The sequence below is a fragment of the Pongo pygmaeus genome, chromosome 2, assembly GCF_028885625.2.
Source record: "Pongo pygmaeus isolate AG05252 chromosome 2, NHGRI_mPonPyg2-v2.0_pri, whole genome shotgun sequence".
Classification (NCBI taxonomy): Eukaryota; Metazoa; Chordata; class Mammalia; order Primates; family Hominidae; genus Pongo; species Pongo pygmaeus.
This window is the reverse complement of record NC_085930.1, coordinates 98,445,797-99,599,229: the sequence shown is the minus strand read 5'-3', so window position 1 is coordinate 99,599,229 and position 1,153,433 is coordinate 98,445,797. Positions and strand designations below refer to the sequence as shown.

General features: G+C 41.9%; 3 protein-coding genes, 1 long non-coding RNA gene and 1 pseudogene across 4 annotated transcripts; 2 read left to right on the top strand and 3 right to left on the bottom strand.

Moving 5' to 3' along the window:
• Nucleotides 1-139,937: 139,937 nt before the first annotated feature.
• Nucleotides 139,938-142,392, bottom strand: LOC129032884 (calcium-binding tyrosine phosphorylation-regulated protein-like; annotated as a pseudogene).
• A 72,375-nt stretch (nucleotides 142,393-214,767) lies between these two features.
• Nucleotides 214,768-1,139,152, top strand: CACNA2D3 (calcium voltage-gated channel auxiliary subunit alpha2delta 3). The gene is made up of 38 exons (XM_054481187.2): nucleotides 214,768-214,984; nucleotides 215,664-215,745; nucleotides 406,763-406,879; nucleotides 472,798-472,857; nucleotides 577,199-577,361; nucleotides 637,348-637,479; nucleotides 647,061-647,121; nucleotides 647,220-647,370; nucleotides 659,070-659,144; nucleotides 705,387-705,476; nucleotides 715,047-715,160; nucleotides 827,999-828,077; nucleotides 839,333-839,466; nucleotides 885,996-886,013; nucleotides 906,172-906,243; nucleotides 907,581-907,661; nucleotides 915,432-915,506; nucleotides 940,635-940,718; nucleotides 948,075-948,146; nucleotides 948,407-948,468; nucleotides 949,853-949,920; nucleotides 954,337-954,382; nucleotides 954,545-954,642; nucleotides 957,050-957,143; nucleotides 960,432-960,527; nucleotides 965,835-965,956; nucleotides 968,815-968,895; nucleotides 1,037,877-1,037,938; nucleotides 1,039,261-1,039,305; nucleotides 1,054,828-1,054,890; nucleotides 1,057,898-1,057,968; nucleotides 1,075,006-1,075,081; nucleotides 1,078,029-1,078,081; nucleotides 1,079,600-1,079,655; nucleotides 1,088,428-1,088,539; nucleotides 1,138,055-1,138,170; nucleotides 1,138,392-1,138,471; nucleotides 1,138,736-1,139,152. The coding sequence occupies exons 1-38, from the start codon at nucleotides 214,863-214,865 to the stop codon at nucleotides 1,138,826-1,138,828; spliced, it is 3,276 nt and encodes a 1,091-aa protein (XP_054337162.2). The 5' UTR covers nucleotides 214,768-214,862; the 3' UTR covers nucleotides 1,138,829-1,139,152.
• On the top strand, nucleotides 703,797-704,277 carry LOC129033131 (small ribosomal subunit protein uS19-like). Its single transcript, XM_054481189.2, has one exon. The coding sequence runs from the start codon at nucleotides 703,820-703,822 to the stop codon at nucleotides 704,255-704,257; it is 438 nt and encodes a 145-aa protein (XP_054337164.1). The 5' UTR covers nucleotides 703,797-703,819; the 3' UTR covers nucleotides 704,258-704,277.
• Nucleotides 943,687-970,281, bottom strand: LOC129033132 (uncharacterized). The gene is made up of 7 exons (XR_008501546.1): nucleotides 970,186-970,281; nucleotides 965,752-966,044; nucleotides 963,692-963,834; nucleotides 947,760-948,001; nucleotides 946,091-946,229; nucleotides 945,343-945,385; nucleotides 943,687-944,783 (listed from the first exon to the last, which is right to left on the bottom strand). It is a non-coding gene; the product is annotated as an uncharacterized LOC129033132 (long non-coding RNA).
• Nucleotides 987,303-997,019, bottom strand: LRTM1 (leucine rich repeats and transmembrane domains 1). Its single transcript, XM_054481188.1, has 3 exons — nucleotides 996,865-997,019; nucleotides 993,646-994,242; nucleotides 987,303-987,942 (listed from the first exon to the last, which is right to left on the bottom strand). The coding sequence occupies exons 1-3, from the start codon at nucleotides 996,869-996,871 to the stop codon at nucleotides 987,509-987,511; spliced, it is 1,038 nt and encodes a 345-aa protein (XP_054337163.1). The 5' UTR covers nucleotides 996,872-997,019; the 3' UTR covers nucleotides 987,303-987,508.
• Nucleotides 1,139,153-1,153,433: the final 14,281 nt, after the last annotated feature.

Here is a 1,153,433-nt window from a genome sequence, read left to right as displayed (position 1 = left end):
AACAACAACAACAAAATCATGGTGAGATGCGCTCTACTACAAGGGTTTGTGATAAAGGATTAATTTTCTTAATTACTATATTTTTCAAGAATCGATATTATTATCTTTAAAGCAAAATTAGGAATGCTTCTGTGCTCGAGATAACGGGATGTTAGGACCATTCCTGAGTCTGGGTCTGTTTAGTAAACGTTATCAATCTGTTTCCTTAACCGTACACATCTAGAGGCTAGGAATACCTAACTTCCGGGGAATGCAGCCCAACAAGTCTCAGCCTCATTTTTTCTAGCCTTCACTCAAGATGAAGTCACTCTGGTTCGAATGAATGCTTCTGACAACCATACATTTTAATAAAAATAAAAATTTCTAATAAAGAAGAGAAAACTAATAAACTTCTGTCCATAGAAGGAAACCCAGTGTTCTGATGATTTGGTGACTAGTGTGATATGTTTTCCAGGAACTAGGTAAGTACCAAATATCATGTAGATACTGACTCCATTACCCTATTATCTGAGTACTCTTTTTTTTATTTTTATTTTTTTGAGACTGTGTCTCGCTCTGTTGCCCAGGCTGGAGTGCAGTGGCGCGATCTCGACTCACTGCATGCTCCACCTCCCAGGTTCATGCCATTCTCCTGCCTCAGCCTCCTGAGTAGCTGGGACTACAGGTGACTGCCACCACACCCAGCTAATTTTTTGTATTTTTTTTTTTTTTTTTTTTAGTAGAGATGGGGTTTCACCATGTTAGCCAGGATGGTCTCGATCTCCTGACCTCGTGATCTGCCCGCCTTGGCCTCCCAAAGTGCTGGGATTACTGGCATGAGCCACCGCACCCAGCCTATCTGAGTACTCTTAAAGGAGTAATATTTTTCAAGCAAAAAAATCATAAAAATAATACATTAGGAAGACATCAGCAAAAATGATGGAGTAAGAATCTCCAAAAATTATCTTCTGTATAAAAACAATGAGCAAATTTGCAAAAATGGTCTCAATCAATTTTTTTATAACTGTGAAATTAAACAAAGGCTTGCAGCAATCAGGAGTGTTCTCAGACCAAACTGAGAGTCAGGCTGCTATTTCTTGTGGCCCAATAACGAGATGCAGATGAACTGGGGAGGAAGAGCGTTTTTATTTCTGTAACTGGTTATAGGGAGAAGGCCTGGAAATTATCACCAGACCAACCCAAAATTACGAAGTTTTCCAGAGCTTATATACCTACTAAGCTATATGTCTATGTGTAAGTGTGCATTCATCTAAAGACTTAAGTGATCAACTTCTTTTAACATATAACTAAGGTCTAAGTCCTGAAGACCTTCCTCTGGAGCCTCAGTAAATTTACTTAATCTAAATGGGTCCAGGTACTGGAGTGATTACCCTTATCTTGTCTCCTGCTAAATCATGGAAGTTTGGGGATTCCTTCAGACCCCCAATAAACTTGTTTGTGGAGGCCTGGGCAGTTTCTTCAGACCCCGAATAAAATTTGTTCTTAAATGGGTCCTGTTAAGAATTCCTTTGTTATTTTGTCATGCTTTAAGGCCCAGGAAAAGTCTAGGCAAAACTCTTGATGGGCTGTTGTTACATCCCAGCCTTTGTATAAGGGCACTGGCTTTTAATATTTAACTTAACCACTCAGTACTGAAACAGTTGTTATGGAGGCCTGCATTAGTGAGACCTGGCCTATCACAAGGAGAGCATTTATCCTAAAAAGATGGCTGAATCAGGTAAAAATAGCAATCACGGTGCCATTTTCATTTGCCCTATTCCCATTCCCTCTTCTTCATTTCTGCAGAAGCTTTGAAAACCACCAGCCCTTAGTCATAAAAACCAGCAGCCTGGCAGTCAATAGAAGAGCAGAAGGGGGTTGATGAACTATTAAAGCCTCCTTCACAGAGAATTGTCATTATTTTACCTGTCTGAAGAGTCCTTGGAGGTTTCCATTTGCATGGCTTTTTTTTTTTTATCTGAATCAGAAACTCAAGTGTAGAAAAATACTTATCACAGGGGCATTTGTTGAAAACAATTAAAAGCAATTGATTGACTTTGTGACTGCTTCAGGCAGTCAGTAGCAGTTGGGGTAGACAACAGGCTAACCAGAAAGCTTAAAAGGAAAGCTGGGCAATGAGATATCCACAGGGCCTTTGAAAAGCCCTGACATATTCTTAGGAATCTAGAAGGCCATCTGCATGAATAGGGCTGTGTACATGCTGAAGAAAAACTTGATATTACTTCTAGATGGTGAGATTAAAAAAATAATAAGCAAACTGAGTAGGTCCCAAACTCTTACATCTGGCCAGTTTTGAGATGGAACAAGCAGGAAGTGAAGGATAAGGCAGAATTTCCAATTACCCAGTTGAATGTTGAAGGCATGCCCCAACACACACCCAGATCCCTTCAGCAAAAAAGTGGGAGACTTATTGGTTCCAGAGCTTTAAATCTCTGTCTAGTCATTAGTTGACTACTAAGCTAACTGAGCAGAGACATCAGTAGCTACATATGACAAAGAATACAGCCTTTACAGCACTGGTTTTAAAAAGTCACTAAACAACTTGGAGAAGGAAGAAGAATCTCATTTTCAGAATTGCCATGTTATATTATTTAAAATGTCAATTTTTCAATAAAAAGTTACGAGATATGCAAAGAAGAATACATGGACCATAGAGAGGAAAATAAAAATGACTCCGATAGAAACTGTTCCCAAGGAAGCCTGGACGTTGGACTTAGTAGATAAAGATTTTAAAACTGGGCATGGTGGCTCATGCCTGTAATCCCAGAAATTTGGAAGGCCAAGGCAGGAGGATAACTTGGGCACTGGAGTTCTAGTTTGAGACCAGCCTAAGCAACATAGTGAGATCCCATCTCTACAAAAAAAATTTGTTTTAATTAGCTGGATGTGGTGGTATGTGCCTGTGGTCCCAGTTATTCAGGAGGCTAAGGTGGGAGGATCACTTGAGCCTGGGAGGTCAAGGCTGCAGTGAGCTGTGATCGCACCACTGCACTCCAGCCTGGACAACAGATTGAGACCCTGCCTCAAAAAAAAAAAAGAAAAAAGATTAAATATCAGCTATCTTAAATATGGGCAAAGAAGCAAAGCAAACAATGTCTAAAGAATGAAAGAGGCTGAGCATGGTGGCTCACGCCTGTAATCCCAGCACTTTGGGAGGCTGAGGCAGGTGGATCACGAGGTCAGGAAATTGAGACCATCTGGGCCAATATGGTGAAACCCTGTCTCTACTAAAAATACAAAAATTAGCTGAGTGTGGTGGTGTGCACCTGTAATTCCAGCTACTTGGGAGGCTGAGGCAGGAGAATCGCTTTAATTTGGGAGGTGGAGATTGCAGTGAGCCGAGATCACACCACTGTACTCCAGCCTGGTGACAGAATGAGATGCCATTTAAAAAAAAAAAAAGAAAAAAAAACAATGAGAGAAAGTATGACTGATTGACTGATGTTTTGACAAATAGAAATATCAATAAAGAGATCAAAATTTTTTTAAGAAGAGAGAACCAAATAGAAATTCCAGAGTTGAAAATATAGAAACTGAAATAAAAATCCACTAGAGTGGCTCAACAGCAAACTTGAGCAGGTAGATGAAAGAATCAGTGAACTTGATAGATTGAGATTATCCAATCTAAGGAACATAAAGAAAAAAGAATGAAGAAAAGTGAACAATTTTTAGAGACCTGTAGGACACTATCAGGCATACAAACATATGCATAATAGGAGTCTCAGAAAGAGAGGTGGGAAAGAGGATAAAGAATATTTGAAGAAATAATGGCCAAAAACATTTCAAGTTTGATGAAAAATATTTGTCTATGCACCCAAGACCTAAAATAACTCCAAATAAAATAAAACCAAAGAAATCCATACCTAGATACATGATAATCAAACTGTGTTGAATCTTTGAAGCAGCAAAAGAGAAGTGACTCATCACACACAAGGAATTCTAAATAAGATTAACACGTGATTTCTCACCAGAAATCATGGAGGCCAGAAGGCAGTGGGATGATACATTCAAAGTGCTGAGAGAAAAAGATTGTGAATCAAGAATTCCATATCTAGAAAAATTATCCTTCAAAAATGAATGAGAAAATAAGACATTCCTGTATAAACATATCCTGAGAGAATTCATTGCTTTAAAATCTGCCCTACAAAAAATACTAAAGGGACTAATGCAGACTGAAATGAGAGGACAGTAAGCAATAACTCAAATCCACGTGAAAAATAAAAAGCACTGGTGTGTTAGTTTCTGAGGGCTGCTGTAACAAATTACTACAAACTGGGTGACTTAAAACAACAGAAATTTATTCTCTCACAGTTCTAGACGCTAGAAATTCAAAATCTGGCAGGGACACATTTTGTCCAGGGCTCCAGGGAAGAACCCATTCCTTGCCTCTTCCAGTTTCTTATGGCTTGCCCAGAATTCTTGGGCTTATAGTTACATCAATCTAATCTCTGCCTTGTCTTCACATCACCCTTTCCTCTGTGTCTGTCTTCTCCTCTGTGTGTGTATTATAAGGACACTTATTAGATTTAGGGCCCATCTGGATGATCTCATCTCAAGATCCTTAACTGTCTTACATCTTCAAAGATCTTTTGTTTTTTCTTTTTCAAATAGGTAACATTTTCATAGGTTTCTGGGTTTGAGACATGGACATATTTGTAGGCGGCCACCATTTGCCCCTCTACAATCAGTAAAGGTAACTACATAGGTAAATAAAAAAGACAGTGTAAGTATATTTTTGTTTGAACTTTTTACTCTTAACTAATTTAAAAGATAAGTGCATTAAACAATAATTATAAAATCTGTAACGATAGGCAAACAATGCAAAAAAAAGTGTAATTTATATGACAATAACAGCACAAGGGAGGACAGGAAACGGAACCATACAGGAGCAAAGTTTTTGTATATTTTTGAATTAAGTTGGTATTAATTTAAACTAGAGTTTTAAAAGTTAAGGTGTTAATTGTAATCCCCAGGGCTACTACTAAGAAAATAAGTTTTAAAATATGATAAAATAAGCAATAGGGGAATTAAAAGAAGTCAGTAATGGAGGAGTAGAAATCCAAAAGGCATAAGACATATAGAAAACAAATAGCAAAATGATAGAAATAAGCCCTGCCTTATCAGTAATTACATTAAATGTAAATAAACACTTCAATTAAGAGGCAGAGATTGGCAGAAGACATTTTTTTAAATGATTTCTGTGTTTCCTACAAAAGATACATTTAGATTTAAGTACACAAATAAGTTGGCAGTAAAAGGATGGAAAAAGATATAACATGCAAACAGTAACCAAAAGAAAACTGGAACCACTATACCAATATCAGACACAATAAACTTTAAGACAAAAATTATCAGTAGAAAAGAAAGATATTTGATAAGGATTATAAATCAATACGCCAAAAAGGTATAAAAATTATAAACATATATGTACCCCAAAATAGACTTTAAAAATGTATTAAGCCAATACTGATAAAAGTGAGGAAAGATATAGACATTTCAACAACAATAATAGTTGGATAATTCAACATCTCACTTTCAATACTGGCAAGAAGACATACACAGAGATAAACAAGAGAATGAAAGACTTGAACAGCACTAAACCAACTAGACCTAACAATCCTCTCTAGAATACACCATGCCAAAACAGCAGAGCACATATCTTTTCAAGCACACATGGAACATTCTCCAGTATAGACATATGTTAGGCCATAAAGCAAGTATTAATACCTTTGAAAAGATTGGAATCATTCGAAGAATTTTTTGTAACTACAATGGAATGAAATTAGAAATCAATAACAGAAATTTGGGGAATTCACAAATTTGTCAAAATTAAACAACATATTTCCAAATACCAATGAGTCAAAGAAGAAATCATAGAGAAAAGGAGAAAATAATTCAAGATCAATGAAAACAAAACATGACAAATTAAAACATAAGGCATGCAGTGAAAGCAATGCTTAGAAGGAGATTTACAGCTTCAAATGCCTTAAAAAGAAGGGAAGAAGCCAGGGGCAGTGGTACATTCCTGTAGTCCCAGCTACTTGAGAGGTTGAAGCAAGAGAATCATTTGAGCCCAGGAGTGAGAGGCCATAGTGCACTATTTTCATGCCTGTGAATAGCCACTGCACTCTAGCCTGGGCAACACAGTGAGACCCCACTTCTTAAAAAGAAGAAAAATGTCAAATCAATAACCTAATCTTCCACCTTGAGACACTAAAAGCAGCAGAGCAAACTAAATCCAAAGCAAGGAGAAAAAAGGAAGTAGCAAAGGTAAGCATGGAAATAAATGAAACAGAGGACAAAAAAATAAAAATAAAGCTAAAACTAGGTTTTTTGAAAAGATTAATGCAATTCTTAAACTTTTAGTTAAATTTACCAAGAAAAAATGGATTACAAGAAAAAACTATGAACAACTTTATGCCAACAAATTAGATAACCTAGATGAAATAAACCAATCCTTACAAAGACACAAACTACCAAAACTGACTCAAGACGAAGAACATTGGAATAAATCTATAAAAAGGAAAGAGATTGAATTAGCAGTCAAAAATCTTCTTCCAATTAAAAGCTCAGAATTAGATGGCTTCACTAATCTATTCTGCCAAACATTTAAATAATTGATACCAATTCTTTACAAACTCTTTCAGAAAAGAGAATAGGAGAAAAAACATAGCTCATTCTATGAGACCAGTATAATCCAGATTCAAAAATCTTATTTTAACAAAATTACTGGCAAATGGAATCTAGAACATATAAAAAGGATTACACACCATAACCAGTTCAGATTTTATCCCAGGAATACAAGTTTGATTTAACATCTAAAGTTAATAAATGTAGTATAAAGGATAAAACCACATGATCATCTGAATAATTGCAGAAAATGCTTTTGACACAATCTAACACCTCTCATAATTAAAATAGAGCAGTCAACCAGTGAAGGGTAGATGTGAACTTCCTCAACTTGATAAAGGGCCTCTACAAAACACCCACAGCTAACATCATACTTAATGGGTAGAAAACTGAATGCTTTCCCCTTAAGATTAGAAGCAAGGCAAAGATGTTCATTCCTACCACTTCTATTGAACATTGTACTGGAAGATCTATTCAGGGTAATTAGGCAAGATAAATAAATAAAAGGCATCCAGAACGGAAAGGAAGAAGTAAAACTGTCTCTATTTGCAGATGACATCTTGTATGTAGAAAATCCTAAGATCCTTCCCCCAGCACCACAAACACACACTATTAGAGATAGTAAATGAATTTAGAAAGGTTGCAGAATGCAAGATAAATATACAAAATTCACTGTACTTTTTATACCCTAGCATTTAACCACCCAAAATTGAAATTAAAACAATTTCATGGCCGGGCATGGTGGCTCATGCCTGTAATCCCAGCACTTTGAGAGGCCGAGGCAGGTGCATCACCTGAGGTCGGGAGTTCGAAACCAGCCTGACCAACATGGAGAAACCCCATCTCTACTAAAAATACAAAATTAGCTGGGCATGGTGGCACATGCCTGTAGTCCCAGCTACTCGGGAGGCTGAGGCAGGAGAATTGCTTGAACCCGGGAGGCAGAAATTGCAGTGAGCTGAGATCACGCCACTGCACTCCAGCCTGGCCTGGCAACAGAGTGAGACTCTGTCTCCAAAAAAAAAAAAAAAAAACAAAACTCAAAAAACCAAAAAAACCCAATTTCACTTACAATAGTATCAAAAATAATAAAATAGGTGCCAGGTGCAGTGGCTCATGCCTGTAATCTCAGCACTTTGGGAGGCTGAGGTGGGTGGATCACATGAGCTCAGGAGTTCATGATCAGCCTGAACATGGCAACATGGCAAAACCCCATCTCTACAAAAAAGTACAAAAATTAGCCAGGTGTGGTGGTGCATGGCATGCCTGTAGTCCCAACTACCCAGGAGGCTGAGGTGGGAGGATCATTTGAGCCCACGAGGTCAAGGCTGCAGTGAGTCAAGATCCTGCCACTGTGTTCCAGCCTGGGTGACAGAGTGAGCCCCTATCTAATAATAATAATAATAATAATAATAATAGTTAAAAAAATAAGAGTAAGACTTGTAATCTGGAAACTTTAAGACATTGTTGAAAAAAAATTAAAGAAAACCTAAATAAATGGAAAGACATCCAATGTTCATAAGTATCTTTAAGACTTAACATTAAGCTGGCAATACTTCTCCAATTGATCTGCAGATTCAACACAATCCCTATTAAATCTCAGTTGGCTTTTTGGCAGAAATTGATAACCTAATCCTTAAACTTCATATGGAAATTCAAAGAACCGAAAATAGTCTTTGTTTTTTGAGACAGAGTCTTGCTCTGTCACCCAGGCTGGAGTGCAAGGATGTGATCACAGCCCACTGCAGTCTCAACCTCACTGGTTTAAGTGATCCTCCCATCTTGGCCTCTCAAGTAGCTGGGACTATATGTACACACCATCATGCCCAGCTAATATTTTTCTATTTTTTGGAGAGACAGGGTCTTTGTTACCCAGGCTGGTCTCGAAATCCTGGCCTCAAGTGATCCTCCCACCTTGGCCTCCCAATGTGTTGGGATTATAGGCATGAGCCACTGCAGCCATTCCAACACAATCTTGAAAAAGAACAAGGTTGGGGGGCTCACATGTCTCCGTTTCAAAATTTATTACAAGGCAAGAGCAATCAAAATAGTGTAGTACTGGCATAAGGATAAACATATAGATCAATGGAATCGAATTGAGAGTAAAAAATAAACTCATATATCTGTGATAAATTGATTTTGACAAGAGTGTCAAACAATCCAATGACAGAATTATCTTTTCAATAATGGTGTTATATATTCACATGCAAAAGAATAAATTGGACCCCTAACATGTCATATAAAAAAATTAACTCGAATCAAAGACCTAAATGTAAGAGCTAAAACTATAAAACTCTTAGAATAAAACGTAGGTGTACATCTTCACAATCAGGAATTTGGCAATGGTTTCTTTGCGACACCTAAAGAACAGGTAAACAAAAAAGGTAAATTAGACTTCATAAAAATCAAAAACTTTCATGTATCAAAGGAAACTATGAAGAAAATAAAAAGTTAACCAACAGAATGGGAGAAAATTTTTGCAAATCATATATTTGATGAGGGTCGAGTGTCCAGAATATGTAAAGAACTCAACAATAAAGACAAGTACCCCAATTTAAAATGGGCAAATGATCTAAATAGACATTTCTTCAAAGAAGATATACAAATAGCTAATAAGCACATGAAAGAATGCATATTATTAGTCATTAGGGAGATGCAAATCAAAATAAGAAGATACCACTTCTCATACAATGAGAAGGCTATAATAAAGAAAGACAATAACAAGTGTTGACAAGGATGTGGAGAAATTGGAACCCTCATATGTTGCTAGCAGGAATATAAAATGATGCATTCACTTTGGAGAACAGTTTGGCAGTTTCTCAAACAGTTTAACATAGTTACCACGTGACCCAGCAATTTCACTCCTAGGTATGTACCCAGGAGAAATGAAAATATGTGTCCATAAAAAAACTTGCACTTTAATGTTTATTGCAGCATTATGTACAATATCCAAAATATAGAAACAACTCAAATGTCTATCACCTGCTGAATGGATAAGTAATGTGGTATAGCCATATAAGTGAATATTATGTGGCCATAAAAAGGAATGAAATACTGATATGTATACTATGACATGGATGAACTCAAAAACTTTATTAAGTAAAAGAAGCCAGACACAAAGAACCAAATATTGTATGATTACATCTACAAGAAACGTCCAGAATAAGCAAATGCACAGTGACAGAAAGTAGATTACTAAGTGCCAAAGGCTTGAGGGAAGAGAAAATAGGGACTGATCCAGAGTTCCTTTTTGGAGCAGTGAAAATTGATACAGGGTTTCTTTTCAGAGCAGTAAAAATGTTCTAGAATTACATTGTGGTGATGGTTGTCCTTTGTGAATGTAATAAAAACCACTGAATTGTACACTTTAAAGTGTTACTTTTATGCTACCTGACTTATATCTGTTTTTTAAAAATGTAAAACATTAAAGACAGTGTTATTAAAAAAATACAAAAATCTTGTCTGCTCAGGGGAGCTTCTTTATGACCCCTTATGCAGTTTTTGAAGACTGTAAATAGGGTTTGCCTATTCATGTGACTTCAAAAGTCAGATGTATTTAATCTAGAAATAAGTTTGTTACCGGTGGAAGGTATCTGAGTTACCCGTGTTGAATCTGTACGAGTCTGCAGCAACCTCAATTCTTGCCTTCTCAGAAGAAAGAATTTGACTGAGGGGCATAAGGCAGAAAAAGAGACCGAGGCAAGTTTCAGAGCAGGAGTGGAAGTTTATTTTAAAAGGCTTTAGAACAGGAAATAAAGGAAAAGTACACTTGGAAGACACCCAAGTAGGCACGTGAATGTTAAGTGTGATGTTTAACTGTGATCCTAGGATTTTATAGGCTGGTCCACTTCTAGCATCTTGCACCCCTTTCCCATGATTCTTCCCTTAGGGCGAGCTGCCTGCATGTGCAGGGCCTTTTTTTTTTTTCTTTTTTTGAGACAGTCTTGCTCTGTTGCCCAGGCTGGAGAGCAGTGGTGCGATCTCGGCTCACTGCAAGCTCTGCCTCCCGGGTTCACGCCATTCTCCTGCTTCAGCTTCCCGAGAAGCTGGGGCTACAGGTGCTCGCCACCACGCCTGGATAATTTTTTTTTTTGTATTTTATTTTATTTTTTTTAGTAGAGATGGGGTTTTACGGTGTTGGCCAGGATGGTCTCAATCTCCTGACCTCGTGATCCGCCCACCTCCGCCTCCCAAGCAGGGCCCTTCTTACCCTTGGGAGGTGAGCACGTGCAATGTGTTAAGGAAGTTGTACACATGCCAGTCTGAGGCTTTCTTCCCTTTTCCGGTGATGTGCCCCTGGAAGGTCATAGTCCGCCATTTTGTCTCTTACTGCACATGCCTAGGCAGTTGCTTCTCCCTGGCATGTGCATTCAGTTAACACTTGAGCACAGCAGATGTGCATCATCAGGAAATGGCCTCTCCCTGGCACTGGCTGCCAATTTATCACTTTCAGAGAGGCAATGTGAAAATTGCCAAACCATCACCCAACATTCCTAGTGGTTGGGGGAGAGCCCTCTCCTGCCCCGCTCATGCCTAACTACCTGTAACAAGTTTAATTCGGGGAAATTTTGAAGTTTTGTAAGTGTGAAAGGAAACCGAATCTCAGGACCCCCAAACCACTAAGCCAAAGGGAAAAGTCAAGCTGGGAACTGTGTCAGGCAAACCTGCCTCCCATTTTATTCCTAAATAAGATAGCTACAGATATTAGAAAAGCTAAATACATTTCTCATAATTTTTCCACAAGGCAATTCCTTGTGGGCTCCAAGATCTTTACCCTAAAACAGTTCTGTTTAATTTCACCCTGGCAAGGTAAATTAATAGCTTCTCTTCACAGGTATGGGACAAATATTAGAACTCAAAGTCATCCCTCTGCTCACCTGAGACAAATGCATGTCTGATTGCCTCCTCTGCCCTATTGTTTACATGATCTTATGTAAAAATGCAGATTCAGGGAGCAACGTGAAGGCATAAGTGACTCTTCCTCTACCCCCCCGTCATATGCAAATTGTGTATTCAGTGAAAGGCTGATCAAAGACTCAAAAGGATGCAACGGTTTGTCTCTTATCTACCCACACATTAAAAAAATTTCTTCCTCTTCCACAATATCCACCCTTTCCTTCTTAAATATTGAAACCCTCAAAATCATCTTTAGAGAGAGGCATAGACCTGTCTCCTGGGCATGCAGGTCTCTGGCAAAATAAACTCTAAATTGATTGAGACCTGTCTCAGATACTTTTGGTTTACATAAGTATTATTTTACTTTTCATTTTAGATTGGAAGGCAGCAGAAGTTTTCAGTTTGTTGTTGTTTATCAGTAATGATCATTAAAAGATATTGATGTAAACATGATGGGTCAGGGATGCAGGTCAGGGTGATGTATGGGATTAATTTTATTGCTGTGATGCAAAAGTGTAAAATAAAAATTCTGTGATGGGGAAGTGAAAAGAAAGTAATATGTCAACTAGAGAAATTTTGAAAAATGTGAAAAGTATTCTTATTGTATAATATGACAATATGTCATGGGGCAAACTTACCATTTACTACTAAGGCCATGTCTAGACAGCCACTACATAAACTTCGTTCATTTGTTTTATTGTGGTAAAATACATAAACATAAATCTTACTGTCTTAACCATTTTAAAATATACATCTCAGTGATATTAAGTATATTCATATTGTTGTACAGCCATCACCACCATTGATCTCCAGAACTCTTTTCATCTTGCAAAACTAAACTCTATACCCATTATATAATAACTACTCATTCTCCCCTTTCCCCAACCACTACAAACCACTATTCTACTTTCTATCTCTGTAATTTGGACTACCCTAGGTACTTCATATAAGTGGAATCATATACAATATTTGTATTTTCATGACTGGCTTATTTTACTTCGGTATAATATCCTCAAATTTCATCCATGTAATAGCATATGTTAGAGTTTCCTTCCTTTTTAAAGCTGAATAAGATTCCATTATATGTATATATCACACTTTGCTTATCCATTCATCTGTTGATGGACACTTGGGTTGCTTCCCAAGTGTCCGATGCTGTCCACTATTGTGAATAATGCTGCTATAAATGTAGAGGTGCAAATATCTCTTCAAGATCCTGTTTTCAGTTCTTTTGGGTACAGTAGTTCCCCTTTATCCATGGTTTTCTCTCCACAGTTTCCATTAATTATGGTACAGCACAATAAGATATTTTGAGAGAGAGCAAGAGACCACATTCACATAACTTTAATTGTAGTATAATGTTATACTTGTTCTATTTTATTGTTAGTTATTGTTGTTAATCTTTTACTGTGCCTAATTTAGAAATTCAACTTTATCATAGGTACATTTGTATAGGAAAAAAACATAGTACATACAGGGATCAGTACTCTCCACAGTTTCAGGCATCCACTGGGGGTCTTGGAAGGGGTCCTCCATGGATAAGGGAGAATTACTGTATGTACTCAGAAGCAAAATTGCTGGATCATATAGTAATTATATTTTAATTTTTTGAGAAACTGCACCATACTGTTTTCTATAGTGGGTATACCATCTTACCAACAGTGCACAGATGTTCACATTTCTCTGAATTGTTGCCAACACTTGTTTAATTTCTGCTTTAAACATTTTTGATAATAGCCATCCTAATGGTTGTGAATTGATATCTCATTTTTCTTTTGATTTGCATTTCCCTAATGATTAGTGAGGTTGAGCATCTTTTTATGTGCTTATTGCCAGTCACATATCTTTGGAGAAATGTCTAATTCAAGTCTTTTGCCCATTTATGAACCTGATTGTTTTGTTGTTGCTGAGCTCTAGGAATTCTCTATACATTCTGGATATAAATCTCTTATCAGATATATAACTTACAAATATTTTATCTCATTCTGTAGAATACCTTCTCACTCTGCTGATAGTGTCTTTTAATGTATGAAAGTTTTAAATTTTCATGAAGTCCAGTTTGTCTATTTTTCTTTTGTTCCGTATGCCTTTATATCATCTCCAAGAAATCATTGCCAAATCCATTTCTATGGAGCTTTCCCCTCTATTTTCTTCTAAGAGTTTTATAGTTTTAGATCTTATGTTTAGGTCTTTGATTCATTTTGAGTTCATTTTTGTATATAATATTAGGTAAGAGTCTAACTTCAATTTTTCCCATGTGGATATACAACAATTTTCCCAGCAACATTTGTTGAAAAGACTGCCCCTTCCCACGAAATGGTCTTGGCATCCTTGTTGAAAACCATTTGACTATATTGCAAGGGTTTATTTTGGGACTGTCTATTGTATTCTATTCTATTGGTCTATATTTGTTTTTATGACAGTACCACACTGTTTTGATTACTTTAGATTTGTAGTTTTTTTCTCAATTTTTTTGTTACAGTAAAATACATGTAACATAAAATTTACCATCTTAACTATTTTTAAGTGCACAGTTTATGTAGTTAAGTTTTGAAATCAGAAAATGGAAGTCTTCCACTTTTGTGAATCTATTTTCAAGATTGTTTTTGGCTATGTATGATCCCTTTTGATTCCATACGAATTTTATAATTTTTTTTCTATTTCTACAAAAAAATTGATATTTTGATAGGGATTGCATTGAATCTGTAGATTCCTCTGGCTAGTATTGGCATCCTAACAATATGAAATATTTCAATTTATGAACATAGGATGTCTTTCCATATCTTTATGTCTTCTTTAATGCCTTTCAGCAATCTTTTGTAGTTTTCATTGTACAATTCTTTCACCTCCTCAGTTAATTCCTAAGTATTTCATTCTTTTTGATGCTATTATAAATGAAGTTGTTTTCTTAATTTCCTTTTGATATTATTCATTGTTAATGTATAGAAATATAATTGATTTGTGTTGACTTTGTATCCTGCTACTTTGCTGAATTTACTTATTAGTTCTAACAGGGTTTTTTTTTGGTGTATATCTGTGAAATCTTTAGGGGTTTCTACATATAAGATCATGTCATCTCCAAACAGATAAAATTTTACTTCTTCCTTTCCAAATTGCATGCTTATTTTTTCCTAGTTGCATTGGCTGGGATTTACAGTACTGCAGTATATATTAAATAAAAGTGGCAAAAAGTGAGCATCTTGCCTTGTTCTTGATCTTAGAGGAAAAGATTTCAATCTTTCACCATTTAGTATGATGTTAGCTGTGGGTTTTTCTTTTTTCTTTTTTGAGACGGAGTCTCACCCTGTCCCCCAGGCTGGAGTGCAGTGGCGTGATCTCGGCTCACTGCAAGCTCCACCTCCCAGGTTCACGCTGTTCTCCTGCCTCAGCCTCCCAAGTAGGTGAGACTACAGGTGCCCGCCACCACGCCCGGCTAATTTTTTTGTATTTTTAATAGAGACGGGGTTTCACCATGTTAGCCAGGCTGGTCTCCATCTCCTGACCTTGTGATCCGCCTGCCTCAGCCTCCCAAAGTGCTAGGATTACAGGCGTGAGCCACCGCGCCCAGCCAGCTGTGGGTTTTTTATACACAGTTTTTATTATGTTGAGGTAGTGCTACAGACTGAATGTTTGTAGTTCCCCAAAAATTCACATGTTGAAATCCTAATCGCCAATATGATGGTATTTAATTTCCACAAATTTTTCTGTTTTCCAGTTTTCCTTCCATTATTGATTTTTAACTTCATCCTATTGTGCTCAGAGAAGACACTTTGTATGGTATCTGTGTTTTAAAATCTATTAAGAATTAATTTGTGACCAAACATAAGGTATTTTGGGAAAATATTTTTGCACTTGAGAAGAATGTATATTCTGTTGTTGAATAAAGTGTTCTGTATATGTCTGTTAGACATAGTTGATTGATTACATTGTTCAAGTCTTCTATTACTTATTTTCTGTTGGTTTTATCCATTATTGAGAGTGAGGTATTGAAGTCTCCAACTATTATTGTAGAACTGTCTATTTCTCCTTTCAATTTGGTCAGTTTTTTATTTATGTATTTTGATGGTCTGTTATTTGTTGTGCAAAAGTTTATAACTTGTATATCTTCTTTCCATATTGAGCCTTTTATTAATATATAATGTCCTTTATCTCTTATAATCTTTTTTTGATTTATAGTCTATTTTGTATGATATTAGCATATTCACCACATCTACTTTCTTTAGGTTATTATTTGCATGGAATATCCTTTTTCATCAACCTAATTGTGTCTTTGGAACCAATGAGTCTCTTGTAGGCATCATATAGTTAACTAATTTTTTAATCCATTCTGTCAATCTCTGTCTTTTGACTGGAAGGTTTAATCTATTTACATTTAAAGTAATTATTGATAAGAAATAACTTATTTCTGTTATTTTGCTATTTGTTTTCTGTATGCCGTATAATAGGTTTTTTTTTGGTCTCTTATTTTCGGCATTACTGCTTTCTTTTGTGCTTAGTTGATTTTTTTTTGTAGCGAAATGTTTAAATTCCTTTCTCATTTCCTTTTGCGTATATGCTCTAGCTATTTTTTTCTTTGTGATTACCATGGAGATTACATTTAATACCCAAAAGTTCAATTTACATCTGGTTAAATTTAATAACATATATAAACTCTGCTCCTTTAGAAGCTCTGTTCCCATCATTTTCAGCTGTTCATGTTACAGGATTCTATCTTTATACTTTATGTGTTGAAAACTTTCAGGTAATAATTTTTAATGCATTCATATCTTAAATTATATGGAAAACAAAATGTACAGTTACAAACTAAAGTTACAACAATACTAGCTTTTAGACTAATAATTTTTTTAAAATGTATTTTAAAAACTCTCATAAATTACCTGGAAAACAAAAAGTAGTGTTACAAACCATTGTTACAATAATACTAGCTTTTGTAATTGCCTATTTATTTGCCTTTACTGATAACTTTTTTTTTTCAATATGGCTTTGAGTTGCTGCCTTTTCTTTTCAACCTGCAGAACACCCTTTAACATTTCTTTTCTTTTCTTTTTTTCACTCCTTAGGTCAGTACCTTTAGGATTTCGTGCAGGGAAGGTCTAGGGAAAACAAACTCCTTCAGTTTTTATTTGTAGGGAATGTCATAATTTCTCCCTTACTTCTGAAGGACAGTTTTGCCACATGCCACATGTAGGATTCTTGGTTGACAAGTTTTTGTTGTTGTTTTTTGTTTATTTTTGCTTTTAGCCCTTGAATATATCAACCCACTGCCTTCTGGCATCCAAAGCTTCTGAAAAGAAATCTGATATTGGCTGGGCAGGATGGCTCACACCTGTAATCCCAGCACTTTGGGTAGCTGAGTAGGGCAGATCACTTGAGGTCAGGAGTTTGAGACCAGCCTGGCCAACACGGTGAAACCCTGTCTGTACTAAAAATACAAAAAAAAAAAAAAAAAAAATTAGCCAGGTGTTGTGACACATGCCTGTAATCCCAGCTACTTGGGAGGCTGAAGCAGGAAAATTGCTTAAACCCGGGAAGCAAAAGTTGCAGTGAGCCAAGATCGCACCACTGCGCTCCAGAAAAAGAAAAAAAATGATTTTAATCTTATTAGGAATCCCTTGTATGTGACAAGTTGCTTCTGTCTTGCTGCTTTCAAGATTCTCTTTTTGTTTTGGCTTTGGACAGTTTGATTATAATATGTCTTGGTATGGTCTCTTTGAGTTCATCCTATTTGGAATTTATTGAGCTTGGATATTTACATTCATGTCTTTCATCAAATTTGGAAATTTTTTGGTCTGCACAAATGTTTGTGGCTAAATTAATTAGTCTCCCCTTCTTCTTTCCTTCCCTCCTTTCCTTTATTGATGGCCGATGGCCAAAAAACTCCTTTGTTACCAATTTTTTTTTGCAGGTTTTTGTTTTATTTGTAGCTTATGTTTCATGGCTTAAGTGGCACCATGCCCCTTTAGTAGTGATTAAAGGAAGAAATCTATCTGTCATCTGGTCTTATTTAAGTAGCCTGTAGAAAATATTTTGGCTATATTTCACCCTCAGGCTCTACAAAATAAAGATTCAATAGGCCATTGCATTCAGATGATTCATGTTGTGTTGGAGACATAAAGTGTCTTGCAGTCATTTGGAACTTGCTTGATTCCATGGGATGTAATCACTATTGAGCAGATTCATTATTAAGGCTCTGATAGAATAAAATTCAAATTAGCACACTTATTGCACATCTACTGTTATGTGAGGCACTATAAGCTAGCTCAAAACTGATTTTGCTGAACCTAATTATGTTTGTAAGTAGGCACCAAAGAGAAAAGAGTAAAAGGAAAATTTGGAATGTCTTATCTTGAAATGTATTATTCCACTAAAGAAAGTTTCAACAGTTTGTTGTTGTTGTTGTTGTTGTTTCTGAGACAGAGTCTCACTCTGTTGCCCAGGCTGGAGTGCAGTGGCAGGATCTCGGCTCACTGCAAACTCTGCCTCCCGGGTTGAAGCAATTCTCCTGCCTCAGCCTCCTGAGTAGCTGGGATTATAGGCATCCACCACCATACCCAGCTAATTTTTGTATTTTCAATAGAGACAGAGTTTTACCATGTTGGCCAGGCTGGTCTTGAACTCCTGGGCTCATGTGATCTGCCCACGTTGGCCCCCCAAAGTACTAGGATTATAGGCATGAGCCACCATGCCTGATCAAGTTTTGACAGTTTTAAAATTACTTGTTATGGGTTGAATTCTGTCCACTGTTTCCCTCTTGTCCCCTTCAATTCGTATTTTGAAGTGCTAACCCCTAGTACCTCAGAATGTTGCCATATTTAATGAGAGGGTCTTTACAGCTGGGTGTGGTGGCTCACACCTGTAATCCCAGCACTTTGGGAGGCCAAGGCCAGTAGATCACTTGAGTCCAGGAGTTCAAGACCAGCCTGGGCAAAATGGTGGAACCCTGTCTCTACCAGAAATACAAAAAATGAGCCGGGCCCAGTGGCTCCCACAATGGCTGGCCAGCTACTTGGGAGGCTGAGGCAGGAGGATCCCTTGAGCCCAGGTGGTTGAGGCTGCAGTGAGCTGAGATTGTGCCACTGCACTCCAGCCTGGGTGACAGGAGTGAGTGAAACCCTGTCTCAAAAAATAAGCAAATAAATAAATAAATAAATAAATAAATAAAAGAGAGGGTCTTTACAAAATTAATTAGTTTAATGTGAAGTCATTAGGGTGAGCCCTAACCCAGTATAATTGGTGTCTTGATGAAACGGGAAATTTTGGGCACAGAGACATGCATAAATAGAGAAGATGATGTGAAGAGACACAGGGAGAAGACAGCCATCTACAGGCCAAATGAAGAGAGGCCTGGAACAGATTCTTCATTCACAGCCCTTAGAAGGAACCAACTCTGACAATATTTTGACTTTTGACTTCCTCTGTCTAGAACTGAGGCAATAAATTTTTGTTATTTAAGCCACCCAATGTGTGCTCTAGCAAACTAATATATTATTGTATAATTTTATTTATTTTTCTTGTTTTTTAAAAATATATTAATTGTATAATTTTTTAAGTAAACCAACTCTTTAACAAAGGTATAGAAATGTGAATATCTTAGTGAATTTTTTTTTTATTTTACCAGTGTTAAAGTTCTTAAGAATTTATATATTATGTCCATGTCATGCATCTTTTATTAATGGAGTTCCAATTTCATGGAATGAGGAAATAAATATTGCACTTGCCTCATTTCTTCCTATTATTTAAAATGAGCCCTGCAACATTATGCTCTCAGCTAGGTTTTCACTCTCATGTATCTTGTTGAAAAGAAAGCTCACTTTTGTTGTTATTCTACTTAGGATTCATCAAAGATTTCAGGGCATCTGTACTTCAGGATTCTCTGCAGAACCACCTACAACATAGCCGAGGTCTAAAAGCCATCTTACTCACAGTGCCTTGCAGACTGATTTGTAGGTTGCTGAATGTGGCTAAATTGAAAACTGCTGCATTTGAAAGGAAATAGATGTCATCAATCCTTCTAGAATATTAAGAACCATAGGATAGAAAGCTCACAAAAAAATAATGATTGCCTAGAAAATCACCTGTAGAGTGGCAGCACATGTAACTCTGAAGTTTAATAATCTATTTGGCATGTTTGCTATGGAATCATTTGCTTTTGAAAGCCTCTTTTTACATCAAAGCCTGTGTGGGAATTTGCATAGACAGAGAAGCCTGCCAGCCTTGTGGTATGACACTTTTACCAAATTGTGGCCCATCTTTTATTATATTTATCTGAGCAGAATAGACACACAGCCTAGAAGAAATCAGCCAGTTCCCGCTAATTGCAAGGCTCACGTGGTCAGCTGTTGTAGTGAGCTTTCAATTCTCCTGTTTCCAGGTTCTTTAGTGGAATTAAGCTCTGTAATCTTTTGGTATATCTGAGCGTCTTGCATTCTTTAACTCAGAGGTACTCTCTGTATTTGTGGAGATGGGAGTGGGTGAGCTTGTCAAATTCTTTCAAATGTATTGAGATTATTATCAAAGTGCAAAGGAAACTTGTGGGAGGACTTGCAGTTTCTACGCAATAACTAAGAAAATGAAATCTTACGTTGGATGAGGTTTCTAGGAGGCTTTATTGCAGCTGAGGAATGGGAAGTGTGGATTCTGTTTTACATGTGGATGGATGACTGGAGGGACACAGATACAGGTTGATATCTCTTAGGAGGACGTGGAGCTGGCCTAGGAGGCAAATGGAGAGCCTTCACATTTTAGCCTATATGCTTCAATGTGGTTTGCTTTTTTTTGAAAAGGGAAATATTTGTGCAATGTAATTTAAAATCAATGAAGATAAAAATGTAAACCCTGAACTAAAGTGAAAACCAACCTGAAAATACTTAGGTAATTAACACCAAATGTTTTGGATGTTTTTGGAAAATGCTATGTGGGAGTGCACTGATGAACAAAAACATAATTTTCTTGCTTTTTCCTTTCTGACTCTCATGTGGCACTTTAAAAAAAAGCTGTTTTCACAATCCACAACAAAAAGTAGACTGCATTTGTTGAACATCTACCTAATGTATCGGGCACTGTGTCAAGTGTGTTACACTGTCTTCATCTTAAATCCTTACCACAATGTTAAGGGGGAAAAAGTGTGAATCTTAGGGAGCTAACCACCTAGGTATCATCTACAGCTTATTGTATCAAATACATTATTCTGGGGAATGCATTGTAAATTCTGAACTTCACAAAACACCACTTGGAGTTACTATTTTTTTCATTAGATTTCCGTCAAAATGATGGACTGTTCAAGTAGAAAGAAACAGAATTGACCTCTTTTAGTCATTTTGTTACTGCTAGAAAATAAGTCTCTGATGGTTACATTGTGCTGTATCTCAATATACGTTCAGAGATAGCCAGTTTTGGAATCTCGGCTTGAAGATTATATGCCAGGCTAGAAGAAACAAACTGTCAAGGTGTATCCAGAAGTGAATTTAGTGACATATAGTATTCTGAAATAGACTGAGCTATCTCCCACATGGCAAATTCTTCAGATAAGTGTTGTCTAAGCATCAGAGTTTTTAAAGATTTGCTGTTTCTGTTGGAAATCTTTCAAAATTGTACATCATGCCTCATGATACATGGTATGCTACTTGTAATTTAACCTGGATAACACAGGTTTATTATTACAAACATCCATTACTGTTTTGTGCTAGAATGTGAAATAATGTGATTAATTTAGAAGACTCATTTAAAATGTACTTCCTATTGGAAATGGTTCTCTTCAAAATAGTTGTCTTATGTGGTTTTATGCTGTTCTAAAAATGCTGTGACTGTGTACAACATATTTGGAACTGTTCCTTACAAATGTCCTACTTAGCCTTAGACATATTAGTTCAAGTTTCCTTAGTGATGAAACTATCTCATTTTTTGAGTGTAAATTTGATTTTTGGAAATACATTGTAGTTACTTGGAACCAAGACTAATATAGATACATAGGTATCCATGGACTTACTATCTCAGATCAGAAACAACATGTGATTATCAAGTAAGGAAAGTAATTTATCACTTGCCCTTGGCTTTTGTATTTGCACTTGGCTCTGCTTTTGATATCTACATTTGAGATGTCCCTTTATATAAAAAAAAAATTAGGTACATTTGGTCGGGTGCGGTGACTCACACCTGTAATCCCAGCACTTTGGGAGGCCAAGGTGGGCAGATCACGAGATCAGGAGGTCTAGACTATCCTGGCTAACACGGTGAAACCCATCTCAACTAAAAATACAAAAAATTAGCCGGGTGTGGTAGCATGCACCTGTGGTCCCAGCTACTCAGGAGGCTGAGGTAGGAGAATCACTTGAATCCAGGAAGTGGAGGTTGCAGTGAGCCAAGACCGCACCACTGCACTCCAGCCTGGGCGACAGAGCGAGACTCTGTCTCAAAACAATCAGTCAATCAATCAATCAGTTACGTACATTTCCTTTCATCCTAGAACAGAAGAACCATGGATATTCTTACTGATAAGCTAGATATGGGACTTTGAGGAAATAGACGAGTAGAGAATTTTTAGGAGGTTTTGGTCTGTGTTTTGTGATCTAAGCTATCCTTTTCAAAAGACCTTCAATAAAGATTCATATGTTTTCCTCAACACTTTATTATGTAATTTTTCAAGCATAAGAGACATTGAAATGATTTTATAGCCAGTCCCATTTATCTACCCTCTAGTTTCTACTGTTAACATTTTATTATACTTGATTTATATCTCCATCAATACATCTCTACACTCATCCATCAATATTTAATTTTTAAAATTCATTTTAACTTTCCAACTTTATTCTTTTCCAAGATTTCTGTGGATAATCTAGTTCCTTTCCATTTCTAAATAAATTTTAGAATCAGCTTGTTAGTTTCTACCCAAAAAGCTTGCTGAAATTTCTATCGAAATGGCTTTAAATCTGTAGGTCGATTTGGGGAGAATTCACATACTAGTAAGATAGAGACATCCAGTATTACTGGATGAATGCATCTTTGTTTATTTAGATTGCCTTTAAATTCTCTCAGAATGTTTTATAGTTTTCAGCATAGAGATCTTATATGTTTTTTGTTAATTTTACCCCTAAGTATCTCGGTTTTTAGAAAAGCATTGCAAATGAAATTGTTTTTAATTAAAAAAAATTTTTTTTCCAGACCTGTCAGCAAGAAGGTGTTTTTTGTTTGTTTGTTTGTTTGTTTGTTTTTTGTGACAAGGTCTCAATCTGTCGCCCAGGCTGGCTGAAGTGCAGTGGTGTGATCATGGCTCTCTGAAACCTCAACTTCCTGGGCTCAAACAATCCTCCTGCCTCAGCCTCTCAACTAGCTGGGATTACAGGCACATGCCACCACACCTGGCTAATTAAAAAAAAAAATTGTTTGTAGAGATGGGGTCTCACTTTGTTGCCCAGGCTGATCTTGAACTCCTGGGTTCAAGAAATTGTCCCACCTTTGCCTCCCAAAATGTTGGGTTTACAGGTGCAAGCCACCATGCCCTGCCCTGTTTGTTTATGTATCTCTGTATATATACAATTAATTTTTGTATACTAACCTTGTATACTATGACTTTGCTAAATTCACTTAGTGCTAGCAGTCATTCTGTAGATTTCATAGGATTTCCTATGTAAACAAGCATGTCATCTCTAAATAGAGACAGTTGTAGCTTTTGCCTTTCTATTTCTTTTTCTTTGCCTCATTGCACTGACTAAGGCTTCCAGTACATTGGTGAAAAGATGTAATGAGAGGGGGCAAGTATGTATATATTAAATCAGAGTTATCAGAAAACAAGTTGGAAAGTTATTCCTCTCTGTCTAGTTTTTTTAAAAGGTTGTGTAACATTTATATTATTTCTTACTTAAACATTTCATACACCTCACAAGTGAAACCATCTGAGCCTTGAATTTTCTTTATGGGAAAGTTTTTGGAAATAAACTCAACTTCTTTAGGAAACATAAAGCTATTTAATAATTTCTGTTTCATTTTTTGACCATTTTGAAAAGTTGCATTTTTAAGGGAATTTTATTTCATCTAAGTTGTCAAATTAGCATAAATTTGTTCGTAACTTTTTCTTATCATATTTTAATGTCTTCTTAATATTAGTGCTTGGCACTTTTTATTTTCTTTTGATTAGTCTGGCTATAGGTTTATCCATTTTGTTGATCTTCTCAAAGAACCATATTTCTCCTCTGTTAGTTTTCTCAATTGTTTATCTGTTTTCTGTTTCAACAATATTTGCCTTTATCTCTATTATTTTCTTTTTTCTATTTACTCTTCTTTCCTAGTTTCTTAAGTTGGAAACTTTGAGTTTTAGATTTTTATTCCTTTGTAATATAAGCATTTATAGCTATGTTTCCCTCTAGCATTGTTTTAGCTGTATCTCACCAACATTGTTTAATTTCTAAATATTTGGGTGTTTAAAAATTTCATATTGTTAATTTTGAATTTAATTCCATTGGAATTAAATAATAAATTCTGAGGCTAGGCACAGTGCCTCACGCCTGTAATCCCAGCACTTTGGGAGGCCGAGGCAGGCAGATTGCGAGGTCAGGAGTTTGAGACCAGCCTGGCCAACATAGTGAAACCCCATCTCTACTAAAAATACAAAAATCAGCCGGGTGTGGTGGTGCACGTCTGTAGTCCCAGCTACTTGGGAGGCTGAGGTGGTAGAACTGCTTGAACCCAGGAGGCGGAGGTTGTAGTGAGCTGAGACCATGCCATTGCACTCCAGCCTGGGTGACAGAGTGAGACTCCGTCTAAAAAAAAAAAAAAAAATTCTGTATGATTTAAATAATTTTAAATGTGTTGAGACTTCTTTATGGACCTATATGTGTCCTGTCTTGATGAAGGTATCAGGTGCATTTATAAAGAATATGTACTCTGTAGTTGTTGGGTTTAGTGTGTTTTAAATATCAACAGAAGAGAATGTTGGTGAAATCTTCTATGCCTTTACTGATTTTTTTTTGTCCCGTTACTCTATAAATTGCTAAGATTGGGTTGTTAAATTCTTGACTTTTTGTTTTGTTTTTGAGATGAAGTCTTGCTCTGTCACCCAGGTTGGAGTGCAGCGGTGTGTTCCTGGCTCACTGCAACCTCTGTCTTCTAAGTTCAAGTGATTCTCCTGCCTCAGTCTCCCAAGTAGCTGGGATTACAGGCATGCGCCACCACACACGGCCAGTTTTTGTACTTTTAGTAGAGATGAGGTCTCACCATGTTGGCCAGGCTTGTCTCAAATCCCTGACCTGAAGTGATCCACCTGCCTCAGCCTCCCAAAGTGCTGGGATTACAGGCATGAGCCACCACGCCCAGCCTGGGAAATTCTTGAACTATGATTCTGGAATTGTATATTTCTCCCTTTAATTCTGTCATTTTTAGCTTTATGTATTTTGAAAATATATTATTAGGCACATACATATTTATGATTATGTCATTCTGATGTATTAACCTTTTTAGCATTACAAAAGGTCACTTTTTAATCTCTGATAATACTTTTTTTCTCAGTTTATTTTAGCTAGTATTAATCTAGTACCTATTGTAGCCCTCTTTATTTCTTTTTCTTTTTGCCTTCTTGTACTTACTATTGCATGGTATATCTTTTTCTATTCCTGTACTTTCAAGGTATCTGCATCTTTACATTTAAAGTGCTTTTCTTGTAGACAGCATATAGTTGAGAATTGCATTTTTATCCATTCTGACGTCTGTGCCTTTTAATTGGTGTGTTTAGGCCAGCACTAACTAACAGAACTTTCTATACTGATAGAAATATTCTATATCTGTATTCCGCAATAGGGCAGCTATTAGTCACACATAACTATTGAACAATTAGAATGTGGCTAGTGTGATTGAGGAACTGAAGTCTTAATCTTATTTAATTATAGTTACTTTTAATTAAATTTATGTAGCCACAAGTGGCTAGTAGCTACCATTTTGGATAGTGAAGGTTTAGGTCATTAACATTTAATGTAACTTTTATTATGGTTGAATGTATGTCTACTATTTTGCTATTGTTCCTGTTTTTTATTCCTCTGGTTCTCCTTTCTTACTTTTTTGTTTGTTTGTTTGTTTGTGAGATGGAGTTTCACTCTTGTTGCCCAGGCTGGAGTGCGATGGCGCCATCTCAGCTCACTGCAACCTCCGCCTCCCAGGTTCAAGCAATTCTCCTGCCTCAGCCTCCTGAGTAGCTGGGATTACAGGCATGCACCACCATGCTGGCTAGTTTTTTGTATTTCTGGTAGAGACTGGAGGAGGGGGTGGTTCACCATGTTGGGCAGGCTGTTCTTGAACTCCTGACCTCAGATGATCCAACTGCCTTGGCCTCCCAAAGTGCTGGGATTACAGGTATGAGCCACCGCGCCTGGCCCTTTCATATCTTTTAAAAATTATCTGGATACTTTTTATGATGCCAATTTAATTTTCATTCACTTTATAGCTGTATCTCTCTGCATTATTATTATATTTTACTGTTTGTTCTAGGGATTACAATATACATCCCTAACTTTGAAGTCTACTTGGAGTTAATATTGTGCCACTTCCCTTAAAATATAGAAACCTGCAACTGTATAAGTCTATATATGTTACATATTCCACTGTAAAATTTTATGATTTTTGTTTTAGTTACTTTTAAGAAAGAGGGAAAAAACAGTCTTTTATATCAACTACATATCTACCATTTTTTGGTCATTTATTTCTTCCTGCACTTCACATTTCATATGGTATCATTTCCCCTCAGCCTGAAGAATTTCCTTTAGCATTTCTTTTTTTTTTTGAGTTGGAGTCTCGCTTTGTTGCCCAGGCTGGAGTGCAGTGGCGTGATCTTGGCTCACTGCAAGCTCCTCCTCCTGGGTTCACACCATTCTTCTGCCTCAGCCTCCCAAGCAGCTGAGACTACAGGTGCCCGCCACTATGCCCGGCTAATTTTTTGTATTTTTAGTAGAGATGGGGTCTCACTGTGTTAGCCAGTATGGTCTCAATCTCCTGACCTCGTGATCCGCCCACCTTGGCCTCTCAAAGTGCTGGGATTACAGGCGTGAGCCACCGCGCCCGGCCTCCTTTAGCATTTCTTGCAGTACATGTCTACTAGCAATGAATTGTCTTAGGTTTCATTTATCTGAAAATGTCTTTATTTTGCCTTCATTTTTAAAGGGTATTTTTACTGGATATAGATTTCTGGGTTGACAGGGTTTTTTCTTACAGCATTTAAATTATGTTCTATCATCTTCCAACCTCCATTATTTGTGATGAGAAGTCCACGATCATAAATTGTTGCTTTGTCTTACTGCTTTAAGATTTTCTGTATCCTTGATTTTCAGCAGTGTGAGTAAATGTATGTAGGTGTGGTGTTTTCAAAAAAATATTTGTTCCTGCTTGGAGTTTGCAGGATCTTCTTGAATCTGTACACTTATTTCATTCACCAAATTTGAGGAAATTTTGACTGTTACTTCTTCAAATGTTTTTTTTTTCTGCCCTATTCTCTTTCCTCATCTTCTAAAACTCCAATTACACATATGTTAGGCCTTTTGATATTATCACACAGTTCCTTGTGACTATTTTTTTAAATCTTTATCTCTCTGTTATTTAGGTTAGATATTTCTTTTACTCTCTCATCCTTTTCACTTAAACTTTAAAAAAATTCATTCTGTGGCTGGGCATGGTGGCTCATGCCTGTAATCCCAGCACTTTGGGAGGTTGAGGTGGGCAGATCACTTGAATTCAGGAGTTTGAGACCAGCCTGGGTATCATGGTGAAATGCTGTCTCTACTAAAAATACAAAAATCAGCTGGGCATGTTGGCACACGCCTATAGTCCTAGCTACTCAGGAGGCTGAGGTGGGAGAATTGCTTGAACCTGAGAGGTGGAGGCTGCAGTGAGCCAAGATTGTGCCACTGCACTCCAGCCTGGGCAACAGAGCAAGACTTTGTCTAAAAAATAATTAATAAAAAAATTCATTCTGCTGTTGAACCCAACCAATGAATTTTTTTTACTTCAGATATTTTTACTTCTAGAATTTCTGTTTGATTATGTTTAATGATTTTTGCTTTTCTGCTGAGATCCTCCATTTATCTTTGATTTGAAGCGTATTTTTTTCCTCCTTGAATGAAGTTATAATAGCTGCTTTAAAATCTTTCTCTGCTAACTCCAATATCTGGATCACATCAAGATTGTTCTTTTCAGGCTCTGGGCTGAGCTGGGCTTAGCTCCTCACTATGGGTTAATCTCAGATCTGTTCCATACGTGTTCATTCTGAGGCCCAGGATAAAGGGGCAGTTACTACTCAGCAAAAGCTCTTCTCATGGCCATGACAGTGAGAAAAGAGGATAAGCCCAAGCATGTAATTGTATTTCAAGTCCTTACTTGATTTATTTATTTATTTATTGAGACAAGGTCTCCACCCAGGCTGGAGTTCAGTGGTGCAATCATGGCTCACTGCAGCCTTTACCTCCTGGGCTCAAGTGATCCTCCTATCTCAGCCTCTCAAGTAGCTGGACTATAGGTGTGCACCAACATACCTAGCTCATTTAAATTTTTTTTTTTTTTTTTTTTTTTTGTAGAGACACAGTCTCACTATGTTGCCTAGGCTAGTCTCTTAACTCCTGGGCTCAAGTGATCCTCCCACCTTGGCCTCGCAAAGTGCTGGGATTATAGGTATGAGCCACCACACCCAGCCCATTTTGCCTCTTTTAGGTCTGGGTTCAAACATGTTATGAAATTGTTGCTAAACGCAGGTGATTTAAGTTCTTGAGTTTTCTGGCTTCCTTGTCAAATGTCCTGGGAACCTTCTCCAGGAAGACTTGTGAGACATCTGTTTGTGAGACCATCATGTCTATTCCTCAGCCTCCTAAAGTAGGAGGGGGCAGGTTTTTCTGATTTGATTTTTTTAAAAAAGGGCTCAGTTGAGTAGTTTGGACCTGGCAAAATGTACTGAGGAAGACTTTTTAAAAATTACCCTGGTGTACTTAAAGCCAGAACCTGAGCAAGACTATAGGGGTATGTGACACAACAAAAAATAAATATTTGGTCTTTGTCCCTGGGTTCCTGGCACACGGCTCCTAAAATCCTTGGAATCTCTGGAGTGATAAGAGTGTATTTTGCTTGGTGATGAGATTACTGGTGGCTGGGGGTCCCTAGATAACTGCAGGATGAAGGCTGGCCACCAGAAACACCAAAGTGTGATTGGAGGGTTGGAACTTCTTCAGCCCCAGCTCCAGATCTCCAGGGAGGGGAAGGCAGCTGGAGATTGAGTTCAATCACCAATGGCTAATGACTTAATCAATCATACCAAATAATGGAACCTTCATAAAGCCCCTAAACAATGGGGGTCAGAGAGCTTCCAGGTTGATGAGTACATCTAGTATGGGAGGTTGGCACACGCCAACTCTGTGAGACACAACTCCTGTGCTCGGGACCCTCCTGAATCTTTCCTTATACACCTTTTCATCTTGCTGTTCATTTGTATCCTTTATAATAAGCCAGCAATAGTAAGTAGAGCACTCTCTTGAGTTCTGTGAGTCATTTTAGCAGATTATCAAACATGAGGAGGGAGTTGTAGAATTCCCTTGAATTTATAGCTGGTCAGTCAGAAGTACCAGTGCAACTGGAATTTGAAGTGGGGGCAGTGTTGTGGGATGGAGCTCTTAACTTGTGGGATCTGATGCTAACTCCAGTAGAGTGTCAGAATTGAATTGAGTTGTAGGCACCCAGCTGATAGTGGAAGGTTGGAGAAGTGGTGTTGGAAAAGACACCATGCATTTGGTGTCAGAAGTGTTGTCAGTGTAAACAGTTTGAAGGGTGACAAAGGTGTCTTGAATTCTTCCTACCTTTCTTTGCATTTAATTCCCATCTCTCCTCTCTCAGGCCCTAATCTTCTCTCTGCAACTGCGTTTGATCCATTTTCATCAGGGTCTGGATCTCAGCTAGTTGCTGTAGCCATACAAGAAACTCTAGAGTCATCTAACTTGATCCAGTATACAAATTCACCGTCTAGATTCCTTAATAAATAGTCAGTTGATCTCAGCTTTAATTCACCTTCCTTCCTTAGAATGTTAGCAAGGCCTAAACATTACCCAGGTGAGGGTCATTTGCATTTAGTTTATATCACTAAGGTGTGCAGAAAGTTGTCAAGTTCCAAAGGAATGAGCTACAAAATGGCGAAAATCTGGGCATTGATACAGACAAGAAAGGAAACATTTGGGGGGTAGAAAAGTCTTTTCACTTTCCTTAGTGTCAGACTAGGCTGTTCCCTATCCTGTCCATCCTTAAGCCACTCTAGACAACCCTGCTACTACTTGCCTTAAGGGACATAGTCGTTTAAGACTTGAATGGTCATCTTCAGGCTTCTCTCAGGACTGAAAACAAATGTCATCGATATAGAGGAAGTATTTTGGATGGAACAGGGTTTATTAATTTCTTACCTCTCCGCCACATTCAGGTCATAACGGTTTTAAAAGGAAACAAAGCTAAACTTATTATCAGCAATGGTGGAGACATGAAGGAGCTTTTAAATTGGAACCGGTGGCTCTACCCACTCAAAAGTGAAGGTTATCTTCAGGGAAGTAGAATCACCCAAAACACCATTTTTTCAGGTGCCTGCCTGGGTGCTATGCTTCTTCTCCCACTAGGTGTCACCACAGTACACAGTAAAGAAGGGAAATGAAGGCTGCATCTGAAAAGCTTCTAGACTAGAGAAATGGTTGCGTTTAGGTTAGCAGAAAATTGGGCATAATTAGTTTATTTAATAAACTGTATCTTTAAGATATGAAAATCTCATATAATCAGGCTAGAAAGTAAATCACCTCATTCATTCACTTGCTTAAAATGCTATCAGTTCCTGGAACCCAAACAGAGAGGAGCTTAAAGTCACTTACCCTATCTGTAAAACACCCGGCTGGATTAAATCAGCTGATGACCCTGCACAGCTGAGTGGATCTCACCCCTCAGGATAGTAAATCTCTTTGTTGAGAGGTCGGATTACTGCTACATCCCTTTATCACCAGAGCTGAGCTCTCGCGGCTGCTGAGGATTAGACATGATCCTCCTCCATCCATACCACTTTAGCATCCTTCCTCCTCCCACAGCCCCCTTTGTGGTCACTCTTCTGTGAAGGTGAAGATAAGATGCCAGAGATAACGAAGGAGGGAATGTGGCAGCCTTTCTAGCATCTCATTTCCGACACCCCAGTTGACAAGCTGTCCCATCGGCAGTGAAAAAGATCCTTATTCTCTGAACATCCAGCCTCCAGGGGCCAGGCCTCTGTATATCAACTCCATCTCAAATCTAATTTAGGATATAGGGATGCTTGGTGGAAGGCAAAGCACAGCTAATCTGACGTATCACACAGGGTGAGTGATGTGCACTTGTGGATAGTATCTAAATCCAACGACGCGCAGCTCCACGGAGCCGATCCTTTCCATCTTCAAGACAGACCCCCAGTGTGCCACCGTCTAACTTCCTATGGATAATAGTTACATCTGGGAGTCAGGAAGCTGGTGGCTCAGGGATCCCCTCTTGTGTTCTGTTCTTTGACAAAGACAAGATGCCACTGACATCTGGCCTTCCTTTTGGTGCAAGGTTTAAAGTTTCATTTCAGATAGGTCAGCAGAGATGGCTGTAAAGCTGTCCTGAGAGTTTGTAAGCTCTCAGAGAGAGAATTGGAATTTAGCCACCATCATTAGAATCAAGCAGGATTTATAAATTAATCCTCTGCATCCAACTCAGGCTGGGTCTCACATTTTTTTTACCCTACATAGAACACCTCCCTACATACTTCTAAATGAAATCAACCAGGCTTGCTGCATACAGTTGTGTACAACACTAGGAGGTGCCATTTATATCATTGCCCACATAACCATAGGCAGTGCCTGGGTAGCACTCCAACATATAAACCAGATAAAAGCAGTGTTCTGTTAACATAAAAATGTACATTCCAATTTTGAAATTTTATTTAACAGCCAATCAAGGGAAATACCTTTTTGGTGAAAATAAAAAGTTGAAATCATGAGTTATCGTGGAAAGTTGCCCTTTTTATCAGTGTTTGCATCTGAGATTACGCAGTTAAGCAAGTGGAATCTTAGGAACACTCTTTTTTTTTTTTTTCTGGAGACGGATTCTTGCTCTGTTGCCCAGGCTGGAGTGCAGAGGTGTGATTTCAGCTCACTGCCACCTCCACCTCCTGGTTTCAAGTGATTCTTGTGCCTCAACTCCCCAAATAGCTGGGATTACAGACATGCGCCACCATGCCTGGCTAATTTTTGTATTTTTAGTAGAGATGGCGTTTCACCATATTGGCCAGGCTGGTCTTGAACTCCTGGGCTCAAGTGATCTGCCAGCCTCATCCTCCCAAAATGCTGGGATTACAGGTGTGAGCCACTGTGGCTGGCTTAGGAACACTTTAATCAAACAGATCCGGACACTCATAAATGCACAGTTTAGAAATGGGATAGTCTTTGTGGAGGGGAAGAAGGCAATATCTATCAAATGCACATTCTGTTTAACCCAGCAATTCTACCTCTAGGATGTTATCAGATCTATTCTCAACTATGAAAAATGACCCGTAGACTGAGTTATTTATTGCTGCGTTGTTTGTAGCAGCAAAATACTGGAAACAACCTAAATGTCCGATAGAGGACAGATTACACAATGGAATACTTGGCAGTTCTCATAGGAAAGAAAAAGCTCTCTATTGTTAATATGAATTGGTCTCTAGACCCTGGGTTCCATGAACAGAGCAAGGTGCAGAAATGTGTGAATAATATGCACACATTGAGTGTATGTGTAGGGGGGTGGTGTGTATATTGATCTATCTGTTTGCAAATGCATAAGAAACCTCTGGACAGATACCCAAGAAACTAATAGCACTGCTTGCTTCCAGGAAGAGATACCGACTGGTATGGGCAAGGACAGGGGACACTTACTGGATAAGGTATCTTTTGTACCTTTTGAATTTTGAATTACATGAATATATTACCTATCCAAATAACAATAATAATACGGTAGTCTCTGCTTCTCTGAGGGGGATATGTTTCAAGTCCCCCAGTGGATGCCCGAGACCTGGCATAATACCGAACCCTACTTAAACTTTTTTTTTTTGTTTTTGATCTGATAATCGAGACAGCTACTAAGTGACTAATGGGCAGGGAGCATATTCAGTGCAGATGTACTGGACAAAGAGTGATGATTCACATCCTGGGAGGGAGGAAGTGAGATGGATTTCATCCCACTACTCACAATGGCCTGCAATTTAAAACTTATGAATTATTTCTGGAATTTTCCATTTAATATTTTCAGACCATGGTTAACCATGAATAGTTGAAACCATGGAAAGTGAAACCTCAGATAAGGAGGGACTACTGTAATAATAATAATGATAATAATTAATAACCCGATCCCCCCACCAAAAAGAAAAACCATCCTGAACAGTTGAAAATCACAGTAGCAATCTAAAATACGATATACTCACGGTGTAGCTGACCCATGCCTAATTTCCTTTGGTGTTGCAGCTACATACCAGGATCAGCTCACTATGGCTAAGACAGCGTCATACAGCGTCAGGGTTTAAATTCCATCTCTACTACTTATTGGCTGTGTGACCTAGGGCAAATTTACTTAACTTCTCTGTGTCTCAGTTCTCTTTTCAGTAAATGATGATAAATCCTACTTCAAAAGGTTATTGACAGGACTGGATGAGTTAGTACCTGTTAAGTCAAAATGTTTAAAAAGAACACAACAGAACAAAACCCCCACTGAGCCCTGGCATTAATTGTGGTGCACATGGGCTACAGCAGTATGATTGATAAGTAAGAGAATATAAGCATAGCCTTTGACACACAGTAGACACCTAATAAACATTAACTCCCTCCCCACTCATACTTAATTGGGCTGTCAGGGCTTCATAGACCCTTTCTGAGCAGACTAGAAACTGATTTGCTACTGAGCGTATTTGTGATCTCTGCATTTCAGTCTGCAGGTGGACCCTTTGAGCTGTCTTAGACTGGGTCAGGGTGCTTTTAAAATGAAGAATCTGTTTGGCTCCGTTATTTTCATGTCGGTTTCTTAGGTTTGTCTAAGTAAACATTTCCATATATTTTGGTCCACGTTTTTGATGGATTAAATTGTTGCAGTGGAAATGCATCGTGATGTGAAATGAGAAACTTGTCGCTGTGACTTCAGGCATAAATTAAGGAAAGGCATGTGGCAATTATATGAATAATTCTTATAAATACAGAAACAAAACAAAAAATTAATTGCCAACATTTTTAGCATGTTAGGGGTCTTGCCAAACACTTTACAAGCCTTAACTTTAACTCTTTGTGTGAGTTATCATGATCAGTTCCCGTTTACACATGGAAACTGAGGCAAGTTGCCCAAGGTTACAAGGTAGTAAATGGCACAGATAGGATTGAAACCCAAACCTGGATAATTTCAGGCCTCAAGTTTTGTATATATATCATCTTCTCTGAGGCAAATCATTACAAAACAAAATTTATAAGCCTTTAACAGGAATTGCTAATTGATTTTATGATACAGTTTTCTAATTGAGGAAGCGGCTGTAGTTTGTTTCATGTTAATATATGTTAGGGTCCTTAGAAGCATTGTCTTAAAATAATTCTTACATTAACTCTCTGAGTTAGGGATTGTCCTCATCCTTCAGGTAAGAAACCAAGACTCAGAGAAGTTAGGTGACTTGCTCAAGGTCACAAAACAAGTGAGGAAGAAAGAAGGCATTTAAGCCCAGGTCTGTCTACTTCCGTAGGGCTCAGATGTGTAGTTCTATAAGAATGTCTCTTCAGAACCTTTTCTTATTTCTTTTTCAACTCCCCCTGCTGGGGCATGAGTTGAAAGGAAGTTCTATGCAAGGGCCTCAAAACTGGTCTCATGGATTCTGTTTCTCCTGGTCAAATACCCATGTAACTCAAAATAAAAAACAGACTTTCACATTAAGATGAGATAAATTTCTGTCTCTCTGTATCTAAATTCTATCTACCTTCTCTCTATCTGATAAAATATTTCTCATTAGAATATGCATTTGTGGGTGGGGTGTGGTGGCTCATGGCTATAGTACCAGTGCTTTGAGAGGCCAAGGAGGGAGGCTGTCTTGAGGCCAGGAGTTTGAGACCACCCTGGGCAACACAGTGAGGCCCTGTCCCTTGAAAAAAAAAAAAAGAATATGCACTTGGGCATGATTCCTATAACAATACAATTATGTCTGTAGTTCCTTATCATCTCAGTTATTGGTCCTGATGGGATGGAGAGAGCTTGGAGGGGTGGTTGGACCTCTCATTTCCAGACTGAGTTTCGCCATTTGCTGGCTCTGGGATTCTGTATCTGTAGAATGAAGACAACTGGGTCTTCATTCAGAGACAATGAAGCTAGATTGTGGCCCCTGGCAAAGGTGGAGCTCTTCTCCATATATGAGGACTGAGTGCCTACCATGTGTCAAGCACACCAACAACTAATAACACATGAGAACTCTGAGACTCTGAGAAGTTCGATCACTTCATCCAAAGGCCCCAAAGCCAGTAAGTGGCAAAGTGAAGATTCAAACCTAGGCCACCTTGGCTTAAGACCTTGCACCATCACCACTTAGCTCAACAGTCCTGATGCGAATAGAACTACCCATCCTTATACTGCTCAGAGAGAGGCCATTCTCTCTGCAAATACATTCACATGCATGGAGAAAGCAAAAATTGGATTCTACTACTTGTACTATTTGGTAGTTTTTTTCTCTTAACAATATGCTCTAAAGTTTATCTTCATTTTTAAGAGGAAGCCTCTTAGTTCCCTGTTGCTGCATTCTCCCTGCAGGGCTAGGCAGACTGAGGGATGAGATACTAGGAGATACACAAAGGCAGCCTGGGCTCACTGTTAAAAATACTTAAAGTGCCAGTGCCTTTAAATGACCCCCAAAGAGCCAGATCCTCTTCAGCAAAAGGAGAAAAAGACCAGAATTTTCTTGGCTGTGTTGTGTAGCTTCCATTAGCTAAACTGTCATCAAGAACAATGCTGAGTCAGGACGTGAATTATCTTTTTCTCTGCCTGGGTTCTTGCCTTTGGCTTGCTGCCATTCTCTGTGTGCTACAAGGCATGAAGACAGGTCTCCACCCCATCTATCTCTCACGAAAGGTGATAGAGGCTGTATATATTTTGATGGGTCATAATACAGCATGTGGGTTAGGAGAATGCATTCAAGTCTTGGCTCCAACACTGTCGAGCTGTGTGTCCTTGAGCATATTATTTAATTCAGAGCCTTGGTTTCTTCCTCTGTAAATACAGATTCTGAGACTGCCTCCCTCATACGGCTGTTGTCAAGGTGCAATGAGATAGGCATGGAAGTTGCTTAGCACAGTGCCTAACACTGGCCCCATACAAGGCTGTGGGGAATTCTGTGTTTGTTCTCTTGGGTCCTCATGGAGTCATGTTGCTATTCCCAAGTCATATAGTGAGGCTACCTTGGAGCTCTTTCTAGACATGCCTCAGCACACAGGGCCTGGGGAACTCTGGGTCTTAACACCTACTGGGCTCCTACCGGGCTCCCAGGAGGGTGGGGCAGGGGGCAGGAACAGGGAAATAGCTCTCCCTTTTTCAAATGCCAAAAAATTGTCTGTGGGAGAAGTTAATCCTCCCCTCCACCAGGAATTTGGTTCAGAAAGGGCAGGTTCAGGGCCCCTTCTCAGGGATGGATCAATATCTGTGATTTTTTTCCCCCTGTTTCCCACTGCCTTTTTCCCATGAAGCCCATGAAATTTTTATCTAGCCTGGGATGGAGAAGGGACAGCTTTTGGACAGGAAAGCTATCCCCTACTGTGCATTCTTGCAAATCTTCAAATTAATGCAAGGAGAAGCTTTTGTAATTAAAAAGCTAGTCATTGACCCCTCTATTTATTGTGCTCTATTTTAAAATAGTATCCTGCTGCCGTAGCATGGCTTTATTTTGTGGAAAATGCTAAGCAACTCCATATCTTTGGTTGCCTGGCTAATATCTGTACAGGTTGGCTGTTTTAGACTCCTGTGTGGGCACCATGAGGGGCCTGTGGGCCCCTTAGTGTTTGGCACTGGCACTCCTCCTGTCTAATGACAGCATCTTACCCAAGACACATTCGCTCTGAGTTGTTGAATGTGATTTTCAAGGTCCTTGATGATAGTTTTTGTGCACAGGAGAGATTATTCAGAAGTAGCTTTGATTTTTAAATTGGTCTTTGATTTATTAGTTAGAATTTAAAGAAAATCTTTTGTATTTTTAAGCTTTTAAGTTTAGATTACAAATCTTATTATTTTATTTATAAGTCTAGCAAGTTATAAATCACTTCTAAGGAAGCTTTGATTAATGTTTGGTCCCATTTAAAAACTGGGTTAAACTACTTTTAAACTGCTTTTATAAATTTAATATATTCAATTTCCTTTTAGGTACTATAATTGTCTGACTTAACAAAACCTTCCTGAACACTTAAATAACTCTTATAAATCTAATATATTAGACTTAGAAATATGGTAAACTTTTAGTTCTTTAACATATTCAATTCTGTAATAAACCTATTAAATCTGAACTTAACATCACAAGTCTACATCAATTACATATTTAAAATTAGAATCAAAAGAATAAGCTCTTATTCCATTAGGCTCAATTCTCTTAAACATTATATAAGTACATAAAACATCACCAAACCTGCATAGAGTTCTTCACCTGAAAATATTAATGCTACACATTTTGAAACCACCCAATTGTCCCATAGAACTGATGTTTGTGGTTTCTTTTGAATAAACATAGAAATTGACCCTCCCACTTTTGAAACTTGCAAAAGTTACATTTGTCTTATCTGAGTTTCTTTCTCAGAAAACCAACCATCGGGCCTCCCAGATAACATCAAGGAACTGAAACTTACCAGATTACCACATCTGGACAATGAGAGGCCAGACCTCTTACCTGTCACGATTGCCTAGCCCGCCACCTGCTTCCTGTTGACCAATTCCTCTTCCTTACCTCTCCCTAATTCCTGTTTTCCCACATGGTTACATTTTTTCCCTGCTATTTTAGTCAGTCAGGGAGACAGATTTAAGACTGATCTCCCATCCCCTTGGCTGCAGCTCCTGATTAAAGCCTTCTTCCCTGGCAATATTTGTTGTTTCAGTGATTGGCTTTCTGTGTGGTGAGCTGCAGGACCTAGATCAAACCCCTGGTGTTTCACTAATAATTTGAGATTCTTAAACATTTCTATGCTGATTTTTAAACCAGCCTGGAATTAAAAGATGCTGATGCACCAAGAAATAACCATGCTATCCTGGAAAATCTTCCTCATCTTTTCTTTTTTCCTTTATATGTTTGCTCCCTAACCAACTTGACCACATCTCAGTTGCCACCAACTGCCCCTGTGAATTCTATTAAAGTTGCTCTCTTACTGCCCTTGTGAATTCAATTAAAGTTGCTCTCTTAGGGTTTCTGCTTTCTTGCCTGCCTTCCTTTCTTTCTCTTTCCTTTTCTTCTCTTCTCTCTTTTCTTTTCTTTCTTTTTTGAGATGGAGCCTCGCTCTGTTTCCCAGGCTGGAGTGCAGTGATGCCATCTTGGCTCACTGCAAGCTCCGCCTCCCGGGTTCATGCCATTCTTCTACCTCAGCCTCCCGAGTAGCTGGGACTACAGGTGCCTGCCACCGTGCTCAGCTAATTTTTCATATTTTTTTTAGTAGAGAAGGGTTTCACCATGTTAGCCAGGATGATCTTGATCTCCTGACCTCCTGATCTGCCCACCTCAGCCTCCCAAAGTGCTGGGACTGCAGGCGTGAGCCACCACATCCAGCCAAGGTTTCTGTTTTCTTTATCTATGAAAACTGGATGGGCCAGGCGTGGTGGCTCACACTTATAGTCCCAGCACTTTGGGAGGCTGAGGCTGGTGGATTGCTTGAGCCCAGGACTTCAAGACCAGCCTAGGCAACATGGTGAAACCCTGACTCAACAAAAAATACAAAAATTAGCTGGGTGTGGTGGTCTATGCCTATGGTCCCAGCTCTTTGGGAGGTTGAGGTGGGAGGATCACTTGGGCCCCAAAGACAGAGGTTGCAGTGAGCCAAGATCATGCCACTGCACTCCAGCCTGGGTGACAGAGGGAGACCCTGTTTCGAAAACAAACAAATACACCAAAAAAAACCTGGAAGAGATTAGGTTAGATGATCTCTAAAGTCTTAGCCATAAAATTCTGGAATTCATATTTTTCTGTTTATTCACAAATATAATTTTCCATTTAGACTTATGAGAATGAACAAAATTGCTAAAAAACAGAACACTTACTTTGCTTGTAAAGCTACCAATACAGAGCTTTACAAACATAATATTGCACATATTATGTTTGCAGTCTGCTCCTGTTGCAAAGATTCTAATGATGTTTGGGCTTCTTGACCTCAGAATACAAGCAGTCAAGAAGTCACATCTGGAAACATCTACAGTGTTTTAAAGCCAGGAGGATATAGTTGTAAAGTACCTGTTCCAGTTTATTTTGAAAATTGTGTCCCTGATTGATGGGTTTTGTCATTGCTACTCCTTCTGAGAATGGACTGAATTATCCTCTCTATGCCTGCCATTTTATGCCTAGTTTCTGAAATAGTATATTGAGTAAAAAATAAATGGAAGGTGGTATGCATAACAGTAAAGGGTGGGAGCTTGAATTAGACTCCCTTTTGTTCAAATACAGATTCACTCCTTAAAAGCATTGTGACTTTGATGAACAACTTTATGCCAACAAATTGGATAACTCACATGAAAAGGGCAAATTTCTAGAAAGACACAAGCAACTGAAATTTACTCAAGAAGAAATTAAAAATCTGATAGACCTTTCAAAAGCAAAGATAATAAATTAATACTTAACAATCTTCACACAAAGAAAAGCCCAGGGTCTGATGATTTCACTGGTGAATTTTATCAAACATTTAAATAAGAGATTATACCAGTACTGCAAATTTTTTTTTTTCTGACAATACAGAGTGAAATACTTCTCCATGCATTCTATCAGGCCAGTGTTACCCTGATGCCAAAACCAGGAGAAGACATCATAAGAAAGGAAAACTGTAGACCTGTATCCCTTATGAATATAGACATAAAAATTCTCAAAAAAATTAGCCACCTGAATCCAATAATATACTCCAAAAATTATACACCTTGACCAAGTAGGATTTAACCTAGGAATGCAAGGTTGGTTTAACATCCAAATATCAACTAATGTAATACACCAAATACAACATAATCATCTCAATAGATAAAGAAAAACCATATACCAGTGTCTAACACCCATTCATGATTTTAAAAAAGTTATTAAACCAGAAAGACATTTCCATAACCTGGAAAAGAGCATCTATGAAAAAACCCATGATGAACATTATACTTAATGGTAAAAGACTGAATGCTTTCCCCCTGACATTAGGACCAAGGCAACTTGGTTGCCTTGCTGTCCTTGCTGCCATCCCTTTTATTCAGAATTGTACTGGTGGTTCTAGACAATGAAATCAGGAATGAAAAAGAAATAAAAGGCATCCAGATTAGAAAGGAAAAAGTAAAATTGTTTTTGTTCACAGAGGATCCTATATGTAGAATTCATGATTCTACATGTAGAATACTATAAGGAATACACATACACACACCCTGTTAGAACTAATAAACAAATATAGTAAGGTCACAGGATACAGGATACAAGATCACTATACAGAAATCAGCTGTATTTGTATGAGCAATGAACAGTCCAAAAATGAAATTAAGGTTACAATTTCAGGCTGGGCATGGTTGTTTATGCTTGTAATTCCAGCACATTAGGAGGCTAAGGTGGGAGGATCACCTGAGCCCAGGAGTTTGAAACCAGCCTGGACAACGGAAGGAGACCTTGTCTTTACCAAAAGTAGAAAAAAATTTAGCCAGGTGTCATGGTGCACCTGTATGGTCTCACCTACTTGGGAGACTGAAGTAAGGGTATCACTTGAGCTCAGGAGGTCAAGGCTGCAGTAAGCTCTGATTGCGCCACTGCACTCCAGCCTGGGTGACAGAGCAAGACCCTGTCAAAAAAAAAGAAAAGAAAAGAAAAAAGAATATAATTCCGTTCATGGTAGTATCAAAATACTTAGGAATAAAATTTTTAAAAGAAATGTAAGGTTATACACTGAAAATTTCAAAGCTTTGCTGAGGGAAATTAGAGAGGATTTAAGTAAATGGAGAGTCACTCCATGTCTAGTGTTTGAAAGATCCAGTATTATTAAGATGCCAATTCCTCCCAAATTGATCTATAGATAAATACAATCCCTATCAAAATTCCAGCGAAGTTTTTTTTTTTGGGGGGGGGCAGAAATTGAAAAGCAGATCCTAAAATTTATAGAAAAATGCAAACACCTAAAATAGCCAAAACAATTTCAAAAAAGAAGAGTAAAATTGGAGGATTTTCATCTCCCAATGTCAAAATTCACTGTTAAACTACAGTTATCAAGATAGTGTGGTACTGGCATAAGGACAGATACATAAATCAAAGGAACAGAATTGAGAGTCCAGGAATAAATCCTTGCTTCTGTAGTCAATTGGTTTTTGGCAAGATGCCAAGGCAGTTCTCTGAGGAATGGATAGTTTATTCAACAAATGGTGCTGGGATAATTAGATATCTATATGCAAAGAGATAAACTTACATGCTTGCTTCATACAATATACAAACATTAACTCAAAACGAATCATAAGTTAAATGTAAGAGTTAAAACAATAAAACTCTTAGAAGAAAACATGTAAGATAATTTTCTAGACCACGAGTTAGGAAAAAATGTATTAGGTACAATAATAAAAAAAGCACAATCAGTAAAAGAAAAAAATTGTTAAATTGGGCCTCATCAAAATTCAAAACTTTTGAACTTCAAAAAACACTATTAAGAAAATGAAAGGACAAGAAACAGACTGGGAGAAAATGTTTTCAAAACATATATCCAATAAAGGACTTATATGCACCATTTACAAAGAACACTTACAATTCAATTATAAGAAGACAAAAATCCAATTAAAAAATTGGCAGAAGATATAAATAGACTTTTCACCAGCAAAATGTGTGTGTGTATGTGTGCATGTGTGTGTGTGTGGTATATGTATGCATGTCTAATAAGTACATGGAAAGATGCTCAATGCTATTAGTCATTTGGAAATGCAAATTAAAATCACAGTGAGACAGCATTTCACACTCACTAGAATGCCTATCATAAATAAGACAAGAACAAATGTTGGTTAGGATGTGGAGAGACAGGAATTTTTATACACTGCTGGTAGGAACATAAAATGGTGCAGTCACTTTGAAAACACTTCGGCAGTTTCTCAAAAAATTAAACATAAAACTACTATAGAACACTGCGATTCTACTCCTAGGTAGAGAGAGATGAAAGAAAAATGAAAACATAAGTCCACATGTAAGGCTTGCATACAGCTTACATGTGTTATCCATATAGCCCAAACATAATATCATAACAGTGTTATCCATATGGCCCAAACCTGGAACAACCCAAATGTTCATCAACTGGTGAACTGATAGACAAAATGGGCTATAGCCATACAATGGAATACTATTCAGTAATGAAAAACAATGAACTACTGACACCACATCATAGATGAAGCTCAAAAACATTATGCTAAGTGAGAGAAGCAAGAGAGACTATATATACATGATCCCATATATATGAAATGTCCAGAAAAGGCAAATTTATACAGACAAGGTAGATTAGTTGTTGCATGGGGCTCAGAGTATGAGTAAGAAGTAACTGTAAATGGGTATGAGGGATCTTATTGGAGGAATGAAAATGTTCTGGAACGGATGTATGGTATGGTTGCACCACTTGGTAAACTTACTAAAAACAATGAATTGTACACTTGAACTGGGTGAATTTTGTGATATGCAAAAAAATTGTGAAGTTGTTATAAAGAAAAAGCAGGTGACTTTGGGCAGGTGACTTAATCTCTCTCTGCTTTAGCTTTTTCACCTGTACAGTAGAGATAGTGAGAGTGTTCGCCTCATAGGGTCATTGGGCAGAGTGAGTGAGATAGCATATACATAATGTTTGAAATTAGAGTGCCTGACATGTAGTAGTCACTCAATGAAATTATTATTCTGAAATCACTTCAGAATGATTATTCTGAAACATTGGAACACAGGTTTGAAGGAATAAGAAGTTTGTTTCTTTTATGGGAAGATACTAGCATGTTAAAAAACACTTACCTCTTATTTGACCCTAAACTCTGTATCAGTGGCACAGAAAAACTGGTAGGAAAGAAAAAATATTTGTGGGAAACTGATAAAATTTGGCTTAACAGGTCAAATAGACAAAGAATTAAGTTTCAGGGATAATGAAACTAGAACGATTTATCATTTCTACTTATTAAATTCCAACTTAGTAGCAGTGAAAGATATTATTAGCCAAAATAAACTTCAATCAAGATGCAGTAAATGTTTTTCTTTTTTATTTAAAAATTTTAAGTATATAAAACATTTATACAGTTTCAAAGTCAAAACTACACAATAAAATACATAAAGAAGTCTAGCTTCTTTCCTGATTCCTTCTAACTTGTCCCCTTCTTCCCTCACAGGTAACTTTTTTTTAAAGTTTTTTTGATTATCCCTTGCTTTTTACTTTTTTGAAAATAAAAGCAAATATATACGTATGTGTGTGTATATATATATACACATATATGTAAATATATATGAAATAAAAGCAAACATATACACACATATATGGCCTTTCAACCAGTTGGCCAGGATAAATTTATTTATTTTTAGAGAGAGCATCTTGCTTTTTTGCCCAGGCTGTAGTGCAGTTGTGCAGTAATGGCTCACTGCAGCCTCAAACTCCTGGGCTCAAACAATTTTCCTGCCTCAGCCTCCCAAGCAGCTGGGACTACAGGCGCATGCCACCATGGCTGGCTAATTATATTTTTTATTTCTCATAAAGACAAGGTCTTTCTTTGTTGCCCAGGCTGGTCTTGAACTCCTGGCCTCAAGTAATCCTCCTGCCTTAGCCTCCCAAAGGCAAACATGTAGTTTTATCAATTAGTTAATAACATGTAGTGTATCAAGTCAAATGCCAGGTTATTTGGAGTTTGACAGAGCCATAGATATATTTCTCCCCTCCCCCTTTCTTACCAAAAGAAAGATACCTTACTATCAACCTTGTCCCCATGCTTCTTGCTTTTTTTGTTTAACAGTATATCCCAGTCATTATGCTATGGCAGTAGAGATCTTTCCCATTCCTTTTTTTGAGTGACATATTACTCCATTGCATAGCACCATGGTTTATTCAGCTAGATTCTTGGTGATGATCATTTGGATTGCTTCCAGTCTCTGACTACTATACGTAATGCTGCAATCATAGCCTTGAAGTTGCAGCAAATTTAAGGTGCAAACTATGAACATTCCTTGGCATCTGAAAAAGTTTGTTCCTTCGTAAGCCAAGTTAGCTACTGTTTATATAATTGATGCAGCACTGTTTGTGAAGAGATTCCATTTGGAGCACTTGTTGGTTTGAATCACCTTGGAATTATTCATTTTTCTAAGCTACTAGAATGTTTTGGAAACAAATCCCTGATAGTAAATACCATTTCTTATTAACTATGTTATGTAAATATTGACTTGTTTAATATCTATTACCAAATTGTTTGACCATCTTTAATTAGTATTTCAGGACTTTCTGTTTTGTTGTACGGGGCATCAGCTTTGTGAACTTGTTTCATGTGTTGAAGCATGGAAATTGTGGGAAATTTGGGATCAACAAAATTTATCAAGTCAAATGTCAAGTATTTAGAGTCTGACAAAGCCCTAGATATATTTTGTGAAGACTTTTAAATGTCTTGACACTTTTACAAACATTTATAGTTTTCAACTTTGATTGTTTTTTACACATTATGTGTGTTCACTGGAGAAAAATTAAGGAGTTCAAACAAACAGAAAGATAAGTCTGTGTAATTCCAATCCCCAGAGTTAACAAATATTAGCATTTGGGTACATATTTTTCTAGACTTTTTCAAGGAACATAAACAGCTCCCTTCTTCTCCAATACCCATGCATATCTAATTTCTTTATCTCTTATTCCCATATATAGTTCAAAGGAAATTGCATCTTTTTTTAAATTAGGTTTTATCCTTTAACTTTGCTTTTTTTTTTTTTTTTTCTGAGACAGAGTCTTGCTCTGTCGCCAGGCTGGAGTGCATGGGCGCGATTTTGGCTCACTGCAATGTCCGCCTCCTGGGTTCTAGTGATTCTCTTGCCTCAGCCTCCCAAGTAGCTGGGATAACAGGCACATGCCACCACACCCAGCCAATTATTGTATTTTTACTAGAGACGGGGTTTCACCATGTTGGCCAGGATGGTCTTGATCTCCCGAACTCAAGTGATCTACCCACCTTGGCCTCCCAAAGGCTGGGATTACAGGCGTGAGCCACTGCGCCCGGCCACTTTGCTGTTTTCTTAGCATAGCATATAGATGCTTTTTTCCTGTTTCTTCATCAAACTTAGCTCTTCATATTTCTTGAAGTGTTTACTTTAGAAATAGAAAATCACATTTTCGTTTTCTTCATAAAAAAGAAAAATACGTTGATAAATACATTGAAAAAAAAATACATGGATAAGTACATTGAAAGCCCCTGTAATTTGTTTTCCATGGTCTTCTAAGTCCATGAACCACCCACTGTGTGTTTGCCTAGGGACATTTTACTGATTCCTATAGGGAGATTAGTATAGAAGTCCAGAGAGAGATCTATTCTTGGAGTGATTGGTTATGCAGAAATTGAAGTCAAGCAGATTTTTCATGATCATTGTTCTGCTATGAAAAGGTTTGTGGGGGAAAAAATTCTTGCAAGTACTTTCTGTGATCATGGTTGCCTACATCTTATTCTAACTACTAACACTGAATATATAATAAAACATGGAAAAGATTAAATATTTAAATGATTCAGCATCAAGTACCCCCCCAAAATTCCTGGTAGTGACTCGAGTTTTTTACATTTTTTGTGGATAGATTTTGATGATTTGGACCCTAGTCTTGTGTATCTAGGGTGGAAGGGGGACGTTTTTTCCTGCCATGGGTCATTGGAACTAAGGGCCACATGAAAGTTACTTATTACTGTGTTTTATTGTATGTTTAGAGAGACAGGTATGAAAGATAAAACTATCTAATTATTTATTTGACAAACAAAAACAGAAAACTTTGTTCATAACAAGTTAAAGTTTGAAATATGGCTGAGTGTGGTGACTTCCACCTGTAATCTTGGCACTTTGGGAGGCTGAGGCAGGCAGATTGCTTGAGCTCAGGGGTTCGAGACCGGTCTAGGTAACATGGAGAAACCCTGTTTCTACAAAAAATACAAAAATTAGCCCGGCGTGGTGGCGTGTGTCTGTAGTCCCAACTACTTGGGAGGCTGAGGTGGGAGGATTACTTGAGTTTGGGGAGGTCGAGGCTGCAGTGAGCTGTGACCACGACACTGCACTCCAGTCTGGGCGATGGAGTGAGACCCCGTCTCAAAATAAATAGAAAATAAATAAATAAAATGAAATTTGAAATATGTCTGTGTCATGTTATAATCAGGTAAACAGGGCGGTAGAGGGATGGGGGCTATAGGTAAACAGAAGTGGAGAGAAGGGCAGGGAGGAGGGAAGGAGACAGAACTGAAAGGAGAAAGGAAAAGTGAAGAAGACAGATGAGAAAGGCCAGAGGCAGGAGACAGAATTTAAAGACTATACCCCAAAGTGGAAGAGGAACACATGAAGACAAAAAGAGGTTAGGAAAGTTGTTTTAGCAATTTGATAGTATCTATCAAAAAATACAAGTTCCCTAACTCTTTAACCCAGCAGTAGTACTTCTGGATATCTTTACTACAGAAATACTCACATAGGCAGGCAAGGATATTTACTGCAGTATATTTGTAAAAGCAAAAAACTATAGATAATTTAAATAACAGGAGGAAAATGGTTACGTGAATAAAAGTATATTCATTCAGTAGAATTGTAGGCAGACATTCAAAAGAATAAGGTAGGGCCAGGCACAGTGGCTGACACCCATAATCCCAGCACTTTGGGAGGCCGAGGCGGGTGGATCATTTGAGGTTAGGAGTTTGAGACCAGCCTGGCCAACATGTGAAACCCCGTCTCTACCAAAAATACAAAAATTAGCCGGGCGATGGTGGCCTGCACCTGTAATCCCAGCTACTCGAGTGGCTGAGGCAGAAGAATTGCTTGAGCCTGGGAGGCAAAGGTTGAGGTGAGCTGAGATTGCACCACTGCACTCCAGTCTGGGTGACACAGTGAGACCCTGTCTCAAAAAAACCAAAAACCAAAAAACAAGAAACAAAAGAATAAGGTAGAGTTAGGCATACTGATGTGGAAAAATATACATATATTTGATTAAGTGCAAAAAGCATATTGCAAAACATTATATTTGATTTCAATTTTGTAAAAACAGAAAGTGTATGTGTGTATATATATGTGTATATGTATGTATATGGAAAAAAAGTCCAGATAGATACATATTAAACTCTTAACAGTTTTGGATAGGAAAGTTTGAATTGTTACACAGATATTAATTAGTTTTTGAGAAGATGAAAATGAGAGAAGAATGTGTTTGAATGATTGAGAAGAAATTTCACAATTGGGATGGAATTGTTCTCTGAGTTCTGGTAGGTGCCCAGACAAAATTCAGTTTAGCGCTGAGTCAAGCCTGTGACTTTCTGTTTCCCATTTCTAATAGATACCAGCAGAGCTCAGACCTATGTAATTCTATTCTTGACATTAATAGATAATTTTCATTACATTTATGGGATTTGGGGTGAGCCTTGGAAGGACAGGAGACTGCCTCTTCTATAATTTGGTGATAACAATACTCCTTGCCATAAAGGATTATTCTGAGTATTAAGTGTAGGAAGATGTATAAAATACATAGCCCAGTGCCTGGCACATGGTAGGATTCATAAATGGCAGCCACTATTGTTATTAATTTTTTGGAGAAGTTCAGGATCACATTCCCATTTTTCTTGGCCCTCATTTTCTTGTTCATGCTTCCAACCCTTATAGCATAGAAAGCAGTTTGATCCATGGAATTGGAAGTAGACAAAGTTCCCTGAGATTTCTTGCTATGTCATCACAGCTTGTGTTCTAAATCTATTGTGAAGAAGAATCTTTTGTTTATTTTTGACTTCCCTCTCACCACTGCTCAATTACTTAGCTGGCATTTTATATCAGTCATCAAGGCAGCCCCCCCAAATGTATCTTTTCATTTCCTGAGTGTAGACTTTTAATTTTAAAAAGACTTATATAATTTTTAGACATTTTTATTATTTTTAAATGAAACAACTTTCGGTACATTAGATTTATTCTGAGAGATGACATTAGGCCATGTTCTTGTGTCTGTTCTCTAGAATTTAATGTACTTCCACATTCTTAAAATGTTTTTATAATAGCTTCATAATTACAAATGATGCTTTTTAAATGTGTTGCCTTCTCAAAAAAAAAGACAGTGATTCTGCCTTGCAATTTTTATGAATTTTGCTAGTTTCTTAATGCTTCAGCTTCACCAGCTTGTAGGAAGAAAAAGGTCGTGTTCCACAAACAGCCAGTTCAGCTGTAGCAATCACGACGGCCAGGCAGCATTTGCACATGGTTAGCATTGCGTGGCAGGAATGAGGCTGTTGTGTTCCTTGTCATATTTATTTAATAGTTTAGTCTAATAATTGACCAAAGTATGTACTTAGGAAAAATTGCCCTTCAGTGGAGAAATGTAAATAGTACATTTGCTTCTTTGAAACAATTTTTTTTTTTTTACAAAGGACCAAGGATTCCCTTAAGTGCAAGAATAATTCAATACTCACTCTACAATATTATGAGCCTCAGAGGCCTTATCAGTGGTTCCATGCCCATAAGAGGGAAATATGATACCGTACATGGCACAAGTGGTGCTCCTCACCCCCTCACAACCCCTACTCCTCCTGGCCACCTGCTCTCTTCCTCTCTCTCTCCCCCTCCCACATCCCTGATGAGTACAACTAATCTTATTCATTATTATTATTATTTTTTGAGACCCTGTCACCCAGGCTGGAGCACAGTAGTGTGATCGTGGCTCACTGCAGCCTCAACTTATCAGGCTCAAGTGATCCTCCAACTTCAGCCTTCTAAGTAGCTGGGACCGTAGGTGCGTGCCAACACACCTTACTGATTAAAAACCATCTTTTTTGTGTGTAGAAATGGGGTCTCTCTATGTCGTCCAGGCTGGTCTCAAACTCCTGGGCTCATGTGATCTTCCTGCCTCGGTCTCCCAAAGTGCTGGGATTACTACCATGCCCGACCAGCATCACTAATCATTTAGCAAATGTTTTGTCACTGAGCCTGAGTGTGACCTCAGAACGCCTTTAAATACTGAGCTCCAGATAGCCACTTCCAGTTAACTGCTGTAGAGAAAGAAATCTATCAAACTTCTAGAATTTATCAATATATTAACAACATATCTAGCCAGTGTAGGTGATTCACCTCCCAAATAAGTTGGCTCAGTTTTTAAAAATCAGCCACATTATCTTTTGACATGCTGTAAATAAAAATAGCTAATTTGGGGGAAAGATTTTTAGTTTTCAAACCATTGTTTCAGCATAATGTTGGCAAAGTTGGAAAAACTAACTCTATAATTGAATACAGTGTACAAGTAGCATCGCATGAAGCTGATTTGTGAAATAGCTGACACTTAATGCAGGATCATATCAGCTACGTGTGAATGTGCCCAAAACTTCTCTTGCTTTGAAACAGATTTCTCCCTGACCTTCATTCTTTGCCATCCTCCCTGCATATAGTATAGTTGTTTTCTACCCCATGAAAATTCATCACCATATCTCAGCATTGTGGCAGATGGAGAGATCTGTGGCTGGCATCGTTTTGGAGGCCTTCCTTGCCTATTCACTACTGCCGAGTAGTTTTACAACTTGGGTTCATGTAGTACAGAAGAGAAACTAAACCTTACCTTCATGTCATATACCAGTCGCAGGCATCAAAACACCCCGGATCCATCTCTAGTGGTGTGGTCGAGGTAAAAGGCCTCGGAGAGCTATGGAATGTGTTTCCTTCTCTGCTGCCATTGTTCCAGAATTTGCAACAACTGGCAGTCCTCTATACTGGACCCCTAGGGATGCAGGACCCCCTTGGGCTCTCCTTAACCATGCCCTCCTCAGTCTTCTTCAACAGGTACAGAAACGAGCTGGGAGGAGCAGCGGTTCCCACTCCTTTCCCCAAACACATTCTCTAAGACTTGAAACGTGGTGACAGTTGTCACTGTAATATTGTTGACATGATATTATTTAGACTATGACGAAAACACATGAAAAGAGATAGTATAAAATCAACACAGGAGGCCAGGCATGGCAGCTCACATCTGTAATCACAGCACGTGTTGGGAGGCTGAGGTGGGAGGATTGCTTGAGCCCAGGAAGTTGAGGCTGCAGTGAACCGTGATTGCTGCAGTGAGCCATGATCACAGCGCTGTGCTCCAGCCTTAGGGATAGAGTGAGCCTCTGTCTCAAAAATAAATAAATAAATAAATAAATAAAAATAAAGTTTTAAAAAATCAAGCATGAAGTGCAGAGAGAAGATGTCAAAAAGGGGTTCCGTTTTTAGATGTGTGCTGCCTTGCCAACCACCAGGGCCCTGGCCCTGTCAGGCCCTACCCCAGGCTCTGGCACGTCTGTTAGCTCCTGGCTAGGCCTCTGATTGGCTTCTGTGTGAGTGTGCATGCCCTGCCTATTCGTGAACTTGAGACACATTGCAGGTATAAATCCAGACCAGCAGGTGTGTGAGAGCATGCTCAGTATGCTGTCTGTGTCCTTCTGCAAGAGCTGCCAGCTCCTTCTCTCTTGTTTGTTGCCCCCTAAAGTGCCCTGGTAGCCCGAGGCTTGAAGCAGACACCCCAATTTGCAATTTGCAGGACTGCTCAATTCCTCAGGCAATGGAGGTCATGTAATGACTGACTAATTCATTCTCTTTTATTTTGAATATTAGAGAAGTTTTTATTAAAGTAAAATTTTTACAACAGGACTTTTGATCTAAAGTGTCTCTTAATCTTGTGTTTGATAAATAATGAATGGCTCACTGCTCACCAAAAGTGTTGCATCCACTAGTCAATGATTGCGAATGCCTCATTTGCATATGAAATTAATATTCCATATGGTTGGTCTGATCGTTTAGGCCTAAACCAACAGGAGGAGGCCTGCTGATTTGAGCAGAAGTTTGGGTTGCAATGGAATATACTTTTGAGTCAGTATCAGTACTTCAATGCTCTGATGGCCAGTCCTGGAGGCATACAACATAAGCAACATTTCCATTTTTTGGTAGTGCCTTTGCAATAGCAAACTTATTTTGAATATCAGATGCCATGAAGATCATTCAATGAATATTTATTAGATTCCTACTGTGAACATACCACTGTGCCCAGAGCAGCTGTGTTAGGTGCTTATAATGGTTATTAGAAATGCAATAAAGAAAACAGAAATTTAACTCTGTTTTAGTATGGAATTGGTCTCTAGATTCCAAGCACAGACCATGTCAGTGCTCTGAACTCCCCTGGTCGCTTGACACTTGTCAGCATGAGCCATGTAACCAAAAGGTCTTTTCCCTGAATCTTTGGTTCACCATCAACTATGATTAAGTTCATCATCAATACTCTGCTAATAAGCAAAGAATATTTTGTCATATAATGGGTTCCAAAGCTCATTTTTATTAATATCAGAATACAAAGATTAACTTTATTACTTACCGTATTATAGTGGACCTTCATAAATATATATATATATATATATATATTTTTTTTTTTTTTTTGAGACGGAGTCTTGCTCTGTCACCCAGGCTGGAGTGCAGTGGCGCGGTCTTGGCTCACTGCAAGCTCTGCCTCCCAAGTTCATGCCATTCTCCTGCCTCACCCTCCCGAGTAGCTGGGACTACAGGCCCCCGCCACCACACCCAGCTAATTTTTTGTATTTTTTTTAGTAGAGACGGAGTCTCACTGTGTTAGCCAAGACAGTCTCCATCTCCTGACCTCGTGATCCGCCCACTTCGGCCTCCCAAAGTGCTGGGATTACAGGCGTGAGCCACCGCACCCGTCCTCATGACTATTTTAAGAGTAGAATGTGATGGCTTAGAAAGTATGTCAGATAAACTCCAGCTTGGGTTTTGTGCCAGTAAAATTATGTAGTTATGATTTCCCTTCTTTTGGCAGTGGTGTTGAAGAGGATAATTCTAGTTCACAGACAGGCCATGCATTAATCAAGGCAGGCAATATTATGTTATGATAACAAATAGCCCCAAATTTCAGTGGCTTAGTACAGCAAAAGTTTCTCACTTATACAAAGTCTGTTGCAAGTCGGAGAAACTCTCCAAAGCACCTACCCTGCATATACTGACTCAGCATTCCAGGATGTGTCAATCTTATGCCATATCCATGCTAACATACTCTTCTGTTATCACTGCAGCATGGGGAGACAGGGCTGGAAAGTGGAGCAATGACAATTAAATGCTTCTAATAATGAGATGTAGCAGAGGAGATGTGTGTACTTTCCAGCTCACAAGGAGGACTGCAAGTCACTTGGCTATGTTCACCTTGAAAGTAGTAAGATGCCATTCTTATGAATGAACCTGGAAGTAAAGGATACCTGGGCATTGATGAACAAGATGCTTGTCTGTTGGCCTATGTCAGACTATTAGAAAATTCAGGAGAACTTTTGTCCTTCCTTTGATTAATGAATTGGAAAAAAATGAGTAAATGTCTCTGAATGACATTTTCTTTAGTTTGATGGTAATTAATAAATGTGGGAAATGCTTCCAGATTATGGAAAAGGTTGTGCCATAAAATTAAAAGTAAAGATAATCTATATATTTTGGTAGCTTCAGAAGTATGACCTGGTTAAGGGAGACTATATTTGCACTCCCTCTTTGAGGACTCATGTGCTGTAGTTGGCAGAATGATGGCCCCCCTGAAGATGTCCAAGTCCTAATCCCCAAAACTTGTGAATATGTTGTCTTACATGGCAAGGAGGAATTAAGGTTGCAGCTAGAACTGAATCAGCTGACCTTAAAATAAGATCCTGGATTATCTGGATGGGTCTGATATAATCACAAGGGTCTTTTAAAGTGGAAGAGGAGATCAAAAGCAGAAATATGGCTGCAATGAGAAATACTTGGCCTGGTATCGCTGGCTTTGAAATTGGAGGAAGAGACCACAAGCCAAGGAATGTGAGAGGCCTCTAGAAGCTGGAAAAGACAAAGACATGGTTTCTTCTCTGGAACCTCCAGAAGGAACACAGCCCTGCTGACACCTTGAATTAGCCCAGTGGGACTCATTTAGGGTTACTCACCTCTAGAACTGTAAGATCAGAAACTTGTGTTGTTTTAAGCCAGCAAATCTGTGGTAATGTGTTTCAGCAGCTGTAGGAGACTGATACACGTCCGATGACTTCTTTAATAGGAAATTATATTCTCTTCTTGTCAATATCCCTCCAAACAGCCTGCAAAGTTTCTGGAGGAAGCAGAGAAAACTGGAAAGGCACATTTTCTGGGAAAGCTATAAAATGCATCTTTTTAATTCTACTCATAAGTAGGCTTGTCAATCTTTTGAGAAACTTATGCAGAGTAATGGAAGAAGAGGAAAATGCAAAGTTCCAATTTTATCAGAATTTCATGAGAAATTCAATTTTATTAGAATTTCTAATTTCAGGCATTAGAAGAACTAAGACTTTGTGGCTAAAATGCAGCAAGTATTCAGAAGAGTGACTTATGAATGGCTTTGGAGCAGATGAGGGCTGGGGTTGGTATATTAGGAAATGGCTTTGTATGTGATCTATTTGGTTAGAAAAAAGATTAGGAGTATGGATAATGTGGACAACCTGTCTGTCTTGAATCTAGTGTGTAGCCAAGGCCAATAGCAAAGCTCCAGTTTTCAGTGAAGACTGTGTACTGTTACAAAAATATCTTTTCATTAATGCATCTCTTTCTCTCAAAGTGGTTATTTAGAATAACCAGCAGTTGTAACATATACAGAGAAGCAAGAATTTGGCTCAGAATAAAGAAATGTTGAAGCCTCTGTTCAATGAAAGCTCCCAAGGATCACCAATGGCAGACACCCAACTAGACTAGTGGCGACAATTATTTATATTTTACCAATTCCCAATAGATGAGGATCCTTTTCGGTTCTATTTGCTAAAATTCTGCATTGAACAGAATTAGAAAATATCTCTAAAAATCCTTTCTGTCTGGACTAACCTGTGCCACTTTTCGTTATCCTCCTCTCCCTTCCTATCCTCATTACCAGGAACCATGTTCTACTTGAGAGTGTCACGTATTTTGATCATTAGTAGCTGCTTTACAATAATGATGGCAAGAGATGGCTAATAGTTCTATTATTTATTTATTTTCACTCCCACCTTGTTTCAAAAAGGATTTAAGGTGGAATGCAAAAAAACATGCAATCCAACAAGATGAAACCAAAATCAGCAAGTGAGGAAATTAGAACAAGAGGAGAATGAGGGAGGAAAAAATAAGAAACTGGGAGTACAAAATGTGTCCCACTAGGCTCTGAGTCCTAGCCAGTGTGGAAAACACACTTGGCCCTCACTCTCTAAAACCATCTCAAAAGGGCGTGGTGGGGGGTAGTGTGATCAGTCCCACGAGTCACACGGCAGTTGGTCAGAAGCAGCACAATAAATTCTGGGATTTAGAACAGAGAGAAATTTCTCCCATGGGTCTCTGTAAAGAGGAACCCCTGTGTAATTCAGAGAGCAGTGGCTTCAAGAGCATTCCCGAAGATATGACAAATTCCTCAGAGCTATGTTTTGTCACATCTCTTAGTATAGGCCTGTGACATCACATCCCAGTGGAATTTAGCTAAGGTACTCTACAAGGGATCAGAAAGATGCATTTCAGTTTCTCTATATGTTGCTGGTTTAACTAGGGGATAGCTTAAGAGTTTCTACAGGAAAGGATGGATGAAGAATCCTCCATATACATTGTTCCCTCTCAGCTGTGCCCCTGCGGAAGTTAAACTTGTATGTTTGTGCTTCTCTACGCTTTAGTGAAAGGGTACTAGAAAGGTGGATGACATCTGCAGTAAGCTTCAGGTCTGGGAAAGAGCTTCACTCCCCCTTTTGGGATTTGGGAGCTCTAATAGGAGACTGTGCCAGGCCCAGCAGAAGAGCCTGGAGGAAGGAAGGGGGCCTGAGTATATGCCAGGAATGGCAGGGTGGTGGTTGTGGTTCTCAGGTGGCAGCCGCGTGGGAAATCTTCTCCCAGCAGCATGAGCACTGCAGCTGTTCAGTGCTGTTGCCGTCAAGGGGGCGGGTGTCAGGTGAGTCAGTGGGCAGAGGAGTTTCCCCTTTGTGTGCTGAGGATCTTGATGGAGGCCCCTTAAGCTAGGTTGGCTGGGGTCCTTCAGCCATCAGTGAGGATTGAAGGTCTCTGTCTCAGGCTCCCTCCCATGGGCAGGCCCCCTCGAGGCCCCGCATGTTCACCTGGCATCCTGACATGCTGTAAACAAAGATCACTCACACTGCCCTCCAGCAGCCCAGCACTCTGTCCCCCAAAGTCCCGAGGCCACAGTGGGGTTTGGGAACCCCTCCAGGCTCCAGCAATCGGCCACTCACATTGTTCCAGTGGCCTTGTCCTCCTACACTTTTGGCAGGAAGAGGAAATAATGAACATGTTTTCTTCCAAGAATATTCCAATTTATTCTCCACATGTCAGTCACCATGATCTTTCTAAAACATCAATCTTGTTGTGTCACTTCCCTGATGAAAACCCATCTGCATCTTCCCAGGATCCCCAGGGTAGATCTGCAGGGCTGTAGCATGGTTGACAAGGCCCTAGGCCATCTCCGCAGCCTCATTCCTCCCTGGTTCTCTTCTTTCTCTACCCTCAATTCCCCTCACTACCGGGCTGTATGACTGGCCACACTTTTCAGTTTCTTGAGCTTCCCATTTTTCCTCTTTCTTTCCCCAGACCCAGGCACAGGCTATTCTTTCTTCTTGGAAAACTGCTTTTTACCCTTTCATCCATTAGGCCAGCCTATGCCTATGTACACTTCAGGTTATAGCCCAGAAATTAATCCTCTGGGGAGTGGTCCTGGACCCTCAGACAAGAGGAGAGGTCCTCTGCTAGGTGCCCCATAGTATCCTTTGTTTTCTCCAACTATGGCCTTGTATTACTTAGGAAACTGCCATCTGCAGAGACAAGGCCCAACATTTCCATGGCTCCATGCAATAGAATTTTATTTCTCACTCATCTAACCATCTCCTGCAGGTGCTCCTGACTGTTAGGTGAGTTTCTCCACAGGGTGAATCAAGGCCCCGAGTTATTTCCATCTTGTAGCTCTGCCATCCTCTAGGGCCTCAGAGTGCATAGCATCCAGCTGGAGCAGAAGGAAGGGGCCGGAAGGTCATCTGCCCCTCACTGCCCTGACACAGAGGCATCCCATGTTCCTTCCACTCCTGTTCCATTGGCACCAACATGGTGCCCCCTAGTTGCTAGGGACAGCAGTCCAATGATAAGGTTATAATACAGAAGGAGGAACACACATTTTAGTGGGCATTCAAGCCCCTAAAACAGCTAATTGTAACTTCCTGTGATTCAACTAGACTCTGAGCTCCATGAAAAAGAAGGTGAGGGTATTGCTACTATCGTATCCCTTTTTCCCAGCACCATGCCTGGCACCTTGGTGCAGGGATTGCCCCATGAGTAAGAGCAGTCAGGGCTTGGCTGGAGGAGGAAGTGGGTCACATAGACAATTCATCCTCTTGAAGCCCTTCCCCTACACTTTGCAAGAGTTGGGGAGAGAGAGGGAGCAGGCAGATAAGCTTTCCTTATCACTGTTGCCAGCCAAGCCCCTCTAAAAAGCACCAACTCCCTTCACAGACAGAGGCATTCATTATGAGCAGAGAGCTTCCATAATCACAGGTGCCCATGAAGGCATGAGCCCCCTCTTGTATGATGAGGCCTTCTGATTAAAGACTTGTTATTGGTACTTTATGGGGCAGAGAGATAATATACTGCTGTTAGTACTGGCATTGCAGCTCCATCGCACATCTGGCACCTGCCTCTGAGTCCAAGGAGGTGGGTGGTGAATGAATTTTCCCTGTCTTTATCAGCTGGCTATGTCTTTGGAGTGTCTCTTCACAAGTCGCTTTTTGTGTGTGTATTGGTGTGAGTGTATAATAGTAAGAAGGCAATCACCTACCAGATTGTCTGGGTAGAAAAGAAGGAATGAATAGACATGTTGTGTAACTGACTTATGAAATTGGAGAAATATAATTCACTATTGCAAGCAGTGTGGTTCTATTTCTGAAAATCCTCAGGTAGGACAGTAATATGCTGACTTGTGAAATTTGGGTCTTCTGCTTTACAATTTGAGGCCCTAAAAGTGGCCCAAGGTAATGACACAGATGATTACAGTCAGGGGCCCCGTCCCCACCATCCTACATTGGGAGGAAGTCTGGTATTCTTCTCCCCAAGGGACCCCTCTTTCAATAAGCCCAAGAACCCCAGGGCTGACTCAGTCCAAAGGGGCCAGTGTTAATTACTTTCTTCTGTCTGCTACCGTCATTGTCTTTGGTGTCACAACAGAAAAAAGGGAGTCTGACAGTCTCGGGCAGTCCCCAATCAGTGCAATGGACATTGTGGAGGTTGAGGTGCAAGTGGCTGTTTCTGGTCTTGCCTATTTTCTCAGGGTTTGGGGGAAAGGAGCATGCCTAGCTTCTCCCTTCCCAGGGGTCCTTCAGAGGTGGGCACTGTAGGCCCAGCAGATGCTAGCCGGGTTACAGTTCCCTGGTGAGACAGTCATGTCCCAGGCAATGAGCTTTCCATCTTCAGTAGAACCAGGGCAGGGCAGCGTAGTCTGACTCTATCTCCACTCTGCTCATGGCCCAAGTACCAGCCCCCTGGACCTGGTTCTGTAGGCCTTCAGAGTTAGGTTGATTGTAATCTCACTGTCCCTCACTAGCCTTCAGCTTTGGTTATGGCCACTCCAGGCCTTAATAGGCACCTGTGACTTTGAACCTCAGAGACCTTTGTTTTTTCCTCTAGCAAAGTCCAGGATATCCCCTTCCCTGAGTCCCTTCCCTGAGACCACGATTTTCCAAAAACGGTGCAGCAACCTGCAGCGACCACAGCAATCGCCACGCTTATGCCCCAATTCCAATGGGGGCGAAGGGTGACAGCAGTAATGGGTGGCACAGGGTGGGGATGGGGAGTCCTGGTGGGGTCCAGAATGCCAGGGGCTGAGAGAGCAGAAAACTAGAACCTGCCCAGGAGGCAGTAGGAGGCTGGAATGTGGCTCCACACCTCCAGCACATACTCCATTGTCCCTTGGACTTCACTTACAAAACACAAATTCAAAGGTAAAATTATTAAGAATTTTGATATGGTGACTGCAGAATATTAAGCCTTAAGTGCGAGCCCTTCTCTATGTGTTGCAATGGTTGCAGGAAGCCCGAGAAGCTGGCTCTGATTGCGTGATTGGGAAACTACCTTTGCGAAGATTATGACTATGAGAGAGATCTATTATAGCCGTACTTGCTTCTATTATACTCCATCCTGCTTCTAGCTTCACAGGCTGGCTGTCCTTGCTCATGCCTGGATGTAGGGGAAGTTAGATGTGGGAGGAATTTAGTTTCTAGTTCAACTTTAAAGCAAGGAAGATAGTATTTCCCTCCCTAAAATGGATCCCCTCCTTGTTTAGGGACTGAAACTGCTTTTGTAAAAGTAATGGATAACCATGTGATTAGGATTATGGGAGGGGCCTGAATTCTGCTAAAATGCAGGCATAATTTCTATAATCCTTTACTGCTCAGGAGTCATATGGCCAGAGGTCACAAGATTTGTTACTTTCCCAATTGTTCTTACAGATAACATCACTATTGTAGAACCTAAGATTACCACTGGGCACTGTGGCTCATGCCTGTAATCCCAGCACTTTGGGAGGCTGAGGTGAGTGGATCATTTGAGGTCAGGAGTTTGAGACCAGCCTGACCAAGATGGTGAAACCCCATTTCTACTAAAAATACAAAAATTAGCCAGGTGTGGTGGCAGGTGCCTGTAGTCCCAGCCACTCCGGAGACTGAGGCAGGAGTATTGCTTGAACCCGGGAGGTGGAGGTTGCAGTGAGCCAAGATTGCACCACTGCACTCCAGCCTGGGTGACAGAGATTCTCTAAAAAAAAAAAAAAAAAAAAAAAAAGATTGGTCTTTGAGATGTTTTCAGACTTGTACATTCTGGCAACTGACTGATCCCACCTGGACTCATGACTCATCACTCAACTGGTCCTGTGGCCTCCCACCCAGAAGCAGACTCAGTGCATGTTTTCCGCACCCCAATGATTGCATCCCCAACCGATCAGCAGTACACGTTCCCTAGTCCCCTGTCCAGCAAGCTACCCTTGAAAATCTCTAACGTCTGAGCCTTTGGGGAAACAGATTTGAGTAAGAAAACTCTGGTCTTCCATTTAGCACCTCTGCATTTATTAAATTCTTTTTTCTACTGTAAAACCCAGCAGTTCTCAGTGCATTGACTTTTCTGGGCAGAGCGCAAGATGAACCCATTGAGAAATTACACAGTGACCTGGCAGCAAGACTGTAGCAGTGTGGGTATGCAAACCCCCCACCTGCTTTTGACCACCAAAAACTGCTGATATTCCCAAAAGAAACTTGAAAAACAATTGATGAGGCAGCTTTGCTATATCTTCCTTTTTTTTTTAGATGGAGTCTTGCTTTTGTTGCCCAGGCTAGAGTGCAATGGCACCATCTTGGCTCACTGCAACCTCCCCCTCCCAGGTTCAAGCTATTCTCCTGCCTCAGCCTCCTGAGTAGCTGGGATTACAGGCATCCACCACCACACCTGGCTAATTTTTGTATTTTTAGTAGAGAAAGGGTCTCACCATGTTGGCCAGGCTGGTCTTAAACTCCTCAGGTGATCTACCTGCCTCGGCCTCCCAAAGTGCTGGGATTACAGTCGTGAGCCACTGCACCCAGACTGAGGCAGCTTTGCTATATCTTTCTAGCCCTTCTCTATTTTTGTAATTATTTTAAATATCTTTGTGCTTCCTTATATGTTATCCACCCATTTTTTTGTCTTGTCCTGAAGGCAATGGCTTTGGCTGTTCCCACCATCTTCCTGGCCTCAGCAGAGTGCCTGGCTCTGACTGGGGCTCAGTACAGCATTAAGTAACTTCTAGTGAACAGTTGATCAGACACTTGATTTGTCATGGCCGGAAAGGAGGGGAGACAGTTTCACAAATATCCCTAAGGACGAACCAACCTGCCAGTTGTCTGGTTATGTCTTTGAGTCCACACCTAGTATTATCTTTAAGTTGCGCTAAACTTCTGAATATTTCAGGCAGAAATTAAAAGAATTCTTGCTTCAATATGTGGACTACTTCTGCCTTCAGCCATTTTCCAGACTTGAATTGGTCTGAGATGGGAGAAGAAGGCTGACCAAGTTTGATGCACAGTGAGAGGGCACAGAGGAAGGAACGAGGGATTTGGTATCAGATAGCCTTGAATTTGTATTCTGTTCTTTCCATTAAAAACAACAATATGATAGGTAAGTGTTAAACTTTTGTGAACTATGAATCTTCCCTGTAAAGTAGGGATAATGACACTTTCTTTGTAGGGAGATTAAATAAGATTATATATATTGAGATGCCAGGACAGCTTCTGGCACCACAGTAGGCAATCTGTATACAGAGAAGCTAATATTGCCTTTGGCATAAGAAAAAGTACTAAGTGACATTTGGTTTGGGATTTTCCATTAGTTGCTCTCTTGCTCCCTTTTCTCTGATATTACCAACCAAAAATATCAGTGACTTAAAGCAAGATGTTCCTCTCCTTTATACTACATGTCTGTAGTTGGTGGACTAGGTACTCTGCTCCATGTGGCCACCAGCCTTGCTCTGACACCTAGGCTGATAGGACTTTGCTGGTAGGGAGCCCTCTGGTGGATCTCACACCAGCAGCTAAATGCTTGGTCTGAAAGTGACACGCGTCATTTCTGCTTACAGCTCATTGGCCAGAACTGGTCATGTGCTTCAACCCCACTGCAGGGGACCAGGAAGTACAATCTTACTGACTTAGTCCGTTTGGGCTGCTATAACAAAATACCACAAACCAGGTGGCTTATAAACAACGGAAATGTATTTCTCGTAGTTCTGCAGGCTGGGAAGTCTGAGATAAAGGCACCAGCAGATTTGGTGTCTGGTGAGCGCCTGCTTTTTGATTCATCTGGTTCATAGATGGTGCCTTCTTGCTGTGTCCTCACAGCTGGAAGGGGCAAAGGGTCTCTCTCGGGTCTCTTTCATAAGGGCACTAATCCCGTTCATGAGAGCTCCACCTTCTTGATCTAATTGCCTCCCAAAGGCCCCCACCTCCTAATACTATCACCTTGGGGGTTAGGATTTCAACATAGGAATTTTGGGGGTCACAAACACTCAGACCATAGCAGTTACCATGTGCTCAGAAGGTGGACAACTGGGAATATTTGGTGAGAAGTGAAGGGGAAAAAAATAATTTATTCTGTCAACTCTCATAAGTTATTAGTTGGGACACCTCTGCAACAAAAGACAGTCTGGGTGCAGTGGCTTGCGCCTGTAATCCCAGCACTTTGGGAGGCTGAGGCAGGCAGATCACTTGAGGTCAAGAATTTGAAACCAGCCTGGGCAACATGGTGAAACCTTGTCTCTACTAAAAATACAAAAATTAGTCGAGCGTGGTGGCACGTGCCTGTAGTCCTAGCTACTCAGGAGGTAGAGGTTGGAGGATGGCTTGAGCCTGGGAGGCAGAGGTTGCAGTGAGTTGAGATTGCAGAACTGCACTCCAGCCTGGGCAATAGAGCCAGACCTTGTCTCAAAAAAAAAAAAAAAAAAATAGATTAACAAGAGAAAAGCAAGTATTTTTATTTTTAACATCCATTACACAGAGAAATCTCAGTTCAAAAGCATCTGCCAAAATGGTGGCTTTGGGTCCCAGCTTATATAGCATATCAAACAAAGGACAATAATAAACAAAGGGACCTTGGAGTCAAATGGGCCCCCACGCCATCCTCCTTTCCTCATTAAACCTGAAACTTCAAGTGAATTAAAACCTTTAAGGCCTGACTCAGGCATTAGGCCATCTTCCCTGGAGCAGTCCAGCCACAGACATCTCTCCCTCTTCCAGACTCCTGTAACACAAGACACTTGTCTTGTCTCTTTATTAGCAGTTGTCAAATATTGTCTAATTATTAAGATAAGTTGCTGATAAACATAGATTTTCCTTGGCATTGCAAGGTGCACAAATCTTAGCCTTGGTGATTAGGTCATGCTGTACACAATCTGTGATTGCCCTTCTTTCCATTAAAGATTTCATTCTGGACCATGTCAGATTCTGAATTGTGGACTGAGGGACAAACAATGTCTTATGGAAATCACTGGAGACTAGCAGTGTAGATGGTAGACATGTGACACAGGAGAAAGGGCATATAAACATTTCTTTCTCAGATTCTTTGTCAAATTTGGAGTTTTAATATTCCATCTCAAATAAAACCCTGCTGCACAGTATCGGTGTGGAGCTCAGGGTTGTTACACAGGGAACTAGCTGGGTTAGGCGGGATGTCATTGAGCCCATTTTAGGGAGAAGATTAGGCCCAAGGGCAGGCCGTTTTGAGCCATTCTCACTTTGAGGTTGCCATGGCCCAGATGCTGTTACCTTTAGCTCTGTCCATTCTAGGGGTGCTGAAAACTGCTCCCTACATCTCAGTGTCATTCAGGAAATCAGAAGCCTAAGGGACTGGAGTATACATTGGTAGTCCCTTCCCAGCATCCATTTCCCCTTTTTATTCTGAGGCACATCTGCTTTAGGGACTCCAAATGTCCTTCCAGTACCTGTTCTTCCTTTCTTCCTTAGTAACACAATCCTCATTTTTATCTGAGTGCTTTGCCTTTGGGACAAAGACTATATTTTTCTAGCTTCCTTTGCAGCTAGGAAAGGCCATGTGACTAAATTTTGGTCAATGTGATATAAGCAGATGTGTTGTGTGACACTCCAGAAGGACAACCTAAAGAAGCTGACTGAGCTGAAAAGTCAACTTCTCTTCACTCTTTCCCCCTTCATCTTTCTGCCTGGAGTACAGATGTGATGGCTGGAGCTCTAGCAGCTATTTTGGATGGAAAACACCTACTGGAATAGTAGAGCAGGAAGTTTAAGGGTCCTTGTTTCCCTGATGACTGAACTATTAAAGCTGTTGTATCAGCCTTGGACTTTCTACCTTTGCACTTGTCTTAAACGAAAGAAAAATAAACTTGTGTTTATTCACTTTTATTTGGGGTTTTCTGACATATGCAGCTAATCCTATCCTAACTGTTACTGTCCCCTTCATGTGCTCTCAGGGGAGCTGAGGCTCTGTGGCTGGAACCTGGGACTTAGGGCTGAGTTAATCAGAGCAATGCACTCCACTGGCCATAAGTATATTTCAGGGGTGGGCATATGACCAGTCAGAATGAATCCTGGACTCAACCATGGGAGGTTGTGAAGCTGCAGCTGTTGGCAGCCATCTGGAGGGGACAGTTTGTCTTGGTGAACTTATGATATGGTTTACTGTGTCCCCACCCAAATCTCATCTTGAATTGTAGCTCCCATAATTCCCATGTGTTGTGGGAGGGACCTGGTGGGAGGCAATTGAATCATGCAGGCAAGTCTTTCCTGTGCTGTTCTTATAATAGCAAATAAGTCTAATGGTATCTGATGGTTTTATAAAGAGGAGTTCCCCTGCACGTTCTTTCTTGCCTGCCACCATGTAAGACGTGACTTTGCTCTTCATTCACCTTCCACCATTATTGTGAGGCCTCCCCAGCCATGTGGAACCATGAGTCAATTAAACTTCTTTCCTTTATAAATTACCCAGTCTCTGGTATGTCTTTATTAGCAGTGTGAGAACAGACTAATACACATTACTTGAATCCTGGATTAAGCTTTGCTTGAAATTAGACCTATCTCTAGACTTTTCTTATAAGTGGGCCAATATATTCTCTTTCTGTTTAAGTCAATTTAAGTTTTTGGTTGCTTGTCTCCAAAAGATTCAAGTCTGATTCTGGTCTTTCTATTTGGTTTAATTAGTCTTAGTGCTTAATTGGTCTTTCTACTTCCACACTTGCCCTGACTGGTGTTGTCTTGGTAACCCTCAATGCTTTAACAAATGGACCCCAGATTTCTTGGGATCACTTCTGCTCATATTATATTGGCAAGACAGGTTAAAAGGCCCCACCTAACTTTGAAGGAGTTTGGGAAATGTAGTCTAACTGCACATGCAGAAGGAAGAGGAGAGCCAGGACCCTGCAGCACCATTAGCCCTCCCTGCCATCCCACCCTCTAATCCCGCCTATCTCCTGCAGCCACAGTGGCCCTTTTGATATGTGAATTGGCACGTCATTCCCCTGGATAAGGTTGGTCAGCAGATTCCTGGGAACTCAGATTCTCCTCCATGGCCCGTGAGGCCCTGCCCGATCTGGCTCCTGCCAGGTCTCTAACCCCCATCTGAATCCCAGGTGTGCCCTGGCTCCTTTCCCATCTGCCACGTTGGCCTCGGGTCAACTTCTATGGCTTGCTGGGCCCTTCCAGCCTCAGGACTTTCTACTGCTGAAATGCCTTTCCCCCAGTTTTTCATAAGGCTGGCTCCTTCTCACCCTCCAGGAACCCTCCTGAGAGTGACTTCCTCAGAGAGGCCTTTCTGGAACACCCTACCCAATAAAGGTCTTCCCTCTTATTCTTTTTTTTTTTTTTTGAGATGGAGTTTTTCTTTTGTTGCCCAGGCTCGAGTGCAGTGGTGCGATCTCGACTCACTGCAACCTCCGCCTCCTGAGTTCAAGTGATTCTCCTGCCTCAGCTTCCTGAGTAACTGGGGTTATAGGGGCCTGCCACCACGCCCGACTAATTTTTGTATTTTTAGTAGAGAAAGGGTTTCATCATTTTGGCCAGGCTGGTCTTGAACTCCCAGCCTTAGGTGATCCCCCCACCTCAGCCTCCCAAAGTGCTGGGATTACAGGCATGAATCACCGTGCCTAGCTTCCTTCTTATTCTTTATCACAGGACTAAATTAGGTAATGGTTTATTTGCTTCCTATTTTTAGTCTGCCTTCCACTCTAGAATATAAGGTCCAGGATGGGGTGACTGTGTCTGTCTGTTCCATTCCATCTGCAGAGCACCCACCTTGCAGAGTCTGGTACACAGCAGGTGTTCAAAGGGTTTTACTGAAAGAATGGATGGATGGATGGATGGATGGATGAATAGGTGGATGGATGGATGGATGAATGGATGGATGAATCGATGGATGGATGGATGGATAGATGGATGCATGGATGGATGAATAGATGGATGGATGAATAGACGGATGGATGGATGAATGGATGGATGGATGGAGTGTCTTTCATGCCCATCTGTGAATGCTGGAAAGTTAAAATATACCTTCTATTTCCAATGCTACATAGCATTAAAGAAGTTTGCCAGGGCCTGCTCTAAAATGTCCGCCAGAAGGAAAGGAGGGAATGGAAGCCATTCATATTCCCTCACAGAGTCCCTGAGTTTATTGTATGTTAGAGGAGGGCTTTGTTTTGCTTTATTTCTTATGCTCTGCATACCAGTGGAATGAAGCCCAGGGCACCGGGCAGTGGAAATGTGAGCACCTACTCCAAAAGGCACTGCATTCAACCAGGCACTAGGAGTTGCTCTCCTCACTCTGCCCACTTGTCACACATTTGTTTAGCATAGTTGCTGCCTCAGCATCCATTTTTAGGCCTAGCGTAAGTTATTTGAAACCTGATGTATCCTGTCACCTTTGGCCTGGTTACAACTTCCCCTCCCTTTGTGGTTGTTTTTGATATAGCCCGCTCATTCTTCATCTTACTGACCCAAAACTCAACACAGCCCACAGCTGCTCACCACAATCAAACCTAAGGGTCAACACCAGTCATGTAAATACATTTCCCACTTTGTGCATGTTTTCTTTACACTAGCCAATCCACAACCCCCAAGGGAAAGCCTAAGGAATGATGCTCATGAATCTTAATAAAGTCCCACAGGTCCTGTCCCCACCGCCCCCCATGGTTGAGCTCCGTGCCATCTCTGGACTTCTGTCAGCACTCCTAACCTTTCTGGGACCTGTGAGTAATAAATTTCTTCTGTTCATGCATTTTGGTTTCACTTTCTGATGTTATCTCACATGTTACACACACACAAACCTAACCGCCTCCCATCTGGGCTCTCTTAGAGAGCAGCTGTCTTGATTTATAGCCACTCCTAACAGGAGGAATCTTACCAGTAGTCTCTTAACTGAACTAGGAACACAGCTTCCTTGCTTGTGTCTGGCCCCTGGAGCTTACATCTCAGGGGCAACTTACCTCCAGTCCTGTTCTTTTCTCCTGTGAAATGTTCCAGTGAGATTTAAAATGTCAGAAGTCTGGACACTAAGACCATTTGTATTTTGGCCAATGGACCTTAAGATGCCAGGAAGGGTCTCACTTGCTCTTGAAAACAGCTTTTGAATTTTAATTCTACCTGGAAGGTGTAACGGGAGCATTCCCTTGTGCTTTTGGAGCTCACTCACAGGCATTGAGGTGTTCCTAGCAGCTGAGGGAAGGAGGGAGATGTCAGGCAAGTGCTTTGCCCAAGGTGACTTAATGTGTCAGGGCTAGAATGGGCATCATGAGGGCAGGCACTGAGCCTGCAGACTGGGTCCTACCCTTCCTACACACACACACACACACACACACACCTCTTCTAATGGGATATAATAAAATACAGATAAAGAAGCTCCAGAAGGAAAATTCCTCATGTTAAAATTTACTGTGTTCCTCCCACATGGGCATTCTGGCTCCTCAGAATGTAATACAATTGCGATCTTCTTTTCACAAAAAGATTACTCTATTTATGTGTCAAATTTACCAAAGAATTAAATTAGGAATTGATTTAAAAAAGAATCATCGCAACGGTTCTTTAAACAGAGAGGTACCTTGGAGGCATTTCAAATGATTTGATTTATAAACACTTAATTTGCACACAACCTTTCAGATAAATATAATGTGCAGGGAGGAAGGTAGATGGATGTGATTTGTGTGGGCGCAATGTACCTGCTTCTTCTAAACCTTGTATGTATTTCTGTAATTCAGTCTATCATATTTTATGTGTTGTGATCATTTGTTTTCATGTCTGTTTTTACCATTACAGTGTGAGTCTCATCCTAGTAGGGAGTAGTATATCTTGATCACCTTTGTCTCTTCAATATCCAGCAGGGTCATTGACAGCAAGATTTGTGTCTTATTTTCTTTCTACCCTTAGCACCTACCTTATGGACTGTCATTCAGGAACACAAGAAAATATTTTTTGAATTGAACTAGGTAAGTATAATTTTTCCTCTTAGAGAGTAGTATAGATTTTTGTACCTGTAGAAGGCTTTTTATTGGGATAGACCATTAAAACTATTATTTAATGTTCCCAGTCACAGGCCATCTGTAGGAATTCTGGCTTTCTGCTGAGGGGTTCATTTATTGAATGCCTATCATGTGTCAAGCTCTGAGCTATAGCTGGAGATACAGTGAGTGAGGCAATCAGATTTCTGCACCTGTGAAGCTTGCAGTGAAGGGGCATGGCAGAAAAATAAGAAATAGACAACAATGGTGGGTAAGAGCGGGGAGAGGGTGAACAGGCAGAGGGGAAATGATGTTTACTGAAGGACAAAGAGGAGTTGGCCATGCAGTAGGAATGGCAAAGAGATTTCATGTGCAAGAAATAGAAGGCAATTTGGCATAGCCAGAGCACAGACAGGAAGGCACTGAGAGGGAAGAGACAAGTGGTGGCGGTTGGCCAGGGCAGGCTGGGACAGGCCATGTTGCCTGTGTGGAAGAGTGTGGAGTGGATCCTGAGGGAAGATGAGGGAAAGTGTGCATGGTGGCTCCGGCGGCAGTATGGAGGATGTATTGGAGAGACTAACACTTGGAGTTTGGATTTTTAATGTCCAAGGAAGCATTTTATTGTGGAAATAAACAAAAAGACCAACCAAATGAGAACAAGCAAAGGCTGTTTATTTAGAGCTTGCTCTAGCGAGGGACTCAATCTCTGTCATTTGGGTTTTGGCAGAAACTCAAAGGCAGGCAGGGGAGTGGGGAAGTTTTAGAGTGGAAAAAGAGAAGGCTTCAGTTATGCTCTGACTGGAGGCTGTTGGCCTGGGGAAGCTGCAGGTGAGCTAAACGGAAGCGGGCACCCTATGGCGTTGCTTAGGGGAGCACATTTGGTTTACTGTGATTGGTTCTGAGTTGGAAGCAGAGATGAAAACTAGGAAAGCTGTCAGTTATTCATCAAGTCCTGGCCATCTTGGGTTGATTGTCACAGAAGTTATTGTTTGGCTTCTCGCATTGTGACTAGAGATAGCAGCCTGACTTCCTCTAAGACTGACTTACAGCAGGTTGGCTTCCTGTGCTGGTTATTGTGGATAAGGGGTTGGTTTCCTGGGGAGCTGCTGCTGCAGATGTGGACCAGAGTTCTGTGTTTATATAGGATCTGGCCATTGTTTGTCTGGATATTCAGGCTCTCATTATCATTAATGAGAATTATTTATTTATAGTTACAGATATTTAAATTAGTGTTACAAATAAGATCAATTATTTTCATTAATACATATTAAATATCCCTAAAAATTATTCCTAATCATTAAGTTAACCAATTAAATTATCTTAAACATATTGTACTGCGTTTATTTATCTACTTATTATATTTGTCTATTTTCAAGTACTCCATGTGCCTGATTGGGAAGATTTACAACCCTAAAAGACAACAGTTTTCTAAGCATTGAAATATTTCTTGTAACTATAATAAATAAAAAAAATTTTTTTTTGAGATGGAGTCTTGCTCTGTTGCCCAGGCTGGAGTGCAGTGGCACGATCTTCACTCACAGCAACCTCTCCCTCCTGAGTTCAAGCGTAAATCAAAATTTTAAATGTTTCAAATCATATTATTTTAAATATTCCAAAAATCTTTACCAACCTGATCAAATTTTAGTATATCTTTAAAAACTTAAAAAAAATCCCAAATCTGAAAATCACATAGATTTACCAATATGCCATATTAATCACTGCATTTTTTTGAGACAGGGTCTCACTAATAAGAATTAGAATAAGAATTAATTCATTTAATCTTCACACGTATTCTATTCTTATTATTTTTAGATAGGGTCATATGGTTTGGCTGTGCCCTGACCCAAACCTTATCTTGAATTGTAAGCCCCATAATCCCCACGGGCTTATGGGGAGGGAGGGGACTGGTAGGAGGTGACTGGAACACGGGGGTGGGGAATCATGCTGTTCTCTTGATAGTGAGTGAGTTCTCACAAGATCTGATGTTTTATAAACGGCAGTTTTCCCTGGGCTTTTCTGTCTCTCCTGCTGCCTTGTGAACAAGGTGTCTGTTTCCCCTTCTGCCACAATTGTAAGTTTTCTGAGGCCTCCTCAGCCATGCAGAACTGAGTCAATTAAGCCTCTTTCCTTTATAAATTACCCAGTCTCAGGTATTTCTTTATAGCAGTGTGAAAATGAAGTAATATACAGGGTCTCATTCCCGTCACCCAGGCTGGAGTACAGTGGTGCAATCTCAGCTCACTGCAGCCTCTACTTCCTCAGTTTAAGTGATCTTCTCAGCCTCCCGAGTAGCTGGGACTACAGGCACATGCCACGCCCAGCTAAGTTTTTGATTTTTTTTTTTTTTGGAAAAAGAAGTTCTCACTATGTGGCCCAGGCTGGTCTTGAACTCCTGGGCTCAAGCGATCCTACTACCTCGGCCTCCTGAAGTGGTGGGATTACACGCATGAGCCACCATGCCTGGCCTAATCACTGCATTTTAAATAACAGTGGTACACAGATTGTTCTGAAGATTACAAATCCTAGTCCTCTAGTTAGTGGTATTAAATTATAGATTTAAAAAATAAATAAATTATAGGTTTAGTGTATTCATTTTTAAACCTGTTTGTAAAGTCACTTATCCAAGTAAAAGGAGCAGTTTTTGCACCTCAGGCAAGGTTACTGAGTCATAAAATTAGAACTACAATATTGTTACTTTTCAGTCTGATATTTGAGACTGTGACCTTGGGTGGGACCTGGTACTACATACTTCCTGGATGATTCTACTCAAGTCCCTGGAGAACTCTGGGTCCTTTTCTCTCTTCTCTTCTCTTCTCTTCTCTTCTCTTCTCTTCTCTTCTCTTCTCTTCTCTTCTCTTCTCTTCTCTTTCTCTTCTCTTCTCTTCTCTTTCTCTTCTCTTCTCTTCCCTTCCCTTCCCTTCCCTTCTTTTCCCTTTCCTTCCCTTCTTTTCTCTTTCCTTCCCTTCTTTTCTCTTTCCTTCCCTTCTCTTCTCTCTCTCTCTCTTTAAAAAAAATAAAGACGGGGTCTTGCTATGTTGCCCAGGCTGGTCTTGAACTCCTGGGCTCAAGTGATCCTCCTGCCTTGGCTTCCCAAGGTGCTAAAATTACAGGCATGAGCCACTCTGGACTTGGGTCTTTTTCTAGAGCCAGGTTCTGTCTTCCATTGTTGATGGGTAACCTCCATCTTCCTACCTTCCACTGGGGTTTACTGCAGCTCAGTGCATTCCATTTCTTTTGGGAGTCTTTCACCATTAACCATTGTTTCCCTTAACTTGTTTCAGCCGTCACCTGTGTTGTGGCTGATTCCGTCACCGCTTGATTGGATTACATGAATCTCTTTACCATCTAATTGAATTCTGAATTCCTCACATATTTTGCTGTGCAACCTGTCTAAGGAGTCAGGTTAGGAGGCTGTTATGGTCAGAGGTAGATGTGGTGGTCACCTGGATGTGGGGGTGGAGATGACCCCAGAGCTTCTTAGGGCAGGGATCAAATAAGATTTAGTGACTGATTAGATGCTGGAGAAGAGGATGTTGAGGGAAGAAGAAAGAGTCAGAGAAGCTGCCCAGATTTCTGCATTAGACAACCGGGTAGAAATGTGTTTTACATAAAAATCACTGATCATTTATTGAAAACTAAGTACTTACATGAAACTGATTTAATTAGCCAAACAAGTGGTAATTTGTAAACAGACAGATGCAGCCTACTAGAGGCAAAGGGGTCAAGTGACCAAGGATTGGGAGTCAGGGAACCTTTCCCAGCTTTGCCACTGACTTTCTAGTTGCCCTTGGGATAAATCCTGTGTGCTCTGTGGGCTTCCCTCTCTTGTAAATAAAAACATCTGCCTAAAGCCTGAGTTCTGTTAACTCTAAAATGCATAAACCTGTCAAATGAGAGGGTTGGATTAAGCAAAAGTGCACAAGCTTCTTTGATAATTTGATGAACACCAAGCACCCTCTCCCTGGGAAAATGCAGGGAATATTTACATACACTTTCTCCGGGTTCATTCTTTCCTCCTCTCACCCCCAACACTCATGGATTAGATGGACTTCAAAGCTCTTTCATGTTCTTACATGCCCTCTTCAGCATTTAAAATCTCCTTACCTTTTCCAAAGAAGCAACATAAAAATGATGATGCCTTTGTTAGTTGCTGTGTTCTTTCTTTTTCCTTTGAATTACCCCCCGCCCCCGCCCGCTATCTATTTAAAGAGGAGTCTGTCAGGGCAAAGGCTGTCTCTGTCCTTGTTTCAGTGGCTAGAATGCAGTTGGATGCTTAACAACACCTAATTATAATAATATGGATTAGGGTATAATGCCATCTGTAAACCTTGATAAGCTTAGGATAGATTAATAATATTTTAACAATCTGTACAAAACAGTAGATGGACATCATTTAAGGGAGTATAAAAGGGAACCTCTGCTTCTATGGTACAATACAGGATTAATTAAACATCCCCCAGGAGTTTATCTCTAAGAATCCATGTCTCACAGTGAATATACATATATTTTTTTCAAGAATTATTCAAAGTTATCAAGATGAATCACTAGACCTTCTGTTATTAAAACCCTTTATTCAGAATAGTAACCTGATCTTCAAGGTTAGCTTTCTGTATACTACCTGGAACCCTGATGGAAAGATTTGGTTTGGTTAGAGATGTTTTCTGGTTGGCTGAGGATTTACCCCTTGAACAAAATCTTTTCTTTTTTCTTTAACCATTTTGGAGAAAGAAATTTCTGAAATGTGCTGTACACTTCACTGCCCTCTGAAACAGATGATCTGGAACATAACGTTCCCTTATGGGCATTGATTATTACATTGTGGTATGCGGTAGTCTTTAACAACTTTTAGAGCTAGGTAATCTTATTCCTATTGAAGTAGATGTAGAACTGTTTGCTTCAACACTACTTAGCCCCAGTCTACAGATTTTTATTTTTGTTGGAGTTATCCAGGCGCATAGTTCAAAGAGACAACCAGATCTTGTGGGTTTGTTAAAAAAACAAGTCCCAGGCTGCCTTGCACCTATTTCCCTTTCCCTACAGGGAACCACTTTTTTTTTTTTTTTTAGACAGATTCTCGCTCTGTCGCCCAGACTGGAGTGCAGTGGCGCGATCTCGGCTAACTGCAAGCTCTGCCTCCTGGGTTCACGCCATTCTCCTGCCTCAGCCTCCTGAGTAGCTGGGACTACAGGCACCCGCCACCACGCCCGGCTAATTTTTTGTATTTTTTAGTAGAGACGGGGTTTCACCATGTTAGCCAGGATGGTCTCGATCTCCTGACGTCGTGATCCACACGTCTCGGCCTCCCAAAGTGCTGGGATGAACCACTTTTATATATTTTTTTTAGCTGATTAAAAATTACCTTCCATATCTTAAATCCCATGGTTGTACTGCTACTTTTTTACTTTTCTCTTTTAGGCTCTATCTATTGACTTCCCACTATGGAAGATGAGGATTTAACTCTTGCCTTATCCCATCCCTACTATGCACTCACTTCCCATCCTCCCAGGATAATTTATCTTTTTTTTTTTTTTTTTTTTTTGAGACAGAGTCTCGTAGTGTTGCCCGAGCTGGAGTGCAGGGGCACAATCTCGGCTCACTGCAGCCTCCACCTCCAGAGTTCAAGCAGTTCTTCTGCGTCAGCCTCCTGAGTAGCTGGGATTACAGGCACCTGCCACCACGCCCAGCTAATTTTTTGTTGTTGTTGTATTTTTTAGTAGAGACGGGGTTTCACCATGTTGGCCAGGTGGTCTTGAACTCCTGACCTCATAATTCACCCGCCTCAGCTTCCCAAAGTGCTGGGATTACAGGCGTGAGTCACCAAGCCAGGCCCCCCAATTTATCTTTTTAATTAAATCAATATCCAGTGTTTACATTATTATGACTCTATATACTAGTGAGAGATCAGCCATGTAGAAAACTATAATTACTTTTTTTTCAGCATAATTTTTTTGGTTTTTTTCTCAAGTTAATAATTGTTTTGTTTGTTAGATTATTTTTTCAATTTGCTTTAATGTTCTGTGTATTTAGTTCTGATTCAACCAATTGTCTAAATCAGTGCTTCTCAGACTATCTGTGATAAAGAACTAGTTTTTAAAATTGCTACTCTGTTACAGGCAGATACTTTTATAAAATACAATAAAAAGATACTTCTAGAACAAACTGTTCACAGCACCAGTTGGCTGGCCACACTTAGTGTAGCACTGTTCAAATCTTCTTTCAATGCATCTAAACACACTGGGTGTTCTCTCAGTTTTGTCTTTTTGAGGAAGCCTCTTTGGAGCCTCTTGATGTGACAATATGGATTGGTTGCCTTCAATAAACCAAGTGCATGGCTGTTTCATGGGTCATATTTTCCTTTTCCTTCAGCCTTGGGCTTCTCTTTGCTTTCTTATTCTGGTTCCTCGATCCTATGCCTTCCTCATTCACAAGTTAACCCTTCTTTTTGCATGGGCACATCCTCCAGTGGCTTCCTAGAAAAGTGTGTGTGGAAAATAAATGTTTTGAATGTCAAAAAAATGAAAATATTTTTATTTTACTCTCTTGCCTGCTTATTTGCCTGAGTATAGAATTCTTGGTTGGAACTAACTTTTCTTCAGAATGTTTGATTGTCTTCTGGCTTCCAGTTTTGCTGTTGAGAAGTCTAAGACCATTCTGGTTCCAGAACTTATTTTTATTTTTGGAATCTTACAAGGTTTTTCCATGAACATTGGTATTCTATATTTCACATCATGTGGATTTCTTTTTCATCCTTTATTCTGGGCACTTTTAATTCTCAGAAATGTTCTTAAATAATTTTCTTCATTCTCAGTCTTTCATTTTCTCTTCCTGGAAGTACTATTTTTTATAAGTTGACCTGCTGGATTGGTCTCTCATGTAAGGGTCCTTTGAGTCAATGGATTTGGTTCTCTGCTTTCCCCTCTGCTGACTTAGAAATCAGCATTTTCCAGGCTGCTAAGTCATCTACCCTTGTAGCTAACAAAATTATGTGTGATTGCCTCCTCTCCCATGCTAGTGGATTTACGCCTTTTTATAGTAATTTTAGTGGGGTTTCAGGAGGGAACAAAATTAGATGTCAGTTTGCCATTGTCCCCCAGTACCTGGTGTCTGCTTCCTATTGTTCTCAGATTGCCAACTGTACATTCCCTTCAACCAGGTAACATAATAGTTGAGGGTGTAGCTGTTGAATTCCAGCCCCACCGATGTCCCTTGCCAGCTGTTTGACCTTGGACAAATTACTTCACCTCTCAGAAATTCAGTTTGTTCATCTCTGTGATGGGGAGAATAATAATACCTACCACATGTGATGGTGGTGAGCACTAAAGGATCGTGTAGTGAATACACCATTGCTGTTCCATATGTGGTAGCTATTATTGCCACTCCTGCTAGAGGCTTGACCCTTCCTCCTCTTCTCTATCAAAAATAGTCTATGGACTAGAAAATTGCATTGCCATGCAAGTTAGACTGAAGTAAGACTCCCCAGGAGCTCTCCTAAGGTGTAATGGATAAACATTATTGCATAGGCTTTATGGCATCTATTAATAATTTTGTTGTCCAGAAACTTAGATTTTAGTTTTAGCTATCCTCCCCAGAATGGTCAAGATACTCTCTCCAAAATGCTGATCTTGTCAGTGAATGTGCTGAGTCTTCATGATGAAGGCCAAGTCCCTAGGAGGCTGTCAAGCTGTCTTCCTGTATCTCTGGCCTTGTGCGCCACCCACTGTGGCCCACAGGACTTGAGGTCCTGCTTATATCCTTCTCTCTCAAGTTTTCCTCTGCCAGCCCTGAAGAGTGCAGAACCAAGCCTGCTCTTCCCTCAAGATTCAGTGTAGCTTTCACCCAATTCTGGAAGCCTTTTTTGGCCTTTCCCTACCTCCACTTCTGTCTCAGTCCACACACTGGGTTAGTGCATCTTCTGAGCCTCATCAGCTTCTGTGTGTACACCCCTCTGTCACAGTGCTTGTGACTATTGTAGGTGTTTACTTATCTTTCCCAGCCACAAAACTGTAGTTGCTGTGTGGCTAGAGGATGTGACCTTCTTATTGTTTTATTCTTGGAACCCAGTATGGTGCCTGCTACATTTTAAGTGTTTATAATTTTTGAAGTGAAATAATATTTACTGAACAAATGTGTGAATGAAAAGGCCTCACATGTTAGTTTGGTTTCACCTACTTACAGAATAAAATTCTCAAATTGAGGAACTTGAAAATGTTATATATATATATATATATTTTTTTTTTTTTTGAGACAGAGTCTCTCTCTGTCACCCAGGCTGGAGTGCCGTGGTGCCATCTCGGCTCACTGCAAGCTCCACCTCCCAGGTTCACGCCATTCTCCTGCCTCAGCCTCCCGAGTAGCTGGGACTACAGTTGCCCGCCACCACGCCTGGCTAATTTTTTGTATTTTTAGTAGAGACGGGGTTTCACCATGTTAGCCAGGATGGTCTCAATCTGCTGACCTCATGATCCGCCTGCCTCGGTCTCCCAAAGTGCTAGGATTACAGGCATCAGCCACTGCACCTGGCCCAAAATGTTATATTTTTTATAGAACTTCAGTGTTCAATGCCTGCCAGAATAACAATATTTACTTGGCATTGTACTTAAAAGCCTATTTGGGTAGGGACATTATGATCAAGGTGCTGGAAATGCTCCAGTCCTCTTCTTCATGCTTACCAGCTGCCTGGTGCATCTAGCATGAGAGCGATCACCATGTAATAATGTCCTAAGCAGACTGATATGGTTTGGGTCTGTGTCGCCCACCAAATCTCATGTTGAATTGTAATCCCCAGGGTTGGAGCACGGGCCTCATAGGAGGCAATTGGATTGTGGGGCCGGATTTCCAGCTTGGTACTGCTCTGGTGATAGTGAGTGGGTTTTCATGACTTCTGGTCATTTAAAAGTGTGTGGCACCTCCCCTTTCTCTCTCGGTCCTGCACCTGCCATGTAAGATGCCTGCTCCCACTTTGCCTTCCACCATGAGTCAAAGCTCCCTGAGGCCTCCCCAGAAGTAGGTGCTGCCATGCTTCCTGTATAGCCTACAGAACCATGAGCCAAACATACCTCTTTTTAAGATAACTTACCCAGTCTCAAGTATTTCTTTATAGCAATGTAAGAATGAACTAATACACAGACACAGGCGGCAGCTCTGTAACTTTTCTAAGAAGCCCAGCAATAACATTTCAGTCACTTTCGTGGGTGCTCATTGCCCTTCCTAAAATACAAACACTCTGCATGCTGTTTCCAGCCAAATTAAGACAGGGCGAGCTTTACATGTCTAATGAAGGAACAGCTCAGAAGATTAGGAACAAAGCATTTCGGTCACACGAACATACGCTTCAGACATGTGAGGGCAGGGACTCCCGTTCATCCACCAATAGGTTCTGTCAGCTTCAGCTTTTATCCTAGTTGCTCCTGAAGGAATCTGGATTAACATAATGAGGGTGCTCATGAACCAGCTCATTATCATTTTAGAAAACTTCAGGGCCAAATAAAACACCAGACTTTATGTTCAAGCTGTACTACCGACAGACATTTATTTAATGAACTATTTTCTGCTTACAGATGGAGGTGGAAGTTGTATTCACAAGCTCTAAATGTCAGCCTTCATCTTTAGACCTAGTGGAAAGCAAAAAAGACAAAACGTGATGCAATGAACCTTGTTATGGTACCCAAAATATGGGGATCCAGCTTCTGTTAGCATGCCTGCATCCCTGTCTTGGCCCCACTGATGAGGAACAGGCAAGATAGGGATTCTGAGTATGGAGGAAGTTACTGAAGCAATGAACAATCAGAGTGTCTGATTAGTGCTATAATTTCAAATGTAAACAACAACAAAAAACCTTTTAGATTTCAGGTGAGAATTGCACTCTTCAAAGATGGTTCCTCTTTGTGGCTGTAGTTAGTGTAGTGAATTGGATATTCTTGGATTGAGTCAATTTTATATCTCAAGTATATTTTTCTTTTCTTTCTTTCTTTTTCTTTTTCTTTTTTTTTAGACAGAGTTTCATTCTTGTTGCCCAGGCTGGGGTATGCAATGGCACGTTTTTGGCTCACTGCAACCTCCACTTCCTAGGTTCAAGTGATTCTCCTGCCTCAGCCTCCCAAGTAGCTGGGATTACAGGCATGTGCCACCACACCCGGCTAATTTTTTGTATTTTTAGTAGAGACAGGGTTTCTCCATGTTGGTCAGGCTGGTCTCGAACTCCCGACCTCAGGTGATCTGCCCGCCTCAGCCTCCCAAGGTGCTGGGATTACAGGCATGAGCCACCGTGCCTGGCCCCAAGTATATTTTTCATCTCTCAATATGCATTCATGTTTTACCAAAAGAAAGTGAAGTCTCGGCTGGGCGCAGTGGCTCATGCCTGTAATCCCAACACTTTGGGAGGCTGAGGTGGGTAGATCACGAAGTCAGGAGATTGAGACCATCCTGGCCAATATGGTGAAAGCCCACCTCTACTAAAAATACAAAAATTAGCCAGGCGTGGTGGCGTGTGCCTGTAGTCCCAGCTACTCAGGAGGTTGAGGCAGGAGAATCGCTTGAACACGGGAGGCAGAGGTTGCAGTGAGCTGAGATTGCACCACTGCACTCTAGCCTGGGAGAAAGAGCAAGACTCCGTCTCAAAAAAAAAAAAAAAAAGAAAAAGAAAAAGAAAGTGAAGACCCATCCATAGCAGCGTTTCTTCCATGATGTTCAAAAGACACTGACAAAGCAAGATCAAAATTACAAAATTGACTTTGAGGAACAAGTGAATGGTGTTAAGCAGCCTTATCATTATTAAATGGAATAAAAAGCTATTATATGCATATGAGCCCAAAGCAAAATCGATCAGAAGAGTTAATCACCCTCATCAAGTCACATTTCTTGAAGTGCCCTCTGGGTGCAAGTTATCATTGCTTTTGGATGCTGGCCGTTCATCTCTTCAAGGGCAACAGACTCAGAATAGGAAGCCACTCTGGACCTTGGTTGGGACTGAAGGGAGAGAAGGAAAGAGAAGAGGCATCCTTGGATCCATGGATTCCACTTACTGAATTTATGTTGCTCAAGACATCAGTGGCTCCACTGACTCCAACCAATTTGGACCCACAGATATATTAAAAAGTAATTTCTGTATTGAAGGGCTTTTATTCTCATCTGGGAGATGTAGCATGTCCTTGTGTTCCAGGCAAATTGAATTTAATTGTTTAGTGCTTTGAGCCATGTGCATTCAGGGAGCTTTATTGGATAACCTGTTTATTGATTTATAGTCCCTTGGCTGTAGAAAAGGCACAAGGGACAGCTAATGATGGTCTGAGTGCGTGTCTTCCACTCATCAAGCCCTGGGCAGAGACCGGTGGGCTATGGGTCTCCTCTCCCAGAGACCTCTAAAGTCCCCAGACTTGTCCTGTTGTGGCTTTGCTTTTGCTCATCACCTGGGAATTGGACCCAAGGAGGCATTATGTTTTACACATCAAAAATACAGGCATCTCCTTCTGTTTCCTAAAACTGAGGAAAGCAGTTACTATTGATCCATTGCCCATCTGGCCAGGCATGTGCTAGTAGTGATTTTGCCCATTTGAACTCAAATCTTCACATCCTCATGGCAGATTTTATTATTTCCATCTTACATATGAGGAAACAAAAACTCAGAGAGGTGAAGTGACTTGCCCACCACTATTTAAATGATATAGCCAGGGTTTAAACCCAGGTCTGTCTGATTCATTCTCTTTTTGCTCTGAATCAATAAGAGACTGGTGTGTGTGTGTGTGTGTGTGTGTGAAAGAGAGAGAGAGAGAGGTCCGTATTTATATCTGCATGAAATTGGGACCATACTTTATATATGGAGAAAGTCTGGGTTCTATAAAAGTTAAACATAGAATTACCATATGATGCACCAATTTCTCTCCTAGGTATATACCCCAAAGAATTCAAAACAGGGACTCAGATACTTGTACACCAATGTTCATTGCAGCATTATTCACAGTGGCCAAAGGTGGAAACAACTCAAGCGTCTATCAACTGATGAATGGATAAACAAAGTGTGACATATATATGCAATGGAATATTATAGCCATAAAAAAGAAGTTCTGATTTATGCTACCACATGGATGAACTTTGCAAACATTATGCTCAGTGAAACAATCCAGACACAAAAAGACAAATACTCCATGATTTCACTTATATGAGGTACCTAGAACAGGCAAATTCATAGAGATACAAACTAGAATAGAGGTTACCAGGGGTTGGGGGAGGGGAAATGGGGAAGTTTCTGTCTTGGATGATGAAAAACTTTTGGGAATAGATAGTGGTAATGGTTACACAGTGTTGTGAAAGTCAGTGCCACTAGATTGTACCCTTAAAAATGGTTGAAACGGTGAACTTTGTGTTGTATATATTTTACCACAATTGATTTAAAAGCCTGGCATGATGCAAAGAGTCAAACACACCTGGCTGTGACTCCCACCACCTGTATAAATTAGGCAAGTAACTTAGCATCTCTTAATCTGTTTTCTCATACACCATGGAATACTATGCAGCCATAAAAAATGATGAGTTCATGTCCTTTGTAGGGACATGGATGAAATTGGAAATCATCATTCTCAGTAAACTATCGCAAGAACCAAAAACCAAACACCACATATTCTCACTCATAGGTGGGAATTGAACAATGAGAACACGTGGACACAGGAAGGGGAACATCACACTTCGGGGACTGTTGTGGGGTGGGGGGAGGGGGGAGGGATAGCATTGGGAGATATACCTAATGCTAGATGACGAGTTAGTGGGTGCAGCGCACCAGCATGGCACATGTATACATGTGTAACTTACCTGCTCATTGCGCTCATGTACCATAAAACCTAAAGTATAATAATAATAATAATAAAATAAAAAATAAAAATAAAATAAAAAAATTAAAAAAAAGAAGACTTAAAACAAAACAAAACAAAAAATGGAGATGATGATGCCTAGTTCACTAAGTTGCTGTAGGGCACAAATTGTCTAGCCAGTACTGAGCACAAAATATAAGCGCTCACTGTATGGTGCCGGCGGTGGAGACATGAGTCGTGGTAGTAAATTATTATTCTTGTTAGTTTGAAAGCCCATACCAGGAAGGTTTAAACACACAGAGAGTATGACTCCTCACACACATTGACAACTGCTTAAACAATAACTGAGACTTCGCTCTTGTTTTGGAAGAATTTTTTTCAACGGAATGCCAGTGAGGAACCAGGTGTTTGAAAAATGTGGCTGTGTTAAGTTAAATGAGCCTTTTTTGGACTCCAGATGGGAGCATAAAGCTGTTTGAAACCCAAACGGCCTTACTTGTTGATTTTCACATGACTGAAAAATGATTTGACCACATTATAGAGGAGCTGTAATGTGTTCTTGCTGCCAGTTCGTGGTTCCTATTTGGGAAAAGAAGAGATATTAGAGCAAAAACTCATAAGCTTTGAAAATAGGAGGCTTGTAATAGAAGCCTCTTTAGAGGCCTTTAATTATGGCACTGCTGAGCTGACATGCTAATTACAGGGCTCTCGGACAATTCCCTTCAGCTGAATAGAGCCATCCATTGCCTCATGTATCAGGAAGTGGAGTTCTGTGTTAAAAGAATTGGATGATATCTACCGAGTTTCAAAAGACCCACAGAACACATTTAAATATATGTAGTAGACTGTTTGATTTCTGTGCTCCATAGAGCAGATGATCAACTCTCCCACCCAATGTATATTAAATCTGTTTTCAACACACGTGAACATTTTCTCAAATAAGCTATGCCAAATTCTTATGGGCTTTGGCTGCAGCCCCCTAATAAAGCACAGCTGTAGACCTGGAAACTTGTCCTTTGAACATTTGGAAGCATCTCTGCAGGCTTCTTCATTTGCTTGAGACACATCTGGCCACTGAAAAATAATGTGAGTTTGTGTTTAACCCTCGGGTCTTTTAAGAAACTATTTGGTGGAGCTTAGCTTTAATTTATTTAGTGGTTCCCCCATGAACTGCAAGAGCAAATACACCTCTAAAAGTAAGCCTTAGCCCTTCCTGTCCCCTGTGTGTCATGGGAAAGTACTGCCTTGAATAGTGGCTAAATTTTCCTTTTCTTAATTTCCTGTGGAACTGGAAGTAAATGGGTTTTCAGGTGGCACTTAGTGTCTCACACATATCATATGCATCATACTTGCTGAAATTAATTAGATGCTTTGTATGAGAAAGCAGACTAATCATGAGAGTCCAACCATTCACAGATAATTGTTATATTTTGGCATAGAACTCTTCAGACTTATTTCAATGTGTGAATATCAATTTTCTTTTTTTTTTGTAAAAATGAGATCATATGGTATATAGTTTTAAAACTTGCCTTTATCAAATACCAATACATTGTGAACATCATTCCATATCATATGTTAAATGGCTGCTTAGGACCTACCATCTGGATTCCAAATAATTTATAATATTTAACTAGTTTTGCTATCGTTTGACTTTTCATTTTATTTCATTTTTTATTTTTATTTATTTATTTTTTTGAGACGAAGTTTTGCTTTTGTAGCTTAGGCTGGAGTGCAATGGCACAATCTTGGCTCACAGCAACCTCTGCCTCCCAGGTTCAAGCAATTCTCTTGCCTCAGCCTCCCGAGTAGCTGGGGTTACAGGCACCTACCACCACACCCAGCTAATTTTTGTATTTTTAGTAGAGAGGGGGTTTCACCACATTGAAGGCTGGTCTAGAACTTCTGACCTCAGGTGATCCACCCACCTCAGCCAAAGTGCTGGGATTACAGGTGTGAGCCACCGCGCCCGGCCTTCTTATATTTTTTGGGACAGCATCCCACTCTGTCATCCAGGCTGTGGTGCAGTGGCCCAGTCTCAACTCACTGCAACCTCCACCTCCCAGGTTGAGGCAATTCTCATGCCTCAGCCTCCTGAGTAGTTGGGATTATAGGCATGTGCCACCATGCCTGGCTAATTTTTGTGTTTTTAGTAATTTGGGGTTGTGTTTTGCCATGTTGGCCAGGCTGGCCTCCACTGTTTAACTTTTAGATTGTTGACCTGATGACCTATCAGCTAGAATTAGGTTCAGCTTTATTCATAGAAAACTCCAAAGAATAGGCTTAAACAAGATGAATATTTATTTCCCTTGAACATAAGATAGCCCAGAGGTGGGCAGTCTAGGGTTGCTATGGCAGCCATCAAGGACTCAGGATTCTTCTACCTTTTTGTTCTATCATTTTTCTGGATAGCTTCTGTTTTAGTTTACTTTGTCTTGCTGTAACAGTATATCTGAGGTTGGGTGGTTTATAAAAAAAAGAGGTTTATTTGACTCGTGATTCTGGTGGCTGGCAGGTTCAAGTATGGACAGGTGCATCTGGTGAGGTCCTCAAGCTGTTTCAATTCATGGCAGAAAGTGGAAAAGGAGTGGATGTGTGTAAACAGATCACATGGTGAGAAAGAAATCCAGAGAGAGAAACCAAGGAAGCCAGGCTCTTCATAACAACATACTCTTTTGAGAATGAATTTATTCCCATGAGAGTGAGAACTTGCCCACCACTGAGGGAGGGCATTAATCTATTCTTGATGGATCCACTCTCAAGACCCAGATATCTCCCACTATGCTGCACCTCCCAACACTGCCACATTGGGGATCAAATTTCAACATGAGTTTTGCCAGGGACTAAACAAATCATGGCAGCTTCAATCCCCAGGGTCACTTCTTGGCTCAAAAATAGCTGGACATCACATCCAAGTTCCAGATTATGCAGAGGAGAACGTAATAAAGGGTCCAAAGCGTTCCTCCCCAGCCAAATCAGCTGCTTTTAAGTAGCTTCCCTGGAAGTCCCATGCAACACTTCTGCTTACCTATAGTTGGCCAAACTCAGCTGCAAAGGAGGGTAAAAGGGGTGTCAAAAGAGTTCTATTGCTAAGGAAAAAAAAAAAAAAGAATGGCTATTGTGTAGCAACTAGTGGTTTCTGCCACACCAATCTTTCCCCTTATAATCAATGCTATAATGTATCTCTTCTAGCTAAATCTTTTTATACATTCATGATTATTTCCTTATGATTTATGCTGAGGCAGTAAATTGTGCCAGGTCAAGGGTGAGAACACCTAAAATATTATCTATTTTTTGTTATTGAAAAAGCAATGTATGCTTATTGAAAACAGTTCAAACATAGTAGACCTATAAACTTGAAAAATACATTTGGCCACTCTGAAATGTTGTGCCAATTCATGTTATTCAGTAGTGTACAAAGGTGTCAATTATACTATATTCTTACCATTCCCTTTTGCTCTGTTGCCTTATTAACCAGTCTGATAAGTTAAAAAAATATTAATTTGTATTTCTTTGAATACTCACTAGTTGTCTGTTGAGGTCCTTTCCCATTTTTCTATTGGGGTACTTTTTAAAAATAATTTATATGTATATATATACATTTTTTTAATTCCTTTTTTTGAAAAGTCTAACTCTGTCACCCAGGCTGGAACGCAGTGGTGCAGTCTCAGCTCACTGCAACCCCCACCTCCTAGGCTCAAGTGATTCTCCTGCCTCAGCCTCCTGAGTAGCTGGGATAACAGACCTCAAGTGATCCACCCTCTCGGCCTCCCAAAGTGCTGGGATTACAGGTGTGAGCCCCTGCACCTGGCCTATATTTTATATTTACCTGATGACCACCATATGCTCTAATTATTATTATTATTATTATTATTATTTTTTTTTTTTTGAGACGGAGTCTTGCTCAGTTGCCCAGGCTAGAGTGCAATGGCACAATCTCGGCTCACTGCAAGCTCTGCCTCCCGGGTTCACGCCATTCTCCTGCCTCAGCCTCCCGAGTAGCTGGGACTACAGGTGCCCGCCACCATGCCTGGCTAATTTTTTTTGTATTTTTAGTAGAGACGGGGTTTCACCATGTTAGCCAGGATGGTCTCGATCTCCTGACCTCGTGATCCGCCCATCTCGGCCTCCCAAAGTGGTAGGATTACAGGCGTGAGCCACCGCGCCTGACCTGTTCTAATATTTTTTCAAGTTCACACTTTCCTTTCTACAGTGTTTTTGTCATGCAAAAATTTTAAACTTTATGCACTCAAATCTATCTTTTCCATTCAAGGCTTCCCCTTTGGTGTAAATGCTAACACTTAAAAGAAAAAATATATTTTTTAATTTTCTAGGTGAAAATTTAAAAGTTCTGTGTTGCCTTTGGAATTAAAGTCTTAGTGTTGAGAGCCAGCCATAGTAAAACAGGCAGTTTGTTGAAGAAGTAATCTCCCTTCTTTTCTCATAGCACAAAGCTTTGTGCTGATTATCTGAGGGGATAAAATCAGCATGTTTCAACAATGAAACAGGACAGGTGAGCATCATTTTCTGCAACAGGTTTCTGACAATTGGTATGGAAAGGAAGTATTTGTTCTACTAGAATTCTATTTTCTTGTTATCCTTATTATCTTTTTATTATTTTATTTATTTTTTGTAGAGATGAGGTCTTGCTATGTTGACCAGGCTAGTCTCAAACTCCTGGCCTCAAGCAATCCTCCTGCCTTGGCCTCCCAAAGCATTGGAACTACAGGTGTGAGCCGCTGCACAAAGCCTAGAATCCTGTTTTCCTTAAATTTACATTACTTCTAACTTTAGGGAGATTTTTCACAAACTAGACTCCAAAATATTTATTAATTCAAATCGAACTTCCCTGTCTTTGTGGAGCAATGTGGAATCGTGAGACAAACATGAGTCTTGAGGTAAAACAACCTGAGTTAAACCCTACCAACATGTATTACTTATGAGACTTTAGGTCACCTATATGACCTGGATGGGCCTCAGTTTGTCTGGTTGATTTGCAGGATTAAAGGAAATAATAACCATGAAAGCACCTAGCACCATAATTAGCTCATGGAGATGGAGGCAACCAGCAGATGTTTCTCCAATCTGCCCAGAAACAAGAGTTTAAGTGTATGGTGTCTGATAGTTTCTTTTGTACTAAGAATCCTTTTACAAAGCAAATAATCACCTCCTATTTTTTCTGTTTGGTAGTTACATGTTCAAATATTAGGGTAGTAAATAGGACAGGGCCCCCCTGGCCATCTCTGCTCCTGCCCTTCAGCATGGAGGCCAGTGTTACATGTTCTAGAATACCCTCTCTCCACCCTCAAAATAAACTCCAAAACCATTGATAGATTTTGTTTAAACTGAAATTTTTCAGTTAATGTGAGGAGAGAGGCATGGGGGAGCTTGGCTAATAGGTACTACCTACACAGCCATATAGCTACAACTCCTGGAGCCAGCAAGCAGCCCCACACCATTCGATTCCTTCTCTTGTCTTTTAAGAACCTAGAATTTGTTCAGCTGTCTTAGACTGTATAGCATCTTAAGATCCTTGCGGAGGGGAGGGTGAGGAGTTTTCATTTATGTTTGTGCTGGACCTGGTGAAACTAAGGCCTGGAGAAAGAAACAAAGGACTTGGGTAAAATAGTGCAGTCAGTGGTCAAGCTGAAACCAGGGTGGCTGCTCCAGGCTCCCCAGCCTGCCCTCCAAGTCCTTCAGAGCTGATGACCCGACATGGTTAGTCGCTCACAAGCTTGAGCATTAGAGGTCAAGATGGTCATTAGTCGCGGCCTGGAGAAGAGCCATTTTATATCCAAGGGAATAATATGCCAGCTGAATAGGAACATTAGCGATATTCATTTGCTATGTGCTAATTTGTCTTGCAAAAGGTGATCTGACTTCTTTAAGCCTCAAGCTGGCAGATTTCATTCTGTGCTATTTCTGAGGTCTTGGCAGCAGAGCTCACTCTCCATCCCAGATCTCTGAGAACTCCAAAGAATCTGGTGCAGGGTGTTCCTGTGAATTAAGATTTTGACAAGCATCAACAGAATCTGGGTGATACTGAGTGGAACAGGAACACGTGGTGAGCGGCTCAGGCCCCAACGTCCCCTTCGGCTTTCAAGCAAATGTGCTGTTCAATAGCCGTGGGACTCAGGAAAACCTTTCATAGGGCTCTTACTGAAGAGATGAGCATGGAGGGAGCATGGAAGTGAGACCTGCTAGGAGCAGGTGACTCACCACGTGCCAGCCATGTTCCCTCAGCTGTGGAGGATATTGTTTATAAACATCAATTACCAATTATCCATCTGGGCCTGGCAGGTTCCATGAGTTTACAAGCCATATAACTTTAATAATTTCATTTCTGGGATTCACTGATCTAGCGCTTTTGTTTACTCTCCAGGAAGTTCATATAATGCACGTTTGTTTGTGAAGTGGGTAGGTTGTGGCACATGCTAGGAAACAGAGATTTGACCCCAAAATTTATCAACAAATTTAGAATGAACAAAAATTATTTTGGCATTGGCAAAATTTGCTCTGGCTTCTTTATCTTTTTGGAATGCCCAAGGAGTTTAGTTTGTTGAGTTCATCTTGACTCTAAGCCCTCTGCTATGGTTGGAATGTTGGTGTCTCCTCAAAAGTTGTAACTTGAAACCTAATTTCCAGTGTGATGGTACTAACAGGTAGGGCCCTTGGGGTGACAAGGTTATGAAAGTAGAGCCCTCAGGAATAGGATTAGTGCTCGTCCAAAAGAGGCCTCAGAGATGCCTTGACCCTTCCACCATGGGAAGACACAGCAACAAGGTGTCATCTATAATACAAACCAGAAAGTGGCCCCCTCACGAAATCTGCTGGTGCCTTGATCTTGGACTTCCCAGTGTCTAGACCTGTGAGAAATAAATTTCTGTTGTTTATAAGCCAATCAGTCTACGATATTTGATATAGCAGCCTAAATGGACTAAGACTCTCTGTCCCTAGCCCCTCTAGCTTTGGGATATAGAAAGTAAACAGTTCTTAGAAACAGCCCAGAGTTCAACTTCATGCTGCATTTCAGAGAGGGGTCTCTGAAGCACTCTCCCCTCAGTTAACGTTGATGGTTGTTAACTGAGAACTGGAAGTCCCAGGCTGGGCCTGTGGATAGGATTCTGACAGTTCAGGGTGTGTCTGATGAGTTAGTGGTGGCAGTGTCTGGACTGTGTCTCTCTGCAGGAGGTAATTTACATGAGGAAGTGAGCCTTGCTCCAAGAGGAAGTTGTGCACCCAGGAAGACATGCAGACAGGGGGCAACAGGAAAATACCATGTCGTATGCTTCAACTGTGAGCCCTCACAGCAGATCCTTGGAATTCATCTGAGTCCCTTGGAGAGGGCTACAAGCCCAAGCTGAACAGTAGTTTTCATCAGGACTGTGGCCTGTGGCAGCGCAGGCAGTGCCCCAGGGCCTAGGAGACCCAGGGCAGCAGAGCTGGACAGAGGAGTGCCTCAGAGAGCTGCACTGATGCAGCAGAGACTTCAGGGAACCTAGCCCTGCATTGCTACCCAGAAGAGTATCTCCCTGGGAATGTCTGTAGCCAATGCCCCAGGTGTGGCCACAGCATTCCCATGGCGGTTGCCAGGGCTAGGGATGAGTCCCAGTCCTCACTGGACTTTGTAGAGAGTTGACATCAACTAGGGGCCTGAGTAGAAGAGCATCAGAGGGCTGTTTGTGACGCAAGTAAGCCACCCCAGCGTCCCTCAGCAGTGACTGGGTAGGACTTTCAGTGGAACAAGAGCCAGTGAATTTGGGGTCCTATTAATATCACTTTCAGAGTGCCTGCAGAAGCGGGGGCTATTTGGAATTCTCTTCCTTTCTCAATTCAGGGAAGAGCAACCAATAAATGTGGGGGACAGTGGCAATGGTAGCAGTCTCTGGCTTTGAGTCTCAGCCACTGTCATCTTTGGAATCCAATACCCTCAAGCTCTGCCCTTCCCTGCCCTTCCCTCCCCTTCCTGGGGCTCTTAAATTCTCTTTGAGTGTCACTAAAGTTTCCTGCCTGCCCTTCCAGGGCTGCTCTGTCTTTCTCACTGCAGTTCCCCTGCCTTCTACACTGTTTGATGTTGCTGTTAAGATTCCACTGTCTCCTTTTCCACTGGCACCAACCTCAATTTCTCACACTGATGTTGGTGCTTCTCTTATCATTGTAGATCTTGGTGCCCAATCCACCCTGCCAGGGTAGGGTGCCCTCTTTCCATCAGAGTTAAACTTTTCTTCGGTTCCTTAAAATATCTTTTCCTCCCTAATCTGCTTTCCGCCTTCCCACTTAAACAACTTAAGGACAAGTTACTGCCAAGGAGGGTTGCATGTGAACGGCTTTGCAAAGTGTGTCATGAAAAAGTTCTCTTCCCACTGACAATTAAAGAGGGTCCTCTCAAATTCCTCCAGCTATGGGACAATTTCCTACTGCGTATCCCTCTGCTTGGTGTTCATTTTTTACATCCACTTAAACATTTCATTTCCTATCTTTAGCATCTCTCCTTCCAGACTGGAATTCCACGAAACAATCTGACACTCCCTTTCAGAAGACTTTCCTTATGAAATATCTGGCAGTTACTTCTGTTTGTTTAAACTTGAAAAAAAAAAATCAATGATTTCAAATTGCAAATTCAGTTAAAATTTACTTTGCGATAATGTAGGATAATACTGCCAGAGTTTGGAAGCAGAAAGCAAATGAAGCAGGAAAACAAGATAATCGAGAGGATGGTAGAACGGGATCTCTGATTAGTGAAGCACAATTACACGGAATAAATACAATATTGATTCTTGTGTAAAAATCACCCACAGATGAGGGAAAAAAAGATGATGCTTTGTCATCTTTCCTTTTCCTTTCTAGTTTTCAGGCTATTTTCAAGTTCTCTTGTATTCATTTCATTTGGTTTTTGTTTTTAATACATTTCTGATTTAGAAGATTGATAGTTCTTTAAATGCCTTTCAACTCCTAGTATTTCCTTTTTAAAAACATGTTCCATCTGAACCCCGTAGCTCTATGTCAGGTTTATTCTTGGGCCATTCCTCACTTACTACATGATGTTATTGGTATTTGTGTCCAGATCGTCACTCCCCTGCTCAGTTGTGAATTTACTGAGAGTAGACACATACTTGCATATGCTTTATCAACAGTGAATTCCCCAGTGGCATGAGTAGGTGGAATTCTTATTTTAAGAATATGATTTTTAAAAGAGTTTTAAAATAATTTTATAATGAGAATTTTCACACAGACTGCATGTTTTGATGATTCTGAGATGGAGAATACAGGCTCATCTATATCTTCAATAATTTGTAGGAGGAAAAGATGGATATTTTATCCATGAAATGGTTTTCTTAGTTCATTATATTTGTTTACTGTTCCTGGGGCATATGTAAGATTTAAAGACACATACACACACACACACACACACACACACCCTTGAAAGGAGTGGGGGGTCATCCCACTGTGCCCTTGTGGGAGGGGAACAGATGTGTCTCCAGTTCCAGCACTGAGTCAAAGGTTTGCAATTCCCGGAGGGCTGGGGATCATGGCTATCAGGGGATGAGCTTGGTGGCAGGGGTCTGCTGGTGCTTAGAGGCTGGAACCACTTTGGAGAAGGAAGGTTCGGATGTGCCGTTCGTTGACCAGCCGGACCTTCCTGATGCACTTCTGGAAATGGGAGCGCAAGGGGATGCAGAAATGGTCCCTATTTCCTTTCCGTATTTATTTTGGTATTAGATGAATTTGAATTTGTCTGAGGACCCTTTAACTTGGTTTTTAGCTTAGCCCTTTTGAACCCAAACAGTCTCTGAAAATTTTAGTTTGTATGTGATTTTACATAAAGAATTATGGGCATTTCATTGGCATTTCATGGAAGACCATTGCTGCAGAAGAGATACCTAACTTTTTTAAAGTTGCACATTTGTTTTGTCAATTCCTTAGACAGGGAGCATATAAAGCACAGGTCAGCTGCTCAGGGCCTGGAGCCAGACCAATTTTGGGGTAGGGCCCTGTCACACACTAGCTGTGGGAGAGGCCAGTTTCCCATGAAGCTGATGACAATTAAACTCCAGGGTTTCTCCCTTCATAGGCTCCTTCCAAGGCTCTGGGAGGGACCCTAGCCCTGTGACCAATGCAGTCGGGGAATTGAGACTGCTGTCTCTTTCTACTCTGACTTCTTTTGGTCTCTCTCTGCCTTGTGTAAGGTGGCACTGGAATGCCCAAGGGCATTTTGGGGATCTGGCTAGGGAGCAGTTGAGTGGGGAATATGTGGCTTTAACTGCAATTCGGAAAGTTGTTTTGAAATGTGTCAGTAAAACAAGTGAAAACATTACAGCTTCTGATCTGAACATAGGCGAATGGTACATTTTAAATGGTCACGTTTAAACTTATTAAAGAACTGAAAGAAAATTCATATAAAGATAGAAACATGAAATAGAAATGACGGAGGTGAGCAATAAAATCACTAGACACTGAGGAGGCTTGTAACAAACACTTTTCAAATCATATCAAACTCACTCATTCATTAACAGAAAGGTAAATTTTATCCATTCATTTGCAGCAAGAGAAAATAATGACTAAAAATGATGAAGACGCTCCTGGAGTTTTAATAATCCAGCTAGTGATGAGGAGTGAATCACATGAACACATTGGGAAAAAACAAATTTCTTGCTTATTTGACACAAAACAAAGGTAACATGAAATTCATATTAAGTCATTATAATGAGGAGGTCTGTTCACAACAAACAGCTTAATGAATGTTGTCAACTCAGCAATATTGATTTAAGGTTCATCATTGACAGGCAAACTTGAAATGCCCTGAAATCTTGCAGCTCGGATATGAAAGAAACTTGATAAAGCTTTCCCCAAATTTTACAACAACCCTAAGGATTTATCTACTGTCATCCGTAATGAGTCATGAAGCTGAAAATAATAAAGACAAATTTTGATCAATCACACTATGGGAAAGAAATTCTTATTCTGTTTTCTTTGTAGAAAAAGTATGCAGCCAACAAATGTAAGAAAAAATATGATAGATATATGTCAGGTAGATGATGAAAATCACTGTTATCACTGTCATTTTTCCAGATTTTATGATATTTGTAATACTTTTACATTTGTAATTTGTTGGAATTTCTTTCCCCACTGTAAATAATCGCTTACATACCTAAATTTATACTTGTAGTTTTATATTCTTTTCCTTAAAGCAGGCATCTTGAAATTGTATAAGTTTTAAGCCCCACAAAACCTGGATCTGCCCTACAGCTATGTGACCCTGAAGAAGTGATATGCATGTTCTGAATGTCAGTTTCCTCATGGCAGACTGGGCTTGATACAGATCTCTGATTCTTAGTTAAGGGATTTAAATGAGAGAATGAAGAGGAAGTGTTTAGCACAGAAGATGTGGGGAACACTCCCTGTTAGAATCATCCATTTATTAACTCAGTAGACATGGATTAAGCACCAAAATGTTCAGACATTGCAGCTTCAGCAAATAACAAGATGAAGAAAGTTCCTGCCCTTGAGACGCTTATGTTCTGGTTTATTCTAATTATTATGGTTGTTTAGCACTCTCACTTTAGGCTGTCTTTGTGTTCCTATGGCTCCTAAAAGTGCTGCTGGCTCCTCACCTTTTTCAAATTGAATGAGTAAAATTAATTGGTTTTGAAAATTCTGTGCCACCTTTTGGATGTGAGGTCTTCCCTGTAATGTTGCAAAGACAGAGCTGGAAACAACGGCTCAATGTCCACTTGAGCCCTGCAGTAGAGTGAGGTTGGCATTCACAGTTTGTAATTTGGCATTCTGAGTGGTCGGTGGTACAGGTGGAGCAGCTCAGCATGGAGCTCATCACAGGTCCTTGAAAGGGGCCTGTTGAGTAGCCCTGGGAACTTCAGAATAGCAGAGACCTTATGGAACCAGGACACAGAGATTACTCACTTCTCTATGGGGTTACCTATCCTCGTAGGTGCTGGAGTAACCCATCAGTTTGGAAATGCCATTTTCTGCATGAATAGCTTCTCAAAGCATAGCTTTCTTTCTTTCTTTTTTTTTGAGACGGAGTCTCGCTGTCACCCAGGCTAGAGTGCAGTGGCGCGATCTCGGCTCACTGCAGGCTCTGCCCCCCGCGGTTCGCGCCGTTCTCCTGCCTCAGCCTCCCAAGTAGCTGGGACTACAGGTGCCCGCCACCTCGCCCGACTAATTTTTTGTATTTTTAGTAGAGACGGGGTTTCACTGTGTTAGCCAGGATGGTCTCGATCTCCTGACCTCGTGATCCACCCGCCTCGGCCTTCCCAAGTGCTGGGATTATAGGCGTGAGCCACGGCGCCCGGCCAGCATAGCTTTCTTAAAGCTGGAGAGCAGTCAGGAAGGGAGAGTGCACACATGATTCTGAGGACCAGTGGGTTGGTTTTCCATTTAGACCCTCTGAGTCCAAGCATCTGCTGAGATTTATTTATAGGTTTACAGAAAGGGTCTTGGTTATGCTACAGCAGAAGCCCAGTGTGCTGGCTTTGGTCCAGTTTTGGAAAGCTGATATATTTGACTCTTTTTGTTTTATTTTAGGAGCACGCTGTACTGGTAGAATCAAATAAGGAAGGAGTGATTTGTGAGCACAATGCTATTTTTTAATTTTTAATTTTTTTGAGTGTGGTTAACTTGGTTGGAGGTCTGATAATCGCTTGGTCATTTAGAACAGCTACATTCAGTTATTAAAATCTCAGATCTAGAGAATCTATTTATTATCTTCTTGTGCTGTGAATCTGTTTTTGACACATAAATAGATTGTAAGTTTTGGAATGACTTGTCCTAAAGAACTCCGGACATAGTCTGTGAGCCCCTTTAGGCCAGAGACCTCATCTGCTAAGTCCTAGGAATCAGCAGAATGCCTGGCACTTAGCAGGTGCTCAATAAATATTTATTGAATGAATGAATGAATAAAAGATGAGTGAATGAAGGAAGGATCATATAAGTTAACAGCGTTTCCAAGGTGAAGAAGGAGGCCTCTTCTACCAAAATAAATTCATATGGTATTCACTTAAGGCATGCTAAAGAAGACTCAGTTAAATAAAGTTTACTTCAAAAATAAATGTTGTGCTTTGAGAATAAACCTTTTCCTATGTTGAGACAGAATAAAGTGATTTGCAACTCTAGATGCATAACTCAGAATGGGAAACATTTAAATATGTGTCAAGGTAACTAAGCTATTTGCTAGGAGTCAGCATAGACCCATGAGTTATCCCGCGGGATTCAAATTATAGAACCTGGGCTCCAAACCCAGCTCTGGCACACACTGGCTGAGTGGTCTTGACTAAGAAATGGAAGCTCTCTGAGTTTTCTCATCTATATAATGGGAATAATAATAACGACTTCTTCATAGAGTTGTTGGAAAGATTGAATAAGATAATGCTTGGCACAAAGTAAGTGCTCAATAAGGATTTCTCCTCCCCACCTCCTTCCCTTCCTTTCCTTCCTATTCCTCCTCTTTTCCCTCCTGCTAATTAATCTGGGAATTGGCAACTGCTCTTGCTCATTTCCACAGCTGATCTCCAGGAAGCAAGTTAGAATCTGGGAATGACTGGGGAACTTTCTGTAGGCCACTGTTCAGCTCAACCTGGCAGTAACATCTTTGCATGCCTTTGACTGTTCAGAAAGGAAATACATAAAGATTCTCATCTCATGATTTTACAAGTCTGCTTACAATTTTGCTCATTTAATTAATGACTATCCCCTTCCTATACCCACTCTCACTGTAAGTTGAATTTCACCAGCATTTCAAGTCCTCTGGGATTGCTCTGTGCTCCTTTTACTTCTTGGCATGCAAACCACTTTTGTTTTCCTTTTAAGAGATTTTACTGGGCTGGGTGAGAAATTGACATCGAAGACAGTTTCCTATGGACTTGGGCCTTGAAGGTGACTGATGTTTTAAAAGCTATTAGTGATATAAAGAAGCCAAGCAAAACTCGCCCTTCTGGAGAGGTCCCCACGTCTCTCTAAAGCACGCCTATCTTTTAGCTCCTCCATGACAATTCAAGGTCAAGCTCATCCGTGGTGGTGGCTCGATTTTGCTCATTTTGTACATTATTTATGTAATATGCGGGTTGTGAGGGAGTGTGGATGTGGATGATTCATAGGCAGGAGTGGTTAGAAACAGATTGCAGAAGCCCAGCTCCTCTTACTTGGGTGTCCCCCACCACCCCCAAGCTGCTTCATCTGCTGCCCCCTGCATGCCCTCCGGCGGCTACTGGGGCTAAATGCGGCCCTCAGGACTCCCCCAGGCAGCAACCCTGTGGAGCAGCAGGGCACATGGGCCCTTTAGAGGCCCTCCACCTGCAACAGATCCTGGGGACACACCCACTTCCCAAGATGTAACTCTCATAAAAAAAAACTCTAAACCATAAAATAGCATAAGGGATTCTAAAAAAGTTATGATGACTACTTCAGTGCTTATTTTTTAAATACCAAGTTTTTAAAAAAGTTTCTCGTTTTTGTGTTGCTTCCCCTGCTTTTCTAGGATATGCCTGGCACCTGTGCTTAGCCTATTTATTGGGTAGCCCAGTGACCAGCAGGCAGGCTGGTTTCTTCTCATGGCTAAACTGTAGAGGAAGCTTTTCTCAACTTTTTATAAGTTTCATCCCAATCAGGAGACCTGCCTTCAGGGGACACCCAAGACTCTCTGTTGTATTGGGGAAGAGCCCTGACTGTGGAGTTAAAACAGGCTTGGTTAGGAGACGCATTAGTTCTGTGTATCAGTTATCTATTGTGAACATAATGCTATGGAATAAAACTCACCAGCACCACCATGGCATACAAAGCATTTGTTATTCACACTTCGGGGTGTCTAGGGAGCTCTGTTGATCTTGAGTGAGCTTCCTCACATATCTGGGGGTGATGGGGTGTCTAGGGAGCTCTGTTGATCTTGAGTGAGCTTCCTCACATATCTGGGGGTGATGGGGTGTCTGGACTCTGGGCTACATAGCTCATCCTCTAGCAGGCTAGCCTGAGCATGCTCTCAGGTGAATATAGGTCCAGCCACATAAACACTTTTTGAGCCTCTGTTTGTAGCACGTTTGCTAACATCCCAGTGACCAAAGCAAGTCACATGGCCAAACCCAGAGTTGGAGTGGATGTACACATTACATGAGAAAGAGCTTGGAAACATGGAGGGGTGAAGAATTGGGGTCATTTTTGTAATCTGTTATACTGTGTGGTCCTGGGAAAGTTAACTGACCTCTTTGAGCCCCACTTTTCCCTTCTCTTGGAAAAGGTCTCCTGATCTCTAGCCATCAAGTGTGTGTGAGGATCAAGTAAGAGAATTTGAGTAGACGGGTATGATTCATGGTTGTTTAAGCTTACAAAAGTGCTGTGAAACTGGTGTTAACCACGTTTCCAGGCTAAGGGAGGTAAATGAATACCCCTTTGGTTGGTTTCTTCATTTGAAGATTAGATATTGTATTAGTCAGTGTTCTCCAGGGAAACAGAATCAACAGGATGTATATCTATATGAGAAATTTATTTTAAGAAATTGGCTCATGTGATTGGTGGGTCCAAAATCCCATGGGGCAGGCCAGCAGGCGACTCTGGAAGAGTTGCAGTTCAAGCTCAAAGGCAGAATTCCTGGCGGAATTCCTTCTTGGTCAGTAGAGGTCAATCTTCATTATTAATAGGCCTTTCACTGATTGGATGAGGCCCACTCACATTATGGAGGGCAATCTGCTTTACTCAAAATTGACCTATTTAAATGTTAATTTCATCCAACACCCTCACGCAAACATCCAGAATAATGTTTGATCAAATATCTGGGCACCGTGGCCCAGCCAAGTTGATGCACAAAATTAATCAACACAAGTACCATGGGCTCAGCTCTATAATTAATTATTAATTCAACAAATATTTATTGAGTGCCTACTTGTACCTGGCACTATGTTTATCCATCAGAGTATAGCAGTTAACGTGCTGTCAACCCTGCCTTCAAAGCACTTACATCCTAGTGAGAGATAATGAAGCAGCTAACAACAAAGCCTGCCAAATGCTGCGAGAGCTGCCATTTGTGGCGTGTACTTCCTGAACGAAGCTTCCTGCATACATCATCTCACTTAATGCCCATAAACGAACCATTAGGTAGGCATCGTTATCCCTGCTTTTCAAATGAAGTTTGGAGAGATTAAGTGAGCTCTCTGGAGGTCAAATAGCTCATAAGTGGCAGAGCCAGGACTGAGTTCACATCTGCCTGATGCCCAGGCCCCGGCTGTTGGTAGCTCCACTGTCACTCACGCCCTTGTCTGTGGCCTCTCACAGTCAGAAGAGCAGAGAAGCCAGAGGATTGTGGGAGCCTGAGGTCAACCTAGAGGTGGACCATCAGAAGCTGGGGACGGCATCGCTGCTGCTCCCTATGAGAGACACGTGCCCTTCTGCCCCTGCTGGCCGGTTTGCTTTGCTACTTTAAGCCTCTGGGATGTGGGTGGCAAATAGGCCACCAACATTATTGTGGAGTCTGAAAGTCCATCTTGGGAAACAACCTCTCAGTATTCTCATCTTTGAAAGGGACAAATGAGTGTGTGTCTCTGTGTAGGTAGCAAGAGGGAGGATTTGAGTCCTTTCCAGGAAAGTCACCTCTTCATTCATTCTGCCCAGAGACATGCTCTGGGTGAGTGTGTGTAAAGACACACATATGTAATATTTTCAGACTTTATCATACTTCCAAGCAGCTCACGGGTGGGTGCAGATGGAACTGTATGCTAATGGGTGTGGGGGAAGTGTGCTACCCACATAAGGATTGCTCCTAAGTATGTTTAAAGCAACCTATCCGCTAAAGGGCTTCTCTCCTTAGCAGTTAGCTCTGGGAAGAACACGGCTATGCATACATTTGCTGTTGGCCTGGTGTATGCTGGCCAAAAAGCATGGCCTGGCCCATAGATGAGGAACCTGTGGAGGCGGGGGAGAAGGGGGCGCTTTATGTAAGTGGTTTTTAGACAGATGGAGGATTCATTTTAATTGCATAAAAGGCAGTCTTTCTTGAGTGGAGATGTAGGTCCTTTTGCAAACCTGTGCTAGACAAATCTTTGCTGCTGCTGCTTTTCTAAACACCCCTCTATTTCCATGAGAATTTCTCCTCAGTGTGTCGAGTTCTATCTGGGCCATTTGCCTGCTCAACCTTACCCTCACTCAGGGTAAGTTCATCCCAGTCCTGATGCTGCCATCTGAAGAGTTGTTTGAGTTGTTGGCTTTTTTTTTTTTTTTTTTTTTTTTTTTTTTTTTTTTTTTGAGATGGAGACTAGTTGTGTCACCCAGGCTGGAGTGCAGTGGCATGATCTCTGCTCACTGCAGTCTCCACCTCCCAGGTTGAAGCAATTCTCCTGCCTCAGCCTTCTGAGTAGCTGGGATTACAGGTGCCTGCTACCATGCCTGGCTAATTTTTGTATTTTTAGTAGAGACAGGTTTTCACCATGTTGGTCAGGTTGGTCTCAAACTCCTGGCCTCAAGTGATCTGCCCGCCTTGGGATTACAGGCGAGAGCCACTGCACCCAGCCAGCTTTTTCCTTTTTCTTTCTTTCTTTCTTTTTTTTTTTTTGAGACAAGGTCTCTCTCTGTCACCCAGGCTGGAGTGCAGTGGTGCGATCATGGCTCACTGCAGCCTCGACCTCCTGGCTAATTTTTTATTTTTTGTAGGGATGGGGTCTCGCTATGTTGCCCAGGCTGGTCTCAAACTCTTGGGCTCAAGTAATCCTTCCACTGTGACCTCCCAAATTGCTGAGATTATGGACGTGAGCCACCTTGTTTGGCCTGCCATCTGAAGAGTTTTTTTGGGTTTTTTTTGTTTGTTTGTTTGTTTGTTTTGAGACGGAGTCTCGCTGTAGCCCAGGCTGGAGTGCAGTGGCACGATCTCGGCTCACTGCAGGCTCCGCCCCCCGGGGGTCATGCCATTCTCCTGCCTCAGCCTCCTGCCTAGCTGGGACTACAGGCGCCCGCCACCTCGCCTGGCTAACTTTTTATATTTTTAATAGAGACGGGGTTTCACCATGTTAGCCAGGATGGTCTCGATCTCCTGACCTCGTGATCCACCCGCCTCGGCCTCCCAAAGTGCTGGGATTACAGGCGTGAGCCACTGCGCCCCGCCAAGTTTTAAGCCAAGTTGTAACGGAACCGTGGTTTTGAGAAATGGATAGGTAGGTGTTTACAACATGGGACATTGGGAAGACGGAACAAAACAGGTTCAGAGAAGTTGTTTTCAAGTTGTGCATGAATGGATGGTCCAACTTCAGGGAACCTATTGAGTTCTGAATCTTTGCCCTGTTAGAGTCCACAGTCCACCCTGTTAGAGTCCATTGGGAGAAGGCCCAAGTTCTTCCAGAGTAAACACCCTTGAGACAGGAGCCTGGTGTCCAGCATGTCCCTCTTCAGAGCTCACGCTGCAACCACCATTAGTGGCCCATAGCTCAGGGACCTGGGTGGGCCAGGAGGCTGGCTTCCTGGATATGCGTTGGGCTGAAGACGCTGAGTGTAACAAGAAAAACATTCGGTTGTATCACTGGTTTCTGTGCAGCTATAATCAAGGTGAAATTACTTATCCTGTTTATTTTATCAGTGACAAGTGAGTAAAACCTGATCTTCTCCAGCAGGAAGCTGGAGCTCCAGCAATGCAAGCTCATTGCTCTGCAGAATGAGCTTTTCCCAAGAAAGAACAAGAGTTTGCTGTGCAGTTCAGGGAGATCCTTTGTCAAGGTTGTTCTGAGCTGGTGGAAGGAAGTTCAGTTCAGGTATTGGTTCTTGTAAGCACCGTGCCAATTTTGTTAATCTCTGTATAGCTGGTGTTCTTTATTGAGAAGCACACAATCAATGTTTGTTAGCTGAATGAATGACTGTATTGACACCAACCAGAGTGGAGGCACCCTCGACCAAAAGAATCCTCACCCACTGTAAACCATATAGAACGTGAAACCCAGCTCTCGTGTAGGTTGCTCAGGACAACTCTCTCAGGGAACAAGAAGGGACGCAGGATCTTCTCAGCCTTTGTCTCTCCACCCCGCAAGTCATAGACACCTTAAGAGCAGAGATTTCCTTCTCTGGCCTGTCCATCTTCACCTTTTACCATGTATCTCTCTTCCTTGGCACTTTTGTCTTCTCCCATAAGTAGCATGTTTTATCATCTCTATGCCTTTACCTGTGTCATCACCCCTGCCTGGAATGCCTGCCCAGTCATCTGGTGGAGTCTCACTCGGCCTACAGGCAAAGATCTCACGCTTCTGGACAGGCAGTCCTGTGCGGAGCTGGACCCTCAGCCTCAGGGGCCAGCCTGCCTGGATTTCCATCTTGAGGCATTTAGGACTTATCATTCGGGACTGTGGCAAGTTGCCCAAGTCACATAATAATTCCGGACCTTGATTTTTTCATCTGGCAAACAGGAATTACAAGCAGGACCCAAATCAGAGGATTGTTCTAAGGGCTGAATTAGTGAATATGCACAAAGTACATGGAACAGAGCCTGGAACACAGCCCTTAGGACCCACTGGCCACCTCTACGTTGCAATTCCCTTCTCTTCTGCACCCCTGTCAGAGCTGTTTTCACCTTTGTCTCCCCGAACCACTTTGCTCTCATCTCTTTTCAACTCAGCACCTTGGCTATTCCCCTCACTGATTCAACAACTGCCAGGGGTTTCCCCATTCACACAATTACATTCAAGCTCCTTAGCAGAATTCAAGGTTTTCCATTTTGCAGGCCAAATTTGACAACATATTTTCCCTGCTACTTCCCTACCCACAGCTGACGTCCCTGCCTTAATGCACTCTGTCTGTGCCCTCTCACCTCCTGGCTCTGTCTGGCTCTGGCCCTTCCGTGGCTCTGTCCTTCCCCCACCTCTGCCTGCTCAGGCTTCTGCCCCTGGGGAAGGGAAGCGCATGCAGCCTGGGTGGGCCTTCCTCCACAGGCAGGCTTCTAATACTCTCAGCTGAGTTCTGAAGGTGAGTCTCTGCACTCACATTCAGAAAGGTAGCACAGTCCTGGGATCACATTCCAAGGTACATTGTATGTTGCAGCAAAATGAAACCCATTAGCTTATAGAAGGTTAATGTTCCATTGCCACCCAAAGTGCCGTGATTTGCTTGCCTCTTTGTGACGTTGGTTTTCTTACACTGAATTTGGTTTCTTCAGGGACCAACCTCAGTCATCTTGAGGAATTCTAATTTAGAAAATATGAAGGCAACTGTGAATGCTATAGAATGGGTCACTGCATCTTATTGTCCCTAAATACGCACAGCTTTAAAAAATCATCAGTTAATGTTTCCTATGTAGCAGAAAATGTGTATCACATAATGTTAGAGGAAAAAAATCAGAACGCAAAATTGCGTTTACAATATGACAACTATGTAGGAAGCATGTGGGTCAGGATGGAATAGTTATAGACTAAGAAAATAGCGTTATTTGTTGGAGAAATGGGATTATAGACAACTTTATTCTTCCTTTTACTATTCTTATGTTAATATCACTGCTATTATGTAAAATACAAACATCAATTATATTAGTAGTTATCATATATGGTATCATTAATAATATGATAAACACATACTCATTCTGAGTCATTGATCTCTGCATTATCTCATTTAATCTTCCAGCATGACTGTGAGGTGGGGACGTTTACCTCTGGTTATGGATGAGAGAGTAGTCACCCAAAGTGTCACAACCACTAGGGGCCTTCCACAACACCAAGATTCCTCACCTCTAAACCTATACGCAACCATTGCTGCTTGGTTTTTAAAACAAAACCAGGCTGGGCGCAGTGGCTCACCCCTGTAATCCCAACACTTTGGGAGGCTGAGGCGGGTGAATCACCTGATACCAGGAGTTCGAGACCAGCCTGGCCAACCAGGGGAAACCATGGCTCTATTAAAAATACAAAACCTAGCTGCACTTGGTGGTGTGCGCCTGTAGTCCCAGCTACTCGGGAGACTGAAGCAGGAGAATCGCTTGAATCCAGGAGATGGAGGTCGCAGTGAGCCGAGATCACGCCACTGCACTCCAGTCTGGGTGACAGAGCAAGACTCCATCTGAAAAAAAATAAAATTAAATAAACAAAACAAAACAGCTTTTCATGAACCAGCAATCTAAGCGTAAGAAAAAATAGAGACTACTGAGAAGGAAAAAACTTTAAAATAAAAAATAGCCCATAATGTTCACCCCCAAGACAAACCACTGTCATCCCTTTGGACATGTCTTCCAGAATGTTACATGTCTTCCAAGGCATTTTCTCTTACTTGCTTCCACTTTTTTTTTTTTTTTTTTTTTTGAGATGGAGCCTTGCTCTGTTGCCTAGGCTGGAGAGCGGTGGCACGATCTTGGCTCACTGCAACCTCTTTCTCCTGGGTTTGAGTGATTCTCCTGCCTCTGCCTCCTGAAGTAGCTGGGATTACAGACACATGCCATTATGCCCGGCTCATTTTTGTATTTTTAGTAGAGATGGGGTTTCACCATGTTGGCCAGGCTGGTCTTGAACTCCTGACCTTAAGTGATCCACCCGCCTCATCCTCCCAAAGTGCTGGGATACAGGCGTGAGCCACCACACCTGGCCACCTCCACTTATTCTTAAGCCTTAATCTTGAGTCTAGAGCCTAGAAAAGTCATGAAATTACTGTTGGCTGGAAGAATTTTCTCTTGTGAAACCTGAGATAAGAATGACAGGAATTGGAGTTTTGAATGGAATGCACTGATCCCACCGACAGAATTAGGCAGGCTAAAGGGAAACCTTGTGCCCTAGTGGCTGTTCTAATTCCCGCACTTCAATGGCTTTGGAGAGTCGATGTATTTCAAGAACCCTTGAAAATCTTCCTTAACTAAAAAATTGAGCTTTCAAACACCTTATGCATATCTGGAACAAAAAATAAAGACCGTGTCATCACAAAAGCTCCATAAAATTATAAAACAATTCGGTAGTACTCAAAGACTTATGGTTTTCCTTCATTGTCAGTGGTATCAGGAGATAATCCAGACATTCCTAATATTTTCATTTGGTTCGAATATTTAATGAAGTTCATTTAGAAAGAATGTCTTTATTAGTTTAGGAGTGATTGCAGTCTTCCTTGGGCATTGAGTCCTGTTATACAGACTTAATTTTATGAAGGGTTTGTGTGATGTGAATGCAACTGAGCCAGTCGTGATTTATCCTTTATTCATTCTTGTATTCATTTATTAATTCATCCAGTAAATATTTATTGAAAAACAATCGTATGAATATCTTTCTAAGTGCATTTGTTATAAAATCATAGTCAAGGGCATTGCCTATTATGTATATCAATGTTCTATGTATAAAGTCCGTGTGAAAAATTTCTTTTAGAATTAAGTTCTGTAAAAATGTTTTAGCTCACTTGAGTTACACCAAGCCCTCTCCTTTCTGATAATAGCCACTTATTCTTGTGTTTCCCATTTTGCCCCGACTGCCAGGAAACTCAGGGATACTCTTTATGCTCAATCATAAGCATCATTTTAAACTCATGGTTGGTTTATTTGTCTCTTTCTCCTTTTATGGCCCTGATTTTCTGCTTTACAACCTTAGTATGTATCTATCCCTTTGACAGCCTGCCTCAATTATTTCTGGAAAAAGTTCTTGGGGAGGGGGGCAAAAATTCAAGGCACAGCCCTGGGCATCCTCATCAAACACCTATCAGTTGAAACTAGATAGCGGGGGGCCAGGGAAGGTGCATAATATTTTGAATGTACTAAATGCCACACATTAAAATGGCTAATTTTAAGTAAGGTTAATTTTGCTTCAACACAAATTTTTGAAAACAAAGCCTATCAGTGATCAACATCAACTGACTTTGATGATGATGACTGATATGATTTGGTTGTGTCCCCATCCAAATCTCATCTTGAAGTGTATCTCCCATAATTCTCATGTGTTATGGGAGGGATCCGGTGGGAGACAACTGAATCATGGGGGTGGTTCCCCCATACTATTCTCATGGTAGTGAATAAGTGTCATGGGATCTGATGGTTTTATAAGGGGAAAGCTCTTTCGCTTGGCTCTTATTCTCTCTTGTCTGCCACCATGTAAGATGTGCCTTTCACCTTCTGCCATGATTGTGAGGCCTTCCCAGCCACATGGAACTATGAGTCCATTAAACCTCTTTTTCTTTATAAATTACTAATACAATGAGATAGTAACGACTAAACTCTAGTAGAAGACAGAGTGCTTTCTGTGATTGCCAATAGGAACCATGGGAAAGTCCTCCAGGGAACTGGCCTCATTGCTGTCTAAGAGCAATGATCAACTTTGGCAAGGTTTACAAGGCAGTCACACAGCTGTCTTCAAGAACTCCCTTCCCCATCTCCATCCTCTCTTCAGTCATCTTAAAAAAGAAAACAACAAAAGCTTTATTATTTTTAATTACATAGGCAGAAATATTCATTGTGGAAGAATCAGCAACATGGTAATAATAATAAAGCCATAAAAATCACCCATATTTCTAATAGCCAACTGGAGTCACTGTTGACATTTTGTGCTTGCCTTCTAGACTTCGGTATTGCTCCATCAAGATATGCATTCAGTCATCCATTTATCTGTCTTTTCTAAAGCGTGGTCCCCAGAACACTGGTCTCAGGGTTAAGTAAGTTTAGAAATGAGTCACCCTAGCCCCTCCTCTTGGAGATTCATGGTGTACACTGGCATATTAAAAGATTTGAGAAATTTAAGAGACAAGAAGTTCGTTTCACTCTTATTAATCTAGAGTTTTTCCAACGTACTTGAGCATTAAATTCTTATTTTTTCTTTTCTTTCCTTTTTTTTTTTTTTTTTGAGATAGAGTCCCTCTCTGTCACCCAGGCTGGAGTGCAGTGGTGTGATCATAGCTGACCACAGCCCTCAATCTCCTAGGACTAAGGATTCCTCTACACCTCAGCCTCCCAAGTAGCTGGGACTATAAGTGCATGCCACCATGCCCAGATAATTTTTAAATTTTTTTGTAGAGATAGGGTCTTGCTATATTGCCCCAGGTCTTGAACTCCTGGCCCCAAGTGATCCTCCCTCCTTGGCCTCCCAAAGTGTTGGGATTACAGTTGTGAGCCACTGTACCCAGCACCTTATTTTCTATAACTCAAGAAAGTAATGCAATGTTCCATGAAAGCTGACTGAATTAAGTCCTAGGTCGTATTTACTCTACCTAGAATTAAGTCCTAGGTCATATTTACTCTACATAGCCATACTAGATTACTTGAATTGCTTCTATGGTGTAGATATCTGTGTCAGTTACATTTTTCCTGAAATGTAATGACTGCATAGAATTCTATTGTGTTGGTGTTCCATGGCTTGTGAAACCAAAACCCTATTGCTGGGAGTCTGGATTTTTTCCATATTTGGGTCTCGTAATGGGCATTGCTACAGTGGAGGCATTGTCCACCCCCTAAAACATCTTATCATATGAAGCTTGGTTTTCCTGGGGAGTACTGTCTGCATAGATTCCCCATGAGTGGTTTTTGTTTATTTGTTTTTGTTTTCCTTTTTTCCCCTCTGGTTTAAGGGGCCTGTTAGGAACACTATGAAAAGAGAGGAAAAGCAAACACTTCGTAAGATTAGAAGGGAAGAAAGGAGGGATAGGCTGGGTGCAGTGGCTCATGCCTATCATCTGTGGGAACAGAGACCCTTCCAGAAGGCCAACCCCTAACTTTAGGTCACAGTGAGCCTTCCACTCATCATAAGGTAAGTTACTCATAACAGGAAGAAATAACACTTGGAAGCAATAAATATAAATGAATTCAATGAAAAACAGTTTGGCCAATGATATTATCTGGGAGTTAGAGAAATATTTCTGCTTTCCCCTCTGGTAGCTGAGAGAGCAAATAGCCCTAATAGAGACCAGCAAATAACAGCAATAAAAACTAAAGCCAGTTTGCAAGACTGAAGAGAGACGTCAGCTCCGAGAAGGGAAAGAGAAAGAACTGGAAGTGGAGCAAAGCAAAGAAATGTAGGTTTAAGCCTATGAGGCACAGGTGGGATTTTTACATTAAGCACTTGAGAGACTACAGGGGAAAAGCAGACTAGCTTTATTTTTTTATGACAGAATCAATAGAATCTAATCAAGTTTTGAATGCAATCAGGGTAAGATGAGAAATACCAAGTAGGTCCTCGTAGGCAGTAACTAGAACATAATGGTGTCCGGAAGGGATTACCAGAGTGATGTTCCACATTTCCCTCCAAGCCTGGCTGGGGAGGGAGACTCTGAAATTAAGGAGGGATGATGTGGTGGTTTCAGATTCGTGTCCCCAGAGTTTCAATGCCCTGTTTTGTGATGATTTTTTCTTCTCTGTAGCACTCCCTTGGGACCAGGCTTTTGGCTAAAAAAGGAAATGAACGAGAGATGTCCTTCTGGAGGAAGTAGTGAGGAACGTCACAGGCCACTTCTGGGAGGCAAGGGATCAGATAAGAGGTGCTCCACCGGGAGGTGATGAGGACTGGGGGCTCTAAAGGGGGTGGGGGTTAAACTCATTTATAATTGCCATGCACACCCTGCCCAAGTCACCCCATGTACAAATAATCCAAGCAAAAACAGACTGCTTGTCATGCAAATACAGCTTCAAGGTCCCCAAACAGACATGCCGGTACAATCTCTGTAGCCTTTAAACAGGTGCCCCTCTTTTTTTTTCCTTTAGAGATGGGGTCTTGCTCTTGCCCAGGCTAAAGCAAAGGTGGTACGACCATATCTCACTGCAGCCTCAACCTCCTGGGCTCAAGTGATCCTCCTACTTCAGCCTCCCAAGTAGCTGGGACTACAGTTGTGTACCACCACTCCCAGCTAATTAAAAGCAGCTTTTTTTTTTTTTTTTTTTTTTTAGTGATAGGGTCTTGCTATATTGCCCAGGCCAGTCTCAAACCCCTGGCCTCAAGAAATCCTTCGGCCTTGGCCTCTGAACGTGCTGGGATTATAGGTGTAAGCCACCTTGCCTGGCCCTGGGCACCCCTCTTAAGCATTCCCTTGTAGGGATTCTGGAGCCACAGCTGGAAGGTGGTTATGACTTGAGTTCATCGATTGTACAAGGAACGCAAGAAAACGTGCAATACCACTTATAGACACTGGTGATGTGCCTGATTTGGTGCCAGATCCTTGAGAGATCATGTGGGTTGGAAGCCAATCCTTGCCCTTGGGGAACCCACTCAGAGTCTAAGTGGGTGACATAGACACATAGTCAATAATGCAACACAGTCAAATCAGCTGCAAAGGGAGGCTGGGGCCGTGAGTCAGAGGAGGCTGTTACTAACTTTGACTGGGGCATGGGTCAGGGAAAGGAAGCAGAGATAACGAGTGATTATGATTTCTACATTGATTTCAACCTGACATTGGTCTCAGGCCACACAACCCCCTGAGGGAGGTATTGTGACTTCAGGCATATAGTAATTGCTCAAGAAACTTTTGTGAATGTTTGGGTGAATGAATAAATGAATGTCTCCAGTGAAGAAACTGGGACTCAGAGAAGAAATAACTTGCTTGAGGTCACAGGACTCAGAGACAGCAAAGCTAAACTTTAGAACTAAGAGCCTTATTCTCTTTCTATCACACACAGCATTTGCTGGATGGTGGAGTGGGAAGAGCTAGAAGCAGACAGCTAAGAGGACAATGTAATAGAAACCAACCAAGAAGAGAGAATCAGATGTCTGTTTCCTTTTCATATGGGCAAATTCATATTAGCCAGTGAGCACACAGATAATTTCTAATAATATCAGTCTTTAAAAACAAAACTAAAAAAACTAGGTACTCTCTCCTCACTCTCCAGTATCTAAACGGGTAGTTCTGGCTCTACAATCTAAATTAGCTCCTTAAAAATATTCTCTTTTCAGCCCACCTTGTTTGGATATTTGATTTAGAAACAACTAATGAAGTCCATTTGCCATATGGGTAAGTGAACTTTTTTTAAAGTAGGTGTTTTACATCCCTGTAACTCTAGGAGCTGTTGTCATAGTAACATTTTCCTCTTCGAGTTGCAGAATGAACAGTCCATGGAACCAATGACAATGTAGGTCACGAGTGAAAAGGGGTCTGGTGGCTTTGCTTCAGTGCCCAGTTTGGCATAGCTGGGATTATTAATACTGCAGGCTCCAGAGGGGCTCACACTGCTTGGTTAGAATGTTCTGTTCTAGGACTGAGTCCAAAGAGGATATGTGTGGGCAGCGGAGGTGAGAAAGGGGAAAGCAGAAGGTAAGAAAACGGTGAGGGGAGGCTGGCAGGAGCTGTCCTGCATGGAGATTTGGAATGGTCTGTCCCCGCTTGTGGCTATGGGGAGGTAGGTGTGGAGTGCTGGAGCTCAACATTGTTCCTGATGCATGATGGGAATCGGCACCCCCTGCAGTCCAGAATCCATCTGGAGTTGATTTGGGAAGGCCCACATCAATTATCAATATAAAAGTTTTGACTACTGGAGATGTCACCATTATATACAGCCTGGAAATGTGTTTTAAAAGTTTCATTCATTCATTCATTCATCTAGCACACATTTACCAGCTCCTCCTCTGTACCAGGTGCTGAGGTGGCCATGGCTGGCTTCCTTGGGTGCAACCCATGGGCGTGCACATCCCCTGTGATCAGAAGGACCTTGCTCTTGGTTTAATGCTCTGCTGTTGCGATCTTGTACTTGTTCTTGAACCAGGAGCCCCACATTTTCATGTTGTACTGGGTCTGGCATTAAAGGCACAATGTTCAGCAAAGCCAGACCCAATCCCTGCTTTCCTGAATCTTATGGTGCAGTGGGAGAGACAGACAGAAACCCAAGCATGATGCAAATAAATGTAGAATTACGACTGTGATCTGTACCATAAGGAGAGGTAGAGGTATGTAATGCCAGGAGAGAAGATAGGCCATCATTTTACAGCTCTATGGCTTGACCTGACTATATTCAGAATAGTGGAGGTGGAATGAGATCATAGTAAAAGGGATTTAAGTTATTGTTGGTGTTCATTATCAAAAGTTAGTACCATGGGAGACTAATGCAGATTTCTGAGAGAGAATGGCAAAATTTCCCCCTCAAGGTTGTAAAGAATGGGATATCCACCTGTCAAGGAAAGTGCTTTGGTGCAAATCTTTCTCTCTCTCCCTTCCTTCTTCCCTCTGAGTTTTTTTTTTTTTTTAACTTTGATAACTGCAGACTTACAGAAAAGTTGAAAGAATATTCCCACATACCCTTTATCCAGATTTCTCAGATGTAACATTTTACCATGTTATCCTATGTGTATCTGTGTATCTATCTACCTATCTACCTACCGTTTGATCTTAATTGCAGACATGATATAATGCCCCTTTACTGCTGCTATGAACTGAACATTTGTACCCCTCCCCCGCCCATTCCTATGTTGAAACCCTAACCCTGAATGTGATTTAATAAGATGTAGATCTTTATGAGCAAAGATTTGACCATGAAAATGCCAAAAGCAATTGTGACAAAAGCAAAAATTGACAAATGGGATCTAATTAAAGTAAAGAGCTTCTGCACAGCAAAATAAACTATCATCAGAGTGAACAGACAACATACAGAATGGGAGAAAATTTCTGTAGTCTATCCATCTAACAAAGGTCTAATATCCAGAGCCTCCAAGGAACTTAAATTCACAAGAAAAATTTATGAGAAAAGTTATACAAGAAAAATTACAAGAAAAAAAAACCAAACAACCCCATTAAAAAGCGGGCAGTGGACATCAACAGATACTTCTCAGAAGACATTTATGTGGCCAAAAAACATTAAAAAAAGCTTAACATCAGTGATCATTAGAGATATGCAAATCAAAACCACAATGAGATACCATCTCATGCCAGTCAGAATGCCTATTACTAAAAAGTGAAAAAACAACAGATGCTGGTGAGGTTGTGGAGGAAAAAAAAACAAAAAACAAAACAAAACAAAAAAATGCTTTTACACTGTTGGTGGGAGTGTAAATTAGTTCAACCACTGTGGAAGACAGTGTGGCAATTCCTCAAAGACCTAGAGGGAGAAATACCATTTGATCCAGCAATCCCATTACTGGGTATGTACCCAAAGGAATGTAAATCATTCTATTATAAAGATTATGTTCATTGCAGCACTGTTCACAATAGCAAAAACATGGAATCAACCTAAATGCCCATCAGTCATAGACTGGATTAAGAAAATGTGGTACATATACACCATTGAATACCACGCAGTCATAAAGAGGAACAAGATCATGTCCTTTGCAGGGGCGTGGATGGAGCTGGAATCCCTTATCCTCAGCAAGCTAATGCAGGAACAGAAAACCAAACACCACATGTTCTTGCTTATAAGTGGGAGAAGAACAATGAGAACACATGGACACATGTGGAGGGAACCACACACACTGAGGGCCTTCGGGAGTGTGGGTGGGAGTGGGAACAGCATCAGGAAGAATAGCTAATGGATGCCTGGCTTAATACCGAGGTGATGGGATGATCTGTGCAGAAAACCACCACGGCACACATTTACCTATGTAACAAATCTGCACATCCTGCACATGTACCCCTTGTATTAGTCCGTTTTCATACTGCTATGAAGAAATACTGAGACTGGGTAATTCATAAAGCAAAAGAGGTTTAATGGACTCACAGTTCCACAGTGCTGGAGAGGCCTCACGATCATGTCGCAAGGCGAAGGAGGAGCAAAGGCATGTTGCACGTGGAGGCAGGAAAGAGCCTGTATGCAGGGGAGCTGCCTTTTATGAAACCATCAGATCTAGTGAGACTTATTCACTACCATGAGAACAGCATAGGAAAAACCCACTTCCACGATTCAGTTACCTCCCACTGGGTCCCTCCCACAACACGTGGGGATTATGGGAGCCACAATTCAAGGTGAGATTGGATAGGGACACAACCAAACCATATTATCCCTGAACTTAAAATAAAAGTTGAAGAAAAAAAAAAGAAGTGTAGCCTTTAGGAGTAATTAGGTCATGTGGGTGGGGCCCTCATGAATGGAATTAGTGCCCTTATAAAAAGACATGAGAGAACTTGCTTCCTCTTTGTTAGCTGTCACGTGAGGATACAAGGAGAAGACGGCCCTCTGTGAACCAGGAAGAGGGCCCTAACCAGACCCAACCATGCTGGCATCCTGACCTTGGACTTTCAGGCTCCAAAACTGTGAGAAATAAATTTCTATTGTTTAATCCAGTCTACAATATTTTTGTTATAGCAGCCCAAACTGACTAAGACAGCTATTAAATACTTAAGAGTCTATTTCCCAAAAACAAGATCATTGTCTTACATAACCATAGTAGAGTCATCAAAATCAGAAAATTAACATTTATGTATTATTGTCTAATCTACAAATCTTATTCAGATTTTCCCCATTATTTCACTAATTTCTTTATAGCAAAAAGAAAATCTTGTATCACATGTTGCATTCACTTGTTTTGTCTATTTAGTGTCCTTTAATTTGGAACAGTCCTTAGCCTTTCTTTGTTTTCCATGATGTTGATATTTTTGAAGCATCCAGGCCAGTTTTTTTTTTTAAATCAGGTGTATTGAGGTATAATCCACATTCAGTAAAATTCATCTTATTTAGATGTACAGTTGTCTGGCCAGTTATCTTATAGAATGGCCCCACTTTGACTATCTGCTGTTTCCACATGATTAGAGTCAGTCTGCGATTCTTTAGTATAAATATACAGGAGGGATGTTGCATTTTTCTCAGTGCATCATGGCAGGAAATACATGCTATTTAATTGTTCCCTTACCATTGATATTAACTTTCATCTCTTTTTTTCCCCATGGTAATGTTTCTTTTTTATTCCTTTGTAATTTATATGCATCCTATGGGGAGATGCTTGGAGACTGTGTAAATATTCTTTTAGTCCTCAAGCTTTTCACCCTCTAGTGTTTTTATCCGTTGTGATTCTTGCCTGAAAATTATAGATCTGGTGATTGCCCAGTGGTGATTTTCTAATTCCGTCATTCCTTTTACATTCATTGTCTATCTTTCTACTGCAAGAAAGACAACTTCTCTTCTAATTAATTAACTAATTAATTGAGTATAGGCTTATTCATTCCTATTTTACTCTATAGGCTATACTATTTTAGTATCATTATTTATTTTGATGTTAAAATTGTCTCAGATTTGGCCCCTTTAAACCTGCCTCAAATTTGACATGTCCCCATCATTCTGTGAGCCTTTTCTTATTTTCTGGAACAGCAAGATGTTCCAAGTTCATCTTATACTTTCTGTGCACCAGACCTGGACTCAGCCATTTCTCCCAAGGAGGGTGCAATTTTCTGAAGGTGCATATGTTGCCTGAAGTCATCTCAATCTTGAGATTCTTTCCAAATTCATGGAGTAGAACCAGAAATTGGAGGCTTCCGATGTAAAATTTTATTCAGGATACTTATCAGGTTCTTTTATTTCTCCTTCAGTTGAATTTGAAGCAACATATCAAAATAATTTATACAGTAAAATTTATGAAATAAGGATTTTCAAAGAGAATAAAATGGTGACTAAGTGGAGTAAAACAGGCATGCCAGCCACAAAAGTTGCCGGCTTGCCCAGAAAAACTTGGCATTCAGCATTCTGGCAGCCAAATTAAAGGATGGACTGTGTGGGGAGAAGATGCTCGACAGATCACCTTCAGGGACTTTGACCTGCTGGCAAAGGCAGGCAAGCAGCAAGGAGCTGGGCTTGCATGGCATTGTGGGAATAAAAAGCCTTTCCAGGATGGCCTTCCAACTAGCCACAAGGGCTGAGATGCAGAGAGGAAGCAGTGGGGCCAGAATTTTTTTCTTGAAAGCACTTTGGGGTGTTTTCTAGCTTGTGAACCAGCATTCACCTGGGACCCCACAGTTAGAAGGGAATTGCCATTTAAGTGCCACACAATTATTCCTGCACGCATGCACTCACTGTCTCACTCAGTAATCTTTGTGGAACACTTTCTAGAAGTGCAGCTACCAGGCCCAGTACAGGCAAGACCACTAGGATCCAGACTTGGCCACCAGTCCAGCAGCCAAGGAAGCAGGGCTGTGCATGATGTCACACCGGATTAAACACTCGACGTGCTTTGAGACGTGCTATAGGAATTGGGAGACAAAGGTGAACCATCTCTTCTACCCAGAGGAATGTTTCATGAAAGGGCTACTGTTTTATAAAAACATGGAAGTTCACATCACAAAAGGGCATCTAAGGGAATTCTGGCCAGTGGCCCCTGGAGATGCTTGACTTTCTTCTACCACTGGGCTTCGTGGTGAAGCAGTGGTCAAGTAAAATATGCAAATGAAGGGAGTGCCATATGTGAATAGGCATTCCATAGTTCCTTCATTTATTTGGTGAATATTTATCGAGACCCCATTGTGTTCTTGGCTCTGTGGGAGATCTTGGGTGAGCAAAAATGCCCTCAGTTTCTGCCCTTTGAGCACTTGAAATATAATGGCAAAGACAGACATTAGTCAGATTAATTTTAAAAGTGTGTTATAGACCAGGCAAGGTGGCTCACTCCTGTAATCCCAGCACTTTGGGAGGCCAAGGCAGGTGGATCACCTGAGGTCAGGAGTTCGAGACCAGCCTGACCAACATGGTGAAACCCCGTCTCTACTAAAAATACAAAATTAGCCAGGCGTGATGGTGCATACCTGTAATCCCAGCTACTTGGGAGGCTGAGACAGGAGAATCGCTTGAACCTGGGAGGTGGAGGTTGCAGTGAGCCAAGATCATGCCATTGCACTCCAGCCTGGGCAACAAGAGTAAAACTCTGCCTCCAAAAAAAAAAACAGAAAAAAAGGTGTGTTATTGGCCGGGTATGGTGGCTTATGCCTGTAATCCCAGTACTTTGGGAGGCCAAGGCAGGCAGACCACCTAAGGTCAGCAGTTTGAGACCAGCCTGGCCAATATGGCAAAACCCTGTCTCTACCAAAAATACAAAAAATTAGCTAGGCGTGTTGGTGCATACTTGTAATTCCAGCTACTCGGAGGCAGAGGCACGAGAATCGCTTGAACCCAGGAGGCACAGATTTTAGTGAGTTGAGATGGCACCATTTCACTCCAGCCTGGGTGACAGAGCAAAACTCCATCTAAAAAAATTTTTTTAAAAAGTGTGTTGTAAGAACTACTCTATATGTTGTCATGAAAGATACTCAGCACTTCCAGAGCAGGATGTTAGGGATGGCTGCCTTGGGAAAATGACAATGAAGCTGAGAACAGAAGGAAGCGTCAGGGTCACTAGATGGGGCACGATAGACAGAGGGAACAGGGAGTGCAATGCTTTGGAGGAGTCAGGGTACATCTGAAGAGAGACAGGCCCACGTGGTTAGAGAGCAGAAATCAGGGGGAGCATGAAGAAATATGATGAGGCTGGAGAGGTGGGAAGGTCCATGATGAGGGTTCCTCCAGAAGCACACGGAGGAGAGGCGGTGAGATGAGGGACAGCTGAGCAGATTGTATCAGAAAGCAGGGGATAAAAGTGTGAGCCTAGAGCAATAACTCTAAGAGATAAAGGAGGGACAGGAGATGAAATTATGAAATGATAGGAATGCTGTTGTATTAGTCCATTCTCACACTGCTATAAAGAACTACCAGAGACTGGGTAATTTATAATGAAAAGAGGTTTAATTGGCTCATGGTTCTATGGGCTGTACAGGCTTCTGCTTCTGGGAGGGTCTCAGGAAACTTACAATCATGGTGGAAGGCAAAGAGGAAGCAAGCACATATTCACATGGCCAGCAGGAGACAGAGAGAGAGAAGGGAGAAGTGCCACACACTTTTAAACAAACAGCACTAGGGGCATGGTGCTAAACCATTAGAAACTGCCCCTATGATTCGATCACCTCCTACAGGCTCCTCCTCCAACACTGAGGATTATGATTCGACATGAGATTTAGGTAGGGACACACAGCCAAACCATATCAGCTGGTAACAACAATAAAAAATAGCATCTCCCATTTGTTGAGTGCCCCATTTGACTGAGACCTTACTGATAGAAGACAGGGCGAAGGAGAGACAGGGTGAGGGTTAGGATCTATTCAAACAGCATCAAAGATAAATTAGGGCTTAACAATTCAATTTCTTACTATCTACACCATAGAATCACTTTCATTCATGAGGCGATCCATCCAAAGATGTTCATTGCAGCAATAATTGTAGTCTAAAAATTGGGAACAACATCAATGCCCATCATTATGAGAATCTGTAAATAATCGATGTCACACCCTTTCCATGACACATGTGTGTCAATGGAAGAACAGAATTCTTTCATTGCTCTGTGTGCTGACATGGAAGCTCTCCAAGACATATGGCTGGGCAGAAAACACGAGTCAGGATAATACGTCAGGATGATATCATTGCTGTAAATGGAAAAAAAAGCAGTCCTCAAAAAAATACCATCCCTCACCCCTTGTGAGTACATATATGACACTTAAATGCCCAGAGAAAAGTGTAGAAGGCTTCAGAGCAAACTGAAAGCAGTGGTTACCTGGGGAGGGGAAAGAGTCCTGGGGTTAAGATGGTGTCAAGAGGGATTCAGCTTTATCTGTAATGTCTTACTTAGATTACGGAAACTTCCAAACGTACAAAAATAGGACACTGTAATAAACCCCCAAGTACTGTCACCCACACACTCCCTCCTCCTGGATTATTTTTAAGCACATCCCAGACATTGTATTCCATTCATAAATATTTCAGTAAGTCTCACTAACAGATAAGGAAACTTTAAGAAAAACATTATCACAATACCATGATAACAACTAAAAATATTTAAAATTCCTTAGGATTTCAAACACCCAATCAGTGTTCGTATTTCTCTGTCTTAAAATTTCATTTTATTTGTTCAAATCTGGACTCAAATAAGGTCCATGCATTGTAATTGATTGATATGTCTCTTATGTCTTTTGTGCATTTTTGCCTGTGTATCTCTGTTGGGTTGAAGGACTTTGAGTGACTTTGTTGGGTTGAAGGATAAGGGCATGTGTAATTTTGCTGGATGCTATCAAATTTCCCTCCACAGGGATGTAGTATTCCTCATTCCCATTGGCAGTGGGCGAGAGTGCTAATTTCCCCACAGCTTCACCAACAGACTATGTTGTCAAATTTTTGGATTTTTGCCTATCTGACGGATGAGAAGGGGTATCTCATTTTCCTATCTTTTAAGTTAAATTTCAAAAGAAAATAGACTCAGGGAGAATTCTGAGTCTGTAGAGGAAAAGAACAATTTGCATAGAAATAATAATATTACGAATTACCATTTGGCACATATATTATTAAGGAATGTAGTGTCATATCACCTTTTTTAAAATTTTTTTTTTTATTTTTTGAGACACGGTCTCATTCTGTCACCCAGGCTGGAGTGAAGTGGTGCAATCACGGCTCACTGTAGCCTCGACCTCCTGGGCTCAGGTGATCCTTCTACCTCAGCCTCCCAAGTATCTGGGACCACAGGCATGCACCACCATGCCTGGCTCATTTTTGTATTTTTTGGAGAGATGAGGTTTCACCATGTTGCCCAGGCTGGTGTTGAGCTCCTAGGCTGTGAGTAGCTCCTAGATACCTTCCTTCTTTCCTACTTGGAGCCAATTTCTTGAACTCCTGGCAATGTCGATCATCTGTCTTAGTAGTTTGTAGGGCAAAGGGAGGGACATCCCAGGACTTTCCTTGCAGGAGAACTTGGGCCAAGGAGTATGGGCTGGATTTTGCCTGAATGCATGGCTAAATTCACCTGCATACAGAGCTAGTGCCCTATTTTTATAATGTTAGAAAAACATCGTTTTCCTTCCTTTTGTTTTCTTTGAGAAAGAGATGAAAATATGATAAGAATGGACTTTAGAAAAAAGGAACCAACTCAGAAACACAAACCTGTCAAATCCAGACTTCTAAATGAACGTCCTTCTGTCAAACACCTTTTGATTACTGAGATATTGCTTTGCACATTTTATTATCCGCAAAAAAGATCTGGTTTTAGCTTTGCAACATTAAGGAGTGTGACAACTGTCATTCTAGCCATTCTTCAGAGGAGGACACTGAATCATGGGCCATCTCAGAGGCTCTCCAAGGCCCCATGCCTCCCAAGGAAGAGGTCCAGACCAAGACTGCAGGTGGTCCAGTCCCTTTAGGGAAGGTTAGTCAGGATCCTCTATAAGAAGGACTTGATCAAACTTGAATATTAGAGAAAAAAACCCTGTTACTTGCTTTCCTTAGCACCTTGAGAGCAGGAACTCCATTTTTTTCATCTCTGTCTTCTTCGCTCCTCAGCCCTGGGCTGGCTACTTGGGATCTCATAGGGATTAATGCACAGGGCTGGCCCTCAAGGTTCTGAGGAAGGGGGAGAAGGAGTCATGTGGCTGAACTCCCTCCTGTCAACTTGTTTGTGTGCACATGCATGCCCAGGCTGCACAATGCAAACATGTTGGGCCAGGCCTCAGAGAAGGTGAGTGTGAGCTCTGGCATCATCACTGGATAGCTGTGTGGTGTGGGACAGGTCACTTTCTCCCCTTAAGTCTCAGTCATCTCCTCTGAAAAATGGGGCCAATGATCCTGTCATGGGATGCTGTGGTGATTACATGGCATGAGTGTAGAAGGGTCTGATGACATGGTCAGTGCAGTGCCTGGTATGCAGTAGATGCCCAGGACACATGGATCGACTCTGATCCAGTAAACTCCATGGAGTGCTGGGAACTGAAAGTATCACCGAGCAATCAATGGGCTTACTGCCTGATGTGCATGGAAGCCAGTACCATGGCACCAGCTTTTGAGAAAAGAAAAGCTTTCATGTATGTAGTTGACTGGCAAGAAGACAGGAGAAAACACTCAAATCTCTCTCCCCAAGCTGGGGTTTGGGTCATGTTTTATAAGCACAGGGTAATGAGGTGTGATCAGATTGGATCTTGCAATGAGGTGATGCCAGTGTGCATGATCTGATTGGATCCTGCCATGGGGTGATGCCAGAGCTCGATCTGATTGGATCCTGAATCCTGCTGTGCAGTGTCCACTTCTTAATTTAGTCCCTCCTCCTCAGTCCAAGCTCTTAGGTTCCCCCTGTGGGTTGCATATCTGGTTCACCTGGGAATGCTCAGAGTATGTGACTTTTAACCTGGGGGTCCATGGCAACTGAAAAACAACTTACCAGTTGTTATATAAAAGTTGAACCAGATTGGTGTGATGCGGTTACAAAGGGACCTTGGAGGTCAGTATTCATTCTTCTTATCATCTGTGGGAGACGCTGGTGGGAAGGAGGGACTTGCTTCGATTTGGGGCAGGGCTGGCCCTGGAATCTAGCCTTTGGACCCCCAGTTCAGGCTCTCCCTGCCACACCGGACCAGGCCAGTGCTCAGCCCCACAAACACACCTGGGCTTCTGTACTTCTACGTTCTCAGTTCGCTCCCATTTCCTTTCCACAAGTGCCCAGCCCCCTACACATAACCCCTTTTGAAAACAGAACAAGTAACTGCTTCTGTGCCTTTGTCTTTGAAATATGTTTTGAATCAATTGCTTTTCTTTACTAGGTGGGTTTTTGGTGTTTTGTCTACCTCCTACTTCCCATCAATCATAAATGCCTGCGAAAATTCAGCACAGGGTTGTAAAGAGAGAGGTCAGTTGGTAGCAAATCCTTAACCCCTCCACGTACTTCTTCCCCTACAAGAACTCAACAACAACAACAACCATCCTCCCTCCCTCAATCTAAAAGCCTGGCCTCTTCCCTTTCCAAGGGCTCTGGGAGAAAGCGCTGGAGAATTACTCTGGGCTTTGGCAAGACTTCAGATTTTTTTTTCTTTTTTCCAGTAGAAGCTCAATAATTCTTGAGATCCAAATTTAGAAGCTTGTATGGAGAGCCCTGAGAAATCAGTAGTACGACAGCCAGACTTTCTTTTTTCCCCCCCAAGCAATCTAATAAAGCTATTGCACAGTCCTTTCCCAAGGTCATTTTCCAGCTTTTAATAGTTTTAATGAGCTGTTTAAAAGCCTCCTCAACTTGTGCCCATCCAAGCTTGCACGTGTTATGTGTTTGGGTACAGAGAGGAAAGGAAAGGAAGAAGAGAGGAGGATGAGGAGTAGATGGGAGAGGTGGGATTAGTTCTGCTAACTGGGACACAGGCAGGGGACCAACCTAAGGGCAAGCTCCTCTCCAGAATGCCCCAGGGGTGCTAATGGTTCTACCCTTGAGATCAGATCTAAATAACTACAGGCGCCTGAGAGGCTGTCCTCACTTCTACCTCCAAGCAGGAACCATGGGTGCCGCCAAACCTGGGACATCTGCAGGGAGATGAAGAAGAAAGTATGATAGAGAGACAGGTTAAAGACAGTGGGAGAGATGAGACAGACGGGCCTTGAGGGTTTAATGAATAAATGAACTTGTTGACGGGGTTGAGGAGAAGGAAGGAGAGAAAAGGAAAAGGAGGCAGCATCACAAGTGATACTCCAAACACAACTAGGGCCTGTATATTAGGTGGCTTTGTGCTAATAACCACCACCCAAATCACGGTAATGCTGATAACATCCAATCCTATTCAGCACTCTGTTACTGTGCACCAGGCTCTATGCTAAGCATGTGGTAGGCCTTCGCTCCTGTGATTCTCACAACTGCCCAGGAAGGTAGGTTTTAGTATTGTTCCCATGACACAGAAGAGGAAAACAAAGGGTCAGCAAGGAAGAGTCATCAGTCCAAGGTCACCTAGTTAGTAAGGCTGATTTGCATCTAGCAGTCTGACTCCAGAACTCGTGACTATAGCCACAACTATTATTTTGTGCATCTCCTCAGGGCAATATGAAAACTTCAGAAAAATCCAGATATCTATGTAAAGAAGAAAATAAAAATACCCACAAGCCTACCTCATAGTCACAGACTTGAGCATTTTGGTATACAGTGCAGAGACCCCAGGCTGTTTAACAACAGCCATTCTTCTTCCTTCCACAGAAATAGAGTTATAGTCAGGCTATGACCATCCAGCTAATCAGCCTTTCCCAGCCTCCCTGGCAGCTAGGTGTAAACAGGTGATGTGGTTCTCACCTGTGGAACCTGAGAGGAGCCAATATAGATGCTACAGGCCTGGGTCAGGGACAGCGGAGGTGAGTCCTCTGAACTCTCTTTCCCCTCCTTGCTGGCTAGAATCTGTATGCACCACCACCCAGCTTCAGCCATGCTTGTGATGGAAAGAAAAACTGCACCGGGGAGAGGCACCCACCTCCAGGGCCACTCACTTACACTGTTACGTGGGAGAGAAAGAAAAGTCTTTTTTCCCCCAAAGTATTGGTGCATTCTTTTGCTTCAGTAGCTTTCCCTAACGATTGCAGTATATTTTCTTCTAGTTTTCTTCCCTATGAATATGTGTACAGTCATTTTTCACCCATTACCCCCTTAGGTGCAAATGCTCCTTGACTTAGTATGGGGTTATAGCCGGATAAGCCCATCATAAGTTGAAAATACCATAAATCAAAAATGCATTTACTACACCTAACATATGGAACATCATAGCTTAGCCTAGCCTATGGTAAATGTGCTCAGAACACTGACGTTAGCCTACAGTTGGGCAAAATCATCTCGCAACACAGTGCACTGCATAGTGCTGGTTGTTGACCCTCGTGGTCACGTGGCTGACTGGGAGCTGCCACTTACTGCCACTCTCCTGCATGGAGAGCACTAGACTGCGTATTGCTAGCCTGGGAAGAGATCAAAATTCAAAATTCAAAGTACGGTTTCTATCCACTGCATGTCACTTTCGCACCATCATAAATTTGAAAAATCCTAAGTTGGAGACCATTTATATTTGTGCTTTCCTTCATATTTCATGATTCTCTTTCAGGATAGGTGAGTCCGGACTCATCATCTAATTCCAGAACAATATCAACTGGAAACGATGATCAAACTACAAACCAGCCGTTCCATCCCTCTACTTTGATGTGAGAAGATCTTAGATCTCAGGCACTCAGTGGGAGAACCCAGTTCCCACAGTACCATCAGGTATGTCTGAGGAAAGATTGTTGAGTAAGGCAGCTGTCTCTCTCTACGTCTAGGCCTGACACCTTGCCCTTGTGTCGTCTTGTGATGGGCAAGGCCCAGCCATCCCAGTTGCCTCATTTTGAGCCTTCTACACATGTCCTAACTGAGGCCCTGTATTTCCACTTAGAGATTTGGACACTGAAGCTTGAGAGGATCTGGTTTTCTGGGCCCCACACCTGGTGACGGATCTACATCTGGTCACAGATGGACTGTGAGGCATGGTGAGGGCCGGAGCTTGTGTTCAATTCCTTCCATTCTAAGACCACTAAATTTTTAAAAACAGTTTTTAGTTTTTCTTATGTTTATAAAAGTAATATTTTTCCCTGTATATGATATCACAACAAAGCAGTCAGAATAAGCCTTTTAAAATATGTCATGCCAGGCATGGTGGCTCATGCCTATAATCCCAGCATTCAGGGAGACAGAGGCAGAAGGATTGCTTGAGCCCAGGTGTTCGAGACCAGCCTGGAGAACACAGCAAGATCTCATCTCCACGAAAAGAAAAAAAAAGGAAAAAAAAAGTCAGAAAAAGACAAATAAACCAAGTTTTTAAATGGGCAAGGGTTTGAATCGACATTTCTTCAGAGAAGACATGGAAATGGCTAGTAAGCATATGAAAAGATGCTCAGCATTATTAATCATAGAAAACTGTAAATTTGACCCTCGTGGTCAAATTCAGTTGAGTTCACAATCCAGACCACTACTTCCCACCCTCTAGGACAGCTGTAATAAAAATGCAGGCAATACAAGCATTGCAGTGGAGAAACCGGAACCCTCAGACATCACTAGTGGGAATGTCAAATGGTATGGCCATCATGGATAACAGTTTGGCAGTTTCTCAAAATGAATTGAGAACATACATCTATACAAAATATTGTATATAATACTTATAGCAGTGTGACTCATAATAGCCCCAAAGTGGAAACAAATATCCCCAAATATCCATCAACTGACGAATAGATAAACAAAATGGGGTACGTCCATACAATGGAATACTATTTAACAATAAAAAGGAATGAAGTACTGATACATGTCACAACATAGATGAGCCTTGAGAACACTCTGCTAAGTGAAAGAAACCAGCCATGAAAGACCATATATTGTATAATCCAATTTATATAAAATATCTAGAATAGGCAATTCCATAGAGATGGAAAGCAGATTAGTGGTTGCCCAGGGACTGGGGTGGGGAAGTGGGGAGTGGCTAAAGGGTGTGTGTACTTTCTATCAGGGAGGGGGAGTAAAACTGTTCTAAAACTAGACCATGGAGATGGTTGCACAACACAGTTAATATACTAAAGCCCATTGACTTGTACACTGTATTTTATGTATGTATTTTTTTTTTTTTTGAGACAGGGTCTTGCTCTATCACGGAGGCTGGAGTGCTGTGGCCCAATCTTGCCTCACTGCAACCTCCACCTCCAGGGCTTAAGTGATCCTTCCACCCCAGCCTCCTGAGTAGCTGGGACCGCAGGCACATGCCACCACACCTGGCTAATTGTTGTATTTTTTGTAGAGACAGGGTTTCGCCATGTTGCCCAGACTGGTCTCAAACTCCTGACCTCAAGTGATCCTCCTGCCTTGGCCTCCCAACGTGCTGGGATTACAGATGTGAGCCACTGTGCACGACTGCATTGTATACTTCAAATGGGTGAATTGTGTGGTAGGTTAATTATATCTCAATAATGCTATTTTAAAAATAGAAGTCAAATCCTGTCACTCTTTTGCTCTCAACCTCCAGTGGCTTCTCGATTTTCTTAGAGTGAGACTCAAATCCTCATGATGCCTTACCAGGCCCCAGGCCATGTTGGCCTCCAGTTCCATCCCTGACCATATGCACATCTGCCCCAGCCACAATGGCTTCCCCACTGTGCCATAGGTGTGCCAGGCACATTCCCATTACTGGGTCTTTGCCCTGTCTGCTCCCACTGCTGGAGAAGCTCCTTCCTTAGGCACCCTCCTGCTGGCTCCCTTCTGCCTGACAAGTCACCTCCTTATGGGCCTTCCCCTGCCACTCTATTTAGGATTACAATCCTGGCTCCACCAGGCATTCCTGACTACATTGCCCCTGTATTGCTTTACCCACAGCCCTCCTTGCTGCCTGGTATACCATATGATTTACTATTTTATAACATGTATTGTGCAGCTACCTCCAGTAGACATGAATAGATATATCTAGAATGTAACCCTATGAGATCCAGGACTTTCTGTCTTCATCACTGCTATATCTCCTTACTCAGAATAGGGCCTGGCATATAGCACATACTCAGTAAATATTTGCTAAAGACACACATGATTGAGACTACATGGGGCAAACACTGTTAATTACTCCCAGCTCCCTCCTTCTGTCCTCGCCTGCCATGATGGAGACTGAAAAACCCAGGCCCTCATTTTCCCAGTTTACCTTCAGCCATAGCTCTTAGGACAGTTCAGGAAAAGGCTGCCAGGGAGTTTCTGGTAAAATGTTTACTTCCCTGATAAGGAAAGAAGCCTAGGAGGAGAGAGAACCTCTCTCTTAGTGTCTTGTCTATATCTACCCAGTGCTTCCCACCTTTGAACGCTGATGTCTTTCCAGGATTTTTTTCTTTTCATGTACACACCATTTGATAAAATTAAAATGGGACTGTCCTCTCTATACACTGTTTGATACCTAGTTTTTTCCACTTAATGTGCCATGGACCACTTGACTTATCTGTCCTTCTTAGTCTCCCATGGGGAGTGCTCACTTTGCCAGTCTCTATTCATTCATTCTGCACTTGTTTCCCGGGTACCTACTGTAATGACAATTGGCAAGACAGATCAAAAACTGTGGTGTAGGCTGGGAATGGTGGCTCACACCTGTAACCCCAGCACTTTGGGAGGCCAAGGCAGGAAGACTGCTTGAGCCCAGGAGTTTGAGATCAGCCTGGGCAACATAGTGAGACCCCATCTCTAAAAAAAAATTAGCTGGGTGTGGTGACATGTGCCTGTAGTCCCAGCTACTCGGGAGGCTGTGGTAGGAGGATTGGTTGAGTTCAGGAGGTCGAGGCTGCAGCGAGCCATGATGGTGCCACTGCACTCTAGCCCGGGCGACGGGCAAGATGCTGTCTCAAAAAACAAAAAACAAAAAAACAAAAAAATGATAATGTGTCCTAGGCCCAGGGGGGCTGGGGCAAGGGATGATGGATGGCTGGATCTGGCATGGGGGGGATGCTCCATGGATTACCACTGAGGAAGAGGCAGAAAGGGATTTCAGGAAATGGGCCCAAGTTGCAGAGATGGCTCGGTGATCATGAGGCTGTGGAGGCAGGCAGAGACCCTTTCTGTTCAAACCCTCACTGTTTTGACTGCAGACACTGGGTCTAGGTCTGCCTCTCCCAGGAGCTGTCTTGCTGGCAACAGTAGATACCTCTGAATCTGGGAAGAAAAAGCTGTGGGGTGGTTTCATTCCTGTGCTTTCTGCACAATGTAAATGTAATTAATCATGTCTAGAGTGGTTATAATTCAGCATTTTTTTTTCATTTTTAGCAGTCTAATTAAATTCATTTAAGCTTTATAAGTAGTTATTTTAGAATTTTTCTTTTTACCCCTACTGGTGTAGTGCTGAAAACTCACAATAAATATGTCTCAAGGTGGCTACTGCTGTTTTCAAAATGAATCTTAGAGACTATTCAAGTGAAAAGTATTATTGTGTTACTACAGCTTAAATTAGTCACAGAAAAAACTGGAGAAATATTTCTTGTGTCTTTCTTTTCAAAAACTTTTCGGTGCTTTAAAGAATTAGGATGGGAACTCAGGTTAGCTGGGAAAAGCTGCTTGACAGGACGGGCAGGTGACTGTGGTGGTCAGTGCCTACTCCTAGGACATGGCTCTGCTTGGGTTTTCAGCTCTCCGATTTAGAAAAGAAGCCATGTACACCCTTCTCTGTCTCTCAGACAGAAGCCTATTTGCTGCCATGTTGTGCAGAGCTCATTTTAATGGTGTAGTAATTCAGTTAGAAAACTGGGGTGCTTAACCCTTTTACAAATGCTCTCCTCACCGAGATTACAAATCCCCTGTTAAAGTCAGAAAAGCATTATGTAAAATATGGATTTTTAAAAACTCTATTAATAATCAAAGAAATACAAATTAAGTCCACAACAAGATGCCATTTTCCTCCTACCAAATTGTTTAAGATGTATATCAATGATTAATAGTGTTCTCAGTAGCACTGGCAGAAGTTTGCATTGGTATAATCTCTATGGAGAATAATTGAACAGTTAGTAAAAAGAATGTCTTTTGGATAACTTTTTCTTTTTTTTTAAAGGGCATTTTTTTTCCTATGATCTTTGAACCAGAAACCTAGGAGTTACAAACCTAGGAGGATTGTATCTTAAGGAAGTATGGATTTTTTTTTTTTTTTGAGATGGAGTCTAGCTGTGTTGCCCAGGCTGGAGTGCAGTGGCGTGATCTCGGCTCACTGCAACCTCTGCCTTCCAGGCTCAAGCGATTCTCCTGCCTCAGCCTCCTGAGTAGCTGGGACTACAGGCGCCCACCACCACGCCTGGCTAATCTTTGTATTTTTAGTAGAGATGGGGTTTCACCATGTTGGTCGGGATGGTCTCGATCTCCTGACCTCGTGATCCGCCCGCCTTGACCTCCCAAACTGCTGGGATTACAGGTGTGAGCCACCGCGTCTGGCTGGATCTTTATATATATATATTTTTATATACATATTTATATACACATTAATATACATATTTATATACATATTTATATATACATATTTATATACATATTTATATATATTTATATACATATTTATATATATTTATATACATATATATATATTTATATACATATTTCTATATACATATTTATATATACATATTTATATACATATTTATATATACATATTTATATATATATTTATATACATATTTATATACATATTTATATACATATTTATATATAATACATATTTTTATATATTTATATACATATTTATATATATTTATATATTTATATATATTTGTATATATTTGTATATATATATTTATATATATATTTATATATTTATATACATTTATATATATTTATATATTTATAAATATATTTATATATATTTATAAATATATTTATATATATTTATTTATATATTTATATCTTTATATCTTTATTTATATTTATATATTTATTTATATTTATATATATTTATGTATATATTTATATATTTAGATATATATTTGTATATATTTATATATTTAGATATATATTTGTATATATTTAGATATATTTATATATTTATATATATATTTATATATTTATATATATTTATATATATTTATATATTTATATATATTTATATATATTTATATATTTATATATTTATATATTTATATGTATTTATATATTTATATATATTTATATATATTTATATATTTATATATATTTATATATTTATATATATTTTTATATATTTATATATTTTTATATATTTATATATATTTATATATTTTTATATATTTACATGTATTTATATATTTATATATTTATATATATTTATATGTATTTATATATTTTTATATATTTATATATATTTATATATTTTTATATATTTATACATATTTATATATATATTTATATATATTTAGATAGATATTTATATATATTTAGATAGATATTTATATATATTTAGATATATTTAGATAGATATTTATATATATTTAGATATATTTAGATATATATTTGTATATATTTATATATTTAGATATATATTTGTATATATTTATATATTTTATATATACATTTATATATATTTATATATATATTTATATACATTTATATATTTATATATTTATATATATATTTATATATTTATATATTTATATATATATTTATATATTTATATATATATTTATATATTTATATATTGATATATATATTTATATATTCATATATTTATATATAGATATATATTTATATATATTTTTATATATTTTTATATATTTTATATATTTATATATATTTATATATATTTATATATTTTTATATATTTATATATTTATATATATTTATATATATTTATATATATTTATATATATTTATATATATTTATATATATTTATATGTTTATATATTTATATATATTTAGATATTTATATATTTATATATATTTATATATTTATATATATTTTTATATATTTATATATATATTTGTATATATTTATATATTTATATATATTTATATATTTATATTTTTTTTATATAGCAACGTGCATTATATGCAGATATATTAAATGTACTCAGCATTCCAGATTATATAATGTGATGTACACACCCACAGACCCCAGATAGCACTGGAATGTTGATTAGAATTGACTGTGTTGTTCATTCAGCGGCTCTGTGAAACATCTTCTGTGGCCCGTCGTCCTTCCTTTCCGGTCTTTCGAGTTCTAGGCTGAGAAGAAAAGTGGCCTCCTGTATAGCTTCGCCTTCTGGAGCCTCAGGCGGAAGCGGCACTGCTGGGAAGCTGTGCGGGGGCGGGTCCAGGAAGCCCTGGCAACGGAGATCTTCCCATATGAGACAGAGCGACCGTTACTTCCCGGGCTGCTGTGGGTCTGGTGTCTGGCGCTGTGGCCTTGGGCTGCAGGGACAAAAGTGGCTGGTCTTCTAAGAGCACCAAGCTCAGCAAAGCCACCCGCTGCTCACAGTACCCATGCGTTCATTCCTACTCTTCTTTTGGTCTCATAAAAGCCACAGTGCCCTTGGAATGGGCGTCAAGTCCCAGCTCGGCGCTTTCCTTTAGTCTTCTGCCATCTCTGCCTGCTTTTCGGCCATTTTCATCCGACGTGTGGACCTGAAGCAAATAACCTAGAGAAGTTTCCTTCATCTGGTTATTATCACTTGCTGAATTTTTTAAAAGAAACTTTTTAATACATTCTTCTTTGCTACATTGTTCTATATGTAATAATTCATTTTAATTCCCTCAAAGGAACCACATAGGAAATGCCAGATAAGCCCCTTTAAGAAGAATGATGTGGGGTGCAATCTTAGGTTGCCCTTGGCATCAGATAGCCTGGGTTCCGGGCCCAGTGCCCCCACTTACTAGCTCCTGTGTGACCTACAGCGAGATTGGGCCAGTCTCCTTCATATACGTCCTTCTAATTTATTCCTGAAATTACCTCATTTGTTCTCTTGTTCACTTTCTGTCTCCCCACTCTAGAAACATTGGCTTCTCAAGGGTAGGGGGACTCCTTCAGGGCCGTTCGCTGTGTTTATAGAGCACAGACGATTGACTCCCTGCCCTTGCTGGGCCTCAGTTTCCTCAAACACAAATAGGCATAATAACAATCCCTACCCACCTCATGTTAAATGGGCTTAATACATGCAGAAGGCTCAGAACAGTGTCTGTCATGTGGTAAATCCTCAAGGAACAATGAATAAGGATTAAATTCTGCATCCTCCCACATGACTGAGAAAAGCCTGGTAGGAAATCAGGTTAATGGAGAGAAAAGACAGAGGGATGAGAGCAGCTCGAAGGAGATGATCATTTCTGCAGACATAGAATCCAAGTTGTCGTGTGAAATGGTAAGAGGTGGTTCCTTGGTCCGGAAGTCCCAAGAAAGAGTCACTGGCTGTTGGGGGAGGTGAAATTGGCTAACCCACCTTCAGCAGTGAACCTGGGCAGCAGGCTGGAAGCTGGCTCTCCCTGCTGGCTGAATCCCGCTTCCGTGGGAGCCAGGAAGGTGGGTGGTTTCCTGTCTCTGACAGTCCACCAGTGACTCAGGTCTTCCAGAAACCTAGGCCCATTAACATTTTAGTTCAAATAGAATGAGTAGTTTAGGTAAAGACTATGTGAAGTCATCAGTGTCCAATGAGAGTGGCACTGAAACCTTCACCAACCTTGTTTAGAAGGAATTTTTCCCCCTAAGAGTGCATTTTGGGGCCTGAATAAGGAAGGCCACTGCTTGAGGCAAAATTTGACTTTTTCACTTGACTTCTGTGATATAAGCAGTAAAGTCCACTGGGATAGACCTTGACATTGATGCCCAACAGAGAGAGGAGGGGTAGTTGGCAGCTAATTTGGCCTTCCTTTGAGGCAAAGGACCTCAGAGAGTTCATCAGCTCCCTATCAGCAGAGCAGGATGCCAAGGCCACGAAGGGCAGTGGCTTATCCAAGGTGTTTGGCTGGTGTAGCCAGGTTCTCAGACACCAAGCTAGAGTTGCACCAAGTCCAGCTTCCGTGTCTTGTGGTTGAGAGAATGAAAGCAGGTGAAGTAGCCCATCCATGCAGCAAGGGCCCTTGCCCAAGAGCAGCAGCTGGATCTAGGGTGTTCCCTGGGTAAGTACATCAGCACCAGGCTTCACCCACTGTGTCCCTGGTACTGGAAAGGCCAGTTTACCAAAATGCCTGCCTAGACTGAATTTTATCATCATTTAAAAATTTGTTTCTAGTTGTATCTGAGACTAATAAACATTTATTTTTATTTTACGTTCAAGCAGTGTCAAAAACTAACACCAAGACTCTGAGCATTACACATAATGTTGTTGTTGATTCATATTAACATCTTCCTTTTTCTTCTGTGGGTAACTGTGCAAGGGCCTGGTGACACACAGGAATGAAAAAAACACTCAAAAATGGCCGGGCGTGGTGGCTCACACCTGTAATCCCAGCACTTTGGGAGGCCAAGGCAGGTGGATCACAAGGTCAAGAGATTGAGATCATCCTGGCCAACATGGTGAAACCCAGTCTCTATTAAAAATACAAAAATTAACTGGGCATTGTGGTGCGCGCCTGTAATCCCAGCTACTTGGGAGGCTGAGGCAGGAGAATTGCCTGAACTTGGGAGGCAGAAGTTGCAGTGAGCTGAGATGGCGCCACTCCAGCCTGACGACAGAGGGAGACCTTGTCTCAAAAAACAAACAAACAAACAAACAAAAAACACTAAAAAATAAGCATCATCTTCAGGGAGCTTCGTGCTAATTGGGGAAGACAGACATTAAATAAGTAAATGAAAAACAACTTCAACATATCAAGTGCCATGAAGGAAATGAAGATTTCTGACTACCTTTGAGTCAGCAGATACCTGACTCAAGACATCTGTCTTTGACCTAGATGGTCCTCTAACCTCAGACTAGTCACTCAAAAATCAAACTTCTTTACCCCATTCTGACTTTTCCTTCTGACTTCCTGGTCTTTTAATAATAAGGTTAGCACTGCAAAGTGGCTCTTAATGTTTTTAGGGACAGGGACCGCTTTGAGAACATACTAAAAGTTATGAGTGTTCTTTGCTGAGACACACCCTTTTCTGCATACAGTTTTAGAGGACTTCGTGGTTTCTGGTTAAGAACTCTGATCCTAGGCTGGGCACAGTGGCTTGCGTCTATAATCCCAGCACTTTGGAAGGCCATGGCAGGAAGATTGCTTGAGGCCAGGAGTTCAAGACCAGCCTCAGCAACGTAGCAAGAACCTGTCTCTAAAAAAAAAATAATTTAAAAATTAGCTGGGTGTGATGGTGTAGTAGTCCAGCTTCTAGTACTAGTCCAGTAGTCCACGGAAGCTACTTGGGAGGCTGAGGTGGGAGGATTGCTTGAGCCCAGGAGTTCAAGACTGCAGTGAGCTATGATTACACCACTGCACTCCAGCCTAGGCAACAGAGTGAGACCCTATCTCTAAGAAACACAGACACACACACGCACACACACACACACCCCCACACAACTCTGATCCTAGAGGAATAAAGAGACACAGAGAAATGAGTGTTCCAGCTCAGCTGCAGCTGTGTGTCCTGGAAGTGGAGACCAAATGCTTAGACTGACTTGTCTCTACAGCACTTTTTGTATTTCTGTTGACTCTTTATATTTTTGTTGACCTTAAGAGCAGACATAATATAATATTAATTCTTCCAGTCATTCAGTTTGTTTATTGATCTGAGATACAAAGAAGTAAAGTGACTTGCCCACGGTCACCAGCTAATTAGCAGAGTCAGAACTATAGCCCAGGTCTCCTTTTCCTCTAGATACCTGGAGCAATGCTCAGGGAAGATAAGTTTTGATGGTGGTTCAACGTAGTGATGGTGTTGACAGCAGTGGCAATAATGATGGTGTTATCATTGGTAATAGTGATATTGTTGATGGTGATATGGCAGTGATGATGATGTTGGTGGTATTAGTGGCTATAACAGAGTAATTGTAGTCATTTGTAGCCATGGTATTAATGGTGGTGATTGTGGCAGTGGTGGGGTTCTTGGTGGTAGTAGTGGCACAGATAGAATCTTTGGTGGTGGTAGTAGTGGCAGTAGAGGGGTTGGTGGTGATGGTAGTAGTGGCAGTGTGGAAGAGTGGTGAATGTTGGAGATGAAGTGGAAATGGTAGGTAAGATCAAAATCCAGATTTTAGGAAATGCAAAGCAGTTATTCTTGTTGCTTTTCTGGCATTTATTTTTCTTTTCCTTGTTTTTTTTGGTCTGTCTTTGTCCCTTACATTTTTGATATCACAGATACCTGCTTTCATCCAGGAGTTCTCTTTCCTTTGGATCTGCTTATTGTGTCTAGAATAAAAATATATATTATTAGAATGACAGGCCATACATCTTTGCTTTGCTTTATAAATCATGAGTATGTGCTATTGTTATGGAACAAATACCTTTATTCTATAAAAATGCAGTCTTTTCAGAGCAAGGCTCTTAAATCTTCAGGAGTTCTTTTCAACTTCTGTGTTGCTGCACATGACCTAGCAAGCTGCAGTTATAGGATACCCAGAATGGAGAGACTGATAACAGCTATAATAATGACCCATGGGATGTGTTGACCTCCCTTCACCATTCTGTCCTCAGCATTTTAGCTCTTGTGGGATGAATCTCGCCTTCATCTTCTGCTGGCATTAATACCAGAACAAGTTCAATCCAAATGGGCATCAAGTGGTGTATTTTGGGAGACACTGGTAGGGCTGTTATCATTGTAAGGCCAACTGCTAGTATTGTGTTGCATTTCATCTCTGGCTGCTGTCTTATTCAGTTTTTAAATTTTTTATATTTTTTTTTAGCTGTGTGGGTGAGCACATGGATGGCATGCTGATCACATTTCCAGGCCACCATGGAGCAGAAGTAGAGCTAATAGACTGGATGAAAGAAGAATGAGCCAGAGCAATGCCGGCAGTCCGCAAAGCCAGGTCAAGTCAGGCAACCAGGAGCATAACAGAGAAATGCAAAGTCCAGCCCTTGGGTCCAGACAACAAGTTACACAACAATGGCAGGTAAGGGCCTCAGCCTGAGTCTGGGAGAGAGATTCAGGTGTTGCAGTAAACTGCAGCCTTGAGGTGGGAGATGGCTGCCAATAATGTGAAATTTGGGGTGGTGATTAGAGCTCTGTTGTGTTAGCTTTCACTGGGGGCTTGTGTTGAGTTTTCTTCAACACATTTGACAAACAGGGATTGAATTGAGGAGAGAGGTCAGAAAGGTGGGACTGAGGTAGGGTCTTGAAATGTCACATGAATCTTAGAGTGGGAGGCTAGACACCCGGAGCTCTGGTGAACTGTCATTGGCTAAAACATGATTCATTACAATTTACAGAGAGCTCAACTAGCAGCGGTTAGGTGATAAAAACCTGATTATCTCATAAAACAAGATGTCTGGAGGTAAGCAGAAGGTTTGTTTATGATGTTTCAGAAGCAAAATTTGGGCAAATGTGCCAATTGGTAGGTTACAAGGAAGCCAATTTTTGGTTCCACTATAGTCAAGATTTTCTGATAACCACAGTTATTCAGAAATGGAGATGTGAAGCAGAATTAGCACCCACCTGGCAGGGATGTAGTAAAAGGAATTCCTGTATCTGCTGGGGAGTAGGAGAAACAGGGGAGAGAACAGGCTTTTACACTGACCTGTGAGTTTCCTTCCAACCAGGAGAGCCCATGATTCTAGTAATTAGTTTTTCCCCTTTGAATGTTCATTAGATAATTATGCTAACTGAGATAAGTTTCTACTGAGTGAGGTATAATTTCAAGTTGAACAGTATTTTTTATCTTTAGCATCATTGTATGAGATGCAGAGTTTGCTGTGGACTTGGGCCTATACTGTACTTTGTTTAGAACTGATTTTTACAAAGACAGAGCAAGGAGGAACACATTCTTCCCTGAGGTAGGTTATGGGTGACATGCATATGGCCCACTAACTGGTATATTAAGTACTGATTTCAGGGGCCCCATGAATCTTCTTAGGCTTGCCACACTGAGACAGAGTATCAGCTAGGCAGAACCTCCTCTTACACCCCTGATGTTTTATGCCTGGGAGGACAGCAGCAACCCTGTGTGGATCAGGGTATCAAGGAGAGAAGGGTGAGTCCAGCTGATTAAAAGAAATTGCTCTATTTCTCTCCAAATGAGAAATTTCTCATGGGTTCTAGTGTTCATGGCAAACATGATCTCTCATCTAAAGTCTCTGAAAGCTTCCTGGACAAAATTCTTAATTTCCTACCGTCACTTAGTAAAAAGAGGGACAGGACTTGGAACAGACACCTTTTGGCCATTTGCTTTCCTCTCCTCTTTCTACACTGCTACTACCTGTGTAGTCACAGCAGTTCAGTTTATATTAGAAAACCCTATGCCCTACCCACAGTGATTGCAGGTGGGACCAGGAGTGTTCATCTGACCCATCAGATTCTTTCCTCAAGAAATTTGGAGTTGGGACATGGAGGAGCTAATCAGTTTCTGCTGGATGTCTGGTCATTCTAAACAGTGTGGGTTGCCACCTTCTACCACGGGCTCAGAGAAACCTAAAGGAGAGGTGCAAAAAGAGACCATGTGGCCAAAGAGAGAGCCAAAGGCCTTGTCCACCTGCATCCAGCCACACTATCAGTCCCTGGGCCCAGCTTCCTCCAAGACCCCTGAACATTTCCTAACTTTCTATTCTGTGCCATACATCAGAGTCCACCCTGCAAGGCCACCCCATTTTGTTTAAGCTGGCTTGCGTGGAATTTTGTTTTTTTATAGGAACTTGAGAGAGAGCTCATCCTTATAAGGGCCTAACAAGAAGTTAATATGAATTTTAAAAAGAACTGTATTGTTTTTTCCACATACAAAATGATAAAAATGCTCATTGCTACAAAAAAAAGAGCATAAAAATGTATGTCTTAGAATGTGAAAATTGCCATAATAATCCTCCTTAGAGGAAATAGCTCTCGATAGTTTAGGGGTGAGAGCAAGGAGTGAACACACACAGGCATGAACCAGCCTTTCCTGGGCTCTAACCAGGGGCCACACATTGTTCGAAGCACTCTAGCGGAATTAATTCCTTTAATCCTTACCATCAGGCCATGGCGTGGGACGAGTACCACCCTCCATCTAAGGATAAGGAAACTTAGACACAAAAAGGTTGAAGGGGGAGGCAGGATTTGAATCCAAGCAGTCAGGCTCTTAACCACCATGCTATACGAACTCTCATTTCATTAGGCTGGTGCAAAAGTAATTGCAGTTTTTGCCATTGAAAGTAATGGCAAGTAATGCTCCCTTATTTGTTGCCTATTGCTATGTAATGAATTACCATGAACTTACTGACAAACTCATACACATCTATTATCTTACAGGGGCCAGACACCACTTAGCTGCATCCTTTGCCTCAGGGTATTTCACAGGTCAGTAATCAAGGAATCAGCCAAGGCTGGAGACTCATCTGAGACCCTACTGAGGAAGGATTCACTTCCAAACTCACACAGTTGTTGGTGGGATTTGGTTTCTTGGGGGCTCTTAAACTGAAGACCTCCGTTCCTTATGACTGTCAGTTAGAGGCCACCCTCTATTTCTTTTTATGTGGGCCACTTCATAGGGCAGCTCTGCACACAGTAACTTGCTTCCTCCCAGCCAGCTAGGGGACAGAGTGTGCCAGCAAGATGCAAACTCTGTCTGAAGGAACCAATCACACTGTGCTATCCCACCACTTTGCCATGTTCTGTAGTTTAAAAGTAAGTCACTAGGCCAGCCCACAGTCAGGGGAGGAAATTACACACGAATGGGCCAGGGCACATTGAACATCATTCTTAGGATCTGTTCGCCACACCCCTACTCATCCTTTTAACTTTTATGCTTTTTAGAGACAGGGTCTCACTCTGTTGCCCAGGCTGGAGTGCAGTTGCACCGTAAGAGCTCACTGCAACCTCAAACTCCTGGGCTCAAGCAATCCTCCTGCATTGACCTCCTAAAGTGCTGGGATTATGGGTGTGAACCACTGCATCCAGCTAATCTATTTTATCTTTTGTAGAGACGGGGTCTTTCTATGTTGCCCAGGCTGGTCTTGAATTCCTGGCCTCAAGAGATCCTCCTGCCTCAGACTCCCAAAGTGCTGGGATTACAGGCGTGAACCACTGCACCCACCCAGCTTTTACGTTTTTGACAGCTCTCTGGTAAGGGGACCGCCACATGGCACCTTGAACTGGAGACAGCCAGGCTCACAGGGCACAGTTGGCCTGACCCACCCACCCTGATGTCAGAGGAGAAGCTGGGCCTAAGGGAGAAAGCATGGGTCTGCTTATCTCCTCTTGCCTACTTTCCTGCTGGAGAAGAGAAGCCCAGGAAAGGGCTGAGAGACGGTGTGAGCCCCTGCTATGCCTGGAATAGGCAATCTGAGACCTAGGAAGCCTCATGCACTTCCCCCACCTCCCTGCCCTCTAGGACACATGGTTCAGGGCATGGCCAGCTCTCCTGGGGAGGCTGAGTCAGGAATGGAAGGAGATGTGAGGCTTTGCTGCAAGTCTCCTCCTGGAGAGGAGAGAGACACAGCTCTCCCTGACCCTTATCCTACAGAGAGTTTTGCACCTTACTTCTGTCACTAGACCAAATATATTTGGACATCTTTCTATGTCAGAGCATAGGGATCCAATCCATTCTGTTTAGTAGCCGCTTACTACTCCACTGCTTGGGTGGCCTGATGGATCCTGATCTCTAAGCACTCTGAGGCCTACCCACTGCTTTTGCAGTGCAACAGTTCTGGTGGACCCTCAGAATTGCCCCATTGTGCTAGGTCATTGTGGAAGTGTATGCTCTAAACATAAACCTCCTAAAAATAGTCTTTCTGAGTTTGGTGCTTGTGTATCTCTCAGTGAATCTCTGCCAACTGGGGCCACAAGGCTTCATTAACCAGGATCTCTGAGCAGGTCCTGGGGCCTCTGAAGGAAGTGGAGTCAAGCCTCTGCCACTTCTTCCAGGGCTGAGGAGTGCTCTGCATTTGAAAAGGCAGGTGTGTGATACCCTGGATGATATCCCGGTATGAGCTTCTCTTCCAGGAATGAAAAAGAGGTGTTCTTTGCCTTCAGGCAGGTGAGACTTTTGCCCCGTACACTTGCTTCTATTGCACAGTCAGCTGGCTCTTTCACTGTGCACACTACAATTAGTGAAGTCTGTTTCGTGCCTGCCACTCCAGGAACAGGCTTTAGATGGTCTTTCATGCCCCCTTTGCTTTATTCAGGATTTTCATAAATAATCTTTCTTCTCGCTTCCCTTTTCTTTTCACCTACAACATCTGAAACCACGTAGAATGTCGCCTGCATAGAGCTCAGTATCCTTGCACGGCTCCCCTGTTTAGTTAAAGTGGTTATAGTTTTAGCCTATTTATTAGTAAGTAGTTGTAATATACTGAGGTGTTGGTGTGCAGCAGGCCTTGTGCTAAGTGCTTTGTTGGAAAAAGCTCCTGGAAGCTTCACCACAGACTGCTCTTTGAGATATTTTTGTCAGCCCCGTTTTACAGAGGAGGAAACCAAGGCTGAGGAAGTGACACACTCAAGGTCATTGAGCTAGAAAGTGGTTGCATCTGAATCTATGCCAGCTTAGAAAACTTCCATTTTTAAGCCCTCTGCCATGCAGAATTGTCGCCTCACCCCCTCTGTAGGTTCACTGTGGGTCCCGATAAGAACAAGGTTATTCAACTTCTCAGGAGGACAAGGAGAAATTGGAGAGCCTCCAGGGAAGGCCCTGGAAAGTGATTAAGAGGATAAGAGTGAGGCTGGTGAGAAAGATTAGAGGAATAAGAGAAATTTAATCTGGAGAAATAATTCCTAGGGGCGATATTAATGGCATTCTACTGATGTCTTCATGAAAATCAATTAAAATATTTTTAAAAACAGGAGTCAGTCTACTAGTTTTATTACATGATGTGAAAGGAATGATTTGACTATAATTTATTTCATTAGTTTAGCAAATATATAGTATATAGCCACCACAGCCAGACTACAGAGTGAACAAGACAGGTGAGGACCCTCCTCTGGCAGAACTTACATTTTGGTGGCAGGGGTGGAAGAAGGAGGGAAGAGACGCAGACAGGATAAATGAGGAAAGGTCATTCAAATGAGATCATTCCAGTCAGTGATATGTGCTGTGACAACACCATGGCAGGAAGATGGGTAAGCCAGTAACTGTAGGTGGCCTTCTCCCAGAAGGGGCATTTGAATGGAGACCTTAAAGCCATGTGAAGCTCTGGGGACAGAGTGGTCCAGGCAGAGGGACCTTGAAGTAGGAACAAGTTTGGCAAATACAAGAAACAGAAAGCAGAAGGGTGAGGCTGGGTGGCAATCTGGTGGGAGATCAAGCCAGAGCCTCACCATGCAGGGCCATAGAAAGCCACCAGGCAGAGCAGCTCTCCAGCTATGGGGGCAGGGATAAGCCACTGATGGGCTGTAGGAGATCAGAGGGAGAGGCGTCTGTGTGAGAGATGCTGTGGCAGCATGGACGGGGGTGTCTGGGCTTTTGCTTCTGTCTTGTGTCGATAGCACAGTGGGGAAATCGATGTGGATTCGATGTTGGGGTGGGCAGAGGTGAGAGTAAAAACACTCAAGGATGACCATCAGGTTTTTGAAAAGAAGAATCAACTATTTTGTTGTCATTTTACTAGAGAGGGTTTTAAGAATACCTTCCTTGAGGGTTATTAAGCTAATACTCCCAAGCCATCCATTTATGTGACATTCGGGTCCCTGCATGTTTTCTTAGGGAGAGGATCCAACCTCTCTTCTGTTTCCTGGAAGGGAAAACCTCCCCCACACCACCTTCCAGCAACAGAAAGGTTGAGTTTGACCTAGACCAAATTCTCCCCACTCCACCTCATTTTGCAAGAAAGGAAACTGAGGCTGTGACAGTAGGTTACAGAAGGTCACACCACATCTTGTTCTTGGCAGAGTCCTAGGTCTCCTGACTCCCCAGCCAGGGCTGTCTCTGCTATATGAGCTGTCTCATGGTGCAGGGAGGCAGAGCGTTGAACAGACATTGATTCCATCCCTCCTAACCTGGATGAAAACAAGGACTCTTTCTATTTAGAGGTCAGTTCTCTGAGTTAGTGGCCTCAGCTCTCAGTGTCTTGTCTGCCTAATAGAAATTTAAGCAGGTCTGTTATTAAGAACGGTCCCCAGTATTTGAGTGCTTATGAAATGCAAGTAAGATCCAGGAGTGACTGGAATTGAAATGAGGCAGGAGTGAGGTATGTGTGTTGATCTATTTTGGGGTGCAAATCATCAAGGTTTAGGGCCTGTGGGAGGGTGGTGAGCTCCTCCAGGAAGTGTTCCCTTAACTGTTTTCTCAGTAAGCCCTGAATTATAGCCTATCAGACAGGATCCTGAACAGAAATCTCTGTCATCCCAGTAATACCATGATGTACCTTTTAAAAGCAGGAGTCAGTCGTAAAGTAACCAACCCAAAGTGGAATGAATATATGTTTGTTTCTCAGTTTTCACTTTCCACACTTCAGGCACACTTTTATGGCTCAGTCTCTGAAGGCCAGCAAAAGGAAACAGAAGGAAATAAAGACATGTCTTTTAAAAAGCTGGTATTATGAAGAGGAAACCATAATGTTCCTGAAAGTGTGGATAGATACAATGCAGACCTCCTCTAAGAAATATCCAAATGAGATTTTAAAAACTTTATAATGACCTTTTGTGTAGCCTGGCAAAAGCAAATGCAAAACATGATGAATGTGTTACAATTATAATGCCCCCTGCCCAGAAGCTTAATTCAATGTGGAGGGAATTCAGACAGTATCCGTGGCCGTGTTCCTTGAGGAATCACTGAATGCCTCAAGACCTGAGGCCAATTTTTGTGATATAGCATACTTTTAGACAAAGCTAAACTGATAGAATTCCCAGGACACAGAAATGCCTTCTCAACCAAACTTACTTTTCAGATGTACTTTTCTGGGGTTGAAGCAGGTGGTTTGTCTCAAAGAGGCCTCTGTTTAAAGGAATGTTTGCTCTTTTGGAAATGCTATCACTGGCAGCCTTGAATCACATTATCAAGTTGGTTGGCTGATTGAGAGCTTGGCAAAGATCTGAGGCAATGAGTCATGCAACAAAGTGAAGTTTTGATGAGTTAGGGAAGGGAAGGACCATCCCAAATTTGGGGGGCTGTCTGGGGTGGGGGAGCCTCTGCTGTGCACAGCCCTGGGGTGGCTATTGGTGTTGGAAACCAAGCTAGTCTCCTGGTCTGGTCCTACTGAGACAGGTCAAGGCCTTGACTTTGCAAACAGCTTGGTTTCCTTAGAAAGGACCTGGAAACATGGAGTCAGACAGTTTGTTTAACGCTTTAGTCATGGTATGCACTTTTGGCCTGAGGACTGAGAGTTAGCGTCTTGTTCAAATGGCAAGTTGAGGTCTCCTGCTAGATGGTAGTCTACCAGGCACTGGCTTGCAAAGGACCTAGAATTTGGTCACCTCCAAGAATGGAGCCACTTCCTCCTATGAAGAAGTGATTATTCTTGTTTAAGACCTGGAGAGAAGCTAGTATATCTCCATTTTCAGCTTAGCTAGCCAAGTTCTAGCAGGAACTGTGATAATTGAATCAGCAAAGTACATTCTGGGGGTAAAATGTTTACTATACAAAGGTTAATTCACCTCTACAAAGAGATACTTCCTCACCCTCAGAGCTTCTACAGATTTCTGTGGAAGTATTTTTGGGTTTAGTGCCCTGACCATAAAAAAGTTGGGAAAATATATTATACTCTTGGGCCCAAGAGTAACTATCAGTCACTCCTGGAAAACTCTAGGTATCACTGGTATTACAGTAGGAAATAAGAAGAGAGTAGGAATTGAATGCTTGTTGAATATTGTGGTTGGGGAGATGAGTAAATTGAGGCTCAGAGAGCTTAATTCTTTGTTCAATCTAGAAGGAGATAGAACTAGGATTTGAACTCAGGGCTATCTGGCTATAAAACCCGCCACATTTCTACTATTCCATGCTTGATAAGAGCAAGATTCCGTAAGCTGGTAGTTGGAAGGAGTTTCTGGCATCTGCAGAGAGGGAATGCCTCTTCATTCCTTTTTGAGACTTTTAGTTAAATCCATGTACTTTACATCAGTGTCAAGTGATCTGGGAAAGGCCCTTTTTTTTCTTACTTTTGCATCTGTTCAATTAGAGAGTGGAACCAGATCACCTCTCAGGACGCTGCTGGCTCTGACTCAATGTTTGACCAGAGTAGAGCCAGTGGGCAATTCTGGCTGTGTATTTGAAATGGATTGCGTTTGCCTTTGTATCAGAGATAAGCCAGGTGGCCACAAATCTGTTTCCTCTTCCTAGGCACATGGCTAAATTGTATTTCCCAGCCCCCTTGCATCTGTGTGGGCCTTGTGACTAAGTTCTCACCAGTGAATGCAAGGGCAGTTTGCTGGGTCATTTCAAGGCCAAGGCAGCTGAGAGCAGTTACGCTTCATCCAGTTCATTTTGCCCTTTCCACAACAATCTTGGAGACTATGTGATGTGGGTAGCAGCATTCCCAAGATGGAAGAGGCTTAGTTTCCTGAGTCAGTGCTGGTGGAGAGCTGCCAAGGGAGCTGCCCAACCAAAACATCTCTGCATTTGACTTTGCACGAGTGAAAAATACAACTGATTGTTGAGTCACGCCATGGATACGTGGGATTGCTTGTTATAGTAGCTAATGTTAAGCGCCCTAATACAGGCATCCAGTGTCCATTCCCTCATTCCTTTTTCTGAAAGAAACAGCATCATTTTCAGTCCATATGCTCCAGAGGATTTACAATCATCTCTGAGTATCCAGGGGGGATTTGTTCCAGGACCCCCACAAATGCCAAAATCCGTGGGTGCTCAAGTCTCTGATATAACCTGGTGTAGTATTTGCACATAACCTACGCACATCCTCCCATATACTTTAAATCATTTCTAGATTATTTATAATACCTAACACAATGCCTACACATCACTTCATTTGTGTGGATTCATCCTAGTACTTGTTGCGCGGCAAATTCAAGTTTTGCTTTTTGAACCTTTGTAGAATATATATATTTTTTATACTTGTTTGAAGTTTATTGATACGTTACACTTGGTGGCAGACTCCTCCCTGAATGTTTGTTGACCCAAACAGTGTCATTTCTGGATCAGTTTTAAGTTTCTGCTTTGCGAACTTTGTGAGCACGAGTCACAGTTATCTCCCAAGCAATACTGTAACTTCCAAAGGGAGCACATTTGTCACCAGATCCTGAACTTTTTAAAGCTACACCTTCTACTAAGAAAGAAACAGAAAGAAAAACAAGGCTTTCTGGCCTGGGGACATCTTGTCCACTTGTAGCAAGATGAGCATTCTGGGGACTTAAGGTATGTTTCTGGAATTTCTCGTCTGCAGGAACAGCAATGGGCACTTATACTGCAGCATATCTCTTCAAGACTTCTGACTTTGAAACAACAGCATGTCCAGAAAGAGGTTTCCATTCCTGTGCTTTCTGAGGATTTGAGCCTACTAAGATAAAAGGTGGGGAGGGGGGGCACTGGTCTTACTATCTTTGATCATCTTGTAAGTTGGAGATCATCTTGTAAGTTGGTGGGTGCTGCAGAAACTGTGGATCCTTAGGATTAGATAGACAGAGTTGCTTGGGGAAAAGGCCCAGGTGCAGGTGGCAGTGATGGGTGACTTTGTTGATTCTTATCAGTTAGACAATAAGGGGTCCACATGTTAGAATATCGTGGTGGTTGTCCTACTTCACTTGCTGCCATTGCTAATATCTGAGAAGCAAACCGAGCTGTGTCAGCTGGGACATAGGCAAACTCTGGTGAAACAGCTGTTGGAGATGGTTATGAGGGTGGGGCAGTAGTCTTAGGGGTGGCTGGTTTGGAAGAAAGATCACGAACTGCTTCGGTTTGCTCGGTGCCTAGCTCAGCATAAATGGATGGAAACTGGGTGGTTTTGTCACTATATCCTGTTCCGGTTGCATTGTCCTTGTCTTTGTAGATTTTTCCATCTGTGTAGGTACTTTAGATTCTGTTCCTTCTGACCACTTCATCCAGAGAAGTAGTCCCTTCTCTATACATAATAAGTTCTCTAAAATAAACAACTGCAAACTGGGTCATGTTCTATGGGTTGGTTTTGAGAATGGCTCTGCTAATTTCCCTGAGCAGAGTCTTGAGGCTATAGGGTACGGCAAGTCTGGGCTTTGAAAAAAATATTTTGGCAGGATATCTGTAACTCAGCTTCTTTCCAGCTGTGCTCTTAAGAGCTTCCTTGTTGCCCCCTTGCTGGAATGTTTTTTAAACAAATATTTTAGATCTGCAGTTGATTGAATCCATGTATGCAGAACCGCGGATATGGAGGGCTGACTGTATGAGTACTATGAGCCTGGCCAATCAGAGCATTGCATGTCCCCCACCCTTAGCCACAGAGATTGGCTTAGCAATGGGCATTTGAGCCAAGCAGGGCCTTTGGGGAAGGCTCTGTTCTACTGGCTTTGAAGCTGTGATGAAGAATGCAGCTGCTGAGCACCACCACATGAAGAGAGGCTGCCTGAGGGTGGCCACAGAAGAGAACAGACAAGAGACAGAAAGTGAGATTGGGATAATCTGCTGGCATTGTATAAGCCCCCAGGTTCAATCACACTGGAAGCCAGATCTACCCCGGATATTTCAGTCACCAGAGCAAATGAATCCTCTCTTACTTTTGATTAAGTCATTTTGGTTTTTTTTTTTCTTTTGTCACTTGTTGCCAAAAGGGTATTAACTTATATAGGCAGTAAAGATGAGGAAGGTTTGAATAAAAACAAAATGAAAGTAGCTGCAGGTTTAATGCTATGCTCAGTATCATGAGCTCCTTTTGGAGTCAATTTTCTATTTTTTATAAGTCATCAATTTTTATCCACCAAATTTCAGAATGAGTGAATGAATAAAGGCCATGAAGGCCAGTGCCATGAGGAGAGTGAGCTATGCTTCAGCCAAAATACAAGAGTAGTTGGTGAAAGGTCTTTGGGGTACAACGTCACCTGATCTGCAGTTACATGTTATTTTCTATATAATATTTGAAAACATGATGTATTAGAACAAATTATTACAACTCTAACTTACATAATGAGTATGTATCACAGTACGGGATGCACAAATAAATGCAATACTCATAAAGTACTTGATGGATTTCTTTGACAATCAGCAGTGGTCTAGCTTGAATTCTTCCTGAACACTGAGGCTCAATTATCATTGCAGGAATCATTGTGCTATTACAGTTAGGCTCAGTTTGGAAGCTTTAGTAATTGTTAAGAGAAGAAAAACAACCTTCATAAAACAGAAAATAGTATGTGCATTTCAATATTGAGTTTTCCTTGGTTCATACAAATTGGCATCCTTCTTTACTCAGCCAAATTCAGAATGAATGATTGAATGAGTAAATGAATGAATAACAAAGTTACATAATTTACAACTGAAAACCCAATTCTAGTTGGTTGAACAATAAGAGAGTAATAGCCCCATGAAGCTGAGAAGTCCAAAAGACCAGAAGTCAGATCCACATGGTGAGATGAAGTCCTCCAAGACCCTCAGATTTTCTTCATGGAGCAGCGTCTTCATCTGCAGGCTTCGCATAGTCCCGGCAGACCAGCTTATCTTTAGCAGCAACAAGATGGCTGCAGAGTTCCAGGCTGTAACATCATTGCAATACATTCTCCAGGTTTAGAGAGAGGGTCTTCTTGCACTAGTTTTTGCAGAGGATGAGAAATCTTTCCTTGCTGGAAGGATTCAATGATGCCCCCTCATCCCCTCGTGTGTCACTGGCCAATCCCTAGAGCCAGAGGGTCAGGAGATACTGGTTGGCTAAAGCTGATCAGAGCCTACGCATTGTTGGGGGTTTCAACCTCACCTAAATCACATGGTTAGGTAGGGAGGAAGGATGGTTTCCCAAAGGAAATATGGGGAGATTGTTCCCAGGAAGAGGGTGAATCAATGATGGGCAGCAGATAACAGATGTCTTCTACAAACAGGAAGTGTATTTGCTGCAGTAACCTTGAATGTATTTCAATAGCACCTCTTTGAAGAGCCATTTGCTTCATTTTGATACATTGAACAATCTCTAAAGGTCATAGAAAATCTGCAGTAAATGTTATTGAAAGGAAGGAAGGTAAAGAAAGAAAGACTGTTGGTAAAAGTAACACTAGTTTCACTAGCAAGTTCTCATATTTCAGTGGCTTAACACAACAGAAGTTTAATTCTGTTCTCCTGTCACGTGCTGGTCTGTCAGGTTTTTCATACTCTGATTCTGAGACCCGGGTTTCTTCTGTCTTGTACCTCAGCCAAAGGTTCCATAATATTTCACTTTCCAGGCCATAGATGGGGAAAAAGAGGGGAACATAACCTTTAGGAGGTTTTGGGAGGCCATACATAGAAGTGATACACATCACTTCTGCTTACCTTCTACTGGGCAGAACCCAGTCACAGAGCTACTTGTGACTTAACTGCAAGGGAAGCTGGGAAATGCAGTCCAGCTGAGTGTTCAGGAAAACAAAAACAAAAACAGAATCTATGAGAAAGGAACACAATCAGCCAGGCGCGGTGGCTCATGCCTGTAATTTCAGCACTTGGGAGGCTGAGGAGGGCAGATCACCTGATGTTGGAAGTTCAAGACCAGCCTGGCTAACATGGTCAAACCCTGTCTCTATTAAAAATACAAAATTAGCTGGGCATGGTGGCATGCACCTATAATCCCAGCTACTCAGGAGGCTGAGGCAGGAGAATCACTTGAACCTGGGAGGCTGAAGTTGCAGTGAGCAGGGATTGAGCAACTGCACAGAGTGAGACTCCATCTCAAAAAAATAAATAAATAAAATTAAATTACAAAAAAGAAAAAGAAAGGAACACAATTAAAGAAATTCCATTCCCCTGGTGCATTTGCTGGCAAAGAAAATGTTTTTCTAAATCAAAATGTATTACTAAGACAATAGGTGAGAATAGCTGCAGATTACATTGCACAAGTGTGTTAACACTATTTAAAACTTAAAAAAAGGCCAGGTACAGTGGCTTATGCCTGTAATCCCAGCACTTTGGGAAGCCAAGGCAGGTGGATCACTTGAGGCCAGGAGTTCGAGTCCAACCGGGCCAACATAGTGAAACCCCGTCTCCGCTAAAAAAACAAAAATTCGCCGGGCATGGTGGTGCAAACCTGTAATCCCAGGGCTGCAGTGAGCTGAGATTACTCCACTGCATTCTGTCCTGGGTGACAGGGTAAGACTCTGTCTCAAAAACAAACAAACAAACAAAATACTTAAAAGAAATCTGTATGGAACTGACATAGGCATACACAAATGGCAATTTCACATAGTTTGACTTAATAACAATTTGACATAAAATCTAGGAAATGGTGAAGCTGAAAACATATTGGGAACATCTCCTATTGAATTTCTGGGATCTTTATTTTGGAAAAACTTTCTGAGGTCTAATTTACATACGAGAAAATCCTGGCATTTTAGGTGTATAGTTTAATAGGTTTTGACAATCTTACTCAAGCTTTGATAGGGAAAATGTACAGGGAAGTAAGTCTATACTACCACTATACAAAAGGGGTTGTTGAAGGAATGCCTGGAAACGTCTCTAAAACAATTTCTCTTTCTTTGAGCTAATTAACAGTGAAAAAAGAATTTTGTCCAAGTCAGATTATTGCTTCAGTTTGCTTAACCAGGACAGATGTGACTTCAACCTTTGAATAGAATGAATATACATAACAGGTTTCTGATAAACCACATTTGCAGTGGTCAAGAGTCTGGGCTTTGGCATCATATTGATCTGGGTTGGGTTCTTTCTCTGTCACTTAGGCATTCTGAGGTTCAGTTTTCTCTTCCGCAAAATGGGACTGATAGCATACCAGCACTTGACAGGGTTCATATAAAGATTAAAAGAGATAGTACATGAAAACAGTAAAAAGACTAGTTCATAGTAAGTGTTCAATACACATTAGCTGCTGTTATTATCATCACCCATTAGAAAAATACCCATTCTTTGAGAAACTCTGGTTTTGTACAGTATATGCCACTGAAAGGCTCCTGAAGACATCATGCTCAGCTTGACTTCTTCATCTTTTTTTATTCACCTCCCATTATTTTTTTATAAGATATTTTGAATTCCCTGTGGAAGCAAGAACCATAGTAACAAGCTTTCAGCGTCATTTTGCTTTTGAGATAATCATTAACGGAGTTATTTTGATACTTTTTTTTAAAAAACAAGACAGCCTTGAGCTGTAACTACAAATGCCTTTTCAAATCCCCTGATTTATTTTTCTGTTCATCTGAACTCTTGTATCTTCATTTTCAGATGTTCTTGATGAATGGATAATGTTGTCTTTAGATGTTCTCAACCATCCTGGGCACATTAAAATCTACCCGATGGCTCTCATCAAGTGGAAAAGAAAAAGGGGAAATCCAAGCAAAAAGATATTGCAGACTCATCTTTCTGAGACACGTGCACCTGCTAAGGGAGTAGCATTAAGGAAATCTACAAAGTCAGCCTCTGATTATCAAGGTTCTTCCTTAAGGAGAAAAGGAAAAAAGCAAAAGCAAAATAACACATTTACTTCAAAGAACTCCTGCCTGAGCGAAGGAAAAGTAGCCTCATTGCTTTGATCCTTTCACTGAGCAAAACAACATGAAAAGAGAAAACAAGGCTCAAAATATGGGGTTTTGTTGAGCGCATCATTAGGAGTGTTTATTGGCTGCTGCAAACACACATCCCAGCTCCGGAGCATGCGGTAAGGTTTGCTCAATGACAGCATGAGAGCAAGCCTCACTAGCTTCCCCAGGGAAGGCAGGGCAGTTGATTCTGAGTCTCACTCCTTTTCCAAGAGAGGGAGGAGGGACCTTAAGTTTCAAACCTCCTTGGCTTCCGGTGAGTTCAGGCTTTAGAAATACACTTGGATTTTTATTTAAGACCTTGGTTTGTTTACCCTTGATAAACACTGTCCGATTCTTTTCTTCCCTTTGAAGAGAAAAGCTCTTGAATAAGCTGATGAAAAAGGCTTTTTGCATATCAGCTTTTTCAAAACAACGCTGTAATAAGTGCAAACAAATCAGGATACGATGAATTATATTTCCTCTTTAAAATACAGAGTTTAATGAATATAAGATGATGGGGAAGTGTTTTTGCGAAAGTGCTCTTCGAATCCAGAATACTGGGAGGTAGTTAGTACGCTAAAAGTATGGACCGAATTTGCCTTCCTGTACTTCAGGACAGTATTTCTCAACTGGTGTGTGTGGCCTCAGTCCTTCAGAGGTGACCTGTCACATTTTGATGAATGCATAAAGTTAATTTGTTTTACAGTGAGGGAACTCCCAACATAGCACTGAGCAGACAGAATGTGACGCTGAGTGGCACTGTCACCGTCTACTACAAGGAGGTAAAAGGCATAATGTAATAGTAAGCTGGCACCAAAGAAAGATTTCATAATTTGGGAAATGTGCAAACACTTTGCTTCATGAGCACGTAAGAGAGTGTGGCCAGGTAGGAAGCAGGCCCATACGGCAGCTCTGCTGGAAACTCCACGAAGGTGGAAGCCCAGGGTTTCTCCTAGCACTTGGAGCCCATTGCCCCACATGGGGCTAGACAACAACAAATCGTTGTTCCATAAATGAATGAATGAATGAACCTGTCACATAGTGGCAAAGGGTGACCAAGGAGCTAGACTCTGGATGAAATCTGTCAAACTAGACCAGAAAACCAAAGGCTAAGAACCTTTGTTTTGAGCAGGAGAAAACCCTGTCTTTTCGACAGTCTTTTCTTATGTTGTATGTATTTTCTTGATTTGCCTCCCGTCCTGGCCTGGAAGCTCACTGAGGGCAGAGTGCTCGTCTTAACTCTTCTCTTTTTTTGAGACAGAGTCTTGCTCTGTTGCCCAGGCTGGAGTGCAGAGGTGCAAGCTCAGCTCACTGCAACCTCTGCCTGCCAGGTTGAAGCGATTCTCCTGCCTCAGCCTCCCATGTAGCTGGGATTACAGACATGTGCCGTTATGCCCAGCTAATTTTTGTATTTTAGTAGAGACAAGATTTCACCATGTTGGTCAGGCTACTCTCGAACTCTTGACCTCAGGTGATCCACCTGCCTCGGCCTCAAAAAGTGCTGGGATTACAGGCATGAGGTACTGCGCCCAGCTACTTGTCTTAACTCTTTTGGTCTTTTTTCTTCTTTTAGAGGGCCTTGTGCATGGCATGAGATGCTAAATGATGCTGAACCCATGAAAGAATCCAGACTGTCATCTTCATCACCATCATTATCACCATCATATTCACCTTTGTTATCATTTTTATCATTTTCCTTCATCATCAACCTTCATTATCTTCATCATCTTTTTCTTCCCCTTTGTTGATTTCATTTTCCCTCGGGATAGTGTTGTGCTGATTTCTAAGTGCTTTCACGGGTATGATTCTGTGGCGGTATACACTTGTGCTCTCCGGCTGACCTGGTTAGGATTTTCCTCGTGGTCAGCATCAGCATCAGCCCCTCTTCTTGGGCGCCTGCTACTGGTTCTGCTTGTTCTCCTGATTCTCCAGGCACATCTTTAGGAACAGGCGGCTTTAGGTGCAGTGAGGAAACATAAGCTAGTATTTATTATAGTAAAAGAGAAATTTGTTAAATCACTAGGCAAAAATCAATAATTCAAACAAAGAAAAAGGGACTAAAAGCAAAGTTGCATTGCTTTCAGTAATGTAAAGTACTCTGCTTTAACCCTATTTTGGCCAGTGTTCTTAGTAAAGAATGCGCCAGTTCTTAAATATCACATGACTTCCTTATTAGTCTTGACAAAATAACAAAGAACTGTGCATATGAGAATGGTTAGAGCAGCCTTTTCATCCTACTGATATCAATACAAATAAAGAGATATTTTGCTGCAACAGGTCCTGGCTTCAAAAAGAGCCATAAATGCCTGTTTTTTTTTTTTTTTAATCATTTCTGACTCTAGATTGTCAGAGCATTTGATCTCTCTTCTTTCTCTCTCTGGCATCCTCTATCACAAGCATGAAGTGGAGATTCGTGGAGCCCTCGAGCCAGTTCTTTGGTTTTCAGGTAACTCTTTTAGATAAACTTGAACAAATAAATTCATATAACTTGACAATGTACTCATTTAAAGAGACAGAGCTACTTTGAGACTTGTCTGAAATGAACAATGTTTGGGGCCTTTTAAACGAAAAATCATCAGAACCACACCCTACCACCACCACCATGTGGACTTCTGCTATTTGAATTATGATATCACTTAAATGCATATTGCAGAAAAGTGGATATAAACTTCTTATGTTTGTAGTTCTTATAAAACCGTAAAACAGAAAACTAATTTATAGGTTAAAGTCAAACAATAAAACAAATGCAATTAAAGTTAACTGCATTAACTTTAGAAAGATATGGTTGGTGAAAGATATGGTTTTTTGGCAGTAAATCACTGCTTGAAACAAGATGCTGGCCATCTTGGCTTTTTGTGAACTCCTTTGGTACAAATGCAGTATGTTAGAGTTGTGGCCAACTCAGTTCTTCACTCACTAGCCTTTGACAAAGTAGTACCATTGGCACCAACATAAAGTAAACACAAATGCAAACTTGGGCTTTGCCTTGTGTAGGTTGGCCATCCAGGTGGTACAGAATATGCTTACATCAATTTATTTTATCATCAACATGAAAACATCAAATTAAAAACTCTCCTTAGAGAGCTCACAGGTGCCTGTAAACTCATCCCAGTAACATAGTAAATATGGATTTAGAGTTAAACCGTTGAACTCAAGCTTATAATGAAAATGTTTTGATTATAACACAGTCAGCTTTACATGTTGTAAGGATGGTTTTGTACTTTTTTCTAAGGAGTCCATTTAACTTAGTTATAATTTACCAAATGAAATAGGTGTTTCAATAGGAATATAAAAGGCTTTGAAGGAATTGAAAATCTTTTTTCCCTTTTTTTCTTCTATGCAATCAGTATGGCCTTAGTTACACTGCAGTAACAAATAACCCTCAAATCCTAGTGTCTTAACCTAGCAAAAGTATATTTCTCCACTGTTGGTTGGGATGGGGCCTCTGCTCCTGTGGTCACCTGAGGACTGACTCAAGCTGATGGAAGCCTTGACATGTGCTCCCACCATCTCCCTGGCAAGTGAAGAAGGTGTGATGACTCATGGCTTGACTCTCTAAAGTTCAACCTTCTATACACAAACCATCAGTTACAGACAGTTATATGGCCACCCTAATTTCAAAAGAGAGGAGTACAATCCCACCATGTGCTCACAGAGGGGAGAACTGTAAGTATTTGTGAACAGCCCAAGTGCCCACCAGCCCTTCCTTAATCCTCCCTTACTTGGTACAATAGCAGGACTCTCAGGGGAAAGTACTGCCTCTGATGTCTCTGTTGGGTTGTCTGCCTGCCTTATCTCTTTAAAAATACTCCTGCCATCTTAGAGAGCAAATGGGTAATACAAAATAAGAAGTTATATTTATTACTTTTAGAAAACAAAAGGAAGAAGTATGTAGTTGAGCAAAGGTTGAATAAAAATTGCAAATTTTGTGTTTAGAGGTAATTAATAAAAATAATATCATCTTCCTTCCTGGAGTAAAACTCATCTGAAACAGCTCTGACAGCAAAAAGGTTAGCTTTGGAATTTGAATCCCATGGTGGATATTGGTTAGCAAACAGGACCCCCAAACCTTTTAGGGGTATTTGGTAATTATTACTCTTTTGGTGACTGTAGTTATTGATGAAAAAACCTATGAGTATCTTGTATTTTCACTTCTACATTTTAAGTGGCAGTGGGATCCAGGATAATTGTGCATGTAGTTTGTATTTAAATAAGGCATGTGAGTGGAAATATCACTGAATTTGCCTCTCAGAAATCAGTGCTCAATCGCGATGTTGAAATGTGCATTAAAAGTACCTCATGCTATGATAATTAAATGTTATGTTTTCCAGAGATGCTAAATGACATCTCCCGAGGGTCTCAATATTTGCAAGTACCTCTATTTTACATGGCAGAACTTTTAAAAATTAGCAATACTAACTTTTATAAATTGAGGATTTAAAATGAAAATTAGACATACTCATTTTCTCAAGATATTTTATTCTACTATATGACCAATGATAAATCTTTAAGTCTCTGGATACAGTACATAAAAAGTTGAAATGTTTTTCTTTCATCAATAGATTGCACCAAATATGCTACTTTTTTGCTTTCATTTGGCCATTATGTTTTTAAAAAGTCAAAGTGACTTCTTTTGTGATAGGTAGTATAAATTTAGATAGAAAACAATTATTGTCTTTGATGTCTATTAAAAAAGTGAAGTATGTTCACTGTAGGAAAATCAGGAAGTACTGAAGAATATAAAGAACCAAACCAAATAAAGCAGAGGTTAAAAAATAATAACTAGTCATAATCTTACTACCTAAGAGCAATCACTTAACGTAGTGTTTTTCTTACCAGTCTTTTTAAAAATGTGTATGTGTGTGTACAGTTGGGATCATATGTAGGGAATTTCATTTTCTACATTTTTCATTTAACATTAGAATGTTTTGGGTGGTGGTGGTGATGGGGAATGTACCAGGCCCTGTTTTATAACCTTTTTCTTAGAATTATGCAACTTCCTCCCAAATTTCAGAAGACTGTTCTTCTTGGGATAAAAGCAACAACAACCCTTACCCACAAGGATGTGCCCCATGGGATGCTATTGGAAGCAAGTATCATAAATCCTGACTCAAATTAAACAATAAGGACATTTATTATTCCACGTTATTAGGCATCCAGAGGTAATTCAGGCTTCAGCGGTTGCTTGATATAGTGGCACAGTATCTTCAAGGACCAAGGTTCTTCCCATATTGCCTCTCCGCTGTCCATCCAATTGGCTTTGTCTCTGGGTTGATGGCAGCAATTAGGTCAAGGGGCTTCCTTATGGATGCCTAAAGGGAAACAGAAAGATATCTCCCTCAAGTACAGCATGAAAGTCCTCCTGTCACTTGGGGGTCCAGTTGGTCCAGTTTAGGTTACATTCCTGCCTGGGCACCATTAGCAGTTGTCTTGTGCAGTGCTTAAACCTGGGATCCAGGACTGGCCTCAATCTATTGGAACCCTCCCTGGAGCTGAGGGTGGTGCCATCTTTTCCTGCATCACAAAGCTGTATGGGGAAGGGCTGACTACCTCCACAAAGTTGGAATTCTTTTAGTGGGAATGGATGTGATGCTGAATGTGTATCCAACATCATCCAGTAAAAGGGCCCCTTATGATGTCTCTCCTGCCTACCCTCTCCACTTCTCCAGTCTCACCTTGCACTGTGGTCCCCCACCTCTTTGGCTCCAGCTTCTACAGGTCATGTTCTCAACCTCAGGGCCTCTTGTCCATGCTGTTCCCTCTTCCTGGGATGCTCTTGCCTCCTCTCCTCTCATTTCCTAGTTAATTCCTACCCATATTTCAAATGTCAGCTGAGCTCTCCCGTCCCCTGATGAGGTCAAATCTCTTATTCCTTTTCCTTTCTGGCACTTGGTAGTGTTCAGTCTTTACTTAATTGCATCTTTCTTGACTAGGGTTTCTTTGTTTTCTGCTAATTCTAGCCTCCCTTAAGGTGGAAATTACCTCACCATTTTATTTCCTGTGCCTAACATAGTGCCTGAAATACGTAAGGTGCACAACAAATAACCTGTGAATAAAATATGACTGAAATTAATTTTAAGCAGAAGTTAGCTGCCAGCATAAAAAGATGAAATTTAATGTTCAAAATCTAAATTTAGTATTTACCCTTGTTTATTCCAAGTGTTATCCTATAGGGGAACAGGGATGGCATTTCAAAGCTGACTCTACTAGGGAGGCCCTGAGAATGTGGAGACCAGGGGAGAAGAGTAAGTGGTAATTGTAAGTTTGCCATACCATGTGGTTAAGTGGTAACTTACCACGCTATTGTGCCAGATCTCATGGGATTGATTGCTTGTTTATAGGGGCAAATAATAGCCCGGTGCCCCCCTCCTTTTCTTATTTTGTCACCTTAAGAAGGTGAATCCCCTTTTTCTCAGTGAAAAAGGGATAATTTTGGATGCGAATTATGAGAGAAATGAGAATATAGTCAAGGTGTGAAGTTTCTCCTGGGTAATATTTTTGTTTCATTTAATGAGAAAATATATACATTTTGTTAAGAAATCAAATAGTTTATATATTTTAAACCTTCCATATTTTGAAGATTTATTGAAGAATATTGTTAAAATGCTAATAACTCATGAGGCTTTGCAGAATTGATATTAAACTTCTACCTATAAAGATATTAATACAGGCCAGGCACAGTGGTTCATGCCTGTAATCCCAGCACTTTGGGAGGCCGAGGTAGGCAGATCACTTAAGATAAGGAGTTCAAGACCAGCCTGGCCAACATGGTGAAACCTCATCTCTACTAAAAATACAAAAATTAGCCAGATGTGGTGGCACGTGCCTGTAATCCCAGATACTTGGGAGACTGAGGCAGGAGAATCACTTGAACCTGGGAGGCAGAGGTTGCAGTGAGCTGATTGCGCCACTGCACTCCAGCCTGTGTGATAAGACTCTGTCTCAAAAAATAAATAAATAAAAAAATAAAAAGATACTAATACAAATGGTAATGGAGGGGGAATATAGAGAAGATCAATTTTGTACAGAAAAACCATTGGTTAGTATTTTCTTTTTTTCTTTTGTATTTCTTTTTATTATTATTATACTTTAAGTTCTAGGGTACATGTGCACAACGTGCAGGTTTGTTACATATGTATACATGTGCCATGTTGGTATGCTGCACCCGTTAACTCGTCATTTAAAATAGGTATACATTTTCCTATACTCTTAAGTCTAAGGATGTAGAAAACAGTCTTTGTTTATATTATGTTAATGTCTGCCTACTGTCTCATTATCTGAGCATGCAGTGTCTAACCTGAAATTGACATTTCATTCTCCCCACCTCTTGCTACTATGAATAATGCTTAGGTGACCATCTCACACATAAATCTCGGCATAAATCCTCATTCCAGGTTATGTCCTCCGGACGGATTTCCAGAAATAGAATTACTGGGATGTCCACTTTTAACGTCCAGCTTCAAAAGCCTTCTGTGCATTCAGCATTTGAAAAATGTGTTGGCTTACCGCGATTCTGAAATTGAAGACTAGGCAGAGGAGATGAGGTGTCCAGCTCAGGGCACTGCACTGGCTCACCCACGATAAGGGACAATCTGCAGGTGTGCCAGGGATGTGGGCATTGCGATCTGACATGCAGATTGTCAGAAAGATGGCTGCATTCGTGGGCAAGTTTCTTGCTTAGACCCCAGAGTGTGAGAACTCTGAGGGGAACCCAGGTGAAGTCCATGTCAGCAGCTCACCTTTAAATATTAGACTTGGAATGTGATCAATCAGCAAGCCACAAGGGAGAAAGTATAAATAAAACATGTGCCTTGCAAAGAGGGCAAAGCTGCAGTTTGCCAAGTGCACCATAATTGCTTCTGGTTAATTATCTCAGTGGTGAGCTGGGAGCACCAAAGGCAAACACTTACATCCACATTGTGGATAAAAATAATGCCACTTCTTGGATGATCCTAATTTCGGCTGTCAAGATGTGGACAATGAGCATCCAGTTCCTTTGGATAGTTAAGAGATGGATAATGATTTCAGATAGCTCCAGTTTTTGAATCATCAATTTTTATCACCATTATAATTACTTATAATAATAAAGTAATATAATTATTAATAATAACCACTAATAATTACAATAATACTTACTGAATGCAGTCATCGGGCTAAGCACCTCCCATACATTAGCTCACTGGATGCCCACAATGACCCTAAGAGGCAGTATTACTTTCGTGATTTTCTTTTTGTTTTTTTGTGGTTTTTTTTTTGAGACGGAGTCTCACTCTGTCACCCAGGTTGGAGTGCAATGGCACGATCTTGGCTCACTGCAACCTCCACCTCCTGGGTTCAAGCAATTCTCCTGCCTCAGCCTCCTGAGTAGCTGGGATTACAGGAGTCTGTGCCACCATGCCCGGCTAATTTTTGTATTTTTAGTAGAGATGGGGTTTCACCATGTTGGCCAGGCTGGTCTGGAACTCCTGACCTCAAGTGATCCACCCACTTCGGCCTCCCAGAGTGCTGGGATTACAGCTGTGAGCCACTGTGCCCGGCTGTACTTTCATGATTTTCAGCTTTGGGAACTGAAGCTTAGAGAGATTAAGTGACTTGTCCAAGGTCACACAGCTGATATGGATTCCCAGTTGTTATGTTAGGATACAGAGATTTCTCTTAGCCACTGCAGCAGACACTGCTGGTGCCCCACCTAGATAGCAGACCTAGGAAGGCCCCTTTTACCATTCAGTGTGCCCATCCCCCAACTGCTAGAGGTGTTGCTGTTAATAGCTCACACCTGAAACCTTTTCTGTTGCCCTTCAGAGATTAGAGCAACTTTACCTGGAAGTGCCTAGGGGTAACAGTCAACCTCTATCCTGGAGCAGTACAAAGCTAATAAACAGATGGTGCAGAAGCATAAAAGCCCAGCTCCCTTGTTTAAGGTGGCTCAAATTCTGTGATACAGTGTGGTTCTAGAGTTCTCTGCAGGATCACACTGTGGCCACATGTCACCTAAACTACATCCTTGCCTAATTTCTTTTTCCCTAGCCTACTTTCCCCCTCCCATGCCATTTCCCCTGAGATCACTCCCTTAGTAAGTGACAAATCTCCTCTCCTGCTCTACTTCTAGGGAGCCTGACTGAAGATAACCACTATGCCAAGTTAATTTCTGGTATGTTGTCTGATTTGCTGAAGGAATCCTTCCCACTGAAGCAGTGTTGCCTTGCCTTGTCTCTATGACTTTGGATACACTTTAGAGCCTTATGTGCCTTCTCTGCAAGATGAGAGAGCTAGATTGGATGGTCCTTAGGCTTCTAGTCCTGGAAGCTGCTGCAGTTTCCACTCTCTAAAATCCATAGTTTTGTGGCTGTGCCAAAAAAGGGACATTTGGCTTGGTAGTGTGCCTCTGGTAGGAAGGCCCCCAGACAGTGTGAACTTACTTTTCTCCTCTCTCTCCATCCCTACTACAGGGGATTCCTGAAGGGACTGGAGTCCGCTGGAGCTTGTGTGTGTGAGTGTATGTGACTGAATGGGCTGGAATATTCCTTAATTCTGAAATGTCTTTAGGAGAAAATGGCATTCCTAAGGTTAGGCAGTGAGGGCAGCATCCTTCAGCGCAGGAAAGTTACTGTTTGGGATGGGGTAGGGGTAGGCATTCCATGTCTAGAACAGGTCAGATGAGTGGAGCTAATGGATCTTCGGATTTATTAAGGGGGAGATCACTGGTGACTTTGACAAGAGTGGGTTCAATGGAATTCGCTCTGACTGGAATGCATTAAATAGAGAATAATGGCAGTGAGGTCTTACAGTTGGCAGCAGTCCTGGAGACTTTCTGACCGTGGTGACTCTCTGATCATGGTAGTGGTTGCATGGCTTTGAGGTCAACAGTTATAATGCAAGTTTCCAGATCAGGCAGTGCTTCCTTGTCATAGGAGAGGCAGCAGTCTTTTGGTGGTCCATTTCTGCCATTCTAGAAAACTTAAGGTAGAGTCATTTTCTTCAAGTCTCTGATAATTCTGGAAGCTACTTATCTATTACTCTGAAATAAGCTGCTTCTGCTTAAAGTTGTTAGAGTATATTCTACATTTTACAACTGAACTCTTACGAGCCTACTTTAGATAGTAGAATTGAAGATGCTCTATAAACACAAAACAGTACCCTCAGTAGAAGCCTCTGGTTGACTAGGCCAGGTGTGGTAGCTCACGCCTGTAATCCCAGCACTTTGGGAGTCCAAGGCAGGCAGATCACAAGGTCAAGAGATTGAGACCATCCTGGCCAACATGGTGAAACCCCGTCTGTACTAAAAATACAGAAATTAGCTGGGCATGGTGGCACGTGCCTGTAGTCCCAGCTACTTGGGAGGCTGAGGTAGGAGAATCACTTGAACCCGGGAGATGGAGGTTGCAGTGAGCCGAGATCGCACCACTGCACCCAGCCTGGCGACAGAGAGAAACTCCCTCTCAAAAAAAAGAAAAAAAGAAAAAAAAGAATATTCCAAGAGCATCTCTTCCTAAGCACCCACTGTGTGTGTACCAGGCATTGTCTCAAGTCCTCAAATAGAGAGTAGCCATGATTGTCCCCACTGCATAGACAAGGAAATTACAGCACAGAGAAGCTGTTTCTTTTTTTAAGGTCACACACCTGGAAAGCAGCAGAACCAGATCTTGAACCAGGTCTGTTAGATGGCCAGTCCACCATGCTGCCTCATTGGGTAGGGACTGATCTATCCAGGACACCAGATCTGAACAAGTTCCTAACTACAGAAAAGTGTTTTTTGTGTGTGTGTGTGCTAAGAAATATCTCTGGGGATAGTTCTCCCTCTTAAAACTTTAGTAAAATTGGAGTAACTTTAGTATATGGAAGGTTAGACATGCTTCTGTTTTGACCATCATATCAAATCACAAAAATTCCTAAATGGTAAGGATTTGAAGGCAAGAGGAGAAGGGCTGTTGGACTCCTGAACTCCCAATGATACAGATAAAAAGAGAGGGTCATTTTAGCAAAAGAGAGAAGGGCTTGGGAGCTGCCATCAAAGGGGCTGAGCTTGGATATACCGAGGGGTGAGGTAATGCATCCTCAGATAAGGATTTAAGTCAGAAGCAGAAAAAGAACAAAGGAATTGTGGCTAAGCAAAGAAGTGAGAGATGGAAGGGCAGAAGAGCCTCATCCCTAGGAAAGTACACTATGCAAGAGGCCGCGGTCCTAGCACAGAAGCAAGAAGAGTCCAGCAGATCTCAGGACCTGCTGTGGCATTTGTAGGAGAAGAGGAGAGAAGCCAACAGAGAAGCTGTAAGGAAAGGTAAGCAAAATAATGAAACAGAGACAGACAGCAAGAAGAAAGGCATGTGAGATGTGGCTGAGCTTTAATTGGCTCCCCTCAGCCTTTTTTCTGTCAGACAAACATGTGATTCTGACCCATCTGTTTTGGTGCCACAGCCTTTTGCTCTCCAACTATCCCTGGATCTGATTGTTATCAGCCTAATCCTAACATAGCCTCGAGGCCGCCTTCAGTCCTTGCAGGCAGAACTTCCATGTTGCTCAGCTCTGGCCCTTGTGTTTCATTAGCCACTAATAGCGCAGTGACTTGGGCTAGGGATTATTGAGGCTGGACCAGCCTTGCAACCTTGGAAGTTACCCAACCTCTCTGAACCTCAGTTTTGCCACTAGTAAAATGAGAATGATGATAGTACATGTTGAATAGCTTAAATGAGATAATACGCAAGAAAGGCCCAGAAAAGGGGTTGGCACACTGAAAGTTCTCAATTCAGTAAATGCTAACTCTTATTATCATTCTTTGGCACCTTATACTTTCTCTCTTGTACTCTTACCTGGTGAGAGGGAAAATATTAAGACTTGAAGAACCTGGATTCCTCTTCGGCTCCACCACTTACTTGATGTGTGATTTGGGAAAATCCCTAGACCTCTCTAGGCCTCAGTTTTCTCATCTCTACAATGGTTGAACAGATAAAATGGTTGAAATTAATGAGGTCTGTCCATGACAGGATTGTGTAATTTATATTCCAGCAGGGATATTCCTGGAAGGTGAGAGTTTACTATTTCCTTCCATTCAGGTTGAAGCAGTCTTCAGGTTGGGCTTTGCAGTGACCTAGTTTAGTTTCATAAATCATTCACTGAGGGCCTCTTTTTGCCAGGCATGAGGTCAGAAGGTGAGGGTGAGTGTGCCTGGGAGAGGACAAGCCAAACCCCTGTCTTTGAGCGATGACTCATGTCTAGTGAGATAATAGGAAGAAATACAAAGCCAATTACAACCTACTGGGGTGCATGCACAAGTTAGAGGTCAGAATATGGACTGATTTGCTGGCTGTGGGGGTGGGAGAAGCCTTCATGGAGGAAATGAGGGGCGCTCTCTTCCATGTTCATAAAATTAATATACGTTCAGTGGAAGAAATATGCAAAATGTAGAAAAGTGCATAGAAAAAAATCCCACTTTGATGCATGTATGTTCTTCTCGTCCTATGTATGGTATGTGTGAGTACATGTCCAATATCGAAATCTTGGTTTGCATAGCGTATTGTTACTTGTTTTTCAACTTTAGCAAAGTACGCTGAAAGAGAATAGGAGTCTGTGGAGGCAAGCAGGGAAAGGAGGAGAGATGGAGAGGGCAACATTCCAAGCAGCAGTGACAGCATGAGAAGTAGCAGCTTCAGCTTTCTACTTGAAAGATGGTACATTTCTTTCCAAAACACAGCAGTATAGTGACTGGAAACAGTCACTACTGTTCATATAATGAATATGGAGGTGAAACAGCATATTCACTTCCATGTGTCTTGAGCTTCAAGGTGTAGTCTGTCTAGCAGCAACTGGCTTGCAATTTACTCAGCAATAAAGAAGGACTTAGTTCTGAAAGCAGACAAACCAGAATCCTTCAGTGGCCCCATAGCTCTTGCCAAGGGAGATGAAATGAAGGAGCCTCACTGCAGAAAGGATTTGTGATGCTCCAAGGGCCTGCCATGCACACAGCACGTTCTGAGGAAAGGGGGCCCAAGAGGCTCTCTCTGCTTCCAGTTGTTAGCACTCAGGCTGTGTGTGTACCTGGGGACCCACCCTGTGATTCCAGGCATGATCTATTGGACTAGTGACTGTGGCCTGATCTGTGAGCATCTGATGCAGGCTGGTCCTGCGGGAGGCCAGCTCATCCCTGAGGTGTCTTGGTGCACAGCTTTCCAACAGGGGTGACCTTTGATGTCAGAGGTTCAGAGCTGGGCTATGAGAGCTCAGGTTGTCCGCACAACCATGCCAAGCTGATTGCTGCAATCCTACACCAGGCCTGATGGCGCTAGAAACCCCAACAAGCCTGTAGCTGATGAGGTAGTGTCTGGGGCACCCTCACTTCCTAGCACATCATTATGGTAAACTCCCATCACCAGGATAATCCATGTCTGACTCTTTCAAAAATTGTAACAACTCAAATACAATAGCCTTTCCTGACCAGTTAGTGATGAGCCAGACTGGCTCACACTGGCTCACAGGTATTAATTGTGAGATTCTGGGGAATTCTATGAGGTGGCTGTTAAGAACAGCCATTACTACACATTAAATTATATATATATGCCTGCAATTAAATAAATTATATTAAAAACAAAGGTAGCGAATAATTGAGAGCTTGTTTGGAGGTTCTAGCAGCTTCGGGAAGGACATTGAGTGGTGAGGGAGGAAAGGGACACTCGCCTTGCCAGCAAGGTCAGCTGAATCAACCCTGGTGATCAATGAGGTGACACATGTCACAGCCAGATCACCTTCACATCCAAAGGTAGTAAATACTTGAAACTCATCTCCTCCTAGTTATTTTATACATTTCACTCTTCTCTATGCTTTGGGGATTATTTACATCTATTTTATGTATATAATGCTGTTCGAGAAGCTTTAGTGACTTCATGTAGATAGCTCTGAATCAGGCATGGTAGGAGTATTTACATCTCAGAAATCAGTGAATGTTACAAACCAAGGCCTTCGCTTCCCTCTGAAAGCTGGTGATTACACATTTACCAGCACACCCCTGCCCTTAGGCACTGGGGGAAGCCTAGTTTCCTGCACGTGCGTTTTGGAGAACAGCATGCCTTGCTCAATTCCACCAGCAAGTCAGCACGGCTAAAGGCTGGAAACTGTTCTGTATTTGTCACCCATTTATTAATATAATTTTCTCACAGCAAAGGTTTCCCAGCCTGTTCCTTAAGAGGCAGATACTCTTGATCCACCACCCACAGGCCTATTATCATCACTGGATTCTCATTTGACTCTACAATGTAATGAATACAGAGCGGCCAGGATACTCCTTCCTCCCTCTCTTCTCACTTGCCTGTGGCACTGTCTAGGCAGAGCCTAGAGAAGTCTTCAGTGCCCGGGTCACTTGCTGCTAAGTGCAGGTGGCACACAGACCAAACTGGGCTTTGTGGGGAAGCAATTGCATGCTTCTTTTCACCTCACTGAGAAGACAGTGCCTAGGTCCCTTCTCTGCGCCACCAACTGTGAAGTGGAGGGGTGGCAGGATTCCACCTCCTGGCCCCCTCTGCCCAGAGGGAGGGGATGGAATTATGCCCCATGTCATGGGGGATGTTAAGGAGCTGGCCTATTCCAATCTCCCAGATGCATATCTGTACTGCAGAGTGGGTAGAGAGAGCAAAGTGCCCAGCAGCCTTAAAATAAGATGCCGGTTGTCATTGCAGACCCTTATATCTCACGAGGAATGAACAAGGGGAGCCTCAGAATGCTGCTGCTGGTCCATGGCCCTAAGCTGGGTCTGCTGACCTGGGTCAGGGAAAGACGCAGACATGGCTTGGACTAAAGAGCTGGGAATGACATGAGATACACAGGGATCTTCCTGATGCAGTGGGAAACAATTTGCTTTTATTTCTGAAATAAACCCTCAAGTGACCTTGAGGCTTGAGAGTGCCTTTTGGAAACAATCTGTGATACAAAAGTCCTGGCCCAAATGGGAGGGGCTCCAGTGTGCAGGTGACGTCAAGGGCATAGGCTTTGGGGCCTGACAGTGGAGCTGGCATCCCAGCTCTGTCTTTAATATCTCACTCTGCCTAAATTCCATCATCTTAAACAGGGGCTAATAACAATAACACTTGTCACATAGAGTCACTTTGAGAATTACATGAAGAATGTAAAAAGTTCAGCACAGGGCCTGGCATCTAGCAAACACTCAATAAATCCTGGAGCTCCAGGACAGGAATGGGAGAGAGATATTTCTCTCTAAGCTTTGTTATACTGCTTGAAATTTTATTTTATTTATTTTATTATTATTATTATTCTTTTCAGACAGGATCTCACTCTACAGCTCAGGCTGGAATGCGATGGCACATTCATGGCTCACTGCAGCCTTGACTCCCTGGCACAAGTGATCCTCCCACCTCAGCCTCCTGAGTAGCTGGGACTACAGGCATGCACCACCATATCCAGATAATTTTTTAAAATTTTTTCTTGGGGACAAGATCTCTCTATGCTGCCAGGGATGGTCTTGAACTCCTGGGCTCAAGTGATCTTCCCAACTTGGCCTCTCAAAGTGCTGGGATTACAGGCAAGAGCCACCACACCCGGCTTGAAATTTTTAGATAAAATGTCTGTATCACCTATTTTAAAAATTTTAATGTAAAAAGTCAGTACCTTTTTAACTGACAAAGGATAATTGTACCTATTCATGGGGTACAATTGTACAATAATTGTACCTGTTCATGGGGTGATCAGATCAGGGTCATTAGCATATTCATCATCTCAAACATGCATCTTCCTTTGTGTTGGGAACATTCAATATCCTCCTTTTAGCTGTTTGAAACTATTAGTATATAATATTGTTAACCAGTCATCCTATAGTGTATAGAGCACTAGAATTTACCCTCCTATCTAGCTGTCGTTTTGTATCCTTTAACAAATCTCTCCCCAACCCCCCTCCCTTCCCAGCCTCTAGTACCCTTGGCTCTACTTTTTGCTTCTTTTTTTTGTGACCTCTGCCTCCTGGGTTCAAACAATTCTCCTGCCTCAGTCTCCTGAGTAGCTGGGATTACAGGCACCCACCACCTTGCTCAGCTAATTTTTTTTTTTTTTTTTTTTTTTTGTATTTTTAGTAGAGACAGGGTTTCACTATGTTGGCCAGGCTGGTCTCAAACTCGCCTCAGTCTCCCAAAGTGCTGGAATTACAGGCATAAGCCATCATGTCTGAGCTTCTACTTTTTACTTCTATGAGATCAAGTTTTTTCGCTTTCATATATGAGTGAGAACATGCAATGTTTAACTTTCTACCTATTTTTTTAAAGGTGAGAAAAATAACAGTGTTCACAGAGTTTTAATGGATTGGGAAAAGGACAAGAAAAGTCCACAAATCTTCCTTCTAAGTGTCATGTCTTCTTTTATAAAATGGGGTAATAATGGCACCAACATCCTGAGGTGTTTGTGAGGATAAGAGCTCAGCCCCGTGTCAGGCATATGGTCATTGCTCTGAAGTGCCCCTCAGTGGTGACAAGCTCACAATCTTGAGGCCCTGCATACAGCCTGCTATTCTAGCCTTAGGTTTATGTTTCTCAAACCCAGTACTAAGGGGGATTTCTACAGAAGGAGACCAGTCCTTAGCAGGGGAACCCCTGCAAGTGGTCCTGGTAGGAACCTCTGGGCTTGGTGCTGAATCTGAGCTCTTTGGCAGGATGGCCAATGCCTCCAGTGCTCCCAGTTCCTGGAAGGTGGTCAGCAGGCAAGTTCTAGAGCTGCAGCTGGTCCTGACTCTGGTTACCTGCAGTCAAGCATACAGGACTATAGGAGGACAAAAGGGAGCTCTAGGAGTTCTGTGCAGCAGGAAAGTTTGAAGCAGAGATAAAGTGTGGGAAGGCAGGCTTAGACAGGTAAAAGGCTTTCCATTGCAAGTTACAGCAAACCCTTCTCAACCTGCCTGAAGCATAAATGGGCTGTTATTGCCTTACTTATGTTATTAAGAACAAACAGTTCCTCTTCAAAGGGTTTCGGTTCCTGGTTCTTTGTTCTATGCTAAAAGGTAATCATACCCATTCATCTGTCAGCCCTCCCTCTCTCTGCTGTGCTCAGACACCCCAAGATGTACCTTACCCGTCCTTCCCATCAAATATCCACCCTCACCTCCTTTGATGATGTCAACAGTAGCCAATCGTAATTAGCCTAGATGGTGTGGTCTGACCCCAACCCTCAGGGTGAGGACACAGGAAAAGGGTCTGCTTTAGGGATAAAAAACTCCTGCTCTCCTTTGTTTTGCTCAGTCTCCCTTGCCTCTGCCTTGCATACAGGAAGCGCCTTTCTGTAGAAGTAAATTGCCTTGCTGAAAGAACTTTTGCCTGAGTGCTGGGTTCACTTTGCAGCACTGAAAATTTGTTTCTAACAATTTGGGGGCTCATCCAGGACCCCCATTCTCCTCCAGGGAAGGGGTCTCTGGTCATCTCCCAGAGGGAGATGCATCCCACTGCCTCATTGTGGTGGCCTCAGGGGCTAGAGATTGAGACCCCACCCACTATGATGAATAAACCCAGACTCTCAGCAACGTTGGAAGGAAAGGCTTGCCTACAAACACCATGGCGACCAGGTAACTTTGTGCACAGACCAAGGTAAGAAAAGCCGTGGGGGCAACGAAGTATTTCCTTGGTGGTCAGGATATCTTGGAGGTTGAAAGTGTGTGTGAATAATCACAAGCACTACTGCTTGCAGTGCTGCTTGTGTGAATAGTGATAAGCACTACTGCTGTGTGGAGTGAGTGGGTCCTATCTGTGGTTCCGTGGTCAACTCATATGGCTTAGAACGGATCCTGCCATGGGGCTTATACCAGCATGCCAGTGCTAAAAGGGACCTAATTCTCCATGAGGCAGCCAGATAGGACAAAGCAAACGGAAAGGAGTGCAAGAAAACTCCAGTAAGGGGGGTTGAGTCTCTAGATAAAAGGGAAGGCTTTAATAAGAGAGGTTAGGCCACACACACACTCAAGGGAGCATCCAAAACCTCCAAGATGGGAAACACTCCTAGTACAACAGGGAAAGGTAAGGATGGGGATAGTCAGATCCCCTCTGATAATCCTTTAGGTCCCATGCTAAAATTATTAGAAGGAAAATAAGAGGACCAGACACCAAAAAAAAGCAACAGATGATAGAATATAGTTTTATTTGGGCCAAGAAACCCGTCCTCAAACCTGACGTCTTCTGGCCAAAATATGGATGAGATGAGGATTGGGTCTGTCATCTTTTAATTCAGCATGTGAATAACAAAAGTCTGGTCTCACAGAAAGAAATAGACTATGCTCTCTGCTGGAGAAAAAGACCTGTTATCTTCTTTCCCCTAAAAAATGCAGGGGAAGGATCAGATTTCACACTTACCGCCACCCCATGAGTCAGCCTAAGTATCCTTCCCTAAAAGGACTCAAAATCTTCCTTTCCCCTCTACCGCTAAGGAATCAGCTCCAACTCTCCTCTGTTTGAGAGAGGTGCCCCAGGAAGAGAATGTCCATCCTGGGTATCCTCTTCTCAGGGGAAGAAAGGGGAATGACTCACAGGGCTGCTATGACAATTTGGGAACATGAACATCCTTCTGGTCAAAACATTCCCACAGCAGGCCAGAAATTCCCAGCTCAAGATCCTCAATGGGATAATAACAATGCAGTCCACCAGAAAAACATGATATGAAGCCATTCTATTAAAAAAAAAAAGGTGTTGCCGGTGCAGTGGCTCACCCCTGTAAACCTAGCACTTTGGGAGGCCGAGGCGGGCAGATCACGAGGTCAGGAGATCAGGAGATCAAGACCATTCTGGCTAACACGGTGAAACCCCATCTCTACTAAAAAAAAAAAAACAAAAAAAATTAGTCGGGTGTGGTGGCGGGCACCTATAGTCCCAGCTACTTGGGAGGCTGAGGCAGAAGAATGGCGTGAACCTGGGAGGCGGAGGTTGCAGTGAGCCGAGATCGCACCACTGCACTCCAGCCTGGGCGACAAAGCGAGACTCCATCTCAAAAACAAACAAACAAACAAACAAAAAAAGATGCACCACTGAAAATGCCCTTAACCCTACTGCTTTCCTAACTAGGAATTCAAACCCCAAAGATAAAGATCTTAGGGAAATGATAATTAAAGGAATTTGGGAGTCAGTGCCCCACATTCAGAATCTTTCCCAAGCATTTGACGTACAACAGGAAAAAGATGAAGGCCCGATGAAATTTCTGAAGAGACCAAGGGAACAAACAAGCAAATATACAGATTTAGATCCAGAAGACTCTCTCGGGCAAGAAATGTTAAAGCTACATTTTGTCACAAACAGCTAGTCAGACATAACAAAGAAGCTGCAAAAACTAGAAAACTGGAAAAACCTGTCCATAGAGAAACTCCTAGGAGAAGCCCAAAAATTCTATGTGAGGAGAGATGAAAAAAAGCAAAAACAAAAAACGAAACTTATGCTATCCACCTTCCAACAGATGGCTTCCAGCCCATAGGCTTCTAAACAGAGGCTTCAGGGGGCCAGGAATTATAAAGGGTCCAAACCCCTGCTTAGAGGACCCAAGCCTCCAACTTGGGGACCCAGACCCTCAGCTACCAGGCCCTCTAAAGAGTACAGGGGAGCAAGGCCAAAGAATCCTAGAACTGAGGGAGAGAAAGGACAGGATAGGTGCTTCAAATGTGAAAGAGCAGGCCACTACAAAAGAAAATGCCCTGAGTGGGGGAAGAAAAAAAAAATTGTTCTACCTTTGAAAGCCGAGGAAATAACCTTGCTGATGAAATTGCAAAGCAAGCTGCCATCTCTCAAAAAGCACCTATTTTCCACCTGACTCCCTGTCTCTCTCCCCCAGTTACAATCCCTATCTTCTCTCCTGCTGAAAAAGAAAAGTTGAAGAAACTTAGGGGCTAAGGAAAACTCAGAAGGGAAGTGAGTGTTACCAGACCAAAGGGAAATGCTTTCCAAACCACTTATGAGAGAAATCCTGTCCCAACTACATCAAGGGACTCACTGGGGACCTTAAGCTATGTGTGATGCAGTTCTAAGAGTCTATGGATGCATAAGAGTTTATACCTTAGCAAAACAAGCTGTGGACAGCTGTCTAATATGTAAGAAAACTAATGAACAGGCCCTAAGAATCTGGGGGGAGAAACCCAAGATTAAAGCCATTTCAAAGCATTCAAGTTGACTATACTAAAATACCCCCACTAAGTCACCTTGAATACCTAGTAGTAGTAGTAGACCACCTCACTCATTGAGTTGAAGCCATTCCTCTCCCCAGTCCAACAGCTAATAATGTGGTTAAAGTATTACTAGAGAACATAATACCTCGGTTCGGGCTAGTAGAAAACGTTGACTCAGACAATGGGACTCATTTTACTATAAATATCATTAAAGGACTTACTTAAGCTTTAGGAATCAAATGGGAGTATCATACCCCCTGGCATCCATCCTCATCAGGAAGAATAGAAAGGATGAATCGGACTTTCAAAAATCATCTAAGTTAATTTTTTAAACCCAATTACCTTGGACTAAGTGTCTCCACATTGCTCTACTCAGAATCTGAACTGCCCCTCAAAAAGATGTTGGCCTATCTCCTTAAGAAATGCTCTATGGGTTACTATACTTAAGTTCCACTAGTGACATTCCCATTTTTGAGACCAAAGATCAATTCCTTAGGAACTATATATACTTGGTCTGTTTTCTACCTTGTCTTCCCTTAGGACTAAAGGTCTCTTAGCACAAACTCCGCCTCTTGAGTTTCCAGTCTATCAGCACCAGCCTGGAGACTATGTCCTCATAAAGAGCTAAAAAAAAAGAGAAAGTTGAACCGTCCTGGCAGGGACCACATCTAGTGCTCCTAACAACTGAAACTGCAGTCCAAACCACTAAAAAAGGATGGACCCATCACACCCGAGTCAAAAAAGCGCTGCCCCCTCCAGTGTCATGGGCCATAGTCCCAGGGGAAAATCCTACCAAACTAAAGCCAAGGGAAGTTTAACTCTCTTTCATCTATTCTATTACTCCTTCTTCTTTCCTTGTTCTGTTACTAGCCACTTCATTATTAATGTAACTAGATCAGACTCACCCCAGACCACTACCTTTGATGCTTGTTTAGTTATGCCTTGTGAAGATCTCCAAAGCCAGAGACAGTTTACAGCAGCAGAAAAATATTTCTGCTCCTCCACAGCAAATGCTTGTAAATTGTTTAGGTACCCGTTTTGTCATACTTAAAAATATGTCGTTTGGACCACTCAACGTCAAGACTGGGTCCCCTCAGAAGATTTCCCGCTAACAGTTCTAAAGCCCTATATCCATTTTACTAAAAAAAATGACCCTCTCAATTGTCAGTATAATCAATATAACCCGGTGCAAATTTCCATCACCATCCCGACTCTCCAAGATTCCTCCCCCACCCTAAACCGTTTCTACGATATCAGAGCAAATATAACAGAAAAAGACCTCGTGAGATTCTTCGAGTTGCACTTCCTCACATCCTCATCCCTCACATCTCCACCTCTATCCTCTTCTAAACCTGCTGACCAGACCACTCTCTCTTCTCCACCTAATGACAAAACCAAAGTAGCTATTGTAGAGGTTAAAAATTTAAAATAAACACTGGCACTTAAAACAGGATACCAAGTTGCAAATGCCTAGATGGACTCTAAACAAAGTGACTGTTAGGCTTGTGTGCACAGTAGGCCAGAGGCCCAGGTCATCCCCTTTTCACTTGGATGGTCTTCTGACCAACCAGACTTGAGCTGTATGGTGGCTCTTTTCCAAGACCCCACAGCTTGGGGTAATGAATTCTGTCGAATTCTCTCTCTGCTATTCCCTGAAGTTCAACACCCTGCGGGTCAGCCCCTGAGGGCCATCTAGCCTCCATCTCCAGACGTGAATTTTATTTCGTGTCTCTCATGACAGGGAGAAAATTTGGCATTTCTTGGAGACCTAAAGGGATGCAGTGAGCTTAAGTCTTTCCAAGAGCTTACCAATCAGTCTGCCCTTGTTCATCCCCCAGCTGATGTATAGTGGTATTGTGGTGGACCCCTATTGGACACTCTGCCAAGTAATTGGAGTGGCACTTGTGCTCTAACTCAATTGGCCATCCCTTTCACCCCGGCATTTCATCAAACAAAAAAGGGAAACCACAACGCCATAAAACAAGAGAGGCCCCTCATGGATCCTTCAACTCTCATGTCTATGTAGATGCAACTGGAGTCCCACGGGGGGTGCCTGATAGATTCAAAGCCCGAGACCAAATAGCTACAAGATTCGAATCATTATTTCCGTGGGTAGCTATTAATAAAAATGTAGATTAGATAAATTGCATCTATTATAACCAGCAGCGATTTATTAATTACACTAGGGATGCTATTAAAGAAATAGCGGAACAATTAGGGCCTACTAGCCAAATGGCTTGAGAAAACAGAATGGCCCTAGATATGATATTAGCAGAAAAAGGTGAAATTTGTGTTATGACAGGAACCCAAAGCTGCACCTTCATTCCCAACAATACAGCCCCTGATAAAACAATTACAAAAGCTTTACAAGGTCTTACCTCCTTATCAAATGAATTAGCCACAAATTCTGGGATAAGCAACCCTTTCACAGGATGGTTAGAGAAATGGTTTGGTAATTAGAAAGGACTCATGGCCTCTATTGTTACTTCTCTTGCAATCGCAATAGCTGTGCTTATTCTTGTTAGATGCTGCATCATGCTCTACATTTGTGGACTAGTCCAAAAACTTATAAAAACAGCTGTTAACAAAACCTTCCCTAGTTCTTTCCAATCCTATACTAATAAATTCTTTCTCCTAGAAGAACAACAAAGCCGAATCATGTTAGATAAATTTGAAAAAGAAAATGTATAAATTCAAGAGGGGGAAATCATTATTAAGAACAAACAGTTCTTCTTCAAAGGGTTTTGGTTCCTGGTTCTTTTTTCTATGCTAAAAGGTAATCATACCCATTCATCTATCAGCCCTCCCTCTCTCTGCTGTGCCCAAACACCCCAAGATGTACCATACCTGTCCTTCCTGTCAAATACCCACCCTCGCCTCCTTTGACGATGTCAACAGTAGCCAATCAGAATTAGCCTAGATTGTGTGGTCCTACCCCAGCCCACAGGGGTAGGACACAGGAACAGGGTCTGCATTAGGGACAAAAAACTCCTGCTCTCCTTTGTTTTATGTGCTCCCTCTTGCCTCTGCCTTGCATACAGAAGGCGCCCTTCTATAAAAGTAAATTGCCTTGCTGAAAGAACTTTTGCCTGAGTGCTGGGTTAACTTTGCAACACTGAAAATTTGTTTCTAACACATAGATAACTGAAAAATCCAGACACATGCTGATTTCAGGCTCAGTTGAATGCAGGGGTTCAATCAATGTCACCACTTCACGGTTCTGTTACGTGGGTTAGTTTCCTTCTCAGGGAAGATGACTGATGGCCCATGGCTCAAGGGCTATAACCTGGTAGGTTCAAGCCCAATGGGAAAGAAAGGCCCACTTCCCTCTCTCTCTCTCCTTTTTTTTTTTTTTTTTTGAGACACAGTCTCACTCTGTCACCCTGGCTGGATTGCAGTGGCACTATCTCAGCTTACTGCAGCCTCCGCCTCCAGGGTTCAAGTGATTCTCTTGTATCAGCCTCCTGAGTAGCTGCGATTACAAGCATGTGCCGCCACGCCTGGCTAGTTTTTGTATTATTAGTAGAGATGGGGTTTCACCATGTTGGCCAGGCTGGTCTCAAACTCCTGACCTCAAGTGATCTGCCTGCTTTGGCCTCCCAAAGTGCCGGGATTACAGATGTGAGCCACCATGCCTTGCCAGTCCCACCACATCTCTTTGCCTTGATCGGGTCCCAAGCTTGTTCCTGCACTAATCATCCCTCCAAGGAGAATTTGATGCCAGGCTTGCCTGATCAGTGGTTGGCTGAACTCCACCCAAAATCATGTGGGCTGCAGTGGGAGACAGGAGAGTTGCCAGAGGGAAACTGAGGTACTACTAGCAGTAGAAGGATAAACAGGTGAAAACACGGCAGCATCCACTGCACAGGCAAGCCCAGAAAGTCAGGAGTTAACGGTGCTTGGTGCCTTTTGTCTCTCATCAATTCCCAGAGCCTCCTGGGCTTTCCATCTGTTGTTCTTTGATCAGGAGACTTTGGTTTGGCTTTTGGCTTCAGGGTTGGCCCCAGGCATAAGCACTACCTTTGTCCACCCTGCCTAGGCAGCTAGGAATCTCTCCCTCCTGCTGACATCTCAAGAATAGTGTCCTTGTTATTCTTTGTTATGTGTCAGTGAGGACTTGTGCCCTGTTTCCTCGGGGACACATTGGAGATGGCAGAGCTGCAGGAGGCAGTGGCTGTGCAGTGCTCCTGAAGGCTTTGTCAGGTGTACTAGCTAACCATACAGGCAAACCTTGGTGCCACTGTTTACCAACTGGGCAGTAACTTGCCCTCCCTGTACCTTGTTGTTTCTCCTGAATCAAACAGAAATGGCAGCAGAACCCACCTTAGAGGGCATGGGGAACGTTAACTCTGGGGGTTGCCGCAGGGCACTCAACAGTGCTTGGAACACTGAAAGCTTTCCTTACGCTTGTGTTTTCTTCTCTACTTTCTCTATCATGTTTCTGGATTGTGGGGCCCTGTGCTGGTCCAGGTTTTCCAAGAAACAGATGTTGAGATGGGATTTTATCAGGGGAAACACCAGTGAGAAAACATGGGCAGGGAAGTGGGGTAGACCAGGAGACACGTCGGACCACAATGCCAGTGAAGGAGAGGGAAGGAAAGTTGAGTGGAAGCCCTTAGACCCCCATGCCATAGGAGAGACTTCAAGTCAAAACAGGCCATCACAGGAGGATTGCTTGAGGCCAGCCTGGGCAACACAGGGAGACAGTGCCTTTTAAATAACAGCAGCAATAGCAACAGAAGACTCCCAGGGTTTCCTTGGAATGGGCCTGCATTAACAATACTCCTGCTGGACTGAGTTGGCTGGTGCTGCCTGCAGAAGGAGTGAACTCAGTGCAAACGCCAGGATGAGTTTCCTGAGTCCTTTACTCTTTCTGTAGTTGAGGGTCTGTGAGGCATATCCTGTGGCCTCATAGACCCCTCCAGACTTTGAGATCGCACAGGGCTCTGGCTCATCCCCTGCTGGTAACCCCTGAGCCCAGCCTGACTGTGACCCACACAAGCATCCCTCAATGTTTGTGGGATGAATGAGCAGACTGGAGTATGCAGTCCTGATGTGGATGGTTTTGAAGCTGGTTTCCTTGCACGGGAGAGTGCTCCAGTGTATTCTTCTCAATCTCCTTTCTTTCTGGAAATTAACGAAATGACTTCTTGTGAACTCAGCTGACTGCTCTGCACTTTCTCTTTGAGGGGAAACTCCTTTCATGTGTAAACTGCCCCAAGTGCCTTCTCAACTTGGCCCTCGCCACCATCTGAGCCATGTTCTCTACAATCGCTCCCTTGCCAATAACGCCGCCAAAGCTACAACTGAAAATCAAAGAACATTTTTAATGAAAAAGGCCCTTTATATCTCTTTTTTCCTGCAAATCTACTGCAATAATTTTGAGACTGTTAGTGACATTTAACCCCTTCTAGATATTCCTATCCTAGGGGGAGGCTGTTCTTGCAATACAGTTTCAAATAGTAAAATCTCTTTACATTTCACCTGTGACCTTTTCTTTCATATAATGTCAACAATATAGAAAACAAATGTTTGAAGTTTCTGAGACAGGTTTTGTGCTTGGATAACCACCATTCTCGCCATTATTCACATTCATTATTCAGGAAGTGTCTTTAGAGAACCTTTTTAATAAGGTTAATTTGCATATGCGTGTCTCTTTTGTACTTCATGCTATCTGAGCATAACACACACTAACATTTTAAAAAATATTCTTTCACATTATGAAAATATTAAGAGGAATTTCTTAATTTAAGTATCCTGACAAACTGTTCTTCCTTGGTGAAGCGTGGAATGAGTGGCTGGCATTTGAAAAACAAGTTAGCCAAGAACAAAGCAAGCTTTGCTTCTGCAGGGAGAAGTGATAGCCCCTTGGCAGTCTTGTTTGGAACCTGCATCTATGAATCTTTAAGCACCTACTAGGACCAGAATTTTGCCTGCTTTATCTCTAATCATCACAGCATCCCTGCAACCTAGAGGGTATCACTTCCATTTAATAGACAGGAAAGTGAGTCTCAGCGAGACAGTTAACTTGCCCACTGTTGTAGGGTTAATAGCTGGTAGATCAGGGTCCTGCTCTCAGCTCTTTCTGAATGCAAAACAAGGCTGTGTCCCCCTTGCTGCTCCACAATTCACAGCAGAGGTGATTGTGTGACCTGGGGTGTCCTACCTAGACTGACATTTGAATAAGAATGGGGGAGGCACACCCAGGCATCTACTTTTAAAATGCCCTCTTCCTTCCAAATGATTTCTGTGTGCAGCTGGGGTTGGTGAAGAATGACTTCCCTGGGAGATGCAAACACACATCCGCTGGCCACACTTGGCTAAAGTTGAGGAGGTTTAGTCTGAGACAGTTCTATCTTCCCCATGCGGGCTTGGGTGCAGTTCCGCAGCTTGGGTGCAGTTCCGCAGCTTAGGTAGGGGGGAGAAACCAAGATGTTTATGCTTAAAGGGAATTGGTTGAGTTTTAGCCCAAGAAACTTAGGCAAGATGTGCTTTCTGTCAGGGAAATGACTGTTCAGGGAAGCTCAATATCCCCGGATCCCCACTCTCTCTGGCACACTGTTTGTGTCTGGGGCAGCCAGCCTTCTCTCCTGTCTCACTACTAGTGCACCAGCTGCTGCAGACTTAGGCACATAACTCAACCCTGGCCAGTCAGGACACAGTAGCTCCCGGCTCTGTGATTGGTTCAGGATGCTCACAAAACCCACGCCAAGGAGTCAGGTCCAATTTGCCAATCTGGGAATCGTTGCTTGGATTTCAAAAGAGATGCACTCCACTCCTCCTTCTCTCCCTCACTTCCCCTTGCTAGACTTGGGTCTGTGAAAGCCCCGAGCTGTGATGAGCCATCTTGGTTTCACAAGGAAAGAGCCTGAGAATGGAGCCAGCACAGAGAAGTCAAGCCGAGAGATAGAGAGAGACCAAGTTATGCATTGTTTAAGCCCTTGGATCCATTGAAGCTTGCTTATAAACTTCACAGTTATGGAAGACAGTAAATCCTCCTTTTTGCTTAAGATGGTTAAGGTTGCATTTTATGTCACATCTGAAAAGAGTTCTAACTGATGCAAGACATCAGACATCACACTCACGTCAATCTAAATAAAGGAAATATGCTTCTCTGGTAGTAATTACATTTAGCCAGTCATTCCATAAATATTTACTGAGTTTCTGCTGTGTGCCACTCATTCTGTTACATGCTGTGGGAGATTCTGAGGCAGCCCTCAAGGGACAGATGGCCTGGTGGTAAGAGGACTGGAAGTAGAAGACAAAGGTATAACAAGGTGAAAAGGAAAGGTGCCCAAAAGATGCAGATCATAGGCTAAGGGATTCTGGGGGAGTGCTCTGAGAGAAGGCTAGGGAAAGGCTTCTCTTTTGATTGTGGGACTGTGTCTTCCTGTCCTCCAAATCCCAGGTGCTCAGCTGAGCACCTGGCACAGGATGAGTGCTCAGTGAATCCTTAAAGGGTGAATGGCTTTGTGGAAGATGTGACACTGAGGAACAGGACAGCTGAACCCCTGAGCAGGGCCTCCAGGGAAAAGTTGAGCAGTCACAGATCCCTGCCCATAATTCATGCTGCCACACAGTCTGTTGGGAGAAGGAAGGCTTCACCATTTGAGTGAAGTCGGCAAAGTCAGTTCCAACTAGATGTTCAACAGTGATCTGAGTTCTATCCATTTGGTTAAATGAGAACCTCCTTGGATCTGTCTTTATCTTTGATTTTCTTGATAAATAGTCCTTTTTGAAGAAACAGAAATATGATCGTTAATTTTTTCTGATTATAATTTTTCTACCTTTACACAATTTTCATGGAATGCATTCAAGTATAAAGAAGAAACAAGCTCTCATAATCATATTACCAAGGAATAACCACTTCTAAGGAGCATGCACACACACACACACACACACGCATACACAAAAATGAAAAAATTCTGATGTTTAAGTTAATCCACTTTAACATTATGTCATGTCTTTCCATGTCAACAAATAGAGATGTATATTATTGTTTTAATGAGTGCTGAATATGCTATTGCAGTGATGAACTAAAATTAATGGAACCAATTTTCTGTTGTTGGGCATTTAGGGTTATTCCAGTTTTATGCTATTGTAAAACCACTGCTGTGAATGAACATCCTTATAGCTAAAATAGTCCACATTCGAAATCATTTCCTTCAGATAAATTCCTAGAAGTGCAATTGCTGGGTCAAATGAGATGCCCGTTTCTAAAGCTCTGTGGCACACGTGGCCAGACTGACTTTTGCTGTTTACTCTCCCCAATACTGGGTGTTATCATTTTTCTTTTATTTTTATTTTTATTTTTTTTGCCATCTGAAGGATGGGGACATATAGACTTGCATAAGAATGTCAGGTGAGGGGTCATGTTGATTTCTCCTGTTCCCTTTCCAGAGAGACTCCCTGACAAAGAAACCTTTCTCCTGGACATGGATCAGAGCAGAATAGCCTCTAAGTTTGGAGGGGCTAGAAACATCACTTTGCCAGTCTCATGTTTCAGGAGAATTACCTCCTTTTCCCTTTAGTCCCAGGTCAATGTTCCTCTGAGTGCTTAGGACACCAGGTTCTTGACATAGTGGAGAAACAGAGAGAGAATCAAACTGCAGGTCCTGTCAGCTGACTTAAGAAAGGAATGGGAGCTCCTAAGTCTCTCGATAGTAGGGTCATTTCATCATGCCACAGTCCTAGGCAATCATGGATGATACTGGCAGGGGTTTTGTTAGAAAAAAGCCTAGTTTTATTCTTGCCACAATTACTATTCTTCCCTCTTTCTCCCCATTAAAGTTTAATGCTGCACTCTCAGCAAGGATGCTTTTCCTTAATTGATGGGCACTTCCTCAACTGAACCATCACAGGGGATGCAGAATGATAACCAAGAGAAGACCCAGTGAGAGGAACAAGCTACCTCAACCCGGAGTGGTGCTCCTGAAAGTCTCTACAGAAGAATCCAGAACCGGTATCCCTCATTCATTCAACACCTAATTACCGAGGTCCTTCTCTGAGACAGGCCCTGGGTTAGCTCAGAGATAGTTCATAAAGACTATTGCTCATGGTCTTTCTTCTAAGGGGATGCTCCTAAAATTCCAGGAGCTCAGTCATATTGAAGTTCTATGGTGTCTGAAAAATCACAGGCCTTGGAATCATGCGACCTGGGCTCCATTATTGCCTGAATGCCGCTAACCCATCATTTCTCCTCTCAGCCTCAGTTTCTTCCTCTGTGAAACAGCATGGCAACAGTAACTTTACATAGAATTGTGAGGATTCAGCAGGGTGACCATAAAAAGTGCTTCACATAGAGCTGGATGCATAGTGAGCACTCAATAAATTTTAGCTCTGTGATGATGATAATCTGTAAAATGAAGAGAATAATGCTAATCATATACAGGTGTTATAAAGATTAAATGAAATAAGGCTTGTTATGTAGCTGGTACCTAGACAGCGCTCATAAAATGGTAGTTTTAGGGCTATTTCTTTATGTTAGAAGTATCAGCCAGGTGTGGTGGCTCATGCCTGTCATCCCAGCACTTTGTGAGGTCAAGGCAGGAGGATAGCTTGAGCCCAGGAGTTCAAGACCAGCCTGGGCAACATAGTGAGATCCCATCTCTACCAAAAAAATTACTTGGGTGGTGCATACCTGTAGTCCCAGCTACTTGGGAGGCTAGGGTAGGGGGATCACTTGAGCCCAGGAGGTCAAGATTGCAGTGAGCTATGATCGCACCACTGCACTTCAGTCTAGGCGAGAGGCAGGAAGACTCTGAGGAGATGAATTTCTGAACACATAGTAGTTTTGACTTTTAAAGACAGACTCATCTTCTTCTATTTTTTTTTTTTTTTTTTTTTTTTTGAGACAGAGCCTTGCTCTGTTGCCCAGAGTGGAATGCAGTGGCGCAATCTCGGCTCACTGCAAACTAGTCTCCCAGGTTTAAGTGATTCTCCTGCCTCAGCCTCCCAAGTAGCTGGGATTACAGACGCCCACCACCATGCCCGGCTAATTTTTTTGTATTTTTAGTAGAGATGGGGTTTCACCATGTTGGCCAGGCTGGTCTTGACCAGGCTGGTCTTGAACTCCTGACCTCAAGTGATCTGCCCACCTCGGCCTCCCAAAGTTCTGGGATTATAGGCATGAGCCACTGTGCCCAGTGGACAGGCTCTTCTTCTTGAAGCATCTCCAGTAAAAGTGCAACAGGGAAGAAATAATTATTTCTGCTATTTGAGAATCTAAAGTGTCTATCATTGCTTAGTAAATTATAGGAGAATAGCAGAACTGATCTGGACAACAAGAGAGAGGGAGGAAAGCTCTTAGAAATGGAGAGAAATAGGGCTGGTGACCCAAGGGCCCAAGGAGACTACAACAGTCACTCTTGGTAAGAGGATAGGTGATGAATTTTCAGTAACTATTTGTGTCAAGCTTTAAGCTTGACATTTCCCCCCGCAGCCCTGAGCTGTAATTACCCTCTGTTCACTCCAGATTTTGTAAAGGTCTTTTATACACAGAACCTTGGATTGGTGGTGCTTGGGAAAGGAAACAGGGGAGGCTTTGCTCTTGCTTAAGGAGAAAGGGCTGGAGATGAGCTCTGAGCACAAACTCAAAGCAAGAGGGAACAGGAGCTTGCATCTTTACCTCTTGGGAACAACTGTGGGACAATGAGGTGAGTCATTTTAGTTGGGTATTGAAGCAGAGGGTGACTGTCCCAGAAGGCTGAGGAGTGCAATAAACAAATTGAAATAAACCCTCAGGATGATTTGCTTATTAATTAGGTTTCTAGGAAGGTCTCTCGGTATCCAAACTACTTGGAAACAAAACAAAACAAAATACAACATATGCATGAGTGTCTGGAGAGTTAAGAATGCCAATTTTTTTTTTCAGGAGCCGAGACTATTGGTGATTCTGCCACAGTAGAGAGATGAGCTCTGATGACTCAAAATTATATGTACATCAGCCTCAAGCATGGTTTCTAAAATGGTTTTCCAGTCCCAGAGGGACCAATTTGGCACTCAGGGCACATATTTGCCATGTGCCACCTCAAGCTTTGGCATCATAATCAATGAAAAGGAGCTTAATGATGAATGAAAATACCCTTTTTGGGTATAAATTACCTGCCATTTAAAGCAGAAAGTCCTCCTCACTTTGTTAGTTGGTTGTGTAAATACCCAAAAGCCCTGTGCAGATTTGATCCACCCTAGAGTGAATGGATTAAGATTTAAGATGCAAGAGTGTCCTTGTTTTTTTTCCCCTTAGTGATCTGGCTGGATGATTTCTCCCTTCTCTGTGGCATTGCAAGGAATTGTTAAATACAGTATATGGCAAAATGGGAAGAAAGAACAGGGAAGAACATGGAAGGAAGAGAAAAACTTGATTAATCCATGACTTTTAAATAAGGGAAAGGACAGTGAGAGAAACAGGTGCAACATTTAGTTAGAGGGTAGGGAAAGAAATAGAGAGAGAGTGGGAGAAATGAATAAAGGCTTGTGACAATAATGCAGAAATAGCCACTGTTTAATGAGAACCTACCGAGTACTAGTGCTGGGCTAGCAAGTATGCCAAGTACAACAAGTAAAAGCAGGCTTGGTCCTTGTTCTCATGGAGCTTACCCTTTGTGGTCTACACAACTGGACTAGGTTTCTGAGGCAAAGGTCATGTCCACTGATAGGCTGGGACCTCTCCAAACTCAACTTGCACCACTCTGTTCTCTGTATTTTTTCATCAGCCATTCTGGAATCTTTTCAGTTCTTCCAGCCTGCCAGGCTCTCCTGCTGCCCACATACTCCCACATACTCTTCATTGCCTGAGAGCTCTTTGCCCCTTTGCTATGGTTGAGATAGGGTCTTGCTCTGTCACCCAGGCTGGAGTGCAGTGGCATGATCATGGCTCACTGCAGCTTTGACCTCCTAGCATTCAGGTGATCCTCCCACCTTAGCCTCCTGAGTAGCTGGGTCCACAGGTGTGCACCACCACGCCCAGCTAATTTTGTATTTTTTGTAGAGATGGTGTTTTCCCATGTTGCTCAGGCTGGTCTCCAGCTCCCGGGCTCCAGTGATCCTCCCACCTCAGCCTCCCAAAGTGCTGGGATTATAGGTGTGAGCCACTGTGCCCAGCAGTTTGGTTTGAATGTTTGTCCCCTCCAAAACTCATGTTAAAATTTAATCCCCAAGGTGGCAGTATTTCGGGGTGGGAACTTTAAGAGGTGATTGGTTTATAAGGGCTGTGCCCTCATAAATGAATTAATCCACTCATAATGAATGGATTAATGGGTTAGTGGATTAATGAGTTATCCTAAGAGTAGGACTAGTGGCTTTATAAGAGAAGGAAAAGATACTTCAGCTAGCACAGTTAGCCCCCTCACCATGTGATGCCCTGCACTGCCTCGAGACGCTGCAGTCTCCACCAGCAAGAAGACCCTCACCAGATGCAGCCCCCGTACCTAGGACTTCTCAGGCTTTATAACTGTGAGAAATAAATTCCTTTTCTTTATAAATTACTCAGTTTCAGGCATTCTGTTATAAGCAACATAAACCAGACTAAAACATGTGTCTTAACTGGCAATCTCCTTTTCAACTCAGCAAAGACTCTGTCTTCCTTCCGGAAACTTCCCTCACCCCAGGCTAGCTTAGAGCCTCCTGTTACATGTCCTCACAGTTCTCTGTAAGGCTTAATTAATACCTTGTAACTATTGGCTTCAGGCATGTCTTCCCCACTACTCTGTGATTTGTGAAGTCACAGACAGTGGTTGGCTCACCAGTGCCTAGCACAGGGCCTGGCACATGAGAAATGCTTGTTAAACATTGGGGAGGTGAAAGCTCTGTTCCTTACAGCCTAGAAGTTATGGGTCTTAATTTAATTTAATCTTCAGCTTTGGATTGTCAGTCCTTTTTTTTTTTTCTTGCTTCTATGGTATTTCTTGGTATTTGTTTATTGGTACATTTCGTTTTTACACACACCATCAAGGCAAAACAAAGGAGAAATGTGGCTGAAGACATAAGCGAATTTTTTTTCTGACATAATTAGCAGGTCTTGGGAAAATAAAACATTTTCTTCAGGGGGAAGACTGGAGCATTGGTAAAGATGTTGCTGTAAATTCACTTGGACAGAGCGCTCCAGTTTAAACTCTATAGTACTAATTTATGATTATGGCTTTTCTCATTTCTCACATTTGAAAAGGAAATATACATTCTCATTGTGACTTTAGATTACTATGCTCTATGAAGGCTTTAAACCCAAGGACATTGAAAAGGAGAAAATCTGCACTAGAAAATACAGGCAAGGAAACATGCTTTTATGATGCTAAAAGCAGTGTGATATCAGGGTGGACAGATACATTTCTATGGAAAGTTGCACCCCCTTGAATGCCAGAGAGCACCCAGATGTATTAGTCTGAGGGAAATTTACCAGTGCCGTAGAGTCTACCACAGAAAGCCCCCTAAATGAAGTATGATTCTTACAGTGGCCTCTCAGAAACTGTAAGTGCCTACAAGTGGCCTGTAAAGGGTGAATGATTAACACCGCCCCTGAGTGAAAATCATAGACGCTCTGTAGCTGATTTCACTAAATCCAGCGGTGACTAAAATAGCTGATAACCCAGTGAGAATCTTAGATGGCACAGGAAGAGGTATAAGAACATTTAGAGACCCATAGACCAGGATTCCAGACCTAACTCTGTAGCTTACAAAGGAGAGGGCCTTGGGAGAATCACCCGTCCCCATGCTCTTCACTCCGCTTCCTGTAAAATGGGTTTAATAGTCCACAGGCACAGGATGGCTTTATAGAACACCCAGTCCAGGTTCAGTGGGGGCAGCCGGTTTCCCCCTTTGTTCTCTCTGCTACCAGTCCTTGAGGGCCCAGTTTCCAGGCCTGGGCGGCACAGCTGTCAGCCAGACAGTCCAAGTGGGACCCTCTAGTTGAGGCTGATTATGAAGAAGGTTGGCAGGGTGAGAAAACTGTTTTATTCCACTTTGAAGGTTTGGTTTATTAGAAGCAGAGCCCTGAGGGGATTCGAAGGGCTATTAGGAAGTTCAAATACTATCTTGGGTACAATGCAGTGATTTCTGCGGGTCAATTTTTCCTCCGACTAAAAGCACTTAAGAGAGCGGTGGGGGCAGGGGTAAAGGAGGCTACAATGAGAAAAACATTGAAAAGAAAGGGAAAAAGAGTTGTGCACCAGGCTGACCAGCTCCAGATCGCTGAGTTCTTAAAAAATAAAAAAGAGCCAGATCCGCAGCCGCTTTGCCCGTGACCTCCTGGGAGGCATCTCAGAGAAAAGGCGCGTCTTAGCAGCCCAGAGTCAGTGTGTCCGCGCGCGGCTCCCAGTCCCCGGGACATGGGGCTGGGGTACTGGGATCGCAGGACGGGAGGCACACCCTACGAGCGGCACGCTGAGGGTGGGTGGCCCCCGCAGTCCCCGCCGCCTCGGGGGCCCCTCGCATCACATGCCCGTCGCTAATTGACCTGCTGTTTTCTTCATTTCCTGGTTGATGGCTTTTCTTCCCGAGCCATCTGGGACCCTGGGGGGAGAGTCCCGCCCCTCCCCGAAGGCACCACCCGGCTCTCTCTGCCATCCTGGCCAGCCAGCAGAGCCCGACATGTTCAGATGCGTGGGGGAGCGGGCACGGGCCAGGCCGCCGACCCCCTGAGCTCGCCCGAGGTCCGAGGAGACCTGACGCACCCGGGCCCCTGGGCGGCAGCATGGAGCATTCCTTTGAGCGTCCCAACGGCTACCCCCACGTCGGGGGCTTCCGCCAGGGGACCGCAGCCAGCCTCAAACTGACTATTCTTGCCATCTGGGACAGAACGCATTCTTCCCAAGCACCGACAGCGCGCCAGGCTCAGGTTTGTGCAGCTCTCACTCTGTGCTGGCCTTGGAGTGCTGACTTGAAGGCGTCTCATGGAGTCCTCCCCAAACCTCTCAGAGGTGAGGGCATCGGCCCCTGGGGTCAGAGTGAAGAGGCCGAGGCTCAGGAGGTCAAGAGTAGCCCCGGTTGCACACCTAATGTTGTGGGGTGCTTGTCACTTCCCCAGAGATCATCCCTTGGATTTTTCCCTTGGGACTTTGCTTCCCTTACTCCAAGCCATGCAGTTTGGATGGGAAGACCTCATTCTGATGGTGGCTGCATGGTGATTGCATGGTGAGCTGAGCTTCTCTACCCTGCTCTTCTCAGCCGAGGACTGCTGGCGGTGTTGCATGGTTCTCTCCCTGAAAGGAAGGTGGGACAGCCGTCAGTTGGCTGCTCTTTCACCGTAAGAGTTATTGCCAGCTGCCTTGCCAGGCCAACTGCCTGGGGAGGTTGACTGGATTGTTCCCTTGTTGGGCCAGTCTAGGAACAACTGAGGAGTCAGCCTGGTTCCCACCTGCCCTGCCCCAGTGTACCCTTGCTCCCGCCAGGGCTCACAGGACAAAGGGCTGGCGCTGGAGCACAGAGTGGACTCCTTTGGCATGTAGGAAGAGGGCTGTGCGGGTGAGTGGAGAGCTCTCGGTGAAAACACGTACCTTCCCGTAGCTTGGTTATCCCTTGTAAATAACATATATGGGCTTCCATCTACACTCTTGGTCCATACCCATACATTTAGGGATAGACTTACTCACCACCGTTCCCTTATCTTTCCCTCCCCACAATGAAATCTAGTAGGCCTATTGTGCTGGTGGTGGGGGTACAATCTTAAGGTAGAAGAGACAAAGAGGTGGCACTTCCATTGCGTATTTATCACACCTATGTCCACTGGCCTCCCTCTGCACCAGCTCCTGGACTCCATGAGCTCCGTGGTACCCAACTGCTTAGACAGTTGACTAGATTAGCATATTGTCAATCTAAGTAACAAACAGAGAGATTCTCTAAAAGCCCCTCTATTCCCAAATACTTGTTCTTGAATAAATATCATTTTCTTTTAGAGAGCCTCTTTCTGTTATTTAGGTTGACAGTTCATTTGTTCATTCACTCATTCATTCAACCTAGAGTTTTTCAGGCACTGGGCCAGGCATTGGCCTTTTCCAACTCATAACACTAAACTAATTTATCTCAAATACTCAGAACAAAATTTTATGTTCCATGGGGAATTTTTAAGGATTTAGAAATTCAGATTAGTACTATTACTACTTCTTAAACTTATAAATTCCCACTCTCTTTGAGGGAAATCACATTAATTTTCATTTTCATGTATCTAGAAAATTATCTTCCTGATTTTAAAACAAAAATGTTTCTCTGATTCAGTCAGAATCACAGCTAAGATATTTACTGAAAGAATAAGTAACAACTACATACATGACAACTGACTAAATAAGGAGAGAAATCTCTTCAAATAAGATGATGTAGGTTGATTCACCTAACCAAATTATGGTTATTTCATTAACTCTCCAATCGAAATTCCAAAGCCTCATTCTATTTGCTGAGGTAAATTTGTTTAACATGAAGCCCTGACACCCTTTAAAATAATTACGCTTCTAAATGAAAGTTTAATTTTTAATCATTTGCTTTGCTAAAATAGAAGCAAATGAGAGGATAATATGACAATTTAAAGGATTTGCAGTAGATCCCCTAGAGCTGGAGGAGACATGATTTTTTTCTGAGTACTGCTGACTAGTATAGGAATTTTAAGTATGGTAATAGAACTACTTCTTCACAACGTTTGCTTCTTTGATGAAAATGAAACCAGAGGGAATTAGAAGCCCACAGAGGTGAGGCAGATCAACGCTACCTGATCAATCGCCAACCTTAATGGAGACTGTGATCGTCTCTCCACCGTAACAGGTCCCCTAGTGGATTTCTGGACTTGAGATTCAGGACACTGCAATGCAAGTCTCATTATAAAAATGAGCCAATTCTCAGTGAAACAGAATTAAAACAATTTTCATCTTAGAAGAGGTAGATGCTATTGTGTATTTGCAAATAATGAAATCTACACAATAGGAGGGACAGCTTAGTTCATCTCCTTTTTTGGCTAAAAGCTGTGATTTTTGGTTTGTTTGCTTTTTAAGTCACTTTCCAGCAGCTGAATATGATATCTGCCCAGTTCAGGTTTAGAATGTGAATTCTTTTTAGAGATATTTTTAATCAGAATTACCAAATGATGAGTGAAAAACAAAGCCCCTTTTAATTAATAACTCTCTAGATAATAGGCTTGATTAAGGAGTTTTTAGTCTCTTCATTGTGACACACTCTTGCAAACAACCACTTTTTTCTCTTTCCAAGAATTGTGAATTGTCACAATTCTCTTTACCTTTTCACATTCCTCATTGCTTCAGGTGGCAGAGGATACAATTTTCAATACCACCTGTGCTTATTTACTTAAGATAAAATGAAAACAGCATAGAAGGAAAATGTACTTGTAATTCTCTTTTGTAGGGCTGCTTCAAGAACTGAGCTCAGAGATTGAGGGCCCATTTTACAGTGGCCTTGACTTGTAATCTATATTTTGTTTGATTAACTGTCCCTGGTCCTTTTAAAACTGGTGAGAGTGCAGTGACAGTCACAGTAGTCGGAGTCTTTAGGAGTTCATATATGACTTTTCTAAAGCTTACTACCATTATTATTTATTGCACAAACAACTGTAAGGCACTATTAATATAAATCAAAGTGAAAGGGAAAGTTCATCCACGATCTTAATCAAATTGTTTTCATTTTTCAAGTTTCCTCCCAAATCTTGTTTATGGACAGAAGAATTTTTTACACAGTGGTGATTGTAGGATAGATAAGATTTTGTATTTTACTTTTAAATGTAAAGTATCACCCACATTTTTCAGTATTACATTATAGTCTTCACAATTAAAATGCTTATTTCATTAAATGGTAAGACTCTAACCATTTTTCATTTATGAACATTTAGATTAAAAACATAGTATATAGGACTGGTGCAGTGGCTCACACCTGTAATTCCAGCACTTTGGGAGGCCAAGGTGGGCGGATCACGAGATCAGGAGATTGAGACCCTCCTGGCTAACATGGTGAAACCCCGTCTCTACTAAAAAAAAAAAATACAAAAAATTAGCCAGGCATGGTGGTGGGCACCTGTAGTCCCAGCTACTCGGGAGGCTGAGGCAGGAGAATGGCATGAACCCAGGAGGCAGCGCTTGCAGTGAGCCCAGATCGCACCACTGCACTCCAGCCTGGGCAACAGAGAAAGACTATCTCAAAAACAAACAAACAAACAAACAAACAAACAAAAACAAAAAACCACGGTATATAAATGTTGCTGCAAAGTGTATTTTTATTGCATAATTCAAAAAATTCTTTTGGGTTATCTCCTTGGTATAATGTCCTCAAAGTGAGGTCAAAGGGTATGAATATTTTTATTCATTTTAACATATTACAAAATTTTATTCTTAATGAGTTGTACTAGTTTACACTGCAATTTTTGACAATATCAGTTTTATCTGTTAGCATTGGGAATTCCCATTTAAATTTTTTTCCACTTGAACAGCTAGAAAGTGGCAATATTTTGACATCATTATATCATTGTCAGTAGACCAATGAATGTTATCTCTTGCTCTCTTGGGAAAGAGTGTGATGGCACTTCTTTAGATCCTTAACTCATCATTTCATAAACTGATGATTGGGATACAACCAAAGGAAATATTATTTAGAAATCTTAGCATGATTTAATTTCTATTTTCTCATCTTCTCACTTTCTTTTATCTGCTTTTAGTTGGGATGTTAGAAGCAGAAGGGGTCCCAGATGGGATTAAAGGGGGATATGGTGTGACTGTTCCCCAAATTGTTTACCCAATGCCCTGTCATTCCGTATGTCTTTGCTTATGCACTCCATTTAGCCTGGAAGACCCTTTCCTTTTGTCCCCATTTTGATGACAGTGGTAGGCAGAATTCTAAAACCAAAATTCCAAGCTCTACTCCCCAGAACTCATTGATTGATAAGCTATCACTCCCATGATTATGTTTTGTTATATGGCATAGTTGACTTTAAGATAGGCTTAGGCCAGGTGCAATGACTCACACCTGTAATCCCAGCACTTTGGGAGGCCGAGGTGGGGGGATCACAAGGTCAAGAGATCGAGACCATCCTGGCCAACATGGTGAAACCCCGTCTCTACTAAAAATACAAAAATTAGCTGGGCATGGTGGTGCGTGGCTGAGGCAGGAGAATCGCTTGAACCTGGGAGGCGGAGGTTGCAGTGAGCCGAGATCTTGCCACTGCACTCCAGCCTGGTGACAGAGGGAGACTCTGTCTCAAAAAAACAAAAACAAAAACAAAAACAAAAAAAAAAACCAGATAGGCTTATCTGGGTGGGCTTGACCTAATCACATGAGTTCTTTTAAAAGCTGAGAGTTTTCTTTTCTGATTGCAGAGGGGAAGTCATAGATTTGAAGCCCTTGGAGGGATTTGGCATGCCACTGCTGGCTCGAAGATGGAGGCAACCACATGCCAAGGAGTGTGGGCATCCTTCAGGAGCTGCGAGTAACCCCACCTGACAGCCAGGAAGGAAACAGTGAACTCAGACCTACAGCTGCAATCAGTCAGCAACCTGAATGAGCGTGGAAGCAGATTCTTCCCTGGAGCTTTCAGGTAATAGCTGAGATGGCCAACATCTTGTTTTAGGCCTTGTGAGACCTTATGCAGAGAACCCAGCTGAGACCACCTGGACTTCTGACTCACACAACTGTGAAGTAAATGAGGATGTTGTTTTAAGCTGCTAAATTGGTGGTAATTTGTTAGAGTAACAACAGAAAACAGATACAATGACATAGAGCTTTGTCTTATATAATAAACATTAATTTTAGCCAACTTGCTGGACTTGAGAGAGTTGACATGTAACCACTGCTGACTGAAGCCCATGGCAGCCTGAATGCTTTGGTTGCCAGGGGCTCGTACTCCTGTCCTCTCTGCTTTGGTGGGCTGAGTCGTATGCTCCCAAACCTGCTGGTGCTAATTCTTTTTTTTTGAGACGGAGTCTTGCTCTGTCGCCCAGGCTAGAGTGCAGTGGTGCAATCTCCACTCACTGCAAGCTCCGCCTCCCGGGTTCACGCCATTCTCCTGCCTCAGCCTCCCGAGTAGCTGGGACCACAGGCGCCCGCCACCATGCCCAGCTAATTTTTTGTATTTTTAGTAGAGACGGGGTTTCACCGTGTTAGCCAGGATGGTCTCCATCTCCTGACCTCGTGATCTGCCCGCCTCGGCCTCCCAAAGTGTTGGGATTACAGGTGTGAGCCACTGTGCCCAGCCACTAATTCTATTGCTTGTTATAATTATCCGTTTATATGTATTTTGGTACTATGTCAACAGGGGACATAAGACAGTGAACATGAAGAGAGCTGATCTTTCTACTAAGAGCTGAACGCTTTGGAAACACTGAACAGTAATCACTGAAAAATGCCATGGAATTAGATGGGTGAGGCAACTAAAGAGCAGAGAAGAACTGTAAAGGTTTAGAAGGTTTTTGGAGTCACATTACTCTGCCAGCCACTTTCAATTCTTCCTTTATGTTAAAGACTTAAAAACTAAACTTTACACATAGTACATGGGGAAGATGGCTTACTCAAGACTGCTGCCAGGACAGCCTCCCAGCAGTGCTGTGCCCAGAGAAAAGGTGCTGGCCCGAAAGCAGAAGAGTGAAGGCACAGGACTTGGCTTTAAATTAAAATAAGATATTTCAGGTGTTGGTTTTTATCCTATCTGATGATTCCTTGCATTGACTGAATTTTTTTTTACTGACCTAGTGCGTCCAATTCTATCAGATAAGAGAGCTTCTGTTACAACATTAGATATGTACATGCACACTCATACACACATGCATGCTGGGTGAAGCAGGCTGCAAGTCTAATCATGAAATATGAATGAATTTTTGTAAAAAGTGCATATTGCTAGAAAAAATTGGGAATATCAATAGTAGTTATATTTGAGTAGGGAGCTTATGTATATTTTCTATAATACAAATATATCACTTTTTAAATAAGGCAACAAAAGAAAGTAATCATCATCAACATCATAAAAGAATAATTGCTAGCTATCCTTCAAGGTCAGCATCCAAAAATTTCCTCCCTGAAGTTTTTCTCAATTCACATGAAGTTTCATAAATCACTTATTTCTTTATGCTCCTATAGCTTCTTATTTGTACTTAATTAGTTCTGATATTTAGCATGGCCAATTGTGTCTTTCCCTTTCATTTGAGAGCAGGGACCATGACTTATAAATATTCATATTTCATAACACCATGCACAGTTCCTACCATTTAGGAGGTAATTGTCAAAAGAGTGAATGAATGAATTGTGTTCTGGTGTAGTCACAAATATATCAGATAGGTTTTTTTTTTTTTTTTAAGGCTCTTTCTTCATGTCTTTGGTAAGCACTTTAAAAAATCCTACTTTGGCCTATGTGATCCAGATCATGTGTTTTTACATCTTATATAATCTGAAAGCAAAGGCCATACAGCTAGCCCTCAAGCAGAGCCTTTCTGGGCAAAATGAGAACAGCTTTCTGAAAAACAAACTTGGCACCGGGTGTGTAGGCACCACACAGATGTTGGCCAGGCCCTAGAACGATCCGCATAGCGGAGTTCCCTTGACACTCCTGTCCTGTTCTGCAACTGGACTACCTGTGAGCAAGCTTCCTCATTGTGCAGGGGAGCATTTGTGAAGTGTTTGCAAGTATTTTTCATCTCCTGTAAGCAGACTGGGCTATGTCCTGATTTTGTTAGTATGATTGCTGTTAAAAAGTAATGGTCACTGTCTGACGGATTTGCTTCTTGCAACATTAGTGTCATGGTGATGGATTAGGAGAATCTCCAAAGTGGAAAGCATGTTTCCACAAATATTTTGTATAAACATAAATTCACTTGCCAACATGACTCATTTCCCTTTTATTTTTTAATGTATTATCTATAATATTTGCCATGCATCTTTTAGCACACATGTGTCCCTCTCTGGAAGGCTCTGATAAGTGATTCTAGCAGGGCCAGAGGAAGATTGGTGTTGTCCTGTGCCCATATTTACAAAGTTTTCCCTCTGTTTCTGAGCTGCTTGCAGGAGGGGAGGAGAAGGCAAGAACCACAAGGCAGGACCAAGCAACCTCGCTGGGCTAGGAAAGCTCTGAGAGGAATCTCTTTTTACTAGAAAGGTGAATCTGCTTAGTGATTTGAAAACTCCCTGCCTTCATTTCATCTTTCACTGAAAAATCAAAGGACTGTTTTTTATGTTGCCTTTCGACATCTAGAAGAACGAAATCAAGAAATGCATGATGTCTCCCACTAAGGCTGGACTCAACAGCTGACATAGCTGAACTATGATGTGTTTCCAGGGATTGGGACTAAAACACTCTTTCCATTAAGGTCATTCCATTAAGGACTTTAGAAAAATGCATTTAGTTGGAGACAAGGCTTTCCTGCACAAGAGAGGAAATATATTAAGAAGCTTGCCCAATAGGCCACAAACCCAATGGATCCAGAGACCTGAGAGACTGGGATACCACTGGGGAAGGACCAAAGCTAGTAAAAAGCATTAGTGACCCAAGCATTCTAATAGACAGAGGGGACACACACTCATGGCCCCTTTTTGATATTTCTGACTTCACTTATCTCTGGCTCTATGGATGCCCATCTATCTGTTGGTTTTGCTGCCCAGGATTCATTCCCCCTTCTGCTGGTAGCTGCTTTTGATTTTCCTTGGGGAAGACTTTGTTCATGACTCTTAGATTTAGGTTGAAGTTGACTTCGCCTCTGACCTTAGGAATGGGAATGTGGCCCAAACCTACCAATGAAAGCCTCACCCTTTCTAGACCCCACTGACCAGTATAGAAATGGGTCAGCAGCTGACCCAGTTGGCAGATGCTCAATTATTGCATGTTGGATGATTTCAGAAATTTTCCCTCTATACATGAAGGACTTTCTTGGTTCCATCTTATAAAAATCTCCCTAGCAACATTCCTTCCATTAGGCTTAATATTTCTCTCTTTTATTATTGTTGTTCAATGTCAGATAATTTGCAATGCAGTCGAATTAACATACACACAATATTGTAGCAGCCTGGGGGGTTAAAGATAGTTAACCAGCTGGGAGAATAATTCATTGTCTAGCATAATACTCAGAGAAATGTGAAGGTGGGGTGCTTTTGGTTGAGCATTCTAAGATAAATGAATCTTCTAAGAAATGAGACTTGCAAACTGGAGTCCAGTGGATTGCTTCAACCAGATCTGGTTAGCAGTAAATGTCATTAGCTTAAAATGTTTTCTCTTACCTCTGTCGTCTGTGATAAGATGAGCCTCCTAAAAGGCAAAGTGCTGTTCTTTCACATTTTAACTCCTCCTGGGGTTGTTAAAGCCAGCTGAAGTCAGGCTTCCTACAAGCTACATTAAGCTTGTGTTCCTCCAGGCCAGAAGGGAAATTGTGATGTCTCTTCCAGGTTGAGAGGCTTTCCAAAGGGAAGGCAGCTTTCTAAAATCAGGGCCTTCCTTTCTTTCTTTCTCTCTCTTTCTCTTTCTTTCTTTCTTTCTTTCTTTCTTTTTCTTTCTTTCTTTCTTTTTCTTTCCTTCTTTCTTTTTTCTTCCTTTCCTTTACCCTTTCCTTCCTTCCTTCCTTCTTTCTTTCTCTCTCTCCTTCCTTCCTTCCTTCTTTCTGTCTCTCCTTCCTTCCTTTTTCTTTCTTTCTCTCTCTTTCCTTCTTTCTTTCTTTCCTTCTTTCTCTCTCTCTCTCTCTCCCTCTCTCCCTCTCTCCCTCTCTCTCTCTCTTTCCTTTTTTCTTTCTTTCAACAGGGTCGCCCTCTGTCACCCAGGCTGGAGTGCAGTGGTATAATCATAGCTCGCTGCAGACTCAAACTCCTGGGTTCAAGTGAATCTCTTGCCTCAGCCTCCAGAGGAGCTGGGATTACAGGCATGAGCCACTGTACCCAGCTCTTAAAATATGCTAGTTTTATGGAATTTTTCTAATATTCCTACTTGCCCCGCCCTTCCACACTATAGTATTGATGTTCAAGATGGAGATTTGCAAGATTTTGATATTAAAAATTAGTCTGATTTTCTCTTTTGAGATGATTATTTTTACAGTGAGTTCTTTGGCGGTGTTGTCAAATCATTCTTTAAATTTCCAGGAAACACTTTATGAAACAGTTAACCAAGTAGAAGTCAATAACATTAAAAAGCAAAAGAAGAAGAAGAAAGAAAAAAGTAGTGGTGATGATGGAAACTATTCTAGATTTTAAAAAGACTAGATTTTAGAAATGAAATGGTCAGTTGGACTTTATATGGATCCTACTTCGAACAAATAACTATAAAATACATTTTGGGCAGAAATGGGGGAAATTTGAATATGGTCTAAGAATTAGGTGATATTAAGAAATTGTTGTTAATTTTGTTAGGTGAAAAAATGGTTTTGTGGCTATAAGATGTCCTTATATTTTAGAAATGCTTGCTAAAGTATTTAGGGATGAAATGTTATAATCTGTATTTTTTTTAAAGACTAAGCAAATATGGCAAAATATAAGGCTACATGATGGTTATACAGGGTTAAATAGACAATCTTCTATTTTTATGCACATTTGAAGATTTTATAATACAAAGGCTTTTTGAGAAGGACATATAAATTGCCAGTGGATTTCTTTACTACATCTGTTTACTTTTTGTTTATTTTTTATTTTTTATTTTTAGCGGCAGAGCCTTGCTATGTTGTCCAGGCTGAACTTGAACTCCTGGGCTCAAGCAATCCTCCTGCCTTAGCCGCTGAAGTAACTGGGATTACAGGCATGCACCACCTCCCTAGCTTCTACATCTATTTTAAGGAACCAATGTGGGCACCATGTCTGATGAAAACTGTGGAAGAAAACTTCAAATATAAGTTAGGTAGATTTAAATGAGCTTTAAAAAATATTATCAGCTACTAGAATATAAAATGATGCAGCATTTATATGTAAAAAGTTCATGGAGCTTTCTTAATTCATTTATCCCCACCCATGTTCTGTGGGTGGGGATAAAAGAATAATAAAAGCATTGCCTGTTGAAGGAATAAAATTTTGACTCATAAATTGAACTTCATGAAAATTATTTAAAGTACTTCTAGATATAATAGTTTTGCCAGAAATAGTTCTCATTTGCATGATACCGTTTCCTATAAATGAGCAGAAGGTGTGTGTCCATTGTAAAAAAAATACAGATAATCCATTAGGAGAAGAAAAGGCCCATAATTCCACCCCGTTATTAATATGTTTGTATAGTTTTGTCCAGTACTTTCTTTGAGCATAGCTATGCATCTCTCTTTTTTCCTCCTCTCTCCCTTCTTTCTTTGTTCCCTTTTTTCACACCACTGTTAAATGTGAAAATAAAACCAGAAATAGGAAAAAGTGGCTACACCTAAGAGTGAAATCCACTTGTGATGAAAGCACTCCACTCCCAGAGTAAAGCAGTCTTTACTTTGGTAATTTATGTTTTCTTTTAACAGTCCTATGACTTTCATTTTTGTTTTTTTATTTATGATTGACACATAATAATTGTACATATTTATGAAGTACAATGTGATGTTTTGATACATGTAGTTGTGTAATGATGACAGTTTAATTAACATCTATTGTCTTAAACATGTATTATTTCTTTGTGATAAGAACATTCAAAAACCTCTCTTCTAGCTATTTTGAAATACACAATACAATGTTGTTAACTCTAGTGATCTTTCTATGCAACAGACCACCAGAACTTATTCCTCCTATGTAACTATAGCTTTGTACCCATTGACCAATCTCTCACCTTCCCCGGCTTCTCCCCATCCCCCCATCCTCTGCTAACCACTCTTCTGCTTTCCACTTCTATAAGAACAACTTTTAGACTCCACATATAAGTGAAACCTTGTGGGACTTATTTTTCTATGCCTAGTTTATTTAGTTTAAAAATGTTTTCCAGGTTCATCCATGTTGCCACAAATGACAGGATTTCATTTTGTTATTATTAGCTGAATAGTATTCCATTGTGTGTGTGTGTGTGTGTAAACTATAATATGTATATACACGTACCATAGTTTCTTTATCTATGCTTCTGTTGATGGACATTTAAGTAGATTCCATATCTCAGCTACTGTGAAGAGTGCTGCAATGAACAAAGGAGTTCAGATATCTCTTCAATATACTGATTTCATTTCTTTTGGATATATACCCTGTAGTGGGATTGCTGGATCATATGGTAGTTCTATTTTTAATTTTTTTTTTTTCTTAGAGATATAGTCCTACTCTGTCACCCAGGCTGGAGTGCAGTGGCTATTCACAGGCACTATGATAGTACACTACAGCTTTGAACTCCTAGACTCAAGCTATCCTCCTGCCTCAGCTGCCTAAGTAGCTAGAATTACAGGCCCATGCCACTGTGCCCTGCTGTTATTTTTAATTTTTTGAGGAACTGCCATACTGCTTTCTTCCTAATTTGTTGAGAGTTTTTATCATGAAGCGATGTGGAATTTATGGTATTTTAAAGATATATTTTTAAGAATTCTTATATATGAGGGTCATTAGCCCTTTGAGAGCTGAGTTGCAAATATTTTCCCCAGTCTGCCAGTTACTATTTTAAGTGTTTTACAACTTTATTATTGCACTTGGTCACATTTATGAAGACTTCATATAATTACAAATAATTACAATAAGACAATTATTACAATGCAAAGGAATCGATCAGCACCTATTGAAAATGATATTATTATTGCTGGGCACAAATATATAGAGATAAATCTAATCATAATTTTAAAAAATCAAGGCATAATGTGCACATAATAAAATGCACATGTCTAAAGTATTCGGTTTTTAAAATTTTGGCAGGGGTATTCACTTGTGCAAAAACCACCTAAACCAAAATTTGGAACATTTGTATAACCCCAGAAAGTGCCCTTTCTAGTCAGTTACCCAATGCTTCTCAACTGGGTAAGCATTTTCTAATTTGCCACCATTAGTTTTTGTTTGTTTCTGGACTTCACATGTTTTAGAATCATTATAGTATATACTGTTTTGTACCCTGCTTCTTTCATTCAAGCATAATGTTTTTGAGATTCATTCATGTTGTTTGTTGGATTCATTCATGTGTTAACAGTTCATTTTTTAGTGCTGAATAGTATTCTATTACATGAATATACCACTATATGTTTATCTAAAGACTTGTTAATGGACAGTTGGATTGTTTTCAGTTAGGGACTAGGAGCATTTGTGTATAACATGTAGGCATGTGTTTTCATTTTTCCTGAGTAAATACCTAGGAATTTCTGGATTATAGGGTAGGTATATGAGTATAAGAAATTGCTCTAGTGTTCCTCAAGATGGTTGTACTCTTTTACATTCCCATCGGTGGTACATGAGAGTTCTAATTGCTCCACATCCTCACGACACTTGATATTGTCCAGCTTTTTAATTTTAACTATTCTAGGGGTGTGTAGTGATAACTCATTGTGGACTTAAATTCATATTTTCCTCTTAAGTAATGATGATGAGAATCATTTCATGCACTTTTGTTTTTTTGCCATAGATCTTCATTTGTGAAATGTTTGTTCAAATCTTTTGTCCATTTGTAAATTGTGTATTTTCTTACTATTGAGTTGTAGGAGTTCTTTATATACAAGTCTTTTATTAAATATTGTTTTATTTTTATTTTCTTACAGTGTTTTTCAAAGAACAGATGTTTTTAATTTTGATAAAGTTCAAATTGTCAGTACCTTTTTTTTGGTTAGTTTTTATCATATCTAGTCTGAGAAATCTTTGCCTACACTAGGGTGATGAAGATATTTCTCTTATGTTTTCTTCTAAAAGTTTTATAGCTTCAGCTTTTAAGCTAATATCTATAATCCATTTCATTTACTTTCTGTGGACAGTGTCATGCAAGGGTTGAGGTTCATTTTTTTTTTAAATACAGATATACAATTGTACAAAGACTATTCTTTCTTCATTGAATTACCTTGGACTCTTTGTTCAAAATCAATTGACCAAGCAAGTATGGGTCTATTTCTGGGATCTCTATTCATTTCATTTATCTTTATGTCTATGCCTAAATCAATACATTGTCTTGATGATTGTAGCGTTATAATATGTTTTAGAGTTGAATCATGTGTCTTCCAACTTTGTTCTTTTTCAAGATCATTTTTTCTACTCTAGGTTCTTTATATTTCCCTATGCATTTTAGAATCACATTGTCAACTTACACAAAAATGACTCTTGGGATTTTGCTTGGGCTTATGGTGAATTAAATTGGGAAAATGGACATCTTAACAATATTGATGATATATCTCTATTTATTAGGACTTATTTATCTCAAGAATGTTTCATTGTTTTCAGTATAGAAATTTTGTACATCTTAGATTTATTCCTACCTGTTTGGTGTCTGTTGCTAATATTACGCTATTTTTAAATTTCACTTTTTAATATGATTTGGATTTGTATCTATGTCCAAATCTCATGTTGAATTGTAATCCCCAGTGTTGGAGGAGGGGTTGGGCAGGAGGTGATTGGATCATGGGGGTGGATATCCCCCATGCTGTTCTCGTGATAGTGAGTGAATTCTCATGAGATCTGGTTATTTAAAAGTGTGTAGCACCTCCCCTTTTGCTGGTCTCTGCCTTCTCTGGCCATGTAAGACACGTCTGCTTGCCCTTTGCCCTCTGCCATGATTCTAAGTTTCTTGAGGCCTTCCCAGCCATGTTTCCTGTGTATCCTGCAGAACTGTGAGTCAATTAAATCTCTCTTCTTTATAAATTACTCAGTTTCAGGTAGCTTTTTTTTTTTTTTTTGAGACGGAGTCTCGCTGTCTCTCCCAGGCTGGAGTGCAGTGGCGCGATCTTGGCTCACTGCAAGCTCTGCCTCCCCGGTTCCCGCCATTCTCCTGCCTCAGCCTCCTGAGTAGCTGGGACTACAGGCGCCTGCTACCACGCCTGGCTAATTTTTTGTATTTTTAGTAGAGATGGGGTTTCACCATGTTAGCCAAGATGGTCTCGATCTCCTGACCCCGTGATCGACCCGCCTCGGCCTCCCAAAGTGCTGGGATTACAGGCGTGAGCCACTGTGCCCGGCCTCAGGTAGCTTTTTATAGCAATGTAAGAACGGACTAATACACTTTGTTTGTTACAAATATGTAGAAGTTCAGTTGCTTTTTATATATTGACTTTGTATCTGTGACCTTGCTAAGTTCACTTATTAGTTCTAGTAGATTTTTAAAAATATACATTTTTTTATAGATTCTACAGGGTTTTTCTATGTATAAAATCATGTCATCATGATTTTCTGTGTACACAATCATGTCAGCAAATAATGAAAATTATACTTCTTCCTTTCCCATCTTTTCCTTGCCATATTGAATTGGTTAAGATTTTCAGTTCAGAGTTAAATACAAGTGGGAATATTGCCTTATTCCCAGTTGTAGGGGGAAATTATTCAGTGTTTCACCACTAATATGATGCTATCTGTAGGTGCTTTTGGCAGATGATCTTTATCAAACTGAGGAAGTTCGCTTCTATTCCTACTTTTAAGCTATTTTTAAAAATCTTAAATTTGCATTGAATTTTTCAATTTTATTTTGCATATATCAAGAGGAGCACACTTTTTTTCCCCTCTCTCCTTTATTCTGTTAATGTGGTGAATTACATTGATTTTTCACAGGAAGAAACAATTTATGTTTCTATTATTTTTCAAAAGATAAAATCACTGTTGGTCATCATGTATTACCATTTTTTATATATTGTTGATTCAACTTGCTAATATTTTGTTGAGAGTTTTTGCATTTATGTTCATAAGGGATATTGATCTGTAATTTTTTTCTTTTAATGATCTTGTCAGGTTTTTGTATCAGAGTTACGCTGGTCTCATCAAATGAGGCTGGAATTGTTTCTTCCTCCTCTATTTTCTTAAAGTGTTTGTGTCTATAATTATTTATTTCTTGAATCTTTGATAGCATTTACTGCAAAGCTACATGAACCTAGAGGTTTTTATTTGTTTTATTAAAATTTAATTTATTTTATAGATACAGGGTTTTTATATTTTCTTTTTCTTCTTGTTTCTATTTTGTATGAAGTTGCATTTTTCTTTCTTTTTTTTTTTTTGGAGACAGAGTCTCACTCTGTCGCCTAGGATGGAGTGCAGTGGCCCAATCTTGGCTCACTGCAACCCCCGCCTCCCGGGTTCAAGCGATTATCCTGCCTCAGCCTCTTGAGTAGCTGGGATTACAGGCGTACACCACCACAGCTGGATAATTTTTGTATTTTTGGTAGAGACGGGGTTTCACCATGTTGGTCAGGCTGGTCTCGAACTCCTGACCTTGTGATCTGCCTGCCTCGGCCTCCCAAAGTACTGGGATTACAGGTGTGAGCCACCATGCCTGGCCAAAGTTGTGTTTTTCAAGGAATTTGTCCATTTAATTTACATTGTCAAATTTGGTGGCATAAACTTTTTCATAATATGCACTTACCATTCTTTTTTTTTTTTTTTTTTTTTTTTTTTTTTGAGATGGAGTCTCACACTGTCGCCCAGGCTGGTGTGCAGTGGCATGATCTCAGCTCACTGCAACCTCCACCTCCCAGGTTCAAGTGATTCTCCTGCCTCAGCCTCCCAAGTAGCTAGGATTACAGGCACCCGCCACCAGGCCGGGCTTTTTTTTTTTTTTGTATTTTTTGTAGACAAGGGGTTTCACTATGTTGGCCAGGCTGGTCTCGAACTCCTCACCTAGTGATCCGCCTGCCTTGGCCTCCCAAAGTGCTGGGATTACAGGCGTGAGCCACTGCGCTCGGCCCACTTGCCATTCTTTCAATGTCTATAGGCTTCATAGGGATTTCTCTCAGCTCTCTCAGAACTTCTACCCTACCTTTAGACTTAGGAGAGTAACTAAAGTTTTCATGATGGAGGCCTGGAGTCCTTTAAAGTAGGGGTCTCCAACCCCCAGGCCACGGACTAGTCCCGGTCCATGTCCTGTTAGGAACCAGGCCACACAGCAGGAGGTGAGTGGCAGGCGAGAGAGCATTACCGCCTGAGCTCCACCTCCTGCCAGATCGGCGGTGGCATTAGATTCTCATAGGAGTGTGAGGCCTATTGTGAACTGCACATGCGAGGGATCTAGGCTGTGAGCTCCTTATGAGAATCTAACTAATGCCTGATGATCTGAGGTGGAAAAGATTCATCCCAAAACCACTCCACCACCCACAGGTCCGTGAAAAAATTGTCTTCCATGAAACCGGTCCCTGGTCCAAAAAGGTTGGGGGCCGCTGCTTTAAAGGTATTTCTCAGAGTTATCTGCCCTGACACTAGCCTTTGGTGGACTGCTGCCTTGTAGTTGGGGAAAATCTCTGCCTTGCACATAGAGGAAGACCCTGTTTGCAATAACGGGAGGTTTGTCAACAGCTTTGCCTTATCCCCAGCCTTGAGCACACCACCGCCATGCACTCAGTGCAGATTGTGGGAGAGACTCAGCAGGTGAGCGGAGACTTGCTCTATTGCTCTATGAATGGGTGTGCTCAGAATTCTAATGTATCATGCTGATTCTCATGCAGCCATCAAAAGTTCAGATAGTTTCTTTTTATCTCTATCTATGATGAATGGATTTCTTTTGTACCTGCTTCTCCACCAAAGGTTTGGTAGGTTTCCAACTTGCTCTCTCTCTCTCTTTTTTTGAAACAGAGTCTTCGCTGTTGCCCAGGCGGGAGTGCAGTGGTATGATCACAGCTCACTGCAGCTTTGACCGCCCAGGCTCAAGCCATCCTCCCATCTCAGCCTTCCAAGTAGCCAGAACCACAAGCATGTGCCACCACACGGATGCGCTGCCACGCATGGCTAATTTTTAATTTTTTTGTAGAGACGTGGTCTCCCTATGTTGCCCAGGCAGGCCTTGAACTCCTAGGCTCAAGGGATCCTCCTGTCTCAGCCTCCCAAAAGTGCTGGGATTACTGATGTCAGCCACCACACCTGCCTGTTTCCATTTTTACGGTGACAGTGATAGTCTTTTGAAATAATAACTGGAAGTCTGTTGTCATTTGACTTTGCTTAAAATATTTTTCATTAACCATACTCAATGTGACTTAAACTTCTCTATGTAATTTCACTTTTTTATGACTTCTAGATTTGAGGTCACAGTTAGATAGGTGTTTCTCATTCCAAGTTTTAAAAGAAATTCTCTCATGTTAATTTTGGTGTGTATATTAGGGAAGGGGAATTGTTTCTTTATATTTAAATCTTATATCCAAATGAAATTTACACTGATGTGGGTGTGGTATAAACCCAAATTTAACTTTTCCAGATAGATATCTAATTGTCTCAACACCAAGTACAGTTCTTTTACATTTTCATTGAGATCCTCCTTTAATCATATATTAAAGGCCTGTATAGTATTTATTGGGTTTATTTCAGGATTTTCTGTGCTGTTTTTGGTTGTCTGTTTGTTTTTGTTTTTTGGTCTAATTATCTGAACATGTTCCAGTATCAGAGGGTTTAATTATTGAGGCTTTATATTTTAATATTTGTTAGGTGTGCTGTCAAGTCAAATCATGGCTGTAGTCACCCTAAAAGCAGCAGCAGGGGAATTCCTACAAGGGACTTCCTGAGATGGGGCCAGTTGGGATTTCAAAGAAAGAAGGATGGAATACTAGGATGATCAGTCCAGAGCATTCATTAGGGGAACTTCCATATAGAGGAGTCTGCTGCAGATCCTCGAGTCAGACAGTGAGACAAGGGATGTTCTACCTAGGTATATATGCCTCGAGGGGGTCGGGTTATGGGGTTTTATATGAGCATTTAAGGAATTTGGTTCAGGACGGGGGCTAATTTCTACATGTTTAGCAAAACAGTTACATTCTCAGTGTTTTTGAGCAACAACCTAAGCAGCTTTATGGGTGCCTGAGAATATTCAAGGCCCCTGGTTGGACTCAAGCCTGCAGGGAACGTGCAGCTGGCCAGGTCACAGACTGGTCAAGGCACTCTGTTTCTAGATCAGGACACAGAAGGAAAGTGTATGTGTGCTATGGGGAGCTGCGTGGGGTTCACTGGGGAACCTGTAGTAGGCTTAGTCTTCCATTGTTACATTTCTTTTTCAGGATTTTCCCAAGTATGTTAGCTGTTTTTTCCATGTGAACTTTAGAGTCGTGTGTTCTAAAGCAAAGTTATTGATAATTTTTATTAAACCATATTAAATGTCTAAATTAATTTGGAGATCACTAATATTATGTATATATTATCTAAGATAATGATATCTTTCCTTTCATTCAGGGCATGTTTTCTGTCCTTTAATGGTATTTAAAATTTTTCTTACACATTTCTTTTAAGTTTGTCTCTAGGCATTTTGTCTTTCTTGTTACTACTACAGTATATGAGGTATTTTTTCCCATTATATCTTCTAACTAGTTGTGGTATACATATGTATACATGAAAGCTATTAACTTCTACATATTCAGTTAGCACCACAGTATCTTTTTAAATTCTCACACTGGTTTTTCAGTTGATTCTTTTTGATTTTCTAGGTACACAATCAGACCATCTTCAAATAATGATAGTTTTATCTCCTCTTTCCAATTTTATGACTTTAGTTTTCTTTATTTTTTCCTGCTATCAAATTACATTGACTAGTACATTAGGTAGGTACATCAAGTAAGCATGTTATTTTATGTTATATGATGAAGAGCTAGTTGGCATCCTTATCTTGCACTAGTTTTGATCAGAATGCTTCTGGGGTTTCCTCATTAAGCATTTCAAGCTGAGATACACTCATGCTATTATATTAAGGAAGTATTTTTTTGAATCCTATATGATCATGTATTTTTTTGAATCAGGAATAGTTGCTCTCTGGTTAAAGGGAATATGACACACTTTAAGGGACTGATGAGAATCCAAGATCTCCTTGCTGGGCCACAAATCATAATTGAGAGTTATGCCTTGGGAAGGTAATATAGATTACTTTCCTTATAACTATGATTTTACATTTGTTGAAGCGTATTTAATCTTTAACTGCCCGTCCACTTAGCCTCGTAAGACCTTTCCGTTTTATTATAATAATTATTATTTTAAAATTTAAACATTGTACTGTTTATTTTTATAACATAATAAGTCGCATTGTTTAATTTAAATGTATTATATTCTGTTAAGATATAATGAGAAAATAGTGGTGGTTAATAAAGAAGATGTGATAAATGTTGTCATTCAGTGTGCCATTTAAGATTAATGTGCATCATCGTATGAATTATAGATATGCAGTTTCAATGTATAATTTCAGTTGTGTTGTGTATTCTAGGTTGTAATCATCACATAACTCAGTGTTTGTATATGTATTTATAAATATATATACAAAAATATAAACTTACAAAAGCAAAAACCAAACAATAACAAAAATTTAACAAGAATAGTTGCTGAATTTTGACAACTGTGTCTTCAGCATTTATGGAGATAATCTTATTAGTTTTCTTAGTTAATTATTAATAATATTTCAGAATGAATTATATTAAAAGATTTCCTACTATTGAACCATTCTTGAATTTTTCAATCAATCTTACTTGGTCATGATAAATTATTCTTTCAATATGTTGCTAGATTCTATTTGTTAATATATAATTTGGGGATTTGCAGCACCATAAGTGAGATGGGTCTATAGTTTTTTGTTTTGTGTGCAGGCATATGTGTGCCTCCTTTATAATTTTTTATAATGTTTCTAATCATTAGTTTCTGCCTTTAGCTTCACCTACTGCTTCATTGAGCTTTCCAATATTGCCCTTTTTCTAAATTTTGGGGTCAAATGTCTATTCATTGGTTGTCTTTTACCATTTTCATTGCTATAAACATTTAAAGATATGAATTTTCTTCTGAGTACTGCCTTAGCTACATCTCCATAACCTTTTATTTAGTACTTAAAATATTTTTATTCCCTAGGAATCTTGCAATTTCTGTTTTGCATTATGATCAGAAAATATTGTCTATAGTGTTCATTTTTGGAGCTTTATTGAAGTTTTCTTTATAGTCAATTTCTGTGAGTGTTATACAAGTATTTGAAAAGAATAAATGTTCTCTATTTTTGGGGCAGAGTATTAAAAATATATCAATCAGATCTACCTCATTAATTGTGTTATTTAGAACTTCTATATTCTTATATTTTTTGTCCACCGGGTCTACCATGGTGAGTTCATCTTTCCCAGTAATAGCGTTTCTATTTCTCTAGTTTTTATGTCTGTTGTTCTATGGTATTTGATAAATAAATATTTATAAATATTATATCTTCATTGTAAACTCCATCATTTTAGTTTATTATTTTCCTGACCTAAGCTTATCTAGGTTTCAGCCACCATTTTAGTTCAATAAAATGTTTTTCTTTGTCTTTTTAAATGCTTTTTGGCAGTAACTTTACCTAGTTTCTTATTTAAAATTACAATTCCTGCTTTCTTTTTGTGTGCATTTATTTGGCTTTTCTTTACCCCTTCTATTTTTTTTTCCTCTGTGAATGATCTTGTTGAAAGTATGCTCTTTGTAATAGAACATAGAATAAGGCTTTACTTTTTGGTATTCAATTTGAAATTATTTGTAAAAAGGAGAATTAAGGGAGACTCTGTCTCTACAAAATAAAAAATAAAATAATTAGTCAGGCGTGGTGGTGTGCACTTATAGTCCCAGCTACTCAGGAGGCTGAGATGAGAGGATTGCTTGAGCCCTGGGAAGTCAAGGCTGCAGTGAGCTGTGATCTCACCACGGCACTCCAGCCTGGGTGACACAGCAAGACTGTCACAAAACAAAACAAAAATAATTAAACCCATCAAAAAATTTAATCTTTTTGGTCTATGTGGTATTTTTTTGGAATAAATCTTTCAGTATATGGGCTATTTTTGTGTTTTTGTTTTGTTTTGTTTTGTTTTTGCTTTTTTTCCTCTTTGTAATTCTTTCAATATTTAGGAAGGTATGGATTTTTGTTCTGATAGTTAGTTTTAATTTCTACAATACTCTTAATTCTTTATTTCTTTGAGCAGTATCTATTTAATAATATATAATGAGCTACGATAAGATTAAAATTCTCTCTCTCTGTCCCTCCTTTTTTCCATCCCACACCTAACTTTAGGCAATAATGCCATCTTTTATGTTTAACAGTGTGCCGTGAAATAATAAACTTTATCTTCTTTAAAGGATATCTTTTGACACTTAGCTACTTCAGATGTGACAATCAACAACTTATATTCCTCCCACCTTCTTTTCCTCTTTTACCTTTCCATATTTTAGATACCTTACCTGTCTACATTGTCTAAGTAATAGTTACATTCTATTATGTTCCCATAATCCACATTTGTTTGGTCTTAATTTTATAGTGAAATATTCATCACTCACCTACAGTTATTTTACTGTTGTTCTCCAGGCATTTCTTGTTGAGCTAAAATTTGTGTTTGATAGCCTTTGCAAGAAGATCTCATGTATAGAGCATTCTCTGAGATTTTCCTTGTTTACCACTATTTGTATGAAGCCTTTACAGTAGAAAGTCATTTTGGTTGGGTATAAAATATTTATCTCACACTTTTTTTTCCTTTAAGAATGCTGTAGGAATTGCTCCATTATCTTTTGGCCTTCAGTGTTGTTATGGAGACATCTGAAAGCCAGCCTGATCTTCCACTTATAAGCAACTTGATACTTTTGCTAAGCTATCCAAAGGATTCTTCCTTTATCTTTAAAACCCAATTTCTTTCTCAAGGCTAACCATTCAGTATAAGCTTTCCCTAATATACAGCATGTCATTTCTCTATGTAGATTCATGTTTTCTTATATTTCCATGACATTTTCTTGAATTATAATATATTCTCATTATCTTGGTTTCCTTCTTTGAAGTCTTTGAAGACAATCAGGCATATATCAAATGGCCTTGGCCTGTCTTCAATATCTCATTTTCTAGCTAATATTTTAACTCTTCCGTTATTTCCATTTTATTTTGTTTGTTTTTATAGTTTCTATTCTCTACTTCCCTTAGTTTTTTTTTTTTTTCTGGTAGTTATTCTCCTTTTCATCCTTTCCGATTTTATCTTTATTTTGTTGCTGATTTTATCAGTTTTGTGTAATTCTTCCCAGAATTCCGCCAGCTTCTGTGTCATCCCCTGCTGTGTTATCATCTTTGAATTCCTGCATTTTTGTGTTGTGATCTTTCATCAGTGAGGAGGATTGCTTCTTATGCTCTTAAAGTTGGTGAAATCAATGGTTACAATTTTTGTCTGCTCCATAGTAACATTTTTTTTCTGATGAGTGTTCTTCGTTCTTTGGTAAGTGTTGCTATTCTTTTTACATTAAAAAAATTTACTGTACTGATGCTGGGACAGTTGTTTCTCTTCTTCCTCCTCTTCCTTTTCCTCCTCTTTTTTTCCTCATCTCATGCCTCTTTCTTCTTTTCCTCCTCCTTCCTCTTCCTCCCCTTCCCTCTTCTCACTCATCATTGAACTTCTTGATTTCCTAGGTTACTAACTTTGCAGGAGCTTTAAGTATGTGCAAATGGATAGGACACACATACAGGGGAACAAGCTGAGCTAGCCTTCCTTCATAACCCACAGACTTCCTCCTTTTCTGCTGTCAAGACAGTCTCTTCAATTTAATATGGCCGTAAGATTCCTCGTGTGGTACCATCTCTTTTGCTTCAAGGAACAACCCTGAGTCCTGGAGGGCTTCTGCCTCCAGTTTCGTCCAACTTCAGTCCTGTATCCATTGTTGCCACAAGAGACAAAGCATCTGCACATAAGGAGAGGCCTTCAGTTGAGTCGCTGTAATTTCTGGAGTCTGCTAATGCTGAGACCTCTCACAGCTCTCTATCCTTTTGCCCCCACATCCTCAGGGCAGCTTCCACATCACCTGCTCCTTTGGGGGAGTGTTTACTTGTATTTGGTAGTCTGCAGGCTATACCTGCCTTCAAGTTTTGATGATAATGGAGTTTGTGGCTTTTTAAAAAATAATCTTTGCTGCTTTTAATTATTTCTCTGAGAAAGGAAAAAAGGCTGATTTGATAGAGCCATGTTCATGCCAGGAGTCTGTGTGTTCTCTGTGGTTGCAGTCACCTTTTACCACTTCACAGAGACTGGTCATCATAAGTACATTGCTGTTCCTTATTGTAAATGTGGTCTTTGGGCTTTTTTTTTTTTTTTTTTTTTGAGATGCAGTCTCACTCTGTAACCCAAGCTGGAGTGCAGTGGCGTGATCTCGGCTCACTGCAACCTCCACCTCCAGAGCTCAAGTGATTCTCCTGCCTCAGCCTCCCAAGTAGCTGGGACTACAGACGCGCACCACCATGCCCAGCTAATTTTTTTGTATTTTTAGTAGAGACGGGGTTTCACCATGTTGGCCAGGCTGGTCTCGAACTCCTGACATCAAGTGATCCACCTGCCTCGGCCTACCAAAGTGCTAGGATTACAGGTGTGAGCCACCATACCCAGCCGAACTACTTTAAAAATTATGTTAACATATTGCTCCTATAATTTAAAAGAAATAATTGAATAAAAAGAGACAGAAAAACATAATCTCACTGATAATAAAGACATTTGAGATATTTGTATGGTTTATATGTATCCATTGGTAATAACTATTTTAATGTATTGGGTTAGTATTATATAAATTTATATTATATATCAATACATTTTAAAATCTTTTTTGTAGTTAAGGTATCATCATTTTTTATAGTACCACAATATTACATTAATCAACTATGATTAATTTAAACAATACCCCATTTTTAAGGCAGGTAAGTGGTCTCTTATTCTATTATAGACAATACTATAATAAATATTCTTACAGCTAAATATTTTATGCTCATGCTTATTTCCCTAAGTAAAATTCTTAAAATTAGAATTTGCATTTCCATTCCCTGAAAGAAAACAAGAAAAAAAAGAATTTGCAAAGGGTTCGACAATTTTTGATTAAATGATATTTTCATTTTAATTCACATTCTAAAGAGCAAGTCTGTCAAATAAATTTTAATTATTCCAGTGAGTTTGTATTAGGCCCCGTGCTCCTTAACTTCAAACATTTCTCCTTAAATATGTGATTACTAAAGATCTACCATAGAAAAAAAAGTCCATGTTTATTTGACCACTTAGAATATTTTGTAATAACTAGGCTATTATGTGATGAGGGGTCAACTCCTCACCAGCTCATGTAATAGGAAATGGTATAGGTGCAAAATCATGATGGAATGAAGTGGTCATACAATTAAGGGACCCCATACTCTCTAAATGAGCTGAGGATTTAACGTTCTTTTTTCAGAACAGCACGTTATGCTCAGTTCTTGCTGCCAACTTCAGTCTATGCCGAGAGGCAGAGAGACAGAAAGACTGAGACAGAGAATGATTGACTAGTACTTAAAAACAGTGGCAAACTTATATTCACCTTTGGAATGTGTATGCGTTTAAATAGATCATTTACCACCCTAAATAATTTTATTTAACTTATCTTAAAAGTGGCTTGTTTTCCAATGTGTAGCTTGTTAAATAGCATGAGGGGTTGCTGAATAGCATTGGGGAACCTGGCCTGGGATGAGAGGTTGAGTCCAAAGTTGACTTCAAACAGAGAGTTTTCATATATATTTTAAATCTGCTTATTTCATATAAGATTTTAAATACTATACTTATCTTTATTATAAAAGTAATATAGCAGAAGAAAATGTTTTAAAATTATAGATATTCTTGGAGTTTAAATACTGTATGTCCCCAAAACACAACCATGAAAAAATGTAAGATATATTTACACTATTGAAATTCAGCATTCATTTATTTAGACAGGGTCTTCCTCTGTCACCCCTGCTAGAGTGCAGTGCCAGTCTGCAGCTTACTGCAGCCTCGACCTCCCAGGCTCAGATAATTCTCCCACCTCAGCCTCCTGAGTAGCTGGGACTACAGGCGTACACAACCACGCCCAGATAATTTTTGTATTTTTTATAGAGACAGGGTTTCACAGTGTTGCCCAGGCTGTTCTCCAATTCCTGGGTTCAAGCGGTCCTCCCACCTTGGCCTCCTAAAGTGCTGGGACTATAAGCATGAGCCACCACACCTGGCCAAAATCTAGCATTTAAAAAATAGTTGTTATCAGTGAAAACAACTCAATGAAGGGAAGGCTGCAAATGCATGCATTGTAAGGAGGTCAGGGGCCACTGCCTGGGCCATATCACCTGGTTTGGGCCTGCTAATGTGGTCATGTTTCTCATTTTAAGATACATGTATCACTTCCTGCTGATGGGACATCCACTCCAGCCTTAAGGAGCGACCTCTTCCCCTGCCTTTCTCTTTAGCTTCCATAGGTCTTCCTTTCCTACCAGGTTATGATTTTAGAAACAGGTGATCACATGCAAATCATCCTTTTGAAACATCTGCGTTGTTTGAATGTTTCACATGTTAATACCTCCTGACATACCATCTTCCACCCTACATGCTTTTTGTAAAGATTCCTCTGACAGCTTCAAAAACAGCATTTGATGTGGCGTTTTTATAGTGTCTTCCTTATCCCTCCTTCTCCTCCTCCTTCAACTGGCATCCTCCCACAGGGATGTAACTGAGGATTCTCTTGAGAGAAGCAGTTTCCCAGGTTCTCTTTTTCCTGGCAAATCAAGTACTTTTGTAAAGGGTCTGTGTCTAGGGTAAGCCACAGCCTAGGAAGAATGGGAAGAGGCAGGACCTGAGCAGAAAAGAATTCCAATCTGGCATCCTCCCCTTTGCCCCTCCATGCAGTTGATGCTTATTGAGCTTCCACAACATTTAAGGCCTTGCTAACCCATTATGGTCATGTGGTGAAGAAGGGGACACATCCCATCCAGTGGGGGAGACAGTGTAAACAAATAACAAATAAATCAGTAGTGATAACTGCTAGGAAGAAAAATTAAGTAAGGTAACAGTTCAGAGGGGTGTGTGTGTGTTTCTTTTTCACCTGGGGTGTTCAGGGAAGTTCTGCCCACACAGGGGACTTCTGAGCAGGAAACCAAATTCAGTGAGAAACAATGTGGAAGAAGAGCGATCCAGGCAAAGGGCACAACACAAGCAAAGACCCGAGGTGGGAACAAGCTTGGCTTGTTCTGGAAACTCCAAGGAGAAGGCGGCTGGAGCACAGCAGGCAAGGGAGAGAGGGAGGGACAGGGAGGCTGCAGGGGTAGCCAAGGATCTTGGGTGCTCTGGTAAGGAGTCTGCATTTGAATTTGAAACAGAAGCCATTGGAGGATTTTGAGCAGGGAATTCTCAAGGTCTGATTTTTGTTTTTGGAAAGATGGCTCTGGTCACTGTGGGAAGAAAGATGTATTTGAAGGGGACAAAAGGAGGAGGGATGACCCAGTAGGAGTCAGTCGCAGGAGTATAGGGATAAAATGATAAAGGTCTGGGCCAGGCAGCAGTGGTGGGGGGATGGAGGGAAGGGTTCCCTGTGGCTTTGGCACACCCAGGTAGAGTGAGAGCCAGAGCAGTACCTGGGTGCTGAAAGGCTGCTGTGTTTGCAGGATGAAGGTAATAAATAATGCTCATTGAATACTTAGCTGCATTATCCCATTTCATCCTCCTTATGTTCGTGTGAAGTCAGTTCTTTGTTATCCATCCTTTGTGGTTGAGAAAAGGGTGTTTGGAGAGGTTAGGCAACTTGACTAATATCATGCAGCTAGGATGAGGGTAAGCCACAATTTGAACCTAGGTTTGTGTGACCCCAAAGTCCATACTTCTGTAGGCTCTACACCTGCAAGAGAAGCTTTGTGCTTACAAAAAGTCCTCCATGGCTATGGGCATCAGAATTCTCTCAGAAGCTGATTAGAAATATGGATGTCCCTCTGCCTCACACCCCAACTTGGACTTCCTGAATCAGGACCTCTCAGGGTTTGAGAAACACTTCTGTAGGTGATCAAGGATTTTAAATGTCCTTCACATTTCACTCTAATGTCTGCTCCCTCCACTCTAGCCCACACCCCACTAGCTAAACTGTTACAAAAACTATGAAAAGCTGTATTCTTATTACTTCGAATAAGTAATATATTCACATAGCTCAAAAATCAAAATGAGGCTGGGCGTGGTGGCTCACGCCTGTAATCCCAGCACTTTGGGAGGCCGAGGCGGGCAGATCATGAGGTCAGGAGTTCGAGGCCAGCCTGACCAACATGGTGAAACCCCGTCTCTACTAAAAATACAAAAATTAGCCAGGCATGGTGGCACACGCTTGTAATCCCAGCTACTCAGGAGGCTGACGCAGGAGAATTGCTTGAACCCAGGAGGCAGAAGGTTGCCGTGAGCTGAGATCATGCCACTGCATTCCAACCTGGGTGACAGAGTGAGACTGCATCTCAAAACAAAGCAAAACAAAGCAAAACAAAACAAAAGATTTGCAATGATATACACTGTAAAATGTCTCTCTCACTCCTGTCTCCATCTCCTCTGTTCCCACAATCTCCCAACATGGAATAACTATTAGCAGTTTCTTGCATATCTTCCATTGTTTCTTTAAGCAAATACACAAATGTGTTCTTATTTTTCCCCCTTCTCACACAAAAGTAGCATGCCATATACTCTGTTATGTACCCTGCTTCTAAAACAGTTAATATATCCTAGAGATATTTTCACCTCTATATGTAGAAAGCCTCCTCATTTTTCAAAAACGGCTGCATAATATTGTATTGTGTGGATATATCAGTTTCTTTAACCAATCATATACTGATAGTCAGCTGGGTTGTTTCCAGTCTTCTGCTCTTGAAGATAGTGCAGTGATGAGTAACTGTATATGCATGTCATTCAGTAACTGATATCACCCAGATCTCAATTTGAATTGTAATAATCTCCATATGTCAAGGGTGGGACCAGGTGGAGGTAATCAGATCATGGGGGCAGTTTCCCCCATGCTGTTCTCATGATAGTGGGTGAGTCTCGCAAGATCTGATGGTTTTGTAAGCATCTGGCATTTCGCCTGCTTTCACTCATTATCTCTCCTGCCACCCTGTGAAGAAATGACTTCTGCCATGATTGTAGGTTCCCTGAGGCCTTCCTAGCCATGTGGAACTGTAAGCCAATTAAACCTCTTTTCTTTATAAATTACCCAGTCTTGGGTATTTCTTCATAGCAGTGTGAGAACAGACAAATACAGTAAATTGGTACCAGGAGTTGGGTGCTGCTATAAGGATACCCAAAAATGTGAAAGTAACTTTGGAACTGGGTAACAGGCAGCGGTTGGAACAATTTGGAGGGCTCAGAAGAAGATAGGAAAAATGTAGGACAGTTTGGAACTTCCTAGAGACTTGTTGAATGGCTTTGACCAAAATGTTGATAGTGATACGGACAACGAAGTCTAGGCCGAGGTGGTCTCAGATGGAGATGAGGAACTTGTTCAGAACTGGAGTAAAGGTCACCCTTGCTATGCTTTTGCAAAGAGACTGGCAGCATTGTGCCCCTGACCTAGATCTCTGTTGAACTTTGAAACTGAGAGAGAGGATTGAGGCTTTCTGGCAGAAGAAATTTCTAAGTGGCAGAGCATTTAAGAGGAAGCAGAGCATGAAGTTTGGAAAATTTGCAGCCTGACAATGTGATAGAAAAGAAAAATCAATTTTCTGAGGAGAAACTCAAGCCAGCTGCAGACATTTGTATAAGTAACAAAGAGCTGAATGTTGATAGCCAAGACAATGGGGAAATATCTCCAGGGCATGTCACAGACCTTCACAGCAGCCCTTCTCATCACAGTCCCAGAGGCCAAGGAGGGAAAAATTGTTTTGTGGGTCAGGCCCGGGGACCCCCTGCTCTATGCAATCTCAGGACATGGTGCCCTATGTCCCAGCTGCTTCAGCTCCAGCCATGGCTAAACGGGGCCAACATACAGCTTGGGACCATTGCTTCAGAGGGTTCAAGCCCCAACACTTGGCAGTTTACATGTGGTTTTAGGTCTGTGGGTCCACAGAATTCAAGAATTGAAGTTTGGGAACCTCTGCCTAGATATCAGAGGATGTTTAGAAATGCCTGCATGTCCAGGCAGAAGTTTGCTGCAGGGGCAGAGCCCTCATAGAGAACCTCTGCTAGGGCAGCGTGGAAGAGGAATGTAGGATGGGAGCCCCTACACAGAGTCCCACTGGGTCATTGCCTAGTGGAGTTGTCAGGAGATGGCCACTGTCCTCCAGACTCCAGAATGGTAGATCCACTGACAGCTTGCACTGTGCACCTGGAAAAGCTGCAGACACTCAATGGCAGCCCATGAAAGCAGCCAGGAGGGGGGCTATACCCTGCAAAACCACAGGGGTGGAGCTGCCAAAGGCTGTGGGACCCCACCTCTTGCATCAGCAAGACCGGGATGTGAGATATGGAGTCAAAGGAGATCATTTTGGAACTTTAAGGTTTAATGACTGCTCTACTGGATTTCAAACTTGCCTGGGGCCTGTAACCCCTTTGTTTTGGCCAATTTCTCTCATTTGGAATGCATGTATTTACCCAATGCCTGTACCTCCACTGTATCTAGGAAGTAACTAACTTGCTTTTGATTTTACAGGCTCATAGGCATAAGGGACTTGCCTTGTCTCGGATGAGACTTTGGACTTGAACTTTTGGGTTAATGCTGGAATGAGTTAAGACTTTGGGGGAATGTTGGAAAGGCATGACTGCATTTTGAAATGTGAAGACATGCGATTTTGGAGGGGCCAGGGGCAGAATAATATGGTTTGGCTCTTATGTCCCCACCCAAATCTCACTTTGAATTATAATAATCCCCACCTGTCAAGGACAGGACCAGGTGGAGGTAATTAGATTATGGGGGTGGTTCCCCCATGCAGTTCTCGTGATAATGAGTGAATCCCACAAGATCTGATGGTTTTATAAGCATCTGGCATTTCCCCTGCTTGCACACATTCTCTCTCCTGCTGTCCTGTGAAGAAGTGCCTTCTACTACGATTGAGGTCTCCCCAGCTGTGTGGAACTGTGAATCAATTAAACCTCTTTTCTTTACAAATTAACCAATCTTGGGCATTTCTTCATAGCAGCATGAGAACAGACTAATACAGTAACTGTAAGATAAATTTCCAGAAGAGGAATTGCTGGGTTAATTGCTGGGTGAAAGCATCTGCCATTTTCCTCCTTTTGAGTGAACCATTTTGCTTCCTCATCAGCAACATCTCAGCCTTTTAGCTGGTATTCCTTTCACAGTAGATATTTACCCAGATAGACTCAACACCTCCTTTACTATCCTGACATGAAATTCTGAGACAATATAACCTAATCAAAGTCAGAATTTTAAAAAGACAATATGATGCCTTATTTGGTAATAGCAAAGAGAAGTAAAATAAAAGTAATTTATAATAAAATAAGCAGTATTTAAGTGAAATGCTCGCACAAGATGTAGCTACAAGATCTAATGACGTTATTAGCTGTTTGTGCTTATGTGCAGACTGTGAATGGCGCACCCCAAATGCAGACTGATACAGGTGTGTGTGTTGGTAACTCAGGATCTGTGAGCACAGTTGCTGTTGGAGATTTTCCAAAATGAAAAACAACAACAACAAATCAAACAAACCTCAAGCAAGCAAACAACTTCTTGGTAAGGTTCTGAACAAAACAGAAGACAACCATGCCTTTATTTATATTGTAATTGCATTCCTGGAAAATTTAGTGTTTATTAAAGCCATGCAAAAACTCCTCTTAATTTATGTACAAAATGGCTTTTAATGCTAGATTCAGATGCTTATAAGTGGGATTTTTCTCTTACCTGAATGTTCAGTGGGGTACCTGAAGGTCCTTGTATGGGCCTGTTCTGCCCCTATCCACTAAATGCCAGTAGGACCCCAAGTCATTATGACAAACAGAAAAAATCCCAACTAGCCCAGGCATAGTGGCTCACACCTGTAATCCCAGCACTTTGGGAGGCTGAGGCAGGCACATCACTTGAGGTAAGGAGTTCAAGACCAGCCTGGCCAACATGGTGAAACCCTGTCTCTACTAAAAATAGAAAAATTAGCCAGGCATGGTGGCAGGCCCCCGTAATCCCAGCTACTTGGGAGGCTGAGGCATGAGAGTCACTTGAACCTGGGAGGTGGAGGTTGCAGTGAGCCGAGATTGTGCCACTGCACTTCAGCCTGGGCAACAAAGCAAGACTCCGTCTCAAAAAAAAAAAAATAAAATAAAAATAAAGTCCCAGCTGTTCAAAATGCCCCCAAAGGCAATGCCCTCTTGCGCACCGAGAACCACGGCTCTAGGGTCTCCTCCAGAATCCCTTCCATATGCCAGATCAGGTGAATGCTCTTAAAACATTCACTTCTGTGTCATCATCTTTCACTTCTGTTCAAACACCTCCAGCAGCTCCTCACTGTTGCAGGACAAAGTGCGACATCCTCAGCTAGGTGGGATGGAGTGCATAGGTCTACCAATGAAAGTTTTATTTCTCTGGATTCCATGCTTCAACTGAGAGTTGGGTGTTGAAATATAAGCTTTTGGGTGAAAATGGCAAGTAGTGCCCAATGCCCTGGTACCGCATTTGGCTTACTGGAAGGTGCTCCTGGTCCCTTATTCTCATGTAACTGCAGGAACTCCCTGGTTCAAAGTGAGGAGATTCTCTTTAACGGGTGTGTGTCTTTGGACAAGTGGCTAAATCCTTCTGGGCCTCAAGTTTCCTCTCTGTTAAAATAAGACTGCAAGACTAGATCGCTTACAGATCCCTTTCAGCACTGATTTTTGTGATTCTGGAAAGAATATTACAGTGTGTAAGTGGTAAGACCCCAAATCTTTGGACATTTTGAATTCTGAGTTTATTAGTATTAGATAGTTTAAATATTTTTTATTTTTGAGATACTAGGAAATGGTTAGCGGGATCCATCTTTAATGTAATGTGCATAATGTTCTGCCTAAGATGGCCTGTGTTACAAATGCTCAAAACACTCTCCTCCTGGGCCTGTGACTTCTGTGCCTGGCCTCTCATCCCTACTCTCTAGTTGCCCTGAGACAACTGCGAAATTCACCTGTGTCAGGCTGGCAACGCATAGTGACTTTATTATGAAATGTCTTCATGACCTTGGTGCCCAGGTGGTCTTCAGTATAGGCCAGCAGTCAAGCGGTTGCTTAAATATGACTTAAGCTGTATGACTTTGCCATGCCTCGATGTTCTCATCAGTTAATAGGCATAACAATAGTATGGGTGTCACAGGTACTTTTTCTTCATACACAGTATTGTTTTTCCCTTGTCAAAGTGTATGATTGTACATTTACCATTATGGTTTTTGTAGTAAAGCCTGTCCTCTTTGTAGTGTATAACCTCGGTGAGGGCAGGTAGCCTGCTTTGTTCACTACTGGCTTCCCAGCATGTCCTACTGTACCTATCAATAGAAGCTGATTGACAGTTACTGACTACCTGAATGAGTGAAGGCATGAAGGGCGTCATCATATAGATACCATGTAGGAAACGGACGGTCTTACTAAGAGCTAGCATGCACTCACTCACTGGTTCATTCACTATGCTTTCATTTAGGAAGAACGATCCCGCGTTCTGATAGGAAAACACATTTTCTCCTAACCCCCAATTTGAGGGTCCAACTCCTGGGACCCCTTGCCTCGGGGGTCAGGCCGCGCTTGGCTCGGTTTGGAAAGGGCTGGCACGCTTCCTCAGGCGGAGGGTATGCACAGAAGCGGAGAATTCATTATAACCGGTTAGTCATCCGTAGAGGCTGTAGACACTGCCCGTGGGCGGGGCGCACCTGGCGCTTCTGGAGAGGGGCCTGTTCCTTGCGTTGCCCCCCAAGGTGGGAGCGCGACCTGCCAGAGCCCAGGGGAGCTCGGGTCTGCCCGCACTCGGGAAAAGCACTAAGAGCCTCTCAGTAGCAGTCCTTCTCCCTCGCTGCCAACTCTGAGATCAAGCCCAACATCTGCAGGGGTAACTTTTTCCACGGACTGCTGGAAAGGAGAGCCGGCCTGGATCCTAGCCGGGCACCACCTGGCGGAAGCTGGAGCCCGCCCTTACTCACTTCCCTGCAACCTGAGGGTGCTGAGGCCGAGGGCGGGTGACGGGGCAGAAAGCAAAGCCCCGGTTGCAGAAAGGCATGCAAATATGAACCCAGGCGTCTGGTGCGCCGGGAGCCCCGGCGACGTTAGGCGCGCACTCCCTGCTGGGGTCACCGGAGTTGCGCTTGGCCGGGCAAGGATGACTCAGCCTCACTCCGGTCGGTCTTTACCGCCAGCCTGCGCGAGGGCTCCACAAAGTTCCCAATCACACCCCAGACCTCGCACGAGGGAGAGGGGTTCTGCAAGCTGGGTGCCGGGGTGGGGGCAGCGACGAGAAGCCTGGTTCCCAGGACGCGCAGGGGCTTCTCCGGCTTCCTTTCTCCTCGCCCCAGAGGGCGGGAAGAAGGCGCCTCCTCCGGCGCTCACTGCCTCCTGCCCAGTGCGGTGGGCGCCGGAGTGGGGAGCAGGCAATCCCCCAGGCTCGGAGAAATCTTTTATCCCGAAATCCAGGGTGTCCCCCGGTCAGGATCGACTCGGCGCCGCGTTGGCTTCCTCTCTCAACCCTGACATCCCGGTCCCCACCAGTCGCCGCAGCCGGGCGGACTCCGAGGGCAGCGGCCGCTGGGGAGCCCCGGGGCCTGGGTCGGGCACGCAGGGGGCCGCTGCGCTGCGGCCGGATGCCGGGAGCCCCGCGCTGGTGCGCCCGCGCCGTGGTGGCAGCACCGCCCTCCGCGCTTTCCTCTGTCGGGCGCCGCGGCCGGAGGAGCAGCTGCGGGCGGTCACGCAGCGCTGCCCTAGCCAGAGCCCCGAGCTCCCACCCAGTCCCATCCCCAGCCCGCTCCGCCCCGCGTGCGATCCCGCCTGCCGCCGCGAGCCCGTGCTCCTTTCTGAAATTTCTGCTTCCCCAGCTCCCTTCCCGCAGGAGAATCGCGCGGCGGAGGCGGAGGGCGCGCCCCCTTTAGGCTCCGCGGTCCCCGACCCCGCCCGGCCCAGGGGCGGAGCGGTAGCAGCCGGCCGCAAAGTGCGGAGCGCCGCGCCCTGCCCTCGGCCTCCCTCCCGCGCCCCCAACCCCCACCCTGGCTAGGGTCGCCCCGGCCCGGGGTCAGCCTGAGAGTCGCGCCCGCGGTGGCGGACTGCGGAGTTGTAAAGAACTCAGCGGCCGCAGTAGCCCGGGTGGGGCAGGGCGCGCTCCGCCGCGGCCAAGGACACTGGAGTTTGCGAGTCCCCGCCCGCGCGGCGCCTCCCGCCCCGCCGCCCTCCCGCCGCGGCCCGCCGGACTCCCCGGGGCCGCCGAGGCGGGGCCGGGCGGCTGCCGCTGCTAGAGGCGCGTCTCGCTCTCTCCTCCCCCGCCCGCCTCCCTCCCCACCTCTCCTCCCTCCCTCCGCCTCTCCGCCCTCCCCGCCCCCCCCACCCGCTCCTTTTTCTGCTCCCCAAGTGAGCCGGGCGCGCGAGAGGCAGGCGGGGCGGCGCGGAGCTGAGCAGGCAGCCCCGCGCGCTCGCCCACCGCCCGCTCCGCGCAGCTCCCCGCGGCCGCTCTCGTCGCCGCCGCAGCGGGCGCGTCGGAGGGAGCCCAGCATGGCCGGGCCGGGCTCGCGGCGCCGCGCGTCCCGGGGGGCCTCGGCGCTTCTCGCCGCCGCGCTTCTCTACGCCGCGCTGGGGGACGTGGTGCGCTCGGAGCAGCAGATACCGCTCTCCGTGTAAGTGCCGGCTCCTGCGCCGCCCAGGGAGGGGACCCTGCCGCCTGCAACCCACTGTGCCCAAGTTTGGGCGCCTGCAGGTGCGGCTGGGCAGGACCCGCCGCGGGCGTCGGCCTCGCCGCTCGCACCTGCCTTTCGGGACCCGCGTCGGGCGGCGAGGCCGGGGTGGGATGCTCTGGCCCCTGCCCGCAGGTTGGCGAGTGAGATCTGGAGAGGCTCACCTCAAGTGACGGCACCAACTTTGGAGCCTGGTTACCGAATCCAACTTCCATGGGCCGCTGAATTTCCCCCCTCTTTGCTCTACTGCCGCCCCACTTCTTTTTTTGGGATGGGGGGATGGGTGGATTTCTTCTGACTGCTATTTGCCAGGTGATGCCCAGTTTGGGGGGTCGAGTCCTGGGGTAGTGGTTCGAATGAAACTCAGTGGTCTTTTTAGAGAGCCTGGGAGACTTTGCGCATTCTTAACTCCGCGACCCCCCTCGGGCCCCCTCCCGCGCTGCGCTTTGCAGTTTTGGTGCTGGCAGTTTCTACCAAGGCGCTTTTTCTATCTTTTCGTCTTTTAAAACATGTTACATCGCCCTGCTCCTTCAGCCATAGTCCCATGTGTGCGTGTGCGTGTGCGTGCGTGTTGACTGTGACACGGGTGTTACATTTCTTCCTGTGCCCCTTCTCCCTGTAGGGTGAAGCTCTGGGCCTCGGCTTTTGGTGGGGAGATAAAATCCATTGCTGCTAAGTACTCCGGTTCCCAGCTTCTGCAAAAGGTAAGGTTTCTGTGGTGGCAGGAAGCGATGATTTTTCCGGCACAGAAAATGGAGGCAGATTTAGTTTTCCAAACAAACGTGAGCCCCGAGCAGCATCAGTTATCGGAGGAGTCTCTGATCCCCGGGTTTCTTGGCATTGTACTGTGCAGTGACTTCTTCCTACCAACCGGTTATTTTTAGATGACACTTGATTCTAAACACAAAGAAAAGCAGGATACTCACTCGCACTGTCCTGGCTGGGGCTCGGAAACTGAGTGTTTTTGCATGGCTCTCGTCTCCCTGTCGGTATTGCTGTTTCAGTGCCAGAGCAGATGCTCCTCGGGCCAAAAAATGCTAACTTCATCCAAGGGGCAGACTCAGTGCATATTTTGTGATGCCTTTCACCTTGCGTTGGAGGCGTGGGGTTCAGTGTATCAGAGAAAGACGCTGCACTATTGTTTGTCATCCCTGCAGTTGTACAATCCTATTATTCCCCAATCATCTAGACCCAGGGCTAGGATGCATTACATCATTACAGATAAGGAGAATGAATGTGGTTATCTTTCCACTCAGCTGCACTGCCGGGTAATAACCTATGAGAGTAGTCCACAAACTTAAGAAATGGGTCTGCATCCATGTAATTCTGGAGAGTAATGAGAATGGAGAATTGATTATTAGGTTCTTATCAGAAGCTGCATCAATTTTAATTCAAACAGGCAGCATTTTAAGCATAAGCTTAAAATTACATTGTGAGATAAATGGTCCTTCGTTCTCCCCTTCAGGAAATAAAGAAAAAAAAAATGGGTCGGGGAGGAGAGATTAGAGGGGTTCAAAGAATTTCAAGTTAGCAGATCAACAGGATTAATCAAAATATTCTCTTGATGATAGAAAATAAAATTGGCCTTTAGGGACTAATTCTCTGAAAATGGGTACAACCAGCTTAAATTGTTAAGTTAACTTTTAAACATTTTAAAATATGATTTTTGGGCCAATGTACCATATGTGTTATGCATGCTGCCTGGTAACCAAGTACGTATTTTATTTATGGCATTCCCCTTCAGAGAGTAGCATTTTTGGGGACAGTATACGAAACAGTTTGCCACATGAAATCCAAATATCGTAATAAAGCGTTGGCCCACCATGGAATGACAAAAGTTATTATGGTTTAAAAATCGCCAATAGCCTTATTCATTGAAAACTTATTCATTGAAAGATTGCTCAACACTGTTGTTTGGGAAGGTGTTCTTGAATTATAGGCAGTTGGTAAACAGTTGAGGCTACGAAATGCCCTTGTGGAAGATAAGAATTTAGATACCTGTGGCCCACCTCGGCACTTACAGGAATTGCATAGGAATTGCCTCTTTCTCTAGTATTCTTTTAATCTGGACCAGTCTATCTTCTGCTTTGGTACTTTGCCCACTTGTCAGATGTTTGATGTGATGAATTCTGGACTGTAGCCTTGCATGTATATTTTTCTTATGCTTTTAAAGAAGATAACATTTTGTATAACTTTAAAGAAGTATTTCTCATCTGCAAGTTGTAGTTGTAGCAACTCTAAAAGAATCCCTTCAGAGCCTGTTAATATTTTTTGGTTGTGCTTTAATATCTTTTATCTCACATTTTCTAGGAACACATAAAATATGTTTTTTTCTTTCTCTTTGAAGTTACACACACACACACACACACACACACACACACACACACTGCACAAAACTCCATCAACCCTATTATTTGCTACTCTATAACAGCAAATTGGAAAAAGCTGAAATGCTTCTCTTACCTTCTCATCAGCATCCTTTCTGATATTGAATTCACTAGCCTTGCTTTGCTTTTGTCGTGTTTGCAGCTTGACAATTGTGTAATTATTTCCAGCTGTTTATAGCTTTGTTATCATTTCTTGCTGCTGCGTGGCATTTTGTAATCTGATGTGAGGGAAAGGTGAGGTGTTGCTTGGCATTGCGTTCCAGGGTGGGTGTCCACCCTAGTCCTTGGTTTGGAATCGTCTGCTCTGGGGGTCCTGAAATACTCACGGCTTTGGGTTACTTGGCAGGGACTTTCATAAGTGATGGGGGAGCATGTTAGACAACTTAGGGAGCATTTTTCAGCTATCTTTTGGCTGTTTTGGTCCACTATCCCCGCAAATGCTTCTGTATTTTTAAAATTAGCAAAGAACATTTGTTTAGAGAGTTCAGAGTATGAATGGGAGTAGGTCTGAGTGCTCAGAGTGTAGGAGACATAACATCGTTTGGAAAAACAAGGGGATAATTGCTTCTCTTTTGCTAATTTTCAAGTTTCTGGCCATTTGCATGAGGAATTACTCCTCTAAGTCAGAACTCTGTGCACCCTGCCATCATATCACTGTGTCCTTAACAATTAAGATGCTTTCAAAATGAGTTAGAAAATTCGGCTGGAAAATGCGTTAACACTGTATTAAGGGGACTCAAAGATGACAATACTGTGTTGTATAATAGAGTGTAATTGCTCTTTTTAAGGCATGGATTTTTAAACTTGATTTTCAGTTAAGTATGGTATGCTGTATACCACCATATAATTTTATGTATTTTATGTAGTTTCACTAATTGACACTTCATGTTGTAAATCAATGTGTAGTGTGTTCATTTTCAGAATGGAAGTTTAGTCATTTTTGCAGTAAAACATACACTTTACAAAGTAGTTATTGTGAATATAAGTTAAATAATAATTGGCCATGCATCTATTTTAAGGTGTTTAGAGACTGGGAAAACTGCCATTTTGGTAACATGTTTTTATTAGGTGATATAATTTGAGGTAGCAGTACTGTTACTGACTTCATCAATGTAAACACAAACATTTAGCAAGGTACCTTGTTGTTATGGCTTCAGAAATAAGAGTATTTTATCAGTTGTTTGTATGTTTAATACCATGGGTTTTGCCACTTTAGCCTATTATAATATATTAGGTATTCAATGCCAGATATCCCCTATATTTTTTTCTTTTGTCTTTACTGAGCACAGGAATAGCAACCTGTTAGGTTAGAAATAGGATAGTTTTGATTTTATAAAATGCAGTAAGCCATCTTTTAGGAAATTTGTTTGTTTTCAGTACAGAATGGAAGATTGTGGGACTTGTCTGTGGGCGCTGGTTCATCTTGAGGGGTTTTAGATGCTGTGAGAGAATAGCAGGCCCCTGGAGGGACCGTGCTGGTTCGCCGCTGTATGCCTGTGTGCTGCCTTGCTAAGCTGGCAGATACTGCAGGGGTTTCCATTCACTTCAACTTTTAATTAAGTTTCCGATTTGATATATCCATGCCAGTCAGTATTCAGCTGCCTCTATCTTGCTTCATTTTCCCCAAAGAATGGACTTTGTTTGGTTCTTTTGGGGAGGCATAGTTTCATTACCGCTGTATTTTGGGATTCAGTGAGAAGCATTCTAGTAGGTCCGGGAACCTAGGCTGTTAAACTCAGTCTCCACACCTCTAACAATCACAATCAAAGGCATAACTGGCTGATTCTCATTTCATCCTCCTCAGGGAGAATTGGATAGGAGCTGGGTTTTTCATTCTATTTAGACCTGCATTTGGGGAACCAATGTTCACAGGAATGAAGGGTTCCAGTTACATTTTCCAGAATCATGATGATATATACACAATGGAAATACAGGTAATGTGTGTCTCTGCCAGTAACTCTGGAAAAGAATTGACATTTACCTTGGACGCCTCATGGAGCACTTACCAAACACACACATCTTGAAATGCACAATCCGTTTTTTGCATTATCAGCTATTTATTGAGAGGGCAGCTTTAATATATAAAGTTGATATCTCTTTCCACAGGACAGAGTCAGCAAAGTAAAAGGTTGGCGCTTTAAGCCATTTTTATAATTATGACTTTTCATCAATGTGGAAATCGATGGACTTTTAAATAATTGAATAGGTGTATTCACTTATCAGGAATTAGGTAGCAGTGCCGTGCTGCTCGTGGGAAGCCTGGCACTCTTCAGATTGCTCTTGTGGGGGAGGCGCTGTTTTGCTAACATTTTTTGTTGAATAAACACAGTTACTTGCCATCCTGAATGATAAATGCATTCAACCTATGCTGCGGATGCTTTAATTCATAGCATTACTTCAAATACTGGACTTTTCCTTAGCGGGTTATTTTTAAAAACTTGAAATCTATGAAATGACAGTTTTTAATCGTTCAGGGCAGTTTATTGGTCTCATTAACACAATCACCCAGACAGTAGCAGAGCAGGGCAAACCAGTGAGCATTCAGTTTGTGCCTCTTATGCATACAGCTCATTGCACTTGTAGAGTTACTTGCTAACTTTCGGTCTGAGCCTTTTTTGCTCATTTTTTTTTCTTTTCCTTTCCTTATTTTGTTTCTCCTTAAAATTTCTTTTCTGCCAGATACATTTCTACTTTGCCTTTTCTCCCATTAGGAACTGCTGCGGCATGTGTTGCTCAGGAGACCGACAGATGCTACTCAAAATTAAGGGAAAATGAAAATACAGGCATGGTTTTCTGGTTGGAGGCAAACTTCAAATTTTTAATTCCCATGTGGTTATAATTTTGATTGATTAGCATGGTGATCTCATGCTGATTTTAATTAATTAATTCTAACACTAGTGCAATTTTTAGGCAAACACATGAATACCAAACCACCCGATAATTCTGAAATCCATTGGGCCTGAGCTGACACAGTTATTGTTTCCAGTTTTTGATAGAGAGATAGCCATATGTCAGTATGAGCAAAAGTAAAAGAAATGAGAAACCATCACCCCCGGCACCTGTGGCCCTTCCAGGTGTTTCATTTCCCTAAAGTTTGAAGCACATATTCTTGGAGGTGCAGGTTTGGGATTCTAGCCTTCATCAGCCTTGGATTGATCTCTGCTTGGTGTTTAGGGTTCCCACTTACATTGATCAATCCTTGGTTTGGTGTGTTGGGCCTACCTAAAGAAGTGTACATTTTCACGAAGGAGTCTTTATTTCAGGCCTGTCATGAATCCTGATTTACCATCATAGATGCTCTGATGCCAACAACTGGGCTTTTTCTTCACCCCAGCACATCTCCTCTGTCAGACGTGAGCAGCAGCTACTTCACGGGTCCCTCCATCTTTTGTAGTCACAGTGCTTGTTGGTACAGTCTTCGGGTTGAGACCACAGCATCTTCTACACAGGGAATATTAGCAGATTGTGTGTTCCCTGAGACACTGTGATTTGACTTAGAGGTTTGCTGTGGCCAAAACTGAGAAAAAAAATGAAATAGATGTTATAAAATGCCAGCCTATGAATCAGCATATGAGATTTTTTTCCCCTTTAAATGTAATTTTTATACAAGAGACATAACAGCCTAGGTTTCATCTCGAGTGACTGCAGTGAAGCTTTTGTGTATCATTCAGTGAAAGGAAAAGTTCCTAATGCCAGGCTTCTGGTAAAACTGACAGAATCCTTATCAGCCCTCTTTGGTCCATTAAACAAAATTTTGCTTCTCCTTTAAAGGAAGAAAATGATATGAGGAAGAGGAGGGTGCTTGATTTTTTGTGATTTTACTAAGTATTTAGTGACCAACAGACTCTGTCTGAAGTGGTTGTTCTATAAGGTAAAGCCAGACTCTAAGGCCCCTTGACAGCCCAGTACTTTGGCCTGTACTTACAACTCACCCTTGGCAGATTAGGCATTTGTATAGCTGATGTGTTTTAGGGGATTTCTGTGTGCGTGGCTAGCACGTCTACTTTTCAGAAGGGAATTATTTTTTACAAATACATATTTGAAAAGAGTCCAGTTCATTTCTAATAAATGGTAAACATTTCAACTTCCATTTGCTTTGAACAACACTCATTGGGTGCTCATTCCAAGGCTGTTTAAGGCATTAAATTTATAACGTGTATTAAATTTGTATGTTGCATAGCTTCCCAGTTACCCCAAATCAACATTATGAAAATAAACAACTCAGAAACCAAACTATTAGTGCACATTTCAAGGCCATATTGGAAAGGAAAGCATTATCTTTTCGCAGAAATGGATGGCTGTTCCTTCACTTTGTGCACTTCAGAGTATTTATCTTGGCACCTGTTAATGGAAAACAGTACCCTCCCAAGGTTAAAAAGGCTGTTATGCATGTAAATGATCTGGACAGACAAGGTGGGCAAGGCTATAAATTCTGTGGGTTCACAAAACAGACCTCGAGTTTTCCGTTTTAGGTGAAACAACTGCCAGTCGATATTTGGGGCCTGCACATGCCAATACCATAATACTTATTAAATGTGTGTATGTGCGCGTGCCCGTGCCAATAAAAATGGATGCTGCTCATCACAGAACGTGCCAGATAATGCTTGCTGATGGGGAAGACTGTTCTTGTCCTCTTGGGTGTTAGAGAGGCTGACTTGAGAGAATGAACCAGGGCAGTAGGACAGAACTGAGTCACGCCAGTCCAACAGGCATGGATTTGTTCAGCGTCTGGGATTTTGTAGGCAGTTGGAATCTGAGGACTTGCTAAGATCAGAACTGGCTATGTAATTTGTGGTCCTCAGTGCAAAATGCAGAATCCCTTGTTAAAAAATTATTAAGAATTCCAGGATGTGGCAGCAGAGCCTCAGACCAACTGCGGGGCCCTGGCCAAGCCTCCTGTGGGACAGGCTGTCCTTGTTTTGGCTTTCTCTCTTTCTTGCTGGATAGCTTACCCTCTCAGCTCCATTCAGTCTAGGAGGCTTCCTTTGCCCACCTTTGTTCCATCTCCAATGAAATCATTTTCTTATTTTATGAGTAACAGGTCGAGAGCTTGGAGCATTTTCAAAGATTCACATCTGTGGAGATGCTGTGTTGTTAAAGGAAGGGTCATTGGCCTTAAGCAGTGGCATCTCTCTTTTTATCTTTTCTGTGTGCATTTCCACTGTGGCCCCAGGCAAATTGCCTAATCTAATAGTAAAAACAGGTAACACTCAACGCTGTAGTTTCTGCATTCCAGGTACTGTGATAAGCCCTTTACATATGACATCCCAGTAAATTCTCCCAGCAACCTAATGAGGCAGGGACTACAATTCACCCCATTTTACAGATTGCGAAGCCGAGGCTCGCAGAACTGAAGCAGCCTCCCCAAGGTGACTGAGCAGGGTCTACACATCTGGTCACAGTGCTATATTTTCTTGTCTTTGCGTGATCCTTTTTGACCTCAGTTCGTATTTGAAAAGAATGTGCATAATACCTGTATTTTCGATCTCACAGGTGTTTGGGAGGATTAAATGAGAAACATCTGGGATATTAATTCAGAAACAATTAAAGCCTGGGTTAACAGCTGAGAGGACATAGCCTTGGAGTCAGATGGGCTTGGATTTGAGTCCCAGATCTGACATTTCCTCTTCTGCGTTGCCTTATAGTTTAACATTTCTGAACCTATACCCTTAAATGAGAAAGGAGACCAGTACCTTCTATCTTGTAGGCTGTGATGAAGGTTAAATGAAATAAAATATGCAAAGTACTTAGCACTGTGCCTGGCACATTGGCTCCTGCCAGTGAGTTGTTGTTGTCATTCCTAGTTGCAATATACAAATACAAGCTCTTCAGGTAATCTTCATTGTGCTTCTGTGGGGCCTGGCTGCATACATACATGTGTACTTGGTGAATGAGCGAGTGCATGAATGGGTGAGTGCCAGGCATTGGCATGTAGGCAGGTGATCCCCAGCTGGCCCCTGATGAGAGTACTTCAGAGCAGGAGGAAGGCTGCAGTGGCGGCGGCCTCTGTCAAGATATGCACCCTTCCCCTCGAGGTCAGCTCCCTTCTCCCTGAGCATGGGGGGAGATGCCCAGAGAAGCCCATCACCCAAGGAATTGGGCTTGCCACTTCTGCCCCACAGCCCAGAGTGAGGTCCTTATGCCACAGGAGATCCCAGCATACCCAGCCATTTCCCTTGCTGTGGGAGCTTGTTCAGAAGCCAGCTGCAGATAACCTCTAATCCCGATGCCCCCTTGGGCAGCATTTCAGCTGTTTAGGACGATGTGTGGCACATGGGAAGCCTTGGTTCTCAGGCCATCCTCTCATTTATACTGTCCCACTTCGTTATTCATGAACAAGAGAGACTTGGAATTTTTGTCACTTTGATCCCATAATTAGTTCATAAAATTAAGGCAGTGTATGTTATGCACGTTTAATGTGGCAGGGGCACAATGACAAATGCATTTATTATGTCCCCTGGGAGGTGGATTTTTTTTGCTTTCTTTCCCAAATCCTCCTAATCTTGTCCTTTGCACAGCAGAAGTGGGCAGCTGTAAGACTAAAATTTGCTGTTGCTGTAACGTTGTGCTATAATTTGCAAAGCAAGGTGAAAGTTGGAAATATAGGGCAGGTGTTTGACTCTTTGTACATGTGCCATCCATAATGGCTTTTCCATTGTATTGTTTGAGGCAGAGGTGGAACAATATTGTAAAAAGAACAATAGATGTGGGAGACAGTAAATTCACTGGATTCAGGTAATCTTCAGTCGCGAGTCATAACATCCAGCTTTACTCTCAGCCTCCTACTGGTTTTCATTATTAGTGAAATGTCTATTAGTGCAATATGACTGCATCATCTACAAACAACTCAATGGGCATAGGCTTTTGCCCCACTGACATAATAATAGTCATTTGACTTCTGGAATGGTAATGCTACGTTTGGATATTCTTTCCTCTTGACTTTGGCCTGGGTCCCTTTTGGAATGCTATTGTCATTTGCTTTTATAATACGAAATTCGCACACCAACTCAGACAACACACTTCAGACAAATCATTATCTGGCAACCAATAAAGGATGTTTGTGTGCGTGCGTATGTGTGTTTTATATGCATGGGTTGTTTCCCTTTGTTAGTAAATACTGGTAACTAATTTAAAATTCCAGAGTGTGTGGCCAAGTTTTAGTATTTCAGAACATCAGGAGCCACCTGGTCGCCCTGAAGTAAGATGTAATCCTCGCAGGAGGGCTCACAGCTCACTAATCTTTTGAAAAAGCCAACAGCACACATTTCCCAGAATGGGAATTTCGGAATTGTAGAGCCATAGCTGGATTTTCTACTTGAACAGTGAGGTTTTCAGTTTTTTGCTTGAAACAAATGCTTTATGAATGATAGGAAAAATATATATACTTGGAAAGAAATCAGAGGATTGACTTTTAAAAATCTACTTTTAAGAGAGGTGGCTGGTCTTGGGAAGGCAGAACTGTGTAGAGTTGAGAGTCTGAATCTGAGTGACGACAATCTGGGTTTGAATGGAGATGCTACTGCTGACTGGTCATATGACCCTGACAAGTCAGTTGCTGAGCCTCAGTGTTCGCACATCTCAAATGGGCACAATAGTACTAACTTCTAGGGTGAGTTGAGAGGCCCAAATGAGAAGATGCATGCAGGATGCTTGGCAATAAGTGACTCATGGGAAGTGTATAGAAAAGGTAGACTGTTGTCATTGTTATTATTATTCTCAAGGAGTTGCTTCTACATACCAGCAAGTGTTGGTTGCTAAAGACAGTAGTTTGTCCACTTGAGGGGTTGTTAATGCTAAGCCATCTGGAGGTCTTGTTTTGAGACCTCCATCAAAGTTGCCTACGACTCAGCTCTACAAGGGATTTTCAGCAGTAATAATAATAATGATGCAGGTGTTTTTTGTATTTTATGATGTGTGCTTTATTTATGATATATCATTTAATTTCTCATAGCAACCCCTGAGGTCAGATCTATTATCATCTGCATCAGTTTTAGAGATGCAGAAACATCTTCAACATCTAAGACAGAGGATGTAACTTTGCCCAAGGCTGCATGGCTCCACATGGCAAAGGCAGACTCTGAGTCCGCATCATGTGAATCCCAGTTCAGGTGCTTGGGCTGTTGTGGGGTCAGAGGAAAGGTATTTGGGGGATTTCTAGGACCAACCATTTATCCTTTGCATTGGTCTTAGTGTGGTATTGGCTCATCAGAGCGTTTGGTGGAAACTTCTCCCTGCCCTTAAAATTGTCCCTGGTGGAATTCTTAGCCTTGTTGCTTGGGCATTGTCATTTGCTTTTATAATGCAGAACATAAAGGGGTAAGAGCTGGAATAAGAGGAGGGTTGGTGAGCCCTCTAGCTTTCTATACTTCTCCCTTTTTGTCATAATAAACTGATGCTGCTTATCTTTTAGTTGCCCTTGAGGGTCAGCCCTCCCCTCATGTGGTCTGACTCCTAAGATGCCTTTCTGAGAATCTAATTGAATTTGGCTAAGTTTTCCTTTGTGTATTCCCCATTATGGTAATGGGTGATGGAGTAGGAAAGCCAGTGTGGGCTCTCAAACTCTGGGACCAGATGGATCTGGCTTTGAGATCTGGCTGGATTCTTAGCGTTCAGGGCCTCAAGTTCCTTACCTGTAAAATGGGCTCATGATAGGGAGGATTAGGTACGGAGGCATGTGACGGTCTTAGCACAGAACTGTACACCCAGGAAGTGCCCAGTAAATTTTAGCTTCTCTGTTTTTGTTATTCCTATTCTTTGTCTTTCTTAGGTGTTTATTGGTGCTTATTTTTTTTTCTCTTGATAAAGCCACAGTTCTGTTTTTCTGTACAATCGACAGCTAGCTTGAAAGCCACAGCCCTGGACTCACAGGATCGATTTTATTTTGCTTGGAATGAGTCTTGTTGCAGGGCCTTCTGTGCCTCTGGCAGGTCTGGGGTTCTGGGTTGTGTGATATCCTGTGAACCCCTTATCTTCTTTGGTGGTGAGCGGGGAGGGGTGAGCAGAAGCCTGGTAAACTAGACCTTAAATTTCCCCAGGGCGTGCTTGCTCTTTCTGACCTGGAGAGGGTCCCCCTGCGGCACTTAGCACAGAGCGATCTATGGGGTGGGCTTCAGGGGTTGTTTGTATGTGGCCAGCACGAAGGTACAGATAAACAAAGGGAGGAATAGCCGCCCACCTTTTCCCTGTCCTTGCGCATGCTAGTGATGAAAATAAGAGTACCATAGAGCACAGGCAGGTCACCAGGTCCTTCACAGCCCTTTCCCCATTTACTCTCCAACGCCAGGGTTTTATGAGTCCCAACATCGGGCATGGATGCTGCAAAAAGTGGGGGCTGCCTTCCAGCTACAACAGTCCAGCCCCAAAGCCCTGCAGGCAGGTCCCTTGCCCACAACCCTTGCAGTGCCAGCAGGGACTGCCAGACAGCAGAACAAGCTGGTCTTCAGTTCTCCTAGCTGGCCGACCCCCTCCTTGCCTCTGGGAGCATCCCTGCCCATCTGGGTGAGCATGCTGGAGGCATGGTAGAGTCTCCCCCAGAAGCATCCAGTTGGGCTGAGGGGTCCAGGCGCCTCTGCAGTACCAAGCTGAGCAGCTGCCGCGGGAGCACCGCAGTGCCGGGCGGGTGCATGAGGAGCACCAAGCGAGACTGATGGGGCCGTCACAGCCGCCACCATCAAACTGGGGGAGGCAACTCAGCAAAGGCAATTAGGAAGCTGCTGCAGCTAATTCCATAAAGCGCTCGAGCGCCACATTACCACTGATATTAGGGAGAAATGTGAATTTTAATTTCTGTTCCCTTCGCTTTCACATGGGGTTGAGGCCCTGCCAGCATCAAGATGTGTGCGTGGTGTTTGCTATGATCTCACCTTCTCAGGGAGCTGCTTCTTTAATTTGTTTATTTGTTGTTTATATCACCGGGGCTGAATTTCTGAGTCTGTGCTTTGGAGGCTACTGGGAGCTGCATAAGCTGCCCTCTGCAACATACCTGCAGCATCCACAGAACGTTCCTTGGGTGATCTCACTGCTGCATCCTGTATGGGGCCTGTCAGACATCTTCACGCAGGAGGAAATCTTTAAGAGTGGTCATCAAGTGAGTTTGGGTTGTTTTTATTTGCATTTGCATCCTGCAGGCACAATGGTCTGCTCTCTTCCCCAGGCCCAGCCTGCACCAACGCACCTCCGGAGATGAGGGGAGACAGCTGCTGGGAAGTGGGAATTATATGGATTTAATGGGGGGCAGTTTTGCCAAAAGACATTTCACTCCAGCCTCTGCTTCCTTCAGATATCAGGACCGAATATTGTGTTGTGAGGCTTTTGGAGGAGTCTTGCCTCCAGCGCCCCCCTGGGATGTGACTCCTCCGTGGAGCTGTGACTTCTGCTACGCAGAGCACTGTGTGCCCTGAGTGAGCAGGATCTGATGCCCACCTTGCACATTCCTCCTGAGCCTGACCTACTCATTTAGAAGGAGATGAGAGGACTTCGGAGAGGGGGCAGGTCTTGGGAAACGGCCCCTCCACCTGTGAGTGTGTGTGGGGGCTCAGTGGCCTGCCCCAGGTCTCACAGTGAATCAGAAATGGGCCAGGTCCTGAATGCTGGAGTCCTGACTACCAGGCTTGGGCCTGGGCCAGTATATTGAGGCCACAGATGGGAGAAGGATTCCATGTCCCACCGTGGGCTTCTTGGACGACAGGAGGAGGCAGCCCTGAGCCCCATGCCTTGTCTGCTCCCTGTCCCATGCCTTTCAAAGCTACCCAGCTGATCTCCACTGGAAATCTGTTCTAGTTTATGCGGAAGGGTGTGTTTGTGAACTCTCCTCAGATTCAATTGCATTTGAGCCTGAATTTCACCTAGAGAAAATGTTCCTCCACTGCATCTATTTTTAACAGCCAAAATATTTGGTCCCAGTGTGTCATCAGGGAACATTCCCCTTATTAACATTATCTGTATAAGTGAAGCCGATAGGAGACAGAACAATTAGTCAAGCGTTTATTCAACACTAATAACCTCTTTGGAAACCTGAAGCCTCCAACCTTCTCCTTTTCCTCAGTTGAGGTTCAGATGATCAAATGCTTTCTTTTGGGTAGAATATCATGGTTTAGGGGAATTTTTAGCAATCTTAACAGACTCCCAAGCATACATTTGCCTTTATCTAAATGTTGGACATCCTTTTCTTTCTTCCTTCTCACTTCTTCCTGCTTCAACAAACATCCATTGAATACTCAATGAGGTGTGCAGAGCTATGTTGGGCACCCAAATCCCTTTGCTGCGTCCACCTTTCCCATCCTCACCCTGAGTGCTTCAGTGACGGCACACTGCTTGAGTTCCCTGCACACATCCGGCTGTGTCACGCCTCTGTGTCCATGCCCGTACCGTTGCCCTGTTTACACTGCCGACCCTGCTCTCCTTGTCTGGCTTCTGAGCCTCAATTCTACAGGATGTCAGGCTTTAGCCTGCAGAAATGTTACCTGGGGAGCTTGTTAAGATGCATTATTTCAGGAGCCTACTCCAAGAGACCCTGGCCCAGTAAGCTTGGTCCCGAGCCCCAGAACCTGCATGTGAACAGACATCTCAGGTGACTCTCATTTGGTGGTCCATGGACCATGCTTTGAGAGACACTGTTTACATGTTGTCTCTGGGAAGGCTTCTGGCTTTCCCTAAAGAGATTCAGTCATTCCCTCCCTTCCATTCTGGCCTATGCACATCTTGATTGCTGGCCTGTACACCTCTTTCCCGGCCTGTGCACATCTTCCCTCTGTGATTTTTTACAAATCCTTGTGCGTGAAGTCTGTGTTGTCCTGGGCCAGAGGCTGGAGCTGCTCTTCCCCTGAGCCAGGTCTGAAGCATGGGCTGGCACAGGGTATAGCCTTCCTCAATGTGGGTGGCATGAATGGAGATTTTCCCTGCCATAGAAATGAGGGCTTTAGAGCAAGTCAGACATTTTATCTTTTAAGTCCAAAGGTACCCACATACACATCTGCTTGTTGAAGCAGTTTATTTAGAAATCACTAAGCACAGTTGAGTGGCCATTCTCCAATTTGTGAGATGGAGGGAAATTTGTTGACCTGTCACCAATGGCTTTTCTTCTTACCAAATAGGTTACCGGGACCTGTGGTTACTAGCCCTTTAACGGAAAATTGTTTAGTGAACATCAGTTTGAAAGACGCCATCTGCTTCCTATAAAAGCCTGCTCCTAATCTCCCTGGTGTAAGAATTGCTCCGTCAGGGGCCTTTTGGGCACAAAACTGTGTTTTTTTCTAAGTCAGTGCCTTTCAAACTTCTTAAACCGTGGCTTACAGTAAAGAATACATGTTACATTGCAACCCGTTACAACCTCACATATGAAACATGTTTCATGAAACATCACTTAGCCTTATTCTTTGCAGTGCAGACTGGTATTTTGTACTTTATTCTATTATATTCTATTCAACGCAAGTCGACTAGATGGGACTCTGTTGTACTCTATTCTACACTATTCTACTCTACTCTGTTTTCTGTTCTGTTCATTTTAGAAGGCTGACTCTGACCTATAAATTGATTTCACAATGTAATAAATGTGTTTTAAAACCCCGTGCTCTAAATGTTACCGGGGTAAATTATAAGTTCAGTTTTATTCTGGGAGGTGCAGCAGTGATCTTTGAGACCCAAGCTGTGTTGTCCCCAGTAATAACAATCAGTGGTGATAGCTAATGCTTATCAGCCAGTCACAGTGCTATGCTGTCTGTATAAATTTCATTTCACCTCTGCAACGATCCCATGGGACAGGTGCTCTGATGGCATCATTTTCCAGAGGAAGACATGAGTTCACGGAGGTGATGTGACTTGCCCAGGGCAACGCAGCTAATAAGTGGTGGCCTCGATTTATGAATCCAGGGCTGTCTGAACATGAAGCCTGGACTCTCAACTGCATTTGCATTTGCCTCTTCCTTTGCCAGCAGCCACTTTAGTTGGTTCCAAGTGTTAGCACTGGCTATGCAATGTGGAAGGCCAGAGAGAGGAAATTTGGAGATGGCATACTGGGGAGCAATGGGGAGGAAATGCGAGAGAAAGCGAGGAGAGTGGAAGAGGGCAGTCTGTGAAGCTTGGGGTGAGTGGTGGTCCTCAGAGCATCTGGTATTTTGCCTAGCACCTAGAGAACCTGAAGTGTTTTTGCATTTCTGTTACAGTGGCTACCTCCTCCTTAAAGCACCCACTGCATCCGGTGTTTGTTATTGTACTTGCTGGACAAATACTTGTTTTCACATCTCCTTCTCTGACCAGGGGTCATTGTTTTGAGGCCAGAAATGATGGCTTGTACTTCTTGGGATGCCAGGACCTGGCCCAAGGAGATGTCACCAGGGTTTGGTGACTGATTGAGTGTATGAGGACATCCTTGAAGTTAATCCTCATAACTAGCCCATGAGTCATATTCCATCCTCATTCTGCATTTGGGGAAGTTGAGCCCAAGATCACAAAGCTAGTGATGGAAGAGCCAGGTGAAGGACCACCATCCTAGATGAAAAGGTGACTATTATATTTGCATGTGTTTGTTTTTTGTTTTCTGAAGATTAATTTTGTCTTGTTCCACCTCCTCCTGAGGATTTCTCCTCTTGCCATCTGGATCTGGTTTTCTGTATTTCGATCCCTTTTCTTTTTGTTATTTGGGCAGGATGTGGCTGGACCAGAGAGACACTGGGCTGGAGGGGGCAGGAGTCTGGCCTGGGGTCTGGACGTCCAGGTTCTAGTTCTGGCCTGACACTGCTGAGCTTGGGGATCTGGGACAGCTCGCTGCTTCTCCCTGGGCTTGCCTGCAGTAGAGCTCAAAGGTCAGCACAGTTCCAGAGGACAGCACAGTTCCAGAGGACAGCAGATCCAACCTCATTTCCCGGTGTGTTCCACCATGAGATGGGTGGCACTTGGTTCTGGGCTTTCTTCTTTTCACTTCGTCCCAATGTGCCCCCATCCCACCCACACCTGTTGCCCTGCAGCTGTCTGCATCAGGTGTCTCTGTGAGTGGAGGGAGGCATGCACGGGCTGCTGTCCCCACCTCGGGGTGCTGTCCAGCAGGCGCAGCAGACTCACACCTGCCCACGCTCGGCAGACAAGGCAGACTTAGCTGAATGGCCAAGAGAAGACTAAAGTCGCATTCATGTCAGAGCAGGCAGAAATGACATAGCATTTTGGCAAATTCTTCTCTGCATTTTTGCTGACATTATCTCCCAGGAGCCCTTGTACCGCAGCCTCATTCTTAGAGTTGTGTATGGGAATGGAGTCTTCCTTGAATGTAAAAGGCAAAAATAAAAGGGACTAAAATATTTGACATATGATGAAGTTCTGTGATATTTTAGACAGTGAGTAAATTGGTATTTATATAACCTGGTATATTCATTTCCCTGATCCACCCTCCCTCGAATGTTGACTTAATAACATGCCTGACTAAATGACGTTAATTGCTTTAAACTGCCAAATAAAAAAAAAGCCAGCATTCATTCAACAAGTGTGGTGTGTTCACAGCCCAGGCTGGAGGCAGGGAGGAGAGCTGAGTTCTCTCTGGGGAGGGAAGGCTGAGATGTAACCTGAGAGGCTTAGGGGAAATGCACATCTCAGGAGCACTGGCGGCTTGGGCCAGACATAAGCAATGGAGCTGAGGGGTGAGGTTCCTGAAACCGGAAGCTGGCCGTGGGTTCGAATCCTGGCTCCACCCGTGGCTTAAAGCAGTTTCTTAGCTTCTCTACTTCCCATTCTCCTCTTCCTTAAATGATCCGTATTTCATTGGACTGTTAGGAGGATTAAATTGGATCATGAATATAAACTTTATCTCAGTGTCTGGCAGTCGTAGGAATTCAATGAGTGGGCAGCAACAATTATTTTAATTTTTGGCGTCAAAGGTGAGACATCTCCTTGGGCCAGGTCCTGGCATGCCATCATTCCTGGCCTCAAAAAGATGACCGGTGGTCAGAGAAGGAGATGTGAAAACAAATATTTGTCCAGCAGGCACAGTAACAAATACCGGATGCAGTGGGTGCTCTAAGGAGGAGGCAGCCACTATAACAGAGATGCAAAAACACTGTAGGTTCTCCAGTGCTCAGCAAAATACCAGGTGTTCTGAAGACCACTGTTCTCCCTGGGCTTCTCACACTGCCCTCTTCCACTCTCCCCACTTTCTCTCACATTTCCTCTCCATTGCTGCCAGGCATGCCACTCCCAAATTTCCTCTATCTGGGCCTTTCACATTGCATAGCCCAGTGCTAACACTTGGGACCAACTAAGGTGACCGCTAGCAGAGGAAGAGGCAAACGCAAATGCAGTTGGGAGTCCAGGCTTCATGTTCAGACAGCCCTGGGTTCACAGATCAATGCCACCACTTATTAGCTGTGTGGCCTTAGGCAAGTCACATCACCTCTCTGAGTTGCACACCCACCCTCTGATGTCAATGGTAATGCCTCATCCAGAGAATGTTGGTTCCCTAGAGCAAGACCTTTGGTTGGTCCTGGGCTCTCAGTTGCTACTGCCTTCGGATTTTTGGCTCCTGTAATAGTCTCTGTCAGAAAATATCTATGGAATAAATGAATGAGTGAGTGTGGAGAATGAATGAACACTTTATCGGCTGAGAAAACTGGGGCTTAGAGAGGTCAGTGAGATCAAAAGAGACAAAACAGAGGTCTGCCTGGTCCTCAGCCATGACTATAAGCTAGTGGGGGCTCGTTGGCGCCTCTCTGTGGTGTTACCTAAATTTCAAAGAGAAACACTGTGATCTGCAGGTGAAACCTCTGTGTGTGTGTGTGTGTGTGTGTGCGCGCCTGCGCGTGCGTGTGCATGCATGCCTGAGATGTGTCATATTAGATGTAGACTCATGGTTGTTTAGGTGATCAGTTCTCATTCTTGGGTGAAATGGCATACTGGTAACCCTTCTCTTTTTGGGGAAACAAGTTCCCTGAAAGCTCTTATGTGCTGAATTAACCACAGAGTCCCTCTAGGAAGTTGAAACAGCTCATACCCAAGGCTCCATTCAAAGTGCTTTTTCTGGGACTTAGTAAGGGAAAGTGTTTCCCATTGAGCTCCCTGTGTATGTATCATCTTTGCCTTGTTTATTGCAATAGTGACTTAAACCTCCCAACCAACCTGTCCAAAACCTTCATTTTCCCAAGGCAATGGGCTATGAAACTTTACTGCTCATCTGCTTTCTCAGGTCCTGTTTTGCGGGCAAGAATGCTGGGTTAAGAGAGGAAGAGAAGGAGAGGCAGAGGGGCTGAAGTGTGAAGAAGAGCACTTTGTGTTGTTTTTTAAAAAGTCCTTGAACTCAGCCCTTGAATAGTGCAGTATAAATTTGAGAGATGATGGCTATTAACACTTTGCTTCTTGTGTAGCAGCTTTTAATCCAGGATGTCAAAATACATCAATAACACATTCTTTTTCCATTTCTCCACTTCATTTGTAGGGAGGAACTGGAGAGCATCTCCAGAGAAAAGGTTACGGCCTTGGTCCCCAGCAGAAGCATGAGAAAACAACCTGAATTTGATAATTTTATCCATTCATTCATTCATTCGTTTATTCAACAAACATTTTTGCATCTTGCTACTCTGTCCAGGTATCATGCCGGCTCTTGGATTATAAGAACAAGCAAAATAAGGTTGCACCCTCGTGGAGATTACAATCTAATGTGAGAATCAGGCATATCTCAAATAATTAGACTAATGCATGCAAGTCTGCTTGCAGTTCCATGAAGGAATGCTGATAGTTCATGACCTGAAGACCTGCTCTGGTCTGGGTTCAGAGGAGGCTTGCCAAGGCATGATTCTTTACTAAGACCAGAGGGATGAGGAATTACTATGACAGAAAGGTGGAAGAGGGGTCCCTGGACCCTTTGTGCTCCTGTGACCCTTTCCTGTTTTGGCCCAGCCTCACCCTCACTGCTCCTCCTTGTGTCAGTTCAGGGACTTATCCTGTACTTTCTTCTTGGCCCTTCGTTCTCTTGTTTCTGCTGCCCCAAACTCCCTCCCTTGCCACTATAGCAGCTTGTTAAATTCTCAATCTTCCTGGCCTGATTCTTTAGTTCAGCAAAGAGCTTTTCAGTTCCTGCTATGCCAGGGGCTCAGTGCTGGGCTCTCAGTTGCTACTGCCTTCAGGAAGCCTTTTCCAACCTCCTCCTCTTTGTACCTCACTTTATTCATTATAGCTGTCCTTGATTTCTAATTACTGTTGTATACTATCCTTTGGCCCTTTCCTCAGCTCCACAAGTGTTTCGAGGCCCTTTTCTCATCTTTGTTTTCCTCATGGCTCCTTAGGGCAAAGCCTGATGATGGTGATGATGATGATGGTGATGATAATGATGATGATACACTACTACTTGTTGAACATTTAACGTAAGCCCAGATAGCATTCAGAATACCTGAGACATATTACCTCACTAAATCCTCACAACCCTATGAGCAAGCTACTCTATTACCGTCCATATTTAACTGATGAAGAAGCTGAGGCATGGAGTATGCTAATTAGCTTTCCCAAAGCTACTTGGCTAGGAGGCAGTAGAGCCAGGATTCCACACTGGGCATTTTGACTCCAGTGTCTGTGTCTGTAACCACTATACTATACTTCCTTTCTCTCATGGGCTGCATTTGTGGAGTTGTATCTGTGAAAATGATTGTGCTAGTTAGGGACAGGAATAAGCCATCCTTCTCCCTGAGTGTGCACAAGTACAACAATCCTGAGTGATAAGGAGTAACTAGCTAACACTGGTCCTCCAAGTACAGTGAAAAGCAGGCTGTGATTAGGTTTCTTTGCTCCAGAATTTGTTCCCATCACCGGAAGTAGGTAGCAAGGCTAAGGCACACACTGGTTATACCTGCAACAACTGCTTGGTTCTGGCCAAATTCTTTTGTCCTAGTTGCTTGTCTTCCCAGGATTGAAGAAGCTCCCAGGCCAGTTGTCATGTAAGTGGCTTCCCCTCAACACAAATGCTGAGTTCATTATTGCAGGTATGGATTCTTTGTATGATTTCATGGGCTTCAGAAGTGCTAGAGACAAGAATTTCCTTGTGTTCATGTATAAATGCTGGATGACCGCTGGGAAGAAATAATAACTATGATCAACTTGGAGCTTTTAAAATTATAAAGCATTGCCTGTTCACTATGAAAAATTTTGGAAATAATGGATAAATAAAAAAGCAAGTAACAACAAACTGCTATCCCATTATTCTGGCCTTGTCGTTGTTAATTTTTTTATTTTTATTTTTATATTTTTGAGATGGAGTCTTGCTCTGTCACCCAGGCCGGAGTGCAGTGGCGTGATCTCGGCTCACTGCAAGCTCTGCCTCCCGGGTTCACAACATTCTCCTGCCTCAGCCTCCCAAGTAGCTGGGACTACGGCGCCTGCCAGCACGCCTGGCTAATTTTTTGTATTTTTAGTAGAGACAGGGTTTCACCGTGTTAGCCAGGATGGTCTCGATGTTCTGACCTTGTGATCCACCTGCCTCGGCCTCCCAAAGTGCTGGGATTACAGGCATGAGCCACCGTGCCTGGCCGATTGTTAATATTTTGATGTATTTCTTTGAGTCTTTTTTTCTTTTGCTTACGTGTATGTATATTTGTGTATATGTATATGTACTTTAAATAAATGAGATCACATTGTATCAGCTATGTTATAATGGCAAGATATTTTAAAGCAGATTCAGGCAGTACTGTAGGGGCCACATAAAATACTTCTTTTTCATATGATAGATAAAATTCATCCTCTTCTTTGAAAAATTGGAATGTACCAGATGATACAAAAAGAAAAAAAATTCCGAATCTTATGATGCAAGAATATTCACATTAAAATTTTGCAGCATTTCTTTCAGGCTGCTGAAAACTGAAATCAGATTGTCAACATAAAGTTATTTTGCATTTTCCCCCAACTTTATCTTATGAGCATATCCCCTATCACTCATCATTTTCCGAAATGATTTGTGTTCTGGCTACAAAACATTTCCCCCCGGGGATGTTGTGTGGCTGTGTCACCTTTTTCCCAGCGTGGAGCATGAAGGTTGTTGCCCGGGTTTCCCCCAGTGTAAACAGTGCTCTGATGAACATCTTTTCTGTCTCTGTCAATTTGATTACTGATTATCCCCCTCAGAGCATCCTCATAAGGGGATTCACTGTGCCAAGGGTGTGAACTTCATCAGCGCTCTCCATTCTCGCTGCCCCGTGTGTGTGCATTGCATGTGCGTATGTGAAATTCTCCTCTTTGTTTCTCTCATAGTATCCAGCTCTGTGTCTGACACAGGCTTGCCTGGGAGACCAGACAGATTTGGTTGGACCAAATGGCCTTTACTCTTCCTTATATAGGCAAGATAATCAACATAAGGTGCAAAGCCAGGCTCTGGGGCCAGGCATACCTGGGTTCAAATACTGGCTTTGCTGCTTACTAGTTGTGTGGATTTGAGCAAGTACTCAACTTATTTGAGTTTTAGTTTGCTAAGGGAAAAGTAATATGCACTTACGGAGTTATTATGAGGATTAAGTGAAATAATATATGTTAAGAGTTTAGCAGAGAACTGAACACACAGTAAGGGCTCAATAATGCCGAATGTTGTTTTGATCATTTTTACTGTTTATTCCAACCTTCAGGCTTAGGACTACAGGAATTCGATTCATTTAAAAAAGTACTGCTGTTTTTAACAAACAGAATTTAAAAATATTCTAGAGATTAGTTGTGTGTTTGTTTTAACTACTCGCTGTGGTTTAGAGAGAGGTGTTAGGGTGTCAGGCTTCACATTAAATATCTCTTTATAGGATCCCCCAAAGACTTTGAGATTTTAGATTGGCTCCTACCCTAGAAGACTGGCATTAAAAAGATAGACCAAGATCTAAGTGTTGGCTGGGACAGAGCAAGCTGTCTCTTTAAGCTCCCAAATGCAGTTGTTTTAGCAGTCTAATAAATTAAGGATAACAGTAATAATAGGAATTAACAACGGCTAATTAAAATGCGGTAAGTTGCCAATTATGTAACGGTGTCTAAACCCCGGAGTAAATGGAGATATTTGCAGATGCAAAGTTGCGCTGTGCACAGTGTTAGGGGACCAGGGTGTTTTGATAATGAAAGTAGCCTGGATGTGTGTGTGTGGAATTCTGGAGCCTGGTTGCCAAACTGCAAGCTCTTTACTGCTAGCTTGAAAAATGGAGAGCTCTAGACACTGTAAAGAATTGCAGTTTTTTTCTTTTAGGGAAGTGTCCCTCTCAGCCATTTAATATCACTAAGATATCTAAGAAAGAAGAAGGATTCCAGGTGGTTTCTGAATGACAGGCTTGTTATACGCAGCAGAGCCTAGCCCTGCATGGCATATCCCCACATCCTGGGGGCTCCGCGATCTACGTTTCTCTGGGTAGGGTCTGCCCTGTGCCTGTCTTTAGCACTGGTCATCCTCAGCACCCAGTGCAGGGCACAGCATCCAGAGACTGCATGAAGTCGACAAGTGAGATAGACCAACAGGCAACTTTTCAATAGGGAGACCGCTGTCTGCTTTCAATTATGGAAGAGTCTCCACTTTTATCTTTTCCAGTATTGCTTCATCATTGCCTCTCTTCTCTTCTGGATGGATGTTGGAGCTTTTCATTTTAGCCTTCATGTCTCTTAATATCGCTTTCATATTTTCTCTTTATCTTTCTGCACTGCATTTTGAGGGGTTTCATCAGTTTGTCTTTTTTTTCCACCTACTTTCTCTTCAGGTGGGCCTAATCTCACTGTTTTTACTTGTTTATATTTTTTTTAAACCTGTATTATATTTTTCACTTCTAGAATTTCTATTATGGTTGTTATTGTTGTTGTTATTTAAATAGGTCTTTTTTCCTGATTCTCTGTTCAGGATGGGGCAGCCCTCTTCCCTGCTGTCCTCATTCCTGCAGCCTTGACTTCTGCCCTTGACCTGGTGTTAAACTCTAGCCCTAAGCCCTGTATCCAGTACTGCTACTCCTGGGACTTTCTTGAAGGCGCTGGTCCCTGGGTGTAACTGTGTTATGAATTTGTTGGCCAACTTCCTTCTAGTCTGTGACCTCCACTACACTCGAGGTGATGTTGGCCTCTAGTTCCCGAGCACAGGGACTGATGCTGAGACTGGCTTGGTACATCTACGGATAGTGGGGACAAAGGCAGGCCTTCTGGGAACAGTGCTGCTCTCTTTCCCTCTGCCAGGAGAGCAGGAGGCTTAGCTGCAGCTGATAAGCTAGGTCTGCCCAGCTCTGCCCACACAAGTTCACTGGCAGGGGAGCAATATTTGTGTCCAGTCTCTCCCTCTTCCTCTGTAGGGTTTGGTGCATGTTACCATGCCATGGGCTGACACAGGAATGTGGGGAAGGGGAGGGTGGCCTAGTGTGGCTCTTTGATGAGTGAGCTCCACAGAGTTCTCCACACATCCAGCAGGGCCCATGGAAACTACAAGAGAGTGTGGTCTTTCTGAGCCGCATGTGCACAGAACATCTTAGGGGGAGGCCCTGAGGGAGTCTGCGGGGTGTCAGCATTAGGGCCCCTCCATCCCCATTGGCTCCTGGGCCGTTTCCCACCTGCGATTGCCACACTTTGTCACAGGGTGGCAGCAAGAGGCAGACGCGGAGGCTGCGCAGGGCTCTGTCACAGCTGTGGACACTGCCAGGCTGCACGCCCGCTCCTCCTGGAGCCTTGGACAGATGTCCCGGACAAGGCTGTGGCTGAAGGCCTTTTCTTACCTGCATGAAAGGTTCAGCAAAGAGGGAGAATTTCTCCTTTCAGTGAATGAGGCTGATAATATCCCTAGATGTTCAGAGGAGCAGTGCACACCTACCAAAAAAATGAAAAATAAATGTCCAAGTGAGAGCTGGGGGTGAGGGGACAGCTGGGAATTCCCCCTGCACTGCTTGCTGGCTGTCACTTGGGCGTGTGGCTTTGCTCTTCTGGGCCTTAGTGTCCCCATCTGTAAAATGAGGAGACCAGTCACATCTGAGTAGTGAGGCTGGCGTGTGAAGTAAGGACCTTGAGTGTCTAAGGCCATCAGCTTGGCACAGAGGAAGCGTTGGCTCTTCTGACTCTAAAAACAAGTATTTGGCATATATGGAATTAGCAGATGAAAGAAATCAGAGGAGCCCTTGCTTGGAGAATTTCCCACTAATCTCTGGTAAAGGAGGGACCAAAACAGATTCCTTTCTTCTCCCTCCCTCCTTTCCTTCCTTCATTCCCTCTTTGCTATTGTCAGTGGTATCCCATGGTAGAAACGATGACAGACTTTGGCTCCAAATGGCCTGGGCCAGAGCCTGACTCTTCCATACTCTGTGTGACCTTGGGCAAGTTATGTAACCTTTCTGTGCCTCTGTTTCCTCCTCTGTACAATGGGGACGCTTGTGAGATTTTGGTGAGGATTACAGTGTTAGTGTAGATAAAGCCTGGAACATGGTAAGCACTGTATTACTGTTTGCTTTTATTGTCCTGCTTGACTCTGTTTGAGAGCCAAGGTGGGCTTTTCCAAAGGCTTCAGAGGTAGTTATGATGGGAAGCTTTTTCTGTTTGTTTGTTTGTTTGTTTTTGAGATGGAGTCTTGCTCTGTCACCCAGCTGGAGTGCACTGGCACCATCTCGGCTCACCACAACCTCCACCTCCTGGGTTCAAGCAATTCTCCTGCCTCAGCCCCCCAAATAGTTGGGACTATAGGCGTGTGCCACCATGCTCAGCTAATTTTTATATTTTTAGTAGAGACAAGGTTTCACTCTGCTGGCCAGGCTGGTTTTGACCTCGTGATTCGTCCGCCTTGGCCTCCCAAAGTGCTGGGATTACAGGCGTGAGCCACCGCGCCCAGCTGATGGGAAGGTTTTTATGCCACTGGCTTCTGCGATGGCCCAAACATGCTCCTTGAGATGCCCACGGGCTCTTAGCTCCAGATGTCTCCTTCATTCTTGCTACCCTTCCATATACTACACACAGTGCTGGGACGCAGAGACCAAGCTGAGGTCCCTCCCTTGAAGTGCTCGCAATGTGGAGGGACAGGTAGACACAGAATCAGACTTCAGAATGGTCAGAAATGCCTCCCAGTACAGGCTGCAGACCCAGGGAGAGGAGCCACTTGGTTAAATTTTGGGAGGCATGGGGGTGCAGGAGACCTCAAAAAGGAGGTGACTGTGGAATCAGAACTTGGCGCTGGAATGGGCTTGCCAAGTGAAGAACGTGTTCCCCGCTGGAAGGCAGCTTGGACACTAGCATGTGGCAGGGGGTTGGGGTTTGCAGGGTCAGAGTCAGTGTGGCCTGAACCCTCATATAGGTGCAGCGAAAAAGGAGATGGAGTTGGCCATCAGGGCAGGAACCAGTGGACCACAGGTGGCTGTGTTTCCATGTCAGATGAGAAACTTTCACCGTGGATTGGGTGGAGGATCTGACCAGTTTTGTGCCTTAAGAAGACAACTTGGGCCGGGTGCGGTGGCTCATGCCTGTAATCCCAGCACCTTGGGAGGCCGAGGCAGGCGGATCACTTAAGGTCAGAAGTTTGAGACCAGCCTGACCAACATGGTGAAACCCCGTCTCTACTAAAAATACAAAAATTAGCCGGGTGTGGTGGTGGGCACCTGTAATCCCAGCTACTCAGGAGGCTGAGGCAGGAAGATCACTTGAACCTGGGAGGCAGAGGTTGCAGTGAGCTAAGATCGTGCCATTGTACCCTACCCTGGGTGACAGAGCAAGACTCCATCTAAAAAAAAAAAAAAAGAAGAAGACAACTCAAGCACCAATCAGTACAGATCACAGGGAGAAGTGAGGGATCCTGAGGGGAGCAAGACAGTCCAGTGGTGAAGGTTTTATACCAGGACAGTGAGAACTGGCAGAATGTGCACCGGGGAGATGTTCTGGAGGTAGAATCCATACTTGTCCCTGACATTTGTGGGCTCAGGGAAGGAGCAAAACCGAGATGTCCTCAACCTGTGGCCCGACCCCTTTCTTGGCCATCCACCTGGCCCTAATCACTACAGCAAGGGGTCCCATGTGCACACACGCGCGCGCGCACACATACACCCCCACACACGTACATGTGGAGCCCTTAGCCTGCATAAATCTATGCTACCTCCACCAGCCACCTCTTGGCTGCCTTGGGCCTAGGGTTGCACACATAGGCAGTGTTGTCTGCCCTCAGGAGGACCACCTGGGAAAGGGGCCCACACAGGTCCTAGAAGCAAGCTCAAGGCAAACATTTGGTTGGGGACTTTCAGGATCCCTGAAAGTACTCGGAGTGAGGCATAGATGAGGAAGAGTGTGGGTTCTGGGTTGGCATATCCCCTTGACCCACAGACTCCTCCTCTCTTTGAGAGGATGTGGCTGGAGGAAGGAGACGGGGGACCCTCTGATGCCTGGAGCCCAGGGCAGGGCCTTCAGTGGCTGGGTGGTCTCATCAGGCAAACAAGGAACACAGGATGAGGAGCAGCTTGTAGGGTGAGGACAGCAAGCTCGGTCCCCAATGTGATGTGTTTTGGGTACCCACAGCAGTGTACCTCCAGGTTCTCTGGGATTTAAAGAAGTTTGGTTAGGGGGAAGATGGACAGTGTCTGGCTCTTGAATGAGTGCTGCACTGTGTACTATTTTAGTAACAGAGAGGGCACTCCTGAAGGATCTCTCTCTGTCTCTCTCTCTTTCTCTCACTCCCTCTCCCTCCCTCTCTCTCTCCCTCCCTCTCTCTCTCTCTCCCTCCCTCTCTCTCTCCCTCTTCCTTCCTCCCTCCGCTCCCCCTCTGTTTCTGTCTTTATCTCTTTGTCTCTGTCTCTCTTTCTGTCTCATGGAAACACATACAAGCACACACAAGGACTAGTAACAGATTTGACCTTCTCTGGGGAAGTTCAGTTTTGGGGATTTGCTTCCCTCCATAGAAGAAAAAAACCCCCCAAAACTTCTGGTGGTCTCTAGGGAGACAAAACAAAATAAAAAAGATGAAAAGCCCCTAGAATTCCAGTTTTAGGATGCAGTGGGCCTGCTGGGAACTGAATTTGTCATTTTCTAGTTTTTCCCTTTCAGTTTCTACTTTAGATGTTAAAGGTCTAAACTTTGGGAAATACTTTGGGGATTTTGAAGGAAAAATATAATGAAAATGAAAGGCACAATGGAATCTTTTCATTCCAGGGGCAAGAGTATGGAAATGAAGGAAACCCAAGTGGCTCTCCTCAGCTCCCTTCCCTCTCCTGAGAAGGGCAGGGGCTCCACAGGCCTAAACACCTCATTCCTGTCTTGCTTCTTTAGCAGTGTGACTATGTAGTCTAAGTTTGGGAACATACTGGTATCTCTGGGAGCCATTATGAGGGCTCACCAAATAACTTGGGACATGGTAAATCCTCAATAAATGGTAATGTCATTATTATTTCTATTATTATAATTACTACAATTTAATTCCTTTAAATGGTAGAGCCATGGTCAAATTACCCTGGAAGAGGCATAAGTCATACATGAAAACAAAAATACTACAGAAGAATAAATAAAATGATAATTATAATTGAGCCAGGAGGATTAGGATGTATTCTAAGAGGCGATAACTCTTGGTGTAGCTGTGGAATTGGTGCTTAATACATGATGGATGGATGGATGAGTGGGTGTATGGAGATAGGGACAGAGAGATGAGTGAATGGATTGGATGGATGGGTGAATGGATGGGTGGGTGGATAGATAGATGAATGAATGGATGTAGGGTTGGATAATGGATGGATGGATAAATGGATGGATGAGTGGGTGGACAGATGAATGAATGGATGTAGGGATAGATGGATGGGTGAATGGATGGATGTGTGGGTGGATAGATGAATGGATGCAGGGATGCATTAGTGGGTGGATTGGTGAATGGATGGATGGGTGGGTGGACAGATAGATGAATGAATAGATGTAGGGATGGATTAATGGATGGATGGGTGAATGGATGGGTTGGTGGATAAGTAGATTAATTAATGGATGTAGGGATGGGTTAATGGATGGATAGGTGAACAGATGGGTGGGTGAATAGATGAATGGATGTAGGGATGGATAATGGATGGATGGGTGAATGGATGGGTGGGTGGATAAATAGATGAATGAATGGATGTAGGGATGGATTAATGGATGGTGGGTGGATGGATAGATGAATGGATGGATGTAGGGATGGATTAATGGATGGATGGGTGAATGGATGGATGGAGAGATGAGTGGATGGATGGATGGAGAGATGAGTGGATAGATAGTTGGGTGAATGAATGGAGTGGATAGGCAGATGAGTAGATGGATGAATAGGTAGAGGGATGGATAGTTGGGGGAGGGAGGAAGGAAGGGATGGGTGAATGAATTTCTGAGTGGAAATACTTCAAATAACTGTGTTTTTCTGCTCTCAGGGGCCTTGGAATTATTGGCCATTCTCCTGGGCAGTTGTTCTATCTCCTCACCTAAGTCCATATATCTACTTGCTTTACCAGTGCTGGGGCAGTGAGCAAGGTCACCAGGATACATGGGGGCAGTGTGACCCCCATTAAGAGGTATGTTTTGTTGGAACAATGCTGAGAGAATGATGTGTCCATGGACCAGGGACATACTTGCCCCAGCACTTGGCATACTTATTCTTCTGTGATCTGTGCTATGCTGCCTGCTCCTTAAGCCCTTCCTGTGTAGTCGGGTGTCATACACAAAGCTACCTTCAGCTGCCTTTTCTGGACTCCGTCTCCATTCCTCTGCCTTTATCTCCCCCTGCCCCCAGGGAGAAACCCTGTTTTCTCAGCCATCCTCTTTCCTGTCTCCTCATTGTTGCCCATACTGTTCCCTGCTCAATCCTTGTAGAGCTGTTACTATTTCAAGCACCTTTGCAGGTCCTGCTCAAATGCCACCTCTTCTATGAAGCCTTTGCTAAGCTCCTTGAAGGGGTTAGGATTAGAAACATGTTTATGCTACTGTGATCCCGGTCTACACCATTCCCACAGGCTCTCCAGAATGCTGATCCAAGATTGACTTGTGTTTGGTTATCTGTGCCCTTGAGTCTCTCTTGGGACACTGAGCTCCTTCTTAGAGGGCAGGGACTGTCTGCTTCAGCTCTGTCTCCCATGTAGCCTGGCACCAACATGTGGTGGTTAATATCCCAGATCATTCTCATCTCAGAAGCGGGGACATCGTGCTGTGGCTGAGTGCCCTACACGCCACACCTGTGAATTTCGATCATTGGGTGTGTGCCTGTTTCTTTAAAAGCTGCATTCCTATTGGCAGATCTTCTGATTTGATAGGACTTTACAATGATGCTCACTTAAAAAAAAAATCCATGAGCGACTTTGTCTTCTCTTCAAAATCTTTGATTCAATGCATATCAGCTCATCTTGAACAGTCTAGCAAATAGTAGGTGTCTCAAATATTTCTAAAGGAATAAATGGATTTTTCTCAGAAGCTGTTCATTTGTCCACCTCGTGGCCCAGGAAGCAGTGGGCTGGGAGATGGACGCACTGAGTAGTAAGTGAATCAATCAAGGCCCCAGAGAGGGAGAGGCAAAGGCAAAAAGAAACCACAGAATGCAATTGTCCTATCTTCCCTTCTTAATTTTCAGTAGTGTTTATGGGACAATAGCACATGGAGAAATATTTTAGAGACATTTATAGATATTTTAAAGTATAACTTATGATTGATCTTTCTAATACCAGAAGAATTTGTATTTAAGTGTGAGAAAAAAACTCTGTGGCTGTGTGACTCAGGGCTTATTTTTCATGAGAAGATTGCCAGGGCAGCCCCTCTTGCTTCTTGAACTTCTGGAAAGCAAGAGAGGTCCCCTGGGAAGGAGCTCTCTCTAAGTTGGATGCATACAGGTGACACTCATGATGTGGCCAGGAATCCAGGGCTTGGGAGAGCTTTATCACACTCGCTTCCTCATTGTATTGTGTAAATGAGCCACAGGCCCACTGAGACCCCAGTCTCTTTTTGGAGAAGAATGCAGACAGATTCCTCTATATTGAGGACTCATGGTGCAGAATGTGCAGGGCACAGGGTATCAGGTCATAGAGACAGTTGGTAGCTCTGTGACCTTGGGCAGGTTAAATCGCTGTTCTGGGCCTGAGTGTCCACGTCTGCAAAAAAAATGACAGTGATCTCCTGGGGAAAGGTAAGATCATATGTGAAAGCTCTGACCACAGCAACTGATAGAGGAAAAAGTCAATGTCAGCAGCCTGCCTGAATCCTTTACTTGAAGACAGTGAAAGGAGACAGGAAAGGAGAAATGCACTCATATTTATTTTGAAGCAAAAATAAATATCTAAGTGAGGAATGGGTGGCCCCTGGACTTGTGGGCTTGTGGAATAACTCAAACCTTATTTATTCAGTCAGCATTTGTTGAGTATCTGCCATGTGTTAGGCACCGTGCTTATGTTACTGTTTATGAATGTTGAACAAGACAAATGTGGCCTCAGGGAATTGAGTTTGGGAGGAGGACTGGATGGATAGATACTAAAGAAATAATAAAACAAATGTATGGCTGATGAAGAGAAACCTTAAAGGAGCTATGGCCCGTCTCATGAACTTTTAAACGTGACTCACAAGAAGTATATTTGCATAGAAAACTGGTGTGTGTGTATGTGTGTAGCAATGGTTTTTCCTTATATGGGCATTGCACTGGTATTTTTATTTTATTATTTTTTAAATGGAAGTTCCAACCCACTAAATTAATTATATTGCCTATTATTGGGTTGCCACTTGCAGTCTAAAAACTTCTGAAGAACAATTCTTAACCTTTTCTGCTGCAGTTCCTTTGGTGCACTTTTGATAAAGTGAAATGCAATATAAAACCCTTCAGAGCTTCCATTTTGGGTAGCATTCACTCCCTGAAGAATTAGAGTCTAAATAAGATGGTAGACTATAATCAATAATTGAATTCTAGACCTAGTCCTAGCTTTTTAGCTGCAAAATATGGGCATTTGTGTTGGCATGATTGCTAGGATTTATATGCATATTTTTAACTCCCGATAATAAGTGGACAGAATGACTCTCTCTAGCTGATTTTAATGCTCTTTTACATCCAGATACTTATTTTCTTTCATTCAAACTCAAACACCTTTTACTAAGGTCCTACTATGTATCAAGTTTTTTTAAAAAGAGAAAAAACATAGCCAATACTTGTCTAGTATTTGTTATGTTCAAGGTACTAATCTCAGCACTTACATGTAATAACTCATTAAATACTCACAATAACCTGATTAGGGAGGTTGTCTTATTATTTCCATTTTACAAATGAGAACCAAGGTTCATGGAGGTTAATTAATGGGCCCAAGGTCAAGTGGTGGAGTTACATTTGAATCCAGAGGTCTCGGGCTTAGGAACCTGTGTTTTTAAAATTGTGGGCTTTACTAGCACATATGTTAAAACAGTCTTTTCCATGCCGCAAATGCCCCTTACTCTTTTCCCCCCCGCCCGAATGATTATTGTTTCCCCAATTATAGCCATAATATGCCTGTTTAAGTCTTTCTTTTGCAGGTAGCTTGTCCCAAGGACAGGCATCAGTGTCTCAGCACCTCTGCTTTGATCCATCCTCTGGGCGGATTTACCCAGTCTGCCCTTGTAGAGTCTGGCCAAGTGAGGTTTTGTCTAACCAGATTGTGAGATAACATGGTGTGGTGTTGTACAGCCACATTTTAAAAATCCATGATCTTGTTGCAGATGTACGATTCTGTTCCGTCAAACAAAAAAAAAAACCTGCCAGCTGCAATTGCCTCTTTCTCCTTCTGTGAAGCCAATGTCATGTTTCCTACATTTCAGTCATTCAGTTTTACCTTCATAGTTTTACCTGATACTTATTGTTTTTCTATAAATTGACTTACTTAAAAAAATTCAATAAAATTATTTAAATGAAAACCTTGAATCAGTACTATAAATAAATAACAAACCATTATCACCTTCCTTGGTAGAAGTTAACTGCTATGAAAACAAAACAAGAGCATTAAATCCTAGCTGGTTATGTTTGCCTGCTGATGGCCATTAGCTCGAGGCCTGTCCTCTCTCTCTGTAAAATGGAACATTGGAAAGGTGGTTATAGTGGTCAGGGTTTAGTGGTCTGTGGTTTAGTGGTCAGCATGCTAGGCTATGCTGTGGTAGTAAGTACAACACTGAAATCTTGTGACTTACCCCAACAAAACTTTACCTATGGGTCACACAAAGCCTGCTGGGCTCAGAATGCTCCCCAGGGTCGTGCCCATCCTGAATCTCCATTCAAGGCTGCAGGCTATATTCGTTCTGGCTTCATCACCACATCATACAGCTTGTCTGGTGGCTGCAGAAAGGGAGGAGAGGGTGAGGATGCACCATATTTACCTGCCTTGGCTCGGAAGGGACCACATAACTTCTGCTCACATCTATCAGTCAGAGCCAGTTATATGGCCTAGGTCTCACGGGAAGGGACAACACTGGGAAATAAAGAAGAACAAGTGAGTATTTTGTTAAAGGTAACCTTAAATACAACATCGAGATTTTGTTTTATTTTGATTAGTTTTGTTTGCGTTTTTCTCTTAACACAAGCAGAAACATTGAAAACAAGTTATAAAGAGGGAAACTCCCTCATGGTGTGGATGTATGTTATCTAACGTTGGGCCTGAGAACTGTTTGCCATCAGCTCTCATGTTCAATCTGCAGGAATCCATGCTTTAGCAGGTCCCAGCACCAAACCTGTGACTGTGGGGCCATTGAGGAAAGTCATTCAGGAGCAGGGCAACTTCCCAGAACGAAACTTCAACATGAACAAATTTTATTTGTTTCGGAAAGGGATACCTCCCAGAACTTTGATTTACCATAGTTTACAGATGCATAGAATGTCACTTTTATTGTTTTCATGTGATCTTGGCCTTTTCAACTGAGGTTTTACCAAACACTTTATTCTCTTTAGGAACAGGCTAATTTTGTTTTTTGAGGCTTTAGCCTGGTTTATGTGCAAATGTTAGATCTCCCCGGCTAGAAGAAAGCTTCATGAGTATAGGAAACCCTTCAGTCTTCAAATTGCCCAGGGGTTCAGTCACCAGCAGTAGATCCTGAATTGGTGATCTGGGTGCAAATAGTTTATTTACAAGGCAAACCCACGAATCACCAGCAGGGGAGTGGGGAAATGAGACAGGGACAAGAAGGACATCCATAAAGGGTGTGCTATCAAGCCAGTTATTGTTGTGGACAGCTGGAATGTCATTTTCTAGGGAACTCTGGGGGCCACTGGAGCATATACACCACAAAATTATCCCACCCACGGAGGAGGGAGCTGGGGCCTTCATACACTAATGCCATCAGTCACTGGATGAGAGCTGCTCCTGGGAGGATATTCCTCAGAACTTCCTGCCCAGCTGGAAGGTGAGGGGGTGTTGAGTGGAGCACCAGTTGCATGTGCTACACCCGTGGTGCCTATTGGTCAGTCTTTTTGACTCCCTGGGAGCCAGACTCCACGATGGCCCCCATGCCCTCCTGGTGTTCATGTTCTTATATTGTCCTCTCCCACTCTGAATCAGGGCTGGCCCTTCCTGGCAGAAGTGATGATGTGTGACTTCTCAGTCTTTGTCTTCACCTTGGTGGAGCCAGCCACCATGTCATGAGAGGCTCATGGTGGGTAGAAGCTGAAGCCCTGGCCAACTGTCAGCACTAACTGCTAGCCACGTGAGACAGCCACTTTGGAAGTGGATCCTCCAACGTCATTTAGCCTTTAGGTGATGGTGCTCCTAGCTGAGGCAACCACATGAGATACCCAATGCAAGAACTGCTTGGCTGAGCCCTTCCCCAATTCCTGACCCACAGAAACCATGTGAGATGAGAAATGATCATTATTTTTTTAAGCTACTAGTTTTTGGAGTGACTTGCTATACAGTAATAGATAATACATTAACTGTATTAGTCTGCTAGAACTGCTATAACAAAATGCCGTAGACTGGGTGGCTTAAGCAACTAGAAATTTATTCTCTCACAGTTCTGGAGGCTGGAAGTCCAAGGTCAAATTGCCCTCAGGATTGGTTTCTGGTGAGGGCTGTCTTTCTGGCCTGCAGACAGCCACCTTCTTTTTGTGTCCTCACTTGGTCTTTCCTCTGTGTGCATGTAGAAAGAGAGAGCTCTCTGGTGTCTCTTCCTGTTCTTATAAAGACACCAGTACCAGCAGATAGCTTAAAGCCCCAACTTTATGACTCTGTTTAAACTTAATAACCTTCTCAAAGTCCCCACCTCCATTACCACTGGGGGTTAGGGCTTCAGTGTATGAATTTTGGAGTGTGTGTAGGGGGACACAATATATCCCATAACACTCACCAAAGTCTTGCATGTTTTGGAAGTCAGCAGAGGTCTCCAGCCCCTGTGCTTGGATGACTTCCTCTTTGAGTGAGGGATAACAAGTCAAACAAAGATGTGACTTTGGTGGGAACATAAAGAAGAAACGGGGGCTGGGCACAGTGGCTCATGCCTGTAATTGCAGCACTTTGGGAGGCCTAGGTGGGCAGATCCCTGAGGTCGGGAGTTTGAGACAAGCCTGACCAACATGGGGAATCCCCGTCTCTACTAAAAAAGTACAAAATTAGCCGAGCATGGTGGTGCATGCCTGTAATCCTCGCTACTTGGGAGGCTGAGGCAGGAGGATCGCTTCAACCTGGGAGGCAGAGGTTGCAGTGAGCTGAGATGGCGCCATTGCACTCCAGCCTGGGCAATAAGAGTGAAAACTCGGTTTAAAAAAAAAACACAAAAAAACCCCCAAAAAACAACAACAACAACAACAACAAAAAAGGGGATAAATTATCTGTACAAAGACTCTTAGTGAGCAGCTTCCTTGTAACGATTACATGCAGAAGTTCTTTGGGGGAGGTAGGAGAAGAAAGAAGCAAGATATAATTTTAAAAGGAGCTGCACTATTTCAGAAGGAAATTGCCACCTAAGGTGGGAGGCATTGCAGCTTCCTGGTGCTGGAAGCACTGAAGATTGCCCTGTCTCCTGTGATGCCTGTAATCTGTGGCCTTGGTTCCTTCAGTCTGGCTACTTAGAGCTTTGTGATTCTTTAGCAGGGACTGGGAGGGTATTAGGAGCCCCTGGCCCTGTATTTCTGTGGCATTTTATTTGGCCTCTCTAGGGGGTGTATTTTCGAGCAGCAGCTGTGAGGTCACCCTGGGTGCAGCCAGATCCCCATACCTGCTAATTTAGCTCCTTTTGTGAGCTATTTTATTTCAGATGCCTTCTGTGGAAATTTTCTTCCAAACTGACTTGAAAATGTTTTCAGTATCATTTCTCTCTTTGAACAGTATAACCAGGGTTTTCCACTTGTGGGGAAAAAAAAGAGCTCATCTTGAGCTTTAAGAACAGTATGAGGTGGGCTTCCTGTGTCCAGCCCACCCCAGTCAGAATTATGCCATGTGTCTTCTCTCCAGGATTCACCGACTTTTCCATTTTACATAAAATCGAATCTCTTGAATAACAAAGAGTACTGTAGATACTGAACTGGCTTCTCAGACTAGATGGACACCCTTAGTTTTTCAGGGCTAATAATTGTTTTTTTCCCATGGTCAAGTTCCCACATGGACTTCGCCCACAGTGCTTGTTTCTGTGTTGTTTGAGGTAGTGGAGAGAGAGCACTTCCTCTTGGGGAAATGATTTTCATTTGTTCACTTAGCAAGCACTTTTGATCCTGTTTTGCTTGAAGCTTCATGTCAGACCCGCCCATCTGCATACATGCAAAAGAAATAGGCTCTCTGGGTCCTTCTTCTGTGATGGTCATTAGTTTACAAATATTTCATTTGTCCTACCTCTGTGCACATGAAATCGAACTCCCTGCCCTGCTGAAATTAAGTATTGTCGTATGACTGACTTTGGCCCGTGGATTATGAGTGGCGGTGATCTGTTTTATCTCCTGGAAGAATCTTCTAAGAGTCACGCGTCTGTTCACACTGTCCAGCAATTGTATTGTTTCCAATGGCAGAAGCTTTGCCTCCCTTCCTGTTTAAATCATCCTTTTGAATCAAACCCTCTTTAAATTATTCTTGTTTGCCTGTATCATTTATTTTCTGTTGGGATTTTGATTGATTCAGTCATCATAAAAACAGAACACGATCATTCAAGATGATTTAGAAAGTGGGGATGTAGAAATAAGTTTAAGAAAAATAATCCATAGTTTTATACCTAAACATCACTGATATTAACATGTGGTCATTTTTTTTTCCTTCTTGACTTTTCCTTGCTCAGTGCATTGTGCTTTAATTTGGTTGCGATCATTTGGTATGTACAATTTTAGGTGCTTTGTCATGAACATTATATTTTACATGGTATTATTACACATCATAAGGGTCCCTTTTAATAACTGTATAATAAGTGATGCAGTTTAAGGAAAAAAATTCTAAACTTTAATATCATAAAAAATTATATTCTGCATAGCTGAAATATATCCTGTGGTAGAAGAGGGGGTAAATCAAGAAAAACAAATTAAATGAACCTTTCTCCAGTGCCTCCTGTGTGCCAGGCTTGTGTTGGGTGCAAGATATGGAAGCAATTATGACAGAATCATCAAGTTCCCATGGGCTTAACACTGGTAAATGTTGATTCTATATCTAATTCTCTTGGGACTAGGTTGGATTTGTTACCCACAAAATTTTTTAAAAATCTAATTTGACCAATAAAATTTTCCTCTTTTGAAAAATAATACACAAAATGTTGCTCTTTTCCCTGGAGAGGATTCAAGCTTTTGCAATTTGGGGGAGATAGACTTTATAAGAAAAAGAGACAAAATCATGAATAGGAAAGAAATCACAACACATTATTTAATCTAAAAAATAAAAGTATCATTTATATAGCAAACATACTACAAACATCCAGAAAATAACATACAATTATTATTATTTTATAAATTGTTTTAATTAACTCCCTGGCAAGCTCTATAATCTTGTTTCTTTCTTCCAGTTTTTGGCTGAGTGCTTGTTGATCTACTCTTCATATGATGATGATTTTGTAATATCGTTTTCTATGGAGAGAATAGGAAGATGATTCATTCTCTTCTGGCAGTGGTTTTCCACACGGTCTGCACAGGAGAATATTTTGGGAACTTTTAAGAATCCTAATGTTCAGATGCTCCGTGGGCCCATTAAATCAGAATTGCTGGGGTCGGGTGCAGTGGCTCATGCCTGTAATCCCAGCACTTTGGGAGGCCGAGGTGGGTAGATCACCTGAGGTCAGGAGTTCGAGACCAGCCTGGCCAACATGGCAAAACCCCTTCTCTATTAAAAATACAAAAAATTAGCTGGGCGTGGTGGCGGGCGCCTGTAATTCCAGCTACTCAGGAGGCTGAGGCAGGAGAATTGCTTGAACCTGGGAGGCAGAGGTTGCAGTGAGCCAAGATTGCGCCAGCCTGGGCAACAGAGGGTGACTCTGTCTCAAAAAAAAAAAAAAAAAGGAATTGCTGAGACCCTGGCATCAGTCAGAGCCCCAGCTCTAGAATGGGTGATGGAAGTTTGATTTTTACTACTGATCATTTAGAAAAGTTTCTTTTAGCTTCACTGCTTGTTACTGGCATTGTCATGTATGTTTTTAGGCTTGTTGTCAAATCTGGGAAAACCTCTCTTCAATTTCTTTCAGAAGTAAGCTGTGAGACTTTATGTTGTTTCAAGTTTTCTGTGCGGTAACTAATCTTAAATGTTCTTTGAATGGAAGACACTCATTAACCAATTTGTAATGTGTCCTCATTTTCTGTGTATTTTATGAGTTTTATGTTATTTTTCATTGAGATCAGTATTTTTATGTCAAAGGAGTAAGAAATTAAATTGCCTGAAGAAATGGGATTGGATGAGACCATTTTGCCGAAAGAAAAACATGAGCAAAGGCGAAGTCCAGCAGGCGAGTCCAGTGTGGGGAGGCAGCCAGGTGCCAGGTTTGTGGCTGTGTGGATGCCATCAAAAGGGGAGCCTGTGTGCAGGTGGCAAAGGGCCGTGTGCTGGCAATTGTTTAGTAAGGGAGCAATATGTTCATGAAAGACAGTGTCATGCCATGTTGAAATTATTCCCTTCACACACGTAAAAGCTGTGTGAATCGTAGCTCCGCCAATATTACTAACCAGCAATGACCATACAGGGAAATAAAACATACAGATAGCCCTCTGCACCCAAACCTAACCCATCTCCACTGAACTCCCCCTTCGCCAGATCCTTACACTGCCGTGGCCATACCATTGCCACCTGCTCAGAAGAGAAGCACGACGGGCAAGTTGGGGTAAAGGAGACAGCAGTCTTAGCCAGTTGAGATTAAAATATCTTACTTTTGTTAATTTTCAAAAACATAGGCTTGTGAACGCATGTTAGTTCCCCTTGGAGGGGCACCTACCAGGGAGGATCCCTGAACTGTGAGTGTCTTTAGCGTCACAGTTAACCCACCTTTGCTTCTGCATATGAATTAGTAATTGAATGGCATATGTGCTGGCAAAGCTCAGTCTTAAGTGGCAACAGAAGAGTTGCTGATGACAAAGTTCTAGGCCAAGGACCTTCAAAAGCAGTGCAAACTTTTGTGCCCTTCCCAGCATGTTCATTGTATTTGAAATGACTGTTGCTTTTTTAGGTAGCAGCTTCACAAACCTGTTCAATATCATGATATGAAAAGCATCATTCTTAGGTTGCCATCCTCTTTCCATTGTGTACTTTGACAAGAGAGTCCTTTAGGAAATACAGCAAAAGCTGAACAGAAGCCAGCCTAGTTAGGGGTTCTGAGTCTCCTCATATTCTGACACAAAACAGCAATGATTGCTCCTTGGGGAGTCACCACTGTGTGCATTTACACCTTCCCAGCCGTAGGTGCCAAGGTTTAGCAGCTCATAATCTGGTTTCACATTCCTGGTCTTTGCCATTTCTGAGATGTATGGAGCCTGATGAATCCTGGAGGGGCTCGGGTCATGGGCAGTGCTCTTCCCCAGGACTTGTTTGAGACAAGGCAAGAGATGGAATTTAGCCTCAGTCTGAAGGCGAGGACACTGGGCCAGAGCCTGTCTCTCACTCAAGGATATTTATTGAGTGCCTGCTTTTTGCCAGGTTTGGGTTGTGTGCTGGGGATAGAGATGTTTCAGTTACTCTTGTTGAGTAACGACACACCCCAAAACTTCATTGTGAAAAATAACCATTTTGGTGTGCTCATGGATTCTGGGGTCAGGAATTTGGACACAGGAGGGGTGGCCTGCGCCTGCTGGGACCTCGTCTGGGATGACAAAGAGTGAGGATGACTTGATGGCTGGGGATTGGAATCATCTAGAGACAGCTTTGCTCACATGCATGTACTGGAACCTCAGCTGGGCTGTCGGCTGGAACCCTACGTAGGGCCTCTCCATATAGTCTCTGTCTAGGATGGTTTGGGCTTCCTCATAATGTGACAGGTGGGATCCAAGAGCAAGCATCCCTAGAGAACAAGGAAGAAGAGCTCGCTTCAAAAATCCTTTGGCATCACTTATGCCATCCTGGTTGAGTCTGTAAAATTCCACCTAACTTCAAGGTAGAGAAGTGGTATGAGTTTAAAACTAACATGTAGAATGGGAAATATTGTGCCCATTTAGGAAAAAATGGAATGTCAAAGCACCCATATTCTGCCCTTATGGAACTAATAACCTAGTAGGGAAGACAGTGCTGCCCCAGATCACTCAACAGGTATCTATTGAGCACCTGTAATGTGCCAGATTCTGTCCCAAGGATTCAGAGATACATAAGACAGATGGAATCCCTGCCTGCTGGTGCAGAAATGGATGAGGAACAATGAAATTAATATATAATGTAATTTCAGGTAGTAAGTGGTATGAAGAACAATAAATAGGGTAAGGGGATAGAGAATGGTGGGAGGTGCTGCCTCAGATAGGGCAGTTAGAGAAGCCTCACTGATTGGTTACATTCTAGGAAAGGGAAAAACAAGTGCAAGGTCCAGAAACAGAAATACTCTTGGCATATTTGAGAAATGGTCAGAGGACCAGTGTGGCTGGAACACAGCCAGTGAGGAGGAGTGGTTGAAAATGAGGCTGGAGAAGCATCAAGGGGTCAGATGATGTAGGGCTATGCAGGTTGTGGTGATGACTTTGGATTTGACACTAAGTGCTTATAAGAGCCAGCTTTTGCTGAGTTATACTGCAGTAACAACCAAATCTCAGTGTCCTACAACAGCGAATCGTGATAAGTACTGTGAAGGAAAATCTCAAGGGAAACCTTAAGGAATGGCTACCTACAGTCCACCTTCTAACTAAGACCCACATGGTTGCATGACCTTCGTGAGTTGGCCATGGCTCTTTTCCACATTCCTTTCATCCCAGGACTCTGGCTGAAGGACCTGCCATTCTCTGGGAGACTGCTATCCTTGTAGCAGAAGGAAAGGGCAATGGTTGAATCCATAATGGCTTCTAAAGCTGCTGTTTTGAAGTGCATGTTTCACTTCCTGCTCGCATTTCATTAGTGAAAATAAGTCACATGGCCAAGCCTGATAGCAGCAGAGTGGGGGTGATTAATTCTCTCACGGGGAGGGGTAGAAATCAGTTAGGTGCAAGCAACACCCTCTAACTGCGAGCCATTGGAGGCTTTTGAGTGGGTAATGACATAATCTAGTTTGCATTTGCAGAAGATCCCATGCAGAAACAAATGTCACACTGCAGCTGCAAGGACAGTGAGGAGGGAGATGGCCATGGTGCCTTGGTCCCCAGAGTGACGGCATGCGGAGGCGTCAGTGCATCTACCTCCAGCACACCAGGCATGATGTCAGGTGCTGCAGGAGGTACCTGGCCCCTTTCTACACAGACCACATGGTCTTGTTGGAGACAAGACCTAGGGAACAGCTCATTTCAGTACCGTGTGGTTGGTTCCTGGAGAGGGAGAGGGAACAGCCCATGGGCTAAGCAGCCCACTGCGGGTACCTAATGCAATCAGGAAGGTCAGGGAAGGAGATGGCCAGCCCCTCGGTGGAGTTTGAACATCAAGTAGCAGTTAGCCAGGAGAAGAGGAGATGCTGGGGAGACAGGGAGAGGCCACTCCTGGCTGAGGGACCTGTACCTGCAAAGACTCTCGGGAGGAGGACGGCTTTCTGTCACTGTTTCTGTGTGTGAGGGAAATCAGAGGGTAGGCCCAGCTGTCCCCTGCCTTTCCTGTGGGGCCTGGCTGCATGTACCCCCTCTCCCCAAACCCTCCAGGAGTTCTGGGTCTCTCTGCCTGGATCTTGATTCCACTGACATGAAATCTGTGAGTCTCACCTTGAGAATCCTCCCTCTGCTGCCGCAGGATGGGACCAACAGTTCCCTGCAGTGGCAAGGGAGCTGTTCACGCACTGAGCTAGCAGTCACAGCTGCCCTGAGCTCCACATTCTCCTCCTCGGGGGACTCCCCTGGAGTTACCTTTGTCATTTTACTTTCTCAACCCTGTGTTTCCTCTGGTATCTTACTTATCTCTGGTCTTTTTGTCCAGACAGCTCTTAAGCCTTGGGAGGAACCTTTTCCTCTGATCGCTTTTTAGGCCATTATCAAGTTCAGGGTGGGAGGGGAGAGTCATTGTCTTTCCAGGCCTCGCTGCATCCCTTAGAGGCCTTCGGAGGGGGCACTTTGTGACCAGCGGGGATGGGGGAAGGATGGCTTGGTGTGTCTGTCCTCACCCACTACCCTCTGCCCACTTCTGCGTGCCCTTCCTCTGTGTGGCATATACAGTACTGCACCCCTGAGCAGGACATTCCCCAGTGAGAGCCCCAGGCCTGACATGTCCAGGCTGTGTGGCCTTGATCAAGTTAGTTTCCCTTTTGTAATTTAGATTCCTCTCAGCTCCTTGTGCAAACTCAACATAAGAAAATCTGCAAAGCTCTTAACCCAGGGCCTGGGCCATGCTAGGGGATCAGTAAGCAGTTTCTGCCACCTCTGTTACTGCTGCTTTCACCTTTCCTTGTGGAAAAGAGAAGCAGCCAGAAAACCTGGGTTTTAGCTCCAGCTCTGCCTCTTAACTAGCCAAGTAAATGTGGGCAGAATGCTTGACTTCTCTGAATCTCAGTGTTTTTTTTTTTTTTGTCAAACAAGATGAATGTACAAGATCGGTCTTTTTTGATGGGGACTTGAATGGTGTGTGGGGGGACAATTCTTTGTGTGGGACTGTCCACACTAAATGCCAGTTATCCCCACCCATTGTTTCAACCCAAATGTCACCCCCCACCAAGTATTTCTCCATGTCCCTATGGGTTGGTGGTGGAACTGTCCCTGACTGAGGACCACTGAACTAGCTTACCCTAAACTTCACTCCTGCTCTGATGTCCTGTGTGGGTGGAAGAGTGAGGACCCAGTGGAGCAGGTAGACAAAGGTCAGTTCAACAGGGCCCTCTGCTCCTGTGATGCTGGGACAGCTTCACTTCCTCTGAATTAGAAGCTTCTTGACCTCCATATATTGAGGAAGGAAGGGGTTTCTAACAAATGAAGAAACAGGCTGGGCACAGTGGCTCATGCCTGCAATCCCCCTTTGGGAAGCCCAGTTGGGAGGATTGCTTGAGGCCAGGAGCTTGAGACCAGCCAGGCAACATAGTGAGACCCCATCTCAAAAAAAAAAAAAAAAAAAATTAGCCAGGTGTGGTGGTGCACACCTGTAGTCCCAGCTACTCCGGAGGCTGAGGTGGGAGGATTGCTTGAGCCCAGGTATTTGAGGCTGCAGTGAGCCATGCGCATGCTACTGCACTCCAGCTTGGGTGACAGAGTGAGACCCTGTCTCTAAAAACAACAACAACAAATGAAGAAACAAAGCTAATTCTGTGCTCTGGATCCCTCTTTGTCCCCTAGTCACATCTTATCATTAATATATGATACCATGGGATGGTATAGAGGCAACCATGGGGTCACCAGAAATATACATTTGACCTCCAGTGGTGTAAACTGAAGTGTGCCATCCAGAGAAAGGAGTCACAAAGGGAGGTTTAGGCATGCCAATAGGAGAGGACCCCAGACATGGGAAGAGTACAGCTGTGTGCCTGAAATACTTGTTGCCCTGTGTGCCAGGAACCCATGAGGTGGGTGGGGGCTTTGTTGAGATGGGTGGGCTTCACTGTGACTATCCATGTCAAGCTGGCTGTGTTTCCTTTCACACTGTCTCAACATTTCAAGAGGAAATCCAAGGTTGGAGATGTAACTGTTGGGGACTTCTGTTTTCCAGCGGATACTCTGTGGTCCTGAGGACCACTGGCAACCAAAGTCCATCATGTCCCATTCCCATTTATTCTCCTGAGGCTGACAGCTCTAAATTATAATGCTCCTTGCTGAATACCATTAATCTTAAGCAAGCAACTTACTGCAAGTTATTAGCTGCTCACCTTGAAATCCTGTGAATAAAGAAGAAAATTACCCTCCTGTCCAGAGCCCCTTGTTAATTGAATATGTGGTAGAAGAATACAGAGAGTGTCATTAATTTCAAGATACAGGAATTTGTTGCCCCCTTTTTGTTTTTATTTTACCTTTGGATGTTCATTTAATTAAATTATTTAAATTTGGTAATGTGGGGAAGATAATATGGGGGAAGATTTTCTTTTCTTCCCCAGTACCTTTAATCACAATCATCTTAGTTAAAAAGGTGTTAGTGATGCTATTGCCTGTGTGGTGCTTAATTTATAGGAGATGAATTTTGAAGAGTTTGTTGCACTTATCAGATAATTTTATGAACCTTTTGGAACATTTTAAATGAGTTTTTATGAGACTTCCATGACAATATTCTGTGTATCTCTTTGATGTGGAGAGATGAAGATTGCAGACTTCATGGTCTGAAAAATTATGACGTCTTTTTATTTACATTGGACTGATGATAGATTTCAGGTCATTTTTCCTATCAAAGATATCCTGATGAAAGTTAATATTTTGGGGGAAGATTTTGTGAGTTATAATATTACCTGGATTACAGTTTTCTTGAATTACATAAAAAAGTCTTGTGAGATTGTTTTAGGGAAAAGGATTCCACTTGTCTTCAGGTCTTAGGGGAAGCATCTTACTCCCTTTGCGGAACAAGAATTTCTGTGTACAGAGTGTCCTGCTGGTTCCTCTGCTTGCACTTAGTTCCCTCCACCTTGCATTCTTATTGAGTTATTCTGTTGAGTTATTGAGACAGCTGTGTTCCCCACTAGGTCATAAGCTCTCCTGGGGTGTTTAGATATTCCCAAACCAGGTATATAGTTGACCCGCAGTAAATTGTTCTCAGTCAAGCCATGTTCAGTGGAAACATGTATGATTTTGCTAGCTCTGCAAAGGCACTGATTGGACCTGATACCCTCCAACTCTGATTAATGCCTCCCCAGCCTTCTGCTTTTCTCTCACCAAGACATAGCATCTTCCAGCGGGTTCCTTATACCCATCTGCCATTTGTCATTGCCGTACACTGCAGAGCCTGGGGATTTGTAATGACTAAGCTCAGGTTGGGGAGATAATGTGTTCAACTTGACCAGCTCCCATGGAGTCTTGGTGAGGTCAAGGAGAACCACATTTGGATTTTTCGGTCTTTGATGTAATGCAAAGCCAACTTTTAGAATCAGAGAGTGTGGGAGGAGGGGTTGGGGTCTAGAGGTCATCTTGTTTACCACCTTCATTACTTGGGGCACAGAGGAATGGATACCCAATGTAGTTAAGATGGACAGAGCTGCTTGGTGGGAAAGTGAGGTCCCTGTCACTGGAGAGGCTCTGGCGGAAGTGGAATGGAAGTCTATTTGGTTGTGACTGTTGTAGGAGGCTTTAAGTCTTGGGACAAGGCAGACTTAAGGGAGCACTAGAACAGAAGACCTTAAAGGGCTCCCTGTAGATTCTTGTCTAATTCAAGGGTGAGCGCAGTACGTAATTCAAGAAAACTGTAATCCAGGTAATATTATAACTCATAACAGATTCTTCTTTGCTTTTGCTTTTCTTCTCCATAAATGACAGTCCCTTCCTTGTCATTTTTTTTCCATAGCTTCCTCTTCTTCAGTCCACTCTCTTCTCATTTTTGCCCTAAGCACTTTCCTTCACTCCTTTCTGCTCTATTTTTGTCTATATTTTTCTTTCTTTCTTTCCTTTCCTATATTTGACTTGTTAGTGAGCCCTTCAGTAGAGCCAGCTCAGGGCTGTTCTATTTGACTCCTTGTGACTCAAGGAAGAGATCTTGAGAAGAGGAACAGTAAAGTGGCTGGTGGAAATGAGGTCAGTGGGAGCCTCTGTACAGAATCTGGGACACAAGGTTCTCCAGAAATGCTTATGGAATGAATGAGTTTGTAACTTCCATTCGCTTGGGCTAACATGATTTCACATTTGCATAATGGTAAGTAGGTTGTGTTTGGTAATTCCTGCAAAAATATCATTGGAATTTTCTACCTGCTTGGAGTGCTTATCTTTTAAAATGTGAAGATAAGTGAACAGCCCTGCAGTGATGTTGAATAAGTTAGGGTGATTTTGGGGTGGGGGTTGTTTGCAGTTTTAAATGGAGAGCCCAGATTTGGGTTCACCTCCCATGATGCTGTGGGTACTGAGGAGCCACTTTAGGAGGCCTGGATTAATTCTGTTTATAGTCCAAATGAGATTCCCAGAGTGTTTGCCAATGCTGACTTCTCAGCATTCCTGTCACTGTTACTGTGGTTGGCCTAGGAGCATGGGACCAGGCCACTCCTTTAGGGCAGGCTTGTTGACTCGCTGAAGTTTGTTTATGCAAATGAATTAACAACTGATGCAAATGGAAGAGATGGAAGGCCTCTTTAGGTGGTCCAGGCCAGCATTCCACAGAGTACAAAGGCTCAGCCAAGCCAATTTGCAGGGTCTCATCTATTTCAACATTCAGTGCCAGGAAAGCTGACCTGTAGGTGCCGCATCCCAAGGGTTCCATTCTGAACTCTCACTGTCCTGCGTGGAAGATTTTCTGTGTACTGGCCTGAAATTCCCTCGCTGCGCCATTTTATCTTTCTTGGTTTTAGTATATATTGCATGGTGCTCAAAACGGTGAGATTGAAATAGATGTTTGAGGACACTGAGAATATGAAACATGCCATCAAAACTGGCAGGGAAATGTTGCTTATCCTGAGTCTGCTTGTGAGCTGTGAGTTAGTTGTGACACGAGAGACCCCAAGGGTCATTGGGTTTAAAAGCACAAAACTGAAAAACTACAGAACAAAACAAACAAGCAGCTTTTCAAATTTCTTCAAAAGTATCAAGGCTGAAATAGATTCAGTGTCTGGTCTTGAACCTGCAAAAAAAGTAATGGCCTGTGTGATTAGGGTCCATGCCTACCACAGGGCTGTGGCCTGTGCCCGCAGACCCACTCAGCTCATGTAAATTTTTTTGGATATAGTCCTTTTCTTCTGGACTCCAGAGATTGAAAATAAAGCTTCATGGTCCATGGAAAGGGATTGGGAACCAAGTTACATTTTGCTCAGTGGACCATGGCCTCTCATTTTGATTCCGTTTCATGCATTTATTTTACAATTTATTACTGCAGTTCAGCTATACACAGATACTTGCCCTCATGAAGCTCGTGGTTTAGTAGGAAAAACAGAAAATAAATAAATAAATAAATAAATAAAAATTAAATGGTGACTCATGCAATAAAGACAACAGAGAACAGTGATAGTAGCGTGCATGTATGCAAACGTGCATGTGTGTGCGTGCGTGCTTGTACGTGTGTGTGTATGTGTGTGCATGTGTGTGCAAGTGTGCGTGTGTGCAAGTGTGTGTGTGCAAGTGTGCGTGTGTGTTTGTGTGTGTGTGTGTAGGTGGTGATGATGGATCAGGGAAACATTTCCTATATAAGGTGGAGAAGAAAGGCATCTCTCTGAAGAGGACACATTTCAGCCAAGATCTGAATGATAATGATTTTTCCAGGTCAAGAGTGAGGGGGGAAATGGCCGAGCGTGGTGGCTCATGCCTGTAATCCCCGCAGTTTGGGTGGCTGAGGTGGGCCGATCACCTGATGTCAAGAGTTGGAGACCAGCCTGGCCAACATGGTGAAACCCCGTCACTACTAAAAATACAAAAATTAGCCAGGCGTGGTGGTGGGCATCTGTAATCCCAGCTACTTGGGAGGCTGAGGCAGGACAATCACTTGGACCCGGAAGGCGCGGAGGTTGCAGTGAGCCGAGATTGCACTATTGCACTCCAGCCTGGGTGACAGAGTGAGCCTCCATCTCAAAAAAAAGAGTGAGGGGGAAAGGATGGCCTGGGAATAGGCCATTCCAGCAACAGGTACCCAGGCGGCTCTGCCAAGAGACCCAGAGAAGACCAGGATAATTTGCCCCTGGGCCCAGTTGACCTTCAGAGAGAGGCTTCCACATCAGACCCAATAGGAGCAGAAGTTTGTTGATTCCCAGTACAAAATAAATTACTGAGTAAACGTCAAAGTATAATTAACAGTTAGTGTATATGATAAACATATTCTTGATTCAGATTAAGTCTTAATGGCCAGATTTAGGGCCAATCGGAAGCACAGTTTGGAATGCCAAAATATTGCTGCTGTTTTGGAATGCCAAAATATTGCTGCTGTGGACCTCCTCTGTGTTGATCATTTTGTCCTAGGAGGGCCAAGAAATCTCCCTTCCTCCCTGACTGCCTCCCTCCCTCCCTCCTTTCTTCCTTTCTTCCTCGTTTCAGTTCAGCAATATCAGCCAAGGGCAGATCAGTGAGTAAACCCTTCTTCTATTGGAATCAATTTTGTTCAGTAAAAGCTTTTTATATAAAGTCTGGCAAGTGTACATTTTAAAGCTTCTATTCTGTTTAAGAAACCAAATTTTCATCAAATTTGAACTCAGCTGGAAAGATGAGTAGATTTTATTATTTTGCCGTGCCAATAGATTCCAGTCATTCTCTAGGCTTTGTCAGATGTTTTAAACTAAAAAAAAAAAAGACAGATGGAGTAATTTTTGTGAACCTTACACTGAATTATCAGAGACCTTATGTATTGATGGAGAGAGCCTAGACAGGGGGCCTGACCGTCCGACTCAGGGAGGAGAAAGCGTGTGGACCAAATGTTCCTGAAGGACCTTACACATCTGGAACTTTGAGGATTCCCTATTTTAGGTACTTTGATGGAAGTTTCATGAGCCTTCTGTTTACATTTTAAAGGTGATGACTTTTTTTTTTTTTAGGAATAGCTAGATGATCAGGGAAGTTGCTTACTGAGGCTTTGTCATGAGGCATTAGTTACTTTGCTGTGCCAAAGTGATCTTGATGGGTTACTGTGAGAGGAGCCCAAGGAAGAGCTTTGATGATTCTTAAACCGAATTCTCGAGTACTATCAGGTACATTCTGACAGGCCCTGCAGTCTTTGTGGTTGTAGTTTTCTTGGGTGGCAGGGCTGACCCCTGGCGGTGGCACGATTCACTCTGGAATGCATTCAGAGCCATTGGAGGTCATGCTGCCCTAAGTCAATCACTGTCACTGAGGAAGGGCAGGTTGTTTACAAACACCCAGATTCCAGATATGAAATGTTTTATCTCCAACACTATTGGAAAAAATTATAATCTAAACTGATTATTAATTAAAACAACTCAGATGTCTATTGACACTGAGAAGCACAGATGATTAGGTAAGGTGGGACTCACAAAAAGCTTAAAGGCTTAAACTGTTCAAGCTACCAGCCAGAGGGTGAGGAGCAGAGTTCTGACTCTTGAGTTCAGAATGTTTAGCTAGCCCAAGGTCTGCTTCTCCAGGACCATGGTCTGTGGCTCAAATGGCATGCCACTTCCATGGGATGTCTTCCCACTGAACTTTGGATTATTCGAGGCTGAACTCCTTGGTCCCTGTCTCTCCCCGTGTCTGTGTCTGTGTCTGCCTGCCTGCTCCTGCTGACCATTTTCCTCTATCTTCTGTCCTTCCTGTCTGTCTGCCTCTCCAACATTCATGCCTGTCTCTGGATGTCCTTCTTTCCTCAACTGGAGCCTACAAAGATCTCACTGTCTCCTTCCTCTTCTCCTGACCTCTGGCCATCTCCTCTAAATGGCCAAAGAGAAAGCTCTCTCTTATTTCCACGGATGGCCTCACCACGGAGCTGTCGAGCATTTTCCTTGCCAGCACTCCTTTGCACAGCCGAGTGGTCCTTTGCAATGTTTGCCCTGCAGGTCTGCCCTGCCAGTGCCTCCTTCAGGCATTCACCACTCCACTCTCCCCTTCCAAACCCAACAATGCTGTTTACTTTCCGTGGGCTGCCAATGTAAATCCACATTGAAAGGTGTTCATTTGATTTGGCAGAAAATGTGTTATTCATATTAGGCCTGTGCACTTGTTTTCGATCGAGCCTTTGACGTGTAGTCTTTGGCAAGCTCTGGTTGCTACACACAGCACTGCTGCAAGCTGCTTGGCTGTGACAGTATTGTGGGTTTTTCCCCACTCTGGAAATGTAAACTCTCCCTAAATCTGAAGACTCCCTCTCCCTTTGTTGTACATTTTAAAATGTGGTCTCGCTTCCTGAATGGCCCACTACATATAGGTGGGGATGATATAAACCCAGCTGGGCAAGTGTGGGCCTAGAACCCAATGCTAAGTACATGGAGAAGGTGACCACTAATTCTGTGTAACATATTTTGTAGAGTAAAACCTTAGTTCTAGAATAAAAGTGTGTGAATTAGATTGAAACATGAAACTCTTGATATTTGGTCATTTTTGACTTAACAAAACTGTCCATTTCATATGATTCAACCTGCTAGTATTGAATGACTAGAAGGCAGGGTGGACGTTGTTTACAATAACTCTTTGCTTTCTATTTCATTGATTCATTTATTCAAGGCATATCTATTGATCATATTTTCTATGCTGAACATTTTAGTAGGTATTGGGATTACAAAGAGAAATCAAGTTTCTTTCCTTCCCTCTAGCCAGGAAGACCAACACTTAACCAAATCCAAAACATGTCAGGTGCTTCAAGAAGGTGCTTCTCAGCACTCTCTGAGAGTGCTGAGGGCAGGATGGGGTGACCAGCTATCCTGGTTTGCCCAGAGCTGTCCCAGTTTTAACACTGAAAGTCCTGGGCACTAAAGGAACTGGGACCAGTTTACACTAAGGGATGGGGGCATTTATGGCTCTTTGCAAAAATAACAGCTCTGTGACCTGAAATGAAGCCCATTCCTCCACCTTGGGAGAGGCAAGGAGTACATCAGCAATATGAAAGCTCCGTGCAGTCTCAGAGTGGAGAAAACTGTTTAATTTGTTTACCCAGAATTTCTCTGACTTATTTGATCTTGGAACCCTTTTTGTGCTTAACGTTCTGCAAACATCTTTGGGTCCTCCCCTCTTTGTCCCTTGGGGAAAAATTATATCATTCTCTATCCTAAAGTGCACATTATTACCTTGTATTATTAGCCTTCTCCATGATTTGGGCAACAATTAGTATTAAAATAGCCCATCACAAGAAAATTTAATAATAATGCAATTTTAAAAGGTTTTTCAGAAGGTTGCTAATGTGCTGTGAAAGGTTATGAGTTACCACAAGGCTGTTTTTTTTATTGGCTGACACAGAACCAGGCTGGTTGCTCACTCTTTCTGCAAGTGCATTTTTTGCATCAAAGGCAGAAGGAAGTTGTTATGGAAACGGAAACAGTCTCCCCATCTGAGAACAGCACCTTGCTAATAATTAGAGAACATGGCTGAGCAAACTTTAGTGGACATGATTAATCTTTGCAAAGCACAGGTACGTCTAAAAGATTGAACAGGTGTTGTTTGGCCTTTGCACTTTCCAGCCCCAGAAAATTTTAATTTAGAAAGAGCTGAGGAAGCTCAGGCTTTGAGTCTTTACTTACTTTACAAAAGGAAATCATCCTTTAATATAATAGTAATTGGCTAATTTAAAATTTTAAAGATCTCTCCTAAGCTTATAGAGTGTCAGCATGGTTTGTAAATCCCTGTGAGCTTGTTAAAATGCAGATTCCTGGGCCTCTGGACCCACTGGGGGATGGTTTTGGAATTTGATTGCCTAACAGACTGTCCAGATGTGTTTGATGCTAGCTAATTGGAGCTGGTCCTTGCTCTAGGTTAGGTATCGGTAAACATTTTCTGTAAAGAGATGGGTAATAAATAGTTTAGGCTTTACAACCCTATATCTTTGTAGCACGACAGCAGCCAGAGACAGTACATAAAGGCAGGGACATGCCTGTATTCCAGTACAACTTCATGTACAAAAACAGGCAATCGTAGGAAACTATGGCCGCATGGAGGAATTTGGCCATAGTTTGCTGATCCCTGCTGTAGGATATGCTAAGTGCTGCCCAATTGTTGGGACTTCCATTTTCACAAGTGTTTGTTAACAGCCAGCCACCCACACACACTCCCCCTTCAGTCCTACCCATAGACAGGCAAAAAGAGAAGATGCCTTTGCTGGGTGAGGGGAGATGGTTTTGAACATTTGATGGCAAACCACTCTGATAACCACAGTTGCTGAGATGGTTTTTAAGTGGGTTGGGATCTTCTTGCCACCTTTCTTAATTGTGGATAAGGTGATTTCCTGGTTTGGGGGTTATTACAAAAGTAGAATGATGAACTTGAACTATTTTTTTTTGAGACAGAATCTCGCTCTGTTGCCCAGGCTAGATTGCAGTGGCGCGATCTTGGCTCACTGCAAGCTCCGCCTCCCGGGTTCGCGCCATTCTCCTGCCTCAGTCTCCCGAGTAGCTGGGGCTACAGGCGCCCACCACCACACCTGGCTAATTTTTAGTATTTTTTTGGTAGAGATGGGGTTTCACCATGTTAGCCAGGATGGTTTCGATCTCCTGACCTTGTGATCCACCCGCCTTAGCCTCCCAAAGTGCTGGCATTACAGGCGTGAGCCACTGTGCCCGGCCTGAAGTTGAACTATTTTGAAGAAAAATCTCAGGTTTTTCTGGAAGGAGGAGATGGACATTTGGTAGTGGCAGTGTTGGTGGAGGCATTGATTTTTGAGGTGTTGTTTCCCTTGGTTTCTGCCTCATTTGCTGCTATAGGCCTTTTGGTTGAGCTTCTGCTATGTCTGGGGCAGGGGGGCATTGAAGTGAGGCACGCCCAGCTCCCTCTGCACAGTTGTATTTGTACCTATCCTCTGACTTCCCAAGACATTGAAACTCTTCTTTGAGAGTTCAGACAATTCAGTGACTTAAGTTTTCCTTGCCATTTCAAGTGCCACCATAGCACAGACTGTGTCACACACATTGTAGCTGGTCTTTCTTTGCTTTTAAAATGCTTTTGAAGTGAAAGGGGGCCCCGTTGTATAAGTGTTCATAGTTAGCATTAGCAAATGGACTTGTAGGGGCCATGGTGGATGTTTCCTCTGGCCCTCTGAAGATTTGCTGAGAAATCAACTCTCAAGAGGCAGATTAAGGCCGGGCGCGGTGGTTTACGCCTGTAATCCCAGCACTTTGGGAGATCGAGACCATCCTGGCTAGCACGGTGAAACCCCGTCTCTACTAAAAAAAAAATTAGCTGGGCATGGTGGTGGGCGCCTGTAGTCCCAGCTACTCGGAAGGCTGAGGCAGGAGAATGGTGTGAACCTGGGAGGCGGAGCTTGCAGTGAGCTGAGGTCGCGACACTGCACTCCAGCCTGGGGCGACAAAGCGAGACTCTGTCTCAAAAAAAAAAAAAAAGCAGATTAATTGGAGAAAGTGCATATATATTTATTTAATCATTGTTTTATGTTATACAGGAGCCCTCGGAATGAAGACCCAGCCCCCAGTGGGGTGCAGAAGCTGGTATACCATCTTGAGGTTACAGAAAGAATAGGGGCTTGGCAAAACAGATCATTGGAGGGGAAGAAGAGGAATTTTGTTGTGGTGCAGTAAATGATTACAGGGAGAAGTCAGTGGGCTTGAAGAGCATACAATATCTGGGACAATGTCTTTTGGGCCCAAAGAGTGGACCATTCATTGTTTGATATAGAAGTCTGTCCAAGTGTGTTGGCCGACTTTTGTCTTCCTTCCTGAGATATGGGTTCAGTTAATGAAAACTCAGGGAAGGGACTGGAGGGAACTGTTTTCTTCTTTGGTATATCCAGACTTTAGGCTGATAAACAACTTCAGAGAGTACTGTGCATTGCCTAGTTTTGGGGATCCTTTTCAGTCAGCATGCACAAAGCACTGTATTTTGGGGTGTCAGTTTCTGAGCCCCAACACACTTTTTCGCATTTTATTGTGTTACACTGGCTGTGGAGTTCATTTGTCCACGTGCATACATCCAACCAGATTATTGGCTTTTCTTCTTTCCTCGCTCCAGGATTCTGTTTTTCCAAATGGTTTGCTTAGTTTGAAATTTCCCTTTTATGTGTTTAAGGAAGAAACAGTTCTCCTGGACCACAGCCATGAATGCCTTGACTTATTCTGCCTTCGATGTATTTCTTTTCACGTCCTTGAAGCTTTTCTTTTTGTGTGGCAGAAATTCCTTGCTGTTATCTTATTTTCTGATTTCTTTTGAAGGGATAATGATGGTGGCCAATTTGTGCATTTTATAATGTTTTAATTCACGTGTGCTTCTACTAAAGGTGATGCTGGAAACAAATGGTATGCACACCTGAGTTGTTCTGATTCAGCCTTAAAATCTGTTTCCCACATGAGTCTGTATATTGTGGTGTTATTAGCTTGTGTAGCTTTTTGATGTCATTGTCATCTCACTCTTAGCAATACAAAAACATTTTCTTTTGACACATTTATATCCAGTTTCAAAACTACCCTATACTTATTCATTACCAGCTGATTTAAAGCCTGCCTTTGTTGATTTTCTTTTTTTAAACCTTGGCTTTTAGCAGTCCATGGACTTTGCCTAACCTGCCCCCAGGAAGTGTTGCTTTCTCCTTTGGTTGGGGTTGGGGGAATGCTCTGGAGGTGTTGGTGGTGATTATTTCAGGCAGCCCAGTGTGGGATTAGGGAGCTGGAGTCAAAAGTTAGAAGGGCCTGGGTTTCCAGTATAGCCCCATCCTGGCTGGGTGACCCAGGGCCTGAGGCTCCTTCTTTGCAATTTGGGGATGATAGTAGGTTACTGGGAGGCAGCTGTATCAAATGTGTGTGAAATGTTGAGCTTATGCCTTCCAAAGAGTGAGTCCCCCATAAATGGTAGCTGTTAGCATGATGCCAAGGAAAAGGTGGGTAAATCCATTGTATCTGCTCCACAGCATGAGTCCCTTCCTACAAATTCCACTTCTCCCAGTTCCTTAAGCATAAATACCATCTATCTAACTATGCCAGTTCTCATGAGCCCAGGCTATTTTTGACCTAAAGTGCTGTGCCTCGTTACAATTTCAGCCTTTAAATTCAGGGTTTTTTATCTGTGGCTTGTTATTTTGGGTCTTGGACCGACATTATTTTACAAGAAGAATTTGGCAGGATGTCTTCAGTTTCCTCAGTTTCACTCCTAGTAACAGAAATGGTAGGTAGAACAGTCACATTTCAGGACTAGGTTGCTGCCCATCCAGGAGCGGTTTTATCAATCCTCTCAAAAAGCCAACTCCTCGGGCTTTTTTAATAGAGTAGTTCACTTTGGAAGACTATTGGCTTTGGTGAATTATCCTGCCCCCACACTTGTATCCTGCCATTATAAAGCTTCCTTACAAGTTTCATTTTTAGGAAACGTCTTTACTTCTTTAGTGAAAACCATCATATATGGTGATGATGCTATTTCAAAAGTTGATCAAGGGCCTGAGACAAATGCTGTGTGATGGGTGCGGAGTGCTCTACTTCACGCTCTTCTGATTGCTGCTGAGGCAACGTTTTCTTAATTTCACTGGTTTCTGTGTGGTTGGATTCCTGCTTCTTTGTCCCCTATATTTATCTTTAACCTCAAGTGAATGTTGCTGCCTTTGTAGTTCATGAGCAATGTACACTCTTGAATTCCAGCTCTGTGAAATCGGTAGAAAATGAGGTAAGGATAATTTTTTAAGAAGGATTACCTTATTCAAAAATATTACCTTATTTCAACGGATCTGTCATCTGTTTCCATGGAAATAGAATTAGGAGATGGTTTCTGACGATCATTTTCAAGGCTGGCTCCTGATCCCCACTCCAGTTTCCATAGAGATGGAAGCAAAACTAGCAGAAGACAAGGTAAAAAGGAGTCTGTAAAGTAGTAAGCTGGAGAGCTTCCCTGCAGAGAGGAGCTGTCCAGAGCCTTCTCTGGAGGTTACTATGTGGTCAGTTTGGTCATGAACCCTCAGTGATGCTAAGACTTGCTGAAAGCTCAGGGGTTAGTACTCAGAAAATAGCCTTTGCCCAAAGATGAGAAGCTCTGCTGTTCTCAACCCTTATTTTTGTCTTTTAGAGTTGGCTTTATATACGGCTTCAGACCTCTGGAGTACCTACCCTGGCCTCCTTTCTGGAGTTGTCTCCAAGGCAGTTGAGACAATCAGGTATTGATTGCCTAGTGATTTTGGTAACTCTGGTCTCCCAAGGTGGACAGGAAGAGAGAAGCCAGCCTTTGCCTACCCAGAGAGTCAGCCTCCCTGAGTCTCCACACTGGCAGATGCCTTTGGATTTTCTGTCTGCTTTAGTAAGCAGACACACGAAGAAAAAGGTGAAGTTGAGTGGCATCGTCACCAACTGAACTGTGCTTTGCTGTTTCTGAGGGCTGTCTTAGTTGTTTGCCTGGAAATTATGAAATTGGCTTTATGCTTTTACTTAAATCCAGCCAGTCTGCATCTTTAACAGAACAGTTGGTCAGATGCCGACTAATTGATACCATTAACAGAAATAATCTGTCAAAATAAAAACTGATGTCCTTTGAAGAAAGCAGTTTTAAAATAAATAAGGATGAAATGGGATGGATGAATGGGATTTTCCTCCTTTGGATCCAGGGCTTTTGGTTCTGGGCTACAGAGGGGGCAGAGTCTGGGACACAAACAGATGAGGCCGCCTAGTGAGGAGTTGGTTTCCAGATCTGTGGAAAGCCTCTGTTTGGAAGTCACTATAGGTGACAGCCTTGAAGCTTCATTTGCATAGCAAACTTTTTTTTTTTAAATTTAGCATCTATATTGATATGAGTTGGTGGCTGACAGTACCCAGCACTGCCTCTGCCCACACCGTCAACCTTTTTGGGAGGAGAGGGGTTAGTAGTGGCTTGAAGCCCTACCTTGAGAGGCTGTACATAGCTCATCCTGAGAAGGTCCTGTGACCTTCATCAGAGGCCCAGCACCTTTTTGATTTTGAAAGAGGAAAAAAGGGAAAGAGAAACAGCCATAAAGAATCTTCTTTGCTGAAGATTAAACTATTTGACTCAAAGTAGGAATGTGACTGCTTGCATCGTCTGTCAGTACCTCAGAAGTTGCCTGTGGATTACTGACATACAGAAAGATCTGGAAGGCTGGGCCTTTGGGCAGTCTTGCTCTCTTCTGGCTCTCCCAGAAGAAGCTCCTTCTGCAGGAATTCTGTTGCTACTCTTGGGGAACCTTTCCCCCATGATCCAGCTAGATTCTTGGGTCTGTCGGTGATTGGCTGAGATGTTATATTCTAAGGCAGCTGTCTACACCCTCATGCCTCCTGCCCAGTGGTGGAGGAAACGCATAATTGGGGGAATTTTGCTGGGATTTCCTGCGATGGACTGAATGCTTATGTTCCCTCAAAATTCATATGTTGAAGCTTAATTCATATTTATATGTTGAAACCGAATTTGTATTCATATGTTGAAGCCTAATCCTCAATGTGATGGTAGTTGGAGATGAGGCCTTTGGGAGCTAATTAGATCAGAAAGGTAGAGCCTTCATGGTGGGATTAGTGCCCTTATAAGAAGAGAGATCTGTGAGGACACAATGAGAAGGTGGCTGTCTACAAACCCAGAAGCAAGCCCTCACCAGGAACAGAATTGGCCAGCGACTTGATCTTGGACTTTGAGCCTCCAGAACTGAGACGTGTATGTCTGTTTTTAAGCCACCTAATCTATGGTATTTTGTTATGGCAGCAGAAACTAAGACATCTCCCAGAATTCTTCAGCAGGGTCTGTGAGTTGTGGCCGGGACTATCAGTATGCCTTGGAATTTCTTAGCCTTAATTTCTGAATTTCTGAGAAGATTTCTTTTTTTCTTCTTTTTTTTATTTTTGCATTTTATGTCTTAGCTGGTGTTCTTTTTTTTGGTTTTCTTTTGTCTTTTGCCTTTTTTTTTGTTGTTGTTAAACCTTATTTGGGAAGAAAAGGAAAATCTTCCAGAAATGTGAGTGTAACATGATGAATGACCTTAGCTTGATGTAGTGGCTCTACATTTCTGAAACCCTTGCCCAACAGTGCCAGGAGGTGATTGGGGTACGTGAGGCTCTCAGTTGACCAGGTGGGAACCATGCTCAGGCCCATCTGCTGTGCAATTGCTTTGTGCCATGTGTGACACCAAGTGCATGACCTTGCTTTGTCCTCACAACAGCCCGAGAAGACAGACCTAGAGTGGGCACACAACAAAGATCTGTCGACCAAGTGAATGAGTGCTACCATCTGCATTTCAAAGATAGGAATCTGAGGCTCATGACTGATGTCAGCCCAGCTCTCATAGCCAATGTCACTGAGATACATCAACCTACTGCTGAAGCTAAAGTCCCACCTGGACTTCCCTTAGTCCAAGGAGGCCCAGAGCACAGAGCTGGGATTAGTCAGTTCTCCCAACTGCCAGCCACTGCCCCCAGCCCCAATCATTGTTGGTAGCTGTATGTGTAGTTTCTGTCTTGTCTTCCTTTGAGGCTCAAGTCATATGTTGCTTCTTCTTCTGAGTCTTCTAAGAACCATACCTGTCTCTTGCCCTAACAGGCCTGGCTGTTGCCCTGCTGATATCCCGGGATGTACTTGGTCAGTGACCCTAGAGTTGGGCATATTGCATGCACTAAGCCTGTACTTGTCTCCTCAACCTTCCACCCTGGGCAGCTTTTGAGGGTAAGGGCTGTGTCTTGCTCTCTATATCCAGTAGGGGCTCAGTAAACATTTGCAAAAGGAGGCTACCTGATAGATGTTAACTTTCAGTAGGTATCTCTGAGCTGGTAGACCATCTGGTTGCCCTTGTCATGATGAATAACAAAGGCTTCTTAGGGTTCCTGCCCCCCACCATATATAACAGGAGGCTTCCCTCTTCTCTGTGACTGGTGGATGGTTCTAGCCTGAGTGGAAACAGCTGACACTGAGAGTATTCACCCTTCACTTACTGTGAAAAAGTGTTTGGTTGCAGGGTCATTAATCAAGCTGTCAGGTAGAACATGAAGGTCTTATTTATTATATAAGAAGGTACTTTATAAAGAAATTGAGCTATGGTGATGAATAGATATTGGACACCAATTATGTTGCTGCTATTAATCAAGATACTCATATTTAGCAGTAACAACAACCGTGAGGGGTTGTAAAAGTAAATAAACTTCCCTAAGGATGAATTGTACCATTCAGTGATTAACCTCTCATTATGAACATTGGCTGCTTACAAATTAGACTTGTAGAAAAGTTAGTAATAACCCTGCATTCAGACAGTAGTTATGGATAGGCATAACATAAGGAGACATTACGAATTATTTTCAAGTAATTCCAAATATATTCTTGGGTTTAAAATGTATGTGCCTGTTAAAATCTGCCCTAACGTAGACCTCCATTAGAAAATTTAAATATATTTTTTAAGAGGTCAGAGTTAATGTGACTTGCTTCATTTTCACAGCTGACCAGGGCAGAGTCAGGATTTGAGTCCATCGCCTATACTTAAAAAATTTTTTGAGGTGCTTTCACATAAATTATTTCATTTACTTTTTAAACAATTCTTGTCAGCTGGCGAGGCTGCACATGCTTCTTACTGAAGAAGTAATGGGTCACTGGTTGACATAGGCTTTGGAGTTGATTCCCTGTTTTGGCCCAGTTTTCTTGTGATAGGACCCCCTCATGGCATGATTGTAAGGGAGAAATGAAACCATGGGTGTTGTGGGAGAGCCTGACACATAATAAGCTGTCAGAACACATGAGCTGTTTTTAAAATTATATTCATAATGGTTTGAAGCAAATACCTAAATTTGGAAGCTGGTTTTGATACTTTTAATAATCTAGTGGGCTTGAAATGTCGATAAATACACCCTTCTGTAAATGTATTTACAGGCAACAATATTTATCAAAGTTAGGTTTTAGATTGCCCTGGAGCTGAAGTTATAAAATAATTTTAATGCAAATACTTGTGTTTTCCATGCTACGACTTATGAAAAATGACAGTGTTTTGGGTAGGCCACTTAGCAGTACAACCTTGTCCAGCACTCACTGAGAACTCATCAGCATTCAGTAATCCTGTCAGAATGGAAAAATCTTTTTGCTTTAAATGAGATTTTGCTTGATTGGTATTTTTATTTTGGAAATCCAGTTTTAGCTTTTTGTCTCACTTGATAATGAGTTTTTTGATAAATATCGTCACCCTTTATTGTAAGCCTAAAGAAGAGGTAACAAATGGCTTTCTGCAATGTGATACTGTAATAAATAAAATCAGATGCCAGGAGTCCACTCGTCACTGGCATAAATAAATGCATTCCTTCTTATTGGGCAGATGGGAACAGGATGTTGATTCTGAGTTGGTAAAACTTTGATTTCCATTCCTTTGAAAAATCCAACGAATGGCTTTATTTTCACATCTAATATTTCTTCTGTAGTCTGAAACAAATGGTACTACGTTATTTGATTCAGAGTGACTACGTTAGATAACTCTACCAGTGAATTTGGTCGGGTTTTACTTTGCTGTGGCTGAGTGCTCTATACTTGCTGTGGTTGGTGGTTGGGAAAGTGGGCCCCGGGCGATCACTTCCTCTCTGTGGGTTTCCACTGGGATGGCAGAAACTGCTTATCATGCCACAGGCTGGAAAATAAATCCTGGAAGCACCATGTAGCTCAAGTGACAATTTGAAAGTAACAATCAGAGTCATGAATAGAAGCCGATGCACAAATTCAGTTAACAAGCAGAGGAACTAATCTATCAGGCATTGGGTGGAAAGCCTATTTCTGAGTTTATTTCACAGCACATTATGACATTTCTTTAAATCACAACTTGTCCCCATGTAAAAGATATAATCTACATATTCCTGTGGGAAATAATCAGAGACAAAGCTTTACTGTATTTGTCGTTTCTGAAGTTGACCTCGTTCCCCCCCAAAATATTTTTCACGCTGTGAAATGTAATTTGCTTGACCCCAACAAAATTGGAATAAAAACCGTCACAATTACCGGTGGGTAAGAAAGTGGAATTGAGTTTGGGAGAATCGAGGCATAAAGAAAATCATTTTTTTTTTTTTTTTTTTTTTTGCTATTCAGAAAATATATTGAAAGAAATGCAGAGAGACTTCAAAATTCCATAGTAGTTTGCACCTAATTCTGGTTGATAGGGTTTTAGTGTTTGGAGTGGTAAGCAGCTGTGGGGTTTGTGGTGGCCTGCTCTCTTGCAGGCTGAGAGGGAACTGGGGCCTGTGAAGAAGAGGTGACCTGTTTAGTGTCACAGAGCTGATTGGTGGCAGGGTTAGATCTGCATCCTGGCCCATATACTTGGGTGCTTTTTGCCAACGCGCCTTTTTCCTCTCTAAAACTTTTACTTTCAGGAAGCCCATAGATTTAAAAAAAAAAATCTGTGTATTGTGTTCTCTCAATTTCTAGGTTCACATTTGCCTGAGTTTAATAAGAGCCTGGCCGGGTACGGTGGCTCACGCTTGTAATCCCAGCACTTTGGGAGGCTGAGGTGGGCAGATCACCTGAGGTCAGTAGTTCCAGACCAGTCTGGCCAACATGGTGAAACCCCGTCTCTACTAAAAATACAAAAATTAGCCGGACATGGTGGCGCATGACTGTAATTCCAGCTACTCGGGAAGCTGAGGCAGGAGAACCACTTGAACCTGGGACGCAGAGTTTGCAGTGACCCGAGATTGCGCCACTGCACTCCAGCCTCAGCAACAAAAGCGAAACTCCATCTCAAAAAAGAAAAAAAAAAAAGAAGAGCCTTACTTCCTTTCATTTGAAGCAAAGTGGAATTACCTTGACTGTGGAATCAAAAAGCAGGAATCACCTGCTTTTTCCAGGGCACACATTCCGGTGCATTTGTGATGGTCTTTTTCAATGAGACACAGCTGTCCCAGGTCAAGCTTGAAGGCAGGGTAATTGTCATGAACACAAGCACATGTTGTTTTCTATCTTTTTGAGTGCAGAAAATAAGTACTCTTACAGAGTTGAGAAAACAGAGTGATCAGAGATTCAGGTTGACTGGGGAAAGCTGGAGCCCTAGAGGTTCTGTCGGAACATTTGGTGCACACTTGACAAACCCTTCAGGGTGTGCGCTGCCTCTGGTCATTGCCGCAGTCCTAGACTACAGGTAGGCAATGTTTATATAATTGAGTGAATAGTAGCCACTTCCTATGTTTGTTCACTTACTCTGTGCTAAGGCCTTAAGCCCTCCCCAATCCTCCCATCACCAATTTTAGAGGCATAGAAATGAAGTATTAGAGAGTCTGGGTCACTTGCCAAAGATCATGAGCTTAGAGTCCTGAAGTCTGGGTTTGAACCCAGGCTGTGCTTAGCATTGGCTATAGGAGAAAAGGACATTTGTCTCCCTGATCCCCAGAGCATACATAGGCCTTAGTGCAGCCCCTACCTCATCTTTCCCTTGCCTTCGCGGCTGGCTGACATGTGAAACGGACCATCCCATGGGGAAGTACTTTATGGTTTATGTGGGTTATTTTCATACTTGATGGCATTGAATCCATTTGGGGACATGAGGTTCTTGAGTTCTCATCTCTTCTTAGTTTGCATTTCTTTGTTTTTTCTTTGATTCGGAGTAGTGAATGTGGGTGAAATGGAGGGAGGTTTCCTCTGGAACTGAAATTCTGGAGTTTTCTGGAGCACACAGTGGAACGTTGCAATGTTTATCTCTGTCAGCAACATTCTGAGGTGAGAGCCCCAACCATTTCTAGTATTAGCGAGGGTAATGACTTCTCAGTGACCAGGGACGTAGGCTAGGTAGGGAAGCCCTTACGGGAGGATTCATTTGGCGTTGTGTGACTACCCCAAAGGTCTGAGCCAAAGGTCCTGTGCCTTAGAAGTAGGAGGGGTTTGTGGATGTTTCCTATAAGTTCTGTTCATAAACGCTGAAATTCTTCTGTTGACAGGGTAGTAATGAACCCATTGGTTAGAAGGTGAAGTAATGGAAAAACCTGTTTCAATACCGTAAGTTGTGATTGTTGTACTTTTCAGATTGCAGTTCTTCTAAATGGCTTATAGAAGTTTCCCAGCTCTGCTTTGCCCTGACACATAAGCTCTTTAGGGTACAAAAAGAAATACTTACATCAGAATTGAACTTTTTTTTTTTTCTGGCAGAAGAGGAGCTTTTGGAGCACAGAAAGTTTTTGGAGCAAAGAATTTTGAGAAATTCTACTTTAATTTTTTCCCAAGTATTTGCACATTAAGGGCTCTTAGAAGTCCTTAAAAAGAAGCCTGCTTAATTTTACCCTAGCATCTCCCAAACTTATTTAAGATGCAAAATTTTAATTTGTCTGCAGCACACTTCTAGAATGGGGCTTTAGATTTTTAGAGGCCAGTAACATGACATCTAAAGGTTAAATTATGTTTATTCATGAACATATTATTCTATAGATTCAACACTAAATCCTGTGGACCAAGGGATCAACACATTTTTTCTTTAAAGGGCCAGGTAGTAAATATTTTGGGCTCTGTAGGTCTCTGTTGCAAATACCTGACTCTGCTGTTGTTGTGTGAAAGCAGCCATAGACAATATTAAATGATGGACATGACTGTGTTCTAATAAAACTTTATTTACAAAAACAAGCAGCAGTTGGATTAGGCTTGCAGGTCACGGTTTGCCAATCCTGTGTTAGATCTGATGACCTGGTCTGCTGATCACACTGCTGCATATTCCCTGCTGTTCCTCTGGATGTAATGCACCTCCTCCTTTGATTCGATAACCCCTACTCAGCCTCCCTAACTTGCCTCAAGCATCCCTCCTTCAGAGGTTTTCTTGCATTCCAGGACAGCATGTGGTTTGGTCTCCCATCCTCCCCCAGGTCTCTATTGTATCCTCTGTTCCAGCCCTAAGCAACTGTGCTGCCATCACTCCTTTCCTTACCAGTCCTGACACCAACTTTGAGCTCTTGGAGGGCAGAGACCTTATTACTAGTCTGTATCTCCAGCTCTGAGGATGGGAATGAGGGTGAGGATGGTGTACCCAGCAAGTTGCAGACACTCACTGTGAGCTTGGCGAATGAACATGATATTGCAATAACTTGATACAGTGTTGTGTTGTGTTTTGTTTGGATGAAATTTTAGAGTTAATAGTAAGTATAGCAGGAGGAAGTGTTCTTTTCAAATAGTAATTTTAAGTATCGCCAAAGACACAGATCGGTTGGGTGAATCTAGGGATGAATTCCACATCCTCCCAAGATACATGCATCTCGGGTGAAGAAAGGAAGAAATGAGGCTACTGTGCACTGTGGTAAATTATGCATGTAAAACAGAAAAACTGGGTGAAAATGATAATTTAGGGGGCATTGGGGAAGTATTTGAAAGATCTGAAGGTGTATTTTTCTCCTTCTTTCTTTATGTATTAGAGATTAAATGATATAGACCTTTTTCTCTTTTCACCCAGGCCTTTAAAATATTTTTTCTGGTAATTTCTCTTCATACTACATGACTGCTCTAATTACATCTCTAGTTTTAAGATAATAGAACTGCATTTTTAGTGTGCTGTCTGCTGTATCTGGATTTATGATATCTCTCCTTCCTTATGTCTTCTGAAAAAAAATTAACTGAGTTAATATTAAAATAAAGTAGGTGAATTAAAAGGGAATGAGACTTTAAAATCTCAGATCCAACCCAAATGCTCACCCAAATGCTCACCAACACCAAATGCTCACCTCTCCGTCTCTGAAGGCAGGACAGCCTTGCTCCTGCCTTCCTCTCTGATGGGAAGCCCTGCCAAACTCCAGGTGTGGCCATGACCCTGAGTTGGCCTAGTGAGGAGGGAAAGGAAAGGCTGGCCTGATGTTCCCAGAGGTCTGACTGCCAGTCATCTACAAGAGACACTGTGACCACTTTTTCTGAGTCTGCTGCTGGGAATCAGATAATCTCTCGGCATTTTGGGTTCCTGCTGCTGCTGTCCCTGGGAGTGCTGCAGGATGCAGTGATACTTTCAGAGTCTTGCAGGGAGAGCAGGTCCTGTGTTGATGCCATTGCTGATGAATAGGGTGACCTTGGAGGAGTCACTTGACATCTTGGCCTTCAGCCTACAGATGACTCTATCTGGACTCTGTCTAGAGGGATTGATAGGCCTCCTGGGCTGTCTTAGATGTTAGCAAATAAAACTTAATATACTCAGTTGAATACCACCATGTCTGTCTCTTGCTTTGATCTCATAGCAACTGGGTAGACAGAAAGTACAGAGATTTTAAAGGCTTGACAATTGAAAGAATTGAACACCACACTTGTGTTCTTAATTTTGTTAAAATACAGGCCCTTTCTTCAAGGAGAGCACATCTGAATAAAGGAAGTAGACACACAAACCCAGAACTGCAGGGCTGGAGGGTAACGGGATCTATGAAGCACTGTAGGGTGTGGAGGAAGGCATCGCTAGTCTGGAATGGGGACTGGCAGTCAGGAAGGGTTTCCCGGGTGAGGTCATGATTGATTAGGGCAGCAGTCCCCAACCTTTATGGCACCAGGGACCAGTGTTGTGGAAGACAAATTTTCCATGGATAGAAGGGGTGCAGGGATGGTCTCAGGATGAAACTGTTCCATCTCAGATCATCAGGCATTAGTTAGATTCTCATAAGGAGCATGCAACCTGAATCCCTCGCATGTACAGTTCACAATACGGCTCATGCTCCTATGAGAATCTAATGCCACCGCTGCCACTGATCTGACAGAGGTGGAGCTCAGGTGGTCATGCTCACTTGCCCCTGCTCTGTGGCTGGGTTCCTAACAGGCCACAGACCAGTACTGTGGTCCGTGGTCCGGGGGTTGGGTGTTTAAGGATGACCCGATGTTTACCATACAGGGAGGGAGGGTGCCAGGCACTCTGATCAAAGAGAGTTGAACTCCAAAATAACTGTCAGGTCCACAGACAGAGCATCAGGGGATCAACATGGGTATGTGCTCCCCCAACCAGCTGCTCAGAACACTCTACTCTAGCTGTGGAACATATGTACATAGAATTCATTGTATAGACTGTTAAGCGTAGGTCATGGTTGTGCTTTTTCCGTCTTTTCTATTGCGACTCACTGTTATCAATTTAGAAAGGGAGAACTTAAAAACAAACAAACAAACAAACAAAAAACCGAGTAGCAGGAGAGGCTGTGCAGGAATTACCGTGTAGGGATAGCACAGCTGAGGAGAGCTGTAATGATTCAGCACCAAGGACAGCGACATGCAACCTGTCCAGCGTCAGGACCTGTAAATCCTTCCTTGGTGGTTCATGGGTGCTGAATGTGGTAAGAATGGCGTTCTCGGCAGAGTCTGTGTTCATGATGTCCTCAGGACTGCACCCATGCCATGCTTGACCAGCCTAGGCTACGACGCCTCTTGACTGGTGGCCAAGTGCCTCAGAGTCCATGTATTCCTGTGATAGACCACTTGGAGTTGGAATCCAACCATAGGGTTGCTCCTGCTGTTGGAGCAAATGGGAGGCCATGTTTGCTGGGTTTCCTGCCAGAGAATTGCTTCACGGCTGTAGTTTACTCTCAGCTCCTTCATATAGGAGAGATTTTCATGAGTTTTTTGGTCAAAGATAATGAACACAGGGCCCCTTCTCTAATAGATCCACAAACCCCAAACTTCCAAAATGGATATATATTTATTTTGCTTATCATTAGAATGGCATTAGTGGTGATATTAGCTGCCAAATTCTGTGGAATATAGAGCGTCACTCATTTAGTACTTGGCAGACCCCTCTGATACCATTTGTGGTGTTTGTCCCCAGCAACTCAGGATAATGGATTTGGCCTTTGACTGACTTTGACAAGTTGATGGAATTTTCCTCACCTCACTCCTGTAATACATCCAGCCTGAGTCAAAAGTGAAGCCATGGCATCTAAGCCTCAGGCACAACTCTGCATATTTTATTACAAGCATGAGCTAAAGTAACCCCTGCTTGAGGGAAATGAGGGCTGAAATTTATTGAAGCAATTCTTGGACTTCGCGGTTATAAATCCCAATCTTTTCGTTTCTACTTGGCCAGGGTATTGACCAGCAAGCTTTTATGTAAGAACTTAGTTCCTAGCGGGACCCAGTGTGGGGAGTCATATTTGCTTGGATAGTCATAGCTGAAAGGATTAAGAAGAGGCTTCCCATGAAACCAGCCCGCTGATACTGTGTGTGGCATCTCCGATTGTGAAAGGGCTTGGGTGTTCCATCCATTAATTAAGGTGCATAACTCTCCTTTATGGTAGATAGTCTTACCTTAAGACCATTTAGGGATAGGGCCAAAGTCAAACACAGAGGCAGAAAGTGATCTTGTGGCTCTCCAGACAAGTTTATTCCTTGCTCTCCCATCCTTCCGTGTCCTTTGAGATCTAGAGCCCAGGAGGTAGGATGGCAGGGTCATCACCGTGTGGTGCTAGTTGAATATGCTGCGTGAGGTGGAACAGACTGGCAAGCTGGGCTTCTTGGGATGTAGGATTAGCAAATTGCTGGGATGAGGGGGTGCTTCTTGCCTAGCTTCAGGAGGAAGTTGTCTGGAGTTCTGATAGTTTGGAGAGGTCTGCTGGAAGTTCCTTCCCACTGGATTGGGCACCATTCACCAGAGGCCTGATCTCAGCAGTCAGATCCCACACACAGGCCTATCTTCCCCATCAGCTGCAGTTCAAACTTGATGTGCCTTCACCTTAGGTTGTTTACAAAAGGAATTTTTTTCTTATGTCATTAAAGTTAATGAGTACACATAATTTTCTACTTTTTAAATTTTAAGTGTCACAACCCATCCTTATAAATGCCGTTTGCCCAGTTGTCTTAGTCTGTTTGGGCTGCTGTAACAAAATGCCACAGACTGAGTAGCTTATAAACAACAGAAATTTATTTGTCCCTGTCCTGAAAGTCCGAGATCAAGGGAGAGCCTGTTTCCTAGTTCATTGATGGAGATTTCTAGTTGTGTCCTCACACTGTGGAAGGAATGAGCTGGCTCTTCAGGGCCTTTTTAATAAGGGCACTGATTTTATTCCTATGGGTGGAGCCCTCATGATCTAATCCTCCTCCAAAGGCCCTACTTCCTAATACCATCACTTTGGAGTAAGGAATTTGACATGAATTTTGGGGGCACACACACATTTAGGCCATGCCACAGTATTCCTTACTGGAAGCAGGGTTATTAGAAAGTGTCAATGGCAGGTGAGGTGAGGTACCCAGAAAGGATGAATGTTTCTTAAATCTGCTTTCCTCTATAGAAGGGAGAAAGAATGGAAGAACACAAGTTTAGGACCTACTGATGGTGGCTAAAAGGTTGTGCTCTAGGTGAGTGGTGTCTCACCCTGCCACCAGCACACACACCACTTTCCACCTTCCCCAAATTGAGAGTTTTAAAACCTTACATCATTGTACCGTTGATTTTTAGCCCCAGCTGAAATCTCTAAGCATGTCACTGTCAGAGTTTCTGTCTATAGAGACCTTTGGACATGAATCTTAAAGTACTCCTGCTGTTGTGCCTTCCCATCTCTTTCACTTTGATGCCATTGGCAGTGAGCCATTTTGCTTCCAGAGAAAGTAAATCTCTTTTTTTCAATCTCTCCTTATAAGATTATAAGTAAAATACTCTAGATACATTTTACAAGCATTAGTTGCAACTGCAGAAGTGTTGAGATCCACTGGACAGAACACAGGGTTGGGGTCTGTAGAGCTGAATTCTAGTTCTGACTCTGCTCCCTAGTGGCCATGTGATCTTGGACAAAAGACTTAACCTCGTTGTGCCTCTGTTTTCTCATCTGTAAAATGGGGCTATCTGTCTGGAAACAAAAACAGAAAAGACCCCCGCCCCAGAACTGTCATAAAGATGAAGTGGGATAATACCAGAACCTGCCATCATATATGGTGTTGAATTGCTGCTTGATCAATGTAGGTGTAAGCGGAAAAAAAAAAAAATGCCTTTCTTGAGTTGGATTTATTTTAATCAGTCATGATAAACCCACTCAAAGAAAGTTTTGAAGAACTCATATGAGGCCAAAACACATTCCTGCTCCGGGGAAATGGAGGTTAACCCTGAAGCTTGGATGCAGCAGCCTTTTCTATTCACTAAAAGAGAAGCAGAACTGGAGTGGCCTCAACAAGCAGGGACAATGTTCTGGGACAAACATGTAATCTTCAGTGACTTTTTGTGATGGCTGATCACATCAGATTAATGATTTTAAAATGAGTATTTTTCTGCCTTCTGGCCATATTTAATGTTCTAATGTCTTTTAAAACATCAACAGTATCAGCAGCATCATCATTATCATCATCATCATCATCATCATATCTAATTTAGTGTTTTCAGTTTCATACGCATGCTGAGCAGTCCAAACCCTTAAATAGATTTGTAATCTAGTACCCAGAGAGTGCCTTGGAATGCCATGGGCTGTTTTTTTTCTGTGTTTTCAAGTTGAACCGACCGAGTACAAGGAAATCGGTGATACAGTCTCTTCTCATGCTTGTGCCTGGTGCTGAGAGTGGCAAATTCAGCTTCCCTCATGGACAGTTTGGCTTTGAAGAGCTGAGCTTGGTGTTAGGCAGGGCTGGGTTTGGGTGTCAGGGCCATGCAATTGGGGCAAGTTCTGTAACTTCTTCTGGCCTCTCTTTTCTGATATTTGGGAATAATGATAGATAAGGAGCCCTACCTCCACAGAGCTGCTGTGAAGAGAGAATGTGCACAGAGCCCAGATCCGGTAGTCAACGAAGGGCCCCAAAAGTGTTAGCTGTTGCTGTTGTTGATTATATTGCATAACAACACCAAATCCACCGTGTCTCCCCTGAACCGGGAAGTGGGGGGATTCTGAGGATGCATTGGCATTGAGGCGGTTTGTTTGAAGGAGGTTTGGGTTTATTTGGGGCCTGCCAGCTGCCTTCTAGCACATTCATGGTCTCCCTGCAAGTTTTCTTCAGAATGTCTTGTGCCATCAATAATGACGAAACCTGGGATGCAGTGCCTTTTTTTTTTTTTTTTTTTTTTTTTTAATTCCCTGTCAGTTAGCAGTGCCAAGTGAATCAAGAGTGGGTGGCCCTTCATCCTCCCACTTCCAGAAAGTTCTTTTAATGACTGCTTGGGGGTGGAGGAGAATACTTTTATTTTTAACACAAGTGATGTGTTTTGACAAGAATATATCACTGTGGAGAGTTTATGCTAAAGGGGAAGTGCTTGCAGTTACAAATGGAGCTTGCCTTTCCTTCTGCAAACAGGGCATTGATACTTGAGTTTCACCATGCAACATGCAGCTGACAACACATAATTGAGACAGGAGTGGTGTGACATGCACAGTATTCTTTGGTATAAACGTGGAAACCATAGCAGTAGCCAAACAGACCCTTGGGTTATTGAAAACCCAGATACCTAAGGGGGAAGGTAGTTGTCCACAGAGAGTACATGCTGTAGAGCATTGGAACTTCTGGGTCTTGGGCAGATGACTCTTCTCTGAGTCTGTTTTTTTCTCCTGTAAAGCAGGGAATGAGCACGAGAGCCATGAAGCTGTCTCAACTCCCTACATGGTTTTCCCATATGTGAGGTATGTGTGTGTGTGTGTATTCACTCCATGCTGCTGTAGATTGTTCTCTGGGGACAATCAATGCTGCCCTCCAGGTAATTCAGCCCAGCAAACGAACCAGGGGTTACTAATGGCACTGCAGCTGGTGCAAGGGAAAGCGACTTCAAATGGAGCAGGTATTATGGAGCTAGCAGAGCTGCTCATTCCTCAGGGAGAATCAGATCATGTAGGAGACCCATGACGGGGAGGAAGAATTTAAGAATTACGACAGCAGTGAAATAATGTTAACCGCAGCCCAGCACAGGCTATCCTTCAAATGTCTTTTCCCCCATGTCTGGGATGAGGAGGCTGTTCATGATTATAGTTTTTCAGCATGTAACCTTGGACGGGCACTCTGCTAAATGATTCACATTTAATCCTCACAAGAACCCTTGGAGAAGGGAACTTTTGTTATCAAACCGCTTTTACAGGTGAAGGCATGAAGCTCTCGTGGTGAAGTGATACTTCCCAGTTATGTGGTGAGTTGGAACCTGGTTTCAGCCCTGGTGGTGGGACTTTATGTCCCTATTCCTTAGAGTCCATGGCTATGGCTGTGGGATGATTGAGGCTGCTCCAGGTGACCCAGCAGCAGAGTCATGCTGTGACCAATTACTCAGTAAGCAAAAGCAGGCAGAGGGCTTTTTGCTCATTTTCTTGCAAATTGCATGTTGTAGCCAGTTCTTTTCCCAGGGTTCAATTTTTTTGGAATTAGCTAGAGCTTCTCCTCTGTCTCTGACAGTGGCATTGGATACTATCATAATAGTAAACATTTGAATTCTAATTACCAGGTGCTTGCTAAAATGTTTTCAAACATTATCTCATTTAATCTTCATAACTGCCCTATTAAGCAGGCACTATGATTATTTCTAGTTTCTAGATGAGGAAAAAAGGAGTCACTTGCCTGAGGTCTTGGGACCAGTGGGTGGCTATCTAACCTGGGCAGCCTATCCCTAGAGCTCTCACTGATGACCACTAGGCTGTGCCAGTCTCAGGAGGGACCCCCAGCCTGGATGAGCTTGTTGCAGGAAGAATATTCTCCTTCGAGGCTGAATTACAATGTGTTGTTGAGAGTGTCAGCTCCATGGCCTGAGAGACCTAGGTTCTAATTCATTTCCTTCACTTATGGACCATGTGGCAGTGGGCAAGTCATTGCTTCTCTGTGCCTCAGTTTTCTCACCTGCAAAATGGGGAGAACACTATCTGCCTTACTGGGATGTTGAGAGCTCAGGGTCTGGCCCATAGTTGGTTCTCAAACATGGAAGCTGTCAGAAAAACAAATATTGCATGTTCTTAGTCATATGTGGAAGCTAAAAAAAAATTGACCTCGTGGAGATAGAGAGTAGAATGGTAGATACGAGGGGGCGGGAAGGGTGTGTGAGTGGTGGTGGGGGATAAAGAGAGGTTGGTTAATGGGTACAAACATACAGTTAAAAGGAATATGTTCTAATGTTAGGAGAGTAGGGTGACTATAGTTAACAACAATGTGTTGTATATTTCAGAATAGCTAGAAGATAGGACTTGAAATGTTCCCAACACATAGAAATAATAAATATGCAAGATGATGGATACCCCTGATAGCCTGACTTGATCCTTACACATTCTATGCATGGAACAAAATGTCACCTTTATCCCATAAAATGTGTAAATATGACGTATCAATTAAAAATAGTTAAAAAAAAAGTCATAATTGAGAAGCAGGGACATGATGATGGGACCATTTCATAATGGCCAAAGTCAGAAACCAGCCCCAGTTCTCCCTTCTGCCTGTCTCCCACCTCCTTGTCTTTCCAAAATTCTCTCTGGAATCTTCCTCCTGGCTGTTCCTTCCTCTCGTCTTGATTACCATGTGGATGGGTCCTGTCTTAGTCTGGCTCTGCTGCTATAACAAAATACCTGAGACTGGGTAATTTATAAAGAACAGGAATTTATTTTCTCATAGTTCTGGAGGCTGGGAAGTCCAAGATTAAGGCACTGGCAGGTTTGGCTTCATGTGAAGATGTGTTCCTCATAGATGGCACTGGCTAGGTGTCCTCACATGGTGGAAATGTGGAAGAGAGTGAACCCACTCCCTCAAGCCGTTTTATAAGGGCTCTCATCCCATCCTATGAGGGCAAAGCCCTCATGATTTAATCACCTCTTAAAGTGCCCACCTCTTAATACTATCACAATGGCCATTACATTCCAATACATGGATTTGGGGGGACACATTTAGACCATAGTAGGGCCCTCAACACTTAGGTCTTCTGTGAAAGGGCCTCCTGCCTGGCTTTTCTCTCACCGGTTGTACCTACTCTGATCTTTCTCACAGGGCCATCCATCCAACTTGGTCACTCCCATGCTAAGTCTTACATGATAACCTGTCAATTACAGCCAGCCCGTGAACCTCGGAGGGTATCCAGATTATTTGAGGGAAGTTTCCTAATATGCACATTCCAGAGTCCCGCCTCCCAGAGGTCCAAATCATTTAGTCTGGGTTAGGCCCAGGAATCAGCCGTCTGGCCGTTGTCCCAGGGCATTCTGATGCATGTGATCTGGAGCAAAACTCTGACTCCTAAGAATCAAGTCCAAGTTCCTTAACATGCCTCCCCACCCTGGCTTATTTCTGCGTCTGTGCCTTTGCTAGACCACCGACTACCAGCTCTGTCCAAAGCTCATTCCCACCCATCTCTGCTTTCCTTTATACCTGGCTTCTCTGCATTAAGCTTTAGCTCAAAGAGAGCCTGACACAGAGATGCAATGATAGACACAAGCATCATATTATCTAATATTTATTGAAGGTGTAGGTGTGGTGGTTAAAACTTTTACAAGTATTAAGGCATTACCTTCTCATAGCCATGTGAAGTTGATGCAGTTATAGTCCCCACTTTTGTAAATGTGGAAAGTCGGGAACAAGGAGGTTGAGTAAGGTGCCCAAGGTCCTGTGGGGCTAGTGAGCTGAAGAAGCTGCTCAGGTAGTCCAGGTCTAGGGAGAGGTGGGGATGGTGATGGTGGCAACATTTCTTTGGACTTTTGTGGTGCAGCCTTGGGTTTTCACAGGTTTGGTGGACACCGTTGGTGTTTAGTGTCCAGGCTTAGGGATGCCAAGCATCCTTCAGTGTGTACAGCAGCCCTGCTTGTGGAGAATTGTCCCACACCCCTCATGAGCAGCAGAGATCCTGCTGGACATTTATGCAAGTGAAAACCCTGTTCATAATTATTTGAAGCTAGAACCTAATCTAAACACACATTTTACAATTTCATACTTTTAATAAACACTGAATTTTCCAGGAGCACGACTGCCATTGATCATTGAGTTAGTGTGTTGGAGGAGTCACATCACCGAGGACAATGTTTGCGGCCATCAAGATATGCTTGTGTGGTTGGCATTTGTAGCTGTTGAATTTTCCTGATGCTCTGTAGAGGTGGAAGCATCTGACTGTTTTGCCGTGCCTTTCAGTATCATTATGCCTAAGCATTTGTCTACTGAAATACATATTACTTTATTCTAAACCATTTGCGTTTGATTCTCTTTTATATTACAGGTTGGACATACTATTGATTTAAAAAAATATTATCTGTTGATATTATCTGACTTTCATTTCAGGATAGTAAAGAAGATGTCACAAAGTGATTGGTTAAAAAGGCAGTCTTCATCAGATGAAGAACCACTCTGTACAAAATAAGGCCTCTTAAGGGGCAGGAGGGCAGTGAGTTCTGGGAAAGACACCTGATGGGATGGATCTTCACAGGGAAGCTGTTAAGTTAAAACTTGAGTCTGGAATGCCTTTGCCAGACCCCAGCTTGCCTCCTGCCCACATGTCATAGCCTTCCCAGTTCTCTTTGAGATGTTAATTTGTTGCTATGAAAATTATCTTGTCACTGACAAACGGAATCTGGAAGAATCAGCTCTTCTTATAAAGTGGTTCCTATGGTATCTGCAGGGCTTTGTCAGTTTGCAAGTTATGAATATTTATGTTTCAGAAAAGAGTCCTCATTTAAATTGCGTTTTCTGTAATTTCCCACTTAATTTCACATAGAAAATAATGACATTTCCAGGCTCTGCCTAGGTGAATGTCTTCGGAGATGGCAATTTTTGCACATGGGCTCAAGGGGCATTGGAATTTACTGAATTCCAAAGCAGATGCGGTTCTGCTGCCCTGCAATTGCTTCTATGTAAAATAATGCATGCGTCCGATACATTATCGACAGAAGATAAATGCCAGACATGATTATGGTAAATTAGACCTTTTGCATTATTTATGAGATCCAATGTAAAACGTGTTTTACTTTCCCCCACTAATGTTTATATAAAAGCTATAATAGGACTTTTAGTAAACAATTTTAAAATTTATTACACAAAGGGACAAAGTTTTTCTTAAATTTTATCTTCAAAATTTAAACTTTTTAAAGAGATCGCATTTCCCTTTGTTGCCCAGGTTGGTTTTGAGCTCCTGAGCCCAATTAATGCAATGCTCCTGCCTCATCCTCCTGAGCAGGAAAGGGCCAAGTTTTAAAAGGCTATTCTAGTCTCAGTTGTCCCTATCTCCTTCCATCAGCTCTTCAAGCAGAAAAGCAGAACTATGGAAAATGTCATGGGACATGTATTGGGTGGGCCTGAGAAGGGCCTTGGAGAAGTCGAGGCTTGGGGGGGTGGCAGGAAATGTCTTCCTCGTGACCTCAAGTCTGCTGCCATAATATTTAAGCATCTGTAGGAAGATGTTGATGGCCTGCTTCAAGTCCTCCTCTCCTTTCAGTTTTCAGGAAACTGTGTACTGCCTGACTTCAGTGTGGGTCCACCTCTGGCATCTTTATAGTAGCAGAACTTATTCGAAGTGCGTTTTAATTTTTATTTTTGGTACCATCTTCTTTCTCTGGTTTGGTACTGATCTCTTGAGGGAAGCCAGGAGGATCGCTTGCAGGTAAAATTCCTTTCCTGAGCCGTGTGTGTTGGTTTCTCACAGCCAGTCATCATAATATCTCACACTTGTTTAGGAACTTGGCACCTTTTGGGAACTGCTCCCGTGTATGAGCGCCTTTGATCTTCAGGCGGCTGGGAGCTGCTGTCTAGTGAGCTGTTACAGGCTGTGAGGGGAACTGAGTGGAACAGTCGCCTATCCTTTCCATATTCTTCTCTCCATTTTTTGGTTTTCTGCACGTTCTTTGAAGGCTACGTCTGAAATTCCTCCTTCCCCATTTCCTATCTCCAACCCGAAGTTAAAAGTTTCTAGCCTTGAGGTGTTAGAGACCACTTGGGAGCTGCTTTCTCTGTGAGGTGAAGCATCTCTTCTGGGGCTTTGATTAGGAAAGTGATGTTGTATGTGTCTCTGGACGTGATGAAAGTAAAAACAGCATGCGCGAAGTTCCAAGGAAAGTGAGAGTCAGAGGCTAGACTGCTGCCTAGTTGTTATCAGACTTTTCTTTTTTTCACCTTAAAAGATCTAAAAGGCTGGTTCTGTTCTTCACTTGTGCATAACAAGGACAGGAGCAAACCACTGTCTTTGTGTGTCTTGTCTTTGTAATACCTAAAAGAGCCCCCATCCTCTAATAGGCTCCTTGTGGCTCTGCCTATCTGAGGACAAGAGGTCTGACGCAGTGAACCCGCCATTGCCTGCAAGGCCTGACTCCTGTGTGCCAACTTGGGCTTTCTAAGGGCAGTTTCATGTATCTTGAACCTTCTTCTAGGAGCCACCTAGGGACAACAGCCTGATGTGAGGCCAGAGCCTTTGGCTTCCTGTGGCCCCGAATATTTCCGTACACCAGCTGGGGTCTCTTGGCCAGGCTACCTCAATAGAGTATTGATGGGCCAGCCGCTCTGTGGGGCTCTGTTCATTTATGCCATTTGCCCACTTTTTATGCTTCAGTTCCAGTATGTTTGGACAATGAAATTAAATTGGTCAATTTTTAGCACATTAAATGGCTTTGTTCTCCTGCTTTGGCACTGAGCCTCATGTGGAATTGTTTAAAAGGAAGACACTCAGCTTGGGAGCACTGTGGGATTCAAGGTTTCATATCTGTGGATTCTAGGCCGTGCCACTGTCCCTCAGGCCCCGGGGGGTTACTGCCTCTCTGAGTTTGCCTGGTGGCGTCCTTGCAGCCCCAGGCTTTAGCCAGACCTCCCTGCAGCTAGACACTGAGTGCACAGGTCTGGTCGGCACAGGCCGTTCTCAAAAGCCTTTGTTCTTCCATGGATTTTTCTGTGCTGAGTGATGGCTGTTGCTGGGAGCTCCTAGATGTCTTGCTCCTTAATGTTTGTTGTGGAAGAGAAGGCTGCTGGCCTGAGGACATTTATTCCATTTCTTTTCTTCCTGTCCCTGTCTCTTTTCTTTTCTCATCACTTCTTTCTTATAAACCCCTTATTTCTGGCCTTCACTTCTTGTTTTCCTTCTTCACCTTCTTGACTCTCCTCCCAAGGCTAATGATTGTATGCCCTATTTCAGTGTAATTTTCTTTCAACAATTTTTATTTTATTACATCTTTAAACATATACAAAATATAGACTAAGAAAACACCCAAATTCAATAGTTACTAACTCTTGGGAAAGTCTGGTTTCCTCTGTATCCCCACTGCCCTCCTACCCTGTCCCTGTATAGTTTTGAAGCAGTTCTAAGGCATCTTGTCATCTTACCTCTCAATACTTCAGTCTACCTCTCTAAAAGAGGACTCTTTCTTGCTTTCTCTTTTTAAAATTTTTATTCATTTATTTTTGAGACAGGGTCTTACCATCACCCAGGCTGGAGTGCAGTGGTGTGGTCTTGGATCTCTGCAACCCCCTCCTCCCAGGCTCAAGCGATCCCCAGCCTCCTGAGTAGCTGAGACCACAGGCACGTGCTACCCACTCTCTCCACCTCCCGCCACTAATTTTTTTTTATTTTTTATTTTGTAGAGACAGGGTTTTGCCATGTTCCCAGGCTGTCCTAGAACTCCTGTTTTCTTCTTTTTTAGATGAGAGAATCTTAAGGGAGAACATCCTAGAGCCTTTGCTCTTCAGAGGCCCTTAATGGTCATTGAAAGAACATTTATCCAAGTGCAGCACATGAGGTGATAGCATGCAATAGTTAAAAATAGTATTTTGTATTTGTTTCCCTGAAGACACTAGATTTTATGGCAAATTATGTTGGTATTCCATGTATGATATTAACACTAGGTAAAGAAAGGTAATCAATTTTAAAATAAAAGTATTTGATAAATACAATATTTGCAGGGGTCAGAAAACTGTGATCACAGGGTCAAATTCAGCCCACTGCCTCTGTTTTAGTAAATAAAGTTTTATTGGAACACAGCCTCTCGTTCATGTGTGAGCTAGGTATGACTGCTTTTGTGCTATCCTGGCAGAGATGAGCAGTGGAATGGAGATTGGCCTACAAAGTGGAAACTATTTAATATCTGGCCCTTTATAGAAAAAGGTTTACCTATGGAATCGGAGGTATGTGGACAGAGCAGATATCATGACCTTGGCACATCAGTGGCTGAAGTGTGGAAAATTCCAATCAGACCCAACCTCTTGCTTTGTAGCTGATGTAGCTGAGATCCAGGCAAGGGAGGAGGTTGCCTCTGGTTACACAGCCAGTGGGTGGTTGGGTGGGTAGTCCATCCTGAAGTCCCTAGTGCCATGCCCCAGGCTCTGTGCTAACATCTCTGAGTGTTGCAGATTGGGTTTAGACCTCATGCTGGGTAGCTGTTCCAGAGCAGAAATAATTTGTGGTTTTCAGTAATTTCTCACAAAATGCTCTGTATTAAGTTTCTGTTGCCCCAGCCCCTTAAATTATTACACCAACTAGGAGAAAAGTAATTTCAAAGAAGTAAGGAGAATATTTGTGAAGTGGAATAATTTACCATCAAATAAAATACACCGAGTGCCTCCTAACATAGAATGCTGAGCTGATTTTTCTCTGTGGTATCAATTCCATCTCCAGCTTTAGTGGTGGATATCCAGCTGGGAGGAAAGCATCAAGGTAAAATAAAATGCAAACGATCTCTAGCATATATTTGTGATTTTCTCATTTCAGTATCCATTCCTGCCGTAATTGCCAGAGTAGGAACAAAGCTGCAGGGAGAACTGTTCTAGGGTATTTCATTTCATAGCATTTGATTACTTAGGATTGAATAGCTGTGAGATTATATTGACCCTGTAGACTTGTCTCCTGTTTCCCTATTTTCTAAACATTTTAGACAAGTGCTTTGGAAAATAGGAACTTTTTTGTTGTTGTTGAGATTTTAAGATGAAAATATTTCTTTATGGTTCAAAATTGTTATTATTATATTTTGTGGAAGAAGCAACTTGCTAAAATGATTCTGTGGTTTACTTAGAACTGCATTGTCCAATGTGATAGCCACTGAGCCACACATAATGCTACTGAGCACCTGAAGTGTGTGTGGCCGCTCTGAAATGAGACGCTCTGTAAGTGTGAAATAAACACTGGGTTTTGGTGACATAGTACAGCAAAATGAATGTGAAATCTTTCATAATTTCGGAATATTGATTATATGTTAAAATGATCACATTTTGTATATATTGGATTAAACCATATATATCATTGCAATTATTTTCACCTGTTTACCTTTTAAAGCAGCTACCAGAAAATTTAAAATTACACATTATAGTTAGCATTATATATACTTTGAAAAGTGCTGAATATTGAGATGAGATAATTAAAGAAATTTTAAACAATTAGAGCCATGATGGGAAAGCTTGGCTTATTTGAATAAGAATATTGCTCTAATGTTGGAAGTTACGGTAACAAAAGAAGTATAGCATTAACTCAAGAATTATTGATTTATGGAAAGAACATTTCACGTAGACTCCAACCCTTATGGGTCGTGTTCAGTAAATGTTTACACCTTTAGGTGTCCTCTAATCACTTATAGGGAATTGTAAGATTATTTAGTAAATAGTCTACAACTGACTATTTGGTAGAAGATTTGAGTTTGAGCCTCATTTTGTATTATACCCCAAATAAATTCCAGATAGATTAAGAAAATAAATGTAAAGAATGAAATTATCAAAAGACTGTATGATCATCTAGTCAAATGTGTATTTGATTTTCAATTTAAAAGCAATAGAAGAAACTGTAAAGGAAAAAATTGAATTGACAACAGAGAAATCAAGTTTCATTCTTTAAAAGAAATTTGATAAAATAAGTTGGACAAAGGTATAAAAACAGGGAACTCATCCCAGCAATTCCTGACCCCTTGACCATATACAGTCCAGAAAATGACATTTAATGCACATCAGAACTCTGTGAATTCAAAAGAACTTATTCCTGCCAGTTTTCTGTTCATTAATGGGGTTCCCAGATTAAACAAATTAAACTATGGGACACTCAGTTAAATTTGAATTTCAGATAAATAACAAATAATTTTGGATATAAACATGTGCCATGCAATATTTGGGACATACTCTTAATAGAAAATACTGTTGTTTATATGAAATTCACATGTAATTGGGCTCCTGTGTTTTATCTGGCACCCCTAGCCTGGGAATCCACCCTACAACGTGCAGAACGGGAAGGGAAGTGTGGGAGTTGAATAGTCATGTGACTGCACTTGGTGCAGAAGGGACCTGGGACCAGGTGCCCTGAAAATACGTGTTCAACAAATTGTCCCCTTTGACCCTGCAACTTACTGCTGGCTTCTGAAATGCGGGGCACCTCTGTGTCCTAAGTCTGTTCAGGATTCTGTGAGATCATCTGGCTCTCTCATGCTGCAGGTAATTAGACTGGAAGAATCCAGCCCCAAGTCCCAGTTACCACGTCTTCTTCATGCCATCTTCTAAAATGCATGAATCTTGTTCGTTGCAGTTGCTTCCCCATTCCTTATACTGTGAGTTGATATACCCACTTCCTTCCTTCACTGTTTTTTAAAATGTCATTTTAGGGAGAGGAGAGAAGTGCTTGTGGTCTATTTACTATGATTAATAGAAAGGCAGCCTTAATCAGGACACATATTTTAATTATCCAGTTAATGCATGGATTCATTTTGGTTGAAAGAGAAACAATATATACAAAATGAGAGTTCTGTTGATTCCCCAGTTCCTGGCAAAAAAACCCAGGAAAGTGGGGATAATAGACATAGGTAAGAAGACCATGTATGTCCCAGGAGAGTCCCAGTTTATGTCTGATGTCCTAAAAGTTATTAATAGTTATTAATTGTAGTTACCAGTAGTGTCCCTTCTCTCCCCACTACTTGACTCTCCAAAGAGTCCATGTTTGGACAGGAAATTCTGCTGTCAAGCGAGGCTTGGGGGAGAGTGTATGTTAAGTGCAGAAAGTGAACTCACTGGGTCAGGGCTGGGAGGATTTTTCTCTGGAGAAAATGACTGCATCTGGGGATCATGTCTGGTGACACACATGTAGAGCTTCTATTCAGCTTTGGGTGCTGTGATGTCAGCTGCATGTCAGCCCGACTGGCCACGTGGTACCCAGATAAGCATTATTTCTGCATGTGTCTTTGACAGGGTTTTTGGATGAGATTAGCATTTGATTCAGTGGACTCAGTAAAGTAGATGGCTCTCCCCAATGTGGGTGGGCACCATCCAATCCTTTGAAGGCCTGAACAGAACAAAATGAAACGGGAAGGGTCCGCTTGTCCCCCTCGCAGGGTGTGCGATGGGGGTGTGGCTCGCTTCTTCAGTGCCTTGCTGCTCAAACCTCTAGGGGAGCATACAGACGGGCAGGCTGTGGGGCTCTGACTCCACAGCGGTGTCTAGGGGTGAATGTTTACAGCTCCTGAAGCCCTTGTGGGTGTGTGTTAGTGTTACAGGGTGCTCCTTTAGTTTGCCATCTGTAGGCAGCTTGTGTTAGCTCAATTAGACCCTCTACCTTGTTGCAAGGACAAAGGGCTTTCTGTATCCTGGGTTCTTGCCTTGGTGTACTGGGAGAATCTGATCACACTTGAGCTTGGAAAATGAGAGCAAAGTTTTATTGAGTGGAAGCAGCTCTCCGCTGATGGGGGAGCCAGAAGGGAGATGGTTTTCCTCTGGAGTTGGGCCACTGCGTGGCCCCAGTTCTCCTTCAGCTCCCTCAGCCAAACTCCGCCTCATCCCGCTAGTCAGCGGCCTGCCAGTGTGCTGGCATCTGTCAGTGTGCTGTTCGGCTGACGTGCTTCCTCGATGTCCTCTCACTGTCCAGCTGCTTGTGTCTTCTTCTGCTGATGTGCCTCTCGACGTCTGGCCGCCTGCATGTCTGCTTGCTAGGGTCTCAGATTTTTATAGGCCCATGATGGGGGTATGGCAGGCCAGGGTGGTCTTGGAAAATGCAACATTTGGGCGCGAAAGCAGAAGTGCCCGTCCTCACCTAGGTCCCTGGGGGTGGGGCCCTAGCCAGGGACCCGCCCTTCTCTACTCTGCACTTCCCTGCCTGCTCCTATATCAAAAAGGCAGAATAAGGAGGAACTCACTCCTTTTTTCTTGCCTCACTCTTTGAGCTGAGACATCTCATACCATTTTCTTTGGCCCTTGGATTCGGATTTCTACCGTTGGGTCCTCTGATTCTCAGGTCTCCAGACTTGGTCCGAATTACCCCACCAGCTTTTCTGGGTCTCTGCTTTATAGATGGCAGATTGTGGGACTGCTCAGCCTCCATAATCACATGAGCCAATTCCTCATAATAAATCTCCAGGTATATATACACATACACACACATTCACATATGTATGGAAATATATGTGTGTGTGTATATACCATAATATATAACCATGTGTATATGGCTCTGTTTCTGTTTTCTGGAGAACCTTGGCTAATATAGGTGCCCAGTCCTATGTGCACAAACATCAAGGATAACCAGACCTTGAGGAAAGCCACGACTGTGAAAGAGAGAGGTGAAAACAACCAGAAAAAAAGGAATTCCAGAGAAATGGAGACATGGGGCAAGACACGGTGGCTCACGCCTGTAATCCCAGAACTTTGGGAGGCCAAGGTGGGCGGATCACGAGGTCAGGAGTTCAAGACCAGCCTGGCCAACCTGGTGAAACCCTGTCTATACTAAAAATACAAAAAATTAGCTGGATGTGGTGGCACGCGCCTGTAATCCCACATACTTGGGAGGCTGAGGCAGGAGAATCGCCTGAACCCGGGAGGTGGAGATTGCAGTGAGCCAAGATTGCACCATTGCACTCCAGCCTGGGTGACAGAGCAAGACTCTGTCTTGGAAAAAAAAAAAAAAAAGAAAAAACAAAACAAAACAAAAGAAATAGAGACATGGAAGAGAAGAAAAAATTGGAAAAACTTACCATCTCCTCAAAGATGAAAGAATACATTGCAGGTAAAAAACAAGAAGAGAAAGCTTTTTAGAAAAAAACATAGAGAAGAAGAAAAAGGACTTGGAAATGAAAAGTGATTGCCATTATAAAAAATCCAGTAGATGGTCTGGAGATAAAGTTAAGAACATTCCCCATAAGTAGAATAAAATAGTGAAGACTTGGAGTTAGGTGAAAGATGAATAGGAAGCCAGGAGATTGATCTAGGGGGCATGACACCTGACTAACCACGGCTACATGAGGACAACAATAGAGGGGGGAAGGTTATCACAGATATAAAAAGCAGTCTTCCAGAACAGAAGGAATGTCAAGATGGGGAGGACTCACCTAGTGTAATGGGGGATGGGATTTTTTTTTTTTTTTTTGTGGTAGTGACGGGGTTTCACCATGTTGGCCAGGCTGGTCTCGAACTCCTGACCTCAGGTGATCCACCTGCCTTGGCCTCCCAAAGTGCTGGGATTACAGGTGTGAGCCACTGCGCCCAGCTGCAAGTGAAAATTTAAAGCAGCTCATAACGCTAAGAAAAGCAAAGTTGTACAAGAAAGGAAATATAACTATGGCATACTCCCTGGCTTAGCAACGAAAATGTGTTTATGGCCAGTGTTTACATTATTGAATGTTTTGAAAATTATGATAACTCTGTTGGGGAGATGGAGGGAGAGGAAGTAGGGCATTGTCGTGAGAGCTAAACCTTCATTTACCACAATGGGCATCACTTGATAATGCCTATAATTGATGATATGCCATATTAATATTCTTGATATTCAGCAACTTGGAGGCAAACACCAAGGTAAAGAGCTAAAAGAATGGAAAGTAGTCCCTCTGGGGCTGGAATGGGGTGATGCTGAGTCGAGGAGGAGGGCACAGAAAGGGAGGTAAGAAAGGGTTGGGGTGGAGGATGTCCTCTTGTATTAAACAGTCAACGTAGTTTATGTTAGGGTTGCCAGATAAGATGCAGGATGCCTACCTAGTTAAATTTGAACTTCAGGTAAACAGTGAATATTTAAAATTTTAAGTATGCTCATTTGATGTTTGGGATGTACTTACATCAAAAATATATCTGGTGTTTATTTGAAGTTTAAATGTAACTGGGCACCCTGTATTGGTTGCTTAATCGATTTGGCAAGCCTGTGTTATATGTATGTATTACCTTGATGAAAATAAATAGAATGTATAATTATTTATACATAGAAAAGTTTCGAAGATGATGCATCTTAGTTGTGGGCACTTCTAGGGTATTTCATTGGGAAAGGGGAGTGGTCTCAAATTCTCTTTTCGCATTTCTAGAAATGTTCTGCTGCAAGCATATATTAATGTAAAAGTAAAGAAAGAGTCCTAGAAATTCTGAACAATGACAGTGCTGGCTGAGGGTGCTGAGGCCATGAGACATTGAGAAACGGTGGCTCTGTCTGTATGCTGGGGGATGAGGTCAAACAGGTTTAACCCAGGGGAAAATTTGGAGCTGAGCTCAGATTATTATGAGGTTAGAAGACTAAAATTCTATTGAGATGGTGTTTAAAAGACTACTAGAGACTGTGTCCTGGGAGGAAGGTCTCATTACTACTGGCTTTTCCAAATTATAATGGTTTTCTCCCTCACACGCATTCTCCTGAGGCATGTTGATCAGCCTTAAAAACTCAAACAGTGAAACCCTGCCACGACCCAACCTTGAGAGGGTGAGGCTAATGCTAAGCTATGTAGCAGCCATGTTGCACTAAGCTATACCAGTAAGCTTAGTTTGGTATACCAGTAAGCTATACTAGTAGGCTTACTTTTATGCCAATAAGCTATACCACTAAGCTTGGGGTTTTTATTTCCTTCCTACATTTCCTTTTCCTTTTTCCTTTATTTAGGGATTTGGCTGCTTCTGATAAATGAAGATTCATATAATAGCTGAATTAGTCAGGGTAACTAACTCTGGCTGTTGAAACAACCCCTAAATTTCAGGAACTTAATACATAATTTATTTCTTGCTCGTGACCATCTGATGCAGTTCTCTTCCAAGGAGTGACTTGGGGACCTGGGCCCCTCTCATCTGTAGGCTCCATTCTTCCCTAGGGACTTCCTGTAGCCCCTGACAGGGCATACTCTGCCAGTCAGCCATGAACAGTGACTAGACACAGGATAGGTGATAATGTGGTAGGAGTCAGGCCTGCTTCTGCTGCCACTCACTGGCCAGAATCCCTTCATATGGCCTTAACTTCACTGCAAAGGAGGCTGGGAAATGTAGTCTTCTTGAGCGCTCAGATAGAATGGGCCTTCTAGGCAGTGTCTGCCACAAGAGCTAATATGTGCTGAGTGCTAATTGTGTGCATGGCAACAAATGAGTTTACATGTACAGTCTCACTAATGCTGGGAGATGTGTGCTAGAGTCTTCATCTTGCTCACCAGAAAAGTGAAGCTCAGAGATATTGCCACTTGCCAAGGTCACACAGCTAGCAAGTGGCAGAGCTGGGCTTGCCCGTGACCTGGAATCACTGTGTCATCTGTGTGATTTGACACCACTGGAATCCGGGTGGATACATTATGCTTTTAAGAGCATTTAAGACCAAGTTGAAAATCTCTCTTGGACCCGTTGGTAGATTTTTTCTCATCTTGTACCTGAGGCTTGGAGGGATACATTTCCCTCCCTTGCACAAACCCGCCGCTAACCTTCCTGGATGAATGGATGTTGGTGTAAGATTCCTGGTAGCAGTCTTCCAAGCCAGCAGAGAGGAGAAACGTGCATTTGTCTGAGTTACCTCGGGAATGTCATGGACCGGGCTCTGTGCACATTCCACCATATGGGGAGCGGGCCATGGAGCGTGGTCACTAGGGAGTGAGGAGGGTGCTTATGGCAGGAGGGGAAAGTGATGAATCTCTTCTCTCTGTCACTTCATCATGGGAGCCGCAAGATAGGGCCGCTTGTCAGCAAGCATTTCCACAAGATTACTTTGGATTAGCTTTCTCGGTGCATCTATTCTCATGACACTTATCCATTATCCAGAAAAGTGATCTACAGCCCAGCTGGCGGAGTGACTGCCTCGGTGTGAATCCACATCCCCTGCCACTCGAGTCCAGTGATTCATGGCCCTTTTGGAAGTTTGAACAGCTCAGTGTTGTTGATTTGATTTTGTGATACATTTCTTACTTTCTCCTAAAATGGGTGAGTAGTGAGTGTTCTGGTGCTCTGTTTGTTGTTTGATCTTGTTTATGGAACTGCCTTTCTTTTTTTTTTTTGAGATGGAGTTTTGCTCTTGTTGCCCAGGCTGGAGTGCAATGGTGTGATCTCAGCTCACTGCAACTTCGCCTCCTGGGTTCAAGTGATTCTCCTGCCTCATCCTCCTGAGTAGCTGGGATTACAGGCTTCTGCCACCACGCCTGGCTAATTTTTTTGTATTTTTAGGAGAGATGAGGTTTCACCATGTTGGTAAGGCTGATCTCGAACTCCTGACCTCAAGTGATCCACCTACCTCAGCCTCCTGAAGTGCTGAGATTACAGGTGTGAGCCACCACACCTGGCCAGAACTGCCTTTCAAGATGTGGGTTTGCTTCACGTACTTCCCTGGTAGAGCTGGTTTCCAATAGCCCTGGGCTGGAAGGCACTTATGGTATGGAATTGTCAGTCTCTGAGTGGCCTCTGCCTTGGCCCTGGAGAGCCTGCAGTTCTGACTAGAGACTAGGGAGGCACTTCTCCCACTCCCTACCCCATTTTCACCAGATAGTGGGTGTCCAGGCCTAGTCCCTGTGTGGCCTTGCCGGTGCCAGCCCCTTGTCACTCTCAGGTGTCTCTCTTCTTGATGGAGTATGGCCATGCTTCTTTTATTTTGGACAGGCACATCCAGTTCTGGTCTATATGGGTCTTGTTTTAGAGCATCACTGTGTAGGTGGTCATTAAAAAACTTTTTTTTTCAATTATCACAATACATTTGGTGTTGAGAATGTGGTAAGGAGGTATATTAGTTTTCATGCTGCTGATAAAGACATACCTGAGACTGGATAATTCATAAAGAAAAAGAGGTTTAATGGACTGACAGTTCCATGTGGCTGGGGAGGCCTCATAAACATGGTGGAAGGCAAAAGGCACATCTTACATGGTGGCAGACAAGAAAGAATGAGAACCAGATGAAAGGGGTTTCCCCTTATAAAACCATCAGATCCTGTGAGACTTATTCACTACCATGAAAACAGTATGGGGGGAACCACCCCGATGATTCAGTTGTCTCCCACAGCGTCCCTCCCACAACATGGGGGAATTATGGGAGCTACAATTTAAAATGAGATTTGGGTGGGGACACAGCCAAACCATATCAGAAGGGAAGTCTCAGAATGTGGTCAGTTCACTGGAACCAAGGACTCACACAATTTTTAGAAGATTTCAAGACATGCATTGAAATAATTGGAGACCCCAGAGGACGTAACAAAACAAGATTGGGAGGTCATTTGTGTCCTTAGAAGAGTTTTTCAATAAAGTCAGTTTTCCAGCCGACCTCACCCTCCTGGCCCTTTGTGTCTGATGATCTTGCTGCAGACTCACACTCTAACTGGGGCTGGGTCTCCTAGATGTGAGAGAACTTTACACAGAACTTTTAGCTAATGAAAATAGAGGTCAAAAGTAATTATCCCTGTACTGATTCTGTACGGAGTGAGGCTGAAAGGAGTTCACGCATTAAATTACATTTTCAGTGTTCTGTTCCAAACGTATGCTCCTTTACAACTTTATTTAAAGAAAAGCATAATGTGAAAGGCTTTTAACTCTGATGGAAGAAAGACAGGAGCCATAGTCAGTAATGGTAGACTCTCTCATCTCATTGTCTGCTCCAAGAACAAAGATTTTTCAAAACCTGGACTCAAGCAGTTCCCTTGGATTATATTAATGGAACATAACCTTAATAGCCTCCTCCAGAGGATGTTCTAAAGTATACGTTGGCTCTCTCGAAACGTCTTTGATCTTAAACTTTTTATTATTTTGCTGTATAAATTTTCTGTGCTCTTTTTGCCACCACCATGTCATCAGATGTCTAAGCAGTTTGTTTAGAAATCAGAATCCCTTTAGAGACGTATGTTGCATGTGTATCTCTTTTAGTTTATGGGGATTTTTGAGAATGGATTTGGGGTAGATTTTACACATATTTGTAGGGCATCTACTATATACTGTTCCAGGCCTTTAGGATCTCTCAGAAAACAGAAAAGAAGATCCATACCTTGATGGGGCTTATATTCAGTGAGGGAAAGGAACAAGCATGATAAATAAGAAAACACAACGTTTGTTAGAAGGTGATAAGTGATACGGAAAAAAAGTAGAGCAGTAGGGAGGATGTGGAGTGGTGGTGAGAGGAGTGTATGAGCCCAGAGGTGGCACCTGTGGCCCAGCCTGTGAGCTGTGACTTTTATCATGTCAGACTAGGATGCTGAGAAATTACATCTAAGGTTTGGGAACAATGAGGTGGCCTTCTTTTAAGAAAAAACTGTCCAGTAAGTTTAATCAAACAGTTCTTAGGTAATAAGATTGCCTAGTGTACTTCCTTATAGGAAATTAGCAAATCTATTTTAAAAATCTGTACACTGTGCAAAGTTTTGTGTGTCTGTGTGGGTGTGTATGTAAGATAGCTCATACTGGCGTAAGAAAAAATATGTTTAAAAATCTGGGATTATATGTGAATTTGGTAAGGTCACTGGACTTCTGCAGACTCAGTTTCCTCATCTGTCAGACAAGGATTGGGTGCTGGAAGAGTAGATGAGGTAATGGACTTGGCAAGACAGTGAAATGCGGGTTATGATGTCCTGGAGGGAAGTGTCCTGGGATTGCAATAATTCACACAAGCCCCTGGGAAAGTTTAGTAAGTATGCGGGGATTTGGTCTCTTCAGCCTTCTGTTGTTCATTGTTCCCCTGAAGGGTCTGCCATCCAGGTTTACCCTTGTGCCTCCCTGACCTGTGCTGAGACTAAGAGTCAGGCAGAGAAAGGTGGTGAGTTCTGGTAGTCCTTGGTAATGTGTAAAACACTGCCAGGCTGCATCCTGAGAAGGGGGACTGGGTACCCATGTTTTAATGGAGGGATATGTTAACTGGACTGGATATATAATGACAGTTTGTACATGAATATTACTTAACTTTTAAAAGAGGTAGTATATATATATGTCTTAAGCATCAAACAGGTATGAAAAGGAACACAGAAAGCTCATCTCTCACCTCTTTTCCCTTTGTCCAATTCTCACTCTTCATTCAGATAGGTAATAATTGATATTAGTTTATTTATCCTTCTCGATATATGTGTATACAAAGAAAAGCTACTACTAATATATATTCTTATTTCCCCTCTTTTTTTTTGTTTTACATGTGATAGCACACTATACATGTTGCTACAAGCTTTGTTTTTTTCCATTTAAGAATACATTTTGGAAGTCTTCCAATATCAAAGCAAACACTTCCTTGGTTCTTTTTATAGCTGCACAGTAGGACATTGTGTGAATGGTTGTTATAATTTTATCCAGGTCCCTTTGAGAGACCTGTCTTGTGCTGTTATCCACAGTGCCACCATGAATACCCTGCACATACATCATTTCACCTGTGAGCACTTTTATTTTAGGATAGATTACTGGAAGTGGAAATGTAGGGATAAAGGCTGTGTGTGTTGGTAATTTTGATAGATCCTGCTAAAGTGACTGTTAGATGGGTTGCAATAGTTAATACCCCTACCTTGGAACCTTACCCCTGAATGACACCATTACCTGCCCCTTACTACATGTATTCTTTAATGCAAAACTTAATTAGACTCATATTTTTTATAAAGTGAATACTTTCTTCCTACTATTCTTAATTGCTGTCCTTAGTCGACAAGGACTCACTACTTTCATTTTATTGTTCTCTGTCATTTGCTTCTTCACCAGTGTACATAAACATCTATGAATTAATGCTTTGTGAAAGGGTAACTGTTATTTAAAGATATGTAAGAATTATTTTATAAAAATATATTATAAAATGTAACTTATTTTACTTTCCCTAGTTTTTTACATTTTAGGTTTTTAGGTATTAGATTTGTTTTTAAAATGCTGAGCAAGGTGCACAATGAAGCAAAGGCACAGTTTAAACAAGATGAGTTTATTTAGCTAGTGAGACTGCGGAGAAGGTACAGAAATCTCAACTTCACCCACCTCTCTCTTGCCAAGAAACCCTGAGACACCTTGAGGAACTTAAGGCTCAGGAAATGGAAAAAAAATCCTGACCAATAGTTACTAGACTAGTTTAGAGTTGTGATCCCAAAAGTATCTGAGACAGGTCTGAATCAAGATAGAAAATTTATTTTGCCAAGGTTAAGGATGCACCCATGACACAGCCTCAGGAGGTCCTGATGACATATGCCCAAGGTGGTCGGGGTACAGCTTGCTTTTACACCTTTTAGGGAGACATAATACATCAGTCAATACCTGTAAGATGTACATTGGTTCCATCTGGAAGGGCAAGACAACTCGAAGTGGTGGGACAACTTGAAGTGGTGGGAGGAGGGAGCTTCCAGGTTATAGGTAGATCTAAACAATTTCTGATTGGCAGTTGGTTGAAAGAGTTAAGTTATTATCTAAAGGCCTGGAATCAATAGAAAGGATTGTCTGGGTTATCATGATAAGAGGTTATGGAGACCAAAGTTTTACCATGCAGACGAAGCCTCTAAGTAGCAGGCTTCAGAGGGAATAGATTGTAAATGTTTATCAGACTTAACGTCTCTGTTGATGTTAATGCTGGTTGGCTTTCCCTGAATTCCAAAAGGGAGGAGGGTGTAATGAGGTGTGTCCAACCCCCACTTCCCATCATGGCCTGAATTAGTTTTTCAGGTTAACTTTGGAATGCCCTTGGCTGAGAGGGGAGGGATCCATTTAGATGGTTGGAGGTGGGAACGCCTTAGAATTTTCTTTTTGGTTTACAGAGTCAGGAATGTCTGTCCTGTACTCAGAGCTGATGGAGGGAAGGGAGGGTTCAATCTCTGCCTTCAGGCTTCAGTTTCCTCAAGTGTGAACTGGGGATGCTGACAAGACCTGCCCCACAGGACATTCTAGAGGATTAATGAGATGATGCTGGCATGTGGCGAGCACATTCCAGATCTCCTATTGCCCTTCTCTGTATGTGAGCTCATATATTTCCATGGTTCCTCACAAGTAGCCTTTAATCTGTGCGTATCAGGTGGGCTCCTGAGCTGATGAGCCAAGGTCAGAATCTCCACCATCAATTGTTTATTGTGACCAATAAACCAGATGGCCCTCCTTCAGTGGCTGGAAAGGGTGGCTGGAGCTAATGAACGCATCCACAAATGGCTCTTGATCACTGAAACTGGGTCAAATTCCCTTTCTTTTGGAAAATGCCCAGGTAATTTGCTTCCTGAAAACCTATTTTATTTTTTTTAACCTTTTTGGAAGGCTGTTAATGGGATAGTTAAATAGAAATAAGAAAACCTCTTTTCTCCAGGCCTTCTCTGGTTGTTTTTATTAGTATATTTCTATAATGTTAATGTGGCTATTCACCAGTATGGCTTTGAGCCATTAAAGGCCACCCCTCCTGCCTCAACCCCCAGGGAATGTCGATAATACAGGAACAATTGCTCTCTCAGTATTCTTCCTTAGTTGTGGTTCATCATCCTATACTGGATGTCTCCATCAGTATCTGTCTGGGGAAGGTAACAGTCCCTTCTTTCTTCCTGTGGTCCTCACCCGAGGAGCATGCATTTCCTTGCATTGCTCAAGGGATGGTGGCTGAATTAAGGAATTCCTTGTGGCCTGTCACTTTCAGGTTGCTGAATGCAGGGATGAGATGTGGACCCACTGGTCTCATTTGACATCACAGGGGACAGAGTAAAATAGCAGATTGTGCAGTTGTCAGGTTTTCTTCTAATACTAGGAAAAGATAAATATGGGGATTCATAATGCAGAACAACAGGAGGATGGAAGTAAAAATGAATCAAATGAGGGAGATTATTTATTTTCACTTAGATGGTTGGGGAGAAAGCTTATGTCATTGATACCTCTGGCCTGGAGTCCCTCTCGAACACCTTGCTGTGACAGAGCCCATTCAGTAGGAAAATACGGGGAAGAGAGAGACCCAGGAATCAGTTGAGTGGTTGGTCCACCACTGGGTCAACCCTACCGTAGTGGGGATGCCCTGAACCTTGGCATTTGAAGTGGAAATATGGGGATGAAGGCATTTGCTGAGATTCCTTAGTTGCTGGAGGTCAGGTCTTGTTGGCATGGGGCCTTCAGAGCATCTCGTGGTGACTCATAAATACCAGAGATGCCTCTGACAGGAACAAAGCTGGCAGATTCTCATATTCCAGAAGACTCTCACTGAATTAATCAGTTTGAAGTCACACACACAAAAAAGAAAAGAGTAAGCTCAGAATAAAGAGCTTAGCCCTTGAATGGGATATGGCCACTGACCATACCTCAATATCCAGTATTTACATTTTGTCAGTTACAAGTACTTCCACGTGCCAGATTCTTAATATTTTCCAGACCTTTCTTTTGAATGGTAAATACAAAGAGGAGCTCTAAAATTGACCTTTGCATCACAACCTTCGAGGGAGACAAGCAGAGGCCCCTTCTCCCTGGTCCCTGAGGGACAAGATCTGGAGCCAAAGAGCAGGACCTGGTTAGTACACAGTGGGCTGCCCCTAAAGGTAGGTTGAAGAAGTGAATAGATTTTATCTCCTGTGGTCCTCATCACTGGTGAGCCAGTGCTTTTTGCTGTAGGTTGCATGAGGAACTGACAGAGAGGTGTGGTTGGTGCTCCTATTGTTTTGAACAGCTCAGTTAGGTGCTGAGGCATCCTGCCAGGGTGTGGAGAGGATGCCCCAGCACAGTCAGGAAGAGGCAGCTCTGATATATCCCTGTCCCATGCCAGTGTCTAGAGGTGACAACACCAGACCAAAATGACAACACTGGTGTTTTTATGTCTCGTCACACCAAAATACTGGTAGTAAGGACAGAGTGAGATGTGCTCACCATGGTTCTTCCCATTTGGAGCTCAGAGGTTGAGTGCAGCAAGGGCTGAGATACGACACCCAGGCCCTTTGCCCTTTGGCTGGAGTCTTTCCAGTAAGCCTGATAGGGGAAGACAGTCTTGAATAAAGCACAATACCCCAGAGTAGGGGTCCTCAGATGTGACATCTTCCAGGCATCAGTCAGCAGAGATGTGGCTGTGACCTCATCCTGTCCCCTCCCAGGCCCTATTGTCCACACTCTCCAAGTTGATGTCAGCTCCTCAGGAGAGTAGCCATGGGAGCCTAAGGCCTCTTGGGTTGAGGAGAGAGAGAAAAGTTCTGTCCCCATTTTATCTTCATTCAAATATCCTACCCCCCAGCTTTATTAAGGTATAATTTACAAAATTGTATATATTTATGGTACACAATGTGATGTTTTGATTAATCTGTGTATACATTATGAAATGATTAAAGCAAGCTCATTAACATCTCCATCACCTCACGTACTTCTCATTTTTTTGTGGTGAAAACATTTAAGATCTACTGTTTTAGCATTTTTAAAGCATACAATACAGTATTACTAACTATAGTAGCTATTCTGTACAATAGATTTCCAGAATGTGTTCATCTTAACTGAAACTTTGTATCTTTCGACTGTGTACCAGTCCCCTCATTCCCTATTAAAATTATTACGCACATGTGGGTTTGGCCTTTTGATTTTAGAAGCCAAGATATAGTTTGTCTTTGTTCTCTGGGTTTGCCATGCATTGCCCAGGAAATGTCCTCTTTTCCAAGTGAACGGAGATGGTGAGGGTGGGAGGTGGGGCTGTGCATCCTTTACTTTTTAATCTGTCACTCAGCCTCAGTACTTAGAACAGGCTTTCACACGGAATTTCCAAAGTCACCGGCTCACAAAATCACCCTAGTGCCCCTGGGTGTGAAATTTATTTCCTCTGGTCTCAGTTGCCGGAAGAGAAGTAAGGATAATGCAGGGAGGCATTCATGCCTGGAAACATATCCCATTCAAGGGCTAAGCTCTTTATTCTGAGCTTATTGTTTTCTTTCCTTTTTCTTTTCTTGCTTTCTTTTTTGTGTGTGTGTGTGTGTATGTGACTTCAAATATCCTTTCTCTTATGGAACGATCGTGATTGTGGAAGGTACGCATGTGTATGTGTATATGTGTGTCCTCTTTAATGTTCTTACTTTGTTAAATAAAAACCCAACAGTCCTGTGTTGGTCCCCCGAATTAGGTGGTCTTCACTGTTCTTGAGTGGCTGAGCCCTTTGAGAGCTTGTACACTCTGTTCCTATGTATCCTCTGACACTCACTACCCTGCAATTTTAGTTGTGTGTGTGTGTGTGTGTGTGTGTGTGTGTGTGTATGGTGGGGAGGGACAAGGCAGAAGCACAGTTTGAGAAGCCTGACACCCACTCTTTGCAGAGGGTATTTTACAACTAAGGAAGCACAGGCTTTGAGAGATGGAATCTTTGTATTCTGAACTACCAAGCTTTTTGGTATCAATCTTCTTGCAATAATACACTTCACGTTTCAATGATGTTTAAAAGTGCATGTTTTGATTATCTTTAAGTATTCCAGGTATATGTGTGCTTTCTATAATAATAAACAAAAGCCAATACTTGCATACTGGTTGAAATCTGGTGCTTTTTAAAGTTTCCATGGACAGGTTGTTATCCAGTTGCCATCCAGCTGTCCACCAGGTGTGTTAGGGATGGGCTGTGAGCACCAAAGTGCGAGGCCTGTAGTGGAACTGATAGAGTAATATCAACATTTTAAACTAATTAGTTGAGGAAAAAGCATTTCAAAGAAGGCGTGATGGCTTCTTGCCCTCCAGCTGGAAGGTGGCACAGCATAATTGGAGTTAGAAAGCTTTTTACCATCAGTGATTTAACTGAGCACACTTGAAGGACACCCAGGAGTAATGTATTAACTTTTGTTTTTGTCAAAAATAAGCCCAGGTGGAAGACAGGACTCCTCAGCCAGAACTTAAACCATCCTAGTAAGGAGAAATCAGGAAACCAGCCATCTAGCTCTTATTTTTTAGAGCACCTGCTTGTGTGTGCTTTGAGGATGCTGTGGGGCCAAGTTCAGCCAGGGCCCCTTATTTTGTGGAACTTCTGTTTGGTGGGGGAGATAAGAACTAAGTAGAACTCAAAGAGTAATTCCAGGTGGTGACAAGTGCATGGAGAAGGTAAACTGAGGCAGCGAGTGCTGTTAGATGGTGTGGGGTGGTGAGAGGCAGCCTCCTGACTGAGGAAGGCCCACGGGGACTGAGAGATAGGAGCAGCCCAGGTGAACAGTGAGCAAGGCACAGTGTGCAGTGAGCAAGTGAGAGGGCTGCAGATGGGGCCTGGGAGGGAGGAAGGAGTGTGTTTCTGGTGCGATGGTCAAGCAGCCAGAGGCGTGTTCAGCAGAGCAGTGACCTTATGGGGACAGGCAGGGTCTCTGGGCCCAGGGGGGCTGGCTTGGGAGCCTCTGCCACCGCCTCCTCCCTGCAGCCTCAGCCAGTGGCAGTGTCCCTTCCCCTGGGTTCTGTCTGAACTGCCTCCCACCTTCCCCTGGGCTAGGGAGATGATGGACACCATAGTAGGCTGGACATGACCACCTGGAGATAACCAAGTCCTAATCCCTGGAATTTGTAAAGGTTATCTTATTTAGATAAAGTGTCTTTGCAGGTGTAATTAAATATTGTGAGATGAGGAGATGACCCTGGATTATTCAGATGGGCCCTAAATGCTCTCACAAGTATCCTTTTAAAAGAGAGGCAAAGGGAGATGCAGACACACAGAGAAGAAAGGGATGTGAAGACGCAGGCAGAGATCGGAGTGAAGTGACTCCAGCTGAGGAACAGCAAGGAATGCCAGCAGCCACCAGAAGCTGGAAGGGGTGAGGAATGGATGCTCCTTTGGAGGGAGCCTTTGGAAGGAATGTGGCCCTGCTGACATGTTAATCTAAGATGCATGGCCCTCAGAACTGGGAGAGAATAAGTTTCTGTTGTTTTATGTCAACAGTTTGTGGTAATTTGTTACAGCAGCCCCAGGAAATTAATATAGGCCTGAGACAGAGAGAGAGAGAGACAGAGAGAGAGAGAGAGAGGTGTTAGAGAGAGAGAGGTGTGTTAGAGAGAAAGAGATGTGTTAGAGAGGTAGAGAGAGAGGTGTGTTGAGGGGGTATTTTAGAGAGAGAGAGGCGTGTTAGAGAGGTGTTAGAGGTGTATTCGGGAGAGAGAGAGGTGTGTTAGAGAGAGAAAGGTGTGTTAGAGAGAGAGGTGCATTAGAGAGAGGTGCGTTAGAGAGAGAGGTTTGACTCCCCAAACTCCTGGAAAGCCCAAGGGTGATGGAGACCACCCTCCCACTTTGTGGGACTGTCCCCTTCACATCTCCTCTCTTTGTGCTTCAACCAAGCCTGGCTTACAGTGGGGGTCTCCCACTCTCACACCCCAGGGGCTGGACTGGCCACCTCTTGTGGATGAGGGTGGCGTGCAGGTGGACTGTGACCACCTAGACTGGCATATGCATGAGGCAGCTGCATCCCTCTCAGCTGATGCTGCCCTGTGGGATGTGGGACCAGTGGGGTCAGATGTCTAGTTTTCTCAGACAAGCCTGAAAAAAATATGATTTGTTTTAAAACATGACCTGTCTTGGTATTGAAAGCTGGCTTAAGTTTTTAAATCTGCAGGTCCAATTTGACCCTAGGGTGAGGTGAAGGGTTCTGTTTTGTAACTTCTGTCTTACAGTTTTTATTTCTCCTAGATGTTAGCATATTAACCCCCACCCCCCAACACATTTTTATGACTTGGAACAGGATTTTAGTCAGTGTGTTAGTTTCTTTTTGCTGCTGTAACAAATATCACAAACCTCGTGGCTTAAAGCAACATGAATTTATTATTTAGTAGTTCTAAAGGTGAGAAGTCCAAAATTGATTTTATGTAAGGACTAAAATCAAAATGTCAGCAGATCTCTGTTCCTTCTGGAGGCTCTAGGGAAAAATATATTCCTTGCTTTTTCTAGCTTTTAGAGGCTGTCCTTGGCTTGTGGTCTCTTCCAGCGGTGGCATTACACCAGCCCCTGCTTTTCTCTCCTTCACTGTCATCTCCCTCTCTCTTATAAGGACCTTGTGAGTACATTGAGCCCACCAAGATAATCCAGGATAATCTCCCTATCTCAAGATACTTAATCCCATTTGCAAAGTCTCTTTTTTATGTAATGTTACTTACATATTCACCAGTTCTGGGGATTAGGACATGGACATCTTTGAGGGTATATGGTGCCCTCCACAGTTAGTGACCATATTTTCCTGTAGATCTCATGCCCTGCATATGAAAACCTCTTATGGCAGCCCTGTCTCCCTCTTACCCACTTCAATGGTTGCTGGAGCTGCCTCGTACCAGCTCTCAAGAGCTGATTGTGCTTATCTTTTCCCAATTTTGTGTTCAGTGAAGTGACTTCATGTTGGTACCTTGAAGGTGGCCAGAGTGAAACTATCTACACCTTGGAAGTCAGCAAATGCTGTGGCTTAGGGCTTCCTACCTCTCTCCCCACTCTTTAACCTGGAGAGCTGGACACCATTGACTTGCACCTATTCATTTGGGCTGGGATTCCTGCCTTTTGGGATATCTGCTCTGTTTTTCTAGGGACTGCCATCTCATGTTTGGGGAGATGAGTGTGGATGTCTTGGAAGCATTATGGATGCCTCCTTATGGAGACCTTTATTGACATCTGCCTGAACTCTGTAGGTTTGGATAGTGAACCATGTACCCCTTGGGTTTCTCTTCCTTCGGGGGGATTTTTGCTCATTTCTACTTGGCATTACAATCTTTTTTTTTTTTTTTTCTCATACAAGGGAAGGGTTACTTATGTACTGGCTTTCAGCAGATGACCTCCCTGCGTAAGCATTTTGGGCTTATTTCCTGTGTGTTTGAGTGTTAGGGGACCTTCCGGATCCCTCTCTGTGTTTTGATGTGGATAGATGGTGTGTTGGTGCATTTGTGTGGTGGATTTAGTCCTGTTGAAAGCTTGGTGATTGTGCTCACTCATAAACTGCAGAGCCTGGTCGAATAGGGCATATCTGGAAACACGCTAACAAGGTGGTGGCAATTAATTAAGAATTCTTCTTAATTAAAAAAAAAAAACTATCTTTCCTTACTAACCGAGAGATACTTGTAGAATAAATATTCAGTGGAAACCTCAAGCCTGTTTTTGCGCTTGGCATTTTATTGTGCTAACTGTGCCTTTTGAATTTCTAAAATTGTGTTTGCTCTTCTCTTTCTTAATGGAATTTCAAGCAACGTTTTGATTGAGAACTTCCATACAAAGGACTATTTAAAATATGAAAAAAATCACAGTTTTTTCCTTTTATGTCGATAATTGGTTAATTGTTTCTTGGTGGGTGCTAAAAATGTGTCTTCCAACTTCATTTCAGTCGGTCTGCTCTGATAGGACCAGTATTTTTCTCGCATGGATTGCAAGCTCATTTGAGACATAATTGCTCTTATCAGTTAGGTTTTCAGTAAAGTCTCATTAATTAAGTGTGTGATTATTATCTAACATTCCCTGTATAGAGAAAGTTTGTTAAAATAAGTTTTCAAAAAATGAAAACTGACCAACATATGGGTGAATTTACAAAAGCTGAGATGCTAATGTAGCACTAAAAGAATGACAGATGATCAGCTTAGAAAATGAAGCCACACTCGAATGGGACAACTGGGTCCAAAAGGGCTCTCTAGTTGGAGGACTAGCAGGGCTCAGGCATGTGGACTTCTGCCTTAGTGCTCTTCCCACCATCCCAGCAGCCTCTTCCAGGCTGGGCGGCCTGGAGCCTCAGCACCCCCACACATGCTGCTTCCTCTGCATGAGGCCCTTCCTCTAGCTGCAGGTCTTAGCCCCCGTCATCCCTGTCCCAGGAAACCTTCCCTGGCTACTGAACCACTTGTCTCCTCCTGTAGCTCTGGTTACAACCATGACACGTTTGGGCTGTCGCCTCTTCTTCCCTGTCTTCTCTCCAGAGCTGGGGCTGAGGGTGTCCTGCTCAGCTGTGCTGTTGAGCCCAGCACAGTGCTTGGCCCAGAGTAGGTTCTTAGGGATCATTTATAGAGTATGTGACTGAGTGGCTTCCTGCCTTTCCTGCTGCTGACCCTAGGCTCATCTAAGATGCTGAGATATTATGCTGAATTTGCCTACGAGGACTTGGGTGGGAATGGAGGGAGTGAGAAAGTGGGTGGCTGGCTGGAGGTGAGGAAGAATTTGCATTTAACCAGCAGACATTTATCCTGTCTCCTCCATGCCAGGCACAGGCAAAGTGCTTTGAGTGCATTTCTGCATTTCATTTTCACAACCACCCCAAGAGGTAACCTTTAGTTTATGCTGTAGATATTAGCACCCACCTGTGGCAGGCATTTTGTTGAGTGCTGGAGATACAGCGATTAAAATCCATGAGTCTTTGACTTCACACAGCACATGCTCTAAAACGTTCAAATGTTAGAGGTGAGAGGGTGGGATCGTGGGAATGGTACCGTCATGACTAAAAATTCCAATTATTTAGTTTCCATTTGAGATTACCAGCATATTTTATGATTATAGTTTATTCTACTTTGGATATTTAAAGTTGGTTAACTCAGCCTCTTTCACAATTATTTTCACTAGGTACTATCATAATTTTGAATGTCTAACTGGTAGCTTGCCTTTAACAAGAACCATTTGTGGTTGTTCCAAATGTGAACCTTACATCTCTAAGAGAGTTAATCCAAATTGAAACCTGCTGAAATACATGAATTATTAAATTAACATATTATAGATTAGGTCATTGTTTTGGGGAAGTTTTACTAGCGAGATTTTTGTAATTTTTAAATTCCCATGCCAATACCCAAATTCACAGATGCTAAAGTCTTTCATACAAATTGGTGTTGTATTTGTATATAACGTATGTACCTTGTCCCATATACTTTTAAGTCATTTCTAGATTACTTATAATAACTATTGTAATGTAAATGCTATGCAAATAGTTGATACATTATTTTTTTAGCTTGTTTTTAAAATTATTGTACTGTTACTTTTTATTTTTTTTTTCTGAAAAAAAGTATTTTTTTGAGATGAGGCATTCTTCTGTCCTCCAGGCTGGAGTGCAGTGGTGCAGTCATAGTTCACTGCAGCCTTGAACTCCTAGGCTCAAGTGATCCTCCTGCCTCAGCCCCTCAAAGTGTTGGGATAACAGTTGTGAACCACTGCACCTTGCCCTCGATATTTTTGATCAGTAGTTGGTTGAACCCATGGATGCAGAACTTGCAGATACAGAGGGCTGATTGTATTATGCTTACTTATTATTTAGTTAAAAATTTGTATTTGTGAGAGTTTTTCAGAGAAGCAGAATCAATATAAGGAATGGGCTTATGCAATTATGGAAGCTGACAAGTTCTTTTTTTTTAAACATTTGTGAATCTTTATTTTTTCTTGTTCTAATGATAATGTAAATGTAGAAAACACTAACACATTGTAAAACACAGAAAGCAAAATAGTATACTGCTCAGTTATTATACTGCTCATAACCCAATTTATCAGTAATAGGTATGTCTGTATTTAAATATCTAAAAGGACTATTTTTGTAAAAATATGGGTCTTGCTACGTTGCCCAGGCTAGAGTGCAGTTTGGCTGTTCACAGGTGCAATCATAGTTCACTGCAGCCTTGAACTCCTGGCCTCAAACAATCCCCCCACCGAGGCTGACAAGTTTCAAGATCTGCAGTAAGCAAGCTGGGGATCCAGGAGAGCTGATGGTGTAGTTCCAGTCTGAGTCTGAAGCCCCCAGAACTAGGAGAGCTGGTGATCTATTTCTTTCTGAATACTAGTAGGCTTGAGACCCAGGAAGAGTTGATATTTCAGTTCAAGTGTGAAGACAGGAATAAGTCAATGTCCCACTCAAGGCAGTGAGGCAGGAGGAATTTTCTCTTATTCAGCCTTTTTGTTCTATTGAGGCCTTCAACTGATTGGATGAGGCCTATGTACATTAGGGAGGGCAATCTTCTTTACTGAGTCTACTGAGTCAAATGTTAATTTCATCTAGAAGCCCTCACAGACACACTGATAATAATGTTTGACCAAATACCTGGGTACCCTGTGCCCCACTCAAGTTGACATATAAAACTAACCATCACAAAATTGTTTCTAATCCCACTACAATGTCTTTATTGACCTTAAGGTCATTTATAACACTCAGTTTCTAAACATTTGTGGAATTTTCTATTTCATAAGTTATTGATTGCTGCCTTAATATCACTCTGATCAAAATTTATTCTGATTTCAATCCTTTGAACTTTGTGAAATTATGATATAAATCAATAGCTTAGTGACAACTTTTCTGAGTCTCTATGTTTATGTTTTTTATTTTAAGTGGTACATAGTTAAGTTTTGATTTTTAAGAAATCTATAATATTTTTAACTTTTAGAGAATTTAATGTACTTATAATTAATGGAATTACTGGTATGTTTGAGTTTAAATGTCATATTATTGTTTTTCATTTGTCCCGTATGTTCTGTGTTACTTTTTCCTCTCTATTCTTGCTTTGTTTTGGATTAATCAAGCATTACATTATTCAGATTTGTTTACGTTTACCACCTTGTTAATTAAATCTTCTTATTTTATTCTTTTGATGCTTACCCTAGATATTACAAAGTGCGTATTTAACTAGTTTAAGGTACTTTACTGTATTCATATGTTGTTCAACAATGGGCATATGTTCTGAGAATTGTGTGGTTAGGTGATTTTGTCATTGTGCAAACATTATAGAGTGTACTAAACCTAGACAGTATAGCCTGCTGCACAATAGGCTATAGTCTATTGCTCCTAGGTGACAAACCTGTATAGCACATTACTGTATTGAATATTGTAGGCAGTTGTAACACAATGATAAGTATTTGAATATCTAAACATATCTAAATGTGGAAAAGGTACTATAAAATATAGCATAAAGGACAAAAGATGGTACACCTGTATAGGAAAATGAAAAATGGAGCTTGTAGGAGTGGAATGAGGCAGTGGCATGAGGAGTGAGTGAATGTGAGTGCCTAGGACATTACCGCATACTACTGTAGACTTTATAAATACTGTACACTTTATACAAAATTATTTTTTGGCCGGGTGCGGTAATCCTAGCACTGTAATCCCATCACTTTGGGAGGCCAAGGCGGGCGGATCATGAGGTCAGGAGTTCAAGACCAGCCTGACCAACATGGTGAAACCCTGTCTCTACTAAAAATATAAAAATTTGCCGGGCATAGTGGCATGTGCTGAATCCTGGCTACTCAGGAGGCTGAGGCAGGAGAATTGCTTGAACCCAGGAGGTGGAGGTTGCAGTGAGCCTAGATTGCACCACTGCACTCCAGCCCGGGTGACAGAGCGAGACTCTGTCTCAAAAAAAAAAAAATTTTTTTCTGCCTCTAATAATAAATTAACCTTAGCTTACTGTACCTGTCTTCTTAAAAGCTTAAATATTTGAAGCTTTTTGACTCTAATAACAGCTTAAAACACAAACCTATTGTACAGCTGTAAAAAATGTTTTCCTTTTTATATACTTACTGTATATGCTTTTTTCTATTAATTTTTTTTTTACTTAAAACATTTTTTGGTTAAAAACTAAGACACAAACACACACATTAGCCTAAGCCAACATGGGGTCAGGATCATCAGGATCACTGTCTTTCACCTCCACACCTTGTCCCCCTGGAAGGCCTTCATGGGCAATAACACCTAGAGAGCTGTCATCTCCTGCGATGATAGTGCCTTCTTCTGGATACCTCCTCAAGGACATGCCTGAAGATGTTTTCCATTTAACTTTTTTTTTTTTAATGAAGTAGAAGGAGTACACTCTAAAATAACATTAAAATTACAGTATAGTAAATACATAAACCACTAACATCATTGTTTATTACCATTATCAAGTATTATGTACTGTACGTAACTATATGTGCTATACTTCTGTGTGATTGTTAGTGCAATAGGTTTGTTTACACCAGCTTGACCCCAGACAGGTGAGTAATGCATCGCCCTACAGTGTTACAACACCTGGGACGTCACTAAGTGATAGGAATATTCCAGCTCCATTACAATCTTATGAGACCACCATCGTATATGCTGTCTCTTGTTGACTAAAACGTTGCTGTGCAGGGCATGACTGTATATGAATATTTCAAGAACCTTGGAACGCTCACTTCTTTTGCCTCTCTCTTGTCTTTCGTGTTGTTGTCATGTATGTCAGGTCTCTCTTGTTTTAAATTCCTATTAGATATTAAACTTTAAGATATTATTCTTATTTCATACGAAGCGTGTTTAGATTCACATACACATTTACCTTTTTGGTTGCTCTTTATTCTTTCTCATGTTTCAGATTTTCATAAGGGATAATTTTCTGCAAATTTCTATGGTGGTACTAATGTCAGTTAAAAAAAAATCTACCCTGCTTAGATTCCCGAAGCTTCCTGAATTTGTGACTGAATATGGTTTTGTTTTTTTTTTTTACTTTATATATATATACTTTAAGTTCTAGGGTACATATGCACAACGTGCAGGTTTGTTACATATGTGTACATGTGTCATGTTGGTGTGCTGCACCCATTAACTCGTCATTTACATTAGGTATCTCTCCTAATGCTATCCCTCCCCCCTCCCCCCACTCCACAACAGGCTCTGGTGTGTGATGTTCCCCTTCCTGTGTCCAGGTGTTTTCATTGTTCAGTTCCTACCTATGAGTGAGAACATGTGGTTTTTGGTTTTTTGTCCTTGCGATAGTTTGCTGAGAATGATGGTTTCCAGCTTCATCCATGTCCCTACAAAGGACATGAACTCATCATTTTTTATGGCTGCATAGTATACCATGGTGTATATGTGCATGACTGAATATCTTTTATCACCTTTTGAAATTTCTTAACCACTGTGTTTTTAAAAAGTGCTTCCTACCAGTTCTCTTTCTCATTTCCCCTTGTGGGACTCCATGAGGTTAGACCTTTTCACAATATCCTCTGTATCTGTTTTGCAGTTTCCTATATGTTTCCCATATGTTATTTTTATTGTGTGTTAATCTGAATATTTTCTGTTGTCTTATCTTTTAATGCACTGACATTCTTTAACATTGTATCTGATTTACTGTTAAACATATCTGTTGTGTTTGAAACCTCTTAATTTCTCAGTTCAAGAATATTCACTTGGTTTTTCTTACAGACAACAATTATTTGGCGAAATTTACAATCCTATTTTTTTGAACCTATTAATTATAGTTATTTTAAAGTCTGTGTCTGATGACCTCAAACCTGTATCACTGGGGTTCTGTTTCTGTTATGCTTTTTTTTTCCTCTGGCCCTGTGTATTGATATGCTCAGCAACTTCAGACTGAGTGGTGGACATTGTACTTGGAAACTTGTAGAGGCCAGGGTCTCTGCATTGATATTTCTCCAGAGAGAATTTTCTTTAACTTCCGGAAAGCACTGAGAGTAGGAGCAGTGAGTTCACCTTCACCGGATTGGGGACTGAACTGACAGGAGCCTGGGTGTCAGTCTTTGTATGACTGGTCTATTTCTGATTTGCCCTTACCATTAGGGTGTAATTCTTCAGTAGTCCAGACTGAAAGCCTGGAGCTTTTACCAGGGTTTCTCAATGTTATTGGCACTGAACTCCAATGTTTTTCTCCCCAGCATCGTGAGACTGATGATAGGTCTGTTTCAGTTTTCTGCCTCTTGATAGCTACTCTCAGTTAAGCTGTGCTGCCTCTCTAACCATGATACTTGTCCCAGGTAAGTATCAAACCCCAGGAAGAGGGAAATGGCTCAGACTGTAAGGTTATCCTCTCTGCAATTCCCCACCTCCTGCCCCTGATGCTTTTTTTTTTTTTTTTTTGGAGACAGTTGCTCTGTCACCCAGGCTGGAATGCAGTGGCATTATCACAGCTCTGCAACCTCCTGGGCTCAAGCAGTTCTCCCGCCACAGCCTCCGGAGTAGCTGGGACCACAGGCATGTGCCACCAGGTCCAGCTAATTTTTTATTTTTTGTTGAGACCCAGGCTGGTCTCAAACTCCTGGCGTCAAACAATCCTCCCACTTTTGCCTCCCAAAGTGTTGGGATAACAGGCATGAGCCACCATGCCTGGCCTGCAATTCCCTTCTTTATAGGATATTTGCCCCTTGATTCCTGGCTGCCTTGGTAGCTCTGAACTCCAGTTCCTGTCTTCCAACCCTGCTAGTCCTATAACACTGCTGAAAGCTCCATTCAGCTTCTCAGCCTTCAGCCATGTGGCTTTTGATTTATCCAGTGCCTCAAAGAAGAGAGCAATGTAGAATGTTGAGTTTACCTCAGGAAGTTTCTATTTTTTTTCCAGAAATTTGGCCTCTCAACTCCTGGCTGCCTTGATAGGTCTACAGTTCCTCCAAATACATATTATCTGTACTTGATCTAGCTTTTCTAATTGTTCTCAGTATGAGTGTTTGTCTTCTATAGTCTAGTCCATCATTGCAGTAAGCAAAATTCAGGGATAGCTTTTACTTTTAGTTGGAAGCAGCTATGTTTGGTAGAGAGATCTCTGAACTCAAGTTAAACACAGAATGAATCTGCTTTGTCCTGGCAGAACGGCAGGGTCATTGTGAAGATGGCAGAACATGTTGATATGTAAAATCTGCTAACAACATGAATAGAACAGTACGGATGTTACGGAACTCACAGTTGAAAATGAACCAAGGTCTTGGGGTTAACAGTATGTTACTGTGTAGGGGCTATGTTTTCACGTTCAGGATCTGGGTGTTTGGCACCGGGAGAAATGTCCAGCGGCGGGATTTTGTTATGTGCTAGGCCCCTTTTGGTGCACTTCCTGGGGATAAGCTATTAGGCCACATTTAGTAGCCTCCTAAAGTTCACTAGTTTACCCAGCTCACAGTGTTTCATTTACACATGAAGTTGTTTACTTAGGGACAGAAAACAAAATGACAAATTTTTAGTCTTTTAAAAGAGTAAAATTTTGTTTTTTGGTGTTCCTCAGGAGAGTGAAGAGTGGAGAAATTTTGCAAGGGGACAAGACAGAGCCAAACATTTCAGCTATTGTCCATGGTTTTTTTGGGGAGGGGGCAGTGGGGGCAGAGTCTCGCTCTGCCGCCTAGGCTAGAGTGCAGTGGTATGATCTTGGCTCACTGCAACCTCCGCCTCTCTGGTTCAAGTATTTCTTATGCCTCAGCCTCCCGAGTACCTGGGATTACAGGCGTGCACCACCACACCTGGCTAATTTTTGTATTTTAGTAGAGATGGGGTTTCACCATGTTGGCCAGGATGATCTTGATCTCCTGACCTCGTGATCCACCCACCTCGGCCTCCCAAAGTGCTGGGATTACAGGTGTGAGCCACCGCACCCGGCCTGTCCACGTCTCTTTTGGTCACCTCCCTGCTACCTTTCACGAAGCTTGACAGAAGCTGTTCTTCTGAGCCACCCATGCTCATCTGAAGCAGAACTGACTTGCATTGGAAAGCAAGTGGAGCTCCTTTCTTGGTTGAGTACTTTGTTCTTTGTTCTACCATGTTCTTTGCATGGTCTTGGTCCAGCAGAGCTCTGTGGATCCTCTTCTATTTCAATTTAAAGTTTATGTGTTTAAGGGATGTTGTGTGACCCTTTCCAAGACCAAATTTCTGCCTTGTAGCTTAGACACTAGGGACAGTAGAATAGTGGATTTTCAGAACTTCCAGAGGCTTGGTCTATTCTCCTGATTTTATAGATGAGAAAACTGAGGCCTGTTCAAAGGTTCAGTTTGGCTTCCTTCACAGGATGGTATAGCAGAAACCAGGAATCAGATCCTGACTGTGCCACTTAACTGGTTGTAATCTTAGAGAGACATCTAACCTCCGAGTGAGTTTTGATTGTATGGCCTGTACAAGAATAATGAGAAGGATGAGAATGATACCTGCCTGTCACTGAGAATTACACAGAATGCATATGAATCACCTAGGCTGGGCACTACTAACTGGTGCTAAAAAGATTAAACAAGTATTTATTGATTTGCCAGACTGTGGTGGGAACATGGGCCCTGTCTTTGAGGAGGTGGCCATGGTCTAGCAGTCATCTCTTTAGCAAGTTCATGGGGATTCTAGTCTTTTATTTCACACATGAAATTCAGACCTTGAAGTCAGAACCCTGAGAACAAGGACTTGGGACCGATTTTATCTGCAACTTTATTCTTTCTCCCATTATTGCTCTCAGCAGGCCCCTCCTGATCTCCACCAAGGTGTGCACTATGGAAAATGGATAATAGCCTCAGTCTGAATTGGGAGATGACAGAATCACTGTTTCACAGAGGAATATTACCGTCTATATTGTCAAGCATGGAGTCTGGGTTTTCAATTTGGGCTTCAGACATGCCAGAGCGACGCAGTGCCCTGCTGCTCTTCTCTGCGTGAGCAGCTCACATTTGTTTTCATGGAAGACCCTGAGATCTTTCCAGAGGCCAGTTGCATCAGCACATTTGTGTGTCTCAGATACCAGGGCGCTGTGTATCTCCTGTAGAGTCAGAGCTTCCTTTGTGCTGTGTGGAAGATTCAGGAATGAATGCATACATTTCCTAAACCAATAACACTGCTGGAAGGCTTGATTTCCTTTCTTTCTTGTTTGGGTGCTTTGTTCTACAATGGTGATTCTATTTTCCTTGATCTTTGTAAGGCCTCAAGGGCTCCTGGTTTCTGTGAATTTGAAAGTATTTCAGCTAATTAATTTTTTTTTTTTTTTTTTGAGACGGAGTCTCAGTCTGTCGCCCAGGCTGGAATGCAGTGGCGCTATCTTGGCTCACTGCAAGCTCCGCTGCTTGGATTCATGCCATTCTCCTGCCTCAGCCTCCCGAGTAGCTGGGACTACAGGTGCCCGCCACCACGCCCGGCTAATTTTTGTATTTTGTTTAGTAGAGACGGGGTTTCACCGTGTTAGCCAGGATGGTCTCGATCTCCTGACCTCGTGATCTGCCTACCTTGGCCTCCCAAAGTGCTGGGATTACAGGCGTGAGCCACCGTGACTGGCCAAATTTTTTATTTTTTATTTTTAGTAGAGACAGGGTCTTGCCATGTTGCCTAGGCTGGCCTCAAACTCCTGGCCTCAGGTGATCCTCTCACCTCGGCCTCCGAAAGCACTGGGATTATAGGCATGAATCACCATGCCCGGCCTAAAGTTTCTGATAAGTTAAGAAACCTTTATGGAATTTGCTATTCGGTCCCCCTTTTTTTCTTCTGTTACTCTGTTTTGATCGCATGGCAATTCCCCACTTATAAAAATGCCAGTTTCCCCCTAGAGTATCTGTTGTCTTGGCAGGCTTTTTATGTCATGCACCAAATTTCCTGTTCTGGGACTCATTTTGTTATATCTTGTTCAGACCACTCATTTCAGTAGAAAGGGAAATTGTAATATTTGGACACCTGCAGGTTACAGAGGGCTTCCTTCCTTTCTCATCTTGTTGTAACTTCTTGTCATCTGTGTTTTTGCCACTGCAACATACGATGCTTCTAAATAACACAGGGCAGGAGAAGGATCAGCCATGGAAAAATGTTATGCAAGTAGGAAGCGTTGCCAAAGGTAATTTTAAGTTTAAGCAAAAAAGGAAAAAAGTAAAACAAAAAGAAAAAAATAGACTTACACACAGTGCTATTAAGTCATTTAATTGTTTTTTTTTTTCCTTCTGTGTTTTAAGTATTTTAAAGCCATTAGTGTTCCTAGTTTCTGATTCTAAAAGCAGACATGAATTTAAAAGGCAGCATAGTTTTATTACAGGGAAATTATGCCAGATTTCATTTTTTTCTTTGTCTTGCCAGCAGAGTATTTCCTAGCTTCTTATTTAAGCTTCCTAAAGATGAAGATTTGAAGTTTGTGTAATTCTCCTTCCCAACTTACCTTACCCATATCCAAGAAGATGTTTCGCAACCTCATAAGAATTATGTAAGGTAATACATGTTTGAATTGGTAAATTGTGAGGGTCATTAATTTCTGAAAAGGCATAATAATTTCTGTAGATAATTTCGAAGAGAATAACTGTGATCTATGAATAAAAGGCTCATCTCGGCATGTAAATAGTTTCTGAGCCAGAGTTAGACACAGGGGATTCTAAAGGCAAACTCTATTGGACTCTGTGGGAGACAGGTTGCAAATGTTGAGCTTCATTAAGCATGTTACACTTACAGCTCAAGAAATGCAGTAATTTGTGTGAGAGATGATTCAGGCCACATGTTACCTCCACAGTCTTATAAAATTCCTTCTATTTTGCCAAGGAATCTAGATTTGACGTTTTTATTTCAACAATATTTTATATAGATAGATGTGGATAAATCTCTTCACAAAAGGAGGAATTACAAATGCTAATTTGTTAAATTGAGCTGTAAACATTTTCTTTGCTGCTTAATAGGACAAAATACATAAAGATTAATTAAATGATCGAAAATTTCCAAGCTTCTTTTTAATCGTGTAAATGGGGTCTATTGCCAAAAGATATCCAGCCCTGGTAAACATGATAGATGATGACGGGGACACACAGTGACTTGGATGGACTCCATTTCTGGGTTCTGCCTGAGTGTGTTGGCCACAGGCTGTGGTTTACAAAAATATCCCCTCTGCTAACATATGAGCTGGGGTGTGGTGGTCAGCAGTTTGCTGTGATGTCTTTAGGGTGCCTGCCCAAGGAGAGGATGAGGGGAGTGCTTTGTGGCTGGGGATAGGGTCTCTAGGAAGTGGGTGGCCCAAATGTTATTACTGCCGCATGTCTGAGTGTTTCTGTTTGGTGAAATCCAAGGGAGCACCTTGGCTGGGTAGAAGTTCTTAAGCAGGAGTTACAAAGCCTGCCTTCTGGTCCTCACTCTGCCAGCTAATTTCATGGAAGCACAGATCCACGATACCTGCAAGATGGGGCAGTGTTACTTATTTCTCCCTTTTAGGGTAAGTGTGAGGTGCTCTTTGAAGTGATGATTGTCAGAGTTCCTTGAAAAACCTAAAGCAATGTGTTAGTTAATATGTCAGTAAATTCATCAGGTACTCTCTGAGCATCTGCCAAAGAAACAGGCTCTGTCCTGGGCCAGCATTATGAGCATTAGGCTCACACACATACATAACTATGTTTAATCATGTCGTAAGGATGCTTTGAGGTGCTGCTAGAATGCCACCTTGCATCTGAAAGGGATTTTTGTCCAGTTTGTTCACCCGTATATTTCTAGTGTATAATAAACTACTATTAGGTAATTTTATAAAAATTTGTTGAATGAATGAATGTTTTTCACAAGTATTATAATAAATAATACATGGTCTTGTCAAGGCCAAGGTTATTGGTTTCATGTTCGCCATATTCCATTCCATAGAGGCAGACAGCTGCTCACTGTCCAGCAGGTGCATGGTGAATGGAAGGGGTGGTCCTGGGGCAGGGTGGGAGGGGCGTTCACAAGAATCCAGGCAGCAGGGCCAAGGCTATTGCACTGGCCCTTGGCGCAGCTGCCGTTGCTTGTTCCCACATGGTATGGCTTGGCTCAGCCCCCGACTCTGGAGTCCATTGTCTCGTTATTTAAGCATAGGCATGTTTCACAGGAATGACCTCCTCTGTGGCCTTGGGGGTGGCCCCAGCTGTGTAAACACATGTGTATATGTGCATATACTTTATATATATACTACACAGGTGTGCTGTGTGTGTGTCTGTCTAACATGAAGAGTTCAGCTGCAGAGTCACACAGATCGAGCATTCCAATCCTGGATCAGTCACTATTGCTGGCTTTATGTTCTCAGAATAGTTACTGAATCCCTTGAAGCTTGGGGGTTTTCAGCTACAGGGAGGTGATGATAGTACCTAGTTTATAGGGTTATTGTGAGCATTAAATGGGTTGTGCTCACAAGGGTTCAGAGTGAGTTGGGTGGTAGTATTTGTAAGAGTGTGAGTGTCAGTTGTCACTGCTCTCATGTCAATACCAGTTATTGTAGGATTACTATACTGGGCCCTGGGCTAAGAACCTCATGCGCATAATATTAATTTTAATAACACAACTATGAAGTGAGTTTTTAAACTCAAAAGGAAACATGTTACAAGCAGTGACTTGCATGAGGGTTTCTGTTTCCTTGTTTTGGTTGAAAGAGCATCTGAGCCCCACCCCTGCTTTGAACACATTCTCCAACTCCACCATGCTTCCAGGGTCTGCTCCTTTCTTACCAGTTTAGGTTTTTCCCTGTGTGGCTCTTTGTAAGCCTTTTCCTAATATTGGATAGCCCATTCCTTGAACTGCAGCTGTAGAACACATGAACATTTTGATTTATGGTGGCACAGGAGGCTATAACAAAGTTACAGACTTTAAATTATGCAATTAGAGTAGAAAGCCATATTGTAAACTATGCCCTTATTGTTTGCAAAGTCTCACACCCATCAATTGCCTTGGAGTTTGATTGATCTCCACTGGGTGCTGGCTGTCTGCAAAATGCTGTACTGTCATGATTAGTTTAACCCATCTCTACTCCCAAGGAGTTGTCAGTCTACTGTGGAGACACCAGCCAGACAAATAGTTATATGCAATAAGGCAAATGCTCTGACAGTCGCAGAAAGACAAATATGGCGGGCTAAGGAGAGGAAGAGTGGTTGGGTGTGTTCAGGAAGGCCCCTCTGAGAGGGAGGCATTTGAGTAGAGACTGGGTGTCCTTTTTTCATTCACTCCACTTTTCTTCTTAGCACTTAATACCATCTGATACTTTTATGTTCCACTCCCTCCCATCCCCAGAATATCAATCCTATGTGAACAGGGGCTTAGTCTGTTAGCATTTACTCTCGTATCACCAGGGCCTGGGTCAGGCTGGCATGATGTGGAATGAATGAATGGTAGATAGATCCATTAACTGGGAGCCACAGAACAATCACCCACACACTGTGGGCTGCATAGAAAGGGTTACCAGTTAGGCAAGGGTGAGCATCACACAGAGGGTACAGAGCGCCATTGAATGCCACAGGGACAATTCATCCGAAGGCATAGATCCTCCAGGCGCCATAAGTGGATGCGTCCGAGCATATATTTTTAAAGGCTGCCTTACCTTTTTGGCTTCTGTGGCCTTCCACACCATTGGAAACACATCCAATGACATAGCACTGGTGAAGTGGCACAGTGACTCTTTGAGCTTCAGTTTCTGAAGGAGTATAGGAACATTCATTCTTTGGGACAAAATTATTGTAGCATTAGGGAAATGAGCAATCTGAACTACTTGGCATTCTAATCCAAGGAGGAGTTGCCTGCAAGCAAGAAATCTGAATCCCTTCACAGGTCGAAGAGAAGTTGGGGATCCTTAAGCATGGAGGGATTGAAACTATTTGGTCATCATACAGTTTATTTTCAATTGTCTTGTAGGGCTGCGTTAGGAATTGATTTTATCTAGAAGACAAAGGATACTGACTATTGGTCAACAATAAAACCAAATAAGTTTTCATGAACATTAAAAAAATATACCCTAGAAGACAACCTGGGCATTCATCCTGGACATAGGAACGGGCAAAGATTTCATGACAAAGACAGCAAAAGCAAAAATTGAGAAGTAGGATCTAATTAAACTTAAGAACTTCTGCACAGCAAAATAAACTATCAAAAGAGAAAACAGACAACCTGCAGAATAGGAGAAAGTATTTACAAGCTTTGCATCTGACCAAAGTCTAATATCCAGCATCTATAAGGATCTTAAATTTACAATAAAAAAACTCCATTAAAAAGTGGCGTGAACAGACACTTCTCAAAAGAAGACATACATGCAGCCAACAAACATGAAAAATGCTCAGATCATTAGAGAAATGCAAATCAAAACCACATTGAGATACCATCTTACACCAGTCAGAATAGTTATTATTAAAAAAGCCAAAAACCAAAAAACAAACAAAACCAAAAAAACAGATGCTGGTGAGGTTTTGGAGAAAAGGAAACACTTATACACTGTTGGTGGGAGTGTAAATTAGTTCAACTATCGTGGAAAGCAGTATGGCAATTCCTCAAAGAGCTAAAAACAGAACTACCATTCGACCCAGCAATCCCATTTACTGAGTATATATCCAGAGGAATGTAAATTATTCTACCATAAAGACACATGCATGCAAATGTTCATTACAGCACTATTCACAATAGCAAATACATGGAATTAACCTACATGCCCATCAATGGTAGATTGGATAAAGAAAATGTGGTATATATACACCATGGAATACCATGCAGCCATATAAAAGAATGAGATCATGTCCTTTGCAGGAACACGAGTGGAGCAGGAGGTTATTAGTCTTAGCAAACTAACACAGGAACAGAAAACCAGATACCACATGTTCTCACTTATAAGTGGGAGCTAAATGATGAGAACTTAATAACACAAAGAAGGGAACAATAGACACTGGAACCTACTTGAGTGGGGAGGGTGAGAGGAGGAAGAGGAGCAGCAAAGATAACTATTGGGTACTGGGCTTCATACCTGGGTGATGAAATATGTACAACAGACCCTCATGACACATGTTTACCTGTGTAACAAACCTTCACATGTGCCCCTAAACCTAAAATAAAAGTTAAAAAAATTCTGGTCTTCCAGATCTTGGTTTCTAATACCATTTCCCTATAAAAGGACCAAGACTACTTGGAGAAATGGCTGATTCTAGGATGAGGGCAGGGAATTTATGAGTCTGGGGCATTCATAGTGTCCTAAAGTAAAGATGTGCTCAGCAAACCAAGCAAACACAATGATTAGTGTGTGCTAGAGGGACAGAGGAGTCAACTGAGAAGGATCCTGTATTAGTCCATTCTCACATTGCTATAAAAAGATACCTGAGACTGGATAATTTATAAAGAAAAGAGGTTTTATTGGCTCACGGTTTCACAGGCTGTGCAGGAAGCATGAAGCTGCATCTGCTCGGCTTCTGGGGAGGCCTCAGGAAACTTACAATCACAGCAGAAGGCAAAGGGGGAGCCAGCACTTCACGTGGTGGGAGCAGGAGCAAAAGAGAGAGATGGGGGAGGTACCACGCACTTTTAAACAACCAGACCTCGTGAGCACTCACTCATTATCACAAGAACAGCACCAAGGGGATGGTACTAAACCATTCATGAGAAATCCACCCCCGTGATCCAATCCCCTCCCCTCAGGCCCCACCTCCAACACTGGGGATTATAATTCAACATGAGATTTGATGGGGACGGAGATACAAACCATATCAGCTCCCAATGGCCAAAGCTGGAACAGTTTGAGCAACAAAATAAAGTGGTAGTAGATTGTAACCCAAATTATAAAATAAATACTCACAATATGTATAAATAGGGGGACAGCAGACAAGGAATTGCAAATAATTTAAGTAGCTGCTCTGGCCTCCGGGAGGTGGAGTATAACTCCCACTTCTCAAGTGTTGGCTGTGCATAGTGACTTTCTTCCAAATAGTACAGCATGGAAAGGAAGGTGGAAAAGAGTGACTTGACAGTGGAGAAACGTGACAACCACCACCTCAGCCAGGTGATCAGAGTTAACATTTATAGTGAGAAGTCACGTTAATAGCATGTACCCTTGATAAGATATGATGAGAGTGACACTTTACCTCTGTGGTCTTCCTCCCCAAAACCTGTAACCTCAGTCTCCTCATGAGAAAACCATCAGACCATTCCCATTTGAGGAATACTCTACAAAATACCTGACCAGTACTTCTCAAAACAGTACTGCTCAAAACAAGCAAAGTCTTATAGAAACTGTCACAGACAACAGGAGGCTAAGGAAACATGACAATTAAGTGTAATGTGATATCCTAGATGTGATCCTGGAACAGAAAAATGACATTAGGTAAAAATGAAGGTTATCTGAATAAAGCATGAACTTCAATTAATAGTAATGTATTAATATTGATTCATTAGTTGTGACAAATATACCAATAAATGTAAGTGGATAACCACAGAGGAAACTGGGCGTGCGATATATGGAAACTCCTTGTATAGTCTTAGCAATTATTCTGTAAATCTAAAACTATTCTCAGATAAAAAAGTTTATTGAAAAATACATACTGAAGTAAACTCTGGAATTATCGTCACTTTTGACTGAACAGCAGGATGTTAAGTCAGCATGCCAATATGTGTTCTGTGGATGACGATTGAGGGGTGGGTTAAAAAATCTTAGCTCAACATATAACAACTCTGTGCATAGAAGTTGTCAAAGATGTAGAAAATTCTTGCCGGGGTCATTGGGTGACTCTTCAAATAATGCAAAGCTTGTTTGAAATACCATTGTTCCAAGGGGGCCGAACTAAACAGGCCACACAACATAGTGGTCAAGCCATGCTGCCCTGGGTTCATTCCAGCCCTGCACCATAACTGCTAAGAGATTTTTGTACAAGTAGTTTACACCCTGAACTTCAGTTTCCTCATTGATAACATGAATATCGTAGTATATCATGCCATTGGCAGTTTCAAGGTTAAAATGAGGGTGATAATATCTGTAGTGCACTCAGCGCAGTAGTTGGTACTCATTAGCTGTTCCCTAAAGGGCAGCTGTTGTTGTTGCCCGAAATTTTTTTTTTTAACATGCAAAACACATTCCATTAAGAGAAGTCTAATGACTCTGCTTAATGGCAGTAGATGATGCCAGTGGCTACCTTGGTTTGATTTCAAGGGTAGGAGGACATTCTTCCCCTACAAAGTGTTTGTTATTAACACCTCTTCCAGTACCCCCTCGAAGAATTAATTGTGCTAAATAATTTGTGTTAAATATGACCATGTCTCTTTCAAGCTGCTCATGTCCCTAGAAGGAATAGCACATTCAGTGTGAAGGGGCTTATAAAGTTTGCCGTGCAGGGGAGCCTTGAAACAGGTGGAGTAGAGGCTTGGAGAGGGAGAAAGTGGTTCAGAGGAGTGGGTAAAACTTGTTTACTTCCCAGACCCACCTAGATCTACCTAGGGATGGCCCCATTGCTCTTTATCTAAGAAAAATTAGTATTGTGTATTTCCTGCTAAGCTAAGTATCCATGAAGTTTGGATTTATCTGACTTGTACCAAAGAAATACAGGTCCGAAGCATTTTTATAGATTTACATGGTAAAGATTAATCTTTACCCAAGCAATTGGATCCCTGGAACTTGGCTTTTATGAAGAGGAATGTTAGCTGACCCACCAAGACTTCATTTAATGTGCTCAACTTTTTAATTGCCTTTTTTCTGCCTCTTAGGAATTATTACATCAATTTCATTTACCCAGATTGAAAATCCAAGTGCTTCTGTTGTCAGCATGGGCTGCACCTAAACATGCTGACTCTGGCTCAATTTCCCCTTGGCTGTATTTTCATCTTTTCTCTTTTCTGTTGCAGGATTTCTTCAAAGTTATGTGAGTTCTACAAGTTCCATGGGTAGAGAAGTTTAGGGGAATAAATGGTTCCATGGGTATATAAATTTAGGAAATGTGAAGCCAAGTTAGGCAGGTTTCTTTACTGCAGGACTTTTCAAAGACTTGGTTTTGCTGACGTGCTTTGAGTCCCTGGAAGTGGTGTGGTATGGCTCATTTCCCAGTCACATGAAACCTGTCTTCTTGCAGCAGCTCTTGATGCAGAGCGATTAGTGTTCTGAGGTGCATACTTGAAAAACACTGCTGCATACTTTTTTCCAATTTCTTCACATTCATCAGACTTGCCTTTCTATGTCCCCACATTGTCTGCAGCATAATTTACATGTTATTAAATTTTTTCTCCATATCATTCTTCCTCACTGCCTCAATATATGTTCGTAACTTTTTTAATAGCGTGGCTGAGCCTCTGTGGAACCTTGGGTTTTATTTTAGTCACGTAATCTTCTATATTGGCATTGAGTTATTAGTGAGTTGTCAATCACCTGTGCATATTAAGGAGGCAGAAGCAAATTGTGGCTGAACCCAGAGGTAGAGCAAATCACCTCAATGATTATGCAAAAAAACATCCAATTTGGCTCCTCTAATTGCTTTTTATGGCAGTCCCACTATGTGGGCTTATTTTAATAGAAAAACTTGAGAGATTAATGCACTTGCTAAGGTATTTTCCTTCTGTCATCACAGAGCTTCTTATGATTGGGGAGAAAGCAGTAAATCTCAAGTTATCGAGTTTTTAGGTTGTCAGTTTTTATATGTGACAGTACCTGGCAGAGAAGTAGATACAATTAAGCAAATATACCCTGTTTTTCCTGAGAAAAGGAAAAATGACACAAAAGGTCATTTCCAATTTAAGTCTAAATAATGTAAAAAAGAGGCTTTGCAAGAGCTGCTATGAAGACCCCTAAACAGAAGGCAGTTATCTCTCTAATGCAGTTTAAACTGCCCATGATGGGGCCAACTGAGACACGGTACAGTGATTCACATCAACTCTCTTTCCTCCTGTGGGTCAAGGAAATTAATTTGCTCCTGCCTCCAAAAGTGCTTTTGACTGAAATCATAAACCATAGCGCTAATAAACTCATTTGAGGTCTTCAGATTGTTTTGAATATTTTATTAGCAACATATAAACCAACAGATGTGTTTATTGTTGTAAAATGTAACCATACTGTGGAAGTGATGTCCATAAATGTATCAGTCATTCTTCCTAATGATGGTCAAAATATTTTTTATTTCATATGTAAAAATAAGTGGGTGTCTGACCCTGTGGCTAGAATATAGGACAAAAGGCAGTATTGTACGGTAATTATTGAGTCAACTAAGTCCCAGCTCTGGGGTAGGACTTGGCTTGAAGTATTGCCAAGGCCTTTCAAAGGCTCTTGAAGAACAGGAAAAATTAGGCATTGAATTTTGGAGTTGCTTTGCTTTCAACTCTATAAGCAAGAATGCAGTTATTGTATTGGTTAAATGTGGAAATAAATCAGTAAATATTTATAAGGTTAACCACTATCCCAAAGGAAGGGTATAGAGCAATGAGCCTAACCTTTTTAGCCTTTAGAGATTTTATAATTCAGATGGAGAGACAAGATATAAATTCATGGACAAAGTTTAATGTCAATTCGAGAATCAAGGAACGCTGAAGCAGCTCAAGATTTTCAGTAACTGCATTTGAAAAGCTCTGTTATATCTGTTGTGACCCCTGTTGCCACATGAGGTGTCCAAGCCAAAAGTGTTGGGTCAGAAGAAGGGAGATCATTGTGTGCTAAGGGGGTTCAGGAAGAACAAATGTGGTTCTACTGGGTGCCATGGTTCAGAATCATCACTTCACTTCCTAAAAAGCAGACAATCTGAGTTTGGCTCAAAAATATTACACTAGCATAGGAGATAATAAGAGTGTACTGGGTAAATATCATGGCTTCACACAAGTCAATCTTATGTGGAATTTTGGGCAAGTTATTTATCTTAGTTTCTAATCCTCTCTTTACTCATCATTAAAATAGTTATAGTTAAAATATAATATGACTACAATAACTATCAACCTAGTTTCTATGAGCATAAAATCAGATAATACTTTTAAAATAAAATCACTTTACACTAGGCTAGACACTTGGTAAAGTCTTGCTAAGTATCAGCTGCTGTAATAATCACTGCAAACGACACCTGTGGAATCTTATTTCAGGCCAGGAATAAAGTTTGCATAGGGAACAGAAGAATACAGTTAAATAACTTAATTTCTAATGTGAAATATTATTTTGGCATTTATGACAACAGCGTCTGGGGTGGTCCAAAGTATTAAAGGGGCTCTCTATGTAAGAGGGAGTTTGGAATAGTTAACCCATCAAGACGGGAGAAAAGAATTAATTGGTGATGGTCATATTAGGTGTATTTTTGTTGTTGTTGTTGTTGAAGTGAAAACATCCCAGATAGGAGCCACCAAAGGGGCTGGCAGATCCCATTGGTTGGTTTTTGGAGGTCAAAATCCCAGCATTTGGGTTGAAAGATCAGGGATGATAAGCAAGTCTGTTTCCTTCCAACCTTCCCAAGAGAACAGTAATTACTAGATATAATAATGCTTGTCAAAGGCGGTTACTGAAAACCCTCTGCTGCTTCAGCATAATCAGAAAGACAGAAGTTGCAGGATGATTTTCCTTGTGAGAGGCACCTACTCGGAATGCTAATTAGGCGAAGTAAAAGGGATGTGGATCAGCATCCAACACCGCATGCATTTTCTCCTAGTAAGTGAGGATGAGAGGAAGGAGGAGGAGGAAGAATTTGACTTATCTGTTTTATGGTTCATGATGTGATTCCCCAGATTGATTTCAGGCTCTTAATTCTTCTCATCTGCTGGTTTTGTAAAGAGATGCTTGGAGGGACCACAGCAAAGTGAAGGCTGGCTTTTCCCAAGAGGGAAAGCTAGTATTTCAAGAAACTTTGGAGATGTTATCATGCAGGTACTTGGAAATATCTTGGTTAAAAAAAATTTACCAAGGCAAAACATATCTTAGGACCCAGTGCCAGTGGGATCAAAGTAAAATATGTTATCATCCATTTCACTGAGAAAACTATCTAAAAATAAAGTTTGTAGTTTTTTTTTTTTTGTTTTGTTTTGTTGTTTTGAGACAGGGTCCCACTCTGTCTCCCAGTCTGGAGTGCAACGGTGCGATCTCGGCTCACTGCCACTTCTGCCTCCTGGGTTCAAGTGATTCTCCTGTCTCAGCCTCCCGAGTAGCTGGGATTACAGGCACCTGCTGCTATGCCTGGCTAATTTTTGTATTTTTAGTAGAGATGGGTTTCACCATGTTGGCCAGGCTGGTCTTGAACTCCTGACCTCAGGTGATCCATGCACCTCAGCCTCTCAAAATGCTAGGATTACAGGTGTGAGCCACTGCGCCTGGCTAGAGTCTTTATACTTTTGTCTAATTTTGCTTTCTTTTGGGTGCCCTCAAAATAGAACTTGAATCCAGTGGCAAATTGGCCTAATAGCCAAGAGCCGGCCCTCTTGGGGTCAGTCTATATCTTTGCTTTTATTTGCTGCCAAACATTCAGTTTCTAAGAGAAATATGAACATTTATCTAGAAAAATCTCAGTGCTGGCCTGCACAGGGCTGTTATGTAATGATCATGACTGGTGGCTCCCTGCCTGTTGGGCACTGTTGTAAGCACTTCCTGAGCAGAGCTGTATATAATCCTTATAGCCTACAGAGTGGTAGGTTCTATTAGTATCATGAGTACCTCTGTTAGAGAAGAGAAAAGCTAGCACAGTGAGCTAGGCGGAGCTGGGATTCAAACCCAGGCCATCTGGCTCCAGAGTCCACAGTCTAAGAAAGCCTATTAATCAGCAAAGGGACTCTCTGGTAACTTTGAGATGAAGACACAGCCTTGGAGCAGAATCTGTGCAAACTGGATTTTCTGGAGACCAATTTGGGTATGCCCAATTCAAGCTGCACACAAGAGACTTGGCTGGTATATGGCCTGCATGCTGGGTCACGTGGCTGTGGTCACATGGAGGTGGGAAGTGGAGGGGTGGATGCCAGACTGGCAATATCAGGGAAGCTCCTGTGGCATAGGTTGCCAGTGTAGGATAGGGATTAAGAGCTTGGCCACTAGGGCCACAGTTACCAGTCACCCAGCTTCCAGTGCTGAGTGTGTTGGTGGTGGTAACTGGTACATAGTTCCAACACAGTTCCTTTTATGTGACCTTGGGTAAGTTACTTCAACTTCCTAAGCCTCAGTTTTTCCATCTAAAATATGATGATAAGAATACCTGTGACTTAGGGCTGCCATGAGGATTCAGTGAGAGTTTGTATAGTAGTTCCTCTTTATACGTTCCAGGGCCCCCAGTGGATTCCTGAAAACTGGATAGTACCAAAACCTATATATACTATGTGTTTTCCTATACATACATACATACTCATGATAAAGTTGAATTTATAAATTAGGCACAATAAAAGATTAAAAATAACTAACAATAAAATAGAATATGCTGGGCACAGTGGCTCATGCCTGTAATCCCAGCACTTTGGGAGGCTGAGACAGGTAGATCACCTGAGGTCAGGAGTTCCAGACCAGCCTGGCCAACGTGGTGAAATCTCAGCTCTACTAAAAATACAAAAAACAAAAAACAAACAAACAAAAAGCCAGGCATGGTGGTGGACGTCTGTAAACCCAGCTACTCGGGAGGCTGAGGCAGGGTAATCACTTGAACCTGGGAGGCAGAGGTTGCGGCGAGCTGAGATCATGCCACTGCACTCCAGCCTGGGGGACAAGAGTGAGACTCAGTCTCAAATAAAAATGAAATGAAATGAAATGAAATAAATAAATAGAATAAAATAGAACAATTATAATGATATGTCAGCACCACTACTCTTGCACTTTGGGGCCATTATGAAGTAAAATAAGGGTTACTTGAACACAAGCACTGCAACGCCTCAACACTTAATCTTCTCGCCCAGGCAGCTACTGAGTGACAAATGGGTGGGTAGCATATATCGTGTGACTATGCCCGACAAAGGGACGATTCAGGTCCTGGGTGGTATTTCCTCATGCAGCTCGGAATAGCGCACAATTTAAAATGTATGAATTGTTTATTTTTGGAATTTCCCATGTAATATTTTCAGACTGAGGTTGACTGCAGGTTGAAACCACAGAAAGCAAAACCATGGATAAGAGGGACTACTAAGAAAACATTAGCAAGGCTTGGAACATGGTCAGTTAGATGGTGGAGGTGGTTGCTTTTGTTTTGCTATTGCTGCTCAGGCAAGCAGGGAATTTTGAAGATGACTGACAGTAAAGCACCTTTAACTATTTGTGAAAATATGGAAAAGCTCTGTAGAAATTACTCTTCTCAATAGCAGAGATACAGGAGGAGATTTGGGTCTGAGTGAATTGCACAGCCAGCCTCAACAGTTAGCCTCAATCGCAATTTCAGATCATAAACCATGTGTCCCTTGATTCCAGATCTCCTCCAAGATTGTACCCCCTGTCCCCACTCCCCAGCTCCCCTGTGTATTTCCCTTCATCCTGTGTTCTTGTGGAGTCCTGGAAACCCAAGGCTGGAAACTACCCAGAAAGACAAGGGGTGGTGTGGGAGACCCGTGATTACGTGGGCTGTCAAATGTTTGCCAAACGGCAGCTGATGCCAGAAGAATCGGCCAAAAATGGAATGGGTGCCCTTGATTATATTTAGTGTGTAGTCTTCTGTAAATTCACATGTTTCCAAATTATTTTCAGCACTCTTTTTTTTGTTTTGTTTTGTTTTTGGTCCTTAGCTATTCATGACTTTCCTGATCTCAAAGCCCAGTTGGTGACCCATCTCCACAGCTTGGAAACCATGTGGGGTTCGGCTGTTGTTCATGTGTCTTTAACTTTGCAGCACAAATGATAGTATTTCCTTTGTTACACTCATTCTTGAGGCCAGTGAAGCATTTGATAGTTCTTACTAAAAAAGATTGGTTGTTAAGAATCAAAAGAGGAAAATCAAACAAACAAACAAAAACGAAACAAAACAAAATGTCCCCTCCCTGCTATACATACAGCGTTCTGGAGGAGGCTGGCCAATTATCTGGCTCCAGGCTCCAGACTTAAAACAACTGGGCAAAAAGCACCCGTGCTGTGACCCAGCTCTGCTGATTGCTAGCAGTGTGACTTAGACAAGCCACGGATCCCTCTGAGCCTCATTCTCCTTAGCTCCGAGTGGGTAATGACACCAGCCTGCTTTCCTCACTGGATGAATACGGAGATGGAAATTAGAATGCATCTGCAGACCCTTTCTGAACTGCACAATGCTAGTCTGTAGGGGATACAGATATAGGGGGAGTTTCCTGGCAGATACAGGAGTCCTGCTCCCCCCGTCCTCTGCTGGAAACAGACCTGACCACCTGATGATAGCACCTTCTCCCTCAGAGCCTAGTAATGGCCCCCAGTCCTTCTCAACATAGAGCGATGTTGGGAGGAATTGGAGAAGTCCTGGTGTCCAAGTATCACAGCACTGAGGCCATGGAGTGAGCGCCCAGCCTTGACAGTCTCCTCCCACTTTCTTTTGGTAGAAGTGGCCCCATGGCTGCAGATGAGCAAAACTAGTCTGGGCTGGTGTGAGGAAGCGCCCCGAATCTGTGGCCTGGGAAGAGCAGGTGAGGAACTGCAAGCAGCTGGTGTTGGAGGTGATCTTGAAAAAGGACATTTCCCCATAGACTTTAAACTAATAGCAATTAGTTGAATGAGACCGCATATGTGCAAACTGTCATCTATGAAACACAGTAATATTTGTTGTTATTAAATCAAAATGTCAAATGCCTTATTAGCTTTAAAAATGACATCATCTGTGCTGCAGACTCACTGACTGAGGAGTTCCCTGTGGCAGGAGCCAGGGTACCCACTGTGGCCTCTTGGTCTGGGGTAATGCCTGGCTCATAGGTAAGGGCTCTCAGGGTTTGTTGACTGATTGGCTGAAGAAAAACAAAAAAAGGAAGCATGCATTGAATATGCCAGTAATTTTCAAAAGTAAGTGTCCACATCCAATATCCAGTCTTGTGTGTATGATGAGATCACATGTAGAGGTGTTTACCAAACATTTTAATATTTAAATCAACCAGCACTTTGCAAGACTTTAGCTTCATTGTAAGTAATAATATATTTGGAACCTCTGTTTACAGTACTATCTATACATAGGTTTAAACCGCATATAAATATTTAACAATACAATTAAAAGGTCATGCTTGTCCATGTACCTCCTAAAATCCTCTTGTTCATATCCTCTGGGATCCATTGAAGTTCTACTAATTATATACTTTTGCCTTTTGTGCGGAAGCCAGAACAAGAACTCAAGAAAAATTTAGATGACATTTGAGCAGCTTAAAACGTGTTGGGTGGGTTACAGCTAGGGTACTCTTTCGTTCTGATTTACCCAGGACAGTGCCAATTTATACCTCTTGTCATAATTATTAATGTCATTCCCTTTCAATCTCAACAGTGTCTTTGGACAATAAATTATATGGTCATGGTCATGGCCCACAAGTACATGGTCATAGCCTACAAGTATTAATAGCTGGATTGGAATAGAACACAGTCTTTTTATCTTTTTTTAAAAAAATTTAAATTTAATTTTAAGTTCCAGGATGTCTTTTTATTTTTATTTTTTAACATTGTATGCAAGTGTGCATGTGTATGGGTGTGGGTGTGTGTATGTGGGAGAGAGATTGAGAGCGAGCGAGAGAGAATGAGAATGATTATTCCCTGGGGGACCCCCTGTCTGGACCCATCAAAAGGTGGCTTTTGCTGAACAGAGAAAACAGTCCTGGATCTCACGGTGGCTCATGTTCAAGGGTTGAGGCTTTTGACCTGAGGCCAGGCCTGCTCTCCCGCCATCCATCCAGAGCCTGGTGTTCTGGACTGCCTTCCACTTCACTGACTTGGCACTGGCACTGAAAGCACCTTGGGCTAAAGCATGGGTTCCATCAGTCAACTTTGGACCCTTGACATAGTGCAGTTGTTGCTTAGTATAATGCAGGGTTTGAGAAACAGAGCATCTATTCAGAAGGCCTGCCTTTGGGAAGGTCACACAATCTCCCCCAGTCTCTCATCAGTGTCATCATACATGAATACTGATTATGGAAAACAGACTCATCTAAACATTAAAAATTGTCACCAGTGCCCCCACCCCTTGTTTCGTCTTCAAATGAAAATGCAATGCAAGAATGATTACTTTTAAAAGAGTGTATTGTCAAGATTAATTTGGAGTTTGCTTCTCTATCATCATTGTCATCTTGTAGTCCCTGGAGTTCCAAGCAATCTGCCCACTTAGGCCTCCCTAGGTGATGGGATTACAGGCGTGAGCGCCTGCTTATCTACATTTTGAGAGCATGTAGCTATTACATACTATACTCTCCCTTATAATCCTCATTTAGTCTTAATTTTACAAGCATCTATATATTTGCTGTTCACTACCAGACATAACCTCTGTTGTTCAGCAGTTTTGGTTGTTTTGAAGCTTACTCTCTAGTGTATTTCTCAGAAATGGCTCGAAGGAAAAATATTACCTGAGTTCTTACATGTTGCCTGTGTCCTTTATACTTGAAATTAATTCAAAAATCCATGGCTCATATTTTCTTCCCTTGAGGATCTTAGATAGGTTCCTCTATTTTCTTTTTGCTTACATTGTTTTTTAAAGTCCGATTATAATATTTTTTCCCTTATAAGTCACATGTTCTTTTTTGCCCAGATGCTTGAACAATTTTTCCTTCTAAGATTTAGTAATAGAAGTGGACATGGGGGCCGGGTGTGATGGCTCACGCCTGTAATCCCAGCACTTTGGGAGGCCGAGGTGGGTGGATCACCTGAGGTCAGGAGGTCAAGACCAGCCTGGCTAACTTGGTGAAACTCCATCTCTACTAAAAATACAAAAATTAGCCGGGTGTGGTTGCGGGTGTCTGTAATCCCAGCTACTTGGGAGGCTGAGGCAGGATAATCGCTTGAACCTGGGAGATGGAGGCTGCAGTGAGCTGAGATTGCACCATTGCACTCCAGCCTGGGCAACAAGAGAGAAACTCCATCTCAAAAAAAAAAAAAGAAAGAGCCAGGATATCTCACAAACTCAGAAAGCAACTATCATAAATTTTTTAACACTGCATGAGAACAACAGAAGAGGGAGCTCTGAAGTGAGAAAAGCTGCTCTGAACCAGCTTTGTTCCTAAATGTTTAGGAAAATTAATTTCACATAACAACAAGGTGTATAAAGGATGGAGGTGTAAAACACCACACAAAGACAAAGTAAGTTGGAAGGAAGAATGAGCAGACTAACATCTCTACATCAGCACAACAAAAAGACATACCTACAGAACAGATTAAAACCATATCCTACTCCGGGCGCGGTGGTTCATGCCTGTAGTCCCAGCACTTTGGGAGGCCCAGGTGGGTGGATCACGTGAGGTCAGGAGTTCAAGATCAGCCTGGCCAACATGGTGAAACCCTGTCTCTACTAAAAATACAAAAATTAGCTGGACGTGGTGGTGCATGCCTGTAATCCCAGTTACTCGGGAGGCTGAAGCAGGAGAATTGCTTGAACCCTGGAGGTGGAGGTTGCAGTAAGCCAAAATCATACCATTGCACTCCAGCCTGGGCAACAGAGCAAGACTCCATCTCAAACAAACAAACAAATAAATAAATGAATAAAACCATATCCCACTATTGTCAAAATGAACTAAAACGTTGAGAAAGTGATACAAGATATGAGAGAACAATATAAATCAAAACAGAAAAATCTTGGAAATGAGGTGGCAGAAGTGAGGAAAGCATTGAAAATAAAAAATATTTTAGAAATAAAGATTAAACTAGAAGGAGCACAAGAGCAAATAAACACAACAGATAATGCCTTAAAATAAGTAGAAGGTAAACATTAGGAACATTGTAAATATAAAAAATAGACAAAGAATTCAAGAGAAAGGGACACGCTATTGAAGACAGGCAGAGGAGAGCTTGACATATGACTACTAGGCACCCCTGAAAAAGAAAACTAAAGCAGGAAACCACAACTAGTGCTTGATCTACAGTTCAAGAGAAATTGCCTGGAATGAAAAGGATTTGAAATTCCATATTGGGATGTCACATCTGAGAATAGTGACCCACAATGCCCAACACCCAAGACGTACTCCAGTCTTGTCTCATTTGATCACTGTTTATATCTGCCATGCCTAGTACCATGCCTGGTGCATAGTGGATGCTCAGACTACTGACCAAATATATTAATATTTGGTAAATAAAATATTCTTGAAAACAGCTAGGAAATGTAACAATCTTTCCTTATGTAACAATAGTTTTCCTTAACGGTGACTGTTACCCTGGATGAGAATGGGAATGTTGTTGTAAGCTGTTATGGACTCAGTTGTGTCCTCCCACCTCCAAAAGGTGTAGGTCGAAGCTCTGATTCCCGATGTGACTATATGTGGAGATAGGGTCTTTTAGAAGGTAATTAAGGTAAAGTGAGATTAAAAGGTTGGAGCCCGGCTGGGCTTGGTGGCTCACACCACTCATGCCTGTAATCCCAGCACTTTGGGAGGCCAAGGCGGGTGCATCTCCTGAGGTCAGGAGTTCAAGACCAGCCTGGCCAACATAGTGAAACCCCGTCCCTACTAAAAATACAAAAATTAGCTGGGCGTGGTTGCATGCTCCTGTAATCTCAGCAACTCGGGAGGCTGAGGCAGGAGAATCCCTTGAACCTGGGAGGTGGAGGTTGCAATGAGCTGAGATCGTGCCACTGCACTCCAGCCTGGGCAACAAGAGTGAAACTCCAACTCAAAAAAAAAAAAGAAAGAAAAAGAAAAAAAATGGTGGGGCCCTAATCCTAATCCAGTAGGACCGATGTCCTTATAAGAAGAGGAAGAAATACCAGGAATCCACAGGCACAGAGAAAAGACCATGTGAGGATGCAGCAACAAGGCAGCAAGCCAAGGAGAGAGGCCATCAGAACCAACCCTGCTGGCATCTTGATGTTGGACTTCTCAGTCTCCAGAATGGTGGGAAAATATATTTCTGTTGTTAATCCCCCCAGTCGGTGGTACTTTGTTATGGCAGACCTAACTGATTAATACAGATTTTAAGGTTTGGGTCACTCTAGCAGATAAAGAACTATGACTAGTTGAGGTGCTTGCTGAAGGCAAAGGGAATACAGAATGGGTAGTGGAAGAAGGTAGTTGTTAATAACTATGACCATGTGATCAGTTACAGAAATGAGGACTGTAATTGTCATGAGTATTTCCATATTTGGTTATGAATATGTATGTGTGCAAGGCAAATATCTTTGGTTTCCTCCCTCTGTTATCCTCTTGTCATGTAATGTAAGATGTATTAAATTTATATTATAGTATTTAAGTTACGGGATATCAAGGAGAAGAATAAACAGCATGGAGAGACTTTGCATCCCTTTCTAGTGTTGGATTTGGTTGTACACAGGTTAGTTTTTATCATACTAGGAAGAAGTATGACCTTGTTGTTGTTTTCGTTTGGAGATTAAGCATGGTTTACAGAGATGCGTGCAGGTGCCAAGTTGACAAGGACTTGTGATGGTTAACTTTATATGCCAAATTACAGGACGTTCTTGGATGAGATTAATATTTAAATTGGTGAACAATGAGTAAACAGACTGCCCTCTATAATGTGGGTGGGCCTCATCTAATCCATTAAAGGCCTGAGTAGAATAAAAAATCTGGCATCCCAGAGTGAGAAGGACTTCTCCAGCAGACTGTCTTTGAACTTTGTCTGCACCAGTGGCTCTCCTGGGTCTCCAGGCTGCCAGGCCACATTTGATCTTGCCAGTCTCAGTAATCGTGAGAACCAGTTCCTTAGAATAAATCTCTCTGTTTACGTACACACACACACACACACCCCTCATCCTATTGGTTCTGGTTCAACTGTAATACACAATATTCAACATTCTATACCAAAATTATATATATATATATATATATATTTTTTTTTTTTGGTGTGAGTGGGACTATTTCTTTTTTTGTCTTTTAGTAATATCAAAGTGGTTCATTATGACCCTAGATAACTATAGACAACTCTTTAGTTACCTTTTTGTTTGAAAACAATTATGCCATGATGAAACTTTTGCTATCATGGTGTCCCCTGTGCTTTCAGTGGATGGTGGAGCAGCCAAGACTCCTCTGAAAATGTAGTGGGCAAATTCATTTGGTAGGGTTCCCCAGACAACAGTGTTTTTCTCTGAATCATTATGTGCTTTTCGTGTGAAGTCTGATAGACTTGATGGAAAGTAGCTGTGATCAACTAGCCTGTTTAGTGTCATTGCCGCAGTTTTCTCTCCTTCTTGATTTCAGGACTGGTTGACTTTGTTCTAATGTACATGCTGGGATTTCCAGGCAAAATCCTGATTTTGTGGTCAGTGGTGAACATGTGGTTGATAAGTGACAAACACAGAACTATAAATCTGGCAATGTATTACCTACTGGACAATTGATGAGAGAGTAGATTTTAAGTGTTTTCACCACAAAAAAAGTGATGATTATGTGAGGTAATGTCTGTTAAATGGCTTGATTTAGCCATTCTAATTATATATATCTTTATCAAAACATCATATTATACCCCATAAATATATACAATTTTTTACTTAACAATTAAAATAAATATTTTTTTAAGGAGCAAGGTCTGGCTTTGTCACCCAGACTGGAGTGCAGTGATATGATTATAGCTCACTGTAGCCTCAAACTCCTGGGCTCAAGCGATCCTCTCACCTCACCCTCCCATGTAGCTGGAACTAAAGGCGCATGCCACAATACTTGGCTAATTTTAAATTTTTTTCGTAGAGATGGAGTCTAGACTTGTTGCCCTGGCTGGTCTCAAACTTCTGGGCTCAAGCAGTCTTCCCTCCATCATCGCCCAAAGTGCTTGGCTTACCTAAAATAAATAATTTTTAAAAAGAACAATACATTCATTTTATTTACAAAGGTGATAAGTATGAAACTCCTAGGGGGCTTACAATCTAGGAGAGGAAGGACAAGAAGCAAATGAACAAGAAAAATATCAGACAGTGAGTGGTAAGAGCTGGGCAGAGAAAGAGGCAATATGCCAGACAGCAGCTGGGTAGTGACTTGGTTTGAGTGTTCAGGGAAGGTAGCATTTAATTTGCAGGCCAGTGACAGGAAGGGATAAAGATCTGAGTAAAGAGCATTCTCAGTAGGAGAAACAGCTGGTGCAAAGGCTCCGAGGAAGCACTAGCCTACAGACTATGAGCACAGATAATCTCAGCCATAGACTCTTAGGGGAGAGTGGTCAGGGGTTATGTAAGTGACTTAGGCAGGGTCAGATCAAGTAGGGAGGTCAGGAGGAAGTTCAGCTGGGTTTGGTGTCTGCATGACACTGATCTTGCTCCAGTGTTTTGAAAAGAGGGATGGGGTGATATTGGGGTGAGAGAGGAAAACAGGAGAGCAGTGAAGAGTCTTCTGCAAGAGTAGCCAAAGGCCATGTTGCTGGAGGGGGGAGAAACAGAGTCAATCTCTATCATAGGTGCAGGGCATCTCTAACTCTTTTATAAAAGTCTATGTATTTGTATTTTAAAGTTAACAGATAACAAGTATATCTGTATAACTGTCTTAATTTGAAGCCATAGATTATTTTGTTTTGAAGAAGATGACAAACCCAGGATTCCTTTTGGAAACATTATTACTGTCATCTGCCACTGTGTTTTGAGGATCTGCAGACTGTGGCATTGTAGTGAGTGAGAATGAGTGGGAATCTGAAATGTCAACCTATTTTGGTCAAAAGGGCTCTAGGAGCCTTCTCCTCTATACCAATTCCATCTCATCCAACTCCTACAGTAATTTCACGAATTGTGTAACTTCATTGCCTTCCTAAACAGTGTTTAGTTCTTTAGTTCTGGCCCTTGACATCTGTATCTTCTCACTTGAATCTAAATAAATATTGTTACCTCGGAACATGAGTAAGAGCTGACATGGAGCAGCGTTAGTAATAAGTGACCTGGTTCCCAGGGGCTAGTTAGATAAATATCAAAATGATACTGTCATAAAACGATTTCACTTATAAGACAGAACAATAGTGTGAAACTTGAAGCCCTGCTGGGTTATAGTGAGGCCCTGGTGTTTTACTGTTCCAGCTTGCCTGTTGAAATCTGCTTGGTTCTAGTATTTATGTGTTTATGTAATTTTTTATTCATGCAGTAATCTTTTTTTAGAAATTCTCCTTAATTGAGCTCCCAAGATACACTATGTAAAGTATCTGGATCCCAGTGGTTCCAATTTCTGTTTTTGCAGAGCTAGGTTTTTTTTTTTTTTGTACGATAGTGTCTCTCTGTCTCTGTCTCTCCCATTCCTTTTGTACTGGTTTGCTAAAACACAAGTAGATCCTTGAAGGAAAAATCTTTGTTTTCTTGCAGGATGGGCTGGTGATGAGATTGTCAGAAGTCTAGTCCTAGATTTAGGTTGGGCTTTTTGTACTGGATTTCATACCAGAAATTATTTATAATTAGTCATACTATGGATATACAAGGACTTACTTGTAGAAAACAGCAGCCCTACTCATTACAGAAATGTGATAGGAGCATGGGATCAGTTGTGTCTCATTTCTGTGGCCAAGGAAAATAGGCTGGTGTGTTAGCTCTTATCCAATAGGTTTTATTTTTACTCATTCTTTCCTTTGTTTTAGAAGTGTTTTAGGGACTTCTGTAAAGACTTCAACTGGCCAGTGATTATATCACTAGGACTCGGTTGCAGTCTCTTAAAATTAGAATTGTGCACACTCTGTGTGAGGACTTCGGTTGTCTCTCTCCTGTCTTTGGTCTCTGCAGGTTGCCTGCCCTGGCACATGGAACTGCCTTTCTGTGCTCTCTGCTCTGTTCTCCCCAGGGACCAGCCATATGCTATAGCTCCCCTGCCATCTCCCTGTGTCCCCCCAGGTTGTTTGTTGGGCATCTGGTGAAAGCCTGCAGCATGCTTCCTGTACTCCTACCATCCTAGAACCTGCAGTTGACAAAGGGCACCATGACAGGGGTGTTGAGGCCAGGAAGTAGAGAGGTAGCAGAAAGAGAAGTGCAGCAGGAGGATTAAGCCCCCAGGAAACATAGTCCATCTTTGCTTTCATCAGTCTTGGTCTTCATCTTAAATCATTTCCTGGCTTTAGCAACCTGCCCACACTTTCAGAGACTTTGCTGGCCTTTTAAGGTCAGTATTTGATTTAATATTCTTCCTGAATCATTCGGTACCCATTTTGTTTACGTGTGGCTCTGAAATTGGTCCTTTAATATTAAAGATTCAAAACTGCCCTGAGTTTAACCAACTCTTTTTTTTTTTTTGCTCAGATCATCTTTGTTTTAAAATATTATAATGACACTGTATTTTTAATTAATGAGTCTTGTGGTGTTAATTCTTTCTGAGAGCAAGAGAGTATGGGTGGTTCTCTATTAGTGTGTTCTCACCTTGCTGTAAAGAAATACCTGAGACTGGGTAATTTATAAAGAAAAGAGGTTGAATTGGCTTGTGCTTCTGTAGGTTTTACAGGAAGCACAGCGGATTCTGCTTGGCTTCTGGGGAGGCCTTAGGAAATTTACAGTCATGGCAGAAGGCAAAAGGGTAGCAGGCAGGTCACATGGCTGGAGCAGGAGCCAGAGAGAGAGTTGGGGGGTGGTGCCAGAGAGAGTGAGGGGGGAGGTGCCACACACTTTCAAATGACCAGAGCTCACAAGAACTCACTATTGCGAGAACACCACCAAAGGGATGGTACTAAACCATTCATGAGTGATCCGGTCACCTTCCACCAGGGCCCACCTCCAACACTGGGGATGACAATTGGACGTGAGACGTGAGATTTGGGTGGGACACAGATCCAAGCCATATCAGTGTCTATTCCGGTCATATATGTTTTGATTTGGAGGAAGTATTTGTGAGTTTGTGTACACATGTGTGCCTTTTGGAGGACTTCAAGGATAGTGAAATTGGGATAATGTACCCTCTAATCCAAGGACTATGTGATTCCCTGTTTTTTTTTTTTTTGAGACAGAGTCTCCCTCTATTGCCCAGGCTGGAGTGCAGTGGCACCATCTCGGCTCACTGCAACCTCTGCCACCCAGGTTCAAGCAATTCTCCTGCCTCAGCCTCCCGAGTAGCTGGGATTATAGGTGCCTGCCACCACACCTGGCTAATTTTTGTATTTTAGTAGAGATGGGGTTTCACCATGTTGGCCAGGCTGGTTTTAAACTCCTGACCTCGTGATCCATCCGCCTCGGCCTCCCAAAGTGCTGGGATTATAGGTGTGAGCAACTGCGCCCGGCCGATTTCCTGTGTTTCTTACAGTGAGCGGCTGGTTTAGGTGTTGGATGGGCTCAAAAATATGTATTTTTTCCATTTCCCTAGAGAATGTTGATGCTCATGGAGACCACTTGAGAAGCACTGCTTTGGGGAGGGATGCTCTCCCATCAGATGGCAGCTTTGGGTTTGCCAGTGGTGTGTTTGATCTCTGGAGGATCATCTTCCATTTCCAGATAGGGTACTGAAGATAGAGTGGTTCATTATCTCACAATCCAGTGCTTCCTCCCTACCCGTCCATTTCCCTTTCAAGGGGGCTGGCCTAGGGACCAGTGAGAACTCAGTCAATTAGCTTCTGATAAATTGTTTCTTTTTAAAACAATACATTATATTAACTCTGTAGGAGTGCAATGAGGTATCCACCAAATGCAATCTTCCGGTAGCTTCTTTGTGGTTATGTTTGTGTGCCTGCCTGTATTGATGGGTGAAGATAAGGACTTGGGCAAATTACCTAACATTTCTGAGCTTCAGTTTCCAAGTATGAAGATGGAGATGATAATAATACCTAATGCGTAGGGTTCTTCTGAGGATTAAATGCTAAATGCTAAGACTAGCACATAGCATGCCATAAGTGCTATATGAGAGTTAGTTGTTATGAGTATTATTGTTGTTGTTACTACTGTTACCAACCTATTTGAATCAAAGTAAAAATCTTCCTTGTCAGAAATTCACAGGAATCAACAAGGAAGATATGGGAAAATGCTGTGCACAGCAGCTTGTATACTCTAGGGGAGTCGGTGCAATTTCTGGGATGAGCGCAGTCCTTACCTGCAATGTGGAGGCTTTATCAATGGAATCTATTGTGAAGAGCATTAATAGGACATCTTCCTGTCCTCCAGCCCCAGCTCAAAGGTGCTGCCAAGTGCAGATAAAAGCACTGGAGTAACCTCAGTTGACTATTGTCTACCTCCTGAATCTCTCCATCAGTGAAATTAATATTTGGTTGCTGAGGGGAGAGACAACATCTGTAACATTTCCCCTGTGGAATGGCTGTTTGGTTTCTATTGCACACATTTTTCTCTCAGGTTAAAAACTGTTGAAACCCGATTTCCCTCTTTTAAAAATGGAATCATGTTTGATTTTACGGTAATGTTTATAGAGCTAGGGAGAGTTAAGAGTCATTCTGGCGTTAAAACCGTCTAAGCCTTCAAATAAATATATTGTTGTTATCTTGAAACTTTCCAAACTGAACTTGGAATTCACTCAGGCGTCTTATAGAGCTTTGATACATCAGAGGGGGACAGTAATGATCCTGTAAATTCCTAGCAACGTGGGACCACTCTTGCGACTTGCAAAGAACAGAATGAAATGCGGCATAAAGACTTGCGCTGGCAAATGTCCACACAAGTATTAATCTACCTCTACCTGAAGTAAGGTCCCAATTACAGAAGATTTATTTTGAAAGAATTTGGTGTATGATCATCATCTCTCCTCTGAATGACTGCATTCACCTCCTAACTGGTCCATCTTTCGCAATTCCTGGGCTGTCTTTCCTAAAACTGTTCTCATCAGCTCAGTCCTTTGCTTGCAAGTCCAGCATGAGACTCCCATTGCCGGTAACAAAAGTACAATCTTTGGGCCTTTGTATTCCAGAACCTTCCCTGTCTGCTTCCCAAGCTACTTTATTGTTCTCCCCATATTCCCCGCTGCAGGCCTTTGCTTATGTTGTTTACTCTACCTAAGAGCCTCTTCTTTACCTCTACTGCCACGTACTCTGGGAATCTCTCAAATCATCTCAAATGTCTTCCAGTAAAGTCTTTTCTAAACACATTACTTCCAGAATTAATCATTTTACCCCCCGTATAGAAATAGATACATGAGGTTAAGCGAGGTTAAGTAACTTATCCAAGGTCACAGATCCAGTAAGTGTCAGAGTTGGGGTGGGCAATGAGACACATAATGAAAAAAAAATAAAGAAAATGCAAAAGCATAGTTGGAAATAGGATGTCATTGTTAAATTTAGGGACAAAAATTAGGCTTTGTGAAAAATGAACCACTGGACTATAACCTGAGAAAAGGTTGTATACACAGGATCTTGGAAAGGGAAGGTCCTTGAACCTGAAATTGGTGACACCTTTTCTGGGGGACCTGAAATCTTGTCACTAGGAAGGTGTGTGGTGTGGTCAAAAATGCTATGTGAAGTCTTGTTGTACCTGGAAGAAGTCGTCCTCAGGATTGAATGCCTCCCCTTTCTCTGACTGCTGATTAATATGCCTAGTGTTCCATTATTGGAACACTAAGCATGGGGGAATTATTTCTATCCTGCTGCTCAAGGTCATCGCCAAGATCTGATTTTCAAAATTCAAAAATTTGCAACCTTCAGGCATAAATGGGCTAGGGGGCCGTGTGATGAGGAATATGGGCAGCTTTTGTGATCTTCTCATGCTGTATACGGGCTGTCCTGGATATGGCAGACCCTGATTATAAATCAATGGGCATTTGAGTGAGGTAAAAAGAAAGCAGTTTTATTAGGGTTGTGTACTATTGTAGGTCTCCCCAAGTTTATGCTGCTTCCCAGAGAGTCCAGATTTTTCTGTATGCACTAGAATATGATGAATGACACACACCTGAGAAGTTCACATTAATGGCATTGTGCTCTCTGTTACTGACACCATCAACATTGAAATAAAGCATGTTCTTCTCTTGTCAAGACCACTGTAAGGAGCGAGACTCTGTCTCAAAAAAAAACAAAAAAAAAAACAAAAAAACCAAAAACCACTGTAAGAGCAGCCTCTACAAAATAAGCTGTCTTCTTTCCAGTGCACTTTCTTATCCAGAAGGTTTGTAGAAAAAAATAAGGAGCCTCTCTGACTAACAGGACACAATAGAAGTATGGAGGGTAGTTTTCCACATTATTTGTCGCACTTTTTGGGTCAGCGCTGGCACTTTATAAATCTGCGTTTGTCCCTTCCTTCATCCACTTGGACTGACTTTCAGGGTACAGTTAGCAGGGTCTACTTATGACCACTGAAGCAGAAATGCAGATTCAATGAGTAATTATTAAGAACTTTCCAGAATATTAGCTGTTTCACTTGCTGCAGTGACTAGTGATGGAATAGTCCATTAGACATTTCTGTTCCCAGCAACTCCTGAGAATTGATTCCAATCTGAAGCAGCCAACCACTTTGATCAATATCATAATTACTCTTATTGATGGATTGTTTTACAATGGTAGCCATCAGAGCAGTCCGTCAGCTCAGGAGGCACCAGAACTGTCCCCTGCAAGCTGTAATGTATGGCAAATATCTGATTCAAATCAACTTACTATTGAGGCCAGGATGACAAGCGTGAAATTAATTGTTCCACTTCATGTAAGACCTGCATTCTTCTTTTGAGAGAGTAATTGGTTGCTGCATGTAGCGTGAGAGCTAGGGGAGCTTTGCCTCTCTGCAATGTTTATAGACTTATTTTTTTCCCCCACCAGCTATTTTTTTTCCCTACGCTTTTAGGTGTCAGCAGTGTTGCACAGCTGCTGTTCCTGCCGTTGTTGTTTTTTTGTAGGTCTTGTCATGTCAGAGAGGATGGTTTTCTTCTAGAAAGGTTGATTGCAGACAGAGTACATTTTTTTTCATCTGAAAAGCTTACTTGTGAAAGAGGGAGTTTGCTGGCCAACATTAAAGCAGGAAAACCTTAAGAGTGTTTCAATGAGTATAAAAAAATAAATGGGCAAAGGGCAGTGGGCCCCTTGTTCTTCCATGGTTGCAATAGGCTAATTCAGAAGGTGTGATCGTCTTGAGCATTTTCTGCATACAGTTGCCTTCAGAAGCTTGTTGATGGAGAAATAATGAGGGAAATCCAGGTAGGAAGTCAAGAAGGACAATCGAAGAAATTAGAAAATGGGGATAGTCCAGTAGTCCCTGGTTATTCAGTCCTCATTGACAAATTGACCATTACGTTGGATAAAATCAAGATCCCGACAGAACTTTAGAGAAGTGTTTTAAGGTATTTTTTATAAGTAAATACAAGTTCATAGCTGGTGCTGGAAGATAAAAGGGCTGTAGAAACAGAGGAGCATCAAAGCATAGTAACCTTCACGGCCTCAGGGGCTTTCTGAAACCCTGGTTAGATGGCTATTCTAGTGGAGTTGGGGATTTCCAGTACACCAATACTTCTAGGAATGGTAATACTTTTTGTTTTAATATTTATTTATTACAGCATTTCCAAGTTGGGCCCTGTGAGAATTGATTATGGAAAAAAGGATTCTGTGGACAGTAAATTCCATATCCAAGCAGTATTTATTGAGTGCCTGCTGTGTGTAAGCACTGTTTAGGTCCTGGGGGTGACCCAAGTAAATAAATGAGAGTCTGAACCCCTGAAGCTTACCTTCTCATGAAAAGCTTGAGAAGACAAACAATAACTGTATACCCAAATCTGTAAGGCAGTGTCAGATAGTGTTAGGGATGGTGGATGGCAGAGGATGGCAACCTTGTCTGATGTTGGAGAATGAAGTTCAAGTAAGAGTAAGGAAGGTAGATTTGACTTCAACACAGCTCATGAGCCTGAAGCCACCTTTACCATTAAACTTAATTTGTCTTTGAGATGTTCTAGTAGCAGAGCTTTCCTTTACACTTTGGAAGGAAGAGGTTTGATGCTATCAGCATTCAATGCGGGAAAAAGATCCAACATAAAATACATAGCTGAGAATGTTGGGGATAGTTTTAAAGGTAAGTGATTCTATTTCTGCTTGGTCATGTAAGTGTTTGAAAGTATTGATTGAACACTTTCATAACACCTGAAGGGATCAGAAGTGATTAATAATAAATAACCTGTGATAGCAAAACTCAGAGAATTTTAAAGCCCCAGACGGTGCTGGCTAGGGAGGAAGATTCCGTATTACTCAGTTGCATGTGATTAGATACAGCACATAACCTTGTTAACTCATGTCTCTGCCATACTGGACTGAGGTAGCTAAAGTATTAACCTGATCATCATAATTTCCTATCTCCCATTTTCTGGTTTCTTTGGGGGAAACTTTTTCTCCTTCCATTTGATGTTGGGGTCCCATAAGCTTCAGCCACAACGTGGGCAGGGGCCCAGGCTTTGCCCACCAGTGTCTCACATTACCCTGGAGATAGAATTGGCTAAAAAATGGGCTTGTGACTCAGGCTAGGCCAATCAGAGCCTTCCCTGACTTCCCTCCAGGAGCTAGTGGGAAAGATGTTATTTCCACCAGGTTGGCTAAGCTGATAGGATGAGAGCCTGGCACGGTGACACGGACCTAACCGGCTTCTGGGATGGCTGTTGATGAAAGGAAGTCAAGCAGAGCTGAGAGTTTTGATCAAGAGAAAAACAAACACAGCAGGTGCAGCTCTGATCCACAATTGTGAGTTCTTAATTCTTTAGGTTTGCTTGTCTAAACAAGTATACAGATTTAATAGAAAAAAAACCTCAAAAAAAGAAAATTTGAGATATGCTTCCACTTAATTAAGCCACACTGGTGAGATTTCATTTCTGCTGGATGGAGAGCCGGATAGAAATGCTTTTACCGTGCAGTGGGATTGAAAAGAACTCTTCCAGAAGGGTACAGCTGAGCCAAAACCAAGCCGTTTGTTCCTAGGACTCATAAGGCTCATACCATCGTCTCTGGAAGCACACTTATCATGACTGGAAGATCCCCTTAAGTAACTTTTATGATGACAGCATTGTAAATATATATCATAAAGACTTTCTGTGAAGGAAACATACAAAATTAAACGTCCATTTAGTTGAAACAGAAGCCTGCCAATACATTTATGTGGCTGCAAAATAGGGATTTCTGAGAAGAGTGACAAAATTTGCAGCTGCTGAAGCGAAGCCCTGCGTTCTAGCCGTTGGCTTTTGCAATGCTCAGGAATTTTCAGGCATGTTTACGGACCAGCTGCTCTGCTAAGATTCCATAATGTATGGGCAGAGGAAACTTGAATAAATATGTTTCCTCCTTCTTCTCCTTGGGAATTCAGAATCTTTAGCCCTAACTTCTAAGAATTAAACCAAACAGTGTTGGATGTTTATAGATGTGGAGTCAGCTATTTACTTAGCCACTTGAACCATTTGTCAAATGGAACAAGATGTGACAAATTTGTCTACTTTCTAAACAGAAACTGTATTTGTTGTATTGTGCAGAGATGTCACACTTTGGAGCCTCTTCTACTGATCTAGGAACTAGACCCCTAGAATTGACTGCCTCAAATTCTTACCTTGGTTTTCAAGGCCCCAAGGATGTGTCTCTGTCTTAATCTACTTTCTGTTGTTATAAACAGAATACATGAGACTGGGTAATTTATAAAGAAAACAAATTTATTTTTTATAGTTTTGGAGGCTAGGAAGTCCAAGGTCAAAGGGCTGCATCTGGCAAGGGCCTTCTTGCTGTGTCATAACATGGCAGAAGGCAGCATGCGGCAAGACAGAGGGAGCGTGTCAGTTCAGGTCTCTCTTCCTTTTCTTATAAAGCCACCAGTCATATAATGAAGGTCCTGTCTTGATGACCTTATCTAATCCTAATTACTTCTCAAAGGTTTTACCTCCAAATACCAGCAACATATGAACTTGTAAATTACATTTCCAACACATGAGCTTCAGGGGACACATTTAAATCATAACAGTCTCCTTCCCCTCACGTCTCCTACTATTCTCCCTAGTGCTCAACAAGGCTGTGGCCATGCTGGTATTCTTTCTTTTTTTCCTTAAACATGCCAACCCCTTTCTGCTCAGGAGTTTGACTCTCACAATCCCTCTGCCTTGAGTGCTCTTTCCCCACTTCTTTGCACACCTGGCTCATCACTCCAGTTTCAGCTCAGATATCATCTCCATTAGAGGAGCTTGCCACAACCAGGCAATCTAAAGTCTTTTGCCCAGTAAGTCTGTATCATGTGACTTCGTCTCATTTCCTCCAGTTCAGCTTGTCCGAACTCTGAATTCATTTCCTGTTTGTTCCCTCTTTCTCCTCACTAGAATATAAACATCATGAGAATGAGGGAATAGTCTATTTTATTCCCTGCTGTATCTTTGACATCTATGTCCTGGTGCATAGTAGATGCTCAGTTTTATTTCTATTAAGAATAAATGTCTAAATAGCCTACCCATTCCTCTGAGCCATGGAATCATTTAAGTAAGTTAAGCAATTTATTTTAGCATCTCTCTTCAGCTTCTCTATTATACAGGGCAAGTGGAATGGAATATTCACATGGATGCTTTGATTCTTATTTAATCCTTACAAAACCTTTAGGAACCAAGAATACTCAAGCCCATCTTCTCTCCACATCTGGTGTCCAGTTTTATTTTTTGGCATCCAGATTCCTTCTTGGCACTTGTTACCATCGGGAGGAACTAAATTTGTAATTATGTATTTATTATCTTCTTCCTCTACTAGACCCTTAGTCTTGGTCCTAGGACTGCTTTTATTAATTGCTGAATGCTCCCAGCCTGGCAGAGTGCTTGGCATGCAGTGGGTGCTCAAAGTGTTGGGGATAATCCTGAGGTCTGAACCCCTTATTCTGCCTGGTCTGGACGTGGGATTTTGCAGTCACAGAATCTCCCTATCTGAACAAATATATGCTTCCCCATGGCTGGAAAAACACTAAAATTCCTCATTCTCGTGTGCCTTTGCAGGGATAGAAGGAGACATAAAGTCTTTCACACCCTTAGCACTGGCAGCTCAAGTTCAGAAAGATCTCTGGTCTTGTGTGTTCAGGGATACAAAATCACATTCTACCTCTCACTATCCTTGGTGTGTAGAGGGGAAAGTTAGGATTATGACCCAGAATACACAGTTATACTTTGAAGGACAATATGCTAGAGTGTTTGAAATCAGGTCAGTCCTGGAAAACGTGGGATGCGTGGTCCCCATACTTCCCCCATTGGAATTGCACAGACCCCCCCATGGTGCCTGACTATGTCTCATCCTAATAAGCCAGTCAAGGCAGGAGGCTCTTTGCAGCCCCACATGTGTCTCCTGGGGGCTGTGAATGCAGTTGGGGATGGGGGGTTTGGGGGAGGGAGCAGGAGTTTTGATTTTTTGCTGCTGCTCTCTAAGGAATTCTTCCATATTTCACTTTAGCACGTTCCCAGAACCCATGACAGGCTGTATAATTGCTGGGCCGACATAAATGTATAGCAAGGATGGGTAGATTTTGCTGATGTGTTTGCTTTGGCAGCAGGGCTTGGTAGACCATGTCCGCATATCCTATCACAAACTCAGGCTGTGGTGGGACAGGGCAAGGAAAGCTATTTATTGTGGCTCCAAGGTCGTGATGTGAGATGGAGGAGTCATCATAAAAGAAACACCATTGAGGCAGAGAGAGTTCCCTGAAGTGGGGAAAGTGGAAAGATGAGAGAAAACATTTCCTCCCATGATGGACCCACAAGTGGAAAGCTAAAGGCCGAAGGCAGGCGTTTATTCCTCTGCATCACAAATATCTATAATTTAAACATGCTGGTTAAAACTCGGACTTCGGGAGTTTTTCCCCATTGTTTCAAAGTTATGTAATTAAATATTTTCAGGCTTTCAAAAGAGATACAGAAAAATGAAAGACCTTACCAAATTGCTTAAATAATTTTGAATTTAAAAAAAAATCCGTTCATTCAATCTGCAGACATTTGCTGAGCATCCGTTGTGTGATTAGCACTATGATTGGAGCTGGGGGACACAGGGGTAGTGAAAAGGCAGATGGTTCCTGGCCAAGCGGAACCTGTGGTCTAGCCAAGAGCAAACCATTCCTCAAGTAATTATGGTTTCCTCCTTCCAGCAACCGCATGGCCAGCCACCTCCCAGTGCTGGGAGTGGAGACGATGTTTCTTTTTTCATTTCCTTTTTGTTTTTATTTTTGGTATACCTTTTACAAGTTTGCTTTAAATTTTTAATAATTATTTAAGTAAATAATTCAGGAATCTGCTTGCTTGTAATTGGAACATTACAGATCAGGATTCGGCTCTTGTCGATTCCCCCCACCCCAGGTAGTCACTATGATGGATTTATAGTATGACTTTGCAGAGAAATTTTGTTATACTTCCACATGTGTGTGGTGTGTGTGTGTATACCCATAGACAGCTTCTACCACTGTTCTAATACAAATGAAGTACGTGCTATGCATCTATTATTGTGCAACTTGCTTATTTTATTGCATAATACCTTTTTATATTAGTTTTTGTTGATACCTATTAAGGTAGTTGATTAACTCTTAATTACTGAAAGTTGTGCTTATTCATAGTCCTGTTTGGAAGCTTGTATGGTGGCTACTGTGTAGAGACTTGGAGTAGTAAAAATTAATAGATAGAAATAGTATACATGTATTAAGTGCTTACTGTTTGCCAGACAGTGTTCTAAGTCTCTCACATGGATTGTATCATTTAATTATGAGAGCATCTCGTGGAGTAAAGGCTATTTTTATTATGATTTTACAGAAGAGGGAATCTGAGGCATGAAAAGATAAAGTAACTTGCCCAGGATCACACAGTGAGGAAGTGATGCCAAGATTTGAAGTGAGGTGGTGCATTGCCAGAGCCCAAGATCTGTTGGTTCTCTTAACTCCTATGATTTCTGGGATTTTAGATGTTAAATTCAATCTATGAAGCAGTGTGTGACAGATGTGTGATTCACTGAGGGGCCAACTGGGCTGGTTTGTGGGTTTCTCAGTTTATTGATACAGCAAACACATGTTGTGCACCTTTGGTGTGATGGATTCTCTGCTAGTCCCTGGCAACACAGCAATGAGATGGAACACACAGCCTTGTCTAATGAAACTCACAGTGAGAGATGATAATGCTGAATACCATCTACATAAGGCATGCATTATGTCTGTACCTGGCAGGGCTGGAATCTCGTCCCCTCTGGCTTTATATGATCTTTGGCCTGTGTTTTGTTTCATTTTTATCTTGCACTTTAGATGGCATTTGTTAAACTTCATTATTAATAGGGGTCCATTAGCATAGTTGGAGGAAAATACGCCATCTTGTAGTGACAATGTTGCCTTCTATGTTATGTCTATACAGGCAGAAGGAAGAGACCCAGCAGCATGTCTTGAATGCTAGTGTTTTATCTCCACTTGCTGCCCAGCCACAATATGGCAAATTTGCTATTCATCCAGCCCAATCATAATTAACATAATCTGCTCTGGTGCCCACCCAGATGTGGTGGGTGGTGTCCTTGGCTGATTACAAAGATTGCAGCCCAGCATTTTGAGAAACTGCTCTTACTTCCTGTCCTTGTATCACTTCTGTGGGCTGATTTTTCTGCTCTTGTGTTGAAAAACGAAGTCATGGAAAGGTTCTCTTATATTGAATGTGTCTTGTGTAATGATGAAAGTTAACCACAGTGTCTGTGATTTTTTTCTTTGAAAATCAGGAGACTGGTTAAGGACAGAAGGAAGTGTAAGTCACTCGGCTTTGAACTCTAAGCTGCATTCGTTTTCCTGAAGGCTTAGATCAAGGGAGCATGCTCATCTTTTCTTCTTATTTGGACCTAGGATAGTCTTCCAGCTTAGCACTGGAAGAGGTTTAATGTCTCATTCATTTCTTTTTCTTTAAGTTTTTTCTTGGCTATTAACAGTAAAATAGAAAGGGAGACATAGAGGATGTCAGCCAGACTTTTTATCCAGTATTTAGGTTTGTAATAGGCTCAGTGCAGCTGGTGGCTTTATATTAGCTGCTGCGAGAGGTATGTGGTTCTTATTTATGTATTATTTATTTTGGAAACACTTAGGTAAATTACATTACAGCCTTTTACTTTTTAGTCAGTTGAACCAAACACTACCAAGTTTTCTTTCATTGCCACAAAAACCGCATTTTAAGAGATGCGTTTGGTTTTCTGTTCTTGTGATACTTTGCTGAGAATGATGGTTTCCAGCTTCATCAATGTCCCTGCAAACAACATGAACTCATTCTTTTTTATGGCTGCATAGTATTCCACAGTGTATATGTGCCACATTTTCTTAATCCAGTCTATCATTGATGGACATTTGGATTGGTTCCAAATCTTTGCTATTGTGAACAGTGCTGTAATAAACATACTTGTGCATGTGTCTTTATAGTAGAATGATTTATAATATTTTGGGTATATACCCAGCAATGGGATTGCTGGGTCAAATGGCATTTCTGGTTCTAGATCCTTGAGGAATCGCCACACTGTCTTCCACAATGGTTGAACTAATTTACACTCCCACCAACAGTGTTAAAGCCTTCCTGTGTCTCCACTTCCTCTCCAGCATCTGTTGTTTCCTGACTTTTTAATGATCACTATTCTAACACAGGAACAGAAAACCAAACACCACATGTTCTCACTCATAAGTGGGAGTTGAACAATGAGAACACATGGACACAGGGAGGGGAACATCACACACCTGGGCCTGTTGGAGTTGGGGGATAGGGCAGGGAGAGCATTAGGGAAACACCTAATGTAGATGACGGGTTGATGGGTGCAGCAAACCATCTTGGCATGTGTATACCTATGTAACAAACCTGCACATTCTGCACATGTATCCCAGAACTTAAAGTATATGTGTATATATATATATGTATATACACACACACACACACACACACACATACACACACACACTATATATATATGAAGAGATGCATTGTTCTTTCAAATAATGCTTTTACATTTTGGTATGCATGTGAAGGCAAAAAAAAAAAAAAAAGGAAACAAAGTATATCTTTTTCTCTCCAGTTAGAACCCACTACTTGAAGGAGTTTTAAATTTCAGACAGACTTAAAGCCTTTTGAGGTTCAAATTTAGTGTGCTGTAAGCAAAACAGGCAGTTTCCTAGTTCAAAGAGGAAGGAAAATTTTAAGACTTATAAAGTGCTCAAAAGCCTTCTTAGGTATCAAATAGCTTTCAGAGGAAGCATTTGATGGATGAAGGACACAAGGATTAGAAAAATATGGGCCAATTTTTTCTTTATATAATCACATTTGAAAGCAGTGGAAAAAGTTCTTAGGTCTAGGGACTTAAATCAGTGACTTGGAAGTTTTTGGTTATTGCCAAACCCAGAAAATGCCTGGTTTGGCCTGAGCTTTGTAGAAGTGAGAAGTCCTTTAGCCATCTCCACTGTGCATGAAACTAACATGAGGGATGTTGGAACATGAGATCTTAGTAATGCTTCTTAGAATTGGAATTGGGTAGTGTGCTACCTGCCATCCATAATAAATTTACAAATATTTTTCTAGTTATTATCTCAGACAACTGAAATGGAAAATAAGGTTAAGAAAAATATGATGGGGCATCAAGGAATCATTTAAGAACTCTGATTTTCTGAATTCACGTGTTTTAGGTTTTGGAGTTTCATGTTGCCTGAAGTGTACTCTGCCCTGTGGAAAGAGAAAGGTGTTGGGTTATGGTTGTGGAGAACACAGGGCCCTCTTGTTGCATTGGTATCTTAGGAACGCAAGCATTCCTGGTTTGCATTAGGGTCTCCATGTTCACACCAAGGTCTGTCATGTATTCATATTTGCTGATGAGTGAGCGGGTGACTAGATGAATGAATGATTTTAGTAGCAGCCTAGTCCATGCAGAAGGACAGAATTCAAGGCCGGCGGGAGTGATCTCAGCAGGTGATACATGCCCTTTCTTACTTTAGATTCCAATTTGGGTGTCAGCATCTGCCAGGTCTCTGCCAGCTCTTGGTTACTAGAGACTGGCTCACTCCACCATCACTCAGGTGGCCCTTGGCACTCAGTCGGCAGAAGCTTGGGCACATGTCAGTGGTTTACAGGAGCAGGCAAAGCAGGCCCTCTTAGGGAGAGCATGGAGAGGACAGTGGCTTTTTTTTTTGCAACACTTCTCTGTCTTTTGTTGACTTTACCTTGGTGTGCCTTGAGCATGGAGCTTGGTAGTTTGTATACATTTTAATGTGAAATGGGGGGAGGGTGTAACTAGCATAACCAGGATGTTATTTTAGTCACTGGGGCTTAAGGATGAGGCAGTGAGAAGAAAATACGAGTTTTATTAAAAAGCAAATATTGCAGTTGGTGTTTACACATTTCCAAGTGTGACAGTGGGACTCAAATAATAGAAGTTTGAGAAACACTACTTTTGTGTACTCATTTGTACTCAGTGTGTTTCTACCTTTTTACAGTTGACAGATTGTGTCTTGCAATGTGATATTTGAGGTATGGAAAACGTACTTAGCCTCCTTAAGTAACCCTTTATAGATGCTCTTTAGTGAAGGTGACTTGCTGAAGTTGCAAAGGAGGCTATGACAAACCAGAACCTCCTGTTCTGGGCTACTCATTACAATTTAAATACATGGATTTAGAGAGTTAATAAGTTCTTCATTGGAGGTGCAGGCTAGATTCTCTCTTCCAGCCACTGAGATGGGTGCTCATCAAGTTTCAGAAACATGGTTACTGTGTAGTAGATACCCAGTACTTCATCTTTTTAAGAGAGTGAAAAGTATCCTTTCTGAACCAGACAGAAGTTAGTCACTGTTTTTCAGAACCTCAGAGTTGGATGTAAGTCTAAATTCATCTGATGCTTTTCATACTGCAGGCTGATGTTAAGGTAAAAGAACACCCAATCCCCGGCTGTTATAAGCTTTTCTTGTGCTATATATGACTGAAAACTTAGAAGATATTTCCTAAGTGAAATATAGAAGATGAGGTACCTGTGATGTTTTGGTGGCTGTGGGACAGGATATTCTAAGTGATTTTTCCAGAGCCCACTGCTGAGTAATTTTTTCCATCCTAAACCCTTATGATTTTTCAGGGATTTGCAATTCATCCATATAATGATTTTTGGGCTTAAGCTAATGGCACTAAAACATTTCAGCCTGGGAGCAAGTGATGTTTTGGGGGTGTTTTCTTGTAATGTTTAAAATATGAATCCCTTTGGTTGCTCTGAGTTAGAATTGATGAAAAAATAAAGAAGGAAAAGCAAAGAGGTTAATGGTCTGAAACCTATGGTTGGTATGTGGTTCATATTCAGAATCAGAACAGTGTGCTGGTTTTGGCAATTGGGAATATTAATATTCTGAGCTGTGGCATGGAAATTTGAAAAAGAGGTTTAAAGAAGCAGATTATATGACAAATTTTTAATGGGAAAGAAGCTACTGCTCACGTGAAAGAACTGCTTGTCTGTTCTGGGTCATATAGCCTTCATGTGATGGCCATTCAGGGTTCATTCGAGCTCTGCTGATACCATGTCCAGTGGCTGCCATTGCTGCACTGTTACCACCCGCTGGCCACTGCACTGAGGTGTGGACCCAATATCACTGTGCCTCACTAAGGCTCTGTGAATTAGGGGCAATTATTTGTCACCATTTTATTTATTTTTTATTTATTGAGATGGAGTTTCACTCTTGTCGCCCAGGCTGGAGTGCAGTGGCGCAATGTTGGCTCACTGCAACCTCTGCCTCCTGGGTTCAAGCGATTCTCCTGCCTCAGCCTGCTGTCTAGCTGGGATTATAGGTGCCCACCACCACGCCTGGCTAATTTCTATATTTTTAGTAGAGATGGGGTTTCATCATATTGGCCAGGGTGGTCTTGAACTCCTGACCTCAGGTGTTCTACCCGCTTGGCCTCCCAAAGTGCTGGGATTACAGGTGTAAGCCACTGTGCCCAGCTGTCACTGTTTTAGAGATGAGAAAACTGAGGCCTGGAGAAGGAAAAGGACTTATTCAAGGTCACCCAGCTAGTAAGTGGCAGAGCTGGGACTTGAACTCAGCCCTCCCCTTGTCTTCTAATGATTATGTCATAGGAAATAGGAAGCAGAGCACTTGGGAACAGTCACCTTGAAGGCAGACTAAGTTTGGTTCTGAAACTTAGTGGCATGAAAATCTTCTGGAAGTATGTGGCTTCAGAAGGGAAAGCAGTGGAAGGAGAAGCCCATGGAATGGGTTTAGGCTGCTCTGCTTGTTATTTTTGGGCCAGGAGGACCTGACGTGGAGAGAAGAGTTCCTGTGGCTTGGTTTGGTTCTTTGCCTTTGGGATCCATTGAGCCCATGCTCTGCTCAGGAAGGAAAACAGCAGTGATTGGAGCAGCCAAACCACAGTTTGGGGCCTGGATGTGAGTGATCGGTACAGGTACAAGTGAAAGAGGCCCCACCTGGATTTGAATTCCACTAGTAGAGCCTTTTCTATTTCAGGGCTGCCATCCCATCTTGGAATTCTGTGGATGTAAGAAGGGAGGAAATATTGCTGGATCTAGTGTGTGGGCCCCTCTTTTATGATTTAGCATTTCTCCATCTCTTGCAGCCTTTTCCTAATTTCTTTTGTTCTGGTGTGAGTTTCCTCTTTCTCCCATCCCTTTGTTGCATGCCTGTCCTCCTGTGTTTTAATGAAGAATAAGATAAAGAAAAGAGCACCTACTGTGTACTGCATACTAGGAGCTGGGGATGCAAAGCTAAACATTGTGGACCCCACCTTTGGGACTGCACATTCTGAAAGTGAGGCAGATGTGCCCACACATGATTGGTGTGCTGTGATGGCAAGAGTACCAACCACCATCACTGTGTAAAGCATATAAAGAAAATCCTGCAAGGAGTGGAGGATCCTGGGCACCTAGGCTGGGGATGCAGACAGTGGCCAGGGAAGATGTGGGGAAGGGGAGGTGCTGTCTGGACCAGGTGTCCAGAGATGAATGGGAGTTATCTTGGCAAAAAAGAGATGGATGAGTTTTTAAAAGCAGCTTCGTGGAACAGTGTTAGGGATATAAATCACTTGTTTTTTGTTGTTTATTTGTTTTATGAATTTGATTGATCAAAGACACTTAAAAATACATAAAATACTTAGAGGAAAGTGTCTGACACTTGAGGAAAGACCTTAATACATGGTCTCTGTTGTGTTGTCATTATTTAGTAGTAATCATAATAACATTTAGCAGATTTTGGCCCTGAGCAACAGAAAAATAAAAGCATTCCTTGGCTTGTTGTACCAGAAGCTGAAGTAGCTCGTCTGGGTTTGAGCATGGGCAAAGCCATACGTGAACACCATCTCATTCAGATCTTGTGATGCTTAAGCGTGAAAGCGTTTTTAAAATTCTTCTCGTGTTCAGCATTCTCCTCAATTGTTAAATTGTTAAAGCAGCCTTTAGCAAACTTATCTATGTGCTGAATTTGTAAATATAAAAGAGAAAAAGAGTTTCTTTTCTCTGTTTTAACAGACAACACTGTTTCATAATTTCATTTTGGAGATTATTTAGCTTTGGCTATTGTTTTAATCTTATAAGCCTTGCCTTATATAAATATAGAACAGAAATACTGTATAGCGAGTGTTGCAGGAATTAATCGACCTGCTTTACCCATTTGCTTGACACTGCTCTTGAATATACCCCACAAGTTGGCTTCCACCATTGCCACCATTCAACAAGATGTTGACGGTCTTCATTCTTGAACCATGGCTTTGTCAACCATCCATAGGAGACCCATTTCAGCTGCTGATGGTATTTCTACTCCTGCATAACAATTTAGGAGAAATCAAGTGGCTTAAAACAATCCCCATTTATTATCTTACAGTTCCATAGGTTGGAAGCCTGAGTGGGCTCTGCTGAGTTCTATGATCATCATTAGCACAAGGCTGAAATCAAGGTGTCACCTAGGTTAGCTCTTATCTGGAGGCTCTGGGAAGAATACTCTTCCGTTGGTTCAAGTTGTTGGCTGATCTCAGTTCCTTGCAGCTATAGGACTGAGGTTTCTATTTCTTTGTTGGCTCTCAGTCCAGGGCATCTTGCAGCTCCTTCAGGCTGCCCTCGTTCCTTTTGACACAGCCCCCATCCATCTTCAAAACAGTGCACTGAGTCCCTCTCAAGCTTCAGCTTTCTCTGATTTCCCTTTTTGTCACCCGTTGGAGAAAGCTCTCTGCTTTTAAGAGATTTGTTTTATGTATTATTTTTATATAAAATCAGGAACAGTAAGTTTCCAAGAGATGTTGGAAAGAGGCAGGAGGGCTGCATCTCATTTGCATTTTTAGAAGGAATTATTTCTAAGTGACAGCTGGTGGTAACAGAATGACAGTGAACTGGAATTGAGAGATGAGGGTTCAAGCCCTGATTTTGGGACCATGTGTCTAGAGAGCAGTGGGCACGTTTCCTGGGCCTTGATTTCACCACCTATAAAATGAGACAGCTGGGCTCTTGGGGTCATACTGTTTTTGTTTTCTTTTCTTTATTTTTTTTTCTCTTGTTCACGTGCTCTCACTCTGCCTTCCCCTCACAGACCTTGCTCATCAACCATCCTCTGTTCCCTGCTGAGCCTGGATGCAGTCCTAGAATCCTTTTGACATGGCCCTCCAGGAAGTCACCACCAACCCACTGGAGTTGGCGCAGGAGATGAAACCTGTGTGTCATCCTGACACTTGAAGGTCTCATTTCATCCTAAATGCTATGATTCTCTGAAATGAGAAATTATCATCTTCTTTGGCCAAAAAGACATCTATAGAAGAGCCAGTCGGCCTTTTCTTTGCTTGTCATACAGACATCTGGGGAGTGGGTTCAGTTTTCAAGCCACAAATTGAGGTGTGCAAAAAAAGTCACTTTCTTTTCTTCTAATTGAACTTAATTTCTAGTTTGAGCCCTTGTTCTACCAAGTTATTGAAGTGAAATCCATGGATTTGTGGTGCTCTCTCTGGCTCTCCCTGGAGTTGTATGCAGTTCCAAGGACCTACATAGAGCCAAGGCATGGTGGTGGAGGGCCCCTGGTGCCCTGCTGTCACCTGTCAGTGATGGCGTCTGTGGAGACATCCTTGCTCCCAATCACCTCTGATTTTGTCTAGGAGAAACTGGGCTGTGCTAAGTAATAAATTCACTCCAAAGGCTCTGTGGAAAATATAAAAGTTACTTTGTTGCTTAGGCAAAGTCCCCAGTGGCTTGGGCAATTCTCCAGGGAGTCCTTTATCTAGCTAGTGATCAAGGAGCTAGCTGTTTTCATCTTGTTTCAGTATAAAGCTTCTAGACACCCAGACAGGGAAGAAAGGACTGGAAGTTTCTTGAGTGGCTCTTAAGTGCTGGGTCTGGATGGGACACATACCTTCCCATATCCATGAGCTACAGCTGGACATGGCCCCCCCACCCCCCCATCCACAAGGAAGCTGGTATGTTGGGAGTGACACATGTTAGGTGGGCATTACCAGTCACTGCCACCGTTGTTGATTCATTTTGAGCCACTTCTTTGTTTTCTTGCACATTTTGCCTCGCCTACCTCAAGGCTAGAGCAGTTTTGCCAGCTCTGTGTGCTTCACCCCAGCTGCTTGCAGCCAATGAGAGAAGCTTTCCATTCTTCCTGGACCTTCTGGGCTTGGGGAAGCTGTGGGGCCATCTTTGGCTCCTTAGGCCATCTGTTCCACATGCACGTCTTTAGCATCAAATGTGCTGGTTGTGGGAGGACCATGCGACCTTACTGGCTTCCTACACTGCTTGGAGAACAGAAGGTGCAGGTGATCCCTGTTTTCAGGTTCATTAAACCTATCATGGGGTTCTTCTGTTCTCCTCTCAGGGATGAGTGATGAGGACTCAGGGCTCCTTCCCACAGATGCTTGTCCCAGACACAGCTGGGTCTGGCTGCTTGGCTTCCCCTGAGAACTCTCCCTGAGCCCTGTGCTTATGACATTGCTTCACTTTTGTGACATTGCTTCATTTTTGCGACATTGCTTCACTTTTGTCATATTTTATTCATCAGAAAGAAGGCACCAGGTCTAACCCACACTCCTGAAAAGGGGATTGCACAGAGGCACAAAGACCTCTGGTGTTTCCAGTCTGGGTAGACTGGCTGTCACCATTGGGGCACTGGTGGGCACCTGTGAGCTGATGAGTGGGACCAAATGGCTCTGGCCACCTCGGACCCCATTCCTCCCAGGCTTTGTCTCTCCCTGAGCTCTGCACTTGAGAACATTAAACGCCATGCCTTGGACCCCCTTGTTCTGAGTCCTGCCATGGGCTGTGAGGACAGCCGGCTACTCTTCCTGGTGAGCAGATTGTCACTCGACTCCAGCTGCACGTCCAGCTCTTCCGCTGTTTTGCTCACGGTAAATGCGTCACTGGAGAAGGGAAGGAGGATTTTTGCGGTTCCACGTGCCTGGCACAAGGATATCATTTGGTGAGGAGACTTGTTGGGGAATGTGTGAAGGCCCAGGATTTGTTCTTTCCTCTCTTCCAGCTGTGCTTACTGGCTGGAGAGAAGGGTTTGGATTCGTCTCATTACTCTTGGCTGCTGGGCCCTTCATCCTTTGTCGGCTGTTCAGAAGTGGGAAAATATATATTTTTTTCTCCCTCTCCTTCTCTCTCTCTTTGTCTGTGTCTGTCTGTCTCTCTCACGCACACACCCTCCATCCTCTGATCCCATTCCAGCTTCCCTGCTTTATTTCCCACTGATTTCTTTAATGCACCAATCACATATAAACTAAACCATTTTCTGTTCCTTGCATTCTGGCTCTTGGGTGGTCCTAGTTAACCAGCTTTCACAGGGCAACGTTTCCCCTTTGGTGTGATTCACATTAAAGGTGAGACTTAAGACGCTGTCTGAAGTGCAGGCAGTTTACTCTGGCAGCAATCTCACAACATGGACAGCAGGAGCAGGCTGGTGGCCAAACACAAGGGCCAGATGACCACCCGACTGGGAGGGTCTCCATCTGGTGACCGTTCTCGGAGTTTGAGGGAGTCTTCCTCCTTTTTTACACGTGTACTCAGTCCAGGTCAGTTCCCAGGTGTTTCTTTCATAATGGAGCTTTAAGCTACTCTGGTAAGGGTGAGCTTTGTTTTAAGGTTTGTGAAAGTTGCGTCTGTGCTAGATGGCCTTATCTCTAGGGAAACTAGGATTTTGGGCTCCAGTTGGCATAGAGACCCAGTAATCCCTGGGCCAGGGCTGGAAATCCCAGGCCAGGTTGCATCATACTGCTAAGTGTGTAGGTCCTGTGAGATGTTTGAGTGGGCGTATGGCTGTCATTAATCTTATAGCCATGGTATCTCTCATAGTATACTATAATGTGTCTTTGTTTGTGTTAGTCTACTGGAAATGATCTTCTCTTATGACTCTAACATTTACCGCATTCTTTAAAAAAAAATCTGCTATAAAGCAATATTTACAAACAGAAACCTGGAAAATATACAAATATATATCTCTACATTTGTAGAATGATTTCTATACATATAGATATATATAAGAAATACGGAAATGTATAAAGTAGAAAGCAAAACCCCATAACTTTATCACCTGGCTGTAATCATTCTGATTCATTCTTATAGATTATTTTTATTCTTTCTTTTTCTTTTCTTTCTTGCAACTCCTTGATATGATGAGAGATCCTTGAGGCCCACTTCAAGTGCAAGTCTCCTCAGACACCTTTTTATATCATTATTCCTAGCCAAAAGAGATGGTGTCTTTCTCAGTACCCCTAGAATGTTAGTGCTCCTGCTCGTCCCTGTGTGTTCGGGGTCATTGTATTAGTTATCTATTGTATTGCAAATTACCCCCAAAATTATCTATTGTCGTATTGCAAAAAAGTCTCTTAAAACAGCGCCATTTACTATTACACAGTTTCTCTGGGTCTGCATCCAGCTTTACTAGGTTCTCTGTCCAGGATCTCTGATAGGCTGCACTCAAGGTGTCAGCGGACTGCAGTCTCACCTGAAGGCTTGGCTAGGGGGGAACTGCATCCAGGCTCACGCATGGTCTGAGGGCTTCCAGGCCTTGCTGGCTCCCTCAGACCTTTGCCATGTGGGCCTCTCTGTTGAGCAGCTCACTGCATGGCAGCTGGCTTCCAGCAGAGTGACCAGGGGAGACAGCAAGAGAGCCTTTTTGTAATCTGATCTTGGAGGTGACATTGCTTCAGTTCTGTCATATTTTATTCATTAGGAAGAAGTCACCAGGTCTAACCCACACTGATGGGAAGAGGGTTGCACAAAGGCATAAAGACCAGGAGGCAGGGACCACTGGGGTCCATCCAAGAAGTTGCCTGCCGCAGACAGTCCTGCTTATGAGCCTGTGCTGGACTGCATGCCATTTTGGGCAAAGCCCTGCCTCATCTTTATATGTCTAATGAGATCGTGTATCTTGTGCCTGATGGGCACTCAGAAACCCACTTTGCTGTTCCCTCTTTTGTCTCTCATAGCATGCGCCCTCCTCTTGGCAGCCTCTGCCCCCGCCCACCTCTGTGCCTTTGCTCGATAAGTCGTCTCACGCCTTCAGGTCTCAGGGTGTGCACCCCTCCCCTAGGCAGGAAGTAGTTCTTGACCTCTTTTATGCCATCAACCACTTTGACAGTCTAAAACTTAGATTTTTTTCTTAGAAAAAAAATTCAAGTTCAAAAATATATAAAAGGCATAGAATTATAAGGAAACTCAATTATAATGAAATACAGCTATCAAAATATAAAAAACCCAGATTTTTGATATAATAATATATGTGCTTCTTTAGTAACACCTTAAATACCAAGATGTGCAGCAGTCTTAATTTCAAAATAGTGATGAGAATGAATGCTGTTTTGAGATACTGACAGACGCTAAAAAGTGATACGAAAGTATCTGATTTCTTTTTTTTTGAGACGAAGTCTCACTCTGTCACCCAGGCTGGAGTGCAGTGGCATGATCTCAGCTCACTGCAACCTCCGCCTCCTGGGTACAAGCAGTTCTCCTGCCTCAGCCTCCCAAGTAGCTGGGATTACAGGTGCCTGCCACCACGCCCGGCTAATTTTTATGTTTTTAGTAGAGATGAGGTTTCACCATGTTGGCCAGGCTGGTCTTGAACTCCTGACCTCAGGTAATCTGCCATGATCTGCCCGCCTTGGCCTCCCAAAGTGCTGGGACTACAGGCGAGAGCCACTGCGCCCGGCCGGAAAGTATCTGATTTCTACTGGGGATAAAGTTGCAGGTTCTTTTAATACTAATTTTATTTGTTTACTTTAAAAACTCAAAATTCAAGGAAATACTACAATTTAGTGAAAGGTTATTAAAAATCAAGGTTGGAGTCGTTCTCTGACATCCTGAATCCCTGATTGAATGCCCCTCCCTACAGGGATGGGTTGGCTGCCCACTGCACCCCTGAGCCCTCTACTTTTCCCAAATGAATGTGCCCTGTGCCCTCTCCCACCACCCCCTTGTTGAGGAGTGAACAGTCAGCAGGGTTCACGCTGGAAAGATGAAGATGGTATTAGAGAGAAGGAAGAGCAGTTTGATAAGAAAATGAAGAAAGAGTCCAGATGCAGTGGCTCACGCCTGTAATCCCAGCATTTGGGAAGCCGAGGCAGGCAGATCACTTGAGACCAGGAGTTCAAGACCAGCCTGGCCACCATGGCGAAACCCTGTCTCTACTAAAAAAAACCACAAAAATTAGCCAGGCGTGGTGGCATACACCTGTAATCTCAGCTACTTGGGAGGCTGAGGCAGGAGAATTGCTTGAACTTGGGAGGTGGAGGTTGCAGTGAGCCAAGATCACGTGGCTGCACTCCAGCCTGGTCAACAGGGCAAGACTCTGTCCCCAAAAAAAAGAAGAAGAAGAAGAAGAGAGAGAGAGCCATTAGAGAGAGTCCGTGCTGATTGTACAAGAGAAGTTTGGTATTTTGAGGCAGGGAAAAGAGGAATTAGGGAGGGGATGAGAGGTAGAAACAGAGCAGCAGGGCTGGTATGGGAGAGAGGATGGTAAAGAAGTTTTTTTCTGTGCATTTCTTCCAGGTTAAGGTAAAGATCCAAATTGTTTATTTTCTGGCTACCCAACTGTTGTGTCTAAACCCATCTCTAGGCTAGAGCTACACCCTGAGGCAGCTTTCCTTGATCAGATTGCCCGATGACCAATGACGGATGACTGATGACTGTACACTGTGGTTGTTTATGTAGATGAGGGTTGATGAGCTATGGCCCGCCGCAGACATGCCGCTTCTTGTACATCTCCAGTTCTCAAATTCAGGGCCTATCCTTTTTCAGATGCTGTATTACTGGGCCCTGGTCCATGGCATGGAGGTGGCACATAATGATACAGACCCAGTGTAGCATCCTGTCCTTCAGGCCTGGGCCAGGGAGGCCCCCACATGCTGCCCTGCAGGACTGGTTTGCTGCCATTCACACGAACGTCTGCCCTTTCCTCCCTTTTTAAAATCCCTCCAGTGCCTATGTCCTGAATGATATTGCCTAGGTTTTCTTCTAGGGTTTTTATGGTTTTAGGTCTTATGTTTAAGTCTTTAATCCATATGGAGTTAATTTTTGTATATGGTGTCAGGAAGGGGTCCAGTTTCAATTTTCTGCATATGGCTAGCCAGTTTTCCCAACACCATTTATTAAATAGGGAATCCTTTCCCGATTGCTTGTTTTTGTCAGGTTTATAAACGATTAGATGGTTGTAGATGTGTGGCATTATTTCTGAGGCCTCTGTTCTGTTCCATTGGTCTATATCTCTGTTTTGGTACCAGTACCGTGCTGTTTTGGTTACTGTAGCCTTGTAGTATAGTTTGAAGGTAGGAAGTGTGGTACCTCCAGCTTTGTTCTTTTTGCTTAGGATGGTCTTGGCTCTACGGGCTTTTTTTTGGTTCCATATGAAATTTAAAGTAGTTTTTTTCTAATTCTGTGAAGAAAGTCAATGGTAGCTTGATGAGGATAGCATTGAATCTATAAATTACTTTGAGCAGTGTGGCTATTTTCACGATATTGATTCTTCTGTCCATGAGCATGGAAGTTTTTCCATTTGTTTGTGTCCCTTCTTGTTTCCTTGAGGAGTGGTTTGTAGTTCTCCTTGAAGAGGTCTTTCACATCCCTTGTAAGTTGTATTCCTAGGTGTTTTATTCTCTTTGTTGCAATTGTGAATGGGAGTTCACTCATGATTTGGCTGTCTATTATTGGTGTATAGGAATGCTTAAAACACCAAAAGCAATGGCAACAAAAGCCAAAGTTGACAAATGGGATCTAATTAAACTAAAGGAGCTTTTGCACAGCAAAATAAACTATCATCAGAGTGAACAGGCAACATACAGAATGGGAGAAAAATTTTGCATTCTATCCATCTGACAAAGGGCTAATATCTAGAATCTACAAGGAAGTTAAACAAATTTACTAGAAAAAAACAACCCCATCAAAAGGTGGGCAAAGGATATGAACAGACATTTCTCAAAAGAAGACATTTATGCAGCCAACAAACATATGAAAAAAAGCTCATCATCACTGGTCATTAGAGAAATGCAAATCAAAACCCAATATGATACCATCTCATGCCAGTTAGAATGGTGATCATTAAAAAGTGAGGAAACAACAGATGCTGGAGAGGATGTGGAGAAATAGGAATGCTTTTACACTGTTGGTGGGAGTGTAAATTAGTTCACCCATTGTGGAAGTCAGTGTGGTGATTCCTCAAGGATCTAGAACCAGAAATACCATTTGACCCAGCCATCCCATTACTGGGTGTATACCCAAAGGATTATAAATCATTCTACTATAAAGACATGTGCACACGTATATTTATTGCAGCACTATTCACAATAGCAAAGACTTGAAACCAACCCAAATGTTCGTTAGTAATAGACTGGATAAAGAAAATGTGGCACATATATACCATGGAATACTGTGCAGCCATAAAAAAGAATGAGTTCATGTCCTTTGCAGGGACATGGATGAAACTGGAAACCATCATTCTCAGCAAACTAACACAGGAACAGAAAACCAAACACCGCATGTTCTCACTCATAAGTGGAAGTTGAACAATGAGAACACATGGACATGGGGAGGGGAACATCACACACCAGGGCCTGTCAGGGGGTGGGGGGCAAGGAGAGGGATAGCGTTAGGAGAAATACCTAATGTAGATGACGGGTTGATGGATGCAGTGAACCACCATGTCACGTGTATACCTATGTAACAAACCTGCACGTTCTGCACATGTATCCCAAAACATGTACCACACACACAAAAACACCAGTATTGACAGCCCAGCTACAGAGCAGACAAGAATCAAATTAGCATTCTTTAATGTACATGGATCCTGCGACGATACCTAATTCACTGCCATAAATGGACTTGTTTCCTCATTCCCCAAAGCTTTACTGTGCCTTTGTGAGGCTCCAGCGATGGAGAGATTGGCTGTGTCACTTTGATGACTCATTTAATTCCCAGTTGCATGAGTGGAATGCACAAGTCCAAGCAGGGGTGAGGTGCGGATTCTGACTAACGAATGGAAAGAATTGAAACATTACAAGTGATTTCAGTGACACCTTTCTACCCCTCATGGCTGCAGGCGGGTGGGCAGCAGTGACCTTCACTGTGTGTGTGGGAGTGAGGACCAAATGGGATGGCCTTACTAGTATGTATGCCCAAGGAGAGCTGAGTGATTTCCCCAGGGACTGAGGATTTATTAAATATTGGAATCCTGACAAGCTCCCTCTCTGTCTCTCTCTGGTACTATGCTCTTCCCAGAGATGACCTTGGCTACGCTGAGACTGCACTTAGCTTGCACTTTGAAAATGGAGCTTTCACTTAAACGCCTTGTCTGCTTGTGGCACAGGAAGGTTGGATTTTCAAGAACTTTACATCTCTGTCCCCCTGTCTGTTACTGGAGAGCAGTATCTAGTGCCAGCAGCCCTGTTGTACCTACAGGCATGAGTGTCTGACTAGAGCTCTGGCTTAGTCCTAATAATTGAAACCATTTTGAGTTCTAGCATCTTGTGCACAGAGCTGTCTCTGTTCTCAAAACGAGAATGGAGGGCCTTGTCTTGAGGGTTTGGGCTTTGAGTAGCTGCCTCAACTCCAAGTGGTTGGTAGACTGTGATCAGCATAGGACCTGAGGTGTTGCTTTTGTTGTTGGTTTTGGTCTAGCCTGCAGCGTCATTTTTACACGAAGCAAAGGTTCCCTAAACTGAATTTTATACCCTGTGTTTTCAGTGGTAGGGGCCAGTCTAGGCTAGTTCCACCTGTAGAGAATTCCAACAGTGATTTCTTTGATACAACTAGGCATAAGTGAAACCAACAAAGATGACTTGTTTATTTATTTATTTATTTATTTGAGATGGAGTCTTGCTCTGTCGCCCAGGCTGGAGTGCAGTGGCACGATCTCCGCTCACTACAAGCTCCGCCTCCTGGGTTCACGCCATTCTCCTGCCTCAGCCTCCCGAGTAGCTGGGACTACAGGTGCTCGCCACCATGCCCATCTAATTTTTTGCATTTTTAGTAGAGACAGGGTTTCACTGTTAGCCAGGATGGTCTCGATCTCCTGACCTCGTGATCTGCCCTCCTCGGCCTCCCAAAGTGCTGGGATTACAGGCGTGAGCCACCGCGCCCCGCCTGTTCATTCATTTAATACATATTTATTAAGCACCTATGAGTCTTGGACCCACGCTCTTTGCTGGTGGGGAGTAGGCAGAAACCCAAAGAACTTCCTGTGTTCATTAAAGTTCTAATGTAGTGTAGGGGCGACAGAAATGTGAGGGCCTGAACACTGTACTGAAAGAGGGAGAGTAAAGGAGTGTAGTCAGGGCAGGCCTCAGGGAGGAGGCCTCAGGGAGGAGGACACGAAAGCCTAGACTTGATTCCCTGCCACAGTTTGGAGCATGCCTGCCATGCAGCCTCATACAGTTTCCCCCTCAAGTTTAGCAATAACAACCCTTCCCGACTCTGTTCTCTCTTGTGCCCTTGGATGTCTTGCCTTTGAGCCTTTGCTTTGCTGTTCACTCTGCATCATTCATTCCCTCTCGCCATCACCTTTCTTAGCTAATGATTCCTCCTCCTTTTTGGGTCTCAGCTTAGGCATTCCTTCCTCTGGGAAATACCTTTAATGCTCAAGTCTAGGATGGAGCCCACTCCTGGAAACTGCACACACACACCGTACTTCCCTTGCTATGGTGTTGAGCATACTACTTTCTTGTTTTCTTCCTTTATGAGGCCGTGAACTCCCAGATACTGAGGATTGTGGCTATATTGTTTATTCCTCTGTCTTCAGCATCCACTCTAGAGGCTGGCACACTGGTTTGTGTTTATTGAATGGCTTCATGTGCAAATGAGTGCTGGCTGAGGCCCTGGCTCCTAAACAGCCTGGAGTGGGGAGGAGGAGTATAGCACCATGGGGAAGTGTGGGAAGCCGACAGTGTCCACAGGTGATTCACTCATCTCCATTAGGCATAAGGTGATGTTGAGCAAAACAGTATCAGGAACAGGGCCCCTGCCCTCCCTTGCCACTTGGAAGCCATGATTTATGACACAGGAAGGCATCACTATATTTTTATGTAGATTCTTGCACATTTTGCGACCCAGTATCTTTTCCACTGTGTATCCAGATTGCCGAAAAACACAAGGCTACCTGCCTGTGTCAGAGCACGTGGGAGCTGGGTATAGAGGCCGGGTAAACCCTCCCGGTGGCACAGTGGATCATGAGGGGAGGAGGTGCTGGGCTCTGAGGGGTGCAGGCAGACCTCAGAGTGCACTCAAACATGGCAGCTCTGTAATGAGGTGATCCTTCATTCCTTAAACTGCTGAGCGAGAACTGTGCGAACAGATGTGTGCCCACCATGGTCACGTGGAACACCTCAGAGAGCCACAGAACGGCCAGTTGGTGCGGTTCTGTTTTATTGATGTCTTCCTGCCTCTGCACATTCTTGCTGGGAATAAATAAATTATATTTTATTGTATAGAATTAAAGCTGAAAATGATACAGCTTAAGCTCTGTATTCATGCAGAATATTAGGAGGTGAGCTGGATCTGAATCAGTGGCATTTCCTGGCAGTTAAGAGTGGATGTTCATTCTCTGTGGGTTTGATGTGACCAGTTGACAGGAAGTTCTACTGCATTGTACTGACAGGAGTTCACGGTGCTCAGCAAATAGCACAGAGTGGAGGCTTCCTTATGTGTGTTAGAGCAAACTGTTCGTTGCTCCCTCTCTCCCAACATTTATAATATTAAAAAGAGAGTTTATTGCTTAAGTAGTCTCAGCAAATCAAAGCATGACCAACCAGAGCAGTGATGACAACAAAGTATATACCAACATAGAAGGCTTTTCATCACATAATTTGTAAAAGTCACTTCTTCATAAAATGGCAGACATATGACAGAATTCCAGTTTGTTAAAATATATGTTCAACGCTGAGAAAAAAATATTAAGCTAGGGGGTTTTGCGGGGTAGGTGGGAATGGAGAGTTGGTGGAATCGTCACTGAATTTTCTGTTTCAAATATCTGTAATGTTTTTCAGTGAATATTTATTAGTTTTGTAATAAATTACCATAGACATAGAGATGCTTTGGAATTGAATAAATATAAGCTCATGATGCCACTTTATAAGACTAGGTTGACATGCTAAGAGGCCCTTGGGTAGTAGCCATTAGCCAGCAACAAACCATTAGGTGTGAAGAAAGATGTGTCAAGATAGAGGCACCAGAGTACTATGTGGATCATTCTGGTGCTCCAGCACCCTCATGAGTGGTCGCTGTGCTTGTGGAGTTGAGGAATGGAAACTTAGAAGTCTTCATGTTACTATCACGTACATTTCTAGACATCTAGTCTGATCTAGGAAAAGAAGTGACTGTATTCAGTGATGTTACTGTCCTTGTGATTCTGAAGTCACCAGGCTATGTGCTGGGCTCTGGGTATGCAGTGAGCTTCATGAATTTACAGTGTAGTGAGAAGATATTAAAGCAGATACATATATAAGTGTATTACAAGTTGTGATAAGTATTATGAGAAAGAGCACAGGTTTCAATGTGAGAGAATAAAAGACGTCACTTTCTCTAGGAATTAGCCCTCTAAGAAGAACATACATTTTTAGTTTTCGCTTTTTTTTTTTGCCATCAAATACAGTCATTATTAGTTGAATCACAAACCCTATCATAGTAGTTAGCATTGTTTGTGCTTGCAGATAATAAAAGTCTGTTACCAAATAGGAAGAAATACATGAGAAATAGGTCTTTATTCTTGAGGGTACATTTCCCTTTTGATGAAGCAGTTTCATGCTTTACATGATCCTAAAAGAATTTTTACTTTAAAAACAAAGAAAGAGAGATTGATTTGAGTTTTGAGCTAGTAGGACTTTGGAATGTGATTATAATTATAGGATACAAATTGCAGAATTTGTGAGAAGTAATGTTGTCCAAAGAGAATTGATAGGGAAGGTGGTGTCAGTGAAGCAGAAAAGATGCCAGTCCTGTTGTCCCAAGTTCTGCTTTCTGATCCTGGCAGGGACACCAGCTGTGGACTGCCCTGGGGTAAAATCCCTGCCCTCTGTAGGGTCAGAATTCTTTTTCTAAATGGGAAGAGATAGACTTTAAGGGTCCTCCCTCCATGGATATCTTGTGATGCTGTGAAATGTTTTTGGTCACAGAATATAATGTGAAGTTGCATTTCTGCACTCTTTTATCAGAGTATTAAACATGAGAACAAAATATTTAATGGGCAAATGTTTTGAGCTTAGATACCTAACAGTAAGAGCAGATAAAATTCTTCAGGAAGTATTAACAAGAGGAAGAAATTGCTTTAGAGGCTTACTCTGTGTTTCTGGCTTTCATTGTAGTGTGATATTCTGGGGATGTGATTTAATTGGTGAGGTCAGAAAGCAAGTGCAATGTGTGTGTGTAATTGCACAAGTTGGGATACATCACTGGTGAATCACATTCCCTTTGTCCACTCAAAACCTGATAACGACAGTGTTGTTCTTGATCTTCTGACACCAGAGGTGTTTCTCTGTGTAGATAGAGGAAGAGGCTGCTGATTTTTTTTAAGCTACTCCTCTCTCCCAGCACTTTGGGAGGCCGAGGCAGGTGAATCACTTGAGGTCAGGAGTTCAAGACCATCCTGGTCAACATGGTGAAACCCTGTCTCTACTAAAAATACAAAAATTAGCCAAGTGTGGAGTGCGTGCCTGTAGTCCCAGCTACTCAGGAGGCTGAGGCATGGGAATTGCTTGAACACAGGAGAAGGAGGTTGCATTGAGCCAAGATTGCACCACTGCACTCCATCCTGGGCGACACAGTGAGACTCCATCTCAAAAAACAAAAAACAAAAACAAAACAAAACTATTACTCTGATATATGTACTTACATATTAAAACCCTTTTCCCTTTTAAATAGTTAAAATATTTAACCTAATGCTAAATGACGAGTTAATGGGTGCAGCACACCAACATGGCACATGTATACATATGTAACAAACATGCATGTTGTGCACATGTACCCTAAAACTTAATGTATAATAATAAATAAAATAAAATAAAATTTAAAAAAATTAAAATATAAAATAAAATGGTACAATTAAGTTTTGTACTGATGTTAATCTTTTAGTTTTATAGCTTAGTTTTAATTTTATATTTGTTATATATTATATTTTTTAGCTTTGTATTTGTTCTATTGACAAATATACCACAATAACATATAATGTTAACTTTAGGAGAAGTTGGGTGAAGGGTATATGGGAACTCTATTCCCTTTGCAGCTTTTCTGTAAATCTAGAATTATTTCAAAATCAATCTACTGAAGGAAAAATTGTATTAAAATGTCTTAATTTTAAGGATGACATCTAATATACTCTGAACGGTAAACATCTCTGTCTTGATGAACAGTATGAGAATAAACTGTAAAAAATGAATTTTGTTGGAACAGAGCTCCTTTGGTACCAGTACTTCTTAATAAAAATAGTCATCCGATTACCTGCTGCAATAATTTTCTTAAAATCAGGATCAGAGACGGATATTCATTGCAGCATTGTTTACAAGAATAAAAGATGTTCTAAAATAAGGGATTGGCTAAATAAATGACACCCCTTCAGTATCCTGGAATGCTGTAAAGCAGTAACAATGATGGTGTCCAATGTATTTGACATTAATAGTGCTTTTGATATGTGGAAAAGTATGTCATAAAGGAGTATATAAATATGTACCTACATACACAGGATGGATGGAAAACATCGTGGCGAGTTGCATACCAAAATACAAATTGTTGCTTGTAACTAGCTTGTGGGTTATGAGTGACCCTTATTTATATTTTGCTTATGTCAGTTTCCAACTTTACCTATCATGAACATGTATTACTTGTTTAATAAAGAAAAAAGTAAAAATTAGCGTCCCCACCATCACCACGCAAATTTAAAAAGCAGTTACAGGAATGACTAATATCCTTTTTCTCAGATAGGCAATTAAAATGGCATGTCCATATGTAAATATTGTCTAAATTTTGTCCCTTAAAAGTAACCCTTAAGGTTACTTTTTCTTGAAATGCATCATCTTTTTACCTGTTCCTTTGATTTTCATTCATATTGCTGAAAGCGCAAATCACAGTTCATCAGAACCTCTTGTCATTTTTGCTGTTGATGTTTTGTGGTACCGAATTATCTGAGTCTGTAATCTTTTTATTAAAAAAGGTAAATGTTAATTACTATGGACTAGGAAAAAGTGTGCCTCTCCCCAGCGAAACAGAACAGAGCCTGGTGGGAGCAGTTGGTTTTCTGAAACTTTTATTCATAATGTATGCTATTTGATAAGATTTAGTGGTAGGCTTCTGACATTGCCTAGAACCCAAACTGTGATCCTGGAGCAGGGGATGTCTGGTGGAGATAGTTACTCTAGGAATGAGAATGCTGAACAGATTCAAAGTGAAGTCTAAGGAAGGAACATTTACATTGATTCACTCATTCATTCATTTATTCAACTATTGAGTAAATTTCTGTTACGTGCTGGACACTGTGCTAAACATTGTGAAATGTAACACAATCCAGTAAGGGAGATAGCATGCAGATAATTAATGGTAAGTAATTATTGACCAAAAAAATAAAGTTTAAAAACAGCATTAGTTTGATGGAAAGCCCAGAAACAAACCCTCACAAATCTAGTCAATTGATTTCCAGCAAGTGTGCCAAGACTTTTTAGTGGGGGAAAGAAAAATCTTTTCAATAAATGGTGTGGGGACAACTGCATAGCCACAGGCAAAAGAATGAAGTTGGACCCCTACCTCATACCATATACAAAAATGAGTCAAAAAACCTAAATGTTAGACCAAAGGCCTAAATTTAAGAGCTAAAACTGTAAAGCTCTTAGAAGAAAACATAGATGTCAAATTTCATGACCTTGGATTTGGCAATGAATTCTTAGATATGACATCAAAAGTATGAGGAATGAAATAAACAATAAATACATTGGACTTCGTACAAATTAATTTTTTTGTGCTTTCAAGAACACTGTCAAGAAAGTGAAAGGTAACCTAGAGAAAGGGAGAAAATATTTACAAATTATATCTGATAAAAGACTTGTTTCTAGAATATACCAAAAACTCTTACAGCTCAATAATAAAAAGAACACAATTTAAAAATGAACAAAGGTTCTGAATAAACATATATCTTCAAAGAAGATATACAAATGGCCAATAAGTACATGAAAAAAATTCCTGAAATAATTTGCCTCAGGGAGAAGTAAATTAAAGCCACAATGAGATAACAACACTTCACATCCACTAGGATGACTATAACCAAAAAGTCAGATACTAAGTGTTGGCAAGGATGTGGAGGAATCAGAACCCTCATATGTTGTTGGTGTGAATGTGCAATGGTATAACTGCTGTGGGAAACAGTTCAGTAGTTCTACAAAAAGTTAAATATAGAGTTACCATCTGACCCAGCAATTTCATTCCTAGGTATACACCGCAAAAGAACAAAAAGAAGAGACTCAAATAGAGACTGGCACAACAATGTTCTTGGCAGGATTATTCACAATAGCCAAAGGTGGAAACAGCCCAAATGTCCATCAACAGATGAGTGAATTAATAAAATGTGATATATGCATACAATGGAATTTTCAACCATAAAAAGAAATGAATTTTTGATACATGCTACAACATGGATAAGCCTTGAAAACATAATGCAAAGTGAAATAAATCAGACACAAAAGGACAAACATCGTGTGATTCTCCTTATGCGAAGTACCTGGAATAGGCGAATTCCTAGAGACAGAAAGTAGAATAGAGGTTACCAGGAACTGAGTGGAGGGGAGAATGGGGTATTATTTTTTTACTTTCTTATTTCAATAGGTTTTTGGGGAACAGGTGGTGTTTGGTTACATGAATAAGTTCTTTAGTGGTAATTTCTGAGAATTTGGTGCACCCATCACCTGAGCAGTATACACTGTACCCGATGTGTAGTCTTTTATCCGTCACCCACCTTACACCCTTTCCCCAGAGTCCCCATAGTCCATTATATCATTCTTTTGCCTTTGTGTCCTCATAGCTTAGCTCCCACTTATGAGTGAGAACATATGATGTTTGGTTTTCTATTCCTGAGTTACTTCTTTTAGAATAATGATCTCCAGTTCCATCCAGGTTACTGTGAATGCCATTACTTCATTCCTTTTCATGGCTGAGTAGTATTCCGTTATATATATATATATATATATATATATATATATCAATATATTACATCCATGCAGTGGAATACTATTCAGTAATAAAAAGGAACAAGCTAGAGGCATACACAACACCACAGATGAATCGCGAACGCATCGTACCAAGTGAAAGAAGCCAGACTCAAAGGGCCACATTTATTTTTATTTATATGACATTCTGGAAGAGGCAGATCTGTTAGGACAGAGAATAGATCTGTGGTTGCCAGAGGTTGGGGTTGGGGAGTGATTGATTGCAAAGGGGCTCCTTGAGGGAATTTTCTGGAGTGATGAAACGGTTCTGCATCTTGATTGTGGTGGTGGTTACATAACTCTGCATTTATCAAAACAAATAAAATTGCACACCCAAAAGAGTGCATGCCTGAAACATTCAAATGCATGCTTGGGGGTAGAGGAAGGCCCCCAGAAAGGAAGGGGAGGAGGAGAAATTTTTATTTTAAGAATTAAATGTTTTGAAAACTTGTTTACATTATGATAAAGCTGATTCCATAATTTGGAAGCAGTATGAAATGACAGAATAAAGAAGCTGGGGTTTTGTACTTTCTAGCAAGGGAAACCTTGATATTCGCCAGTGCTTTGGGAATTGATGAGTAAGAAAGACTAAGTAACACCCTGCCTCACAGTGATCATCTCTGCCACCCTGTGTTGTCATTTTAGATACTGTCTTTTTGGGGGCCCATTTGCACTTGGTCTTGCCCAAGGATCAAGGAAAGTATTTCTGCCGCTTTCCAAAGAAGCCTTGCATAACAAACAGGTATGCGACAAAGCATTTCGAGGGAGCAGGTTCAGTTTAGGCCCCCTGGTGACAAGAAGACGTCTGCGCTGTCCCCATGAGTTATCCTCCTGCCCACCAGCCCTCTGCTTGTCTTCTCCTTTGAGTGGTTGCTCATTCTTCCCTTTCACTTGCTGCTGGAGCCACTGTGGGAGGAAAAAGAGTAGACAAGGAACAATGCCAGGAGAAACCTTGCCTTTGTGCATGAAGCTGGTGGTGTGGGGAGTGCGTGGACTTGTTCCCCACGCTTTGTATGAAGTCTGTGTTCAAATCTAAAAACAACACACATGTGAGGTTCCAGGCTTTGGTCATTTTATAGATTTTCTGTCACCCTAACTTTCTCTCCCTCACATCACCTTGACGGGCATTTCCAGTACAGGGTGGTGCTAGTTTAGGGAAAAAAAATAAAGAGATGAGCTGGAGATTGCTTGGACTGCAGAGGAAGGCAGCGGACCTGCTGTGGAATGTGGTGTTCACTGGCTTTTGCCACTGCTGGTGGCTTTAGTGGCTTCTCTTGCTTTAGAGAAGTCAGGGGTTTGAAATGTAGGGAGAGACTGACTGTATGTGTCTTTTTCTCCTACTTTGAGTGAAGCTACGCCAGATCATTGCCTTGCTTCCACTTTTTTTTTTCATGTTTGTCTACCTATTCATTCTCATCCACCTATTCACTCAGCAAGTCTTTTGAAGAAATAAATCCATTTTGTGCCAGTCAAAGGCTGTATGGATGATGAAGGAGAAGGAGACACAGAATGAGACACATCTTCAGTGGAGACACATAGAGAAGAGGCAATTAGAAAACCCTGGAAGTGTAGCGAGAGCCGAGAAGAGTTGGGGGTGCCAAAGGTGCATGGAGGTGGTGAGGTGTGCTTTTTGAGGCTGGGGATTCAAGAGGGTAGACATGACTTGTAGGAGACAGGTAGGGATGAGGGAGTGTGGAGTATGGAGAGCTTTCCAGATACCATGAACTGTGTGGGGCCTCTGTAAACCAAAGATATCTGAAACAGGTCTCAGTCAATTTAGAAAGTTTATTTTGCCAAGGTTAAGGACGTGCCCATGACACAGCCTCAGAAGGTCCTGAAGACATGTGCCCAAGGTAATCGGGGCACAGCTTGGTTTTATACATTTTAGGGAGACACGAAAGATCAATCAAATATATGTAAGATGTACCTTGATTCAGTCTGGAAAGATGGGACAACTCGAAGTGGGGAGGAGGCTTCCAGGTCATAGGTAGATAAGAGACAAACGGTTGCATTCTTTTGAGTTTCTGATTAGCCTTTCACTGAATGCACAATTTACAGGAATAGTCACTTATGCCTTCGTTAGTCTAGCTTAGTGAAATAGTAAGGCAGAGGAAGCAATCAGATATCCATTTGCTTCATGTGAGCAGAGGGATGACTTTGAGTTGTGCCTGTCCTTTGTCCACAAAGAATTTCCTTGTGATAAAATTGTGAGGGATTTGTAGCTTTCTATAAATTTTTGTAGTTATCTTATTTAGGAATAGAATGGGAGGCAGGTTTGCCCAATGCAGCTCACAGCTTAACTTTTCCCTTTGGCTTAGTGATTTTGGGGTCCTAAGATTTATTTTCCTTTCATACCTCCCTTCCCAAGTTGAAGGAATGACTGGGCTTTGACAAAAGGGGAAGGAGCCCAGGGTGCCTGGAGCAAGAGGGGAGGTTGGCAGGGTTCAGTTGGAGGATGTCCCTTGGGCTGTGTCCGCCTTTGCCCAGCCTTGGAAGGGGATGAACTTTAGAGTGCACGTCCCAGTGGCTTTATGGAGGGAGGACTGGACATGGCAAGGCTGGGATGACATTTGGAAGACGCCTGGGCACTGGGGTAAGAGATGGATGTGAATTGAACTTGGCAGTCAGAATGGTTAGAGGTCAGTAGATTCCAGTGAAGTCCAGTGGGAGAACCAACCAGACCTTTTCCAGAGGATGTCTTTTGCTTTCTTCCTCTCCCTTCTCCTCCTTTTCTCTCTCCCAGCCACCCTGATGTGTTGGTTATGTAGGAAAGTACAGCTGGACTTGTTGCTTTCTCATTTCTCACCCTTGGCTCCCATCACATAGACCCAGGTCTGTTGGAGAGGGAAACTTACTACCATAGATGAATGAGTTTGGCCACAAGGAGTTCTGCATTTTCCAGGATAACATTTGTCTTTATTTTAAATCATCAAAACAGCATTTAAGTGAGAACAGGGATCCGTGCTCGCTTTTATTCACTGTGTTTTCCAATTGCTCACATTATCCTCTAATAACGGGATGTGTACACGATATGATATAGAGTCCACTGGGCTGCAGAGTAGTCATTAGCTTTCCCTCAAAAATAAAAAGAGAGGCTGCCATTTGAATAATGATCCCTGGCTGTTTTCTTTGTACACGGGCCATTTCCTTAATTAGGTTTCAAGCTTCATCTCTCTTGTTTTTAGCTAAAAAGCCAACTGAGAGAAGGAGACAAATTGTATTGTGGGGAAAAAGGAGAGAAATGTGTTCCATGCGAAGTAAGGGGCAAATGAATAAAACGGGAGATTAGTGGACACCCTGATGTTCAAGCTGAGTTTGGCAGAGCTGGGCTTGTGTCTGGGATGAGCTCAGCGTCTTTGGAGGTCAGGAGGACCTTTCTGCATACCTCAGGGAATACCTCCTCCATTTCCTACCTAGCGCTTTTGATCCAGGTCTCAGAATTTGTCTCTAGGGTCACCTTTCCCTTCACTTTACCTTGAAATGACCTTGGCAGTGTATCTTTTAAACATGCACTGTTAGGAGTCAGACAGCCTGGATTTAAATCTTTCCCTTCTACAAGCCAGCTCTGTGACTTTGGGCAAAGCCTGCCATTCCCGATAGCCCCAGGTTGTGCTTTGGTAAAATGGCTGATAATAGTAGCCACTTCACAGGGTTGTTGTGGGACTAAACTACTTTGTTTTTATGTGAAGGGCTTGGGACAGTTCATGGGTCAGGGTGAATGCTCACTTAAGCTTAGGGCTGCTGCAGCTGCTGTGGCTATTATCCTTCTTATTATTATTAGCCCCTGAAGGAGAGTCCTGGTGGGGAGTGTAGGACAGATGCAGGATTGTTACTTCATAACCCAACCCCCAGTTAGGAAAAGTGAGTTGGCATGCAGGGGCCATAAATTACAGAGAACGTTGACAACCTCGTTTATATTTCCCCAGAATGCCATGTTTTCTCACCTGTTTTTAACTTCTGAGCTCCCCGAGATCCTGGAGATGGTTCCTGTTTTGAGTTTGCTGAATATGGTGGCAAGTAACTTTGAATTTAGACTGAGACCTTGGTTCATAACCTGTTCCACCTTCTCAAATCAGGGTGCTTTGTGTTTTAATGTTGGTTCCCCCCTCCCCGCCACCAAAAAAAAAAAAAGCTGAAGAAATGGTAATACCACTAAGCAGCTTTCCTGACCTCCCTAGGCAGGAATTCTTCTTCCTCACTCTCTCAGTGAGTCTCCCCTTACCCCCATTTCTAGCTGCCTGGTGCATGGGGGATATGGAGATGAAACCCACAATCTTTCCTTTTAAACTCAAATTATGGTCCATGGACCACTAGCATTAGTATCACACAGAAGTTATTAGAAATGCCAAATCCCCAACACCACCCCAGATCTGGATCAGAATCCAAATTTTAACAAAGCTCCTCAGGAGATTCATATGCATATTAAAACATGCCAGACTCTAGGATATCTCACTCCCATTGGGAAGATGAACCAGCATAAGCCAAAGAGTATATACCAGTGTGGTAGACCAAAGTGTCGCCCCAGGGAATGTAGGGACTTCTTACAGGCAATGGCCCTTGATCTGGGTATTGATGGATGAGTGGGAGTTGGCTAGGAAGAGGGGAGAGTGAGGGCAAATAGAAAGACGGACCTCTACACGAAAGAATTGGAGGTACAAAGCCAGTGGTGGCAAAATACTGTGACCTGCTTTTACTTTTCTCAACTTGGTATTTATGGCTTCCAGGATCCTTTCTAGCACTCACACAGGGCATGTGCCGGGTTATGAGAAATAATTTTGAACAATGCAGAAGTGTTTTGTTTCTAAAATTCTCATATGTGAACTGCAGATTCATAAAACCAACAGACGAGAGTTATTAGTACTTTGCAATGAGTTTACTCAACTTTCAGATTAATTCCTTAGGATTAAGAAGGAAAGAGTAGGCTGGACGCAGTGGCTCATGCCTATAATCCCAGCATTTTGGGAGGCCGAGGTGGGTGGATCGCTTGAGCCTAGAAGTTCAAGACCAACCTGGGTAACATGGCAAAACCTTGTCTGTACAAAAATTAGCCAGGTGCGGTGGTGCATACCTGTAGTCCCAGCTATAGCTACTCAGGAGGCTGAGGTGGGGGGATCACCCAAGCCCAGGAAGGTTAAGGCTGCAGTGAGCTGTGATCACGCCACTGCACTCTGGCCTAGAAGGAAAATGGAGGCCAGGTGCAGTGGCTCAAACCTGCTACTCAGGAGATTAGGTGGGAGAATTGCTTGAATCCAGAGGTTGAGGCTGCAGTGAGCTGATTGCATCACTGCACTCCAGCCTGAGCAACAGAGCAAGACTCTGTTTCTTAAAAAAAAAAAAAAAAAAAAGAAGAAGAAGAAAGAGGAAAGAGTATGGATGGCCTTTGAAATCTTCCATTTGGGTCTGGATCCACAGTCTGCCATTTGCAAGAAGAAATGTGGGCCAGTTCGTAGCCTCTGCAGTCTCTAAGTTTTAATTTGTGAGATGTACCTTTTGATACTTCACTGGCTTGTTGTGAGAACTTGGTTGGTTTGTAGTGGGAGTCATGAAATTCATGCGTCTTGACCTTCAGACGTGTGGTTCCATTATTTAAAAAAAACCAGTGCTTTATAGCCTAACTGAAACATAGCAGGGGCAGGGAGGAGGGTACAGGGCCCCACACCACACTCCTGGTCCAGGACTGTGTACCGTGGTACTGCAGCTCCCCAGAGAGTCCCAGTCCCGCTCCCCTGGCCTAGCCACTCTCTCTTCTGTTGGCAAGGGGAGTGTTTGCGCAAGTCAGGGTGCTTCCTCAGCTGAAACATTTTCCAAGTTAATTTTCACTTTCGGTGTTTGGTTGATGTTCCAGTTTTTTCCTTTTGCTTTCCTTTTTCTCTGGTTAACCTTTTGTAGCCCATCACTGTGTTTTATGAAAGATGAATGGATTAAAGGAAGCGTAATGGTAACAAGGAAATGGAATAGCTAGAAAAGGATTCAATTAACGAGAGAGCCCACGGAACACAAAATGAATGCAAGAAAAGACAGATAAATTCAGGGCTCCTTTATTAACTAGAATTCACCTTGAATTCAGAAAAGGCAACTTTTTCAGTAAAGGATTAGTGACAAGATTTGAAAAGCGTCCCCCAGGGGAAAAGGATTAACAAAGGAGACATTATAGAATGAAATAGAAGTGAATTAACACATCGATTTTCTGTAAGGGTTAGGAGACACAAGATTTATTTGGAAGATAAATATTTGGTAATTGAAACCTGTAAGCATTTTGTTGCTGGTTTTTACCCAGTGAATCTGTGCCTGTGTAGTGAAAACCTTATGGCTGATGAATGTGGGATGGTGTAGACCCCCTAACAATGCTGTCCGACCTCCTTCTGTCTCAGCATTTGCTGCTCAGATGTATTTTTCCCCTTCTTTGGTAATTCAAAGGATTTTCTCTCTAATCAAAGAGGTTAGTTTAAAAGTTAAATGAGAATATGGGACCAGAAGATAAAATCAGTATTTTTAAACGGGGGAAGTTCTTTCTTTTAATAAGGCCTTCTATTAGATATTTGTTTAACTTTTTAGCTTCCTGTGCTTCACCTGAGTTCCATGAAAGCATTTTTGTTGTCTACAGAGAAGTGTTTTGGGACTTGTCTTGTCGGCTGACAGCAGCAGTTTACCTGATGGGGATTTCATAGGATGTGATGCCCTGTCACCAGGTGATGGACGTGATGTAGGAAGTGCCACCAGCAGTCTCTGCCACGTGGCATATTCTCCCAAATGGCCCTTGCCATTCCAGAGGATGTTGGGTTGCATTGTTTGACTCATTAATTTAGAAAGGATTATTGATTTTCTAATGCTCTATAGCTTCTTCGCCTTCAGGATGTAGGCTGTGCTGCTGAACGGAGAGGGGTGGAGCTTGTTAGCCCGTGACTTAATTCTAATCCGGTCCACTATTCATCTTCATTCATGCCTTTTTCCCCCTGTTTCCTTCTGTTAATATGGGAAATTGATATCTGATTATATATTTGGCTTTTGACTATGCTGCTTTCTGAGTATAAGTATGACCAATAATGTCATTGTCACCAATTCTGATTTTGGATAATCAGTTGGGTCAGTGGGGTCTTTTTAAAGTAACTTAACCATGCTGGGTGTGGTGGCTGACATCTGTAATCCAAGCACTTTGGAAGACTGAGGTAGGAGGATCACTTGAGGCCACATGTTTGAGACCAGCCTGGGCAACAAAGTGAGACTCCATTTCTACCAAAAATTTGTTTTAAAAAATTAGCTGGGCATGGTGGTATGCACCCATAGTCCCAGCTACTCAGGAGGTTGAAACCAGATGATCATTTGAGCCCAGGAGGTTGAGGTTGCAGTGAGCTGTTATTGTACCACTCCAGCCTTAGTGGCTGGAGTTAAAAAAAAGAAAAGAAAAAAAGAAAAAAGAAAAAATAAAGGATAAGTTAAGCATGGGCGACATAGTGAGATCTTGTCTCTAACAAAAGAAAAAATAAATTAGCCAGGCTTGGTGGTGCAGACGTGTAGTCCCAGCTACTGAGGAGGCTGAGGCAGGAGGCCCACTTGAGCCCAGGAGTTCAATGTTACAGTGAGTTATGACTGAGCCACTGCACTTTAGCTTGGGCAACAGAGCGAGATCCTGTCTCAAAACAGACAAACAACAAACAAACAAACAAACAAAAAACAGAAAACAAAAACAAAAACAAAAAGAAGCCGGGGATGGCGGCTCATACCTGTAGTTCCAGCACTTTGGGAGGCCAAGGCAGGCAGATCACTTGAGCTGAGGAGTTTGAGATGGCAATGACCTATGATCATGACACTGAACTCCAACCTGGGTGACAAAATGAGACCCTGTCTCAAAAAAAATAAGTATAATAAATTACAATTATTTACATTCAGGGATAGGAAAAAAAGGAAACATATTTAACACACACCTATATAATAATTTTAATGGGAAATCATTTAATATTATGAAAGTTGCAATTACTAGTTGGAGTTTCCAAAGAAAATGTAGTTATCCTACCTATTAAAATAGTCCATGATTTCGTGTACTGGTTCCAGTTTTCCTTGTTCCCAGATTTTATCCTACCCCATGAAACACAGCAGGCACATGTGCACACATGGACACACACACACACACATAACAAACACTTGTCCCAGATTTCTTTGGGAGGGAGGAGGAAGAGAGTAGATGATTCCCTTGAAACTATGTTGCTTTTAGATTTACCAATGTTTGGAAAAGTGACACCTATGACTCAGGCAGATACGTGTCTCCCACCTGACCATTATTTAAGATACCTTATGTAGGTCTGATGTACATTATAGAATATATAATTCAAGAGAGGGAAAATAAAGTACTTCTCTGAAATTGAACTACAAAAGCCTGTCAAACAATTATACAGAAAACTTTAAACAGTTCTTGCCTCACGTTGTTACTTTTCTGATTCCTGATCTAGCATCTGTAAGTTAGCATTGGTGTGTAACAGCACCAAGCTGAGATGTACTGAAAACCCTGAGTATTGCATTCAATTTTATACCAAAGCTAGGTACTTTAGCGACACATTCTCCTGTCACTGGTAAAATCTTTCAGTCAAGGCTTCTTGCCTTACAATTTCTCCACCAGAATAATTCCAGCATCTCACAGGTACTGTAAAATTGATGTGTGGCCTCTAGGATTGTTAAGTCTCTGTGTGACTGCTAAGGATTGAAGATTTGAAAGTGGTTGGTGTAGCTCAGGGGTCTGTATTTAAAATACCCTTTGTTTGTGGAGGGGCCTTTCCATCTTACCATTCAGGTATTTGGAAGTTGGTGTTTTTCAGGTGAATGAGTTACTGAGCTTCCATGGAAAAATTCGGCAAGGTCCCAAGTATAAGATGGAAAGAATGCTTGGTGGATCCTCTTCTAATTCTTGATCTTGAGTTTGGTTTTCCAGGCTGTTTGCTGAAAGCATCACTGCAGCTGAGCGTGCACTCTTTCTCCACATACTCTCACCTCCTCATTGCCTGTGAATAATTTTAAACACTGAAAATGAGACTGCCTTTCCCAAAGTCTGATGAGGAAGCCATGCCCATGTCCCAGTGAGCTTCAAGATGGGTTGACATTTACTGCTTATCCCTGTAACCTCACCCTCTCCTGTCTGTCCACTCCTCCTTCATATGTTTCTCTCTTCTTCTTCCTCCATCCAGTTGTACACGGAGGCATCTGCTTGGGGCTTTGGTCCTGGGACCTGTGATCTCTTCTCCCTGCTCTCATCTCCTCTTTCTGCCTCTTGCCCTCTGTTATTAAGGGTGATCTTATTCATCTTCATGCTGCTTTTACTCCAGGATCCTCCGAGTGTAAGGTGTGGGCACATGACATTTTCCGTGCCTGGGAGTCTCTTGTCTCTGGTCTTTTCCTCTCCTGTGACCTCATCCTTTCAGTCGTGGTAACAGCAGTTCCTCAGAGAGGCCTTTGCTCCCCATCTAACTTGATTTTTGTTAGACTCACAAGACTTGATGCTATTTGTCATGGTGTATAACGACGTGTGTGTTCTGTGCTTTTATTTGGTTGATATCTCCCCAGTAGATTCTAAGCTCTGGGTGGATGGAGAGCACATTGTTTTTCTTCTCTGGAGTAGTCCTACCACTCAGCATAGTATCTGGCACATAGTAGGTATTTAGGAATTATTTATTGAGTAAGACATCAGTGGTTGACTTGATTCTATAGTCTTTTCTGACAATGTCAGGGCATTGTTGAAAGCGAAAATTTTCTTCTAATTGTATTTAATTTCCTGATGGAAATTGTTTTGTTGGTTTGTTTACTAAGAAGAAATTAATTCAGCAGAGTTTCTTGTTTGACTGGACGAGTGCATATATCAAGTCTCTCACTGGAGCTATTTTCAAAAGCCTATTTTTTCCAGCAGAGTATGTTTGCACATATGCACTGTGCTATGAAATGTATGACTGGAGTCTGTGAGTTTGGTGGCCTTTCTGAAGTTTCAAAGCATGATACCTCACCCACGGTGTTAACTCTGCAAGCCTCAGTTTTCTCATCTCTCAGGAGTTGTGCCTGTCTCAGGAGCCGTTGTGAGAAGGCTATGATGTGTGAAAACACTTAGGGGAGACATGGCTCACGGGACATGCCCAGCTGTTATTAGCTGCTATCATGATCGATTAGAAGATGGATTTGGTGTGCATCTGCTGTCAGCCTCATCAGTGACTTTTTTTCTGTTTTTTTTTGTTTTTTTTTTTTTTCTATTGCTCAGTGCTGCTCAGCGGGAGGGATTGCCTTGTGGGGCTGCAAGAACCTCTCCATGGAAGAGCCCAGGGGCCACTCTTTGAGATGCCTGGGACAGAATTTCAGCTACTGGAGGGACACTGGGCTTGAGTCATCAGGGTTTGTGTTATATGCGTTCAGTATAAAATGATTCTCTAACCCAGTTTTTCTCAACCTCTGGACTCTTGACATGTTTGGTCAGATAATCCTTTGTGGCGGGGCCTGCTCTGTGCTTTGCAGGATGTTTAGCAGCATCTCTGACCTCTGTCCACTGGATTCAGTAGCAACTCCCTTCCTTCCCCCGAGTTGTGAAAGCCAAAATTGTCTGCAGACACTGCCAAGAGTCCCTGCAGGACAGAATGGTCCCTGGTTGAGGCCTGTTGTTTTAAATGAACCTCCCCTCTTCCTGGAGAAGCCTATTGTTTTATTGTCTTCACTACACCCACCCCATGGGTCTCAGTGTGTTTGTATGAGGGCCCCTAGGTTGTCAGAGCCTTGCACGTCCCTGTTTGTTTTTTGGTGAGCTGAAGGATGAGCTATTTTGTTCTTAAGCTTCCTAGGGAAATAATTTGAAAATAGATCCCTTTGGCATGTATAGGATGACCTCACTTTGATTGTAAAAAAGTAATTACATTTATAATCTTACATTTTAAAAAAAGATCTGTAAAGATATAAATTGAGGAGTAAACTGTGATATTTGGGAGAATGAGGATTAACATTTTTCCCCCTTCTATTTGATTACATCTACCATCTGATTGTTTTCCCTACAGTGAGTACATTTTGCTTTAATAAGAAGAAAAAAGTCTCGTTTTACCTTCCAGTGTCTTAGGAGAGTTATTAGGGAGGTCAGGACATGGGCTATCGAATGAGCCTGCCTGGATTTGAATCACATCCTTACTTTTCTATTTTTCTCCATCTTAGGTTTTATGTTTCCCAATGTAAAAGCAATGTCACATAACAAATTTAGAAAACTGGAAAAAGTCATCCAAAATTCTGCCACCATACCCAGGCACGATTGGAATTTTGTTGTGGTTCCTCCAAGCATCTTTTGCTCTTTTTTTTTTTTTTTTAAACATGGCTTTAATTATAAACACAACGCACTTGTATAATTTGCATCTTTACTTAGCATTATTTCATGAGCAGATTTCTGTGACAGTACACAGTTGCATAGACATTGATTAAAATATTTATTTTGGCATGGTAATGTAGCAGCTGTGGACAAAGGCCAGGCTTGTTCGATGGGTTGTTTAATTCATGTCTTGAACGTAAACGTGAGTCAGTTACACTCCTCTTTGCACATTATGAGACAAGACAGTTACTATATTTTTATAACAGTGATTACTAAATTTCTTTGAACTTGACACTTTATATATTTTTAATCACACAAATAATACATGAACTATGTTCTTTGTGAAGAATTTTAATAAGCTAGTGGTACATAGGGAAAAAATTATAGTTCCCATGAATTCTATTCTGTGACCCCTGGCCTGAAATAAAATTGCTTCCAGTTTAGTGTTTACCTTTCCTCAGTCCATTTGAGAAGTCATCATTTATTGACAGAACAGCCAGAGAAACTCATACACTATAATTTATACTTAGAGAACAGAACTGTCCAGTGGCTTTGTTTCAGGAAATGTCCAAAATTTTATGTATATGTTTAAAGTACAGAAACCTTAAATCACATGATGAATGTATGCTAATGATCAGACAGTACACATGATGACTTAGTGACATAGACCAGCATTTGCCCATAGGCATTGCCTGTCCTGACACTGTGTAGGAAGCAGTGGCAGATCACCGTTCACACATTGAAGGACTTTTTCCAGGACCTCTTGGAAGTGCACAGAGGTGCTGAACCTGTGTCTACAGCCTTGGGAGAATTCAGGGGACTATAAATATAGATGAGAAAAAAATGACATCTTTTACTTTCACTAACCTCTAACCAAAACTTATGACTTTCTTAACTTACAAATGTAGATGACAAGCCACAGCAGTGCCTGTGACTTTGTCACCAACAGAAATCACAGATCTTTTCCTGTGATGTCATGGTTGATGTGGGTATCTCCTTGCTGTTGCTCATCCTGGACGCTGATGATAATGACTCTAGACTCACCACTAGATCTCATTGTTTAATGCACCCATGAAGAAACACCTGTGTTTCTGCATCACAAATTTATGTTTTAAACAGTTTTGAAAACTGAGTTTTAATATAATCAGTTTCTTTCCTCTGTGTCTTCTTTTTTTGCATTGAAAAAAGTCATTCTGAGGAGGGGTCCATGGGCTTCATTGGATACCAGAGTACCTGTGGCCTGCCCCACCCCCCAACTCGAAGCTCCAAAAATCCCCATTAAAGGCACATTACAACATAATAATCAGGAAGATGTGGATGAATTGATCAGTTTCCTTATATTTTCCTAAATAGATGTTAGGAGAAAAAAATATTGGTAGCATAGTGATTTTATGTGTGTGTATATGAGAGAGAGAGAGAGAGAGAGAGAGAGAAGTATTAGTTAAATTTCTTAGTGTTCTAGGATTCTTCAGAGCACCATAGAAATCTCCTTATCTTGAGAATAATGTGTGGACTTCTATTAACTTCCTCAGCTCCAGGTTTCTATTTCCATGACTACCAACCTAAAATGTGTGAGGAATCAAGTGCTTTTGGTCACACTTGGGGTCTGTAGGGAAAAGCAGCTTTGAGTTCTGAGCCCTTGCATGGCTAAGGAACTGTGAGTGGTGAGAAGGACCATGGCTCTGCTTCAGCTGGCTGGGATCTTGGTGAGCCAGGTGGGCATCTGTCCCTTATTGGCCCTGGCTGGCCGCTGCCCTCTCAGGGCTTCAGGCTCATCCTCACACCTCACGAGGGAGATCGTGGCGGTGCCTGATTGGAGGCTGAGTGTGTGGTGCCTGGAAGCAGCCTGGTAGTTTCTGGGAGATACGAGGCTATGTTACTGTGTGTGTTAATTTCCTCAAGAGAAGGAGGATATTTAGAGACATTTTGTACTAAGCCCCAGCATGTTCAAAGAACTGGACTCAGTGGGAGATTTCATATAAAAACACAGATTTCTGGCTTCTCATCACAAACAGAAGATTGGGTAGCTGCAGCATGCCACCCGCCCTGCCGACACAAAGATCAAAGAAACCAAGAAGTGGCTCACTTCATAGGATGGGACGGAAGCTCTGCCGTCTGATGCCGACTCCAGACTGGCTCAGTTCCCTCACCTGATATGACCTGTCTGGCCTCTGGAGGCGTTTGAGTTAGTGGTGTCTGAAATGGATTATTTCTGGGTTCTTTTGTATTTGAACACCCTGATTTTAAAGATGTTGAGAGAAAGCGCTGGTGCTGGGCTTGGTGAAATATGTCAGAAAAATCATTTGATTCTGAAGTTGATGACACTGAAATTTTTAGAGGGTAAAGATGATGTTTTTGCATCTCAGTGTAGGGATGGCTCTGATGTATAAGAATACCCTCATTTTTAATACTGTTTATGGCGATGCAAATTGGAAGGTCACCTGCTGCAATCTCCTGGAGGACCCGTGGGCTGCTGTGGGCAAATGGGAGGCAACGAGATGTTTCCATAAAGGATGCTGATGCTGTGGGTCATTTTTCTTAGCCTCTGATATTGGCAGTAGGGAATTATATGTCAGAATCTCCCCACCTTTTCACAGAGGAAGCTTCCCAACATGGGAAGGAAGACTCAGCCATCACTTCTTCCCCAGTGAAAAGCTAGGGTCCAGCTGTGCCATAAACCAGTGTCTCTTTATTCAGTTTGGAGGTGAAAGAGTTAAAGATTCATTCAGATGCAGGTTCCTAACTCTCATTCTGGCTTTTGGCCCTGTAACTACAGAAACCACTTGAGCAGCTGCAAATAGTATTAGTTTTAAGCTTGTTACGGATCTTGCAGACTCATTCATTGATGGCCTTCGATTTCCAGGACATCTTGGATATAGAATTTAAAAGACTTTAGTTAAGCCAATTAACTTTTGTGGCGCCTGGGCAACTAATATTGTGTGCTAGAGAAGGTCATTGATGTTATTCAAATAGCAGTTTTATTTGAGCTGGGATTAAGGAAGTCAGACAAAAGGTCTAAGAATTGTTTATAATGTATTCCTTTCTGTGTTGCAGTATCTTGGCCTTTAACATCTGATTCTGACCATAATTACACACGCAAGTGCTTGGGTTATGTTATTCTTTCTGTAGATTGTGACTTGATTGCACCAGCTCTCAACTATCCATCTTGCAGATTGTTCCCAGCCAAGTTTTAATCTGAGGTTTCATCTGGTTGTGGTTTATCAAGCTTTTAAACCAAGGTGTGGTGGTTAAGAGCATGGACTCTGAGACTGTGCTGCCTGGGTTCAAATCCTGGCTCCCCTGGTGATTTAAGCTGCTTTTTCCATAGTGTTGACTTGGAGCCTGGGGATAGTCCTCAGCCATGGGTTCCATTCCTCAGGCTCTCCTTCGTCTGATTGGACTGTGTGTCTAATTACTGCCAGTGACCATGAGCAGAACTGATAAGGGTCACATCCAGGCTAAGGAGTTCAAGAAGCAGGTACACTTTCTCCACTCCCTCTCCCCCAATCTGCTGGCTGAATGTGGAAGACTCCAAGGCCTGAGAGGAGAACAGAGCTGTTGGATGGGAGGATACTGGGTCCCTGAGTCACTATGTGGAAGGCTACCTGACGAAAAGAACTTCTTCATGGATGGTTACATGAGCAAGAAATAAACCTTTATTGTGTGAAGCCGCTGAGATTCGGGGGGTTATTCTTATTATAATGGCTAGTATCCCCTTAACTAATAAACTCCTTGCTAGCGGTGTAACTTTGGATAAGTTGCTTGATCTTTCTATACCTTAGTTACCTAACCTATAAAATGGGGAAAATAATATCTCCCCGACCCAAATAGAATGCTCAGTAAATCCTGGCTGCTATTATTAATAATACATTATTGTTATTGTGGTCATTCCTTCTGATTTTCTGGGAGCAGGAAAGGTGAATTATTTTCAACTGGAACATCAGAAAAATGTGTTTGAAAAAAAAGTGGGCTGCAGAAAGCAATCTATATCAAGTAGTGCAGGCTTTGTACAATAACATTTTATTATTTGCATTTGGGCTGTAGTTAAATTTGTTGGTGTGCATAAAAGACACTCATAAATTCATACAAAGAGATATTTCTTCTCTAGCACACATAGACTTGTAATAATTGTTTTGGCTTGTGGGGTTGTGAGGATGTATGTATAGCGTAAACATTCTCATTTCAGAGCCTCAGATGCCCATGCAGGAATTGGAGTTTTTAAAATAAGCATTGAGACTGTTGGATTTTGTTTAGTAGACAGATTAATTCCCCAGTTTTAAAGCATTATGTGATGCCCCCATACAAGGGCACGGATGGTTGTATCAATAGCTGGTATAGTAGCTTGCTTCTGACAATTTCCTTTATCTAAAACAGAAATGTGATGCAGTATTCACATGCAGTTTTATACCATAGAGCTACAATTTATCAGAGGCATTTGTCCAGTTGACTGTGTTGAACAGGAAAAGCTTATGAAACCTATCAAGATTTGTTTTAAGAGTATAGACAGTAAAACAGGAGAGGAGAGATAGCCATCTTTTAATTCAGAACCTGACAATCTGGAAGTAGTGGAAATCTGTCAGAGACCACCCATGGCAGAGCCAGCTGCTCTTGGGGACAGCCTCCCTGGAGCTCTGGAATGTAGTCAGGCACTCTCCACAGCTAGTTGAGAGCATGGGCTCTGGGGGCACTGGGACTGGGACCCCCGATCATTCTGACAGTGCTCTCCTGAGGGGAGTGCCAGAAGGCACCATGGAAAGTTATTTAGACCACACCGTTCCTCCCGTCTAGCTGGCAGTTCTTAAAAGCACGCTGAGGAAACTCTGTTGCCTTCAATGTTGGTTCATTTCCATGCTTCTCACCCCACCAAGGAGGCGCTGTTTACAGGTCATGTTCTGAATCCCTCAAGCCGGATCCATTTGCCACATTGAGCCCTGCAGAAGTACAGGCTGAGCCACTCCCTGCGTCCTCTCTGCTTCCTCTCTGCTTGCTCTTCAGGTTGCAGTTCAGCGCCATGTCCTCTTCTCTCTCTTCATCATTTCTAAAACAGTCTTTTGTTCAGATTCAAATTGTCTCTTGTTCCTGTGGCTTTGACAGAAAAATTGCATTCCTCAAGGACTGTCCTCAAACTTCACTAGAACTGGAAGAGCACAGCATTAACAATGGGCATTTTTGACCTTGGAGACACTAGATTGGAATACCTGTGTGAAACAGAATTATTCATGTAATAGGGCACTTTCCATTTCAACTAGAAAACTATTCTTCTGTGGCTGAGAGTTCCATGAAGTCAGTTTTGTTTTTGTGATGGTTAAGAAGAAGTGGTCCTAACTTCAGTTTAAAGGATTTGGATGTGATTTCAATTACTTGAAAACATAATTGCTTTGGAGTATTGTGTTTTGAAGTGACACCTTTGTATGCAATAATTGGGTTGAGAGGAATACTAAGTACATTAATGTCGTAATAAGAAAACGACGCTGTCTATAAGGAGAGACTGCAAAATTATACATTAGTTTTTATTGCAACATCTTTAGTAACATATCTAAAAATTGTCTTCCCTCTGCCCCCCTCCGATACACACACACAAATATGGACTTCTAGCAACCAATTTCTGCCAGAACAGAGTCCTCACCAAATAATTATTATTGAAGAGTCATTGGAGCCTTGTGAATGCATTAGAAAAATGCCATTGCCCAGAGCAACATCGGGAGCTAGTTGGTCTGTTAGGTTGTAAATGTTGGTTGCACATTTCTTCTTATTGTTGCGGCAAAAGAATGACCTTTTTCAGAAATTTTAGAAATATTGAGATTTGTTACTTCTCCCATCACCATCATCATTTGTGAGTATTTTACTCTGTGTTCAGCACTCTGCTGCGTACTTTACACACTTCACATCATTTGATCATCTCAAGAGCAGTATGAGGTCTGGTCTCATCCACCTTACTGTCAAGGAAAAGGACCCTGGTGGAGGCTGATCAACTTGTTATGTGGCTAGTACATGGTAACATGAGGACTTGAACATGGAACATCTGGCTAGAGAGTCCCTTGTCCTAGGAACCATGACAAACTTTAAGCTGGTGTTAGGATAGCTTGCCCCTAGCAAGTGCACCCTGGTGATTCTACTGTGATTTGAACCCTGGCCAGTAATTCTAAGCCAAGCGGGATGCTGCTACCAGGCTCCAAGTCAGTAGCACAGCAGCAATATTGACACAGATTCTTTCCACTGGGCCCATCGTGGTCAGCTATCTTCACTAGGAGTAAGTTGAGGGAGACAGAGTAGGAACTACATCACTCTATCCCCACTGGAGGGACATATGATGAGCTTACAGCTTACGTGCAATCTAAAGAGACTGTCCCGTTTCTCTTCTTCCCTCCGTACCTCTCCTTGCTGCCCCTTTCTATCAAGCCTCGGTCACAGATGTCCTGCCTCATAGACTCGTGACCGTCTCATTACATTACTAGGCTCCTTCATAGACGACATCTTCCAGGAAGCAGGGAATCATATATGCTGCACAGGCATCCCCTTTTCTGGGAACTTGGACCAGTCCATCATTTTACATCCTGATCCTCTTTCTCCCTGGTGACTGTGATGGCCGGTCCTTTCTGTCCCTGGCCAGAGCACCCTTGCACGTCTGGCAGAAGTAACATACCTGTACTGCAGACCAGTGTGCCCTCCAGAGGAGGCACACAGACCAGCTGTGCGGGATATGAGAGTGCAAGTTTACGTAGAAATGATCCATGCAGCTCTGCGTCAACTTATTTTTAAATAAAATGAACCAAAAATAAGCCTCCTTTTACCCCAAGGGAACCACATGTGTTTGTCAACACATTCCCCCCATCTCCGAGCAGCTTGGCACATGGTAAACCGTTTGTAAATATTTGTTGAATGAAAGAAAATAGCAACAATTTCAGTGTAAGTTTCTTTTTCGTATTGGCATAATCCCATCTTAAATGATTGGGTTAATGAATTTATCTCTTGCACTGTGGCTATTTCAGAGCTTGAAGGAATAAAAAGACAACAAAAGAAAAAAAAAGAACCTTAGGGTGGGAACATGATTCTTCTTTCACACTTACATAACAAAGCAACTTAAAGGGCTTGGACTGTCTCTGGGTTGCTATCCCAGTGTCAGGGTTATTGGGGGATCTGGATTAGAGGATTTTAAGGGAAGTGCCAGAGGGTTGGGAGAGGGATAGAGAAGCAGCCCATTTGTTTCAGGTCGCAGACTTCAAGGCAAACGCTCCACATTTTCACTTGGGGGTGGGCAGGTCCTTGCTGTGCCATCTCCCTGCCAGGGCCTTCTGTTAATCCTCATGCAGTGATTTAATTATGCCGACTCTAGAGGTGTAATTTCAGTTTTTGATGAGGAAATTTAGCCAAGAGACCATGTTAACATGCACCCACTCTTTGGCTGGTGATGCTTCCTGCATTTGTCCTCTGAGAGGGTATTTTTTTCCTGGTGCCACGTCCACCCGGAGCCTCTCTTCCATGTTTGGCTTTTATCCTAATTAATTCTGATTGGCCAGAAGTCTCCTGACTGGAGCTCCCTCTCTGGGGGCTGTTCTAGGTGACTCACTTTTAGATACACAATTCTCACATAGGAAAAAAAATGACCCAAACGTATGAACAACATTAAGTGTTCTGACAGTGAAGTAGTACTTTTCTCTTCGTGGTGTTTGTGTGAAATGATCTGGCAAAATAGATGCTGCAGAAATAATGCATTTCTGTGTCTTCCTTCTCAAATGATAAATGTTCTTGGCTCACCACGGGATTTCTTGCCAAATGCTGATTCTGCTAACAGAAAGGATGGAAGCTTCAGAGGCTCTTTTGTGACAGAGAGAATACAAAGTTTCTCAGGCTTGCCTTTGTTCCATGTCACAAGTGTGACACAGAATGTGTTCTGCCTAGACCCCAGTCCTGGCTAAATCCACAGGCTGCCTTGCTGGGGCATCTCTGCTTACTGCACCAAGCCAGGGTTAGGCCCAGTGAAGACATCAGCATCATCCACCACCCTGTCAGAATTTGTCTGTTACATCGAGACCTTCAGTTTAGGAATATGAAAACACAATGCTTGCTAGAATCCTCTGTAGCCGGAAATGCCAAGAAGGAAAAATAAGGTAGCACTAGGGTTTGGGGTGGTTCATTATGTGCAGGCACTGTGCTGAGGGCTTTGACAGATGTCCTCCCAGTAAGACTGCAGGGCAGCCCTGGATGACGGACATCATCATCTCTTGAGTTCTGAGTGAGGACCCTGAAGCTCAGGAGGTTAATGGCTTCCTCAAAGTGACCCAGCCAGCTAGCCCAAAGTGTTGTTGTGTCTGGCCCCTAGAACCCTTGATGTCTCTTGAGGAGCCCTGCCTCTCATTCCTCTGCCTCTTGTGGCCCCTCCCCATTGCCATCTTTCGAGTCCTGGCCACTGCAGCCTCTGACTTCCTTGTCTCCATCCAGTTTTGCCCCCTTTCTCTCTATTCTGCACACTGAGGTTATTCAAAAGCACAGACCTGATCACTGATCCCTCCTACCCCCAACACCCCTGGTGGCTCCAGTTGTTGCCTGTCCCCACAGCCCCACCCGCCTCCCCACATCAGGACAGGATCCAAACTCTTACTCCTAGCACACCACCCTTGATGACCTGGCCTCTGCTCACTTCACTGGCCTCATCTCTCACCAGAGTCATCCACCGTGGCCATCCATGCTCCAGTGCAGTGGGACAGCGAGCACTTCCTTGAGCTCTGGGACTCTCCCCTCTGGACTTTCCTCCTTGCTGCTTCCTCTTCCTGGCATCTTCATCCCCTGTTGCACCTCCCACCCCACCGCCAGCCTTGTCGTCCTCAAAGGGTTCTGCAAGATGGGAGTCACTGCCCTGACTACCCTCATCAGACTTTCCCTGATGCTGCATCTTCCTTGCCTGTTTCCTCCTCAGAATATCCTGGCCATTAGCAAAGAAAGCAAGATTTCTTTAAATTTTTTTTTAAATTTTCACATGTTTTTGGGGAACAGGTAGTGTTTGGTTACATGTGTGTGTTCTTTAGTGGTGATTTGTGAGATTTTGGTGCACCCATCACCCAAGCAGTATACACTGAACCGAATTTGTAGTCTTTCATCCCTCACCTGCTTCCCACCCTTACTCCCTATCTCCCTGAGTCCCAAAAGTCCATTGTATCATTCTTATGCCTTTGCATCCTCATAGTTAGGTACCACTTATAAGTGAGAACATACGATGTTTGATTTTCTATTCCTCAGTTACTGCACTTAGAAAAATGGTCTCCATTTGCATCCAGGTTGATGTGAATGCCATTAATTTGTTCCCTATTTATGGCTGAATAATATTCCATCATATATCTATATCATAGTTTCTTTATCCACTCATTGATTGACGGGTATTCGGGTTGGTTCCACATTTTTGCAATCACGAGTTGTGCCACTATAAGCATGTGTGTGCAAGTATCTTTTTCATATAATGACTTCTTTTCCTCTGGGTAGATACCCAGTAGTGGGATTGCTGGATCAAATGGTAGTTCTGCTTTCAGTTTCTTAGGGAATTGCCACACACTGTTTTCTATAGTGGTTGTACTAGTTTACATTCCCACCAGTCGTGTAGAAGTGTTCCCTTTTTACCACATCCATACCAACATATATTATTTTTTGATTTTTTTGATTATGGCCATTCTTGCAGGAGTAAGGTGGTTTTGCATTGTGGTTTTGATTTGCATTTTTCTGATCATTAGTGATGTTGAGCATTTTTTCATGTTTCTTGGCTATGTGTATATCTTCTTTTGAGAATTTAGACAGCAAGCTTTCTTAAACATCACTTTACTCGTTATCATGTGCTTGGTGTCTAGCACCCTGCCTGGCATACCAGAGACACCAAGCATAGTTTGCAGAGCAAACAAATGGAGTGCTGGAGACAGGATGCAAAGCCAGCCTGGCTCAAACCTTTCACCTGGTGCCATAGTCATCGCTTCCATTTTTGTTTTCCTCTCTGCCTTCCTTTTGTGTTTAGAGGGACCTGGTAATACTTTCTTAACTCCTTTTCCCAGTTGAAGGGTGACTGCTTTTATGTGAAACAAAAGTAATTTATAGTGGCATCCTTGACGCTATAGAAAATAAAAAGCCCCATTGCCTGCACAGCTGTGTGGAGAGGCAAACCCCAGGAGGAGAAGGAAGAATTTTAGGTATTTTTCCTCCAGGTCTTTCTTGATACTTTAGGGAACAGAAGCCAGTTGGTAGCCTGAATGTGGCCATGCAGTAATTTCTAATTGAGGTTCCAGGGCCGCCTTCAAAATGGGCTTGCTTTTCCCTCTCCAGGTATTTTTGTTGTTGACAGCTGTGTCTGCTCCTTGGGGGAAGGCTCCAAGCTCACCCTGCAGAGGCCCTGTGGAGGAACAATCAACTCTCATGACTTCAAATGTGCCCTGATGGCCTGGAGCAGTCGTGTAAACTGCCGCAGCCCCTGTTAACTGCCAATGTCTCCAGGTTTTGGTATTTGCCTCTCTTGCCAAGTTCAAGCCACTGTTGGCTACAAATCAACAAGACAAGTGTTTTTATGGTAGTAAAATGGGTCCTCTGAAACAAGTTTGCAAATTTTTAGACCCCCCAGTCACCTACCCCTCTACTCCCCTTCCCCACAAGGTCAAAAGATGGAGCAGTTAGAAGAAAGACTCTGCTGGGTTTGAAACCCTCAAATGAGTTGACCTTCAATGCTGGTTGACCCTCTCTGTGCCTCAGCTTTCCACCTGCAACATGGGGGGTTGTGAAGATTAGACAAATTGATAGATGAAAAACTTCTGGCACCATCCTGGGCCTGTGATACACACAGGACTCATTTTACTGACTTCCTTAGACTCTGGTAATGAAGACATGTCACTTAACTACAAAGAGTCTAATTGGGACCACATTCCCTTAAAGGAATCTGTTTATTAGGTGCCCATATTCTGTTCTAAATATAATTACAACTTATATATATTTTTGAATGTGAAATAGTCATTGAAAAATTCGAAAATAAGGGTAAGCAAAAAAAGAAAGAAAAAATCATTTGTGATTGTACAGCTGGCTGTGAACACTTGGTGTATGTCCTCCTAGCAGGGTGTGTGTGTGTGTGTGTGTGCGCGCGTGCACGCGTGCGTGCGCACGTGTGTGTGGGATTAGTGATTGAAAACAAAAAGTAAGCAGTTACTGTCTGTCATATATTGTGACACTGTTTGCTGTATTCTTTGACACAGTTTGGGATGGCTATGTGAAATTCTGTTGTACTGGAGTAGCTCACTCTATCCAGTTACTGGAGGTCAAATTGCTTGGTTTTCAACTGTAGGTACCTTTTCAGTGATTTTGATACATATCAACATTTTAAGTTACTAAGGGCTTTTGATTGATTAATGACTATCACTGGGTCTTTGTTCTTCAAAATCTTTTGTTTCCAGCAAAGTGAAACATTTCCTGGAAAGAGTAAGGCATTATATTATTCTGACCTGATTCCAGCAGGCATTAACATGTCTTGGAAGGACAGAGTGCTTTTTGCTTATGAGATACTTCCCCAGGATGATAAGAAAGTAGTATATTCTTGGCTCGTTTGCAAGGAACACCTGTTGGTATATGGTCTGAAGGATGGGTACTCAGGCTAGAGAGGAATGGAACCATTAAACTGCTCAGCTTATCCCAGATCTGGAATCCACAGCTTGGCAAAGAGCTTTGTGCTGAGATTAGTTAGCGATGTTACAGGCACCAGTATTCCTGGGAGACTGACAACCTGCCATAAAGCCAGGGGCTTCTGTTCACAGAGCAGACTCAGAAGAAAAAAGTGGGATATAGGAAGATCTCATTGAATACTTGGTGGAAAGTCAGAGTTAAATAAATCGATTCCCTTCTAGAAGTCTATTGGGAGAGAAACACATTCAAGTAACAGATATGGCCAGAATATTGGGGCCTGGTTTAAAACCAAAAACTTCAGATAAAGATGAATTGTGAAATCCATTTTATTTTACTTTATCTTAAGCCTCTAGATTACCTTAATTACAGAATTTAGACATTCATTTCACTGACTATAAATATTAGACTGCATTAGTTTCGTTTGTTTTACTCAGTCTTGAACTTTGTATTTTTGGTGGTAAATCAGCCTTGGGTATAAGCTGAGTTTCAATGTTGGTTTTTGGAGCACATCTGGCAGGCCGCAAAGAGCTTCTGGGAATTTTAGCTCCAAAGATACTGGCTTCCATTTGAACTTAGGAATAGTCTCAGTGATGGTCATTGAAGTTTTATTCACATACCAGAGCACGCTGTTAGCTTGAGCCAGGTTTGGGCTGGCCAGAGCCCCACCTCCGAGGCCAATGCAGTCAACCTCCCCCAAGGTAGGGGTAGGGAAGGTCACTCTTTGCCTTACTGTGTTGGGTGTTGCTGTAACAGATTATCATAGATTGGGTAATTTACAAGAAAAGAGTTCTATTTCTTCCAGTTGTGGAGGCTAGGAAGTCCGAGGTCAAGGGCCCCGAATCTGGCAAGGGCCTTCTTGCTTCATCATCCCATGGCAAGTGGTAGAAGGGCAAGGAGAGCCAAGCCAGAGAGCAAGAGTGGGCCAAACTCACTTTTTTTTTTTTCTTTTTTGAGACAGAATTTTGGTCTTGTTGCCCAGGCTGGAGTGCAATGGTGCGATCGTGGCTCACTGCAATATCCGCCTCCCAGGTTGAAGTGATTCTCCTGCCTCAGTCTCCTGAGTAGCTAGGATTACAGGCGCCCACCACCATAACTGACTAATTTTTTGTATTTTTAGTAGAGATGGGGTTTCACCATGTTGGCCAGGCTGGTCTCGAACTCCTGACCTCAGGTGATCCACCCACCTTGGCCTCCCAAAGTGCTGGGATTACAGGTGTGAACCACCGCACCTGACCCCATATTCACTTTTATAACACACGCAGTTTCTCCATAACTTACCTACTCCTGTGATAACAATGTTAATCCATTCATGAGGGCAGAGCCTTCATAACCTTATTATCTCTTATTAGGCCCCATCTCCCAGTACTGCTGTATTGGGGATTAAGTTTCCAATACATGAACTTTGAGGGGCCCATTCAAACCATAGCAGCCTTATTAGAACCATGGGAATATGCAGCTGCATTCTTCCTTGCATCTCCCTTGCGTTGTAAAATTGCAATTACTCTGCAATAGGCTCCATCCAGAGAAGTCTTTTGTGTCTGCTGTGGGCTGTGGCAGCAACCACAAGGACCTGTCCTTGCTTCCAGGGCCACACAATCGATGATGCCAGGAGAGAAGAGCACAGACGGTTTTAGAGTCTGGGATGGAGCATGAAGCCTTCTTGTGTTGGAGAATAGGACAGCTTTGGTGGGGAGAGAGGAAAGTCTAGATTGAAGGAATAAATGGTTTTTCAGGTGAGATGCAAGAGTAACTCATAAGATTTTTATGGATGTTTTCAGGGAGCGGGGGGAAACATGAAACTACAGCTCATGATCAATTATAGGACCATGTAATAACATCTAATAAGCAGTGTAGCAGATGTCAATCTTGGTCTAGACTCACATGGTCCAGAAATACCACTTCTTAATTTTTCCAACATCAACTTAATGTTGAGAAACTCCAAGCTCTTGGGTCTAATATTCAGGTCAGAGGAAGAGATCCATTTTGAGGATCTATGCCAGTGAATAGGGGATTGCTGGGGAGTCCATGTCTAGGTTCCTACCTGCCTGTAAGGGTAAGAGGAGTATCTTTTTTTTTTTTTTTTGTAATGAGACAAGGCCTTACTGTGTCACCCAGGCTGGAGTACAGTGGGATAATCATAGCTCACTGCAGCCTCAACCTCCCAGGCTCAAGCAATCCTTCCACTTCAGCTCACCAAGTAGTGAGACTGCAGGCATGTGCCACCATACCTGATTAATTAAAAACAAACAAAAAAAATTTGTAGAGACTGGGTCTCACTATGTTGCCCGGGCTAAGAGAGGGGTATCTTGCTGCTCCTAGAACACATGGCCAGATGCCTCCAGCCTCACCTCTAGGCTCTAAGGATTTTGTTTTAGTTTAAGGGTCTGAGGAATTCTCTCTTTATATTCGTTGCTTTCCTTAGAGTTCCTCCCTTTGTCCTCAAACACTAATCTCATTTCAGGATACCCAGTATTACTGCCCCAAAAGACTTGGACATTTGAGCATTTGAGCAAGGAAGGGAAGCGTTTTGTGACACACACACACACACACACACACACCCACCCTTCCTCGAGTCAAGGAGAAACTGAGCCTCCCAATTTACATTTTGAAGGTATAGGATGGGAGGAATGAGTGGAGAGAAAATGTAGATTAGATTTATATCTCAAAGATTATTCTGCCATTAAAATGTAATACATTTTCCTTTTCACAACTAACTCTTAAGGTCCCTAGAGCCGAGATGAGATGTGGAGCCCCTTGATTTCCCTGGGTAAGAGCTTGGGGTGAGGAATTAGTAAACTTGATTCAGAGTTTCCCCACAAATAAGAGTAAATATATCTTACCCGGCATCTTTAATTTTCCAGCTGTTTGATAACCAAATAAATGTGATGGATTCATGTTGACATTAAAAGTGTTATAAACTTCATTTGGAAGGTTCCTATTAATAGACAATATTTCCTTCCACTAGGAACAAAATTAAATCTTTAGTTAAACCACGTTTTGGGTCTGAGGACCCTTTACACTCTTACAGAGTCCTGAGGACTCCCTGAGAGCATCTGTTTATGTGGGTTACTTGTATCTACTGATATGTACCATATTAGAAATTATAACCAAGAAATTCAAATAGTGATTAATACAAGGATAAAAAAACTCATTACATGTTAACATATATATTATAATATATTTTATGGAAAATAACAATACTTTCCAGAATAAAAAAATTAGAGGAGTGGCTGTTTTTCATTTTGCAAATCTCTTTAATATTTGACTTAAGAGGAAATAGGTGGATTCCCATACCTGCTTCTGTGTTCAATCTCTTGTGATTGGTTGCTGAAGAAAATCTGGCTTCACATAGACATGCTGTTGGAAAAATGAGAACTTCATGGACCCTGAAAGGGTCTCAGGGACCCATAGGAATTTTGGGATCACTTTGAGAACTGCACATTTAAACAGATAAACTACCAGGGTATGTGATGGGTTTAAAATGAAAAATTGTCTTTATTGAGAATTTGAGTCAACTGTGGGTGAAATCAGTCCCTTATAAATAGACAGATGATAGTTTAATTGGGTTAAGATATATTCCTTTCCTGGGTGCTAGTTAAGTCTCCCAGGAGAGCCAGAGTCAGTTTCGTACTTCTCCCTAGTTGGCTTAATAATTTTGAAACAAAGTTTAATATCCACAAATTCACCAGAAGCAGTCATGGTATAATTTTATCTTTATTTATTCCTTGTGGGTAGCTGTGCTCTGAAATCACAGGTGTGGTGTTTTATGGTGTCATGTGTCTTGAATGTTGCCCTCTCTTCTTACAGAAATACAAAGAGTATGAGAAAGATGTTGCCATAGAAGAAATCGATGGCCTCCAACTGGTAAAGAAGCTGGCAAAGAACATGGAAGAGATGTTTCACAAGAAGTCTGAGGCAGTCAGGGTAAGTGCCTCTGGTTTGTACCCTGTATTGCCTGAAGACGACAAAGGCAGCTTCAGGGGATGGCATTGATGAACCAATATCTGCAAGATAAAAGTTGACTCACTCATCTATTATGTAAATACTTTTATTTTTACAGTCTGATTAGCCAGGAAAAGCAGTCACTAGGGGCACAAACTGCCCTTTTCATAGAGGGTTCCTGTGCCAGTTTTATTCTGATAAATTTATGCCTTCAGCAGAGCTGCCACTGATTGTACAGCCATACAACGTGGGCCTGTAACTGTATGATGCATTCAGTAACGGCCAAAAACCATTCAAAGGTATGCTAGGGTTCAACTAAGCTCTAGTCTGAGCATTTTCTTGTGTCACTGTGTTTTGTGATTTTCTCAAATGGTTGCATAACATTTCAGTCTATGAGTGTGTCATAATTGATATAACTGTTCCTATATATTTGGACGTCTGAGTTATTTGAAAGTTTTTATTGGCCAGGCATGGTGGCTCACGCCTGTAATCCCAGCACTTTGGGAGGCCAAGGCAGGCAGATCATCTGAGGTCAGGAGTTCGTGACCAGCCTGGCCAACATGGTGAAACCCTGTTTCTACTAAAAATATAAAAATTAGCTGGATGTGTTGGTGGGTGCCTGTAATCCCAGCTACTTGGGAGGCTGAGACAGGAGAATTGCTTGAACCCAGGAGGCGGAGGTTGCAGTGAGCCAAGATTGTGCCACTGCACTCCAGCCTGGGTGACAGCGTGAGACTCCGGCTCAAAAAAAAAAAGTTTTTAAGAGATGTGTTGCCCAGGCTGGTCTCAAACTCCTGGGCTCTAGTGATCCTCCCACCGTAGTCTCCTGAGTAGCTGGGGCTACAGGTATGTACCACCACACCTCGCTCACTTGCAAGTTTTGACATAAATAATGCTGCAGTGAATCTTCTTATATATTTATAATGGATCAACCAACCAAGAACCTACTACAGGTGAACTGTTCCTTTAAGGACTGTATATGTACTCACTTGTATTATCCTTGTAACACCTCCATGGTGGATGTTACTATTATTCCCATTTTACAAGAGAGGAGACTGAGAGGAAGAAGTTGAGTAGCTTCTCCGAGGTCCCATGAGGAGTGAGAGAGAGCTCCAGCCATAATGACCCCAGAGTCCACATTCTTTACTGCCTCCTTGCTTTCAGTATCCTGGAGTGTATGTGTATTTCCTTAATGTGAATTCCAGAACACAGAAGACAGTTCAGAGGCTCAGAAACAATCTTCAAGGTTCTTTATGCATATGTAAGCATTTCTGTCCAGATAAGGTTGTGCCAATTCACAGCTGCTCCAGCGGGAGTGGTGTGCAAGTGCTTATTTTCTGAAATCCTTGCCAAAAAAAAAAAAAAATACTAGTAACAGCATTGTCAATTTGAGAGGGGGACATATTGTTTTAGCATGCATTTCTTTGTGAATCACAGAATTTTAGAGGAGAAAGGGACATAAATATCTTTAGGTTCTGCTTCTACAATTGACAAAGTAGCCCTGGTGCCTGGAATTAGGGGAGCATTGGGAGCGACGGGGGGAGGGGGCCATGCAGCATGCTGCTGTGACACAGAGGTCCAGCCAGCACCAGAACCTAGACCTCACCTCCTTGAGGCAGTGGGCCCACGTGGTCAGTGAGACATGGGCTCTGGAAGTAGTGGAACTGTCCCGAATCTCAGTTCTGCCCCAAGGTGGGAGACCAGTGAGCAAAGCTGAGTAACCCCTGTGAATCTTTTTCCTCATTTACCAGCCTGGCGGCATTACGAGAAGTCAATGATTTAATAAATACATGCTTACACTTACTGAGTTCAGATGCACCAGCCCCTGTGCTAATCACTTTATGTATGCAATCTCATTCTTGCATCAACACTAGGAGTGAGACACTGTTATTATTGTTGTCTTAGAAATGACCAAACAGGCTTGGCAGGGTGAAGTCATTTGCCCAGGTCACGTGGGCAAGGCTCAGCAGAGTTAATTTTTACACCTAGGTGGTGGGGTTGCAGCACCTCTGTATCTACGTAAGGTGTTTATTTAGCTCAGTGTCTGGCAAACAGTAAATGTTCAGTAAACGTTTGCTGTTACAGCTGGTTAAAGGGCCTTCCAACCTGTGAACATCTGATAGGAGTAGTCTTGCAGCTTTAGGAAGCACCTGGATGAAGACAGGAGGGAACGTGAACTGGGTTTAGCGTCTTCATATTGCCTAATTTTAAAACCTTTCTGCGTTAAATTAGTGAAGATTAAAAAAAAAAAAGATGATTTGGTATGGCGGGTGTAGTTCCTTTGAGAAGAAAAAATAAGTTGCTCTGTTTAAATTGAAATGTTCCCAGAATAAAGGCAGCCAGATTCCTTGCAATGTGTATTCTATATATTTTAAAATAAATGCACAGGCCTTCTGTAATCACGCTTGATGCTCGAGCTTGTAACATCTTGGTTAATTGGTTCATTGTTATGTGGATTTCCCCACGCCCGTCTTTAAAGAGAGTTTGTGTGCACACAGGGGTTTAGTCTGGGGACAGTAGAGATGGGCCTTGTCCTCACTGTGAGCCATGTGGCTCTCTTGTTAACACTCAGGACCCATATGCCATTTGGAATGAGATGTCCCTTTGGAGGCCAGGGAAGCAGTGAGTGTGACTCTTTTCCTATTTTAATGATACCTTGATTCTCCATTAGGAAAAGTTGCTGTTTGCCTGTGGGATTTATGAACATTTGAAGAGCAAAGACCTCAGGTCCAAATTTGCCCATGGGTTTGCAGTGGAGTCATTATTTGTAGCCTTGCACTGGAACGCACCACTGTGAGACAAGGTGGGGTCCTTTCCCATGTCACCCACTGGGCAGTGACCCCACCCCCCTCTTTTCTCTTCTCTTCTCTTTTTCTTTTTCTTTTCTTTTTTTTTTTTTTGAGACAGAGTCTTGCTCTGTCGCTTAGGCTGAAGTGCAGTGACGCCATCTCGGCTCACTGCAAGCTCCGCCTCCCGGGTTCACGCCATTCTCCTGCCTCAGCCTCCCGAGTAGCTGGGACTACAGGCGCCCGCCACCATGCCCAGCTAATTTTTTGTATTTTTAGTAGAGACAGGGTTTCACTGTGTTAGCCAGGATGGTCTCGATCTCCTGACCTCGTGATCTGCCCGCCTCAGCCTCCCAAAGTGCTGGGATTACAGGTGTGAGCCACTGTGCCGGGCCCCCACCCCGCTGTTTTCTGATAGCTCAGGAACAGAACAGATTTTAGGTTTCGCCCTATCACTCTGATGCGCCACGCCTAGGAATCTTCCGTTTCCAAGCCCCCGTCCCCCTCCCCCAGCAGTTGGAGTTGAGTCCCAGGTTCAGGTGCCCCACCTTGTGTTTTCCTAGTGTGAATCAGTGGTGACTCCAGGGACGTGTGTAAGAGAAACCTGGTTCACAAACAACCCTGATTTATTAACATTTCCATTGATGTATATAAAATATTTATGAGTCTGGCAGTAGCAATTTAGGAAGCTACAGTAACAACACCTTTAGTCTGTGAAACTAGGTTCAGTTAGTGCTGGGGGAAAAAAAATGGAGTATTACAATAACCTCGTCCTTTCATGTAGCCTGTCATCTCCTGCCTGTTAAACAATGTTGATCTTTTTCTCTGTCTCTTCTGGCTTGATTTCATCATTTTCCTCCATCACTTTTCCCAGTGATTAGTTGAATCAGAGTGATTTTATCATCCTCATCTCCTATTTGAATTACTCTCCACTATGCAATTATCCTATCACAGAAAGTCCTATTTTCTCCCCGTCAGATGTCTGAAGTAAATGTGAAACCTAAAGTGGCCTGCCCATTACATAACCCCTGTCATCTCATTGGTAATGGACTATATGTAACTTTTTTTTCAGGCTAGCAAATTATAAATAACCTTAGCTTCAGTAATTTCCATTAACATAATGATGCCATCATTATGGTAGCATTTCTTAACTAATATTTTCTAGCTCTTTTTAATGCCATTGGTGGTTTAAATAATTTTTTCACACTCATGCAGAGGCTAGCTATAGGTTATTTGATACGGCCATGCTCCTGCTTGCTTTTGTGTATAGCAGTTGTGCCCAAGGCACCATCTCTCACCTTCATTGTTCAGACATATTTATGCTACCAAGCCCTCAATTAATATTGCTAAGCAGTTTGTCAAGTTTTAAGTCCCTACGAATGGACAAGAAATACAGTCCATTTGCTTTTAGTTCGTTAACATTTCAAGGGAGATATTTCACATGTTGGACATGGAGGAAAGGATATGCACCAGTCCTCTGCCAACTGTGGATTCCCATCAGACCATTCCTAAGTGATACCTGGAAATGCTTGTCTGTGTCACAAGTCAGAACTCATCTTTGATATTGATGGAAGGCAAATTTGACACCACTCCCCTTTCTCCTGAGTTGCTGATGTTGAGAAATGTACCCTGATTTGAGGGGAGGGAGAAGGCAGAAGGGTTATATTGCATGACCTTGGTTATATGGACAGGCTGCCCCCAGCCTTTCCTTTGTCTTTAAAATCCAGCCCTTCAGGGGGAGTAGCACAAACTATCAATCAACTGCAAGCATTATCTGGGGCTCCAGGGAACTCTGAGCAGGCACAGCCAAATGTGCGGTGGGAAGAGAATCTGTAGGAAGTAACTGCGTAACCACGGACGTCTCTGATTGTAAAGATATACTTTGAGGACCAATTCCATCACAGCCAGGGGGATGTCATGATCCTGTAATTTTGGTGCAGTACATATAACTGAGATGAGCAGCACAAGAGAAAAGCAGGTAAACTAGGAAATGACAAAAAGACTTTGGTGAATTTATGATTTTATGCTAGTATTCTCCAGGATGGTTTTCTAAAGGTGAATTCCTTAGAGTGGATTTTGCCTTTGGTGGCACTGAACAGCTCTGGGGTGGGCACTGTCTTCATCACACTGATTTGAGCTGGACTTAGAACCTCCTCTGGTCTTCCCAGGTGTTCCTGGTTTCAGGGCCAGACACTGATTCAGAGGACCTTAAAAGTCAGCCTATGCAGACTTCAGACCTCCACAAACTTTAACAGGTTTCAGAGAGGGAAGGAGCACTGGGGGGATTATAGGATAGTATCTGTTGTGGTAGCATTTCAAGCAAAACATTACAATTAATTAGATGTATCTAAAAGAATGAACTCTTTTGGGGAATGTGAAGAGATATAAAACACAAGTTGTAGCTAGACCCACTCTGTGATGAGCCAATTGTTTTCAAACCTTGGGTAAGATATTTAATAAATTTTGAAAGCATCCTGAAACTCACACCTGTAAATAAACTTAATCTTGTTTCACTTATTTTTTGATTTACATTGATAAAATGATAAATCAGGCCCTCGAAAAGAGTGTTTTGCTTAAAAATAAATACCTTTGCTTGTTGAAAGAGCTAAAGGAGACTAGATTTTATATTAAGTTTTCCCCCCTTCCTATAGTTACCTGCTGTTCATTGTGGAACTGATTCCCATTATAGCTGTACTGTGGAAAGTAATTGCTGTTGTACAGTAATTCAATTTCAGTGCATTCACGCATCAGTTCACTGATAGGGGTTTATCTGGAGAAACCTGGGACTTGAAAGCTTTTTATCGAGAAATTCCACATGCAGCAAGACATTTTTCCTAGGAAACGAATATCAGTATTTGCATTTAATAAACATTTACCTTCTCAGAAAAATGGATTTTTCTCTCTGCAGAAGAGATTTACGCCAACCTTCCAAAAAGCTAGAGGGTACTATTAAAGCAACTTTCTTGAAATGTTTTTTGACTGGCGCCTGTCTACATATGTATGACTATAACATACATCAATGTTTTTATGGAAATATATACAGTGAGGCATGAAAAGCAGAATGCACCCAAGTAAAGCATACTCCATCCCCAAAATATAAGCTGTATAAGGAATTAATATCTATAGGGACTATATGAGTACTTCTGGTTTAAGAACTCATCTGATCTATAGACATTGTGAAAATTGTGTTTGAGGCATACTTTCAAAAGGATTACATTGGAAATGAAATAATTGATTCTGTTTATCCATTTGTAAGTTAAGGAAAGGTTCTTAAGACAGAACTGATTATTTTCTTTACATGTTAAGTCCAAAATGAGTTGTGGAGGTTTTAGGAGCTGAATATAGCCTAACAGTGCCAGGATCACTTTAAGTTCTCAGGCAGTGGAGGTATATATGGCTGTATAGATCTAAAAGATTTTTGTTTTCTGTCTTGTTTTCATTTCTGATCTCATCGCAGAATTTCAAAGCTTGTACTTTGAAAGAGCAGTACATTTGTTTCAGAAAAAAATAATGTTTTATGTTTTGAGTCACAGATAGAGGGAGGAGACTATTAATTTTTTATGTTGATGTATCTTGTGGTCTATTTGTCCCCTTTTTTTGGTAAACTGGGTTGCTTGCAAAATCGTACGTATATATGTAAGGAAATTTAGAGCAAAAACCTCAAACCAGAAGAATCTTAAAAAAGAGCAACAATCTGTATTCACCAATTTTGATGAGGTCAGCGAACCATCTTTGGTTAATGGCTGAGAACAAAACCACATGGAACTGCCTGGTCTTCGTGGGTTTCACCCCAAATGGGCCTGGGGTTTCCGCTAACATACTTCAGTTTGAGCCAACCTGAGCCTCACAGCTAGGCCCAGAAGACTGCTGTCCCTCCCACGTTGAAAGGGAACAACTTGTCCACCCACTTGGGGTTATATGCTTACCACTAAAGGGAAGGAAGGGGAACCGCTGGATGACTTGTATGTGCAATTTCATGTCTTCTTTCTTCAAGCTCTCAGTTTTCCATCAGCCTCACATCTTTGAAGTTGGCTTGACTTGGTGGACTGTATCCTAACTTTCCTGCTTATTCTGGGGGTGTTGGCCTGTAGAAAGCTTTCTTCTTTGTGGGTAGAACCATTGCATCAAACCCTCCTCAACTTCATGGTTATTTATCTCTTTCCCAAATAATTGGACTAAACGCTTTACATTTGCAGAGCTTTATGGAAGTCTTAGTTTCGTGTTTTCTATGTCTACCGTAGAAGCACCCATGTTTTTTTTAATGCTTTTTGTTTTTACTGGTTATAAAAGTAATACATATTCATCGTAAAAGGAAAAAGAATGTGCAGAAAATGAAAAAGCGGAAAGGAAAGATCACAGCATGAGGAAGTAAGTATCAAATGGTACTTAATGTCTCTCAATACCTTTTGTTTTTCAGCATCTTAGTTTCTGTCCTTACAGGTTTTTTTTTTCTGTTTGTGCATGAATATATAGATATATGTGGGTGTATATAAACTTCTAAAACATTGGATTATTCTTTCTTGTAACAAGCTTTTTAAAAAATTACATGTTGTGGACATGTCAATGAATATAGATTTCTGTTATTTTTCACGACTGCTTTCTGGATTTTCCAATCAAGCAGCTCTCTCTTAGTGAACATTGATGGCATCCGTAGTGTTTCACTGTTATAAGCAATAATATGATAAACTCTCTTGCATAGAAAGTTTTGTCCATTTATCTGATGCATTTATTAGGATATATTCCTAGAATTGAAATTAAGGCTTTGGGTGTATCTTGCCAGATTGTCCTACAGACAATGCTATGCCTGCCTATGTTCCCACCTGTGTGGTTGGAGGGGAACTATTTCCGCATTGTCCTCCCTAGTATTTGACTATTATTAGTCTTTTGGCCAACTATAGTATTTCAAGGTTTTTTGTTTTGTTTTGTTTGTTTGGTTGGTTTTCAGACACATTTTCACTCTCGTTGCCCAGGCTAGAGTGCAATGGCCCTATCTTGGCTCACTGCCACCTCTGCCCCCCGGGTTCAAGCGACTCTCCTGCCTCAGCTTCCTGAGTAGCTGGGATTACAGGCGTCTGCCACCACGCCCGACTAATTTTTGTATTTTTAGTAGAGATGGGATTTCACCATGTTGGCCAGGCTGGTCTCAAACTCCTGACCTCAGGTGATCCACCCACGTTGGCCTCCGAAAGTGCTGGGATTACAGGCATGAGCCACCGCGCCTGGCCTCAAGTTATTTTCTTTAATTACTCACCGTTTGGCACAGTGGATCCCTCTGGCTCCTCATCTGTCCTGCACCAGGGTTTGAGGAAATTACACCATGTCACACAGAGCATGGGCTCGCCAAAACAGAGAGATGGCCCAGGTGCTGATCCCCATCCTCCCACAGAGAGGAATGTGGGTATAGGCACTCTGCTGGACATACTTGGAGGGGCCCTCCCCTTCTCCTCCCTTTCTGGAGTGTATCATAGGAACAGTCCTGGGGAGGAGGGACAGGCTAACTAGCACCAAGCTTCCTGACTTTGGGGTGTCAGCTGTTTGGAGGAATCAGCTGGGAGCGTCAGCGGCTCAGTACCTAGGGACTGTGGTGCCGAGGGTGTTTCAGCCTCCCCACTACTGTGGGAGAAAGTCAGTAGTTGCAAGAGAATTTGAGCTTGGTGCAGCCCCTCTCACCGGGAAAGGGCCCTGTTCCCAGCTGGATCATTGTCTGAGCACCCAGACTGAGCACCAGGGTCACTTTGATTGACTTCTCTGAAAGGTACTGTGTAGTTAAGTTGACCATCTTTTTACGTGTGTAGTAGCCATTTCTTCATTTTTATTTTTTAGTTTCGTACATTGCCTGGTAATACTCTTTCCCCTTGTTTAACTGTACTATTTCTTTTCTTGTCCCAACTTGCCTTTACTCTGGCCCCAGTGCCTACTACAGTGCTTCAAACTATAGTTAAGTGCTCAGTAAATGTTTGTGGATTGACTTACAGGCCTTTGTCTTGGGGTCAGGGTAACTTAAAGTGAGGGTGATATGGATGGTATGGGCTACACCCCTTCCCTTTGGCCAGAGAACTCCTGAATGATAAAGGGGAAAAGAAAGTATTAGAGCCCAACTGCGAAGCAACTGTGGGGTTCATGGACTTTCCAGAATCCTCCACTGTCGGCTCCAAGTGAATGAACCTGATACAGCAATGTGGCACCAAGATGTTGGTCCCATTTCTGATTTTTCAGAGTATTATGTTGTTGTTGTTGTTCTACACCAGGCCAGGTAGAAAACAATGCCTCTTAATTTATACTCAGGCCAGGCAAAAGCAATCTTAAAAGGTTTGTGGGTGGGAGGAAATTATGATGGGTGAATTACTGATCCATTACCATCAAGAGGTCCAAATGACAGAAGAAAGCCATACTACTACTACTAATAATGATAATAAAAGACCACTGTCTATAATTTTATAAATTACCAGCAACAAATTAAAGGGTTTCAGAAATATTTTGAATGCATATTTAGTCTGTTTAACTAGGGATGTGTTGGTGGCATTGGTTGTACTTTTTTGGTCTTTACTCAGTTTCCCATATGGAGGTGAGGAGCAGCTGGTCCTGCAAACAGAGTGAGATTATTTACATTTTCTAAATTAGGTTATGAGGGGGAAAATGAAAAGATAGTTAGGAATTCATTGGCATTTCATTTATACTGCATTCAGTGGAGAGATGACAGCCCTTGCGAGTAATCAGAATCTTTGTTAAAAATCAGCTGGGATATCATTTATTGCACATCCCAGGCTTATTGGCAGTCTGAATAGATGAACATGCAAGGCTTTGTACTATCAGGGGTAAATGTGGATTTTTTGTTCTTGTGTGCTTTTTAATTGATTTGTGTGTGTGTGTGTGTGTCACTTGGGAAGGAAAATCAGATCCTTGGGAATATACTTAGAGAGCCTCCCCTCACTGCACCCAGTGACTCTGGAGCATTTTGTGAGGCTGTATGATGGGATTTATAGAGAGGAACTTCTCTAGTACCTCTGCAAAGCCCATGACGGATGTCAGAAAGCAGACTCCTCATCCAGGGTCACGGTTGGAGTTGCTCATAGACAGCCCCACTCCAGCCAATGAGCAGGAGTCTTCCTACCTCAAGCAGGTGTCTCTGCAGACACTCGAAGACTGCTAACCCTAACCCAGGTTGTGGCCCTGATTTGACTAATGCAGGAGTTACCTTAGTGAAAACTCTAGGCTGGGCAAAGATTCTGACTCTTATCACTTTTAGCCAGCCATGAATAGATGGGTACCAGCTGCACATAGATGATGGAAGCAGCTCCAGTCTGACTGGAGCACAGTCAGACTCATAGGGGAGTGGAGCCCTGCAGGCAGCCTCTTGGCCAGCCTGTGGGTGGCCTCTGTTAGGATGCCTTTTGAGCCTGGTAGCCTGTCTCCAAGAGGACTTCCCTTCAAAGGGCTCAGTGGATCCATTCCCTTGATGTGCTGGGAGTCTGTCATTGCAGTCACTGTGGCCATGGTCTGGGGACAGTGCATCAGCTTGCTGTGGTCCACACGGGGGAATTAGGGCTGGCCGCTGAGACCAGATTTGGTAGAGATGATTTTTATTCTAGGGAAGTATGTTTAGTACACATGTGTTTATAATGGAGGGGATGGGCAGGAGTGTGGGGGTTGGAGGTTGACACATGAGCATTCATTTTCATGGGAATTTCGTCAATGGAGATGGGGAAATAAAAAAGAATTAATCACATCAGAATTGTAAACCTGTGTCCCCCAGGCAAATCCTGCTTGTAGATACCTTTTACTTGGTCTGTGTGGGCTTTAAGGGGGAAAAATGAAATCACCTATAAAAATATGTAGTGATATTAAAATATCCAGATTTAAATCTTGGAAAATGGAGAAGTGTAGCCATCCTGGGCCTCCATGTCCATAGAACAGCAATCAGCATCAGCATGAATGTCTCCGTTGGTTGATTTCCATGCAGCTCCCTAGTTGTTTATTTGCTACTCTGGCCCCAAGGAACATTGAGTTTGCAACCCCTGCATTAATCAGATTAGGGTTAGCAGAGTCTGTGTGTGTATGAAGCAGGCAGCATACGTATAGCTTTCATAATTCCCCCGCAGAAAGCCAGCTGGAGTCATTGCCATTGTTTTCATCGTTGATATCATCTCTGTTGTCATCGTGATCATCACATTACTGAGTGCTTCTTGCTTGCCAAGACACCATGCTACGCTTTGCATATATTATCTCATTTAAGTGATACTTGTGAAGTTGGATTTAAAAGATTCTTGGCTGGGTGCGGGGGAAAGACCGTTCAAAGGATTTAAGGTAAGAATGTGCATTATAAGGGGACATGGAATCTTTCTTTTTTAAAGTTCCTGAACTACCAAATGAGACTGAGATTTTCTTCACCTTTAACATTTGAGGATGTTTAGCTCTTGTTCAGCCCTCACCTATAAAAAGTTCTATTTGTTTTGTTGTCTGTTTTCTCCCAATCTCGAAAAGGTTTGATTCATGTAAATAATTCCCAGTCTGGTCCCATTCATAGAATTGGCAAATGAAAATCAGAGCTATCCCCTCCCTCCCTCAATCCACCCTGGTCCCCAGCATACACTTTCCTGTAGCATGGACTGAGACAGTATTGGTCACGTGGAGAAGGGGATGAAAAATGCTCAAAGTGGCTACATTTGAATATGTGGCACTTATCTCTCTGCGCAGGCACCTTATAGAAAAAATAACTATTCATTAAACTTCGTTCTAGAAAAAAAGAGCATTAAGGCTTCATCAGCAACAACACAAAGAGCTCACCATGGCAGGAACGGGACAATAAAGGGCTTATTTTAGCAGAATTAACAGGAAGAAATTAGCCCCATGTATCCTTCCTTTTTATCACAGTGTGGTGCATTTACATATTTTGAAATTTCACATTTGCATAGTCAATGATTTTAAATTAGATTCTCACATCTCCTCTCTGATGTTTGTCATGTGTACAACTTGTCTTAATAACTGAGTTGTTAGCATTTAAAAAGCAGTTATCTAATTATTGGCACAACCTTGAAACATAGCACCTAGCCACCCTTGCAATTTTTAAGCAGCTTTACTGAGATATAATTCACATATGTATAGGACACATGAACATGCATGTGTATTTACTTATATGCCACTTTGAAACACATCCGATGTGTAAATCAAGTTCAGGTTCTCTGATTTATCTGGTAACCACAGCTGAGAATTGGATGGGGGAGTGATGCTTTGAACTAATGCCTGTCGGGAGTGGGGTGAAGTGCTTATTTCTTTGAGAATTCCTGTCATTTCAAAGAGGAGAAAATAAAAGCTTGAGAGTAGGGGTGCAATTTATGTGTCTTCTCTTCCTGTCCTGAGCTACCTTCATTCGTCCAAGGCCTGTGTGTGGGTGGGGAAGCATGCTCACCTCACCTGCCCCATCTTTCCTTGGCCACCTGTCTGCTTTGTGGGCTATAAGTTATATCAGCCTGAGGTCTTTGGGTTGGCTACTGTTAAGATCTAGATTTACAGCTGGCCCCCTCCCCACATGGAGTTTATGTTCTATTAGGGGAGACAGGAAGGCGTTGAAATCGGGAGTCCTGGCCGTGCCACCCGGGAACCCAGGGAATGAAGCCAAACATACACCAGGTCCTGGGAGGTGGCAGAAGCAGAAGGAACAGCACACGTGAAGCTGGAGAGGAAGTAGAATGTGGGACCAGTTGAAGGCATTGAGAGGAGGATAGAGTGGAGAGAGGATTTGGAGAAGAGAGCGCAAGACAAGGGTTTTTTTTTTTTCCTGCTGTGAGGGGCCTGGTGTGGTGGAATAGAGGTGGTTGATTCATGTGTTTATTTGAATGTCTTCCTCACCACCTCCCAGGCCAGTGGTTGGTCCATTTTACTCTGCTCCCCAAGTTTCCCCCAGTGCTTCACACACCTGGCTTGGTGGGTGCTAGGTGTTCACTGGAAGAGTTCGGGTGTCATTTTAAGAATACAGGAAGTTGCAGCAGGGTTTGCATTTCTGTGTCTGCACTGCTCATTGGCCGCCTCCCTTTCCCTTTGTGTCTAGGGAAAAGCTGCCATGTTCCCCACTTTTCTCTGGGTATTGATTTATATGCACCTGCCCACCCTTAGAAACTATGTCGCCTTCTCAGTGATCAGAGGCTGCGGTGCCCTGAGATGGCTCCTTTGTTGCCTGTTCCTCTCTTCCAGCCAAATGCGCTCTGGAGACTGGAGAGCACAAATCTTTTGTACAGCCCACCGAGAGTGAAGCCCCCGGGCAGCACTCAGGAGGAGGGTGCTGGGAAGTGCAGCCGCCTCTATTGTGCTGGGAGAAAGCCCGAGAAGCCTGTGTTTAACGGAAGCAAAGAGCCTACTTTTTAATTTTCAGCTACATTTAGCAGATGGACCAGTTCAGGATTGTCCTGTTTAGGGAATCTCCCCCAACATTTGGACAATTTGTGGGTGGAGGGAACCTCGTAGGAGTCAGCCCAAGGGGGAAAGTCACGTGTTAGTTCTCCGAGCTTGTGTCCCATTGGGTCTCACCTCTCTGAAGGCAGTTATAAGGAGACAATGCATAATTTGCTCACTTTCAGCAATGGCTGTGGCTCTCCAAGCACGCTCCCTTAGCCTGCTTCATTGGCCCCAGCAATTTAAGAAGGCCAGCCTTGGGAATTACTTCCTCTTGTAGAAGTGGAAGTGCAAGGACTTTGCCCATGCCATTTGTTTTATGTGTAGACTTTTTTATTTTTTATTTTTTTTTGAGACAGTCTCACTCTGCTAGCTGGAGTGCAGTAGTGCAATCTCAGCTCACTGCAACCTCCGCCTCCTGGGTTCAAGCAATTCTGATGCCTCAGCCTCCTAAGTAGCTGGGATTACAGGTGCTCGCCACCACGCTCAGCTAATTTTTGTATTTTCAGTAGAGACGGGGTTTCACCATGTTGGCCAGGCTGGTCTTGACTCCTGACCTCAAGTGATCCGCCCACCTTGGCCTCTCAAAGTGCTGGGATTACAGGCTATTTTGTATGCAGACTTTGATGCACTTAGATGTTCAGTCATCTCTTGGGAAACAGGTTCATTTTGGAAGGGAGTGAACTGGGCTTTGGAGCTAGGGAGACCTGAGGTTAGCCATTATCCACTGACAGTGAGACCTGAACCTCCCTGAGTCTCAGTTTTCTTGTCTGTGAAATGGACGTGTTCTCATGTGGCAGGGATTGTGCCTCTCTGGATATGGCAAAAATGGATTTGAGGCTGGTTCCCTCAGACTAGCCCTGAGCCCAGGTCACACGCTCCCTCCTTGAGATGGAAGCAGTCACACAAGTGACCTCAAAAGTAACATGAGGATCAAATGAGCAAACATGGGTCTGGCATGAGCCCATGGGTTACATGGCAAACACTTTGTAAATGGTCATTTATTTTTATTTGTATATGTAAATAGTACCTTTTACAACCATCATAGCAGAAGCAGGCTCTGGTTTGGGCACCAAACTCACTCAGCTCAGATCGTGTCCTAGTCATTTGATAGCTGAATAATCTTGCCCGATTTACTTAAACTCCCTAAGCTTTAGGAACCTTAACTCTAAGATGAGGGTCAGAATACCTACTTAATGGAGTTATTTTGAGGGTCAAATGAGAACATTGATGTAAAGTGTTTTAGCCCAGTGCCTGGCACATAGTTCTACTTCCTAAAGACTAGTTACTATTATTCTTGGTCTAATTATTAATATAGTCATACAGAAAGTATGAATATGATAGAACACTTAATAGGAATATTTGAAGAGGTTTTAAAAATTCAGCTATGGCAAATGCTACTATTACAGGACAGGGGTCCCGATCCAGACCCCAAGAGAGGGTTCTTGGATCTCACTCAAGAAAGAATTCAGGGCGAGTCCATAAAGTAAAGTGAAAGCAAGTTTATTAAGAAAGTAAAGGAATAAAGAATGGCTACTCCATAGGCAGAGCAGCTCCAAGGGCTGCTGGTTGCTCATTTTTTTTGTTATTTCTTGACGATATGCTAAACAAGAGGTGGATTATTCATGCCTCCCCTTTTTAGACCATATGTGGTAACTTCCTGACATTGCCATGGCATTTGTAAACTGTCATGGTGCTGGTGGGATTGTAGCAATGAAGACGACCAGAGGTCACTCTCGTTGCCGTTTTGGTTTTGGTGGGTTTTGGCCGGCTTCTTTACTGCCACCTGTTTTATCAGCAAGGTCTTTATGACCTGTATCTTGTGCCGACCTCCTGTGACTTAGAATGCCTGACTGTCTGGAAATGTAGCCCAGTAGGTCTCAGCCTTATTTTACCCAGCCCCTATTTAAGATGGAGTTGTGGCCAGGTGCAGTGGCTCACGCCTGTAATCCCAGCACTTTTGGGAGGCCGAGGTGGGTGGATCATGAGGTCAGGAGATCTAGACCATCCTGGCCAAAATGGTGAAACCCTGTCTCTACTAAAATAACAAAAAATTAACCAGCTGTGGTCATGCATGTTTGTAGTCCCAGCTACTCAGGAGGCTGAGGCAGGGGAATCGCTCGAACCTGGGAGGCGGAGTTTGCAGTGAGCCAAGATCGTGCCACTGTACTACACAGCCTGGCGACAGAGCAAGACTCCATCTCAAAAAAAAAAAAAAAAATGGAGTTTTTCTGGTTCCAATGCTTCTGACACTACTATCTCAGGGAGGTAACCTAGAAGAAACTCTGCCTCCTCAGAATCCCAGGAGACTTGTCTGCAGGGCAGCCCCAGTGGGTTATGGAGAGCTCCCATCTGTATAATCTTCTTGGGCATGGACGCCCCCCTGCTCTGCACAGCCTGACTTCCTCAGCTGGGCAAGGTCCCTGAGACGGACAAGGAGAGGAAAGTGAAGGTGGAAAAGGCTCTGCATTGCAGTGTCTTCCTTGGGCACAGAGGGAGGGGCTCCAAGGCTCTGCTTGGTCCTCTCATTGCCCTTGCTTGTTTGAGAGAGGGAAAAGCTGCAGGTTAAACAGAATGTTTAGAGAGGAAAACTAGATTGGCAGCCTGAGCTCATTGGCCCCAGCCTATCAGTGGAATGCAGGATAGTGTCCAGTGTGAGTGAGCATCAGGCCGGTCCTTAATGGAGTGATGTACCTGTGGGAGCCCAGGGGTCACACGCTCTTAGCTGTCTAATAATTTTAATAGTTATATGAAATTTACATTATAACAAATATAACTTCCCTTTAAAGCGGAAGTTATATGTTATGTATGTTGATTCAAAGAAACATAGTAAGTAAAGGTGAGGTGAGAAGGCCAGTTGCAGCCTGGTTTTGGAAGGCAGCTAGAGACTCCCTAGAACCCATCATTAGGGAAAGCGACAGTTCAAATGTGCTGGATGTGGTTGCAAAAGCAGTGATCACACAGCAACCCACACTGATCTTGAGCGAAACAATGCATAAGAAATAGCATAAGATTTACAGTAAAGTAGCATCTATATAAATTAAAAGTATATAAAACACCCATATGCATTTTCTATAAACACATGCCCCGTTATGGAGTCCATTGAATCCATTAGAGTGGGTGCAAGTGGGGGAGGGGAATAAGAGTAGAGGTCAGGGCTGAAGGAGAAGATATAAATCAAGATGGGGCCTTGCATGGACCAGTGATGATGATGTGCTAAGAGTATGAATAGCTCAAGTTTCTGAATACACACAGACATAGAACGGGACATAGAACGAGACATAGATAGATAGACAGACAGACAGACAGAAATCTGCACACACAGTGGTAGGCAGATACGGCAAATGGTGATGGTGGTATGCTGATGTCTGAGGTTGGAGCAGTAGTGCAAAGGTGGAAAGATAACATTTATAGTGAACTTTTCTTAACTGCTTTCCTTGTACCTGGCTTCCCACCTTGTGCCTAAGACACATCTTTGCATTCCATTTTCTCAACAACCTCATGAGGTAGGCGGTATTATTACCTCCTTTTGACAGATAAGGAAACTGAGCAGGTCCAACGTCACAGAGGGAAAGCTTGGCAGAGCAGATGCAGGTCCAGTATGTCCAACTCCAGAGTCCAGATCCATCAGTGACATTGCTGCACAGCCTTCTTTGTCTTAGAATTCCTTTAAAATGGATGCACTTTTAACACCCTTATTAATACCTGCATTGCTTAAGTTCTGCTGTCTCTGCATTAGTGGAAAACTGAGTTGTCCCACAGTAGTTGTAGGCCCTATTGAGAAGACTAGACTAGTCCTTTTCCAGTGGAGGGGGATTTATTGATGCCACCCCTTTGCCACTCCTGATACTTGATTTCATGCCTCTAAAGTTCCATGTCTTTTCGCTTCCTTCCTTTCTTTGTGTCTTTCACTGCATTGCCCCGATACCATTCCCTCCTCCTCCCCAATAATAAGCCAGCCAGTCAAATAGCCTCATTTCAAACAGCATCTTCACCCTCCCTTCTTACAATAGGTGGTTATATAACATTGGCATTCCATGTATATATCTTCAAAGTGATTTATCAGAAAGATGCACAATTCCACGGGAGGCGGCTGAGTCATCTGGAATGCTTTATAATTTATTTCATTGTCCACAGGGGTACATCAAGCCGTGGACACCCCTTTTTGGTTATTAAGACACAGGCTGACACTTGCATCCAAAACGTTTAGGTGCCTTAAGTGAGCGCCTCACTTGTCTGGCTCGATGGCTGTTGGCAGGGCTGTGTGAGTGCTCCCCGAGGACAGACAACACCAGTAAATCTTAATCACTATGGAGCACTATAGAAGAAGTAAACAGTTCTGAAACTGTGCTATAAATTGTCATCCAGTGATGATTCTGTTTTATTATGGAGGTTAAATTACAGCAATCACTGGCACACAAAGGCGCTGCAGTAAGAAAACATTTGGGAACAATGTTTTTCTCCTATGGCTTGAGTGATGGGTGCACAGGAATAAAACACCATAACTTGTTTACCGTGGGCCACAAAGGAAAATATGAACTCTAACCCACTGCCACATGTGTGCTCTTTTTCTTTTCTGAACCAGGCAGGTTGTGAGCATGTTGCTATTGCCACAGGAAAAGGTGATAGATACACTTGACTTGAAAACAACTTTCAGCTGTGTTTTTCTTCTTTTTATAGCTTCTCTTCATCTCCCCTCCCTGTGTGTGTGTGTGTATGTGTGTGTGTGTGTATCTATTTGGGTTAGGATGGGCTAGGAGAAGATGAGCCAGAGAATGACACCTGTCTTCAGCAATCAGTTGCTTACAGATACTGTCTTTCTGGCATTCCCCAGCATGCCGTCCAAAGGGCTTGTCGCTTATGGGCCACTTGATTCATTGGTGAAGAAAATGGTCTGTGGCACCTCCTGGATCCAGGTTCAAGTCCTGACTCTGCCTCTTGATCGCCTTGTGACTTAGGGAAGGTCATTTCTGTCTCTGAGCTTCCAGATCATCCGCTGTAAGATGAGACCAGTGACTGCCCTGGCTCATGGGGCTTGAGGAAGGAGCGGCCTATAAAACATGTGTCCCAATACTGAACACACGCCAAAGCCCATTAATTGTTTTTTCTAGTTATCATTGTGTAGCCACAGCAGCTATTAGCAGCATCACCACAGACATTCCAGCATCCCAGTGGCCAGGTTATTTTCTCTAACCCTGGGATTATTTTGCAGTCTATAGAATGTATACATCAAAGCAACCGGTATTAATCCTGGAAGTTCGGTTCGTTATTGCAGAGAACTTATCATCCTCTATGATTTCTGACTTTATTTACAATGAAATCAGAATTCACTGGCAAGGCCATTGAATGGTCCTGGCCACGCCTGTCTCTCCCAGCCCCTCTTCTGCTGAGTTCCCTCGGGGACCTCCCTCAAGCTCTGTGAACGTGCCAACCTATTCTCTCTTCTAGAGTACCCTTGCCTGCAGTGTTCTCTCTGAGTGGAATCTTCTTCACCAAAATCTGGTCTCTCCTTGGTATTCAGGGTTCCCCTTGGATTCTTCTCTTTGGGGAAAATTTCATTCCTTGGCCCTCTTGCCTAAGGTAGAACCCCTTTCACCCTACCCCAAATACCCCCTTCACTCCCTAACACCTCCCATCATAACCACTGTTAGGCTATCATTTTCTCTCATGTTGTGTTGTTTATACCTTTTCTTCATAGAACTCATCAGTATTTAAAATTACCTTTTAAGGCATCTGGCTCTCATTTGCTCCCCCACTAGAACTTTAGCCCAGTGAGGAGAAGGACCGTGTGTGTTTAGTTCACCCAGGATAGTGCCTCCTGTAGTGCAGACACCCAGGAAGTTCATGGAATGAGTGACCGATCAGAAGTTTTTCTGATATGCCAAAGATCTGATCAGAATATTTTACCTACAACGTTAGAAACTCGAGTAACTTAAATAAGTTTTCTTTAATTAATAGCCTTTTAAAATATTAGGCAACAGCACTATTCTTTGTGAGTAAGTTACAGGATGCACTCTAGTGGGTAGAATTAAAACTACTAATGGTACCGCTCACTCCTGTTAATTACAAGGTGGAAAGTCATAGGAAGTTTAATCATCAGACCCTAATTTTCTTGTGACTTTAAAGAGTAAATATTTATTGAGTAACTAATTATGAATTTTACATACATTTATTTAAATATGCTGGAGAGTTATTTCTTGGAGAAAAGATTTCTCCAAAGGTGATGAGTCATAGTGGTTATCTCACTTTTCAGGATGACAAAGGACAAAGAAATGTGACAGTACTCAAAGAGAAATGATTTTAGAAAACATAGGTTATAGGCAAGTTTATCCTATTGATTTTGAAAGAAATACTTAGGAAAATATTGCTTCTACCAATGCTATTTTTCAGGTTTGTGCTGATAGTGTTCCCTACTCACAACATTTTATTATGAAAATATCCAAACATGCAACACAATTGAAACAATTTCGCCACACAAACACCCATACACCCCCCATTCATTTCTGCCATTGATATTAAGTATCCTCATTTTATCACTTATCTGTCCATCTCTCTATCCTTCTAGCCATCCATTAATACATCTTATTTCTGGTGCGTTTCAAAGTGAGTTGCAGACTTGTTGTAGTATTTTTAACAATCCATTTGTCCATGAAAAAGAAACATATTTTGCAAAGGTCAGGCTGATATAAAAGCTTAATATGTTCGAAAAGAAATGAATATAAAATGAAACAGAAAACGTACCTTCTTCCAGTATTTCAAAAGAATGGGAAGCAGAAAGGTTCATGGTGCTGTCCTGCTGAGTGGTGTTCCATGGTATGGAAGTACCATAGTTTATTTATCCATTCACCTGCTAATGGACATTTAATGTAATGTGACTGGTGAAGTGGAGCTTGTTCCAAATGAAGTGAGCTTTTGGATTTCTGTGTTTCTCTGGTAATAGATCCTGTCCTTTTTTCCCCTTTCTATACAGCATCCACTATTCTACTTCCTGATTTTTCATAGAGATCTGTCCCTTCCTGATCCCCAGTCCACAGGACTTGGATGGGGCACATCCCAGGTGTGAGCACAAGGCTGAAGTTTGTCTAATCAGAGGGTCCCCACACTCCTCACCACAGAGGTATGAGGTCAGAGCTGCTCTGGTCTCGTCACTGACCTGATCTCATCTGTTTCCATTTTCTCTTTTACTCACTGCTCCCCACTTCCCTGCTGTGAAGCTTCACGCCTGCTGTCCCCTCACCTAGACTGCTCTTCCTCCAGATGGCCATGTGGCTTGCCCTGGACTTTGTTCTGGTCTCTGTTCAAATGCCATTTCTCAAAGAGACTTTCCATGGTCACCTTCACTAAGATAACTCTCCGGCCCTTTTCATCACGTGAGCTAATACTTCTCCTATGTTGCTTAAGCACCTTTGAGTTCCATTGAAGAAGTCCGGGTGAAAATGCTGCATTTGTTCAAACTGCCTTCAGTGTTTGTTCTCTTTATCTTCCAAGTTTCTCAACCCTTAGACTCTACCAGTGGCTGATCAGTCATCCTGATAGTAGAGCCTCCCAGGGTAGATCCTCTGAGCCAGTTGCTAGGTTCCAAGCTATAGTGCCCATCAACTCCCAGCTAGGTAACTTGGTGGAGATTTACTGGGAAGCTGTGCACAGAGACTATGTGACTCGGAGTTTCGGCATAGAGACAAACTCAGAATGGTAGCACCAGCGTTTCCTCTGACCTGAAGGGATCAGGAAGGTTGGTTCATCCTGGCATCTGGTATACATAGGATGGCATTACACAGATAATTTAAAGCCTGGGAGCGTGAGTTTGGCATTATTACTGCTACTAGCATCCCCTTCTTTCAGAGCTCAAAACCCTGAGAGGTTGTCAAGTGTTAGTAGCATCTCCAGCAATTGATAGCTACTAGGTATTTAGAACCTTCCCCACTTCATCCATCTGCTGACTCTTACAGTAGATCCAAATCTTTCTATTATCTTAGCTCCTGCTATGAGACTTCCATAGTGTGTGTAACTAACTGCACTCCTTCAAGCTAGAGTGAGGTTTTTTTTTGTATTTTTGCATGCTAAGTACTTAGCGTAATGCCTGGGTCAATAATGATAGTACTTGTTGAATTAGTAGAATGTTATATAACACTTATTAAGTGTTTCCAGTAATCAGGCATGGTTCTGATTTTATTACATGTACAAGTTTATTTAATCTTCACAACATTAAGGAGTAGACGTTGCTATCTCTTCATCTCGTAGGTGAGGAAACTGATCCACAGAGCTATTAAGTTATTTACCAAAGAATACACAGCTGGCAAGTGGGTGAGCTTGGACTTGAGCCCATCGATATCTATTTAATATTTATTTTAATCATATATAAAAGTACTATAGCAGTAGTATAATGTTACTGTCTCACCTAAACATATATTAGAATGTTTATAATAGAATACCGTAGGCCACTTATCCACTGGACATTTATTGGACCATGCTTGCATGTAAATAATAGGCATTAGAGGGATTTAAAGATGAGTAAGGCAGCTTCAGGATCAGAGAAACTGCTACTGTTGAGTTAGTAATAGAAATCTACACAAAAATCAGTCCTATGAGGCAGTGGATCTGAGTATCATTCTAAAAGCATAAGATTCCGTTGAAATGGTGGAGATTGATGCTGGTGTGTGTGCATGCAGAGGGCACATGCAGGCTGGTTGGTAATGTCGGGAAGGATATGGTGGGGTGGATGGGAGTGGGGTAGATCACCCCAGGTACAGTGTGATCGGTGACTTAGGAGCAGGACATCTTCCTGTGTGAAGCTGATGCTTCAGAGCTTGGAGTCTTGTGTTCCCTCCAAACCAGTAGCTTAGGTGACAAATCATTGATAAGAATAGCACTGTACAAATTACTGACTGGTTTAAGCTTTGAAAACACCTCCTGAGTTTCAGGAGATAAAACTGACATCAATAACGAGAGTGTCTAAGGTGGTCAACAGCAACTGGTTTGAAGGTGACGAGATGTGTAATTTACCACTTGCAGAGGTGGCGAGATGCTTCCGGAAGCCTGATCTGGGCTGTAGCCACCCAGCCATAGCTCTTGGGCTGTGCGGGGCTTGGCAGGCAGCCTTCTCTGAGCAGGAAGCACCAGCCTCAGAGGAGCATGGGGCCCGGGGGGGCCCACCCTGGGTAGCCGCAGAGAGTTTGCACGTTTGTGCCAAGACCCCTCCTTCGCATCACAGGCCAGTGTGTGGGCAGATCCCCTCACACATTGAAAACAATTTACTGTCCTTGCTGCCCAAAGTGACCTTTCTTGAATAGTGAGCAGTTGAAACAGATTTATCGCATTAAGCAAGTTTTTAAGCTTTTTTTTTCCCTCTTGGGAAAATTTGTTTAACCCAGAGAAGTGCTTCTAGGCCTTCAATATGTTTAAGGCCCCCGTGAGGAGATTGTTAAATGCAGATTCCTGGGCCCTACCCTAGATAGTTCATTCAGTAAACTTAGAGGAGGGCTGGAGAGTTGGAATTTTCTTTTTTAACTTTTTTTTTAAGAGACGGGGTCTAGATCTGTCATCCAGGCTGGAGTATAGTGGCACCATCATAGCTCACTGCAGCCTCGACCTCCTGGTTTCAAGGAATCCTCTCACCACAGCCTGCCAAGTAGTTGAGACTACAGGCATGTGCCCCCACGCCCTGCTAATTTTTTGTAGAGATGGGATTTCACCATGTGGCCCAGGCTGGTCTCGAACTCCTGAGCTCAAGCCACTCTCCTGCCTCAGCCTCCCACAGTACTGGGACTACAGGCATGCACCACCACACCCAGCTAATTTCTTCATTGTTTTGTCTTACTATGTTGTGCAGCCTGGTCTTGAACTTCTGGGCTCAAGAGAGCCTCTTGCCTCATCCTCTCAAAGTGCTAGGATTACAGGTATGAGCCACCATTCCCAGCGGAGAGTTGGAATTTTAAACCCTCTACCCCCAACAGCCCAAGAATTCATGGGATCTCATTTAGAGAAGCCTTGAGCCAGAGTAGTGATTTCTAAAGAAGGATATAGGATACATCTCTGCAGTGCAGGGAGTAAATATTGAAATATCTCTTTTAAAATGCCTATTTTTGTTTAAGTTTAGAGTATACATGGTAAAGCAATAGTATATTATGATAATGTCCATAATCGTGATATTTATACAGTATAATATTGTACATAAATATATCTATTTGTAGGCATATGCTGACTTTTTTTGCTGATAGAAATATGCATTTTAAAAAATTCAGAGACAGTTTAAAGGAAGTTTTTACAAGTTATTTTGCTGCAAATTATCTCACCATGTCACAGATAATTAGAGGAAGTAGTAATAGAATATTACAGTCTACTTATTATTAGGGACTAACAAGCATCATTATTAAAGGGCACTGCTGAGTTAGGTTCCCGCAGCCTCTCTCTCACCTCTCCCGTAGGCTCCCTCCTCTGTTCCAGGGCACCCTGCAGTTACAGCAGGGAGTGCTTCATCACCTGGTGTCTGGACTTCTGACTTGATTATGAGTTCTTTGAAGGCAGAGCAGTATGTCTTTGTGCCATTTGTGTCTCTGCTCCCGCCTCAGTGCCTGGCTTCCCAAATGTTTGGTGATTGAATGAGGGAGGGAGGGAGAAAGGCAGACCTGTCCATTGCTTTCTAACATGTCCTTGGCATGCTGGAGACCATAAAGTAAAGCAAATTGTGTTCTGGCAATGAGAAATCATTTATCCCCATACAATTCTTTTCTGCCTCGTATGCCATCTAACCAGAAGGTTTATATTCCTCAGGCAAGTTTTTCTGGTTGGAGACAGACTCACAGGACCTGGCTTGAATTCCAGCTTGGCTGCTTATTAGCTCTGTGACGTCTATGTAGAAATTGAGTCTCCTATTGGGTGGGGGAAGGGGAATGTCTTAGTTTCCCCACCAGTACAGTAAATGAGTTGGAGTGACCCAGCTGTCAGAGGTGTGTGAACCAGAGCACTCCATTTTAATTAGGAGCTGGGTAAGATAAGGCTGAAACCTACTGGGCTGCATTCCTAGACGGCTAAGGCATTCTCAGTCACAGGATGAGATAGGAGGTCAGCACAAAATACAGGTCATAAAGACCTTGCTGATAAAAACAGGTTACAGTAAAGGAGCCGGCCAAAACCCACCGAAACCAAAATGGCCACGAGAGTGACCTCTGGTTGTCCTCACTGCTGCTCTCCCAGCGCGAGCACCATGACAGTTTACAAATGCCATGGCAACGACAGGAAGTTACCCTATAGGGTCTAAAAAGGAGAGGCATGAATAATCCACCCCTTGTTTAGCATATTATCAAGAAATAACCATAAAAATGCGCAACCGGCAGTCCTTGGGGCTTCTCTGTCTGTGGAGTAGCCATTCTTTTATTCCTTTACTTTCGTAATAAACTTGCTTTCACTTTGCACTGCAGACTCACCCTGAATTCTTTCTTGAGCGAGATCCAAGAACCCTCTCCTGGGGTCTGGATCGGGACCCCTTTGCTGTAACACAACCTCCAGCTATTTCTGTTTTTTCCTTCATAATTTTTGCCTTATCTGAGTAGTACCTGTAGAAATGTTTAACAGAATGTTTTTCTTTACATTTTCTTCTTTTATTCAATTTATTTTTTTAAAGCAGGCTTTAAAACACTACTGTTGAAGGGAAATCAGCTGGTCATAGAAGAAGATACCTAAGAGGGAGAGTGAATCCAAACAGCCTTGCTCAATTCTAGCTCTTTTCCATGACCTGCAAGGCTTTCTTTGGAGACCTGTGGTGAGAGGGCAGAGGAGCTGGGATCGGAGTTCCTGAGAGGCTGAGACATTGTTTTTCCTTGTCTCAATTAAGAGGCATCAAGGAGAACAGGAAAAGGAAGACTTTTTTTCTCTGTGAGGCTCAGTGTCACTTAATGGGGTGTCTAGCGACTACCTCCTGTCACTCCCCAAGCACCTCTAAGCCTAACGTCATCTCCACTGGCCTCTACCTTTGCCATGGAAGATTCTAAGTCATGCATTTGTCTTAGATAGGACATGATTAGTTCCAGGTCTCTCTTGATGCTCTTTTTTTTTTTTAAATTGCGTGTGTAGAATCTGAATCAAAGTTTTGCAGGAAATCAGGTGTCATTTTCTGTTAAATACAGGGAGCTGGAAATATCCCACTTGTGTCATGACATCTGTCCTCCCGTGCCAGGATTTATAGGATGCTGCCCCTGAACGTCTGGACTGAGTGGACCTTTGGTGGGGGCTGGGGGTAAGGGAGGAGGGTTGAAAAAGAAAGTTCCCATCCTCAAGGAGGAGGAAGCCATATCCTGGCTCAAGATGTTTGATGCCCCTGCCTTGAAGTTGGGGTGTTGTTAGTTCAGGCCTGATTCCTGGTGATTCATTTGTAAGTGTTACTTCTTGAGATGACCGTAAAACATGGCATGGAGGTGAGGAGACGGATGATGGGATATAGAAGCCTCTGTCAGAGCAACCTGGCCCACTGCTCTCATCCCGTGTCTGGTCCAACTCAGCACCAGGGAGCACAGCTGTGTGAAGAGATCCTTTTGGGCTGTTGGAGTAGCCAGCATCCACGAGAATGACATGGAATTGATTTCTCCTTTAGAATACCGAATAGCCTTTGCCGTTGTTATCTGTTTCCTCTTCATGATATGTAGATGTTAATTGTATTTGGGATCTCTGTGAATTTGTTTGACATGGCATAATTGTTACCTGTTGTTCTTCTCATGTGGTCTTAAAAATTAATATACCTTCATGGGGGAACAGTTTTAGGTTTACAGAAAAATTAAGCAGAAAGTACAGATAACCCCCATTTACCTCCTTCCTGCCCCCTCCAGTTTCTCGCATTATTAACATCTTGCATTAGCATCTTGGTGTTGCATAGTTCTAAGGGTTTTAACAAGTGTGTAATGTCCTGTATCCGTCATTACCGTATCATACAGAATAGTTTGCCCTAAAAATCTGCTGTGCTCTTGGCAACCTTTGATCCTTTTACTGTCTCTATAGTTTTGCTTTTTCCCTATAATTTTAAATAATTGGAATAAAATGTACACAACATAAAGTTTACCATTTTAACCATATTCAATTTTTGAGTATACAATTGTAAGCATACAGTTTAAAATGTACATGCATTTATAATGGGTTTAGATTTGGGCAAGTGGCCGACTATGAAGGTTACAAATGTGATGAGGAAAATGACAAAGCCAGCCATATTGTTCATGGCAGGGGCCACATTGCAATGTTGATGGAGCCTTGACCACAGGCAGCACTGTGCTGCGTATTTTATATGCAAGGACCCAGTTGGCACCTTATGCCTGCTGGACAGGCAGATGTTGTTATTACTCCCTTCACCCCTCACACATAGGAAGGAGCTGCAGGGAGGGAGTGGCTCAGGCCATAGATGGGAAAGCTATGATTAAACCCTCATCTGCCCAACCCCAAATTTCCATCTCTTAACCAGTGTACTTTCCTGCTGGCATGGAGGTTTGAAGAAGTGTTTTAAATGCTCTTTGGGAGTGTAGGGGAGCTGTAATATGAAATCTCTTTCATTTTGGAGACCAGCTGAAGTGGGGATCTTTACTCTGCCTTATTAATAAGTTCTTTATATGGCAACTTAAGATGATGCCTCAGCTTTCTGCTGCTCATGTTTCTATCAGATTTGATGGATGCCTTGTAATAAACACCCTAAACACAGAATCTACTTCTGTGTTAACATCAGATGCCTGTGGGATAGAGGGAAAAGAATGAGATTGTGCTGTGTCAGGACCAAAATAACTTATGTTGGTTGACTTAAAACAAAACAAAACACCATGGGCTCCTTCATAGAAGGCTCCTTTAGGGTCCAATTGCCAGGGACCCCATGGATCTGGTAAGATGATTCCAGGCTCCTTTCAGTCCTATCCCCAATAGAACTGGTGCTTCCTTGCCTGAGACCCACCGTGCATGTATAAATGACCTCAATTTCCTTCCACTTGCTGACATGTTTGTGGGCTCTAGAAGGCGGTACTTTCCCATGGGTCTTGGTACACTGTAGGCTCTTAATAAATATTTATTTAATAAATGTAATTGTATAGGGCTATATGCTTTTCAAAGCAGGCCCATATACAGAAAGCCACATCATACATTTATTTGACTCCTATGTATATATGTGAATACAAAGAAGTTAATGTTCCTTAAAAAAAAAAATTCTGAGATTATTCTGCTCTTGGGTTCATTGGAGTGACGAGTTGATTGCATCACAGGTTTGATCAAGAACACCCAAGGTGTCAGCCAGGAATTAAACATTCACTTCTTGACAGTAATCCAGTTTTCTAACCACAGACCCCTTTGCTGCCCTTTGAATGGATTCAACATAGTCAATTATCATTCTTTTTGGAATTTGGCCCTTGTTACTCTCAGCCTGAGTAAGTATTTGATACGTTTTGGTGGAGTTATTTTGGGTTTCACTGGCTGGGATTGTAGCTGAAAGAGCTGTGACCCGTGATTTATTGAAACACTTTAACTGCAAGATTAAATATTTTTTAATTGACAGAGTCTCCATACTCAAGTCAAAATGGGTAATTTTCTTATAATTTTATTGCTGATGTTCTGTTATCTACAATATTGTGTTTCAAGTTAGAAAATGCATGATACTATGAACTCAACAGAGACATCTATTTCTTTTTAAGTGGAAATTCGAAGCACACTATCAGGACTCTTGTTCACAGAAGAAACACTGCTGTTTCTTTGGCTGTAACTCAAGTTTTTCTTATTCTGGGGATTATTGCAAATGGCACTAAAATTATTTGCTCATCTTTTCTGGCAAGAAGAGAGATGCTGTGTCAGAAACACACCTAATTATGACTGTTGTTTTTCCATTTTTATTTTTTTGAGACGGAGTCTCGCTCTGTCACCCAGGCTGGAGTGCTATGGTACGATCCCGACTCACTGCAACCTCCGCCTCCCAGTTCAAGCAATTCTCCTGCCTCCCTCTCCCCAGTAACTTGGATCACAGGTATGCACCACCATGCCTGGCTAATTTTTGTATTTTTAGTAGAGACGGGGTTTCACTATGTTGGCCAGGCTGGTCTTGAACTCCTGACCTTAAGTTATCCTCCTGCCTCAGCCTCCCAAAGTGCTGGGATTACAGGCATGAGCCACTGCGCCCGTCCGACTGTTATTTTTTTGATTAGCATCCTGCAGTAGGAAGTGAGAGACTCTTGGCTGTGTCCCAGGGAGGGAGAGAGAAAATGGGTCTGGGGTGGTGGAAAACTAAAGAAAGGCATTTTGGGGACGGGGTGCTGAGTTTCTGAGCTGTTCTTGCAATTGCAGCTCTCAGCTCCACAGTCACACTGTGGGATTCAAGAACAGGGACTTAGGAAGGTGGCATGAAGCAGAGCAAGAGGCGCCCACACACCCCGAGCCTGCTGAGACTGTGGATTGCATGCGTCCTGGCCTGGCCTCCTGCAACCATTGGTTCTGAACATTGTGCTTTCTCATTAGGAATCTCTCATTAGGAGGCATTCCTGAGAGGCGGCTCTTTTTAGGAATTCTGAAGCAAAGACTTCATGGAGCCCATCAGCAATACCAGCCCCGTCTGTCATACCTCCTCACCACAGCCCTTAATGGCTCCCCTGACTCTGAGCCAAGCTGTTTGCTCCTTATCTTTTCGGAGCATTGCTGTGTTTATCTTTATTTCACTATGCTCCTTTAATTTTTTTCTGTCTAACTTTTCATTATTTGCTTCCTTATCTATACAATCACCCACAAGCTTCTTTTTTCTTTTTAATTAGGTTTAAGCTTCATTGTACACAAAGCTTCCTGAAAAATCACTCCCTCCTCCTCCAGGCATCCATCACGTCTTCCCATGATAGCAGGCCCATCTTGGCTTTCTGAGGGGATGTAGTGCGCATCTGTTCATGACTTCTTTAAGTTCTTACCTCAGTGTTTAAACCTCAGGCCTCCTTCCTGTACCTGAGCATCAGGAATCTGGGTTCTTGTTCTCACTGTTCAGAGCGGTTGCTCATCCATGTGTCTGCGTATGCTGGCTGCCATGATGTAAATTCTCTTTAACACATTCCTTGGACAGAGGGCCCATTGGTTCAGACATTGGTCATGCATTTGTCTTGTGTTTTGGCTACTGGTGCCTCTTTTGACGTTTTATGTTCAAAGTAGCTAAATTCAATATACCTTCAACTCTGGCTGCTGATCATGGAAGACATAGCTGATCTCCCAGTGGGCAGTGTTTCCTTCTCCCTTCCAGTTGAAATTCTGTTCTTTCAGAACTTCTATTGTGAGGGCATTTGAATGGAGAGTGTCTCCTCCTCTTTTTTTTTTTTTATTAAAAGCTGTTAAAATAACTGTACTTTCTTGCCGAGAACTCCAAATGGGTTTCCAGTTACACAGTGTCACTTTAGTTCTTATGTGTTTATTTAAATGGATATTTCAGATAAGTATATTTTCTAATGGAGATTAATCACTTTTTCATTTTTTTAAAAAATTAAGCATCTATTGCATTTTAGGTTCTATGCCAGGTCCCAAGATAGAGAAGTGAAGAAGACAGATATGGCCTTTTTCTCCTCTGGGCTTAAAGTCTGAGTGTCAGTGCAAGTGGAGGGGTACAACTGACTACTTTAGGATTAGCGTTCAGAGGCTTTACTGACAAAAGTGTAGGCTATTTTAGGTTCTTCTAAGCTAACTGCAAAATAGTTTACACTTTCACATTTTGTGCATGCTTTCTTGGAGCATACTTAGAAACATCCAGAAGTTTCAAGATGGTGGGCTCAACTGTTCCGTTATCAACACCAGCCACATTGTATCCTCTTGCTCACAACCCAGGCAAATGCTCCACAAGAGTGAGCTTTCCAGATACTCGAAGCATCAACCTTGTAAAATACTGTGAATTTTGTGGGACATAGGTCTTCAATGTGTTCTCTACCTGTCTGCTTACCTGGATGGTATTATAACTTATCATTTCTTTTGTGGCCCTTTTAACATCCATATGTGTGTGACACAGTCACTTGGTAAGGGCATATAGAAGCTGTTTGCTTCTGGGTCAGTACTGCTTGGATTTTGAGATCTTGAATCTGGTTTTTTTTTTTTTTTTTTTTTTTTTTTTTTTTTTTTTTTTTGAGACGGAGTCTCACTGTGTCGGCCAGGCTGGAGGCGTGATCTCAGCTCACTGCAACCTCCACCTCCTGGGCTCAAGCAATTCTCCTGCCTCAGCTTCTCAAGTAGCTGGGATTACAGGTACTGACCACCATGCCTGGCTAATTTTTGTATTTTTACTAGAGAGGAGGTTACCACATGTTGGCCAGGCTGGTCTCGAACTCCTGACCTCGAGTGATCTGCCTGCCTTGGCCTCCCAAAGTGCTGGGATTACAGGCGTGAGCTATCGCGCCCGGCCTTGAGTCTGATTTTTAAACATTTTTCTGTCTCTTTTCCCCTTGTCAGCCATTGGTGGCTTCCTGCTGCTGCTTGCTGCCATTTTTAATTTTACTGCATCTAAATGTGTTGTGACTTGGGAAGTCATATAAACAAGATTGTTGGAATGGTGTTCAAACTAATAAAGTGTTTGTGTTCTCTGCTCAAAGCCCTTCGTATAACTGTTGTTCTCAGCTTTGTCTCCATGTTTGAAGGTTCTTAGTAACTAAGCGTAGTTGTGTTATAATAACTTTAAAGCGTGCTTCATTTCAGCAGTTTATATGGTTCCATTTTGTGTTTATAAGGTGAGAAACTCCCTTTCTACAAGCCAGTTGGTAACCTCCTCTTTAGGCTCACTGCACCACCAAGCACATTACTCTTTGCCAAGACAATTCTTGGAACCTCTGCCCTAGCCTCTCTGCCTACCACCTTATATAATAGCAGGGCTGTGCCCTGTTGCCAGGTAACTTTTATAAAGCACATCCCAGTTTTATCATTCCTTGCTCAGCTCTCTTTCGGCCTCCTGGTGCCTTATGCAATAAAATGCAGATGCCTAATCTTAGCATTCAAAGATCTCTGCAGAGTGGTCTGAAGCTACTCATCAGATTCATCTAAACCCATGTTGGATACTTCCTCTGCAGAGTCTGATTTCTCCTTTGCAGCACTTCTCTCAGAGTCTGCAGCAAATTATCCCTCCTGGTCTTCATGGCTATTGGTGCTTTGCTTTTGATGACCTGTACTGCATGGATACGTGGATACATATGCTTGTGTTATTTCCCCAGGTGATGATAGGCCAGGGCATTCTTATTTGTTCTTATAATCCACTTGGACTTGGCACAATGGAAAGTCAGACAGCAAAAGGGTCAGAGGATAGCAGGTGTACCTGATTTCTAGTCCTGGGTCTCCCTCTCTGCCCATCACTGTGCAAGCTAACTTTATTCCTGGGAGCCTCTACTGAGTCGTTTATAAAATAAAGGTGGTAGTAGCACCTACTTCGTAGGATTTGTGCGAGGACAGAGTCCTAGGGTACTGGTACAATTAAAGACAGTGGTGTGGTGTTGATGATTGTGTATTATTACTCCTCCTTGGAGTAGTATTATCATTACGCCTACCAGATATTCAATAAATGCTTGTTAAAGTGAACTGAACCTTAACAGTTTGTTCTGTGCCGATCACAGACATCAACCTGGGAAAAGTCAGTTTAACTCAGGAGGTCACAACAAATAAATCAGTGTGTGGAAAAGTCACAGACATAACAGCAGCAGCTCCTGAGGTTTGGAAAGGCCCTTCCCAATCAGATCAGGCACTTCTGGTCCCGCAGGGAGCAGTAGATCCCACGCTGGATGGCACAAAGCCCCCGCAGTTTGGGGTACTTCCACAAATTGCAGCATGCTCCCAAATGTCACCTTCCACTGTGAGTAGAAAGGCATTGGTGCTTACTTTATTCAAGGAAAATACACACCAATGTTAGCAACAATTAACTTCCGGAAGTTTTGGGATACAGTCGTGGTCATAAATCTTGATAAGTTCTGACCAATAAATTTGGTGGTTTTCTTAAACAATTTTTTTAAATTTTTAATTCTTGTGGGTACATCGTAGGTGTAAATATTTATGAGGCACATGAGATGTTTTCATAGAGGCGTGCAGTGTGAAATAGGACATCATGAAGAATGGGGTATCCATCCCTGCAAACATTTATCCATTGAGTTGCAGACAATTCATTTACACTCTTTAAGTTGTTTTAAAATATATAATCATTATTGACCGTAGTCAGCCTGATGTGCTATCAAATAATAGATCTTACCCATTCTCTCTGTTTTCTTTTTTGTACCCATTAACCATCCCCACCTCCTCCACTAGCCAGTTTGGTGGTTTTCTTGTCACCTTATTTAAGTCGTGCAGTCTCACTGGTAGAGCTATTCCCTCAAAGTCAGAAATAGCAGTATAGTTAGGGAAGCAGAATTTCTTTGTAGCTCTGAAAGAAATGCAGAGATGGAAACGTGAAATCCTTGAGAATGGTTGATGTCTTCTTATGGTTCGTAATCAGCAGCTGAGTGCGGAATCTCTGAGCCGGACTAACATGGGTTTGAATCTCACCTTTGCCCCCTGCCAGCAGTGTGGCCCTGGTTCAGCAGATATGGGTATAAGAAGGTCCAGGAATAGCATTTTTTTTAATAAAGGTACCACCCTCCCTGTATTTTCCAGGTGGTTTTGATTATCATTGGAGTTTGGGAACCACATCTCTAAAGCAAGGCATTCTGATGAGTTATCTAGCAGTTCCCACCGTGCCCCCCGCCACCGCCGCCCACCTCTTTCCCAGCCATGCAGTAGCACAGAGTAATGTTTGAAAATGCTAGCCTCAGCTCTGCATCCTGAAATGACCTTGTGGAAGCATTCCCTTGTCTCCCGGTGGGCTTTAGGGAAGGCAGTAGAGTAGGGAGATGAAATGCCAGAGAAATTGGCCAAGCCACCGCCCTGCAGACTTGGGCTTCTTGCCACCTGGTCCTGGTCTGAAAGTTAGGCCAGTCAGCCTTGCTCCAGGAGAGGTGCAGAAGCCTCAGGAAAGGCCCCTCAGGGTGATGCTTGGTCCTGTACTAAGGAGAACTATTCTTCCATCTAGAAGTTCTTCCTGGCAGGACGGCTTTTTATCATGTTTGCCCGAGATTCCCATTACTCCTAATTGCCTTCTTTGTGTAGCTTTGGCCATTATTTTCTTTCCCCTTTAGTGTTTACTCTGTCAAATATTTAAGGGCAGTTATCATGTCTCTAGCCAAGCTGCACACATTCAAGGTCCTTTCAACTTCTCGCATAAATCTCAGCCTTCCAGCCCCTGAGCACCTACCCATACGTACTGTGCAGTGTTTGCTTTGGATCAGATCTTGGAAGCGGAAGAATTTTTCTCCTTAGAGTTATTGGCGTCAGTATGCACTTTATGAGTCTGCTGCAAACACCCTCACACAGGGAATTAAGGAGACACGATCCAGTTTGCTATTGTTTTAAGGACAGCTCGGGGCCTTTTTGCCCTTCTGATGATATCTCTTTAAATTGAATTTGAGACATGGGCAAAAGTCAACAAGGACTAGTGTTTCAGTTACTTTAAAGCTTATAAAGTATGAAGGATTTTTTTAAGGCCTAAAACCAAAAAAGGAAAAAATGCAAGTATAATTTAAAAAAATGACAAACAGTGCTGTGGTGAGCTGCAAGTTAAATGAGGTTCTGGTGGTTTTCATCCAAGGGCCCCTCCTGAGTGTCTCTGGGTCTCTTTCTTGTGCGATCAGAGTTTTCTGTCAGTGCTCTTACTCCTAAGCAAAGCCAATTGAATGAATGCAAAATTAGCCGAAAGGAAAAAAAAACAGGCAAAATGACTTAACTATTCAATTTAATTCCACTTGTCATTCTACCTCGAGGCTGGAGTGTGGGATCTAAGACCATGTCTGCTGGACCCCTTGGGCTACTTGGTTCTCATGTGTCTCTCCCTGAGCTTGAGTGGCATTCCAGCGTTTACTGATACATATCTTTTGTACAGCACAGTTTCTGAATGTAAGCCAACGACTGCAGCTTTTGCTCAACAACAATCATAAAAACAAAAATCTTTTGCAACACCAGAGAGGAAAATGACTGTGTTGGATGTATTGAAGGATGGCTTATGCATTTTTATTCCTTCAACAAAATATTTATTGTGGATTTTCTCTGTCCTGCTTATATATCTGGGCACTTGAGATACCGTTGTAAACTTTATAGTCATGGCGTGTGTGTGTGTGTATGAAAAATGGTAAGTATGCCTCAGAGAATGGAAATGATATGAGAGAGTGATTGGGGTAGCCTCTTTAGAGTGGGAGATCAGGGGCAGTCTCTCCGCAGATGTGACAGTTTGACATTGGGATCTGTATGGCCTGAAGGACGAGGCTGATGAGATGGACAGGGGCTGGGTTATGTACAGCTTTGAGGCTAAGATTAGGAATGTAGGTCATACTTGAAGTGCAACTGGAGGCCATTGATCACAGGAGGAGATGTGATCTGATTTCCAATCCGGGCACTCCGGCTGCTGTATAGAGACTAGTCTGCAGGAGCTAGAGTGGAAATAAAGGCCAGTGAAGGGGCTGTGGCACTCATCAGTGAAGTGATCTGGAAGTGGGGTTGTATCAGTAGAGATGGAGAGAGGTATGGTCAGGATATATTTGAAGTTAGAGTCATCAGGAATTGTTCATAGGTTGGCCATGGGGGAGCATGTGTGGGAAAGAGAGAAACAAATGATGATCCTGGGCATTGCTCTACAGCCTTCAGTTCTGCTCTGGCCATGTTAAGTTTGAGATGTCTATTACACATGTACCTGGAGATGTAAAAGATGCCATTGGATCTGTGAGGCCTAAGCCCAGGGCAGGAGTAGAGGTAGGAGATGGAGGCCTTGGAGGATTGACATATGGATGGTATATTAAGTCATGCGTCTAGGAAGAGGCTACAAACAGGAAGAGAGAAGAAGAGCCCATTTGGACTGCATGCCCATTTCAAAGCATAAACTCGAGTTAGTCTGGAGACTCCATAGTGCAAAGTGCATGTGTAGCCAAGCTCTTCACTGCCCTGATTTCACTGATTGCTCTGAAGGCTGGTCATGGGGCCAGTGACCACAGAACTGCTGAGTCCTTGGTCAGTAGGGTATTTGGAGGTCCCCAGGACTGGCTGGACCAACCACATCCTGGATTGATTTTCTTACAAATTGCAAACTTCCCGGCTGACGTAATCTGTGATGACAATCCCACAATGCTCTGATTGGGTGGGAGGGCGGGGACAGTGGGGGAAGCTCCCTCAGTGAAATTTGGACAGCTTTTGACAGGGCCAGGATCAACAATATAGGTTAATTGTCATTCACCAGAGAGAGAGAACTTATGGGATAAAACTGAGTTGAGCTTATGGGGTGGTGTTTCAAAATTATCCCTTTTGCCCTCTCTGTGTGGGCTGCTGTTGTCCATCTGAAACGCATCGTTGTTGTGTTATATATGAACTAAAAACTGTCTTTCAGCTTTGCTTTTTCTCTTTGCTGAGAACTTCCAGAGTTCGGTGCCAACAGAAGGCCTCAGGTCACTGCAAAGACACTGCTGACTCAGTTTTTTGTACCTAATGAATCTTTATTGGCACCGAGGTCTAACCTTGTCACAGTGTGGTGAGTTATGCTTTGGCAGCCACTCTTAGGCACTGCATTCCTGTCCCTGTGAAACCCTGTATAAATAATGTGGGCTAACTCACAGATGCTGCCAGCACACAGAGCCTTCAAGTAGTCTTAAAAAATGGGAAGTAGATGGGATGGTGGCCCTAAAATACAAGGAGCGTTCAGCATTAAGTGGTGATGAATATCACTCTAAAAATACTGAACAATTTTTGTCGGTGCAATTTATTGAAAATGGGCCATATAAGTCTATACAGTCTGTAAGAGTGGTATTAATTTTAAAAATTTGCATTCCTCCATCATCAGTGTTTTTTAAAAAACACTTTCAGGAATGATAAACATTCTTGATTCAGACTCTCTACCAGCACTTCCTCATTTTAGCTTCTATGTCACTTTTCTCCCTGGGTTTTCTGGCAGGGAAAATTCTTCCTGGTACTTTGCAAAAATACAGTTACATGAAGCTTACTTAGGGCCTTCGTTTTGTCATTTAAGAGACATATGTAGGACCCCCTCCTTGTGGGCTGCCATGATTGGGGACTCACCATGAAAGGTGACCACACATGGCTCCTCCCTTAGCTTTGGTTCCTCTTGGTGTGATGTGATCATGGTTATTGACACCCTAGTCTGTGCCACACTGTGAGCTCTGCGAATTCGTCTTGTTCGCCACTCTGTTCTCCATGGCACCATGTTGCCCAAAATATGGGAGGGACTTAATGCATATCTGTTAAATGAATGAGGCATGGTCAGTGGGTACCATTAGCTCTGTACAAACTTAGAATAAACAAGTCATTATTATGTGGACTCGAGCATATTGAATATCAAATCTTGCCTCTTGGAACACAACAAATGCATTCCCAAAAAGCTGTCATAAATTGATATGATCACATTCACATCTTTTATTGAAATATACAGTGCTTGACACCAATTGCTGGTGAGGATGTGAAGCAATAAGAACTCTTGTTCATTGCTGGCAGGAATGCAAAACGGTAACAGCCACTTTGGAAGACGACTTGTCAGTTTCTTATAGGACTACACATATTCTTACCATATGATCCAGCAATTGAGCTCTTTTGTATTTACCCAAATGAGTTGAAAACGTATGTCCAAAACCTGCAAGCAAATATTTATAGCAGACTTACTCACAATTGCCAAAACTTAGAAGCAACCAAAATATTATTTAATAGGTGAATAGATAGGCAAACTGTGGTACTCCAGACAATGGAATGTTATTCAGCAATAAAAAGAAATGGCCTATCAAACTACGAGAAGACCTGGAGGAAATTTGAATTCATACTGCTAAGTGAAAGAAGCTAATGTGAAAAGGCTACATGCTGCATGATTCCAACTATATGCCATTCTAGAGAAAGAAAAACTGTGGAGACAGAAAAAAGATCAGTGGTTTCCAGGGGTAGGGGAGAAGCAGAGACGAATAGAATAGAGCAGAGGGAAGTTTTAGGGCAATGAAACTACTTTGTATGATACTGTAATGTTGGACACATGTCAAAACCCGTAGAAAGTACACCACCAAGAGTTAGCCCTAATGTAAACTATGGGCTTTAATTAATAATGATGGCTCATCAGTGGTAAAATATGTGCTACATTAATGCAAGATGTGAAGAATAGGGGAAATTGTGTGTGTGAGGTGGAGATGGATGAGATGAGGTGGTATGTGGGGAGTTCTATTTTCTTCTCAATTTTTCTGTAAACTTAAAATCACTCCAAAATATAAAATTAATTAAAGAAAAGGTAAAGTGCTTTAGAAACAGCCTGTTTTGTTTTAACCACTGGATTTATTTAAAAAGTATTATTTATGTCTTAATGCAGAATTCATCCAGTTGTTTCTTTGTGAAGAAGAATATACAATTTTGTTTAAGGAAAAGACACCTCCTCCCTCTGACTGCAAGGAGATCCGGTTGTGATATTTTGGCATTATCATTCAGCGTTCAAGTGAGTCACTTTGGCAGGCCACTCAGTGTCTCCATGCCCAGGTTTCATCATCTGTAAAATTAGGATGATAATGCCTGAGGATACTTAAAATCAGAGGCCTGCAGAGGGAGAACAGGGGCGCCTCAAGGCCCTTGAGCAATCTCCCAGGATGAGAGACGTACTAGGGGGAGCTGCCTGGGCAAGGCATCTCCCTGCTGGCTGTGGCTGCTTCTCTGAAAAATGGTCATGTTGTTCTCTCCAGCCCTGGAGCTTTGTAATTCCTATTCTGGTACTTAGCTTGGGAAATTGTCTATGAATCAAAAACACAGCAAATTGGATATCAACCAGATGCAAGCTAGAAGGCCAGTATTCAGTTATTAAAAGTCAAAACGTAGAGGGAAGAGTCCGGGAAGCAAATAGGATAATTAATTTTAATGGTTTATATTTGATATTTGTTGGCTGTGTTCTAGGACAATTTTTTTTTCCTCCCACCTTCCTTTGCTGCCTCCCATAAACACTTCCCATGTCCTTCCACTCAACTTTTATGTTGCAGGATATGTGTATTATTTACTGGATCTCCAGTAAATAATATAAGGTATGGGGAGAGATGAGGTAGTATATTTAGTATTTCGTAACTATGCATTATGGGAGAAATGACTTCTTATTAAACGAATGTATTGCACTAGCTTTGAGAAACAGATAGAACATGGCTTCAGGGTCTGTCCTCAAACTAGGTCTATGCAAGCTCCCAAGTTCAAATGGGAAGTAACACTTCCCCTAGGATCATGTTGCTCACCTTCAAGTAGGAATAAATTAAACTCTGTGAGATAATTGAGTTATTATTCCAAATATTCTCTGAAAACAAAGGTCTGGGAGATAAACTTTTGGGAGAGCCTGCTTAAATGTTGAACTGGCCCCTGTAGTATGAATTTGTCAGGCATGGGTAGAGGTCAGAGTGCGTGTTTTGACATAGAGATAGAAAAGTCCCTGGCATGTCGACAATGTGATGCCCAGCTCAAGTGAGTGAGCTGGCAGGTGTCCTAGGCTCATGCTAGGAAATCCACATAGCTTAGGCCTGGATGACAAAGGGTAATTTATGTCACGCAAGAAACCAGTGTATCATATGGGAGTTCTTCAAGATATTTCCTCTGGAACACAAGTTCCAAGTGACACTCAGTGGAAATCAAGGATTCCATGGTCAAACGTATTTGAGAAGTGATTCTTGCTCCTTCATTATAGTTGCATGACATCTATTAGTGTATAATTCTCAGATGTCTTGCAGTAAAGGAATCTGCTTAACTTTGTTGAAGCCGAAGCTGGCACTTCCCAAGCACTTGGTATTTGAAGGTAGTACATATACCTTTTGTTTGACGGAAATCATCCATGATTTTCTGGACTAGTGAATTTCCCTGAAGTAGATTTTGGGGCACTTCTCCACTCCATGGGGCCATCTAAGGTTTGGCAAAGAGAGTCATGCTCAGACCTCTATTTTAGAGATTCTGTTGGCAGGTGGAGGATGTACTAGGTGAAGGACATGTATCAGGATGCCATTATAAGAATAAAAGGCAATGACAACAAATGAGGATGCTGGATGTGTTTTCAGCATCCTAGGCCAGGAGTTAGCAAACTATGGCCCATGGGCCAAATGTGGTTGATCCCACACCTTTTTTTGTGAATAAATGTTTATTGGAACGCGGCCATACCTTTTCTTTTATGTGTCATCTTTGCACTGAAACTGCAGAGTTGGCCGGCAAAGCCAAAAATATTTACCATTTGGCTTTTTATAGAAATATTTGCTGACCCCTGCTCCAGGTAGTTGGTGGATTGATTTCGGTCAGACCAGAGTAAGAGAATTATCTATGTTTTTCAGTCCTAGTTTCTTCAAACAGATGAATGAAAAACTATATATGCAAACAAAATCGCAAATACTAAATTCTAGGAATCAATTCTGACTTGAAGTTTTAATAAAAGTGACAGAGACTGGGATTGTCAATCTGTCTTTTCAGCTCTGAACATTGCAGAGAACTGAAGACCTGTTTTCATTCCTGGTAGGCTCTGTTATCCCTCTTGTGGCAGGACTCAGGCTGCAGGGGTATCGAGAGGCCACCTTGTCCTGAGTTTTGGGCACTTAAGCTATCAATCATTACCTTTGGTCTGACCCTGGGCTGTGTCACAACCCAATAGGAATCTGGCTGCAGTTCTTGGCTCCTCTGTGCTCAGTTTCCTCTAGACATGTTGATACTGGCAGATGCTGTCTGCCCTGTCCCTTGGAGAGTAACTTTCTACACATATTTCTTGGGGCACATGTATTTATATATCATGCATAGTGTAAAGTCTTGTGATGATAAAATATGTGCCCTGAAAAGTAGAGAGGGGCCATTCAACTCCATCACTCCCAGAAGACAGATTTATATGGTCCAGTCAAGACCTGGGCTGCCTAACACCCAGAATGTGTTTTATTTGGTTTTTCTATGTCTCATCCCTATGGCTTTAAAAAATTCGAAAATGTAGCGTTTCAATGGTGTTAGAGTGTTTGAGAGTCTATAAAGTAAAAATTTCAAAAAAGAAGAAGACCTTAAGAATGATTAATATTTGTCATGGCATTTGTGGTAGCAAGTGTTAAAAAATTCCATATTTTCAGAAAGCTGCACACAAAACATAAAAATGTAATGTTTCTTAGCTGTGAAACATGCCAGTGAAAATGTTTACCATAATCATGAGTTGACTGTTGTTTTTATGGAAGGTTAAGTACCGAGCGAAGAATTCCATGGCATACCAAATAGGTGGTCATAAATGAAGTGGGCAGGTTGGTGTGGAACCTGTCAAGTGGGTTGAAGACACTGCATACCTGACTAGGTGCTCTGGGTATCGTGCCCAGGTCAAACAAGGCAGGCTAGGTTGGTGGGCTGTGTCCCCTAATATTCCCAGCATGATCTCTCTGGTTTTTGATTCTCATTGCAAAGGAAGTATCTAAGAATGACGAATTTTAGGCCCAGTTCAGCTTCTCAGGTTTTGCTTGTGAGCATATCCACTTTAGTTTTTTCATTTGAGGATCAGAAAATACCATTTACTTTGTGATTTCATGATGGGCAGATACCTGCATTACAATCAGCGACATCCCATGATGTTTGCAAAACTTCATTTTTTAAACAGTGTGAGGTACCTATTGCAGCTAAAGAAAGCTTTAAATTTAAAAATGAGGCAGCTGTAGATGATTTTTAAAGACTAGGCTTGTGGTTGACCGTGAACTGACAGGTTTGGTGACCTTGGGTGGGGTCTGAGCCTCAGGTTTATACCTGATCCCATTCTGGTATAATGGGAATGATAGTAGCTGCCTCACAAGCCTCCTAGGCTTGTAAAAGTTATCCAAAGAGAGAGACAGGAGAGGATCTAAGAGATGCAAGCTAGTTTTTGAAGTGACAGGCAGCTCCTTCTCTGAGGAAGACTCATGAAGTCTGGTGGAATTTTATGCATGCGTATGTGTGTTTGTACATGCATGCACTTTACTCAGCATGCAGATAGGCCTGTGTGGGTTATGAAAACTAACCATCAACATGAGCGTAACAGCTCCTGGGAGCTGAGAGATTATGATATGCTCAGCACTTCCCATAACTGATTTCTCATCTTTGCAACAACACCACAATTAGTAGGCATGGCACCTACCATAACAAATCACCACACATTTAGCAGCATAAGACAATGCCAGTTTATTATCATCATCTCTAGGTCAGAGGTCCAGGCACAGCAGAGCTGGTTTTCCTGCTCAGTGTCTCACAAGGCAGAAATCACAGTGTTGGCGAGGACAAAGATCTTGTTTGAGGCTCAGGGTCTTCTTCCAAGCTCCTTCAGGTTGTTGGCAGGATTCATTCCATTGAGATCATAGGACTGGGGACCCCATTTTCTTGCTGGCTTTTGGCCAGTGTTTTGTCTCAGCCCTCAGAGGCCGCCTTCAAGTCCTAGTCATGGGGCTCTCTCACCATGTGGCAGGGAATCAATGGCTCCCATTTCTGCTTATATAACATCTTATATAATATCACCTAATTGAGGGGGTGGCTATCCCATCATATTCACGGGCCCTGCCCACACTCCCGGGAAGGGAGTGTGCAGCACATATTGACCAGGGGCATGGGGATCTTGGCTGACCCTGTAAGAGAATTCTGCCTACCATACATCCTCATTCTGCATATGGGGGAAAATGCAGAGAGGTTATATTTCTAGCCTAGAGTCGCAAATCCAGTGCCGACAAAGCAGGGATTTGATTACTAGCAGCCTTCCAGGCATGGTGCACCCGCATTTTATAGTATCAAAAGCATTGAATGGGGACAGCTGAACAGCAGTGTGTGTCAAGTCTTGAGTCAACTGCAGCAGAGACCAGAACTCCCCAAAATGTGGACCATGTACAAGTGTCAGTTCAGGAACTGTTGATATCGCAATGAGATGGGAACAGAAATTGGGTATAAGTGTTAAATATTTATAACAATATTACAATGTACGGCCAGGCACGGTGGCTCATGCCTGTAATCCCAGTACTTTGGGAGGCTGAGGCAAGTGGATTGTGAGGTCAGGAGATTGAGAGTATCCTGGTCAACATGGTGAAACCTCGTCTCTACCAAAATACAAAAAATTAGCCAGGTGTGGTGGCGTGTGCCTGTAGTCCCAGCTACTTGGGAGGCTGAGGCAGGGGAATTGCTTGAACCCGGGAGGCAGAGATTGCGCCACTGCACTCCAGCCTGGTGACAGAGCAAGACTCCATCTCAAAAAAAAAAAAAAAAAAAAAAGACAATGTGCGACATCAATCACTTTTGCATTTTATGAAAGTATTGTACTACAGAGTGTTGGAAAACACATATACACGATAGGACAAAACAAAACAAAAAAACCAAAAGCTGGCCCTTAACCAGTTACAGTGTAAGGTGTCCTGATGTCAAGCAGTTTTTCAGTGCTACTGTCATCATATGAGGCCCCAGTTCCTTGCACTCTAGAGTGAGTATAGGATCGACCTGGGGAATCTTAGAATATTGTCACATTGGCCTCCTGGGTTAAAATAATAGCTGAGGTCTTTAATAACTTTTTCTGGTCAGTTGATCTTGCACATTTTTTCTTGCTAGGCCAAGCCTGAAAGCACTCCAACCTAATTTCCCCAGGATTTTGGGCACCCTCTGAATCTGAGTATTCAGAAACCCCCAATGAGCATGCCTGTGTCATTGTTTATTGAGTTTATGAAGAAGCTGTCTTACTGGCTTGCCAAGCAGTCAAGGTTGCTTTTGGCAAAGTCGTCTCAAGGTTCTTTGGGTGGCAGGTCACCAAAACCCACAGGAAGCAGCATTATGACAATGAGGATTGGATGGTGAAGTAACAGAGGTGCATGATGGAGTGAGGTTGGGTCCAGGGAGTGACCAGGATCTGAGGAAGTAGCCCTATCCACTGGCTTCCTTCTCCTCTTAGCACACTGGCTTTCTCTGGGCCTCTGTGCACCACCATCACCGATGGCTGCCACTGTCTCCCATTACTGATGGCTGCCCTTATTTCAGATATCCCACAGAGACTGATGGACATCTCTAACCTCCAATTCCAGATAGAGAAGAGTATCTGAAGAGACCGACTTGGTTAGATGTCCACTTTTGAGAACATGATTGATTAGAACAGTATGGCGCCTGAGCCCCTGCAGGTGGGTTTTTAGCCAGCTCTCAGAGAGGGTTTGGTATGGGCTGGGCAGACCCCAGAATGTCCATTAAACCAACCGATGTGTAGAGGACACATTAATATTCTCTCCATGTAGGGTGTGTTGATTAGCTTCCTAAAAAAATAATTAGTAAAGACCTTTTTGACACTTTCGTAGCTCAAACATTGCCTGAAACATGGCCCTGTTTTCATTAAGACCAAATATCAAAACAACAGGGACATACAATTTTATCTTTCTGAAAAATCTCTCCCTTCGGAATAGAAAGACCTTGAGCAATATCTAATTATTCTTGTGCCTCTTAATTTGATAGTTTGAAAAATGTTTTGTAGGCTTTAAGAACATTTATGGAAATTTCCTGTCCTTGCCACAGATCAAATTGTTTAAATGATGGACAGCAATTTTATATTGAGCTGTGATGATAGTATCTCATTTGCTGCCGCTTAAATGATTTCCTCTTAACACATGTAGGTCAAGTTACTCCTTCAGCCTAAAATAACTGTGAACAAAAAAGGATGGCAAATGGAAGAAAGCCAATTATACAGCAATTTTAGACTTTTGAAGTAAGACCGTTGTATTTCCTATATTGATTACTTTTCACTTGATTATAGTGACTCTCTTCAGCTGTTTATTACAATATAGACCATAACTCACAGACTGCACTTGTTCCAAACTAAATATAAGTGCAAAGAAGCAGAAAGACGAAGGAGGTGAATGAAAAGTAGCATTTTTGACATCAGTGAATAACCATCAAGTAAATAATCGTATTTAGCTTCTTGAAGCATTGTATTTGACTAATAACATACTGAACTCCTCTTGTCAGAGAAACTCAAATTTCTTGGTATGTACCATCTCATGCATTCTCTTTATTTTCCATGGTAGATTGAAGACAAATTTTATGCTATTTCTGTCTGATAGAAGATAAATGGGGAAATGAAATGGTTGGCAGCAGTTGCTGAGTTTTGTCATCTGAGATTGGATAGTAAAACTTGTGTTTCCTCAAACCTGGCTCAATTCACCAGTTCACTTTGTTGAACCATTGACATGACTCACAAATTAGACCTTCTGCTTCAAATGAAGTGGGGACCACTTCAAACATCCTGCAGTCCTCTGTCATCCTTGCTGAATCTTTAGTCAACAGACAATTCAGTGACTTCTGGGCTCAAGACACTGCACTCTGTGGCCTAGACAAACAAGTTCTGGACTTCAGAGGGCTTCTATTCCAGCAGATAAGACGTGTCTATAAACCTCTCAAACTCAAGGTAGAAAATGTGTCGTGACACGAGGAATACACAAGTAAAGAAGTCATGAGGAGGAAGCCATTCAACAAATGTGTTGAATGCATGATGGAGATGGGGCACCACTGGCTTTTTCCTTTCCTCCTTCCCTTTGTTCTTCCCTGCCTCTTTCTCTCCTACATTCATCCTGTTTTCACTGAGTAATGACTGTATGCCAGGGGCTAAAGAAACCCAGGTGGATAATACAGGCTATCCGGCCGGTCACAGTGGCTCACGCCTGTAATCCCAGCACTTTGGGAGACCAAGGTGGGCAGATCACCTGAGATTGGGAGTTTGAGACCAGCCTGACCAAAATGGAGAAATCCTGTCTCTACTAAAAATACAAAATTAGCTGGGCATGGTGGCACATGCCTGTAATCCCAGTTACTCGGGAGGCTGAGGCAGGAGAATCGCTTGAACCTGGGAGGTGGAGGTTGCAATGAGCCAAGATCATGCCACTCCACTCCAGCCTGGTGACAGAGCGAGACTCCATCTCAGAAAAAATAAAATAAAAGAAAATACAACCTATCCTCCCAGAATTCACCACAGTAAGAGAGGGATGTACCATGGAAAGATGGGAATATGCATTCATTGTTGAACAGACACTGATGGAGCACCAGTATGCCTGGAGTACTCTTCTAAGCCCAAGGTATCCAGGGATAGAAGGAGGGAAGGGTCTGTTTTGCAGCTGATGTTTACAATATAATACAGATGAAGCATCTCTCTGAGCTCAATACAGATTTGTCAAATGTTGCAGTGCAAGAGGTCCAGAACCCCAGAGTAAGGAGGCATTTTTCTGCTTTGGAGTGTTCAGCAAAGTTTTCATGGAGCAGGGGATATTTGATTAGGGTGTTGAAGGAGGAGTAGGAGCTTGCCAGGCAGGGATGAAATGAGTCTAGTCAGAGACACCACATGTGGAAAAGACATGCATGCTTATTGTTGGTTTGAATAACATGCAGTGTTCAATGATGATGGCATGGGACTAACTTTTCCCATTACTCTACACTTCATCTAGAAGACTTCTTGAAATGAAAGAGAAGTTAGGCTTTCTTTTTGAGAATTAATATCCCCAGGGCTAGAAAATAGTTTGCTCTGAAACTTGGAAAGCAAATGTAAAATACATTTTTCCTCTGATCAGAAAATGTTTAAACCCATTAGGATGCAAAGATTAGGAGCTTAAATTGGATTCGCAGGAGATGTGCCAGCTCCACATATGTACTACATTATTTTTTTGAAATGATGTAGGCACTGTGCCCGTAAAGTAGAGTAGGGTTTCTTTATACAACTGAAAAACCAGGAGAGAAATCTTTGGGAAGGGCCTATGCATTTCACTTTGGAAATCACTGGCTTAAATATTCATATTCAGACATAGTTCCTGAATTTTGAAATCAGTTTTTCTTTACTTTCCTTTTTCCTCCTTTGCCCAGATGCCTCTTGATGAGAAAAAGGCAGCAGTTTGCTTAACTCCATGTATATTTGCATTATCCCAAATAATTCTGCAATAATGGTTAAAGTTTTTAGAAATGGCTACAATGCTCATAAAGAGAAAAGCAACCTTGAATGGGAAGGGTGTTCCAAATTCAAAGCAGAGAGCAAAGAAAACAAGGGAGACAAAGCAAACACATTTTGCACATAAATGTTGTGGCGGGAATCCAGGCACCTGCCAGGTGGAAGTTGTTAGGAGTGATAAAGTGATTATCGACTTCGAATCTATCCATCGTTGCCCTCTCACATTTGATAAACTGCCAAGTCTAATTCTCTTAGTACCAACTTACCTTTTCTAATAATTTTCTGCTCCCAACAGCTGTCCAATCATATTTCTTAGAGTTTTTTTTTTTAAACTACAGGATTAACCAATATTTCTGTGTGCTAAATTTTGTTCACTGGACTTACTTGATCCTCCACTAAGGAAGACTTTTCAGTTAAATTACAAAAAGGCAGACCACTCCTGTGAATGGCAGTTCTGCTCCTAGCCCGGTTATGAGTATAGGGATCCTCTGGCCATTGGCACTTAAATATCCCTGTCTTGTTTCAGATGCCCTCCACCATATGGGATGAGAGAAGAAAGCTGGCATTTAGAGAAAGGAAAACTGAAGGGTCTAGTTCTGACCACCCATTATTTAATCTCAAGAAGCAGTTGTCAAATGTCCCTAGTTCAAAGGGAGTGCAGGGCTCATGAGGAATGAAACCCATCAGAGTGGTAAAAACACCATGGGGGAGTTAAGGCAAGAGAGAAGCACAGGCTTACAGGGGCTTGAAAGACCCCTGGCCACAAACTCTGCCCATTAACTTAGTGCCCAGTAGAGCTCATCCCAGATTTTTGGTAGTCGTCCTTGCCTTCTCACATGAACTTATTTTAAACTGGGGCAGGACCTTGCCACACCATCATGTTTTCCGAGAGTTTTTTGGGTTATGTTCCTTCCTCCTGCCCCTTTGGACTTTTTAACACTTGTTTGCTCTTTCTTGGCCCCTGACCTTGTGAAACATTATCTGCCATCCGCATGGCTTAGAGCCTTGCCCACCTTGACCTCTAGTATTTTGTGTGTCTGTCCTGTGATTCACCACCACTGTCTGCCTGTGGCTTATAATATTAGTTATCAGCAAAGAAAAATGCACTGTTGGTGGCTTTCATTGAGTAGCTGCACCTTAGCAGCTGTGACTTATTAGAGAGCATAGATTAGGTGGTTTGTCTTAATGAAGTATTGGTAAATGAGAATAATTATATAAGGAACAAGATTTTATTGGAATACGTAGCTTGTTTTGACTTATTTTTTAAGAGTTATTATTTTAATGCTTATTTAAAACCACATCTGAGTTACCTGTAACATTCATCATACCAAGTACGCCTGTAATCTCAGCACTTTGGAAGGCCAAGGTGGGAGGATCGCTAGAGCCCAGGAGTTGTAGACCAGCCTAGGCAATGTAGGGACTTGTCTCTACAAAAACAAACAAACAAAACCCCAAAACAAATAGTAGTTATTTGATTACCTATTTGTCTCCTTTACTATTTTGTGCAGTCTTCAAAGGGAGATCTTACTAGTCTTTGCTTAATAAATAATGGTTGAACTTCTAAGGGAGAGAAAGAAAGAGAAGGGGAGAGGGGGAGAGAGAGTGAGAGAGCAAGAGAGTGAGCACAGAAAGGAGGGGAGAGAGTGAGTGAGCACAGAACAGAGACAGAGAGGGAGAGAAAACCCAGGTAAGCCACTGATCTTTTCTGCTTCATGTAAACTTGAATTTCCATTATATAACTGGCATATATAGTGTAATCAGTTTAATAATCAGCATACGTGTCCTGCTGCAAGGTAATATTTAGGGGTAGGGTTCTTCTTTTTTTTTTTTTTGAGGTGGAGTCTCGCTCTGTCACCCAGGCTGTAGTGCAGTGGCGCGTTCTCGGCTCACTGCAAGCTCCGCCTCCCGGGTTCACACCATTCTCCTGCCTCAGCCTCCTGAGTAGCTGGGACTATAGGCACCTGCCACCATGCCTGGCTAATTTTTTGTATTTTTAGTAGAGACGGGGTTTCATTGTGTTAGCCAGGATGGTCTCTATCTCCTGACCTTGTGATCCTCCCACCTCGGCCTCCCAAAGTGCTGGGATTACAGGTGTGAGCCACCGTGTCCGGCCCGCGGTAGGGTTCTCTTACAGCTATCCTTCTTGCTATGTTAATTACCTTGCTTACAATCCCCCCAAATAGTGAAAGCTTAATTAATAGAATTGAAGTAATAACAATAAGTATACATATATCAGTGTTTCAGGGATCTGACAGGTCATCAAAAGAGTTGTTGAGTTTCGTTTGTTTCAGGCTTGAGACTTTACAAAGGAGCATTGTCCTCTTAAAAAAAAACTTGTAAAATAATTTAATGACACAAACCTTAAAAAAACAACAACAGTGGTATAGAATAGAACTAAGTTCATTCTGCTGGTGGGTGGGATTCACCTTGACAGTGATAGGGAGCCGTGGTTGTGCAGGCAAGTCACCTGCATGCGCTCAGTGGTATGGACACTGCTTTAAGTGACTGCTGGCGGGCCTGAGGAACTGGACAAGTCAGGGCCTTGACTTTGTCATAATCTCTTTCCCATTTTCCAGCTGCTGTCTCCACTGGACCCCAGCCTCTGACCACCCTGGATCACCTTTCCTCTGACACCTCTTTTATTTAGGATGAATCTCAGCCCTTAGACTGATGGTCCAGGCTGGTCCCAGCTCTCCTCTCCAACCATATCTCATTCTCTGCCCAGATAGGTGTGCCCTCCATTCCCGAAGGGTGTGTCGGCCTTTCCCACCTAGGATATCTGCCTTCTTTCTTCCGAACCTGCGTCTGAAAGTTCATTCAGATTCTGTCTCCTTTGTGAAGTCTTCCATGGCCTCAGTAGTGGCAAGTCATCACTTTCTTATTCAACCCTTATACCCCCTATAACTCAGACCTCTTATTTGAAGTCTGGCAAATTGCATTAGGCATAGTTATTGTATTTATTATTACTAGATATGACAACAAATTCCTACAGTGCAGACCGCGATAAGTAATTTGTAGCTCCCTTCAGTGTGTGGCCATGTTTCTTCCATATAGTAGATGCTTAATAAATATTTTCTGACTAATTAGCTTCATGCTCCCTTAAGATTAGATATTCTTAATTAAACTTGTATCTTCACGTAGCATATGAGCAATGGGAAAATCATTTTTGGAATGAGGTGGGCTATAAATAAACAGTAATAAATTATTATAAGCCTTTCAAAATGTTGTTGCAAATCTATGATCTTTTTCTCCATTTGGTATTTACTTACCCTAGAAGTGAGAACCCTTTTAATTAGCAGTATTCATATTTTAGCTTTGGTTTGAGCTAGAATTCTTCTAGATGCCATCAGACTTACAATTCTTAGATTCCAGTAGTTGAATATTCACAATGTAACACACTTCTAAGGATTTAAAAAATATGTTTAACTTACTTTTATCTCAATAATATTTATTTAGCGTTTCTTGTTCAGTTATTGCAAATGACAGTAGTTCATCTAGTTAATCTGAAATGGGTCGTTGTGCTAAAGACACATAAAAGATGCTAATTAAGAATCCAATCCATATACAAGGAATGCTTAAAGGAGATTTCAGTCTCTCCACAGATTTGCCTAATCCCCTAGTGAGCGGATGAGAACTTTTCTTCTGTTTATGTTGACCGGCTGTCACAGTAGCACATTCTGTGGAGGTGGATTGTACCCACTAAGTTATTGGTGGCCAAGGACTCATTGTACCCATTAAAGAACACCAAACAACATTCCACTCTAATATACTAGAGACACTTTTTTGGTAACAGTTTTATTGAAATATTCACATAGCATATAATTTTTCCATTTAGAGTATATAATTCAGTGGGTTTTTGTTTTGTATATTCACAGTTGTACAACCATTACCACAATCAGTTTTAGAATATTTTTCTCACCCCTGACTCCAGAAAAAGAAAAAACAAACCAATACACTTTAACCTTTTTCCTTCAATCTCAGCATTCCTCCCAGCCCTAGGCATCCACAAATCTTTCTGTTTCTATGGATTTGCCTTTTTTGGACATTTCATGTAAATGAAATAATACAATACATGATCTTTTATGTTCTTTGATTTCTTTCACTGAGCCTACGGTTTTCAAGAGTCATCTGCTACATCTCAGTACTCTACTCCTTTTATTGCTGAATGATATTCCATTGTGTGGATACATTCCATTTTGTTGATCCATTCATCAGTTCTTGGACATTTGGGTTGTTGCCACCTTTTGGCTGTAATGATTGACGCTGCTTTGAACATTTGTGTATATGTTTTTGTGTGGACATAGGTTCCCATTTTCCTTGGGTGTATATCTAGGAGTTGAATTGCTGGGTCATATGGTAACTCTTGTATTTAACCTTTTGAATAACTTTCCAAAGTGACCATACCATTTTACGTTACTAGGAACACTTTACTATGAGAAAATAGGGTGGTATTTTACATAAGTGGGTTTCTACGTTTGAAAACTGCTGTATTAACTCACATTTCTGAATGTCTTCCATTGTTACTTTTTTCTAACAACTTCATCGAGATATAATTTACATATAATACAATTTGCTTATTTTAAGTACATAATTCATTGATTTTAGTAAATTTACCAAATTATATATGATTTTAGTAAATTTACCAAGTTGTTTTATACTGTGGTCATGGATGCACATCACATTGTGTGCATTTTCCTCTCTCCAATTTCCATCACTCAAGTAAGATCTCTCTTCCCATTGACATTTATTTGATCTATTCGTACTCATTTAACTTTGTGATTTATTAGCCCAAGTGGAAGCTGAGCCAAAGGGCTCAGAAAACTTTGTGGTCATCAAACACAAAATCAAGAAACTTCTGTCACTTTATTTTTTGTTCAAGTATCAGGAGGTTCACACTCTGATATATTCAGTTTTGAAATCAAGAAATCTCCAAAAAGTTGAAAGGTTTTTAATAACATGTTTGGTGGAAACACATGGCCTGAGCTGACATGTGGATATGTTTAATATTTATTTATTCTATTTAATATGAATAATTATTTGTCTACTATAGAAATGTTAATATTTGATTATGGGGTGCTGGCCCAGACCTCTCTGTGTATGAGTTATAACAAATATTTATCATTTTACCTTTCTAAAATCCAAATAATCCTGACCTAGGGTAACATGCCTGGCCCCAAGGGCCTCAGAGATGGCTTTGTGGGCCTGGTTTGGTTTTCTTAGCCAGCACCTCAGAGTGAACAAGCCATCAACTCCTTTGGACTGTTCAAGGGAAACTTAAAAACTTGAAAGCCACTAAAGTTCAAATATATTTTATAAATTAACTTCAGCTACGTGGAATTGCTGGTATTCAACTGTTTTAACTCACAAAGGGGCATTTTTGTTGGGTTTACCATTTCTCTGTGTGTCTATTTCACAGTGAAAGAAGAGGGTGGGTGGCAGAGAGGGGAGCATGGAGTATTGTGCTGGAACCAAGATTCCACTCTGGTCTTGTCAGAGCCTTGGAGAGTTGTCAGAGTCCCTGCTGCAGGATGTAGGGTGAGGAGGGGAAAATACGAGCAAAACACGATGGGCCTCTAGAGCCATGCACGGGGTACAGGTGAGCATTGTATGGACACCAGGGAATTTCAGTTTCTACTGTCGGTTTACTTCTGTGTAAAATGGGTTTAGTCCTTCATCAGCTCTGTCTTTTCTTTAAAAAAAGAAATCCTCAAATCTTTTATCACTTGCGTGTGTTCATACATCTTATTTCTTTGTTATTTTGAAATAAAGTTATAATTAGGGTTGACAAAGGAGAAAGAGTTGAAGCTGAGAGAGTCAAGTGTATGAATAACGTTCCATAAAAATTCAAACCCTGTGTGTAATTTCAGTTCATTACCTGGGCATTAAAAATGGGAGAGCCAGCTTATCCTTTAAGCTAGCTTCTCATCCTTGGAAATTTAAAATGCTAAGTTTGGTTCCAGAGGGTGAAAATGTCATTCCTTGAATTCAAGAGGAATGTATGAGAATTAGAATGGAAAAATAACAAAAGTGAACTTCAGGCACATACATTTCATTCATAACCCAGGCCCTGGTTTGACCCAGCCCCCTGGGACTCAGAAGCTCACGTGTGTCCTATCATGTCAGTGCTGGTTCCCTCACTGCCCCATGTTTCAAGTTGGAGCAGTCACCTCTTGAAAGTCTTGGGCAAAGTTTAGAGTCTTGGCCTCAGGATTTTATTTCTGCACCTGGGGGAGGAAGGCTTTTTCTGAGGACCCTGAGGTCACCAGTGTGCTATTAATCGAAACCGGGGACTTGTGTAAAATGTTCAGGGACCAGAGTCAGGGGAATAGTCTTATTTTTCATTATTTGTTCTTGATTTCATTTGGAATAAGCTTCACATATAAGTGCATGTGGTTGACTTTCCCTTAGAGAAGTAAAAGCCCGCTTGGTCCTATTACACAGGGTCCTTCAGAAGTCGAGTGACTCAGGTCATTTGGATTTTGTTTTCAAGGCCCCTGGTATGTTATGAATGAACAAATGAGAAAACAGTTGAAAACTGTGGTATGTTTTAAATATATACATTTCACAAATTGCTGCTTTTTAACAAAGCATGCCTATATTATATGTGTAATTGGTCTCTTCCTAAGCAAATTAAGGATACAGTAGAAAGAAATTATAATGCACTGTAGGCTGTGTGGTCCGGGAAGGGGATGCAACTTTAAACAACTTCTCCTTCCAGTGCCATGGTGTCTTTATGACTATATCTGTAATCCCTTCAGGAAATAAGGTGGAAGGTTTAAGTTTAAGCCTCCTTTGAATTGGAGGCTTGCTCAATGGCTTTCTGATCCCTGGGGAGGATCCTGGAGTTGCCTTGAGCTGGGTCTTCTGGGAGCTTCCCGGGGCAGTTCTTATTACTACCTTCATTGCTATGAGCATGTTTTCATCTTAAAGCCTTCTTTCACCTTGCGTTTTCTTCCTGCTGTGGCCCAAATCGGTTTCTCGATATAGGAATCTGGATGTTTTATCCCAAACTTCCATCCCTCCCACTTTCACAGCTCTCTGCACTTTGGCCCCTGCCCCTTCCTGTGCTCTGAAGTGGTTCTTACACAGGTACCCTGTGGATCACTCAGTCATGTTTGATTAGAAAACAAAAACCCTTTAGGTTTTGTTTTTTAAGGAATATCTTTAGGCGTTTCAAGTAGGCAGGGGTTTAATAAAGGGAATTAAAGGCTTATTTGATAGTTAGAAAAACTGAGGGAGTGAGAGTCAGGGAAGCTGCTGTCTGAGTTGACAGATCTAGGAAGTGCTGCGGTTGCAGGAAGCCACCACCAACGATCTCCGTTGTCTGCAGCACGAGTGGGTAATTCGTGGGAGTGTGTCTGAATGACCAAAGATACCTGTCATCTGCAGATGCCCACATACATGCCCATCACTTCAGCTGGAGAATATTAATTTCTTCTCTTTCAGTTTGCAGACCTCTCAAGAATCTGACCTGGAGCCCTGCTCAGGGCAAGGGAGTCAAGAGCATGTGGTGGTAGGCCTCCAGCCCTACCATAGAAGGCACAGCTTAGATGGTGCTGAGAGTCAGCAGGCATTCTCCAACACACACCCTTAGTCACAAGATTGAATGGACTTCACTTTTAAAAACATTCTGTGCTTGTATTGCCTGGTCTTACTATGAGATTTTATCATACCTGCTAGCCCTTCTTTCGTTCAGTGTTCCTCCTGAGCTCAGCTCCTTCTCTGGTTGTTGCTGGACACCCCCTGGAGGCAGTACCAGGTAGTGAGTAAGGGCACCAAGCTATAGGTTGGTGAAAAAGAAATTACCTTTGCACCCACCTAATAATTCCATCACTCTGCCTTTTCCCTTATTCTCTGTATCCTGTTGGCCTCCAAGTCCTGTATATTCCTCTTCCTAAATAACTTTCAGATGTTTTGTCTTCAATCTTCTCGTTATTGTCTTGGATCACCTTTTGCTCATTTGAGAACATCTAGATAACATCAGTAATCAATAATATTTTGCTCTCCAGCCTCCTTTCTCACTAGCTCTCTGCCCCCGACACAGGCTCCCCTCCACATAACCTTCATACGCCAAGCCACTCATAATTGCCTGAACATGTCATGCCTTCTTTTGCCACTGTACTTGCAGTTCCCTCATCCTGGAAGGCCCTTCCTTTGTTTTCTGGGCTGGCTCTTGTCTTTCAGGTCTCAGTGTAGATGAGAAGACTTCTTGTACCATATGTGAGGAGCCTCCTTGTACCCCGTAAGCCTGGTCTAGTTGCTCCCTTGGTGGAATGTAGGATTCCTTGCTTCGCTCCTGTTAGAGCCTTTATTGTGTTGTGTTGCAGTTGCCTACTCGTTTCTTTCCCATCCTGGACTCTAATGTCCTTGAAGACAACAGCTGTGTCTTATAAACCTTATATTCCCAGACAAACACAGTACCTGGCACCCAGTAGGGTGAGTAATAGATATTTTTTAATTTGTCCAACTGTATTTTGAGCACTAGCCATATTCTCAGTGCTGCTTTGAGCACAAAGTGCTCAATCCTTTGTTAGGGGGTGGGGTGGGGGTGACATCCTTGAGGAGGAGTCATTAGAGCTGCAGAGTGACCAATGAGGGGAAGTCAAACATACAAGGATCTAGGACAAGAATATCCTTAGTCAGGAGAACAGCAGGATGACAGAGACAAGTTGGTAGTGGTCTGGGGCCAGAAAGACGGCTGGGGGTCAGGATCTGAGGGTACTGGGCCAGATCAAAGGACCTTACGGGTCATAGACATGATTAGTGGGAAGTCACTGGCGGGTTTCAAACAGGGAGTGCTGCCATCAGAATTGTTCTTAAAAGGCTTTTTCTGGCAACCATGTGGGATTGCTAGAAAAAGAATGGGATCCAGGGCACTGAGTGCCAACTGGACACTTGTTAGGATGCTGAGGGTTTCCAGAGAAGAGATGGCCATGGCTTTGCTAGGGATATAACAGGGGAGAGGGTGACAAAAGTAGTGAAACATGGGGTGTATTTTGGAGGGAGAGCTCACAGGAATTGCTCATGGATTAAGGTATTTGTGGAATAAATGGCATTAAAGCAAGTGGGCTCTCTGCCTCAGTCTCTGTTTCAGGTTTATCCTTTTTAATTTTTTTCAGCACTGCCACCAGATTACTTTTAAAGATGAATTAAAGTTCAGGTCTGATCACGTGGGTCTTATGGCCCATGAGACCTCCCGCTGCACACAGGCCACAGTACTCCTTAGCCTAGCTCAACACCCTTGCTTATCTGAGTCCCACTTGCCTGCCCTTTTGCATTCTTCCCCCTTCCCATTCCACACCTGCAGCTCTGCAGGCAGGAGAGACTAGGCAGAGGAGGCTCCCACCCTGGAGCCTTTGCTGCTCCTTCGCCGTCACCTCTCTCGGTCACCCGGCTGACTTCCACTCATCCTTTAACCCCAGCTTACTGTTGCATCATTTAGGAGCATTCCTGCCCTGGTACTCTATGCCCTTGGTTTTCGTAGTGCTATAATCTCTCTCCCCTTTGGTTTCCCTTTGGTGTAAAGTTAGGATGGTATCTGTGCTTTCTTTTTAGAGCAGTTGTGAGGATTTGATGGATTCAATGACTAAAGCACTTAGGACAGCTTGGCACATAGGCCAGGCAGTGTGAAGCTCAATAATTGCTATTATCATCTTGTGTGGCCCTCCTGTTCTAGCCCACACCACATTATCTAGTTATTTGCCTCCTCTCTCAACTGAACTGTGTGAGAGTGCCATTATCTTCATTGCATCAGCCCTTAGTGTAATTCTTCCCACATAATTAATCATCATCAGCAGCAGCAGCAAGATAACATTAGTGGACATTTACTCAATGCCAAGAACATTGGCTCAGAGAGGTACTATAAAGTTGCTGGAGGCAGGATTTGAATTCAGGTTGTCGGACCTCGGGGCTGTTCCCTGGACCAACATGATATATTCCTTCCCAAACTGAAGTTGCCTGGTAAACATTTGGATGGATAGTTGGAAGGAGAGAACAACAAGGGAATTGGAACAGATTTTTCTGTGCATCAAATTTATATAAAAATCCATCTTGAGAAGGTAGAGTCTGAATGGCCATGGAAATTGTTAGTGTTATTTCATTTTCAAGGAGAAAGAAAAATTTTCTTCGCTGGCCATAGTTGGGGCCTGGGGGCAAGGAGATGCCTGCCACACTCACCATCCTGTCCAGTGTCTCACAGGTGCCATCTGTCACAGGAGCTTGCTTTGGCAAACAGCTTAATTTCTGTGTTTGTGCCATTCTTAGGACATCAGTCAAACCCTTCCATAAAGGCCTTTGCCTCATTCCATTTTCAGCCTCACTGATCACAGATTTTACCTCTGGAACTGAAAGAGTGGTGGATTCTGAAAACCCGCCCTTAAGGAACAGATGCACAGCCTTGTGTTTTCGAACACAAGATTTGGAGTCCTTTTCTTGGCAGCAGAATTAACTTTCACATAACCTCCATGTAACTGTGAACTTGAGGAGTTGTTCCAAGTTCTCCCTATATGAGAGCCAACCGTGGGAGGCAGTGACTCTGGGAAGTTTCCTTGTTTCAATCAAGCTGTTTTATGCTGGAAAATCTTGTCTCTTCCTCTACCCTGTCTTAATAATATTTTACACTTGTGTGGAATCCGTTGGGAAATTTTTGTATGTATATTCTCACCAGATTCACATACTGAGGTACAGACTAAAGGTTTTATTATTTGTCTTCATCAGATTAGAAAACCAGGACTCAGAGAAGTTAAGACTTGCCCAGAGTCAGTGAGTAGGAAGACCTGGATTCAAACTCTTGTCTTTGATTTCTGAGACCTGTTCTGACTCTACTGTAACAAAATGTACCCCAAACTTCTTGAGGCCTACGACTCAGTTATCTATTTATTGGGGTTCAGTTCTTGGTGATGTTCTTGTTACCTAATAGGTTCTCAACAAGTACTTGCTAAATTAAACAGAAGTGACAGAAAATTGATACAACCAGGAATGGAAACTCTCTGCAGGACAGACTTCCTTACCAGTACCAACACCTTGTTATGTTGGCTGTGACTTATCCGGGGCAGATGTCCCCGTCTTCCTTGGCTAGTTGGGCAATACCTTCAATACTCTGCCATTGTGAGTTCTAGTCAACACCTTCTGAGTAAGCCCTGGAAAGGTATAATTAAGGGCTGGAACAGAATTTTATTCACCACAATCAGAGGCCTTGGTGATAGGAAGTTTCCTTTCATTTTGGAGAACAAATGTTCATCCTTCAGGTCAGCGGTCCCCAACCTTTTTGGCATCAGGGATCGGTTTCATGAAAGACAATTTTTGCATAGGGGGGTGAGGAATGGCTTTGGGATGAGGCTGTTCCACCTCGGATAATCAGGCATTAGATTCTCTTAAGGAGCGTGCAGTCTGGATCCCTTGCATGTGCAGTTCACAATAGGGTTCGTGCTCTATGAGAATCTCATGCTGATGAGCTGACAAGAGGCTGAGCTCAGGCAGTAATGCTCGCAGGCCCTCCACTCGCCTCCTGCTGTGCGGCCCAGTTCCTAACAGGCCACCAACCAGTACTGGTCCATGCTGGTGGTTGGGGACTCATGCCTCAGATGATGTAATGTCATAGTCCCCATTCATTGTGGACTATCCCCTTGGGAAGTTAAAGATAGTTCCATTGCCCACAAAGGAAATAGTGCAGTTACCTCAGAACTGAGGGGTCCTGTGGGGACTTTTTAAGTTTCATGGTTAAATAGCCTTGATTTTGATAATCAACTCTAAAACATTCCCAGGAGAGCTATATAAGCAGAAGAACATCATTTAAAATACTGGGTCATTTGGAAAAATTACCTGGGCTGAAATCAAAGGTTGTCTCTTCTTCCTACCTCTCCCTGAGCTGCCTTGGTCCTTGGGCAGCCCTTTGAACAAAGTTTGGCTGTTTCCGTCTTCAGCAGCTTTGCAAATGTTGCACTTTGGCAAATGCAGGCTTAGATGTAGAATGCGATGGCTTTGGTTTGGAAATTGGCCATTCACACTGATAACAGGTATTAATTTAATCAGCCTCAAATTGATAACAGGTATCTCTTGTGGAAACAAAGATAATTTGTTATTGATTGTGATCATGTCTTCTGATGTAAACTCTAGGCTTATTTTGTCTTGTAAAAGGCCAGTGTAGCCTTATATAATCTGAAGGAGACAGGAAAGGGGAGGAGTGAAGGAAGGGAAGAAAGCTCCCCACATACACGCACGATGTGTTTTCTCTATTGTTCTGTTACCTGCTTTCTCTAGCAACTTTATAGATTAGCTTTTATAATCCACTTTGAAATGTTTGCCATTTTTAAAGCAGAAGCAATTTTTGCAGCTTTCAGGCAGAAGGTCATTTTATACAAAATGTTCATTCGTGTGCAACAAAGCTTATTTCTTCTATGGGAACAAAGAAATAATGAAGGCTCCTTAAAAGCTGTGTTTCTCCAAAGAAATGATCATCTTGATAGTTGGTGATTTATATGTGTCATTTCTATTGGAATCGAAAAGTAAAAAACATTTGTATCAATAAGGATTACTGAATATTATTAAGGTTTCAGCTATGACTCTAACTGCAGTTGCAGTATTGCAGGGTGGCAGGGAAAGGTGTGTTGGCTTTCTTCTTGTCTAATTGTGTCCATTTCTGCAGGTTATTCATTTCGCCTTGGTTTATTACCTGATGGTCATCCAGTCATTGATGTGGCCTCTGTGTAGGTCACAGAGCACTAGCTGTTTCCAGAATATTTCTCTTAATTGCTGTTTCCAGAACATTTTCTTACCTCCAAAACTTTGTGTGAAATGTTCCTATTGGCTGGAACATTCTTTGAGCACTTCTCTTTCTCCTGCATCCTTCCTGTTCTCCTTCAGAGCTCAGCTTAAATGTCATGTCTTCTGGGAAGCTTCCTTGGCTTCCTGACAGCATTCTTTGTCACTTGTCCCTACTCATTGAAATAGCTATTTTCCTTGTGTGTCCCTCACCATTCTGTAAACCATCTTACGTTTTTTTCATGGATCACTGGTGGTACCTGTCCGACGCTTTGGGAAATATTCGTCTAATTGCGCTAGCTACAAAGCAGCCAAGATTAATCTATACTGTTATGGAGTGATAAACAACTCTAATCCAAGGACAGAGGGGAAGGAATCTCAACACCAGAAGTAATGAAAATGTAAATCTGAACAACTTACTTTATTTCTCCAATGTAACAGTTCTTAAATGGATGATTTCTGACCCTTGGTACAAAACAAGAGTTTGAAATAAGTCCGGGAAACAAATCAATCTCATTTTGCCTGGGTTCCTGGGAACATCTTTTGATGTGCTAAGTGCCCTTAATGAGGGTAGAGATCTTTCATTTTAATCTGTGATTGATTGAGTTTGAAATCTGTGACTGCAGAGAGGACCTAGATCTCCTCTGTCTTCACTTCTGTAGACTGTCAGCATGTCAAGTTCAAGCCCTGCTGTGTAACACGCTGCTAGGATCTCATTAGTCCCAGGTACACACTGATGGACAAATGGTGTAACTCAAACTCTTGCCCTTAAAACAAAAGCCAGCTGGGTGTGGTGGCTCATGCCTGTAATCCCAGCACTTTGGGAGGCCAAGGCATCCCAAAGTGACCATCCTGGCTAACACAGTGAAATCCCGTCTCTACTAAAAATACAAAAAATTAGCCAGGCATGGTAGCGGGCGCCTGTAGTCCCAGCCACTCGGGAGGCCGAGGCAGGAGAATGGTGTGAACCTGGGAGGCAGAGCTTGCAGTGAGCCGAGATTGCCTGGGCAATAGCGTGAGACTCCGTCTCAAAAACAAAAAACAAAAAACAAAAAAACAAAAGCCCCTGAATCTAGGATAACAGTTCAACCATGCCGCTCTGGGTATGGTTGTGATAGTAATTACTGCTATTTCTTGATTCCTCTGTTTGGTCATTTTTCTACACATTGAACCCTTGTTGATTCAAAGGAAGAGTCATGTGATCTCCAACTCTGGTATTAATGACAGTTCAATAACTAACTCCAAGTTAACCCTTCGTGTAGCCCAAATCCATGTTCATGATTATGGATTTGAGTTCCCCCCATTTGAGCTTAAACCTTATTTGAGAAAGAATTATGTATTCATTCCAGAAAAAAGGCAGTAAAAAGCCTGGTATGAGTATTAAATGTGTTGTTGCAAAACATTACATGAAAACCACAAAATATATTAAGTGCTTTGAAATCTTTATTAAATTCCAACACCCCATTTTAACAGCATTTTACAACCCAACGCTTTTTAGCTTTAACATAAGAAATAAAAATAACTTTTTACATTGCTATTCCATATGGTTTTTATATTTCTGTTTTGTTTTGAGGATTTTCATCCATAATTGTCCTTACTGCCCATTTTAGGGATTTTATTTGAAATTTTCTTTATTTGTACACAATTTGTTCATTGTGATGAAATCAGGAGTCTAGCAGTTAAGTTATGTTGGTAGTGTAGTAACATTTTCCATTACCTTCCCGCCTCTCACCGCACAATTCTTTCTCTCTTTTCTCCCCTTGTTAAGCCAAAATGGCCAGGAACAAAAACATAAAATACGTGAAGACAAAAAAATCATTTTCTTTTTCTGATCCAATTTTTACTTAGACGTGGTGTCCGGTTTTCCACTTCTGGCCCATGATGGAAAGTTTGACCTCTACCATGTCTTTAACGCTAGTCCTGATTTAAGTGTTGCAGGGAGGAAACGGGACACTGTGCATTCTGTAATGTTGTGCGGATATACATAGGGTCATTGTAACAAGAAATAAGATGTGATTTCAAATGAAATGCTTTAATATCCCCGCTATTCCCCTTGGCAGCTTCGCCTTCACCAAAGCTGTAAATACTATCCATGGTCTATGGCTTCTAGCATTGTCTATTTATAAAGATGGCTCTTGTTTGTATTTATTTCACTAAAAGGGATGAGTTATATAGAAATATAAAAAGCCAGTGAAATGTGCATCAACTCATGAATTACAACCTTTTAGCTTATAGGTGCTTTTTTCCAAGTCCAGGATGTATATTCCAGTATATTGTTATCATTTTTATTGAGTAAGGAAAAGCTTTGGCATTAAACAAGGGATAAAAGATTTGTGGACAAAACTGCTGTTTTCTCTTACCTCACAGCTCAGTTCCGAAGGCTGGAGTCTTCAAAGCCATTTTTGTTTCCAGTGTTCACGTTTAATTAAAAACTACGTTCACAATTCTATAATCCCATCTGTTGACCTAAAAAAGGAATTCATATAAAAGAAAATTAACATTATTATTAAAAGTACACTGCCTTTATAATAGGTATAATAGAGTAACAGTTTTCCCCAGGCTCAGTGGCAGTTTCTGATATAATAACTAAAATATTAGCAAATTTAATGGATTTTTCTTACCTGCAAATTTGTTTTAAAAATGTATTTCATTGGACTTAGATGATTATAATGACATTTGCTAAGGAAAGAGATGTCAATAATAGGCCGTTAGTTTCTATTGGCAAGCATCAGAATTTGAAGTTTTATGGTCTTGACTTTGTTAGATGATGAATCAGTGTATTTTAATTTTATTAACTGGAGAAACTTGGCCAGGTGCAGTGACTCACGCCTCTAATCCCAGCACTTTGGGAGGCCCAGGTGGGCAGATCACCTGAGGTCAAGAGTTCGAGACCAGCCTAGCCAACATGGTGAAACCCCATCTCTGCTAAAAAATACAAAAATTAGCCAGGAGTGATGGCGCATGCCTATAATCCCAGCTACTCAGGAGGCTGAGGCAGGAGAATAGCTTGAACCCAGGAGGCGGAGCTTGCAGTGAGCCGAGATCATGCCATTGCACTCCAGCCTGGGCGACAGAGCGAGACTCCGTCTCAAAAACAAAACAAAATAAAACACAGTAGAAACTTCTGTCCCCATGACTCAGCTTTTTTTATTTTTATTTTTTGAGATAGGGTCTTGTTCTGTTGCCCAGGCTGGAGTGCAGTAATATAATCTTGGCTCACTGCAGCCTCTGCCTCCCGGGCTCAAGTGATCCTCCCACCTGAGTTTCACCGCTAGCTGGGACTACAGGTGGATGCCACCACGCCTGGCTAATTTTTTGTATTTTTTATAGAGATGGGGATTTGCCATGTTGCCCAGGCTGATTTTGAAGTCCTGGGCTCATACGATCCGCCCCCCTTGGCCTCCCAAAGTGCTGGGATTACACCACACCCAGCCTGTTTTAGGTAAATCTATGGAAGATGGTTTTCTTCTTAAATAACATTTCTTTTAATTTGTTTACCTTTATAAGAGTACTTTCGGAGGAAAGATTACTGTCCTTTGGTCTTTCCACAAGACACATAGTTCTTGATGACCCCATTTTTCATGACTGTCGTACACAACAGCTGAGCCTGTTTTGGGAGGGCATCTCCTGAGTTCTCCCAGAAAATGTAGGCCTGTCTCCTATTGGCATCAGAGGGCAGGTTGGGACAACCCGGTGAGTGCTGCATGCAAGGCGTATCCATTCAAAGAGCTCTCTTCTGGGATACCTATTTGCTTCATAAGAAACAACCATTACATGTAGCTGCTGGTTGATTATCATTTCTTGAATCATGTTTCCTAAAGCTTTCTAGTGAGAATGATGGAAAAAGTATCTTCATGGATGGAGAAGGAAATATGTGGGGTAAATTAAGTTTAAAAAAAGACATGCAGTGCTTGCTTTGGCAGCACATATACTAAAATGAGAGCAATCCAGAGATTAGCAAGGATGACACGCAAATTCGCGAAGAGTTCCCTATTAGAAAAAAAAATAAAGGCATGAGGCAAATTTAACTTGAACACGAACATAAAAACTTGCTAGCAGGTCAAATTCTCATGTATTTACTTCACTCAGCACAGAATGCAGTGTTCTGGCTGCTCTTAGTAGTTAATACAATATTATCAAATGCTTTCCAGTGTTAACTTCTTGAATTGTTACCTACTTTGTATTGCAGTGTTTATGGTTGAAATCTACTTTATGTTTTGTTATATAGGAATATGTTACATAGTTTGCATCACTGTACAGTGTACATATACATACATATATGTACACATATATGTAAATAAAATATATATGAAATACATTTCATGGATACTGTTTCATGATGATTTCAACTTGCCTATTATTTTCATCCTGTTCTCTTTTTTGTTGGTCCTACATGACTTTATTACTATTTTTTCCTTTCCAATTCTTTACTTTTTTTCAGTATTATCTGTCTTGGTAATTGTGTAGTTTTACTTTATCTTTTGATCATTTAAACATTTTATCAACTTTTTTTTCTCTAGATTCTCAGTGTGTAGACACCATTAAAAATCCATTTTTTTTGTGTTGCAGTGAATAAATGCTCAAATGCATGACTTGTTTTGATAATATAAGTATTCAGACATGCATAATATTTAATACACGTTCTGTAAAGCTCAATATGTAACTGATTTCATGATACATGCATAGAAATTCTAAATCTGTTACAAAGATCAAGAGAATATGCTCTCAGAAACACATAGTTTTCTTTCTTTTTATATATCACTGCCTGTCACTCACCTGTCAGCATCCACAATGTTTTTGCAGATTGTACCACGTGATCCCAGAAGGCTTTCAAGCTTCATTGAGTAGGGTGATTCCAGGAAGACAGTGACCCAGTGAACGCTTGGGGCCCACCTACCTGATCTTTGTAGATTGTTCCTCTTCTTACTTTTCTGTTTCTCATCCCCTCCATCTTATGTCGTCTTTTCTGTAAAGAATTTTATGTCTTAAAGTGACAGTATTTTAGGTAGGAATACATAAGTTTTGTTTTTTGTTTTTGAGAGAGAGTCTCACTCTGTCGCCCAGGCTGGAATGCAGTGGTGTGATCTCGGCTCACTGCAGCCTCTGCCTCCTGGGTTCAAGCGATTCTCCTGCCTCAGCCTCCGGAATAGCTGAGACTACAGGCATGTGCCACCACGCCTGGCTAATTTTTGTGTTTTTTGTTGAGATGGGGTTTTTGCCAGGTTGACCAGGCTGGTCTCTAATTCCTTACCTCAAGTGATCTGCCTGCCTCTGCCTCCCAAAGTGCTAGGATTACTAGTGTGAACCCACCATGCCTGGCCTAGGTACATAGATTTTACAAAGTTAAATAAGAGTTGAGAAACCTTGGAGGTTTAATCAAGCATCAGGAGTGAGGTGAGGAATGGGATGAATGCTATTTTTAGCCAGTGGTTCTCAAACTTTAGTGGCATCAGAACTACCTGCAGGGCTTGTTAGACCTGATTGCTGGTCCTCACCTCCAGAACTTTTGATTCGGTGGGACTGGGATGGGCATTGCTACAATTTCCCAGGTGAAACTGATCCTGCCAATGTGGGTCCGCACTTTGAGAAGCACTGCTCTAGGGTCACCACTTTTTGTATTTTCAGGTGAGGAAACTGAGGCTCAGACAGGGGAAGGGTCCTGCTCAAGATTTCACACCTGTGGTGAGTTAGCATCCGGGCTAGAATGAGGACCAGGTCTCCTGGCTCTGGCCTCTGATGTTCTCTGGGGATTGTTCTTTGACCAGTGAAGGAAAAAACCCTTCCTGACCTTCTGGTCAACTGAAGATAGTCTGGGAAATCACATTTCCACCCTTTCCAAATTCCTGTCTGTGGGCAGCACTGTCTCTGGCTGGCCTGTCTCTTTCTTTGTATGTCCTGTGGCGAAAGTGGGCTTTGGTACTCTATACTGCTGCTTAAAGTTACCCGAATATATTTCAGCCTGTTTACTTCCATATCCAATTTAATAATTATTCATGGGACATTTGTCCATCAATTTGCGACCATTTAGAGATTAATATTAATGCCATCATTTTTCACACGTGGCCTATTAAACTCAGGCCTATATTATGTCAAGAAAAAGCAAGTTAAAGACAGCATAGGATACAAGAGTGACCACAGGAAAAACAGAAGTGGTCAAATTTTTGCTTGGATCTAAGATTTTGCTTTTAGTTTGATATAACTTCAGTGAAATATTATTTCACCAAATGAGAGTTTTCTGTAATATCCTCTAGCCTATATTTTCAAGGTGGGAAATATCTTATTGTAGGCAAGATCAAATTAAAGTAAAAATGATTTTGATTGTTGACTAATTGTCTAAATGAAGGCATTATGAAATGGGTTTCATAAGAATATTAATGTGTTGAATTTCGCTGGCTGAGAAGAATAACAAGAATTGTGTTGTTGTGGGTCCTGAGTATTCGTTTAATTTAAGTGATTGCTTTATTGGGTTGCAGATTGTCACAGTGGCATTGATGGATCATAAAATGCAAATAACTGTCACCTGATAATTACATATTAGAACTGGGTACAGAAAGAATTGACCTTGAATGATTGAGGGAATTAAAATAAGTACTCTTTTCCAAAATATTGGGGAAGAAAGCTAGCCCACTTAAAGTTGGACTCAATTCAAGGCAATAAATCTTGACTAAGAGCGTTCTATACCTAAGGAATGCACTATGCTAGGTGGGTTTTGGATCTGCATTGGGCCTCAAGGGCCAGTGTCTGAATTGTTATGTAAATGGATGTAGAACATGTGTGCATTTATAAATGTGTACATAACAATAAATATTTATTGGAAGAATTATTGATTGAATGATGGAGGCAGAAACCCAATGTTGACACTGATGTGATTATTTTCAGTTTCATGGGAGCAAAGGCATCAGATCACAATGTATGAACCATGATATAATCTGTCACTTTTGGTCAATGGAGAAATGGGGTTCAGGCCACAATTCTGATCCTTAATGCTGTCTTCTGGTTTTTTCTTTTTTTTTTTTTTTTTTTTTTTTTTTTAGCGTCTGGTGGAGGCTGCAGAAGAAGCACACCTGAAACATGAATTTGATGCAGACTTACAGGTAACTGATTATAGTTTGAGTTAAATTGTTTTGTGTGTTTCCTGCCAAAGGAGAAGTACCAGGTATACCAGGAATACTGATTTTTCAGTGATTGGGAGGGAGAGGCTTTTGAGAGGATGGTACTGAGTTGGAATAAATGTGTCTATCTTTGACAGGATTCTTAAGCAATCCGCAACCACTTTTTAATGATGACAGTTATAATGGGTGATGCCAAACACTCACATGTGTGTAATCAGATTTCAATAAACTATTCCCCAATTTAGGGGGAGTTAAATCGGTCAACTGACAATAATCACCAGATCTCTCAATGGTAAATTGATAAGATAGCAGAATATATCCAAATCCCACTTGGCTGGCTGCATTTTGGAATGCAAGTGACTGAAAGGCAATACTGTGATGGATCTGTCCTTGAATTGATTGTTAATAACATTTAAAAATTGAATCATTCACTGATTTGAGATTCAAACATCCATTTCATTAATTTCTTGCAGTAGATCTTGTACCTGATCATGACATGACTATGTCTGATTGAGAAGGATTTTGATGTCGATGGGTATAGAAAACATAGTAAAGGGCAACAAGTGAATTAAATAATACTTGGAGGTTCCAGCTGCGTGTGGTGGCTCATGCCTGTAATCCTAGCACTTTGGGAGACTGAGGCAGGTGCATTGCTTGAGGCCAGGAGTTTGAGACCAGCCTGGCCAACATGGTGAAACCTGTCTCTACTAAAAATACAAAAATTAGCTGGGCGTGATGGCGCACGCCTGTAATCCCAGCTACTTGGGAAACTGAGGCAGGAGAATTGCTTGAACCTGGGCAACAGACGTTGCAGTGAGCTGAGATTGAGCCATTGCGCTCCAGCCTGGGTGACAGAGTGAGAGTCTGTCTCAAATAACTAAATAAGTAAGTAAGTAAGTAAAACTTGGAGATTCCTTTGGGTCTCCCTGAAAGAACTTTTATCTAAATTGGCACTTCGAGTTTTGTGACCTTTCCTCACTGCTAGGAAAACAGAAGGAGCAAATCTTAAAGTTTGAGCTTTGCTAGACATATTTCTTTTAGTGGCATGTGGTCACAATTCGGAAATAGTGTTGACTTTCCTATATTCCCATTTATATGGGAAATAGAAAGGCAGACGTAAATCATTAAGCACAAAAAAAGATGGCAATACCAAAGCTGACCACCGGCTGCATGTCTCTCTGGAAGATGTGTCCTTGTCATCACCCTCATCTGTGTCTTTTGCTTTGTGGGTAAAACAATGCATATTCAAGTGGGGTGATCAAGGAAAGTTTAATTAAGGAAATATTTTCAAATGTGTACTTGGGGTTAAGTGAAACCAACATGCAGTGGTGTTCAGATAGACCAACAGGCAATGGTGGCATACCCCAGAGCTGGCCATACTTGTGACCTGAAGAGAGGAAAACTAGGGTTTCCAGAACTCAGGGAAGATGGCTACATGGAAAAAGGATTTGATAGAGGAGTATAGCCACCCATGGTGAGCTGGAAAGGGTGAAGTTTGGGATAATGATACCCCAGTACTCTCTTGCTTTCTTATTTCTTGCCAGTACTCACCGTTGGCTGAATCCAGCTGTTGGTATGGTTGATGCAGTTCAGTTCAGTCATTGAGTTGGGTGAGGAAGGTTGAAGAATGGTTCTGGAGGGGCAAACAGAAAAATATCAAGTCCATCATCAGCAGTCTTTTTAGGCATAATACTCAACATTTGAAACAAATAGAGCCAGAGGTATAGCTAAGCATAAGAGGGGAATGAGGAGAAGCTCTGGGGATGGTTGGAAACATTGGAAGAGGAGTCGGCAGCTGACCCAGCTCTTTGAGCGAAGCTGCTGAGAAGGGACAGAAGATAGTGGGAAGAACCTTGAATATAGCAAGAAGTACCTCACTTTCCTAAAGCCATACTCAGTTCTCACATGATTGCTCCACAAAGATCTAGGGGCCATTTACTGGCCACATTTGTCTTCATTGATCCTGATCGTCAGAGAGTTTGGACTTGTAGAGTGGGCCAGAAGGGATTTAATGGCAGCATCAGGAAGCACTTTGGCAGGTGTGAAGATTATAAGGACTTCTTGAGTGCAATGCCCAGGGAAACTGTGTCACTTTTCTCAGAAGTTCCTGAAGGCTTTTCAGGAATATTCTGATTTTAAGTGAAGAAACTCAACTCATATCAACTTAGCTTGTAACAATGAATAAGATAAGAATCCATGAGTCCACTTGATAATAAATAAACAGATAGATAGATTAAAAAATAGACAAATGGGCCAGGCTGAGTGGCTCACACCTGTAATCCCAGCACTTTGGGAGGCCAAGGCGGGCAGATCAGGAGTTTGAGACCAGCTTGGCCAACATGGTGAAACCCTGTCTCTACTAAAAATACAAAAATTAGCCGGGCATGGTGGCAGGCGCCTGTAATCCCAGCTACTCAGGAGGCTGAGACAGGAGAATCGCTTGAAGCTGGGAGGTGGATGTTGGAGTCAGCCGAGATCACACCAGTGCACTCCAGCCTGGGCAACAAAGAGTGAAACTCCATCTTAAAAAATAAAAAAAGACAAATGAGGGGGAATGTCTTAGAAGGCAACTAATGCATATAGAAAAAATGATTGAGTTAGAAAATTATGGTAATTAACTGAGGCAAGAACCTTCAGTGGATGCTAAAATTAGTTGGCAAAAGTTTGGTGAAGAACAGGACACTTATAGTCTCAAACTATTGGCCCACAAGTTACTCATCAATTACAAAGGGAAAAACAGCAATTTTATTGTGGAGAAACCTGATAGACACCACCTTAAACAAATAATCAAAGTTAATGTCACCAATAATGAGACAAAGTGACATCAAGTGCCTCCAGATGTGATGACTCAGAAAAATATAACACAGTTATGTAGAATTCTTGCCCAAAATGTATAGCCTGACTGTAATCATGATAAAACATCAGACAAATCTAGATTGAGGAACATTCTACAAAGTAACTGTCTGGACTCGTCTTCAAAAATGCCAAGATCAAGAAGGAGAAAGAAATGTTGAGGATTTGCTCCTAATTCAAAGAGATGAGGACACATGACTACTACGTGCAATGTGTGATCCTGAACTGGATCCTGAACTAGAAAACAAAGTTTTATTATGGACTGTGCATTAGAAAACAATGCTGTATTAATGTTGGATTGTTGGATTTTCATCCCTGTACTGTGATTATGTTAAGGAATGTCCTTATTCTTTGATTTTTTCTGGCTTCATTGGTTCAACAGGAAGGAGTGATTGTGCAGGAGAGAGTGAGAAACATTATTGGAAGTGATGACTGCTTTGTAAAATCTGTTACTTATGGCTCATGTGGTCAGTTTTACTGAGAGATAAGGGTTGGTGGGATGGGACATGGGAGGGGATGATGTGGTTGACTTTTGGGGATTACTTATCCTTCAGCAGATGAAAAATATGTTGTGGTTTTAGTTCAGCCAACATAGAGACATTCTTTTTTTGTCCATCTGAAGCTATTATTATTTTCCAAGAGTGTTCTGATTTCCTATTACCGAAGTTTTACAGTAAAATTCTGGTGTAGCACAAGTGATTCCCTCTGTCAAAGAGGGTGCTGTGATTGTGAATGCAGCATTGGCATCTCTCTTGAAAAAACGAGGCACCAAGAAAATAAGTCTCTAGTTTTTGTTCTCTTGGGAACAAGGAAAGGGAGCTAAAGTCTTCCTCCCCAGTCACCTGTTCTGGACATGTATAACAAAAGCATCAGAGGGTACCATTGTGGTCTGAACATAAGAGTAGATGTTGAAATACTCTGTCAATATGACAATGCCATTCACACTGATGCTTCGACCTCAGTGAACTCCTCTGTGGGTCAAAGTAAACCACATGCATTTTGGTGGAGACCTGTGAAAGACAGGCCTTTGATAAACTGGATGTGCATGGAAGAATTTGTCTTGGCTTAGATGAAGGTTTTGAAGCTACTGAAGCTTCTATGCTATTAAGTGCAAGTCTGTTAACAGCTTGGGTGTCAGCCCCATTGCTATTACTGAGGTAGCAGGTATGTGTACTGGCTCTGAATTTATTACTATGATGGTCCATTAGAGCTGATCAATTGTTAATCTGGGTTCTGCTGACCTCTCAGCAACCCCTGGCAGATAATTGTTTTTATCAAAAAAATTTCAGACTACCATCTGCTCACTGTGAAATAACGCCGAGAAGGAACCTACCCTATTAGCTCAGGAGGAGTACAGGGAGCTGGAAGTCTGTTTTCATACAGAAAAAAAAAACCAGTGATTTTGCAAAATTTCCTAACCTGCATAGTTTTAACTCATATATGTCTTAGCTTCCATCTTCCCAAAACAGAAAAGAGATGATGGATCTGCCCCTTCTCTCACTTTAGACTGGAGACATTGCATCATTGCAACATTCATGTGCTTCAAAGTGAAGAATTTGCTTTTCATTGGTAAAACAATCAAAAGTTACAAAAAGAAAGTTACAACTCCTTTATTATCACGATTTTATTTTCCATTTAAATTCCCCTTGCAGTCTTTTCAGAGGTTTAACTTTCCCCCCATGACCTTATGGCTTTGACATCTACAGCCCCCTCTGTAATGTCCTTACTATGGCATTAGATTGTTAGTTGTTAACAAAAACTGTATTGGGGCAAGAGGCAAAATGCAGCTCCTGAAGGATAGCATGTGTGAACAAACCAAAATGCAGAATCCTCCATAGAAAACAGATGTGCTTGGCCTTCATTGGCAGGGTGGCTTTCTTTCTTTCTTTTTTTTTTTTTTTTTTTTTTGAGACAGAGTCTTGATCTGTCACCCAGACTGGAGTGCAGTGGTGCGATCTCAGCTCACTACAACCTCTGCCTCCCAGCTTCAAGTGGTTCTCATGCCTCAGCCTCTCGAGTAGCGGGGAATACAGGAGTGCACCATGACACCCAGCTACTTCTTGTATTTTTTTGTGGATACCGGGTTTCACCATGTTGGCTAGGCTGGTCTCAAGCTCCTGGGCTCAAGTGACCTGCCTGCCTTGGCCTCCCAAAGTGCTGAGATTACAGGTATGAGCCACTGTGCCCAGCCTGGCAGGATAAGTTTCTTGTGGACACTGGTGTCAGTTCAGCCCTCTGGCTTGTCCCTCTTTCTAGTGGCCTGTGGGTTCTAGGTTGGCCTTCTCTTGGTGTAGTTCTTTATTCCCTGATATCTTCATTGGGTCAATTTTCAGTCATAATAGATAATAGAGGCCTTGTTATAATAGCATCTCTCTCCTTTTTTACTTTATGCTGTGAATTAACATAGGCTTTTCTTAAAAGATTGGTAGTTCCAATGAGAACAGAGTTTAGAAAAATACTACCCTGTGTCTCAGTTATTACATGTGATTATTTCAGTGTTTCACCCTCATTATTTTGATGGCAAAACCCAATTCTGGGTGGAGAAACAGGAGACCCTAGCTTTGAATACCAAGCCATTGATGAATTTCCAGAAAATTAAGTCTATACATGTTCTAGTACAGTTCAGAATGCCTTCCGCCTCTTACATACTCTTTCTTTTTGAGTTTTTCCACTGGCAGTAAAGAAGAAAAAAAAAAGTCCTTCGACAGTTTACTAAAAACCTGCTTATCTTTGAACCACAAACATATTTTCTTTGAAAGCTGTCTCAAATAAGTGCCAATTGCACAGAGCGGGTGCACAGAGAGAGAAAAAAATATGATTTTGAATTGTGTATCCTGCAGAAGCTTTTTCTATTGCAAAGTTTTCTATGATAGTTTTTCTTTGTTGTTTTGTAAGTAATAGGGAAAAAGCAAAGTGTGGTGACATTCAGAGGGATAACAGGTATGGGAAGGGAAAGGAGCTGGCAGCACACTTCCTCCTGGTCCTCACCAAGCTGGAAGAGCCTACCTTGCAAATGTAGTGGCCTGATTTCAAAGGTGGGGTGGGGGCTTTGGAGTGGAGGGGGAATAAAGACTGTTGGTGGGAAACCTCTGAGATAAAATGACTTCTTATACTTCCTAGAGCAGCTTACTCTACCTGCTTACCTGTTACGATGGGAGCTTTGTGTTGAAGGAAACCCAGGAAAGGAGAGAAAGGGCAGCTCAGGAGCCCCAGCACTCAATGTATAACTTCTTTCACCATCCACTAGGAAAAGGAAGCCTTTCTAGGAAAAAGGATTAGCAAGGACAATGGGAGAGTGATGTCAATAAGATGGCTGGCTAGAAGAAGCCCTTAGTGCTTGTCCCCCGCCGCCCTGCAAAGACAGCCAAAACAATGAATAAACTGCTGGATTTTGATGAAAATAACTAAACAGGGCTGAAGTGCATCAAAGGAGTAAAAGAAGCCTTGTAGACCACAGAAGCCCAGGACGGACACGTAGAGAAGGGAAGCACCTTGCTTCTGCTACCCCATCCCCAAGGTGGGATCAGTTCAAAACCAGGAGTTACTTCTCCCTGTGCAAAAAAGCTGAGCAAGAAGACTGCCGGAAGCACCCATTGTCGATGTGGACACTTGTAGTGCTCTCCACTGGGGACTCCTACCGACCTCACAGGTGTTCAGGTTAGCTGAGGGAGCTGGCTGGTGTCCACACGGCTGCACTCTCCCCAGACAAGCAGCTGACACTGTGTCCTGTCCCCTGTGACCCATGTGGGTACTGCACCATCTTTGAACCTGAACCGCTGCTGGAGTGTGTCTGGCTCTGGTGCAGTTAGTCACAGCACCCTTTCGTCCCTGAGGCTTTGTTGCCACTGAACCACCCCTGCCTGCTGGCCCACCATCCCTAAGCTGAGCTGCTGCTACACCCTACCCCAGGGGCCAAGCTGGTGTGGAGCTGCTCTACCTACCGCTCCCAGTCACTACTGTGCTTTGCCCCTCAGAGCCTAAGCTGAAGCAGCACCCTGCATCCTGGGGAATCGGTGCCTTGTCTGCCCAGAGCAGTAAGGCTCCCTATGCCTGAGCTAAAGAGGTACATCAACTTGTGGGGAAATGGAGCCTTAGCCAGACTGAGCAGCCACACATCCCTGAGCTGATCTGACATGGTATCCCACATCCCAGGGAAACAGGGTGTTGGTTGAGCTGGGACACCTTGCCCTGCTGGCTGAAGAACTGTGGTACCCTGCTTCCCTAGAACTGGATTAGCCTTGCAGAGTATGAGACACCCCTCTTCTTGGGGAGTGGAGTCATCACTGTGATGTTCCCTGCCTTCCAGGATGCAAGCAGCAGCTAGGCTTTGCCATTTTGGGTAACTTGTTGCTGCTGCACGTGTCCATACAGGGTCTAGGATGCTTCCGTGTCTCACCATCTGGGGGTCCAGAGTTACCACTATGAGGTAGGCATCTCATTCATGGGGGCCTGAATTGCCACTGTGCCTGTTGGCACTGGTTCCCAAATTGCAGCTTTACCTTTCTCCCTGGGCTTAAATCATCAGAGCACCCCTTCTTCCTCAGAGAAAGGCCAGTTCTGTGTCCTGTCCCCTGGGGTCAGAGTCACAACTACAACCCAGCTCCCTGGGCCGGCCTCAGCTGCTTGGTTGTGCCTCAGAGTCATAGATCCTGGTGTGTAGGCAATCTGCCTCCAACCCTGCCTTGGAGAGTGAACCTTCACCTTAGAACTCAGGTGCCAAAGTAAGCTCATGAAACACTGAGCCCAGGACTCCTCTTCCATGGGTATTCTGAGCACCTGTACCCTGGAACTCAGTACTGCTGCAGCTGCTTGAGGGCTGTGTCAGACCTGACATCAAGAGAGATCTCCTCATCGAAGACTCACCGTTGTGTGGAAAGAAAGAACAGGAGGACATCAAAAGCCCTTGTCACCAAGGACCCTGACAACCTTTGCTACCACTACCACTGCCCCAGACTCCTACAGCCTAGTCTACCCAGACACCCACAGTCATTTCTGACATTGATCACAGCTGAAGAAGCTTCACAGAAGATATGCAACTGCTTCTACTAGGAACTTAGAGTCACCATGCCCTACCAATGGGCACAGTAAGACCCATCTGCAAGTGAAAGTCTTTCACAATAAAAGCCACTCTGTAAAGTTTGAAAGAGGTGATTGTTTCACCAGATGTGCAGACATCAATGCAAGGAACAAGAAACATGAAAAAGCAAGGAAACAGGACATTGCCAAAGTAACACAATAATTCTCTAGTAACTTACTCCAAGAAAAGGAAATTTATGAATTTTCTAAAAAGGAATTCAAAATAATGATTGTGAGGAAACTCTGTGAGATTTGAGATAAGATAGGCAATTCAGTGAAATCAGAAAAAAATTCATGATCTGGATGATAACCTCAACAGAGATAAATATCATTAAAAAGAACCAAATAAAAATCTTGGAGCTGAAGAATTCAGTGAATGAAATAAAAACTATAATAGAAAACTTCAACAGCAGACTAGATCAAGCAGAAGAAAGAATCTCTTAACTTGATGATAGGGCTTTTGAAATTACCTAGTCAACAGAAAAAAAAGAAAAATGAATGAAAGAGTGAAGACAGTCTGCAGAACTTATGAAATGCCATCAAGTGAACAAAGATTAATATTAGGAGAATTGCAGAAGGATAAGGGACAAAGGTAGGAAGAGGAAGCTTATGAAATAATGAAATAATTGCAGAAAACCTCCAAATTCTTGGAAGAGATTTGGACATCCAGATCTGTGAAACTCAAAAGTTCCCAAACAGATTCAACCCAAAGTGTTTCTCTCTGAGGTACATTATAATTAAACTATCAAAAGTCAATGACAAAGAGATAATTTTAAAAGAACAAGAGAAAAGTGTCAAGTCACGTATAAGGGAAATCATCATTAGAATGTCAGTGAATTTCTTAAGAGAAATGTTACAAGCCAGGAGAGAATGGGATGAAAATTTTAAAGTGCTGAAAGGAAAAAGAATGTCAGCCAAGAATACTATACCCATTAAAGGTGTCCTTCAGGAATAAAGGAGAAACAAAAGTCTTTCCTAGGCAAGCAAAAGTTGAGAGAATTTATCACTACTAAACCTGTCTTACAAGAAATACTTAAGAGAGTTCTTCAAGTAGAAACAAAAGGATGTGAATTACTAATATAACAACCCATGAAAGTATAAAATTCAATGGTAAAGGTCAAGTCCAGAATACTTCATTATTGATATGATACTCTGTAAATCATATATATCTTTAGTATAAAGGTCAAAAGTCAAAACAGTCAAAAATAATGATAGCTACCATCAATTAAGAAATGCTTAATATAAAAAGATGTAAATTCTGACGTCAAAAATATAAATTGTTAGGGGAGGGCAAAAGTCAAGAGTTTTTGTATGAGAATGAAATTAAGTTGTTATCAGCATAAAATATCCTATCATAACTGTATGATATTTTGCATAAACCTTATGGTAACTACAAAGCAAAACCTATAGCATGTATACCAATGATAAAGAGAAAAGAATAAAAACTTAGCACTACAGAAACTTACCAGATTACAAAGATAAAAAACAAGAGAGGGAGAAGGGAACAAAGGATCTGTGAAACAACCAGAATACAGTTAATAAAATGGCAGTAATAATTCTTTACCTATCAATAATTACAATGAATATAAATGGATTAAATTCTCCAATCAAAAGACGTAGAGTGGCTAAACTGATTAAAAAAACAAGGTCCAACTATATGCTACCCACAAGAGACCTGCTTTAGCCTTAAGGACACACATAGGCTGAAAGTAAAGGAATGGAAGAAGATATTCCATGCAAATGGTAACTAAAAAAAAAAGAGCAGGGGTGGTTATACTTATATCTAATAAAATAGGTTTTAAGTATGAGACTGTCACAAAAGACAAACAGAGTCACTATTTAATGATAAAGGGCTCAATTCATCAAGAGGACATAACATCTGTAAATATATATGCACCCAATCTGAGATCACCTAAGACAAATATTAGTTGACATTAAGGGAGAAATAGATAGCAATACAATAATAATAAGGGACTTTAATATCCCACTTTCAACAATGGACAGATCAAACAGATGAAAATTAATAAGGAAATACTGTAATTGAACTGCACTTCAGAAAAAAATAGATCCTAACAAATATATACAGAACTTTCCATCCAATAGCAACAGAATATACATTCTTCTCTAGTGCACGTGGAACATTCTCCGGGACAGACCATATGGTAAGCCACAAAATAAGTCTTAACAAACTTAAGAAGATTGGAATCATATCAAGTATTGTTTATGACCACAATTATATGAAACTGTGAATCAACAATAGGAAGATTTTTGGAAAAGTCAGTAATATGTGGAAATTAAACAACATGTCCCTGAACAACCCAGTGGGTCAAAGAAGAAATCAAGAGGAAAATGTAGCAATATCTTGGCCAGGCACAGTGGCTCACGCCTATAATCCCAGCACTTTGGGAGATGGAGGTGGACAGATCACTTGAAGAGTTCGAGACCAGCTTGGGTAACAAGTGAGACCTGTCTCTGCAAAAAATAAAAAAAAATTAGCCGGTCTTGGTGGCGCACACCTGTAGTTCCAGCTATTCAGGAGGCTGAGGTGGAAGGGTGGCTTAAACCTGGGAGGCAGAGGTTTCAGTGAGCCAAGATTGTGCCACTGCACTCCAGGCTGGGTGATAGAGCCAGACCCTATCTCAAACACACACACACACACACACACACACACACACACACACACACACAAAATAAAAATATCTTGAGACAAAAGATAGTGAAGACATAACATACCAAAACCTATGGGATACAACAAAAGTGGTTCTGGGAGGGAAGTTCATAGCTGTAAATGCCTACATTAAAAAATAAGAAGTATTTCAAATAAGAAGAAGAAAGATTTTAAATAAGTAGCCCAACATTACACCTCAAGGAACTAGAAAAAGAAGAACAAGTTAAACCCAAAGTTAGCAGAAGGAAGGAAATAATAAAAATCAGAACAGAAATAAATCAAATGGGGGATAGAAAAACCATAGAAAAAATTAACTGAGTTGTTTTTTTCTTGAAAACACAAAATTAACAAAGCCTTAGCTAGACTAAGAAAAAAAAGAGAGAAGACTCAAATACATGAAATCAGAAATGAAAGTGGAGACATTATAACAGAAGCCTCAGAAATAAAAAGCTTCATAAGTAACTATTATGAACAATTATATGCCAAGAAATTTGATAACCTAGAGGAAATGGATAAATTCTTTGTAAAACCAAGGTTTTGCCAAGGTTGAATCAGGAAGAAATAGAAAGCCCGCACAGAGCAATAACAAAGAGATTGAAGTAGTAATTAAAAACCTCCTAAAAAATAAAAGCCCAGGACCAGATGGCTTTACGGCTGAATTATACTACATTTTCAAACAAGAATTACTACCCAAACTTCTTAAACTCATCCAAAAAGTAGAGCTGGAGGGAATACTTCCTAACATGTTTTCTGAAGCCAGCATCACCTTGGTACCTAAATCAAAGACATCACGGTAAAGAAAACTACAGGTCAGGTCAGTATCAATATCTCTGATGAATATTGATGTAAAAATCATCAATAATATTTTAGCAACTCAAATTCAACAACAAATCAAGAAGATTATACATCATGATCAAGAGAGGTGTGTCCCTGGCCATGTAAGACTAGCATATGCAAATTAATCAATGTGATACTTTCATTAACAGACAAAAACCACACGATCATATAAACTGATGCAGAAAAAGCATTCAACAAAGTTCAATATCCTTTCTTGATGAAAACTCTTAATGGTTTAAGTATAGATGGAAGGTTTCTCGGCATAATAAAGTTCATTTATGAAAAACCCACAGCTAGCATCGTAATCAATGAGGAGAAACTAAAAGCTTTTCTTTTAAGATCTGCTGTAAGGTAAGAATGCCCACACTTGCCAGTTCTATTCAACATAGTACTGGAAGTATTAGCAAGAGCAATTAGACAAAAAAGATATAAAAAGCGTTCAGATTGGAACAAAAGAAGTAAAATTATCACTAATTACAGACGACATGATCCTTTATGTAGAAAACCCGAAAGACTCCACCAGAAAGCTGTTAGATCTCAATAAAGTTGCAGGATGTAAAATAAAGATACAAAAATCTCTTGTATTTCTATACACAAATAACAACCTGGATGAAAAATTCAAGAAAATAATCTCATTTCTAATAGTATCAAAAATAAAACAAGATTAAATACTTAAGAATAAATTTTACCAAGGAAGTAAAAGACATACACCGAAAACTATAAACCATTGATGAAAGAAATTGAAGAGGACACAAATAGATATTTCATGCTCATGAATTGGAAGAATTAATATTGTTAAAATGTCTATACTACCTAAAGCAGTATGTATAGATCCAATGCAATCCCTATCAAAATCCCAATGGCATTCTTCACATAAATGTAAAAACCCTAAAATTTATGTGGAACTACATTAAACCCTGAATAGCCAAAGTACTACTCAGTAAAAAAAAAAAAAAAAAAAAAAAAGTTGGAGGCTTCACATTTCCTGTTAAAATTATATTACAAAGCTATAATAATCAAAACAACATGGTACTGGCAAAAAGCAGACACATAGACTTGTAGAGTAGGATAGAGAGCCCAGAAATAAATCCAAACATAGGTGGTCAACTAGTTTTTGAGAAGGGCAGCAAAAAGACACAATGGGGGAAAGAATAGTCTCATTAGTAAATGGTTCTGGGAAAACTGGATTTCCATGTACAAAAGAATGAAATTGGACCCTTATCTTATATACAGAAATCAACTCAAAATGGATAAAAGACCTAAATGTAAAACGTGAAACCATAAAACTCCTAGAAGAAAATATAGGGGGTCAACTTGACAGTGACCTTGACAGTGATTTCTTGGATGTCACACCAAAAGCTCAGGCTACAAAAGCAAAAATAAATAAATGGGACTACATCAAACTAAAAAGCTTCTGCACAGCTATGGAAACAATTAATAAAAATATTGGGAAAAATATTCACAAATCATGTATCTGCTAAGGGTTAATATCCAAAATTTATAAAGAACTCATACAACTCAATAGCAAAAAAAAATGACCCAATTAGCAATGTGCAAAGGACATTAGTATACATTTCTCCAAAGATGACATAAAAATGGCCCACAGGTACACAGAAAGAGGCTCGGCATCACTAATCATCAGAGAAATACAAACTAAAACTGCAATATCACTTCACGCCTGTTAGGATGACTGTTGTCAAAAAGACAACTGTTGGTGAGGGTGTGGAGAAAAGGAAACTCTTGTACGCTGTTGGTGGGAATATAGATTGGTGTAGCCATTATGAAAAACAGTATGGAGGTTACTAAACAAATTGAAAACAGAACTACTGTATGACCCAGAAATTGCTCTTCTGGGTATATACTCAAAGGAAATGAAATCATCACCTCATAAAGATACCTGCAGTCACATGTTCGTTGCACCATTTTCCACAATAGCCAAGATAGAGAAACAACCTAGGCACCCATCAATGGACTAATGGATAAAGAAACTGTGTGCATATACATATGTATATAGTGTGTATGTGTATGTGTGTATATATATGTACACTATATATGTATTTCAGATTGAAGAATACTCCATTGTATATATACACACACATTGTACAATGTGTGTACACATATATACAATGGAATATTATTCAACCTTAAAAAAGGAGGAGGTCTTAACATTTGCTACAACATGGATAAACGGGGAGGACATTATGCTAAGTGAAATAAGCCAGACAGAGAAAGAAAAGTATTTCATGATCTCACTTATGTGTGGAATCTAAAAAAACAAAAAAAGGTTAGATCTATAGAGATAGAGAATAAAACATTCATTACCATGTTCACGGTGGGAGAGAGGAAATGGGAGTTGTAGGTCAAAGAATACAAAGTAGCAAATATGTAGGATGTACAAGTTGATCTAATATGCAACATGAGAACTATAGTTAATAATAGTGTATTGTATTCAGGACTTTTGTTAAGTGAGTAGATAGATTATAGCTACTTTTGTCATGGGAAGGGGGATGGGTAACTATGTGAGCTGATGGATATATTAATTTGTTCCACTATAGTAACCATTTTACTGTATATATATTATACTTTAAATATACACAATAACATTTATTTTTTAAAAAAGAAAGGACAATGGAACAGCAAACAGCAGAGCAGAGCTATCATCTACCTCTACAGCATTTTTCTGCTGGAAAGTAGGGCTTTTGCCTTGGGGAAAACTGTATATTGTAAACAAGAGCAGTGGAAGGGTTTAGCAGAACTACTTCTTGAGTGGAGGAAATGACTATTCTCACTGGGGGTTTTCCTGAGTTCTTACCAAGCTCCAGTCCGTCAATCTCCACTTTGACTGAGTAAGGTGTTGAGCTCCTAGCTGTGGGGCGATGGGAAAAAGCAAGGAAAACCCAGGCCCAGAATTAGAATTGGTGTTTTTTATAGAGATAGGGAATTGACTTTTGTGCAGTAAACAAAATAGGGGTCACATCTGTAGGAGAAATAAATGAAAAGAGAAGGAACTTTCACATTTTTATGTTAAAATAACCACCCCCACAATCATCTAACTGATGAAAGCGTGCCTGTTGCTTTTGTTTTTTTTAGTGTGTATCAGCTTGGCAGGTGGTCACAGTGTCTTCTTCATCTTAAGATCTTAGATTAGATGTTTCTTAGTTAGGACTTGCCACATGTCATTTATTCATAAGACTGATGTATAAATAGTTTCCAAGGAATCTTTAAGTGTGATAATTTAAAAATCAAAGCTACTTCTCAGTTGTTAAACACACACACATCTGATCCAAACACACACTATCATTTCATTTGAGTAGGCATTATAACTTGTGGATAAGGCCAGTGTTATGACTTTGAGCTTTGTGTTAACCAGTTATTTGGTGGTCACATGTTATGCTCATGACTTTGACTATTGGTCAAATGAGAGTGGAAGAAGGGGCAGTGGGCGGAACCTCAGCTTGATCCAATAGGGAGAGCCTTGGCCTGGAGGTTGAGAAATTTAGGATCTAGTAGTTTCAATCCCAGCTGGACCATTTACATGCTCAAGGATCTGCTGCTGTGGCTTCTTTGCTCATCTGTAAAAGGATGCACTTATAACATCTAGGTGATTTCTAAGATCTCATCCATCTGTCACATACTGTGATTCATTCAGCCAATAGTTATTAATGGCCTCCTGTGTATCAGGCACTGTACTGTGAATATGGCCCTGAGCTGGACAGAGAGGTGCGGTCTTTCTTCTCCTAGAACTTACCGTCTAATGTGAGGGACAGTTATTAAAGACATGATGATGTAAGTAATCATTTAATCATTAAATAATTTAAATCAATTTTCAATTGTGATAAGTGACATGAAAGAGGTCTCACAGTGCATGACAAGGAGACCTCACCTAGTTTGGGAGTTCAGGGTACCTTGGAGAAAATCCCCAAAGGGCAAGTCTGGATTTGAGTGGAGCTTCTAAGAGCTCCACTCAATATCTCCAAGCACAGAGAACACATAATATCCTAATTTTCCACAAATGCAAAATTAAAATTGCCTAACAGACCAGGCAAAACCAAAATGGAGTCAGTCATGCTAAATGCCATGTAATTAAACTGAAACTTTAAGGAAGCAGACAGATACCCTGAAAGACCAGCTTTTTCCCTGAAAACAGAACATTCCAGTCTACTTGAGTCAGCATGAATAGGAAGACCCATCTGCTTTAACTTTTACCAAAAAAGTAACCTGTAGTAACCAGATGTTAACTAGTTGCTTTTTTTTCTATTGTTGTGTATCCTTTTTCTCATCTTACAAAACCTACTGTTCTGCCATTGCCCAGTGAGAGCTCTCATTCTATTTTGTAGAATGGAGACTAGCCTGATCCATGAATTATTAATAAAAGCCAAATCAATCTGTAACCAAATTTGTTGTAATTTTGTCTTTTGCCAACTCTAATGACACTTTATTTTTGCTTCTTTAATGATGCTTGTTACTTCCTATCTTGTTAATTTTTTTCACATAAGTGTCCATTTGTTGCTTAATTTAACATTGATTCAGAACTAAGTCCAGTTATAGGTTATGGGACTCCCACAAACTGAGAGGGAACCCTAACTCTCCAGGAAAGTTCTGTCTATTAGATAGGCATGTAAGCAAATGGCTATAATATAACATGAACAGAAGCTAACCAGTTAAGAGCATCATATGAGCTCCATGAGGGTAAGATTGATTGTTCTGCAACCTTTATTCATTTATGTATTCTTCCAACAAATACAGATATGCTTCATTTTATTGTGCTTTGCTCTATTGCCCATCACAGATACTGTGTTTTCACAAATTAAAGCTTTATAGCAACCCTGAGTTGAACAAGTTTACTGGTGCCGTTTTTTCCAACAGCACATGCTCACGTCATGTCTTTGTGTCACACTTTGGTAATTCTCACGATATTTCAGACTTTTTCACTATTATTATATGGGTTATGGTGATTTGTGATCAGTGATCTTTGGATGTTACTATTGTAATTATTTTGGGGCACCATGAACCACACCCATATAAAATGGCAAACTTAATTGATAAATATTGCATGTGTTGGACTGTCCCACCAACCAGCCATTCCCTCATCTCTCTCCCTCTCTTCAGACCTATTTCCTGAGACACAAGAATATTGAAATTAGGCCAATTAATAACCCTACAGTGGCCTCTAAGTGTTCAAGCGAAAGGAAGAGTCACATGTCTCTCACTTTAAATCAAAAGCTGGAAGTGATTAAGCTTAGTGAGGAAGACATGTTGAAAGCAGAGACGGGCCAAAAGCTAGGCCTCTTGCACCAAGCAGTTAGCTAAGCTGTGAAAGCAAAGGAAAAGTCTTGAAGGAAATTGCAAGTGCTACTTCAGTGAACACAACCTTATTGCTGATATGGAGAAATTTTAGTGGTCTAGATAGATCAGACCTGTCACAATACTTCCTTAAGCCAAAGCCTAATTTGGAGCAAGGCCCTTACTCTTTTCAGTTCTATGAAGGCTGAGAAAAGTGAGGAAGCTACTAAAGAAAAGCTTGAAGCTAGCAGAGTTGGTTCATGAGGTTTAAGGAAAGAAGCCATCTCTATAGCATGAAAGTGCAAGGTGAAGCAGCAAGTGCTGATGTAGAAAGTACAGCAAGTTATTCAGAAGGTTTAAGATCTAAAATAATTGATGAAGGTGGCTATAGAAAACATATAAGGCTGATGCAACAACCTTATATTGGAAGAAGATGCTATCTAGGATTCTCCTAGTTAAAGAGGAGAAGTTGGCTGGGTGTGGTGGCTCACGCCTGTAATCCTAGCACTTTGGGAGGCCAAGGCGGATGGATCACAAGGTCAAGAGTTTGAGACCAGCCTGGCCAACATGGTGAAACCCCATCTCTACTAAAAATACACACAAAAAAATAGCCAGGCGTGGTGGCTTGCACCTGTAATCCCAGCTACTCAGGAGGCTGAGGCAGGAGAATTGCTTGAACCCAGGAGGCAGAGGATGCAGTGCGCCGAGATTGCGCCACTGCACTCCAGCCTGGGCAACAGAGCAAGACTCTGTCTCAGGAAGAAGAAAAAAAAAAGAGAGAGAGAGAGGAGAATTCAGTGCCTGGATTCAGAGCTTCAAAGCTCGGGCTGACTCTCTTATTAGGGGCTAATGCAACTGGTGACCTTAAGTTGAAGCCAATGCTTACTTACCATTCCAAGAACCCTAGGGCCCTTAAGAATTATGCTAAATCTATTGTGTCTGTGCTCTATAAATGGAACAACAAAGCCTGGATGACCGTGTATCTCTTTGCCGCATGGTTTACTGAATATTTTAAGCCTATTGTTGAGACATACTGCTCGGAAGAAGGATTCCTTTCAAAATGTTACGTCTCATTGACAATGCACATGGTAACCTAAGAGCTTTGCTGGGGATGTACAAGGAGATTTAATGTTGTTTTCATGCCTGCTAATGCAACATCCATTCTGCAGTCCATGGATCTGGGAGTAATTTCAACTTTCAAGTCTTATTATTTAAGAAATGCAATTAGTAAGGCTGTGGCCACCATAAATAGTGATCCCTTTGGTCTGGGCAAAGTAAACTGAAAAGCTTTTGGAAAGGATTCACCATTCTAGATGCCAGTAAGAATACTTCTGATTCATGAAAGGAGGTAAAAATATCAGCATTAACAAGAATTTGTCAGAGTCTAAGCCTCATGGATGTCTTTGAGGGGTTCAAGACTTTAGTGAAGGAAGTTACTGTAGATGTGGTAGAAATAGCAAGAGGACTAGAAATTAGAAACGGAACCTGAAAATGTGACTGATTTGCTGCAATCTCATGATAAAACTTTAATCAATGAGAAGTGGATTCTTATGGATGAACAAAGTGGCTTCTTGAGGTGGAAACTACTCCCAGTAAAGACGCTGTAAACATTGTTGAACTGACAAGGAGGGATTTAGAATGTTTTATAAAGGTAGTTGATAAGGCAGCAGCAGGGTTTAAAAGGATTGACTCCAGTTTTCGAAGTTCTACTGTGGGTAAAATGCTATCAGACAACATTGCATGCTACTGAGAAATCTTTTGTGAAAGGAGGAGTGAATTGATGAAGCAAACTTCATTATTGTCTTATTTTAAGAAATTGTCACAGTCACTCCAGCCTTTAGCAACCATCACCCTGATCAGTCAGCAGCCATCAACATGGAGTCAAGACCCTCCACCAGCAGAAAGATTACAACTCACTAAAGGCTCAGATGATCATTAGCATTTTGTATCAATAAAGTATTTTAAAATTAAGGTACGCACATTGATTTTTAGACATAATGCTGTTGCACGCTTAATAGACTGTGGTATAGTATAAACATAACTTTTATGTGTACTGAGAAACAAAAAAATTCATGTGATTTGCTTTATTGTAATATTTGCTTTATCATGGTGTTATGGAACTAAACCTACAGTATCTCCGAGGTATGCCCATATTCACTGAATACCTGTTGTAATCCAGACGTCATGCTAAACAAAGGGGATAGAAAGATCCAAGTGAAACAAAAAACAAAAAAGAGCCAGGATATCACCTGTTTGATGTACAGTTACACAAACTGCTGCTTAACTACACTTGGTGATGAGTGTTTTTATTTTATTTTGTAAAATTTGCATACAGTACAATGTGTAGGTCTGAAAACTTGAAGTTTGACTTGATAAGGAGAGTTTTCTGCCCTCTTTGAATTCAGCTTCCTTCTATCCTCCACAGTAGACCATTCTTGTGATTGCTAACATCATAAATTAGTTTTGTATATTCTTGAACTTTATAAAAATAGAATAGTATAGTACATAGTCTTTTGTGTCTGGTTTCTTTTATTGATCATAATGTCTGAAATTCATCCACAGTGTTGGATGAATTCCTTCTTCTTTTCTGATGTAAACATTGGGTACTGTACATTTCTTCTAAATGGTGCTTTCACTGCATTCTCCTCTCTCTCATTTTAATATATCCTGTTTTCATTACCCGTCAGTTCAAAATGTTTTCTAATTTTCCTTGTTAATGCTCCTTTAGCCTGTGGTATTAAAGTCTTCAAATATGATTGTGGATTTGTTTATCTGTTTAGTTCTGATGGATTTTTGTTCATGTATTTTGAAACCCTTTTTATTAGGTGTTACACATTTAGAATTGCTTTGTCTTCTGGTTAATGTTATAATTTTAGCTTTTAGATTTTATCTTTTATCATTAAGAAATATTCATATTAGTGTGAATATTCCTGGTTTTGCAGCAGTAGCTTTTATATGGTGTATCTTTTTTCTGTACCTTTACTTATAACCTGTCTGTAATTCTGGTCTTGTTCTTTTTTTTTTTTTTTTTTTTTTTTTTTAAGTCTGACAACCTCTGCCTTTTAGTGGGATGGTTTAGTCATTTACACTGTATGTAATTATTGATATAATTAGATTTGCCCTCTTATATACTTTCTCTCTGTTTTTTTTTGTTGTTGTTGTTCATTTCTTTTCCTGTCTTCTTTTGAGTTAATTGAATGTGCTTTAGCACATCACTTAATTTCTCCATTGGCTTTAAATCTACCTTAATTTTTGGTATTATCATTTATCTTTTATATATGTTATAAATCTCATAATGTAACATTTTTGTTTTGCTTTTGATTTTGCTTTAAATGGCTGTCTTCTAAAGAAATTAATGTAAAGACATAATAATACATTTACCTACATATTTACCATTTCTGACACTCTTCATTCCTTCATATAGAGTTGAGTTTCCATTTGTCATTTCTCTTTAGCTTAAAGACCCCTTTTAGCAATTTTTAATTTTTGCTTTGCAAGTCTGGTAGCAATACCGCTCAGCTTTTGTTTACCTAAAAATATCTTCGTTTTAACCTCATTTTGGAAGGATAATTTTGCTGGAAATAGAATTGTGAGTTGACAGCTAATTCTTTTAGAATTTTAAGGATGTAATTCCATTCTCTTCTGATCTTTAGTGTTTCTGATGATATATCTGCCAACATTTGTATCTTTGTATCTTTGTTCTCCTGTATTCAGTGAGTCATTTTTCTCTTCTGCTTTCAAGAGTTTTCTCATTATGTTTGATTTTCAGTGTACTACACAGTGTGATAAGGATGTTTCTAGATGCATATATATATATGCAATATATATATATATATTGCTGCTTGCTCTGCTTGGAGTTTGCTGACATTTTAAAATATTGTAACTATATTTGGAAATTTTAAAATAATTATTTCTTTAAAATGTTACCTGCCCCTTTCTCTTTATATTTCCTTCTGGAACTTAAATGATATCTGTGTTAGATTGCTTAATATCTTCACTGTGGCTCTTTTCATTTGTTTCCAACCTATAATTTATCTACAAGTTTATTAATTTTTTTCTTCTGTAGTCTCCAGTCTTCCATTAAAATCATTTAGTGACTGTTTTATTTCATATATTGTATTTCTAGTTCCTGGATTTTCATTAAATCTTTTTTTTAATTTTCCATTTCTTTGCTGAAATTCTCTGTCTATACACTGATTATGTTTTTTTTTTAAAGTCTTTGAATATACTGACAATAACTGTTTTAAATTCCTTCTCTGGTAATTTCACCATCTGGTTCCTTTCTGTTTCTTTTGACTGCTTTTTCTTTTTAAGTCACTTTTTTTTTTTTTTGCCTCTTCACTTGTCTAGTAATTTCTTATAGTATGCTAGAGATTGTGTTATGTGTTTTACTGATTTGTATATATTTACTTATAAGTTTCATCCATGTAATATGTTTAAATCAATTAAATTTATACTAGGAATTAGTATAAATAGTTTAAATCAATTAAATTTATACTAGGAAACAATTATTAAAGAGATGAAAAGGAGAGAATGATATACTACATAGCAGGGCAGCCTCCAGTGGTTTGATTTTGTGCATTCTAACATTATATCAGTAGTGAGAACAGCATTGACTTATTCATTCCAAAAGAACTACACAAGGCCATATTAGTGCCATCCCCTGTTCTAAATCTATATTAACGTATTGATATTAACAAGTTTAAAGACAAAAAGTGCAACTTTACAGTAATGGTAATTGATAAGGTTTTGTTTGAACAGTCATTTTATTTTACAATTTAGAGGGAGAAAATACCATTATTTGCTTCTCCCAAAGTTGTCTTTTATTTGCCTGTGCAAAGTTTCCACATTAGTGACCCTCTTTTTTTCTTTGCCGCTTATGTGTTTAGAAACTCTGGTCTTTTTATTTCTAGTTGCATGAATAATGAACAACTTGGGAAAACTCCTATATGTTTTCCCCATTGCCCTAATTTTTCTTGTTACAACATTTTTTTTTCCTATTGTGACTATAGGTCTTAATTTGTGGGTAATGGTGGCTACAGAAGTCTGAACTGTTCATTTAGAAAGTGAATTCTTTCCTACCAAAGTCCTTGGCTCTTTTATTATTCGTTTAACTTTTTTTTTTTTTTTCCCAACTGGGCTTTCTCAAAGCCTGGTGATATTTATTTTAAATAAATAGTTGTTTCAAACACATTTGTTTTAAATAATTCATTTTAAACACAATATGTCATCAATTTCCATTTTATTAAATATTTCAACGAACAAATACTTCTAAAGTTTGGTTTTATTGTTTTTACATACACAACGTGATTGCGGTGTTTCAGACGTCAGATACTTTGTAAAGGGGGCATCTGGGGACACCAGAGCGTTCTTGGCATATCCAAAATTATGCTAGAGAAACTCTTCATGGTTCTGTTAATTATAATATTCAGAGTACCACAGTACATTTCCATAAAATTTAGTGTTTCTTTCATTAAGATGGCTGACTGCAGAAATCATTGGCAGACCCCAGAAACTACCTCAGCATCTTTCTCCAGAAAATTCTCTGACAGTAAGGGGAATGCCCTTAGGTTGTTGATTATTCACGAAGAATCTTGTGATCCAGAGATTTGCCAACTACTATTTAATTTTTAAATTAAACCTTGAATCTGGTGGCAATCCAGAAAGTAGACAACTCACCATAAATTTTCCACTCTTATTTATGTCTATTAATTTACCTGATAGGAATTAGAATTAATTCTTTTCCACTTTCAAGTTATTTTGTGATGTAGATTTTCATAATATACATATCTCCAAGCATATGCCTGTGGCATGTTAATCCTAATTTCTTTCAATTAAAAATTATTTTATGACTAACAACTTTAGGATATTTCTCTTTGTTGATAATAATACTAATAGGATATAGTAACAATGATAAGAGTAATAGACACCATTATTGATAATGTATTAAGTACAGGCAGTGGCATAAGTCCTTCACAGACATTATTTCATTTATTCTTCTCCCTATAATCCTATGGGGTAGACACCATTATCTCTATTTTACACATGGAGAAACTAAAGATTGAGAGGTCAAGTGATGGACCCAAGTTACAGACAACAGTGGATGGATGAATCACACCCAGGTCTTTCTGGCTTCAAAGACCAGTAAGCCATATTGCCTCAGAGGACCATAGGTTGTAACATTGACCTTATTTTTCACTGGACAAAATCTTGTGAAGAAATAAATTGAAGATGAAACTTAGGGATTATTTGAAAGGTCTGTCAAGTAATTCAAAAATAAATTTTCTAGAATGGTAAATTCTGACCCAGAAACGCATGAAACCAAAAAAACCCCTCTAAGTTAGATATAATAATTTAGTAAAAATGATTAAACATTGCTTTATTATTATTACAAATGTAAACATAAGGCAAACAGTTTCTCATTTGGCAATTGGATCTGTTCTTCACATAGCACGTGTGATCTTTTAAAATACAAATATGGTTAAGCCACTTAGTTGTTGACACTTGCATGTTGCTTACACTTAGAATAAAATATTAACTTCCAGGTCACTTGCAAAGCTCTGCACACCTGCCCAAGATTATGCAGTGGATTGGCAGCTACCTCCAGTGTTTTCCCTTGGTGTCTGCTCTGCTCCTGTCTCATTCTCTTCCATTTTTGGAGCCCCCAATAGGATTTTTTTTGTTCCTTTTCTGTCTCCTCCAGCAAAATATAAGCTCTGTGAGAGTAGGCGCCTGACATCTAGTAGCATGTCCACAAATGTTTGTTAGAATCTGTTACATCCATAATGGTGACACAGTTAAAAGCCACAGGTGATTGGTTATCATCAGAGTTGTGAATTATTAGTAATTCATGAAGTTGTCATCTGTTTATTTCAATTAGAAAAAAGCTGATTCTTTCTTTAAAAAATGCTTATAGCTTAATCATAGGAGAGTCAATTATTGCTGTAAAATTCAAACATATTTTCATATACTGACAGGAGACCATTAGTGAAACAGTTGGCTTTTGTTGTTACTTATAATAAATTCATCAGTTTGCTGGTTTTCCTCATCTAGATGATATTTTTCTGCCACTTAATATGCAGTTATAAATATATAACTATACAATTAATTATGAACAAGGTAATTGATTATATTTAATGGCTATTATGTTAAATTAATATTCATCAGGTTATTAAACAGATCTGTGCTTATAAAGAAAACATTTTTTAAATTGGAAACAAAAAATTGGAAGGGAAACATACTCATACAACTCAAGTTTCCACTGTCAGGCAGGTGTCCACCTGTCTTCACAGTCGCATACTCAGAGCTATAGACATGGTATGTCTTTGGCAGGCAGTCTCTTAAAAAATACAGGTGGGAACTCGGAGGCATAATCGGCTTTTAAGGATGACTGCTTCATAGCAAAAATTGTGTGTGTTGAGGTTCTGCCTGAATATTTGTGTCAACCAGAAAGTATACTTCTAACATTATCATCTTGGAATACCTTTAAAAGCCATGAGAGTCAGTCTTTCATGGAAAATCCTGGATCTGACATTTCACTTGTTCACAGCAAAATAAAACAACAACAGCACAAACAAACAATTGGGAACACATAGCAAAACAAAACAGACTTTCCCATTCTGGTAGATATTAATGGAAGGTAAAATAATAATTTTCTTTTTTGGAGTATTTTCCTTAGTAGCCAGAGATTCTGATGTTTTACTAATCAACTGTGTGAACTTGGGCAAGTCATATGTTCTTTCAGACTACGAGTTGGGACTGGTTTATTTTCTTTCCTGATCTAGAATTATCTAAGTCTTTAAGATTCTGATCTTTTACATGGAAAGGATAGCAACTATTTTTCTGCAGGTTGTATGCTCATTCTTTTAGGAAATCTAGCAACTTCTACAGATATAGCATTATCCTAAGGGAAATAATGTCTGAGAATAAAATTACCTATTCTCTCCCTACCCCCTCAAATAAATATAAACTTTCTACTTTAAAATTGAAACAGGTAAATTCCAAGGAAAGATTGATTGGATCATTCACACACAGATCCTGCAAATAATTTTATTAGGGGTTCATGTTTGGTGTGGTGTGGTGTGTGTGTGTGTGTGTGTGTGTGTGTCAGGGTTTTACTCCTGTCACCCAGGCTGGAGTGCAGTGGTGTGATCATGGCTCACTACAGCCCGGACCTCCCAGGCTCAGGTGATCCTCCCATCTCAGCCTCCTGAGTAGCTGGGACTATAGGCACATGCCACCACACCCAGGTAATTTTTACATTTGTAATAGGAGACATGGTTTTGCCATTTTGCCCAGGCTGGTCTTGTGCTCCTGGGCTCAAGTGATCCATCTGCCTCGGCTTCCCAAAGTTCTGAAATTACAGGCATGAGCCACTGCACCCAACCAAGGGTTCTTTTGAATAATATAAAAGGACTTTTTTGGGTAATTTTAAGAACTTAACTTTCAAACTGCAATGCCTGTTTTACTCTAGACGTTAGTTTGCTGCCTAGTTGAAGATATTAGTACTCAGAACCAGATTAAACCTTTGCTTTGACTTCCTTGGAAGTAATTCTGTCCTGCATATGAATGTATTCATAATCTATCCTTCTTCCTCAAAAGTTTCAGTTTCACCATCAAATGTTTGTGTGTGTGTATTTTAAAGCCTTTTGTCTTCTTGTTCTATTTGAGATTGGCTGAAATGTAGAGGTCACTCTGATTAAGAGGAGGAAGGCTGGGCCAGAGGAAAAGGAGGAATTATAGCTTAAAGGCAATATTTTTTGAAATCTAGGTCAAGAAGAATGATGAGCCACAACACAGCTTTTGTCTGGTCAGAATGCCTCTTCGATTACAAGGAAATAAAAGATGATTCCTTATGTCTGCCTCTGCTGTTTGCTGATTAATATTCTGGATGAGGTAGATATTCACTGTTGAGAAAAATGTCTTCTGAAAACAGAAAGACACAGATTTGAATCCTCGCTTTTTTTTCTCACTAGTGGTGAGACTGGGCATATTTCTTATATGCCCAGTTTGTATAGTTAGGAAGAGGATACCCTCCCTACAGGGCGTCAGGCTCCCACAGGCCAGCTGATCTACATGAAGTATTAATATTTGGTATACTGTTTGGTAGAGATGATGATCCCAGTTTGGGGTAACCTTTATTATTATTGCGGTTATTATTTTGACCCATACCCTTGAAATACAAAGATGTGGATTATGTTTATAATTGCATATTTAACCTCTACCTCCTTTGTGGACTGTGGCCTCCAGGGACCATGTCTGCTTTCAGCCCTGTCAGCAGAGCTTAAGCACACAGCTGGCACTCAGTAACTATTTGAAGGACTGAATGACTCAAGGAAAAAGTGAATGATCATCTCAAGAGTTAGATATGCAATAGGATGAGAGTTAAAATACTATTTGCCAAAGAGAAAAAGTGACAATGCCACCAGCAGAATTGGGAGTCACTTCTGCAGTAGGAAGGCTGTTCAGTCTCGGAACTTGAGCCATGTCAAGCCTCTTTGGACCCTGGTGGCCCACAGGATGGGGTGTCCTGTGTCCACAGAGGGGCTGTGCTCAAACCCTTGGTCACACCTATACCCTCCTGGGTGTGGGTGGCAGATAGAAGCCCCTATCTTACTAGTCAGAGAGAACAAAAGACCTGAAACACTTTCCCTGTGCAGTCAGGCAGTCTTGGGGCACTAGGCCAGCTGACTGCTCAGTTTCATTTTTCTTGTTGTTTTACACAAGTACCTTTATATATGAGTAGAGAAACACAAACAAGAGACTGCTGCTAGGACACATTTTATGCTATTCTTCCAATTTCATTAATGGCCTTGAAGGATATCTCTCTTATAATTGCCACCAGTATGCTGCTTTCATTATTAAATACCAGTTATTTATTATATTCTATACTTCTTTTTGGCTCTGTGTGCCAATTTTTTCTGGGACCTCCTGAATTAAAAGTGACATTTAACTCTAGGGCAGGTAGTCTGAGAAAATGCTGTCCCACTGAAGTTTCCAGGAGCACCTCCATGCTCTTAGACATATGTTAGTACTTCCAGATGTCTGGAATCTGGGACTTCATTCATTCAGCTTTTATTTTTTGTTTTTTGAGATGGAGTCGTGCTCTGTCACCCAGGCTGGAGTGCAGTGGCATGATCTTGGCTCACTGCAACCTCCGCCTCCTGGGTTCAAGCAATTCTTCTGTCTCAGCCTCCCGAGTAGCTGGGACTACAGGTGCATGCCACCATGCCTGGCTAATTTTTGTATTTTTAGTAGAGACAGGGTTTCACCATGTTTGTCAAGCTGGTCTCGAACTCCTAACCTCAGGTGATCCACCTGCCAAGGCTTCCCAAAGTGCTGGGATTACAGGCGTGAGCTACTGTGCCTGGCCTATTCAGTTTTTGTTTTGTTTGTTTTTTTTTTTTGAGATGGAGTCTCGCTCTGTTGCCCAGGCTGGAGTTCAGTAGTGCAATCTCGGCTCATTGCACCCTCCGCCTCCTGAGTTCAAGTGATTCTCCTGTCTCAGCCTCCTTAGTAGCTGAGTCTACAGGTGCATGCCACTACGCCCAGCTAATTTTTGTATTTTTAGTAGAGATGGGGTTTCACTATGTTGGCCAGGATGGTCTCGATCTCTTTACCTCGTGATCCACCCACCTTGGCCTCCCAAAGTGCTGGGAGTACAGGCATGAGCCACCGGTGCGGTCCCTATTCAGCTTTTAAAGACAACATTACTATCAGATTAAAATCAGCAAAATTCTGTTTGGTTTATTGTCATCTATATTGGACTTTCACAGGTCTCATATGCCCCAACTTCAACTGCAGGTTTTGACCTCAAATCTCAGTGACATCTCCTGCCAGGTCCACTTCCAGTCTCAGGTTATTATTTGAGAGGAGTTACAGAATCTTGGCTCAGAATCACAAGGTGTGCCTTACACTTTAGACCGTTAGGCAGCATTTGGGGGTTATGACCATCAAATTGAATCCTCAGACCAATCTCAGGGGAGGAGATGTACTATTATTGCCCCTACTTCATAAATGACCAAACTGACACCCAGAGAAGTTAAATAAATTACCAAAAGTCACAGGGGAGGAAGTGCTGGACCTGAGATGCAAAATTAGCTGAGTTGTTTGTTTTTTTCTGTGACCAGTGGGTAAACATTAGGATTTCTGGAAAGCAGCTTTTGTTGATGAATATTTGCCACATTTTTCTTTGATCTGGTAGTGTTGAGTGATGGGAAGTTGTAATAAATTTGGAAAACAGACTGTCAAAGGTAGAGGTTGAATTGAGTCAGGTAGGCGGTGTTTCTGTTTTCTTGCTCTGTTGGGTTACAGCATGGTGTCCTGTAGTATACAGTGCTATTGCTCCTGTATTTCCTAGTCACCCTCTACAATACGCATGATGCTCTTTCCTGGAAGTTTTGTTCTGAGATGAAGCAAGAGGCACCTGTGGTCAGATGCTGGTGCAGTGAATGTGTTTGTGGTGTGTGGGAACATATCTATAATTGTCAGCATTTCTATACCAAGGGCCTTGTGTGCTTCTTACTATAGAAGACAAATCTTTCCTTGGGTGAATATCTTTGTTTGTTTATTGTTTTCTTGGATGTGCTTGCAAAAGAAATGTTCTAGAATATTTTCCCTGAGGAGGAAAGATTCTAGAATATTTTTCCTGAGACTTGTGACAGTCGGAGGTGCCTGATACAGTCAATCAGACACCCTGTGTTCTTGTGTTTGCTTTTGCTTCCTCTGCCCTTTTTTTTCTGCTATCTTTCAGCTTAATAGACTAAAGAGGGGAAAAAGGCAGAGCAGGTGACACCTGCTCCTGAGCCAGGAGGGCCTCAGGGGTCCCTTGGGAGTGTCTGCGGATGGGATTCTGTATACCCTTCCAACGTGGCAGCAACCAGCTCTGGATTTGAAAAGTTCACCTGGATTCCACAGAGGGGTGGGGCAGTGGTTGTTGGCATATTTGCTTTCTCTGGGAGAGGTAACTGTTTCCTGCTGCATGGTTATCATGTTGAGGGTTGGGAAGCAGGGCACATTGACGATAAGAATTTAATGAATACATACGAGAAGAGGAGATTCAAGCCACTGAGCAGTGTATTGCCCTAGGCAACTTCGCATTTCAGGATGGGGTGAGATATTTAAGGGAGTATATTTCAGATCATCATGGAAGAAAAGATGTGCAAGAAGCATTGGGATAAGAGCCCTTGTTCTTCCCTGTGTTTCCAACAGCAGGTGGGCGGTCCACCACACCGAGAGCCTTATGAATCACCTCTCAGTTTTGTCCATTGTCCTTGTTCTTATAATTCATTTGTAGCTTTAAAAAATATGATTAGGTCTGCCCTTGTGCTCATTATTCCATGTGGCAGAGAGGACGTGTTTTAATTTATCCTTTGCTTCTAATTGTAGTGTCTGCATGTCAGGGTTCACTGGCTAGAGAGAACGAGCCCTGCTTTTGTAAAGCAGTTAATTGAACCTGGTAATGATGATTGCCTGCAGTCCCCTGGGTGGTTCTGGTCCCTGGGCTTCACCCCTCATGGTGGTTTCCAGCAGCTAATGTGCTGTGACACTGAAGATTTTTCTAAAGGTAACAGCAATAGCAAATTGGAGTTTGTGTACTGCAGACCCTAATTGCAGTAGTGTTAGTAACCTTTTCTGAGTTTGTATCCATCTCTGGTGCTAGGGACATTTGAAGAGCATGTTTCCAATTTTGAAATGTTTAAGAAAATGTTTAAGGAAACAGACAAAGGACCAGTATGAAGGATATAGAAAGAACCTCTTCCATATCAATAACAACAATATTGAAATAAAAACTCATCAGTATCAATCTGCTGCAAAGAAACAGTAGAAAAATAGGCAACAGATATGAAGAGTGAGTTGACAGGAGTGGAATTGCATGGACAAAGAAAAGATGCTCAATCTCATTAGTAATCAGGGAAAAGTAAATTAAGGCAGCACCATTTTACCAATCAGTTGGCAAAATAATGATGATGATGGTGATGATGATGATGATGATGATGATGACATCAAATGTTGGTAAGGGCCTGGGGAAATGGGGTTCTTGCTGGTACAGCCACACTGCAGATCCGTTTTGCAGAAGCTTTTAAAACTAAAAATGCACAGACCTTACGAACCAGCAACTCCACGCCTTGCAATCTGCCTATAGAAACACTAACACATGTGCACCAGAATGCGGTGTTGTTTGATTTAGCAAAAATTGACTAACTGCCTAAATGTTTGCCTGTGTGGGAAAAGCTAAAGCAACTGTGGCCTATCCATGGAATGGGACAGCAGGCAGAAACGTTATTCCTTCTAGAATGAAGCAATTCTACAGGTAATGGCTGGGATAATGCCCAGAGAATATTGTTAACTTTAAAAGGCAGAGGCAGGTTTCAGAATTATTTGTACAATATGATATAATGCAAGTTGAAAGGGAAACTGATCATATATATTTTGCATGAATAGCTAAATACGTCTATCATGAGAGAGGAAAAAGTGTTGATGACATCTGGTAAGGGCCTGGAGTTAGCAGTGGGGCCAAAGGGGATATGTGCCTTATCTGGGATGCTTAGATTTGTGTAAGAAAATTATTTGGGGGTAGTCAAAATTGAATTTAAAACATTTTTAAGATAAAAAGAAGAAATGAATTAGAGGGTAAATATTCATTGGTGTCTACAACTTGTTTACAATAGCTTGCAACCTGGCATTTTTTAATTTAAGCCTCAGGATCCTGCCTGCGGTTTTGGGGAAAGTCAGCTGAGACCTGTGTGCCTCCCTCTCCTTTGCACCCTCAGCCCCTAGTACCATGCCTGGCACAGAGCTGGTACTGATTCGCTATGCTCTGAATTCGTATTGAGCTTGGAGAGCAATGCTTATGTGGAGGTCTTTGTTGACTGTGGGCTGCAGGCATGTATCAGTGAACAGTTATCATCATCTGCCTTATGGTCAGAAGTGCGCCCCTGGCTTCTGATTCTGGAGAGTGGACTCTGTACATAGGCCCTCGTTTTAAATAAGCCTCCCTTGTTTTCCTGAGTAAAAAGTGCCTTAGCCTGTGTCAGAGTGGGGATTTCATTCTTTCCAGCTTGATGCTTTTCTCTGACCTACCTGGAGTGTTAGGAACTAGGCCCGCTTCATGGGTCTGTGACATGCCCGGGAGCGCAGGCCCCATATTCAGGAGGGTGCCATGCTGGGTTTAATGCTCTTCTGTTGCCATCTTGAAATTCTTAATTTTTTTTTTTTTTTTTTGAGACAGGGTCTGACTCTGTCACTCAGGCTGGAGTGCAGTGGCATGATCACGGCTCACTGCAGCCTCAAACCCCTGTGGTCAAGGGAGCACAGCTCAGCCTTCCAAGTAGCTGGTACTATAGCTGCACACCACCATGACATGCTAATGTTTTCTGGGTTTTTGTTTGTTTGTTTGTTGAGTAGTGTCTTTGTGTGTGTGTGTTTGTAGAGACAGGGTCTCACTTTGTTGCCCAGGCAGGTTTAATAATTTTTGAACAAGGGGCCCTGTATTTTCATTTTGTACTGGGCCTATAGATTATGTAACCAGTCTTGGTTAGAGTGAGCTGTGGGACCTCCCCACAGCCAGGCTGCGAAAAGAGACAGGAGCCCCTGGGGTGCAGGTGCAGCTGTGAGGAGAAGCTCCTAGCTCCTGGTTCCATGAAAAGCAAAAAGTGCTAATGTTGATTGAGGTACAAAAGGAGCTCTTTATGACAGAATGGACTTTCGTGTTTTTCAAAGGAGGCCACGGAATCTGTTGGTGTTTTTGCCCTGAGGACAATAACCACTTCCTCCTTTTGTGCCTGGATGTACATTAGCTGATCACATTTCCTGATGGGCCTGAGCCTCTCTGAAGGAAGGCTTTACTACATGATTCCTGGAGATGACGAGGCTTTTATCCTCTGCTGAATGACTCTGTTTTGCATTCCAGTCAGATTCTGAGCTGCAGATGGAGCCAGGACCTGGGGTGGGCTCTGTACTCTGGGGATGGAGCAAGTGGCCAGGAGGCAACACCTGGTCTACTGTGATCCACTGCACTTAGATTTCTCCGCACTGCCTCTCCTATCCTTGCCATTCTCTCCCTGCATCCTCCCATCCCCACATCTTGTATCTCCCATATCTGCATCTCTCACATCCTCTTCATCTCTGCATCCCCACTTTCCTGCATTCTCCATATTCCTGCATCGTCTGCATATTTGCATCCCCAAATCTTTCCAATTCCCACGTTTCTGCATCCCTGTGTCTCTGCATCCCATCTGCTTTGCTCACAGAGCTGGACATGGGGGTACAGAAAAAGGAGAGAAGGCCCCCCGACCTGTTCTGTCTCCTCCTTGAAGCAGCCTCAGCTAGTGAAGGAACATGGATTTAGAAGTCAGAAAGGGCTGGGTGCGGTGGCTCACACCTGTAATCCCAGCACTTTGGGAGGCTGAGGCGGGTGTATCGCCTGAGGTCAGGAGTTCGAGACCAGCCTGGCCAATGTGGTGAAACCCCTCCTCTACTAAAAATACAAAAAAATTAGCCAGGTGTGGTGGCAGGCACCTGTAATCCCAGCTACTCAGGAAGCTTAGGCAGGAGAATAGCTTGAACCGGGAGGTGGCAGTTTCAGTGAGCCGAAATCGTGCCATTGCACTCCAGCCTGGGTGACAAGAGTGAGACTCCATCTCAAAAACAAAAACAAAAACAAAAACAAAAAAAGAAGTCAGAAAGATTTAATTTCAAAGGCCAGGTAGCCATTTAATAGCTGCGCAAATTCTTAGGCAAGTTACTAACTCCTCTGATATACAGGTTAAGGACAAAATGAGAAAGGAATCTAAGGCACCAGGCTTAAAATTGTTTAAGCATCTTCCCACTCTGCTGTTCATCTCCTTTTCTGGAATTTTCCACAGTATCCCTGTTGTCCCCTCTCCAACCCTCAGCTCTACCCCACCTGAACACCTGAGGATACCAGAAATGGCCAAGGCAGAGTGGGTTCGGGTTTTCCTCTGAAATGTAGGTAAATCAATGAACTCACCTCTCTCTCATGATCACTTTTGGGGGAGCTCAGATCTTGCTTGTGTCAGTGAACCAGCACTGAGTTCCAAACTCTGAAGCATCAGGCCCTAAGGCTAGAGAAGGGAAGAGTTCCCTGCTCTGGAGCATCCCACTGCTCTGCCTTCTAACAGCAGAGTAAAGCTTTTGGAGGTCTGGCTCAATGAGTGATCTTGCTGCCCTTCCACAGACCTAGAGGGGACATAACACAGATGGGCCCTTTGGTAGCCCAGATTTCATCAGGGCAGTTAAAATCAGCATACTCCTAGCCTCAGAGACATTAGCCACCTATGTGGCACATTGGAAATTGGTTGGTTTAGATAAGAGTAGAGTTGTTCCTCCTGGTCAGACAGTTGAATTTCATGACTGTAACTCAGGTGTGTGTCCTGGAGAATTTTTCAGATAGACATCATCTCTGGCTTATATAGTGGTCAAGAGAAGAGGGGAGGGGCCCTTCTGTATCATAGATTAGCTGGTTGGAGAGAGCTGGTAGACACATTATTATTTTATTCTGAAGGTACAGGATATTTGCAAAGTTTACTTCAGGCACCAAACACTAATTTGAAATATATATATGTTTAAGAATGCCATAAAATAGCAATAATTTTTATAGCTCTAAGTTATGTTGTTGTTCTTTAGCCCATCTTTGTTATAAACTGCACTTTAGAGATGTGTCATAATATTTGCCTTTCCACTCCTTTTAATGGGTTGGGATATTTTGGAATCAATTACACAGTGCTTTTGTTTCTCACATTAAATTTACCACCAGTTATTCCCTTAAATATTTTGAATACTGAAAATAATTTCTTAGGTGACATTAATTATGATGCACCTCCCTACTGAGCTATTCTTCCCTGACAATATTAGTGATAGTGTTTCAGCATTCCTGACTGGCTCTGTCATTAATCCATCATAAATACCAGCCCCAATTAGTGTGCACAAGTGAAATCAGTTGAGCAGTGAATGTGTGTGCCACAAATAGAGGATAGATGCTGTGTCTGTCCCCTGAGGAACAACTGAACTTGTCAGCTGTCAAATCTGAATTCTTAATAGTTCTTGTGTAAAAATGCATTCTTTGATTTTTTTTTTCATTTTACAAAGTAATTTGTAACCATAGTTGGTGGTGATGTCTGTTTGTAAAGTCTTATCCTTTGATTTCTTTCCTTTCTGTTAAATCAGAAAATCCTTTCTAGATTCAAAGATAATATGCTGTTAATGTGTCTGCTTGTACTGTTTCTACCTTTGTGTCTTCCTTGACCCTTCCTTGTTTTTCTTTCTCTTCTCTCTCCTTCTCTCTTCCTTCCCTTCTTTCTTCCTCCCTTCCTCTCTCTTCTACTCACCGTTCTTTCCTTTCTTTATGTTCTGCGTACCCTTTCTGTGTTTTTGTCTGCATTACCAGAAGGCAGGAACGAGACTGTTTACTTGAGTATGTTTACTTGGGCGTGAACTGGGATGCCCTCTGCCTGGTCATTTTGTGTTGTAGAGTGCCAGAAAGCCCTGCACATGTAGGTTATCTGTACATATCTGTTGATGAATAAAATTTTTCATAAAACACAGTTTTTGAAATGTGTTAACAGAGAGCAGTATTTAAATTAGCAAAGATCTCGGACACATGTGCTGCTTCTCCTTGGGTCTCCCATCCAGAAAATGGCCATTCATTTGGTTAAGATGTGCCGGGAGGGCCTCCGCATCGTGCTTGGTGTGCACTCCCAGTTAGGGATCCAGGATTATTTATTTTCAAATTTAAGATACTTTTAAAAATGAAAGAGGAGCTATTGATGATTACTCGGACAAGAGCTGGAAGCCAGAACTACCGCAGGCAAATGGTAGGATTGCCAGATACAATATAGGACACACAGTTAAATCTTAAATGTAAATTTAACTGTGCCTCCTGTATTTTTATTTGCTGAATCTGGCGACCTTATTTCTAGTCATAAACACATGAGCCATGCTCCCTGCCGGTGCGGAGCGTCTAGTCTAGTAAGCATAACTCCAGGTTACTGCCCTCAGGCACTATGCTGATGATCTAACATGTCACAACAGGATTCACAGGTTAATAACATCCCCAAGGTCAGACAGGTAGGACATGGTATGGGGAACAAGGGATCAGGACCCGGACCAGAAATCCAGCTGCCTACAAAGCCCTTGTTTTCTCCGTGATACCCTCCTCCCTGACCAGCATTGTGGCAGCAAGGAGCTTCTTTTGCGGGCTTTTAAGAGATTCTGCAGGGAAGTTAAGAGCCCTCAACATGATTTCTCCACTGCTAGATTTTCCAGGCAGCAGGAGGCAACCAGCTGTTTTCACTGTATCAAACCCAAAACATGTCAGGCAGAAAAAATGTCAAGTCATTTTGAAAAATGTCTGAAGCATAATGTGCTTGACAGGGGTGAAATAGCATTGGCCATAGTCACGTAATTAGTACCTCAGTGTTTGTTTACCATGCAGCCCTTTCTTCTTCCACTTGAATTAAATCAATCTGAGCAACAATGTGGCTTTATAAAACCCAGGTCTCGGCTGCACACAACAGTTAGACTTTCTCAGGTTCTTCGTAAGCGTGAAACTTGCCAGGTTGACTAAGCAACTTAACAGTTTCTTCCATGTTCATATCTTTAGACTAAACTCAGACAGACTTATTGAATTAAAGTAAATGAAGGTCACCTATTTTTTTCTGCACACAATAAATGTTAAGATAGGATGAGGCACTGAGGTCCGAGATCTGATTTGAATTTAAGCTGCAGCCAGACACCATAACGTGACCAGCCACTAGATGTCGCTGATGATTCGCACCAGTGCAGCTGCAAGTCCATTTATGGATGTTAAAAAAGTCTTTAAAAATGTTGGGCCAGAGTTTAAAAATCTGGAACTTTGATGTAATTCTTTTTTTTTCACCTTTTACTTTTAAATATCTTTTTTGTGTCCACCCAAATGGGCCTTATTTCTACTATCAATGATCTCTTTCTACCTTTCAAAATTTAGCAAAAAACAAATTAAAGAGGGTAACAAAAATCTGCCTTATTTAAACCATCTCACTCTTTGTGTATGTTGCCTTTCTTCCGATATTTTTGTGAAACTCCTCAGATGTCATTTCCTTGATGCATTTGGTTAGTCTGTATTAACATAATTTATCTAGTTACTGTAGTGTTCCTATATCCAATGAAGTTGATTTTCCTTTTTACAGATTTATGCTTGATTTATTGTGAGGAAGGAAAAATCTGTCTTACCGTTGGGGCTTTGCCCTTGACACTAGTAGAGGTCAGATGCCTTTTGTAGCCCTAGGAGGGTGAATCTTTGATCAGCCATTATGGCTTAAAGACCCAAGCTGGTGGGATGTACCTGGAGGAAGATGCGATGGTTTGGGATGGGGATTATAAAGCCAGCCCTCTCTGGTATATGGAATAAATTCTCAGTTGGGCAACAACAAAAGCAGAAAGACTGGCAGCTGCTATAGATTTCCACTCTTAATGAGCTACATTTTTTCCCCCAGAGCATGGCTAATATGGGATAGGATCCTCAAATTTAAAAGAGGAATGTTAAAAGGGAGCAAGATTAGCTTTAATCAACTAAAAAAAAATCATAAAACTAAATTGCAGAAAAACTTGAGACCCATGGAAAGTTCTCTTGTAAATATTATAATGGCAAGCAGTTTTTTCCTTTCCTTTCCATTTCTTTTCTCCTTGTTTCCTTTTTTTCTTTCTTCTCTCGTGATTTTCAAATGGCAAACCACCTGATTTGGGGAGGAGGGACTGGGTAGGTGAGTGTGTCTGTATGTCATTGTGAATTTCTGCTAGATCCTGTTTTCACAGGAGAATGCTGGTATTTGTAGTACCCTCTTTAAGAGTGGTCATAAGCTTCTCAGCTGTGGCTGAGGAGCGCTGTTCAGTGAGAGTTGAAAAGACTGGTAGATTTCCTAGGGGTTATATCATGATGGTGCTCTGTAGACAACTGGACTGTGAATGGCACTTTGCCAGACTCTACTCAAGTCCCATGCCTACCCTTGGTACCCAGCAATATGAAGCCCCCTAAAATGTGAAGTACTTGTCTTTTGCCACAGATTTTTCTCAGATGTTGGAATAATATTCACTTGAGGTAATTTCTGTTTCATTTTATTTTTGAGGTAATTTTTAAATAGTCTTCTATAGATTTCATTATACTACAGAAAATTTAACGTCCGTGAAATAAGAATAATGTAATCACAAGAGTGTTAGATTTCCCAGTCATTGGGAAAAAAAGGCTCTAATTCCCTGATGATAATCTGACAATCTGTTTAGGGAAACAGGGTATGAATGCCCTATAAATGTGTACTTGACTATATTGGAGATGGAAATTGGAAAAAATGCAGCATCAAAACACAAAACACTTTCTGAGTTCCACCATAGTATGAATTAATCATATTTAATACTAATTATGTCCTTGCTGTGCAACAACTTTCTATGTAAATTGTGGGAAAATGTGAAAACATTTCCAAGCCCCAAGCAAGTTTTGCAATGAGCTTATATATGCACATTTGTTATTATTTGCTAGGTGTCTCTTTCAATCCAAATTATTCTGTGCAGATTTATCAAAATGTTGTGTTGCTGTTTTTTACTTTCAAAAACATTACTGATATGTTCCCTCCCCTTCAATCAAAGTGTTAAAAATATTGAGGTTGGGTCAGTAATGCAGCTTTCATTGAGTTGTTGAGCTTGTTCAGAATTCTCTGTGTGGATATTATGAAGATTGCCTGTGGATTATTTGGCTTTTGTGATTTATAACTCTTTGTCTCCAGAACTGACATTTGGAATTTATACCATCAAGTAACCAGTTTTATATCTTTGATTAAAGTTTTCAACTCAACATATGCAGAAATTGGCTTAATCCTGGACGTGATTTGGTTGCTTGATGGGTTTTGAGTATTCTGGATCCTTTGGATATGTCTAGGGTCTCCCCTGCACTAAGCTCCAAACTACTTGTATCCATGAGTCTCTTCCAGACCTGCAATGACTTTGACTTTTAGACTACAGTTAATGCCTTAAATATATGAAGATTCTGTCATTGGAGGGTTTCTCTACATTTTTTGATTATTATGGAAATTTGCTTGACAACTAATTCTTTAGTGCAATAACTGATAACAGTTGACCCTTAAACAACACAAGGGGTTAGGGGCGCTGACTCCTGCACAGTAAATAATTTGAGTATAATTTTTGACTCCCCAAAAACTTAACTACTACTAGTCTCCTTTTGACCAGAAGCCTTACCAATACACATAAACAGTCAATTAACACATATTTTGTGTGTTATATGTAGTATATACTGTATTCTTAGAATAGATTAGCTAGAGAAAAGAAAATGTACTAAGAAAAATAATAAGGGGCCGGGCGCGGTGGCTCACGCCTGTAATCCCAGCACTTTGGGAGGCTGAGGTGGGTGGATCGTGAGGTCAGGAGATCGAGACCATCCTGGCTAACACGGTGAAACCCTGTCTCTACTAAAAATACAAAAATTAGCCAGGCGCGATGGCAGGCACCTGTAATCCCAGCTACTCAGGAGGCTGAGGCAGGAAAATCGCTTGAATCCAGGTGGCCGAGGTTGTGTATAGCCTGGGTGACAGAGTGAGACTCCATCTCAAAAAAAAAAAAAGAAAAAAGAAAAATCATAAAGAAGATAAAATATATAAAATATATTTGCTATTAAATGAAAGTGGATCAGTCATAAAGGTGTTCATCCTCATTGTCTTCACATTCAGTAGGCTGATTAGGAGGAAGAGGAAGGCTTGATCTTGCTGTCTTGAGTGAGGCAGAGGTGGAAGAAAATCCACATATAAGTGGACCTGCTCAGTTCAAACCCATGTTGTTTAAGGGTCAGCTGTATATATGTATATTTTTAAAATTTTATGGTTATGAAAATATGGCTTTATTTTTATTTATTTTAGACAGTCTCGCTGTGTTGCCCAGGCTGGAGTGCAATGGCGTGATCTTGTCTCACTGCAACCTCCATCTCCTGGGTGGATTCTTGTGCCTTAGCCTCCAGAGTAGCTGGGATTATAAGTGGTGCCATCATGCCTAGCTAATTTTTGTATTTTTAGTAGAGACGGGGTTTCAGCTATGTTGGCCAGGATGGTCTCGAACTCCTGTCCTCAAGTGAACCACCTGCCTCAGCCTCCCAAAGTGCTGGGATTACAGGCATGAGCCACCACACCCGGCCGACTTTATAGCTATATTAAAATATAAATTTCTAGCTTTATCAAAATATGAACTTATAAAATGCATTGATAAAATTGGTTGTTTAAACCTAATGTCCATTCACAGAGGCTCCTTAGATAAATTTCAGCCATCAAAACTATAAGAGTCTATCTGTGGCTGTAATGGTGGGAAAAATATACATGCTATGTTTTCAGGCAACGCGAAAAAAATAAAAACGCAGAATGCTTTGTATTTTTGTGGTCTCATTTTCATAAATGTGTGTGTTCATAGATATACATCTAAAAGCCTGTGAATCACCAGAATAGTAGGATTATCGCTATTTCAACATTTTGATCCTTCTGAACCTTCTAATTTTTATATTATTTTTATTATCAGAAAATAAACTCTTTTCTGTCTGGGATAAACAAAGGTCTTGTTATTATTATTATTATTTCAGATCTCTCGACATACTGTGTGTTTTCAAATGGTGTTATCAATATATAACTAGAGCAAAAAAATGCAGACGTGTTTCTGTAATGAGGTGAATTCTAGAATACAATGTTTTTCTCCAAAATATTATAATTCATTTTAAAGAAAGAGGAAATGAAAAACATGGTCTTTCCCTAATTATCTGTAATTTTTTTTCCCTTGAAAGCAAAAGTACTGACATCGCATTCTTAGTGTTCAGTGCCAGCAGACCCATTTGATGTGTTTCTCCCCACCCAGGCTTGGTTAGGATTCTGTTAAGGTTTTATTGAAACACTACAAACACATTAAGAATGTGAGGCTTTCAGCATATGCATATTGCTGCTGCTCCGTATATAGATTTTTTCTTTTCTAAATCCCTGCAGGCATTAATTTTAAGAAAGCCTACTGGATTCAGTTTATTTTGATTAAAATACAAAATGAATATGGAGTAAAGGTTGACACTTTGGTCAGTTTCCCTAACATGCTGTCTGCATTGTATCTTCTGAGTTCCAATCTCCATGTGTTCAAATGAAGACCCAGGATGACTGGGTCTTGGTTTGATGTCATAGTCTTTTTCACCATGCCTTTTGCTTGAGTCAAAAAAAAATTAAGTGGTGGAATTATTTTTTTTAAAAATTCGAAAGTTTTAAATTTGGGTAGGATAACACATTTTAATCAGAATATTATGGAGATGATGTTATGATTCCAAGCAAAAAATGAACACACGTCTACTTGCCAAATGAATAATAAAATGACTCTCTGTTGAGCTCAACATTCCAACACTGGAGGTTGGAAGAGGGAGGAGTGCAGCTAGCTCATTTGGGACCATGACTGTTGCTTATTGCAGCTATGACTAGAGGGGGATTTATGTACTTGTCCAATGTCTAGGTCTTTTTCCAGTGTAGACTCTATCAGGATGGAGACAGCATCTGTTGCCTTCTTCGTTGATGTAACTACAGGGATAAGCCAGTATCTGCAGCTAAGTAGACATTTGATAAATAAATATTGAATACATGGAATGTATTCTGGAAATAGAGCTTTCATCTTCAGATATGTCTGTCAAGAATTAGCTTTCCTTTGATCAAATATTCTTTTGGCTTTTGTAAAATTAAAATTTGAATTGTACAAAGTAACACCTGAATCCATCCTCCTTGGACAACATTAGAACATGACTGATATTTCTAGTTCCAGCAAAGAAGGAGTATCTCCATTACCCCTTGCTTCTCCCTCTTGTAACTAAAAACATTTAGATATCACATAACAAATGAGCGTAGGAAGACTTTGAAAGATGGGAGAAGACAGATGGCCTGCGGACCTTTGCACATGAGGAACAGCATGGCCGTGGGTCCTCTTGAGTTTCCTTGTTACTTCTCACACATTATGAACAGAGTGCTCCAGAAGCCTGCCACCTGGACCTCTAATGGGTGCAGACTGAAAGACAAGCCTGTTCCTCCTAGACAAAGGACAAGGAAAATGGTGGCCTAATAGCATAAAATCTTTTGGGTGATATTCACCCAATAGCAGCCAAGGACCAATGGAAATACTAATTATCCAACTCCCTGAAATGATCTTCGCATTCTCCTAACTAGCAGAAGCAAGAGCATTGCTTCCATTCCCCCACCTGGTGGTGTCAGCGGAATTGAGCAAGGAGCTAATCGTTCCCTGCCTGATGGAAGCAGCAGCGCTCAGGTTCTCCCACTGGGTGGTGTTTGCATGGCTGAGCAGGAACCCAATCTTCCATTTCCTCCTTGGTGGAAGTAGGCAGTGTTCCTGTTCCCCTGTCAGAGTACTGTCAGTGGGGGCCACTAGTGAAACGAGCCTCCACCCCTGCCCAGCATCAGCAAGACTGAACAAGACAATGCAAGTTGGGGGTAGTCAGCTTTCTATTTTCTTCCATTCTAGTGGTGAGCTGTGCTTACGCTCCCACCCAGCATCAACAAGACTGAATACGGCAATGAAAGTTTGGGCTATCAACATTCCTCCTCCTATTCCGATGAGGAGCTGGACCTCCACACCCACCCAGCAGCAATGAGACTAAATAGGATGCTGTAAAGCAGAGCTAGTTATCATTTTGATTTTGGCCCACTCCCAGTCCCCCACCAGTGTCAGTGGGACCCATCTGGCGTCAGTGAGACTAATCAAGGTTGTCTTGTTTAGGGCTCTTGGGTGGTCCTAGTTAACCAACCACCACAAGGACGACATTTTTTCTTTGGTTTGAGTTGCATCAGAGGTGAGTCTTAGGTGCTGCCATCTTATGCGCAGCCAGTTTATTCTGGCAGTGCTCTGACAGCATGCTCAGCAGTAGCAGACTGGTGGCCTGGGCCAGACACAGTCAGGGGTCAGGCCCACCCAACCAGGAGGGTCTCCATCTGGAGACCATTCTCAGAGTTTAGGGGATTCTTCCCCCTTTCTTATACTTGTATTTAGTCCAGGCCAGTTTCCAAGTGTTTCTTTCATAAAGAAATTTTAAGCTATTCTAGTAAGGGTAAGCTTCATTTTAAGGTTTATGAAAGTTGCATCTGTGCTAGGTGGCCTTATCTTTAGGGTAACCAGGATTTATAGGTCCAGTTGTCATAGAGACCCACTAATCCCTGGGCTAGGTTGGAAATCCCCAAGCCAGGTTTCATCATACTTCTAATGGACATGTAGTGTAAGCCCAGCAGGATGTTTAATTAGGCCTATGGCTGACATTAATCCTATAACCACAGTATGCCTTTTATAGTATACTACAAAGTTGATGGGAGGTAGGGCTACTCAGTCTCCCCAGCCCCAGTGTGAGTGGGACTCAGTGGGTTTCCACTCTACCTGGCATCAATGAAGTGGAACAAGGTAGTGGGAAACAACCAGTCAGCACTCCACTCTCCTGCCCTTTGGGGTCAGTAACTCACAATGGTCCTAGTTCTGCAGGGAGAGTAGCAACTTTCATATGCATTCTGCACCAACAAAGATTGTGTCATCTCTCCGATCCTGCGTGCCTCTGGTGTCAGTGGAGTCCCATGGGGAGCTGAGCTTTTACCTGAACTCAGCTCTAATGGGGAGCTGAGCTTACACCCCTGCAATTCAGGTGATGTGAATTGTAGCCCCATGTTCACTGGGAAGATGTCAGCAGGGCTGAGGGGAGAGCTGAACTTCCACCCCATTTAAATGCAGTAAGGCAGTGTGACTCAGTGCTCCACTTTTGCTAAGGTAGTGTTGACAGAGCCCAGTGGGAAGCTAACATACACTCCCACCCAGCCCTTCTGCTACACCTTGGCAGGGGGAATGCCTGCAAAATGAAGAGATGAAATAGAATCCAGAGTCCCATAATGTAATATCCAAAACTTCCAGGATATAATAAAAATCACTCACCATACCAAGAATCCAGAGAAATCATAACTTTAATAAGAAAAGACAATCCACATGAATCAGTAATGAATCAGATGTTGGAATTATCTAACAAGAATTTTAAAGAAGCTATTATATAAACTCTTCAAGAAGCAATTACAAATTCTCTGCAAACAAATGAAAATTAGAAAATCTTAGCCAAAAACAGAAGTAATTTAAAAGAGAACCAAGTGGAAATTATAGAAATGAAAAATACAATCACCAAAATTAACAAAAAACCTCACGGGATACACTCATTAGTAGAGTGGGAACGACAGAGGATAGAATCAGTGAAATTGAGAAGAGATCAAAGAAATTATCCTAGAATTTACTCAGTTTGAGAAACAGAGAGACCTAAAGGATCTTTGGAATAATAACAAAAGAACTAGATTCACATCATCTGAGATCCAGAAGGAGAGAAGAGAATGAGACCAAAAAATAATGGCTAAACAAACATATTAAAAAAAACTCATCATCACTGGGTCATTAGAAAAATGCAAATCAAAACCACAATGAGATAACATCTCACACCAGTTAGAATGGCAATTATTAAAAAGTCAGAAAACAACAGATGCTGGTGAGGCTGTGGAGAAATAGGAACGCTTTTACACTGTTGGTGGGAGTGTAAATTAGTTCAACCATTGTGGAAGACAGTGTGGTGATTCCTCAGGGATCTAGAACCAGAAATACCATTTGACCCAGCAATCCCATTACAGGGTATATACCCAAAGGATTGTAAATCATTCTGCTATAAAGACACATGCACACATATGTTTATTGCAGCACTATTTACAATAGCAAAGACTTGGAACCAACCCAAATGCCCGTCAGTGATAGACTGGTTAAAGAAAATGTGGCACATATACACCATGGAATACTATGCAGCCATAAAAAAGAATGAGTCCATGTCCTTGGCAGGGACATGGTTGAAGCTGGAAGCCATCATTCTCAGCAAACTAACACAAGAACAGAAAACCAAACACTGCATGTTCTCACTCATAAGTGGGAGTTGAACAATGAGAATACATAGACAGACACAGGGAGGGGAACATCACACCCTGGGGCCTGTTGGGGGTGGGGAGCAAGGGGAGGGAGAGCATTAGGACAAATACGTAAGGCATGCGGGGCTTAAAACCTAGATGATGGGTTGATAGGTGCAGCAAACCACCATGGCACATGTATACATATGAAAGGTATACATATCAGAAGAAACAAGATAATTATACTTAAAGAGTGAAGAGGTTAGAGGGACCTAAATGCAAGTAAGGCTTCTGCACTTCATTAGAAGTGGTAGAACATCTGTAACAGTAGGCTCCAATAAATTATGCATACATATTGTCACACCTAGATCAACCACTATTTCAAATTGGTAATTCTCCTTTTTGGCATTTTTCAAATCATGGTAATACACTTGTATTCCTTCCAAAAAGGGTAGTATTGGCTTCTGAGGATTTTACCTAAATGGTTACATACTCTAAATGGCATTCTGCAATTTGCCTTTTTATTCAATAGTTTTTTCAATGAGCTGTCGTAACGACTGTGTTTGCTATGAATGCACCACTTTATTTTTCTGTCCCTTTGTTGAGAGACCTTTTTCAAGACATTTTCCCAGACTTAAGCCATTACAGGCAATGCACAGTGGGCATACTTGTTGAAGCCTCCTTGATTCCATGTGTGTGTTTTTGTTTTTGAATTTTTCTAATTAAAATAAAACCCCTTGGGTATTTTCCCCTGTGTTGTTTCCTTGGCTCATTCTGGTCCATCTGTTAAGTCAGGTTCTTGCAGCTTCCATTTAGCTGGGAATAGCTTTTCTGGAAATGTGAGCTCTAAGAGACTCAGATGCATTCCTGCATTATGGTAGGCCCTCAGCCAAGGGGTCCTGATATTGCCAGTCACTCCTACTAGACCTCAAGGATGTTCAAGAAATCTTTTTGTAATGTCCAAGGAGCCCTGATTACACACTGATCCATATCCTTGAGGATGCCTGGGACCACAAGGAAATTCACTTTTTTACCATCTTCCTTTCTTTACTTTCTTTATTCATTGCAGCATGGATGAACATGAACTCTTGCACTTCTCTGGTCAACCATGATGGTTAGAAAACCAAGTGGATGGTGACCAGAGGTGCCAACGCTGCAGTCAGGTAACAAGGAAGACAGACACTCATTGGCTGAGAGTGTGTGCAGTTGGTGCACTGTCACGTGGCAGGGGGTGGGCAGACAGTATGGATGCTTAGCAGTTCTTTGATGAGGTAGGGGGATGATGCATAGATAGAGATATTTACACAGTGTATATATGAGTTCTGTAGAGGCTTGTTTAATGCAAATATTAGAAACAACTAGAGTTATAAAGAATGAGTAATGATTGAATGGCTAACTAAAGTTTCTCTGAAGATGAAGGCTTGTTAACTCCATGAAAAGGGTTATAGAAGTGGAGAAGAGTCACTCCTTTATAATTACTATAATGCTCTTTGCATGAGGAAAATTGGTTGGTTTCTAAGTGAATCTTTCTTATAGCTCCCTTGTGGGCTACTTCCTAAGTGTGAAATAATTCATTTTAAAATGATATGTGAAGTATGTAAAATAATTTTAATATAATTACATGGTGAAATAATTTAGAAGCTGATGTGTAAGGGGTTTTAGTTACTAATTTGTGTTTCATGATATGCCTTAGGATGGGTGATTTACCTTTACCGACCAAAATAAGGACCACGAAGACTTTTACAAATAATTGTCAGTTCCAAAAACCTTCCTGAAAAAGTGTTGCTTTGGGAAATCAAGATGACCTCTCATGGCAGATTTCAGAGCAACTCCCTGGGAGATGGAAAAGCTCTTTGAGAAATCAAAGTGTAATTAATGCACATTTCTTTGTTTAAAGGAATGACTGAATTGAATTATTATTAAAAGCATATAAGGTGGCCTGTCTTTTGTAGCAAGGGCATTTAGATGACTAAATTATGATAAAGGGAGTATTGTATTTGTCAGCTATTATCATTCTAAATTTGCATAAAAGTAATCATAATAGTGAGAGACATTAAATGCATTAATAATCCATTAAAGGAATAATTTAACAATCATTAAGGAAGGCACTAATAGATTGGTAATCATCTTTACAAATGATGTACTTGATCTAAGCTTTATATAACACCAAAAAGATTAATCTGCCATTTTTACTTTGGTAGAATATACATTTTGTTTTAGTTTTCTGGTAGCTTCTGGTAAGAATTGAATATTGGAATGAATGAGCAAGCATACATTTTGTGCCTCCTATAACTCTGCAGAAGATATGTGGGAATACAAGTGCTCAATCAGTCGACCAGGTGTGGATTGATCACCGTGGCTGGATGGATTTCATTTCCACCTGCCATTTTGAGAAACCTTGCCATTGTCTCAAGATCAGCTGCTATAAAAGCAGCCTCACTGCCCTCCTCAGTGTCCCTATCCCATTGATCCTATGGCAGTTGGGAGCGCCCACCTCACATCTTCAGGATATCACAGCTAGCAGCCTAGAGCCACGTTTGTCCAGCTTGTCTCATGTCTTATTTTGAAATGTTTTGTCTCCTTTGAGGTTACTGTGCTTGCAAATAAAGGAAACCCACTCAAGCTAGCCTACATAAAGGAGGGTGTGTGTGTGTGTGTGTGTGTGTGTGTGTGTGTGTGTGTGTGAAGATAGAGAATTAGCTCATGGATCTCAAGGGCAGCAGAATAATCAGGCCTCCTGAGGGCTTTGGGCAGGGAAGAAGAGAGTTCTTAGCAACCAAGGCAGTCTCTCTCACCCACAAGCACCTATGGCTTTCCTGTCAGCCTCTTTGCAGACCTGGTTTCTCTGCTGTGCCAGAAAGTGACTCCCGCCCCCTGAATTTCTGTGTCTTCTTGAGGCCAGTGTTGGCAGTCCATGGGCTGGAGGGTTTGAGTCCCACTCCCAGATTTTTAGGAGGGAGAAACAGTGGGTGGCTGTGTTTTTGTGGTGCTACTACCCCTGGTTCAAGAAGCCATGGCCGGGGGACAGGCTTGTGTCATAAAACATGCCTTGGGGGAGGCAGTCACAGAGGAGGCTTGCCCTTGACCTCTAGGAAATACACTTTCCTCATGATGGGAGACTGAGTCCTCCTCACACATTAGGAAAGGAGGAACCAGCCCTCACTGTTTTCCTTCCATCCATCTACCCTCTTTCCTCTTCCCTGCCCCACAACAGTCTGAAGTGCTTCTCCAATGTGACATTTATATTGTGTCACCGTCACATTTAATAAGCTGAGGTTGTTCTGATACTCTGATACCCACAAACCCAAATGTCCTGCTTGCGTTCAGAAGTTTTTCTGACCTTGCCTGGCCAGCCTCACATTCAGTCCCCTATGGACCATCCCAGCACCCAGCACGGCTGGCTTGTGCCCTCACCCTTTCCTCACCCACACCCTTACCTACTCCTTGACTGGGATGCCCCGATCTCTCTCCTCTCTAGTAAAGGAGATCCAGCTCAGCCCAGCGGACCTGGGGTTAGCTCTGTAATGCAGGAATGGTTATACCTACCTTAAAAGATTAGTATAAATGCCACCCAGCTCTGACCTTTATCCTGTGGGCTGACAGTTGTGTTAAGAGGGATATAAGCAGTAGTCGTTGTTTTTCTTTAAGGCTCAGATGAAACCCACCCTCTGGAGGAAGCCCACCCTAACCATGTTCTTTTCTATCTTCAAACTGCTTTTATTAGCAAACAACTATTCTCTAAGATGTACTGGTTGTCCTGAGCTCCCTTTCTGAATTGCAGACTTTTCAAGGGTAGGAATGGTGTCTTCTATTTCTTTTTTTTTTAATTTTTTTAATTTTTATTTTTATTATACTTTAAGTTTTAGGGTACATGTACACAACGTGCAGGTTAGTTACATATGTATACATGTGCCCTGTTGGTGTGCTGCACTCATTAACTCGTCATTTAACATTAGGTATATCTCCTAATGCTATCCCTCCCCGCTCCCCCACCCCCCAACAACAGGCCCTGGTGTGTGATGTTCCCCTTCCTGTGTCCATGTGTTCTCATTGTTCAGTTCCCACCTGTGAGTGAGAACATGCAGTGTTTGGTTTTTTGTCCTTGCGACAGTTTGCTGAGAATGATGGTTTCCGGCTTCATCCATGTCCCTACAAAGGACATGAACTCATCATTTTTTATGGCTGCATAGTATTCCATGGCATATCTGTGCCACATTTTCTTAATCCAGTCTATCATTGTTGAACATTTGGGTTGGTTCCAAGTCTTTGCTATTGTGAATAGTGCCACAGTAAACATACATGTGCATGTGTCTTTATAGCAGCATGATTTATAATCCTTTGGGTATATACCCAGTAATGGGATGGCTGGGTCAAATGGTATTTCTAGTTCTAGATCCCTGAGGAATCGCCACACTGACTTCCACAATGGTTGAACTAGTTTACAGTCCCACCAACAGTATAAAAGTGTTCCTATTTCTCCACATCCTCTCCAGCACCTGTTGTTTCCTGACTTTTTAATGATTGCCATTCTAACTGGTATGAGATGGTATCTCATTGTGGTTTTGATTTGCATTTCTCTGATGGCCAGTGATGATGAGCATTTTTTCATGTGTCTTTTGGCTGCATAAATGTCTCCTTTTGAGAAGTGTCTGTTCATATCCTTCGCCCACTTTTTGATGGGGTTGTTTGTTTTTTTCTTGTAAATTCGTTGGAGTTCATTGTAGATTCTGGATGTTAGCCCTTTGTCAGATGAGTAGATTGCAAAAATTTTCTCCCATTCTGTAGGTTGCCTGTTCACTCTGATGGTAGTTTCTTTTGCTGTGTAGAAGCTCTTTAGTTTAATTAGATCCCATTTGTCAATTTTGACTTTTGTTGCCATTGCTTTTGGTGTTTTAGACATGAAGTCCTTGCCCATGCCTATGTCCTGAATGGTATTGCCTAGGTTTTCTTCTAGGGGTTTTATGGTTTTAGGTCTAACATTTAAAAATGTCTTTAATCCATCTTGAATTAATTTTTGTTTAAGGTGTATAACTCATTGCACTCAACACTCATTTCTTCATCGTTAGACAAATGTGATCTAGTTCAATTCAAAAAACATTTCTAAGTGCCTTTTATGTGCCAGATATCATTCATTGAAAAGATTATCCATTACCCAACAAGGGCCCATGGGCTGAATGAATAATGATGAATGATATATTTGATTGGCATGGAAATGACACAGAAAATGTTATATTCAAGTCTCTACTTATGCATGGTTTTATGCTGGCTCTTGAACAAAGAAAACCACAAAGACCTGTTCCCTTTGCTCAAATATGCTTAAATAATTTAAAACTTTTTTTAGAGATGGAGGTCTTACTACTATGTTGCCCAGGCTGGTGTTATACTCCTTGGTTCAAGCAGTCCTTCTGCCTCTGCCTCCTAAGTAGCAAGGACTATAGATGTGTACCACCACGTCCAGCTCATACGCTTAAATTATTGATGTGGACTTAAGTAGTGGCTACATCTGGTGGTCTCTGTAGGATAATTCACAGTACCCATTCCAACCGCTTTCTCCCTTGCCTCCTTCCCCTTGATCTCTCAGCCTCCCTTGCATCTCTGAATGCTCATGTGGCCTAGTTTTGGCCAATGAGACATTGGAAGAAGCTTCTAGAGAGTGCTTCTTCCATCACATAAAAGCATACATTTTATAAAGAGGGCCCTTTACTCCTTCTCCCTTCCTTTGGCCTGGAGCACAGATGCTGTGCTTGGAGGTGTAGCAGCCATTCTGCTACTATGAAGATGAAAGCCACAGACTAAAGATGGTGGGCTATGAAGATGGAATCTGGTACCTCAATGATGTGCTTCAACAGCTCCACTTTCCCTTAACTGTCCACTTCTGAACATCATTGTCCTTGAGAAAAACAAAGATCTTACTTGTTTAAGCCATTGGCGGGGGGCTTTTCTGCTCCTTGCAGTTGAATGTGCCATCAATGGGCTGACATTCACGTAGCAGCATCAGATCTTTAGCTGAAGAGTGATAAGACTTCATGCTGTGTGGTTCATGTAGCTTAATTCAGTAGCTCCCTAAGTCAGCCTTTACTCATCCATTAATCCAATCAACCATCTATGCGTCCATTCAATATGTGTGAACAGGCCAAGGGCCCTGCTTATGTACAGCACTCAGCCAGGTCTTCTGAGAAACAGAGGGGTCCAGTCGTACCCGTCGCCAGCCTCTTCTTGAGTTGCTGCTGAGATGAGGGTCAGAGACTAAATGGGGACAGAACTCAAGATTTTGGTCGCTTATGAAACCCATTCCACCATTTGGTAGCCTCTTAGGAATTTATGCCCCACATCTCTCTGGGTCTGCCTTGTCTGTAGAAATGGCTGTTAATACCTACCTAGAAGAGAGGGCTAAATGGAACATTTAAAGATGTAATATACGGGAAACTCCTGGCTCACAGTAGGTGCTGAGTAAAGTTAATGGAGAAAGTAGCAAAGGGAAACTCTTGCAGAACAACACCTTGAATAAACTTCTCTTATTTTATTGGTGAAAGAGACAACATATAGTCGGGGGATGCGGGGCAGCTTTATGTGCCAGAAGCAGCCTCTGGGGAATTCAGGCTAGACCAGGAATTCTTCCATACAGCCAGCCATTTGCCTTTTCCTGTGGTTGTTTAGTTTTGTCATATGAAGTGTATGTATGTCTGTGTGTGGTGGGGTGGTGGGGTGGTGGGTGGGCGGGCACAGTAATGAGGCAAAATTCACTTTAGGCAGTGTCTTAGATTGTGGTACATTTGTTGCAAAACTTATGATTGGCAGGCTGCAGTTTCTGTATATTTGGATCCCCATGTAAGTTGCTCCTTGTCCATAGCTGTTAATTCTTTTGGGCTTCTTCACTAGGAAGAATTAGGGAGATGGGAGGGGGACAGGGCCTCCTGGATTGGGGATGCTTTCTTCCTCTCACCTGACATGTCCGCCAAGTGTTTTCCTGGTGGAGCAGACAGATCCTTGGCCGACCAGCCTGGCATTGTGCTCTGCTTCCCATCTGCAGACATGCTGGTGGGGATTTGGCATTCCTTCCTCACCGGGTTGGCTACATTGTGTTCAGCGTTCACATTCGTCTCTTGCCATGTCTTGTCTTGAATGCAAATAGAAAAACTTGGGAAGGAAAACAGCTTTCACGGTTTCTTCCTTTGATTTGAGTCATCGGTCATAGATCAAAGTGACCACAAAGTCATCTTTGCTTTATAGAGTTCTATTGCAAAACATGCTGCTGTTTTGTTTTGTTGGGAAGAGCAGGGGGAGGATTTGGCTTTTATTTACTCTGATTCTCTTTGCTTCTGGACTTCCTCATTGTGTTGCTCAACATTTGCAGCGAACTTGAAAGCACCAGGGGATGGCCACTATATCCCAGCAAGGCAAGGAAGGAGTGGAGACCCGGGCCACATTTAGTTTATCAAAGGCAATGGGTATGACACCGCATTTCCCCCTTATCTGTTTCCTTCTTCTTTTGAGCACTTCCCAGTGAATTTCCTTGGTTGAAAATATTAACCAAGGTGCCCAGCTGTCTCCTAGCCAGAGGGGACCTGTGATCCAAACCTCGCCTGTTAGAGTCTCCCAGGAATTTAATTTGAGGAAAATGTCCCAGATACCTTTTTTTCCTAGCATCTTCCTTGCCACATTAATGAACAATTCCTGCTTACTTGGAAATTCAGGGTGGCCCCAGTCCCTTATTTCTCAAGTCTTGGTTCTCCAGCCTTGTTGATTCTGTGAGGTCCCCTGTGTGTTTTCAAAACATTCCCTCTTCGTTTAAGTTGCCATAATCAGTGTCTTTTGCTTGCAACCAAAGAACCCTGGTGATGCGGTGGGCCTTTTCATAAACTGCTCTATTTTTGGTTTCTTGTACTTTTCTCTCCTTTTGCCCATGGAAGGCTACCTCCTGATCTGATAAAGAAATCAAGGAGGCCATATAACATGCATTAGGGCCATATCATGCCGAACCTCTCCTCTCTAGAGGCACACTCAGAGCTGCCAGCAGCATGTAGTTCTCATTTTTCTCAGTTTTAAGTTAATGGTTGGTCTGAATTTTGAGGCCCTCATAGCTGTCTACTTCTGAATAACATGACTGTAGGAGCTTATGAGTCCTTACTCAGAACTTGGCTTATCACTCAGTACTACTTTTAGGATTTCCTTATTAGAAAACCAAATTCCTAAAGCTATCGATATACCTAATGCTAAATGACGAGTTAATGGGTGCAGCACACCAGCATGGCACATGTGTACATATGTAACTAACCTACACATTGTGCACATGTACTCTAAAACTTAAAGTATAATAATAATAAAATAAAATAAAAAAAAAAGAAAACCAAATTCCTTTTACTATTGCTTTAGAGATAAACATCCTCTTTCTTGGAGAAGACTCAACCTTTCCAAGTGCAGCTAAAATTCTACACCCTCCATGAAGCCATCTTCTCCTCATTTCTACCCTCTCCCAACCCCCTTAAACAGAGTGAGCCTCTTCCTGCCATGAGGGAGTCTCAGTCTGAACTAAATGTACTGGAGAATGTGAACTACAGAGCCCACCTGTAACGGGCAGGTAGCAGATGCAAGTCAAGTCAACCAGGTGTCCAATGACAAGTGGTAGTGATTATGAGCCTTGGCTCAGGGATATAGGCAGGGGTTGGGGCTGAGACAACCCCCCTCTAAGGTGGGCCACCATGGCTCTGCTTCAGCCATTGGCACCCTGTGGAAAGCTAGGTCCACTATTGCCACAGCTGGAAACCCAGATTTGGAAACGAACCATCTCATTTCTTTAAAAAATGTTGGCAATGAATTGAAAGTTAAAACGCTAATACTTCACTACTCAGGCCAAGCAAAACATGCCTGCAACCTGAGTTCAGCCTGGAGTCTCAAGAATTCTTGACCTTGAATACTCTTAGGAAACCAGTTCTGAGCTGTATTAATTCATAGATAAAAGCAACTTGTAAGAGAGCATTCATAGAATAAATATGTTTATGTACATATATATGTTCATACACTTATTCTATGTATACTTTTTGTTTCTATGTATATGTATACACACACACTCACACACACACACTGTCATATGATGTGAAGAAGGAGAAAATGGAGCATTCATATCTTTATTGCCAGTTATTATATCTAGGAGGGGAGGAGGTAGGGAGTGTTGGGGACTTCCAGTTTTTGCATCACATTTCTATAATGTGTGAGTTTTTAGTTATAGACATACCTTATTTTGGTAGTCAGGAAAAACAGAAAGGATCCATTCAACAAAAACAGAAAGGAGGGGATGGACCAGCAGTTCTGTGCTTATGCGGTTACTTCCAGCCACTCCCTTGTTCTAGGAGGGTAGATGTTTATAAGACCTCTCATGAACTTGTCTCAGAGCTCCCTGAAAGAGGAACTGCTTTGTACCTGTGGTCTCTCCAGTACCTGTCCTAAAAGATTCCCTAGCATATAGGTGACTGTTGGAGTGTGGACTGAGTGGCCTGAAGGAATGGATGAAGCAGGTTTATATAGCTTTGGCAATGAGGAATCCAGGAGTAGGTTGGACTGCCTGTGGGTTCCATCCACACATGTTCATAGAAGAAGAGAACATGTTTTCGGGAAGATGTCTTTTCGTGTTTTGCTAGATGTCTTTCCTAACCTGTACTTTTACAAGAGGCTTCAATTTCAACAACCTTCATGTCTCCTAACTGATATGCTGTCTTCCTTTAACATCCATATGTGATAGAATCAGTGCCTTTATGTGTTCAGGTTCTCTGTTTTCAAATGTTGGCCAATTTGGTCGAGAACTTTCATGGGGGAAGATCCATAGAGCATAGAGAGGGAGGACCTCTCTCTGCACAGATGGGGCTACTGAAACCTCCCAAGGGATTTGCTTAGATAAGGACCCACAGGTGGTGAGGGGCAGAGGGAAGAAAAGAAGTAAGATGTCTGGGCCCACAGATAAGGCTCCTTCCCACACTATGCTGCTGCTTTTTCTTTAAAAACTTTCAGAAAAGAACAATGGATAATATAACAAACATCAAGATTACCACCCAGAATTGATGGGTATTCACCTTTTATCATTTTTGCTTTTTTTGTATCCTTTTGTTCCCTTAAGGAGTACTGCCTCTTTTTGATCAAATCATATTTGGGGTATAGTGCTAATGATGGGATTCCTAAATGACATTTAAGCAAGCCTCATGACGATGGTGTCTAATCCCTCCCAGAATGTAGCCTGAGGATGGCATTTTCATCTCCCGACAGCGCTGGCAGTGCATGATATGTGACATATCTGCCCCAGCATGCCCTTCCCTGGCCTCCCTTGCCTCTCCACTGAATTCTCTGCACCTCTGACTCTCCTGGAATTTTTGAGGCAGTTGGTATATGGGGCACCAAGTGAGTGTCTCTGAACTCTCCAACTCTCCGACGAGACCTCTTCCAAACTGCGCATCCTTCAAGGTGGGATCCCGGAGGAGGGTACCCTAGAAGGAGTGTTTTTTAAGTGAGGCATTGACGTCTTGTTAACTACATAATAGGCACTTTTTTCAGCCAACAAAACTGTCCATGTTTTCAAATGTTGTGGACCAGGCGTTATGAGCTCAGCTTCCTTTGATCAGTGTTACACAACTTTTCTGAGTGCTAATCTGTTTCAATTCAAAATAGAGGAAAACCACCACATGCATGGCAGCTGCGGGTTTTTGCTTTTCTTAAAAATTATCTATTTTAAGGAAAGAAAATCTGAGAAATTATATTGTGATGGGTGAAAGTATTAACGATGAATTTGTTGCCAAGAAGATTAAAATTGGGAATGTATGAAAAGAAAAAAGAAGAAAAATCCTGGAAGAGCAAGTTGTCTGAGGCAAACATCAGGAGTTTCAAGGCTATTTCAGGACTGGTTCAAGTCTAAGAACCTCAAATGTCTGTGAGAGGAAGTTTCCAGAAACTAAACTATTTCCAGTGTTTTGTTTTTGTGTCAGTCAAATGTAGTATACACAGGGCTTGGAGGCCAGACCACAGAAGTGGTCTCATGTGGTGTGGCAGGGCCTCTGTGGCCTCAGAGCCAGGCAGAGCTTTTGTTTATTTAGATTCTTGTTGGCCTTGAATGATGGCAGGAGGACAGTCATCTGTTGCTCCTGCTGACATTCAGGCAGGGACCGCTTGGTTCTGTTAGGCCAGTTACATGTCAAAGCAAATACAGGCCAGAGAGCCTGACTTTCCTTTTCTTTTGAAAGGATGCTTTGGCAGTGGGGGAAGAAAGCTGCAAGGATTAGTCTTGTCTTGACATGTATTGCTGTGAGCCAACCTTTGGGCTCTTTTAGATGACATTTCTGGCCATTCCAGGATGGTAATTTTAATCTTGTCCTTTGTCTTGGTAATGGATTTATGTTCTTCAATAATACTTTGGGAGAGAGTTCCAGAAAGAACTAACAATAGAAAAACCCTTATTTAACGATGATATCAGTGGGAAGTGACAGAAAACTCCACACAAAGTAGCACAACCACAAGGGAATTTACGAAAAGGTTCAAGGAGACATCTGGCTTCAGTTAAGGATGAATCCAGGGGCTCAGACGACACCAGAATCCTACTTTTCTGCATCCATAGTTCAGTCTCGTCTTCCTGGGCTGGTCCATTCTCAAGCAAGCTGAGGTGCTGCAGTGCCAGCCTCACATCCTTCCAGATCCAAGCCCAGTGGGAAAGAAGAATCTGCCTCCCTGGCAGCTCAACACAAGGGTCTCCAAACTGAGGCTCATTTCCTCTGAGTGGCCTGAAAAATTAGCTAAGACATATGCCCAGCTCAGAGCTAATGGGAGTAAGTAGGTGAGTACTGGCTGCTGAGGCCTGGATCAAGAGCAGGAGGAGGAGCCATCTCCTCTAGTTCTGTGTTTTAGGTGCTGTTTGATCCAGGAATCTAAACAATGTCATCAGGACCCGAGCACTCTCACTCTGTCTCTGTTTCTTCCTCCCCTGGGTTTCAGATAAGTTATATTCTCATCAGTTCCCCAAATGAAAGTAGGAGAGATCTGGTTTCACCCAAAACACTGGAGGATGAAACAGAGGTGGGGTGAGGGATGCCAGAAGGCCCAAATCTATAAGTGTCCCTTACAAAAAAGTGTCAGTGTGCTAACAAGTGGAAAAACGAGTAAGCAGCCTTCATGTTCTCATTAGTGTCCTCTGTCTCCACCTCTGTGGGCACCAATACCCCATGATTAAACCACTCCAGACCTCTATTGTGTTTGTGAACCCAGTGCACCCAGCTGTCTCTATTGTCCAGAACTCTGGTCTTTGTGACAGGTGCTCCACTTATGCATTATTATATCATTACAGTGTCTTATTTTCACAACTGCAAGGCAGATTGCAGAAGAACATTTGGCAGGAGAGCCATAAATCGTTTGTGCAGAGATAGGTTCATCTGTTATTTTGTGTCTCTTCATGTCTTGGATTGACTCGAGATGAATCAAAAAATGAGTACTCTGGAACCATATAAGACTTTGTCTTGAATTTATTTGTTTTAGAATGGTCAATGTCATTCAATCAACCCTCAGTGAAAGACAAGAAGTAGTAGCAAACTACTTTTTAATGTCATCATTGAACTGTAGTTTTGAATCTTCAGTTCTGTAGGTTAGGTTGCAATAATATGGAGTAAAGAAGCTGGATCCAAGAATCAGTATGTGTTCTGTTACTAATCACACTCCGTTAATACCTCTTATAGAGTGAATGGACAAACCACAAGAGAGAGAGAGCTCTGGCTTCATTTGATACAAACAACATAAAAGGAAGAGAATTGCTCTTCTTGACTAATATTGAAGAATTGGCTAAATACAGGAATTTATCTCTATGTGTAGCTGAATACTTAGGGCAAGACAAGTTTACTCCATTTAAGAACATAGTGTGTTCACTTCATGTTTTCAATGAAAACTATTTGCTAATTTGGTGTTTTAAGTTTTGTTTCAAGTGTGGTTTTCTTTATATTAATTAAAATATAACCTCATTTGCCAATTTTAAGTCATTCTGTGATATGGTTTGGATCTGTGTTCCCACCCAAATCTCATGTTGAATTGTAATCCCCAATGTTGGAGGTGGGGCCTGGTGGGAGATGATTGGATCATGGGGGAAGTTTCTCATGGTTTAACACCATCCCCCTTGGTGCTATTGTTGAGATAGTTCTCATGGGATCTGGTTGTTTACAAGTGTGTGGCACCTTCGCCTACCTTCTTGTCCCTGCTCTGCCATGTAGGATGCCTCACTCCCCTTTTGCCTTCCACCATGATTGTAAGTTTCCCAAGGCCTCTCCAGAAGCAGAAGCCACTGCGCTCCCTCTACAGTCTGTAGAGAAGCAAGGACCATTTAAACCTCTTTTCTTATAACTTACCCAGTGTCAGGTATTCATAGCAATGTGAGAATAGACTAATACACTTTGTATCTAAATAAATATATGTCCACAAGCTCTACTATTTGTCCTCTCTTTTGGATATTTTTTATATAAATGTAATAATTGGAAACACCAGTTGTTTTTGGAAGAAATAGTTATAATATTTAACCAATGTAATCCTTTTCTCACCCTTTGTAAGCTAAGTCAATCTACAAATCAGGTTCATGGTTCACAGTTTGCCACTGATTGGCACTGGGGAACTAGGTGAGTCTCTGTCTATATGAATTTCCCAGGACCTTCATAACAAAGTGCCACAGACTCAGTGGCTTAAAAACAGCAGGAATTTATTATTTCGTGGTTCTAAACGATAGAATTCACATTCACAGGTACCTAGGGTTAGGACTTCCACATATCTTTTTGAGGGGACACAATTTAGCCTACAACATATTGCCTTTTGGCCTCCAAAAATTCATATCCTTCCTATGTGCAAAACACATTCAATCCCAACATCTCTTCAAATCTTAATCCATTCCAGCATCGACTCTTAAGTCCAAAATCTCTGCTCTAGTTTGAATGTTTGTCTCCTATGAATCTCATATTGAAATTTGATCCCCATTGTTGGAGGTGGGGCCTAATGGGAGGTGTTGGGGCCATAGGAGAGGATCCCTCATGAATAGATTAATGCCCTCCCTGGTTCAGGGGAGGGGATGAGTTCTCATTATTAGTTCTGGTGAGTACTGGTTGTTAAAAAGCACCTGGCACCTCCCCGACCCTCTCTCTCTTGCTTCCTCTCTCAGCATGTGGTTGCTGCACATGCTGGCTCCCCTTCACCTTCCACCATAGTGGAAGGAGCCTGAGGAACCTCTTCTTTATAAATTACCCAGCCTCGGGTATTCCTTTATAGCAACACTAAATGGGCTAAGACAATCTCATGTAATTATAATCAACTCAAAAGGTCCCACATCTCATCTTCTAACTCATTTATTCAGGTGTCAGGGAGACTCAGGGTGTGGTGCATCCTGGGACAAAATTCCTCTCCATTTGTGGATCTGAGAAACAAGTTATCTGCTTTTGAAATGCAATGGTGGAACTGGCATAGGATAGACATTCCTACTCCAAATTGGAGGAATTGGAAGGAATAAAAGTCATGGATACCAAGTAGGTTTGCAACCCAGCAGAACAAACTCTACTAGGTTTTAAGGCCTGAGAATCATTCTCTGTGGTTCAAGGCTCCACCTTCTGGGTACCAAGTGGCAACCTCAACCTCTTGGCCCTGCCTTCTCTGGCTTCTGAATCTTTGTCCCTGACTTCAGATTCAGATTCATTCTTCCTTCATTTTATCCTATGTCTGTCCCTTTCTGCTGATACGATAATCTTTTTTTTTTGGAGACATCCTCTTGCTCTGTCGCCAGGCTGGAGGCTGGAGTGCAGTGGCACAATCTTGTCTCATTGCAAGCTCTGCCTCCCGGGTTCAAGAGATTTTCCTGCCTCAGCCTCCCAAGTAGCTGGGACTACAGGCACACACCACCACTCTCAGCTAATTTTTGTATTTTTAAAACCTTGTTAGTCTTCTACAAATGTCAAGTGGATTCATGCCATTAGACAGAAAGATTCTTCACAGATTTTTCCTGGATAATCCCATCTCTATTCCTGGCTTCTCTTTAGGTGATTGATTGGGTTCACGAGTCACATGCCTAATCTCTCCAGAGGAAGTGTGTACAGTTACACTCTTGGTGTTCTCTCCAGAGTGTGCTATCGCATTTTTTGCTAACTGGATAGACTGAAAAATTTCAAAATCACCAAGTGTGGATTTCTTTTTGATTAACAATTCCATCCTCAATTTATCACTTTCCTTTCGCATATCACTATAAGCAGCAAGGAAAAACTAGGCCACACCTTCTGCACTTTGCTTTCAAATCATCTTCAAGGTCATCAGTTACAAGTTCTACTTTCTACCCAGTGGTAGAACATAACTCAGCCAAGTTTTCTACCATTTGATACCAAGGCCAATTTTATACCATTCTGTATCTGAATAAATACATACACACAAGCTCTAGGATTACCTCCAGTGCCCTTTCCTCCTGCATCCTCCAGTGTCTAACAACTTTCCTCCAGTGTCCAATAACATGTTCATAATTTCCTTTTAAGGCCTCACTAGAAGTACCTTTAAACTTCCTTTTTCTAGCAACATTCTGTTCATGAAAATATATTGTATTAGTCTGTTCTCAGGCTGCTAATAAAGACATACCCAAGACCGGGTAATTTATCAAGGAAAGAGGTTTAATCAACTCACAGTTCAGCATGGCTGGAGAGGCCTCACAATCATGGCGGAAGGCAAAGGAGAAACAAAGGAACATCTTACATGGTGGCAGGCAAGAGCTTGTGCAGGGGAACTCCCATTTATAAAACCATCAGATCTCATGAGACTTACTCACTGCCATGGGAACAGTATGGGGGAAATTGCCCCCCATGATTCAATTATCTCCCCCTGGCTCTGCCCTTGACACATGGAGATTATTACAATTCAAGGTGAGATTTAGGTGGGGACACAGCCAAACCATATCATATGTGTCTTCTGTAAGATGATAGTAGCTCTTTCTACAGTTTTCTTTCTCAACTTGCACTGGAATTGTTTTTAATGTCTGTATTTCTCCCAGCAGTCTCTTTAAAGCAACCTAGGCTTTTTCTGTCTTGAATCTCAAAATTATTCCATTACCCAATCCAAAGCCACTGCCACATGTTTAGGTACTTGTCACAGCAGCACTTCACTTCCTAGTACCAAAATCTGTATTAATTTCCCAGGGCTTCTGTAACAAAATACCACAAAGTTGTGGCTTAAAACAACAGGAATTTATTTCATGGTTCTGGAGGCTTGATGTCTGAAATTGAGATGTCAGCAGGGTGATGCTCCCTCTGAAGTTCTTGGGAAGAATTATCCCTTGCCTCTTCTGGCTTCTGGTGGTTGCTGGCTGTCCTTGGCGTGCCTTGGCTTCCTGCTGCATCACTCTAATTTCTGCCTCCCTCTCCATGTGGTCATCTTCCCTCTATGTTTGTCTGTGTCTCTGTGTCTTCTTTTTTTTTCTTTCTTTCCCTCTCTCTTTTTCTTTCTCTCTCTCTTTCTGCTCTTTCTGTCTAACAGGGTCCCTCTCTGTCACCCAAGCTGGAGTGCAGTGGCATGATCATGGCTGTCTGTAGCCTCAACCTCCTGGGCTTAAGCAGTCTTCCTCCCTCAGCTTCCCAAGTTACTGGGACCATAAGTATGCACCACCACACCCAGCTAATTTTTTGTGTTTTTTGTACAGATGAGATCTTTCTGTGTTGTCCATGCTAGCCTTGAACTTCTAGGCTCAAGTTATCTGCCTTCCTTAACCTCCTGAAGTGCTGGGATTACAGGCATGAGCCACTGTGCCCAGCCTCCTTTTCTTATAAGGACAGCAGTTATATTAGATTTAGGGCTCACTGTAATCTACTATGACCTTTAATTGACTTTTTACATCTGCAAAGACCCAGTTTCCAAGTAAGGTCACAATCACAGGTACCTGCGGTGAGGACTTCAACATATCTTTTGTGGGGACTTAATTCGACCTAAAACACCATCCCTCTCAGGACTTTCCGCTTCCACATTTATACAAACGAGATCTTTTTGGTTGCCATTAACAGAAACACAGCTCAAACTAGCTTAGGCAAAACGAGCCTGTTTTGGCTCTCATAAGTGAAATATTCATGGGTAGTTCAGATTTCAGGCAGGGCCCAGTCCAAGGATTCAAACAATGTCTTACTCTTTCTCTCTTACTCTCTCAATTCCTTCTTCCTCTGTCTTGAGGTTACTGTTATGTAAGTTGTGTCCATGTGGTTGTCCCCACCAGTTCCTCAACTGCTTATATGCCAGAGAAAAGGACCTGTGTTGTGATAATATTTGCACAAAAGTCCTGGGCCCTCCCATTATTAGTTCCAGCTGTGCAAAGTACCTGTCCCCACATGTTGGGGAGATCAATTTTATTGTGTGGTTTATGCGTAAGTCACATATTCTCTACTGGATCCAGAGGTGCAATCAGTGATACCCAAACCACATGAGCTGAAATCATGGAAATTAGTGTATAGTTAGTAAAAGAAGGGGGAGAGCCTTCTAGGCAGGCTAGCACAAATGTCCTTCTAAATTGTTAGGTGGAAAGGTTGAACTAGCATGTCTCTAATATCAGTTCTAACAGTGCTATGAATCTGCATACACCCTCCACTGATTCTTGGCCAAGTAATTATATGTGGAGCCTTAACTGATCAGTAAAACACTATTTCATAAGATGTTTCTTTTTAAATTTATTTTTTGAGGACTCAACTTTAGTAAAGTATAATTTGCATGAATAAAATTCATACACTTTAAGTGTACAATTTGATGAGTTTTGACAGATGCGTTCCTTTACGTAGCCAACACCAAAATCATTACAAAGGACGTTTCCCTCCCTCACCCCCAAAAGTTCTCTTATACCCCTGTGTAGTCAGTCTCCTCACCCCATTGCCTCACTCCTGGCAACCACTGGCTTTTATTATTATAACTTTGCATATGGTATTTCAAAAATTATCATTTATAATTGACACATAATAATTGTACATATTTAGGGGGCACCATGTGATGTTTCAATACATGTGCACAATGTACAGTGATTAAATCTGGGTAATCAGTACATCCGTCACCTCAAACATGTATCATTTCTTCATGTTGGAAACATTCAAAATTCCTCTCTTCCAGCTATTTAAAAATATACAATAAATTGTTAGTTATAGATACCCTACAGTGCTATGAAACATTAGAACTTACTCCTACTATATGGTTGTATGTTTGTATCCATTAACCAACCTTTGGCTATCCACCTCCCTCTTTCCCCACCTCTAATAACCATTATTCTACTCTCTGCTTATATGAGATCAACTTTTTTTAGCTTCTACATATGGGTGAGAATACACAGCATTTGTCTTTCTGTGCCTGGCTGATTTCACTTAACATAATGTCCTTCAGGCTCATCCATGTTGCAGCAAGTGACGGAATTTCTTTCTTATTTAAGGCTGACTTGTATATAAATGTGTATACATTCCACATTTTCTTTGTTCATTCATCTGTTGATGAACATGAGTTGCTTCCCTATCTTGGCTATTGCGAATAGTGCTGCGATAAACATGGGGGTACAGATATCTCTTCAACATACTGACTTCCTTTCCTTTGGATATATACCCCGTAGGGGGATTGCTGGATCATATGATAGCTCTATTTTGAGTTTTTTTGAGGAACCTCCATACTGTTTTCCATAATGGCTGTACTAATTTACATTCCCATCAACACTATATAAGAGTTCCCCTTTCTCTGCCTCCTCACCAGCATTTGCTATTTTTTGTCTTTTTGATGATAACCATCCTGAGGTGAGATGATATTGTGGTTTTGATTTGTATTTTCCTGTTGATTAGTGATGTTGAGCATTTTTTAACATGCTTGGACATTTGTATGTCAGATTATTTTGAGAGATGTCCACTCAGATCATTTGCCCATTTTTAATCAGATTATTTGTTTTTCTAATGTTGTCTGAGTTTTTTGTATGTTCTGAATATTAATCCATTTTTAGATGAGTAGTTTGCAGATTTTTTTTCCCATTTTGGAGGTTGTCTCTTCACTCTATTGATTGCTTCCTTTGCTGTGCAGAAGTATTTTAGTTTGATATAATTCCATTTGTCTATTTTTGCTTCTGTTGTCTGTGCTTTTAAGGTCTTTGCCATAAAATCTTTGGCAGATCAATGTCCTGAAGCATTTCTCCTATGCTTTCTTCTACTCATTTCATAGTTTCATTTTAAGATTTAAGTCTTTAATTCATTTTATGTTGATTTTTTTTCTATGTGGTGAGAGATATGGGTTTAGTTTCATTCTTCTACAAATGTATATCCAGTATTTCCAGCACCATTTATTAAAGAGACTGTCCTTTCCCTAGTGAATGTTGTTGGCACCTTTGTGGGAAATCAGTTGGCTCCATATAACTGGATTTATTTCTGGGCTCTCTATTCTGTTCCATTGGTCTATGTGTCTGTTTTTATGCCAGTACTGTGTTATATTTTGAAGTCAGATAGTATGAAGCCTCCAGCTTTGTTCTTTTTGCTCAGGATTGCTTTGGATATTCAGACTCTTATATGGTTCTATCCAAATTTTAGGATTTTTTTTCTGTTTCTGTGAAGAATGTCATTAGTATTTTGATAGAGATTGCATTGAATCTGTAGATTGCTTTGGGTAGTATGATCATTTTAACAAAGTAATTCTTCAGTGTATTCATGAGCCTGGGATGTCTTTCCATTTTTTTGTGTGTGTCTTCTTGATTTCTTTCATCAGTGTTCATAGGCTTCCTTGTAGAGATCTTTTGTCTTGTTGGTTAAATTTATTCTTAAGTATTTTATTTATTTTTGGTACCAATTGTAAATAGGATTGCTTTCTTGATTTCTTTTTTAGCTAGTTTGTTGTTGGTGTTTAGGAATACTACTGATTTTTATATTAATATATTGATTTTGTATCCTGCAACTTTACTGAAATTGTTTGTCCGTTCTAAGAGTTTTGGTGGAGTCTTTAGGTTGTTTTTCTATATATAAGATCATCTGCAAACAGATTCTTTTGTGAATTTTTGCACTTGTATTCATTAGGGATATTGGCCTATAGTTTTCTTTTTTTGATTGGTGTTGTGTCCTTGTCTGGTATTGTAACAGGGTAATGTTGGCTTCATAGAGTGAGTTTGGAAGTGCTACCTCCTCTTCATTTCTTGGAAATAATTTGAGAAGAAGAATTGGCGTTAGTTTTTCTTTAAAAGTTGAGCAGTGAAACCACTCGGTCCCGGGCTTTTCTTTATTGGGAGATTTTTAACTACAACTTTAATCTCTTTGTTCGTTATTGGTCTGTTTGAGTTTTCTATTTCTTCTTGGCAAAATCTTGATAAGTTGTATGTGTCCAGGAATTTATCTATTTCCTCTAGGTTTTCCAGTTTTTTGGCCTATAGTTGCTTATAGTGGTTTGTAATGATTGTTTGTATTTCTGTAGTATCAGCAGTAATTCTTCTTTTGTTTCTTATTTTGCTTACTTGGGTCTTTTTTTTAAAATTAGTCTACCTAATGGTTTATTAATTTTGTTTGTCTTTTCAAAAAGCCAACTTTTCATTTTGTTGATCTTTTGTTCTGTTGGTCTCAATTTTCTTTCTTTCTTTCCATGTACTAATTTGGGGTTTGTTTTGTTTTTCTACTTCATTGAGATGTATAATTAGGTTGTTTATTTGAAATCTTTCTAGTTTTTTTGATGTATGCATTTATTGTTATAAACTTTCCTCTTAATACTACCTTTGCTGTATCCTGTAGGTTTTGGTATGTTGTGTTTCTGTTTTAATTTGTTTCAATAAATTTTTAAATTTCTTTCATAATTTCTTCATTGATCCATTTGTTGTTCAAGAGCATGTTGTTTAATTTACATGCATTTGTATAGTTTTGAAAGTTCTTCTTGTTACTGATTTCTAGTATTATATTGTCGTTAGAAAATATACTTGATATGATTTTGATTTTTAAAAACTTGTTGAGACTTGTTTTGTGATCTAACATATGGTCAGTCCTGGAGAATGTCACGTGTGCTGATGAAAAGAATGTGTCTTCTGCAGCTGTTGGATGAAATTTTCTGTAAATGTCCATAGGTGTATTTGGTCTATAACACAACTTATATTGGATGGTTCTTTATTGATTTTCTGTATAGATGATCTGTCCAGTACTGAGAGTGGGGTTTTGAAGTCCCCAAATTTTATTGTATTGGAATCTATATATCTTTTGAGATCTAATAATATTTGCTTTACATATAAATATATGTGCACCCAACCATATATACATGTGCTCTGGTGCTGGGTACATATATATTTACAATTTTTATATCCTCTCACTGAATGATCCCTTTGTCATTACATAATGACTTTCTTTGTCTCTTCTTACAGCCTTTGACTTAAAGGTCTTTTTTAAATATATAAGTATAGGTACTCCTGCTCACTTTTAGTTTCTATTTGTATGGATATCATTTTTCTATTCCTTTATTTTAAGTCTTTGGGTCTTTACATGCAAAGTAGATTTCCTGTAGGCATCATATAGTTGGGTTGTATTTTTGTATCCATTCTGCCAGCCTGTATCTTTTAATTGGGAAATTTAATTCATTTACATTCAAGGTTATTATTTGTAGGTGAGAACTTACTCCTGTCATTTTATCAATTGGTTTTTGATAAGTTTTTGATATCCTTTGTTCCTTTCTTTCTCTCATTGCTTATCATTGAAGTTTGGTAGTTTTCTGTAGTGACAATGTTTGATTCTTTTCTCTTTCTTCTATGTGTATTTGCTCCACTAGTGAATTTTGTACCTTCATGTGTTTTCATTATGATAGTTATTGACATTTCACTTCAATGTGTAGCACTCCTGTAAGCATTGCTTTGTAAGATTGGGCTGGTGATGATGAATTTCCTCAGTTTTTGGTTGTCCGAGAAAACTTTATTTCTCTTTCATTTCTGAAATACAGCTTTTGGGTATAGTATTCTTTGCTGGCAGTTTTTTTTTTCCTTTTACTACTTGGAATATATCATCCAATTCTCTCCTGGCCTGTAAGGTTTCTGCTGAGAAATCTACTGTTAGTCTAGTAAGAGTTCCTTTATATGTGATTTGATGTTTTTCTCTTGCTGTGTTTAGAATTCTCTCTTTGTCTTAGACTTTTGACAATTTGACTACAGTGTGCCTCAGAGAGGACCTTTTTGGTTGAATCTATTGGAGGTTTTTGAGCTTCCTGGATCTGGATGTTTTTCTCTCTCCCAAGATTTAGGACGTTTTAAACTGTTATTTCCTTAAATACATTTTATATGCCTTTTCCGATCTCTTCTCCTTTTTGAACTTCCATAATGTGAACATTTGTTCACTTTATGGTATCCCATAAGTCCTGTAGGCTTTCTTCATTCTTTAATTTCTTTTCTTTTCTTCTCCTTTTTTTATGGTCTGCCTGGGTTATTTCAAAAGATCTGTCTTCACATTCAGACATTGTTTTTCTGCTTCATCTAGTCTGTTGCTAACAAATTCAATTGCATTTTTTATTTCATTCATTCTTCATTTCGAAGATTTTTTTTAATGAAATCTAAATCATTGTTGAATGTTTCCTTCAGATCACGTATTGTTTTCCTGATTTTATTGAATTCCTTGTTTGATTACTTTATATCTCACTGAGTTTCCTTACGATCATTATTTTTGAATTTGAGAGACAGCTAGCAAGCAAGCACATTCACATTACTTAATTACAGTAATTGCTATAATTGTTATTTTTATTAGTTATTGTTAATCTCTTACTGTGCCTAATTTATAAATTAAACTTTATCATATGTATGTATGTGCAGGAAAAAACATAGTGTATACAGGGTTCAGTACTATTGCGGTTTCAGGCATCCACTGGGAGTCTTGGAATGTATCTCTGTGGATAAGAGTGGTCTACTGTACTCTTGGTTTATGTTCTGGGCGGTAAACTGCTCAGTTATGACCACATCCAAGTGCATACATTCCATTTTGGAACTCTATAGCACACAGCCATGCGTATAGGTTGGTGCAAAAGTAATTGCCATTGAAAGAAATGGCCAAAACCGCAATTACTTTTGCATCAACTTAGAGATGTACTACTTTTCTGTTGTTACATAACTCGTTAAGTAGTTTCAGACATCACTGATTCATTGTTTCCCAATTCTGTAAGTCAGAAATCTGGGTGGGCTTGGCTGATTTTTCTGCCCTGGATCTCACAAGGCTGAAGGTAAGGTGCTGGCTGGGCTCTTAATCTGGAGATCTGGAAAGATTGACTTCCTAGTTCATTGAGGCTGTTGGAAGAATTCGGTTTCATATGGTTAGGAGACTGAGGTCCCCCCTGCCTTGCTGGTTGTCCTTGTCCCTTGCATGTGGTCCCCTCCACCTTCAAAACCACCAACCGTGTGTTGAGTCCTTCTTGTGTTTTGAATCTCTCTGACTTTCTCTTCTGCCGCCAGCCAGGGAAAACTCTCTGCTTTTGAATCGGGTTCACATCTCCGTATTTTAAGGTCAACTGACTCAAGACTTTAATTTCATCTGCAAAATACCCCTAGATTAGTGTTTGAATAATCAAGCGATAGGAATCTTGGATAGGGCCATCTTCAGAATTCTGACTACCACAGTGAGTGTTGTATAAATTTTTTTTTTTTTTTGGTGTTGAATCAAGGAGAGAATTGGAAAAAAGATATTAAAAGAAGTCTCAAATTAATTGAGTTTTACACTATTAAATTCAGGATTCTTTCTATATGATATCACTGTTATGCTGGTTATACCACCCATTGTTGTAAAGAAACCCACAAGCTAACAGAGAAAAGGAAAACAAAACAGTAATTATGCTGATGTTGTTGCCTTTTTTATTTTTGGAAGGAAGGAAAGTTTGCTGATCTGAGCCAAGTTTTTCCCCTCAATGGCTGGCGCTGCTCAGTAACATTACAAGTGTTACTCATAAATTGTGTTTATTTCTTTTGGGGGCCTGGGCAACAAAGTTACTTACTTTTTTAAAAAAGAAAAATGGAGTTAAACATGTGGAAAAGTTTAAAAGAAGAAGCTTAGTATGACCGATATAAAATCGTTGTAAAAAGTGACCAATCTCATTATAATGTTATGATTTCTAGGCTGCATTGACTTTTGTTAGTTGCCTAACACTATATAGTTATAAGTATAGCTAGAAAAGTGGGTGTCCTTCAAACCTTTGGGACAGTTGGTTGGGATTTTGTAGGCAATCCAGTGTTGAAAGTTTTGCTTCATCATTTTGTGGTGTTATCTTTGGTTTGAGAAACAAAGATCATTTAAAAAGAAAAGTTCAGATGGTCCTGCTGGGTTCTGCTGTACTGTGGCTTGTAGCCTAGTTGCTGGAAGTACCATTCAGTTCTCAATACTAAGAATCAACTTATTTAAGTAACTTTTAAACTTAAAAGTAAATTTTTTTTGGTATGTTGTCTTTGAGTGAGAAGACCAGGGTGGGATTTTTTCCATATCAAAGAAACAACAATAGGGGTCCTGGCTGGCAAAAGGTTATATATCATTGCCTCAGATGATCTGTCTCCAGGAAAATAAGTTCAAAGCAAAGCATCAAATGGTGTCTGAATGCGGGTCTAACCAACTGGGACTGGCAAGAGGCACCAACTCTGTGGGCTGCCCTTGACAGCCCACATGGGCTCCCTTCTGTGCTGTGAACTGTAAAGTGTGACTAGGGAACTGGGAAAAGTCTTGGAAATACATCAGTGCTGCCTGAACCCACTTAGGCTTGTGGAAGTGGAAAGGACACAGTAAAGGAGAAAGAGAAGCTCAGGGATTGCCAAGTAACAGATATGGAGTCAGCAATGATGGGTCTCAAGTCTTAGCTTGATTGAGACTTGGGCAAGCCATTGTGAGACTTAGGGCAAGTTGCCTCATCTCTGTGAGTCTGGTGTCCTCATCTGCAAAATGGAGATAATATCCTGTCATTTACAGCAACATGGGTGAATCTGGAAGACATTATATTAAGTGAAATAAGCTAGGAACATAAGGAAAAATACTGCATGATTTCAGTGATATGTGGAATGTAAAAAGTTGTTCTCATAGAAGTAGAGAGGAGAATAGTGGTTACCAGAGGATGGGGAGGGTACAGGGGAAGGAGGAGTGGGGAGGGATTGGTTGATAGGTACAAACTACAGTTAGGAAGAATAAATGCTTGTGTTCCATTGCGTAGTAGGATAATTAGAATTAAGAATAATGTATTCTATATTTCAAAATAGCTAGAAGAGAGGTTTTGAAAGTTCTTATCACAAATAAATGATGAATGTTGAGGTGATGGATATGCTAATTATGCTGATTTGGTCATTACACAGTGTATGCATGTATCCAAATATCACATCATATTTTGTAAATATGTACAATTATTATATGTCAATTGTACGTTAAAAAATTGAAACAAAAAATGGAGATGATAATAATAGAAGTACTGCCTAGGTCTTTGGATATTTCTGTGAAGTGATACATAAAAAGCATGTAGCTCGTTCTCTTGGAGGTAGCTGGCAAGATGGCCGAATAGGAACAACTCCAGTCTGCAGCCCCCAGCGAGATCAATGCAGAAGGCAGGTGATTTCTGCATTTCCAACTGAGGTACCAGCTTATCTCATTGGGACTGGTTGGACAGTGGATGCAGCCCATGAAGGGTGAGCTGAAGCAGGGTAGGGCATTGCCTCACCCGGGAAGTGCAAGGGGTTGGGGAATTCCCTCCCCTAGCCAAGGGAAGCCGTGAGGGACTGTGCATTCCAGCCAGATACTATGCTTTTCCCATGGTCTTTGCAACCTGCAGACCAGGAGATTCCCTTGGGTGCCTAGGCCACCAGGGCCCTGGGTTTCAAGCACAAAATGGGGCAGCCGTTTGGGCAGACACAGAGCTAGCTGCAAGAGTTTTTTGCATATCCCCGTGGCACCTGGAATGCCAGCAAGACAGAACCATTTACTCCCCTGGAAAGTGGGCTGAAGTCAGGGAGCCAAGTGGTCTAGCTCAGCAGATCCCACCCCCATGGAGTCCATCAAGCTAAGATCCACTGGCTTGAAATTCTTGCTGCTAGCACAGCAGTCTGAAGTCTACCTGGGACGCTCAAGCTTGGTGGGGGGAGGGACGTCTGCCATTACGGAGGCTTGAGTAGGCGGTTTACCCCTCACAGTGTAAACAAAGCTGCTGGGAAGTTCGAACTGGGCAGAGCCCACTGCAGCTCGGCAAAGCCGCTGTAGCCAGACTGCCTCTCTAGAGGCCTCCTTTCTGGGTACGGCATCTCTGAAAGAAAGGCAGCAGTCCCAGTCAGGGGCTTATAGATCAAACTCCCATCTCCCTGGGAAAGAGCACCTGGGGGATGGGGTGGCTGTGGGTGCAGCTTCAGCAGACTTAAGCGTTCCTGCCTGCTGGGTCTTAAGAGAACAGCAGATCTCCCAGCACAGTGCTTGAGCTCTGCTAAGGGAGAGACTGCCTCCTCAAGTGGGTCCCTGAACCCTGTGCCCCCTGCCTGGGAGACACCTCCCAGCAAGGGTTGATAGACATCTCATACAGGAGAGCTCTGACTGGCATCTGGTGAGTGCTCCTCTGGGACAAAGCTTCCAGAGGAAGGAACAGGCAGCAGTCTTTGCTGTTGTGCAGCCTCTGCTGGTGATACCCAGGCAAACAGGGTCTGGAGTGGACCTCCAGCAAACTCCAGCAGACCTGCAGCAGAGGGACCTGACTGTTAGAAGGAAAACTAACAAACAGAAAGGAATAGCATGAACATCAACAAAAAGGATGTCCACACAAAAACCCCATCCGAATGTCACCAGCATCAAAGACCAAAGGTCGATAAATCCACGAAGATGAGGGAAAACCAGCTCAAAAAGGCTGAAAATTCCAAAAACCAGAATATCTCTTCTCCTCCAAAGGATCACAACTCCTCGCCAGCAAGGGAACAAAACTGGATGGAGAATGAGTTTGACGAACTGACAGAAGTAGTCTTCAGAAGGTGGGTAATAACAAACTCCTCTGAGCTAAAGGAACACGTTCTAACCTGATACAAGGAAGCTAAGACCCTTGAAAAAAGGTTAGAGGAATTGCTGACTAGAATAACCACTTTAGAGAAGAACATAAACGACCTGATGGAGCTGAAAAACAGCATGAGAACTTTGTGAAGCATACACAAGTATCAATAGCCAAGCCAATCAAGCAGAAGAAAGGATATCAGAGATTGAAGATAAACTTAATGAAATAAAGCGTGAAGACAAGATTAGAGAAAAAAGAATGAAAAAGAAGGAAAAAAGCCTCCAAGAAATATGGGACTATGTGAAAAGACCAAATCTGCATTTAATTGATGTACCCGAAAGTGACGGGGAGAATGGAACCAAGTTGGAAAACACTCTTCAGGATATTATCCAGGACAATTTCCCCAACCTAGCAAGACAGGCCAACATTCAAATTTAGGAAATACAGAGAACCTTACAGAGATACTCCTCTAGAAGTGCAACCCCAAGACATACAAACGTCAAATTCACCAAGGTTGAAATGAAGGAAAAATGTTAAGGGCAGCCAGAGAGAAGGGTTGGGTTACCCACAAAAGGAAGCCCATCAGAATAACAGCAGATCTCTCTGCAGAAACCCTATAAGCCAGAAGAGAGTGGGGGCCAATATTCAACATTCTTAAAGAAAAGAATTTTCAACCCAGAATTTCATATCCAGCCAAACTAAGCTTCATAAATGAAGGAGAAATAAAATCCTTTACAGACAAGCAAATGGTGAGAGATTTTGTCACCACCAGGCCTGCCTTCCAAGAGCTCCTGGAGGAAGCACTAAATATGGAAAGGAGGAAAAACTGGTACCAGCTACTGGAAAAACATACCAAGTTGTAAAGACTGTCAAATCTATGAAGAAACTGCATCAATTAATGGACAAAATAACCAGCTAGAATCATAATGAAAGGATCAAATTCATACATAACAATAATAACCTTAAATGTAAATGGGCTAAATACCCCAATTAAAAGACACAGACTGGCAAATTGGATAAAGAGTCAAGACCCATCAGTGTGCTGTATTCAAAGGCACACATAGGCTCAAAATAAAGGGGTGAAGGAATATTTACCAAGCAAATGGAAAGCAAAAAAAAAGAGCAGAGGTTGCAATCCTAGTCTGATAAAACAGACTTTAAACCAACAAAGATCAAAAAAGACAAATAAGGACATTACATAATGGTAAAGGGATCAATGCAACAAGAAGAGCTAACTATCTTAAATATATATGCACCCAATACAGGAGCATCTAGATTCATAAAATGAGTTATTAGAAACCTACAAAGAGACTTAGACTCCCAATAATAATGGGAGACTTTAACATGCCACTGTCAATATTAGATCAATGAGACAGAAAATTAACAAGGATATTCAGGACTTGAACTCAGCTCTGGAACAAGCAGACCTAATAGACATCTACAGAACTCTCCACCCCAAATAAACAGAATATACATCCTTTTCAGCACCACATCACACTTATTCTAAAATTGACTACGTAATTGGAAGTAAAACACTCCTCAGCAAATGCAAAAGAATGGAAATCAGTTTCTCAGACCACAGTGCAATCAAATTAGAATTCAGGATTAAGAAACTCACTCAAAACCACACAACTACATGGAAACTGAACAACCTGCTCCTGAATGACTACTGGGTAAATAATGAAATCAAGGCAGAAATAAATAAGTTCTTTGAAACCAGTGAGAACAAAGGCACAATGTACCACAATCTCTGGGACACATTTAAAGCAGTGTGCAGAGGGAAATTTATAGCACTAAATGCCCACAGAGAAAGCAGGAAAGATCTAAAATGGACACCCTAACATCACAATTAAAAGAACTAGAGAAACAAGAGCAAACAAATTCAAAAGCTAGCAGAAGACAAGAAATAACTAAGATCAGAGCAGAACTGAAGGAGATAGAGACACGAAAACCCTTCAGAAAAAAATCAGTGAAACCAGGAGCTGTTTTTTTTTAAAGATTAACAAAATAGCTAGACCACTAGCCAGACTAATAAATAAGAAAAGAGAGGAGAATCGAGTAGACATAATAAAAAATGATAAAGGGGGTATCACCACTGATCCCACAGAAATACAAACTACCATCAGAGAATACTATAAACACCTCTACACAAATAAACTAGAAAATCTAGAAGAAATGGATAAATTCCTGGACACGTACACCCTCACAAGACTAAACCAGGAAGAATTCGAATCCCTAAATAGACCAGTAACAAATTCTGAAATTGAGGCAGTAATTAATAGCCTACCAAACAAAAAAAGTCCAGGACCAGATGAATTCACAGCCAAATTCTACCAGAGGTAGAAAGAGGAGCTGGCACCATTCCTTCTGAAACTATTCCAAACAATAGAAAAAGAGGGACTCCTCCCTAACTCATTTTATGAGGCCAGCATCATCCTGATACCAAAACCTGGCAGAGACACAAGAAAAAAAAGAAAATTTCAGGCCAATATCCCTGGTGAACATCGATGTAAAAATCCTCAATAAAATACTGGCAAACCAAATCCAGCAGCACATGAAAAAGCTTATCCAACACTATCAAGTCTGCTTCATCCCTGGGATGCAAGGCTGGTTCAACATATGCAAATGAATAAATGTAATCCATCACATAAACAGAACCAATGACAAAAACCACATGATTATCTCAATAGATGCAGAAAAGGCCTTCGATAAAATTCAACACCCCTTCATGCTAAAAACTTTCAATAAACTAGGTATTGATGGAATGTATCTGAGAGTAGTAAGAGCTGTTTATGACAAACCCACAGCCAATATCATACTGAATGGGCAAAAACTGGAAGCATTCCCTTTGAAAACCGGCACAAGACAAGGATGCCCTCTCTCACCACTCCTATTCAACATAGTATTGGAAGTTCTGGCTAGGGCAATCAGGCAAGAGAAAGAAATAAAGGGTATTCAGATAGGAAGAGAGGAAGTCAAATTGTCTCTGTTTGCAGATGACATGATTGTATATTTAGAAAACCCCATCGTCTCAGCCCAAAATCTCTTTAAGCTGATAAGCAACTTCAGCAAAGTCTCAGGATACAAAATCAATGTGCAAAAATCACAAACATTCCTGTACACCAATAATAGATAAACAGAGAGCCAAATCATGAGTGAACTCCCATTCACAATTGCTACAAAGAGAATAAAACACCTAGGTATACAATTTACAAGGGATATGAAGTACCTCTTCAAGGAAAACTACATACCACTGCTCAAGGAAATAAAAGTGGACACAAACAAATAGAAAAACCTTCCATGCTCATGGATAGGAAGAATCAGTATTGTGAAAACGGCCATAATACCCACAGTAATTTATAGATTCAATGCTATCCCCATCAAGCTACCATTGACTTTCTTCACAGAATTAGAAAAAACTACTTTAAATTTTGTGTGGAACCAAAAAAGAGCCCGTATAGCCAAGTCAATCCTAAGCAAAAAGAACAAAGCTGGAGGCATCACGCTACCTTACTTTAAACTATACTACAAGACTACAGTAACCAAAACAGCATGGTACTGGTACCAAAACAGATATATAGACCAATGGAACAGAACAGAGGCCTCAGAAATAATGCCACACATCTAGAACCATCTGATCTTTGACAAACCTGACAAAAATAAGCAATGGGGAAAGGATTCCCTATTTAATAAATGGTGTTGGGAAAACTGGCTAGTCATATGCAGAAAACTAAAACTGGACCCCTTCCTTACACCTTGTAAAAAAATTAACTCAAGATGGATTAAAGACTTAAACAGAAGACCTAAAACCATAAAAACCCTAGAAGAAAACCTAGGCAATACCATTCATGACATAGGCATGGACAAAGACTTCATGACTAAAACACCAGAAGCAATGACAACAAAAGCCAAAATTGAGAAATGGGATCTAATTAAACTAAAGAGCTTCTGCACAGCAAAAGAAAGTATCATCAGAGTGAACAGGCAACCTACAGAATGGGAGAAAATTTTTGCAGTGTATCCATCTCACAAAGGACTAATATCCAGAGTCTACAAGGAACTTAAACAAATTTACAAGAAAAAAACAACCCCATTAAAAAGTGGATGAAGGAAATCAACAGACACTTCTCAAAAGAAGACATTTATGCAGCCAACAAACATATGAAAAAAAGCTCATCATCACTGATCATTAGAGAAATGCAAATCAAAACCACAATGAGATACCATCTCACCCCAGTTAGAATGGCAATTATTAAAAAGTCAGGAAACAACAGATGCTGGAGAGGTTATGGAGATATAGGAATGCTTTTACACTGTTGATGGGAGTGTAAATTAGTTCTACCATTGTGGAAGACAGTGTGGTGATTCCTCAAGGATCTAGAACCAGAAATACCATTTGACCCAGCCATGCCATTACTGGGTATATACCCAAAGGATTATAAATCATTCTATACAGACATATGCACACATAATGTTTATTGCAGCACTATTCACAATAGCAAAGACTTGGAACCAACCCAAATGCCCATCAATGATGGACTGGATAAAGAAAATGTAGCACATGTACACCAGGAAATACTATGCAGCCATGAAAAAGGATGAGTTCGTGTCCTTTGCAGGGACGTGGATGAAGCTGGAAACCATCATTCTCAGCAAACTGACACAGGAACCGAAAACCAAACACTGCATGTTCTCACTCAAGTGGGAGTGGAACACTGAGAACACATGGACACAGGGAGGGGAACATCACACACCGGGGCCTGTCAGTGGGTGGGGGCCTAGGGGAGGGATTTCGTTAGGAGAAATACCTAATGTAACCGATGGGTTGATGGGTGCAGCAAACCACTATGGCATGTGTGTACCTATGTAACAAACCTTCATGTTCTGCACATGTATCCCAGAAATTAAAGCATAATAATAACTTTAAAAAGCATGTAGTAGACCACCTGGCATGCAAATACTTAGCAAATGTTGGCTATAATTGAAGAAGGAGCTTCATTAAAAAGGAAGAAGGAAAGATTAAGAGAGAGAGAAATAAGAGAAAGAAGGGGAAGAGGGAAAACGAGACCATCAGGAACAAACAGAAGAAGGAGGCTGGTCTAGGTCACCAGGATTCAGTACACTTAGAAAAATAAGTCAAGTTTGAATTGAACTTTTTCATTGTTCAAGTGAAGTTGAGTTCTTGGATATACAGTCTGTTGCATACTTCCCTCTGCGATGCTGAGTTTTAATATCATTTGGTTGAAGCTTTGAGATACTGGGCCAAAGTAGCTTCCAGAATGCCTCTGTAATCCAGTGGTGATATTAGTGAGGCCTAGGAAATCATTTTATAGCCACTAGTCTTTTTATTTGTAAATTTATTCTACACTGAAGGTGTTAGCATCAAACTTTTCATGCTGACTGAGCACAGACTCTTGGGATAACTGAAATCTAAGTAAGAGATTACTTTGCGCAGTGGGGCAAGTCAGGGATGAATGAAGCAACTTAGGCAACAGAAATTATCCTGGTGGAGCCTGAGACCTGAGACTAAAGGCTGAGAGTGTGCTTCGGTCTCACCACCAAGCTTTGCTGGTGAATTCTCTACCACCATAGCTGTCCGTCTTGTGAGCTGCAAGGGAAAGAACATTCTCTGCGTGCAACAAAGAATCCTGATTTAATCTGGGGCAGAAAATCTCCTAGCTTTGCCAGTGATCTGCTTGTTGGAGAATAAAATAATTGAATTATCTCCCTGGGCAAAAGCAAATGGCATGGAAAGTCTCAATTGCAGCAAGAGGAAAAACAAGAATAAAGGACTGTTTTGCTTTGTTTTGTTTTGAGCTTTTGGTACTGAAGTCCATTTATTTAGAACAAATGAAGAAATCTTCTTTTAAGAAAGTTAGTCAACATACTTGGGAGGTCTCATCAGTTTCTTTGGGCTCTTCTTGGGATCATGGGAGAGCTGCTGAAGTTCCCTTCCCCCAAGATCAACTATTAGTCTCTGCCTATAACGCTGTCTACAATCAACCTTGCCGTAAGAGTCAAGCTGTTTGCCAAGTTATGCTTCCCTCTCCCAGCTTTATGGAGACATAATTGACAAATAAACAAATAAACATTGTATATATTTAATGTATGCAAAGTGACGTTTTGATATACGTATACATTACAAATAACATATCCATCTTCTCACATGGCTACCATTTGTGTGTGTGTGTGTGTGTGACAGAGAGAGAGAGGAAAACACTGAAGATCTACTCTCAACAAATTTCAAGTATTCAGTGCATTAGTATTAACTATTATCTCCATGCTGTAAATTAGGTCTGCAGAACTTATTCATCATATAACTGTAAGTGTGTATCCTTTGACCAACATCTCCCCCTTTTCTCCACTCTCAGCCCCTGGCAACCATCATTCTGTATTACTGTAAGTTTGATTTTTTTTTTCTTTTTTAGATTTCACATCTAAGTGAGATCATGCAGTATTTGTCTTTCTGTGCCTGGCTTATGAAACTTAGCATAATGTCCTCCTGGTTCATCCATGTTATCTCAAATGGTAGCATTTCCTTCTTTTTAAAGGCTGAATAATATTCATATATATGAATATTATATATTAATTATATTAATATATAATATTCCTGTGTGTGTGTGTGTGTATATATATATATATATATATATCACATATATCACATTTTATTTATCCATTCACCTGCTAACGCACACTTAGGTTGTTTTCATATCTTGGCTACTGTGAATAATGCTGCAATGATTGTGGGTGTGCAGCTATCTCTTTGAGATAGTGATTTACTCCCTTTTGATATACACCCAGAAGTGAGATTGCTGGATCATATGGTAGTTCTAGTTCTGTTTTTTTGAGGAACCACCACACTGTTTTCCATAATGGCTATACTAACTTACATTCCCACCAACAGTATACAAGGGTCCCTTTTCTCCCCCTCCATGCCAACACTTGTTACCTTTTGACTTTTTGATAATAGCCATTCTAACGGGTATGAGATGTTACTTCTTTGTGGTTTTGATTTGCATTTCCCTGGTGATTAGTGATGTTGATCACCTTTCCATATACCTGATGACCATTTGTATGTGTTCTTTGTTCAAATGTCTGTTCAGGTCGTTTGCCCATTTTTAAACTAGGTTTTTTGTTTTCTTGCTATTGAGTTGATATGAGTTTCTTATCTATCTTGGGTATTAACCCCTTATTGAATATATAGTTTACAAATAATTTTGTATGGATTTGAAGGCAGTTTCACAAATTTCTAAGACATCAATAACTTTATTTTCTGTTAAAGATCCAAGTGGTTAGTGTGATAGACCATGGACACCTGTTCCATATCTGGTTGTAAAGAAGCAGTAGATACCATGGTAGTTTCATGGCTGGATACCCTCATCAGTGGGTGGAGAGAGGAGGCTTGGGCTTTTTAGGGAAGGTCAGCAGAGACAAGCCTAAGGCATGACTCATACTAGTCACTGTGGAGATATTTGTTGACCAGTAAATACTATCAAGATAACTCGGGCTTGTAGGAAAGGTACCATCAGAGAATTCTCATGGGGCATTAGCTCATATATAAAGTGATGAGATGGGTATCTGGCATAGAGTACCTATAGCCTAAGAGGAAAGAACTATCCTTATTTTTTTCAGATGGGGTAAATGAGGCACATAATGAATTAGCAGCTTAGCTAAGGTCGTTGCGGGAAAACTTAGTAAGTGGCCAAGCGGTGATTGGAAGCCATGCATTGTGAATCTAGGACGTGGATATTTATCCTCCGGAGCATACTGCCTCCCGTTACAGTGTATTTAAAACTTAACAGTCATCGCTTCCTCCACCCCAGCCTGCTTCTCTTCTTGTGTTTCCCCTCTTTAAGAACAGCCCCAGCACCAACTCATTGACACAAATCAGAAATTTGGGGAGCATCTTTGACTTGCCATCTCCCTGGGCCCCCACATTAATCATTCCCCGAGTTTTGTCCATTGTCTAATCCCCATTCTCTCTCTCGCCTGTCCATTTTTCTCCACCTCCAAGTCCGCTATCTTGATTTAAGTCATCATCATCTCCTCCCTGAATCTCTGCCTCCCTCTCCTGGCTTATCCTCTGGCTCCAGCTGTCTGTCTTCCAACCAGATCTTCACACGGAGATCAGATTTCTCCTAGAGAAATTTCTGGACTTCACATCTGACCCTCTCTGAGGTTAAAACTCCTTGGTGGATCCTCAGTCCATGGCTGGAGCAGTTTTTCCCGTGGTGTACCCTCTTGTACTTGATCATTTCATGGGTGGTAGAGAGGCGTTTGGGCAGGATATTCACTTGGGATATTGAACTAACAGTTACTTTCTTTCAATTAACCCCTCAGACAACCTCAGGAGGAAAGTCTTAATTCACTATTAATATGTCTTCAACATTTTCCTCATTTTTGCTTATCTCCATTTTTAACCAAGACAGAGCAGGCAACTATAGTTAGCTAGAATGCCACTGCTTATTTTTATTCTATTTTTATGATTTCTTTTTACTTTATGGCTCATGATACAAGTTTTCCATTTTCTGGGAATGCTACAAAATTATCTTTTAGAAGGAGTATATTTAAATTTAAAAATAACAGCATAATAAAAAATTTTAATTAATGACTAGAGCAAGTGATATAATACAGTAGCCCTCTTTGTATCTGCAGTTTCACTTATCTGAGGTGAACCATGGTCTGAAAATATTACATGGCAAATTCCAGAAATAATTCATAAGTTTAAAACTGTGGCCAGGCACAGTGGCTCACGCCTGTAATTCCAGCAGTTTGGGAGGCCAAGGCGGGAAGATCATGAGGTCAGGAGATTGAGACCATCCTGGCTAACACGGTGAAACCCTGTCTCTCCTAAAAATACAAAAAATTAGCCAGGTGTGGTGGCAGGCACCTCTAGTCCCAGCTACTAGGGAGGCTGAGGCAGGAGAATGGTGTGAACCTGGGAGGCGGAGCTTGCAGTGAGCTGAGATTGCACCACTGCACTCCAGCCTGGGCAACAGAGCGAGACTCTGTCTCACAAAAAAAAAAAAAAAATATATATATATATATATATATATATATATATATATAGCATGTCATTCTGAGCAGTGTGATGAATCTCTCATCTTCAATGTGAATCTTCCCTTTGTCAGGTGTATCCACGCTGTCTACACTACTCACCCATTAGTCGGGTGGCTCAGTTATCAGATCTGCTGTTGTGGTATGGCAGTGCTTATGTTCAGATAACCCTTATTTTACTTAATAATGCTTTACTAATAATTACTTAATTATTACTTATTGTGAATCTCTTACATTGCCTAATTTATAAATTAAACTTTATCATTGATATGTATATATATAAAAAACCCATCTCATATATAGGTGATATGATTTGGCTATATCCCCACCCAAATCTCACCTTGAATTGTAGTTACCGTAACTACATGTGTTATGGTAACACATGTCCCTCATGTGTTGTGGGAGGGACCCAGTGGGAGGCAACTGAATCATGGAGCAGTTACCTCCATGCTATTCTCATGATAGTGAGTTTTCATGAGAGCTGATGGTTTTATAAGAAGCTTTTCCCCCTTTGCTCGGCACTTCTCCTTCCTGCAGCCATGTGAAGAAGGACATGTTTGCTTCCCCTTCCACTGTGATTATAAGTTTCCTGAGGCCTCTCCAGCCAAGCTGAACTGTGAGTCAATTAAACCTCTTTCGTTTATAAATTACTCAGTCTCAGGTATGTCTTTATTAGCAGCATGAGAATGAACTAATACAATAGGGTTCAGTACTGTTCGTGATTTCAGGCATTCACTGGGAGTCTTGGAACATATCCCCTGAGAATAATGGAAGACTACTTCACAGCAAAAATTGATCATAGCAGAAGAAATATGGCAGTTTTGGAAACCCTAATTATAGACCTTTCTGGAACCTGCTTCCTGCTTGTGTTGCCAGCCTTAACTCTTCCATATTTTCCTTATTTTAAATTGCTACTGAAAATGATGAAGTCCTGAGCTTGGCAGTGGCTCCCACCTTTTTCTCCCTCCCTTCTTGGAGACATCAGAAACCGATAGGAGAGAAGGCTACACATTAGTCTGTGTGTCCTGCAGCCATAGAAATGTCATGACAGACACAATTTTACTATACAGTTTCATGGAAAGAAGTTATTTAAGCACTTATCAAATATGTGGCCAAACACTTGAAAGCAAATGATTAAATGATGTATTTAAATATTTTATAGTAATGCATGCTCAGTGGGCAGCTATTAGTCAAATTTTTACAGGTATTCATTTAATCAAAATCATACCATCTTTTGAATCTGGGAAATCCAGCTCTACTTAGCAGCCTGTTTTACCCTTTTGGAGTTGATTCTATAAAAGTCCAGGAGAATTTCTTCTCCTCTCAATTGTTAGCCAAAATATGAGAATTGTAGGAAATTGCTTATCCCCAAACTCCATGTACCTGCACATGTCCGAGGCAGGAGGATCACTTGAGCCCAGGAGTTTGAGACCAGCCTGGGCAACATAGTGAGACCCTGTCTCTACAAAAAACAAAAAAAAAGAAGGAAAGAAAACTTCCTCCTGAATGCTAAAGGTATGCTACAGGTGTTCCTCCTCAAATAATTACACTGAAATCACTGACCCTCAGGATGCATTTCTTTGATTTTTCATCATGCCTTTTCCTGGGAGTCTGGAGGGAACATACCATTACTGAGATGGTTGCTTGGTACAGAGCCATATGGATCTGCAGCCCCTCACCCTACACCCCACAGTCACAAGTTCTCTACTTCTTAGATCACTTCATTGTGTTTTCTCATCGTATTTTACTGCCTTGGGTCATCACCAATGTGATTTTTAGTTCCCCTGTAGTAGTAAATACATGTTTCAGTTACTGAAATGAGGGTCTTATGATAAGAAAAATCATAAAAGCAGGGGTCACAAACAAGTTAAAGAATATAAAATATGTATGAAATTTTTAATTGAAACATGGGCCTTTCTGTAATGTAATGATAGTGGCTGGCCAACTTGGGCTGCCTGCCTCCTTCTAGAGATATTTCTATTTTATCTCCATTTGGGGGTTCTTTTGGTGGAAAACATGGGCTTGTATTTCCATTTACCACTCTGCTGGATGGTGTTAAATGCCTGGAAGGCCTGGGAACAGACTTCAGAATCTGAAATGTATGAAAGCTGGGAGGGAACACCGAGGGTCATCTGGTGGAAGTTCCTTTGTGACAGATGGGGAAACAGAGGTCTAGAAAGTTGAAGATTCATCCAGAAAAAGAAAACAATCCATAGAAGAATATCCAAGCCTTCTCACTCATAGGCCTGAGGTCATTCCTCTCTATAATGACCACAGGAGTCCCTGGGTCCTGGGACAGTCTGATTCTGTATGTCTTTGTCTCTGTTGGGGAGAACCAGCAAGGTTTGGAGATGCCTGCTTCCTGAGGGCCCTGAATTCCATGGAGATGGACTGACTGCCCTTCCGCTAGTGCTTCTAGGAAGGGGAATGTAGAGGTCAAACATGAAGGAGTGGCCTCTGGCTAGGCTGCCTCTAGGTAATGAAACAGGAAGGACATTTGTTGAGAAGCCACACATGTATTTTGTCTTCCAAAGCTTTGGGACACTCATCAGCTTTCCTCAAACCTTCACTCCCCTCTGATGTTTCATTTGTACAGCCAAAGTGGAGTTGTGTTTCCAGCGTGTTCATGGGGTGCCTTCAGGATTTCTTGGAAACCTCAAGCAGATGGTTAAGTTGTGTGATCTCCATTTCCAGCCTCTGGAAAACCTGTGGCTAATATTCCACAATGGTTCTGGAATTTGGGGTGACTTCTCAGTGACCTGGCTTCCGTGGCTTCTCTGGCAAAGATCAAAGACTTCAAAACAGTTGGAGCATGTGAAATGATTGGTAACTGTGCTCGGTTCTTCCACAGCTATTTGTTCTTGCAAGCCTAGGCTTTACATCTTTTTCCAAAAAGTGTACACGGCCTTCATTGTCCAGAGCGGTTGAAAAGCTAATAGACATTCTCATTTTATTCCACCCCTGACTACAGGCAACTCTATCACTAGATGAGTTTGTCTGAATTCCATTTGCTTAGGCTTTATGAAGTGAATAAATTTGAATTAATGTGGAGCTTTCTGAGGAGGGGAAGATATGCTTTGAGAGGTTAAGCAATGTCTGTGTTAGTTTATATAAATGAATCTTTATGGGTGCAAATGTACTCACACCATGTTACCATATTGGCTCTATTAGTTTATACAAAAATTTCATTAAGTGATGTGAAAATATACATATGGGGATTTCTACAATGACTTTTTCCTTTTGAACAGCCAGATATTTATGTTCCTTTGGGTTTCATTGGCACACAAATGTATTTTCCCTCTTAAAGGTAACACTTGGAAGAAATATGCATTAAGAAATATGTATATAACAACTCAGATTCCCAACAAATTATATTTGCTGTATTTGGTAACTGTCTAACAGTGTTTCTTTCCATAATAATTAGAGCAGAATTGAGATGTCGTAACTGAAATTGATACTGCAGACGCAGTTGTTACTTGGGAGCGGAGGAGGGGCAGTGAGAAGCATTTGGCTTTTCTGTAAGTTGAAATTCTTGTTGTTTTGTTTTTATCTGTGAATGATTAGGAATGGAACTGTGGTGAGTAAACTCATGAATGTTAATATGGCTATAGCTTCCACTTCCATAACACTTAGTTATTCTATCCCTTATTACACTCTTATAGGCTTTGATAGTTCAACAATTGGAGCTTTTAAACTAATGGAACGCTTTCAACCAAGTAGAATGCCTTCATTACTAGCAAGCAGGGAGATCTGAATGTGAATTGAGGTGGTTTAAACCAATTTAAGGAAACATTTTTATAAAAGACTAATACCCATAATTTATGTTTATTTTCTGTTTTCTTTGATTTGAATAAATTAGGGCAGGGATTTATATTATTTGTCTTCTTTTCACATGCCTCACCCAGTGCCCACCTGCATTAGTCCACGATAGCTCTGATAACAAACAAACCAGAAACCTCAGGGGATTCACACATTGAAGTTTATTTCTTCCTCATGTAAATGCCAATGGGTCTGGGAGCTCTCCAGGCAGTTCCTTTCCAACGAGTGACTCAGGGACCTAGGCACCTTTCATCCTGTAGCCATGTCATTTGGAAAATGTAGCTTCTGGAATTACTACAAGGGGAAGAGAGAATGTGGGAGACTCATAGCCCCCTCTCATGTACTTTAGATAGGAAGTGACACACATCACTTCTGCTCACAACCCATTGGCCAAACCAGTCACATGCCCAACACCAATTACAAGGGATGCTGGGAAATGTAGCAGAGTGCATGGAACACTCTGTGAGCATTACTGTTCCCACCACCTTAACATGTCACAGGGGCCTAGCAAATGCTAATTGAGAGAATGAATGAATGAATGAGTGATGAATCCTTGTAAATGGCTTGGCATTGAGAACATGCTATTGCTATTTTAAATTAATTGAAAAAGGATAGAAAATTGCTGGAGGAATATTAACCTTGAGGGCTTTTTGCATAAGTTTATACTTTTTGTATGCATTTGCTGTAAGAGCTTGTTGCGTAAGTCTAAATGCCACACAATGATTTTTTTTTTTTGAGGTCTTGATGCACAGAGCCTAAAAAAATTTTGTTTTTGATCCTAAAGGCTTCTAAAGCAAACAGCATGTTGCAGTTGATTAGGTGGAAGTGTTTCTTAGCCTTTACAGGGTGCATGGTGGGAACAGACTTTGTTAAGGTTACATAGAAGGTTAACCTCCATTGACAAGACAAAATTGAAGTTGTTTTCTCTTGCCACAGAGCAGTTCCCCGATCTGTATTGTCAGCACAGAAGAGTTTATCCATTTTCTCTGGAGCATTATCTCAAATGAAGTGTCAAGGCACTAAATGGATTTACTTTCTTGTATTATTTTTTATTTTGATGTTTAATTTTTTGTCCTATTTATTTATTGTCATATGAAGTTAAACAACAACCACAAAAATAAATAGGGAAGTCTGAGAGAGAAAAATATCACAGTCTCACCATCTTTCACCTTGTTTCTTAGTAGTTGTTTCAAAACCCGTAAGGAATGTCATTGCGTTGTAATTTCTAATTTTTGTTTCCTTGACTTATGACATCGCATTTCTGTAACTTATGATAATTCAGATAATAGGTCAACTCATTCAAACATATTCAGAACACCTACTAAATACAAGACAATGTATGATATAGGTATATTGTAATAAATGACTGCTTTTCTGGAAGATATTGTTAAGTTGAAGTTCTGGAAAGTAGCTCAGAGCAACCCACCTGGAGTAAGCACTGAAATTGTTCACATCAGGTTTCAAGCGTAGATTCTGTCACCTCCTAGCTGTAGGACCTTCAGATGGTGATGTAATCATGTTGTGCTGCAGTTTCCTTATGGGGTGAGATGGGTAAGAGGGTTTGAGTAAGACCTCAAGAAACCCTAAGCAATGAAACACTACGGTACTCCCAGCATATCACCCTTAATGTAACTTTAAATAACATGGCCATTTTTTAAAAATGACACAGGAACTACATAACTTTTTTTTTCAGATTTTGGAAAATTCTAAATATGTCTAGAAAAACTTTTCTTTCTGTTCCATTCTCCTTCCTATTCTCCATGACCCACTCCCCGCAGACTGTATCAGGTACAGCCTGTTGGAAATCCAGCACTGCACATTAGGCACACCAGTGGTAAGTTTACTTGTTGAGTTATCACCTTTTTTTTCCTTTTAATCAGAGAGGCAGCTCTGTGTTGAAGATGCTAGGTAGTGATGGAAAAGACATTAGGAAAATTTGTTACCTTGGTAACCGGGGATGGACATCATGACCTTTTGTGATATGCATGCTGTGGCCTTGGTAGTCTCTTCCCCTAATTAACATCCTGTGAGAAACGTGAGAGTAAATCACCGGGGCAACTGGACCACTGAGATATTAAGTGTGAGAACATTCTAAATGGCAATAATAATCATGATAATGAGGCCACATATTCTGTGTCTATCTTTTAATTGCTTCTTAACTCTTCTAACTGGAAATGGTGAAGTTATTATGATGTGGAAACTAGGAAGTGATTTATTTCTTAAATTGGACTTTGTGCAGAAACCCCTTTTTAGTCTATTGTGAATTATGAGAGTATGAGAGTTCCTTTGAAGAAGAACCACCTAGGTAGATAATTTTTTTTTTTTTTGAGATGGAGTCTCACTCTGTCGCCTGGGCTGGAGTGCAGTGGTACGATCTCAGCTCACTGCAATCTCTGCCTTCCAAGTTCAAGCAATTCTCCTGCCTCAGCCTCCTGAGTAGCTGGGATTACAGGCACCCGCCACTACACCTAGCTAATTTTTGTAATTTTAGTAGAGACTGGGTTTCATCATGTTGGCCAGGCTGGTCTCAAACTCCTGACCTCATGATTTGCCCGCCTCGGCCTCCCAAAGTGCTGGGATTACAGGCGTGAGCCACCGTGCCCAGCCCACCTAGGTAGATAATTTTAAATACAGTTTACTACTACTAATAGGCAGTACCAAAAATATGGATTTGCCTTAGAGTCAAGGGTTATCATCATGCTTGAAGTATTATGCTCTAAAACCCAAGTACCCTGGTTGAGCCTTGTTCTTTCACATTTTGCCGCTCAGTTTTGGATTCACATTTGTAGGAGAATTTTTTAACTTGAACCAAGGAAGTCTAGTTATCAGATATTAAAGGAACTCACTGTAGGATGGTCGGTCTTGTAAGCTGGCTTTCTGGTTTGTACCTGCAAGCCGCATGTTCAGATTCAACTTACGGTTCTTGAGTGTGAGCCATCTAGCCATCAGTGTCATTTACACTGATGATTTTATATATGGTATGTTAGCTCAGAAAGTCCTTATGAAAACCCTCTATAGCATAGTATAATAGACACTTTTTTTTTTTTTTTTTTTTGAGACAGAGTCGCCCTGTCGTCCAGGCTGGAGTACAGTAGTGTGATCTTGGCTCACTGCAACCTCCGTCTCCTGGTTTCAAGCAATTCTTCTGCCTCAGCCTCCTGAGTAGCTGGGGCTACAGACGTGCACCACCACGCTCAGCCAATTTTTATATTTTTAGTAGAGACGGGGTTTCACCAGGTTGGGCAGGCTGGTCTTGAACTCCTGACCTCAATTGATCCACCTGCCTCGGCCTCCCAAAGTTCTGGGATTATAGGTCTGAGTGCCTGGCCAATATACAGCTTTTAAAGCCTCTGACAGACTTAACAGTGACCCCCCAACAGCCCCTTCATTCATGAGGGTGGGCCCAATAACTATGCATGACTTGACTCCTTTGCTTCCTGTCCTGTCCCTGCCCCCTGCATTCCTTTCCTAAGATTTGGGAATTGCACAAAAAATTTCAGCCTATTCCGGGCTAGTCTCTGAACAGAAAGACGTAGACAGGGAGAAGCTGTGAGTGAGTAGTTCTCTTTTGTTCTATAAATGAATGGGCTAAGAAAGCCAGACTATAAAGAGGAGACTGGTGCAAATACCTGGAGAGAAGTAGAAAGGAGAGGTGAGAGAACTTTGCCCAGGAGTTAGAAGGCTTTTTTGATTCTGGTTCCAGGCCCTTCCTGACAGCTGGTTGCATTTAGTCCTTTGAATTCCATCGAGCACTTCCATATCTTAAGATAAATTCCATCACTTCCAAAGAAATGTCTTAACTAAAATGGGTAGATGTTGTTGATGCTTTTTCTCCTGGGAGGAAAACTGAGATTCAGGGAAGCTAGCCTAATTGCAAGTGTTCACTGCAGTGTTGCTGAACACTTTTTCAGGACTCCAGCAACCCAAGTCAAATTAGAATAAAAAACAAAAAGAGAATTTATTGACTCACTAATCTAGGTGTTTCAAGATATGACTGCCTTTCAGTATAATTTGTCAAGGATTTCACCAGAATCATTTGATTAAACTTCACTCTTCTTGCCAGCTCATGACTCTGTTTCTGTTAGGCTTTGTTCTCAGAAGAATGATCTCTGTGTGGGGCAAGATGGCCACTGGCAGCCCAAAGCAGCAGCACCACATCTTGTGACCCTTGACACAGGGTGCAGGGACCTCAGTCTCCCAGCATCCCCAGCATTCCCTGGAAAAGGACTCTAATGGGCCAGCCTGGGTCATGTGCTCTTGAGTGGAGTGTGGCTGACAGGGCCCTCTTGATTGATAGCCCCTCCTGTAGTGGAGAATGGGGTTTCTGCTTCTGAAACAAGGGAGGAGAGATGCTGAGCAGGCCAAAGCAACCTTATTCACAGGACTTGCCTATTTCTCTACCTGAGCAGAGAGAGAAATGCTGCTTAGATGAGTGACATACTTCCATGTGCTGTTTTTCTCCTTAGGTATTAGTCACCTCCTTTTCCTCCTACTCTAGAAAATAAGTCTTGATACAGATGATTGGGGATGAACTTATTATTCACATAACCTTTTACCCACTATGATTCAAAAAGGCAGTCCTGCACTTTGAGAGGCCAAGGTGGGAGAATCCCTTGAGCCCAGGAGTTTGAGACCAGCCTGGGCAACATAGCGAGACCCCATCTTTACAAAAAATGAACAAAATTAGCTGGGAATGGTGGCATGCACCTGTAGTCCCAGCTACTTTGGAGGCTGAGTTGGGAGCATCGCTTGAGCCCAGGAGGTTGAAGTTGTGGTGGACTGAGATTGTGCCACTGCACTCTTGCTTGGGTGACAGAGCGAGACTGTGTATCAAAGGGGGAAAAAAAGCAGACAATCCTTTGCAAATATGGTACTTCTGTCATTAGTAGCAACAAGCATGGCACATCTTACTATTGCTTGGGGACAAGTCCTGGAGTGGAGACCTCTGCTCTTGGATCCATATTATGAGGATAAGTGTGTCAACACAGTTTTTGACACAAGCCTACTTATTCAAATCACATTCAAGGGTCTCCCAACAGCCAGGCCCTGGAGTTCCAACTATGAACAAGATTAAAAAAATTTCTCTTCATAGGGAGCTCAAGTTTCTAATGGAGGAGATAGACAGAAAGCTTAGGAACAATTTTAAACACTTTAGATATTGAATGCAATAAAGAAAAAAAATAGGGGTGTGGGCCTGTTGTTCAGTATGGTAGCCACAAGCCATGGGTGGCTATTTAAAGTTAAAGTAAAATTAATTAAAATGAAATAAAAGTAAAAAATCAGTTCTTCAGTCACACTGGTGACCTTCACATGCTCAATGACCACATGTGGCTAGTGGCTGTTGTATCAGACAGTACAGGTACAGAACATGCCCATCATCATACAAAGTGCTGTTGGATGGGGCTGGGCTTGGCAGTGACTGGAAAGGTACAGGAGGGTGTTTTTAGGAAAGGTCTTCCTGTGGAGCCAGCATTTGTGCTAAGACCTGAAGCCACCCATACAAAGGTCTTAGGGGAATAGGCTTCCAGGCAGGATGAACAGAAAATGCAAACACTCTGAAATGGTAATGAGCGTTGTCTATGTGAAGATCCAAAGACGGCCTATGCATCTGGTTGAGTTGGAGAGGCAGGAAAGAGCTAGATCAAGCATGACCTTGGGTTATTCCATACCAATGGGATGGGTTGCTTAAGCAAGGTAGTTTTATTTCATTTTAAAAGGATCATTCTGGCTACTACGGGGCAGAGGGAAACAAGGGTAGAAGGAGCACATAGGAGGCCTTCCAAAACCAGCTGATGAATGAAAGAACTGATGAAAGGCCTTGCCAGGCTGGGGTGTCCATTAGTCTGATATCTTATGAGGGCTTTTTGGGTCATGATGGAGCCCTCAGGGGAGTTCCTAGCTACCTTATGAAACCCCCATCATGGCATTAGACTGAACAGTGGCCCGACTAGCCTCACAATAGCCCAGGCCCTTGGACTCTACACAGTTCCCCTAACAGTCCGTCCTGACTCTCTAGGTCATAGCTTGGCTCACTATTGGCTGACCTTAGCCCCTCTGAGCTCTTGCCATGTGTGTCCTCAGGCCATACATGGACACTGCTGAGGTGGGACACTCCGTTCTCTCTTTCTTCACATTCCTTCAACAGTCTCTACTGAGTACCCGTTCTGTACTCTGTATTGTATTAGATACCGAGATTACAGTGGCACAGGAAGAAACAGCTATAATTCCTCCAAACACGTATCTCACACTGTAGAGCAGAGGCCCTATCAACTGAGTTATCACTCAGATAAGTGTGCGATGACCCCTGGGATAAGTACTATATGGGATAGGCTCGTGAGGCTCCAAGATCCCCAGTCAAGGAGTTCAGAGGCAGCTGCCCTGGGCACATGATAACTGAGCTGAATCCAAGGAGGAACCAGGATTGTGTGAGCAGAAGGTGGAGCAGGTATCCTGGGCAAGGGGACCAGCATGGACAGAGACCACATGCATAGAGAATCATGGAGCAATGGACCTACCAGCAGAGACCAGGGAAGCTGAATGGAGGGAGCAGAGGGGAGGTGGTGCTGGTGTGGCTGGCCAGGAGGGCAGAGGCCAGAGTGGGCAGGGCCTCATCGGCCATGCTAAGGATCTTGTCTTGTGTCCTAAGAGCAGGGAAAAGTCCCTGAAGGATTGCATGCTGGGAGATGGCCCACTCAGGTTGGGATTTCTGGAAGCTCACTATGCCATAAGGAGATGATATTGAGGGGCCCAAAGTGGGTGCTGAGGGATCAGATGTGGGAGACGACTGTGTCTTCACCCTGGCTTTTGGCATTTCACTCTGTCCTCTGCCTGTCAGTCAGCTCCACTGCAATAGTGACTGCTGCCATTTGTTGGAACCCTGGTAGGTAGAAGCACATGAACTTGCTGGTATTCGACACTTTTTTAACACACAAAAGGGTAGTTTTATACAGTTCAATCTAATATTGTGTGCCAGGCACTGAACTGAGTGCTTTTGACTCTTTCTCCATTTATTTTTCTAGGAAACTTGACTATAATATGGGTGGTTATAAACTCATTTTATAGATGTGGAGCTGAGAGGCTGTAGATAAGGAGCAGAGCTGGGGTTGGAACCCAGTGTGCTGGAGTTAAACTCTTCACTGCATGGCTTTTAGAGTGAAATACCCAGTGGCCAGCGAGGCCTGCAGAAAGCTGCAGTGGAAGGCCTTCATAAGTGGCTTGTTAAGTAGGCCATTAATACTTGTATTTGAATTTTCTCAGGCTGGAGATTCCAGATGGCTGGAAGAGGGATATTCATTAGCTATTTTTTTTTTTAAAGGAACTGTGACACTTGGGGGATTATAAATGAGTTAATACTTAGAAATATTCTGGAACAGCTCATTAAAAAAATCAATTTTCACATATGAGGAGAAAATGAGATGATTGAGTAGTAACCAGACGGCACTAAACCTTTGGAGAGGGGCATGGCTGAGTAGCAATGATGTTACTTCCCCATAGGACACACATGCACCGGGAGCTGGATGTTTGCTTGGCGCATGTAGAACTAGTATTCCTACTAATTTTTATTTTTTAATCTAAGTTGTAAAAAGCTGGCCATCATCCCAGAGCTGGGAAGAAGAAAACAATATGGAAAAAAGGAGAAAACCAAAACACATTAGGAACCTGCTGCAGGCACTGTGTGGTGACTTTTGTATATTGTATCCCATTTGATCACAGAAAGACCTGAGGAGGTGGGCGGCACCAATCCCACTTCACAGAAAGAGAAACAGTCCGAGACTCAGCAGTAAGCACCGTTCCATCCCTGCGCAGCAGGCTCCCACGCCCTGGCTCTCCGGGCCATACCAGGCAGGTTCCCGCTTCATGAATGGAATGCAGGGTTGAATCCAGGCAGAGGAAGGTGTCAACAGAATCAGGAGGTCCATCTAATTCTTCCCCTGGCTTGATCTAACTTGCCAGGGAGAGAGTGGGAAGGCTCTTCCTAGCTGGAGGTAAAACACAAAAATGTTTCCCTAAGTGGTTACAGACAGGGACAGCCATGTCTGTTCAGTCATCCTCACACCTTTGACTGAGGACCTCTGGGCACTGTGCCTGGTGCCAGGACTGTGGAGGTGAGAAAGGCACCCCCACAGATGCTGGGAGGGACAGATGCTCCAGGAATCCAGGGATGCATAGGTGGCTGCCTGTCCTTTGAGGGCTCACCAGTGGAGTGAATACCATGAAGGAAATGCTCAAAGAACCCGCCAGTTTCCCCCATGGGGAGAAGAGTTCAGCGGAAGCAGGGTTTCTGGGAAGGGGAAAGGCTTCAGGGAGAGTGGGAGACCCTTGAGCCCTGCAGGTGTGATGGAGCCCATCACCGTGGATTCCTGGTACTGAGTTCTTACTTCTCTTCCCTGTGCTGGATGCTGTGATAGGAGCTGGGCATACAGCTGTGAAGGAGTTCACAGTTACTCCACTTTATAGATGAGGAGACTGAGGCACATATAAGGAATATATACATATCTCATTATCCTATCCATATTCTGTATTCTCTCTCTCTCTCCTATTGGTTCTGTTTCTTTGGAGAACCTTGACTAATAGTCACTTACTGAGTGGGCGCTGGCTTTGCTGCTGACCATGTGTTCTAGATCTATCCGCCAGGCTGGATTTTAGGAGTAGGACTTGTTCTTAGGGTCAGTGGTGCATCGATGTGAGAGAAGCTCAGGTGCGCCTCTTAGGGAGTTTGCAGCCAGTTGGCTCTACAGCATGCACAGAGGAAACAATGCGAGAAGCTACAGGAGGAATTTAATTTCCACCCCACAGTGTGTGGAGCCTAGGAAACAAGCCCTTTGCGGTGGCACCTTGTATTTTTGTTATGCAACTTACCCTGCAGGACAGGGAAGCAGAAGCCACCCTTGAAAACATGGTGTCTCAACTCAGCCTGGGCTGCACGTTGGACTCACTTGGGGAGACTGAAAGAATCCTGCTGCTTGGACCTCTGTCCAGGGATTCAGAGTTCATTGTTCTGAGGTTTGGCCAGAGTTGAGAAGCACTGTCTTAGGACACCTTGATTTCTGAGATTATGTGCTCTCACCTGAAAAGAGTGAAGCAGAGCAGAGTTCAGGAAATGAGGGCTTGCAGGCCATGTCCTGCCAGCTGCCTGTTTTTATAAATAAAGTTTTATTGGAACACAGCCACACCCATTTTTAAAATGTATTGCATTTGGCTGTTTTTACTAAAACAGCAAAATTGAATGTTGCCACAGAGACTGTCTGGCCTGCAAAACCTAAAATATTTACTATCTGGGTAGTTCTTTGCAGAAAAAGTTTGCCAGCCTCTAAACTGGGGAGTAATGAGTTTTGGAGGACGTAGGTGGTGGAGGAGAGGCTGGGCCACCAGTGAGAAGGTAGCACCCTTTCCTCTGGTTGAGATATAGACCCGGAAACTTTCTCAACACGCACAGGCAGTCACTGCCAGCCCACCAGGGAGGGCATGCAAACAGAGCCTTTTTGCTGTCTAGGAGTTCTTCCTGTAGAATCTGAAGCTTTGCTCTACATGGTTACGGGAGCCTAGATGAACTGGTGATTAGGCCAGAGCTGCTGGTTTCTACAGGGGCAGAGGGCTGGAGCAATGGATTCCTTTCCCTGGTGGCACCTCTATCAGAATTGAAAATTGCCACTGTCTGTGACAGTGGCATTAAAGGAGAGGAACTCAAGGCAAGAGGGATGCCCAGGTGGCCCTTAGGGAAGCTGTGAACTGTCAAGGTATAACAAAGCCAGGAAACTTGTTCTCTTCTTCTTATGGTGATGGCACAGACCAGCAATTCTGGACACTTCTGGAGTCATCTTTACCATACTACTCTGGACCAGCTCCACTGTCCAAATTTGTGACAGAGGTTGTGCAACGATAGGACCATGGCCTCCTATAGCTTTCCCTTATCCCAGGCCATAGGAGCCATTATTTATAGCGTGATCTTCCTCACCCTCTGAGCAGCTTTCCCTGGCCTCACCCGGCCTGAAGAGTTGATTGTGAAGGCAGTTTTGTGGAGTGCAGGCCTCTTGTGAGAGGCCTGTGGATCAAATGGATTTTGACACTTTCATTTGGTCAATCAACCAACAACTGATTACCAGTTGTCACCGCACCAGGACATGCTCCATGTGACCCCAAGCCCCAATATTCAAACACTTTAACTTAGAAAGAGTTAAAGGCTCTGATAAGTCCTTTAATGAATAAACCTCTTTGCCTTTCCTTAAACTCAGCATTCCCTGTATTTCCCAAACTTTGTTCATTGAAAAAGAAAAAACCTGTTTCCTTGTGAGTATGCTGTAGAATGACTTTCTGTTCTACAGCTCATTCTCTGGACATGCTGCGCCAAGTGAGCCCAGAGAGAATGGAGTGCCCAGAGAGAATATGCTACTTTAATTTCCATTTACATTTAATGTCATTTTTGTAGTTTGTTTTATAATGTACAAATGTTAAGACAATAGCAGGTAGTACATATGAGTTATAAATAAATATGTATGTGGAGGTATTGCTCAAAACTTTTTTTTTTTTTTTTTTTTTTGAGACGGAATCTGGCTCTGTCACCCAGGCTGGAGTACAGCAGTGGCACAATCTCGGCTCGCTGCAACCTCCGCCTCCCAGGTTCAAGCAATTCTCCTGCCTCAGCCTCCCGCATAGCTGGGACTACAGGCGCACGCTACCACGTCCGGCTAATTTTTGTATTTTAGTAGAGACAGGGTTTCACCGTGTTGCCCAGGCTGGTCTCGAACTCTTGAGCTCCGGCAATCCACCTGTCTCGACCTCCCAAAATGTTAGGATTTCAGGCGTGAGCAACCGCACATGGCCTCAAGAACTTTTTAGTGAAAGGAATGCTTGATCAAAAATGTTTGGAATCCCTGGTCCAGAAAATAGTGTCCAGGTGCTTATTCCAGTATTCAGGACCTTCTCTACCCTGCCCCCACCTGTTTTTGTCTCTGAACTCCCCATTACTACCCTCTCATTCAGCCAATCTGAGATATGTCCTATTCCCTTCCCTAGTTACCAGCTCCTATGCCTTTACTTCTCCTCTCTCCCTCCTTATCTTGGCATGTCCTAATCCTCCAATTTTCAAGGCCCAGCCTCGTGCATCTTTGCTGAAAATCCCTTCCAGTCAGAGAAGTTTTTAATAATTTCTGTCCCTTGAATATCCCCCAGCATCCTGCTGCCTGGGTTGAACAACTACAGCCTGAAGGCCAAATCTTTTTTGCAACTTTGTAATTTTCTGGTAAATGGCTGGAGCACAGCCAGGCCCATTTGTATTATCTATGGCAGCTGTCATGCCACAACAGTACAGGTGAAGAGCTGCAACAAAGACTCTGAAGCCCAAAATATTTACTGTCTGACTCTTGACAGAAAAAGTTTGCTTGCCCCTGCCCTATTGAATAACTTTTAAATACTTACTCAATTGAACCACCTTCTGAGCCTGGGCCTGGGCCAGTATCTGGTGAACAACAGACCCACTACTTTGTCTCTGGTATTTTATATGCCACATTTTGTCCCCTGGATTAGTTCTGTTGTGCTCCCATCACACTTAGTAGGTCATCAGACACACCCACAAAAGAATTAAATTTACTCCGATGACATGGGGAACAAGGATTCAGAAATACTGAGGTGACTTGGGCTAAACATGTCTTTTCCTTCATTGATCATATGGACAAAACCACTGAGCCTCATAATTAGAGCAATGCATTCCAAGGACTGAGAAATGACTCTTCTTGTTTGTACTGAATCAGCCTTTTCAAAATCAATACAGAAGAGACAAATGGATTTGGGGAGGAGAAGCAGAACACACAATCGTCCCTGGTAAATGATGAGCGCCATTGAGCAAAATCATGCTTAGGCTTTCATCCTTATTTCATTTGCATTCTGGGCAGCGCAGATTATTCAATTAAATGGCAGTTTTGAAGCTGCTTTCAGAGAGCCTGTGCGTGAACCATTATTGCATTGTCCTTTGTCAAGCAGGCTGAGGCTTCATTTTGCTATTTTAACTTCCAGTTCTATGAAACGATGCAGTGAAGGCTTGAGTGTGGAAAAGGTAGATAACATGTGAAGCGCTTTGGTCTGTGGAAGATTAAGACTTCCTTCAACAGGGTGCTGTATTAGTCTGTTTTCACACTGCTATAAAGAATACCTGAGGCTGGGTAATTTATAAAGGAAAGAGGTTTAATTGACTCACAGTTCCACATGGCTAGGGAGGCCTCAGGAAACTTACAATCATGGCAGAAGGGGAAGCAGGCCTGTCTTACGTGGTGGCAGGTGAGAGAGAGAGGGAGAGAGAGAGCAAGCATGAAGGGGCACACTTATCAAACATCCAGATCTCATGAGAATTCACTCACTGTCATGAGAACAGCAGGGGAAACTGCTCCTGTGATCCAATCACCTCCCATCAGGTCCCTCCTTCCACACCTGGGAATTATAATTTGGATTAAAATTCAAGATGAGATTTGGGTGGGGACATAGAGCCAAACCATATCAGGTGCTATGGGAAGAAGTGCTGCTGACATGTTTCCTAGAAAGCAGACTACTTAAAAGAAGGGGTCCTTCCTATTGGCATTGAGCGGTTCATGGACTGGTCAAGGTATTTCCACACAGTAAGGAGTGCCATTGATTGGTCTTTCAGAAGAAAAGTATGATTTCTTTTATTTCTGGGTGACATCTTGCGGTGAATTTTGCTTTAAAAAATGGTTAAGGATGGAATTTATTAACTTGAGTTCTGTTTCTATAAACTTCTTGAATTAATAATTGAAAAAGAATTGAAAGGTCTTTAGTGACTTTAATTTTTTTTATCGAGGCATGAATTTCTATATGGAAAAATGCACAATTCTTTAGCATACAATTCAATGAGTACTGGCAAATGAATACACCTGAGTAACCAATGCATCATCAAGATAGGGAAATTTGGCCAGGTGCGGTGGCTCATACCTGTAATCCCAGCACTTTGGGAGGCCGAAGAGGGCAGATCACTTGAGGCCAAGAGTTCAAAACCAGCCTAGCCAACATTGTGAAACCCCATCTCTACTAAAAATACAGAAATTAGCAGGGTGTGGTGGTGCACATTGTAATCCCAGCCACTTGGGAGGCTGAGGCAGGAGAATCACTTGAACCCAGGAGGCAGAGGCTGCAGTGAGCCAAGATCAGGCCACTGCATTCCAGCCTGGGTGGACAGAGTGGGACTCTGTCTCAAAACAAACAAATAAACAACCAGATAGGGAAATTTCCAGGACTCCAGGAAGCTCTCTTATGTACCTCTCTAGTGGACTCTCACTCTCCCTCCGAGAAGCAACTCTTGAGTGCCATCACTATTGAATAATAATTTTGCCTGTATTAGAACTTCATATGTATGAAATCATGCATATGTACTCTTTTGTCTCTGGTTTCTTTTACTCAGAATTTTTGTGAGATTCATTGATATTTTGAATGTATCAGTAAGTTGTTGTTAAGTAGTAATCCATTACATGAATATATCACAGATTTGTTAATCCTTTTACCTGTTAATGGATATTTAGGTTATTTCTAGTTTGGGGCTATTACGAATGGGGTTTCCGTGGATATTCACACAAATATTTTTGTGGGCATATGTTCTCATTTCCCTTAGGTAAATACCTAGGAGTGGAATTGCTGGGTCATATAGTAGATATATGTTTAACTTTATAAGAAGCTGAAAAATGTTTTTCCAAAGTGTTCGTACCATTTTATATTTCCGCAAGCAATATGTGAGATTTTTGGTTGCTCCACATCCTTGGCAATGTTTAATATTACCGGAATTTTTAATGTTAGCACTTCTAGTGGGTATAAAATGGCATCTGATTGGAGTTTTATTTTGTACTTCCCTGATGACTAATGACATTGAACACATGTTGATCTGCAGTTTGACCATTCACATACCTTCCTTTGTAAAGTGTCTGTTCAAATCTTTTGCCCATATTTTGATTAATATTTTCAGTTGAGTTACAGGAGTTTTTTACATATTTTGGGCACAGGTCATTTTTCAGATGTGTATATTACGACTACTTTTTCCTGAACAGTGGCTTTCATTTTTGTTTTATTACTGGTGAATTTGATGACCAGAAGTTTTGAATTTTCATAAATTCCAAATTATCCATTTTTAAAATGGTAAGTGCCTTCAGTAGCCTAAGAAATCAATGCCTACCTGGAGGCCATAAAGTATCCTTTACTTTTTTCCTATAAATATTACAGATTTAGTTTTTACATTTAAGTCTATCATCCATCTCAAATTCATATGTGTATGATGCGAGTTAGGGGTTGATAATGTAGTTTTTAATCATTTGTTTCAGCACAGTTTGTTGAAAATACTGTCCCCACTGAATTACCTAAGCACCTTTATTTGATGTCAATTGACCATGTATGTGCAGCTTTATTTCTGGACTCTCCGTTTCATGATCTGTTTATCTATTCTAATGCTAATACCATACTGTTTGATTAATTTGATTTAGAGGAAGGCCTAAAATCAGAAAATGTGAGTCCTTGGACTTTTTTCTTCTTTTTAAAAATTATTTTGAAAATTGAGGTCTGTTTTACTTATATGTAAAATTTAAAATCAGCTTTTCAATTTGAATTAAAAATGCTTATATATTTTGATTGGGATTTCATTGAATTTATAGATCACTTTGGGAAGAACTTGCGTCATAAAATAGAATTCGCCAATTTTTGAGCAAGCTATCTCTCTCCATTTATATAAGTCTTCTTTAAGTTCAAACAAATATTTTGTGGTTTTTAGTACTTTGTAGTATACAGGCATTGCACATAGTTTAATATACACCTATTATAGTTTAATTGATACCCATTTTATTCTATGCTATCATAAATTCTATTATTTTCCACTTCAATTTCCAACTGTTTTGTGTTAGTATATTGAAATAAAATGGATTTTGTGTATTTATTTTGTATTCTGTGACCTTGTTAACTCTCTTTTAAGTTATATTATGTGAATTCCTTAGGATTTTCTATATAGACAAAATCTATATAGAAAAGTAAAGATAGATTTTTTCCCTTTTCAATACCTATGGCTTTTGTTTATTTATTTGTCTTAACAGTATTTGCCAGGACCACCATTACAGTATTGAATAGAAGTTTTAAGACAACCTTGCCTTGTTCCTGATCTTAGGGGGAAAACATTCAGTGCTTCTTCATCGGTATAATGTCAGATACAGGTTTTTTTGTAAATCCTTTTCATTAGGTTGAAGATATTTTTCCTTATTTCAAATTTCCTGAGGGTTTTTATGATGAACAAAAACATGCTTTTTCTATTTGATGTTATGATTTTCCTTCTTTGTTCTGTTGATGTGGTGAATTATGTTGATTAATCAAATATTAAACCAACCTTGAATTCCTGGGATTAATACAATTTGGTCGTGATGTATTATCCCTTTATTTATAGGTGGATTTGATTTAAAATTTTGTTAAGATTTTTCTATCTAGGCTTATGAGGGATTTTGGCATATAGTTTGTTTTTTTTTTAAGTTCTTGTTTGGTGTCAAGGTTAGGCTACCCTCATTAAATTAGATAGGAAGTATTTTCTCCTCTAATTTTCCTAATGAGTCTTTATAAGATTATTTGTATTTTTTTCTCATATATTTGATAGAATCCATCAGTTAAGGCATGTGAACCTAGAGTTGTTTGTTTGTTTTATCATGGCTATTAACAGTGAAATCAATATCTTTTGTATTTCTAGGGCCAGTTATATTTTGTATTTCTTCTTGTGTCTGTTTTGATAATTTCTGTTTCCCAAGGAGTTTGAAATTTAACCTAAGTTATTGAACTTATTGGCATAAAATTGTTTGTAATATTCTCTTATCCTTTCATTATCTGTAGGATCTGGAATAATGTTTCCTCTTTCATCCCAGATACTGGTATTTTCTGCTTTCTTACTTTTTTTCTTAATCAGTCTAACTAGAATTTCATAATTTTGTTAATTATATTAACCAAATTTTGGTATTATTGATTTTTTCCTGTTACTTGTTTTGTTTTAAATTTCTGTACTTATCTCTATTACTTTATTCCTTCTTTTAACATTGAGTTTCATTTATTCATCTTTTTAATACCTTGTTAAGGTAGAATCTTCAGGTAGACTATCTTGAAATTTTTTTCTTTTATTTTATAAGCTTTTAAATGTGTAACTTCTTCTCTAAGCTCTGCTTTCACTGCATCTCACAAATATTGATATGTTGTTTTCATTATGATTAATTTCAAAATATTTTCCAATTTCCCATATCATTTTTTCCTTGACATATGTATTATTAATAAGTATTTTGTTTAATATCCAAATCTCTAGTCTATTTGCAGGTATCATCTTTTATTAAAATCTAGATATCAATGATATTTTCATATCAATATCATACATTGATTTCTAAATTTAGCTTATTATTATCAGAGAACATAGTATGTGGATTTCAGTCATTTTAAATTTATTGAGACTTATTTGATGGCCCTGTATATGATCTAGAAAAGAATGTGTGCTCTGCAGTTGTTAGGTATGGAGTTCTATAAATGTTAACTAGGTTAAGTTTGAAAGTAGTATTGCTACAGGACCAACCCCCAATAAAAATCCTGAATGCTGAGTCTCTGTTAGACACCACTTCCAATGTATTATTACAACTCATTAATAGAAGAATTAAGTATAATAAGTGTGATTGCACTGGGGCAGAACTCTTGGAAGGTTGCACCTGGATTCCTTGGGAGTTTGCCTCATGTACCCCTTCCCTTTGTTGATTTTTATTTGGATCTTTGTACTATAATAATCTTTTAAAAAAATGAATTTTTGGTTTCATTGATTCTACTGATTTTCTGTTTTTAATTTCATTGATTTCTGCTTTGAAAAATAAAAAATATACATTTTTTTCTGCTTACTTTAGATTTAATATGCTCTTCTTTCTCTAGTTTTCTAAAGTAGAAGCTTAGATGATTGCTTCTAGATCTTCTTTTCTCTTCTGATACATGTGTTCAGTGCTATAAATTTCCCTGTAAGCTTTGTTTTTGCTACATCCCACACCTTTTGATAGGCTGTGTTTTCATTTTAATTTTTAAAAAAATTATCTTGAGAATTCTTTTAAAATTATGTTGTCTAATCTCCAAATATTTTGGGATTTTTTTCAGCTATCTTTTTTGTTATTGATTTCCAGTTTAATTTCACTGTGGTCTGAGAGCAGACACTGTATGATTTCCATTCTTTTAAGTTTGTGAAGATGTGTTTTAGGGCCCCTGATGTGGTCTATCTTGAATGTTCCAAGCAAGCATCTTTACATGCTTAAGAAGAATGTGTATTCTGCTCTTGTTGGATGAAGCATTCTTTAAATGTAAATTAGATCCAATTGATGGTATTGTTCATTTCAACTATATTCTTACCAGTGCTTTGCCTCCTGAGTCTGTCAATTACTTATACAGGGGCATTTAAGTCTTTAACTATAATAGCTAGTTCATCTGTTTCTCCTTGCAGTTCTATCAGTCTTTGTTTCATGTATTTTAACACTGTGCTGTTAGATGCATACTACATTAAGGATTGCTTTGTCTTCTTAGAGAATTGACCTCTTTATCATTAAGTAATGCCTGCCCATCTTATTCCTTGATAATTTTCCCTGCACTGAAGTCTGTTTTGTCTGAAATTAAACCAACTACCCTCACTTTTTTTTGATTAATGTTAGCATGGTATATCTTTCTTCATCCCTTTACTTTTAATATATCTGTGTCTTTATGTTTAAAGTGGGCTTCTTATGGACAAAATATTGTTAGGTCTTGTATTTTAATCTACTCTGACAGCCTCTGTCTTTTGATTGATGTATTTATACCATGCTCATTCAAGGTGATTATTGATATAGTTGGATTTATATGTACCATATTTGTAACAGTTTTCTATTCACTACCCTAGGTCCATCCATCTTCCTTCTTTCCTATCTTCCTTCCTTCCTTCCTTCCTCTCTTTTTTTTCTTCTACTATTTTTCTGCCTTCTCTAGTTTTAATTGAACATATTATGTGACTTAATTTTCTCTCCTCTCTTAGCATATAAATTATGCTTCCTTTTACAGTTATTTTGTAGTTGCCTTAAAGTTTGCTGTATGCATTTACAACTAATTTAAGTCCACTTCAAATAACCTTACGCTACTTCATGTGTAGTGCAGGTATCTTATAACTGAGTGTCTTGGCCCATTTGTGCTGCTACAACAGAATACCTGAGACTTTATAAATTCTTCTTAATTTATAAAGAAAAGAAATTTATTTTCTCACAGTTCTGGAGGCTGGAAAGCCCAAGATCAAGGTGCTGGCATGTTTGGTGTGTGGAGTGGGCTGCTCTGCTTACAATATGATGCACTGATACTGTATCCTCTTGAAGGGAAGAGTGTTGTTTCCTCACCTGGTAGAAGATAGAATGGAAAAAGGGACAGACTTTCTCTGTCAATCCCTGTTATAAGGACATCTAATCCCATTCATGAGGGAGGAGCCCTCATGGCCTATTCATCTGTTAATGACCACACCACTTATTACTGTCACATTGGAACACCTGAAATTTGGAGGGAACACATTCAAATCATAGCACAGAGTATTCCACATTCCTCCCTCCAGTTTCTTATAACACTGCTATTATTCATTTCACTTATCCATAGACAGTAATTTATTACTATTATTATTTTGAACAAGCTGTTATATGTTAGATTAGTTAAGAATAACAAAATATTTTATCTACTTTCATTTATTCCTGCTCTAACACTTTTTTTTTTTTTTTGGTAAGACAGGGTCTCACTCTGTCACTCATGCTACAGTGCATTGGCACAAACATGACTAACTGCAGCCTCAACCTCCCAGGCTCTGGTGATCCTCCTGGTTCAGCCTCCTAAGTAACTGGGACTACAGGCGGGTGCCACCGCAACTAATTTTTTTTTTTTTTTCTTGTAGAGACAGAGTTTCACCATGTTGCCTAGACTGGTCTTGAACTCCTGGGCTGAAGCAATCCTCCTGCCTTGGTTTCCCAAAGTTCTGGGATTACAAGTGTGAGCCACTGTGCCTGGCCAAACACTCTTCCTTTCTTAATGCAAATGAGAATTTCTAAACTATATCATTTTGCTTCTGTCTTAAGAACTTTTAACAATTCTTGCAAGGCAAGTCTACTGGCAACAGATTCCTTCATTTTTGTTTGCCTGAGAAGGTCTTTATCTCTCCTTTACTTGTGAAGGGTAATTTCATGGGATACAGAATTCTAGGTTGATGGTTCTTTCTTTGAACACTTTTTAAGTGGTTCACTCCATTCTCTTCTTGCCTGCATGGCTTCTGAAGAGAAGTCTGATGTAATCCTTATCCCTGTTCCTCTACAGGTAAGATTCTCCCATCCTCTTTCTGGTTTCTTTCAAGATTTTCTCTTTTTCTTTGATTTTATACAGTTTGAATATGATACGTGTAGATGTAAATCTTTGTAATATTGATTGTGTTCAATGTTCTCTCAAATTCCTTGATCTGTAGCTTGATTTTTATCATTAATTTTGGAAAATACTCAGCCATTATTATTTCAAATATTTCAGTTTCCATTCTTCTCAGTCTGGTATCCCATTACACGTATGTTATACCTTTTGTGATTATCTCACAATTCTTGGATATTCTGTTTCCTTTTTATTTTCTCTTCTTTTTGCGTTTATTTTTGGGGAGTTTCTTTTGACACATCTTCATCCTCTGCAATTATTTCCTTGGCTGTGTTCAGTCTACTGATGAACCAGCAAAGGTATTCTTCATTTCTGTTACAGTGTTTTTGATTTCTAGCACTTCACATTGATTCTTTCATAGAATATCCACCTCTCTGCTTATATTACCCATCTGTTCTTACACGTTGTCCACTTTTTCCATTAGCCTCTAGAGCATGTTAATTGTAGTTATTTTAAGGTTCTGCTCTGTTAATTCCACCCACACCTGCCATTGGCCATCTCATGCAGTAGATTTAAGCACAGACTCAAGATAGATTGCCTGTATTTGAATTCTGGCTCTCCTTATCAGCTGTGTAATTTTTTGCAGGATGCATAAATTCTTTATTCCTAAGTGTCCTCACGTGTGAAGTAGGAATACTCATAAAATCCACCTCATAACATTGTTAGGAGAATCAAATGAGTTAACACATGAAAAGCACTTAGAGTAATTTCTGACACAAAATAAGCCTTCTGTATATGTGAGATGATGATATAGCCATTTGTAGATCATGCCAGCACACTCCCATCTGAGAGCTTTTCCCTTGCTGTTCTTTCTTGGATATTTCCCTGATGCCCACACCACTGCATTTCTCCCCTCATTTAATCTCTATTTGAGTGTTGCCATCGCAGTGAGACCTTCTCAAATGCCATGTATAAACACACAGTCCTTCTGAAGCTGCTAATCCCTTTACCCTGCTGAATTATTTTTCCATAGCAAGCATGATGATCTGACATATATTTGCCTGTTATTTTTTGCTGATTTTCAGCCTCCTTCAACTTAATATAGGCTGCATAAAGTCAGGGTCTCTCTTCAAAATTTAAATAATTAAAATGTTTCTAGTGCAGTTTTCTCTATATGCACATAAGAAAGTACTGCGTTGCCCCTTAACATTTATGTTTTCTAGGAGTATTTAGTGACATTGGAAAATACTTATATAATGCTATCTCACCTATGCAAAAGCAGCCAGGGACAGTACATAAGACATAAAAAGATTATGTGAGCAGATCAGGGTCCAAAGTGTAATGGATGGCACATGGCCTGTGGCCAGGTCTAAGTGAGTTCACAGCCCTCTTCCCTCAGCCACATGTAATGTTTTTTGACTTTGTCTTTCAGTATGAATACTTCAATGCTGTGCTGATAAATGAAAGGGACAAAGACGGGAATTTTTTGGAGCTGGGAAAGGAATTCATCTTAGCCCCAAATGACCATTTTAATAATTTGCCTGTGAACATCAGTCTAAGTGACGTCCAAGTACCAACGAACATGTACAACAAAGGTAAGACTCCCAGCCACTGCCCCTTTTAGAAGGTGAAGAATCAGGAGGTTGAGAAGCAGGGGCTGGCTGGTTTGGGATATAGTTTTGGTTTGTTTCATTTTTTTTCAAAAGCACAGTTAGAAGCTGAGTGTGTCAGGTATCAACTGGATAGGTGAAGCGTGTACCTGTTCTGCCTGGAGCTTCTGGGCTTGCTGTTTCTCTGGCTGGTTGTTTACATCAGGCTCTCTAACATGTAGAATAGGGGTTGGCAGTTTCTATAAAGGACCAGATAGTAAATGTCTTAGGCTTTGCTAGCCGTAGAGTCTCTGTGGCAACTACTCACTTCTGCTGTTCAGGCACAAAAGCAGCCAAATGTAAATCAGTCAGCATGGCTGTGTTCCAGTAAAATTTATCTACAAAAAGAGATGGCTGGATGTAACCTGCAGGCTGTAATCTGCTGACCCCTGATGTGGTACCTTTGTTTTCTTCTTCCAGTTTGTGGAATGGCATTTAAGGGCTGGAGAGCTCCTAGGGGTGCAATGGAAACAGCTGGGGTCTTTTCTCAGAGTATAAAGCAGCATGGACCTTAACAGAATTCCGTATTTCCAGGCTTGTGTGCCTCAAATCCAGTCTTCACATAAACTCTAGAGTTTATTTTTCCCTAAGTTCCCATCTGCCAATTCCAGTTGGGATTATAGTGGCCAAGGACTGGGCTCTGACATCGGATGGACTCTGGTCAGACAGTGTTCTACTTTCTGGCTGTGACCTTGGGCACATCACCTCATCTTTTTAGGTCTGAATTTTCTCATCTTATGATGTGAATAATAATCATATCTACCTCATGGGGGTGGTTTTGAGGGCTAAATGGAATGATGTTTATAAAGGGTTTAAGTTTTCAGCATCTTTATCCTATTGCTATTGAGTAGTAGTTTGCTCTACTTGGTCATACCTAAGAAACTTCTAAACAAAGAACTATCCTCCTAGAAAAATAAGCCAGAAAGTCATGGGATCTTCAAAGTAAAAAATGTGCCACATTGTCTCCCATCAAGGTTTCAAAGATATCAGGGGCCAGTTTCTATCACAGCATCCAGTTTCCAAATCCTATACAAGAGCTCAGTAGTCAAGAGCAAGGGCTGTGGGTTTAAGTCCTGTTCTTCCTCTGTAGGCTGTGTGATCTTAAGCAAGCAACTTTGCCTTTCTGAGGCTCAGTTTCCCTATTTGTGAAATAGAGATAATGATACTGCCTCCCTCAGAGGGTTAGTGAGAGGATATGAAATGATGTGTGTGTAGCCCTTAATACAGCAGTACCATACAGAAAGTACGCAGTGCATTTTAGCTGCCGTTGTTTTTATTGGAAAATAACATGAATACAAATTGCACTTCTGAAATGTTCTAAGTCACTATTTAAGGGGCTTAGTCGGTGATTAAAGAGATTCCAACTAACTGTCTCTGAAACATTTTTCTTATGCGTGTTGGATATTAGGTATGGTTGGATACCTAATGTCTCTTTTTCCTGGTTTACCTGTTATCCATCCTTAAGAGTCAGTGGAGGCAGTACCCCATTCATTAACTGTTCTGATAGTTACTGGGGATTCCGAGGTGAATCAGATGCAGCCCCCCCCTCAAGGGGTTCACAGTTCATTTGGGGAACAGATAATGAGATAATTAGAACACCGTGTATCACATATTGGCCACAGTGTGGACAGCCAGGAGACAGTGGGAGTGCCAAGGATGGGACCTGTCTACTTCTTCACATGGGCAGGGCCACAGTTCATCTTTTTTTATTTTTTCCTCTTAGAGAAAGTGATGTCAATCTAAACAAATCCTAGAGGGCTCTGGACTGGGCCATATCCTCTACCCTGCTCTTTACTTTGGACTCTTCCTTAGAGACAAATGGAACCAAGACGTAGAGGTCTGAGCTCAGCTTCGTTTAGTGGAGTTTAGTTCTCTAGAATGATCCTGTCAGCAGATGAAATCCTAAATGAAACTGCCCCTTTTTGTGTGATGTGGCCAAAAGAAAGCCATCTTCTTGGCATTCAATATATTCCCAACTGAAGATGAAAAATTAACATGATTTTACAGAGCAATTTCAGACATAAAACAATTCAGAATGATCTTTTAAAATATGACAGCTGCTTCAAGGTTTCTTGAGCCATTAACACCATTATAGAGATTTAATTGCACCTCTAGCTTTAAAGGCATAATTGTGTCTTTTAATGGTAGTAACACATAAGGGACCCACACCACCACTGATCACCCAGGCTATAGAATCATGCTTGTAATGATTCCTAGACAGAATCTTCAGAGATAGTCAGATTTCTTGAGCCGTGGGAGGTAGATAGTGATATTCAAAGTCATCCTCGGCAGCCCTCCTGGGATCTGCCCATCACCTCTGCCCAGTCCATTGTCACCCAGCCAGGCTGTGGGGCATGGACCAGGGTCACCCAGGTGTTCTGTCTTGTCTCAGCCAGGCAGTGAATCACTGCCCAAGGGCAGAGGAGAGGCAGGGACTTCAGGCAAATTCCTGTCTCCACTCTACCTAATTCAAACCAGCCCTTTACAGCCTTTTTTTTTTCCTTTTCAAGCTGCAGAAATATATTTTACGTTTAGAAGGCCCTCCAGCTCAGATCTAGTTATTGATGATGTACTCAAAACAAATGCTCGGAGATTGGTCACTGGCTGTGCTGTTTTTGGGTTGGAAATCTTACCCCCAACAAAGAAAACCAGTACAAGGTCATTCTGTCCTAGCTGCTTGGACTTCTGTACCAAAGTGGTTTGATACTTGCCTAGGAGCTTCTGTGATCTATGTTCTGGGGTATAATTTTTAGTCCTAGATGAAACTAGCTGGTAAACTCTACCTGCTTTCTACAATCTGCTTTCTGCCTCCGTGGGTGGGCCTGGCAATTGGGCTGCTCAGCCATGTTCGTGCTTTCCTCTCTGGCTGAGGTGCCTTTCTCTTGAGCACTGAAAGAGACTGCAGCTTCAAAGTTGGTGATGTGGGCAAGCTGTGCCCATGGGAACTCAAAGAGGCATATTCATAGAGTCTTTAGAAATGCATCTCAGGGCCCTCAGTGTGCCTGATGCAGCAGCTTGTTTCATGAAACTCCTTCAGCAGATGTTTGCTGAGTGGCTGCTCTGGCATCTCCAGCCTGTGAGTCTTACTATTTCGGAGACTTTGAAGATGAATGGCTGATACCTTTAGAGCCATAAATGACTCCATATCCTCTATGAGTAAAGCAAGAGACAGGATGCTTTTGCGAGAACTGCTGATGATCTGGCAGAGAATTCAGATAAAGCTGAACTCTTTTAAGGACTTTCTCGACTGAAGTGCTGTAAAGTTTATATGTATATATACACATTATATATATACACATATATATACACATACACACACATATACAGGTACATATACATGTACACCTTATATGTATGTGCATGTTTCTGTCTATGGGCAGGTCTGTGCATGTGTGTTTGTAAATATGTGAATGTGTGTGAAAGAAAATGCTGTGCTCTCAACCTATTCCTTCATTTCCATTTTCCACCTCTGTCCACCCAGGTGAGACCACGCTTTTGTTCACTGAACACACCTTCCTCTTTCTTCCATTGTAGTTTATTTCACTGTTTTTATTCCTATTATCCCTGTCCCTCCTTTCCTGCCTATCCTAATGCCCATTCTTAGAAACCAGCTCAAATATAACCTCCTTGATTCCTTTTGTCTTGTGTGATGGCAGTGACTTTTGTTTATTCCCCTGCTCTAGCATTGCTGTGTTCTGTGAATGCAGAGCATGCAGTCTTTCCTTCTCTACTTTAGGTTCTCTGAGGGCAGAGGACCCTGCAGATGCAGCCTTGTGCCCCCTTTACCCCTGCCCATGCTCTTTACAGATGAGTTTTTCCCAGATGTTGGTTGGCGTGGAGGCCACTGACGCCTGTACCTCCTGGGCTATGAGACGTCATCCAGGGCTGTGGTGTTTTCATGGTTCTTATAAGCAACAGAAACAGAACGTGGCTGATAGCAAAGAAACTTTTTGAGAGGAGACTTGGTGGCCCACAGACTCTTCAGGAAAGCTAAAGAATAAGGCCTGGAAATGTCTGGGAATGGAGGGAGGCTGGGGCCAGTCACACCCAGATCCAACCTGACAAGGACCCGCTGACCCCAGGGTTGCCCCACTCTCACATCTGTGACTGCATACAATACCTGTGCCTCATTTTCTTCATCCCTAAGCTGGAGATGACAATCATAATGAGTTGCCTTGGGGGTTGTGCTGAGGATTAAACACTTAGAGGGGTGGATGACACATGGTGTCCATCCAGGACTCAAGTGCTATGGTCTGAATGTTTGTGTCCTTCCAAAATTTGTATGTTGAAACCTAATCACCCAGGTGATGGCATTAAAAGGGGGCCTTTAGCAGGTGAGTAGGTACTGTAACTGCAAGACTGAAGGAGCTTGTTGTCCAAGGGGGCTGTGGAGTGGGGCAAGTTGGGCAGATCCCAGCCGAAGTGGCAGCAGCAGTGGGAACAACTGCTCCTTTGTGGAAGTCAGAAAGGCAGTTATGGAGCCTGGAAGGGCTGGCCAGGTGGTGAGAGGCTGTGGAAGCCATCAGGAGGTCATGAACATGATGGTGACAGGTGAAATATGGCTGACAGCTTTGCCAGGAAGAGAGCCACTAAAGAAGACTGGTTCCTACTCACACTGAAGAACAGGGAGAGGGAGGAGGCATTCAGGGCCTGGTTTGGAGAAAATCCAGAGAAGAATGGCACATGGACCAAGACTGGATGGCTAAGGTGAGAGCCCTTGGGCCTGGGGCCCTAGAGAGCAAGCTCCAGTGAGCATATCAGCCCCATGAAGGCAGGAACCCCAGCATGATACCCAGCACCTGGTAGATGCTCAATAAATACTTGTTGCAAGGTAAGGGAATGAATATAGATTACAATCAAAACACTGTTTTCACTTTGTTCTTGCACAGAGGAAGAAAACACATAGGAAGTAACCCAATCTCAATTTCTCTTCTTCCCCCAGTAACGGAGGACATCCGGGAGAGGTAGGCTGAAGTGGCAGAGGTGAAGGGGAGGTGTGAACTGCAGGAGACAGGCTAGACCACTCCTTCATCCTCTAGACTTCCCCAGCAGGGCACCCAGTCAGGCTGGGAAAACTGGGCTGCAAAGCTACACTGTGCTCAGGGTCCAGCCCCTGAAAATGAAAAGAGCTCCAGGAAATGGAAGACCACCACTGCAGAGCATGAGAAATCAATCTGTCTGTTACGATCCAATAAGTTCTTCTAAAAAGCCCAAGAAAAGGGCAGAAGTCTGATGAGACGGCATTGGGTCCCCTGTTTAGGAGCAGAGTATGCAGGATGCTGGAGGGATGGGCAGGGTTGCTGAATTTGGATCTGTCAGATGTCTCAACCTATTTTTCAAATGTTGAGCTTGATAAAACACAAAATGCATTTTGCCAAGCACTTTTCCCCTTAATTACATGTGTATATTTTAAGGAAAATTTAATCCATATGTTTCTGATTCGTTTACACGGAAATCATTAAAATGTTGTTTTCCAAGAGCTATTTGATGTGCAAGAAGGCTCACAAACCTTACAAAAAGCTGTTTAAAATTTTTTCCTTTCCCTTTGTTTCTTTTCCCTTCGTGTGTGTGTGTGTGTGTGTGTGTGTGTTTGTGTGTGTGTGTTTGAGAGAGAGGGAGAGAGAGCACACACACATAAGTGAACAAGAGTGACTGACCCCAGGATGTCAGAAACAAATTCCAACTTGAAATGGATTTTCTTCTCAGGATTCTGAACTGAAGCATTTGGATTAGGCTCCAATCTTGTTTCCTTGTTGTCTCCCAGTCCTAATGGAATGTGATGATGATATGGCCATAACTTGATATTGGGAGTCAAGATCAGAGGAATTACGCCAAAGCGCATTGCTCTGGACCTAGAAAAATAACACTCGAGAACCTCCTCCTGCATGGTCTGTTGCTACCTACTGTCCTCAGCAAGGCCCAGGAAACTTTCCCAAGATGTAGTTTGGATTCCAGGAACCCCTATTCCAACAATGTGAGCATAATAGGACTAAGGCATTTGGTAAGAAACATGCAAGATAGTGCCACTGAAGTAACTCCACAGCTGTCATCCCAAATTATTCATAGTTTTTCTCTTCTAGTTTGGAAATTATATTTTATATGGCAAAATAACTATCCCTGACTTAAAATTCACAAGTTGAATGGCTGAGTTCAAGTCTATTGGCAATGCCTCCATACTTCTGCATGTGTATGTGGCACAGATGCACATAAACATAGGTCTGCAGAGATGTATATGCATAGGTTTGTGTCTGTATTTTCTCAGAAGTTGTATTAGTAGAAGGAAGGTGTGATTTGGCCCTTTGTGGCTCCTCAGTCCTATGCTTAGGCTTATGTTTAGCCTGGAAGTTGCATTTCATGAATGAGTAGGTGGATGGATGGATAAATAGATGGATGGATGAATAGATGGATGGATACATGCATAGGTAGATGGATGGATGAATGGATGGATGAATGGATGAAGGGTGGGTGGGTGAGTTGGTGGATGGATGGATGGATGGATGGATGGATGGATGGATGGATGGATGGATGGATGAGTGGATTACTTACCAACAGCCATGCTCTCTAGTGAGGACTTTCAGTGCATTATCTCATTGACAGTGACCCCATGTGTTATAGAAGCAGTGGGGACCACCATTCTCCCAGGCAATTCTTCCACAGCCTCTGTTCTAGAGTCAGGTCCAAGGAAGTTACCTGGGGCAAAACTCAAAGGCATCACTTTAGGTACAGGTGATTCTTTCCCAAAATCCAAGTGAGAAAAGAGTTTATGCTTCCTGCCTAAGGCTCTCTGAAACACTGTTCCTGTCCCCTGGTTCCCTTTTCACCTGGGCCACTGTCCTTTGCCATCCCCATCATCTCTGTTCTTGTCTACCATGGAGCTCTTCCCAGAGCTATCAAGGAGTCTTTGGAGAGTGACGGGCCTGGACTTGTATCCAATGCTGTGAGTATCAGCATGGTGGACTAGAAAGGGCATTTCACTCTTGGGGCCTCTGTTTCTTCGTCTGTAAGATGTAAATTGTCATTTTGAGCATTAAAGAAAGTGAAGGTGCAGCATCCAGCAGAACACCTGGCACACGGAGGAATTTGATACACATTGATTCCTCACACTGACTCAGCTCCCAGCAAACCAGATGGATTCCTGCCAGAAACATGCAGGGGATGTTCTTCCCCAAGCCCAGACCCCTTCCATTCAGCCCGGTTTGTAGAATGAAGTGCAAACACGCTCACAAACCAGCCCTGGTTTACTGCTCTCTTTTCCTGGCTACCCCATTCCCCCTCTTCCTGGTCATGCTAGACCCCAGGACTCCAGACTCTCTGAAGACCTTTGCTTAGGCTCTGACCTTCTGCCGAGGGTACTGTCCTTTCTCCATTCTGGAAAGACCTGTCCTTTTCTGAGAGCCCGGCTCCACAGCTGCCGTGTCTTTCCCTCTGGCCCTAGCCCTCCTCTCCAGAACCATCCTCTGCCCCCTCATTTATGCCCCCCTGTGGGGGTTTTCTCTCTCCTTCTGTTAGATTATTCATCACATTTTTCAGCAGTTTCTTTTTCACTGCACTCTCCTCCCTTGAACTTGGAGACAGGGGTTGTGTTTTTTTCATTCCCTTAGGACCATAGCAGAGGACCTGGAATAGAAATGCGCTTCTAAGGATGTCGTTGAATTGAACTGAATCCTCTTACTACAGGCCATCACAAATGATTGTTGTTTTATCTGCTTGTTGGTTCTGTCAACTCTTCTTGTATTTAAATTTGGATTCTTGTTTGTTTCTGAAGATAGCAATTTTAGATGTATACCTAATGAAGTAATTGCTTTCAGGATCTAATTTGTTTGTATTTTTCATCTCTTTTTTCAAAGGAATGGGAATCCAGATGGAGTCTTACAGTTGGATAGGAGCTGCACCTAGGCTAGAGAAATTTTGAAAGGTGGTGCCAGGAGCAGTAAAGGACAATGAGAGAGCAGGAATGGTTACTAATAGTGTTTTATTTCACCCTGGTGCCCTGACATTTGTGAAAGGTTACAGTAATAGTAGGGAGCTGGAGTTTGTAGGTGATTTATTTTTAAAAAATGGCTTAGAGAGGTTTCAAGGTCACTTCTATGATAACTTCACGATCAAGCACTTGCTTTCTGTGTTTTGCCTGGGAAGGAGAAGGGTGGAGCCACCTTCAGCACCGTGAAAATTGCAGCAGCAAGTGTTGCAGCCTGTGGTGGTAGTCAAGTATGTTCCAGTGGGGGAAAGAGATTAAGAGCTACTGTCCCTGGGCTGACTCAGTTAGTTATATATGCCACAGGTCCCCCTGTTTGAGAAGGGGATTGCCTTGCTGAGGGAAATGCAGACTAGACTTCCAGGATTTAAGAAGCACGGTAGAGACCAGTAGATGGTCTGCAGGTGGCTCCCAGGCCTCCTCAGGAATGCTAGCCAGGTGCCCTGGCCAGCCATTGGGCTCGCCAGGGTGTGTGGTATGAATGTGAATATAATATATCCTTGCTGCCTCCATGTTGACCCTACTCCCACAAAAGGCTGAGACCATGCTTCTTGCTTATCTGTGCAAAGACAATGATAGCACCTATCTCATGGGGGCTTTGTGAAGATAAAATGAAACAATGGATATTAAGCATTTCAGACTACTGTGTAACAAAGGTTTACTGAGAGCTCAATTGTTAGTATTGTTATAAGAATGATGATAGTGACACCGGGTCCCTCACAGTGGCATGGCTTATGCCTGGGAATATCTCTGATCCTGAGCCAGGTAGTCTTCCTTTTTCTCCTGCACCTTGGAAACCCTTTTGTCACTGCAGTTGTACATCAAGAAATTCAGTGAAGAGAGGACAACATGGAGGTAGAGTTGCAGGGTCAGAGGCTGACAAGCACCCTGGCAGGTAGCTCAGTCCTTGATACCTGCACCTGCTCTCCACCCACCTGCTTATCATGCATGGATGTGGTGAACCTCTGTGTGTCCATGTCCTACCTCTTGGGCCACTTTGCTCCCAGGAAGCTTGGTGTCTATGTCAGTGAAAGGCTGTAGGGCTTTGTATTAGTCTGTTTGCACACTGCTGATAAAGACATACCTGAGACTGGGAAGAAAAAGAGATTTAATGGACTTACAGTTCCACATGGCTGGGGAGGCCTCACAATCATGGTGGAAGGCAAGGAGGAGCAAGCCACATCTTACATGGATGGCAACAGGCAAAGAGAGAGCTTGTGCCGGGAAACTCCTCCTTATAAAACCATCAGATCTCCTGAGAGTTATTCACTATCATGAGAACAGCATGGGAAAAACCTGCCCCATGATTCAATTACCTCCCTCCAGGTCCCTCCCACAACACATGGGAATTCAAGATGAGATTTGGGTGGGGACACAGCCAGACCATATCAGGCTTCAAGTAATGCTCTGCTTTCCTTTTGCTGGGAACTCTTAGAAGGACCTGGGAGCCCTCAGCTGTTTGGAAGCAATAGCTTCCAGGGACATAAAGAAAATCTTTTCATTTTTTACACTCTTTTACTCTTCCCAAATCCAAGCTGATGGAAACTTCTGTCCAGAGCACACTATCTACTCATTGACCTTAGAGACACTCACCTGTGCATTAGTCAACTGATGCCTCCATCAGTTTCTTTTCCTTCAGGTAACATTTTTATGGTGCTTACTATGTTCCAGGCATAATACGATCTCATACAATGCAATCCTACCCCAACTCATTGAAGCAAGAACCGTTATTAATTCCCACTTTAGAGGTGAGAAAACTGAGGCTTAGAGACTTGCTCAGAATCTCTCGGCTAGCAAAGTGGGCAATCAGCATGCAAGCCCAATGCTTTGGCTTTAGAACCACCCGGGCTCCACACTGCCTCCCTGTACTGTGTATCTCCACCACCCTGATGGCTGAGTTTTCAGCTAGCTATGTCATGCCTGTTTTTGTTTGTTTGTTTGTTTTTTTTGAAATGGAGTCTCACTCTGTCACCCAGGCTGGAGTGCAGTGGTGCGATCTCAGCTCATTGCAACCTCTCCCTCCCGGGTTCAAGTGATTCTATTGCCTCAGCCTCCCAAGTAGCTGGGTTTACAGGTGCGCACCACAATGCCCAGATAATTTTTGTATTTTTAGTAGGGACACCATGTTGGCCAGGCTGGTCTCGAACTCCTGACCTCAAGTGATCCACCCACCTTGGCCTCCCAAAGTGCTGGGAGTACAGGCATGAGCCACCGCACCCGGCCGTCATGCCTGTTTATATGCACACTTTATATGTGCGGCAAATGGAAGGCCCTGTTTTTGTCAAATTGTGCTATTTTCATCTCAGCATATGAAAATCCATCATAAATGAAAACTAGTCTTATTTTACATAAACACTTCCAATTTCTTCCCTTTATGAAAATAATGTTGCAGCAAAGAGTCGTTTTAAAAATGGGAGGCAAATTCTGCATCAGAATGCCAATGGGTACCAACTGCTCACACATAGGGGATATTTCTGTTGGGAATGAGACAGTTCCACATTTAATCCTGCAAACTTGCCATACCAAAATATGTCTAAGAGAAGTGAGTAAGGAGGTGATGATGATTCAGAATGCAAAAAGGCTCTTCTTCTTGCCAGAAAGTTCACTGCAGTGTGTTTAGGAGAAGTGAATTCCTCCACGGTAGAAACTGGAATGGCATTTGCAGAGCTGGGTTCTGTGGGACACTGCCACCATCTGTTGATTTAATAAATATTCGTGGAGCACCTCTAGCATGCCAGATGCTGCATGGGTGTGAGGAGGTGTGGTGAGAGATGAGCAGACTCTGCGCATGCTCTCTTGGAGCTTACAGGTCAGTGGGAAGGCAGGTGGGAAGTCAGCACACAGCTGGGCATATGATGCACCCGGAGGAAATGCTATGGAGGAAAGGGTTGTGGTCCAGTAAGAGTGTATCCCACAGCAGCTCAGCCTGGGCTGAACTGGGAAGGTGGGGGTGGCCACGGGCAGAGGACACTTAGGCCCGCTGCCATCTGAAGGATGGGTAGGAAATAATTTAGCCAGGGGCTGGGGTGGGTTGGGAGGTGGGGAATATTGCAGTGGGAGAGAACACACCACACAAGCTATTGGTAAGTAGTCCTTCACAGAATGTTTTGGGTTGAAATAAGGGAAGGTGATGCCTTGGAGAATCTACCACTTGTGCCATTGCACTATCTACCCGAGGTGTTCAAGGAATACGAATTTCTACTGTAGAAAAAGAAAGCCGTTCAATTTCATGCATCAGCTTTTCCCTAACTTACTTGATTATGGCATCCTTTTATCATGGAACGTCTCAGAAGGTATGGATGTTTCCTGGGACCAAGAGATTCTGCTGAGCTGGAACTCCCTGTGCTCAAGAGAAAGGTCCCAAAGGTGCCCAGCAAGTGACAAAGATGCACAAGAAAAGATGCAGAAGAAAATGCTTAGTAAAATCCATGTGTGTGTATGTGTGTGTGTGTGTGAGAGAGAGAGAGAGAGAGAGAGAAACAGAGAGAGAGGATATAAGTGGTTGTATATGCAGAAGATTTCTGGAGAGATGTTCAGGAAATTAATAGCGCTGAGTTTCCACTTTCTACCCTTCTGTTCAGTTTGAATATTTTATGAGGAACATGTGCTGCTTTTTTAGTAATTAAAAATGAAAGAACTGAAGAAGTTGAGTTACAAAGCTACCCATCTACAAGTTAATTGTTCAGAGGACACAGCTATCTGATAAAAGGAAATACGCCTGCATGTAAATTGTTAATGGCTTCCCAGGTGCTAGCTTTCTCTGCTTTGTGGTGAAAATGGCCAACAGTAGTTTTGTTAGAGGTAGGAGAACGCCAAAGTAAGTTGTTTCTGGCAGTCAGTGCAGATGCTACCTTTGCAGGAGATTGTGTTAAGTATCATACTGTGTCCTTATGGTGGCAGTAGTTATTTTAAGATGAATGATGTTGGCCTGGGAAAAGAGAAATGGTTTCCCTTTAAAATGATTCTGTGATACTCTAATCATCTGCCGATGGGTGTCACAGACATGGGAATGCCCTGCCTCAAATATGAAGAACATTCTGCACTTGGGAAAAAAATATGTCAGTGCTTCCAAGGGTCACGCTGGAAACTGGGATTCGAAGTGAGGTTTTCTTGTCTCAAGAAGTGACTGTGCAGTCCCATTTGTTCTCTCACTGACAGAGAACTTTCAAGAGGACTTTGTGAAGCACCTGTCCTGGGCCTCAGTGAACCCTCGAGACGGGAGGCCCAGGGCTAAGTGGCCAAGAGTGTAGCAGCCAGTCTCCTCTGCTTAGTCCCATTGTCAAAGGCCACATCCTGGAGCCTGACATGCATCAGGGACATGTGTCATCGGGGGTTTGGGCCAGGGGTTCCTTGTAGGCCATCTTCACTACCTGATGAATGCCTGACAGGTGGGCTTTGGGGATAAGGTGCCCTCTCTCAGGGATGTTCTCTGCTCAGGGCCGCCAGTTCCTTAAGATGACATTTGAAAGTTCACACCTCAGATAGGTGAGTTTCTAGTACAAATGACTTGATGACCTTTCTTATTTCTGAAAACATCACAGGCTGCCCCGTGTGGCAGTGCCATTTCATCATCTCCAAAGTGCCACTGTCTGAACTCTCCCTTCATTCTTAAGTGACAGAGGTATTTCTGTACATTTCTGATGTTTTTCTTTTTTCCACCCTCACTTCACGGTGGTAGAACAATTCTCGAGTGGTTTCTAGTTCAACAACTGCTGCTGTGCTGTTTCATGCCCACACATGTAGATATTTGCATGTCTCCATAGGCATAGAGATGCAACACACTGTTACTTTATCATCTGGCAGGTGGACTAATCCACATCTTAGAGATCAATAAAATGGCCTAGAGAGATTGAGGGTGCATAACTCTCAGACTGGAGTTAAAAGTCTCTGGGTTCCAAGTCTGGTTGCCCACTAGTGCTTTGAAGCAGAGCCCCAGCGGTTGAATCCACATGGCCACATCTTCACCCGTGTCTACTTTATTCAAGTCCCAGGCTGGATGTGGGGAAATTGGATCAGAACTGACTTTCAGAGACTTTTCTGGGGTAGATTTTCATGTTCTCTGCTCACTGCTATCAAAGGCAGAGTGGGAGGAGGGGAATTAGCAAGACAAAGTGCCCCCAAAATCCAGATGAAGAGGTAATGAAGGGCTGTCTGTTGGGGCTCCAGGCTCAGGACCAGTCGGGGCACCTGTGATAGACCAGCACTAGTGAGATAGTGGAAAGTTCCCCCTGCAGGAATAGGAGCCCCAAAAAAGGCCGAGTTGGGTGGTGGTGATTTGCTTTTTCACAAACCACTTTACAGTAGTCCCTTCTAAGGATCACACGGAATTGGGTGGTGGTGATTTGCTTTTCCACAAACCACCTTACAGATGAGAAGACTCAGGCTCAAAAAGGTTAGTTACTTCTCCAAGTGTGAATTTGGATCCAGGTCTGCCTGTTGTCCTAGCTGCCTTACTTAAGTGGGCACGAAGAGACTCCCCTCGAGCAGTGGCTTGGGAGAAGCCCAACCCCCAGGCTGCTCCTCATTGATGAAGAAGAAAGGTTTTCTTGGATCCGCCTGGTCAAAGCCAGATTAGAGTGTAGCCATGGCTAGTTCTTAATGACAGTTCCTGCAGCACAGGCTGACCTCAGCCAGGAAGCATTGGTGTGGGTATGCTAGTGGTTCAGATATTGAAATGATGTGTGTGATTGGTAAATGACATAGCTCCAAGAACCTCCCCCCAGTGCCTCTTGTCCATCCCAGCCCCTCCCCACAACTGAGGAGTCAGCATCGCAGACCACAGGCTGTGCCTACCTGCTGCACAGGCTGTAAACACTGAGTATCACCCAGGTGTAGAGCTGTTGCGTTCCTTCAACTACAATATAACGTGGTTTACTGACAGTGACCTCAGCAGTAGGTAAATGTGCATCTTCTCTTCATGCCCAACAGAAGTTCTGCCTCTTCTCTGACGGGACTCCTGAGCCTCACAGGGCATCCACGCCTCAGCTCATGTCTCCTGATGCCCCCATGGCTGCCTTGCCTTGGGCTCACCTTCCTGTTGCTCCAACCCTGCCTCCCTCCTTGGTCTGCATGCCCTTGGAAGTTGGCTGTCAAGGCTTCCAGGGCTGTCTCATAGCCAGTGGACCAGGACCCCACTGGGCTGAGGAATGAGCCTAAAGTTGCCCTGGGCATCCTAGCACAAGAGGTCAGCCATCTATGTCAGCTTTGCAGCCCTCAGAACCCCTGGTGCTTGGGGGAGTCATTCTGGGGCTGGGCTTTCCTGGTGTCTTTCCAACAAAGCACAGTGGGCTCCCATAAGTATCATGAATGGAATATTTTCAGGGACTGACCACATCTGCAGAGGCTTCTTTACATTAAAACAGGGCTGGGGATGGGGGTGGAATTTTCCCCTGCTAAATGCAGAGCCGAGACTAACACTGTGTGTCAGCATGGTTATGAGTGATGGTTGGGGTCCCATCCCTGCTCCTCCCTTTGCTAGCTGTCAGACTGGACAAGTTAGCCAACTCCTGTGAGAGTTCTGTAAGGCCTGAGACCCCTATAGCATGATGGGGAGAAGCTACCTGAGAGAAAGAATGGCGAGGAATGGTAGAGAGAGGGTGGGGGAAGTGAGGGGTGAGGAAGGGGGGGAGAGAGAGAGGGAAAGCAAGAGCAAGCACCTAGGGTTCCCCCCAGTGTCTGAGAAGTGCCCCTCTGAGAAGCACCGAGATGGGGGTCACATCGAGTCCTGGAGTCTTCTTCATGCACCTGGCACCTGTGTGACCTGGGCCAGTCATCTGGGACCAGCTGTAGGCTCCTCTTGGCCTCAGCCACCCGACTCATTGTTTTTGTGCCTGGTATTCTTGATAACCTGATTCCAGAAATGCTCTCTGCTTATCCTCACACATTTTATTCTAGAGTTTTGGGTTTCTTTTCCTCTGTAGCTCATTCTAAGGAGTTCGATGAAGGAGATACTACCAGAAGTTGTTTCAACTGTCAAGATATGAAATATCTTTTGACATTTTTCAACCATTTTTTCCCCTCCCACATGTCACTTGAGTTAATAAAACAGGAAAGAAGACTTGGGGTTTGGTGGTTATTTTTTTTACTTATACAGGAAAAGCCATCTTCAGCCTATAAATATGGATTCTGTATAGAATATTTGAAAATGACATTTAGTAGCTAATATGAGGAATTAACAAGTATATGTCCCTTGAGAAATTGAGGGGGAAAAAAGGGACTCGGGATGAGGATGGAAACCTAAGAACCTCACAGGGTGTGGGGTCCCGAGTGCCACCTGCACATGGAAGGCATGGTGACAAACATGCTCTGTGCATGTCTGCCTGCAGGGAGGGGCCTCTAGGTGCCAACTGTCCTCAGTTGACAGATGGGTGCCCTTTGGGGAGACATGAAATGCCTACACCTGTGAAATCTGCCATGTGTTGTGAAGGCCAGCCATTTCACGCTCGTGGAGTCGTCACTGAGAAACAGGCTCCCCAGGGACCGGTTTCTAAGATGAGAGGTCAGTGTCCTGGTGTTAACAGTAATGACTTCTTAGCAAGGCAGGGGCTGTAAGAAAGCGGGGTTCACAGAGATGTGAGTAGGCCCGAACTACCTTCCAGCCCAAATGCAATCTGGTGGACGCTCTGATCCCATTCACCCTCCACCATCTCACAGTGCTCTGGGTGACACCAGCGTTTGAGAGGCAGGGATGGCTCTTTTCCTATAATCAAAATCTATAGACTAACAGCCCCACCCTAGAGTGAATTGGAGATGAAGAAGTCAGACCCTTCAACAGTGCGGTAGGGAATATTTTCTGAGCCTTGCCTCCTTTTCAGGCAACACAGCGGCAATGATAATATCTTTTCCTACTCTAAGCAGTGACTTTCCCTAATAAATAGCTTAGTCATAGGAGATATGTAATATACTTTCAGCTTGTGCCAGAAAGAGCCTTATCTCCCATTTCCAGGCCTGTGGCATATATTTCTGTATAATGGATGGCCAACTTAGCAGGAATTGTTTCATACTCTGTGTCTGAAGGGATTTGGTTTATATTAGCTCAGCTGACAGAAATCTAAGTCAGATGTCCTGTTGACAAAGGATGGAGACCAAGATCTGATTTTAAGCGGACAGTCAGTATTAACTTGGTTGTTTGAAAAGTACAACATTATGCTGGCCTTGAATGGCTACGTTAAGGCCACTGGGGCCAGAGCAGTGCCAGCCAAGAAGTGAAGCAAAGAGTTTGAACACACCTATTATATCAAGCTGTGTCTGCATTAAGAATAAAACCTCTTAAGATGGCAGATTGCAATATTGTGGAAACTAAAGTGGCTAGTGGAGACAAAGCTTGTCTCACAAAAGCACAAGTTAACTTCCTAGTGGTTCCAGTATCCTGCACAGATACTTCGGACTGAAGTTCATTACATGTGCAAAGGCTGATATTTAGTGAGTGCCCTAGTGCAGTTCTTCCTGGCCTTTCTCACATTTTAACACTCTGCGGAACCAAGATGAGGCAACTCTGTCAGAAGTACTGGACCAGCACCATCTCCCTTCCTGAGAGCCAAGGGAAGTGTCTTGGCCCAGCAGTGGGAGGCTGGCTTTAGTGTTTAATCTGAGAAGCAGATGAAGCTGGGTCATCACGCAGCTAATTTCCGGATGATGCTCAATGTATTTGTCCCAAACAAAAGAGCAGTTCTCAAAACCTAGAACTGACTCAGTCCATGGACAGCATCAGGAAGGAGTAACCTTTTGTGCTGTAGAGAGACAACCTGGGGAGCCTCTGGACACCAGAGGTTGGAGCAGAGGCTCTCAACTCAGTCACTTACTGATCAAAATCACTCAGAGAGCTGGTATAATTTTTCCTAACCCCTTTATTGAGATACAATTCACATAACATACAATTTGACTGTTTAAAATGTACAATTCAGTGGTTTTAGTGCATTCACAGATATTTGCAGCCGTCAGTCACCATTACATTTTAGAGCATTTTCATCACCGCACAAAGAAACCCTGTACTCTTTGGCTATCATTCCCTTGTCCCAACATTCACCCCACCCCTAAGCAATGACTGATGTTTCTGTCCCTATAGATTTACCTTTTCTGGATATTTTAGATAAATGTAATCATATTATATGTGAGCTTTTGTGACTGGCTTATTTCACTTAGCACAGTGCTTTCAAGATTTTTCCATTTGTATCATATATCAGTATCCATTTCTTTTTATGGCAGAATAATATTCCATTGTACATAAATACTACATTTTGTTTATCCATTCATCTGTTGATGGACACTTGGGTTGCTTCTAACTTTTTGCCTATTATGAATAATGCTGCTAAGAACACTCACATTTTTCTGTGGATACATGTTTTCATTTCTCTTGGGTATATACCTAGAAATGGAATTGCTGGATCAAATTGTAACTCTGTGTTTTACTGTTTGAAAAACTATCAAAGTGGCTGCATCATTTTTGACTCTCACCAGTAATGTATGTAGGTTCTGATTTCTTATCTTTTTGTCAGAAGGGTGAGAAGTGGTTTTGATTTGTATTTCTGCGATGACTAATGATTTCAAGGCTTCTTTTTATGTGCCTATTGGCCATTTGAATATATTCTTTGGAGAAATGTCTCTTTAGATCCTTTGTTCGTCTTTAATCGGGTTGTCTTTTTATTATGGTGTTGTAAGAATTTTTTATGTATTCCAGATACAAGTCCCTTATCAAGATATATGATTTGCAAATATTTTCTCCAGTTCTGTGAGTTGTCTTTTTTGCTTTCTGGATGATGCTCTTTGAAGAACAAAAGGTTTTAATTTTGATGAAGTCCTATTTACCTATTTTTAAATTTTGTTACTCATACTATTGGTGTCATATCTAAGAATCTGTTGCCAAAGCTAAGGTCATGAAAATTTATTCCTGTGTTTTCTTGTTAGAGTTGTATAGTTTTAGCTCTTACATTTAGGCTTGTGCTCTATTTGAGTTTTTTGTATGAGCTCTATTTGAGTTTTTGTGTGAGGTAAGGGTCCAACTTCATTCTTTTGCATATGGCTCTCCAGTTGTCTCAGCATGGTTTGTTGAAAAGACTGTTCTTTCCCCCATTGAAGGGAGTCAGATTCCCTTGTAGAAAATCAGTTTATCATGGACACACAGCTTTATTTCTGGACTCTCATGTCTATTTATTTGATCTATTTTTATGCTAGTCCTGATTGTTATTATTTTGTAGTAAAATTTGAAATCAGCAAGTATGAGTCCTCTGATTTTGTTCGTGTTTTTCAAGAGTGTTTTGGCTATTCCAGGTCCCTTGCAATTCTACATGTATTTTAGAATCAGTTTGTCAATTTCTACAAAGAGGTCACCTGGGATTCTGACAGAGATTGAACTGGATCTGTAGCTTTTTTTTTTGGAGAGTATTGCCATTTTAACAATGTTAAGATATTAAATCCATGAATATGAGATTTTTTTTTCATTTTACTTGGATCTTTAATTTTTCTCAACAGTTTTGTAGTTTTCAAACTCTTTGTTAAATTTATTAAATTATTTCAAAATGTTTATTCTTTTTAATGATATTATAAATGAAATTGTTTTCTTAATTTCATTGTTGGGTTGTTATGGCAAGTGCATAGAAATACAATTGATTTTTATGTATTTGTATTCTGCAATCTTGCTGACTTGTTTATTAGTTGTAATAGCTTTTTAGTGGGTTTCTTAGGAATTTCTATGTACAAGCTTATGTAATTTGTGAATAGAGATAATTTTACTTCTTTCTTTCAAATCCAAATGCCATTTCCTTAGTCTCTTTTATGTTGCTATAACAGAATACCATAAAGTGAGTAATTTATATTGAACAGAAATTTATTTTGCTCATAGTTCCGAGACTGGGAAGTCCAAGATCATGTCGTTGGCATGTGACAAGGGACTTTGTGCTGCATCATCTCATGGCAGGAGGCTGAAGGGCAAGAGAGGGTGAAAGTGAGGAAGGGAGGGAGCCAAGCTTATTTCTATTTTTAGGAACTTACTCCTGCAGCAAACCACTATTTTGATAATGGCATTAATCCATTCATGAGGGCAGAGACCTCATGACCTAGTCAACTCTTACAGGTCTCATCTCTCAACACTGTTGTATTGGGTACTAAGTTTCTAACACATGAACTTTGGGGGACACATTCAAACCAAAGCACCATTTATTTATTTATTTATTTATTTATTTACTTAACTTACTTACTTACTTACTTACTTACTGACCAACCTACCTACTGTTCTGGCTAGAACTTGCAGTATAGTGACAGTTTTGTTCTTTGACACTTTGAATATGTTATTTTATTGTTTTGATGGCCTTTATTGTGTCTAGTAAAAGTGTTAAGAGCACGTAATTCTGTTCTTGTTCCTGATCTTAAAGAAAGCGTTTAATATTTCACCATTAAGTGGGATGTTATTATTATTATTATTATTATTACTATTTTGGAGATATCATTTATAAAGTTGAAGAATCACTTTCTATTCCTAGTTTGTTGAGGGTTTTTTTAAATCATGAAAGGGTTTGGATTTTGTCAAATGCTTTTGCTGCGTCTACTTAAATGATCATGTGGCTTTTGTTTTTTATTCTATTGATTTGGTGTATTACATTAATTGATTTCCAGATGTTAAAACAACCTTGCATTCTAGGGATAAATCTCATTTGGTTATGGTGTATAATTCTTCTAAAGTGTTGCTGGATTTGGTTTGTTAGTATGGGATTTTTGCAGTCATATTTATAAAAGATAGCTCTATAGTTTTCTTGTGATGTCTTTGACGTTTTGGTATCAGAGTATGATTGGGCTCATAGAACGTATTGGGAATTGTTCTCCTCTTTTATAATTTTGGAAGAGTTTGTGAAGAATTGGTATTCTTTAAATGTTTGATAGAGTTTACCAGTGGCCCTGGCTTTTCTTTTTGGATAGCTTTTTAAAGTTAATAAGTCAATCTCTTTACTCGTTGTTTTCAGATTATCTGTTTCTTTCTGGGTCAGTTTTCATGGTTTGTGTCTTTGTAGGAATTTGTCCATTTCATCTAAGTTATTTATTTTATTGGCATACAGTTGTTTATAGTGTTCCTTTATAATCCTTTTATTTCTGTAGTTAGTAATATGCCCTCTTTCAGATTCTGGTAATTTGAGTTTTTCTTTCTTTTTCGTGTTTAATCTAGCTAAAGTTTTGTCAATTTTCTTATCTTCTTAGTGAATCATCTTTTGGTTTCATTGATTTTCTCAAATTTTTTTTCTATTCTCAATTTTATTAATTTTCATTCTAGTCTTTATTATTTCTTTCCTTCTTCTTGCTTTAGCTTTGCTTTGTTGTTCTTTTTCCAGTGTGTTAGGGTGGAAGTTTAGCCTATTGCTTCGAGCTTTTTCTTCTTTCTTAATAGAGGCATTTGCAGCTATAAATTTTTCTCTAAACACTGCTGTAACTGCACTACATAAGTTTTGGTCTCTTGTGTGTTTGTTTTCATTTATCTCAAAATATTTTGTTATTTGCCATTTGATTTCTTCTTTGATGCACTGGTTATTTAGGAGTGTGTTGCTTAGTTTCACGTAGTTGTGAATTCCCCAAATTTCTTCCTATTATTGATTTCTAATTTTATTGCATTGTGGTCAGAACATACACTTTTGATTATTTCCACCCTTTAAAATTTATTGAGGTTTGTTTTATGGCTTATCCTATGGTCTGTCCTAGAGAATGTCCCATGTGCATGTGAGAAGAATGTGTAGTGTATTGTTGGGTGGAGTGTCTGTTGCGTCTAGGTGGTTTATAGTGTTTTGGAGTCTTTTATTTCCATATTAATCTTCTGCCTAGTTGTTCTACTCTGTATTCAAAGTGAGATATTGAAGTCCTCACCAGTCATTGTTTAATTGTCTATTTCTTTTTTCATCTCTGTCAGTTTTTACTTCATGAAATTTGGCGCTCTATGTGTAGGTGTGTATATGTGTATAATTGTTATATCTTCCCGATAGATTTACTCTTTTATCATTATAAAATGTTTCTCTTTATCTTCAGTAACTTTTTTTTGTTTTAAAATTTATTTGTCTCATATTATTCTAACCATTCCAGCTTTCTTGTTAATAGAACAAGAAGGGTTGCTGTTTCCATAACACACTTCTTTTCATTTTGCTTTTAGCCTGTTTGTATCTTTGAATCTAAAGTGTTTCTCTTATAGATAACATGTACTTCGTGCATTTTATAAAAATCTAGTCTGAAAAATCTCTGCCTCCTGGATTATTTAATCAATTCACATTTATTATTAAGTATGATGTTAGCATAGCATATATTCATATAACACATGTGTGGTATAGTATATAGTATACTAAAGAAAGATGTATGTCGTATGTATATACATATATTATAATGGCATATATGTTTTAGTTCATAAGGTATATATTTATAGCTTCATTATATTAACCTTATTTAAAATGAATTTCTGGATATTTTAATTTATTCCTGTGGATTTCAGTTACCATCTGGATTTCTTAGCCACATATATCTCTGCACTCAACCACTTCCTTCATGCTGTTTTTGGCAAATATGTTACATCTCTATATGTTATAGATCCAACCATACATTGCACAATATTGCCTTATACAATTGTTATTTAATCAATTAAGAAAGGTGAAGACATGGGCATTCATTTTGTTTTTCATAGTTACATATTCACCTTTTTGGTGATCTTGATTTTTGTCTTGTGACTTTGAATTACCATCTTGGGTTATTTGCTCTCAGCATGCAGAACTTCTTTTAGCATTTCCTGTAAGCCAGGTCTGCTAGCATTAAATTCTCTCAGTTTTTCTTTATCTGTTAATTTCTTTATTCTATATTCATTTTTAAAAAATAGCTGTACTGGATATAGGATGTTTGGTTGACAGTTTTGTTCTTTGACACTTTGAATATGTTATTTCATTGTTTTGATGGCCTTTATTGTTTCTACTAAGTCAGCTTTTAATGTTATGCAGTTTCACTTGTAGTATTCTTGTAATGAGTCATTTTTTTCTTGTCTGCTTTCAATATTTTTTCCTTGTCTTTGGCCTTCAGCTTTTTTTTTTCTATAATGTGTCTTTTTGTATATCTGTTTGCGTTTATATGAATTGGAGTTCGTTGAGCTTCCTGGATGTGCAGGTTATTATTTTTCAATAATTTTAGAAAGTTTATATTCATTCAGTATCCTTCAATATCTTTTTCTGTTTCTTCTCTTTGTTCTCTCCTTCTTGTATTCCCATCACCCATATGTTGGTGAATGTAATGGTGTCTCACATCTGAGCTCTGTTCATTTTTTCTGTTTTTTTTTTATTGCATAATCTCTATTAATCTATCTTCAAGTTTGTTAATTCTTCTCCCTCCAGTTCAAATATGCTGTTGAGTCCCTCTAAGGAATTTTTTATTTCTGTTATTGTGTTTTTAAGCCCAGAATTTCCATTTGGTTCTTTTTATAATTTCTTTTTATTTAATTCTCTGTTTGATGTGATGTCATAATATCTATCTTTATCTCTTTAATTATGGTTTTCTTTCATTCTTTGAACATATTTATAATAGCTACTTTGAAGTCTTTGTCTATTAAACAAAGAACAATTTCTGGTCACTCTCACAGGCAGTTTCTGTTGCCTGCTTGTTTTTTTCTTTGTGTATGTGTCATATTTTCCGTTTTTTGCATGTCTTGTAATTTTTATTAGAAACTGGACATTTTAGATAATATATTTTAGCAACCCTGGGTACTGGTTTCAGTCTCTGGGATTCGTTATTGTTATTTGTTTTTAGTGACTGGCTGGATTATCTTAGTGAAGTCTATTTCTTCCCTTCTCTGGCCCCTCTTCCCAATATGAAGCCCCGATGCTGCTTTTGCTTTTCAGAGGGTAATGCCTTGGGTAGAGCACAGTCAACATGAGCTTGGTCTTTTTCCCTGGCTACACCAACCCTTAAGTACCCACAATTGTTTGTTTTTGTTTTCATTACTGTTTTTTTGAGATGGAGTCTTGCTCTGTTGCCCAGGCTGGAGTTCAGTGGCATGATCTCAGCTCACTGCAACCTCCACCTCCTGGGTTCAAGCGATTCTCCTGCATCAGCCTCCCAAGTAGCTAGAATTACAAGTACCCGTCACCACACCCAGCTAATTTTTGTATTTTTAGTAGAGACGGGTTTTCACCATGTTGGTTAGGCTGGTCTTCAACTCCTGATCTCAGGTGATCTGCCCACCTCAGCCTCCCAAAGTGCTGGGATTACAGGTGTGAGCCACCACGTGGGGCCAGGCACCCCCAATTGTTGACTGACAGTTCTCTCTTTTTCTAAACAATTCCCTGGGGCATAAATTGCTCCACAGTCTGCTTTGATCAAATCCTTGCTCTTCTGAAGGGATATTTCCCAAGGCCAGTATTTGAGATATGTCCTCCTCCCAGCTGTCTCTTCCTCTAGATCTGTCCAGCAAACTTACCAGCCTACAGTTTAGATTATATCTCCAATGAATCTATCAGTCCCTTCCCAATTGTTTTCCACTACAATCTCCACTGTTTTTCAGAGTGTCCTTAGGCTTGAACTTATCCACACTCAGTTGCAACTGAAGTCAGTTCATTTGGGAAGAAATTTCAAACTATCCATTTTATGGCCTGCTTTCTCCCAGCCTCCGCTGGGCACAATCTCTGAGCCATAGTTTTGGAGATGGGGGTGGGGACAATGGCATGATTCTCTCTTAGTGACATGTATGTTTAGAAGTTGAGTACTTAGCTCAGTGGAAGGGGAGTAGTAGCCTCAAGTCTTCTCAGCTTGCCTCTCCTAGTGTGGAGCATTCGTTCGCCTTTCAAGTTTGGGCAGGAGCAATCAGGGTCCCAGTCTTCTCAGAAAGTCATGCCCAAAATAAAGAGTTTGAGTGCAGGCATTATGGACGAAGGGAGCTCTCATCTCTCAGCTGTACTCGCCCAGAACTTAGCTTCAGCAACAGGCAGCTGGTGGCAGGATGAGAAATGCTGATGCCCTGCCCATCCTGGGATGAATGCCCTCCAACTGTGAACTTTGGGGAGAGAGAGCCCTGTGTTCTTGGCTGTATCAGCCTAGAGTGGAGTTTGTGTCTTGCCAAACTTGGATGAGAGAGGGAGGGAGCAGGTCTTTGTTCAAACACCATAGTGTCTTGCTGTTCTTACTGAGTTTTAGTGGGTTTTCTTGAATAAATGTTTCTTCATTTGCTATATGCCCTTAGGACCAATTCCAGATACTTTAAATTTTTTTTTTTTTTGATAACTTTCACCAGTTTCACTACGGAACAGGTCTGTGGAGCTCCTCATGTTGTTATGCCAGAAATGTTTAAGTTCTCAAGAAGCTTCTTAAACATGCACATGCCCCTCCACGCTGTGGGAAATCAGAAAATTTAAGATGTGGATAAGGCTTGGAAAAACCCAGGAGATGTTGGTGTGCAGCCAGGGTTACGGTTACTACTGTAACATGACTGAAAGCATAGGCTTTGTATATGAGTCACAGCCCTGATACTTAACAGTTTGCAATATTGGGCACAGAATCACTTACAGATAAAAAACAACAAAAAAAATGGGTATGAGAATAGTTTCTCCCCCAGAAGTTGTTGTGAGGATTGAGTTAACAACACTTAAAAATATTAAATATTGCAATATATAACAGTATGTCATATAATGCTAATAAAATGATGATGATGATGTAGATGTAGTCTTTATATATTGGGTTATTCTTCAGTTCTAACCACAACTTGGATGTTCTGGTTTCCTTTAGTATCACATAAAAGCCCAACGGAAATGCCCCTCTTATACCTGTATTTATCCTGACCCATATTTTCCTTTATGATTGAAACACCAAACCTTGCTTATTTCTTTTGATTTGTCCCAGAATGAACCTTACTTATTTCTTTTTTGGAAGGGTCAGTGTGGCTGGGCGAACACACGTTTTTTTATGCCAAATACGTGTGAACCTTTCCTCTAATTATTCCTGTCCAGGAATTCGTGAGATTATCAAGCAGCTATCAGCTTGTGGGCTGACATTTCTGTCCTTGTGTAATTGCCCCTTAAACATGCAAATTCAGATGGAGCAGCCCGTAGCTCAGAGCCCTAATGAAGAAAAATGTGACTTACTAAAAGGCTCTTCCTCCACTGTAGCTCAAAGTCATGTTAATGGATATTAGTGTGGGGACTTAAGTGGCATGATCCCATGTGACCATGCTGGTGGGAGGGAGTCTTGCCTGTGTCAGGGAGAGCAGGCCTAGAATCACCAACCTGATTAGAAAAGGAAAAACACCTTTAACCCCCTACTTACCTTTTGTGGTTTCATTATACCAAGGCAGCAAAAGTTCCAGAAGGAAAGTTCAGTGAGCCAGCACAGTGATGGAACTCAGTCCTCTGAAATGACAGCACAGGGGTGCCACCATGATGGTATACCATGATGCGTCACCTGCCAAGCTACCTCTAGTGTTTTCTTATTTATAGATGTCCTTCTACACTTTTTTTTGTATAAATGTGGGCTCATGTGGTATGCATACCCTTTACTTAACAGTAGGCATTCGTGTTAGTGGTCTTCAACTTGTCATTCTCTCTGTGCCCTGCCAAATAGAGGCAAGGGTGCCAGTCTTGGGTTCTGTACCTGTCACCCACAGCCTGTATGCCTCGGACAAGTCATTCTGGGTCTCTGAGCTATGGGGGCCAGGACCAGGAGACACTGTGCTACAGCCATTAAGAATCCAGCTTTGAAGCCCCCAAAGACCTGGATTTGACCCCTGAGCATGCTGATATCAGCTGGGTGGACCTGGGAGATTCATTCCACCTGTCTGGCCTTCGGTTTCCTTACCTGTGAAGTGGGAATAATGTTCCTCCCAGTTGCTGTGAGCATTCAGGTTGTTCTGGAGAGGCTTCTCCCTGGCAGAGGTTTACAGGTGGACTGCTCTGAAGCTGGCCCAGTCACTTGCTGTGGAGTACAACTGGTCTTTGAATTTGGTAAATTTTGAGCTTAAAGGAAAAAAAATGGCCATATTCTTGTCATTAATTATCTTTCTTTATAGTTCTTATTATTTTTGTTGTTTCTTATCCAGTTTGGGATGTTAAGTGATATAATTTTTTTATTGCTTTACTTTGGATATTTTAGATTTCACAAGTGGCTGTCAGGAATTTTAGGAGTGTGTATTTGGGCAGATGTATTTAGGGTTGGGGTGGGCAGGCAGACAGCTTCTGTGGCTGTAGGAATCTGTGTTGGAAATGGAGGGAGCTGGCTGCCAGGCTCCCTTTGCAGTCCATTGTAGACCCAGTCCTTCAGTATTGGGTGAGGTCCTGGATTCTAAACAGCTTGCAGGGAAGAGCTGACAGTGCCCAGGTCAAAGTCGTTGGGGACGTGAACATCTTAGGCCAGTGGTCCCTCCTGGAAGCCTTCACTTCTTGGGATTCCTTAGCACAGTTCAGTTTCTTTGTTGCTTCCTTCAGTGACACCGATGAGACTATGGGTCCCATCCATGCCACCTCCAGTGCCGTGTTCTTGCATGCACTGTACCATATGTTGTCACTGCTGGGACTGCTCTGCCCGCGCTGCTGGTGGAGCTCTCCTGGCCCAGCACTTGGTGGGTGCTCCATAGTTGGCTGGTTGAAAGATGCAAGTAGATTTGATGAGCCCCTTGGAGCTGGAAAAGCTGACACTACGTACCTGTGATTAAGTTGAGAGGGAATGGGAAAGGACTGTGTTTTTCCCACTCTGAAGGGCACTGAGCACATTTGTGTATAGAGCTAATCAGAAGCAAACCTGGGGAAATGTTTCCTTCACTTCCTCACAAGACCAGCCCAGACTTGGCATCACGTATCTTCAAAGTAAGATAGGAAAATTGGACTCAACTAATGTAACATTACTGTTTTTGAAGGACTCACTATACACCAGGCACTGGGCTAAGTGCTTTAAATATATTATCTCCTTCAGTTCTCACAACGGCCCTCTGAAGATCATCTCTGTTTCATCCCCCCTCATTTTATAAATGAAGAAGGGAACTCAGAGATGTTGTGTAACTGGCTGAGGGTCACACAGCCCATTTGTATGCTCAACCATATGCAATATTGCCTGAATGTGAAATCCTTTGTAGGAAATGAACATCTGGGAGATTGTGCTTTGTTGGCTGAGCTGAAAAAAGCTGTGTCCTGTTGTGGTCTCTCCCTGAGTCATACACACCGGCACCACTGAGACTGGCCCAGCTGTTTCTCAGGGCTCAGGTGGGCTGAACAGGCCAGAGAATACTTTCCTCCCATGCTATAGTTTTGAGGAGATGAATCTTCTTTTGGTTTAAACAACACAGAGTTCAGGACACCCGGAATAAGCCCTTTAAGAGCCTGCAGAAACTTGAGCTGGCAACTGCCATGGCTTTTAAGATGTGATGGTTTGCTCTGTCTTGTGGCTGGTCAAAGATGGATTATTCGAAGCTGTGGGAACAGCTGACATGCTCTAGCAATTTGTCTGAATCTTGTTTCTGCGTTTCCTGCTTACAGAAGAGGATTTTTACATACCTACTGATTGTAGATTATCATGTCTGCACACCTGTTGGGGATAAACTTGGGCTGGGACTTCCAGCGCTTCAGAATTATGGGTAGTCCTGGCCCAGCTGCCTCTTGGAGGAAGTTGATAGGGAAGCATGACGGAAGGATATTCATAGCTCCCTTTAAGTGGCAAATTGAAAAAACCCACTTAATTAAAAAAATGGTTGTGGTTCATCATGTTTCAATCTCGTTTTGAGCTGCCTCTATACCCTCAGAAGATTTTTTTCCCCTTGTGCAAGCAGAACTTTTGATTTCTGTCTGCATTTATCAGCTTGCAGTGAATAAGCTTGTCCCTGAGCCTGGCAATGAGAGCCTGGCTATGGAAATGTCATTCTGGTGAGGGTGGCATCTCTTGCTGTGTGGCAGAGTCCAGGAGAAGCAAAGTTAATTGTGTTTCTGTGATGTCCAGGTTCAGAACATCAGAAGTCATCATTCCAAGTCAGAGGGATTGGCTCGTTACTGAGAAACTTGAATTGCTTGGGTGGAACCCTGACCAAGAGGACTTTGAGGCAGAGGAGACAATTTTAGAAATTTGCAACATTGGCAAAAATAAAAAAGGGATTTTTGTCTATTCATTTGCCGTGTTGTCACTGCACTAGTCAGGTCAGTCTTCCTGTTCTAAACATAGAATTCCCTCTGCGGATGGTCAGGGTGCCTGGAGCAAGCAGAGCAGTTGCCTTTCTCATTTCACCCTTGGCCTGGCAGCCGGTGTCTTGCCTCTCCGTGAGCCCACCCTGCCTCTCTCACCTCATTTTCCATCACTTGCCATCAAGTCTCCACAGTAGAGGGTGGCTTTCTGCCTGACTCCGTGGATGCCCTGCCATTTTCTTTTTTTATTTGTATCAGTGTAGGGGGTAAAAGTGTGGGGAAGAGAAAGAGAGATCCGATTGTTACTGTGTCTATGTAGAAAAAGGAAGACATAAGAAACTCCATTTTGATCTGTACAAAGAAAAATTGTTCTGGTTTGAGATGCTGTTAATCTGTAACTTTAGCCCCAATCCTGTGCTCACAGAAACATGTGCTGCATTAAATCAAGGTTTAAGAGATTTAGGGCTGTGCAGGATGTGCCTTGTTAACAATGTGTTATGTTAACAAGTACAGTTTTGCCATGTGGATACATTGAGTAGCGGTGAAGTCTGGGCTTGTGGTGTAACCATCACCTGAATAGTGTACATTATACCCAATAAGGAATTTCTCATCCCTCACCCCCCTCCAATGTTTACAATGTCTATTATTTCATTCTCTATGTCCATGTGTACGCATCATTTAGCTATCATTTGTAAATGAGGACATGCACTATTTCACTTTCGGTTTCTGAGTTATTCCACTGAAGATAATGGCCTCTAGTTCCATCCATGTTGCTGCAAAAGACATGATTTCATTCTTTTTATGGGTAAGTAATATTCCATGGTATACATATCACATTTTCTTTATCCAGTCATCCATTGATGGACACTTAGGTTGATTCCATATCTTTGCTATTGTGATTATTGCTGCAATAAACATTTGGATGCACGTATCTTTTTGATATACTGACTTCTTTTCCTTTGGGTGTGTACCCAGCAGTGGGATTGCTGGATCGAATGATAGCTCTATTTTCAGTTCTTTGAGAAATTTTCATACTGTTTTCCATAGAGGTTGTACTACTTTACATTCCCACTAAGAGTGGGATAAGCCCCTTTCTCTGCATCTTCACCATCATCTGTTTTTTTTTTTTTTTTGACTTTTTGATAATGGCCGTTCTTACTAGTATAAGACGGTATCACGTTGTGGCTTTAATTTGCATTTCTCTGATGATTAGTGGCCATGCCCATTTCCTCCTCAGGGTTTCAGCAGACTTGTCCTCCTACCTGCCTGACATCCCATTTGTCCTTTCTCCTGTCTGTCTAAACCCTGTCTGCTTTCAAAGCTACCTAGCCTCATTCCTGAAAGCTTCTCAAATCCTGTCAACCTTAGAGCTCTTACAGAAATTGGTAGTGGGATGATGCAGTCTGTGGTTTACTTTCTTGCATTGTTCTGAGTGTGTTGGTTCCTAGCTAGGTTGTACCGTGAGCTAACGTATTTTCTTTTGTTTTTTGTTTTTTTTTTTTTGTTTTTTTTTTTTGAGACAGAGTCTCATTCTGTCACTCAGGCTGGAGTGCAGTGGCACAATCCAGGCTCACTGCAACCTCCATCTCCCAGGTTCAAGCAATTCTCCTGCTTCAGCCTCCCGAGTAGCTGGGATTACAGGTGCATGTTACCATGCCTGGCTAATTTTTGTATTTTTAATAGCGATGGGGTTTTGCCATGTTGGCCAGGCTAGTCTGGAACTCCTACCTCAGGTTATCTGCCTCCCTCAGCTTCCCAAAGTGCTGGGATTACAGGTGTGAGCCACAGCACCCAGCCATCTGATGTGTTTTCTGTCAAGCATCACGCTCACTCAAAAGAGGCACTGCATAAATACAACAGGATGTACCAGGCTCGAAATATTGGTGCTCTGAGGTCTTTAGGGAAGGAGGGTCATGGTATGTGCAGTTTGTCTTCAAGTGGTTTGAAATGGAAAATAGTGTGTGTGTGTGTGTGTGTGTGTGTGTTAATAGGGAGGGTGTGTAAATGTTGAAGCAAGCAGGATAAAGTGTTCAAAATAGGACAATCTAGGAGAAAAGTATACAGGTGTTCTTTGTGCTATTTTTATTCTTGAAAATTTTCTGTGCATTTATGAGTGTTTCCAAATAAAAACGTATTTATTAACCACTGTGGTTATCCTGGAGCCCTCTCTTGCACACACCCACATCCTGTCCCACCAGAAGTCTGTCAGCTCCCTCTGCAGGACAGCTTCCATTGCCACCCTCCTTGCATGCTCTTCTGGTGACCACCCTGGCCCAGGCTGCCGTCTTCTCTCGCCTGGCTGGCTGTGATTGCCTCTTAAGTGACAGTTCTTCTTGCTTGCATCTCTGTTTCTGGACAGTCTTTTCTCGGCATCTCAAAATAGCCAGGATAGTCTTTTTTGATGGCAGAATTATGGGTAGTTTTTAATTCTTCTTTTGTTAAAATTTTTGAAATTGACAAATAATAATTGTGTATAGTTCAAGGTAGTCTTTTTAAAACATGCATCAGATTGTATCACGTCTCCACTCACACTGTAACCTTCTGATAGAAGAGCTTCCCTGCCCTCCTGCCTTCTCAGAGCTCATTTCCTCCCCTGCTCACTCTGAGCTGTTCTTCAACATGTGAAGCTCATCAGCACATGGTGGTCTTCCCACGCGATGCTCCATCTGCCTGGAAGCCTTTCCCGCTGCAATGGTATATGGCCTCTCTCTCTTCATTCGTTCACTCCATTTGTTTAAATGCTACATCCTCAGAAATGCTGTCTCTGACCAACTTCTTTAAAAAAAAAAAAAAAAAAAGATTCTGGCTGGGCATGGTGGCTTACACCTATAATCCCAACACTTTGGGAGGCCAAGGCTAGAGGATCGCTTGAGCCCAGAAGTTAAAGAGCAGCCTGGGCAACATGACAAAACATTGTCTCTACAAAAAATAGAAAAATTAGCCAGGCATGGTGGTACACGGCTGTAGTCCCAGCTACTCAAGAGGCTGTGGTGGGAGAATCGCTTGAGCTAGGGAGGTTGAGGCTGCAGTGAGCTGAGATTGCACCACTGCACTGCAGCCTGGGTGACAGAGCCAGACTCTGTATCAAAAAATGAACAATATAAATAAAATAAATGATTCCTATCTTCTCTGTCATTCCCAATTCTTCTCTGACTTTATTTTTTCATGGTAGAAATGACCCATTTGCCAATACTGAAATTGTTTTATGCTTCATCATTCCAGTAGAATGCAAGCTCCATGGGGGAAGGGCTTTGGTTTATTCTCTGCTGTATTTTTATAGCCTGGAACAGTGGCTCACATATTGTGGTCCCAGAACAACAGCATCAATATCATCTGGGAACTTGTTAGAAATGAAAAATTCTGGGTCCTCCCCCAGATCTACTGAATCAAATACTCTGGAGAGAGTGCCCAGCAATCTGTTTTTTTACAAGTCCTCCAGTTGATTCTGATGCATTTTAAAATTTAGGACTCACCGCTTTAAAATAGTCTCTCAAATAAAGTAAGTTCTAAGAAATATTTAAATGAATAAGCAAATATTCAGCGTCCTTTTGTGTCACACTGTCTATTTTTTGTTGTTTTCTTGATTCATAAACTTATCATTTTATTCTATAAAAGCATAAGTTTTTCATTATAACAATGTTCATGTGTCAGTTTTGGACTTTGTGAGGATTCAAGGTTAAAATATGACTTCTATTTTTATTCTCTCTGTGCCTGCCATCTCCTTTGTTTTATATGGATGTTAAGCTGTTATATCCTTCATTGATTTACATTTCCAATAATGGCTGTAATTGAGAAAACAGAATATTGAGAACTCTAAATTATTAATAATTATAGAGGTATCACTTTATGCTGTTGAATATTTATTAAGAGAATATATGATAGCAGGCTGTGTCCTGAGCTGGCAAACTGGCCCAAGCTGGAGTTCACATCAGGACACATTGTCCAACTAAAAGTAGAAGCTGCAAGATGGACAGGTCACCTGTCGGGAGGCTGAATAATGTCTGATGTGACTAGAGCCTGTGCTGGTCAATTTGTCAGTGTCAGCTCTGAACTCATTCTTGTCTGGAAAACAGATGAAGTGGCCACCAAGTAGAATGACCCAAAATAAAAGAGGCTAAAAGGTTATTTGTTGGAAAATTAGAAGTTTCAACTTACAGAGGATCTCTTGGAGATTTCACTGCTAAGAGCTATTTAGACATGACTGTTTGTGGTTGTGTTCTATGTATTCCATCTAAAAATGTGGGCTTTCTACTTGAATCACCCTAAAGCAGCAAAAAGTTATTAAAAACATCCAGTGTTCAGCCTTGACCTCTAATCCTATGATATAGAGCTAGTGAAAAACTGCCAGGCTGATAGTGGCATGCCGCATACATGAAACAGGTCATTATATGTAGGGGGTAGGGGGTGATAAAATAGACTGGCATTTATCAGTGTAAAGGTGGTCGTCCTGGGTCATTGGATTATAGGTTGCTCTTTTCCTTCTCTCTTCCTGCACTTTTTGGATTTTATGCTGTGAACATTTTTGTGCATGTGTTTGGGATATTCATGGTTAGGTTGGAACACTTTCCATTTGTTTATGAATTGAGATATGCAGACAGGGAGCAGGACAATCTCAAGGACGATGGGGACCTACCCCACAAGGGATTATCCATGCTCCGCTGATGGGAACTCCTCCAGAAACCAGCCAGGCCAGCAGCCCAGTAATGGGCAAATGTGTCCTCCACAGGGTGGCTGCATGTCCCCATGTCACTCTCACTTCCATGGCTTGCTTTGCTGCTGCCCTGTGAGCCAGCTCTGGGTAGGTGGCCAGTGAACAGGCTGGACCTGGGCCATAGCCAGCAGGCCCCAAAAGCAGAGAATGCCATGTGCTGGGGGAGCGATCCTAGCCAAGAATGGGGTGAGATGAGGACCCTGGACATTTCTGCAGAGGATCTTTCCCCTGTCTCTTTCTCTCACTCTGATAGAATAGCTGAAGCCTATTCTCTTGCTATTATTAGAGCAGCTGCCATGCATCAAGTGTTCTTGGGTGCCCAGCACTGTGTCACCTTTGGAGAAGTCCCTTCCCCTTTCCCACTTGTGAAAGGTGGCTGTCTCCACCTCACCTCGGTGGGGGAGATGCATTGCCAGGCGCCAGGCAGACTGTTGCACATGAATAAATGCTCGATAAATGGCTATCACTCCTGTCAATAACAATGACTCTCTCTTAGTCCTATCAGCTAAGTATTGTTATCCTCTTTTTACAGATAAGGAAACTGAGGCAAAGAGAGAGAGAGGGAGATGGAAGAAGGGAGGGACAGACAGGCACAGAGACACACACAGCAGAGGATGCAGGCATGTTGATCATCTTATGAAGAGCTCCTCTTTGGCCATGTGCGTGATTAGGGTTAACTTTTCCTGGAACTTGCACAGTGACTCTGAGGGCAGAGGCACGTTATGTGGTGGTGAAGCAAGTGGGCTCTGGACTAGAGGGCGTGGTTAAATTCTTGCCCTACCTCTCCATGCTTAGGACCTTGGAGGAAATGCTTCAAACACACATACCCCGTCTCTTGCTTGCCTCTCTGTGAAATGGGGGTGTAATAGCACTCCCTCATTGGAGTCACTTATTTTACAAACATTCAGTGAACACTTACTATGGGTCATGCACTTGCAGGGAAACAGCTCCACCACGGTTGTATCCAAACAGAATAATGGCAGCAATTGTGTTTTGAGTGCCTACTGAGCGAGGCCCTACGCTGAGCACCATTTCTACTGAGTTATCCCTGATACTCAGGTCACAGTGGGAAGAAGACATGGGATGCCACATTTTACAGGGAATCAGAGGGTTCCTACCTGTTCATGGACACTCAGGCGTAGTCAAGTAGGGATTTGAACCTGGCTGTTTGTTTGCCTTGAAGTCCTCACTCCCTGTGGTTAGGCAGCACCTACACAAACTGTGAGACAATGCTTGGGAAGCATACCAGCAGCTCAGTGTGGATCTGAGCTGGGCACCATGTCTGTGGGAGAGCTACACCTTGGCCTTTGTTTCTGGCCCAGACTTGTACCTGACTGAGACATCCCTGTTTGTTGCTGTCATCCTCCATGCAGAAATCTGAGAGGGTTCGTGGTCCCTCTCTGTGACCCACACTGGGACCCTGGCTGTGTGCTCTTCATTCACTAACATTTTTCACACAGGCGTGCTCCACCCTGCACAGTCACGTGAGTGTCCACCTGGGGAGTAGAACTCAGGAGGTGATCTGGGCTCTGGTATCAAACCTGCTGAGAACCAGCTTCGGACAAGTCACATCACCTCCTTGGGCCTTTTAGATTATTTAAAGATCTGCCAACCCTGCCACTGTCCACCTCATGGGCTGCTCCCTAGCACCCCAAGGTTGCTTGACTGAGAGCAATATTTGGCAAGTTAAATGATGTGGACATTAATCAAATACCACCATACTATCGGCCAATGAATCCCATACCAGCCTGCTATGAATGCCTTCTCAGGAAACTGAACAGCCCTGTTGTGTTCTGTGCTGTTCTGTTCTTTTTCTCAGTCTCTCTTTCCTCCCCCTCCTCCAGCGTCCCTTGGGGGAGTCCTCATCCGTTCATGAAGGAAGCTGTGTTAGGCATGCCCTCATGGCTAAGAGAAGACAGAGAGCACCCTGGCCCCTTCACAGCTTCTTTCCCTAGCCTTGTGGGCTGTAATGCTCCTCTGACAACACAAGGGGGATTTGAGGATTCAGGGAAGCAGAGAGAGGATGCCAAGCTTCTGGGCATTCACAGGGGCTACCTCAAGGGAAGGCCGGCTTTCTTCTAACAGACTTAGCCCATGTTCTGAGGGATTCACTGTCCTCCCATGCTGCCTTGTCTTCATTGCCTTTGGCCCTGGTGCAAAGATGCAGAGAATTCTGGGGGTGCACCATCAGGTTCTGTACAAGGTGCATCCATGTGCATGAGAGATCCCAGGCCCACCTCTCTTAAGGGGGTGGGACCAGAAGAGTCCATATTATATGTATGAATTTGTCTTAGTTTTGAACTTTGGAAATGTGGCCCCAATAATTTACTTATTCTCTCTTTACATTGGTTTCTGTCAATAAAATGTGGTCAAGAGGACTTATCTCGTGGCTCTGCTGCTAACTGTGTGACCTTGGACATGTTACTTGGTGGCTTATGTTCAGTTTCGCCATCTGTAAAATGAGAATTACATTAGTACTCACCCTAGAGTTTTGATTAAATGTGTTACCATCCATAGCTGTCTTAGGATAGCTCCTTGACACATCCTGAATGCTCAGTCATGTCGGCCATGTTCATGTTCCACTAGCTGCTAGTAGTGTCACCTTGGGCAAATTACTTAAGCCTTCTATGGCCTCAGTTTCCTCATTTGTAAGTGTGCATAATAGGACCTTTATCATAGAGGCTTAAGTGAGCCACAGCATGATTGTGCTTAGCTGGGCAAATGGAGAGTGCTGTATACATGACCAGTGTTATTTTTTAGGGAGATGTATTATTGAAAGTTCCCCTATTTTTCCTTCTCCTGTGTTACTTCTTATTCAGATGCAGCCTAGTGAACAGTTAATGGTGCCTTGCCCACGACCATCAGTATTCTGTTGCATTTTGAAGGGGTGTGTGTGTGTGTGTGTGTTGTATGTGCTAAATGTTTTCTTTTGCTTTGCGGCATTTGTGTGGTGTGTACCCTATTTCCATGTGAAGGTGTGCATCTCTTTGCCTTCCTCTACTTTTGCTTTCCTGACCAAAGTCATCTCAATCTCAGTTGACCAGGTCCTTGTGGACACACACATGACAATGCTCACAGAAGTTAAGGGTGAGAATATGTTCTGAATAGTCATCTCTACTTTCAAAGCTTTATTTTTTCAAAATTGGTAAAGCTCAAAGGCTGGGGCAGGCAGCTCACAAATTGTGAGTGTGAGGGGCTCCTCTGCTTGATTAAAGAAATTTCTGAAGAAAGAAATGTGTTTAACTGGGAGACTGGTGAGATGTGTCAGAAAGTATTCTCCGCGCCAGCCAGTTTGTGGCCGGGTATTTTAGGACCAGTTTTGCAAAGCTGCTGATGAGCAGGCCCTGCTTCTGGGTTGGAAGAGAGGAACCGCCATCCATTTTCCCTAAAAGAAGAAAAGTAGGTGAGCCTCGAAAGTCTGTGGGTAGGAGTGAAATAATCACCAACTCAATTTGCAGCCGTCTTGGAAGAGACAAGCTGTTGTTTCTCCCCAAGTGAATTTCTGCAAAGAACAAATCCTACCAAGTGAGCCTCATCTCCTCTAATCAAGTGGTGGCCCGGGCTATTGAACATGATGATTGTCCTCAGCGTCCCCCTCACTTGGCCTGTGAGGCAGAGCTGGAGTCTTGGCAGTTCATGGAAATAATGATTTCCTGCAAGAACTTCCAATTCAGCGGCATCCTCAAACCCAGATGCCTCCCTGGATAACAGCGTTTCTCCCCTGGCTAACAGACTGATGACTGGTAAATGTTCGCCTCAAGTAAGAAACAACAGCGAACTCCGAAGCTGCTGCTAAGCTTTTTAAAAATAATTGAAGTACCAGATATAAAGCTAAATATAATTTGCTGTTATCTTCCCCAAGATACCATGGGCATTTTGAATTTGATATTATTTTTCAGAAATAAAATAATCATTTTCATCTGCTAATGTTGTCTCATGTTAAGGTAATGTGAGAAATCGTCAAACAGAACTCATAACCCAGTCATTGTTCCATAGTATCCATTGGTCGAGTATATATAAAATGGTTGGGTAAATAGGTAGTGGTTGGGTTCTGGTGAGGACTCTTTTCCTAGTTTGCAGATGGCTGTTTTCTTCCTGTGTCCTCAGATGGCAGTAAACAAGCAAGGGAGGAAGCGAGCTCTCTTATGTCTCTTTTTTTTTAAAGGCACTAATTTCATCATGAGTGTTCCACTCTCATGATTTAATTACCACCCAAAGACCCCATCTCCTAGTACCATCACAGTGGGGATTGGGGATTATTGTAGGTATCCCCACAATCTATGAATTCTGTGGGGACATAAACATTTATTCCATAGCAGCAACCTTATATGAAAAATAGGGCCTTTGCAGATGTAACTAGTTAAGGATCTTGAGATGAAGTCATACTGGATTTGGAGTGGGTCCTAAATCTAATAATAGGTGTCCTTTTAAGAAAAGGGAGGCCGAGCATGGTGGCTCACGCCTGTAATCCCAGCAGTTTGGGAGGCCAAGGTGGGCAGATCACCAGGTCAGGAGATTGAGACCATCCTGGCTAACATGGTGAAACCCTGTCTCTACTAAAAATACAAAAAATTAGCCGGGCGTGGTGGCGGGTGCCTGTAGTTCCAGCTACTCGGGAGGCTGAGGCAGGAGAATGGCGTGAACCTGGGAGGCGGAGCTTGCAGTGAGCTGAGATTACACCATTGCACTCCAGCCTGGGCAACAGAGCAAGACTCCATCTCAGAAAAAAAAAAAAAAAAAAGAAAAGAAAAGGAGAAAAGGGAAAGACACACAGAGGCGCATAGAGAAGATGGTCATATAAAGATGGAGGCAGAAATGGGAGTCATGCATTTACAAACCAAGCAAAAAGGACTGCCAGCAACCACGAGAAGCTAGGAGAGGGGATTAGGACAGTTCCTGCTTGACAGCCTCCAAAAGGAACCAGCTCTGCAAATGACTTTACTCCAGGCTTCTGGCCTCCAGAACTGAGGAGTAAGTTTCTGTTGTTCTAAGCCACCCTGGTGGTGGTAGCTTTGTTATGGCAGCCCTTGGGACACTTATTTAGACATACTACAAAATAACTAGCCAGGGCTCTTCTGAGTCTTGTTAGGCAGTTTCTCAAGTTACCATCACATGGTACTGCTGGAGGAAGTGGAAAGCATCAAGAAAGATCATGAAGGGTGAAGAAAGACTGAGGATCTGTCCTGAATTAGAGACTAGAGAGGCAGGCAATGTGTAGTCCTGGATTGAAGCTAGGCCCAGACTAAGGACATTGATGAAATTTAAATAAGATCTGTAGATTTAGGTGATGGTTTCATAGCAGTGGCAATGTTGGTGGTTTTGATTCTTGGCTATGGTTAAGTAAGAGGTTAACATTTAGGAGAGGGTGTGTGTGGGTTTTTTTTGTTTTCTACAATTTTTGCAAGTTTTTTGATGTTGGAAATGTGTATTAGGGTTCTCTAGAGGGACAGAACTAATAGGATATATGTATATGTGAATGAGAGTTTTTTTTTTTTTTTGTTGTTGTTGTTGTTGTTGTTGTTTGAGACAGAGTCTCGCTCTGTCTCCAGGCTGGAGTGCAGTGGCGTGATCTCTGCTCACTGAAACCTCCGAGTCCCTGGTTCAAGCGATTCTCCTGCCTCAGCCTCCCGAGTAGCTGGGATTACAGGCACGTACCACCACGCCCAGCTCATTTTTATATTTTTAGTAGAGATGGGGTTTTACCATGTTGGCCAGGATGGTCTCAATCTTCTGACCTTGTGATCCGCCCGCCTTGTCCTCCCAAAGTGCTGAGATTACAGGTGTGAGCCACCACACCCAGCCTGAAAGGGAGTTTATTAAGGAGAATTAACTCACATAGGCACAAAGTAAAGTCCCACAACAGACCATCTGCAAGTGGAGGAGCAAGGAAGCCAGTGGTGGATCAGTCTGAATCCCAAAACCTCACAAGTAGGGAAGCAAACAGTGCAGTCTTCAGTCTGTAGCCAAAGGCCCTAGAGTCCCTGCAAAACCACTGGTGTAAGCCCAAGAATCCAAAAGCTGAAGAACATGGAGTCTGATGTTGGAGGGCAGGAAGCATCCAGCACAGGAGAAACATGAAGGCCGGCAGACTCAGCAAGTCTACTTTTCCACCTTCTCCTGCCTGGTTTATTGTAGTCACACTGGCGGCTGATTAGATGGTGCCACTCAGATGGAGGGTGGGTCTGCCTCTCCCATCCCACTGACTTAAAATGTTCATCTCCTTTGCCAACACCCTCACAGTCACACCCAGGAACAATACTTTGCATTCTTCAGTCCAGTCAAGTTGACACTCAAAATTATTTCATAATGAAAATTCAAAACAGTATTTCTATTTGTTTATAGGAAAAAGACAAGAGAGAATGAGGTTTGGGGGGAATTATCTTGGTCATATTCATTGGAATTACCTTGACAGGCGAACACCTCATGTGTCCACTTTTATAGTGAAGACACAGGCTTTGCCTCTCAGTTCCAGCCCTTTTCTCTTTACATTTGTGAGGAAGTTACATTTATTCCGATTAATACATATTTATTCCGATTAATACATATCCCTTCAAATACTCTGGGTACTAAAAATCTCACTGATGAAAACAGACCCTTTGACTTCTCCCTACTTGAAATGGAATGCTATGCTGCTGTGACAGATCAGAGAGATACGCACATGGCTTGGGAAATTGATAAATGGAACAAAAAGGTGGGAGGGTGGTGTTAGGTTGTAATAATCCCATCTTAGTACAAACAAAATGTCTTTCCATAGATAGAGGAGGAAGTAAACTGTTTCACATCAGGATTTTAACAGTGGTTCTCAATTGCATAGGGTGACTTTAATTTCCTTTCTGATCATTTGATTTTTTTAACAGCGGATATTTTTGTTAACCAATTAAGAATTTATCTTTTAAGGGAAAGAATGAAACTATTTTTAAAGGGTGATTTCTACTTCCTGGCCCTCCAGAAAGAGCCGTATGTCTGGTTTAAGATAAAATGCACTCAGTGAAGACTTACTGCAGAATTCATTTATTATTCCACTCTCCTGCCATTTCACAGCTGAGGCTTGGCCTCTGTCCCTGTTCTTGGAGGTGGCCAGTGTGACAGCACAGCTTGTGTTTTGGTGGTCCTGTCAGGCTAGAGGACCCCACTGAGGAATAGTCCTTGGCTCAGGACCTCAAGATTTTTTAAAAATACTCTTGCATTTTCTTTATCAAAAGGTCTTTCTTGTCTTTCTCTTTGGCACAATTAAACAGATTTTAGAATTTGCAGTTGTGGGTCCTTAATATATTCACCCCAGGATGCCTCCGTGCATCTGTTATATATTTCCATATTGTTTTTGCTAATAGTTTTGGAGAGATTTAAAACATTTGACCCTTTTTTTCTTGCTTTAAAGACAATGTCTGGAGAAAGTTAAGGACCTAGAAAGTTATTAATTTTTTTGTTCCCCTCATTGTACTGTGTAGTTAGCTGCTTTCAAAACAAAAAGGCTTGTTTTTCTTTGTCCTTCTTTTCTTTATAAATAGGCTTTGAGTTATTCAAGAGGATTTAATTGACCCTCTGGTATGAATTTTTACTGATCCCATATGCTAATTAACTATGTCTTATCTATAATTCAGTTGTAAGAGATAATATCTCCATATATAGATGGTAAGTACATAATATATTTTAGAGAGCAAATATTGAATAACTTAATATTGAATTAAATATCTGTTTCAAGTGACATGTTTGCTCTTAAATAATTCTGCCTTTTATGGTGGGCTATTGTTTTGAAACAGGCTTTATTATTCTATCTTTATATCTTTTGTTATTGTTGTTCATTCCTCCAATCTTCTGATCTTACAGTGACCAAACTAGCCTTTTTGTTTTTTTTTTAATGTTTTTAAAGATACAGGGTCGTATTCTGTTATCAGGACTGGAGTGCAGTGGCATGATCACAGTTCACTGCAACCTCCAACTCTTGGGCTCAAGGGATCCTCCCGCTTTAATGTCCCAAGTAGCTAGAAGTATAGGTGTGCACCACTGTGCCTAGTCTAAATTTTTGTAGGGATGGGGGTCTCACTGTATTGTCCAGGCTGGTCTCAAACTCCTGGCCTCAAGCAATCCTCTCATCTCAGCCTCCCAAAGCATTGGGATTACAGGCATGAGCCACCATGCCTGGCCTCAAGCCAGCTTTTTAAATTTTTACTTTGTAACCCTTGACCTGGCATCATGGATGGTCCTTGCTTTGAGACATTCTGTGAGTAACAGAGTTTTCAGTTGTTAAAAAAAAATTTATTATATTTTAATTGTGTAAATGCTATTGAAATAGCAACTTTAAATTGGCATGTCCATTAATTCATATACAAAGTAAAACCAAGCTGTTTAAAAATAATCATCAAATAGATCAAATGGTAAAATTGTGGAGGATTAAATTAAAAAGGTGAATTGGATACTAGCTGCATAGATAGCATGTCTTGTTTCTAGTTACCTGCTGTAATAAAATTAGTCATCAAATGTGTTAGGACTCTTAAATGTTACCAAGGTTTGATGTGCTGTGTACTTCTGGCCGTTTAAAATATGTTCCAAACTAACAAACTGATAAAATAGAACAACACCATGATATACAAGTTTTAGCACCTATATTGCTAGAAGATCTTTCTGAATTATTTTTTCAAATTTAAAAATAATAAAGTTTGAACTACCCAAAATTTTTAAAAATATTTCCAACCATTGACTTTAAAGCATGTTCTTTTTAAAACAATTTCAGCTAAAATTTATAAGTAGTTCTGTCCTTGAAGATACTTGGAGCTTAACTTCCATTTCTGAAGGCCTGTCCTTGTCATATATCATTTTTGTAGCAGCTGGCTTGTTCCACTCTTGGTGTACTTCCTGTTAAATATGTATGGCTTGCTTGGTTTTATTTTAGTAGCAGTAACATTTTCCCCTTTTTCATTGTTATTTGTAGCATGTAATCTGCTGGACTTGCAACATTATTTCCCACGAAGCACTTCTTTCTTTCTTTTTTTTCTTTACATCCCAAGAGATCTGTGTCTTGCATTAAACTTTCCTTGCTGGTGACTGATACAGTTCCTTTTATCTGCCATGCAGTTTTAGAATGCTAACAAATTTCTTGTACACCAATATGGTATGGAAGTGCTTCGCTTGGGGAATGATCCTGACCAATTTAAATCCCTTAACTGAATTAGAGGCTTGGTTAAGTCCTAAGTCCCTTGGGTTGTATGACCTCTGAGATGACTCTGTGGGTGTTTGTGACAATACTGGAAACTTGGAAGAGATGTTAATGTTTGGTGACCTTATCTTCTTCTTCCCTGTGGTCTTTATTCTGGCACCCTGAATGTCGTTCAGGAACCCATCTTTCAGGACTGCTGGGCTTGCATTCAGATCCAAGGCTTAATAGGTTTAAGCAGGTTGGCATGCCCCATCACCCTCCTGTGCTGACTAGTTCAGGGATGGGCATACAATGGTCACCGTCCATGCAGTCAGAAGACATCTGAAGATCCCCATTCTGCCTCAGTAGGGTTAGGAAAAGACGTGATGACTGTAAGTGCTGTGGCAATTTTGTGGCCCTATAAGGGGAAAGGCTGGAAATACTGGACAACAGGGGTGGGGGGAAGGGCCTGGATGTGTGAAAGGAAGAACCTGAGCATGGAGGTAGCCGTGCAGGATGCAGAAAAGAAATAAAGACAGAAACCAGGTCACTGGTGAAGCCATGGGCAATGTCTGGATCATTTTCTCCACAAAGCCATTTTTACCCCTCATTTTTGTAGTTCCTTGGGCTGATATTTTGAAAGGTATTTCGAGTAGGTGTGTTTGGTTCCTTATATTGGGAAGACACCTAACTTGAAGAAGTAGAGAGCACTGACATAATTACAGTAGAAATGCCTAAGTAGCCTCCACCTAAGCAACTTAGTAGATTAATTAATGTTCTTCCTTTCTTCTCCCATTGATAAAACACTTTGGAGGGCTGCTGTCTAGAGCATGCAGAATGCCCGCAGCTGGTAAACCTCCCCCAAGACTCAAAAGGTCATTATCCTGCATGTGAAGGCTGGCTAATTATTAAAAGAAGGTGTTTAATGTTTTTTGAAAATGACTCCTTGATATAATCTCTTTTGGTTAACCAACCAACTGCATATCATGATTACACCAGAGATCAACACATGCACACACACACACACACACACACACACACACACACAGATGGTCAACCAGTTCCATTCTTTATGGAGTGGAGTGGATTATAAATGGAAGGCCCATTCATCTTGGTTTGCTCAGGATAAGCCTAGTTTGTACTCTTTGTTTCTGTGTATTAATTAAAAGACTCCCATTTCTTCTCAAAAGTGGTCCAGTTTGGACGATCAAACATTTAGTCATCCTGGTTATAAGTAGCTTAATAGAATTAAATTTGTACTCTTTTATTATTTTTAATGAACCATTTATATGACAAGAGGAGGGGATCTTCAGGCACTTGTCCGTGCCACTCAGGAGTTAGCAGTTAGTATACAGGAGCTACAGAGGTCCATAAACTGAGTCATTTGGTCTCATTTAATTTGGCTCCACTGCTGTTGTTCAATCAGCCAAAGAAATAGTTGATAAAGGAATTTATAGGGTGAATGAGGTCCAGCACAAAGATGGCTGGAGTTTCCTTGTTAATAGTTCTTGGCTAACATTACTGGAAGTTGGCATAATTCCTAGCATGTATCATACCCTTTGGAAGCAGTTTAAACTTCCAGTGGTATAGTTCAGGAAGGTTTACAACCTGTAGATCTTCTCATGAAATTGGGCACGTACTTACAATGTTCTAGCCATGAGAACCCGGGCCCCTGGCACCATGTCCATCAAAACCACCTCAGCACAAAATTGGCTTCCTCCCTGGAACTCTGGGAGGGGCCAAATCTCTTGTGAGATTTGCTCACAGATGATATCGCCCACTTCTTGGAACATCTTTCTGAACTTTCTCAGGCCGATTTCTGACTCCTGCTTACACTCTCCCATGGGTAGAGAGCTAGAAATGCCCTTTGTTACATGGCCACATCTACAGTTTTATGTTTTGGGGGCTGAATGGATTCAGCAGTTTGTCAATTGCAGAGCAGGAAGACATAGAGGATGTATTTATATTTTAAAGAAGAACCTCCCCCAACCCCCCCCTTTTTTTTTTTTTTTTTAAGAGAGACAGGGTCTTGCCTTTCTGCCTAGACCGAAGTGTAGTGGCACAAGCATTGCTCACTGCAACCTCAAACTCCTGGGCTCAAGCAGTCCTCCCACCTCAGCCTCCCTAGTAGCTAGGACTACAGGGATCCACCACTGCACCCAGCTAGTTTTCTAAACAATAATAATAAATGTAGAGGTGGAGTGTTGCTATATTACGCAGGCTGGTCTCAAACTCCTGGCCTCAAATGATCCTCCTGCCTTGACCTTCCAAAGCACTTGGATTACAGGCATGAGCCACTGCACCCAGCCTAAAACCTCATTTTCTTTATACAAGTGATGTGTTCACATGCCACCTGCCACCCCACACATTGTTCTCGACACTGTTAAGGCTTTGGTGTGGAGTGACTGAGGAGGGGAACTGGGAGGAGCTGAGAAGCTTTGCTGCTCTGAGCTATGGGAACTGTATTTCACCAGTCCCAGCAGGTCATGGGCCACACTCAGGACATCTCCAGTCCTGCCCAACACCTGCGTGATTAAGCTTTTCTCTAAATGACTTACTCTTTATTGTCATCTAAATAAATGTAGCCACATTAGGAGCAAGGGATTTTGAGAATTACGAGTTAGATTTGTTGGTTAAAATTCTCCAACATCATGAAGTACATAACTGCTAAAATCTTTAAAAGGTTGTGTTCTACTTGAAATCACTGACATAGGAGGGAGGAGCCTTTTTCCACCCATGGTTCAAGCAAGAGATCAAGATTTCTTTATTCTGCTACCCCCATTGGCTATGTGAAGCTCAGACCTCTAGCAGCAGCTCCTTTCCTAGGCATTTAAAAACAAATTAAGGGGCAGATGCCCCATTACCACACCTGGCCATTCTGATCCCCAAACCCAGTATGTTCAGTAGACACCACCTTCTTCGTCACCCCAACTCTTCCAGTTACAAAAACCAAGGCTCCCCAGCATTTCAAAGGATGACAGGGGATCCCGATCCAGGGAAAAGACTGTGTCTACACCATGTCACCATCCTACTACCACTGCCACCACGGTGCCTGTTAAACCAATGACAGCAGACCTGTGGGCAGGACTTGCAAGTGCGGCACAGCACAAAGGCATTCCTTTACCCTCCTCAAGGCCCACCTCAAATTCCCACTGTGTTGGACCTCGCCCTGCAGTGGTCCGTCTTCTCTTCTTCCTCACTCAGAGCTGACCTCTCCTAATTCATCTGGTGTTCCTCATCCCAAGATAGGTTTTCAGGCTGGTGACACTGTGACAGATGTTAAAAGCAGCACATAATGCAAATTCCAGCTATACCTCAGTAAAGCTGTTTAACAAACAAAGCAAATTCCTTTTCCCTGTCCCCTTGGCTCCCCATCCAGACCTCTCTTAGAAGCAGGCTCATGGTTGCATATTGTCTCTCCAATATAAATCTCATATTAGAGGCAGGAGAGTCAGCACTTGGCCTTTTGCTGTTAAAAACAAACAACAGGCCGGGTGCGGTGGCTCACGCCTGTAATCCCAGCACTCTGGGAGGCCGAGGTGGGCAGATCATGAGGTCAGGAAATCGAGACCATCCTGGCTAACACGGTGAAACCCCATCTCTACTAGAAATAAAAAAATTAGCTGGGCGCAGTGGTGGGCGCCTGCAGTCCCAGCTACTCTGGAGGCTGAGGCAGGAGATGGCGTGAACCCAGGAGGCGGAGCTTGCAGTGAGCTGAGATCGTGCCACTGCAGTCCGGCCTGGGCGAAAGAGCGAGATACCGTCTCAAAAAAACAAAAACAGAAAACAAAACAAAACAAAAAAACAAACAACAAACCTGAACTTGCCCCCATTCCCTTTTTCAAATGTCCGTAATCCCCTGATCTCCGTGTGTGGTGTCTGGGCCCACGGAAGCTCTGACTGTGTAGTGACGTGTGATGCTGCTCCCCATTCCTTTCCCACAGCCCTCTGCTGCCCACATGCCCCCAGCTGCAGCCCCAGCCTTTCTTTGTCCAGTCTGCGGCTTCTATGTCTTCGCTCCAGCAATATCCCTGACAGCTCCTTAATTGCCACACACATTTGTACAGTTCCCTGGCAATTATATTTCAGACCGTCAGGGTACCTGCTAGCCTCGGGGCTGTGTTTATATTAAATATCAATAAAAAGCTGATAGCATCAGCCCAGATGGCAGGCTCACAAAATCATATTTTACTGGGAGCCAGGCCTGTCTGGAAGATGGAAGGAAGGAATGTTTAAATTTCTTTCTCTCTTCCGAAATGTTAAAATGAGAAGAGACTTCCCTGAGTGAATATCAGGAATCGGTTCTTGCTAAATGATGACAGCTGTGTACTCTCTAACTGGGTGTTGTCCTTTCTTGTAAATGACTTGTCATCTATCAGTTCTTTCCAGAATTGTTTCTTTTGTCCCCCCGCCCCCACAGAGCATAGGACAAGGCTTCAAATCCCATAGGTATTTTTTAAATTCTGGTTGATGGAATGACTAAGAGTTTATTTGGCTTTACTTTATGAGGAGGGCTTAGGACAGAGGCCAAGGGTTAAGTGGCTCTGAGCCCACCCCATCCTGCATCCCCCATCCCCTGCATCCCCTCTGCTGAGGGGGCCATGAGAGGAAACCACGTTCCTCACTGGCTGTGTGGTGTTTCCTCGCTGGGCCTTGGTTCCCTCATCCTCCAGAAATAGCCTGGGCCTTCCCCGGAGCTGTGAGCGTGATGGAGCGCGAGGGGGCCGAGCAGCTGGCACCGCGTGGCGCAGTGGCTCCTGCCAAGAAAGCACCCCCTGGAGGTTTCACACCCCCAAATGTGGGCGGTCAAGGATACCACTTCCCTATGGTTTCCACTCTTTCACACTGCTGATGATACAGTTTTGTCTATTGGAGACAGACAGGAAGATTGGCTTGAAGGGATTGCATTTTGAGGACAGTTTCAACAGGGAAATCAGTTTTAGTCTGCAAATCTATGAAAAGACAGCTTTTTGGGGACACGTTTCCCTGTTGCAGTCAACAGAATTTCCCATTGACGTGTGATCTAAGGGGCATGCCCCTCCCCTTGGCTCATTTCCCCATGGTGTAGTGATTCTGCAGCATGGTTGTCCTGGCTTCCTGCTGTGGGGGATTCTCCACATGGATGCTGGGACAGTGCAGAAGAGAGCTTCAACAGCTGGCACAGCACCTGCCTTCAGTGCAAAACCTGGACCAACACGTGTTTGCAAGCACATCCTCTCTGTGTCCCACTGGCTTCTCTCCCTCTGCCACCCTTGTACAGGTGCCCTCATGTACCCATGGATGACTGCAGGAGCCTCTAAACACTCCCCTCCACCCTTCCAGCCCCACCCACCTGCCACCGCTTGGTTGCTCTCTAAATGACAAAGGAGGAATCCACTGCTCTTGAGATTGAGGACAGACTGCAGACCCAGGTCTGCAAAGCCCTACTTGGTTCCCCCTGTCCCCATTTCCCACCCCAGCCTCCTTTTTATTTCCTGCATTCCAGGCACTTAGACTTCCTTTGGCTCTGCCAGGACCACTCTACAACCCGCCTACCCCCTGCCTGTGCGTTCTGCAGATTCCATTTTGCAGATTCCATTTTCCCCCACTGGGCTGTGCACTCCACTGGGTCAAAGGCCGTGTCTGGTTTTGCCCACTGCTTTGTCTCCAAATCCTAGCAAGTGCCTGGCACACAGTAGGCATTCAGTAAATATTTTCTGAATGAATGAATAAATAAATGCATACTATATCCAGTATAGGTGCTAAATGCTTTGGGGATATTAGAAAATATGACATGATTTAATACCCTTTGGGTGGGTTGTTCAATAGTTGTAACAGTTACCATAAAGGAAACAATCAGACGATGTGAAAGAGAAAGCCTCAGTGAGCTTGACCAGTGCAGATTTGGGTGTATGTTAGGAGCTGGAGGGAAAGTGGATTTGTTTCCAAAAGGGGTCCTGGGCCAGATCAGAATGGTGTGAAGCCTCAGGCAGTGGGATTAATCTCTCTGTGATGAGTTTTCAAAAACTACTGATGCTTCTGGAGCAGGGTGGGTGCTCTGGCCGTGGTGTTCAGCACAGATTTTCAACCAAAATGCTTGAGTTCCAAAGAGCTGCTGTGACAGTTTTGCAACACTGGCATTGTTCTAGTATTTGCTGGTGGGAAAAGAGGGGTTCTGTGCTAACCCCATTTCTGAACCTTTCCAAAATGAGCCTTATTATTTCCTTTCCAGCCAGAGCCAAAAGGAAGGAGTGGGTTCCTCAGCATTTTGTTAGAATGGAAAGGTGACTTAGTGATGGGGAAGTATCATGTATCAAAAGAGGTGTTTTAAATTAGTGAATATTAGCTTAACTACAGTCAATCAAATGCCATTTTAGAATCAGAAGCCTCTTGGAATGTGCTTAAGTTCACTCTACAGTATTTTAGCCATGATTTTATGCCTTGTAAATGTCCCCTCTACCAGCAGACCTCAAGTCCAAATGCTGGTAGTGATGCAGTAGCCTCACTGGCCTGCTTTGCAGCAGAGAACCTGGGGTGGATGCATCTAGGAACTCTCGGAGGGGGACTCCAAATTGGTACCCAGTACTACTCTATCTTCATCCATCCTGCCCTCTTTAATGTACGCATATATCCTGAGTATTAAGTACTAAGATGTCCCGTCAGGGCCCCAGGAAAGCCTGAGGGAGCCCCCTCTTCTAGGGGTCACCTAATTATTTGATGATGGCTAGGGGCTGGCAGCCTCCTCTGAGCCACATGTTACCCTGGTCCGTGGACTGTGCCTTCCCTGCCATTGCTTTCTCCCACCCCCTGTGTACTGTCTGGTAGCCAGTAAATAGAGTTCAAGTCCTCTGTTATTTAGGAGTTTTTACAGGAACTTAGCAAACTTCCACCTTGAGCAAGGTAATGTACTATAGCAATGGACTTCAAAGCTTTGGGGATAGATTTCCTTATCTGTAAAATGTGGCTAGGAAAAGTAGTTCATGACTGCCTGGAAAGGGCCATACATAGTGTGTGGCACATTGTAAGTGCCCCCTAAGTGGTCATCTCTGCTGCTATCATCATCAGCATCATCATGATTTCTGTGATACAATTTTCTTCTTAATATCTCTAAGAGAGACTTGTGAATGGTTTATTCCAGGAGAATGAGGAAGAAGAAATGCAAGTTTCTCCACAAAATTTAAAATATATGAAGGGAGAAAGACTATTTAAAATTGATATATTTATGGCAAAAGAAAATTCTAATCATTCACATGAAGTCTCACCGGGGAATGAAGCCTGAAGTGTAGCATACCGAGGCAACAGGCTGAGGGAGACTAGAGCATTCTCTAGAATTTGCCAAGCCATTTGCTTCCCAGCTCCATCCGGAGTGGTTCAGCATTGGGCCGTGAATCCTCTTTGTCCCTCTGGTCTCAGGGCTGCCAGAAATTGGCTCCAGCTTTGTGAAAAGCAACCTGCATTTCATGTCTAGCATATCACTAAGTTTAGAGGAAGGGTAAATGTTTGGCAAATAAACCTATTGTATAATTCAGCACACATTAAGGACTATTTTCCAATAGATATAAGTGCTTGATAATTAGCATCAAAACTGTTCATTATTTAATCTATGATCTACTTAGAATGAATGGGAGAGATGTCATTTACTTGCTGAGATGGGAGACATGAAAACTATCCAACTATTCTCGTCTTGAATTTGGTCCAACACACGGCACAGAAGAAAACTCCTGCGTGGGCTCAATCCCCAGGCTCCCCTGCCTGCTATAATTTCATAGCTGGGAGGTGCACAGCTTTGAAGTCATTTAGGAAAGACAGAGATCCCTTCTCCAGCCTTGTTTAAGGCAGGCATCTGCACAGGGGCCACACTTTAAAAATCCTGTTGATTCTGAGCTGAGTCCCTTCCCTTCCATCAGTGGTTTTTGGGTAAATGTAGTTTGTCTCTAATTCTGTGTTAGCTTATAATTGTTCTTCTTCACTCAGATTCCCTAGAAGTTGACCCATATTTTGTGGTAGAAAATGGCAAGTTTAAATTAATACAGTTCTGCTAATTTGGTGGAGAATAAATGGTATTGGGGAAAAAAATCAAGTGTGTATCAGATGACTGAGGTCTGGAGTGGAAACTCAAGCACTAAGGCATCCATGAAGTTTCTGATTGCCTGTCCTGGGAAGAGGAAGTAGGCCATGCTCGCTACAGATTTTGGAAAATAAATTTGATTTTGGAGCCGTGCAGAAAGGCATGATGGACCTTGGCATGAGTGGAACACAGATTATGTCTGCTACAAAATGCATTCTTGGCAGAAAACTTGCGTATCTGCTAAAATCCTTGCTATGACCTCCCCACCTCTCCAGCCTCATCTAGTACCTCTCCCCAAGACACCAGATTCTTCCCAACTCAGGGTTTTTGATCTTGCTTATTCACTCTGTGTACAAAGCTCTTGCTAGCCTAGGCATTTGGGAGCTGGTGCCATCTTAGCATTCAGGTCATCTATATGACCTCTGGGAGGTCATCTTTGACCACCCAATTTGGGTAAACCCCCTCCCCACTTTCCACAGACAGTAACTCTCTGGCTTATCCCATTTTATTTTCATTACACCTATTTCTACTTGAAATTCTCATTTATTTGCCATTGTTTCTCTCCTCCTCATACTGAAATGTCAACTTCATTGTCTGGCATACTGTTGAATGCCTGATATAGTAGGTAATCAATATTTGTTGAGTAAACAAATGAATGAAAGCATCATCACAGTACCTTGCCCTGATAATTTAAGGAAGGGAGAAAGAGACTTGCATAAAGTCTGCCCTGGATAGTCTCAGGACAGCTGAACTGCTGCGGGTGGAGAGTTGGAGGCTTCCACTGTTCTGGGACTAGTGATGGGCCCTGGTGGTGTATGCAGTCCTCCCACCACTCAGCAAGTTTTGTGCCTTGTCTCAGCTACCTTTGAGGAAGAGCTACTCTCATCTGGCTTCTACAGATGAAGGCACTGGGGCTGAGGAACATTAAGTCCAGGTCCAAGGCCATCAGCTAACCAGTGATAAGTGAGATCTCAGACCTGGGACTCAAGCTCCAAGGCCTGAGTCCTGACTGCCGTGCTGCTGTTGAGGTGCTGCCCAGCAACCCTGATGTGGAGAACATGGTGAAAGTTAGAAGCTCCTCTTGAGACTTTATTTATTTCTTTTCTTTTCTCTCTTGCTCTCTTTTTTATTTATTTATTTTTTTTTTTTTGAGACAAGGTCTCACTCTGTCACCCAGTCTGGAGTCTAGTAGTGCAATCTTGGCTCATTGCAGCCTTGACCTCCCAGTTTCAAGCAATCCTTTCACCTCAGCTTCTTGAGTAGCTGGGATTACAGGCACACACCACCCCGCCTGTCTACTGTTTTGTATTTTCTGTAGAGATGGAGTTTCGCCATGTTGGCCAGACTGGTCTCAAACTCCTGAGCTCAAGTGATCCACCCGCCTTGACCTCCCAAACTGTTGAGATTACAGGTGTGAGCCAGTGTGCCCAGCCAAGACCTTATTTATTTATTTTCTAATGAATGGAATAAGTAACAGCCAGTATTTATGAAGCATTTTGTATGTGCCAGTTGCTGTGCTAAGTGCTTTACATCCATTAATTTGCTTGGATCTATGTGGGCTGACCATCTCAGGCACTGCTCAGGATGGAACATGTAACTAAAATACAGTAATAAGAGGGAATACCTTATTCAAAGATGCAAAACTAATCTGGAAAGGTATGCAAGAGTGTGTAGGAGTGTGCAGAGAGAGAAGACCCTATGTAGCAGTGTGCACACCACAGGCCAGAGCAGTTGTCTGGGTGAAAATGAAAAAAGAAAACTACAAAAGGAATTTGCTGTTAGGTTATAGGATGCATTACAAAGACAGATCAGGGTTGTGGGAGGTGCTGTTCACATACAAATTGTAAATTTATCACAAAGGTTGTGTGGGACTCTTACTCCCCAAACATCTGCTTGTAGTCTGTTTTAGTAAAAGCTGAACATCTGATAGATTTCTTGACTGGCACTGGGGGTAATTTCATGTCTCAGAAGGTAGAGGAAACAGAACTGCTATTCCTGGATTACACATTGACCAATATGAATAATAAGTTAATGTGGATTGGATAGGAATATTGGAGAAAATGACCATGCTATCCTGGAATTCACTTTATTAAGCAGAGTTCTGGGCATTGAGACATACACTAGGCATTCAGGAAAGTGATTTTAATCCAACTTAGTGCATTACAGGTAGGACCCATTGACAGAGGTCAAGAAGAATGGTTAGCTTAGGAAAATATAATATGAACATGAAAATCTGAATTGTTCCCATAAAGAAGAAAAGGGTGAAGGCCTTTTCACTAGGTAGAAGCCCTGCTCTTATTAAACTCAGATTTTTAAAAGAATACATACAAACCATGAGATATGGGTATATTGTATAGGATAATTCAGAGAGTACTGGGTTGAACAGTGGTCCCAACAAAGTATGTTCACGTTCTGATCGCCAGTACCTGCGAATGTGGTTTTATTTGAAAATAGGGTCTTTGCAGGCATAATTAATTTAAGGATCTTGAGATGAGATCATCCTGAATTTAGGGTGGTGCCTAAACCCAATGACCAGTCCTTCTGAGACAAAGGAGAGAGAGAGAGATTTGACACAGAGACACACAGAAGGGAAGGCCATGCGAAGATGGAGGTGGAGATGGAAATAGTGAGGCTACAAGCCAAGAAGTATCGAGGACGGCAGGCAAGCACCAGAGATTAAGAGATGGGCATGGAACACACTCTTTTAGAACCTCCAGAAGGAAGCAACCCTGCTGGCAGCTTGATTTTTAACTGTTTATATCCCGAATTGTGAGATAATAAATCTCTGTTGTCTTTAAGCCATCCAGTTTGCAGTATTTTGCCACAGCTGCCACAGAAAGCTAATTCAGTACCTTAAACCTCTAAAAAGATGAGAGGTGGAGGTACAAGTCAAGGCTTAGATAAATCTGAGGCCTGAAGAACCCTAAGTAAAGCAAAGGAGTCTTTTAAACAGAATTTGAAACAAAACACAAACAAGCAAAATGGTTCGCCTGCTACTCAGCAGGTTGCTGTCATTTTCACAAGTGACCATAAGAAAACAAATCAGCTCAGCCACCATGGAGGGAACATGAGGCTGAGCTCTGGTCCACACCCCAGCATGACGTTTGCCTGCTCCCCATGGGACAGTGGAAGGGCCAGGGGACCTGGGTATATGTGGGGCATGAGCAGCACTGACTGTCCCGTGAGTTCCTTCATTTCCACTGTCTGTCAGTGATGTTGGTTAAATCATATTTAACTTTTCTTTTTTTTTTTTTAACCTAAATAGTTAGATGAAGGCTCCATCTATTTTATCTCTTTTTTTCTTTTCCTATCTTTTAAATGACTGTAACAATAGACGGCTATTTAAGATTTCCCCTTCTATTAAAACTGCTTGCTAAGCAAGCTTGTGAAATCAATACATTGTGATTATGTTACAAGCCAAGATAAGTGTTATTTCAAATATATGATCAAATGGGTGTGTACAACACAGCCCCCATTTTAGATAGATTATATTTTTTTAGTGATTCTATTTCCCCTTGTTCACTATGCCCTTGGAAAAATTGAAGCCCCCTCTTCTTGCAGAGGCATAATTTTAGAGCAAGATTTGGTGTCCAAATGAAGTAAATGAAACATCTTCAGTTTGCTTTGTATTTCTGAAGATGTTCACAGTTCCTCAGGGGGCAATCTTAGATTTCTATGACCACCTGGAGGTCTGGACACCAAAGAAACCACACTTAAGAAAAAAGAATTGTCAAAACTGGGCAAATCCCAATTGCCACACTTAAGAAAAAATAATTGTCTAACTGTAAACTGTTTGACTCCTTAACATGTTGAGACAGTGAGCTAAGGAAATGGAATTTTCGCTTCTTTTTGTGGAAGGTTTTTATGACGCCGACATAATTGAGGCCATTGATGGAGGCAAGCACCATGGATTTTTCAGTGTCATTATTGTATTTGCATCTTTGTCGATTAATTTAAGTGGGTTTTGCCGCTAGGGCTGAGTCACAATAATCGTTATCAAGCTTGGACAGGAAAAAGAAAGAGCTCCATTTTCCAGGATTGTGAGGATAAAGTCCTCCTAAAATTACTTTGTGGTAAAAGGCTGATTGGGTCATTTTCACACCCCCAGGCTATGATTGGGTTTATTGCAATTTACAAGAGTTAGAGCATTTACCCTTGAGATGGGATTCAGAATCCCAGTTACCTCAGTGATCTGAAGGAATAAGGCAGGGCAGAGGTGACACAACAAGCCAGGACACTGTGTCTGCCCACTGGCCCTGGAGCCATTTTGTGGACTCTAGATCTGTGTAGGTAGATGTCCTGGGGCTGCCGCTGGAAAGGGGTAGGCTGTTGTGGAGGAGGGGAGGTGCACTGGGGCCGATCCTGAGTGCCCTCGTAAGTGGACCTGACTTATGTGACCATTTCTAGCATTATGTTGCTCATTGTTTCCTCTGCAACTTGACAACTGGAGTAACCTCATCCGTCCTCACCCGTCCTGTCTGTATGATATTGATGAATCTCTGGAATGAGGATGTCACAGTGGGATTGCGTGACTCGGCATTCAGCAGGGATCTCTGGTGAGGGTACAGGGCTCTAGGCCAAGGGAACAGCCTCATCAATGGCTGCGTGAGTGCCTTTGGCCATTAGCTGTTTTCTGTTGATTTGTTTAACCTTCTAAACAGGTCTCTAGGGTGGGTATTTTTTTTTTCTTTCCATCTTTTGTGTTAGGTTCAGGAGGTACATGTGCAGGTTTGTTATATGGGTAAATTGCATGTCACATGTGTAGATTATTTTATCACCCAGGTAATAAGCATAGTACCCAATTGGTAATTTTTTGATCCTCACCCTCCTCCCACCCTCCACCCTCAAGTAGGCCCCAGCATCTGTTATTCCCTTCTTTGTGTCCATGTGTACTCAATGTTTAGCTCCCACTTATAAGTGAGAACATAGGCTGTTTAGTTTTCTGTTCCTGCGTTAATTCACTCAGGATAATGGCCTCTGGCTCCATCCATGTCACTGCAAAGGATATAATCTCATTATTTTTTATGGCCGTGTATTATTCCATGGTGCATATGTATAGGGTGGGTATTATTATCCCCATTTTACAAATAAAGAAACCTCAGATCAGAGGCTTTGCCCCTTAGTAGTTGGATGCTTTTAGAAAAGTACCTCATATCCTGGTGCTGCAGTTTCCACTGCTGTAGAATGGAGGAGAACAAGGGATCCAGCCTGCCTTGGAGGTCTGCTGAGGGGGAATAGGAGATAAAGTAAGCACCACGCCTATACCCCGGGAAGGACCCAGTGAAAGTTTCTCCTCCTCCTTCTCTTCCTCATGATTAATAACTCATGTAGTCATTCTCATACTTTTCATCCTGACACTTGACAGCTATTTCTCCTCTAAGAACGGAATGTTGCTTAATGTGGCATCATTTTGAAACAGGGTCTTCAGAGGTTAAAAAAGAAAAAGTGAACCATCACAGAGCATCCTCAGTGACCCACATTGCTTCAGCCAGTGTACAGGAAATACTTGTTTATTCTCCTTCTTTGTCTTCACCCTTATTTTTTTCCAACTTTTATTTTATTTTTATTTTTGAGACTGAGGCTTGCTCTGTCGCCCAGGCTGGAGTGCAGTGGCACCATCTCGGCTCAACCTCTGCCTCCCAGGTTCAAGCTATTTTCCTCTCTCAGCCTCCCAAGTAGCTGGGACTACAGACACCCGCCACCACGCCCGGCTAGTTTTTCTATTTTTAGTAGAGATGGGCTTTCACCATGTTGGCCAGGCTGTCCTCAAACTCCTGACCTCCAGTGATCCGCCCACCTTGGCCTCCCAAAGTGCTGGGATTACAGATGTGAGCCACTATATCCGGCTTCAGCTTTTATTTTTAAGTTCAGGGGTACATGTGCAGGTTTGTTATATAGACACACTTGTGTCATGGGGGTTTGTTGTACAGATTATTTCATCACTTAGGTATTAAGCCTAGTACATATTAGTTATTTTTCCTAATCCCCTCCCTCCTCCAAACCTTCACCCTCTGAAAGGCCCCAGTGTGTGTTGTTCCCCTCTATGTGTCCATGTGTTCTCATCATTTAACTCCCACTTAATAAGTGAGAACAAGCAGTATTTGGTTTTCTGTTCCTGTATTAGTTTTGCTAAGGATAATGGCCTGCAGTTCCATCCATGTTCCTGCAAAGGACATGATCTTGTTCTTTTTTATGGCTGCATAGTATTTCATGATGTATATGTACCACATTTTCTTATCATTGATGGACATTTAGGTTGATTGCATGTCTTTACTATTATGAATAGTGCAGCACTGAACATATGCATGGGTGTATCTTTATAATAGACTGATTTATACTCCTTTGAGTATATGCCCAGTAGTGAGATTGCTGAGTCTAATGGTATTTCTGTCTTTAGGTTTTTGAGGAATCACTACACTGTCTTCCACAATGGTTGAACTAACTTACACCCCCACCAACAGTGTAAAAGGGTTCCTTTTTCTCCACAACCTCACCAGCATCTTTTACTTTTTGACTTTTTAATAACAGCCATTCTGACTGGTATGAGACAGTATCTCATTGTGGTTTTGATTTGCATTTCTCTAATGATCAGTGATGTTGAGCTCTTTTTAATATGATTGTTGGCTGCATGTATGCCTTCTTTTGAGAAGTGTCTGTTCTTTTCCTTTGTCCACTTTTTAATAAGGTTGTTTTTCTTGTAAATTTGTTTAAGTTCCTTATAGATGCTGGATATTAGACCTTTGTCAGATGCATAATTTGCAAAAATTTTCTCCTATTCTGTAGGTTGTCTGTTTACTCTGTTGATAGTTTCTTTTGCTGTGCAGAAGCTCTCTGGTTTAATTAGATCCCATTTGTCAATTTTTGCTTTTGTTGCAATTGCTTTTGGTGTCTTTGTCATGAAATATTTGCCTGTACCTATGTCCTGAATGGTATCGTCTAGGTTGTATTCCAGGATTTTTATAGTTTTGGGTTTTACATTTATGTCTTTAAACCATCTTGTGTTAATTTTTGTATACAGTATAAGGAAGAGGTCCAGTTTTAATCTTCTACATTTGGCTAGCCAGTTATTTCAGCATCATTTATTGAATAGGGAATCCTTTTCTCATTGTTTGTTTTTGTCAGGTTTGTCAAAGATAAGGTAGTTGTAGGCATGCAGTCTTATTTCTTTCCTCTCTATTTGGTTCCATTGGTCTATGTGTCTGTTCTCATACCAGTACCACTGCTGTTTTGGTTACTGTAGCCCTGTAGTATAGTTCGAAGTCAGATACTGTGATGCCTCTAGCTTTATTCATTTTGATTAGGGTTGCCTTGGCTATTCAGGCTCTTTTTTAGTTTCATATGAATTTTAAAATAGTTTTTCTAGTTCTGTGAAGAATCTCAACGGTAATTTATTAGGATTAGCAGTGAATCTATGAATTGCTTTGGGCAGTATGACCATTTTAACAATATTGATTCTTCTTATCCATGAGTATGGGATGTCTTGCATTTGTTTGTGTCATCTCTTATTGCTTGGAGCAGTGGTTTGTAGTTCTCCTTGTAGAGATCTTTCACCTCCCTAGTTAGCTATGCTCCTAGGTACTTTATTCTTTTTGTGGCAATTGTGAATGGGAGTACATTCATGATTTGGCTTTCAGCTTCACTGTTGTTGGTGTATAGGAATGCTAGTGATATTTTGCACATTGATTTTGTATCCTGAGACTTTGCTGAAATTGTTTATGAGCTGAAGAAGCTTTTGGGCTGGGACTGTGGAGTTTTCTAGGTATAGGATCATGTCATCTGTAAACAGGGATAGTCTGACTTCCTTTCTTCGTATTTGAATGCCCTTTATTTCTTTCTCTTGCCTGATTGCCCTGGCCAGGAATTCCAATATTGTGTTGAATAGGAATTCACCCTTATTTTTTAAAATCTCTGAACTGAAGGCAAAGAGTTGTCTTTGGGCTACCATAGGTGAGGAAAAGAGATTTGCTCATGGGATTCCATGGCAGAGGAGCAAATGATTGCCTAGTATCTGGAGAACAACCTTTGTGTTATCCATCTGTATTAGCCTGTTCCCATGCTGGTAATAAAGACATACCTGGGATTGGATAATTTATAAAGGAAAGAGGTTTAACTGACTCACAGTTCCACATGGCTGGGGAGGCCTCACAGTCATGGCAGAAGGCAAAGGAGGAGCAAAGGCACATCTTACATGGCAACATGCAAGAGAGCATATGTAGGGGAGTGCCGCTTTATAAAAAGTCTCAGATCTCGTGAGATTTATTCGCTATCATAAGAACAGCACAGGAAAGACCTGCCCCACCCCCATGATTCAATTATCTCCCACCAGGTCCCTCCCACAACACATGGGAATTATGGGAGCTACAATTCAAGATGAGATTTGGGTGGGGACATAGCCAAATCATATCACCATCCATCCATCCTTCCCTCTGTTCCTCTACAAGAGTTTTGGAGCTTCTGCCATGTGCTGGTCAAAGGGTACAGCAGAAGACCAAGAGGTAGTCTGTGCTTTCACAGAGATCACATTCTGCTGAACAGAAGAAGTAGAGAGATTTAGTTATGTAATTTCAATTTATTTATATTTTTTAAAAAAAGCCTGCCCGGCTGCCCTGTCTGGGAGGTGTACCCAACAGCTCCGAAGAGACAGCGACCATCGGGAGCGGGCCATGAGGACGATGGCGGTTTTGTTGAAGAGAAGAGGAGGAAGTGTGGGGAAAGGAAGGAGAGATCAGATTGTTGCTGTGTCTGTGTAGAAAGAGGTGGGCATAGGAGACTCCATTTTGTTCTGACTAGGAGAAATTCTTCTGCCTTGGGATGCTGTTGAACTATGGCCTTTCCCCCAGCGCCATGCTCTCTGAAACATGTGCTGTGTCAACTCAGGGTTAAATGGACTAAGGGCGGTGCAAGATGTGCTTTGTTAAACAGATGCTTGAAGGCAGCATGCTCTTTAAGAGTCATCACCACTCCCTAATCTCAAGTACCCAGGGACACAAACACTGCAGAAGGCCGCAGGGACCTCTGCCTAGGAAAACCAGAGACCTTTGTTCATGTGTTTATCTCCTGACCTTCTCTCCACTATTATCCTATGACCCTGCCATATCCCCCTCTCCCAGAAACACCCAAGAATCATCAATAAATTCTTCATAAATTAAAAAAAAAAAAATAAATAAATAAATAAAAGGAAAAGAAGTACAATAAAAAAAAAAAAAAAAAGATCAATGTCTTCATAGAACAGCCTCCACAGATTCCTCAGGTTCCTTCCCCTATCCCTCTGGGAAATAAGAAAACTCAAAACTCACCACCTCTTTGAGCAGTTTGGAATGTTTTTATAAAAATGCATGATTTATTGTTTGTCTGTGAGCTCTTTAAGGGGAGGAATAGTGTTAAATTCATCTGTCACCTAAGCACAGCACAGAAGGCACAATGGATTCCTGATAAATGCATACATGATAAATAAATAAATGCTACCAGTACTAAAAAAAAAAAAAAAAAAAAAAAAAAAAAAGCGAACTTCTAAGTCGGGGCAAAGAGAAATGGAATAGGGCTATATTGGTGGCTGAGGTGATTACAGTGAGAGAAAATACAGTTTTCCTATTTTTAATGCCGAGTTCTGGCTCCATAGGGGGAAAAGCAGGAAAGTAATGCTAATAAGATCTCTCTCTGCTTTCTTAAAGAGGATTATGTGATTTTCTCTATGGGATATGTGATATTGAAAGGTACAAATGAAAGGAAGTGTCTTTCAGGTAAGGAACCATCAGTAGAGGCTCCTGGGAGACTAGGAGGGCTCAGGCAGGAGGGGAATCCCCAGCATCTGGACACCCCAGGAGCTAAACGTTTTTGTGGCTATAACTTTCTTCATAGCCTCCCGCAAGATGGAGTACCTTGTGCCAGTATCTGCCAAGCAGTGTGGGATGCCAGGAATTTAATTTCACTTTGGTTTCTAATACACCCCTCTCTCTCTCTCTTTCTTTTTTTACAGACCCTGCAATTGTCAATGGTGTTTATTGGTCTGAATCCCTAAACAAAGTTTTTGTAGATAACTTTGACCGTGACCCGTCTCTCATATGGCAGTACTTCGGAAGTGCAAAGGGCTTTTTTAGGCAGTATCCGGGTGAGTATTCCTGCATTGACAATTATGAGTCAGATTAATGATAACTGATAATGTGATATTTTTCTTTAGGGTTCAAGGTTAAAGTTTTCTGCCTTCTCTTAGAAGAAAATGAAAGATGAAGTCCAAACCTATTGTCAGGGTGCAGGACAGGAATGGCAAGGTGGCATCCACATGGGCATGCACACACACAGGACATGATCACAGGAACTCTCTGGACCTGCCCCGTTCTCAATAGAATAATTCACAGAGCTGTCACCAAATGTGAAGAACTGTAGTGTGAACTGTACCTTATTTAATACTTCTGAACAAGAGTTTGGCCTTATTACTAATACTACTGCTATTATTGCTATAATTATTATTATTGGGGAAAAGAGCATACTTGGGCAATTAAATTCTCACTAACAGGTATAAGAAATAGAGAATTTGAACTGGATTTGTCCACCCCAGAGCTGACTCCCCTTGCAGGAAGATGTTGAAATGGCCCAAGCATCGCGGACAGCAACAACCCCTCCACAGAGGGCACTCCCAGCAGCCCCAGCACCCCCAGTACCCCCAGTGGTGCGTATCTCAGAGGCTGTCCATCATGCCTTTGGAACAGGTGTTCCTTCTGGAGCCTTCCCAGGCTTCTGCTTTGTGACAGGATTTTAATTCTGGCTTGGTTTGAATTTTAATTAAAAAGGGAAGTTTTAATTTTGCTTACAGGTTGTGAAAACAGGACTCGGGGCTGCAACTGTGCCAACATCACAGCTGTAGAAATTAACAAGCTCAACCTAAAAGAAGGGGGAAAAAATCCCACCCTGCATAATCTTGGAGCAATTAAGTGAAGTCTTTTATGTTTTCATTAAGTAAGACTAGGCACCTGATGTCTTCCCACTTTGAGACACAGAGACTGCCGGCCTCCGCCTTGCGGAGTTGTTTGCCCCGTGCACAGTACCTGTCCCTCGAGAATTGCCTGCCGGGTCTCTGCTTCGCCAGATTACAGAACATTTCCCAAGAGTCATGTTCAGCATGGCACACATGCTTCCTCCCAGAGCTCACAGAAATGTAAACAATAAGCATCCTATTAAAGATAACGCCATAATAAACAGTGGACGATTAAAGTTCCAGTGCCACCAAATTGCAGTCTGCCTTGATACACTCAACAGAGAGCAAATCTGTTGCAGATATTGCTGAAATCAGAGTCTAGGGGAGAGGTTGCTCTGCTTGGGAAGCCCCTGGGTATCCAACCCTCTCACTATGCGGCACTGTGAAGAGGGCAAGACAGATAAGTAGAAACCACAAATCACCTGTCGTCTCCTCCGACAGGGAGTCCTTAAACTATGGTCACGAGGACATTTGAAAATAAAGGGAATCCTCATAAAAGGTTTGTGTAATAGGGGAGATTTATTTACATACAAGGTTTTTATCAGAACAATTGGTTCAGCCATGCTTACTGTTCTTTTAGGACTTTTGGGCAGGATGTGGCTCTGTAAAATGCCTGCATAATTTCTGTGTTAGTAAAGACGTGGGCCACAGTCCACCAAGGTGTTTCAATGCCATGATAAATGTCATGTGGGCACTCAACTCTGTGCTTGGTTCTGAACACAGAGTATGCCTCTTGCCTCCTGGACATATGACTCAAAGAGTGATCATGAGCATTTTGTGAGGATGTTTTTCTTTTCAGGATGCTTCTTTCCATTGTTAGAGTGGTGTGAATCAGTGGTAAGTGTGCGTGTTCTTAAGCAGAAGGAGTCTTTCTTCAGTCTTACTGAGTTCTGGCTTTGTACCACTGTATGAGGCCCTGAGGATAAAATCATGAACTAGACAAAAGAGGTCTCTGCCCTCATCCAGCTCCCTCTTGTGGGGACATGCATTTGTTGTGGATTTTGGTTGCAAGTGACAGAAACACAATTCCAGCTAGCTCCAGCAAGAAGAACACTTACTGGCTCATGTAATTTGAAATCTAGGGAATGTGCCATTTGGGCGACAGCTGGATTTCAGTACTCAGCAATGAGAGACTGGAGCAAAGTCATTTGGAATTTGAATCCTTCCTTTCAGCTCTCATTTCTGCCTTCTTCCATTCTAACCTTGTCTCACTGGCAAGTGATCTCCTCATAATGGGGAACAGGCCTGGCAGGATTTCTCAGTGGGGGTTCCAGGGGAGGAGAGAGCATCTGTCCCAGTAGCTTGGATGAAAGTCCAACAATTAGCCTGGTCTGAGTTGCATGCCCACCACTGATGCCTGAAGAACTAGTGGGTAAGGTCAGCCATCCGAAACCCTGGGGACTAGTCAGGATTATTGTGGCTTTGCCTAGACTGGATCCCCAAAGGAGGGGGCATCAGTGACCACCATGGGGAGATAGACAGGCAAACATCATCATGGTACAGTGTGTTTCATGCTAAGCTGAGGGAAATAGAAGGGGCTGGGTGATCACTGAGAAGGATCACCAACTCCAACTCCTGGGGTGAGAGGAAAGAGTCCTGGGAAGGAGAATTTTGGTAAGCATTAGCCTGAAAGTCTTGGCGTGATGATGATGTCCATTTCTGCATGGCTTCACACATAGGCCTTCACCAGTTCAATTTATGTCCTAAGGGCATGTGGTAACTCTCTTGTGTCTCTCAAAAGGACTTTATGAGATGGTGGAAATGTTCTGTATCCTGTCTAATATCACTAATGTCACTGGCCACACAGGGGTAGTGAGCACTTGAAGTGTGCCTAGTGAGGCTGAGGAACTGAAATTTAAATGTTATTTAACTTTATTTAAAATTAAATGGCCACACGTGGTTAGTAGTCACCATGTTGAATAACATAATGCTGTAGGTGGAAACTTTTGTAGTCTGATACCCAGTTTCCAAGGGACCAGCCTTATCTTTCAGGACTTGCATTGCAAAAAGGTCTTACTGAACAGATGACTTCATTAGGCTCTATAGTTCTTACTTTATAAAATGGGAACTCTATCCTGAAATCCTGAACCATCAGGCTTTCAGTCCCTGTCTCCTCTACTAGAATATTTGCCCCTGGGAGGACAGAGTCATTTGTTTTGTCCATTACTCTGTCACTAGCTGCAAGAATAACACATAGTGGGTGCTCAGTATGTGTTTGTTGAATGAATGAATCACCCATTAGATCAAATTCCACCAAATCTGTTGTCTCCCATCACACCAGTGGAAGCTGCCCTCTCTCTTCAGACAGAATAGAGCTATTGCCTCTTTGGGGAGCTGGTCCCCAGCTGCAGTCTGGTAGAGACTTGATGACTCAGCAAGGAGCTGGCATAAATGCAGTACAGAGCCATAGTCCCTTTATGTTCTCATTGATCCCTCTCCTCCAAGTCTTCCTAGTACCTGCCCTTTCCACCCCACTGCCCACCATGTCCTGGACACTGGACATGTCCATCTGTTGGCTATTTCCTCCTCATGCTTTATGACCATCTCATCTAATGAGTAGTGTTCTCCAGGCTCCCCATCTCCCAGGAGGCAGAGGATCAAAGGGCTGCACAGTCATCCCTTTTCCTGTGAGCCTTGACCAGTTCATCTTTTTACAGCCCTCTGTGGGACCCATTTTCTACCTGGTTATTGGCTGAGGCCACCAGTGACTGATCTATTCTTCCTGTTCTGGCCAATTCTTAGCTTTATTTAAAATGATATGGCTGGCTGACAGTACCTACCCATGTACTCTTACCTACATAAAGAAAACGGTGTCTATATATCACAGGCAGGTCACTGTCTAATCAAACACAGGACATCAATTAGGTTCATCCATGATTTACGAAGCCCTGGTCCCTTCCCCAACATCAGACTGTCACCTTTCTATAGCCGTACACAGGGGAGTTTGTTCCTGTAGAAGGCTTGGTGATTACAAAGGGCAATGATTGTCTTATCCTCGCACCGTGATTTGGCTGCCATAGAAAGGTGAAAGCTGGTTCATAGCTACAGTCATGATGAGGGAGCTGGACAGCTAAGTAAAGAGCTCTCCGTAAGTTTGGACTCATACATGCTGTTTGCTAGTATCAAGTTTAGGTTCTGTGCACAGCATTACTTTTTGCTTTTTCCCTTCCATGCCTTCCTCACCAGGCTCAGGTTTAGCAACAGGGAGAGCGTGATTGATATTAGGGTTTTCTTCCTTGGCTAGCTCAACAGGACTGCCCCAATAAAGATGATCGTGGAACACTGTAATTTATAATTTTCATAGCAGCTGTCTTGCTACATCCTCATTTTCATGGTGCATAATCTCTCAAGAGATTGGCAAGAGAGATGGCATCTAGTTGAATAAAGGAGCTCTTTTTAGAGACATGCACAGGCAGCTTCTCAGAAGACATTTTAAAGCCAAATTTGACTGTAGCTTGACTCACATTAGAAGCCAGCATGTATTTTTGACCAGATATTTTAGATCTGAAGTTATACTGGAAGGTATGTGTTTAAACTTTAAATTGTGAGCCAAGTACTACATATTTTTGAGGAAGGAATTGGGTAGAACTTAGGGATAAACCAATATCTGCCACCTCTTGATTTTCCTTCTTTCCACATCTTTCTGGACTTTTTGCTTTTAAATAGGGAAGACAAATGCCATGTTTCAGTAGGATAGGCAGTATCTGTTCAAGTGGAGGTGGTTTTTTGTTTGTTGTTGTTGTTGTTGTTCTCTGTTTGTTTTTTGAGAAGGAGCCTTACTCTGTCTCCCAGGCTGGAGTGCAGTGGTGCAATCTTGGCTCACTGCAACCTCTGCTGCCCAAGTTCAAGCGATTCTCCTGCCTCAGTCTGCCAAGTAGCTGGGCTAATTGTTGCAGTTTTAGTAGAGATGGGGCTTCACCATTTTGGCCAGGCTGGTCATGAACTCTTCACCTCATGGTCCACCTTGGCCTCCCAAAGTGCTGGGATTACGGGCGTGAGCCACTGCGCCTGGCTGGAGATGGTTTGAATGTCATTGGCAGTGCCAGTGATGTTGTATGGAAAACACTGCACTTTAAAGACAAAAGAAGGAATGGACGAAGATGCCCTTTCCTGAAGTGGAGAGAAAAGGAGAACATGGAGCAGAAATAAAACCACAAGGCAAGAAGATATTCAGATTTCTGTTGTGCTATTTATTGTAGTCCTTCATAGTTCCATTACACAGTCTCATTGCCACACGGAATTATGTTGGGAACATGAGGCTTGACCTTCAGTCTTGTATTAGTGTCTGTTCTTTTGGCCCTACTGTTTATTTTCACAAGCTAAAAGAGAACAGGAAGTCATAGGTTGTCTTAAATGAAATTAATTTTCCTCCAATGTTAGTTTGTAATGCCTGTGGGAGAGAACCCGTGGGATATAGCAGTGTTGCACAATGATTCAAATTTACTCAAATTTGAGCGTTTGAATCTGCAGCAGAGATTTTGACATTATTTTCACTTTCACATAGGGATTTGCGTACATTCTGGGGACCTTGTCCTCTGAAAGCTGAGGAAGGCTGGCTGGCAATCACTGATGCTGACGATGAAGCTGAGAAAGCCCCTCCGGAGCAGGCGGGGTGGCAGTTTCCTCTGCCTCCGAGCTGTAGCATTCCTCTTGTCTTGGGTTACCCACCCCATCCTACCTGAGTGGGATTCCAAAAGGCATACTGGCACTTCGAGAAATGATGTGGCTCATGGGGGTGCTTCTTGCTTAAGTGATAATTCCTTGGATCTCAAAGATTTAAGATGAGCCAACTGTTATTCCTCTGAGATTTGAAGTTACCTGAATATTTTCAAAATATCTGTGTGGTCCAAATTTATATACTAAAAAGGTGATATATCCTAGGGGAGACAGTGCCACCTGGGGCAGGGTTTTCTGAAGTTTGTGTTTTAAAACATTTTCCTGTGAGATTTTTGGAGGAGGAGGGACTCCATGTTCAAATCTTCTTGGTAAATGCTACCACTAGGGTCCCTGTCATAGACATTCAAGATGCACTTGAGCAGGTTAAAGGCCCTTAGCTGTTCCTGCCATCATGTAGAAACCAGTTTTGCTTTGATTCACTTAATGCAAGTTAGCATCCTGTAGAACTCCTCACAAAACACACCATGGAAGTACCTTTGCAAGGAAGAGAACGGTGGCTTGAGAATTGGGAGAGCCCGTCTTAGTCCTAACCGGACATCTCAGGAATATCTGAAGATTTTTGCCCAAAAGTCAGGTTTGGGCAAAATGACACCCCCCTCCCCTGCCACAGACTCATTCAGCCCTAACTCTGAGTCAAAGTATGATGTTTATTGTACCTGCAGTTCCTGCCTGGAACTGCCTTGAGGTACTGTCTTCATCCCTGCCCAATGCATACCTCATGTCCTGGGCACAAAGGGCCCAGACCTCACAGTTTCTGCTGCCACCCAGGCTCCTCTCCTCTGGCAGGGACGTCTCCTACATACAGCCAACCAACATTCCTTCAGTTCCTTGAACTGGACATGTCTTCTCAGCCTCAGGACCTTTGAACACACTGTTCTCTCTGCCTGGGATGTTCTTCTCTACCCTGTCACCACCCCCTGCTTTTGTTTAACAAATCCTACCCATATATAGTAGGTTCAATAGTGTCCTCCCAAAATTCATGTCCACCAGGAGCCTAAGAATGTGACCTTACTTGGCTATAGGGCCTTTGCAGATGTAGGTAGGTAAGTTGAGATGAGGTTACTAATACTGGTTTAGGGTGGCCCTAAATCTAATATGATGGATGCCCTTATATGAGAAAGAGAGGATACATAGACACAGAGGGAAGGCAGCCATGGGAAGATGGAGGCAGAGATTGGAGTGACACAGCTCTAAATCAACAAACACCAGGCATTACCGGGAGCTACCAGAAGCTAGGAAGAGGCTAGGAAAGAGTCTCCCTTAGAACCTTTAGATGGAGCTTGGCTCTGCTGACACCTTGAGTTTGAACTTCTAGCCTCCAAAACTATGAGACGATACATTTCTCTTCTGCCACCTACTTTGTAGTTCATTCGGTCCTCCATACCCATGGATTCTACATCTATGGATTCAGTCAACCATGAATGGAAAATATTCAAGAAAAAAATTACAACAATAAATAATACAAATAAGAGCAATACAGTATAACAACTGTTGATGTGTGTTAGGTGTTGTAAGAAATCTAGAGATGATTTAAAGTATATAGGAAGATGCACATAGGTTATATGCAATCATTATACCACTTTATATCAGGGACATGAGCATCCACAGACTGAGGGTGAGGATTCTGGAACAAATCCCCCATGGCCACCAAGGGACAAAGGTAATTTGTTACAGCAGCCCTAGCACAGCAATGCATCATCATTCCCACTCTCAGCTCAAAGATGTCTTTCTGATGTTAGGGATTAGGGTCGCCTTTATCTACTGACATGCATCAGGTATTTCTCCTCTATGGCATCTCTGGTATCTATGATTTCTTATCCAGTGTCTGCTTCCCTACTAGCTGTGAGGCTTCCTGAGGGCAGGCAGGAGCCAAGTCCCTCTTTCTCCGTCACTGCTATATGTCCACTGACTGGCAGAGGGCTTGCCAGTTGGATGAAAATTGTGATTAGTAGACAAGATGCTTTGAGGCTGTCCCATCTGATCCACTTTCATACTGGAATTGTATCCTTTGTTGGTTTTCCCAGCAGACTAATTTCATGTCAGCTTTTCAAAAAGCACCAAGTGGCTGAGCGTGGTGGCTTGCACCTGTAATTTTAGCACTTTGAGAGGCCGAGGTGAGCCCAAAAGTTCGAGATCAGCCTGGGCAACACGGTGAAACCCCATCTCTACTAAAAATACAAAAAAAAAAAAAAAGCCAGGTGTGGTGGTGGGTGCCTATAATCCCAGCTACTCAGGAGGCTGAGGCAGGAGAGTCACTTGAACCAGTGAGGCTGAGGGTGCAGTGAGCTGAGATCGCACCACCGCACTCCAGCCGACAGAGTGAGACTCCATCTTTGGAAGAAAAAAAAAAAAAAAAAAAAGCACCAAGCTTCAGAGTGCCTGGAATGAGACACAAGCCCATATGCAAGGAAATGGTTTCAGCCTAAAAGGAAATCATTGAGTGTAATTAATTGGCCCCCACCCAGGCCCTGACCTAAATGTTGGGGCAGTAGAAGATAATAAAATATTTTCTGCTCCCGTGGAGCACACAGTGATAGGGCTGTAATCCGGGGAAGGATGCCAGAGCCAGAAAATGTTGGTGGACAATCACCAGTATAGGCAGGGGTGGCCGTGGTCTAAGATCACTCACCACAGTTCAATTCAAGCAACATCCACTGAACACCTCCCATGGGTCAACACATTTAAAAAACAAAAAATAAAAAATTCTCTTTATATCACAGTCAAACCAATTATTTGTGGAATTATAAATTGGAGCATTGCCTAGCCTCACCAGGGATATAACTTCACTGTTTCTCAAGACTGTGCCATCCTAATGGTACCTGGCTTTATGCAAAGCAATGTGTCAGATATTTTTTAAATTAATTGCATTCTTGTCCCTTAGTGTACAACATCATATTAGTTGTATTTTATCTTTGTTACCTAATGACCTCCAATTTGGCAGTAGCTTCTTATACTTCCATTTTCTGATTTCTTATGGGGAGTGTTTTTAAATTAGACACATGTGCAGTGGGAAATGTAGGTACAAGGACAGAACCCGATATCTTTTTGCATTACAGACTACTGTCTCAAGGTTATCTGTGTGATAATTTGGGGATGTTATCTTCAGCAGATTCCTATTATTAGCCCATTGTGGTCCTTTAGAACTGGCCATTGTTAATCAGAAAAAAAGAATCTCAATGCCATCAGCTGAGTCAGGATTCTCTCCTGTGAAAATGATATTTCTGTTTTTATTTTCTTATCTCCAAAGTCTCTGTTGCAAATCCTCCATCCCTGAGCAGAACTGATGGTTGAAAACAGTGATTTTCTGTCTTATTTTTAAGCAGCCAATGCCTTTCTTTTCAAGTGATATTTTATTCTTAAAAACTAAGTTGGATATATCCTGACTAGGCTGCAAACCACAAGACTAAGGATGTTGGATCTGATTTTACACATGGGGAAAACTCCCCAGGCTTCAGGAGCTGAAATTCAAACTTTATTATGCAGCATAAAGAGAGCCATTTTATTTCATTTCAGTGTGGAAAGCCAGGCCAAAATTTCTGATTTTAAAAACAGGAGTGAGGAGGGAACAGACCTGTGTATATCCTCAGTTGGAAACATTGTATCTATGCTTTCAACCCCCCTGCTATAGACATTACATCACCTGGTCCAGGGACGGGCCAGACTCTGCCCAGAGATCTATGGATGATCCCCCCAGGTGCAACAACTTGCTGGACAGTAAGAAATGACTTTGGCTACATTTATCCCTAGCCAAGGGAAGGAGCTGGAGTCACATACTCTCTCAATAGACAGCACAGTCCTAAAAACATCTCCACTCTCTGCAGGCCTTTGGAGCAGCTGAGCTAGCGCTGTGTTTGCTATAGGGTTATGGCCCAAAAGCTTCTGCCTGGATCTGGCAATGGAGCATGCGATGAGCTCCGGGGTTGGTCTTTGCATGTGATTTTTCACCCTGTCCATTCAGTCAGCAAAGTAGAGCAGCCTTGAAATGCTATGAATAAATATTTGAAGTTTCTGGGTTTCTCATAACCCCATTTTTCTTCCAGGGATTAAATGGGAACCAGATGAGAATGGAGTCATTGCCTTCGACTGTAGGAACCGAAAATGGTAGGCAGTGGTCAGACCTCTTTGGTATTTCTCAAAGAGATATCTTGAAGAGAAGTGAAGTCAGGATTAATTTTTACTTAATTTTTCCCTTGACCTAGGTACATCCAGGCAGCAACTTCTCCGAAAGACGTGGTCATTTTAGTTGACGTCAGTGGCAGCATGAAAGGACTCCGTCTCACTATCGCGAAGCAAACAGTCTCATCCATTTTGGATACACTTGGCGATGATGACTTCTTCAACATAATTGCTGTGAGTGCACCGTTTTGTGCCTTCTTTGCACTTGGGTTCATTTGATCTTTTGGTAGCGACTGGTTAACATTGCTCTTGCTGTTAGATCCAGAGCATCTAGATGCCAGAACATGAGGCCTGGTTAGTCTCATGAAAGCTGACAGAGTCATGGACAGTGGAAGGCAGTGGAAGGGCTTTTGGAAATGCAGTTGAACACACGTTGCCTGTCTTAATCTACCACACAGCCACACCATCTGAGAGAATGACACACCAGATGTGGTATTCCTGGGGAGCTGACATTTTCAGATTCTTGGAAAACAGACTTAGCAAGATTTTCACCAAACCACTAGAATTTCTCACATGGAAATTAACTTCCAGCTAGATTAGCCTGATGATATTGATGATGATAATAATTAATAATAATAATAATAATAATAATGGCAATGAAGCAACTAAAATATGGAGAGCAGTTTATGGCTCACAGAACACTTTATTTCAGCTTCTGGAAAAAAAGTGGCATTTATTAAATGCCTGCTTTTAATAAATGCCTTAATCTTCATATTTTTATTATCTTGGTTTTTCACAGCAAGTCTAGGAGGTAGGGGGTGGTTTGGGCATATTCTCAAATGAAGGTGCTGAGATTGGAAGAGTGTCAGTAACTTGTCCAGGTCACAAGGCTGGCAAATGGGAGATGAGGGAACCAAACCTGAGACCGGGCAGTCACGTAGCCTGGAAATTACCACTTATTCAGGTCTCCATCTTGTCAATGAAAAGAGTCAAACTCTGCAAAATATTTGAAGAGATTTATTCTGAGCCAAATATGAGTGACCATGGCCTGTGACACAGCCCTCAGGAGGTCCTAAGAACATGTGCCCAAGGTGGTTGGGCACCTGTTCAGCTTGGTTCACCGGTGCAGCTTGTTTTTCTACATTTTAGGGAGACATGAGACTTCAGTCAAATATGTTTAAGAAATACATTGGTTTGGTCCGGAAAGGCAGGACAGCTCAAAGCAGGGGCTTCCAGCTTATAGGTAGATTTTAAAATTTTCTGGTTGACAATTGGTTGAGTTTCTCTAAAGAGCTGGGGGTGAATAAAAAGGAATGTCTGGGTTAAGATAAAGGATGGTGGAGGCCCAAGTTCTTATTTGCAGAGGAAGCCTTCACGTCCTAGGCTTCAGAGAGAATAGGTTGTAAAATATTTCTTATCAGACTTAAAGTCTGTGTTGATGTTCATGCCAGTGAGGTGTAAGGAGGCATGTTTGACCCCCATTTCCCATCATGGCCTGAAACAGTCTCTCAGATTAAATTTTAAAAGAGCTCTTGTCTCCTGTGTAGAGAAGGAAGTCCATTCAGATGGTTAGGGGGGTCCTAGAATTTTATTTTTGGTTTACAATCTCTAGTTCTTTTTCTTCTTCCCACTGATTATTTGGTATGATTTTCATCATGCCCCTTATGTTCCTCCCACTCTTTTTCCAAAGGCTTGTCAGAATGAGCCTGATTTCTTTGAGTCCTTGAGCACTTAACCAGGTGTGTGTGTGTGTGTGTGTGTGTGTGTGTGTGTGTGTGTGTGTGTGTGTGTGTGTGTGTGTGTGTGTGTGGTGGACACTTATTTTTTGCATGAAAATAACACACATCACATCTATTTGGGAGGTGGAGTAGTTGCTATGGGCAATGGAGGCAGCATGGTGATGGGGGCAGAGCCTGGGTTTTGGAGTTGGGCTGTTTTGAATCCCATTCACCACATATGCTGTGTGTCTTGGGCTAATTACTTTAGTCTGGGCATCAGCTACCTCAGCTGTGAAGTAGGTGTGCTCACCTTGACCACAGGGTTGCTGCTGGGATCATCTGATCACCAGAGTCAAGCTGGTGCACAGGGCTTCTTAGCCAGTGGTGGGATACAAAAGAAGAGGGTGCTCCGAGAATGCTGTTTCTGTGGTCTGCATGGCTCCCCTAAACCCACAAGGAGAGTATGTTGTCATGGAGCCTTATGACTGGGCTGCCTTCTGCATAGGCGTGACACCCACTCGTGTTCTCCAGGCAGAGGGCCTGGGCCTCTAAGTGACATGAAGATGGCCGAGGGGATTGCCTGAATTAGTATCCTGCCTATACAGGCCTCTTCTGATCAGACTCTCAGAACAAAAGGTTCTGATTTTAAGAAATCCTAAAGACAAAAGGGGAAAGAAAGAGAATACTAAATTCCTTGGGAGCAGGTGTTAGTCCTGTTCATTCATGGATGTATCCCCAGCACCTAGGCAGTGCTTGGCAAATAGCAGGAGTTTAAATATTTGTTGAATGAATAATAACCACAGCTGCCTTCCACTCAGTGTGTGCAAGTCAGTTGCTAAGTGTCCTGTGTGGATTATCTCATTGAATCCTCACCCCAGCTCTGTGCCATGTGGCATGGAGACAGGCATGAAGCCGCAGAAGTGACCTTTTTGAGTTACACAGCCAGAAAAGGTGGCACGGTGAAGGCTCAGACATTGTCCGGCTTCACCTTGCACCCTTTCCTGAGCAGAAGTGAAGAGGATGTAGTTGATCCACTCAGCCATCTTATCATGAAATTATATGGCCTCGAGGCATAGTTCTTTGGAAGAAGACTTTCAGATAGTTAGAACTTTGGGTTTGCTGCCAAGTTACTCTAGTTGCCAGCCTAGTGGTGAGAATGCAAATGTGGCTTGATCCCCACACATCCTGAAGCATTTACAGATAAGAAGCAGCTAATTTGAGACTATCTTTCTTATTAATCTTTAATTACTCATTACAGAAGTATCAGAAATTCACATAATAAGAAGAGCTAACTAATTACATCCTGCATTCTTTATCAGTCAGGATTTATTGTTCTGTTAACAAAACCAATCGATTGAAATAATCTATGTAAGTTCATTAAGATATACAAACAGTGTCAACTCAATAAAGAAGAGAGGGTGATTAAGATAATTAAAAGTAGACATGCCAGTTATTATAGAACAGTTAAGAAAAAAATTTTTTTTTACCCCAAATTGTCCCTTTATATAAAGAAACCCATTAAAGATCCCATTAACCCTCACTGTACATCTGTTTGTTAATTTTCAACATAAATAATCAGCTTCAACACTGTTTACATAATTATTTCAACAACTAGAAAGACACTCTGAACTTCTTCATTTGAAGCCTTTATAGTAAAATCATGAACTTTGTTCCTCTAATGGATAAGAGAATGGATCAGATGTTACTGAATTTATATTAGAAGGCCAAGGCCATAAAAGAACCATTAATTAACAGTAATGTTTATAGGTTCATTGCTTTTTAATGTAGGCAACGTATGTAATAATTTTAAACAATTCAGTAATGTTCTCATTTCTCTTTCATTTGGCACATATTCTAAATGTTTCTGTGTGAGCACACGGTCTTTTCACAAAAATAGATTCATATTTTACAGAATATTCAGCAACTCTTATTTCAATCAAATGTATTTGAATAACAGAGCATTCCATCACATTGGTTACTCAGAAGTGCTGCAGTGAGTGCAGTGCGTACAGTGCACTGAATGGAATGCATATATTTTTGCAAGGTTGGGTGTGCTTCTGTTGAATAAAATCTAGAAGTGAAATTGCTGCACCAAAGGGTATGCACACAGGCACCTACCAGAATGTCTACCAAGCAGAGCATAATGTTTACACACTTACCAACAGTTTGAGGCTTCTAAATAATAGGAGATTCCTAGCTGGCAAATTTTCATTTGCATTCCCTTGAATTGTCTCTCCCAATCCTAAGTGTGTTCTGCGAATTTTGCCTCGTTGAATTCTTATTTTTTTTTCCTCCATCACCTCCTTCTGTTTCTGCCCTGGCATAATTGCTCTAGTAATATGGTGTAGGTTTTCCCTCAGTCTGTTTAAAATGGTCACTTGTCTCCTGTGTAGAGGGTGACCCAACTGCAGGTTCTTAAAGTGCAGGGGGATGGGATATTTGAAACGCCATCCAGAATGCCCTGCAAATCTGTGTGAGTGCATTGTTATCATCGGCTGGATTCCATTTACGAAAGAGGGCATTATCATTTCATCCTCCGTTACACTGTCGGCCTTCCTTTGCTTGTCGGGTAGATGTTTGTGGAGATAGCTCACTGTTTTAGAGGAAAAGTAAAGAATACAATATTTTCAGTGCCAGAAGCCCTCGTGTACTGTAGGTTTTTGTTTGTGCAAATCTAATTCATCATTGCCTCTTGATTTTCAGTGCCATAATGGAGGTCGGAGGAAAGAGATTTAAATAGTGGGAAAGACTTCCCTTGGCCACTTAAGTTCGCCTTTCGGTTTTGCAGGTTTGATTAAGTTCATTGTGAACTGCATGTTTAATATTATACTGAAAAGTTTCTGATCTTGATCTATCCAGAGTATAAACATAAAAAGATAATGTTAAAAATTGTTTTAGCTTTCATGGGCAAGGTATTGCAAGATCTGTCTAAAATGGACAAACTAACTGATCGAATTATGAAAGAATAGTTGAAATATGAGAGTAATTTTGTGCAGTTGAAGTTAAAATTTTAAGGTCAAACCACTGGTGCATGAAGAGAGATGTCTCTGACAAGAGAAAAGGCATATTTTTCTGATTCACTTTGAAGTCTAACTTCAAGCCATGTATTAAATTAACAATATTATCATAAAAATGAGGGTGCTAATTCTGTCCGATGTTGAAATTTGAAAAATGACTTTACAGAAGCTTAAGCCATGCATTAAATGAACACAGTATTAACTGGGCCAATATTGTTAAATCAATTTAAATGCCTCTTGCAGCCCATATTTGTGCAGACTTGAATTAAGAAGAGCATCATTTGTTAGTTCAAGCAAGAACTTTCTGATGCCCTGGTTTTAATTTGCAGATTTTCTTTAGAATGGTTTCTCCAATGCTTTGCCGCTGTGGATTTGCTTTTTAAAGTAATCGATTCCGTATTAAAAGTATGAGGATAGTATTTTCTTTCAGTGCTCATTTGTTCTGTACTACTAATTGTGTCCAGTTGTGTTTCAAATTACATAAGATGCTTTTGTAATGCAAAAGATCCCTGGGATGGCTTGTGTTGGTCAAAATAATGTGCGTTCATCTGCTTTATTACATAATCCCTAAACGTTTTCATTCAAAGGTTATTTAATCAAAAGTGCACCAGTAAAACTGTAAAAATATTTAATGGAGTCCCAGCAATTCTGCATCAGTTTCTTGTATTACATGAGCATGGCAGCATTTAATTCTATGGGGTTTTTTTTTGCAGAACTTTGGATTCTTTAAAACATAGTCACTTACTTCCTTTACTTTTTGTTTATTTACCTGTTTTTTGAAGGGGGTAGAGATTCTCATCTTATTTTTTGTTTCTGTGCCAATTTTTTTTTCTGGCTTTGTTCCTAGTCCTTTCCATCAGTGGTCTTCTCTGCAATTTTGCCTTTTTGTTTCTTTGTTCTATTGATTCATTCAACAAATAGTACTGAGTGCTCTGCATTAAGCATTGGGGCTAACTTAAGACAAGCTGTCTGCTCTCAGAGACTTAGGTTTTCTGTGTGAGCCTTGTGTGGGGGTTACCAGGAAGCAGGTCTCACAACACAGTGTGGCCAGTGCAGTCTTGGAGAGGGAGTAGTTGGGGGGCTGGGTGTCTAGAGCTGGGGCATGTACCGCCTGGGGCTCTGTGGTGGCTCATCAGAAGAAGTAATGACTAAGTGGACACTTGAAGATAAGTAGGCTAGCCAGGCATAGACAAAAGTGATGGGACAAGGCAGGGAGAAAAGGAGGAAGGAGTCAGCAACTGAGGAGGAAAGTGCCATTTGCAGGTGTAAGATCCCCCTACCCCAACCCCTAAGAAGGAGCTCTTGGTGTGTCTGGATCACATAGAGGGGTGGGTGAATGTGGAGGCAAGTGGATCCTGTGAGTGATGGTGAAATGAATGAGACTGGATGGAGAGAGGCAAGCCAGATCGAACCAGTCTGGTCAGCCAGGTGGAGGAATTGGGACAACCCATGGAGGCAATGGAGACCCACAAAAATGAGTCTCAGCTTCAGGGCAGGGTGTTGAGATGCACCCTAAAGCCAGTCCCTGCTTAGAGAGGTCTTTCCTCATCCTCTTCTCTAGGCGACTGATAACCTTCTGTTAGGCCTGAAAGCGGAATTGCTTTCATCTGTCAAGTTCGGCTTCTGACATTAGGTGGGTTCCTCACTGTTATCCAGAGCCCAAAGTCAGTTGTCTTTGGCTCTCTGGCTTTTGGACTGTGATTCACCTGAGCCAGTGTATGCTGGGATTCTACACTAATGTGGAAGCTCCTGTGAACCTTGGTTGGAGGGTCTAGCCCATTTGCATTGCTTTTAGATCCTTCTCCAAAACGTTCTGGCCCTTCATTTAATCAAAGTTGCCTTTCTTATTTTAGATCATCATTGAGATTCTCATTGATCACTTTGCTGTGTCCGTAAAGGGGAGATGTAGGGAATACTCACAGACATTGGGCAAAAGGAAAGAAAAGGCATATGATGATGTGTCCCTTGCCTTCAGAGCGGAGAGTTTGGAGGTTTTTTGAATGGAGACAGAGGGACAGTTACCTCAGCAAGAGTTGTGGGATGTAGTCTAATACCTGAGGAAGATTGTGGGTTTGTCTCAAGCTTGCTGTTATTTTTGGATGGACTGTTGCAGCATCACAAATAAGCACTATTTGTTATAAAAAGGAAAGCCAGGGCCAGGTGCAGTGGCTCATGCCTATAATCCTAGTACTTGGGAGGCTGAGGCAGGAGGATTGCTTGAGCCCAGGAATTCGAGACCAGCCTGGGCAACATAGGGAGACCTTGTTGCTACAAATAATAATAAAAAAAAATTAGCTGGACGTGGTGGCATGTGCCTGTGGCCCGAACTATTTGGGAAGCTGAGTCAGAAGGAATGCTTGACCCTAGGAGGTGGAGGCTGCAGTGAGCTGTGATCACACCACTGCACTCCAGCCTGGGTGATACCTGAGTGAGACCCACATTTCAAAAACAAACAAAAGGAAAAAAGACCTTATGTTCAGATGGAACAAGAGTAAACATACTCTTTTACTAAGAAAAGTATGAAAAAACGGTTCATTGTCACTCTACAATGATGGTCATGAGCAAACTTAGCCAGTGTTTTATGTCCCCAGCACACAGTAGGTGCTTAGGGTAATATTCAGTGAGCAAATAAAGAAGTGAAGAGTTCTGTGGCAGATGCCTTCCTACATGGGGATTTCCCAGTAAGCTGGCTGCACCATCTTGGCTCCCTGTCTGCCAAAGATCCCGGTCCCTGGGAAGATTCAGAGGGTGGCTTAGAGTGGGACAGTGTGTGGCCAGACATCATGGGCTTGTCTTGGGTACGTAGACAGTGACATGTGCCTGATGACATGGCATCTTATCCCCAACAAATGCAGATCCATGATCTCCGGAGAAGGCCAAGGACACATGTCCCTGTTCCAAAGAGTGGATCACTTCGCCGTCACTGACATCACCCTCTTCTTTCATAGCAACTTCCAGCTCTGGGTGCAGGGTGTCATCTGTTGGCCTTTCCCTCTATGTAGCACACATCACACTCACATACATATTTTCTTTCTTTTTTGTGCATTTGTGCCTGTGCACCTGGATGCCTTTCTCATTCTTACGTGCCAGGTTCTATGTTGACTGTTATTTCATCCTCACAGTGAGCTCATGAAAGAGGTGCAGTTAGAATACCTGTTTCCCCAACACAAAAGCTGAGGCCAAGGTCACCCAGCTAGTGTGTGGCAGAGTCAGGATTTGAACCCAGGCCTGCCTGCCTCAGTTGCATTAGCTCTACTGTTCTACCCTTGTGAGAATCAGAAAAGGAAAGCCAACCAGGAAGGAAGCAGGGAGAAGAAAGCCAACAGCATCTGAGTCCCTGTATGCTATGTGGCAGCTTCTAAGCTCTTTAAAGGGTGAAAGCTGTTTGTCCATTTCCTTACCGTGTAGTTGGTGGGCTGGACTGGACCCATTTCCAGGGCAGCCTGGGCCCACTCCTCTCTCCCTAAGTGCCTCTTCCCATTTCCCAGAAATTTGCAAGAAGGACTAACCACTTGGGCAGGAAGGGGAAAGTTTAAGTACGTCTTTAGCATTCAATCCTGGTAGTGCAGGGGAGTAAAAGCAAATTATAGAAGGAAATTGCATCTAGGTGGTGATGATGTACATTGTATCCTTTTCTTCCTTAGACTGTTGATATCAGATTATTTCATTAGGGATCAAAGAGAGTCATTTATAAGGCTGTTGTGTCTTAGGGCAAGAGGTGACCAGATCTTGAGTTGTAAATATATATGGCTCTTCTACATCATCGTTTCACAAAATAGAAATCTAGAGAACATACACAAAAATGCAGAAGCTGAAAGATTTCCAAATAAAGAGCTGTGAGGAGTCTGGAAGCAGTTCTGTGCACAGGGCATCCTTGGGGTCCCCCTCAGGAGGAGCTTTTGGGTAGTGAGAGGAGCGTGCACAGCTAGCAGGCCTCCTTAGTACAGCTGCCTGGTGTGCACAGTTCCCTTACACACATGGCTGAGCCTGGCTCCCTCTGGTGATACAGACCAGATTGCTCGGCATAGCTTTATCCTGATGCAGTCAAGGGAAATTAGTCAACTGCAAGCTTGGATGATGCCACTAACAAGCTGGCTGGGATTCTGAAGAGCGGATTCCTCCACTGAGGCCATAGCACACACAGTGATGGCAAGCATGGTTTTGATTACTGCACATGTACCTCCCTGATGAGGGCAAGAACTCCTTGGTCTTCTTGACTTTTAAATCCCCTCTGGAGCCCCCACAAGTATAGACTTTTATATTAGCAAGGCAGTTTCAGGTCTGTTGCCTCACTCAATTTCTGCAGGGGCCCCCAGAGGGAGACTGAAGGTGAATTAGTATCTTCTTATGCATAAGATTCTGGGATCAGAGAGGCTTAGCAACTTCCCCAAGGCCACACAGTGAGTACACAGTAGAGGCAGGACTTGGACCCAAGTGACCTGACTCCCAGCTCAAACAGTACAACCCCAGGAATCAATTTTGAGAGTGTGTATTAGGTAGAATGTCAATGAAGTGATTCAATTTACGTGGAAAATGGAAGAATGAGAGGAAGTAAAACCACGGTGGGAACCTCAGTTAGGAAAGTTTTGGGCTCTAGTTTACAGAACAGGTGAGGAAAGGTTGGTTCAGCATACAGGCGTCTGATAATGTCATGTAAGAAGCCTGGAGGAGGGTGGCTGCAGCTTTTGCACAGTAGCCCAACATTATCTTCAGGGGCCCACACTGGCTCCATCTTCCTGCTCTGTCTTCCTTGGGCTTTGCATTCCATTCTTTGTCTTATAACCTCATAGTTGCAAAATGGCTGCAGCAACTCCACAATAGCATCCCAAGCAGGAAGAAAAGAGTGAGTATAGATGAGTTTTCCCTTAATGGCAGGAAAACGTTTCATTGAAACTGCCCATCAAACTTTCCCTTATGTCATGGTCATTTGACTGCCCCTAGCTGCAAGGCAGGCTATGAAAGGTCGTGTCCAACAAAGGGGGACTGGATGGCTGTGACTGGCTAAGACCCTTTGTGCTTCAGGCCTTAGAAATCGGTGTATTGTCACCCTAAACCAAATGAGTCAGCAAGGGAAGTGAAGGAGAGGGGAATGGCTGTTTTCTCAGCAACTTCTAGGGTCAGTCCAACAGAGATTAAGAGCTTTGGAGGAGTTTTCCTTCATATTGAACTGTGCAGTTGCTTCTTGGATCCTGAGTTGATGTTCTGTTTGTTGACTAAAAGTCGTACTCCCGTTTGTCATGGCTAATGTCATAAATATATTTTTTCTCCATGCCTCGTTAGAGGATATTTAAGCCCTCAAGTCATTGGGATATAATTTTTCAAATGCTTTTTATATGACTAAAAGCAAAGATGAAAGAGAGGGCACAAGCCTGACTGATGGGGAGATCTGGAGGTTTGGGGGCCAGAGAGGATAAGTTGGGGGCATTGAGGACCTGTTGTGAGTGGCTGTGAGTCAGACTGCCTGGATTTGAATCTGGACTCCACCACCCCTCACTTACTCTCTGGTGTCTTTGGGCAAGTCGGTCATTTTTGCCGTGCCTCAGTTTCCCCATCTGTAAAGGGTGAGTGATTGGACGTGCTTGCCAAACGATGCTAAGATAACGTGCAGATGAAGTTTACCTGCTGCCTAGATGCAGTAAGTGCTCAATAACAGTTAATTGCCAAGGTCAGTTTGATCACCACTCCTGCTTGTTGAGTGAGGCTCTCTCCATGGGAAACCTGATGCATCCCAGTTGCTCTTGAGCAGCTTTAGGTCTAGCCCCTCTTCGACCTGTCCCTGCGGTGTATCCAGAGGGATTTCCCAAGCTCATCTCTTTATTCCACTTACTCCCTTGCTCACAGCCCTGCATGGTCCTCGCTGACTTTAGTTTTAAAGCACAAACTCCCTAGGCCAACTTTGCTCAAGAGTTAGCTGGGTCTGGGAGAGATGGTTCTGTTCTCTTCCCTGAGGAGCTCCGGGCCTCTTTGGCTGCTAAAGTAGATGTACCATAACACTGTCATCAATCAAATGGTCCTCAGGCACCTACTATGGGTCCAGCCCTGTGCTTGCTGCAGAAAATACACTGAAGGACCAGGCATGGGCCCTAATGGTGTGGTCCCACTTTGTGGTGGGAAATCCAGCCAACAGATAATTAGAATTTACAGGGATTATATGGAAGAGGGACCTTACCCAGTGCCTAGCCTACACCAGAGGCTGCTTCCCAGAGGAGGTGGGAATAATCTGACCCAGGAGGTGAACAGGAGTCAGCCAGAGAGAAGAGGTGCCAGAGCGAGAGCTCAAAGCAGGGGTCCCAGCATTGGAGGGCCTGAAGGAAAAGAGGAGACATGTCAGAGGACAGCAGGAGAATAATGGCTGGCCAGGATAAGTTTTAGGGGAAGGCTGATGAGTAAAGATGCTAGAGTGTCAGCAGAACCAAGGGTCCAGAGCCTCGCAAAGCCCCGGGAACATTCATCTGCACAGCAATGGGAGCTGTAAATAGGATTGACAAGAGGCAACACGATCAGATGTGTAAGGACCAGCCTCCCTGCAGGGCAGAGAAGCAAGCTTGCTGAGAGAAATGATGAGAATACTCACATTTTTGCTACCTGGTTGTGAGCTTTGGGCAAAAAAAAAGGCGGGGGGTTCCTATTCTGGATATACTGGGATTGAAGTGATGGGAGTGCTGGTGTTGGCAATGTATGGGAAATTGTGCATGGACAGTGCCCTGATCAGCACCCACATACCCTTGCAGAGTGACCAGGGAACATCAAGGCTTATTCTGTCCCCACTCATGTGTTAGCCACACATGTGTCCCTTGGTTCCATAAAGCCAAAGACAGTAGCTGGAGCTGTATCCACGCAACTCTGGGATGCTCTTCAGCTCCCACCAGGACCATGGACTGTCAGCCATGCCCAGGGAACTGCCAGTGTTTGGAGGCAACCCCAAAGAATGGTCAGTTAACAGGGTGCACCCTGAACCCTGCCAGCTACCAGCCATGCTCTAGAAGTTTCTCCTTCAAACCAAAAAAGAATAAAGTCTGTCTGCAGCACATAATCATAGTTGTCTAGAGGGACACCCATGAGAGAGTTCACCTTATGTGAATAAATGGAGCCTGTGATTGTGCCGCTTTTTTGTTTGTGTGCATACCTCCTTAAATTATTAAGAAGTACCCTTCAATTCCTTAATTAAGTGTTCCTTCTTGACTTTTTTCCTTTGCAGTATAATGAGGAGCTTCACTATGTGGAACCTTGCCTGAATGGAACTTTGGTGCAAGCCGACAGGACAAACAAAGAGGTAGGGGCAGCTCAGGGGAGCATTCCAGTCATGGTACACCCGTCTCCCTCATAGTGATTGTTTCACAATAAATCTGTCTTATCAAATGCACTGCCCTTTCATTGAGGCCCTTGGAGCCCCTATGTGTAGAATATTTATTAAGAGGCACAAAGAAAATCATGGCACTAAAATAATTACATTGAATTCAAAGGCTTGCTGGTTCTGAAACAATTGCATTCACTTATTGTCCTTGTACTCTAATAAACACAATGCTATGGTGTGCTTGATGCTTACATTGACACTCTTGAAAGAATATGGCTCTTGCTGAGATTTCAAAGAAAACTGAACCCACTTGTCATTTCCCTTGTCCTTCTCACGGTTGATTAAATGGTCATTGGGGTAACTGTTGGGGTAACTTGTCTGCTATTAAAGGTAAGCGTTACAAGGATAGGAATGCTGTCTGCTCACTACTGTATCCTCAATGTGCTGAGCATTGCCTGTTCCATCAATATTGTGGAACAAAAGGACGATACGTTAAAGGAGAATCTTACACAATGGGATAGAGGTTTTCCCCTCCAGTTTTGGAGTATCCTAGGAAAATTTCTAAAGTAGACTTCTGTAAAATAAATCCTGTTTCCCTTTAGCCACCTTTAAATTTGTCAGTACAGCTACCGCAACCACCAGTATACCACCCCTACAGGGCCAGTTGAAAATTTCACTTGAAGGTATAGCTGTGGCTGCAGCCATGTCACAGCTTCTGGGACTCACAGCTGCCATTGCCCATGTTGATTTTCTGTACCTGACACACAGAGCTGCTCTTCCCCTGGAGAGCAGACCTGCATGAGGTAGCTGGGGGCAATGGCCAAGGCAGGCTTTTGTGAGGCACATTCTGTGTGCTGGAGAGAATCCCCTGGCTCGTATTGTATTGGTGCTATCTTAGATGCAGGTAGTAGAAGCACTTAATTTGGTTATCTTTGAGGAAGTAAACAACAGAGGATTGGGAGAAATTCATTCCAGTTGGAACACAAAGTATAAAGTGAAAAATACACTAGAGTTAATATCTGGGCTTTAATTTGAGGGGAAAGAAGCACCATGATAAGCTTCATATTTAGGAGGGAGGAACCAAGTACACTGAAGTTCAAAGAACAGGTGTAACCTGAGAATGCTCATTCATGGTAATTGTCTAGGCTAAGGTAAGAAAAGTGACTTAAGTCTATAGCCACCTTTTTCTAGAGACTTTCCCGTTGTTTGGCCATTGTGTAGGTGAAGATCTCATCCCTATTCTAATGCTGTAATATTGTAATATCCTCCAGAGCATCAAATAGGTGTTCCATCCTGGTGCTTGCAACGTTAAACAGAACGAACACTTAAATGATCAAAGCCTTCCTTCATATTGCTTCCCAGAGGAACAAAGGACAGTATGATCTTTGGAAATAGGAAGTTTTATGAATGAAAAAAAATCATTAGAGGAAATGGGCTGAGAAATTATTCTAAATTGCCTTTGAATTTATGGATATTGAAGACTGGAATACTTTTAAATATAAAAACTAATCTGGACTTCTTATTCTGCCAATATGGAGTAACCATATTCCAATGAGGTCCTCACATTTATAATTAAGAAGCCCTAGACATAATGCAACAAACAAGTATAGGTTGAGTATTCCTTATCTAAAATGGTTGGGACTAGAAGTGTTTCTGATTTTTCAGATTTTGGAATATTTGCATTATACTTACTGGTTGAGCATCCCTAATCTGAAAATCTGAAATCCAAAATGCTCCAATGAGCATTTCCTTTGGGTATGACCATTGAGCATTATATCGGTGCTCAAAAAGTTTCAGATTTTGGAGAATTTCATATTTTGGATCTTGGATTTTTGGATTAGAAATGCTTAATCTGTATAAGAAGACTTGAAAAGGAGAAAATGAAATGTCTAGGGGCTTTGGGTCTTAAAGACAAAAGGGAAGTTCCCTGATTTTCCTGTTTGACTCCCATATATCCTGAATAGAGCATTCCAGAATCTTCTCACCTGGACCAACAATAGGCACAGATTAAAAAAAAAAAAAAAAACAAAAAAAACACAAAGTCCCAGAAAATCTTGTTCCTTCTAGCCAAAGGACCACAGAAAACCTTTGTGACAACACTTTTTCTACTCCAGCTGAATATCAACGGAACAACCAATCCTACATGGTTTCAGTGGGGCCAAATGAGAAGTTGATCTTTTGCCCCATGCATACCCCCTTGGCCCTTCTTCTACCGAGAATGACTGCTAAAAGAAAAGATGAAATCAGATCCAGAGTCTCATAATATAAAATCCATAATGCCCAGAATGCAATTAAAATGCCAAGAACTGGGGAAATCACAACATGAATGAGAAAAAACAATCAACAGAAGCCAGTATTTACATGAATTGGATGTTGGAATTACAAAATTGTTTTAACAAGCAATTAGGAATTCTCTTGCAACAAATGAAACAGTAGAAAATCTCCCAAAAAAAAATAGAAGTTATAAAATAGAGCCGAATGAAAATTATTGAACTGAAAAATACAACCACTAAATAAAAGCTCACTGATGAGCTCAACAGAGTGAAGATGACAGCAGATAAAATCAGTGAATTTCAGGACAGATCAATAGCAATTACCCAATTTGAACAACAGAGAGAAGATAGACTGGACCAAAATGAACAGACTCAGGGACTTGAGGGACAATAACAAAAAAAAGTAACATTAATCACATCGAAGTCATAGGAGAGGAGAGAGAGAATGGGACTGAAGAGGTATTTAAAGATGTATTGTCTGGAAACTCCCCCAAACTGGGTAAAAGGTGTAAGCATACATATTCAAGAGGTTATGCAAACTCCAAATAGAATAAACCTATGTAAATCCATGCCAAGACACATCATAAATATAATTAGACAAGAAAAAAATCTTGAAACAGCCAGAGAGAAAGGACACATTGCTTATATGGAACACCAATTTGAATTACATAGATTTCTCATATGAAATCATGAAGACCAGAAGTAAGTAGCATAGCATTTTTCAAATACTGAAAGAAAAGAACTGCCAACCCAGGATTCTATATCCAGTGAAAATATCCATCAGGAATGAAGGAGAAATAAAGGCATTCTCAATGGAAGGAAAGCTGTAAAACTGTTGCCTGTAAACCTACCCTTAAATAATGTCTAATGGGAATTCTCTAAACAGAAAGGAAATAAGGAAAGAAAGCTTGGAAATGCAGAAAGGAGAGAAGAACATTGGAACAAGTAAGAAGATTACAATTAGAGTATCCTAATTCTCAGACAATTCTTAAATTATGTTTGATAGTTGAAGCAAAACTGGCCTAACACCATCTGATGTGATACTCAATGTTTATGGATGAAATACTTAAGACAATTATATTTTAAAAGTGTGAAGGGTAAAGGGACCTAAATAGAAGGTTTCTATACTTCAGTGGAAATGGTAAATACTGATATGAGTAGACAGTAATAAATTACATATTTGTATCATAAACCTACAGCAACCACTAAGAAAACAATACAGAGAGTTATTCTTAAAAAGTAACTCATAGGAAGGTAAGAAATGAGAAACAGAGGAATTAGAAGGAGGATGAATAGGAAAAAAATAAATAGGCAGACTCCAGTTTTAATATATCATTAATCACCTTATGTATTAGTCTGCTCTCACTCTGCTAATAAAGACATACCTGAGACTGGGTAATTTGTAAATAAAAAGAGGTTTAATGGACCTAAGTTCCACATAGCTGGGGAGGCCTCACAATCATGGCAGAAGGCAAAGAAAGAGCAAAGGCACATCTTACATGGCAGCAGGCAAGAGAGCACGTGCAGAGGAACTGCCCTTTATAAAACCATCAGATCTCATGAGATTTGTTCAGTATCATGAGAACAGCATGGGAAAAACCCGCCTTCATGATTCAGTTACCTCCCACTGGGTCCCTCCAATGACACATGGGGATTATGGGAGCTCAAACTCAAGATGAGATTTGGGTGGGACACAGCCAAAATATATCACCTGAAATTTAAGTGTTCTTAAGACCACCAATGTAAAGGCAGAGATTGTTTGAGTGAATTTAAAAAAATAGAAACAAACATGATCCAACCATATGACCATATGCTGACTATAAGAAACTCACTTGAGGCCTGGCACAGTGGTTCATGCCTATAATCCTAGCACTTTGGGAGGCCAAGGCGGGCGGATCATGGGGTCAGGAAATCGAGACCATCCTGGCTAACATGGTGAAATACCGTCTCTACTAAAAGTACAAAAAATTAGCTGGGCGTGGTGGCACATGCCTGTAGTCCCAGCTACTTGGGAGGCTGAGGCAGGAGAATCACTTGAACCCGGGAGGCGGAGGTTGCAGTGAGCCGAGATTGCACCACTGCACTCCAGCCTGGGCAATAGAGCGAGATCCATCTCAAAAAAAAAAAAAAAAGAAACTCATTTGAAATACAGTGACAGATATGTTGGAAGTAAAAAAATCAGAAAAATACGTACCATGCTAACATTAATTTTAAAGTAGGAATGATTATATTAATACCATATAAAGTCTTCAGGGCAAAGAAAATTACTAGAGACAAAGAAAGGGATATTTCATAATGATAAAAGGATCACTCGCATAGAAAAACATTACAATCCTAAGTGTGTTTGGACCAAAATACACAGTTTCAAAATACACAAAGCAGAAACTGTTAGAGCTGAGGATAGAAATAGACAGATTTACAATTATAGTTGGGACTTGTACATTCCACAGTCACCAGTTGATAGGCTACTGTACAAAAAGTCCGCAAAGATATAGAAGAGCTGAACAACACCATCAACCAATGAGACTGAAATGACATTTATAGAGCACTCTATCTAAATAACAGCAGAATACACGTTCTTCTCAAGCACCTATGGAACATTAAGCAAGATAAAACATCCTGGGTCATAGTAGAAACCTTAAAATTAAATCCTTAAAATTGTAGAATATAATTTTTGATGAAAATGGAATAGAACAGGAAATTCATAACAGAAAGACAGCAGAAAAATCCCCAGACACTTAGAAATTAAACAGTATACTATTAAAAAAATACTTGGGTCAAAGAGGAAGTCTTAAAAGAAATTTAAAAAAATATAAATCTGAATGAAAACAAAGATTACATATCAAAAGAGGTGGAACAAAGCTACAGCAATGTTAGGGGAGAAATTTATAGCCCTATATACTTACATATTTAAGTTCTCTGATAAATGAAGTTTCTACCTGAAGAAATTAGAAAAAATAGTGCAAAATAAAAAAACTAAAGCAAGCAGAAGGGAGAAAATAATAAAGAGCCAAACTCAACTAAATTGAAATAGGAAAACAGTAGAGAAAAATCAATGACACCAAAAGCTGGTTCTTTAAAAATAAATCAGTAAAACTGATAAGCCTGTACCAAGACTGATAAAAATGAAAAGAGAGGGGCAGGTGCGGTGGCTCAAGCATATAATCCCAGCACTTTGGGAGGCTGAGGCAGATGGATCTCCTGAGGTCAGGAGTTGGAGACCATCCTGGCCAACATTGTGAAACCCTGTCTCTACTAAAAATGCAGAAATTAACTGGGCGTGGTGGCGTGTGCCTATAGTCCCAGCTACTCGGGAGGTTGAGGCAGGAGAATCGCTTGAACCCAGGAGGCAGAGTTTGCAGTAAGCTGAGATGGTGCCACTGCACTCCAGCCTGGCGACAGAGCAAGACTCTGTCTCAAAAAAACAAATTAAAAAAATTAAAAAAAATAAAAAGACGACAAATCAGCAGTATCAGGAATGAAACAAGAGATGCCAGTACTGAACCTGCAGTCATTAAAAGGATAACAAAATACTATTATAAACAACTTTACACTCGTGAATTAACGACTTAGAAAAAAATTGATCAAATTCTCAAAGCTGCAAACTACCAAAATTCAACCAAGATGAAATAGATAGCTAGACTAATCCTGTAACTATTAAAGGAGTTGAGTTGATAATTTAAAAGCCCCCTCTCCCTGCCAAAAAGACCATTTTCAGGTCTGGATGCTTTCACTGGAGAATTCTACCAAACATTTAAAGAAGAATTAATATCAATTTTACACAATCTCTTCCAGAAAAATAGAAGAGTAAGGAAATCACCCCAGCTCATTTTATGAGGCTAGCATTTCCCTGACAAACCAAAGACAGTGCAGAAAAAGAACAATATTTCTCATGAACTTACATGCAAGAATCCTCAACAAAATTTCAGCACATCAAACCCAATGATGTATATAAAAAATAATATGCCACCTCCAAGCAGGATTATTTAGATATGCAAAGCCAATGTAACATCCATATCAAATCAATCAATGTAATCTACTGTATCAACAAGCTGAAAATGACAACTCATATGATCATATTAATTGACTCAGAAAAAGCATTTGATAAAAAACACCCTTTATAATTTTAAAAATGCAAAACCTGTCAGTGCACTGGGAGTGGGAAGTAACTTCTCTAAATTGATAGAGACCATCTGCAGAAACCTACAGGTAACATCAAACTTAACAGTGAAAGTTTGAAAGCTTTTCCTCTTAAGATCAGGAACAGGTAAGGATGTCCACACTGACAGTTGACAAAGTGTAAGTTTTAGTCAGTCCAGGAAAAGAAGTAAAAGGCATATGGGTTACAAAGGAAGAAATAAAACTTCCTATTTTCAGATAACATGATTGTGTGCATAGAAAATCTCAAAGAATCTACACACAAAAAAAATTCCTAGAACTAATAAGAGAGCTCAGTAAGGTCACATATACAAGATCAACACAAAAACCAATCCTATTTCTGTATGTTAATAGTAACAATGAACCTATGGTAACTGAAATTTAAAACATAATACAATGTATAATTGTTCCAAAGAAATAAGCCTAACAAAACGTGTATATAGGCTATATTTGCTGAAAATTACAAAATGCTGATGAAGGAAATCAAAGACCTAAATAATTGGAGAGACTTACCATGTTCATGGATGAGAAGTCTCCACAGGGTAAAGGTGTCATTTCTTTTCAAACTGATATGTAGGTTTAATATTTATATATTTAATAGTTATATATATTTAATATGTAGGTTTAATTTAATATGTATGTATAATAATACCAAACTGTATTTAGGTTTGATACAATTCCTATAGAAATATCTGCAAGATTTCTGTAGAGTATTCTAGAGTTTACCTAGGAAGCCACAGTCCCTAGAATAGTAAGATGATCTTAAAGAAGAATGAAGTAGAAGGAATCAATCTACCCAATGTTAAGGCCTATTATATAGTAACAGTACACAAGAGAATGTGGCATTAGAAGAGAAATAGACATATAGATTAATGGAATAGAATAGAGAACACAAGACATATACCCACATACATACACCCAACTGATTTTAGACAAAGGTGCAGAAAAAATTCTATGGAGGAAGGATATCTTTTCAACAAATGGCTCTGGAGCAATTGATCATTCACCGACAAAAACAAACAAAAAACAAAACAAATTAACCTTGACTCAAACCTCACAACTGAAACAACATTTAACTCAAAGCGGATCAAAGACTTAAAACTGTACAACCATGACATTTTCTGGAAAAAAAAAAAAAAAAAAAGATGCGGGGAGAAAATCTTCAAGATGTAGGGCTAGGCAAAGTGTTCTTAGGCTTTACATCAAACATATAATTTGTAAAAGGAAAATTTGTTAAAATTGATCTCATTAAAACGAAAAAAAAGAACCAAACCTTTTGCTATGTGAAAGACTCTGTTAACAGGATGAAAAGGTAAGCTACAGATTGAGAGAAGATATTTGCAAACCACAGGATGAAAAGGTAAGCTACAGATTGAGAGAAGATATTTGCAAACCACATGTCCAGTAAAGAACAAATATTTAGAGAATATATAAGTAATTCTTAAAACTCAACAATAAACACAATTGAATTTAAAAATGGGCAAAAGCCATGAATAGACATTTTACTGAAGAGGATATACAGATGGCAAGAAAGTACATGAAAAGATACTCGGTGTTCTTAGCCATGAAGGAAATGAAAATTAAAACCACAGTTAGATATCACTATACCTATCAGAGTAACTAGAATAAAAAATAAAAAGAATAAAAACACCAAATATTGGTGAGGATGTGGAGAAACAGGATCACTCACAAATTGCTATGGAAATGTAAAATGGCAGGCACAGCCACTCTGGAAAACAGTTTGACAGTTTCTTCTAAAACTAAATATGTAACTTCCATATTACTCAGCAATTGCATCCTTGGCATTAATCTCAGAGAAATTAAAATTATGTTCACACAAAAGCCCCATACAGAAATGTTCATAGCACCTTTATTTGTAATAGCCTAGAACTAGAAACAACCCAGATATCCTTCAATGACTGAATGGTTAAACAAACTGTTCTATATCGCCACTATGGACTATTACTTAGTAATTAAAAAAACAACAGCAATCTATTGATAGATACATCCAAGAATGTAAATGAATCCTTGAATCTTTAGGGAGTCATGCTGAGTGAAAAAAAAAAAGCCAATGTCAAAAGAACACATACTTCATGATTCCATTCACATTACTTTCTTGAAATGACAAGTTTAATAGAAGGAGAGAACAGATTAGTGGTTGCCAGGGGTTAGGCATGGGAGTGGGGAGAGGTCAGTGTGATTATAAAAGGGTAACATGAGGGCTCCTTGTGGTGGTGGAACTGTTCTGTGTCTTGATCATATCAATGTCAGTGTCCCTTGTGATGTTATGCTGTAGTTTGTAACATGTCATTGAAGAATACCAGGTAAAGAATGTGTGACATTTCTCTTTATTATTATTATTATTTTGTTTGTAAGACATGGGTTCTTGCTTTGTTGCCCAGGTTGGACTTGAGCTCCTGGGCTCAAGTAATCCTCCTGTCTACACCTCCCAAAGTGCTGGGATTACAGGCGTGAGCCACCATGCCTGGCTTCTTTATTATTTCTTACAGTTACATGTGGATCTATGATTACCTCAAAATAAAAAGTGTAATTAAAAAATAATCTGCAGTAGGTGAGAAATTCTTGAAGAGAAGCTTTATCAAATTAGTGTGAACGGTTGTATAATGCGTGTTAGGTTGCTTTAGTTATATAAAAAAGTACTGATTGTGGTTCACTTTTTAAGGATAGGAAGTTTTGATGTTCTTACCTTATGGGTCTTTTTATTTGGAGAAAAGCTCAGATGACAAAGCATTTTTTTTATTAGTATTTGGGGATATGTTTAAATAATGCTGAGCTTCATTGCTTGAAACTTTAAACCAGTTTCCATTTTTACCATAAATTCAGTGTTAGGCCATGTTCATTTAGGACTTACTTAATGGCATGTGGCAGACAGTAGCAAATTCATGAAAAGCAAAATGGAAATTTACATCAGCTTCCCTAGCACCAAATTCCTAGGGTGGAAAAGTCTGCACCCAAAACCTTACACTGGGTGTCAGGAGTCATCCCCTCTCCCCAGCTGTCTCCTCTAGGTGTCTTCCCTGAACTCTGATTGGTTCTGCTAAATCAGGTGCCCATTCTGGAGCCATGATTGAATCTCAAGGGGTGGGGCAGCCTAGTCAGCAGCCCGGTTCAGGTGCCTATACCTGTGGCTGAGAGGCAGGCCTTTGATGGGCAGACTTGCCTGGTTTTCCGAAGGAAAATGCTCTGGGCAACCATGCAAGTGCCTATGAGATAGATCTTCCATAGAAGTATGAATGAATGAATGAATGAATTTGAGTAGATAAGCCACCTGGGAGAGGATTGTAGTTGAAAAAAGTTTTGTTGTTTTTTTTTTTTTTCACATCACTAGAACATCCACAAAACATTGAAAACAAAAGCATCAAACTCATTACATTTTAATATAATCAGGGCCATCAGAATGAGATTGTGGGTGAAATTATCTGAGTCCAGGGTTGGCAGTTCTCACTGTCTCATTCTGTCTAAACACCCTGAATGGAGCTTTGAGTCCATTTTCTCACATTCTTTGTGTGATGGAGATGGAGAATTATGACCTTCTGTATAAACCTGTGTAGAACTCGCGGTGTGATCATCGATGCTAGTCTTCTGTCCTGAGTTAAATGAGTCTGACTAGAATGTGCCAGATCCTTTGGGGTGTTTCATTCTTTAATCAAAATATTCATGTGCATGCTGACAAGTTCTTATGACAGACAAATACCCAAGATTCTTTACTGCCCATACCTTTCATCTTAGGACTGTTTCCCTGGTGGCCACTGCAATGTTACTTCAAGTTAATGAAAGGGCGTGAAGGGGCTTCTAGAAGGTGACAGCTGGGATTATGATGTTGTGCACTGACAGCCAATTCTGGTTTCACAATACTCAGGTGACCCCCTGAGAAGTCAGAAGTAGATCATTTAAATTATAACAGCCTTTGATAAACTCCATTTAAAAATGTTGAAGGGGTAGTGAGAGGATCTCCATGAGTCTTAAAACAGAGGAAAGGTTAGGGTGAAAGTGCTGGCCTTGATCAAACTGAGTTGTCCTGGAACATAGATTTCCTGAGATTTTGCTTGAAATAGCCCACAGCACACCATCCCTGAAAAGGGGGTCTTAAAATTCTGTTAGGTTTTTGGTTTTGTCTTTTAAAGCTATAGTTTACTGTCTGGAGAGAGTTTTGCTTTGCTGTTTTATGTACCAAATAACTGACTTTTTTTTCCTTTAAGGAAAAAGAAACCATGACAAATTGGGTGAGCCTGGAGTTCAAATATAGAATTTAAATGAGTAAACTCTCATCCTAATCTACTACAGACCTTCTGAACCATTCATCAGACCTTAAAATGAACCTCCTGTGGTCTCTCTTGGGGGAGTGTAGGGGAAGGGAGTGAGGAAGGAGAATGATACGGTTTTTCTCTGGTTTTATAATGAAGATGTCCTGAAATCCACTGAATTTCATGGCTCTGTTTAAGATTCATTTGCAAATATTTGCTGCAAAATCAGCCCATCTTAGAAACCCATGTAACTCTCATCTTCTTTGGCAGTTTCGATCTTTTCTTGTGGGATCAGAAGTCACTAAAACTCCATAAACTAACAAAAGTACACGCCAGAGTTGCTGGATTTTCCCCAGTACTTTTCTTTCAGCCTGAGATTTGTCAATGGAGGCACCCCAGATTCTAAAACTTCCTACCTCCTCTGGCCTTATAGGTATAGAATGTACAGTTTGTGAGTGATACTGGGGTGAGGGGTATGTTATGAATCATAAGCAGAAAGTAGCCCTTCTGCACATGGGCAAATGTTGCCTGCTGAAACACCTAGGGAGACGAAATTTGCAGAGAGAACAAATACCCACTTTTATTCAATTCAAAACTAATAAAAGATAGTAAGAGTTGCACTGCTTTTTAAATGTCATGAGTACATTAAAAATAACTTAGATAGAGAAAAATTGAGAACAACCTACATGTAAATAAATTCTAGATCCAGTATAATTTAACATAATTTGGCTCTAAATTACAAGAATAAAGTAGGTTTATATATATTACCACAAAAGAGTGATAATCATATATGGTTAGATAAAGAAACACATGTAAATTTCAGAATAGTATGGTTCATGGCTTCTATTTTGTTTGCTTAAAGACAGAAAGAAAGAAGGAGAGGAGAGGAGAAGAGGGGAGGACAGTGGAGGGGAGGGGAGGAGAGGAGAGGAAAGAAGAGACGGAAGAATAAAGGAACAGAGGGAGGGAAGGAAGGTGAAGGATTCAGCAGGTACACCTGATATATTTCTCCACTGTTAGCATGTCTTTACAATGAACCCCAAATCCTTTCACAATCATAAATAAAATATTTTAAATAAGTAGTTTCCTAATATTGAAATTAATAAAAATATTTAAAAGAAACTATTTTTGTGGGTCTGTAAGTACCAGTTGTTTTCCTGTGATTGTGAGGCTATAACTTCTGCTGATTTCCAGATAGGTTTCTCCCTTTGCCCATGAGCTGATTTGTGCTTATCCCTTGATAAGCACAGGCAATAGATACAGCTACATTTTAAATCCATATCACCTTACTGATTTAAATAAATTATAATGCAGCCATCTCACAGTGATTCAAATGATGCATAATGCAAAATAGTTCCTAATTCCTGTATAGTAGCTTTGTAGAGTTAAGGCTACACAAGTGATCTAGGGACTGTTTCTATGCGAGATGTAGTACAGAAACTATGCTCAATTCTTTTTTTATATTATACTATATATTTTTATCAATTTGATGAAATGCATTTGTTTGAAAATAACCAATATACTACTGGGGAACTAACAAGATTAGCCAATATATGCCAATAAATTTTTTGGGTTAAAACCATTAATATGATACAAACATTTTTCATTAATCTCTGCTTCATTATAGTGTGCTAATTGTGAATTCTTTGTATGAGCTTAGATAAGATGTTAGCAAAATTTTTTTGTTAAGGGCCTGATAGTAAATATTCTAGGCTTCATGGGCCATACAATTTCTGCTATAACTACCCAACTTTACAATTGTAGCATGAAAGCAGCCATGGGTAATATGTAAATGAGTGGGCATGGTTATGTTTCAATAAAATTTTATTTAAAAAAATAGGTGGCAGGCAAAATATGGCCCATGAGTCTTAGTTTGCCAATCCCTGGTCTAGACTGTGGACAAGACTAGAAGGAGAAGTCTGTTATTAAATAAATAACATACATTAGCATCAGGTTAAAATCTTTCTGAAAGGTGAACATGGGAATTGGTAGTTGAGAGCATGACTAGATTGGGTAATATTCCTTTACTCTTCTCATTTCAACTCTTTTGGCAAATGAGGATTTGGGGTGGATCTTTCCTTAGACTGTCTACCTTCAATAAACTTACCAGTTAACCAATTTCTGATTTCTCTGTTCATCAGTATTTAACTGGAGGGCAAGAAGACTTGGATATATGTTGTAAATAGAGGTAGAGATAAGAAATAATATCAATAATAAATACAGCATTTTGCAATTTAGAAAATACTTCTTATTGGATTCTCATGATTATTACCAGTATCATTTCCAACTTTTACACCTGGGGTCCTGGGCCCAGATGTATTTGTCAGCTGAGTTGACAGAAGACTGGATAGACGGAGAAGCTGAGAGAGTTTAGGAGACACATGCAGGTATACACAGTCAGTAAGTGCACAACCACATCATGAATACTCATCTGAAGATTTCAAATACTATCCTATTATCTTCACTATCTGAGCAGGTAGAGTTACCTTTCTGGCATGGTTCAACCCTATGTCATTCTTCTAAAGACTTGTTCTATAGAGTAAATTCTAGTTCAGATTTGTGTTTTAAAAGAGTATCACTGAATATGATGTGTTGGGACATTTATGTGATAATGTATCCTTATGGAGCTGTGGTGCCCATCTTAGTAGAAAGGGCACAACTGCTTATATGTATGAAGTGTAAAGAAGACTAATACAATAGTTAGTTCATCATTTATTTCTACCCATCTGGGAATCTCTTGAGGTTGTTTTATCTTGGAATTCTCTGTGGCTGTACATAGACAGGTCTGCTGAAAGCTCTGTGTGTGGTGTGTGTGTGTGTGTGTGTGTGTGTGTGTGTGTGTGTATGGTTGTGGATATGGATGGGTGTCCATACTCCTTGGTTCTGCCACTTAGCCAAGGAGGCTAATCAAGTGAAAAGCTGGCTTACTGTTGCCTGGCAGTGACCTGGTGGTTGTGCCCCTGCCATTTCTCCCCAGTTCCTACCAAGGAGACGCTATGGAGACTGAGACTGCTGTTTGTAAACCTTGTCCTCTGGTCCCCTGCTTTCAGTGCCCATGCCTTTCTTTGCCTCTGACAACTGCTTGGTTCCCAGCAGCACTCATGCCTCACCTGAGCATCCTGTTGACCACACAGCCTGCCCTCTTCCTGAGGCTTCTTCCCTGGTACCCTGTCTTGATATCAGTTTTGTGGAGCTTTGGGGTAGCACTAGTGAAACAGAGGTAGATATAAGAAATAATGTCAATAATAAACATAGCACTAAAACTGATTTGATTGATTTGAAACTGATCAAATCCTGAGACTCAGGGGAGTAGTATGTTCCCAGATACACTTACACCTTATCATAAATGTTCACACCTCACATACCCAGAACTCATCCATTCATTCACTACTTGGACTACCACAGAGGAGCAAAGCCATTTACTCTATATAGGGCCCCTTGAATGCTACTCCAGAGCCCATTTACTCTTACTTGGCACACAATTTTAACCAATTTGGCTATTAACTGTGAAGGGAAAGCAATTAGGTGGGGAGGGAGGGGGAAGAAGAAGTATCCAGAGACAGCTTTCTCTTTCAGCACTCCTCATCCCAGGAATGGTGCCACTGTGGATCCAGATGCGAAAACCTACACCTACAAGCCATTTTAGGTCCCTCCTTCAGTCTCCAAGTCCATTGATTCTCCCTCCCCAGTAATCTCCAGTCCCCGCTCCCCATCTCTAGTCTAGCTGGCCCTCCACAGTTACTGTCATCATTGTCTTCTCCCAGCATCTCAGCCCTGGCCTCGGTGCAAAGTTCCATTCTGCTGGTCCTGACCTCCAGTGCATGTGCTTCCACATGAAGCAGATAGGCCTGGGGAAGCACAGTTGCTTAGAGGACTTCCCTGCTTGCATTTCTTCATCACCTTCCCCTTGTTGTTAACACAATGGCAAACTCCCTATTAGTACCTAGAAGGGGATACATCCCTGTTTGCCCAGGGGTTAGTCTCCATATGTATGGGCTCTCACGGACTAGTTAGTAAAAGCACTGCCCTTCACTGTCAGAAGTGTCCCAGATTGGATGGTTGGATCATTAGGCCCCCTCATCAAGCCCTGCATGATACGCCTTTTGCTTGTGCGTTCTCATCTCTTGCTAGTATGACCTCTTCCCACCCCTGGTCTCCACCAGCTTTCTCTCTTCCTCTTTCCTGATCCAGCCAAATCAAAATTCTTCCATTCTTGACTTCACCATGCACCTTCTTAAAACCAGGCCATTGCATATGTTCTTTTCCCCTGTCTGGAACACGCTATTTCTCTCCTTCCTGTTCTCCCACACTCCTTCTCTGCCTGGTTAACTCTTTCCCATTTTCTGATCTCAGATAAAATAACATTCCCTTTAGAAAATCTTCCCTTCCCACCTAGCAAGGGGCTCAGTGGCCCCTGTGGTCTTCCCATGAGGCCACATGTGACCTAGTTTCTCACTGCCCTCCCCACAGGCCAGCATCTCATGGACAACATTGTGGTCACCACTGTCTCCATAGCACACAGCATAGGGTCAGGCTCTCCATAAATAGCATTGAATGAAGGAAGAAAGAAGCACATCCCAGCCAATCAGTCTCCTGGCCAACCTCATCCCCTACTCCAAGGTTTTCCCTTTCTACCTGAGATAAAATCTGACCTTCTTTCATTAGGGTGAGGCCTTCTTTCATTAGGATGAGGCCTTGCTGTCTCTCTGTCTACTAGCCAGTCCATGATCTTTTCCCACTCTGGGCACCCCACACCCTTTCCCACCTCCTTAGGGCCTCAGCACCTTGTGAGATCTCAGCTGCAAGGTCATCTTCCCTGTCTCCCCTTCTCCATATCACCTTGCCCTGATTTTTGGGAGCCCTTATAACAGGCATTTCTTTCTTTCTTTTTTTTCCACTTGCTCCTTGACCTCTCTCTCCCACCTTCACCACTGAAAGTCTCAGTGGGCACTTGTACTCTGTGTTTTCTCTGCTGCATCTGTTAAAAGGGTGTCTAGCCCATCTAGTGGGCTTAAATATTACTGACCACATAGGTAAATGAATGGATAAGGAAATATTAGATTTCTTGTCCTGCTATACTTTAAAATGGTCTTGAGGGTAAAAGGAAGAGTGATGAGTGGGAAAACTGACAGCTGAAAGAGTAGGAGCTGATAGTTTGGTGTTTGGGGAAAAGGTGAAAAATAAAACCATAGATAAAACAACGAAGAAAACTCAGAACCCTAGATCCCGAGTTGTCTAGGGTTTTGCTATGTTATAGCAACACACATATATCCCATTGCAGTTACTTTTCAGCATGACAATTTTTAGTCTTTGGGGTGAATTTAAATTCTCATCAGTAGTCTCCGTTTTGGTGGGAGAAGGTAATTTTAGAAATGGAGATGCCTAATGGTTAAGATTTAAGTCACTGCAGCTTTGAGTCCTAGCCATGGTGACCAGCCATAGGCACTGGTTGTGTCACATCACACCCCTGTGAGCTGCCCTTTCCCATCCATAGAGCGAGGATCAATACTACCTTGGGGCTGGGCGCAGTGGCTCATGCCTGTAATCCCAGCACTTTGGGAGGCTGAGGTGGGCGGATCACTTGAGGTTAGGAATTTGAGACCAGCCTGGTCAACATGGTGAAACGCTACCTCTACTAAAAAAAATACAAAAAAATAAAAAAATCAGCCGGGCGTGGTGATGTATGTCTGTAATTCCAGCTACTTAGGAGGCTGAGGCAGGAGAATTGCTTGAACCTGGGAGGCGGAGGTTGTAGTGAGCTGAAATCGCACAACCACACTCCAGCCTGGGCAACAGAGCGAGACTCTGTCTCACACACACACAGGAAAATCTGCCTTGGCTTCAGATACATGTCCCAATGGGGCTCTGTTATTAAATTGGATAACAGCTTTTAGAAAATTTTGCCCAGTGCCCAGCATCTTAACAAATGTAATTATTTACTTAAGTAATAATGATGATGAATGCTTTATTGAGAGGTGTTTGCATCCCAGATGGTTCACATACGGAAAGACAGAGGATATAAAGGATACAGTGCAGTATCAGAACAAGCCTTTCCCAGGACATCTCTCCCAGGAAGACGAGTCCTTCTGTATGGAGTTCTCATGTGCATACCTTACTACCAAGTCCTCTACCTTTCAACATTTTTAATGGAAACACCCAAACCACTAAGTTAGAATGTCCTGTTCATGATTTCACAAATATTTAGCTAATGATAATGGGAATTTTAGAATATGGCACAGAAACAGGTCCACACTGATTCATGCTCGTGTCCTTGGCCATTGGTCAACATAGTCTCTGAGTAAAATGTGATGAAATTACCCAGAGTACCTGGACCACTCTGCAGACCACTCCAGAGACATGTTAGCAAAACACCGTTTGTGATGCTCTGGGTTTTCGTGGCCAGCATCTAATGTCCAAAGAATTCTGGTTTTACACTAAAATTGATGTTATTTTTATGGCAGGTGACAATGATAGGAAGATATGAAAGAAAATGCAACTAGCAAGAGGTCCCAGCACGCATTTTAAAATCGCACCCTATTGAGTTGCTTGCAGGTGCGGCCGCCTTGGCTGTTCTATTTATAACTGACTGGAACATTGTGAATGTGATCAGGATAACAGGAATACAGTCACACCATCCCGCTCGGGTTGCCACTCCTGACTTTCCAAAGCCTCATCTTATCTTGCCTTTCATTTGTTCATCACATACTCTGAGGGAGAGGAAATCAAACCTTTGGATCTTAGATTTTATATTAGTTGAACCCAGAAAGACTTGCTCAGAATAAAAAGCTACTTGGAGGAACCATATTAAATCACTATTTTTGTAGATCAAAAAATGGTCAAATGTCGGCAATTTCATGTGGATACAGCCTGACAACTCAGCGTTTCTGTTAGATGTTGCTATGGTCAGGCCCTTTATTGGACAGTGACCTCAGGTGTAACACATTAACCCACATGCTCCACGATTTGTATTGTGAATTCCATTAACAGGGAGCTGAGCATGAGCATACGTGAGTTTCTGTTTTTTCTTCCCGGTGCTTCACGTAAATAAATAAAATAATTAATTAATAAGGTGGGGGGGGGGGAAACCTCTGGTAGGCAAAACAGTGGGCTTTCACATGCAGATTACCCCATCAATGCGGGGAAAAGCAGCCTTGTTTGCTGCCCTCGAACTTTAATTATTTCTGCCGGATTAAACTGTTGCTTTTGCTAAACCTGGTTAAAATGAGCTTTGAGAAATCACTGAAGCTTTTAGTGCCGCGTGGCTTCACTCTGCTCATTCCTTAGGTCTGGGTCTCAGTGTCAGGACATCTGAGCCTGCCAGCCACACGGGCAGACCCTTGGGTGGCTGCCAGGGTCTCTGCCTCAGCTGTGATCCCTGAGCCTGGGGAGGACCATCCAGATGCCAGGCCCTATGTTCTGCTGGCCAAGGGACCTGGCGGCATAAGTCTGCTGGTACAGCCTGTGCACGGCCCCAGAGTTTTTATTTTTTTGCCTGAAACACTTTTGGACTGGAGGTTGGAGCTGAAGGCATTTCCCAGGAAGGAACTATTGTCTTGCCAGAACGTTGCCAGTTCTGCGGTTTCAAGCAGTGTTCGACGCACCTTCGTAGGGTCGGGGGAGATGAAATGGCTTGGGTAGAAGGTCTGAAAAATAGTGGGAGAAACCTCCTGCAGCTTTACTCCCACCTGCCTAAACCCTCTGAGTTTCCCTCACTCTGGATCATGTTGCTAATTCAGGAGCAGTCTCTTCTCCATTAAATTCATCCACTGCACAAAACAGAAGGTATTTCTGCTTGTGTAACTGCCTCTTTCTTATCCTTAGAGGGAGAAGATGATCCTCCATCAGTAACACTTAAAAGATTAGCCTTATGTCTAGCAGCTTTCGGGGGTATTTGCTACAAACTCTTGCTGGGTCAAGCTGGATTGACTTCATTGAACAGCCAGCTGGGTCTTGCAGGAGAACATGCAGCACAGATCAGTATGCCCCGGTTGGAGCTGAGTTCTCATTAGCATTCCACTCCGGGGTCAGGAGCTGAGTTACTGGCTTCTCCTCAAGGACCACTTTGGGGATCTGCAGATTGCTGAGTAACCAAGATAATGCGGTGTGCTGTGAGGCAATGAGGGAAATGACTATTTTTAAATAGAGAGCCTCCTGCTGTACTTGTTTTTGGCTTTTCTTCCTCCCCAGTTGTGATGAGCCTCCTGCGCTCTGGCTTCATTGTGTGAGTGTCTAATGAGCTGGGAGTGGAAGCTGTGGGTCTCAGAGGGAGCAAACATTTCACCAGTGCAGCCCAGACCTAGCTTCTGGAGCCATCCCTGTCATGACACTCCCTGAACCTGCACTTGATCTCGTTGCCCTGGACATTTCTTCAATTTTGACTCACTTTCATAGATATCAAATGTTTTGTTTTGAGTTTTCTTGTGACATCCAGATCATGTGCCCAAAGTCTTGCAATCAGAATTGTGTGATCCAGAGTGGCTAACCAAGACCACACTCTTGCCACATTTCCATTGTTAGACACACTATGCTGGAGGAGACTCGGTCGACATTTGACTCTGCATTTTGACTTATTTACTTTCTGAAATCCCATTCTGGTTATCAAGGTGGTGTATGACCAAAACTTGGCTGGGCCTAAGAATCTTAAAGACAACATTGTTTTGGTTTGGTTTTCTTTGTAGAGACAGTATCTCACTGTGTCATTCAGGCTGGAGTGCAGTGGCATGATCATAGCTCACTACAGACTCAAATTCCTGGTCTCAAAGGATCCTCCTACCTTAGTCAGTCTCCTGAGTAGCTAGGACTACAGGTGTTTGCCACCACTCCAGGGTAATTTTTGGATTTTTTATAGAAACAGTGTCTTGCTATGTTGCCCAAGCTGGTCTCTAACTCCTGGGCTCAAGTGATCCTCCTGCCTCAGCCTCCCGAAGTGCTGGGATTACGGGCATGAGCCACCATGCCCTGGACAAGATTTTTAAAAGTATGATTCCTGGGCCCACCCAAAGCCTACAGGATCAGAACCTCTCAGCCTGGAGGCCTAGGATGTTTTTAACAAGCTTCCAAGGGAATCAGTCTGTTGCAGTCTGTCCACCGACATACTAGTAGACACTATTGGGATCTAACACAACCCCAAATCTTATACCCCAGTCACTTGTAAGAAACTCTAGCAATTCTGCTTGGATTTGTTTGAATGTCATTACATGAAACTTCATGAGCATGTGCTTCTGGAGTCTGATTTAAATGTTTAACTCATTTTTGGAGTTAAAATGTTAAGTAATTTCATGGTATGATATGCCTTCTAAACATGTTTACTTTTTCCTGAAGTTTGACACTGGCTAATTTTAATAGCACATCAAACTAATAGTTGTGAAGGACTCTGTGCCCAGTTGCCAGTTAAAGAAAAAAAATACTGTTCTCTTATTTGAGCCTTTGAGGACACTGGGAAATAAAACCAGGCACTGATAAACACTGGTAGGCATTTATGTAGAGAAAAAAATGTCCATAAATGCACACAGTCCTCCACCACAGTGCCTGGTTCCTGTCCCTGTGTCTGCACCAAGCCATAGTTCCCATCAGGACTGGCTACATAATTTTCAAGATCCAGTACAAAATAAAAATGCAGGGCTTCTTGTTCAAAAATTATTATGAGCTTCAAGATGGCCAACAGCAAGGCCAGGCGTGGTGGCTCATGCTTGTAATCCTAGCATTTTGGGAGGCCGAGGCAGGCGGATCACCTGAAGTCAGGAGTTAGAGACCAGCCTGGCCAACATGGCGAAACCCCGTCTCTACAAACAATACAAAAATCAGCTGGGCATGGTGGCGAGCACCTGTAGTCCCAGCTACTCAGGAGGCTGAGGCAGGATAATCACTTGAACCTGGGAGATGAAGGTTGCAGTGAACCGAGATCATGCCACTGCACTCCAGCCTGGGCGACAGAGCGAGATTCCATCTCAAAGAAAAAAAAGAAAAGGGAAAAAAGAAAAAAGATAGCAACAGCAGAGCATTAAACCAAGGGCAGAGGCCTTCTGAGCACAGAGCATGTGTGATTATACAGGTCACACACCCATGAAGCTAATCCTGGATTTGTACTCAAATTTCTTAGCTCTGACGATAAATATGTTCTCTTTTCTACCTGTTCGCGGGGTGCCTTCAAAAGAGTACTGACATAATAAAAGAGTCCTGAATTATGATAGAGATTTTTGAAGTAAGGAGACTGAATTTTAGGGCAGCCTGTCTTTGTTATTTTTTAAACCAGCATTCAATTTGTTTCCACTTCATTTGCAATGATGTGAAAGTTTATCTGACCACTGGAAGAGGCAACTTCTTTACTCACACTCCTCACATTCCAGAAAGGGCCTGGAATGAGACCCTTTCAAAAGCACCCACCTCATAATCTGGGATTCCAAACTCAAGTTGAAGCAGTGCTGTGTCTGCTGTTGTTTAGACATTCTTGTTGTCTAAAGCTGGAGGGTTTTGTGGGTGGTCCCTCTCTGTTCGGTGTCACTATCAACAAATGTGTGGAAAGAAGAAATAACCGGAGATGCGGGCAAGCTTCAATCAGCTGTGCCTTAATTGGTGAGTCAGTTGCATTGGAGCACAGGCAGAATCAATTAGGAAGCTGGGCTCAGAGGGCACTGGCCCTGCAGCCTGCCCGGCAGGGAGAGCCAGTGTGAGGCTCCACAGAAGAGGAAGAAACACTGCCCCCTACCTCTTCCTCCTCCTAAATAAGGCTCCAGGACTGCTGAGTTGCCCAAAAGTGCTCAACTGTTTTCAGTTCTTGTGTTTTCCAAGAGTTCCTACTACCTACCAGGCTGTCTCACCCCATCTATCCAACCACTTACTTTCTTTCAAGGGCTATCCCTCTGGGGTATCCTTAGGGGTGTCTCTGGCTCCCAGAAGACAAGTCCTGACTCAACTTCCTTCCTCTGTGATTATGTCTCAGCATCAGTCTAGCTTTCTTGAAGGCAGGAACTATCTTTCGTCCATGTCTTCACTGTTCCTGACCCGGGACAGGCTGTTCATTGTATGGTCTAAGCTGGCAAGTTGGATGGTAGCTTCAAGGCTAAGATTTCAAAATGTGGAATACTTTCATACAGACATGCTGGGAAGAGGAGCACATCCACAGCAATGATGCTTTGTCTGTGGAATGATGTTTTCTCATGTTTAAAAAGCCTGCCAATTTCTTACTACACAAAACAATCAAGAATCTGGATAAGCAATAGCAAGAGAATTATAAGTTGCATGTAGTTCATTGTGACAAAGAACCAACTCTAGTATTTTTGTGTTTATCTGCAAGGCCATCATTTTATTAGATATGCATGCTTTAAAAAAAGAAAAGTTTAACTTATCTAAATGTCTTTTTAAAATAAGAGTAAATTGGGATAGCCCTTACAGACCCTGAAATATCCTACTGTATCTTAGATGGCTACATAGCATTCCAACCTCCTTATTATTGAAAATATAGCTTACTTCCAGGGTCTTTTATTTTTTATTTTTTGCTATTATAAACAATGCTATGATGAGCATCAGTGTATTAATATTTGGATTTGTTTAATTCCTTAGGATATGGGCCTGAAATTGAGTCAAATGGTATTTAACTTTTGCCCACATGTAAAACCTTTTATGTGTGTTGATTTGCCCATTGATTCAACAAACATTTGAGTGTCTGCCTTAGGCTAAGCACCATTAGGACTTTAGGGGTATAATGGGGAGCAAGAGTGATGAAATCCCTTCTCCCATGCAGATATAAGTTCAGGTGGAAGAAGACAGATAATAAAGTATTGTTAGATCCAGACTTTAGAACCCAGTGATGCCAACACTCACACTGCCATCCCTGATCTCAGTCCTGCCTACTCAGGGGTCCTTTGGCATGTTAATCAGGAGTGTAAGTTTCTTGTATCCAAAACCAAACTCTTGGCCTTACCTCCCCAAATCACACCTTCTCCTAGTCTTCCTCATCTCAGCAAATGGCAGTCCTCCCTTCCAAGACTCAGACCCCAAATCCTAGCATCATCCTTGTCTCTTCTTCCTGGAACCTACATCCCAATACCCAGCAAGTCCTGACACCTGTGCCTTCAAGAGAGCCAGCATCTGGCCACGCTTTACCCACTCCACCACTCTCACCCTGGGCTGAGCCACCATCCTCTGTTTCCTGAATCTTGGCAGTAACCTTCTAACTGGTTGCCCTACCTCTGCCTTCCCCAGCCCCCACTTGATCCCCAGCATCCAGCCTATTCTCCATGCAGGAGACAGAGTGCTGTGCCTTGTTAACATAAATATCAGATCACATCCCTTCTGTAGTCAACATCCCATGAAGGCCGTACTGCTGGAGTAGTTTGCAAGGGATGCTGTGATGAAGTACCACAAAGTGGGTGGCTTAAAACAGCAGAAATGTATTGTCTCACAGTTCTGGAGGCTGACAGTCTGACAATCAAATTGTCAGCAAAGCCAAGCTTCCCCTGAAACCTGTAGAGGAATCTTTTTTGGCCTGCTCCTAGTTTTGGCGGTTTGCCTGCAATCTTTGGTGTTCTCTGGCTTGTAGATGTATAATTCCTGTCCTCTGTCTTCACGTGGCATTCTGTGTGTCTGTCTTCACCTGGTCATCTTTTCTAAAGACACCAGTCATATTGCATTAGGGGTCCAACCGACTCCAGTGTGACTTCATCTTAAGGCAGCTAATTACATCTGCAACAACCCTTCTAGGACTGAGGATTAGGGCTTCAGTGTATCTTTTGTGGGGGACACAATTCAACCCAAACGCTGGTTGAAATCCACATGCCTAATGATGGTTCTAAAAAGTTTCACGCTCCTCACCATGCATGATGTGGCCCTTATCCTATTGTGGACTCACCTTCTAACCCTATCCATTCCCAGTCTTTATTGTTCACCACCATTTCAGACATGCAATTACTTTTCCAGCCAAGGACTTGCTCTGCTATGCCTGGAACACTACCTCTCTTAGTGGGACCACCCTGACCACCCAACCACAGCAGCCCATGCTCTCTACTTCACTCTTTCTCACCCAACCCACCATACAGAATACTTGTTTCTTATTGTTAAGCTATTTTGCCTTAAATATTTTAAAATTTATTTGGTGTCTCTCCCCACTATTGCTCTCACCCACTAGTATGTAAGTTCTATGAGGCCAGAGGCTTTGTCTCATTTTCCAGTGTGTGGATCCCAGAAAAGCATGTGCCAGTCCTTCTGTGAACACTATTGTGAATCCTAGTGCACGTCAGAATTAGATAAGTGAGTTTGTACTAAATGCAGACAGGAACTGATTGACAGCTGTGTGGCATGTATAAATCATAATCTATAGGAGAAATCATTTCATATGAATTTGATGATATTTGCTCCAGCTCATATGTGTGACTTTTCTTCCGTAATGCCTTCAGATTACGATGCAGAGTCCTTTACTAGTAGAATAAATTGAACTTTAATTCTGAGATGAGTATAGAGTCTGATCCATTTCTGTAGCTTAGATTAACTATTCTTCCTTTTTCTTTATTTGAAGGCAGAACATAGCAACGAATCAGGGGAAGGGGGCTTATCAAATTGCATTAGAATCAGGTACTGTTTTCACTTGACTATGTAATGTAACTTTATATATATATATATATATTTCATTTATTAATCACATAATAACAACCAATGCATTCCTCCTGTGGGCTTCTTGTTTTATACTTTCGGCGGCTGGAGAGCAGCCTTTCTAGGGTTGAAGGAGTTATTTTCAGTACTGTAAGAAGGTTGGGATAGTCGATAGAGGAAGTCTCTTTCAGCACAAGGAATAGGCTGGATGCTGGGGAGCAAGTCGGGGCTGGGGAAGGTAGAGGTAGGGCAATCAGTTAGAAGGTTACTGCCAAGATTCAGGAAACAGAGGATGGTGGCTCAGCCAGGGTGAGAGTGGTGGAGTGCGTAAAGCGTGGCCAGATGCTGGCTCTCTTGAAGGCACAGGTGACAGGACTTGCTGGCTATTGGGATGTGGGTTCCAGGAAGAAGAGACAAGGATGATGCTAGGATTTGGGGTCTGAGTCTTGGAAGGGAGGACTGCCATTTGCCGAGATGAGGAAGACTAGGAGACGCCATTCTGGAAAACAAGGCACATGAAGCGAGTTGAATTCAGAGGCTCCCACTGGCTCCATTCCAGCCTGCATTTGTGGTGCTGCAGCCCTGCAAATGTAGCCCTGTGCACACACACTGGAGCACTGTATCCCTGGGTCGTGGACAAGGAGAAGACATGGCCTGAAGGCTCCACTTCTTTTCACCCCCTCTCTAATCCCTCTTTGCTCAACTCTGACTATAAAAGTCTAAATTAACATAATCATAGTATCCACAACCTTTTCAGCAAAATGCACCTATCTCCCAGTCCTGTGCTGCAGATATTTGCTTCATGCTTGCCTGCATATTCCTCTGAGTCACTTCAGACCCTCTTCACTACTTCATATGAGATTTTGAGAAACATATTTTTAGTTTCCCTCAGAAGTGAAGTTGAAAATCTTTTCCATGTAGTCCTTGGAGCCAGAGAAGCAGTAAGTGGACAAAAACCCAATTTTAAGGTTTCCATTTAAATAGTATTTTGCCATTGCCACTGAGAATAAACAAGACTGAGGGAGCCCCTGGGCAGAGGAATTGGCACTGTGCAAGGGAAGGACATATTTCTGTATCTCCAGCAGGCATGTTCATGTCTCTCTAGATCTGTTTCTTCCCACCTCCTGTCCCTGAGGTCATGCAGCACTCTAGTTTTTGACTGTGGAATGGCTCCCCATGCAGCTGGGTTTTTTGTTTTGTTTTGTTTTTTGAGGCAGTTTCACTCTCTGTCGCCCAGGCTGGAGTGCAGTGGTGCCATCTTGGCTCACTGCAACCTCCACCTCCTGGGTTCAAGTGATTCTCCTGCCGATGAGGCCAGACTCCCTACATCATTGCCATCCCCTCATATATCCCCCAGCAAGACTCTCCAAATGATGAGAAATTCCCATAGTGCCGCTACACACAATGGCCAAAGTAAAAAAAAAAAATACAATACCAAATGCGGGCTAGGACACAGAGCAATTGGATCTCTCATAGGTTGTTGGTAGGAACGTAAAATAGTGCAGCCGTTCTGGAAAACAGTTTGGCAATTTCCTCATAAATTTAAACATATGGATACTGTATGATTTTACCTATGACCCAGCAATCCCATTCCTGGATATTTACCAAAAGGAATGAAAAATTATGTCTATACAAAGACTTGCACATGAATGTTCCTAGCAGTTTTCATTGTAACACAATGGCCAAAGTAAAAAAAAAAAATACTGACAATACCAAATGCGGGCTAGGACACAGAGCAATTGGATCTCTCATAGGTTGTTGGTAGGAACGTAAAATAGTGCAGCCATTCTGGAAAACAGCTTGGCAATTTTCTCATAAATTTAAACATATGGATACTGTATGATTTTACCTATGACCCAGCAATCCCATTCCTGGATATTTACCAAAAGGAATGAAAAATTATATCTATACAAAGACTTGCACATGAATGTTCCTAGCAGTTTTCATTGTAACCACCCAAGTTTCCTTCAGCAGGGGAATGAATAAACAGACTATGGTACATTCATACAGAAGAACTACTAAGTTAAAAAAAAGCCAGTCTCAAGAAGTTACATACTGTATGATTCCATTTATATGACATTCTCAAAATAAAATTATAGTGATAGAAAATGATCAGTGGTTTCCAGGGACTAGGAGTGGAGGGAGTGGAGGGCGATAAAGGGTTATTGCCAGGGAGTTTCTTTATGGTGATAGAACAGTTCTGAATCCTGATTGTGGTGATTGTGATACAAGTCTATTCTTGTGATAAAATTTCATAAAATTGTACACACAACAAAAAAATGAATGTGAAAACTGGTGAAATCCAAATGAAGTCTGTAGTTAAGTTAACAGTATGATACCACTGTCAATTTCCTGGGTTTGATTATTGTACTATAATAAAGATGTTATCTTTGGGGGAAGCTGGGTGAAGGGCACAGGAACTTTCTGATACTAGCTTTGCAACTTTTATGTCGGTCTATAATTATTTTTTAAAAGGCTTTAAACATTCCCCTAATAGCAGCTAATAATTCCTGAATATTTGCTAGTTTCCAGCCCTTTGCTCATCTCATTTGACCTTCCCAACAGCCTTGTCTGGTGCATTCTGTTTTGCCCATTTTGTGGAGGAAGAGATGTTACGAAAATCACACACACAATAAAGAGTAGTATGGCTAGGTTTTGCATGCATGTGGCCTGGCTCCAGAATTTGTGTGTTTAACCACTGTAAGTTTTTTCCTTCCTTGCCAAGCTTTGAGATACAAAGACTGGTGTAGACCATGCTGTGTGGAGACCACTTTGCTGGATATCTCAGTGGTAGTGCTGAAAGATGTGGCTTTCATCCTTGCTGCTTGCTATGATGAACATGACTCTTGCAGATTTAAAAATGTCATGGCCAAATTTCTTTGTGCAATAAAGTAATAAGAATGTGTTTTAAAATAATGCACAATCTATTGAAGAAATGTATAACTAGGGACCTTCTTGCCATAGAAGAGGCTTGCAGGGGATAGAGGCTAAGTAGTGTGGGGAGGTGAATGGAACCCATGACATTGAGGCCATTGAGTTGTGATCTGGAGTCTGATACTTGCTAGAGACGTTGAGGAACTTAACCATTTTCGTCTGTCTTCTTAACTACAACCCAAGAACCTATGCCTCCTGACTGAGCAATTGAGGGAGCGTTACGGACTTAATCATGTCCCCCCAACAATTGTATGTTTAAGCCCTAATCTTTAATGTGTATTTAGAGATGGGGTCTTTAAAGAGACAGTTAAGGTTAAATGAGGTCATAAGGGTGTGTCTGTGAGCCAATATGGTAGCTGTTCTTATTAGAAAAAGAGGCATCAGAGATACACATGTACAGTGAAAAGGTCACTAAAAGACCCAGTGATAAGGTGGCCATCTGTATACCAAGAAAGGAGGCCTCGGGAGAAACCAAAACTGCTGACACCTTCACCTTAGACTTCTAACCTCTAAAACTGTAAGAAAATATAGATCTGAGTGGCTTAAGCCACTCAGCCTGTGATATTTTGTTGTGGCAGCCCTGGCAAACTAATACAGAGGAAAACTCAGATAGACTCTAAACGTGTTTGAAATATCTCAGGTCTTGCTTGCACATCAAGTGACAAGGATGGCTGTGGAAACCTGGCATCTAACCGTGTTTCTTAGAAAGAGCAAGTTCATAGCATGCTTCTCTTTTTTTATTGGCAAAGCAGGTGTTTATCAAAAATGTACTTGAGGAAATAGTAGTTCTATGATGTGATCTTAACACGTCCGCTAATAGGGAACAGAGAGGAGGGGGTTTTGTGGTCAAAGAAAGCTTAAAATGACAAATGAAAAAAAGTTTAAATATGCTTCTTCACCACAGGACTTCTCAGAGCTTTTAAAATGCTCATGTATATTGTGACTCTCTCCAAGAGTTAAATAATTTATTTTATGGCATTTCCAAAGCATTTTCTAGGAACACCATTTAATCAAGTAAGTTTTGTAGGTGGTGATTTGGGAAATGTTGTTGTGTACATTTTCTTGGACTGCCATAACAAAGTACCACAAACTTGGTGACTTAAAACAACAGAAGTATATTGTCTTACAGTTCGGGAGGCTAGAAGTTTGAAACCAAGGTGTTGGCAGGTCATGCTTCCTCAGAAGCCTGCAAGGGAGATTCCTTCCTCGCCTATTCTAGCCTCTGGTGGTGGCCATCAATCCTTGGCCTTCGTTGGCGTCTAGATGCATCACGCCAGTCTCTGCCTCCATCTTCATATGGTCATCTTCACCCTGTGTGTGGCTGTGTCTCTTACAAAAACGCCAGCCATACTAGATTAGGGGCCCATCCCAGTGACCTCATATTAACTTAATTAATTACATTAGCAATGGCCCTATACTAAGTAAGATCACATTCTAAGGTGCTAGGGGTTTGGACTTCAACATGTCTTTTTGCAGGACACAATTTAGCCCATAATACCTGCCAAGTACTTTGCAGTGATTGGGATACATGCCTTAAAATTTTACTTGGTTACTTTTCATTTTTGCTTCTTTCAGGCTAAGCTGCTCCTTTTAATTTTACACTCCTTAAAGCAGAGGATTTTAATTTGCAGTGTAGCAGCAGAATTACAATTCTTTTTTTTTTTTTTTTAAAGTCCATTTCAATGCCCTACCCACCTCAAGACTGATTCAGTGGGAGCTGGGTGATGGGTGTTAATGCAGATTTGTTTGAAAACTGAAGCATTTGACAGACTAGATCTGACTGTATCTAGCTTCTATATTTCAGAATTTTCCAGGATCCATGTTTTGGATCTTTTCTTCTTTCCTTTTTTTTTTTTTTTCTGAGATGGAGTTTCACTCTTGTCACCCAGGCTGGAGTGTGCAGTGGCGTGATCTCGACTCACTGTAACCTCCGCCTCCCAGGTTCAAGTGACTCTTCTGCCTCAGCCTCCCAAGTAGCTGGTATTACAGACATCTGCCACCATGCCCGGCTAATTTTGTATTGTTAGTAGAAACGGGGTTTCACCATGTTGGCCAGGCTGGTCTCGAACTCCTGACCTCAGGTGATCCACCCGCCTCGGCCTCCCAAAATGCTGGGATTACAGGAGTGAGCCACCACACCCGGCCTGGATTTTTTTTTTCAAATACCTCTTCTCTAATCCCTGGCTTTTCTTCGCCAAATGTAGCATCGCCCTCTTTGCAAGTTTGTGGGCAGCATTCATGTCCCAGTCTTATCCCAGAATCCAGGAAAGAATGTATCGGTGAGTGCTGTATCTGGGGGTTTGTCCTAATTGAGGGACTCAGCCAAGCCTTGTGCAGAAATAACCTTTGAGAGTTTGTGTCAAAGTCACAACTCCACCTGAGCAAAGTGTGAATACAGCCTAGCTGGATTGAAATACATGTCACACCTAACTGTACTCTGTGCATGTGGTTCTGTGTGTGGGGATGCATGAGGCTTAGCTGTGTTTTTGAGTCACATGTTTCTAATTGTCAACCCTTTCTCAGACTGTATTTCTGCTTCAGGAGGTTATTTGGATGATCTTGGCTAAGCAGCTTTCAAATAACTCTCTCTCAATTTCTGCATGTCAATTTATGTCCCACTTCCAGAGACTCAAGACTGTGAATGACTTCTCTCCACAGATAGGGTCACCTTAGCCAGGTGCTCTTTTGTCTTTGTCTTTAAGATCCTTGGTGTGCCACTTATTGATTCAGCAGTGGAATCATTTTTCTTCTAAAATGCTGACTGGAAAGGCCATTTTGTTAATTTAGTGTGCCTGCTTTTGTGCTCAAATGAGTAGTTTCCATAAAATGAGAAACATGGAATGATGAGGCCTGGGGCCCAGGACTATCCAGTCTCTTTGCTGACTTGGTCTTAGAAAGGGGGTGGAGTGCAGAGAAGAATCTTTTCAAACTTGGATAAGAATTGCCATCTTTAATATGTGATACCACCTTGAAAATTCTATTCAGATTTTGGCAGGATGTGGAGAGAGAAGAGTGAAAAAAATTCAGTGCCTATTCCAGAATCGCATATTGGAGTTATGTGGCACTTTCTGTTTTAAATAAATGAATTCAGCACACATACTGTTAAAGGGATGTTTGTTTTATCTTTTGAAAAGGATCATGCATCATATTAACTTATTCCTGGTGCTGTACACATTTGCACAAGGACTATATTAAAAGGAAGAGATTTAAAGAAAGAATGCCAGTGCCCCTATAGTCTGTCCCAGGAGTTGAGATTCACACCAGTTCTGTTCATTCTACTAGTTGGCTGTCCCAGGGTTGGTTTCCTTCCCCTTCCTCTGCTCCCCTTGGGAAGAGGAAGGGAAAGGAAGTGAGGAAGAGAGGGAAGTAAGAGCTTAAAGCTGAAAATCAGCAGAGCCGATAAGGTGGGCTCCATAAAGCACACCCTGTTGGAAGAGAATTTCTTTTTCTTAAATGGTCTGGTGTTTCCTGGTCAGACATCTTTGATCTGGGCTGGTTTCAGGGCCTTCTCCTGATTGACTGAGGAAACCCTCTCATGGATTCTCCCTGCTGTTGCACTGACATTAATCATTTTTTTCTAGACTCATAATCATAGTCTACCTGGAATCAGAAACAGCCCAAGGACCGTGAGCAACAGAGAAAAAGGCCAAGTTGGCTTTATGGAAGTAAAGTCAGGGAGGCCCGTGGAAGGGCTGAACCCCAAGTGAAGGACCTTCTCTAGCTCCTTCATTTATTATCTTTGTGAAGAGTATTATCCAGATGTCAGATGATTAGCATATTTTGCTAGTTTCTCTGTGATGGGAATAATGATTTCTTTCTAAAGTTCCTTTAACTTCAATTAGAGGTGAGTAGAGATATGTTAATTATACTCATGAAATCTACTGCCTACCAGGTCGAAAAGTAGATAAAGTCCAGGGCACTGGGAAGATGCCCTGATAACTGAGAAAGAGCAAGCTCTGGGAAGAGATAAGATCAGCGGATGAATATGAGGATGCCTACCTGCTAATCGCCCCATTTAAAACTTAGTTTTTCAGCCAGCTGAACTGACCCACCAGTCTACAGTGGCAGACAAGACTGGACTGCCTTATTACCCCCACAGTCCTGCATTGCTGGGATAAGCAGTCTGTGCAGAGGAGGGGCCCCTGTATTTTCTGGGGCTCAGGGATACAGGAAAGGGTTTTGGTGAACTGCTGTGAAAATGGACCACCCCCATGACTAGACATGACAAGCATCCTGGCCACATTCACAGGTGGATACAAACAATAAATGTCATGAGACTGTCTCCACTAAATGGATCAGAGTTACAGTGGATATTTAGTTGACCGGTGACTTAACAGCCACAGACCTCTTAGAGTGTACATTATGTTTATTAATTTGCATTTTTACCTGCCAGGTAGACTGTACATTTGCAAAGAGGTGTTTTGCTTCAGAAAAATGACTTGGATATTTTAACAAGGTATATCTTTAATCTTCCAACAGTGAATTCAAAAAAGAAAAAAGTTTCCTGTATTGGTGTGTCATAAAAGTCTTTGTTGCAGAGATTTCTCTGCTGTTTTGTTTCCCTTGGTAGTGACCGAATCTTAATTTTCTGTAATGGGAGCACTCATTTCATGTCCTGAGGATGAAATCCATGTTTCCATTTCTTGTGAATTACAGCTGTTTGGTTTTATAGCCTGCGAATGGCCCTGGGCCTCTCTTGCCTTGTTCTTTGAGGTCCATGTTTCTGTTTACTCATGGTCCACTGCTGCTAATCTAAGGGTCCCTGAGAAGGCTTTTTATCCCATATTATGAACCGACAGCCTGTCATTCCATCTTACCTTTGAGTCTTAAGGCCTCTTGATCCTTAAACAACCACTCTAGCCAATAACTTAGTGAACACAAACACTGAGTGTCTGGAAGTTCCTGCTGAGTCTGGCTCCTTGCTGCATTTCCAGGCTCATGGTGCGCTGTGTTCCTTTTTCCTTTCTTTGCTCTGGATTCCATGACTTTGTTACAATTATTTGTGTATGCTCTGTTTCCTCCTACCCCAGAGCCTTGGTACCTACAAACACTATTTATCCATCTACAAATCTCATGCCCTAGCAGCCCTGCCTTTACCTCCAGGCCCTCCTTTAGTGCCTCTGTTTTATACTACCAAATACACTACCAAATCACCATGAGCCTCTCCCTGATGGTACTTGCTATTCCTGCATGTAGCTGTGTGCTTATTAATTGATATCTCTCTCCACTGGCCTGTGAACTCTGCAGGAAAAGACCAGGTCTCCTCTTGTTCAATTGATCAAGCACAGCATGTTGTACTTGGTGGCTTCTTAATAAACATTTGATGACTTAATGAATACTGCAAGGATATTGGGATAAAATGTGTACCATGAGGAAAGGGAAGGAGAGTCTTTGGTAGCAAAGATATGGGGCTAATATAGGCAGACTTCACTTCACTTAGACCAGAGGACGTTGTACCTAATGGGTGTCCTTGGAGGCCCCTTCCATTGCTGAGGACAGAATTTGAATTCTCACTATGGTACTGGCCCAGGGCAGAGCCTCTCTTACTCAAGCACCAAACTCTTGCCTATTTCATCAAATTGTTCTAATGCCAATCGTTCCCTCACCATGTTTCCTGTCCTTGGAGTAAATTCCAGACCAGGGTCTAGCAAGTGCTTCCCCACGTATTTACTTGTTACTTTGCCTGTCAGGTTTTTGGAGTAAGGATTGCAACACGTTTTGTGCAAGCTTCTCAGATGGCCATGTTACACTTTTCTTCTTTGCCCTTTTACTTGGCCCTCTTCAGTTATTTTTTTCTCTTCCTCCTTTCTTCTCATTCCCCAGGTGTATGCTCAAGGAAAATACAGAGATAATAGAGTGTAAATGGTTAAGAATGGTGAATTTCTTGGTTCCTTAGAGAAATGGCCGATTCTAGGTTAGGGGCAGAAGATGAACAAGATGAGTCTGTAACCTCTTGCTTATTGTGATAGCAGGAAGCTATCAACTACTGTATGGGGACTTGGTAGCAAGTCTGAAGAGAAGTGGCTCCCACTGGCCAAAGATGGGATAAATTGAATATCCCTCCACCACTCCCCAAAAAAACACACAAAAATCATCAACATTTGGAAACATATATGTTACAACCCATGCTGAGACTAAAATGATGAAGCAGAAAAGCCATTGATGATACTAAAAAAAAAAGGGTGTGGGAGATCCTCATTGATCACCTTCAGACCAATCTTTATTTTGAAAACCAATAAAGAAATGAAAGGCAGCTAACATTTATCCAATTTTTTTCTACAAGTGGTTCTTCAGCTGACTTAATAGTGCAAAAGAGGAAGCATTTCTTTGCAGAAATTGGTTGTCTAATAAATGAAGAGAGATGATGAAACTAAAATATCACTGTGTTGCAGCTTCTGATGAATTAATGAATCTGGGCATTGGTCGTTGATGACTACCATCATCGCAAGGAGACTACTACTCATTTGTTGGAGGGAAGTAAAAAACATCACGAATGAATACCAAATAATAAATACCAAATGAATAAATAATTAAATATGTAGTCAAATCTGAATCCAATCAAACTGCTCAATCTCACCATCAATTTACTAAAATAGAGGGACAGAAGAACATGTTAAATGACACCTCAGGAATACAATCAGTAAAATCTGGATTCTGGAATGCTTTTCATGACCAACAAGTTATTTCTTCAACAAAACTTGTGAGAAAAATAATGAAGAGAGAACTGGAGAATAAGAGACTTAGGAGATATCTCAGTCAATCACAATGAGTAGATCTTATGTGAATCCTCATTCAAACTGTGTAACTGTGACATAAAGTGAAACATGTATTGTGGTTTGTCTTTAAAATGTTGACAGATGAAATAATATGATATCTGGGATGTGCTTCACAATAATCTAGATGAGTATATTAGTTATCTGCTGTTGTGGAACAAATTACCCCTAAACTTAATAGCTTAAACAGGGGTCCCCAACCCACAGGCCACAGATCAAATACCATACTGGTCTCTGGTCTGTTAGGAACCGGGCTGCACAGCAGGAGGTAAGTAGCGGGGAAGTGAGCAAGCATTACCACCTGAGCTCCGCCTCAGATCAGCCAGCAGCAGCATTTGATTCTCACAGGAGTGCCAACCTTATGGTGAACTATGCATACAAGGGATCTAGGTTGTGTGCCCCTTATGAGCATCTAAGTAATGCCTGATGATCTGAGGTGGAACAGTTTCATCCTTCGCCCCACCCTCCTACCATCCCTGGCTACCTCCCCATACCCCTGTCCTTGGACAGATTGTCTTCCGTGAAACCAGTCTGTGGTGCCAAAAAGATTGGGGACCATAGGCTTAAAACAACAAACATTTATTATCTCATGTAGTTCCTGGACTCAAGAACCCAGGAGTAGCCTGACTGGGTTGTTCTGGCTCAGGGTCTCTAGTGAGGTTGCATTCAGGATGTAGGCTGGGGGCTGGTCTTCCGAGGGCTGGCTAGGATGGAAGATCCATGTCTAAGCTAATTCATACGGCTCTTGGAAAGACACTTCAGTTCCCTGACAGCTGTTGGTTGGAAGCTTCAGTTTCTTACTCCATGGCATCTCCCCAGGGCTGCTTCCAGCAAAGCAGTTGGCTTCCTCCAGAGGGAAGTATCCAATAGAGATCAGACGAGCAACCGTGATAGAAGCCATAGTGTTACTTACAACCTAATCTTGCAGGTGGCATACCATCGCTTCTATGACATTCTCTTGGGTGCAGAGACCAACCCCTGGTGTAATGTAAGAGGGCCCAACACAAGGGTCTGCATATCAGTGGGTGAGAATCATAGGAGGCCATTTTGGAGGCTGGCTGCCAAAAGGGATGTTGATGTAGGTGGTGTCAGGATATTGATAAAACAGATTGGCTGTGAGTTGATAATTAAAATTTTCTAATATAAAAAGTTTCTGGCAAAAAAACTTTTTAAAGACCAAATGCTTGGATGTAAGTTCCAGCTCTACCATTTATTAGCTGTTAGACCTAGTCAAGTGATGTGAATTCATTCTCTCATTCTTAAAAGGAGGGTAATAAGAGTATCTACTTTCTGTCTGGGGAATGTTGTGAGGATTGAACTCGTGAGTGCTCAGAGACAAGGTTGGTGTGTAGAGGGAACCTGGAGAATATTAGTTGACGGTAGCAGTCTCTTCTCTTCTGTCTTGGGCACTCTCTTTCTGCTGGGCCTGAAAACATCCCTGGACCACCTATTTTCTAGAAACCCTTTTATCTAACTTTTAAGAAGCATATTGTGTTTTTCCCTGAGAAAAGCTACCATTTTTTCTTTATCTGATCTTCTCACTACATGTATGTCTGTCCCCACATGCTGCTGCAGAGGAAATGAGTGCAGTGAGAGCATGCATGTGGAAGTGCATGTGTTTGGGCACACCTCTGCTACCCTGGCCTGCATCAGCGTACTTTTCTAGAATATGGACCTTGCTACTGCCACTAAAAGGCTGTACCTCTTCTGAGAAGCTGCTTATAAGTTGACTGTTCTTATCTGTCCAGCACCCCTCTCTCTCATCCTTTCCGTGAAATCCCTCTGTCCTTAGAAAACCCATACGGTGAAGTCAGGTAGGACTTTCTCCATTTCTTCTCACCACAACCTCAAGTTCAGATGTGGCCATGTGATCCAGACCTGAATAAGTCAGAGGTCCCGTTCTCTGGCCGCCTGATTGGCTCAGGCCCAGACACACATCCTAAGTTGGCCTGATCAGAGTATTTCTGGGGACTTTTCTGATAGCAATATTGCTGAAACTGCTCTTGGGTAAAGTTGCCAGATTTTGCAAAACAAACAAACAGGGCACTCAACTTTAAATTTCAGATAAACAAAGAATACATTTTTATTATATTCATTGTTATGTATCCAAAATTCAAAGTTAATTGGGCATCCTATATTTATCTGGCAACCATAGCTCTTGCCAGTGGGCAGGCTGAGCTAGGAGGATGTGAGACCACTGATGTAGGCAGCTGTGTGCTCAAGAGCTTGCTAGAGGAATGAAACCAAGTAGAGCCAGGAGATATAATAGAGAAGAGAGACTGAGCCCTGAGGCCACCACTGGGTCCCCTGTCCCTCCCTTCACTGAGACAGCTGCATTCCCAGTCTTCTCGTTCTAGGAGCCAGTGACTTTCCTTTTTCTGTATGTAGAGTTTGGGTTTTTTTTTTTTTTTTTTTTTATTGTTGTTGTTTGTTTCTAGAATTTCAACTTGGATACTTTAATAGACTAAAAATACAGTGCCATAGGGGATTGCAAGCCACAGGTGCCCTACTAATAAGATCTAGTGTTTACTGAGTGCCTACTATATGCTGAACTCTGTATGAAGCACTCTGTCTACATTATCTTATTAAGTCGTCACAGTCACTCTGCATGGTATAAATGAAGAAATTATTGACTCAATTCTTTATCTTCCATGAGGTTGTTATAATTATCTTACTACACACATGCACTACAATGTGAGTACAAAGATGTTTACTATAGTAATGTTGAAAGCATAAAATACTGAAAATTTAAATTTTCACTAGTAGGGGACTGGTCAAAGGTCAAATTAATGTTGATACATACATACATATATATATGCACACACACACACACACATACACACACACAGTGCCTTACAGGGTATTTGTTTACTCACAGACTCGAATAAGAATGGAACAAATTCAGACAATTAAGTTTAATACCCATATGTAATTAAGCTTGGCGAAATACAGAGATCATCAAAACACATTTTAATTGAATACAAGTTTTATAAAACTCCACAAATCTTCCAAGTGCTCATACAGAAAAAGTCCAAATTTAGGTGTCCCTGGGGTCACACTTCTTTGCTGAGCTTTCCCAGAAATGAATGTAGCCACCACTGAGTGGGGAATATTACTCCTAACCTGTGTCTTAGCACACGCTGCTCCCCCTGTCCTGGACCATAGCTTTGCATTGAGTGCAAAGGACTGTAGGTGTGACTGCGAGGTGATGCTTTGATGCAGACGAGTGCGCTGGCACCCACAGCACTGGTCAGCATCACATTCCCCTTGGGTGTTGGCTATCAATACGTACCTCTTCTGAGCTGAGGCATCCTCAGAGCTGGCACTGTGTTTGTAATGAATTGAAACTGACTTCTGTCTACCCTGGCACACTGCAGCCGCTGAAAGCATTCTTCCTCCAAGAAACACATTTGAATCAAGTCAAGATTTTCATGAAGTTCATAAAAGATAAATGGAGACCTTTGGAAATGTCAGAAAGATGTGAAGGGTGAGGCCTACTGTGTACACACACTGCCATGCCATGCAGAGACACAACACAGGCGTCCTGTCTATGCAGCACTGGGCTTCAGCTTTTCCCAGGCTTTCAGGGGTTCGCAAAGCCTAGTTCCCTGAGATACACTGACAAGTCCACATGACCTCACAAGAAGGACGATGAGCTCACATAATACGGCTCCTCTTGGAGCTGGCCTTGTTCACAGGCATGGTAATCATCATGTCCCTCCCTCTCAGCAGTTACTTGGAAATGTGCACTGCTTAGGTGGAGGGGCCGTTCCACTTTAGATATTTCCCAATTGTAGAGAATCGCCAATTCTGAGCTCATCACCATCATCCTGCATGAAATAATTAGTGCTTTTGCCATTGAAATGAGGATGTAGCTAATCTGACTACCTGGATGAAATAACGTTCATTGTTCACATCCAGGAGATCTATCTTTTCTCTAATTTGGCACTGGCATTAAACAGCTGCTACCTTCAGACACATCAATTTGTTACACACACGTAAAGGAGAAACGGGGAATAGCTCAGATGCGATTCTATCAGTGTCTGTACTGTCTCCCCCAAATTGCAAACAGCTGGGCCTGCCTCCTTCCTACCAGCTTTCTTCAGCCATTCTGTTTTCTTCTTTGAGAAATACTATGTCACTGCTTCCCATGGGAATTAAATGACAGTCTGATTTACAGGAACCCAGGCTTGGTGGTAGCCATGTCACAAGATATGTGCCTTATCTATAAGATATATTGGCTCTGCACTGCCCTAACATCCCTGAGAGATTTGCCCCAAAGAGGCTGTAAAAGTCAGCCAAGGGAGTTCTCAGACTAAATGGGAATATGAGAGACTCGTCCCAGGTTGAGGTTAGGGTTGGGTGTGTGTGTGTTGTCAGGAGGAATTAGATCAAGAGGAAATGTCCAGATTTACATCAGATAATCTTGTGGTGTAATATCCAAATCAGTGGGGAGGACAGGTGTGGGCACCCTTTGAGCCTCTGAAAAATGGGCTTCTGCACTTTGGGCTTGGAGCACAGTAGTAGTGGGACCACAGAACCTTGTAAGCTTATCTGGAAGTCTCACTGAGGAGCTGGGCATCAGACTAGGGTAGACACGGCTGTTAGGACCCTGCTCGTCATTTAGGCTGATAGGAGCCACATCTCTGTTTTAGGAGAAAGCAGGCAATCCTGTGTCTGTTTACTGATAGAACTGAAAATCAAAGAGGCTCTACAGAATACTCTTACCTTTAATGCCTTAATTTTAATTTTCCAGTGAGCTTGAGCTACCTGACAGCCACAGTGCAAAGTGACCTATTAAAGTGAAGTCCATTTGAGGACACCTGCACTGTAGCGGCACACCAGAATTCTGTGCTGCGTGTGAACAGGGCAGCAAGGAGCAGCAGACACCATCTTTTGGGTGTCTCCTCTGCTCACAGGCATGCTCCATTGCTCCATTGGATTTCACATACAAATCACAGATTCAAAAAATACAATTATAAAGAATTTCAGGACAGTGGTAGCAAAGCATTAAACCAAACACTAAGTCCTTCTGAAAATGGGACCCTGGGCCACTGCATATGTCACATCACCTCGAAACCAGCCCTCCACGGGATCTTAGCTTTGCACACGAACCTAAACTCTCTGCACCCACCTGCATGCTGTACTTTATCAGGGACGTAGAGAGCTGGGCCCTGGGTGCTGCGAAGGGGCCCTATTGCATAGGAGTTCAGATATGGGACTCAGCACTTTGAAACCCACTCTGCCATCTTGACCTTTCTAGTGTCCTTGGCCTACATGTAAAATAAGAATGTATTAGTACCTTTCTTTTAGGGGTGTTGGAGGATCAAGCAAAGTAATGTACAAAAAGCACATGATGCCTAGCATACAGTTGTCACTCTGCCAGTATTGGCTGCCCTTGAAGGGCTTGGTGAGGCGACTTCTGAAGCCTTCCCATGGTGGAGTTGCTGCAGCAACCTTTGTCCACTCCTAATGGGTACGAAATTCATGTCTGCAGTACTCGAATGACCCTGATGAGTGTCATTGATAGATGGCTATTAGCCTTCCCTCCAAATAGCGGCTATACTCCCAGCCAGGACCACCAGCTCTCAAGGGCTTGTTTTGTCTGCTGATGTCCATTTGATACCTTGCTCTTAATTGGAATGACTCAAACATTTATTATAATTACATAGACAGGAAAAAAACATGATTGCTATGATCACAGAGAGTCATCAGTATGATTCAACTAAACTGAATACTGGTGAAGGAGAGGCTTATTTCACCGGGATCCTCCACTGGCCTGAACGTTGTGGCTGTTTGTCAGAGATAAGCGGATGTGGCCGTGCTACTGGCATTTGGGCACAGGGAGTGGTGGCGCCGGCGTGGGCTCATCTCCCCAGACATTAAGCTGCACTAATTGCTTTGGAAGCGAGGTTTTTTCCTGGGCAGCAGCATATGCTGCGTGAGTCGCTTGAAGCAAAGATAAAGAGCCACCCTCCTCCTCCTTTATTGAGGTTTAATAATAAAATGGAACTGTCACCATTTCCAATAAATGGTTTATTTTAATTGAGAAAAATAATGAGAACTGGCTACCTTTTGGTACATGGCTGTTGAGCATCTCCCTGACTTGGGCGATCTGGAGCCTTCTGTTCTGTAGCTGTGCCCTTGAGGCACTCGGGTCCTGGGGTCAGTGAAGTCAGCTACGTGTCTCTATCCATTTAAGAAAACCTGGCCCTCGAAAGGCAAAATAAGTCCTTTTCCAAAGTCTATTAGATTATAAAGTTGCAACTCAGGAAGTGGGCATAGAAAGCGTTGGAGATGTAGTCTGTTTTAATTTTCACATATTGAAGACAGTCCTTTCTTTTAGTGAATATGAAATGAAAGTCTCACGTTTTTTTTCTGTCACCAAAATTCTTTCAGATGACTTCTTTTTTCGGGTCCCCCAGGGAGAAGTCAACCCAGTACCCCCAAGTATCAGAGGGAAATGAAGGCACAGATAAGGCAGTGCCTTACTCAGGCTTGTAGAGAGGGCGAATGTCAGAGCAGGAATTGGAAGGAAGTCCTGCCTGCTGTTCTGAGGCACGGATGCTCTCACTACCCCACCCACTACTCAGGTGCTTTCCCATCCCCATTTCACAGCAGGCAAAATTGAAGCCAGAGAACTAAAGCCACTTGTCTCAGGGGTTCAGTTGGTAAATGGTATAACCAGTACTGGAACTCAGTCTCCTGACCCCCAGTTCAATTTTTTGTTTGTTTGTTTGTTTTGAGATGGAGTCTCGCTCTTTCGCCCAGGCTGGAGTGCAGTGGCGCAATCTCCGCTCACTGCAAGCTCTGCCTCCCGGGTTCATGCCATTCTCCTGCCACAGCCTCCCGAGTAGCTGGGACTACAGGCACCCGCCACCACGTCCAGCTAATTTTTTCTATTTTTAGTAGAGACGGGGTTTCACCATGTTAGCCAGGACGGTTGCGATCTCCTGACCTCGTGATCTGCCTGCCTTGGCCTCCCAAAGTGCTGGGATTACAGGCATGAGCCACCGCACCCGGCCAGTTTTTTTTTTGTTTTTTTTTTAAATCAGAGTTCATAGGGCCTGTATACCAATTGCCTCCGCACAATAACAATGATATGGTGGCATTAAACATAACAATTTCTGGATCTTACAATGACCACAACTGGGAGTAGAGAAAAATAAATCTGTAGTGATGAAGAGGATGCAGGGCAGTCAGCCAGGCCCCTTTCTTTGCTTCCAGACACTACCCTTGGGGTGCACATGGTTAGGATCGATCATCAGCAAAATCACAAATTCCTCCGTGCCATGGGTCGTCAAAGCACTGGCTGTTAAAGCCCCGAGCACAGAGAGCCTGCTGTGTATAAAGTGCTGTATTCAGTCTAGCACAGGCGCGGTAAAACCGATCGCACCGTACAATGGCTGTGATTAAGAAGAGAAGGAGGGGCATAGGGGAGAAGAGGAAGATCATTTTAATGCAGGGGAAGCTTTCACGAGGTATGGTCTCCGCAGCCAGGGTCATTGGTTTGGTTGTGGTAATCATAAGGGATCTTTTCAATTAAGTGGCCCACATCAGCTAAAACTGGTTAAGCAGAGGAGCAAAGGTATTGGTTCACTTATCCAGAAGGCCAGGCATGCCTGGATCTAGGGGCTCAAGCCTTGTTGTCGCCATCCTGTCCTGGCTCCTCCATGTGGGTTTTGCTTTCTGCGGCTGTTACCTTCATTCAGGTGTGCACCTCCTGTGCGGTGGCAGAATGATTGCTGGCAGCCCTAGGCTTCCTCTCAGCAATCCTCATGGAAGGAGACAGTCCTTCCTCCCACATGCCAGCAGAAGTCCAGGGATTGGCTCAATGCCCATGCACGACTGTGGCCCTTGGGGTGGAATTCATAGACTGGACTGGTCTGATAAATGGTCCCACTCCTTGATCTGGGAGGGAGGGAGGGAGAGAGACATTAGCTTCACTCAAATCATATGAATTATGGGTTGGTGGGAGAAGGAAAATCAGAAGAAGGGGACTTGATGCTGGGCAGGCAAAACTCACACATGTCCCTGGGTCCAGGTCTTAGACCTTCCTCTGACTCACCATTAGTCCATGGCTTGATGGGAAGGAAGGTCCATTTTAACCCCGTCTCTGGGTCAGCGCTGTCCAGTTGCACTTCCTGCAATGATGGCGATGTTCATTAATTGGCAGTGTCCAATGCAGTAGCCACTAGCCACATGTGGCTAATGAGCACTGGAAATGAGGTTAGCACTACTGAGGAACTGTATTTTTAATGTTAGGTAATTTTATTAATAATTACATTTAAATGTAAATTCTACATGTGGCTCAAGGCTACCTAACTGGACAGAGCAGCTCTTAGTGGAGGACACATCATGGGAGGTAGTTCCCTGGGAGACAAGAGCTGGTTTTGTGTAGGAGAGTTGGGCAGAGGGCTAAATGGAGCTCCAAAGACCAGGATGGTGATGTGGGTCAGGGTGTGGAGGAGGAGAAGAGGGAGTTTGGACAAGAGAGAGAGAGAGGAGGGAGAAAGAAACACAGTCCTTTATTGGTGGCATCATTTGGGAGTCCTTAACTTGAGAAGATAGTTTTTCCGTCTAATATATGGACCAGATATGTACCAGGAAGAAACAAAATCACAACTGACCTTGTTATAAAAGCGAATTAAGGGGAACTCCATAACATGTTGTTACATTTGATCTAAATGTCCAACTGTAAAAAAGCAACCATTGCCTGAAGTGCCACATGAGCTACACAGAGATGAAAAGAAAAATTAAATGTTGTGCACGTTGTTTAAAAAAATGCTGTGTAGGCTGGGCCCGGTGGCTCACGCCTGTAATCCCAGCACTTTGGGAGGCTGAGGTGGGCGGATCACGAGGTCAGGAGATTGAGACCATCCTGGCTAACACAGTGAAACCCTGTCTCAATTACAAAAAATTAGCCAGGCGTGGTGGCGGGCGCCTGTAGTCCCAGCTACTCGGGAGGCTGAGGCAGGAGAATGGCGTGAACCCGGGAGGCGGAGCTTCCGGTAAGCCGAGATCCGCCACGGCACTCCAGCCTGGGCGACAGAGCGAGACTACTCCGTCTCAAGAAAAAAAAGAAAAAAATGCTGTGTTAACTTGTGTGACTCAGTGCAATTAAAGGCATTTGGCAGAAATGACATCAGGCAAATAGAATGAACTTGTAAAGGCAGAGTCTGGCCACAGCTTTGTGAATCTAGGGCTGGTTAATGACCAGCCTCTCAGTGAGCTGTGTGATGGGTGTTTCATCATGCTCCGTGTCCCTAGGTGGGTGCAGGAGGGTGTGGGGACCACCGTGTGTTGACAGTTTCAGAGCCTAAGTCCTCATGGTGGTCACAAGCCTGATTTCCACCGGGGGTGGTTGTTGGTGAAGGCAGACTCCCCTCCTGCCCAACTACAGCTGGGATGCCTGGCTTCCTTGGATTCGGTTAATTGCCTGCATTTGTTCACCAGGCATTCCTGGAGGACCTGCCATGCACTTGGCATCCTGATGGGCCTTGAGAACTGGGCAGGAAGAAAAGAGAGGCACAAAGCTTGGCTCCTGGCCCTGAGATTTGCCTAGTTCCCTGGCCCTCAGCATTCCTCTCCCCCATCACTCAAGCCATTTGATCATCCCCTGAAGACTTAGCTCCCACCCAGGAGCAGAGATTAAAGTGAGCATTCTGGAGCCAGACTGCCCAGGTATATGTCAAGCCCATGGCAAGTGCCTGGCATACAAGGTGCTCAAAAAGAAAAAAAAAATTATTTTGCTAATTTAGAGAAACAACAGGTATATAGCAGAAAGAAGAAGGGCATTAGAGTAGGTGTAGCTGACCTGGATTGAAACCTGGGCCAGGCAACTAACTAGGTGGTGTGTGTATTTGGACACAGTTCTCAGTCTCTCTATCTGTAAAGTGGGATGATGGATCCTCACATGATCGTCATGGAGACTCAGTTGCACTGTATTTTTTAAGGGCCTAACACCAGGCAGGCTTCAATAATGGTGGCTGCTCTGATGGGCCAGAGGGCAAGCAAGGTTGCTATGAGAGTGAAGTGGGCCAGGGAAGAGGGTCTTGTGGGTTGTATATGTGCCCAAGGTGAGCCACCAGTTTCAAATTCAGCTTCGATTCATGTTAGGCCCAGGTGTCATTCAAACGTTTTTACCATGAAGAACCCACCCAAACTTTGGAGTTCACACTGGCACCATCTTGCCAGCAAATCTGCCTAGCTCAATGACTGGGGGCTCCTGCTGCTTCTGACGGGACCCAAGGAGAGACTGAGCAGCATCTTAAAACAATCAGCATGCCCTAAGATTTGTCTCTACGATCCATTTTGATTCCGTGATCATTTTGGGAGTCCTAAGGCAATGTGGCCAATTAGACACATCATGAATGGGTTTCACCACCTGAGTGCTGATGGCATGCCTGGGGCGTTGTTGGGTGTTAGGGCGTGGTAAGAGAAAGAAAGCCACTCCGTAGCAAGGAAATCATGGGCAGATATTTTCCATGAGCTCATTCTTCCTGTTCCTCTCCCCCCTGGTGCCTCCTCTAGCCAGTTTCCCCAGCGGACAAAAGTGGGGATGCCTTTGGGGAGAGAATAATCCATTTCAATAGAAAAAGCAAGGGGAGTCTCGCGATAACTGTGCAGGCACGGACCAGAGCGATCTTTTCTGAAGATCCGGCAAGATGGCAGAAGTAGAGCAGAAGAAGAAGCGGACCTTCCGCAAGTTCACCTACCGTGGCGTGGACCTGGACCAGCTGCTGGACATGTCCTACGAGCAGCTGATGCCCCTGTACAGTGCGTGCCAGCGGTGGCGACTGAACCGGGGCCTGCGGCGGAAGCAGCACTCCCTGCTGAAGCGCCTGCGCAAGTCCAAGAAGGAGGTGCCGCCCATGGAGAAGCCGGAAGTGGTGAAGGCGCACCTGCGGGACATGATCATCCTGCCGGAGATGGTGGGCAGCATGGTCGGCGTCTACAACGGCAAGACCTTCAACCAGGTGGAGATCAAGCCTGAGATGATCGGCCACTACCTGGGCGAGTTCTCCATCACCTACAAGCCCATAAAGCACGGCCGGCCCTGCATCGGGACCACCCACTCCTCCCGTTTCATCCCTCTCAAGTAGTGGCTCAGCTAATAAAGGCGCACATGGTTCCAGTCAAAAAAAAAAAAAAAAGCAAGGGGTTCGGAACAGTGACTGGAAAGCAAAGCGAGGCCGTGGTGCCACCGTGGGTGTGGGCTTTGAGTGTGGGCTTTTGGGTCACTCGTACATGCGTGTGTTCCTGGACATGCATTGTGTGCAGTGACCTGTTCCTGGGCATGAGCCTGAATTCGCTCTTGCCCCTTTGGTGGGAAGCAGAAATGTGTGGGGTTTCGCAGTTACTTTCTTTTGTCCCCTTTAATCTCTAGCTAATGCTGAGCTTCTGCAGAGCCAGAAGGGTCTTAGGGCCTACTCTGGAAGAGCCTCACTCCCATTCTCCTTATTCCCTGGAGCTCTTCCGGATTTCTAGCCTGTGTCTCTCTTGTTATAATCACAGTTTTCATGTTGTGATCCAGTCTTTATCCTTGCTCCTTAGAGCTATCTACTGAGCACCTTCTGTGTGTATCATACATGTGGTAGACATTAAGACAGAGTAATGCCGTATCTTAAGAAATGTCACAGTCTTAGGTGGGGACAGAGTTTAATTATGCAGTGTTCAGTGAAAGGTGGATCTGAGTACCTGATGGCAGCATGTAGTCACAAAGGAAGCATTCTAGGCTAGTCTCAGAGGCTGGTGGTCTGAGACAACGTCATGCGGTGGGAAGAGGGTTATGCCCATATGAGATGTGAAAAGTGGATGAGAGCGAGCGTGGCAGGAGAGCCAGGGAATGGATTGAGAATGGGTTCCCAGTGGAGGGGTGCATATGCAGAGTCCTAAATGTGATCAGGAGTGGGAGAGTAGGGGTAGGAGAGGAAAAGAGTCACCAATGATGAAACTGGAGAGGAAAGGGGCAATTTTAGATGAATTAAATGCTTTTCACCAGAGTTCAACTAATTTTCTTCCTAAACTGTAACTGAAGCTAAACCATGAATATTGAAGGTAAGTTTTACATTGAGTAAGTTCTTATGTTTTGAATGTAGAAGGAAAAAGTAAATTATGACCGGTTGGATCTGAGAATCATTGGTCTTGCCATGGCGTACATCTAATTCATTCAGGGTTGGTATTTCACATAACAGGACAGACACTAATGGATTTTCTGCTTTGTTGTTTCAGCACTTCAGGGAGCATCTGGACAAACTTTTTGCCAAAGGAATTGGAATGTTGGATATAGCTCTGAATGAGGCCTTCAACATTCTGAGTGATGTAAGTTCCTCTTTGATTTGCCTTTCTCATCCCCTGGAGAATAGATGGGTGTTGTTTTAAAAAATTGTGGGCCAGGCTGGGCGCTGTGGCTCAGACCTTTAATCCCAGCACTTTGGGAGGCCGAGGTGGGCGGATCATGAGGTCAGGAGATCAAGACCATCCTGGTTAACATGGTGAAACCCCATCTCTACTAAAAATACAAAAAATTAGCCAGGCATGGTGGCGGGCCCCTGTAGTCCCAGCTACTCGGGAGGTGGAGGCAGGAGAATAGTGTGAACCCGGGAGGTGGAGCTTGCAGTGAGCCGAGACTGTGCCACCTGCACTCCAGCCTGGGCAACAGAGCGAGACTCTGTCTCAAAAAAAAAAAAAAGAAAAGAAAAAGAAAAAAATTGTGGGCCAGCTTTGTCTGACACTGAGCAGATTTATAGGCATGGGATGAGAGAGTGAGACTGGCTGGCCATTTAAGTCATGTAGGGAACCAGATGCCAGCCAGTGAGGTCAAACCGGAGCACACTGGGGAAGAGAGAATGCTAGGGAATGAGACCATGGAAGCAGCAGGAGCCAAATTGAGTAGCGTCATAGAGACACTAATGAGGGCTTTGATTGTGTGGAGTGGAAAGCCATTGGAGGGTCTAGGCAGAGAATGACATGATCTTGAACTGAACAGCATTTTTCTGGCTGCTGAATTTAGAAGCAACTCTAGGAGGGCAAGGACAATAACGGGGAGGCCATTAAGTTATCTGGGTAAAGATAATGGTGACTTGGACTAGGGAGATAGCAGTGAAGATGTTAAGAAGCAGAAAAGTAAAAACCACTCTAGGTATTTTAAATGGTAGGAGTTTAATTTGGGCAATTGATGGCATAAGGGATGGAAAAGCTGAGAAACCTGAGAATGAAGCAATCCACAGATTAGCATCAGCAGGAGACATCTCCTCTCTAGGGCAGGGGGTACAACAGGCAGGAGGGGTGACATCAGAGCCGAATCACTGTGGCCATTCAGATGGGCCATTCAGAAGTGTGGAGGAGGCTACCCAAGAAGAACTGTGACCATGGAGGGAAGGACCTGTCCTGTGGAAGCTGGAACTATGGAGGAGACACAGTCACAGCCAGAAAATGCCTATCCCCTGAGAGCGTAGAGAAATTGCTTAGAAATACCTTGATTCTCTCCTTGCTTCCTTTCCCCTTTATATGATCCTTGTCAAACTGTTGGGGAGCTTGAGAGCTGTGGTTTGCAGGAAGAAGGCATGGGATAGTCTGAGAACAAACAGACACTAAATGGAGCAACATCACGTTGAGGTGTCAAGCAGGAGCTGGGAGACCAGCAGAGGCTCCCAAGGCCTTGCTGCTGTTGGTCTCCAGGCAGCTCTGTAGGGCAGGCTGTTGTCATTTTGCAGGTGAGCAAGCAGAGGCCCAGGCAGGTGAGTCATTCACTCCACAGTTCATAACTTGGATTGTGGGTTAGTCACACTTGACTCCAAAACTTGAGTTTTTACTACTCAGCTATACTGGCCTCTCAAGAAAGGCTAGGCCCTAATTTCCAGACTCTCTTTTACCAGTAATACCTGTTGCCACGAAGATGACTGTTTAGATTTCAGTCCTGAGCCAGTGTCATGACTGCAGAGGAGAAGAGAAAAATAAGGAGAGAAAGTGCCAAGTCAACTTCCTCAGTACAAATCCAAAGCCCCTGTCACCTCATGAGCTCCAAGGGGCTGTTGGCTACAGGATGTAAACATTTATGTAAGAGTCCGTGTTTTGGACAGTACATCTGTGTTGACAGCAAAGTAATAGTTTTAGTGACACAGCTGGCGAAGACAGAGGACTAGGCTGCTGGGCAGGTGCCTTCTTAGGGCTCGGGTCTCTGCGTCTCAGGAGGCTCTTTCCAGGTGGTGATATTGAAAAGACCTGTCACAATTTGAAAATTTCCTCTGATTTTATCTCAAAAACCTAGTGGCCAGAGTAGGGGGAGACTTCTCTGAGCTGTGGAGTCTCTTGTTTGGCAGTCTGCCCTGCAGTGAATTTCTGTTTCCCTGATCTCTGGCCTAAGTGGTGAAGGAGAAAGGGTTAGGAGATCGTTGTATGGTTAAGTGTGTGGCCGCTGGAGTAAGGCACGTTGGGCTGAGAAGCCTGACTAAGCCAGAGTTTGCTGTGTGGCCTCGAGAAAATGACTGAGTCTCACCCTTATTTTCCTCATGTGTATAATGGGGATAGGAATTGCTCTGCACTGGCCATATAAATTGCAAGGCCCAGTGCAAAATGAAAGTGCAGGGTTTCTTGTTCACAGTTATTGAGAATTTTAAGGTAATGGTAGCAAAATGTTGAACGAAGTGTGGAGCTTTCTCAGTGTGATCTTGTGCAGCTGTGCATGTCACACACCCATGAGGCGGTCCTGGTGGTCCCTTTCTCATGGGGTTGAGATTCAGCCTGATGACGCAGGACCCCTTTCAGCAGTGCTGGGCTGGGTGAGAAGTGCCACCTCTGTGACCACTGAGACCCCAGGTCTCTAGACACAGCTCCCACTACAAATGCTTTGGTTCTCTTTGCCCAAGTCATTAGGAGTGTCTGCTCCCCTTCCTCTGTTTTCTGTTCCTTGTCCTGGTACCCTTTCTCTGTCCATCCCTTCCATCTATCACGTTTGTTCTCAGACCCTCCTAAGACACTGTTTCCCATAGCATGCCCAGTTTAATGCTGGCCTGCCAAGGTACTGTCACATGGGGGTTGTGGTCAAGGTGGGGAGATGCCGTCCTCCTCTTGCAGACTTACAAGGTACTTGCGCATATCAAAGGCCTTGAGAAGTCCTGCAGTGAACAAACCTTTAAAAATGTGTTTACCCACACTTACTAACCCAGGAACACTTTATATCATACCATCATCTCCGTATTAGCATCTTGTAGAAGTTACAGCTCACCAACCACATTTTGGGGTATAATATTGTATGCTCCAAGAAGGTGTATTCACACTTTCACAGGGACTACTAAGACCCAGAGAAATCACCAACACATGGTGGACTTTTTTTACCCTGAATCTTTGTGAGGGAAGCATTTTTGAACAGGAAAACCCTCCATACCCCTGTAAAAATACCTCTGGAGTCTGGGTCAGTCAGATAACCAGATGAGCTGAATATAGATCTTGGAAAGCAAAAAGCCAAATAAATGTTTTTTAAAAAACACAACGATAGGCCAGGCACGGTGGCTCACACCTGTACTCCCAGCACTTTGGGAGGCCGAGGTGGGTGGATCACCAGAGGTCAGGGGTTCGAGACTAGCCTGACCAACATGGTGAAATCCCGTCTCTACTAAAAATACAAAAAAATTAGTCAGGCATGGTGGTAGGCGCCTGTAATCCCAGCTATTCAGGAGGCTGAGGCAGGAGAATCGCTTGAACCCGGGAGGGAGAGGTTGCAGTGAGCTGAGATTGCGCCACGGCACTCCAGCCTGGGTGACAGAGCGAGACTCCATCAAAAAAAAAATAAAATCACACACACAACGATAAATGTTACAAAATGTCCCAGCTTGAGATTGGTTGGCAGTTAGCACTATATTTGTTTGAGTGCACATTTATCTCATAGGGAGAAACATTTCATATCATCTATTGCCAGTGGGCTTTTAAATAACTAAACTCTTTGACAAACACAGAGGTGGTTAATCTCCCATGAAAATGAAGCTTTATCTATTAATATTTTCTACTTCATCAATATGACCTTTAAGTGATATTATCTTCCTGTGTATTATGCCTGTCTTTATAAGTCAATATGAAATAAAAAGTTTTTTTTTTATTTTATTATTATTATACTTTAAGTTTTAGGGTACATGTGCACAATGTGCAGGTTAGTTACATATGTATACATGGGCCATGCTGGTGTGCTGCACCCATTAACTCGTCATTTAGCATTAGGTATATCTCCTAAAGCTATCCCTCCCCCCTCTCCCCACCCCACAACAGTCCCCAGAGTGTGATGTTCCCTTCCTGTGTCCATGTGTTCTCATTGTTCAATTCCCACCTATGAGTGAGAATATGCGGTGTTTGGTTTTTTGTCCTTGCGATAGTTTACTGAGAATGATGTTTCCAATTTCATCCATGTCCCTACAAAGGACATGAACTCATCATTTTTTATGGCTGCATAGTATTCCATGGTGTATATGTGCCACATTTTCTTAATCCAGTCTATCATTGTTGGACATTTGGGTTGGTTCCAAGTCTTTGCTATTGTGAATAGTGCCACAATAAACACGTGTGCATGTGTCTTTATAGCAGCATGATTTATAGTCCTTTGGGTATATACCCAGTAATGGGATGGCTGGGTCAAATGGTATTTCTAGTTCTAGATCCCTTAGGAATCGCCACACTGACTTCCACAAGGGTTGAACTAGTTTACAGTCCCACCAACAGTGTAAAAGTGTTCCTATTTCTCCACATCCTCTCCAGCGCCTGTTGTTTCCTGACTTTTTAATGATTGCCATTCTAACTGGTGTGAGATGGTATCTCATTGTGGTTTTGATTTGCATTTCTCTGATGGCCAGTGATGGTGAGCGTTTTTTCACGTGTGAGGGAGCTGCTCTGCTACGTACAAAACCCCGACCCAGAAGCAGGTCGTCTACGAATGGTTTAGCGCCAGGTTCCCCACGAACGTGCGTTGCATGACGGGCGAGGGGGCAGCCGCCTTTCCGGCCGCACCCTGTTTCCTAGGACGAAGGGCACTCCGCACGGGACCCCGGTAAAAGTTATTTCTTGAACACACACATACACACACACACACGCGCTTAAAATTGTGATTGTGGCTGGAGCTTAGAATGGTCAGAGGTTACTATAATTAAATGGAGTTAATTCTGTCTTACAGTTACCTGCATTTCAGTTTTGGTATTTGCTCAGATGACTTAAAGGCTTGCAGTTGTTGATACAAACGGCTTTGAAAGGAGCATTCAAATAAACTTCTAAGCCCCTTCAAGCTATTGATCTCTGCTGCATTCATTAGATTCTGTAAGAACACAGAGCCAGTTTGCTACAGTAGTTAGCATCTACCTTGTCATGTGACAACTGCAATTATCATTTTTGGCGATGAATGTGATCTTTGCAGTGATTACCTTTTAAAATTTTTTCTTAGCCAATTAAATAAAATTCGGTGACATTTCAAAGACTGTTAATCACAACCAAATGCTCTAAATGTCAGGATGCATTGAAAATTTCACTGCTAACTGATGAATCACTGAGCTAATTGTAGTTCATCATCAGGCCCTTGTCATTGTTATTATTATGGAAAACACTTTCATCACTCTCGCTATTCAATAAAAAAAGTTTTAGACAAATATGAAGAGAAAAGATATTACTCATCAAAACATTTGAATTTAATTGCATTCTTCAAAATTCTCCAGCTACAGATTGCAGCAGAGAATACCAGGGACTCAGCCAGAGAAGAAAGTACTGTTTTTAAATAAACAGCTCCTGGCAGCTCTTTATTCTAGTCCACGTTATTCAGATATCTTCTTTTTTCCTCTCTTTCTTTCCATGTGTTTGGGAAAATTTTTCCAGGATGTTTTCAAATGAGTTCATGAACAGTGGCCCTAGAGCATTCTGTTTTTTTCCCCTTGAAGCTTCTGTGACCTGAAGCATAGATTACTTTTATGCATTGGCTTGTGTCTGAGTTTATTCAATGGTGCGAAGGCTGTGTTTAATGCAGTCTCCCCAAAACATCTCCAGAACAACCTGTTGAGAAGACCAGGCTGCAAGGCTATTTTTTCTTCTGCAGTAAGGACAGAGTCTTAGCAGCTTCCCAGAGTTGGAAGGACGATGTCCAGATATTTATTGAGACTGAAGTTTGGTTGAAGGTGGACCTTTTAATGGGAGATGAGGGAGGGGGCTTGGCTAGGATCAGGTAAGAATCCTAATATTTCTGTTGAGGGTTGGTGAACATAGCAAGGGAGAGATTTTGAGGTCAGGGGTTCAGTCTTAGGGTGTAAATTGTCCTTTGATGCTTTCTATTGAATAATTGATGGGTCTTTCAGTAAGTTCCTGGAATAAGCAATGAGGTTATTTGCGAGTTTTACCTTCCTGGGCAAGCATTTTCTGGAATAGTAAGTTATGTTGATAAAGACAGTAGAATAGTGGTCGCGTGGAAAGCTTTGTGGTGTGATAGTGGAGTTTCCAGGTGTTTCTACCTACTAACATGACCGTGTCAGGGGCTGCGTCTGCTCATTAACTCAATTGTACATGTGCAGTTGGAGTTGCAGGAGTGGCTGCCAGGTCCAGGACTAACATGAGGAAAGTGTCTGGGGCACCACATGTAAGGAGCACTCACCCTCAGGATCAAAGCCCTGGTGACTCCCCTGTGACCCTGAAACCCTAAAAGGGATGGAGGAGGTAGAGACAGGAGGAGGAGATTAACACTTTTGGAGCCCCACCACCTATCCATTTGCTCACTGACCTTCCTGTATTACTGAAAGGCCATATTGTGTGCCAAATTGGAGAGTAGATTCTAGAGCTTGATGGTCTGGATTCAAATCCCGGCTATGTCAGATAGTAGCTGTGTGACCTGGGGCAAGTTAGCTAATCTCTCTGTGCCTTAGTTTCCTGCCTGTAAAATAATGATAGCGTTGCAAGACTTTTCTTTAGCTCAGCTAAAGACAGGATCCTTGTCACATGGCCACGAAAGTTTAGACTTGCAGAAGTTTGAAGAGTAAGAAAAATGGGATTTATTGGGCAAAAAGGGAAAAAAGGGAAACAGGTACTAGTCCCGCTAGTACATGCTTCTTCCCAACTCACAGATTGAATTCTAGGTTCCTCACGGAAGAAGAGGGACCAGGGTCCTCCCTGCTGCAAATGACACAAACTTCTGTGGCTCCATCCCAGTGCACATTCCTCCCAGTGTACAGGCTGGTTGGAGTTTTGCCAAGGAGCCCTTCCCACCTGACTGTCTCAATAGTGCCTACCTCAGAGGCTAGTAAGGATTAAGTAAATTCGTGTTAATGCACGTAGCCTGGCATATAACAAAGATTGAACATTTAACCTGTGGTGTACCAACCACTTAAGGATGTTATTCTTGTCTGTGGAAGAATGAAAGCTCTGGAAGGAAACTTATCCCAGGCACACAGCTGTGTTGCTGAGATGACATCGAGTGCTTTCCCCTATGCCATGGTACCCTGTGTGTGATTTGAGTTGGCTTTGCTGTATCTCCGTATGGCCATAAGGCAATTCCATTCATCCATTTATCTATCTATTCATCTATCCAGTTATGTATGGTCTTCTCTCAAGTTACTGCAACTTCAGACTCCACATCAGAAGTCTAAGTGCATGAAGACTAGGCATTAATATCTTTAATTTGAATGCTTTAGTAGGTCTCATTCACCAGTGGCCAGCCAGCAAAGCCAAGAGTAGCCACCATCCCTCCCCAGTGTCATGGTTCAATAGATTTAACCTGCCAGGCCCACTCCCACTCAGTGCCTTTGCACTTAACATTTGCCCTTTCTGGAATATCTTTCCCTCAGATACTCACATCTTTCAGGTACAATTTAAATGTTACCTTCTCAGTGAGGTCTTCCCTGACTATGGTTTCTAGAATTGCCTGCTCCCATTTCCTGTCCTTCTTTGCTTTCTTCTTTCCCTACCCTTAACATCACCATTATCAAACATACAACATAGTTTACTTATTTACCTTGTTTTTGTATGTCTTCCCAAAGAGAATCCGAAGCTATATGAGGGAAGAGATTTTTGTATGTTTCATTCCTAGTGCTGTGTGGGCACTTAGCAAATAATTTTAGAACGAATGAGTACACTTTGCAGATTTTAATAGAGAAGGTTTTTACTTACTGAAGGTTGAAGATTTTTTATGTGTTTCCCATCTCTCAGCATTGACATGTAATTGTAGGGATTTTAAAGGACATGGTATTCCTTTCAATTGCATCATTAATAGCATTCATTAAGGGAATTTTTCACCCCGATTCCAGGGAAGGACATTCTGCTCTGGCAACCATATTCAGTCACTCTAGCTGCCTACTACTCAACAAAGGCTGAGAGCTTCTAAAATCTTATATAAAGCTGAAAGTTGAAGAAGTCTAGGGTTTTACATACCAGTGAGCGCAGTCTTAGAACTTCAGCATGCCATACATGCTAACATATAAACTAATACATTAAGTTTACATGCCGACAATATAAATTTGAAACGAACCGATATTAAGAAAATACTTGGGCCTCTCATGTGAATTGTCATGTTACTGACTTTCTCTCTATATGCCTGAAACGTCCTTGATTTTATTATATGCTGCATTCTGTACTCATCAGATCCACTCAAACTAGCCTCATTTAGATTTTTAAAGAGATGTTGTCTCTTAGGTAGCCCGTTGCTCATATAATGCGTCCCTAAAACATTTCTGTGCCAACTCCTTTGGTCTTATTTCCTAAAACACAGTCCATGCCTGAAGGTAAGAGAGGTTGTGCAATCCTAGACCCTTCCCTCCCACCTCATGTGTATTTTTTGAAATCCACGTGTGATCTGTATTTGGATCTATTGGGGGAAAAAAAAAAAGCCAAGGTCCATAAAGTATTTAAAGATATTTATTCTGAGCCAAATATGAATGACTATGTCGTGGAGTACAGCCTCAAGGGGTCCTGAGAGCATATGCCTAAGTTGTGGTCATGTTTCAGCTTGGTTTTATACATTTAAGGGAGACTGAAGTTACAGGCAAAGACATAATACACGTAAGGTATACATTGGTTCAGCCTGGAAAGGCAAGACATTTCAAAGGGATGGGGGCACTTACAGGTCATGGGTGGATTCAGAGATTTCTGACTGACAATTGGTTGAAAGAATTAAGCTTTGCATAAAGAGTTGAAGTCAGCAGAAAGAAATCCTTGAATTAAGAGGGGTTTTGTTATGTAGATGAAGCCTCTAAGTGGCAGGCTTCAGAGAGAATAGATGGCAAATATCTCTTTTCAGACCTTAAAAGATGTCAAAGTCTTAGTTAAATCTCTCCTGGATTAGGAAAAGACCTAGAAAGGGAAGGAAATTCTCTAGAGAATGCAAATATCCCCCACAGAAGACTTTATATGGCCATTTCCAAATAAATTAAGTAAATATATTTTGGAGTAAAATACCTTGATTTCCTTCAGGGCCTACTATCTGCCTTTCAGTGCTATGCCAGAGTCAGGTTGGAATTTTGTATATTATTGCTACAAAGAGTCTGTTTTGTCAGTCTTATGATTGTGGTTTTAACATTAGTGCTGATCAGTTCTCCCAAAATTCCAAAGGGAGGGGGTATAACCAGGCATGTCTGACCCATCCCCGACTTCCTGGCATGGCCTGAAGTACTTTTTCAGATTTCTTTGGGATTCCCTTGGCCAACAGTAAGGTCTGTTCGGTTGATTGGAGGGCTTAGAATTTTATTTTTGGCTTAAAGATCCAATTTGTCAGAGCAAATGTGTTGATCTGTGTGGAAAGACTTTTTGTGTAGGTTGTTCTGGTAGTGGACAGTGTGCTGTCATTTTAAAAGGCTTCCTTAGTTCCAGGTCTCATGTCTTTGGTTTTTCACTGATACACAGAATTCTCTGATGTGTGTACTATTTTGAACTTATTTCTTTCCCTAGTTCAACCACACGGGACAAGGAAGTATCTGCAGTCAGGCCATCATGCTCATAACTGATGGGGCAGTGGACACCTATGATACAATCTTTGCGAAATACAATTGGCCAGATCGAAAGGTAAGTTGATGCTGATCCCGTCTGTGCAGTGGACTCCATTGAGAATCTTTACTGTAATCTCCAGCTTGTCCGTGAGTAAGTGCCTCATGTAGACTTAATCTCATAATGATCTATGGTTTCTCAGCCTTGTGTTTTTTGGTTGACCAAAACTGAAGATTGGCTTTTCTTGTTTTCAAAAATGAAACTTTTGGAGGAGAGAAGAAACTTGTAAAGACATATTGGACGTATTCTGTGAAAAGATTCGTTGTGAAGTGTGCTTCATCCATATTGGGCTGTGCTTTTCTTTATTTTTATTTTCCCTTGAGGCAGAGCTGCATGTTGGGCCCAGCATCTATGGAATGGTGAAATCGGTCATGGTAGCCCTGCAGGCCTCTCCTTTACATATTGTGTTTGTGTAGTTCCTCCCGCAGCCACCATTACCACCCAGAAGCTTCTCTCTATCCCCCACTGCTGTTCCTCACCATTGTCAGAACTTGTCTGTTCTCTATTCTGATCCTGTCTTTGCTTTCCAAGTTGACAGTTATTAACCTTTTGAGGCCATTGTGAGATTATTAATTGACTGATACTAACATTTTTGGTGTATTCTGAGTGCCTGAACTCAGAGGTTTCTCAAGCTGTTATCTTGCCTGAGTTCCCTGGGGAGATCTTTAAAATTATGTATACCTGTATCCTACCCCACCCCTTCAGCAGCAAAATCTCTGGGGATGTGGTTCAGTAATCCATGTTTTTAACAAGTTTCTCAGTGGTCACCAGCCAGTAGACTGACAATTGGTGGTCACTGTCTCACCTAAATGGTGGAATTTTAGCAGGGAAAAGACATCAAAGTGGGTGCTGTTCTGGGGGTATCACAAAGGTGTTTTTCTACTGCATGGGCCAGTAGTGTTATCCTGACTGTCTCTATAGGTACACAAGTCAGTCCAGGCCAAGTCCGTACTGCTTTATCTGTTTTGCATACTTAATTTCTGGGAATTAAACTAATTAAACACGCTGGTAAAAAGAAACAGGAGACAAATGACAGCTGTGTCCTCAACTCTATCCAGGGAGCACATACTCTGAACATGAGATGGGAGGTGTCATTCTGTATTCCCTTAGTCGCTGTTGGTCCACACCTATCACTGGCATCTCACCTCACCAAGTGTGAGCCTGGTCTTTAAGACTACGTACATTTTGTGCAACATGGTCCCCAAATGGGTGCCAACTGCTTCCGCTGCTATCCAGTCTTGAAAAGAGCCATCACCTCTGAAGCTAGAGAAAAAGCTGGCGGTGCTGAGCTGACTGAGTATGTAGGATTCTGAGATGTCTGCTGCCCAGAGGATATCCAGGAATAAATTTGATCAACCATAAACACTGAGTTCAGTCCAACCCTTGAAGTAGATGGAGGTTCACTCTTAGACAAGGTTATATTAGATGTCAGCAGTATTTCATGTGGTAACTTCCAGACACAGGTAGAGGCCAGAATTAGTTCATAATAAACATACATGTTGTGAAAGGAGGAGCCTGCTTGACACAGTTGCACCTCTGTAGCACATGGCCCAGTGCTGAGCGTCTGGCAGGGCCTAATGCACAGCCCTTCCGGGTGGCTTGAGTGACTGAGGGGGCTAAGAGGGAGGCTCCAGTATGAGTAAACATGAGTAGGGCCATGGACATTTTGCAGCCAAATAGAATGTTCACAGATGTCATGACATCTCAAATCCTGGTGAAGGATATTTTGCATTATTTAGAGCCATTTTTAAAAGCAGAAGAAAGTAAAGGGGAGTTTTAATAAGCAGCTCTATGAACAGCAAATGTTTTTTCACATGTTGTATCACATGAATCTTTCCCACTTGGTGACATTCAATGGATAGCATTTACCCAAGAATATTGGTATTTAAATGCCCTGTCCTTACTTGTAGAGGCATAGGATGAGGGCTGCAAAGTCCTAATTCTCCAGACAAAACACAAATTTCAGTGTATCTTTCCAAATGAATAGTATTCATTTTAGGCCAGATGCGTTCTTGGATTAAATGAAACCAGAATTCTGGAAATTTCAACATTACTTAAAGCAGTTTTATCTACTTATCAAGTATTACCAAGCAGAAGTGGATTTTCTTTCTATAGCAAAAGGGTCTTCTTTTATGATTACAAGTTAACAGCAGTCTTTCTTCCCCTCTGCCTTATTCTGGAGAGTTCCACGACATTCTTATACATATACATTCTCTTCTTTATGAACTTCCATGTGAAGGTGCAGGTAATAAACTCGCATAAAAACCCAATACGATTCAGCATTGTGTTACAGTGAGATGATGAGCAATGTCTGAGCAGTCATCTTTCTCCATTATTTTGAATGTTAGCTATTCAGTAGAGAGTTGTGCCATGCTGTAATTGACAATCTTCAAGATTGTAAAAATGGGAAATGGGTTCAGGAGAGAAAAAAATGATCTCAAGGCTGGAATGTGATTCCCATAAAACAGTAGTTCTCAAACTTGAGTGAGCTTCAGGATCACCCAGAGGGCTTGTTCCTCTACAACTTCTGATGCAGTAGATCTGAGTGAGGCTGAGAGTTTGCATTTCTAACTAGTTCCTGAGTGCTGCGGAGGCTGCTGGTGGGGAACCACACTTGTGGAACTACTGCCACAAGAAATAGCCCAAAGAGTAGGGTTTAGATACTCTGCAGGCTTTGCCATATTGCTGCCCTCTATTGACTTTTACAAGTACCCATTTCCTCAGTTGAATTCAGTGCACAGGTGTGTGTTTCTTGGTTCATATTCTGTCTTAAACACTGTCAATTTCCAATCAACATTAAAAGTCAAGATATTTGTATTAGTCCATTTTCACACTGCTATAAAGAACTGCCTGAGAGTGGGTAATTTATAAAGAAAAGAGGTTTAATTGACTCACAGTTGTGCATGACTGGGAGGCCTCAGGAAACTTACAATCATGGCAGAAGGGGAAGCAGGCATATCTTACATGGCGGCAGGTGAGAGAGTGAGTGAAGGGGAAAGAGCCTCTTATGAAACCATTAAATCTCATGAGAATTCATTCACTATCATGAGAACTGCATGGGGGAAACCACTCCCATGATCTAATCACCTCCCACCAGGTAGCTCCCTCAACATCTGGGGATTACAATTCAAGATGAGATTTGGGTGGGGACACGGAGCCAAACCATATCATTATTCTGTAAAATTTTCAAGTTGTAGTTTCTCTCATAATGGATTACACCTGGCACTTTGGGGCCAACATTCCTATATGACAAGGCCACTGCTGGAGCTGAGCAGCAGCTGTCCCCATTAGGCAGCAAATGCATGCTTCCTTTGGACATGACCCTCATCACCACTCTTCATTTCCTCTCAGCCCACTTCACTCATGGTTTCCCTCCCACAGGTGTGGAGTTCCTGACCACTGCTCTAGAGGAACAGGTACTTGCTGTTCCCCAGCCTCCGGGGATTTGTTCCCTTCTCTTAGGTTTGCCTGGAGCCTTCCCTCTTCTCCAGCCAGAGGCCATTTGTCCTTGCCTGAGCCCTAAACTCAAAACTCCCTAGGAACTGTCTTAAGGAAGTATGGCTTTGTGTCCAATACAATAATTGTTTCTGGACCTGTCTTTCATCTTCATTCTTTGGTGAGTCCAAGAGAGCAGGTTCTCTACTTCTGAGCAATCCTATACCTTTCACTGTATCCCATCCTGCCAAGAAGTGTGGTGTAGAGGGCCTAGGGTACCTGCCTGAGCCCTTCCCCCTAGTGTTTATGTCTTGTGTAATCTCTTTACCTTCTGTGTGGGCAGGACCTGTGGCTTGCTTTTAACCAATGGAATCTCGTATAGGTGAAGAGTTGTTTCAAGTCAGTTGATTTTTGAGTTAATCAGAAGGGATATTATCCTGGGTGAGCAGGTTTTCTTTCTTTCTCTCTTTCTCTTTCTTTCTTTCTTTCTCTTAATCTTTTAAGTTCTGGGATATATGTGCAGGTTGTGCAGGTTTTTTACATAGGTAAACATGTGCCATGGTGGTTCACTGCACAGATCATTCTATTACCCAGGTATTAAGCCCAGCATCCATTAGCTATTCTTCCTGATGCTCTCTCACCCCACAAAGGTGCCCAGTATGTGTTGTTTGCCCCCATGTGTCCATGTGTTCTCATCATTTAGGTCCCACTTATAAGTGGGAACATGTTGTTTGGTTTTCTGTTCCTGCATTAGTTTGCTGAGGATAATGGCTTCCAACTCTAACCATGTCCCTCCAAATGATGTGATCTTGTTCCTTTTTATGGCTGCACAGTGGTATATGTACCACATTTTCTGTATCCAGTCTATCACTGATGGGCATTTAGGTCAATTCCATGACTTTGCTATTGTAAATAGTGCTGCAGTGAACATACACATGCATGTGTCTTTATAATAGAATGATTTATATTCCTTTGGGCATATACCCAGTAATGGGATTGCTGGGTCAAATGGTATTTCTGCCTCTAGGTCTTTGAGGAATCACCACACGGTCTTCCACAATGGTTGAACTAATTTACACTCCTGGGTGGGCCTTATTTAATTGAGAATCCTGGAAAGAGGGACTGGACCCTCCACGAGGGCAGAGAGACTCTCCCTGATGGTGTGATGAAGCCTTTATGGCCAGAAACTACGGGCAGCCTTGAATGTGAGAGTGGCTTCCAGCTGACAGCCAGAAAAAGGCTGGACCCTCAGTCTTATAGCAAAAAGAAATGAATTCTGCCAACAGTCTAGGTGAGCTTGGAGGCAAATTCTTCCCCTGCAGATGAAAACACAGCCCAGTTAACACCTTGATTGCAGACTTGTAGGATCATGAGCAGAGGACCCAGCTTGTTTGTGCCCCAACTCCTGACCCACAAAAACTGTGAGATAATGATAACTGTTCTGTTTTAAGCCACTACATTTATGATCATTTGTTATGTAGCAGTAGAAAACTAACAAAAGAAGCAAGGAAAAGGGAGAAAGGGAAGGAAATTACTTACATAGCAATGCTATAAAGCATCCCCAACTCTAGTGGCTTAAAATAACAATAATTTATTATTTCTTGTGATTCTGTGGGTTAACTAGGTGGTGGTTCTATTTCACATGGTATCAGGTGGGGTCCTTGGTGAAGCTAGGAGCTTGACTGTCTGCCTCAGTTCTCCTCTCCATGGGCTTTCTCTCCACGTGGTGTCTCATCCTCCAAGGCAACCCTGTGTGTCCACTGTCCTCAGTACAGTAGACTGGATTACCTTACAGTGTAGCAGCTGGGTTCCAAGAAAGGGAAAGCAGAAGGAAGTTGGGGAACAGACCAGGGGAGCATTTGTGAGTGTCATTTGTAAAAGCTGCCTACCATCCAACAGGACCTTGCTCCAAGCAACTGCTTAATAAAGCATTTTAGAGTGAGTTGGAAGAAGGAATGCATTATTGGTGATTTTAACTGTGAGCCTATGAAGGCAGCATCATGATTGCTTATGCAATGTGTCCCTTGCCAGTATTTCATTTCTGAGAGCAGAAATGAGGAGCTATTTATTCATTTATTGGATGCCATTTACTTTTGCCTAATATCCATTGGTTATGACTTAACAGCAGCTCTTACACGCTTGGAATAAAATATGAACTCCAATATGAGAGGAACTTGTTCCAGGACCTGCTCAAGAAATAAAGCTGCATTCACTTAAATTAGAAAAATGGCTATGCCCACCATCTATGTAGTTGCTCTTCCAAGTGAACGAAAAAAAGGAAAAGTCATGGAATTATTTATCATTACCTCCCCCTGATGCACAAGACAGAGAAGCAATAGCTGGATAGGTAAGAAAATGATTTGCCAGGTTATTTAAAGGAGAGTTTGGCAAACTGTGGTCCATGTGCCAAATCTGGCCCATTGCCTGCTTTTGCAGCTTATGAGTTATGAATGATTTTCACATTTTTAAATGTTCAAAGAAACAATATTTCATGGCATGAGAACATTATATAGAATTCAAATTTCAGTGTCCACAAGTAAGGTATTATTTTGACATAGTCACACCCATTTGTTTACTATTGTCTGTGGCTGATGGCAGAATTGAGTAGTTGTGACAAAGACCAGATGGCCCGTGAAGCCTAAAAAATTTACTATCAAGCCCTTTAAGAATATGTTTTCCCACCACTAATCTAAAGGAACCTTTTAAAAATTTAGACCAACCAGCATATTGCTGAAAGTCATTGAGATACCCTCAGAATTTCATGACTTTGCTGAATTCAACAGAAGATGGTAATGATGGTTTTTCCCTAGTTTTCCACTGCTTTTTTTTACTTGAATACATGATTGTGTTAGTCTATTCTGCATTAGCATAAAGAACACCTGCGGTTGGGTAATTTATAAAGAAAAGAGGTGTATATGGCACATGGATCTGCTGGATGTATAAGAAATATGGTGCCAGCACCTGCTCTGCTTCTGTTGAGGGCCTCATGCTGTTTCCACTAATGGCAGAAGGTGAAGGAGGAGCAGGTATGTCACATGGTGAGAGAGGAGGAGGCAAGAGAGAGAAAAGGGGTAGGGCCAGGCTGTTTTTAACGATTGGCTCTCACATGAACTATTAGAATGAGAACTCAGTCATTACCATGGGGCAGCACCAAGCCAATCATGGAGGATCCACCCCCATGACCCAAACACCTCCCACCAGGTCCCACATCCAACATTGGTGGTCAAATTCCAACATGAGATTTGTAGGGGGCAAACATCCAAACTATATCAGTTACACTAGCTAGATAATAAATGGTGGAGGGCTGGGAGACTTGATGCCGAATACTCCTTTTCATGCTGGAGCTTCTCTTACCAAAATGTTTAGCAGCCCTTTCTCCTTTTCTGTAATGAGTAGTTCTCTTTTCTTTCCCTCTCTCCTTGCTTCTCCATCAGTGCTACTATCAAGACTGGGATATCTTACATGGTGATGGGATTGCTTTGAGGTAGAGTAGGCTGCCAGGCTGCCCAGCCTTGGCCTAGAACGTTGGAATGTAGGGTCTTTATAAATGCTAGACTTGACTGCCCCTTGAACCTGGTTTTGGTGATGACATGGACACAGGACAGAATTTCACAGCTTTCAGGTCACTGTGGTAACAGGGAACAAACACCCTGGAGAGAAATTAGGCTCCCTCTGCAGAGGCTCGGGAAATCAGAGACTCCCTGTCTCAGTCAGCTTGGGCTGCTATGACAAAATATCAATGACTGGGTGGCTTATAAACAACAGGAATTTATTGCTCACAGTCCTGGAGGCTGGAAGTCTGAGATCAGGGTGCCAGCATGGTAAAGTTCTTTTTGAGGCCCCTCTTTTGGGTTGCAGACTGCTGCCTTTTCTTGGTATCCTCACATGGCATTGAGTCTAATGAGGAAGCAAGCTCTCTCATGAGTCTCATAAGGACACTAATCCCATTCATGAGGGCTCCACCCTTATGACCTCATCTAATCCTAATTACTTCCCAAAGGCCCCAACTCCTAATACGATAACAATGCAGGCTAGGATTTCAACATACGAATCTTTGGGAGACACATTCAGTCCATAACACTGTCTGTTACTATGGGGGCAGAGTTGACCTATCCATAAATTAATAACCCTTATTTTGCCTTGTGTTACACTTTAGGGAGTGAGGATTTGACCTGTAACTGTCAAATAACAGAGCTCATCCTAACTGCTTCTACTGTAGGTAAAATAATGACATACTGCCTAGGTGTGCAGGTGAATGGTGACCCATCCACACCTGTTAGATGTCACTGCATGAACTGACCCTCGCCTGGTTGTGTTTTGAGCCACAGAAGCAGTACTAGAATGTTCTACTTCGTCTTCATTTCCCTGAACCTGAATTTTCCTCAGTGAGCTAATTTTTTTTTTAGGGTGATATTTCAAACAATTGTAGGGTAGCTTGTTTTTTTGTTTTTTGTTTTTGTTTGTTTGTTTGTTTGAGACGGAGTCTTGCTCTGTCACCCAGGCTGGAGTGCAGTGGTGTGATCTTGGCTAACTGCAACCTCCGTCTCCCGGGTTCAAGTGATTACTCATGCCTCAGCCTCCCGAGTAGCTAGGATTACAGGCAGGCACCACCACACCCAGCTAATTTTCTTTTTTTTTTTTAAACAGAGTCTTGCTCTGTTGCCCAGGCTGGAGTGTAGTGGTGCATGTTCTTGTCTCACTGCAACCTCCGCCTCCTGGGTTCATGTGATTCTTCTGCCTCAGCCTCCCTGGTAGCTGGGATTACATGTGTGTGCCACCACACCCAGCTAATTTTTATATTTTTTTAGTAGAGTTGAGGTTTCACCATATTGGCCAGGCTGGTCTTGAACTCCTGACCTCAAGTGATCCACCTGCCTCAGCCTCTCAAAGGGCTACAATTATAGGTGTGAGCCACCGTGCCAGGCCTACTTTTTGTATTTTTTATAGAGAAGGGGTTTCACCATGTTGGCCAGGCTGGTTTCGAACTCCTGGCCTCAAGTGTTCCACCTGCCTCAGTCTCCCAAAGTGCTGGGATTACAGGCCTGAGCCACTGTGCCTGGCCCTCAATGAGAGAATGTTTTAAACCAATTTCTTATACCTCAATTTATAAGACAATACTAATGATAGCTAATTCCTACTAAATGCTGAGTGTCAGAGACTGTTCTAAATGCTCTATATGTATCTAATTCTCACAGAAACCTCATGAGAAGTATACTATCATTATCTCCTTTCACAGTTGAGGAAACTGAGGCATGAAGAGGCTACATTCAGGATTCTCTGACTAGCACTTGGTGGACCTGAAATGACCACTCCAGCACTCAAATGCTGGGCCTAGACCCTTAACCAGGATGCAGACATCTTGAGAACAAAACAAGGTACAATGACCATAGGTCAGAGGAAGAGCTGTCCACACTCTATACATTGTCATCAGGACAGTAAGTCCTTTTCCTTAGCCTCCCGCCCCCAGGTACAGGAGGGTCTGCAGAATGTCAGGAACGAAGTTAGGAACGAAGCCACTGATGCACGGCTGCTGCCAGCCATTGAAAAATCACTTCATGTCAGGGGCCCAAGACAGACGCATGGTACTTCCCCTGTGGTGGAAACTGTGATTTCTCTTCCTGGGTGTGGCATTGGGGCCTTGGGCTCCATCCAGGTGCTTCGGACCTCAGAAAGCAGGTGGGAGGACAGTGTGCATTCTCTCCAGGTGACCCCCACCATCCTCTAGTAAATGGCTATCTAGGTAGCCACTCTTAAGGGAATCCTCTCCTCTGCTGGTGTTGGGGAAGAGTCAAACACTCTGTTACTTTAGCTCACTGTGTAATGCTTAGCCCCACCCAATGGGGAGCACTTCCAGTAGCATTCTTATTTTGCAGATGAGGGAGCTCAGAGGATTTAAGTCCCTTGCCACTGAGCCCACAGCAATGAAACTGGAAGTCTCCAGTTTCATGTCCATATCCAGCTGTCTCCATATCTACTACTCTTAAATTGTAGCACATTGGAGTCACTGAGGGGTTGGCAGTGGGGGGACTTGCCAAAAGTGATTCGTGGGCTCCATTTTCTGCAGGCAGGACCCCAGCATCTGTGTTCATAGGTGGCTCATAGATCATACTTTGGGGTTTTGAGGGGGTTAGGGTGCCCTCCGGGGCTTGGCAAAGAGTGTTTGTGCAAGCCAGAGCATGTCCAGAAGTGCCACTCAGTGTGGTTGTATTCCCAGTGAATTGGACAGGGTCCAATCAGGAACAGGCACCTACCAGTTATTTGAACAGAGAGAATTGAATGTTTAAAATTGCAAATCAAGTATTGATGAGATGAAAGGACAAAAGAGAACTCTAGGTTTTCTTGGAAGTAGCAACTGCAGGCAGCAGCCACCACCTCAATAGTTCGTATGGGAGGAGGGGCAGAGGAAAGAGAGGTTACTAAAATTTAGAAGCTTGGGGGAGAAGCTCTATCAGGCTGGGACCCAGACCTCTGGGAAGGGCATGCCGGCTGGCAAGTGCTAAGGTCTCTGAGCTCACAGGAGGGTCCTGTGGGGATGCGAATCAGACTTTTTAGGAGGGAGTTCTGGGGTCTCTGAAGGAAATGCAATGAGACTGATTCTGTGAGTGTTGGAGAGCTACTAACTAGGTTAATTTACTGCTACTGGAATGAGCTGTCCTTGCTGGAGTGAAGAAACCCTGCTAGGATGAAGGCGTTGGGAATGAGAATCCAATGGGAAGCAAACAGGAAGGTCCCTCTCCCTCCTCCATGGATGCAACATCCTCCTATTGACTTTATTAGCCAGACCAGGCAGACCCTAGCCAGGAATAGCTGGCAAAGCAGAAACGTGGTTTGCAGAGCCCCAGCGCCAGTCCCAAGCCGGGGGCCCAGCCTCACAGAGCCCAATCCAACGTGTGCTTGCTGCTGGACCTGTTAGCTTATTGGCTGGAATACCCAGTAATGACTGGAAGCTTGCTGCATGAATTCTGTATTATTTGCAATCTACTGATATGTCAAGTTCTTATTTCCTAGGTTTTTATTTCTCTTGGACTATTGAGTAGGGCTCTTGGGGGTGTGGATGGGAGGGCAGTGCTGCCTAATGAAAAAAGGGTAGTGTCTGGATGCTGACAACTCAATTTCTCCGTCTGTAAAATGGGGCTAATTATACACACCTGGCAGTATTGTTAAGAATTAAACAAAATGATGTGCTCCCAAGCTCAGTGCTGGGCACACAGCAAGCACAGTACACAATGGCTATATCATTATCATCGTTACCATAATTTTCAACCACTCGCATTGTTAAAATCCATCTGCTGTAGTTAAAACATAGTTGTACTGGATGGATTTGGATGTGGGAAATAGAAAGTGCTCTTTTATCCCGAATATGGATTAATCTTGTGTGGTGTTGTGGTTGACTTAGAAGAAGATTAAAGTATTCTACTGCATTTCCAAAACATACCCAGGTTTTTCTTTATCACCTATTTCATGAATAAATATATGTGCATTATCCATTTTACCTAAACTCCTGGTATCTATCAAAATATACTGAGAAATATTTGACCAGTCGGTATCATTAATTAATGATAAATAGTAGCTAATGTTCATCAATTCAAATAAGTTTCAAGAAACAAGAGCCTGTCTGTATTAGTGAAATATAAAAAGGAGGTTTGAAAAGTAGTGTCACTTTTGTATTATTTGTCCATTTTCTAGAGTAGTGGTCAAGGCTCAGACTACCTGGGTGGGTATCTAGGGTATCTAGGCTTTACTGTTTCTGATATGAGTGACTTCAGGCAAGTGATTTCCTCTCCTTGTGCTGTGGTTCCCTCATCTAGAAAATAGGAGACAAGAACCATGTCCCATCTTGCAGGGTTGTTTTTGGGCAGATTAGTAGTGCCCAGTGTCTACTGAGTCCTTGAGGGGAGGCAAGTGCACAGTGAACATTAGCGATGGAGAAGATTATGGCCCGTGGGACCCTGGACCAGGATCAGCAGGTGCCTCTGAGTAGGCATCCTCAGGCAGCCTGTGCTGCTGTGAACACAGAGAGGATACAGACTTGGCATGGTAGATTTGGGAATGTGTATGGCCTGATGATTGGTTTTCAAAGCACTTAATTCTCCGAAGTGACCTTGCATTATTTTCTTATCTCATTCACTCCCTTGGCAAAACTCTCCCAGTAAGTGGTTGGATGGGAAGCCTCCCAGCAGCCTGTTTGTGAGAAACCATAGACTGTGAACTGGCTGGGACCCTAGTGAATGGCGGTCCCCTCCAACAGAGGCTGCTGGTCTCTGGCAGTCAGAAACTGCCCAGTGGCATCCCAGGAGAGCCAGCCTGGCTGAGCCCCATCCTGCCTGTCTGTGAACTCATCGGGCAAGCTGTGCCCACTTTCCTGCCATTTCCTTTGAAGGATATGCCAAGGAAGGGAGCTGAGCAGCACTGAGAAGAGAGCAGGGCAGCCTCTCCCAGTTAGGAAAAGTGCCCAGTGTGCAGAAAATTAGGGGCCCACAGGCCTGGCAGCCAGCTGTGCTTCCCCACTCCCTGACACCCTGCTACCTGCACATAAGGTGCAATCAAATCGCATGACTTCCCAATTCTCAGATGGATTTATTTCACCAGAAGCAGGCAGGCATCCTGGCCTATTCTCCACACAGCAGCAGAGAAACCCTTCCCCCTTCCCCAGTTAGAATTGGTACACAAAAATTGCACATAATTATACAGTTGGTGCATGCGGATGTATATATATGTTTATGTTATGATCACAGTTTCATGCGCGTCCGTGTGAAGAGACTACCAAACAGGCTTTGTGTGAGCAACATGGCTGTTTATTTCACCTGGGTGCAGGCAGGCTGAGTCCGAAAGTCAGTGAAGGGAGATAGGCGTGGGGCCGTTTTATAGGATTTGGGTAGGTAAAGGAAAAAAGGGGGTTGTTCTCTGGCGGGCAGGAGTGGGGGTCACAAGGTACTCAGTGGGGGAGCTTTTGAGCCAGGATGAGCCAGGAGAAGGAATTTCACAAGACAATGTCATCAGTTAAGGCAGGAACAGGCCATTTTCACTTCTTTTGTGGTGGAATGTCATCAATTAAGGCAGGAACCGGTGATCTGGATGTGTATGTGCAGGTCACAGGGGATGTGATGGCTTAGCTTGGGCTCAGAGGCCTGACATTCCTATCGTCTTATATTAATAAGAAAAATAAAATGAAATAGTGGTAAAGTGTTGGGACAGCGAAAGTTTTTGGGGATGGTATGGAGAGATAATGGGCGATGTTTCTCAGGGCTGCTTCGAGCGGGATTAGGGGCAGCGTGTGAACAGGAGATATTAAGCTGAAGGAAGATTTTGTGGTAAGGGGTGATATTGTGGGGTTGTTAGAAGGAACATTTGTAATTTAGAATTATTGGTGGTGGCCTGGATATGGTTTTGTATGAATTGAAAAACTAAATGGAATAAGAGAAGGAGAAAAACAGGTATAAAAGGTCTAAGAATTGGGACGACTCAGGACATCTGATTAGAGAGTGCCTAAGGAGATTCAGCATAGTCCTGCCAGCAAAGATTATTTATTTACTTCAAGAGTTAAGAGTGGCAGTTTGGGGATAGCACCAGGAGGTATCAGCTGTGATGGCTTGGAGAAACAGTGTAAACCGGCAGTGTAAACAAGAGCAGGGCATGTATGAGTAGTTGAGAACGGTGAATAGGAGTATGACTAGACAGAAGATAGTAGGGATGACAAATTTTTTTTGGTCACAGTCTAAGTTGGTCTGGTGTCTGGAATGAGACTGGGGCGTAATAAAAAGGAGCGTCTATACAGGAGCTCAAATGGGCTGTACCTTGTAGCATTCTGAGGACAGGTCTGACTTCTGAGAAGGGAAAGTCGTAAAAGTATTGTCCAGTCCTTTTTAAGTTGGTGGCTGAGCTTGGTGAGGTGTGTTTTTAAAAGACCTTTAGTCCGTTCTACTTTTCCTGAAGACGGAGGACCGTAAGGGATATAAAGGTTTCACTGAATACTAAGAGCCTGAAAAACTGCTTGGTTGATTTGACTAATAAAGGCTGGTCTGTTATCAGACTATATAGAGGCGGGAAGGCTAAACTGAGGAATTATGTTTGACAGAAGGGAAGAAATGACTGTGGTGGCTTTCTCAGACCCTGTAGGAAAGGACTCTACCTATCCAGTGAAAGTGTCTACCTAGACTAAGAGGTATTTTAGTTATTTGACTCGGGGCATGTTGAGTAAAGCTAATTTGCCAGTCCTGGGCTGGGGCAAATCCCCGAGCTTGATGTGTAGGGAAGGGAGGGGGCCTGAATAATCCCTGAGGAGTAGTAGAATAGCAGATGGAACACTGAGAAGTTATTTCCTTGAGGATAGATTTCCACGATGGAAAGGAAATGAGAGGTTCTAAGAGGCAGGCTAGTGGCTTGTACTATAGCATAGCCTGCCTTTGCTGGTGTGTGGCGATTAGACCTGGTGGAACTACCATCAATAAATCAAGCGTGATCAGGGTGAGGAATAGGAAAGAAGGAAATATGGGGAAATGGGGTGAATGTCAGGTAGATCAGAGAGATACAGTTATGGGGGTCAGGTGTGGTATCAGGAATAATGTAGGAGGCAGGATTGAAGTCCGGGGGCCAGGAACAATGGTAATTGTGGGATTTAACAAAGAGTGGGTACAGCTGAAGGAGCCAGAGAGCAGAAAGTATATGCGTCAGATATGAGGAAGAAAATAGATTTTGGAAGTTATGAGAAATGTAGAGAGTAAGTTGAGCATAGTTTGTGATTTTGAGGGCCTCTAAAAGTATTAGGGCGGTAGCAGCCACTGCACGGAGACATGATGGCTAGGCTAAAACGGTTAAGGTCAAGTTGTTTGGACAGAAAGGCTACAGGGTGCGGTACTGGCTCTTGTGTAAGAATTCTGACCGCACTAACAATGCCTAGGAAGGAAAGGAGTTGTTGTTTTGTAAGGGATTGACGTTTGGGAGATTAATCAGACAGGATCAGCAGGGAAAGCACTTGTGTTTTTATGAGAATTATGCCAAGATAGGTAACAGATGAGGATGAAATTTGGGCTTGACTGAAGTAATGGGTGCTATCTGCGAAGCCTTGCGGCAGTACAGCTCAGGTAATTTGCTGAGCCTAATGAGTGTCAGGGTCAGTTTAAGTGAAAGCAAAGAGAGGCTGGGACAAGGGGAGCCCGGGAATAGTGAAAAAAGCATCTTTAAGATAGAGGATGGAATAATGAGTTGCGGAGGAAGGTATTGAGGACAGAAGAGTGTGCGGGTTGGGCACCACAGGATGGACAGGCAAAACAATTTGGTTGATAAGGCGCAGATCCTGAACTAATCTGTAAGATTTGTCCGGTTTTTGGACAGGTAAAATGGGGGAATTGTAAGGAGAGTTTATAGGTTTTAGAAGCCCATGCTGTAGTAGGCGAGTGATAACAGACTTTAATCCTTTTAAAGCGTGCTGTGGGATAGGATATTGGCGTTGAGCGGGGTAAGGGTGATTAGGTTTTAATGGGATGGTAAGGGGCATGTGATCAGTTGCCAGGGGAGGAGTAGAGATGTCCCATACTTGTGGGTTAAGGTGGGGGGATACGAGAGGAAGATGCGAAGGAGGCTTTGGGCTGGGGAGAAGGGCGGCAATGAGATGCGGCTGTAGTCCAGGAATAGTCAGGGAAGCAGATAATTTGGCTAAAATATCTCGGCCTAATAAGGGAACTGGGCAGGTGGGGATAATTAAAAAAGAGTGCATAAAAGAGTGTTGTCCAAGTTGGCACCAGAGTGGGGGGAGTTTTCAGGGGTTTAGAAGCCTGGACGTCAATACCCACAACAGTTATGGAGGCAAAGGAAACAGGCCCTTGAAAAGAAGGTAATGTGGAGTGGGTAGCCTCCGTATTGACTAAGGGGACGGACTTACCTTCCACCGTGAGAGTTACCCGAAGCTCGGCATCCGTGATGGTCTACCGGGCTTCCGAGGTGATCGGGCAGCGTCAGTCTTCAGCTGCTAAGCCGAGAAGGAGTCAGTCAGAGAGCCTTGGGCCAGAGTTCCAGGGGCTCTGGGAGTGGCTGCCAGGTGAGTTGAACAGTCCGATTTCCAGTGGGGTCCTGCACAGATGGGACGCGGCTTAGGAGGAATCCTGGGCTGCAGGCATTCCTTGGCCTGGTGGTCAGATTTCCGGCACTTGTAGCAAGCTCCTGGGGGAGGAGGTTCTGGAGGGATGCCTGGCCGCTGCGGTTCAGGCGTTTGGAAGTTCTTGTGTGCTGGAGATGTGGCTGGGGTTTGTCTCACAGTGGAGGCAAGGAATTGCAACTTTTTTCTATTATTGTATACCTTGAAGGTGAGGTTAATTAAATCCTGTTGTGGGGTTTGAGGGCCGGAATTTAATTTTTGGAGTTTTATTTAATGTTGGGAGCAGATTGGGTAATAAAATGTATTTTGAGAATAAGACGGCCTTTTGACCTTTTAGGGTCTAGGGCTGTAAAGTGTCTCAGGGTTGCTGCCAAACGAGTCATGAACTGGGCTGGATTTTTATATTTGGTGAAAAAGAGCCTCAACGCTATCTGATTTGGGATAAAGAAAAAGGAGCATTAACCTTGACTATGCCTTTAGCTCCAGCCACCTTTTTAAGAGTAAATTGCTGGGCAGGTGGGGGAAGGCTAATCATGGAACGAAACTGTAAGCCGGACCGGGTGTGAGGAGGGGAGGTGGTAAAAAGATTATAGGGTGGAGGAGCGGAGACTGAGGAAGAATTGGGACCTAGCTCAGCCTGGCGAGGAGCAGCCTGGGGAGGAGGGGAGATGTCAGATGGGTCTGTAGAAAAGGAAGATTAGAAAGACTCAGCGACGCTTGGGGTTGGGACTGAGGGGAGAGGCGGGAGGGAAAGAAGGAAGATTTGGGACGAGTTGCACTGGGCACAGAGACTAGGCAGGGACCGATGTGTAGAAGAATGCCTGGACGTCAGGCACCTCAGACTGTTTGCCCATTTTACGACAAGAATTATTTAGATCTTCCAGGATGGAAAAATTGAAAGTGCCATTTTCTGGCTATTTGGAACTACTGTCGAGTTTGTATTGGGATCAAGCGGCACTGCAGAAGAAAATAAGATGCTTAGATTTTAGGTCAGGTGAGAGTTGAAGAGGTTTTAAGTTCTTAAGAACACAGGCTAAGGGAGAAGGAGGAGGAATGGAGGGTGGAAGGTTGCCCATAGTGAAGGAGGCAAGCCCAGAGAAAAGAGAGAGTAGAGACACGGAGGGAAGGGGTTCGGGGGTTCTTACCCTCCAGGAAAGCGGGAAAGGGGTCAGGGCACAGAGATACGAGGTCAGGGTGTGGAAATAAGGGATTGGGGCACAGAGATATAAGAGGTTGGGGTGCAGAAATAAGGGATCGGGGCGTAGAGATATAAGGGGTTGGGGTACTTGTCCTTCCCCCAGAAAAGCGGGACTTGCTGCTAAGGGTGAAGGAGAAGGGGTTGGGGGTTTTTTGCCCCCCAGAAAGGCAGAGAAGGGGTAGAGACATGGAGAGAAGGGGTTGGGGTACTTGCCCCTTCCCCAGAAAAGCGGGACTTGCCCACTAAGGGTGAAGGACCAAGGCAGGTGTCCCTGCGTGGTCTGACACCTCTGAAACCTGGTTGAATAATCAAAGAGGCGTCCCTGCAATGATTAAACACCAAGGGAAGGCTGCCTTCCCTAGTCCGTGACCGGCGCCAGAGTTTTGGGTCCACAGATAAAACGTGTCTCCTTTGTCTCTACCAGAAAATGAAAGGAATTGAAATTAAGAGAAGGGAGAGATTGAAATGTGGCGCCAAGATTGAAAGGAGAAAGAGGTTGAGGGATAGTGAGGGAGGTTGGAGAAGAGAGTAAAAAGAGGCTGATTACCAGATTTGAAATTGGTGAGATGTTTCTTGGGCTGGTTGGTCTGAGGACCTGAGGTCGTAGGTGGATCTTTCTTACGGAGCAAAGAGCAGGAGGACAGGGGATTGATCTCCCAAGGGAGGTCCCCTGATCCGAGTTACGGCACCAAATTTCATGCGCGTCTGTGTGAAGAGACCACCAAACAGGCTTTGTGTGAGCAACAAGGCTGTTTATTTCACCTGGGTGCAGGCGAGCTGAGTCAAAAAAGAGTCAGCGAAGGGAGATAGGGGTGGGGCCATTTCATAGGATTTGGGTAGGTAAAGGAAAAAGGGGGGTTGTTCTCTGGCGGGCAGGAATGGGGGTCACAAGGTATTCAGTGGGGGAGCTTTTGAGCCAGGATGAGCCAGGAGAAGGAATTTCACAAGACAATGTCATCAGTTAAGGCAGGAACAGGCCATTTTCACTTCTTTTGTGGTGGAATGTCATCAATTAAGGCAGGAACCGGTGATCTGGATGTGTATGTGCAGGTCACAGGGGATATGATGGCTTAGCTTGGGCTCAGAGGCCTGACACACAGCCCAGGTGATAAACATATTTATCACCTTCAAATATTTCCTTGTGTCCCTTCTTTTTTGTTCTGTTTTTGTGATTAGAACACTTAACATGAGATCTAATCTCTTACCAATTTTTTGGGTGCATAGTACCGTATTGTTAACTATAGGCACAATGTTATACAGCAGATCACTGGAACTTTCTGATCTTGTATAACGGTAAATTTATACACATTCAACAACAGCTCCCGTGATGTCTCTCCCTGCTGGCCCCTAGTAGCCACCATTTTGTTATCTACTTGTATACCTCTGACTATTTTAGATGCCAGGTAGATAAGAAATTCCACAGTATTTGTCCTGTGACTAACTTAATTCACTTTGCATAATGTCTTGCAGGTCCATCCATGTTGTAAATGATAGGATTTTCTTCTTTCCAAGGCTGGATAAGATTCCATTGTATGTATATAAGGTCAGGCGCAGTGGCTCACACCTGTAATCCCAGCACTTTGGGAGGCCGAGGCAGGCGGATCATTTGAGGTCAGGAGTTTGAGACCAGCCTGGCCAACATGGTGAAACCCCATCTCTACTAAAAATAAAAAATTAGCCCGGCATGGTGGCACATGGCTGTAATCCCAGCTACTCAGGAGGCTCAAGCGGGAGACCAGGAGGTAGAAGTTGCAATGAGCTGAGATTGCACCACTGCATTCCTGCCTGAGCAACAGAGTGAGTGAGACTCTGTCTCAAGAAAGAAAAAAGAAATTATATTGTATGTATACACTACATTTTCTTTATCCATTCATTTGCCAATGGACATTGCATTGTTTCCATATCTGGGCTGTTGTGAATAGTGCTGCAGTGAACATGGGTATACAGATATCTCTTTGAGACAGTGATTTTATTTTCTTTGGACATATACCAAGAAGTGGGATTGCTGGATTATATGGCAGTTTTATTTTTTAATGTTTTGAGGAATCTCTGTACTGTTTTCATAATGGCTGTACCAACTTACATTTCACCAACAGGGCACAAGTGTTTCTTTTTCTCACCAATACTTGTTATATTTTGTCTTTTTGGTAATAGCCATCCTAACAGGTGTCAGATGGTATCTCATTGTGGTTTTGATTTGCATTTCCCTGATGATGAACAATGTTGAGCAGCTTTCCATTTACCTGTTGACCATTTGTATATCTTCTCTGGAGAAATGCCTATTCAGGTTCTTGGCCCATTTTTAAAATCAGGTTATTTGTTTGCTATTTTTAGGAATCTCTTATGTTTTGGAAATTAACCCCGTATCAGATAAATGGTTTATAAATAATTTCTTGGAGATGACACCAGAAGCATAAGCAACAAAAGCAAAAAATAGATAAATGGGACTACACCAAACTAAGAAGCTTCTGCACAGCAACGGATACAATCAACAGAGTAAAGAGGAGATCCATGGGATGGGAGAAAGATGCTTTGAAAACTGGAGGCTTCTGGTACCAAAGATCCCCCCCAAACCTCCACTCACTCCCCGCTCAGTGCAGAGTTTGAGCCAATGTCTGGGCGAGAGTGATCAAGACCTGGTGTGATGGGTGCCTGTTCTCTGCCTTCCTCTCAACTGCTGCCCCCTCATGCCCTCTGCACAGCCCATTGTTCTCAGGCATGCAAGATACACAACTACTTTGGGGTCTTTGTGCTTCCTGTTCCTTCTGTCTGGGGCACTTTGCCCCCAGATTGCCACATTGACTTACTCTAACTTCCTTCATGTCTTTTGCTTAGGTACTGCTTTTTCAGTGAGCTCTGCCCTACTAGATTTAAAGTTGTCTCCTGTCCCCTGGTCTCCAGCTATCTTAGTCAGTGCTTTTCGTTCACTGATAGTACCTTTCATCTTGTAAAAAATTAGATGAATAACACAAGGAAGTAAATTTTTGTTATGTCATCTGCTAGAAACAGAATACTTTGTGAGCTGGGCACTATGTTTGTTTTCTCCAAAGTGCCCAGAGTGGTGCCTGGCACACAGTGTGCGTTCAGGGAGCCTTTGGCAGGAGGGCGTGAATGCCTGCTGAGCACTTTCCCACGTTTCGTACGAGCATCACTTCATTGATACTCCCAGCACTTTTATGATACAGATATTTATAGGGTGTCCCTTTTGTAGGTAAGAAAACTGAGTTGAGAACAAGTTAAGTAACTTGACTCCAAAGCCCATACCTTTCACCTGATCCCCAGTGCCTCCTCCTGGTCTGAATCTCTGGGGGTAACCGAGATCATAGAAGTCTGCCTACGGCTTCCCTGTTGAGCTTCCTTGGGAACGCAGAGAGCATCCAGGGACCTGGGGAGTGTTGCCAAGAAGCGTGTCCTGAATTTTAAATGGTCCTGGATGAACTTTCAGGAAAACTGCCACGGGGACAGAGAGAGTGACCTTGGACGGGAAAGGCTTTCAGGTGGTAGAATTTCCTTGCACCTTGAACATCTTTATAGTATGTAAAACAGTGGTGATGATTGCTGTCATTATCTCTGCATTGTTTGTCTTCTCTAGTAAACAACAAGATCAGTTCCTGTTTTGTTCTCCCCCAGATCTTAGTGCCTGGCACAGTGCTAGATGCCTAGGTGGTGCTCAGTAAACATTTGTGGAAGAAGATCAGAACAAGCAGATTTAGGTCAAAGCATCTGCATCCTCCCTGCAAATCCCCAACTGCTTTGTGTATTTAATGGCATAGGCAGACAAAATAATGACTTACCCCTTTGAACTCAATCCTGACAACCCAAAGGGAATGATTCCCAACTCAAAACCTGACCGTGAGCCTTGCATCTCCTAGTACTGAATACTTTTTCCATGTCATTGGGTCCTCATCACAGGGGAGCCTTTTGGTTTCTTTTTTTTTTTTTTAATTTTTTTAATTTTTATTTTTGAGACAGAGTCTCGCTCTGTTGCCCAGGCTGGAGTGCAGTGGCACCATCTCGGCTCACTGCAAGCTCCGCCTCCCGGGTTCACGCCATTCTTCTGCCTCAGCCTCCTGAGTAGCTGGGACTACAGGTGCCCACCACCACGCCTGGCTAATTTTTTGTATTTTTAGTAGAGACGGGGTTTCACTGTGTTAGCCAGGATGGTCTCGATCTCCTGACCTTGTGATCCACCCGCCTCGGCCTCCCAAAGTGCTGGGATTACAGGCATGAGCCACCATGCCCAGCTGCTTTCTAAGCTAACTTTATTGGTAGAGAAATCACCTTTACACCTCATAAATGAAGCTCCTTCTTCCTGTAGATTTTGGGAAATCCTGTATTCTCCGTAGGCTGGCCCTTACATTCTCTCTTCAAACATCTGGAGATAAAACCTGAGGCTCCCAATGCCAAATGGTTTTGGCCATCAACAGGTTATCTGCCCTATTTACCTTACCTTAATCATTTCCATAAAAATATGAAGGGAGGAGATTTATAGGGCTTAGTGAACATGTTCCATTACTGCAGCCCAGCGCGCCAGGCCCTGGCTCCACCCTTCTGTCGGCCCAGAGCCTCCCACAAGAGCCTTTGTGCTCCCTCCCTCCCAAGATCTCCACGTGAAAGTCGAGCTCGATTCACTGTTCGCTCATTCCTAATGTAAAAATAGATTTTGTTCTATTCTGCTCACTCCTTGGGGATTCCTATCTAGAAAAGAAAACAGCTAAGGTTGGTGACTGATGGGCCTCTTTGGGGGAGGCTTGTATGAGCTGTATGTTAACTGTCCAGAGTGAATCCTGCTGCCTGCCGCCTGCCGAGGCTTATTGGGAAGCAAAGAGGCCCATGTGGAAATCCGTGCTGGAATGCGAACTGAAAGTGAGATGTCGAGGGAGGATTAGCCAAATGGCCAGGAAGCCTTCTGAGGCCCCACCAGAACCCTGGAACAGATTTCCAAGGTGCACTTGGATCTGGAGAGGATCAACCTGGCTGGGGGACAAGTGTCTAGAGCCTTCTAGGTTAAAGCCTGAATTTTTAGCCCTTTCAACCCTTACTTCTATGAATCGGACCCTCAAAGCCCATGGAAACTTTAGGGTTTTTAAGATTTGGATCACTTTAATTTTGCTTTCACATGATGTGTTTCTGTGCCTCAATGGGACAGAAACAAAAACTGATGGTTTTAGAATTTCAAAGAAGACTGTTCTGGTTCAGAACTCCAAATGTCTGCGTGAGCCAAGGACATACTTAATTGAAATGTGTTTTGTCTCCACAGAATAATTACCTTAACCCTCCTAAAGTACTGACCCTTTCCCTTCCTCTTGACTTAGGAAAGGGGCTATGTGCTGTTTTCATTAAACAAAACTTACAGGTACATTAAAAAAATCCAGAGAGAGAGTCATCTTAAGCTAGGGATTGACAGCTGGCTCGCTAACATCAGGAAAAAGGCGTGGGGTGCAGATGCTGGGGTGTGGATCTCTACTTCCACCTCTTGTAAGCAGAACACTGAAAGATTCCCAGTTTCCTGTTGCTGCAATAGATTCACCAGAGGTGGTAAAAGGCTGACTTAGCAGTCTCTCCAGGCTCTCAAGAAAATCCCAGAGGAATGGCCCTATGGTTCACACAGACATCTCAGGGGTGTGTGTGTGTGTGTGTGTGTTAAAAATATAACTCCACATCTTCAGTGAAATATCCCCCCGGATCACCACTTCTTTTCCTGCTACAGGCTTTCATAGTACCTGCTGTTGATATTTTCCTTAATGACACCATCATTTATAGTTAAAATTAGATGTTATTTGGGGGTTTCTCTGATTATTAACTCCATGCATCATAAATTACATAAGGGTGGATTTCATGTTCCTCTGGGTCAGCAGTGGATGCCCAATGCTCAGTTCATTAGCACATAGTAGCTGCCTGATATGAAGTTCCTTCTGTGTGTGTGTTTGTGTGTATGTGTGTGTGTGATTTTTATAGATGGATTGGCGGGGGTGCTGGGAGCCTCTATGCTACTGAGGACTGAACACAAAGCAGGTGCTTGCAGGGTTGAAATAACTCAAACTTTCATGGATGGAGCCTGACACTCCCTGGACTGGCCTACCTGTGATCCCTGGAAAGCTAGCCTTGTTGACCAAAACAAGGGAGAGTCTAAAGTAACTAATCTATTAGGATTAGCCACAGTCCTGATAGATTAAATACTGTGCATGGCATTCAGTCCAGCAGGTTTAGGCACCAAGTGCCTGACTTCGAAGGCTGTGAAGGGTTTAGGAAGACCTCTTGGACAGGAACAGCAAAGAATTCCCTGTTTCCCTGCTGTTGGTGGCCCCGTCCATACCTCATCCTCCAGAGGCCCTCACCTTCTCCATATCCGAGCCCCTGCCTCCTCCCTCAGCCTCAGGCCAGGAAGTGCGTCTGCTGGGCTTGCCTCATGGTCTCAAGGCAAGGATTTTGCGGCACTTGCTTCTCTCCTGGATTCCAGGGTTGTTCAGATCCACCTGGCTGGTGCTGTTGGTGGAAAGTGTAAGTGTACTTAGAAGAGTCAGGAAAGGGAAATATCTTCTCAGTATTAATGTGGAAGAGGAAATGCAGTAGGAGTAACCAGGAATTAGAGTCTTACATTTGAAGGTCAGAGAAGCTGAGTTTGATGACCAACTTAGGCTTGTACTATGTGATCTCAAAGTACAAGCCACTGAATTTCTCTGGGCTTCTAATTTGTAAAACAGCCTTGCTGATAGTGGCTTCTTCTCAGTTTTGTGACAGGAACCAAATGAGCAATAGCATGTGGCAGTATCTTTCAGTCCAGGAACCATTGAGGGAAATGGGATAAAATTATTGAGGAGAGAGAACAAGGTGAATGAGTCCAGAACACCCCCCAAAAGACCCTGATGGGACATGAGGCCTCAGAATGTGAAAGTGCTTCAGAAGAACCCTCCAGAGCTTTCTGGAAGGATCCCTCTCTGTCCTTGCTGCAGCTGATGTTTTCAATGACTTAGTTGTAGAATTTACAAGCCAGAACTGACTAGCCTCTCTCTAGTTGTGTGGGAAGCTCTGTGGATGTTGGTGTCTTTGAGCCAGAGAGGGCGTTTGGCTTTTTTTAGAGGCAGTGTGGCACCTCCTGTTGTCTTCAGCCCTATCTGGACTCCAGGGGCAGTGTGAGCCGAGGTGTCCACCCCTCATGCCTTCATGGCCCTTGGCCTCTCAGTTATCTATGTGATGACTTGGCCTTCCAGGCGCCAAGACTTTGATCAACCTGAGTCAGGAGGTTTGTGTGAAACCCTTCCTGGTTTTCTTTTTTAAAACACAAATGGGGTCTGGAATTGATCCCAGATAAGACATCTGCCTCTTAATTTCACTTCAGAGGGGCAGGATGACAAGAAAGGCGATGAAGACAACTAAATGCATTTATGATTTATGCCCCCTGTGATAAATCAATGGATGATTTCTCCCCAAAATGTGGTCACTGCCTGACTAACTCATACCAGCTGACACATCTGTGAGATGCACCAGCAGATGGGGGCTGAGCCCCTTCCTTGCCATGTGCACACCAGTCCTGGAACCCAGCACCCTGAGGACTGGGGCTTGGATGTGTGAGAGAGGGGGACATCTGCATGCAGTGTGGAAGATGGCCACTTCACTGCCACCCTCTCCTGCCTGTGTTTTCCCTTCTTGCGTCCTGATGGTGTAGTCATGTTCAGCCTGTCTTTGGTTCATCTCCAGCATTCCTTTCTGTGCTCGCCTCCATGTGTGGTGAGTTAGATTTTTCCATTCCCTAAAGGTGATTTGAGCAGGCCCAGTTCTCACCAGAGTCCCTCAAAGCAAGTGGGGAGAGTGGAAAATCACATTAACTCTTTCATTAACTCCAGCTGTGCTGAGCCGAATCGGAGATGGCAGAGGTTGCATTCCCAAGGGCCAGCTTCAGGCCTTCTGGGATAGCTTTCTGGAGTGCTATCTTGGATAGGCTTTTAGGGCCAGTCTGGCCAGTAAAGGGACCAGTGAGCATAATCTGCCCTGCACAACAAGGCCAGTGGTGTCTCTGTGCCATGGGTAAGGCCAGTAGTGGCCCTTGGACAATGGGTTTACCACCTGTTTCCCCAAGGTCTCCTTGTATCCTGGATGCTTGACCTTGCATTTCTGAACTCAGAAAGCCATATCTACATGTTCCAAAATACTCTGTCATTTGAAATTTTCAGAAATCTGTTGAACCGTATTTTGGCTGCTTGGCAGCTATACAGCAGCTGGATTGCTTACTCCTCACCACCACCTCCCCCTTTCAGCATCATCTGAAGCTAATTTATCCAGGAGTAACTTGGTCTTTGTGGGGAAATGTCACATTTTATTTTATAAGTTAACTGCAAATGAAACCGCCTGGTTGTACCTCTCATTTTCCTCTTGTTGAAAAATGTCTTTGTTACACCATATTTTTCCCTTTCTTTTCACAAACTTGAGAAAGTCTTTGGCAGGTGCCAAGGCCATTTCGTGGGCCTAAGACTGGGTGGTGAGACCCTCTGTAGATGGGAAAGGGCTGAGTAGGGGGACTCAGAGGCTGGTGCTTTCTCTAGGAAGCAAGCAAGTTTGCATGAGCTCAGCAAGGAGGGAGCATGGGGCAAACCTGTGGCTGGAGGTGGAGGCGCTGGCTGTTTGTTGGTACATATGGGGCTTTAGCTGGAACCCCTGATTCTGGGACCAGATTGCCCTGCTCCATGCAGGCTATGTAGAGAAGGAAAAATGAGCCAGCTAGTAAAGGTTCATTTGATGTCTCTGCTTTTCCTTCGTATTACCATTATTCCAGCCAGAAATAATATACCTGCAGCTGTGTTTCTGTAGGACAGTGGGGACATCTAATAATATATATCGGGCTGACCTAACCTGCCTTTTCTCCAGCAGTGCCCCAAGGGGAAGATATATACTCCACCTTTATGTTATCCGGTGGTACTAATCAGAAACCATTGCTGTGGAAACGACATGTCCTGTTTGGTTCCTTTCTAGCAGGGAATCGTAAATTAAAAGGGAGCTTGATAGATTCCGCTTAATGCCAAAATGAAATCTTCACATACTTTGCTGGATATTACATAATTAGTTGACTTCTCAAAGGAGTTCTAATTATGCCTATGGAATAAGCTCAAGATAATGAAATGCATTCATCTCTCTGGCAAAGCCGTCTGTCGCATAGCATGGAGCGCCGAGTCAGTTCTCCAGGGTTCGCCTTCTCGCTCAATGAACAAAGCTTTATTTACAGCCACAGAACTTGGAAATGAAATACAAAGTTATTTTATAGTGTACTTATTGTTTATTTCCATTAAGAAAATCAGTTTTGCTCAGCTCCATATACTGTGTAAATGACCACATGTACAGTAACTGCACTAATCCCAAAACATAAAGATTTCTGCTCCTGAATGCATTAGACGGCTCATAATACCATAAAACCTGCCAGAAATAGGAAGAGACTACTGACAGGGGCCAAAGGGAAAGAGTTCTTTGGCCCCAAATTTTATGAACTGTAACATTAATACTCAGTAAGAGTTGTAGTGATGGGTGGGTGGGTACATGGATGGGTGAGACAGAGAATGGGTATTTTTTTTTTTTTTTGAGACAGAGTTTGCTCTGCCACCCAGGTTCTGCCACGCAGGCTGGATTTGCACTGCACAATCATGGCTCACTGCAGCCTCAACCTCCTAGGTTCAAGCGATACTCCTACCTCAGCCTCCTGAGTAGCTGAGACTACAGGGATGTGCCACCATGCCCAGTTAATTTTTTTGTAGGGATGGAGTCTCACCATGTTGCCCAGGCTGAGAATGAGTATTTGAATGGATGGATGAATAATCAGGGAGGGGTATAGATGGAATAGAACTAACTCAGAAAAATCTACCTTTAGATATATTATCCAGTATTTGATTGCTAGAGAACATGATGAGGAAAAAGAGGGTTTTCCCCCTAATAATCCCTTATTTATAAAAGGGAAACTCAAGAATCTTTTAATTTCTCAACAGACAACTTTAAAAGGTAACAGCAAAGAGATGTAGGAAAAGTTGACTTGGAGGAAAATAGAAGAAATGTCTTCAAAGATAGTCATATTCTAACAGCTTAAAATATAAGATAAAATATAAAATAAAAATATATTCTTTATAAATAAGTCATTGGTGACCTAACAAAGTTAGAACAAAGCTCTGCCTAGGTTTCTCTTAGCAGTAGATTGTTCCCTAACATATTAGTGAATGGAACCCAAGCCAAGAAGGAACCATTCAGAATGGCATTCATGGAGTGTTACTGCCTCAGTTTCTATATTTAAAAATGAAGATGCTCTGTGTGCAGAGATCTATCCAACCCCATTGCTGACATAGTGATAAAGAAAAGTCAGGGATGCCTATTAGTTTTCCTCCTTCAATGTAAGGACTCATTAATCTCCTCTGATGCCTGCAGGTACCAAAGACATTTTTTGCTGTGAAGTCACCTCCTCTCCAAATTTGTCCTTTAAAATATATATATAGAAGAAAAGGCCTTAAAAGATGTTAAACCACGTTTTTCTAAGACAAAAGATCAGTCTTATTTTGTGACATGTGATTCAGGGTGACTGGGGGATTACCTGGTAGTACGAGGGGAACTTGGACCTATATTGTCAACCTCGCGTGGTTGGAAGTACTTTGTGCTATCACATTCCTCTGTCTGGCTTGTCACCTGGGGCAGCAGAATCCTTTCAAGACTCTGCCCAGGTGGATGGCTGCTGAATTCTAGTGGAACATTTGAGGGCAGTTCTCTGGCTCTAGCAGTGGATTTTCCTCCTGTCAGAAGAGCCATTCATGAACTCTGTTGACCAAAAAGTTAATTCCTTCATGTTTTTAGCAGAAGCAGCTCACTCCAGCTTAAATTCCCAAAGATCAGGTCTTCTCGTGTTAGTTACTTATCTATATTCTGGCTGGCACAGCATAACTGGTACATGAACACTTTTAAAACCCTGCTGATTGGATCATTTATGAGACATTCACATAAAAAGGGCCTTACCTTGAACTATTTTTTTTTTAAGTATAATGTTGGAACCCTAGGACCTCAGGATTAGAAGAAAGCATAAAGAGTGAAATATATGAATTGGTTTTCAAGACTAACTTATGACACCTGCAGGTCAGTTTTGTTTTGTGCATGTTGGATCCATAATCTGTAACCACCCTCCAAGGCAGAGGCTGGAAGAAAGTGGCAAGAAGAAGGTCAGATGCCATTTGTAGTGGATGCATCTGCTTGCCATGGTTAGATAAACAGGTTTTCATTTTATTCCTGTTCCATCAGAGACAACATCCCTACCATCACTCAAGTCAGGGTATTGAACCTTGAAAACTGATGCATTGCCTGTCATCACACAGACCACTTTCTGCTGAGTTAAAGAAAGGACACAGTCTAGTTTGTTGGAAAATGGTGATGAATATTTGGACCACATATTAAAAGAGTCAAAATAAGGTCAGGTGCCGTGGCTCATGCCTGTAATCCTAGCATTTTGGGAAGCTGAGCTAAGGGAATCGCTTGAGCCCAGGACTTCAAGATGAACCTGGGTAACGTAGGGAGACCCAGTCCCTACAAATAGTTTTTTTAAAAAAGCCAGGCATGGTGGTGCATGCCTGTTCTCCCAGCTACTTGAGAGGCTGAGGCAGGAGGATCACCTGAGCCTGGGAGGTCAAGGCTGCAGTGAGCCATAATTATGCCACTTCACTCCAGCCTGGTTGAACAGAATGAGACCCCCATCTCAAAAAGAAAGTCAAAATAGGTATTTTTATATTTGAATTTTATATCAACATGGAATGGCAAAGAAGCAGATTTGAGAAAAAGAATTTTCTTATTCAGAAATTCAGAAGGCTATTTATTATAACTTTGCTGTGTTTAAGAAAAACTATTTTAAGAGCAAATATCATCAGTAGGCCTTGGGATACAAGACTAAAATAAAAAAGCAAATCCTCTGAGCATGGGAAAGAATGCCTTAAATATTAGTAAGAAGTTAGGCCTAATTTTAAAAATTGGGTTAATCAGACATGCAGTGCCTTGAGTTTTTTCTTTCTCCACCCTGAGTCATTAGAGTGTGTCTGAGAGGCAAAAGACCTGAGCCTTCATTCTCCATTTGTACAATAATATTTAATCAAGTGCAAACAGCCCTGCAGAGTTCAGGAGTGCTGCTGGAGCTAGGATGATGGGTCTAATACTCTAGGGACCAAGAACAATGAAGCTGACACGTGGGTTCACCTCCGCCATTGTTCAAGGAAGCATCCGTGGCCTTTTGCTGTGTTTAATTACAGTGGCGAAATCTGAGTCACTGTTTACACAGGCTTATTGCTCAGGTGTGGAAATGCACTCTAGGCTCACTTTTGGCATTTGCTTTGTATCGGGGAGTTCTTAGTCTCTTGAATTAAAAATACATTCATTCCATTCCTTCTGGTGTTACAAATGTAAATATCTTCACCAAACCTGCAGGGAGTGCCGTAGTGGTAGATGGGTTTGTTACTTCAGCCACTTCACACAGGAGACAAGGACCCTGTGGGAACCAGTCAATTCTGTGGTTTCTGCAAATGTTCCTTCAAGATGGCAGTGGTCATGCAGCCTGCAAGGCCCTACAGTGTCCAGGCATCTAGTCTCTGTCAGGGCTCACCTCAAAGGTGGGCTTTTCCTGCTCCAAGGCACAAGTTCCTTCTGTGAGATGGCATTTTTAGATGCTGCTCCACCTCCCACAAAGTTCCTATTACTCAATGGGACACATACACCTTCCAGATTTCAATAGCCTAGGTCATGTTCCTTTTTCATGTTTTCACATGGGATTATATTCCTTTTCTTCTTGGCATTTACCTCTGATTCTTACATTCTCATTAGAGATGTCTTATTGTTTGGCTCCTTCCTGAAACTGTGAACTCCACAACCGAAGAGTCAGGGCTAGCTTCATGAGCATGCTACTGTGCAGTTACACAGGGTTCCATTCAGAAGGGCCCCATGCTTGGCTTAATGCTCTGCTAATTTCATCTTGAAATCCTTAATACTTTTCACAATTTCATTTTGCAAACGACATAGTCAGTCCTGGGTTGGGGCCATGTCCATTTCCGTTGGATCTCCAGCACATGGTGTGTGCTCAAGGAGCATTGTGTAAAGGAATGTTTAAGTGACAAAAGATGATCTCTTTTCATGAGGGCATGAAGCATAAAATCTCTAATACCTAATATCGAGTCAGGATGTTTCATATCTTCCTGGTGGTTCACGACTTAATCTCATTGTTTTCATAAAGTTTGGCAAATGCAGCCAAAATTGAATTAAAGAGACTTGTGTATTAAGATTTAAGAAAAAGAATTGGTTGCAAACTATAGGAAGTATAAAAGTGGACTGGTCTGTTGTTAATTTTTTGTTCTATATTTGGAACCTAAAGGATGATGTTTAGAGATCAAAAATGTTAATCGTCTTGCAAAGAGTGCTAGACACTAATGAGCTGGGGCAAATACTGCATTAGAGAAAGTATCCTTCAGATGATAGAGGAAGTTGGGACAATGACTGGGGCTCTTTTTTTTTAAAAAAAAACTTTTAATTTTATTTTTAAATTTTAATCTATTTATTTGTTTTGAGACCAGGTTATGAGACTGGCTAATTTTTGCATTTTTGGTAGAGATGGGGTTTCACCATGTTCCCAGGCTGGTCTTGAACTCCTGGGCTCAAGCTATCTACCCTCCTCAGCCTCCCAAAGTGCTGGGATGACAGGCATGAGCCACTGCGCCCATGCTGGTGACTGGGGCTCTTCTGAAATGCAAAATGTGTTTTCCATTGTATTAATTCAGGACCAAGGAAACACTGAAACAACAAAATGTTCAGTTTGATTTCCCCATCTTATAGCTGGGGAAAACTTGCTCTCCCCCACAGGAAGCTTGGCCAAAATTCTGCTGTAGAGTTCATGGAGGAATTGCAAGGCTTCACAGTTCTATGCAGCATGCCCATACGTTTTCTGTCACTTGTCTGATTTGGACATACATTTTCCCATTCTCTCCTGCCCACCCAAAAGGTGACTGCCACAGATTGTGAAGTTGGCAGGATTTTCCAGGCTGGGTCGGCAAAAGCTGTTAATAAATTAGGTGTACAGAAGTGTGTTGGCAAGTCGTTTCCTCCTGGAGTTCATAGGCCTTCCAGAACATGTATGTCTCATTACAGCCCATACAGCAGTTTATGCCCTAATAAATCAGAGAAGCTTTGTGGAGATGGGCTGGACCATAATGAATCTTTCTGTTGGCATTTTCCCTTTACAGGCGCAAATAATGGAGCAAAACTGCCCCATCTGGCCACTCTGTAAGAGAACTCACGGTGGGAAGCTGTTTTCTCAAGCATGACAAAAGGTCATCCCAGGTAGCAGGAGTGAGGGGAGGCAGCTAGGGCTGTGAGTGACAAGGTGGAATGAAGCCATTTATGAGCCTTTATCACTGTGATTATAGGCATTATTAGCTGGACTGTCAGGGTCCTATTCTTTCTTCCTGTGATAGGTCTTGGTCTTTGCTGATTTTTCACATTTAATTTTCAGATCTGTTTGTTGTCTTGCAAATAGCACAAGCAGACACACACCCTCAGCATGGGGTGTGGACCTGCTCACTTTGATTTATGTTTTATTACCTTGATGAGATGCATTCCTGGCTCACTGGGAATGGCTATTGAGCAGAGTGAGGGGAATCTGCCCATTAACCCCAGATCAGCTTCTCTCTTCCTGCCTTCCTTCACCCACGTGACGGCATGTGAGATGAAAGCCAAGTTAATATGGAAATTATTATTAATAATCTGGTTGTGGACAGAAATGTTATTTTTTGAGCTAGGAAATCAACTTGTCTAGTGGAGGTTTACTAGTTGTAAACAAACAAAAAACATAAATCATTTTAAAAACCGCACCTAGAAAGAAGCAAAAATTTGTTTTTGGTGCTTCACGCATTTTCACAAGAAGGCCCATTCTCCATTTTGGAAGTTAACATGTATTAATCATTTCCTTTGTATCTAGTAGCTGGGGTCTCATTTCATTGGAGAAAAATTTAAATCTCATTAAGTCAAAGAAACTATCTGATTGTTTCCCTCCATTTCCAATCTAGCTGGTCGGTACTCCTACCCTTTGCAGGGCTGAAGGGGAGCTTCAGAGACACCTGGACTGCTTGGTTGTGCTCACAGAGAGGCTCTTGGGAGCCCGTGAGAGTGGAATATATCCAGCCAGACCTATTTCTATTCTGTAAAGGTTTGGCTGGTGCCTCTTCAGTAATCACTTTGCTGTTGGGAAGGCAGAGGAGAAAGCAAGTGAGGGAGTACATGATTTATCAAAAGTGACAAGGAGAATAGAGCTCCTCTATCAGCCCTCAGCTACCCTCCTATTTATATAACACCTTTCCTTCTAGTGTTTCCCCCAGCAGATGGCCAGGTGAGGTTCGTGGTCTCTGCACGGAAATACAGCTGCTCCAGGGCAGGCATGGGGGATCTTTTGGGCTCTCTCCCAGCAGAATTATGCAATAGTCCATGGAGGGAGGGGACAAAGTCATTCCCTAGCTGAAGCAGCCCTGGAAATGTAGACTCAAAGCCAAGTGCTGCTTGCAAATTGGGAGGTTGCCAAGACCTAGCACCCTAAGACTCAGGGGTTAAAGTAAAATCCTGGAGGAGTTAAGTAATTGACCACAAGTGGATCTGCCCCCATCTGCCCCTGCTGTAATGAGAAAGTCAGTGAGACTTGATGGGGTCACAAAAGCACAGCAATGTGTTGACTGAGATGATTGTGCTCTGCCAAGGGAAAGAGTCTGCCCTTCAAAGGGATTCTTCAGGTGTGCTCTGAAAGTTTCCCCATTGTCCTGTTTTATCAAGATCCAAGAACCAAAGGAGGTACTTGCCCTGCTTGAGATTTTTGCTTTGGGGTTGAGCATGTGAGTATCAGGAGACCTCATTTGGTACAGGATGTTGAACACACACAGCTGCTTTTTTAAGGTTTCCATTTGCAACTGGTTAAGCCATAACAGGTAATTAGCACCTTTGCTGTTGGACCAAGCGGTGTTTTTATTGGTTGGAGTTTCTTAATCAGGTTGGCTGCTTTGCAGTTTTGGGGAAGAGAATTTAGAGGGAAAGCAGGAATGCTGTGTATGTCAGAGGATGAGGCCAAGCTGAGAAAACAACCAGAGGGTCTGAGTTCAGTGCTCCAGCTCCTCAGTGCCATATTCTAATCCTACCCTGCAAGTTCTAACCTCATGTTGGCCTTTTTCTTTCTCTGAGATCATGGGTAGACCTCAGAAATGGTTCTTGTATCCACACTTCTCTAAAGTGTGCTGCTGAGGACTCTGGCCTCATTTTAGGGGTTGTTTCCCGAATGAAAACTAAAGATGAAATGGATTTGTTGGGAATAGTATGTGCTATTGTGGACCTGAACATGTTGGTTGTTTAACTCAGCATCACATCTATGGATTAGTCAGGACTGAGGAAATGTCCTGGGAGCAACTTACTTGGCTTTGCCAAGATGTCAGCTAAGGTGTTTTCAAATTAGGTGACCTTGTGCAAGACACATAAGGGATCTGTGCTTCGGCTGTCCCGTGTGTGAGTTAGGAATGGTTGTGTTCACTCTCTCTTAGAGTGGTCGCAAGGATTAAAGGAGATAGTGCCTGTAAGCCCATAGCTTGGTGGCTGGCACGAGTAAATCCTCAAGAGATGACAGCTGTGATACCAATGACAACGATTATGATGATGGTAATGAGGATGACATTGTTACTTTGGAAACCCAGAGTCCAAACACATGGAAGCTAGTTTAGGAATGACAAGTAAATTTAATCTCACATGCCAACTTCTGTTGATGGGGTGACTGTGTTGTACAAGATTCTGAGACTACACGTGGGCCTAGGGAGAGAGTGCTGAAGTCCTTTAGGGATATTTGTCTTTGGAGATGGAATCAAGGGTGATGCCACACATACTTCTGTCTTTAACAGCTGTGTAATCTGGGGTAAATTCACCTCTCTTAGAGTCTAGTTTTAAAAATCCATATAATGAGAAATTTGGACCACATCAGTTTTCTTGGAAATATTCAGCCAAATGTTAAAAGGTGTTGGGGGTGGGTGTAGAAAAGATTATTTGAGTAGGTTTTGGAAATGCTGTGTGTAACAGAACAAGTTAAGGCAGGTTTCTTCATTACTGGACTTCTCAGCACCTTTAGTGTGCTTGAAAATTCCAAGAGGAGAATATATCATTCTTCCCAAACTTACCTGATCAGGAAAACATTTGTTTTGCAAAACGCAACTCATGAGACTAGTGTTGCACAGAATGGATTTGGAGAAATTAGATGATTTTCAGGATCCATTTTTCTCTCCAAATTAGTGAAATCTGTAAGTCTCAAAAACTTAGATGAGTTAATCACTGCACTGCCTTACCATGAACTTTTCACATGTTATCAAAAATGAAACTCCTTCTTTCAGGGCACACTTAAATGACAATCTTTTGTTCTTTGAAATAACTTTGAAAAATATCAAAGGTAATATCTGGTAGGACATTAATCCTCAACATTTATAAACCATCCTGAATCTCAGCTTCAAGTGCAAATTATGCTGATGGGTTTGGCACACCCTTTGGCTAAAAAGCTTCTTTCTCAATATTTGACCTTCCTCTCTGGACTAGGGTGCAGTGAGGACCTATGAAGTGAAAGGCCCTTCACTCTCTCCTCTCCACCCTGGAATCCAGCTGCCCCTTCACCTGCCAGCCTGCCTAAGAGGCAGAGGAAAGCCTCGTGTGTCTCTAGACTTAAACTGCCAGCAGCTGTGTCTTCCATGGCTGATGAAGCAGAGCAAGGGAGGCAGCCAGGATAGCCTAGGAAATCTCCAGGTTTGTGTTGATTTCTCATTTGTCATTAATAGTAATAGATAACTTTTTACTTGCATGGCATTTGTCAGCTGTCATCCCTGAAGGCTGTTGAAACTATTTGGGAGCAGTAATAACACTCTAGAATAACTTTGGGTAATTGTTCTCTTTTAGCCAGCAAAAGCTTTGAAGACGCTTGGAACATAAATGTGGTCCCCAGGGTTCCTTTATTCTGCTGATGATACAGAGCATTATTTTTTCAAAGGGGACCCACAGATCCTGAGCCTCATTCATTCATTCATCCATTCATTTGTGAGGGAGTTAAAAGAAGGGAGAGTGTTGGAAGTTAGAGTGAGAAGGGGAAGGAGGATGGAAGTTTGAGGAGAGAAACAGGTAGAATTGTTGCCTTAGGAGAGTTGGGAAGATAATTGAGCAGGGAAAAGTAGAAGGATGACCAGCAGTGGGGAGGAACCGCTGGAGATTTTTAATTATAAATTTAAAGTGGGACTGGCCAACAGGGTTGTGTGTTTTTCTCCAGCCATATTTAGCTGCTTGGGTACAGGTACAAAGGAAGTAGAAAGTTGGGTTTAAAGAGTTGGGGTTCAAGTTGGTTGGAAGGATAGTTAATAGAATTGAGTGTAGATTCAAAAGGAGTGAGCCTTGGAATCTGAGGTGGGTAAAAAGGAAGTAAGGGTAAGAGAGAGGTGGTAGACAGTGGAGGATCAACTGTTTTGAGGTCCTAATGTATGGGAAGTGAGCTGATGGTCTGATAGCTGAGTTCAGAAAATTAAGATTTTGCAGGAAATGCAGTATTGACAATGACAATGCCTTGGCTATAACCATGGGAGTAGGCAGTGGAAGTGGGGTAGAGGACACCATTATTGAGAGAGATGGTGTTAAGGAGCTCAGAGGCTAGGATTTTAATATCACTAAGAATGACAAAACAGGAAGAGACTAGAGATAGCCAGTGAGCCCAATGCTGAAGTATTCATGAGTGATTAGGCAGTCAGGAGACAGCAGTAACAAGAGGGCCATGGTTAGTTTATCCTGACGAAAAGTGCACCACAGGATCTGGGCTTTTTCAGAGGAGGAGGGGGACATTTTTGGATTTGGCAATACATAGCAGAGAAGATACTCCCTTGAATTTACAGGCTGCATGGTATGCAGGGTTTGGGAGACAGGGCCATCACTTGATAGGAATGGAGGAAGCAGAGTTTTCCAAGGACAGACAGACTTGGACAGCCAGATGGAGCATGAAGGTGAAGATGAAGTTGAGGGTAGGGGTGGAAGATAAGGTGGATTTTGCTGATGCTGAACCAGGAATGACAGAGGACACACACAAGGAGTTTGGGACAACAGAGGAAGGGCTGGACAGAGGCAGTCATGTGGGGATAAAGATTTAGGTGTTGAGGGCTGACCTGAAGGGCCTGACCTTTTCTGTTGATGGAGGAAAAAAGTGGTGAAAGCCTCTCCTGGCCCCTGGGGAAAGGTGGTCAGTCAGTCCTCTTCATCTTCTCTTCCTGAAGTTCATGGCTTAGGCAGTGGGCAGGGATGAGTCTAGGAGTCATTTCTGTTCAGTACAATGCTGAAATAGAGGGAGAAGACACAGAGGATGAAGGCCATCGTGCTGCTGCACATTCCTGGGGTGCCACTGACATTGCAGTCTTTGTAAATGCACCCCCATAGTTGTGCTTGAGGCAAACTATGAGTAAAAAGTCTCAACAGTCAAAAGAAGTTTGGGAGATACTGCTTCCAGTGCACCCCTCTGAACAGTGACAAAAGTAAAGGCTCTGAGAGACCTACAACAGGCAGGCCTGTTCAGTTTTGTTTGCCTCAGCATTTCCCAAGCCTGGCCTCTCCATTCCTGAGCACCACCCCTTCTAAGATGGTGTCCTCCACACCACTTCCACCGCCTACTCCCATGGTTATATCCTTGTCTTGGGATCGTTTTGTCTTCCCTAGAATCCCTTTGGTATTCTGCAGAAGTAGCCTTCTTTGAAACATGCTTGTGTAAGTGCTGGGTTTTCATTTCAGTGCGATCACGAGCTGACCACCCCTTACTTCCCTGAGCCTCCAGTTCCTCGTCTTTAGTAACATCAACCACGCACGGTTGTTGTGGGAATCATGCATTAACACAGGTGAAAGACCTGACACGATGCTTGGCTTATAGCAGGCCCTCAATAAATCTTAGCCCCTTTCCCCCCCTTTCCCAGCAGTTCCTTATTTATCCAGACATTGAAATTGAAATGGCAAACTCCATGTTAAAGGGACCATGCTCTTTACATATAAACAGAGCTGATTGAAAGAATGGTTTTATTGCTAGCTTGTGTTTACACCTGGTGGGACCTGTCTTGTGTCTCTCCCAGCACTTAGCATGGTGCCTGGGTCTCTGTAAGACCTCTGTAGGCTTTGACTAGGTACCTGGGGACTGTTGGGTTGTTCAAACCCTCCTGTTAGACATTTATTGTTGGGTTGTATGCAGGGGTGTGTGCTGGGCCCCTACCTGCTGGGCTGTGTACAGGGCAGAAGGGTTCAGATAAATGAGCCAGAGAGATGGCATCTGGAAAAATGCCCTTCTGCTGCATCTTGATATCCAGATCATTGGAACTGCCCTTCCCATGGGCTGGCAGGAATCCCAGTGAGCAGAGACTGAATCCACTTTCCCTAAGGAGCACTCCTGAAGTTCGATTAGTCAGGGAAGGTCGGAGGTGTACTGTCAGCTGCCTGCCAATGAGAGGGGAGAGTGGCTTAATTAAACCTGAAAATAAACTTCGATTTAAATTGCTCTTGTAGGCAGAGGAAAGATAGATTGGCCAGGGCTAAGAATTTTGAGGCCATCTCCCTTGCATTTAACGTTGACCCCCCAAAACAACTGAGGTAAAATAAATTTTTTGGCACCAAGTAGGGAGTCAGATGTCCATACTGCATTAGTTCTGGTTCAGCACGTTCAGGGAGTTGGTAATTAGTTACAGCCTTTTAAAAATCTCTCTTTAAACTCAAATGATGTGTGGCATTTGAGATTCAGAAAGGAGTTGATATGTACGTGCCCTTGAGCACAATCTCCCAGTGTTTAATAAATAGATATCCCTGGAATAGAACTTACCTGATTAACTTTACAAGCTTGTTTTCTCTTTTTGTGCCCTCCAAATATGTAACTTTACTTGCTAAGCTTAAAACTGTTGTAACAGTACTTGGTACCATGAGTCTTATACCCATTTATTAGAAGGTAACCTCAGCTGGCTTATTTTATGCAAGAGAGTCTGGTTTTGGTGGTTCTACAGGAAGAGGGAAAATAAAAAGGAAAGGCAGACCTGAGCATATGTGATATATTCTAAGTTTTCTCTTTTTTTCACATAAATGGCAAGATTGAGTCGATATTTGAACTAAGGCAAAAATTAGCTATCATCACCTGAACTTACAAATGGTACTCTTCAATAAAAAGAACAGGCCTTTATTTAAAGACAAACAGATTGAAGTTCTCTTCAAATAAGCATTGTGATTTAACATTCCTTTGAAAGCAGTGTATTGATTATGGATATATAGAGTGAGTAGATGAAAATTTGATTAATGCTTGAAACAATTAAAACAATGATATTTGAAGAGTTTTTTTTTTCTTGTGGCCAACATACTTACTCATCTAGTCTGTCTCCCAGGAATATGTTACAAATCATGTTTTATTATTATGAAATATTGCTATCTTTGCCCCAGTTGATTCATTATTTGGGTGGGAACATAGTCAAGTCTCTGAACCAAAGAGAATATTGGAATCTTGCTGTAGTGATCACAGGAGTAAAGTTTGATTAAGCTGTGGGAAGAGGAGAGAGAGTAATTTTAGTCTTAAAAATAGATACTCATCAGAGACAAAGAAAGGGCAATAGACCACAGTATTTAGGAGGGAAAGTTGAGTTACCTTTAGAGTCCTGAGGGATACATGTGTGATGAGAGAGAGAAATGAAGCAAGAGGTGAAAAATTCACAGAACAAAAATGTCGATTATTTAAAAAAGGCACAAGGAAAAGACGGAGGGAGTAGTAGATGGGTCTTGTTTTTGGAGACTTCTTTTGAATAGAATGATCTGAATCTAAGGGGTCTGGAAAAAGTTCCAGGAGTTTAGATCCCTGGGAAGGGAGGGAATATCTAGGCAGTAGGTTTGCCCTCTATTTTAGACAGGCTTTTCTGTAATAATTTAGCTTGATGTTTCCAAGAGAGAAGTAGTGGTGTGGTTATGGAGAAGTTAAAGTGCCTTCTGCTTTAAGAGTTGGTGATTGTATGATTTCAGGTCTGCTGTTTACATAGAAGATGCTGACAAGAAGAGGGACTGCAAATTGAAGACGAGAGAGAGTTTAATAGGAAAGATTGGGCTTAGAGGAAATCCTGAAATTCTAACCACACCTGAGGGAAAAGAGCATAATAAAAAAATAGATGATTGGCTGAGCACGGTGGCTCATGCCTGTAATTCCAGCATTTTGGGAGGCCAAGGAGGGCAGATCATGAGGTCAGGAGTTTGAGGCCAGCCTGGCCAATATGGTGACACCCCATCTCTACTAAAAATACAAAAATTAGCCAGGCGTGGTGGTGCACGCCTGTAGTCTCAGCCACTTGGGAGGCTGAGGCAGAAGAATCGCTTGAAGCTGGGAGGTGGAGGTTGCAATGAGCCGAGATTGTGCAATTGCATCCCAGCCTGGGTGACAGAGCAAGACTCGGTCTCAAAAAAAAAAAAAAAGTAGATGATCAAGTTAATTAATTGCATAAACATTTCTTTGGTAAAATTTGCTTTTTTCTCAGGTTTAAAAATTAAATGATAATGAATTAAAGACAAAAACACTGGCGTTATGATTAGGCAAGTGTAGCAGTGGTAGCTCAATGAACAGTCTGAATTGGAATCCCAAGGAATTTTGTTTTCTATAACACAAGATTTCAAAATTCAGGAATAGGTTTCTTCTTTGTGGAGAGTGGCAGAAGGAAGGATTAAAGACCCTAACATTTGGTCAGCCAAGAACACAGAATCCAGAAGATGGGAAACATGGTTCAAGACTTACCTGTCAGCCAGGCAGCCCCTCTCTTGCCCTTTAAGACCCAAACTCCTCTCTGTCTGAGTTCCCTTCCTCCGCGGTCACATTGGTCCTTTTCCTTAGCCTCCTTAGGGCTCCCTTTGAGTCCATACTGGAAGGGGAGGGTCTCTGTGGCTTTTGAATGCCCTGGGTGTAACAACTGCAAAATAATTAGCTCTTTAGGGCTGCGAAGACTAGCCTGCTCTAGGGATATTCTTGGGTATTATATATTCAAGGAGGCTCTGTCTCTTCCCAAGTCTACTCAAAAGCATCCTTTTCTTATCACACCTTAGATAGATGCTAGAGAGGTTGAGGGAATAGGAAGAAGTTCAGGGCCTACTGAGGCAGTGACTGAGCACTCCATATCCTCTCTGTGTGCATCAATCCCTGGGGGAGCTGGGGCAGCAAGGGGTGCACACATGGTTAAGCCGCTTCCAGTTTTCCAGATTGTGGTAGGCCTCCATTCTTTGTGCAATGTCATATACCCTTTGCCTGAGATGACCCCTTATCTCTGTGTCACACTCTTACTCATCCTTCACAGCCCTGCTCAGAAGTGCCTTTGTCTCTGGCAGTTGCTGACATAGGAAATAGATTCAGGACCATGCAGACCATTCTTTGAAAACATGCTTCGCAGTGGGTTCAAGGTCAGCAAAATGTCAGACTTGATCAGTGTTGAGTAGGTGAATACGGGGTCCAAAGGCAAAATCATTTCTTATTTTTAAATAAAATGGCAGAGCTACTGTGAATATTTTCCATCATGAATAAAATTACCTTTTTGGCAATTGCCAAATTTGCAAATTAATTCAAAGTTTGAAACTTTTAAAATGCTGAAGCAAATCGTTTATTGCTTGAACCAGTGTGATAGATCTGAGTGAACATTTTTGTTGCTGTTAATTTAAATTCTAAGACCTGTACTTTATGAAAACCAGTAACAGCGGAAAGAGATACTGTTAGTTCTTCTTTCCTATATGAACAAAATATAATTCCCTCACACAAACAACTTTTGTAAGGGAGGATTGTAGGGCATGGTTGGGGGAGGTTGGAATTGTAAAATAGCCTCCAAATTCATTGAGAAGCTAAAAAAAAAAAAATGGTTTGCTAGGGAAAAATAATCACCAGCTATGTCCCTGGATCAAATGTGTGGATACTTCCAAAGATATACATTCACCTAATTGTGGAAAAGGAGAAGCTGATAATCTTGCTCAGCTCAACAGCACTTCCTTTTTATTCTAAGATTTTGTTCTCTTGGCTACCCAGATGTTTCTCATTTTTCCGGGTGTGTTTATGTGTTTGCAAGTTTCTGAGGCTGTGCTGATGAATGGAGTTTTTATTGAATTTTTATGTAGCTTTCAGATAGTAAAAATGTGCTTAAGCTTCTTCAACATGGCCCCTACCCCCAGCCTGGGTCTTGCCTGAGAAGACTTATTCTACTGTCTGGGTATCCTCAGGGTTTCCCTGGCCTGTGTGTGCCTCCAGATGCTACTATAATTAAGATATTTGCAAAGGGGAAAAATGGCATTTGTGAACGTAGTAGGAGGATCATGAGCTGCTGGACTCACTGCTGTTGGTCTTCTCCTTTGATGTAAGAATTGACCGAGGAGAGGCTGTCCTCCCTGAGTGCTCCCATTGTGCCATCCTGTACAGAGACACATGTTTACTTTCAGATTGCATTTAAGACCTTTGGATGCTTGGGAGGTTTTTCAGGGTTATAGCTATGTTGCTACATTTTGAAAATGGAGCTATAATCAATAATGGGTAGAAGTGAAAGAGCCCTTCCTCTGAGCCCCAGTTATTCTCCAGGTGTAGACTGAGCACTCACTCTGTGTGCCAAGTGCGGGGCTGGTCCCGGGGCTGACAACCGAGGGGAGAGGTAGACACCTTCTTGAGCCATGGAATGTTGATTCTAAGTGTGAGAACTCTGTTGTTAAGAGAGAGAACATGGCTTTTTCATTGATTATCTAATGGCTTTTTTCTGTAAAATCTGATGGCTATATGGAGTTCCCATTTTTAAAATTTTCCTCTGTGTTATTATCTAAGGAGAGAGGGAGAGAAACAGAGAGAGAGAGAAGAAAGTAGACAAAACTCTGACTCGTGACCATATCTCTCAAGTCTACTATACCATGTCATCATGGTATACGATGTCATGTATGGATAGAAAGAATAGTGACAGGCACGGTGGCTCACACCTGTAATCCCAGCACTTTGACAGGCTGAGGCAGGCAGATCATTTGAGGTCAGGAGTTCGAGACCAGCCTGACCAACATGGTGAAACCCCGTCTCTATTAAAAAAAAGGCCAGGCATGGTGGCACATGCCTGTAGTCCCAGCTACTTGGGAGGCTGAGGCAAGAAAATCGCTCAAACCCAGGAGGCGGAAGTTGCAGTGGGCCGAGATCGCATTCACTGCACTCCAGCCTGGGCGACAGAGTGAGACTCCATCTCAAAAAAAAAAAAAAAAAGAAAGAATAGTGAAAATATTAAACAGAGGTGGACATGATGACATATAGGGGAAGATAGAAGATTGGATCTGTGGAGAAAAGTATTTTAACATTTAAATGTCTATGTGATGCAAGTTCTTTGTTTTTTGTTTTTGCTTTTTGAGACAGAGTCTCGCTCTGTCACCCAGGCTGGTGTGATGCAATCTCGGCTCACTGCAACCTCTGCCTCCTGGGGTCAAGTGATTCTCATGCCTCCGCTTCCCAAGGAGCTGAGATTGCAGGCATGTACCACCACACCCAGCTAACTTTCTTATTTTTAGTAGAGATGGGGTTTCACCAAGTTGGCCAGGCTGGTTTCAAACTTTTGGCCTCAAGTGATCCGCCTGCCTCCACCTCTCAAAGTGCTGGGATTACAGGCGTTGAGTCACCATGCCCAGCCCCTGATGCAAGCTTTTAATTGGTGAACAACTTAGGTTCAGAGAAAATAAGTGACCTGCCCAAAAACAAATATGGGGGGGATTTGGAATTTGAATCATGTGTGCATGTTGCAAAGTGTGATGTTTATACTGCATTCTGGCTGCCTCCTTTTGTGTCTCATTTGTACAAAACAGAACACCACACACACACACACACACACACACACACACACACACACACCACAAAACCCTAGTAATGTCATGATAACAAATAAAAGTATTTAAATATAAATATGAGAAAGAAACAGAGAGGCATAATTATATGCAGACTTAAAGTTCTTCTTTGTGTTGTATATTGTTAGAACATTGAGAATGAAATCAATAAGGAATAGAATTAGCCCGGGCGTGGTGGCTCATGCCTGTAATCCCAGCACTTTGGGAGGCCAAGGCAGGTGAATCATTTGAGCCAGGAGTTTGAGACCAGCCTGGCCAACATGACGAAACCCTGTCTCTACTAAAAATATAAAAATTAGCCAGGTATGGTGGTGCAGGTCTGTAATCCCAGCTACTTGGGAGGCTGAGGCACAAGAATCACTTGAGCTGCAGTGAGCTGAGATGGTGCCACTGCACTCCAGCCTGGGTGACAGAGTAAAACTCTGACTCAAAAAAGAAAAAAGAAATTAATAAGGAATAGAATTAAAGAATTACGGGTTCAAAAAGTGAGTATAGTGAATGCCTTCAGAATGGCCTTTAAATATACTCTGTTTTATAAATACATCTGGAAAGCTACAGACAAATACATCTGGGAAGCTACATCTGGAAAGGAAGATTAAAATCTAATCTTCCCACAAGGTCATCAGTGTGATTCACAAGCAGTAGGCTTGGGCTGAGCACTGCTTTGAGAGATCAAGTGGAGACTTGTTGTGTTCTTACCATCCCACCACCCCACTGCCTTCTCTGAAGTCGAGTTAGTCTTGATGACATCTCTGAAGCTGAGCTATTAATTTTAACTTCTGAGTTGATTAAATTTTATGACAAAACAGCACAGTGAAAATAGGAAAAGCAAAAATTGAATCTTGGTTATCTTGCAAAAGCAACTAGATAAAGATTCTCATAAACAAACCAATATAGATTGTATCCTCTTTCCCTTCATTCACACTCCCTCTACAAAGTATCTCATTGACAGGAATAAAAAGGAATGCGATAGAACTAGAAATTCACTTCTGAAACAACACTCAGCATCACAGTAGTAATGAACTTCATAAATGCCACCATCCTTCTGCAGCCTCAAGTTACTAGGAGAGAACTTGCCTGAGATGGCAGCTCCCCACAGATAGAGGTCTGAGTTCTCTCTTTCCTTGGGTAAGAGGTCTTGGAGCTAGCTTCTCTGTATGGACTGCCTTGCTATGTCTGGAAATAAAAACACAAAAACATATACAGACAAAAACTTTCAATGTGGCCTTGGTCAGCAGTAGGAAGTAGTGATTATAAGCATGGATTTGGAGTTCAGTGCACCAGCATTTGATTCCAGGCCTCACTACTTGTTAGCCCTGTGACAGTGGACAAGCTCTCCAGGAGTAGTTTCTTTGACTGTAAAATGGAAATTACCAATACTTATGTCAAAGGTGGCGAGCATTGAAATAATGCATACAACACACACAGCATGGTACTTGGTGCAGGGAAAGCGACCCCTCAGTGTTCACTGTCACGCTTCCCCTTCTTACTGTCTTAGGAGCACTATTGCCACCAATACTGTGTTTCTCAGGGATGTCTTGTATCACAAACTAGATGGCCTAAAACAATAGACATTTATTCTCTGACAGTTTTGGAAGCTAGAAGTCTGAAATCAAGGTGTTGTCAGGGCCATGGTCTCTCTGAAAACTCTAGAGAAGAGTTTGTTCCATGTGTTGTTCCTACTTCTAGTGGTTGCTAGTAACCCTTGGTGTTGCTTGGATTGTGGCAGCATAACTCCAATCCTTGCCCCTTTTCTCACGTGGCCATCTTCCTCTGTGTGTCTGTGCCCAAATTTCCAGGTTTTTTTTTTTTTGAGACAGAGTTTCACTCACGTAGCCCAAGCTGGAGTGCACTGGCACCATCTTGTCTCACTGCAACCTCTGTACCCCAGGTTCAAGCGATTCTCCTGCCTCAGCCTCCCGAGTAGCACATGCCATCACCATGTCCGGCTAATTTTGGTATTTTTAGTAGAGGGGAGTTTCACCATGTTGGCCAGGCTGGTCTTGAACTCCTGACCCATGTAATCTGTCCGTCTTGGCCTCCCAAAGTGCTGGGATTACAGTTGTAAGCCACCACGCCTGGCCAAAATTTCCATCTTTTTATCAAGATACCAGTCATTGGATCAGGGACCACCTAACCCAATACATCCTAATCTTGACTGTATCTGCAAAGACCCTGTTTCCAACTAAGCCCACATTTACAGGTACTGGGGATTAGGACCTCAACATATCTTTTTGGGAGACACAATTCAGCCATCAGCAAACACCACCTTTATTTTAGGCTGGAGGGAGTCTTGGCTTCATTCTGGATCAAGCACATCATCTGAAGTTACCTGTTTTGCCAGCTGCTGTGTCTTCTCCTCTCCACCCCTGAGTGGACACTGCAGACAGTGCTAACATTTGCTTATTGATTACTTCACTGGGCTTGTTCTGTCTTATTTTCCCTTGGTGCATTTCCCTTGGTGCAGTTTGAATAGATAGTATGGATATCTGATCAAATGGCAGGAGACACTCTTACCTTTCAGATTTCCTGAGAAGCCCAGGAGACAGTGTACAAAATTAAAAACTGTTATTAAATGTTTGTCATGTTTAAAAAATGTCCTGTGTTAAGAAGTTCTCAAGTGATCACAGAAATTGTGAGAGCAGCCCAGTGGGTCCAGCAGGTTTAGGGTTGGCTGGCTGGTTTGATTCTCAGTCAGATAAGAGGAGGGTCTACAAAGTCGCCTCCCTCTTCAATCTCGTTTACATAATGTATGCATCCCACTGCTTGGAGTGCAGGAAACTGTAGAAACGTGTTTACCTTCAAATTCAGCAAGACATGAAAACCCTGACTTTGATTAAATGTCACCTTACAATCTATCAACTCCTGCATGTGCGTCTTGGCAACTGGGACAAATATGGAAAATGACGAGGCTCCAGAGAACAAAAGCCTGTGGGGCATATTTCTGAGGGTGGTTCAGCAGCTGAAAAATGCAGAGGGATGGACTTCCTGAGGCCAAAAGGTCGTGGACTAGCTCTGAAAATGAGAATGAATGAAATCGACAAGAAGAAGAAGAAAAACCGTTCAATTGAATGAATGAATCAGAGGTCCTCAAAGTTTTTCTGCAAAGTGCCAGATAGTGTTTTAGGCTTTACAGGTGATTGCAGTCTGTGTTGCAGTTACTTAAGTCTGCTACTTGTAGCATTAAAGCAGTCATAGACACATGTAAATGAATGGGCATAGCAGTTTTCCAATAAAACTTTATTTGCAAAAACCGACAGTGGGCCAGATTTGGCTTGTGGGCTATAGTTTGCCAATCCCTGGAGTGAATCAGTCAGTCAATCTGATTACTTTCCTTCTGAATGCCTTTTTCTAGAAGTTGTATATTACAATGATTAAGAAACAGATCCTGGGGAAAAAACACCTGCCTTCAAATCCTGCTGTTGCTCTTGACTAGCAATGTAATCTTAACCTCTGTTGTCTCATCTAGGAAAATAATATACCACCTATGATGTGCTCAGCATGGTGGCTGACATCGTCCCTACCTAGTAACTGTTCATGGCTAGCTGTTAGTACAGACAACTGCAGAAAGACTTCTTGTTCATAGAGACCACCCCTGGTCATTTTGTGTTTTGGGAGTTGTTTTCTTTGGCTGTCACCTGATTCCTTCCTCCACCTCATCAGGTGAAAATCATCACTCATCTGTGCTTTCCTACTGTAATCATTAACTTATATACACATGTGCCTCCTTGTAGACTGTGGGGTGCTCATGGGCAAGGACAACGCTTATGCTTCTGTACCCTGTTCCTGCACCTGCCCTGAAAGGGGATCAGTAGGTGCTTGCTGCATTACATGGCTTTTACAGAAACACTTTTACCATTGCAGTTTGAATTGTCTCGATTCTCATAGCAGGACTGTGTTAATTCAGATAATGAAATAGAGCCATCTCCCTATCTAGCTAGACCACAGTTTGCTAAAATACAATCTATGGGCCAAGTCTGGCCTGCTGCCTATTGCTATAAATAAAGTTTTATTGGAACACAGCCATGCCCTTTCATTTAGATATTGTCTGTGGCTGCTTTTTCACTATGTGGCTGAGTTGAATAGTTGCAACAGAGACCAAATGGTGCACAAAGCCTAAAATATTTACAGATAAAGCTTGCTGACCCCTGAGCTAACAACCTCTTCAATAGTACTCTAGCACTTGTCATTAAACTGCAGGTGGTTCAGATTTTTGCAGGAAGGATATAAATTTGTTAGTCTATCTCAAGATTCATGGTCAAAGGTTAAAGTAATGTTAAGATTGAATCTACAAAACAACAGGAGGTAAGAGAAAGAAACCAGGTGTAAGTTTGAATGTCTTCCCAATTTACATTGTAGTAGGTTTTAGATATTCTATAATTTAGGCTTAGTACATGGCTGTGTTTCCCAAACTGTGGGCTGAGGTACCCTGTGGTATGCAGCAAAATCACCAGGGCTCTGCAGAATATTTTACATTTCCAGTGAAAGCACAGCATAGCAACACTGTTTGACATCTCATGAATTAGTAATTTCAGTGGATTATGCTTTCTCCTTTTAGTGATGTCATAGCTCTGTGAAGATAGGTTTTTGGCAATTGCTGTGATTAAAAAAACAAGTATTATGTAAAAATTAATGTGGAATAGGAAATGAGGGTTGGTGTCCAGTCTGATTTCAAGGCTCAAGAATTTATGCCTGATCTATCACGTGTAAATATGATTGTTTAAGGGTGATATAAAATATCGTTACTTTTTCAAATGCCTATGGAGTTGTCAGGGCATAACTACTTAATGAAAAGGGCTATTAGACATTTGTTTTGACCCGGAGTCATTGTAAATCAAGAAAAATTTGGAAGCTTTGATATATGGTCTCTATGGGTGGCATACCTGAGTGCTAAGAAGAAGCACTCAAAGTATTCTGTTATTCAAATCAGATTTTTTGTTTGTTTGTTTTTTTGAGACTGAGCCTCACCCTGTCATCCAGGCTGGAGTGCAATGGCGCCATCTTGGCTCACTGCAGCCTCCGCCTCCCAGGTTCAAGTGATTCTTCTGCCTCAGCCTCCCGAGTAGCTGGGATTACAGGCATGCGCCACCACGCCTGGCTAATTTTTTTTTTTTTTTTCGTACCTTTAATAGAGACGGGGTTTCACCATGTTGGCCAGGATGGTCTAGACTCCTGACCTCGTGATCCGCCTGCCTTGGCCTCCCAATGTGCCAGGATTACAGGCATGAGCCACCATGCCCGGGCAAATTTTTACTTTTCTTGGGACAAATTTTTCTAAGTATTTTTTAAGGAAATAAAACTTCTAGTAGATAGAAGGGGAAACGGGAAATTGATCTGCTGAAAGCTAGGTGGTTGATATGCCCAAAAGTTTTGGAATAGACTATCTAAACCAAAAGGAATCACTTGGGTTTAGCTAGCTATTTCAGGAAAGGATAATTGAATACTTATTGCATGTTGGAGACACAACACTGAACAGAGAGGCATGTGTTTGCCGGAATCATGGAAAGAATCATTTTGACAGAGCAACTTGGCTTTCTAAACCCTTGTGAGTCCTATATCTGGCTGAATTTGATTTTCAAAGGAGATATTTAGTGCAGAGCTTTGCAAGCTCCTCTTCCTAATAAATCACATTGGTGTTAGATATATGCTGTCACTAGAATGACTTTATTACTGAGAATGAGTCTTCTGAATACAGACTTCAGACAGGTACCTTTGTCTCAAAGACACCTTAGCCAACAGGTTTTTTTTGTTTGTTTTTTGTTTTTTGTTTTTTTTTTTGACTCATGAGTAGAACTCTGTGAATCTACTTGTCTTTGCATCGTTATTAACCAGAATGTTCTTACTTAGTGATATTATTTCCTTCTCCCGGTTTTATTATCTTTCCTGTTGTATAAGCAGCATCATATGTTTTATTACTTAAAAGAATCACACTGGCCTTTAAAAATAGAAGAAAAGAATTAGCAGGTGAATAGCAAACATGACTCTTTGTCCCCAAGAGCATGAAGCTCTTATTTCTTACTTTGTATTAATTGGTTAGATATTCATTATAAATGTTTTGTGTCTCCCAAATTACCTACTGATATTAGCTCAAATAGAAGCCATTTGTATCTATAAGGAGTCCCTAATTTATTTCCTTCTTCTTTTCCTTGTCTCCATACTCATTTTTTATTTGTTACCTTTTTCACTTTCTCTTTTTCCTGTGCCTTTTTTCCTATGAATGTTATGGAAGGACAGGAAGGAAGGATGAAGGGAGGGAAGGAATGAATGAACAAATGAAGGAGGGAAGGAAAGGAGGAGAAAGGTAGATTATTCAGTGAGGTTTCTATTTGCATCCTTTCTCCTGCTTGGCCGAGTATACTTCTCCAAAACTCAATGTTTTAGGTCTGCATTATGATGACAGTGAAATGGGCTCTGAGGACAGTCGTAAAGAGTGAATGAGGTCATACACATAAAGCACTTGACGTGGTTCCTGACACAGAGAAAGAGCTCAAAAGCCATAGCTGCAATTATTAATGCCGGGTGCGGTGGCTCACGCCTGTAATCCAAGCACTTTGGGAGGCCAAGGCAGGCGGATCTCAAGGTCAGGAGTTCAAGACCAGCCTGACCAACACGGTGAAACCCCGTCTCTACTAAAAATACAAAAATTAGCTGGATGTGGTGGTGTGCACCTGTAATCCCAGCTACTCAGGAGGCTGAGGCAGGAGAATCACTTGAACCCAGGAGGCGGAGGTTGCAGTGAGCTGAGATTGCGCCATTGCGCTCCAGTCTGGGCGACAGAGTGAGACTGTCTCAAAAAAAAAAAAAAAAAGAGTGAATGAGATCGTATACATAAAGCATATGACGTGGTTCCTGACACAGAGAAAGAGCTCAAAAGCCATAGCTGCAATTATTAATGCTAATAATTGTAGTGGTAGTCGCTGAAACCAGCAGTTCATTTTCAGTGTTTCTTCTGCTTCACTTAGCAGCAGCATTTAACACAGTCGATCTTGCCCTCTCCTTGATTTACTTGGCTGCCAGGATACTGAGGCCTCTTGGTTTCATTCCTCTCACCAGCCTCTTCTCAGCCTTCTTTTCATTCCCGCTCAGTTCTTCCACCCTACATGCTCCAGGCACAGTGCTTTTTGCTACTTTCTCGTCTATCCACATTTATTCCCAGGGATGGTGTGATCTGATCCAGGCCCATTTCTTTCAATTCCATCTACATGTTGACAGCCCCCAAATGTATATCTCCAGGACAGACCTCTTTCCTGAAGCTCAGACTTGTGCATCAAATTGCTTCCCTGCATCTCTGCCTGGATGTCTAATGGGCATCTCAGACTTCTCGTGTCCAAAGTTCAGCTCCTCATCTACCTCCCCAACTGGTTCTTCCCTCAGCCACCCCCAGTGTGTTTGAGAGCAAAACCCTCCTCGTTGCACAGATCAGCAGCTCGAAGTCGTCCTTGAAGCCTCTTTCTCTCTTAACCCTCAACAAGTGAATTAGTCAATCCTCATGGCTCTACCTCCAGATATGCCGACTCTGACACACACACACACATACCCTACCCACTGGTCTGGTCACATGAACACTACACTAGCCTCCTAACTAGTCTCCCTGCCTCCTTGACACCCCTTCCCCTATAATCTGTTTTCAGCACAACAGCCAGAGTGATTTGTATAAAATGCATGTTAGCTCATGTTTCTCCTCTACTCAGTCCTCTGGTGGCTTCCATTTCTCTGAGTAGAAGCTAGTTCCTTAGAAAAAAACCCATGTCTCTTTCCTTTCATTCATGTGTCTCCAGCCTGGACAACCTCCTTACAACTCCTGAGATAAGCCAGACACTCTCCTGCCTCTACAAGTTTGCACTGGTTGTATCATCTGCTTGGGACATTTTTCCCTAGATATCTGCACATCCAACTGTCTCATCTCCTTTAAGTCTGCCTACTTGTCACTTTCTCTGTAACATCTACCCTGATGGCCCACCGCACCCAGCCAGTAATACTAATTTCTATTGATCCTGTCATCAGATTTATTTTTCTCTCCCCTCCACTAACGCTAGTTTTCTCCATTGACTCTGGTTCTAAAACTCCAAATACTTCTCAATTTGCTTAATTTGTTTTCTCCCATAGTAATTTTCCTTACTACTTTCTTACACACTTTATAATTTACTTATTTATAGTGTTCATTGTTCCTCTCCAATAGACTGTTTGCACACAGGGATGAGGATCTTTGCTAGCTTATTCACTGATTAAGTCCTAAATACTCATAACAGGGCCCAGCACAAAGTAAATATTCAATAAATATCTGCTGAATGAATCATTATCATCATCATTACTTTTATCATCTGTGTGAACTGCTTATTTTTGCCTATATATTCCATGGAGTATGTTATCTGGCTAGTGGTATTAGTATTGAATAGCTATGGTTTTTGGACAGTTAACTAGACTAAATATCCTTTTAATCTGGGTGGCCTGTGATTTGATAACAGAATTGTATCTGACTGAAGAACCAATATGGATCCTGCAATTTGGGAGAATGTTATTTCACAGATAGAATTTATTTATTAAAATATGGCAAATAGGTTTTATGCAGTTTGATTACTTTGTTTTCCCTTTTTCGTTTCTCTTGTGTCTAGAATACGAAGGGAAAAGCTTACACTCATGCTAGAAGGATTTAGGCTAGTCGTCCAGGAAAGTCACCTCTGAGGGGTAGTGCAGCAAAGCCCCGCTTAATTGAGAGCTGTCTTTTTACCCTATGATTTATTATTCTATTGTTCTATTTTATGGTGGTGTGTGGCCGACAAATGGCAAGGAAGTATGAAGTTTTTTGATTGAACTTTTCTCTGGTTGTGTGTGTGTGTGTGTGTGTGTGTCTGTGTGTATATGTGTGTGTGTGTGTGTGTGTTTGAAGATGCCTTTAGAAGATGTTAGCTGTCTACTCTAATGGGGTTGGGCTTCGTCAGTTCTTAGGAGAAGAGACCTGGTTCCCAACCCGCCAAAGCCTTCTACCACCCGTGATGGCTCACCCCTGTGTGGGAGAAAACGAAGCTGTGCTGCAGAGTTTTATGTGCCTTTGAAACACTCAGGCCATGGAAATAGCCTTTCTCTTGGCTAACAGTGTGGCCCTACACTGCACTGACTCTTCTGCTCCCCTCCCCAAGATATTCTGGTCAAATTTCAGCAGCAGCCAGGCTCTCTGCTACCAGGGGACTTCCCAATGACTCGAAGACTCCATACAAACAGCTGATATGTGTAATCAACAAAGAAACATATTGTGGTGACTCACTTGCTTAGTTTCCAGCCGCACATCCAGGCGATATTCAGTCAATGAGGAGAGAAAGAGAGGGGCAGTGATGGAAGACTGACTGTATTTAAATCACTTGCCTAGAGGAGGTTATCAAAATGCCAAAAAAAAAGGTGCTGAAAGTATATTGCCAGCAGACAGCTTAGAAAGAAAAGTAATTATAATAATCTCTAATTCAAAATCCTTAGTTTATTAACATGAAAATGAGCAAGTGCTGAATTCTTTCAGACCCCAGTGGCTTGGAGAGGAGCCAGCTCTGGGGCCTATGTGAGTAAGGATGTGTTGCTGTCTTTTCCTGTAGGACAGAGTTTTTCATTTATCTACTGTGTGCTTAGTAAGATGTTCACATTTGCAGTATTTCATTTATTTGTCTTTTCAGCTTCAGGAGCTTGAAGGGAATGCAGTGGATGCCTTCACCAATTGTTCTTTGTCTTTTAATTTTGACTCTGTGAATAGCCCTTAAGTTATCACAGTATCGTTTATTACAAACAGCTGATAACTAAAGTAATTAGTAATATTAATTTCTTTCTTTCCTCCTTTTTTTTTTTTTTTTTTTTTTGAGACAGAGTCTCGCTGTGTTGCCCAGACTGGAGTACAGTGGCGTGACCTCGGCTCACTGCAGCCTTGCCTCCTGGGTTCAAGCGATTCTCCCACCTCAGCCTCCTGAGTAGCTGGGACTACAGGCATGCGCCACCATGCCCAGCTAATTTTTGTATTCTTAGTAGTGACAGGGTTTTACCATGTTGGCCAGGTTGGTCTCAAACTCTTGATCTCAAGTGATCCACCCGCCTTGGCCTCCCAAAGTGCTGGGATTACAGGCGTGTGTGAGCTACCACGCCCAGCCAGTAATATTAATTTCTGTTGATCCATCAGACTTGTTTTTCTCTTCCCTCCACTAAGAATTCCTTTTAAGTCATGCCCCTTCAGGTCAGGAGAGCATTTCAGCAGAATGCCAGCCCACATCCCCTCTCCTTAGTCCACCACATTTCTGGACACTGTGCCTGCAGAGGAAGCAGGGGACCATGAACTTGTATGCCAGACTCAGGGCCTGGGTGCCCAGCTGTGGGCTCACATGCTCCCTGCTTGCTTGCTTTTTTGCTTTTCTTTTCTATTCTTTTCTTTTTCTTTCTTTCTTTCTTTTGTGTTCAGACTCTGGTGACTCTCAAGACACTAGCTAGAACTGAGCTTCCATTTAAGTCTGGATCCTACGAAAATTTCTTAGAAATTCCCAAGCCTCAGCTCTCTGGACACAACCCATCAACAAGCAAAATGGATCCCCGCCTAGTTACCTGTATCAGCTCACCAAAAGGCAGGATGGGCTGTAGACCAGTTACAGGTTTCTTTCATTCTGTGGGGGTAGATGTGTGTGTCTCTAGCAGCCTTTTTGGAAAGAATGCTTATATTCTACAGATGTCTCTGCCTTGGCAATTCTTTTCAACTCAAAAGTAGTAATCTATCATCCTCTGCTGAGAATTTATCCAGCAAGTGCCTGAAGAAAAAAAGCCATTTAGTTTTTGCTTCCAGACATGAAATGGCTAACTCTTTTTAAGTGAGGCTTAGGGATTTAAGAGTTGGATATCAGATACCTGGATTTCATGGACCAGCAAAATGTAAAAAAAAAAAAAAAACACCACCACCAACAACAAAGCCCCAAAGTTGTGTAGTAACACAAAGCTGCAGGTTTTAATTTTGCTTTGTCAAGAGGTTAAGAAAACCAAAACAGAACAACTGGTATTTATTATCTCATCATCTCATAGAAAAATGGGCATCTTAACACTAAAATGTGGGAAGGTCATTATAGGAATAAAAAATAATCCTTTCAATGAAATACAGTCATGCTCTGCATAACGATGTTCCAATCAACAATGAACCGCATATACAACAGTGTTTCCATAAGATTATAATGAAGCTAAAATATTCCAGCCACCTAGGCTGCAGCCATCCTGACATGTTAGTGCAACACATTACTCACGTGTTTATGGTGATGCTGGTGTAAACAAGGCCGGCACCAACAGTCATATGAAAGTATAGCACACACAATTATGTACAGTACAAAATACTTGATGATAAACAACTGTGTTACTGGTTTATGTACTGTACTATACTTTTATCATTACTTTAGAGTGTACTCCATCTACTTACTGAAAATAAAATTTAGCTATAAAACAGCCTCAGGCAGGTCCTTCAGGAGGTGTCCAGAAGAAGGCATTGCTATCATAGGAGATGACAGCTCCATGCCTGTTATTGCCCCTAAAGGACCTTCCAGTGGGACAAGAGGTGGAGGTAGAAGATGAGGATACTGATAATCCTGACCCTGTATAAGTCTAGGCTAATGTGTGTGTTTGTGTCTTCGTTTTTAACAGAAAAGTTTAAAAAGTAAAATGAAAAAATTAATTTTAAAAATAGAAAAAAGCTAATAAAGATATAAAGAAAGAAAGAATTTTTGTACAGCTGTACAATGTGTTTGTATTTTAAGTCATGTTACTACAGAAGAATCAAAAAGTTAAAAAATTAAAAGTTTATAAAAGTCAGTTAGCTTAGATATTTATTATTGAAGAAATACATTTTAAAAAATAAATTTAGTGTAGCCTAAGTGTATAGTGCTTATAAAGTGTAGAGGAATGTCCTAGGCCTTCACATTCACTCACCGCTTATTCACTAACTCACCTAGGGCAACTTCCAGTCCTGCAAGCTCCATTCATGGTGAGTGCCCTATACAGGAGTTCCATTTTTAATCTTTTATACCATACTTTCTGATATCTTTTCTATGTTTACATATGTTTAGACACATAAATACTTACCATTGTGTTACAGTTGCCTATAGTATTCAGTAGTCACATGCTGTACAGGTTTGTAGCGTAGGAGCACTGGGCTGTCCCATATAGCCTAGGTGTGTAGTAGGCTATGCTATGTACACACTCTAGGTGTGTGTAAATACACTCTATGGTGTTCACACAACAACGGAATCTTGTAATAACACATTTTTTTAGAACATAGTATCCCTGTTATTAAATGACACATAAATGTACATATAACTTTATAGAAAATACTATACACACTGATTTTCCTAATTTTGCCTTGGACTGGTGAAGGTATGCTCTCCTAGATGGGCTGCTCTGCTATTGGCATTTGGTGGCCTCAGGAACAGTTAACAGGAAGATTCAGTCCACCCACTGCTCAAATCCTGTGACAAGACAGTTGGTGGATGCTTTGCATTCAACATACTCAAAATACCAAAACTTGAATTCTCAAGTAGCTCTTTTGAAAAAGGGCCTGAGGTATTGCTAGCTGTATTTGGGTTCCTTCCCTGTAAGAGGGTCCACATGCTTACCCCCTCCTCTGTTTTCATTCCCTTTTCTTCTTTTGTGTCTTCTGATACCTTTGTTGTATTCTTTTTGTTTTGAGAAATAATAGAAAAATATAAGGAGAAAAATAAAGTTTTCCAATGAATGCATCTCATAGGGAATGCATAGCTAAAATCCCAATGTAGTAATTTCTAGCCTTTTTTCTGTAAATGCTTTTCACAAAGTGAGGATCATTCTACATAACTTTTTATCTTGAGCCTTCTTCCCTATCATGTCATTACCACTTTGTCATGTCATAAAATATTTTTTTTTTGAGATGGAGTTTTGCTCTTGTCACCCAGGCTGGAGTGCAATGCCACGATCTCAGCTCACTGCAACCTCTTCCTCCTGGGTTCAAGTGATTCTCCTGCCTCAGCCTCCTGAGTAGCTGGGATTACAGGTGCCCACCACCATGCCCAACTAATTTTTGTATTTTTAGTAGAGATGGGGTTTTACCATGTTGGCCAGGCTGGTCTTGAACTCCTGACCTCAGGCGATCCACCTGCTACAGCCTCCCAAAGTACTGATATTACAGGCATGAGCCACCACACCTGGCTTAAATATTTTATAAAAACTTGATTTCAGTGACTGAACAGTATTCAAGTTTAGTTTTTTTTTTCTATTTCTTGTTGCTTTTTTTTTAAACCATCATCTTTTGCATATCACAAGTTGTTTCTAGGATGCATACATACAAATGCATGAGTGGTTCCAAGGTTACGAGTATTTTAAAGCCATGGATACCTGTTTGCAAATGGCCCTCAAGGAGAGTTCTATTAATGCACATCCCCACCAGCAATGTACCAGTGCTGTCTTCCCCTTACCTGCTAGTTGTTGCTAGAGATGAACTTTTAAAAAACCTTAGCCAATATAACAGAATAAATGCAACCTCTTCTTAATTTGCAATTCTTTCATTACCAATAAGATTTTATAGTCATTCATATTTTCTTCTCTGTGAATGACTCAAGCCTTTTGCCTCCACTTTTGTTTTAAATTGAAGAGTACATCCTTCTCCTTATTGATTTGCAAGAAGTCTTTTCATAGATGGATATTAACTTTTGTCATTGTTCACAAATAATTTTCTCTGTTATTTGCCTTCTGATTTTTATGGTGGTTTTGCTATGTCAAAGTTTAGAAATGTTGTGGAGTCAGATGATCAGATATTCTTTTCTTGGCTTTTGACTACTGTTCCTGAAAAGGCCTTGGTTTTCTTATTTTCCCTTCTTTCTACATCTTATTCTCATCTGTCTCTTCACTTCTCTCCCCCAGTGTGGTCCTAGAGACTGGGAGAGAGGTGGGAGGCATGGCCAGAGTCGAGGAGTGGGTTGTGTTCCTGTCTGGCTTCTAGTAACTCCACCATTATATTCAGATAAAAACCTTCTTAGTAGCTTCCATTATAGTTGCCAACAGTTGTAACTTCACAAATAATTGCTGGTGTTATTTGGACCAGTGGCTCCCTAGGTTAGCAGATTGGAGAGGGCTCCCTGCAGCCTTCACATTTCATCTCAAGACGGTGGGCTGGAAGGTCCCCCCATTCCAGCAGCAGTGATATTCTGCATGGCAGGGGAGGAGGAGTCTGCTTCCTACGACACTGACATTAGGAAAGTATTTTCAAATGCCTATGAGGTCCGATGCTATTTACAATGCATAGAAATGAGTTTGACTTCCGTCATCAACTGATTTTGTAATTCACTTTGTTTGCTTTTCCTTGTCATAAGATGTTTCCTTAGGAGAGGGTTTTATTTCTCTTGTTCAGGATGTGGTTATCAGCAGAGAGGTGTGTGGTCTGGGAATGTGGTAGCGAGTACACAGAGGAAAGAATGGCACAGTTCCACTGTCCCCCACTCACCTTTCTTCTTGTGCATGGTCGGTGGCTGGATGTGCACCTACCATTACCACATTACTTAGCAAACCCAGTTGTCCTGTGGTTCCACTTCATGGAAGACCCTATTCTCTGCTGCAGCACTGAACCCTCCAGAAGACATTTTAAAGAATGCTAAAATGGGGGTAAGCTCATAAATTAGCCAGCAGTATTATGTTAAAAATCATCCTTGCTTACTTCCCATTGTCTCTCGACTCTTACAAGTCCAAGAGTATGCAGAGTTTTTTGTTTGGGGAACCCAGTAGTGAGAAGCAGTGTTTTTGATCCTGTTGTTTGTTTACAAGATTTGGGGGTCCCTAGCTTTAGCGCTCTGGAGCTCTCTTAAAAAAATCAGATTGTTGCCCAGATGCTGTGACTCACGCCTGTAATCCCATCACTTTGGGAGGCCGAGGCAGGCGGATCACCTGAGCTCAGGAGTTCAAGACCAGCCCAGGCAACATGGTAAAACCCTGTCTTTACCAAAAATACGAAACATTAGCCAGGCATGGTGGTGCATGCTTGTGGTCCCAGCTACTCAGGAGGCTAAGGTAGGAGGATCACTTGAGCCCAGGCGGTGGAGGTTGCAGTGAGCTGCGATTGCACCACTGTACTCCATACTGGATGACAGAGACCCCATCTCACAAAAACAAGCAAACAAAAACGTCAGATTCCTGGCTCTGTTTCTGAAGTTTCTGACTCCGGGTCTGGAGTCAGACCCAGGTATCTGCATGTTAACAAGCACCCAAGGTGACTCTTATCCACAGTAAAGTTTGAGGACTACTGCCTTAGGGAACCCCCTTCATTTGGCTGAATGAACTTTAGATTTAGAGCATCAGCTTTTCTAATCCTACAGTTTCCAAGGACAAGCAGAAATCCTTATCTGACCATTTTGATGGAATCCTTATTCCCAAGAATACATGTTCATTGCCCTTTCTCCACCTCTTTTCCTCTCTCCTGTTTCTTCCTTCCCCCTGGCTGCAAGGTGCCCCACACTCCTGTGGTCTGGAAGGAATGGAGCCATGTGCACACTTATTTTTCATGTATTCCAGAGAGAGGGAGTTGGAGCAAGAGTGCTATAGGCAAGATACTTCTAGTCCTCTTCTAACTGCCTTCCATGCATTCAAATCACCCATTTTAATAGATGCTAAAGCTACTGCTGGGAAGAGGGTAGGAGATGGAAGGAGAAAGAATCTTGGCTAAATATCTTGAAGTTGGAGCAGTTAATTTAGTTTTCCCTTAGCCAGACATATTTTTTTTCTTCCAGTCTCATTTCACCAGTGGGCATGGTAATCTTCACTGTTGGCCTGTCATTCATTCTTGTTTTTAAAATTATGAACAATATGTTATCTTAGCAACACTTTGCACAAACAGAAAATAAGGTTTATTGCCCATTTTTTTTAGCTATTGTCATTTTTGCTGCTCTCTCTCCTTACTTTCATTTAAAATGATAAACTGCAAACAATCCAAATAATATTTTCAAGCTATTTTCAGATCCTGGCGACAATTGACTACTTATGGGTGCTTCCCAGGAGACTGCCTGTCAGTGTAGAATTAAAGAACAATAGCAGATTTGTAACCAAGGGGTAGTCTCAGGAATGTGAATAGCAAATTGCGGGGGGGTAGGTTTGGACATCAGGGACTGGGGGATGGTTAACTTATTGACACACAGGGATGATGTTGTTTGTTTAGAAAGGGAGTCACAATTCAGTTTTTCTTTGAACTTTTTCAAAAGAACTGGCTTCCAGACAAAGGGAAATGTAATACAGCTAGAGTTGTCTGTTTTCATAACTTTGAACTTGCTTTGTTGCCAGTCCTGTTTTTAAAACTTGCCTTAGAAAAACATAAGGCATGTTTAATATTCTGCTCTGAATGATCTTGATATTCATTTTGATATGTTTTTGGTCCCCATTGATTTTGAAAACACTGAACACCACAAATACTTGACATTCGGAAGGGCAAGCGAGGGATTAAAACTCAGTCTCTGCCTCCTGCTTGACGTCATCTTTGAAGAGATGAGAACATACAAGTAAGCAGAATTCTTACAGTCAGAATAAAACATGATTAGAACATTTGGAGAAGGAGATGTGATATGACTGAGGGAAATGTGAGCAACATAGAAATAAACACATTTGCCTAACACTTTTCATATCTTATGATGCATTTTATAAATTGGTGCATGGGCAATGGCCTGCCTATGTACTTATCTCCCACCATGTGTGTTTTCCCCAAATATAACCATTTATAGACATACAAAGACGTATGGGAGAGCGAGCAAAAGCTTGTACAAATCACTAACAACCACGTGAATGCAGGCGGCCCTGCAAGGACTTCAGAGTAGAATTATTGAAATCGTAGGAGACATTTAGGTAAGAAGGGTGTAATTACCATTATTATTTAGTGATTACTGGTGCTGACAGTGTGCTTCATTGAAAACATAGAGGAAGACCCTGAACCTGCTCAGAAGTCTTAAGACGAAAATAAGACCAAGGCATCAAGGCATGACAGAACCCGAGTCATAGGGAGCTGGTGGCATCTGGTTTCCACTTTCAAAAACTGTTCCTTTGGCCCCATGCCAGCCTCTCTCTGATAGGATGCTTGGGAGACATAGCAGGCAAAAGAGAATCAGGAGGAGGAAGAAGACTGCATGGGATGCTGGAGGAGCAAGGGGGAAGGGGCTGGAGGTCAGAGGGAGGCTCATCTCTCCAGTCCCGGGCATCCACTGAGCTCCGTCTTTAATGGGGCAGAAGAGCGTCCCATGCTTGTCATGATTAAGCAAAGTCTTTCCCTCCTTTGGGAAACAGCCTGCTTCCCCCCCAGTCACTAACAAATTGCTCAGAAGCCAGCGTTTCCTTCTTGCCCTTTCTCCTCTCCCCTGTGACAATGTATGTCTCACTCTTAGTTTTACGTCCTGCTGCCTTGTGTTTATGTCTTATCTTCTCTGTGAGACTAGCAGCATTTTAATATAAGGGCACACCCCATTTATTGTTCTATTTCTCAGCAATGGTTCTTCTGAATTGGGACTTTATCAGACTGGATTTTGGTTCCAGCTCTGCTGTGTTCCATTGGGTGAGTGATTTAACCACTCTATGCCTCAGTTTGTAGCCTACATAAAATGAGGATAGTAATATTGACTTCATCCTGGCTGCCATGAGATTAAATGGAAAGTACTTAATACGTGCTAAGTAATATTAGTTTGGCTTTTCCTCTATCCATTTGGGCCTCACCACACAGTAAGGGTGCTTACTGGACAGTTTATATTCTTACTAAATGAATAACCCAAACTATGCCAACCCAAACAACCATATTAACCATGAGGTTAAAGCGTGTGTTTGTGTGGGTGCTGATGTGCTTTTAACCTGTGCATGACACAGGTACACACAAAGTTGTCCCTTCTGGGTTTCCTTAGGGAGCAGAATCCACTCCTAGCATTTATTGTCTACGTGCACTACCTAGTTATAGCCCCTGGCTAAGAAGAAGCCAACAGATTCACCTAGCTATTACAACATGTGAGTGATAGATCCAGAATTTGAATTCAGAACAGTCTATAACTCCCAGCTCACTTTCACCTTCACGACTCATGGAACATCTCAAGTGTTTGCTAGGTGAGTGCTAAGTAATCATTCTCATCCAAATGTGACTTTTCCCACTGATACTGATTTCTTTGTTTATTTATGCTCTCCTGTCTATTTTTCTCGTATTCCAGAGGTGACTGAGCTGCCCAACATGGTGGCCATCAGCCACTTGGTGGCCACTTAAAATTCACATTTAATTTAATTAAAATTAAACAAAATTAAAAATTCAATTCCTTGGTTGCACCAGCCAAATTTCAAGTATTTTAATAATCCCATTAGCTGGTGACAACCACGTCAGCACAAATATATAATATTTTCATCATTGAAGAAAGTTCTGTTGGACATTGTTGCTCCAGAGGATGTCTCAAATAAGTAACAGTCAAGATGCCAAGTTTTTATTTTTATTTTTAATATGTATGGTTATAGCCTTAGAATTTTATAATTTATGAGACTTGAATAAATAACCAGTTGGTGGAAGAATGGTAAATAGTTATACTATAGAAATTTTAAGTTTTTATTTAGTTGAGTTTATCCTATGCATTGGGCTTTATGCAAAGTGCTTTCCGGGAGTTGCCTCATGTAATTGTCATGGCAGCCCTGTGAGACAGGAGCTATCACTAGTCCCTTTGTATAGGGCTGGAAAATTACTTGCCCAAATCTCAAAACTGTTCAGTGAAAAAACGAAGACCTAACACCAATTCATTAGACTCCAGAGCTATAGCCTTAGCCATTGAACTGCCTCCCCCTGAGAGTCCCAGCATATTCTCAAAAAGTAAGAGCCATCAGTAATTATTATAAAAGCAGAGGCTGCAGAATTCTCTGTTCTAAATTTAAATGGAACTGGGCCATATTGGATGAAAGAAATCAGGTTCTTTTCATGAGTGCTTGTCAAGTGCTTCTGATTCCTAAAAGAAACCAATTTGGCCACTGATCTGAAGTTTCTTTCTAGGCTTTACAAGTCATTTCTAATCCTATAAGTTGTCTTTATTTCTACCAACTAAGATGTGTGCACCCCACCAAAAAAGATCATCTAATGTTTGAAAGTGGATCAGAAGCAAATTATATGAGAAACTGGTTTGTGTCATTAAAGCTTTGAAAACCAGTGATCTTAATGAAAGTAAAATCAACCCTACCATGTACAGGAAGCCTAATAGTTGTTTGTAAGGAATTTCAAGGAGTCTGCTGAGATTTCCCCCTCCATCTTCTCTATATCTAATATATCTATAGCTCCTGTTCACAAGGATGTGCTTGAAAGATGTAAATATGTGTTATAAATGTTTTTTCTCTACAAAAGGTCATTTAAAAGTTTTAGGTTGTAGGAATACAGCTACCTAGGGAGGTGAAATATCTCTGCAACACGAATTACAAAATGCTGCTGAAAGAAATCAGAGACAACAACAAACAAATGGGAAAACACTTTATGCTCATGGATGGGAAGAATCAATATTGTTAAAATGGCCATAGTGCCCAAAGCAATTTATAGATTCAGTGCCATCCCTATCAAACTACTAATGTCATTTTTCACAGAACTAGAATAAACTATTCTAAAATCTACATGGAACCAAAAATGAGTCTGAATAGCCAAAGCAATCTTAAGCCAAAAGAATAAAGCCCGAGACATCACACTACATCACACTGTAGTATAGACTTCAAACTAAACTACAAGGCTACAGTAACCAAAACAGCATGGTACTGGTACAAAAGCAGACACAGACCAATGGAACAGGTCAGAGAACCTAGAAATAAAGCCACACACCTACAACCATCTGATCTTCAACCAAGTCGACAATAACAAGCAATGGGGAAAGGACTCCCTATTCAATAAATGGTGCTGGAATAGTTGGCTATCTGCATGCAAAAGATTGAAACTGGGCCCTTTCTTTTCACCATATACAAAAATCAACTCAAGATGGATTAAAGACTTAAAAGTAAAACCTAAAATTGTAAAAAGAAGAAAACCTAAGAAATAACCATTCTGGACATAGGCCTTGGGAAAGAATTTGTGATGAAAACTCTCAAAAGCAATTGCAACAAAAACATTGACAAGTGGGACCTAACTAAACTGAAGAGCTTCTGCACAGCAAAAGAAACTATCAACAAAGTAAACAGACAGAATGGGAGAAAATATTTACAAACTGTGCATCTGACAAAGTCTAATGTCCAGGGAATCTATAAGGGACTTAAACTTAAGGAACTTAAACCACTCCATTAAAAAATGAACAAAGGACATGAACAGACACTTCTCAAAAAAAGACATATACATGGCCAACAAGTATATGAAAAACTGCTCAACATCACTAATGATTACAGAAATGTAAATCAAAACCACTATGAGATACCATCTCACCAGTCAGAATGGCTGTCATTAAAAGGTTGAAAAATAACAGATGTTAGAGAGGTTGCAGAGGAAAAGGGAATGCTTATACACTGCTGGTGTGAATGTAGTTTAGCCACTGTGGAAAGCAGTTGGAGATTTCTCAGAGAACTTAGAACAGAACTACTATTCAACTCAGCAATCAAAGTACTGAAAGTATACCCAAAATAATATAAATCATTCTGCCAAAAAGACACATGCTTGCATGAGCGCTCCTTTTCACAAGAGCAAAGACATGGAATCAACTTAGATGCCTATAAATGGTGGATTGGATAAAGAAAATGTACATACACATCATGGAATACTACGTAGCCATAAAAAGAATGAAATCACATCCTTTGCAGCAACATGGATGCAGCTGGAAGCCATTATCCTAAGCAAATTAATATAAGAACAGAAAACCAAATACTTCATGTTTTCATTTATAAGTGGGAGCTAAACATTGAGTACACATGGACACACAGAGGGGAACAATAGACACTGGGGCTTATATGAGGGTGGAGGGTGGGAGGAGGGTGAGGATCACAAAACTATCCACCTGATATTGTGCTCACTACTTGGGTGATGAAATAATTCGTACACCAAACGCCAGTGACATGCAATTTACTCATGTAACAAACCTGCACATGTACCCCCTGAACTTAAATTAAAAGTTGGAAGGAAAAAAAAGGATAAAAAAATAAATAAAAGTTTTAGGTTGGACAAGGTGCCACAGAGCTTATTTGTATTAACCTACATGTGATTCATTTTATCCATTTGGAGCTAGAATTTACCTATAAGAATTTTACAGGCCTAATCCTACTCAAACAAACTAAATGTAAAAGTAGTTTCTAGATTCTTGAGTGGTATTACATTTTTTTAAGGATAACTAGTGTCCCTACAATTGGAATAGTGGCCACCTTTTGTTATTCAGATGTTTAGTTTTGGACAAAAGTATTCCTGAAAGCATCGTGCTCAGCACTGGCCATATAGTGAAGGTTCAATAAACGTTGGCTATCCTCCTACCAGGTTTTGATTGGAATGACCTAAAAATCCCCCTACAATTATCCCATCTTTGCAAGGTCTCATTTTCCTTTCAATATTTAGGAAGAAGGTGCCACATGAAAAGCTATCAAGTTTAAACCTTGTTCATACCTTCACACTGATGTTTTATCATGTGTGTCACCCAAGCACCAAGTTGGAAAATTTCGGCAAGCTCACAGTAGAGCACAAAGGAAAGTGATGGTTAGATAATGAAACAAGGGCTTTGGGATGTAAGCAGAGATATTAACAGAGAGCCGCATTTGTTTGCAGCACTTTTAACTACTCAAGGAATCTTGAGGTGACTTAATTTGTAGTTCAGACCCCTACCTCTACCCCCAGTTAATCACAGGGGTGATGAAAAATACTACATGCTGTCTTTCTTTTCCTAAGCTCTCTTTAATCTTGATCTTTGAAAAGCAAGTGGTTTTTCTTGTGCAAACAGCTTCATAGAAATGTCAAATCTGGCACCCACAGTCTATGCTGAAGGGGGAGACTTGGTACAAAAGGCTGAGTGCTCAGGGCCCGGGCTTTGAAATGACTCCAACTGTATTGCCAATGCAAATGCAGGAGGGGAAAAATTACTGGAACAAATTGAAAGGTTATTCAGACTGGAATTTAGAATCTCAATAAAAAAGGCTTTTATAAGCCAAAGCCTTGGAGTAACCGGATCATTTAAAAATACATCTTTTCTGCATTAAATGTAGTGTGACAGCCACATTAGAAATGCTGCAGTTTAAGTATGTTCCTTAAACATTTTTAACTGACTTGTAAGGACAGCTAAAACCTTCTATTGGGGGGACACTGGATCCCCAGTTCATACATAGTTTCCATTTCTTTATTTTTCCCTATTTTTTTAATACCTGGCTAATAGGTTTTTGCCTTTTCCCTGTGTTGATTGCTGCAGGCTCAGGGATCTCTGTGAGCTGCATGTCTTGATAAAAATTTGTTGAGCTAGTCATTTTCTTTTTTGACTTGCCAGAGAACAGTCTTCCTGATCACTCAGACGTTGGTGATAGGAACAGCACAGCTGTACGGGGGTGGAATCCCTTTAACAAGAGGTGTTTAGGCCAAGAGACACAAATATTAATATACCCCATCTAACATGAGGCAGTGACACAGATGTGGGAGTCCTTCCTATTGTTTAAAGTCTGTTATTTCATGATCTTTTGAAAGATATGATCCAAGCCCAGTTGTTCTTGGTGTGCATTGCAGTTTTCTACCCCTACCTCCCTCCTACCCAACACTGTTACTTCCTTGACCCAAAAAGGAGATTCTCCACCCCCCACCCCCATTTCTACAGGGAAACAACCCTGTAGAGAGTGGAGAGTGCATTGAAGTCAAAGTAATGGACTTTCTTGTGAGGCTTTCTGCATTCTCTGAGCTCTGCTGGGTACAGAGCTACCGTAGACCATGGAGTGTAGCTGGCCCAGCCCCTGCACTGTCATCTGCACGGGTCTTCCTGCCTATTTCCAAAAATGGCTCAGTCTCCAAAAGATTAAGTTCATTGTTTTTAATTTGTGAAATATTTCAAATGTGCTGAATACCCACTATCTGGATTTAGCAAATATTCACATTTTGCCATATCAATTTCAAGTCTTTGGCCTTATTTTAAATCCTCACTTCCTTTCTCCTTCTCTAGGGGTCACATTATTTCCTTTCCCAGCAAAGTTAGCTCTTGGTGCTGCCAAATTATATTGTTTGTGTCAGTGTCTTAGGAGTTATATCATTGAACTAGAATTATAAGGTAACTTATCTGTAGACTTTTCTAGATTCCTCACTTGTTGAGAAGAAAAACTTGGCCTTTGTAAAGACGTTGTCCCCAGCCCCTGGTAACATGCCAGTGCTGCAGTTGGTTCTCACAGGTTTTTTGTTGTTGTTCTGATTTGCTCCTTTGTTTGTTTTGAGTGAAGGGATGACTTCACAGTAGAAAAATCCAAGGACTCGAGGGTTATAGATAACACATTGACAGACTTTCTTCTTATTGAGGTTCAATATTTTTAATGAGTATTTTAGCACAGGATTATAGAGTCATTTAATTCAACAGTTTGGGCCTCCCAATGTTCCTAAAACTAAAAGCTTTGAATTAACCCTGTTTGATATCTGATATAATTATAGCATAATAGGGCATCTTCCTGGCTAGAAGAGTATAAGTTGCTTCAAATAATGTGCTGATCCTAACTTAATGAGTTTTGCTATGCAGACATATGTCTGAAGCCTATTGTCTTGTTCATACTAGAAACCGGACTTGGTCTGAGACAAGCACTTCAGTGATACTGACTCTCATGCATCATAAAGTGATGATGGAGATGCTATGCATGGCCCTTCTTCTCCTCGTATAGTTCTCATAAAATAATAGAATGATCTGTTCTGGCTTCTGTGCTCCTTTGAGGCAACATCACTAACCCATATGTTTTAAGAACCATCTTGTTCACACACCATAAAGCCAAATCAACTAGAGCCTCATTCCCACATTGAAGTCCAGTTCTTCCATGGATCCAGCATTCCTTTGACTAGAAGCATTTGCATGAAGACCCAGCAGTGCACTATTTTGATGTATCCAAGTAAAGTCATCTTTTAACATAAGGAGATACCTTCTTGCATTTTCTTCAGCTAAGATGAAGTTTGGGGATAGCCATGCATCCTGTTCTGTTCTGGGGATCGACATTTCAATAGAAGGTTAGCCTAGGGGCTTTATCCCAACATTTTCTTCCCAAAGTCGTGGCAGTTCTTAACAGTGTTGTTCACATAACATTAACAATGCATGAAGCCACTATGCCAATGCTTGCCTAGGGTTATACCTCAGTCACCCCTTTCCCTTTCATTCAGGAACATCCTTTAGAATGCAAGTGGTTGGGTGACATATTAGTAGAATGATTAACATCTGTCTTTATTTATTAAATAAAGTATCTATCCTCAGGCTTTGGTGCTTGGACTTTCATGAGTGACATGTTGCCGTTGAGACCAGCTGTCCTTGAATAACAACACCTCAGTAGACTGTACCTTTTACTGAAGTGCTATGAGTTTGGTTCTCTTCAAAAATGATCTTGTAACTGATTGTCAAGGCCATTGTGAGAATCGATGCTCTCCAGCTTTAGGCCCTCACTCTCAGGGTGAGGAGCAGTGGGAGGCTGCATGATAACATTTAAAGCTCACAGAGGGAAACATTTTTGCACTGACTGTGCCAGAATCCCATGCTCTGTGGCCAATATAATGGATTTCATTTGGGGCCCTGCATAGGCCAACTGTCATGATATGGTTGGGAAACTTTCCATCAGCTACTGTGAGATCCACCACTCTGTTCCCTACCTCTGTTTTTGGCTTCTCCATTCCTGGTCACATTTTATGAAGCAGCCAACCATCCAGATTGGGATTTCATGCTCTGCTGCACTTCTGCCCAAGTTATTTCTCTTACAAAGGCCTCCTTTACAAAATCCTTAATCTAAGTAATGCATAGAAGGTGTATTAATGGGTAGCAAGTGAAAGAAGGCAAGAGCCAGCTACTTCCTGAAAATTATTGTCATTAGAGCATTTCCATGAAGGCTGAACAATTCATTAGGGTGAGTCCAGGCAAAAGCCCCATCCCCCAAAACATATGTAATGCATTCAGATCTAATTGGCCATGGTCCAGTCTAGTTCTAAGGGACATTCTTGGCATTTTGGAGGTCAGAAGAGAGGTTTGATTTGAAGTTTGTTATGTTTCCCACATGTTATATTTAAGTTTGTTCATTATGTTCCTTGGATGTTCCCATTGGCTTTTAGTTCTGGACAAAGGTTAGATAAATTATTCAACCCTGGCTCATCCTGCCATCAATCCAATGCCTCAGTGCAAAAGACATTCACACCCATGTCCCAATACACGAAAGGGATTCACAGGGCAACCTAGGATTTGAGTGGGAAGGAGGCCTTGAATGTGAGTGATGGTTTCAGATTGACATTGGTTTTGTTGGCTGGAAAGAGATCCTGATTCTTTCATCTGTGGAATTTTCTTTGTAGTCCCAGTATCAGAGTGTGGCTAATGTCTCCAAAGCTTTACCCAGAAGCTGTATGATGATAAAGCCTTTGAGTAAGGCTGTCCATAGGCTTTTGCTGACTGTTGAATTTCCATGGTCTGCTCATCCAAGAATTTCACTATGTGGGGTAGCTTGAAGGAGAGGGAGATTCTGGGGAAATGGCTGCCTGAGTTTTTATTTGCTTGTTTCACTTCAGCAGAGGAGTGAGAAAAGTAAGTGGCACATTGAGTTTGTGTATAGAAGGAGCTGTTTATCTGATGGAAAGGCCCTTCCAAATCCTGTTTTCATTCTCTTTTGCCTGTTGGAGTTAGACCCCATTTATAATAATTAAGACTTGGTTATGTGACTTTAAGTCCATCTATATCCACAGAGAGGCTAGAGATATGCATTGTTTAAAGCTTTCAAGTGCTGAACAATGAATGAAGGTTATGGTCTGGCAGGGCAATTGTTTATTTGAAGCCAAAGTCAGAGATGTGGGAGACATAATTTAAAGAACTCAGGGGCCTTATATTCCTGGCCTCGAGTTGATCAAAGAACATATAAAACCATCCAGTGAAACTTTTCTGGATTTCTAACTGAATAATCCATTCTAATTCACTAGTCTTTAATCTCTGAGAATGAGAAGTAGCTGAGTGGTATCACATGATATATACAAAGGTGTTATCGAATTTGATGGCAGGCCAAAACTGTTTTGCCTGCATGTTCTAATGAAACATGGAAGTTTCAAGTCAGTGAGATAAATTTTAAGGTTTAGATTACTAGCTGTGTAGCCCACTCTGTAGAGCTACCAAAGACAAAGTGACAGAAAAATAACCCTAATAAACACTTCTTCGAAAGGATGGAGTTGAACAGGATCCTTTTGGTTGGAGACTTTGTGATTACTGCCAAATTGGTTGTTTATAATAAGTACGTGTTGATTGAGCAGAGACAAAGCTGGAATCTTAGCATTGAATACCCCCAGCCTTGGCCCAAGTATGCAGGAGGTAGAGAGTTGGGGCTATTTGGAAAAGAGACAGATAATTAAATCTTTTAGAGAAGAATGCTTTTGAATGCATATTTGTAAATTAAGCCGTAATTTAAATGCCCAAATCCTAGGTGGCTCCAGAATTTCCTCCAACACCTGAATTCGTGGTGGAGGGGTGAGACCCTGACAAGCCTTGACAGACTTTTAGGCGTTCATTTATTTTTCGCCAGACCAGTTTGGTTTTGACTTAAATCTTGGGTCTTAAGTTTCTCTCTTTTTCTGTAACCCTATTGATTGAAAAGACAATTTTTTTTTCTTTTGGTTTTCCACTAATTCTGGTATGATAAGGTGAGGCCAATTTTAAATAACTATTTTTTACATCTGCTTATCAACCCTAAAACCTAATTCTATACCCATCTTCATCTTTTTTTTTTTTTTTTTTTTTTTTCCCGAGATGGAGTCTTGCTCTGTCACCTGGACTAGAGTGCAATAACTCAATCTCGGCTCACTGCAACTTCCGCTTCCCAGGTTCAAGCAATTCTCCTGCCTCAGCCTCCCGACTGACTGGGACTACAGGTGCACACCACTATGCCTGGCTAATTTTTTTTTTTTGTATTTTTAGCAGAGATGGAGTTTCATCATATCGGCCAGGCTGGTCTTGAACTGCTGACCTCAAGTGATCCGCCTGCCTTGGCGTCCCAAAGTGCTAGGATTACAGGTGTGAGCCACCGTGCCCAGCCTTCATTTTTAAACTCCAGCTGCAGACTGCTTAAAGGCCTCTCTTTTTTTTTTTTTTTCTTTCTTAAAGAGAGGGTCTCCCTCTGTTGCCCAGGCTGGAGGGCAGTGGCATGATCTCGATTCACTGAAGCCTTAGCCTCCTGGGTTCAATTGATCCTCCCACTCAGCCTCCCGAGTAGTTGGGACTGCAGGTGTGCGCCACCATGCTGGGCTAATTTTTAAATTTTTTTGTTGAGACGGGGTCTCACTATGTTACCGAGACTTGTCTCGAACTCCTGGCCTCGAGTGATCCTCCTGCCTTGGAAGTCTTATCTTTTAAAATCCATCACTTGCCAGGCATGGTGGCTCACGCCTGCCATCACAGAATTTTGGGAGGCCAAAGTGGGATGGTTGCTTGTGACCAGTAGTTCAAGACCAGCCTGGGTAACATAGCAAGACCCTATCCGTACAAAAAAATTTAAAAATTAGCTGGAAATGATGGCATGTGCCTGTGGGTCCAGCTACTCAGGAGGCTGAGGTGGAAGGATTGCTTGATCCTAGGAGTTTGGGTCTGCAGTGAGCCATGGATTGCCACTGCACTCTAGCCTGCGTGAAAGAGCAAGACCCTGTCTCTAAAATAAAAATAAAATAAAATCAGTCGCCTACCACCTGGTAGAGGTACTATTTTCCAAAACAACAACAAAAAGTCTTTTGTTTTCAAACACACACATAGGGAGAGAGGTGGGAGTCAAAAATCAGAGAATCGACTCATTCATTTGCTAAATATTCATTTGTTCATGCATTGAGCAAGTATTTGTGGAGCACCTATTGTGTACCAGGCATTGAATTAGCACCTATGAATAGCACAGGTGAGCAGTGGTTACTGAGAAGTCAGGAAATAAATAAGCAAACCCCAAATAAAATACTTAATGGCAAATTGTGGTAAGTATGATGAAGGGAAAATCAGTGTCTTGAAGAAATATTTGTATTAACGAGGCTAGGCTGACCTGTGTTGCCATAACAATAATAATGAATATGAAATCTAAATGACTTAGCAAAAACAAAGATTTATTTCTTCTCACATTCCAGTATGATGCAGATTGAGTAGTTCTATTGGGATTTGAGGATCCAATGTCCTTCTGTCATTGGTGCCACAACTTTAACGTGTAGTCTTGACAGTTGTGGCAAGAGGGAGAGAAAGATTGAGGCAAATTGCACAGGCAGGTTTTTAGCCAGCTGGGAAGTGGGTATATCATTTCTGTTCATGTTCCATTGTCCAGAATTTAGCCACATGGACCCACCAACGTGACTACCAGGAAAACTGGGAAACATAGTCCTCCTGAGTACATAAGAAGAGAAAATGGGATTGGTGAACATCTTGATTTTAATGGAAGATTTCATTTGGACCAGAGGCTCCAAGAGGCTCTCCCTATAGAAATGATTTTTAACTGGTAATTAGAATAATAATTGTTAGCCGCATTGAGTGTAGTGGGAATACATTACGTTTTAAGTATGTTTAGAGACCTTACAACCATTACTATAGATTTGCTACCAGTTAGGAGGATATTACTTAGAATATTTAATTAAATCTCCTTACCTACAATTGAAAATGTTAAAAAGTCAGAGGCCCAGCTGAGGAGGCAATGTAATTACAATCTGGGTAAACTGAACAACTCGTGTCACTGTCATTCATCAGTGGTTATTTGGCATATTTTGATAGAAGGTAATTGAACTCTTGCCATCAAATAACAAATGGGGGAGAGGCTGTTTGGTGGGCAAAGGCCAAACTTTGGACTCACAGAAGGCTGAACTCTTATCCTAATTGTGCCATAAAATAACATGATTTTTCTCAAGCCAGCTTACCTCTCTGAGCCAGCTTTCTCTCGCATAAAAAAAGAGAGTAATAGCCACTGTTCACTGGGTACCATGTACGTAAGACTGTGCCTCAGTGCTCCACATTGCCTTACTAAATGACATAAAGTGAACAGCACACACACAAAAGACCTATTGCACCAGTTAGGATGAGCCAGCTTCAAACATCTGTCACCCGGAGACAGAGCAGTTCTGGAGCTGGCTAATTCAGCAGCTCAAAGTAATTTTTATAGCGATACTCTCTGCCATTCTCAACATGTAAACAATGACACCATCATAGTCTCAGGTGATGGCAGCAGTTTGAGGAGACACCAGCAGACTTTTCTATATCTCTTTTTATCTTATAAAAGAGGGAGTTCTTCCCTACCCCCACACAGGCACCTCTGTATATCCCATTGGCCAGAAATGGGTCACATGTTTATGCCAGAACCAATCATTGGCAAAACAGATGGGATTGCCATGATTAACATAGACCAATCGTGATTCCACACTGGGACTTGGGAGGAAGCCACATCTCTGAACATAGAAGAGTGGATATCTGGACAAAGTTGGGACTCTGGAAAAAAGGAGAAATAGGGATGATGTTAGGTATACAGTTGGCAGTACCTGCCCTTCCTCATCTGCTGCTACCAGACCACCTAAGCTCTCTGACATGCTTGCCACTTGGAGTAGCTCCCTCATAGCTTTCTGCAGATAAATATAAAATGCCTAAAGCTAGATAAAGTTTGTCTTCCTCCCCTCCCTCCCTTCCCTTTAAATGCTATATGGTGAATATTAAACTTATCAAATACAGCCTGTATTTTAATGCAAGAAATAATAGAGACAATTTTGAGTAGGAGGAGGAGCTGCCTTGGGGAGAAGGCCTACTATTATAAGAGGGCTCTAGACAGCCTGGTTAAAATTCTAACTCTACAACTTACTTGTTAGGTGACCTCAGGCAAGAGTATAAAGCTCTCAATGCCAGTTTCTTCATCTGTAAAAATGGAGATTATCATCTTGATAAAGCCTGCCTGTATTCATTTCCTGTTTATGTTGTAAGAAATTACCACAAATGTAGTGGCTTAAACAACTCCATTTACTATCTGACAGTTCTTTGAGTCAGAGATCAGATGAAGGTCTCACTGGGTTAAAGTCAAGGTGTCAGCTGAACTGTATTCCTTTCTGGAGACGCAAGGAGAGTGATATAGTTTGGCTGTGTCCCCACCCATCTTGAATTGTAACTCCCACAATTCCCATGTGTTGTGGGAGGGACCTGGTGGGAAGTAGTTGAATCATGGGGTCAGGCCTTTCTTGTGCAATTCTCATGATAGTGAATAAGTCTCTCGAGATCTGATGGTTTTATAAGGGGGATTTTCCCTGCGCAAGCTCTGTTCTCTTGTCTGCCACCATGTGAGCTGTGCCTTTCACCTTCCACCATGATTGTGAGGCCTCCCCAGCCACATGGAACTGAGAGTCTGTTAAACCTCTTTATTTTGTAAATTGCCCAGTCGTGGGTATGTCTTTATCAGAAGCATGTAAACGGACTAATACAAAGAGAATGTGTTTTCTTGGCTTTTCCATTTTCCAGAGGCTGTCTGCATTTCTTGGCCCATTGCCACTTCCATCTGCAAAGCCCAGCCACAGCTGGCTTTGTCTTGCACGGCAGCACTAACTCTGAAACTCTCTTCCACTTTAAACAACCCTGTGGTTGCATTGGCCCCATGGGATAACTGGCCCTATTTTAACATCATCTGATTAACAATCTTAATTCCATCTGCAACCTTAATTCCCCTTTGTCATGTAACGTCACATAATCACAAACTCCTAGACATCATGGGGACAGGGGTGGGGGAACATAGTATTCTGCCCACCATACTACCCATAGGAATGTTGTGATGATTAGGTGAGAAGACTCCTGTAATGGCTTAGAACAGTGCCAGTCACATAAGCAAATGTTCAGTAATTGTCCTTTGTGACCCCATTATATCTTATCATTTAATGAATTTGTGTTACACAGGAACAGGCTATTGGGAGTTCTGTCTTGAGGAAGCATCTGATGCTACTTTGCTCACTGCTAGAAGTGATGATAGAAGGACAGAGATCTTAGTGAGAGCCAACTCCTTCTTGCTTTCTAAAGCCAAAGCTCAAGGTCTGAGCTCTCTTTGGAATTATGTGATTCTCCATAGAAAACATGTGGTTTGGGCAAAGCCAATTTTATGAGTAACAAGAATGAAACAAACTGGGGAAGATCCAAGCAGATAACATTATCCTCACATAAAAGTGGCCAATAGAAAGAAGTTAAGAGCCACCCTTCCCTGGATCACATTGTATAGCCTGTGTAAGAGAAGGAGTGCTGTGTGTAGTTAAGATAATGGACCCTGGAGTTGAAATTCCTCTTTTCTTCTCATTATCTGGATGACCTCAAGCCTTAGCTTCCCCATTTGTAAGATGTGGATAAAAATAGTTTCTACCTCAGGATGAGGTGAGGTCTGGAAAGTTCATACAACCTAAGTGCTTGGCACAAGGAGGGCCTGGCAGAAACTGCTAGGTCAGAGATAACTCTGGGATGTTTCATACACAGTAAGGGTCTCATTGCAAATAATTAAAGTTGAGAGAGCCACTCTCCTGCCTGGCTGGGGCTAAGGAGTCTGTAGCCTTAGAGTATTATGTTCAAAATCCTACTCTCAGGCAGTTAAATCTTAGCCTGAATGTTTATTCCATTAAACTTTCCCTCCAGATTGCATCATATGTAATTACAAGATGAAAATATTGTGTGGAGAATGTAGCCATTGTTCAAGTTTCACATATGTGATGATGGTTTTTGAATCTTCTTGGTGGGGAGGAGGTTAGATTTGTTGGTTGAGGTGGATTGTGACAAGTGGGCAGAGGGACAGACAGCAGAAAGCTGGGATTTCTTGGTTGGAAAGAAATATGTTGCAGGTCCTGGACTCCGCAGGAGTTATATCTTGTCTTGGGTTGTTTTCATCCCACAGAGGGAATAACTAAAGATAAAGACAAAGATGATGAAAGACAAGATGATATTTTAATGTCACTGGGCCTGGAAACAAGGGCGCTATTGTTTGCAGACAGCCTTTATTCATCTGTGAGAGATTAGCAATGGCATTAATTTATTCAAGATTACAGTTCAGAAGCAAAGTCATCAAAACTGAAGCTCTTTCATTTATGGAGCACGTTGTACCTCTGGGATGGAGGGGGAGTGCTCTGGGGCCAGGGTATCCTTCAGCGTGAGTTGTCTTAACAGGATGTTTTACTCAGAGAACAAGCCTTAGGATTCAGCTTTTTCAGTCCCATAGCCACTCTCAGGATTCCTTCATGGACTTGATATACCCCAAGACTCTTCAGACTCCCAATGGTGAGAGCAATGGCCGTGCCTGGAAAGTGGAAATTGGTAAGGTCAGTGGGTTTCACTTAGAGCTACTGTGATTCAGCCCAACTCTTCCAACTTGTTTCATATGTTTACACTCTTGACAAAAATTTTACAATCATAGACTATTTCCTCACTAGACCACCTCTTTGCCTCTGGATCGTGTACACTCATGGTCACGAGGATGATGGTAGCACTGTGTTGAAGGAAATGAAATCGATAGCAAATAGGTAACTGCATTCCCATGTTTTTTGATGCCTTATTCACAATAGCCAAAGTATAGAAACCATCTAAGTGTCCATCAACATGTGGATGAGTGGATATAGAAATTGAGTTTTAGTGATATAGGAAACTCCAAACTCAGTTTCTCTTATAATACTTTTACAACACAGAACACTTCTGTGATCCTGGATGTCTGAGTTTTTTCTCCACACACCAAGCAATCAACTGTCCAGCAGATTCTCCAGTAGATACCAGCTGGGTTTCCTCTAAATCAATTCATTTCTGACACTATCTACCTGGAGACAGGTTGGGGACTCTGTCCCTCAAGACTGCCCCTACTTCAGAGGACAGTTGCAAGTAGTAGATTGTCACCTATACTTCTGATCGACCAGCTGTGAATTGGGGGGTTCCCACAACCTCATCCTTGAGATCTATTAACTTTCTAGAGTGCATCACAGAACTCAGGGAAACACTTTACTTACAATAAATGTACACGTTTATTATAAAGGATATTACAAAGGATACAGTTCAACAGCCAGATGGTAGAGATGCACAGGGCGAGGTATGGGAGAAGGGGCACCACGGAGCTCCCATGCCCTATCTGGATGCACCACACTCTAAGAACCTCCCATGTTCAGCTGTCTGAAACCTCTCAGAACTCAGTATTTTTGAGACTGAGTTTTTTATGAAGGATTCATTATGTCCACTTGTTTATTAACTCAACATTCAGCTCCCTTCCCCTCCCCAGAATATGGGGGGGCAGGGGGAGGTAGAGAGGAGGCCTGAAAGTTCCAGTCCTCTAATCAGATGGTTGGTTCCCTTGGCAACCAGCCTCCATCCTGAGGCTATCTAGGGGCCCTCAGCCACAAGTCATCTCATTAGCATACAAAAGACATTCCTGTCACTGGAGACCCAAGTATTTTATGAGCTCTGTGTCAGAAAACAGGGAGGAAGACCAAATATATATTTCACAATATCACAGTAGCAGATATGTAATGGAATATTACTCAGCCATAAAAAAGAGGGAAACCCTGCTGTTTGTGACAACATGGATAAACCTGGAGGACATTATGCTAAGCCAAACACAGAAAGACAAATATGTTTCATCTCACATATGAACAAGTGGTTGCCAGGGGCTGGGAAGTAGGGGAATTGAAGTCATGTTGATCAGAGTACAAGCTTGGAGTTAGAAGATTAATAAGTTCTGAGTACCTAATATACAGCAGGGATGGTGATAGATGTGTTAATTAATTTGATTGTAATAATCATTACAACATGTGTATGTATATCAAATCATCACATTGCATATCTTGAATATATTCAATCTTTATCAATTATTTTAAAATAAAAACACAAACTTTATTTTGAAATAATTTTAGACTAACAAGAAATGCAAAAATAATACCGTGTTCCCATGTACCCTTCCCCAGTTTGTCCCCACTGATATAATCTTCTGTAAGTGCAAGCCAAAAAGCATGTAAACCGATCTCAAACAGTTTGGAGGTTTATTTTGCTAAGGTTGAGGATACACCCAGGAAAAAGAGACACGGGCCACAGTAGTATGTGTGGCCCATACCTTTCCTGAAGAGGATTTTGAGGGCTTCAATATTTAAAGGGGAAAAGTGGGCAGGAGGGGAAAGATAAAAAAAAGAGGGAAGATGTGTTCACAATCTTGTGAATCCATATGTTGCATGTGAAAAGGAGGGGGTAGACATTACAGTCAATTACATATTCATCTTACACTCAGTAAATCTGCACTTTACATAAGGGAAAATAAACAGAGTACAGGAAGCTGTCAAATATACATTCATCTCTGGGTGGGTGGGGGAGGATTTCTGGTCTCCTCCTGTCTTCTGTCTATGAGCTGTTAATTTACATTGTTAGGGTGGCCCCTGTCGAGACATGAGAACTTCTATCTGTAGCTATCAGTTTAGGAACAAAAGTAAAGGAGTTTTTGGGTTTTGTTTTTGGTTTTGTTTTTCCATGTCTCAGCTTCCAAGCTGAACTTTTCCCTTTGGGCATAGTGAATTTGGGGTCCCAAGATTTTATTTGCCTTTCACATAGCATAATAAATTATTTTTTAAAAGACTTTATGTGGAGCATTTCAAAAATGCATGTGATAAGGGACGCAAAACTTAAGTGTGTGGCACTTTTTTTTTTTTAACAAGTTACCTCTACCATGTTAAATCATAGCATCAAGACAGAACCTGCCAGGACCTTCAAGCCTCCTTCATCATGCCTCTTTCTAGTCATTCTGTCCCTTACAGTAACTACTTTTCTGACTTTTATCTCCATGGGTTAGTTTTACCTGTTATTGCACCTGAACCTTATGTAACATACTCTCTGGTGTCTGGTTTCTTTCACTCAGTGACATGTCTTTGAGATGTTGTGTGTGCCGAGGGTTTGTTTTTATCATTGCTGTGTAGTACTCTGGTATGGACATATCATTATTTATCTCATCTAGTGTAGATGGATATGTAGACTCTTTCCAGTTTTGGCTATTTCAAATTATGCTGCTGTGAAAATTCTTCCACATATTCTATTGCACACTTGTGTATACATTTCTGTTAGGGAATATCCAGGAGTCGAATTACCACCTCTAAAGGTATATATGTGTTCTGCATAAGAAAATTCTGCCAAACACCTTTCCAAAGTAGTGGTAACAAAGAGCATTTTAGTTTATCTTTGCCAACGTTTGCAATCCCAAATGTTCTTAATTTTCACCATCCTGGTGTGTGTGTGTGTGTGTGTGTGTGCACACGTGTGTGTGCGTGTGTGTGGTCTGCGTGTTGTGTGTGTGCCTGTATGTGAGTGTGCATGTGGTGTGTGTGTGTGTGTGTGCATGTGTGCGTGTGTGGTGTGCATGTGCGTGTGTGCATGTGCATGCATGTGTGCATGTGTGTGGTGTGTGCATGTGTGCATGTGGTGTGCATGTGTGCGTGTGTGGTGTGTATGTGTGCGTGTGTGGTGTGTGTGCATGTGTGTAGTGTGTGCAAGTGCATGTGTGGTGTGTGTGCAGGTGTGCAAGTGTGTGGGGTGTGTGTGTGTGTGTGGTGTGTGTGCCTGTGTGCGTGTGTGTGGTGGGTGTGTGTGCGTGTGCTCTGCATGTGGGTGTTTTAGTATCTAAGTATCATCTTAATTCCCATCCCTGCGATCATTAATGTTGATCAGTTTTTCATATGTATATTAGAAATGTATATGAAGTACAGATATTTATTTGTATATTGGCTATGCCTGTGTATTTTTTATGAAGTGTTCAAGATTTTTGACAATTTAAAAAATCTCATGATATGCTTTTTTTACTTATTGATTTATAGTCATTCTTTATGTATTCCAGATACCACTCCTTTATCGGATATTTACACTGAAAATATCTTCTCCCACCCTGTAGTTTGCTCTTTCTTTTAATGCTATCTTTTGATGAACAGAAGTTTTTTAAAATTTGGGTAAAGTTCAGTGTATTGATCTTTTCCTTTATGGACAGTGCTCTTTTATTTACAATTTAAGTCCTATTTCCCTACCCCAATGGTGGATGATAGTCCCCAATATTATATTTTAGAAGCATAATTATTAAGCTTCACTATTAAACTTTATTATTAAAATCCATCTGGAATTAATTATGGCTTATTCTTCTCCACATAGTTCATGCAGCACGATTTATGAAAGAAACTTTTTCTCATTGGATTATAGTAGTACTTTTTAAAAATTAGATTTTTTTTTCTTAGATACTGTGATGTTATGCTATTGGTCTGTTTATGTTTGTACTCTGTTTTAATTACTTGAGTTTTATGTAAGTCCTAATATTTGGTAGTATAAGTTTTCCAATATCATTTTGATTCTTTTAAATTGTCTTTGCTCTTCTTGGTTCTTTGTATTTCCATACAAATTTTAGAGTCAGTTTGTTGATTTCTATAAAATAATCTGCTGAGACTTTGATTGTGGTTGAATTGAATGTAAAAATCAACTGAAGAAGGATTGACATATCTTTATAATATTGAGTCTTCCAATCCATTAACAGTCCATCCGTTCACTTATTTTCTTTCTGTAATATTTTGCGGTTTTTGTGTTAGAAGTCTTTCACATTTTTCCTAAGGTTTATTACCAGGTATTTGAAAGGCTTTGCTGCAATTATATAATATAGAGTTTTTTAATTTTTTGTTTTCTAATATATGAAAGCCATCAACTTTATAATGATCTTATGTACAATGATTTTGCCAAGTTCACTTACTAAAAAGGGTTAATGGTGACTATATCTTTTTTATTTTCTGTGTGTATAATCATATTGTGTTTGAATAGTGGCTGCTGTATTTCTGCTTTCCCAATCCGTATACCTTTTATTTCTTTTTCTTACCAAGTTGCACTGGATTTCTTTTTTTTTTTTTTTTTTTTTATCTTGTTACACGACCAGCACAGTGTTGAAAGAATAAGGATTAGCACATATTGTTACCTCTTTCATGATCTCAGGATGGATGCTTTTACTATTTTTACCATTAAGTCTTTTGCTGCTTTTGATACTCTTTTTAAGGTTAAAGAAGTGCTATTCTGTTCCTAGTGTGGTAAAAATGGATGTGAATGGATGTTGAATTTTATCGAGTGCTTCTGCATCTATTAAAATTATATAATTTTTTCTTCTTTTTTTAATGTCATGGATTACATTGTTTGATTTTCAAATGATAAAATAACTTTACATTCATGATATAAATCCAACTTTGTCATAATATATTAAACTTTTATATTTCACTCCATTTGACTTTCTGCAATTTTAAGATCTTTGTGTCTATGTCAAGACAGATATTGGTCTGAAAATTTCCTTTTTGTAATGCTGTTTTCAGCTTTTTTTATTAGGGTATGCTGGTCTCAAAAGGAGTTGGGCAGAGTTTCTTCTTTTTATACTCTCTGGAAGGATTTGTGTAAGATTGTTCTTTCTTCCTTAATTGTATGGAAGAATTCAATGGTGAAGCCACAAGGGACTGTAGTTTACTTTAAGGGAAGATTTTGCATTATAGATTCAATCACTTTAATAGATGGAAGACTATTCTGACTTTAACATTTCATCTTGATTCAGTTTTAGTAAGGTGTGCTTTTTGAGGACTGTGTCCATTTCCTATAATTTTTCATATTTATTGGCGTAAAGTTGTTTATAAAGTCCCTTATTTCCTTTTTCACATGTAAAAGATCTGTAGGGCCCTTCTTTTTTCCATTTCCAATATGATTAATTTGTATTTTCACTCATTTTTTCTAAATCCATTCTTGCCTAAGGATTTATCAACTTTATGGATTTTCCAAAAGTAACTTTTTGGCATTGTACATCTGTTTTCTGTGTCATCGATTTCTATTCTTATTTTTTTATTTCCTTTATTCCACTTTCTTTGGGTTAAATTTGACCTTTTTTTAGCTTGTTAAAATGGAACCTTAGATTATTGGTTTTCAGCCTTACTTTTTTGTTATATGCATTTAGAGATACCAACTTCCCTGTAGTTGCTTTAGTAATAGTTTACTTTTAGATACCATATTTTCATTATCATTGAACTCAAACTGTTTTCTAATTTTTATTGTGAACTTTATTTAAAGTGTATTATTTAATTCTGAGACCATTCAAATACCAAATTTTCTAGTTAAAATTTTATGATTTTTAGTTTATTCCACTGACATGTTGAATACCTTCTATATTACGTCTTTTCAAATACATTTAGACTTGCTTTACAGATGATCATATGGTGTGTTTTGGTTAATGATCCTTGAGCACTTGTAAAAAAAAAAAATGCATTCAGCAGTTGATGAATGCAGTGTTCCATATATGTCAATGTGATCAAATTGACTAATTGTAATATTCAGATTTAGTCTCTACTGATTGCTCTGTTTGCTTATTCTATCAGTTGGAATTCCCCACTATGATATTGTATTTCTCTCTGTCTCATTTTAGCTCTGCTTAACATTTCAGCTTTTTGGTTTTATATGTTGTTGTATGTGTTATTATTAGTATACAGATTTAAGGTTGTCATATTTTCCTATTGAATCAGCTCTTTTATTATTACACCTAAATACATAGTATCATTTATAATTACATTGTGCTTTACATGGTTTGAAGGTAAAAAGAAAAAAGGCAAGATATACTAAAAAATAGTGGCTGTTCAATGTAATTATTGTATAATTTAATCTTACCTATAATCTTGCTATTTTTCTTATCTATGTTTCTAGTTGATTAATCTAAAAAAGGCAAAATATTTCTATTATTCAGTTTTGTCATCTATTAGCTTGTTAGTAAACATTAGTATTTACTTTAGTGATTACCCTAGAGGTTATAACATTTATTCTCAATTTATTAGCGTCTATATTATATTAGCACTTTTCCCACTTATATAATGTACATACCTTAGAACAGTTTACCTCTATTTAAGCTCACCTGTCCTTGGTGCCATATTAATCCTCCAAGCCATGATTATTGTAATTTTAAATAGGGAATATTTAATTAGAGTGACTCATATAGTTTTCGCCCCATTTTCTGTGTTATTAATGGGATCATTTTTCTTCTGCCTGAATTATTTCTTTAAATTCTGCTGATAAATGTGTCTGAAAATATTTTAATTTTGCTGTCATTTTAAAGAATGTTTTTAATGGGGTACAGAATTCCGAGGCTTACGTTTTTTCAGCTCTTTAAAGATATGTTCTGTTGACTGGGCACAGTGGCTCATGCCTGTAATCCCAGCACTTTGGGAGGCCAAGGCAGGCGGATCACCTGAGGTCAGGAGTTCGAGACCAGCCTGGCCAACATGGTGAAACCCTGTCTCTACTAAAAATACAAAAATTAGCCAGGCGTGGTGGTAGGCGCCTGTAATCCCAGCTACTCAGGAGGCTGAGACCAGAGAATTGCTTGAACCCAGGAAGTGGAGACTGCAGTGAGCCGAGATCGCACCACTGCACTCCAGCCTGGGCAACAAAGAGCAAAACTCCATCTCAAAAAAAAAAAGATGGGCTTCCCTTTGTGGGTAATTCGACCTTTCTCTCTGGCTGCCTTAACTTTTTTACTTCATTTCAACCTTGGTGAATCTGACGTTTATGTGTCTTGGGGTTGCTTTTCTCGAGGAGTATCTTTGTGGTGGTCTGTGTATTTCCTGAATTTGAATGTTGGCCTGTCTTGCTAGGTTGGGGAAGTTCTCCTGGCTAATATCCTGAAGAGTGTTTTCCAACTTGGTTCCATTCTCCTTGTCACTTTCAGGTACACCAATCAAACGTAGATTTGGTCTTTTCACATAGTCTCATATTTCTTGGAGGCTTGCTTTGTTCCTTTTTATTCTTTTTTCTCTAATCTTGTCTTCTTGCTTTATTTCATTAAGTTGGTTTTCAATCACTGATATCCTTTCTTCCGCTTGATCAATTCAGCTATTGAAACTTGTGTATGCTTCACAAAGTTCTCATGCTGTGTTTTTCACCTCCATCAGGTCATTTATGTTCTCTACACTGGTTATTCTAGTTAGCGATTTGTCTAACCTTTTTTCAACGTTCTTAGCTTCCTTGCATTGGGTTAGAACAAGCTCCTTTAGCTTGGAGGAGTTTGTTATTACCCATCTTCTGAAGCCTACTTCTGTCATTTTGTCAAACCTATTCTCTGTCCAGTCTTGTTCCCTTGCTGGTGAGGAGTTGTGATCCTTTGGAGGAGAAGAGGCCTTCTGGTTTTTGGAATTTTCAGCCTTTTTGTGCTGGTTTCTCCTCATCTTTGTGGATTTATCTACCTTTGGTCTTTGATGTTGATGACCTTCGGATGGGGTCTTTGAGTGGATGTGCTATTCCTTTCTGTTTATTAGTTTTTCTTCTGACAGGCCCCTCAGCTGCCGCTCTGCTGGAGTTTGCTGGAGGTCCACTCCTGAGCCTGTTTGCCGGGGTATCACCAGCAGAGGCTGCAGAACAGCAAAGATTGCTGCCTGATCTTTCCTCTGGAGGCTTCGTCCCAGAGGGGCACCTGCCAGATGCCAGCCAGAGCTCTCCTGTATGAGGCGTCTGTCAGCCCCTACTGAGAGGTGTCTCCCAGTCAGGATACATGGGGGTCAGGGACCGACTTGAGGAGGCAGTCTGACCCTTAGCAGAGCTCGAACGCTGTACTGGGAGGTCTGCTGCTCTCTTCAGAGCCATCAGGCAGGGATGTTTAAGTCTGCTGAAGCTGCACCCGTAGCCGCCCCCTCCCCCAGGTGCTCTGTCCCAGAGAGATGGGGGTTTTATCTATAAGTCCCTGACTGAGGCTGCTGCCTTTTTTTCAGAGATGCGCTGCCCAGAGAGGAGAAATCTGGCAGTCTGGCCATAGCAGCCTTGTTGAGCGGCAGTGGGCTACACCCAGTTCAAACTGCCCAGCGGCTTTGTTTACACTGTGAGTGTAAAACCGCCTACTCAATCCTCAGCAATGGTGGACGTCCCTGCTACCACCAAGCTAGAACATCCCAGGTGGATCTCAGACTGCTGCTGTGCTGGCAGTGAGAATTTCAAGCCAGTGGATCTTAGTTTGTTGGGCTCCTTGGGGGTGGGACCTGCTGAGCCAGACCACTTGGCTCCCTGGCTTCAGCACCCCTTTCCAGGGGAGTGAATGGTTCTGTCTTGCTGGCATTCCAGGCGCCACTGGGGAATGGAAAAAACTCCTACAGCTAGTTTGGTGGCTGCCCAAATGGCTGCCCAGTTTTGTGCTTGAAACCCAGGGCCCTGGTGGGGTAGGCACCAGAGGGAATCTCCTGGTTTGTGGGTTGCGAAAATCATAGGACAAGCGCAGTATCTGTGCCAGAGTTCCTCAGGCTCAGTCCCTCATGGTTTCACTTGGGTTGGGAGAAAATTTTCTGACCCCTTGCACTTCCAGGGTGAGGTGACATCCCACTCTGCTTCGGCTCACCCTCCGTGGGCTGCACCCACTGTCCAGCCATTCCCAGTGAGATGAACTGAGTGCCTTAGTTGGAAATGCAGAAATCACCCACCTTCTGCGTTGATCTCACTGGGAGCTGCAGACCAGAGCTGTTCCTATTCAGCCATCTTGTGCTATGAAGAAACTGCATCAACTAACAGACAAAACAACCAGGTAGCATCATAATGACAGGATCAAATTCACACATAACAATATTAACCTTAAATGTAAATGGACTAAATGCCCCAATTAAAAGACACAGACTGGCAAATTGGATAAAGAGTCATGACCTGTCAGTGTGCTGTATTCAGGAGACCCATCTCACTTGCAGACACACATAGTCTCAAAATAAAGGGATGGAGGAATTTTTACCAAGGAAATGGAAAGCAAAAAATGGCAGGAGTTGCAATCCTAATCTCTGATAAAACAGACTTTAAACCAACAAAGATCAAAAGAGACAAAGAAGGGCATTACATAGTGGTAAAGGGATCAGTGCAGCAAGAAGAGCTAACTATCCTAAATATATATACACCCAATACAGGAGCACCCAGATTCATAAAGCAAGTTCTTAGAGACCTACAAAGAGACTTAGACTCCCACACAATAATAGTGGGAGACTTTAACACCCCACTGTCAATATTAGACAGATCAACAAGACTGAAAATTAACAAGGATATTCAGGACTTGAACTCACCTCTGGACCAAGAGGACCTAACAGATATCTACAGAACTCTCCATCCCAAATAAACAGAATATACATTCTTTTCAGCACCGCATTGCACTTATTCTAAACTGGACCACATAATTGGAAGTAAAACACTCCTCAGAAAATGCAGAAGAATGGAAATAATAACAAACAGTCTCTCAGACCACACAATCAAACTAGAACTCAGGATTAAGAAACTCACTTAAAACCACACAACTACATGGAAACTGAACAACCTGCCCCTAAATGACTACTGGGTAAATAAGGAAATGAAGGCAGAAACAAAGATGTTCTTTGAAACCAATGAGAATGAAGACACAACATACCAGAATTTCTGGGACACATTTAAAGTAGTGTGTAGAGGGAAATTTATAGTACTAAATGCCCACAAGAGAAAGCAGGAAAGATCTAAAATTGACACCCTAATATCAAATTTAAAGAACTAGAGAAGCAAACAAATTCAAAATCTAGCAGAAGACAAGATATAATTAAGATCAGAGCAGAACTGAAGGAGATAGAGACACGAAAAACACTTCAAAAAATTAATCCAGGGACTGGTTTTTAGAAAAGATCAAGAAAATAGACTGCTAGCCAGACTAATAAAGAAGAAAAGAGAGAAGAATCAAATGGATGCAATAAAAAATGATAGAGGGGATATCACCACTGAACCCACAGAAATACAAACTACCATCAGAGAATACTATAAACACCTCTACACAAATAAACTAGAAAATCTAGAAGAAATGGATAAATTTCTGGACACATACACCCTCCCAAGTCTAAACCAGGAAGAAGTCGAATCCCTGAATAAACCAATAACAAGTTCTGAAATTGAAGCGGTAATTAATAGCCTACCAACCAAAAAAGGTCCAGGACCAGACGGATTCATAGCCAAATTCTACCAGAGGTACAAAGAGGAGCTGGTACCATTCCTTCTGAAACTATTCCAATCAATAGAAAAAGAGCGAATCCTCCCTAACTCATTTTATGAGGCCAGCATCATCCTGATACCAAAACCTAGCAGAGACACAACAAAAAAAATTTCAGGTCAATATTCCTCATTAACATTGATGCAAAAATCGTCAATAAAATACTGGCAAACCAAATCCAGCAGCATATCAAAAAACTTATCCACCACGATCAAGTCAGCTTCATACCTGGGATGCAAGGTTGGTTCAACATACGCAAATCAATAAACATGATCCATCACAAAATAAAACCAATCACAAAAACCACACAATTATCTCAACAGATGCAGAAAAGGCCTTTGACAAACTTCAGCACCGCTTCATGCCCAAAGCTCTTAATAAACTGGGTATCAATGGAATGTATCTCAAAATAATAAGAGCCATTTATGACAAACCGACATCCAGTATCATACTGAATGGGCAAAAACTGGAAGCATTCCCTTTGACAACCAGCACAAGACAAGGGTCTTGCCTGCCCTCACCACTCCTATTCAACATAGTATTGGAAATTCTGGCTAGGGCAATCAGGCAAGAGAAAGAAATAAAGGGTATTCCTATAGGAAGAGAGGAAGTCAAATGGTCTCTGTTTGCAGATGACATGATTGTATATTTAGAAAACCACATCGTCTCAGTCGAGTCTCCTTAGGCTGATAAGCAACTTCAGCAAAGTCTCAGGATACAAAATCAATGTGCAGAAATCACAAGCATCCCTATACACCAATAATAGACAAACGGAGAGCCAAATAATGAGTGAACTCCCATTCACAATTGCTACTAAGAGAATAAAATACTCAGGAGTACAACTTAGAAGGGATGTGAAGGACCTCTTCAAGCAGAACTAAAAACCAGTGCTCAAGGAAATCAGAGAGGACACAAACAAATGGAAAAATATTCCATGTTCATAGTTAGGAAGAATCAATATGGTGAAAATGGCCATTCTGCCCAAAGTAATTTATACATTCAGTGCTATCCCCATCAAGCTACCACTGACTTTCTTCACAGAATTGGAAAAAAACTACTTTAAACTTCATATGCAACCAAAAAAGAGCCTACATAGCCAAGACAATCCTGGGCAAGAAGAACAAAGCTGGAGGCATCACCCTACCTGACTTCAAACTATACTACAAGACTACAGTAACCAAAACAGCGTGGTACTGGTACCAAAACAGACATATAGACCAATGGAACAGAACAGAGGCCTCAGAAATAACACCACACATCTACAACCATCTGTTCTTTGAGAAACCTGACACAAACAAGTAATGGGGAAAAGATTACCTGTTTAATAAATGTTGTTGGTAAAACTGGCTAGCCATATGCAGAAAACTGAAACTGGACCCCTCCCTTACACCTTATACAAAAATCAACTCAAGGTGGATCAAAGACTTAACATAAAACCTAGAACCATAAAAATCCTGTAAGGAAACCTGGGTAATATCATTCAGGACATAGGCATGGGCAAAGGCTTCATGTCTAAAACACCAAAAGCAATGGCAACAAAAGCCAAAATTGACAAATGGGATCTAATTAAACTAAAGGGCTTCTGCAAAGCAAAAGAAACTATCATCAGAGTGAACAGGCAACCTACAGAATGGGAGAAAATTTTTGCAATCTATCCAGCTGACAAAGGGCTAATATCCAGACTCTACAAAGAACTTAAATTTATAAGAGAGAAACAACCCCATCAAAAAGTGGGCAAAGGATATGAACAGACACTTCTCAAAAGAAGACATTTATGCAGCCAACAGACGTATGAAAAAATGCTCATCATCACTGGTCATTAGAGAAATGCAAATCAAAACCACAATGAGATACCATCTCACGCCACTTAAAATGGAGATCATTAAAAAGTCAGGAAACAACAGATGTGGAAGAGGATGTGGAGAAATAGGAACGCTTTTACACTGTTGGTGGGAGTGTAAATTAGTTCAACCAGTGTGGAAGACAGTGTGGCAATTCCTCAAGGATCTAGAACTAGAAATACCATTTGACCCAGCAATCCCATTACTGGGTATATACCCAAAGGATTATAAAGACAACATGCACACGTATGTTTATTGCAGCACTATTCACAATAGCAAAGACTTGGAACCAACCCAAATGTCTATCAATAATAGACTGGATAAAGAAAATGTGGCACATATACACCATGGAATATTATGCAGCCATAAAAAAGGATGAGTTCATGTCCTTTACAGGGACATGGATGAAGCTAGAAACCATCATTCTCAGCAAACTATCACAAAAACAGAAAGCCAAACACTGCATGTTCTCACTCATAAGTGGGAGTTCAACAATGAAAACACATGGACACAGGGAGGGGAACATCACACACTGGGGCCTGTCAGTGGCTGGTGGAGGGGCAGGGAAGGGATAACATTAGGAGAAATACCTAATGTAGGTGATGGGTCGATGGGTGCAGCAAACTACCATGGCACATGTATAGCTATGTAACAAAACTGCATGTTCTGCACATGTACCCCAGAACTTCAAATATATATTAAAAAAGATATGTTCTGTCATTTTAGACCTTTCTTATTTCTTTTGAGAAGTTCAATTGTTAGTCTTACTGCTTTTTAGTATGTTTTTTCTTTAGCTGACTTTAAGATTTTTATATACTGTTTAGAATTTGTATTATGATATGTGTAAGAATGTTTTCTTTTGCTTTTATTTTACTTGGAGTGTGTATATCTTCTTGAATCTATGGCTGGAAGTTTGTCATCAGTTTTGTAAAATTTTTGTCTCACTTCCTCCAAATATTTCCTTTGCCCCATTCCTTTTTTAAATTCTTTAAGAATTCCAATTACGTATCAGATCTTTTGACCAGATCCCATATTTATTTTTTGCTGCTTCTTTGTTTTCTAGTTTTTTCTCTATACAGTTCAAGCTGGATATTTCTACTGACTTCTCCAGTTCATTAATCTTCTCTTCGGTAGTATCTAATCTTCTATTAAATAGATATGATGAATTCTTAATTTTAATCAATGTTTTCAATTCTAGGAATTTCATGCAATTCTTTTTTATACTTTATCTTTTCATCTATTTTCTTCAATATTTTGATCATGGTTATTTTAGAGTCTATGCCTGATTTCTGTAATATCTGGATTACCTGTAAGTCTATTATCTCTTTCCTTTTTTATCTCTTGACTTTCAGTTATCTGGCTCTGTTCCTTGGCATGCCCAACAATTCTTGACTGCTTGGCTGATGGTGTATGTGAAAAATTGTTGAGGCTTTGGATGTTCTTATCTTCCTCTTAGAAAGAATAAATCCTGTGGCGGGCAAATAGAATACAGGCAAAGTATCTTGACTAATTACAACTTGTTTATTTATAATTTGTCCTGAATCTGCAGGCTTAGCCATTTCAGAGGTTTCAGCTGAAAGCTTGTAGTTTCTACATGTGCTGTCTCCTCCTTGGTGAGGGCTTAACTTTAAATTTTGATTTCCCGCCATTTTATGATGGTCAGGTTCTCTGCTTAACATTTCAGTCTTTTAGCTGCTTTCTACTTGGTTTTACTGAGTCTTAACTAACACATACATAACTTAGTCATTATCAAATACATTCAGGAGAAATTGTCTGCAGAACATGGACTTACTTCCCCAGAGTTCCCTTTTCTTCTGGATTTTTTTCTGTAGCCTGAACCCATTTTTTTTGTCTTCATCTTCTAGTGAGGCTGCCGCTAATTCCAGACTGCTGTTTTCTGTTTGGCTTTCATGCCCTTCCCTATGATGTCTAACTCCTGGCCTCATGTGATCCACCTGCCTCGGCCTCCCAAAGTTCTGGGATTATAAGTGTGAGCCACTGCACCCAGCCTCATATTCTTCCCTATGAATTGGCAAATGCTATGAGAGGGGAATGGGAGTGAATATAGGTCTTTACTCCTTGTAGTTAGTTTCACTGTGGGATCTGGTGGCACCTTCAAGCCCTCATTGCCCTTTTTCTTTTTTGTAGTTTATCCAACCTTAATAGATAGATGTTCTCAGTATTAGGATTCATCTGACAGTACATAGTCCATCATAGCTAGAAGCAGAATTTCTCCAGTTAATACTTTTAAATTTATTTGTAAGAGTTGCTTCATTCCAGGAGCTGGGCTCGGTTGGTTCTCACTGATTGTGCACAGTCATTGGGTGGTGGCAGACATCTGGATGCACCTTTGTCGATGAAATAGCACAGAAATGCCAGCTTTCCTCCATTCGAGTGTTATCAATAAGAGTATTGCTTTTGTCTCTGTTCGGTGGTTCTTCCCAGGGTATGAAGTTCTCTGAATGCTAATTGCTAATGGTACTCTATGTTTTAAAAATCAGTGTTTATGGGCCAGGCATGGTGGCTCACGCCTATAATCCCAGCACTTTGGGAGGCCATGGTGGGTGGATCACGAGGTCAGGAGATTGAGACCATCCTGCCTAACACGTTGAAACCCCATCTCTACTAAAAATACAAAAAATAAGCTGGGCGTGGTGGCAGGCACCTGTAGTCCCAGCTACTCAGGGGGCTGAGGCAGGAGAATGCCATGAACCCAGGAGGCGGAGCTTGCAGTGAGCTGAGATCACACCACTGCACTCCAGCCTGGACGACAGAGCAAGACTCTGTCTCAAAAAAAAAAAATTAGTGTTTATGGAGGCCTTTTTATTTTCACTTAATTTTATTATTCTTTTACCAAATATGTATTGGAAGTTTAGAAAGCCATAGTCCCACTTGAAAAAATGTACACTGCACATTATTAGCATACTAAAGGCGTAGACCTGCATCTTTGACACTTACATGTTCAACTTTGCTGTCCAGGTTCCTAGAGCATAGTAATGAACAAGACACAAAGTGTCCACTGGGGCTACTGAAATTGCCCAGAGAATCCACCCTGGTGGCACCCATATCCATGCACAGAAGACACATTTGTGAAACCCTGAGTTAAACTAGTCTCTATGGACAACCACTGGGCCTTACTTCTGCTTCCAGTCGTCACTGGCTGTGTTGGAAAGGCTAGCTAGAGCATGCAGATATGGAAGCCTGACTAATGGAAATGGTCACTTTGGAGTGTTTTGCCTCCTTTGGGGCAACAAGTTAGATTGAAACAGAATCTTTCTTTCTCTCTCCTTCTTTTTCTTTCTTTCGTTCTTCCTTCCTTCCTTCCTTTCTTCCTTTCTTTCCTTTCTTTCCTTTCTTTTTGATGGAGTCTCACTCTGTCACCCAGGCTGGAGTGCAGTGGCGTGATCTTGGCTCACTGCAACCTCCGCCTCCTGGGCTCAAGCAATTCTCCTGTCTCCACCTACCAAGTAGCTGGAATTACAGGCACACACCACCATGCCTGGCTAATTTTTGTATTTTTAATAGAGATGGGGTTTCACGATGTTGGTCAGGCTGGTCTTGAACTCCTGACCTCAGGTGATCCACCCGCCTTAGCCTCACCAAGTGCTGAGATTACAGGAGTGAGCCACTGTGCCCGGCCGAAACAGAATTATTTAACATAGCACAGTGAGTATGACTCAGCCATACATTGCACACCTTGCAACAAGTGTTGCTGCATTACTGAAACAAAATTAATTTAAATTCTCTTTAAACACATCTTTTGGGTTGATTTTCTAATTTGAAACTGTCAAGAGATCAAGTAACAACATCATCATCATGAGAAAGATGGGGAACTGTGCTTTAAAGACTGTCAGCCCATTTGATCTACCACACAGAACTAGGTTGGTAATTACCCTAAAAATGTCAACTTGCCAAAAAAAGAATAGTCTGAAGAGTCAGTTAGTGATTGCATATAAATCCGTCTTGTGATTTTATGTAGTTATAGATCAAAATGATTGTATATATAGGCATAGACACACACCTGTATGTACATAATTTTTTCACATTCTCAGACTCACATTTCTTCTAAATAATTAGGAAAGATATTATGCAAAGTCATACTGCCTTCTGAAATGGACACTTAGGATCTTTGACATTTTTTACTAAGCACACTACTATTCCTGTTATTGGCATAGATAATTGACACTTGACTGTATCCTTCTCATTCAGTAGGTTCTTTGGACCCTCATACATTGAGCTGTTTTTAAAGACTCTATGTACCCCAAAAGTTGTTGATGACCACTTGTGTACATTTAAGTATCAAAAGCAAAATAAAATGTAAGCATGCTTTTCCAGGTCACAGTTATTTACATCATAGGCTCTCTCTTCAGGTCACGCTGTGTGCTGATTTTGCATTTGGTCCAGAACATGTCCGGGGCTCATCTTGGCCCTAGAAGAGTCAGAAGTGTCATGATGAAAGTAATGGTGAAGGATTTGAGAGAATTCTGTCTTTACTGGGGCAGAGTAACACCCATCTTAAGGAAATACCTACAAATTCCACCCTTCCAAAATTTTAGTTCTTAGCGGCACCCAGGATTCTGTAACTGTGTGTTAAAATGTCTGAGTTCTCCGATTTTAAATGAGGCAGGACTGTTCAAAGGCAGGTAATGTCTTCTGTGGAGACAGGTATTTAGACAAACACTTCAGAACAAGCAGAAACGTATAGGGCAATGGCGTGGATCAAAAGCATCACCGTGTAATTGAAACTGACTTTATATTGGGTTCCTTCAGTGTCAAGGCCCTTTTTTTCTTTTTGAGAGCAACATTTTCCCTCTTATCTTCATTTATGCCTGTGCTTCCTTAATCATCTTCAGATGTTTGTGGGTTGATGTTCACATGTCCTCATTCTGTTTTTTAAATCTCATTTGTTGCTGTTTTTCTCTTACAGGAGAGGAAGTATTCTGTTTAGGCTACGTGTTTAAGGGTGAAAAGTGTTTATAGAATCTTCATCTGTTTCCCTTGAGCCTGATATATTTGATGACATCACTCTGTAATTTTACATGATTTGGACAGTGCGAAGCACACAGGGCAGAATGTTCAGGACGGCAAAGAGAACACGTTTTTGTAATTAGCCAGAGAACCCAGGCTACAACTTGTGATCCTTGTTGAAAACATGCACATACACTTACAGATACAATGAGAGAAGATGGTCCTTGCTAATGTGTTCTTTGGTGGCCCAAGACTGACTTTAAGGGCTGTTTGGTTTGAATGCTTGTGTGTGGACAAGACACGGGTCTGGGGTGAGAGTTCAGCTTTTGAACTCTGGGTTAAGAATTTAGTGGGACTAGGTCATTGATAATAGAGATTTTGGAGACATTTAAATAAAATATCTTCGTGTCTGGAATTTGGGGATAGCAATGGAAGGTCATATTAATTTTGTGTTAATGAGTGTTCAGTGAATAAATGTATGTGTAAGCCATTTGCCCTGTGCCTTGTTGTTCTTTATTGATTTCCCAGTGCTCTCTCATTCTCTCAGTCTGAAGTGATTATTCAGAGCCTCCTTAGGAAGTCCCACTGAATGGCTGAGCACTTCTATTTGAGACACCATTCACTGACTGCTGGCTGACCTTTGGGGCATCATTTCCTAAGGCTTCCATGTCGTGGTCATCAGAGTTTTATTTGGACCCTCAAAAAGTCAAAAGGTCAGAGCACAGAAGAAAGAATCCTGATGAAGATTTATGAAATGTCAAAAATTAACAAATCTAAAATCTAGTTTAATTTCAGCAAGAATGACAGCTTTGAGTGGCTTGTACTTAGATGTCAGTGGAAGTAAAACTGATCAGAACTTCTAAAGTGGGAACTCACTGGGGACCATCCCCACAGGTTCTCCCATGGTAATGCTTAGGCATCCGTCCTAGCGGGAAGAAGTCATTTGGTAGAAACCTCATGTTTCTGCCTGGGTGGGACACTTGCACCTTGAGGGCCTTGGACGAATAGAAGGGTTAACCCAAGTGTTGAACACTACTTAACTATCTCAGGATTTTTGTTCTGTGTTCATGGATTTAGTAATCTTAATGTAAACAGGCACCTCAGCAGCTGTGTCCCCTTAAGCGGATTTTATTTAGCAGCTGAGTTACCCACGTCACTTGGCAGTCATAGATTTTCAATTTTTCCTTGCGCCAAGAGGGCAGCTGGAATGATTTGAGTACTCATTAATTTGGGAGAAATATGAGCTGTATAAGGCAGACAACACGAGTCTTCTGTATGGTGTTGTACCAGGATAAGCAGATCAGGGTAGAAGCAATTTGCCCTATCCCAAAGGGGCCCTAGGATTTTAATAAGCTGGTTGTGAAAATTCTATTTCTTTGCAATTTGAAGCAGCTAATTAGAGCCTGTAATTTCTCTCCTATAACGAGAGTGGATGAAGGTTAACGTTAGGCCTCCCGGGCCCTTTCACATTCATTTACAGAGAAATCAGGTAACAGTTGTAGCTAATTAGAGCAGGGTATTAAATATTTAGTCCATCTTGATTTAACTTAGAGAACACATGCATGTTGTTGGGGTATGGAAAATGATAAAGGGAAGTTAAATTTAATTTTTAATCAAAGATAAACTTAAAGGCAGTATAATAATTTTAGCACTGACTACCCTAACCTGACAGCCAGAGCAGCGGTTGCCTCCGGCAGTCTGAACTGTCAAGATAAAGGAAGATGATGTCGATTTAATTTCATCAGTGAACACGTAGCCCAAGTTCAAACAGCTGGGATTTATGCCATCTGCACAAAGTACAAAGAACTCGATTTTTATTGTAGCAGTGAGATTAAAAAAAAAAAAGCACCTTCTTGATGTTTCAGAATTTGGAGTTTGAGTTTGGATGCTGTGAGTGCATATCATTTGGATAATAGTTTTGGGGAACTATCCTAAGGAAGATATCTCATTCATAGGCATTTTTAAAAGAGAGGATTTGTGTCTGGCAAAACTATTCCTTGGAAGGAAATCGTTGTCCAAAAGGCTGGGCAGGCTTAGCAATGGGGTAGCGTTGTGTTGAGTAAAGTCTGACTTTGCCATAGACTGATACCTAAACTGTTGCATGCTGAGGACAGTAAGTCGTTCTTCTCTTGTCATACCCAACTCAAATGATCTTCCTAAAGTGGGACTCAGTTAAGTCAGGACATGCATATCAGACAGAAATTCACCCCATGACTCCTCTTCCCTCAGGGCCTCACACAAGGGTAGAGCATCTTCCTGGTGAAGTCGGTTCACAGGAAAGCTCTCAGGACTACTGCAACTTCCCCGGAAGCAGGCTTTTAGGAGGCCAGAATAATATAAAAAGGGCAAAGATGTGAGGAAAAGATGAAAAGGCTTATAAAAATAGACTCTAAAGAGTAACTCTAAGGCATGCATCCCTCTAACTTCACTGATTTATCTTGGTGCGTGACACCCCATCACTACTCTGGTTGTTTTATTTGGGGATGCTCGAAGCATCTTTGCAGATCTGTAGGAAATAAATGGCAACTCACAAAGACCATCTGACTTTGCTACATTGTCTTCCAGTTGCCAGTCATTACCAAATGGTTTCTGAGGGCAGTAATCCTTTGGAAATGCCTGTTATTGGGGATAATAACTGGTTGTCAGAGCATTAACATCCTCGGCTTCACTCTGGGCTATTACATAACAAAAGAATGAGCTGGTGGTGAGTCTGCCAGGTGTATTAAATTATATCATGCATTATAGAAGTTCTGTGATGGGGATTAGCATCCAGAAAAGGCTATCAGAAATTGCCAAACTCATTATCTGCTGAAGCAGAAGACTGGCCTCAGGCCTAGGGATGCAAGGTTTGAGTGTAACCATTAAGGCACTACCTCCAGTCTTTCTCTGCCCTAGCATGGAGACCGACAGGAAGCACACCAGCATTTCTTCTCTGTTCTTCAACCGCTAAAGAAGATCAAAATATACTGTGTTAACCAGAGTAGCAGCAAAGCTGTATTGACAATGAATTTACACATTTCCTGGACTTAATGGCAGAACTGCCGCTTATGCAGTCTTCTATAGTCACAGAATTCAGTGGATTCTCCTAGCACTTTTGGGGTCTAGATTTTGTTCCCTGGTGCCCTTAGGACAATAGAGCTGGATGGTGAGCCTTCAGAAGCCATGACCTCTGGGAAGCTCTGCCCCCACATCTCAGATACCCACAATCACTCCTAGCATTTACACATCACACTGAGCACAGGACACATTTTGGGTCAGAAGTTTTCCAAAGGGGCGAAGCGTGAAATGAAATGAAGGTTGAAGTCCCTTGGAAATAAGCTTTCCACTGCAAACACACAGATAAATGAGGACTTGCCAGTTCTCAGCAGCTCTGGATGACCCTTCACATTGCTGTTGGTCTAATCCATTGTTGAGATGAACTGTGGGGATGGTAGTACTTGTAATTAATTTTCAGTAGAACATCTTTTTGCCTGTGAGATCCTTTTAATAGCACATCACCTCTATAATCTATGTTTCTACTCTTAAGCATGTATACTTAAGACATGCATGATGTGTTTGTTACCTGTATATCATCTATATGGAGCTGGGTATTGGGTCACCATTATATTCCTAGTACCTCAGAGCTGCATAGGAGATCCTCTGTAAATGTTTATTAAATGGAATTGAGTGGAATTTTTTTCTTCAAAATACTTTTTTTATAGAAAACAGCATTACATGTTAATTCTAGAAAATTTGGAAAAAAAATAAAAAAGTAGATACTGGGAAAGAAACAGGGATCACTTGTTATCCAACCTCGAGAGATCATGGTACTAGATACTTTTTGCATATATCTTTCCATTATTTTTCCATGCATGTATATACACACACACACACACACACACACACACACACACACACATATACACATACACATAAATGGGATCAGACTGTATATGGGGCATTTTGTAACCTCTTTTGTTCATTTAGTGATGTCTTTCCAAGTCATTAGCAATCGGCTTTACCATTATTTGTGATGGCTTCATGAAAGTTCATGATTAAATATACTATAATTTAATCCCCTTCTGTGATACATTTAGGTTGTTGTAATTTTTCTCTAATGTGAACAGTACTACAACATATATTCTTTCTGCTAAATCTTCATTTCTTTATATGATTGTTTCCTTGTGTTGATTTCCTAGAAGTAGAATTGCTGTGTCAAAGGTTATGCACATTTAAAATATTTAATAGATGTGGCCAAGTTATTTTCAGAAAACTTATGCCGATTTACATTCCCACCAGCAGAAAGGATATTTCCCAATATCCTTGTTGTTAACACATCATTTTCAATTTGATAGGCAAAAACAAACAAAAATACTTTAAACCTTGTATTTGTATTGGTGCTTAAAAGTGAGCTTGAACATCTTGTTCTCTGTCTTTTGTTTATTTGTTTTTGTTGCCATGGGTAGTATTCTGGGATCTGCTGGTTCATGCACTTTGCCCTGTTATTGTGTTCCCATGTCATAATGTAGCAATTAAGAAAATGAGCTTTGGGGTCCCACATGCCTTGAAAAGGTCCAGTAGCTATCATTTGCCTGCTGTGTGACCTGGGACAGATTCTCACCCTTTGTAATCCTCAGTTTGTTCAACTGTTAAATAAGAATAATGACAGTGACCACCTCAATGCAGTCGTACCATGTATGGTACCAGCTTTGGGGCTGATGTTAAACATGCTAGGTTTTAGTACTTTAGTGCTCATTTAATCCCTCTATTTCTTTTAGCATATTCTTACTCCTTATACCATGATGGATTATCCCCACTTAGCTTAATTGTATGCAATAACCTTATTCATTTTTGGGGTATTTGCTATGGATTAGCAATTGAGAAAACAACAGTGAACAAAACTAATATATCTCCATCATGAAGCTTATATCCATGTGTATGTGTGTGCGTGTGTGTGCATGTGTGTGCGTGTGTGTGTGTGTAGGGAACAGAATATAACAAGAGGACAGACAACATAACTGTAAATTACACCATGTGCTATGCAGAAAACCAACAGAGGCCAAGGCAAAGACTAAAAAGGGGGACTTATCATAGATAAGGAGAGGAGGAAGGGTCTTTTGGAGGTGGAGAGTTCAATGATGAGACCTAAAAAATAGGAAGGAGATAGCTGTGTTAAAATGTTTTAGTGCAGAGCAGGCAGGTGGGCAATATGTGCAAAGGCCCTGTGGCAGGAAAGAACTTCAGGTGTCAGAGGAATTTTTTACAAGTCTAGCCTGGGAAGAAGAGAGTGGTTGGGAATTTGGCAATTGGGGCTGAGTAGGGGGGCAAGTGGAGGTGAGATTACCAAACAGGGAAGAGGCCAGCACATTTTGACTTTTATTTTAAATAAGGGAAGGCCTCTATAGAGCTGTGAGCAAAGGGGGGGATCTCTATCCTCTTTATTGAGATGGAGTCTCACTCTGTTGCCTAGGGTGGAGTGCAGTGGCGAAATCTCGGCTCACTGCAACCTCTGCCTCCTGGGTTCAAGCGATTCTCTTGCCTCAGCCTCCTGAGTAGCTGGGATTGTAGGTGTGCTTCATCACACCCAGCTAATTTGTTGTACTTTTATTAGAGATGGGGTTTCACCATGTTGGCCAGGCTTGTCTTGAACTCCTGACCTCAGATGATCCACCTGTCTCGGCCTCCCAAAGTGCTGGAATTACAGGTGTGAGCCACCATGCCCAGCCAGAGGGACTCTATCTTATTCCTGTTATAACAAGCTCTCTCTGGGGCTGGATAGCAATGGAAGAGCTCAGGTAAGAGTTCCACCTGGTTCTCCAAGTGAGAGGCATTGTTGGCTCGGACTAGGATATTAGCAGAGGAGGTAGAAGTCACAGAATGGTATTTTAGCAAGAAGATTCAGAATAAGTCATTTATTTCTCCACTCCATGTTGTTCACTAGGACCATTTTTAACACCGACTGTCATTAGAAATTGCCCAGTGCTCTGAAAGAGTGAGTTTCCAAGTGGCAGATAATCTGGCTCCTCTCTTCAGTGTAATAGGGTACTAGTGACATGTCCTCAAACTTGCTCTTCTAGGAAGAGCTCTAGTCTCCCAAAAAGCCATGTTTAAAATGGAAGATTGCAGAACTTCCTGCAGTCATAAGAGCCATTGTCTTTGATCAGTCTCTAGTCTCCCAACTGAAGGAAACATATTTTGAAAAAGTCAACTCAGTTCCAGCACATGGTATCTTTCTCCTCTCTTGATCCCCATGAAAAATGCTGACCCTAGAAAAACAACAAACAAGCAAATAAACAAAACTATGAGAGTAAGGAAACAAGATAGAGGCCAGCTCTCAAGACTGTTTATTCTCTCTTAAAATACATTGTTCCTCTTGGTTTGCATTTCCCTGATTTGTTTGCTCCCTTGCAGAGCACCCTTTGCCATCATCCCTATACATTTCCATGTAAGTTCTGCCTGTGGGTTTATAGCTTCTCTACTGACAGGAAGCTCTTTGAAGACAAGAATGATCTATGATCCCATATGATCCTACCTTCTTCAGCCCTTATCTGTCACAATGCCTTTTTCTCCCACTTATTGTATGACCAGTACTACTTAACTTTTCTTGCTTTTCTCTTACATGTAAGACTTGGGGCCGGGCACGATGGCTCACATGTGCAATCCCAACACTTTGGGCGGCCGAGGCTATCTTGAGCCCAGGAGTTTAAGACCAGCCTAGGCAATATGGCAAGACCTCATCGCCACAAAACATACAAAAATTAGCCAGGTGTGGTGGAGCATGCCTATAGTCCCAGCTTCTTGGGAGGTTGAGATGGGAGGATTGCTTTGGGCTGCAGTGAGCCGAGATCATGCCACTGCACTCCAGCCTGGGTGACAGACTGTCTCAATAGGAAAAAAAAAGACTTGGCAGAGAAGAAGAAAAGAACGTGGAGGCACTTGGGGAGGCCGAGGTGAGTGGATCACCTGAGGTCAGGATTTCAAGACTAGTCTGGCCAACATGGCAAAACCCCATCTCTACTAAACATACAAAAATTAGCTGAGCATGGTGGTGTGGGCATGTAATCCCAGCTACTTGGGAGGCTGAAGCAGGAGAATTGCCTGAACCTGGGAGGCAGAGGTTGGAGGGAGCCAGGATCCCACCACTGCACTCCAGCCTGGGTGACAGAGGGAGAGTGAGACTCCGTCTAAAAAAAAAAAAAAAAAAAAAAATAACATGGAGAGTGCCTGCAAGGTTATTTCTAGGAACAAACAGTTGGGGAAGACATTGGGATTCTTTTGGCCTCAAATATTCATCTTACCAGTGCACTATGCTTACAAAAGGAATAGGATGACTTTGCATTTACATGATCCTCCTTATCAACTGGAGCTGGGGCCATAGAGTCCAAGATTGCATGTGTCCTATTCAGGGAAACCAAGCTCTTTGTGTGGAGGGTGCAGTAGCGACCCAGTTCTGGAATGACAGGCCCTTCTCCATATATATATATATATATATGAGGAGTTATATATATTATATGTATGTGTATATATATATCACTATTTACATTTAGTTTTAGATATGTATAAAGAAATACATATGTTTTCTTCATATTCCTTTGCCTTCCCCATTCTATAAAAAGTATTTCAAGAGCTTACAACTTCCACAAGGGCAGAGACCATATGGATTTTTTCCTCCCCATTGTGCCTCCAGCACGGAGCAGGATGTTTAGTATCTAGTATTTCCAGTTAATACTTGATGGATGGAAGGCTAGGTGGGAGGGTGGGTGGATGGGAAACATAAAACAGAAAAGGTAACACAAGTCAGTTGTCAGTAGCAAGGAGAAAAGGACACCAAAGACAGGGGAGCCACAGAACACCTAGTCTCCGATGGGGTATTTGAGCCCTCTGCTTGAGCCAGTTTGCACATGCAAAGAGGGAACCAGGACAGCTGTACAAATCACAGTCTGCGAGATTAAGACACAATGATTGCTTAAGATAAAATACAACTTTTACTGACTGAAGGTAAGAAATAAACTTTCCCTGGGGCTTCTCAAAAAGAAGATAATGGTTGCCCCCCAAATTCTCAGGAACATTGACTTGCCTTCCCACCCTATTCACCTGAGTCTACTGCTCACTGAAGTCCTACTGGCAGCTTCCTACAGTAGGGTCTTCAGCCAGGGGGGCATGCTTCCATAGTGGGAGTTGAGGATCTTGGGTTATTAGAGTCCCTGGAAGGGCAAGAGGTTGGTATACAGAGAGTGAGCTCGTACAGATCACCAAAAACCCACAAGTCATTCTGATCTGTCCTTGCCCCTTCCACAAGGAGCTATGTCCCTACCTGTCTGCCTTTTGGAGAATCACAGGTAAAACAGAGTGAACACTGTCCTCAGCAATATCCTTCCAGTTGTCTGACGAGTCCTTGACTTTTCTTACTGACAGAAGTCCCAGAAGGCAGTAGGTGAGGTGACAAGGGAAACTGCTATTTTGGACTAATTCCTGGTGACAGGGAGGATGGGTTGGGAAAATAGAAATGACAAGAATCTTGGGAAAAGGCAACTGTGCTGTCTTAGAATTCACAACAGCTGTTGGTTTTCATGAGTCTGAGAATGATTTGGGCAGAATCCAAAACTCCTGACTCCTCGACCTGTAACCTGCTGCTGTGCTGCTTCTGCAGGGTGGTACAAGAGGGGACACTCTCCAGATGCATGTGGCTTCTTTCTGTGGGGCTTTGGCCCCAAATCCCAATGAGAAAATCACGAGGACTCCAGCTGTGCCCAAGGCCAAGTGGGTCTTGGTTGTGTACCCTGATGTGGGCCCTTGGGGTCTCACTGATCCAGAGGCAGGGGGAGGCAAAGGGAGACAAACTCAGGGTGGGGGTGAATGGCGGGAAGGGAGAGCATTAAAGGAAGAGGAGCTTTTCTCTAAGGCCTAGAGGGGCACACCTAGGTCATGTCATCAGGCGTCATACTCTCAGACCTTTCCCTGTTTCTCTGTTCTATTTTTCTCTCTTTAGGGCCTAGGCAAAGAGCACCTTTGGAGATCTCCTCTTAGAAGACCCCTCTTCCTTTGCAGAATTAATCCTCCCTGCCCCTCAAGTCCCAAACATTTTACTTTATTTGATCCATTTCACAACATCATTCTGGTTCTATGATGTTGACCAATTTACAAGTAAGGAAAACGAGACTTACAAAGATCAAGTAACTTGCTGGGCAAGGTGGCTCAATGCCACCCTGGGAGGCTGAGGTGGGTGGATAGCTTGAGCTCAAGAGTTCAAGACCAGCCTGGCCAACATGGTGAAACCCCATCTAAAGAAAAAAAAAATAAGAAAAATAAAAAAATAAGACCGTTATTTCACCAGGCTCTGCAATGTCCTCTTTGTTGTAAATCAGGGATCCATGTATGTGTTGGTCTGCTTTGGAGTTTTACTTGCTGGTCCACTGGACGATATGTGTATTTGTACACTAAAGCCACACTGCCTTAATTACCATACTTTACAATAAACCTTGATAGCCAGTGAGATAATTGTCCTGCTTTGTTCCTATTTTTTTAGGAGAGTTTTTGGATATTCTCATTCCTTTGTATTTTCATATAAATTTATTTTATTTTTTAATTTTTTTTTTTTGAGACAAGGTCTCTCTCTGTCACCAGGCTGGAGTGCAGTGGTGGATCTCGGCTCACTGCAACCCTGACTACTGCCCCCGACAACTCAGTCTTCCAAGTAGCTAGGACTACAGGCGAGTACCACCACACTTGGCTAATTTTTGTATTTTTTGTGGAGATGAGGGCTTGCCATGTTGCCCAGGCTGGTTTCGAACTTGTGGGCTCAAGCAGTCTGTCTGCCTCGACTTCAAACAGTGCTGGGGCCGGGTGTGGTGGCTCGTGCCTGTAATCCTAGCACTTTGGGAAGTCGGGGCGAGTTGATCACATGAGCCCAGCAGTTCAAGACCAGCCTGGCCAACATGGCGAAACCCCGTCTCTACTAAAAATACAAAAATTAGCTAATGTGGTGGTGCATGCCTGTAGTCCTAGCTACTTGGGAGGCTGAGTCATGAGAATCGCTTGAACCTGGGAGGCAGAGGTTGCAGTGAGCCATGATCGAGCCACTGCACTCCATCCTGGGTGGCAGAGTGAGACTATGTCTCAAAAAATAATAAATAAGTAAATAAATAAATAAATAAATAAATAAATAATCAAGTAACTTACCCCAAGGCCTCACAGCTCATTTGAGGGAAGACTCAGATTCTCAATATGGGGGTATCCAATTCTTAGCCCTGTTTGGTAACCACTGCTTTCTGCCAACTTGTCCACCCACTCAGCTCTGGCTTCCATGAAATGATGCCATCTGTCCACTGTTACAAAGTGTAGGGAAAAGGAGAGATTTCCACTAAAAGCTGCTTGGAATAGCAACCATCACATTGCTATTTTAAGATGTGATCTTTTCCCTACTAGGGAATCCCTGAAGCAGGCAGTTGTTTAAAATACAATTGGCTTCAATCTTTGCATGGCTTCCATCTAGAATCAAGAGGCTGGCACCTAAGAAAAGATATTATAATACCGATCCTCCATCCATGGGAGGCCTTGCATAAGATACCTTTTTTTCTGGTCCCTGACTATGAGGCTGTAATAACAAAGATCAGAGCTTTTTTATACCTCCATTTCCTCATATGTTATCACTGAGCTTCAGGAGAAAAAGAAATCATGGGAACTGAGCATAGAGAAAGTAAAATCTCAACTGATTGATAACAGATCAGTCTGGAAAAATAGTAAAGTATTGAAAATAGAGTCGCAATGAAGGAATGAGCTCTATGCTGATAAATTCAAGTATGTCCCATGCTGACTTCCTTTAATTTCCCAAATTTGTGAAAAGAAGGATAGAAAAGGTGGGTAACTAATATTCGTTGAGAATCTACTGCATGCCAGGTACTGAATTGGGCACAGGTGCCTCCTTCTGCTCTCACATCTGTGTTTCAGCTTGGTAGTAGAAATAAACATAAGTAAACTAATAAACCATTAATATAACTTAAGAATATACTGAGTATCATGAAGAAAACAAAAGGGGTGATGAGGATGAGGGTAACTAGGGTGAAAGAGGGTTAGCCATGCAAACAGGAGGTGAGGGGCACTCCATGTAGTGGGAGAAGTGGATTGAAAGTCTAGAAAGTTGGTCCAGAAGGAGAAGGTCTGGACCTTCTAGGGCATCTTAGGTGTGGTGTTAGGAGTTTAGAATGTATTCCAAGTACAGTGGGAAGGCACTGGAGGGCTTTAAGCTAGAGAATGACACAGCCCCATGATGTTTTATGAACATAACCATCACCATCCCAATTTGTGGAACAATTAATTTATTCCCCTTTGACATAAGTCAATTTTCTGACCTGTTTTTGGTTAATTTGATGGCTTTACACATGTTAGTTTGCCTTTTTGTTCATGGTATTGAATCTGTAATCCTTCTTGAAAGATGGGGCATACCTATGAACAAATGGCTGTCATGGCTGTGGCTGAGAGCGGTGTTTTGGAGGGCAAGGGAAGCAGGGCGGGGCTTCTGAGCCATAAAAATCCTAGGCCATGCAGTGTCCAGCAGCCTGAAGCTTGGAGACAGCTTTGTTTCAGGATCCCTAGTATCAGCAGACAGGGATTTTATGGTATTGGCCAATCAACAAGTGTTTGAGTGCTGGCCCTGTGCCAAGCACTGTGCTGGCTTCTACAGACTCAGTTCTGTCTGTCTGTCCCTTCCATCCCTGCTCCTTTACGTGTGGTCATGCAAAGTCTTAATGAAGTGATGTGCATCATAAAAACCCAAGGTCCACAGTGATGCCTATTCTGTCTCAGGGCTCCTGATTTCTCCACAATGTCCTTCCATGTAGAGGACTCACTTCTGATATGACTTTTCTGGATCTGAATGTGAATAGTTGATATCTGCTCTGCACAAAACTGTTGCAGAATGGGCATGTAAATGACCAAATGAACTTTCTCAATTTGGTGAGTACATCCACTAAGAGGGCCCATCTTGATCATCCAAAGAAACCATTTTGATTTTGAGGAATTTATAGTGCAAAATACAAGAGATTTATAAGACAAGGGTTCTTAACCTGGGAGCCAGATGTTCTAGACAATCCAGGTCTGGGTTTTGGTGGAGGAAATGCCCCAACTCTCATGAATTTTATCTGAAATTGTGAGTATATAGCCTTTGGATTTTGCGGGGAGGAAGTCAGGGGTAGGAGAAGGTTTATAGCCCCTGCCAAGTTCTCAGTGGATCCTTTGACTCTCCAAGGGTTAAAAAAGTTGTAATTGTTATTATAGCTCTAGTGTTCCTGATTATGTTAGAAACTGTCAACCCCATTATCCTTGGATGGCTTGTGAAAACCCACACCTGTGAAAAATCCCATTCTTCACCCACAGGAGTCAGCTTCCTTTTCAACCAAACTTCTGGGAAGGATGAGGGAAGTATCTATGGATGGAAGACTTGGCTTTCCTTGGCCGCGTTTGTTTAGTTTTACTGCAGCAAGTTATCTGAAATGCAAGTGGGATGCAACTCTAACTGAATGGGATTTGATGCTTCTGACCCGTCCTTGCATCCATTGTCTCATTTGCTGTTGATTACCAATGTGAGGTGGGTGGGTGGAGGATCCCCATGTTGGGGGAGGTGCATGCACAGCTCAGTAGGTTTAAATACCTCTCTCAAGATCACCAAGCCAGTAAGTGTAGCATTGGACCCACCTGGAACAAATAATACTTGGTTGTTTTAAGAATACCTGGAATTTGTTTTAGTCAGGTATAATAAGGCACACAGACACAGAAATGACTGTCATGAAGGAAGAAGTATATTGTATCCATAGTTCCCTAGAAGCAGAAGGCATGCCATACCATGAAGGGACACACAGGGAAGTGCCAAGGCAAGATGAGTGGGCAGAGAGAGAGATCTAGAGGGCAGGAGCCTTTATTGTGTTTTCCATGGGAAGAAAGAGGTAAAGCAGGCCAACCAGGCTTAGCGTTGGATAGTCAGTCATCTCAGTGGGCACTGGGGTAGAGGGGCTGCCCCGAGTTGTCCGATACCTGGTCCTGGGGTGATTAGGGCAGGTGGTATGACCTCGAGTGTGAGAGCCTCATGAAGGGAGGTGATTGGAGGCATGGGCTGTGGATTGGTTGGTTTGTGTATCACAAATGCACTTGCAGGCCCGTTGCTTACTATCTCCAGGAATTAGCTAACCCTAGGAGGGGGAGTACCTCCAAGGTCATAAGGCCTCAGACATCAGAGCAATAATACTACAGAAAAATCCAAAGACATGGTTAATACACTGGCCCTGTCCTCTGAATGAATTCAGTGGAGCTGGACAGTCTAATAAATTGCATCACACACCTTTGAGGATGTTTGCAGCTTGACTTCTTATTGCTCCATTGAGCTGTATGTAATCTCGTGTTCCATTGTACCAACCCCAGGTCGTAGTCTCTGGGTGGCCAAGAAACACCTGTCTCCTTCACCTTGACAAAACACATGGCCATAAAACTGGACTTTTATCCCTTTGGCCAGAAGATTACAAGTAACAATTTTTTTTTTCTGAATTGGAATTTTTTTTTTCAATACCACACATGAGGTATCAGGCACTTGTGCTTGGGAAAAAGGAGATTATATAGACTCTTGGAGCATCCCTAAGGTGACAGTCCATTTTTCATAATGATCTATGATATTCGTTTGTTGAAATTTTATTACTTTTGTAATTTAATTCAATTTATCCCACTTTATTGCTGTTCAGGGTAGCGTTACCATGGTTGCCTTTCTCTTCCTTCTGGATAAGGATGTTTCTTCTTTTATTAGGAGCATGATGGCTTCTAGATTAAAGCAGCCTGCTCAATATAACTGTTTCCTTTGGAGTCAGCCTTCTCTGAGCCCATCTCTACTCTTGTAGAATTTTCATGAAGATAAATATTGGCAATGATTTATGAAGCATTTATGTGAGTAATCAGGTTCCAACCCTTATCTTCTGCTTAAAGATTAAGGATTTTATTCAGAAATGCTTCTCTGTACCAGAAATCATAGAAATGAGCAAATAACAAAAAGTTGGTTAGTAATATCTTTTGCGAAGTTACAGATTAAGAACATATCCATTAGCTGTAAATGGACTTTAAAACATAAAGATGTCAGGAGACCCCTTTCTAAAGCCGAAGTCATTCATCATTTTGAGAAATCCTGGAAGCATTTTAGGGAATAACTGAGTTGGGCAGTGAGTCCAAAAGGACATGAGCAGGTGAGAAGACAGGAAGATGACAGGAAGGCATGCCTAATATGGAGGCTGCCACTTAGCTAAATTAAAATTTAGAACCCATGAATGTGGGCACCCATAGGTAATGAACAGATTTGGTAACAAATGACACTGACATAAATAATTCATATAAATTGCTTGCTTTTAAAGGTAGAAGGAATGGATTTGTAGTTAAATGTTTCTTAAAAGATTACCTTCTTTTTTCTATAAAAATATAGACTGTTTTTTGAGGCTCATAAGTGCTCGATCTCCAAACCTTCCTTTCCTCTGCATCTGGGAGCAAGAGTGGAATTATTATAATTCCAAAGATTGTGAAGACCCAGCTCAGCAGCTACAGACAGCAGGGTACAGATCTGCCCTTTCTTGGGGAAAGAGGAAAGTATAGTTATCTAATCCTGCTTGCCAAGTCTGGCTGATGTCTCATGATCCTGCCTTCTTCGGTTGACACAAGCTTTTTAAAAAATGTCATTTTGATCCAGCTTCTCTATTTTTTTAACCACCCACTGGATTGTAAACTCCTTAAAGTTTTGCCTCAATCCTTAGTAAATTGTAGGAATAGCTTTCCTGGAAATGGCTCCAGTGATTTCTTAATGTTTGGTCTCACTTAGACTTCATCTGCTTGGTGGCATTTTTTAAAGTGTTGACCTTAGCCTACCTGTGTCAGGCCCCATGGGCATTTTTTAAAATGTATATCCCTGGGCCTACTTTATTCTGAATCTCGGGAAGGTGGGTGCTAAGACTCCACCTTCAACATGTGATTCTAGGCCCCTGGTGATACTGATGCCTTGTGAAGTTTGAGGACTCTCACTGCCCTGGCCAGAGCCACAGTCATCTCTCACCTGGAACATTGTAGTGGCCTCCTACTTACTACCTCTGTTTCTACCCTTACTCTCTATGGCTATGGATGGGACATGGGCATTCAGAATTATAAGATTATCATAGGATAATGGAATGGGCAGCCAGGTTGAGTGCACTGTTCATGGCCTATGCTCTAGCCTGCAGCCAGAATGATACTTTTACATTATGTATCAGCTCATGTCAGACTTCTACTCAGTCTCTCCTGAAAAAAAAGAAAAAGTGGCTCGCAGGGGTCCACATGATGTGGCACCCATTGTATCTCCAAGTTAATTTCCTGCAACCTCTGCTAGGTGACTACACTCCATTAACACGAGCCCCTTCAGTATCCCTGGAGCTTCCCTGTCACAGGGACCTTGTACCTTTTGTTCCCTTCACCTGGAATGCTCTTTCCCATTAGCTATATGGCTTGTTCCTTCTCCCCCACTCCATTTTGTCTGCATCTCTGATCAAATGCCATCTTATCAGGAAGACCTTCCCATCTTCCTTTTCTAAAAATGCAGTCCCCTATCACTCTCCATCACCTTACTTTGCATTATTTTCTTTATCAGCATTTAATCCAACAAATACATAAACATTCTATATGAATTTGCCATTTATTATGTTTCCCTCTCAAGAAAATGTGAAGTCCGTGAGGGCAGAATTTATTTTGTTTACCCATGGTAGCCCTGGCACCAAGAATGGTCCCTGGCATATGGTAGGCACTCATGAGTTACACGTGATAGATGACAAACTACTCCTCTTGGACTCTCTCGGAAGCACAAGCTTTCTTCATTATTGAAGGGAGATGTGCAGGCAGCAGCCCCCTATTTTCTGTCTATGCAATTGCCCCATGTAACTCTCCTGGTAGCCACTTCCCTCCCCTAATTTTAATGGCTGCAGAAAGGAGAAAATCTGATTCATTGTCTTTACAAACTCACTATCTATCTTCACCAAAGGTTAAGAAGAAGGGTACCCCTCTCAGTTTCTGATGGGGATTGCTTCTATGTGAGTAAAAAGCATAATCGGTTTTTTGAAAAAATCTGGATGAGTTTTTTGTTTATTCCATCGGGGAAATTTTATACTAAGTAGATTAAAGTAAGTGACTTTGAACTTTGAAAGTCTACATCTTAACATTTTATTAAGCTTAATTGGGTTTGTAGAACATTTAAAGACCATCCAAACTTAAGTGGGAGATCAAAATGAGCTAAGAGGCTGATGCAGACTTTTTTTTTACCCCTGCCTTTGAGCTGCATTAATGAAAGTGGTGCGCTCCATTCCTGCAGATGATGAGCATGAAAGCCTGGCTTTCCGGGGAGCTCTGGTGTATGCCAGAACTATGCCACAGCACCTTCCCATGGTTGTCTGTGCCGTGCACCTGGCCTTCGGGACCACCCCAGATCTGGCTCTGTTTCACACTCCTTGCATCTGAAAAGCAGCTGGCAGACCACTGGAAGTTTGTTATGTGGTGCTTCCTAGGGAAGAAACTCCAGTTGTTGGAAATAAGATCCATTAGGGTATAGAATCTGTTAATGATGGAAATTAGGAGCAATTTGACTGTTGTTCACAGAGGTTTTGCTCTCAGTTAAATGAGCAGTAGCGTTAAGGCAGCACTAACTGGAATATGCAAGGCCAGGACTTAATTTCCACATGTCATCTCATTTTTGTGTTTGATTTTCACTGCGATGTTTATTCTTCCTGTGTCGTAACAGAATTGTTCAGGAAGTAGCAATGTCATTACTTTCTTTTCACTTAAAATGATCTTTAATTATTAAAACAATGCTAGTTTATTTGTAAAATGGTATAAAATTTATGAAATAAAAAGTATGAGGCCACTTTTAGAAAAAAATAGAATTTTATGCTACACAAAACCCACAACTTGCTTTTTACCTTTACCAGTGCATCATGGATGAGGACATAGCTGCCGGATAGCCCACTACATGAATGTACCATGAATTTTTAGCCAGTCAGCTATCAAGAAAGACTTAGAATTTAACAGTTTTTGACCTTTACAAGTAATGAAGGTGAACATCCTTGTACTTTTAATTGTGTATTTTTGAAAATGTCTAAATCTGAATTCTAGGGCTTCCAGAAAATATGTACTCTTTTCTACCACTTCTGTCATTTTTGTTACCTCTTAGTCCCCGTAAGCATTTTATTTGTTATCCCAGCTATAAGATAAATGTCTAAGGGTGGAATTACTGTGTAAAAAAAAAAAACCTGCAAATATAAAATGCTATTATTAAATTTCTCTCCGAAATATTTCCTACTTTAAAATCTCTTTTCTTCTGTGGTCAGCCGAAAGGCATTATTGTGAGAGATGTGGGGCGTGAACCCAGCATCCTTTGATTATGTTTATTTTGTAGGCAGACATGCAACAAGTTATTTTCATGCCATTTCTGCTCAGATAAGGAGGTCAGTGTACTGGGAGCCAAGGACTACAAATCAATGGAAAAATTGAACATTATTCTGATTTTCTTTCATAAGCAATAAAATAACATACAAACCAGTGAAACAAATATAATACCCATAAACCCCTCAGCACATTACCTGACCCAGGGGATGGTGCTGATTGTAGCAGCCACAGTGGTGACGGTGATCGTGGTAGGACTGTGCCGGTGAGGTAGGGGACATGGTGATGGTTTTCATTATTGTGGTTATTGTTAGCATAATTATTCTTAAGCAGCCATGTCTGATCTGAAGTTTGGCACAATTCTACTGGTTTTCCAAATAGGTTGCCATCTTTTAAATTAGGAGTTGTAGAAGTTTTGCTGGTGATTCACTGTATTGTTCTGGAGTTTTAACTATGTCTCCAAGAGAACTCAGTTTATATGAAGGCTCTTCATCTAGACAGCAGAGGAGGCTGGCACTCACAGTTACTTTTGCTCAAAAATATGGGTTGTTTTGTGTTAGATCTTTGCTTATAAAGATAGACTCATAGCTTCATTTCCTCAGAGGCATCTCTTATGCTTCTTGCTTGCCAAGGAGTCAGTGGGGATACAAGTTTTTGTCGGTCTAGTGTTTCCCCTTTAAAGAGCTTAAATTTGAAATTAAAGACAAAGATTTATGAGAAAGCATGGGTCTGGTCTCAAGAGACTTGATTCCAGTTCGTCCTGGATTCTGTGGGTGCTGGCTCTGGGCCTTGGAGCTTGTTGGGATCTTCTGTATTGACCAAACCAGCATCTCCCAAAGGTTGAAAGCAGATACCAGTGCTATCCTGAGGTCTTAGCAGTCCTCTTTCATGAGGTGCAACTTTGATGAAATGAAGCAAAACACATTACTTAACTGGGCCTCAGTTTCTCTCCTCAATCAGAGATTCTCAGTTAAGTGCTGACAGTGGACAGGCAGAGAAAGTGAACAGGGCTTGCAGCTATATGAAGGAGGGTCAATGGTAATCACTTTTGGCAATATGACAATATGAGGCTGGATCTTTGCTTTTTTTTTTTTTTTTTTTTTTTGAGATGGGCCCTCACTCTATCACCAGGCTGGAGTGCGGTGGCGCAAACTCGGCTCACTGCAACCTCTGCCTCCCGGGTTCAAGCAATTCTCCTGCCTCAGCCTCCCGAGTAGCTGGGACTTCAGATGCATGCCACCATGCACAGCTGATTTTTTTGTATTTTTAGTAGAGGTGGGGTTTCACCATGTTGGCCAGGATGGTCTCGGTCTCCTGACCTCGTGGTCTGCCCACCTCGGCCTCCCAAAGTACTGGGATTACAGGTGTGAGCCACCGTGCTCAACTGGATCTTTGCTTTCTATTCCCCTCAAGAGAAGCCAGAATCTCCCAATTTGAAAAACAAAACAAAACAAAAACCGTATCCTCACTCCCAAATGTGACTCTGATGGGAATGGTGTGGAGAAGAGCCAGAGAACTGGAGAAAGGTCTGTCTGCCTGCCCATCCACCCGGGAAGCCCCCTTGCAGGAGCTGTGATAAATAAAGTAATGGCCTTACCAAGCACAGATGAGCACAGACTGACATTCCATAATAATAACGTGCATTTACATATCTCTTTAGATTGGGAAGAAACCATTACCTCACAACTAGCCTTCAAGTTATAATGCCCAGATTAGAGGATATGCATAATTAAAACAGAATATTCATTTTTACAATCCACTGTAAGCGTTTATATTTTTTTATCTCTTCATGTATTGAGTATCAATGTTCCAAGTGCAGCGCTCCATCAGGGCCCAGCCAGGTAAAGGAGACACATCCCTTCCTTCCCTAGTCAAGTGGATACTCTAGTGGAGCAGATCGACTTCACAGACCAGCTACACAAAATACTAGCTAACCACAATTGTAGCAAAGGCTGGGGAGGAGCAGTAGGAGCACTTGACCCATCAGACTAGAGGAGCTGGAAGGACATCACCTGGTAAAGCCTTTGATACCACCTGCTGAGTGTCATTCATCTAATGCCATGTTTTCACTGACCTCAGTCACAAAGAGGTGGCCACAGGCTGCACATGGCCCATCCGAAGGGTTTTGTTTGGACTGTGTAGCATTGACCCACATACCATTTTAAATTGAATTAAAGGATTTTAACCTTTTCATTCCTTATCTTTCTTCCATTTAACCTTAAGTACCATCTGGCAGGTAGGTCATACTTTGTTTCAAAGAGTTCTGACCTCAGAGGGTTGAGAAACCAATAGAAAATAAGAAAGCCAGATTTTTACATATGTTTTTTGCTCTTCAGGAACCAAAAGCTTAGGAAGACTAGAAAGAGTCCCCATAGATCTCCTGGCCACAGGCTGTGTCTCTCATCCCAGTTAATTATCTTCTAATATCATGCCAGACACCACAGATGGTAAGAGAGTGTCTGCAGCCTGTCCTCACCATTGGAGGGAAATGTCGAGGGTCTTTCAGGGGCATTTTTATTCCCAAAAAGAGCACACTCTGCATTTCCTGTGTGAATGGGGAAAATGGTTGGGGATTTGGTCCAGACTTAGATGATCCTTGTCCATATGTGTGGAGCAAGCCCAGGCCCGTGAGACTGCCAGTCTCCCATTCCCAGTTATTCTCTTCTGTCATGACTTGCACACCGAAAAACAACCACCACCAGTGCCATATGGTTTAAAAGATCAAAGGCACCAATTTTGAATACATTTCTAGCTGACTGTACTTCAGATGTCTTAAATATGTTCCTGCAGATGGGAAGCATGGAGCATTAAAGAGGTAAGCCACATGTGTGTGAGCCATGTATGTGATCTGTGCAGGATGGCGAAAAGTGAATGCTGCTCAGCCATGCATTTGTCTTCCCTTCAGGTTCGCATCTTCACATACCTCATTGGACGAGAGGCTGCGTTTGCAGACAATCTAAAGTGGATGGCCTGTGCCAACAAAGGTGGGTCTTCCCAATGTGCTCGGCTCTGAATAACTTCCACCTACTTGTGCAGAATTAGGAATATTCACGAGAAAGTAGGGAGTTCTAATAATTCTAAGATAAAGTCTGGGTGTATCTAAGTGATTACCAATAGACTTGTAACGGTTTCTTCCAAATTATATATTTTTTTTCTTTTCCTTTCTTTTTTTTTTTTTTTTGTGGACAGAATCTTGCTCTGTTGCCCAGGCTGGAGTGCAGTAACTCGATCTCAGCTCACTGCAGACCATGCCTCCCAAGTTCAAGCAGTTCTTGTGCCTCAGCCTCCCGAGTAGCTGAGATTACAGGTGTGCACCACAATGCCCAGCTAATTTTTGTATTTTTAGTAGAGACGGGGTTTCGCCATGTTGGCCAGGCTGGTCTAGAACTCCTGAGCTCAAGTGATCTGCCCGCCTTGGCCTCCCAAAGTGGCCTCATTACAGGCATGAGCCCCTACGCCCAGTGCCAAATTTTGAGGAGATAGTCAAGTGGAGTGGTTAAGCCTTTCCAGTCTTCTGCTTAGTAGCTGAGTAGCCTTGGGAGAATTACTATGGCAGAGACATTTACTGTGCTTCGAATATGCATATGCTCTCTCATCATTCCTAGCCTTCTTGCCTATAGGTGGGGCTTCAAGACTGGTTCTGGCCAATAGGGCGTGAGTGAAATCAACTTGAGTCATTTCTGGGCTAAAGCATTTGAGAGCTAGTGTGGTGGTGTTGGTACTCTCTTCTGCTCTTGTGAACTCTGAAGGTACATGGTCCAGACAGAACAGTCATGAGATGCAGCAGCCTTCATCAGCCTGGGTCCCTGAGTGAACACATGGAGCAGATGACTTTCACTGCCCCTTGCCTCTGCCAACCCACACTGGATTATAAATAGTGTTCATGACAAATAAACTTTTATGTTAAGCCACTGAGATTTTTAGTTTGATATGTTCTTATAACTTTACGTACATTACTAATTAAGTTGGTCAACTTTAACTTGCCTCAATGTTCTAATACTCAAAATGCTAATGGTAATAATTCTTCCTTTAATTTTTTAACTATCAAATAAAATTATGTATATTTATGCTGTACAACGTGATGTTTTGAAGTATGTGTACATTGTGTAATGACTACATCAAGCTAATTAACATATGTATTGCCTTACGTCTTTATTATTTATTTGTGATGAGAATACCTAAAATCTATTCTTTTAGCAATTTTCAAGTATATAACACATTGTTATTAACTATAGTCACTATGTTATACTATATATCTCTTGAACTCATTCCTTCTGTCTACCTGAAAGTTTGTATCCAGTTCTTCCTTTAATTCTTATTAATGAAATGGTGCATATTAAGTGCCTCGTTCAATACTAGGACATAATAAGTGCTCAATAATAATTAGCTATTTTATATTCATAAGGTTAATTGATTACCAATCCCCTGTTGCATGTCAGAAACAAATAGTTTGGGGACAGCACTGGGAAGGAAGTAATAGGGCTGCCCAGTCTGTGAAGGCCTTCTTTTCATTTTACACACGGCCAAGAAGGCAAAGCATAGCAAGTTAATAGGTAGGAAAGTCCAGACTCCTTGTATCCAAGTCGAGCAATCACTATCCACCAACTATGTGCAAGTTACCAAACCTATCTGGGTAGATCTGAGTCATGTCATCTACAGAGCAGAGGTAGTGACAATACCTTCCCCTCACACATGTTGTGGGCATGACATGATGCCATAGAAATAAAGTTGGTAGCTTGGCTCTGGTATGTAAGTGCCCTGAGTTATTCTCTTGTGTTATGTTGATCTCTGGGTCCTTTTTGCCTCCCTTCTGAGGCTACAAGCTCCATGAGAGCAGCCTTTGACTCTGATTTCATCTTGGGTGCTCTGACACAGCCCAGCCTCGTACCAGAGTGGGTGCTCCTTTGATGTTTGAAAAAATAGGTAAGTTGACTCTAAATACTAATAAAGGAAGGTAGGTCCTGTTGCATAGTAGATTGTTATTGATGGATTTCAGTGGTCTGCTTTAAATGGGTCTCCTAAGCCATCCTTCATAAAAGTTCCAGTGTTTGGACATTAGTGGAGAAAAGAGGACTCAGTGAAGGGTTTGTGGGTCTTAGCTCCAGTTTCGATGGCCTAAGACAAAGTTGTTTTAGGTGCAAGCCACCACAGTTGTTCCCTGAAATTAAAAAAAGGGGCATTTTGGAGAGAGGGGAGTGACTGAGAACCCTGGTGGGAAGGGAAGCTTGGGTCTCACAAGGAAGAAGGAAGATGTGTTTTTGTTTTTCGATTCCTTGTCAGTTTCTTCTGACATGTCCGTGGCATTCTTCTCTGTAGATAGACCTTCCCTACTATGGCATGCCTACAGCCAGTAATGCCCACCCCATACCATGCATGCCCATCCATCCACGCAACAATACTGTGTGTGGGCAAGGCACAATATCGGAAAGGAGTATTCATGTCTTTTCCATTTGAGGCTGACTAGCAAATCTAAATTCTGATTTCACGTCCTCCTCCTCACCCCCTTGAAGAGATTATGGTACCCAGCTTGGGCCAGTTCTTTCTCCCTGCTGAATTGGGTGTGGTGAGAGGAAGCCCATGGAGAAATAAATGCTCTGGGAGGGCTCAGCACTGTGGATGGGAGTGTGGGAAAGTTCTCCAAGAATAGGTGAACAGCCAGGCTCTTAAACCTGCACCCATCTTTCCCTTTGCTTGGCGTTTTCTTTAATTATCTGCTTCTGTTTGAACAGTCGTTTAAGCAAGGCTCAATTTCTTCATCTACAAAAGGAAGGGCTGCATGGAAGTTTTTAACATATCCTTGAAGGTCTAAAATAACACCTTCTGCAATTGTGTTTCATTCATTGTCTGGCTTTCTTCACTAAAAGGTATCAATAATTCTGCTTGTCTCAGAGTTATTCGTTTGGCCTCATTTCAGGGAGAACTATAGGAAGAACACAGGCAGAGGAGAGGGAGGCCGAGTAGATCCCAGATTTCCTCTGAGTGAAGAGGCTTTTCTTGAAATTAGTTTTGGAACTTTGTTGACATTTAAAAACCTTGAGTTAGCTATACTTTTCCCATTTTTTCCTTTATTCTGTGGTCTTGAAAAAAAGAGTTCCTTTCCATTTTTTAATTTTTTTTAAAAAAATTTGCTGTTATTTCTTGCCACATCAGATTGCAATTCTTCCATCAGCTAGTATGCATTTAGTCATGGGTTATTGTTTTTACCACTGTCTGTGTCCAGCTGATGAAAATTACTCAAATTGAAGTCTTGTCTTAATCAACTAATATTACACCATAATTTAGTTTTAGTCATTGTTTATAAGAATCTTTGAGGCATCCTTTTGAAGACAGTTTAGTCAACTCAGAGTGTTTTAGGGCCTGGCTATAGAATATAGCCTTTAGGATTTATAAGTTCTGAGTACAGCAGTGCAGAAAATCCAAGGAGGTAATAGTAGCTGCTTGGCTGGACAGGCTGTGGATTCCATAATAATTCTCCTTCCCTTCTTGTCCACATCCAGTTATTTCCCTTCCTACCAGAGTCAGCCCCTCTCGATAGTTTCACCTTCCTCATTCTGCTTCTATGTAAAGAGCCTTGGGAATGTCACTGTTTGCTACTCTTCAAAGTAGCAATGCCATCAAAATGTGATATTCCAGTCATCTGTGCCCATATAAACATTGGCTTCACGTTGCGTCAGTTAAGGGGTTTTGGACCACGTAACATCGGTGAGCAAGTATTCTTCTATGGTCATTAATTAAATCATTGTTTATAGTCTCAGATTGTTACAGTATGGAGGCAGCATAACATTTTTCATCTCAAGTGTCATGAGGTCCAGAGGGCCCCCTTACATATTTTCACCCTGACTCAGCCAACTTCTGCAGTGAAATGAAGCATTAGCATTCAGGGACCAGAGCAGACCCAAGGAGAGTCCAGGGAGGCAGAACTAACCCACTGGGCCTGACCACAGAATGACCCTGGGAGGGAGCAAGAATCATGAGGGCTCTCACATTGTCCCTGAGTTAGTGGTCAAGGACCTGCTATCAGTGCAGGACTTCTTCTTTGGGAGTCTGGTAGCCATGGAGACAGTTCTTAGCTAGCAGATCTCAGACACTTTCCTCTGGAAATGAACGTCTGGGGACATTCGTACCCCTTGCAGTAGTTCTCTGCCTCCTCCAGTCTACCAGCAAAATCCAGGGAGGCCTGGAGCTTGTGAGTTTATTTCATTTTATGCATAAGTAGGTCCTGTCTTGAGGGAACCAACCCTAATGAGACAAAGCAGCAAGCTATTTTAAATACATTAAAACAATCATTGCCACTGTAGAATGGCTGGTGGAATTTAAAGTTCTGTGTTCACACTATTTCAAAAATAAGTGAACTGGAAAACAGAAAAGAGGGCCGACTACCGACTAGCCCAGGCATTTCACAAAGCCATGGTGACCTTCTCTAACATTCAGTATGCCAAGATTTTAAATAAGCACTGGCTGATTCTCCTTCAAAAATCACAGTTAATGGAGTGTTTTCCAGCTGTGCAAATAAAGAAGGGCCTCCATGTTTGGGTTCTCAACCGATCAGTCATCGTCAGGTCCAATGGAAATGCCACATGTGTTGTCGTCTGCTTAGCTTACCCCTTTTCTGTGGGCTAAAGGTCATTCTCTCCTTATTTGAAAGAGAACTGGTGGCCTGAGACTTCCTGGAAGGTCCAGCTCCTAATCTTTTTTCAATAAAAAGATTATTAACCTCATTATATCTTTCCACATGTAGTGTCCCCCAAAAGATAGCTTCACATTTATGAGGCCGGAATGATCATAGGCGGCAGCAGGAGAAAAGTGGCAATTAAAACATTTTGCTATTTTAAGACAGGTGAAGGAAGGCACAAACAGCAGCTATTTAAATACCTTTTTGTAGTTCATTGCACACATTCCTTAGAATCAGAGATTTTGAGTGGCAGTGAAGATGGTGATGCTTGCTGTTACTGTAAAACAGCAACTAAGGATGACAAGCTGCTCACTAAGTGCCAGGCATAGAACAGAGTATATCTGTGCATTACCTCTTTTGATCCTCCCAAAGGCTCTATGAGGTACTGTTATCATTATTTTTGTTTACAGAGAAGGAAACTGAGGCTGAGCAAGATTAGCACCTTGTTCCAGATTACCAGCCAAGAGGCGGTAGAGCTAGGATTCAGGCCCAGGTAATCCAAAGCCCCAGCCTGAACTCTTCATCAGATGTGAGGCTGCTTCTCTTTGGAGAGGAGAAAGCTGTGATTCATAGAGAACTCTTACATATCTCTCTTCATTTGAGGTAATCTAGGAAAAGAAAACTAGAGAGCGAGAAAGGATTTCAATGTGCCATAATTAACAAAGGCCAGAGCTGGGATTTACGCCCAGCCTGTATGTTCTGGAAATGGCACTGCTTCAGCTTGCACAGTGGTATGGTTCAGGTCCTGATGTTTCAGAGTTGGGGACATTAAGACTGTAGATAAGATGAGACCAGGAGAAACCACAGTAAGGTGTGATGGGTGCAGCCACAGAGCTATAGGAAAGAGACAGCATTCCTGTTTCCCCAGTGTGTACCTTTAGATTGTTTTCTTCTTTTTCTTATATTTTTAACATAGAGTTAGAAATCAAAATGTAGTCATAGTCACAAAGGAAAAGATGTGTCCCTTGATCTGAGGCTCAAGCTGATTTTGAGAGCTCTGCTCAGGAGTGCGGTTCTCCCACCAAGGCCACTGGGCTCCCTGCCCTCAATGTCCATTCTCTCCAACACCATGAATATGGGTTCTTCTGCTCTTAGCACTCAACAGGCCTCTTGCTTGTTTTTTGTGTAGTCGAAGAAGACAGGGAGGTGGGAAGCTGTTTCTAGATTGTACCTTTTTCTATAGAAATACGTGTTTTTTTCAGTAGTGTGTGATCTTGACAGGGAGGAGGAGGAAGATGACACAGAACACAGTATTGGGAGCGTCTTCCAAGAACACCATTGCTCATAGGGAATACAAACCAGGGAAGCCACAGCATCACCTTCACTGCCCTCCTAAATCTCATTCTTACCTTGGCACCCTCTGGAGACTGAAATTTTGGTACTGGCTCTCAGGTTTTCCGCCTGCCTTGCTTAAGGTGGGAAGAGCCTTTGGAAAGACTCAAAGACTCAAAGGACTTAAAGGAAGCTACACCCATCACTCCAAAGATGGAAGGAGGACCTCACTATATGAGGTAGACAGCTAGGATCTGCCCACTGAGGACAGACTCCGGGTACCCTCGGATCTGGTCATTGCAAAGTGGAGTATTTAATGATTCACCACAGGAGCTTCTGATGCTCAGGCAGCTTTGAGGCAAAAGACTCTAAAAGTCCCCAAGGGTGGTAATATCTCAGAAACAGAAAGCACTGTGCTGCATATGGTTTATCGCATGCACTATTTGTAAGCCAGAGTTCACAGAAGGAGCTCTGCAAGGGAATAAGGTAAATAAATTGATGTTATAGAGAAAAATGAGCAGACCATTTGTAATAGGTGGCTAATTTCAGCATTAATTGCTCCTTGGTAATTACCGAATGATTGCTGATTCTGTTTTCTTACATGATATATGAAGTCCAAAAAAGCACATTAAAAAAGAGAATAAACATTCAAGACCTAGAATTTAACAGGAAAAAAACAGAGGGAAAGGAGAGGGAAAGTGGCCAGCTGAGAGAATACAGAGGGAAAACAAGGGAAGTGTCTATGGTTACAGCCAGATTCTAGCCCTTAGCGATTTCCTATTATCCATCATTTGTTAACTAAAACTTATACTAAGACATTTAAAAACCAAAAAAAAAAAAAAGGGCTCAGAAAGATTTTAAATTTTAATGAGTTGGAATCAAATGTGCATAAGCTTTGCAGCATACATTGTTACTGTCAATATTATTTTTAAATTTTTATCTTTTTTTACCTTTTTATACATCTGCATCCCTGGTCTACATAGTGAAATATAAGTTGGAACTATAGACTGGGGTTTGAGTAGATCTTTGTTGTTGCTCATTGCTCAGAGGACAGTCATATATTGCCCCATCCCCATCCTTAAAGTTCCCCAGCTACAATACACAAATAGCCCATTAGAGTTACCCTCCTGGGGGAGGAGCTCTGAGCTGCTCTCCTGTCCCTTCCCAGCAGCAAAAGAGGCAGTGTCTTCAGTGGTTCAGAGCAAAGGCTTTGGAATCAAATGAACCTGGATTCGAATTCATCCAGGACAGATTACTGACTCTGAGTTTGTGTTTCTCCCCCTACACGGTGAGCACATGCTTTGGGCCATTGTGAGGCCCACATGCAGAAAGGCAAGGTGGATCTCAGTAAGACCTCAGTGAATGTTCCCGCCTTACTAATGGCTCCTGCATACCTGCCCTCCCTGTTCTGGGAATATTGCTCCCAACAAGGTGGGGATTTTTGAATCATTTCATGGAACTAATATTCCAGTTAGAGAGAACACAATAAGCAAGTGAGAATCCAATGATGGATGAGTCCTCTGAAGGGACTGATGCAGGGTGAAGGGAGAGGAAGTGACTTCAGACAGGAATGTCAGGGAGGGCCTCTCTGAGCTGAGCCCTGAGTGACAAAAAGGAACCAAACATGGAAAATGGGATAAAGGGTGTCCCAGGCAGAGGGCAGCAAGTGCACAGGCCCTGAGGAGGGGAACACAGTTGGCATGTGAGAGGTGGGGAAAGAAGGCCAGCGAGCCTGAACAGTGAGCAAGAGGGAGATGGCAGGGATGAGGTCACCCAGGTAGGTGGAGCCAATTCAGGGAGGGTCTTGGAGGTCAGGGTAAGACATCTGGATTTTATTTTAACTCTAAATAGAAGCTATTGTAGGATTTTAACCAGGAAGATGATGATTTGCTGCAACCTTTTAGACAATCTCTGATGGCTGTGAGGAGCCTAGACAAGGGGGAGAGGGATTTGTGGGGAGACTCTTGTGGACTCTGGGTGAGAGATGATGGCATCTTGGAGTAGTGAAGCAGTGGAGATTGGGAAGTGAGTTTAGATCTATTTTAGAGATAGGACCAGAAGAACATGGTGCATTACATATGGGGTGGGGTGAGGAAAGGATGAATATGGAGGATAATTATGTTTTGGCCTCTCTGGGCAGTGGTGCCATTTTCTGAGATGGGAATGACCAACTGGGAGAGGAATGGATTTGGGAAGGGAAGTCGGGAGTTGGCTTTGCATGCGTTTGGCCTGAGAATCCTGCTAGTTATCCCTGTGGAGGTGTCGGGTATACAGTTGGCCGTGGGTCTGTCACTCTGGAGAGAAGTCAGCTTTCTGTAATCTTTCAGAACCTTGGCTGTGATAAGCAAGGCCAAGTGGGGATGATTTCTCAGCTCTGTCCTTTTCCAAATGTACGATTGTTTTCCCCCAACTCCCTCTCTATCCTAATAACCTGTCCCTCCCACCCTTCTCCTTAAATTCATCTTTCTTCCCTTGGCACTGTTTTGGAAAATCCAAATCAGAGAGCTTTACTGCTGCCTTTGAGGATTAGATGTGAATACAGGCAACCAAGAAGAATTCCTGCAAGATGCTGTCTGGGCCCAGGAGCACAGGCGCCTAAACAGAATTGTTTGACACTGCAAAGCACTCATCCCTGTATCCTAAAGGTCTGGAGCTATTGGGTTGTATCTCTCTACTTTAACATAGTAGCACCCCTCTTAGCTTGTCCTCTATGTCAAGACCCCTTACGTAGAGCCCAAGATTTGCCTACTAAAGAAGAGATGAAATGTTTTCTTTCTTATCAAACACTGATTGCAGCCTCCATGCTTGGAGAGATGATAACTATGGATGTGGCGTGTTCCCTGTCCTCTGGCAATCCTTTTTAAAACCTGTCCTTTCCAACCATGCCTCTAAGAGGAACCACCTAGGAGCATTGCTAGAGCAGCATCCCAAATGGGTCTCCCTAACTGTGGTGCCTGATGGCTGAGAGAGGTGAACATAGGCCCTGCTCCCAGGTCTCAAACTAGGACAGAAACTCACAGCCTATTCCTTTGGGGCCCTGTTTCCCCTGGGATGGGAAAGGCTCTGACCCAGGCCAGGAGGGTGGGGCAGGCAGGAGTGACAATGCATGCTAATTAGCACTATGCAGACCTGTCATCAGGAACCCAGAAGCCACATGGTCCCAACCTGGTTTGGGGTTGGCACACCAAATTCAAACCAGCTGGCCTTTGTTTAGAAATCCTCTGGGTGGGTCCCGACCCTTTCTGGACAACAGCAGGGCTGGTATTTCCTTACCCTGAGCCCTATTTTAGTCACTAAGAGATTCTATAAGCTCTGGAGCTAGTGCTGTGATGGAGCTGGCCTCAGAGGCACACATACTCTCTTCAATTTGTTTGGCGAGTAGGAGGTGGTATGAGCCTAGGATCCTTATTTAGAGGCACGGGGAGGAAACAAGAATCTGTGTCCATCCCCTGCTTGAAATCCTTCCCTGACTACCTGCGTATAGGATAAAGTCTAAACTCTTTCCCAAGTTCTGTGTGACAGTCCTCCTGCCCATTTCTGTCATCTTATGTCATCTTAACTCTACCCTCTCTCTACCAACTCCTTAACGCCAGCCATTCTGAGCTATTTTCAGTTCCTAGAAGGGGCCTGCTTCTCTCTGATCCTGGGTCCTTATTTATATTCCTTGTTTTGCTGGACACCATCTTTAATCCCAGTTCCTCTGGCTAACTGGTCCTCATCCTTCAGGTTCCAGCTACACTGACCCTTGCTCAAGGTAACCACATTTGATTGGCTGTGCCTGTTGTAAGTTTTAGCTTAATGTTGAATGTGCCATTTTGTAATTGTCTGTTTACTCAGAACTGCCAGGCCCCAGGGGGTCAGGGGTCTTGCTCACCTTGTTAATCGCTGCTTCTTCAATGCTAAACACAAAAGAAACCTTCAATAAATGTGTGAATGAAGGGCTCCCTCCAAGGGATCCAGGCCTGTGTTCAGTTCACCCTTTCCCTTTTAACATCTCCTAACCCATAGCAAAGCTGATGTGACCCAAAGCTCTTCAGCAGTGCAGGAACATAGCAGCACCCTGGAACTAAAGATCAAAATAGTGTCACCAATCACAAGACAACAGCATGTTGAGAATGTTTCTGTTGCTTAGAAATCATGTCTACCTGGCCGGGTGTGGTGGCTCATGCCTATAATCCCAGCACTTTGGGAGGTCGAGGCAGGTGGATCACGAGGTCAGGAGATCAAGACTGTCCTAGCTAACACGGTGAAACCCTGTATCTACTAAAAATACAAAACAGCCGGGCGTGGTGGTGGGCGCCTGTAGTCCCAGCTACTCAGGAGGCTGAAGCAGGAGAATGGTGTGAACCCGGGAGGCGGAGCTTGCAATGAGCAGAGATTGCGCCACTGCACTCCAGCCTGGGCGACAGAGTGAGACTCCATCTCAACAAAAAAAAAAGAAGAAATCATGTCTACCCAACATATTTAAAAGGCAGCGCCAGGGACCACATCATGATATGAGCTGAAATTTTAGCCTCAAACATACAAAGGGCAAAATTCGGTAGAAGTAAAAGGGACAAATTAAGAGACTTACAAACCTAGACTCATCATCTGTATTTGCTACTTGATGCCTGAGAGAACATAGGCAAAAAACATATCCCCCATCTGCATCAGTCATCTTATCTTTAAAATGGGCACAGTCATCTACACTTAAACATGTTGTCACAAAGAAAAGGGACAACGCTGATCAAGTGTTTAGCAAATTTTATGGCACTTAGCACTCAAAAATTAATCATAACTATTATTGTTATGTTTATAAAAATGAACTAGCCTTTAATTTTTGTGGTTCCTAGTTTTTCCCTTGGAAATAGACTCACAAAAGTGAAAAAATAAGGTTACAAAATATCATGTAGAAAGGACTGTCATTTCTACCCGGGAATAAACACACACACATACTGTATGTGTGTGTAAACATATATTGTGTGTGTGTGTGTATATATATATGGGGGGGTTGTGCATATAAACTCTGGGAGGATATTCTCCAAAGAATTAACAGGAACTTCCTCTGGGAGATGAGTTTATGGTTGATTTTAATTTCATTACATTTGCTTGACTGTATTTTCTAACATGAACTTATAAAGTGAGTGATGGGGGAGAGGAGCTAATGTTGAAAAGAAAAATGGGGGAGAGGAGCTAACATTGAAAAGAAAAAAGAAGGAAACTAGCTAGAGGGCAAGAAGGCACGGCATATGCATATTCCCAGTTGCAGGTCTTTCTGTCTGTTACTAAACTTGGCCCTCCCTTGGGTTTTGGCAGGATTTTTTACCCAGATCTCCACCTTGGCTGATGTGCAGGAGAATGTCATGGAATACCTTCACGTGCTCAGCCGGCCTAAAGTCATCGACCAGGAGCATGATGTGGTGTGGACCGAAGCTTACATTGACAGCACTGTGAGTCCATGGGGCCCCGGGAAAGAGGCTAAGCTTTACCCCCATCCCCAAATTGTGTTAATTCTAGAAAATAGCAACTGTATCACTGTTATTTTTTGGGTTCAGTGACACTTTTCTTGATTGTTTGTGTAGTGTTGGTCACCTTGACAAGCAAAGTTGGTGAAAAATCATAATGTACTAGAAAGTATGACACGTACTTCAGAAAGGTAGCTGGTCTGCACAAAAGAAATCACGTTTTGCTTGTGTCTTTTCTCGTTACTTCTGTCCCACTTTTTCACGTGTGTTCAAATTCTGTCAGTGTAGCAATGATTACAAGCATTCTTAGATTCTGTCCTCACCATATGTGAGCCCCAGTCCTGGCAATGAATCTTTGTGTCTCAATTGGGAATGTAACCAAAGCTCAGCTCTAATAATGAATTGGGGCCACCATGGAGGCTACAGTTGCATTTTCTTCCCATGCATAAGTGAGAATATGCTTGAATGGTGGTTCAGTAGGCACTGGATTGTTGTTTGAACTCTGACCATGGGCCCATTCTAAAGCCGAATTCTAAGCAGCAGATTCTGATGCTGAATTAGCTGAAAAGGAGGAGCTTTGCCAATCATCAAGTAATGGCTCAATGGCTAGGTTTCTTATGTAATCTCAGGGTGATTTTTCATAGTGATAATGAGTCTGATGGGAGTGGTGTTTTTCATTTATTGATTCTAAGTGTTCTCACAGGGCCTCTCTCTAGTCATTTTTGTTGGGATTAACATCACATTAATCACTGTAACCCAGACACAGCTATCCTCCAGAGTGATCTCGATGGCTGTCATGGGTCAGCTTTTCTCTCCCTGGGCTCTCTCATTCCTGCTGCACTTCTGGCAGCTGCAGGCAAACTCAGGGCAGGAAAAGCATGTGGGAACTCATTTCAGGGGACACCATGACACAGGCCAGGCCACAGCAGCCTGCCCCGTCTCAGCCTTAAAGTATGCAATGTGGCCCTGGAAATATGAATGTATCTCCTTGTCAAAAAGGGAGACTCCTTCCCCAGGAAAAGTCATCTTGAATAAAGATGAATATTGAGCTGAAAAGGCTTCTCTGATGCTGGGGAGACCATGAGCTTTTATCAGCTTGAGTCTGTCCCCAGTTTGGTTTTAAATCATGGAAACAAAATAAGCTGCCCCATTTATGTTGGCACCATATTAACAATAGCAGCCATGATGATAACTTCATCTTTTCTTGTATGTTGTTGGGTAAGGCAGGAAAAATAGGAGTGAGGAGGAGGAGGAGGAGTGTGGCTAGTTAGTATTAAAGTAACCAAATCACTCAGTGGTTTTGTGTACAAACCCCAAATAGCCAGTTTGTTCAGTCATTTTATTTGTTTCATCAATTTAAAAAAATATAAGACACAGTTTCTACAATTAAAACATTATGGTAGTAGCACCTGGATAGAGAGATCAGTAGAGTGGAAGGTCCAAAAAATCAACTACATATGGGGATTTAGTATATAATAGAGGTGATGTCTGAGATCAGTGGGGCTAAGATGGCCTTTGTAATAGATGCTTTTGGGAAAATCAGATAGCCATTTAGAGAAAAATAGAATTAGTTCAGTCTTCACATTATACCCAAGGAAGAAATCCAAGTGGATCAGACATCTAAATTGTAAAAAATGAAACCATTACAAGCAGTAGAAGAAAACCTGGGTAAATTGCTCTGTGACCTGGATTCTGGGAAGACTTTCTAACAATGACTATAAAATCTACAGGCAATAAAGAGAAAGATAAATAAGTTTGACTACAACTTATTTATCAACAACAAAAAAAACTTTTGTAAGCCAAAAACACATCATAAGCAAAGCCAAAAGACAAATGATAAAATAGGAGAAAATATTTGTGACACATAGCACACATGAAGAATTAATAATCTCCAATATATAAAGAACTTTTTAAAATTGAGGAGAAACCCCCAAAATTACTATAGGAACAAAGTGAGCAAAAAAATTGACAATTCACAAAAAAGAATAAAAAATGGCTTTTAAACATGATGTACAACTTCATAATAAGAAAAATGCAAATTAAACTATAATGAGATACCATTTCTCACCCATCAGAGTGGCAAAAACTAAAAGCTTAGCCATGCACTCTGTTGGTGAGGCTATGGGAAAAGGGACACTCTTATTCATTGATTGTGGGAATGCAAAATGGGGCAATCTCTATGGAAGTTAATTTGCATTTACCCTTTGACCCAGCAATCTTACTTCTAAGAATTCAACCCTGAAGATGGACCTCTAACAGCACAAAAACATATATGCACAAGTTTGTTCATTGCAGAGCAGCTTGTAATTTCAAAATATTGGGTTACCTAAATGCCCAAACATAAGAGATTGAATAGACTATAGTACCTACACCTAATGGAGTCAATATTAAAAACAAGAATGAGATTGACCTGCATTAGTTGATAGTGATTTACAGAATATACTTCTAAGAAAAATGAGCAAAATCACATATAGCATACTACTTTTTGCAAGAATTATATATAGCATACTACCTTTTATATAGGAAATGAGGAAAAAAGAAGATAGATATGTAATTACTTACTTTACAAAAAAAAAAAAAAAAAAAGCAAAAACAAGAAACAGAATAAACCAGAAACCAACAGAGCTGGTTACCAGCAGAACTATCATTCCCTCCCCAAGCCATCTTCTCTGCACCACCTCCCACATCTTGTTAGGATATGGGAGGTGGTGCAGGGCTTGGGGAGAAAATGACACAACTCTGAGTATAACTTTTTGCACAGTTTTGACTTTTGAAAGCATATTAATGTTCTGCGTATTCAAAAATTAAGATTGGGGGAAAATTAAAAGTGAATGCAAACAGAACAAAATGAATCCAATAATATTTCAAGTGAATAACAAAGTTTCTCAGAAAGGGAGGAAAAAAACTTTAGAATATAGTAGTACACACAATATTAAATTTTGAACACAATACTTTCACTCTCTACCCCTCGATCTAGGGAGGAAAAGAGAACTGCAAATAAATTCTAAACTCCATTTGGTGTCGTTTGTGGTAATATGGTTACAGCAATTCTGAATCCATTTTGTGAGTATGGAGGTATTGGGCAGATGTGTAAATGCTGAAGACAGGGGGATCCACCTATGGGATTAGACTTGATTGAAAAATCCCAACTCTGTCTTTCTAAAGGACCTACAAGCAGTGGCACCCAAGTAGCAATGAGCCCATCCAGTACCCAGATTCTGGCTTCTAAAAAACACTCCCCACTAAGAGGAGCCAGGGACCCTTAGAGTAATTGCTAATTCCAGGGCTGCAGCAGAGAAGGTACCAAATAATAATAATCATGATGACAATAATAATAATAAGCTTGGAATATTTTGTGCCAGAAACTAAGGAAGTGCTCAAAACAATAATGTGGTCATGTCAAAAGGACACAGGATCAGCATGAAGAGGCTCTCATTGGTCAAATCTGGGACAATTTGAGCCTCAAAATAAGGAATGACAATAATGGCTTGTAACTTGTTGAATAAAACAGAAATCCACGTGTCCTTACTGATAATAAATAACTAAACAAATCCCAAACAGATGAACCAGATAGGTAAGTCAGTGGGTGAGAAGAGTGCAGTGTGTAATGGAGTGCTGACTGGTAAATGAGGAGGGAGTGATGGAGTTGGAAAATCACTATTTTGCAACCATTTTGATAAAGACCAGTTAGGGCAAAGGTCTGTCAATGGATGCTAAATCTAGGAGGAAAGTTCGATGATGAGCAGGGTATTTTTATGATCTCAAAATGCTTCCCTAGACTTTTCATTAGTCATGAGGGGGAAAAAGTAGCACCTGAACAGTGGGATACTATATACACTGTCTTAGTATGCAATATATTGGATGAATTTCAGCAACATCTTGAGCGGGTCCTCAAAATTAGCACCACCAATGAGAAGCAGATGGACATTGTGTGCCTGCAGAGAAAGACACATCACACTTATGTATTGTTTTGGCCAGGGACACATAACCTGATGCTCACGGCAGATATAAGTTCATGAAGCAGATACAGCTTTGCATTAATATGATGCCTTGCTTTAGGTAATGTTCATCACTTAAATCGGTCGTTGTATTAGATTTGCTAATTACATACAGATATAGGAAGTTAGAGGGAGAATCCATTGCTACTCAAACTTTTGCGCTAAAGAACTTTTGTGACCACAGAGCCAAAATAGATGGTGGGGCAGATCTGGGCATGTAGTCACAGAGGAAAGTCTCTGAAGTCTTTTGCTTCATCTTAAACATTTGCATAAAATTTATATGCTGTGCCATAATCATTCTTATTTACTTTAAAATAACATTTCAAGTGGCCCATTACTAAGTAAACTTGGTATGCCAAGATGACAGAGCTCATTTATTCCACTTCTTAAAGAACTCTTTGAGGTTCGTAAAACTAAACCCACAGAATCAGGTTATCCCTAAAATGATAGCCCAACATTGTTGCTATGCTTCCCAAGGTTCTGTTGTTGTATCTTTGCAAATTGCCCTGATAAATAGATCTCCCGGTAGAATGTTCTGAGGGTTCCTTCTCCTCTTCGTGGTGTTGAGCAACCTATCAGGCCAGGAAGGACACTGGGGAGTCTGTCTTCCTCTTTGTTAGGTCTGCCGGATGAAGAGAAGGCAGCTGCTGCTTCAACAGGTACCTCTGACCAGGAAGCAACAGTTTCTTCCAACTCCTTATGTGGACCTGGATTCTGCCAGGACACAAACAAACAAACAACAACAAAGCCCCATCATTTATACAGGGTCAAAATAGGATTCACGTGGTGAACTCATCTGCAGAGTCTAAATTCTGAGATGCTCATCAACTTTGGAACCACCCAGAAGATCAAGGGGGAGATGAGCAATTTTGAATTCATGACTGTCCTGACACATCCAGGACAAGTTTTAAGCTCGCATTACCCTAAGGCGACCCAGCTTGCAGTAATGAAAGAGACTAGACTCCAGGAGCACTTGGCATTAGGGCTGGTGATTGACTCCATTTTAGTAACCTGATGTTTTGTTGGTATTGATAGCTCTGGATTTTTTTTTAAGTATATGTATCCTCTACCTTAGTTTATTCACTAAGGGCACTGAATTTAGATTAGAACACCATCCCAGGTTTGAATTGCATACCTACTCCATATTTGCTGTGTGACTTTAAGCCAGTTACTTAGCCTCTTTAAGTATAGTTTTCCTCATTTCTAACATGAGAATACGACCTGTCTTCCAGGGTTCACTCTAAGGATTAAATGTCTATGCATAGTATGAATGCAATAAATACTATTTATTGTCATTTCCCAATTTTAGAAAACCTAGTGTGAGTTTATTTCCTGGGCTGAAGGAAGTTTTTAAAAATACTGGATTCTCCTTTCTTTGAGCTGGGTCTCACATAGTAACTACATGATTGTTACCATATTCATAATAGAACTTGGTAGTTAAGTATGATGAGTATCTTGGAAAACATTGTTTGTTTAAAGATACTCTTTAATTCTTTGGAATTCATTTGGCTGTAATTATGTGCTGTGAGCTAGGCACTAATGTCTGGGGGTAGGTGCCTGGGTCAGTGTCCCCAGAAAACACTGGGATCGTGCTGCACTAGCAAGGAAGAACCTTTCACCCCTAACACCCTTACTGAGGAGAGTCCTTGCTGAATTACACAAGGAAAGGGAAATACGGTAGCAGCCCCCTTCACCCTTTGCCCATTTGCCCTGAAAATACTTGCTGCTGACACTTGTGGCTGCAGCTGTTAACCCGAGATAACTTTGCCACGAAATATCTCACTTTTATTATTATTTTTCTATAAATATTCTATAAAGAGAATGATGTCTTCTATTTCCCAAAACATTCTGTTTTTAGTAGTGGTATTTACATTTACAAAATATAGTAATTCTCAATTGCTAAAATTGTCAAATCCTAGAGAATGTTGCATTCCTACACATGATGTTAACATCATTCTCGAACAGTTGTTGGCCGAAGATTTGTTTGATGAATCCGATTTTTCCAAAATAAGCGATTCTGACGATTCAAACAATTTTGATGTTAGTTCTGTTTTAGAAATAACTCCAAGAACAGTTTTTATATTTTATTTTCACGTTGAAAATCGGTCAGATTTGCTTGAACCTCAAAGACCGTGTTTATGCAAAATTAAATGAATGCTGGCAGCAAGCTGGACTTTTTTTTGTTTTAGACGGGAAAAGGGTTAATTGGCCACAGCTTAACTGACTCAGTGTCAGTTAAGCACCCTTGGCAATGCAACCATTTGTGCCTGTCGCCCACAGCACCCTGGACACGTGATCTGGAAGGCAATTCTGGTGCACGAAGCATATGTCTGTTCCCCATGCTTGAGTTGCAAGCTTACTTGAATGAAGTCAGTTGTCTCCATTCCCAAACCTAATGATGCCAGTGGTAATTTTATCATAATTTTATAAATGAATTAAATATTATTTAAACCAACAAATTGTAAGTATGAAAAGAAAGTCATTGTTTCTGTGAATCTGTAAATGAATGCTTTGGAAAGACTCTAAAGAAAGTTGCTAAAAAATTACCACTGTGCTGAATATGGGCAAAGCAACCATAAAAAACTAGGGAGAAAAAAAACATCTTCCTTGCGTTCAGAGAAAATTGATACTTAATTTTTCTTTCTTTCTTTCTATAGGGTAATTTTCCTTGATTTGTTTGTGTCATCCTTGGTTGATGTGGTGGATCTGGGGGCTGGGTTAGTGTCTGCTTTTTGTCTTATTGTCTCTTAGTGGCCTCGGGCAGCTGTGTACTCCAAGAAGAACAGATCTTTCCAGACACAGAGAGGGGCCACTAATTGGTGTGTGAGCAGCTGTGATTTCCATCTAGAAACAACCAACACACTCCCATTATGTGGGTCAGCATCACCTGTATGGCTCTGCTAGTTCTCTACTGCCCTTTAACAAATCAGCACAGACTTAGTGGCTTTAAACAACACAAGTGTATCATCTCCAGGTTGCCATGGTTCAAAAGTCTCAGCACAAGTTAGGTGGATCCTCAGCTCAGGCACTCACAAGGCTGTAAGGAAGTGTTGGGTGCACTGCAGGTCTCATCTGCAACTCAGGGGCCTCTTCTAAGCTCATTCAGCTTGTTGGCAGAATTCAGTTCTTTGCCCGTATAGGACTGAGTTACCATTTTCTTGCTTGCTGTCAACTGGGGACCACTCCCAGCTCCCAAAGGCCACCCAAAGTTCCTTGCCATGTGGCCCCTGTAGGCTGTCACACAATGCTGTTTGTTTTCCTCCAGCCCAGCAAAAATACATCTCTCCGATGCTTCACCTTCCCTTAAAAGCTTCTTCCATTAAGTCAGGCTGACTCAGGATCATTTCTTTTTTAATTAACTCCAAGTCAGTTGATTAGTAATCTAATTATACCAGGGATATCTCATCAGCTCACACTCAAGGAGAGGGAATTTGATGGGGTATGTACTTGGGGCAGAAATCTTGGGGGCCATTTTTGAATCTTGCCTACCCCAGTGGTCTCTGTCCATGTGCTCTGGTCTGAGAGGGAAAGATAATGCCGGAAGGAAATGCAACCATATCTCCTGCAAACTGTCAAGAGAAGGTTTTAGGTTAGCTATGTCCATTCTTCATCATAACGTTTCTACTTAGCACTGATGTTTCCCAGAGGAGCCTCGTTCTCTTTGTTATATTGCAGTCTGAAAGGAGCTATGATTCCTTTAGGAATCAGAAGATCTGTGACCCTGCTGATGTGAATTATTTCTACTAAATACTAAGGGAGTAGGTAAGTATTTGTTGATTATCTAGTACGTTTGGACACTTGTACCCAAAAGATGGCTTAATATAGTCTGACTCTTCTTTCTCTGTAATTATCTGGGTAGTTAAGGAAAAGGAATTCCTCTTTGCTTGACTCATAAGTTTTTGTGGCTGAAAACCCAGCAGCAATGAATATAATTATATAACTGATTTAATGCTTAAATAAATAGCTTAAAAATGACCCGTGAGTATGGTGCTTTCGCTATTAATTATACATTGATTCATAGTTTTGGTTCTGGACAAGTTCAAGATAAAAGTTTAGCTGTGAACAGAAGCTGAGTTTGGGTTCTTGCACATGAGAGCCAACCATTGCTTTAACCAATTCTAGAATCAGAAACTGACAAAACTTCCTTTCAGGGCCCATTCTCCCTGCTTGTTGCTACCAGTCTGATTAAATATTCTGTTTCCTGCTTGGCTGTTCTGTTCAATTTGTTTTCCTGGTGAAATCCAAATAAATGACTTAATGTTAACAACATTAATTATGTTGAATCTAATAAGATCTCATGTATTAATTGACAAAACAGCAAACACCAGAATTCTGAAATTCATGGGCCTCTCATATGAATAGAAGTCATGCATAGTCATTATCTCTTAGGTGCAGAGCAAAAAATCATTAACAATGGAATTTGTTGCATTTTAAAAGCAAATGACTTGTGCTTTGGAGTTGGGTCTTAATCAGCTTGGGAATGCTATTCAACTTGCTGTGCAGGGTAGAACCAGTATCAAACCAAGGAAGCATCAGCATTCCTGATCAGCCCCTCCAGGGGAGTTTACACAGACCACAGTGACACACAGAAGGGAAGCAAAGAAATGTTTTAGAAACAGTGGGAATGTGACCATTTAAAATAATGAGAATTCATTATCAAGCCCTCTTGCCCCTCCCGTTTGCTGGTAATGCAATTCAGTAGGCAATTTGTAGGAACTTTTCAAACCAATTTAGTTTCATTTGCAAATTGGACCTGTATCCCTCCTCCTCACCCCCCACTAAGTCCAACTTGGAGAAAACACTTTGCATCTGATAAATTGCACATTTGTTTCAGTTTCCCATCTAGGAATGGCACCTAGACCATTTAGGAGTCATTTGGGTGATTAAGCTATAACCTCTTACTGCCTAGAAGCAATTAAACGGGGTCAAAGCCATCCTAAGGATGTTCTTGGGCTTGGAAATGGAACTTAGAGTATTTTTCCAAGACACTGCTGCATATCAAAGAAGTTCAAATCATCAAAACAAAGACACACACGTAAAGAGAAACATAAACCATCCTGCTGGGCTGTGGAACACAGAATGCCATCTGCATTACATGGCAAGGAGGAAACTGATTATGTTGGGACCTCTATTTCATAGCAGATGGGTTCATAAAATTTAATAGCCTCCAGAGCCTTTAGAAACCGTGTTAAAAACATGTGGAGCATGCTGTGACACTTCACTTCTGGCCCTGCAGTCATTATAACTCTGGCACAGACTATAAATATTACAGTACTTTATTTCCATTGAAACAGATTACTATTATGATTATTTTTTTCCAGGAGATGTTAAAAATATGAGTGTATTCCTGATTTTTGGTACCACTTATATCCATCCAAATATTTTCCTCTTCCATTGATTCTAGAGTTTTCTATTAAACAGAGTTGGTATTATGAAACTATGAATTGATGATATAAAATTATTATCTTCAGAAAAGGTGTCCTAACACTCTATATGGGTGACTGTCAACTAGTAGAAAAGCTTAGGGCTAAAAATGAAAATGATTTCTAGATTTCAGGTGTTTATTGTTGTTTCTACTTTTATGGATTAATGATTTGAAACTGTCTGTAATGAAAGAACAGCCTCTATCCTCTGCCATACACAAATGGATAAGAGCATCTGGCCTGAATAATCATACAACGTGATGGCTTATTCAGCACTCTTTGTTTACAAGTCACAGCTTCCAGTGCAAAGTGGCAATGGTCAAAAAGGCAATTTGATGACTCTTGGAACCAGGATGTCTATGCAGTTCTGTCTTGGGGTGTGACTAGATTCAGGGGTTGTATTAGTTTCTTCTCGCATTGCTATTAATATAAAGAACTACCCGAGACTGAGACTGGGTAATTTATAAAGAAAAGAGGTTTAATTGGCTCAGGGTTCCGCAGGCTATATAGGAAGCATGGCTGAGGAGGCCTCAGGAAACTTACAATCATCGCGGAAGGCGAAGGGGAAGCAGGCATGTCCTACATGACTGGAGCAGGAGGAAGAGAGAGAGTGGGGAGGTGCTGCACACTTTTAAACAACCAGATCTCGTGAGCACTCACTCACTCTCAGGAGAACAGCAAGGGCGGACGTCTGCACCCATGATCCAGTCAACTCCCAGCAGGCCCCTTCTCCAACACAAGGGGTTACAATTTGATACAAGATTTGGGCGGGAACATAGACCCAAACCACATCAGGGGTTAATCCCAATATTATTTTGACTTGCTCTTTGACTCTTTGTACTGGAGTGCTGTGGTACGATCTTGGCTCACTGCAACTTCTGCCTCCTGAGTTCAAGTGATTCTCCTGCCTCAGCCTCCTGAGTAGCTGGGATTACAGGCGCCCGCCACCACACCTGGCTAACTTTTTGTATTTTTAGTAGAGACAGGGTTTCACCATACTGGCCAGGCTGGTCTCGAACTCCTGCCCTTGTGATCTGCCTGCCTCAGCCTCCCAAAGTGCTGGGATTGCAGGTGTGAGCCACCGCGCCCGGCCACTGTTCCTTGACTCTTATTGGCTTAATTCCCAGACAGGATCTCTCTACATGGTGCCAAAAATGGCTCTACTGTTTTTGGTATCTAACATAATGTTAACTTTCATTACGTTTATAACCCTTAATTTATTTGCCTTTCAGCATTTATATTAAGCCCATGATAGATAGGCCTGTTTGAGTCACAGCCAAACATTGAGAGATGAGACGGACCTATGACTTAATGGCCTCAGTCTCACAGAGTGAGGAGAAATCAATCCAAAAGGAAATTGATCCTGGGAAGACTGAGAAGTACCAGAGTCCTGCACAAAACTTGTTGGTAGAATCCGAAACCAATCCGTGCCCAAGATCATGTACCACATCAGCAGGGTATTAATTATGATACCATGTTGTTAAGCTATGGAGCCCTTTAGTTAAATGTCTTTGTGGACCCTTTCATATAAAGCACATAGAAGCAGAGGTCCTCTGGTAGGTATTGGGAAATGGAGACATGAAGCCCAGTTGCTTGGCCACATCCCAGGGAGGCTCTGAAGCATTGTTTTCATCTTTCCTGGCACTGCAGAGCCTAGGTAGTATTCTATGTAATCAGGTGTCAACCTCTGAGAATAGTAGTATAGGATTCTCTGCTGTGGATTCTCTGTTGTACCCTTAAGTTTACAACAGAGTGCTGGGTTGAGTCCAGTTAGGAAAGATGGCTATGGGGATTGGCAGATTGTGTCTGTATTCAAAAATCAAATTGAGGAAGTTAGTATAGTAATATGACTATTTTATCATATTTCGGCCTTATTTTTCTTCATCACTTCTGATGATCAAACACTAGCTTATTGTACTTCTGTCACCTCTTAGAAAGCATTGGCTCTAGGCAAGAGAACCCACTCAAGCTGTGAGAAATGTACTGGATGGCTCAGGGGCAGCCCCAGGAGGGACAGGGACCATCAAGGAGTAAGAAGCCACCAAGAGCAAATGACCACTCTTTTTGTTCTTTCTTCCTTCTTCCTTTGTTCTTTTTTCATGTCCCTCCTACTTGCCGCCCCCAATCATAGGTCTTCTGGTCTCCTCCCAGTCCTGGCTTTACATAATGCCCCAGTTCAGATCCAATAAGGATGAAATCAGTGTGTGTGTGTATCTGAGTTTACATTTCTGAGCAAATTATATACACAACTCTCTCTAGCCCATGGTTCCATTGAGGTCAGATGTCCATCATTTATCCAATCAGTTATGGCCCAGAAGGCCAAGGGATAGAAACAGATCAGCCAGGGCTATGGATAACATTTTCTAAGAGGTCTGGAGGCTGGCTGCAGTGGCTTATACCTGTAATTCCAGCACTTAGGGAGGCTTAGGCAGGAGAATTGCTTGAGCCTAGGAGTTGGAGATGGGCAACATAGTAAGACCCCCTGTCGCTACAAAAAATAAATTGAAGAAATCAGCCAGGCACAGTGGAATGTGCCTGTGGTCCCAGCTCCTCGGAAGGCTGAGGTGGGAGGATCACTTGAGCCCTGGAGATCAAGGCTGCAGTGAGCCATGACTGCACCACTGCACTCTAGCCTGGGCAACAGAGTGAGACCCTGTCTCCAATTTTAAAAAACAAAACAGCAACCAAACAAAAACAAAACAACAAAACAAAACTGTAACAACAACAAAAGAGGCCTGGATAGGAGGAAATGCCTAGAGTCTGAAGGAGTTGGCATTTCTAGACCTCTGTCTTTCTGCCTGAGGTTTCTGTAAGTTACAGCCTGGCTGGGCTCTGATCCTAACTCTCAGGAGTGGGTCTTCTTTCCTGTTCTCTGAGCCCCAGGCTCACATCCTCCTTTCAGCCCCAGTGGACCCAAGTGTCCCCACAGCCTCCCCCGGCCCCACATCCTGAAGGATGCTGCCCTTCCTCCATAGACTATCCCTGCTGTGTGGGTGGTGGGAAGCCCTCTCCCTTGTGCCTTCTGAGAGCCGAGGAAGATATTTTGGCCAACACAACCAAATCTGTACTGCTTTTCCCCCACTTCATGGCCCAGATATTTGGGTAACTTAAGTTCTCAGAGCTGATTCTCATGCTTTGACATTGTTTAGACTAAAATGAACACATTCCTCTTATTACCAGCATGCAGAACAATTAAAATAATCCCAGAGAATCAGCCTGTGGTTTGATATCAGCTGCCAGTTTCTCTTCTGTTACTGTACACAGGATTTTCTCCATGTGAAGGATTTCATTCTTTCACCTTTACTCCATAAGAATCGATGTGCCAAATATAAATGTTTTATCTATGAGGCCATGGCACAAAGACACCATAGGTAAGAACATTTCACCTGACTTGGCCTCTTAGCCTGCTTCTATTTAAAAGTAGCAGAGAATCACTCTTGCCTCCCCTGTCTTCATGACCTTTCACACCCACTTGTGGGTGAAATGGCCATTGAAGGCTCCTCCTAACCTTACTCTGCTGGTGACACATGCTCTTATTAGATGTACAGAGCAGACATGACTCAGTCTATCTCTCAGTGCAAGGTCCTTAAGGGAAATTTCTCTCTTTTTCTGAACAAAGAAAGGAAGAGCAAAGCCAGTAGTTCATTCAGGCAGAAGGAACATGCTTTTAAATCAATTTTCATTATGTTTAATCTAAAAATCTGGAACATCAACATCTTTTCTGGTTGATAGAAACAACTATTAAACACTCTCGTCATTGATTTCTCTTCTGAAGTGATCAAATTAAAGGCAGCCCAAGATGAAGCAAGGCTGGAGTACTCATCCTAAGGTCTGTTTCTCTGTCACTTAGCCAACTGTTAAACGAGCAGTTGTTTCCATGGAAAGATCCTTCCTTTGAGGAACATGGGGTTCAGTGGACCCCCATGGTATTCCAATGCAGGGACCAGTGGGAAACACTGTTCACACACCTTATAAGTGCAGGGACATCTTGAGACCACATTAGATGACTTTTTCTGTCTGCCTCTGGAAAATATTTGAAGACCCAATTTGAAAAGTTTTCATAAATAATTGAGCTATTTTAATTGTCAACTAATAAGTTAGAGAATCTAAAGGCTCACTGCTGGCTTAAGTAGGATCACCACGGGCTTAAAACCCTCCAGGGGAGCCTAAATTCAAAGCATTTGATGACCTGACTCCAGTGAACATCTCAGTCTTTTCCTTCCACATGGCAGAAGGCAAAGGGGAAGCAGGCACGTCCTACATGGCTGGAGCAGGAGGAAGAGAGAGATTGTGGAACTGCTACACACTTTTAAACAACCAGATCTCATGAGCACTCACTGTGAGGAGAACAGCAAGGGGGGACATCATTACCAATAATCCAGTCACCTCCCAGCAGGCCCCTTCCCCAACACTGGGGGTTACAGTTTGAATGGGGCCTTTCCCCATTCCGTGCCACCATCCAGCCTTACCCTACTCACACATTTGTAGTCTCTAGAACCAGTCCTGTATTCTCTCACACCTAGACTACTGTACCTGCTGTTCTCTCTGCAGGAAGTGGTCTCTTCCTCCCACCCCATTCAGAAGCCTCTGGGCTTATCCTTTGGTCTCAGTTTCATCATCTCCTCTGACCTCCTTGGATGGACCTCCAGTCTAGAGTGGGGCATTGATGGCGTGTTTCCAAAGCATGTAGCACCATCCCAGAACTTCTTATACTATTATATTAAGAAGTCCAAATAAACTTTTTCCCACTGAACTTTAAATTCCTTGAGGAGAGGGATGGTGTCTGGTTAACTGTCACATCCTTGATATATGATCAGGCACGTAGTAAGTATATGTATAGAATCAGGTGTATAAATCTCATAGACTCAGAGATCCAAAGATTGGAGGTCATGTGAAAATATCTACGTTTTCTAGCTGTTAGATAAGAATGGCATCGTCTCCAACATTTCACTCAGCATGTAGCATCCTTGCTCAAGGCCATCTTCATTAGGCATGTGATGAATGGATGCATCTTCACCATGAGACTGGGCTTCTCTCTCAGGTACCCAGCACTACCAATCCAACAAAGATTTTGCCGCATTCATCAAAAAGATCTGAATTCATGTGTCCATGGTTTGAGGAGCTAGGATAATGGCATTCTGACATATCAGCTGTGTCATTGTTAAGATAAAATTGATGTTACTTTTGCCCACTCTTATGATGTTACTTTTGCCCACTGTTATAACAGAAGGGCTTTTTTTTTTTTTTTTTTTTTTTTGAGACAGAGTTTCCTTCTGTTGCCCAGGCTGGAGTGCAGTGGCACAATCTCAGCTCACTGCAACCTCCACCTCCCAGGTTCAAGTGATTCTCCTGCCTCAGCCTCCCGAGTAGTTGGGACTACAAGGCGTGTGCCACTACACCCAGCTAATTTGTGTATTTTTAGTAGAGACAAGGTTTCACCATGTTGAACAGGCTGGTCTTGAACTCCTCACCTTAGGTGATCCACCCACCTTGGCCTCCCAAAGTGCTGAGATTACAGGTGTAAGCCACCACGCCTGGCCCAGAATGGTATTTTTAAATAAGATTTTGGCAAGATTGGAATCAAATCTGGCTGTCGAGTATACAATGGGCATTCAGGAAATCCTTGAAAATAATCCCTTACAGTTGTACTTGTAATGTGCTTTTTTCTGTATTTCCCCCAAGTTCTTACCATGGTCAATAGTGCCTCACCATCGCTGGCCATTCTCCCTCACTCTCAGAACATCAGCTATGCTGGTCACCTTTTAGTTGCCTGAATAACCCAAACTTTCTCCCTCCCCTGGGCTTTTGAACATTCTTCTCCTTCTGAACTGGAAAGACTCCCCTGCTGCTCTGCTTCTCTACTGGGGAAGAGGCTCTTTCCCATGTTCCTTGTCTCAGCTAAAATGTGCCCATTGCCTTTCCATTTCAGGTCCACTATAGGTTTTCTTCATAGAGATTATGATCATTTAGAATTATCTTAATTAGGTGCTTTGACTTTTTCCTATCTTTAAAAATTCTTGTTTTGTCTATCTCTTGAACAGTAACGTAAGGACTGGGGCAGTCTATGATGTGTCTCTATAACCTGATACTGTGCCTAGCACAGAGTAAGTACCCAGGATGAATTCAGAGAAGCCAAGTGGCTTGCTCTCAGTCCTACCACCAGTCTCTGTTTACTGTGCACTACAGTTTGTTTGTTTCTCCCTGTCTGCACTATACTTTTCCTAAAATGGTACAATGAGACCCCTAGGATTACAGAAGAAATAATATAAAGAATATTGCTACAACGTGGATGGTGGTACTAAGACAGAGTCTAAAATATTGTCTCCAAAATGCATGTGTCATATTTGTCTTTCCTTTTGAAAACCTAGCTGAATGATCAAGTTTAGGTCTGAAGCAACTGGTTTTTATGAATGCCACCTCCATCTAAGCAGCGGTTACTGATTTTGAAGGAAGAACAGGGACATTTGGGGAATGAACCAGATTTCTGCAGTGCTCCTTTTCTGTGCATGTTGCTAAATGCAATATGTTGGGGAAAGGGTTGATTACTTAAGGCATATTGTTTATACTGTATTACTTGGGTCTGATGGAAGAGTTCCTAACAGTGGTTTTCTTGCTAAAGATATGGTTTATGGGGAAGTGTGGAATGTGATTTTTTGGTGGGACATCATCATGATTTAGGTGAACTCCAGAGAAACTTGATATTGGGAGAGGCCAGGAAAAACATGCAGGTCCATGAAGCTTCTTTAGCATTAGCCCTCAGTTCTTCATCAGATTGTAAATACTCTGTGCTTTTAATTACCATCCTTATTCAGGCCAAGCTAATTGCTCTGGGCCAGACTGGAAAGGAAAATTCCCAGAAAGCCTGATATCTTGATAGAATGGTAGTGAGTTTCCTGAAGAAGACGCTAAGAAATCCTTAATGAATTAGCATTTCAACTTTTGTAACAGTATACTAGAGGAATGGGGGCGTTGGAATCATAGATTTTTGATGGCTGTTTGCCATCATAGCACTTGACAATCTGCTTCTTATTTGGCTTTCTGGTATGTAAAAGCATGAAATTCTCAAGAAGTATTGATCACTGTATGACAATACGTATGTAACAAAACTGTATTGTATTGTATTGAAAAAACTTTCTTTTAAAAATGATATTCCTATTTGGTTACTAAAATGTGTGAGTCTTTTTATTTAGAAGATGTTGTGGTTTTGTTAAACCTAAGTTATTTAAAGGTTAAAATAATCTTAATTTTATATAATAATAGTTAATTTTAACTATTAATGTTACTAAGAACAGATTTTCAACCAAGTACAACTGAATGCAAACAGGAACAAACTTGGAAAAGAAGATTAGTGGCTGGGAATGCAGAGACACAGCAAGGGCTGTGCCTTGGCCACAGTACATACATTCACAGAGGCCCTTTGCTATATTAGCAGAGCCAGACATTTTTGTAAGGTCTGGTGATTTCCCCAGACTTCATGGAATCTAGATTAAGTTTGCCAATTTCCCATTTCTCTGGAGATGATAATCCAACATAGGGCTGAATTAGGAACACTCAGAATGTATGGTTCTCTTATTAAGCTGGATTGCCCTTCTCTGTCTGTAGCTGGTCAGTAAACAGGAGAGTCTACTCTTTGGCCATCAGTGTTCTAGGGACACTTGCAGAACCAGATGTAAAGTTACCTAGTTCATTGACACAAGACATCTGCTGAGCTAAAGATTAGTCCCTATGCTGGCCAATAGGATAAATGTTCATTTTTAGGAAATACAGCCTAAGTCCTTGCAGTGAACAATCCAAGCCAATTCGGTAATTTGTACATGTTAAAATATTTTTAGTAGTTATTGGCATCCTCCAACATTTAGCAGTGAGGCCGTAACAAGTCTCAGGCCAATTCTGCCATCTATGCAGATATTTATTAGCAAGTATGCACAAAAGCCAACTGTTTTAAAGCTCAAGGAGGTTCCAGCTCTTTATCCTTTAGGTGTTCTGATGGCCCCTTGCATCAGAGCAAATGCATTATTTGCAAGAGTCAGCTAACGTTCTATTTGGAGTCAGGTAACTGAGAGGCCTGAGTCAGCAGCTGAAGGCAAGACTGTTTAAAAATCTGGCCAGGGGCACTATTTCTAAAGATAGAGCTCCCAAAGTATTTATTTGGGTGTTTGCAGAGAAAGGCAAGGCTCCTTCAGCATATTGAACCAATCCACAGAGTGGACATGTCCAATTTTACCAGTAACAGTTCACTTCTAATATCCATTGTAGTAATTGAGAAAATTTTTGGTGTTGGTCAGAGATAAATACCCATAGCACATGTAGCCATTTGTTTAAATACTAGCTGGAAGGTATATTCCGAATGAGGTCAATTGACCGTTTTTAATATATAGACTAAAATTAGCATTCACATTTGTATCGAAACATCTACTCTGAAGTATTCTACAGTAAATTGCATAGCATATAACAATGCTGTATTATATACTGTTAAGGTTTCTTTTGTGAAATGGAAAGAATAGTGGTGGTGATCTCATAGAGTTGTGAAGATTTAAAAACATAATATTGTTTAGCACTGTGCCACGCCTATGTCAAGTGCTCAATAAGTGCTAATCATTATTATGTAGAAATTCAGGATAACATTATTACTTATTGTTCCATATAGAGTTTTTGTGGAGTGAATTCTTCCTTCCTTTTATTTTGGATTTGCCAAGTTCTGACACTCTCCAAAAGAAAAGGGAAAAGACTGGGCCATGCATGTGTTTCCCTTCCCAGCAGAAGAGCATTCAGAGTCACCTTCACTCTTTGCAGTCAAGGCCCCTGCTGTAGGTCGTGTGTCCAGCTTGTCCTGCCTAAAAGCATCATGCCATGCTTGAGAAAAAGAAAAAAAAGTCTACTGAAGCCATCACCTCTCCTTGTCTCAAAAGACTTTATGACTGTATCATTTAGAAATGACTAGAGTAAGAACCAAGAAGCTTGAGAGGAAAGGCTGAGCTGTGGAAATTGATGATGCACTTCTGAAGCATCCTTCCTAATGGTGGAGTAGGGCAGGTGTCATCTGAGTAGCACAGCAAGAATAACTGGGGTACTAAGAGCTGCCATTATGCGGCAGGTAAAACGCACACCAGACCCTGTGCTACGAGCTTTTGCATGTGTCAGGTAGGCCCTATTATCTCCATTTACTTGATGAGGAAGCTGAGGTTTAGAGAGATTGAGGATTTTGCCTAAGGAAATGGGATAATTCATGGAACAAATGGAATTCAACCCTGGGTCTTCTGCCCGGGTGTGAGACTGTGACCTCAGATTCCATGTTATATGCAAGAAGATCTCCTGCATACGTGTGTGTCCTCTGAGGCTGCCTTTAAGGAACTGCCAAAGTCTTCAGAATGCCTAATGGGAGATTAGAAATGTTGTTCCTGTTCCCACAAATTTGAGTTATATCACCTCTACTGAATTAAAAAAAAAACCGTGGTACCCACTTTGAGATATGAAAACACTGGAGCCGGCCGGGCGTGGTGGCTCACACCTGTAATCCCAGCACTTTAGGAGGCCAAGGCAGGCAGATCATTTGAGGTCAGGAGTCCAAAACCAACCTGGCCAACATGGCGAAACCCCGTCTCTACTGAAAATACAAAAATTAGCCGGGCATGGTGCCGTGTGCCTGTAATCCCAGCTACTCGGGAAGCCGAAGCAGGATAATCACTTGAACCCGGGAGGTGGAGGTTGCAGTGAGCCGAGATCGCGCCACTGCACTCCAGCCTGGGTGATCAAGTAAGACTCCGTCTCAAATAAATAAATAAATAAATAAAAATAAAAATAAATAATGAAAACACTGGAACCTAACTTGTCCTGAATTATGTTTCCCATAGCCTTGGCAACCCATGGTAGGAAGCTTTAAATTTTGCAACATGTATCTCTTACATGGAGAGTTCTCTGTGCTATATTAAATGACAGAAGGAAAACTCAGCTCATCACACTTGTAAAAGAAACCACAGCATTCCTAGGTTTAAATGTTGAGTCATAACAATTCTATTTGATGGGCTTTTAAATATCTTGGAATTTGCATTTTGAATGTGTTATACATCACAAAAGGATTTTGATGGTGTTATCACAGCAAATACTGTAATCACATCCTATAATTTATATAACCCCAACTGCTGTCAGTATGTCAAAAATCATGAAATGTTATTCATGATACACACAACTTCTCTCCTGAAGGAAATTGAGGGTCCTGAATCAAATTCCTTGAGGGCATTTTTAATGACTTTGTATGGTAAGTCTGTCCACTGTTAAGGGTAGTCAGGCAAGTCAAGCAGTGGGTTAATAAGTAGATCAAAGCTTCAAATACTCAGTTGAACAAGCCAAGGTGTCTGGAAGGCAGGCCAGGGCAGAGAGGTAGACCTCTGAACGGAAGCAAGTTTAGCAGCCTGGGAACCTCTGCATCGCAGAGTGCAGCAGTGATCTGTTGCTCATGCTGGAGGCCTTCCAGGAAGCAGGCCAATTAACCTTGGGGCTAAGAGTTGGTATCTTTTAGAAACCTTGCCTCTGGTCTAAACTTTTGTACCCAGACTACTCTAGATGGGGGCTGGAAGGAGAAGCCGTGACATTGTCAGACTTTTTTTTTTTTTTTAAATAACTGAACTCTGTTTTACTCCCCCTAAATAGTCACTTTGTCTTATTTAAGAAGAGATGATCAAATGTAATCTCATCCCTCCATGCACAATTATTTGCAAATGTTCACCTCCAAATCAGTCTTGTATTCAAACATAGTACCAAACTTCTGCAGGAAAGGAGTTGGGGCCATCAAGATGTGAAAGGTGTAGGGAGTCCAGTGCAGAGTTGCAATGAAAGAGGGGAAGAAGAGAAATGTTCCGTAGAAGAAGATGGGACAAATGAAAAGAGCAAGTTTGCCTCCTGAGAGAAGAGGGAGCAGCAGACTTGGTGAGTGGACAGGGGACCTGACCCCAGATGGGCAAAGTGACAGGATCTTTTCAAGAGCAAGGATAGCTCCTATTTAATTTCATGCTATTTGCTCTGCTACAGTGAAAACCTCTGCATCTTACTGAAAGTCCACCACATTTTCACAAAGGCCTCCAGGAGTGGTTTTTGGAGAATATCATGGGAAGTCTTAGTTTTGTACCTCTCTACACTCTTGGGAGGGGGACCAGAGAGTGTGCATTAGGATGGTGAGGTAGTTTACAAACAGAACAAATCTAGCAGGAGCTCAGAACCAGAGTAGCTGCACACCTGTAAACACCATCCTTCCCCAGGACCCCAGTAGCCACCAGCAGAGCCATGGAGCTTCTTCCCACATGGGATTGGTTGGGATAAGTTACTGCTGGTCCCATTGTTAGAATATCTTGGCTGAAAGATATGTTTCTGCCAAATGTTCAATGGGTTATAAAATGCAGTGATTTTAAAAAGGGTCAGAAGATGTCCGTTTTGATTTTTTTTCTCCCCTACTATGTTATGTAACATCTGCTCCTCAGCTTCTCCAACTGAAGAATGGGAAGATTGGCCTTCATTAGGAGATCTCAAAAATCTGACATCCAGCCATGTGTGAATTTCAAGCAGTCTGTGATCACTCACATCAAAACTTGTACATGCTCATGTCTTATTATTTCATTTTATTTTTATTTTTTTGGTAGAGGAGGCTGTCATTCTCCAAAATGTTAAGAACTATGGGAACAGATATCTTATGTTTAGTCTAGCTATATGGCCTCTCTTGTTTTCTTTTGTTGTAAATTGCTTCTCTTTGTCTACGTAAATGACAAGCAAAATACATGTAGGGAAATTCAGAAGCCAACAAGCCTGAATGCAAATCCTGCATGACATGTCTTATTGTACAGAAATGTCAGTGACTAGGAGAGAGACAAATCCACTGAAGACAGCCTTGGTTGGTACCAAAGGATAGTGGCCCAGAACCTTGTTATATCTTGTTCTTGGTAAATGAGGCAAACACTATGTCACTGGGTTTGAGATACAAGTCCTGTTGATTCCACTCTCAGTATACATCTGAAATATTTTCCCTTCTTATCATTAGCAATGTGCCATCTACCCTGTCTCCTGCCTGGAACATCCCTGCAGACTTCTAAGTGATCTTTTGGGTTCACTCTTACACTTCCAGCCTTCTCCCTGCCATTATTTTAGTTCCTGGGAGGTGAGCACCAGCCACCCTCTGCCATCATGGTCCTCTCTTGTTTCCTGGCTAACACTCACCTAATCTTTATGTTTCAAATTACAAATCCCTTCCTTAACTCCTCAAATAGAAAGGGACCACCTATTACTCTCTCATAGAACCACTTCTTGTTCTTGTTAGCACTTAGCACAGCTTATTATTATTACATATTGCTTGGACTATTTTTAAGTTATGCATGATAACTCTAGAGTAAGGGTCACTAAAATAAAGTCTGGGTCACTAACTGACATTTTTTTTTTTTTACCACTCTGTTCCCAATACCTAACATAGTACCATACAAATGGTAATATGGATGAATGAATGGTAAAATAGTGTCCACTTGGGAGAACCTGATTTTACTCTTGTTGTAGTTGAATCTATTTACCTAATGCTTCTGCAGTCCTTTAAGCTTCTTTTTAAGTACTGCCTCTTCTGGAGTCTCCTCCCTGCACTGGCTCCATGGGCCAGTTATTATATTATACAGTATGGTTATCTTTATTTACTCCTGTGTCTCTTCACTTTGTAAACATCCCAGGACTGAATCATGCCCAAGTCTCTCATGTCCGCAGTCTTCCTTGGCCCAGGCTTTATAGACATTTAATAGGTAAATAAATAGCAAATAACTATATTATTCGTCCTGATAAGTTTAAGTCTTAAAAAACTGTGAATGTAATGCACTTATCACTTAGCTATAACCTAGTTGATAAACAGTATGTAATTTCACACCCATCTGATTTATCTATGGTTAAAAAAACACACAGCTGATTTTACATACAGAATGTTGAAACTGGGAGCACATACAGTGACACCTCAGAGAGCCTGCATCTTATTTATCTTTGCCATGTGGCTCACATACCCAATACTCCTATAAATGTTTGTTGTGTGAGTGAATGAGTACATGAATGTATGACTTAAACTTGTTATCGCTTTTGGTATTAGATTTTCAAATTTCCCAACATGGAGATATAGAAGCCATTGTTATTTGAAATAACTCTGTGTTTGTGACTCATTAATTTTAGTTAGCAACAAAAAGAAAGATGAAAACGACCAAATTTTACCATTCCCACATGTTTCAGAGCTTTTCCCTTCTTGTGGTTGTTTCCTGAACACACATATTTGAGGGACTATTCAGTACTCATAACATGTTTAAAGACAATTGCCTTGAGTTTTGGAGCAATTGAATTCTGAAATAGCTCATTTGCATTAGTTATAGGTAACAAGCTATCCAGATAACAATACAGTCTGATTCTGTTGGTGTAAACCGTGTTATCAGTCGAAATTCATTGCTTCATAAAATCATTTAAGCTGCCTCATATATTAATTTATATCACTGTTATGATTTTTTTAAAAAATCTAAATGACGATGTGTCTTTCATTTTTTCTTAAGAATCTGGACCAGAAGCACAATTGATTTCTTCTCATGAAACTGGAAGGTAGCTGTTCTAGGGGACAGAGAAAACTTTTCATCTACCCTCTTAGATTCAGTGACCAAAGCTGATTAATTAAACTGACAAAAACAGATTATTAGGAGAAAGGTTTATTTCATATGCACATGGGGGGGCCACACAGGAAAGAAGTGAAAACTTTAAAAAGTAGTTAGGCCTTTGAGTTTATATACTATTTTAACAAAGGGTAATAAATTATGGAGAAGTGACAAGACAAAGGAAAGGGGGTTTAGGCTTCTAGGGGTGGTACATTGTGGGAAGGTAAATAGATAGGGAAAACAAATGGATGATAAGGATTGTTTAGTAAAGTTTGCTATGCAGACTAAAGTTAGTGCTGTTTCCAGTGATAAGAGTTATTACCTCTTCCTGGTACAGGAGAGGGGGAGGCAAACACCTTCACAAAAGGAAATTTATGTCCAAATTTTAGGCAGAAAAGGGAAAGGACACAGAATTCCTCCTGCATGTGCTCTTTCTCAGTTGCCTTCAGCTGAAAATAATCTTTATGACAAAGTGGCATATTTTGGGGTGGCATATTCTGATCCCTGTCACTGTTTATAGTCTTCCACTTATTAGCAACTTCCTACTCCTTGCTATTGGCTTCTGATGGCCGCTATTTTATACTGCTCTGTCCCCAATACGGTTACTGCATTTATGTACATTTCCTTATCAATTAGCATCCTGCTGTATTCTGTGACTTCATATTTTCTTTTATCTTTTAACTGAGTAATCTTATCTGTCAGTCATGATATTACTGTGGGTCATAAGGGTTTGAAAACCTTTTACCTTTTTGGTACCAGTGTTGGACATGATAATCTTAAGGAAGGCTACTCCTCAATATAGCCTGTTGAGGTGAACATGTTTGGCTGATTTCGTTAACTGGTTTTGTCTAATATTCCTTGCCTGATTGTTCAAGAAGTCTCACCACCAGTCCGTGACTAAGTGGGGGGAAGATCTGTCAGGGCACCCAGACACCTTAGAGCCCCAAGTCTCTAGATGTCTTCTTTGTGGTAATTATCTTCCTCTTAATATCTATTCAAGAAGCCAGTCGGAGGTGTCCAAAAAATCACTTTTGAAACTCTCCAAATGAGGAGTGGAAAGCCTGGGGATACTGAGGAACTGACCTTTGTCCCTTTCAACTTGGTGCTATCAGTGACCACACCCCAGAATTTCTGAGGCTCCTTGACAACTCAATGGACATTGACGAAAGAAGTTTGAAGACTGAGGCTCCAGCCCTTGCTCTGCCATGTGCCCTTATATAAATCACTTCCTTTTCCTGGGTCCAAGTTTCTCTACTTCATTGGGTCAGCTGCTATATAATTTATATTGTATAACAAAGTTAAAGTGCTGATACTGTGAATATTTAAAATTTCATTTGAAGATACTCATTGTAGTAATGACTCAGTGGGTTGAATTTGCCTACTCTAAGTATTCTTAGATATTCATTTCTAAGATGTTTCTCCAGAAATTCTCAGTACCTGGTATGTAGGAGACATTTAATAAGTTTTGTTGAGTGGAAAAAAACCTTACCTTTCCCTGGGTTCATGCATTGTTGACTGAGCGACCAAAAATAATGATAAAAATTACAGCTACATTTATTGAATGCTCACAGTTGTCCAGGCACAGTTCAAAGAGATTAACACATAACTATATGTCAAGAATATTTCTAAATAAATGTAACATTACTATTTTATTTAAATATAAGCATATCATTAAGTATAAATATATAACAGTCTTATGAGATAGGTATTATTGTTATCCCTATTTTCCGATGATAAAACTGAAGCATTGAATAATTGAATAACTTTCCCAAATATCTATTCCAAGATATTTGTTTAAAAAAAACCCTGTCCTTTCTGAGTAGAATGCAAATGTTTAAAAATAAAACCGTTGAGTTATTGGAGCATTAAGACATTTGCCCTTTACCTGAATAATCCCTGGCTTGTCCTTTGCTGAAACTTGGAGTAGCATGATGTTGGAATTCCTTTATGATAACCAAGTGGAGATTCCTGACACTGTAAAGGTATGATCATGTGCTTGGTGCTGAATAAAGTTTGTGAGCACAGCCAAGGCCCAAATTCTTCTCAGATCTGTGTGCACTACCATATTCAGTAAGTAGGCTGGGAAAATCCATGAAGCTATTTCCAAAGTCAAACTGTTTTGCCAAGCTTGCTTTCTCTCCTCTTAATTGTGAACCCAGGGTTATTTGGATGGAAAGTTGATCTATGTCTCTGTTTCATTTACTCATTACTCATTAAACTGCTATTTAATTCCAGGTATATGAGTTGTCAGAGCTTTCTCTAAAGCTCCTCTAAATCAAAATTTAGATTTTGGATTGAGGCAGTGTTCAGTGAGGCCAGTTTGGCTCACATCTAAAGTGAGCCCGAGCTTAAAATGAGCTGGGTGGGGCTTGAGGATCAGGCCGAGCAAGTTAAGGCGACACAGGCTGTTTCAGGGGTCAGAGCCCATTCTTCTGCTTTAAGATTCACCCTCTGTGTTCTCCCAAAGAATTGCAATATGGAGCTATTATAGAAAGAGTCAAATAAACATCTTGTATAATGAGGAATGATTTCACTTTCCTTCCTACTTAGGTATTTATGTCACTTATGGAGTGATTCCTGGATTACACTTTCCTGGCTGGAGTGTACTAGGGTAGTTAGGAACACAGGCCCTGGAGCCAGAGGACCTGGTTTCAAATGCTGACTTTGCCACTTAGCAGCTGTGCCATCTGAGACTGCTTGCATAACCCTTCTGTGCTTTTTATCACATATAAAAGGGGGCTAATGATGGATACTGCCTGGCTTGCTTGTTGTCAGGGTAACTGGTGCAGTGTCCTCTCCTAGGGACCTGCCTTCTCCCCCTCATCTGCTGGTGCTGTGGCAGCCAAAGTAGGGTTGCCTGCTGCTATTGCAAGGTAACAGTCTAACGTACATACTGTTTAGCATCCATGTGAAAAGGAAAAGTTTCCCATGAGCCCAGCTGGTGAAGTAAGTGTGCAGAGAAGACTGGGTATAAGACAATGGGGGTAAGGGTGTATGTGACCTATATATAGCATGCATGTGTCGTCTAAAGGTATTTGTTTCACAAACTTTAAAAACAGCTAGGGCCAAATGAAACTCTTTAGGTGCACCTGCCAGGTGCTGGGAGTTCCTGATGCCTGATTATGCCGTTCACACCTTTTCCTGAACACCAGAACTTCAACAGCTAGAATAGCAGCAGAACACATCTCAATCTCTCTATACCTAGAGCTCGCCTTCCAAGTTCATTGTCACTCGCACCTCTGGAGCCTGATCATGCTTGAGCCTGAGCCCCTAGTGACTCACTGAGCTGGTGCTGCCACTGTGTGCCCTCCTATAGTCCACCATCCAGAAGGGAATTTTCTTTCTTGGCCATGCTCAGGGGTGTCACTATTGCTAGGCAGTGTCAGTCAAGGTGAAAGGGATTGTGGAGTTTCAGGTTGAGTTTGCCCTGAAAAGCACCATCTCCGCAGTCAGAAATTCTCACTTCTATGTTGTCTCCTGCTGTGCACTATTAACCAACCCATTGGCCTATCGGTACTCAATTTGCCTGTCTGATTTTGGTACCTTCTTTGTATTTTTATTTAACTTTCTGTTATGGGTAGTCTGTGGATGTTCCTCCAAGAAGACTTTCTTTCTCTGAGCTCTGCTGACTCAGCAGAATGCCTCCACATGACAGATGCCTAGGAAACGTGTCCTAATCAATTGATTGTGTCTTAGGTCCATCACCAGGAATTTGCTAACATCCGTGTGCATATGACATTATATGAAGACTGATACAGAGCTGGGTTACACCCATTTATTATTATTTCTCAATGCTCAGCAGGAATATAAAGGGTTGCCAGAGGGTGTAAGAACCACCTTAGACCATGAGAAACAAGGGCAGACGTATTCAGAGCAGATGCAAAGACAGAAATATGGAGGGAAAATAACAAGGAAGAGAAATGCAAGCTAAGTTCATATGTGATTAGATACTTTCCATTTTTAGCCTCATGGCTTACATTTGCATAATTCTTTTAAAAAGAAAAATTAATTATTTATGACTCTAGCTTTTAACCAAACTGTGCATTTAAACTAATCACTCTGGGTAATTTAAATAAAATCTTTTCTGTAAACAGTTTATGCTCATTAGAATGAGAAAACTGTTGGTTTATTCAATTAAATGGATATTATTGCCAGTTTGGATTCTCTCTCTTTTTTTCCACTTCACAATAGAGGGCAGTCACATTGAGACAGATGGGACTTAATTAAGTTGTCTCAAAAGTAACCAGATTTTGCTTTAAAAAAAATTTAAAGAGGACAGATTCCAAAAGACTTTTCAAAAACCAAATCACCATTTTAGAGCTCTGAAGTTTTTACCCTTTACTCTGATGGACAGTCAGTACAAAAATAAGTTTGTTTCCTGGCAAGCATGTAGGACTTTTCACATGAGCCCAGCAGCAATCACAGAAGATGGTTCTAAGCAAAGCTCTCCCCTACTGTGATCTGTAAAGAATGCAAAAACAGTGAACCTGCTTGGTGCTTCTGAATGTAGGTTACACCATTCACTACGGTAAAGAGGCTTTTCCAAAGAAGCCATCTGTATTTTCAGGATATTACTATCTTTTGCTTACTGGTTAGTTCCCTGAATATCCATGGTTTGTGACAGCTCCTGGAGAGTGTGACACCTGAGTGTTTTCCCAGAACATGGCAGGTGTGTAGCTCTGCACTGAAGGGTGAGCAAGCAGCTGATGCCTGAGGTCTATGTTTGGCCCTCCTTTGCTGTAACATGAGCAGTGTTACAGTAATTCTGATTGAATTGGGATCAGAGAGTCCTCTCACTCAGTCCCTTTGGTTCACCTGTGGCACACAGAATTGTGGGACTCCATAGAGCAGAGTTCATGAACCACTGGAATAGATAATTTGTAATATGTTGACATAGTGAATCAGGCTTCTTTGGCTGTGACAGAATTCCAGGTTGGCCAGACTTGTGTGATTAAGGAAAATCAATTGAATCATAAAACTGAAATGTCAGAGTATAGCACTACCTTCAGGTGCGGCTAGCTCTAGGTGCCCAAATGCTGTCAGGAATCTGCCTCTTGCCATCTCTTGGCTCTGTTTTCCTCTGTGTGGTTTTATTTTCGGATGAGGCTTTTTCCGCTGTGTGCAGTCAAGGTTGTCATCAGCAGCTCCAGATTTTTATCCTACCAGTGTAGCCCTCTGCCCTCAGAAGAGAGAAATCTGTTTCCTCATGGTTCCAGCTAAAGCCCTGGTGCCCACACTCAGGGCTTCTACCACCTGCTTATCTCTAACTGAACCAGTCATGTGGTCAGCAAGATAGAGAGTTCTGATTGGCCAGGCAGGAGTCGCGTACCTACCCTTGGATTTAAGGGAAGGTGGAGTCAGCTTCTTCCAACTGCAAAATCTGAGAGTAGGGGCTGGGTTTTACCTCAAAGGCAAATCAAAATGCTGTTGTCAAAAGGAGGGACAGATTCTATGCAGGCAAAAAACTGCTGTTTTCTACAGACTCCTTTTAGATAGAACAGCCTATGAGTCTAAGCAAATCCTGTTACTTTTCTTCTACATCCATGGAGATTTTGTTTATGTCCAGTGATGGAAGACTTACACCTCTGAAGAGAAGAAACTGATGTTTGTATAAAGAGGAAAAGGACTGGGGAGTGAGGGAGAGTAGAGGAGAAGATGACAGAAAATAGAAAATGCCAACCCATCTCAACCATCCAAAGTTCAGTCATCTTTCTAGGAAGGAAGTGAATAAATTATATTTTTTTCCTGTCATTGTAAATACTTGTTGGTTTACCACCGGATATCTCCTGTGATAAGTGAAGTGAGAGTCAAGACTGTAACAGGTTTTATCCCTTTACTTCCTGTGCTCTGTGCAACTGTTTGGCAAGGGTTTTTTTAAGCTCTTGTTTCAACCAACTTCTGTATAGATGCCCAGAATTCATGGCTGTTTGAGCTACTTAAGCTTTTCAAATGTAGGCAATGGGGATATATCTGTGCGAAAGGTTTAATAGTGAGGTGGTTTGGCCTGTGTGGCCTAGGCATACCAAATCTTGATCTCAAATGTCTTTCAGAGAGAGACAGAGTAACGGGGCCAGGTTAGAGCAGCAACCACTCTTGGTGATGATGGGGCAAAAGCCTCTTATAGCCCTCACCTAGAACTCTAATGGCCATCCCCCACATAACTCCCTTTCTATAGGTCAGTGTAGTGCAGTGGCTTTGTAGAGAAAGCTGGCTTGTATTTGTCGGGTTTTAATAATGCTGATGTAATAAAATGAGTTGGGATGTATTTCCTTCTTTATTTTCTAAAACATGTTTTTGTAAGATTGCTGTATTTCTTCTTGAATGTTTGTTAGAATTCATTAATGAAACTATTTGAGCCTGGAGCTTTCTTCGTGGGGAAGTTCCTCATTCCAAATTCATTTTCTTTTGTAGATATAGGGCTATTTAGATTTTTTATTTCTTAATATCAATTTTTCTCATTTGTGTTACAAGGAGTTTGTCCATTTCATCTAAGTTATTGATTTATTGGCATAAAGATGTTCATAATATTCTCTTAGATTGCTTTTAATGTCTTCAAGATCTATGGTGATAACTCCTCTTTCCCTGATATATAAGAGCAAATTTTATATATAATGATCACACATATATACATGCGTGTATCTACATATTATGTTTTTATTCTTTTTCTACATTATTTTGAATTGAATGTTTTAACTTCCATTTTATCTCCACTTCTGACCCAATAATAGCTACACCTATTAGTTGTTTCTTTTGAGTGATTGTTAATTATTTGTACCTTTAACTTCTCACAGTCTACCTTACTTATAGTAGAAGAAACTTACAACAGTATACCGGCAATGCCCCCCTTTCATACTATACGCTATTATTAAGATACTTTTTACTTCCACATATGTTATAAACCTCACAATACATTGTTTTTATTTTGCTTAGAATAGTTAATAAAGTGAGGAAGAAATCTTATAGTTACCCACATGTTTTTCATTTCTGGTGCTGTTTATTCTTTTGGATATACTCAAGCTTCCAATTGGAATAATTTTTCTTCAGTCTGAAGAATTTCCTTTAATTTTTCCTATAGTTCAGCTCTGCTGGCAGTGAATTCTCTCAGATTTTTTTTTTTTTGGTATGAAAGCATTTTTACTTTGCCTTCTTTTAGAGTGTTATTTTCACTAGATACAGAATTCTAGTTTACAGTTGTTTTCTTATAATACTTGAAAGTGGCTGCCCTAGGATCATTTGGCTTGCATTTTTTTTGATGGGAAGTCACTGATAATTCTTACTCTTCATCCCCTAAACCTATGTGCTTTTATTGTATCAGCTGCTTAAGATTTTGTTGTTATGATATGTTTTCAGCAATATTACACAGTGCCTTGATATTGTTTTCTTTTTGTTTATTTTTCTTGAGGTTCATTAACCTTCTTGGATTGGTGGGTTTATAATTTTTATCAAATTAAAGATATTTAGTCATTATTTCTTCACATATTTTGTTTGTTCTTCCACTGCTCCAAAACCATCCTGGACTTTTAACTGCACATTTATTCATCTACTTGATATTATCCTACTGGTTACTGAAGTTATTTTTCAACTTTTTTTTCTCTGTGTGCTTCATTTCTTGCTGTTTCTATTGCTGTGTCTTCAGGCTGATTACTTCTTCTGCCATGTCTAATCTTTTGTTATACCCATACAGTGACTTTTTAAAAATTTTAAGTATTGTATTTTTAAACTTCAGGAGTTCCATTTGGTTTTGGTTTTTATTGGTTTTTGATTTGGCTTTTAATTTTTATTTATCCCTTTATTGTGTTCATGTTTTCTTTTAAATCTTTTATTAAATTTTAGCAGCTAATTTAAAGTCTGTGTTTGTGAATTTTATCATTTCTGTGTATATGTTACCTATTGATTGTTTTACCACTTATGAGTCACATTTTCCTATTTCTATATATAGTAATTTTTGAACAGATGATGAGCATAATGACATTGTGATGGTGGGCATTATGTTTATGAGTGTCTGGATTTTGTCTATTTTAAAGGAATGTTGAGTTTTGTTCTGGCAGTCAGTTAACTTACCTATATGTCACCTTGGCCCTTACAAAGCTTGTTTCTAAGCCTTGATTAGGTGGGTATAGCATATCTTTCACTCTAAGGCAACCATTTTGTTGCTCAATTATTGAGAATCCAATTGGCATTTGGATTTCTCTAGTTTTTAAATGTGAACTTCAGAAGCAAATCTGCCTCTTTGAGTTTTGGGCCCAAGAGCCACTGATAAGATCTGACTTTCTATTCTAAGAGAAGAAACTCCCATTGAATTGCAAACACCAGTAGGAAATACCGATATTTGATAAGAGTTACTCTATTTCATGATTTAATTGTAATTAATCAGCAGCATGAAAAATTCCACTGAAAATACACATAGATTTCAAAATTATAGGAACATGTGTTTGGCAAAGTGTGCTTGAAGATTGCCGAACCCCAGACTTGGGGGCTGGGGAACAAAATGTAGTTTGAGAGAATCAGCAATCCCAGCATATTAACAGACCTCTCTTTCACACAGGACCAAAATAAGCCTGAAGTGGTATGGTAGTCAGTATGTCAACAGGCTTGAGTGGAGAACAAAGCTCTCTGCTAGTCTACAAGCATACCACTTCATTTTTATTTTTACCTTGTATTCCCTTCATTATCCATTAACAGATTACTTTAAGTTTTTAGGGAAAGACCAGCCAGACTATTTGACTTGGTTATACTATCAGATCAAAAAACAGGCTTTGGAGTCAGTCTCAGTGTCCTCATCTGCAGAGTGAAGATAATTGTATTTGAACCCTAGAGTTCTCAGGGGGTTTTCTATGAGCATGCATAGATCCCTTAGCACCTGGCCTGCCTTGGAGTAAGCATTCAGCATGTGTGAGTTCTCATTGTTAGCCACTGGATCCAGTCTTGACTTTGAGAAGTGCTTATGTGCACAAAGAGAACTAATATCAGGCAACACATGGCTTTGGTAGTTCTTTCTCTGACCCAGTGAACATAATATATATTTACTGATGGGCCAAGGTAAAAACAATATGTAAGAGAATGAAGTGTTCCTAAATTTTCCCAAGAAAAGAACTTCACTTAGACTAGAATCACAGCATTCTTCACAGACTAAAATCATAGAGCTGAGAGTTCCCTGAAGGATTCTCTAATCAGGAGCATCTCACAGAGGACTGTCTGTCTCCCACAGCTCACACCTCTACTCTGGACTGGCCATTTACTGTGTTCACTTTCGTGAGACACAGACTTCATGGATAAAAGAGCTACACAGTCACTTACTTTTATTTAATAGCTTATTACATTTTTCATAGGAGTGAGGAAATGGAAGGACAAAATTGAACCTTTGAGTTTACGTAGAGATAGGGCTGCCACAGAGCTCCCTGAAGGCATCATTTCATCAGCTGTAGCAGCTGTTTTCAAGAGCAACAGGGAACCCATTCTTCTGGAGTAGCAGCTGTTTTCAAGAGCAACAGGGAACCCATTCTTCTGGAGATGCTTCTCCAGAGCTGTCTTCTGAATTATACTCCTGAGCCAGTTAGAGCAGACAGCTTTTTAACGTGGGATTCTTTAAGATCATCTTTCAAGTGACCCTAGAAGATGGACTGTTGTCATCAGACCACTTGTGATTGCTAAATGATGCTCTCTGTCTTGAAGGCAGCCATTGGTAAGTTTACACTGGAACAAGCTAAAGTGACATTGTTTCTTTTGTTTCTAGGGTAAGTTCTAGATCAACAAGAGACATAGGGTTGTCTTTCTTCCCCTGGCTGATGATATACTGAGACAGTGTTTCCCAGGAATGTATTTCTCTTTGTTCAGGAATGTTCTAACAGTAATCATGCAGCCAAGGAGATAGAAGAACACAATGATGAACCTGGCATTTGCCCTTCCTGTGGCCACCTCCTATTGTACAATTTCAGTAGGTGGTAGAAGCCCGTGTCACTGTGATTAACTATCTTTAGGGAAGCCTCTCTACACAAAACCACTATTTTGAGAGGCTTACAATTCAGCCATAAAATCTGAGGACAGCATTTAAAGTTGTGGAAGATATGACAGTATCATATGGTATCATACAGCTTTTTTGGTCTCCCCACCACCCCCATTTTTGAGCCATTTCACTTTTGCAAGTTCTTTTTGAAGTTTTTTAACTTGAGACATAGCAAAGCACAAAACATGATAAAGATATTTAAAGCACCTTCCTGATTGTGTGACTTCTTGGGTTTGTAATGTCTTCTAAAGATGAGTTCCAGAGCTTTTGCACACCTTTTTGCCATTCTCTCAGTGACTCCCTTAATAAAAAAGACTTCTATAAACCTTATGATAGCTATGTGATGTTCACCTTAGAGCTCTTACATCTAAAAACCTGTTTGCAAACTAAACCATTGCTATGCAAATGTAAAGCTCCATTATCGTTAAGTAAAAATAAGAAAGCCAAATAAGGAAGCAAATATAGACTCCAGGAAGTTGCTTGAGAAATCTGGAAGATCTGCTTTGTAATATTATATTTTATCCTAGAAGGTCCCACACCTTTGATAGGTGCCCCCTCTCCAACTTTGAAAATCCTGTGAAAAGTGTGACACTTAAAATATTACTCACTTCAGCTACTGTATTATAAAGTGATCAGATATTATCTGTCTTAGAAAATTCATAGCTTTGCTGCTTTTTGAGCATTAAACTTCTCAAACTTTGTAATTCTTCATTATGGCTACCAAGAATGTTAAAGCTATTTTACCCCAATGTCTTTACATAGTGTCATTTTCTACGAAAAGAATGGACCAGACCAGGCGCAGTGGCCCACATCTGTAATCCCAGCACTTTGGGAGGCTGAGGCAGGTGGATCGCGAGGTCGGGAGATTGAGACCACGCTGGCCAACAGGGTGAAACCCCATCTCTACTAAAAATACAAAAAAAAAAAAATAGCCAGGCATGGTGGCATGTACCTGTAGTCCCAGCTACTCAGGAGGTTGAGGCAGGAGAATCGCTTGAACCCAAGAGGCAGAGGTTACAGTGAGCCAAGATCATGCCACTGCACTCCAGCCTGGGTGACAGGGCGAGACTCCATCTCAAAAAAAAGAATGGACCAGAGTTTAGTAAGAAGAATGTCACCTCTTCCACTATAGCATGTGTTTCTGTAATGTGAATTAGCTCCCACGTAATTGGTAAATAGAGAATGATGTTATTATAAGACAGAATCTCACTGGGTCATACGGCATTTTTCCTGGACTGCTAGAGTTTTGCACCACTGAGGAAACAACAGGTAAAAGCAGAGTATACCAACTCAGTAGCGAGCAGCAGCCTGCAGAGAGGCACGTTTCAGCACATGAGAGTTTTTCACTTAAATCTTCCTCTGGGCTCCAGCTGGTCACATGTTCTGTCTTGGACATATTCCCTGTTTGTTTCACCGCAGACCTGAGCCTTTTGCCCTTGCTCCATTACTCAGCTGCCTCAACTCTTCCTTAAACCTCCTGCCTTCAAGTTATTGACTCCTTCTTTAAAAAATGATAAAGTAATTTAATTTTTTAATCAAAAACAATGTGTCATTTTAATTGTGCTAATAGTTTATGAAAGTAGTGATTGTTTTTGTTTGGTGTTGTGGTTACCAAGTTTCTAAGAGTTTGAGCTGTCTGTCCTAATCCTATTGTTCCCATACGTTCTGTTATTTTTAGTGTGCAATTTTACAGAAGGTGAGGTTTCTCACTGATATGTATCATATCATAGCAGAAATGCCTGGAGTTGTACTTATTTCAGGCTAATAGTTGTTTTTATATTATAGACCAGTTCTGTGGCTAAAAAATATGGCACCAGCATAGTGCCTCTTGCTTTGTGAGTGTGTAGATTGCATATTTATTTGATTCTGCCACCTTTGGTATTTTTTGCTATGACAAAAACTGTTTATATACTCTTCCCACTGCAGACATGGAGGATGACTGAAGATTTTGTTCAATTTCCAATGAACAAAGTGTATGTGTTGGGGGAAGTTCTTTCTGTTTATCATTCTTGGGGGCCCGGTATTTCTAGTTAAGTTACTATACAGATTTCTTTGTGGTTCAGCAGTTTGTCAGATCTCTGCAAGTTCTCTCTTGAAGACATCTGTTAAGTGAAGTAATGGCTTCATTGCAGACTCTTGAGTTTTCACTAATTTTCTTCTGAGGGATTTTAATGCTGCCTTCTGTAGGGAATATGAAGACCCTTTCATCTTTTTGGAGAGTTTCAAGTTCTTTGGCTCCCATCTCCCCTGGTGAGGTTTTCCTTGGAGGACCATTCTGGCCATTATTGACTCTCTGGGTTCTCTATGTCTATAACCTGCCAAACAGGCTGTCTGCCTCACACAGCAAGTCCCATGTCTGTCCCAGGTGGCTGCAGAGCCAGGTTGACAGGAGGCTGAAAGGAAGTATCAGTACCTTCCTCTACTGTGTCCCCATTGGTACTTCTCTTCCTCTGTCCCTTTCCTCCCCTAACTTTCTCGGCATAGTGTTTCCTTATATGGACCTACATTGGCTCCAAGCTCACAATCTCAGAGGAATTACATGACATGCATAAATTATGAAACTTTTTTTGCAAATTAAGTTTTAATTAAAACCAGCAGCTTAGAGCATCCAACTGGAAGCAGTCACAATGTTGAAAAGTGACACTGGTAGGGTGGGAGTTCAGGAGAAGGTCTGAGTGGCTTTGCATCCTGTTTGGATATTTCCAAAATGAATGCTGCAGAAAAGAGCTTCCTTCCATATCAGACCCTCCTTAATCTACACTGCTGCCTTCGATGAATCCCTTTATGTCGTTAGACCCTGGACTGCCATGGGGACCAATATAATTTTCAAGCAGGAAGTACAAATGCATCCTTATTGTAGTTTTATCTGGACTTTGCCAAATTTCCATCTGGTTCTACCAGTCTGCATTCTCACAGAGAACTGGCAGAACCTCCAGCTCCCCCGCATTACCAAAGCTCCAATTCAGATCACTTTTCAGCCAGATGATCACCCACAATAAGGCTGAAGAATGACAATTTTAATTGGAACCTTATTTTTCAGATACAATGCAGAGTGCAAGCTTGATGAGAAATGGCTTCTTATTGTGAGAATTTTCAGGACATTATAATGAGCAAAATGTCTGGGGCCTTCCCTCCATTGATACTCCTTAGCTATATGTAACATGAGACTTGTTCTGGTCTGCCCATTAATAATCCACATTTTTCAGCATCTCAAAGAATGTCTGCCATCAAGTGAGTAATTTATGCAGGCTTGCCTTTCATCTAGGCAGGGCTGTACTGCTAGAACAAAAACTCCAGATCTTTTCATTCAAAATTAAGTTTGAAAATCTGACCTTCAGTGACCAGTCCAGATTGCTGCTAACTAATCTGGTGTGGTGGATGGTGTGGTGTTCTTAGTAGAGCTGTAGCAGAGCTAGCCACTTGGCCATTCAGGAATTTTGAAGTTTCATATTCTGTATGCCTTTAACTCATTTGGACCCTGGGAAGGGCTTATCCAGATAATCTGTATTTTAAAATTACTGGAATATCTTTTTTTTTTTTTTCTTAGACTGAATCTTACTCTGTCACCCAGGCTGGAGTGCAGTGGTATGATCTCAGCTCACTGTAACCTCTGCTTCCCAGGCTCAACAGATTCTAAGGCCTCAGCCTCCTGAGTAGCTGGGACTATAGGCACCCAGCACCATGCCTGGCTAATTTTTGTATTTTTTTATTAGAGACGGGGTTTCACCATGTTGGCCAGGCTGGTGTCAAACTCCTGACCTCAAGTGATCTGCCCATTTTGGCCTCCCAGAGTGCTGGAATTACAGGCGTGAGCCATCATGCCCGGCCTGGAATATCTTTAAAAATGATGGTGTTGGCTTGGCGGGGGTGGTACAGTGAACATCAGAAAGAGAGAACCTTGCTCAGAGTGTAACTTGGGACAACTTTTCTTGAGAGTATTTGGACTGAAATGTGCAATACCCTTTGACCAGTAATTCACCTTCTTGAAAAGTCGAGAGGGTGCCTAACAATTTGACTACAAGGATGTCCATTACCGTGTCATTCATGTTAGTGACAGCCTAGATCTCTAATAATAAGAAATTTAATAAGTAACTTATTACATATTCAAATAATTTAAATATCATAAAGTCATTTAACATGAAGTTAATCGAGATCAGCGGTGGATATTAGCATGATAGGGAGCTTTAAATGTCTTTTTTTGGCCTTTTATATCTAATTTTCTACAAAAAACTGGCATCACTTGTGTGATTTTTAAAAAGAAGCACTTAGGAAAGTATATGTGTTGCCAAGAAGGGTCTTTCTGTTCATCTTTTCTTTGCTTTTAAACATACCGTTGGAAGAAAAAAAAAATTGAAGTCCCATCCATACCCCAAACTAGAGATTGAGAAATCACTATTAAATTATGTATGTCCTGGTAAGATAATACCCAATTTCATAAAAGCAAGAAAATTTGGAATACATAGATACCAATTTACCCATAAGTCTTTCCAACAAAATTGGAAGGACTTACTGATATGCAGAGAAAATCAGAATGAGGACATGAATAGTTTTAAAGTAGTAAAGTCAGCTATGTTTGTTTGCTTTTATGGACCCTGTTTTTATCTTATCTTCCCCCCTGCAGGGTTATCTCTCTACCTCTGTTCCTACTCTTTCCTCCTCCTCCTGCTTCAACATCACCATAATGGCAAGAGGTTAGCTGAAGCCATGCAACTGGGGGAGGTCACTCAATTAGGGATTATGGAGTGAGCAACAGGGTGCCCACATTTAAAGAGCTAGAGAAGGAATGTGGAGTGAAGGAAGTAGCAGACTGGCACTCATGGGAAAGCTGGGGTAGGGAGGGCAGAAGATTCCAAGGAGAAGGATATTCAGAGAGATACCTTTTGTATCCCTGACCTATCCAATATTATTATAAAAACCAGAATAGCTTCTAGACTTTGGAGAAATATGATGCCCCATGTGTTTGTAAGGAAATTTCATGCATAGCATTGGAAATCTTTTGAGGAAATTACTCCTGAGTATTTTTGAAGCTGAGCAAACAGTTACAGAAATATTTTGTTGAATCCCTTTGTTTGTACGAGTAAAATCTAGTTGTGATCTGCCATGGTGTGTACCTAAGATATAGCCAGCTGCAAGTTTCTATGAAAATAGTAAGAAAAATTCAGTTCACTCAAGATGCCCCAATAGCTTGTACTGAGCTGAAAGCCATTAGAAGCTAGGTCTCATGGATGTGGGGTCAGAAGACACCATGGGTGCTGAGCTCTGCCGTGTCACTGCCGTGCCCTCCCTGCTGTTGACTTCACTCTCAGGCTTATTTGATGATCTGTCCCCAGTAGTTTAGTTCTAGGTCTTTCCTCTCAGATTCTAGTCAAGAGGAAAGCTAGCAGGGGAAAAATGGGAGAGGGGTGTAACTGAAAAGTCTCGATTAGACTAGATTAGGTCACACGTCTACCCTGAGCCAATTGCTGTGGCCAAGGGAAAGCGATGAGTTGAGTTGATGACTTGGGTCTGGGTGATGTCCACATTATGGGGCTTGGCCTCTTACCCAGGTCAAGGGACACTCTGAAGGAAAGGGGTTAGATAATGAACATAAAGAGACAAGTGTTCTAGATTTCTCATCTGTAAAATTGTAGTAATAACACTATTATTAGAGATAGGAGTCACACTCTGCCTAATGTACCTTGCTCAGACCCTATCATTTCTTCACTAACCCACTGTGATGCAGCAATGGCTCAGTGAGAGGGGTTCTGATACCAGGTCTGTAGGGTCACCTGTGGACCATGAGGTTGGTGATTACTGTAACCTCTCATACGCTATCAGATTGGAGCCAGCCCTAAATACTCTGGAGGTTATGAAATCAAGGGATAAAAACAGCAACTGTTATGGGCCAGTTGTTTTTGTAAAGACTCAGTATGCCCTAGCTCGTTTAATCCTCACATTAATCTCATGAAATAATGTTATTACTACTGTTTTACAGATGAGACCTCTAGAGTTCAAAGATGCTATATTGTTGTCCAGGTTCTTATGGCTACTAAGTGGTAGAGGTTGTATTTGAAAGCTGGTCTACCAAGCTCCAAAGCCCTCCTTCCTTCATTGCTTCTTCGTTTCTTCCTTCTTTCTTCTCCTTCCTTTCCTTCTGCTCTCCTTTCTCTCTTTCTCTCTTCCTTTCTTCCTTCCTTACTTCCTTTCTCTCTTTCTCTTTCTTCTCTTTCTTTCTTTCTTTCCTTCCTTCCTTCTTTCTTTCTTTCCTTCCTTCCTTCTTTCTTTCTTCCATTCTTTCTTTCATTCTTTCTTCCCCTCCCTCCCTTCCTTCTTTCTTCCTCTCTTCCTCCCTTCCTTCCCTTTCCTCCTTCCTCTCCCCGCTTCCTATTTTTCTTTTTCTCTCCCTCCCTTCCTGATCTTTTTTTCTTTCTTTCCCATTTTCCTCTTTCCTTCCTTCCTTCTTTTCAACAAATATACACTTAATTCTTATCAAGGGCCAGGCATAAGTCTAGTCCCTAGGAATACAACAATGAATAAGAAAGATACAGTCCCTCAGTAGATCTTATATGGAGAGGTCATCAAAAAACCTAAACAAGTAAAGAGGAAGATTACACAGTGCAACAAATGCTAAGACAGGAATAAACAAGATGATACTATAGAAAGACACTTGGGGTAGAGATAATAACACCTGCCAGAAGAGGTGCCATCAGAGCTGAGATCTGACACATGGGTAGGGAATCAGTGAAGCAGGGAAGTGGGGTAGTCAGAGAATTGACGTGGAGTTGAGGGCACAGAGCATTAACCAATCAGAGGAAAGAGCCCCACAAAGGCTTTAAGGCAAGTGAAATTTGAAGGACAGCTTGCCAAGTACCAGGCTTATACTTTCAGATCATTCTGGGTGCCATGTAAAGGAAGGATTGGATTGGAGGGCAGGAGTGAACCTGGAGAGACCAGATGAGCAGCAGTGGTGGCTTGGTGTGGGGTGGCAGAAGTGGAAGGATGTGAGACAGAACCTGCACTGCCAAATCTTAGCTCATCAGAGACCCCTTGGCATAGGTTTTAGAGTTTGAGCCATTTAACAGAACTTTCTTTGCTCTATAGTAGAGTAGGGATCTTTATTCACATTGCTTAATGAAGAAGAATGGAAGATTATACATGCAAGCATCCACAAGGAAAAAAATGAACACACAGAACCTTAGCAGCAAGCAGGGATTGATCATTCATTCATGAGGCCCGAGGCAACGGGCCAGTTTTACAAATGGAATAAACATATGTAGGCCAGGCTTTTTTTGTTTTCCACAGTTGGCAGGAAAATACTTTGTTTCCTATTTGGTCTTTACATATTTCCCAGTGAAGTGTGTTGTTTTGATCAATAGATCTTTAATTGGAGTTTTATTTTTGAAAAAGAGTCCACTCAAGTTTGGAACTTCGTTGAGCTAGAGCTCTAGATGTCCCCTCAGTCACCCCCATGGCTCTGTGTGAAACTCTGAGGTAGAAATGAAGTGAATTAGGAGAATTAAAACAAAAACATGTCCCTCTGCTCGGTGAGTATTTTTCTTTTTGAAATACCTTTATCAGGGCCTCAAAGCTCTTCCTCACATCTCCTTTGTGCCTCACCTGTTGTTCCTCACAGGTTGCCCGCGCTGGTACCATCTCATCACATGGGCTCTCCCTGGTGGGATGTCCACGATTGAGTCCCGGGCTCTCACTGTCCTCTGCCTACACTCACCCCTTCGGTAACCTCATCTACGTGCAGACAGTAACCAAGCTCAGGCCTCCTCCTGGAACATGAGCTTCATATTTCCAGCTGCCTACCCTACACCTCTGCCTGCAATCCTAAGAGACATCTTGAACTTTTCTTAATTTTGGACAAAACTGAACTCTTAGTGTTTTTCCTCAACTGTGCTTCTCCCATACTCATCTTCTCAGTATGCCTCTCCCATAGTCATCTTCTCAGTAAATGGCAGCTCTATTTTTGCATTTATCAAGGACAAAACCTTGGCCGCATCTTTTATGTCTCTCCTATCATGATCCAGGCTATCATCTCGATTCTCAACTCTACCTAGGGTCAGACTATTGCCTGCTGCCTCCACACCACCAGTGTGCTGATCCTGTTCTCCCTCAGTTCTTTTTTTTTTGAGATGGCATCTCACTCTGTCACCCAGGCTGGAGTGCAGTGGTGTGATCTTGGCTCACTGCAACCTCCGCCTCTCAGGTGCAAGCGATTCTCCTGCTTCAGCCTCCCAAGTAGCTGGGATTACAGGCACGCTCCACCATGCCCAACTAATTTTTTTGTATTTTTAGTAGAGATAGGGTTTCGCCATGTTTGCCAGGCTGGTCTCGAACTCCTGATCTCGAGTGATCTGCTCACCTCAGCCTCCCAAAGTTCTGGGACCACAGGCATGAGCCACCGTGCCCGGCCTCTGTCAGTTCTTATCTAGACCATTCAATAGCCTCCTCACTGGCCTTCCTTCTCAAATTCTGTCTTTGTTGCTCTCTGGCTTTGTGACCTTGTGGTTTCAACATCTGCAGAATTGGAGTAATAATAGAGCTTACCTAATAAGATTTCTGTGAGTTTTCAGTAAGTTAATATAGGTAAAGCACTTCAAATGGTGGATAGCATGTCACAGCTATCATAATCACCTGTCATTACTGCTGTCTTCAATATCCTAGTGCATGGCTGTTAGCCTTAAGATAACCTCATAGGCCAGAATGACTGCTAGAGCTCTAGTCATCACATTCACCTTCCTGGCAGTAGGATGGAGGGAGTCCTTTTAAAGACACTATCTGGAAAAGCCACATTTATGCATACCTCATTGGCCACGACTGAACCCATTTAACTGCTTTTATCTTTAATAGAGTCATTTAGCTAAGTTTGGCTAAAATTAGGGTTTCTGGTACCGAAAAAGAAAAGCAGCATGGCAATAACTTTGCTACCAATTGCAGGTATGTGGTACTATGAAGGCCTGTGAAAAGAGCATATATCAAGAGAGGGTAAACAAGTCTTCTTTGAGACACAGACAACTGACCAGAGAAATAGGTGTTTGCCAGGCAGGTGGAGAGGGGTCTTAGGAAGAGCTCCAGGATGAGAGGACAGAACAAATGTCTGTGACCAGAGAGAGCATGGACAATCTTCATGCTGCACCATCCACCTGATACACCACATATTGAAAACCATGGTGGCTGGGTTCTCTGTCCTCCATCCAGACTCTTCCATAAGGAGTCGTGCCAGGATTTCTCATCCCTGCTTTCTCTTCTGGGTGATGCCCAGATGGAATGGCCCACGAGGTCCCCAAGTCCTTTGAGGGTGTAGATTTGTGCTGCTATTGTGTGGTCGTGTGAGAAGTAGCACTGGTTGGAGCAGACGTGGGTCCACACAGAGCCTTGTCCTTGACTTTCAACAGGAACATTTCCTGACTAGGTGACCTTAGTGAGATACTTAACCATTCTAAATATTGTCTGTTTCCTCACTTATAAACTGAGAAGATACTAATATCTAATCCAGAGATTCACTACAAGACGCAAAAGAGTTAAAACTGATCAAGCATTTAGCCAGGTCCCTGGTTTAAGGAAAAAGTCCAATCAACAGTGACTATTTCTGTTATTGCTGTCACCTTTATCTTCATCATTTCTTCTCCTTCCTCCTCTTCTGAATACACATTCTCCATGTTTGAATGTGAGGTGTCACCTGAAATGTATCCTGCACCCAGCTTTTTCTTAGGAGTGTATAAACCCACAGCACACCACAACTTTTTTCTTTACCCTTCTTTTGGAAAAATGACTTGAGGATGTATTCAGTTATACAGAGAATCCTACAATCTGTGGTGTGGGCCAGGAAGGAACCCAATGCTGCCTGTCCAGACCGCTCATGAAGTAAATGAGGAAATAGATCTAGCAAGGCAGAGCCTGGTTGGCAATGCCTGACAAGGTGGCTTTGAAGAAGAAAACATCTCCCCGGTGTGTTGAGGAAGAGATGTGACCTCATCTGGGGCCTCATGATGAGAAGTGCCCAGGATGTTTTTTTGCGTATCCAGGGGTCACTGAGACAATCACTCATAGACAGACATCTATACCAGGCATGTGGGAATGTGAGTTTCAAATCTGTTCTTCTAGCAGATATATTTTTCTCTTGAAGGCCATCAGCTTGGGTGATTAACACGGTGGTGGGGGGTGTTGATTCAAGGATTCAAGGCAGTTACCCCAATTATGTTTCCCTGGCATCAACTCTGGGCATATCCTAGTAATAAGGTAGCTTGTTTAACAAGGGAAGTACCAGTCACAGGTTAGAGGACTTCACACATACGTATGGGGAAGATGCTTTCTCTGCCCTCATAGAGTTTGTGACCTAGCAGGATAGAAAGGCATTACATGAAAAAATTACATAGTCACTAGAGTTGTGCTCAGAACTATGGAAAAAAAGCGCAGGGAAATGTTTTGCCATTTCCTATTTATAACAAATGCTGCTATTTGGTTATAATATTCTTTTTTTTTTTTTTTTGAGACAGGATCTCACTGTTGCCCAGGCTGGAGTGCAGTGGCATTATCAGGGCTCACAGCAGCCTCAACCTCCTGGGCTCAGCTGATTCCCCCCACCTCAGCCTCCCGAGTAGCTGGGACTACAGGCATGTGCCACCATTCCCAGCTAATTTTTTTGTATTTTTTGTAGAGATGGAGTTTCACTATGTTGCCCAGGTTGGTCTCAAACTCCTGGACTCAAGCAATCTGCCCAACTTGACTTCCCAAAGTTCTGGGATTACAGGTGTCAGCCACCGCACCTGGCCAGTTATAAAATCCTTTCCAGTGAAACTCAGGCATGACTTCAGAATCCTTCTCAACATAGCCCTTCATCCAGCTATTGCTAATTAGTCAGAGCTGGTTCTCAAGGTAAAACCTAGCAGCCATCCAAGACCTGGCCTTTCCCCAGCCCTCTCTCCATCATTCCACTTTACAGACAAGCACACTGGCCAGAGGCTGGAAGGCATGTGCCTCAAGACTTGAGCCAGAGGCCAAAGCGGAGCAGGTATCTGGCTGGTCTGGCCCCTAGGTCAAGGCCCTGCATGCATGTCATGAATGCTGGGTGACGATGTGTTGGGGAGCCAGCTCCCAGCAGCAGCATCTGTGGCCACAGAGGATCTGATCTAAATGTGTACTATTCTACCCTGAGACTCCTTCAGAGAGGTCCAGCCTGGTGAGGGCATCACAAGCTGTAATTTACATTATTTAAAAGCTCCAGTAGGAAAGTTGCTCTTTGTTCTCCTAAGTTATTTCTTGAGGAAAATATATGTTTTGTGGGGAGGTTGAGGGCAGTCTTAAACTGAGGACATCACCACAAAGGCCTGGTCTGTCATTTTCCTTCCCAGGATTTCTTCCCATATGCTTAAATGGATGAGTCAAAAAGAGGTGTTTCCTGCTCAACAAAGATAAAATAGAGAGAGAGAGAGAGGGCAGCTCTCCTATCAGAGAGGCCTGCAAAGTCCAGCAGTTTGTGGAGGGCTTCACTTTGGTATTTATTTTGCAGTCCATCAAACATTTGTCATACTCATGGCCCCTTGCTTTCACAGGACATAGCTGTGATTTGACACAAACGCTTTCCTAAGAAAATATACATTTTTCATTCCACAATGTTCATGTATCCAAGGTTTCTTTCCTGTTGTGTGAAAAGATGTTTAATATTTGTGAAACTTTTTTAAAAGTGATTCCTCATTTTAAACTCAGTTTCTCATCTCGTGGTCTATTTTTTTCTGAACTCTTGAAAAGCACTGGAGGAGCTTATGAGCTTCCTTTCTGAATAGTTCCAGCCATAACTAGGAGGAACGAATCAGGAAAACATCCTCGTATTTCCGTCTTCTTAAATTGGGAGACCTGTATAAGATAAAAGTGTTGGAAATTGAGTGTTGGAGAAGTTGGAATCTGCTTTTCATAGACATTCTCAATACCATTTTGGAGACATCTCTGAGATCCAAAACATCTTGTTTGTTCGGTTCTACTCTTTGTGGGCTGCATCCACAGGGGCAGGCGTTTAGGACAAGTTTAAGAGAGCCCTGGTCTTCATTTATCAGAAGAGAAAGCATTCTTCCCAGAATAAAAAGAATGGGAAAGTCCGATGATTCAAGTGGAGACCTTAAGATGTCTGATTTAGTTGCTTTGCATATTCTAGCACTTCTGATGTCATAAGCTCTAGAGAGACAGAGAGCAGGTCTACTGTCACAATTCCCAAGTGTTTGGGGTCTTTATTTATGTGTGAATTGAGTTGAATTAGTATGTTCTAAAGTCAGGCAGCACAGTCCTATGATTCTTTATCTATGGGACATTGTATAATTACTTAACCTTTAAGTTCCATTTTAGTGTTCCTCTGTAAAATAGGGATACCTAGCATTGGGTTGCTGTGATTTAATGGGATAATGCAAAGACGTAACACAGTGCCTGGTGACAAGTTCACACTTGATGTTAGTCCCTATGATGAGAAGTAAATCTTGGTAATGATGTAATTCTTAGATTGGGTATTTAACACATGGATCATGTTAATTCCATTCCAGATTAGAAAAATGCTTTTCAAAAACACTGCATGATATAATGGCAGTCATAATACTGTGGCATTAAACCATAGCCTAATACTCTCAACACAGAAATACAGACAAATATGTCTCGTAAATGTTCATCTTTTTCCACATACCTATTAATTTCAGTACCTCGCCTGTGCCATTGGGAAAGCTGTTATGTCTTATTTTATGGATTGTCTGACTGCCTTTTCCTTGTTCTTAGAACATCAGCTTTACTTTAAATGCACAAATCCTTGTGCATATTTCCTTAACCACCAATAAAGGGAACAGTTAATGTGCTACAAAGCAAGAAAAATTGACTTTAAAAACAAGCATTTTTCTGACAGTCTTACCTTTATATACAGCAGGGTTTCTCAACTTTGGCACTATAGATATATGGGCTGGGCAGTTTGTTTTTGTGGGGGACTGTCCTGTGCATTGTAAGATGTACCACAGTATCCCTTGGCCTCTACCCTCTAGAGGCCAACGGCTCTCGCTCCCTTCCCTTTCACCCCCTAGTTTTGACAACCCCAAATGTCTCCAGATGGCCCTCATCCAGTTGAAAACTGCTGGTCAAAGGAAGAAGGAACTGGGTCATGGAATTGTGCCCTTCGGATCACTGGACAGAAGAGCCTCGGTTCCAGCTTTATAGGAGCTTCCCAACTGCTTTGGATGTGGTGATTCCCAAAACACATGCTGGAAAGCTCGTAGAGTATCTGTTGATACCACAAATTCAGAAAGCAGGTCAAATAATCAGCACTGTAGCTTTGTTTTGAAAAATAACTTGCTTTACCTCTATTTCACTTGTCTCCCCATTTTGGTTTCTCCATTTGCAAATGGCAACAAAATGAAGCTTTACCATTAATCTTAATTACTTATATAATGATCAACTTTTTTCTTTTTTGTTTTGTTTTGTTTTCCCCCTTCAGCTCCCTCAGGCACAAAAGGTAAATTCTCTTCTGTCACATTCCAGTCACCCCCAGAACTCACGAGTCATGCATGCCTCCATGGTGTTGTACATTTGGCACTGTTCATGACCAGTGAAATGGTTTTTTTCCACAGCTTCAGAAACCTGAAGTTGGGCAGGAACAGAGAGGCCAGCAGACTCGGTTGTCCACTGCTCCTTTGCTGAGTTAGTCCCCCCAAAGGACCATATGGTGGCCAGTGATTGGGAGGTGAACCATGCCCAACTGTTTCTCTAAGAATTATCAAATAATAGGTCAAGAATAAGTTTGGCACATTCCTTCCAATGTAGCATTCCAGGCCTTCTCTGAGATAATTTTTAGGGAGACAAATAATGTGAATAATTAGTAAGGTGTGGTAACCAAGTTTAAATTTGGGGCTCTTAAGCCAAATCGCTGAAAACTCTTCTTGGATTTTATTAATTGTAAAAATCAGCAGCTCCTTTGCTGGCCTTATCATCCCAGAGACCATTAGAGCAGATTTCTTGCCAATGGCCAGACCCTTTCACTGGTCCTCATTGTCTGAGATGATCTAGTTCCACCATCCAGAATGTTCCCTGTCCAGAAAGACTCCATGTGATTGCAGTGATGGCTTTGCTGTGTCACCTTCATAGCATGTCATTGTATCCTAAGGACATTTATGGCAGAAAATATGTCACTCAGTGCCTGCTGCATTGTTCTTGTGTGTTTCACAAACATAAGCAAGACTTCTGGAAGACACAGCAATTTCTGGGGGCCAGATGTTGTGTTTCAAGAGTTAAGGTAGGGTACCACCCTGAAATTTAAACAGCATCTCCTAAGCTCTCCAGTTTAGAGCAGAGATGATTTGGTTCCTTCTCATTGAGAGAGAGCACAACTGCTCTACTAAAGACAGTCTGTTCAGACCATATGGACAACCAGAGGCCTAGAAATCATTACACAATTACTCAAATATATTTGAGGTATTTAAACAAGGCAAGGCATGCTAGTGTGTGACTTGGCTTGTGGTAATGTTTGATTACACTTCAATGCCATCACAAAAGGACTGAACACTTCATTAAAAGTTAAAGTATTCAAGGCTCACAACAGCTTCCAGGGTAAATAAGTGGTCAGAATTCCAGATTGTTTGGAAGGCTCAATGTCTTTGATAGGACATGCTTTCTTAATTACCTACATTTGAATTTTTTTGGTAGAGAGACTTCACAAATTCTGTGCCTAAAAATGGACCAGCTTCCACTTATTGACATTTATTCATCAAATTTCCACTGATCCATATACAAAGTATTCCTGTTACAGAAGATAATTCATGAATTGGAGGTGCCATCAGCCATAGAATTTTATTTTATTTTATTTTTTGAGACAGAGTCTCGCTGTGTCACCCAGGCTGGAGGGCAATGGTGCAATCTTGGCTCACTGCAACCTCCACCTCCTGGGTTCAATCGATTCTCCTGCCTCAGCCTCCTGAATAGCTGGAACTACAGACATGTGCCACCGCACTTGGCTTATTTTTGTATTTTTAGTAGAGACAGGGTTTCACCATGTTGGCCAGGCTGATCTTGAATTCCTGACCTCAGGTGATCTGCCCGCCTCGGCCTCAAAATGCTGGGATTACAGATGTAAGCCACCGTGCCCAGCCAGCCATAGAATTGTAAAACAAAGTTCAAAACAAAGCAACACAGAATACAGAAGAACAAATGTTGCTGGGCTATATAATTCTGCAGTAGCACTTACTTCATTGCATTCACTTCTTCTATCATCATATATTGACTCACATCACATGCCCTGCAAAGTGGAGCATGTTATTGTGGTCATACAAAGTCCATAGTCAAGACAAGTGCCTCAGCTGGCTACCTAATTTTTTTTCCCTGTCTCCGAATGATGTCAGACATCCCAAGGGACTTGTTCTATAGCCCTATGTGAAAAGGAATAGCTTTGCCTTCTGTTCCTATCAGGCTAGAAATTGTCTTTTTTCTGTTAAAATAGAGAAAGGCACTTACCTTACAAAATATTAAGAGATCTATGCGACATGGTTTCAGAACCCTTTGGGGGTAGTTTGTGGGAAATTCAGCTCTTCGAAGAAGGGGTTTGAACATAAACCTCAGGTATCTAGGCTGGAGGGTAAGAGGAGTTGAGGGAGAGGTGCACCACAGATTGAAGGCATCCTCCCAAAGGCTGCAAGTCTCCACCTGGTAATGTATTAGCATCCCTGCCCCCAACTTTCCTTCCCACCCCTTCCCCAGTATTACCTCAGTGACACTTGCAGAGGCCTTTGCCAGAAGAATGAGGTTGTTGCAAGTGTAGCTTTCCTTAGATTTACTGTCTTGCTGCTTGACCAGCAAAGGAATGTGGTGGTTCCATTTTAGCCTTCATCCATTTGTTACCATGGGTAAGTTACTTAACCTCTCTAAGCCTACATGTTTTTATTTATTTAAGGAGAATGATAAACTAACTTTCCACTTTTGTTTTGAAAGTTACTTCTCTTACCTGTTCCTCGCACAGAGCCTGGCATATGGTAGACCCTTAAAATATAGAGTTCTCATTACCACTTGGCTTGACTTGACCCCTGGTGCTTCAGAGCACATCAAGAGAGCAGTCATATTTGCGGGGTGATCTGGGACCTCTACCCAGTGTTTTGTGATTCTGACTCAAGCCTAATGAATAACTGAGAGAGGGCAAAAGAGGCCAGCAGGTATGGGTGCTCCCCCCATTTCATTAGAAACTCTGTGGTTGGGCCAGGCGTGGTGGCTCATGCCTGTAATCCTAGCACTTTGGGAGGCCGAGGCAGGTGGATCACGAGGTCAGGAGATCGAGACCATCCTGGCCAACATGGTGAAACCCCGTCTCTACTAAAAATACAAAAATTAGCCGAGCGTGGTGGTGCACACCTATAGTCCCAGCTACTCGAGAGGCTGAGGCAGAAGTGCTTGAACCTTGGAGGTGGAGGTTGCAGTGAGCTGAGATCACGCCACTGCACTCCAGCCTGGTGACAGGATGAGACTCCACCTCAAAAAAAAAAAAAAAAAAAAAAAAAAAAAACCTCTGTGCTTGAACTGACTGCACCTTCTTCATGTAGTCAGAAAGAAATGGAGATTGGTCTTGAAACCCCAACAAAGCAAAAACTTGTCAGGATAATTGTTTTGAGAGGTTTCTTCCTAATGCCTTTGATATTACCCAAGATTTCACTCATCTGTGGCCATGATTCTAATGAGCTCTTTCCAAACCCCTGAGTTTGTTGTTCCAGGGGTGAAAGAGAGGCACCCCCAGCCGCTACAGCTTTGGCCTACTTTTCACATGAGGTCATGAGTGCATACATTGGACCATATGGTGTCTGCATTTGTGCTGTGTTTTTGTTGGAATCTGCCTTTGTATCATCTGCAACTATTTTCTCTATAAATATTTTAAATAGTTATGTCTCTGTAAACAGACTTATTTTAATCTCTTGGCTGATCTGCAACTAAAAATGTCCCATTTGGGTGTCCCTCTTATGTGTAGCAGCCGTTAATGACTATTGTCTGTAAGTTATGGTTTTCATGATTCTAATATTTTGAGGGTCTTCCAAAACTTCTCTTCTAGTCCTTTATGACAATGTTTTAGAACAACAGTTTGAAAAAAAATATTATTTTTTCTATGATTCTTAAGCATCTCCAAGATAATTCCTAGACTCTATAAATTTCAAGCCTTGATGTAAAATTGGAGTGGCACTAACTGGTGATGAACCTGATAAATATTAAGTATTCTTAGCAAATATGGAGGTAGTGTCCTGAAGTTTTGGCTAAAAAATATGTAGCAGTAAAGATGCAGCACTTTTAAGGCATCACCAGTTCATTCTTCTGGGTGGAAATTGGACCAGTTTCTCTGGTGGATTGATTGTCCCTGAATTCAACAATGAAGAGAGGTCTATGTGTAGGAAAGGTCTGCCTTTTAAAAATTCTTCTGTACTTCTACAAAAATGTCTGAGAGATCTGATTTTGTGATAATAACATAGCAGAATTACCCAAAGCCATTTACAAATATGTGTTCAATAGTAATATTATTGAACAAAATAGTCCATTTTTCTAGCTGCATTTTTCTTCACGTAGGTTCTGTCTATAGGAGCTAAACATCAATTATTCACTGCAGGATTAATTTAATCAATGTAGGTTTAATCAACGTAGAGTGAGCCTCGAGTGTTTAAAGTCAAAAATACTCCTCAGGGAATTCCAAACGTGGCTATTTACGTGAATGAACGTGTCCAGACCCTGGTACCCTTTCCCTTCATCTTCTGCTGCATCCACACAACTTTGGAATTTGCCAAAGACCATTTCTTAAAGGTTTCCTAGGTGCTCTATGTCTCTCCTGACACCGTGTTAGTTAATATCAGCCTGAGAATTCTGAGTAGGCATAAGCATTTTTCACAAAACCATAGTTAAAGCAAACCACATCTCTAATCCTGTTTGGAACAGCAATTGATGCATTCAGGGCTGCGCAGTATGGCAAAATGATCCCTGTTTAATAGCCCGACTGCGTGTTTTGTTTCCTGTTAGGAATAGCTTAACTTGCCTCCTTGAACAAACACAGCAGGGTTCAAGATCTGTTGTTCTATGCCTGCTGTGATATTCTGTGCTGCTTAACTTGTATGAGGACTCAGGAGTGCATAAATTAGCTTCTTAAATGGAGGTCGATTTTTGGTCTCTCTTTCAGGATGGAGCTGTTTTATTAATTTCTCCCCCTGAGTGCAAATGGCATCCTGAATCTATTTGCATTTTCTTTGTTTCCTTGTTTATATAATATTTTGGAGGAATAAATGGAAGCCTTCATTTTTTAGCCTTTCTCTCTCTTTCTTTCTTTCTTTTCTCTCTCTCTTTCTTTTTCTTTCTTTCTTTCTTTCTTTCTTTTTTCTTTCTTTCTTTCTTTCTTTCCTTTCTTTCTTTCTTTCTTCTCTCTTTCTTCTCTCTCTTTCTTCTCTCTCTCTCTTTCTTCTCTCTCTCTCTTTCTCATTCCTTAGGTACAAATTTGTACAAGTAGAATTTGGCCTAGCTCTTATCTCAGGGTAATCAGATTTCAGCAATTGCGAGGCATCATTTATCATTCTTTGCCTCATTTAACATCTGTACTTCTAACAGTTGAATTAACTGTCATTGAAAATAAAAAATTGAAAGTTTGCAAAGCTGCTGTTTTTGTAGAACTGCAGGTCTAGTGATTTTAGTGTTTCATTACAGTTATATAACCATCTAAATTGATGCAAATGAAGTGCAAAACTGAGAACTGATAACTATTTACATTTGGTTCTGGTTTATGACTCATTTGCTTTTACCTGTACTTTGCTTTGCATGTAAACTATTATGTCTTATTTTGAAAACCCTATTTTTCTCCTTATCATTTACTATTTTATAGTAACATGTAAGGTACTTTTTATATGCATTCCCAAGCTGGCGCTGTTAAGATTGATATACTCACAGTCTGAAAAATGATAGCAGCACAATGGACTACAGTTTAAATTATTGGATCTATTTTGTGAATAAGGCCATGGCGCTAGAAACCAGAGAGCAAGTCTAGTCACTTCAGCTTTTCCTGTAGCCAGTGTGAGAGGCTCTGTGGAAATCTGAGTGATGGCATATTGCTCAACCCTAACAATGGTTATATAACTAAGTATTTTGTTCTCTGCCATAGTTCTGTGTGAGTGTGTCTGTGGCAGCCCAGACAGGCTGCTCTGCTGCTGAGGAAGGAGGTGAACTTTGCAAGCGTACCCATGTGAGTCTTGGCTGACCCTTTTTCCATGGCCCTGTCCAACTTTGCACTTGAGGCCTAAAATAAATGAATGCAAGACCCTCAGATTCAAAGCGCATGGCTTCCTAATGGCAGGATAGCCAGCAGGGCAGCACATAGGCACTCCAGCTGAAGCTACGTGTGGGTTCTTGGGGGTCATGGAGCTCTGTTTGGAAGCAAGATGCTATTTGCATTTCTTTTTTCTTTTCTTTTTTTTTTTTTTCTTTTTTTTTGAGACAGAGATTAGTTCTTGTTGCCCGTGCTGGAGTGCAATTGCGTGATCTCGGCTCACTGCAACCTCTGCCTCCTGAGTTCAAGCGATTCTCTTGCCTCAGCCTCCCGAGTAGCTAGGATTACAGGCACCTGCCACCACACCCAGATAATTTTTGTATTTTTAGTAGAGACAGAGTTTCACCATGTTGGCCAGGCTGGTCTTGAACTCCTAACCTCAGGTGATGCACCTGCCCCAGCCTCCCAAAGTGCTGGGATTCCAGGTAAGAGCCACTGTGCCCGGCCTGCTATTTGCATTTCTTATTGAAAAGAAATAATCTGTTCATATCAAACAACCTCATTGTGTCTATTTGTGTGTAAGGGGAAAAATCAGGGTTTACTCCATTTTCAGATTTATTTGAACATTTGACATGTTCATGTACTATTTTTATGCTTTATATACTATTTTTCCTGATTATTCAGGAAAACAAAGTAAAAACAAAATATTCCATTTATTATTAACTTTTTTAAAAGCTTTTTTTAGCTTTTATACTTTTATGCATGAAAATTGATAAAAGCCTTCAATAAAACATTACCACTACATACCAGTAACTTTCACACTTTCAGCCTTTGACTCAACAACCCTCTTTTGCAGAATCTAGCCTAAATTGGTCAGTGACTTGCAATTTTATTTATAATGAGGAAAAGAAGAGCCAAAATACCTGAAATGAGAAAGTGGTTGAAAAAGTCACTGAACTTCCAAAAGACAGAAAATTAAGAAGCCATAAACAAAATCATGGTTCAAAAGGAGATTTAATAATGTAAGAAAATACATTATTTTAAAATCAGAGTATAACATTTTATGTACATTATGCTCCTGTTGTGTGTGTGTGCGTGTGTGTGTACAAACATGTACAAAACTGTATTGGAAAGAAATACATAGACATATTTAATAGTGGCTATTTCCTAGTGGTAGGAGAACAAATATTTATTTTGTTTTCTTAATACGTTTTTGCCTATTTCAAATTCTGTATTATGAGCATACATTATTTTTGTAAGTAAATGATTATATTTGTAGTATTGAACTAATTGTATTACTCATAAATACACTACATGAAATAGACTGCCAAGAGTTAACCTAACAATAGTCTGCTAAGCCCAACTCTCCCAAGAAATAAACAAATGAAAAAGTGAGAAACCCAAACCCTGTTGTAAAAATACACATGCATAACATGCATTGATTCTTGGTACAGACAGCTATAATCAGAAGGAGAAAGGTTTATAAATAGTGGGTTGTCTTACGTGGGACAAGTCTAAAAGTACCTTTGTTTATCAGTAATCCTTATTTTCTACCAAAGGCGATCTACCAATCTTTAATCAAAGACTCAGTCCATGTCAGATGCTTAGAGCGACATTGATCTGAGCATGGGAAATCCACAAAAAATGGCAGGTGTGTGGTTAAACCATGGAGTTCACCCACCCAACCTAAGCCTCAATCGGTAGGTGTTGCCTGTCCTCCTCACACCTCTGGTTGGGGGAAGGGCTACCTTGGCTTAAAAATGGAAAAAATGAAGCGGGTGAGAATGACCTCTGCCCAACTTGCTATTTGGAGAGTGTTGTACCAAGTTGTGTAACCTCTGGTATTGCATTCATCATTGCAGAAGGGACACATTCCACTCCTACAGGTGAGTCAAAGGAGCCCGTCGCTCTTAAGACTAACTTGAGTCAGCTGGATATGGAATGGAGGCCCCAACTGCCAGTCCTCACTGGTAACCTTGGACCCAGGATACCATCGTCCTGATCCTCACTTTTTCTTGTTTTAATGGGGTACAGACACGTCCCTTATGGGATTTTCCTGAGAGTACAGGATCAGCACCTGCTCAGGGCCCATCCACACCACGTGCTCAATTAGAGGTAATGTTGGCCATGGCAGGGACAGTAATATTACTAATGATGCTAGCAGCATTACACCTTGTTTCATACAGACACTTTTTGATAAAGTAAAAGCAGAAATGGTTTCTTTAAAAATAGGCACAAAGAACTTGGTGTTTATCAAGTTGAAAACCAAAAGTTCATTTTACAGTTCCTTACATCTCAATGCTTTCTGGTTTCAGACTTAATTTTTAGTGTCTTGGAAATCCAGTGTCTTCTTTCAAAAATTCTCATTTATTTAAATATGTGAATGTTTTCTATTTATTTAAATCAAGCACAGTTATAAAATATGACTCTTTTAAGGTGCTAAAACAATACAAACTCTACTCACAACATTGCTACAATGAAACTGCCTTTTCTTTTGAATGTTAAGGAAACATCTGAGTAAAAACAATGAAATTTTAAAAGTTGTTTTCATCTCAGTTGTTCTTACATCCCCGAAGATATAAAAACACCCTTCTTCCTTCCACATAGAAGGGAAGGCAGAGGATCGAGGAAAGTTATTTCATAAAGCCCTCTGAATTGGGATACCATGATATTAATGTCAGCATCACCAGTATTTAGCCTGGGTGGTCTTGAAGGGGACATCACAGGACACTCAATGTTCTGTTTCCTTGCTTATAGATACAATTCTGTAGGTAATTTTTATTGATACAAAGTTGATCTTGAACTTAATGAGTTGGGTTTTCATTTTGGGGTCTCTTCCGTATTTCTTGGTAGATTTAGAGCACCTGTATCCATCACTTGACACACTGGATGTTTCCTGAAATCAACAATGTATGAATCTACACTTTATGGCCAAGGCCTTGGAAGAGGCCAGCTAAAGAACAAGTTAAAGGACAACTGCCAGTGTCTTAATGAGATAAAGAATTAAGCAACCCAGGAAATAAACATATTTTATTTTCTAATTGCATTAGAGAAAGATGACACAAGAACACTGAGGTAAATCAGATTCAATACAATTTAGTTACTAATTTGAAAACCAAATCTATGTAAAATATAATAAATCAAGTCTGTATCAAATCAATGTCAAATCATCATCAGTGATTTTAATCTGACTTTATTTGTTCTCATAGGAAGGGATTTCCTGTGTGGAGGATATACTAGATTAATGTGATGAGTTACTCAAGAGAAAACACACATACCACACGTGCATATGCATAGCTTTTCTTTACTTTTTGGCAAAATTTTTTCGATACAATACAAATCGAATTTTCTGACAAAATTTGTCTACCTGTATTGTTTGTGCGCGTTAAAACTAAAAAATTAATTATTTTAATGAAGCAACTGCCTTTTGGTTTTTCTTAGTAAATTGAGCCACATATTTAATGGTCTCGTCATGTTCAGCTGCCTGATGTGTTTTCCAGTCATGTTACTCACTGGTCACATCCCCAATTAATGGATATATATCCATTACAAACCCAAATGTAGCCCACTTCCATGAGAACTGAAGGAATGGCTCTGGATGCGCTGCCAGACATCTCATGCCAAAGGATTCAACTGAAATGACCCTCTGGGGTAAACTGGAGCAGTTGTGCAATCCTGTACATCAGTGCTACCAAGAAGTTCAAAAACAAAAAGTTAGATGTTTATCCCTTCAAATTAACTAGAAGGATTTTGGAAAACCCAACCAAGTTTCATGAAGTAGAAAATGTCAAGCAAAGACTAATGCCATGGTATGGATTTTCTTTTTCCAGAAATGACTCACGAAATTGAACCACTTGCTGAATCATGAGCCCTGTGTGCTTGGATGGGACCCATCCATATTTGCCCAGGCCTGGAACACATTAGACGATTTATAGGCTGGGTACTTCTGAAGCATCTGTCCCTTCTTCCCAGACTCCCTTCCTCTATAACAACTTCCTTCCCAGTGTGCATCCTTCCTAATCTTTAATATTTATGATCATAATTAATTATAATTAACCACCCCCACCCCCACCAACTGCTTTCATATTATTTAACTGTCAAGACCAAGATATTTGATCATGGGATAAAGGAAACATGTCTTCCTATTTTATTTATGCAATTCAGGAGATAGATGAAGTTCAAATCTTTGGATTTCAAAGAAGCATAAGAATTTTTCTGGCCTCGTCTGGAATGGTCTTTATGAGATTAATTGCACTTGTCAGATGTCCCAGGCACTGTGCTAGGCACTTTATGTCTATAATTCATTTAATGCCCCCAAGAACTCTAAGGACTTTTCCTATTTGAAGGATGATTTGCTTGATTGCAACCTCCTTTGCTAGACTTCAAACTCCTGAGGGCTAAACGTGGCATTTGTCTTTGCACCCCAAAACAAGAGTCTGAGGGTGGAGTGGTTACTACACAGGCTCTGGCATCAGGTAGACCAAGACTCAGATCTCTACTCTGCTGTTTTCTGTACCTGAAGCAAGGTACTTTGCCTTTTTAACTCCTTCACTTGTGAAATGTGCGTAGGCACTTGCAAGGTCTTTGTCAGGGTTCAATTTAAGGCTACGTAGATGCAAAACATTCACAGCAATGTTTGGTAACAAGTACAAATGATATTTGGCAATGGATATGGAAAGGTAGGCGTGTGGATAGATAGACACAAGGAAGGATGGAAAGATAGATCAATAAAAATGACTCAGCAAGTTTGAGTAGCCTTCTCTAGCATGTTAATGCAGGTCTGTTTGCTTCTGTTTGCTTGTTACTTTTTGTCTTCTCTGTGCTGCTAAGCACATTGCAGTGTTCAACTAAGCTGTGTTTTTTTTAAGTCCTTTTCTTTTATCCCTGTGACATCAACTGGACGTTGTGCACCAGCTTCTCAGCACTTCCTTACAGTCTCAGTCCAACCACATTGATACAGGCAAAATACACAAAGATAATTCAGTGAAGGAGCCATGAGCAAGGAGAGGCTGTATAATGTGAAAGAGGGAGCACTAGCCCCAGAGTCTTACCTGAATTCTGGTACTAATTTTCTCTGCCTTCTTTACTCCCTGGGCCTCATTTATGAAATAAATTAAAGGATAGTGTTGGAATAAATTCATTTAAGGACCATTTGCTGGGCATGTCTTGTGTACCAGGCTCTGTGCTAAATGCCGTGGATGAAAAGAGGAATCTTTCCCAGCTTCTGCCCTTGGAGTTCACAGGCTTTACACAATTCCCAGCATTTCTTCCAGCCACAGTGTTCAGTGACTTTGCTTCATTAACAGTTTGCACAAATTTTGGTCCTAGATGGTATCTTTGGTTGTAGAATAAATATGATTATCTTTGTAATGAAGTTTGAGAACATCTGGTTCTCATTTCCACTTAGTTAGGGAAGGTTTTATGGAGGAAGCAGCATTTCAGGGGGTCTTTAAACAAGGAGAAGGTTTTGTCCCAGGGCCCCAAAGCTCTGACAGTTGCCTGTGTTTTCAGGGCATCTATTTGGAGGTGTCTAAACCACGTTTGTGAAAATATGAACATTTGCTCACCATGGGGGGTCAATTGTGTGTCATGGCTCATCATAAATATTGACCAAAATCCAATGCCTCATGATAATTTTCATTGTCATTAGTCCTGGGCATTCTTGAAATAAGCGGGTTATACCCAAATAAACCAACAAAGTGGTTTCCAAGACAGCTTTCAGATATGTTAATCAGTGATAGTCTCATGACCATGGCTTTATTTATATATGTTCATGGTCAAAGGCAGTATCCTCCCTCTATCTAGAAGTTTACTCATAAAACATATTCCTTTCTTAATGACATATCCTAGAATCACTGGAACAAAAGGACAGAATATCAAAATGTTCCCGAATAATAACAATTTTATTAGAAGAGGACTGTTTCTAGATTCTCATATAGATGTTCCAAGATTGTCCAGCATTATATTCACAAAGTTGTCTTCAGTTTGTTAAGAAGAGAAAGAGAACAAACAAATTCAACAATTTAGCTCATACAAGATGCAGTTAAAGTTCAAAGAGGGAAATCTGTTTACTTTTGTGTTTAAACAAGTTAAAATGCAGTGAAATCTCATAGAAGAATACGGAATCTCCAGATCTCAAATGCAAGTAATAATGATTCAGTAAGAAGAGGGAAAATGTTTTGGCCAAAAGCAAAATATCTGTTTTGTAGCATTCTCAAGATTTAGTGATTACACTTTACCAAGACAATCAAGTGAAAAGCAAGAAGACGTGTTACTTGAAAGGTTTACTTATTTCTTATTCTTGTTTCTTATTCTAATTGTAAAGTCTCTCAATTAAAACTGCTCACAATCAGCAAACCTTAAGATTATCACTAAAAGTAGTGGAAATCTAAATAATATGAGAGCAAAATCCACAGCCAGAGTCAGATGATAACATTAGCCAAGTAGGCAGAATCAATACTGTGGTCCCTTTCCAGGCATGAGATGCAATAGGATCTCCTTGCCCCACGTTTCAGTGGATTTTCACCTGTGTTCTTCCTCCAAAGGGTGTCTGTATCTCTACTGAGGGTGTGTCTCCAGAGAAGACATCCTCCTGAATATGCCTAGGACAATCCTACTAGATTCTTTCCCTGACGTGTCTGCCCAGTGTTGAGGATAAGAGATGTTGTGATGATGGAAGGGGGTGGGAGATTTGGGGGTGGTGCAAGTAGGTGGCCATTGAAAGGTTAGGTATAGAGGACTTTTTTGGCTGGTGGAGGAGGGAAGGGTGCAGAGATTTTGTTTGGGGAAGTTATCTAAATTGCCACATAGTCTGCTTACATCCCCTTTTCCAGATGTATGTTTCTGTGCTGTTCTCCCTGGTGCCCTCACAAACTAATTGTACAGAGAGCTGTTCTGATGGCTTTCTGTTGTCTTCCTCTCTCCTTGCCATGGAGTGTGCAAACTGCAGGACATGGGTGACATTTCTTCCCAGCCTCACCCCATTAACCCTATTATGTGCTACCCAGAGAATGGCCCTTAAGAATTCCCAAGTCATTGATAAACTTAAGCTCATGGGGAGAGGTGAAAGTGCCAAGGAGTTGGTGTCCCTTTTGTTCAAGCTGCATTTGAGAAAGTGGGTGTGAAACACCTCTCCATTGCTATGCTCCGCCGTCACATTCTCAGATTCTGCATATCTTCTTCTTTTATTTATTTTTTTTTTTTGAGACGGAGTTTTGCTCTGTCGCCCAGGCTGGAGTGCAGAGGAGAGATCTTGGCTCACTGCAACCTCTGCCTCCCGGGTTCAAGCAATTCTCTACCTCCTGGGTTCAAGCAATTCTCTGCCTCAGCCTCCTGAGTAGCTGGGATTATAGGCACCCATCACTACGCCTGGCTAATTTTTTGTATTTTTAGTAGAGACGGGATTTCACCGTCTTGGCCAGGCTGATCTTGAACTCCTGACCTCATGATCCACCTGCCTTAGCCTCCCAAAGTGCTGGGATTACAGGCATGAGCCACCACGCCCAGCCCAGATTCTGAATATCTTAAAGAATCAATGGTTCTCTTTTCATAATGTCTCGTCTGATTTATAGATGTGCGCAGCTGTGTTTTTCCACCTCTTAGTACTACTCCTTTTCTGTCAAGGCAAATGTTATTATCAGACCTAATTGTTGATAACAGCCAGTCTTTGCTTCAGTTGGGTAGGTAACTAAATGACATCAGCTGGCATTTAAATACTTTATTTATTTATTTATTTATTTATTTTGAGATGGAGTCTCACTCTGCAGTCCAGGCTATTGCACAATGGCACAATATCAGTTTGCTGCAACCGTCACCTCCTGGGCTTAAGCAATTCTCCTGCCTCAGCCTCCCGAGTAGAGTAGCTGGGATTACAGGAGTGCCCCCACTACACCCAGCTAATTTTTGTATTTTTAGTGCAGACGGGTTTTCGCCACATTGGCCAAGCTGGTCTCAAACTCCCAACCTCAGGTGATCTGCCCTCCCAATGTGCTGGGATTTGGCCACTTGGACTCCCAAAGTGCTGGGATTACAGGCGTGAGTCACCGCACCTGGCCCCTAAATATATTTTTGTTTGTAAGGCCCATACTCTGGAAACGGCTTTTTGTTGTCCAGGACCTCGTGCCTGCAATTTACCCTAACAGCCACTAGATGGTGGCAGTGTCTTTTCATAAAGTGTAGGTTGAGGTTCCTCACAGGTGTTGAAAGGAAGCTAGCAGAAACACAGCTGCGTATTCACAAGTTATACACACACATATAAAATATTTACGTATTATAGTATTATACATTTATATTATTTACTAACATAGTTAATATGTTGATCAATGTTAATAGTAAAGCAACACAAATGTAAGAGGAGCAAAATATAGAAGAAATATGATATTTGATGAGAGTTAGTGGATTAGCTTTTGTTCTTGACTTGGAGCCAGTCCTGTATCTGAGCCGAGTTCACCATTTGTGCACAACCTTCCCTTTAAGCCCAAGCCTCTAGGGCTGAGCAGATCTGGCAGGCGACTCTGCTGAAAACCACCTGGTAGTCCTCAAATGGGCTGCCAAGAGTGCTGTCCTTGGCTTGCTCAGATGCCTTCCAGGTCCAGCTTGCCTCCTTTCTCTGCAGCTTGGCATTGACCCCCAGGGGCTTCCAGCTGCAGGAGAAATAGAGGCTTCTGCCACCAGCCCTGGCAAGCTTCCTCTGAATACAGATATGAAGAAGGCAACCCAAACAGATGTCCTTCAAAGGTGGAGGCTGCCCAGGCAGCAAGCACATAGCCACAACTGCTCCCCACCATGGGCACCCACTGGGGAAGCAGCCAAATTTCTACTCATTGTGAAGGCTTGACATAAAATTCTAGTGACAATAGTCTTTTATACCATCATAAAGAGTAGTCATTACCATCAGTATTTGGGTACTTTGCAGGTACCTAAATTTCTTCCCTTGTGGGAAAGATATGCAACCACCCATCTTGGGAATGTTGGTACTCTTTTGCCTTTGGCCTTTCTGGCCTCAGAAATTTCTCCTTTGTGTGGATTGTACATGGTACTTGGGACCACCTCAGTGGGTATCTAGAGCTGCCTAGGTCATTTATGGCCCAAATTGGTACTTCTAAGAGTTACAAATCCATTTCATGCTCGTTGGAGCTAAAAGAGAAAACTTATTGCCTCAAGCAACCCCATAATGGAAAAGGACATTGGTGGAATTGATCTTGGGAATGAAGGCATTCAGGGACTGGTACCCTTCCGCCCTTTCCCTCTTTTTTTTCCTCCCTCCCTCTTTCTCTCTTCTCCATCATACACACAGCACACACACACACACACACACACACACACACACACACACACACTCATGTCTCCTCTCTGTGAGTTTATTTTATTCAGTCTCATCGCCTCTCTGTGGCAAGGGGACATGGTTGTCAATCTGACATTCTTATAGCCATTCACAAAGGAGAGTAGGGAGTCTTTCCCATTTGCTCCAGGTTGGAAAAAGAAAAACATCTCAGGTAGCCTAGCCTGAACTACATGCCTAGTTAATAAACTTACCAGTGCAGCTCGGGCAGAGTGTGTGTGTGCACACTGTGTGTGAAGTGCTCTGGTTAACACAGCCTGGGTTGGCTGTCCATCCCCACACTCAGGATGGGAGAGCTTGACTGCTAAGAAACCTTGTGGTTGGATGGGGTGAAGAGGACTTTCCTAAAGGAAGTGGGTGATACCTGCAGAAGAAGGAAGAGAAAGGTGCCAGGCAATTTACAAGATGTCTACCCCTGCATTGTTCCATTTACCAATATCCTTAAGTATAAAGCAATGGAATGAAATCACTCTGCGGCAGACTACTTTCTCCTGCTTTTGTTAGACTGGCTTTCAGGAAGCATTCTGAATCTGTCATATAAACCCTGACAGATATTGATAAACACCAGGCATTTTCACTTTAGTTCATGCTAGACCTGGAAAAGAGAGCCTCTCTGCTCACCGAATGAGAGCCAGCATGCCATCCCCAGCTAGTTCTTCCTCTGCCATGTTAGCTTTTCTTTCTCCCTTAGCAGACTTGAGGCTCCTTGGGGATAAGACCCATGCCTTATTCCTAGTTGTCTTCCCAGCACATGGCATGGAACCTGGTACATAGCTGTTGCTCAAGGAGTGTTTATTAAGGAAATGAGTAGGTGACTAGGCCAGCAGCAAAATGGATGGATCACAAGTCTTGTGTTGTTATGCTCTCTGGGGTGATGCCCTAGGGCTAGCCATGTTGCCAACTGGTGCCATCAGTGGGAAACTAATCAAGTATTAAGGAGTAGGCCTGGCATGGCCGTGTGGACCTTGCACATGAGTTCAAATGCATATTCATATGAGCCTACATGCATGATTAATTTGGGAAGCTGACAGGAAGCAGTCAATCTGTTGAGCAAGTTTGTGTTTTATAAACCAGATGTTCAGTATTATTATTCATCATTTCCTTTGATACCCGAACGGTCCCCATTATGTAGCATGGGAAATGAAGGATATGGAATAATATATACTTACTATACAACAGAGCAACACAACCACAGATTTCAGAGGCCTGCTCAAAGCCTGGGCAAGTGTAATTGACAGCAGTTCATTTTAAGATTCCCACTTGGACTTAAGTTAATGAGATTTTGCCCAGATGGACCATGGTGACCCCCATCTCCTGCTCCTACCCCTTGGAAAATGAATGTTGACTCTACATCTGCATTTTTCTTGGAAGCCACAGGTATGAATCATAAGCAGCACCCTTGCCTCAGTAGCAGCTACAGGTTGGGGGGCCACAGAAAAGCAGGGACCCCCTAGCGTGTTGGGGGACAGAGGGTTTCTGGCCATTGTTGGCTGCATAACTTCTGCTTGGTGGTCTGGAAAAAAAAAAAAACTTGCCATTGACTGCTATTTTCTAAGGCAAGAGTATAGAATGCCTTTCAATCATAAAGTGCTTACAGTGCAAATGAACTTGCAAATTGATGTGTTTCTCCTTGAAATGTTTAAGATTCACAGAGTCCAGACCTGTGGGGACTGGGAATGATGGAGCTGGTGGGTGCAGCAGAGTCTTAATTTTCTGCAAATGGTGTTTCTGTGTTCCTGCCAGTCCTTGTTGCCATAATGATGAACTGGTATACATAGGAAAGCCTACGGGTTAGGGTTCTGGCCAAGCCAGTTCAAATTGGGACCAGAACTGCCCCTAGGAGAGGTCCATGAGAACTGTTGGCAACTGAACTCAATGCATTTCCTTTGTTTACCTGGGGCTGGTTACAAATGAATGGTTTCAGTACAATTGCAATATTATGGGTTTCTTTTTTAAAGTAATGATGCAGTAATTACATTTGGAATTAGCTCCTGAGTGAAGTTGATACTATATTCTGGCTTAATATTTTGAAGTTAGTTTCTCATAATCTTGTCTTTGTGCCAGGACAATTACTAGTAATTTATAACTGATTTTTACTGGTTTCAGGAAAAAGGCTTCAGTTCTCATTATTGTCAATGGTATGTTTTTATTTCATCCATGATACATGTTGGCACTGCTTGAAATTTGATTTGAGTTGCAAAGTGGAAGTTGTCCAGAGTTATGGATCAGCTCAAATCAGTTTTCTTTATAGCATTAACGATTAACCAAGGAGTCAGAATATGGGAAGACTTCTAATTCTAAGAGAACTATTTACCATGGGCTGGTTCTGCCTTTGAAAATAGCCTTGCAGGTTTCCAATGGTGGCCAGAGTATGCTTTGAGTATTTTAAGCAAGATGTTAGAACCATGTTTCCAAAAACTGTTATAGACTGTGTATACTGGTTGACTTGGTTCATGGCAACACTGTCAGCATCATCTCATAGTTAATATTTTTTGTTTATTATATTGATGAATTAAACTTGCTTACGTATTCTTTCACCCAAATTAGGATGCCCAAAATAATCACTTACATGATTACCATGTATATTATTAGTCATGGTTCTCTAGAGATAGCCTATAGAGCTAGAGATAGGCTGTACAAATAGGGTGGGGAGGAATTTAGTTTAAGGAATTGGGTTACACAATTGTGGGGCTGGCAAGTCTGAAATCTGCAAGGCAGGCAGTCTGGCATGCTGGAAATTGCAGCAAGAGTTGATGTTGCAGTCTTGAGTTTGAAGGCAGTCTACAGGCAGAATTCCTTCTTTTGAGGGGGGCCTTGTCTTTTCTCTTAAGGCCTTCAGTGGATTGGATGAGACCCACCCACATTATGGAGAATAATCTGCTTTACTGCTGATTAAATCTGCTTTACTATTGATTAAAATGTTAGTCACATCTAAAAAACACCTTCCCAACAACATCTAGACGGGCAGTTGCTCAAACAACTGAGCATGATGGCCTAGCCAAGCTGACACATAAAATTAACCATGTCACCATGAGTTCCCAGTCCTAGATAGACCAGGAGATTCTTGCTTCATTTTACTTGTCATGGAGGGATATAGGACTATCTTGATATCTATGTAAAACTAATAAAAGCATGGCCCCCTCCACCCCTGTTGGGAGTTTTTTTCCAACACCTGCCAGCTTTTCTTTAGCTGTCATGATTATTGATGGAAATGCAATGGAAAGGATTGCCCTATACGAATGCTTCTTGCATTTTAATATACATACGAATCATTAAAATAATTATTCACATTCAGAGTGTTTGGAATGGGGCCTGAGACTATTTCTAACAAGCACTTAGGTGCTACAGGTGCTGCTGTCCTGGGTACTACATTGTAAGTAGTGACACCCCACAGCTCTAATAATCTATTGGAAGAACAAGGCAAAAGAAAGACTAAGTTTAATGACCTTTACTCAAGAGACCAGCCAGTCAATGGGGGCTTCAAACGCTTAGATTTTAGGATCTTCTCTTTATAATGCCTCTTTCCAAGTAGATTGAGGGAGCAATGCCTGATTATTCTGTGGAACTAAAGCTATGGAAGAGAAGTGTCCAAATGTCAGAAAACACGCTAGGTTGAAGGTAGTGGATTCTAGTTCACAGATTGCTTCACTTGGGGCTTGAACAGGCTATGAAGCCAGAAGGACTTGCCTGGTCAATTTTGGTGCCTGTCAGCAGTGCCTCCAGCCTTAATCTCATTTTGGACTCTGCTACTTACTAGCTGTGTGACCTTGAAGGCAGAGGAAAGAAGCTGGCATCCTTTGAGCACTTCCATATGCCAGGTACCATGCTGGGCAGTTTTCTGTTTTGTCTTCATGGCAACAGTGCTGGGGAATAGTGGGCATTATTTCATATGAGCACATGGAGACTTCACTAGTGCAGTTAGGAAATATTCAGAGCTGAGATTTAGAACCAGATTTGTCTTGGGCCAAAGCCTACCATGTTCCAAGACTCTGTTTCCCTATTTGTTTGGGACAGAGTAGGGGTTCCTGCCTGTCTCCCAACACTGTGTAAAAAGCAGGTGCAATGGTGTGTCTCCATGTGTCTGTAACCCAATTGAGAGGTTTACAGACGTGGATCACATGCTGTATTTCAAGGGCCATTCTTTTTTTTTTCTTTTTTTTTTTCTTTTGGGAGGGAGTCTCGCTCTGTCACCCAGCCTGGAGTGCAGTGGTGCTATCTCGGCTCACTGCAAGCTCCGCTTCCCAGGTTCACGCCATTCTCCTGCCTCAGCCTCCCGAGTAGCTGGGACTACAGGCATCTGCCACCACACCCGGCTAATTTTTTGTATTTTAGTAGAGATGGGGTTTCACCATGTTAGCCAGGATGGTCTCAGTCTCCTGACCTCGTGATCTGCCTGCCTCGGCCTCCCAAAGTGCTGGGATTACAGATGTGAGCCACCATGCCTGTCCTCAAGGGCCATTCTTATAAGAAAAATGATTACCTTCTTCATCATGATTTTAGAAGTCAGATGATGAAGTTATTATTTAATTTTGTTTTTGTTTTATTTGTTTTCCATCTGGGACTGGCATTCAGAGACCCAGAGAGGTAAAACGGCCTTGACTGGCTACCTTGGGGAAAATAAATACTTCCAGATTCTGTTGTTTTCAGCAGGGGCAACTCACCAGACCCTTTGTGTGCATGCTTTCTGATCCTCAATATTTAGATTACGGAGAAGCACTCTTATGAAACATAAGTGTCTGGGAGGCAAAATAGTAAAATAAACCTGTGCTAATAAAATACAATGAATCAGGAAGACCCAAACAAGGTTCTATTTGAACCAAAGTGGCTGAAAGCAGAGAACAGATCTGCTGGAGTGACTAACGACAACTGATTTATTTCCCCAGCTGGGGCTGGGACTGTCCTCTGCAAATCCAGGAGACATTGTGCTCCACGCTCCACTAAAGGCTTGGGTGGGCACTGTTCCATCTCAACAGCCCCTGGTTTGGAAAGGACATGATTGTCAAGGGGGTGGCCTCCAGAACTGTGGTTTCCAGACCGTTCCCTGGTAACTGGCTTTTCTCTTCTATCCAGCTGACTGATGATCAGGGCCCCGTCCTGATGACCACTGTAGCCATGCCTGTGTTTAGTAAGCAGAACGAAACCGTGAGTACAGTGGCTGAGCCTCCTGCTTGATGCTAGGAGGGTGGTTTTCTCAGATCCCCTCTGACTCCAGCTCTGTTGACTTTTGATTTTTAAGCATAGGATGTAGGTCATTTTTCCTTATTGTTTGATCTTGCTGTTAGAATCACCACATCAAAAACAGATGAGAGGAACCCAGGCTGGCATCGTTTTAGAGTTCGCAACACCTTTCCAAAGTTTAAGTATTAGAGGACCAGAGGAGGAAAAGCCCCAGAGACCATCCGTGATTATGGTGCACCGACCACTCTCATTTATAGTTACCAGCCTTTTATTAGTTTCCTAGGGCTGTTAGGAACAAAGTGCCACAAACTGGGTGGCTTAAAAAAATAGAAATTTCTCCTCTCACAGTTATAGAGCCTAGAAGTCTGAAATCAAGATGTCGGCAGGGCCATGCTCCCTCTGAAGGTTCTAGGGAAGAATTTTTCCTTGCCTCTTTCAGCTTCTCGGGGCCCCTGGCATTCCTTGGCTTGTGGCAGTGTCACTTCAATCTCTGCCTCTGTTTTCATGTGGCCTGTTCCTCTTATATGTCTCTCTGTGTCCTTCCCTGTTGTAAGGAAATCAGTCATGAGATTTAGAGCCCACCCTAAATCCACGATGATTTCATCTCAAGATCCTTAACAATTGCATATGCAAAGATGCTATGTCCAAATAGTATTATATTCTGAGGTTCTGGGTGGACATGAACTTGTGGGGACACTGTTCAACCCACCACAGAGCCTTAAAAAAATGGCCTTTCTGACACTGAAAAGTTTTAGCAAATCACAATGGCTACATGCCTTGGAAAATGGGGCTCCAGAGGCCTATTCCTTCACCTTGGTCCTCAGTTGGTAAAAGTGTTAGGGTTATTATATATTTCTCTTGCTATTTAGACTCTCTCTCCTGGGCACCAGATGGCAGTGTAAATTGAGAAAGCAGTTAACGTGCTGTCTTTCCTGTAAAAAGCTTTCATAAGAGAAACTGGTGAATGTTTAGAGCCCTTAGCTGCTAAAACTCTTGTGTTTCTTCGAATCAGTGTTTAATTTTCAAGAGAGGAGAGGGAAGCTATTGTAGTATCTTGGTAGGAGTATGCACTGGGGACTGTAGTAGTTAATGGTTAGCCTGAGAAGCTCTCATTTTACCCAGTAACATTTTGGGTGGAGGGTAGGGGATAGAAGAGACTGTTCTTGGAGATATGGGTTAATCCTCAATCTGTATCAGTTTGGGGAAGGCACCAGGCAGATGGTATGTGACTTCTCATGAGATTCTATTTCTTTTGCCAAGTTAACTTACTGTTATTATAATTCAATGTTTATTTTCGACAGAGATCGAAGGGCATTCTCCTGGGAGTGGTTGGCACAGATGTCCCAGTGAAAGAACTTTTGAAGACCATCCCCAAATACAAGGTAATGAATGACCTGATCCCTGAAATCAAAGCAACAGAGATGCCTGGAGCCTTGTTTTCACAAAGTTCAGGCTTCAAACTCTACTTTGGAGCGATGTTTTTGCTCACTACTATTATAGCCTGTTAGCTTGTCTTTGTACCATCTGCACAGTTATTTAAAAGGTTTTTTTTTTTTATTATTTACAATGACTTGCTATTTTTCTTATTTACCTCCTCTAACCTCAGTTTAAAGAATCAATGTTATATCTTAAGTTTTGACGTGATCATTGAATTTTTCTGATACACACAGGATATCGACATGACTGGTTTGCCTTTTAAAAAGATAGTCCAGGCCGGGCACGGTGACTCATGCCTGTAATCCCAGCACTTTGGGAGGCCGAGGCGGGTGGATCATGAGGTCAGGAGATCGAGACCATCCTGGCTAACACGGTGAAACCCTGTCTCTACTAAAAATACAAAACAATTAGCCGGTCATGATGGCAGGCGCCTGTAGTCCCAGCTACTCGGGAGGCTGAGGCAGGAGAATGGCGTGAACCCGGGAGGCGGAGCTTGCAGTGAGCCGAAATCGTACCATTGCACTGCAGCCTGGGCGACAGAGTGAGACTCCGTCTCAAAAAAAAAAAAAAAAAAAAAAAAAAAAAATGTCCAGAGAGTTCTTAGACCCCATCCAGAAAACTCTCCTATTTCCTGGTGGGGACTCTTTGGAAAAACAAATCAAAAAGTGGGAGGGGGATGCCCTTGAGGCACAACCCAGGCACACAGCACTGCCCAAGAGTGCTCTGAATGTAGGCATGAGCATGTGCATGCCAGAGGCATCAGAGAGCAGCCCACACCAGATCTGGTTGATTCACTGGACAAAGGGCTCCACTGGCTGCACAGGGGCAAACACCACATCCACCCTCTCCTCCCCCAGCATCAAGCTGACCGGCTAGCTGGTCTCCATTTCTGGCCCACTCAGATTAACAAGGGTTCTCTTTGTCTCCATCTAAAGGGAGCCCAGGAATCAGGGATTATTGGCTGCCAGGGGCTTCTTTCTTAGCACCACCCTCCCTGATGTGCTGGGGCCTGATTCACCACAGCTGTGAGGGGGACCTGGGCTTTCCTGGGCCTCAGGTGGAGGCAGGCAGTGGTTAGAGCTTGACTCTGCAGGTTCCTGGCTACATCATTGATGAGGTGGATGTGGACAAGTCCCTCCAATCCTTGTTCCCCAGCTTCATCCACCAGGGCTTTTATAATTGGAGTTAAGTTCCCAGAGGCATGAAAGGACATTTCATTGATCCAAACCCACATAATAAATGTTGGAAACTGTAGTTCCTGAGAAACTGAAAGTCAAAGATGGAGATGAGGGAAGACTTTCAGGCCCCTAAATATAGTGGACTTTACTTTTGATGAAATGGCCAGACCTAGGTGTCCAGAACTGCTGGCTCAGTTTCAGAAAAGGCATCCCACCTGTAGAGAACATTTCCAAACAATTCTTGAGCCTCTTATTTCACATGAGGAGATTTAGAAACCTAAGCACCGGGCCACTACTTGGTACGTGTCCAATAAATCAAGAAAGAAGGAACATGACAAGGAACCAGTAACAATTATCCTTTGTGTCCATTTCTCCAAGCTTCCTCTACCAGGCAATGTGCAGTGCTCTTTATGGCATTGTCTTGCTTACTAAGTAGACATTACAGTCACCCCCATTTTATAGTTAAAGAAACTGAGGCATGGAAAGCTTAAATATCTTGCCAAATCTCACACCTTGCAAGCAGGAGAACCATGACTTTTTTTTTTCTTTTGAGACGGACTCTTGCTCTGTGGCCCAGGCTGGAGTACAGTGGCACCATCTCAGCTCACTGCAACCTCCACCTCCTGGGTTCAAGCGGTTCTCCTGCCTCAGCTTCCTAAATAGCTGGGATTACAGGTGCACGCCACCATGCCTGGCTAATTTTTGTCCTTTTAGTAGAGATGGGGTTTCACCATGTTGTTCAGGCTGGTCTTGAACTCCTGACTTCGTGATCCACCCGCCTCAGCCTCCCAAAGTGCTAGGATTACAGGCGTGAGCCACTGCAACCAGCCAAGAGCCATGGTTTTTTGTTTTTTCTTTTTTTTTCTTTTTTTTGTTTTTGAGACAGAGTCTCGCTCTGTCACCCGGGCTGGAGTGCAGTGGCGTGATCTCGGCTCACTGCAAGCTCCACCTCCCGGGTTCATGCCATTCTTCTGCCTCAGCCTCCCGACTAGCTGGGACTACAGGCACCCGCCACCACACCCGGCTAATTTTTTATATTTTTAGTAGAGACGGGGTTTCACCATGTTAGCCAGGATGGTCTCGATCTCCTGACCTCGTGATCCACCCACCTCAGCCTCCCAAAGTGCTGGGATTACAGGCATGAGCCACCGCACCCGGCCCCAAGAGCCATGATTTTAACCTCTGTAACCACAATGCTACCAAGAACAATAAGAGCAATGACAATCATAATAGTAATAGTTAAAATAAAATCATAATACTAACTAAAATACACTAAGACATTTATTGAACTTCTTACTATGTGGTTGGTGTCATCCAAAGTACTTTACATGCATTATTCCTATTGAATTCTTATTACATTCCCATGCAGTGGGGACGTTTTGGCCTCATTTTTACTTAAGGATGCTTGAAATAACTTTCTCAACATCATTTTGCTAGTAACAGATGAAGGAAACAAAGCATAACAAGGGAATAGAGGAAGAAAATCAGCTATAGAAAATTAATCAGCAGTGCTTGAAATGCAGGCATCTGTATTTTGTGCTTTTCCAAGGGTCAAGCTGGGAACCATTGACGTAGATATGGCATAGGTTAACCTAAAGCATCCTTCCCTCTGGTTCCCATACAGAGCCTTGTGAAAGGGGTGCGTGTCAGCCAGGGACAGCCACGGCCAAATGGGCCTCTCTCATCCAGGAGAGGAGAGCTCCAGGGAGCAGAGTTCAGGTCACACCTTGCCCTCCTGATTAACACCTTGTAAAGATGAGTCAGCTCTTGGCTCTTGGGGTTTTCCCAGAAGATAGAATTCTTTCTTTCTCTCTTAGCTTCATAGATTTTCCCACAAGCAATCAGACTTCCTGTAATTTTTATTGAGAATTCCAGACACCCCAGCAATAATTTCCAGACACCACGACCTCTGTTAACATAACGAGCCATTTTATAATTGGGTTCACTTCATTAGCTCAGTCTCTCCAGTTGGAAAGGAAGTGCCTCCTTTCCCCAGGCTGTTGGACCATGTGGCTTCTGGCCTCTAGGAGAACATGCCTCTGGTCCAGGGCCCCTTTGGCAAGCCCAAGTGCTGGAAGGCCTTGTGTCCGATCTGTTCTCCATTGCTCCATGGACATTAGAATGGACATTAGAGTGGACATTAGAATGGACAGGAAGACTGGTTCTATTTTGGATAAAACCAAAATTAGCGATTTCATCAGTGTATTGATTTGTGGCCAAAAACTAATGTTGGACTTTGTCATATAAGCTTTTAATTTGAGAGACTCATCCACAGAATGTGTTGTATTTTGAGATGTGGTCAGAGCTGCCCTTCCTTCGTCTACATTAGGATATAGCTATATGCCATCAATCAACACACAAAACATTCCGATGTTATTTTCTCAGAATGCCTTCCTGGGGAGGATTTTAACCAGTTTCTGAATATCAGGAAGACTTTCTCAGGTACAGGCTTAAGAAGGACTGGCTGTACATCTCCTGGAGCAAATTGGCTTCTCCTTTTCAGCTCGTTTTTAGTATTTACTTTAGTTGGAATTTTCAAGATGAACTAGTTAACATTTGAGTAAAGTGGCAAATGTCTTAAATACACAGACTGTAACTGAATGCCTACCGCATGCCTGACCTTGTGCTAGGGACTGTAGAAGTCAAAGGTAAGTGAGGTGGCCCCTTTCCCACAAAGAGCTCATTCTGATGGAGGAAGTACTGCCTCCAGTTACTGCTTTTTTCTTTTCTTTTCCCTTTTTTTTTTCTTTTTTTTTCTTTTCTTTTTTCTTTTTTTGAGACAGGGTCTGGCTCTGTCACCCAGGCTAGAGTACCGTGGCGCGATCTTGGCTCACTGCAACCTCTGCCTTCCAGGTTCAAGCAATTCTCCTGCCTCAGCTTCCAGAGTAACTGGGATTACAGGCACCCACCATCATGCCTGGCTGGTTTTTGTATTTTTAGTAGAGATGGGGTTTCACCATGTTGGCCAGGCTGGTCTTGAACCCCTAACCTGAAGTGATCTGCCAGCCTCAGCCTCCCAAAGTGCTGAGATTACAGGCCTGAGCCACCGCGCCCGACCACCTCCAGTTCTTTCTAGGACAAATCAGAGGAAGGAAAGAGAACTATCTAGGGTTGAGAGGCAGAAAAGTGAGAGTAGCTTTTTTTTTTTTTTTTTCTTTGAGCCTTACTCTGTTGCCCAGGCTGGAGTACAGTGGTGCAACCTCCACCTCCTGGGTTCAAGCGATTCTCCTGCCTCAGCGTCCCGAGTAGCTGGGATTACAGGTGCCTGCCACCATGCCTGGCTAAGTTTTGTATTTTTAGTAGAGACAGGGTTTCACCATGTTGGTCAGGCTGGTCTCGAACTCCTGACCTCAGGTGATCCACCCGCCTCAGCCTCTCAATCTGCTAGGATTACAGGCATGAGCTACTGTGCCCAGCCAAGTGTAGCATTTTTAGGTGCTAGGGTAAACATAGTGATGATGGTATGGAAAGGACAAAGCAAAGTGCAGGTCAGGAGAGCCTTTTTACAAGAGATGAGCTGAGGCTGAGCTTATAGCATGGGTGAGGATTAGCCACAGGGAGAGAGAAGGAGGGGTGCCTTGGGTAGCAGGCACTGTGCCAATAAAGGTCTGGCTGGGTGAGAAAATTGCAGGGGGATTGTTACTGCCGTGTGCCTTGAGTGGCAGTGAGTGGAGGGAGGCAGGGTTGAGTACTCAGGCAGGGGCCACACCCCAGGGAGACCTGATGAACAGGCCTGTGGCTCTGTCTTACATATGAAAGGGGTTGTTAGTGGCTGTTACAAAGGAAAGCAACGTGGTCAGAATTATCTTTGACTTGGATCAACGTGGAGGATGGTTTTGTTGGGGTCAAGCTCTGAGGTAGGAAGAGCAGTGAGGACCATTGTGGAAATCTATTGAATTAATATAGTAGTGGTACAGTTGGGTAGCAGGATGGAATTGGAGCAAACCTGGAGAAAAACATTAGTAGGATTTCATACTACTGATGCTGTAGTTTCTAACTGGGGAGTCTGTGTGGGTGGTGGTGCCGCCTACTGAGAGAGAGGAGGAGGAAGAACAGCTTTAGAAGAACTCCACTGTGACTGGGTGAGTCTGAGGTGCCAGAGCGATGGCCAAGAAGAGATGACCACTACCCTGTTGGATACTTGGTTTGCCACTGAAGGGGGAGACTGAGGCCAGAGCGTGGATCTGGGGAGCAACAACACCAGAGGTGGTCACTGCAGCTTATTGAGGGAGAGGAGAGCTAAGGCAGACAGTGGGTACTGGGGACAGAATCTTAGGGAAAATGAATACTTGAGGAATGGGTGAAGGACAAAGATCCTGTGAAAAGGAGAAAGCCCAGGAGTGTGGGACCTGGAAACTGAGGGAATAGTGTCGAGGAAGAGGAAGCAATGGGCTAAGAAAAGTAGGAAGATTTGTAGGAGAAAATCCTGTAGGGTTTGGCAATGAAGAGGCCCCTGGCCTATTTGGCATATTTGGTGGTGGAGGGAGGGCAAAGGCAGAGTGTAGTGGGTTGAGGCATGAAGGGGCAATAAGGAAACAGAGATGGCACTTGGCCAATGAATGCAGGACATTGGGATGGGAAGATGAGCTCAGCGTCTGCATTCTGGGGGAGGAAGCGGAGAGTTTAGCTAAGCTGTGTAGAATCTGCACTAAATGCAGTTTCTTTTATTGTTTCCCTACTTCCACCTTTTTCTCTTCTTTCCCTTCTCATCTCTCTATCCCAACCACCCCGCCATATATTTTTAACCGCATGATAGGACCTTTGCCCTCATGAAACTTACATTCTGGTAGGGGAGGCAGGCATGAAATAATCAAAAGTCCTGATTACTTATACTCTACCCCACAAATAATTGATTTTTATAATTTTGATAAGTACTATAAGAGTACAGGCATTAAGAGGAGTCCTGCCTTCTTTTGCGTATTGCTTCTCACAAGCAAAATAAGAAGAACCGAAGTAATGTACATTAGAAGGTGCTGAATACATGAGCTGACTATAAAATATTATTTGTTTTGTTTAATTTTGAGTTTGAATTCCCAATAAAATAGAATTTTTGCCTTTAATGGAGAAAGCCAAACTCTCAAGATTTTTTTTTGACCCCTCCAGTCCATCTGAAACTGAAACATAATAATGGTAATTAATGCAGTGTTGACTGTGTCTGACATTTTTCCAAGAGACAAGATGAAAGAGACGATATACATCTCAAAGGATAGGAAATCTCTGGTTTATCTTTCACAGCATAATGAAATATACTTTTATCATTAGAGTCAAGTAGAATCTTATTAAGACTTGCTGTGCAAGGTAACTCCAGGAGAAGACGTCTGTTGCCCTTGACTACCATGTGCATATTTGCTTTATGTAATGCAACGGAAACTTTTAATTGCCAGTGTTAAATTCTCTGAAGTTAATTTCACATCACCTTGACGTTAAGCTAACAAGCAGACAGGGTCATTCCTGGTTTGTAAACTGTGTTGTCTGGATCATTTAATAGTATCATATTCAAGAATGTGAGTGGCAGAGAATTTAAAGAAAATTAACAGTGGGGCTCAGAACTGTGAAATAACTCCTCAGGAAAAAAAATAGAGAATTTCTTTTTTCTTCTCCCCTTTCATTGCTCTGGCAAAACTGGGTTACATTTTCTTTCTTCAGAGAGACAGATCAGTATGGGTTTTATGCCAGAGGCCGTTTTAATACATGAATGATTTGTAGGTAAATTTATTGTAGCCAATGGGTGCAGTCAACTGTGTAATAGAAATATTGTCAAAAAGCTGGGATTATTATTTAAATAAGTGCAGTGTTAAATTTGATTACATACTTTTTAAAGCTAATAAAACATTTCATTGCTCACAAACTATTTCCCATAGTCCCATTTAGTCAGAAAACATAAATTAAGTGAGGCTCTGCATAGAAAATTACCCAGGCTTTGTGTTGATGGAAGCATGCATGGAAAAGCTAGGCAGCCACACAATTTGAAGATGAAAGGATATGAAAAGGGTTGCCAGGATCCTGTGTAGGCTGGGGCAGGGGGACACTTTATATTTGAAGAATTTTGGAAAATAACAGCCTAGGGGAGCACCAATTTGAGATGGCCCCTGTGGGCGTGGAATTATACGAAGTCTAGAAGTGAGGCAGCGTGGGGACCCCTCTTTCCTTATTACAGGCAGAGAGAAGACACCTGCATTGATAAAGTTCTGTACACTTGGACATAGGGTCTTTCCAGAAACAGTAGCCACTTTCTTGTTAAAAAAAAAAAAGTAATTGTTTTTGTTTTAAATAAATCAAAATAAAGCCCTTGGATGCCAATGTGGGGATGTGACATTTTAAATTGTGCTATTTGTTGAGCTTATCCTGTGACAGGTCTTCATTTCCACCAAATGTCAAGGATCAGTGCCTTGCATTCATTTTAATGAAATATTGTGCTGATAAGCGTTATGAATGACAAGCTAAAGCTGTAAATTACTAAATGCCGGGCTGCTTTATGCTTTGTGAATTCACCAGGGAGCAAGCTAATGAAGGTTTCTTTCTTGCTTCCTCTTACAGTTAGGGATTCACGGTTATGCCTTTGCAATCACAAATAATGGATATATCCTGACACATCCAGAACTCAGGCTGCTGGTAAGAGAAATTATGTACTTCTGCATTTCTCCTTTTATGATTTTAAAAGATTTCCTTCAATTCAACAATGATGACACTTTGCTGCAGTTTTGACTTTTAAAAAACTATTGAATTCATAGCATTGTAAAGATTGTTATAGAGTTTATAAACTGGTATTTGGACACATTATATATAAATAACATTGGATAAATATATTTACCATTATGCTTTTGTATAAAAAGCCATATATGTGTATATGCATTTATTTATTTATCTCACATCTGCTAACGTATGGAAAATTTTTTTAACTCTAGACAGCATGAAACCTATCATAATGGATCCCTTTATGTAATACGTGGACACTCATACTCCAGCTCTAGACCCACTTACTGCAAGTCTAATTTGACACAATAAATTAGACCCAAGATCCCTGGAAATTTATTACAATGGGATTTGCCCCCAAATTACATTGCCTAAGCCCAGTGTCTTGTGGATAGAAGCTATTCAACAGCTTTTTTGTTAAATCAAAGCAGCTGAGATTTTTCTCTATTTCCTGCCTATGTCATATCCAGTAGCATTGCTTGGTGAACTGATATGTAAACCACTTTCTTTCTCTCAGTATCATTTTTAACGTCTCTGAAGTGAGTAGGTTTAGGCCAAATCCAAAACAGCCCATGGTAGCATCAACCCACATCCCTGGGCAAGGCTGCCCTTGTGGCATTGGCCACAAGTTTGTCACCCCTGAACTAGTTGCAGTGTGTTGAAAAAAGGACATCCCTTTGGGTTTGTGTGTACTTATCTAATTTTTAAAGAAGGTATAGGATTATAAAGAGTAATGCAGTGAACACTGTTTTTTAAAGTTAAGAAAGTGTAGATTGTTTTCTTTAGCAATCAGCAAACACACACGTACCTATGTGCACACACACAAGTGCATACATACCCATCCACCCCACCCATCTTTTCCCATTCATCAGAATGAGAAAGTAGCAGCAGTGCCTGCTATGCAAATGTTTGTTGGCAAAGCATTGTGGGGACCAGTTCACTTCTCACTTGCATCATTGTTTAGAAACAGTTCATGTGAGAGCTCCATCATCATCCAACTTTGCTCTAATCGCCCTGGTATTAATGGAGTCATGACCACATCATGTGGATGCCATATGCATGCTTTAAGATGGGCCTTATGGTAATATTCAATTTCAACACTCTTTTTATCAGAAAAGGACTGAATTAACTAGTTGGCTAATTCCAAATGTAACTCAGAATTATTGAAAAGTCTGATTGAAAAAGCGGCTGTCTTTTTAAAGACATTTAAGTCCAAAAACATATTGAAGTTTAAAACTCTTAGCACATTACCCATCTCCAGGTTGCCCAGTTGGCATCATTTGTTGGAAGTAAGAGAAGTTACAAGTTTGTGTGACTGAGTTTGGGTTCCTAGTGTGTATTTATTCCAAATTGGAAAGGAACAGAGTCCATGAAACAGTCAAACCCAAATCTTCTACCAGTAAGTGGATTAATTTCCTATTTATCATTGCCTGTCATTTAAAGGAAAAATGAAATGGAATCAGATGTCAGAAGTACCAAGGTAGCATCCTTCTCTCTGTGGCAATGGAAATGATTAGCTGCCCGCCACACAGTGGACTCACAGTGTGAACTGGTCCCCACAGTGCTTTGCCAACAAACATTTGCCTAGCAGTCTTTTATATCTTCTGGCCCTGCAGCAAATGGTGTGTTTGTAAATAGTCCATCTGATGCACTCTCCAGAGCTGTGGCCACTGAGAGGGCAGCTGAAAGGCTCTTGGAAAAGCAGACCAACCCCATCAATGCTGTTCATCTCCTGAGAGTAGAGATACTTGTAAACACATGCCATTGCTGTTCTTCTGTTGACACACCGAAAGTGGTGGTGGTTGCTAGGATTTTGGCCACACCATACATGGAGTGGCCCAAACAAATGCCCCATATTCTATTTGTGAGAACCCAAACCATATGAACCATGTTGCGGCTGATCCATGACAACAACATAAGGAATGATCAAACCAGTTGGTCATCTATCCCATTCATCTGTCTCTCACCCTGAGGCCATCAGATACTTAGAAGAAGTTTAGGGTGATACCAACCATTAAGCATTACATGAATTAACCCATCTGAATGTGGTCAATAAGTGTATGTTGACTCTGACTTGAGTTCTGCATTTTCCTTCTGAGCAAAAGACACAGCAAAGTGGGAGGGACTCAATTCCAGCATCACACTGTGAATCTCAACTCCTAGTCCCACTACATCCACACTGTGTGACTTTGGGCAATCACACAGGCTCTCTGAGCTGCACTTTTCTCTTGTAATCCTGCCATAACCATAGTGCATAGATCGTAGCTTGTTGTAACAGTAAATGAGATAATGCAAGCAAAGGACGTGGTGCAGAAAAGCAGGCCCCAGAATATCTCAGAGGCAGTAGCGGTTATTTGGACATCTTGTTTGTGTTTATTTTCTATTGTTCTGTCCTCAGCTTCTGTAAAGGTTGGAAGAACATGGTGGTAATGGATGCTTAAAGAGGCAACCTAAAGAGCACTTTTTGATTATTCAGGTGATTCCGGTTTTTGTGATAGACATTGGGAAGGGATCGTGTACATACACCGTCAGTTTTCTTTTTGGTTCTATGGCAAGCTTGGCCAACTGTGGTCTAGAAGACAAGTAGACAACTTGTACTAGAGGTTCTGTGTGAGTCCTACCATATGAAGAAACCAAGGTTGGTTGTTTGTTTTAAAGGTAGCAATAAGAATAATACTAGCAGCCACAGTAGCTAAAGAATGATAGCTAAGAGTCAGCCGGCATGAATACCCGTGGCTCTGGCGTGCACAAGTTGTTTGTTCATCTCTGTTTTGTTCACTTATCCCTGCTTTCCCCCTCCTCCTTCCTTAACCACCAGCCCCCTCAGCACAGAGTAGGGACTCAGTAGATGAATAAGTGAAGGGATCCTCTAAAACCAGTTTCATTTTTACTTACTTTAGGTTCTTCTGGAGGTTGTAAATGACTTGTGAACTTACCTTGGAAATACAGTGTCTTCATGGAGCATAAATCCATCCTGGCCAGAGCTCTCAGGCATGGCTAGGAACAGCCAGCTGCTAGCAGCTTCTCTGGCTAGCTCAGGCAGGGAACCCTCATTCAAACTCCATTTGTCTCCTCCCAAGCCCAGCCATATACTCGAATCCTTATTACAAATGGACGATCCCCTTAGTTCTGGCCAAGGCTGCCAGATTAGCACAGTGAGTGTGAGTGTGCGGTTGTGGCCAGCATGGGGAGCACACAGCAAGCTGACTTAAAATAACTCCTATTCCCTCTCCATCTGCCATGGACTTTGTTTCGGCCCCTCCAGCCAGAGGACAGAGGTGAGTTTCTCTGAAGCACAGTACCAATATTTTTCTAATTTGTCCTATAAAATCTTTCCCCTGAACTTAATGTTTGGCTTGATTTTATCCAGTATTTTCTTTAATCTTGTGTGATTTGGGTGTGAATCATGAAGTGTCTCCAAGAACAGCTCAGACATTGGGGCCTTACTCAGCGGACTCACTCTGGTTTAACTGGCAAAGCTGCTGAAGCAATGCTTCTCTGCGATCTCTGGGCTCTCCTTAGTCCTCCTCCAAGGGTTTCTCAACCTCTCTGTCCTCGCCACCAGCTTGTGACTTCCTGATAGATTAACTGATGTTGGTTCAGCAAGCATTGCCCTTGTGCCTGGTGTGGCTCAGTCCTGTGTTAGACTGAAGACTGATAAAGTAATCTTCAAAGGGGCCGGGGGGCTGCAGCACAAATGGGGACAGACACCTATTCTCAAGGTGGGGAATGGAACAACAGCGCATCAAGAGTGATTAAATGCTCTTGATCTTGAGAAATGCTTTTTGAGTTGTTATGATGCTCCTGGAATGTTTGTTTGTTTAATCGTTACCACTTGTTAAACATTGAGGTATGGTTACAGACTAGATTTTGTTTTCTTGCTTTTTATAATTCCTTTGTATTTGAGAGCTTTATGAATTTTTCTTAGAATGTGGAGCCCTGAATAGGTCTCCTTTTCTTTTGCCCAACAGCGGATTGGGTTGAGATTTTGGTCATCCATCTGTCCCTACCTTTTAGAATAAAGGGACAGCTAAATTGATTTCCTTCCCCCAAGGAGGAGGTCTGGAATGTGGACCTGGTCAAACCGATAGGAAAACACAAAGGAGGTTCCCTTTCAGCAGCCACAGCAATGGCAGGGTTCCACAGAGGAGCCTCGGGCAGGCAAAATTTAGGACTCATTTCCATGAAGCCTGCATTGAAATTGGCCAAAAGCTGTTTGCTCTGTGTCTGCAAACCCAGGAGATGAGGAAGGATGCTGTAGAGTTTTCATTCTGGATGAAAATCTGCCAGTCACATGGGTCACATATGTGGGAGTGGATGAGATGGGAGGTAAAAATGATAGAGAGAAATTCACATTCATTCCTTCAACATACACTGGATGTTCACTATGTTATAGGCTTGAGCAAGCTGCTCAGAGATGTGCCCTGCCTCAAATAACTCAAACTCTAATAGGATGGATAAGATATGTGTATCAGTAACTGTGTACAGTAGAGAAGATGCGCTTTTTATTTGTTTGTTGTTGTTGGTATTAGTATATTTTTCTAACATTCACTGATTCCTTTTTATGGGACAGGAACTAGTCTAAGTGTTTCACATGTGTTAATGCTTTTAATCAGTGACTAACTGAATAGCAAGCCTAGGATATTATGTGCCTTGGAAAGGCCTAGAGGCTTAAGGAAAGGGTGAAGGCAAGGGGAGGTCCAGGTGGAAGATACATCTAGCAGCAGCCTGGAGTTGAAGTGAGGACAACTGTGAGTACTGGGCTGAGCAGCTGGGCTTCTCTAAGAGGAAGGTAAATATCCTCATGTTACAGACGGGAAGCTGAGGCACTGAGTCATAAGGTGACATCTCCCAGATCACATAACTAGAAAGTGCCAGAACCAGGACCCTTAACCCCAGTCAGTTTAGATGTACTAAGTTCACTCTGCTGTGTGGGTTCTTCAGGAAATGGGAGGCAGAGTGATTGGAGGGTGGGAGTGACTGGGATGCCTGGTCTTTGCAGCCATATGGACCAATACCAAGGTAATCATGTCAGAATCTGTCTAGACTTAACACTGTCCAGTAGGAATATAATGTGAGCCACAAACAGGAGCTGCCTATGTAATTTCAAATTTTCTAGGAGCCACACCTAAAAGAATACAAAAGAAACAAGTGAAATTAAATATAAGAATATATTTTATTTATCCCAGCATATCCAAAGTATCAGTGTTTCAATATATAATCAATATAGACATTATTAATGTGATGTTTTACATTCTTTTCATGCTAATCTTTGAAATCTGATGTGTATCCTACATGGCACATCTCAATTCAGGCAAGCCACATTGCAGGTGCTCAAGACCCACCTGTGGCTGTGGCTCCCATAAGGGACAGCACAGGTCTAGAGTGTGACCGGACATTTTGGACCCTTCTAGATAAAATGGGTTATAGGACCTCCTATTTCCTTAAAGTGAGTTAGAGCAGGCTCTATTGCCACCACTCCCCATCATTGTGCCATCCTAGAAGTCTGGGCCAACAGTCAGTGGCCAGTTAGCCTCCTCTGCTGTGGCCACCACCCCTCCCTCCCTCCCAGGCTGTAGCCTCTCCAGTGTCCAGGAGTGGAAGTGGGAGGTTGCCCAGAATTCAAGGGGCCTTGACTTGATTGCGAGGGCAGATGAGCTCCATAGTTTGGCCTGGAAACTCTGCCTATTCTAGCCATGTAGGTTCACCCCTACGCCATCTAGACTTCCGTAGACAAACTGTCATGGAGGCCAGTGGGTGGAAAGCAGTAGCCACGCTAGGTGAACCTGAGGTCTTAGGTCATCTAAATCAGAATGTTTTGATGCCAAAGCCATTTCTGTTGTTCTGGAAAACTCAGATGAACTCTTGAACGAGTTTAAATTTTCCTAACCCAAGAGTCCTCGCACCTCCGCTGGAATTTAATATTGCTGTTTCCACCACCAGCTCTCCACAGCCTGGGTTCCAGGATGGCACTAGCCTTTCCCTGTGTCACTCTGGACTCTCCTTGCCCCATTCCGAACATGGATTCTGCTTCTTTGTTCTTGTGGATTCCTGGGCAGTGCACGTTTGTTAATGGTTATAGATGGGCCCTCATGGAAGGTTATTAAATCCATGGATTGATACATGGACATGCTAATCAGTGTAAATGTTCTCACACTTTAGTCTTCTTGTATGGAACTAAGTGGACATCCCCCATGGACACATGTGAATATGTGTTAAATGCTAACTAGACAGTGCATATCAAACATCAGTTTAAATAAGGGTTTAAAAAGGTAGGAGCACTTCTAGAATCCAGCTGACTTAGTTCAAGCAATAGGCCATAGGAAGAGATTCTGTATAATTCCAAAGAATTTAGATGTGAAAGTCAAATGGAATTTTTCTTAACTATGCAATTCAGCAACTGAGGAAATAGCAGGTCCTTTCATCCGTTCCTCAGAAATCCCAAGCTCCTTCCTGCTCCAAATTCTCATGTTCAACTCTTCTTTACCTGAAATCTTGTCCCAGGTACACCTTTTACTGGCATTTTCTCATCCTCCCCTTCTTAGCTCAGATGTCACCTCAGAGAAGCATCGCTGCACCCACCCAGAGAAGCCATACTCCTCCATCACTCTCCATCACATCCCCTGCTTTAGTTTTCTAGAATCACCACTCTTGGAAAACGTCTATTGTTTAACTTCTCCCCTGTGGTCCTTTGTGAATAGCTGGGACTTTGCTACTACACAAAGGGGGTAGTCAGTAAATATTTGGTGAATGATCTGCAGGGTGTTTGAGTGATGCTGATGATTAGATATCTGAGTACCAGTTTCTTACAGTAAATGAGAAGAGCAGGTGACACACATTCATTCACCAAACATTTGTTGAGTCCTTGCTACGTCGGGTGCAGAAACAGAAATGTGGTTAGTTAAGCTCCCTTTTCTTTTCATCTCTCCTTATCCCCTCCTGCTTGCCTGCAAGCATTCATCAGATGTCCTTGAGTTCAGTACTATGCTAGTTAATGGAGACATAGAAGCAGGTAGAAGGAGATCTCTGCCCACAAGAAGCTCATCACACAAAGCAAGGGTTCCCTGGTGGTAAGAGGGACCAAGAGGAACTATGGGCTCACAGATGAAGTCTCTGCTTTTCCTTAGAGGAAGGGTGCCCTGAGATGCAGGAGGGCTTCCCAGAGGAGGTGGGGGAGGACTGCACTCAGCAGATACCCTACACTCTCCCCAGGATCACTGACCTCAGGCCAGACCAGGCATGACTTCTCTCTCTCATCTCAGGACCATGCATTCTGCCGGCCACAGCCTATGGGGGTGGGGGGATGGGGAGTTGGGCCTAGCATTATTCACAGAACTTTCGGTGGTCCCCAAATGCAGGGATCTGTTGCCAGCCTCCTGGACCCCCGCTCTCAGGCTGCTGCTGAACTGAAAGAGACTGCCCAGTAGGTGGCGCGCGGGCACCGCCGAGTACCCGGTCCCCATGCAGAGCCAGCCCCTGCCAGTGCACGTTCTCAGAACAGAGCCCAGGCGACTGCAACCTAGGCCTGGTCTGAGTCCATCTCGTTTAGTTTCAAAGAAGAATTAACAGAGGCTTAGTAAGTGTATCTGCTCAGAGGAGAGCGTTCTCTGAGAAAAAATAAACAAGACTGTGTGACCCCACGTAGCAAGCCTGTTCTTTTGGAAATACATCATTTGGTTTAAAAAAAAAAAAAAAGAAAGAAAAAGAAAACAGAGCCTTGTGTACTTTCTTCCTGATGGAGTTGGTGAGGGCACCGTCCGCACTGCCTGGTCTGGGCACAAGTGGACGCATTGCAGCGTTGAGGGGAAGGCTTACAACTCAAGTCAGCGGGTGCCTGGGTTTCTGGTGGGTGGGAGCTGCGCCCTTTCTGCAAACCTTTAGAAGTCAAACCCACAACTCCTGTGACTGGGTGTGTGCTTGGACACTCAAGGGATCGATGGGGTTTGGAATCAATCCCACAGGTATTTTTTTTATTATGGACAGGGTGCTTATGAATCCCCTTTGGGTGCCAGGCACCGCAGCACCCAGGCTACCAGGAGTCACGACACTGCCCCTCACCACGGGTCTCGGGCCAGACCTTGTGCCGAGAGCCCTGGGTGCCTTGCCTGGGTCAGTTCTCATTGCCTCGTGCATGGAGTGCTCACCACAGAGGGGTTGACTGTATGTGAAGATGCTCTATATATAATGATTTAAAAAATTAAATTAATAAATAAATACATATTTGAAGGGCAAAAAAGATATTCCCTGATGCTTAGGCCAAGGAATGTGTCAATCAGAAAGTAAATTTGGGTCAGTCTTCAGAAGAAAAACCAAGAAGACAGCTATAGATAATTACCCATCTCTGGGAGCCCATAGTTCTTCTGAGTCCCTCTTGCCAGCAAGGAACCCCTGCTTTGTAGGACAGTGTAGTTTCTTCATAAAATTAAGCTTATTCAACTGAAAGAATGTTCTTTAATCTTGAAGCTGTGTCCTCAGGTTATTTGACAAAATGCTAAGTTGGGCTGCAGAGCCTCCGTCAGCCTCTCCAGACAACATCCCCCTGGCCCTAGGATGCCCACCTGTATGGAACACAGCAATGACCCCTCTGATCTGGGCTGTGACTCTGGGGTCTGCTGAGTGGGGGACACTCACAGGAAATGGAGAGAGGGGAGGGGAGTCAGGCTGTGTGTTCACCCGTGTCGTCCGGGACTGGCTGTACCCCCTCTAAAGCCACATAAGCCTACTTCCCTCTGGGCTCTGGCACCTGCTTCTCCCTCTGGCCCTTCATGCAGATGGGTGGGAGCACCCCACTGTTTCTAACTTCAGGGTGCTGCACCATTTCCTGTCATTTCCTACACCCTGCCCAGGCCTTTCCAAGAGCCTCTTTACTAAATCCTCCTTAATTTGCCAGCTCGTGTATACCACGTGCTTCCTGCTGCAGCCCTGAGTGATACAAAGGTGAGAATACATGGAAGGTTTGTCTTTTATAGTCATTACTCTGCCAGGAAAGAAAGAGAGAAAGAAGAAAGGAAATATGGAAGAATGCAAAGAAAAGGAAAGGAGGGAGAGAGGAAGGAAGAAAGAGATGGAGGGAAGGAAAAAGAAAAAGGAAGAATGAGAGACCCTCTGTCCTTTATTGATTGATTCACTCATTATTTATCTATCTCCCATTGTAGTGGGAGTGGAGAATTTCCATATTCCCTTCCAATAAGCCCCCTCTTCTGCTCAAGTGATTAAGAATTGTTATCTGTTGCTGACAACCAGAGCAGCCTGACTGATCCAACCATGAATCCCAAAGTCTGGGAACCACTGCTGGGTGTGGCTCTGACCCCTGTTCTCAAGGAGCTCACAGTCTGACACCACCTCCTGCTGCCCTGTCACCCCTCCTTTGTAAAACTTTAGTCCTCTCAGCCTCCCCTTACCCCACAGAGGGGTCTGTCCCCATTCCTCAAGTCTTCTTGCATGGACCTTTGAGTCTGGGCTCCCCACGACATTGTAGAAATATCTTGACATATCTGCTCCTCTGTGCTGCAAGTAGCATGAAGACACTGATGAGACTGTGTTTTGTTCAGCTTTGTATATCCAAGGCCTGGTGGAGGTACTTGGCAAAGGAGGTGGAATGACAAATAAATGACGAGAGAAAACCCATGTATAGGAAATCGAGCACACGATGAAACAATATGTTATCAAGCACCACGGTTGAAAGTACTGACAAGAAGGAGAATTTATGAAAGGACCTGGTGTCTCCGTGTGCACTGGGTAGCTAAGGAAGGCTGCAGGGAGCTGGTTTGCAGCCTATAACTTTGAGGCCACAGTCCAGCACACTTGGGAGCAGCAGAAGGCCTTTCAGATAACCTGGATGAATTACTTGCTCATTTGTGTGTGACTGGAACACTTCCTGCCTTCCTTTTTCCTCCCATCTTTCCCTCCCTCACCCACTCCTGTCCTTCCCTCACTTGGCATTTGTCTGTTGAACACCTGTCATGTGACAGACACCCTATTAGATGCCAAAGATCTACTAATAAAATAAAGCAGATAGAATTGTCCCTTTATTTGGTGTTTTCGTTCTCATAGAGAAGATATGGGTTTTTAAAGTTCATAAATAAACTGATGAATAAAAATACTACATAATTTGGATAAGCTCGCCAAAAGAAACAAAGATCTGAGAAAGCAAAAAGTCGGGAGAGGTATCTGCCTTAGTTAGATGGTCAGGGAGACCCTTTCTTAAGGATGATGGTTTTTTTGTTTGTTTTTTGTTTTTGAGACAGAATTTCACTTTGTTGCCCAGGCTGGAGTGCCGTGGCACGATCTCGGCTCACTGCATTCTCCACCTCCCAGGTTCAAGCAGTTCTTGTGCCTCAGCCTCCTGAGTAGCTGGGATTACAGGCACCCACCTCCCAGGTTCAACCAGTTCTCGTGCCTCAGCCTCCTGAGTAGCTGGGATTACAGGCACCTGCCACTATGCCCTGATGACTTTTTGTATTTTAGTAGAAACAGGGTTTCATCATGTTGTCCAGGCTGGTCTCGAACTCCTGAGCTCAGCAAGCCGCCTGTCTTGGCCTCCCAAAGTGCTAGGATTACAGGCGTGAGCCACCGTGCCTGGCCAGGATGATGTACTAAGCTGAGTCCTGGGGGATGAGAAAAACTGTGGAGACTGGTCCAGGCTGAAGAAACAATGTGTGCAAAAACCCTGAGGCATGGGGATGGTGAATATGCCGGGTTCTGGAATCTGTTCATAGATTTAGGCCAGATTTTCAAAGAAGGGTAGGTGACCCACATTTTGTTGACAAATTCCTATTTGAGGCTGCATGTCGTGAAGTAGTTGCTGACACTGCCCCGTTTCCTCCACTCTGCTCTGACCATTCCTATACGTGTAGCATGGCTCATACCTGACAGCACCTAGGTGAAGGCTTTCTCTGGCTTCTGCAGTCCTGTCTTCTCAGGCATGCAGCAGACAAGACATGACGAGAAATTAGCATCCCTCAGCCAAAGACTGCCCTTCTTAGGTGGGGTGTCTCTGAGGTGTGTGTTTTACACTGCCTCCCGGAGTTCCCCGATGGGATTATGCCACAGTTGCCCATAGTGGTAATATGCCTGCCCCCTGTTGGCTGCCCTCCCATCTCTGAATCACTTTGCCATGTCCCTGCGGATATTTCCTGGGAATTCCTGTCAAATAAAAACTTTGCACTTGAATCCTGTTGTCGGGGACTTCTGAGAGAATTCAAGCCAAGACACCAGCAGGCTGATGTGTCTCTGCAAAAATTGATTTTCTGTAGACTAGAGCTTCAAATGCAGTTTTGAGTGCTCTCACATAGGCTTTTACATTAACACCATGGCATTGAGCATGCTTCCCATTCTGTTTCAGGACCCTGAGCATGTATTCCTAACACACCAGCCTGCTTGGAGAATCCACATTTGCTTGTAGAAGTACCCAGGAGCCTTGGCTTTATGCTGTTAATAACAGAGTAGGCACTTTAAGGAAATTTGATTTAGAGATAGGATTCTCAGCTGCTTTATTATTCGAAGAAAGGATTTGATGAGGAAAAGGCTTTTCTTTTCACTGGACACACTCTGACCTTTGTTCTACTAGATTAATGTCATATCTAGAATGCCCCATCTTGGATGATGAATTAGCAATAAAAACCTCATCAAAATGTAATTATAGGCAAAGTGTTGAATAATGATCTCTTAAAAATTCCTATAGATTTGTCTGCACCTCCTTCCCCTTGTGGGGGAAATGAGCCTCAGCTGCTAGCTACTAGCTTCAGCTCAGGAATGCAGACCCTAGCCCTATTGCGAGGCTGGGATGTGAGTGCTGGCTTCTAACATTGCCCAGTGGCATCTAATTGATCATTTGCTTTTCTCCCTGTGATTGATGCACATCTTTATATAATTTAAAGGACCATCTCACCGGGGGTAGGAATACACAGGAAGTGGGAGCCCAAGGCAGAATGAAACACTCTCCTCCTCCATCTGTGACAGCCTGCTGTGGGGAGAGAGTTATTAATTAAAATGTTAACTGCCCAGACAATAGCAGGCAGAACAGATTGGAGAAAGCCTGAGAAGCAGGCATTGCATTAGAACTTTCATAACTGCAAATTCCAGGAAAGTTTCTTCCTCCTTAAAATAGGAAACAGAGCCATCTGCCTCTAAGAGGAGACTTGACTGGGCTGCTTAAGTGATGTTAGGCTTTCCCAAAGAGCACATCTTGTTTGTCTCTGGGGAGATGGACTTGACTGAGAGATAACCTAGCCTTACCCTCACTCTGTTGCGGGCCCTGTAAAACCCTACAGCTGGATCTGACAGCAGAATATCCAAATGATCCCAACTGGGTAAATGCCCACATTCATTTGAATAACTGAAGAATTCAATCATTTGAATGCCAATGATTATTCCTCTGGGGGTTTACATTTTAGAAAGACCGTCCATCTGAATCCCCATGAGAGCATTAAATTGCTATCTAATTAGCAGTCCCAAATTATATATATTTAAAAGATAATTAAAGGTTTGAAGGCTGTTGGAATAACTGGTTATACATTTAAATGAATCACTAGAAATTTGTTGGTAATGTGTGGAGTTTTCTTTTATTTCTTGCTCCCCTCTTTGAAGTTCAGTAGACCCAACCTTGCGGGGTTAAGTCTGGTAGCAGTAAGATAAAGGCAGACTTTTTAAATTACTGCAGCTCAAACCTCCAAATAATTATAAACAGCTGTCATTTTTACATAATCCTAAATGATAAGACCCAAAGAATGCAAATAAAAATGTTGAGACCATGGGCTTTTTGGCACAATAATTTAATCCCTATCACACCACTGCACTGACCATTGTACTTCATTGAGGAATGTGCTCTAACCATTATACACTTAGGTGAACTTTCATCATCATGTGATAGGCACATCTATTTCCAAACACATCTCCCAGGTGCCATTTTTACATTCCCTGTGGAGGTTGCTAGGCAAAGGGAAACACTAATACATTTGGGATTTTGAGGCAAAGAAGGAGCTTGACTAAGCCAGGCAAGGTTTTTGCTGAAACTTCTTCTCAGCCTCACTTGTCCTTTTCTACTAGAGATGGAGTCTACCTCGTGCCTGCCCCAGTGGCCCCCTCCCTCCATTATGTAGCATGATAGGCTTGTCCCTGGGAGCATTTCTTTGGCCTGTTGCTGGGGTTTTTATTGGCTTGGCCACTTCTGTGTGCCAGCTAACCAAGGACAGAAATCCCAAATGACAGACTGACCTACCAGCTCCAACCCGGTAGCCTCTGGGTTCAGGTCTTAAATTCCATGCTTTTGATGTCTGTCTCTTCCTGGAAGGGCAAGGGCCTCTTGAGGAGCAAGTCAAGGGGACATTTACTGCAGCCACGACAGCTTCTCTCCTATGAATCCAATGACTATAATACCAAAGTACATAAGATCAAGGCAGGCAATTCACCCCAGGCAGAGCTGAAGCCCCACTCTGCAAGAGACAGATTTAGAACATCAGCTGGAAAGTAGATGCGCGCGCGTGCGCACACACACACACACATTACACACACACACACACACACACACACACACACACACACACACACACACTCCAAATTAGATCAGCAGCCCAAGGATCCCTCTGCTAAGGAATGCTCAAGCTGGATTTAAATTGGGACTGGGACCTGGCTTGGCAGAAATGTGGCCCAGCAGAAAGGATGGCCCATTGAGCTAAGCTGGATTCCTTGGGAATGGGAAATAGAAACAGAAGAAAGAGGAGAGAAGTCAGACCAAGGGTTTATCTGGAATATTTAGAAGCTAACAGACATCACAGAGTATTTTTACCTCTCCACAGTAAAGAAGTGTAGAGATTTTAGAAATGTATCCTGAGTATTAGAACCAGTTAAAATATTCTGATTCTTCCAAATGCCTGCTTCTCCCAAAGGGCCTCTCCTGGAGTTTCTGAGTCTCTAGCTGCACTCCAGGAAGAGGATCTAGTAGTAACTGGGAGGGGCTGGGACTTTTATCTGACTCCCAGGATTGCTGCAGGTTTTTCATGAATATAGGGTTGGACTCCCAAGTTAATGAAGCCCATGTTTATCCAGGCTCAAATACAAATATAAATATTATGTTCGTATATATTTAAAGGGAAGATTCATTTGAGCGTTAATGATTTGAAACTCAGCTCTGCTCAGTATGGAATTCTAGGGACCTGGTTAATGGTGACTATAGGTCACCTTGCTGTCATCCCCTTCCTGCGTCCTCAGGATACATCTCAAGTAGGCACTGGGCAGTGATTTCAGCTCCAGACTGGGAGGCTCACTAGTGCCTGTTTCTCTATGGAGCAGAGCAGTCTCTGAGGTCAGATTCTGGGGCTGAAATTCATCCAAGCTACTTAACCTTCCTGACCTCAGTTTCCTCCACTGAAAAATGAGAACAAAAAAATAGTACTCCATGAGACTGTGATGAGGGTTAAATGAGTTAATGTTCACAAAACGTCTAGAACAGACCGAAAACATAGGTCATTGTTATGCATGTGTTTATTAAATGACTACATAGACTAATTTGTTCATTCACTCAGTCCACTCATTCATCACATATTCATGGGAACCTGTTCTTTGCCAGGCACTGTCCTAGGCATGTGGTCCAATGGTGAACATGAAATAGTCTTTTTACCAAAGATGCTTAGGACCTAGTGGGGGAAACAGGCAAGTAAGCTAATAATTTGCAGTACACTGTGATGGCTGTGGAGATAGGGCCATGGGAGGCTGAGGAGAGTATGGGAAGGACTTGACCTGACCTAGCCTGGCCAGGTCAGGACAGACTTCCAAGAGGAGTTGAAATCCTGAGGGGTTAGCAGAAATTGACCACCACCCTAAGTTGGAGTGAAGAGAATTCAGAGCACATGGAGTGGCATGTGCAGAGGCCTGAAGGCAAGAATGATGATGACCTTTTTAGCAGCCAGCTCAGTCTAGCTGGGGAGTACAGTGAGAGGCAGGGAGTGGCGAGAAAGAGGCCAGAACAGCAAGCAGAGGCCAAGTCACAGGGACTTGTGGAATTCTGGGCTGTTGGGTGCCATCATCTAGTGCATGAGGAGCTATGATGATTCCAGCCCAAGCAGTGATATGATCTGATTTGGGTTGTAAAAGAATCCCTCTGGCTGGACCCTGGAGAATGGATTGGAAGGGTTAGAGTACAGGCAGGGAGACCGCTTAGGGGATGCTTGCTTGTATCAAGGGCAGAGCTATCACAGTGACTGACACTAAGCTGATGGCAAGATTGATATGATCCAATTCCAACAGACATTTTGAAGATAGAAGCAATGGACATGGTAGCTTGATGGGTGCTGCTTGCTTTGCCTGGCTCACTGCCACTTTCTCTGATTATACTCGCCCATTCCAGCTCCTGCCTGTGTTTCCATGGTCACAGGCAAATATAAGACCCAGAGACCTCAGCCTTGCAAGGGACATTTGGCTGTCATCTGAGTTATGAATCACATCAGAGCTCTCTTGGGTTTATTCAGACCAGCATGCATCCAGAAACATTTTTAAAAAGATATCACTGTAATTGAGAATCACACACACACAAAATCAAAACTGAGTATTTTGCTGGATCACCTGTCCAGTCGAGAGGATGGACCAATGATGGACAAGAACCAGCTCAGTTTGGTAGTTGGAACACGGCTGGGGCTTAGAGTATGTGTGTACAAAGTGGCCACATGCATATTTATACTGTAAAAGCACAGTATCCTCGGAGGGTTGCAGAACAAGGGCCACCCCAGTTGAGAAAGGAGAGACTCAGCTGGAAGGATCTGGGAAATTTCTTTCATGGAAAAGATGGCCACAAAGATGGAGCCCTTCATGTCTTTTCTTCCTTCATAAGTATCTTAAACAATTTTTAGCAGGAAAAGCAAAACAAAATAAAGCTATTAAACCAAGCATCTCCCTAAATAAAATTACATACACACACACACACACACACGTGCACACACACACACACACCTGATGAAGGCTCAGCATTCTGATGTTGGTTGTTGGTTGATGCTATTACAGGCATAAATCAGGTAATGGCAGTTGGCTTGGAAGAAAGAATTTCTTTCCCTCTTGCCTGCATCCCTTTATTAACTTCACTTGCAAATTCACTGCCAGCTTCCTGCCCTGCTTGTCGTTTAGCATAAAAACCTGAAGTTGAAGGCTCTCTCTGTTCCTCAGCCATCTCTGAGATGGTGAGACTAGAGTCCACTCCCCAGGGACTAAGTTAAGGAGAGGCATTGGAAATGGGGTGACAGGATATGAGTCAATGGGCCCGAACTACTGACCACAGGAGGAAAACCAACAACAGAGAGAACTCCCTCTTCCGTGATGGTTAGCCGCGGCATCGTTCGAAAGTTAACATTTTGTAGTGTTGATGGATACTACTTTGAGATTTTACTTGAGTGAATAAAGAAAGTCAATGTTTTTGCAGTTTCAAAACTAGAATCAATTAGTTGTCCCTAATTGTACCTCATATTCAAATCCCTAAATGTACCTCATATACCGGTCTGATGGCTCCACATACCCAAGAGTCTTTTGATATGGTCAACTGCTCAAAGGAATAATGTCAAAGAAAGTTCTGTAAATTTTTTAAAAAGTTACCTGCCAAATGTCACAGACATACTTTCAAATTATAGAGGTCCTCTTTTTTACCCTGCATATTCTAATGACACAGCAGTTTCTGAAAACTTTTATGAACTTGGCTTTGGAGAAGGCATATATCCATGTTCGGGAACTCAGTGCAGCCCTGTCTGAAATTTATTTTGAGTCTGTCTTGCATCTAACTTTTGTGGAGGAGACTTTAGAGACGGTTTTGTTTGCCTCTAAGTGCTCCAGCTCGTCAGAGCAGATGCCCCCGGGTGCCCACATGGATCTTTATTTTGCATGCCCGTCTGTGTGTGTTCCTTCCTCTTTGCCGAGGAGCATTCTTTTCTCAGCGTCACTCCTTTACCTACAGCAGAGGTCTGGAGTTGCCACTCTCCCTCCCTGCTTTCAGAGTGCCCTGTTCTCTGTCCCATTGCTGGCACAAAAGGTTCCTCCCAGCTCAACTACTCAGCACTATTTTGATTTGTATGTCTAGCTTGCTGTTACAAGACCAACTGGCTTTTTGAGAATGGGAGCTGAAATCCAGCCTGGGTGTGGTAAGCGTGTTTGACCTACAAAAACGGTGGTGTGCTAAGCCGCCTCCTCCCCACACACAGTGCTGTGTGTGACTCATGGCTACCCAGAGGACACTGATTAAGATAAAGGTCATTCAGGTTTTCAAAGCAGCCTGTTAATTGTTGTTGTTTTTTTAAAAAAATACCAAAGCTGTTTTAGTTTTACAGCGATCAAAAGGATTTTGTAATCATACTAAGAGAGCACATACAACTTTTCATCTTTGAGATGCTTAAAAACATTAATTAATAAGAGCACAGTACCTTTTAGAAAAAGGAAAGGGCTTGTTGTCTTGACATGCCCCGTTGCCTCCTTCCCACCTTCCTGCTGGTTTTTGACACACCCTCATGACCCTTTTTCTCTGCAGTATATCTGGGCTTCTCATCTTTCCATGGCATGTAAGATTGCATCTCCGAATAGAGGCTCACTGGCATTTTTCTCTTGGCATAATGTCTATGTCATCCCATTGGGCATCTTGTCTAAAGAAGTCTGGGCTATCGGGGAGTCACACATCCAAGAAGACAGCACCATTTTGGTGGAAATCCAAGCTGAAATGATATCCTCCCATACCACAAGGGTTCCCTGAGGCCCTGAGATGGATATTGGTGAAACTGAGTAAGATATTGTAAGTTGGGCATCAGCGTATTGCTGCTTAACTCACTGCAGCCACTCAGTTTATTGTAGGTGTTCTTTTTTCTTTTCCAAGACAGTCTCTCTCTGTCGCCCAGGCTAGAGTGCAGTGGCGCGATCTCAGCTCACTGCAACCTCCGCCTCCCAGTTTCAAGCAATTTTTGTGCCTCAACCTCCAGAGTAGCTAGGACTATGGCACACACCACTGCGCTCAGCTAATTTTTGTGTTTTTTGGTAGAGATGGGTTTTTGCCGTGTTGGCCAGGCTGGTCTCAAACTCCAGACCCGCCTCAGCCTCCGAAAGTGCTGGGATTACAGGCCTGAGCCACTGTGCCTGGTCTTGGCCTAGGTGTTCTTAATCTAACACTGCTTCTCCTATCCCTGGCCACCAAGCTCAGTTTCAGGGCAGGCCAAATGAGTCAGCTGGTAACAGAGACAAGACCGGCTAGTGGGATTTGACTGCCAATGTGATTCTGTGACTGTTAATGGGTCTTCTGGGTCCAGTCCCATCAGCAGTTGCCACCTGAACCAAGGACCTCCATTAGCCAGGAGAAGAGCACCTCAGGTGAGGCAGTGCCGAGGGCCGGTGACCACCAAACCACAGGCTCAGAAACGAGGTTGGGCCAGCTGCACCAGGATGCTGCTGCCTGTCAGCCATGTCACCACGTGACCCGCCTTTCCAGGGTGCTGCGTTTTCCCATCTCTGAAGCAGTTATCCCTCACCTGAAGTTGTGAAAATGAAACGAGACACGTACCGCTGTTAGCACAGAGTCTGGCACAAGAAACATTCACCCTCATGACGAATGATGGGAAGTGCAGGGGGAAACTGCCCAGCGGGGGAATAATCGCTTTTTTATTCTTTTCTAAAGGCAGTCACTTGGAAAGCAGAACAAGATTAGCTACTACATTTTATAAATTCCTTGTTAGGAAAACAATGAACTTTGAAAAGTGAAAACAGTAACTGATTCAAAGTACTTTTACCTTTGGGAAAGAGAGCAGAATGGCAGGTGAGGATGCCGGTATGGTGTTAGTAAGGGCAATTATACTTTTCACTTTGTATACTTTTCATTATTTTCCAAATTTTCAACAATGAGCAGTTATTACATGGATAAGAGGGGGAAAGTAAGGAAACAACAAATGCTCAAAGTACTTAGATTGTGACTCTCTCAAGGTACTTAGATTGTGACTTCGTGCCCCCCCCCCCCCTTCCCGCTGCTGATCCCCAAGGGAGTAGGGGCTGACAGAGACCACTGGGGCTGCCTTTCCCCGGGGCCACCTCCTCTGAGTCTGTTGCAACCAGGGGCCTTGATGTGCAGCTGGCAACATGGAATCAAAGGGGAGGAGGCCCTCACTCTGCCACAGGCCCCTCTGGCCTTCGCCTTGACCTTGAGACAAATCAGCTCCAAGTCAGGTCGAACAGCCTCCTTAAGGAATAGGGCTGTTTATAAACAAGATACTGTTATGAACTCCCTTTACCTGTGAAGGAACTTCCTCCTTAGGGGTGAGCTGCATGGGGGCAGGGGCTGCTGCATCTCATCAATCAGTATCAGCCATTGGTACTGGCCGAATGGGCGTGTTTTCAGGCCATATTTATTAAGACACAGGATGTGCTGGTCTCCTTGCTAAACCATGTTTATACCCATTTGCTTCTTAGTGCAGCCCTGTAAGCTGAGTGCCTGTACCTCCATCTTACAGATGAGGAAAATGAGTCACAGAGACATGCACACCTAGCCCCAGACCACACAGCATGTAGAACTGATTAGAATCAGAGTCTGACTCCAGGACCCTGGCTTTAAGCACCCTTCTAAATGGGTTCCCTTGATGAAGCCTGATTCACTGGTAGTGAATTGGGATCAACAACATGAGGATGGGAGCTCATTCTCCCTAGGTGCTTTTTCCATGCCCTCCAAGGCTTGCCCAGGCCTGGCGCAGAGCCTGAGAAATATTAGGTGTCCAGCAGTATTTTGGAATGTGTAGGTGAACAAATGAGTGAATGAGGGAAAGAATGGATGAGTGAGTGAAGGAATGAAGTGCCCTGTGGCCATTGGTCCTTATCTCTTGCATATGGAGGAGTAAGGTGTACCTACATCCCTTCTCCTGAAATGGTCCCTTGAGCCTCGGGGAGAAGAGAAGACACAGGGCTTTAGAGGAAGTGGTAGAGGTCTTCACCAGCTGAGGACTGCGGCTGCCTGGGAGAGAAACATCTGCCCCAGATAATCGCTTGCTGTCATCCCTCGGTCTCATACCCCATGTCCAGATGGCATTAGCTTTGGGCAGAGTTTCTTCCTCTCCAGTTGGGGATCTCCCACCCCCATTCCCTTCCTTCCTGTTGGAAGCATGGAGTGGCACATATGGATTATCAATTATTAGCACACACAATATTTGTTCCACAGAGGCTGCATGGATGTGTACAGCTGATTTCCTCTGGCCTTTCCCAGAACACAGAAAGAGCAAAGGGGTTTTGTTGTATTTAAATCAACATGGCCATCATCTTGGCCCAGCCCATTGTGCTTCCAAAGTCAGTCTGTAGGTAATGCAAAAGGGTGCTGGTATCCAGACCATTAAATATGGCCAGGAAGGCTCTGTGCTGCAGGCAAGTCCTGGTTCCAGCTTGCTCCTCAGATGAGTGCCCTCTCGTCCCATCCTGCTAGGCCAAGGGCTTGTTTGTGTGTTCCCCACATCTGGCCTTTATTTGAAACTCCACCTCAAAGTATTTCATAGCACAGAATATCTTTCCTTATTAAATTCTCCCCCACAGATTTTTTTCATAAAACAGGCACCAAAAACTACAAACCTACCTGTGGCTCTCAAAGTATCTGTTTATAAACCTTTGGAAACCGTTTGCAATTAGTTAATCACATTTTCAAAGGAAGTTACAGATTATAGATACACTAACAAATGCTATACATGATGCTTAGGCCCCGGTAACCAACTCCTCATGCAGAAGAAGAAGTGGTGGAGCCGAGGGACCTGGGATTTGTCCCCTTTTAAAACTGCATGGGAGAAGGGAGATTGGGCATGGGAGTTGGACATTTGAGCATTTAGTTCTTTTTCTGTCACTCATGGGGGTGAGGGTCGATGGGGAGTAGGCAAGGAGAGATCAACTGTGCCCAGACACAGTCGTGTATCTTGGAAAATAGTGAGGCATTTTATAAATCACATGTTCCTCAATAATCACAGAAGCACCAATGTTTGTGAATACTTCACATAACATGTACTTTAAAAGCCATTCATTTGAAAAGAAAAAAATAAAGGCACTAAATATATACAAGTTGGAATTCTGTTGACTACTCAATGCTTAAGATCTAAGCCAGCTTTAAAAAAAAAAAAAAAAAAAAAAGACCTTTAAAAGGGAAGGGGGATAATATGGAGGTAAAGTATTGATACATGAAACATTCAAGGATTTCAGGTACAGCCTGATCCAAGTGTACACACCACATTTTCAGGACTCTCTTCATATCTTTTCTCTGCTTTCCCTGCACTGGCTTCATGCCCAGGAAGACTCTCTCCAAGTAGTGGCAGAGATGGCCATGAGCTATTCCAAGCTCCCATCCTGGCACCTTAGCAACACCTCTTTTCCTGGATAAATCCAGGAATGCATCCCAAATTGAATCTCTTGAATCTCATTTGAATTTGCGTGGGTTATGTACCCACCTCTGAACCAGTGACATCCTGGAGTGATGTGGGCCTCCCCCACTGATCAGGCCACGCAAAGGATGGTTGTACCTTCACTAGAATTATGCTTAATGGGAGTTGTGCCCAAGGAGTTCCCTACAGGAAAACCGAGGTGATTAACCTGGAAAACGTGGGGAATGGGTGGTGGCAGGCCAAAGCATGGGAACCTTCCTAACAGAGCGCCACTCGCTGGCCTTTTAATGTAGTTTCTTAGTAGGGGAAAAGAGAGGTGGATTTAGGCTTAGTACGTTAGAGTTGTCTCATAGCTCTTGGCCTGTTATATCTATGCAACAGCCCACTGACTTTTCCTTTTCTCACTCAAATTAATAACTCTGCTGCATGACTGTTTATATTCTAAAGGAGCTTATTCTCTAAAAAAGACCCAAATGAAAAGTGTTTCATACCCATTTTACATACCTGGCTAAGCAGACATTGTAGAAGGGCATTCTTAAACTGTGTTCCAGAGGAAGTATCCCTACCCCCGATCTGTATCTTGCCATTAAATTAGACTATAGAGACTTGCTGGAATATGGTGGCTCATGGGCTAGTATGATGGGAAATCTTTTATTCCATCACTCTCTAATCATTCCAAGTATCTTGAATACCTTTTAGGTGAAATGTACTGTATTTATTGAGAGATTATAAAAAACAAGTAAAGACATTTGGGGAGGATCAGAAGTCAAGAATTCTCTGCTGATTCCACCTTTGCCAAATACCATCTAAAATGACTTGGGTTCCTTAGCACAAGTATGAATTTTTCTGCCAGGAGAGTCTTCAGTTCAAACTCGTAAGCTACACACCAAGTAGAGACATATGAATGTGATTGTCTGACACCATCATAGTCAACAAACAGCTTCTGTCTGCCTATGGTTTGCAGAATGGTGACCAGTAAAATTATTGAATGGTCTTCTTCATTTCAGGAAAATGAGATATTAGCCAATTTTATTCAATGAGCCTGTGTCATTCCATGAAATGCATGACTCTCAGGAATCTTACTAGCTGAATATTAAAAGATTTTACTGTGTCTGGGAATGTGTTTGCCATTTTACGTACAATATTTCATTTAATACTCTCAACCTTCCTTTGCCATGGAGGTACTATTGTTTTTACCCATTTTGCAACTGATGAAGGAAGCTTGGAGTAGCTGGATACCTGGCTCAGAATCACACACCCAATGTGATGTGAGTGGTGTGACACGGCAGAGCCACTGTGACCTTCTCCTCTGAAAAAGACACGGGGACACTTTTTTTGAGGACGAAGGAAGATTTGTTGCTCTGGAGCTTGTAGTCTTTTTTCAAAGCTCTTTAACAGTGGTTGAATAACATGAGGCTTAGACATGAAAATTTAGACAGAGACTGGTGGTGGGTGGAGTGTCCTCTACCATACTAGCTATGCAATCTTATTTAACTTGTGATTTAATTTATTTAACTTGTGAGAACCTGTTTTCCCAAATGCATTATGGGCAATAAATTGACCTTAAAGAAGCAGAATTAAGAAGGATAAACTACAAGTAAGTCCTTGGGAAAGAATGAAGCACTGTTTAATTGACTTTGTATCTTTAGTGCCTTGCACTTAGTAGGTGTACAATAAATGTACATTGAATAAATGAATAAAGAAGCCCTTTGAAGTGACCAAAGAAAGAACCTCCTCAAAATAGACAGTTTAGATCCGGCATCAGGCTACCCAAGAAATTATGAAAGTTCTGCCTGTGAAGTTCAGGATCTGGGCTGTGTGAGTTTCTGGGATACCTAATAGTTCTCAGTAATGGTTCTTAGGTAACAGAGGTCCAAAATGACTGTCTGACTCTTAAGTCCTCAGGGGGACACGACTATCCCTCCCCCGCACTCCTCCACACTGAGGGGCAAGGCACTGCTGCTGACAACTCTGGTTGACCTCGTTCCTGTTCTTTCTGTTCAGCCCAAGACTGAATCTCACAAGGACCAGGGCTTCCATGCACACAGAAACTTTCCTTAACAAGATCCAACTGCTAATCTGCTATTGTTTACAGCGGCTTCTGAGGGAACCACTTTCCTTGCCCTTCATCTGGAGTGGATCTGATGTCATAAAACTGACCGTGAATGTCTGTTAATTGAAAACCTAAGAGTAGTGGGGTGGGCTCACCGTTGATCAGGGTGGTAAGAGCCCACTGGCCATAGGAGGCTAAGCACCATCCTAGGTAGTGGTGAGGAGGGGGAGTCTCCAGAGAGGTCGCAGAGTTCCTGTATTGCAGTTGGCAGGTAAGAAAAGAGTGCATGTGTGGACACTTGGCCCTGTTTGGCACCACAGTGGTGCAAGATCGACCCCTTCTGGCCCTCCCCTCGTCCCCGGGTCAGTTTACACTTGTCTGGTTCAACATATGGGTGGCAGTTTTCTCCTTCATGCCCAGTGTGGCCTCAGCACCTGTCTCCATAGTAGCTGATCAGTGTCCAAAATGGCAACCTATGGTTTTGGGGTCTTAAAACACTTAGACCGACCCTGTATCTCACTTAGAACCTTCCAATTAAATCAAAAGATGACCAAGCTGGAGAGAAAAGTGAAAAAGAAAGCAGTATACATGCATATATATTTTTCCAGTGTGCCATTAACCATATCTGATGAACGTGTAAAGGGGTTGCTAATCCTTAGCCTGCAGCAGAGGGCAGACTTTCCTACATTATAAACACCCCACAACCAGCATGAAAGGCCTCAAGACACAAGAATGTCCAGACACAAGAACGTCCGGTCGATAAAATGGTAGGCTTGCAGGGTGACTAACACCAGTGATTTAGGGGAGAAAACTAAAACCACTTCCCCAGTTATTCATGCACTCATCGGCTTTTCCGGAGAAATGCCCTAACAGCCATTACATCTGGCTGTGATTCCCAATACCCTCATCTACTCTAGGTAAAGGAGCCATGCTTAGTTCAGTACTGCTGTGGCCAGTGTGACAGCAAACAGATGGTTCTGTGTGTCTGCAAAATGCCACCAGCATGCTGAGCCCAGCCCCAGCTGTGGCGATCAGTGCTTTTGCTTCCTAGCTAAGGAGTACGGGTAGGTTTGAGACAAAAGGTAGAGGAGGGAGAATTATGAAGTATAGGGGGATATGACTAGATGTTTTGGTAAGTGTAAGTAAGAAGCCCTTTCTTGTATCACGGATTGAGTTTTAGCAGCTTTGGGATACACACACACACACACACACACACACACTATTCAATGGGAAGACAAATCCAATTGCTAACTAGTCTGCTATCGTTTACAGAATTTACATTGTTTACATGTATACCATATATGTGTATACACACACAAACACACACACACACACACCATTCAAGGAGGGGACAAATTTTCCTTTGGATCTGGTGTTTTGGAAACCAAGAAGTCTACAAGGTAAATTCATATCAAGCAAAGAGTTAACTTTTCTACTCCCAACTTGGAGCAAATGTTTAGAGGCATCTGACCTTGGCTTTCCTGTCATTAAAAGTCCCTAGGACTGTCACCCTGCTGGGCTTCTCACCCTCATCAGTCCACTCCCAAGCCCTGTCCGTGAAACAGGACTTGGGAAGGTAAAGATTGCCCTGGCTGATGACTTCACGGACTTTTGTTTTTCTTTTCTTTTTCTCCTTCCCCTTGCTAGTATGAAGAAGGAAAAAAGCGAAGGAAACCTAACTATAGTAGCGTTGACCTCTCTGAGGTGGAGTGGGAAGACCGAGATGATGTGGTAAGTGATTTGTTTTCAGGCCTCATGGAGAAGAGCTGCATTGTACCCACTTCTGTACCTGGGGGCGATCCCAGGAGTTGGCCAAGAGACCCACTGAAGGGACACCTGGCTACCAGAGGGACGTGGAGACAATGGGCCTTTGTACCATGTTTGGAGTTTTATAACTCTTCAGCCGGTCAGTCGGACCAGTTGCAGACAGACCAGCCACCCCAGCTGCTTGTGCAGTCTGCTAAAACCATCCCCCGGTGGACGCTGGTCCCCTCTGCAGCTGATGACTCAGCCTTCTTCCCAGTGCAGAGGATGGCCCCTGACATCTTCAGTGGAACCTGGCTGGGCAACAGCAGGCTCTGCCTGGTGCAAAGTCAGGGTGCCTGCAGGCCAAGCAGGCAGGTTCCTGGGTAGCAAGAATTCACCTGTCAGGACCTCATTGGCACAGCCCTTGTTTTCAGAGTACAGCCCAGGGCTCTGCAGGCTCACTTTTCTCCTGCTTGGTCGGCTGCCCATTTCCTGTACCTTCCCAGCCTTTCATTCTGCTCTGGCCTTGCTGCAATTGCACCCCATGCTTTTTCCCCACATATATTCAGCCTATGGTGCTCTATCAAAAGCTCTTCTTATACCCACAACTTAACCCTGTCAGGTCTTCTTGGTACTTCCTCAATAAATCAGATTTGTTAGACACGGCTGCCTTTGTGTGAATCCAGGTGGACTCTCCTTAATTAAATCATAACTTCCCCGGTGTTTCCATCTGGGTCCCTACTCTTCACTTTTTCTTAGAGTGTCTCTGTGCTGAGGCCACGTTTCTCTGCCCTACCCTCCCAGATTCGTCTAGGGTCCTTTCTTAAGTTCCACTGTTGAGTTAGCATTGTTTCCATCTCTCACTGCATCCTGCTCTCCAAAGGGATGTTGAGGAGAACCATTCGAAAGCCCAGACTGGGTTCTCATGCCTTCCAGAACATGGGGCCAGCATCACAGTGCTTCTGCTGCAGCTTTCCTTCTTTCCACACCCTCTGCACTTTGTCACCAGCTCAACTAGCATAAATCTCTCATTTTCATCCTTGCCCGTAAAATGTGAGAGCCATACCTGTTTTAGAAATTTAACCTCTTTTCTTCTTCATCTGCACTAAGTCTACTTAAACCCAAGTTTATACAAAATAACTTTGCCATTTGATAAAAGCTCCTTCCTCCTCCATACCCTTTTCCCCGCAAGCCAATGAGCTGACGTAGTGTCAGCTCAATAGCATGGTCAAGTTTTCTATCTTCTTATTCCTTAAACACTGTCACAAGGATCCGGTCAGTTCTTAGGATTGTCCTGCACCTAATGTGCCCACCCTGGCTTAGCGCAATTGTGAGAAGTGCCGCTCAGGTGTTAGACTCCTGCCAGGTTCAAATCCCACCTTCGCTGCTTGCCGGATGTTTGTCTTGGGTGGGTGATTATGCCTTTCTAGATTTCAGTTTTATTTTGTGTTCTTTGTTTTATTTTTCCCCAAGAAAATGAGTGTGATGGCAGTTGTCCCCACCTCATAGAGCTGTTCTGAGGATTAAATGGATTAATAGATTGAAAAACAGAGAAGTACTTGCACCGTTCTGGGGAGTGAGTAAGCATTCTACAAGTGGTAGCCATTGTTAGTATTATTCTGACCTCATCAGTCCTCAGGGGACCCTGTCATGGATGAATGTCCTGTAGATTTACAGTTGCTATGAATCTTCAGAGGGGACTTTCCATTGTTGCCCTTCCTCTTCCTTCTTCACTTTATCTGTTGATTTATTTTTGTTTGTTTGCTTGTTTGTGACCTCACTGAATCGTCTCCCTTTTTGCATGCTACTTGAAGAGATGTATGACTCAGCTCACTCCAGTCATCACCTGTGCCCCAGCTAATATTGAGTGAATGTCTCCTTTAGTAATCACAGTTTGGGAACACTTTGTATCTCCTCATCCTAGTTTCCTTTCTCGTTGGAGCTGCAGGAATCGGATTCGCAGCCTCACATGTGTGTTCTTCACCTCCGCATGACTCCCAGGACTGCGTTCTGTCTGTCCAACTTCAGAGTTCCCACATCTCAAGCAAGTCCAGTGCTTTTGTTCTGCACAAATTGGTCTCTGGTCATGTCTTTGGTTTGAGTTTCTTATCTTGTTGCCTTGGGGTATGGTGCATTTGAAATGTGAATTCCTTCTCTATCAACATATTTGACTTGGGAAAAGCTAAACCACCATTTCTCTCCTGGGGATTTGCACATCACTAATTGGAGAATTCTGGACTCTACAGAAAGCGTCATTGTGAAGTCTGCACAAAATCTCACATATCCATGTGCTAGGCCTTGGGGTTTGCACCTGAGTAACAGAGGACAGGGTTTAGGTCGAAATCTAGGAAAGACCATGTAAGCACAGCCCACTGAGGAAGAAGCAGTAGAGTCTGCCCGGATGCAGAGAACTTCTTGGAAGGTGAGTTCTACTTCTCTAGGAAGTAGGCTCCTGAATTTAATAACCACAGTTATAACCTGCATACTTCCGAAAATGAAGTAAGTTCATATATACTGTTAAAATGCATATAAAATAGACTGGCTAAAATTAAAAGAAAAAAAGACAACAATTTAAAACTATTTATAGCAGTATGAGCAGGACTTCTGTCCCACTCTGCAGGATGAGTTAGGCATCAGGGTAGGAATACAATAAGTAGGGCAGATCTTTGGCGGACCCATGTGCCAGCAGGGGATTTTGAGACATGCATAGCCCAGTCTGAATCGCCCTCTGGGAAGGGAAAATTATCTTAAAAATAACGTTTATCCTTTGGTTATAAATTCTCAGAGATGGCACAAGGAATTGAGGGTGACTTTTTTGTTTTGTTCCTATTAACTTTCAGTCATTCCCAAGCTTTCCACACTGAATGTGATTATATCTATTAATAGAAAAAACTCATAAAAATAATAACTGCCGTATATTAGCTCTTCCTGTACACCAGTACCATTCTAAGTTCATGAGTGAACTTATTTATTTATCACAGTGAACCTATGAAATGGGTGTTTTATCTCCATTTTACAGGTGAGGAAACTGAGGCAGAGAATGGATGTAATGGCCTAAGGACATAGAGTGTGGATTCCAACTCAGGCAGTCTGGCCCACAGAGCCGTGCTCTTGACACTTGGATATTCCGTGGAGAGAGCCCTTAAGTCCTTGAGTCCAGGAGTCCTCGAAGACTCTATTTCAGTGACACATAGTATATGGGTTATCCTCCTCTGGGGGTGCAGAAAAGATAGGGAGTGCCTTGCACATAGTAGCTGCTAAACAGATGTTGGTCTGCATGGTATTGTGAATACTACCCCATAGATGCTACTTTGAATCTAACTACAATCCCTTCTGTTGTGGTATAAGCCTTTTTTCCCCTACTACCCTCTAGGCAACTACATTGCTTCATACCCACGATGACTCTGATGGAAAATTTCTCCGGAGTCTTTTTTGCCCGAAGCCCTATAAGGCAAAAAAGTCCTGGGGCATATTTCTGAGACCTTAGTCCATTTATTTGATTCTTTTTTATACCCTTCCCAGAGTGTCTCTCCAGCTCATGCTTGAGCTCTGGACACCCAAACTAAGCACAACACTCCCCCACCCCCTCCAAACCCAGGCTGACACATAGGGGAGGAGGAAGAGAGAGAGAACGTTGTACAGGTTCTCCATGCCCAAGTCTGTTTTCCTACACTGGTTGAATGCTTGCTTGGGAATGACAGACCTGTTTATCCACTGTGTCTCCCTTCCTCTTTAAACTGCCAGCTTGTCTGTGGTTGCATGTCATTAGGGGCTTAGAAATGCAGGCTGCCTGTGCGCCAGAAAAGGTGAGGCTCACGTTCTAATGTGGACAATGAGCCACCATTAGGAGCACGAGCTATCATTCCATAATCATACACACAACTTAAGGTGGCCAGTGAATCTCTGGGGAAAGCTTCCTTAATGAGCTGTAACATGGCCGATCATAGTAGCAGGCTAACAATGAAACAGGAAACATGGCTTCCAGCTGTAATGAGGTTGGCAGGAAAGTGGGTGCTTTGAGTAGTTATCCAAGCAGCTTCAGCTTCAGCACTGCAGAAGAGAGACAGATTCACCAGGGGCTCTGGAGAAGCACATCTGAACTGGACAATTTAGGGCCCAGGGGAAAGGCTGGTTCCCAGAGAGCGGAGAGGCTGATCACTGTCGCCAGATGAGTATTTTCAGCTTGAGGAGATTTTATCTTTTATTTTATTGAGTACGCTGTGGTACAAGCTGCTTTAATGTCCACTGCATTACCACACTTGCGGATGCTTGATATCTGATATGGAAAAATCAAGGTATGCCACTGATGTTTTAATTTGCCTTTCTCTGACTATGTGTTAAGTTGAACAGCTGCACATGGGGTTTTTAATGACTACATAATATGCTAACATATGGGCACATCAAAACTTGTTTGGAAATTTTCCTCTGCCAGGCCGTTTGCATTTTTCCAGTTGTTCACTGTTGTAAATCCAGGCAGTGGCAAGTTCAAAGCAGTGAACATCATGCCCTCCCCACCCTAGGTGGGGACTGATTGCATTGCTCTTCCCCATCACTTTGGCCTGTGCTTAGGACTCCTCTGCCGTCCTTACAACCTAGGGGTGCCACTCACTGTGATTCTGGGCAAGTTGCTCCTCTTCTCAAGCTGCAGCCTCCTAAGATAAAAAGGGGACATTTCTAGAATTTTCCAGCCTCACAATGCTGTATTCTCATAGGACAGTCTATTAAGTCATCAAACTCCCTTTCCTCCTCTGGCAAGGAGGACAGAAAACCACCTTCCTGTCAACCCTAGATCATAGTACTTAGAGCTTGTAGAAGAGTCTGCCAGGAAGTTAGGACCTCAGAATATGACGTGGTCAATTTTTAAAACATTTTATTTGGTTTTTAAAAAGCTCAGAAATAATATATGATTTTTATATTAATGCTATAAAATATTTAATGTTGTCCAAGTGCTTTCTCTTCTGATTTGGGAAGCAGAGGTTAAGAGCATGGGCTTAAGAGGCAGAGGCCTCGTTACCCTGGGCAAACTTCTTATCTGTGCCTATTTCTCCACCTGTAAAATGGAGATAATAACAGCACCTCTGAAGATAAGTTTGAGGGGTTTAAAATCTGTGCCTGACACACAGTAAGAGCTCAGTAAGAGCTCAGTAAACAGTATCTCTCAGTAGTATCTGAATTTCATAGGAATCTGATGACCTCCGTTTTTATAGCACCTGACAGGATCCCTGGGGTCTGGGAGTCCTCACTCATGAACACTTTAGACAGAATGAATGAAACAGGAAGAAAGTGAGCCACAGAGAGGTCACGGGACAGCTGGCTTGTGTCAGTGGCAAAACTTGAACATTGATATCGTGGTTTACCTCTTTACCTGGGGCTGTCTCCCTTTCAGTCTGTGCAAACCTACAGGCAGTTAAAAGCAGCAATTTTCAATGTGGGGAGCTGGAGGAGAGGTCACAAAATCCATTTAGTGGTTCATGAGCAACATAGCAACGAAATCTACTAAAATAGGAGATAGAGAGGGGCTCATCAGAGTAAGATGTATTTCTTACATGGCTCAAAGTCAAAAAAGTTCGGAAAACATTGAGCTTGGGCATCTGCCTCAAGCAAACTCAAGTCCAAATCCTGATGCCTTAAGCTACTGAAAGGTGTCTGACACTAAGTGAAAATGAGGAAGATGGTAATGAGGATGACGATGATACAGATGCTGTTGACTGTGGTGTTGATGATGATGGAGGATAGCTAGCATGTATTGAGTGCTTAGGAGGCACCAGGCACTCTTCTAAATATTGACTTGTCAGTCCTCACTACAACTTAATGAGATGGGTGCTGGCATTAGTTCCATTTTTCAGAAGAGGAAACTGAGTCACAGAGATGGTAAGTGATCGAGATACCCAAGATCATAAAGCTCTGGCTCCAGAGTCCATTCCTTAACTGCAGTGCCATTCTGCCTCACAAGTAGGTTCAATAAATATAACCTGTTTTCGTTATGATTTAAGAAAAGGGCAAGACTAAAGGAGGCATCAGTGACCCTGGCCTTGGACATTCCCAGACCCCCATGTTGATTGTTCTGTGCTACTGGGAGTTGGGGGTGGAGTGGCATGGAGACACAGCGGGGCTTACCTAATCTCTAGTTTGCCTGGGGAATGTGAGAGGAGAAGGTCCCAAATGGCTTTAGGCAGGCACCAGAAAGAGGAAAAATGAAAACCATGTTAAAGATAAATCGAGTCGTTCTTAAAAGTTAGAAAGTAGACTTAATTAGGACCAGCTCTCCCTGTCCAAAACCACAAAAGTTAAAATGGGAAAATATTTCCAGAAATGCCTATTATGTGTTGTTAAAAAAATATCTAGAGTAAAATATATGTTTTATTTTATACCTGCCTCCAGCTAAAAATTATGCCTTTACTCACTCACACAGAAGATGAGAATGCAAACCCAAATCTAGACAGCCTCGAATCAAATTTAGGTTGTTTGCTAGTGTTGCAGTTTTCTATCGGCCAGATCTTACTCAAGCTCCTCAAAGGAGAAAAGAGGAGAAAAGATGAAAAAGACAAGAGAGGGGTGGGGAGAGAGCCTTTCCTGACAGGCTGTGGCATGTCAGCGTTTGCTCCTATTCCATTAACTGGCCTTCTCTGTCGTCTTGCCTTGGTGCCCATTACGGCACATCTTTCATCACTGCGTCTGCTGTCCTCCTCTGAACTCATGGAAGGGCCACATGTAATTAGATGAGGTCAGCTGGGGGTGGGGGAGGAGAGCCAGGCTCGCTGCTCCCAAACAGGACCTCCAAAAATCAGATACAGGGTCACTCCTGTTCACTGCCTCATCAGCAAGGTCATTAATTGGCCCAGATTTCTCAGAGAGCATTTAAAGATGATTCATCTTAGGAAAGGCTAACCCCTGTCTTTCAAATGCTTGGCCTTTTTTTTTTCTTCTTCTTCTTTTTAACTACTGTGTAGGAAAACGTCTTTAACTCGATTAAGTTTTGAAAAGTGATTTCTCCATGACAAATCAGTACCCTTTTTGAAAACGTACCTTGTCCCCAGAGACATTCTTGCTCTGCGTTTTAGCGGGTCTCCAGGAGTTCACTTTCTGACTCCCGGGATTCATCAGTATTGTTATTGTCCTGAAGTTTACACGAGCTCCCCAAATTGAAGATGAAGGTCATTTATTTATTGTTGTTAGCCTGTCTCCCATTGTACATGAGCAGTTGGGTGTTTATTCTTCAGAAGCTCTGTTTTCGAGGTGTAAGTTCAATATGGAGGCTCCACTGCACACTGAGGATGCAAGGTGTCCAGATTACATGATAACCCAGGGAAGAACTAACATACTTTTCTTTTATCATTTTAGTTGAGAAATGCTATGGTGAATCGAAAGACGGGGAAGTTTTCCATGGAGGTGAAGAAGACAGTGGACAAAGGGGTACATTTTTCTCAAACATTTTTGCCGCTTAATTTAAAACAAACCACTGTGAAAAATTAGCTTTGAAAGCTATATCTGGAATAAATATCTTTCGCTGAGATCATTTTTCTCTTGTCTTTACTTATCTCAAACAAGATTCATGTAGTACTGTTAACCTGATCATAGTGTGTCCATTTATTTTTATTTATTTCTGAAGACTTCACTTAGCAGACTAACCATGTTTTCTTTTCTCTACGACTTTTTTTTTTTTTTCAATCTAGAAACGGGTTTTGGTGATGACAAATGACTACTATTATACAGACATCAAGGGTACTCCTTTCAGGTAGAGCTGACCATAATACATGGACATTCCATCAGACCCATCAGTTGTGTTTGTACAAAACCTGCTGACACTCTCAGAGCTCATCATCTGAAGATAACCAAACACCCTGCCAAAAGGCTGGAAAGAGTGAGGAAGGGGCTTTTCCCAGGCTGCTTTTGTTTTCCAGAACGGGGGGAGATGGTTCAGGCTCACCTAGGAGAACTCACTCAATCTGCCATGGCTTTGCATCTCATTGTCAAGCAAATATGCTTTGGGGGTTCCCGCTAAGGGTGAAGACAAGTGCAGAGGGTTACCAGGGTCCTTAACCATTGAACTTGCTGCTTTGTGAGTTCCATTTCACCTTTTATTTCCATGACCAAAAAAACAATCCTTCAAACCTGGAGGTGGCATATCCATCCCTACATGTTGTGCCTCTGTTTCCATTTCTCTGAACTGTCCTTGTGTGCTTGTCTACTTTTGAATCCTGTTGTTTCTCTTTGTAACAGTCCTGAAAAATGGCTTTGCCTCATTGCTGCTTTCAGATGTGTATGTAGCATTCTAAAGTTTCCCACTACTATTAACTTAGTGTTGTAATTCGTTTTGTAAAAAATTATTTCAGTAAGCCTGCTTCATGTTCCTGAACTGGCGTCTCAGAGCTAAGGAGAGAAGGAGTTTACTGACTGTAGAATAATCTGAAAAATAAATTCTAGCATTGTTGTCCTAAACTGCCAAGGATCATGGGTGGATTCCATGTGGAACCAGGAGCAAACAAGGAACACATGAGCTGCTAAGTGGGTTTGCCAAATAGTCTCTCTAAAGTAAGAGACTATGTTTTAAAAACATAGTCTCTTGCTTTTGACAAAAACGGAGTGGATCTTAAATCAAGCCAGTGAGTGTGAAAAACCTATTAGACTAGGGAGAGGATTGGGCAAAGAAGCCTGCAACACAGTAATGCGGTTACACTCATGTAGTAGTGGAAGTTTTTGTTTTTGCCCTTGAGAAGGGGTCAATTTCCCAAGTCCCAAACTCTAGGGGCTGGAGAGACCCATCTCTGGCTGAATGCAGGGCAAGGGTGTATAAAGAGCAGGATGCGTGGTCCTTGGGAGGGCATCTGAGAGAAGGGCTTGCTGGAAGGGCGAGCAGTTTGCCACAACTCTGAAAACACAAAGAGTAGCCAATTGCTGCTGGCATTTCCAATCAGAAATTACTTTGAAGCAGCTGACTGAACCTAAGAAAAACCAACATCAGTGATAATCAGTGGGGTTTTGAAAGTAAACGGTTAGAAAAATTGTTTACAGATCATAAAATGGAAATGTGAAAAAATGGAAAATTAAAAAATGTTAGCCCACAAGTCTATTCGAGTTGATGCCAGGGATTTCAAGATCTGCTTTGTCTCTCTGCACAGTTTAGGTGTGGCGCTTTCCAGAGGTCATGGGAAATATTTCTTCCGAGGGAATGTAACCATCGAAGAAGGTAAGATACTGCCTGGCTTGTCTTATCCTTTGGTGTGGGAAGAAAGCTCGAGAGCCAGCTTTTGAGTTAGCCGAAGAACTTGTTCATCTGTCCACACCTCTGACCAGTCCCTTGGACATTCCACTCAAATGAATGCCTACTTGATATTCTTAATACCTTTCTTCTTCCCTGGTGTGCCTAGATTTCAGAATGGCAGGAGTTCTGATTCATGGTTGTGATTTAATTTACTTATATTCTGCTTTCATCCACAATGCTGTTGACTGTGAGTTACTCATAGTCAACAGCTTTGGGGATGAAAGCAGAATATCAGTAAATAGGAATCATCCCTCAGCTATATTCTTCTCATACACAAAAATCAGCACTTGGGAGAAATACAAATTTATGAAATAACTCATGCCCAGGGGAAACCATGAAAACAGAGATATGAGAGCCTTAGTCTCTCTGACACAGTTGAGCCATGTATTTCACTTGTGTTTCACGGCAGCCCTGGCCCAAAGGGAAATGTGACCATTTAAATGATTTACTTAGGTCAGAGGGAGTAAGTAGCACCTTGAAGTTCCCAGACCCTCTTATCTTCATAAAGCACAGAGGCACAGTAAACTCTCGGTAAACAGGAGCAGTTGTTATAGCTCTTTAAATTTTAAAATTGCTGTCACACGTGCTATCCTTTTCATCTGCCAACTCCCTAGTAGTTCAGAGAGGTTACCTGTCCCAGCATTAGGAGCTCACAGGGGTGGTGGACATTGTTTCTGAAGGGCCCCACTCCCTGAGTGGCCTTGAGTGACTCACTTGCAGCTCATTAGGTTTTGCACGTCCACAGAGAAGGAGTGGGCCCAGAACAGTAGTCTTTCTGGATGTCCATAGGGAGGACAGCCGGGAATGGGAAGGTCAATTATAAGCCAAGTTTCAATTGGTCAGAACTGATTACACATGTATGTGGTGAGTTTCCAGAAGCTGGGCCATCCACTGCACCCTCAGGTGATGCCACAGGGCGTGAGGAAGGAGATGGATGCTCCCTGAGACGCCAAACCCCTAGATAGCCTCTGGTTTACTGCCGATGGTCCCTGCCTGTGTTGTTTCAGGGATGTTGGTTTGTGCTTCCCAAGTGCTTGTGAGATCGTATGGGGGCAGAAAGGAGAGTAGAGAGGCTTACTGTGAGCTGGGCAGAACCCAGAGTGTGCCCACCAAACAGCTAACCGTGTGGTCTCTCTTCCCAGAGACATGCCAGAGAACACAGGCAACTCTGTGACTTGAGCAAGACACTCTGCAGGATGTATTTTCAGGATCATGTTTTCACTTCTAGAATCTTCTGCCTCCGTGGGCCATGTTGGTTCTGTGGACATCACTGCCCATGAAGCCAGAAAATTCATGTCTAAGCCATGTGAGGTCAAGCTGAAGAAACAACTCATGGTCAGAACAATAGAAGGAGAGGTTATTAAGAGATTAATTGCCTCTCATGGGTCTGCTCCCTTGGTCAGTCCTCAGTACATGGGCCTGTCCCTCCCTTCCTCTCTCTCTCTCTCTCTCACACACACACACACACACACACACACACACACACGCATGGAGACACAGATACACACAGTTGTTTTGCATTGTCTTTTGGATTCTTTTTCAGTCACTATCTTCCTGTATGTTCCACAGCTGTGTGGCTAAGCAGTCACATAGAATTTCAGAGCTAACTGTAACCACTATGCAAGAAATTAGCTCAAATCCTCAGCAAGGGGGAGAGTGGCTGCTTATCCACCCAAATGAGGTCATATCTTCCTCTCTCTGTTGGTCCTCTGTAAATAAAAAGACTGACAATCCTGCCAGCTTTGCTGAGTAATAGAACTTAAGAAAGCTGCTTCCCCTTGGGCCAAATAGTAGAGGATCTTGTCATCTCTCTAGGAGCCATGGTGTGTTATTGTTCTCTTCTGTTCTTGGAGAGGGAAGGAGTTCCTTGGGGTTGGCAACCATACTTCTATAGGATCTTCAATAAGGAATAACTCCCTACAGAATGTAGGAATTTTCCACACGCTTTGCCAATGCCAGAGATTAAAAAGGTGGCAAATAGGTAGCTTTTGCTCAAAAATATAAAAAGTAATTACCAAGATTGAAGGTGTGGGCTATAATTCTACCTGCTGAAATTGTTTCTCTTATGAATCTTTTAATCTTTTTCAACACTTTGTATCTTTTTTTTTTTTTTGTGATGGAGTCTTGCTCTGTTGTTCAGGCTGGAGTGCAATGGTGTGATCTCAGCTCACTGCAACCTCCACCATCTCCTGGATTCAGGTGGTTCTCCTGCCTCAGCCTCCTGAGTAGCTGGGATTACAGGAGCGTGCCACCATGCCCAGCTAATTTTTGTATTTTTAGTAGAGACAGGGCTTCACCATGTTGGTTAGGCTGGTCTTGAACTCCTGACCTCGTGATCCACCTTCCTCGGCCTCCAAAAGTGCTGGGGTTACAGGTGTGAGCCACCGCGCCTATCCACTTTGTATCTTTTATATGTATTGCACATGATAATTGTTCAACAGATTAGAGCTTATGTCATTATTGTCAGCAGTTCCAATCATCAGTGGATATGATTTTTATCAGAAGGACCAACGTCAGAGGTGAGAGAATTAGAGAACAATTAAATTTCCTTGGTTCCCTAGGAACCCAGAGAAGAAGCAGTCAAAAAGATCTTCCCGATAGATCTCATCTTTTCTGAGTGTCATTTATAGGTCCTGTGAAATATAGCCAGAGACGATTTTGTGAATGAGGTTGGGAGGATGGGAACTGCAACTAGAAAAAGACTTGATGCTCTTAACCCAATTTTCTGGGAAGGTACAGCCCCTTCTCAGGGCCTTTGCACTTGTTATTCCTTCTGCCATGAGCACCCTTCTTGCCACCTACGTGACTTTTCCTTTCCTCATTCAGGTCAGTTTCTCAGTGAAGCCTTTCCTGACCTCCATAGTTACAATGGAATCTCTCTCTCTCTCTCTCTCTCCCCCTTCAACCCTCCTTATCTCTTGGTCCTCCCTGTTCTTATTCCATGTTCTCTTTTCCTTTTTAGCCCCTGCTACCATCTGATATTCTCTAAAGTTGAATTTTAATATAATTTACTATCTCTTTTCTGCCCCTAGAAATTAAATACAATGAAGGCAGTAATTTTTGTCTTGTTTTTTTCACTGCTATATTCTCAGGGCCTAGAATCATACGTGGCATATAGCAGATGCTCAGTCAACGTATGGAAGAAAGGAAGGAATGGGAGGAGGGCAAAAGGAAGGAAGGAAAGTTGTTTGGTTGGGAAGAAGGAAAGGAAAAAAAGAAGAAAGGCTGCACAGATAGATGGATTGCACTAGGGACTAATCCCTATCCCATTTAACTGTTTTCTGGCACTTGTGAGTTATGCAGTATTACTTGTATCTCATGGTAGATATAACTCAAAGAGCTGACATGACATCCCCAAGGTCATTCAGCCTGTAGGGGTTGGAGCCTGAGTATGCCCACTTGCATCACATGCAATGATGTTCATTCTAATGTGTTCTCTACTTTCTGTAAAATCAAGCAGAATTGTGTGATAGGTCTAGTATTTTGCTACTTCTTTTATAGATTTGTGTTTGAGAAGGCAACTGGAGTCCTGAGTGCAGTAAGATAATATCAGTCATTTAAGAAACTAACTTCCCAAAACAGGCTATAAGCATCATGGGAGTTCCCGAGGTCATCATTCAGAAGTGTATGTCTGCTGATAACCCATTAAGATCAAGCCACGTGAAAGTGCAATGAAACAGTTATCCTTGCAGAGTTAGGATGGTCTGGAACCTTCTATAAAAACTTCCAGATTCCATGCAAGCCCCAGCTCCCCTAGTTTCCTTCCCAGGCGGATGACCGTTTTCACTTAGGATCCTGTAACAACTAGTAATCTTTGCTGCTCAAAAACAGTTGAGTATTGACGACTTCATATTGTTCACCCTATGATTTCACCCTCACAACCACACATCAATTAGGGACTATTATTCCTGCTTTTCACAGAAAGAAACTGACATTTAGAGAAGTAAAATAACCTGTTGACATCACACAGGAGGTCAGTGGCCTAGCCTGGTTCCCAACTCGGACTAAATGGAGCACCAGAGAGAGTGTTTCTAACAGTCCTGTTAAACTTCTCCCTCCGGACTCATTTGTGTATCCTCTATCTTCAAGGGGTTAAGGTTTGCCTGGGATGAACAGCCAGGGAAGGTGGCAGTGCTGGGCTGAGTGAGGTAGAGATGGGGAGAGAGTCCTGCCTGGAAGGGAACTCGTTTATTTTGCTCAGAGTCCCTGCTCCAAGGCAGGTCCCTTAGGGTTGATGTCTACCCTTAACCCACCCCGCAGCCCTACCCTAGAATATTTGAAGCACACAGGAGGACCAGGTGAGTGGTACTTACTCATGAACCCCTTCTCCTTGACCCCCAGGCCTGCATGACTTAGAACATCCCGATGTGTCCTTGGCAGATGAATGGTAAGAATTAAACCATCCCTCCTTGACCATGGCGTCCTTCATTGCCCTCTGTGATTCCACATGGTTTGTGCTCCCTTGCCCAATTTTCCTGATTCCAAGGCAAAGGAAGCAGATGCTGTAAATATTGACATGCTCTTGTTTTGGGCCATGTCATGTTCTTAGGTCCTACTGCAACACTGACCTACACCCTGAGCACCGCCATCTGTCTCAGTTAGAAGCGATTAAGCTCTACCTAAAAGGCAAAGAACCTCTGCTCCAGTGTGAGTATGCTTTCAAAAGTGTGCTGTGCCTTCAGGGGTGATGGTGGGGAATGAACTCAAAACATTTTTTGGCCTCAGTTGTTAAGGGAAGCTTTGCTTTGGCAGAGATTACCAGTCACATGAAATCCAATCAAATATCTGCTTCCTGTAGGAACAGGAGAAAGAATGTGGATTATGGAAAATTGCACAGAATCCCCAATCCTGATTTAGCTGTTTGCATTGGGCTTTGTCCCCTTCTGAACCATTTAGTCAAGCAACTGAATAGGATGAAAATGTTACAACTGGGAAGGGACTGTAAATATTTGCTTATCTCCCTTATTTTGCAAATGAGAAACCAAGGCTGGAAGTAGGATTGTGCCTCATTCAAGGCTATATCTAGATCTCCTGGTTCTCCCAAGAGTAGGGTCACTATGGGGACACGTAGCCTCTCAGTGTGGTACATGCTGAGTGTCCTGCCTACCAAGCATCCCCTTCTAGGGGAGTTCAGTGAGTAGGAAATCTCTCAGCTGGTGCAAAAGAGGGAAGAGCAGCGGCAGCCCTGGATGTCCCTCAAAAGCAGGAGCAGACCCTATACTCTCACAGGATAGCTCCAGTAGCTACAGTTTGGACAGGGGGAGAGCCACCAAAACTCATCATGATATCTGCCCCCACCTCTAACAAGCATCATGTATTCAATGACCTGAAAAGTGTTTTACATAAGTAATCCTATGAGAGGTGTAAGGAGATTATCCAGCTACTAAACGACATCTCGATAGAATGGATTTACTTTTTGGGATATGCCCTGGTGGGGAAAGGATCAGATGGACATCCTGTGAGCCCAGTGTGTCATTGTCTTTGACTTTTTAGGGACATATTTAAAAAACAAAAGTATAGAGACGATATGAATAATACATTTGTGGTCACCATCCAGCTTTATGCAGTCTTAATATTTTGCCATACTTACTCCAGATGCTTTTTAAGGAATGAGACATTATAGAGAAAGTTGAAGCCCCTTGGTCCCTGCTCAGCCTCATTTCCCTCCCAAAGAGAATGACCTTCTGTATTTGTTTATTATTCTCGATAATTTAATGCTATTCATACTTATGTAGGTATCTATAAACAATATGTAGCATTAATTTTATTATTTTAAAATATAAAACTTTATGGTATATTGTATGAATTACTATATATTATAATACATACAATATGTGCATAAAATATATATGTACTACAACTTGTGTTTTCACCCATTATATTTTTGAAATTTGTGTTGATCATTTAGCTTTAACGCATTTATTTGCATTACTATACAGAATTCCACTACATAACTTAATATATTCATTGTCTTACTGATGATAAGTTATTTCTAGCTTTTGCTTTTCAGCAAAGCTCTTTTTTTTTTTTTTTTTTTTTTTTTTTGCCCCCAGTCAAGGTGAGGACTGTCCTGTCCCATGTGATAATTAGTTGTCCTCCTCTGCAGAGTGATTTGAGAGTTCTGGGTTGCCTCTCCTAGACTTACCATATCCTCTCATTCCTTGGCCTCTTCCACAGAGCTCTACCAAGAGTCCCTTTGGATGGGAACAGACATTTTCCTTTAAAATGAAACAATTCTTGGCCGAGCGTGGTGGCTCATGCCTGTAATCCCAGCACTTTGGAAGGCTGATTCAGGCAGATCATTTGAGGTCAGGAGTTTGAGACTAACCTGGCCAACATGGTAAAACCCCATCTCTACTGAAAATACAAAAATTAGCCAGGTGGTAGTGGCCTGTGCCTGTAATCCCAGCTACTTGGGAGGCTGAGGTAGGAGACTGGCTTGAGCCTGAGAGGCAGAGGTTGTTGTGAGCCAAGATTGTACTACTGCACTCCAGTCTGGGTGACAGAGTGAGACCGTGTCTCAAAAAAATAAACAAATAAATAAAAATAAATAAAATGAAACAATTCTTAAAAAGAAGGAATCACAAAATAAGAATCCCAGTGGTTATTAAGTTATAGTATCTCTTTCCCATGTGACAACAGGCTGAGAATTTCAGGGTGCTAAAGAATTTCAGTTTTAGGAGAGGACAGAGATGGGGATGATGACAGCCAAGTGTTCAAGGAGTACTGGCTTCTGGTCTCCAAATCTGGGACTCAGCCTGCTGGTCCATGGCAGGAACCACGAGATGAGGTGAGAAAGCAAGAAACTGAAGTGTGAGACACCCAAGGCTCTCAGTTGACTACCTTCTTGCCCAAATGCTTTGGAGGCTCCTGTGTTGCAGGCATACCAGGTGTCAGAACTGTTTCATATTTTCAACTAGTGGGAACTTAACTCATAAAGCAACATGCCGCATGAGAAAGTAGCCTGCAGACACTGCACAATGAGCCCATGAGTGCCTCTCATGCCGCTCTTCCAGCCCTGCCGAAGCATCCTCTTGTCTGTCCCTCCCAACAGGTGATAAAGAATTGATCCAAGAAGTCCTTTTTGACGCCGTGGTGAGTGCCCCCATTGAAGCGTATTGGACCAGCCTGGCCCTCAACAAATCTGAGTAAGTGGTTACACGTGTCCTGCTTTCATGGCCATTTCCTCACCAACACTCCGAAATATGGTTATGGTTTAAAGAACTAAACTGTTTTAGGAGCCTGGTGTTAAAGTTCTTTAATTTTCCCCCAAGCTCCAAACCACAAGAGCTAGAGCAGATTAGTGGCTCGGGCTTGGATGGCAAGCTCCTGGCTTTGACATATAATTTGTTTGAGTTTTAACGTTACATGAAATTTGGTACGCTGAGGTAGGGTGACACTTCCGAGAGAGAGGGAGGTGGAAGGGAACTTCGTTTCCTGCCTCGCCACAGCTCTCTCTACTTTGCAGTCTTGAGGGAGCTTGGGATCTGGGCCAGGTTAGGTTGTGAGTAGGACGGAGAAGTGAGAGCTCAATTTCATAGGGTGTCAGATATAACCCTGTGGTTTTATTTCTGAAGTGGAGGGTGGAGGGCTGTGGGGAAGGCTGTGGTAGTTGATGTCAAAGACTAGGATGAGAACTGCTTTAGCAGCTTATTATTATTTCTTTACTATTATTAATTTAAGTAGACTATTAAAGATTAAAAAGAAAAGGAAGAACCATTCCTTTTCCCTTATATCTTCATGTGTTACATGATTCATTTCTCTCCACTTTTCTGTTCTTCCTTAGTTCATTCTCTCATTTTATCTTCCCTTCTATCCTGTTTCCCTCCATTTTTCTATTCAATAGTTCATTCCCTCATTGTATCTTCCCTTGCATCCTGACATTCATTCTGTTCTCATTTTCATTCATTCACTCATCAAGTCTTGACTGTGTGTCTGTTATGTGCCAGACTCTGAGCGAGGTGTTGGGGAAATGGATAGAAACCACACAGATAGAACCCTTAACATCGTGGCACCTGTGGTATATAGTGTACTGTATTATTAAGAATCATAACTGCTTTGAAGGAAAAGTAAAGACACATAAAGTGTAACAGATCTAAAGTGGAGGAGGAAGATGGGAACTAGTTCAGGGTTCGGGCAGCATTCCAGGAACAGCATGTACAAAGGCCTTGAGATGAGAAAGCATTTGACACATTGGAGGAATTTAAAGGAGGTGGACACAGCTGACATATAGAGGATAGGCTGGAAGATGTCAGAGGATGGGGCTGCAGAGGGGCCGCATGGCTTGGGAACTTGGGAGTCAGGTTAAGGATTTTGGATTTTATACTCAGAGCATTAGAAGATCACTGAAGGATTTTAAGAAGGGGAAGAAAATGATCAGATTTTCATTTCACAAAAAGCTCTCTGTTGCTGTGTGGAGAACAGAGGGTGATGGGGTAAGAACAATAGTAAAGGTTCCTACAGTTTTCCCAAGGATTCATGACTTGGACCCGGGCAGTGGGCACAGAGAGAAGAGGTCCACTTGTGGCTTGCTTCAGAGGCAAGGTCCCCAGGAATTGATGATGGGTTTGTTGTGGAGGGTAGGGAGGTTGAGCCATCAAGGATCATTCCCAGGTTTATATCATGAGCTGTTGGGCAGACAGTGCTATTTGCTAACACAAGAGACACTGGGGGAGGATCAGGTTTAGGGCTGGGCATGGCCAGTCTCTCTTCTAGACATCATGAGCTTAAAAGGACTGAAAGTCTCCCAAATGGAGATGTCAGGTAGGCTGTTTAGTATGCAAATCTGGAGCCCCAGAGAGACTGCCATTTTCATTATTAGGGGTGTCTTTGAACTGCTTGCCTTCATGGCATGGATCTTATTTCCTGGGAAGCTGGCAACGAATTGAGCCTTTCCAGGGGTTTCTTTCTCTAGTGAACCTTGTAGTGTTTCTTTTCGGCTCTCATGAAACTCAAAATCTTGAGTAAAGGTTGCTGATTCATTCCTAACACATACTAAAGATTTCCAAAATGGTAACTTGCTTTGTAGTCCACCATCTGTAACTGATTGGACAGCCTGGCTTTCCGATTTGCTGTAGGCTACAAGCAGAAATGCATAGTGTTGGTTTTTATTCAGCCCTTAAATACTTAAAGGTAGCATCCACCACTTTGACTTTCATCAAAGATCAACTAACCAAATGACCTTACTTTGAAGATAACGTGGAGAATACTTTGGATCAAATTACTGGTAGCATTTAGGACAGAGAAACAAGCTCAAGAATTGGTGTTCTCTTCATACATTTATTGTAGGATAAAATTATGTGTTTGTGGACCAGGCATGGTGGCTCACACCTGTAATCCCAGCACTTTGGGAGGCCGAGGTGGGCAGATCACAAGGTCAGGAGATCAAGACCATCCTGGCTAACACAGTGAAACGCCGTCTCTACTAAAAATACAAAAAATTAGCCGGGCGTGGTGGTGGGCACCTGTAGTCCCAGCTACTCGGGAGGCTGAGGCAGGAGAATGGCGTGAACCCGGGAGGTGGAGCTTGCAGTGAGCCGAGATAGTGCCATTGCACTCCAGCCTGGGCAACACAGCCAGACTCCGTCTCAAAAAAAAAAAGAAACAAAGAAAAAAATATTATGTGTTTGTGAAGAAAGGCCATTTGCTTTTTGCATAGGAGAAATATACCTTGCAAATCTCCTAAAGAACACACTCAAGCATATAAAATTTGCCTTGGAAGTTGAAACAAAATGATATTTAGTGAATTTTTATATTAGTTTTCCTTGCCAAGGCCGTTCTTAGAGTTCCTATGTGTAGCCTCCTTACAGAGCTATTGGAAGAAGCCATTTCTTTACACATCTCTTTGGGGTTGGTGGTGAGAATAAGGCCTGTGATTTGGTAGAAGTGATAAGCTGGTGCCCCTACAACTGTGTGGATGTCAAAACCAATTCCAACTATGTGGAATTCCAGGCTGTGGGATGCTGCAAACTTGGTTCCATGGCTCAGGTGCTTTAATGGCAGATTCCACAAATGATCTCAAGACCAAGAATAAACTTGGTAGCTTTAATGCAAAAAGCTAGTCCTAAGCCCTAATTAGCTAGTCCTTCCCATTCTTAGCCTGATCTCTTTGAACTTGCACCCAGAACCTCGAAATAAAGATGTGTGTATGGTTGGAAGTAGATTTTTTTCACATGCTGCTTTTGTTGGCAGGAGGTTCTTCATTTTTCCTGCAAGTATTACTGTGAAAACTTTTGTAAGGGATACAAGTTGGCAATCTGTGCTTGTGTGTGTGTGTGTATGTGTGTGTGTGTGTGTGTGTGTGTTTCTGTAACTTCTTTTAAAGTTCAAGTTTCAAAACTACTATTTGGTAAAAACATTCTGTGAGTCTTAAAATGCAATGCATTATCTGCTTGCTGTCTAGAGGCTTCCCCCTGACGTCCGTTGTTCTGTTTCAGGAATTCTGACAAGGGCGTGGAGGTTGCCTTCCTCGGCACTCGCACGGGCCTCTCCAGAATCAACCTGTTTGTCGGGGCTGAGCAGCTCACCAATCAGTAAGTAGGAGGGATCTTCTACAGGGGCCCAGGGAGCTCCTGAAATGGAACATTCAAAGGGAAGCTTATTTCATTTCTTGATTCCACTACTGGTAGAAACATAATTTAGGCCACCCCAGGCCTATTGAGATTTTTCCTCTCTGTTCTACCATGCGAGCCCCAGCATGTGCTTTCACCTGCCTGTTAGCCCTTCCACCACCCTTTGTTCCTCACGCTTGTTGGCTTCTGTCCACTGTCCTGGAGTCCTCTCCCGCCCTGATGAGTCATTTCAGAACTCTGGGAGGTGGTGCGGCTGCTGGAGGAGCCGCCAGAGGGAGGAAACATTCATCTCCTAACAAATGGCTTCAGGGTGTTCAGCTGTTCTGCAGCTATGCTGAGGAATTCATGCCTGTACAAAAATCAGTGTTCCAAGTCCTGTTTGTTTGTTTATATTTTACTAATAAACCTCTGCCTCTGTGCTTAGCCTGAGGGGCTGCAGAGCTCCACACCCAGGAGTGGGCCCTCTGGGGATGCTGGGGTTTGACAGTGTCTCCTTGGACTTCCAAAGAGACCTGGATGAATGGTGGGCAGAGAGTTTCCAGGTCTAGTACCCAGATGCTCAGCCCCTGTGTCTTCAGAGAACCACGGGCCCTTAACTCATCAAATTGGTGTTTCACCAGTGCTAGTAGGTAGACTGTGAAGTCTTTTCTCAGTCTGTTAATAAGTTTTTTCTATTTCTTTTCTCTGAAGCAAGAGAGATTGTTAAGACATGGACAAATGGGTCCCAAGATTCAGAAAGTTTGAGAGTGGTTTGCAAGTGTATGTGTGAGTTCAGAGGTTACCACAGAACATTATACTCCCAACCTTCAGGGTACCTGGAGGTGAATAACCAAGCCACAGGGTAGCTGCCAATTTGAGAGGGGTTGGCTCATCAGGGGTCCAAGGAGGCGGTGCTTCCTTGGAGCTTGACAGTGCTGTTTGCCTCTGCTAGATGAGGCCCTGACACCCACCATATAACCTTACAAAACCAAGTCTGTTAAATGACAGATGAATCAATGTTTAGATATTTTAAGAGACTGGCTTTGAATTCTGTTCCAGGACTTTGACCTTCTTGATATTCACATTTATCATCTATGAAGTTTGATTATAGTTGCAACTTGATTTTTAAAGCCTTTTTTAAGCGTTTTACCCCACAGGCAATTGTTTTTCCAGAGGGCAAGTTCCTGGGAAGGACTAGAGGTGCTGAGATACATATTGCCTTCTCTTGTTAGGATCCAGATAGGCAAGGGGAGACAAGGGAATTCATTTTCTAATACTCAATGAGAAAGTCTGCTGCTGGCATTGAGACTGAAACAAGCAAAGCTGCAAAGCAGTAACAATAAAACATGATACCTTGCTGGTCTGATAACTGTGTTATTGTGACGGATTTAAAAGACAAAGGGCCACAGTAAGGATGCTGGGAGGTGTACCTGGCTTATCTTACTGGGGTATCTTCATTCTGTCTACCTGAAAAGTGAGAGCAATGATCTCTTTCGGTTACTGTGAAGATCAAAAAAAATTACGGATGAGCTGGGCACAGTGGCTCACGCCTGTAATCCCAGAACTTTGGGAGGCCAAGGCAGGCAGATCACTTGAGGTCAGGAGTTCGAGACCAGCCTGGTCAACATGGTGAAACCCTGTCTGTACTAAAAATACAAAAATTAGCCGGGCATGGTGGCACACACCTGTAATCCCAGCTACTCGGGAGGCTGAGGTAGGAGAATCACTTGAACCTGGGAGGTGAAGGTTGTAGTGAGCTGAGATCGCACCACTGCACTCCAGCCTGGGCAACAGAGTGAGACTTTGTCTCAAAAAAAAAATTTTTTTTTTAATGGATGGAAAATTTCTTCGGGAAGCTAAAAATTCCTACAACTGTGTGTTCTATTCTTTGTGGCATTACATGACCCACAGAGTGGGTACTCATAGACAATTTGGATGGATGAAATCTGTCTTCAAGAAACTCCTATCATTGCTTCATATAGAGGCACCTTGACATCTATTGTCTTAGGGTCTTACCTGCCTGTCCCCTCCCATCAAATGGTATTTGTCAAGATCCAGCTATTTGGATACACTCTCTAAGCCAGGCTTAGAAAGTTTTTAGCATTTCTGACTTTTGGTTTAGTTTTTGCTTTTGACTAGGGCATGAAAGGCAGAGCTTAAAGTATTGGGCAGAGACCTTGATAATATAAAGTTGCTACCCTGCAATTATCTCATACTATCATCAGTCTGCTACACTGAGATTTCATCCCATACCCCTGCCACCTGCATTTGGAAGTAGGTCAATTATACTGAAACTTGGCCATCACCCCCAATAGTTATAATACATTCTGTACCTTCAGTACGACCTCTCACATCACATGCATATAGCATCCAGTGACATTAGCCTTCACTGCGTACAGCCTTAAGTTTAGAAGATGACCACTTTACTCCTGCCCTTTCAACCACCGAGAGCAAAAGAGCTCTTGGGCTTTGAGAATCCCATATATTTGTTAGAGCCTGTTTTCTGTGTCCATAACACTCTTTCACATATGGTGTTATATAATTCTGATACAACCCTGCTAAAGTGCAGCGTTTTTATTGTTCCCATTTTGTAGATGAGTAAATGGGGGTCAGAGACTCAATTACTCACTCAGAGTCACCCAGTTCTTCCCAGAACCTAGACCAGCCTGACACACCACTGCAATAGCTCCTAGTATCCAGGAGGAGACTTTCACCTTACCCAGAAGGATTTTTCTTCCTGAAGAACATTTTTGGGATTCTGTAAAATCAGGTCGCTCCTTCCTGTTTCCTCCAGAATCACTGCCTAGTAGTTGGCAGAGGCCTCCAGCATTTCCCAGCAACTCAGTCCTTTCACATTGACACCAGGGCTAATGGGGATCAAGTGCTGCAGACTCCTGCTGGCTGCCCTGGGTGCCAGCACTGTCCTGGGCAGCAGGGCACTGGACACCCAGATGTGCAGCATTCCAGATCTATTGCCAGCCACCCCCAAAGCCTGAATGTCACTGTGTTAAGTGAGGACCACTTCATACCTTCTAACCAAGCTACCGTCTCATCTACCATGACTCTGGAAAGAGGCCCCCTGTGGCACCGTTAACCTGTGCTGCATAGACAGGGCACCTCTTAGCTGTAATGACCACTGAACACACCTGCTGGGAGTGCAAACACCTTCTGTTCAGCCATGGCTGCACCTGTGACCCAGGGTAGAAAGCAGCAATGCATCCTGCCATGAGTCAGGCAACAGAGGCTCCTCCTCACACCGTCCAGGTCAGGTTTATGAAGAATTTCATGTCTAGCGAAAGAAACGAAAAGGCTAAAATTTCAGTATTCCTGAAGCCTGATGACTTTCAGATTAGGAAACATTACCACTGAATACAGCAGCACAAGGAAGAGCTTATCTACCAAGATGAGCCTGGAAGTCCTGACCTCCAGCATTCTAGATAGCACAGGGGATCTCTGCACTTTCTTAATCTTGCACATGACTCCAAAGTTGGCCTTGGCCTTGGCCTTCCGAATGAGAGAAGAGTGCTTTGTAAAAATTTTTCTTTTAAACATTTTTAATTTCTGGAGAGTCATTTTGTCAATAAGAGTCAAGATCAAATGCAAGCAGCTATGCTATGTCAGACCATTTTTGACCTACAATTACCAGTTCTAGTAGCACAAAATTTTATAGCAGTATTAACAAAGTAGAGCCCTTATAGAGATGGCCATACAGACAAAGGAACTTAAACAAATTGAGAAATTTTGTTTTTGAAGATATAGGAAATTGTGTTTAATACTGGAGAAGCTCTTATCTGGATATGAAATTAGATTTTTCTTGTGATCATTAAGCATACACCAAGCACCTGCTGAGAGCCGGGCCCTGGGAATATTGAGAAGAGGAAGGTCCTAGACCTTAGAAAGGAGTTAGGACATGCTAGTACAAGTTACAGGGAGGTAGATTCCAGAGCTATCTAAGAACCTGAAGGGTGACCTCCAAGGGCATGGGCCTCTTCTCCAAAAGTGGGCACACCATCTTTGGTAGAGGTGAAGGGAACCCTGGTTAGACACACCCTGCAACTACAGAATGCTTTCCTGAACTGGGTGCCAAGTTCAGGAAACCAACCAGTTACAACTTAGCATGAAAATTTCTGTCCATGGTCCTTGCGATCCAACTCTCTGCTGCAAACTGCAGGGTTGAAAGTGGTGCCATTTCTGCTTCAACTCATGGGCTCTTCCCTACCTATATGTTGTCCCCTGATTGGTCTCCCTTCCGGAAAAATGTCTGCAGCAGACTGTGGCCTAACCAGGCAGTCACTCCCCCACTCCCCGAGTTGCACCATATCAGCCAAGATGAGGCGCTTCAGGTGCTGGAGAGCACATGTGACTCTCTAGAGGGATGTCAGGTCAATAATCATGCACGGGGACTTGAGTATGCTTAAGGCTCTGTGAAGAGTGCACAAATGTGAACATATCTCCTGTCCTCAGAGATCTTGGGAGGTCTGGAGAGGGGATATGATGATTGTGCAGGCCAAAAAATAAAAGGCTATAAGAAAGTTACCAACATTGTGGGGGCCCAGGGTGTGGCAAGAGCTTGCATGTGTTTCTGTGGATTCATGGGGTAGATGGTAGATGAGGCGCACTTTGAAAATGAGTGTGATTTTGAGAGGAAGAGATGGAAAGAAGAATGCACCTAGCCTTCCTGATAGACAAGCTCTCTGCCCAAAAGGCAGGGAGTCAGTGGAGGGCGGGGATGCACACAGGGGGCCTGAGCAGGCCTGTTTGTCCAGAGAGGAGGCAGGCAAGGGAAGAAGGTGCAAAGATCTCAGTGTGGGCTCACATTTACTTCCTTTGCACTTCTTCTGAGAAGCGTGTTTACCTTCTTTACACTTGCTCTAAGAGGAATGAAATCTACTTAAGAAGTTGATTCTCCCAAGGGTATGAGTATATGTGTGTGAGTTTTAAAGCTAGACAAAGCTTTCTGGTTTAGAGGGGACATCCTTGGGTTTTCTGATAGGATTTCTGTAGGCTTTGTTTGTTTGCTTGGCTTCAGACTTTAAGACAATTAGTTCACTAGATACACAAGGAAAAATCATTTTACCCACTCAGAATTTGACTCCCAGAGCTCTGCAAGATATTTTTGAGTAATCTGGGGTGCCCTGTGTTAAGTGAGGCCACCTGTATACTGAGAAAGACAAGTTGGGGTTCTAAAAGTGAACACTGGTTTTACCTGATGAAGGCTGTCGGGATGCTCCAGGCCCACCTTTACTCTGCTGAGTGATGCACATTCTTCTGATTCTTTTCCACTTCAAGGGACTTCCTGAAAGCTGGCGACAAGGAGAACATTTTTAACGCAGACCATTTCCCTCTCTGGTACCGAAGAGCTGCTGAGCAGATTCCAGGGAGCTTTGTCTACTCGATCCCGTTCAGCACTGGTGGGTACCCTTGTTAGAGGCGGGCTTTTTCTGTCTGGTCCAGTGGGTCCGGGCATTGTGTGCAGGGTGTTGGGGAGCTGCCTGAATGCTGAAAGGAACCAAATTCAACCCTCAGAGCCAGTGCTGAATATTGGGTCAGCCCTGAACCAGTGACCTGTTCCATAAGAGTAATAGCCTCAAAGAAAAGGAAGGTTTTCCCTTTACCAAATTATGTAAATGTATTTCAGGAAGCAGGGCTGATGTTTTGCACCCTATGGGATTTTAATACACAGTTGTCAGTCAGTTTTTTTAAATGTAGTCATGGCCCCACTTAGAGAAAATTCAAGCATCCCTTGCCAGAACCTTCAGTGAGTCACATCCGTGCAGAGGTCCACTGTTCCCCATTTGAACTAAATTGATTTAAATTGATATGCCGGACTAAGGACTGACTTTGTATAACCATGTGCTCTCTTGACAGGAGCCTGCAGTTACCAATGACAGGCATGTAGCCAATTAGTTTTTCAGTCGTAAGAGTTTATGACATGATAGTATAAAAAATTAAAGTCACCTGCCTCCAAAAAGAACTGAGTGCTGTCTTATTTCCACCAGTTTTGGAAGCAAAACATACTGGAAATGCTTTAGTTTTCCTCTTTTTTTTTTTTTTTCTTGCCTCATGCATCTGGTATTTTGGGTGCTCACTGTATACTGCTTATTGCAGAAACTTGAGAGATGAACAGATCCTAGTTCTGTACACTTGGGTTGCTCTGGAAAGTTCAATCTGTACTTATATTTTACATATATCAGTTCCTTTCATATTAATCTTCTACAAATATTCCTAACTCAGTCCTAAGGGAAGTTCTCCAGGGTTTGTGCCCAATCCCCCTCCCTAAGGCTTGGTGCTTTCTCATTTCCATGACTGAAAATGTTTTCAGAAAGGGTGCTTTTGAAATTTGTAGTAAACAAAGAGTGCTCTTATAATTGGTTGAATGGGCTCATTAGGAAGACAGTCCCTCATCAGTGGACATATTTAAGGAGAGGCTGAATGTTATTGATGAGATTCTTTGCTGGTTGGGATTTCAGACTAGATTATCTGTTAGATTCTTTTCAGGTCTAAGGTTCTTTGGGTCTGTGCTCCTTTGCTGATAGACCTGTGTGTGTGCCTGCCTGTAGTTATGTGTGCTTTCTCAAATATAAATTTCCAGGTGTCTGAAACTCGCTCGCTTGCTTCTTTTCTTTTCTTCCTTCCTTCCTTCCTTCCTTTCTTTTTCTTTCTTTTCTTTTCTTTTCTTTCTTTCTGTCTCTCTGTCTTTTTTTTGAGACAGAATCTTGCTCCGTCACCCAGGTTGGAGTGCAGTGGCATGATCTTGGTTCACTGCAACCTCTGCCTTCTGGGTTCAAGCGATTTTCCTGCCTCAGCCTCCTGAGTAGCTGGGATTACAGGCACCCGCCACCATACCCAGCTAATGTCTGTATTTTTAGTAGAGATGGGGTTTCACCATGTTGGCCAGGCTGGTCTCTAACTGCTGACCTGAAGTGATCCACCCTCCTTGGCTTCCCAAAGTGCTGGGACCGTGCCTGGCCTGAAGCTCTTTCTTTATGCTTGTCTGCACCACACTTTATTGCTGAAAATGTCAAGAGACAGTGAACTTTTTCATTCTGCTGCAGACCTATGAATAATAACATTGTCTTCTATCAAGCAATCTCTTAAGACTTCCTTGTCACAGTCCTCTAAAGAAAAATAATAGAACTGAGCTTGCTGTTCTTCTGATTCTGGAATCATCGAGTTAACTAAAGCTGTTGTTGGATTGGTTTTTGGTAACTGGGATTTTCACCAAACTTTTAATGTAATGGTATAATGAAGTGAGTTTACCTTGTTCATGACAAAGTTACAGATGATGTAACATCTTAGGACATTTTATAACCCCCTTAGAGTCAGGGAAAATCTTAAAAATCACCAACTACAAGTCTCTGTGGTGGACCTCCCTCTGTGGTGGAGCTCTCTCTAATTTTTTCTGCTGTGTATTGAATACCTGTACAAACTAGAAAAGAAACTAGTTTTTATTGCTGCTTAAACTTGGGCCAGGAGAAAATTTCTCATTGCTTTGGTCCTAAGTGTATTCAAATTCAGGTTTGACTTTTCCCTGCTTCTCAATTCAATTGGATTTCATCCAACTCACATTCATTGAGCACCTTTTAGCAAGTGGGCATTGGACTAAATTATTAACTCCAGGCATTCAGAATTTGTGCTCAGTATCTTTTAATTCATGGATATTGGAACCATTGCTGGTAATTGAAAATCTCTTAATACTAATGCCATATTGTTACCAGAATAATAATAGTTTGGAGTGAAGATTATGCTCTAGCTCTATCCCTGTTTAGAATAATTTTGCCTAGAAAAACTGAGCTCCAAATTACAATTTTATAGATCAGTAAAGATTTAACCAATGAATCAGAGCTAAAGTTGCCAACTTGTAAAATAATTTCAAAGCCCTCATACAGCTCTTCATGGTTATATTTAGACAGGCAGTGTAAATATGACCACTGACACAAGTAAACACTGCAATTTGAAACCACAGATTACCAAAAAATGTGGTCCCTCAATGGTGGTCAATGGTTTCGATGTGAAGAGGCTGGATGTTCCCCAGTGCACTGGTGGTCATAACTCAACTCGCTGATTCCTTCAGCTGGGAGGACTCGCAGCACTGCACTCATGGCCTGGCAGCGTAGGCAGAGCATCCACACCTGAGAGGACTCTGGGGCCTGGGACCGAGCCCCAGAACAATTTGCAGAATTGGTGACTGTAGACCGATATGATTACTCTCTTAACGTGTACACTGTAATTATCTTCATTTTTGTTGTGGTGTTTTTTCTTTTCACAGGACCAGTCAATAAAAGCAATGTGGTGACAGCGAGTACATCCATCCAGCTCCTGGATGAACGGAAATCTCCTGTGGTGGCAGGTAAATAATTGATTCAATCCATGAAGACAAAGTAAGCATGGCGCCCATTCATCCAGCCAGTGGGCTACTTCTGCGAGGCACGCTTATCCTCCAAAAAGGTTTTCAAAGGAGAAAACAATTTTAAATTACTTCCTTCTCAGCTTGGTGTCATCTCCTTCAAACCAAGACTCTGACAGCTGGTGGTGGTTGATGTGAAAACAGAAAACTTTCCCAGGGTTTCTATCCTTAAACTCTGAGCCAGTAAGAAATTGTCAGTACGTGCCGAGGAGAATTTCTTGATGGTAGGTAGCATGTTCATTCAAAGTAAACTCCAGATCTCCAGCTTCTGTGTCATTAGGATGACAGTGGGCATACAAGGAAATTGCAGGTTTGTTTTAGGCAAACACAAACTGAAATGTGCCCTTCTCCAGAGAGACTGAGATTTTCATCCCCCTAATCTCCCTGGGGAATTAGAGTTAGCTGTATCTGCAGGTGCTGGGTTTGGGACCAGGGGAAAGCCAAAATATTATATGACTGAGAGTCTTGAATTGTCAAAGAAATCCCGTTTCTGGCTTTTTCCATTTCTCTCACTTTTTAGGAGTGTCAGCAGCTGTCTGTGGATGGCTAGGGGCTTTCATTGGTGGCATTTGGCCTAAAGTGCTGGCAACTACCAAAAAGCCCTCTTTGAAGACAAATGCTGACATAAAAACAAGGCCCGAGGGTGTGTCTGGCACATGGTTTATTCTGATCATTTTGGAGCCATTGGTTGATGGGTGGGTGATATGCTCCAAGCACCATCCTGGTATTGGCTGGGTTTACTAAAGAGAGTGATTTTTGTTTTCCAGCAGTCTCCCTCAATAAGTTGTACTTTAGGGTGACTTAACATCCACTTCTGTGTCTTCACACACTGAATATTTGTGGGAAGGAGTACAGATGGAGCAGATGGAGGAGACCTGTTTGAAGTGGTTGTTCTTTGGCGAGGAAATACTGCTCTTTTCCCCCTACTTTATTTCTGACTTGGCCTATGTATAATTGTATTAGTAGGGTTGAAAGATCTGGGGATAGTTGCCCTGGTTATTCCTGAGTTACTGGGTATGACAAGGATGACAGCCTTATGTATCTGACCTGTGGCTCATCTTGAACTAAGCAGACCTATTCTTAATCAGCCAGGAGATATGGGCTCTGAGGATTCACAGTTGCTGTCTTCAAATTTTGTCACTTAATGTCTCATGTTCCTTGAGGAAAGTGGGAGACAGGATCATTTAACTCAACAAGATTTACTTATGCTTAAAGGAAGTCAGCCTTGCTTACCTCCAGGCTGGTCCAGCGAGCTAATTCTGAAGGCATGTTATCTCCCGGGAGCTGAGGCACATGCAGCAGCTGTCAAAGACATGGTCTGGCCAGAATATCTGGTTGTCTGTTAAAAAGAAATTTAAAAATTTCTTTTTAAAACCCTTTCTTTGGGTTTCTAGTTTAGTCATCATGAAGGATGATCCCTAAGGTCACTGTGCCTGTTCCAGCCACCTCTGTCCAAGTTTACAAACTATGCTCACATGTTTCCAAATGCCTTACATTTCGTAAATGCCTATTTGGCTGAGTGTGGGTGAAACGTGGTCTGAGCCTGAACACTGTGTATCCAGTCTAGAGAAGAACGTGCACTTTCCAAATGCTATGCCAGTCTATTGTCGAGTTGCATCGCTGGCCGTAGACCACAGGCAGGTCACGAGACACAGTTTGGTCCACCCTGAGTGGGTGGAGAAGGCACCCTCCTATTTACTGCTTCTCTGCGTATGCCAAATGGCCCCCATTTTCAGAAGAGAATTACAGAGCAAGGCCAAGAAGCAAGGTCATTTAGAGAACCGTATTTAGTCCTTACCTTTTAGAATTGGTGACTATTAACCTTTTTCAAACTTTGGTAGACATAAGATAAAACAGAATTGCTTGGTTTTGATGTTGAAGGCTGCTGTGGATGCAGCCCCACGAAGGCAGTGACCTCAAGAAGACCTCTCTGTCTCCAAAAACAGAGCGGCCTCTTCAGCACCCCCTCCCCAAGTTTTCCTGACTCTGACTCAACCATCATGCCACTGTGTGATTAGGTTTGGTCACTTTCCTCTGTGTATTTTCCTCAAATTAAGTAGACACTGTTTACCACTTTAAAATTAAAAAGGCCATTTTAATTGGGGAAGAAGCCTTGTTTTGGCAGATGAAGATGAATATGTGAGCAGGCTTTTCTCCCATCTGTGTGCCCCAACAGCAGATGGGAGACAGCCGACTGGCAGGAATGTTAGGTTTCAATGAAATCCTTGTGTTAAAGTGGAACTCTTCTGAAAGAAGAGGTGTACAGCTATGCAAATAATTATCGAGGACTCCTTGGAAAGGCCAGCTTCGCTCCCAGGCCTGACCTGGTCATTTCATGTTCATTGGCTATATATGTCTGGGGTAGAAAGAGGTTTTTTTGTTTCATTTTCTTGTTTTTTGTTTTATTCTCTTCTTTCTCTTTTGTGTGTTTTCTTTTTTAAACAAAAACATTTAGATACTCATCTGTCAATGACACCTTTGAAGAAAGGCCAGTCAGACTGGGCAAGATTCCATTTGTACACCAGCCTTGGTGCATAAATGGGCCCCATCCATCTTCCCGGCCTATGACATTGCTTACAGTCCTTCTCTTGAGAAGCCTGCCAACTCTCCAGCTGCCACCAGTGTGCTGCATTTTCTTAATTGCTTTCCCACTGCACAGGAAGAAGTGGTGGGACCCTCCCTTTGGCCTACCAAGTCTCATCCTAGCCCTGGAACCTTTTGTTGTGTCAGGTCCCTCATCCATTGCATTGTTGTCACTGGAAATGCAGATCTTGGACTGTAAGGTCCACGCAGTTTATCATTCACTCTATAACTTGCTAAATGTGCGGTCTTGGGTCTCTAAAGTTCTATCTAAAATAGGCTTGGGATTATTACCTCCCTTGCCTTCCCCTGTGTCAATTCAGGGATAAAATGAGAAAACAAACAAGAAAATTCTTGGATAGGAAAGAAGAATAAAAATGCTAGAATTTAGCGTAACCCGTTTTTATCTAAAAGTTGGTGGCATATTCATTCATTCAATAAATAAATATTTCCTGAGCCTTTGCTTTTGCCAGGCACTCTAGCTATAAATAAATAATAACCAGTGTCTTAATCCATTCTGTTTTGTTATAATGGAATACCACAGAATGAGTAATTTTTTTTTAATTTAACTTTATTTTAAGGTCAGGGGTACATGTGCATGTTTGTTACATAGGTAAACTGTGTTATGGGGGCTTGTTGTACAGATTATTTTAATTTTACAGGTATTAAGCCTAGTACCCATTAGTTATTTTTCCTGATCCTCTCCCTCCTCTCACCCTCCACCCTCCATTAGGCCCCAGTGTGTGTTGTTCCCCTCTCTGTGTCCATGTGTTCTCATCATTTAGCCCCCTCGTCTAAGTGAGAACATGCGGTATTTGGTTTTCTGTTCCTGCATTAGTTTGCTAAGGATAATGGCCTGCAGTTCCATCTATGTTCCTGCAAAGGACATGATCTCATTCTTTTTTTATGGCTGCATAGTATTCCATGGTGTATATATACCACATTTTCTTTATCCAGCCTATCATTGATGGGCATTTAGGTTGACTCCATGTCTTTGCTATTGTGAATAGTGCTGCAGTAAACATACACATGGATGTGTCTTTATGATAGAATGATTTATATTCCTTCAGGTATATACCAAGTAATGGGATTGCTGAGTAGGATGGTAGTTCTGTTTCCAGCTCTTTAAGGAATGGCAACACTCTTTTCCACAATGGCTGAACTAATTTACACTCCCAACAGTGTATAAGCATTCCTTTTTCTCTCCAACTTCACCAGCATCTGTTATTTTTTGACTTTTTAATAATAGCCATTCTGACTAGTGTGAGATGGTATCTCATTGTGGTTTTGATTTGCATTTATCTAATGATCAGTGATGTTGAGCTTTTTTTCATATGCTTGTGAGCCACGTGTATGTCTTCTGAGAAGTATCTATTCATGTCCTTTGCCCACTTTTTAATGGGGGCTATTTGTTTTTTCTTGTAAATTTGTTTAAGTTCCTTATAGATACTGGACATTAGACTTTTATCAGATGCTTAGTTTGCAAAAATTTTCTCCCACAGAAAGGATAATTTATACAGAAAATAAATTTATTTCTTACACTTCTGGAGGCTGCAAACCCCAAGATCCAGGGGCCCACATCTGGCAAGAGCCTTCGTGCTGTGTCATCTTATGGCAGAGGGTGGAAGGTAGAAGGGCAAGAGAACACACACAAGAGAGGAGAAAGGGCAAAACCTGTTTTGCCTTAACTTACTTTTTGTTGACTTGAGTTTTATAAATTACGTTGATCATGGTGGTAATTCTTTACTTTGTTCTCCCTGGAGAGACCTGGCCCACTAGTCCAGCAGTCTTAGGCACCGCATCTACCATATCAGGGTAGAAATGACCTGGTAAGAAGAAATGCAGGGAGGCAGAAATGAAGCGAGATGAAAGGTGTGGCCCTGCAGGAGACTTCTTCCCCTCCTCAAATTGTCTGTCTGACTTCCCTGTTTATCTTCTAGACCCTCCCTCTGACAAATAAAAGATACCCAATCCCAATATTTGTTAATGATATCAGACTTCTAGAGATGTTTAAAATATTAAATAATGAAATCTGAATTATGTGCACTTGCTTTAAAATGTACCTTTTAACATACCAAAATCTAAAATTGCTCCTAAAAATGTTTCATTTTGATTTCTTAGATAGTTTTGACCTCTTTAAGGGCAAAGACCCAATTATCTTTTTATTCCCAGTGCCAAGTACAAGGGCTAACATACGGTCCATATGGGAGAGATACTGGATAAATAAATGATTCAAGGAAGACAGGCTTCATTTTCACCTTCTATATAGGTAGGTACATATTTATTGACCAGATAGTGGAAACATAGTATTTGACTAAAACTCTGAGACAGATAATCATTCAGTAGCTAAAATTCCAGTCCATACTATAGTAATATGATATTGATCAATATGAATATTTTAAGGAATAGAAAATTGTTTTGTGTCCCATCCCAAAAGCAACCTTGTTGGACCAGTAGTTATCTCTGCATCAGTAGATGTCTTTTCTGAGGTCCAGGCATCTAAGGTGATGCTTAGAATAGCTAATCTGATTACATCAGCAGAAAAAAAGGAGTATAGACACCAGAGACATTGGTTTCTTATAGAAACTGCTCTTTTTAAACAGCTTTATTGAGGTATGATTTATATATCTTTTTAAATTATAAAATTCAATGAATTTTAGTAAGTTTGGGAGTTGATTTGCAAGAAACACAGAACACTTTAGATCTGTTATTGGAGAAATTTGAAAATGTGGATTATGTGATCTCATTTGCATAACTCAGGGCAGTGTAATGAAGGGGAAGATCCCATTTAACCAGCTAATTACGAAAGGGATTGATTAACATCAGTGATCATTAACTGTTGCCAAGTGTGTAGTATTTAATCTGAATGCAGTATTTACTATGGGCCCTTCATTAGAGTTAGGTGAATAATGCTGGCAAAATGTTCTAGGCAAAAATTTAACTTGTCAACATTCCTTTGGTGGGATCTCACATATTTGGTATGTAGGAGTTAACTAGTATGTCAGAAAGTACGTATCAAGTCTGCCTGGATAAACCTCTAGTTTTTAAAATCTGAGCAAAGAAACTATTTTATTTTGGTAAAAATGAAAACTTACTGATTAAACCAGTAGTTTCCAACCAGGGGCGGTTTTGCCACCAGGGAACATTTGGCACCATCAAAAAACATTGCTGATTGGCACTACTGGTTAGGAGGGTGCTACTGGCATCTAGTGGGTAGAGGTCAGGAATGGTGCTAAACATCTTGCAAAGCACAGGACAGCCTCCACAACAAAGAATTATCGGTTCACATGTCAGTAGTGCTGAGATTGAGAACTGTTGGGTTAAACTGACAGGTAAACTTCAACTCAGTGCTTTCAGATTCAGTGTTTTTCCTTATAGACTAACAATCGATTCATTTCTTTATTTTTAATTAACTCATTCAAGAAATATATATAGTGCACCTACAATGTTCCTAGCGCTGGGGATACAGCTGTCAACAAGTACCCCAGAAGGCACTGTGGAGGGTGTCGGGGGATTGTCATTTGATGACAAGGGCACTGTTGGCATCGATGTCCAGAGACTGGGATGACAGCTTCCCAATGAAGAAGAATTGTTCCACACAAATGCTGCAGCACCCTCGGAGAATGCTGGGCATGGCCAACTTGCTGCCAATGGAGAGCTTCCATTTGTGTGGAAGTATTGCAGGAATGAGAGACAGGAAGGGAAGGAAGGGAAGAAATGAAAGGGAGGGAGGGAGGTAGAAGGAAGGATGGATGGATGGATGGATGGATGGATTTCTAGTAGTGGTAAATACTCTCTAGAAATGGAGGAGGATTAAGAGATGAAATGTGGTTGGCAGTGGCAAAGGGGAGAGGAAGTGCGTAGCCATGTGCACATGGGTATGTGGTGGGGCAGTGCCTTTCCAGGTTGGGGATGGTTCGAGAAGGCCTCCCTGATGAGGTGACATGAATGGAGGTCTGTCTCATGAGACGCAGTCTGCAATCATCATGCAAAGATATATAGGAAGAGCATTCCAGGCAATGGGAACTAACGTCTCCAGTAACCTGGAATGAGATTCCTCATCCATGTGTCCATGTTCCACGTGGGTGCTGTGAGACCTGAATGAGTCTCTTGGGTTTTGGGGGTAGTTACCAGGTTCTACAAGCAGAGCTGATGAGTAGGTGGGTAGCTGACCCAGGGAAAGTGGGAAACCCAAGGCAAGTCTTTGCTCTGAATGTCAGCTATGAGGTGGGACTTTTTATATGTTTGACATTTTTATTAAGCTAACAAATGAGTACTATGCAGGGACAGAAGCAGGTCTAAGCCAGTAGGACTGACAACAGCAAACTTTATAGAAATGGGTTAGTGATGTAGCTATAGGTTACGCTTTATTTAAAGTCTACAGCAGAGTTTGAGAGTGAGAGCTGGACATTAGAGCAGCTGCTCTGCATACCACACAGTAGCCAGTGACAAGGGCATGTTGAGGATTATTGCTCCAGGGATAAAAATAGCCTAGAGTTTTGAGAAACTGGATCCTCTGTGCTCACTCTCCAGGACACTTGCTCCCAAGAGTTACTGTCCCTTTCTAAACTCCTCAAAAGCCCTAACGCGCCCTCCACTCAAAAATGAGCAGCAGAATTTTGGGGTGACACATCCTCATACCTGCTTGTGTGTTCTAAATCAGCAAGTTAAGCCACTTCTTTTAGAGGTCATGGTGGGATGTGGACATAAAAGACAGTATGAACTGAGTATTTATGAGTGAGCACAGGCCATCCCCTTCCCCAGGCCTCACCTCTGTGCCTTCCTTTTCACATGTGTAAGAGGAGGTTGGTTGGTGCGGAGGTTGGATCTCTAACAGCCTCATTTTTAAAAGGTGGACATTTATTTTACCACCAGAGAAAAGGAAAGGAATTAACCAATGTTGGAATATGTCTCATACCCAGATTCAGTCTTGCTTTTGGGGGAGCGTCTGATTCCTGTTGAGAGAAATAAATAAGTTTTTATGTATATAAAGTTTTTGGTAAACGCTTACATCTGCGTGGGTAATAATCATTAGCTGCTAAATTATTATTGTTGCTCTCTTCATTAAGAATTACCATATGTTACGCCCACTACTGCTCACTAGTCAGTGCTGTTTCCTGTATTATGTTATTTTTTCTGAAAGCTTGCATATCAGAAGATTATATTAATAATATCTTGATATGCTTTGTATTAAAACTCACACTTTCACATACCTGTGCCTCAGAGCTGAGGTTCTCAAACTACAGCTCTAGGAAACCACTCATGTACTTTCTCTATGGATTTGTCTATTTTTGGACATTCCAGATAAATGGAATCATGTAATATGTGCCCTTTTGTGACCAGCTTCCTTCATTTAACATAATGTTTTTATGATCCATCCACATTGTAGCCCGTATCAGTACTTCATTTTTAAATTGCCATATAATATTCCCTTGTATGGACAGACAACATTTAGAACATCCATTTGTAAGTTGATGGATGCTTTTTTAGCTGTTAGTAATGTTGATATGAGCATCCATGTACATGTTTTTGTGCAGACCTACGTTTTTATAGTCTCTTGGGTACATACCTAAAAGTAGAATTGTTGGATCATATGGTAACTCTATGTTTGGTATTTGGAAGAACTGCAAAACTGTTTTCCAAAGTGGCTGCACCATTTTACAACACCACCAGCAATATATGAACATTCCAGTTTTTCTACATCCTTTCTAATACTATCTGTCTTTTTTATTTTAGCCATCCTAGTGGAAGTGATTTCCATTTCCCTAATGACTTAGCATCTTTTCGTGTGCTTAGTTGCCATTTGTATATTTTCCTTAGAGAAAGGTCTATTCAGATCCTTTGCCCATATTTAAATTAAATTAGGTTGTCTTCATATTGTTGAGCTGTAAGAGTTGTTCATATATTCTGGATATAAATACCTTGTCAGGCCGGGTGTGGTGGCTCACGCCTGTAATCCCAACGCTTTGGGAGGCTGAGTCAGGTAGATTGCTTGAACCTAGGAGTTCAAGACCAGCCTGGGCAACATGGTGAAACACCACCTCTACAAAAAAATACAAAAGTTAGCTTGGCAGGGTGGCAGGCACCTGTAGTCCCAGTTATTCAGGAGGCTGAGGTGGGAGGATAGCTTGAGCCAGGAAGATCAAGGCTGCAGTGAGCCGAGATCATGCCGTTGTACTCCAGCCTGGGTGACAGAGTGAGACCCTGTCTCAAAACAAAAGAGAAAAAGCAAAAAATCTTGTGAGCTCTCCACTGCCTGTTTTTGTAGACAAAGTGGTATTGAAATGCAGCCATGCCCATATTGTCTGTGAATACCTTCTTGCTAAAATGGCAGAGCTGAGTAGATGGAGGGGTAGGAACCATAGAAACTGCAAAGCCAAAAATATCCACTACCTGCTCCTTCACAGAAAAAGCTTGCCAAACCCAACTTCACGTGAAAATATGTCACATTGTCTATTTAAAAGAACAACGAGAAAGGCTGATTTGTTCACTCACCTATTTCAACATGTTTCTATAAAAATGAAGTAGATATTTAAATCAGAGGTTATATAAGTGGATGCTGAAGACAGAGCTTCGTGTATCAGAGGTTGTCCATTGGTAGTGCCTAATGTTTTTGTCTGTGTGGTTACACAGAAATTCCAATCAAAGATCCTAAGCTTTCTAAAAATATATGTTTTCATTGTAAGTCAAGACGGTGATTTAGTTAATCTTCACTCTATCTTGTAAATCTCTGAACAGTGCAATCAGCATAATGCTTGGTAGAACATTGAAAATGCCCACACATGCTTTGGTGGAAAACAGTTTATGGGATTTTTTTTTTTTTCCAACATGGCTCATGAGAGATTTGGGGATTTATTTAACCGCCTTTATCCAGGCAAATCTCCTAGTGACCTTGTTGGGATTTTGATCTCAGTTAAGACTAGAATATATATGACTCATGCTAAGTAAAGGGCCCACAGAGGATAGACGAGCTGACATGAATTTCCCTCCCCTGGGAAGAAAGGGACAGGCATGAGCAGAATCTGCAGCAGAAGAGTCCAAGCTTGTCCAACCTGCGGCCCGTGGGCTGTGCAGCTTCAAATGCAGCTCAACACAAATTCGTAAACTTTCTTAAACCATTATGAGATTTTTTTTGTGATTTTTTTTTTTTTTAGCTCATCAGCTATCATTAGTGTTAGTATATTTTATGTGCGACACAGGTGGAGAACTCTGGGGCCCTGCAACATTTACAAGTCAGGGAGATGAGTGAATCAGCAAATGAGACCTAGGAGGGTTGGACAGTGAGGTCAGCTAAGAACCAAGTAAAGGGAGACTTCAAGGAGAAAGTGATCAGCGTGGTGAAGAAGACAATTCTTCTTCCAGTGTGGCCCACGGAAGCCAAAAGATTGGACACCCCTGGCTAAACCGTTTGACTTGACTGAAAGTCCAGTACATGGACTTTCTTGCCTGAGGAAAATGCTTTGATCAGTCTCTGGTGGGAAAGGGACAGTGCTGATCAAAGGCTTTTTAGTCCCTATATCTTCCAAAGTTTGCAGTTACCAAGAACTCCTGGGTTCTCTTCTGGGTGAGATCTGCAGGAAGTTAGGATCAATGCCTGAATGTCATTCTCACCTCAGGGCCAAAGTACACAATTATACATAACACAGCTCAGGCAGATGGTAGTAGGTAATTGTCTTTCAAAATAAAATTTCAGAATGAAAACATCGTTTGTGGTTGTAGTGTATGCTTTACTATTGTTCCACCAACTTCCAGATTTTATAATATAGTCAGGTTTTTAAGTCAAAAGTATTCTGTTACATTATTTTATTTGTGTGATGCATTACTCATTCTTTTATGCTATACGCTCCTCTCCCTTTCTGTTTCCCATTTTCTCTGGAACTCACTCCACAATGAAATATTCCTCATGAAGGTCACCAGTAATTTCAGTAACTTCCATTGTTCTTTTGTCTTGGCCTATTAGCAGTGCTTCACCATGTTGATCACTTTCTTCTTGAAGTTTCCCTTTACTTGGTTCTTAGCTGACCTCACTGTCTAATCCTCCTCGGTGTCGTTTGCTGATTCACTCATCTCCCTGACTAGGAAATGTTGGAGGGCCCCAGGGTTCTCCACCTGTGCTCCTATTTACTCTCAAGGCTTTGAACACTATTCATAAACTGGTGATTCCCAAGCCACACTTCTCTTACTTGACCTTACTTGCCTATTCAGTGTCTCTACTCTTTCTCCAATAGGCCTATCAAATTCAATAGATGCCAGGCTGAAGTCCTGATTGCATTCACACCCTCCCCCTCCACCTTTTCTCCATAGCCTTGATAATTTAAAATCCAACTCAATAATTCTCATTATCTAGTTAGTCCAAAACCTTTGGAGTCATTCATTTCTTTTTTTAAAAAAACATGTCATCATGGATAATATTGAATGTACTCAAAAGTATACAGAAAAAAATACAATGAAATTCCACATATCTTGTGCCCAATCCCAGTAGCCATCAACCCTTGGCCACTGTGTCCTTCAATTTGCCAATCCACAACCACCCCTCCCATATTATTTTAAATCAAATCTTAGTCATTACATCATTTCATTCATAAATATGTCAGTCTACATCTTTAAAAGATAAGGACTTCTTTGTATTTTAATATAGCAATACAATTACTGTACCTAAAAATAATAATTCCTAAATCTACTACCTAGTCAGAATGTAAATTCTAGTTGTCCCAAAAATGTCCTTTATTTTTTACAATTTGTTTGAATCAGGATCTTCTTCCTCTTCTTCTTTTTCTCTTCTTCTTCTTCCTCCTCTTCTTCCCCTTCCCCTCTTCCCCCTCCCCCCTCCTCCTCCTCCTCCTCCTCCTTCTTCGTCATTGTCTTTTTTTTTTTTCTTTTTTTTTTTGAGATGGGGGTCACACGTTTTTCCTCAGACTGGTCTTGAACTCCTGGGCTTGAGTGATCCTCCTGCCTCAGCCTCATGAGCAGCTGGAACTACAGGCACGCACCCCTGTGCCTGGCTTTGAATCAGGATCTGGAAGTCATTCTTGACTCTTTCCTTTTCCTCCTACCTACAACCAACCTGCCTATAAATCCTGTTATTTCTTTCAGTTATGTACAGAGTCTGACCGCTTCTCAGCACTTCCACTGTTCCCTCAGTGGGCTGCTCCACTTTCATCTCTGCCCTGGATTGTTGTAGAAGCAGCAGCTTCTACTGCTTCCCCTGTCTTCTCCCAACCTTCGCCCCTTCATTTTATTCTTCATGTGAGCCACAGAAATCATGTTAAAGATAAGTAATATCATGGCACTCTTCTATCCAAAACTCTCTATTGACTTCCCACTTTACTCAGAGTTAAAAGCCAAAATTCTCACAGAGGTCCAGGTATTAGTTATCTTATGCCAAAGCTTAATGCCTTAAAGCTACAGACATTGTAGCTACAGACATTTACTATTGTACAGCATCTGTGAGTCAGGACTCTGGGTGCAGCTTAGCTGAGTCCTCTGGCTCAGGATCTTCCATGAGGCTGAAATGAAAGTGTTGTTGAGGGTTGCATACTCATCTGAAGGCTCAACAGAGGAAATGCTTTCACCATCACTCATGAGATCATTAGCAGGATTCAGTTAGCTCCTCGTGGTTTGTTGGGCAGAGAGACTGAGTTCCTCACTCATTGTTGGCCAGAGACCTCTCTTACCTCCTTGCCACATAGGCTTTTCCATAGGGTAGCTCATAGTGAGCTAGTTTACTTTGAACAGGACAAGCAAGAGAGAGTGAGCAAGATAGAAGCCAGAGTTTTTTGTAACTTAATCTTGGAATGGATATCTTATTATTTTTCCCATATTCTGTTTGTTTGAAGCAAGTCACTAGATCCAGCCCACAGTCAAGGAGAGAGCATGAGTACCAGGAGGCAAGAATCATTGAGAGTTATCCTAAAAGCACCTGCCACAACCTGTAAGTCCTACATGATTTGACCCCTTTTACCCTCTAATCTCAGCTCCTTCTACTTCCCGTTTGCCCACTCAACCACAGCCACACTGCCTGCTTGTTCTTCAGTCACAACAACCTTGCTGCTACCTCAGGGCCTTTGCACCTGCCATGCCTTTTCCATGGGACATTTTTCCTCCAGATACCTTCACCCTGGTTCCATCATTTCCTTCAGGTCTCTCCTCAAATATTTTCTCAGCAGGGACCTTCCTGATCACCACATGTAAAACAAAAACTCTTCCTCTTCCATATTCCCAGCATTCTCTCCTCTTCACGTCAGCTTGTTCACCACCTGATATGATTTGTATTTCTTTATCTTCTCCCTCTGCTAGATGTTAAGTTTCATGGGACAGATAGTTTATATTTCTTAATACTTGGAAAAGGAGAACATCCTCCTATATGCCACATTGTAGACAGTCTTCATCTTTAATGAATGAAGACAGTGGGGTCTCAATGGGAGGTATTGTAGAAGTTAAATGTCCTCAGATACCCTACATACAGGAAAGCATGATTTCTCTCTGATTTTTTTTTAAACTCAGGGTCTCAGTGGAAGGCATATCAGCATAGGATGGGCTGTACAGACTATTGCTCTCGTCCTTGACACCCCACTCATCTGTTTCAAGGTCACACCTCTGCTCTGTTTTGTTTTGTGTTGTTTTTTTGAGACGGGATCTCACTTAGTCACTCAGACTGGAGTGCAGTGACTAGAGTGAATCACTGCAGCCTTGATCTCCTGAACTCAAGCAATCCTCCCTCCTCAGGCTCCCGTGTAGCTGGGATCATAGGCATGCGCCACCACATCTGATTAATTTTTGCATTTTTTGTAGAAATGGGATTTTACCATGTTGGCAAGGCTGCACTTCTGCTTTAGATAGTAGATATTCCTCCTGGAGACTTAGCTATCCTTGAGCAGTATTCCTAATTTCCGGGGCCCTCATAACTTTCTCCTCTTCTGTGTATTAATGAGTATTTCAATGGGAAATACTTATTGGCTAGCATCTTAATCTAGACTCTAAATTTCCCATTTTTCTCAAATAATTTCAAGAAAGTATGACTGAGTTTCTTCCCCTCTCAATCGGAGACTGCCTTTTCCAACCCAGTAGAGCCATAGATGATGAAAGGGTTCTTATTTCCCCATTTTGCCTTGGCTCCTTCAGCTGTCCTCCTGGTTTTGGTAGGACCAGAGCTCTGGCAGTGTCCTACTGGTTGGTGGTTGGGTTTCTTTTCCCTGCCATGCTTTAAGGTAAGTGTTGGCAGTGCTAGGAAAGGATCCTAACTCTGACTTCTTCGAACCTGTCAGGTCCTGAAAAGTGCCTGGGTGTTGGCCTTGGGAAGACTTGCATCCAGATTCCCACTCCACCATTTACTAGTGGTGTGATGTTGAGCAAATGACCTAAGCCGTCTGTGTCTTCATATGTAATGTGGCAGTACAATACTCACATGTTTTGGTTACTATGAGGCTTAGAGAAAATTAAGTATTATGCTTGGAAAATACATGGCGCGAAATTGGGTGCTCAGTAAATGCTGATAATGGTGTTGTAATTGCCCTTATCCAAATACTTAGTATAATAATGTCATAGTTTTGATATTGTGATTCACCACAAAATGAACAAAGAGTGGTGAGGATCAAAGAATGGTGTGTTATCTATGCTAACGCCATCTCCTGCAACTGCACTTATAAGTCTGCAGTTAATTCTGTGCATGACTTTTGTAATGTTGCTTTCCTTTCCATGCTTCCATTTCCTCTGTAAAATAAGGACATGGAACTATATCAGAGTAACAAATAGGTTTAATCTCTAATGTCAACTCCAGTTGATCAGTAGTGGGTACCTGGAAAACAGATTTAAAAAAAAAAAAATTTCTGAGGCCTTGTCTGGGCTCAGCAGATAACTTTGTCATGATCTATTAGCAATGTCTGCAATGGATAGAAAGGCTGGTGGCAGCTATTCTGAAATTCTCCAGGCCTGGACTAAATGCTCTCTAAGACCCTTCTCAGATCCCCAGTCCTCTGATTTGTTATCGAGGTCTTCTTGATGGGCCTTTGTAGCTGGCTGACATCCTATCCTATCGACCCAAATGAATATTCAGTGTCACTGGAGTAAAACGTAGATATGAGTAGTCCAGTTAAGAATCTGAAAGGGATTATATATCAGTAAAAATAAATAAAAATTAAAATTAAAAAAAGAATCTGAAAGGGAAGTGGTTGATTAGGCAGCTGCTTCTCTGAATGGGGTAGGGGTTTCTTTGAGACCGCATTGCAATTTGAGTCTAAAAAATAAAGCATTTTAATCAAAAGAGCAAACAGGATGGTTCCCTAAAGTCATGCATGCAGATCATAGCCCAGCGATGCCATGTGGAGTTGGAATATCATTTTGTGTAGGTTTCTGTCAATAGCATTTAGCAATGGATACACAGATGGGTTTTCCCAAACTGGAAACAGTAATTTCCTGACCTGCAATAGAAAGTTATAGGTTTCTAACAGTTGTTGGATAATTATGTGAATGTGTGCTACAGATAGATTATTTTAGAAATGAGTTTAACCACTTCCTTTGATATTTAGGATCTAAGATAAAGGTGTCTTGTTTCAGGGGTACTTGGTTAACTCAAGCAAGGAGATTTGATTTGCACAAACCTTCAGGAAGAAATCTGTGTGTGCATCACTTTTTAATCTTGCCACTTTTATAACGAAAAAGGAAACCGTTAGTAATCCACTGGCATTTTATAATCTTAAGCAAAAGATTCTTCCTGCAGGGTCAGGGATATTTGCCTTATTTGTAAAAGCTTTTCATATATAAAGTTGATTCTAGGTCTTCCTTCTCCAAAATCTCTATGGCAGAGTACATTCTTCATGCCCCCTTTTTTTATGCCTCACTACAGACAGCTACAATATCTGTGAATTTATGATCCCTGGCAAGGCAAAAATCACCCGTCTGTAGCCATACTGTTATACTAAATATGAGAAAGAACTGTATTTTTAGTTTTCTCAGAAACAATCAACACTAAATGTGATTTTTGTCCACAGTGTACCCTCAGCAAGGCTTCTATGACAGAAGGACATTTTTATAAGGGAATCTATGAATATGACAGCAGCAATAAACAGCTGAAAATAATCTATGAGGCGTTTGCAAATTACCCCTCATGAGCTGTAGTGGTTGTGAAAGATAATTTGTGGTTCTCACAAAATACCCTGCAAATTGGGTCTTTCATCTGCAATGTTTTTAACAGTTAAAACATTTCATTTCTCATATTAACAAATGATAACTCTGCATTTGTTAATCTAAACAATTTGATTTATGTTTTTTTCTGTGCTGAGAAGCTGTTGACATTTCAGGGTAAGTAAGTATTTTCATTGCCAACTGCTGTTTGTGGTGACTGTAGGCAAAAGATAGAAATCTGAATATAAGTATGCATCATTTTAATCATTTTCCTTAAAGACTGCCCATAAAGCAGGAAGCCTGTTTGCCTGAGTTATCATCTGTACTTAGAAATCTAAAAGGATATGAGTGTTGACAAGCAAGGATTCTAGTCACATTCAGGGTTTTCTGTGGTGGATCAGAAACTCCCTCATGTAATCTCTCTGGGTAGGGGGACTGGGTTGACCTCCACTGTCACCAAACCTCTGGCAGGGCCCAGTGCACTTACAGACTGAAATCACTGCAGTAAAACGAAGCATGCGTTATTGACCTCAGTAGCTCTCAGCTAATGTAATATCCGTTCAAGTGGCTCATGGGGTAGGTGTCAGGATTACACAAGAATGCCTTGCACTATGTCTGGTACATGGTAAACGGTGTGAGCTCTAGAAACATTTGGCGAAACTGGGACAAGGTATAAAAACATGTAAAATTCGTTTCTCACACTGCCTTCTTGGCCAGGCATCCTCAGTCCAGGGCCATGGAAAGAAAGGTTTTTTCACTTGGAAAGTAGTCACTGCGTCCATAAAGGATATTGAGCCATGTCCACTGAGTGGCCCATGGAGAGGAGGTGCCAGGGCCTGGGACAGAGCTGATGGGTCAGCAGGCTTTCCTTGGGGTCTTTCTTTGATCTACAATTTAAGGTATTTCAGTTTCTTTTGATATTCAGAAAAAAAATACCATCGAAATTTAAACTTTGTCCCCTACAAAAATCGTCTAGCAAAATTGCTGCTCCAGAAAGGTGGTCCATCTTTAGCCTCTGGGTGTGTGGGGCCCACACTAGCTATGAAGCACCATGGTAGGTGTAGATTGTCTCTGTGATTATTAGAGGTGCATCCGTGTGAGACCTGCACAGCAGGAAGTAGTAGGTTCACCCGTTTCCCTGCATCTATCCCATACACATGTGAACCTTCCATTCACATTTCAGTTAAAGAATGGACTACTGATTTAGGATCCAAACCAATCATTACATGGCCTGAAGGAGTAAATTTAGAGCCAGTACCCTGAATGGCAAATGTGTTTTATCCTTTGAACCAACTCCAGTTGATTAGTTCTGGTTGCCTACAGTGCTGTCTTAAGAAGGCATCTGTGGTGCTGAGCTAGGAAGAGTGCTGGGATTGATTAGCAATGTCTGTCATGGCCTCTGGAGGAACAGCTGGCCCTATATTTGCCATTCTCTGCTTTTAACATGTCCATAACTTCTCTGTCCTCTCTTCTTGTGTAAAATGATTTTAATACTAACAGGTGACTGTGAGCATCATGAGAGAGAACACGTAGATTCCACTTTAAGAAAACCTAGCATGAGAAAATGCAAAATTTACAAAATGCATAAATCTGGAGCCAATTATTTCTATTACAGAAAGATTCCATGAAAGGTTCCTTTAAATAGCCAGCTCCCCTACTGCATTAAAATGATGATTCAATTTACAAAAATTCACTTTGCATGCAACTCTTCAAGACCGTGTCTGTGGAGTAAAGCCAGCCACACCTGATTTTTTAAAACCATGGCCTACATAACATTGAGGATAGCTGCCACCACCTATCTTGAGTCTCTTGGTAATTCCCACTCTCTGCAGTCTTCCTTCTTACTCCTATCCCAGTGTGGGGAGTAGACAATCTGGGTGGTGGACAACAGCTGCTGGCTTCCACCCTGACACGGCTGCATTTCATTAGTGGGTAAACTGATTGCTCAGAGTATGTTTATGTGTGGGTGTGGTTGTACAACTCTATGCACTCTGTGCGCTATGTATGCAGATACAGATACACAAAGGTCATTATCTCGCTCTCAGCCCAACCTAAATTCATTCCTGCTGTAAGAGTTACAAATGGAAGGTTCCAATCCCTTGGTGGATATGGCCTTTTGGTAATATCTGCCCCAAATTCTGGCTCCCCATCCTCTTTGTGTTTGTTTATATGTTATTTACCCTTGCATCAGAAAACTTCCCCAGACTCAGGGCCTGAGTCCTATTATCCGGACATGGAATCTTCCTCTTCCTCTGAGGCCTAGAAAGCCCCAAAAGGTTTTCTGATTTAGAAAATGAAATAGACTTTGACTCTTGTGGCAAGCTATGAAATTCCCAACCAACAGACGCTTCCGTTAAATATATAACATATACAACATCTAAAAGTATCACTGATCTAGCATGAACTTGAATTATAGAGGCATTCAATGCCCCTCAGGTAAGATCACCAGCCTCTTCCCAAGCACTCAAAATTGGGCAGTTTTCCAGTGGACCATAAAGGTCCCAGGAATGCTGATTGGCATGTGTGTTTGAATTTCTGTTGCTTTGTAAAAGGAACTTAATCCACAGAAGAGTACCTGGAAGAGATGGCATCTTCCCTTTCTCTGTGTGTGTCTTACCCCCACATAGAATCATCGTAATAACTTCCCAGGCCCAGAGCACAAGTATCATCTCTATTTTGCCTTTGGTATTTTTAAAATCGCAACATAAATTCCTCCCCAGAAATATTTTTTATAGACACATCTTTTATTTTTTTGTCTTTTGGCAAAAGCAAACTGAGACTAACAGTAAACACATCAGCCCTACTCAGACACTATCTTCTGGCCTGCAATGACCAATCCTATTTGAGACAAAAGCTCTCAGGCTGGTGAGCTGTCAAATCGCTCTTTTTCTTCCACCTTCCCAGGATCATTGGTTTGAGCCAAGGGTCCCCCATGGTACTGGGCTGTGATTGCCGCATAGGTGCAGCCATAGATGGCAGCTGCCAACATCATGAGACACACAATCCCACACACAACGCCAGTGATGATGACGGTGGCAATGGCATGACGCAGGTTGGCCGGCCTTGGCTTGGGTTTGAGCTCGCACTCCAAGAGGTCTCGCTCCCCCACGTTGTGGTTCTCAGGAGGCCTCAGGACCACACCGTGGGCAGAGCCAGGCCACTGAGCCTGCGAGGACACTGGATCAGGAGCAGGAAGAGGGCAGGGCTGGTACAGCTCATGAGGGATCCTAAGGAGGTCCTTTCCCTTCCAGGTGTCTGGTGATTCACAGATGACACCGTCTGTTATTCCCCCTTTAAAAAACAAAAGCAAAGGACAATAACAAAGCCTTGATACAACAGGGTTCCAAAATCCTCTGCCTGCAAAAACTTAGGCAGATGGAATTTATGAAGTACCTTTTTTTTTAATCCTGGAGTCAAAGAATTTAACAACCATATTTTATGATTTTAGGATTCCTAAATTGGCTAAATACTAAAAATGCCACACACTAAATTGGCAATTACTTATGACCAAGAATTCATTAGAAGCCCAGTAACCTTCATGTTCTATAAATGCTCAGAGAAAACAATGCAAAAGCTGACAAGAAGGCGCGCTGGGGGCCGACAGTGAGGGCACAGCTGCCCACTGCATTCCTGCCGCGCACGGCCCTAGTGAGCCCCACAGACAAGAAAACTTTTGTACCAGATTCCCATTGAAAATCTAAGGAAAAAATAAAACAAATGTGCATTGTTGTGATGTTATGTGTTTATTACAAAGATCCTATGTGTCTCAACACTGTTCAGTGATGCCAAATTGAGAGGTGGAATGGTCTTGGAGTGATCTGTGGATTTGACAATACTGGAAGTTTAGTTCCTGGAATGAGGTATCATGAATGTGTCTCCTCAGGCCTCAGAACATTTACGGCTTTGAGTACTGAACTTTCCAATTATTAAACTGGGTTATTAAACCCAGTTTTCATTACCTGTAAGGTGATTGATATCCTCAGGTGTGTAGACTGCTGTTGGTCAGGGGTAATTTGGGTGGTCGGTCATTCTTTCCTAGAAAGAGCCCTGAGCTAGCAGATTGAAGTCTAGTCTAGTGTGACCACTGATTTACTCTTTGACTTTGGGAAAATGCACTTCACTGACTAAATTTTCTGCCATGAAAACATGCTATTTGTATCCAACTTGATGGTTTACAAAGCACTGTTAGATAAGTCCTAATACTTCACTCTTGTAGGTAACTCTTGTCCAGACTCACAGAGGTCATGAGTGGATGAAACAACATCCAAACCCAGTTCTTCATGCTCAGTCCATTTTTCCACTACACTCGCTGCCTCGCCACATCCTCTTCTCAGGAGCGTTGTGAGGTCAGAGGAGTGGGCAGGATGGCCCTCGGCACTGTCTGCTAGGAGGCCTTTTGACTGGACAGAACTGCCCCATGACCTGCACCTTGGCCCTCTCAGGCTGCCATAAGCACCTCCGCTAGGCCAGCTGCAAAGACTGGCACTGCTGTTAGCAAAGTTAGATTGGAGGAGATTCTTAGTACACACAGTAAGTGAATTATGAAATTATACCAGAAAGACATATGCAGAGGGCATCACTTCAACATTATTAGCACCCTCTATTGTATGGCACTTCAGAGTTTTAGGAATGCTTTCACATTTACTCTCTCTAAGCCTACAAGATAAGTCCTAAGTGGCCCTGTAAGTAGATAGGGCCTATCTTGCAGTGCAAGGATTATCAGGTGGCCCCAACACACCAGGGTGAGTGGCAGTGGCAAAATTCAACCCATGTCCTTTTTGTTGCCACTGCTTAAAACTGAATCACCCACCACCAGAGTCTCTTGGGTTTCTCCTGGCTTCTCTAGCAATGCTTTGAGGAAACAGTCCTCACCCTAAAGCAGAAAGATAAAAGGGGAATTTCTTCCTTTTTTGAGCCACTGATTTTCATGAGGCCAGAGGTTCAGAGCAGCTGCTCCAGATGAGTCCAAAGTGCCATTGAGATTAAGGATTCTTGCCTCATGGACCATTTCATTCCTCTGCACCTGACCATAGGAGCCTCTGCCAGGAAGTTGGTTGAAAGACAAAAAGGTCAGAGAGACAGAAATGAAGTGATGGGGCTTTGAGAAGTAGTCATGATATTTAATCCAGCCAGAGAGCATGGAGACTTCTATCAGGGGAAGCAAGACCACCTGCCAGGGGGATGGACAGGTTCATCAGCTGTCTTCCACCTTGACTAGGGTGGTTTACCCAATCACCCCAGACTTAAGAACTGTGTTTCTCCAGTTCCAGACTTTCTGCTGTTCGATATTAAGGTGGGAGCCACAGCTTCTGGACCCAGAGCCAAGGAAATACCCAGACTGGAGCCTGGAACATGGCTGGAAGGCAGGGGCTATAGCTGCCAAATGCTCTGTGGTCTCCTGTGCAGGTGATCCTCAGCCAGGATGCAACTCCCACTCTCCACCATTTCATGGGCCATGACCCCCTCGTCAACTCTGCTGATTACAGCTAGAGGGTCCCACATCCTTCTAGATTAATGTAACTGACAGTGCAGGAAGCTCCAGCTTGCCAAGCACTCATTGTTCTCTATCTGATCACTAGTAGCTCTTCACCTCTGTCTTGGGAGAAACTAGATTCAGATCTTGAGTCTGAACATTATTTAGCTGTGCAGCCGAGAAAAACTCCCTTGACCACATTGTACCTCTGCTTGCTCATCTGGAAAGTGGGAGACGAGGATAATTAAAATTCACTTCCCAAGATTGCTCTGAGGACTCAGTTGGATAAAACATGTCAAGTATTTAGCATAATACCTAGCTCAGAGTAAATGTTTAATGAAGTGAAGATGACTTGTTTACTAGTAAATAAAAATAGTAATCATACAATCTGTGTGCATATTTCTGTGGAGGAGATATTATTATGTATTCACCAAAGCACATCTTTTTGCTCTTAGGCCAGCAGTAAGACTAGATTTTCCCACTTTTTGTGGTCTATTTGGGGCCATGTGATTGAATTCTGGACAATGGAACCAATTAATGCCACCTCCAGGCCATAAAACCCCAGTGTAATCTGCCATGCATTTTGTTCCCACTTGGGGATGACCTTAGAGGCCACGTGATAAAGTTGTTGGCATCACAAGCTGGAGGGGGGCTTATGTCTCTAAATGACTGCATGGAATGCAGACCCTGCCCCCATTTCCCTTGAACTCTGACATGAATGAGCAACAGATTTTATTGCATATATAACTAAAGTCTGGGCTAGTCTATTATGTCAGTTAGCCTGCCCTAATACCTGTAGTGTTTGCATTTGTTTATATATCTTTTTTTAAAAGAAGATCTTGACTAATATCTGTTCCCTTATTTTGCCTGTATTCAATATATCTATAATCAGACTGTCTCCCATGTTTGGCACTTACTTGGATTTTTCCTAGTTATGTTGGGACATCCAGGTCTTATTACCCCAAATCAATTTCTGCCTTCCTCCAAAGAAAAACTGTGATCTGTACTCATGCAGCTCTGTTGTGACGGAGTGTTGAACTGTGTCACAGAATCTGAGGACCAGAATGGGCCGTAGGAACTCCCTGGCTTAAAACTGTCAGTTTCCCTCTGGTGACACTGAGTGCTAGTGAAGTGTACTAATTTTCCCAAAGACCACCAGCAAGTTTGTGGCAGAGTAGGGCAGAATTCATCCCATCCCAGGTTGCTTCCAGTGCCCTAGTCCTGGGAACTTTTTTTTTTTAATCAAGAAATGTTCTTTAATGAAAACTGTCTTTCTGTGTTGGCTGGCCTGTGCTTACAATTTAATCCAGAATATAATAGTTCAAGCTACTTTACTTGTAGATGTAAACAATTTTATTTGCAACCTCTTACAAGAAAGATGTTGCCATAGTATGTGGCTCCTGTTGCTGGTTGGTTTGAATGCCAACTGGTTATTGATTATGTAATTTGCTATTACATTGTTGAGAAGGATTTATTCAATATCGTACATTTGAACCCATGTTGTATTCACCCTAACCTCACTCCCGCTGAGAACTGCTACAACCGTGCAGACACTGTTGACTCCCTAATTCATGTCTGTAGCTCCAACATCTTCCTGATCTTCGGGCTTAAATATACAACCTCCAACTGAACCACTCCCCATGGATATGTACAGGACATCTCAAACTTGACATGCCCCAAGCTGAAGTCCTAATTGACCACCTCCCCAACACACTTACTCGCTCCCCCCAGTCCCCTCTTTGCCCCTTGTCAGCTGAAGGCATCACCATTTACCTGGTTACCACTGCAAGACAAATCAAAATAGACTTTCCCATAATTATGGTCTTCTCTTAGTCACCCACTCCCACCCATTAGCAATGTCTGTCAGTTCAGTATTCCAAGTATCTCCCAGCATTGATCGTGTCTCACCACCCTGGTTTGGGCCACCATCATCTTCGTTGGCTGACTGAAATCACCTTCTCCCTCATCTCCCTGGTTCTTCTTCTGCAGCCTTTGGTCAGTTCTCCCAAGAGTCTACAGAGTGACCTTTTACATTGTAATCAGATCCTGTTGTTCCCTTGACTTTAAACTCTTCAAGAGCTTTCCATCTCACTTAAAGTCCAAGCATCTTGGCCTTGTCTGCACACTTCTGCATGATCTGACCCCCAAGTACTGGTGTCGTCTTGTCTGTGTCCACTCACTCCCTTCCTCTGCACTAGCCACTGTCTTGTCCCTCTTTTTCTCCTGCAGCTAAGCCAAGTTTTCCCCCTCATCAAGCCCTTTGCTCTCACTGTTCCTTCCCCGAATTATCTCATGGCTCATTCCTCCTCAGTCTTTGGGTTCTGCTCAGCCACATCACCTCCTTGGAGACGTCTTCCCATCCATCCTATCAAAAATGAGATCCCCATTCTATCACTCTCCTCTTCCCCTGCCTCATTGTTTCTTAGCACTAACTGCTATTCTAAACATGTGTCTTTATTTATGATCTTATTTAACATCTGTTTCTACTACCGGAATGGAATCTCTATGATGGTTGGGTACTGCCATCTTCTCAGTGCCTGCCATACAAAAGGCACTCAAGTATAGGAATGCATGAATCATGCTGAGAGCTAGGAAGAGAGAAGCACTGTTAAGTGGAGGAAAGAATGTCAGGTCAAGACCCGAAAGCCATGCATTCTGTTCTCACCTGGGCTTCTGCGCTGTGATCTTGGACAAGTCACTGAACCTCTCTGGGACTCTGTTGCCCATTGACAACAGGGGTTGGCAAACTTTTCTGTAAAGGGCCAGATAGACAATACAGCCCCTGTCACAACTACTCTGCTTTTATAGTGCAAAGCAACCACTCACTCATTATATAATGAATGGGCGTGGCTGTGTTCCAATAAAACTTTATTTACAGAAACGGGAGATGGGCTGTGGCCCTGGGGCTGTAGTTTGCTAACCCTGGGTGGTTTCCAGAGCCCCTCATCTTTAATAGTCTGAGATATCTTGCTTTGCTGTTGTCATCATGTTAAAGAAATTGTGAGTAACTTTAGAGAGAGGCCCTGTTGCACCCAATTTCAGTGACAGTGGTGTTTGCTAAAGCAGAAAGGACAATTTTAGAGAAGAATTACAGTTGTCAAATGGGTAGAAGCAGACAAAGAGAGAAAAATATCCCAGAGAGAGATAACCATACCCACAATTGGATCACACTTGATAATAAGAGGTTGGTGTTATTTGGGTTTGAGCAGTTATTCAGGTGGTGGTTGAATGTCTTCCTTCTTAATAGCATACTCCCAGATAAGTAACTTCTTGTTGTATTAATTAAACAAGTGAAAGTTATCTCCATGCAACATATTTGCAGATTAATTTAGATCCTGGATTTAAACACCTTCTAATGACTCACTTGACTCTTTTGCCATACCGTGAAATGGCACCGATGTGTAAAAGCCCAAATCCACCCCTTACACACTCCTCCACATTCTTTCTAAAGCAGAGAACAGATGAGATTCATCCTAGGCTGGTAACACACAGATGGGGGGTTCCAAATAGACATGACCGACCTTTATAGACAAATTTCTCCAGCCAGAGTTTAAGACCGAGCAAGTGGCAATTGCATTTCCAGAGGTTGTCCTTGAGAAATAAAAGCCTCACACTGGGCATGGATTCCAGGAGCGCTCGATCAAGCTGCTGAAGCTGGTTTTGTTGAACCGCAAGTATAGTTAGGTTCTCCCAAATCTCTCCCAGGGATGTGGGAAGGTGGCTTATGTTGTTTGATGACAAATCAAGCTCCCTCAGTTGAGGGAGGGAATGGAAAAGTCTGCTTTCCAGGGAAAGGAGTGAATTCTGGGTTAGATTTAAAACCTGCAAGTGCTGAAGCCCATGGAAAGCTCCAGGGGCCAGATTTGAAAGGGAATTGTTGGACAAGTTTAAGGTCATGAGCCATGGCACTGACCTAAATGCAAAAGCAGGAAGATGGTGTATCTGATTAGCTTGTAAATGCAGCATTCGAGTCTGAGGAGGTAAATGGGAAGGGATTTCGGCCAGACCCTGCTGGCTGCAGTCTACAAAATTTGTAGATGACTGACAGCGACACTTGTCTGGGCAGCCGCATACCACCTGGAGCAGGACAATCACACTGGAAAACACGAGCAGTTCACCTACAACAAACAGAAAGAAATTGGGATAGGGACCAGTTTGTGAAGTGTGGTATCAGGACTTTTCCCCCTTTGAATTTACAGGTAATGTGCTTTCCAGCTAGGTGAAACCTTCTACAACCTGGAAGAGAGGTTCTGTCACTCACTATCTTTAGTAGAGCCGGGCTGGACAGAGTATATCCCCAGTGTCATTACCTTCTGCAATCTTTGTGCCAACTATTGTCGGAAGCCTTGAGAAAGATGCTCTCTCAGTGTCTCCTGATTCAGAAGATGGAAGACTTAGTGATATCAAATAGAAGGGTGAAAAAAATATTTGGGGTGTATATGCCCTTTGTAGGCCACAGCAGAATTATTTGGGGCCAGATGTGTAGAAGAGTGATAGAGGATTTCAGTTACTCACATTTCTGTAAAGTATGCGGCAGAACAGTGCTGTCTAATATAACTTTCTGTGATGATAGAAGTGTCCTACATCTGCTGTCCAGTATGGGAGCCAATAGCCATCTGTGGCTACCGAGCTCTTGAGATGCAACTACTGCAACCAAGGAACTGAATTTTTATTTGTATTTCATTTTAACTATTTTAAACAATAGTAGCCACATGTGGCTAATGGTTACTGTATTGGATAGGGCAGATCTAAAGCGCTACTACATATTGATATCCATTTTTGCCGTTGTAATTCCATGAACAAGGATAGTGTCTGCTGCTTTTTTATTCAAGATTATAAAAATATAGAAAAGCATTAAGAATAGTATAATAAATACCCATTTTGTATAATAGTTCTGCAAGTCCTTCATGAGGTATCATACTTCCTTGATTCTTTTTTCTTTTAACTCAAAAGAGCAATACATTACTTATGCAGTTGAACTTACTTTGATTCATGCCCAATTCTATTTTCCAGCATAAGCCCTTTTCCTCACACCATTACTGATGTATCTCTCCACACATTTTAAAAACAATCGTTAGTAATGCCAAATATCTCAAATAACCATAGAGCATGCATTTTGAGCCACCTACCATTCTAAGTGCTTTATAAATATGTATATTAATTAATCCTAATAACCTTGGAAATATGGTTCCATTATTATCCCCATTTGAAAGATGAGGAAGCTAGGCACAGAAAAGCTGAATCACTTGCCCAAGTTCACACAGAGTATTATAGTAGAGCTGAGATAAGGACCAAGGCTGTCTTCCTCCCTCCAGAGTCTGTCAGAGTTCTTATCTACTGAGTTCCACTGCCTGTCAAATACACACACACACACACACACACACACTGTTTTACATAACACTTTTTAAAAATCCAAATAAATGTAATCATCAACATGTCTCATTCTGCAATTTGCTCTGTTCACTCAAAACTGATCTATCCACATGGATACGTGGAAAGCTAATTCATTCCTTTTAACTGTTGTAGCATATTCCATGGTGAGAGCATGCCACGTTTAGTATTAATATTTACCCCCACTCTTATGAGGGGTAGTTGAACTGTTGCAGTTTTTTCTTCATTCTAAATGATGCTGTAAAACAGCATCCTTGTTCAGACTGCCTTGGCTGTGCAGGAACTGGGAAAGGGTCTCTGGAATCCAGAGAAATCTTCTCACAGAGCTCAGAGAGGAGGTTAAGTTCACATTTTCTTAGATACTGCTCTGGTCATTCACCAAAGTAGCTATAACACTCCCTTCTTTTTTTTTGAGACTTGAATTTCAAAATATGGCAAACATCTGTCAAGGGCATTTTATTATAAAGTCGTAGAGGAATTTATAAGGCCACACAATAATATTCAAAACTCAAAATAGTTATCTACTCATAGTGGAAGCTCTTGAAAGGGGCTTTGTTTGTTTGTTTGTTTGCTTGCTTGCTTGCTTGGTTTGGGCCTTAACTAGGGAAATACATAGCGTGGCTGTCATGCACTTGAGCCTTTTCCCCTTTCTTCCTTAAATTCTCTACTGAGGCTAACAGTGCTCTAGGGCAATAGGGAAGATGTTTAGAGAGCCTTCTGAAAGAGAGTCTTCTCAGTTTAATTTAGTTCAAGGGATGCAGAACATCACAGTCCCCTTCCCCTTTCCAGAATATCAAAGAGCAAAACCACTGTTTTCCTTTCTATAATTCTGCAAATAATCTAAATGACTCCTTTCAAAGCCAAAACATCTTCCCCTCAGTAATGAACGGACACCCCTCACTTGTAGCTGTGGGGCTCAAGCATTAATTAGTTGCAGGAAATTAATTCTTAAACCAGAGAACATGTTTGCCGCAGAATCCACTGATCTATTAATGAAAGGCTTGCCTCTCTGAGATTGTAGCCAATTTGTTCATTCTTTCTTTGGTTCCACTCTTCCCCCCAAAGGAATAATATATGAACTCCAACTCCAAGCACCATGTTTTCTATGAAATGGCCTGTGACATGCCAACTACATATTCATGTCATGACTGCATACATTTCTCTCCATCCTCTTCCTCTGCACCCAACATGTGCAAACATAAATCCTCCCATGCAGAGACATTTTTCATATCTGTCCAGTCTTTTAAGACAGATGACTTGAAAATAGATTTCCCACAGATACCTTTGTGAGGGGATCCCGTCTTTCTCCCAGACAAGAACTTTTCCAAAGGGAATTGATCAGGGCTCACCTTTCATGACTGAGTCTTCTTGGGCGTCCTTGCTGACCTCGTAGACCCTTTAATTAATGTGCAGAGCAACACACCAAGGGCATGGCAGACTCGGAGCCCAGCTTTACATTCAGTCTTTCTGAATCCTGCCCTTGCTTTTCTTCAATGCAGAAAACAGTTGTTGCTTTCGAAAGACCACTTATTTAAGCAGCCCTTCCCCTTGTCTCCATCTGGCTGGGATCAGTTTCCATAAGAGGATCTTGGGATCGTGCCCCTCTTCTTTCTTAAAATGTTGGCCTCCCCAGGATCATCCCTGCCTTTCCCATTCAGACGATGAGCCGCATAAAGAATGTTTATCAAACCTTGGTGAACAGCTGTAGCATTCAAACATGACCCCAATGGCTCGGCCTTTTTGATTATTTAATCTGCTTGAAGTACAGGGCACCAAAATAAAACTGCCTTCTTAATCCGGCTGTGGCTTCTGAATTCTGTTGACTTATTAACCATGCCGGGTCACCCCTCATTGAGTTGGGGGATGCTGGACAGGACCCTCGACCTGGGGGTCAAGCAGCAGAGCCCGCAGAGTGTGTAATATGAGGACAAATTGGCCTGCTGGAGGCTGACACGGTTTGCACAGTGCACTTCTTTGGTCATCGAAGGCTTATTCAGCCAACATCTGTGGGGATTAGCTGTGTTGACAGAGTCTTGATGCCCTGAAATTCATAGCCATGGTTTCCTTTAGTGGACATCACAACCTTCCTTCTGGTGCCACAAATACTTCTCAGCTGCTTGCTTGCTTGCTTCCAGCCCCCACACCCCGCCCACTCCCCAGCCCCCTAGTTGAATTGACCTTTTGGTTAGTGTGACTTTAGAAATACTTCTTAATCTTTCTTCGTTTCCCTGATGCTGAGGTCCTGGCCCTTCCCTCATTTTTCACATATAAAACAATAAAGCCGCCCCCTGTGAGCATCAGGCGTTAGTCAACTGTGACTCTTCTCTAATTGAAGCTTCAGAGAACTTTTCCACCAGGGACTGGAACCGTTTCTTTGAATGTGCAAATCCCCTGCCATTTGCTGAGGTGGGGTTTCAATGCCTGAAGCTGCCCCTCTAGATAAAACAAAATGTTCTGCTGTGTGTAACTGTGTGCATGCTTTTATGGAGGCAGCATGAAGTGCAATCCTTGGCTCCAGGAAGTATAATTGAGCCATTGGGTTTGGGCTCTGGAATCAGGTGGGTCCAGAGTCGATATTTGGCTCCACCATCACCAGCTCTGTGTCTCCAGGCAAGTGACTTACCCACCCAGAGCCCCATCTCTGACATGGGGACAACAATAGCCCTTACTTTACCAGGCTGTGCCCAGGATTAAATATGGCAGTACACGACATGGCCCAGAGTGTCTTCATAAGCGTTCACAATTTTGCATGAGAATGGCTTCCAGGACTTGTATGCTGCCAGCTTCTGAGGACAACCTGGACCGGTCAGCAGGAGGGATGTCCTGAGGGAGGTCCTGACAGAGGCCCATGGAGCCTGGCCCTTCATGCCACTCTTCAGTTACAGAGGGAAGAGGCCCTTTGTGAATGGAAGTTGAAAACATCAAATTTTGATTATTTTCAACAACCTGTACTTTGTGGACTCTTTCATCCTTTGACCAAGCCCCTTGTCACCCCACATAACCCAGTATATTCATCCTGCCTCTTCCAGAAAGCCCACTTTACCCACCCTGCCATCTTTTGTCCTTCTGTCCAACATTTTTTTGAGCATCACAGATACAATGGGCAAAAGTCAAGTGTAGGTGACAAAGCAAGTCAGGTGATGAAGAGCCACTTAAATCTTAAGAACTCAATGATTTCTTCCCTCCTTCCTTTCAATCCCTCCTTCCTATCTATCTGTTTCAGGTGCACAGAATTTAATAATAATTTCCATTATTAATGGAAATACATACATAACCATCAATGGCCCCCATTAGCATTCAATCATTAATTCATCATAATACAACAAACCCTTGTGAACTTAACACTCCTTCTAAGAACTAGAAAGTTACTAATAACTCGTATCTACCTGTGTGCCTCTCTCTTTGCCTGGGGTCAGAAACATTTTTTTGTGAAGGCCAGATAGTAAACATTTTAGACCTTAAGAGTCATCAGTCTCTATTGCAATTATTGGACTCTGCTGTTATAGTTTGGAAACAGCCAAAGACAATACATAAATCAATGGGTATGCCTGCATTTCAATAAAACTTTATTTACAAAAACAGGTAGAGACGTAGATCGGCCCACAGGCTGTGATCTACAAACTCTGGTTATCCCATCCTCTGGCCACTGCTCTCACTAGTCCACCACCCCACCTGTCACACACCCTCAACTCCCACCACCCAGGCAAACATATCCACTCTCCTGTTGCCTCATGTATCAAATGAGGGGGTTGGGTAAGATGATCTTTAAGGCCTTCTTATGTCCAGAATCTTGTCATTCTGGTCAAAAAGCATAAATGGGATTGAAAGGCACTGTACTTACCAACTTTAAGGGGGCTTAGACAGACAGAGAATTTAAATACCTCTTTAGGTTATAGTGGAGATATTTAGCTGTGTCTATAAGGCCCAACTGGGATCCAGATATCTTAGACTTGGGGGCCCGATAATGATGTATCTATTGACAGCACAATTGGATGTTGGAGGTCAAGACCCTGGCAGAGAACCAAAGGCAGTCAAGGACACTTCTGGTTAAAAGCTAAATGAAGAAGCACACTTTCATGCTGCTTATTCCTTAAAGTTCTATGGTCCTGGGAAAATCCCAGGCTCTCTGAGCATCAGCATCCTGTCTGTAGAATGTAGATAATACCTACCTCGCCAGAGGCAGGGAGGATCAAGTGATACTTAAGTGCCTAGCACATATCTGGTAGAGCAAGAGATCCAAAGTGGCATCTTGGCCAGGCATGGTGGCTCACGCCTGTAATCCCAATACTTTGGGAGGCTGAGTGGGCGGATCAGTTGAGGACAGGAGTTCGAGACCAGCCTTGCCAACAAGGTGAAACCCCATCTCTACTAAAATACAAAAATTAGCTGGGCGTGATGGCGGCCTTCTGTAATCTCAGCTACTCAGGAGGCTGAGGCAGGAGAATCGCTTGAACCCAGGAGGCAGAGGTTGTAGTGAGCCAAGATCGTGCCACTACAGTCCAGCCTGGGTGACAGAGTGAGACTCCTTCTCAAAACACAACAAAAAACAAAGTGGCATCTCTTACTAGCAGCATGGATTTATAGACTTCAAAGAGTCTGAGCTGGCTGCTCCCACCTAAAACACAAATGTCCGGGAAACTCGTAGAGAAGCCCCAGAGCTAATGGGTTCCTGGCAACATCTGCTTACTGCCCAAGGGGTTTTTTTTGGTTCTGTTTTACTCATGCTGACCCCAGTTGGGGGTTAAAAGATGGACAATGCACACATGGCGTGGACTGCCCCCCCTGGACACTTGGATGTGGAGGCTGATTGATTTATTCCATCTGACCTCAGCCAAGAGAACAAAGGGAGGGTATGTGATACGCATGCTAATGCTAGGCAGTGCCTTTTCTTTCTCCCTCCCTCCCGTGGTGAGCAGATCCAAGAGGTGGCAAGACAGCCATGCTTGCAAAAAGAGGAACCAAGGAGAGATGCTGAATGTCAGCTCAGGCCAGAGCCACTCCTTAAAGAGGAGAACTGCACTGTGAGGGACTCCTGGCCCCAAGACCTGCTGGGACCCCAGTTTCCCACATGGGAGCTAGCTGCAGATGCACCCTTAGAGTAAAATTGTGTTTATAATCACACTGAGATTTCAAATATTTCCAAGCTTCTGAGACATATACTTTTGCCCTTTTTAAGACAGAATGTTTTCTAATATGTTAGTCTATTTACCATTTCATTCCCTGAAATGAAAAATCAATGATATTAACCCTAAAATAAAATTGACAATGTCTTGAAATCCAGCATGTAATAGCTCTTTCTCCCAGGCAATATTATACAGGTATTTAAAGAATAAAAGCCAGGCTCAGTGGTTCACGCTTGCAATCCTAGCACTTTTGAGGCTAAGGTAGGTGGATCACTTGAGTTCAGGAGTTCAAAGCCAACCCAGGCAACATGGTGAAACCCCATCTCTACCAAAAATATAAAAAATTAGCCAGGCATGGTGGTGAGCACCTATAGTCTGAGCTACTTGGGAGGCTGAGGTAAGAGGATCACCTGAGCCCAAGAGTGGGCTGCAGTGAGCCGAGATCATGCCACTACACTGCAGCCTGGGCAACAGAGTGAGACCCTGTCTCAAAAAATAATAATAATAAATAAACAATTAGAACTGAATACACCCATCTGGGAGAATATTCATAATAAAATGGGAGGCAAAATAAAGCAATTTGAATAGGAAGCATATTGTATAATCCCATTTATATTCAAAAAAGTGTTAGAGATGGAGGAATTAACCCTATAAATACGCATTGGTTTGACTGAAAATGGAATAAGTGGGAAAGGTCAGTCACCAAGCTGATAATGCTGATTACTTGGAGGGGAGACTAAAGAAAAAGAGGGGAAAATAAATGTTTTCTGCTTATACTTCTGTATATTCAACTCGCTACAACAAAAATTAAGAAGCAAGTAAAGGCACATTTCCTTTATTGGAATATTTGAGATGTCTTATCTTCTAGTGACTGGCTGAGTTATCTGTGTAAATATAGCATGCCTAGAGTTTGCCTCCTCTCTCACCAAGAGGATTAGCCCCACAGGTAACATCTGTCTTTCTCTGCCAAGGGGTCTCTACGTGTAATGAGCCCTTATAACAAATATGAGCATTTCTCCCAATTGTAAGGTCTGCCTTGGTAAAGTCATGGCCAAGTGCTCCTCCATCCCTGTCAACAGGCTCCTCATCCAAACCATGTGGTATGGCAATCTAATGCCAGGGAAGGCAGCCAGGCCTAGTGACAGCTGCAGCCAGGAATAGTGGGGAGTAGGCCCTTGGCACCACAAATCCATGCAGAAATTTCGTTTGGTTAGGAAGAAAGTTTGACATTGGAGGCATGTGAGTAATAGTGAAAATAGTTTCCTAGGAATTGTGGATGACCAAATGGCACCCAGGTACACAGTTTATACAGAGCTATTTTAAAGTTTTAATATTGTCTTCCCTCCCTCCCTCCGTCCCTCCCTCCCTCTCTCCCTCCCTCCCTCCCTTCCTCCCTCCCTCCCTCCCTGCCTTCCTTCCTCCCTTCTTTCCTTCCTTCTTTCTGGACCTCTGCCTTTGGATTTACTATCCTATAAGACATATGAAAATAAGAAACATAGAAAACTAGGAATATATTTTAAAATGACAATCCCATCAATCATGTATTTAATGCTTACAATGGGGCACATAGTGCTAATAATTTGTATTAAAATTATGCTGTTTTAACAAACAACACCCAAATCTCAGTGGTTTAACAGAATAGCTCATTTATTTCTCTTATCACAGTCTAGTTCAGGTTGACAGGGGCCTGGGCTCCATGCTGTCATTCAGGGACCCAGGCTTCTTCCACCTCGTGGCTGTGACCTCTTCTTGGCTCTCAGAGTCCTCTCCATCAGTTGGAAAAAGTACTTACCACTTCTGCTCAAATTCTGTTAGCCAGAATTAAATCACATGACCATGTCTAACAGCAAGAGATGCTGGGAAATGTTGTCTAGCAGTGTGTCTTGGAAGAAGAGGAGGCATAGCTGTTGGAGATCATAGCAGTTTCTGCCTCCATATTTTATTGCATTATCTCACTTTAAAGTGACAACAACTCACTAGACATTAAGTTTCAAATGACCTATTTGTTTCCCATACTTTCTTCAAAACCCACTTAATAGGTTTATTAAGTAAATGTTGAATGAATAAAGATATTACTATTCCTTTTTTTTTTTGAGACCAAGTCTCACTCTGTCATCCAGGCTAGAGTGCAGCGGCCTGGTCTCAGCTTACTGCAACCTCCACCTCCTGGGTTCAAGCAATTCTCCTGCCTCAGCCTCCGGAGTAGCTGGGATTACAGGCACACGCCACCATGCCCAGCTAATTATTTTGTATTTTTGGTAGAGACGGGGTTTCGTCATGTTGGTCAGGCTGGTCTCTAACTCCTGACCTCGGGTGGTCCACCTGCCTCGGCCTCCCAAAGTGCTGGGATAACAGGTATGAGCCACTGTGCCCATCCAAGATGTTACTATTACTTTTAATACAAATTACAAAACAGGGACAGAGAAGGTAAAAACTTGCCCAAGGTTTCCAGCGTTATTTGTTGCAAACACATGGATTGTGAGTACCAACGTTTGGTACAATATTAAGGGAACCTATAGTTGTATTCATTTTATGCCCTAAGGTCATTTTTTACACAACCCATTCCTTTGACATTAAGATGTAAATTTAATTATCTGGAAGCTCTGACTCAGGAGGTGAGAACACAGTTCCCTCTTGAGCTGTTCAGTGGAGAACCAAGGCTGCCATATGTTTTCTCTAGTAAGAAAGTGGGGAGGATGTGTTCATCTCCTTGTTTTTTCTTGCCCTTTTGATAAGGTAAGAATTCAGGTTCAAGGAATGCCTAGGATTATTCCGTTTACTGCATATGAATATCAGTGGAGTTTGAACTCCCTTTAGCAGGCCTTGAGTTGCCTGATAAAATTAGTGGAGTAGTGGGTTTGAAATGTATGCCTCCAGCCTCCCTAAAGCTAAGGAAGACAGTGGCCAAAATGTTTCTTTTCAGCATCCACGTGTCCACAGAGCCTAAGACTTAGCCAGGTTCTGTGTGGACTAGAAAAGACATAACATACTGGTTCCTGGCTTCAAAGAGCTCACCAGTCTGTTTTGTTTTGTTTTTTGTGTTTTGTTTTTGTTTGAGACAGAGTGTCACCTGTTGCCCAGGCTGGAGTGCAGTGGCGCTATCTTAGCTCACTGCAACTTCCATCTCCAAGGTTCAAGCGATTCTCATGCCTCAGCCTCCCGAGTAGCTAGGATTACAGGCACGCACCACCACGCCCAGCTAATTTCTGTATTTATGTTTTAGTAGAGACAGGCATTTCACAGTGTTGGTCAGGCTGGTCTCGAACTCCTGACCTCAAGTGATCCACCCACCTTGGCCTCCCAAAGTGCTGGGACTACAGGCATGAGCCATGGCGCCCAAGTCTGGAGGGTGCTATTTAGCAGTTTTGTCATCACCTTGAACCTGTTTTCCATGAGAAGACTGTACGTGATTTTGGTTGAACAAGGTAGAATTTCCCTGACGCTGTCTAATTCTCAGGGAACCAGTTCTTGCTGGGGAACTTCAGATGGTGGCAGAGGTAGACCATCTAAGTCTACCTCTGGGGTAGACTTGCATTTTGGGGGTTAATCCTCCCTGCACTGTCAGGGTTAGAGGAAATACAGACTTCCCATTCCAATATCTTCCCAATGTCAGCCTTCCAGCATTCAGTTGTCCTGCACTCAGGACATATGTGAAGATAAAGATGCATTTCAGATAAGTATGATTAAAGGTAATTAGTGAGCTCATGCTGCTGGTGGAATAAACATAGGCAGATGCTGGTTGACATAAAGTTAATGAAAGAAAGAAATGGATCAAGAAACATGGCAGCTTAGGAAGCCTAGCCAAAGCCTCACACTGACACGTTGTTTTACTTAGATCTTTTGAGTGGCTACTTTTGTCTGTGCCCCAAGAATATAAATTGGAATCAAAAAAATCAAATCAAATTGTTCATGTTTGATTGTTTGCTCATGTTAACACATGAAATGAGTGTTTTTTGCAGTTCTTGTTGTTGGATTTTTATTTGCTTTTGTACTTTTACTATAACATGATAGTTCAGTTTCTGTAATAGATTACAATGTATGTTTCATATTTTTAAATTATAGCTTACTGTATGTATATCATGAAGCAATAGCAAGTCTGTGTTATGCTTTTTTCTCTTTAAGGTTTGTTCTATATGAGTTCTCTGATATATACATAGCTTGAAAATGCTCTGGAAAACAGTTTGTCTTAAGCAGGACTTAGATCGTAGCCCACATTACACATCCTGCACTTCAGGAATCCCCTTTGTGAGTCCAATCATTTCATTTTAGAACAGTGTTCCTGCTAAACACATGGAATCTGGAGTGAAACCATCTAGGCTTAAAACTACCGCCTCCAACATTTACTGGCTGTGTGACCTTGAATGAGTTACTTAACCTTTCTGATCTTCAACTTCGTCATCTGTGCAAAGAAACCCAACTTGCAGATTTATGGGAAGGGTTAAACAGTTTTTTATCACGAAAATCATAGCAAAAAAAAAAAAATATTTTGCACATAGTAATATACTTAGCTAGTATCTTCTATTATTGTGTCTATAGGTATCAACTAGGTACTTAGATTGTATCTGCTTGAACTAATCTGCTTGGCACAAAAGCAGGCAAGTTAAATGCAAAGGAGTATTCTGCCCATGGACAGAGCTCCCCATCTTTTCGTATTATAAAGCCTTTGTGTGTATGCCTTGAATCAAGTGCAATCTCAGTGAATTTGTGCTCTACGTACCTCTGCTTGTCATCAAAATCGCTCCACAAACAAAGGAAAGTTGATTGTTAGTATCATGCAACTACCACTCTCATGTGGGATGTTTGTTAGCAAAATAAAGGCCCTGCCTTGACTTTGCTGCAGCCTCCATTCAGGTTTATAATGGGCACCTCCCCCTTCTGGTGCAATAGTGATGTTCTCATCTTTTCTTTTAATTCAAAAGTCCCATATTGGGTTACCTACTACATGCTTGTGCTGTGATTTTTTAAGGCTTCCCTGTGGACCTTGTCTCCAGTCAGCCTGTCGCTGGTAGGAGGCCCTCTTTCCCATCCTTGCATAATTAGAGAAAGCATGTAGTCATCTCCCCAGGGCTGCTTAGCTTTCATCGTGAAGCATGACTATCAGAGTTTTGAGGTTGATAGGAGTGGAAACATTGTGTTCAACAAGCAAGCTCCTTCATGTGTTGTCAACATTTCATTTGTGATTCTAATGAGGGCTAAGGAGAAAATAAACTCCATGTACGCTCTCACTGCTACGGCTCATGTTTATAAGTTCCTATCCATGGCCTCCAGTTGCTTCCACCATGAAGGCATCTGGAAAGGCAGCTGAGTGCCGCTGTGTGTGAGGAAGTGCTAAGGTGGTTAGATTTGCTGAGCGTGAGCAGTGCCTGTGTTCACCCCTTAGAGACTGGTGTTTCTCTATTTTTGGTGCTTTCCACTTCTCCTGAAGGTGAAAACACCCTTACTTAAAAATAAGGTGTGCTCAAGGGACTCGCATTCTGGACCCCTTTATGTGTATTCTTTCTTGATGAAAGAAGTATCTACTGAGTGTTCCCTACCTGCAAAGCTCTGTGTTTGGAAGTGTCATGGGCATCAAAATAAGACACAGCTCAATGAATGGACCTACAGTCCAAATGGCCACTACAGTGTAGAAAGGGGACAGAAATTCATTATACCACTATGCAAATACAGTCGTCCCTTAGTATATGAGGGGGTTTGGTTCCAGCAATCTGTGCTTGCACCAGTCCTGCAACTGGCCCTGTGGAACCCGCTTGTAGGAAAAGTCAACCTTCCAAGTATCCAGGTTTCACATTCTGTAAATTATGTATTTTCCAATCTGTGTATTAGTGGACCTGGGCAGTTCAAACTCATGTTGTGCAAGGGTCAACTGTATATGAAAAAGTACAGCCATTAAAAGTGCAAGGAAAAAGAGGTACATGTTTCCATAAGAGAATGCAGTCTGGCAATTCAGCCTGAGAGGTGAGGGCAGGCATCCCAATGGATGTTATAACCAGGCTGAAACCTGAAGTACGAGCCAGAATTTACCACAGAGAGGGGAAGAGACGAGGGCCATTCTAGGTAAAGGCATGGCATGTGTTACGCTGAGAGGCCAGTGAGATGGCACAGCATCTTAGGGACTAGCAGAAGGCAGGCATGGTCACAGCACAGAGGGTAAGGAAGGAGCTTGGGCAAGCAGGTGCTGGAGAAGGGGTGAGAGGCTGGTTGCTGTCCCCCACCTCATCTCCCAGTCAGTTTATTATTAATATTGAAAACCATCTGTTTTCACCATCTGACCGTAACCAGAGAAAAGCCCCTTGCTGTCTTCAGTATGCTTCTCAGAGGAGGTAAAGAGGATGTTGATTTCACAAGCATTATGAAATCCCCATACACGTTTCTCAGATCCTGAGCTTTGATGTAGAGTTTGCAGTTGTGGGCAAATCCTTTCTGCATGTGTCTGAGGGGCAGCAGAATGGAAGAGTTGCATTCTCACCACATCAGTGCCTGGGTCCAGTGCAGTCAAGGAAGAACCAGCCCTGCTGGGGCTCCAATACTCCCTGGATGGGACATAACATTTCCTCCTGTGAGTTTGTGTATATGTTAGTGCAGATGCAAACACTGCAGGAGACCAGAAGTGGCAAATGAATGTTTACGTCCTGCAACTACCTGCTTTGTGGCCTCATGGCAGCCTTGCTCAGCCGCCCCTGGGGCCATCCATGGCCTCAGAATCCTTTCTAGTCCAATGCTTGAAGCAGATAGTATTAGATAGCCAACTGGTGGCACCATGCTAACATAATCCTAGTTGGTGTTCCTGTAGTATAGATCCTTGCCATTTGCAAGTTTGACTAGCCCAAATGCCCCTAAAGTATATAATACAAAGCCAAGCGTCATTTTGCTGAAGGGAGAATTTGAATCATGCCCTGGGAAGCTATTGACCAAGCCCCCTTAGTTACCCCAACCCCCAAATTATACGTCTTGATATAGACTCAGTGTCTTCTTGTCCTGTGACCATGGTAATTTTTCTACAGTGATAAAAATAAGTTTTTATTTTTTAAAATGTCTTTCAAGTGAAACACAAAATTTGAGAGCATGTTGAAAAAGTTGTTATGGTCTGTGCATTTGCACAGGAAACCCATGGCTTGCGCTAGAAATATGATTCTAGAAAAGTCAGGGTTGAGTTTGGGCATGTGGACAATCCCCATTAGTGTGCCATGGGCAGTGGACATGCTGTCCCGCTGAAGCTGTCCCAGGAGAGCATGTGCATTGGCCTGCAGAAATGAGGTGCTTAGTCCAGAGGAAGTTGATCTGAAAAGGGTAGCACACATTAGACAGCAAACTGGGACCAAGAGGAAACTGATGCTACCTCTCCATTTGGGATAATGAGGCACTGTTATTTAGCAGCTTATTATTTGGTTAGCTTTTCCTGTGTCTAGAAATCCAATTTGTTGGACACAGTGCATCCTTAAATTCTCAAGGCTAAATCCAACATCTGAAACTCTTAGAACATTCCAGAAGTTCTCAGACACAGGGTGCTTTACCTGGAAATGATCATGTTATTTCTCTACCACTCCAGGGTAGGAACTATTATCTTCTACATCTTACTAAAGAGAAAATTGAAACTTGATGAGACTGACTCACTTGCCTGAGACCCAATTTCTAAGGGGCAGAGCTGGGACTTGAACCCTCATCTGCCTGACTTCAAAGCCTTTGAACTACTCTGCGTTTTTATCTCATCTTATTCTTCCCAGTCCCTTCCCCTGGCATGTGGAGAAAAGCAAAAGAAGGGCCAAGACATTCACCTTTGTAGGTTCCCGCTGCCCATTTCTTCAGGGAGGCAGGGCCACAGGGAAAAGAGGGCAGCCTGCTGTCTGTCTGCTGTGGCCAGGGATTGGGCAAAGTGTGCTGGGGCTGGAGGTGGGGAAAGCAAGGCATTTTGTGCAGAGAGTTAGCAATAATCTGGTCCATCCCCCAGAATGGAGCTATCAGTCAGATCTGGGACACATTTGTCATGGCTGTTTCCCTATTCAGAAGCCACCCCTGCAGGCCCACCCTCTCTTCATTGCTGGGCAGGAAAGAGAGAACTCCCTTTGATCTATAGACCAGTAGCGGGAGAAGCATGGCATTTTGTGGGCCTGTTCCTGCCCCTCAGCCCACATGATTGTTTGGACAACCACATGAACAAAAGCCGCTGGCCATGCTTGCTTTAGAGCATCCAGAGTCTGAAAGATAGAGCATGCCCTGGAAGAAAGTGGAAGTGGAATGACCACTCCCTTTCCATGCTGGAATTCTAGGTCATAATGCAGAGGACAGGATGCCTCTAGGACTCCCATCTGAGCAGAAGAGCATCTCAAAAAGAGGGGTGGAAGATGGAGAAGGTGGAGCTGACCTTACAGTCTTCCCACTGGACAGCTCAATCTTCTATGGTCAGGAAAAAACCACACACTCACCACATTGGTGTCCAGTCTCAGGCGACAGCCCTACACTCCCAGTAAGAATCATTTGCCTGGAGACAGATTAGCTAACTTTTGAGATACGTGCACAGTTTTAAAAGTAAATGGGTAGCTCTTGGGAGACTGCAACTGTTTTCTACTTATCCTTGAGAAAGGAAGGTTTTTGAGTCAAGTAATTCTGAATGGGGAGCAACTGTCTTCTAAAAATATATTCAACTTCCCTGTAGTATAGTATACTTTGATGTATTAAAATACAGCTCATGCCACTCAAATTACTGCCTCGGTGCCTAATGCTGTAAAATTAAACTATTCCTGACTGATATTTTATTAAGCTCCACCAACATTTCAGACACAGACATCTCACAGAGCTTCGGGCCATATGTTTTATTTGCTGTCAGGGTGAACTCTGACACCAGTCCGTAAAGCCCCCTCCCCTTGTCTTTATATAATGCAGCATTTTCAAAAACTTTGCTACAGGCTACTCCCAAACTGTCACTATTGGAAGTGAACATCACTAGTTTTCTGGGTGTGAATGCCTAAAAGGACCAAAAAGAAACAAACAAACAAACAAAAAGGCTGTTGTATGAAAAGTCTTTGTACTCTGGACATTCCTTTTGCATTTATTCTGTGCTTGATATTATTCAGTTTATTTTTGCAGGTTTTGCAGGGGAAGGGGGCTTTTTTGGTGGAATTTTTCTGAAACCCATATGCAAAGAAGGGCATATGTTTATGGACAATGAGTTCACCTCCCTACCAGGGAGCCAAAGGTATCTGTATGTTTGCATCTTGAAAAATAAATGGATATAGCCATAAATGTCGATCCTCTTAACAAGACTAACTTTGTCATTTAATACGGGAGATTATTTCATAGATTTAAAACCAGTTAACACATTTAAAACTTGATAAGACAAGGCAATCCTGGTATGTTTCCTGTTCTCCAGTGATTAAAGCAAATCAAACACTGGACTAGGGGAGGTTTTCCATGGTACGAGTAATGCCGTGAATGTTTCTCCTGGTAATGCAATTAGGAAATATTGGCCCCAGTTAATGTAACTTAAACAAAACATGTTGTCCTCGTCAAACTTGTTCAAGTTGTTAAACAGGCAAAGCCTTGTCCAAAAAGTAAAAAAACAGGGGCATATAGTGTTTCCATGGAAACTCTGTTAAAATACTGATTTGTGGATATGATCATAATCAGCCCCATAATCTAATATGACTGAAGTAAATGAAAAAGAATCTCAGTTATGAAGTAAGCCCCCTGTGTGAGAGTATTCTTACACATGCAGAAAACATATGGATCCTGACAGACACTATTTTCAAACTACTTATTGGCCCAGGGATGGGGCTTTAAGACTCCAGTTTCATCTGTCGTTTTCCCCCTCCGCTCATTGTTCATCGTTTTTATAATGCCGGGATTATGTGGGTGAGCAGTAAATAAAATCTTAACGACATTTGGGTTTTTCAATATCTATCATTGCTCCCCTCACAATGCCCCATATTGTTTTCATTGTCTTTTGTGACAAGACAACCCATAATATTTAATGGTTTGTGGGATGTTACAAGTTTAAGTTTTATTAAAGTAATAATTTCTTCCTGCTAATGGGATCTTGGTAGAATTCTAACCACGAGGGTTCACATGGACGTCTTTGACCTCTAGAGGAAGGCACATTAAGTCAAAGGCTAGGGTGAGTCCCTTGGGTCTGGGGAGAGGCTTCAGGGACATGCGTTGGCCTCCTCCCTGCCACACAGTTCTGCAGCTCTGTTTGCACCTGTCTCGGCTGTAGTAAAAATGGAAACTGCTCACCATGGGATAAACTTCAACCTGGTGAAATGGCAAAGACAGCTGCCTTTCAGTAAACCTACTTGATTTATTTGAAAATCATTCCATCCAGAGATCATCACAAGTGGTATTCTTGGGATCAGTTTCCTTCTTGCAAAAATGCATCCTCAGTCACGTAGGAACTTCAAATAGGGTTTACCAAGCAAGTGTTGGCTAGAGCCTGCAATCCTTTGTTACCTTAGCCATGGCATCCCAGAGCATCTGCAGAATGATTTCTGCAACAGGGCAGTGATACAACCGTGTGTCTCTGCACAGGTGTGTCAGTGCTTTTGATACCAGCCCATGGTCCCTTGAAAGTCCCAGCATGGCTAAGACTCACCTTCTGAACAGGCAGTCAGTCAAAGCTCAAAGATTCAGACTCTGGCCCAAGAAGTAGGGGCTGACCTCTCCCCCTGAGTTCTGCCATCCCCTCCCACAGTGGCAGCAGCCTCCACGAATGCATGCACACCTTCTGATTTGGGCACAGGGAGAAATAAGCGAAGAGAGAAACAGTTTTAGGCCTGAATCTTGAGGCTGGGACCTTGAATCTGCTGATTATATGCTCCCCTTAATGCATCTCTGTTTCTAAGTAACTTGGTTTTATAGCAAAGTAATATATGAATGCAGTTTCTAAAACTTAAGTGGTGCTAAAGGTGTTTTAAAAAGAAAAAAAAGCAGGAGCCAGGCATAGTGGTTCATGCCTGTAATCCCAGCAGCTTGGGAGACTGAGCCAGAAGGATCATTTGAGGACAGGAGTTTGAGACCAGCCTGGGCAACATAGCAAGGCTCCATCTCTAAAAAAATAAAAAAATTAGGCCAGGCACGGTGGCTCACGCCTGTAATCCCAGAACTTTGGGAGGCCAAGGGGGCGGATCACGAGGTCAGGAGATTGAGACCATCCTGGCTAACACAGTGAAACCCCATCTCTACTAAAAATACAAAAAATTAGCCAGGTGTGGTGGCACGTGCCTGTAGTCCCAGCTACTCGGGAGGCTGAGGCAGGAGAATCACTTGAACCCAGGAGGCAGAGGTTGCAGTGAGCTGAGACTGCGCCACTGCACTCCAGCCTGGGCAACAGAGTGACACTCCATCTCAAAAATAATAATAAAATAAAAACTCAAAATTAACCATGTGTGGTAGCAGGTGCCTGTAGTCCCAGCTGCTAGGGAGATTGAGGCAAGAGGATCACTTGAACCCAGGAGTTCGAGGCTACAGTGGACTATGATCATGCCGCTTCACTCCAGCCTGAGCAAATAGCAACACACTATCTCTGTAAAAAAAAAAAAAAAAAAAAAAAAAGAGAGAATAATAACAATGTTTTTTAAAAAAGAAAAAAATCATGCACTGATCCATCAATGCACTGATCCATCATTCCCAACCCCTATTCTCACTTCCTAGAGGCCACCACTTCCAACTCTCTTAGTGTCTCTGTTTCTCACTGGCAAGTTAAGATTGCTGTTTTTTAGTTAATTTTAGACATGTGTATTTACTTCGTTTAATACGTGGTGCTTTGGACTTTTTACACCGGCTCATCCTGCCCTCTTCCTATTCCACCAACATGACTGTATGCCCATTTCATTGTTCTTAATTAATTAGTCAGTGAATATATTATTAGGACAATCTATGTACATTCTCTATTATGTTAATAGCAGGGTATGTGTTTTCTTTTTTATGATATTTTTCCCTGGATTAGAAAATCCCCTTGTCTTCTTATTGCTTAGTTTTCCTCCTACTCATCTTAAATTTTTCCCCCATATGTTTCATCAGATGTCTCAAATATGTATTATTACTATTTTCTAAATGTTTGGTATTTCTGCCTATTTCATCTTGCTTTGGTGAGAACTCCCTCTCTGTGTCATCCTATTTCAGTCCAGACTAATAGCTCTCTAGGTCTGCTGGGCATGCAAGCACCTGAGACTTCTCTTCCCTATTTTTCTCTGTCATCTCCCCCTTTCTCCTAAACCCTCATGCCTTCCTTTTTTGACTTAATTTCTCGTTTAGGTGATGAACATTTTCCAGTAGTTTACTAAGAAAGGGTGGTAAAATTTCCTCTGACCTTGTAACTCTGAAAAGCTCTTGATTCCATGCCTTCATTTCCTAACCATTTGACTGGACATAGAATTCCTGGCTGAAAATCATTTTGAATTTTGAAGATGTTGCTCCGTTTTCTTTTGACTTTCTGTGTTGTTTAGGAAGTCTGATATCATACCATTTCCACATCCTTTGGTAGGAACAGGTTTGCCCAGCCTCCACCCTAGAAGCTTTCTGCGTGTTCATTATGCCAAGATGCTGTGAGTTCACCTCATTCATTGTGCTGAGGACCTATGAACTCTTTTGCTTTAGAAGTGCATATCCTTCAGTTCTAGGAAATTTTCTTAGATTATTTTTTAGGTCTTTTTGTTTTATTATCTGCCAGGTTTTCTTTTCCCAACATGTATCTTTCTACTTTTAAATTCATTTGTATATTTTGACTGTTTTATTTTAAATTTCCCAGGGTTTTTATTTATTTATTTATTTTAAGACAGAATCTCGCCCTGTCGCCCAGGCTGGAGTGCAGTGGCGCGATCTCAGCTCACTGCAAGCTCTGCCTCCCGGGTTCACGCCATTCTTCTGCCTCAGCCTCCGGAGTAGCTGGGACTACAGGTGCCCACCACCCTGCCCAGCTAATTTTTTTGTATTTTTAGTAGAGACAGGGTTTCACCGTGTTAGCCAGGATGGTCTCGATCTCCTGACCTTGTGATCCACCTGCCTGGGCCTCCCAAAGTGCTGGGATTACAGGCGTGAGCCACCGTGCCCAGCCTCCAAGAGTTATTTTTTATAGCAGCCTTTTCTTGTTTCAAAGACACAATAACTTCTTTTATCTCTGAATATATTGACTGTAGTTAGATCTGGGTGCGTGTGTGTGTGTGTGTGTGTGTGTGTGTGTGTGTGTGTGTGTTTGCTGTCTCTGCTGTAACACTAACTCATTTATTTGTCTGTTAGTTTTTCTTTCTTTTTTCAAGGAAAAGGCTCTCCCCAAATATCTGTAGCCTAGTTCACTTGTAAGAGTGAGACACTAAAATGCAGATTGAAAGTTTCTCCACAAATAGACTTTACTGTTGGGTGAATCAGTGAAAACTTAGCCAAACTGGAGAATGGGGAAGATGACGGTAATTCTAGGGCTTGTTTGGGGGCTATAAGCTTGTTTGTCAGCAACTGAGAGCTGGGCAGTGAAAGGAAGGTTAGGAATTCCCATCAATCAGCATGCAGGTATTAATTTTCCCAGTTCAGCCCCTCCTCCCTCCCTCATCTGAACATTAGCACTTTTTCAGGAATATATAAGTTGGTGTCTGTGGCATGTGCAGCAGAATACATGGTGTTGATACCTGCTAGTATTGTGCCCTCCAGTCTGTCTGTGGCAGTGGTTAGAATTGCCAGGGGATCTGGCTCTCCGAGCCTTACTCTGTAGTATCTTGGCCTTGAAAGTGGCCAAGTAGGGCCAGTTGTCCTTGTCTTCAAATGCCATCTCTTTTTTGACCTCTCCTGTATCCAGCCCAGGCATGTATCTCTTTTTCCCTAGGTGCCATTGAATGTCTCCAGAGCAAGAACAATGTCTTTTAGGTGCCTCTCCATAGGAAATACGGACTTTGAGGAGGCCTGGACTTCTTTCCATTCCCTCCCACTTATTAGCACCATAACCTGGGGCAAGTTATGTAAGTTCTTCAAACTTTAGTGTCAGTGCCTCTCAGCCCACCCAGTGGAATCTCAAGCTTGTCCAGTGCAGTCAGTCCCCAGCCCCACCAAGTGTAGGTTTGACAGTGGTTCCCTGTCACTACCCCATTAGGTGTCTATAGGCAGCCTTGCTTTTCTCAAGATTATAGGTGTCCTGGGACATTGTATGTTGGGAGTCAGGCAGGGACCAGGCAGGGTTTGCAGCATGCAGAGAAGTTACTTCTGCCAGGTAGTCAGTGGGCAATGCAGCAAAGCTGGGGTAATGCCAGGTGTAGGTAGGGTGGTGGATGGTGGGGGCCATCCTCCTTGGAATAAAGGAGGAGGCCTGACCTCTGCCCCGGCTCCTGCTCTTCACAAGAGTTCTTTGCCACACTTATTTGCCCAGCTCTTTCCAAACAGCAGGAAAACGGGTACCCTGCCTCATTATCACCTTTCCTTGGTTCTAAGATGCCATAAATAGAAGTGGAAGCTTCTAAAGAAATAAAAAGCAGTATGCATTGATGTGCCTGTCCTGAAAGCCTCTCAGTTCTATGGAATTCCACATCAGTGTATTAGCTTCTCATGTTCTTTCCCTGCCTCTCACTTTGCCTGTTAGTGCTTACCTCCACCCCTAGCTTCAGGTTGCAGATTAAAAACCATTTCTCCCCCAGTCCCCAGGACTTGATTGAGTGCCCCCTCTTATACTCCTGTACCATCCTGTACGTCTCTTCAGACCACCACAGTGATTATTGGTTGCATAACATCTGTATACCTTCAGAGATTTTAGCCCAGGGAACACCTGAGCTGTCACATCCTTCACTGTGTCCCCAGCACAGAGATCCTCAGTCAGTATTTGTTGGATGAAGAGAATATAGAGAGGGGAAGAAAATGAAAGGAGAGGGGATGTGAGGGCCATTACCAGCAGGAAAGAAGAGAAAGCCTCTTAGAAACAGCCCTTCCAGTGGATAAGAAAAACCAAAAGTTTGACTTAACGAAGAAGAGCAGGTTACTTTCACCAAGGCCTTGTTCCAAAATGCCAAATAATGACAGGAGAGCCGTCCTTTCGTGGGAGTTGGCTGCAAACCTGGGGGGAGCTAGCATTTTGCCCAACCTCGGAAAAACACGTTGCTTTGCTCTCTTCTCCACTGGATGGAAAGAATCCAATCCTTTCTTAAACACCTGAAATCATGAAAGAAATGAAAGGTAAGACATACAACTTTGGAAGTAGATGTGGTTTATTAAAAAAAAAAAAAAATCATGGGACAATTTAGTCCCTGACTGAGAGTACTCTTAAGGTATGGAGCTGTAGTGTGAATAATCTTTATCTGTAATTGTAACACTGTGTCAATAAAAATAGTTAAGCATTGTGAAAAATTAATCTGCCTGTGACCATAGTGCATTTAAGATAATTAGAATTACCTGGAGAGCCTTAGACAAGTAATTGGGTCATCATTAATCTTTTCTGGAACCCCATAATGAAAGTGATCTTCCATTCTAGGAAAATACTATAATACCAAAACTAACAATTACTGAGCTCTTACTGTGTCCCAGACACTGTGCTTGATATAATTTTCATCATCGTAATCTTAAGGACTGAGCAGAGGCAGGTTAAGTAACTTGCCTAAATCCCTTCCACAGCTGGTAAGTGGGATCACTGGATTCTAATTCTGAGCCCACCTTTACTCTATGCTGCCTCTTAACTTTTTCAGTAGACCAAGAAACAGAAGAAAAGGGTGGAATAATCTTCCAAGCAGTGCTAATGCAAACTTGAGAGAGAGAAAACAAGGTGTATAACAGGCTGTAGTTAGGACTTGCTGAGCAGGGAGAAAGAAAAAGAATACCAGGATTCCAGGTGATCTCAGCTGGCATCTGCCAGTGCGGGATAGGACTTCTCAGGAGGCACTGAAGCATTCTCCTGTGTACCTGCAGGAGAACCTATACTGTTGAGTCTGTGGGTTAGCAGCATATATCCACAAAATTTTGAGTGCTAGATGTCCCCACAGTGGCCTGGTGCCCTGGGAATAGGCCTGATTATAGTATGGAGATAGTGGAGACTTAGTAGCATGCAAAGGAAATTTTTGCTCTGGCTATAGCCCATGAAAATAAGAGGTCCTGACTCTATCAGTGAGGACTTGGTCTTGGTAACAGAAGTTACCCTACGTATTCCAAATATTAAGGGCCTGGATACTAGCCCTTAAGGGAACTAGAATTTTTGCTCTGGCTGTACCCCATGAAAATAAGAGGTCCTGACTCTTATCAGTCAGGACTTGGTCTTGGAACAGAAGTTACCCTATGTCTTCCAAATATGAAGGGCTTGGATGCTAGCCCTAAGGGAACTAGAAGCTTTTGTAATCATTGCAATGTTTGGGGATGTGGGTCAGGAAGCATCCATGTAAATGGTTCTCTAGCGCTCACTAGGGAGCTGCTTCAAACCTCACATCTGCCAACAAATTTGCCTGCAGCTGCCTCCAGAGCAACATGGCCTCTGTCTCTTTGCTGCCTTCTAAATCTAGCAGTAGCTCCTTATTGGCAAATGCTAATCTGGAACCACACATGGGGGAGATTCCAGGAAATGCAGTCTTGGCCTCTGTCCTTCAATACAGGGCAGACCTTCTAAGGAGGAGATGGTGATGTCCAGTTGAATATCACCCATCAAGTGCTCTCGACCTTCCTATGACCTCAAATTACAATGACATTCTATTTCTACTTCTCCTCTCACCCCCAGCCCACTTTCCTCTGGTTGTCTTGACTAGGGAGTGAGATAGAAAACTTTTTGACTGGGAAAGTATGTGTGATGTGAGCCCAAGGTCCATTCCAGGTGACCTCTTGAGAGCCCATCCAGATGAGTAATTCTCTCACTGTATCACCTCACACCTGGCCTCAGTAAAAACTGGAAGATTCTTGATAATTGTCATTAGAAAGAAATAAAAATACTCCCAAGAGGTTAGCAACTAGGCCCTTCATGGGCATATATGTGTTTGCCTTCTTCATTGTCCAGAACTTGGTTACTAAGAGCAGTTCAAGGGCCTATGTACATTCAACTAGTATGGGCAAAGGTAGCATCTTCCTGCAATGGTTTCACCATGAGCACCTCTGCATGATCAGCTAACTTGGTACAACTGGATGATGGTCATGGTTGCCAGGCGTACTATGCTGGAAGGATGATGAGACTCCTTGGAAGGAATGCTAGGTTTCATGAGAGACACTTGACATGAAGTAGGGAAGGGTACCATTCATGCCACAGATTTGCCTTTCATGTCCATGCTGTTGTCAGCTATTGTATTTGACTGTCTGCATGGAGGTGCTTATGTGATGGATCTCTATACATGAAGATAATTTGCTTATCTCCTACCAACCTAGGCTACAGTTGCATCTGTCAAGAGCTGTTTAGTGCAGGCAACAACCACCAAATTCAAATTGGCTTAAGCAAAATCAGTAAATTAAAGGAAGTTGATTATTTGATTATTTGGGGATGGTTGGAAATACATTGTTTCATGTAACTAAAAAGTCCATAGTTAATAACCAGCTTCAGGTACAGTTGGATTTAGGGCTCAGCTGAAATCATCAAGTTTCTCAGTCTCTTGTTTTACTTTTCTTTGTGTCAGCCCTGTTCTCAAGCAGGCCTTCCTCATCCAGTGCCCCTAGTATTCATCTGAGCAGATTGATAAACTCAGTGGAAAGAAACCTCCTCTTTCCTAAAAGTTTCAGTTCAATGTTCTGGGGCTTGTTCTCCTTGATATAGTTTAGGTCAGTGCCTATCACTTTGGCACAGGAGCATAGGATGCATCCCTATGCCTAGCAGGTGGAGGGTTAAGCCTACACATACCACATGGACTGGAATTGAAGTCATGACAGCTCCCAAAGGAAATGGTGTGGGTGTGGATAAGGAGGGAGGGTCTCTGCTGCTGAAAAAAGGGGACATGCGTGCTCAGCTGGCAAAAGTAACAGCTGTCTATTATTCCAGCTCAGCTGGAGTTCAAATTAGTTTGAGCCATCTATGAATCACGTCAGGCAAGTTGCTAGCCTCTTTGGATCGTTCATTATTGGTTTATGAAATAAGCAGGTTGGGTTCAATGGCCCACTCCACCATCCAGCTTTGAACTTGTGTACATCTACCCATTGATGGCATACCTAAGGGGCAGCACTGGAATCAGGATACATTATCAACATTCTCAAGCGCATTGGTCACTTATTTCAGGCCTAATGGTGTTGCAAACAGTAGCCTGAAAAACCTCCCAACATCGTTGGTCAGGGCCTCAGAAAAATTCAGAACTGGTTTTGCAGGGGCACACTCCACAGAAGTGACTGTGGTCTCTGCCACAGATAGCTGCATCCTCTGGCTCCTGGATGGAAGACTTTTTTTGCCTGTGATTCTTTCTGAAAACTGGGCCCCTGCCAAGCTCATCTGGCATGCTGTGCTCTGGGTAGAAGTAATTATTTTTATGAGGCATTATTCATGTCTAGTCTACCTGAGGGCCACCCCAAATAATGTTTCTCTAGCTATTAAAGGCTTCATCAGGCATGCAGAGTCTCTAGCAGTTTCCTTTAGGGGAAAAGAAAAAGATTCGTCTTGAAGTCTACCACCTCCAATGGCAATTTGCTGTGCATTTCAGGGCCACGCTAAGTGGTTGGCACCTGAAAAAAGGGCAAAGTCTTTTTCTTTCAAGTGCAGCTGGAAAATGGGAGTCATAAGTGAAAAGTAGGGAACTGGGAGAACTATTTCCATACAGCCGAGGTAGCTTTCTTGTTTTGTTCTGAGCTGGCAAACTTCAACATGCTCAAGCAATGTTTTGTCAAATTTCTTAAATGCTGAATGTGGCACTGGCCCAAATGAATGTAGATGTTATTTTAGTGCTGGGAGAGATTTATTTTAATGTACAGATGCAGCCACTACAAAGGCCCCTTTTAATCTACTGAGGGCTCTGTTCCTTGCTCTTTTACTCTTTGCAACCCCTTCCTCATTTCAGGGAACCTGTGTATGCTGTGAAATTGCAGTGTTCCTTCCTTCCCTCTTCATCTTGCAAGGCAGTGATATAATGCTGACAATAATTATAATTAAGATGCTTTGTGCAAGAAGAAGCAGTTTGCAATGCTTCCTCCTGTTTCCCAGCCTACCAGCAATTCAAAGACGATGCTGCTTGATCAAAGAAAATATGCCAACAGGAGAGTGGACCTGCACAGCTCCAGGCTGTGGCAGGGCAGCCTCAAGAGTTTTCCTTATCTAGGACCCGGGTTCTCTAGCCACGAAAGGAGCCCGTTCTTTTGCTGCTCAGCTGTGAGATGGGAAATCCATCAGTTGAGCTGAGCCTCAGATACCAATATCTTGCACCTTGATTGAGGCCAAAATAAACGGGAAGGGACGCACAGAGGAAGCATGGTGACATGTGAGGTTTGCCTGAGCCAAGTCTGCACTTTCAAGGCAAGAGCAGGAGAGGAGAGCCACAGACAAGATGGAGTGAGAGGGAAAATAAAGAGGATACTCACTGGCCTCGGTGGCAGAGGGGAAACTGAAGCCAGGACAGTCCTCAGTCTTCTCACACCCAAGGCTCCTTTTAAATAATCATTTGTAATATCCCCTTTACTATCTCCAAATGAAATTCATAGAAAATGTAACTTGTTTTCCTATATGTTGCCAAAAAAACTACAGAACGCTCCAACTATAATATCAAGAACTAGTTGAGAGTTGTTTATAATAGGAAAATATATATTGTAATACATAAATTTTGGGGCATAACTACAAGATAATACAGAATAAAGTAGCTAGATGCTTGTGTTGCACTTTGGTGCAAAATCTGTCAATGCAGTGGCCATTATGTAGACATCTCACCCACAAATCCTGCCAGATACCTCTGTAATAGCCAAGCCGCAGACAAGATAAAGAAGACCCATCTCTCTCTTTCACAGCACTATAGTAATGTTTCTAGAAAATTCCATGTGCAAGACATACTTTGTATTTGGACATAAAACAGAGTTCCAAGCAATCGATACCATTAGGGACATGGAACTGTTCTTTGGTGCGGGGCCCGGGGGCAGTGGGGTGGGGGGCTGCTGTCCTGTGAGTTGTAGGACTTCAGTTACTGTGAACTTTGAAGCATCTCTACAGACTTCCAGAACAGACCCCTAGGGGGTGATGCAGCCCCACTGAGAACCACGGGAGAGCCTGGGAGCCACAGGGCAGCTGGCTCTGAGTCAGGCGTGCAGGGCTCCAGTCCCAGCTCCAAGAAGTCCTAGCAACTGCACAGCCCTGGTTAAGTCACTGAACCGCCGTGTACCTTTTCTTTAACGGAGAAAACATCTTCTCCCTTGCAGGATGGCTGAAGAGTTAAGTAAGATAACACAGGGTGGGTGCCTGGCCCAGAGTGGGCCCTCAGTAATTCTATTTTCTGTCTTCTTAGAACCAGCCATGGTTGTTATTTTATTTTAATTTTTGGAGACAGTCTCACTCCATTACCCAGGCTGGAGTGCAGTGACGCGATCTCGGCTCACTGCAACCTCCCCACCCCAGGTTCAAGTGATTCTCCTGCCTCAGTCTCCCAAGTAGCCGGGACTACATGCGCCTGCCACCATACCTGGCTAATTTTTGTCTTTTTAGTAGAGATGGCATTTCACCATGTTGGCCAGCTGGTCACAAACTCGTGGCCTCAAGATCTGCCCGCCTCAGCCTCCCAAAGTGCTGGGATTACACATGTGAGCCACTGGGCCTGGCGGGCCAGCTGTGTTTATAAACTGCCTCCTGCACCCCTGTTGGTTCTATACTATTTCTTCCCTCTGTAACCGCCTTCTTAGAGACAAAGAATGTTGGCTTTGCACTCTGCAGCACCCCTGTGGGCACAGGTTTCCTAGAAACTTAAGTCCCCCAGGGCTCTGATCTCTTTGGGGCCCTGCCTAGTTTCCCAGGAGCCTCCCCAGTTGTCTTATTTCTTCAGAGTGAGGCCGCAAACATGAAGGGTCTGGAGGCTCTGGAAGATATGATGAGCATCTTAGGAGCTCTTTTTGGGCTCTCAGAAACAGATCAGTTCACAGATGTGGGAAAAAAAATAAAACATGAGGCAAAAACTTGCTAGAAAACGTGGACTTACCAATCTCATATTAAGCAGATGGAATGTCAATCTTTTCTATAGGGACAGGGTCATTAAATGCATATTTTTTGAAGTAATTTTAGGTGAGTCCCTTTGGCTCATTCATTATAGTTATTTCTTTTCTGCTTCTATTCTGAAGTCAGAAAGATCTGGGTTCAAATTCTGGTGCCCGCATGGCTCCCCCCAGCTTCCAGATGGAAAACCTCTATCATCTGTTTTCCAGCCCAGCCACTCCAAAACCTCCATGCCTTCAGCTGTAGAACAGAGGGACAATGACAATATCTGTCTCTGAGGATTCCACGTGCTCTTTGGATGTTTTACAAATTCAGCAGAGTTGGGAATGTTCTGGGTGGTTGAGATGACACTAGGTCTGGCTAACTTGTCTTCCAGCAACAAAGGAGGAAACTTTTCATAGGGATTTGAAGCCTAATGTTCCTGAAGGTGACATGGAGTCTGCTTAGTGGATGGATTGTTGAGCAGGAGTCATTCTCCAGTCTTGGAAAAACTGTACAGAGACTCAACTACAGGGGAGGAAACCAGGATATGGATTAAATAATGCATGTATTTAATGTACATACCTGTTGCTATGTGTATGTGTGGGTGACATTTATTGAATATTTACTATGTGCCTGGCACTGTGCTAGGCTCATGACATACATTAGCTCATTTAAGGCACAAACTATAAGGTGTGCATGACTCGTGTTCCCATTGTGCCGATGAGAAAACTGACTCTGAAGGCATGCTGCATGTACATGAAACAGGCAGGACTCAGACCTAAGTTTGTTTGAAATTTTCCAATCTGGGAAGGAAGCAGACACAGATAGTAACTAAGAAACTGCTAAAGTGGTGGGGCCCGGTAACACTATGGCTTCTTACCTATAGAGGTGAGACTCATGAAATTCCCCACCCTCAGTACAGATAGCACTGGGCCAAGATCATGGGACACAGCTGAAGCCCTTGCTCTTGGTGGTCAGATGGCCCATGCTGTGCGTAGAGGAAAAGTACCAGTCATTACAACAGGGCCTCAGAAGACCTTATTCTCTCAAAGCCACTTCTTGCAATACTCGGACATCCACGATCCTTTCTATTTTAAAGACTTTTGTCCATGCTAAAAGGTCCAGTTCCCCAGGAGCTGGGAAGGAGGTGAGGATTAAGCCATTGTGCTGGTTGTTTCCCCCTTGCCTGTGAACACTTGGGGCAGCCTCGGGCTCCTGCCTCTACTAGCTTGACAGGCTGTGGGAATCACTGGGAGTGGGTGAGGGGGGTGCACTGCAACTCAGTGCGCACAACCCTAAGTTCTCTTCCAGGATCAGCCCCAAGCACACCTGAGGAAAGGCCTGGGACTTGGAGTCTGAGTAGCCTCTTGAGGTCACCCCCTTTTGCTAAGTGCTCCATTGTTTATGTTCTTGTGTCATGAATACACAGAGGCCACAGATTTCAGTCCACAGATTTCAGGAGTGCCATCAATGCAGTTTTATTTGAATTCAACCTAATTTCCATCAGAAGTCTTCATTATCCTAGTAGGCAAGAACTTTCCATGAATTCAGTGTTTCTCTGCCTATTCCCAGGGTTTACCTGAGGCCGAAGAGAGAGGGTGTTATTTAATCATGTCATCGTGCAGGCATTTCCTGAGTCACCCAGTCGCATCTGGTCTTCTGTCATCAGTCCAGGCACAGGTCAGTGCTATGGCCTCCTCATTCCAAGGGAAGGTCACCTTCGAGTCAGTCGGCAGCTCCCTGGGCTTCACTCTGAAGAGCCTGCGGGAGCAGGGAACACTTCCCCGCTGAGTTGTCTGTCTGTGGCCTCTGGGAGGCTGTCTCCTTTCTGGCAGTAGCAGGGCTTAGAGCAGGGATGCTTTCAAATTCTTCCCAGCAATAGGAGAGAAAGGACTGTGTGGAGCAGAGTACTCCTCACTGCTCTGGTAGTTTCCAGAGTTAGACCCAAGGTAGGAAGGCAGATGCCTGCCCGGACATCAGGGTGCATATCTTTCTGTCGGGGTCTACCAGCCCCTCGGCTTCCCTTTGATTCTCTTCCCTTTCCAGTCCAAATCATCTTTCCTGAGCAGCTCGTTCAGGAGGCTGGAGGTAGGGTGTGGAGAAGACAGGGTGCAGAGAGGACAAACTGGCCCAGGCAGTTCCCCTGTTTTTTCTTCCTGCCCTGAGATTCCCCAGGCCTCAGCTTTTGAAGAGTCAAAAATCTAGAATCTGCTTCTTTGTTCTCTGGATTCCTGTGTGTCCTCCCTTCCCTGAGGCGGCCTTAAGCATGGAATGCTTTAGCTGAGGGAATGGAGAAGAGCCAGGGGGTGCCAGGAATCTCCGGAAAGAAGAACAACTGGGTTTCAGACTTTTTTCTCAGAGATAGCATGAGAGGCGCCGATTAACCTCCTCATGTCTGGACCACAGTGCATTTGCTCATTCATTTACTCATCTAGCTTTTATTGAATGCTTACTGGGCACCAGCTATGCTTAGGGAATATGAGAGGTGAAGAGAAAACTTCCCCTTCACCCTCTGAAGGTTTGCTGAAAATCAGCTGACAAAAGACAGATTAGTAGGAGAAAAGACATACAAAATGTATTCGAATGTATGTAACATGGGGAATCGCAGGAGAATGATTATCCAATAACCCAGTGGAGTACAGAAGCTTACATATTGTATATACATTTTTCACAGGGGACAGGGGAGATGGGGACCCACCCTGGAGGGGAGGGGTAGACATTAGGGAAGGTGAGGGGCAGAGCTGCACAGGGACAAAAGGTTGTCTTATTATGCAGGTAATGTCCCCTAGGTAATCTCTGGAAGCTGCTCTCAGAAGAATAGATGAAAAGTCTGTCTGGGCTGGTGATGACTCCCACTCTCTTCTCTGGTCATTGATCTTTCCTGGTTATTTGATGAGATTTCTAGGGCAGGGGTTTAAGACAATTGCATTTCTTTTGGGGGGGAAAAAAAAAAAAGCTCTCTTGGTCAGATGAGAATATTCCAAAGAGAGTCCCTCCCTGCACTTAGGATAAGAGGAGAAACAAGACTAAGCTAGAGGAACGCTGATTCTGAGGCAGCTTCTAAGGTCTTTCAGCATGTCAAAGCTCCAGTCTTTGGGATATCATTCTTTGAGTCCCAACAGAATGCTGGTGGAATGGAGAAATGTGTAAATTGAGGGACACTGAGATCAGACAGCCTGGCTCTCCCCTGAGGCCTCTGTCTACCGAGGGGGCTCTTTTGGGTATTGGCCCTGCTAAGAAGGAGTTGGAGTTGGCCTGCCAAATCAGATGGGAAAGTGCCAGCCCCACCTCGCAGCCCACCCTCAGAAGACCTGACCAGCTCAGCCTGCTCAGGAAACCTGGTGAGAGTCAAGGAGCAGTCGCTTAACAACAGAAGATGGCTTTTCCAGCCTTGCCATCTGCCTGATGAAGAGAAAAAATTGGTATTCTCCACTCCAGGGCTGACTCCCACATATTCTAAGGTCCTGAGATTCCAGGAAATGAGAGGGAAAAAAGTGCTTGATTACTCCATAGTGCCGTCCGCCCCTCCTTAATGTTTCCCTGTCTCCTTCTCCCTCCCCTCCCTCCTCATAATCACCTGGTGTGCAGCTCTTCTGAGAGGATCTGCCTTGGGCCAGGTCTGCTGCAGCTGATCACATCTGCCACCCAGGTGTTTGACTTTGAAGTGGGTATCTCCCTGGCCAGAGGGAACCAAGCCCAATGGCTTGCCTTGCCAGGCTGCCTTGCTGCATGAGCAGACTTCTAAGTGCATGGTCTTCCCTTGGCTGTTCCTGGTGTAGTCATCCTTTCCATGTTCAATGAATTGGAGATTCCGGGAAAAGAAAGTGATGGTCTTGTTGACCCACCACCAAGGGGACAATTTTGCTGTGTCAGGCTCTCCCCTGAGTAATCACCGGTTTTTGTTTTAACCTTGCTGTCTTTGTCTTTTAAAGGCCAGGAAATGCAGCTTCCTAACTTGCGTGGGCCACATGGTCTTAACGTTCTCAGTCTTTTCAAACTCATTACCAACCTAGGATTTTGTGCACAGCCCAAAATACTTTCTCCCCCCATCCCTCTTCAACTGGTCTTAGGCTGTCATAAATTCCTGCTCATCCTACAGACCCTGCCTCTTTAGTGGAGAGTTCTTTAACTCTACCTCCAGGTTAGGTAATTCATTCTCAAAGTAATCTTAAGGTAAATGGCCTGATCACCTAAGCAAATCAGTCATCATTACCTAGGGGAAGACAGAACCCATTTGAATATTTAGATGCATTAATTGGTACAAATATTCTAGAGTGTTTAGGTAGCAAATGACTTACCCTGATACCTCCAGTTTGCATTTTATCTGACAGAAAAGAACACCGAGAGCACGCTACATCTTACAGTTATGGAAACCTCTTTGCCTTTGCTGTATAGGTTGAAAACAGGGGTGAAGGTAACTTCTTAGTAGGAGACTTGAGGCCCATAACTTTCTTCTATGACCCTCGCTCTTCTCCAATATCAAGTTTCCAGGATGTTATTAGGATTAGCAGTAAAGTTTTTTAAGCTTCTAGCAGACACCTGGCACATACTAGAGGGCTTCATAAATGGGATTAATTATGATTATTACTACTGCTATGATTACTGTGTGATATAATTCCTATGAATCAAGTTATAAAATAATTTTCTTTTTTTTTTAGAGACAAGGTTTCTGTCCCCCAGCCTGGAGTTCAGTAGCACAATCATAGCTCAATGCAGCCTCAAACTCCTGGGCTCAGGTGATCTTCCTACAGAACTTAGACTATAGGTGTATGCCACTGTACCCAGCTAATTTTTTAAAATTTTTTGTAGAGACGGGGTCTCACTCTGTTGCTCAGGTTGGTCTTGAACTCCTGGCTTCAAGCAGTCCTCCCATCTCAGCCTCCTAAAGTGCTGTGATTACAGGTGTGAGCCACCACACCCAACCATAAAATAATTTTCATCGTGGAATAAGTCTTAGGTAATTCGGAGACATATCTGGTGAGCAGAGAAATATGTTTCATTAAATAATTTACTTGGAAGCAAAAGCATGTTCAAACTTATCAAACTAAAATGACAGAGCCTTGAGGTCTGGTGTGTGTGTTAGGAATGGCCGGTGGGGAAGTGCTGTATCTGGCCAGATTCAGATGTGACTGATGGGTCTTTGGCAGACTCAGGGGTTCCAGGCTTCACCCAGTCAGGAGGGGTTAGAAACAAGATCACACTTCTCGATCCCCGGTGCCCATTGCTCCATGCAAGTCCATCTGTCATCTCTCACCTGGTAGCATGAGCACGCATGACCCCTGCACAGTTCCCCAGACACAAACCATGCATCCTAGCAACTTCCCCTGTAGATTTTTCCAAAGCACAAATCTATTTGTGTCTCACATCCTTCCCCAGCTGAGAACCTTTTCATTGCTCTCTGTTGCTCTTGGGACAGAGTCCAAACCACATGGATGGCAGAGGTAGATGCTTGGAGAGAGCAAACTCCCTGAGAATAATTGATATCTCCATCCACATCGCATTCAACCACCCCGTGTGTGTTCACAAGTGCCTGCCTGTGCTGGGAGCTTCTCTAGGTACAGGGAATACAGCAGTAAACAAAGAGCCTCAACCTCTAGTTGGATGAGGATGAAACACAATAAATAAATAATATAAAATGTCATTTCATGTCAAATATTGATAAATGCTATGAAGAAGCAGGTTTAACTGCTGACAAGAAAACCAACAGAATATTCCATGTATCGGATGGGTGTGGTGGCTTCAGCCTATAATCCCAGCTACTCGGGAGGCTGAGGCAGGAGGACTGCCTGAGCCCAGGAGTTGGAGGCTGCAGTGAGCTATGATTGTGCCACTGCACTCCAGCCTGGGCAACAGAGCAAGACCCCACCTCTATTTTTTTAAAGAGTATTTTTAGGTCAAAGTCAGTTTATTCCCTACAGCAGTAAGGGAGAATACAACCTTGATAGTCTTAAAAGTGTCTCAGAAAGAGGAAGCCAGGGTGGATATTTACAGCATTTTGGAGTCTGGGCAGGTCTTCCAATGTGGGGATCTGGTTGGGATTGGGACGTCTCCTGAGTAAAGCAATAGTTATTATCTTTCTGAGCAAGAATTTTCTGGAACTAATAACAAAGTCATGAAAGTCATGTTGATGGAGGTGGCCTTGGTCCCCAGTCCTAACAGTTCAGCTGCAGGATGCAAACTGTCTCAATTCTCTCAGGGCTAAGTATGCAACAGAGATCACTCCAGGTCATTGCCTGGGGATGTTCTGTGTGACCCCCAGCCTAGAGTTGCCAGATTTGGTAAACCAAAAATATTGTATCTGCCTGGCATGGTGGCTCACACTTGTAATCTCAGCACTTTGGGAGGCCAAGGCGGGAGGATTGCTTGAACCCAGGAGTTTGAGACCAGCCTGGGCAACATGGCAAAGCCGTGTCTCTACAAAAAACACAAAAATTAACGGGGCATGGTGGCACATGCCTGTAATCCTAGCTACTCGAGAGACTATGGTGGGATAATTGCCTGAGCCTGGGAGGTCGAGGCAGCAGTGAGCCATGGTTGCGCCACTGCACTCCAGCCTGGGCAACAGAGCAAGATCTTGCGTCAGCAAAAAACCCCTTTATCTGGCAATCCTATTAGAGTGCTGTCAGTTTTTCAAATGAACTGTCTATATATTGAGTCTCGTGTTCCACAAGTTACCAGTTGGGCCAAGCTGAGCTCTGCAGCTCCCTGGAGACTGCAGCACAGGGTGGTGTTCAGTTCACCACAGTTCCCTGTCAGCTCTGGAGGGAATTTGAGTTTGGGAGCTCCACAGGGGACTCAGGTCCCTCCAGGGAGCTGGGTGTGCTTGGGCAAGTTCTTCTCCATCTCCGTGCCCTATAACATGAACCTGACAGTCAGAGGGTTTGCAGGCATCCCTCCAGCTCTGTGGACTGCCCACGTGGAGATTTTAGTGCTATTTTATATTAAATACAGTCATAAACATCCAACTCAGAGATGTTTGGCAACTATATGTGGCTGTTCTATTATTGGTTTGGAAATGTTTAGAAACTTGACCCCCAATTTTGTTATGGTCTCTTTAGTAACTGTTATTAGGTGGTGACCTAATAAGAAATTATTAACTAGGGAGCTATAACTTGGAAGCTTATAATTTTTTAAAGGACATTGATTTGTGCAGCCCTGATTAAAATACAATGAAGCCCGAGGCTTAAATGTTTTCTTTTGAAAGGTTGAAAGGGTGGGAATTGACTCTAAAAATGTATTGGCTTGAAAACTTTATTGAAATAATATTATTTGAAGAGCTTTGTGAGCGTAAAATGATCTGACAAAAACTACTTGATGCTAGCTCCGGCAGCCTGGGAAAGCTGAGGGAATATAGGTTTCTTCAGATGAAATCTGGAAAAATGCTTCCAGATTACCTCAGGGGCGAAAAGAAAATTATTATTCCATTCCACAACCCTGCTAATTCTTTTCAACATCAATCCAGTCAAGTAATTAGAACCCAAATGGAGGAAACATTTATAATTGTCATTTACTCTACTTTACCAAAGGTGACTGTTCCGAGAAGCTCTGGCAGGACAAAAAAAAAAAAAAAAACCAAAGTGATTATGAAAGAAATGTGTGGCCAAATGGATCAGGCCTTCCTACACTCGTTCCCAGAAGCCAGTCACAGGCAGCAGGTAGGGATGGTTACAGATTAAAATAGGCCTCCTCAGCAAAGAAAATCTTCTGCTATGGCCTTGTCAATGGAGTGATAATGTGAGCTATTTCTCCTCCCTCTCTCTCACCACAGACATATATCATGGAGTGCTTTGTTATTTAAAAGCATGTATAAGAAAGATTACCAACCCCCATACCACAGGGAATACTTCAGAAGTGAAATATGCAATCATTTAGGGGTTACATTTAAAATACCTCCTCCCCTTTTATCATTATATTTCTTCACTTGGACTAGGCTAAAATATGAGATGTTTCTGCTGCTGTGAGAATTTTTTTTTTCTAATTTCTGAAATAATACCATAGCTTGGAGATTAATGTTCAGGCTTTACCAAGATTATAACAAATGCATATTGCTTTGATCTAAATATTTCTCCAAAAGTTGTTGCTGATCATTCTCCCTTGCCTATAATCTTCTAAGAAAGCTTTTGAATTTGCCAGCCTGATACCCAGGGGGACAAGAGTGCAGCTGCCTTCCCTTCCTTCCCCATCATCTTCCCGAGGATACTCTGTTCTCAGTTTTGCCCAAATTAGTCCCAGGATTTCAGTTGTCTTTTTTGTCCAACATTCCATCATGCAATTCATTAACATCTTCACATGAAATATTTAACAGATGAGTTATGTCCTAATTCACATTGCAGTTTTAAATTGTTATTCATGTGGTAAGTCATTTATCTTGGACACCAACAGACCTCTGGAATGGGCTCACATTTGATGTAAAGAAGGTTGGAGTTATTTTCCTTGATGCTCCAGAACAGTGGCCTTATTCCAAACCCTGGGTTAATCATGAAATATTCCCAAAAAATGACATTCAGATTCATTGTTAGTTCTACTTGCAATTAACTGTTTTGAAAACAAACAGAAGAAAACATTTAAACAACCATGGCTTGGGTAATGGCTATTACAGTTGACCGTTAATTAAGGCAAGTTGGAATCCAAACATGCCAGGCCTTGTTACTATCACTGCTAGCAATCTTTGCCATGTTGCACAAAGAAATAAAAATTCAGAGACTGTCAAAGTGGAGGTGAGACTGGATAAGAGATATTAACCAAGCCATGTAAAAATACCCAGTGCCCTGATTAAGAAATATGACCAGCAAGGAGGCTGATGATCTGGATGAGCATTTATCTGTACAATTTGGGTTTTGGGAAAAGTCTCTCTACTCCTAAGAGATGAAATATATGGGAAATCCTTAGGTAATTTATTTATTGTTAACTTATTGTAGTTGTATTTCCTCTAATAAAGCTACAATTTTCTACTATATTCCTACCTATGGATTGGAATCTATTAGGAGAAAATCTTCTGTTTGTAGAACAAGCCAGTGCAAGGCAGCTCTTGGATCTGTTTCTCTGCCTGGACACCACAATGAAATGGTAATTGTCCACATTTGCAACTGTCCAGCAGTAGCCAGGTCATTGAGAAGTTTTGTGGGCAGGTGGCCTGATTGATGTGCACAGGAAGCTGATGGCACCAGTATCATGGACAGCAGTCTTCTTGGGTTCTGTACCCTGACCTGTCTAACCTTGTCCTGAGTATGCATGAATGATCACAATTCCAGAAGGGGTGAGTGACAGGACATCTTCTTCTGTTTTCTTTTGCTTTTAACAGAGTGGTAGAAACTGGGTAATTTGTAAAGAAAAGGAATTCACTTCTTAAAGCCTCTTCTCAGAGGCTGAGAAGTCCAAGTTCAAGGGGCCCCATGTGGTGAGGAACTTGCTGGTGGGGGCTCTGCAGAGTCCCAGGGAGGCACAGGGCATGGCATGGTGAGGGGACTGAGCGTGCTCACTCAGGTCTCTCTCCCTCTTCCTGTAAATCCACCAGTCCCACTCTCATGATAAATCATTAATCCATTAACCCATTAATCTATCAATAGATTAATCCATTCATGAGGACAGAGTCCTCAGGACCCAGTCACCTCTTAAAGGTGCCACCTCTTAATACTGCTGCATTAGAGATCAAATTTTAACATGAGTTTCAGAGAGGACCAACATTCAAACCGTAGCACAGGTTTTGAATGGTGGAGCATACCTTTCGTTAATCCTGAAGGAAAAAGATTAATTCTCTAAGAGCCTGCTTGGCTGATAGCACGATTTTGTAATGCATTTGCTCACTGATATAACACTCTAAGGAACATTCCTAGTAGTGGACAGTTTGCATTGATCATAGATGAATTTTCTGCTCACTCTCAACATAATTGGCATGAAAGGTATATTAGCCATGAAACACAAGAATAAAGAATAAAAGCTCTAGGAGCAAATCATAACATGAATGATGACAACACTATCAACAAGTTAGAGTGTTTTAATACCCGTGATTTTATTTACTCTCACTGATTTTTGTCCCACAAAAATTCTGTTCAGAAGCCAGAGCCGGTGCAACTCTATTGGTGGAGACAGAGAGGTAAAGTGACATACCCAAGGGTACACAGCAGTGGTCTTAAAACTGGGGTTTGCAATCAGTTCTCGCAGCAAAACAATTCCTGAAATTCACTGATGGTGACAGGATTGTTTTTCTGCCTTTTGGATGAGCTCTCTATGTGTATGTGAATATATTGTATGACTGAAGGGCTGGGCAAATGGAAGTAGGGGTGTTTGGGTGAGCTTGTGTGCCAGGCATAGTGAGCACTATTTTACCAACCAGATCTGTGCCCCTCTAGTATGTTGCAAGTTGAGGCCAACCCCACGGAAAATTATTTCTAAATGAATACAATATGAAAAAAAGTTGTTTTATTTCTAATTTTATATGTAACATTGTTATTTTGTGAGTTTCAGATTACACTTGAATGCATGTCTATTAACATGATATGAGATGCATGCATGATTTCATCTTGAATGCATTTAAACATAATAGCACTGCAAATGTAATTTGTAGTCTCAAGTTTTATAAAGCAAAATAAATGAATCTGGAGGGTGGTTGTTGCATTGATTTCTTTAGGGTTCATTCAAACTCATTACCAACTTCCCCTTGCAAGTCCAGGTTGTCTCAGGCTGGCAGAGTCCTGTGTGATCTAAACCCCCTATACCTAAGTCATCTCATTTCTTCTACCTCTGGGGAGTGGTAGTATGGACACGTTTGTGGAGAATTGTACCTTCCATCCTTAAGGAGTGCTAGGGTCCATTTCTTTTCTATGGTTCCTTCTGGGATCACTGGTCATCATCCAGTAGAAGTCTCTGCAATGATGGAAATATTCTAGATCTGCATGGTCCAGTACCGTAGCCTCTAGCCCCTGTGGCTATTGAGCACTTGACATCTAACTAGTGCAACTAAGGAACTAAATTATGAATATTATTTAATTTTAGTTAATTTTTATTTAAATAGCCACATGTAACTAATGGCCACAAATTTGGACAGCACAGGATCAGAGCATTCAAGGTCAGCTGCCTGTCCCTAGATTCAAGTATGCTGATCGTTGGTATTCTGCAAAGCAAATGGTCTGTGGGTTTTGGATGATGCCCTGTGTTCGTTTCTGTCAGCTCTGGGGATGCTGAAGTGTGAATCTCTCTTCGGTGATTTGACTGCTCTCCCCAGGCCTGTACCCCTGGCGGTTGTGTCTCTCACATCTTTTTCTCAATACACCTATCACCCAGCACATACTGGGTTTCTGATAAACATGGGAGAAAGGAATGGAAGAAGGGAGGGTAAAAGTAGATAAGAAGAAAGTTAGACAGTTGGGAAAAGAGGAAGTCTGGAAGGAAGATACTTTGTTGAAGCTTTGATATCTGTAGTTAAGCTCTCTTAGAGTATTGAGAGGAGTTGTGAGAACAGTCACACAGATAGTTCAAAAGAGAGATCAGTGCTTCAGATGCCTGAATATTTCACATGAAAGGATTCTGGGCTCTTTGAGATGGCAATTCTTATAACAATAATTTTGCTGTTTTGATTTCCAAAGACCATCCCAGTATCTTGGGGTCACTGTCCTAGGAGGCTCACCCCATACTGGCACATTGGGAAGGATCCTATGGGATAATATTTTCTGGGTCGGTTGTGTTCCTGGGTGGTGAGTAAGATATCACCAGATGCAGTTGTGTAAAGGGACTTTGTCTCTATCCATGTGATGAAGATTCCCAGCAGGGAGGGAGCCCTGGGACATCTGTAGTCAAATTGAAGTAAGGAGCACTGTGACCTCCGGGGAAATATGTTGATGATTTTCTGGACTGTCTAAAACATTACAAACCCCAGGAATGGTGATTTTATTTTCTGTAACTCTCCTTGGGACTTGAGTTTCACAAAAGCATTTGCTGTCTTTGTTTTCCTTGTTAAATTGGCAACACTGACTTAAATCAATTTACTGTTACGGCTTGAAATGTTGATGAAAGAACAAAATAGACGGGCTTGACAAATGTCTCAGGTTCCATTTAGGTTATGTGGGGGCTGAAGGGAGAGAGTGGGACTCACTGAAGTAGTCGTGTTTTCTCTGATAAAGGTCAAAAAAAAGAAAAATGTGGACCAAAACTAAGGAAAATAGTGAAAGGAAGCTACACTTCTGTTTGTGGCAGGTGATATTTGTTTTTCTGAATAGAGTTGGCCATAGGATTCCCTTAAGCATTTTTGTTTATTTGCTTGTTTGTTGGGGGACAGGGTTATTCTTATTTTTTTGTTGTTGCCTTGTTTTTTGCACTTTAAATCATTTTCACACTCAAGAAATAATTAGCTCAATCCCGTTATTCTCGATCCCTTACTCTCATTCTCCCATTTCCCGTTTTACAGGCCCTTTCCCTAGCACTTCCTCTGCAAGCTTTCAGAGTGGGCTTTCTAAAAATATAAACCTGATCCTGCCACTTCAATACTAAAGACCTTCAACAGCACCAACGGCAGATGTCAGAATACTTTTTCTGTAAAGGACCAGTAGTAAATAACTGAGGTTTTGTGGGCCATGCAGTCTCAGTTAAAACTACTCAGCTCTGCTATTGGAGTCATAGACAGTGTGCAAACCAATTAGTGTGGCTGTGCTGCGAGAAAACTTTACTTACAAAAAGAGGCTGGATTTGACCATTGGACCTGCAATGGACCTACAAGATACTCTCGAAGCTTTGGCCTGACATTCAAGACCTTTTGCCATTTGACCTCAGCCTGAACAACTGGGTCCCCGTTCCCATTCTTTTCAAGCCTCTGAACAAATGATGGTCTTTAAAAAGGTTCTCTCCCTTCCCCTCCCTTCCTGTTTCCTCCATTTGGATTGCCATCTTCCTTGGCTTCTTACTGTTCTGTGAGTGGGCTCTCCATGCCTCACCTTACACAAAGCTCTCACCAGGCCAAGTCAGCCCTATTCTCTGCACGCTCCAGTTCTTTATGCCTCTAGTGTAGATTTTACAATGGATCTACTCCTCAACTGGATGTGGAGGGAGCTTAGTACCCAATGTAGAGCTTAGTACTCACTGAACAAATGGTCATGAAGTTGATCCATCAATGAAATTATTGAGTCCCTTAATCATAAGAGAGTATATTAACTTATGGGTAAAAGAAAACACTGCAAACCCCAGATATGCCACAGGAAGCCAGGGGCCAGTGTTACTGGAAAGGGGATGAGGTCAGCCAGCAGGAACACAGCTAGGTCAAAACTAGCAGAACAGTTGCAGCCAGGACTATCCAGGAGCATTTGGGCAACAACCTCATGGTGCAGGCAGGGATGTGAGTGAGGAGAGAGGGAAGCAGTGTCTAGTTCAGGGCATCAGGACCAGGACGAGGATGCAGCCTGCTGGAGGGAGATCAGAGAGAAGCAGCCTGCATGATTAATGGGATGGAGGGACTGACTCATGAGGAAAGATGAAAGCGCCCCAAGGAACTGGGGTAGAGGACCGACAGGGGCAGATGAGAACAGGCTGCAAGTATGTGAGATGGATAAACACCCAGGGGGGAGCAGCTGGTTTCATCAGGGAGGGGAAGATGAGGGCTCCATCAGAGAACGGGGTTGGGGGTCTCAGAAAGGGCATCAGGAGACTCGTGGAAGCTCAAGAGATGACAGGTGGGCCCAGGACAGCTCTGGGCTGTTGGAGGGGGAAGCACCATGGAAAGGCTACCCTGGAGTGACTCTTTCAGGGAGCCCTGATGCTCTACCCTGTAGGGCCTTGCAGCTTGCCCTTGGCTCTGAGGGATAGCCTTAGCCTTACTCTCTGCCTGACAACCTGGTGGGGGCTGGCTGGGGAGTACTGCGGGAGGGGAGCTGTAAAGAGGCACACAGAGGAGGACACATGAACTCATTTCCCACCCTTCTCTTAGATACCAGTTATTGGTTGTCACAACAATTTTGAGGCCTCTCCTCTGAAGTCAGTTTTCAGCCAGCCCCTGCCTATCTTTGGTGAAACCGGAGATACTTGTTCCAAGCCCAGCACTCACCCCCACCTGCCAGTGCATCTGATCAGAATTCAGCCCAGACCCTGTTTCGCATCCTGCACCCTGGCCTGTCAGGCATTTGGAAGACGAGATTTATTTGAAATGCAGTCAACCACCATCAGACTCAAAATCAGCTTCCTTCAGGCATTCTCTGAAATGTTCTCCGATGCCGGGAAGAACAGCTTGTGTTGTGTAGTCTAGCCACGTGGCCCACATCACAGTAGGTCCCCAACAGCTGATTTACTACAGCCATCCCCCACCTTGGCTGTGCATGAGAATCATCTGGGACACTTTTAAAACATACCCAAGCCAGCCACATGGCTCACACCTGTAATCCCAGCACTTTGGGAGTCTGAGGCGGGCAGGTCACTTGAGCCCAGGAGTTAGAGATCAGCCTGGCCAACATGGTGAAACTTCATCTCTACAAAAAATACAAAAATTAGCCAGGTGTGGTGGTGCACACCTGTAATCCCAGCTACTCGGGAGGCTGAGGCATGAGAATCACTTGAACCTGGGAAGCAGAGGTTGCAGTGAGCTGAGATCACACCACTGCACTCCAGCCTGGACAACAGAGTGAGATTCTGTCTCAAACAAACAATTCACATAGGTGTTACTCTTCTATATTTCTCTCTAACTGCTGACTATAATATCACTTGAAAGTTTTTTTAAAAAGCAAGCATTTACCTATGGGTCGTCTGTGTACTCAGCATCTTGCTGGAGGCAGGGGTCCAGCAGGGAGCAAGAACAGGTCCTCATTCTTGGGAAGGTTGTGGTCCAGAGAACGAAGGACACTTAGGGCAGAGCAGAATGAGCCTGGGGCACCGACATGGTGCATTTCAGAGGCTTTTCACATTCTGCATGTTGCAGCTGTGCACTGCTCTAGTCTTTATCCTAGAGTCTGAAATTCTAAGTGCAAACACAGATGGCAAATCTCTCCCAATGTACACACCCAGTTAACCTTTACTGTCAGGGTTTGCTTCAACGATTTCTTTAGGAAGTAGAAATGCCCTTGATAGTTATCAGGGTAACAACAGCCCAAGACCTTTATGAATCTCCAAGTTCCTGAAGCCAGCACAACAATGATTACCCCAATGGGAGGTCCAGTATAGTGGCACGCAAAATTTTTAGAGTATTTAAGTGATTTTTTTTCTTACAATTGTGTATTTCTTTTGATGGGTGTTCCAATATTATTTAGGTTGAATTACTGTAGGTCTTTAAGCAAAAGAAAGAAATGTGGAAGAAAAATAAGAGTATTGGTGGTATGCAAATATGGTAAAAATTGGGAGGTTGTGTGCAACAGACTACAGTTTGCAAAACTGCACTGGGGTAAATGACGTGCTCCAGGGAATTCAGTATTCCCCGTAGTCTCATTCTTCTGAACGCCTCTCAAGTTTTCCCACCATCTGAGGAGCATTTTGCCCTTACCATTTTACTTCGTGAGATGGTTTCAAGTCTTTCAAATGGTTTGGGCTTCATGGAGAAAAATAAGGTGAACTTCCTCATGTTATAGTTTTGAGGTTCCACTAAATTTCACTTCTCAAAGTTTCAAGTCACATTCTTAACCTCTTCTCTTTTTGGCTGTTTCTGTCGCTAGAACTAGCATTCACGGTTGCTTTAGGAAGCTTTTCACAGACAAAGAAAAAATTACATAATTTTACCAGAGTTCTGTGGGAGAGAAGAACCTTGAGATGTGTACTCTAGGAGGCCAGTTAAACTAAGACACATTATAGTAAAGTGACTCACTTCTGAATTCTAGCCTCATGACAAGTGCTTTTCAAATGTTACATCTCAAAAACACATGCAGAGTACACATTTTAGACATGCCAGTTCAAACAGTAATAGCTGATACAGGAACTGACGCAATAGTGATCTTTTGAATTTTTTTTTTCTTTCCTCTTTTCAGCTTGTGTTGGGGTGGGGGTAGGGGCAGTGGTGCAAGCATATGAATTTTAGAAATGCCAGAGTAACATGTCTCCAAAGAGCCATCTGCACGGTGCTGTTTGTTTTGTATCGAGAGTTCTGTGAGGGTAGGTAAACTTGAGAATTCTTTACCTGAAAGATAAAATGTTTTAGTTGTATGCTTCACTGTACATTTTATTTTATATGCTTATATCAGCTTCTTGCCATGATGGATAATTTTCAACGATAATCTTAAATAATTGTGTAAAGGGATCACTAATGCCTTGTTTTATTTATAATTTGTCCCAGCTGTAGGCATTCAGATGAAACTTGAATTTTTCCAAAGGAAGTTCTGGACTGCCAGCAGACAGGTAAGTTATAATCAGCATCTTGAAGCATTAGTGACACTGTTATTATACAGGTGTTCACATTTGGGTACCTGGAGCCTGAAAGTGCCAGATTTCCGATGAATGTTTGTGAAATCAGCTGCCGGCTGCTCAGATTACCTTTCATTTCACTGCAAAATAAAGGGCTGTCAGCATGTTAGACACCACATGCTGAGCAAAGCAGGGAATTTGCTCCTAGGAACAGTTTTAATTGTGGGATCAAGATAGTGACCTTCCAAAGGAGTTTTTCTTTTAAGTATTGGGGCCTTTTGTGAGATTTTCATACTGACTTTCTCCAAATCCTGTGGTCGTGCCTGTTTACTTACTTGTGAATCTCATTATCAAAATCTTGAAACCCTTTACGTAACTAGTTTCTCCAAAACATATATCTGACTTCTTTGTTCACAGGGTCTACCTTGGAGAATCTGGGAACATTTTTTTCTTTTCACTATGCTCTCTGTACTAAGTAATCTCAGTGGTATTTGTTGAGTAATTTGGTAGAAAGGGCCACTGATAAGTTGCTGCCATCTGCCCAAGAATAAATGTTAGAATGGTTTATCATCCCTTAGATTAAGATACTTTAGGAAACTATAAACTAAGGAGATGGACAGGGGTTTTTTAAAGTCATTGAGAATTAATGAATTTTAAATTAATTACATAATTGTATTTTTAGTTACCAAAATATTTGAGATCTTAAAAAGATATCATTACTATTTAATGACAACATAAAGTAGATAAAAAAGAGCCAGCTACCCCCTCAATTTTTTTTTTTTTTTTTTTTTTTTTTGAGATAGTCTTGCTCTGTCACCCAGGCTGGAGTGCAGTGGTGCGATCTCGGCTCACTGCACCCTCCACCTCTCTGGTTCAAGTGATTCTCCTGCCTCAGCCTCCTGAGTAGCTGGGATTACAGGCACCTGCCACCACACTGGAGTAATTTTTGTGTGTTTTAGTAGAGATGGGATTTTGCCATGTGGCCAGGCTGGTCTCGAACTCCTGACCTCAAGTGATCTGCCCTCCTTGGCCTCCCAAAGTGCAGGGATTACAGGTGTGAGCCACTGTGCCTGCCCCCGGCTCCTCAATTGTTTCGTAGATCTTTTATTTTACATTACTACTTGGAATTGATACTGATTCCAGAGATAGTAGACAAGACACGACATGGAGCATTCCTTTTCAATGAAATTGGGCATTTGAATTCTAGCCCATGACTTGGATAGCTTGTCCTTAAGTAGCTCAGTGGCAGCCACAGCAGGCACTGGGATGCCCAACTAACATAGTAACACATTTCCCTCTGATTTTTGCCTTCACAGTGTGCCTCCGTGGATGGCAAATGCTCCATCAGCTGTGATGATGAGGTAAGACGGCCTCCTGGTCCTGTTTCTACCCCTGTGGAGAGAAGGTGACAGATGGTGCTTTATGCCCGAGGGAATGCCCTTATAAACAAGGCCAGGTTGACACGTTGTACTGGGCCAATCTAAAAAAAAAAAAAATCATTTGCTTTGTTTCTTTTTTTTTTGTTCCCCACCTCCCATCAGTTTATGACAGCTAGAAATGTGCTTTAAATGTCTCATGGATAGCACTATTGGAATTTTGACATTTTGTAGGAAATAATACAAACTCCTAACTCCTACTGTTTGAAGCTCACATTACAATTCTCAAACCTTTTTCTACATGCCTTAATCTCTTTCCATCCTTGTAACAACTGGTGAAATAGGTAGGACTTGTTGGCCCATTTTGCAGATAAGAAAAACTGAGGATGAGAGAAATTAAGTGACTCAGCTAATTTCATGTAATAAGCAAACAAAAAATCTAGGAGTTAAAAACTTTGAAACTCAAAATTTTACTTTGTAGCATACTGCTTCTTTCCTACAAATCTTTTCTCCTTTTTTCTTTTCTTTCTTTCTCCTCTTCTGTCCTCTCTGTCTCTCTGTCTCCTTCCTCTCCTCCCCTCCCCTCCTCCCCTCCCTTCCCCTCCCCTCCCCTCCGCTCCTCTCCTCTCCTATCCTTACTTCTCGTCTCCTCCCCTATCCTTACTTCTCGTCTCCTCCCCTCCATTCCTCACCCCTCTCCTCCCTTCCCCTCCCCTCCCCTCCCTTCCTCTCCTCTCCTCCCCTCCCTTCCTCACCCCTCTCCTCCCTTCCCCTCCCCTCCTCTCCCCTCCCCTCCCCTCCCCTCCCCTCCTCTCCCCTCCCCTCCTCTCCTCTCCTTTCTTCTCCTCTCCTCCCCTCCATTCCTCACCCCTCTCCTCCTTTCCGCTCCCCTCCCCTCCTCTCCCCTCCCCTCCCCTCTCCTCCTCTCCCCTCCCCTCCCCTCCTCTTCCCTCCCCTCCCCTCCTCTTCCCTCCCCTCCCCTCCTCTTCTCTCCTTTCTTCTCCTCTCCTCCCCTCCGTTCCTCACCCCTCTCCTTCCTTCCCCTCCCCTCCCCTCCTCTCCTCTCCCCTCCCCTCCTCTCCTCTCCCCTCCCCTCCTCTCCTCTCCCCTCCCCTCTCCTCTCCTCTTTTTCTCTCTCTCTGTCTTTTGGGAGAAGGGATTTTAATCCTACACATGCGCAATGGAAGATGAAACTATACCACTACCCAAAGTGTTTCCATCTGCTTTATGTTTTTATACCATGCCATCCCATACCCTCTGCCCCATGTTTTGGAGCAGGCAGAAGCATGGTGGCCTTTTCACTTCTCCTGAGGTAGCCTTTCTCTCTCTGCATCAGTGAAACAGCAGTCAATATGTAAACTAGACCTTATAAATAGTCACATATTTATATTCCTTCTGGTTATCACGAGGACTTAAGAAATCCTAACCAAACAATTTCAACCCAGAAAACATAGATTAGGAAGTAGATTTCAAAAAGGTGGACAAAGGAGAAACAAGTAAGGAAATAGGAAGTCCAGGATGAAGTTAAAACAAAATGCTCAGTCCCAGAAGATCTGGCTGCTGGTTAGAAAATCATAATCATTGTATGAGTCACAGCATCAAAAAAAAAAAGCCAATCAGCAAAGTTTTCTGCAGAAGCCCAAGTTTCTGTGGTCATCAGATCAAAACTAATTTTCCCCTTAGGAAAGAATACCCTGTGAAGTTCTATAGTCCACACCCTTTTCAGCAAGTTCAGGGATAATTTTCGTGGATAGTCAAGTGGGCCTCAAGCCTCTCCCATGTCTTTGAGACATTTATTGTCTTATTGGAGTGCTCAGCTCAAGAACAACACAACTCAATAGTAGTAGTGATTAATCAGTGTCTCAAGGCCCTATGTTAAGCTCTTCACTTGCACAGTGGGTATAATTATGAATCCCCGTTTTACAGTAAGAGGAGTGAGGATGGTTAGTTGGTTAGTTGGCTGATTGTACAGATGGTTGGACGGGTGGCTCATAGCTAGGGCAGTAGCTTGAATAGTTGGTTGGCTCATTGGTTGGTTGGTTGGTTAGGTAGTTGGTTGATTGATTGGATAGATGGTTGGATAGTTGGTTAAACAATTTTATAACTAAAGCCAGAGACAGTGATCTTCCCAGAACCCACACTGCCTCAATGCATCCTCATATAAAAACAAGTGGAAATGGATTTCCACTTAGAGTTGGAAACATCCAATATATGTTCATTCTTCAATGACTGCTTTCACAGGCAGTCTAACATGGTGGTTAAAGGCAAAACTATTTACACTGACTGGCTTCAAGTTGTGACTCTGACAGTAATAAAATGTGTGACCTTGGGCAAGTTTCCAAATCTTTCCATGCCTCAGTTTTCTCAACTATACAATGGGGATAGAAATATCCACCTCACAGAGTAATGGTGAAGAATGAATAGATAAGATATGAACAATGCATGGTATGGCTCCTGGAAATGATAAGCATTCAATAAATGTTGGTTATAAATTAAAAAAACAAACAAACTCTGAAGATGTTTTCTTCCATGCTGTGGTTTCAGGTTGCTGGATTTGAAACCTCAGACAGCAATGGTATATACACTTTGGGCAAGTGACAATTTCCCCTGGGCATAGTAAGCACAGGCTACGACCTCTTGCTCACTACTAACAATGTTCTTTTAGCAACCGTTGGGATAAACCCCTATTCAAATGTCAGTTAAAGGTCCACATGCTTTGAAAATTAAGCCTTGAAGTTGCCCTGATTTCTGAACTTGATCTGATGCTCAAATGTCCTGAGTTTGTACTTTGAACCTGTCATCCATTGTCCTCTTTGACTCTTAAATTTTGGCTCCAGGCAACCAATTGACACTGTTTTAAATAGAAAAGTCAGCCCTGCCTTCTCACCAAGGCCCCTTTCCATTGTTTCAGCAGACTCTTGCCATGTGTCATTCTCTTTTTTGTAACTTTTAATTAGGCATATGAGACCATGTTCCTCCTCTCCCCCAACTGCCCTCGAATGATCAGGTCCCCATTAAAAACAGCTGTGGGGGCTCATTAAGTTCAGTGTTCTGGCTTCTCCATTGCACTTATGACCTGGCCCAACTCCCTCGGGCTTATCAGACACACTTAGCCTTAGATCCACTCCAGCCCCTTTGTCTCCCCCATCAATGCACTCTCTGGGCCTGGGCAGGAGTGCCCTGGCTGGTAGGTGGAGCCAGTGTGCCAGATGCTCTGCCATGTTGTAGAGGTGCATCTTTGGTTGGTCCAGTCGGAACCTGAGCCATGTGACTTGAGGGCCTGGCCATGGGGCTGACTTTTAAGGAACTCCATTTCACCCAGGGTGAATGTTAACTTCCAAGCCATTGAGGCAACAGTTCACACACTCACTTCTTCTTTCAAGACATCTTTACTGAGCCCTTCTTAGGCACCTGGTGCCTGGCTGAGCACTGGGCAGTCAACGGGAAGCAAAGTCAGAAAAGGCCTTGCTCTCCTGGAGCTTACCGGTTAGCAGGAGAGATAAACTTATATGATCATCAATTGTGATAAGTCCTGCAGAGTAAACTGACATGCGGTAGTCAGGGAAGGCTTCTCTGAGGGGGTAACATTTAAGTCAACCAAAGAAGGAGATGATATTGAAGACAATTCCTGAAGCCTGAGAAGAGCTTTCCAAGCAAAGAACACCACTGTAGAGGCACCAAAGTGGCAAAGGGTCATTGTGGTCAAGGAAAACACAGTCAGCATTCAGGACAGAAGGGAGGAACGAGGGCCACGTTCACCTCTGATCTCAGTCTGACCTGCAGGTGCTAGTGTTTCCTCACTGCTTTCAGTCTCTTCTTCCACTCACCTGTGCAACACTTCTCATCTGATGAGAGTACCAGGAGTTAGCAAAGACGGTGGAAGGTGAGAAGGTGTCTCCTACTGAGGCATTGGAAGAGGTGTGAGGGCAGTGAGAGAATCGAAAACTTCATGATCAAAGTCAGCTCTACCCTTTCTTGTTCCAAAGGAATAGAGGCTAATAACCCTTATTAAGAATCTCTAAGACTTTTGGAGGGCTTGTAGGCGTTTCCTCTGGCATCAGAAAGACCTGCTTAAATTATGACAGGGCAACGAGAAGGGCTGCCTCCAGGCAGCCAGGCACCTGCCTGCATGTTGGACCGCCCAGCTTAGCCAGAGGATAGGTTTGAGGATAATTTGAATAGCGAAGGAGGACGGGGGGCATAGGTGACCCCTACCAAGTGCATCTTTCCTAGGTGACCCCTCTGCAATAAATTTTTCAAAAGACAGTGTTTTGATATGATCATTAGTTAATGAAAAGATAGAGCAACTGATGTGAAATAAGTGTCAAGCGTGTTCCACGGTGGAAATATTAGGGATTGGATCATGAGACCTGGAGAAAAGTAGCAAGGAGTGGCACCTTCCTGTGCCTGATGTACAGACATTCAGGCCCCACCCTCAGATGCAAGAACCTAGTATGTGTGTATTTCTCTCTCCCTCTCTCGCCACAAATGAAGACAACAGGCAGTACAATACCGGGTTTCTAAGTGAGTTGTTTATCCAATCAAAACAAACAAAAGGCATCCTTCCAAACAAAAGGCAAAAAGCAGCAAAGTTCAGCCAGTGGGCCAGGACCTCCTGCTATGAACTATGTAACAACTTCCCTTTTTGAAAAACTGTACAATTGTAGCATTAGGATACTTGTAAAAATGACACATCATAGGTGACCAATAAACATTTGCTGAGCAGATGGAAGCCTGTGTTCTTGGAGGACTTACTATGCACTAGGTACTATGCTCAGTACTTTACATGCACCCTCCCATTTAATCTTCTCAGCAACATTATGAAATACTTGGTGCTATCTCCATCTTTCAGATCAGAAAACAGACTCGGAGTGTTAGAAAGACTTTGTTCGAGGTCACACTGATAGCAAATGGCATAGTCTCTGATTCTCAAACTGGTGTCTTAACCTTTGGGCTAGTACCCCTTCCAGTGTACACAAGGTTAGTACTGCCATTTGTCACTCCCAGGCACCCTGCTCTTCCAATCTGTGACTGCCCAATTCCCATGGCCTGGGTTTGGGCTTTAACTTCAGGTATCTACCTGATCCACCTCTGTGACTAAGAATCAGACTTCTTTGAGTAATACGGAACCATCGGAATAGTTGCAGGAAGATGCCTTTTTTAAAACATCAACTTCCCTCTGTGCTCTCCACCCTGCCCTTTATTGCTGCATTTTTAAAAACAACCTCATCCCCAGATGTTTTGCCAAAGGTAGTTGTGGAGTAGGTGCTTACAAGTGTCTGTTTGAACTCCTAATTTCTTCAAGCTCTTCAACTTGTTAGTGCACCCTTGGGGCAGGGTGATGGATAGACATATTCTAAGACGTTGGGCTTAATTTGGGAGGAAAGGGTAGCACAGCGAGGGAAAGCTGAGAAAATAGTTCCCATTTCCTTTTATTGGACAGGCCATATGGAGAAGGGAATTGAATATTATTTATTGTAAAGTGATATGGAAAAAACAGTTCATCAGACTGGACTCTAGCTAATTCTGTCCTGATTTATCCATAAACCCAGCACTCTGACCCCCTAACTCTAGTGGGCTTACTGCACTGCACTCTACTTCTCAATAATAATTTAATCCAAGTGGTCATTGACAGGGAAGTCTGTTTAGAAAGTCATCTTGTCACTCAATTTGCCTTTTAATGTTTACAGTTAGACAAAGTAACAGCAATGTCTATAAGGAAAAAGTGGCCGGGCACGATGGCTCACACCTGTAATCCCAGCACTTTGGGAGGCCAAGGCAGGCAGATCATTTGACGTCAGGAGTTTGAGAGCAGCCTGGCCAACATGGTGAAATCCCGTCTTTACTAAAACTACAAAAATTAGCTAGGCATTGGGGTGTGCACGTGTAGTCTCAGCTACTCAGGAGGCTGAAGCAGGAGAATCACCTGAACCTGGGAGGCAGAGGTTGCAGTGAGCTAACATCACGTGCCACTGCACTCCAGCCTGGGCAACAGAGTGAGACTCCATCTAAAAAAAAAAAAAAAAATGCAGTGGCACCTTTCAGATTCAGTGACCAAGGTCTACATCAATGACACAGCACCCTGCCTTGGACTTGTAATTTTCCTCAGTGATTTGTAAATCCCAATGTTGACAGTACCTGTTTCTTGCTTAGTATGGTGCACGAGTCTTTATACTCAGTATGACCTTGAAATTCAAAATTAGCCATAAACAAGTATGGTAAGGCATCTTCTCTGCTGCCAAATTTCTGTCCTGGAATCTTAATATAAGAGGGAAAAGTTGATTTAAATAGTGTTAAATAGAAGCATGGTATAAGAAATAAATACCAACTGGTACTCAGTGTAGAAGAAATAAATGCTGTTCCCCAGCCCATGCATGGGAAACGTGCCTACTTTGCTGGGGAAGATGTGAGGCCCAGGCCAGGCACAGTGGCTCATGCCTGTAATCCCAGCATTTAGGGAGGCCAAGGCAGGAGGATCACTTGAGGCCAGGAGTTCAAGACCAGCCTGGGCAACATGGTGAAACCCTGTCTCTATTTTAAAAATACACAACAATTAGCTGGGTGTGGTAGCATATGCCTGTGATCCCAGCTACTCAGGAGGCTGAGGCAGTAGAATCTCTTGAACCTGGGAGGCAGAGGTTGCAGTGAGCTAAGATCACGCCACCGCACTCCAGCCTGGGCAACAGAGTGAGACTTGGTCTCCAAAAAAAAAAAAAAAAAAGTGGCCCCCTTTGGTGGAAATGGAAGCTTAGGCGTGTTATCCTTCAGGAGCCCTGGCCAGTTCTCCGCCTTGTTCCTCTTCCCATCATTGTTTGCTAGGATGTAGAGCAATCTTACCAAAATGAGTGGTTCATCAAGGGTATTTTTAGACTCTAGCATATAATGGACATATGTTTTTCTTCCATAGATTATTCTGTAGCAAGTTGTGGAAATGGATAGAAAAATCCCCCTAAACTATGTCTTGGTTCAGATATTAGCTCAAGAATTGCTATGCCCAGGGAGTCTAGGAACCTATAATTGGGGTTGATACCACTTGACCAAACTGACCCAGACGTCAGTCACTTTTATTGTTTTTACTTGCTTTCGGCCACAATAATAACACCCCAGACACTTGGTACATTGATTTTTCTGCCATTTGTTGTGGTTTCCTTTGGTAGCAGGTGTCAGACAAGATCTGTCTTAGATATCCATAGAGATTAGATATAAATATAGGTATAGATATAGATACACACACACACACACACATTATATAAAAGGATTGCTTTTTTCAAACAAGGAAAGCTTTCCATGAGCAGCCAAAATCCCTAGACCCTAACTAACTGTGTCCTGCTGTCTTTTAGAAAGTAAGGGTGGGGGTCAGCCAGTAGGAGTGTGGGCTTTGGAGTCTCATAGCAATGGACTCAAGTCTCACTTGTGTGTGTGTGACCTTGGAGAAGACAACATCTCAGTTTTCTCTTCTTTCCAAGAGAAAAATTCCCTGCTTGATGCTGTGAAAAGTGAGGTTTGCATGAGTCGATGTCCTCCTGTAGCTGCCATCCTCCTTATTCTTCTTACATTCTTATTGTTACTATTATTAGTGAGAGTCATGTTTTATGAAAAACCTCTTTGTGTGATAGTTTTCATCTGGTATTCTCCCAAGGAGGCCACTCCCCTATTTTTGCAGCTTGGTTTTCCAAGTTCTGAGTTAAAACAGTGTTTGCCCCTGCTCCAGAGCTCTCAGCTCTGTTCCTTCCACACCAGAAGTGGGAGTGGGAGGGAGCAGGGCAGATGCCTGAGAAGTGAGTCTTCTGATCTCCCTTCTACTGGTGCTGGCTGTTATAAGGAGCATTATAAGGAGGGCCTCGTTCTAAGAAGAAAGGTCAGAAAAAGAACCAAATGTTTACAGCAAATAATAAAAAGTTATTTTGAATATTTTTCTCTAAATGAAGTGGAAAGTATGAAACTGTGTTTAATTTTTAAATAAATTTAGGTTATATTTGCAGTTGTACTCTAATTTTCCAAAGAAACAAATGGGGTTTAGGGGCCAGGAGTTTAGTGTTTCTGATGAGATGATAAAATAGCACAATATGAAATCCTTCACTTTACATTTGATTTTTCTCAGAATGACCACAAAAAGGGTAAAATATAGTAAAGAATTTGATCAGTTTTCCTAGGTACTTTTCTTAGTCCGTTTCTGTTGAAATTATTCTCTTTGGAAGTACGGCTCATGTTTTATTTGTAGCAAGTATTTTTTCATCTTTCTGCCTCTGACAGATTCTAATGTGCCAATGGCTTCCTGTGTGATTGGAGATGTTTAACATTACTTTCATGGACTTCATGAAATCTTGCCTCTTTGTCAAGATTTTCAAGTGACTTCATAATCTGTTTGCCTTGTACCTGTATTGCATTGCTCAATATTTACAGTATTAGGCAAACAAAAAGATATTGACCAAAGATGTAGGTCTAATAGCAAGAGTACTAATTAGTTAGAGATGTTGGCGAAGGGACTAAGTTTTAATTAGGAGTAGAGGTTATGATGATTTGTGGCATTATATGCAACTGTGGGGATTTGAATATTGACAGTATCTGAATATGGAGGCCACTTCTGTACTCAACATGTATTTACTGACTCGACAGAGGTTAGCTGCCCCTTGCTTCAGTGTCTATATCTGCAGAATGAGCATCATGATGTTACGGGAAAGGGATCCCAATCCAGACCCCAAGAGAGGGTTCTTGGACCTCACACAAGAAAGAATTCAGGGAAAGTCCACAGAGTAAACTGAAAACAAGTTTATTAAGAACGTAAAGGAATAAAAGAATGGCTGTTCCATAGGCACAGCAGCCTCGAGGGCTGCTGGTTGCCCATTTTTATCGTTATTTCTTGATGATATGCTAAACAATGCGTGGATTATTCATGCCTCTCCTTTTTAGACCATATAGGGTATCTTCCTGATGTTGCCATGGCATTTGTAAACTGTCATGGCACTTGTTGGAGTGTAGCAGTGAGGATGATCAGAGGTTACTCTCATCACCATCTATGTTTTGGTGGTTTTAGCCAGCTTCTTTACTGCATCCTGTTTATCAGCAAGATCTTTATGACCTGTATCTTGTGCTGACCTCCTAACTCATCCTGTGAAACAGAATGCCTTAACTGTCTGGGAATGCAGCCCGATAGGTCTCAGCCTCATTTTACCCAGCCCCTATTCAAGATGGAGTTGCTCTGGTTCAAACACCTCTAACATTTCCCCCCTCCCTTTTATACGAAAACCCTTAATCCTAAGGGTTGCAGAGGGATAAAGATGCATCTTCTGTAACTTCTTCATGCTGAATAGGGGCAATGCCATTCCTACCTAACTATTGGGTCTCTTGCATTCAGGGTAGAGAGGAGCTCAGTCAGAAAGCATTGGTATGGCAAGGGCCATTCATAACTCCAAGTTCTGACAAAAGATGATATCTAGAAGATTAAAAAGTGCTCAGTTTAAGAAAACATTTAGTAAGCTTGTCCAGCATTTCTACACAAAGAGTACAATAGCAATGTATTCCAAAACAGTAAAACAAATTAAGTAAAATTATCCCAAGTAAACTAAATAAGGCGTTCCATGAACTGGGCAACTATTGGAACCAAGCTGATATGAGGTTGCTAGCTGATTCTGATACATGCCCAGAATTAGAATATTGATCCAGATTTTTACATTACCCATCCCTCTTGTTTCTTCTGACAGCAGTCAAGAGATCACTGGTTGGTTCACAGGAATAAACAGGGTTGGCCTAAATTACAGAAAAAAACTTAAAATCAACTGATGAGACTAGAACTTAATAACAGGTATACCACAGTTCTTGAAACATGATTTTTCTTTCTTTAGTTTCCCATTTTTGCTAGAGACAAATCATAGACTAATTTGCTTTATTATACTTGGCCTGATTATTTGTATACAGTGCAGCAAGAATAATTATTTTTCACATAGGCTTTTAAATTTGTCTTTGATGAAATTTTGTTCCATAGAGGGAATCTCAGATAAGACTTTTTTTTAAAGCCAAGCCTAGCCATGGGTTTCTACCCCAAATACCTATGAGTTGAGTAAATTCTTCTCCTCTTGAGGTCCCAAGATAACTTGGGGCTCCTGGGCCTTTCAGAAGGTGACATTCTTTACTTACCACAGGTCAGGAACCCTGTACAGGGACTGTGTAGACAAGGTATGAGGCTAGTTTTTTTCAAGGGGCTCTTCTTGGCTCTCTAAGTCAAGTTTGATTCCTTAAATGTAAACACACCATTCCAGTCAAAGCCTTGGTAAAATAACCAGTTTCTCCAATTGTATCCTATTACAAAAGAAAACAGATTCTTACTGCATTTATGCAAATAACTATATTGCCATAAGTTAAGATACTCTCAAATAGTTTCCAAATTCTGGAGGAACCAGGTAGAGAGAAACAAATATTCTCTAAATTTTTTTCGCAGAAGTATAGTTTACTCAATTGTTAAAAGCTGTAAATAGCTCAAAAGAAAAGTTTTCTTGGCCCTGGAAAACAAAAAGGATCAGCAATGTTTTAAGCAAAAAAGTAAAAGAAAAAATATTACTTCAGTTTTTTATTAGTTCAGTTCATGCAGTTGACTCCTGTTCTGCTTGAACAGAACTCCTATTCTGTCATGAACATTTCAGCTCTCTGTGAGTCCTGAAAGTCTCTTCCTCTATTCTAATGTCACAATCTCCAACGTTATCAGAAACCTGCATTCAATAGCACCTGTCAGAGTTCTATAGTTGATTATAAACCATCTTTTGAAGAAGATTAAAACAAGACAACAATTGTCGGTGGGTGATAAAAAGTCTTAGGACAGCCACTATTAAAGCCACAATTGATAAGGAAATTTGGTTACTTCTGTGGCATCCAAATTTTACATAACAATTATGACTATTAATAACATACTCTAAGCCATGTTAGAATTATAGGAGCTTCTTATAATTTTGGAACACATACCAATAACACAACTATACAAATATATCCCAAAGAAAGCCAAACACTATTTCACATTTGATAATGCTTCCTGTTATGATTTTTATCCCAAATAAGCCAAGTTTTACCTTTGCATTAGTGTACTATTAATGTTAAATCCAATTCTTAATAAAACCTTATAAACAAATGTATTCAGTCTTAATCAGTTTGACCATAAGGTAAGATTTTCATAAGCCTTGTATAACCCTTTACATTTTTTTTGTGAAAGAGCAGGTCAGTGTTCTAAGAAAAACCTGTTGTGCTTTTATTCCAGTGTTTAATTTACAGAAAAACTGAATACTACCTCTTTAACTTTAGTCAATGTCCACACACAGAATTTCTCTTACAATTTATTTTTTACAAACCTTCCACAAGTCATTCAAACTTTTAGCTTTATCCTAACTTAAAACAGTCCTTTAACCCTTTAATCTAGGCAGAAAAAATCCACCTTCCAAAGTATATTCTACTTCTCTTACACACCTTGAGTGTAGAACGGTTTCCTTGGTAGTCTCAAATACATGTTACAGTGTTAACTCTTAGCAACTTTTACTTTTGGTAAAAACCTTGGTAAGTAAGGGATTTTAATTATGTACTAGGTGCCGAGCCTAGGGCACCATAAGGTCTGACTGTTTCCAGCATAACTAGAGGGCATGACTCTCCACATGTCCTCAGGCGTTATCTAGAATCTAATGCTGCAAAATAGGTAAGCTGAACAATTTTCAAAAATCAAAGAAGCAGTTTATGACCTTAAAATATTTAGCAAAGCTAATATCTGACTTGCATAATTTAGACCAAATGTTTACATTTTTGAAGATATTTTTATTCTATCAGTAAAACTATCTTTATTTCCCAAAGATTACTAAAGTCACCTGAACTAAAAGACATTACACTTTTTACTTTTCTGACAATATTTGATTTAAGCACCTATTATTTTTAAGCCAATGAATCAAAGCTCTTTTGTATTACACATACAACACATATAAATACACAGACACGCAGAAGATAAAGGACTCATTCCCTAAACCAGGAATTGAACCCTGAACCCATGCTGCTATTGTGAAAAGAGAAAGCATAGTCACATGGTTACAAGGTCAAGTTTCCAAGGACATACAAGACAATAGGGAAATGTCATCCAGTTTTTTTTTTTATTTTTTCAGGGATGTGCAGCAAAGTTTTTAACTGACCAGTTTGCTGTGCCCTCTTGAACAGCGGGCTTATGGGAGTCCTAGGCTCGCACTCTATCCTAGAGTACCCCTCTTTTATGACAGAACAATACAGAAAGACACACACAGCACACCAGATTCACTACAGTTTAAGACTAGCCTCACAAATCCTTTTTCCCATTTATCAAAACTTTACACAGGATTTTTACCTTACAGAGGATTTTTACCTAAACAGTGATTTTTACCATTCATTCAACCCATTGGGAGCGGGGGGGAGAGAAAGAAAGAGAGAAAAAGAGAGAGAGAGAGAGAGAGAAAGCAGGGGGTGGGGAGAGAGAGAAAAAGAGGCTGGAAGTCTGACTAGTAAGAAATTTTTACCCTTTTATTGGCATCCCAGGCTTCTGGGTTCCCTTTCCCTGAGTGGCCCTAGTGACCGGGCTGGCTGGACCACAGCCCTGGAAGCCAAGCTGCAACACAAAGGAAAATGATTTTCCATTCTGGCCAGAGCAAAATACATGTGACAAAACACAGACATTAGCCCCTTTGCTTAGCGCCCAGTATCAAACTGGCGAGGCTCATACTTGCCCTCCATTGGGTCCCATCATTGTTAATCCAACCTCTGACCAGGAGTTTCAGCTTGTTCTCTCTGGGCAAGATGGTGGCCCTGGGTAACAGAAAAGATAATAAAGGGAAAGGAGAGAGAGCAAAGCATTGCCTGTGGCAGGGTGGGGAAAGTGGAGCTCAGGGAGGCCAGAGAAAGATCCGCCTATTGCAGCGAAACTGAAAAGTTCAGGTGGCCACTTGTCGGTAGTGAAGGGATCTTTTCTGGCAGTCCCATCAGCTCTCAAGTTTCCCTTTTTAGGGGAAGGAAAAAGCTCCCCATGTCCTGTGGTCCTGTACATACCTTATCCTGTCACCCATAGCCCTTAGCAACAAGTGCAAGACAGATTAATCCAAAAAGAATAGTAGTTAACATTCCATAGTGCCAAACCCGTTCTTAGCTGAGAGGGACTTTACTGAGAGGAGCCTCTAACCCCCTAAATCCTAGGAATGACTCTAACCTTCCTAAGTTGAGCCTTGAACCCAAGTTTGATCAAGCATCCTTGCCTTTCATTAATAGGAGCCCACTCTGCTTTAGGAGAGACTCTAACTCCCCTAAGTTGGGTCTCTAACCCAGTCCCATCCTTTACCCAGGTAGATGTACCCCACTTACCCAAAGTCAGTCAACTGGTGCATGCAGATGATTTTCCTTTGGGTCGGGGGTCTCTTCAGTATCATCCATCTGGGATTCACCAGAAAGATGTTACTGGAAATGGGTCCTGATCCAGACCCCAAGAGAGGATTCTTGGATCTCATGTAAGAAAGAATTCAGGGCAAGTTTATAAAGTGAAAACAAGTTTGTTAGGAAAGTAAAGGGATTGAGAATGGCTACACTGTAGGCAGAGCATCCTTAAGGGCTGCTGGTTGCCCATTTTTATGGTTTTTTAAAAATTATAGGCTAAACAAGGGGTGGATTATTCATGCCTCTCCTTTTTAGACCAATAGGGTAACTTCTTGACATTGCCGTGACATTTGTATACTGTCATGGCACTGGTGGGAGTATAGCAGTGAAGATGACCAGAGGTCACACTCATCGCCACTTTGATTTTGGTGGGTTTTAGCCGGCTTCTTTACTGCAACCTGTTGTATCAGCAAGGTCTTTAAGACTTGGATCTTATGCCGACCTCCTGTCTCATCCTGTGACTTAGAATGCCTTAACTTTCTGGGAATGCAGCTCAACAGGTCTTAGCCTCATTTTCTCCAGCCTCTAAAGATGGAATTGCTCGGGGTCAAATGCTTCTGACAATGACATTCAGATCAGCAAGGATACAGTTGTCTGTTATGACCCAATGTAGACTAGGTTAAAGCTCATTGTAGTACTAGTATAATCTAAGGCACTGCTGTCCAAAAGAACTTTCCACAATGATAGAAATGTCCAAAAGTGTAGTCACTAACCAGAGGTAGCTGTGGAACCCTTGAAATGTGACTTGTGCAACTAAGGAACTGAATTTTTAGTTGCATTAATTTTAATTAAGTTGAAATTAAATTTAAATTTATATAAGACTGGTGGCTACCATATTAGAAACACAGTTCTATGAGATTGCTTCCATAATGCTATCTCCTGACAATGGAGAAAGCTTATCAAGACTCCCTCCGGGACCAAGGTACTGTCCCTGAGGCCAAGAGCTTCTTCAAATAGCAAAGCTGTGAACAGGTTACTCAAGTAATTCATCTGATCCCTTTGTATAACCAGGAGAAGCTCTGCTGTTCACCAGAGCAGCCAACTCTTTTATAAGAGGTGCTAGCAGGGCTTTTAATTTTCTGTTGATTCTGCACAGTCACTGTCTAGTAATAAAGGACGGACCATTCTGACCAACTCACTGCTGCCCTTTTGTGCCTAACCAAAACCACCCCTGTGGATAGGCAAATGTCCCAGAAAACATCAGCCCCGTGGTGGCCTGGAGCTAGGCGGAATTTAGCTCAGAGTAAAGATATGTTACAAATTAAATGTTGCAGTTGGTATGTAAAGCTGCAATAAATAGAAACTGAGTTACATCAAGGACGGAATTAAACCTTAAGTTTAAACTCCACAGCACTGTAATTAAAACTTAGCCTGTAGCAAATCATTCACTTGAGATTAAAGTAGTGTGGGGGAAGCAGAGGTTTGGGCTTACCTTGCTTTCTACAATTTATAAGTCTGGGCTACCAAAAGCTAACAGCCCTGCCCCCAAATCCAGCTCCCAATTAAAAACACAGTTTGAAAACCTTTAGGAGGCCTGAGGGGCCGCTTTAAAGAAGTCTGCCCCTTCCCCCCGGCCTCAGTCTATGAACAAATTAAAAAATATTACCTGGTCCCCTGATGGTCCTCTGAGCTGACACGGTGTTTTCATTAATACATCATTAGAGTAATGACATTGTGCTGGCGTTTTGCTTTCAAAACAGCCTGCACTTCAACGGCCAATACAGGCTCGGGGGCTTCTGAGCACTTTGTTCCTGGGAAATATTATTCAGGTCATATAAAGAAAAAAAAAAAAAAGGAAGACAAACTATAATTCATCATTTTTTAATGCATATGCTTTTTATCCCAATCTGGATCATTCAAGACTTGTTCAGTGTTTTATTTTTGTTAGTTTTGCAAAGTAAACACCAGGGTTATCTTAACTATGGCCTTAAAGCCTAGAACCAGCAGGCTTTTGCAATTGCCTGAAAACAATTGCCTTCCAAAAAAATAAGTTTATCTCAGGTTGGAAGTGTGTCATTCTGTTTAAAAGCAGTGTGATGGCCCGAAGTTGAAGCTGTTTTTTTTTTGTTTTGTTTTGTTTTTTTAATTTTCTAGACTGTGAATTGTTACCTCATAGACAATAATGGATTTATTTTGGTGTCTGAAGACTACACACAGGTGAGTGAAAATTTTCTACCAACTCAAAGTAAGGAGCTCAGAATGTGCTTGGGTCAGGGGGAACAAATTATGGTGTTAAAACTTTGAGACAATGATCTTTATTTAGGAGGTAATAGCAGGAGATTATAAAACCTTATTTCCATCCCTCTAAGAACGCCACAGTCTGCTTCTCAGCAGGCCCCAAAGAGTTTCTACCTCCCAGTGGGGGATGCAGGGGGGTGACAGTGCCCAGGGTCTGTTCTCTCACTCATAAAATGTTCAATTTATAGAACTCTTAGCCAAAGAGTTGTCTGTGCTACATAAAGAACTTTTGCCTTGAGGGTGGGGTGCCTTAAATAGTTTGGGCAACTTTAAGGTTTTTTTCCTTCAGATATTTCATCTTCATATGTGTGCACACACATACACGTCTGTTTCTACATAATTATTGTTTATGGCTTTCATTCTGGTTTTTGCTTTTTAAAAATCAGTTATCTGAGTTCAAGGATTAACAGCTTGGGCTCTCAACACCAAGGGACCAGGGTCCAGAGATAGAAGAGGAATATTCTTCATTTGACTGCACCATGTGCAGTGTAGGGGTGGGAGGGAGAGAGATGAAAAGAAACCAAGGTGTGGGCTTGAGCACGGAAATCTCCACTCTGCCTGGAAATCAAAATAAGAGTTAAAGTCAATGGTACTGTAATAGAAAAACAAGTTTTTCCATTCAAATTTTCTGCATTAAAACTTTTCCTGCAATTAGAAATTACGTTAACGTATAAAAAAAGGTAAAATACAAACAAGTTCAACAGTGCATAAAATAAAGTAACACCATCAGAGGAGGAAGGTGGTTTCTGATGTTAGCTCTCTTCCTTAACTAGTTTTGGGATCATCAGCAAGTTCCTTAACTTGTCTAGACCTCTAGATAGGCTCTGTGCAATGAGGATGGTTGACTATATGAGATTTCTTCTAATTCAAATATTTGAGTATCCTAATACATTATAATAAAGTCTCTTTTAAATCATTTAAAATTCTTTAGTAGTCAGCAGTATGATAGGTTCACTGCTTAATCAATTAGTTAATTGTCCTTAAGTGTGGCTTCTTAGGGTCTGAAATGAATGGCTTGGTGATTTATAAACAGGGGCTCTAGGAAACTTGAGGAATTGTGCTTTCATTTCCTGTCTTATTTTATGAGAATGTTGTAGGATTTTCAGTGCACCTTGGTTGCACTATTGAGACTCAAAATGCCCATTCCCAGTCTCCTCTGATGCTGAGCATCACTAGACATGGGACAGTCGATGGACATTAGATAGGATGAATGGGCCCATGAAACAAAGCCAGTCCCTGAGACAGCAGGAAAGTCCTTTGGCCTATAGTAATATGCCCTGTTGGCTGGGAGGAGGAACATAGGCATTCAAGAATCTATGGAGCAAGAATACCAATTAGTTGCCCGGAGGGAGGAGCTCTAGTCTTCTGCTCTACTCATGTAGGGGTGAGATAGGAATGATCCCGGGGCTCAGGAAGGATGCAGTGGATGTCTTCCAGGGGTGAGTCCTGGACCAGCCAACAAATGATGGAAACAGTGACTCTGTTTCAGCCATGAGCAGCCATGGCCACTACAGATTCTCTGCTCTATGTCTCCATGGAATAAGCCTGCAATAGACCCAGTGAGCCTGCCAGCCTGCTCAGCCTGGGCTTGTTTGATGTTGTCTGACTTCCTATGCCCCAATTAGGATAATTCTTCATCTAACAACCAGTTTCATTGAAACTGGCATATTACACACACGAAATACAAATGTCCTTCTTGCTCCTAGTAGTAGTACACGCCCACAGAGTTGCAAAAGTTTCCAAGTTTCCCTGCAGTGAAAAAGGAAGTGCTCAATATTCAGTCAGAGAAATGTTGTTTCCTTTTTCCTCCTTTTCTCCCCCTTTACATTTTGCCAAAGTTCATATATATGTCTTGCTGCCTGAAAACTCCCAGGAGTGTGGTTGAGGTCATTCAGTTAGTTGCAATGGAATTGGGGTTTAGTTAATACAAAGCCTAAGGAATTTACATAATTTGGATTCTTATTGCAGTGCCCTCCACCCACCCACCCACTCACAAGCTACAAATCTTCAGAGTACCCAGAGTAGAGATGGGGCTTCTCTGCTGGTCAACACTGGTTCATTTCAGCATGTCGGCAGAAGGCCGTTGCTGCAGGCTCTGTTCCATGCACTGCATACGCCCTCCCCCATGGGATACCTTGCATGATAGTGGCTCCAGAAGTTCAGAGGGCATGCATGAGGATGTTAATTCTTTATTCCACCAAAGTTTGCAAATCTTGGCCAGCACCAAGAAGTAGACTTACAAAAACATCAGCCTGCTGGTGGGGAATGACTGCAAAGCTTCGAATGACCTTAAGACAGCCTCAGGTGTAGGGTAGGCCATTAGAAGTCTGATTGGCCATGCTGTCTCCTCAAGCGGCTGGATAGTCTTACTCTTGGTCAATATGTCAACTGCCTATGACAAAATGAAAGTGATCCTCAGAAAGTGATTCTGAGAAAGGATGGATTCTCAACTGCAGGAACTTTATAGGGCTGATGAAGTGGACTGCTGTATTTCCCGAAACAGGTCATCCAGGAATTATAAACAATTCTTTTTATTAGTGCTTAGGAAGCCTTCTCATAGCCTGTTTCTGCCGATATGAAGTAGTGTTTTAATCACAAGGGATTATGTGCAGATTACTACCTACTCCATCCAAGGGTAGTGGGGTATGTGTGTGTGCACATGTGTGTGCATGCATGTTTTAATTTCAGCATTCAGCATGGGTTACGCAGCCCCCTCCCATGTACTGTGGAAGCATTCACATCTGCTCACTAGTTTGCTGTGTAATCCCTTAACTTCTCATGACTGTTAAAACCTTTTCCACTTTCCTGAAAACCTGCCTTTTGCTCCTGTCAGTTCCAGGACACAGACTGTGTCCCTTTTCTTTTCTTCTCTCCTGTTTGGGCACATTATTTATCTACACCTCCTCATATGTCTTCTTCCCCATAGACTGGAGACTTTTTTGGTGAGATCGAGGGAGCTGTGATGAACAAATTGCTAACAATGGGCTCCTTTAAAAGGTAAGGGTTTTATGGTCCACTGCATTCACCCCAAAAGTTTTCCTAAATAAAATAAAACAAACCAAGGTCAAATAAAGCAAGCCCAGACTTGACCCCGTAGCTGGTTTTTACTTGTGCTCATGCTCCAAAAGATCCCTCTGAAATTCGATGCCTCTTGCACGAGTGTTAGAGTCTTAGAAACTCAGCTCACAATGAGTTTCCTGTTCACCCAGCAGAGCGTTTATTGGAGGCCAATATTGAAGTAGGAGGCTGCACTGTGATGTTATTGTGTCAGTCTGAAGCAAGTCACTGTGAAGAAGTAGGACAGGTTTTCACCTGGCCAGAAGGGTGGAGTGTATTTTGTCTCCCATTGATTAACCTGGGAAGCTTCCTAGAAATCTGGAACTTGGGGATGAAAGGTGGAATTTAGAGACTTCTTGATGTTGTTTTAAAAAATCAAGTGAAAATTCTCAAAATCCGCTCCTGATGGAGGTAAGTTTAAGTCTGCTTCTGGAAGAAAACCTAGATGGTGCCAAATTCCACAGGTGGCAGATACTGACTACTCTTCCAGGTGTAAGAACTCTCGCTGATCCTGAATAAAGCTTGTGTAGAGCAGCTTCCTTACAGCCCCATGTCCCTCATGGGCAGGCCAGCCATGCTCTTGGGAATACCTAAACTTCTGGGAAAAGCCATCATCCCATGAGATCAGGTGTTAGAATGTCTCCCTGGGGGTCGGTGCTGTCTCCCTTCGCTTGGCCTCCCAGGAAGAATGTTAGCCTTTGAAGTGGTGCTTTAATGGGCATATTTGATGCTGTTAAATATGTAATGGCAGGAAATCCATGGATGGCCCTCCAGCTTCCCTGAGAGATCCATTGCACATCGGTGGCCAGTGGGTAGGCAGGCCCCTGGTTTTTACTCCCCTGCAGCTGCATGGCTAGGAAATGTTAGCTCAGGAAATCAGACTTTTAAGCTAGTCAACAGGACCAACTGAGCACTTTGTTGAAAGCAGGGAATTCAAAAATGATGATCCAGTGTTTGAAATTCCATAGCTTGTTTGTGCCAGAAGGGAGGAAAAAAAAAGAAATGATATAAAAACCTGGCCTAGCGCCAGCACTACTGCAATCTCTGACACACTTGCTTGCTCTCAGGCCTGCCTGTAGCAGATTGTCCCCTCCTGCTCCCTTCCCTTCTAAAAAAAATTCAAGTACAGTTTTCTTCTTTGCCAGGAGTCATTGTACACATGCTTGAAAACTCTGCTTGGATCTGGGCTGGAGTGGCTATGGAGTTTTCCACCACTTCTTCAAGCTTCCTGCAGCAGCTCCTGGCCTGCCATCCACTGCACTACTGACTTTTCCTATCTTTATGTGGATGTGTGCATTTGTATCATGTTAACTTCTTTTCAACTTGGTGGGAGGAGGAGACAAAAGATGAGGAATAATCGCACACGTGTTTCTCATTTGAAAGCACATTTTTCAACTTCTTTAACAAACCTGTTTTTTCCTCTCCCTCTTGGATATTCCTTTCAAACTGTTTGGTGGGAGAAAGAGAAAGGCTGTAATGGAATTTTGAACCTCTAGTCTTCTCCTTCATGTGGGTGAAGTACAGTTGGCATGAATCTAGAACTTTCTTTTACTACAAGAGTAGCCAACATATTTGAGAAAAAGGAAGGGCTGGGAACTCAGTTATTACAGCAACTGCTGTCATCCAGGACCAAGTTGACAAACCTCCTGGGCTTCTTTGACAGGCCTCCTCACTAGGGCCAGTAGAGCATTGAGAGTTTGATTTTTGGAGTCAGACAGACTGGGGTCAAATCTAGGCTCTGACATTATCAGCTGCTTGATTTAGTCAGATTACCTCTCCAAACACTGGTTTCTCTACATGGAAAATGAAGATGACAATAATTACTTCCAAGGGTTGCTGTCAGAGCTAGTGAGATCATAATAAGCATAAAGTTCTTAGCACAGAACTTGGCACGTATGAAGAGCTCAATTAGTTGTGAGCTGCAGCCATGATTTTTGTTGTAGGTCTTTGCTCTGTCTTGAATTTGCTTTCCACTTGGCACCAGGTATTGCTTCATCTACATTTACACCTCTCCCTACAGGCTTCCTATGACACCATATGATGGGTCTCTGGTGTTGGAGGACCATAGTCCTTGCAATCACACATTCGTGCCCTTGCCTTCCCAGCATGCAGTGCTTGCTCAGAGCATAAGGTTGACAGTCCTGTCATTCAGAGAAGATCTATATTTCAGAAGCAGTGAAAGGATATAGTTGGCTGTAACTGACAGCACTCTGGGTCAGAAGTCATGCACCATATTGAATTGAGCCCACCCCCAAACATGGGTTACATGAGGCTGCGTTGCTCTGGTGCTGTGGTTAGCCCAGGTGAAACTCGAGATCAGTTTACTGTGCTGTCCCCGCATCTCAGCATCTTGGACAGTACTGGGCTGGCCCTCAGTTTCTTTATCTGATAGTCTTATACCCAGTCCTAAAGAAACAAATTTCAGGCTGGGTGCAGTGGCTCACGCCTGTAATCCCAGCACTCTGGGAGGCAGAGATGGGTGGATCACTTGAGGTCAGGAGTTCAAGACTAGCCGGGCCAACAAGGTGAAATGCTGTCTCTACTAAAAATACAAAAATTAGCTGGGCATGGTGGTGCATGCCCATAATCCTAGCTAATTGGGAGGCTGAGGCAGGAGAGTTGCTTGAACCTGGGAGGCGGAGATTGCAATAAGCCGAGGTCATGCTACTGCACTTCAGCCTGGGTGACAGAGCGAGACTCCATCTCAAACAAAAAAAAAAAAAAAAGGAAAAAGAAACAAGTTTCATGCACAAGAACTCCACAAACCATCTTCTCCAGAAAGACAGAGCTCCAAGAGGAGAGCACTACCTCCCTTCATAGCCTCCCCTTTGTTTCTCTCTCTTGGTCACTTTGCTGCCTCTCTCCAGGGAAGCAAGGTGATGCTTGTCTGGGTGACAGCAGACCTCTCCCCTGACCATTCTGACCACTCACCTCGTGACCCATTGGCTGTTCTACCTGACAGTGCCATGAGAGGGAAAGAACATCCACTTCTGGGTCTGTAGTGCAGGCAGAAGGAAAACCACTGATTTATGTGAACAAATTAACAACTTGAAAGAATTTTGAGAAAGTCTCACAGCAGCGTGTGAAACAGTCTAAGAGGCAGAATTGGCCACTCTTGGGCACTATAGTTGACTCCTTGACCTGACTCTAGCCAGCTTACGTATGACCTAGTATCCAGGATCCAACTCACAGACCAATAGGTTCAGCAGCATGACAGTAATAATCATGGCTGCCTTCGCTGAGCACCCACCAGACTCCAGGCTTGGTTGTCCTTGACAGATCTTACCTCTTTGCAGGCTTTCCAATAACTCTGAGACAGGCATAAATAGGACCAGTTGCACAATTTGCAGGGCCCAGTGCAGAATAAAAATGTGGGGCCCCGTGTTCAAAAAGTGTCGAGTATTTTTTTTTTTTTTTTTTTTTTTTGCGACAGAGTCTTGTTCTGTTGCCCAGGCTGGAGTGCAGTGGTGCAATCTCTGCTCACTGCAACCACCGCCTCCTTCTGGGTTCAAGCGATTCTTCTGCCTCAGCCTCCCGAGTAGCTGGGACTACAGGTGCACACCACCATGCCCAGCTAATTTTTGTATTTTTAGTAGAGACGGGGTTTCACCATGTTGGTTTGGCTGGTCTTGGACTCCTGACCTCAGCTGATCCCGCCAACTTGACCTCCCAAAGTGCCAGGATTACAGGTGTGAGTCACCATGCCCGGCCTCTTGCAACTATGAAGAGAAAATCTAGTCTCAAAATCCTTTCATTAGAATTTGTTTACCCCTGGTAATGCAAATTCAATGTTGTCATGTATCTAGGGAAAAGGGGGAAAATACAGCCTGTCATAGGAGTCTTCTTCTTTCAAGGTTCGTGACAGGGCCTTTGTGATACTCTGGACTTGAAATAAGAAGACTTCAGGTTAAGCACAAGATTCTCCACTGTGTGGCCATGGACAGTGTCTTCAGCCTTTCTGAGCCTGTTTCTTCATTACCAAAATAGGGACCTCAATGGATTTTCTGAGAATTAACTAAAATACAATATGTTAAAATGCTTTTCAAATTGCAAAGCCATTGCAAACAGGAGATAAGAATACCTTTTGAGTAGAGTTCCATATGTCTGAGTTCTTCTTATTTGCCAGTTTTCTCCTGTTTTGTTTTGTTTGTTTGTCTTATTTTATCACTAATAACCCCGAAAGGATAGTTACTACATAGCAGTTACCTTTACAGCACAGTGTTGGGGTGATTCATGGACCTGAACTCTCTTGTGCGTTAGCATCCCTGGGGACCTTTAAAAACACTCCCAAGTTCAAGCTGCAGCCCAAGAAATTGTATATTAAGTTGATTTGGGGATGGTGCCCAGGCACTTGTGCTCTTTAAAAGCTTCTCTGTGATTCTCATGTGCAGCCAGCGTCAAGACACCAGGTTAAAAGCATGGTAGCAGTCTAGCTACTATGCTCTTAGGAGTCACCTGATCTCTGCAACAAAATAGGATGAAAATAATTATTCATATACCTACAAGTGAGGGATATATGGAATGATATGTGAGTAACTGAGGTGTCCCCAGCTTGAAGGTGCATACATGCCTACAGCCCACCCTCCTGAACGTGGGCACTCAGCCTCCTTCCTGGATGTCTCCCATTGTGACCACAGGGGAAATCCCTGCAGGGCACAATCAGCTGGCACAAATGAATCATATCACAAAGTGAGAGCTCCTGGGGGTCCTCTCTGATCCACGACTTCTACCTTTCTCTGTTTCCTCTGTTCTTTCTCCTCTTTTTAGACTTCTAAGCAATGTCTGAATCCATCTCTTCCTAGAGGGAAGAGCCCCCAGCCCATCTTTTTGAGGTCAGCTTCTTGGATTATCTTCTTGTTCCTGCATCCTCCCCTTAGGGTTTGATGGGAGGGGCCCCCACCTTCAGTGTCTTTATGGTGCTTGTGTTAGTCCATTCTCACACTGCTGTAAAGAAATACCTAAACAACAAGAAAAAAAAAAAAAAAGAAAGAAAAAAGCGATACCTGAGACTGGGTAATTTACAAAGAAAAGAGGTTTGATTGACTCACAGTTCCACAGGCTGTACAGGAAGCATGGCTGGGGAGGCCTCAGGAAACTTACAACCATCACGGATGGTGAAGGAGAAGCAGGCATGTCTTCACATGGCTGAAGCAGGAGGAAGAGGGAGGAAGGGATGTGCTAAACACTTTGAAACTACGAGATCTCGTGAGCACTCACTCACTATCACAAGAGCAGTACCAAGGGGGGAAATCTGCCCCCATGATGCAGTCACTTCCAATCTGCCCCCATGATCCAATCTCGGCCCCACCTCCAGCATTGGGGATTATTATAGTTCAACATGAGATTGGGGTGAGGACACAGATCCAAACCATATTAGCACTTTACTCTCCTAGAGGCCCCTGGGGGGCACTGGAACTACTGATGCTAGGGCAAAACACTAAGCATATAGACAGCAAGGATAACACTCTGGGTTAATCTCAGGTAGGGCACCTTGCTCCAGCAAAATATCTAGTAGATTGCTAGTAAGACATGAAAAAACAAAGGCTCTTCCACCGTTTTCCAATTCCTCTCCTCCCTTCCCCCTGTAAGTAATGTAATACTTCTTGCCTGAGTTCTGCGGAGCTGGGCACCAACCTGGACATGAAGTGCCATTTGTTACATAAGAGGCACAAATATGACTTTTAGGACATTTGAGCCAGGGAGACCAAAGGGAAAGTTGAAATGAGTTCAATATGGAGCCCAAGGAAAGAGCAAGAGCCTTCAAAAAACAGGTAAAGAAAGAAATCTTTACTGAAGGATGAAAATGTGGCTGTTATCAAATATCCAGAACTTGAAGGTTTACCCTGGGTTTTTTGCTTTTACCAACATCCTTGTGATTTCTGGAAAGACCAAAGGCTTTTCCCTCGTTCTTTGTCTATCTGATTATGCTCAAGGCCAGAAAGACCAATGGAGCACACCTGGCCCTTGGCTTGCCGGGAAATGGACTGCTCTCAAATAACTTGTTTTTGTTTTTGCTGTCGAGCCACCAATAGTGCCTATCTTTCATGGCCATTGTCTTGTCTGTCTCTCTCTCTCTCTTTTTTTTTTTTTTTTTTGGTTGCAACTGCTAGTGTGTGTGTGTGTGTGTGTGTGGTTTTGCTTGGTTTTTCTTGTTGATATTTCTGCTGTGCTTGGTGTAACACGCTTGAGCTTTTACCCGTCCAAGGCCATTCATATTTTCCCTATGGGATCTGGCAAATGTCCTTGTCGCTGCACCCCACAAATGTTCATTAACATGGCTGGCTTGTGTGGAATTCCCTGTGGCAGCTTCTTCTGCTATTTAAATCACCTTTCTAAAAGGTGACACATCCAGGTAGAATCCAAGAGCTGTATCATTTCTACTCCTGTCTCTGTGTGGTGGGACTTGGGAGCTTTCCCTGTCTTTGGTAATCACATTACACTTCAGCGAGTGCCCTGGCCTTGGAGCGTAGAGAGTGTTAAAGGAGAATTCTGTTATGTTTGGATGGCTGCTCGCCTTTAATGCCGACTGCCCCGCTGATGTCTAATACTCAACAACTCATGGAATGAGTGTAATGGCTTCGTGGCTTCCTGCTGACCTGACCATGTCCTCAGAATTATGCTTTGTCAGAGGTGGCATTGAAGGGAACAAGGAGACAGATTGGCTTGGACAAGTATATTTCTGGGCCAAACTTTCTGGAATGCGGAGACATGGAGCTTCCAAAGAACCACTCTTTAAAATCCAAAAGCTGCTGCTTGAGCATCCCCAGTTACAGCAATAACAGTAACTGCCCTCATCTTCATCATCATGCAGTCTGTCTCACTTATTGAATGCTAACTATAGGCAAGGCATTATTCCAGGCAGGTAACATGCATTACCTTAATTAATTCCCATTGCAATTCCATGAAGTAACTACTATTATTATTTCCATTCGACAAACAAGGGACTAGAAGTGGAGGCTCCCAGCAACTTGTCAAGCTGTCTCACAGGCATGAATGAGAAGATAGAATTTGAATTCATGTCTCTCAGATTCCAGAGGATGTTCTCCTGATAACCATTCATGTCTTCTCCATAGTTGGAGCAGACTAGCATATCTTCTGCAGAGATTTTTCTTTTTACATTCATATTTGCTCTGCCTTAAGAGATAGTGAAAGAAAGTCTTTCTTTTTATTTATTTATTTTTTCTTGAGATGGAGTTTCGCTCTTGTCACCCAGGCTGGAGTGCAATGGTGCAATCTTGGCTTACTGCAACCTGCGCCTCCCGGATTCAAGTGATTTTCCTGCCTCCACCTCCTGAGTAGCTGGGATTACAGGCACCCGCCACCATGTCCAGTTAATTTCTGTATTTTTGGTAGAGACAGGGTTTTGCCATGTTGGTCAGGCTGGTTTGAACTCCTGACCTCAGGTGATCCAACTGCCTCCGCCTCCCAAAGTGCTGGGATTACACGTGTGAGCCACTGCACCTGGCCAAAGAAAGTCTTTTAATCAAACTTGGAGTCCAATGTATTAGTTAGAATTGGTCCAGCCACAAATAACAGGAAAATCCAAATTAACAGGGACTTAAAGAACATAGGAGGTTTTTTTTCATGTCTTATGGTAAGGAAGTCTAAAAATACTAATTTGGGACCCTCATGTTACAGACCCAGGACCACAACTTTTTCGTCTACCTTTCTCCAATATGGCTTTTAAGTTCAAGGTTACCTCATGGTTCAATGTAGCTGCTGAGCCCCACCCATCACATCTGCAATTCAGGCTTGCAAAAGAAGAGTTCAGGGAGTTCCAAAAGCTCCAAAAGGCCAAGTTTCAAATTACTTTTTAATAAATGCTTTAAATAAGATTTTTAATGTATTAAGCAGCCTCCCATACAATACTTGTGGTTAATCACTTGGCCTCACCTCGCTACAAAGGAACCTGGGAAATGTGCATATTGAAAAGTCAGAGTTCTGCTCACCAGAAGAGGAGAATAGTTATTGTGAAACTACTGATAGTCTCCACCACATCCAGCATGCCCCAGTTTGCTTCCAACTATACGAGTCCTCTGGCTTCCTCTGATAACCCCTTTGGAAATCCTTGAGTGATGGGGCTATATTCATAACTCTTCTCTTAGTCTCCCCTCCCCACAACATGCCCAATGCAGTCCTGAACACAAATTGCCATAGCCACCCTCTAACCACCTGTCCATGTGCCTGCCTGACCCCAGACACTGGAAGTAGGAACACTCAATAACACCTGTTGGGTTTTATGAATAATAATCATAACAGCAGTAATACCAACACTCAGAGGTACTAACATTTATTAAGCCTCAATGACATGCCCCACACTGCGAAGTGCAGTACAGGCATCATTGTGGTGCAGTTGCTATGAAATGTAGACCTGGCTTCACGAACGTGGCAGAGCCCAAGGATGCTCCCCCCAGAATCAGCTCTCCTGCTTCAAATGGGTTTTGCATTAACTCATTCCCAAAGCAGAATTCAGCTTTTTCCTTCTAAGAAGGCAAAAGAAATGTAATATTTTCTCTATTGAATTAATTGTGATTCTATTTTCCCCTTCAGTTTAATAAGTGAAGCTAATTTCCATGGGAGGGGCTGCGTGAATGGGCAAACCAGCTGGCAGCTAGGTGCATTTACTGGGCACCCATGAATTTGATCACTTGCCCCAGGAGCAAAGCAAATGCGGTTGGTAGAGCAACATCCGCTCTGAGTGGGGACAGGGACTGTCTTGATGCTGGAAGGTTGTTGGTCTCCCCAGGGCCACCTTCTTTCAGAGGACCCTCTCTTCTTGGCTCTGGGGCACTCACACTTGTTTATCAAATCAGTGCTGCTCTCCAGGACAATGGGAAACTCTGTTTATCCTTAAGGTTTGCAGGTGGCACCTCCTATTTGGTGAGTCCAGGAAGTACCCCTGAATGTGTCCAGACTGGTACTAAGCCCTGGGAGGATGTGTCTGGGTTTTAAAGTGGAACCAACCCAAATGCCCATCAATGATAGACTGGATAAAGAAAATGTGGCACATATACACCATGGAATACTATGCAGCCATATAAAAGGATGAGTTCATGTCCTGTGCAGGGACATGGATGAAGCTGGAAACCATCATTCTCAGCAAACTAACACAAGAACAGAAAACCAAACACTGCATGTTCTCACTCATAATTGGGAGTTGAACAATGAGAATACATGGACACAGGGAGGGGAATATCACACACCAGGGCCTGTCAGGGGGTGGAGGACTAGGGGAGGGAGAGCATTAGGAGAAATACCTAATGTAGATGATGGGTTGATGGGTGCAGCAAACCACCATGGCACATGTATACCTAGGTAACAAACCTGCACATTCTGCACATGTATCCCAGAACTTAAAGTATAACAAAACAAAAAATAAAATAAAGTCCAGTTCCTGCCTGCAAGCTACTTACAGTTAAGGTGAGAGGGGAAGAAACAACACAAGAAAATGCAAGTGAGGTATATCACATTCTAAAATTCATGGCTGTCAAACCTGTTTGCACATTAGAATTCCTTGGGGAGCTTAAAAAATAACTTATACCAAATCCCCACCCCAGACTAATGAAATACTACAGATAGGAGGTGAGATGCTCAGGTATCATCATGTATATAAAATTACTTTGGCCCGGCTCAGTGACTGATGCCTGTAATCCCAGCACTTTGGGAGGCCGAGGTTGGGGAAGTGCTTGAGCTCAGGAGTTCAAGACCAGCTTGGGCAACCACATCCAGCATGTGAGACCTCATCTCTACCAAAAAAAAAAAAAAATTAGCTAGGTGTGGTGACATGCACCTGTAGTCCTAGCTATCCAGGAGGCTGAGGCAGGAGGATCGCTTGAACTGAGGAGTTGAAGGCTACAGTGAGCTATGTGCCACTGCACTGAAGCCTGGGTGACAGAACAATACCCCATCTTTCAAAAGAGAAAAGGAAAGAAAATTTATTTGAAGTTCCCCAGGTGATTCTAAAGGGCACCCAAAGTTGAGAATCACTGTTTTAAACAAATGCCAATGTGTATGCCTTAGGAATTGAGAGTGAGTTTACATCCCATTTTCCAGATTCTTCTGATGAGGCCTCATCAGAGGCCCAGGAGATCCCTAAGGAGCAAGATATCCCTCGGGAATTCATGTTTGGGAAGCAGTTTAAGTGTGCAGCTTTAAACTGTGAGACCTGGACCGATAATCCAGCCCCTTTGATTACTAGTGTGCTGATAATCTTGGACCTGTGACTTCATCTGTCTGAGACTTAGTTTCCCCTCATATAAAATATGACCATCAGAGATAATGTCAACACTGCTGACAGAAAGTAATCAATTCTTTTTTTTTTTTTTTTGAGATGGAGTCTTGCTCTATTGCCCATGCCCAGGCTGGAGTGCGATGGCACAATCTCAGTTCACTGCCACCTCCACCTCCTGGGTTCAAGCAATTCTTATGTCTTAGCCTGCCGAGTAGCTGGGACTATAGGTGCATGCCACCACGCCAGGCTAATTTATATTTTTAATAGAGATGGGATTTTGCCATGTTGGCCAGGCTGGTCTTGAACTCCTGACCTCAAGTGATCAGCCCACCTTGGCTTCTCAAAGTTGTGGGATTACAGGCATGAGCCACCACACCTGGCCTTTAATCAATTAATTCTTATGGTTACTGTTCTTCTTACCTGGGTAAGATGCTGATGGGATTAATATCTCAGTATCTACAAATTTGTTTCTCTTTATATTATCAGCACCTGTTGATGAAAGATATTGATTTGGTGCCAACAGACCCTCTGCTTAATCCACCAAATGAGTGACGCTTTCTTGTTGCTCCCCCTTCAGTGTTCAGCAGTGAACCCTGAGAGGTCCTGATAGCCTGTGTGAGGTTTATTCTTGGCTAATGATGGGTGCTCATTAGCTAAAGTTGGTTTTTGTTTTGTTTTGTTTTGTTTTTTGAGATGGAGTCTTGCTCTGTCGCCCAGGCTGGAGTGCAGTGGCGTGATCTCGACTCACTGAAAGCTCCATCTCCCAGGTTCACGCCATTCTCCTGCCTAAGCCTCCCGAGTAGCTGGGACTACAGGTGCCTGCTACCATGCCTGGCTAATTTTTTGTATTTTTAGTAGAGACAGGGTTTCACTATTTTAGCCAGGATGGTCTCGATCTCCTGACCTCGTGATCCTCCCACCTCGGCCTCCCAAAGTGCTGGGATTACAGGCATGAGCCACTGCGCCCGGCCAGCTAAAGTTGTTTAACTAATTTCCAGTTGGAGGGCTCAAAGGCAGTAGGACCAGGGTTTTGTAAATTCACTGCCTCTGCTGTGTTAGAGACACTGCACCCATCTTAAAGAACAGTGCCATCTCTGCAAGAAGTTGCTATGGGATGAGATGATGACTGATACGAGCAGGAGAGAAGGGAGAGCACATTTTGGATCTTCTATTAGCACTCCTATCAACAGGTTGAGCTTTCTACTTTCCTGGCTTTGTGAGATGTAAGCCTGTCCCATGGCGACAGTCTCTTTGTTAAGAATTTCCTATGTTCCTGCCCCATGCCTTTTCAATTGCAAGTTGAAAGCTGCCCCCAGAGGACACACTTTATAGCGCAACAAAGAAGACATGTTTTTACATGCTACCTTAGTGAGTCATTTTGCTTCTCAGACTTTTCAATTCGGAATTGCTTAATTATGTCCCATGATAGGTCTCTATGTCAAATGCCTCCCTTGTCCTGTTTTTAGGGCTGTATTTGCAGACATTAAGCTGTTTCAAGATTGTTTTTAGGCCAGTTGTTTAGCCAAAGTGAGCTAATTTGATGAATCATTACAAGAAAATTACCTGGCCTCATGGTACATAGTAGGTGTTTAATAAATGTTGAGCCCCACAGTTGCTAACCACCCCTAAATTAGCCAGCCTAAATTAGCTGAGCTTATGCTGTTAAAATGCAGCCTGCTAATTCTTAGAGCAAATATTTTTCTTGGTCAGGATTTTTGTCTAGTTGGAAAAGAACAGTTATCAGCAAAATGGCTTTAAACATGTCTTAATGTCATGAGTTTGTCATCCAAGGCTCTACCCAGTATGGGTGCAGGGCTACCAGGCTTTGTTTGCATTGCTTTGAGCTGCTTCTTCAGAGGCCATATCTACCTTCTGTCAAAGTTTAAAGTTTCAAAGTTCCACCATCCATGTGGGCACACAGTGATGCTAATGATAAGGTTGGTTGGAGTGGCCTGGTGGTGATGTCATGGGGATTAAGGCATGTTATCTGTAATGAGAATACACCCCCACTGCTGAGTGCAGCTGCACACAGCACCAGTCTTGGGCTGGGCATGATTCTCAGAGCTGATTTTAGAGTCAAATGAAAGCAGGCAATTATCATGTTCTTTAACTATAATCAGCCCAACAGGATACAGGTAGCCGCAAAATGGAGTTATTTAAAACAGTAACAAAATCACTTCAAAAAGGGTAATAATCTGGAAGTCTCTTTCTGCAACATCTAGTTAAAGCTGTCCAAGTGTGGAGAAGACAGGGAAGCCTTATTTTGTAACCTCGTCAATGGCAATAGTATCAGGAAAGCCTCCTTTTGAAATAGAGGAGTGGGGAACAAGGGGAGGGAGAGTGTTAGGACAAATACCTAATGCACATGGGGCTTAAAACCTAGATGATGGGTTGATAGGTACAGCAAACCACCATGGCACATGTATTCCTATGTAACAAACCTGCATGTTCTGCACATGTATCCTATAACTTAAAGTAATATTTAAAAATAAATAAATAAATAAATAAATAAAAGACAGGAACCTTGGCCTGGGGGCTGCCCCAGAGCAATTTGGTTTAGCCCCAACATGTAAACTAGAACCTTTGAAAATGATCCAAGGAGAATCCTGAGTTTCCTGCCATCTGTCAGAGTGGTTACCATGGTAAGAGGTAGTCACAAGTGCAGCCAGCTGTTCCAGTCTGGCCTGGTGACTCATCAGCCCTTCAGCTTGGGTTGAAAGTTGATTCTGGACATTGGTTATCTTGGGCAGCATTTTTTGTGACATTCCAATAAGACCCTGGGCTGGGGAACAGGTCTGAAGCCTAAGCATTTCTTAGAATCTGTCAGAGCCTGCTTCTGAGCAGAGAGCAAAAGGTGGTGGATTCAGCTTGGCCCCCTACTAAATCTGGCTCTGTCACCAATGATCTATGTGAACTTGGGCATATTTATTTAGGCTGGCTAAGACTTGGTTTTCCCCTCTGTAAAATGGAGATGATTATAATCTATCTTGTAGGGATGTGTTTAGAGGAGTACCTGGCTTAGTTGCTACACAGAGTTCAGTAGACATCAGCTGTTGTTATCATTGCCTTCCTCTAAGAAGCCCATGGACAGAGAAGTTCCTGCATCATCGCTTGGTAACACCAGCACAGCTTCTGATGGTGTCCTTGTGTTGCAGTAGCAAGCATGGATTTTACTCTGCATTGTCTATGCCAGTGAGCTAAGAAAACCAGGAGCCTTGTTCATCTTTCAGCCCGCTGGGTGATATCTGTGTCAATTCCCATTGCATTAAACACCAGCCCATTAGTTAGTAGTGGCAATGAAAAGATACCAATAATTATAACAGCAGCTATAGCCCTGGCTCCTGTTGAATACTTCCTCTCTAGCAGGCACTGTGCTAAATGCAACACATAGATAACTTTCTTTAACCCTATGACCACCCTATAAGGTAGTCATTATTCTCACCATTTCACAGATAGGAAACTGAGGCACCAAGAGGGTTAAAAAGACATTGTTATAAGTGGATGAGTTAGGATTTGAGCTCAGGTATTGCTGACTTCAAAGATGGCATTTTCACTATGTCACACTGCCTTCCCTTGAGCCTTTGGGAACAGTGCAGCTTTAAGAGCCCAAACTCTAACAAAGAATAAAATCAGTCTTCTGTTGTAAGGATCTTAACAAGGTTGGCATACTTAGAGCATATTTCAGTGTACTTCTACACAACTGGTTATTTAGATCTCAGAACGTCTCTGTAGTTGTTTAATAAGTCAGGAAACGAAGCCTTTGAATTGTATCAGCAAGCTGCTCAAGAATGTACCCTGGAGGCCAAGTGCGGTGGCTCATGCCTGTAATCCCAGCATTTTGGGAGGCTGAGGCAGGTGGATCACAAGGTCAGGAGTTCAAGACCAGCCTGGCCAACATAGTGAAACCCCATCTCTACTAAAAATACAAAATTTGTTGGGTGTGGTGGCATGCGCCTGTAGTCCCAACTACTCAGGAGGCTGAAGTGGGAGAATCGCTTGAACCTGGGAGGCAGAGGTTGCAGTGAGCCGAGACCACGCCATTGCACTCCAGCCTGGGTGACAGAGAGTGAGACTCCGTCTCAAAAATAAATAAATAAATAAATAAATAAATAAATAAATAAGAATGCACCCTGAATATACGGCAGGACCAACTTTTGAAACCATGGCCATCCTGCATCCATGGCTATGAGACTCCAAGCACATGCACGTTCCTCTCAACCCCATGCTGCCTCTCACCTGGTCTGGCACCCGTTTTAGGTGTAGAGACAGCACTGGGCAGTGGGAAAAGGATAAGTCAATACCAATTCTTGCCAAATGCTAGAAAGCCCTTGCAGGGGTACCTGTAGAAATCTCCTGAGTGAGGATGGAGATGGTGGCCTGGCGGGCCAGTCAGGGACCAATTAGAGTTGTCCACTGTGGTCTGCAGTTGATTCTGTGACATATCCCGGTGTCTGGGTTAGTGCTAGGGCTGTGTCAATGGTGAGAGCGTTTCTGTGAGAAGTTTGTGCGGGGACATCCCCAAGCCTAATGCTTGGCTGATTTATGGTCTTCGTTTCTGTTTGTATAAACAAAGCTTCAAAGCTTCTTGCCTGCATCTGTGTAAGGAAAAAAGCCAGAGGACAGTGAAGAAATATTCTGATGAAGAAAAGACCTTGAGGACTGGCTACGTGACCGCTGGTATCCCCTTGGGCTTTGCTGTCCAAGGAGTGCTGTGTGCTGCTGCTGGTTAGGAGCTGGCTTTGATCTTCCATTTGGTCAAATGTGGCTGGTTTTCTGCTTGGTACCCACAGATGACTGTGTTTAATCCATTTATCAGTAATGTCCATAAGTTACTGTCCAGATAAGGAGCCTCCACATCACATTTTGCAGTTGACCCCTTTGTTCTCAGTTGTGTCATCATCTATGTAACATTTGTGCAATCAGGCAATCATTTATGCATTCACCCTTTTAAAACTGAATGCCTTCTGTATGCTGGTTACTGTACTAGGTGCTAGAGGTCGGTGTGAAACAGAGCCAACACCAATCCTGCTGCATGAAGCTTTTACATCTACAGGTCTTTCCAAGCACAGCAGTAAGTGCACTCAACATTAACCATTGTAGTATTCTAGGAAGGAATTCCTGTGGGGAGAATTTCATCCATTCATGTAGAAGCACATGTATTGAAGTGTTTAAAATCTCCTCTGGCAGTTGCTATGTAACTCAGGCTGGACTTTACGTGTCTCTCCTTTGGGCTGCTAGGCATGGTAGGAGGGGATGCCGAAGGGAAGGGTGGGGATGCCAGACTCCTTTGGCTATACCTTTCAAGCATGGGATAAGGTGTTCATACCATCTAAATACTGGAACATGTGTAGGGGCAAAGAAGGAGAGCTTGCCCCATCAGCCGCAGAAGGTTTGCTGAAAATGAACTGACAAAGGGCAGGTGAATAGGAAAAAAAGGCACACAAAATTTATTTTAATGTGGACAACACAGGGGAATCATAGTAGAATGGTTACCCAGTAACCCAATGGGGTACAGATGCTTAAATGCCCATCTTCATAGGGGAGGGAAAAGGGGGAAATATGGCTACTTGAGGGATAATAAATGATTTTGAGGGGGAAATGAGTGGGCCTACTGCTTAGACAATGGTTAGTAAATAATTTCAATGGAAATTGAATGGGATGGAGAGCTGACAATGGTTTGGGAAGAAGTTGGCCTGGGCTCTAGGTGTGGTGTTTAATTTTCAGTCTCTTCCTCTGTAATATGAATTGTAATCTTCTCTTCTCTGGTGAATGAAATGTCAGGAAAGGCAATTGTATTCCTCTTTGGCAGATCTGGCTTTTAGGTAGATAAGGGAACTTCAGAGAACAACTGCATCCTGTGGTTTGGGAGAGACAGAGGATTAAGAGACTGTGGGGTAAGGGAGACAGGGAGCAAGGTTGGAGAAACCTTGAGACTGCTTCGTGTCAAAGCACCATATTTTGGGGTAATGGTTTCTGAGTCCCAACACATGCTACCATAAATTGCCATTCACCTTTCCTTTGTTGATGGGGGAATTAAAATACATTGAATAATGTTAAAGTAAAACATTTTTGCAACTGAGTAAAGGTCATAATTGGGATGAAAGCTATACTTTTATCACCAGTGTAGGAAAAAAATGTCCACTTTGTTTTTGTTTCCTAAGCCATGCTGTTTTCAAAATAAGGTACATTCACTCTTATGGTGATGACAATAAGGAGTAGGGATTACAATTAGTAAGCCAGCTGGTTTCCCACACATTGTCAATGTGCAGGGCTTATCCTGGTCCAAACCTGTTTCCTGGTGCTTGAGAAACACAGAATCCTGCCATGTTTTATCCCAAAGTGGTTCTTCTTAGTTCTCCTGTCCCTTGGAGACATGGCCCAAGTAAATTCCGTCCGGGTCTTATAATCCAGTTCAGAACAGCACGTTCCCTTTGGAATATCTTGCTCAATGCAGACCATCCTTGTTCAGACCAAATGACTGTTTCGTCAAGTTAGATGGATCCTCAACCCCCTCTACCCTTCCCAATACCTTTGTTCCCTTTGTTCTTCAAATTCCAAGTGATAACATGACTGTGCCTCCAGCACTGGCCTTTGCCGGGCTTCGTGTTCATCATCCATGTTAGGGCTGCATGGTGTTTGTCACTGTTGCACTTAATAATAGTGACTGCTCACCTTGTAGTACATAGCATCAATTGGTTCCCATGTTTTCTCATTTAGTGAAGCTCCCTTCCATTTCTTTCCTGTAGAATTACACTTTATGACTACCAAGCCATGTGTAGAGCCAACAAGGAAAGCAGCGATGGCGCCCATGGCCTCCTGGATGTAAGTACTATGCTGTCACTCAGAAAACAGCTGCATGTTTCTGTCTTTCTCCCTGTCTGAGTGTTATCTTCCTCTTTGGAGTAATCAAGTTTATCTTTTTGCAAAATCATGAAATTTTGACTTTACTCATTTAAAAAAAAAAAAAAAACGAAAACAAAACTTTAAGCCGGGTGCGGCGTCTCATGCCCATAATCCCAGCACTTTGGGAGGCCGAGGTGGCTGGATCACTTGGGGTCAGGAGTTTGAGACCAGCCTGGCCAACATGGTGAAACCCTGTCTCTACTAAAAATACAAAAATTAGCTAGGCATGGTGGTGCACACCTATAATCCCAGCTACTTGGGAGGTTGAGGCGGGAGAACTGCTTGAACCTGGGAGGAGGAGGTTTCAGTGAGCCAAGATCGTGCCACTGCACTCCAGCCTGGGCAACAGAGCAAGCCTGTCTCTCAAAAAAAAAAAAAAAAACGAAAATTAAAATTAAAATGAAAAAAAGCCACTGCTATTTCAACTCAAATCCAGTGATTATATGAATGAGAAATGGATCTAAAGTCTTTGATGGATTAATGCAGCAGCCCCTTGTGATGGATGGAGAAAGGGAGAAGTTTTGTTAATTCTCTGATTTGTATATAAAAGAACTTGGTTTTGTTCAACAGAACTTTTCCTTTTAGTTTATAATAGAGTTGTGAGCTTGTGCCCTAATTCCCATTTTGATCACACATACTCCCTCTCCCCTAATCATGCCACTGGGTTTCAGCATCGTTTTCCCTGGAGCTAATTCCTTGATGTCACAGATGAGGATCAATCAGCATAGCTATTGTACCATTAGAAACTGGCTTTCAGATGGCCAGAAATTAACTGTTACCACTTACTCCCAAATTAAAAATATAATTTACAATGCGTAGACAATGTAAATTTGGCCAGCAATACCTAAAAACACAGAAAAAAAAAGATATAGTGTACCTCTGGATAGTCTGTCATGTGTGTTTAAATATAACCCTTACAATGTTATTATTTTGTAAATACCAAAAATTAACCTAAAATTTTGTTTGAAACACAACATTTAAAAGCCATTTTGGCTTTAAAATATGCATACTTTCTAATTTGCAGATGTAAGATGTTACAAGGGGATTATTTAAAAAACAGATAATTAACAGGGTTCTCCTACACTGAGGGAGCAAGAAGTGATTCAGAGCTGGCAAATTTGTGAGAGGCAACTAAAGAGATGAATATTTTGAAAAATACAGCTTTTTAGTGAGACTCACTATGTCTTTCTAACCCAACTCCCCTAACCTTAACATGAATATTTCCAGACATTAAACGTTCCCAAGATATATTTTCACAATTAGATTTAAAAGCTCAGTGGCTTTATGCTTTTACATGATAATGTGCATTTAAATTTTTTAATCCTGTATTTGCATAATCCCTTTGTTTACTCATATATTGAGCCAATGCCTGGCATGGAATGCCTGAGTGCCTTCCCCTAGCCTCAGAGCGAGCTGCCCCTGCTACTGCCCTCTTTCCCCCGCAACCTCCAAAGCTTCCTTAATCCTTTTATTCACTCTCTCCTTCCCCTGACCCACATTACCCATCCCAGCAGATACAAAGACACAAAGTTGTCCCATAGTCTGACCACCCCGGTCTTTTTGAAAACAAGATGATTATTTTTCAAGCCATAAAATGTAATGGCAAAACCGCAGGACTGCAAAGTGTGGTTTCAGGAAACTGTTAAAAGTTCACATCCTTATCTGACCCTAATCCTGGCGGCCCAGAACCCTGTGATTCAAAGAATGATGTGGAAGCACTCAATTGAATCAGAGCAAGAGATACACCAAGTCTGAAATCTGGGTGGGCCGAGAAGAGCCTCAGCATTGTTGTTGTTCTGCTCATTTACTTTCTGGCCGGACTGGGAAAGTTTTGAGAATGATTGGGGGCATGTAAATTTGTTCTTGTTTCATTTAAAACTGGATAATTCCTCCATTCTCAGTTCTAGTTCTTATAATTAAAATGCTCAGAAGGTGGGATTAAGCAGCTCTAGCTGCAGAAGCAAGGATTTGGCATGCATTTCAATTCTCCGATATCTAAAGGCAACCACAAAAGGTTCTGAGATTCTTCTGGACCTGACATCTGGAGCCCAGAGCCCGGGATTTGCCAGTGTCATTGCCTGTCTCTCAGGTTCAGCCACCACTCACATAACTGGCATAGCTAGGTACAAAGAACCAACTGAGGGGGAGACTTGGTATTTTCCAGAATTCAGGAAATTGAATTATCCACATAGGAAATATCACAGAGTAAACAATCCAACTGCTTTTTTTAATTAAAATATTCTGAAATAAAGACTAGGCTTTCAATGCCTTCTTTTATAGAGTGAAGGGGATTTTCAGCAAGGATAAAATCACATGTTTATATGGTTATCATTTTTTTCAAGTCCAAATATGTAAGTGTGAGAAAGGGCAGCTTAAATCCTACATAATTCATGGAAGGCATTAAAATGAGGTGTATGCAATTTTTGCTTATTTTAGTGAATGACATACAGTGATGGAGAACAGGGAATCACCTTTCCAAGAGGCTGCCCTGTAAATTACCATTTGAAATTAGTTATATGATTCCAGCCCCCTCAGCATTAAGCTTCAAAATATTAGCCCCTAGAGGGTAAAGGTTTAAGCATCGGGTGCTGAACTTCCTTTTTCCTCCCACTGATAACCCTTGTATTAGATCAGGTTTATTTTACTTGTAAATCACATCTCACTAGAGTGGAGTTCAAAGTTTTAAAATGTTAGTTTTAGGATACAGTATCCAACAGTTTTCTTTCCTTAGCTGGAACGCCACTGTTTTTTAACATGATATCAATCTCTCTAGAAGAATAACATTGTCCTTATGTAAAGCCCTAAATTAAGCTACAAATTTTGTGTGCAATACATTGTTTTTAATGAACTGAATTCTTCTCTTCAGCCTTATAATGCCTTCCTCTCTGCAGTAAAATGGATCATGACAGAACTTGTCTTGTAAGTAAAATCTTCTGCATTTTTGAAAAGTGTTAATATTTTCCTTTTTGTGTCATAAAGTGATCTAAGAGATTGTGAGTCATGCTTTCAATAACCATTAGATTCCTAGTACTCTGAGATAACTTCATTGAACATCTCAAAATATTGAACACAGAGACCAAAAAATGATCTTTTATTAAGTGACTCTTGATCACTGCTTATGCTATTAGGTCATTGTTTAGCAGATTAACAGTTTGCAATACACAACAAATTTACTTATTGTGGTTACTGTTCAATTTCACATGGATGTCTGGCTGTTTTTACTGCAGCCTGGGTGGGCTGTGGTCAGAAGAGCACCCTACTGTGACTGTCCACCATGCCACTTTGGCTGTCTTGGCCTGTGCAGGAATGGGTGCCTGTGAGATTGTCAGCTAGGGCTGGGGGCTTTCTCAGGTGTGATTTCATTGTTTATCCTGTCAAACTATGGTCTTGTTTGGAGGTGCTGGTTACATCTATGACTTAGATAACACTTGAAATGACACCAGGATGAAAGTCTTGACTTTCAGACTAGATATTAGACACATTACAGAAACACTGTGTCACACAAAAGGGAAGAATTTCATAGATGAACATGTAAACAAGGTTGTTTAAGTTGCACCAAACTCTCTCATTCTTATTTCCCTGCTTAGACTCCAGTTCTGTGGGTTTGAGGCAAATTTCATGCCATTTGATGGATAGTCACTGTCCTCTTAATTTAATGTAACCTATATTAATTTAATAAAGTTTGTGAATTCAAATGGGAAGTAAATTCTCCATATACACATGAGGCAGAGAAAGAACATTAACAGATAATAGTGGGATTTTGATTGAGAGAGAGCTGCTAGGAATAGTAGCCATAAGCCTGAAAAACAAATGACTGAATTTTGATCTCTCTTCATTCATTTGGAGGATAATTTATATTATTTTTGTATTCTTTACCAGCCATTGAGAAATGTTGATTTTTATGAAGTTGCATTGTGACATAATTTCATAGAGAGAAGTCTGTTCCACCTCCCTCTAAACACACACACACATAGAGGGGGCTTAAACAAGTTCTACTCGCAGTATTCATTTTGAAAGCATTTTTTATTACTACAGTTCATAGTCTTGGTAGAGGAGAATATTCTATTTGTATTTCTGAACTAAGGGAAGAGAAGCTCATTAGAAATTGGCTTTTTACTGTGGAATCAAACTAGATGATATTAAGATTGAACAACTGGTGAACGATAACGAGAAAAGTATTTCAGCCTATACAGCAGGTTATTCCTCATCTAGGAATCTTTGAGTCTAGGTAAACCTGGCTTTAGAGATAAAATAGCCTTTCACAAGAAAGATAAACCCCTGTGAAAATTTAGTGGTAACTCAACCAACTGTGTTGCTATCTCCAAATTGTGATGTTCTCAAATGAGGTAAGCGATGCTGAAGAATACAGAAAGTCACTGTTCTGTGATATGGGCATGGATGACGAAGTAACATTGGGCTTTTCCACGATCTGTTTAGGTTCCTGGTGGAATTTAACCTCTGCAGTTGGTGGCACTCCGATATGACAACTAAAGGTGAGCAGCAACTGGTTTTTGTTTCCCATCTTGGAGGGATAAGCGCTGGGTTCACCAGCTACTTTTCATCAGGGATGTGCTGGCTCACAGAAAATTCCCCAGGACAAAGTGATGATTTTTCAGCTCTGTCAGCAAAAAGCCACCCTTTGTGCTAAGTGCAGTGCTATCCAGTCTGACACAGAATTCTACAGGCTTCATTCAGCCCACACTGAATGTACATCTTGACCTGTTTCCTTAACTAAGGCTTTGAGGTCATACATTGCACAGGTAAATTCTTCAGAAAGCTCATGGGCAATGCTGAAATAAAAGGGAGACAGACACACTGCCTGTGTCTCACGCTAAATGAATGATTAGCCATTCTATTTTTGTTTTCACAGTTGCCCTCATAGAACATAAATCTGACCACATTACTCTCCCTTCTCAAATACCTTTGATGATTTGAGGAGGGTGTAATTAGTAGAGACTCTTGGAGGCATGGGTTGTGGAGTTAGATCAGAATAGGTTTCAGTCCCAGCTTAGAGGTTGGCCTTGGGCATATCAGCTGATCTGTCTCCAAGGCTCAGTTTCCCTATGCTATGCACAATGGGGAAAATAATATTTATTTATCTTAGAAAGTGAGTGTGTGTGTGTGTGTGTGTGTATGTGTGTGTGTGTTTAATGCTATGAGAAATCATATTACATGCTGACCACAGTGACTAGAACATAAGTCTTCAAAAACTAGTGGCAATACTGCATGTTCTCACGTATAAGTAAGGTAAACATTGAGTAAACATAGACACAAAGAAGGGAACAACAGACACTGGGGCCTAATTGAGGTGGAGGGTGGGAGGAGGGTGAGAATGGAAAAACTACCTATGGGGTACTACGCTCACTACCAGGATGATGAAATAATCTGTACACCAAGCCCTCGAGACAATGCAATTGACCCATATAAAAAACCTGCATGTACCCTCCACACCTAAAATAAAAGTTGGAAGGAAAATAAATAAATAAAAGAAATAGTATCCATAATTATAACGGTGGTGACACTGTGACCATGACAATGATGATGATCGCCTACAAATCCAGTGATCCTTAATGAACGCTGGCTCCAGCAGTCTGCCCCAGGCCTGCCCACTCACGTGCTATTTCTCATATACACTCTGTTCTTTCTTTCCTTCATTCATTCATGTTCATTTTCCTACTTGGGAGGCCAGGGACTAGTAGGCTATTACCATTCTTATTATTTCTAACTATCTGTCTTTTAAAAAAGAGATTGATAAGTCACGTATCAGCATTTCCCCAAGTGCTGGATCTATTTTAATCTAACATTCCCTTTCCTTTCCCTTAAGATCCCAGTCTGTGAGGATTCCCTCAACTCCTTCAGGCAGAATGAACACTTTCTTGGACCTGCCCCAATCATCTCACGCGTTATCCTATCTCTTCTTTACCATTATTGCCTCACTGTGTGTGTTTTACACTAATGTAGAATCTCTTGATGGTAGGAGCCATGTCTTAAACATTGTTCTCTCTTAACACCTAACTGGTGCTGAGCACACAGTAGGTGCTTTATCTTTGCTGATTCAATATCCTAACAAATCTTTCTGGTGGTAGGCATGACCATTAGGGTCACTCTAGTCATGGCTTTGTAACTTACACATAGGCTCATTTTGCCGGAATCCAGGAACTCTCTGATTTCTGCTTAGAACATGAGATGGAGCAGAATCTGCTGAGTCCTGCCCCTGCGGATGCCCGCATAGTTTGCTGTCTGATAACTGGGAGCCTAATCCATGCCTGTCCAGGCTGGGCTCTGCCCTGGGAGGCTGACAGCCCAGTGGAGCAGGGCCCCTGTGTGCTGCTTTCATCCACACACATGCGCATTGGTCTGGTGACCCCCAGGGCTTGGACCCAATTCTTGCTCCTCCGTGCTGGGTTGAGTTCTGAGTGACAGTGAGTGCCCCAAATCCCACTTATAGAAATTCAGCCTGAGGACATAAACCTGGATGGGAACAAAGGTTTCTATGATAAGATGATCATCACCAGGGAATTTATAATTGCAAATACTGGTAACTCTTTAAATGTCTAACAGTAAAGGCCATTTTAAAATAAATTATAACCCATCCACAGAAAGACAAATGATTCTGTTTCTGAAAACTTTTTGATGAAATTAAAAAATGCTCCTGAAATTATAACAAAACAAGACAAAACCCAAGAAACAAAACCATATATACACAAAAATACATAAAATGGTGGGAGGAAGGAGATATGGAGCTAATTAGGGTCAGCAGTTGGTATGGGAAATAGGGAGTCAATAAACAAACACCAACATATGAGTTAGGAAACGAAGACTATCATGTCCCCGAAAGGAAATCTTGCCTGTAGTGTCAACTTGGTTTTGTTAAAATTGCACATGATTTGAAAAAAGAAAGATGAGGAAGAACCTACTAAATGGGCACTTGGTTATCTTTTACCATTTGCTTTTCTTATTTGACTTAGTTTTCCACAATTTTACTAATAGAAGTGAAAAAAAAAATGAGATTTTTTAAAAATAAAATCAATAGAGCCCAGGAAAATGGGTTGCAAGTTGGTTAAATGGCTGCTGTCTCTGCGGCACCAGTGACCTGGGGACAAATCCCCTCTCCCTCTGAATCAGACTGTGAGCTCTGAGAGGCCGGAGCAGCTTTGGAACCTCGTGGTTAGGAACCCTGGGTAGCCTTTCTCTGCTTCTTGCTTGCTGTGAGGTGCTGGGCAAGTCACTTGGTCTCTCCGGACTTTGGTTCCATTTGTCAACAGAGGAAACAATAGACATAATGTGGCTGTGAGAGGTGAATTAAGCAATGCGTGCCAAGCCCTTGTGCAAGTACTCCATGCATGGTGGGTGGGCGCTCATGCTTTGGGTGGTAGTGGTTTTTTTTTTTAACTCAAATGTCTGGTTATTTCTTAGGAGTTTGCACAGGGCTGAAGGCAGCAGGCTTGTTGTTTTCAGTGGTTTACTTTTTGGCATTCTTCTTCATACCTAGTGAAGACGCTCCCTTCTCTTCATGTCTGCTTTCACTCCCACTTCCCTCATCCTGGCCTTGACTTGTTTCCCTTCTTTGTGACCTGCCACCACAGACATCTAGTCATACTGTTATTTTGGTCCTATGGATTCTAGAGTTTTTACTGAATGCCATTCACTATGATCTTTGCCTAAAACAGTGGTTTTCAAATGGGGGCAGTTTTGCCTCCCAGGGGAATGGCTGGAGACATTTTTGCTGTCATAGCATGGGGGAGGAGGGTTCTTATTAGAATCTGGTGCGTAGAGGCCAGGGATGCAGCTAAATATCCTGCAACACAAAAGACAGCCCCCATAACAAAGAAATATCCCACTCAAAATATCGATAATGCCACTCTTGAGAAACCATGGCCTAGACCAAGGGGTGCAGAGTAGGGGACAGTGACTAAGGGAGCCGGGTATGGTCTCTGCACCCATGACATTGAGAGATACTTGTGAAGGCTCCCATTCTGCAATTTCACCACCCCCACCGCAGCTGGACCAAAAGTGGTCCAATTTTTAGCTGAAAGGAATAATATGGTGCTTCAGTTCTCTATTTTCTGTCTTAAGGAGCTTTGTAGAAAGGACCCCAAACAGATCATTTCAGCGTGTCCTCTGACTCCCACTGCCAGACTGTGAGACCACCTTTCCACAGACTACAGAGAGACCTTGTCACATAATTGCATCATTGATGCATGGTGTGCTGATACATAAGTGCTTTGCCATTTCCAGAGAGCTGGCACATAGGTTATCTTCACATCCGTTCAACATACCTGAGGGGTGGGGACTGCTAGAATTTGCCGCCAAGCCTCTCTGAAGCACCTAAGTCAGACAGCTAAGAGGCAGTGGACTCAGACCTAAGCCAAGACCTCCCTCAGCTAATGATGACAGTGAGAGCCGCAGCTACTGCACTGGAATTGTCTCATTCCAGCCGACAGCCCTCTGCTGGGCATCAATATGACTTTCTCCATTTTATGGATGAAGAAAAGAAAAAAAGCAAAGGTGAATTCATTCATCCACAGGGTTACTATCATTGGGATATCTTATTAAATGTAAGTATAAATCCCAGACCCAGTGTAAGGGGGGAAATGTTCCAGGCACCATATGCTCTTGGCTTGCAAGGTTTCTTCATTCTAAATTTACCATTCCCTCGCTAGATAAAGACCCTGAGCTGAGACATACATCTTTGTTTTAGCTAAAAATGGAATCCATAATTACACTGTTTATCTGCTCCATTTCCTTAATGAAGGGGACTGTGGAAGCCCATTTCTGCTTGATTATCACAAAGGTATCATTTTGGTGAAGTTGCACAAAGAGAACAGAGCTTGCTGGCACCCGGTTGTGAACAGGGGTGCATTCACAGAAACAAAAGAAGAGGAAGGCTTTTCAAATGGCAAATCTATTCATCCCCAATTGTCTGCACATAATTACTGTGAACCCAAGTCAGTTTTTCTCATCAGGGACATTTGTTGCTAAGGGAAAATTAAAGAAATTCAATTGTGCGGACGCTCCCTTGGGTGCTTCATTGTGAGTGGGTGATAGGTCATGGTGACATCGGCGTAACTGGGATAGGAGGCACAGCAGTGTGGGCTCCAGGATGTGAGGGCCAGGCTTGCATCTGGACCCCATCACTCACTGCAGTGTGACCTTGGGCAAGTGTCTTCGTTTCTGAGCTTTAGTTTCTTCATCTGCAAAATGGGACAGTAGCAAGGGCTTGCTTATTCTGTGGTGATGAGGATTCTGCCCGTGCTAAGGGCCTGGCACAGGGTTTGGCATGTAGTAAGTGCATAGTGAAGATTGATGGTGAAGGTGGTGGTGGTTTGCTGTGTGCGTTAATGATGATTGTGATGAGTCACTCTCTGTGGGACCCACAGCAGGCAGTGTCTGCTTCTGGAACCTCATTTTTCCCTTCTGGTAAAAGAAGGAATCAGCCAAACTGAGCTCAGTGATCCTTGAATACCTACAGCTTTGTAAGATGTGAGTTCTGAATGCCTAAGAGTTAAAACAGTATCCAATAGGGCTAGGCACGGTGGCTCACGCCTGTAATCCCAGCACTTTGGGAAGCCAAGGTGGGTGGATCACTGAGGCCAGGAGTTCGACTAGCCTGGCCAACATGGTGAAACCCCCGTCTCTACTAAAAATACAAAAAAACTAGCCAAGCATGATGGTGCTTGCCTATAATCCCAGCTACTTGGGAGGCTAAGGTAGGAGAATCGTTTGAACCCAGGGGGCGGAAGTTGCAGTGAGCCGAGATCACAGCACTGTACTCCAGACTGGGTGACAGAGTGAGACTCTGTCTCCAACAACAACAACAACAAAAACAGTATCCAGTAGATTGCAAGCGGCCTCAGTTATTGGTTTGAAATTCCATAGATAAATAGTAGTGACTGCACATATATGTGGTGTTTTCCATAGCACTCTAGACAAAGTAAGTTCTAGCCATGTTATTTAAATTAAATGTGGCCATGGCTTTATACGATAATTCACGTTTCCCAAAAGCACATCAAGCAACTTCCAGCCAATAGTCGTGCTGCAAATAGACCCAACGGTTTATCACTATATCAGCATGGAGTGCCCTACAATTGTCAAAGGAAAAAGAATTCCATCTCCAGAAAGGATCAGAGCCAAATGAGTCTCACCATTGAGAGTATTGGACTCATTCCATTGTAACTGGGCCCAGACAATTAGAATTAGAGATGGTGCAATTATCAGGCTTATTCAAATCACGTGTGCTGCCTATCTCAGCCTGACCCAAAGACCTTTCTTATTTTTTTTCATTGGCCGAACTTCACAGAGCAATGAAACATATGCATGCTGGAGCCAGACAGCCCAAGGTCAAATTTTGGTTCTGCCACATACTCAGTGGATGAATTTGGGCAATTTACCCTCATTCTTTTTCCTCCATTCACCATCTGCAAAACAGATAACAACTGTTCATACCTCATAGTTTATTTTTTAATTTTGTCATGTTTTACTATTAAATAAATTAATTCATATTAAGCAGGACAGCATCTGGAAAGCAGCAATTTCTTCATCAATGTAGCTGTTATGCCATCATTAGGTTTTTATATTCCGTCTGCATGCTTGTGCCGCATCCACTTATAACCTAAGCTATTGTGTACTTAAATCTTTATTTCATGTCAAGGGACTCACTTTTTGAAATTCAAATAATTTAAATGTGAAAAGAAAGTTTTATAAACTGAAAACCAGAATGACTTGCCATACAGAGAAATCTGTTGTAAAAATCAGAACCATGAAAATAAAAAGTGTTACCAAATTGTAGCCAGATCCTATGAGCTTTGTGTTTGGCCCCTTCAGCTTAAAAGGAGAGGAGAGCAAATGAAAGAAAGAAGTGAAAAAGATAGAAAGGTGGTAGAAACTCCCTACTATCAAACAAAGATGTCCTTCTTACAAAACAGAGGCACTGAAAAAGATTTGGGAAGAGAATGATGTTCCCACCACGTGCCTCTTCTGTGTTGTTACTGTTGGGCCTGGAGCACCTAAAATTCACCTTACCCTCCACCTGAAAGGCAAGAAAGAAATGTGTCGTAAGGGACAGAGGTTCTCACATTTTTTGGTCCATTTTATTCTATTTTATTTGTTTGAAAACACTACTCAAGAGAGTCATTCTTGTATTCAGCAGGCATTTAATGTTCCCTCCAATGAGCCAGCATCTTGGGGACAGAGGGACAGTGTCTGAAACCTGGCCTTTCTGGAGAATGACTACCAGCACTGTATAATCAGTGTAGTCAGGAGTCAGAGAGGCAGCCATTTGCTTGCCTTTTCTACCAAAAAGTGATGGTTCAAAACCTGACTCCATGAAATAGCACGAGTGCAGCAGGAGTCATGGTGATAGTAAAAACATACACTTAAGCAGCACTCACAGCGTGCCAGCTACTGTCCATGTAATTCATTTGATTCTCAAACAACCACACAAGCTTGGTACTGCTATTCCCATTTAGCAGATGAGGACACTAAGGTGTAAAACGGTTAAAAGCTTGGCTGCTGTCACAGGATTCACTGCCTGGAATTGGTGCTTTTAGCTACTACATAACTAGCCAGCCTCTGGCCTGTGGATGGTAACATTTGCTAATGACTAGCATTTCATGAAGGCTGTGTGTATGCACGTAGGTGGGCAAAAGTGCCTGCAGGCTTCACTCTGCCAAGAGCTGTACATGCTTTTGTTCATTTATTCCTCAGAACAATCCTGTGAGGTTACTATAGACATTTCCCCTTAATGTCAGTGACCAGTTACTGAAAATTCTATATTCTGACTAAAAGAGCTGATGAAGAGTCTACTTCCTTTTGTTTTAAATAACAAAGATTACAATGCATTGTGCTCCAACCCCAAACCCCCAACCAGTTTCCTCAAAATAATTAAACCTCAATGAAAAGCCTACATATAAGAAACCATCATGCTAGGATACTACAAATGCTTAGAATCGTTTCCTGATCACCACACAAGTGTTTGGTTGTTACCCAGCAGTTGTTTTGCGTGCAGTAGCACTGATGGCTTGCTTAGTGCCAGCAGCATCCCACATGGACAGTGGACAAAATATCTCCCCGTAGTTCTGCCCACCAACCAGTTATGTTTGGAATGTAACGTGAGAGTTTGTTCACACATAGTTTTGTTAAAATCCCATTGAATTTTGGAATTGAAATGTAAATAAGATTTTTTTTTCTACAAAAACAATAGCTGAAGGCTTTGTACAAACTTTGGTATTGGAAATCTATAAGCATTCTCTTGGGGAAATGTTAACAAGTAGACCTCCTGTGAAGAGTACCTGTGCTACTAGCATCCCCATTTTACAGGTGAGAACAGTGAGGATTCGCTAGAAGTGGCAGAGCAGGGATTCGTACTCCAAACTTCTCTTACCTCAGAGCCTTCACCCTTAACCACTATGCTATAGTGTCTATCATTATTGTCATCATTATAATGTCAAAATGACTTCATTAGAATGCTACTGTTATCTTTGTTGTTGTTGCTATTATTATTATTGTCATTATTTGACATTTACTTAACACTCATTATGTTCCAGTTACTGTACTAAGTACTCAACATACATCGTTCTATTTACTTCTCACATCAACCTCTGATAGAACTTTATTATCCTCAGTTTACAAATCAGAAAATTGACACCTAGTGAGGTTTTGGATCTTGCCCACTGGACAATCAACTGCCAAGCCTGTACCGAGTGCCTACTATGTGCTCATCCACATACCAGGGTTATTTAGTGCTTTAAAATTGACATGGTGTATTATTGGACAAAGAGCTTCATAATAGTAGGATCTGGTTCATGGCTGTGCTTCAAAGACATTACGTATTTTACTATTTCATATTTCAATTTTCTTTCTATTATAAAACCAAGCAATTGTATCATGACCTTTGTCTCACCCTAAATAATATGGTATAACTTATATTTTATACATTTATTCAGATATACATATGTGTTGTTGCTAAGTTTGAGTAAGTCTGAGGTCAGAGACTCGGTGACTGATGTTGTCCCAGAAAGCAGAATTCTTGTGATGCATAAATGATAGCTGATCAAGCCAACACAACTTTTGGAGGAATTATAGCTTATAGAGTTGCTTGGCAGATGAAATCACTTGACTAATTAGAAAATAATGCATTATGGTGTGCTAGAAAAATCACAGAGCAGCAGAAGCGGAACTGTGTTCTGGGTTGCTGTGGGCTGCCAGTCACAATTTTGAGCCTGTGCCTTGCATTCTTTACCTTTTTTTTCCCCCTATCCCTACAGCCCAGAAATTGAAACAGACCCTGGAGCCTTGTGATACTGAATATCCAGCATTTGTCTCTGAGCGCACTATCAAGGAGACTACAGGGAATATTGCTTGTGAAGACTGCTCCAAGTAAGCCTTCCCCCCACCCTCTAACCCCCTACACCTTTCTGCTCAGCACAGAACTTTCCCAGATGGGTCTGTGTGACTTGCAGGCACAGTTACACCAATAGAAAACATGGCTGCCCTCTTGTGTAAGGAAGTATTTCTATCAGCTTGGAAGAAACACCACTTGGCTTTATAAGATATTCTAGACACTGGAAAGCATTCAGAATGCATGAAAATACATCCTGCAGTATAGGAGATTTGTAGGTCAGTTTGTTCATGTTTTGAGAAAGTCCTAATTGGTGCTTTCTTAATTGACGGTTGGCAATTTGTGTGTTCAAGAATGTCCTTACGTATCTTTACTGAAGGCACAAGCCTTCAGGATTTACCCAAACCTGATAAATTGGAAATGTTTCTTGGTGGTTGAGTATGCATTTCCCTGATTGCTAGTGAGGTTGATCCTCTTTTAATGGTTTTATTGGTTATTTGGGGTTTCTGACCTCTTTATTTGAATTGGGCAGTTCCCGTCTGGGTGATTGGATCTACTCTTACTGGTTTGGGTGTTCTTTCTCTTTCAGATACTATTTCTTTACAATTGTATGCATTGTATGTGGGTCTTCCTATTCTCTGGTTTGACTCTTTACAGATGCCTTTTTTTTTTTTTTTTTAAGAGATGGGGTCTTACTGTGTTGCCTGGGCTGGTCTCAAACTCCCAGGCTCAAGCAATCCTCCTGTCTCAGCCTCCCAAGTAGCTGGGACTACAGGCACACAATGCATAGAGATTTTCTTTCTTTCTTTCTTTTTTTAATAAGTCTAGTCATGGGCTGAGTTCCCATCTATATGAAGATCTGTTTCCAGATCTTATGGTTTGTTAATACCTATATATCAATACCATATCTCTTTAATTATTATAGCTTTATAATATGACTTGGTATTTAAGAGAACAAGCTCCTTTCCTTATTGTTCTTCTAAGTCTTCTTATTTATTCTTGGCTCTTTACTCTTGCATACTAATTTTGGAACTAGCTTGTTAATTTCCACGAATTCTGATAGGGTTTTGATTAAAATTTCTGTAAGTGATAGATCAATTTAAAGATAATTACTATTTTTTATAATTAAGTATATGTCTTTAGTTATATGCCTTTTCTATGCCTTTTAATACAATTTTATAACTTTATATACTTATACCTACACACCCCATAGTTTTTCTTCTATCATAAATAGTGTATACTTAAAACTACTTTTCTAATTTGTAATAACTAGTATATGAACATATCACTGATTTTTGTATATTGAATATTGTATCCAACACACTGCTAAATGCTCTTTGAGATCGACTTGTTTGTGTATGGATGCTCTTGGACTTTTTGCATGGACAGTAATATCATTTGTGAAACGTTTTCTTTCTAATCTCCATACTTAATTACTGTTTTCTGTTTTATTGCACTATACTTTTGACACATCGTTAAATAAAAGCAATGAGATTAGGCAACCATGTCTCATTCCTGATTTAAAGGAAGTGCCTCCAATAATTACATGTTAAGTATGTTTGCTAAAGGACTTTTTTATTGTCATAAAATATAAAGAATATAAAATTTACCATTTAACCATTTTAAAGTGTATAATTTGGGAGCATTAAGTACATTCACAATGTTGTGCAACCATCACTATTAATTCCATAATTGCTGTAGATTTTTGGTAGTAACAATTTATGAGGCTAAAGAAAACTTTTGTAAGAATTTTTGTTGCCATTGTTATTGTTGAAATCTAAATTGATATTGAATTTTATAAGAAAATTCAACATCCATTACAAAAAAATTTTCCTTAGTTTGTTAACATGTTGTATAATAATAATAATAATAAAAGAAAAAATAAATAAAAAATAAAAATAAAAAATAAAAAAAAAATTTTTTAAATTTTAAATCATGAAATATATATATACATATAAAATACTTCTAAGTTTTCTTGGTTATTCTTGACTCTAGTCTTGCATACTAATTTTGGAATTAGCTTATTAATTTCCATGAATTCTGATAGGGTTTTTATATGTATAATATATGTATTATATGTACATATCATATGTATGTATTGTTTGTGTATTTCATGATATCTATAATCATGTATATTTCGTGATTCTATTTTCATAAAATAAATATATAATACATATGTATATGTATTATACATAATCTATGTAGTATATATTACATATGTATAGTATGTGTGTATTACATACTTTATATGTAGTATATATTATATATTAATAGTATGTAGAATGTCTAATGTGAAAATATACTTGCTTTTTCAGGATGGACCTTCCTTGTCATAAACAGGCCAGGCGCGGTGGCTCACGCCTGTAATCTCAGCACTTTGGGAGGCCAAGGCGGGTGTATCACCTGAGGTCAGGAGTTCGAGACCAGCCTGGCCAACATGGTGAAACCCTGCCTCTACTAAAAAATACAAAAATTAGCCAGGCATGGTGGCGGGCACCTGTAATCCCAGCTACTCGGGAGATTGAGACAAGAGAATTGCTTGAACTCAGGAGGTAGAGGTTGCAGTGAGCCAGTATCTCGGCACTGCACTCCAGCCCGGCAACAGAGCTAGATTCCGTCTCAAAAAAAAAAAGTAATAATATATCACACATATTGCTGGATTCAATTTACTTACACCATGAACTTTTTGTTTTTATGCTCAAAAAGGAGAGTGGCGATACTTTTTCTTCCTTGGACTGTCATTTGGCTTTCCTATTAAGGTCATTTTATTGCCACAAAATTACTTACAGTTTCCCTCTTTCTGTAATATCTGTAACATTTAATATAAGATGGAATCCAGTATCTGTTTCTTGAAGGTTTAGTAAAACTTATAAAACTATTAGTGACTGGTGGGATTTGTATGTGTGTGTTTTTTCGTATGTGTATAAATTTACAACTATGAAATTAGTTTCTTTTGTGGTTAGATATTTCTGGATTTTCTTTTTCCTTTTGAAATGGTTTTGGTGATTATATTTCTTAGAAAACTGCCTATTTCATCTCATTTTTCGAGGTTATTGCAGGCATTGTTGATAATGTTTTCTTTTGATTAAAAATGTTACTGTATTTGTGATTTTGCCCCCTTTTAAAGTTTTTAATTGATCCTCCCTCTTGCTCCCTTTCCTCTTGTCTCCTTCCCTCTCTCTTTCCCTTTCCATACTGCCAGAGATGTGTTTTATCTTTCTTTTATGATTCTTGAGTTTACATTGTTTTTTTATTTTCTAACATTTTGTCTTTGATGCTTAGCTTTTCAGGTTCATTTTATATGTATATAGATATATACATATAAGCATATATATGTCTAGGTATACATTTCTCTCTGCATTCCAGTGCACCTCTAAATTTAACATATATATGGCCTTCATTCTTATTCATCTCTAACAAGTTTCTAATTTTTACCATTTTTTGATCTGTAAATGCTTAAATCGTGTTTTAAAATGTCCAAATATATGGGAGTTGAGGCCATCCTTTTTATTACTGAAGTCTAATTAAATGGCCTTGTGGTCTGTATAACACATCTATTTTAGTATTTGTGGAAACTTGCTTTGTATTTCCAGTCCTTGTCCACATGTTTTTGAAAGCAAGTTACATTCTCTAATAGCTGGGTACAGGGATCAATGTGTGTCCTTTGGACAAAGTATACAAATTGTGTTTCAAACCTACCTTTATTTTCAGTCTATTTTAGATGTCAGTTAATCTCTCACCAGGCTCATGTACGTTTTTGTGCCATTCAGTTCATTTTGCTTTCTGTATTTTGAAGTTATGTTACCATGGACATCCCTGTTCATGATTATTATAGCTGCCTAAGAAATCATTCCTGTTATCACTATGTAATAACCCTCTTTACACATGAAAGTGCTTTATGCCCTAATGTCTATTTGGTTTGCTAATAGCAGAGGTACACTAGCTCTATTTTGGTAATACTTGCTAGCCATATTTTCCCCCTTCCCTCCATTTTCAACCCTTTTTCGTCATTTCGCACCAGGATTTTGTTTTATAAACAGAATATAGCTGGATTTGAAGTTTTTATTATTTCTATTATCTGATAGCTTAATCTTTTAAAATTTATGGTGCTTACCAACAAGTTTGGAGTATTTCTACCATCATTTTATATGCTCTCTATTCCTCGTGTTTTTTCTTTGTTCCTTTCTTCCTTCTTTCTTTCCTTCTTTCCTTCTTTCCTTCCTTCCTTTTTTCCTTCTTTCCTTCCTTCCCTCCCTCCCTCCCTTCCTCCTTCCTTCCCTCCTTCCTTCCTCTCTCTCTCTCCTTTTCTTCCTTTCTTTCCCTTCTGTTGGATTGATTGGGTTTTCTCTATTCCTTTTCTTTTTCATACTTTATGTAAAGTACACACTATTCCTTTAGTAGTTGTCCTTTGCCTTTTTAACATATTTCAGTTGGTGAGGATCTCCTCTCTCCTCCAGAACAAACAAAAACTTAAATTTTGTTAAGTTGGATTACCTCACATCTCTTTCATATAATATTTTCTAACCTTCTAGTTCTACTGTGTTTTTAACTCATGAAATAATTATTACTGTTGTTGCTGCCTATAGTAAATAACATGTTTACCTGCATTTTTTTGTGTGTTTATAGTTACTCTTTGATTTAAAAAAAAAAACAATGCTTTTTGTTTTACAGTACTTCAGAAGTTTTTCCAAGAACGATCTGAGAGTGATAAATCATCTCATTCTTTGTCTAAAATCCCAAATTTAGTATGTACTCAACAGTGATGATTTATCTCCATAACATCAAAATTGAAATATTTTGAAGATATTCCATTGTCTTCTCAACTTTTAGCCTTGTACCTTTGTAGGTAGTCTGACCTCTCCCCCATTTCTGATGACTTTACAGTGTTCAGTCTCTCTCGAATGTTCTGAGGTTTCACTGAAGTGATTCCAGATATAAATTCATTTCTATTTTGTTTTCACTTGATTGTGCATTTTATTTATTTATTTTTATGATTATTATACTTTAGGTATATCTCCCAGTGCTATCCCTCCCCCCTCCCCCCACCCGACAACAGTCCCCAGAGTGTGATGTTCCCCTTCCTGTGTCCACGTGTTCTCATTGTTCACTTCCCACCTATGAGTGAGAATATGCGGTGTTTGGTTTTTTGTTCTTGCAATAGTTTACTGAGAATGATGATTTCCAATTGGAAATCATTTCTGTTTTTTATGTGCTTTATTCTGGATAATTTCTTTAAACTCATATTCCAGTTCACTAATTTCCTTTTGATCCTGTCTGGTCTGCTGCTTAAACAATCTATTGAGCTTTTTATTTCTAGACATTTCATTTGCTTCTCTTAAAAATATATGTTTTCTTTTATACAGTCTTATTCTTAGGTTCTCTGTACCAAATTATAAAAACCTTTTAAGATTGTTCTAATAGTTTAAATTTTAGGAGTATCAATCCTCTTTTTTCTTGTATCTGTGTTTTTCCATGTTAGATTATTGGCTCATGTATTTTGTCATTTTTAACTGTGAATTGATCTTTACTATTAAATATTATTTCTCTGGGAACAGAATAGAATTTGAGTTTCTCTTCACAATACATTTGCATTTTGGCTTCTATCATGTATCCTATTAGTAACAACTGCCTGGGAATAATTGTTATGTAAGTTTTTTTGTATTTAGGAATTTCTGTAACATATAATTAGAATACATATTTTTCCTAAGCGGCATGTAGTTTAGGCTTGAAGTTTGATTTCTCATGGGCGGTATTGGTTTTCCTATTCAGAGCCTCAGAGAGTGCCAGATTATCCGTTTTTTACACTTAGCAGTAAATTTACAAGTTAGCTTTAAGTGTCTTCTCTTGTAAGATCTTTTGTATTTAAACATGTTTGTTTTGTTTTACTATTTCATCTAGTGTGTCTGAGTGTTTAGAGCAGGATGGCTTCCACATTTGCCCAGTCTACCATGTTATAGTTTATTTTTCTGGCTGGGGGCATTCTAGATCCACCACAAGAAAGTACTGAAGTGTACGGTTCAATGCAGGAGCCTTGGAAGCAATGGGTTCAGAATGTGAGTTCTGACTTCAGTAATTTTTAACTCTGTGACCTTGGACAAACACCTTAACTCCATGAAGTTCTGCTTATTCTTGGGTGATTTGGGGGATTATAATAGTAAGCATATCATGGCTTGTTATAGGAGTTAAAGTGAGAAAATGTGTGTTGTGAATTTAGCATAATGCCTGAATCAGATTAAGTACTCAGTAAACAGTCACATGTAACATGTGCATAAGGCTATGGTCTGAATGTTGGTGTCACCCCAAAATCTACTTGTTGGAACCTAATCCCCAATGTGATAGTATTAAGAAGAGAGGCCTTTAGGAGATGATTAGATCATGAGGTCTCTGCCCTTATGAAAGGTATTAGTGCCCTTATAAAATAAGTTTGAGGGAGTCTGTTTGACCTTCCATCATGTAAAGACACAGCTAAAAGGTGTTATCACTGAGGCAGAAAACAAGCCCTCACTAAACACTAAGTCTGCTGGTGTCTTGATCTTGGGATTCCCAGCCTCCAAAACTGTGAGCAATAAATTTCTGTTGTTTATAAATTACCCACTCTGAGATATTTTGTTATAGCAGCCTGAATAGATGGAAACACATAACACCAAATATATAAAAAGTTTTTAACACCTGTAAACCATTCTGATGAAATGTGAATATTTCTTTCCACAGTCTAATGTTATTTCACTACTGTAGAATTCCCTGTATAAAAAGGTATAGCATATATGTCTCAGATATGATCACAGGCCACATGTGATGGAAGGGTTGTTGACAATTCATGACTCTATGGTTTTGTGAGGTAAATGCCACTGGTTTTATAATGATTGAGATCCTTTTTGACCAAATGAATACCATACCCTCAGTCATCATAACTACAAACTCTATGAGACGGCCAGTATCTCTTAGTGAAGATAGGCACAATCATATTTAGTAGAGCAAGTTAGGGTTCTTATTTCCATTCTAAGTGAGAAAACCAATAGAACTAAGATAGGACATTGCTAGAGCAAGCAGTATTTTTCTTTATTAGAAATCATAATTAGAAAATAAAGAAGTAAATGCAGCTGGATTAAAGAAAGTGACCTAAAGATTTCAAACTAAAGAAATAACTACCTTTCATTCAGTAGGAATAGGAGGTCATTGCATTCCTGCTGTGGTCTAGAAACTGTGCTGGTGCTTTGGGGAATGGCAAGATGGATAAGATACAAAGGTGAGGGCTGGGCACGGTGGCTCACACCTGTAATCCCAGCACTTTGGGAGGCTGAGGCAGGCGTATCACTTGAGGTCAGGAGTTCGAGCCCAGCCTGGCCAATATGGTGAAACTCCGTCTCTACTAAAAATACAAAAATTAGCCGGGCAGGGTGGTACACACCTGTGATCCCAGCTGCTACTTGGGAGCTGAGGCACAAGAATTGCTTGAACCCAGGAGGCGGAGGTTGCAGTGAGCCAAGATTGCGCCACTGCACTCCAGCCTGGGTGACAGAATGAGACTCTATCTCAAAAAAAAAAAAAAAAAAAAAAGCATAGTTGAAGCTGAAGAGATTTATATCAGTCATGGCTAGTCTGTTTCAGCTCTCTAATACCACGCTGGGTTGAAGACTCACAGGAGATTGGGTAGTAAGTGGAGTAAAGCTTTGTACAGTGTGCTAGCAGCAGTGAAAAGACACTGTAGGCATTGGAGGATTTTCCTTTCCAAGCTTTATTTCAAGACCACCACCTGGCAGGTCAGTTATACACTGCAGAAGCAGAACAATAAAGCCCCGGGAGTCTGGGTGGGGACAGAAATGGGGACTTGGACTTTTTCTTTTTTTTTTTTTTTTTAGTAAACATTTGATTGAAGCATAACACCTACAGAAAAGTGTCCGAACTGTAAGTTTGCAGCTTGATTAATTTGCACAAAGTGAATATTCATGCATAACCAGCACCCTGTTTAGGAAGTGAAATAACATTATAAGCTCCTCAGAAGCTCCGACCCCCACACCTGCCCTCCTCTAAGTGTAAGCTCACTGACCACAGGATAACCACTCTCTTGATTTCTAACATCATGGAATGGTTTTGCCTGTTTCTTATTGCTAACTTGTGAGATGGCAATTTGGTAGGTAGGATATGAGGGCTGATTTATGAATGATCTTGAAGGAGGTCTCTAAGGAATTCACTCAGAAAACAAATTAGGGTCGTAGGAAGAAAATGTGAAGATAGCTCAGGACTTGAGTAAACATTTCTTGATCATCTGCTTGCATCCCAGATGCTGGGCTGCACTTTGAGGAGACAGTGGTGAATGAGACACACAAAATTCTTGCCTTCATGGAGTTTGCAGATGAGTAACCAGGCAATGCCAATACTCCATGGTTAGTGCCGTGATTAGAGAGTAAATGTTACACGGGGTCACAGAAGGAAGGCTTAGGTGGTCAAGAAAAGCTTCCTGGAAGAAATAGCACCTAACACAATACCACCAGGGTGAGGAGAAGTTGGGTATGAACACCCAGGCAGAGAGAAGAGCATTGTGGAGATGAGAGAAATTGTGGTTTGGTCAACACATTGTTAGAAGTTCCAGGAAGCTGAATAGAGAGTTGTGGGTGAGGAGAGATGACAGAGGGGACAAGGGCTGATCAAGGCCTAGGGCTTGTTGCCCTTTTGATCCTGTCAAAGAGAACTAGCCCTTTTAAGGACTTCAAATGCTAACTACCCTGACACCAGTATGGAACCACTGAAAGGTTTTAAGGAAAAGAGTAAAAATGATCAGATTCTAGATGATGGGAAAAATGACATGGTGGCCTCTTGAAACAGAAACTCCTCATTCAGACAGCCATTTGCTACCCCTTTGTCCCTTCCTTCTCTCTCACCGCTAAGCGTGCATGCACACACACACACACACGCACATGCTGGTCCTAACAGAGCAAACAACTCACTTGTTCTCTTCCTCCTCCTCTTCTTTTTAGAGATTAGAAATTGACAGATCACTGGGGTAGCTAGTTGGATGAGAAATCAATTTAAGACTACTTTCATCCCTAATCCAAAAATCTTTGTGAAGCTTTATTATAGAATTATGATTTAATGTTTATACAATATAAAAAAGGACCCATAAACAGTTTCGTTGAGTGCTTTTGAAGAGTGGAACCCTTTTATTCTTGTCTTTTGCATATTCTTTTCTCTTTATCCCTCCTTGCTCCATTTTATGAAATACAGTTTATTAGAAGATATATTTGAGTCTTTATCAAAGTATTTATGAAGCTATTGTTTGGCATTTTCTATGAGCTTTGTATTCTCAGAATGCAATATATTAAGGAGGAAAATAATGTTATTTGATTTTTGTTGTCTTTCTCTTCTTGATGACCCATAGATGTACAATGGCCAGCATGACTGGTGGCATCCAGAAAGCTGAATCTGTACCTCTGCTTTACATCTAATTCACATAGAAATTTATCAACCTTTCCCTGGAAGGAATGAGATTTTTCAGGTCTAGTTCTCTAAGACAATTACTAATTTTTGACCAACTTTGTAGGTAACTTCAGGTCAGGGGCAAAGACATTCAAAAATAACACAATTCTGCAGCGTTTGGCCAGGAGTGCGCTGGAAATTGAGTTTGGTGAAAATTATAGTATTTCAGAAATTATGCAGTAAGATCTTTTTCATAGGAAAACATCTCGCCTTCCGCAATGGAACATACAGAACCGTGTCCATTACAAACTAGTCTCAAGGCAGCGATTACTTTCCTCCACAAGCAATGGCAAACCATAGAGCAACAATCCCAAAGAACTGAGCACTTCCCACGGGAACAGGCTTCAGCTGCAGTTTGCTTTTGGACTGTCATTAACAATCTGCCCATCTCTTAGAAGAGATCCACTGACCCTGGTGTCTAAACATTTTGCTAGAGCTAAGTAAATCATGTCAGGTGGTTCTACCCATATAGCAGAAGTCTTTTCAGTCTTCAGAAGTCTTTGATGAACAAAGTTGAGCTGCGTCCTACTCCATTTCTGTGTCCTGTTTCCAGAATCATTAGATGGTTTCATATGGAAAATACATCAAGAGGTGACTCAGTTGCTCTAAATAGAAACCTTCAAATTGGCAACTCCAAAAGTGGACATTTGTATGTCTATAGCATAGACAGATCTATTATAACATACAGTGACAGTATGTAGTGTTTTTAAAGGGATTTTCAAAAATATAGGGTTTATTAAGAATGCAGGAGCCTAAAAGAAAATAAGAATTTACATAAGAATGTCATTAGGGTTGGTGGTTTGGCTGCTCTAACCAATAATTTTTGTCATCCAATACCCCACTGATTATTAAATTAATCTGTTATTCAAACAGCAATCGAAAACAACTCAGCCCATATTTTCTGGGCATTTGTGACTGTCAACAAGTTGGACAAAATTGGAATCTAAAAAGGATGTAATGTTTTACTATTTTCCAGTATGTTTCTTTCCTTCTTGATTACCCAGCCCCCTTTGCCAAGAAAGAGATTCACAAAGATTTGCTTAGAATCAATTGCAAAATAAATAGTTAGAACCAGTTAAGAAAAGTAATTAACCAAAAAGAAAACTTTAAACACATGTAACATTTTCATTTCAACATTTCATTGTTGGCAAAATATTAATTTCTAAGTTAAATTAGATTTTTGTTTTTGTTTTTTAGTGTGTGCTTTTTTAGTTAGTATCACTCATCACTTCTCATAAAAATTATATTGCCATCGGTTTCACTTTGAGATCTGTACACAAGCTTTGCTCATCTTCCTGGAAGCCCCAAAAGCTGTGGCTACAGTTTTCTTCTCTCATCGCTTCTCCCCACGCACCTTTCATTTATCCGCTAAGCTGAAAGAAAGTAATTGGTCTCGAAGCTGTGTTGACAATGTTTCGTGGGCTACAGTTCAGAAAACCATAGTTCAGGGATTCCCTTTTCCAACAAACGACTCCAATTTCCTGCTGAGGTCTCAAGCTGGGTGGGCGATTTACCACAAGTCTTTAGACTGTTCTCAGTGAGTGCCCTGCAGGTGTTTCTACCAAGTGAGGCTTCTGGAAATGACCTGTATAATGGATCCATTGCACAATAGGGACACAGCATTTTCCTTGAGTAAAGGCTAAGAAGGTGGCCTCTGGGACTGAACTATGGTCTGGGCTACCACACTTACTAGTGCAAAGATCTTAACACATTATTTAAATGCCCTAACCCTCACTTTGCTCATCTCCAAGAGGGGTATAAGCATAGTCCATGCCTCTTAGGATCTGTGTGTGGGTTTAAAAAAAGATGTATTACTTTCATACTTAGCACAGTGCCTAGTGCAGAATAAATGCTTCATAAATGGAAGACATTTTTATGCAGCACAGTCCACAAACCCATCTGTGTTGACAGGGATGCAGGAAAACCACAGGACTCCTTACTCGAGATTTCTCAGCCTTGAAGGTAAAACTAATAGTTTCAGTCAGGAAAAGTAGACGGTGAGGTTTTTTTTTTGCTCTGATGAGACTGTCCTAGATAAAATAGCTCTTGGATTTTTGCCACTTCCTGGGTCTACTTGAGCTCTTGGTTGACAAGAAATTTGGAATTCTGGATCTGGGAATACACATACTCAACAGCGACCAGATCCTTCATTACACCAATTAGATACAGACTTTGCCAGTGGGAGTACATTAGTGTCATGAATAATATAATTTGTAGGCATTAAAATGTAAGTTTTTTAACCACTTAACTTGCAAGCATATGCTAATTTGTTGAAATATTTTTGTATCTCCTGCTATATAGATTCTTGCCAAACTACCATACTCAATCTTGTTTAAAACATGTAAATCAATAGGATTCATTTTCCCATGAAATAATCAGCAATCTTTTCAAATGGGCTTTGTTTAATTTCTAAACGAGTCAACTTTCCAGTCTACAGTGAGAGTAGCACCAGTGGTCATATTCTTCCCTTTGGAGATTGAAGGCTCCTCATCTTATTTTTTCCCCAAGTTTTCCCTTGGTGTCTTTACTTCCTTATATCTTGCCACATTGGGTGGTAATGCACAAAACTGTGGATTACCGAAGTCAAAATAGTTCCTATCTCAATTCTACACAGTCATACCCAAGCAGCAGTAGAGGAAAACCAGCCACATCCTCCCTGTATTTTCTTCCCTCCTCTTCTGCATCTCAGAAACATGGTAGAAGTAACTTCTGCATCATAAAAACAATTTCTTTCCAGCCTTAAAGGTTTAAAACATGACTATCACATTCAAAAGTTTTTCAATGATATGTCATATAATGTTGAGGCTGTGCTAATCAGTCTTTAATACAAGTCTGCCTTCTTTTTGTATTATGGGTATGGGGCCAGGTTTGAATAATTCAATGCTAGCTCTTACAGTGAATATCCTAATTAGTGCTATATGTTTATGGTTGCTAAAATCATCTTGGCTTTAAATTTTAAAAAGGGGAGGAAGAGGTAAATGCTTTTCCTGGGCACTTTATTTTGAATTGTTGAAATAGTGCCATAAGATGAAAGTGGGGTCCAAAGATACTATAATAATTGGGATTAAAACCTCTCATCTATTTTTCTACCAATCCCTCTGAATCTCAGTTCAATGAAGCATTTTACTGGGGACAGGGTTTCCCTGATTCTTTTCCTCAGATGCTCAGAGGAAAAAGTACCCTATTTCCAGACTCAAGGATGATTACAACTTTGAGGATCCAGATAGAATGGACGTTGTTGTGTAGGTGTTGCTATCTTTACTTGCTCTTTGATAAGCAGTGTTTGGAGGGTTTTAGTACAGGAAATGTTATAAATTACTGTTTTCCCTCCTGAGTCCATGATATAAAATGAGAGGGGCGCATGTCTATAATGACTAGGCAGGTTTCTACCTGACATGAATTAGTCTCACAAACAATTTCCCATTTGTACATTTCTTAATGTGTGGGGAAGAGGGGTGGGAGCACATGGAAGTTTGTCTGGGCTCACAACACAGTGAGGCTTTCCTCTTCCATGCCAGAGGGTAGGAGACCAGCAGAGCCAAGGAATATTTTTGGAATGTTTATTTGCATGTGGAATGGAGGCGTGCAGAGCTGTATCCACACTATTGATGTTTGCGAGTTGCATTTCTGCGGTGCATTGTCTCCATTCTGGTGGTTGTTTGTGCTGTGACTCCCTCTATCCCTACCTCAAAGAGCAGTCTGTGTTCCCCCCTTGCTCTGCCCAATACTGCACCTGAAGTGGCTTAGCAAGTTGCCAAAACCCTATAGATGTGTGTTTATTAACTCTCCAGCTTGCCCTCCATTTGTTTAGCTTGGAAAGAGTTTATATATTCCTATGGGTATTAAAAACCCATCTGATGTATTAAAGGAGCTCAAAGGATCAAAGCAGAAATGCTGCCTGAAATGCAGCATGTTGAATATAGATACAAAGTTTCTAGACCCAAACCACTTTTTCAAGGGACATCCTGTATACTCAAAAAGAAAATTCATTTTTTAATGATCAACTTTTCTTTGGGACTTGAATTTTTTCTTTCTCTTTAGTGACTGCCCACCTTTTGGAGCGTCTCTCATGATTTTGAAAAGAAGACCACTTGGCACCCCAGGGTAGAGACAGTCATTAATTTCAGTATGTTGTTCATGCCTTGGAAGATGTAGCCCAAGAAGCTTAACTGGCTAATGACGGAGCTCCTTAGTGCATCTGAAAGAAAATGAGTGGAGAGGGTACAAGATGAGGATCAGAATCACCTATGATCCAGAATAATTAGAGGTGTAGATGATCAAAGTCAGGAGGATGTGGGAGAAATTATCAGGATAAAATCATTGTATCAGATGCATTTGAAAACATTGCTGTACTGACTTTTAGAAAACAAATTATATATTTCATGAGTGATTCCATTTCTATTGAAGTAGGTTGCCCCTGCAATCTTGGATGATTTCAGTAGATCTAAGCCTATGTGAGAATTCATATATGATTACTGTTTATCGAATGCCTACTTTTCAAAAAGAGTTTTGTGTTCATTTCCACATTTATTGTTTTTTCCATTTTTTCCACTTCATCTGCCTTTCACCAAGGAGGAACTTGAGGATCAGAGGTGTAAACTCTCCTGACCAATCTAACAGAGTCACTATGTGCTGGAGTTGACTTAAGTCCAGATCTGCCTGACTCTGAAAGCTGACAGAGAATTCCTGTTGGCATCCACGTGGATGCCTCTCTGTCATGATACTAGTCATCTGTGTAGCCACATCTCAGGTTGAGTTCATCTCAAAATCAGGGTTTGCTTTGAAAACTGAAAATTCTCTGATCCACTTGATCTAAGGGAAGAAATCTACAAGCATCCAGTTTGACAGGAGCCATACACTTCTCAATGCCGGTTTCATGCAGATCTCCATTAGGTGTACCCAGGGGTTCTCTTACAACACTTACCACATTACTGTTTAATCATCTCTTTCTTAGTCTTCCTCCCCCATTAAACCAAATGAGGTAGGTTGAAATAGTAGCAAAAAATACTGGCTTTGGCGTCATGAAGACCTGGGTTTGAGATCTCAATGCCATCGGTTCCTAATTGGGCAACCTTTGTCAGCAAGTCACTTCCCCTCTTAGTTGCCATCTGTGCCTCTGTAAAATGAAGATGCTAATAGCACCTACAGGGGATTGGCTTGATGTGAATATTACAAGGTATTATAGAAAAACCGGTGCCTGGCATTTAGTTGGCACTCAATAGCTGGGAGGTCTTGTATTTAATTCATTGTAGACAGGAACATGTCATGTTAATTCCTGTATTCCTAGCACTTAACATAGGACCTTGTGTATAAAGTAGTGCTCAGAAAGCTGTTGATTGAGACGAGGTTTCCCAAGAGAATAACACTGTAAAGTGTGATGGGGGGTGGGCGGGGGAGGTAGGGCAGGGGTTGTGTGTAATTCTAGTAGCTGAGACACCTGTTATTTTGTGTGATATTTAAAAACAAGTATCTGTTTTGAAAACAACTAGAAGCTCAGATTCCCAAGACCTGAAAGGCAACTTTGTGATTTTCCTTAGGAAAAGAGAAGGTGGTCCAGAGAAGGGAGGGGGCTTGCCTGAGGTCCTACAGGGAGGAAGCCCTTTATACCAGACTCAAAGCCCAGTAGATGGTCCTGATGCTTACAAATCTCTCTTCACATCATTGCTTCTCCATAGCTGATAATTTTAAAATAACTATTAACTAACAAAATACGTAAATAAATATCTGTATGAAGTAGCATAAACATGGTAAGTAACTAATGTGGTACATAGGATATGCAATAAGAATTAAGTCTGTGCCACCCATAATCCCCTGAGTTCTCTCCTCTAGAGGAGCAACCATTGTTTCCAAGCCCTGGTGTGTCCCTCTCCTTGCATAGATGGTTTATGCACATACAGGCGCTTAGGTATATTAAATGTTTTGCAACTCATTTTTTTGTACAATGATAACACAGCGTATATATTGTACTTTACCTTTTATTTCACCCAATATGTCTGAAACTATCATGTCATTTATGTGTGTGTATATATATATCCTTGAAATATCTGAAATGTGTATATATACCCTTAAAATATATATAAAATAGATATATAAAATATATATAAATGTGTATATATACCCTTAATATATATAATATATATTATATTAAATATATTTTATATATTTAATATATAAAATATATTTATATATTTATATTTTTTAATATTATATATTAAATATATTTTATGTAATATATATTATATATTAAATATATTTTATATAATATATATTATATATTATATGTATTTTATATACTATATATTATATATTATATGTATTTTATATAATATATATTATATATTATATGTATTTTATATAATATATATTATATATTATATGTATTTTATATAATATATATTATATATTATATGTATTTTATATAATATATATTATATATTATATGTATTTTATATAATATATATTATATTATATGTATTTTATATAATATATATTAAATATATTTAATATATAATATAATATATATAAAATATATTTAATATATAATATTATATATATATATATATATATATTTAAGGTTGTATGAGATTCCATTTTGGGGAATGTTTTCATTTAATCCAGATTGGACTTTGTGTTGTTCCAAAACATTGGCTACTTAACTCAAAGCAGAAAGGAATATCTTTGTATAAGATGCAATTTATCTATACAGTAAATTACTAGAAGAATTGATGAGTCAAAGGGTATACATGTTTATAATTTTGATAGATCCTTGGGGAAAAAAAATGCACTCTGGAGATGTGAAACCAAACTGTTCTTCTACCAATTTATGAGAATATTAGTTATACTCATACCAACACGGTGTGTTATGAAATGTTTTGCTCTTTTTCAGTCTGATAGATGAAAGATGGAATATCATTGTTGTCTTAACTTTTCTTTTTATGGTCAAATTTGAACACCTGTCATATGTTTTAAGGTTATTTATATTTCCATCTCTGTGTACCTTCTAATTATGTCCTTACCTTTCTTTGTCTTTTAAGTTGTTAAGTCTTATATTGTTAGTCTTTTCTTTTAAGGTGCTAGACTTTTCTATTGGGTTTATATAGTAAGAAAATTAACCATTTTTCCTATGTATTGCATTAAAAGCATAGCTCATCATAATTATTTTCTCAATACAAAAGTAGTACTGGCTTATGGTAGTGTTAGAGAATTATCTGTAGTCTCATCATTCAGCAGTAAAACTACTGATAAAATTTTGATGTACTTGCTTCCATTCATGCTTTCTGGTTTTTTTTCAAAAATAGAACAATATTATAAATACTATTTTATAACACGCCTTCTTAAACTTGAAATGTCATAAGCATATTTCATTGCCTCTAAATATTTCTGCAACATAATTTCTTAAAAAAATAACCACACAGTATGTGGATTTACTAGTTTCTCTAACCAACACCACTTAGGCTCTTAATATTTGGCTGTATGGCTGTATAAGCAATGCCATCATAGATGAATGTCTTTACTCTGAAAACTCTGTGTATTTATTTAGTGACTCCTTCAAGTATCAATTCCTAGAAGTAAAATAGTTTGGAACCATTCTTTATTAAGATAAATCTCAGTAAGAGTTAGTTACAAAGTACAGACATAAATGCCATTTTTTTAAAATTTCTTTCTCTGTTGCATATTTCGGGACATAAGATATAACTTTTATAAAGAACAGGTATTAGGTGGAAATTATTTTCCAGAACCCTTCTCCAGAAAGATATAGTGCCAACTGAGAATGGCGCCTAAGAGGCCTCAGCTTTTATTTCTCATATTAAGGTGCTAGGAGAAGCCTGTTTGTAATTTAAATTGTAAGAAAAACAGAAAATACAGTAGTGATAGACATGTTTATACATTTAATGCTTTTGTTAGTAATTATTTACAAACCTTCTGATACTATAAAAGAAAAGGTATTGAGTTTTCTAGCAGGGTGCCGAGTTAATTATTTCAACTTAATAATGAGCAACATTGAAATGACATTACACAGGCCTGTTGAGGGAGTTGCAGAAAAACGAGCTTCAGAAATACTTTGTGAATGTGTGAGCATGGCTATAAGTACAACTAATCAGGAAAATTAAAGCAACATGAAAAATTGTTGAGATTAATGGACCCTGATTAAAACAGGATAAAGTGCTCAGGATGTATAAAGTCACACAGTTCTCTGAGCAGGCCCATGTGTTCCAGAATGCATATTTCAGTTCACAGTAAATCTCTCAAATGAATTATGCTAATACTATTGATTCTAACCATTTCCTCACTGGCCTGTTTATCCACTTTCATGTCATTTCTCCATTATAAAGGACATGGGCTTCAAATGCGTGCTCATCAAGCTCCGAAAATTGAATTGGTATTTAAGAAAGGAGGCAAAACAAATAATAGACAATCTTGTTTGCTGTGTTTGGAAACTGAGCAGGGTAGAAAAAAAATACCCTGAATGGTCAGGGTATTTAGGATAATTCTAAAAATGCTTTCAGGCTATCGTTCTATATGTTATGTGAAGTGGTGAATTCAGACAGACTGTCTAGTAATTCATGAGTGAGGATGGATATTAAAATTTGGTAGCCCCAGTGATGTAGATAATTCAAGAGAAAGGTCTTGAATACACGTTAACTTGAATTCTCCATGCCTCTTTGCTGTGTAGTTACAACATCAGTTCCACCAGGTATTGCCTGAAGTCTGATGTTGTGTTAACAAGTAAAGTTCGACAGGGTAAAGGTAGTGACTGTGCCAAGGGCACCTGTACCTGTGGGTGATTACATTAAACCACTTGGCATAGTCTATTAACCATAAAATGTAAACACTCTTGACCAGGTGCAGTGGCTCGCACCTGTAATCCCAGCACTTTGGGAGGCCAGGGTGGGTAGATCACTTGAGGTCAGGAGTTCGAGACCAGCCTGGCCAACATGGTGAAACTCTGTCTCTACTAAAAATAGCAAAATTAGCCGGGCATGATGGCACACACCTGTAATCCCAGCTACTCGGGAGGCTGAGGCAGGAGAATCACTTGAACCTGGGAGACAGAGGTTGCAGTGAGTTGAGGTTGCAGTGAGTTGAGATTGCACCAAGCCATACACACAAAACCCTTGTGTTTTATTTTTATTTTTATTTATTTTATTTATCTTTTATTTTTTATTTTTTTGAGATGGAGTCTCACTTTGTTGCCCAGGCTGGAGTCCAGTGGCGCGATCTTGGCTCACTGCAACCTCCACCTCCTGGGTTCAAGCGATTCTCCTGCTTCAGCCTCCCAAGTAACTGGGATTACAGGCATGTGCCACCACGCCCAGCTAGTTGTTGTATTCTTAGTAGAGACAGGGTTTCACCATATTGGCCAGGCTGGTCTCGAACTCCTGACCTTGTGATCCACCCACCTTGGCTTCCCAAAGTGCTGGGATTACAGGCGTGAGCCACTGCGCCCAGCCGTGTTTTATTTTTAAGACAGTCACTATGAGCAAAGGAATTTGACTTTTCACTTTAAAAAATGATGCCATTTTTAAATTTTTTTTCTTTCAGAATATTTAGCAGTAGTTCCTAAACACATGACTAGGCTCCCCAGAATCATCTGGGGTGCCTATAGAAGTGTATGATCCTGGGTCTCAGCCCAGACCACCTGATTCCCAGTGGCCAGGAGGTGAGTCTGGGAATCTGCACTTTGGCCAGGTTTCCCAGGTGATTCTGATGCATGGCCAGGCTGGGAAACCTCTGCAGGATCTCCTCGTGTATAACACAATAGGACATGACAGTAATTTCCTGGATTTCATTACCCAAAGCTAGACTCTTTCTCTTTTGCATAAACTAGGAAAACGTGAACAAGTAAGACAAAAGAAGAAGAAACCAAGGGTAAACTTATACCAAAAGTTTCATTTGCACCCCTCCCTCTCCAGAGATCTAGAAGTTGTTTGAAGTGATACACCACCATTGTGTGTTCTGGGCCACGATTAGGCGATGTGGTTAAAACACAACTGGCTCAAAGAAAGATGGTGAACCTACAGCTTAAAGTTGAACTTATGGAAAATGAGTGGCAGTTAAAAGGGGATGAATAATCATAATTGAGCTGGGAATCAGGGCTTCAGGAAAACCTCAACCAACTCCCTCAGACATCAGTGGAACTTTTGAGAGGAGGAATTTCAGAACTTGTGTCCTAGGGTCTTGGAGAAAGCAGATAATACCTCCCTGCAAGAGGGCGGGCCAAAGATAAACCAAAGCCAGGATGCAGAAGTCTTCCATCGCCATCAGTTTAGAGAGGGTAGAGAGTAAACAGCGATGGATTTCTCCAGATCACCAACTCTGTGATTTTTAAGGGATGAGACAAATTAATGGTTTAGGGTATCATGACATACATCTTCCATCTCATTTTAGTGTATGTTTTATTTCTTTTTATAAATTGTCCTCTGTGATGTCACTTCTCCTCTCTGAAGCAATAAGTTTGTTTGCTTTCCCTGGCATTAACCATATGTTTAAAAGCAAAAACTGTAAGGTACAACCCTCCCATTTTTAGATGAAAGTAAATATATTTTATTAAATGTATTCATTTATGCAGGTTTCTGCTCCCTGTGAACACATGCGAAGACAGATACTGCAGTGAGCACCAGCAATTAAAAATCAGATAAATGGGGATCTTGTCCTTGAGTCTGAGATCTAGTTGTATAACCTTCCTGAGAAGTCACTGGATTTTCCTAACAACTTATTTTGCCTTAAATTTAGGACTCTCTCTCTCTTTCACTAACATCCATGATAAAGCAATTGCTTCTAAAAGTTGTGCCGTCGTATCCAAATAGACATGAAATCCTCGAGCAACCAGTCTGTAATAGTTGGAAAATTTGTTTGTGGTACCTAGAACAAGCAGATTGAAATCCATGCTAAGGCCCATGCATGTGTTTATTTTCATTTAAACCTTTTATTTTCTCTTCCTTAGATTATTAAGGTGAACATAGCAGTTAGCATATTTCATCCTACAATTTTCATGCAGGAGACGCATTTTTCCAATGGGTTTTCTGTGAAATAATAGCATCACCAAATACCTAAAGCAGTTAGGGCCATGAAGCCAAACACATTTGAGATGTGTTGCATATCAATATATGAACATGCATTCACAGGCGTGACATCAAATGCTATAGATGCACATACAAATTTGCATCTACAGGTGTAAACATAAGTGCTATATATACATATAAAAACATGAAATGTATATGCACATATTAATATGCACTCACAGGTATATAACACTGTTATTCCTTCTTCCTCTTAGAAAGTTAGAATTCATGTTAGCCTGTTAAAGACTCTGAGAAGTCCTGCAGTGAAGAAACCTGTTGAACTCTTTTTAACCAGGAATTCACCAAACACTTATCAACATAAAAGGTAGAACAGTTCCATAAAACCCACCTTGAGAGGCACTCAGGCTAATAATTTCCATATAGAATGGATGGGATAAAAGTCAGTCATGGCTCTTGAGATAGTTATAAGATAGTAAATGCCTTGGAAATAATGCTAAGATAAGTGAAGTCGCCAGGATTTTATATATATATATATACATATATACACACACTGAATATATAAATATTAACCTATTGGTGTGATTATTAAGCTGGGAGGTTGGGGGGGATGGACTAGACTAGGGCTGTGTGCCAAAAAGAAGGGAGTCATCAGCCATGGTACTGGGATTGTGCAGCAGAGATGCTGCCCTGCAACTTTAGTTACAAGAACCAGAAAGGAAGTACATGTTGGCTACCCTGAAAGATCATTCTAGCATCTTCGCAAAATACATTTCTTGAAACAGAGCCATAGAAAAACCTAACAGAGGCAGAAGCACTCATTTCTTCACCTGTAGAAACCAAAGAACAGTGAGTCCCATGCCAGAACTTTATGATGTTCATCTTCAGAAAATGCCCCAGCCTGCAGCACTATGCTATTCTCTTATCCCCCAAACGATAATTCAGAAATTGACTATGGGGAAAAGATGCAGAAGAGTGAGAAATCAGAAAAATTCTGATCTGATGCACAAATCTCTTTTTGACCTTTTAATGGTCGTTGGAAAAGATGAATTCTGAAAGATTTTCTGTGGTAATGTGACAGACATACAAAATTTGGAAGAATAGTTGAATGAACCCTGTGTACCCATATGCAGCTTCAACAATTGTCAGTGTTTTATCTTGAAGATATAATTTATTTGATAACAACTTTCTCATCTTTGGCCTGTGGAAGCCACTTCAACTTGGTCCTTGTGACCTTTTGACAGTACCTCATTAGTCTTTGATAATTTCCTTGGGTGCTGCATAACAAGATATTATAGGCTTATTTTGTACATTTTCTCCCTCAGATCTGGAATCAGCCATTTTCAAGGGAGCCTTGGTTTTGTTTATTGGGAAATGTTATTTAGAAACCACAATCTGGGCCTAAGTATTCATTGCTAATGGCTTTGCCAAAATCTTTTAAGTCTTTTTAGGAGTCAAAGCTAGGAAATATATTTTGTTTAGAAAGAGACAATAAATCAAGTGCTCATGCTAATAGTTCTACTTCCAAATCAAAATTGTGTGATTTTTAATTAACTTCTTGGATTCAGACTTGTACCTTAAGTCTACTCTGGCTGCTATTAAAAAAAAAAAAAATACCGTAGGCTGGATGGGTTAAATAGCAGACATTTATTTCCCACATTTTTGGAGGCTGGGAGGTCCTAGATCAGAGTGCCAGCATGGTCAGGTTCTGGTAACGGCTCTCTTCTTTAGTTAGTGAATGGCTGTATCCTTACGTGATAGATGGAGCAGGTTCGTCTCTGGTATCTTCTTAGGAGAGCATGTATTCCACCATGAGGGCTCTACCCTTATGACCTCATCTAAAGCTAATTACCTCCCAAAGGCCCTGTCTCTAAAGACCATCACGTTGCAGGTAAGAGTTTCAACATATGACTCTGGGTGGGATACAATTCAACCCATAGTGTATCTCTTTTCTCTTACACTAAAAATCTCACTTCCTAACCATATCACCATAATAATTATTTAAGCTACAACATACAAAAATAATTTTCAAATATCAATATCAATATTGTTGCTAAAAGTAGAATGACTCAGTATTGTTTAAGAATTCTTTGTAGTCTTTTTATTTTTAGGCTAAATCACAAGATGGAAATAGTTTGAAAAAAACTGTGTTTTAAAGTCATTTAAAGCAGAGTACAATGGCACACACCTGTAGTCCCAGCTACTCAGGAGGCTAAAGCAGGAGGATCACTTGAGCCCAGGAGTCTGAGGCTGCAATGAGCTATGATCATGCCACTGTGTTCCAACCTGGGCAACATAGTGAGACCTCCTCTCTAATAATAAAAAAGCCATTTGAAATACTTTTTGCTTTGTGGGGTTACTCCAACAATTTCTTATACAGGAGGGGTTTTCGTTATTGTTATTTTTGATTTGAGGAGTGCTTTTTTCAGTTATATAAAATGTGCATGCACATGGTGTCAATGCCACAACCACAAAATGAGGTAATTTGGAGCAGCATCACTTCCATTTCCCAATCCTTCATCCTATTTTCTCTCTCTCCTAATAGGTAATCATTTTTGTTAGTTGGTTTAGCTTTTTATTTAGCTGTTGTTAAAATATAAGAAAAATTGAAATGTATTCATTTTTTTCATTTCTTTTACAAAATGAAGCATATCTTACACACTCTTCAGCACCATGCATTTCTTCATATTATATTATATGCCACTGATCTTTCCTCATCGGTTTTGGAAGTGAGATTTACCTCATTCTGTTTCAAAGCTGCATGGTACTCCATCGTATAGAGATACAATTGCCTGCTCAGTCTCCTACTCATTGACATTCAGGTTACTTCCAGCCTTGTCTTATTACACATGATCTTACAATGAACAGCTTAATGCATGTATAATTTAACATTTTGGGATAGATTCATAGACATGGGGTTGCTGGGTGAAAGGGTAAACACATATATAATTTTTCTGGATATTGCCAAATTCTCCTCCATGGAAGTTGTATCATTTTGCATTTCTTCTAGTAATGTATGCAAGTACCTGTTACTCTTTAGACTTGCCAGTGGGAGCATCATCAAACCCTTGGATTTTTTTTCCAATCTACAGTAGATTAAAAAAATGCTAACTTATTGTAGTTCCAATTTTCATTTATCTTATTAGAAGTGAGAGTGCAGTTGTCTTTACATGTATTAGAAATAATTCTTTATAATGAAATATGTTGCAAATGATTTTCTAAAGCTTTTCTTTGCTTTTTTCAAAAAATCATTCTTTGGTGTTTAAAAAATATGTCTGTATTGTTCATTTTCTATTTCATTGCCTATTTTGATCTTTATAATTTCTTCTATTTTCTTTGGGTTTATTTGCTTTTTTTCTAGTTTCTTAAGGTAAAAGCTTTGATCATTATTTTTCGATCATTTTTATTCTCTAATAAACATTTAAATCTATACATTTCCCTCTAGGAGTGGTGATATTCCACAGGTTTTGATATGATGCCTTTTACTGTCTTGTAGTTTAAATATTTTCTAATCTGCATTGTGATTTCTTTTGGCATGTGTTATTTAGAAGTGTGCTGCTTAATTTTCTAATTATTTTTAAAGAATTTCTAGATACCTTAGTATGTTTTATTCCTACTTCAATTCTATTGTGGTTGGAAATCATATTCTGCATGATGTCAGTATTTTAATGTTTTTTAGACTAATTTTATGGCCCAGAATATTGCTATTTTGGTGAATATTCCATGTGCATTTTAAAAGAATGTGTATTTGGTAGTTGTTAGTTGAAATGTTCTATAAATGTGAATTAGGTCAAGACATTGTGTTGTTGAAATCTTCTATATTCTAATTTATTTATGGCTGAAATGTTTGGTAAAATCCCAAGAGAGATTTGTTAAAATCTCCACCTACAATTGTGGATCTACGTCTCTCTCCCTTTAGTCTGTAAATTTTTGTTTCATTATTTTGAAATCCTGTTATTATGTGCATACACATCTAGAATTTTTATGTCTTCTTGATTATCTTATTTTCTATCTTATTTTCACTATAGAAATAGGTGAAATAGATATCACTATAGGATATCTCTGGTGACATCCTTTGTCTTTGTCTAATCTTAATTTAGCCAAACCAGCTTTCTTCCGCTTAGAATTTGCATGTTACATCTTTTACCGTCTTTTTACCTTCCACTTATCTGTGTCTTTATATTTAAGTTTGCCTCTTTGAAACAGCATATGTTTTGGTCTTTCTTTTTAGTTGTTATTGATTATGGTAAATTTTACTGTATTTTTACTTACATTTTTAATTTACTGGTGATAAAATTGGCTCCTTTTGATATAGACTTCTATGAGTTTTGACAGATATTTACAGTTGTATATTTACTACCATAATCAAGATACAGCAATTCTGTCATCCGAGAAAATTCTCCTTAGGTGCGTTGGAGGTCGGTCTATTCCCAGTCAATCCATTCTCCCAACCACAGCTCATCAGAAACCATGATATTTTTGTGACCCTACAATTTGGCCTTTTCCAGAATGTCACATAAGTAGAATCATACGGAATATAGCCTTTAAAATCTGACTTCTTATATCAGCATAATGCATTTGAGATTTATTCATATTATTGCTGGTATTCACTGTATAGATGTATCATATTTTGTTTATGCATTATCCAGTAGAAGGACATTTGGACACTTTGGAGTTTTTGGTGATTATGAATAAAACCACCATAAACATTCACATGTAGGTGTTTGTATGAACATAACGTTGTCATTTCACCTCAATGAACCTGGGAGTGGGGTTGCTGGATTGTGTGGGAAATGTGTGTTTAATTGTAGAAGAAAGTAACCTCCAAACTGTTTTACATAGTATCTGTACCATTTTGCCTTCTTGTCAGCACTGTAGGGGAGTTTCAGGTGTTCTTTATCCTTGCCAGCTCTTGGTATTCTTCCTTCCTTCCTTCCTTCCTTCCTTCCTTCCTTCCTCCCTCCCTCCCTCCCTCCCTCCCTCCCTCCCTCTCTTTCTTTCTTTCTTGCCATTCTTAAGGGTACCGTAGTGGCATCTCATTGTGGTTTTGCACTTCCATGACGAATAATGATTTTAAGATTCTTTTCATGTAATTCCTTGTGATCTACATCTTATTCAATATCTGTTCAAATGTTTTGCTCATTTTAAAAAAAAGGTAGTTTGTTTTCTTTTTATTGAGTTTTTTACTGTTGCAAATTTTTTGTATATTCTAGATACAAATCCTTTGTAAAAACATGGCCTGCAGCTTGTCTTTTCATTCTCTTAATAGTATCTTGCACAGAGCAGAAAGTATTTTATTTCATTGAAATCCCATTGATTGACTTTTTAATGGATTGTACTTTTGTTTCATATCTAAGAAATCTTTGCCTAACCCAAGATCACAAAAGTTTTTCTTCTATGCTTTCTTCTGTAAATTTTATACTCATCAGCTTTACATTTAGGTCTATGATTCATTTGGAATTAATTTTTATACATGGTGTGAGGTCAGATTAAGATTTTTATTTATTTAGCATTATGGATATCCAGTTATTCCATTATCATTTATTGAAAAGACTATCATTTCTCCACTGAATTGCCTTTGAACTTTGTTGAAATTCCAATGACTATATATGTATACATCTGATTGAACACATTTTAATTTATCTATGTGTCTATCTTTTCTCTAATATAAAACTGTCTTGATTATTATAGCATTATATTAAGTCTTGAAATCAAGCAAGAAGGAGCCTTTATTCTTTTTCAAAATGCCTTTGGCTATTCTAGTACATTTGCCTTTCCATGTAAATTTTAAAATAAGCTTGTCTAGAAATATTTTGAAAAGTCTGCTGGGATTTTGTTTGAAACTGGGTTGATTATATAGCTCAGCTGGGGAGCCCTGACATCTTAACACAACCAAATCTTCCAATCCATAAGCATGGTGTAACCATCCATTTATTTCGGTTGTCTTTGCTTTTTCATCAGTATTGTATAGTTTTCAACATAATGATTTTTCCAGTTTTTAAAAAAGTTATACCTATTTCTTGTACCTTTAGTGCAATTATAAATGATACCTTTTTCATTTCAGTTACGAACTGTTCATTGCTAGTATTTAGAAACATGATTGATTTTTCTATGTTTATCTTGTTTCTGAACTTTTCTAAACTAACTTATTAGTTAACACTTGCTTTTTTATAGCATCTTAGACTATTCTATGTAGAGAAATTATGTTGTATGTGCATTGAGATGGTTATATTTCTTTCTCTCCAATCTGTATGCCTTTTATTTCTTTTTTTGTTGTTGTTGTTGTTGTTGTTGTTGTCTTGTTGTACTGACTGGAACCTCCAGAGTGATGGTGAATAGGAGAGTGCCAGCAGACACCCTGGCCATGTTCCCAGTTTTAGGGGGGAAAGCTGTTAGAATTTTATAATTAAGTCTAATGTTTGCTGTTTGTTTATTTTAACATCCTTTATCAAGTTAGGGGAGTCCTTCTGTTCCTAATTTCTTGAGATTTATTTCTCTTTTATCAAAAAAGGTTGCTAAAGTTTGTCAAATATTTTTTCTCATCATTTGAGATAATCATATGGACTTCTTTAGTCTTTAGATAATTTTTGAATCTTGAACTGGTCTTGGATTCTTGGGGTAAACCATACTTGGTCATGATATATTGTTCTATTTTATATTACTATATTCAAATTGCTAATATTATGTTGTGGCATTTTGCTCTATGTTAATAAGGTCTATTGATATATAGTGTTTTTTGTTTTTGAGACAGAGTTTCATTCTTGTTGCCCAGGCTGGCATGCAGTGGCATGATCTCGGCCCACTGCAACCTCCGCCTCCCGGGTTTAAGTGATTCTCCTGCTTCAGCCTCCCAGGTAGCTGTGATTACAGGTGCCTGCCACCATGACTGGCTAATTTTTTGTATTTTTAGTAGAGATGGGGTTTCACCATGCTGGCCAGGCTGGTCTTGAACTCCTGACCTCAGGTGATCCACCCGCCTCGGCCTCCCAAAGTGCTGGGACTACAGGCGTGAGCCACCACGTCAAGCCTATAGTGTTCTTTTTATAATGCTGTCATCTGGTTTTGATATCAGGATGATGCTAGCCTTATAAAAACACTTGTGAAGTGTTCTCTCCTCTTTTATGTTCTAGAAGATTTTGTGTCAAATCTGCACTACTTCTTCGTTAAATGTTTAGTAGAATTCCCCAGCGAAGACATCTGGGCTTAGAGACTTCATAGTAGAAAAAAGTTTTAACTATGAATTCAATATCTTTATTTAGGATCATTGAAGTTAGCTATTTTTTCTTGAGTGAGCTTTGGTAGTTTGTGTCTTTCAAGGAATTTCTTTAGTTCATCTAAGTTATTGAATTTATGAGCATTGTTTTGATTGTTTTGTATTTCCTTATTGCTCTTTTAGTGTCTGTAGAATCTGTAGTAATGTCCTTTCTTTCTTACTAATAGTTTTAGTTTATGTCTTTTCTCTTTTTACTTTGTAATAGATAAAACAGTCTAAAGGTTTATTAGTTTTATTGATCATTTAAAAGAACCAGCTGTTAGTCTGATTTCTCTATTGTTTTCTATTCTCAATTTTAATATTCTCTTCTTCATTGTTTTCTTTGTCCTCCTTGCTTTGAATTTTACTCTTCTTTTTCTAGTTTCTTACAGTAGAAACTCAGATTATTGATTTGAGGACTTTCTTCTTTCTAATGTAAACATTTAATATTAGAAATTTTCTCTGAAGTACTTATTTAACTGTATCCTAAAAATTTTGATATGTTTTATGTTACCCTTTTCATTAAATTCAAAATATTTTCTCATTTTCCTTATGGCTTCCTCTTTGACCTTGAGGTTATTTAAACCTGTATAGTTCATTTCAAAATATTTGAGGGTTTTTCAGAAACTTTTCTGTTATTGATTTGGAGTTCTATTTTATTATGGTTTGGGAGCATTCTTTGTATAATTTTAATTCTTTTAAAATTGTAAAGATTTGCTTCGTGATCCAAAACATGATCTAACTTTGTGAATATTCCATATGAACATATATATATATATTCTATATATATGTGTGTATATATATATATACACATATATGTATATACGTGTGTGTATGTGTGTGTGTGTGTGTATATATATGTATATATATATATATATACACATATATATATATAGTGTTGTTGTTAAAGTTTTCTATAAATGTTAATTAGGTAAAGTTGGTTTCTATATTCTTACAGATTTTCTACCTATTCTACTTTTTCTATTCATTACGAAGAGAGGAGTGTTACATTCTCCAACTGTAACTGTAGATTTGTTTATTTCTCTTTCAATGTGTATTCATTTTTGGTCTCATTTATTTGAGGTTTGGTCATTAGATACATACATATTTAGGATTGTTACGCCTTTTTAGTGAATTGACTCCTCTGTCATTCTGTGATGTCCCTTTTTACACTTGTAGTATTCCTTGTTCTGAAGTACACTTTGTCTAATATTAATATAGCTACTGCAGGTTCATTGTGACTAACATTTTCGTGGAACCTTTCCCCATCTTTTAGCTTTAATCTTTTCAATATGCTTACAATTAATGTGTGTTCTTATAGATAGGACATAATTGGGTTTCACCTTTTAATCCAGTATATCAATCTACCTTTTAATTGGTACATTTGGGCCATTTATTTTTTTTAAACAACTTGCCATATATTTAATGTAGAATATACTGACCATATTTAAAATGTACATTTAGAAAATTTTTGACAAATGTCTATATCCATGAAACTATCACCACAAACAAGATGAGTATATCCATTACCTCTAAAAATTTGTTTCTTCCTCTTTGTAATTTCTCCCACTGGTTTCTCTCCACCTAATTCTATCCCCAAGTTACTGCTGATTTTCTTTTTGTCACTATCAATGAGCTTGTATTTTCTAGAATTTTATGTAAATGGAATCATACAGTATGTATTCTTTGTTGGTCCAGCTCCTTACATACCATTTAATTATTTTGAGATTCACCATGTTGTGTAGTTAATAGTTTATTCCTTACTCTGATAGGATTTTGATTAATATTGCCTTTTATATATAAAATATGGAAATCAGTATAGATAGAACTGACATCTTAACAACACTGGGACTTCTAGCCAATGCTCATACTCAAGCTTCCTTTAAATTCTAACAGCAATGATTCATGGTTTTCAGTAGTATATAGTTCCTGCACATCTGTTGTCAGATTTCTCTCTAAATCTGAATATTTTTATGCTATTTAAGTAGTATTACTTCATTTTCCAACTGCTTTTTGCTACCAAAAAATCCAAGTTGCTTATCTATATTGAATTTTATATCCTGCAACCTTTCTAAGCTTCCGTATCATTTCTAGTAGTTTTTGGTAGGTTTGATTACATTTCCTACAAATATGAACATACAGTCGTCAAATAAAGATAATTTCTTCCTTTCTTTAAAATCTGTATGAATTTTATGTCCTTTCTTGCCTTACTGCACAGGCTGTAACTTCAAGTACAATGTAAAGGAGAAATGGTAAAATCAGACGTGCTTTTCTGTTTCTGACCTTAAGGTAAAAGCATTTGGTCATTCATATAGGCCATTTATTTTTAATGAAGTTACTGATATTATTGGCTTGAAATCTAGCACTTTTCTAGTTGATTTCTGCTTGTTCATCCTCTTTTTTTTCTGTCTTTTATATTGACTATTTTATGATTCCATTTTTTTCCTGCTATTGGCTTATTATTTATATACTTTTAAGCTTTTTTTTGTATTGGTTGCACTAAGGTTTACAGTATACATCTTTAATTGCTCATGTTCTATCTTCAAATAATATTAAATTGCTTCAGGTGTAGGGTACTTACCTTTGGATAATATAATCCCAATTCCTGTCTCTTATTTTAGCCCAGTCAGTATTTCTTCAATCTATTTTTTTACTCATTTTCTCTTTACTCAACTCTGGGATTCTAAATACTTGTTTGTTAGACTACTTGGTACTATTTTACTGCTTACTGAGCTTCTGTTCCTTTGTGTTTTAACCTTGTTTTCCTCTTTGTTCTCTAATTTGAATGATTTCTATTGACCTGACTTCAGGTATACTGATCCTATCTTCTGTTGCATTCAGTCTGCCTTGAATATGTACCATTCAGTGAATTTTGGATTTAAAATATTTTATTCTTTCTGTTTTAAGATTTGCATTTGGTTCGTTTATATAGTTTCCATATTTCTGCTGGAATTCCCCATTTCATACCTCAATATAGCCACTTTCTAAAGTTTAATTAATACATAAATATATTATTTAATATACTATATTATAAAGTATAATATATTACCATTATCTACTAACTCTAATACCTGGGCCAGATGTTGGTCTATCTTTAAATTGATTTTTCTGTTGACTATTTTGTCACATTTTACTATGTGATACAATTACTGTACAAGTTTCTTCACATGCATAGTCAGTTTTGTACTTTGGATGTTGTGGATGGTACATTGTGGATGTCCTGGATTCTGTTATATTCTTCTAGAGAATGTTGAGTTTTATTGTAGCATGTGTTTAAATTACCAGTGGATCTTCTTGCCCTTTTGGTGGCCTGGTTTTAGGCTTCAGAAGGTGATTTTGTTTCGTTTTTGCCTCTAGCCCTGGAATATGATATTTAGTTCTTTAAACTTTTCTCCTTTATCATGTACAGAATTTATCTGTGCTAGTTAGAACTGATATACAGGTGTTACATTTCTGGATTTTTGAATTTTAACTTTTAGAGTTTAAACAAGTCTTTTTTATATAAGAAACATGCTGATTAAAGAGAGTTGGTGTCAAATCCAAAGAATCATTGCCCAGACCACTGCTGCACAATTTTTCCCCTGTGTTTTCTGCTAGTAGTTTTATAGTTTCTGGTCTTACATGTAAGTCTTTAATCTATTTTGAGTTGATTTTTGTACATAATGTGTGATAAGGTCCAGTTTCATTCTTTTGCAAGTGGATGTCCAGTTGTCCCACACCATGTATTTAAGAGACTATCCTTTTCTCAGTGTGTATTTCCAGTAAAAATCAATTGACCATATTTGTACAAGTTCATTTCTGGGCTCTTTATTCTGTTCCATTAATAGATGTGTTTATTTCTTTGCCAGAATCATGCTGTTTTAATTACTATAGCTTTGTTGTATAGTGTGAAATTATGTAGCATGGTGTCTCCAGCTTCACTGATTTTTACTTATGATGGCCTTGGCTGTTAGGGACTTGTGGTGATTTCATATGAATTTTGGATTTTTTTTTGTATTTCTATGGAAAATGAAATTGGAATTTTGATAGATATTGCATTTAATCTGTGGATCACTTTGGGTTGGATGGACATCTTAGCAATATTGATTTTTCCAATCTACAAATACAGGATATCTTCCATTTTTGGTGGCTTCTTTAGTTTCTTTCATCAATGTTTAATAGTTTTAAGTGTACAGGTCTTTGACCTTCTTGGTTAAATTTACACCTAAGCTTTTTTTGTAGCTATTATAAATGGGATTGTCCTCCTGATTTCTTTTCTGAATAGTTCATTATTAGTGTACAGAAATGCTAAAAACTACACATTGGTCTGGGCAATGGTTTTTTTAGGTTTGACCCCAAAAGCATAGGCAACAAAAGCAAAAATAGACAAATGAGATTATATCAAACTAAAAAGCTTCTTCACAGCAAAGGAAACAATCAACAGTGTGAATAGACAATCTACAGATTGAGAGAAAATGTTTGTAAGCCATATACCAGAAAAACGGTCAGTATCCAAAATATTATAAGGAATTCAAACAACTCAACAGCAAGAAAACAAAACAAAACAAAAACCCCAGTTAAAAAGTGGACAAGGGACCTGAATCAACACTTTTCAAATGAAGACATAGAAATGGCCAATAGATCTATGAAAAACATGTTCAATATCAGTAATCATCAGGGATATACAAATTAAAATGACAATGAGATATCATTTCACACCTGCCAGACTAGCTCTTATCAAAAGGATGAAAGATAACAAGTGTTGACAAGGATGTGGAGAAAAGCGAAACTTTGTACACTGTTGGTGGGAATGTAAATTAGTACAGCCATTATAGAAAACTGTATGGAGTTTCCTTAAAAACTAAAAATAGAATTACTGTTAGATGTAGCCATCCTACTTCTGGGTATTTACCCAAAAGATTTGAAATCAATTTTTTAAAGAGATGTCTGCACTCCCATCTTTATTGCAGCACTTTTCATAACAGCTAAGTTATGGAATCAACCTAAGTGTTCATCAATAGATGAATGGATAAGGAAAATGCAGTATAAACGCACAATGGAATACTATTTGGCATTAAAAAGAAGGAAATTCTGTCATTTGCAACATCATGGATGGAATTGGAGAACATTATACTATATGAAATAAGCCAGACACAGAAAGACAAATACTGCATGTTCTAACTTATATGTGGAATGTGAAACAACTGAACTCATAGGAACAGTTCAGTTGGTGGTAACAGAGGCTGAGGTAGAGGGAGGAATGGGGAAATGATGTTTGAAGGGTACAAAATCTCACACAGGAAGAATAAGGACTTTTTCTGGAGTTCCGTTGCACATCATGGTGAATATAGTTAATAATAGTGTATTGTACATTTCAAAACTGCTACGAGAATAAATCTCAAATGCTCTCACCATGAAACATGGTATTTGAGGTGATGGATTTTGATATGATTTGGCTGTGTCCCTGCCCAAATCTCATCTTGAATTGTAGCTCCCATAATTTCCATGTGTCATGGGAGGGACCCGGTGGGAGGTAATTGAATCATGGGGGTGGGTCTTTCCTGTGCTGCTCTCATGATAGTGAATAGCCGCTATGTAAGACGTCTCTTTGCTCTTCCTTCGTCTTCTGCCGTGATTGTGAGGTCTCCCCAGCCACGTGGAACCGTGAGTCAGTTAAACCTTTTTCCTTTATAAATTACCCAGTCTCAGGTATGTCTTTATTAGCAGCATGAGAATAATACAGATATGTAAACAATCTTAATCATTCCACATTTTATTCATAAATTATAACATCACTTCATGCCCCATGAATATATACCATTATAAATTGTCAGTTTACAACAAAATAATTTTTTAAATTATAAGGTCAAGATTCCCCCCATCCCACCAAAAAAGAGGGTTAGCAATGGAGAGAGCTTTTGGAAGAAGATAATGGCAATAACTAACTGAAGTCTGTTAACAGCCTGGAGCAATGTGAGATTTTTTTTGTAAGGAGGAATCAGTGATGTGAAAGCCAAATGTTTTAGTATTATATTGGGAAGGGATCTTAGAAATCACTTTTGAGGTAGAAAGACTAAGAAGAGGGAAGGAACAAAACACTTCTCATGGTGATTTGCCCATTAATTTCACAATGGGAGTTCAATTCAAGTCCATTAACTTCTGAACCAGTCGGCTTTCTGGCATACCCTGTTATCTCCCACCTCCATTTTTTTCTTCCCCTTTATTCCATATTGATATTCTTTGTGTGGATCAAGTATACACTGAATGGGAGAATAGTTCTGATTTTTCCTGTGAGAGATTTTTTTCCTAATTAGAATACAAAATGCTTTGTTCATGTCATGCAAGATGTCCAACCTTTTATAAAGTAATTCTCAATGATCACAATTTTGACAAATCACCAAAAAAAAATCCATAGGAACACTAATGTAAAAGTCTAAAACATTGCCTTTCATCCAGTGTTTCTGGAATACATCTGTCTCTCTGTTCAAACTTCTTCCTGGCTATAGGTCTCTACCACGGTACTCACACTATTCGAAGTGAATAATCATGCTATGTTGTGATAAGGGACAGTTGAATAGGGGTGGGAATTATTTGGAGCATTGATTTCCGAAGTCAGAACCCAAAGTATAGCAGACTACATGATTTGCTTAATTATTTCCCTGGTATATTAATTCAAAGCTACAAGATATATTATTCAGAAAGCTTAGATAGAGTCAAAGTAGGAAGGCATGAATTCAGCTTTTATTTCAGTCAGCAAAAATGTATCGAGCTCCATTTGCAGATCAGGCAGTGATACAGCTGATGTTATAGAGAGATTCAGAGAGGATTCCTTCTGGGGAGAACTCACCCCAAGGATATACGGTAAAAATGAGTACATAGAAGAGGACAGCAAGGCCACTAAGGAGGGATTTCACTGGTCTTTCAATTAATGATCCTGGAAAAGTTTCACTCTGGTTTTAGTTTTTCTGGTGGTCAGCAACTGAGACTAGAGTGAAATACTGATCGCTGAGATTTAGTTTTAAAAATACATATATATGTATTTTTTTAATAGAAAGTTATTATTCCACGGTTCTTTTAATAGAAAGTTATTATTCCACGGTTCACATTTTAATGTGATTCCTATTCACTGCAGAAAATTGAAAAATAGAGAATTGTGTAAAAAATAAAACAAAAATCACATGCCAGCTCATTACTCAGAACTAAGAGGCAGAAAAGTTACATGCTTAGGCTCTGAGGCCAAATGGCCTGGGTTTGAATCCCAGGTTCACATCTTATTGGCTCTGTAACTTTGAGCCATTGCCTCATCTGTAAAATCAGGGTAAGTAAAGTAGAAGGATTTAAATGGTGTGATACTTCCCCCCGCCCACCGCCGGTCTTTTTTTCTATGCAAAACTCGCTTCATATTTAGCTCAATTGTTTTCTTACCATTAACATAGTACACTGAACAAAAATGTTTTGTTTATGTAATGCAAGATGTCCAACCTTTTATAAAGTAATTCTCAATGATCACAATTTGACTTTGCCAGATCACTTAAAGGGAGATGTTTAACTTCCCAGTGAATTCTTTATATTTTTAAAGTGTACACTTTTATTCAGGCTTCCTGATGATTCATTCTAAATGAACCCAACAATTCACATGGAGATTGTGAAAGACAGTATAAAAGATAGAAAATAGAAGATTAGAACTGTGAGTTCTAGGCAATGTTAAATTCTCCCTTCGATGTAGGGACAGATTCTCTTTTCTCCGTTTACCAGAGAATCATTACATTACTATTGCCCAAACACATTTCCACATGAAATGTTGTTGTATTGAAACAGGAGAGTTATCTGACCCCCCTCGCAGGAAGTGCAACAGGGGTGTGGCTTGTCTGTTCTGGCTGCGGCTGCTGCTCAAACCCCTTATGGGACAGGGAGCATGCAGATGGGCAGGTGCAGGAGCCGGGGTGAACACTTTTGGGCTCCAGCCCCACGGTGGCAGCTAAGGTTGTGTGCCTGAAACTCTGGAAGCCCCAGTGGGCATGCTGCAGTGCTCTTTTAGCTCTGCTGTCCATAGACGGCCTAAGTATTAACCAGCTTAGTGCCCTCTTGGTACCCGGGTTCTTGTCCAGCATCCAGGAAGAATCAGGTCACATATGGACTTGAAGAATGGTGGATACGGGGATTTGTTTGGGTGATAGAGGTGGCGCTCAGTGGGATGGATGGTGGGGTGGAAAGGGGATGGAATGGGAAGATGATCTTCCCCTGGAGTTCAGCTATCCCACACCCGTTCTCCTCTCCAACTGTCCCCAGCCAAACTCCTTTCAACATTCAGATGCTCCTTTTCTTCTCTCCTCTGCCAGGTTGCTCTTCTGTTTATCTGCTTATCTGCTCATCTGCTTGTGGAGCCTGAGGTTTGGGGTTTATATGGGTACAGGATAGGGAGCATGGTGGATCAAAAGGCAATATTTGGGTGCAAAAACAAGAATAACTGTTCCCATTTAGAGCCACCAGTTTCCAGGCTTGAGGGTGGGGCCTTTGCCAGGGACCTGCTGTCTCCTACACAGTATTTCCTTGCCTCCTGTCCATATCAGTATGATGGGTGAGATGGCAGGCTCTATTGCCTGATAGCTGGAATCCAGATCATACCTATTACCTGTGCTATCTTAAAGCAAAATCAGGTCTAATTATTGAAGTTCCTCACAGAGTTGAGAAATGAGTCCATTTTAGGTAAAGACTATCACACAATGCCTGTATAGGGTAAGTGCTCAGTAAGTGGTAGATGATGTTGGTGTTGCTGGTGATGATGGTCATGATAATGGTGGTGATTAGTTATATAGAGTGTAAAGGATGAAACAAAGGTTAGCATCAAGCAGGTCTAGCTTTGTAGAGTTTCAATACTTTGAGATTTGATGTTTTTTTGGGATTTGGGAAAGTTGTTTAACTTCTCAATGCTTGAGTGTCTTCATCTATAAAATGGAGAAAATGATATTTGAGTTGGTGTGAAGATTAAAGGGGAACTGCTTAGAAAAGGGTTTGGCATTAAGTAAACACTCCATAAATGTTAGCTATTATTGTCATTATTTATAAGAAAAGACATTAATAGTTTCAGTGAAAATAGTTAACAAACTCCTTACTCTTCTTAAGCGGATTAGAAGAAAAATGGTTCATGTCGTAATTAAGAAGATTTACTGAAGACCCTAGTACAAAGAAAAAAAAACTTTGAAAAACTAAAATGATAGCCAAGTTTTAAAAATATCCTTTGTTGTGAGCTCTTTTGAGATTCCCTTCCTCTGGGATAAGAAAAGAAAACTGGGCCCCTCTTCCTTTTCATTCCATGGGGCTTTCTCTCCCATATTTCAAACACAAAATACCATTCCTTGCCATCTGCCTTGGGCTGACAATGCCAAAGAACCTCCTGCCCAGGTTGTTTTCAAGCTGTGGGTCGGCACCATAAATCTCAATAAATCCTCGTGGGCTGAGGATGAGTGGAAGTCATTATCATGGCTCTTACTGATGCATTCTGTCTACAACAGAATAAATACCACCGTGGGACGCTGCCCTGCAGGCAAAGCATCCTTCTGGCTTTTTGTGTGCTTTCCCCATCAGCAAGTCACAAATGGAATGCCATAATGTGTCTATTGTATACATTTTTGAATAAGTAAGTATAACAAAGAGAATATGCTGGTCCGATTTAATCTTAGCACTTAACTATGAAAACACAGCACATTTCCCACACTAGTGAAATGGAGCAGAAGAGGCCTATACCAGCTTGGTTCTTGGCAGGCCATCCAGGGTAAACCGGGTGTGAGCCGTGCTTATGGCTTCTGGGGTTCAGCTCCCTAAAGCCTAGATTTTCCAACTGCAGGGTGATCAGGCAATGTAGTGGTGATGATACGGAATTTAAGAGCTTATCACTTAATATCCTTTTGTTTACAAATGACAGAGGCTCAACTCAAGCAAGCTTAAACAATACAGGGAAAAGTTGAGATGTAAGCTTCAGATAGGGCTTACTCAAGTTTCCCAAAGGTTAAGACCAAGATCCAGGTTTTTTCTATGCATTTCCCAGCAGGCATTTCCCTTCATGAGCGCAGGAAAGCTGCCAGTGGCTCCTGAGGCTGAAAATGTCTTTGTTTTCATATGTTTGGAGTAGAGATAAGAATTCTGCATTTCAGACTGATTGAAATAACTTAGGTTCAGTACCCATCTCTGAACCCATTGCTTTCTCCAGGGGAAGGAATTGTACCAATCCGCTTAGGTCTAGACAGCATGCCTGGACAGGGCTGGCTCCTCAGAAGCACCTGGGCTGCCTGAGGGAAGGGTGCAGTCCTTCCCAGAAGGAAGATATTTGTACCAAAAGAAAGGGAGATTGGATATCAAAGAGAAACTTCTATAGAAGGTCAGACAGGGCTATTTGTTTTCTGAAAGTGGTTGTGGACCTTGAAGAATGGTGAGAATAAACAAAAATTCTGGGCTGCTTAAACCTTGTACTATATTCTGTGAAACCCATTTGCCAAAGAGCTTGTGCTACTTTGAATCATATTTTTATCTTTCATTTTTTGTTTTTTGAGACAGTATCTTGGTCTGTTCCCCAGGCTGGAGGGCAGTGGCATGATCATAGCTCACTGCAGCCTCAAACTCCTGGGCTCAAGTGATCCTCCTGCCTCAGCCTTCCGAGTAGCTGGGACTACACGCACACATCATCATATCTGTCTTTTTTTTTTTTTTTTTTTTTTTTGACATAGAGCCTCACTGTGAGTTTCCCAGGCTGGTCTCAAACTCCTGGGGTTAAGCGACCATCCTTCCTTGGCCTTTCAAAGTGCTGGGATTACAGGCATGAGCCACCACACCTGGCTGTATCTTCTACTCATTTTCCATTGTTATTCAATGAAGTGTAGAAAACAAAAAAAAGGAGGTCTCTGCCTTGCTCTCAGAAGTCTAGTAGGAAACAAAATTACCCAAATTACAAAACAAAATATTAATAGCTGTCTGCCTGGTTACCTGGAGAAAGATGGAGGAAAGGAAGACAGTAGCTGGCCTACTCACTATACTGTATTGATGATTAAATCAATTCCAACTGCCACCAACCCATAGAATTGGAGGCATCTGTCCTTACGGCTTTTGATTTGAGCTCCTATTGGGAAACCATTTGTTTTCTTATTTGTTTTGTTTATGGCTTCTTAAGGTGTGTGACCTCTGCCTCCCATCTGACATGTTGGATCTCACTTTTAGCTGCCCTAGAAGGTAACTCTTCCATTCGTTTTCCTGGGTTATGAAAAGAGAATTTTCTACACACTCCAAAGCTGACAGTTTTCAGACTATCCTTTATGTAGCCTAGAGTGCTGGTGTCTGTCCTAGTCATTTCCAGTGTAGCAGTACAAGGATGGCAAAATTGCTGTGAGCATTTAATTCCACACACATATAGAAGGCTGTGGATTTTATATGGGTGATACAGGTACCTGCAACATGTCATGGGAGAATGGAGGAAGACATACTTCCCTTTGAGAAGGAGGGCTTAATGGAGAAAGTGACATTTAATAAGTCTTTTATAACTGAATTGGGGTTCTCCAAAGGTATGGGAGGAGGTGGCTTCAACACTTAGAAGCTTGCTGGTCCCCGAACCAGCAGCATCAGTATTGCCTGGTAGAAGGTGAGAAAGGCAGAATCATGGGCCCTACCCTAGACCCACTGAACAGAAACTGGCATTTCAGCAAGATCCTCAGGTCATCCATAAGCATACTCAGCTTGAGAAGCACAATTCTAGACCAGACAGTCTCAGCCTTGAAGGATGTTGGAATCACTCCAGAAGCTTAAAGAAAAGAAAAAAAAAAAAAAAGAAAGATGCCTTGGTCTTTCTTGCAAGGATTCCAATATAATTTATGTTAGGCATGGCCATCAGTAGAAAAAAAATGCAAAATGAAACAAAACAAAATGCTCTTCAGGTGATCCCAGTGAGCAACCAAGGTAAGAATTAGAGCTCCATCTGGGTCTCAGCACTGTGAGAGAAGCAGCATGGTACACTCAGGGGCTTGTGGGTAGGTCAGCAGCCTGGATGTTGGACAGGAAGGTGGCTTTGGGCCTGGGATGGTTGAACACATCAGGCTGGAGAGAGAGCCAGGTAGAACATAAAGGCCCTGTTTGCTTCACTCAATGAAGACCATCGGGTAGATGACAGGGGCTGTGGAAAGGTGTAAAAAGAGGGACGGGGTGTCAGCCTTGCACTTGGGAAGGACCACCTCAAGAATGGGCCATGGCAGGGAGACCAGTTGGAAGATAAGCCTAACATTTTGCAGATTAGCAGGGTTGGCTTCGTAATTGGCCAGGCTCAGCGCAAAATAAAATTGTGGGCTGCTTGTTTAAAAAGCAAAAAAATGTATTAAAGGTACTAAAAGGTAAAACTTTTTCCTTCTTTCTGTGGTCTCTGACTGTTCATGATTTTTTAATTTGCTATTTTAATATTGTGCTCCTTCAGACACAGGGCTGCACATTGGCCCAGTGCTTAAGGAGCCCTGCCCAGTTAACCCGGTGGGGTGTGCAGCTCAGCAGCCACAGGGCTTCTCCCTCCCACTAGCCACAGGACCGAGGTGCTGTGTCCTGGCTGGAGGAGGGGACTAAATCTCCCCTTGCCAGGGGCTTGCTGTCCCTACTCATGGGGCACAGCCAGTCTACAAGGGATTTCAATCTTTGCATCAAATACCAAATACTTGTTACCTGGATCAGGGTGGGCGGGAGGTTTGCCCCTGCTAAGTCACCCACTGAACATGCTGTGGCACTGCCAGTCACTCCCAAGCCTTGACCCTGTGCTTGCCTGGCCCAGGCCCAGCCAGGTGCAGGTGAGGTGGGGGGCAGGGCTCCAGTTGCTGGGCTGAGTGCAGGAGGGGAATAGGTAGCTGGAAACACCCTTAAGAGATGGAGGAGAGTGCAACTGTACATGAGGCAAGCCTCAATCACCCCCTCCTCACAGCCCTCCTCTCTCCACTCCTGTGCATGCCCCATTGGCCTCTGGACTTCACTTATACAACACAAATTCAAAGATAAAGTTAAGAATTTTAAGACAGCCATGCCTGCAGAACACTGAACTCCAAGTAACCAGCCCTTCTGAGAGTAGGCCCCTCTGCAACTACACTGGTCGCACCCATAAACCTGGCCCTGCAGGATGGAGATGGGAGGATGGATTTGAGAGGCATTAAGGACATAGTCAAACCAGAGCATGGCAATGTTCAGGGAGGAAGATGTTCAGAGTTCATTGGAGATCTCTGGCTGGGTGACTGCATAGAGGGTAACCATTAAGATATATAGGGAAACGGAGGAAATGATTATGGGGATGGGGGCAGGGGCAAGCTTTAGGGACCTGAGAACACTTCCTTTGTTCCAACAGAGAATCATCTGTCTTTTCTCTGGTTTAATTGCATAGGCTGGCACTTTTAGAACAAGGATAAATAACAGAGGAGAGTGAGCCTCCTTGCCTTCTTCTGACTCTAATTAGCCTGCTCTGCGTGTTTTATCCTAAGCATGATGCTAAATTTGATTCACAAATGGGTGCTTACTTCTGTTCTTTTCAGGATTTTTTTCAGGGATGGGATTTCTGTCCAGTGTCTTTTAGGCACCTACTGAACAGATCCCACAGCATTGGCTGTTTTCCAGTGCTGTATAGGGTGTCTTACATGAACAGATTTTCTGGGATGTGAACTGGATGTCAAGTCGGGATTTTTTGTAGTCCCAGATTTAGGGGAGGACCAAGTGACACCATGCGCCACAAGTTCTAGAGTTGGCTGGCACTAATTTAAAGTTGGAAACCCTGCCCCAACCCCCTACTCCCACTCCAACCTTATTTGGGTTAGAAAACGGGCCTGCCTTTTGTCTGCCATGTGAACACTGGTCAGGGCCTACCCAACAAGAATGTCAGTATTCATGGAAAGAGGTATTTCCCTCCAAGAGATACTTTTACCCTTAGGCATGGGTCATGCTCCTGTGGTCCCAGCTCCTTGGGAGACAGAGTGGGAAGGATTGCTTGAGCCCAGGAATTCAAGGCTGCAGTGAGCTACGATTGCACCACTGCACTCCAGCCTGGGCGACAGAGCAAGACCATGTCAAAAGAAAGAAGAGAGAGGAAGGAGAAGGAGACGGAGGGGGAAGGAGAGGAGAGAAGAAGGGAAGGAAAGGAAGAAAGCGAAAGAGAGAAAAAAAGAATTGTTTCATGTTTCTATTTTTATTAAGCTGGGACCACTCAATAATCTTGTTCACTTGCATTTCTAGGCCAGTCCTCACTGCGGCATGCTATGTTGCTTTTTCAGTGTCCTGCTGAGGTTTAGTTACTACATTTCATTTGAGATCATTGCATCAATAATCATAAGGAGAAAATATTTGTGTATTTCTCTTCCTGTCCACCTCCCTCCTACTATCTCATAAGATGGCTATCCAGTTATGCTAGAACACATACAAAATAATTAAGTTTTCCTTTGAATTTAAACAGTCACCAAATGTTTGTTCTCAACTTATGGGCCCAGGTCCATGTAGGGAAACCTGGTACTTGCTGGGGCAGGGCAGGTGGGGGATAGGGCCACTTTCCACCTCCAAGGAGAACAGGATCCTGGTGGAGCGCCACAGTCACGTGCCCCATCCAGCCGGGGAACAGGACACTATGAACAGGGCCAGTGCCAAATTCAGTAGCTCCCTGGGACCGACTCATTGGCTTTCATTTTATCTTTGGATAAAATCTAGAGAATCTATATAAAGGGTAAAAATCTATAAAGGGTGAAATATACCAGTCTAGGGTCAAAACGTTTTAAGATTCTATCCTGACCAAATATTTTTCAAGCTACAGTTTTGTACCCATTTAATGAAAGGCAAGCCAAACAAGCTCTCCATATGTGCAACCCTGTGGTCCTCGGGGGATCTTATCCCTGCGTTCCTTCCCATCCTGCGTGCTTGTTTGGAGGGAGTACGAGGGAGGCATGGTGATCGCTTTCATCATTTGCTCAGGAAAGCCCCTCTCGGAAGATAGTGTGCGGCAAATACTCTGTCTTGTCAGGGGAGGCTGTCTTGAAATCGCATCATCTTTTTCCCTCCAGTTCTTTCTCTGTCTGTAGTGAGTGGGAAAGGGAGGACTGGATTATTTCAGTTCTGGCAATGGACACATCAAAATTGCTTCCCTCTCCCAACTCCCTTTCCCTTGAGGACCTGATTTATTTCACGCATTTTGACCTATCCCTGCTTAGAAACAACCACTGTGATTCTCTGCTGAGGCATTTCCCTCCTCGCCTTTTTTGGCTCCCAGGCAAACCCAACAGGCCACAGCCCCTCTGACTATGATGTCAGCCTGGCTGCTGGGCCCAGCTGGATGGAGGTGTGTTTTATGAAGTTCAACCCTGCACCCTGGGCCATAAATACACATTGTACACATAAATGTACAGCTAACATTGCCCAGGCCCCTCCGAAGCACCATGTTAATAAGCAGACAGTAAGTCTTTAAAATATGGAAAAGTAGTTAATCTTTCCGCTGGCAAATCTTTTGTAGGGGGCGGCTTTTCTCCTCTCAGTGTAGCTGCTTTCAGGGCTTTTCAACTCCTAGGATTTGGGAAAGAAAGAAGGAAAGTTGGCTGTGGGACTTTGAAAACAATGATATCTTGCATTTGCTGTCATTAAGCATCTGCACTGAGTGATCACTCTGCGTCTGTCCTCAAGGAGTTTGAGCTCTAATCATTCCAGCACGAGACAGACAGTCTGCTGCCTGTGGCAAAAGAACCACACTAGTCTGGGCTCCGGAGGGCTGCGACTTTGGGTTTGAACCTCTGCTCTGCCCCGGTTACTCTAGGTACTTAGTTTTTTGTTTCCCCATCTGTAAAATGGGCATAATTTTATCTTATTCATATAGCTATGGTAAGAGTTTACTTATCGTTGTTGAGTTTCAGTTTTCTCTTTTGTAAAATGGGCTTGACCCTCACAGTTCACTTTATACTTATTTGAAGAAGACACTAATACATTCTCCTTGTAGAGAACTTCAGGGTTACAGATTGAGTTCAAGTGTCCCTTGACAGTTACTCCCTGTCACAGTCCTTTCTTCAGAGGTAACCACTGTTGCTGGTGTGGTGTGTAACCTTCCTGACCTTTATTTATACATCCATGCATTAGATACATACATACATACATACATACATACATACATACATAAAGACAGAGAGATAGACATAAAGAATTTATAGAAATGTGCCTTTTTTTTGTACTCACTTTATGTTTAAATGCCAACTACTTACCAGGCAAGTAATCCTAGAGGTTATAAAACAAAAAGGCTTACCAAAAAATTAAGATGCTCAAATCACTTGGCTGATTGAATTCATTTAAAGCATATGGCTAGAAGCAAGGGGAAAGAGGGCGGAGGATCACCCTCCCTGTATCCTGTGTTATGCACTGTTCCTCTATTCTCCTCTTCTCTCTCCCATCTTCCCTTACTTTCCCTTCCCTTGTCTCCACCCTCTCCTGCTCTCTCTCCCACTGATGGTGTAGCGAGGAGGACCACACTTGAGGGTCCTCAGTCTGGAACAGGGCCTCAGCAGGCAGAAGGTGCCTGCAGCCAACACACACTTGCCTTATTGGAGAGGTGCAAGGACAAGTGTGTAGCTTGCCTGTAACCTCCTGAGCAGCCACACATTTATCTGTGTGTCTCAGGCAGAGAATGGATGTTGCCAGTGAGTTAATTTAAGGATGAACCCGGAGAGAGCTATCAACCTAGAGACAACAAGGTCTGTGCCTTAAGAATTGAGTGCATTTAATTTTATGTGGTCCTTCCCTTACTTCTTCTCTGTAGGAAGACACTTCATATGTTCTTCCTTTACTATTTCTGTTGAACTTGCATATGCTGTACTTATTGAGTCCATTTACTCTAGTCTAACATGAGTCATGGGTCACTTACGTGCTATCTATACCTAATACATCTTATAAGTTTTATCCATCTCATTTATTTTTCTTGTTTCTCTGTAGCAGAATTAAATATTCTTAAATAGTCCTAAATATTCTTAAATACTGGTACTTTACGTATAGTTTTACAACATTATTTTCCCGCTCAACGTCTTGGTTCTCCTTTCATGACAGTAAATAGAGATCCTCTTTACCCTGTCACCTGGTGCCAAGACGACCACCGAGTGGACATATTCTTCCTTATTCAATCATTGCCCCATTGTTGGACATTTAGGTGGGGTTTTTGCTTTTTTTTTCCTTACAGTGAACATTGCTACCAAGAGCATCTTTGTACATGACTTCTTGGGTTCTAAACAAGAGTTTATTTTACTGAGAAGTAAAACTACAGAGAAATAGGGTGTAAAAGATTTCCACTATAATAATAACAAATAGTCCTCATAGTAGCTATAAATTTCACTTTCCCACCTGTGGTATAGAAGAGTATTCATTTCTTCAGACTTTCTCCATTATTTGATATTATCATAAACTTAAATTTTTACCCATGTCCTAGTCAAATCATTATTTTCACTTATACTTCTCTAATTTTTAGTGAGATTGAACCCGCTTTTACCTATTTGTTACTCACCTGTGTTTCCTCTTCTATGAATTGTCTCACGAGTTTCGATACTGGGTATGGCAAGCAACTGCCCTTCCCTTTTTTATAAAACCCAGTTTTTTATGATTGTCCAGACTATTCTCTATATTTACTCTTCTGAAAGAATCTTAGAATCATGTTCTCAAATTCCATAAAATATCCTATTGAGATTTTTATTGAAATTGCTTTGAATTAAAAAGTTAATTAAGAGAGAAATGACATATTTAAAATATGAGTGTTCCTTTCCACCACCATCGTACTTCCCTCCAATTTTTAGCTAGTATTTTTATGTTCCTCAGTAAATTCGCATCATTTTCTTCATTAAGGCATATGTTTTACTAGATTTATTCTTGGGCGTTTTATACTGATTATTGATACTATCAATGGTTCTTTATTTCACAAATATTTTTCATTGGTTATTGCCAGTGTCAGGCTGTGGTTTTATATGCTGATTATGTAACTAGCCAGCTTGCTGAGTTCTTTTATTAGTTCTAATAGTTGGTCAGTGGGTTCATGTGGGTTTTCTATGAACACAGCAATATCTGTTCTTTGGGTGATTGGGTAGAATTCACCTGGGGGTAGATTCTCAATGAGCATTTCAGTTTTGTTCATGGCAATTGGTCTGCTCATGATTTTTATAGCTTGGCCAAATGTAGATAATTTATGCTTTATCCCCAAAGGCATGTTTTCTCTTAAGTTCTCAGATTGTTTACAATGCTATACATAATAGTCACCAAAAAATGTTGACAATGCTCCCGTATCTTACAGGTTATAATGATACTTTGTGACTTAATTTCTTGATCACGAGTGCCAAAGTTAATTTATGTCAGTAAGCTTTTAAACCAGAGTTTGATTCTGTTGGTTATCTTCACAGTTTAATTTTTATTTTATTCTTCTGCCTTTATCATTTCAAGTTCTGTCATTGATTCAACAAATATTTACTGAAAAGTTGCTCTGTCCCAGGCACAACCCTAGGTGCTAGAGATAACTGATAACCTCAGGCAGTCAGATGCAGCCTTGTTGCTTTGGAAACTACAGTCTTTTATGAGGGGCAGACAGTAAACAAGCAAGGAGGAAGAGACAGAAGGAAAGTGGTGAAGTCATTGGTGTCCTTGGCAATAACTGATTCAGTTGGAGTGATGAGGACTACAGCCTTGTTGGAATACAATTTCTGAAGGAGGGAGATGTATGAAGAGAGAGACTTGGAGGGAGAGAGAGAAGGATTATAGATAATTATTTTGAGGAGTTGTGTTATAAGGAAAGATAGAGAAATGGGGTGGTTGCAGGAGGGAGGGTTAAGAGACAGTTTTGTTTTTCCTGAGCTGGGAGATGTGACAGCATGTTTGCCAACCTCCCGGAAGGGCTAGTAGATGAGGGAAACCATTTGTGCAGTGGTCACCTATCCCTTCTTTTCCACCAGTCACATCCTTGAAGAAGCCTGAAAGATAGATAGGCTTTGCAGAGGGACATTAATACTCAATCCGGTGGACAAGGGGCAAGACAATGTATAGGGCACAGGTGCAGGTTTATCTTCTTATTTTTCCAGCTTCTTGATTTGAAAACTTAGTCAAATATTTGCAACCTTTATTTATTTTTTCTGATGAAAATGTCTAAGGTTCTACCGCACAAATGTGAATCTGGGCTATTATCAAATCTCAAGGATTGATGAAAGGTGTTTGTTTTTTAACTTTTAATTTTCACTATTTATATCTTTTTGGTATTAATTTCTAATTGTACTCTACCATAAAAGAAGAATGTGTAATCAGTACTATAGGTTCTTTGGAATGTGTTGCAGTTCCCTGTGTTTGAAAATAATTTATATTCTGTGTTGTTTATATCTGAAGAGTTTTGGGTCCTTATTTTTAACAGATCATGCTTTCAGAAATCCCTTTTGTTATTTCTTTCAGTTTGTATACTATGATCATTATGTGACTAAAGAATCATATTTTATCTTGTTAGTGGATTATAATACTTTTTGGTATGAACTCTTTTATTTATTATATTTTAATGATATTTATTTTACTCTGAATATTTGTATATTACTACTAAACCTGAACCTGTTTCTTTTTTTGTTAGCGTATTTTTAGTATATTTTTCCCTTCTCCTATGTCATTCTGTTTTAGGAGTGTTTGTGGCAAACAAACAGCATAATGTTTATAAACCCAATTTAAGAGTCTTTGCCTTTTAATATGTGAGTCTAACAACTTCACAGTTATTGTGATTGGTAATAATTTTAGGCTTATACTGGCAGTCATGTGTCTGTAGGGGGGTGTTTAATTTCTCATGCTATCCAGATTGATCAGGTTTTAAATACTTTTAAATATTTTTCAATGATTATTCCTAATTTGAAAATATAATTTTCTATAAATGTCTACAGAGATTTAGAATCTATTTTTCTCTGGACACTGACATACCTTTGACTCTCTTTTTTCCTCAAAACTTTAAATATATTACTCTGTTTCTTCATCTTCAGTACTCCCATTGAGAAACTAGTTTTACTCTCATTCTAAGTAACTTGTTTCTAGGGAAGCTTTTAGGATTGGTCTGTATCTTTGATGATTGATAGGAAGTTTTTTACTCATGTTTCAGTGGGCCCACTCATTGAAAAGAATTGGATTTGTTTTTTCAGTGCAAAAAATATTTTATCCTTTGGATCTTTTATGTCATATTTTCATCTCTTCTCCTTTATTGTTCATCTGGCAGACACACTTGGCTTAATCTTCTAGTCAGCCATTTGTTCTTCAGAGTGTTTTGTGATCTTGGTTTTGTACTTTTCTTTGAGACTCTGTTAACCTGCCGCCTCAAAGGTGGAAACTGTTGGTTCTCTGATGAGAGCTATCTCAGGTAGAATATATTTATGTTGATGGGCAAAATCCGTTCAGAAGAGGCCAATTGCTGGAGTAACATTCTTGCATAGGCAAGAAAGAGTCTAGTGTGAAAGAGGGAAGGTAAAGCAGATACAGATATAGATAGATACAGATGAAATTAATTAGCCAAACAGTCAGCAAGATTGAATATTTTTCTGAAGCCACATATAGTTCTAGACAAGAGTAGGAAGAGCAGAGAGTAGGTATCCCAGTGTGGATAGTGGTTAAGGCATTGAGGAAACACCTTTGCACAGTGGCAAGCCCTGTTCCCTACTACAGATGTAGAAAATGAACATAACTGTGGGATATTAGATGGGCATTGGGCATTTATAGAAAAGAAACCAGTTGTGTTGCAGTCTCAGGGGCATTCATGGATCATTCAACATATGAGGTGGCAACAGGTTAAAACGTCCCTTCTTTATAACGTCCGATAAAGCAGAAGGACTTTTCTTCATTGCATGATTTTAGTTCACCATGGTGATATACTCAAAAGAATGGAACAAATTTATTGCGAGAAAGGCAAATGAAGATAAAACTTTGGAGAAACTGACAATTTTGTTAATGTCCATTTGTTAAAAGTTAAAATCTATTAAACTGAATTTAATGATATATTATGAAAAGCTATGTGATAGGGGTTCTAACCCTGGAGTTAAATATTTAGCTAATCTGTTGGTTCTGGAAGAATATGAGATTTTGATCCCTCATTTGTTCCTCCAAAGAGTCAGTAGTGTTTTGTGTTAAAGGATTATTTTATAGTGTCTTTGTTACTTCACCATGTTGGGCAATGTGAGAAGGAGGCACTGCCAAGCTTGTTTAAGTTGGACTAACTATCCTGATGGATCAGAAGGTCAGAGCAGATATACAGCCTTGGTTCTTACAGAACTTGGGCTCTGGGAAGTGTGGGACCTCATAAATGACTAGCATTAATCTCATTCAAAACACTGTTCCTGTATACTGGGCAGACATTGTGCAAAGCAGTGTAAGGAAGGCTCTAAGAAGTTCACTATCTCTTTTGCCATTGGTATGACATAGTTTCAGTCTATCGTTGAGGGAAGGAGGAGAGAAAACGCCACTTAGAGGAACATCAGATGTAACTTGGGGTAATGTTTAGGCTCTGGGAGAAGGAAATTAGGCTTTGAAAGTCTAACCTCTTAAACCTTGGAAACAGGTGATTGGGCCAACTCTGACTCTTGTGTTTTGTACATACAGCATTTCAGTTTTTCCAAGGTGAGTTATATGAGCTGCATGTTATCATAGCTATTGTTTTCCTAGTGAAGCTAGGTATTTGTAAGTGAAGAGCCTCATGGAGAAAAGTAACATTGGTAGTAAAACAGTCTCCAAAATTTGCTTTACAAAATATGGTAGTTGCTACCACCCAGGAGAGAAGTCTTCCTCATGATGGTAAATGACTGTCTCGCTACCTCTTGTTCCAACAGGTCCTTTGTCATCCAGCAAATCCCAAGCAGCAACCTGTTCATGGTGGTGGTGGACAGCAGCTGCCTCTGTGAATCTGTGGCCCCCATCACCATGGCACCCATTGAAATCAGGTATATCCTTTTGTGTGCAGGTCCACTCACTACCACGGAAACCAGTAAGGGGGATCAGTGGTAAGGAGACCTGGGGGAGAAATATTAGAGAAGGAAAATTACATCCTTTCCACTGTTGGAGAGAGAGAGAGTAGTTAAGAGAGTTGTCATTGCCAAGTTTTGACCTCTGAAATGCAGAGTAGAAAAAAGCAATCCTTGGAAACATGCCTTAACTACAGTCAACATAATGAATCCCTTAAGTGTGAACGTCTAAAGGCCCAGAAGATCAGAAGGCGCCCAGAATCTTGTCATGGCTTCCATCCTGAGGTAAGTCTGAGAACTGTTCCTGTTTCCTTTTCCCATCAGAATCACCATGAGAGTCTCACACTGGTCAAAGAACTACAGCTGAAAAGTTTACTCATGAGAAAATAATCCCTTTCAGTAAACTGAATCTGCACCATCATCTAGGTCCCAGAAGACTTCGTTCTTACATTAGAAAGGGGAGAGAGGTCTGGGGAATCCACATGGTTGGAAAGTTGAAGGTGTCCTGGAGTCTATTTCCGTCTAACCAACCCCTGCCTTTCCCCATAGGAGAATGCAAGGGAGTGTGGGGGTGCGCCGACTCTCCAAGCCCAGACAGTCCTTCTTCTGCTCCCTCTGCTTTTGATGCTCTTCTCAAGGTGACACTGACTGAGATGTTCTCTTGGCATGCTAAATCATGGATAAACTGTGAACCAAAATATGGTGCAACATACGAGACATGAATATAGTCCAACCATCAGCATCTCATCATGATTTTAAACTGTGCGTGATATAAACTCTTAAAGATATGTTGACAAAAAGTTATCTTTTTACTTTGCCAGTCATGCAAATGTGAGTTTGCCACATGATAATCACCCTTCATCAGAAATGGGACCGCAAGTGGTAGGCAGTGTCCCTTCTGCTTGAAACCTATTGAAACCAATTTAAAACTGTGTACTTTTTAAATAAAGTATATTAAAATCATAATCTCTGTGTTTGGATTTTATCATCACTTTATTGCTAAGAATACCAACTGAAAACAATGCATGGGGGAAAAGGTCCCCATTCCAGAAACCAGGAAATGATGGCTGTTGGCAGAACCTTTGTTCTAAAGCACATTCTAGGCACGTATTTAACAATTGTTTAGATGCTTCACTCTCAGTTATAAAAATATTTATAGAAGTATATCATCAAAATATCTACATGGGAAGAGTTCATTACATAGAACCGTGAATTTTGTTGAACTAAACTTCAATGAAAATCATAATTTGGATGCAAACACAAGCTTTCATCATATTCAAGTGGTGAATTATTTGGGAATAGAAATAAAGAAGTCATAAATCCTAGGAATTCGGTCTGAAGAGACTTGAAGGAGGAAAAGAACAATGATTACAAATTTGGCTTCTGGCTTTCCCCATAAACAAGATATGAAATTAGATCTCAAGTATTATGAGATGAAACTACCCAGACATGTAAGCATTTCTAAACACTGGCTCTTGACCCAAAGAAAACAGATTTCACTGGATCAGGGTTACTAAATAAAGTGCAATAATTTCCATGCCTAGGCAGAGTAGAGAATGCCTTACTTTATAGGACAGACATCTAAAAGTTAGTTATCCAGAGAATCCTACTTAAACTCTTTTAAAAAGGGGAACATTATCCTCTTGATATTTTAGAAAAACTGATGTCACTGTACTGCTTTATACTAAAATGATTCCACTACTTTGTTATAACTAACTTTTAAAATTACTATGCCTCCAGTGCTGTTTGTTCTCAACATCACAATACTGTAACAGGCAAACTTGCCAAACTTGCCAAACTTTCAACAGCCATGGGGCTATAGAATTGTGACAATTGATATTACTCAGTCTGTGCACTTGGTAAATGAATAAATTCATTTGTTGCTCATAAAATATAAAGATATATTACATTTACACTGACATACTGATATCAGATAAGGAGCCACAGTTTATTAAGCTGGAATGATAAGACTCTAAACCCATAAAGTCACAAGTATAAAGACATTCTATTTATACCTAAGGTGATGACCAGAGGAAAATTGAGCTTAATACTGAGAAAGATGAATTTATCACAGATCTAGGTGATTTATAGGAAAATTTAGGTGATTTTAAAAGAGAGCAAGTTAGTTAGATGATTTATAAGAGAGTGAAATCGTATTTTAATTAATTTTTAACAAAAATAACATCACATAACCTACGATTCTCCATTACAGTTCTTAAAAACTGGCAACAATAAGTCAAGCATATTGTGTTATAATGCCCATAATTTAATGCAAATGATGCAAAATACATGTAATATAATTACGTATAATTCCACTCCCAGTCTCATTCTAAACGATGGAGTCATTTTTGTTAAACTGTTTATGGCATAAATATAGCATCCTTGAGTCACACTGTGCCTCATGCCCTTGTCAGGATTACATTTGTGTAACTGACCCACCAGGCACCTCTGATTCGCTGTTCTCACAACAGCTCCAAGCAACTGGACCCTCTGTTTATCTACTCCGAAATTGAATAATTTTCTCCAACTTAATGTGTCCTAAGCACAACTCATGATCCCCCTCCATTAAACTTTTTTCTTCCCACTGACACAACTCCAACCCCAAACCTTGGGGCCACCCGATTTGCACTTTCCCCCACAACCCACCTTGCAGCAAGTCTCACGAGCTGTGCCCTTCAAACACCAAACCTGACCATCACTTTTCCCAGCCCCTCACTGCTGCCATCCTCTTCCCAGTCACCACCCCCCGCCCCACCCCCGGTCCCTGGTCTCTGAACACCTATGTCCTCATTGGTCTCCTCTCTTCCACTGTCAGCGACCACCCAGTCCCACTCCACAGTCCGTTCTCCACACAACAACCAGAGCAGTTTTTCGGAAACAAATATCTGATCCTAGCCTTGCCCAGTGCAATTAAAACAACATACACATCCCTTACTGTAGTCCACAGCAGGGGTTCTCTGAGTCTTCTGTGTGTTCGAATCACTCAGAGACCTTTCAAAAATCTCTGGGGCAGGCCGGCCATGGTGGCTTATGCCTGTAATCCCAGCAGTTTGGGAGGCTGAGGTGGGCGGATCATCTGAGATCAGGAGTTGGAGACTAGCCTGGCCAACATGATGAAACCCTGTCTCTACTAAAAATACAAAAATTAGCCGGGCATGGTGGCAGGTGCCTGTAATCCCAGCTACTCGGGAGGCTGAGGCAGGAGAATTGCTTGAACACGGGAGGAGGAGGTCGCAGTGAGCCAAGATCACGCCACTGCACTCCAGCCTGGGCGACAGAGCAAGACTCCATCTCAAACAAACGAAAACTCTGGGGCAGAACCCAGGTATTTTAGTTTTTGTTAAAACTCCCCAGGTGATGTTAATATGAAGCTAGGTTGGCATCCACTCAGCCGTGGGACCTACAGGGACTCGGCTCTGGACTCTGCCTCCCTTTCCCATGCCATCCTGTGCTGCTCTGTCCCAGACTCGCTGTGCTCCATGGCTCTGCCTCCAAGCCTTTGAAAATGCCAGGCATGGTGCCCACTCAAGGCTTTTGTTTTTCATGTGCCCTCTGCCTGGAGGGCTCTAGACCCTGGTCTTCATGCGGCTGCTCCTTCCCAACATCTATGTTCCCTTCAAAAATTCCTTCCTCAGAGACCCCTGGTACAGCTGCTCTTCTCCCCCAGCCCCGCTCCTCGGTTTTACTTTTCCTTTACATCAGTATCTGGAATCATTTTATTTTCAGTTTCACCTACTGTATTCCAGCTCCATAGGTCAAGGACTCCTCTATCATTCACGACTTCATCTCCAGCTCCCAGAACAGTGCCTGTCCTATAATACAACTAAAACCACCAATAGCAGTGACAAAGCTAGCACCTACTGTTTACTGTGATCTGACTCTCTCTGCCTGGTGTTACTTGAAGTGACTTCCTTGTTTAACTCATGGGATTTTCACAGCACACCTAGGAAGTAGATGTGATTCTGATCATCATTATACACATGGAGAAATGGAGGCACAAGGGGAAAAGTCATGCTCCCAAAAGTCACATGGTTGGAAAGGAGCAGAGATGGGATTAGAAGCCAGGCAATTTTGCTTCCGAGTCAGGGCACTCAGCCAATGAAGTACTTCGAATGGATGAATGAATTGCCAATAACTTTGTACTATGACATCTCTGCGTCTCCCACCCACTGATCTTATTGCCATCTCTCCAAACTGCTTGGCCTCCACTCCCTGCTCTCTAGTACCAGCCTGCCAACTCACCTCCCTGAGTGCGGCTGCTATTCCTGTCCTCCCACTTCCAGGCCACTGTCTGCTGCCCAGCAGCCCTCCCCTGTCTTCATTTCTCCCCATATCTCACTTAGAATACACAAGTCACAGTAACACTTTTATGGCTACCTGAGCTGCTGAGCACATCTGGGCTGCCTAGCATACCTGGGCAGACCAGCAAGCACCCTGAGACAAATTCTTTCCTGAATCGACTTCTATCCCACTGTCCCCAACAAATATTTCATAGTTTCTTCCCTCTCTTTAGGATATTCTAGAGTATGTTGTCTTTCTAAAATTTGCAGTAGGAGATTTCTGTATGCAATATTAATATGATTGATACCAAACATATCCAAAGGTAACTTATCAGAGAACTTTTTATTAAAATGTACAGTTTATGACTAATTAATGTGAGATAGTTTAATAGAGCATTATGTAGCACAATTAGTTACTAAAGTTATAGGCTGTGACATTCAATATAATTTGTAACAGATTCAGAAGGCATCTGTAGCTAATCATAGTGTAGCAACATTCTTCCCAAAATATAGAACTATTTCATATATGCATGTATATACATGTATAATTATAAAATTCATTGTATGTATATACTAGGTAAAATTCATAAAATTATAGTAGAACAATTGCAATATTTATTGAGAGTAGAATACTAAAATGCAGCGTAGACAAGACAATTCAATGATACCTCCATGTGTCCTAAAATTAAAGACTAGCCAGCGCCATGTGCCGTCCTTTTATGAGCAGTACTGAAGGGAACACAGAATTAGAATAATGTAGCACACTAAAATAGGGTTGTAATGGTGTTGGTAAAAACTATTATTTAATGTGTGAAGTAATTTAGGATGAGGAAATGTACATTATTATTTAAATTATGAACAGTACAGCACTGTAGAGGATAATAATATAGCTCTTGGTATAGGAGACTCTACAGTAAAATATTAAAATCATAGGCAGAAAGAGCACAGCCTTATTACTATCAATATCAGAGGTCATAATAATTTAACAGACCCCCGATCGCCATTTGCAGTGTCTGCAATTTGGAAGCTTTGCAAAGATGTCTCTAATTGGCACATATTTGCTGGAGAGTCAGCTGGGGGCATTTCTACTGATAGGACTTCGTCACACACATGCAGCTTGTAGTGACCAAAATTCCTACTGGGGGCTTTGCAGGCATCGTTTCCCTTAATCCAGTGGTTACAGACCTAGACAACTTTGCCCCAGGGGGGTCATTTGGCAATGGCAGAAGATACATTGTAGGGGAAGGGGCAGTGCTACTGGCATCTAATGAATAGAGACCAGGGATGCTGCTAACATCCTACAAAGCCCAGGACAGCCCCCAACAACAAAGAATTGTTTGGCCAAATGTTTCAACAGTGCCAAAGTTGAGGAACCCTATTCTAATCCTTAAGGATTATTAGGGATTTTGTCTTTACAGTTTAATAGATGCCATTAACCTTCAGGATCCCCACTGGCATCTAAATTATGGAGGTTGACTGTACCAATGCTGGGAACCTCTTCCATAGTGTAAGAGAGTAAACTACAGATTCAACAAAATAGCAATCTAGCTACACTGTATCTTAAACTACTCAGGTGGTGGCCTCCTTGTCATCCAGGCCTCAGCAGTTTTCCACCGAACACCCAGGAATGCTCTCTCACTACCTACTGTTTCATTCATACCACGGTACTCACTAGAATTTATCATTTTCTCATTTACTGCCAGAGTCCCCTCCTCATATCCTATGTGGCAGGGACTCATCTGTGTTGACTGTTGTATCCTCAATGCTTGGAGTAACTCCCCAACTTCAGTGATACCCAGAAAGCATTTGCTGAATGAATAAGCCACCCGCATGATATTATTTATCAAAACCTTCTGTTTACAAGGTACCACGCAGAGCCCTTTACAACATTTCATGTAAATCTTGGGACCACCAAATGATGCACTAAGTCCCAACAAGCAAGTTACCCAAAGTTACTAGGGCCAGTAAGAAACAAGGCCTTACTCCACACTTTTTACCCTTAACCATAACAATATGCAGCTGGGGATCATAGTCCCGTCTTATATCAGACACCAGTTCCCTCTTCTAGGTAGTAAGTCAAGATAGCAATACTTTCTGGTTTAGGATATTATAATTCAGCAGCATTTGGACACTGTAAAGGCAATATACAATAGTAGATTATAGCGATACTTGTGTTGCCTATGATTAGAAACAGCATATTGTAATATGACACGATGGCTTCATTTTTACTACATTCAAAATACAATACTTTCCACTTGTTACAGGCAATGTAGGGTTGTTTAAACCAGGGATAAGCAAACATTTTTCTTAAAGAGCCAGAGTAATTGGCTTGGACTTGGTGGGCCTTATTGTCTCTGATGCAGCTGTTTAACTCTGCCATTACAGCTCCAAAGCAGCTATGTTCTAATAAAACTATATTTAAGGACATTAAGGACACTGAAATTCAAATTTCATATATTTTATATGCCAAAAATATTATTCCTTTGAGGTTTTTTTTTTTGCAAGCGTTAAAAAATGTAAACACCACTGTTATACTGTGAGCTATACAAAAGAAGCAGCAGGACAGATTTGATATGTGAGGCCTAATCTGTCAATCTCCTAATTTGGAATATCGCTGCTGCCAATTTTTGAAGCTCTCATAATATGATGAGTTAGGAACATCCTTGCAGCATTACAGATGTGTACACTAGAATAGTGTCAGTCCTATGGATATTGGAAATACTATATTACAAATGTGACTATAATTTTTACTTTAGCATCACACAAAGTAGCATTATTTCAAACGCTGGAAGCACCCTAGTATAATCTAATGACATATTCATATAACTATTAATATAAACAGCATAATTCACATAGTGTGCTAGTTGTAGGGCAAAAGGTATAGGTTGGCATAATGCAGTTCAGTACAATATCTTCTTTCTGTTCCCACGATTATATATAATAAAGTGAAGCATAAAATCACATTGCTTCTGCCAGCATTGGCCACCTCAAAGCAGTTACTTTTTTTAGGCTATGCTGTAACGTGTGGTCCTAAACCGTAGCATTCGATGTACTATTACTGCTGTATCCTGACTATGTTAGGTTGTCAAAATCTTGTTAATAAAAATTCTACCACAAGATCCTATACTAAACAACCCATATTTTAATTATGCTAGGGCCAAAATGTTAGCAATAAACTAGTAAAGAGAGAGAAATATTTGAGTGGCATCTTTTATTTTTTTTAATTATTTTATTTTATTATTATTATACTTTAAGTTTTAGGGTACATGTGCACAATGTGCAGGTTACATATGTATACATGTGCCATGCTGGTGCGCTGCACCCACTAACTCGTCATTTAGCATTAGGTATATCTCCTAATGCTATCCTTCCCCACTCCCCCCACCCCACAACAGTCCCCACAGTGTGATGTTCCCCTTCTTGTGTCCATGTGTTCTCATTGTTCAATTCCCACCTATGAGTGAGAATATGCGGTGTTTGGTTTCTTGTCCTTGCGATAGTTTACTGAGAATGATGATTTCCACTTTCATCCATGTCCCTACAAAGGACATGAACTCATCATTTTTTATGGCTGCATAGTATTCCATGGTGTATGTGTGCCACATTTTCTTAATCCAGTCTATCATTGTTGGACATTTGGGTTGGTTCCAAGTCTTTGCTATTGTGAATAGTGCTGCAATAAATATACGTGTGCATGTGTCTTTATAGCAGCATGATTTATAGTCCTTTGGGTATATACCCAGTAATGGGATGGCTGGGTCAAATGGTATTTCTAGTTCTAGATCCCTGAGGAATCTCCACACTGACTTCCACAAGGGTTGAACTAGTTTACAGTCCCACCAACAGTGTAAAAGTGTTCCTATTTCTCCACATCCTCTCCAGCACCTGTTGTTTCCTGACTTTTTAATGATCGACATTCTAACTGGTGTGAGATGGTATCTCATTGTGGTTTTGATTTGCATTTCTCTGATGGCCAGTGATGGTGAGCATTTTTTCATGTGTTTTTTGGCTGCATAAATGTCTTCTTTTGAGAAGTGTCTGTTCATGTCCTTCACCCACTTTTTGATGGGGTTGTTTGTTTTTTTCTTGTAAATTTGTTTGAGTTCATTGTAGATTCTGGATATTAGCCCTTTGTCAGATGAGTAGGTTGCAAAAATTTTCTCCCATTTTGTAGGTTGCCTGTTCACTATGATGGTAGTTTCTTTTGCTGTGCAGAAGCTCTTTAGTTTAATTAGATCCCATTTGTCAATTTTGGCTTTTGTTGCCATTGCTTTTGGTGTTTTAGACATGAAGTCCTTGCCCATGCCTATGTCCTGAATGGTGTTGCCTAGGTTTTCTTCTAGGGTTTTTATGGTTTTAGGTCTAACGTTTAAGTCTTTAATCCATCTTGAATTAATTTTTGTATAGGGGATCCAGTTTCAGCTTTCTACATATGGCTAGCCAGTTTTCCCAGCACCATTTATTAAATAGGGAATCCTTTCCCCATTGCTTGTTTTTCTCAGGTTTGTCAAAGATCAGATGGTTGTAGATATGTGGTGTTATTCCTGAGGGCTCTGTTCTGTTCCATTGGTCTATATCTCTGTTTTGGTACCAGTACCATGCTGCTTTGGTTACTGTAGCCTTGTAGCATAGTTTGAAGTCAGGTAGTGTGATGCCTCCAGCTTTGTTCTTTTGGCTTAGGATTGACTTGGCGATGCAGGCTCTTTTTTGGTTCCATATGAACTTTAAAGTAGTTTTTTCCAATTCTGTGAAGAAAGTCATTGGTAGCTTGATGGGGATGGCAATGAATCTATAAATTACCTTGGGCAGTATGGCCATTTTCACGATATTGATTCTTCCTACCCATGAGCATGGAATGTTCTTCCATTTGTTTGTATCCCCTTTTATTTCATTGAGCAGTGGTTTGTAGTTCTCCTTGAAGAGGTCCTTCACGTCCCTTGTAAGTTGGATTCCTAGGTATTTTATTCTCTTTGAAGCAATTGTGAATGGGAGTTCACTCATGATTTGGCTCTCTGTTTGTCTGGTATTGGTGTATAAGAATGCTTGTGATTTTTGTACATTGATTTTGTATCCTGAGACTTTGCTGAAGTTGCTTATCAGCTTAAGGAGATTTTGGGCTGAGACAATGGGGTTTTCTAGATATACAATCATGTCATCTGCAAACAGGGACAATTTGACTTCCTCTTTTCCTAATTGAATACCCTTTATTTCCTTCTCCTGCCTGACTGCCCTGGCCAGAACTTCCAACACTATGTTGAATAGGAGTCATGAGAGAGGGCATCCCTGTCTTGTGCCAGTTTTCAGAGGGAATGCTTCCAGTTTTTGCCCATTCAGTATGATATTCGCTGTGGGTTTGTCATAGATAGCTGTTATTATTTTGAGATACATCCCATCAATACCTAATTTATTGAGAGTTTTTAGCATGAAGGGTTGTTGAATTTTGTCAAAGGCCTTTTCTGCATCTATTGAGATAATCATGTGGTTTTTGTCTTTGGTTCTGTTTATATGCTGGATTACATTTATTGATTTTCGTATGTTGAAGCAGCCTTGCATCACAGGGATGAAGCCCACTTGATCATGGTGGATAAGCTTTTTGATGTGCTGCTGGATTCGGTTTGCCAGTGTTTTATTGAGGATTTTTACATCAATGTTCATCAAGGATATTGGTCTAAAATTCTCTTTTTTGGTTGTGTCTCTGCTCGGCTTTGGTATCAGGATGATGCTGGCCTCATAAAATGTGTTAGGGAGGATTCCCTCTTTTTCTATTGATTGGAATAGTTTCAGAAGGAATGGTACCAGTTCCTCCTTGTACCTCTGGTAGAATTCAGCTGTGAATCCATCCAGTCCTGGACTCTTTTTGGTTGGTAAGCTATTAATTATTGCCACAATTTCCGAGCCTGTTATTGGTCTATTCAGAGATTCAACTTCCTCCTGGTTTAGTCTTGGGAGGGTGTATGTGTCGAGGAATTTATCCATTTCTTCTAGATTTTCTAGTTTGTTTGCGTAGAGGTGTTTGTAGTATTCTCTGATGGCAGTTTGTATTTCTGTAGGATTGGTGGTGATAATCCCCTTTATCATTTTTTATTGCATCTATTTGATTCTTCTCTCTTTTCTTCTTTATTAGTCTTGCTAGCAGTCTATCAATTTTGTTGATCCTTTCAAAAAACCAGCTCCTGGATTCATTAAGTTTTTGAAGGGTTTTTTGTGTCTCTATTTCCTTCAGTTCTGCTCTGATCTTAGTTATTTCTTGCCTTCTGCTAGCTTTTGAATGTGTTTGCTCTTGCTTTTCTAGTTCTTTTAATTGTGATGTTAGAGTGTCAATTTTGGATCTTTCCTGCTTTCTCTTGTGGGCATTTAGTGCTATAAATTTCCCTCTACACACTGCTTTGAATGTGTCCCAGAGATTCTGGTATATTGTGTCTTTGTTCTCGTTGGTTTCAAAGAACATCTTTATTTCTGCCTCCATTTTGTTATGTACCCAGTAGTCATTCAGGAGCAGGTTGTTCAGTTTCCATGTAGTTGAGCGGTTTTGAGTGAGTTTCTGAATCCTGAGTTCTAGTTTGATTGCACTGTGGTCTGAGAGATAGTTTGTTACAATCTCTGTTCTTTTACATTTGCTGAGGAGAGCTTTACTTCCAAGTATGTGGTCAGTTTTGGAATAGGTGTGGTGTGGTGCTGAAAAAAATGTATATTCTGTTGATTTGGGGTGGCGAGTTCTGTAGATGTCTATTAGGTCCGCTTGGTGCAGAGCTGAGATCAATTCCTGGGTATCCTTGTTAACTTTCTGTCTCGTTGATGTGTCTAATGTTGACAGTGGGGTGTTAAAGTCTCCCATTATTATTGTGTGGGAGTCTAAGTCTCTTTGTAGGTCACTCAGGACTTGCTTTATGAATCTGGGTGCTGCTGTATTGGGTGCATATATATTTAGGATAGTTAGCTCTTCTTGTTGAATTGATCCCTTTATCATTATGTAATGGCCTTCTTTGTCTCTTTTCATCTTTGTTGGTTTAAAGTCTGTTTCATCAGAGACTAGGATTGCAACCCCTGCCTTTTTTGTTTTCCATTTGCTTGGTAGATCTTCCTCCATCCCTTTATTTTGTGCCTGTGTGTCTCTGCACGTGAGATGGGTTTCCTGAATACAGCACACTGATGGGTCTTGGCTCTTTATCCAATTTGCCAGTCTGTGTCTTCTAATTGGAGCATTTAGTCCATTTACATTTAAAGTTAATATTGTTATGTGTGAATTTGATCCTGTCATTATGATGTTAGCTGGTTATTTTGCTCGTTAGTTGATGCAGTTTCTTCCTAACCTCGATGGTCTTTACAATTTGGCATGATTTTGCAGTGGCTGGTACCAGTTGTTCCTTTCCATGTTTAGTGCTTCCTTCAGGAGCTCTTTTAGGGCAGACCTGGTGGTGACAAAATCTCTCAACATTTGCTTCTCTGTAAAGGATTTTATTTCTCCTTCACTTATGAAGCTTAGTTTGGCTGGATATGAAATTCTGGGTTGAAAATTCTTTTCTTTAAGAATGTTGAATATTGGCCCCCACTCTCTTCTGGCTTGTAGAGTTTCTGTCGAGGGATCCACTGTTAGTCTGATGGGCTTCCCTTTGTGGGTAACCTGACCTTTCTCTCTGGCTGCCCTTAACATTTTTTCCTTCATTTCAACTTTGGTGAATCTGACAATTCTGTGTCTTGGAGTTGCTCTTCTCGAGGAGTATCCTTGTGGTGTTCTCTGTATTTCTTGAATCTGAATGTTGGCCTGCCTTGCTAGATTTGGGAAGTTCTCCTGGATAATATCCTGCAGAGTGTTTTCCAACTTGGTTCCATTCTCCCCGTCACTTTCAGGTACACCAATCAGACGTAGATTTGGTCTTTTCACATAGACCCATATTTCTTGGAGGCTTTGCTCGTTTCTTTTTATTTTTTTTTCTCTAAACTTCCCTTCTCGCTTCATTTCATCATTTCATCTTCCATCACTGATACCCTTTCTTCCAGTAGATCGCATCGGCTCCTGAGTCTTCTGCATTCTTCACGTAGTTCTCAAGCCTTGGCTTTCCACTCCATCAGCTCCTTTAAGCACTTCTCTGTATTGGTTATTCTAGTTACACATTCGTCTAAATTTTTTTCAAAGTTTTCAACTTCTTTGCCTTTGATTTGAATTTCCTCCTTTAGCTTGGAGTAGTTTGATCGTCTGAAGCCGCCTTCTCTCAACTCGTCAAAGTCATTCTCCATCCAGCTTTGTTCCGTTGCTGGTGAGGAACTGCGTTCCTTTGGAGGAGGAGAGGTGCTCTGCTTTTTAGAGTTTCCAGTTTTTCTGCTCTGTTTTCTCCCCATCTTTGTGGTTTTACCTACTTTTGGTCTTTGATGATGGTGTTGTACAGATAGGTTTTTGGTGTGGATGTCCTTTCTGTTTGTTAGTTTTCCTTCTAACAGACAGGACCCTCAGCTGCAGGTCTGTTGGAGTTTGCTAGAGGTCCACTCCAGACCCCGTTTGCCTGGGTATCAGCAGTGCTGTCTGCAGAACAGCGGCTTTTCATGAACCGCGAATGCTGCTGTCTGATCATTCCTCTGGAAGTTTTGTCTCAGAGGAGTACCCGGCCGTGTGAGGTGTCAGTCTGCCCCTACTGGGGGGTACCTCCCAGTTAGGCTGCTCGGGGGTCAGGGGTCAGGGACCCACTTGAGGAGGCAGTCTGTACGTTCTCAGATCTCCAGCTGCATGCTGGGAGAACCACTGCTCTCTTCAAAGCTGTCAGACAGGGACATTTAAGTCTGCAGAGGTTACTGCTGCCTTTTGTTTGGCTATGCCCTGCCCCCAGAGGTGGAGCCTACAGAGGCAGGCAGGCCTCCTTGAGCTGTGGTGGGCTCCACCCAGTTTGAGCTTCCTGGCTGCTTTGTTTACCTAAGCAAGCCTGGGCAATGGCGGGCGCCCCTCCCCCAGCCTCGCTGCCACCTTGCAGTTTGATCTCAGACTGCTGTGCTAGTAATCAGCCAGACTCCATGGGTGTAGGACCCTCTGAGCCAGGTGCAGGATATAATCTCCTGGTGCACCTTTTTTTAAGCCCGTCGGAAAAGCGCAGTATTAGGGTGGGAGTGACCCAGTTTTCCAGGTGCCATCTGTCACCCCTTTCTTTGACTAGGAAAGGGAACTCCCTGACCCCTTGCGCTTCCCGAGTAAGGCAATGCCTCGCCCTGCTTCGGCTCACACACAGTGCGCTGCGCCCACTATCCTCCGCCCACTGTCTGGCACTCCCTAGTGAGATGAACCCGGTACCTCAGATGGAAATGCAGAAATCACCCGTCTTCTACGTTGCTCATGCTGGGAGCTGTAGACCGGAGCTGTTCCTATTCAGCCATCTTGACACAAGAGTGAGTGGCATCTTTTAAATAAGATACTGTCACCCATGGAGTGATATGCCCCTACTAGCCAGAGCATCAAGAAGAGTCCTAAATTATAGTCATATTATCCTTATATTTATAAATGGTTCGATATTGTCCTTGAACATGCTATTTAGTTATGCCACCACATAATCTTCAAGCTGTAGCAATCACTGTGGGGCAGAGATGGGGACATTTGTTGAGTGTTGACTGTGGAAAGCATTTCACAGTCATTATGTCACATAATGCCTCACAGTCAAAGCTGGCTCAAGCCATGAGAAGACACGTGTTGCAGATGATAGGCCTAAGGTTCAGAGAGGTTATACTCCTTGACCAAGTCACAGAGGCGGTGATGGACAAAGCCAGAATTTGAAGCCAGCCTAATGGTCCCAGAGCATGTGTTCTATTCACTTAGCCACCTGTCAACTTTCTCCACATCACTTTCTTTTCATGCCACATGCTGTCATCAAGACTCAGGAAACAGCAATTCCATTCAGCCATATTGAAGTGTAGTGTCTATAATACTGGTCCAGATTAAGCATCCCAAATCCAAAAATCCAAACTCCAAAATCTGAAAATGTTTGAGTGCGGTCATGATGCTCAAAGGAAATCCTCATTGGAGCATTTCAGGTTTTGGATTTTTGGAGTAGGGATGTTGAACTGGTAAGTGTAATGTAAATATTCCAAAATTTTTTTAAAATGTGAAATCTGAAACACTCATGGTCCTAAGCATTTCTGACAGGGAATACTCAATCTGTACCATCATTACTAGTGTATTATTATTCCATATACTGTTTTAGCAGAAAGATCGGCAATATTGCTAATCCACAACACAGTGCCCCATGCCACTCTAGCATCTATTTCTGCAGCAATAGCATTATTATATTCCATATACATTTTAAACAATAACACTACCCTACCTTGTACATAATCCTACCTTACTTCAAGTCATGAGAACAATACAGCTGCTATGCTAATGCCACCTGAAGTTTTAGTAGCAACAACAAAAGTGCAAATATGGAGCCCACTGGTCTATACTCAGTGTATGCTGGATCTGAGAAACCACCTTTGTGACTGCAGCTTTACAGGGAAATAAAGAAGCATCACTATTCCTCAAAAGTAGAACTTTGGACCGAGACTTCTCCATTTTTACATGCAAATGGCCAGACACACAGGAATCACTCAGGTTCTATGCCATCTCTGATAGTGGAAGTGATCCTTTTGCTATACCATTCTATATGATGGTCCTATGATGTTAGCATTTGTGATGATATTACTACTAAGCCATGTCATACTTTCTTTCAAAATGGAAGCAATTCTGCCAATATAATAACCAGTGTGTCATATCTATAATTTTAGCAAAAATGCTAACACAGCCATGCTAATACTTACATAACAAGTATTTTCTGAAGAGAGATACTACTCAAGGATGTACTGAATTGGTACTATTCCAATATATACTGAAATGATAATACATTTTAGTTTAGTTTCTAACTGAATACACATAAGAGTCCCAATATTTATAATTTATAGATTTATACCAGTATTGTATGCTCTGCTGTCTGTATTTGTCATCAAACATATTATTT

Excerpts from the sequence above, each read along its gene's own strand:
- CACNA2D3 (XM_054481187.2), top strand. The coding sequence starts at position 214,863 with ATGGCCGGGCCGGGCTCGCGGCGCCGCGCGTCCCGGGGGGCCTCGGCG. Across the intron at positions 907,662-915,431 it reads AGACCATCCCCAAATACAAG|TTAGGGATTCACGGTTATGC; the intron begins GTAATGAATGAC and ends TTCCTCTTACAG. Across the intron at positions 1,037,939-1,039,260 it reads TCTGGACTGCCAGCAGACAG|TGTGCCTCCGTGGATGGCAA; the intron begins GTAAGTTATAAT and ends TTGCCTTCACAG.
- LOC129033131 (XM_054481189.2), top strand. The coding sequence starts at position 703,820 with ATGGCAGAAGTAGAGCAGAAGAAGAAGCGGACCTTCCGCAAGTTCACC.
- LRTM1 (XM_054481188.1), bottom strand. Across the intron at positions 987,943-993,645 it reads GGAGAAATTTGTCTATAAAG|GGGGAATAACAGACGGTGTC; the intron begins GTCGGTCATGTC and ends TGTTTTTTAAAG.